Below are 850,000 nucleotides of genomic sequence, written 5' to 3' on the forward strand. Positions count from 1 at the left end.
TCTCTCAGTCTGAACAGGAACCAGGGCCCCACTCTCAGTCTGAACAGGAACCAGGGCCTCACTCTCAGTCTGAACAGGAACCAGGGCCTCACTCTCAGTCTGAACAGGAACCAGGGCCCTCACTCTCAGTCTGAACAGGAACCAGGGCCTCACTCTCAGTCTGAACAGGAACCAGGGCCTCACTCTCAGTCTGAACAGGAACCAGGGCCTCACTCTCAGTCTGAACAGGAACCAGGGCCTCACTCTCAGTCTGAACAGGAACCAGGGCCTCACTCTCAGTCTGAACAGGAACCAGGGCCTCACTCTCAGTCTGAACAGGAACCAGGGCCTCACTCTCAGTCTGAACAGGAACCAGGGCCTCACTCTCAGTCTGAACAGGAACCAGGGCCTCACTCTCAGTCTGAACAGGAACCAGGGCCTCACTCTCAGTCTGAACAGGAACCAGGGCCTCACTCTCAGTCTGAACAGGAACCAGGGCCCCACTCTCAGTCTGAACAGGAACCAGGGCCCCACTCTCAGTCTGAACAGGAACCAGGGCCTCACTCTCAGTCTGAACAGGAACCAGGGCCTCACTCTCAGTCTGAACAGGAACCAGGGCCTCACTCTCAGTCTGAACAGGAACCAGGGCCTCACTCTCAGTCTGAACAGGAACCAGGGCCCCACTCTCAGTCTGAACAGGAACCAGGGCCTCACTCTCAGTCTGAACAGGAACCAGGGCCCCACTCTCAGTCTGAACAGGAACCAGGGCCCCACTCTCAGTCTGAACAGGAACCAGGGCCCCACTCTCAGTCTGAACAGGAACCAGGGCCCCACTCTCAGTCTGAACAGGAACCAGGGCCCCACTCTCAGTCTGAACAGGAACCAGGGCCTCACTCTCAGTCTGAACAGGAACCAGGGCCCCACTCTCAGTCTGAACAGGAACCAGGGCCTCACTCTCAGTCTGAACAGGAACCAGGGCCTCACTCTCAGTCTGAACAGGAACCAGGGCCCCACTCTCAGTCTGAACAGGAACCAGGGCCTCACTCTCAGTCTGAACAGGAACCAGGGCCCTCACTCTCAGTCTGAACAGGAACCAGGGCCTCACTCTCAGTCTGAACAGGAACCAGGGCCTCACTCTCAGTCTGAACAGGAACCAGGGCCTCACTCTCAGTCTGAACAGGAACCAGGGCCTCACTCTCAGTCTGAACAGGAAGCAGGGCCTCACTCTCAGTCTGAACACGGAACCAGGGCCTCACTCTCAGTCTGAACAGGAACCAGGGCCTCACTCTCAGTCTGAACAGGAACCAGGGCCTCACTCTCAGTCTGAACAGGAACCAGGGCTCACTCTCAGTCTGAACAGGAACCAGGGCCTCACTCTCAGTCTGAACAGGAACCAGGGCCCCACTCTCAGTCTGAACAGGAACCAGGGCCTCACTCTCAGTCTGAACAGGAACCAGGGCCTCACTCTCAGTCTGAACAGGAACCAGGGCCTCACTCTCAGTCTGAACAGGAACCAGGGCCTCACTCTCAGTCTGAACAGGAACCAGGGCCCCACTCTCAGTCTGAACAGGAACCAGGGCCTCACTCTCAGTCTGAACAGGAACCAGGGCCTCACTCTCAGTCTGAACAGGAACCAGGGCCTCACTCTCAGTCTGAACAGGAACCAGGGCCCCACTCTCAGTCTGAACAGGAAGCAGGGCCCCACTCTCAGTCTGAACAGGAACCAGGGCCTCACTCTCAGTCTGAACAGGGAGCAGGGCCTCACTCTCAGTCTGAACAGGAGCAGGGCCTCACTCTCAGTCTGAACAGGAACCAGGGCCCCACTCTCAGTCTGAACAGGAACCAGGGCCTCACTCTCAGTGTGAACAGGGAGCAGGGCCTCACTCTCAGTCTGAACAGGGACCAGGGCCCCACTCTCAGTCTGAACAGGAACCAGGGCCTCACTCTCAGTCTGAACAGGAACCAGGGCCCCACTCTCAGTCTGAACAGGGAGCAGGGCCTCACTCTCAGTCTGAACAGGAACCAGGGCCTCACTCTCAGTCTGAACAGGGAGCAGGGCCCCACTCTCAGTCTGAACAGGAACCAGGGCCTCACTCTCAGTCTGAACAGGAACCAGGGCCTCACTCTCAGTCTGAACAGGAACCAGGGCCTCACTCTCAGTCTGAACAGGGAGCAGGGCCTCACTCTCAGTCTGAACAGGAACCAGGGCCTCACTCTCAGTCTGAACAGGAACCAGGGCCTCACTCTCAGTCTGAACAGGAACCAGGGCCCACTCTCAGTCTGAACAGGAACCAGGGCCTCACTCTCAGTCTGAACAGGGAGCAGGGCCTCACTCTCAGTCTGAACAGGAACCAGGGCCTCACTCTCAGTCTGAACAGGGAGCAGGGCCTCACTCTCAGTCTGAACAGGAACCAGGGCCCCACTCTCAGTCTGAACAGGAACCAGGGCCTCACTCTCAGTCTGAACAGGGACCAGGGCCCCACTCTCAGTCTGAACAGGAACCAGGGCCTCACTCTCAGTCTGAACAGGAACCAGGGCCCCACTCTCAGTCTGAACAGGAACCAGGGCCTCACTCTCAGTCTGAACAGGAACCAGGGCCTCACTCTCAGTCTGAACAGGAACCAGGGCCTCACTCTCAGTCTGAACAGGAACCAGGGCCTCACTCTCAGTCTGAACAGGAACCAGGGCCTCACTCTCAGTCTGAACAGGAACCAGGGCCCCACTCTCAGTCTGAACAGGAACCAGGGCCCCACTCTCAGTCTGAACAGGAACCAGGGCCTCACTCTCAGTCTGAACAGGAACCAGGGCCTCACTCTCAGTCTGAACAGGAACCAGGGCCTCACTCTCAGTCTGAACAGGAACCAGGGCCCCACTCTCAGTCTGAACAGGAACCAGGGCCTCACTCTCAGTCTGAACAGGAACCAGGGCCTCACTCTCAGTGTGAACAGGAACCAGGGCCTCACTCTCAGTCTGAACAGGAACCAGGGCCTCACTCTCAGTCTGAACAGGAACCAGGGCCTCACTCTCAGTCTGAACAGGAACCAGGGCCTCACTCTCAGTCTGAACAGGAACCAGGGCCTCACTCTCAGTCTGAACAGGGAGCAGGGCCCCACTCTCAGTCTGAACAGGAACCAGGGCCTCACTCTCAGTCTGAACAGGAACCAGGGCCCCACTCTCAGTCTGAACAGGAACCAGGGCCCCACTCTCAGTCTGAACAGGAACCAGGGCCTCACTCTCAGTCTGAACAGGAACCAGGGCCTCACTCTCAGTGTGAACAGGAACCAGGGCCTCACTCTCAGTGTGAACAGGAACCAGGGCCTCACTCTCAGTCTGAACAGGAACCAGGGCCTCACTCTCAGTCTGAACAGGAACCAGGGCCCCACTCTCAGTCTGAACAGGAACCAGGGCCTCACTCTCAGTCTGAACAGGAACCAGGGCCCCACTCTCAGTCTGAACAGGAACCAGGGCCCCACTCTCAGTCTGAACAGGAACCAGGGCCTCACTCTCAGTCTGAACAGGAACCAGGGCCTCACTCTCAGTCTGAACAGGAACCAGGGCCTCACTCTCAGTCTGAACAGGAACCAGGGCCTCACTCTCAGTCTGAACAGGAACCAGGGCCCCACTCTCAGTCTGAACAGGAACCAGGGCCCCACTCTCAGTCTGAACAGGAACCAGGGCCTCACTCTCAGTCTGAACAGGGAGCAGGGCCCCACTTTCAGTCTGAACAGGAACCAGGGCCTCACTCTCAGTCTGAACAGGGAGCAGGGCCCCACTCTCAGTCTGAACAGGAACCAGGGCCTCACTCTCAGTCTGAACAGGAACCAGGGCCCCACTCTCAGTCTGAACAGGAACCAGGGCCTCACTCTCAGTCTGAACAGGAACCAGGGCCCCACTCTCAGTCTGAACAGGAACCAGGGCCTCACTCTCAGTCTGAACAGGAACCAGGACCCCACTCTCAGTCTGAACAGGAACCAGGGCCTCACTCTCAGTCTGAACAGGAACCAGGGCCTCACTCTCAGTCTGAACAGGGAGCAGGGCCCCACTCTCAGTCTGAACAGGGAGCAGGGCCCCACTCTCAGTCTGAACAGGGAGCAGGGCCTCACTCTCAGTCTGAACAGGAACCAGGGCCTCACTCTCAGTCTGAACAGGAACCAGGGCCTCACTCTCAGTCTGAACAGGAACCAGGGCCCCACTCTCAGTCTGAACAGGAACCAGGGCCTCACTCTCAGTCTGAACAGGAACCAGGGCCTCACTCTCAGTCTGAACAGGGAGCAGGGCCCCACTCTCAGTCTGAACAGGAACCAGGGCCCCACTCTCAGTCTGAACAGGGAGCAGGGCCTCACTCTCAGTCTGAACAGGAACCAGGGTCCCACTCTCAGTCTGAACAGGAACCAGGGTCCCACTCTCAGTCTGAACAGGAACCAGGGCCCCACTCTCAGTCTGAACAGGAACCAGGGCCTCACTCTCAGTCTGAACAGGGAGCAGGGCCTCACTCTCAGTCTGAACAGGAACCAGGGCCTCACTCTCAGTCTGAACAGGAACCAGGGCCCCACTCTCAGTCTGAACAGGGAGCAGGGCCTCACTCTCAGTCTGAACAGGAACCAGGGCCTCACTCTCAGTCTGAACAGGAACCAGGGCCTCACTCTCAGTCTGAACAGGAAGCAGGGCCTCACTCTCAGTGTGAACAGGAACCAGGGCCCCACTCTCAGTCTGAACAGGAACCAGGGCCCCACTCTCAGTCTGAACAGGAACCAGGGCCTCACTCTCAGTCTGAACAGGAACCAGGGCACTCTCAGTCTGAACAGGAACCAGGGCCTCACTCTCAGTCTGAACAGGAACCAGGGCCCCACTCTCAGTCTGAACAGGAACCAGGGCCTCACTCTCAGTCTGAACAGGGAGCAGGGCCCCACTCTCAGTCTGAACAGGAACCAGGGCCTCACTCTCAGTCTGAACAGGAAGCAGGGCCTCACTCTCAGTCTGAACAGGAACCAGGGCCTCACTCTCAGTCTGAACAGGGAGCAGGGCCTCACTCTCAGTCTGAACAGGAACCAGGGCCCCACTCTCAGTCTGAACAGGAACCAGGGCCTCACTCTCAGTCTGAACAGGAACCAGGGCCTCACTCTCAGTCTGAACAGGAACCAGGGCCTCACTCTCAGTCTGAACAGGAACCAGGGCCCCACTCTCAGTCTGAACAGGAACCAGGGCCTCACTCTCAGTCTGAACAGGGAGCAGGGCCCCACTCTCAGTCTGAACAGGAACCAGGGCCCCACTCTCAGTCTGAACAGGAACCAGGGCCCCACTCTCAGTCTGAACAGGAACCAGGGCCTCACTCTCAGTCTGAACAGGAACCAGGGCCTCACTCTCAGTCTGAACAGGAACCAGGGCCTCACTCTCAGTCTGAACAGGAACCAGGGCCTCACTCTCAGTCTGAACAGGGAGCAGGGCCCCACTCTCAGTCTGAACAGGAACCAGGGCCCCACTCTCAGTCTGAACAGGAACCAGGGCCTCACTCTCAGTCTGAACAGGAACCAGGGCCCCACTCTCAGTCTGAACAGGGAGCAGGGCCCCACTCTCAGTCTGAACAGGAACCAGGGCCTCACTCTCAGTCTGAACAGGAACCAGGGCCTCACTCTCAGTCTGAACAGGGAGCAGGGCCCCACTCTCAGTCTGAACAGGAACCAGGGCCCCACTCTCAGTCTGAACAGGAACCAGGGCCTCACTCTCAGTCTGAACAGGAACCAGGGCCCCACTCTCAGTCTGAACAGGGACCAGGGCCTCACTCTCAGTCTGAACAGGAACCAGGGCCCCACTCTCAGTCTGAACAGGAACCAGGGCCCCACTCTCAGTCTGAACAGGAACCAGGGCCTCACTCTCAGTCTGAACAGGAACCAGGGCCCCACTCTCAGTCTGAACAGGAACCAGGGCCTCACTCTCAGTCTGAACAGGAACCAGGGCCTCACTCTCAGTCTGAACAGGGACCAGGGCCCCACTCTCAGTCTGAACAGGAACCAGGGCCTCACTCTCAGTCTGAACAGGGACCAGGGCCCCACTCTCAGTCTGAACAGGAACCAGGGCCTCACTCTCAGTCTGAACAGGAACCAGGGCCTCACTCTCAGTCTGAACAGGGAGCAGGGCCTCACTCTCAGTCTGAACAGGGAGCAGGGCCCCACTCTCAGTCTGAACAGGGAGCAGGGCCTCACTCTCAGTCTGAACAGGAACCAGGGCCCCACTCTCAGTCTGAACAGGGACCAGGGCCTCACTCTCAGTCTGAACAGGGAGCAGGGCCTCACTCTCAGTCTGAACAGGAACCAGGGCCCCACTCTCAGTCTGAACAGGGAGCAGGGCCCCACTCTCAGTCTGAACAGGAACCAGGGCCCCACTCTCAGTCTGAACAGGAACCAGGGCCCCACTCTCAGTCTGAACAGGGAGCAGGGCCCCACTCTCAGTCTGAACAGGAACCAGGGCCTCACTCTCAGTCTGAACAGGAACCAGGGCCCCACTCTCAGTCTGAACAGGAACCAGGGCCCCACTCTCAGTCTGAACAGGAACCAGGGCCCCACTCTCAGTCTGAACAGGGAGCAGGGCCCCACTCTCAGTCTGAACAGGGAGCAGGGCCCCACTCTCAGTCTGAACAGGAACCAGGGCCCCACTCTCAGTCTGAACAGGAACCAGGGCCCCACTCTCAGTCTGAACAGGAACCAGGGCCTCACTCTCAGTCTGAACAGGAACCAGGGCCCCACTCTCAGTCTGAACAGGAACCAGGGCCTCACTCTCAGTCTGAACAGGAACCAGGGCCTCACTCTCAGTCTGAACAGGAACCAGGGCCTCACTCTCTGTCTGAGCCCCTTGGTCAAATCACCAGCTTTAAGCCAGATGGTCGCTTGACATTTGAGTGCAAGGAGGCGACCTGGAACCTAAGAGCTTGAGGTCGACCCTGCACAGACAGATGTGGTTGCCACTGGAATGTGTTGGCTTTTGGTTCTCGGAGAGTTCGCAATGTTTTAAATTCCTCCTGATCCTCAGTTTTCTTTCTATTTTCTGTCCCTGTCCAGCTGGGACAAGCTGTCATTAGAGGCAGCGTCTTCTAAACTGGCTGCTTGATGTCAGACTTTCCCATTTCCTCTCCATGGATCTCCCCAGGATCGCGGGTGTGATTTGGAGCCGAATCCGGTGCGTGGCCCACGCCCACTCGCCCCCAGGGCACTGGTGGAGAAAGGCACTCGTTTCATCTTTGAACTGGCTGGCCGGCTGACCGAGTGGAGGTCTCCGCCCTGCTCTCCGATGGGCTGAGGAGTGGATGAGGGCCAGGGGGTTGAGGACAAACTGAGATATGGTTTGTGAACCCTCCCCTCCCCCCATGGTTAAGCAGGTTGTTGAGAGTCAATATCTTGTATGGAATAACATCGAACGAGCAGCCCAGAAACAGGCCATTCGGCCCAACTGGTCTATGCCGGTGTTTATGCTCCACACGAGCCTCCTCCCTCCCTGCTTCATCTCACCCTATCTGCATACCCTTCTATTCCTTTCTCCCTCATGTGTTTATCGAGCTTCCCCTTAAAGGCATCTACATTATTCGCCTCAGCTGCTCCTTGTGGGAGCGAGTTCCACATTCTCACCACTCTCTGGGTGAAGAAGTTTCTCCCGAATTCCCCATTGGATTTATTAGTGACCATCTTATATTTATGACCCCCGAGTTTTGGTCTCCCCCACAAGTGGGAACATCTTCTCCAGACAGAGTGGATGGAGAGAAACTGTTCACATTGGCGGAAGGGTCAAGAACCAGAGGACATCGATTTAAGGTGATTGGCAAAAGAACTGGCATGAGGAAAATCCTTTTTACACAGCGAGTGGTTGGGACCTGGAATGCACTGCCCGAGGGGGTGGTGGAGGCAGATTCAATCGTGGCCTTCAAAGATGAACTGGATAAGTACTTGAAAGGAAAAAATTTGCAGGGCTACGGGGATAGGGCGGGGGAGTGGGACTAGCTGGATTGCTCTTGCATAGAGATGGCGCGGGACCCGATGGGCCGAATGGCCTCATCCGTGCTATAACCTTTCTCTGATTCCCTGATTCTACGTCTACCCTACCTAATCTTAAAGACCCCTCAGTCTTCTCTTTTCTTGGGAAAAGACCCCCAGCCTGTTCCACCCTTCCTGATGGGTGCAACCTCTCAGTTCTGGAATCATCCTTGTAAATCTTTTTTGCACCTTCTCCGTTGCCTCTCTATCCTTTTTTATAATATGGAGACCAAAACTGTGCACAGTACTCCAAGTGAGGTCCAACCAAGATTAACATAACTTCTCTGCTTTTCAATTCTATCCCTCTAGAAATGAACCCCAGTGCTTGGTTTGCCTTTTTTATGGCCTTGTTAACCTGCGTCGCTACTTTTAATGATTTGTGTATCTGTACCCCTCGGTCTCTTTGACTCTACCCCATTTGGACTCTTATTATCCAAGCAGTATGTGGCCTCCTTATTCTTCCTACCAAAATGCACCACCTCACCCTTCTGGGCACACAGATAATGACTGGCCACCTGGGCAGGGTACTGAGGCCAATCGACTCATACATTCCCAGGAGTTATGCCTGGGGAGGGGGGCAGGGAAATCAGAACCCCCCTTCCCCTGAACCCTTTACTCAATTCATATGGAACCCTTGTTGCCGAATGCCACAGTATTTCCATCAACTCAGTGATGAAACCTGATTGACCACTGTTTTTAGGATTAACGTAAGAACATAAGAAATAGGAGCAGGAGTAGGCCGTACGGCCCCTCGAGCCTGCTCCGCCATTCAATCAGATCATGGCTGATCTTCGACCTCAACTCCACTTTCACGCCCGATCACCATATCCCTTGATTTCCGTGGAGTCCAAAAATCTATCGATCTCAGTCTTGAATGTGCTCAACGACTCAACATCCACAGCCCTCTGGGGTGGAGAATTCCAAAGATTCACAACCCTCTGAGTGAAGAAATTCCTCCTCACCTCAGTCTTATCCTGAGACTATGCCCCCTAGTTCTAGACTCTCCAGCCAGGGGAAACAGCCTCTCAGCATCTACCCTGTCGAGCCCTCTGAGAATCTTATGTTTCAATGAGATCACCTCTCATTCTTCTAAACTCCAGAGAGTATAGGCCCATTCTACTCAATCTCTCCTCATAGGACAACCCTCTCATCCCAGGAATTGATCTAGTGAACCTTCGTTGCACCGAGGATTCTAAAGGGACGAGATAATGTGGACCGTGAAAAGCTGTATCACCTTGTCCAGAACAGTAGAACCAGAGTGAAAGAGTAAACTAATCTGCAGAAACAATATTTCAGTGAGTGAGTGGTCAATCTATGGGCCAGGCTCCCCATTGGAAGCAATGGTGTTGATTCATTCAAATGCAAAGTAGGTAGGTTCCCTTCAGAATAGCGATACAGTATTTGAGAGACCACATGTGCTGAGTGTAACAGGCTAGGGAGGAACAGGTGACTTTGGACCTATGGTTCCCAAAGCTCTCCACCACTGGGGGTTTGCCTCACCTCATGTCTGGGTCTGTTGTAGACTAATCGATAGAGGTTGATTGCAACGATTAGTCAACAACTCCCATTATCATTGTAGCATGCGACTACCAGGGTGGTGGACGGCCAACTAGACGGACCTGGGTCTTTCTTCGTCTAGCAATTCCTATGTTCCTATGACTGAGCCAGTAAACCGGCCAGTTAAAGCCCTTCCATATTACAGCCCGGCCTTGCTGGGTCGCACTCCGATGATGTGAGTGTGGGAAGAGCCCTCACCAGTTGGTTCAACTCCCTGCCTTCTGGAACAGAAGTTAATATTCAGCCAGAGTTCCTGCTCCTGATCGAGAAACGGTGACCCTCCCCCCTCCCCCCTCCCCCTCCCACCGCGTGAAGTGGGCGTCGGATGTTGGGGGAGGGAGGGAAACGGGATCAAGCCCGGCTGCGATGATGCACCCCACGGCCAAGCAGCCGGCTGACTTTTCCCATCGGGGCTCATAATGGAGGATCGCGGGAGGGGTGGCCACTGTTTATGGAACTCTTTCCTGAGCAAGGAGACAAGCTCTCCAGGAGAGGAGAGGAGAAAGTTGGACAGAGCAGGCACTATTGGCCTGTCGTAGGACCTCCAGTCAAAGGTCAGGGGAAGCCTGCAGTCAGACTGGCAAAGTTGTAAGTGTGAGTTATCATTAACTGCACAGGTTCAGTTCATGCAGTTGTAAACGGTTCTGTAACATCTGGAGATACTGCGTTCAGTTCTGGGCCCTGCACCTCAGGAATGATATATCGGCCTTGGATGGAGTGCAGTTTCACCAGAATGATACCGGGGCTAAAAGGGTTAAATTACGAGGACAGGTTACACAGACACGGCTTGTATTCCCTCGAGTATAGAAGATTAAGGGGTGATCGAATTGAGGTGTTCAAGATGATTAAAGGATTTGATAGGGTCGATGGAGAGAAACGATTTCCTCTGGTGGGAGAGCCCAGAACAAGGGGGGCGTCACCTTAAAATTAGAGCCAGGCCGTTCAGGGGTGATGTCAGGAAGCACTTCTTCACACAAAGGGGAGTGGAAATCTGGAACTCTCTCCCCCCAGAAAGCTGTCGAGGCCGGGGGTCAATTGAAAATGTCAAAACTGAGATTGATGGATGTTTGTTGGGTATTAAGGGTTACGGAACCAAGGCGGGTAGATGGAGTTAAGATACAGATCAGCCATGATCTAACTGAATGGCGGAACAGGATCGAGGGGCTGAATGGCCTCCTCCTGTTCTTCTGTTCCCCAGAAATGGAGTATTTAAACCCCAATAAAAGTAAAAAAAATATCGGCGACATCTCTGGGAATAAAAATGAATAACTGGTTCTCTGGAAAGGCCTCGATCTGGAAGGTTAACCTCTCCTTTTCAGGTACTGACTATCGTATAGTGTCAGGGGTTGTGGAACAGAGTCGTGCTGCTTATCCCCGGCCCCGCTCTCTCCTGCATTCCCGTTCCGTCACCAAGGGCGACCTCGTCCACCTCCTTGACATTGCTCTCCTCTGCCACTACCTCTCCCCCTATTGCTGCCAAGCCCCTGGTCTGGACTTTTCCCTGGCTTAGGTCAGCCTTGGCTCGGTTGGTAGCGCTCTCTCGCCCCTGAGTCAGCAGCTCGAGGGTTTGCGTCCCACTCCGGGGACTTGAGCACAAAGTCCAGGCTGACATTTCGGCGCTGCGCTGTCGGAGGTGCCGTCTTTCGGATGAGGCATTAGACCGAGGCCCCGTCTGCTCTCTCCGGTGAACGTAAAAGATCCCACGGTGCTATTTTGAAGAAGGGCTCTCGCCCGTGTCCTGGGCCCAATATTTACCCCTCAACCAACATCATTAAAACAGATTATCTGGTCTTTTATCGCAGTGCTGTTTGTGGGATCTTGCTGTGCACAAATTGGCTGCCGCGTTTCCTACATTACAACAGTTACTACATTTCAAAAGTGCTTCATTGGCTGTAAAGCGCTTTGGGATGTCCTGAGGTCATGATGGCGCTATATAAATGTAAGTCTTTCTTTCTTTCTTCTTTTCTCTTCACTTCTTCGAAGTTCTGTTACCCACTTCCACCTTCTCAATTCCATCCACTGCAGTCAACCTTCCCACCCGGATAAAGTCCCACGATCCCATCACCTCAGTCCTTTTCCAAACTCCACTGGCTCCCTCTGCCCAACAAACCGACCTCGAGATCCTCTCCCTCCCCATCGAGTCCCACCCTATCTCGTTAATCTCCACCGGACACGTATCCCGCACTCCTTCAACCGCTCTCTCTTTACTCCGCTGTCGATGGCTCCACCTTCAGACACGATGCTCTCTTCTTTTAAAAAATTCATTCTCGGGATGTGGGCGTCCCTAGCGGCCCCTTGAGAAGGTGGTGGTGAGCCGCCTTCTTGAACCGCTGCAGTCCGTGTGGTGAAGGTTCTCCCACAGTGCTGTTAGGAAGGGAGTTCCAGGATTTTGACCCAGCGACGATGAAGGAACGGCCGATATATTTCCAAGTCGGGATGGTGTGTGACTCGGAGGGGAACGTGCAGGTGGTGTTGTTCCCATGTGCCTGCTGCCCTTGTCCTTCTAGGTGGTAGAGGTCGCGGGTTTGGGAGGTGCTGTCGAAGAAGCCTTGGCGAGTTGCTGCAGTGCATCCTGTGGATGGTACACACTGCAGCCACAGTGCGCCGGTGGTGAAGGGAGTGAATGTTTAGGGTGGTGGATGGGGTGCCAATCAAGCGTCCTGGATGGTGTCGAGCTTCTTGAGTGTTGTTGGAGCTGCACTCATCCAGGCAAGTGGAGAGTATTCCATCACGCTCCTGACTTGTGCCTTGTAGATGGTGGAGAGACTGGTCTGTCATTCTCCGATTGAAATCGTTCTCTGGAGCTCCCTGCCCAGTTACCTCCGCCTTTCCTCCCTCCCAGTTTTCAAAACCCCGCTCTTACACCCAGGGCTTTGGCCCTCTCCCAACCTTTTCACATCAGGTCACTGCTACTTGTGATCCCTCTCTGTGTGGGGGCAACGTTGTAAAGTTTGATTTCTTGCATTTTCTCCTTTTTATCCACTAAGCATCAAAGGGTGGTAATTCCAGCCTGTTTAGGGCACAGAATTAGTGCCTTCTTGGGTAGGGCGGGGTGGAATTTGAAAGGGAAACCAATTCCTTTGGACTTCCACTCCCTTCTTGGCTTCAATGAGAAATTCCGATGAGGGTGGGGGTTCCCATAGGCTCAAAGGGCCTATCCTGCTCCTATTTTCTATGTTTCCCGCTCTGTGTCGGGCCAGCGTTGGAGTGGGTTTAATCTCCATACAAGTGGGCCCCACAGCTCCGTCTCTCAAAGGCAACCAATCTCAGAACGGCTTCCATTCGGAGAATGTCACATCAGCGATGGATAGAAAGAATTTGCATTTATATAGCGACTTTCACTACCGTCAGGGCGTCCCAAAGCGCCTCACAGCCAATGAAGTACAGTCACTGTTGCAATGTAGGAAACACGGCAGCCAATTTGCGCACAGCAAGATCCCACAAACAGCAACGTGATAATGCCCAGATAGTCTGTAATTTTAGTGATGATGGTTGAGAGATAAATATTGGCCCCAGGACACCAGGGAGAAACCCCCTGCTCTTCTTTGAATAGTGGCCGTGGGATCATTTTACTTCCGCCTGAGAGGGCGGACGGGGCCTCTCAGGCGGAAGTAAACGTTTCATCCGAAAGACGGCACCTCTGACAGTGCGGCACCTCCCTCGGTGCTGCACTGGGAGCCTCAGCTTGCATTTTGTGCTCAAGTCTCTGGAGTGAGACTTGAACCCACAGATCTGCTGACTCGGAGGTGGGAGTGTTGCCCAGTGAGCCATGGCTGAGTGATTCGTGAGGTGAGAACGATCAGGTTTAATACTTCAGCCAGGACGGCCTGCGGCCCGCCAGCGGAACGGCAGTGATCTGTCCGCAAGCCGACCCCCCATCACGACCCTGGAGAAATACACCAATAGCCACGTTGTGGTTTCCACAGAGCTTCCATCAGAACACAGGGGGGGGAGATGAGACAACCCTCGCGGTCTATACCCCAATATATTGATGTCCGTATGGATTTTTCTGGGTCAACTTCCATTTATAAATTTTTGCGTCCACATTTGCAACAGAACGGCCCTACGTATTATGAAGGGTTTCGGTCGGGGAAATGGGGAGAAGCCGTTTCCAGTGGCAGGAGGGTCGGTAACCAGAGGACACAGATTTAAGATAATTGGCCAGAGGGGGAGATGAGGAGAATTTTTTATACGCAGCGAGTTGTTCTGATCTGGAATTCGCTGCCTGAAAGGGCGGTGGAAGCAGATTCAATAGTAACTTTCAAAAGGGAATTGGATAAATACTTGAAAAGGAAAAATTTGCAGGGCTACGGGGAAAGAGCAGGGGAATAGTTGGATCGTTCTTTCAAAGAGCCGGCACAGGCACGATAGGCCGAATGGCCTCCTTGTGTGCTGTGTGCTTCTATGATTCTACGTCACACTGGACCTCCCGTCAGTGGTTCAGCCTCAGGTTTGTGTCTCCCGGCTCTTTAGCCCAATACCACAGAGGCACCTCCCCAGCCCCGTCCTGCAACCAAACCCACTTCTCCACTTCACAGCATTTAACTACAGATAATATCAAATCAAAGCAAGTCATAAGGGCAAACCGTGCGACTTTAAAACGGAGACGGAGTTAAATCTCCACACCCCTACCCTCTAATCCCAACCTCACCTGAAAAGTCCACTTGGCCTTTGGCTCCTCCCGGTTTGAAGCTGGCTGCGCAGTGGGCGTAAAGCTGGAGAGAGCAAACCGGGAGCACGATTTACCGACCCATTGAAGTCGATGGAATTATAAAAGGGGAAGAGACGTAAACCAAGCGGCCGACTCACTATCACCCATTTTACACTGTCACCCAAAGTTAAAAGTACCCCCTGGTGTGTTCAATATGATGGGAGATCGACTGGTGTGTTTGTGTATGTGTGTCTATATATATATATATATATCAATAAAAGGTGGATTTGGTCTTGATGTGAAACTCTCTCCGCTCTCGAGCTACATTTAGAGTCCTACTAAATTACAGTGCTTGGTTGTAAATTATGCAGAGTGAAGCCCAGTATCCCACAACACCAACTTTGTCTCGGACACACCCTGAGTGGATCAGCCAGTCCCAAACCTAAAACGTATAATTTAGGAGTGAGTCTGAGAGACCCTGTGATTTGAGGTGGCAGGCATGACCTTTTATAGTCCCTTCTGTCCCATTTGTAGAACTTACGCTGGTTTAAGGGTGGCAGATGCGTGCCAAGCCTTCTGATTGAGAGATAACGGTTCCAGGCTCTCAGGATTCACACTCCTACCCACCACCCCCCTCCCGCCGCACAAGTCCGACAAATACTCAAACTCCTGCCTCTCTGGCTACTCGGGGTCATCTTGTGCAGGGCGGATTGGGTGAGAGAGGGGGGGGGAGAGGCAGCAAATTAGATGCCTTCTTCCTCGTGGATATCCCAGCTGACCCGAAGGAGCTTTAAGCTGAGCTGTACTCCACGTGGACCTTCAAAGTCACCTCGCATCTCAACTTGAACTCTTACCCTGAACCTGACCTTTCACCTTCAACCTGACCTCTTACCTTCAACCTGACCTCCTACCTTCAACCTGACCTCCTACCTTCAACCTGACCCCTTGCTTGCCACCCGACCTCTTACCTTAATCTGGTGCCTTGCCTTGATCTTGAAGTATTCTTTTTAATCTTCCCTCTTACCGACAAACTGGCCTATTATCTACACATCAGCTTCTAACTCGGCCTCAAAAGGTTAGCGTGCAGGTACAGCAAGCAATTAGGAAGGCAAATGGCGTGTTGGCCTTTATTGCAAGGGGGTTGGAGTACAAGAGTAAGGAAGTCTTACTACAATTGTACAGGGCGTTGGTGAGACCTCACCTGGAGTACGGTGTACAGTTTTGGTCTCCTTATCTAAGGAAGGATATACTTGCCGTAGAGGAGATGCAATGAAGGTTCACTAGATTAATTCCTGGGATAAGAGGGTTGTCCTCTGAGGAAAGATTAATTAAAATGGGCCTATACTCTCTGGAGCTCAGAAGAATGAGAGGGGATCTCATTGAAACGTTTAAGATTCTGAGGGGGCTTGACAGGGTAGATGCTGAGACGTTGTTTCCCCTGGCTGGAGAATGTAGAACTAGGGGACATAGTCTCAGGATAAGGGGTCGGCCTTTTAGGACTGGGATGAGGAGGAATTTCTTCACTCAGAGGGTTGTGAATCTTTGGAATTCTCTACCCCAGAGGGCTGTGGGTGCTGAGCCATTGAATATATTCAAGGCTGAGATCGATAGATTTTTGGACTCTAAGGGAATCAAGGGATATGGGGATCGAGCGGGAAAGTGGAGTTGAGGTCGAAGATCAACCATGATCTTATTGAATGGCGGAGCAGGCTCGAGGGGGCGTATGGCCTACTCCTGCTCCTATTTCTTATGTTCTCATGTTCTCGTGTGGGTCTCCAAACCTAAGTCTTATCTTCAGGTGAACCTCCAAACTCTTACCTCAGTGTGGACTATTTAATTACCACCTTTTAGCTGAAGAATGCAGGCCTCTCTCTATATAGTTCACTGGTTCCTGTTTAAACTGAGCCAAGTGCGTTGAACTTGGAGCCAGATATAATTACTTGATATTGTTGCAACTTCATGTGTCTGAGTGGCTCGTACCTTAGTGCTGTAGATTGTTCATTATTCTGGGCACCGCATCTCAGGAGGGATATATTGGCCTTGGAGGGGGTGCAGCGCAGGTTCACCAGAACGATACCGGGGCTAAAAGGGTTAAATTATGAGGACGGGTTGCACAGACTGGGCTTGTATTCCCTCGAGTGTAGAAGATTAAGGGGTGATCTAATTGAGGTGTTTAAGATGATTAAAGGATTTAATAGGGTAGATAGAGAGAAACTATTTCCTCTGGTGGGGGAATCAGCAAGAGGGCATTACCTTACAATTAGAGCCTGGCCGTTAAGGAGGGAAATCAGGAAGCATTTCTTCACACAAAGGGGAGTGGGAATCTGGAACTCTCTCCCCCAAAAAGGCTGCGGATGCTGGGGATCTTTTGGAACTTTCAAAACTGAGGCTGATAGATTTTTGTTAGGTAAGGGGATTAAGGGACATGGAGCAAAGGCGGGCAAATGGGAATTGAGATATAGGTCAACCATCAGGCTCGAGGGGCTGAATGGTCTACTCCTGTTCCTACGTCTGCATAGCATTCGGAAGACCCGAGGGACCGATCCAAATAATGGGCAGTGTCGCACTGCTAAAAATCAGCTCCAAGTCCCTGCCATTGTAATGATGTCGAACAGCGGGTATCATTGGGATGACTGGGGGCAGGTTGGCTGGGGTCTGATGCCCAACCAAGTGGCCATTCGAAGTGTGAGAGCTTGTAGGGTGAGCAGGTTATCAAACCACAGGTGGGTGGGGGTGGGAGGGCGTGGGGGGAGAGGGTGGGAGGTATGGTCTAGATACAAACCTGACCCTGGTCTCATTCCAGGAGGGGGTGAAATCGGGCCTCAGTCAGTAACGAATCGGGCCCTTGTTTTAGACTCCGCCCGTTTTACACTCCGCCCGTTTTACACAACGCCCCACTCCTAACTCAGCACTGACCAGGCAGCGAATCTGGGCCTCTGCTGGTCCCTTTGGTCAGTTATCAACAGAGCCATCGCTAATCTTCAACCTGAGGGCACAGGGCAGTTAGACTCTCCGAACCTCCTCCTCCCCGGGGGGGGAGGCCCGACTGAAACGGCTTCTCCTCCCCTCTTTTAGGAGGAGGCCCCTTGCTCGAGGACTCTGCGTGGGAAGAGTCAGGTAATTGGGGAGGGGGATGGGCAAGGCGGGTCCTCTTCACCGGGTGCCAGGCTACCCGAGCCCCCCCACCCCCCTCCCCGAGCAACAAAGGGCAAGGAGGAGCGGGAGAGGGCTCACGTGGACTGGTGGGAACGGGGTGGGGGGGTAAACCATCGTCGGGGCCGGGGGGTTCTCGGAGCCGAGCGGCTCCCATCGGAATACCGGGCGCAGGGGGATCGCGGGCCTGTCACGCGGACACGTCCAATGGCTGCACAGCGGGCACACAATTCAATACTCAGATATATATATATACCAGGAGGAGGGGCACAGATTCAATAATAACTTTCAAAAGGGAATTGGATAAATACTTGAAAAGGAAAGAAAGTTACAGGGCTACGGGGAAAGAGCAGGGGTTGGGGAGTGGGACTAATTGGATAGATCTTTCAAAGAGCCGGCACAGGCACAATGGGCCGAATGGCCTCCTTCTGTGCCGTAAGATTCCATGCAGGGGGAGGGGCGGGTTTCGCTGCTCTCCGCGGGGACAGAAGGTTTGCTCCGCACTGTCCAGTGTCTAACTGCAATCGGGATGCAGAGGGCGAAACTGCTGGATTCCCTCGCACGGAGCAAACTGCGAGGCTTGTAACCAGCACTGGTGGGTTAAAGGGTCAATCCCCTCTGCTGGGACCAGACTCGGTGTCTGACTGCCGACGTGAGGGGACCGCAAGCCGTCACCAGTCATAGCGCCCGGTGCTCCGGCAGCGCCCGGTGCTCTGGCTGTTTCCATTGCTTGGCCTCTTCCTGTCCTCTGACGGTGTGGGATAGCCCTGAGGTGGGCCTTTGCTGTGTTATTTGGGTGGTGTCTGCCTCACTGTTCACACGCTCCTGGTCAGTCGGAGGAGGGTTTACCGTGTTCTGGAGGGTTAGACGGTGATGGGGGGAGGACTGGGGGGGGCCCAGGAGGTGCGAGAGGTATTGAGTAGACTGAGGGGCATTCATACTGGATGATATCTGTGACCAGACCCAGTCAGTGATCAACGGGATCCTGAACAGGTCTCCAGGAGTGTTGCTGCAGCTAGTGACACCTATAGTTTGGGTTTATCAACCCTTGCGGTGCCCAGATCGCAAACTATGCTAAAGAGAGGAATTTTCATTTCTGTTCTAAGCTCTTCTCCACTCATCAAGTTGTGGGATTGAAGTTCCAGCAGAGCCAAAGGGGCAAAATGCAGCCTCGGTCACCACTCGAGAGAGGGAGACTAGACAGGAAAGGCCTGGAATACCTGGGGTGGGGCAGGGGGCCGGATCAGGGGCGGTATCACTCTCGCCTCTGAGTCAGAAGTGCGTGGGTTCGAGTCCCCAATCCAGACGCAAAATCTAGGCTGACACTCCCAGTGCGGTACTGAGGGAGTGCTGCACTGTCGGAGGAGCCGGCTTTCGGATGAGACGTCAAAACGTCTGCCCTCTCAGGTGGACGTGAAAGATACCACGGCCACTATTTCGAAGAAAAGCAGGGGAGTTCCTTCAACCAAGATCACGAAAACAGTTTGTCTGGTCATTATCTCATTGCTGTTTGTGGGATCTTGCTGTGCGCAAATTGGCTGCCGCGTTTCCTACTTTGCAGAAGTACTTCACTGGCTGTAAAGCACATGGTGAGGTATTGAAAGGCACTGTAGAAATTCTTCTCTTCTTCCTTCCAAGACTTCCTCAGTGACCATAGCAAGCAAAGATGTACAGCGAACTCCATACAAATCATGGGCTAGGCCACAATATTAGATGCTGAGAGGCTGTTTCCCCTGGCTGGAGAGTCTAGACTAGGGGGGCAAAGTCTGAGGATAAGGGGTCGGCCATTTAAGACTGAGATGAGGAAAAATTTCTTCACTCAGAGGGTTGTGAATCTTTGGAATTCTCTACCCCAGAGGGCTGTGGATGCTCAGTTGTTGAGTGTATTCAAGATTGAGATCGATAGATTTTTGGACACTAAGGGAATCAAGGGATATGGGGATTGGGCGGGAAAGTGGACTTGAGGTCGAAGATCAGCCATGATCTTACTGAATGGCGGAGCAGGCTCGAGGGGCCGTATGGCCCACTCCTGCTCCTATTTCTTATGTTCCTATTTTCTCATAGGGCGTCCACCAACAGCACTGCAATAAATAAGTGCGTTACAGGTCAGACAATTTCAGGCATTTATCCCATTGGACACGTGTCACCCTCGACAATGAGTGGTGGCAGGGCATTTGACCATGTTGAGGGGGGGTCACAGGCACCCACTTTCTAGCAGGGCTCATTAGATACCAATTGGGAGAGGGACACCCTCCCCCTTCCTAACCCACGGGCACCGCGACCAATGGTGGCATCGCGACCCCCATGCCATCGCAGATCAGCTGACTGGGGGTAGATGGAACCTGGGGCCTTTGTTATTTAATTGTGCAGAAATTGAAGATAATGAAGCAGTCTGAGCCCACATGCAGCAAGACCTGGACAACATCCAGGCTTGGGCTCATAAGCGGCAAGTAACATTTGCGCCAGACAAGTGCCAGGCAATAACCATCTCCAACAAGAGAGTCCAACCACCTCTCCTTGACATTCAACGGCATTACCATCGCCGAATCCCCCACCATCAACATCCTGGGGGTCACCATTGACCAGAAACTTAACTGGACCAGCCATATAAATACTGTGGTTACAAGAGCAGGTCAGAGGCTGGGTATTCTGCGGCGAGTGACTCACCTCCTGACTCCCCAAAGCCTTTCCACCATCTACAAGGCACAAGTCAGGAGTGTGATGGAATACTCTCCACTTGCCTGGATGAGTGCAGCTCCAACAACACTCAAGAAGCTCGACACCATCCAAGACAAAGCAGCCCACTTGATTGGCACCCCATCCACCACCCTAAACATTCACTCCCTTCACCACCGGCGCACTGTGGCTGCAGTGTGTACCATCCACAGGATGCACTGCAGCAACTCGCCAAGGCTTCTTCGACAGCACCTCCCAAACCCGCGACCTCTACCACCTAGAAGGACAAGGGCAGCAGGCACATGGGTACAACACCACCTGCACGTTCCCCTCCAAGTCACACACCATCCCGACTTGGAAATATATCGCCGTTCTTTCATCGTCGCTGGGTCAAAATCCTGGAACTCCCTTCCGAACAGCACTGTGGGAGAACCTTCACCACACGGACTGCAGCGGTTCAAGAAGGCGGCTCACCACCACCTTCTCAAGGGCAATTAGGGATGGGCAATAAATGCCGGCCTCGCCAGCGACGCCCACATCCCATGAACAAATAAAAAAAAATCAGGAGGCTTTCCTGTTTTAGCAGGTTTAAACATGCGGAGGTCCAGCTCATCCTGTCAATCACCACACAGCCCCTCCCACACCCTTGCCAGGCCTCTTCAGAGGTCAACCACGTCAGTGTGGGACTGGAGTCACTGACCAGACCGGGTAAGGACGGCAGGTTTCCTTCCCCAAAGGACATTGGTGAACCAGTTGGGTTTTTAAATGACAATCCGTCACTTTTTAAGACACCGGCTTTTTTACAGATGAAATCAAATTCTCCAACGACCTGAGCAGGCAGCGAGGGATTGGTTTAACATCTCAGCTGAAGGACGGCACCTCTGACAACGCAGCACTCCCGCAGCACTGCGCTCGAGTGCCAGCCGAGATTAGCCGCCCAAGTCCCAGGACAAAGCCCGTGACCTTCTGGTGCTGAAGCGGGAGAGGTACCATTGGATGAGGCTAAAGAAACACTCGTAAAATCAGGTGCAAGTTACCAGCGAAAGTATCTGATGAAGAAGGAAAGATTAGTGACTGCTGGAGGTCTGAAAGGAAAACAGAAAATAGGAACAGGAGGAGGCCATTCAGCCCCTCGAGCCTGTTCCGCCGTTCAATTAGATCATGGCTGATCTGTATCTTAACTCCATCTACCCGCCTTGCTCCCGTGACCCTCAATACCCTCACCCAACAAAAATCCATCAATCTCAGTCTTCAAATATTCAATTGACCCCCAGCCTCAACAGCTTTTTGGGGGAGAGAGTTCCAGATTTCCACTGCCCTTTGTGTGAAGAAGTGTTTCCTGACATCACCCCTGAATGTTGGAAAAGCACAGCGAGACTTGCCAGAGAAGACAGTTTCAAGCTCTGGACTGTGACCACACAGAGGCCTGTCACCCTTTCGGTGGCCAGTCTCTTAACTTTCAGACCCACAGACTCAGCATCTTCTGTTTTAACTTGAGCCAAATGATCAGTTGCGTGGATCACAAATATGATGTTTACAGATTGGCTAATCGTCCAATCGCAGCCACCGCCTCTCCCCCCACCCCGGCCAGATCAAACCCTCAACCTCCAGCGACAGTCACTGCATCCAATTGCTTCTTAAAATGATTCCAGTGATTGCCTGTCTGCAAACTCCAGACAGAAATCCATTCCACATGTTCAACAGAGTCACGACTATTCACCATGCCCCATCTGATCATCTGATCGCCAATGAGATTTCATTCACTGTGGTCTCCTTCATGTGTTGAATTGGCCAAGGTGAAGTTCCTTCAATTAGAAGATGGGTTAGATACAGAGTAAAGCTCCCTCTACACTGTCCCATCAAACACTCCCAGGGCAGGTACAGCACGGGTTAGATACAGAGTAAAGCTCCCTCTACACTGTCCCATCAAACACTCCCAGGGCAGGTACAGCACGGGTTAGATGCAGAGTAAAGCTCCCTCTACACTGTCCCATCAAACACTCCCAGGGCAGGTACAGGGTTAGATACAGAGTAAAGCTCCCTCTACACTGTCCCATCAAACACTCCCAGGGCAGGTACAGCACGGGTTAGATACAGAGTAAAGCTCCCTCTACACTGTCCCATCAAACACTCCCAGGGCAGGTACAGCACGGGTTAGATACAGAGTAAAGCTCCCTCTACACTGTCCCATCAAACACTCCCAGGGCAGGTACAGCATGGGTTAGATACAGAGTAAAGCTCCCTCTACACTGTCCCATCAAACACTCCCAGGGCAGGTACAGCACGGGTTAGATACAGAGTAAAGCTCCCTCTACACTGTCCCATCAAACACTCCCAGGGCAGGTACAGCACGGGTTAGATACAGAGTAAAGCTCCCTCTACACTGTCCCATCAAACACTCCCAGGGCAGGTACAGGGTTAGATACAGAGTAAAGCTCCCTCTACACTGTCCCATCAAACACTCCCAGGGCAGGTACAGGGTTAGATACAGAGTAAAGCTCCCTCTACACTGTCCCATCAAACACTCCCAGAGCAGGTACAGCACGGGTTAGATACAGAGTAAAGCTCCCTCTACACTGTCCCATCAAACACTCCCAGGGCAGGTACAGCACGGGTTAGATACAGAGTAAAGCTCCCTCTACACTGTCCCATCAAACACTCCCAGAGCAGGTACAGCACGGGTTAGATACAGAGTAAAGCTCCCTCTACACTGTCCCATCAAACACTCCCAGGGCAGGTACAGCACGGGTTAGATACAGAGTAAAGCTCCCTCTACACTGTCCCATCAAACACTCCCAGGGCAGGTACAGCACAGGTTAGATACAGAGTAAAGCTCCCTCTACACTGTCCCATCAAACACTCCCAGGGCAGGTACAGCACGGGTTAGATACAGAGTAAAGCACTCTCTACACTGTCCCATCAAACACTCCCAGGGCAGGTACAGCACGGGTTAGATACAGAGTAAAGCTCACTCTACACTGTCCCATCAAACACTCCCAGGGCAGGTACAGCACGGGTTAGATACAGAGTAAAGCTCCCTCTACACTGTCCCATCAAACACTCCCAGGGCAGGTACAGCACGGGTTAGATAAAGAGTAAAGCTCTCTCTACACTGTCCCATCAAACACTCCCAGGGCAGGTACAGCACGGGTTAGATAAAGAGTAAAGCTCCCTCTACACTGTCCCATCAAACACTCCCAGGGCAGGTACAGCACGGGTTAGATACAGAGTAAAGCTCTCTCTACACTGTCCCATCAAACACTCCCAGGGCAGGTACAGCACGGGTTAGATACAGAGTAAAGCTCACTCTACACTGTCCCATCAAACACTCCCAGGACAGGTACAGCCCGGGTTAGATACAGAGTAAAGCTCCCTCTACACTGTCCCATCAAACACTCCCAGGGCAGGTACAGCACGGGTTAGATACAGAGTAAAGCTCTCTCTACACTGTCCCATCAAACACTCCCAGGGCAGGTACAGCACGGGTTAGATACAGAGTAAAGCTCCCTCTACACTGTCCCATCAAACACTCCCAGGACAGGTACAGCCCGGGTTAGATACAGAGTAAAGCTCCCTCTACACTGTCCCATCAAACACTCCCAGGGCAGGTACAGCATGGGTTAGATACAGAGTAAAGATCCCTCTGCACTGTCCCATCAAACACTCCCAGGGCAGGTACAGCACGGGTTAGATACAGAGTAAAGCTCCCTCGACACTGTCCCATCAAACACTCCCAGGGCAGGTACAGCACGGGTTAGATAAAGAGTAAAGCTCCCTCCACACTGTCCCATCAAACACTCCCAGGGCAGGTACAGCACAGGTTAGATACAGAGTAAAGCACCCTCTACACCGTCCCATCAAACACTCCCAGGGCAGGTAGAGCACGGGTTAGATACAGAGTAAAGCTCCCTCCACACTGTCCCATCAAACACTCCCAGGGCAGGTAGAGCACGGGTTAGATACAGAGTAAAGCTCCCTCCACACTGTCCCATCAAACACTCCCAGGGCAGGTACAGCATGGGTTAGATACAGAGTAAAGCTCCCTCTACACTGTCCCATCAAACACTCCCAGGGCAGGTCCAGCACGGGTTCAATACAAAGTAAAAATGCTTCGTGCTACTGGTTGCTGTGAGTTTCTACCTGTTGTCCATTAGTGTGTTGGCGTATTTACTTGTGTTTTTGGGGGGTTTTGATCTTCCTGTGTGAGTAGGGGGTATTTCCCTGTGTATTTGGTGTTTTCTGGTCTTCCTGTGTGAGTAGGGGGTATTTACCTGTGTATTTGGGGGTTTCTGGTCTTCCTGTGTGAGTCAGGGGTATTTACCTGTGTATTTGGGGGGTTTCTGGTCTTCCTGTGTGAGTAGGGGGTATTTACCTGTGTATTTGGGGGGTTTCTGGTCTTCCTGTGTGAGTAGGGGTTATTTACCTGTGTATTTGGGGGGTTTCTGGTCTTTCTGTGTGAGTAGGGGTATTTACCTGTGTATTTGGGGGGTTTCTGGTCTTCCTGTGTGAGTAGGGGGTATTTACCTGTGTATTTGGGGGGTTTCTGGTCTTCCTGTGTGAGCAGGGGGTATTTACCTGTGTATTTGGAGGTTTCTGGTCTTCCTGTGTGAGTAGGGGGTATTTACCTGTGTATTTGGGGGGTTTCTGGTCTTCCTGTGTGAGCAGGGGGTATTTACCTGTGTATTTGGAGGTTTCTGGTCTTCCTGTGTGAGTAGGGGGTATTTACCTGTGTATTTGGGGGGTTTCTGGTCTTCCTGTGTGAGTAGGGGGTATTTACCTGTGTATTTGGAGGTTTCTGGTCTTCCTGTGTGAGTAGGGGGTATTTACCTGTGTATTTGGGGTTTTCTGGTCTTCCTGTGTAAGTAGGGGGTATTTACCTGTGTATTTGGAGGTTTCTGGTCTTCCTGTGTGAGTAGGGGGTATTTACCTGTGTATTTGGGGGGTTTCTGGTCTTCCTGTGTGAGTAGGGGGTATTTACCTGTGTATTTGGAGGTTTCTGGTCTTCCTGTGTGAGTAGGGGGTATTTCCCTGTGTATTTGGGGGTTTCTGGTCTTCCTGTGTGAGTCAGGGGTATTTACCTGTGTATTTGGGGGGTTTCTGGTCTTCCTGTGTGAGTAGGGGGTATTTACCTGTGTATTTGGGGGGTTTCTGGTCTTCCTGTGTGAGTAGGGGTTATTTACCTGTGTATTTGGGGGGTTTCTGGTCTTTCTGTGTGAGTAGGGGTATTTACCTGTGTATTTGGGGGGTTTCTGGTCTTCCTGTGTGAGTAGGGGGTATTTACCTGTGTATTTGGGGGGTTTCTGGTCTTTCTGTGTGAGTAGGGGTATTTACCTGTGTATTTGGGGGGTTTCTGGTCTTCCTGTGTGAGTAGGGGGTATTTACCTGTGTATTTGGGGGGTTTCTGGTCTTCCTGTGTGAGTAGGGGGTATTTACCTGTGTATTTGGAGGTTTCTGGTCTTCCTGTGTGAGTAGGGGGTATTTACCTGTGTATTTGGGGTTTTCTGGTCTTCCTGTGTAAGTAGGGGGTATTTACCTGTGTATTTGGAGGTTTCTGGTCTTCCTGTGTGAGTAGGGGGTATTTACCTGTGTATTTGGGGGGTTTCTGGTCTTCCTGTGTGAGTAGGGGGTATTTACCTGTGTATTTGGAGGTTTCTGGTCTTCCTGTGTGAGTAGGGGGTATTTCCCTGTGTATTTGGGGGTTTCTGGTCTTCCTGTGTGAGTCGGGGGTATTTACCTGTGTATTTGGGGGTTTCTGGTCTTCCTGTGTGAGTAGGGGGTATTTACCTGTGTATTTGGAGGTTTCTGGTCTTCCTGTGTGAGCAGGGGGTATTTACCTGTGTATTTGGTGTTTTCTGGTCTTCCTGTGTGAGTCAGGGGTATTTACCTGTGTATTTGGGGGGTTTCTGGTCTTCCTGTGTGAGTAGGGGGTATTTACCTGTGTATTTGGGGGGTTTCTGGTCTTCCTGTGTGAGTAGGGGTTATTTACCTGTGTATTTGGGGGGTTTCTGGTCTTTCTGTGTGAGTAGGGGTATTTACCTGTGTATTTGGGGGGTTTCTGGTCTTCCTGTGTGAGTAGGGGGTATTTACCTGTGTATTTGGGGGGTTTCTGGTCTTCCTGTGTGAGTAGGGGGTATTTACCTGTGTATTTGGAGGTTTCTGGTCTTCCTGTGTGAGTAGGGGGTATTTACCTGTGTATTTGGGGTTTTCTGGTCTTCCTGTGTAAGTAGGGGGTATTTACCTGTGTATTTGGAGGTTTCTGGTCTTCCTGTGTGAGTAGGGGGTATTTACCTGTGTATTTGGGGTTTTCTGGTCTTCCTGTGTGAGTCAGGGGTATTTACCTGTGTATTTGGGGTTTTCTGGTCTTCCTGTGTGAGTCAGGGGTATTTACCTGTGTATTTGGGGTTTTCTGGTCTTCCTGTGTGAGTATGGGATATTTACCTGTGTATTTGGGGTTTTCTGGTCTTCCTGTGTGAGTAGGGGGTATTTACCTGTGTATTTGGGGTTTTCTGGTCTTCCTGTGTGAGTAGGGGGTATTTACCTGTGTATTTGGGGGTTTTCTGGTCTTCCTGTGTGAGTAGGGGGTATTTACCTGTGTATTTGGGGGTTTTCTGGTCTTCCTGTGAGAGTAGGGGGTATTTACCTGTGTATTTGGGGTTTTCTGGTCTTCCTGTGTGAGTCGGGGGTATTTACCTGTGTATTTGGGGTTTTCTGGTCTTCCTGTGTGAGTAGGGGGTATTTACCTGTGTATTTGGGGTTTTCTGGTCTTCCTGTGTGAGTATGGGGTATTTACCTGTGTATTTGGGGTTTTCTGGTCTTCCTGTGTGAGTATGGGGTATTTACCTGTGTATTTGGGGTTTTCTGGTCTTCCTGTGTGAGTATGGGGTATTTACCTGTGTATTTGGGGTTTTCTGGTCTTCCTGTGTGAGTATGGGGTATTTACCTGTGTATTTGGGGTTTTCTGGTCTTCCTGTGTGAGTAGGGGGTATTTACCTGTGTATTTGGGGTTTTCTGGTCTTCCTGTGTGAGTAGGGGGTATTTACCTGTGTATTTGGGGTTTTCTGGTCTTCCTGTGTGAGTCAGGGGTATTTACCTGTGTATTTGGGGGTTTCTGGTCTTCCTGTGTGAGTAGGGGGTATTTACCTGTGTATTTGGGGTTTTCTGGTCTTCCTGTGTGAGTCGGGGGTATTTACCTGTGTATTTGGGGTTTTCTGGTCTTCCTGTGTGAGTAGGGGGTATTTACCTGTGTATTTGGGGGTTTCTGGTCTTCCTGTGTGAGTAGGGGGTATTTACCTGTGTATTTGGGGTTTTCTGGTCTTCCTGTGTGAGTAGGGGGTATTTACCTGTGTATTTGGGGTTTTCTGGTCTTCCTGTGTGAGTAGGGGGTATTTACCTGTGTATTTGGGGTTTTCTGGTTTTCCTGTGTGAGTAGGGGGTATTTACCTGTGTATTTGGTGGTTTCTGGTCTTCCTGTGTGAGTAGGGGGTATTTACCTGTGTATTTGGGGGTTTCTGGTCTTCCTGTGTGAGTAGGGGGTATTTACCTGTGTATTTGGGGTTTTCTGGTCTTCCTTTGTGAGTAGGGGGTATTTACCTGTGTATTTGGGGGTTTCTGGTCTTCCTGTGTGAGTAGGGGGTATTTACCTGTGTATTTGGGGTTTTCTGGTCTTCCTTTGTGAGTAGGGGGTATTTACCTGTGTATTTGGGGTTTTCTGGTCTTCCTTTGTGAGTAGGGGGTATTTACCTGTGTATTTGGGGTTTTCTGGTCTTCCTGTGTGAGTAGGGGGTATTTACCTGTGTATTTGGGGGGTTTCTGGTCTTCCTGTGTGAGTAGGGGGTATTTACCTGTGTATTTGGGGTTTTCTGGTCTTCCTGTGTGAGTAGTGGGTATTTACCTGTGTATTTGGGGGTTTTCTGGTCTTCCTGTGTGAGTAGGGGGTATTTACCTGTGTATTTGGGGTTTTCTGGTCTTCCTGTGTGAGTAGGGGGTATTTACCTGTGTATTTGGGGTTTTCTGGTCTTCCTGAGTGAGCAGGGGGTATTTACCTGTGTATTTGGGGTTTTCTGGTCTTCCTGAGTGAGCAGGGGGTATTTACCTGTGTATTTGGGGTTTTCTGGTCTTCCTGTGTGAGTAGGGGGTATTTACCTGTGTATTTGGAGGTTTCTGGTCTTCCTGTGTGAGCAGGGGGTATTTACCTGTGTATTTGGGGTTTTCTGGTCTTCCTGAGTGAGTAGGGGGTATTTACCTGTGTATTTGGTGGTTTCTGGTCTTCCTGTGTGAGTAGGGGGTATTTACCTGTGTATTTGGTGGTTTCTGGTCTTCCTGTGTGAGTAGGGGGTATTTACCTGTGTATTTGGAGGTTTCTGGTCTTCCTTTGTGAGTAGGGGGTATTTACCTGTGTATTTGGGGGGTTTCTGGTCTTCCTGTGTGAGTAGGGGGTATTTACCTGTGTATTTGGGGGTTTCTGGTCTTCCTGAGTGAGCAGGGGGTATTTACCTGTGTATTTGGGGGGTTTCTGGTCTTCCTGTGTGAGTAGGGGGTATTTACCTGTGTATTTGGGGGTTTCTGGTCTTCCTGTGTGAGTAGGGGGTATTTACCTGTGTATTTGGGGGTTTCTGGTCTTCCTGTGTGAGTAGGGGGTATTTACCTGTGTATTTGGGGTTTTCTGGTCTTCCTGTGTGAGTAGGGGGTATTTACCTGTGTATCTGGGGTTTTCTGGTCTTCCTGTGTGAGTAGGGGGTATTTACCTGTGTATCTGGGGTTTTCTGGTCTTCCTGTGTGAGTATGGGGTATTTACCTGTGTATTTGGGGTTTTCTGGTCTTCCTGTGTGAGTAGGGGGTATTTACCTGTGTATTTGGGGTTTTCTGGTCTTCCTGTGTGAGTAGGGGGTATTTACCTGTGTATTTGGAGGTTTCTGGTCTTCCTGTGTGAGTAGGGGGTATTTACCTGTGTATTTGGGGTTTTCTGGTCTTCCTGTGTGAGTAGGGGGTATTTACCTGTGTATTTGGGGTTTTCTGGTCTTCCTGTGTGAGTAGGGGATATTTACCTGTGTATTTGGGGGGTTTCTGGTCTTCCTGTGTGAGTAGGGGGTATTTACCTGTGTATTTGGGGGTTTTCTGGTCTTCCTGTGTGAGTAGGGGGTATTTACCTGTGTATTTGGGGGGTTTCTGGTCTTCCTGTGTGAGTAGGGGGTATTTACCTGTGTATTTGGGGGGTTTCTGGTCTTCCTGTGTGAGTAGGGGGTATTTACCTGTGTATTTGGGGTTTTCTGGTCTTCCTGTGTGAGTAGGGGGTATTTACCTGTGTATTTGGGGTTTTCTGGTCTTCCTGAGTGAGCAGGGGGTATTTACCTGTGTATTTCGGGTTTTCTGGTCTTCCTGAGTGAGCAGGGGGTATTTACCTGTGTATTTGGGGTTTTCTGGTCTTCCTGTGTGAGTAGGGGGTATTTACCTGTGTATTTGGGGTTTTCTGGTCTTCCTTTGTGAGTAGGGGGTATTTACCTGTGTATTTGGGGTTTTCTGGTCTTCCTGTGTGAGTAGGGGGTATTTACCTGTGTATTTGGGGTTTTCTGGTCTTCCTTTGTGAGTAGGGGGTATTTACCTGTGTATTTGGGGTTTTCTGGTCTTCCTGTGTGAGTAGGGGGTATTTACCTGTGTATTTGGGGTTTTCTGGTCTTCCTGTGTGAGTAGGGGGTATTTACCTGTGTATTTGGGGTTTTCTGGTCTTCCTGTGTGAGTAGGGGGTATTTACCTGTGTATTTGGGGTTTTCTGGTCTTCCTGTGTGAGTAGGGGGTATTTACCTGTGTATTTGGGGTTTTCTGGTCTTCCTGTGTGAGTAGGGGGTATTTACCTGTGTATTTGGGGTTTTCTGGTCTTCCTGTGTGAGTATGGGGTATTTACCTGTGTATTTGGTGTTTTCTGGTCTTCCTGTGTGAGTTGGGGGTATTTACCTGTGTATTTGGTGTTTTCTGGTCTTCCTGTGTGAGTAGGGGGTATTTACCTGTGTATTTGGAGGTTTTCTGGTCTTCCTGTGTGAGTAGGGGGTATTTACCTGTGTATTTGGAGGTTTTCTGGTCTTCCTGTGTAAGTAGGGGGTATTTACCTGTGTATTTGGAGGTTTTCTGGTCTTCCTGTGTAAGTAGGGGGTATTTACCTGTGTATTTGGGGTTTTCTGGTCTTCCTGTGTGAGTAGGGGGTATTTACCTGTGTATTTGGGGTTTTCTGGTCTTCCTGTGTGAGTAGGGGGTATTTACCTGTGTATTTGGTGTTTTCTGGTCTTCCTGTGTGAGTCAGGGGTATTTACCTGTGTATTTGGGGGTTTTCTGGTCTTCCTGTGTGAGTAGGGGGTATTTACCTGTGTATTTGGGGGGTTTCTGGTCTTCCTGTGTGAGTATGGGGTATTTACCTGTGTATTTGGGGGTTTCTGGTCTTCCTGAGTGAGCAGGGGGTATTTACCTGTGTATTTGGGGGTTTCTGGTCTTCCTGAGTGAGCAGGGGGTATTTACCTGTGTATTTGGGGTTTTCTGGTCTTCCTGTGTGAGTAGGGGGTATTTACCTGTGTATTTGGGGGGTTTCTGGTCTTTCTGTGTGAGTAGGGGGTATTTACCTGTGTATTTGGGGTTTTCTGGTCTTCCTTTGTGAGTAGGGGGTATTTACCTGTGTATTTGGGGTTTTCTGGTCTTCCTGTGTGAGTAGGGGGTATTTACCTGTGTATTTGGGGTTTTCTGGTCTTCCTGTGTGAGTAGGGGGTATTTACCTGTGTATTTGGGGTTTTCTGGTCTTCCTGTGTGAGTAGGGGGTATTTACCTGTGTATTTGGGGTTTTCTGGTCTTCCTGTGTGAGTAGGGGGTATTTACCTGTGTATTTGGGGTTTTCTGGTCTTCCTGTGTGAGTAGGGGGTATTTACCTGTGTATTTGGGGTTTTCTGGTCTTCCTGTGTGAGTAGGGGGTATTTACCTGTGTATTTGGGGTTTTCTGGTCTTCCTGTGTGAGTAGGGGGTATTTACCTGTGTATTTGGGGTTTTCTGGTCTTCCTGTGTGAGTAGGGGGTATTTACCTGTGTATTTGGGGTTTTCTGGTCTTCCTGTGTGAGTATGGGGTATTTACCTGTGTATTTGGTGTTTTCTGGTCTTCCTGTGTGAGTAGGGGGTATTTACCTGTGTATTTGGGGGTTTCTGGTCTTCCTTTGTGAGTAGGGGGTATTTACCTGTGTATTTGGGGGGTTTCTGGTCTTCCTGTGTGAGTAGGGGTATTTACCTGTGTATTTGGGGGGTTTCTGGTCTTTCTGTGTGAGTAGGGGGTATTTACCTGTGTATTTGGGGTTTTCTGGTCTTCCTTTGTGAGTAGGGGGTATTTACCTGTGTATTTGGGGTTTTCTGGTCTTCCTTTGTGAGTAGGGGGTATTTACCTGTGTATTTGGGGTTTTCTGGTCTTCCTGTGTGAGTAGGGGGTATTTACCTGTGTATTTGGGGTTTTCTGGTCTTCCTGTGTGAGTAGGGGGTATTTACCTGTGTATTTGGGGTTTTCTGGTCTTCCTGTGTGAGTAGGGGGTATTTACCTGTGTATTTGGGGTTTTCTGGTCTTCCTGTGTGAGTAGGGGGTATTTACCTGTGTATTTGGGGTTTTCTGGTCTTCCTGTGTGAGTATGGGGTATTTACCTGTGTATTTGGTGTTTTCTGGTCTTCCTGTGTGAGTATGGGGTATTTACCTGTGTATTTGGGGTTTTCTGGTCTTCCTGTGTGAGTAGGGGGTATTTACCTGTGTATTTGGAGGTTTTCTGGTCTTCCTGTGTAAGTAGGGGGTATTTACCTGTGTATTTGGGGTTTTCTGGTCTTCCTGTGTGAGTAGGGGGTATTTACCTGTGTATTTGGGGTTTTCTGGTCTTCCTGTGTGAGTAGGGGGTATTTACCTGTGTATTTGGGGGTTTTCTGGTCTTCCTGTGTGAGTAGGGGGTATTTACCTGTGTATTTGGGGGGTTTCTGGTCTTCCTGTGTGAGTAGGGGGTATTTACCTGTGTATTTGGGGTTTTCTGGTCTTCCTGTGTGAGTAGGGGGTATTTACCTGTGTATTTGGTGTTTTCTGGTCTTCCTGTGTGAGTCGGGGGTATTTACCTGTGTATTTGGGGGTTTCTGGTCTTCCTGTGTGAGTAGGGGGTATTTACCTTTGTATTTGGGGGTTTCTGGTCTTCCTGTGTGAGTCGGGGGTATTTACCTGTGTATTTGGGGGTTTCTGGTCTTCCTGTGTGAGTCGGGGGTATTTACCTGTGTATTTGGGGGTTTCTGGTCTTCCTGTGTGAGTAGGGGGTATTTACCTGTGTATTTGGGGTTTTCTGGTCTTCCTGTGTGAGTATGGGGTATTTACCTGTGTATTTGGGGTTTTCTGGTCTTCCTGTGTGAGTAGGGGGTATTTACCTGTGTATTTGGGGGTTTCTGGTCTTCCTGTGTGAGTAGGGGGTATTTACCTGTGTATTTGGGGGTTTCTGGTCTTCCTGTGTGAGCAGGGGGTATTTACCTGTGTATTTGGTGTTTTCTGGTCTTCCTGTGTGAGTCGGGGGGTATTTACCTGTGTATTTGGGGTTTTCTGGTCTTCCTGTGTGAGTAGGGGGTATTTACCTGTGTATTTGGTGTTTTCTGGTCTTCCTGTGTGAGCAGTGGGTATTTACCTGTGTATTTGGGGTTTTCTGGTCTTCCTGTGTGAGCAGGGGGTATTTACCTGTGTATTTGGGGGTTTCTGGTCTTCCTGTGTGAGTAGGGGGTATTTACCTGTGTATTTGGGGTTTTCTGGTCTTCCTTTGTGAGTAGGGGGTATTTACCTGTGTATTTGGGGGGTTTCTGGTCTTCCTTTGTGAGTAGGGGGTATTTACCTGTGTATTTGGGGGGTTTCTGGTCTTCCTGTGTGAGTAGGGGGTATTTACCTGTGTATTTGGGGGTTTTCTGGTCTTCCTGTGTGAGTAGGGGGTATTTACCTGTGTATTTGGGGGTTTCTGGTCTTCCTGTGTGAGTAGGGGTTATTTACCTGTGTATTTGGGGTTTTCTGGTCTTCCTGTGTGAGTAGGGGGTATTTACCTGTGTATTTGGAGGTTTCTGGTCTTCCTGTGTGAGTAGGGGGTATTTACCTGTGTATTTGGGGGTTTCTGGTCTTCCTGAGTGAGCAGGGGGTATTTCCCTGTGTATTTGGGGTTTTCTGGTCTTCCTTTGTGAGTAGGGGGTATTTACCTGTGTATTTGGGGGGTTTCTGGTCTTCCTTTGTGAGTAGGGGGTATTTACCTGTGTATTTGGGGGTTTCTGGTCTTCCTTTGTGAGTAGGGGGTATTTACCTGTGTATTTGGGGTTTTCTGGTCTTCCTGTGTGAGTAGGGGGTATTTACCTGTGTATTTGGGGGTTTTCTGGTCTTCCTGTGTGAGTAGGGGGTATTTACCTGTGTATTTGGGGGGTTTCTGGTCTTCCTGTGTGAGTAGGGGGTATTTACCTGTGTATTTGGGGGGTTTCTGGTCTTCCTGTGTGAGTAGGGGTATTTACCTGTGTATTTGGGGTTTTCTGGTCTTCCTGTGTGAGTAGGGGGTATTTACCTGTGTATTTGGGGGTTTTCTGGTCTTCCTGTGTGAGTAGGGGGTATTTACCTGTGTATTTCGGGTTTTCTGGTCTTCCTGAGTGAGCAGGGGGTATTTACCTGTGTATTTGGGGTTTTCTGGTCTTCCTGAGTGAGTAGGGGGTATTTACCTGTGTATTTCGGGTTTTCTGGTCTTCCTGAGTGAGCAGGGGGTATTTACCTGTGTATTTGGGGTTTTCTGGTCTTCCTGAGTGAGCAGGGGGTATTTACCTGTGTATTTCGGGTTTTCTGGTCTTCCTGAGTGAGCAGGGGGTATTTACCTGTGTATTTGGGGTTTTCTGGTCTTCCTGAGTGAGCAGGGGGTATTTACCTGTGTATTTCGGGTTTTCTGGTCTTCCTGAGTGAGCAGGGGGTATATTCCCCTGTGTGGAGGGTCCTTTTCTCTTGTCGTCAATGGTGGAGACGGAAAGGATTGGGGGAGGAAGATTAGTGGAATGGGGGAACTGGGCAGATATCTGTGTGGTGTGAGGTTAGATCAGTGGTTGCCCCTTGTTGGAGTATTTGCAATTCTGAATCCTTACCCCGGATAAGGCCAGGTTACCGAGGTAAATGAAGGGAAGCTGGATGAGTCCATGAGGGAGAGAGGAATGGAAGGACATGCTGATGGGTTGAGATGAAATCGGGAGGGAGTAGGCTCGTGTGGAGCATACACACCGGGCATGGACCAGTTGGGTTGAATGTGTAGATTCTATATAATTCTACATATTATTCTGTTTTGACTGGCCACCCCACTGCCTGCCTCTCCTCCCGTTTGTTTTCCAGTTCTATGTTTTCCCCCCACCCCCCCCAAACCTTCCCTTACAGGAATTACATCCCCGGTGTTTTTATTCCCAGGTCCCATCTGGCTAGCAGACGTCAGTGCCCCCTCTCTGTTTGAATGGCCCACTGACTCACCCAGCACAGACAGGGCACTGTGATAATACACACACACACACACACTCTCCCACACAGCCTGGAGCTCCCTCTCCCTTCCTTCACTGCTGAGGAATTCAACTCCTCGGGGAGATAAACCCACCTCCAGAGCCGGAGTGGGGTGGTGGGCAGGGGGTGGGGGAACCTGTCTCCCGACTCGGCCCCCAATTCCCTCGGGCACTAACTCCAGCCTCCAGCTCCCAACGCACTCCCAACACGAGCCCGACAGTAAGTGGCTTCGGCTTTATTCAAATGAAGACGGACGACAGGATTTTCCCGGAACTCGCTTCATGAATTCCGTTCCGAATGACCGTGATCGAAACCTCTGTACAATTCGGCTCGTCCCGAGCGACGAGGACCGCTTGCTTTCAGAGACTGGTTGACAATCTCTCACTCTTGAGGTCCCTCCCATTACAAGCCTGAATTTGCGATTCACTGTAGAATATTTGGGCCCAGACTCCACGACCGCCTGTCTGCCAATTAAAGATACACGGTGGGATTGTCTTGCCCTGGAATCATGCGGGACAGAAGGAGGCCGTTCGGCCCATCGTGCCTGTGCCGGCTCTTTGAAAGAGCTCTCCAATTAGTCCCACTCCCCCCTGCTCTTTCCCCGTAGCCCTGCAAAATTTTTCACTTTCAAGTATTTATCCAATTCCCTTCTGGAAATTATTATTGAATCTGCTTCCATCGCCCTTTCAGGCAGCGAATTCCAGATCAGAACAACTCGCTGCGTAAAAAACATCCTCCTCATCTCCCCCCGCCCTCTGGTTCTTTTGCCAATTACCTGAAATCTGTGTCCTCTGGTTACCGACCCTTCTGCCACTGGAAACAGTTTCTCCTTATTTACTCTATCAAAACCCCTCATGGTTTTGAACACCTCGATTAAATCTCCCCTACATTTCTGCTCCAAGGAGAACAATCCCAGCTTCTCCAGTCTCTCCACATAACTGAAGACCCTCATCCGATGTCAATAGAGTTACTTCCAATTTGGCAGGAATGGAATTGGGGAACGGACTAAATTCAACTTTGGCAGGGGCGCAAAACAGATGGTGGGGGATTGGATGCCCGTTATACACCCGCCTGTTATAAATCCCGCCCGTTATACACCCCGCCCGTTATACACCCCGCCCGTTATACACCCCGCCCGTTATACACCCCGCCCGTTATACACCCTGCCCGTTATACACCCGCCCGTTATACACCCTGCCCGTTATACACCCGCCCGTTATACACCCCGCCCGTAATACACCCCGCCCGTTATACACCCCGCCCGTTATACACCCCGCCCGTTATACACCCCGCCCGTTATACACCCCGCCCGTTATACACCCCACCCGTTATACACCCCGCCCGTTATACACCCCGCCCGTTATACACCCCGCCCGTTATACACCCCGCCCGTTATACACCCCGCCCGTTATACACCCCGCCAGTAATACACTCGCCCGTTATACACCCGCCCGTTATACACCCGCCCGTTATACACCCGCCCGTTATAAACTCGCCCGTTATACACCGCACCCATTATACACCCCGCCCATTATACACCCCACCCATTATACACCCGCCCGTTATACACCCAGGCAGTTATACACTCGCCCGTTATACACCCCGCCCGTTATACATCCCCCATTATCTACCCCGCCCGTTATACATCCCACCCATTATACACCCCACCCATTATACACCCCGCCCGTTATACACCCGCCCGTTATACACCCGCCCGTTATACACCCCGCCCGTTATACACCCCGCCCATTATACACCCCGCCCGTTATACACCCGCCCGTTATACACCCTGCCCGTTATACACCCCGCCCGTTATACGCCCCGCCCGTTATACACCCTGCCCGTTATACACCCGCCCGTTATACACCCTGCCCGTTATACGCCCCGCCCGTTATACTCCCCGCCCGTTATACACCCTGCCCGTTATACACCCGCCCGTTATACACCCCGCCCGTAATACACGCCGCCCGTTATACACCCTGCCCGTTATACACCCGCCCATTATACACCCTGCCCGTTATACACCCGCCCGTTATACACCCCGCCCGTAATACACCCCGCCCGTTATACACCCCGCCCGTTATACACCCTGCCCGTTATACACCCCGCCCGTTATACACCCTGCCCGTTATACACCCCGCCCGTTATACACCCTGCCCGTTATACACCCCGCCCGTTATACACCCCGCCCGTTATACACCCTGCCCGTTATACACCCGCCCGTTATACACCCTGCCCGTTATACACCCGCCCGTTATACACCCCGCCCGTTATACACCCCGCCCGTTATACACCCCGCCCGTTATACACCCCGCCCGTTATACACCCCGCCCGTAATACACCCCACCCATTATACACCCCGCCAGTAATACACTCGCCCGTTATACACCCGCCCGTTATACACCCGCCCGTTATACACCGCACCCATTATACACCCCGCCCGTAATACACCCCACCCATTATACACCCCGCCAGTAATACACTCGCCAGTTATACACTCGCCCGTTATACACCCGCCCGTTATACACCCCCCCATTATCTACCCCGCCCGTTATACACCCCACCCATTATACACCCGCCCGTTATACACCCCGCCCGTTATACACTCGCCCGTTATAGACCCGGCCCGTTATACACCCCCCTGTTATAAACTCGCCCGTAATACACCCAACCCATTATACACCCCGCCAGTAATACACTCGCCCGTTATACACCCGCCCGTTATACACCCGCCCGTTATACTCCCGGCCCGTTATACACCCCGCCCGTTATACACCCCACCCGTTATACACTCGCCCGTTATACACCCTGCCCATCATATACTCGCCCGTTATACACCCCACCCCTTATACACCCCGCCCGTGATACACCCTGCCTGTTATACACCCCGCCCGTTATACACCCGCCCGTTATACACCCCGCCCGTTATACACCCCGCCCGTTATACACCCCGCCCGTTATACACACGCCCGTTATACACCCTGCCCGTTATACACCCCGCCCGTTATACACCCCGCCCGTGATACACCCCGCCCGTTATACACTCGCCCGTTATACACCCGCCCGTTATACGCCCCGCCCGTTATACACCCGCCCGTTATACGCCCCGCCCGTTATACACCCTGCCCGTTATACACCCCGCCCGTTATACACCCGCCCGTTATACACCCCGCCCGTTATACACCCCGCCCGTGATACACCCCGCCCGTTATACACTCGCCCGTTATACACTCGCCCGTTATACACCCGCCCGTTATACACCCCGCCCGTTATACACCCTGCCCGTTATACACTCGCCCGTTATACACCCTGCCCGTTATACGCCCCGCCCGTTATACACCCCGCCCGTTATACACCCCGCCCGTTATACACTCGCCCGTTATACACCCTGCCCGTTATACGCCCCACCCGTTATACACCCCGCCCGTTATACACCCCGCCTGTTATACACTCGCCCGTTATACACCCACCCGTTATACATCCCGCCCGTTATACACCCCGCCCGTTATACACCCCGCCTGTTATACACTCGCCCGTTATACACCCCGCCCGTTATACACCCGCCCGTTATACACCCCGCCCGTTATACATCCTGCCCGTTATACACTCGCCCGTTATACACCCTGCCTGTTATACGCCCCGCCCGTTATACTCCCCGCCCGTTATACACCCGGCCCGTTGTACACCCCGCCCGTTATACACCCGGCCCGTTATACTCCCCGCCCGTTATACACCCGCCCGTTATACTCCCCGCCCGTTATACATCCGGCCCGTTATACACCCCGCCCGTTATACACACGGCCCGTTATACACCCCGCCCGTTATACACCCGGCCCGTTATACACCCCGCCCGTTATACTCCCCGCCCGTTATACACCCGGCCCGTTATACACCCCGCCCGTTATACACCCCGCCCGTTATACACCCCGCCCATTATACACCCCGCCCGTTATACACCCCGCCCGTTATACACCCTGCCCGTTATACACACCGCCCGTAATACACCCCACCCATTATACACCCCGCCAGTAATACACTCGCCCGTTATACACCCGCCCGTTATACACCGCACCCATTATACACCCTGCCCATTATACACCCCACCCATTATACACCCCACCCATGATACACCCCGCCCGTTATACAATCGCCCGTTATACACCCGCCCGTTATACACCCGCCCGTTATACACCCCGCCCGTTATACACCCCGCCCGTTATGCACCCGCCCGTTATACACCCTGCCCGTTATACACCCCGCCAGTTATAAGCCCCGCCCGTTATACACCCTGCCCGTTATACACCCGCCCGTTATACACCCTGCCCGTTATACGCCCCGCCCGTTATACACCCCGCCCGTTATACGCCCCGCCCGTTATACACCCCGCCCGTTATACACCCTGCCCGTTAAACACCCGCCCGTTATACACCCCGCCCGTAATACACCCCGCCCGTTATACACCCTGCCCGTTATACACCCGCCCATTATACACCCTGCCCGTTATACACCCGCCCGTTATACACCCGCCTGTTATAAACTCGCCCGTTATACACCGCACCCATTATACACCCCGCCCATTATACACCCCACCCATTATACACCCGCCCGTTATACACCCCGCCAGTTATACACTCGCCCGTTATACACCCCGCCAGTTATACACTCGCCCGTTATACACCCTCCCAGTTATACGCCCCGCCCGTTATACACTCGCCCGTTATACGCCCTGCCCGTTATACGCCCCGCCCGTTATACACCCCACCCATTATACACCCCACCCATTATACACCCCGCCCGTTATACACTCGCCCGTTATACACCCGCCCGTTATACACCCGCCCGTTATACACCCCGCCCGTTATACACCCCGCCCGTTATACACCCGCCCGTTATAAACCCTGCCCGTTATACACCCCGCCCGTTATACGCCCCGCCCGTTATACACCCGCCCGTTATACACCCGCCCGTTATACACCCCGCCCGTTATACACCCCGCCCGTTATACACCCGCCCGTTATACACCCTGCCCGTTATACACCCCGCCCGTTATACGCCCCGCCCGTTATACACCCTGCCCGTTATACACCCGCCCGTTATACACCCTGCCCGTTATACACCCCGCCCGTTATACACCCCGCCCGTTTTACGCCCCGCCCGTTATACACCCCGCCCGTTATACACCCTGCCCGTTATACACCCGCCCATTATACACCCCGCCCGTAATACACACCGCCCGTTATACACCCTGCCCGTTATACACCCGCCCATTACACACCCTGCCCGTTATACACCTGCCCGTTATACACCCCGCCCGTAATACACCCCGCCCGTTATACACCCTGCCCGTTATACACCCGCCCGTTATACACCCCGCCCGTTATACACCCTGCCCGTTATACACCCGCCCGTTATACACCCTGCCCGTTATACACCCCGCCCGTTATACACCCCGCCCGTTATACACCCCGCCCGTTATACACCCTGCCCGTTATACACCCGCCCGTTATACACCCCGCCCGTAATACACCCCACCCATTATACATCCCGCCAGTAATACACCCCACCCGTTATACACCCTGCCCGTAATACACCCCACCCATTATACATCCCGCCCGTTATACACCCCGCCCGTTATACACCCTGCCCGTTATACACTCGCCCGTTACACACCCGCCCGTTATACACCCGCCCGTTATACACCCGCCCGTTATACACCCGCCTGTTATAAACTCGCCCATTATACACCCCACCCATTATACACCCGCCCGTTATACACCCCGCCAGTTATACACTCGCCCGTTATACACCCCGCCCGTTATACACCCCCCCATTATCTACCCCGCCCGTTATACACCCCACCCATTATACACCCCACCCATTATACACCCGCCCGTTATACACCCCGCCCATTATACACTCCCCCGTTATAGACCCGGCCCGTTATACCCCCGCCTGTTATAAACTCGACCATAATACACCCAACCCATTATACACCCCGCCAGTAATACACTCGCCCGTTATACACCCGCCCGTTATACACCCGCCCGTTATACTCCCGGCCCGTTATACACCCCGCCCGTTATACACCCGCCCGTTATACACCCCGCCCGTTATACACTCGCCCGTTATACACCCTGCCCGTTTCACACCCGGCCCGTTACACACCCCGCCCGTTATACACTCGCCCTTTATACACCCGCCCGTTATACACCCCACCCATTATACACCCCGCCCGTGATACACCCCGCCTGTTATACACCCCGCCCGTTATACACCCGCCCGTTATACACCCCGCCCGTTATACACCCCGCCCGTTATACACCCGCCCGTTATACACCCCGCCCGTTATACACCCCGCCCGTTATACACCCCGCCCGTTATACACCCCGCCCGTGATACACCCCGCCCGTTATACACCCCGCCCGTGATACACCCCGCCCGTGATACACCCGCCCGTTATACACCCAGCCCGTTATACACCCTGCCCGTTATACACCACGCCCGTTATACACCCGCCCGTTATACACCCCGCCCGTTATACACCCCGCCCGTTATACACTCGCCCGTTATACACTCGCCCGTTTCCACCCGGCCCGTTATACACCCCGACCGTTATACACCCTGCCCGTTATACACTCGCCCGTTATACACCCTGCCCGTTATACGCCCCGCCCGTTATACACCCCGCCCGTTATACACCCCGCCCGTTATACACTCGCCCGTTATACACCCTGCCCGTTATACGCCCCGCCCGTTATACACCCCGCCCGTTATACACCCCGCCTGTTATACACTCGCCCGTTATACACCCTGCCCGTTATACACCCGCCCGTTATATACCCACCCGTTATACACCCCGCCCGTTATACACCCGCCCGTTATACTCCCCGCCCGTTATACACCCGGCCCGTTATACACCCCGCCCGTTATACACCCGGCCCGTTATACTCCCCGCCCGTTATACACCCGCCCGTTATACTCCCCGCCCGTTATACACCTGGCCCGTTATACACCCCGCCCGTTATACACCCGGCCCGTTATACACCCCGCCCGTTATACACCTGGCCCGTTATACACCCCGCCCGTTATACTCCCCGCCCGTTATACACCCGGCCCGTTATACACCCCGCCCGTTATACACCCCGCCCGTTATACACCACGCCCGTTATACTCCCCGCCCGTTATACACCCGGCCCGTTATACACCCCGCCCGTTATACACCCGGCCCGTTATACACCCCGCCCGTTATACTCCCCGCCCGTTATACACCCGGCCCGTTATACACCCCGCCCGTTATACACCCCGCCCGTTATACTCCCCACCCGTTATACACCCAGCCCGTTATACACCCCACCCGTTATACACCCAGCCCATTGTACACCCAGCCCGTTATACACCCGCCCGTTATACACCCCGCCCGTTATACACCCGGCCCATTATACACCCGGCCCGTGAAACACCCGCCCGTTACACACCCCGCCCGTTACACACCCTGCCCGTTACACACCCTGCCCGTTATACACCCCGTCCGTTATACACCCAGCCCGTTACACACCCCGCACGTTACACACCCTGCCCGTTATACACCCCGCCCGTTATACACCCTGCCCGTTACACACCCCGCCCGTTACACACCCTGCCCGTTATACACCCTGCCCGTTACACACCCCGCCCGTTACACACCCCGCCCGTTATACACCCTGCCCGTTACACACCCTGCCCGTTACACACCCCGCCCGTTACACACCCCGCACGTTACACACCCTGCCCGTTTTACACGCAGTCTGATGTTCCTTTCCACTGAAGCTAAAAGCTTAAAAGGGAAACAGAGGTTGGGTTGAGAGTGAGAAATAGTGAGAGATAGAGGGAGAGCAAGATAATAATGGAGATCGGAAAAGAATGAGAGAGAGAAAGAGTTCGTGGGTGAGGGAGGGAGTGAGAGAGCGAGAGAGAGACAGAGTTAGTGGATGAGAGAGGGAATGAGAGAGAGAGAGAGAGAGACAGGAAGACTGGGTGAGAGAGGGAGTGAGAGAGAGAGAGAGAGAGAGACAGAGTTAATGGATGAGAGAGGGAATGAGAGAGAGAGAGAGAGACAGGGAGAGTGGGTGAAATTGAGTGAGAGAGAGGGCGAGAGGGAGAGTCAGGGAGAGTGGATGAGATAGAGTGAGAGAGAGGGCGAGAGGGAGAGACAGAGATGGAGAGAAAGAGAGACAGAGAGAGAGAGACAGAGACAGAGAGAATGAGATAGAGAGCCCGAGAGAGTGAGAGTAAGAGAGCGCGAGAGAGAGATAGAGAGACAGACATTTAGAGAGGCAGAGGGACAGAGAGCTAGAGAGACAGAGAGAAAGAAATAGAGAGACAGAGAGAGTGAGAGTAAGAGAGAGAGAGTGACAGTGAGACATTGAGAGAGACAGAGAGATACAGAGGGAGAGAGACAGAGTGAGAGAGACAGAGTGAAAGGCACAGAGAGAGAGAGACAGAGACAGTGAGAGTCAGAGAGAGAGAGAGACAGAGCGAAAGTAAGAGAGGCAGAGAGAGACAGAGCACGAGAGACAGAAAGAGAGAGCGAGAGAGAGGAGAGAGTTAGACAGAGAGAGAGAGAGAGACGGAGACAAGGAAGAGAGAGAGCGAGAGAGCGAGAGAGAGAAAGAGACAGAGAGAGAGGGACCCATGTAGTAACCAATAGACAAAATGGAACAGTGCTGATGATGAGGATGAACTGTTGGATTGATTTCCCAAATCCTCTGCTGCGTCCCTCAGGACCCATTGGGTGATGAGACATCTGTGTACAGTAGCAGGAATGTCAACGATGCTTCCATATGTCACGGAACTATCATTAGTCTTTAATAGCATGCAGATGTTTTCATTCCAACCCATAACAGCAACATTCGACTGGAGCTGCAGTCTCCTCCAAACAGCCTAATGGTAATCACAGTCCGTCCCTGCCTCCTCCCCCCTGTACAGCCTCAAACTCCCAAAACACCAACAGGCAAAGGTACAGGAAAGGAAGAAAGGAAGCCTTGCATTTATATAGCGCCTTTTTGGAAGCCCCAAAGCGTATCACAGCCAATGAATTACCATTAAAGTGCAGACGCTATTGCTTTGTGACGAATTACGGCAGCCGTTTTGCACACAGCAAGATCCCAGAAACTGCGAATGAGAGATGAACGACTGTTTTTTTTTTGATGTTTTCGATTGAAGGGTAAATGTTGGCCATGTTTTACATCCTCAAGCTCGGACAGGTACAACCTCAGTTAAACAGTGCAGCAGTCCCTCAGTACTGCGCTCAAATGTCGGCCTAGCTCCTGTTCTTAAGCCCTGGAGTGGGGGTTTCAACCCCCCAATCTTCTGGCTAAGATTGCGACCAACTGCATCGTGGTGGAAAGGCCGCATCAAATCCATCTCGGGGAGACACGGACCAACGGGGCCGGTATAATTTCCTGAAACTACAGATTGGACCGTTATCCAGTGTCCCGCACCCACTGCGGCTGCCTCCGAAATAATCCTCAGATTTCCCTCGATCAATTGGAAGAACTTTTTTCCCCGATGGAAGTGAAGGATGTTCGTGCTGGATCAATCACGGTGAGATATGGATTAAACCTCCCTCTACCCTGCCCCGACTTCCTGCCTATCGCACCATTTCTCATGGGCAGCCTCTCAGCACTGTACCCCTGCCGGTGACGAACTGGCTCGAGACTGCCCCGAACCTGCCGCAGTGGAGAGAGGAGACCTACGTCCTCTCTGCTTGGGTTGGACTTTAACCAAGGTAGCAGGTGTGAAAGGCCGGCGACTAGCCCACAGAACCACCCTGCCACCCAGCTCCGAGTCATAGATGCCGGCGACCCTCATCAGAATGATACGCCAACCATGGCACATCTCCCCTCTGAGGCAGAAGGTGGTGGGTTCAAATCCCACTCCGGAGACCTGAGCACAAAATCTAGCCCGACACTCCCAGTGCCAGTACTGAGGGAGTGCCGCACTGTCGGAGGTGCCGTCTTTGGGATGAGACGTTAAACCGAGGCCCCGTCTGCCCCTCTCAGGTGGACGTAAAAGATCCCGCGGCCACTATTTCGAAGACGTGCAGGGGGAGTTCTCCCCGGTGTTCTGGCCAATATTTATCCCTCAACCAACATCACTAAAACAGATGATCTGGTCATTATCACACGGCTGGTTGTGGGATCTTGCTGTGCGCAAATTGGCTTCTGGGCTTCCCACATTACAACAGTGGCTACACTTCAAAAGTACTTCATTGGCTGTAAAGATCGTGAAAGGCGCTATATAAATGCAAGTTCTTTCTTTCTTTCACCGAGCCTGATTGGATTGATTTTGGGGCTGTAGGGAGCCAGTTCAGCGTTGCACCAACTCGCAACCGAAAGCTGCCTCACCCTACACCAGCTGCATGGACATTTCTGGGCAGGCGGCCAGGGAAATGTTGGATTTTTCCCTTGAAAGCCTTGTGGTTAATTTAACGGTGCAGCTCTGCCGCCGGTGACAGATCAGGTGCCAGCCTGGCAGAATCGAGTTCCCATTGTGCGGGCGCTGCCCGGTTGCCACGGTAAACCGTGTGGCCCAAGGAGAGGGCAGTGCCCGTCTCTGAGGACTGGCAGAGGCAGAGCTCTCTGCCAACAGTTGGGAAAGCTTCAGTGATTAGAGGGCAGGGAAAGAGAATCTGTCCACTCTCCCAAACATTCAAATGACGGTCAGGTGGGTTTAGCAAGTGTCCGATACCCTAACTCCCCTGGGAACGCTTTGTAAGCCAGGTTCGATCCCGCGCTGGATTTAATAGTCCCGATTTTAACCGAACTGCGCCAGGTTTTATGCTCCACTGGAGTCAAGCGCGGGTTAGGTTCAAATCAACGCTCGAGAAATACACTGAAGCTACAACTCGAGAACAGGCCCTCGGGCCTAACCTTGCCCGTGTGAGCCGGGAGCCCAGGGTCGGCAAATCGCCCCCAGAGTCGACTCTCGGAGCGAAGGACGAGCGCCGGAAGGTCCCGGTGGCGGCCGAGGGCGCCACGAGAAGGGCAGCAGGGAGTGAGGCGGCAGCGGTCTCCGGTCCACGACCGTCGCCAAGGGAACCGCCTCTGGAGGAGGAGAACGGGAGCACGCTGCAGAAATTCCGGCAGGGATTCTCCCGATCTCCCTCGGTAACACAACCTTCCCCTTCCCAACGCCCCCCCGCTCCCCCCGCACCCCCGGAGAAATGACTTGAACGGACATTTGCACTGTTTCTCAACAATAACCTGCATTTATATAGCGCCTTTAATGTCGTAAAACGCCCCAAGGTGCTTCGCAGGAGCGATTATCAGACAAAATTAGAAAGTGTCCATCAGGAGATGTCATGACAGGTGACAGAGGTAGGTTTGAAGGAGCGTCTTAAAGGAGGAGAGGGAGGTGAAGAGGTCGAGGGAGGGGATTACAGAGCTTCGGGCCTGAAGGCACGGCCGACACTGGTGGAGCGATGAAAATCGGGGATGGACAAGAGGCCAGAATTGGAGGAGCGCGGAGACCTCGGAGGGTTGTCGGGCTGGAGGAGGCGACAGAGATGGGGGAGGGGGGTGGGGGCGAGGGCCCTGGAAGGCTCTCTGGGGCCTGAGCTGATCATCCACCGGAGTTATGAGGGGAGATCGGGCCAACGCGCACAGAAAATCGGCCCCGTTTGGTCACGTGTCGAAGGTGAAGGGTCAAATCCAGAGTGCAGGATATCGCCATGGCTGAATAGGCCCGGAGGGAGAAATACATAAATCGGGCACTGATTGAAGGAGCAACTCGCATTTATTTGGTGCATTTCCAGTAAATAACTCCCGACCTCTCATTTGTTTGCAAGTCTTTTCTGATAGGAAGTGGTTTAAATAAATGTTTGGACCGAAGGTGTTTGGGGAAATTTTAACCACAAGAAGATTTGAAATATATAATCTGCTCATATAATCACTTGTGTTCAAATGACCCTCCGTGCAATTTTTAAAAAATCATTCTCGGGATGTGGGCGTCGCTGGCGAGGCCGGCATTTATTGCCCATCCCTAATTGCCCTTGAGAAGGTGGTGGTGAGCCGCCTTCTTGAACCGCTGCAGTCCGTGTGGTGACGGTTCTCCCACAGTGCTGTTAGGAAGGGAGTTCCAGGATTTTGACCCAGCGACGATGAAGGAACGGCGATATATTTCCAAGTCGGGATGGTGTGTGACTTGGAGGGGAACGTGCAGGTAGTGTTGTTCCCATGTGCCTGCTGCCCTTGTCCTTCTAGGTGGTAGAGGTCGCGGGTTTGGGAGGTGCTGTCGAAGAAGCCTTGGCGAGTTGCTGCAGTGCATCCTGTGGATGGTACACACTGCAGCCACGGTGCGCCGATGGTGAAGGGAGTGAATGTTTAGGGTGGTGGATGGGGTGCCAATCAAGCAGGCTGCTCTGTCCTGGATGGTGTCGAGCTTCTTGAGTGTTGTTTGAGCTGCACTCATCCAGGCAAGTGGGGAGTATTCCATCACACTCCTGACTTGTGCCTTGTAGATGGTGGAAAGGCTTTGGGGAGTCAGGAGGTGAGTCACTCACCACAGAATACCCAGCCTCTGACCTGCTCTTGTAGCCACAGTATTTATATGGCTGGTCCAGTTGAATCTCTGGTCAATGGTGACCCCCAGGATGTTGATGGTGGGGGATTTGGCGATGGTAATGCTGTTGAATGTCATAGGGAGGGGGTCAGATTCTCTCTTGTTGGAGATGGTCATTGCCTGGCACTTACATAAGAACATAAGAAATTGGAGCAGGAGTAGGCCAATCGGCCCCTCGAGCCTGCTCCGCCATTCAATAAGATCATGGCTGATCTGATCCCAACCACAAATCTAAAGAACACAAGAAGTAGGAGCAGGACCCGGCCACACAGCCCCTGGGCCCTCTGCGCCACCCACAGGGCATTGACCGATCCGAACTCAGCTTCATGTCCAATTTCCTGCCCGCTCCCCATAACCCCTAATTCCCTTTACTTCTAGAAAACTGTCTATTTCTGTTTTAAATTTATCTAATGATGTAGCTTCCACAGCTTCCTGGGGCAGCAAATTCCACAGACCTACCACCCTCTGAGTGAAGAAGTTTCTCCTCATCTCAGTTTTGAAGGAGCAGCCCCTTATTCTAAGATTATGCCCTCTAGTTCTAGTTTCACCCATCCTTGGGAACATCCTTACTGCATCCACCCGATCAAGCCCCTTCACAATCTTATATGTTTCAATAAGATCGCCTCTCATTCTTCTGAACTCCAATGAGTAGAGCCCCAATCTACTCAACCTCTCCTCATATGTCCGCCCCCTCATTCCCGTGATTAACCGAGTGAACCTTCTTTGTACTGCCTCGAGAGCAAGTATGTCTTTTCTTAAGTATGGAGACCAAAACTGTCTGGCATGAATGTTACTTGCCACTTATCAGGCCAAGCCTGGATGTTGTCCAGGTCTTGCTGCATGCGGGCACGGACTGCTTCATTATCTGAGGGGTTGCGAATGGAACTGAACAGTTTGTGGGTAAACCCTCTGGGGTTAATTAATTGGCTGTAAAACACTCTGGGGCTTCCTGAGGTTGTGAAAGGCGCTATATAAATGCAAATTCTTCCTTTCTTGCTAAATCAGGCCGCAGCCAGATGACCAAGGGCCCACCAGCGCCGATATTGTTCAGCCTGTGCGGCAGAAGCGACGATGAAAGTTAATACAGGAAATTCGCGATCGTCGGTGATGCTAATGGAGGGGGCGGAGCTCTGATAATGAGCCGCTCGCTCATTCGGCGGAACTGAACACTGTGCAATCATCAGCGAACATCCCCATTTCTGACCTTATGATGGAGGGAAGGTCATTGATGAAGCAGCTGAAGATGGTTGGGCCTTGGACACTGCCCTGAGGAACTCCTGCAGCAATGCCCTGGGGCTGAGATGATTGGCTTCCAACAACCGCTACCATCTTCCTTTGTGCTAGGTATGACTCCAGCCACTGGAGAGTTTTCCCCCGATTCCCATTGACTTCAATTTTACTAGGGCTCCTTGGTGCCACACTGGTTTCAAGGGCAGTCATTCTCACCTCACTTCTGGAATTCAGCTCTTTTGTCCATGTTTGGACCAAGGCTGTAATGAGGTCTGGAGCCGAGTGGTCCTGGCGGAACCCAAACTGAGCATCGGTGAGCAGGTTATTGGTGAGTAAGTGCCGCTTGATAGCACTGTCGACGACACCTTCCATCACTTTGCTGATGATTGAGAGTAGACTGATGGGGCGGTAATTGGCCGGATTGGATTTGTCCTGCTTTTTGTGGACAGGACATACCTGGGCAATTTTCCACATTGTCGGGTAGATGCCAGTGTTGTAGCTGTACTGGAACAGCTTGGCTAGAGGCGCAGCTAGTTCTGGAGCACAAGTCTTCAGCACTCCAGCTGGGATGTTGTCGGGGCCCATAGCCTTTGCTGTATCCAGTGCACTCAGCCGTTTCTTGATATCAGGTGGAGTGAATCGAATTGGCACTGCCTTTTAATCCATTTAGAGTGTCAGCTGTGGCTCAGTGGGCAGCACTCTCCCCTCCGAGTCAGAAGGTCATGGGTTCAAGTCCCACTCCAGAGACTCGAGCACAAAATCCGGGCCGACGCTCCCAGTGCAGTACCGAGGGAGGTGCTGCATTGTCCGAGGTACCGTCTTTGGAATGAGATGCTAAACCGAGGCCCCGTCTGCCCTCTCAGGTGGACGTAAAAGATCCCACGACACGATTCAATGAAGAGCAGGGGAGTTCTCCCTGGTGTCCTGGGCCAATATTTATCCCTCAACCAACACAGAAAAACAGATAAACAGAACACCGCAGATGCTGGAAATCTGAAATAAAAACAGACAATGCAGGAAACGCTCGGCAGGTCAGGCAGCATCTGCAGAGAGAGAGAAACAGAGTTGATGTTTCAGGTCGGTGACCTTTCACCAGAACTGGAAGAAGCTGGAGACTGATTGACAGTTTTTAATGCAAGTACAGCGCCAGGGAAAAGGGGGAGGCGGGGGGAAAGGACAAAGGGAGAGGCCTGCGATCGGGCGGAGGGGGGAGCGATTGAGTGAAAAGAGGGTGATAATAAGACGAGTAAAGGAACAGAATTTGGGTGAATGGTTTCGGCAGAAATGAGCAGGAGGATCGCCTGGCCCGGGGAATGTGGCGGAGAAATGAGGGTCGACCCCAGAGGGTTTACCCACAAACAGATTATCCGGTCATTACCTCAGTGCTGTTTGTGGGAGCTTGCTGTGCGCAAATTGGCTGCCTCACGTTACAACGATTAAAAAAAAAATTAATTAATTGGCTGTAAAACACTCTGGGGCTTCCTGAGGTTGTGAAAGGCGCTATATAAATGCAAATTCTTCCTTTCTTGCTAAATCAGGCCGCAGCCAGATGACCAAGGGCCCACCAGCGCCGATATTGTTCAGCCTGTGCGGCAGCAGCGACGATGAAAGTTAATACAGGAAATTCGCGATCCTCGGTGGTGCTAATGGAGGGGGCGGAGCTCTGATAATGAGCCGCTCGCTCATTCGGCGGAGGCAATGGCGGAGTGGTGTAAAGGCCCCATGGAAGTTAAGGTGTGGAGTGACGGCGTACCTCACTCACGCCGTAACTTACGACGTGCGTACGACGGGCCCCGCGCCGTAGGTACGCCACTACAGTAGCGCAGGTCTCCAGGAGACCCGGGGCCAATGCGGATTGGTCAGATTGTGGGGAAGCGGCCCAGGAATTAGTGACACTGGGCTGGAAATTCCTGGCCGTCCTCCTGGATCTCGCACCGTGACTTCGGAGGGAGACCAGTGGAAGCCCCCAGATAGACGGCGGCGATTGGGCCTTTCCTCAGCCCTTCGCACCGTTTCTCTGGAAGGTTCCTTCGCTCCCCTGACGGGAGTTTGGGAGAACGCCCCCAGGGATCTCAGGGCCGGTATCCCTGGACAATGTTTGGCCGACTGTGATCTGTGAAACACACACACACAGAATAAAACAGACACCCACACGGAAAAAAGACAGACGCTCAGGACGAGATAGAGACACACACATACACACACACACACACACACAGGCACACACAGATCCACACACACATACATACACATGCACATACATGAATACACACAGATCCACACACACATTGGAACAGGAGGAGGCCATTCAGCCCCTCGTGCCTGCTCCGCCATTTGATAAGATCATGGCTGATCTGTGTTCTAACTCCATATACCTGCCTTTGGCCCATATCCCTTAATACCTTTGGTTGCCAAAAAGCTGTCTATCTCAGATTTAAATTTAGCAATTGAGCTAGCATCAATTGCCGTTTGCGGAAGAGAGTTCCAAACTTCTACCACCCTTTGTGTGTAGAAATGTTTTCTAATCTCGCTCCTGAAAGGTCTGGCTCTAATTTTTAGACTGTGCCCCCTACTCCTAAAATCCCCAACCAGCGGAAATAGTGTCTCTCTATCCGCCCTATCTGTTCCCCTTAATATCTTATACATGCACACACACACACACACAGACCCACATAAACACACACACACACATAAACACACACACGTACACACACACATACACAAACACACATGTACACACACACACACACACACACACACACAAACTGACAAACTCACCCCAAGTTATTCCCTCTATAAACATTAATTTAAGTCCATTCCCTGCGAACCCTGACTCCAGCCACAGTCTGAATTGACGGATTTGTTTATTCCTTGCCCTGTTCCCTCTGTTCTCAGTCTGTTGGTTCACTGCGATGGACGCCACTGACACCTTCAGGCCCTGCGCGACATTGACTGAGAGCTGATCACTCCAGCAATAACTTGCTGCTGCAGCAGGGCAAATAATATCAGATGTCATCGTGGAGACAGTCACAGCCCAGCTCAAAGCAAAGTGCTGTCTGTCCCCTCACAGTGCTGTCTGTCCCCTCACAGTGCTGTCTGTCCCCTCACAGTGCTGTCTGTTCCCTCACAGTGGTGTCTGTCCCCTCACAGTGCTGTCTGTTCCCTCACAGTGCTGTCTGTCCCCTCACAGTGCTGTCTGTTCCCTCACAGTGCTGTCTGTTCCCTCACAGTGGTGTCTGTTCCCTCACAGTGCTGTCTGTTCCCTCACAGTGCTGTCTGTCCCCTCACAGTGCTGTCTGTTCCCTCACAGTGCTGTCTGTTCCCTCACAGTGCTGTCTGTCCCCTCACAGTGCTGTCTGTCCCCTCACAGTGCTGTCTGTCCCCTCACAGTGCTGTCTGTCCCCTCACAGTGCTGTCTGTTCCCTCACAGTGCTGTCTGTTCCCTCACAGTGGTGTCTGTTCCCTCACAGTGCTGTCTGTTCCCTCACAGTGGTGTCTGTTCCCTCACAGTGCTGTCTGTTCCCTCACAGTGCTGTCTGTCCCCTCACAGTGCTGTCTGTCCCCTCACAGTGCTGTCTGTTCCCTCACAGTGCTGTCTGTCTCCTCACAGTGCTGTCTGTTCCCTCACAGTGCTGTCTGTCCCTCACAGTGATGTAGTGTTTGATGGGACAGTGCAGAGGGAGGTTTACTCTGTATCTAACCCGTGCTGTACCTGCCCTGGGAGTGTTTGATGGGACAGTGTAGAGGGAGCTTTACTCTGTATCTAACCCGTGCTGTACCTGCCCTGGGAGTGTTTGATGGGACAGTTTGGAGGGAGCTTTACTCTGTATCTAACCCGTGCTGCACCTGCCCTGGGAGTGTTTGATGGGACAGTGTAGAGGGAGCTTTACTCTGTATCTAACCCATGCTGTACCTGCCCTGGGAGTGTTTGATGGGACAGTTTGGAGGGAGCTTTACTCTGTATCTAACCCGTGCTGTACCTGCCCTGGGAGTGTTTGATGGGACAGTGTAGAGGGAGCTTTACTCTGTATCTGACCCATGCTGTACCTGCCCTGGGAGTGTTTGATGGGACAGTGTGGAGGGAGCTTTACTCTGTATCTGACCCATGCTGTACCTGCCCTGGGAGTGTTTGATGGGACAGTGTAGAGGGAGCTTTACTCTGTATCTAACCCGTGCTGTACCTGCCCTGGGAGTGTTTGATGGGACAGTGTAGAGGGAGCTTTACTCTGTATCTAACCTGTGCTGTACCTGCCCTGGGAGTGTTTGATGGGACAGTGTAGAGGGAGCTTTACTCTGTATCTAACCCGTGCTGTACCTGCCCTGGGAGTGTTTGATGGGACAGTGTAGAGGGAGCTTTACTCTGTATCTAACCCGTGCTGTACCTGTCCTGGGAGTGTTTGATGGGACAGTGTAGAGGGAGCTTTACTCTGTATCTAACCTGTGCTGTACCTGCCCTGGGAGTGTTTGATGGGACAGTGTAGAGGGAGCTTTACTCTGTATCTAACCCGTGCTGTACCTGCCCTGGGAGTGTTTGATGGGACAGTGTAGAGGGAGCTTTACTCTGTATCTAACCCGTGCTGTACCTGACCTGGCACTGTCCCCACCAGTGCCCCTAGCTGCTGGCACACTCAGAGATCAGATCATTGAGATGCACTTCTCCTGAACCATCCCCAATACACAATCCTTATCACCAATATCCTTTCTAGCCCTTTCCCTCTCTTCAACCTGGTAGGCCTTCCCCTCACCAGGACAAATATTAACACTAACACCAAATCCAGAAAAGATCAAGAATGGATGAATCCTGGGTTACTGAGGGAAGTAAGGGTGGAAATTTAGGAGGCTCTGGCCACAATCTTCTCATCCTCCTTAGATATGGGGACGGTGCCAGAGGACTGGAGGATTGCAAATGTTTCACCCCTGTTCAAAAAAGGAGAGAGAGATAAACCCAGCAATTACAGGCCAGTCAGTCTAATGTCGGTGGTGGAGAAACTTCTGGAGACAATAATTGGAGACAATAATCGGAGACACACAGAGAGGGAGAGAGACAAAGAGGGAGACAGAGGGAAAGAAAAAGCTCCCATTTATGCAATGCCTTTCAAGATGTCCCAAAGCACTTTACAGTCCACAAAGTACTTTTGAAGTTTAGCCACTGTTGTAATGTAGGAAACGCGGCAGCCAATTTGCGCACAGCGAGATCCCACAAACAGCAATGTGATAACGATGAGATAATCTATCTTAGTGATGTTGGTTGAGGGATAAATATTGGCCCAGGACACCGGGGAGATCTCCCCTGGTCTTTTTCGAAATAATCCCATGGGATCTTTTACTTACAGCTGAGGGGGCAGTCGGGTGCCTCGGTTTAACGTCTCATCCGAAAGACGGCACCTCCGACAGTGCAGCACCTCCCTCAGTACTGGACTGGAGGGTCAACCTGGGACTACTAAACCACAAACTTCTGATTTAGAGGCGAGAGTTCAGCCCACTGAGCAACGGCTACATCAATGGGTTAATAAATGACAGGCAGGCACAGATTCGTTAAAGGCAAACCATGTCTGACAAACATGATTGAGTCTTCGAAGAAATAATGGAGAGGGTCGATGAGGGTAGTACTGTTGATGTTCTGATTATATGGACTTTCAGAAGGTGAATGATAAAGTATCACATAATAGACTAGTTTGCAAAACCAAAGGGACAGTGGCAGCATGGATACAAGGATACAAAATTGGTGAAAGGACAGAAAGCAGAGAGTAGTGGTGAACGGTTGTTTTTCAGACTGGAGGGTAGTATACAGTGGTGTTCCCCAGGGGGTCAGTATTAGGACCACTGCTCTTCTTGATATATATTAATGACCCGGACTTGGGCATACAGTGCATAATTTCAAAGTTTGCAGATGACACACAACTCAGAAATGTAGTAAACAGTGAGGGGGACAGTAACAGACTTCAGGAGTACAGAGACAGACTGGTGAAATGGGCAGACACGTGGCAGATGAAACTTAACACAGAGAAGCGTGAAGTGATGCATTTTGGAAGGAAAAATGAGGAGAGGCAATATAAACTAAATGGTACAATTTTAAAAGGGGTCGCAGGAACTGAGAGACCTGGGGGTGTTTGTACACAAATCTTTGAAGGTGGCAAGACAAGTTGAGAAGGCTGTTAAAAAGCATATGGGATCCTGGGATTTATTAATAGAGGCAGAGAGGTACAAAAGCAAGGAAGTTCTGCTAAACCTTTATAAATCACTGGTCAGGTCTCAGCTGGAGTATTGTGTCCAAATCTGGGCACCACACTTTAGGAAGGATGTCAAGGCCTTAGAGAGGGTGCAGAAGAGATTTACTAGAATGGTACCAGGGATGAGGGACTTCAGTAATGTGGAGAGACTGGAGAAGCTGGGGTTGTTCTCCTTAGAACAGAGAAGGTTAAGGGAAGATTTAATAGAGGTGTTCAAAATCATGAAGGGTTTTGATAGAGTGGATAGGGAGAAACTGTTTCCAGTGGCAGGAGGGTCGGTAACCAGAGGACACAGATTTAATATAATTGGCAAAAAAGCAAGGGGGAGATGAGATTTTTTTTTGTAACACTGCGAGTTGTGATGATCTGGAATTCACTGCCTGAAAGGGCGGTGGAAGCAGATTCAATAGTAACTTTCAAAAGGGAATTGGATAAATACTTGAAGGGAAAAAATTACAGGGCAACGGGGAAAGAGCAGGGGGGGGGGAGTGGGAATAATTGGAGAGCTCTTTCAAAGAGCTAGCACTGGTACAATGGGCTGAATGGCCTTCTCCTGCGCTGTGATACTGTGATAAATGGGGAGAGCTATAAATTGGTCTGCTGACTCGCTATCACCCTATTGCACAAAGTCAAGATCTACCCCACTCTCTCTCTCCTTCTCTCTCTGTTTCCAACTCTTTCACCCTCTCTTTCTTCCTGCCTCTCTCTTTCTCACCCTTTCTCTCTCCCTTTCTCTCCCTCTCTTTGTTTTTCTCTCCCTCCTCTCTCTTCTTCCCCTGTCTCTCTCCTCGTCTCTGTGTCTGTCTCCCTCTTTGTCTCTCTCCCTCTCTGTGTGTCTCTCTCTGTATTCCTCTCCCTCTCTGCATCCCCCTCTCTTTGTCTCTCTCATTCTGCACATCACTCCCTCCCTTTCTTCTTGTTTCTCTCCGGCCCAACTCTCTCTCCCTCGCTCTGTCTCTCTGACTGCCTGTCTCTCTCTCTGGCTGTCTCTCTCTCCCTCGCTCTGTCTCTCTGACTGCCTGTCTCTCTCTCTGGCTGTCTCTCTCTCCCTCGCTCTGTCTCTCTGACTGCCTGTCTCTATCTCTAGCTGTCTCTCTCTCCCTCGCTCTGTCTCTCTGACTGCCTGTCTCTATCTCTGGCTGTCTCTCTCTCCCTCGCTCTGTCTCTCTGACTGCCTGTCTCTACCTCTAGCTGTCTCTCTCTCCCTCGCTCTGTCTCTCTGACTGCCTGTCTCTATCTCTGGCTGTCTCTCCCTCCCTCGCTCTGTCTCTCTGACTGCCTGTCTCTATCTCTAGCTGTCTCTCTCTCCCTCGCTCTGTCTCTCTGACTGCCTGTCTCTATCTCTAGCTGTCTCTCCCTCCCTCGCTCTGTCTCTCTGACTGACTGTCTCTATCTCTAGCTGTCTCTCTCTCCCTCGCTCTGTTTGCCTCTCTGACTGCCTGTCTCTATCTCTGGCTGTCTCTCTCTCCCTCGCTGTCTCCCTGACTGCCTGTCTCTATCTCTGGCTGTCTCTCTCTCCTTCGCTCTGTCTCGCTGGCTGCCTGTCTCTATCTCTGGCTGTCTCTCCCTCCCTCGCTCTGTCTCTCTGACTGACTGTCTCTATCTCTGGCTGTCTCTCTCCCTCGCTCTGTCTCTCTGACTGCCTGTCTCTCTCTCTGGCTGTCTCTCTCTCCCTCGCTCTGTCTCTCTGACTGCCTGTCTCTATCTCTCTGGCTGTCTCTCTCTCCCTCGCTCTGTCTCTCTGACTGCCTGTCTCTATCTCTAGCTGTCTCTCTCTCCCTCGCTCTGTCTCTCTGACTGCCTGTCTCTACCTCTAGCTGTCTCTCTCTCCCTCGCTCTGTTTGTCTCTCTCTGCCTCTATCCCTCCCTGTGGCTGTCGGTCTCCCTCTCTCTTGCTCCCTGAGGTATTTCCCATCTTATACATCAGTGTGTAAAGTGTGTGTTTGTGTGTGTGTGTGTGCAGGGGATATCACTAATTGAAAATATACCATATTGTCTCTCGCCACACCCATCCCTGAGAAACATGAGCTGTACAGCAGCAGACGGGAGTGAATCATACCTTTTAACCGCTGTGTACTCTACATGTACAGGACTGACACTGATACACATGCGGGCCGTACAGACAGGACTGAATAGATCCTTTTGACACTGCCTCTCCTCATTTAAATGCAGAATTTCAACAGCTGAATGGAAAAATAAAAATCTTTCCGCAGGGAGTCGGAACCCACAGGCCCTGACTAGACAGACTCCTTATTGCAACTCCTGAACTCACTAGTTTGACCTCGCGGGTGACCTTTTGTGACAGAGCAGCTCCTTTATTTTCGAACTGATGTTTGTGGAAATGTTTAATCAGCTGTGGTCCGTGGAGATGGCAGTGCGCTAAAGGCCTGCGAGCAGGTCGGGTCGCCAATCAACCAGGATCGGCCCCGCAGTCTCCAGGCATTGAAGATTAACCTCCAGGAAACTGCTGCGAGCAAAACCCGGGAGAAAAATCATAAGGGGGGGGGTGGCATTAAAGAAAAAGATTGTGTGTTTTTTTTTCATTTTCTTTGAGCACTTCTGTTTCGTTAATCATGAAAATACCGGAGATGGGGGAGAAAAGGCTGTTTGACGGACAGTCATGAATCATCCAATCGGGTGCCGTCGAATCTGTTCATTGGGCGATTGGCTGTGGGAAGGCGGGGTTTCCGGAGGATGGACGTGTCAGGTGACCAATGGCGGGTGGGTGGGGGGCCGGGCCGGTTGGAGGCAGAAGGTCACGTGATGAAAGCTCCAGGAATAGGTCCCAACAAGAGTTGGCAACCCTATTAGTCTGTCTCTCTGTGAGTCAGTGACTGAGGGGGTAAAGTCTGTAAGAACATAAGAAATGGGAGCAGGAGTAGGCCAAGCGGCCCATCAAACCTGCTCTGCCATTCAATCAGATCATGGCTGATCTTCGACCTCAACTCCACTTTCCCACCCGATTCCCATATCCCTTGATTCCCTCAGAGTCCAAAAATCTATCAATCTCAGCCTTGAATATACTCAACGACTCAGCATCCACAGCCCTCTGGGGTAGAGAATTCCAAAGATTCACAACCTTCTGAATGATGAAATTTCTCCTCATCTCAGTCCTAAATGGCCGATCCCTTATCCTGCGACTATGCCCCTTAGTTCTAGACTCTCCAGCTAGGAGCAACAGCCTCTCAGCATCTACCCTGTCAAGCCCCCTCAGAATCTATTATGTTTCAATGAGATCATCTCTCATTCTTCTAAACTCCAGAGAGAATAGGCCCATTCTACTTAATCTCTCCTCATAGGACAACCCTCTCATCCCAGGAATTAATCTAGTGAATCTTTGTTGCACCGCCTCCAAGGCAAGTATATCCTTCATTAGATAAGGAGACCAAAACTGTACACAGTACTCCAGGTGAGGTCTCACCAAAGCCCTGTACAATTGTAGCAAGACTTCCTTACTCTTGTACTCCAACCCCCTTGCAATAAAGGCCAACATACCATTTGCTTTCCCAATTCCTTGCTGTACCTGCATGCTAACTTTCTGTGTTTTGTGTACGAGGACACCCAAATCTCTCTGAACACCAACATTTAATAGTTTCTCACCGTTTAAAAAATATTCTGCTTTTCTATTCTACCTACCAAAGTGAATAACCTCACATTTCCCCACATTATACTCCATCTGCCACCTTCTTGCCCACTCACTTAACCTGTCCGTATCCCTTTGCAGACTCTTTGTGTCCTCCTCACAGCTTACTTTCCCACCTAGCTTTGTATTGTCAGCAAACTTGGATACATTACACACGGTCCCTTCATCTAAGTCATTAATATAGATTGTAAATAGCTGAGGCCCAAGCACTGATCCTTGTGGTACCCCACTAGTTATAGCCTGCCAACCTGAAAATGACCTGTTTATCCCTACTCTCTGTTTTCTGTCCATTAACCAATCCTCTATCCATGCTAATATATTACCCCCAATCCCATGAGCCCTTATCTTGTGTAACAACCTTTTATGTGGCACCTTATCGAATGCCTTTGGAAATCCAAATATACTACATCCACTGGTTCCCCTTTATCCTGCTAGTTCCATTCTCAAAAAACTCTAATAAATTTGTCAGACACGATTTCCCTTTCATAAAACCATGCTGACTCTGTCTAATCATATTATGATGTTCTAAGTGCCCTGTTACCACTTCCTTAATAATAGATTCCAGCATTTTCCAGACGACTGATGTCAGGCTAACAGGCCTGTAGTTCCCTGTTTTCTCTCTCCCTCCTTTCTTGAATAGCGGGGTTACATTTGCTACCGTCCAATCTGCTGGGACCGTTCTAGAATCTAGGGAATTTTGAAAGATCAAAACCAATGTATCCACTATCTCTGCAGCCACCTCTTTTAGAACCCGAGGATGTAGGCCATCAGGTCCAGGGGATTTGTCGGCTTTTAGACCCATTAATTTCTCCAGTACTTTTTCTTTACTAATATTAATTACTTTAAGTTCCTCACTCTCATTAGACCTTTGGTTCCTCGTTATTTCTGGTACGTCTTTTTGTGTCTTCCACTGTGAAGACAGATACAAAATATTTGTTCAACGTCTCTGCCATTTCCTTATTCCCCATTATAATTTCTCCTGTCTCAGCCTCTAAGGGACCCACGTTTACTTTTACTACTCTCTTCCTTTTTACATACTTGTAGAAGCTCTGACAATCTGTTTTTAGATTTCTTGCTAGTTTGCTCTCATTCTATTTTCTCCCTTTTTGTCAATTTTTTGGTCATCCTTTGCTGGTTTCTAAAACTCTCCCCGAATCCTCAGGCTTACTACTCTTCTTCGTAATATTATAGGCCTCTTCTTTTAATCTAATACTATCTCTCTGTGGGTCAGTGACCGAGGGGGTAAAGCCTGTCTCTCTGTGGGTCAGTGACCGAGGGGGTAAACTCTGTCTCTCTGTGAGTCAGTGACCGAGGGGGTAAACTCTGTCTCTCTGTGAGTCAGTGACCGAGGGGGTAAAGTCTGTCTCTCTGTGGGTCAGTGACCGAGAGGGTAAACTCTGTCTCTCTGTGGGTCAGTGACCGAGGGGGTAAAGTCTGTCTCTCTGTGGGTCAGTGACCGAGGGGGTAAAGTCTGTCTCTCTGTGAGTCAGTGACCGAGGGGGTAAAGCCTGTCTCTCTGTGGGTCAGTGACCGAGGGGGTAAAGCCTGTCTCTCTGTGCGTCAGTGACCGAGGGGGTAAAGCCTGTCTCTCTGTGCGTCAGTGACCGAGGGGGTAAAGTCTGTCTCTCTGTGGGTCAGTGACCGAGGGGGTAAAGCCTGTCTCTCTGTGGGTCAGTGACCGAGGGGGTAAAGTCTGTCTCTCTGTGGGTCAGTGACCGAGGGGGTAAAGCCTGTCTCTCTGTGGGTCAGTGACCGAGGGGGTAAAGTCTGTCTCTCTGTGGGTCAGTGACCGAGGGGGTAAAGTCTGTCTCTCTGTGGGTCAGTCGCTGAGGATTGGATACAGAGTAAAGCTCCCTCTACACCGTCCCATCAAACACTCCCAGGTGAAGGATTTCTCGTCTCAACCATAAAAGCCAATGATTTAATTCCAAACAGCTTTCAGGGTATGTGAAAATTAGATTTGAAAACACGAGAGAATAAAATGTTAACTTGGTTAAGGGGTTAACTTGGAGCTCTTTGGATTGGGAGTTCAGATATCCCCCCCGAGCCTCTCTCCTGGCCATTAGGCCCAGTTCCAGTGACTTGCAGTCCAGTCAAAACATTGAGTGGAGAAAGGCAAGTTCACTGTCAACACGGAGGAGTTCAAAGACAATGTGTGTGTGATGTGATGTGGGATTGGGATGATATGAATGGGGCAGCCCCTAGAATGAATTGCATCGACTCCCAGCCATTCAGGGCCCGAGCTCTCCCACAGACAGGCTGCGGCAGTGAGAGAGACCCCAGCAGGGTTTCCTCACCAAGCACGGGTCAGTGTGGTCCTGACCTGACAGAGTGTTGGAGGAATTTCCCGGCAGGCCCAGAATTTCCTCTGCCTTTACTTAATGATTTAGTGGTTTAGTCGTCACACACACAGGCACACACAGGCACACACGCACGCACACACGCACACACACACTCACAGTGTCGCACACACACACACACGCACACACACACTCACAGTGTCGCACACACACACACACACACACTCGCAAACGTACACGCACGCATGCCCACAGTGTCGCACACAAACACGCTCAGTGTCACACACACACTCAGTGTCACACACAGACACTCTGTCACACACACACTCAGTGTCGCACAAACACACTCTGTCACACACACACTCAGTGTCACACACAGACACTCTGTCACACACACACTCAGTGTCACACACACAAACTCAGTGTCGCACACACACACTCAGTGTCACACACAGACACTCTGTGTCACACACAGACACTCTGTCACACACACACTCAGTGTCACACACACACACTCAGTGTCACACACACACTCAGTGTCACACACAGACACTCTGTGTCACACACACACTCAGTGTCACACACAGACACTCTGTCACACACACACTCAGTGTCACACACAGACACTCTGTCACACACACACTCAGTGTCACACACACACACTCAGTGTCACACACACACACTCAGTGTCACACACAGACACTCTGTCACACACACACTCAGTGTTGCACACAGACACTCAGTGTCACACACACACTCAGTGTCACACACACACACTCAGTGTCACACACACACACTCAGTGTCACACACAGACACTCTGTCACACACACACTCAGTGTTGCACACAGACACTCAGTGTCACACACACACTCAGTGTCACACACAGACACTCTGTCACACATACACACTCAGTGTCACACACACACACACTCAGTGTCACACACACACACACTCAGTGTCTCACACACAATGTTCAGTGTCACACACACACTCAGTGTCTCACACACATGCACCCAGTATTACACACACTCAGTATCACACACACACACTCAGTGTCACACACATGCACTCAGTGTCACACATACACACTCAGTGTCACACACACCTAGAAGGACAAGGGCAGCAGGCACATGGGAACAGCACCACCTGCACGTTCCCCTCCATGTCACACACCATCCCGACTTGGAAATATATCGCCGTTCCTTCATCGTCGCTGGGTCAAAATCCTGGAACTCCCTTCCTAACAGCACTGTGGGAGAACCGTCACCACACGGACTGCAGCGGTTCAAGAAGGCGGCTCACCACCACCTTCTCGAGGGCAATTAGGGATGGGCAATAAATGCCGGCCTCGCCAGCGACACCCACATCCCATGAACGAATAAAAAAAACACATGTTCAGTGTGGGAGTTGAAAATAGTTGTTTTTTTGGTCGCGACCGCAACCCGGCTTTATTTCCGGGATTAACGTCGGCATGTAAAAGTCCAGGCTTCCCACTGGGAATGCCAAGTCCAAATATTTTGCGGTCGCGACCCAAAAAAACTATTATTTTCAACTCCCACCTGCCCCCAACCCACCCGTTCTTAGGGGTTAAAATCATCCTCTCAGTGTCACACACACACACTCAGTATCACACACACACACACACTCACTCAGTATCACACACACACACACACACTCAGTATCACACACACACACTCAGTATCACACACACACACACTCACTCAGTATCACACACACACACTCAGTATCACACACACACACACACACACACTCAGTATCACACACACACACACTCACTCAGTATCACACACACACACTCAGTATCACACACACACACACTCACTCAGTATCACACACACACACTCAGTATCACACACACACACACTCACTCAGTATCACACACACACACTCAGTATCACACACACACACACACACTCAGTATCACACACACACACACACACACTCACACTCAGTATCACACACACACACACACACACTCAGTATCACACACACACACACACACACTCACACTCAGTATCACACACACACACACACACACACTCAGTATCACACACACACACACACACACACACTCAGTATCACACACACACACACACACACTCACACTCAGTATCACACACACACACACTCACTCAGTATCACACACACACACTCAGTATCACACACACACACACACACACACACACTCAGTATCACACACACACACACACACACACACTCAGTATCACACACACACACACACACACTCACTCAGTATCACACACACACACTCAGTATCACACACACACACACACACACACACACACTCAGCATCACATACACACACACTCAGTGTCTCACACACACACCTACTCTGTCTCATATACACACCTACTCTGTCTCATATACACACCCTCAGTGTCTCACACACACACCTACTCTGTCTCATATACACACACACACACTGACAGGCGCAGTCCCTGTACGATTTATACTGTTTCACACACACTCACTCACTGTCAGGGTAGGAACACGGTGACCGTCATCAGCCTGAAGCACCTTGGGACGTTTTTTAAAATGTTAAAGGCGCTATATAAATGCAAGTTGTTGATGTTGTGACAGGCGCACGGAGGCAGGCAGGAGTCAGGGGACAGAAGCAGCAAAGGTCAGGCCGCTCTGCCTGTCCGCTGCTGACGACGTGAATCGCTGCCCCGCCATTGCCTTCAGCCAGCCAAGCCCGCGTTGAGTGCGAGCTGGGGGGCTTCCCCTGAAACCTGAAGTCCGCACGGTGGCCCGGGACTGGGAGCAGCCCGAGGCCTCGTCTCCATCCGCCCCCCACCCCGCCACCCCACATCAAAGGCTCTTCCCCCGCCCCCCCGGCCCTCCCCAAACCTACCAGCACTTCACTCGTCCAATGCTCACATCTCAGCCTCCCAGCGAGATCCCTTCTCTTTGTCTCCGAGGAGCAGGGCGCGGAGGAAGGGGGGGGAAACAGAAACTCCAGCGAGCAGCCCCGCCCGCTGGGCGCGGCGCCAATCCCCGGGGGGAGGTCACACCTGTACCGGGTCAAACCACTGGATCTTTTGAAGCGAGCAATCCAGGCAGCGATCAGACAAGCAGGTGTCAGCTCTCAGATCCTCCAGATCTAAGCAGATCCGAGGGGGAAGGAGGGGAAGAGGAGCTGAGACATTCCCATCTTCAAAAACTCCGTCCCGAGTTGAAAATAAACCCCAGGCTTCTGAAGTGAAGCAGCCCTGGCTCCCGGTGATTATAAACATCTCTCTCATTACCGCGTGAACTCTCCCCACTTCTCCGCTCTCCTTTGATTCCCCCTCTCTGCTCGTGGAGATGAAGGACTGTAGAAAGTGCAGAAGAGAGCAAAAGACTTTCACAACCTCAGGACGTCCCAAAGCGCTTGACAGCCAATTTGGGAATTTTTGAAGTGCGGTCACTTTTGTGATGTCGGAAACCCGGCAGCCGATTTGCGCACAGCAAGATCCCACAAACAGCAACGTGATAATGACCAGATCATCTTGTTTTTTTTTTAGTGGTGTTGGTTGAGGGATAAATATTGGCCCAGGACACCGGGGAGAACTCCCCACCCTGCTCTTCCTGGAAATAGTGGCCCGTGGGACCTTTTTACCTCCACCTGAGAGGGGCAGACGGGGCCTCGGTTTAAAGTCTCAGCTGAGAGACGGCGCCTCCGACAGTGCGGCACCTCCCTCGGGACTGGCACTGGGAGCGTCGGCCTGGATTTTGCGATCGACTCTCTGGAGCGGGACTTGAACCCACAACAGCACAGAAAGAGGCCATTCGGCCCCTCGGGGCTTGAGCCGAGGGTTGTTGCGCTTATGGGTTCCTGCTCGCGCCAGGGAAGCGATGTCCTGAAATAATAAACCGTCAAACCTTGATTCTCCGTCCATTCACTTTAATTAAAACCACAGGCTGGGAGTTGTGTCGCACACACACGTGCTCAGTGTCTCACACACGTGCTCGGTGTCTCACACACGTGCTCAGTGTCTCACACACGTGCTCGGTGTCACACACACACGTGCTCAGTGTCTCACACACACGCTCAGTGTCACACACACACGTGCTCGGTGTCACACACACACGTGCTCAGTGTCTCACACACGTGCTCAGTGTCTCACACACACGTGCTCGGTGTCACACACACACGTGCTCAGTGTCTCACACACGTGCTCGGTGTCACACACACACGTGCTCAGTGTCTCACACACACGTGCTCGGTGTCACACACACACGTGCTCAGTGTCTCACACACACGTGCTCAGTGTCACACACACGTGCTCAGTGTCACACACACACGTGCTCAGTGTCTCACACACGCTCAGTGTCTCACACACGCTCAGTGTCTCACACACTCAGTGTCTCACACACACGCTCAGTGTCTCACACACCCAGTGTCTCACACACACGCTCAGTGTCTCACACACGCTCAGTGTCTCACACACTCAGTGTCTCACACACACGCTCAGTGTCTCACACACGCTCAGTGTCTCACACACGCTCAGCGTCTCACACACGTGCTCGGTGTCACACACACACACGCTCAGTGTCTCACACACGCTCAGTGTCTCACACACGTGCTCGGTGTCACACACACACACGCTCAGTGTCTCACACACACACTCAGTGTCACACACACGCTCAGTGTCTCACACACACTCAGTGTCTCACACACACACACACACACGCTCAGTGTCTCACACACACACACACACGCTCAGTGTCTCACACACGCTCAGTGTCTCACACACACACGCTCAGTGTCTCACACACACGCTCAGTGTCTCACACACACGCTCAGTGTCACAAACACACACATGCTCAGTGTCTCACACACGCTCAGTGTCTCACACACACACACGCTCAGTGTCTCACACACGCTCAGTGTCTCACACACGCTCAGTGTCACACACACACGCTCAGTGTCTCACACACACACGCTCAGTGTCACACACACACGCTCAGTGTCTCACACACACACGCTCAGTGCCTCACACACACACTCAGTGTCTCACATACGCTCAGTGTCTCACACACACACTCAGTGTCTCACACACGCTCAGTGTCTCACACACGCTCAGTGTCTCACACACACACTCAGTGTCTCACACACGCTCAGTGTCTCACACACGCTCAGTGTCTCACACACACACGCTCAGTGTCTCACACACGCTCAGTGTCACACACACACGCTCAGTGTCTCACACACACGCTCAGTGTCTCACACACACACGCTCAGTGTCTCACACACACACACGCTCAGTGTCTCACACACGCTCAGTGTCACACACACACACTCAGTGTCTCACACACACACGCTCAGTGTCTCACACACACACTCAGTCTCACACACACACGCTCAGTGTCTCACACACACGCTCAGTGTCTCACACACACACTCAGTCTCACACACACACGCTCAGTGTCTCACACACACGCTCAGTGTCTCACACACACGCTCACTGTCTCACACACACACGCTCAGTGTCTCACATACGCTCAGTGTCTCACACACACACTCAGTGTCTCACACACGCTCAGTGTCTCACACACGCTCAGTGTCTCACACACACACTCAGTGTCTCACACACGCTCAGTGTCTCACACACGCTCAGTGTCTCACACACGCTCAGTGTCTCACACACACACGCTCAGTGTCTCACACACGCTCAGTGTCACACACACACGCTCAGTGTCTCACACACACGCTCAGTGTCTCACACACACACGCTCAGTGTCTCACACACACACACGCTCAGTGTCTCACACACGCTCAGTGTCACACACACACACTCAGTGTCTCACACACACACGCTCAGTGTCTCACACACACACTCAGTCTCACACACACACGCTCAGTGTCTCACACACACGCTCAGTGTCTCACACACACGCTCACTGTCTCACACACACACGCTCAGTGTCTCACTCACGCTCAGTGTCTCACACACACGCTCAGTGTCTCACACACGCTCAGTGTGTCACACACACACATGCTCAGTGTCTCACACACACACGCTCAGTGTCTCACACACACACTCAGTGTCTCACACACACGCTCAGTGTCTCACACACTCAGTGTCTCACACACACACGCTCAGTGTCTCACACACACGCTCAGTGTCTCACACACACACTCACTGTCTCACACACACACGCTCAGTGTCTCACTCACGCTCAGTGTCACACACACACGCTCACTGTCTCACACACACACGCTCAGTGTCTCACTCACGCTCAGTGTCTCACACACACGCTCAGTGTCTCACACACGCTCAGTGTCTCACACACACACACGCTCAGTGTCTCACACATGCTCAGTGTCTCACACACACACGCTCAGTGTCACACACACACACTCAGTGTCTCACACACACACTCAGTGTCTCACACACACACACTCAGTGTCACACACACACACACACGCTCAGTGTCTCACACACACACTCAGTGTCTCACACACACACACTCAGTGTCACACACACACACACGCACAGTGTCTCACACACACGCTCAGTGTCTCACACACACACGCTCAGTGTCTCACACACGCTCAGTGTCTCACACACACACACGCTCAGTGTCTCACACACACACACGCTCAGTGTCTCACACACGCTCAGTGTCTCACACACACTCAGTGTCTCACACACACACGCTCAGTGTCACACACACACTCAGTGTCTCACACACGCTCAGTGTCACACACACACTCTCAGTGTCTCACACACACACGCTCAGTGTCTCACACACACACGCTCAGTGTCTCACACACTCAGTGTCTCACACACACACACGCTCAGTGTCACACACGCTCAGTGTCACACACACACACTCAGTGTCTCACACACGCTCAGTTTCTCACACACGCTCAGTGTCTCACACACACGCTCAGTGTCACACACACACACACGCTCAGTGTCTCACACACGCTCAGTGTCTCACACACACGCTCAGTGTCACACACACACACACACTCAGTGTCACACACACACACACGCTCAGTGTCTCACACCCACACACGCTCAGTGTCTCACACACGCTCAGTGTCTCACACACACACTCAGTGTCACACACACACACACGCTCAGTGTCTCACACACACACACGCTCAGTGTCTCACACACGCTCAGTGTCTCACACACACGCTCAGTGTCTCACACACACACGCTCAGTGTCTCACACACGCTCAGTGTCACACAAACACTCAGTGTCTCACACACGCTCAGTGTCACACACACGCTCAGTGTCTCACACACACGCTCAGTGTCTCACACACACACACGCTCAGTGTCTCACACACACACTCAGTGTAATACACACACGCTCAGTGTCTCACACACGCTCAGTGTCTCACACACACACGCTCAGTGTCTCACACACACGCTCAGTGTCACACACAGACACACGCTCAGTGTCTCACACACACGCTCAGTGTCACACACACACACACGCTCAGTGTCTCACACACACACACGCTCAGTGTCTCACTCACGCTCAGTGTCTCACACACACGCTCACTGTCTCACACACACACGCTCAGTGTCTCACTCACGCTCAGTGTCTCACACACACACGCTCAGTGTCTCACACACACACTCAGTGTCTCACACACACGCTCAGTGTCTCACACACGCTCAGTGTCTCACACACGCTCAGTGTCTCACACACACGCTCAGTGTCACACACAGACACACGCTCAGTGTCTCACACACACGCTCAGTGTCACACACACGCTCAGTGTCTCACACACACGCTCAGTGTCACACACAGACACACGCTCAGTGTCTCACACACGCTCAGTGTCTCACACACACGCTCAGTGTCACACACACACACACGCTCAGTGTCTCACTCACGCTCAGTGTCTCACACACACGCTCACTGTCTCACACACACACGCTCAGTGTCTCACTCACGCTCAGTGTCTCACACACACACGCTCAGTGTCTCACACACACACTCAGTGTCTCACACACACGCTCAGTGTCTCACACACGCTCAGTGTCTCACACACGCTCAGTGTCTCACACACACACACGCTCAGTGTCTCACACATGCTCAGTGTCTCACACACACACGCTCAGTGTCACACACACACACTCAGTGTCTCACACACACACTCAGTGTCTCACACACACACGCTCAGTGTCTCACACACACACGCTCAGTGTCTCACACACACACACTCAGTGTCACACACACACACACGCTCAGTGTCTCACACACACGCTCAGTGTCTCACACACACATGCTCAGTGTCTCACACACGCTCAGTGTCTCACACACACACGCTCAGTGTCTCACACACACACACGCTCAGTGTCTCACACACACACACGCTCAGTGTCTCACACACGCTCAGTGTCTCACACACACTCAGTGTCTCACACACACACGCTCAGTGTCACACACACACTCTCAGTGTCTCACACACACACGCTCAGTGTCTCACACACACACTCTCAGTGTCTCACACACTCAGTGTCTCACACACACACACGCTCAGTGTCTCACACACACACTCAGTGTCACACACACACGCTCAGTGTCTCACACACTCAGTGTCTCACACACACGCTCAGTGTCTCACACACACACACGCTCAGTGTCTCACACACGCTCAGTGTCTCACACACACGCTCAGTGTCTCACACACGCTCAGTGTCTCACACACGCTCAGTGTCATACACACACACGCTCAGTGTCTCACACACACACGCTCAGTGTCTCACACACTCAGTGTCTCACACACACGCTCAGTGTCTCACACACACACACGCTCAGTGTCTCACACACGCTCAGTGTCATACACACACACGCTCAGTGTCTCACACACACACGCTCAGTGTCTCACACACTCAGTGTCTCACACATACGCTCAGTGTCTCACACACACACACGCTCAGTGTCTCACACACACGCTCAGTGTCTCACACACACACACGCTCAGTGTCTCACACACACGCTCAGTGTCATACACACACACGCTCAGTGTCTCACACACACACGCTCAGTGTCACACACACACACGCTCAGTGTCTCACACACACACGCTCAGTGTCTCACACACACGCTCAGTGTCTCACACACACACGCTCAGTGTCTCACACACACGCTCAGTGTCTCACACACACACGCTCAGTGTCTCACACACACACACGCTCAGTGTCTCACACACGCTCAGTGTCTCACACACGCTCAGTGTCACACACACACTCAGTGTCTCACACACACGCTCAGTGTCTCACACACACACGCTCAGTGTCACACACACACACTCAGTGTCTCACACACACACTCAGTGTCTCACACACACGCTCAGTGTCTCACACACACGCTCATTGTCTCACACACGCTCAGTGTCTCACACACACACGCTCAGTGTCTCACACACACGCTCAGTGTCACACACAGACACACGCTCAGTGTCTCACACACACGCTCAGTGTCACACACACACACTCAGTGTCTCACACACACACACACTCAGTGTCTCACACACACTCAGTGTGTCTCACACACACACGCTCAGTGTCTCACACACACGCTCAGTGTCACACACACACACTCAGTGTCTCACACACACACACACTCAGTGTCTCACACACACACTCAGTGTGTCTCACACACACGCTCAGTGTCACACACACACACACTCAGTGTGTCTCACACACACACGCTCAGTGTCACACACACACCCACGCTCAGAGTCTCACACACACACTCAGTGTCACACACACACACACTCAGTGTCTCACACACACACGCTCAGTGTCTCACACACACACACGCTCAGTGTCTCACACACACGCTCAGTGTCACACACACACACGCTCAGTGTCTCACACACACACACGCTCAGTGTCTCACACACACACTCAGTGTCTAACACACACACACACTCAGTGTCTCACACACACGCTCAGTGTCACACACACACACACGCTCAGTGTCTCACACACACACTCAGTGTCTCACACACACACTCAGTGTGTCTCACACACACACGCTCAGTGTCACACACACACACACGCTCAGTGTCTCACACACACACTCAGTGTCACACACACACACGCTCTGTGTCACACACACACACACGCTCAGTGTCTCACACACACACTCAGTGTGTCTGACACACACACGCTCAGTGTCACACACACACACACGCTCAGTGTCTCACACACACACTCAGTGTCACACACACACACACACTCAGTGTCTCACACACACACTCAGTGTCTCACACACACACGCTCAGTGTCACACACACACACACGCTCAGTGTCTCACATACACGCTCAGTGTCACACACACACATACGCTCAGTGTCTCACACACACACTCAGTGTCTCACACACGCTCAGTGTCTCACACGCTCAGTGTCTCACACACATGCTCAGTGTCTCACACACACACACGCTCAGTCTGTCTCACACACACACGCTCAGTGTCACACACACACACACGCTCAGTGTCTCACACACACACTCAGTGTCACACACACACACGCTCAGTGTCACACACACACACACGCTCAGTGTCTCACACACACACTCAGTGTGTCTGACACACACACGCTCAGTGTCACACACACACACACGCTCAGTGTCTCACACACACACTCAGTGTCACACACACACACACACTCAGTGTCTCACACACACACTCAGTGTCTCACACACACACGCTCAGTGTCACACACACACACACGCTCAGTGTCTCACATACACGCTCAGTGTCACACACACACATACGCTCAGTGTCTCACACACACACTCAGTGTCTCACACACGCTCAGTGTCTCACACGCTCAGTGTCTCACACACACGCTCAGTGTCTCACACACGCTCAGTGTCTCACACGCTCAGTGTCTCACACACATGCTCAGTGTCTCACACACACACACGCTCAGTGTCTCACACGCTCAGTGTCTCACACACACACACGCACAGTGTCTCACACACACGCTCAGTGTCTCACACACACACGCTCAGTGTCTCACACACGCTCAGTGTCTCACACACACACACGCTCAGTGTCTCACACACACACACGCTCAGTGTCTCACACACGCTCAGTGTCTCACACACACTCAGTGTCTCACACACACACGCTCAGTGTCACACACACACTCAGTGTCTCACACACGCTCAGTGTCACACACACACTCTCAGTGTCTCACACACACACGCTCAGTGTCTCACACACACACGCTCAGTGTCTCACACACTCAGTGTCTCACACACACACACGCTCAGTGTCACACACGCTCAGTGTCACACACACACACTCAGTGTCTCACACACGCTCAGTTTCTCACACACGCTCAGTGTCTCACACACACGCTCAGTGTCACACACACACACACGCTCAGTGTCTCACACACGCTCAGTGTCTCACACACACGCTCAGTGTCACACACACACACACACTCAGTGTCACACACACACACACGCTCAGTGTCTCACACCCACACACGCTCAGTGTCTCACACACGCTCAGTGTCTCACACACACACTCAGTGTCACACACACACACACGCTCAGTGTCTCACACACACACACGCTCAGTGTCTCACACACGCTCAGTGTCTCACACACACGCTCAGTGTCTCACACACACACGCTCAGTGTCTCACACACGCTCAGTGTCACACAAACACTCAGTGTCTCACACACGCTCAGTGTCACACACACGCTCAGTGTCTCACACACACGCTCAGTGTCTCACACACACACACGCTCAGTGTCTCACACACACACTCAGTGTAATACACACACGCTCAGTGTCTCACACACGCTCAGTGTCTCACACACACACGCTCAGTGTCTCACACACACGCTCAGTGTCACACACAGACACACGCTCAGTGTCTCACACACACGCTCAGTGTCACACACACACACACGCTCAGTGTCTCACACACACACACGCTCAGTGTCTCACTCACGCTCAGTGTCTCACACACACGCTCACTGTCTCACACACACACGCTCAGTGTCTCACTCACGCTCAGTGTCTCACACACACACGCTCAGTGTCTCACACACACACTCAGTGTCTCACACACACGCTCAGTGTCTCACACACGCTCAGTGTCTCACACACGCTCAGTGTCTCACACACACGCTCAGTGTCACACACAGACACACGCTCAGTGTCTCACACACACGCTCAGTGTCACACACACGCTCAGTGTCTCACACACACGCTCAGTGTCACACACAGACACACGCTCAGTGTCTCACACACGCTCAGTGTCTCACACACACGCTCAGTGTCACACACACACACACGCTCAGTGTCTCACTCACGCTCAGTGTCTCACACACACGCTCACTGTCTCACACACACACGCTCAGTGTCTCACTCACGCTCAGTGTCTCACACACACACGCTCAGTGTCTCACACACACACTCAGTGTCTCACACACACGCTCAGTGTCTCACACACGCTCAGTGTCTCACACACGCTCAGTGTCTCACACACACACACGCTCAGTGTCTCACACATGCTCAGTGTCTCACACACACACGCTCAGTGTCACACACACACACTCAGTGTCTCACACACACACTCAGTGTCTCACACACACACGCTCAGTGTCTCACACACACACGCTCAGTGTCTCACACACACACACTCAGTGTCACACACACACACACGCTCAGTGTCTCACACACACGCTCAGTGTCTCACACACACATGCTCAGTGTCTCACACACGCTCAGTGTCTCACACACACACGCTCAGTGTCTCACACACACACACGCTCAGTGTCTCACACACACACACGCTCAGTGTCTCACACACGCTCAGTGTCTCACACACACTCAGTGTCTCACACACACACGCTCAGTGTCACACACACACTCTCAGTGTCTCACACACACACGCTCAGTGTCTCACACACACACTCTCAGTGTCTCACACACTCAGTGTCTCACACACACACACGCTCAGTGTCTCACACACACACTCAGTGTCACACACACACGCTCAGTGTCTCACACACTCAGTGTCTCACACACACGCTCAGTGTCTCACACACACACACGCTCAGTGTCTCACACACGCTCAGTGTCTCACACACACGCTCAGTGTCTCACACACGCTCAGTGTCTCACACACGCTCAGTGTCATACACACACACGCTCAGTGTCTCACACACACACGCTCAGTGTCTCACACACTCAGTGTCTCACACACACGCTCAGTGTCTCACACACACACACGCTCAGTGTCTCACACACGCTCAGTGTCATACACACACACGCTCAGTGTCTCACACACACACGCTCAGTGTCTCACACACTCAGTGTCTCACACATACGCTCAGTGTCTCACACACACACACGCTCAGTGTCTCACACACACGCTCAGTGTCTCACACACACACACGCTCAGTGTCTCACACACACGCTCAGTGTCATACACACACACGCTCAGTGTCTCACACACACACGCTCAGTGTCACACACACACACGCTCAGTGTCTCACACACACACGCTCAGTGTCTCACACACACGCTCAGTGTCTCACACACACACGCTCAGTGTCTCACACACACGCTCAGTGTCTCACACACACACGCTCAGTGTCTCACACACACACACGCTCAGTGTCTCACACACGCTCAGTGTCTCACACACGCTCAGTGTCACACACACACTCAGTGTCTCACACACACGCTCAGTGTCTCACACACACACGCTCAGTGTCACACACACACACTCAGTGTCTCACACACACACTCAGTGTCTCACACACACGCTCAGTGTCTCACACACACGCTCATTGTCTCACACACGCTCAGTGTCTCACACACACACGCTCAGTGTCTCACACACACGCTCAGTGTCACACACAGACACACGCTCAGTGTCTCACACACACGCTCAGTGTCACACACACACACTCAGTGTCTCACACACACACACACTCAGTGTCTCACACACACTCAGTGTGTCTCACACACACACGCTCAGTGTCTCACACACACGCTCAGTGTCACACACACACACTCAGTGTCTCACACACACACACACTCAGTGTCTCACACACACACTCAGTGTGTCTCACACACACGCTCAGTGTCACACACACACACACTCAGTGTGTCTCACACACACACGCTCAGTGTCACACACACACCCACGCTCAGAGTCTCACACACACACTCAGTGTCACACACACACACACTCAGTGTCTCACACACACACGCTCAGTGTCTCACACACACACACGCTCAGTGTCTCACACACACGCTCAGTGTCACACACACACACGCTCAGTGTCTCACACACACACACGCTCAGTGTCTCACACACACACTCAGTGTCTAACACACACACACACTCAGTGTCTCACACACACGCTCAGTGTCACACACACACACACGCTCAGTGTCTCACACACACACTCAGTGTCTCACACACACACTCAGTGTGTCTCACACACACACGCTCAGTGTCACACACACACACACGCTCAGTGTCTCACACACACACTCAGTGTCACACACACACACGCTCTGTGTCACACACACACACACGCTCAGTGTCTCACACACACACTCAGTGTGTCTGACACACACACGCTCAGTGTCACACACACACACACGCTCAGTGTCTCACACACACACTCAGTGTCACACACACACACACACTCAGTGTCTCACACACACACTCAGTGTCTCACACACACACGCTCAGTGTCACACACACACACACGCTCAGTGTCTCACATACACGCTCAGTGTCACACACACACATACGCTCAGTGTCTCACACACACACTCAGTGTCTCACACACGCTCAGTGTCTCACACGCTCAGTGTCTCACACACATGCTCAGTGTCTCACACACACACACGCTCAGTCTGTCTCACACACACACGCTCAGTGTCACACACACACACACGCTCAGTGTCTCACACACACACTCAGTGTCACACACACACACGCTCAGTGTCACACACACACACACGCTCAGTGTCTCACACACACACTCAGTGTGTCTGACACACACACGCTCAGTGTCACACACACACACACGCTCAGTGTCTCACACACACACTCAGTGTCACACACACACACACACTCAGTGTCTCACACACACACTCAGTGTCTCACACACACACGCTCAGTGTCACACACACACACACGCTCAGTGTCTCACATACACGCTCAGTGTCACACACACACATACGCTCAGTGTCTCACACACACACTCAGTGTCTCACACACGCTCAGTGTCTCACACGCTCAGTGTCTCACACACACGCTCAGTGTCTCACACACGCTCAGTGTCTCACACGCTCAGTGTCTCACACACATGCTCAGTGTCTCACACACACACACGCTCAGTGTCTCACACGCTCAGTGTCTCACACACACACACGCTCAGTGTCTCACACACACACGCTCAGTGTCTCACACACACACGCTCAGTGTCTCACACACACACGCTCAGTGTCTCACACACACTCAGTGTCACACACACACACACACGGTCAGTATCTCACACACGCTCAGTGTCTCACACACACACGCTCAGTGTCTCACACACGCTCAGTGTCACACACACACACACGGTCAGTATCTCACACACGCTCAGTGTCTCACACACACACGCTCAGTGTCTCACACACGCTCAGTGTGTCACACACGCTCAGTGTCTCACAAACACACTCAGTGTCTCACACACACGCTCAGTGTCTCACAACACGCTCAGTGTCACACACACACGCTCAGTGTCTCACACACACACACGCTCAGTGTCTCACACACACGCTCAGTGTCTCACACACACACTCAGTGTCTCACACACGCTCAGTGTCTCACACACACGCTCAGTGTCACACACACACACACGCTCAGTGTCTCACACACACACACGCTCAGTGTCTCACGCACACACACGCTCAGTGTCTCACACACACACTCAGTGTCTCACACACATACGCTCAGTGTCACACACACACACACGCTCAGTGTCTCACACACGCTCAGTGTCTCACACACACACACGCTCAGTGTCACACACACACACGCTCAGTGTCTCACAAACGCTCAGTGTCTCACACACTCAGTGTCTCACACACACACTCAGTGTCACAAACACACACACGCTCAGTGTCACACACACACACACGCTCAGTGTCTAACACACACGCTCAGTGTCTCACACACGCTCAGTGTCTAACACACACACTCAGTGTCACACACACACACACGCTCAGTGTCTCACACACACACACGCTCAGTGTCTCACACACACTCAGTGTCTCACACACACACGCTCAGTGTCTTACACACACGCTCAGTGTCTCACACACACGCTCAGTGTCTCACACACACACGCTCAGTGTCTCACACACGCTCAGTGTCTCACACACGCTCAGTGTCTCACACACACACGCTCAGTGTCTCACACACGCTCAGTGTCTCACACACGCTCAGTGTCTCACACACGCTCAGTGTCTCACACACACACGCTCAGTGTCTTACACACACGCTCAGTGTCTCACACACACGCTCAGTGTCTCACACACACACGCTCAGTGTCTCACACACGCTCAGTGTCTCACACACGCTCAGTGTCTCACACACACACGCTCAGTGTCACAGACACACACACACTCAGTGTCTCACACACACACTCAGTGTCTCACACACACACGCTCAGTGTCACAGACACACACACGCTCAGTGTCTCACACACACACTCAGTGTCTCACACACACGCTCAGTGTCTCACACACACACGCTCAGTGTCACACACAGACACACGCTCAGTGTCTCACACACACGCTCAGTGTCACACACACACACACGCTCAGTGTCTCACACACACACACGCTCAGTGTCTCACACACACACTCAGTGTCTAACACACACACACACTCAGTGTCTCACACACACGCTCAGTGTCACACACACACACACGCTCAGTGTCTCACACACACACTCAGTGTCTCACACACACACTCAGTGTGTCTCACACACACACGCTCAGTGTCACACACACACACACGCTCAGTGTCTCACACACACACTCAGTGTCACACACACACACGCTCAGTGTCACACACACACACACGCTCAGTGTCTCACACACACACTCAGTGTGTCTGACACACACACGCTCAGTGTCACACAAACACACACGCTCAGTGTCTCACACACACACTCAGTGTCACACACACACACACACTCAGTGTCTCACACACACACTCAGTGTCTCACACACACACGCTCAGTGTCACACACACACACACGCTCAGTGTCTCACATACACGCTCAGTGTCACACACACACATACGCTCAGTGTCTCACACACACACTCAGTGTCTCACACACGCTCAGTGTCTCACACGCTCAGTGTCTCACACACATGCTCAGTGTCTCACACACACACACGCTCAGTGTCTCACACACGCTCAGTGTCTCACACGCTCAGTGTCTCACACACACACACGCTCAGTGTCTCACACACACACGCTCAGTGTCTCACACACACACGCTCAGTGTCTCACACACACACGCTCAGTGTCTCACACACACTCAGTGTCACACACACACACACACGGTCAGTATCTCACACACGCTCAGTGTCTCACACACACACGCTCAGTGTCTCACACACGCTCAGTGTCACACACACACACACGGTCAGTATCTCACACACGCTCAGTGTCTCACACACACACGCTCAGTGTCTCACACACGCTCAGTGTGTCACACACGCTCAGTGTCTCACAAACACACTCAGTGTCTCACACACACGCTCAGTGTCTCACAACACGCTCAGTGTCACACACACACGCTCAGTGTCTCACACACACACACGCTCAGTGTCTCACACACACGCTCAGTGTCTCACACACACACTCAGTGTCTCACACACGCTCAGTTTCTCACACACGCTCAGTGTCTCACACACACGCTCAGTGTCACACACACACACACGCTCAGTGTCTCACACACACACACGCTCAGTGTCTCACGCACACACACGCTCAGTGTCTCACACACACACTCAGTGTCTCACACACATACGCTCAGTGTCACACACACACACACGCTCAGTGTCTCACACACGCTCAGTGTCTCACACACACACACGCTCAGTGTCACACACACACACGCTCAGTGTCTCACAAACGCTCAGTGTCTCACACACTCAGTGTCTCACACACACACTCAGTGTCACAAACACACACACGCTCAGTGTCACACACACACACACGCTCAGTGTCTAACACACACGCTCAGTGTCTCACACACGCTCAGTGTCTAACACACACACTCAGTGTCACACACACACACACGCTCAGTGTCTCACACACACACACGCTCAGTGTCTCACACACACTCAGTGTCTCACACACACACGCTCAGTGTCTCACACACACACGCTCAGTGTCTCACACACGCTCAGTGTCTCACACACGCTCAGTGTCTCACACACACACGCTCAGTGTCACAGACACACACACACTCAGTGTCTCACACACACACTCAGTGTCTCACACACACACGCTCAGTGTCACAGACACACACACGCTCAGTGTCTCACACACACACTCAGTGTCTCACACACACGCTCAGTGTCTCACACACGCTCAGTGTCTCACACACACACGCTCAGTGTCTCACACACACGCTCAGTGTCACACACAGACACACGCTCAGTGTCTCACACACACGCTCAGTGTCACACACACACACACGCTCAGTGTCTCACACACACACATGCTCAGTGTCTCACACACACACTCAGTGTCTAACACACACACACACTCAGTGTCTCACACACACGCTCAGTGTCACACACACACACACGCTCAGTGTCTCACACACACACTCAGTGTCTCACACACACACACGCTCAGTGTCTCACACACGCTCAGTGTCTCACACACAAACACGCACAGTGTCACACACACACACACACTCAGTGTCACACACACACACACGCTCAGTGTCTCACACACGCTCAGTGTCTCACACACACACACGCACAGTGTCACACACACACACACACTCAGTGTCTCACACACACACACGCTCAGTGTCTCACACACGCTCAGTGTCTCACACACACACACGCTCAGTGTCACACACACACACACGCTCAGTGTCTCACACACGATCAGTTTCTCACACACACACGCTCAGTGTCTCACACACGCTCAGTGTCTCACACACACACGCTCAGTGTCTCACACACGCTCAGTGTCTCACACACACACGCTCAGTGTCACACACACACACTCAGTGTCACACACACACACACGCTCAGTGTCTCACACACACACGCTCAGTGTCTCACACACACTCAGTGTCTCACACACACACGCTCAGTGTCACACACACACACACGCTCAGTGTCTCACACACACACGCTCAGTGTCTCACACACACTCAGTGTCTCATACACACGCTCAGTGACTCACACACACACGCTCAGTGTCATACACACACGCTCAGTGTCTCACACACACTCAATGTCTCACACACACACACGCTCAGTGTCTCACACACACATGCTCAGTGTCTCACACACACGCTCAGTGTCTCACACACACGCTCAGTGTCACACACACACACTCAGTGTCTCACACACACACGCTCAGTGTCTCACACACACGCTCAGTGTCACACACACACGCTCAGTGTCACACACACACACTCAGTGTCTCACACACACACGCTCAGTGTCTCACACACACGGTCAGTGTCTCACACACACACACGCTCAGTGTCTCACACACACGCTCAGTGTCTCACACACACACGCTCAGTGTCTCACACACACGCTCAGTGTCACACACACACGCTCAGTGTCACACACACACGCTCAGAGTCTCATACACACACGCTCAGTGTCACACACACACGCTCAGTGTCTCACACACACGCTCAGTGTCACACACACACGCTCAGTGTCTCACACACACGCTCAGTTTCTCACACACACGCTCAGTGTCTCACACACACACACGCTCAGTGTCACACACACGCTCAGTGTCTCACACACACTCAGTGTCTCACACACACGCTCAGTGTCTCACACACACACGCTCAGTGTCTCACACACACACACGCTCAGTGTCTCACACACGCTCAGTGTCTCACACACGCTCAGTGTCACACACACACTCAGTGTCTCACACACACGCGCTCAGTGTCACACACACACACACGCTCAGTGTCTCACACACGCTCAGTGTCTCACACACACACACGCTCAGTGTCTCACACACACACTCAGTGTCTCACACACACACACACTCAGTGTCTCACACACACGCTCAGTGTCACACACACACACACGCTCAGTGTCTCACACACACACTCAGTGTCTCACACACACACACACTCAGTGTCTCACACACACACTCAGTGTGTCTCACACACACACGCTCAGTGTCTCACACATACACACGCTCAGTGTCTCACACATACACACGCTCAGTGTCTCACACACACACGCTCAGTTTCTCACACACACTCAGTGTCTCACACACACACGCTCAGTGTCTCACACACACACGCTCAGTGTCATACACACACGCTCAGTGTCACACACACACTCAGTGTCTCACACACACACACGCTCAGTGTCATACACACACGCTCAGTGTCACACACACACTCAGTGTCTCACACACACACACGCTCAGTGTCTCACACACACGCTCAGTGTCACACACACACTCAGTGTCTCACACACACACACGCTCAGTGTCTCACACACACGCTCAGTGTCTCACACACACGCTCAGTGTCACACACACACACGCTCAGTGTCTCACACACACACGCTCAGTGTCTCACACACACACGCTCAGTGTCTCACACACACACGCTCAGTGTCTCACACACACGCTCAGTGTCTCACACACACGCTCAGTGTCTCACACACACGCTCAGTGTCTCACACACACACTCAGTGTCACACACACACACACGCTCAGTGTCTCACACACACACACGCTCAGTGTCTCACACACGCTCAGTGTCTCACACACACTCAGTGTCTCACACACACGCTCAGTGTCTCACACACACACTCAGTGTCACACATACACTCAGTGTCTCACACACACGCTCAGTGTCTCACACACACACGCTCAGTGTCACACACACACACACGCTCAGTGTCTCACACACACACTCAGTGTCTCACACACACGCTCAGTGTCTCACACACGCTCAGTGTCTCACACACACACACGCTCAGTGTCTCACACACACACTCAGTGTCTCACACACACACTCAGTGTCTCACACACACACACTCAGTGTCTCACACACACACTCAGTGTCTCACACACACACTCAGTGTCACACACACACGCTCAGTGTCACACACACACACACGCTCAGTGTCTCACACACACACTCAGTGTCTCACACACACACACTCAGTGTCTCACACACACACTCAGTGTGTCTCACACACACACGCTCAGTGTCACACACACACACACGCTCAGTGTCTCACACACACACTCAGTGTCACACACACACACACACTCAGTGTCTCACACACACGCTCAGTGTCACACACACACATACGCTCAGTGTCTCACACACACGCTCAGTGTCACACACACACACACGTTCAGTGTCTCACACACACGCTCAGTGTCTCACACACATGCTCAGTGTCACACACACACACACGTTCAGTGTCTCACACACACGCTCAGTGTCTCACACACACACACGCTCAGTGTCTCACACACACACACGCTCAGTGTCTCACACACGCTCAGTGTCTCACACACACACACGCTCAGTGTCTCACACACGCTCAGTGTCTCACACACGCTCAGTGTCTCACACACACACACGCTCAGTGTCTCACACACGCTCAGTGTCTCACACACACGCTCAGTGTCTCACACACGCTCAGTGTCTCACACACACGCTCAGTGTCTCACACACACACACGCTCAGTGTCTCACACACACACACGCTCAGTGTCTCACACACACTCAGTGTCTCATACACACGCTCAGTGTCTCACACACACACGCTCAGTGTCATACACACACGCTCAGTGTCTCACACACACTCAGTGTCTCACACACACACACGCTCAGTGTCTCACACACACATGCTCAGTGTCTCACACACACGCTCAGTGTCTCACACACACGCTCAGTGTCACACACACACGCTCAGTGTCTCACACACACACGCTCAGTGTCTCACACACACGGTCAGTGTCTCACACACACACACGCTCAGTGTCTCACACACACGCTCAGTGTCTCACACACACACGCTCAGTGTCTCACACACACGCTCAGTGTCACACACACACGCTCAGTGTCACACACACACGCTCAGAGTCTCATACACACACGCTCAGTGTCACACACACACGCTCAGTGTCTCACACACACGCTCAGTGTCACACACACACGCTCAGTGTCTCACACACACGCTCAGTGTCTCACACACACACACGCTCAGTGTCACACACACGCTCAGTGTCTCACACACACTCAGTGTCTCACACACACGCTCAGTGTCTCACACACACACGCTCAGTGTCTCACACACACACACGCTCAGTGTCTCACACACGCTCAGTGTCTCACACACGCTCAGTGTCACACACACACTCAGTGTCTCACACACACGCGCTCAGTGTCACACACACACACACGCTCAGTGTCTCACACACGCTCAGTGTCTCACACACACACACGCTCAGTGTCTCACACACACACTCAGTGTCTCACACACACACACACTCAGTGTCTCACACACACGCTCAGTGTCACACACACACACACGCTCAGTGTCTCACACACACACTCAGTGTCTCACACACACACACACTCAGTGTCTCACACACACACTCAGTGTGTCTCACACACACACGCTCAGTGTCTCACACACACACACGCTCAGTGTCTCACACATACACACGCTCAGTGTCTCACACACACACGCTCAGTTTCTCACACACACTCAGTGTCTCACACACACACGCTCAGTGTCTCACACACACACGCTCAGTGTCATACACACACGCTCAGTGTCACACACACACTCAGTGTCTCACACACACACACGCTCAGTGTCTCACACACACGCTCAGTGTCTCACACACACACGCTCAGTGTCTCACACACACGGTCAGTGTCTCACACACACACACACGCTCAGTGTCTCACACACACGCTCAGTGTCTCACACACACGCTCAGTGTCACACACACACGCTCAGTGTCTCACACACACACGCTCAGTGTCTCACACACACACGCTCAGTGTCTCACACACACACGCTCAGTGTCTCACACACACACGCTCAGTGTCTCACACACACACGCTCAGTGTCTCACACACACGCTCAGTGTCTCACACACACACTCAGTGTCACACACACACACACGCTCAGTGTCTCACACACACACACGCTCAGTGTCTCACACACGCTCAGTGTCTCACACACACTCAGTGTCTCACACACACGCTCAGTGTCTCACACACACACTCAGTGTCACACATACACTCAGTGTCTCACACACACGCTCAGTGTCTCACACACACACGCTCAGTGTCACACACACACACACGCTCAGTGTCTCACACACACACTCAGTGTCTCACACACACGCTCAGTGTCTCACACACGCTCAGTGTCTCACACACACACACGCTCAGTGTCTCACACACACACTCAGTGTCTCACACACACACACACTCAGTGTCTCACACACACGCTCAGTGTCACACACACACACACGCTCAGTGTCTCACACACACACTCAGTGTCTCACACACACACACTCAGTGTCTCACACACACACTCAGTGTGTCTCACACACACACGCTCAGTGTCACACACACACACACGCTCAGTGTCTCACACACACACTCAGTGTCACACACACACACACACTCAGTGTCTCACACACACGCTCAGTGTCTCACACACACGCTCAGTGTCACACACACACATACGCTCAGTGTCTCACACACACGCTCAGTGTCACACACACACACACGTTCAGTGTCTCACACACACGCTCAGTGTCTCACACACACGCTCAGTGTCACACACACACACACGTTCAGTGTCTCACACACACGCTCAGTGTCTCACACACACACACGCTCAGTGTCTCACACACACACACGCTCAGTGTCTCACACACGCTCAGTGTCTCACACACACACACGCTCAGTGTCTCACACACGCTCAGTGTCTCACACACGCTCAGTGTCTCACACACACACACGCTCAGTGTCTCACACACGCTCAGTGTCTCACACACACGCTCAGTGTCTCACACACGCTCAGTGTCTCACACACACGCTCAGTGTCTCACACACACACACGCTCAGTGTCTCACACACGCTCAGTGTCTCACACACCCACGCTCATTGTCTCACAAACGCTCAGTGTCTCACACACACACGCTCAGTGTCACAAACACGCTCAGTGTCTCACACACACACTCAGTGTCACACACACACACACGCTCAGTGTCTCACACACACACGCTCAGTGTCTCACACACACTCAGTGTCTCACACACACGCTCAGTGTCTCACACACACACGCTCAGTGTCACACACACACACGCTCAGTGTCTCACACACACACGCTCAGTGTCACACACACACACTCTCAGTGTCTCACACACACACTCAGTGTCTCACACACACGCTCAGTGTCTCACACACACACGCACACACGCTCAGTGTCTCACACACACACTCAGTGTCTCACACACACACGCTCAGTGTCACACACACACACGCTCAGTGTCTCACACACACACGCTCAGTGTCTCACACACAAACACGCTCAGTGTCTCACACACACACACGCTCATTGTCACACACACACTCAGTGTCTCACACACACACGCTCAGTGTCTCACACACGCTCAGTGTCATACACACACGCTCAGTGTCACACACACACGCTCAGTGTCTCACACACACTCAGTGTCTCACACACACACACGCTCAGTGTCTCACACACACATGCTCAGTGTCTCACACACACACGCTCAGTGTCTCACACACACGGTCAGTGTCTCACACACACACACGCTCAGTGTCTCACACACACACACGCTCAGTGTCTCACACACACACACGCTCAGTGTCTCACACACACACACGCTCAGTGTCTCACACACACACGCTCAGTGTCTCACAAACACGGTCAGTGTCTCACACACACACACGCTCAGTGTCTCACACACACATGCTCAGTGTCTCACACACACACGCTCAGTGTCTCACACACACGCTCAGTGTCACACACACACGCTCAGTGTCTCACACACACACACGCTCAGTGTCTCACACACACACGCTCAGTGTCTCACACACACACACGCTCAGTGTCTCACACACGCTCAGTGTCTCACACACATGCTCAGTGTCTCACACACACGCTCAGTGTCACACACACACGCTCAGTGTCTCACACACACACGCTCAGTGTCACACACACACGCTCAGTGTCACACACACACGCTCAGTGTCTCACACACACACACACTCAGTGTCACACACACACGCTCAGTGTCTCACACACACACACGCTCAGTGTCTCACACACACGCTCAGTGTCACACACACACGCTCAGTGTCTCACACACACACGCTCAGTGTCACACACACACGCTCAGTGTCACACACACGCTCATTGTCTCACACACACACGCTCAGTGTCACACACACACGCTCAGTGTCTCACACACACGCTCAGTATCACACACACACGCTCACTGTCACACACACACACGCTCAGTGTCTCACACACACGCTCAGTGTCTCACACACACACACACGCTCAGTGTCTCACACACACGCTCAGTGTCTCACACACACACGCTCAGTGTCACACACACACGCTCAGTGTCTCACACACACGCTCAGTGTCTCACACACACGCTCAGTGTCTCACACACACACGCTCAGTGTCTCACACACACACACGCTCAGTGTCTCACACACACACACGCTCAGTGTCACACACACACACACGCTCAGTGTCTCACACACACACGCTCAGTGTCTCACACACACGCTCAGTGTCTCACACACACGCTCAGTGTCTCACACACACGCTCAGTGTCACACACACGCTCAGTGTCACACACACGCTCAGTGTCTCACACACACACGCTCAGTGTCTCACACACACACGCTCAGTGTCTCACACGCTCAGTGTCACACACACGCTCAGTGTCTCACACACACGCTCAGTGTCTCACACACACGCTCAGTGTCACACACACACGCTCAGTGTATCACACACACACGCTCAGTGTCTCACACACGCTCAGTGTCACACACACGCTCAGTGTCTCACACACACACACACACGCTCAGTGTCTCACACACACGCTCAGTGTCTCACACACACACACACACGCTCAGTGTCACACACACACACACACACGCTCAGTGTCTCACACACATGCTCAGTGTCTCACACACACGCTCAGTGTCTCACACACACACTCAGTGTCTCACACACACGCTCAGTGTCTCACACACACACACGCTCAGTGTCTCACACACGCTCAGTGTCTCACACACATGCTCAGTGTCTCACACACGCTCAGTGTCTCACACACACACGCTCAGTGTCTCACACACACGCTCAGTGTCTCACACACACGCTCAGTGTCTCACACACACACACGCTCAGTGTCTCACACACACGCTCAGTGTCACACACACACGCTCAGTGTCTCACACACACACGCTCAGTGTCACACACACACGCTCAGTGTCACACACACGCTCATTGTCACACACACGCTCAGTGTCTCACACACACACGCTCAGTGTCACACACACACGCTCAGTGTCTCACACACACGCTCAGTGTCACACACACACACGCTCACTGTCACACACACACACGCTCAGTGTCTCACACACACGCTCAGTGTCTCACACACACACACGCTCAGTGTCTCACACACACGCTCAGTGTCACACACACACGCTCAGTGTCTCACACACACACACGCTCAGTGTCACACACACACGCTCAGTGTCTCACACACACGCTCAGTGTCTCACACACACGCTCAGTGTCTCACACACACACGCTCAGTGTCTCACACACACACACGCTCAGTGTCACACACACACACGCTCAGTGTCTCACACACACACACGCTCAGTGTCACATACACACATGCTCAGTGTCTCACACACACGCTCAGTGTCTCACGCACACGCTCAGTGTCTCACACACACACGCTCAGTGTCTCACACAGGCTCAGTGTCTCACACACACGCTCAGTGTCACACACTCGCTCAGTGTCTCACACACACACGATGTCTCACACACACACGCTCAGTGTCTCACACACACACGCTCAGTGTCTCACACACGCTCAGTGTCACACACACGCTCAGTGTCTCACACACACGCTCAGTGTCTCACACACACACACACACGCTCAGTGTCTCACACACACGCTCAGTGTCTCACACACACACACACGCTCAGTGTCACACACACACACACACGCTCAGTGTCTCACACACACGCTCAGTGTCTCACACACACACTCAGTGTCTCACACACACGCTCAGTGTCTCACACACACACTCAGTGTCTCACACCCACACACGCTCAGTGTCTCACACACACGCTCAGTGTCTCACACACGCTCAGTGTCTCACACACACACGCAGTGTCTCACACACACGCTCAGTGTCTCACACACGCTCAGTGTCACATACACACGCTCAGTGTCTCACACACGCTCAGTGTCACACACACACGCTCAGTGTCTCACACACACGCTCAGTGTCACACACAGACGCTCAGTGTCTCACACACACACGCTCAGTGTCTCACACACACACGCTCAGTGTCTCACACACACACGCTCAGTGTCTCACACACACACGCTCAGTGTCTCACACACGCTCAGTGTCTCACACACACGCTCAGTGTCTCACACACACACGCTCAGTGTCTCACACACACACGCTCAGTGACTCACACACACACGCTCAGTGTCTCACACACACACGCTCAGTGTCTCACACACGCTCAGTGTCTCACACACACGCTCAGTGTCTCACACACAAACGCTCAGTGTCTCACACACACACGCTCAGTGTCTCACACACACACGCTCAGTGTCTCACACACACACGCTCAGTGACTCACACACACACGCTCAGTGTCACACACATGCTCAGTGTCTCACACACACACACTCAGTGTCACACACACACGCTCAGTGTCTCACACACACGCTCAGTGTCACACACACACACACGCTCAGTGTCACACACACACACACGCTCAGTGTCTCACACACACACACGCTCAGTGTCACACACACACTTGCTCAGTGTCTCACACACACGCTCAGTGTCTCACACACACGCTCAGTGTCACACACACACACGCTCAGTGTCTCACACACAGGCTCAGTGTCTCACACACACACGCTCAGTGTCTCACACACATGCTCAGTGTCTCACACACACATGCTCAGTGTCTCACACACGCTCAGTGTCTCACACACACGCTCAGTGTCACACACACGCTCAGTGTCTCACACACACGCTCAGTGTCTCACACACACGCTCAGTGTCACACACACGCTCAGTGTCTCACACACACGCTCAGTGTCTCACACACACACACATGCTCAGTGTCACACACACGCTCAGTGTCTCACACACACGCTCAGTGTCTCACACACACGCTCAGTGTCACACACACGCTCAGTGTCTCACACACACACACACGCTCAGTGTCTCACACACACGCTCAGTGTCTCACACACACACACACGCTCAGTGTCTCACACACACGCTCAGTGTCTCACACACACACACACGCTCAGTGTCTCACACACACGCTCAGTGTCTCACACACACACACACGCTCAGTGTCACACACACACACACACGCTCAGTGTCTCACACACGCTCAGTGTCTCACACACACACGCAGTGTCTCACACACACGCTCAGTGTCTCACACACACGCTCAGTGTCTCACACACGCTCAGTGTCTCACACACACACGCTCAGTGTCTCACACACCACACACACTCGCTCAGTGTCTCACACACACGCTCAGTGTCTCACACACACACACACGCTCACTGTCTCACACACACGCTCAGTGTCTCACACACACACACACGCTCAGTGTCACACACACACACACACACGCTCAGTGTCTCACACACACGCTCAGTGTCTCACACACACACACACACACACGCTCAGTGTCACACACACATGCTCAGTGTCACACACACACACGCTCAGTGTCTCACACACGCTCAGTGTCTCACACACACACGCTCAGTGTCACACACACGCTCAGTGTCTCACACACGCTCAGTGTCTCACACACGCTCAGTGTCTCACACACGCTCAGTGTCTCACACACACACGCTCAGTGTCTCACACACACACGCTCAGTGTCTCACACACGCTCAGTGTCTCACACACGCTCAGTGTCACACACACACACGCTCAGTGTCACACACACACGCTCAGTGTCTCACACACACACGCTCAGTGTCTCACACACACACGCTCAGTGTCACACACACGCTCAGTGTCTCACACATGCTCAGTGTCTCACACACACACGCTCAGCGTCACACACACACACGCTCAGTGTCTCACACACACACACGCTCAGTGTCTCACACACACACACTCAGTGTCACACACACGCTCAGTGTCTCACACACACACGCTCAGTGTCTCACACACACACGCTCAGTGTCACACAACACGCTCAGTGTCTCACACACACACGCTCAGTGTCTCACACACACGCTCAGTGTCTCACACACTCTCAGTGTCTCACACACACGCTCAGTGTCACACACACACACGCTCAGTGTCTCACACACACACGCTCAGTGTCTCACACACACGCTCAGTGTCTCACACACACACATGCTCAGTGTCTCTCACACACACGCTCAGTGTCACACACACGCTCAATGTCTCACACACACGCTCAGTGTCTCACACACACGCTCAGTGTCTCACACACACACGCTCAGTGTCACACACACACACGCTCAGTGTCACACACAAACACACTCAGTGTCTCACACACACACGCTCAGTGTCTCACACACACGCTCAGTGTCTCACACACACACACGCTCAGTGTCTCACACACACACGCTCAGTGTCACACACACACACGCTCAGTGTCTCACACACACGCTCAGTGTCTCACACACACGCTCAGTGTCACACACACACACGCTCAGTGTCTCACACACGCTCAGTGTCTCACACACACGCTCAGTGTCACACACACACATGCTCAGTGTCTCACACACGCTCAGTGTCTCACACCACACACGCTCAGTGTCACACACACGCTCAGTGTCTCACACACGCTCAGTGTCTCACACACACGCTCAGTGTCACACACACGCTCAGTGTCTCACACACGCTCAGTGTCACACACACACGCTCAGTGTCACACACACGCTCAGTGTCTCACACACGCTCAGTGTCACACACACACGCTCAGTGTCACACACACGCTCAGTGTCTCACACACACGCTCAGTGTCTCACACACACGTTCAGTGTCACACACAAACGCTCAGTGTCTCACACACACACGCTCAGTGTCTCACACACACGCTCAGTGTCTCACACACGCTCAGTGTCTCACACACACACGCTCAGTGTCACACACACACACGCTCAGTGTCTCACACACGCTCAGTGTCACACACACACGTGCTCAGTGTCTCACACACACGCTCAGTGTCCCACACACGCTCAGTGTCTCACACACACACACACACGCTCAGTGTTTCACACACGCTCGGTGTCACACACACACACACGCTCAGTGTCTCACACACGCTCAGTGTCTCACACACACGCTCAGTGTCTCACACACGCTCAGTGTCACACACACACACGTGCTCAGTGTCTCACACACACACGCTCAGTGTCTCACACACGCTCAGTGTCACACACACACACACGCTCAGTGTCTCACACACACACGCTCAGTGTCTCACACACACACGCTCAGTGTCTCACACACACACGCTCAGTGTCTCACACACACACGCTCAGTGTCTCACACACGCTCAGTGTCACACACACACACACGTGCTCAGTGTCTCACACACACACACACACGCTCAGTGTCACACACACACACACGTGCTCAGTGTCTCACACACACGTGCTTAGTGTCTCACACACACGTGCTCAGTGTCTCACACACACGTGCTCAGTGTCTCACACACACGTGCTCAGTGTCTCACACACACGTGCTCAGTGTCTCACACACACGTGCTCAGTGTCTCACACACACACACACACACACACACAGTCTCCCCTTATCCTTTGATTTACTTCTGATTTGGAATACAGAGTTCCCTTTGAACTGCTGTTACCATCTCCACCCGTACTTGCGGTGGAGCATTTCATGTTCGAACAACCCTGCCTGATGACTCATAGAATCACAGAATGATAGAATCTTAGAATCATACAGCACAGGAGGGGGGCCATTCGGCCCATCCTGCCTGTGCCGGCTCTTTGAAAGAGCTATCCAATTAGTCCTACTCCACCCCTGCTCTTTCCCCATGGCCCGGCAAATTTCTCCTTTTTAAGTATTTATCCAATTCCCCTTTTGAAAGTTATGATTGAATCTGCTTCCACCGCCCTCTCAGGCAGCGAATTCCAGACCATAACTACATTCTAAACACGTTCGCTATAAAAGTGCGTTTTTCCAACGTCTCCTGTAGTTCTTCTGCGATTATCTTTGTTACTGTCTTCCTGACTAGTCGAAACGAGCAGTGGTTATCCTTTCGTTACGCTGCCAAAGTCTGAAAGATCCCCACCAGGTCACCCTTCCCACCGCCGGCTAAAGAGTCCAAACTCCTCAACTCCCTCCGTACCTGCGGGTCGGAGACTCCTGGAGCGTGGGGCACGCAAAGGGGGCGGATCGCGAACGGGCAGGGGTGAGGGGGGAGAGGGCGGGGTTAGCGGGACAGTATCTTGGGGGGCTGGTGGGGGTGGGGTCTCCCTCCAACGTCTCACATTCAGCTCGGGTGGCGGGGAGGGAGATGGGTGAATAATCTGCCTCCCTCCCCTACGTCCACAGCCGGATTGGGGAGCGGGTTGGAAGGCCGGCCCCAGGCTACCCGGGAAACTCTCCTTAGGCCCGGCTGCGTGGCTTCAACTGCCGGCCTAACAAAGGCCCCAAAAGTAGACAAGAGCAGAGGGGACTAATCACCCTTTCAATGCTCCATGTTAAGGAATAATTCTTGCCTTCTTCTACGGCTCTTTAAGGGCCTCTGGCTCTCCCCCAGTGGAGCGGTTTCTTCTCGAGGTTAGCTGCCTCTGTCGTGCCTCTGCAGGCCTGGGCCACCTGCCCTGACTGTTAGAGTGACCCCGTGCCCGGGATGTGGAATGGGGTCGGGGGTCAGGGGTCAGGCGCCCCCACCCTAGGGAATCTTCGCTGCATCTTTTCTGTTGCTTTCATATCCGGTGGTTGGACCACACTTGGAGGTACTGCGCTCAGTTCTGGTCTCCACATGGCAAAAAGGGTATAGGGACAGCGGCAGAGGTAGGAAAAGGAAAAAGGAGATTTACAAGGGTGATACCGGGACTGGAGTCAGGGGAGGGGAAGGAGCAGGGGAATGGGACTAATTGGATAGCTCTTTCAAAGAGCTGGCACAGGCACGATGGGCTGAATGGCCTCCCCCCCCCCTCAATGCTGTACCCACTATGATGATAACTATCGGGAAAGATTGAACGGGCTGGGGCTCTTTTCTCCACAAAAGGGAAGACCGAGGGGTGACCTGATGGAGGTCTTCAAGATTATGAAGGGGTTTGATAGGGTAGACGTAGAGAAGATGTTCCCACTTGTGGGGGAGACCAGAACTAGAGGCCGTAAATATAAGAGAGTCACTGATAAAGGAGAAACGTCTTCACCCAGAGAGTGGTGAGAATGTGGGACTCGCTCCCACAGGGAGTAGCTGAGGTGAGTAGCGTAGATGCATTTAAGGGGAAGCTGGATAAACACATGAGGGAGAAAGGAATAGAAGGATATGCTGATAGGGTGAGATGAAGTAGGGAGGGAGGGGGCTCGTGTGGAGCATAAACACCGGCATGGACCTGTTGGGCCGAATGGCCTGTTTCTGTGCTGTACATTCCATGTAATTTCTCTCTCTCCAAGTCGTGCTGAGATCCCGGAAAGAGTTAAGATTGGAGAATCGGGCTCCTCGGAAGAAATGGCTGCTATCGTGTTCAGAGAAAACCTCATCCAACCATTACAGTAGTTCTCAAAGTAAGCACTGCATTGAGCAAATCCTGCATTTAACTCCAAGCCCGGCGATCCCACACGGCTGGAGTTTTGGTTATTGTCATTGACGAAATGGCTCTTTTCCTAAGTGTTGGGGGGAGGAGGAGGAGGAGGACAGCTGCTGATCGTGATGGGGTGGGGGCTGGGGTGGGGGAGGGAGAGAGGTCGGGGAGAGGGGGGTCAGAGAACGATGGGGGAGGGAGAGAGGGTGGGGGAGGGAGAGAGGTCGGGGAGAGGGGGGTCAGAGAACGATGGGGGAGGGAGAGAGGGTGGGGGAGGGAGAGAGGTCGGGGAGAGGGGGGTCAGAGAATAATGGGGGAGGGAGAGAGGGTGGGGGAGGGAGAGAGGTCGGGGAGAGGGGGGTCAGAGAACGATGGGGGAGGGAGAGAGTGTGGGGGAGGGAGAGAGGTCGGGGAGAGGGGGACGGAGAACGATGGGGGAGGGAGAGAGGGTGGGGGAGGGAGAGAGGTCGGGGAGAGGGGGGTCAGAGAACGATGGGGGAGGGAGAGAGGGTGGGGGAGGGAGAGAGGTCGGGGAGGTCAGAGAACGATGGGGGAGGGAGAGAGGGTGGGGGAGGGAGAGAGGTCGGGGAGAGGGGGACGGAGAACGATGGGGGAGGGAGAGAGGGTGGGGGAGGGAGAGAGGTCGGGGAGAGGGGGTCAGAGAACGATGGGGGAGGGAGAGAGGGTGGGGGAGGGAGAGAGGTCGGGGAGAGGGGGACGGAGAACGATGGGGGAGGGAGAGAGGGTGGGGGAGGGAGAGAGGTCGGGGAGAGGGGGGTCAGAGAACGATGGGGGAGGGAGAGAGGGTGGGGGAGGGAGAGAGGTCGGGGAGAGGGGGGGTCAGAGAACGATGGGGGAGGGAGAGAGGGTGGGGGAGGGGAGAGAGGTCGGGGAGAGGGGGGTCAGAGAACGATGGGGGAGGGAGAGAGGGTGGGGGGAGGGAGAGAGGTCGGGGAGAGGGGGGTCAGAGAACGATGGGGGAGGGAGAGAGGGTGGGGGAGGGAGAGAGGTCGGGGGGAGGGGGACGGAGAACGAAGGGGGAGGGAGAGAGGGTGGGGGAGGGTGAGAGGTCGGGGAGAGGGGGACGGAGAACGATGGGGGAGGGAGAGAGGGTGGGGGAGGGAGAGAGGTCGGGGAGAGGGGGGTCAGAGAACGATGGGGGAGGGAGAGAGGGTGGGGGAGGGAGAGAGGTCGGGGAGAGGGGGGTCAGAGAACGATGGGGGAGGGAGAGAGGGTGGGGGAGGGAGAGAGGTCGGGGAGAGGGGGACGGAGAACGATGGGGGAGGGAGAGAGGGTGGGGGAGGGAGAGAGGTCGGGGAGAGGGGGTCAGAGAACGATGGGGGAGGAGAGAGGGGTGGGGGAGGGAGAGAGGGTGGGGGAGGGAGAGAGGTCGGGGAGAGGGGGGTCAGAGAACGATGGGGGAGGGAGAGAGGGTGGGGGAGGGAGAGAGGTCGGGGAGAGGGGGTCAGAAAACGATGGGGGAGGGAGAGAGGGTGGGGGAGGGAGAGAGTTCGGGGAGAGGGGGACGGAGAACGATGGGGGAGGGAGAGAGAGTGGGGGGAGGGAGAGAGGTCAAGGAGAGGGGGGTCAGAGAACGATGGGGGAGGGAGAGAGGGTGGGGGAGGGAGAGAGGTCGGGGAGAGGGGGGTCAGAGAACGATGGGGAGGGAGAGAGGGTGGGGGAGGGAGAGAGGTCGGGGAGAGGGGGTCAGAGAACGATGGGGGAGGGAGAGAGGGTGGGGGAGGGAGAGAGGTCGGGGAGAGGGGGGTCAGAGAACGATGGGGGAGGGAGAGAGGGTGGGGGAGGGAGAGAGGTCGGGGAGAGGGGGTCAGAAAACGATGGGGGAGGGAGAGAGGGTGGGGGAGGGAGAGAGTTCGGGGAGAGGGGGGTCAGAGAACGATGGGGGAGGAGAGAGGGTGGGGGAGGGAGAGAGGTCGGGGAGAGGGGGTCAGAGAACGATGGGGGAGGGAGAGAGGGTGGGGGAGGGAGAGAGGTCGGGGAGAGGGGGACGGAGAACGATGGGGGAGGGAGAGAGGGTGGGGGAGGGAGAGAGGTCGGGGAGAGGGGGACGGAGAACGATGGGGGAGGGAGAGAGGGTGGGGGAGGGAGAGAGGTCGGGGAGAGGGGGACGGAGAACGATGGGGGAGGAGAGAGGGTGGGGGAGGGAGAGAGGTCGGGGAGAGGGGGACGGAGAACGATGGGGGAGGGAGAGAGGGTGGGGGAGGGTGAGAGGTCGGGGAGAGGGGACGGAGAACGATGGGGGGAGGGAGAGAGGGTGGGGGGAGGGAGAGAGGTCGGGGAGAGGGGGGTCAGAGAACGATGGGGGAGGGAGAGAGGGTGGGGGAGGGAGAGAGGTCGGGGAGAGGGGGGTCAGAGAACGATGGGGGAGGGAGAGAGGGTGGGGGAGGGAGAGAGGTCGGGGAGAGGGGGGTCAGAGAACGATGGGGGAGGGAGAGAGGGTGGGGGAGGGAGAGAGGTCGGGGAGAGGGGTTCAGAGAACGATGGGGGAGGGAGAGAGGGTGGGGGAGGGAGAGAGGTCGGGGGGAGGGGGACGGAGAACGATGGGGGAGGGAGAGAGGGTGGGGGAGGGAGAGAGGTCGGGGAGAGGGGGTCAGAGAACGATGGGGGAGGGAGAGAGGGTGGGGGAGGGAGAGAGGTCGGGGAGAGGGGGGTCAGAGAACGATGGGGGAGGGAGAGAGGGTGGGGGAGGGAGAGAGGTCGGGGAGAGGGGGACGGAGAACGATGGGGGAGGGAGAGAGGGTGGGGGAGGGTGAGAGGTCGGGGAGAGGGGGGTCAGAGAACGATGGGGGAGGGAGAGAGGGTGGGGGAGGGAGAGAGGTCGGGGAGAGGGGGGTCAGAGAACGATGGGGGAGGGAGAGAGGGTGGGGGAGGGAGAGAGGTCGGGGAGAGGGGGGTCAGAGAACGATGGGGGAGGGAGAGAGGGTGGGGGAGGGAGAGAGGTCGGGAGAGGGGGGTCAGAGAACGATGGGGGAGGGAGAGAGGGTGGGGGAGGGAGAGAGGTCGGGGAGAGGGGGACGGAGAACGATGGGGGAGGGAGAGAGGGTGGGGGAGGGAGAGAGGTCGGGGAGAGGGGGGGTCAGAGAACGATGGGGGAGGGAGAGAGGGTGGGGGGAGGGAGAGAGGTCGGGGAGAGGGGGACGGGAGAACGATGGGGGAGGGAGAGAGGGTGGGGGAGGGAGAGAGGTCGGGGAGGGGTTATGTGGGTAAACTTTGGTGACATCTTGCACACCGCAAATCCACATGCAGCGATGAATGAGTGATCAGCTCATCTGCTCATTGGTGGTTTTGATTGAGGGAGGAACGTTGGCCAGGTCACCAGGAGAGCTCCCTGCCCTTATTTGAGTGCTGATACTCACCATAACCACTGAAATGGATATCGCCTTGGTTTAATGTATCGCCCTCAGCTTGGCTCAGTTGGAGGCACTCTCAGACTCTGAAGGTTGATGCAGGACTTGAGCCCGGACACTTCCAACACAACCTCTGTACAGCACGGCCTTAAAGTGCCAGCCTACGTACAGTATGTGCTCGAGTACAGGAGCGGGCCAGGACTGCAATCTCCAGACGCAGAGGCGAAAGTGCTACCAAGTTGTGAGACTGGATAGACCCAGACCTGCTGGAAGTGTACGAAGGTTTGCTTCTGGCAGGCAGCGTGTCAGAGTCCATGAGGAAAGGCATCATCACCCTCGTCGACAAGCGGAAGGGTGGACAGGGAAGAAGTCAGAAACTGGGCGACCCATTTCCTTGCTAAATTTCGACCACAAGCTTCTGTTCCCGGGCCACCGCCAACAGGCTCAAGTCTGCTCTGGACCTGGTGATCCACCCCGATCAGTGCTGTACCCGGCAGGAAGGTCTCTGACAGCCTTGCGCTGCTCAGGGATACGATCGCAGGACAGGGGGGGCGAACATCTGCCGCATCAGCCTGGGCCGGGAGGCGGCTTCCGTCAGAATATCCCAAACGTACATGATGGACGTGCTCTCCAAAACGGGGTTTGGGGAGGGACTCCGCGATTGGATCTGACTGCTCTACGCGGACATCTGTGACACGGTCCTAATCAATGGGTGGGATTCGGAGAGCTTTCCGATCAGATCTGGAGTCAGGCAGGGCTGTCCTCTCTCTGCGGTCTTGCTCGTATGTTGTGTCGAGCCATTTGCCTCGTCCATTTGGAAGGACACAGGTATCAGGGGTGATGATCCCAGGCAGCGGAGGCTCTCAGGTTAAGGCCTCCCCTGTACATTGGGTGCGTCACCATCTTTTGCTCAGATCAGTGGTCGGCCCACAGACTGATGGGCATCCGCGACCAGTTCGAGCTGGCCTCGGGGGGCCAGAGTGAACCGCAGTAAGAGCGAGGCCATGTTCTTTGGCAGGTGGGACACCCGATCCTTTGTCCCCTTCACCGTCAGGTCCGACCACCTGAAGGTGCCGGGGGGTCTGGTTCGGGGGGGGGCCCCAGGCCTGCGCCAAGAGCTGGGAGGGGCGGGTCGCCAAGGCCAAACAGAAGCTTGGTGTGTGGGAGGGGGAACTCTCTCTCTCCATGGCCGGTAGGAACTTGGTGATAAGGTGCGAGATGCTCGCAGTGTTGCTCTACGTGGCCCGGTTCTGGCCCATTCCCCGGCCGTCACAGTCAGCCGAGCCAACTCCCACTTTGTCTGCAGGTCCAAGGTAGAACGGGTCTGCAGGGCCAGAATGTACGAGCCCCCGGACAAAGGTGGGGGAAGGGCGTCTCCATCGCCTCTCTGATCCTGATGGCCACCTTTGTGCGTGGCTGCCTCAGGATGTGTGTAGAGCCCCAGTACGCAAACACCATGTGTCACTACCTGCTTCGTTTCCACCTGTCCACCACATAGAGTAGACAGGGCTGATGGCCGGCGCGGACACGATGGGCCGAAGGGCCTCTATCCGTGCTGTATGACTCTATGACTGACTCTATTGAGAAGGCTGGGTCTGGCCACACTGGCCGAGCAGACGCAGGACGTCCCGCCCAGCTGGACCGTACCCCACCGCCTGTCCCAGGTGGAGAGGTCCCTGAGGAGGAACTCTTCAACCACAAGGCCGTCAGACAGTGGTCGGCACGGAACGTTCCGGGGGGTCCTGCGGGGAAAGGAGAGGGGGTGGACCCGATCGGGCCGTTCCCCGAACCAGACGGTTCGAAACCATTTGGCACAACGTCTCGTCGCCTGAACTGACCGACAGGTATCCGCGCCGATTCATCTACGGGCCGTTCCCCGGGACGCACACCGCGACAGGTATCACCTGGGGCGGGGGGGGGGGGGTGGAAGACCATCGACTCGGGGAAGGAGGCCCTTCGGTCCGTCCGAACCCTGCTGGTCTTCCGAACCCAGCTCCAAGGAGCTGCCCACGGCCGAGTGTTGACTCCAAGGTCCAGGAGGACGTGCTGTGAGACCCAGTGAGGCGAGGTGCGGCCTACACAAAGGCTCCATGGGGAAAGGCCACCGTGTGAGGCCACCCCGCCTTGTATTGTACACCTTGTATTGGAAGGTTTGTACCGTGTTTGAACTGTAATATTGTAATCGTAGTGTGTACGATCTGTAATGTGTTGTTTTTGGATTGTAATGTGACATCTACGTTGAACTGTGTGTATCCTTAAATTTTATGAAATGAAGTAAATTTTGAAATTAAAAAAAATAACTGAGTTATATCAGCACCCGACCTCACCCAGGGGGCACCCGACCTCACCCAGGGGGCACCCGACCTCACCCAGGGGGCACACCCCCCATCTCACCCAGGGGGCACCCGACCTCACCCAGGGGGCACCCGACCTCACCCAGGGGGCACCCGACCTCACCCAGGGGGCACACCCCCCATCTCACCCAGGGGGCACCCGACCTCACCTAGGGGGCACCCGACCTCACCCAGGGGGCACTCCCCCAAACCTCACCCAGGGGGCACCCGACCTCACCCAGGGGGCACTCCCCCCATCTCACCCAGGGGGCACCCGACCTCACCCAGGGGGCACTCCCCCAAACCTCACCCAGGGGGCACTCCCCCAAACCTCACCCAGGGGGCACTCCCCCACACCTCACCCAGGGGGCACTCCCCCAAACCTCACCCAGGGGGCACTCCCCCACACCTCACCCAGGGGGCACTCCCCCACACCTCACCCAGGGGGCACTCCCCCAAACCTCACCCAGGGGGCACTCCCCCACACCTCACCCAGGGGGCACTCCCCCAAACCTCACCCAGGGGGCACTCCCGCACACCTCACCCAGGGTGCACCCCACCCGACCTCACCCAGGGGGCACTCCCCCCAAACCTCACCCAGGGGGCACTCCCGTACACCTCACCCAGGGGGCACTCCCCCAAACCTCACCCAGGGGGCACTCCCCCAAACCTCACCCAGGGGGCACTCCCCCCACACCTCACCCAGGGGGCACTCCCGCACACCTCACCCAGGGGGCACTCCCCCAAACCTCACACAGGGGGCACTCCCGCACACCTCACCCAGGGGGCACTCCCCCAAACCTCACACAGGGGGCACTCCCCCAAACCTCACCCAGGGGGCACTCCCCCAAACCTCACCCAGGGGGCATTCCCCCAAACCTCACCCAGGGGGCACTCCCCACATCTCACCCAGAGGGCTCTCCCGCACACCTCACCCAGGGGGCACTCCCCCAAACCTCACCCAGGGGGCACTCCCCCAAACCTCACCCAGGGGGCACTCCCCCAAACCTCACCCAGGGGGCACTCCCCCAAACCTCACACAGGGGGCACTCCCGCACACCTCACCCAGGGGGCACTCCCCCAAACCTCACACAGGGGGCACTCCCCCAAACCTCACCCAGGGGGCACTCCCCCAAACCTCACCCAGGGGGCACTCCCCCAAACCTCACCCAGGGGGCACTCCCCACATCTCACCCAGAGGGCTCTCCCGCACACCTCACCCAGGGGGCACTCCCCCAAACCTCACCCAGGGGGCACTCCCCCAAACCTCACCCAGGGGGCACTCCCCCAAACCTCACCCAGGGGGCACTCCCCACATCTCACCCAGAGGGCTCTCCCGCACACCTCACCCAGGGGGCACTCCCCCAAACCTCACCCAGGGGGCACTCCCGCACCTCACCCAGGGGGCACTCCCCCAAACCTCACCCAGGGGGCACTCCCGCAAACCTCACCCAGGGGGCACACCCCCAAACCTCACCCAGGGGGCACACCCCCAAACCTCACCCAGGGGGCACACCCCCAAACCTCACCCAGGGGGCACACCCCCAAACCTCACCCAGGGGGCTCTCCCGCACACCTCACCCAGGGGGCACTCCCCCAAACCTCACCCAGGGGGCACTCCCCCAAACCTCACCCAGGGGGCACACCCCTGCACCTCACCCAGGGGGCACTCCCCCAAACCTCACCCAGGGGGCACTCCCCCAAACCTCACCCAGGGGGCACACCCCTGCACCTCACCCAGGGGGACCCCGCCTGCACCTCAGCCATCTGGGCATTTTTCAGCAGGGATCCTGGGAAGTGAGTCATGTCAGGATATTCGACTGTGGAGGGAAGCACATCCGAGCGCGGAGCTGTCTTCACCCTGACACTGCCTCCCTGCTACACACTCACGTGTACGCAGACACACACACGAGCACGCACACACATACACACACACGTGCACACACACACAGCAGGCTCACTGCAGGGGCTGGGATTAAACTCCTTCCCTCCGAGACCAGAGACACTGAGGCCGACTTTAGAAGCGTCGACACCTCCCCCGGCCGAGAGCAGCAACTGACAACCGAGCTCTGGAACCGGGAGACCCCACAGGCTCCCCCTTTACCAAGGGAGGGTGGCGTCTGCCGTGGTTTGTGTCCCTGTCTGAGGCCATGATGGGGCAGCAAACCCCACCATTTATTTGAGTCTGGACCGTGATAACATGAATTATGTCGAAAGCAGCTGACTGACCGAATTGCAAGGTTCCAGACTTTGTCCACGTTGATTTTCTGACTGATTTTCCAAGGTGGGTTCCCTGACCAAGGAAGGCGCCTCACTGATTATCTGTAATCACAGGCACTGTCTAATTAGAATTGGTTTCGAAGACAAACACTCATCTCCCTGAATGAAAACCCAGAGCAAAGAGGCGAGACCTGAACCGACAGCCACAGTGGAGGCTCCGACCACTGACCCTCAGCAACACAGACTGGCCAAGCTGCAACTCCCAGAGTTAGGGATAAAGAGCTGCAAACACACACTGAGCCATCAAATCCCACCCTCTCTCCCGGACTGCCACTCCGAGACGTCCCATCCATGGAAAGGCTCGCCTCCCTCAGTACAAGATTGCGTTGGTGCTGCTTCAGAAGGAGTAAGAGTGAGTGTAGCACGGGGTATTCAGGCATGTATGGGGTATATCAGAGAGTGTGACAGTGAGGGGTGTGGGGTATATCAGAGAGTGTTACAGTGAGGGGTGTGGGGTATATCAGAGAGTGTTACACTGAGGGGTGTGGGGTATATCAGAGAGTGTTACAGTGAGGGGTGTGGGGGATATCAGAGAGAGTTACAGTGAGGGGTGTGGGGTATATCAGAGAGTGTTACAGTGAGGGGTGTGGGGTATATCAGAGAGTGTTACAGTGAGGGGTGTGGGGTATATCAGAGAGTGTTACAGTGAGGGGTGTGGGGAGTATCAGAGAGTGTTACAGTGAGGGGTGTGGGGTATATCAGAGAGAGTGACAGTGAGGGGTGTGGGGTATATCAGAGAGTGTTACAGTGAGGGGTGTGGGGTATATCAGAGAGTGTTACAGTGAGGGGTGTGGGGTATATCAGAGAGTGTTACAATGAGGGGTGTGGGGTATATCAGAGAGTGTTACAGTGAGGGGTGTGGGGAGTAACAGAGAGTGTTACAGTGAGGGGTGAGGGTTATATCAGAGAGTTTGACAGTGAGGGGTGTGGGGTATATCAGAGAGAGTTACAATGAGGGGTGTGGGGTATATCAGAGAGTGTTACAGTGAGGGGTGTGGGGAGTAACAGAGAGTGTTACAGTGAGGGGTGTGGGGTATATCAGAGAGTGTGACAGTGAGGGGTGTGGGGTATATCAGAGAGTGTTACAGTGAGGGGTGTGGGGTATATCAGAGAGTGTTACAGTGAGGGGTGTGGGGAGTATCAGAGAGTGTTACAGTGAGGGGTGAGGGTTATATCAGAGAGTTTGACAGTGAGGGGTGTGGGGTATATCAGAGAGAGTTACAATGAGGGGTGTGGGGTATATCAGAGAGTGTTACAGTGAGTGGTGTGGGGTATATCAGAGAGTGTTACAATGAGGGGTGTGTGGTATATCAGAGAGTGTTACAGTGAGGGGTGTGGGGTATATCAGAGAGTGTTACAGTGAGGGGTGTGGGGTATATCAGAGAGTGTTACAGTGAGAGGTGTGGGGTATATCAGAGAGTGTTACAGTGAGGGGTGTGGGGTATATCAGAGAGTGTGACAGTGAGGGGTGTGGGGTATATCAGAGAGTGTTACAGTGAGGGGTGTGGGGTATATCAGAGAGTGTTACAGTGAGGGGTGTGGGGTATATCAGAGAGTGTGACAGTGAGGGGTGTGGGGTATATCAGAGAGTGTTACAGTGAGGGGTGTGGGGTATATCAGAGAGTGTTACAGTGAGGGGTGTGGGGTATATCAGAGAGTGAGACAGTGAGGGTTGTGGGGTATATCAGAGAGTGTTACAGTGAGGGGTGTGGTGTATATCAGAGAGTGTTACAGTGAGGGGTGTGGTGTATATCAGAGAGTGTGACAGTGAGGGGTGTGGGGTATATCAGAGAGTGTTACAATGAGGGGTGTGGGGTATATCAGAGAGTGTGACAGTGAGGGGTGTGGGGTATATCAGAGAGTGTTACAATGAGGGGTGTGGGGTATATCAGAGAGTGTTACAGTGAGGGGTGTTGTGTATATCAGAGAGTTACAGTGAGGGGTGTGGGGTATATCAGAGAGTATTACTGTGAGGGGTGTGGGGTATATCAGAGAGTGTTACAGTGAGGGGTGTGGAATATATCAGAGAGTGTTACAGTGAGGGGTGTGGGGTATATCAGAGAGTGTTACAGTGAGGGGTGTGGAATATATCAGAGAGTGTTACAGTGAGGGGTGTGGGGTATATCAGAGAGTGTGACAGTGAGGGATGTGGGGTATATCAGAGAGTGTTACAGTGAGGGGTGTGGGGTATATCAGAGAGTGAGACAGTGAGGGGTGTGGGGTATATCAGAGAGTGTTACAGTGAGGGGGTGGGGTATATCAGAGAGTGTTACAGTGAGGGTTGTGTGGTATGTCAGAGAGTGTTACAGTGAGGGGTGTGGGGTATATCAGAGACTGTTACAGTGAGGGGTGTGGGGTATATCAGAGAGTGTCATAGTGAGGGGTGTGGGGTATATCAGAGAGAGTTACAGTGAGGGGTGTGGGGTTTATCAGAGAGTGTGAAAGTGAGGGGTGTGGGGTATATCAGAGAGTGTTACAGTGAGGGGTGTGGGGTATATCAGAGAGTGTTACAGTGAGGGGTGTGGGGTATATCAGAGACTGTTACAGTGAGGGGTGTGGGGTTTATCAGAGAGTGTTACAGTGAGGGGTGTGGGGTTTATCAGAGAGTGTTACAGTGAGGGGTGTGGGGTATATCAGAGAGAGTTACAGTGAGGGGTGTGGGGTATATCAGAGAGAGGTACAGTGAGGGGTGTGGGGTATATCAGAGAGTGTTACAGTGAGGGGTGTGGGGTATATCAGAGTGTTACAGTGATGGGTGTGGGTTATTTCATAGAGTGTTACAGTGAGGGGTGTGGGGTATATCAGAGAGTGTTACAGTGAGGGGTGTGGGGTATATCAGAGAGTGTTACAGTGAGGGGTGTGGGGTATATCAGAGAGTGTTACAGTGAGGGGTGTGGGGTATATCAGAGAGTGTTACAGTGAGGGGTGTGGGGTATATCAGAGAGTGTTACAGTGAGGGGTGTGGGGTATATCAGAGAGTGTTACAGTGAGGGGTGTGGAATATATCAGAGAGTGTTACAGTGAGGGGTGTGGGGTATATCAGAGAGTGTTACAGTGAGGGGTGTGGGGTATATCAGAGAGTGTTACAGTGAGGGGTGTGGGGTATATCAGAGAGTGTTACAGTGAGGGGTGTGGGGTATATCAGAGAGTGTTACAGTGAGGGGTGTGGGGTATATCAGAGAGTGTTACAGTGAGGGGTGTGGGGTATATCAGAGAGTGTTACAGTGAGGGGTGTGGGATATATCAGAGAGTGTTACAGTGAGGGGTGTGGGGTATATCAGAGAGTGTTACAGTGAGGGGTGTGGGGTATATCAGAGAGTGTTACAGTGAGGGGTGTGGGGTATATCAGAGAGTGTTACAGTGAGGGGTGTGGGATATATCAGAGAGTGTTACAGTGAGGGGTGTGGGATATATCAGAGAGTGTTACAGTGAGGGGTGTGGGGTATATCAGAGAGTGTTACAGTGAGGGGTGTGGGGTATATCAGAGAGTGTGACAGTGAGGGGTGTGGGGTATATCAGAGAGTTTTACAGTGAGGGGTGTTGTGTATATCAGAGAGTGTTACAGTGAGGGGTGTGGGGTATATCAGAGAGTGTGACAGTGAGGGATGTGGGGTATATCAGAGAGTGTTACAGTGAGGGGTGTGGGGTATATCAGAGAGTGTGACAGTGAGGGATGTGGGGTATATCAGAGAGTGTTACAGTGAGGGGTGTGGGGTATAACAGAGAGTGTTACAGTGAGGGGTGTGGGGTATATCAGAGAGTGTTACAGTGAGGGGGTGGGGTATATCAGAGAGTGTTACAGTGAGGGGTGTGGGGTATATCAGAGACTGTTACAGTGAGGGGTGTGGGGCATATCTGAGTGTGTTACAGTGAGGGGTGTGGGGTATATCAGAGACTGTTACAGTGAGGGGAGTGGGGTATATCAGAGAGTGTTACAGTGAGGGGTGTGGGGTATATCAGAGAGTGTTACAGTGAGGGGTGTGGGGTATATCAGAGTGTGTTACAGTGAGGGGTGTGGGGTATATCAGAGACTGTTACAGTGAGGGGTGTGGGGTATATCAGAGAGTGTCATAGTGAGGGGTGTGGGGTATATCAGAGACTGTTACAGTGAGGGGTGTGGGGTATATCAGAGACTGTTACAGTGAGGGGTGTGGGGTATATCAGAGAGAGTTACAGTGAGGGGTGTGGGGTATATCAGAGAGTGAGACAGTGAGGGGTGTGGGGCATATCAGAGAGTGTTACAGTGAGGGGTGTGGGGTATATCAGAGAGTGTGACAGTGAGGGGTGTGGGGTATATCAGAGTGTGTTACAGTGAGGGGTGTTGGTATATCAGAGAGTGTTACAGTGAGGGGTGTGGGTTATATCATAGAGTGTTACAGTGAGGGGTGTGGGTTATATCATAGAGTGTTACAGTGAGGCGTGTGGGGTATATCTGAGAGTAAGACAGTGAGGGGTGTGGGGCATATCAGAGAGAGTTACAGTGAGGGGTGTGGGGTATATCAGAGAGAGTTACAGTGAGGGATGTGGGGTATATCAGAGAGTATTAATGTGAGGAGTGTGGGGTATATCAGAGAGTGGTACAGTGAGGGGTGTGGGGTATATCAGTGAGTGTTACAGTGAGGGGTGTGGGTTATTTCATAGAGTGTTACAGTGAGGGGTGTGGGGTATATCAGAGAGTGTTACAGTGATGGGTGTGGGTTATTTCATAGAGTGTAACAGTGAGGGGTGTGGGGTATATCAGAGAGTGTTACAGTGAGGGGTGTGGTGTATATCAGAGAGTGAGACAGTGAGGGGTGTGCGGCATATCAGAGAGAGTTACAGTGAGGGATGTGGGGTATATCAGAGAGTATTAATGTGAGGAGTGTGGGGTATATCAGAGAGTGTTACAGTGAGGGGTGTGGGGTATATCAGTGAGTGTTACAGTGAGGGGTGTGGGATATATCAGAGAGTGTTACAGTGAGGGGTGTGGGGTATATCAGAGAGTGTTACAGTGAGGGGTGTGGGGTATATCAGAGAGTGTTACAGTGAGGGGTGTGGGGTATATCAGAGAGAGTTACAGTGAGGGATGTGGGGTATATCAGAGAGTATTAATGTGAGGAGTGTGGGGTATATCAGAGAGTGTTACAGTGAGGGGTGTGGGGTATATCAGTGAGTGTTACAGTGAGGGGTGTGGGATATATCAGAGAGTGTTACAGTGAGGGGTGTGGGGTATATCAGAGAGTGTTACAGTGAGGGGTGTGGGGTATATGAGAGAGAATTACTGTGAGGGGTGTGGGGTATATCAGAGTGTGTTACAGTGAGGGGTGTGGGGTATATCAGAGAGTGTTACAGTGAGGGGTGTGGGGTACATCAGAGAGTGTCATAGTGAGGGGTGTGGGGTATATCAGAGACTGTTACAGTGAGGGGTGTGGGGTTTATCAGAGAGTGTGACAGTGAGGGGTGTGGGGTTAATCAGAGAGAGTGACAGTGAGGGGTGTGGGGTATATCAGAGAGAGTTACAGTGAGGGGTGTGGGGTTAATCAGAGAGAGTGACAGTGAGGGGTGTGGGGTATATCAGAGAGTGTTACAGTGAGGGGTGTGGGGTTAATCAGAGAGAGTGACAGTGAGGGGTGTGGGGTATATCAGAGAGTGTGACAGTGAGGGGTGTGGGGTATATCAGAGAGAGTTACAGTGAGGGGTGTGGGGTTTATCAGAGAGTGTGACAGTGAGGGGTGTGGGGTTAATCAGAGAGAGTGACAGTGAGGGGTGTGGGGTATATCAGAGAGTGTTACAGTGAGGGGTGTGGGGTTTATCAGAGAGTGTTACAGTGCGGGGTGTGGGGTATATCAGAGAGTGTGACAGTGAGGGGTGTGGGGTATATCAGAGAGTGTCATAGTGAGGGGTGTGGGGTATATCAGAGAGAGTTACAGTGAGGGGTGTGGGGTATATCAGAGAGAGTTACAGTGAGGGATGTGGGGTATATCAGAGAGAGTTATAGTGAGGGGTGTGGGGTATATCAGAGAGTATTACTGTGAGGGGTGTGGGGTATATCAGAGAGTGTTACAGTGAGCGGTGTGGTGTATATCAGAGAGTGTGACAGTGAGGGGTGTGGGGTATATCAGAGAGTGTTACAATGAGGGGTGTGGGGTATATCAGAGAGTGTTACAGTGAGGGGTGTTGTGTGTATCAGAGAGTGAGACAGTGAGGGGTGTGGTGTATATCAGAGAGTGTTATAGTGAGGGGTGCGGGGTATATCAGAGAGTGTTACAGTGAGGGGTGTGGGATATATCAGAGAGTGTTACAGTGAGGGGTGTGGGGTATATCAGAGAGTGTGCCAGTGAGGGGTGTGGGATATATCAGAGAGTGTTACAGTGAGGGGGTGGGGTATATCAGAGAGTGTTACAGTGAGGGGTGTGGGGTATATCAGAGACTGTTACAGTGAGGGGTGTGGGGTATATCAGAGTGTATTACAGTGAGGGGTGTGGGGTACATCAGAGAGTGTTACAGTGAGGGGTGTGGGGTATATCAGAGAGTGTTACAGTGAGGGGTGTGGGGTATATCAGAGACTGTTACAGTGAGGGGTGTGGGGTATATCAGAGTGTGTTACAGTGAGGGGTGTGGGGTATATCAGAGACTGTTACAGTGAGGGGTGTGGGGTATATCAGAGAGTGTCATAGTGAGGGGTGTGGGGTATATCAGAGACTGTTACAGTGAGGGGTGTGGGGTATATCAGAGACTGTTACAGTGAGGGGTGTGGGGTTTATCAGAGAGTGTTACAGTGAGGGGTGTGGGGTATATCAGAGAGAGTTACAGTGAGGGGTGTGGGGTTAATCAGAGAGTGTGACAGTGAGGGGTGTGGGGTATATCAGAGACAGTTACAGTGAGGGGTGTGGAGTATATCAGAGAGTGAGACAGTGAGGGGTGTGGGGTATATCAGAGTGTTACAGTGATGGGTGTGGGTTATTTCATAGAGTGTTACAGTGAGGGGTGTGGGGTATATCAGAGAGTGTTACAGTGAGGGGTGTGGGGTATATCAGAGAGAGTTACAGTGAGGGATGTGGGGTATATCAGAGAGTATTACTGTGAGGGGTGTGGGGTATATCAGTGAGTGTTACAGTGAGGGGTGTGGGATGCATCAGAGAGTGTGACAGTGAGGGGTGTGGGGAATATCAGAGAGTGTTATAGTGAGGGGTGTGGAGTATATCAGAGAGTGAGACAGTGAGGGTTGTGTGGTATGTCAGAGAGTGTTACAGTGAGGGGTGTGGTGTATATCAGAGAGTGTGACAGTGAGGGTTGTGGGGTATATCAGAGTGTGTTGCAGTGAGGGGTGTGGGGTATATCGGAGAGTGTTACAGTGAGGGGTGTGGGGTATATCAGAGAGTGTTACAGTGAGGGGTGTGGGATATATCAGAGAGTGTGACAGTGAGGGGTGTGGGGTATATCAGAGAGTGTTACAGTGAGGGGTGTGGGGAAGATCAGAGAGTATTACTGTGAGGGGTGTGGGGTATATCAGAGAGTGTTACAGTGAGGGGTGTGGGGTATATCAGAGAGTGAGACAGTGAGGTTTGTGTGGTATGTCAGAGAGTGTTACAGTGAGGGGTGTGGTGTATATCAGAGAGTGTGACAGAGAGGGTTGTGGGGTATATCAGAGTGTGTTACAGTGAGGGGTGTGGGGTATATCGGAGAGTGTTACAGTGAGGGGTGTGGGGTATATCAGAGAGTGTCATAGTGAGGTGTGTGGGGTATATCAGAGACTGTTACAGTGAGGGTTGTGGGGTATATCAGAGAGTGGTACAGTGAGGGGTGTGGGGTATATCAGTGAGTGTTACAGTGAGGGGTGTGGGTTATTTCATAGAGTGTTACAGTGAGGGGTGTGGGGTATATCAGAGAGTGTTACAGTGATGGGTGTGGGTTATTTCATAGAGTGTAACAGTGAGGGGTGTGGGGTATATCAGAGAGTGTTACAGTGAGGGGTGTGGTGTATATCAGAGAGTGAGACAGTGAGGGGTGTGCGGCATATCAGAGAGAGTTACAGTGAGGGATGTGGGGTATATCAGAGAGTATTAATGTGAGGAGTGTGGGGTATATCAGAGAGTGTTACAGTGAGGGGTGTGGGGTATATCAGTGAGTGTTACAGTGAGGGGTGTGGGATATATCAGAGAGTGTTACAGTGAGGGGTGTGGGGTATATCAGAGAGTGTTACAGTGAGGGGTGTGGGGTATATCAGAGAGTGTTACAGTGAGGGGTGTGGGGTATATCAGAGAGAGTTACAGTGAGGGATGTGGGGTATATCAGAGAGTATTAATGTGAGGAGTGTGGGGTATATCAGAGAGTGTTACAGTGAGGGGTGTGGGGTATATCAGTGAGTGTTACAGTGAGGGGTGTGGGATATATCAGAGAGTGTTACAGTGAGGGGTGTGGGGTATATCAGAGAGTGTTACAGTGAGGGGTGTGGGGTATATGAGAGAGAATTACTGTGAGGGGTGTGGGGTATATCAGAGTGTGTTACAGTGAGGGGTGTGGGGTATATCAGAGAGTGTTACAGTGAGGGGTGTGGGGTACATCAGAGAGTGTCATAGTGAGGGGTGTGGGGTATATCAGAGACTGTTACAGTGAGGGGTGTGGGGTTTATCAGAGAGTGTGACAGTGAGGGGTGTGGGGTTAATCAGAGAGAGTGACAGTGAGGGTTGTGGGGTATATCAGAGAGAGTTACAGTGAGGGGTGTGGGGTTAATCAGAGAGAGTGACAGTGAGGGGTGTGGGGTATATCAGAGAGTGTTACAGTGAGGGGTGTGGGGTTAATCAGAGAGAGTGACAGTGAGGGGTGTGGGGTATATCAGAGAGTGTGACAGTGAGGGGTGTGGGGTATATCAGAGAGAGTTACAGTGAGGGGTGTGGGGTTTATCAGAGAGTGTGACAGTGAGGGGTGTGGGGTTAATCAGAGAGAGTGACAGTGAGGGGTGTGGGGTATATCAGAGAGTGTTACAGTGAGGGGTGTGGGGTTTATCAGAGAGTGTTACAGTGCGGGGTGTGGGGTATATCAGAGAGTGTGACAGTGAGGGGTGTGGGGTATATCAGAGAGTGTCATAGTGAGGGGTGTGGGGTATATCAGAGAGAGTTACAGTGAGGGGTGTGGGGTATATCAGAGAGAGTTACAGTGAGGGATGTGGGGTATATCAGAGAGAGTTATAGTGAGGGGTGTGGGGTATATCAGAGAGTATTACTGTGAGGGGTGTGGGGTATATCAGAGAGTGTTACAGTGAGCGGTGTGGTGTATATCAGAGAGTGTGACAGTGAGGGGTGTGGGGTATATCAGAGAGTGTTACAATGAGGGGTGTGGGGTATATCAGAGAGTGTTACAGTGAGGGGTGTTGTGTGTATCAGAGAGTGAGACAGTGAGGGGTGTGGTGTATATCAGAGAGTGTTATAGTGAGGGGTGCGGGGTATATCAGAGAGTGTTACAGTGAGGGGTGTGGGATATATCAGAGAGTGTTACAGTGAGGGGTGTGGGGTATATCAGAGAGTGTGCCAGTGAGGGGTGTGGGATATATCAGAGAGTGTTACAGTGAGGGGGTGGGGTATATCAGAGAGTGTTACAGTGAGGGGTGTGGGGTATATCAGAGACTGTTACAGTGAGGGGTGTGGGGTATATCAGAGTGTATTACAGTGAGGGGTGTGGGGTACATCAGAGACTGTTACAGTGAGGGGTGTGGGGTATATCAGAGAGTGTTACAGTGAGGGGTGTGGGGTATATCAGAGACTGTTGCAGTGAGGGGTGTGGGGTATATCAGAGTGTGTTACAGTGAGGGGTGTGGGGTATATCAGAGACTGTTACAGTGAGGGGTGTGGGGTATATCAGAGAGTGTCATAGTGAGGGGTGTGGGGTATATCAGAGACTGTTACAGTGAGGGGTGTGGGGTATATCAGAGACTGTTACAGTGAGGGGTGTGGGGTTTATCAGAGAGTGTTACAGTGAGGGGTGTGGGGTATATCAGAGAGAGTTACAGTGAGGGGTGTGGGGTTAATCAGAGAGTGTGACAGTGAGGGGTGTGGGGTATATCAGAGACAGTTACAGTGAGGGGTGTGGAGTATATCAGAGAGTGAGACAGTGAGGGGTGTGGGGTATATCAGAGTGTTACAGTGATGGGTGTGGGTTATTTCATAGAGTGTTACAGTGAGGGGTGTGGGGTATATCAGAGAGAGTTACAGTGAGGGATGTGGGATGCATCAGAGAGTGTGACAGTGAGGGGTGTGGGGAATATCAGAGAGTGTTATAGTGAGGGGTGTGGAGTATATCAGAGAGTGAGACAGTGAGGGTTGTGTGGTATGTCAGAGAGTGTTACAGTGAGGGGTGTGGTGTATATCAGAGAGTGTGACAGTGAGGGTTGTGGGGTATATCAGAGTGTGTTGCAGTGAGGGGTGTGGGGTATATCGGAGAGTGTTACAGTGAGGGGTGTGGGGTATATCAGAGAGTGTTACAGTGAGGGGTGTGGGATATATCAGAGAGTGTGACAGTGAGGGGTGTGGGGTATATCAGAGAGTGTTACAGTGAGGGGTGTGGGGAAGATCAGAGAGTATTACTGTGAGGGGTGTGGGGTATATCAGAGAGTGTTACAGTGAGGGGTGTGGGGTATATCAGAGAGTGAGACAGTGAGGTTTGTGTGGTATGTCAGAGAGTGTTACAGTGAGGGGTGTGGTGTATATCAGAGAGTGTGACAGAGAGGGTTGTGGGGTATATCAGAGTGTGTTACAGTGAGGGGTGTGGGGTATATCGGAGAGTGTTACAGTGAGGGGTGTGGGGTATATCAGAGAGTGTCATAGTGAGGTGTGTGGGGTATATCAGAGACTGTTACAGTGAGGGTTGTGGGGTATATCAGAGACTGTTACAGTGAGGGGTGTGGGGTATATCAGAGAGAGTTACAGTGAGGGGTGTGGGGTTTATCAGAGAGTGTGACAGTGAGGGGTGTGGGGTATATCAGAGAGAGTTACAGTGAGGGGTGTGGGGTTAATTTGAGTGTGACAGTGAGGGGTGTGGGGTATATCAGAGACAGTTACAGTGAGGGGTGTGGGGTATATCAGAGGGTGTGACAGTGAGGGTGTGGGGTATATCAGAGAGTGTTACAGTGAGGGGTGTGGGGTATATCAGAGAGAGATACAGTGCGGGGTGTGGGGTATATCAGAGAGTGTTACAGTGAGGGGTGTGGGGTATATCAGAGAGTGTGACAGTGAGGGGTGTGGGGTATATCAGAGAGAGTTGCAGTGCGGGGTGTGGCATATATCAGAGAGTATTACAGTTAGGGGTGAGGGGTATATTGGAGAGTATGACAGTGAGGTGTTTGGGGCATATCAGAGAGTGTTCCAGTGAGGGGTGTTGGTATATCAGAGTGTGTTACAATGAGGGGTGTGGGGTATATCAGAGAGTATGACAGTGAGGGGTGTGGGGTATATCAGAGAGTGTTACAGTGAGGGGTGTGGGGTATATCAGAGAGAGTTACAGTGAGGGGTGTGGGGTATATCAGAGAGAGTTACAGTGAGGGGTGTGGGGTATATCAGAGAGTGTGACAGTGAGGGGTGTGGGGTTAATCAGAGAGTGTGACAGTGAGGGGTGTGGGGTATATCAGAGAGTGTTACAGTGAGGATTGTGGGGTAGATCAGAGAGTGTTATAGTGAGGGGTGTGGGGTATATCAGAGAGTGTGACAGTGAGGGGTGTGGGGTATATCAGAGAGTATTACTGTGAGGGGTGTGGGGTATATCAGAGAGTGTTACAGTGAGGGGTGTGGGGTATATCAGAGAGTGTTACAGTGAGGGCTGTGGGGTATATCAGAGAGTATTACAGTGAGGGGTGTGGTGTATATCAGAGAGTGTTACAGTGAGGGGTGTGGGGTATATCAGAGTGTGTTACAGTGAGGGGTGTGGGGTATATCAGAGAGTGTTACAGTGAGGGGTGTGGGGTACATCAGAGAGTGTTACAGTGAGGGGTGTGGGGTATATGAGAGAGAATTACTGTGAGGGGTGTGGGGTATATCAGAGAGTGTTACAGTGAGGGGTGTGGGGTATATCAGAGAGTGTTACAGTGAGGGGTGTGGGGTATATGAGAGAGAATTACTGTGAGGGGTGTGGGGTATGTCAGAGTGTGTTACAGTGAGGGGTGTGGGGTATATCAGAGAGTGTTACAGTGAGGGGTGTGGGGTACATCAGAGAGTGTCATAGTGAGGGGTGTGGGGTATATCAGAGACTGTTACAGTGAGGGGTGTGGGGTTTATCAGAGAGTGTGACAGTGAGGGGTGTGGGGTTAATCAGAGAGAGTGACAGTGAGGGGTGTGGGGTATATCAGAGAGAGTTACAGTGAGGGGTGTGGGGTTAATCAGAGAGAGTGACAGTGAGGGGTGTGGGGTATATCAGAGAGTGTTACAGTGAGGGGTGTGGGGTATATCAGAGAGAGTTACAGTGAGGGGTGTGGGGTTTATCAGAGAGTGTGACAGTGAGGGGTGTGGGGTTAATCAGAGAGAGTGACAGTGAGGGGTGTGGGGTATATCAGAGAGTGTTACAGTGAGGGGTGTGGGGTTTATCAGAGAGTGTTACAGTGCGGGGTGTGGGGTATATCAGAGAGTGTGACAGTGAGGGGTGTGGGGTATATCAGAGAGTGTGACAGTGAGGGGTGTGGGGTATATCAGAGAGTGTTACAGTGAGGGGTGTGGTGTATATCAGAGAGTGAGACAGTGAGGGGTGTGGGGCATATCAGAGAGAGTTACATTGAGGGGTGTGGGGTATATCAGAGAGAGTTACAGTGAGGGATGTGGGGTATATCAGAGAGTATTAATGTGACGGGTGTGGGGTATATCAGAGCGAGTGACAGTGAGGGGTGTGGGGTATATCAGTGAGTGTTACAGTGAGGGGTGTGGGGTATATCAGAGAGTGTTACAGTGAGGGGTGTGGGGTATATCAGTGAGTGTTACAGTGAGGGGTGTGGGGTATATCAGAGAGTGTTACAGTGAGGGGTGTGGGGTATATCAGTGAGTGTTACAGTGAGGGGTGTGGGGTATATCAGAGAGTGTTACAGTGAGGGGTGTGGTGTATATCAGAGAGTGTGACAGTGAGGGGTGTGGGGTATATCAGAGAGTGTTACAATGAGGGGTGTGGGGTATATCAGAGAGTGTTACAGTGAGGGGTGTTGTGTGTATCAGAGAGTGAGACAGTGAGGGGTGTGGTGTATATCAGAGAGTGTTACAGTGAGGGGTGTGGGGTATATCAGAGAGTGTTACAGTGAGGGGTGAGGGGTATATCAGAGAGTGTTACAGTGAGGGGTGTGGGATATATCAGAGAGTGTTACAGTGAGGGGTGTGGGGTATATCAGAGAGTGTGCCAGTGAGGGGTGTGGGGTATATCAGAGTGTGTTACAGTGAGGGAGTGGGGTATATCAGAGAGTGTTACAGTGAGGGGTGTGGGGTATATCAGAGACTGTTACAGTGAGGGGTGTGGGGTATATCAGAGAGTGTCATAGTGAGGGGTGTGGGGTATATCAGAGACTGTTACAGTGAGGGGTGTGGGGTATATCAGAGTGTGTTGCAGTGAGGGGTGTGGGGTATATCAGAGACTGTTACAGTGAGGGGTGTGGGGTATATCAGAGAGTGTTACAGTGAGGGGTGTGGGGTATATCAGAGACTGTTACAGTGAGGGGTGTGGGGTATATCAGAGTGTGTTGCAGTGAGGGGTGTGGGGTATATCAGAGAGTGTTACAGTGAGGGGTGTGGGGTATATCAGAGAGTGTCATAGTGAGGGGTGTGGGGTATATCAGAGACTGTTACAGTGAGGGGTGTGGGGTATATCAGAGACTGTTACAGTGAGGGGTGTGGGGTTTATCAGAGAGTGTTACAGTGAGGGGTGTGGGATATATCAGAGAGTGTGACAGTGAGGGGTGTGGGGTATATCAGAGAGTGTTACAGTGAGGGGTGTGGGGAAGATCAGAGAGTATTACTGTGAGGGGTGTGGGGTATATCAGAGAGTGTTACAGTGAGAGGTGTGGGATATATCAGAGAGTGTGACAGTGAGGGGTGTGGGGTATATCAGAGAGTGTTACAGTGAGGGGTGTGGGGTATATCAGAGAGTGAGACAGTGAGGGTTGTGTGGTATGTCAGAGAGTGTTACAGTGAGGGATGTGGTGTATATCAGAGAGTGTGACAGTGAGGGTTGTGGGGTATATCAGAGTGTGTTACAGTGAGGGGTGTGGGGTATATCGGAGAGTGTTACAGTGAGGGGTGTGGGGTATATCAGAGACTGTTACAGTGAGGGGTGTGGGGTATATCAGAGAGAGTTACAGTGAGGGGTGTGGGGTTTATCAGAGAGTGTTACAGTGAGGGGTGTGTGGTATATCAGAGAGTGTGACAGTGAGGGGTGTGGGGTACATCAGAGAGAGTTACACTGAGGGGTGTGGGGTTAATCAGAGTGTGACAGTGAGGGGTGTGGGGTATATCAGAGACAGTTACAGTGAGGGGTGTGGGGTATATCATAGAGTGTGACAGTGAGGGGTGTGGGGTATATCAGAGAGTGTTACAGTGAGGGGTGTGGGGTATATCAGAGAGTGTCATAGTGAGGGGTGTGGGGTATATCAGAGACTGTTACAGTGAGGGGTGTGGGGTATATCAGAGACTGTTACAGTGAGGGGTGTGGGGTTTATCAGAGAGTGTTACAGTGAGGGGTGTGGGATATATCAGAGAGTGTGACAGTGAGGGGTGTGGGGTATATCAGAGAGTGTTACAGTGAGGGGTGTGGGGAAGATCAGAGAGTATTACTGTGAGGGGTGTGGGGTATATCAGAGAGTGTTACAGTGAGGGGTGTGGGATATATCAGAGAGTGTGACAGTGAGGGGTGTGGGGTATATCAGAGAGTGTTACAGTGAGGGGTGTGGGGTATATCAGAGAGTGAGACAGTGAGGGTTGTGTGGTATGTCAGAGAGTGTTACAGTGAGGGATGTGGTGTATATCAGAGAGTGTGACAGTGAGGGTTGTGGGGTATATCAGAGTGTGTTACAGTGAGGGGTGTGGGGTATATCGGAGAGAGTTACAGTGCGGGGTGTGGGGTATATCAGAGAGTGTTACAGTGAGGGGTGTGGGGTATATCAGAGAGTGTTACAGTGAGGGGTGTGGGGTATATCAGAGAGTGTGACAGTGAGGGGTGTGGGGTATATCAGAGAGTGTGACAGTGAGGGGTGTGGGGTATATCAGAGAGAGTTGCAGTGCGGGGTGTGGCATATATCAGAGAGTATTACAGTGAGGTGTTTGGGGCATATCAGAGAGTGTTCCAGTGAAGGGTGTTGGTATATCAGAGTGTGTTACAATGAGGGGTGTGGGGTATATCAGAGAGTATGACAGTGAGGGGTGTGGGGTATATCAGAGAGTGTTACAGTGAGGGGTGTGGGGTATATCAGAGAGAGTTACAGTGAGGGGTGTGGGGTATATCAGAGAGAGTTACAGTGAGGGGTGTGGGGTATAGCAGAGAGAGTTACAGTGAGGGGTGTGGGGTATATCAGAGAGAGTTTCAGTGAGGGGTGTGGGGTATATCAGAGAGTGTGACAGTGAGGGGTGTGGGGTATATCAGAGAGTGTGACAGTGAGGGGTGTGGGGTATATCAGAGAGTGTTACAGTGAGGATTGTGGGGTAGATCAGAGAGTGTTATAGTGAGGGGTGTGGGGTATATCAGAGAGTGTGACAGTGAGGGGTGTGGGGTATATCAGAGAGTATTACTGTGAGGGGTGTGGGGTATATCAGAGAGTGTTACAGTGAGGGGTGTGGGGTATGTCAGAGAGTGTTACAGTGAGGGGTGTGGTGTATATCAGAGAGTGTTACAGTGAGGGCTGTGGGGTATATCGGAGAGTGTTACAGTGAGGGGTGTGGGGTATATCAGAGACTGTTACAGTGAGGGGTGTGGGGTATATCAGAGAGAGTTACAGTGAGGGGTGTGGGGTTTATCAGAGAGTGTTACAGTGAGGGGTGTGTGGTATATCAGAGAGTGTGACAGTGAGGGGTGTGGGGTACATCAGAGAGAGTTACACTGAGGGGTGTGGGGTTAATCAGAGTGTGACAGTGAGGGGTGTGGGGTATATCAGAGACAGTTACAGTGAGGGGTGTGGGGTATATCATAGAGTGTGACAGTGAGGGGTGTGGGGTATATCAGAGAGTGTTACAGTGAGGGGTGTGGGGTATATCAGAGAGTGTCATAGTGAGGGGTGTGGGGTATATCAGAGACTGTTACAGTGAGGGGTGTGGGGTATATCAGAGACTGTTACAGTGAGGGGTGTGGGGTTTATCAGAGAGTGTTACAGTGAGGGGTGTGGGATATATCAGAGAGTGTGACAGTGAGGGGTGTGGGGTATATCAGAGAGTGTTACAGTGAGGGGTGTGGGGAAGATCAGAGAGTATTACTGTGAGGGGTGTGGGGTATATCAGAGAGTGTTACAGTGAGGGGTGTGGGATATATCAGAGAGTGTGACAGTGAGGGGTGTGGGGTATATCAGAGAGTGTTACAGTGAGGGGTGTGGGGTATATCAGAGAGTGAGACAGTGAGGGTTGTGTGGTATGTCAGAGAGTGTTACAGTGAGGGATGTGGTGTATATCAGAGAGTGTGACAGTGAGGGTTGTGGGGTATATCAGAGTGTGTTACAGTGAGGGGTGTGGGGTATATCGGAGAGAGTTACAGTGCGGGGTGTGGGGTATATCAGAGAGTGTTACAGTGAGGGGTGTGGGGTATATCAGAGAGTGTTACAGTGAGGGGTGTGGGGTATATCAGAGAGTGTGACAGTGAGGGGTGTGGGGTATATCAGAGAGTGTGACAGTGAGGGGTGTGGGGTATATCAGAGAGAGTTGCAGTGCGGGGTGTGGCATATATCAGAGAGTATTACAGTGAGGTGTTTGGGGCATATCAGAGAGTGTTCCAGTGAAGGGTGTTGGTATATCAGAGTGTGTTACAATGAGGGGTGTGGGGTATATCAGAGAGTATGACAGTGAGGGGTGTGGGGTATATCAGAGAGTGTTACAGTGAGGGGTGTGGGGTATATCAGAGAGAGTTACAGTGAGGGGTGTGGGGTATATCAGAGAGAGTTACAGTGAGGGGTGTGGGGTATAGCAGAGAGAGTTACAGTGAGGGGTGTGGGGTATATCAGAGAGAGTTTCAGTGAGGGGTGTGGGGTATATCAGAGAGTGTGACAGTGAGGGGTGTGGGGTATATCAGAGAGTGTGACAGTGAGGGGTGTGGGGTATATCAGAGAGTGTTACAGTGAGGATTGTGGGGTAGATCAGAGAGTGTTATAGTGAGGGGTGTGGGGTATATCAGAGAGTGTGACAGTGAGGGGTGTGGGGTATATCAGAGAGTATTACTGTGAGGGGTGTGGGGTATATCAGAGAGTGTTACAGTGAGGGGTGTGGGGTATGTCAGAGAGTGTTACAGTGAGGGGTGTGGTGTATATCAGAGAGTGTTACAGTGAGGGCTGTGGGGTATATCAGAGAGTATTACAGTGAGGGGTGTGGTGTATATCAGAGAGTGTTACAGTGAGGGGTGTGGGGTATATCAGAGTGTGTTACAGTGAGGGGTGTGGGGTATATCGGAGAGTGTTACAGTGAGGGGTGTGGGGTACATCAGAGAGTGTCATAGTGAGGGGTGTGGGGTATATCAGAGAGTGTCATAGTGAGGGGTGTGTGGTATGTCAGAGAGTGTGACAGTGAGGGGTGTGGGGTATATCAGAGAGAGTTACAGTGAGGGGTGTGGGGTATATCAGAGAGTGTGACAGTGAGGGGTGTGGGGTATATCAGAGAGTGTTACAGTGAGGGGTGTGGGGTATATCAGAGAGTGTGACAGTGAGGGGTGTGGGGTATATCAGAGAGTATTACTGTGAGGGGTGTGGGTTATATCAGAGAGTGTTACAATGAGGTGTGTGGGGTATATCAGAGAGTGAGACAGTGAGGGTTTGTGGTATATCAGAGAGTGTTTCAGTGAGTGGTTAGGTGCATATCAGAGAGTGTTACACTAAGGTGTACACGAAGGTTAGGTGTATATCAGAGAGTGTTCCACATCATGTTACACTAAGGGTTGTGGTGTATATCAGAGAGTGTTTCAGTGAGGAGTTAGGGGTATATCGGAGAGTGTTACAGTGAGGGGTGTGGGGTATATCGGAGAGTGTTACAGTGAGGGGTGTGTGGTATATCGGAGAGTGTTACAGTGAGGGGTGTGGGGTATATCGGAGAGTGTTACAGTGAGGGGTGTGGGGTTTATCAGAGAGTGTTACAGTGAGGGGTGTGGGGTATGTCAGAGAGTGTTACAGTGAGGGGTGTGGGGTATATCAGAGAGTGTTACAGTGAGGGGTGTGGGGTATATCAGAGAGTGTTACACTGAGGGGTTTGGGGTATATCAGAGACTGTTACAGTGAGGGGTGTGGGGTTTATCAGAGAGTGTTGCAGTGAGGGGTGTGGGGTATATCAGAGAGTCTTACACTGAGGGGTGTGGGGTATATCAGAGACTGTTACAGTGATGGGTGTGGGGTTTATCAGAGAATGTTACAGTGAGCGGTGTGGGGTATATCAGAGAGTGTTTCAGTGAGGGGTGTGGGGTATATTGGAGAGTGTTACAGTGAGGGGTGTGGGGTATATCGGAGAGTGTTACAGTGAGGGGTGTGGGGTATGTCAGAGAGTGTCACAGTGAGGGGTGTGGGGTATATCAGAGAGTGTTACAGTGAGGGGTGTGGGGTATATCAGAGAGTGTGACAGTGAGGGGTGTGGGGTATATCAGAGAGTGTTACAGTGAGGGGTGTGGGGTATATCAGAGAGTGTTACACTGAGGGGTGTGGGGTATATCAGAGAGTGTTACAGTGAGGGGTGTGGGGTATATCAGAGAGTGTTACACTGAGGGGTGTGGGGTATATCAGAGAGTGTTACAGTGAGGGGTGTGGGGTTTATCAGACAGTGTTACAGTGAGGGGTGTGGGGTATATCAGAGAGTGTTTCAGTGAGGGGTGTGGGGTATATCAGAGAGTGTTACAGTGAGGGGTGTGGGGTTTATCAGACAGTGTTACAGTGAGGGGTGTGGGGTATATCAGACAGTGTTACAGTGAGGGGTGTGGGGTATATCAGAGAGTGTTACAGTGAGGGGTGTGGGGTTTATCAGACAGTGTTACAGTGAGGGGTGTGGGGTATATCAGAGAGTGTTACAGTGAGGGGTGTGGGGTATATCAGAGAGTGTTACAGTGAGGGGTGTGGGCTATATCAGAGATTGTTACAGTGTGGGGTGTGAGGTATATCAGAGAGTGTTACAGTGAGGGGTGTGGGGTATATCAGAGAGTGTTACAGTGAGGGGTGTGGGGTATATCAGAGTGTGTTACAGTGAGGGGTGTGGGGTATATCAGAGAGTGTTACAGTGAGGGGTGTGGGGTACATCAGAGAGTGTTACAGTGAGGGGTGTGGGGTATATGAGAGAGAATTACTGTGAGGGGTGTGGGGTATATCAGAGAGTGTTACAGTGAGGGGTGTGGGGTATATCAGAGAGTGTTACAGTGAGGGGTGTGGGGTATATGAGAGAGAATTACTGTGAGGGGTGTGGGGTATGTCAGAGTGTGTTACAGTGAGGGGTGTGGGGTATATCAGAGAGTGTTACAGTGAGGGGTGTGGGGTACATCAGAGAGTGTCATAGTGAGGGGTGTGGGGTATATCAGAGACTGTTACAGTGAGGGGTGTGGGGTTTATCAGAGAGTGTGACAGTGAGGGGTGTGGGGTTAATCAGAGAGAGTGACAGTGAGGGGTGTGGGGTATATCAGAGAGAGTTACAGTGAGGGGTGTGGGGTTAATCAGAGAGAGTGACAGTGAGGGGTGTGGGGTATATCAGAGAGTGTTACAGTGAGGGGTGTGGGGTTAATCAGAGAGAGTGACAGTGAGGGGTGTGGGGTATATCAGAGAGTGTGACAGTGAGGGGTGTGGGGTATATCAGAGAGAGTTACAGTGAGGGGTGTGGGGTTTATCAGAGAGTGTGACAGTGAGGGGTGTGGGGTTAATCAGAGAGAGTGACAGTGAGGGGTGTGGGGTATATCAGAGAGTGTTACAGTGAGGGGTGTGGGGTTTATCAGAGAGTGTTACAGTGCGGGGTGTGGGGTATATCAGAGAGTGTGACAGTGAGGGGTGTGGGGTATATCAGAGAGTGTCATAGTGAGGGGTGTGGGGTATATCAGAGAGAGTTACAGTGAGGGGTGTGGGGTATATCAGAGAGAGTTACAGTGAGGGATGTGGGGTATATCAGAGAGTGTGACAGTGAGGGGTGTGGGGTATATCAGAGAGTGTGACAGTGAGGGGTGTGGGGTATATCAGAGAGTGTTACAGTGAGGGGTGTGGTGTATATCAGAGAGTGAGACAGTGAGGGGTGTGGGGCATATCAGAGAGAGTTACATTGAGGGGTGTGGGGTATATCAGAGAGAGTTACAGTGAGGGATGTGGGGTATATCAGAGAGTATTAATGTGACGGGTGTGGGGTATATCAGAGAGAGTTACAGTGAGGGGTGTGGGGTATATCAGTGAGTGTTACAGTGAGGGGTGTGGGGTATATCAGAGAGTGTTACAGTGAGGGGTGTGGGGTATATCAGTGAGTGTTACAGTGAGGGGTGTGGGGTATATCAGAGAGTGTTACAGTGAGGGGTGTGGGGTATATCAGTGAGTGTTACAGTGAGGGGTGTGGGGTATATCAGAGAGTGTTACAGTGAGGGGTGTGGTGTATATCAGAGAGTGTGACAGTGAGGGGTGTGGGGTATATCAGAGAGTGTTACAATGAGGGGTGTGGGGTATATCAGAGAGTGTTACAGTGAGGGGTGTTGTGTGTATCAGAGAGTGAGACAGTGAGGGGTGTGGTGTATATCAGAGAGTGTTACAGTGAGGGGTGTGGGGTATATCAGAGAGTGTTACAGTGAGGGGTGAGGGGTATATCAGAGAGTGTTACAGTGAGGGGTGTGGGATATATCAGAGAGTGTTACAGTGAGGGGTGTGGGGTATATCAGAGAGTGTGCCAGTGAGGGGTGTGGGGTATATCAGAGTGTGTTACAGTGAGGGAGTGGGGTATATCAGAGAGTGTTACAGTGAGGGGTGTGGGGTATATCAGAGACTGTTACAGTGAGGGGTGTGGGGTATATCAGAGAGTGTCATAGTGAGGGGTGTGGGGTATATCAGAGACTGTTACAGTGAGGGGTGTGGGGTATATCAGAGTGTGTTGCAGTGAGGGGTGTGGGGTATATCAGAGACTGTTACAGTGAGGGGTGTGGGGTATATCAGAGAGTGTTACAGTGAGGGGTGTGGGGTATATCAGAGACTGTTACAGTGAGGGGTGTGGGGTATATCAGAGTGTGTTGCAGTGAGGGGTGTGGGGTATATCAGAGAGTGTTACAGTGAGGGGTGTGGGGTATATCAGAGAGTGTCATAGTGAGGGGTGTGGGGTATATCAGAGACTGTTACAGTGAGGGGTGTGGGGTATATCAGAGACTGTTACAGTGAGGGGTGTGGGGTTTATCAGAGAGTGTTACAGTGAGGGGTGTGGGATATATCAGAGAGTGTGACAGTGAGGGGTGTGGGGTATATCAGAGAGTGTTACAGTGAGGGGTGTGGGGAAGATCAGAGAGTATTACTGTGAGGGGTGTGGGGTATATCAGAGAGTGTTACAGTGAGGGGTGTGGGATATATCAGAGAGTGTGACAGTGAGGGGTGTGGGGTATATCAGAGAGTGTTACAGTGAGGGGTGTGGGGTATATCAGAGAGTGAGACAGTGAGGGTTGTGTGGTATGTCAGAGAGTGTTACAGTGAGGGATGTGGTGTATATCAGAGAGTGTGACAGTGAGGGTTGTGGGGTATATCAGAGTGTGTTACAGTGAGGGGTGTGGGGTATATCGGAGAGTGTTACAGTGAGGGGTGTGGGGTATATCAGAGACTGTTACAGTGAGGGGTGTGGGGTATATCAGAGAGAGTTACAGTGAGGGGTGTGGGGTTTATCAGAGAGTGTTACAGTGAGGGGTGTGTGGTATATCAGAGAGTGTGACAGTGAGGGGTGTGGGGTACATCAGAGAGAGTTACACTGAGGGGTGTGGGGTTAATCAGAGTGTGACAGTGAGGGGTGTGGGGTATATCAGAGACAGTTACAGTGAGGGGTGTGGGGTATATCATAGAGTGTGACAGTGAGGGGTGTGGGGTATATCAGAGAGTGTTACAGTGAGGGGTGTGGGGTATATCAGAGAGTGTCATAGTGAGGGGTGTGGGGTATATCAGAGACTGTTACAGTGAGGGGTGTGGGGTATATCAGAGACTGTTACAGTGAGGGGTGTGGGGTTTATCAGAGAGTGTTACAGTGAGGGGTGTGGGATATATCAGAGAGTGTGACAGTGAGGGGTGTGGGGTATATCAGAGAGTGTTACAGTGAGGGGTGTGGGGAAGATCAGAGAGTATTACTGTGAGGGGTGTGGGGTATATCAGAGAGTGTTACAGTGAGGGGTGTGGGATATATCAGAGAGTGTGACAGTGAGGGGTGTGGGGTATATCAGAGAGTGTTACAGTGAGGGGTGTGGGGTATATCAGAGAGTGAGACAGTGAGGGTTGTGTGGTATGTCAGAGAGTGTTACAGTGAGGGATGTGGTGTATATCAGAGAGTGTGACAGTGAGGGTTGTGGGGTATATCAGAGTGTGTTACAGTGAGGGGTGTGGGGTATATCGGAGAGAGTTACAGTGCGGGGTGTGGGGTATATCAGAGAGTGTTACAGTGAGGGGTGTGGGGTATATCAGAGAGTGTTACAGTGAGGGGTGTGGGGTATATCAGAGAGTGTGACAGTGAGGGGTGTGGGGTATATCAGAGAGTGTGACAGTGAGGGGTGTGGGGTATATCAGAGAGAGTTGCAGTGCGGGGTGTGGCATATATCAGAGAGTATTACAGTGAGGTGTTTGGGGCATATCAGAGAGTGTTCCAGTGAAGGGTGTTGGTATATCAGAGTGTGTTACAATGAGGGGTGTGGGGTATATCAGAGAGTATGACAGTGAGGGGTGTGGGGTATATCAGAGAGTGTTACAGTGAGGGGTGTGGGGTATATCAGAGAGAGTTACAGTGAGGGGTGTGGGGTATATCAGAGAGAGTTACAGTGAGGGGTGTGGGGTATATCAGAGAGAGTTACAGTGAGGGGTGTGGGGTATATCAGAGAGAGTTTCAGTGAGGGGTGTGGGGTATATCAGAGAGTGTGACAGTGAGGGGTGTGGGGTATATCAGAGAGTGTGACAGTGAGGGGTGTGGGGTATATCAGAGAGTGTTACAGTGAGGATTGTGGGGTAGATCAGAGAGTGTTATAGTGAGGGGTGTGGGGTATATCAGAGAGTGTGACAGTGAGGGGTGTGGGGTATATCAGAGAGTATTACTGTGAGGGGTGTGGGGTATATCAGAGAGTGTTACAGTGAGGGGTGTGGGGTATGTCAGAGAGTGTTACAGTGAGGGGTGTGGTGTATATCAGAGAGTGTTACAGTGAGGGCTGTGGGGTATATCAGAGAGTATTACAGTGAGGGGTGTGGTGTATATCAGAGAGTGTTACAGTGAGGGGTGTGGGGTATATCAGAGTGTGTTACAGTGAGGGGTGTGGGGTATATCGGAGAGTGTTACAGTGAGGGGTGTGGGGTACATCAGAGAGTGTCATAGTGAGGGGTGTGGGGTATATCAGAGAGTGTCATAGTGAGGGGTGTGTGGTATGTCAGAGAGTGTGACAGTGAGGGGTGTGGGGTATATCAGAGAGAGTTACAGTGAGGGGTGTGGGGTATATCAGAGAGTGTGACAGTGAGGGGTGTGGGGTATATCAGAGAGTGTTACAGTGAGGGGTGTGGGGTATATCAGAGAGTGTGACAGTGAGGGGTGTGGGGTATATCAGAGAGTATTACTGTGAGGGGTGTGGGTTATATCAGAGAGTGTTACAATGAGGTGTGTGGGGTATATCAGAGAGTGAGACAGTGAGGGTTTGTGGTATATCAGAGAGTGTTTCAGTGAGTGGTTAGGTGCATATCAGAGAGTGTTACACTAAGGTGTACACGAAGGTTAGGTGTATATCAGAGAGTGTTCCACATCATGTTACACTAAGGGTTGTGGTGTATATCAGAGAGTGTTTCAGTGAGGAGTTAGGGGTATATCGGAGAGTGTTACAGTGAGGGGTGTGGGGTATATCGGAGAGTGTTACAGTGAGGGGTGTGTGGTATATCGGAGAGTGTTACAGTGAGGGGTGTGGGGTATATCGGAGAGTGTTACAGTGAGGGGTGTGGGGTTTATCAGAGAGTGTTACAGTGAGGGGTGTGGGGTATGTCAGAGAGTGTTACAGTGAGGGGTGTGGGGTATATCAGAGAGTGTTACAGTGAGGGGTGTGGGGTATATCAGAGAGTGTTACACTGAGGGGTTTGGGGTATATCAGAGACTGTTACAGTGAGGGGTGTGGGGTTTATCAGAGAGTGTTGCAGTGAGGGGTGTGGGGTATATCAGAGAGTCTTACACTGAGGGGTGTGGGGTATATCAGAGACTGTTACAGTGATGGGTGTGGGGTTTATCAGAGAATGTTACAGTGAGCGGTGTGGGGTATATCAGAGAGTGTTTCAGTGAGGGGTGTGGGGTATATTGGAGAGTGTTACAGTGAGGGGTGTGGGGTATATCGGAGAGTGTTACAGTGAGGGGTGTGGGGTATGTCAGAGAGTGTCACAGTGAGGGGTGTGGGGTATATCAGAGAGTGTTACAGTGAGGGGTGTGGGGTATATCAGAGAGTGTGACAGTGAGGGGTGTGGGGTATATCAGAGAGTGTTACAGTGAGGGGTGTGGGGTATATCAGAGAGTGTTACACTGAGGGGTGTGGGGTATATCAGAGAGTGTTACAGTGAGGGGTGTGGGGTATATCAGAGAGTGTTACACTGAGGGGTGTGGGGTATATCAGAGAGTGTTACAGTGAGGGGTGTGGGGTTTATCAGACAGTGTTACAGTGAGGGGTGTGGGGTATATCAGAGAGTGTTTCAGTGAGGGGTGTGGGGTATATCAGAGAGTGTTACAGTGAGGGGTGTGGGGTTTATCAGACAGTGTTACAGTGAGGGGTGTGGGGTATATCAGACAGTGTTACAGTGAGGGGTGTGGGGTATATCAGAGAGTGTTACAGTGAGGGATGTGGGGTTTATCAGACAGTGTTACAGTGAGGGGTGTGGGGTATATCAGAGAGTGTTACAGTGAGGGGTGTGGGGTATATCAGAGAGTGTTACAGTGAGGGGTGTGGGCTATATCAGAGATTGTTACAGTGTGGGGTGTGAGGTATATCAGAGAGTGTTACAGTGAGGGGTGTGGGGTATATCAGAGAGTGTTACAGTGAGGGGTGTGGGCTATATCAGAGATTGTTATAGTGTGGGGTGTGGGGTATATCAGAGAGTCAGACAGTGAGGGGTGTGGGGTATATCAGAGAGTGTGACAGTGAGGGGTGTGGGGTATATCAGAGAGTGTGAAAGTGAGGGATGTGGGGTATATCAGAGAGTGTGACAGTGAGGGGTGTGGGGTATATCAGAGAGTGTGACAGTGAGGGGTGTGGCATATATCAGAGAGTGTTACAGTGAGGGGTGTGGGGTATATCAGAGAGTGTGACAGTGAGGGGTGTGGGGTATATCAGAGAATGTGACAGTGAGGGGTGTGGGGTATATCAGAGAGTGTGACAGTGAGGGGTGTGGGGTATATCAGAGAGTGTGACAGTGAGGGGTGTGGGGTATATCAGAGAATGTGACAGTGAGGGGTGTGGGGTATATCAGAGAATGTGACAGTGAGGGGTGTGGGGTATATCAGAGAGATGACAGTGAGGGGTGTGGGGTATATCAGAGAGTGTGACAGTGAGGGGTGTGGCATATATCAGAGAGTGTTACAGTGAGGGGTGTGGGGTATATCAGAGAGTGTGACAGTGAGGGGTGTGGGGTATATCAGAGAATGTGACAGTGAGGGGTGTGGGGTATATCAGAGAATGTGACAGTGAGGGGTGTGGGGTATATCAGAGAGTGTGACAGTGAGGGGTGTGGGGTATATCAGAGAGTGTTACAGTGAGGGGTGTGGGGTAAATCAGAGAGTGTTACAGTGAGGGGTGTGGGGTATGTTAGAGAGTGTTACAGTGAGGGGTGTGGGGGATATCAGAGAGTGTTACAGTGAGGGGTGTGGGGTATGTTAGAGAGTGTTACAGTGAGGGGTGTGGGATATATCAGAGAGTGTGACAGTGAGGGGTGTGGGGTATATCAGAGAATGTGACAGTGAGGGGTGTGGAGTATATCAGAGAATGTGACAGTGAGGGGTGTGGGGTATATCAGAGAGTGTGACAGTGAGGGGTGTGGGGTACATCAGAGAGTGTTACAGTGAGGGGTGTGGGGTAAATCAGAGAGTGTTACAGTGAGGGGTGTGGGGTATGTTAGAGAGTGTTACAGTGAGGGGTGTGGGGGATATCAGAGAGTGTGACAGTGAGGGGTGTGGCATATATCAGAGAGTGTTACAGTGAGGGGTGTGGGGTATATCAGAGAGTGTGACAGTGAGGGGTGTGGGGTATATCAGAGAATGTGACAGTGAGGGGTGTGGAGTATATCAGAGAATGTGACAGTGAGGGGTGTGGGGTATATCAGAGAGTGTGACAGTGAGGGGTGTGGGGTACATCAGAGAGTGTTACAGTGAGGGGTGTGGGGTATATCAGAGAGTGTTACAGTGAGGGGTGTGGGGTATGTTAGAGAGTGTTACAGTGAGGGGTGTGGGGTATATCAGAGAGTGTTACAGTGAGGGGTGTGGGGTATGTTAGAGAGTGTTACAGTGAGGGGTGTGGGGTATATCAGAGAGTGTTACAGTGAGGGCTGTGGGGTTTATCAGAGAGTGTGACTGTGAGGGGTGTGGGGTTTATCAGAGAGTGTGACAGTGAGGGGTGTGGGGTATATCAGAGAGTGTGACAGTGAGGGGTGTGGGGTATATCAGAGAGTGTTTCAGTGAGGGGTGTGGGGTATATCAGAGAGTGTTACAGTGAGGGGTGTGGGGTTTATCAGAGAGTGTGACTGTGAGGTGTGTGGGGTGTATCAGAGAGAGTTACACTGAGGGGTGTTGGGTATATCAGAGACTGTTACAGTGAGGGGTGTGGGGTATATCAGAGAGTGTTACAGTGAGGGGTGTCGGTTTTATCAGAGAGTGTGACTGTGAGGTGTGTGGGGTATATCAGAGAGAGTTACATTGAGGGGTGTGGGGTATATCAGAGAGTGTGACAGTGAGGGGTGTGGGGTATATCAGAGAGTGTTACAGTGAGGGGTGTGGGGTATATCAGAGAGTGTTACAGTGAGGGGAGTGGGGTATATCAGAGAGTGTGACAGTGAGGGGTGTGGGGTATATCAGAGAGAGTTACAGTGAGGGGTGTGGGGTTTATCAGAGAATGTGACAGGGAGGGGTGTGGGGTATATCAGAGAGTGTTACAGTGAGGGGTGTGGGGTATATCAGAGAGTATTACTGTGAGGGTAGTGGGGTATATCAGAGAGTGTTACAGTGAGGGGTGTGGGGTATATCAGAGAGAGTTAAAGTGAGGGGTGTGGGGTATATCAGAGAGAGTTACAGTGAGGGGTGTGGGGTATATAAGAGAGTGTTCCAGTGAGGGGTGTGGGGTTAATCAGAGAGTGTGACAGTGAGGGGTGTGGGGTAACGCAGAGAGAGTTACAGTGAGGGGTGTGGGGTATATCAGAGAGTGTGACAGTGAGGGGTGTGGGGTATATCAGAGAGTGTGACAGTGAGGGGTGTGGGGTATATCAGAGAGAGTTACAGTGAGGGGTGTGGGGTATATCAGAGAGAGTTCCAGTGAGGGGTGTGGGGTTAATCAGAGAGAGTTACAGTGAGGGGTGTGGGGTATATCAGAGAGTGTGACAGTGAGGGGTGTGGGGTATATCAGAGAGTGTGACAGTGAGGGGTGTGGGGTATATCAGAGAGAGTTACAGTGAGGGGTGTGGGGTATATCAGAGAGTGTGACAGTGAGGGGTGTGGGGTGTATCAGAGAGTATTACTGTGAGGGGTGTGGGGTATATCAGAGAGTGTTACAATGAGGTGTGTGGGGTATATCAGAGAGTGTTTCAGTGAGGGGTTAGGGGTATATCAGAGAGTATTACAATGAGGGGTGTGGGGTATATCGGAGAGTGTTACAGTGAGGGGTGTGGGGTATATCAGAGAGTGTGACAGTGAGGGGTGTGGGGTATATCAGAGAGTGTTACAGTGAGGGTTGTGGGGTATATCGGAGAGTGTTACAGTGAGGGGTGTGGGGTATATCGGAGAGTGTTACAGTGAGGAGTGTGGGGTATGTCAGAGAGTGTCACAGTGAGGGGTGTGGGGTATATCAGAGAGTGTTACAGTGAGGGGTGTGGGGTATGTCAGAGAGTGTTACAGTGAGGGGTGTGGGGTATATCAGAGAGTGTTTCAGTGAGGGGTGTGGGGTTTATCAGAGAGTGTTACAGTGAGGGGTGTGGGGTATATCAGAGAGTGTTACAGTGAGGGGTGTGGGGTATATCAGAGAGTGTTACAGTGAGGGGTGTGGGGTATATCAGAGAGAGTTACAGTGAGGGGTGTGGGGTATATCAGAGAGTATTACTGTGAGGGGTGTGGGGTATATCAGAGAGTATTACTGTGAGGGGTGTGTGGTATATCAGAGAGTGTTACAGTGAGGGGTGTGGGGTATATCAGAGAGAGTTCCAGTGAGGGGTGTGGGGTTAATCAGAGAGAGTTACAGTGAGGGGTGTGGGGTATATCAGAGAGTGTGACAGTGATGGGTGTGGGGTATATCAGAGAGTGTGACAGTGAGGGGTGTGGGTTATATCAGAGAGAGTTACAGTGAGGGGTGTGGGGTATATCAGAGAGTGTGACAGTGAGGGGTGTGGGGTATATCAGAGAGTATTACTGTGAGGGGTGTGGGGTATATCAGAGAGTGTTACAATGAGGTGTGTGGGGTATATCAGAGAGTGTTTCAGTGAGGGGTGAGGGGTATATCAGAGAGTATTACAATGAGGGGTGTGGGGTATATCGGAGAGTGTTACAGTGAGGGGTGTGGGGTATATCAGAGAGTGTGACAGTGAGGGGTGTGGGGTATATCAGAGAGTGTTACAGTGAGGGGTGTGGGGTATATCGGGGAGTGTTACAGTGAGGAGTGTGGGGTATGTCAGAGAGTGTTACAGTGAGGGGTGTGGGGTATATCAGAGAGTGTTTCAGTGAGGGGTGTGGGGTTTATCAGAGAGTGTTACAGTGAGGGGTGTGGGGTATATCAGAGAGTGTTACAGTGAGGGGTGTGGGGAATATCAGAGAGTGAGACAGTGAGGGGTGTGGGGTATATCGGAGAGTGTTACAGTGAGGGGTGTGGGGTATATCAGAGAGTGTTACAGTGAGGGTTGTGGGGTATATCAGAGAGTGTTTCAGTGAGGGGTGTGGGGTTTATCAGAGAGTGTTACAGTGAGGGGTGTGGGGTATATCAGAGATTGTTTCAGTGAGGGGTGTGGGGTTTATCAGAGAGTGTTACAGTGAGGGGTGTGGGGTATATCAGAGAGTGTTACAGTGAGGGGTGTGGGGAATATCAGAGAGTGAGACAGTGAGGGGTGTGGGGTATATCGGAGAGTGTTACAGTGAGGGGTGTGGGGTATATCAGAGAGTGTTACAGTGAGGGGTGTGGGGTATATCAGAGAGTGTTACAGTGAGGGGTGTGGGGTATATGAGAGAGAATTACTGTGAGGGGTGAGGGGTATATCAGAGAGTGTGACAGTGAGGGGTGTGGGGTATATCAGAGAGTGTTACAGTGAGGGGTGTGGGGTATATCAGAGATTGTTACAGTGAGGGGTGTGGGGTATATCAGAGATTGTTACAGTGAGGGGTGTGGGGTATATCAGAAAGTGTTACAGTGAGGGGTGTGGGGTATATCAGAAAGTGTTACAGTGTGGGGTGTGGGGTATATCAGAGAGTGTTACAGTGAGGGGTGTGGGGTATATCAGAGAGTGTTACAGTGAGGGGTGTGGGGTATATCAGAAAGTGTTACAGTGTGGGGTGTGGGGTATATCAGAGAGTGTGACAGTGAGGGATGAGGTGTATCTCATGGAGTGTTACAGTGAGGGGTGTGGGGTATATCAGAGAGTGTTACAGTGAGGGGTGTGTCGTATATCAGAAAGTGTGACAGTGAGGGGTGTGGGGTAAATCAGAGAGTGTTACAGTGAGGGGTGTGGGGTATGTCAGAGAGTGTTGCAGTGAGGGGTGTGGGGTATATCAGAGAGTGTTACAGTGAGGGGTGTGGGGTATATCAGAGAGTGTTACAGTGAGGGGTGTGGTCTATATCAGAGATTGTTACAGTGTGGGGTGTGGGGTATATCAGAGAGTGTGACAGTGAGGGGTGTGGGGTATATCAGAGAATGTGACAGTGAGGGGTGTGGGGTATATCAGAGAGTGTTACAGTGAGGGGTGTGGGGTCTATCAGAGAGTGTGACAGTGAGTGGTGTGGGGTATATCAGAGAATGTGACAGTGAGGGGTGTGGGGTTTATCAGAGAGTGTGACAGTGAGGGGTGTGGGGTATATCAGAGAATGTGACAGGGAGGGATGTGGGGTATATGAGAGAGTGTTACAGTGAGGGGTGTGGGGTATATCAGAGAGTGTTACAGTGAGGGGTGTGGGGTATATCAGAGAAGAGTTACAGTGAGGGGTGTGGGGTATATCAGAGAGAGTTACAGTGAGGGGTGTGGGGTATATCAGAGACTGTTACAGTGAGGGGTGTGGGGTATATCAGAGAGTGTTACAGTGAGGGGTGTGGGGTATATCAGAGAGTGTTACAGTGAGGGGTGTGGGGTATATCAGAGAATATTACTGTGAGGGGTGTGGGGTATATCAGAGAGTGTTACAGTGAGGGGTGTGGGGTATATCAGAGAGTGTTACAGTGAGGGGTGTGGGGTATATCAGAGAGAGTTACAGTGAGGGGTGTGGGGTATATCAGAGAGTGTTATAGTGAGGGGTGTGGGGTATATCAGAGAGTGTTACAATGAGGGGTGTGGGGTATATCAGAGAGTGTTACACTAAGGGTTGTGGTGTATATCAGAGAGTGTTACATTGAGGGGTGTGGAGTATATCAGAGAGTGTTACAGTGAGGGGCATGGGGTATATTAGAGAGTGTTATAGTGAGGGGTGTGGGGTATATCAGAGAGTATTACAGTGAGGGGTGTGATGTTTTTCAGAGAGTATTACAGTGAGGGGTGTGGGGAATATTAGAGAGTGTTATAGTGAGGGGTGTGGGGTATATCAGAGAGTATTACAGTGAGGGGTGTGGGGTATATCAGAGAGTGTTACATTGAGGGGTGTGGAGTATATCAGATAGAATTACAGTGAGGGGTGTGGGGTATATCAGAGAGAGTTACAGTGAGGGGTGTGGGGTATATCAGAGAGTGTTACAGTGAGTGGTGTGGGGTTTATCAGAGAGTGTTACACAAAGGGGTGTGGGGTATATCAGAGAGTGTTACAGTGAGGGGTGTGGGGTATATCAGAGAGTGTTACAGTGAGCTGTGTGGGGTATATCAGAGAGTATGACATTGAGGGGTGTGGGGTATATCAGAGAGTGTTACACTGAGGGGTGTGAGGTATATCAGACAGTGTTACAGTGAGGGGTGTGGGGTATATCAGAGAGTGTTGCAGTGAGGGGTGTGGGGTTTTTCAGAGAGTATTACAGTGAGGGGTGTGGGGTATATCGGAGAGAGTTACAGTGAGGGATGTGGGGTATATCGGAGAGTGTTACAGTGAGGGGTGTGGGGTATATCAGAGTGTGTTACAGTGAGGGGTGTGGGGTATATCGGAGAGTGTTACAGTGAGGTGTGTGGGGTATATCAGAGTGTGTTACAGTGAGGGGTGTGGGGTATATCGGAGAGTGTTACAGTGAGGGGTGTGGGGTATATCAGAGTGTGTTACAGTGAGGGGTGTGGGGTATATCGGAGAGTGTTACAGTGAGGGGTGTGGGGTATATGAGTGAGTGTTACTGTGAGGGGTGTGGGGTATATCAGAGAGTGAGACAGTGATGGGTGTGGGGTATATGAGTGAGTGTTACTGTGAGGGGTGTGGGGTATATCAGAGAGAGTTACAGTGAGGGGTGTGGGGTATATCAGAGAGTGTGACAGTGAGGGGTGTGGGGTATATCAGAGAGTGTGACAGTGAGGGGTGTGGGGCATATCAGAGAGAGTTACAGTGAGGGGTGTGGGGTATATCAGAGAGTTTGACAGTGAGGGGTGTGGGGTATATCAGAGAGAGTTACAGTGAGGGATGTGGGGTATATCAGAGAGTGTTATAGTGAGGGGTGTGGGGTATATCAGAGAGTGTTATAGTGAGGGGTGTGGGGTATATCAGAGAGTGTTACAATGAGGGGTGTGGGGTATATCAGAGAGTGAGACAGTGAGGGTGTGGGTTGTATCAGAGAGAGTTACAGTGAGGGTTGTGGTGTATATCAGAGAGTGTGAAAGTGAGCGTTGTGGGGTATATCAGAGTGTGTTACAGAGAGGGGTGTGGGGTATATCAGAGAGTGTGACAGTGAGGGGTGTGGGGTATATCAGAGAGTATCACAGTGAGGGGTGTGGGGTATATCAGAGAGTGAGACAGTGAGGGGTGTGGGGTGTACCAGAGATTGTTACAGTGAGGGGTGTGGGGTAAATCAGAGAGTGTTACAGTGAGGGGTGTGGGGTATATCAGAGAGTGTTACAGTGAGGGGTGTGGGGTAAATCAGAGAGTGTTACAGTGAGGGGTGTGGGGTATATCAAAGAGTGTTACAGTGAGGGGTGTGGGATATATCAGAGAGTGTGACAGTTAGGGGTGTGGGATATATCAGAGAGTGTGACAGTGAGGGGTGTGGGGTATATCAGAGAGAGTTACAGTGAGGGGTGTGGGGTATATCAGAGAGTGTGACAGTGAGGTGTGTGGGGTATAACAGAGAGTGTTCCAGTGAGGGGTGCTGGTATAACAGAGAGTATGACATTGAGGGGTGTGGGGTATATCAGAGAGTGTTACACTGAGGGGTGTGAGGTATATCAGACAGTGTTACAGTGAGGGGTGTGGGGTATATCAGAGAGTGTTGCAGTGAGGGGTGTGGGGTTTTTCAGAGAGTATTACAGTGAGGGGTGTGGGGTATATCGGAGAGAGTTACAGTGAGGGATGTGGGGTATATCGGAGAGTGTTACAGTGAGGGGTGTGGGGTATATCAGAGTGTGTTACAGTGAGGGGTGTGGGGTATATCGGAGAGTGTTACAGTGAGGTGTGTGGGGTATATCAGAGTGTGTTACAGTGAGGGGTGTGGGGTATATCGGAGAGTGTTACAGTGAGGGGTGTGGGGTATATCAGAGTGTGTTACAGTGAGGGGTGTGGGGTATATCGGAGAGTGTTACAGTGAGGGGTGTGGGGTATATGAGTGAGTGTTACTGTGAGGGGTGTGGGGTATATCAGAGAGTGAGACAGTGATGGGTGTGGGGTATATGAGTGAGTGTTACTGTGAGGGGTGTGGGGTATATCAGAGAGAGTTACAGTGAGGGGTGTGGGGTATATCAGAGAGTGTGACAGTGAGGGGTGTGGGGTATATCAGAGAGTGTGACAGTGAGGGGTGTGGGGCATATCAGAGAGAGTTACAGTGAGGGGTGTGGGGTATATCAGAGAGTTTGACAGTGAGGGGTGTGGGGTATATCAGAGAGAGTTACAGTGAGGGATGTGGGGTATATCAGAGAGTGTTATAGTGAGGGGTGTGGGGTATATCAGAGAGTGTTATAGTGAGGGGTGTGGGGTATATCAGAGAGTGTTACAATGAGGGGTGTGGGGTATATCAGAGAGTGAGACAGTGAGGGTGTGGGTTGTATCAGAGAGAGTTACAGTGAGGGTTGTGGTGTATATCAGAGAGTGTGAAAGTGAGCGTTGTGGGGTATATCAGAGTGTGTTACAGAGAGGGGTGTGGGGTATATCAGAGAGTGTGACAGTGAGGGGTGTGGGGTATATCAGAGAGTATCACAGTGAGGGGTGTGGGGTATATCAGAGAGTGAGACAGTGAGGGGTGTGGGGTGTACCAGAGATTGTTACAGTGAGGGGTGTGGGGTAAATCAGAGAGTGTTACAGTGAGGGGTGTGGGGTATATCAGAGAGTGTTACAGTGAGGGGTGTGGGGTAAATCAGAGAGTGTTACAGTGAGGGGTGTGGGGTATATCAAAGAGTGTTACAGTGAGGGGTGTGGGATATATCAGAGAGTGTGACAGTTAGGGGTGTGGGATATATCAGAGAGTGTGACAGTGAGGGGTGTGGGGTATATCAGAGAGAGTTACAGTGAGGGGTGTGGGGTATATCAGAGAGTGTGACAGTGAGGTGTGTGGGGTATAACAGAGAGTGTTCCAGTGAGGGGTGCTGGTATAACAGAGAGTGTTACAATGAGGGGTGTGGGGTATATCAGAGAGTGTGACAGTGAGGGGTGTGGGGTATATCAGAGAATGTGACAGTGAGGGGTGTGGGGTATATCAGAGAGTGTTACAGTGAGGGGTGTGGGGTATATCAGAGAGTGTGACAGTGAGGGGTGTGGGGCATATCAGAGAGAGTTACAGTGAGGGGTGTGGGGTATATCAGAGAGTATTACATTGAGAGGTGTGGGGTATATCAGAGAGTGTTACAGTGAGGGGTGTGGGGTTTATCAGAGAGAGTTACAGTGAGGGGTGTGGGGTTTATCAGAGAGAGTTACAGTGAGGGGTGTGGGGTATATCAGAGAGAGTTACAGTGAGGGGTGTGGGGTATATCAGAGAGTATTACATTGAGGGGTGTGGGGTATATCAGAGAGAGTTACAGTGAGGGGTGTGGGGTTTATCAGAGAGTGTTACACTGAGGGGTGTGGGGTATATCATAGAGTATTACATTGAGGGGTGTGGGGTTTATCAGAGAGAGTTACATTGAGGGGTGTGGGGTATATCAGAGAGTATTACATTGAGGGGTGTGGGGTATATCAGAGAGTGTTACAGTGAGGGGTGTGGGGTATATCAGAGTGTGTTACAGTGAGGGGTGTGGGGTTTATCAGAGAGTGTTGCACAGAGGGGTGTGGGGTATATCAGAGAGTGGTACAGTGAGGGGTGTGGGGTATATCAGAGAGTGTTACAGTGAGGGGTGTGGTGTATATCAGAGAGTGTTGCAGTGAGGGGTGTGGGGTTTTTCAGAGAGTATTACAGTGAGTGGTGTGGGGTATATCAGAGAGAGTTACAGTGAGGCGTGTGGGGTATATCAGAGAGTGTTACAGTGAGGGGTGTGGGGTATATCGGAGAGAGTTACAGTGAGGGATGTGGGGTATATCGGAGAGTGTTACAGTGAGGGGTGTGGGGTATATCAGAGTGTGTTACAGTGAGGTGTGTGGGGTATATCAGACTGTGTTACAGTGAGGGGTGTGGGGTATATCGGAGAGTGTTACAGTGAGGGGTGTGGGGTATATCAGAGTGTGTTACAGTGAGGGGTGTGGGGTATATCGGAGAGTGTTACAGTGAGGGGTGTGGGGTATATCGTAGAGTGTTACAGTGAGGGGTGTGGGGTATATCGGAGAGTGTTACAGTGAGGGGTGTGGGGTATATCGGAGAGTGTTACAGTGAGGTGTGTGGGGTATATCAGAGTGTGTTACAGTGAGGGGTGTGGGGTATATCGGAGAGTGTTACAGTGAGGGGTGTGGGGTATATCAGAGTGTGTTACAGTGAGGGGTGTGGGGTATATCGGAGAGTGTTACAGTGAGGGGTGTGGGGTATATGAGTGAGTGTTACTGTGAGGGGTGTGGGGTATATCAGAGAGTGAGACAGTGATGGGTGTGGGGTATATGAGTGAGTGTTACTGTGAGGGGTGTGGGGTATATCAGAGAGAGTTACAGTGAGGGGTGTGGGGTATATCAGAGAGTGTGACAGTGAGGGGTGTGGGGTATATCAGAGAGTGTGACAGTGAGGGGTGTGGGGTATTTCAGAGAGAGTTACAGTGAGGGGTGTGGGGTATATCAGAGAGTGTGACAGTGAGGGGTGTGGGGTATATCAGAGAGTGTTACAGTGAGGGGTGTGGTGTTTCTCAGAGAGTGTGACAGTGAGGGGTGTGGGGCATATCAGAGAGAGTTACAGTGAGGGGTGTGGGGTATATCAGAGAGAGTTACAGTGAGGGATGTGGGGTATATCAGAGAGTGTTATAGTGAGGGGTGTGGGGTATATCAGAGAGTGTTATAGTGAGGGGTGTGGGGTATATCAGAGAGTGTTACAATGAGGGGTGTGGGGTATATCAGAGAGTGAGACAGTGAGGGTGTGGGTTGTATCAGAGAGAGTTACAGTGAGGGTTGTGGTCTATATCAGAGAGTGTGACAGTGAGCGTTGTGGGGTATATCAGAGTGTGTTACAGTGAGGGGTGTGGGGTATATCGGAGAGTGTTACAGTGAGGGGTGTGGGGTATATCAGAGAGTGTCACAGTGAGGGGTGTGGGGTATATCAGAGAGTGAGACAGTGAGGGGTGTGGGATATACCAGAGATTGTTACAGTGAGGGGTGTGGGGTAAATCAGAGAGTGTTACAGTGAGGGGTGTGGGGTATGTCAGAGAGTGTTACAGTGAGGGGTGTGGGGTAAATCAGAGAGTGTTACAGTGAGGGGTGTGGGGTATATCAGAGAGTGAGACAGTGAGGGGTGTGGGGTTTATCAGAGAGTGTTACTGTGAGGGGTGTGGGGTATATCAGAGAGAGTTACAGTGAGGGGTGTGGGATATATCAGAGAGTGTGACAGTTAGGGGTGTGGGATATATCAGAGAGTGTGACAGTGAGGGGTGTGGGGTATATCAGAGAGAGTTACAGTGAGGGGTGTGTGGTATATCAGAGAGAGTTGCAGTGAGGGGTGTGGGATATATCAGAGAGTGTGACAGTGAGGTGTGTGGGGTATATCAGAGAGTGTTCCAGTGAGGGGTGCTGGTATATCAGAGAGTGTTACAATGAGGGGTGTGGGGTATATCAGAGAGTGTGACAGTGAGGGGTGTGGGGTATATCAGAGAATGTGACAGTGAGGGGTGTGGGGTATATCAGAGAGTGTTGCAGTGAGGGGTGTGGGGTATATCAGAGAGTGTGACAGTGAGGGGTTTGGGGCATATCAGAGAGAGTTACAGTGAGGGGTGTGGGGTATATCAGAGAGAGTTACAGTGAGGGGTGTGGGGTATATCAGTGAGAGTTACAGTGAGGGATCTGGGGTATATCAGAGAGTGTTATAGTGAGGGGTGTGGGGTATATCAGAGAGTGTGACAGTGAGGGCTGTGGGGTATATCAGAGAGTGTTGCAGTGAGGGGTGTGGGGTATATCAGAGAGTGTTACAGTGAGGGGTGTGGGGTTTATCAGAGAGAGTTACAGTGAGGGGTGTGGGGTTTATCAGAGAGAGTTACAGTGAGGGGTGTGGGATATATCAGAGAGAGTTACAGTGAGGGGTGTGGGGTATATCAGAGAGTATTACATTGAGGGGTGTGGGGTATATCAGAGAGAGTTACAGTGAGGGGTGTGGGGTTTATCAGAGAGTGTTACACTGAGGGGTGTGGGGTATATCATAGAGTATTACATTGAGGGGTGTGGGGTTTATCAGAGAGAGTTACAGTGAGGGGTGTGGGGTATATCAGAGAGTATTACATTGAGGGGTGTGGGGTATATCAGAGAGTGTCACAGTGAGGGGTGTGGGGTATATCAGAGTGTGTTACAGTGAGGGGTGTGGGGTTTATCAGAGAGTGTTACACTGAGGGGTGTGGGGTATATCAGAGAGTGTTACAGTGAGGGGTGTGGGGTATATCAGAGAGTGTTACAGTGAGGGGTGTGGTGTATATCAGAGAGTATTGCATTGAGGGGTGTGGGGTATATCAGAGAGTGTTACACTGAGGGGTGTGAGGTATATCAGAGAGTGTTGCAGTGAGGGGTGTGGGGTATATCAGAGAGTGTTACAGTGAGGGGTGAGGGGTATATCAGAGAGTGTTACAGTGAGGGGTGTGGTGTATATCAGAGAGTATTACATTGAGGGGTGTGGGGTATATCAGAGAGTGTTGCAGTGAGGGGTGTGGGGTTTTTCAGAGAGTATTACAGTGAGGGGTGTGGGGTTTATCAGAGAGAGTTACAGTGAGGGGTGTGGGGTATATCAGAGAGTGTTACAGTGAGGGGTGTGGGGTATATCAGAGAGTGTTACAGTGAGTGGTGTGGGGTATATCAGAGAGTGTTGCAGTAAGAGTTGTGAAGGGAGCTTTACTCTGTATCTAACCCGTGCTGTACCTGCCCTGGGAGTGTTTGATGGGACAGTGTAGAGGGAGATTTACTCTGTATCTCACCCGTGCTGTACCTGCCCTGGGAGTGTTTGATGGGACAGTGTAGAGGGAGCTTTACTCTTTATCTAACCCGTGCTATCCCTGCCCTGGGTATTTCCCTCTGTCTTCCCTCTATGTCCCAATGTGTATTGAGCAATCGAGTTCCAGTTCCAAATGCAGAAGAGGCCCAGAGACTCCAATGTCGATGTCGGTGGTGATTCTCGGCCCTGGGTCTGTGCCCTTGGTGCCACCAATGCTGCGAGCGTGTTCCATTCCCCAACAGTGACATCACCCACCTTGCTGGCCGCAAAGCTTCGTTCAAGCATCTGGATTGTAAACAGCAGAGTGTGCTCGAACAGGAGCCGTTTCATTTAGCGGGGAAGGCACAGACAAACAGCTGAAAGCTCAACTATTTCACGCGGCAGGAAGTGAAAACCCATGCCTTTCAATTCCCCTCAACCACAGGCTGGGAAAACCAGCAATTAGAATGTGAGTTTTGCAGCCAAGAGTTGGCGAGGTCCCACTGTAAACAATACCCGGGCGGCACTGCCACCTGAGACCGAGCTCGGAGTCTCCATCCACTTCCCTTCTCTGCTCCTCCCGTTCTCCTGTCTCTTTTGTGCCCTTCCCGCCCCTCCCCCCACCGCCCGCCCCTCCCCCCACCGCCCGCCCCTCCCCCCACCGCCGTTGACAAGTTGTTGAGTGCAGCTGCCAGTGGCTGTGGTTACCGTCGGGTACCGGGCCCTAACCATTCAAGCGTGGCAGACACGGGGCCGCCATGCATTCCTGACGCCAGCCCATCCACCTTCACCAATATGGCGGGCGGTTGCACCTCCCGGCCGGAATTGAAGAGACGTTTCCTGCCCGCCATGTTGAGGGCTCAGTAGGCAGGTTCATGCCCGAAAAATGGGAGCTGTGTGGCCGAATCTCCAGGCCTACGACTCAGAGGCGAGAGAGCGCTCCCTCTAAGCCAAGGGTGATCCCCGAGGCAGTTGCTGCAGGACAAAGAACTAAAGGCTAACAGTTAATAGACTGAACTTCGGGGCTTGGGAGCGTGCAATTTCACAACACGCTGGGAATGTTTGATGGGACAGTGTAGAGAGAGCTTTACTTTGTATCTAACCCTGTACCTGCCCTGGGAGTGTTTGATGGGACAGTGTAGAGGGAGCTTTACTTTGTATCTAACCCTGTACCTGCCCTGGGAGTGTTTGATGGGACAGTGTAGAGGGAGCTTTACTTTGTATCTAACCCTGTACCTGCCCTGGGAGTGTTTGATGGGACAGTGTAGAGGGAGCTTTACTCTGTATCAAACCCGTGCTGTACCTGCCCTGGGAGTGTTTGATGGGACAGTGTAGAGGGAGCTTTACTCTGTATCTAACCCGTGCTGTACCTGCTTGGGAGTGTTTGATGGGACAGTGTAGAGGGAGCTTTACTTTGTATCTAACCCGTGCCGTACCTGCCCTGGGAGTGTTTGATGGGACAGTGTAGAGGGAGCTTTACTCTGTATCTAACCTGTGCTGTACCTGCCCTGGGAGTGTTTGATGGGACAGTGTAGAGGGAGCTTTACTCTGTATCTAACCCGTGCTGTACCTGCCCTGGGAGTGTTTGATGGGACAGTGTAGAGGGAGCTTTACTCTGTATCTAACCCGTGCTGTACCTGCTTGGGAGTGTTTGATGGGACAGTGTAGAGGGAGCTTTACTCTGTATCTAAACCGTGCTGTACCTGCCCTGGGAGTGTTTGATGGGACAGTGTAGAGGGAGCTTTACTCTGTATCTAACCCTGTACCTGCCCTGGGAGTGTTTGATGGGACAGTGTAGAGGGAGCTTTACTCTGTATCTAACCCGTGCTGTACCTGCCCTGGGAGTGTTTGATGGGACAGTGTAGAGGGAGCTTTACTCTGTATCTAACCCGTGCTGTACCTGCTTGGGAGTGTTTGATGGGACAGTGTAGAGGGAGCTTTACTCTGTATCTAAACCGTGCTGTACCTGCCCTGGGAGTGTTTGATGGGACAGTGTAGAGGGAGCTTTACTCTGTATCTAACCCTGTACCTGCCCTGGGAGTGTTTGATGGGACAGTGTAGAGGGAGCTTTACTCTGTATCTAACCCGTGCTGTACCTGCCCTGGGAGTGTTTGATGGGACAGTGTAGTTTCCCCCTCACTTTGCTGTATGTACTAATTTGTATTCAGCAATGTAGCTGAGGGGCCAAGTACAAAATAGGAGTGGACAATACAAGGTAGATGTCGGGCGGTGATCCAGGGTACACCAGGGGATCAGTAGCGGGTTTTATAGACCACTTAAACATCCCTGGCTATAAAATTCTCGAGAGAGAGATAAAGAAATAAACAGGAAGGGAGGGGGTGGGGTGGCAGCCATATTATTTGGAGACAAATGGGTGGATTTTAACACTAACTGCCCAGCGGAAACTGTGCGCCTGGGTAGTTAAAAATGAGCAGATTACTTACTCGCTCGTAACTCGACCCTTTCGCGCCATTTCTCATTTGGACCTTCAGGCGGATGAAGCGTCCGCCTAAAGGAACATAGGGACAGGAGGAGGCCATTCAGCCCTTCGAGCCTGTTCCGCCATTCAATTAGATCATGGCTGAATTTCCCCTCGTGCTCCTCCAAATACTTCCAACTCATCTCCCTCTCCGTGCTGAACCCCACACTCGTGGCCCTGTCTCCTATTAGGGATGTCGCAACAAGGAGTCGGCCATTCAGCCCGTCGAGCCTGTTCCGCCATTCAATTAGATCATGGCTGATCTGTATCTTAACTCCATCTACCCGCCTTGGTTCCATTTCCAGTAATACCCTTGCCTAACAAAAATCTATCAATCTCAGTTTTTGAAATTTTCAATTGACCCCCGGCCTCAACAGCTTTTTTGGGGGGAGAGAGTTCCAGATTTCCACTCCCCTTTGTGTGAAGAAGTGCTTCCTGACATCACCCCTGAATGGCCTTGCTCAAATTAGGATTGTATTCTCTAGAGTTTAGAAGGTTAAGGGGTGATCTGATCGAAGTTTGTAAGATATTAAGGGGAACGGATAGGGTGGATAGAGAGAAACTATTTCCGCTGGTTGGGGATTCTTGGAGTAGGGGGCACAGTCTAAAAATTAGAGCCAGACCTTTCAGGAGTGAGATTAGAAAATATTTCTCGACATAAAGGGTGGTAGAAGTTTGGAACTCTCTTCCGCAAACGGCAATTGATGCTAGCTCAATTGCTAAATTTAAATCTGAGATAGATAGCTTTTTGGCAACCAAAGGTATTAAGGGATATGGGCCAAAGGCAGGTATATGGAGTTAGAACACAGATCAGCCATGATCTTATCAAATGGCGGAGCAGGCACAAGGGGCTGAATGGCCTCCTCCTGTTCCTATGTTCCTATGGTAAGGTTCTGCCCCCTTGTTCTGGACTCCCTCACCAGAGGAAATAGTTTCTCTCCACCTACACTATCAAGTCCTTTAATCATCTTAAACACCTCAATGAGATCACCCCTTGATCTTCTATACTCGAGGGAATACAAGCCTGGTCTACGTAACAAAAGCAGGTGAGGGGGTCCTCATGAATTTATGCAAACATGTGACATCAATGGGATCCTGACTGTATTCTCACCCTACGGGGCCTGAGTGGGGGATCTGCCACAGATTTCCCCGACAATCTGACGCAGGTCCCCAGTCAGAAGAGAACTCTCCAAGGTAAGAGTGAAGCTTTCCTTTCGTGGGGCTAGGAGCAGCAGGAGTGACCCCCCTCTCTTCCTTCCAGCGAGACCTAACGACAGCAGTAGGCCGTCCAGCCCCTCCAGCCTGCTCCGAGGCCCTCCCGAGTCTCCCCATACCCAGCGAGCCTTCCCTTAGCGCCCATCGGCCAGCTGCCGCTCTCTGCCCATTTCGGGCCCGCGTCTGCCCAGCCCAGTAGATGTTGAAATACCCCGGGCCTGAATCTTGGGCCAGCGAGTGCGTCTTACCCTTGCCCCCTCCCCTCACCGCCAGCCCCCCCTCTCGAAACCCACCCCGAAACCTGCTCAGCCTTAATATCGACCCCAAAAACGTCAACCTTTGTTGATGTTGGCGCTCGGAGGGGCCTCGATCTTCTGCCTCAGCTCTACGGGTGCAGGTGGGGAGCGGGTACCAGGGAATTGAGAACCCTCAGCCTGTGATTCTTCGAACGCTTTCAAAGTCGCGTTCGGAAAGTCAGGGGGTCGGGGGAGCGATGGGCTGAATTTCTTGATGGGTTCTGTCAGTGTGCAGCAGCACTGTTGGAAGGTGAGATCCCAGACTGCCTGCCTGGGCCGGATTAAGAAATCGTGAGGGATCTGTTATCTTATTGGGAGTACGTTAGTAACGAGAGGATATTGGAAAAGAAATCAGGAAATAATATTTTGGGATACGGTATATGAGTAACTTGTGGTAAGTGTATCAGTCTTGGGAGGAACAAGGGAGCTATGGTTCCCAAAGCTCTCCACCACTACGGGTGTCCTCGCCTCATGTCTGGGTCTGTAGACGCACTCAAAAGGATATAGAGAAGGTGCAAAAAAGATTTATGAGGATGATATCAGAACTGAGAGGTTAGACCTATCAGTAAAGACTGAGCAGGCTGGGGCTCTTTTCTCTAGAAAAGAGAAGACTGAGAGGTGACCTGATAGAGGTCTTTAAAATTATGAAGGGGTTTTGATAGGGTAGACGTAGAGAAGATGTGAGAGGAGTCCAAAACTAAATATAAGATAGTCACTAATAAATCCAATAGGGAATTCAGGAGAAACTTCTTCACCCAGAGAGTGGTGAGAATGTGGGACTCGCTCCCACAAGGAGTAGTTGAGGTGAGTAGCATAGATGCATTTAAGGGGAAGCTAGATAAACACACGGGGGAGAAAGGAATAGAAGGTTATGTTGATAGGGTGAGATGAAGTAGAGAGGGAGGAGGCTTGTGTGGAGCATAAACACCAGCATAGACCGGTTGGGCAGAATGGACTGATTCTGTGCTGTAAATTCTATGCAATTCTATGGGTCTGTTGTAGACTAATTGATAGAGATCGATTGCTATGACCTCCCATCTTCCACCCTCCATAAACTTGAGCTCATCCAAAACTCTGCTGCCCGTATCCTAACTCTCACCATGTCCCGTTCTCCCATCACCCCCTGTGCTCGCTGACCGACATTGGCTCCCGGTCCGGGAACGCCTCGATTTTAAAATTCTCATTCTTGTTTTCAAATCGCTCCGTGGCCTCAACCCTCCCTATCTCTGTAACCTCCTCCAGCCCTACAACCCTCCGAGATCTCTGCGCTCCTCCAATTCTGGCCTCTTGCGCATTCCCGAATTTCATCGCTCCACCATTGGCGGCCGTGCCTTTCAGCTGCCTGGGCCCTAAGCTCTGGAATTCCCTCCCTAAACCTCTCCGCCTCTCTCTCCTCCTTTAAGACGCTCCTTAAAACCTACCTCTCTGACCAAGCTTTTGGTCACCTGTCCTGATATCTCCTTATGTGGCTCGGTGTCAAATTTTGTTGATAATCGCTCCTGTGAAGCGCCTTGGGATGTTTTACTTTAAAGGCGCTACATAAATGCAAGATGTTGCTGTGACATTAGTCAATAACTCCATTATCACTGTATCATGAGACTACCAGGATGGTAGAACGCGAACTAGACAGACTTTTCTTGCCTACGAATTCGCAAGTCCCTTCCATCGATGTCAAAGGGGAAAAAGTGAATGGCAGTGCTGCCATGGTTTCCTGATAGACCACCCGCGATGGGTAAGATCCCAGCGATGGCCGCAGAAAATCCCGCTCTTGCAGTCCGTCTCACAGGATGAAATTCATGAAGACTTAGAAAGGGGTTGCATAGACTTACACAGAATTTTACAGCATAGAAACAGGCCATTCGGCCCAACTGGCCAATGGCGGAGTTTATGCTTCACATGAGCCTTCTCCCACTCTCCTATCAACGTATCAGCGTTGGGGGAGGCAATCAGCATGGATTATAATGGACATTGTAAACAATAAGCAAAACAACCTGCCGGAAAATCTGAAACAAGAACAGAAAATGCTGGAAACCAGTTCCGATAGAGGGTTTGTACCTGAAGCTTTCAATTTAATCTCTCTCCACCGAGGTTGCCTGACCCGTTGAGTGAATACAGCACCATCTGCCTTTTGTTTTATAAGGGTTGTGCTTGGCAAATTAAATTTTTTGAGGGTGCGTAGAGCAATGGGAGATGCAATGGATGACGTACATCATGGATTTTCAGGAGGCATTTGATGTAAAAGTGCCACATAAGAGACTTGTGAAAATTGAAACAGTCGTCTCGTTCCTTTTTTTGTGGGATCTTGCTGTGCGCAAATTGGCTGCCGCGTTTCCGACATTACAACAGTGACTACACTTCAAAAGTACTTCATTGGCTGTAAAGCGCTTTGGGACGTCCTGAGGTTGTGAAAGGCGCTATATAAATGCAAGTCCTTTCTGGAGGGATGAACTCATATGGGACAAATTGCTTCCTTAGAATCATAGTATCATTTCAGCACAGAAGGAGGCCATTCGGCCCGTCGAGCCCATGCCGGCTCTTCATCCCGTGTGATCTTGCCAGTTGGTCACCAGGAGACATGGACTCAGGGTTATCACTGGAAGAACGGCGGAGGGTAAAGTTTTTTTTTCCCAGCCGGGTGGGGCTGGCCTGTGCCCGTGATGTGCTCGCGGTGGCGCAGGTGCCCGCCTGGAGGGGAAATGCGACTGAGGGGCGGTTCGGAGTACGGCCGAGTGGGTCTCTCACATCGTGGCTGCTTGCCGTGCCCTCCACAGCTTTGCTCCGGAGGGCGAGGAAGCTGGAACTTAGCGTCAGCACCATCGTCCACTCCAGCTGCAAGGGAAATCCGCGGGCAGATCATTGGCAATGCATTCCCCTTGGATAAAAGCTGACGGCGCAGCCCCGATGGGCCAAACGGCCTCATTCTATGATTCTAAAGCTTTGAAAACTTCCATTGCTGCAAGTCCCCGGCCTTCATTCCAGCTCCACTCATTCTACGACCAAAAAAAAATCTATCTTTGTGTCTCACTAAACAAACCTGTCATTTCGAGCAAGCCTCACAAGGACTAATGAGCTCCAAGAACAACAGAGCCAATTCGCTCAACAGCTTCTCATTTATTATTACATAAACGCAATTCAACTTTACTCTAATACCCTACTTCTTATTGCTGTGTTTCATTGTGTCCGCTGTGGTTCTGTGGGTATCACTCTGGTCTCTGGAGTTAGGAGGTTGTGGGTTCAGAATCCCACTCCAGAGATTTAAGCATAAAATCTAGTCTGGCACTCCAATGTAGTAATGAGGGCGTCCTGCATTGTCCAGGGGAGCTGTTTTCCAGCTTGTAAAGTTAAACCCAGGCTCCGTCTGCCCTCTCAAGTGGACATAAAAGATCCCACGGTGTTGTCACAAAAGTAGAAGTTTCGACTGGGCTAATTATATTTTTGAGAAAATCAGAGGCTGTGTGGAGATGGGATGCAATGGTTAACGTAGAAGGCTTTTGATGAGGTGCCACGTAAGAGACGTGGAAATTAAAACAATTATTGCTGTTTGCGGGATCTTGCTGTGCACAAACTGGCTGCTGAATTCCCTTTTGGGACGTCCTGAGGTCATGAAAGGCGCCATATAAATGCAAGTTCTCTCTCTGGGTGCCGAGGCAGGCTTTCCAGTGACCTGCCCTCGCTAGGTGCCACCTGAGGGCCTGTCTCACCAGAGGAGGTTTGCCACTGGGTTTTTGGAGTCCCTTGGGACTGTGGGTGGCCCTGGTCTCTTCACCTACTCGGGGAGCAGGTTCTGTGGGCTGCACCTCTTGCCCGGCTGCCCGGGCAGCTTGGCCCTGCGCCCCATCGGTTGGCTCAGCGGGCCTTCTGGGCGGCTGGGCCGGAGGACTGGCATCCGCGGGTCACCCGTGAAACGGCAGCACCGTGCCAGTCAACTCCCGGCGTACCACTGGTACCAGGGTGGCAGATCTAATGGTTCCCACCAGATCCTGAAGGCCCTGGGCGAGAGTGTCTGGGCAAGCTGGTCCTGGTCCTGGGGCGGGGGGGGGGGGAGCTGGGGGGAATGCAGGGCTCTCTCAAGCTTGTCCCCCAGGGCTACAGTCTGTGCTTCCAAGGATGAGTTGCCAACTTGTCCTGGGCCACTTCTGCGGTGGGGGGGGGGCAATGGAGGACTGCCCACAGGCTCTGATGAAGCTACTACAGGGTCCACCGATGTATGTCAGCCATGAAGTAGATGCTTCCCTGATGTTGCTGTATAGAAGGTCAGAGAACTCCATCGAACACCCTCCCCACCGCCCCCGTCATCTGCTGCACACTCTGGGGAGCGAGACCTCAGGGCATGAGGAGGCAATGGCGTGGTGCTCCTCAGGCTCCTCTCTTCTCGCGGGCCTGACCGATCAGATACGAGTCCTCTGGCTCCCCCTCGGCCCCCCTCCTGCCCTGCATATCAACCAGTGCAAAATCCTCGTCGCCACCACCACCTCCCTCCCCCAGCCCACCACCGGGTGAACGCCTCAGAGCCGGTGAAGAGGGCAGAGGGGATGATGGAGACAGGGGGCAGAATCGATGTGGGAGGGAACAGAAACAAATGGGACAGAATTATCATCATTATAATTTCCCCCTCGTTCTTTGTTTCCTCCTTGCCCCGGCCCACCATTGCTAATAATTTGTGTGCAGCACCAGGAGAAGGTGAGGCGTTCGAGTCAGCTCTGGAGTTCAGTGGCAGCTGGGCCTTCTTTAAGGTGCCGTCGCGGGTGCAGGTGCTGCTCTGGCACCTGCTCACGTACAGCCGGCACTGGCCCAGTCAGGGCCGAGCGCCTCCCCGGGGGATCTCCACTGCCTGCTCCTTGAAGTGGAGTTAGGTCTCTGATAGCCTCCATTCCACCACCACTGACCTGCTGCTCCTCGGGCATCGGGAGCGAGATTTGTTCCAGAACAAGATTCACAGTTTTAGTTGGAGGCAAGCATCCGATGTGTGTATAGCTGCGTGTGGGACCGTCGCCATGTATCCTGTCAGTCGTGGCTCAGTGGTCTAACACGCTTGCCTCTGAGTCAGAAGTTTGTGGGTTCTAAACCTCCTACTCCAGAGACTTGAGCACATAATCCAGGCCGACACTCCCAGCGCGGTACTGAGGGGGTGCTGCACTGTCGGAGGTGCCGTATTTCGGATGAGACATTAAACCGAGGCTCCGCCTGCCCTCTCAGGTGGACGTAAACGATCCCATGGCACGATTTCGAGGAAGAAGAGGGGCGTTCTCCCAATGTCATGGCCAATATTTATTCCTTAATCAATATTACTAAAAACAGATTATCTCATTGTTGTGTTTGTGTATATTCATGTAGACGTGTGTCGGTTAAAACTGCGGAACAGGAGCAGGCCATTCAGCTCCTCGAGTCTGTTCGACCATTCAATTAGATCGTGTGTCAGCTGTGGCTCGGTGGGGTAGTACTCTCGCACCTGACAGTGAGAAGGTCATGGGTTCAAGTCCTGCTCCAGAGAGATGTTAAGCACAAAATCTAGGCTGACGCTCCAGTGCCGCACTGAGGGAGTGCTGCATTGTTGGAGGTGCCATCCCTCAGGTGAGATGTTAAACTGAGGCCCAGTCTACCCTCTCAGGTGGGTGTAAAATATCTATTTCAAAGTCGAGCAGGGGAGCTCTCCCTGGTAAACATTTATTCCTCAACCAACATCACTAAAACAGATTATCTGGTCATTATCAAATTGTTGTTTGTGGGACCTTGCTGTGTGCAACCCTCAGGTGCGGTAGCATAGTGGTCGTGTTACTGGACTAGTAATCCAGAGGCCCGGACTAATAATTTGCAGTCGTGAGTTCAAATCCCGCCACAGCAGCTGGGGAATTTAATTCAATAAAATCTGGAATTGAAAATACTAGTATCAGTAATGGTGGCCATGAAACTACTGGATTGTCGTAAAAACCCATCTGGTTCACTAATGTCCTTTAGGGAAGGAAACCTGCCGTCCTTACCCGGTCTGGCCTATATGTGACTCCAGATCCACAGCAATGTGGTTGATTCTTAATCACCCTCTGAAATGGCCGAGCAAGCCTCACAGTTGTAAAATCTCTGCTCCGAAAAGTCATAATAAGAATAAAACCAGACGGGTCACTAAGCACCGGACACGACAAAGGCAAACCAAGCCCAGGCGACCCTGCAAAGTCCTCCTCACTAACATCTGGGGACTTGTGCCAAAATTGGGAGAGCTGTCCCACAGACTCGTCAAGCAACAGCCTGATATAGCCATAATCACAGAATCATACCTTTCAGCCAATGGCCCAGACTCTTCCATCACCATTCTTGGGTATGTCCTGTCCCACCGGCAGGACAGACCCACCAGAGGTGGCGGTACAGTGATATACAGTCAGGAGGGAGTGGCCCTGGGAGTCCTCAACATTGACTCTGGACCCCATGAAATCTCATGGCATCAGGTCAAACATGGGCAAGGAAACCTCCTGGGCCATCCAGCAGCAGCAGAATTGTATTCCAGCACAATCTGTAACCTCATGGCCCGGCATATTCCTCACTCTACCATTACCAACAAGCCAGGGGATCAACCCTGGTTCAATGAGGAGTGTAGAAGAGCATGCCAGGAGCAGCACCAGGCGTACCTAAAAATGAGATGCCAACCTGGTGAAGCTACAACACAGGACTACATGCATGCTAACCAATGGAAGCAACATGCTATAGACAGAGCTAAGCGATTCCACAACCAACGGATCAGATCAAAACTCTGCAGTCCTACCACATCGAGTTGTGAATGGTGGTGGACAATTAAACAACTAACGGGAGGAGGAGGCTTTGTAAACATCCCCATCCTCAATAATGGCAGAGTCCAGCACATGAGTGCAAGAAGACAAGGCTGAAGCGTTCGCAACCATCTTCAGCCAGAAGTGCCGAGTGGATGATCCATCTCAGCCTCCTCCCGATATCCCCACCATCACAGAAGCCAGTCTTCAGCTAATTCGATTCACTCCACGTGATATCAAGAATGGGCTGAGTGTACTGGATACAGCAAAGGCTATGGGCCCCGACAACATCTCAGCTGTAGTGCTGAAGACTTGTGCTCCAGAACTAGCTGCGCCTCCAGCCAAGCTGTTCCAGTACAGCTACAACACTGGCATCTACCCGACAATGTGGAAAATTGCCCAGGTATGTCCTGTCCACAAAAAGCAGGACAAATCCAATCCGGCCAATTACCGCCCCATCAGTCTACTCTCAATCATCAGCAAAGTGATGGAAGGTGTCGTCGACAATGCTATCAAGCGGCACTTACTCACCAATAACCTGCTCACCGATGCTCAGTTTGGGTTCCGCCAGGACCACTCGGCTCCTGACCTCATTACAGCCTTGGTCCAAACATGGACAAAAGAGCTGAATTCCAGAGGTGAGGTGAGAGTGACTGCCCTTGACATCAAGGCAGCATTTGACCGAGTGTGGCACCAAGGAACCCAAGTAAAAGTGAAGTCAATGGGAATCAGGGGGAAAACTCTCCAATGGCTGGAGTCATACCGAGCACAAAGGAAGATGGTAGTGGTTGTTGGATGCCAATCATCTCAGCCCCATGATATTGCTGCAGGAGTTCCTCAGTGTCCTAGGCCCAATCATCCTCAGCTGCTTCATCAATGACCTTCCCTCCATCATTAGGTCAGAAATGGGGATGTTCGCTGATTGCAAAGTGTTCAGTTCCATTCGCAACCCCTCAGAAAATGAAGCAGTCCGTGCCCACATGCAGCAAGACCTGGACAACATCCAGGCTTGGGCTCATAAGTGGCAAGTAACATTCGCACCAGATAAGTGCCAGGCAATGACCATCTCCAACAAGAGAGAGTCTAACCACTTCCCCTTGACATTCAACGGGATTACCATCGCCGAATCCCCCACCATCAACATCCTGGGGGGTCACCATTGACCAGAAATTTAACTGGACCAGCCACATAAATACTGTGGCTACAAGAGCAGGTCAGAGTCTGGGTATTCTGCAGTGAGTGACTCACCTCCTGACTCCCCAAAGCCTTTCCACCATCTACAAGGCACAAGTCAGGAGTGTGATGGAATACTCTCCACTTGCCTGGATGAGTGCAGCTCCAACAACACTCAAGAAGCTCGACACCATCCACGACAAAGCAGCCCGCTTGATTGACACCCCATCCACCACCCTAAACATTCACTCCCTTCACCACCGGCGCTCTGTGGCTGCAGTGTGTACCATCCATAGGATGCACTGCAGCAACTCGCCAAGGCTTCTTCGACAGCAGCTCCCAAAACCACAAATTCTAGAAGGACAAGGGCAGCAGGCACATGGGAACAACACCACCTGCACGTTCCCCTCCAAGTCACACACCATCCCAACTTGGAAAAATATCGTCGTTCCTTTATCGTCGCTGGGTCAAAATCCTGGAATTCCCTTCCTAACAGCACTGTGGGAGAACCTTCACCACATGGACTGCAGCGGTTCAAGAAGGCGGCTCACCACCACCTTCTCAAGGGCAATTAGGGATGGGCAATAAATGCCGGCCTCGCCAGCGACGCCCACATCCCATGAACGAACTTAAAAAAATTTGTCTGCTGCGTTTCCTACATTACAACAGTGACCACAATTGAAAAATACTTCATGGCTGTAAAATCCTTTGGCACGTCCTAATATTGTGAAAAGTGCGATATAAATACAAGTCTCTATGTGGCTGATCTGTATCTTAACTCCTTCTACCCGCCTTGGTTCCATAAACCTTAATACCCTTACCTAACAAAAATCTATCAATCTCAGTTTAGAAATTTTCAATTGACCCCCAGCCTCAACAGCTTTTGGGGGAGAGAGTTCCAGATTTCCACTCCGCTTTGTGTGAAGAAATGCTTCCTGACATCACCCCTGAACATCCTAGCTCTGATTTTAAGGTTATGCCCCCTTGTTCTGGACTCTCCCACCAGAGGAAATAGTTTCTCTCTATCTACCCTATCAAATCCTTTAATCATTTTAAACACCTCAATTAGATCACCCCTTAATCTTCTTTACTCGAGGGAATACAAGCCCAGTCTGTGCAACCTGGCCTCATAATTTAACCCTTTTAGCCCCGGTATCATTCTGGTGAATCTGCCCTGCACCCCCTCCAAGGCCAATATATCCTTCCTGAGGTGCGGTGCCCAGAACTGAATGCAGTATCTCCAGATGTGGTCTAACCAGAGCTCTGTACAGCTGGAACATAACTTCCTTCCCTTTGTATTCCAGTCCCCGAGATGAAGGCCAACATTCCATTAGCCTTTTTAATTATTTTTTGCACCTGTCCACTTGCTTTTAGTGATTTTTGCACTTGGACCCCCAAATCTCTCTGCTCCTCCACAGTTACTAACTTCTCACCATTTAGAAAACACTCTGATCGATCTTTCTTAGGTCCAGAGTGGATGACCTCACACTTTCCCACATTGAACTCCATCTGCCACAGTTTTGCCCACTCACTCAATCTCTCAATGTCCCTTTGCAACTTCCTGCTCACATCCACACTATTTACTGTGCCACCATCTTAGTGTTGTCAGCAAACTTAATTATATGGCTCTCTATTCCTGCATCCAAGTCATTTATAAATATAGTGAAAAGCTGTGGCCCCAGGGGGACATCACTAGTCACATCCTGCCAATTTGACTACATACCCATTATCCCTACTCTCTGAGCCCTACCCCCTAACCAATTTCCCATACAAGCCAGTAGGTTGCCTCAATTCCATGCGTTCTCATTATTGTTAACAGTCTCTCATGTGGAACCTTGTCGAATGCTTTCTGGAAGTCCATAGAAATAAGATCCATAGACACTCCCTTATCGAACACGATTGTTGCCTCCACAATACATTCAATTAAGTTTCTTAGACATGACTTACCCTTTACAATTCCAGACTGGCTCTTCCTGATCAGCTCGCGTGTGTCCAAATGCCCTGTCCCCAATAACAGTTTTTAATAACTTCCCCACAACTGACGTCAGACTAATCATAGAATCATAGAATGGTTGCAGCACAGAAGGAGGCCATTCGGCCCTTCGGGCCTGTGCTGGATTTTTGTAAGAGCAATCCAGTTAGTCCCATTAACCCCACTCCTTCCCTGTAGCCCTGCAAACTTTTTCCCTTCAAATATTTATCCAGTAATAGGTCTTTAATGTCCTCCTTTATCTCTCCTATCCTTCGTAAATAATGAAGGGGCAATGACAGCTTTCCAATCCAAGGGGACATTTGCTGAATCGAGTATCTGTGTATATATAGATGTGTATGGGTCTATCTGTGTATATGTAGATATGTGTGGGTCTATCTATGTATATGTAGATGTGTGTGGGTCTATCTGTGTATGTTTAGATTGTGTGTGGATCTATCTTTGTATATGTAGATGTGTGTGGGTCCGTCTGTGTATTATTAGTGGAGGGTGGGTCTATCTGTGTATATGTGGATGTGTATGGGTCTATTTGTGTATATGTGGATTGTGTGTGGATCTATCTTTGTATATGTAGATGTGTGCGGGTCTGTCTATGTAAATGTGTTTGGGTTTATCTGTATATATGAGGATGTGTGTGGTCTATCTGTGTATACATAGATGTGTGTGGGTCTATCTGTGTATATGTAGATGTGTTTGGATCTGCCTGTGTATATGTAGATGTGTGTGGGTCTATCTATTTATATGTAGATGTGTGTGGGTCTATCTTTCTATATGTAGATGTGTGCGGGTCTGTCTGTGTATTATTAGTGGAGTGTGGGTCTATCTGTGTATATGTGGATGTGTATGGGTCTATTTGTGTATATGTGGATTGTGTGTGGATCTATCTTTGTATATGTAGATGTGTGCGGGTCTGTCTGTGTGTATTTAGTAGTGTGTGGGTATATCTGTGTATATGTGGAAGTGTGTGGATATATCTGTATATGTAAACGTGTTTGTGTCGATGTGTATATGCAGATATGTTTGGTTCCATCTGTGTAGATGTAGATGTGTGTTGGTCTATCTATTTATAAATGTAAGGAATCTTACAACACCAGGTTATAGTCCAACAAATTTATTTTAAAATCACAAGCTTTCGGAGATTATACACATCTACACATCTATGTGTAGATGTGTTTGGGTCAATCTGTGTATATGTAGATGTGTGTGAGTCAATCAGTGTATATGTAGGTTGTGTGTGGGTCTGTCTGTGCATGTGGAGATGTGTGAGGGTCTATCTGTGTATGTGTGTTTGGGTCTGTCCATGTAAATGTGTTTGGGTCTAACTATATGTATGAGGATGTGTGTGGGTCTATCTGTGTATATGTAGATGTGTGTGGGTCTATCTGTGTATATGTAGATGTGTGTGGGTCTATCTGTGTATATGTAGATGTGTGTGGGTCTGTCTGTGTATATGTAGATGTGTGTGGGTCTATCTGTGTATATGTAGATGTGTGTGGGTCTATCTGTGTATATGTAGATGTGTGTGGGTCTATCTGTGTATATGTAGATGTGTGTGGGTCTGTCTGTGCATGTGTAGATGTGTAGATGTGTTTGGGTCTATCTGTGTTCATGTAGATTGCGTCTGGGTCTATCTGTGTATATGTAGAGTTTGTGTGGGTCTATCTGTATATGGAGATGTGTTTAGGTCTGTCTGTGTATATGCAGATGTGTGTGGATCTATCTGTGTTTGTGTAGATGTGTGTGGGTCTATATGTAGATGTTTGTGCATCTATCTGTATATAAGTCGATAGTGTTTGGGTCAATCTGTGTGTATGTAGATGTATGTGGGTCAATCTGTGTATATGTAGATGTGTGTGCGTTCGTCTGTGTATATGGAGATGTGTTTGGATCTATCGATTTATATATGTAGATGTGTGTGGGTCTATCTGTGTATATGATGATTGTATGTGGGTCTATCTGTGTATATGTAAATGTGTGTGAGTCTATCTATGTAAATGTGTTTGTGTCTATCTGTATATATGAGGATGTGTGTGGGTCTATCTGTGTATATTCAGATATGAGTGGGTCTATCAGTGTATGTGTAGTTATGTTTGGGTCTATCCATGTTTATATAGATGTGTGTGTGTCTATCTGTATATATCTAGTTGTGTGGGTCTACCTGTTTCTATGTGGATGTGCGTGAGTCTAACTGTGTATATGTAGATGTGTGTGGGTCTATCTATGTATATGCAGATGTCTGTGGGTCTGTTTGTGTACATGTAGATTGTGTCTGGGTCTGTCTGTGTATATATGGATTATGTCTGAAACTATCTGTGTATATGTAGATTGTGTGTGGGTCCGTCTGTATATATGTAGCTGTGTGTCGGGCTATCTGTTTATATGTGTATGTGTGTGGGTCTATAAGTGTATATGTAGATGTGTATGCCTATCGGTGTATATACAGATGTGTGTGTCTATCTGAGTATATGTAGATTGTGTGTGGTTCTATCTGTGTTTAATTATAGGTGTATGGGTTTGTCTGTATATATTTAGATGTGTGTGAGTTTATCTGTGTATGTGTAGATTGTGTGGGTCTATTGGTGTATAATTAGATGTGTGTGTCTATCTGTATATATGAAGTTGTGTGGGTCTATCTGTTTCTATGTGGATGTGTGCGACTCTGTGAATAAGAAGGTGTGCGTGAGTCTATCTGTGTATATGTAGATGTGTGTCGGTCTATCTGTGTATATGTAGAATTGTGTGAGTCCGTCTGTGTAGATGTAGATTGTGTATGGGTCTATCTGTGTGTAAGTAGATTGTGTGTGGGTCTATCTGTGTATATGTAGATATGTGAGAGTCAATCTGTGTATTTGTACATTGTGTGTGGGTCAACCTTTGTATATGTAGATGAGTGTTGGTCTATCTGTGTATATGGAGTTGTGTGTGGGTCTGTCAGTGTATATGTAGATGTGTTTGGGTCTGTCTGTTTATATGTAGCTGTGTGTGGGTCTATCTGTGTATATGCAGTTGTGTGTGGGTCTATCTGTGTATATGTAGTTGTGATTGGACCTGTCTGTGTACATGTAGATGTGTGTGGGTTTATATGAGGATGTGTGTGGGTCTATCTGTGTATAGGCAGAAGTGTGTAGGTCTGTTTGTGTATATGTGGATGTTTGTGCATCTACCTTTGTATAAGTAGATTGTGTTCGGGTCAATCTGTGTATATGTAAATTGTGTGTGGGTCGACCTTTGTATATGTAGATGTGTGTGTGTCTATCTGTGTATATGTGGACATGTATGGGTCTATCAGTGTATATGTAGATGGTGTGTGGGTCCATCTGTATATATGTAGTTGTCTGTGGGTTTGTCTGTGTATATGTAGAAGTGTTTGGATCTGTCTGTGTATATGTAGATATGTGTTGGTCTACCTGTGCATATATAGAGCGGTGTGGATCTGTTTGTCTTTAAGTATATGTGTTTGGGTCTGTCTGTGTGTATGTTAGTTGTGTGTGGGCCTGTCTGTGTATATGTTAATTGAGTGTGGGTTGGTCTGTGTATATGTCGATTGTGTGTGGATCTATCAGTTTTTATGTAGATGTGTGTGGGTCAAGCTGTGTATATGTAAATGTATGTGGGTCTATTTGTGTATATGGAGTTGTGTGTGGGTCTGTGTATGTGTAGATGTGTTTGGGTCTGTCTGTTTATATGTAGATATGTGTGGGTCTATCTGTGAATATGCAGATGTGTGTGGGTGTGTATATATAGTTGTGATTGGATCTGTCTGTTTATATGTAGATATTGTGTGTCTCTAAGAGGATGTGTATGGGTCTATCTGTGTATATGAAGATGTGTGTGTGTCTGTCTGTGTGGATATAGTTGTGTGTTGGTCTCTCTGTGTATATGTAGATGTTTGTGCATCTATCTTTGTATAAGTAGATTGTGTTTGAGTCAATCTGTGTATATGTAGATTGTATGTGGGTCGGCCTTTGTATCTGTAGATGTGTGTGTGTCTATCTGTGTATATGTCGATGTGTGGGTCTATCTGTGTATATGTCGATGTGTGGGTCTATCTGTGTATATGTTGATGTGTGGGTCTATCTGTGTATATGTCGATGTGTGGGTCTATCTGTGTATATGTCGATGTGTGGGTCTATCTGTGTATATGTTGATGTGTGGGTCTATCTGTGTATATGTCGATGTGTGGGTCTATCTGTGTATATGTTGATGTGTGGGTCTATCTGTGTATATGTTGATGTGTGGGTCTATCTGTGCAAATGGAGTTGTGTGTGGCCTATCTGTTTATATTTGGACATGTGTGGTTCTATCGGTGTATATGTAGATTGTGAGTGGGCCTATCTGTATATATGTAGATGTGTGTGGGTCTATCTGTGTACATAGGACAAGGGCAGTAGGCACATTGGAACAACACCACCTGCACGTTCCCCTCCAAGTCACACACCATCCCGACTTGGAAATATATCGCCGTTCCTTCATCGTCGCTGGGTCAAAATCCTGGAACTCCCTTCCTAACAGCACTGTGGGAGAACCTTCACCACATGGACTGCAGCGGTTCAAGAAGGCGGCTCACCACCACCTTCTCAAGGGGCAATTAGGGATGGGCAATAAATGCCGACCTCGCCAGCGACGCCAACATCCCATGAACGAACTTTAAAAAATTTGTCTGCTGCGTTTCCTACATTACAACAATGACCACAATTGAAAAATACTTCATGGCTGTAAAATCCTTTGGCACGTCCTGATATTGTGAAAAGTGCGATATAAATGCAAGTCTCTATGTGGCTGATCTGTATCTTAACTCCTTCTACCCGCCTTGGTTCCATAAACCTTAATACCCTTACCTAACAAAAATCTATCAATCTCAGTTTAGAAATTTTCAATTGACCCCCAGCCTCAACAGCTTTTGGGGGAGAGAGTTCCAGATTTCCACTCCCCTTTGTGTGAAGAAGTGCTTCCTGACATCACCCCTGAACGGCCTGGCTCTGATTTTAAGGTTATGCCCCCCTTGTTCTGGACTCTCCCACCAGAGGAAATAGTTTCTCTCTATCTACCCTATCAAATCCTTTAATCATCTTAAACACCTCAATTAGATCACCCCTTAATCTTCTTTACTCGAGGGAATACAAGCCCAGTCTGTGCAACCTGGCCTCATAATTTAACCCTTTTAGCCCCGGTATCATTCTGGTGAATCTGCCCTGCACCCCCTCCAAGGACGATATATCCTTCCTGAGGTGCGGTGCCCAGAACTGAATGCAGTATCTCCAGATGTGGTCTGACCAGAGCTCTGTACAGCTGGAACATAATTTCCTCCTCTTTGTATTCCAGCCCTCTGAGATAAAGGCCAACATTCCAATAGCCTTTTTAATTATTTTTTGCACCTGCCCACTTGCTTTTAGTGATTTTTGCACTCGGACCCCCAAATCTCTCTGCTCCTCCCCAGTTCCGAGCTTCTCACCATTTAGAAAATACTCTGATTGATCTTTCTTAGCTCCAGAGTGGATGACCTCACACTTTCCCACATTGAACTCCATCTGCCACAGTTTTGCCCACTCACTCAATCTCTCAATGTCCCTTTGCAACTTCCTGCTCACATCCACACTATTTACTGTGCCACCATCTTAGTGTTGTCAGCAAACTTAATTATATGGCTCTCTATTCCTGCATCCAAGTCATTTATAAATATAGTGAAAAGCTGTGGCCCCAGGGGGACATCACTAGTCACATCCTGCCAATTTGACTACATACCCATTATCCCTACTCTCTGAGCCCTACCCCCTAACCAATTTCCCATACAAGCCAGTAGGTTGCCTCAATTCCATGCGTTCTCATTATTGTTAACAGTCTCTCATGTGGAACCTTGTCGAATGCTTTCTGGAAGTCCATAGAAATAAGATCCATAGACACTCCCTTATCGAACACGATTGTTGCCTCCACAATACATTCAATTAGGTTTCTTAGACATGACTTACCCTTTACAATTCCAGACTGGCTCTTCCTGATCAGCTCGCGTGTGTCCAAATGCCCTGTCCCCAATAACAGGTTTTAATAACTTCCCCACAACTGACGTCAGACTAATCATAGAATCATAGAATGGTTGCAGCACAGAAGGAGGCCATGCGGCCCTTCGGGCCTGTGCTGGATTTTTGTAAGAGCAATCCAGTTAGTCCCATTAACCCCACTCCTTCCCTGTAGCCCTGCAAACTTTTTCCCTTCAAATATTTATCCAGTAATAGGTCTTTGATGTCCTCCTTTATCTCTCCTATCCTTCGTAAATAATGAAGGGACAATGACAGCTTTCCAATCCAAGGGGACATTTGCTGAATCGAGTATCTGTGTATATATAGATGTGTATGGGTCTATCTGTGTATATGTAGATATGTGTGGGTCTATCTATGTATATGTAGATGTGTGTGGATCTATCTGTGTATGTTTAGATTGTGTGTGGATCTATCTTTGTATATGTAGATGTGTGTGGGTCCGTCTGTGTATATTTAGTGGAGGGTGGGTCTATCTGTGTATATGTGGATGTGTATGGGTCTATTTGTGTATATGTGGATTGTGTGTGGATCTATCTTTGTATATGTAGATGTGTGCGGGTCTGTCTATGTAAATGTGTTTGGGTTTATCTGTATATATGAGGATGTGTGTGGTCTATCTGTGTATATGTAGATGTGTTTGGATCTGCCTGTGTACATGTAGATGTGTGTGGGTTTATCTATTTATATGTAGATGTGTGTGGGTCTATCTGTGTATATGTGGATGTGTGTGGGTCTATCTGTGTATATGTGGATGTGTGTGGGTCTATCTGTGTATATGTAGATTGTGTGTGGATCTATCTTTCTATATGTAGATGTGTGCGGGTCTGTCTGTGTGTATTTAGTAGTGTGTGGGTATATCTGTGTATATGTGGAAGTGTGTGGATATATCTGTGTATATGTAAACGTGTTTGTGTCGATGTGTATATGTAGATATGTTTGGTTCCATCTGTGTATATGTAGATGTGTGTTGGTCTATCTATTTATCTGTAGAGATGTGTGGGTCTGTCTGTGTATATGTAGATTGCATGTGGGTCTATCTGTGTATATGTAAATGTGTGTGGGGCTATCTATGTAAATGTGTGTGGGTTTGTCTGTGTATATGTAGATGTGTGTGGGTCTATCTGTTTATATGTAGTTATGTTTGGGTCTATATGTGTATACATAGAAGTATTTCGGTCTATCAGTGCACATGTAGATGTGTGTTTGTCTATATATGTGGATGTGTGTGGGTCTATTGGTGTATATATAGACCGTGTGTGGGTCTATCTGTGTATATGTAGATGTGTGTGGGTCTATCGGTGTATGTTTAGATTGCGTGTGGATCTATCTGTGTATATGTAGATGTGTGTTGGTCAGTCTGCGTATATTTAGTAGAGTGTGGGTCTATCTGTGTATATGTAGATGTGTTTGTGTCTATATGTGTCTACGTAGATGTGTTTGGGTCTATCTTTGTATATGTAGATGTGTTTGGGTCAATCTGTGTATATGTAGATGTGTGTGAGTCAATCAGTGTATATGTAGGTTGTGTGTGGGTCTGTCTGTGCATGTGGAGATGTGTGAGGGTCTATCTGTGTATGTGTGTTTGGGTCTGTCTATGTAAATGTGTTTGGGTCTAACTATATGTATGAGGATGTGTGTGGGTCTATCTGTGTATATGTAGATGTGTGTGGGTCTATCTGTGTATATGTAGATGTGTGTGGGTCTATCTGTGTATATGTAGATGTGTGTGGGTCTGTCTGTGTATATGTAGATGTGTGTGGGTCTGTCTGTGTATATGTAGATGTGTGTGGATCTGTCTGTGTATATGTAGATGTGTGTGGGTCTGTCTGTGCATGTGTAGATGTGTTTGGGTCTATCTGTGTTCATGTAGATTGCGTCTGGGTCTATCTGTGTATATGTAGAGTTTGTGTGGGTCTATCTGTATATGGAGATGTGTTTAGGTCTGTCTGTGTATCTGTAGATGTGTGTGGGTCTACCTGTGTATATGCAGATGTGTGTGGATCTATCTGTGTTTGTGTAGATGTGTGTGGGTCTATATGAGGATGTGTGTGGGTCTATATGTAGATGTTTGTGCATCTATCTGTATATAAGTCGATAGTGTTTGGGTCAATCTGTGTGTATGTAGATGTATGTGGGTCAATCTGTGTATATGTAGATTGTGTGTGCGTCAACTTTTGTATATGTAGATGTGTGTGCGTCCGTCTGTGTATATGGAGATGTGTTTGGATCTATCGATTTATATATGTAGATGTGTGTGGGTCTATCTGTGTATATGATGATTGTATGTGGGTCTATCTGTGTATATGTAAATGTGTGTGAGTCTATCTATGTAAATGTGTTTGTGTCTATCTGTATATATGAGGATGTGTGTGGGTCTATCTGTGTATATTCAGATATGAGTGGGTCTATCAGTGTATGTGTAGTTATGTTTGGGTCTATCCATGTTTATATAGATGTGTGTGTGTCTATCTGTATATATCTAGTTGTGTGGGTCTACCTGTTTCTATGTGGATGTGCGTGAGTCTAACTGTGTATATGTAGATGTGTGTGGGTCTATCTATGTATATGCAGATGTCTGTGGGTCTGTTTGTGTACATGTAGATTGTGTCTGGGTCTGTCTGTGTATATATGGATTATGTCTGAAACTATCTGTGTATATGTAGATTGTGTGTGGGTCCGTCTGTATATATGTAGCTGTGTGTCGGGCTATCTGTTTATATGTGTATGTGTGTGGGTCTATAAGTGTATATGTAGATGTGTATGCCTATCGGTGTATATACAGATGTGTGTGTCTATCTGAGTATATGTAGATTGTGTGTGGTTCTATCTGTGTTTAATTATAGGTGTATGGGTTTGTCTGTATATATTTAGATGTGTGTGAGTTTATCTGTGTATGTGTAGATTGTGTGGGTCTATTGGTGTATAATTAGATGTGTGTGTCTATCTGTATATATGAAGTTGTGTGGGTCTATCTGTTTCTATGTGGATGTGTGCGACTCTGTGAATAAGAAGGTGTGCGTGAGTCTATCTGTGTATATGTAGATGTGTGTCGGTCTATCTGTGTATATGTAGAATTGTGTGAGTCCGTCTGTGTAGATGTAGATTGTGTATGGGTCTATCTGTGTGTAAGTAGATTGTGTGTGGGTCTATCTGTGTATATGTAGATATGTGAGAGTCAATCTGTGTATTTGTACATTGTGTGTGGGTCAACCTTTGTATATGTAGATGAGTGTTGGTCTATCTGTGTATATGGAGTTGTGTGTGGGTCTGTCAGTGTATATGTAGATGTGTTTGGGTCTGTCTGTTTATATGTAGCTGTGTGTGGGTCTATCTGTGTATATGCAGTTGTGTGTGGGTCTATCTGTGTATATGTAGTTGTGATTGGACCTGTCTGTGTACATGTAGATGTGTGTGGGTTTATATGAGGATGTGTGTGGGTCTATCTGTGTATAGGCAGAAGTGTGTAGGTCTGTTTGTGTATATGTGGATGTTTGTGCATCTACCTTTGTATAAGTAGATTGTGTTCGGGTCAATCTGTGTATATGTAAATTGTGTGTGGGTCGACCTTTGTATATGTAGATGTGTGTGTGTCTATCTGTGTATATGTGGACATGTATGGGTCTATCAGTGTATATGTAGATGGTGTGTGGGTCCATCTGTATATATGTAGTTGTCTGTGGGTTTGTCTGTGTATATGTAGAAGTGTTTGGATCTGTCTGTGTATATGTAGATATGTGTTGGTCTACCTGTGCATATATAGAGCGGTGTGGATCTGTTTGTCTTTAAGTATATGTGTTTGGGTCTGTCTGTGTGTATGTTAGTTGTGTGTGGGCCTGTCTGTGTATATGTTAATTGAGTGTGGGTTGGTCTGTGTATATGTCGATTGTGTGTGGATCTATCAGTTTTTATGTAGATGTGTGTGGGTCAAGCTGTGTATATGTAAATGTATGTGGGTCTATTTGTGTATATGGAGTTGTGTGTGGGTCTGTGTATGTGTAGATGTGTTTGGGTCTGTCTGTTTATATGTAGATATGTGTGGGTCTATCTGTGAATATGCAGATGTGTGTGGGTGTGTATATATAGTTGTGATTGGATCTGTCTGTTTATATGTAGATATTGTGTGTCTCTAAGAGGATGTGTATGGGTCTATCTGTGTATATGAAGATGTGTGTGTGTCTGTCTGTGTGGATATAGTTGTGTGTTGGTCTCTCTGTGTATATGTAGATGTTTGTGCATCTATCTTTGTATAAGTAGATTGTGTTTGAGTCAATCTGTGTATATGTAGATTGTATGTGGGTCGGCCTTTGTATCTGTAGATGTGTGTGTGTCTATCTGTGTATATGTCGATGTGTGGGTCTATCTGTGTATATGTCGATGTGTGGGTCTATCTGTGTATATGTCGATGTGTGGGTCTATCTGTGTATATGTCGATGTGTGGGTCTATCTGTGTATATGTCGATGTGTGGGTCTATCTGTGTATATGTCGATGTGTGGGTCTATCTGTGTATATGTCGATGTGTGGGTCTATCTGTGTATATGTTGATGTGTGGGTCTATCTGTGCAAATGGAGTTGTGTGTGGCCTATCTGTTTATATTTGGACATGTGTGGTTCTATCGGTGTATATGTAGATTGTGAGTGGGCCTATCTGTATATATGTAGATGTGTGTGGGTCTATCTGTGTACATAGGACAAGGGCAGTAGGCACATTGGAACAACACCACCTGCACGTTCCCCTCCAAGTCACGCACCATCCCGACTTGGAAATATATCGCCATTCCTTCATCGTCGCTGGGTCAAAATCCTGGAACTCCCTTCCTAACAGCGCTGTGGGAGAACCGTCACCACACGGACTGCAGCGGTTCAAGAAGGCGGCTCACCACCACCTTCTCGAGGGCAATTAGGGATGGGCAATAAATGCCGACCTCGCCAGCGGCGCCCACATCCCATGAACGAATTTTAAAAAAACATGTAGTTGTGTGTGTGTTTATCTCTGTATACATTGATGTGTTTGTGTCTATCTGTGTATGCGTAGATGCCATGATGTGGAGATGCCGGTGATGGACTGGGGTGGACAAATGTAAGGACTTGCACAACACCAGGTTATAGTCCAACAGTTTTATTTTAAATCACAGAATCCCTTCACTCACCTGACGGAGGAGGAAAGCTCCGAAAGCTTGTGATTTAAAATAAAACTGTTGAACTATAACCTGGTGTTGTGCAAGTCCTTACATATGTGTAGATGTGTTTGGGTCTGTCTGAGTATATGTAGATTGTGAGTGGGTATACCTGTGTATAGGTAGATGTGTGTGGGTCTGTCTGTTTATATGTAGATGTGTGTGGGTCTATCTGTGTATTGGCAGAAGTGTGTGGGTCTATCTGTGTATATGAAGATGTGTGTGTGGCTGTCTGTGTGGCTATAGTTGTGTGTTGGTCTCTCTGTGTATATGTAGATGTTTGTGCATCTATCTTTGTATAAGTAGATTGTGTTTGGGTCAATCTGTGTATATGTAGATTGTGTGTGGGTCGACCTTTGTATATGTAGATATGTGTAAGTCTATCTGTGTATATGTTGATGTGTTTGGGTCTACCTGTGTATAGGCAGAAGTGTGTGGGTCTGTTTGTGTATATGTAGTTGTGTGTGTGTTTATCTGTGTATATTTAGTGTGCGTGGGTCTATCTGTGTAATTGTAGATGTGTGTGGGTCTATCTGTTTATATGTGGATGTCTGTGTATATGAAGATGTGTTTGTGTCTATCTGTGTATATGTAGATGTGTTTGGGTCAGTCTGTGTATATGTAGATGCATTTGGGTCTATCAGTGTATTTGTGGATGTGTGTGGGTTTATGTGTTTATATGTGGATGTGTGTGGGTCTATCTGTGTATATGTAGATTGTGTGTGGGTGTATCTGTGTATACGTAGATGTGTGTGGGTCTGTCTGTGTATATGTAGATTGTGTGTGGGTCTGTTTGTTTATATGTGGTTGCGTGTGGGTCTATCTGTGTATAGGCAGATGTGTGTGGGTCTGTCTGTGTATATGTAGATTGTGTGTGGGTGTATCTGTGTATAGGCAGATGTGTGTGGGTCTGTTTGTGTATATGTAGATGTGTGTCTGTCTGTCTGTGTGGCTATAGTTGTGTGTTGGTCTATCTGTGTACATGTAGATGTTTGTGCATCTATCTTTGTATAAGTAGATTGTGTTCGGGTCAATCTGTGTATATGTAGATTGTGTGTGGGTCAACCTTTGTATATGTAGATGTGTGTGTGTCTATCTGTGTATCTGTTGATGTGTGTGGGTCTATCTGCATAAATGAGGAAGTGTGTGGGTCTATATTTGTATATGTTAATGTGTGTGGGTTTATCTGTGTATATGTAATTGTGTGTGGGTTTATCTGTGTATATGTAGATGTGCTTGGGTCTGTCTGTGTACATTGGTTTGTGCGTGGGTCTATCACTGTATATGTATATTGTTTGTGGGTCTGTCTGTGTATATGTACTTGTGTGTAGGTCTATGTTTGTATATGTTGATGTATGTGATTCTATCTGTGTATATGTAATTGTGTGTGGATCTATCTGTGTATATGTAGATGTGTTTGGTTCTGTCTGTGTTTTTTAAAAATTCGTTCATGGGATGTTGGCGTCGCTGGCAAGGCCGGCATTTATTGCCCATCCCTAATTGCCCTTGAGAAGGTGGTGGTGAGCCGCCTTCTTGAACCGCTGCAGTCCGTGTGGTGAAGGTTCTCCCACAGTGCTGTTAGGAAGGGAGTTCCACGATTTTGACCCAGCGACAATGAAGGAACGTCGATATATTTCCAAGTCGGGATGGTGTGTGACTTGGAGGGGAACGTGCAGGTGGTGTTGTTCCTATGTACCTGCTGCTCTTGTCCTTCTAGGTGGTAGAGGTCGCGGGTTTGGGAGGTGCTGTCGAAGAAGCCTTGGTGAGTTGCTGCAGTGCATCCTGTGGATGGTACACACTGCAGCCACTGTGCGCCGGTGGTGAAGGGAGTGAATGTTTAAGGTGGTGGATGGGGTGCCAATCAAGCGGGCTGCTTTGTCCTGGATGGTGTCGAGCTTCTTGAGTGTTGTTGGAACTGCACTCATCCAGGCAAGTGGAGAGTATTCCATCACACTCCTGACTTGTGCCTTGTAGATGGTGGAAAGGCTTTGAGAGTCAGGTGGTGAGTCACTCGCCACAGAATACCCAGCCTCTGACCTGCTCTTGTAACCACAGTATTTATATGGCTGGTCCAGTTAAGTTTCTGGTCAATAGTGACCCTCAGGATGTTGATGGTGGGGGATTCGGCGATGGTAATACCGTTGAATGTCAAGGGGAAGTGGTTAGACTCTCTCTTGTTGGAGATGGTCATTGCCTGGCACTTTTCTGGCACGAATGTTACTTGCCACTTATCAGCCCAAGCCTGGATGTTGTCCTGGTCTTGCTGCATGCGGGCTCGGATTGCTTCATTATCTGAGGGGTTGCGAATGGAACTGAACACTGTGCAATCATCAGCGAACATCCCCATTTCTGACCTTATGATGGAGGGAAGGTCATTGACGAAGCAGCTGAAGATGATTGGGCCTCGGCCACTGCCTTGAGGAACTCCTGCAGCAACGTCCTGGGGCTGAGATGATTGGCCACCAACAACCATTACCATCTTCCTTTGTGCTAGGTATGACTCCAGCCACTGGAGAGTTTTCCCCTGATTCCCATTGACTTCAATTTTACTTGGGCTCCTTGGTGCCACACTCGGTCAAATGCTGCCTTGATGTCAAGGGCAGTCATTCTCACCTCACCTCTGGAATTCAGCTCTTTTGTCCATGTTTGGACCAAGGCTGTAATGAGGTCTGGAGCTGAGTGGTCCTGGTGGAACCCAAACTGAGCATCGGTGAGCAGGTTATTGGTGAGTAAGTGCCGCTTGATAGCACTGTCGACGACACCTTCCATCACTTTGCTGATGATTGAGAGTAGACTGATGGGGCAGTAATTGGCCGGATTGGATTTGTCCTGCTTTTTGTGGACAGAACATACAGGACTGGGCAATTTCCACATTGTCAGGTAGATGTAGCTGTACTGGAACTGCTTGGCTAGAGGCGCAGCTAGTTCTGGGGCACCGAGTCTTGAGCACGACAGCCGGGATGTTGTCGGGGCCCATAGCCTTTGTTGTATCCAGTGCACTCAGCCGTTTCTTGATATCACGTGGAGTGAATCGAATTGGCTGAAGACTGGCTTCTATGATGGTGGGGATATCGGGAGGCGGCCGAGATGGATCATCCACTCAGCACTTCTGGCTGAAGATGGTTGCAAACACTTCAGCCTTGTCTTTTGCACTCACATGCTGGACTCCGCCATCATTGAGGATGGGGATGTTTACAGAGCTTCCTCCTCCCGTTAGTTGTTTAATTGTCCACCACCATTCACGACTGGATGTGGCAGGACTGCAGAGCTTTGATCTGATCGGTTGGTTGTGGAATCGCTTAGCTCTGTCTATAGCATGTTGCTTCCGCTGTTTAGCATGCATGTAGTCCTGTGTTGTAGCTTCACCAGGTTGGCACCTCATTTTTAGGTACGTCTGGTGCTGCTCCTGGCATGCTCTTCTACACTCTTTCTTGAACCAGGGTTGATCCCCTGGCTTGTTGGTAATGGTAGAGTGAGGAATATGCCGGGCCATAAGGTTACAGATTGTGCTGGAATACAATTCTGCTGCTTCTGATGGCCCACAGCGCCTCATGGATGCCCAGTTTTGAGCTGCTTGATCTGTTCTGAATCTATCCCATTTAGCACGGTGGTAGTGCCACACAACACGTTGGATGGTGTCCTCAGTGCGAAGACAGGACTTTGTCTCCACGAGGACTGTGCGGTGGTCACTCCTACCAATACTGTCATGGACAGGTGCATCTGCGACAGGTAGATTGGTGAGGACGAGGTCAAGTAGGTTTTTCCCTCACCACCTGTCGCAGGCCCAGTCTGGCAGCTATGTCCTTCAGGACTCGGCCAGTAGTGGTGCTACCGAGCCACTCGTGGTGATGGACATTGAAGTCCCCCACCCAGAGTACATTCTGTGCCCTTGCTATCCTCAGTGCTTCTCAACATGGAGGAGGACTGATTCATCAGCTGAGGGAGGGCGGTAGGTGGTAATCGGCAGGAGGTTTCCTTGCCCATGTTTGACCTGATGCCATGAGATTTCATGGGGTCCAGAGTCAATGTTGAGGACTGAGGGCCACTCCCTCCTGACTGTATATCACTGTACCACCACCTCTGGTGGGTCAGGACATACCCAGGGATTGTGATGGAAGAATCTGGGACATTGGCTGAAAGGTATGATTCTGTCAGTATGGCTCTGTCAGGCTGTTGCTTGACGAGTCTGTGGGACAGCTCTCCCAATTTTGGCACAAGTCCCCAGATGTTAGTGAGGAGGACTTTGCAGGGTCGACTGGGCTTGGTTTAGCCTTTGTCGTGTCCGATGCCTAGTGGTCCATCCGGTTTTATTCTCAGTGGCTTCCTAGGCCATTTCAGAGTGCAAATTAAGAATCAAACAGATTGCTGTGGGTCTGGAGTCACATAATGGCCAGACCGGGTAAGGACGGCAGGTTTCCTTCCCTAAAGGACATTAGTGAACCAGATGGGTTTTTACGACAATCCGGTAGTTTCATGGCCATCATTACTGATACTAGTATTTTAATTCCAGATTTTATTTAATTAATTGAATTTAAATTCCCCAGCTACCGTGGCAGGATGTGAACTCATAACACCAGATTATTGGTCCAGGCCTCTGGATTACTAGTCCAGTAACATAACAACTATGCTACCGTACATGTAGTTTGTGCTTGGGTCTATCAGTGTAAATGAGAAAGTGTGTGAATCTATCTGTGTATATGTAGATTGTGTGTAGGTCTATCTGTGTAAATGAGGATGTGTGTGGGTTTATCTTTGTATATGTTAATCTGTGTGAGTCTATCTGTGTATATGTATTTGTGCATGAGTCTATCTGTGTATATGTAGATGCGTGTGGGTCTGTGTATATCTGGATGTGCGTGCATCTAAATGTGCATATGTAGATGTGTGTCAGTCTGTCTGTATATCTAGATGTGTTTGGGTCTGTCTGTGTATATATAGATTGCGTGTGGTTCTGTTTGTGTATATGTAGATTGTGTGTGTGTATAACCATTTATGTGTAGATGTGTGTGGGTCTGTCTGTGTATCTGTAGTTGTATGTGGGTCTATCAGTGTATATGAGTAACTTTGTGGATATATCTGTGTATATGTGGATGTGTGTGGGTCTATCTGTATATATATAGTTGAGTGTGGGTCTGTCTGTGTAAATGTAGTTGTGTGTGGGCTTATCTGTGTATATGCACATGTGTGGTGTCTATCTGTGTATATGTAGCTGTATGTGGGTCTATCTGTGTTTCTGTAGATGTATTTGGTTCTGTCTGTGTATATGTACATGTGTGTGGGCCTATCTTTGTAGATGTAGATTGTATGTGGTTCTATTTTTGTATATGTAGATGTGTGTGGCCCTGTCTGTGCATATGTAGATTGTGTTTGGTCTGTTTGTGTAAATGAGGATGTGTGTAGGTCTATCGTTGTATGTTTTGATATGTGTAGGTCTATCTGTGTATATGCAGTTGTGCGTGGGACTATCTGTGTAAATGTAGATGTGTCTGTGTATGTTTGTGTAAATGTAGGTGCGGGGGCCTATCTGTGTAGATGTGTGTGGGTCTCTCTGCTTATATATATATGAGTGTGGGTCTGTCTGTGTATATGTAGATTGTGTGTGGGTCTGTCCGTGCATATGTAGATGTGTTTGGGTCTGTCTGCATATATGTAGTTGTTTGTGGGTCTATCTGTTTATATATGAATGAGTGTGGGTCTGCCTGTGTACATGTAGTTGTGTGTGTATCTATCTTTGTATATGTAGATTGAGTGTGGGTCTATCTGTGTATATGTAGATGTGGTGGGTTTATCTGTGTGAATACAGATTGTGTGTGGGTCTACCTTTGTATATGTAGATGTGTGTGGGTCTATCTGTGTATATGTGGTTGTGTGTGGGTCCATCTGTATAAATGAGGATGTGTGTGGGTCTATCTTTGTATATGTTAATGTGTGTGGGTCTATTTTTGTATGTGTAGTTCTGTGTGGGTCTCTCTGTGTATATGAGAAAGTGTGTGGATCTATATGTTTATATGTAGATGTGTCTGTGTCTATCTTTATCAATGTAGTTGTATGTGGGTCTATCTGTTGATATGTGGTGTGTGTGGGTCTGCCTGTGTATATGTAGATATGTTTGGGTGTATCTGTGTATATGTAGATGTGTTTGGGTCTGTCTTTGTATATGTAAATGTGTGTGGTTCTGTCTGTGTATATGTAGATGAGTTTGGGCCTGTCTGTGTATCTGTAGATGAGTTTGGGCCTGTCTGTGTACATGCAGTTTGTGTGTGGGTCCATCTGTTTATACGTAGTTGTGTCTGGGTCCATCAGTATACATGAGAAAGTGTATGGATCTATCTGGGTAAATGTAGATGTGTGTGAGTCTATCTTTATATGTGTAGTTGTGTGTTGGTCAATCTGTTTATGAGTGGTGTGTTTGGGTCTGTCTGTGTATATGTAAATGTGTGTGGGTCTATGTGCATATGTGTATGTGTATGGTTCTGTCTGTTTATATGTTGATGTGTTTGGGACTATCTCTGTATATGTAGATATGTGTGGGTCTATCTGTGTCTATGTAGATTGTGTGTGGGTCTGTCTATGTATCTGTAGAGTGTGTGTGTGTGTCTCTCTCTCTCCGTGTATATGTAGATTGTGTGTAGGTCTGTCTGTTTATATGTCAATTGTGTGTAGGTCTATCTGTGTATATGTAGATTGTGTGTTGGTCTGTCTGTATATTTTGAATGTGTGTGGGTCTATAAGTGTAGATGAGGATGTGTGTGGATCTATCTGTGTATATGTAATGTGTGTGGGTCTGTCTCTGTCTATCTAGATTGTGTGTGGGCATGTCTGTGTATACGTTGTTGTGTGTGGGTCTATCTGTGTATATAAGGATGTGTGTGGGTCTATCTGTGTATATGTAGATACGTTTGTGCCTGTCTCTGTCTATCTAGATTGTGTGTGGGTAAGTCTGTGTATATGTAGATTGTGTATGGGTCAGTCAGTGTATATGAGGATGTGTGTGAGTCTATCTGTGTATATGAAGATGTGTTTGGGTCTATCTATCAATCTATCTATATATATGTAGTTGTGTGTGGGTATATCTGCGTATATGTAGGTCTGTGTGGGTCTATATGTGAATATGTAGAAGTGTTTGCATCTCTCCATGCATATGTATATGTGTTTGCATCTGTCTGTGTATATTTGGTGTGTGTGTGTCTGTCTGTATATGTAGATGTGTGTGGATCTGTCTGTTTATACGTAGGTGTGATTGGGGCTGTCTGTGTATATGTAGATATGTGTGGGTCTGTCTGTGTACATGCAGATTGCGTGTGGGTCTCTGTGTATATGTGGATATGTGTGGGTCTATTTGTGTATATGTAAATGTGTGTAGGTCTATCTGTGTATATGTGGATGTGTTTGAGTCTGTTCATGTATATATAGATTTGTTTGGGTCTGTCTGTGTATATGTAGATATGTTTGGGTCTGCCTCTGTAGATCTAGATTGTTTGTGGGTATGCCTGTGTAAGTAGATTGCATATGAGTCTGTCTGTGTATATGTCTATTGTGTGGGGGGTCTATCATTGTATATGAGGATGTGTGTTAGTCTATCTGTGTATATGATGATGTATGTGGGTTTATCTGTAGATATGAAGATTTGTGTGGGTCTATCTGTGTATATGTGGATGTGTTTGCATCTGTCCGTGTAAGTGTGGATGTGTTTGTGTCTCTCTGTCTAGATGTAGATGTGTGTGCGTCTATCTGTATATATGTAGATGTATGTTGGTCTGTCTATGTATATGCATATTGTGTGTGGTTCTGTCTGTCTATATGTAGGTGTATTTGCGTCTGTGTATATGTAGAGGTGTGTGGGTATGTCTGTGTATATGTAGTTGTGTGTGCGTCTATCTGTGTATATGTAGATGGTGTGTTGGTCTGTCTATGTATATATAGATGTGTGTGTGTCCACCAGTGTATAGATAGATTGCGTGTGGGTCTATCTGTGTAAATGAGGATGTGTAAGAATCTATCTGTGTATATGTAGATGTGTGTGGGTCTGTCTGTGTATATGTAGATTGTGTGTGAGTCTGTCTATGTATAAGTAGATGGGTGTTGGTCTGTCTGTATTTGTAGATATGTGTGGCTCTGTCTGTGTATATGTAGATGTGTGTCGGTCTATCTGTATATGTAGATGTGTGTAGATCTGTCTGTGTATATGTAGATGTGTGTGGGTCTGCCTCTGAATATGTAGATGTGTGTGGATATATCTGTGTATATGTAGATTGTGTGTGGGTCCGTCTGTGTATAAGTAGATTGTGTGTGGGTCCGTCTGTGTATATGTTGAATGTTTGTGGGTCTATCGGTGTTGATGAGGATGTGTGTGGATCTATCTGTGTATATGTAGAAGCGCTTGCGTCTCTCCATGTATATGTAGATGTGTTTGTGTCTGACTGTGTATATGTAATGTGTGTTGGTCTATCTGTGTATTTGCACATGTGTGTGGATCTGTCTGTGTTTATGTAGATGTGTGTGGGACCGTCTGTGTACATGTAGATTTTGTGTGGGTCTGTCTGTGTATATATGGATGTTTGTGGGTCTGTCTGTTTATATGTAGATGTGTGTGGGTCTATGTATGTATATGTAGTTGTGTGTGGGTCTATCTGTGTATATGTGAATGTGTTGCGTTTGCTTGTGTACATGTAGATGTATTTGGATCTGTCTCTGTATATCGATATTGTGTGTGGGTGTGTCTGTGTATGTGTCGATTGTGTGGGAGTCTATCAGTGTATATGAGGATTTGTGTGCATCTACCTGTGTATATGAAGATGTGTGTAGGTCTGCCTGTGTACATGTGGATGTCTGTGGGTTTATCTCTGTATATGTAGAAGTTTTTGCACCTGTCTGTGTATCTGTGGATGTGTTTGGGTCTGTCTGTGTACATGTAGATTGTGTGTGGGTCTGCCTGTTTTTATGTACATGTGTGTGGGTCTATCTCTATAGATGTGAGTGGGTCTGCCTGTGTATATTTAGATGTGTTTTGGTCTGTCTGTGTACATGTAGATTGTGTGTGGGTCTACCTGTGTGTATGCAAATTTGTGTGGGTCTATCTCTGTATATGTAGATGTGTTTGGGTCCATCTGTGTATAGTTAGATTGTGTGTAGGTCTGTCTGCGTATATATAGAATGTGTGTGGGTCTGTCTATGTATATGTGTATGCAAAATGTATATGTCCTGTCCACAAAAAGCAGGACAAATCCAATCCGGCCAATTACCGCCCCATCAGTCTACTCTCGATCATCAGCAAAGTGATGGAAGGTGTCGTCGACAGTGCTATCAAGCGGCACTTACTCACAAATAACCTGCTCACCGATGCTCAGTTTGGGTTCCGCCAGGGCCACTCGGCTCCAGACCTCATTACAGCCTTGGTCCAAACACGGACAAAAGAGCTGAATTCCAGAGGTGAGGTGAGAGTGACTGCCCTTGACATCAAGGCAGCATTTGACCAAGTGTGGCACCAAGGAGCCCTAGTAAAATTGAAGTCAATGGGAATCAGGGGCAAAAACTCTCCAATGGCTGGAGTCATACCTAGCACAAAGGAAGATGGTACTGGTTGCTGGTGGCCAATCATCTCAGCCCCAGGACATTGCTGCAGGAGTTCCTCAGGGCAGTGTCCTAGGCCCAACCATCTTCAGCTGCTTCATCAATGACCTTCCCTCCATCATAAGGTCAGACATGGGGATGTTCGCTGATGATTGCACAGTGTTCAGTTCCATTCGCAACCCCTCAGATAATGAAGCAGTCCGTGCCCACATGCAGCAAGACCTGGACAACATCTAGGCTTGGGCTCATAAGTGGCAAGTAACTTTCGCGCCAGATAAGTGCCAGGCAATGACCATCTCCAACAAGCGAGAGTCTAACCACCTCCCCTTGACATTCAACGGCATTACCATCGCCGAATCCCCCACCATCAACATCCTGGGGGTCACCATTGACCAGAAACTTAACCGGACCAGCCATATAAATACTGTGACTACATGAGCAGGTCAGAGGCTGGGTATTCTGCGGCGAGTGACTCGCCTCCTGACTCCCCAAAGCCTTTCCACCATCTACAAGGCACAAGTCAGGAGTGTGATGGAATACTCTCCACTTGCCTGGATGAGCGCAGTTCCAACAACACTCAAGAAGCTCGACACCATCCAGGACAAAGCAGCCCGCTTGATTGGCACCCCATCCACCACCCTAAACATTCACTCCCTTCACCACCGGCGCACAGTGGCTGCAGTGTGTACCATCCACAGGATGCACTGCAGCAACTCACCAAGGCTTCTTCGACAGCACCTCCCAAACCCGCGACCTCTACCACCTAGAAGGACAAGGGTAGCAGGCACATGGGAACGACACCACCAGCACGTTCCCCTCCAAGTCACACACCATCCCGACTTGGAAATATATCGGCCGTTCCTTCATCATCGCTGGGTCAAAATCCTGGAACTCACTTCCTAACAGTGCTGTGGGAGAACCTTCACCACACGGACTGCAGCGGTTCAATAAGACGGCTCACCACCACCTTCTCAAGGGCAATTAGGGATGGGCAATAAATGCCAGCCTCGCCAGTGATGCCCACATCCATTGAACGAATAAAAAAAAATGTAAATGTGTGAGGATCTGTCTATTTATATGTACATGTGCCTGCTTCTGTCTGTGTATATGTAGATGTGAGTGAGTCTGTCTATGTACATGTAGATTTTGTGTAAGTCTATCTGTGAAAATGTGGATGTGTCTGGGTCTGTCTATATATGTAGATGTGTTTGATTGTGTGGGCGTCTATCAGTGTGTATAAGGATGTGTGTGAGTCTATCTCTGTATATGAAGATGCGTATGGTTCTATCTCTATATATGTAGTTGTCTGTGGGTCTATCAGTGTATACGTAGAAGTGTTTGCATCTGTCTGTGTATATGTAGATGTGTACGGGTTTGACTGTGGATATGTAGATGTGTGTGGGTCTATCTATGTATTTGCAGATGTGAGTGGGTCTGTCTGTGTATATGTAGATGTGTTTGGGTCTGTCTGTGTCTATGTAGATTGTGTATGGGTCTGTCTGTGTATATGTTGAATGTTTGTGGGTCTATCGGTGTTGATGAGGACGTGTGTAGATCTATCTGTGTATATGTTGATTGTGTGGGGGTCTATCATTGTGTATGAGGATGTGTGTGAGTGTGTATATGTTGGTGTCTGTCGGTCTATCTGTGTATTTGCAGATGTGTGTGGATCTGTCTGTGTTTATGTAGATGAGTTCATGTCTATCTCTGTGGGTCTGTCCAGGTATATTTAGATATGCTTTGGTCTGTCTGTGTATATCTATATTGTGTGTGGGTCTATTTGAGAATATGTAGAAGTGTGAGGGCCTGTCTGTTTATACGTACATGTGTGTGGGTCTGTCTATGTATATGTAGAATTTGTGTGTGTCTGTGTATATGTGGATGTGTTTGGGTCTGTCTGTGTACATGTAGATTGTGTGTGGGTCTGCCTGTGTTTATGTACATTTGTGTGGGTCTATCTCTGCAGATGTAGATGTGAGTGTGTCTGTCTGTGTATATGTAGATGTCTATCGGTCTGTCTGTATATATTTAGATGTGCTTTGGTCTGTCTGTGTACATGTTGATTGTGTGTGGTTCTGCCTGTGTGTATGTAAATTTGTATGGGTCTATCTCTGTATATGTGGATGTGTGTAGGCCTGTCTGTGTATATGTAGATGTGTGTGGGTCTGTCTGTGTACATGCAGATTTTGTGTGTGTCTGTCTGTGTATATGTGGGTGTGTGTCGGTCTGTCTATATATGTAGATGTGTGTGGGCCTGTCCATGTATATGTAGATGTGTTTGAGTCTGTCTGTGTATATGTAGATTGAGTGAGGGTCTGTCCATGTATATGTAGATGTGTTTTGGTCTGTCTGTGTATATGTATAATGTGCATGGGTCTATTTGAATGTATGTAGATTTTGTGTGGGTCTGTCTGTGTATATGTGGATGTGCATGGGTCTGTCTGTATAAATGTAGATATGTGTGGGTCTGTGTGTGTTTATGTAGATTGTCTGTGGGTCTGTCTGTGCATATGTGGATGTGTGTGCGTCTGTCTGTGTATATGTAGATGTGTGTGGGTGTTTCTGTATATATGTCGTTGTGTGTGGATCTATCTGTTTATATGTGGATGTGTGAGGGTCTGTCTGTGTATATTTAGATGTGTGTCGGTCTATCTGTGTATATGTAGATCTGTTTGAGTCTGTTTGTGTATTTGTAGTTGTGTGTGGGTCTGTCTGTATATATAGATGTGTTTGGGTCTGTCTCTGTATATCTAGATTGCATGTGGGTGTGTCTGTATATATATATATTGTGTATGTGTCTGTCTGTGTATATGCTGATTGTGTGGGGGTCTATCAGTGTGTATAAGGATGTGTGTGAATCTATCTGTGTATTTGAAGATGTGTGTGGATCTATCTATATGTGTAGTTGTCTGTGGATCTATCAGTGTATATGTAGAAGTGTTTGTATCTGTCCATGTATATGTAGATGTGTATGAGTTTGACTGTGGATATGTAGATGTGTGTGGGTCTATCTGTGTATTTGCAGATGTGTGTGGGTCTGTCGGTGTATATGTAGATTGAGTGTGGGTCTGTCCATGTACATATAGATGTGTGTGGTTCTGTCTGTGTAAATGTAGATGTGTGTGGGTCTGTGTGTGTTTATGTAGATTGTGTGTGGGTCTGCCTGTGTATATGTAGATGTGTGTGGGTTTGTCTGTGTATATGTAGATGTGTGTGGGTCTATCTGTTTTTATGTGGATGTGTGTTGTTCTGTCTGTGTATATGTAGATATCTGTGTGGGTTTGTCTGTGTATATGTAGATGTGTTTGGGTCTGTCTGTGTATATTTATATTGTGTGTAGGTCTGTCTGTGTATGTGGATTGTGTGTGGGTATGTCTATGTATATGTAAATGTGTGAGGTTCTGTCTGTGTATATATAGATTTGTTTGGGTCCGTCTGTGTGTATGTACATGTGTGTGTGTCTATTGTTGTACATGTGGATGTGTGTGGGTCAATCTGTGTATATGTAGGTGTGTGTGTGGGTCAATCTGTGTATATGTAGGTGTGTGTGGGTCTATCTGTGTATATGTAGAAGTGTGTGCAACTGTCTGTATATATGTACATGTGTGTGGGTCTGTCTATGTATATGTAGATGTGTGTGGGACAGTCTGTGTACATGTAGATTTTGTGTGGGTCTGTCTATGTATATATGGATGTTTGTGGGTCTGTCAGTATATGTCGATGTGTGTGGGTCTGTCTGTTTATATGTAGATGTGTGTGGATCTATGTATGTATATGTAGTTGTGTGTGGGTCTATCTGTGTATATGTGGATGTGTGTGGGTCTGCTTGTGTATGCATAGATGTGTTTGGGTCTGTCTGTGTATATCCAGATTGTGTGTGGGTGTGTATATATCGATTGTGTGGGGGTCTATCAGTGTGTATGAGGATTTGTGTTTGTCTACCTGTGTATATGAAGATGTGTGTGTGTCTATCTGTGCACATGGGATGTGTGTGGGTCAATCTGTGTATATGTAGATATGCGTGGGTCTATCTGTGTATGTGTAGATGTTTTTGCTTCTGTCCCTGCATATGTGATGCGGTTGCGTCTGTATGTGTATACGTAGATGTGTAGAGGTTTGACTGTGTATATGTAGATGTGTGTCGGTCTATCTGTGTATTTGCAGATGTGTTTTGGTCTGCCTGTGTATATGTAGATGTGTTTGGGTCCGTCTATATATATCTATATTATGTGTGGGTCTATTTGTGTATATGTAGAAGTGTGAGGGTCTATGTATGTATATGTAGTTGTGTGTGGGTCTATCTGTGTATATGTGGATGTGTGTGGGTCTGCTTGTGTATATGTAGATGTGTTTGGGTCTGGCTCTGTTTATCTAGATTGTGTGGGTGTGTCTGTGTATATGTCGATTGTGTGGGGGTCTATCAGTGTGTATGAGGATTTGTGTGCCTCTACCTGTGTATATGAAGATGTGTGTGAGCCTATCTGTGCACATGTGGATGTGTGTGGGTCTATCTGTGTATTTGCAGATGTGTGTGGGTCTGTCTGTTTATATGGAGATTGGGTGTGGTTCTGTCCGTGTATACATAGATGTGTTTGGGTCTGTCTGTGTATATGTATATTGTGTTTGGGTTTATTTGAGTATATGTAGAAGTGTGAGAGTCTGTCTGTTTATGTGTACATGTGGGTCTGTCTATGTACATGTAGAATTTGTGTGGGTCTGTCTTTGTATATGTGGATGTAAGTGGGTCTATGTGTATATGTTGATGTGTGTGGATCTGTCTGTGTATATGTAGATGTATGTCGGTCTATCTGTTTATATGTGGATTTTTTTTGGCCTGTCTGTGTATGTGTAGATGTTTTTGGTCTGTCTGTTTATATATATTTGTGCGTGTGTCTATCTGTGTATATGTAGATGTCTGTCTCTGTAGATGTAGATTTGAGTGGGTCTGTCTGTGTATATGTAGATGTCTGTGGGTCTGTCTGTGTATATGTAGATTGTGTGTGGCTCTGTTCATGGATATGTTGATGTGTTTGTGTTTATCTGTGTATATTTAGATTGTGTGTGGGTCTGTCTGTGTATATGTAGGTTATGTGTGGATCTGCCTATGTATATGTAGATGTGTGAGGTTCTGTTTGTTTATAGGTGCATGTCTGTGGTTCTATCTATGTATATGTAGATTTTGTGTGGGTCTGTCTATATATGGATGTTTGTTGGTCTGTTCTGTGTATATATGGATGTTTGTTGGTCTGTTCTGTGTATATATGGATGTTTGTGGGTCTGTCAGTATATGTAGATGTGTGTGGGTCTGTGTTTATATGTAGATGTGTGGATCTATGTATGTATATTTAGTTGTGTGTGGGTCTTCTTTTGTATATGTAGATGTGTTTGGGTCTGTCTCTTTATATCTAGATTATGTGTGGGTGTGTCTTTGTATATGGTGATTGTGTGGGTGTCTATCAGTGTGTATGAGGATTTGTGTGCATCCACCTGTGTATATGAAGATGTGTGTGGTTCTATCTGTGTACATGTGGACGTGTGTGGGTTGATCTGTGTATATGTAGAGAGGTTTTTGCATCTCTCCATGTATATGTAGATGCGTTTGCATCTGTCTGTGTATTTGTGGATGTGTACCAGTTTGACTGTGTATATGTAGATATGTGTGGGTCTATCTGTGTATTTGCAGATGTGTGTGGGTCTATCCGTGTATATGTAGATTGGGTGTGGTTCTGTCCGTGTATATGTAGATTGGGTGTGGTTCTGTCCATGTATATGTAGATGTGTTTGGGTCTGTCTGTGTGCATGTAGAATTTGTGTGGGACCGTCTGTGTATATGTAGATGTATGTGGATATATCTGTGTATATGTAGATTGTGTGTAGGTCTGTCTGTGTATATGTTGAATGTGTGTGAGGCTATCAGTGTAGATGAGGATATGTGTGGATCTATCTGTGTATATGCAGATATGTGTGGTCCTATCTGTATATAAGTAGTTGTGTGTGTGTCTATCTGTGTATATGTCGATGTGTCTGTCTCTGTAGATGTAGATGTGAGTGGGTCTGTCTGTGTATATGTAGATTGTGTGTGGATCTGCCTATGTATATGTAGATGTGTGAGGTTCTGTCTGTTTATAAGTACATGTGTGTGGTTCTATCTATGTATATGTAGATGCATGTGCGTCTGTTTGTGTACATGTAGATTTTGTACGCTTCTGTCTGTGTATATGTGGATGTGTTTGGGTCTGTCTATGTATATGTAGATTGTGTGCGGGTCTGTCCGTATATATGTAGATATTTTTGGGTCTGTCTGTGTATATGTGGATGTGTGGGTCTGTCTCTATATGTAGATGTGTGTGGGTCTGTCTGTATATTTGTAGATGTGTGTAGATCCATCTGTGTATATGTAGATCTGTTCGAGTCTGTTCGTGTGTATGTAAATGTGTTTAGGTCTCTCTGTGTATATGTAAATGTGTGTGGGTCTGTCTGTGTATATGTAGTTTTGTGTGGGTTTATCTCTGTACATGTAGAGTGTGTGTTTGTCTGATTGTGTATATGTAGATTGTGTGTTTTTAAAAATTTGTTCATGGGATGTGGGCATCGCTGGCAAGGCCAGCATTTGATCCCCATCCCTAATTGCCCTTGAGAAGGTGGTGGTGAGCCGTCTTCTTGAACCGCTGCAGTCCGTGTGGTGAAGGTTCTCCCACTGTGCTGTTAGGTCGGATTTTGACCCAACAATGATGAAGGAAGGAACGACGATATATTTCCAAGTCGGGATGATGTGTGACTTGGAGGGGAACGTGCAGGTGATGTTTATCCCATGTTCCTGCTGCCCTTGTCCTTCTAGGTGGTAGAGGTCGCGGGTTTGGGAGGTGCTGTCGAAGAAGCCTTGGCGAGTTGCTGCAGTGCATCCTGTGGATGGTACACACTGCAGCCACTGTGCGCCGGTTATGGAGGGAATGAAAGTTTAGGGTGGTGGGTGGTCTGTCCATATATGCAGAGGTGTGTGGGTCTTTCTGTGTATATGTAGATGTGTGTAGGTCTTTCTGTGTATATGTAGATATATTTGAGTTGCTCCTTTCATATGTGGATGTGTGTGGGTCTGCCCGTGTATATGTAGATTGTGTGTGGGTCTGTCCGTGCATATGTAGATGTGTTTAGTTCTGTCTGTGTATATTTAGATTGTTTGTGGGTGTATCTGTGTATATATAGATGTGTGAGGATCTGTCTGTTTATATGTACATGTGTTTGGGTCTGCCTATGTATATGTGGATGTGTGTGGGTTGGGCAGTGTACATGTAGATTTTGTGTGGGTCTGTCTGTGTATTTGTAGATTTGTGTGAGTCTCTCTGTGTATATGTAGATTGTGGATGTGTTTGGGTATGTCTATGTATATGTAGATGTGTGTGGGTCTGTTTGTGTATATGTGGAAGTGTGTGGGTCTGTTTGTGTATATTTGAATGTGTTTAGTCTATCTGTGTATATGTGGATTGTGTGTAGGTCTGTCTTTGTATATGTGGTTGTGTGTGGGTCTGTCTGCGTATATGTAGTTGTGTGTGGATTTGTCTGTGTATATGTGATGTGTGTGGGTCTGCCCGTGTATATGTAGATTGTGTGTGTGTCTGTCTGTTTATGTGTAGATATTGTGTGGGTCTGTCTGTGTATATGTAGATTGCGTGTGGGTCTGTGTGTAAATGTAATGTGAGTGTGCCTGTCGGTATACATTTAGACTGTGTGTGGGTCTGTCTGTGTATATGTAGATGTGTTTAGTCTGTGTATATGAACATAAGAACATAAGAAATAGGAGCAGGAGTAGGCCAATCGGCCCCTCGAGCCTGCTCCGCCATTCAATAAGATCATGGCTGATCTGATCCTAACCTCAAATCTAAATTCATGTCCAATTTCCTGCCCGTTCCCCGTAACCCCTAATTCCCTTTACTTCTAGGAAACTGTCTATTTCTGTTTTAAATTTATCTAATGATGTAGCTTCCACAGCTTCCTGGGGCAGCAAATACCACAGACCTACTACCCTCTGAGTGAAGAAGTTTCTCCTCATCTCAGTTTTGAAAGAGCAGCCCCTTATTCTAAGATTATGCCCCCTAGTTCTAGTTTCACCCATCCTTGGGAACATCCTTACCGCATCCACCCGATCAAGCCCCTTCACAATCTTATATGTTTCAATAAGATCGCCTCTCATTCTTCTGAACTCCAATGAGTCGAGTCCCAATCTACTCAACCTCTCCTCATATGTCCGCTCCCTCATCCCCGGGATTAACCGAGTGAACCTTCTTTGTACTGCCTCGAGAGCAAGTATGTCTTTTCTTAAGTATGGAGACCAAAACTGTATGCAGTATTCCAGGTGCGGTCTCACCAATACCTTATATAACTGCAGCAATACCTCCCTGTTTTTATATTCGATCCCCCTAGCAATAAAAGCCAACATTCCGTTGGCCTTCTTGATCACCTGCTGCACCTGCATACTAACTTTTTGATCTTCTTGCACTAGGACCCCCAGATCCCTTTGTACTGCAGTACTTTCCAGTTTCTCGCCTTTATGATAATAACTTGCTCTCTGATTTTTCCTGCCAAAGTGCATAACCTCACATTTTCCAATATTGTATTGCATCTGCTAAATCTCCACCCACTCACCCAGCCTGTCTATATCCCCTTGTAGGATTTTTATGTCCTCCTCACTCTCCACTTTCCCTCCCATCTTTGTATCATCTGCAAACTTTGATATGTTACACTTGGACCCCTCCTCCAAATCGTTAATATAGATTGTAAAGAGTTGGGGACCCAGCACCGACCCCTGTGGAACACCACTGGCTACAGGTTGCCAGTCCGAGAATGAACCATTTATCCCAACTCTCTGCTTCCTGTTAGATAACCAATCCTCCACCCATGCCAGAATATTACCCCCAATCCAGTGATTCTTTATCTTGAGCAATAATCTTTTATGTGGCACCTTGTCGAATGCCTTCTGGAAGTCTAAATACACTACGTCCACTGGTTCCCCTTTATCCACCCTGCAAGTTATGTCCTCAAAGAACTCAAGCAAATTTGTCAGACATGACTTCCCCTTCGTAAATCCATGCTGACTATGTAGATGTGTGTGGGTCTATCTGTGTATATGTAGATGTGTTTCGTCTGTCTGTGTATATGTGCATTGTGTGTGTGTCTCACTGTGTATATTTGATGTGTTTAGTCTGTCGGTGTATATGTGGATTGTGTGTGTGTGGGTCTATCTGTGTATATGTAGATGTGTTTAGTCTGTCTGTGTATATGTGGATTTTGTGTGTGTCTGTCTGTGTATATGTGGATTGTGTGTGTCTGTCTGTGTATATGTGGATTGTGTGTGTGTCTGTCTGTGTATATGTGGATTGTGTGTGTCTGTCTGTGCATATGTGGATTGTGTGTCGGTCTGTCTGTGTATATGTGGATTGTGTGTATGTGTCTGTCTGTGTATATGTGGATTGTGTGTGTGTGTCTGTCTGAGTATATGTGGATTGTGTGTGTCTGTCTGTGTATATGTGGATAGTGTGTGTGTCTGTCTGTGTATATGTGGATTGTGAGTATCTGTCTGTGCATATGTGGATTGTGTGTCGGTCTGTCTGTGTATATGTAGACTGTATGTCAGTCTGTCGGTGTATGTGTGGATTGTATGTGTCTGTCTGTGTATATGTGGATTGTGTGTGTGTCTGTCTGTGTATATGTGGATTGTGTGTGTGTCTGTCTGTGTATATGCGAGTGAGTGAGGTGAAGCCCGCTTACAGCAACTCCATCACCATCCCCTATAAAGCCTGGTCCAAGTTCGGCAGCACCTTCAGCAAGTCCGCCGAGGAGATGAAGGAGATCCAGGATAAGCATCGGGACAAGAAGGAAAAAGCAGGAACTAAGTGTCACAAAACATATTTGAAAGTTCTTTATCTGAATGTACGTAGCATTCGTAACAAAATGGACGAGTTAACGGCTCAAATAACTACGTATGGGTATGATCTTGTGGCCATTACAGAAACATGGCTTCAGGGTGACAACGACTGGGAATTAAATATGCCAGGGTATTTAACAATCAGGAAGGACAGGCAGGAAGGAAGGGGAGGTGGGGTGGCTATGTTAATAAAGGAAGGAATCACTGTAATACAGAGAAATGATATTGGGACAAAGGATCAGGATAATGAAACAGTTTGGGTAGAGATAAGGAATAATAAGGGGAAAAAAACACTAGTGGGCGTAGTATATAGGCCTCCTAATAGTTGCAACTCTGCTGGAAGAAGTATTAATCAGGAAATAGTCGGGGCATGTAATAAGGGAACAGCTATAATTATGGGGGATTTTAACTATCATATTAACTGGACAAATCAAATTGGGCAGGGCAGCCTTGAGGAAGAGTTTATTGAGTGTATTAGGGATGGATTTCTTGAGCAGTATGTAACTGATCCTACAAGGGGGCAAGCAACCTTGGACCTGGTCCTGTGTAATAACCCAGAATTAATTAATAATGTCCAAGTTAAGGATCCCCTTGGAATGAGTGACCATAACATGGTGACATTCCATATCCAATTAGAGGGTGAGAAGGTTGGTTCTCAAACAAGCGTACTGAGCTTGAATAAAGGAGACTATGATGGTATGAGGGCGGAATTGATTAAAGTGGACTGGGAAAATAGATTAAGGGGTAAGACGGTACATGAGCAGTGGTGTTCATTTAAGGAGTTATTTTACAACTTTCAAAACAAATCTATTCCACTGAGGAAAAAAGGGTGTAAAAGAAATGACAGCCATCCATGGCTAAGTAAAGAAATTAAGGATAGTATCCGACTAAAAACAAGGACATATATGGTAGCCAAACTTAGTGGGAGGATAGAAGATTGGGAAGTCTTCAAAAGACAGCACAAAGTAACTAAAGGATTGATTAAGAAAGGGAAGATAGATTATGAAAATAAATTAGCAAAAAATATAAAAACAGATAGCAAGAGTTTCTATCATTATATAAAAAGAAAAAGGGTGGCTAAGGCAAACATAGGTCCCTTAGAGGATGAGACCGGGAAATTAATGGTGGGAAACATGGAGATGGCAAAAATGCTGAACAAATATTTTGTTTCAGTCTTTATGGTAGAGGACACTAAGAATATCCCAACACTGGACAAACAGGGGGCTCTAGGGGGGGAGGAGCTAAATACAATTAAAATCACTAAGGAATTGGTACTTAGTAAATTAATGGAACTCAAGGTGGATAAATCGCCTGGACCTGATGGCTTACATCCTAGGGTCTTGAGGGAAGTGGCAGTAGGGATTGTGGATGGTTTGGTAATAATTTTCCAAAATTCTCTGGACTCGGCAAAGGTCCCGGCAGATTGGAAAACTGCTAATGTAGCATCCTTATTTAAAAAGGGTAGTAGACAGAAGGCTGGAAATTATAGACCAGTTAGCCTAACATCTGTGGTGGGTAAAATTTTGGAGTCTATTATTAAGGAGACAGTAGCAGAACATTTGGACAAACATAATATAATAGGACAAAGTCAGCATGGCTTTACGAAGGGGAAGTCATGTCTTACAAATTTGCTTGAGTTCTTTGAGGACATAACGTACAGGGTGGACAAAGGGGAACCAGTGGACATAGTGTATTTAGACTTCCAGAAGGCATTCGACAAGGTGCCACATAAAAGATTATTGCTCAAGATAAAGAATCACTGGATTGGGGGTAATATTCTGGCATGGGTGGAGGATTGGTTATCTAACAGGAAGCAGAGAGTTGGGATAAATGGTTCATTCTCGGACTGGCAACCTGTAGCCAGTGGTGTTCCGCAGGGGTCGGTGCTGGGTCCCCAACTCTTTACGATCTATATTAACGATTTGGAGGAGGGGACCGAGTGCAACATATCAAAGTTTGCAGATGATACAAAGATGGGAGGGAAAGTGGAGAGTGAGGAGGACATAAAAAACCTACAGGGGGATATAGACAGGCTGGGTGAGTGGGCGGAGATTTGGCAGATGCAATACAATATTGGAAAATGTGAGGTTATGCACTTTGGCAGGAAAAATCAGAGAGCAAGTTATTTTCTTGATGGCAAGAGACTGGAAAGTACTGCAGTACAAAGGGATCTGGGGGTCCTAGTGCAAGAAAATCAAAAAGTTAGTATGCAGGTGCAGCAGGTGATCAAGAAAGCCAACGGAATGTTGGCATTTATCGCTAGGGGGATCGAATATAAAAACAGGGAGGTATTGCTGCAGTTATATAAGGTATTGGTGAGACCGCACCTGGAATACTGCATACAGTTTTGGTCTCCATACTTAAGAAAAGACATACTTGCCCTCGAGGCAGTACAAAGAAGGTTCACTCGGGTAATTCCGGGGATGAGGGGGCGGACATATGAGGAGAGGTTGAGCAGATTGGGACTCTACTCATTGGAGTTCAGAAGAATGAGAGGCGATCTTATTGAAACATATAAGATTGCGAAGGGGCTTGATCGGGTGGATGCGGTAAGGATGTTCCCAAGGATGGGTGAAACTAGAACTAGGGGGCATAATCTTAGAATAAGGGGCTGCTCCTTCAAAACTGAGATGAGGGGAAACTTCTTCACTCAGAGGGTGGTAGGTCTGTGGAATTTGCTGCCCCAGGAAGCTGTGGAAGCTACATCATTGAATAAATTCAAAGCAGAAATAGACAGTTTCCTAGAAGTAAAGGGAATTAGGGGTTACGGGGAGCGGGCAGGAAATTGGACATGAATTTAGATTTGAGGTTCGGATCAGATCAGCCATGATCATATTAAATGGCGGAGCAGGCTCGAGGGGCCGATTGGCCGACTCCTGCTCCTAATTCTTATGTTCTTATGTTCTTACATGTGGATTGTGTGTCAGTCTGTCTGTGTATATGTGTAAACAATTTTACAACACCAAGTTATAGTCCAACGATTTTATTTTTAATCCCACAAGCTTTCGGGGGCTTGTGGGATTAAAAATAAAATCGTTGGACTATAACTTGGTGTTGTAAAATTGTTTACAATTATTAACCCCAGTCCATCACCGGCATCTCCACATCATGTGTATATGTGGATTGTATGTTGGTCTGTCTGTGTATATGTGGATTGTGTATCGGTCTGTCTGTGTCTATGTGGATTGTGTGTCGGTCTGTCTGTGTATTTGTAGACTGTGTGTCGGTCTGTCTGTGTATATGTGGATTGTGTGTTGGTCTGTTTGTGTATATGTGGACTGTCTGTGTGTCTGTCTGTGTATATGTGGATTGTGTGTTGGTCTGTTTGTGTATATGTGGACTGTGTGTGTGTCTGTCTGTGTATATGTGGATTGTGTGTTGGTCTGTTTGTGTATATGTGGACTGTGTGTCGGTCTGTCTGTGTATATGTGGATTGTGTGTTGGTCTGTCTGTGTATATGTGGATTGTGTGTCAGTCTGTCTGTGTCTATGTGGATTGTGTGTCGGTCTGTCTGTGTATTTGTAGACTGTGTGTCGGTCTGTCTGTGTATATGTGGATTGTGTGTTGGTCTGTTTGTGTATATGTGGACTGTGTGTGTGTCTGTCTGTGTAAATGTGGATTGTGTGTTGGTCTGTTTGTGTATATGTGGACTGTGTGTGTGTCTGTCTGTGTATATGTGGATTGTGTGTGTCTGTCTGAGTATATGTGGATTGTGTGTGTCTGTCTGTGCATATGTGGATTGTGGGTGTGTCTGTCTGTGTATATGTGGATTGTGTGTGTGTGTCCGTCTGTGTATATGTGGATAGCGTGTGTGTCTGTCTGTGTATATGTGGATTGTGTGTGTCTGTCTGTGCATATGTGGATTGTGTATCGGTCTGTCTGTGTATATGTGGATTGTATGTCGGTCTGTCTGTGTATATGGGGATTGTGTGTGTCTGTCTGTGTATATGTGGATTGTGTGTGTGTCTGTCTGTGTATGTGTGGATTGTGTGTGTGTCTGTCTGTGTACATGTGGATTGTGTGTGTGTCTGTCAGTGTATATGTGGATTGTGTGTGTGTCTGTCTGTGCACATGTGGATTGTGTGTGTGTCTGTCAGTGTATAAGTGGATTGTGTGTGTCTGTCTGTGTATCTGTTGATTTTGTGTCCTTCTGTCTGTGTATATTTGGATTGTGTGTGTGTGTCCACCTCTGTATATGTGGATTGTGTGTGTGTCTGTCTGTGTATATGGGGATTTTGTGTGTCTGTCTGTGTATATGGGGATAGTGTGTGTGTCTGTCCGTGTATATTGGGATAGTGTGTGTGTCTGTCTGTGTATATTTGGATTGTGTGTGTCTGTCTGTGCATATTTGGATTGTGTGTCGGTCTGTCTGTGTATATGTGGATTGTGTGTGGGTCTGTCTGTGTATATGTGGATTGTGTATCGGTCTGTCTGTGTATATGTGCATTGTGTGTCGGTCTGCCTCTGAATATGTGGATTGTGTGTTGGTCTGCCTGTGTATATGTAGACTGTGGCTCGGTCTGTCTGTGTATATGTGGATTGTGTGTGTCTGTCTGTGCATATGTGGTTTGTGTGTGTGTCTGTCTGTGTATATATGTATTGTGTGTGTCTGTCTGTGTATCTGTTGATTGTGTGTCCTTCTGTCTGTGTATATGTGGTTTGTGTGTGTGTGTCTGTCTGTGTATATATGGATTGTGTGTGTGTCTGTCTGTGTATGTGTGGATTGTGTGTGTGTCTGTCTGTGTGCATGTGGATTGTGTGTGTGTCTGTCAGTGTATAAGTGGATTGTGTGGGTCTGTCTGTGTATGTGTAGATTGTGTGTGACTGTCTGTGTATATGTGGACTGTGTGTGTGCCTGTCTGTGTATATGTGGATTGTGTGTTGGTCTGTTTGTGTATATGTGGACTGTGTGTGTGTCTGTCTGTGTATATGTGGATTGTGTGTTGGTCTGTTTGTGTATATGTGGACTGTGTGTGTGTCTGTCTGTGTATATGTGGATTGTGTGTTGGTCTGTTTGTGTATATGTGGACTATGTGTGTGTCTGTCTGTGTATATGTGGATTGTGTGTTGGTCTGTTTGTGTATATGTGGACTGTGTGTGTGTCTGTCTGTGTATATGTGGATTGTGTGTTGGTCTGTTTGTGTATATGTGGACTGTGTGTCGGTCTGTCTGTGTATATGTGGATTGTGTGTCGGTCTGTCTGTGTCTATGTGGATTGTGTGTCGGTCTGTCTGTGTATTTGTAGACTGTGTGTCGGTCTGTCTGTGTATATGTGGATTGTGTGTTGGTCTGTTTGTGTATATGTGGACTGTGTGTGTGTCTGTCTGTGTATATGTGGATTGTGTGTTGGTCTGTTTGTGTATATGTGGACGATGTGTGTGTCTGTCTGTGTATATGTGGATTGTGTGTGTCTGTCTGAGTATATGTGGATTGTGTGTGTCTGTCTGTGCATATGTGGATTGTGGGTGTGTCTGTCTGTGTATATGTGGATTGTGTGTGTGTGTCCGTCTGTGTATATGTGCATAGTGTGTGTGTCTGTCTGTGTATATGTGGATTGTGTGTGTCTGTCTGTGCATATGTGGATTGTGTATCGGTCTGTCTGTGTATATGTGGATTGTATGTCGGTCTGTCTGTGTATATGGGGATTGTGTGTGTCTGTGTATATGTGGATTGTGTGTGTGTCTGTCTGTGTATGTGTGGATTGCGTGTGTGTCTGTCTGTGTACATGTGGATTGTGTGTGTGTCTGTCAGTGTATATGTGGATTGTGTGTGTGTCTGTCTGTGTACATGTGGATTGTGCGTGTGTCTGTCAGTGTATAAGTGGATTGTGTGTGTCTGTCTGTGTATCTGTTGATTTTGTGTCCTTCTGTCTGTGTATATGTGGATTGTGTGTGTGTGTCCACCTCTGTATATGTGGATTGTGTGTGTGTCTGTCTGTGTATATGGGGATTTTGTGTGTCTGTCTGTGTATATGGGGATAGTGTGTGTGTCTGTCCGTGTATATTGGGATAGTGTGTGTGTCTGTCTGTGTATATTTGGATTGTGTGTGTCTGTCTGTGCATATTTGGATTGTGTGTCGGTCTGTCTGTGTATATGTGGATTGTGTGTGGGTCTGTCTGTGTATATGTGGATTGTGTATCGGTCTGTCTGTGTATATGTGCATTGTGTGTCGGTCTGCCTCTGAATATGTGGATTGTGTGTTGGTCTGCCTGTGTATATGTAGACTGTGGCTCGGTCTGTCTGTGTATATGTGGATTGTGTGTGTCTGTCTGTGCATATGTGGTTTGTGTGTGTGTCTGTCTGTGTATATATGTATAGTGTGTGTCTGTCTGTGTATCTGTTGATTGTGTGTCCTTCTGTCTGTGTATATGTGGTTTGTGTGTGTGTGTCTGTCTGTGTATATATGGATTGTGTGTGTGTCTGTCTGTGTGCATGTGGATTGTGTGTGTGTCTATCAGTGTATAAGTGGATTGTGTGGGTCTGTCTGTGTATGTGTAGATTGTGTGTGCCTGTCTGTGTATATGTGGACTGTGTGTGTGTCTGTCTGTGTATATGTGGATTGTGTGTTGGTCTGTTTGTGTATATGTGGACTGTGTGTGTGTCTGTCTGTGTATATGTGGATTGTGTGTTGGTCTGTTTGTGTATATGTGGACTGTGTGTGTGTCTGTCTGTGTATATGTGGATTGTGTGTTGGTCTGTTTGTGTATATGTGGACTGTGTGTCGGTCTGTCTGTGTATATGTGGATTGTGTGTTGGTCTGTCTGTGTATATGTGGATTGTGTGTCGGTCTGTCTGTGTCTATGTGGATTGTGTGTCGGTCTGTCTGTGTATTTGTAGACTGTGTGTCGGTCTGTCTGTGTATATGTGGATTGTGTGTTGGTCTGTTTGTGTATATGTGGACTGTGTGTGTGTCTGTCTGTGTATATGTGGATTGTGTGTTGGTCTGTTTGTGTATATGTGGACTGTGTGTGTGTCTGTCTGTGTATATGTGGATTGTGTGTGTCTGTCTGAGTATATGTAGATTGTGTGTGTCTGTCTGTGCATATGTGGATTGTAGGTGTGTCTGTCTGTGTATATGTGGATTGTGTGTGTGTGTCCGTCTGTGTATATGTGGATTGTATGTCGGTCTGTCTGTGTATATGGGGATTTTGTGTGTTTGTCTGTGTATATGGGGATAGTGTGTGTGTCTGTCCGTGTATATTGGGATAGTGTGTGTGTCTGTCTGTGTATATTTGGATTGTGTGTGTCTGTCTGTGCAAATTTGGATTGTGTGTCGGTCTGTCTGTGTATATGTGGATTGTGTGTGGGTCTGTCTGTGTATATGTGGATTGTGTATCGGTCTGTCTGTGTATATGTGCATTGTGTGTCGGTCTGCCTCTGAATATGTGGATTGTGTGTTGGTCTGCCTGTGTATATGTAGACTGTGGCTCGGTCTGTCTGTGTATATGTGGATTGTGTGTGTCTGTCTGTGCATATGTGGTTTGTGTGTGTGTCTGTCTGTGCATATATGTATTGTGTGTGTCTGTCTGTGTATCTGTTGATTGTGTGTCCTTATGTCTGTGTATATGTGGTTTGTGTGTGTGTGTCTGTCTGTGTATATATGGATTGTGTGTGTGTCTGTCTGTGTTTGTGTGGATTGTGTGTGTGTCTGTCTGTGTGCATGTGGATTGTGTGTGTGTCTGTCAGTGTATAAGTGGATTGTGTGGGTCTGTCTGTGTATGTGTAGATTGTGTGTGTCTGTCTGTGTATTTGTAGACTGTGTGTCGGTCTGTCTGTGTATATGTGGATTGTGTGTTGGTCTGTTTGTGCATATGTGGACTGTGTGTGTGTCTGTCTGTGTATATGTGGATTGTGTGTTGGTCTGTTTGTGTATATGTGGACTGTCTGTGTGTCTGTCTGTGTATATGTGGATTGTGTGTTGGTCTGTTTGTGTATATGTGGACTGTGTGTGTGTCTGTCTGTGTATATGTGGATTGTGTGTTGGTCTGTTTGTGTATATGTGGACTGTGTGTCGGTCTGTCTGTGTATATGTGGATTGTGTGTTGGTCTGTCTGTGTATATGTGGATTGTGTGTTGGTCTGTTTGTGTATATGTGGACTGTGTGTGTGTCTGTCTGTGTATATGTGGATTGTGTGTTGGTCTGTTTGTGTATATGTGGACTGTGTGTCGGTCTGTCTGTGTATATGTGGATTGTGTGTTGGTCTGTCTGTGTATATGTGGATTGTGTGTCGGTCTGTCTGTGTCTATGTGGATTGTGTGTCGGTCTGTCTGTGTATTTGTAGACTGTGTGTCGGTCTGTCTGTGTATATGTGGATTGTGTGTGTGTCTGTCTGTGTATGTGTGGATTGTGTGTGTGTCTGTCTGTGTGCATGTGGATTGTGTGTGTGTCTGTCAGTGTATAAGTGGATTGTGTGGGTCTGTCTGTGTATGTGTAGATTGTGTGTGACTGTCTGTGTATATGTGGATTGTGTGTGTGTCTGTCTGTGCATATGTGGATTGTGTGTCGGTCTGTCTGTGTATATGTGGATTGTGTGTCGGTCTGTCTGTGTATTTGTAGACTGTGTGTCGGTCTGTCTGTGTATATGTGAATTGTGTGTTGGTCTGTGTATATGTGGACTGTGTGTGTGTCTGTGTGTGTATATGTGGATTGTGTGTTGGTCTGTTTGTGTATATGTGGACTGTGTGTGTGTCTGTCTGTGTATATGTGGATTGTGTGTGTCTGTCTGAGTATATGTGGATTGTGTGTGTCTGTCTGTGCATATGTGGATTGTGGGTGTGTCTGTCTGTGTATATGTGGATTGTGTGTGTGTGTCCGTCTGTTTATATGTGGATAGTGTGTATGTCTGTGTGTGTATATGTGGATTGTGTTTGTCTGTCTGTGCATATGTGGATTGTGTATCGGTCTGTCTGTGTATATGTGGATTGTATGTCGGTCTGTCTGTGTATATGGGGATTGTGTGTGTCTGTCTGTGTATATGTGGATTGTGTGTGTTTCTGTCTGTGTATGTGTGGATTGTGTGTGTGTCGGTCTGTGTACATGTGGATTGTGTGTGTGTGTCCACCTCTGTATATGTGGATTGTGTGTGTGTCTGTCTGTGTATATGGGGATTTTGTGTGTCTGTCTTTGTATATGGGGATAGTGTGTGTGTCTGTCCGTGTATATTGGGATAGTGTGTGTGTCTGTCTGTGTATATTTGGATTGTGTGTGTCTGTCTGTGCGTATTTGGATTGTGTGTCGGTCTGTCTGTGTATATGTGGATTGTGTGTGGGTCTGTCTGTGTATATGTGGATTGTGTATCGGTCTGTCTGTGTATATGTGCATTGTGTGTCGGTCTGCCTCTGAATATGTGGATTGTGTGTTGGTCTGCCTGTGTATATGTAGACTGTGGCTCGGTCTGTCTGTGTATATGTGGATTGTGTGTGTCTGTCTGTGCATATGTGGTTTGTGTGTGTGTCTGTCTGTGTATATATGTATTGTGTGTGTCTGTCTGTGTATCTGTTGATTGTGTGTCCTTCTGTCTGTGTATATGTGGTTTGTGTGTGTGTGTCTGTCTGTGTATATATGGATTGTGTGTGTGTCTGTCTGTGTATGTGTGGATTGTGTGTGTGTCTGTCTGTGTGCATGTGGATTGTGTGTGTGTCTGTCAGTGTATAAGTGGATTGTGTGGGTCTGTCTGTGTATGTGTAGATTGTGTGTGACTGTCTGTGTATATGTGGATTGTGTGTGTGTCTGTCTGTGCATATGTGGATTGTGTGTCGGTCTGTCTGTGTATATGTGGATTGTGTGTCGGTCTGTCTGTGTATATGTGGATTGTGTGTCGGTCTGTCTGTGTATATGTGGATTATGTGTTGGTCTGTCTGTGTATATGTGTATTGTGTCTGTCTGTGGATCTGTCGATTTTGTGTGTGTCAGTCTGTGTATATGTGGATTGTGTGTGTGTCTGTCTGTGTATATGTGGATTGTGTGTGTGTCTGTCTGTGTGCATGTGGATTGTGTGTGTCTGTCTATGTATAAGTGGATTGTGTGTGTCTGTCTGTGTATGTGTCGATTGTGTATGTGTCTGTGCATATGTGGATTGTGTGTGTGTCTGTCTGTGTATATGTGGATTGTGTGTCGGTCTGTCTGTGTCTATGTGGATTGTGTGTCGGTCTGTCTGTGTATATGTGGATTATGTGTCGGTCTGTCTGTGTATATGTGTATTGTGTGTGTCTGTCTGTGTATCTGTTGATTGTTTGTGTGTCAGTCTGTGTATATGTGGATTGTGTGTGTGTCTGTCTGTGTATATGTGGATTGTGTGTGTGTCTGTCTGTGTATATATGCATTGTGTGTTGGTCTGTCTGTGTATTTGTGGATTGTGTGTGTGTCTGTCTGTGTATATGTGGATTGTGTGTTGGTCTGTCTGTGTATATGTGGATTGTGTGTGTGTGTCTGTCTGTGTAAATGTGGATTGTGTGTCGGTCTGTCTGTGTATATGTGGATTGTGTGTTGGTCTGTCTGTGTATATGTGAATTCTGTGTGTGTCTGTCCGTGTATATGTGGATTGTGTGTGTTTCTGTCTGTGCACATGTGGATTGTGTGTGTGTCTGTCAGTGTATAAGTGGATTGTGTGTGTCTGTCTGTGTATGTGTAGATTGTGTATGTGTCTGTGGATCTGTGGATTGTGTGTCAGTATGTCTGTGTCTATGTGGATTGTGTGTCGGTCTGTCTGTGTATATGTGGATTATGTGTCGGTCTGTCTGTGTATATGTGTATTGTGTGTGTCTGTCTGTGTATCTGTTGATTGTGTGTCCTTCTGTCTGTGTATATGTGGTTTGTGTGTGTGTGTCTGTCTGTGTATATGTGGATTGTGTGTGTGTCTGTCTGTGTATAAATGGATTGTGTGGGTCTGTCTGTGTATAAGTGGATTGTGTGGGTCTGTCTTTGTATCTGTTGATTGTGTGTCCTTCTGTCTGTGTACATGTGGTTTGTGTGTTTGTGTCTGTCTGTGTATATGTGGATTGTGTGTGTGTCTGTCTGTGTATGTGTGGATTGTGTGTCTGTCTGTCTGTGTGCATGTGGATTGTGTGTGTGTCTGTCAGTGTATAAGTGGATTGTGTGGGTCTGTCTGTGTATGTGTAGATTGTGTGTGTGTCTGTCTGTGCAGATGTGGATTGTGTGTCGGTCTGTCTGTGTATATGTGGATTGTGTGTGTGTGTCCGTCTGCATATATGTGGATAGTGTGTGTGTCTGTCTGTGTATTGGTGGATTGTGTGTGTCTGTCTGTGCATATGTGGATCGTGTGTCCTTCTGTCTGTGTCTATGTGGATTGTGTGTCGGTCTGTCTGTGTATATGTGGATTGTGTGTCAGTCTGTCTGTGTATATGTGGATTGTGTGTCGGTCTGTCTGTTTCTATTTGGATTGTGTGTCGGTCTGTCTGTGTATATGTGGATTGTGTGTGTGTCTGTCTGTGTATATGTGGATTGTGTGTGTGTCTGTCTGTGTATATGTGGATTGTGTGTGTGTCTGTCTGTGTATATGTGGATTGTGTATTGGTATGTCTGTGCATATGTGGATTTTGTGTGTGTCTGTCAGTGTATAAGTGGATTGTGTGTGTCTTTCTGTGTATGTGTAGATTGTGTATGATTCTGTGTATATGTAGACTGTGTGTCGGTCTGTCTGTGTATATGTGGACTGTGTGTTGGTCTGTTTGTGTATATGTGGATTGTGTGTGTGTCTGTCTGTGTATATGTAGATTGTGTGTGTGTCTGTCCGTGTATGTTTGGATTGTGTGTGCCTGTCTGTTTATATGTGGATTGTGTGTGTGTCTGTCTGTGTATGTGTAGATTGTGTGGGTCTGTCTGTGTATGTGTAGATTGTGTGTGGGTCTGTCTGTGTATATGTGGATTGTGTATCGGTCTGTCTGTGTATATGTGGATTGTGTGTCGGTTTGCCTCTGTATATGTGGATTGTGTGTTGGTCTGCCTGTGTATATGTGGATTGTGTGTGTGTCTGTCTGTGCATATGTGGATTGTGTGTCGGTCCGTCTGTGTATATGTGGATTGTGTGTGTGTGTGTCTGTGTATATGTGGATTGTGTGTGTGTCTGTCTGTGTATATGTGGATTGTGTGTGTGTCTGACTGTGTATATGTGGATTGTATGTTGGTCTGTCTGTGTATATGTGGATTGTGTGTGTGTCTGTCAGAGTATAAGTGGATTGTGTGTGTCTGTCTGTGTATGTGTAGATTGTGTATGTTTCTGTGTATATGTGGATTGTGTGTCGGTCTGTCTGTGTATATATGGATTGTGTGTCGGTCTGTCTGTGTCTATGTGGACTGTGTGTCTGTCTGTGTATATGTGGATTATGTGTCGGTCTGTCTGTGTATATGTGGATTGTGTGTGTCTGTCTGTGTATCTGTTGATTGTGTGTCCTTCTGTCTGTGTATATGTGGATTGTGTGTCGGTCTGTCTGTGTCTATGTGGATTGTGTGTCGGTCTGTCTGTGTATATGTTGATTGTGTGTCCTTCTGTCTGTGTATATGTGGTTTGTGTGTGTGTGTCTGTCTGTGTATATATGGATTGTGTGTGTGTCTGTCTGTGTATGTGTGGATTGTGTGTGTGTCTGTCTGTGTGCATGTGGATTGTGTGTGTGTCTGTCAGTGTATAAGTGGATTGTGTGGGTCTGTCTGTGTATGTGTAGATTGTGTGTGTCTGTCTGTGTATATGTGGACTGTGTGTGTGTCTGTCTGTGTCTCTGTGGATTGTGTGTCGGTCTGTTTGTGTATATGTGGACTGTGTGTGTGTCTGTGTATATGTGGATTGTGTGGTGGTCTGTTTGTGTATATGTGGACTGTGTGTCGGTCTGTCTGTGTATATGTGGATTGTGTGTCGGTCTGTCTGTGTCTATGTGGATTGTGTGTCGGTCTGTCTGTGTATTTGTAGACTGTGTGTCGATCTGTCTGTGTATATGTGGATTGTGTGTTGGTCTGTTTGTGTATATGTGGACTGTGTGTGTTTCTGTCTGTGTATATGTGGATTGTGTGTTGGTCTGTTTGTGTATATGTGGACTGCGTGTGTGTCTGTCTGTGTATATGTGGATTGTGTGTGTCTGTCTGAGTATATGTGGATTGTGTGTGTCTGTCTGTGCATATGTGGATTGTGGGTGTGTCTGTCTGTGTATATGTGGATTGTGTGTGTGTGTCCGTCTGTTTATATGTGGATAGTGTGTGTGTCTGTGTGTGTATATGTGGATTGTGTGTGTCTGTCTGTGCATATGTGGATTGTGTATCGGTCTGTCTGTGTATATGTGGATTGTATGTCGGTCTGTCTGTGTATATGGGGATTGTGTGTGTCTGTCTGTGTATATGTGGATTGTGTGTGTGTCTGTCTGTGTATGTGTGGATTGTGTGTGTGTCTGTCTGTGTACATGTGGATTGTGTGTGTGTCTGTCAGTGTATAAGTGGATTGTGTGTGTCTGTCTGTGTATCTGTTGATTTTGTGTCCTTCTGTCTGTGTATATGTGGATTGTGTGTGTGTGTCCACCTCTGTATATGTGGATTGTGTGTGTGTCTGTCTGTGTATATGGGGATTTTGTGTGTCTGTCTTTGTATATGGGGATAGTGTGTGTGTCTGTCCGTGTATATTGGGATAGTGTGTGTGTCTGTCTGTGTATATTTGGATTGTGTGTGTCTGTCTGGGCGTATTTGGATTGTGTGTCGGTCTGTCTGTGTATATGTGGATTGTGTGTGGGTCTGTCTGTGTATATGTGGATTGTGTATCGGTCTGTCTGTGTATATGTGCATTGTGTGTCCGTCTGCCTCTGAATATGTGGATTGTGTGTTGGTCTGCCTGTGTATATGTAGACTGTGGCTCGGTCTGTCTGTGTATATGTGGACTGTGTGTTGGTCTGTTTGTGTATATGTGTATTGTGTCTGTCTGTCTGTGCATATGTGGTTTGTGTGTGTCTGTCTGTGTATATATGTATTGTGTGTGTCTGTCTGTGCATATGTGGATTGTGTGTCCTTCTGTCTGTGTATATGTGGTTTGTGTGTGTGTGTCTGTCTGTGTATATATGGATTGTGTGTGTGTCTGTCTGTGTATGTGTGGATTGTGTGTGTGTCTGTCTGTGTGCATGTGGATTGTGTGTGTGTCTGTCAGTGTATAAGTGGATTGTGTGGGTCTGTCTGTGTCTGTGTAGATTGTGTGTGTCTGTCTGTGCATATGTGGATTGTGTGTCGGTCTGTCTGTGTATATGTGGATTGTGTGTCGGTCTGTCTGTGTATATGTGGATTGTGTGTCGGTCTGTCTGTGTATATGTGGATTATGTGTTGGTCTGTCTGTGTATATGTGTATTGTGTCTGTCTGTCTGTGGATCTGTCGATTTTGTGTCTGTCAGTCTGTGTATATGTGGATTGTGTGTGTGTCTGTCTGTGTATGTGTGGATTGTGTGTGTGTCTGTCTGTGTGCATGTGGATTGTGTGTGTGTCTGTCAGTGTATAAGTGGATTGTGTGGGTCTGTCTGTGTATGTGTAGATTGTGTGTGTCTGTCTGTGCATATGTGGATTGTGTGTCGGTCTGTCTGTGTATATGTGGATTGTGTGTCGGTCTGTCTGTGTATATGTGGATTGCGTGTCGGTCTGTCTGTGCATATGTGGATTATGTGTTGGTGTGTCTGTGTATATGTGTATTGTGTGTGTCTGTCTGTGGATCTGTCGATTGTGTGTGTGTCAGTCTGTGTATATGTGGATTGTGTGTGTGTCTGTCTGTGTATATGTGGATTGTGTGTCTGTCTGTCTGTGTACATGTGGATTGTGTGTGTGTCTGTCTATGTATAAGTGGATTGTGTGTGTCTGTCTGTGTATGTGTCGATTGTGTATGTGTCTGTGTATATGTGGATTATGTGTTGGTCTGTCTGTGTATATGTGTATTGTGTGTGTCTGTCTGTGGATCTGTCGATTGTGTGTGTGTCAGTCTGTGTATATGTGTATTGTGTGTGTCTGTCTGTGTATCTGTTGATTGTGTGTCCTTCTGTCTGTGTATATGTGGTTTGTGTGTGTGTGTCTGTCTGTGTATATGTGGATTGTGTGTGTGTCTGTCTGTCTATAAATGGATTGTGTGGGTCTGTCTGTGTATAAGTGGTTTGTGTGGGTCTGTCTTTGTATCTGTTGATTGTGTGTCCTTCTGTCTGTGTACATGTGGTTTGTGTGTGTGTGTCTGTCTGTGTATATGTGGATTGTGTGTGTGTCTGTCTGTGTATGTGTGGATTGTGTGTCTGTCTGTCTGTGTGCATGTGGATTGTGTGTGTGTCTGTCAGTGTATAAGTGGATTGTGTGGGTCTGTCTGTGTATGTGTAGATTGTGTGTGTGTCTGTCTGTGCAGATGTGGATTGTGTGTCGGTCTGTCTGTGTATATGTGGATTGTGTGTGTGTGTCCGTCTGCATATATGTGGATAGTGTGTGTGTCTGTCTGTGTATTGGTGGATTGTGTGTGTCTGTCTGTGCATATGTGGATCGTGTGTCCTTCTGTCTGTGTCTATGTGGATTGTGTGTCGGTCTGTCTGTGTATATGTGGATTGTGTGTCAGTCTGTCTGTGTATATGTGGATTGTGTGTCGGTCTGTCTGTTTCTATTTGGATTGTGTGTCGGTCTGTCTGTGTATATGTGGGTTGTGTGTGTGTCTGTCTGTGTATATGTGGATTGTGTGTGTGTCTGACTGTGTATATGTGGATTGTGTGTGTGTCTGTCTGTGTATATGTGGATTGTGTATTGGTATGTCTGTGCATATGTGGATTTTGTGTGTGTCTGTCAGTGTATAAGTGGATTGTGTGTGTCTTTCTGTGTATGTGTAGATTGTGTATGATTCTGTGTATATGTAGACTGTGTGTCGGTCTGTCTGTGTATATGTGGACTGTGTGTTGGTCTGTTTGCGTATATGTGGATTGTGTGTGTGTCTGTCTGTGTATATGTAGATTGTGTGTGTGTCTGTCCGTGTATGTGTGGATTGTGTGTGCCTGTCTGTTTATATGTGGATTGTGTGTGTGTCTGTCTGTGTATGTGTAGATTGTGTGGGTCTGTCTGTGTATGTGTAGATTGTGTGTGGGTCTGTCTGTGTATATGTGGATTGTGTATCGGTCTGTCTGTGTATATGTGGATTGTGTGTCGGTTTGCCTCTGTATATGTGGATTGTGTGTTGGTCTGCCTGTGTATATGTGGATTGTGTGTGTGTCTGTCTGTGCATATGTGGATTGTGTGTCGGTCCGTCTGTGTATATGCGGATTGTGTGTGTGTGTGTCTGTGTATATGTGGATTGTGTGTGTGTCTGTCTGTGTATATGTGGATTGTGTGTGTGTCTGACTGTGTATATATGGATTGTATGTTGGTATGTCTGTGTATATGTGGATTGTGTGTGTGTCTGTCAGAGTATAAGTGGATTGTGTGTGTCTGTCTGTGTATGTGTAGATTGTGTATGTTTCTGTGTATATGTGGATTGTGTGTCGGTCTGTCTGTGTATATATGGATTGTGTGTCGGTCTGTCTGTGTCTATGTGGACTGTGTGTCTGTCTGTCTGTGTATATGTGGATTATGTGTCGGTCTGTCTGTGTATATGTGGATTGTGTGTGTCTGTCTGTGTATCTGTTGATTGTGTGTCCTTCTGTCTGTGCATATGTGGATTGTGTGTCGGTCTGTCTGTGTCTATGTGGATTGTGTGTCGGTCTGTCTGTGTATATGTTGATTGTGTGTCCTTCTGTCTGTGTATATGTGGTTTGTGTGTGTGTGTCTGTCTGTGTATATATGGATTGTGTGTGTGTCTGTCTGTGTATGTGTGGATTGTGTGTGTGTCTGTCTGTGTGCATGTGGATTGTGTGTGTGTCTGTCAGTGTATAAGTGGATTGTGTGGGTCTGTCTGTGTATGTGTAGATTGTGTGTGTCTGTCTGTGTATATGTGGACTGTGTGTGTGTCTGTCTGTGTCTCTGTGGATTGTGTGTCGGTCTGTTTGTGTATATGTGGACTGTGTGTGTGTCTGTGTATATGTGGATTGTGTGGTGGTCTGTTTGTGTATAAGTGGACTGTGTGTCGGTCTGTCTGTGTATATGTGGATTGTGTGTGTGTCAGTCTGTGTCTATGTGGATTGTGTGTCGGTCTGTCTGTGTATTTGTAGACTGTGTGTCGATCTGTCTGTGTATATGTGGATTGTGTGTTGGTCTGTTTGTGTATATGTGGACTGTGTGTGTGTCTGTCTGTGTATATGTGGATTGTGTGTTGGTCTGTTTGTGTATATGTGGACTGCGTGTGTGTCTGTCTGTGTATATGTGGATTGTGTGTGTCTGTCTGAGTATATGTGGATTGTGTGTGTCTGTCTGTGCATATGTGGATTGTGGGTGTGTCTGTCTGTGTATATGTGGATTGTGTGTGTGTGTCCGTCTGTTTATATGTGGATAGTGTGTGTGTCTGTGTGTGTATATGTGGATTGTGTGTGTCTGTCTGTGCATATGTGGATTGTGTATCGGTCTGTCTGTGTATATGTGGATTGTATGTCGGTCTGTCTGTGTATATGGGGATTGTGTGTGTCTGTCTGTGTATATGTGGATTGTGTGTGTGTCTGTCTGTGTATGTGTGGATTGTGTGTGTGTCTGTCTGTGTACATGTGGATTGTGTGTGTGTCTGTCAGTGTATAAGTGGATTGTGTGTGTCTGTCTGTGTATCTGTTGATTTTGTGTCCTTCTGTCTGTGTATATGTGGATTGTGTGTGTGTGTCCACCTCTGTATATGTGGATTGTGTGTGTGTCTGTCTGTGTATATGGGGATTTTGTGTGTCTGTCTTTGTATATGGGGATAGTGTGTGTGTCTGTCCGTGTATATTGGGATAGTGTGTGTGTCTGTCTGTGTATATTTGGATTGTGTGTGTCTGTCTGTGCGTATTTGGATTGTGTGTCGGTCTGTCTGTGTATATGTGGATTGTGTGTGGGTCTGTCTGTGTATATGTGGATTGTGTATCGGTCTGTCTGTGTATATGTGCATTGTGTGTCCGTCTGCCTCTGAATATGTGGATTGTGTGTTGGTCTGCCTGTGTATATGTAGACTGTGGCTCGGTCTGTCTGTGTATATGTGGACTGTGTGTTGGTCTGTTTGTGTATATGTGTATTGTGTCTGTCTGTCTGTGCATATGTGGTTTGTGTGTGTCTGTCTGTGTATATATGTATTGTGTGTGTCTGTCTGTGTATCTGTTGATTGTGTGTCCTTCTGTCTGTGTATATGTGGTTTGTGTGTGTGTGTCTGTCTGTGTATATATGGATTGTGTGTGTGTCTGTCTGTGTATGTGTGGATTGTGTGTGTGTCTGTCTGTGTGCATGTGGATTGTGTGTGTGTCTGTCAGTGTATAAGTGGATTGTGTGGGTCTGTCTGTGTCTGTGTAGATTGTGTGTGTCTGTCTGTGCATATGTGGATTGTGTGTCGGTCTGTCTGTGTATATGTGGATTGTGTGTCGGTCTGTCTGTGTATATGTGGATTGTGTGTCGGTCTGTCTGTGTATATGTGGATTATGTGTTGGTCTGTCTGTGTATATGTGTATTGTGTCTGTCTGTCTGTGGATCTGTCGATTTTGTGTCTGTCAGTCTGTGTATATGTGGATTGTGTGTGTGTCTGTCTGTGTATGTGTGGATTGTGTGTGTGTCTGTCTGTGTGCATGTGGATTGTGTGTGTGTCTGTCAGTGTATAAGTGGATTGTGTGGGTCTGTCTGTGTATGTGTAGATTGTGTGTCGGTCTGTCTGTGTATATGTGGATTGCGTGTCGGTCTGTCTGTGCATATGTGGATTATGTGTTGGTCTGTCTGTGTATATGTGTATTGTGTGTGTCTGTCTGTGGATCTGTCGATTGTGTGTTTGTCAGTCTGTGTATATGTGGATTGTGTGTGTGTCTGTCTGTGTATATGTGGATTGTGTGTCTGTCTGTCTGTGTACATGTGGATTGTGTGTGTGTCTGTCTATGTATAAGTGGATTGTGTGTGTCTGTCTGTGTATGTGTCGATTGTGTATGTGTCTGTGTATATGTGGATTGTGTGTGTGTCTGTCTGTGTATATGTGGATTGTGTGTCGGTCTGTCTGTGTCTATGTGGATTGTGTGTCGGTCTGTCTGTGTATATGTGGATTATGTGTCGGTCTGTCTGTGTATATGTGTATTGTGTGTGTCTGTCTGTGTATCTGTTGATTGTTTGTGTGTCAGTCTGTGTATATGTGGATTGTGTGTGTGTCTGTCTGTGTATATGTGGATTGTGTGTGTGTCTGTCTGTGTATATGTGCATTGTGTGTTGGTCTGTCTGTGTATTTGTGGATTGCGTGTGTGTCTGTCTGTGTATATGTGGATTGTGTGTTGGTCTGTCTGTGTATATGTGGATTGTGTGTGTGTGTCTGTCTGTGTAAATGTGGATTGTGTGTCGGTCTGTCTGTGTATATGTGGATTGTGTGTTGGTCTGTCTGTGCATATGTGAATTCTGTGTGTGTCTGTCCGTGTATATGTGGATTGTGTGTGTTTCTGTCTGTGCACATGTGGATTGTGTGTGTGTCTGTCAGTGTATAACTGGATTGTGTGTGTGTGTCTGTGTATGTGTAGATTGTGTATGTGTCTGTGTATATGTGGATTGTGTGTCGGTCTGTCTGTGTCTATGTGGATTGTGTGTCGGTCTGTCTGTGTATATGTGGATTATGTGTCGGTCTGTCTGTGTATATGTGTATTGTGTGTGTCTGTCTGTGTATCTGTTGATTGTGTGTCCTTCTGTCTGTGTATATGTGGTTTGTGTGTGTGTGTCTGTCTGTGTATATGTGGATTGTGTGTGTGTCTGTCTGTGTATAAGTGGATTGTGTGGGTCTGTCTGTGTATAAGTGGATTGTGTGGGTCTGTCTGTGTATCTGTTGATTGTGTGTCCTTCTGTCTGTGTACATGTGGTTTGTGTGTGTGTGTCTGTCTGTGTATATGTGGATTGTGTGTGTGTCTGTCTGTGTATGTGTGGATTGTGTGTCTGTCTGTCTGTGTGCATGTGGATTGTGTGTGTGTCTGTCAGTGTATAAGTGGATTGTGTGGGTCTGTCTGTGTATGTGTAGATTGTGTGTGTGTCTGTCTGTGCAGATGTGGATTGTGTGTCGGTCTGTCTGTGTATATGTGGATTGTGTGTGTGTGTCCGTCTGCATATATGTGGATAGTGTGTGTGTCTGTCTGTGTATTGGTGGATTGTGTGTGTCTGTCTGTGCATATGTGGATCGTGTGTCCTTCTGTCTGTGTCTATGTGGATTGTGTGTCGGTCTGTCTGTGTATATGTGGATTGTGTGTCGGTCTGTCTGTGTATATGTGGATTGTGTGTCGGTCTGTCTGTGTATATGTGGATTGTGTGTCGGTCTGTCTGTGTATATGTGGATTATGTGTTGGTCTGTCTGTGTATATTTGTATTGTGTGTGTCTGTCTGTGTAATCTGTCGATTTTGTGTGTGTAGTCTGTGTATATGTGGATTGTGTGTCAGTCTGTCTGTGTATATGTGGATTGTGTGTCGGTCTGTCTGTTTCTATTTGGATTGTGTGTCGGTCTGTCTGTGTATATGTGGATTGTGTGTGTGTCTGTCTGTGCATATGTGGATTGTGTGTGTGTCTGTCTGTGTATCTGTGGATTGTGTGTGTGTCTGTCTGTGTATATGTGGATTGTGTGTTGGTATGTCTGTGCATATGTGGATTGTGTGTGTGTCTGTCTGTGTATATGTAGATTGTGTGTGTGTCTGTCCGTGTATGTGTGGATTGTGTGTTGCCTGTCTGTTTATATGTGGATTGTGTGTGTGTCTGTCTGTGTATATGTGGATTGTGTGTGTGTCTGTCTGTGTATATGTGGATTGTGTGTTGGTCTGTCTGTGTACATGTGGATTGTGTGTGTGTCTGTCAGAGTATAAGTGGATTGTGTGTGTCTGTCTGTGTATGTGTAGATTGTGTATGTTTCTGTGTATATGTGGATTGTGTGTCGGTCTGTCTGTGTATATGTGGATTGTGTGTGTGTGTCTGTCTGTGTATATGTGGATAGTGTGTGTGTCTTTCTGTGTATATGTGGATTGTGTGTGTCTGTCTGTGCATATGTGGATTGTGTGTCGGTCTGTTTGTGTATATGTGGATTGTGTGTGGGTCTGTCTGTGTATATGTGGATTGTGTATCGGTCTGTCTGTGTATATGTGGATTGTGTGTCGGTCTGCCTCTGTATATGTGGATTGTGTGTTGGTCTGCCTGTGTACATGTAGACTGTGGCTCGGTCTGTCTGTGTATATGTGGATTGTGTGTCGGTCTGTCTGTGTATATGTGGATTGTGTGTGGGTCTGTCTGTGTATATGTGGATTGTGTATCGGTCTGTCTGTGTATATGTGGATTGTGTGTCGGTTTGCCTCTGTATATGTGGATTGTGTGTTGGTCTGCCTGTGTATATGTAGACTGTGGCTCGGTCTGTCTGTGCATATGTGGATTGTGTGTCGGTCCGTCTGTGTACATGTGGATTGTGTGTGTGTCTGTGTATATGTGGATTGTGTGTGTGTCTGCCTGTGTATATGTGGATTGTGTGTGTGTCTGTCTGTGCATATGTGGATTGTGTGTCGGTCCGTCTGTGTATATGTGGATTGTGTGTGTGTGTCTGTGTATATGTGGATTGTGTGTGTGTCTGTCTGTGTAAATGTGGATTGTGTGTGTGTCTGACTGTGTATATGTGGATTGTATGTTGGTCTGTCTGTGTATATGTGGATTGTGTGTGTGTCTGTCAGAGTATAAGTGGATTGTGTGTGTCTGTCTGTGTATGTGTAGATTGTGTATGATTCTGTGTATATGTGGATTGTGTGTCGGTCTGTCTGTGTATATGTGGATTGTGTGTCGGTCTGTCTGTGTCTATGTGGATTGTGTGTCGGTCTGTCTGTGTATATGTGGATTATGTGTCGGTCTGTCTGTGTATATGTGGATTGTGTGTGTCTGTCTGTGTATAAGTGGATTGTGTGTGTCTGTCTGTGTATATGTGGATTGTGTGTCGGTCTGTCTGTGTATTTGTGGATTGTGTGTCAGTCTGTCTGTGTCTCTGTGGATTGTGTGTCTGTCTGTCTGTGTATATGTGGATTATGTGTTGATCTGTCTGTGTATATGTGTATTGTGTGTGTCTGTCTGTGTATAAGTGGATTGTGTGTGTCTGTCTGTGTATGTGTCGATTGTGTGTGTGTCTGTCTGTGTTTCTATGGATTGTGTGTCGGTCTGTTTGTGTATTTGTGGATTGTGTATTGGTCTGTCTGTGTATATGTGGATTATGTGTCGGTCTGTCTGTGTTTTTGTGGATTGTGTCTGTCTGTCTGTGTATCTGTTGATATTGTGTGTGTCTGTCTGTGTACATGTGGATTGTGTGTGTGTGTCCGTCTGTGTATATGTGGATTGTGTGTGTGTCTGTCTGTGTATCTGTGGATTGTGTGTGTCTGTCTGTGTGTATGGGGATAGTGTGTGTGTCTGTCTGTGTATATGTGGATTGTGTGCGTCTGTCTGTGCATATTTGGATTGTGTGTCGGTCTGTCTGTGTATATGTGGATTGTGTGTGGGTCTGTCTGTGTATGTGTGGATTGTGTATCGGACTGTCTGTGTATATGTGGATTGTGTGTCGGTCTGCCTCTTTATATGTGGATTGCGTGGTGGTCTGCCTGTGTATATGTAGACTGTGGCTCGGGCTGTCTGTGTATATGTGGATTGTGTGTGTGTCTGTCTGTGCATATGTGGATTGTGTGTGTGTCTGTCTGTGTGCATGTGGATTGTGTGTGTGTCTGTCTGTGTATAAGTGGATTGTGTGTGTCTGTCTGTGTATGTGTGGATTGTGTATGTGTCTGTGTATATGTGGATTGTGTGTCGGTCTGTCTGTGTCTCTGTGGATTGTGTGTCTGTCTGTCTGTGTGTATGTGGATTATGTGTCTGTCTGTCTGTCTGTGTATATGTGTATTGTGTGTGTCTGTCTGTGTATCTGTTGATTGTGCATGTGTCAGTCTGTGTCTATGTGGATTGTGTGTGTGTCTGTCTGTGTATATGTGGATTGTGTGTCGGTCTGTCTGTGTATATGTGGATTATGTGTTGGTCTGTCTGTGTATATTTGTATTGTGTGTGTCTGTCTGTGTAATCTGTCGATTTTGTGTGTGTAGTCTGTGTATATGTGGATTGTGTGTCAGTCTGTCTGTGTATATGTGGATTGTGTGTCGGTCTGTCTGTTTCTATTTGGATTGTGTGTCGGTCTGTCTGTGTATATGTGGATTGTGTGTGTGTCTGTCTGTGCATATGTGGATTGTGTGTGTGTCTGTCTGTGTATCTGTGGATTGTGTGTGTGTCTGTCTGTGTATATGTGGATTGTGTGTTGGTATGTCTGTGCATATGTGGATTTTGTGTGTGTCTGTCAGTGTATAAGTGGATTGTGTGTGTCTTTCTGTGTATGTGTAGATTGTGTATGATTCTGTGTATATGTAGACTGTGTGTCGGTCTGTCTGTGTATATGTGGACTGTGTGTTGGTCTGTTTGTGTATATGTGGATTGTGTGTGTGTCTGTCTGTGTATATGTAGATTGTGTGTGTGTCTGTCCGTGTATGTGTGGATTGTGTGTTGCCTGTCTGTTTATATGTGGATTGTGTGTGTGTCTGTCTGTGTATATGTGGATTGTGTGTGTGTCTGTCTGTGTATATGTGGATTGTGTGTTGGTCTGTCTGTGTACATGTGGATTGTGTGTGTGTCTGTCAGAGTATAAGTGGATTGTGTGTGTCTGTCTGTGTATGTGTAGATTGTGTATGTTTCTGTGTATATGTGGATTGTGTGTCGGTCTGTCTGTGTATATGTGGATTGTGTGTGTGTGTCTGTCTGTGTATATGTGGATAGTGTGTGTGTCTTTCTGTGTATATGTGGATTGTGTGTGTCTGTCTGTGCATATGTGGATTGTGTGTCGGTCTGTTTGTGTATATGTGGATTGTGTGTGGGTCTGTCTGTGTATATGTGGATTGTGTATCGGTCTGTCTGTGTATATGTGGATTGTGTGTCGGTCTGCCTCTGTATATGTGGATTGTGTGTTGGTCTGCCTGTGTACATGTAGACTGTGGCTCGGTCTGTCTGTGTATATGTGGATTGTGTGTCGGTCTGTCTGTGTATATGTGGATTGTGTGTGGGTCTGTCTGTGTATATGTGGATTGTGTATCGGTCTGTCTGTGTATATGTGGATTGTGTGTCGGTTTGCCTCTGTATATGTGGATTGTGTGTTGGTCTGCCTGTGTATATGTAGACTGTGGCTCGGTCTGTCTGTGCATATGTGGATTGTGTGTCGGTCCGTCTGTGTACATGTGGATTGTGTGTGTGTCTGTGTATATGTGGATTGTGTGTGTGTCTGCCTGTGTATATGTGGATTGTGTGTGTGTCTGTCTGTGCATATGTGGATTGTGTGTCGGTCCGTCTGTGTATATGTGGATTGTGTGTGTGTGTCTGTGTATATGTGGATTGTGTGTGTGTCTGTCTGTGTAAATGTGGATTGTGTGTGTGTCTGACTGTGTATATGTGGATTGTATGTTGGTCTGTCTGTGTATATGTGGATTGTGTGTGTGTCTGTCAGAGTATAAGTGGATTGTGTGTGTCTGTCTGTGTATGTGTAGATTGTGTATGATTCTGTGTATATGTGGATTGTGTGTCGGTCTGTCTGTGTATATGTGGATTGTGTGTCGGTCTGTCTGTGTCTATGTGGATTGTGTGTCGGTCTGTCTGTGTATATGTGGATTATGTGTCGGTCTGTCTGTGTATATGTGGATTGTGTGTGTCTGTCTGTGTATAAGTGGATTGTGTGTGTCTGTCTGTGTATATGTGGATTGTGTGTCGGTCTGTCTGTGTATATGTGGATTGTGTGTCAGTCTGTCTGTGTCTCTGTGGATTGTGTGTCTGTCTGTCTGTGTATATGTGGATTATGTGTTGATCTGTCTGTGTATATGTGTATTGTGTGTGTCTGTCTGTGTATAAGTGGATTGTGTGTGTCTGTCTGTGTATGTGTCGATTGTGTGTGTGTCTGTCTGTGTTTCTATGGATTGTGTGTCGGTCTGTTTGTGTATTTGTGGATTGTGTATTGGTCTGTCTGTGTATATGTGGATTATGTGTCGGTCTGTCTGTGTTTTTGTGGATTGTGTCTGTCTGTCTGTGTATCTGTTGATATTGTGTGTGTCTGTCTGTGTACATGTGGATTGTGTGTGTGTGTCCGTCTGTGTATATGTGGATTGTGTGTGTGTCTGTCTGTGTATCTGTGGATTGTGTGTGTCTGTCTGTGTGTATGGGGATAGTGTGTGTGTCTGTCTGTGTATATGTGGATTGTGTGCGTCTGTCTGTGCATATTTGGATTGTGTGTCGGTCTGTCTGTGTATATGTGGATTGTGTGTGGGTCTGTCTGTGTATGTGTGGATTGTGTATCGGACTGTCTGTGTATATGTGGATTGTGTGTCGGTCTGCCTCTTTATATGTGGATTGCGTGTTGGTCTGCCTGTGTATATGTAGACTGTGGCTCGGGCTGTCTGTGTATATGTGGATTGTGTGTGTGTCTGTCTGTGCATATGTGGATTGTGTGTGTGTCTGTCTGTGTGCATGTGGATTGTGTGTGTGTCTGTCTGTGTATAAGTGGATTGTGTGTGTCTGTCTGTGTATGTGTGGATTGTGTATGTGTCTGTGTATATGTGGATTGTGTGTCGGTCTGTCTGTGTCTCTGTGGATTGTGTGTCTGTCTGTCTGTGTGTATGTGGATTATGTGTCTGTCTGTCTGTCTGTGTATATGTGTATTGTGTGTGTCTGTCTGTGTATCTGTTGATTGTGCATGTGTCAGTCTGTGTCTATGTGGATTGTGTGTGTGTCTGTCTGTGTATATATGGATTGTGTGTCGGTCTGTTTGTGTATTTGTGGATTGTGTATTGGTCTGTCTGTGTATATGTGGATTGTGTGTGTGTGTGTCTGTGTATATGTGGATTGTGTGTTGGTCTGTCTGTGTATATGTGGATTGTGTGTGTTTCTGTCTGTGTAAATGTGGATTGTGTGTCGGTCTGTCTGTGTATATGTGGATTGTGTGTCGGTCTGTCTGTGTATATGTGGATTGTGTGTCGGTCTGTCTGTGTATATGTGGATTGTGTGTCGGTCTGTCTGTGTATATGTGTATTGTGTGTCGGTCTGTCTGTGTATATGTGGATTGTGCATGTGTCAGTCTGTGTATATGTGGATTGTGTGTGTGTCTGTCTGTGTATATATGGATTTTGTGTCGGTCTGTTTGTGTATTTGTGGATTGTGTATTGGTCTGTCTGTGTATATGTGGATTGTGTGTGTGTGTGTCTGTGTATATGTGGATTGTGTGTTGGTCTGTCTGTGTATATGTGGATTGTGTATCGGTCTGTCTGTGTGTATGTGGATTGTGTGTCGGTCTGCCTCTGTATATGTGGATTGTGTGTTGGTCTGCCTGTGTACATGTAGACTGTGGCTCGGTCTGTCTGTGTATATGTGGATTGTGTGTCGGTCTGTCTGTGTATATGTGGATTGTGTGTGGGTCTGTCTGTGTATATGTGGATTGTGTATCGGTCTGTCTGTGTATATGTGGATTGTGTGTCGGTTTGCCTCTGTATATGTGGATTGTGTGTTGGTCTGCCTGTGTATATGTAGACTGTGGCTCGGTCTGTCTGTGCATATGTGGATTGTGTGTCGGTCCGTCTGTGTACATGTGGATTGTGTGTGTGTCTGTGTATATGTGGATTGTGTGTGTGTCTGCCTGTGTATATGTGGATTATGTGTGTGTCTGTCTGTGCATATGTGGATTGTGTGTCGGTCCGTCTGTGTATATGTGGATTGTGTGTGTGTGTCTGTGTATATGTGGATTGTGTGTGTGTCTGTCTGTGTAAATGTGGATTGTGTGTGTGTCTGACTGTGTATATGTGGATTGTATGTTGGTCTGTCTGTGTATATGTGGATTGTGTGTGTGTCTGTCAGAGTATAAGTGGATTGTGTGTGTCTGTCTGTGTATGTGTAGATTGTGTATGATTCTGTGTATATGTGGATTGTGTGTCGGTCTGTCTGTGTATATGTGGATTGTGTGTCGGTCTGTCTGTGTCTATGTGGATTGTGTGTCGGTCTGTCTGTGTATATGTGGATTATGTGTCGGTCTGTCTGTGTATATGTGGATTGTGTGTGTCTGTCTGTGTATAAGTGGATTGTGTGTGTCTGTCTGTGTATATGTGGATTGTGTGTCGGTCTGTCTGTGTATATGTGGATTGTGTGTCAGTCTGTCTGTGTCTCTGTGGATTGTGTGTCTGTCTGTCTGTGTATATGTGGATTATGTGTTGATCTGTCTGTGTATATGTGTATTGTGTGTGTCTGTCTGTGTATAAGTGGATTGTGTGTGTCTGTCTGTGTATGTGTCGATTGTGTGTGTGTCTGTCTGTGTTTCTATGGATTGTGTGTCGGTCTGTTTGTGTATTTGTGGATTGTGTATTGGTCTGTCTGTGTATATGTGGATTATGTGTCGGTCTGTCTGTGTTTTTGTGGATTGTGTCTGTCTGTCTGTGTATCTGTTGATATTGTGTGTGTCTGTCTGTGTACATGTGGATTGTGTGTGTGTGTCCGTCTGTGTATATGTGGATTGTGTGTGTGTCTGTCTGTGTATCTGTGGATTGTGTGTGTCTGTCTGTGTGTATGGGGATAGTGTGTGTGTCTGTCTGTGTATATGTGGATTGTGTGCGTCTGTCTGTGCATATTTGGATTGTGTGTCGGTCTGTCTGTGTATATGTGGATTGTGTGTGGGTCTGTCTGTGTATGTGTGGATTGTGTATCGGACTGTCTGTGTATATGTGGATTGTGTGTCGGTCTGCCTCTTTATATGTGGATTGCGTGTTGGTCTGCCTGTGTATATGTAGACTGTGGCTCGGGCTGTCTGTGTATATGTGGATTGTGTGTGTGTCTGTCTGTGCATATGTGGATTGTGTGTGTGTCTGTCTGTGTGCATGTGGATTGTGTGTGTGTCTGTCTGTGTATAAGTGGATTGTGTGTGTCTGTCTGTGTATGTGTGGATTGTGTATGTGTCTGTGTATATGTGGATTGTGTGTCGGTCTGTCTGTGTCTCTGTGGATTGTGTGTCTGTCTGTCTGTGTGTATGTGGATTATGTGTCGGTCTGTCTGTGTATATGTGTATTGTGTGTGTCTGTCTGTGTATCTGTTGATTGTGCATGTGTCAGTCTGTGTCTATGTGGATTGTGTGTGTGTCTGTCTGTGTATATATGGATTGTGTGTCGGTCTGTTTGTGTATTTGTGGATTGTGTATTGGTCTGTCTGTGTATATGTGGATTGTGTGTGTGTGTCTGTGTATATGTGGATTGTGTGTTGGTCTGTCTGTGTATATGTGGATTGTGTGTGTTTCTGTCTGTGTAAATGTGGATTGTGTGTCGGTCTGTCTGTGTATATGTGGATTGTGTGTCGGTCTGTCTGTGTATATGTGGATTGTGTGTCGGTCTGTCTGTGTATATGTGGATTGTGTGTCGGTCTGTCTGTGTATATGTGTATTGTGTGTCGGTCTGTCTGTGTATATGTGGATTGTGCATGTGTCAGTCTGTGTATATGTGGATTGTGTGTGTGTCTGTCTGTGTATATATGGATTTTGTGTCGGTCTGTTTGTGTATTTGTGGATTGTGTATTGGTCTGTCTGTGTATATGTGGATTGTGTGTGTGTGTGTCTGTGTATATGTGGATTGTGTGTTGGTCTGTCTGTGTATATGTGGATTGTGTGTGTGTGTCCGTCTGCATATATGTGGATAGTGTGTGTGTCTGTCTGTGTATTGGTGGATTGTGTGTGTCTGTCTGTGCATATGTGGATCGTGTGTCCTTCTGTCTGTGTCCATGTGGATTGTGTGTCGGTCTGTCTGTTTCTATTTGGATTGTGTGTCGGTCTGTCTGTGTATATGTGGATTGTGTGTGTGTCTGTCTGTGTATATGTGGATTGTGTGTGTGTCTGTCTGTGTATATGTGGATTTTGTGTGTGTCTGTCAGTGTATAAGTGGATTGTGTGTGTCTTTCTGTGTATGTGTAGATTGTGTATGATTCTGTGTATATGTAGACTGTGTGTCGGTCTGTCTGTGTATATGTGGACTGTGTGTTGGTCTGTTTGTGTATATGTGGATTGTGTGTGTGTCTGTCTGTGTATATGTAGATTGTGTGTGTGTCTGTCCGTGTATGTGTGGATTGTGTGTGCCTGTCTGTTTATATGTGGATTGTGTGTGTGTCTGTCTGTGTATATGTGGATTGTGTGTGTGTCTGTCTGTGTATATGTGGATTGTGTGTTGGTCTGTCTGTGTACATGCGGATTGTGTGTGTGTCTGTCAGAAAATAAGTGGATTGTGTGTGTCTGTCTGTGTATGTGTAGATTGTGTATGTTTCTGTGTATATGTGGATTGTGTGTCGGTCTGTCTGTGTATATGTGGATTGTGTGTGTGTGTGTCTGTCTGTGTATATGTGGATAGTGTGTGTGTCTTTCTGTGTATATGTGGATTGTGTGTGTCTGTCTGTGCATATGTGGATTGTGTGTCGGTCTGTCTGTGTATATGTGGATTGTGTGTGGGTCTGTCTGTGTATATGTGGATTGTGTATCGGTCTGTCTGTGTATAAATGGATTGTGTGTCGGTCTGCCTCTGTATATGTGGATTGTGTGTTGGTCTGCCTGTGTATATGTAGACTGTGGCTCGGTCTGTCTGTGTATATGTGGATTGTGTGTCGGTCTGTCTGTGTATATGTGGATTGTGTGTGGGTCTGTCTGTGTATATGTTGCTTGTGTATCGGTCTGTCTGTGTATATGTGGATTGTGTGGCGGTTTGCCTCTGTATATGTGGATTGTGTGTTGGTCTGCCTGTGTATATGTAGACTGTGGCTCGGTCTGTCTGTGCATATGTGGATTGTGTGTCGGTCCGTCTGTGTACATGTGGATTGTGTGTGTGTCTGTGTATATGTGGATTGTGTGTGTGTCTGTCTGTGTATATGTGGATTGTGTGTGTGTCTGTCTGTGCATATGTGGATTGTGTGTCGGTCCGTCTGTGTATATGTGGATTGTGTGTGTGTGTGTCTGTGTATATGTGGATTGTGTGTGTGTCTGTCTGTGTATATGTGGATTGTGTGTGTGTCTGACTGTGTATATGTGGATTGTATGTTGGTCTGTCTGTGTATATGTGGATTGTGTGTGTGTCTGTCAGAGTATAAGTGGATTGTGTGTGTCTGTCTGTGTATGTTTAGATTGTGTATGATTCTGTGTATATGTGGATTGTGTGTCGGTCTGTCTGTGTATATGTGGATTGTGTGTCGGTCTGTCTGTGTCTATGTGGATTGTGTGTCGGTCTGTCTGTGTATATGTGGATTATGTGTCGGTCTGTCTGTGTATATGTGGATTGTGTGTGTCTGTCTGTGTATAAGTGGATTGTGTGTGTCTGTCTGTGTATATGTGGATTGTGTGTCGGTCTGTCTGTGTATATGTGGATTGTGTGTCAGTCTGTCTGTGTCTCTGTGGATTGTGTGTCTGTCTGTCTGTGTATATGTGGATTATGTGTCGATCTGTCTGTGTATATGTGTATTGTGTGTGTCTGTCTGTGTATAAGTGGATTGTGTGTGTCTGTCTGTGTATGTGTCGATTGTGTGTGTGTCTGTCTGTGTATATATGGATTGTGTGTCGGTCTGTTTGTGTATTTGTGGATTGTGTATTGGTCTGTCTGTGTATATGTGGATTATGTGTCAGTCTGTCTGTGTATATGTGGATTGTGTCTGTCTGTGTATCTGTTGATATTGTGTGTGTCTGTCTGTGTATATGTGGATTGTGTGTGTGTGTCCGTCTGTGTATATGTGGATTGTGTGTGTGTCTGTCTGTGTATCTGTGGATTGTGTGTGTCTGTCTGTGTGTATGGGGATAGTGTGTGTGTCTGTCTGTGTATATGTGGATTGTGTGCGTCTGTCTGTGCATATTTGGATTGTGTGTCGGTCTGTCTGTGTATATGTGGATTGTGTGTGGGTCTGTCTTTGTATGTGTGGATTGTGTATCGGACTGTCTGTGTATATGTGGATTGTGTGTCGGTCTGCCTCTTTATATGTGGATTGCGTGTTGGTCTGCCTGTGTATATGTAGACTGTGGCTCGGGCTGTCTGTGTATATGTGGATTGTGTGTGGGTCTGTCTGTGTATGTGTGGATTGTGTATCGGACTGTCTGTGTATATGTGGATTGTGTGTCGGTCTGCCTCTGTATATGTGGATTGTGTGTTGGTCTGCCTGAGTATATATAGACTGTGGCTCGGGCTGTCTGTGCATATGTGGATTGTGTGTCGGTCCGTCTGTGTATATGTGGATTGTGTGTGTGTCTGTCTGTGTCTATGTGGATTGTGTGTCGGTCTGTCTGTGTATATGTGGATTATGTGTCGGTCTGTCTGTGTATATGTGGATTGTGTGTGTCTGTCTGTGTATATGTGGATTGTGTTTTGGTCTGTCTGTGTATATGTGGATTGTGTGTGTGTCTGTCTGTGTATATGTGGATTGTGTGTTGTTCTGTCTGTGTATCTGTCGATTTTGTGTGTGTCAGTCTGTGTATATGTGGATTGTGTGTGTGTCTGTCTGTGCATATGTGGATTGTGTGTGTGTCTGTCTGTGTGCATGTGGATTGTGTGTGTGTCTGTCTGTGTATAAGTGGATTGTGTGTGTCTGTCTGTGTATATGTGGATTATGTGTCGATCTGTCTGTGTATATGTGTATTGTGTGTGTCTGTCTGTGTATAAGTGGATTGTGTGTGTCTGTCTGTGTATGTGTCGATTGTGTGTGTGTCTGTCTGTGTATATATGGATTGTGTGTCGGTCTGTTTGTGTATTTGTGGATTGTGTATTGGTCTGTCTGTGTATATGTGGATTATGTGTCGGTCTGTCTGTGTATATGTGGATTGTGTCTGTCTGTCTGTGTATCTGTTGATATTGTGTGTGTCTGTCTGTGTATATGTGGATTGTGTGTGTGTGTCCGTCTGTGTATATGTGGATTGTGTGTGTGTCTGTCTGTGTATCTGTGGATTGTGTGTGTCTGTCTGTGTGTATGGGGATAGTGTGTGTGTCTGTCTGTGTATATGTGGATTGTGTGCGTCTGTCTGTGCATATTTGGATTGTGTGTCGGTCTGTCTGTGTATATGTGGATTGTGTGTGGGTCTGTCTGTGTATGTGTGGATTGTGTATCGGACTGTCTGTGTATATGTGGATTGTGTGTCGGTCTGCCTCTTTATATGTGGATTGCGTGTTGGTCTGCCTGTGTATATGTAGACTGTGGCTCGGGCTGTCTGTGTATATGTGGATTGTGTGTGGGTCTGTCTGTGTATGTGTGGATTGTGTATCGGACTGTCTGTGTATATGTGGATTGTGTGTCGGTCTGCCTCTGTATATGTGGATTGTGTGTTGGTCTGCCTGAGTATATATAGACTGTGGCTCGGGATGTCTGTGCATATGTGGATTGTGTGTCGGTCCGTCTGTGTATATGTGGATTGTGTGTGTGTCTGTCTGTGTCTATGTGGATTGTGTGTCGGTCTGTCTGTGTATATGTGGATTATGTGTCGGTCTGTCTGTGTATATGTGGATTGTGTGTGTCTGTCTGTGTATATGTGGATTGTGTTTTGGTCTGTCTGTGTATATGTGGATTGTGTGTGTGTCTGTCTGTGTATATGTGGATTGTGTGTTGTTCTGTCTGTGTATCTGTCGATTTTGTGTGTGTCAGTCTGTGTATATGTGGATTGTGTGTGTGTCTGTCTGTGCATATGTGGATTGTGTGTGTGTCTGTCTGTGTGCATGTGGATTGTGTGTGTGTCTGTCTGTGTATAAGTGGATTGTGTGTGTCTGTCTGTGTATATGTGGATTGTGTGTCGGTCTGTCTGTGTCTCTGTGGATTGTGTGTCTGTCTGTCTGTGTATATGTGGATTATGTGTCGGTCTGTCTGTGTATATGTGTATTGTGTGTGTCTGTCTGTGTATCTGTTGATTGTGCATGTGTCAGTCTGTGTATATGTGGATTGTGTGTGTGTCTGTCTGTGTATATATGGATTGTGTGTCGGTCTGTTTGTGTATTTGTGGATTGTGTTTTGGTCTGTCTGTGTATATGTGGATTGTGTGTGTGTGTCTGTGTATATGTGGATTGTGTGTTGGTCTGTCTGTGTATATGTGAATTGCGTGTGTGTCTGTCTGTGTATATGTGGATTGTGTGTTGGTCTGTCTGTGTATATGTGGATTGTGTGTGTTTCTGTCTGTGTAAATGTGGATTGTGTGTCGGTCTGTCTGTGCATATGTGGATTGTGTGTTGGTCTGTCTGTGTATATGTGGATTGTGTGTGTGTCTGTCTGTGTATATGTGGATTGTGTGTGTGTCTGTCTGTGTACATGTGGATTGTGTGTTGGTCTGTCTGTGTATATGTGGATTGTGTGTGTGTCTGTCTGTGTGCATGTGGATTGTGTGTTGGTCTGTCTGTGTATATGTGGATTGTGTGTGTGTCTGTCTGTGTATATGTGGATTGTGTGTGTGCATGTCTGTGTATGTGAGGATTGTGTATGTGTCTGTCTGTGTATAAGTGGATTGTGTGTGTGTCTGTCTGTGTATCTGTCGATTTTGTGTGTACCAGTCTGTGTATATGTGGATTGTGTATCTGTCTGTCTGTATTTATGTGGATTGTGTGTCGGTCTGTCTGTGTATACGTAGAATGTCTGTCGGTCTGTCTGTGTATATGTGGACTGTGTGTTGGTCTGTTTGTGCATATGTGGATTGTGTGTGTGTCTGTCTGTGTATATGTAGATTGTGTGTGTGTCTGTCCGTGTATGTGTGGATTGTGTGTGTCTGTCTGTTTATATGTGGATAGTGTGTCTGTCTGTCTGTGTATATGTGGATTGTGTGTCGGTCTGTCTGAGTCTGTGTGGATTGTGTGTGGGTCTGTCTGTGTCTGTGTGGATTGTGTATCGGTCTGTCTGTGCACATGTCGACTGTGTGTCGGTCTGTCTGTGTATATGTGGACTGTGTGTTGGTCTCTTTGTGTATATGTGGATTGTGTGTGTGTCTGTCTGTGTATATGTAGATTGTGTGTGTGTCTGTCCGTGTATGTGTGGATTGTGTGTGTCTGTCTGTGTATATGTGGATTGTGTGTGTGTCTGTCTGTGTATATGTGGATTGTGTGTGTCTATCTGTGCATATGTGGATTGTGTGTCGGTCTATCTGTGTATATGTGGATTGTGTGTGTGTGTCCGTCTGTGTATATGTGGATAGTGTGTGTGTCTGTCTGTGTATATGTGGATTGTGTGTGTCTGTCTGTGCATATGTGGATTGTGTGTCGGTCTGTCTGTGTATATGTGGATTGTATGTGTGTCTGACTGTGTATATGTGGATTGTGAGTGTGTCTGTCTGTGTACATGTGAATTGTGTGTGTGTCTGTCTGTGAACATGTGGATTGTGTGTGTCTGTCTGTGTATAATTAGATTATGTGTGTCTGTCTGTGTATGTGTAGATTGTGTATGTGTCTGTGTATCTGTGGATTGTGTGTCAGTCCGTCTGTGTCAATGTGGATTGTGTGTCGGTCTGTCTGTGCATATGTGGATTGTGTGTGTCTGTCTGTGTATCTGTTGCTTTTGTCTGTGTTTGTCTGTGTATATGTGGATTGTGTGTCAGTCTGTCTGTGTATATGTGGATTGTGTGTCGGTCTGTCTGTGCATATGTGGATTATGTGTCGGTCTGTCTGTGTCTATGTGGATTGTGTGTGTGTGTCTTTGTATGTGTGGATTGTGTGTCGGTCTGTCTGTGTATATGTGGATTGTGTGTGTGTGTCCGTCTGTGTATATGTGGATTGTGTGTGTGTCTGTCTGCGTATATGTGGATTGTGTGTGTCTGTCTGTGTATATGGGGATATTGTGTGTGTCTGTCTGTGTATATGTGGATTGTGTCTGTCTGTCTGTGTACATTTGGATTGTGTGTGTGTCTGTCTTTGCATGTGTGGATTGTGTGTCCTTCTGTCTGTGTATTAGTGGATTGTGTGTGTGTGTCCATCTGTGTATATGTGGATTGTGTGTGTGTCTGTCTGCGTATATGTGGATTGTGTGTGTCTGTCTGTGTATATGGGGATAGTGTGTGTGTCTGTCTGTGTATATGTGGATTGTGTGCGTCTGTCTGTGCATATTTGGATTGTGTGTCGGTCTGTCTGTGTATATGTGGATTGTGTGTGGGTCTGTCTGTGTAAATGTGGATTGTGTATCGGTCTGTCTGTGTATATGTGGATTGTGTGTCGGTCTGCCTCTGTATATGTGGATTGTGTGTTGGTCTGCCTGTGTATATGTAGACTGTGGCTCGGTCTGTCTGTGTATATGTGGATTGTGTGTGTCTGCCTGTGCATATGTGGATTGTGTGTCGGTCTGTCTGTGTATATGTGGATTGTGTGTCGGTCTGTCTGTGTATATGTGGTTTGTGTGTGTGTCTGTCTGTGTATATGTGGATTGTGTGTCGGTCTGTCTGTGTATAGCTTGATTGTGTGTCGGTCTGTCTGTGTATATGTGGATTGTGTGTCGGTCTGTCTGTGTATCTATGTATTGTGCGTGTCTGTCTGTGTATCTGTTGATTGTGTGTGTGTCAGTCTGTGTATATGTGGATTGTGTGTCTGTCTGTCTGTGTATATGTGGATTGTGTGTCGGTCTGTTTGTGTATTTGTGGATTGTGTATTGGTCTGTCTGTGTATATGTGGATTGTGTGTGTGTCCGTCTGTGTATATGTGGATTGTGTGTTGGTCTGTCTGTGTATATGTGAATTGTGTGTGTGTCTGTCTGTGTACATGTGGATTGTGTGTTGGTCTGTCTGTGTATATGTGGATTGTGTGTGTGTCTGTCTGTGTAAATGTGGATTGTGTGTCGGTCTGTCTGTGTATATGTGGATTATGTGTTGGTCTGTCTGTGTATATGTGGATTGTGTGTGTGTGTGTCTGTGTATAAGTGGATTGTGTGTGTGTATGTCTGTGTATATGAGGATTGTGTGTGTGTCTGTCTGTGTATAAGTGGATTGTGTGTGTGTCTGTCTGTGTATCTGTCGATTTTGTGTGTATCAGTCTGTGTATATGTGGATTGTGTGTCAGTCTGTCTGAGTCTGTGTGGATTGTGTGCGGGTCTGTCTGTGTACATGTGGATTGTGTATCGGTCTGTCTGTGTATATGTAGACCGTGTGTCGGTCTGTCTGTGTATATGTGGATTGTGTGTTGGTCTGTTTGTGTATATGTGGATTTTGTGTGTCTGTCTGTTTATATGTGGATTGTGTGTCTCTCTGTCTGTGTCTATGTGGATTGTGTGTGTCTATCTGTGCATATGTGGATTGTGTGTCGGTCTGTCTGTGTATATGTGGATTGTGTGTGTGTGTCCGTCTGTGTATATGTGGATAGTGTGTGTGTCTGTCTGTTTATATGTGGATCGAGTGTCGGTCTGTCTGTGCATATGTGGATTGTATGTGTGTCTGTCTGTGTATATGTGGATTGTGAGTGTGTCTGTCTGTGTACATGTGAATTGTGTGTGTGTCTGTCTGTGAACATGTGGATTGTGTGTGTCTGTCTGTGTATAATTGGATTATGTGTGTCTGTCTGTGTATGTGTAGATTGTGTATGTGTCTGTGTATATGTGCATTGTGTGTCAGTCTGTCTGTGTATATGTGGATTGTGTGTCGGTCTGTCGATGCATATGTGGATTATGTGTCGGTCTGTCTGTGTGTATGTGGATTGTGTGTGTGTGTCTCTGTATGTGTGGATTGTGTGTCCTTCTGTCTGTGTATATGTGGATTGTGTGTGTGTGTCCGTCTGTGTATATGTGGATTGTGTGTGTGTCTGTCTGTGTATATGGGGATAGTGTGTGTGTCTGTCTGTGTATATGTGGATTGTGTCTGTCTGTCTGTGTATATTTGGATTGTGTGTGTGTCTGTCTATGTATGTGTGGATTGTGTGTCCTTCTGTCTGTGTATATGTGGATTGTGTGTGTGTGTCCGTCTGTGTATATGTGGATTGTGTGTGTGTCTGTCTGCGTATATGTGGATTGTGTGTGTCTGTCTGTGTATATGGGGATAGTGTGTGTGTCTGTCTGTGTATATGTGGATTGTGTGCGTCTGTCTGTGCATATTTGGATTGTGTGTCGGTCTGTCTGTGTATATGTGGATTGTGTGTGGGTCTGTCTGTGTATATGTGGATTGTGTATCGGTCTGTCTGTGAATATGTGGATTGTGTGTCGGTCTGCCTCTGTATATGTGGATTTTGTGTTGGTCTGCCTGTGTATATGTAGACTGTGGCTCGGTCTATCTGTGTATATGTGGATTGTGTGTGTCTGTCTGTGCATATGTGGATTGTGTGTCGGTCTGTCTGTGTATATGTGGTTTGTGTGTGTGTCTGTCTGTGTATATGTGGTTTGTGTGTCGGTCTGTCTGTGTATAGCTTGATTGTGTGTCGGTCTGTCTGTGTATATGTGGATTGTGTGTCGGTCTGTCTGTGTATCTGTGTATTGTGCGTGTCTGTCTGTGTATCTGTTGATTGTGTGTGTGTCAGTCTGTGTATATGTGGATTGTGTGTCTGTCTGTCTGCGTATTTGTGGATTGTGTGTCGGTCTGTTTGTGTATTTGTGGATTGTGTATTGGTCTGTCTGTGTTTTTGTGGATTGTGTGTGTGTCTGTCTGTGTGTATGTGGATTGTGTGTTGGTCTGTCTGTGTATATGTGAATTGTGTGTGTGTCTGTCTGTGTACATGTGGATTGTGTGTTGGTCTGTCTGTGTATATGTGGATTGTGTGTGTGTCTGTCTGTGTAAATGTGGATTGTGTGTCGGTCTGTCTGTGTATATGTGGATTGTGTGTTGGTCTGTCTGTGTATATGTGGATTGTGTGTGTGTGTGTGTGTCTGTGTATATGTGGATTGTATGTGTGTATGTCTGTGCATATGAGGATTGTGTGTGTGTCTGTCTGTGTATAAGTGGATTGTGTGTGTGTCTGTCTGTGTATATGTGGATTGTGTGTCGGTCTGTCTGTGTATATGTAGATTGTGTGTTGGTCTGTCTGTGTATATGTGGATTGTGTGTGTGTGTGTCTGTGTATATGTGGATTGTGTGTGTGTCTGTCTGTGTATATTTGGATTGTGTGTGTGTCTGTCTATGTATGTGTGGATTGTGTGTCCTTCTGTCTGTGTATATGTGGATTGTGTGTGTGTGTCCGTCTGTGTATATGTGGATTGTCTGTGTGTCTGTCTGCGTATATGTGGATTGTGTGTGTCTGTCTGTGTATATGGGGATAGTGTGTGTGTCTGTCTGTGTATATGTGGATTGTGTGCGTCTGTCTGTGCATATTTGGATTGTGTGTCGGTCTGTCTGTGTATATGTGGATTGTGTGTGTGTCTGTCTGTGTCTATGTGGATTGTGTATCGGTCTGTCTGTGTATACGTAGACTGTGTGTCGGTCTGTCTGTGTATATGTGGACTGTGTGTTGGTCTGTTTGTGTATATGTGGATTGTGTGTGTGTCTGTCTGTGTATATGTAGATTGTGTGTGTGTCTGTCCGTGTATGTGTGGATTGTGTGTGTCTGTCTGTGTATATGTGGATTGTGTGTCTGTCTGTCTGTGTATATGTGGATTGTGTGTGTCTATCTGTGCATATGTGGATTGTGTGTCGGTCTATCTGTGTATATGTGGATTGTGTGTGTGTGTCCGTCTGTGTATATGTGGATAGTGTATGTTTCTGTCTGTGTATATGTGGATTGTGTGTGTCTGTCTGTGCATATGTGGATTGTGTGTCGGTCTGTCTGTGTATATGTGGATTGTATGTGTGTCTGACTGTGTATATGTGGATTGTGAGTGTGTCTGTCTGTGTACATGTGAATTGTGTGTGTGTCTGTCTGTGAACATGTGGATTGTGTGTGTCTGTCTGTGTATAATTAGATTATGTGTGTCTGTCTGTGTATGTGTAGATTGTGTATGTGTCTGTGTATCTGTGGATTGTGTGTCAGTCTGTCTGTGTCTATGTGGATTGTGTGTCGGTCTGTCTGTGCATATGTGGATTATGTGTCAGTCTGTCTGTGCATATGTGGATTGTGTGTGTCTGTCTGTGTATCTGTTGATTTTGTCTGTGTTTGTCTGTGTATATGTGGATTGTGTGTCAGTCTGTCTGTGTATATGTGGATTGTGTGTCGGTCTGTCTGTGCATATGTGGATTATGTGTCGGTCTGTCTGTGTATATGTGGATTGTGTGTGTGTGTCTTTGTTTGTGTGGATTGTGTGTGTGTCTGTCTGTGTATATGTGGATTGTGTGTGTGTGTCCGTCTGTGTATATGTGGATTGTGTGTGTGTCTGTCTGCGTATATGTGGATTGTGTGTGTCTGTCTGTGTATATGGGGATATTGTGTGTGTCTGTCTGTGTATATGTGGATTGTGTCTGTCTGTCTGTGTATATTTGGATTGTGTGTGTGTCTGTCTTTGTATGTGTGGATTGTGTGTCCTTCTGTCTGTGTATTAGTGGATTGTGTGTGTGTGTCCATCTGTGTATATGTGGATTGTGTGTGTGTCTGTCTGCGTATATGTGGATTGTGTGTGTCTGTCTGTGTATATGGGGATAGTGTGTGTGTCTGTCTGTGTATATGTGGATTGTGTGCGTCTGTCTGTGCATATTTGGATTGTGTGTCGGTCTGTCTGTGTATATGTGGATTGTGTGTGGGTCTGTCTGTGTAAATCTGGATTGTGTATCGGTCTGTCTGTGTATTTGTGGATTGTGTGTCGGTCTGCCTCTGTATATGTGGATTGTGTGTTGGTCTGCCTGTGTATATGTAGACTGTGGCTCGGTCTGTCTGTGTATATGTGGATTGTGTGTGTCTGCCTGTGCATATGTGGATTGTGTGTCGGTCTGTCTGTGTATATGTGGATTGTGTGTCGGTCTGTCTGTGTATATGTGGTTTGTGTGTGTGTCTGTCTGTGTATATGTGGATTGTGTGTCGGTCTGTCTGTGTATCGCTTGATTGTGTGTCGGTCTGTCTGTGTATATGTGGATTGTGTGTCGGTCTGTCTGTGTATCTATGTATTGTGCGTGTCTGTCTGTGTATCTGTTGATTGTGTGTGTGTCAGTCTGTGTATATGTGGATTGTGTGTCTGTCTGTCTGTGTATATGTGGATTGTGTGTCGGTCTGTTTGTGTATTTGTGGATTGTGTGTTGGTCTGTCTGTGTATATGTGGATTGTGTGTGTGTCTGTCTGTGTAAATGTGGATTGTGTGTCGGTCTGTCTGTGTATATGTGCATTGTGTGTTGGTCTGTCTGTGTATATGTGGATTGTGTGTGTGTCTGTCTGTGTAAATGTGGATTGTGTGTCGGTCTGTCTGTGTATATGTGGATTGTGTGTTGGTCTGTCTGTGTATATGTGGATTGTGTGTGTGTGTGTCTGTGTATATGAGGATTGTGTGTGTGTATGTCTGTGTATATGAGGATTGTGTGTGTGTCTGTCTGTGTATAAGTGGATTGTGTGTGTGTCTGTCTGTGTATCTGTCGATTTTGTGTGTATCAGTCTGTGTATATGTGTATTGTGTGTCAGTCTGTCTGAGTCTGTGTGGATTGTGTGCGGGTCTGTCTGTGTACATGTGGATTGTGTATCGGTCTGTCTGTGTATATGTAGACCGTGTGTCGGTCTGTCTGTGTATATGTGGATTGTGTATCGGTCTGTCTGTGTATATGTAGACCGTGTGTCGGTCTGTCTGTGTATATGTGGATTGTGTATCGGTCTGTCTGTGTATATGTGGATTGTGTGTCGGTCTGTCTGTGTGTATGTGGTTTGTGTGTGTGTCTGTCTGTGTATATGTGGATTGTGTGTCGGTCTGTCTGTGTATAGCTTGATTGTGTGTCGGTCTGTCTGTGTATATGTGGATTGTGTGTCGGTCTGTCTGTGTATCTATGTATTGTGCGTGTCTGTCTGTGTATCTGTTGATTGTGTGTGTGTCAGTCTGTGTATATGTGGATTGTGTGTCTGTCTGTCTGTGTACATGTGGATTGTGTGTCGGTCTGTTTGTGTATTTGTGGATTGTGTATTGGTCTGTCTGTGTAAATGTGGATTGTGTGTCGGTCTGTCTGTGTATATGTGGATTGTGTGTGTGTGTGTCTGTGTATATGTGGATTGTGTGTGTGTGTGTCTGTGTATATGTGGATTGTGTGTGTGTATGTCTGTGTATATGAGGATTGTGTGTGTGTCTGTCTGTGTATAAGTGGATTGTGTGTGTGTCTGTCTGTGTATCTCTCGATTTTGTGTGTATCAGTCTGTGTATATGTGGATTGTGTGTCAGTCTGTCTGAGTCTGTGTGGATTGTGTGCGGGTCTGTCTGTGTACATGTGGATTGTGTATCGGTCTGTCTGTGTATATGTAGACCGTGTGTCGGTCTGTCTGTGTATATGTGGATTATGTGTTGGTCTGTTTGTGTATATGTGGATTTTGTGTGTGTCAGTCTGTGTATATGTAGATTGTGTGTGTGTCTGTCCGTGCATGTGTGGATTGTGTGTGTCTGTCTGTTTATATGTGGATTGTGTGTCTCTCTGTCTGTGTCTATGTGGATTGTGTGTGTCTATCTGTGCATATGTGGATTGTGTGTCGGTCTGTCTGTGTATATGTGGATTGTGTGTGTGTGTCCGTCTGTGTATATGTGGATAGTGTGTGTGTCTGTCTGTTTATATGTGGATTGTGTGTCGGTCTGTCTGTGCATATGTGGATTGTATGTGTGTCTGTCTGTGTATATGTGGATTGTGAGAGTGTCTGTCTGTGTACATGTGAATTGTGTGTGTGTCTGTCTGTGAACATGTGGATTGTGTGTGTCTGTCTGTGTATAATTGGATTATGTGTGTCTGTCTGTGTATGTGTAGATTGTGTATGTGTCTGTGTATCTGTGGATTGTGTGTCAGTCCGTCTGTGTCTATGTGGATTGTGTGTCGGTCTGTCTGTGCATATGTGGATTATGTGTCAGTCTGTCTGTGCATATGTGGATTGTGTGTGTCTGTCTGTGTATCTGTTGATTTTGTCTGTGTTTGTCTGTGTATATGTGGATTGTGTGTCAGTCTGTCTGTGTATATGTGGATTGTGTGTCGGTCTGTCGATGCATATGTGGATTATGTGTCGGTCTGTCTGTGTGTATGTGGATTGTGTGTGTGTGTCTCTGTATGTGTGGATTGTGTGTCCTTCTGTCTGTGTCTATGTGGATTGTGTGTGTGTGTCCGTATGTGTATATGTGGATTGTGTGTGTGTCTGTCTGCGTATATGTGGATTGTGTGTGTCTGTCTGTGTATATGGGGATAGTGTGTGTGTCTGTCTGTGTATATGTGGATTGTGTCTGTCTGTCTGTGTATATTTGGATTGTGTGTGGGTCTGTCTGTGTATATGTGGATTGTGTATCGGTCTGTCTGTGTATATGTGGATTGTGTGTCGGTCTGTCTGTGCATATGTGGATTATGTGTCAGTCTGTCTGTGCATATGTGGATTGTGTGTGTCTGTCTGTGTATCTGTTGATTTTGTCTGTGTTTGTCTGTGTATATGTGGATTGTGTGTCAGTCTGTCTGTGTATATGTGGATTGTGTGTCGGTCTGTCTGTGCATATGAGGATTATGTGTCGGTCTGTCTGTGTATATGTGGATTGTGTGTGTGTGTCTTTGTTTGTGTGGATTGTGTGTCGGTCTGTCTGTGTATATGTGGATTGTGTGTGTGTGTCCGTCTGTGTATATGTGGATTGTGTGTGTGTCTGTCTGCTTATATGTGGATTGTGTGTGTCTGTCTGTGTATATGGGGATATTGTGTGTGTCTGTCTGTGTATATGTGGATTGTGTCTGTCTGTCTGTGTATATTTGGATTGTGTGTGTGTCTGTCTTTGTATGTGTGGATTGTGTGTCCTTCTGTCTGTGTATTAGTGGATTGTGTGTGTGTGTCCATCTGTGTATATGTGGATTGTGTGTGTGTCTGTCTGCGTATATGTGGATTGTGTGTGTCTGTCTGTGTATATGGGGATAGTGTGTGTGTCTGTCTGTGTATATGTGGATTGTGTGCGTCTGTCTGTGCATATTTGGATTGTGTGTCGGTCTGTCTGTGTATATGTGGATTGTGTGTGGGTCTGTCTGTGTAAATGTGGATTGTGTATCGGTCTGTCTGTGTATTTGTGGATTGTGTGTCGGTCTGCCTCTGTATATGTGGATTGTGTGTTGGTCTGCCTGTGTATATGTAGACTGTGGCTCGGTCTGTCTGTGTATATGTGGATTGTGTGTGTCTGCCTGTGCATATGTGGATTGTGTGTCGGTCTGTCTGTGTATATGTGGATTGTGTGTCGGTCTGTCTGTGTATATGTGGTTTGTGTGTGTGTCTGTCTGTGTATATGTGGATTGTGTGTCGGTCTGTCTGTGTATAGCTTGATTGTGTGTCGGTCTGTCTGTGTATATGTGGATTGTGTGTCGGTCTGTCTGTGTATCTATGTATTGTGCGTGTCTGTCTGTGTATCTGTTGATTGTGTGTGTGTCAGTCTGTGTATATGTGGATTGTGTGTCTGTCTGTCTGTGTATATGTGGATTGTGTGTCGGTCTGTTTGTGTATTTGTGGATTGTGTGTTGGTCTGTCTGTGTATATGTGGATTGTGTGTGTGTCTGTCTGTGTAAATGTGGATTGTGTGTCGGTCTGTCTGTGTATATGTGGATTGTGTGTTGGTCTGTCTGTGTATATGTGGATTGTGTGTGTGTCTGTCTGTGTAAATGTGGATTGTGTGTGTGTGTCTGTGTATATGTGGATTGTGTGTGTGTATGTCTGTGTATATGAGGATTGTGTGTGTGTCTGTCTGTGTATAAGTGGATTGTGTGTGTGTCTGTCTGTGTATCTGTCGATTTTGTGTGTATCAGTCTGTGTATATGTGTATTGTGTGTCAGTCTGTCTGAGTCTGTGTGGATTGTGTGCGGGTCTGTCTATGTACATGTGGATTGTGTATCGGTCTCTCTGTGTATATGTAGACCGTGTGTCGGTCTGTCTGTGTATATGTGGATTGTGTGTTGGTCTGTTTGTGTATATGTGGATTTTGTGTGTGTCAGTCTGTGTATATGTAGATTGTGTGTGTGTCTGTCCGTGCATGTGTGGATTGTGTGTGTCTGTCTGTTTATATGTGGATTGTGTGTCTCTCTGTCTGTGTCTATGTGGATTGTGTGTGTCTATCTGTGCATATGTGGATTGTGTGTCGGTCTGTCTGTGTATATGTGGATTGTGTATGTGTGTCCGTCTGTGTATATGTGGATAGTGTGTGTGTCTGTCTGTTTATATGTGGATTGTGTGTCGGTCTGTCTGTGCATATGTGGATTGTATGTGTGTCTGTCTGTGTATATGTGGATTGTGAGAGTGTCTGTCTGTGTACATGTGAATTGTGTGTGTGTCTGTCTGTGAACATGTGGATTGTGTGTGTCTGTCTGTGTATAATTAGATTATGTGTGTCTGTCTGTGTATGTGTAGATTGTGTATGTGTCTGTGTATCTGTGGATTGTGTGTCAGTCTGTCTGTGTCTATGTGGATTGTGTGTCGGTCTGTCTGTGCATATGTGGATTATGTGTCAGTCTGTCTGTGCATATGTGGATTGTGTGTGTCTGTCTGTGTATCTGTTGATTTTGTCTGTGTTTGTCTGTGTATATGTGGATTGTGTGTCAGTCTGTCTGTGTATATGTGGATTGTGTGTCGGTCTGTCTATGCATATGTGGATTATGTGTCGGTCTGTCTGTGTGTATGTGGATTGTGTGTGTGTGTCTCTGTATGTGTGGATTGTGTGTCCTTCTGTCTGTGTATATGTAGATTGTGTGTGTGTGTCCGTATGTGTATATGTGGATTGTGTGTGTGTCTGTCTGCGTATATGTGGATTGTGTGTGTCTGTCTGTGTATATGGGGATAGTGTGTGTGTCTGTCTGTGTATATGTGGATTGTGTCTGTCTGTCTGTGTATATTTGGATTGTGTGTGGGTCTGTCTGTGTATATGTGGATTGTGTATCGGTCTGTCTGTGTATATGTGGATTGTGTGTCGGTCTGCCTCTGTATATGTGGATTGTGTGTTGGTCTGCCTGTGTATATGTGGACTGTGGCTCGGTCTGTCTGTGTATATGTGGATTGTGTGTGTCTGTCTGTGCATATGTGGATTGTGTGTCGGTCTGTCTGTGTATATGTGGTTTGTGTGTGTGTCTGTCTGTGTATATGTGGATTGTGTGTCGGTCTGTCTGTGTATAGCTTGATTGTGTGTCGGTCTGTCTGTGTATATGTGGATTGTGTGTCGGTCTGTCTGTGTATCTGTGTATTGTGCGTGTCTGTCTGTGTATCTGTTGATTGTGTGTGTGTCAGTCTGTGTATATGTGGATTGTGTGTCTGTCTGTCTGCGTATATGTGGATTGTGTGTCGGTCTGTTTGTGTATTTGTGGATTGTGTATTGGTCTGTCTGTGTATATGTGGATTGTGTGTGTGTCTGTCTGTGTATATGTGGATTGTGTGTTGGTCTGTCTGTGCATATGTGAATTGTGTGTGTGTCTGTCTGTGTACATGTGGATTGTGTGTTGGTCTGTCTGTGTATATGTGGATTGTGTGTCGGTCTGTCTGTGTAAATGTGGATTGTGTGTCGGTCTGTCTGTGTATATGTGGATTGTGTGTTGGTCTGTCTGTGTATATGTGGATTGTGTGTGTGTGTGTGTCTGTGTATATGTGGATTGTATGTGTGTATGTCTGTGCATATGAGGATTGTGTGTGTGTCTGTCTGTGTATAAGTGGATTGTGTCTGTCTGTCTGTGTATATTTGGATTGTGTGTGTGTCTGTCTATGTATGTGTGGATTGTGAGACCTTCTGTCTGTGTATATGTGGATTGTGTGTGTGTGTCCGTCTGTGTACATGTGGATTGTGTGTGTGTCTGTCTGCGTATATGTGGATTGTATGTGTCTGTCTGTGTATATGGGGATAGTGTGTGTGTCTGTCTGTGTATATGTGGATTGTGTGCCTCTGTCTGTGCATATTTGGATTGTGTGTCGGTCTATCTGTGTATATGTGGATTGTGTGTGGGTCTGTCTGTGTATATGTGGATTGTGTATCGGTCTGTCTGTGTATATGTGGATTGTGTGTCGGTCTGCCTCTGTATATGTGGATTGTGTGTTGGTCTGCCTGTGTATATGTAGACTGTGGCTCGGTCTGTCTGTGTATATGTGGATTGTGTGTGTCTGTCTGTGCATATGTGGATTGTGTGTCGGTCTGCCTGTGTATATGTGGATTGTGTGTCGGTCTGTCTGTGTATATGTGGTTTGTGTGTGTGTCTGTCTGTGTATATGTGGATTGTGTGTCGGTCTGTCTGTGTATAGCTTGATTTTGTGTCGGTCTGTCTGTGTATATGTGGATTGTGTGTCGGTCTGTCTGTGTATCTATGTATTGTGCGTGTCTGTCTGTGTATCTGTTGATTGTGTGTGTGTCAGTCTGTGTATATGTGGATTGTGTGTCTGTCTGTCTGTGTATATGTGGATTGTGTGTCGGTCTGTTTGTGTATTTGTGGATTGTGTATTGGTCTGTCTGTGTATATGTGGATTGTGTGTGTGTCTGTCTGTGTATATGTGGATTGTGTGTTGGTCTGTCTGTGTATATGTGAATTGTGTGTGTGTCTGTCTGTGTACATGTGGATTGTGTGTTGGTCTGTCTCTATATATGTGGATTGTGTGTGTGTCTGTCTGTGTAAATGTGGATTGTGTGTCGGTCTGTCTGTGTATATGTGGATTGTGTGTTGGTCTGTCTGTGTATATGTGGATTGTGTGTGTGTGTCTGTGTATATGTGGATTGTGTGTGTGTATGTCTGTGCATATGAGGATTGTGTGTGTGTCTGTCTGTGTATAAGTGGATTGTGTGTGTGTCTGTCTGTGTATCTGTCGATTTTGTGTGTATCAGTCTGTGTATATGTGGATTGTGTGTCAGTCTGTCTGTGTATATGTGGATTGTGTGTCGGTCTGTCTGAGTCTGTGTGGATTGTGTGCGGGTCTGTCTGTGTACATGTGGATTGTGTATCGGTCTGTCTGTGTATATGTGGATTGTGTGTTGGTCTGTTTGTGTATATGTGGATTTTGTGTGTGTCAGTCTGTGTATATGTAGATTGTGTGTGTGTCTGTCCGTGCATGTGTGGATTGTGTGTGTCTGTCTGTTTATATGTGGATTGTGTGTCTCTCTGTCTGTGTATATGTGGATTGTGTGTGTGTGTCCGTCTGTGTATATGTGGATAGTGTGTGTGTCTGTCTGTGTATATGTGGATTGTGTGTCGGTCTGTCTGTGCATATGTGGATTATGTGTCGGTCTGTCTGTGTATATGTGGATTGTGTGTGTGTCTGTCTATGTATGTGTGGATTGTGTGTCCTTCTGTCTGTGTATATGTGGATTGTGTGTGTGTGTCCGTCTGTGTATATGTGGATTGTGTATGTGTCTGTCTGCGTATATGTGGATTGTGTGTGTCTGTCTGTGTATATGGGGATAGTGTGTGTGTCTGTCTGTGTATATGTGGATTGTTTCTGTCTGTCTGTGTATATTTGGATTGTGTGTGTGTCTGTCTATGTATGTGTGGATTGTGTGTCCTTCTGTCTGTGTCTATGTGGATTGTGTGTATGTGTCCGTCTGTGTATATGTGGATTGTGTGTGTGTCTGTCTGCGTATATGTGGATTGTGTGTGTCTGTCTGTGTATATGGGGATAGTGTGTGTGTCTGTCTGTGTATATGTGGATTGTGTGTGACTGTCTGTGCATATGTGGATTGTGTGTCGGTCTGTCTGTGTATATGTGGATTGTGTGTCGGTCTGTCTGTGTATATGTGGTTTGTGTGTGTGTCTGTCTGTGTATATGTGTATTGTGTGTCGGTCTGTCTGTGTATCGCTTGATTGTGTGTCGGTCAGTCTGTGTATATGTGGATTGTGTGTCTGTCTGTGTATATGTGGATTGTGTGTCGATCTGTTTGTGTATTTGTGGATTGTATATTGGTCTGTCTGTTTATATGTGGATTGTGTGTGTGTCTGTCTGTGTATATGTGGATTGTGTGTTGGTCTGTCTGTGTATATGTGAATTGTGTGTGTGTCTGTCTGTGTACATGTGGATTGTGTGTTGGTCTGTACGTGTATATGTGGATTGAGTGTGTGTCTGTCTGTGTAAATGTGGATTGTGTGTGTGTCTGTCTGTGTATATGAGGATTGTGTGTGTGTCTGTCTGTGTATAAGTGGATTGTGTGTGTGTCTGCGTATCTGTCGATTTTGTGTGTATCAGTCTGTGTATATGTGGATTGTGTGTCAGTCTGTCTCTGTATATGTGGATTGTGTGTCGGTCTGTCTGAGTCTGTGTGGATTGTGTGTGGGTCTGTGTGTGTACATGTGGATTGTGTATCGGTCTGTCTGTGTATATGTAGACCGTGTGTCGGTCTGTCTGTGTATATGTGGATTGTGTGTTGGTCTGTTTGTGTATATCTGGATTTTGTGTGTGTCAGTCTGTGTATATGTAGATTGTGTGTGTGTCTGTCCGTGCATGTGTGGATTGTGTGTGTCTGTCTGTTTATATATGGATTGTGTGTCTCTCTGTCTGTGTCTATGTGGATTGTGTGTGTCTATCTGTGCATATGTGGATTGTGTATTGGTCTGTCTGTGTATATGTGGACTGTGGCTCGGTCTGTCTGTGTATATGTGGATTGTGTGTGTCTGTCTGTGCATATGTGGATTGTGTGTCGGTCTGTCTGTGTATATGTGGTTTGTGTGTGTGTCTGTCTGTGTATATGTGGATTGTGTGTCGGTCTGTCTGTGTATAGCTTGATTGTGTGTCGGTCTGTCTGTGTATATGTGGATTGTGTGTCGGTCTGTCTGTGTATCTGTGTATTGTGCGTGTCTGTCTGTGTATCTGTTGATTGTGTGTGTGTCAGTCTGTGTATATGTGGATTGTGTGTCTGTCTGTCTGCGTATATGTGGATTGTGTGTCGGTCTGTTTGTGTATTTGTGGATTGTGTATTGGTCTGTCTGTGTATATGTGGATTGTGTGTGTGTCTGTCTGTGTATATGTGGATTGTGTGTTGGTCTGTCTGTGCATATGTGAATTGTGTGTGTGTCTGTCTGTGTACATGTGGATTGTGTGTTGGTCTGTCTGTGTATATGTGGATTGTGTGTCGGTCTGTCTGTGTGAATGTGGATTGTGTGTCGGTCTGTCTGTGTATATGTGGATTGTGTGTTGGTCTGTCTGTGTATATGTGGATTGTGTGTGTCTGTCTGTGTATATTTGGATTGTGTGTGTGTCTGTCTATGTATGTGTGGATTGTGAGACCTTCTGTCTGTGTATATGTGGATTGTGTGTGTGTGTCCGTCTGTGTACATGTGGATTGTGTGTGTGTCTGTCTGCGCATATGTGGATTGTATGTGTCTGTCTGTGTATATGGGGATAGTGTGTGTGTCTGTCTGTGTATATGTGGATTGTGTGCGTCTGTCTGTGCATATTTGGATTGTGTGTCGGTCTATCTGTGTATATGTGGATTGTGTGTGGGTCTGTCTGTGTATATGTGGATTGTGTATCGGTCTGTCTGTGTATATGTGGATTGTGTGTCGGTCTGCCTCTGTATATGTGGATTGTGTGTTGGTCTGCCTGTGTATATGTAGACTGTGGCTCGGTCTGTCTGTGTATATGTGGATTGTGTGTGTCTGTCTGTGCATATGTGGATTGTGTGTCGGTCTGCCTGTGTATATGTGGATTGTGTGTCGGTCTGTCTGTGTATATGTGGTTTGTGTGTGTGTCTGTCTGTGTATATGTGGATTGTGTGTCGGTCTGTCTGTGTATAGCTTGATTTTGTGTCGGTCTGTCTGTGTATATGTGGATTGTGTGTCGGTCTGTCTGTGTATCTATGTATTGTGCGTGTCTGTCTGTGTATCTGTTGATTGTGTGTGTGTCAGTCTGTGTATATGTGGATTGTGTGTCTGTCTGTCTGTGTATATGTGGATTGTGTGTCGGTCTGTTTGTGTATTTGTGGATTGTGTATTGGTCTGTCTGTGTATATGTGGATTGTGTGTGTGTCTGTCTGTGTATATGTGGATTGTGTGTTGGTCTGTCTGTGTATATGTGAATTGTGTGTGTGTCTGTCTGTGTACATGTGGATTGTGTGTTGGTCTGTCTCTATATATGTGGATTGTGTGTGTGTCTGTCTGTGTAAATGTGGATTGTGTGTCGGTCTGTCTGTGTATATGTGGATTGTGTGTGTGTGTCTGTGTATATGTGGATTGTGTGTGTGTATGTCTGTGCATATGAGGATTGTGTGTGTGTCTGTCTGTGTATAAGTGGATTGTGTGTGTGTCTGTCTGTGTATCTGTCGATTTTGTGTGTATCAGTCTGTGTATATGTGGATTGTGTGTCAGTCTGTCTGTGTATATGTGGATTGTGTGTCGGTCTGTCTGAGTCTGTGTGGATTGTGTGCGGGTCTGTCTGTGTACATGTGGATTGTGTATCGGTCTGTCTGTGTATATGTGGATTTTGTGTGTGTCAGTCTGTGTATATGTAGATTGTGTGTGTGTCTGTCCGTGCATGTGTGGATTGTGTGTGTCTGTCTGTTTATATGTGGATTGTGTGTCTCTCTGTCTGTGTATATGTGGATTGTGTGTGTGTGTCCGTCTGTGTATATGTGGATAGTGTGTGTGTCTGTCTGTGTATATGTGGATTGTGTGTCGGTCTGTCTGTGCATATGTGGATTATGTGTCGGTCCGTCTGTGTATATGTGGATTGTGTGTGTGTCTGTCTATGTATGTGTGGATTGTGTGTCCTTCTGTCTGTGTATATGTGGATTGTGTGTGTGTGTCCGTCTGTGTATATGTGGATTGTGTGTGTGTCTGTCTGCGTATATGTGGATTGTGTGTGTCTGTCTGTGTATATGGGGATAGTGTGTGTGTCTGTCTGTGTATATGTGGATTGTGTCTGTCTGTCTGTGTATATTTGGATTGTGTGTGTGTCTGTCTATGTATGTGTGGATTGTGTGTCCTTCTGTCTGTGTCTATGTGGATTGTGTGTATGTGTCCGTCTGTGTATATGTGGATTGTGTGTGTGTCTGTCTGCGTATATGTGGATTGTGTGTGTCTGTCTGTGTATATGGGGATAGTGTGTGTGTCTGTCTGTGTATATGTGGATTGTGTGTGACTGTCTGTGCATATGTGGATTGTGTGTCGGTCTGTCTGTGTATATGTGGATTGTGTGTCGGTCTGTCTGTGTATATGTGGTTTGTGTGTGTGTCTGTCTGTGTATATGTGTATTGTGTGTCGGTCTGTCTGTGTATCGCTTGATTGTGTGTCGGTCAGTCTGTGTATATGTGGATTGTGTGTCTGTCTGTGTATATGTGGATTGTGTGTCGATCTGTTTGTGTATTTGTGGATTGTGTATTGGTCTGTCTGTTTATATGTAGATTGTGTGTGTGTCTGTCTGTGTATATGTGGATTGTGTGTTGGTCTGTCTGTGTATATGTGAATTGTGTGTGTGTCTGTCTGTGTACATGTGGATTGTGTGTTGGTCTGTACGTGTATATGTGGATTGAGTGTGTGTCTGTCTGTGTAAATGTGGATTGTGTGTGTGTCTGTCTGTGTATATGAGGATTGTGTGTGTGTCTGTCTGTGTATAAGTGGATTGTGTGTGTGTCTGCGTATCTGTCGATTTTGTGTGTATCAGTCTGTGGATATGTGGATTGTGTGTCAGTCTGTCTCTGTATATGTGGATTGTGTGTCGGTCTGTCTGAGTCTGTGTGGATTGTGTGTGGGTCTGTGTGTGTACATGTGGATTGTGTATCGGTCTGTCTGTGATGTAGACCGTGTGTCGGTCTGTCTGTGTATATGTGGATTGTGTGTTGGTCTGTTTGTGTATATGTGGATTTTGTGTGTGTCTGTCTGTGTATATGTAGATTGTGTGTGTGTCTGTCCGTGCATGTGTGGATTGTGTGTGTCTGTCTGTTTATATATGGATTGTGTGTCTCTCTGTCTGTGTCTATGTGGATTGTGTGTGTCTATCTGTGCATATGTGGATTGTGTATTGGTCAGTCTGTGTATATGTGGATTGTGTGTGTGTCTGTCTGTGTATATGTGAATTGTGCGTGTGTCTGTCTGTGTATATGTGGATTGTGTGTCGGTCTGTCTGTGCATATGTGGATTGTGTGTCGGTCTGCCTTTGTATATGTGGATTGTGTGTCGGTCTGTCTGTGTATATGTGGATTGTGTGTTGGTCTTTCTGTGTATATGTGGATTGTGTGTTGGTCTGTCTGTGTATCTTTGGATTGTGTGTGTGTGTCTGTCTGTGTATATGTGGATTGTGTGTTGGTCTGTGTGTGTATCTGTGGATTGTGTGTGTGTCTGTCTGTGTATATGTGGATTGTGTGTTGGTCTGTCTGTGTGTATGTGGATCGTGTGTGTGTCTGTCAGTGGATAAATGGATTGTGTGTGTCTGTCTGTGTATGTGTCGATTGTGTATGTGTCTGTGTATATGTGGATTGTGTGTCGGTCTGTCTGTGTATATGTGGATTGTGTGTCGGTCTGTCTGTGTCTATGTGGATTGTGTGTCGGTCTGTCTGTGTATATGTGGATTGTGTGTTAGTCTGTCTGTGTATATATGGATTGTGTGTGTGTCTGTCTGTGTAAATATGAATTGTGTGTGTGTCTGTCTGCGTATATTTGGATTGTGTCTGTCTGTCTGTGTATATGTGGATAGTGTGTGTGTCTGTCTGTGTATATGTGGATTGTTTCTGTCTGTCTGTGTATATTTGGATTGTGTGTGTGTCTGTCTATGTATGTGTGGATTGTGTGTCCTTCTGTCTGTGTCTATGTGGATTGTGTGTATGTGTCCGTCTGTGTATATATGGATTGTGTGTGTGTCTGTCTGCGTACATGTGGATTGTGTGTGTCTGTCTGTGTATATGGGGATAGTGTGTGTGTCTGTCTGTGTATATGTGGATTGTGTGTGACTGTCTGTGCATATGTGGATTGTGTGTCGGTCTGTCTGTGTAAATGTGGATTGTGTGTCGGTCTGTCTGTGTATATGTGGTTTGTGTGTGTGTCTGTCTGTGTATATGTGGATTGTGTGTCGGTCTGTCTGTGTATCGCTTGATTGTGTGTCGGTCTGTCTGTGTATATGTGGATTGTGTGTCGGTCTGTCTGTGTATCTATGTATTGTGCGTGTCTGTCTGTGTATCTGTTGATTGTGTGTGTGTCAGTCTGTGTATATGTGGATTGTGTGTCTGTCTGTCTGTGTATATGTGGATTGTGTGTCGATCTGTTTGTGTATTTGTGGATTGTGTATTGGTCTGTCTGTTTATATATGGATTGTGTGTGTCTGTCTGTGTATATGTGGATTGTGTGTTGGTCTGTCTGTGTATATGTGAATTGTGTGTTGGTCTGTACGTGTATATATGTATTGAGTGTGTGTCTGTCTGTGTAAATGTGGATTGTGTGTGTGTCTGTCTGTGTATATGAGGATTGTGTGTGTGTCTGTCTGTGTATAAGTGGATTGTGTGTGTGTCTGTGTATCTGTCGATTTTGTGTGTATCAGTCTGTGTATATGTGGATTGTGTGTCAGTCTGTCTCTGTATATGTGGATTGTGTGTCGGTCTGTCTGAGTCTGTGTGGATTGTGTGTCGGTCTGCCTGTGTATATGTGGATTGTGTGTTAGTCTGTCTGTGTATATATGGATTGTGTGTGTGTCTGTCTGTGTAAATGTGAATTGTGTGTCGGTCTGTCTGTGTATATGTGGATTGTGTGTTGGTCTGTCTGTGTATATGTGGATTGTGTGTGTGTCTGTCTGTGTATCTGTGGATTGTGTGTGTGTCTGTCTGTGTATAAGTGGATTGTGTGTGTGTCTGTCTGTGTACATGTGGATTGTGTGTGTCTGTCTGCGTATAAGTGGATTGTGTGTGTCTGTCTGTGTATGTGTCGATTGTGTATGTGTCTGTGTATATGTGGATTGTGTGTTGGTCTGTCTGTGTATATGTGGATTGTGTGTGTGTTTGTCAGTGTAAAAGTGGATTGTTTGTGTCTCTCTGTTTGTGTCTAGATTGTGTATGTGTCTGTGTATATGTGGATTGTGTGTCGGTCTGTCTGTGTATATGTGGATTGTGTGTCGGTCTGTCTGTGTCTATGTGGATTGTGTGTCGGTCTGTCTGTGTATATGTGAATTGTGCGTGTGTCTGTCTGTGTATATGTGGATTGTGTGTCGGTCTGTCTGTGCATATGTGGATTGTGTGTCGGTCTGCCTTTGTATATGTGGATTGTGTGTCGGTCTGTCTGTGTATATGTGGATTGTGTGTTGGTCTTTCTGTGTATATGTGGATTGTGTGTTGGTCTGTCTGTGTATCTTTGGATTGTGTGTGTGTCTGTCTGTGTATATGTGGATTGTGTGTTGGTCTGTGTGTGTATCTGTGGATTGTGTGTGTGTCTGTCTGTGTATATGTGGATTGTGTGTTGGTCTGTCTGTGTGTATGTGGATCGTGTGTGTGTCTGTCAGTGGATAAATGGATTGTGTGTGTCTGTCTGTGTATGTGTCGATTGTGTATGTGTCTGTGTATATGTGGATTGTGTGTCGGTCTGTCTGTGTATATGTGGATTGTGTGTCGGTCTGTCTGTGTCTATGTGTATTGTGTGTCGGTCTGTCTGTGTATATGTGGATTGTGTGTTAGTCTGTCTGTGTATATATGGATTGTGTGTGTGTCTGTCTGTGTAAATATGAATTGTGTGTGTGTCTGTCTGCGTATATGTGGATTGTGTGTGTCTGTCTGTGTATATGGGGATAGTGTGTGTGTCTGTCTGTGTATATGTGGATTGTGTCTGTCTGTCTGTGTATATTTGGATTGTGTGTGTGTCTGTCTATGTATGTGTGGATTGTGTGTCCTTCTGTCTGTGTCTATGTGGATTGTGTGTATGTGTCCGTCTGTGTATATGTGGATTGTGTGTGTGTCTGTCTGCGTACATGTGGATTGTGTGTGTCTGTCTGTGTATATGGGGATAGTGTGTGTGTCTGTCTGTGTGTATGTGGATTGTGTGTGACTGTCTGTGCATATGTGGATTGTGTGTCGGTCTGTCTGTGTATATGTGGATTGTGTGTCGGTCTGTCTGTGTATATGTGGTTTGTTTGTGTGTCTGTCTGTGTATATGTGGATTGTGTGTCGGTCTGTCTGTGTATCGCTTGATTGTGTGTCGGTCTGTCTGTGTATATGTGGATTGTGTGTCGGTCTGTCTGTTTATCTATGTATTGTGCGTGTCTGTCTGTGTATCTGTTGATTGTGTGTGTGTCAGTCTGTGTTTTTGTGGATTGTGTGTCTGTCTGTCTGTGTATATGTGGATTGTGTGTCGATCTGTTTGTGTATTTGTGGATTGTGTATTGGTCTGTCTGTTTATATGTGGATTGTGTGTGTCTGTCTGTGTATATGTGGATTGTGTGTTGGTCTGTCTGTGTATATGTGAATTGTGTGTGTGTCTGTCTGTGTACATGTGGATTGTGTGTTGGTCTGTACGTGTATATGTGGATTGAGTGTGTGTCTGTCTGTGTAAATGTGGATTGTGTGTGTGTCTGTCTGTGTATATGAGGATTGTGTGTGTGTCTGTCTGTGTATAAGTGGATTGTGTGTGTGTCTGTGTATCTGTCGATTTTGTGTGTATCAGTCTGTGTATATGTGGATTGTGTGTCAGTCTGTCTCTGTATATGTGGATTGTGTGTCGGTCTGTCTGAGTCTGTGTGGATTGTGTGTCGGTCTGTCTGTGTATATGTGGATTGTGTGTTAGTCTGTCTGTGTATATATGGATTGTGTGTGTGTCTGTCTGTGTAAATGTGAATTGTGTGCCGGTCTGTCTGTGTATATGTGGATTGTGTGTTGGTCTGTCTGTGTATATGTGGATTGTGTGTGTGTCTGTCTGTGTATCTGTGGATTGTGTGTGTGTCTGTCTGTGTATAAGTGGATTGTGTGTGTGTCTGTCTGTGTACATGTGGATTGTGTGTGTCTGTCTGTGTATAAGTGGATTGTGTGTGTCTGTCTGTGTATGTGTCGATTGTGTATGTGTCTGTGTATATGTGGATTGTGTGTTGGTCTGTCTGTGTATATGTGGATTGTGTGTGTGTTTGTCAGTGTAAAAGTGGATTGTTTGTGTCTCTCTGTTTGTGTCTAGATTGTGTATGTGTCTGTGTATATGTGGATTGTGTGTCGGTCTGTCTGTGTATATGTGGATTGTGTGTCGGTCTGTCTGTGTCTATGTGGATTGTGTGTCGGTCTGTCTGTGTATATGTGGATTATGTGTCGGTCTGTCTGTGTATGTGTGGATTATGTGTCGGTCTGTCTGTGTATATGTGGATTGTGTGTGTCTGTCTTTTTATATGTGGATTGTGTGTTGGTCTGCCTGAGTGTATATAGACTGTGGCTCGGGCTGTCTGTGCATATGTGGATTGTATGTCGGTCCGTCTGTGTATATGTGGATTGTGTGTGTGTGTGTCTGTGTATATGTGGATTGTGTGTTGGTCTGTCTGTGTATATGTGGATTGTGTGTGTGTCTGTCTGTGTATATGTGGATTGTGTGCGTGCATGTCTGTGTATGTGAGGATTGTGTGTGTGTCTGTCTGTGTATAAGTGGATTGTGTGTGTGTCTGTCTGTGTATCTGTCGATTTTGTGTGTACCAGTCTGTGAAGATGTGGATTGTGTATCTGTCTGTCTGTATTTATGTGGATTGTGTGTCGGTCTGTCTGTGTATACGTAGAATGTGTGTCGGTCTGTCTGTGTATATGTGGACTGTGTGTTGGTCTGTTTGTGCATATGTGGATTGTGTGTGTGTCTGTCTGTGTATATGTAGATTGTGTGTGTGTCTGTCCGTGTATGTGTGGATTGTGTGTGTCTGTCTGTTTATATGTGGATTGTGTGTCTGTCTGTCTGTGTATATGTGGATTGTGTGTCGGTCTGTCTGAGTCTATATGGATTGTGTGTGGGTCTGTCTGTGTCTATGTGGATTGTGTATCGGTCTGTCTGTGTATACGTAGACTGTGTGTCGGTCTGTCTGTGTATATGTGGACTGTGTGTTGGTCTGTTTGTGTATATGTGGATTGTGTGTGTGTCTGTCTGTGTATATGTGGATTGTGTGTGTGTCTGTCTGTGTATCTGTGGATTGTGTGTGTGTCTGTCTGTGTATAAGTGGATTGTGTGTGTGTCTGTCTGTGTACATGTGGATTGTGTGTGTCTGTCTGTGTATAAGTGGATTGTGTGTGTCTGTCTGTGTATGTGTCGATTGTGTATGTGTCTGTGTATATGTGGATTGTGTGTTGGTCTGTCTGTGTATATGTGGATTGTGTGTGTGTTTGTCAGTGTAAAAGTGGATTGTTTGTGTCTCTCTGTTTGTGTCTAGATTGTGTATGTGTCTGTGTATATGTGGATTGTGTGTCGGTCTGTCTGTGTATATGTGGATTGTGTGTCGGTCTGTCTGTGTCTATGTGGATTGTGTGTCGGTCTGTCTGTGTATATGTGGATTATGTGTCGGTCTGTCTGTGTATGTGTGGATTATGTGTCGGTCTGTCTGTGTATATGTGGATTGTGTGTGTCTGTCTTTTTATATGTGGATTGTGTGTTGGTCTGCCTGAGTGTATATAGACTGTGGCTCGGGCTGTCTGTGCATATGTGGATTGTATGTCGGTCCGTCTGTGTATATGTGGATTGTGTGTGTGTGTGTCTGTGTATATGTGGATTGTGTGTTGGTCTGTCTGTGTATATGTGGATTGTGTGTGTGTCTGTCTGTGTATATGTGGATTGTGTGCGTGCATGTCTGTGTATGTGAGGATTGTGTGTGTGTCTGTCTGTGTATAAGTGGATTGTGTGTGTGTCTGTCTGTGTATCTGTCGATTTTGTGTGTACCAGTCTGTGAAGATGTGGATTGTGTATCTGTCTGTCTGTATTTATGTGGATTGTGTGTCGGTCTGTCTGTGTATACGTAGAATGTGTGTCGGTCTGTCTGTGTATATGTGGACTGTGTGTTGGTCTGTTTGTGCATATGTGGATTGTGTGTGTGTCTGTCTGTGTATATGTAGATTGTGTGTGTGTCTGTCCGTGTATGTGTGGATTGTGTGTGTCTGTCTGTTTATATGTGGATTGTGTGTCTGTCTGTCTGTGTATATGTGGATTGTGTGTCGGTCTGTCTGAGTCTATATGGATTGTGTGTGGGTCTGTCTGTGTCTATGTGGATTGTGTATCGGTCTGTCTGTGTATACGTAGACTGTGTGTCGGTCTGTCTGTGTATATGTGGACTGTGTGTTGGTCTGTTTGTGTATATGTGGATTGTGTGTGTGTCTGTCTGTGTATATGTAGATTGTGTGTGTGTCTGTCCGTGTATGTGTGGATTGCGTGTGTCTGTCTGTGTATATGTGGATTGTGTGTCTGTCTGTCTGTGTATATGTGGATTGTGTGTGTCTATCTGTGCATATGTGGAATGTGTGTCGGTCTATCTGTGTATATGTGGATTGTATGTGTGTCTGACTGTGTATATGTGGATTGTGAGTGTGTCTGTCTGTGCACATGTGAATTGTGTATGTGTCTGTCTGTGAACATGTGGATTGTGTGTGTCTGTCTGTGTATAATTAGATTATGTGTGTCTGTCTGTGTATGTGTAGATTGTGTATGTGTCTGTGTATCTGTGGATTGTGTGTCAGTATGTCTGTGTCTATGTGGATTGTGTGTCGGTCTGCCTCTGTATATGTGGATTGTGTGTTGGTCTGCCTGTGTATATGTAGACTGTGGCTCGGGCTGTCTGTGTATATGTGGATTGTGTGTGTCTGTCTGTGCATATGTGTATTGTGTGTCGGTCCGTCTGTGTATATGTGGATTGTGTGTGTGTGTGTCTGTGTATATGTGGATTGTGTGTGTGTCTGTCTGTGTATATGTGGATTGTGTGTGTGTCTGTCTGTGCATATGTGGATTGTGTGTCGGTCCGTCTGTGTATATGTGGATTGTGTGTGTGCGTGTCTGTGTATATGTGGATTGTGTGTGTGTCTGTCTGTGTATATGTGGATTGTGTGTGTGTCTGTCTGTGTATATGTGAATTGTGTGTGTGTCTGTCTGTGTACATGTGGATTGTGTGTTGGTCTGTACGTGTATATGTGGATTGAGTGTGTGTCTGTCTGTGTAAATGTGGATTGTGTGTGTGTCTGTCTGTGTATATGAGGATTGTGTGTGTGTCTGTCTGTGTATAAGTGGATTGTGTGTGTGTCTGTGTATCTGTCGATTTTGTGTGTATCAGTCTGTGTATATGTGGATTGTGTGTCAGTCTGTCTCTGTATATGTGGATTGTGTGTCGGTCTGTCTGAGTCTGTGTGGATTGTGTGTCGGTCTGTCTGTGTATATGTGGATTGTGTGTTAGTCTGTCTGTGTATATATGGATTGTGTGTGTGTCTGTCTGTGTAAATGTGAATTGTGTGCCGGTCTGTCTGTGTATATGTGGATTGTGTGTTGGTCTGTCTGTGTATATGTGGATTGTGTGTGTGTCTGTCTGTGTATCTGTGGATTGTGTGTGTGTCTGTCTGTGTATAAGTGGATTGTGTGTGTGTCTGTCTGTGTACATGTGGATTGTGTGTGTCTGTCTGTGTATAAGTGGATTGTGTGTGTCTGTCTGTGTATGTGTCGATTGTGTATGTGTCTGTGTATATGTGGATTGTGTGTTGGTCTGTCTGTGTATATGTGGATTGTGTGTGTGTTTGTCAGTGTAAAAGTGGATTGTTTGTGTCTCTCTGTTTGTGTCTAGATTGTGTATGTGTCTGTGTATATGTGGATTGTGTGTCGGTCTGTCTGTGTATATGTGGATTGTGTGTCGGTCTGTCTGTGTCTATGTGGATTGTGTGTCGGTCTGTCTGTGTATATGTGGATTATGTGTCGGTCTGTCTGTGTATGTGTGGATTATGTGTCGGTCTGTCTGTGTATATGTGGATTGTGTGTGTCTGTCTTTTTATATGTGGATTGTGTGTTGGTCTGCCTGAGTGTATATAGACTGTGGCTCGGGCTGTCTGTGCATATGTGGATTGTATGTCGGTCCGTCTGTGTATATGTGGATTGTGTGTGTGTGTGTCTGTGTATATGTGGATTGTGTGTTGGTCTGTCTGTGTATATGTGGATTGTGTGTGTGTCTGTCTGTGTATATGTGGATTGTGTGCGTGCATGTCTGTGTATGTGAGGATTGTGTGTGTGTCTGTCTGTGTATAAGTGGATTGTGTGTGTGTCTGTCTGTGTATCTGTCGATTTTGTGTGTACCAGTCTGTGAAGATGTGGATTGTGTATCTGTCTGTCTGTATTTATGTGGATTGTGTGTCGGTCTGTCTGTGTATACGTAGAATGTGTGTCGGTCTGTCTGTGTATATGTGGACTGTGTGTTGGTCTGTTTGTGCATATGTGGATTGTGTGTGTGTCTGTCTGTGTATATGTAGATTGTGTGTGTGTCTGTCCGTGTATGTGTGGATTGTGTGTGTCTGTCTGTTTATATGTGGATTGTGTGTCTGTCTGTCTGTGTATATGTGGATTGTGTGTCGGTCTGTCTGAGTCTATATGGATTGTGTGTGGGTCTGTCTGTGTCTATGTGGATTGTGTATCGGTCTGTCTGTGTATACGTAGACTGTGTGTCGGTCTGTCTGTGTATATGTGGACTGTGTGTTGGTCTGTTTGTGTATATGTGGATTGTGTGTGTGTCTGTCTGTGTATATGTAGATTGTGTGTGTGTCTGTCCGTGTATGTGTGGATTGCGTGTGTCTGTCTGCGTATATGTGGATTGTGTGTCTGTCTGTCTGTGTATATGTGGATTGTGTGTGTCTATCTGTGCATATGTGGAATGTGTGTCGGTCTATCTGTGTATATGTGGATTGTATGTGTGTCTGACTGTGTATATGTGGATTGTGAGTGTGTCTGTCTGTGCACATGTGAATTGTGTGTGTGTCTGTCTGTGAACATGTGGATTGTGTGTGTCTGTCTGTGTATAATTAGATTATGTGTGTCTGTCTGTGTATGTGTAGATTGTGTATGTGTCTGTGTATCTGTGGATTGTGTGTCAGTATGTCTGTGTATATGTGGATTGTGTGTCGGTCTGCCTCTGTATATGTGGATTGTGTGTTGGTCTGCCTGTGTATATGTAGACTGTGGCTCGGGCTGTCTGTGTATATGTGGATTGTGTGTGTCTGTCTGTGCATATGTGTATTGTGTGTCGGTCCGTCTGTGTATATGTGGATTGTGTGTGTGTGTGTCTGTGTATATGTGGATTGTGTGTGTGTCTGTCTGTGTATATGTGGATTGTGTGTGTGTCTGTCTGTGCATATGTGGATTGTGTGTCGGTCCGTCTGTGTATATGTGGATTGTGTGTGTGCGTGTCTGTGTATATGTGGATTGTGTGTGTGTCTGTCTGTGTATATGTGGATTGTGTGTGTGTCTGTCTGTGTACATGTGGATTGTATGTTGGTCTGTCTGTGTATATGTGGATTGTGTGTGTGTCTGTCAGAGTATAAGTGGATTGTGTGTGTCTGTCTGTGTATGTGTAGATTGTGTATGATTCTGTGTATATGTGGATTGTGTGTCGGTCTGTCTGTGTATATGTGGATTGTGTGTCGGTCTGTCTGTGTCTATGTGGATTGTGTGTCGGTCTGTCTGTGTATATGTGGATTATGTGTCGGTCTGTCTGTGTATATGTGGATTGTGTGTGTCTGTCTGTGTATAAGTGGATTGTGTGTGTCTGTCTGTGTATGTGTCGATTGTGTATGTGTCTGTGTATATGTGGATTGTGTGTCAGTCTGTCTGTGTCTCTGTGGATTGTGTGTCTGTCTGTCTGTGTATATGTGGATTATGTGTCGATCTGTCTGTGTATATGTGTATTGTGTGTGTCTGTCTGTGTATAAGTGGATTGTGTGTGTCTGTCTGTGTATGTGTCGATTGTGTGTGTGTCTGTCTGTGTATATATGGATTGTGTGTCGGTCTGTTTGTGTATTTGTGGATTGTGTATTGGTCTGTCTGTGTATATGTGGATTATGTGTCGGTCTGTCTGTGTATATGTGGATTGTGTCTGTCTGTCTGTGTTTCTGTTGATTTTGTGTGTGTCTGTCTGTGTATATGTGGATTGTGTGTGTCTCTCTGTGTGTATGGGGATCGTGTGTGTGTCTGTCTGTGTATATGTGGATTGTGTGCGTCTGTCTGTGCATATTTGGATTGTGTGTCGGTCTGTCTGTGTATATGTGGATTGTGTGTGGGTCTGTCTGTGTATGTGTGGATTGTGTATCGGTCTGTCTGTGTATATGTGGATTGTGTGTCGGTCTGCCTCTTTATATGTGGATTGTGTGTTGGTCTGCCTGTGTATATGTAGACTGTGGCTAGGGCTGTCTGTCTATATGTGGATTGTGTGTGGGTCTGTCTGTGTATATGTGGATTGCGTATCGGTCTGTCTGTGTATATGTGGATTGTATGTCGGTCTGCCTCTGTATATGTGGATTGTGTGTTGGTCTGCCTGGTCATATGTAGACTGTGGCTCGGTCTGTCTGTGTATATGTGGATTGTGTGTCGGTCTGCCTCTGTATATGTGGATTGTGTGTTGGTCTGCCTGAGTATATATAGACTGTGGCTCGGGCTGTCTGTGCATATGTGGATTGTGTGTCGGTCCGTCTGTGTATATGTGGATTGTGTGTGTGTGTGTCTGTGTATATGTGGATTGTGTGTTGGTCTGTCTGTGTATATGTGGATTGTGTGTGTGTCTGTCAGAGTATAAGTGGATTGTGTGTGTCTGTCTGTGTATGTGTCGATTGTGTATGTTTCTGTGTATATGTGCATTGTGTGTCGGTCTGTCTGTGTATATGTGGATTGTGTGTCGGTCTGTCTGTGTCTATGTGGATTGTGTGTCGGTCTGTCTGTGTATATGTGGATTATGTGTCGGTCTGTCTGTGTATATGTGGATTGTGTGTCTGTCTGTCTGTGTATATGTGGATTGTGTGTTGTTCTGTCTGTGTATCTGTCGATTTTGTGTGTGTCAGTCTGTGTATATGTGGATTGTGTGTGTGTCTGTCTGTGCATATGTGGATGATGTGTGTGTCTGTCTGTGTGCATGTGGATTGTGTGTGTGTCTGTCTGTGTATAAGTGGATTGTGTGTGTCTGTCTGTGTATGTGTGGATTGTGTATGTGTCTGTGTATATGTGGATTGTGTGTCGGTCTGTCTGTGTCTCTGTGGATTGTGTGTCTGTCTGTCTGTGTATATGTGGATTATGTGTCGGTCTGTCTGTGTATATGTGTATTGTGTGTGTCTGTCTGTGTATCTGTTGATTGTGCATGTGTCAGTCTGTGTATATGTGGATTGTGTGTGTGTCTGTCTGTGTATATATGGATTGTGTGTCGGTCTGTTTGTGTATTTGTGGATTGTGTATTGGTCTGTCTGTGTGTATGTGGATTGTGTGTGTGTGTGTGTCTGTGTATATGTGGATTGTGTGTTGGTCTGTCTGTGTATATGTGAATTGCGTGTGTGTCTGTCTGTGTATATGTGGATTGTGTGTTGGTCTGTCTGTGTATATGTGGATTGTGTGTGTGTCTGTCTGTGTAAATGTGGATTGTGTGTCGGTCTGTCTGTGTATATGTGGATTGTGTGTTGGTCTGTCTGTGTATATGTGGATTGTGTGTTGGTCTGTCTGTGTATATGTGGATTGTGTGTGTGTCTGTCTGTGTGCATGTGGATTGTGTGTTGGTCTGTCTGTGTATATGTGGATTGTATGTGTGTCTGTCTGTGTATATGTGGATTGTGTGTGTGCATGTCTGTGTATGTGAGGATTGTGTATGTGTCTGTCTGTGCAAAGTGGATTGTGTGTGTGTCTGTCTGTGTATCTGTCGATTTTGTGTGTACCAGTCTGTGTATATGTGGATTGTGCATCTGTCTGTCTGTATTTATGTGGATTGTGTGTCGGTCTGTCTGTGTATACGTAGAATGTGTGTCGGTCTGTCTGTGTATATGTGGACTGTGTGTTGGTCTGTTTGTGCATATGTGGATTGTGTGAGTGTCTGTCTGTGGAAATGTAGATTGTGTGTGTGTCTGTCCGTGTATGTGTGGATTGTGTGTGTCTGTCTGTTTATATGTGGATTGTGTGTCTGTCTGTCTGTGTATATGTGGATTGTGTGTCGGTCTGTCTGAGTCTATGTGGATTGTGTGTGGGTCTGTCTGTGTCTATGTGGATTGTGTATCGGTCTGTCTGTGTATACGTAGACTGTGTGTCGGTCTGTCTGTGTATATGTGGACTGTGTGTCTGTCTGTCTGTGTATATGTGGATTGTGTGTGTCTATCTGTGCATATGTGGATTGTGTGTCGGTCTATCTGTGTATATGTGGATTGTGTGTCTGTCTGTCTGTGTATATGTGGATTGTGTGTGTCTATCTCTGCATATGTGGATTGTGTGTCGGTCTATCTGTGTATATGTGGATTGTGTGTGTGTGTCCGTCTGTGTATATGTGGATAGTGTGTGTGTCTGTCTGTGTATATGTGGATTGTGTGTGTCTGTCTGTGCATATGTGGATTGTGTGTCGGTCTGTCTGTGTATATGTGGATTGTATGTGTGTCTGACTGTGTATATGTGGATTGTGAGTGTGTCTGTCTGTGCACATGTGAATTGTGTGTGTGTCTGTCTGTGAACATGTGGATTGTGTGTGTCTGTCTGTGTATAATTAGATTATGTGTGTCTGTCTGTGTATGTGTAGATTGTGTATGTGTCTGTGTATCTGTGGATTGTGTGTCAGTCTGTCTGTGTATATGTGGATTGTGTGTCGGTCTGCCTCTGTATATGTGGATTGTGTGTTGGTCTGCCTGTGTATATGTAGACTGTGGCTCGGGCTGTCTGTGTATATGTGGATTGTGTGTGTCTGTCTGTGCATATGTGTATTGTGTGTCGGTCCGTCTGTGTATATGTGGATTGTGTGTGTGTGTGTCTGTGTATATGTGGATTGTGTGTGTGTCTGTCTGTGTATATGTGGATTGTGTGTGTGTCTGTCTGTGCATATGTGGATTGTGTGTCGGTCCGTCTGTGTATATGTGGATTGTGTGTGTGCGTGTCTGTGTATATGTGGATTGTGTGTGTGTCTGTCTGTGTATATGTGGATTGTGTGTGTGTCTGTCTGTGTACATGTGGATTGTATGTTGGTCTGTCTGTGTATATGTGGATTGTGTGTGTGTCTGTCAGAGTATAAGTGGATTGTGTGTGTCTGTCTGTGTATGTGTAGATTGTGTATGATTCTGTGTATATGTGGATTGTGTGTCGGTCTGTCTGTGTATATGTGGATTGTGTGTCGGTCTGTCTGTGTCTATGTGGATTGTGTGTCGGTCTGTCTGTGTATATGTGGATTATGTGTCGGTCTGTCTGTGTATATGTGGATTGTGTGTGTCTGTCTGTGTATAAGTGGATTGTGTGTCTGTCTGTCTGTGTATATGTGGATTATGTGTCGATCTGTCTGTGTATATGTGTATTGTGTGTGTCTGTCTGTGTATAAGTGGATTGTGTGTGTCTGTCTGTGTATGTGTCGATTGTGTGTGTGTCTGTCTGTGTATATATGGATTGTGTGTCGGTCTGTTTGTGTATTTGTGGATTGTGTATTGGTCTGTCTGTGTATATGTGGATTATGTGTCGGTCTGTCTGTGTATATGTGGATTGTGTCTGTCTGTCTGTGTTTCTGTTGATTTTGTGTGTGTCTGTCTGTGTATATGTGGATTGTGTGTGTGTGTCCGTCTGTGTATATGTGGATTGTGTGTGTGTCTGTCTGTGTATATGTGGATTGTGTGTGTCTCTCTGTGTGTATGGGGATCGTGTGTGTGTCTGTCTGTGTATATGTGGATTGTGTGCGTCTGTCTGTGCATATTTGGATTGTGTGTCGGTCTGTCTGTGTATATGTGGATTGTGTGTGGGTCTGTCTGTGTATGTGTGGATTGTGTATCGGTCTGTCTGTGTATATGTGGATTGTGTGTCGGTCTGCCTCTTTATATGTGGATTGTGTGTTGGTCTGCCTGTGTATATGTAGACTGTGGCTAGGGCTGTCTGTCTATATGTGGATTGTGTGTGGGTCTGTCTGTGTATATGTGGATTGCGTATCGGTCTGTCTGTGTATATGTGGATTGTATGTCGGTCTGCCTCTGTATATGTGGATTGTGTGTTGGTCTGCCTGGTCATATGTAGACTGTGGCTCGGTCTGTCTGTGTATATGTGGATTGTGTGTCGGTCTGCCTCTGTATATGTGGATTGTGTGTTGGTCTGCCTGAGTATATATAGACTGTGGCTCGGGCTGTCTGTGCATATGTGGATTGTGTGTCGGTCCGTCTGTGTATATGTGGATTGTGTGTGTGTGTGTCTGTGTATATGTGGATTGTGTGTTGGTCTGTCTGTGTATATGTGGATTGTGTGTGTGTCTGTCAGAGTATAAGTGGATTGTGTGTGTCTGTCTGTGTATGTGTCGATTGTGTATGTTTCTGTGTATATGTGCATTGTGTGTCGGTCTGTCTGTGTATATGTGGATTGTGTGTCGGTCTGTCTGTGTCTATGTGGATTGTGTGTCGGTCTGTCTGTGTATATGTGGATTATGTGTCGGTCTGTCTGTGTATATGTGGATTGTGTGTCTGTCTGTCTGTGTATATGTGGATTGTGTGTTGTTCTGTCTGTGTATCTGTCGATTTTGTGTGTGTCAGTCTGTGTATATGTGGATTGTGTGTGTGTCTGTCTGTGCATATGTGGATGATGTGTGTGTCTGTCTGTGTGCATGTGGATTGTGTGTGTGTCTGTCTGTGTATAAGTGGATTGTGTGTGTCTGTCTGTGTATGTGTGGATTGTGTATGTGTCTGTGTATATGTGGATTGTGTGTCGGTCTGTCTGTGTCTCTGTGGATTGTGTGTCTGTCTGTCTGTGTATATGTGGATTATGTGTCGGTCTGTCTGTGTATATGTGTATTGTGTGTGTCTGTCTGTGTATCTGTTGATTGTGCATGTGTCAGTCTGTGTATATGTGGATTGTGTGTGTGTCTGTCTGTGTATATATGGATTGTGTGTCGGTCTGTTTGTGTATTTGTGGATTGTGTATTGGTCTGTCTGTGTGTATGTGGATTGTGTGTGTGTGTGTGTCTGTGTATATGTGGATTGTGTGTTGGTCTGTCTGTGTATATGTGAATTGCGTGTGTGTCTGTCTGTGTATATGTGGATTGTGTGTTGGTCTGTCTGTGTATATGTGGATTGTGTGTGTGTCTGTCTGTGTAAATGTGGATTGTGTGTCGGTCTGTCTGTGTATCTGTGGATTGTGTGTTGGTCTGTCTGTGTATATGTGGATTGTGTGTTGGTCTGTCTGTGTATATGTGGATTGTGTGTGTGTCTGTCTGTGTGCATGTGGATTGTGTGTTGGTCTGTCTGTGTATATGTGGATTGTATGTGTGTCTGTCTGTGTATATGTGGATTGTGTGTGTGCATGTCTGTGTATGTGAGGATTGTGTATGTGTCTGTCTGTGCAAAGTGGATTGTGTGTGTGTCTGTCTGTGTATCTGTCGATTTTGTGTGTACCAGTCTGTGTATATGTGGATTGTGCATCTGTCTGTCTGTATTTATGTGGATTGTGTGTCGGTCTGTCTGTGTATACGTAGAATGTGTGTCGGTCTGTCTGTGTATATGTGGACTGTGTGTTGGTCTGTTTGTGCATATGTGGATTGTGTGAGTGTCTGTCTGTGGAAATGTAGATTGTGTGTGTGTCTGTCCGTGTATGTGTGGATTGTGTGTGTCTGTCTGTTTATATGTGGATTGTGTGTCTGTCTGTCTGTGTATATGTGGATTGTGTGTCGGTCTGTCTGAGTCTATGTGGATTGTGTGTGGGTCTGTCTGTGTCTATGTGGATTGTGTATCGGTCTGTCTGTGTATACGTAGACTGTGTGTCGGTCTGTCTGTGTATATGTGGACTGTGTGTCTGTCTGTCTGTGTATATGTGGATTGTGTGTGTCTATCTGTGCATATGTGGATTGTGTGTCGGTCTATCTGTGTATATGTGGATTGTGTGTCTGTCTGTCTGTGTATATGTGGATTGTGTGTGTCTATCTCTGCATATGTGGATTGTGTGTCGGTCTATCTGTGTATATGTGGATTGTGTGTGTGTGTCCGTCTGTGTATATGTGGATAGTGTGTGTGTTTGTCTGTGTATATGTGGATTGTGTGTGTCTGTCTGTGCATATGTGGATTGTGTGTCGGTCTGTCTGTGTATATGTGGATTGTATGTGTGTCTGACTGTGTATATGTGGATTGTGAGTGTGTCTTTCTGAGTACATGTGAATTGTGTGTGTGTCTGTCTGTGAACATGTGGATTGTGTGTGTCTGTCTGTGTATAATTAGATTATGTGTGTCTGTCTGTGTATGTGTAGATTGTGTATGTATCTGTGTATCTGTGGATTGTGTGTCAGTCTGTCTGTGTCTATGTGGATTGTGTGTCGGTCTGTCTGTGTATATGTGGATTGTGTGTCGGTCTGTCTGTGCATATGTGGATTATGTGTCGGTCTGTCTGTGTATATGTGGATTGTGTGTGTGTGTCTTTGTATGTGTGGATTGTGTGTCGGTCTGTCTCTGTATATGTGGATTGTGTGTCGGTCTGTCTGAGTCTGTGTGGATTGTGTGTGGGTCTGTCTGTGTACATGTGGATTGTGTATCGGTCTGTCTGTGTATATGTAGACCGTGTGTCGGTCTGTCTGTGTATATGTGGATTGTGTGTTGGTCTGTTTGTGTATATGTGGATTTTGTGTGTGTCTGTCTGTGTATATGTAGATTGTGTGTGTGTCTGTCCGTGCATGTGTGGATTGTGTGTTTCTGTCTGTTTATATATGGATTGTGTGTCTCTCTGTCTGTGTCTATGTGGATTGTGTGTGTCTATCTGTGCATATGTGGATTGTGTATTGGTCTGTCTGTGTATATGTGGATTGTGTGTGTGTCTGTCTGCGTATATGTGGATTGTGTGTGTCTGTCTGTGTATATGGGGATATTGTGTGTGTTTGTCTGTGTATATGTGGATTGTGTCTGTCTGTCTGTGTATATTTGGATTGTGTGTGTGTCTGTCTTTGTATGTGTGGATTGTGTGTCCTTCTGTCTGTGTATTAGTGGATTGTGTGTGTGTGTCCATCTGTGTATATGTGGATTGTGTGTGTGTCTGTCTGCGTATATGTGGATTGTGTGTGTCTGTCTGTGTATATGGGGATAGTGTGTTGGTCTGTCTGTGTATATGTGAATTGTGTGTGTGTCTGTCTGTGTACATGTGGATTGTGTGTTGGTCTGTCTCTATATATGTGGATTGTGTGTGTGTCTGTCTGTGTACATGTGGATTGTGTGTTGGTCTGTCTCTATATATGTGGATTGTGTGTGTGTCTGTCTGTGTAAATGTGGATTGTGTGTCGGTCTGTCTGTGTATATGTGGATTGTGTGTTGGTCTGTCTGTGTATATGTGGATTGTGTGTGTGTGTGTCTGTGTATATGTGGATTGTGTGTGTGTATGTCTGTGTATATGAGGATTGTGTGTGTGTCTGTCTGTGTATAAGTGGATTGTGTGTGTGTCTGTCTGTGTATCTGTCGATTTTGTGTGTATCAGTCTGTGTATATGTGGATTGTGTGTCAGTCTGTCTGAGTCTGTGTGGATTGTGTGCGGGTCTGTCTGTGTACATGTGGATTGTGTATCGGTCTGTCTGTGTATATATAGACCGTGTGTCGGTCTGTCTGTGTATATGTGGATTGTGTGTTGGTCTGTTTGTGTATATGTGGATTTTGTGTGTGTCAGTCTGTGTATATGTAGATTGTGTGTGTGTCTGTCCGTGCATGTGTGGATTGTGTGTGTCTGTCTGTTTATATGTGGATTGTGTGTCTCTCTGTCTGTGTCTATGTGGATTGTGTGTGTCTATCTGTGCATATGTGGATTGTGTGTCGGTCTGTCTGTGTATATGTGGATTGTGTGTGTGTGTCCGTCTGTGTATATGTGGATAGTGTGTGTGTCTGTCTGTTCTTTGTGGATTGTGTGTCGGTCTGTCTGTGCATATGTGGATTGTATGTGTGTCTGTCTGTGTATATGTGGATTGTGAGTGTGTCTGTCTGTGTACATGTGAATTGTGTGTGTGTCTGTCTGTGAACTTGTGGATTGTGTGTGTCTGTCTGTGTATAATTGGATTATGTGTGTCTGTCTGTGTATGTGTAGATTGTGTATGTGTCTGTGTATCTGTGGATTGTGTGTCAGTCCGTCTGTGTCTATGTGGATTGTGTGTCGGTCTGTCTGTGCATATGTGGATTATGTGTCAGTCTGTCTGTGCATATGTGGATTGTGTGTGTCTGTCTGTGTTTGTCTGTGTATATGTGGATTGTGTGTCAGTCTGTCTGTGTATATGTGGATTGTGTGTCGGTCTGTCTATGCATATGTGGATTATGTGTCGGTCTGTCTGTGTGTATGTGGATTGTGTGTGTGTGTCTCTGTATGTGTGGATTGTGTGTCCTTCTGTCTGTGTATATGTGGATTGTGTGTGTGTGTCCGTCTGTGTATATGTGGATTGTGTGTGTGTCTGTCTGCGTATATGTGGATTGTGTGTGTCTGTCTGTGTATATGGGGATAGTGTGTGTGTCTGTCTGTGTATATGTGGATTGTGTCTGTCTGTCTGTGTATATTTGGATTGTGTGTGTGTCTGTCTATGTATGTGTGGATTGTGTGTCCTTCTGTCTGTGTATATGTGGATTGTGTGTGTGTGTCCGTCTGTGTATATGTGGATTGTGTGTGTGTCTGTCTGCGTATATGTGGATTGTGTGTGTCTGTCTGTGTATATGGGGATAGTGTGTGTGTCTGTCTGTGTATATGTGGATTGTGTGCGTCTGTCTGTGCATATTTGGATTGTGTGTCGGTCTGTCTGTGTATATGTGGATTGTGTATCGGTCTGTCTGTGCATATGTGGATTGTGTGTCGGTCTGCCTGTGTATATGTGGATTGTGTGTCGGTCTGTCTGTGTATATGTGGTTTGTGTGTGTGTCTGTCTGTGTATATGTGGATTGTGTGTCGGTCTGTCTGTGTATAGCTTGATTGTGTGTCGGTCTGTCTGTGTATATGTGGATTGTGTGTCGGTCTGTCTGTGTATCTGTGTATTGTGCGTGTCTGTCTGTGTATCTGTTGATTGTGTGTGTGTCAGTCTGTGTATATGTGGATTGTGTGTCTGTCTGTCTGCGTATATGTGGATTGTGTGTCGGTCTGTTTGTGTATTTGTGGATTGTGTATTGGTCTGTCTGTGTATATGTGGATTGTGTGTGTGTCTGTCTGTGTATATGTGGATTGTGTGTTGGTCTGTCTGTGTATATGTGAATTGTGTGTGTGTCTGTCTGTGTACATGTGGATTGTGTGTTGGTCTGTCTGTGTATATGTGGATTGTGTGTGTGTCTGTCTGTGTAAATGTGGATTGTGTGTCGGTCTTTATGTGTATATGTGGATTGTGTGTTGGTCTGTCTGTGTATATGTGGATTGTGTGTGTGTGTGTGTCTGTGTATATGTGGATTGTATGTGTGTATGTCTGTGCATATGAGGATTGTGTGTGTGTCTGTCTGTGTATAAGTGGATTGTGTGTGTGTCTGTCTGTGTATATGTGGATTGTGTCTGTCTGTCTGTGCATATTTGGATTGTGTGTGTGTCTGTCCATGTATGTGTGGATTGTGTGTCCTTCTGTCTGTGTATATGTGGATTGTGTGTGTGTCTCCGTCTGTGTATATGTGGATTGTGTGTGTGTCTATCTGCGTATATGTGGATTGTGTGTGTCTGTCTGTGTATATGGGGATAGTGTGTGTGTCTGTCTGTGTCTATGTGGATTGTGTGCGTCTGTCTGTGCATATTTGGATTGTGTGTCGGTCTGTCTGTATATATGTGGATTGTGTGTGGGTCTGTCTGTGTATATGTGGATTGTGTATCGGTCTGTCTGTGTATATGTGGATTGTGTGTCGGTCTGCCTCTGTATATGTGGATTGTGTGTTGGTCTGCCTGTGTATATGTAGACTGTGGCTCGGTCTGTCTGTGTATGTGTGGATTGTGTGTGTCTGTCTGTGCATATGTGGATTGTGTGTCGGTCTGTCTGTGTGTATGTGGTTTGTGTGTGTGTCTGTCTGTGTATATGTGGATTGTGTGTCGGTCTGTCTGTGTATAGCTTGATTGTGTGTCGGTCTGTCTGTGTATATGTGGATTGTGTGTCGGTCTGTCTGTGTATCTATGTATTGTGCGTGTCTGTCTGTGTATCTGTTGATTGTGTGTGTGTCAGTCTGTGTATATGTGGATTGTGTGTCTGTCTGTCTGTGTACATGTGGATTGTGTGTCGGTCTGTTTGTGTATTTGTGGATTGTGTATTGGTCTGTCTGTGTAAATGTGGATTGTGTGTCGGTCTGTCTGTGTATATGTGGATTGTGTGTGTGTGTGTCTGTGTATATGTGGATTGTGTGTGTGTGTGTCTGTGTATATGTGGATTGTGTGTGTGTATGTCTGTGTATATGAGGATTGTGTGTGTGTCTGTCTGTGTATAAGTGGATTGTGTGTGTGTCTGTCTGTGTATCTCTCGATTTTGTGTGTATCAGTCTGTGTATATGTGGATTGTGTGTCAGTCTGTCTGAGTCTGTGTGGATTGTGTGCGGGTCTGTCTGTGTACATGTGGATTGTGTATCGGTCTGTCTGTGTATATGTAGACCGTGTGTCGGTCTGTCTGTGTATATGTGGATTATGTGTTGGTCTGTTTGTGTATATGTGGATTTTGTGTGTGTCAGTCTGTGTATATGTAGATTGTGTGTGTGTCTGTCCGTGCATGTGTGGATTGTGTGTGTCTGTCTGTTTATATGTGGATTGTGTGTCTCTCTGTCTGTGTCTATGTGGATTGTGTGTGTCTATCTGTGCATATGTGGATTGTGTGTCGGTCTGTCTGTGTATATGTGGATTGTGTGTGTGTGTCCGTCTGTGTATATGTGGATAGTGTGTGTGTCTGTCTGTTTATATGTGGATTGTGTGTCGGTCTGTCTGTGCATATGTGGATTGTATGTGTGTCTGTCTGTGTATATGTGGATTGTGAGTGTGTCTGTCTGTGTACATGTGAATTGTGTGTGTGTCTGTCTGTGAACTTGTGGATTGTGTGTGTCTGTCTGTGTATAATTGGATTATGTGTGTCTGTCTGTGTATGTGTAGATTGTGTATGTGTCTGTGTATCTGTGGATTGTGTGTCAGTCCGTCTGTGTCTATGTGGATTGTGTGTCGGTCTGTCTGTGCATATGTGGATTATGTGTCAGTCTGTCTGTGCATATGTGGATTGTGTGTGTCTGTCTGTGTATCTGTTGATTTTGTCTGTGTTTGTCTGTGTATATGCGGATTGTGTGTCAGTCTGTCTGTGTATATGTGGATTGTGTGTCGGTCTGTCTATGCATATGTGGATTATGTGTCGGTCTGTCTGTGTGTATGTGGATTGTGTGTGTGTCTCTGTATGTGTGGATTGTGTGTCCTTCTGTCTGTGTATATGTGGATTGTGTGTGTGTGTCCGTCTGTGTATATGTGGATTGTGTGTGTCTGTCTGCGTATATGTGGATTGTGTGTGTCTGTCTGTGTATATGGGGATAGTGTGTGTGTCTGTCTGTGTATATGTGGATTGTGTCTCTCTGTCTGTGTATATTTGGATTGTGTGTGTGTCTGTCTATGTATGTGTGGATTGTGTGTCCTTCTGTCTGTGTATATGTGGATTGTGTGTGTGTGTCCGTCTGTGTATATGTGGATTGTGTGTGTGTCTGTCTGCGTATATGTGGATTGTGTGTGTCTGTCTGTGTATATGGGGATAGTGTGTGTGTCTGTCTGTGTATATGTGGATTGTGTGCGTCTGTCTGTGCATATTTGGATTGTGTGTCGGTCTGTCTGTGTATATGTGGATTGTGTGTGGGTCTGTCTGTGTATATGTGGATTGTGTATCGGTCTGTCTGTGTATATGTGGATTGTGTGTCGGTCTGCCTCTGTATATGTGGATTGTGTATTGGTCTGCCTGTGTATATGTAGACTGTGGCTCGGTCTGTCTGTGTATATGTGGATTGTGTGTGTCTGTCTGTGCATATGTGGATTGTGTGTCGGTCTGCCTGTGTATATGTGGATTGTGTGTCGGTCTGTCTGTGTATATGTGGTTTGTGTGTGTGTCTGTCTGTGTATATGTGGATTGTGTGTCGGTCTGTCTGTGTATAGCTTGATTGTGTGTCGGTCTGTCTGTGTATATGTGGATTGTGTGTCGGTCTGTCTGTGTATCTGTGTATTGTGCGTGTCTGTCTGTGTATCTGTTGATTGTGTGTGTGTCAGTCTGTGTATATGTGGATTGTGTGTCTGTCTGTCTGTGTATATGTGGATTGTGTGTCGGTCTGTTTGTGTATTTGTGGATTGTGTATTGGTCTGTCTGTGTATATGTGGATTGTGTGTGTGTCTGTCTGTGTATATGTGGATTGTGTGTTGGTCTGTCTGTGTATATGTGAATTGTGTGTGTGTCTGTCTGTGTACATGTGGATTGTGTGTTGGTCTGTCTGTGTATATGTGGATTGTGTGTGTGTCTGTCTGTGTAAATGTGGATTGTGTGTCGGTCTGTCTGTGTATATGTGGATTGTGTGTTGGTCTGTCTGTGTATATGTGGATTGTGTGTGTGTGTGTCTGTGTATATGTGGATTGTGTGTGTGTATGTCTGTGCATATGAGGATTGTGTGTGTGTCTGTCTGTGTATAAGTGGATTGTGTGTGTGTCTGTCTGTGTATCTGTCGATTTTGTGTGTATCAGTCTGTGTATATGTGGATTGTGTGTCAGTCTGTCTGTTAATATGTGGATTGTGTGTCGGTCTGTCTGAGTCTGTGTGGATTGTGTGCGGGTCTGTCTGTGTACATGTGGATTGTGTATCGGTCTGTCTGTGTATATGTGGACCGTGTGTCGGTCTGTCTGTGTATATGTGGATTGTGTGTTGGTCTGTTTGTGTATATGTAGATTGTGTGTGTGTCAGTCTGTGTATATGTAGATTGTGTGTGTGTCTGTCCGTGCATGTGTGGATTGTGTGTGTCTGTCTGTTTATATGTGGATTGTGTGTCTCTCTGTCTGTGTATATGTGGATTGTGTGTGTGTGTGTCCGTCTGTGTATATGTGGATAGTGTGTGTGTCTGTCTGTGTATATGTGGATTGTGTGTCGGTCTGTCTGTGCATATGTGGATTATGTGTCGGTCTGTCTGTGTATATGTGGATTGTGTGTGTGTCTGTCTGTGTACATGTGGATTGTGTGTTGGTCTGTACGTGTATATGTGGATTGAGTGTGTGTCTGTCTGTGTAAATGTGGATTGTGTGTGTGTCTGTCTGTGTATATGAGGATTGTGTGTGTGTCTGTCTGTGTATAAGTGGATTGTGTATGTGTCTGTGTATCTGTCGATTTTGTGTGTATCAGTCTGTGTATATGTGGATTGTGTGTCAGTCTGTCTCTGTATATGTGGATTGTGTGTCGGTCTGTCTGAGTCTGTGTGGATTGTGTGTGGGTCTGTCTGTGTACATGTGGATTGTGTATCGGTCTGTCTGTGTATATGTAGACCGTGTGTCGGTCTGTCTGTGTATATGTGGATTGTGTGTTGGTCTGTTTGTGTATATGTGGATTTTGTGTGTGTGTCTGTCTGTGTATATGTAGATTGTGTGTGTGTCTGTCCGTGCATGTGTGGATTGTGTGTGTCTGTCTGTTTATATATGGATTGTGTGTCTCTCTGTCTGTGTCTATGTGGATTGTGTGTGTCTATCTGTGCATATGTGGATTGTGTATTGGTCTGTCTGTGTATATGTGAATTGTGTGTGTGTCTGTCTGTGTATATGTGGATTGTGTGTCGGTCTGTCTGTGTATATGTGGATTGTGTGTCGGTCTGTCTGTGTATATGTGGATTGTGTGTTGGTCTTTCTGTGTATATGTGGATTGTGTGTTGGTCTGTCTGTGTATCTTTGGATTGTGTGTGTGTCTGTCTGTGTATATGTGGATTGTGTGTTGGTCTGTGTGTGTATCTGTGGATTGTGTGTGTCTGTCTGTGTATATGTGGATTGTGTGTTGGTCTGTCTGTGTATATGTGGATCGTGTGTGTGTCTGTCAGTGGATAAATGGATTGTGTGTGTCTCTCTGTGTATGTGTCGATTGTGTATGTGTCTGTGTATATGTGGATTGTGTGTCGGTCTGTCTGTGTATATGTGGATTGTGTGTCGGTCTGTCTGTGTCTATGTGGATTGTGTGTCGGTCTGTCTGTGTATATGTGGATTGTGTGTTAGTCTGTCTGTGCATATATGGATTGTGTGTGTGTCTGTCTGTGTAAATGTGAATTGTGTGTCGGTCTGTCTGTGTATATGTGGATTGCGTGTTGGTCTGTCTGTGTATATGTGGATTGTGTGTGTGTCTGTCTGTGTATATGTGGATTGTGTGTGTGTCTGTCTGTGTATAAGTGGATTGTGTGTGTGTCTGTCTGTGTACATGTGGATTGTGTGTGTGTCTGTCTGTGTATAAGTGGATTGTGTGTGTCTGTCTGTGTATGTGTCGATTGTGTATGTGTCTGTGTATATGTGGATTGTGTGTTGGTCTGTCTGTGTATATGTGGATTGTGTGTGTGTTTGTCAGTGTAAAAGTGGATTGTTTGTGTCTCTCTGTTTGTGTCTAGATTGTGTATGTGTCTGTGTATATGTGGATTGTGTGTCGGTCTGTCTGTGTATATGTGGATTGTGTGTCGGTCTGTCTGTGTCTATGTGGATTGTGTGTCGGTCTGTCTGTGTATATGTGGATTATGTGTCGGTCTGTCTGTGTATATGTGGATTATGTGTCGGTCTGTCTGTGTATATGTGGATTGTGTGTGTCTGTCTTTTTATATGTGGATTGTGTGTTGGTCTGTCTGTGTATATGTGGATTCTGTGTGTGTCTGTCTGTGTATATGTGGATTGTGTGTTGTTCTGTCTGTGTATCTGTCGATTTTGTGTGTGTCAGTCTGTGTATATGTGGATTGTGTGTGTGTCTGTCTGTGTATAAGTGGATTGTGTGTGTGTCTGTCTGTGTACATGTGGATTGTGTATGTGTCTGTCTGTGTATAAGTGGATTGTGTGTGTCTGTCTGTGTATGTGTGGATTGTGTATGTGTCTGTGTATATGTGGATTGTGTGTCGGTCTGTCTGTGTCTCTGTGGATTGTGTGTCTGTCTGTCTGTGCATATGTGGTTTATGTGTCGGTCTGTCTGTGTATATGTGTATTGTGTGTGTCTGTCTGTGTATCTGTTGATTGTGTGTGTGTCAGTCTGTGTATATGTGGATTGTGTGTGTGTCTGTCTGTGTATATGTGGATTGTGTGTCGGTCTGTTTGTGTATTTGTGGATTGTGTATTGGTCTGTCTGTGTATATGTGGATTGTGTGTGTGTCTGTCTGTGTATATGTGGATTGTGTGTGTGTCTGTCTGTGTATATGTGGATTGTGTGTCGGTCTGTCTGTGTATATGTGGATTTTATGTCGGTCTGCCTTTGTTTTTTGAATTGTGTGTCGGTCTGTCTGTGTTTATGTGGATTGTGTGTTGGTCTTTCTCTGTATATGTGGATTGTGTGTGTGTCTGTCTGTGTATATGTGGATTGTGTGTTGGTCTGTGTGTGTATCTGTGGATTGTGTGTGTGTCTGTCTGTGTATAAGTGGATTGTTTGTCCATCTGTCTGTATATATGTGGATTGTGTGTCTGTCTGTCTGTGTGTATGTGGATTGTGTGTTGGTCTGCCTGTGTATATGTGGATTGTTTGTGTGTCTGTATATATGTGGATTGTGTGTCGGTCTGTCTGTGTATATGTGGATTGTGTGTTGGTCTGTCTGTGTATATGTGGATTGTTTGTGTGTCTGTGTATATGTGGATTGTGTGTCGATCTGTCTGAGTCTATGTGGATTGTGTGTCGATCTATCTGTGTATATGTGCATTGTGTGTTGGTCTGTCTGTGTATATGTGGATTGTGTGTCGGCCTGTCTGTGCATATGTGGTTTGTGTGTGTGTCTGTCTGTGTATATGTGGATTGTGTGTCAGTCTGTCTGTGTATATGTGGATTGTGTGTCGGTCTGTCTGTGTATATGTGGATTGTGTGTCGGTCTGTCTGTATATATGTGGATTGTGTGTATGTCTGTCTGTGTATATGTGGATTGTGTGTCGGTCTTTCTGTGTATATCTGAATTGTGTGTCGGTCTGTCTGTGTATATGCGGATTGTGTGTCGGTCTGTCTGTGTATATGTGGATTGTGTGTCGGCCTGTCTGTGCATATGTGGTTTGTGTGTGTGTCTGTCTGTGTACATGTGGATTGTGTGTCAGTCTGTCTGTGTGTATGTGGATTGTGTGTCGGTCTGTCTGTGTATATGTGGATTGTGTGTCGGTCTGTCTGTGTCTATGTGGTTTTTGAGTCGTTCTGTCTGTGTATACGTGGATTGTGTGTCGGTCTGTCTGTGTCTATGTGGATTGTGTGTCGGTCTGTCTGTGTATATGTGGATTGTGTGTCGGTCTTTCTGTGTATATGTGGATTGTGTGTCGGTCTGTCTGTGTCTATGTGGATTGTGTGTCGGTCTGTCTATTTGTACCCGGGACCCTGTCTGTTTCGTTTCGACCCTTGTGTTACTTTCACTGTTTGAAGTTGCCGCCGCCCGTGTGCAAGGCTCACCTCCCCGAGCCACCGCATTGGTCGGGACTCCGCCCTGACGTCGTGGAAGCCCGCCCCCTTGGCCGCCGGGGGCTCCTCCCAGTCGCCGCCCCTCAGCCAATGGGCAAAGGCGGCGGCAGCGCAGGTAGTGGAGGCGAGGCGATTGGCGCAAAAGTTTGAGCCAGGGGCCGGCTTGCGATTGGCCGGAGCGGAGCGACGGAGCGGAGTTGGGGAAAGTTGTGAGTTGCGCCAGTGGGTCATTCGAGTGAGTGGCGGACCCGGAGCAGAAGGAGGCATGGTTCATTCAGTGCACATCACTCCCATCTGAGCCGAGACAGGGCACACACACACACACACACACAAAAAGCACCGGTAACTTAAGGCAAAAAGGCAGCCCTCCTCTGCCCCACAGCAGCACCAGACACAGACAGACAGAGAAACCATTCCAATCCAATACATGGAGCTATAGACTGGACACAGTGGGGGCTTCCAAAAAAAAACACACTCAGAACTTTCTTCCTTGCTGAAGCTTTCTTACACCCCCCCTCCCTCTCTCTCTTCCTCCTCCTCCTCCTCCCCCGACCTTTTTTTGGACGCCACCCTCCAGTAAAAGTGACCCTTTTTACTGGTGGGAACCAAAGACCATGGATTTGCAGAGCTCGCCTTCCCGAAGGAAAAGAAAACGCTGGACGTGGGACACGAGTTTATCTATTTTAACTTTGACATTAGTCCTGTGGCAATCGTCGGGAGTCCGGGCAGGTAAGAAAAGTGCTTTAACTTTTTTTGATTTTTAAACGTGATTAATTTGAAATCGCGTATTATTATTGCTGACTGGTCGAACTGTGTGGATCGTTCTCCACTGGACTATATCCACGGGATAGTCCAGTGGAGTGTTGGTGGGGAGTGAGGGAGGGCGGGGGGAGACAGTTGAATAAAGATTGCACTGTAGGGCACTGCTAAAAAGTTGAGTTAAAGGAAGCTCATTGTGGGAACAAGTCTCTCATTTCTATCTCTGTGTAGTTGTGTACTGTGTTGCTAAAATGATCGGATCAGGAGTCATAATGCAGGTTGCAAAGTTTGCAAAAGTTCTGCTGCAAGAACTGTTTTTTTTATTTTTAAAAAATGTGAACTTCATCTGATTTTCATGGGTGAACGGCGATTCGAAATGTATTTGAGCCAGAGCGAAATCTGCTGCGGAATGGAGGATTGTTTCCTGTGAAGATGTCAATCAGAGCAGGGCTGTCTGTCAAAGCCCCTCTCGCTCTCTCTCTCTCTCTGAATGGGACTTGTATAAGTGGGAGGTTGTGGAACAGGAGGACCAGCTGGTCGAGGCTTCTGCCAACGATACCTTTTCTCCAGCAGGGTTGGGGAATGCGGTTCCAGGCGGGCTCTGATCACATACTGAAGGGGGGAGAGAGGGAGAGAGGGTGAGAGGGTGAGCGACGCCATCTGTTGGTCTCAGATAGAGCTCCACCCCTTCTCAAGCCGGTATCCCTCACCTCTGCACTTTGCTGAAACCAGCGCGACTCATTCTGTAGTCACTCCATTGCAATATAACTGTGTGACCGTGATTAAGTCAAAAGCATTGTAACCGCATTGTGTTTTATCTCAATATCCTGGCTGATCCAGGTTATCTGAGTTTGGCATTACTCGGATGCTTTATTCCGGGTAATGTTTCGAAGTGGGGGGGGTGACACAATTGTTGTGCGATATCGTGATATTTAAGACAATTACACTGTACCGTCAGAGACTGGCATCCTTTCTGGTCGCGGTTGACCACCCAATGCAGTCTGACCAATGTCAGAGCCATGGTCTCAGCTCGCTGGGGGCCAGATCTGGTCTCCAACAACCCTCGCCGGCGTCCACCTAATGCACCCATCGAGAGGGTGTTCTGCCAGATAAGGATGGGTTAGTCACCCAATTTGTCAACAGGTTGTGACAGAATGACTAAAGGGGACCCTATAATGGACCATTGTGTTCGGGGTCTCCCACACTCCTTTGGTTCTTTCCTTTTTAACCAAGGCTCTTTCTCAATCTCTCATTGACCTCTTTGTAGTCTCTCTCTCTCTCTCTCTCACACACACACACACACACAGTTGTCTTGATATCTATTGTTGAATGGTTCACCATTGTTGGCCATTGAGCCAACTGGTAATTGACTGGTCCACTGTCAGGGGCTCTTTGCCAGTGTGCGTGGTAGATATGGGTCAAGCCTTTGTTGACTTTAATCCTGGCCAACAGCCTCTCTCCGGGCACTGAGGGTGTCAAGGGTCGCTGGAGTGACAGATGTCAATATTTGCATCCTTTCACCATCAAGAGGCGTTTCGGGGAACGGGGCTGTTCAATTATTGACTGAACGTCAACATTCCTGATCCTATTAGACCACCGGACACAATCCAAGTCTTTGAAACGGGTCGACACGTAATGTATGGGTTGTGTCGGGGCAAAGGCGCGGGGTGACAGGCCAGTCGCACCCCAGTGCCTATCAGTTGAAATGAATCCAGTTGGTGAACATGAACTGCCAAAGGCTTTTTTCTTTGAAATATTGCTGCATTTTAAAATAAAGCGCATTCCTCCCATCCTGTGTATTTTTAAATTGCGGTTGGCCTCTGATTATCACTCTGAATAATCCGTGTTAGAAATAGACAAGTGGTCCTGCCTGAAAAACGTGGCAGTCCGCTCTCAACCCAGACTCCCAGGAGCGTGAGGAGAACGCACAGCAAATGTACTCAACCATCCCATACATTATACAGAGGCCGTTCAATAACCCCCTCCCTCCCTCAGCAGATCACGGCTATGATGAATTCTCATTAACCATTAGTGTGCCGAGTGTCACGTGGGAAATGTGGAAAAAGAATCATTTGCGAAACCACCTTTGAATGGTGTTCTGATAAAAAGCCACATCGTTTCCCACAGACCCTCCTCTCCCAGTCTGCAGATATCCCACCCTGTGTACACTGGCCCTTTCAATGCAGGTACAATGTTGGGATGAAAGTCCTATCGGATTCTCCTGAGTTCGACAAACATTTCTCGCACTTTTAAAGAAAACTGCATTCCAAAAAATATGAATCCAGATTTTCTAATCGAACTACTCCCCTCCCTCCCTCCCTCCCTCTCTCTCACTCCCAGCCTGGATATTTGCCTCAGTTCTCACAAGCCAGTCGTTGTGTGCACGAGAGAAATTCCAACTGCATTCCTCTGCTCTTTTAGCAGCCGGGCTGTGTTTTTCGTGAGTGTGTGACAGCAAACAACGTGTGAGCGCTGAAAACCCCCCCACCACCCCCCGGCAGCCCGGTGCCAACGGGCGTTTTAAGGACAGCCAGATTTTAATGAACTACAATCCGGTAATAGGGCTTTGAAGTCATGCCTCAAAGTGTGACTTAAACCTGAAAGGGCGGTGGAAGCTGATTTCAATAGTAAACTTTCAAAGAGCCGGGCACCGGCACGATGGAATATAGGAACAGGAGTAGGCCATTCGGCCCCTCCAACCTGCTCCGCCATTTGATAAGATCATGGCTGATCTTTGATCTAACTCCATAGACCTGCCTTTGGCCCATATCCCTTAATACCCTTTGGTTGCCAAAAAGCTATCTACCTCAGATTTAAATTTAGCAATTGAGCTAGCATCAATTGCCGTTTGCGGAAGAGAGTTCCAAACTTCTACCACCCTTTGTGTGTAGAAATGCCGAATGGCCTCCTATTGCAAGTTTTCGATGAAGACAGATGGCATCTCCAGAGCTGGCAAGATTTTGGCCCGTCTCGGGGCTGGTCACTGCCCAGTCTGGGAACGGGCAGAGATGCCAAGGTTGTGGTGGGTTTTTTTTTTGTTATATGTGTTGCAATATTTTAATCGCTCGCCTCCAGTGATCTGCCTTTCCGAGATCCAGAATGAAGCTGGGAGTAACTAGCGGAACAAGTAGCACTGTACCCGCACTGATGTGTTGGCGTCTCAAGACCAATGATCAGGAACCGAGTAACGAACATGGGCTCTGCGTTTGCCAACCCTGCCAAACTTTTTCTACTAACCCCTCACCTTTTACAGCAAACTTGGAAACGTTGCAGGATCCTGGACTCCTCCCCATTCCGGGCAATCTAGCGTTGTTTTGTTTTCCGTTTTGCCAACTGGGAGATGTTAATATGAACGGATCTAGGAGATGGTTAATCATTAGCATCAGATGCAGGGAGGTGGCCCGGGGGAGGGGGGAATCAGACTCCAGCTGCCCCCTACCGGCCTTGGCTGTCAATTATCTACAATCTATGACCCCCCCACCCACCCTTGCCAGCAAAGTGGGGGGTGGGGGAAAGCAAGGTTTCTAAGAAAGAATCTGGGGCAATGAATTACGTTAGTGGGTTGAGTCCACTGTCTTAGAGTGGGCTCTTGGTGTCTATTTTACAGGTAAGGAGGTAGCGCCGACTGCTCGCGGACTTGCAGTGGTATTGTCACAGTTATAGTTGGAAGGGCTGGGGAATTTGATGGGGAGGGGGTGGGATTTGGCTCCCCTGTTTTGTTGCAGAAGCGGGGGGAAACTCCGCTACCGGCTATTCATGGGCTCCAACGCTTCGCTGCTGGGACCTTCTCCGGCCACGGGCCGCGAATTCCTTCTCCCACCAGCTCAACCTTGTTCCCCCACAAACAGCACCGGGGGGTCCACGGAGCTTGAGAGGTTTTGGCAATAGGGCCGGGAGCAAGGCTGGGGAATCCTAAGAAGGAGGAGGAGTGGGGGGTTAGAAGATTCTTCTGCTGGGGAGCGGCGTGAGATGGTGGATTGACTCGTCCAGTTGGATTAACGGGGCAAGGTGGAATGAGATAAGACAGGGGACTCCACCGTGAAGGCATCGCCTTTTGCCTTGGGTGAGGCTTCTCATTCGATGGCCTCAGGTAAAAGACGTGGGGTGAAGTTGGATTCCATTTAATGAGATGCCACTGGACCTCTTGCTGACGACTTCGTTTCTATTGGGACTCTGAGGACAATTTTGTTGAGGAGCAAGAATGATATTGCCCAAAGCTTCATTAGCACGGAATACTTGGCGACCACAACACTCAGAGTACAGCACTATAAACACAGCTCATACTGGCGGAGTACTGTATCTTATACTTCAATATTTTAATACTTGTGTGAACAGATGTGGATATTTTTTGTGTATGTGTGTGGGGGGTATTCTATCAAAGGATAGAGTGCTATCGAGCCCCCCCCCCAGCCCCCTCTTTCTCTCCCCCCCTCCTCCTCCTCCCCCCAATCCCCAACCCTCTCTCGCCTTTCATTACCGAGCTCCCCAGGCAGACAGGGGCTCTGATATTGCACCGCCAATGAAAGGAACTCTTGTCCAATGTGTTCGACCAGCCCCCGATTGGCCAGGAAGCGAGGATAAATGGAGCCAGTCAGGATGCAGTTTTTGCGGTCGAGGAGAGAGGGAGAGGAGGGGGGGGGGGGGGGGGAAGGCAAGGCACAGGGGACGCGTTTCAGACTGTGTGGTTGAAAGGGCTTTTAAGGAAAGCAACAGCCCGGGTGTAAACGTGGCACAACACTCGGAGGTGTTCAATCCATTGATGTTACCCCCAACCGGCCCAGGTGCCCAACTCCTGCCTGAAGTCCATCAATTTTTCTTTGCATGTCCTTTTGACCAGGTGACCAGTACAGAGTGGGACAGGGGTCGGTTATTGTTCACACAGGGTCCCGGTTAAAGTGAGCCCCCCAACTTTCCACGCGAACTTTTTTCTCTCCTCAGAGTTATGGATAGCGAGCTGAAGTCCAGCGCTCTAGGATTACACCCTCCCACCACCCGTCAGGGACAGGGCCCGAACCCACGGTCAAAGTGTGTGGGAGGGGGGCTGACTGAGGATTAACCTCCCTCAGTAGGCCTGTTTACCTACATGGCGGATGGTTCTGGAGGGAATTCGAATCATTCAACTCTACCGGGCCAATAGATTGGGAAATTCGCACGTCTAAGCAAATTTAAGTGCAATTTTGGATGGGACGCTTTCCAAAGTTACCAGCTCGCAGAATGGCCCACTCTCCATTGAACCTGATTCCGATCTGGAGGTTCTGCTATCTCTCTCTCTCTCTCTCCCCCCAACCATCTATGCCTTTGCTTATTTCTCCTAACTCGGTGTAGCTAGTTCCTGGATTGAGCTGAGACATCAGGAGATGGGCAGAGAAACGGGGGCTTTTCCCGGATTGAGCCGCACTGGTGGGCGCACTGTCCTGACCTCTCCAAAGGGGCTTTGGCCGCAGTCCGAGTGCGCCCACCGCTTCTCAACGTCGTTCCCAGTCGCTGCGTTTTATGATTTGTTTCCTGGACTCTGGTGGCAGTGACCGGGATCCAGTCACACTTGTAACCGCAAGAACACCGGTGCGAAAATGGAACTGATGGCCAATTCATTGGATGTAGGGTGGAGTGAATTCGAAGAAGCGACCGAGCGATTTGTCACAGCTAAAATAACGAATACCGGCTGGAATCCCAATTATGAATGGCGGATCGTGAAGGCGGGGAGGGAGATGTGACTTAATAAACGCAGAAACAATAGAGAGAGGAGTGGAAAGACCAGATATTCGAGGCTTAATGGGAGAATAAGTCGTTATGTGGTGTGATGAATGAATGGAGTGTGTGGAGAAAGTTTGGCCCAGATCCCAATTGACTGTTGCTGACGGTTCAGTAGGTGCCCTGGGTGACTCAGGAGAGTGTGAACTCGATTGTAGTTTGGGAGCTGAACACAGATCTGGTTTCCTCCCTTGCTTGAGGTTGTGTTGAGCTATTCTGCACTGTGCAAACTTAAGACCGGACGCTTCTGGAGTCCAGGACTGGGGCACAGACCTAACACTGGAGTGAGAGCTTACATTGCAAACTCAAAGAGGGGGAGAGAGAACAAAAAAGCTCACCTTTTGGACATAAGATCTGAGTTTGGCTGCGATACCAGTCTGAGACTGCACTAAGGAATGTGCTTTAAATTCAGAGTAAGAGAAACATGTCCTTTGACCTAGAGGTGCCAATAATTGACTTTGTTTCTAACCCGGCTTTTGGAGAGTGGTTCCAAACACATCACGCGGTCTGCCCAAATAGACATAAAGTGCTTGATTAACTCGCAGCGAGAGATGGGCCTATTTTTAACCCACGCCAGACCTGAATGCAGATGGTCAACCCGATAATCCCAGACCGACGTAAAGAGGCCTCCACTGACCAACCCATAATCTTCACAGGCAAATAGAGGGAACGGCTTCTCAATCATATTACATACTTGCAAAATAAGCGTGCAGTGTGCCAGATAGCAAGAACTCTAAGGACTCAGATACTGAAAGAGGTTGCATCAAGTTTGAATTGTGATCTTTTGCAGGAAATTTCTGAGGAAAACTTTTCGTAGGAGCTAAGGTGAAGAGTCCAGCATGTAGCTCGAGAAGGTTCATTTATAGAAGATTTAAAGGGACATTGTAATCCGTACATGTCACAGGGTGTACTGTAAATAAACACTTGTTCCATACACTCACTGTGTCTTTGTATAAATGTGTCTTTTATCCTCTGCTGTGTTAATGACTGCCTGTCAATCGATGTACCACATGGGGGATTTGTTGAAAATTGGTGGGTTGGATTGTTTGATGAGGTGGGCTGGGTGATTGGGGTGGATCAGTGGGGTGGAGAGAGTCAGTGGGGTGGGCTGGGTGATTGGGGTGGATCAGTGGGGTGGAGAGAGTCAGTGGGGTGGCTGATTTGATGGATCAGTGGGGTGGAGAGAGTCAGTGGGGTGGGGTGGATCAGTGGGGTGGAGAGAGTCAGTGGGGTGGGCTGGGTGATTGGGGTGGATCGATGGGGTGGAGAGAGTCAGTGGGGTGGGTGATTTGATGGATCAGTGGGGTGGAGAGAGTCAGTGGGGTGGATCAGTGGGGTGGAGAGAGTCAGTGGGGTGGATGATTTGATGGATCAGTGGGGTGGAGAGAGTCAGTGGGGTGGAGAGAGTCAGTGGGGTGGGCTGGGTGATTTGATGGACTTGTCGATAGGGTGGTTGGTTGCCAGAATTGTGTGGGCTAATCAGTTTGGGTAGGGGGGCTGGTCAGTTGTTTGACTTGGCAGTTGGTGTGGGGTAGTAGGTTGGTTGGCTGTTTAGCATTCTAGTTCGATCAGTTGGGTGTGCTAGTTAATATGGTGGCTGTTCAAATGGACTGGTTGGTCAATTGGCTGGGCTAATGGGTATGTTGGCTATACAGTTGTGGAGCCTGATGAGTGGGGTATCTGATGGAGCACTTGTTGGGTTGGTGGAATGGCAAGGTGGCTTGATGGGGTAATTGATGAAGTTGCTGGTTGGAATGGTGAGGTGGATAACTGTCTGAATGGGTGGCTTAATAGGATTCCTGGTTGGATGTGGGTGTGACCGGGTGGGATGTCTGGCTGGTTATCTGGAGTAAATATTCTCCTACACTGAGTGGAAGGTAACTGTGCTCAGCCCCCCTGAAGGACTAACCAGCTGAGCTGGAGTGTGCCAACTCAGGAAGGGAAGGCAGAAACTGATAGGGAACAGTTGTCCTGCTGCACTGGAATGTTCCATCTCTAGGGTCATGGAAGGAAAGGAAAAATGGTCAGTGTCTGTCCAATTGGTTAACCCATGGGATCATTTCAATTAAACACACTATTGTGATATGACCCCTGATTGCCCTCTGCCCTCAACCAACCATAGGTCATAATGTGTGACGTGGTTCCAATCTAGCCCATTTCGCATCTTAGGGGCTACTTCTAGAATCTTCTCTTGAGTTGGTCCTTCTCATTTCCTCCATGAGTCTGGGTCAATAAACCAATGGATAAAAATCTGAAGCTCCTCACTGAACGTGGTTTTTAGATTTGTCAAAGCAACGTTTAGCACCTCACTCATTCCCTGAATGTCACAGGGAGGTCAACTTGAATCTTAGTTTGACAATGGGATTACTATTAATACTAATGAGGATTAATATTACAGCGAGTACAACTGTGGGTATTAATATTAATGTACATATTAGTATGTGCAGATATGGGTATTAAATTCATTTTACCATGGGAATTAATATGAGTATTAATATTTTTATTTAATATTAATATTATTATAGGTATTATAACTATAGGTATTAAAGCGATATTAATATTCATAGAATCATCGAAATTTACGGCACAGAAGGAGGCCATTCAGCCCATTGTGCCTGTACCAGCTGAAAAAGAGCTATCCAGCTTAATCCCACTTTGCTAGGAGATCTTGAGGCCTGCCTTTATCCATCTATTTATTTATTTGTCTGTTTCAGAAATTGAGATTTCAAAAGTAAATAAATTAAGTTGGGCTGCACAAACTCCCAACTTTATTCATGCACTAGCAGATCTTCCATACATTATGGTAAAGACAGCAGTTATGTTGTCATAATGTGTGAGGGCTCATACGAGGAATGGAAAGAATTCAGAAAGAAGTTTGTAAGAGATCTCCCCAGAGACGTGAATCAAGTTCAAACTAGTTCCTAAAAAATAAAACAAAACTGTGATTTCCTTACGTACTTCATGTGGATAAACAAATAACTGCATGTAATATAACAGAACAGCTGTTTATTTTCCAGCTGTTTAGGGTGTGTTTTATAGTGAAAACCCAGAAATATATTCAGCTACAGTGTCATTTTAAAAATTATTTCCATTTCTGGTTATGCGACCAAATCTCTTGAAGCAGTACTCAATGTATTTAAGCAGAATATCCTGGTAAAGCATTTTAAGTTCAAGAATTTTATTCAGAACTTCCCACTAAACTTGAAAAACAATACAGTCCTTTAAGAAGTTGCTACCTGTTAATGTCAACAATGTTTTTCAAGTTTTCAGTACAAACAAATAAAAGCTGTTGTAACTACATTGGACCTATCACAAAATATCAAAATATGGAAGTAAAATTGATGTTTGCAAGATGTGTGTGCCAGACAGAAGAATTATAATGTATTATGCATAGATATATACCATGCGTATAATATATTGTAACACTACAGGGTGAGATTTTGCCAGGGACTATGATTTTGCCATGAATAAAAAGAAAAAGCTCTAATCTGAAATGGAGCATGTTCGCAGCCTGGGAAATAGCAGCAGAAAAGCCAAGATGTACACGCCAAAGACTGGGAAACTGGTGGAACTCCAGGCCAGGCATTCGAGAAAGGGACAGGCCAGCACTGAAGGAAGTTGTTACAGGAATTTCTAAAATAAAATCGGTAGGTTGATGGCTAAATTTTAATGGTTAGTTCTTGGAAAATTCATTTTTTTCCCCAGGTTTACTACATCTGCAATTACAATTTTGAGGTATATAATTGATAGCCCAAAAACAACATGGCTGCCAAAAAAGCATTCTGAACACACATTTTTCACTGACTTGATTGGTTGATGTTGTAGGGGTTTGCTTGTTATTGATTGGATGCTCTGCCCATCTGTGCAAGAATATTGATTGGTCTGCGTTTAGTCAATTCAATATCTGAGCCAATCAGCACGGTTAGGTTAACAGGTAGCGATTGTTTGAGCCAATCACGATATCTTGGGCTGTGACATGTGATGCCTTTCAGGGGTGTGCGAGAAGGAAGAATTTTAATGATATAGAAGACTGATAGTTGCATCACATTTCTATAGATACTTGCTGTAGTTATTTATGCCTTGATGCACACGTAGACACTCCCGCTGGCCAGTTCCCATCATTTCGTGGCCATCTTGTGCTTTTATTAGTAATTGTGGCGCTTGGTTAATATTGAGGTCCCCTTCAAACGCGCAGGTTAGATATGCCAGCTGTCCAGTTAACCCATTAATAATTGGTACTTGTGTGACTTACAGGAGGGTACACAAGTGTCAGCTGTGGCTCAGTTGGTAGCACTCTGGCCTCTGAGTCAGAAGGTTGTGGGTCCCACTCCAAGGACTTGATCTAGGCTGACACTCTAGTGCAGAGCTGCGGTGCAGGAGTGTTTTCAGGCTAAAATTATTACCCGTTTTTATTTACAAATATATGATTACACAGAAGCAAAATATACCAAATAATTAACAATAGTGTTTGATTTGCACCATATTTTAAACAGTTTCTAAAAATATCTGTAAAAGGCCAAACTTCTAGTGTTTCTGATCTCTAGGCCTCAACTTTAGAAATCTTATAAACACAATCCTTTTCTGTTCATTCAGGCTTTGGGTAAGGCTGTTTATTTCCTGATTACTTTACTCAAGCACACAGTGTTTTAAATCTTTCTTTCCATTATACCCTCAACTTATTCTCTCACTTTTGCTCTTTATTTCTGTCGTTCTGTCCCTCAGCTTTCATTTGTTCTCTTCTACATTTTTGCTTTGTCTAATCCAGTCTCCCATGTGGACATTCCTCTCTCTCGCTCTCTTTCTCCCTCCTTTCATCTCTTCTCTTTCTCTAAGTGTGTTTTTCGCACTCTTTGGCATTGAAATTCTCCTCCGGCGATAGAGAATTGGCCTCTCACTTTACACGCCACCCGATCCTTTTCTCCTACTGAAGTCTGGAAAAGAAATATCGGGTGGAATGCTTAACGGGCTGCTGATTCACTGGCACACGTTTTGTGCTTCAGCCCGAGACCAGTTTCAGCCCCTGTCTCGATATATGCAATTCTCTATGTAAGTCTTTCCTTAGATTTATCTTAGAGTCATAGAGTTATACAGCACGGATAGAGGCCCTTCGGCCCATCTTGTGTCTTTCTGTGTGTGTGTGTGTGTGTGTGTGTGTCAGAGGATGGCTTTCATCCTCTGGCATTGTCTCCCAGTCTTTCTGTATGTATCTTTCTCCCTTCATATCTATATGAATCTCTATGGCTCTCTTTCTCTCTCTCCATTTCTGTGTCTCTGTGAGTGTCTGATTTTCTCTCTCTTGATGCTTGTCTGTGTGCATCTCGGGGTCTACATCCGTGTGACTGTGTCTATCTGTGTGTGTATGTTTATATTTTTATATCCAGCTCTTTCTCGCTCTCTATGTGTGTCTCTCTCTCCTTCTATTTATATTGAAATAACCAACATTTTCTCTACATATGTGTGTGTCTGTGTTTGGTGTGTGTTTGTCTCTGTTTATATTTATATATCCACCTCTTTATATTTGTGTGTGTCTACGTGTGTGTCGATGTGTGTGTGTGTGTCTGTGTATGTGTCTGCATGTGTGTGTCTGCATGTGTGTGTCTGCATGTGTGTGTCTGCGTATGTGCCTGTGTGTGTCTGGTGTGTCTCCCTCTCTGTTTATATTTATATATGTGTGTATCTGTCTATCTGTGTGTCTCCCTCTCTGTTTATATTTATATATGTGTGTATCTGTCTATCTGTGTCTCTCTCTCTGTTTATATTTGTATAACCATCCCTTTCTCTCTCTATATGTGTGTCTCTGTCTATTTCTCTCTCTCTCTATTTATGTTTATATATCCACCTCTTTCTCTATATCTATGTGTCTCTATCTGTGTGTGTGTGTGTCTGGTGTGTCTCCCTCTCTGTTTATATTTATATATGTGTGTATCTATGTATCTGTGTGTCTCTCTCTGTTTATATTTGTATAACCATCCCTTTCTCTCTCTATATGTGTGTCTCTGTCTATTTCTCTCTCTCTCTATTTATGTTTATATATCCACCTCTTTCTCTATATCTATGTGTCTCTATCTGTGTGTGTGTGTGTCTGGTGTGTCTCCCTCTCTGTTTATATTTATATAACCACTTCTTTCTCCATACGTGTGTCTCTGTGTTTCTATTTATATAACAATCCCTTTATATATGTGTGTGTGTGTGTGTGCCTATTTGTGTGTGTGTATCTCTGTATAACCACCTCTTTATATGTGTGTCTCTCTCTCTATCTGGGTGTGTCTCTCTCTCCTTCTGTTTATATTTCTATAACCACCCCTTTCTCTATATATGTGTGTGTGTGTGTGTGTGTGTGTGTGTGTCTCTCTCTATTTATATTCATATATCCACCTCTTAAAATCTGCGTGTCTCTGTCTATCTGTGTCTGGTGTGATTCCTTCTCTGTTTATAACCTCCCGTTCCTCCATATGTGTGTCCACATATATATAGGTGTCTCTGCCTATCTGTGTGTGTGTGTCTCTTTATTTATATTTATATAACCACCTCCTTATATATATATGTGTGTCCCTCTCTGCTTATATTTATAGAAACACCTCTTTATATCCGTGTGTGTCTCTGCGTTTCTCTCTCTCCCTGTCTCTTCCTCTCTCCATCTCCGTTCTCTTTCTCTACCCCCATTCCATTTTACTGTGATCACTCTCCTCTCCTCTCTCTCCAATTCTTCCCTTCAGTTCAGTCCCACTTTCGGCTCCGGTTTCATTCCTTTGCCCCGCCCCCAGCCCCCCCCCCCCCTCCCCCCCGGCCCTGCCTGTTTAAAGGCTGTTTCTGTCGAGCTCTCGGGGGACCCCGGCTGCTTGGCACTCTGTATAAAGGTAGTACTGTGTGCTGAGCGACCTAGAGGGAGCGGTTAGAGGTGAACGGGAGCCAGCTTTCTGCAGCTCAGACTCTCTCCAGCAGCCATGATCTAACCTCTCGGCAGTCAACAGGAAGTCCTGCTGTCTGCAGCCGACTGCCAGAGAATGGGGGGCTTTGAAAATCCAGCGTTCCTTCCACCCCCACCCCTCCCATTGCAAACACCGGTGGCCGCCTACAGAGGGGCTGCGTGTAGTCTGCAATGGGAAGCATCTCTGACACAGCTACTGTTGGCCTGGGGTGGGGTGGGGACTGAATTGCTGCCTTCACTCCTCAGGTATAAAGCCGAGTTTCATTTCACCAACTACAGAGAGAGTGAAAATCCCTCTTCCCCCTCCGGCTTCCCATTCCACACCTGGCAGTCTCCTGCATTCCCTGGCTCCTGCCAGAGAATTCCACGTTAATTTTACAGGGAACAAAAGTTTATTTAAACGGGAAAAAAAAATCCCAGTTCAATTGACAAATGGATGCTTCATTCAAACATAAAGGCCTGTTTTTTTACTTTGTGAAATGGGAGTGTTTGGGGGGATATTCCGGGGAGGAGAGGGGTTGAGGAGGAGAGTGTTCATGTGTTACTGCAATGGCCCACATTTAAATACCTCTCTTCACATGGAGTGGCACAGATTCTGCTGACTGCAGGTTTCTAAAATAAGGTTCAACAGATCCCTCTACACTGTCCCATCAAACACTCCCAGGACAGGTACAGCACGGGTTAGATACAGAGTAAAGCTCCCTCTACACTGTCCCATCAAACACTCCCAGGACAGGTACAGGGTTAGATACAGAGTAAAGCTCCCTCTACACTGTCCCATCAAACACTCGCAGGGCAGGTACAGCACGGGTTAGATACAGAGTAAAGCTCCCTCTACACTGTCCCATCAAACACTCCCAGGACAGGTACAGGGTTAGATACAGAGTAAAGCTCCCTCTACACTGTCCCATCAAACACTCGCAGGGCAGGTATAGCACGGGTTAGATACAGAGTAAAGCTCCCTCTACACTGACCCATCAAACACTCCCAGGGCAGGTATAGCACGGGTTAGATACAGAGTAAAGCTCCCTCTACACTGACCCATCAAACACTCCCAGGGCAGGTACAGCACGGGTTAGATACAGAGTAAAGCTCCCTCTACACTGACCCATCAAACACTCCCAGGGCAGGTACAGCACGCATTAGATACAGAGTAAAGCTCCCTCTACACTGTCCCATCAAACACTCCCAGGGCAGGTACAGCACGGGTTAGATACAGAGTAAAGCTCCCTCTACACTGACCCATCAAACACTCCCAGGGCAGGTATAGCACGGGTTAGATACAGAGTAAAGCTCCCTCTACACTGACCCATCAAACACTCCCAGGGCAGGTACAGCACGGGTTAGATACAGAGTGAAGCTCCCTCTACACTGACCCATCAAACACTCCCAGGGCAGGTACAGCACGCATTAGATACAGAGTAAAGCTCCCTCTACACTGTCCCATCAAACACTCCCAGGGCAGGTACAGCACGGGTTAGATACAGAGTAAAGCTCCCTCTACACTGTCCCATCAAACACTCCCAGGGCAGGTACAGCACGGGTTAGATACAGAGTAAAGCTCCCTCTACACTGTCCCATCAAACACTCCCAGGGCAGGTACAGCACGGGTTAGATACAGAGTAAAGCTCCCTCTACACTGTCCCATCAAACACTCCCAGGGCAGGTACAGCACGGGTTAGATACAGAGTAAAGCTCCCTCTACACTGTCCCATCAAACATTCCCAGGGCAGGTACAGCATGGGTTAGATACAGAGTAAAGCTCCCTCTACACTGTCCCATCAAACACTCCCAGGGCAGGTACAGCACGGGTTAGATACAGAGTAAAGCTCCCTCTACACTGTCCCATCAAACACTCCCAGGGCAGGTACAGCCCGGGTTAGATACAGAGTAAAGCTCCATCTACACTGTCCCATCAAACACTCCCAGGGCAGGTACAGCCCGGGTTAGATACAGAGTAAAGCTCCATCTACACTGTCCCATCAAACACTCCCACAGCAGGTACAGCACGGGTTAGATACGATTGTTTTTCAGACTGCAGGGAAGTATACAGTGGTGTCTTCCTGGGCTCAGTATTAGGACCACTGCTCTTTTTGACATATATTATTGACCTGGACTTGGTATATAGGGTATACTTTGAAAGTTTGGAGATGACACGAAACTCGGAAATGTAGTAAACAATGTGGAGGATAGAAGCTGACTTCAGGAGGACATAGACAGACTGGTGAAATGGACAGACACGTAGCAGATGAAATTTAACACAGAGAAGTGTGAAGTGATACATTTTGGTAGGAAGAATGAGGAGAGGCAATATAAACTAAATGGTACAATTTTAAAGGGAGTGCAGGAACTGAGAGACCTGGGGGTGTTTGTACACAAATCTTTGAAGGTGACAGGACAAGTTGAGAAGGCTGTTAAAAAAGCAATTGGTCTCCTGGGCTTTACTAATAGAGGCATAGAGTACAAAAGCAAGGAAGTTATGCTAAACCTTTATCAAACACTGGTTAGGCCTCAGTTGGAGTATTGTGTTCAATTCTGAGCACCACACTTTAGGAAGGATGTCAAGGCCTTGGAGAGGGTGCAGAGGAGATTTACTAGAATGGTACCAGGGATGAGGGACTTCAGTTATGTGGAGAGACTGGAGAAGCTGGGGTTGTTCTCCTTAGAGCATAGAAGGTTAAAGGGAAGATTTGATCGAGGTGTTCAAAATCATGAAGTGTTTTGAGAGAGTAAATAAGGAGAAACTGTTTCCAGTGGTGGAAGGGTCGGTGACCAGAGGACACAGATTTAAGGCGATCGGCAAAAGAGCCAGAGGCGACATGAGGAAACATTTTTTTACCCAGCGAGTTGTGATGATCTGGAATTCACTGCCTGAAAGGGCGGTGGAAGCAGATTCAAGAGTAACTTTCAAAAGGGAATTAGATAAATACATTAAGGGAAAAAAAATACAGGGCTATGGGGAAAGAGCAGGGGAGTGGGACTAATTGAACAGCTCTTTCAAGGAGCTGGCACAGGCACGATGGGCCGAATAGCCTCCTCCTGTGCAGTACCTCAGTAGCATACTATGATAATATGATTAAAGCTCCCTCTACACTGTCCCATCAAACACTCCAGGGCAGGTACAGCACGGGTTAGATACAGAGTAAAGCTCCCTCTACACTGTCCCATCAAACACTCCCAGGGCAGGTACAGCACGGGTTAGATACAGAGTAAAGCTCCCTCTACACTGTCCCATCAAACACTCCAGGGCAGGTACAGCATGGGTTAGATACAGAGTAAAGCTCCCTCCACACTGTCCCATCAAACTCTCCCCGGACAGGTACAGCACGGGTTAGATACAGAGTAAAGCTCGCTCTACACTGTCCCATCAAACACTCCCAGGGCAGGTAGAGCACGGGTTAGATACAGAGTAAAGCTCCCTCTACACTGTCCCATCAAACGCTCCCAGGGCAGGTAGAGCACGGGTTAGATACACAGTAAAGCTCCCTCCACACTGTCCCATCAAACACTCCCAGGGCAGGTAGAGCACGGGTTAGATACAGAGTAAAGCTCCCTCTACACTGTCCCATCAAACACTCCCAGGGCAGGTAGAGCACGGGTTAGATACAGAGTAAAGCTCCCTCTACACTGTCCCATCAAACACTCCCAGGGCAGGTACAGCTCGGGTTAGATACAGAGTAAAGCTCCCTCTACACTGTCCCATCACACACTCCCAGGGCAGGTACAGCTCGGGTTAGATACAGAGTAAAGCTCCCTCTACACTGTCCCATCAAACACTCCCAGGGCAGGTACAGCACGGGTTAGATACAGAGTAAAGCTCCCTCTACACTGTCCCATCAAACACCCCCAGGGCAGGTACAGGGTTAGATACAGAGTAAAGCTCCCTCTACACTGTCCCATCAAACACTCCCAGGGCAGGTACAGCACGGGTTAGATACAGAGTAAAGCTCCCACTACACTGTCCCATCAAACACTCCCAGGGCAGGTTCAGCACGGGTTAGATACAGAGTAAAGCTCCCTCTGCACTGTCCCATCAAACACTCCCAGGACAGGTACAGCTCGGGTTAGATACAGAGTAAAGCTCCCTCTACACTGTCCCATCAAACACTCCCAGGGCAGGTACAGCTCGGGTTAGATACAGAGTAAAGCTCCCTCTACACTGTCCCATCAAACACTCCCAGGGCAGGTACAGCACGGGTTAGATACAGAGTAAAGCTCCCTCTACACTGTCCCATCAAACACTCCCAGGGCAGGTACAGCACGGGTTAGATACAGAGTAAAGCTCCCACTACACTGTCCCATCAAACACTCCCAGGGCAGGTACAGCACGGGTTAGATAGAGAGTAAAGCTCCCTCTACACTGTCCCATCAAACACTCCCAGGGCAGGTACAGGGTTAGACACAGAGTCAAGCTCCCTCTACACTGTCCCATCAAACACTCCCAGGGCAGGTACAGGGTTAGACACAGAGTAAAGCTCCCTCTACACTGTCCCATCAAACACTCCCAGGGCAGGTACAGGGTTAGACACAGAGTAAAGCTCCCTCTGCACTGCTCTTCCTCCTCTCGGTCTTTTTCCAACAGCAGGCCACTGACCCCTGCTGGCTGATTGTGGCATTTTATATTTCACACCAGTCACACTGGTGTCAGCCTGTGATTCATGGCTGCGAACAGTTCTGTGTCTGTGCTGAGTTTTTGCTGTATAATTTCCACTGACCACATTGTTATATATACAGTGGGAACCTGAATTATCCACCCTGGTTAATGCAGCCTTAACCTCTCTATTTTAGAATGGCCAGAGTATAAATAGAGCCAGATTTGAGACTGTGAAGGACACGCTCCTGGACAAGAGATCAGGAAGTATTTCTGTGCACAAAGCCTGATCCACAGCTGGAACAGGTTACCGGATGGCGAGATTGAGACCAGGACACAGGGCTGATTTAATAGCGATGGTGTAACGGGATGTGGTGGAGCTGGATGAGATCAAACAGACTTCATTGAGCCCACCTTGTGGTCCTTGAATAGATCTGTGAAACGGGCCCTGGACTGTCCGTTCTGCTCTGGCTCCAGGCAGAGGCCAAACATCCCTCGCTGAGGCTGGCACATCTCCCAGGGGTGCTGAACAATGTTGGCGCGGGAGGGGCGGGGGGGGAATTGGGTGGATGAATACCATGAGCACAGTTCAAAACTGGACTGGACCTTCTCAAACGAACAGGCTCGATGGGGCTCTGGATTAATTCGCTCAGCGGGTGAGTGACTGGAGCAATTGGATTCCCGTGGAACTATCCCCCGGTTCGGAATTGTACCTTCTGAGGAGATCAGAACATCGGGCCGCTTTTTAAAAATTCGTTCATGGGATGTGGGCGTCGCTGGCGAGGCCGGCATTTATTGCCCATCCCTAATTGCCCTCGAGAAGGTGGTGGTGAGCCGCCTTCTTGAACCGCTGCAGTCCGTGTGGTGAAGGTTCTCCCACAGCGCTGTTAGGAAGGGAGTTCCAGGATTTTGACCCAGCGACGATGAAGGAACGGCGATATATTTCCAAGTCGGGATGGTGTGTGACTTGGAGGGGCACGTGCAGGTGGTGTTGTTCCCATGTGCCTGCTGCCCTTGTCCTTCTAGGTGGTAGAGGTCGTGGGTTTGGGAGGTGCTGTCGAAGAAGCCTTGGCAAGTTGCTGTAGTGCATCCTGTGGATGGTACACACTGCAGCCACAGTGCGCTGGTGGTGAAGGGAGTGAATGTTTCGGGTGGTGGATGGGGTGCCAATCAAGCGGGCTGCTTTGTCCTGGATGGTGTCGAGCTTCTTGAGTGTTGTTGGAGCTGCACTCATCGAGGCAAGTGGAGAGTATTCCATCACACTCCTGACTTGTGCCTTGTAGATGGTGGAAATGCTTTGGGGAGTCAGGGGGTGAGTCACTCTCCGCAGAATACCCAGCCTCTGACCTGCTCTTGTAGCCACAGTATTTAGGTGGCTGGTCCAGTTAAGCTTCTGGTCAATGGTGACCCCCAGGATGTTGATGGTGGGGGATTCGGCGATGGTAATGCCGGTGAATGTCAAGGGGAGGTGGTTAGACTCTCTCTTGTTGGAGATGGTCATTGCCTGACACTTGTCTGGTGCGAATGTTACTTGCCACTTATGAGCCCAAGCCTGGATGTTGTCCAGGTCTTGCTGCATGCGGGCTCGGACTGCTTCATTATTTGAGGGGTTGCGAATGGAACTGAACACTGTGGAATCATCAGCGAACATCCCCATTTCTGACCTTATGATGGAAGGAAGGTCATTGATGAAGCAGCTGAAGATGGTTGGGCCTAGGACACTGCTCTGAGGAACTCCTGCAGCAATGTCCTGGGGCTGAGATGATCGGCCTCCAACAACCACTACCATCTTCCTTTGTGCAAGGTATGACTCCAGCCACTGGAAAGTTTTCTCCCTGATTCCCATTGACTTCAATTTTACTAGGGCTCCTTGGTGTCACACTCGGTCAAATGCTGCCGTGATGTTAAGGGCAGTCACTCTCACCCCACCTCTGGAATTCAGCTCTTTTGTCCATGTTTGGACCAAGGCTATAATGAGGTCAGGAGCCGAGTGGACCTGGCGGAACCCAAACTGAGCATCGGTGAGCAGGTTATTGGTGAGTAAGTGCCGCTTGATAGCACTGTCGACGACACCTTCCATCACTTTGCTGATGATTGAGAGTAGACTGATGGGGCGGTAATTGGCCGGATTGGATCGGCCCTGCTTTTTGTGGACAGGACATACCTGGGCAATTTTCCACATTGTCGGGTAGATGCCAGTGTTGTAGCTGTACTGGAATAGCTTGGCTGGAGGCTTACATCTCGAGAACAGGAATAACGGGTTGGACACAAAGCTCAGCGAACCAAGTAACACTCAGTAGCAAGTCTCTGTGTTTCACCACGTTCTGTAATGCTTCCTCTGTTTTTTTTCTAAATCTCCCTTTGAAAGCAGCTTTGCCTGAGGACAGGATGCACAGTAGGCCAGGCACTGACCTTTGACTACTGGGACAGGGTCAGACTCTGGCCTTTCACCTCTGGGCCTGGGTGGCACAGCGGGTCAGGCACTGACCTTTCACCTCTGGGACTGGGTGGCACAGCGGGTCAGGCACTGACCTTTCACCTCTGGGACTGGGTGGCACAGCGGGTCAGGCACTGACCTTTCACCTCTGGGACTGGGTGGTGCAGTTGGCCAATAGGTGGGGAATCTGTTACAGTACGTTACGGGGAATCTGTTACAGTAAGTTATGGGGAATCTGTTACAGTACGATATGGGGAATCTGTTACAGTGCAATACGGGGAATCTGTTACAGTGCGTTACGGGGAATCTGTTACAGTAAGTTATGGGGAATCTGTTACAGTACGATATGGGGAATCTGTTACAGTGCAATACGGGGAATCTGTTACAGTGCGTTACGGGGAATCTGTTACAGTAAGTTATGGGGAATCTGTTACAGTGCAATACGGGGAATCTGTTACAGTACGATATGGGGAATCTGTTACAGTGCAATACGGGGAATCTGTTACAGTACGATATGGGGAATCTGTTACAGTGCAATACGGGGAATCTGTTACAGTACGATATGGGGAATCTGCTACAGTGCGATACGTGGGAATCTGTTACAGTAAGTTATGGGGAATCTGTTACAGTGCAATACGGGGAATCTGTTACAGTACGATATGGGGAATCTGTTACAGTGCAATACGGGGAATCTGTTACAGTACGATATGGGGAATCTGTTACAGTAAGTTATGGGGAATCTGTTACAGTGCAATACGGGGAATCTGTTACAGTACGATATGGGGAATCTGTTACAGTGCAATACGGGGAATCTGTTACAGTAAGTTATGGGGAATCTGTTACAGTGCAATACGGGGAATCTGTTACAGTACGATATGGGGAATCTGCTACAGTGCAATACGGGGAATCTGTTACAGTACGATATGGGGAATCTGTTACAGTAAGTTATGGGGAATCTGCTACAGTGTGTTACGGGGAATCTGTTACAGTAAGTTATGGGGAATCTGTTACAGTGCAATACGGGGAATCTGTTACAGTACGATATGGGGAATCTGTTACAGTGCAATACGGGGAATCTGTTACAGTAAGTTATGGGGAATCTGCTACAGTGTGTTACGGGGAATCTGTTACAGTAAGTTATGGGGAATCTGTTACAGTGTGTTACGGGGAATCTGTTACAGTAAGTTATGGGGAATCTGTTACAGTGCATTATGAGGAATCTGTTACAGTGCGTTATGGGAAATCTGTTGCAGTGCGTTATGGGAAATCTGTTACAGTAAGTTACATGGAATCTGTTATAATGCTTTATGGGAAATCTGTTACAGTGCTTTATGGGGAATCTGTTACAGTGCGTTATAGGGATTCTGTTACAATGTGTTACTGGGAATCTGTTACAGGGAATCTGTTACAGGGCATTACTGGGAATCTGTTACTGGGAATCTGTAATGGGGGATCTGTTTGAGTGCATTACAGGGATTCTGTCACAGTGCATTACAGGGATTCTGCTAAAATGTTTTACCTGTCACCACCCTGCAGAATTTAAATCTGTGCCTCTTCTCTGGGCCTCTCCTTGTCTCTTTGCCCTGTATCGAAGTAGAATCTGCCTCCCAGGAGGAGCTAAGCGTGGGGCGGAGAGGAGGAACGTGTGTGTGGATGCCTGGGTTTGAACTAAATCCAGTTCTGGGACTCCCAATAACCCGACAGCTCTGACCCCTGCCCTGCCCTCTATCTCTGCACGGAGTCAGGGAATGTCAAAGGAGAATTCCTCACATCCCAGCTCGTCTGGGCCGACAATCTTCTAAGGGAGAAACATGTGTGGAAGACACAACACGGGAGAACGGAGCCTCCCAGCAGGGCCTTGCTGGGCAGTGAGTGCGTTTTTATTGTGAAGTTAAGAGGAGGGTCGAGGTCCAACGGTTGAGGACATCGACAAGGGTAACGAGAGAGATAGAGGGGAGAGAGAAATCAAGAGGCGATGGATAGACCACAATAAGCGTGGATTTTAAAATCCTGGGAACTGCGAAGGAAAGACCAGAGGAAAGGTGAGGAATCTCATAGTTCTGAGGCCCTGGGAGAGAGTGAGTTGGAATAGACTAGGCTTGTATTCCCTCGAGTATAGAAGATTGAGGGATGATCTAAATGAGCAGTTTAAGATGATTAAAGGATTTGATAGCGTTGATAGAGAGAAACTATTTCCTCTGGTGGGGGGAGTCCAGAACAAGGGGGCATAACCTTAAAATTAGAGCTTGGCCGTTCAGGGGTGATGTCAGGAAGCATTTCTTCACACAAAGGGGAGTGGAAATCTGGAACTCTCTCCCCCAAAAAGCTGTTGAGGCTGGGGGTCAATTGAAAATTTCATAAACTGAGATTGATAGGTTTTTGTTGGTAAGGGTATTAAGGGTTACGCGAACCAAGGCGGGTAGATGGAGTTAAGATACAGATCAGCCATGATCTAATTGAATGGCGGAACAGGCTCAAAGGGCTGAATGGCCTCTTCCTTGTCCCTACGTCCCTAATAGGAAACAGGGCCACTAGTGTGGGGTTCAGCACGGAGAGGGAGATGAGTTGGAAGGGTTTGGAGTCTAGGAGTCATGTGAGGGGAAATTCCCAGGAGAAATTGGAAAGTCGTTCAGTAAGGAATAAGTTGGCGATGCCGGAAATCCTGGAGATTGAAAGGTTGACGAGGAAAACCAAGGGGTTTTGTGGAACTGGGTACCATTGGGCGAAGCTGTCAGTATTGTGGGAAGTGAAGAGGAGGTGAGTGAAAGGGTTAATCCCGTCTGCTGGGACCGGGCCTGGGGGGGTGGGGAAGGGGGGGGTGGATTTCTGGCCCGAATCTCAATCCCGGTGACCCTGACTGGAAAGTGCATGCATCTGGACATCAGGTGAGGCCTGGAACTGGCAATAGATGTGACGCCACATGTGGTCGAATGGCTACGATCACGTAGGTGGAGCACTGGTGGTGACCGGAAGGCAGGGAATCAGACCCCAAGTCGAGAGTGGGGTGGAGGGGGGATCTTTCAACATTGCATAGAAACATAGAAAATAGGAGCAGGAGTAGGCCATTCGGCCCTTCGAGCCTGCTCCGCCATTCAATATGATCATGGTGGATCCTCTATCTCTATTCCCGCTCTCTCCCCTTACCCCTTGATGCCTTTTGTGTCTAGAAATCTATCCAGCTCCTTCTTAAATATATTCAGTGACTCGGCCTCCACAGCCTTCTGTGGTAGAGAATTCCACAGGTTCACCACCCTCTGAGTGAAGAAATTTCTCCTCATCTCAGTCCTAAATGTCCTACCCCGTATCCTGAGACTGTGACCCCTCGTTCTAGACCCCCCCCCCAGCCAGGGGAAACATCCTCCCTGCATCCCGTCTGTCCAGCCCTGTCTGAATTTTATACGTTTCAATGAGATCCCCTCTCGTTCTTCCAAACTCGAGTGAATACAGGCCTGGTTGCCACTCCTGGCGTCAAACTGAAGCTGTGGATCAGAGTCCCGTTTATCGAACTCCGCCTGCATTGAAATGAAGATCGTTTGTATACAGGATTGTCCTGGAGGCTGCAGGAATTGAAGGTTAATCTGCAGGACGCAGCTGAGCAAAACCCGGGAGGAAAATCAGGAGCATTAAACAAAATTGTCTTTCATTTTCTTTTAATGTTTTCATTTATTAGTTCTAAACATATCGGAGATGGGGCGGGGGGGAAGAAAAGACTGTTTCACTAACAGTCGAGATTAATCCAATTGGGTAACAAAGAGTCTGCTCTCTGGCCGTAGGAAGGCGTCTCGTCTGGGGGATGGACCAATGGCGGGAGTGTTGCGGGGAGCGGTGCAGTTCGAGGCGGGAGGTCGTGTGATGGAACCTCCAGGAATACGCCCGGCCAGAGTTGGCGACCTGAACCGGGCGTTCGATTCAGGGCCGGGTTTACACCCGGGCGGCCGGCTTGAAAATCTACCTCGCCCCGCCCCACCGATTTCTCCTCATCTGCCTCCCACACCGTCCCGCTGTCCAGCAACGGTCGCTGGTTAACTGCAAGGCCGATGTCAAATCCCACCCCCCCACCACCCCCACCGTGGTCAGCCCGAGGGAGGGGGTGGGAGTTGACGCCAGTGACGGTGCTGATTCAGGTCGGCCATTACAGCAGGTGGTCCGTCTGGCCTGGGGCTGTTACCCTGCATTTTTTGAGTAATTTCAGATGTGATACTGGAAATAGTTGATCAGAAACAACAGAAAACAAAAGCAGTTTATTAAAGGCCGGAGGTTAATCCGTTTTATAATCCTGGGGTCCAGGCCCACCAGCAGTGCTGCAGATCAGCTTTACTTAGGGAGCAAGTGAACAGCGCATACAATGAGGCCTGTTTCAGCAGGCCTCATTCCAACAACAACAACTTGCATTTATATCGTGCTTTCGCGGGTTTAACAGATCACAGTGAGACACTCTCAGTACACACGGGGTTAAACAGATCACCGTGAGATACTCTCAGTACACACGGGGTTAAACAGATCACCGTGAGATACTCTCAGTACACAGGGGGTTAAACAGATCACCGTGAGATATTCTCAGTACACAAGGGGTTAAATAGATCACTGTGAGACACTCTCAGTACACAGGGGGTTAAACAGATCACCGTGAGATAGTCTCAGTACACAGGGGGTTAAACAGATCACCGTGAGATATTCTCAGTACACAAGGGGTTAAATAGATCACTGTGAGACACTCTCAGTACACAGGGGGTTAAACAGATCACCGTGAGATAGTCTCAGTACACAGGGGGTTAAACAGATCACCGTGAGATACTCTCAGTACACAGGGAGTTAAATAAATCACTGAGATACTCTCAGTACACAGGGGGTTAAACAGATCAATGTGAGACACTCTCAGTATACAGGGGGTTAAATAGATCACTGTGGGACACTCTCAGTACACAGAGGGTTAAATAGATCACTCTGAGACACTCTCAGTACACAGGGGGTTAAACAGATCACTTTGAGACACTCTCATTACACAGGGGGTTAAACAGATCACTGTGAGACACTCTCAGTACATAGGGGGTTAAACAGATCACTGTGAGACACTCTCAGTACACAGGGGGTTAAACAGATCACTGTGAGACACTCTCAGTACACAGGGGGTTAAACAGATCACTGTGAGATACTCTCAGTACACAGGGAGTTAAACAGATCACTGTGAGACACTCTCAGTACACAGGGGGTTAAATAGATCACTGTGAGACACTCTCAGTACACAGGGGGTTAAACAGATCACTGTGAGACACTCTCAGTACACAGGGGGTTAAATAGATCACTGTGAGACACTCTCAGTACACAGGGGGTTAAATAGATCACTGTGAGACACTCTCAGTACACAGGGGGTTAAACAGATCACTGTGAGACACTCTCAGTACACAGGGGGTTAAACAGATCACTGTGAGACACTCTCGGTACACAGGGGGTTAAACAGATCACTGTGAGACACTCTCAGTACACAGGGGGTTAAATAGATCACTGTGAGACACTCTCGGTACACAGGGGGTTAAACAGATCACTGTGAGACACTCTCGGTACACAGGGGGTTAAACAGATCACTGTGAGACACTCTCAGTACACAGGGGGTTAAACAGATCACTGTGAGACACTCTCAGTACACAGGGGGTTAAACAGATCACTGTGAGTCTGCACACTAGCTGAGCAGTGGGTTAAACTACAGCCTCTAATTGATCTGAAGAAGGTTCAGGAGTAAAGTAATTAACTTCAAGATTCCGATTTCAGTAAAGTACATAAAATAAAGAAAGGTGGTCTGACCTCTGAATGACCCACGGACAGCACAGGAACTATACGCTGTGACTTTAACGGTTGCCCAGAGTTACACCCAGCTGTGATTCAGCAGCTGGATATTCCATTTTGAGTCCTTGCCCAAGTATTGGTTTATGGTTCTATTGGCACCATCAGCCCCTGGTACCAAAAACAGTAACAGCCTGCATTTATATAGCGCCTTTAGCAGTAAAACGTCCCAAGGCGCTTCACAGGAGCGATTATCAGACAACATTTGACACCGAGCCACATAAGGAGACATCAGGACAGGTGACCAAAAGCTTGGCCAAAGAGATAGATTTTAAGGAGCGTCTTAAAGGAGGAGAGAGAGGCGGAGAGGCGGAGAGATTCAGGCAGGGAATTCCAGAGCTCAGCTGGCGAGATCCATATCGATGAGAAGGGGCGCAAGGCCCACCTCAGACCCAACCACTTCCAAAAAGTAGCTTACAGTCCCACCATGGTACCCCCCCCTCATTCAACCACAGCTCCCCAATGATTCCAGGTGTCTTGCTGTCTCTACCCCCTCCCCTCCTCTCTTCCCCCGCCCATTCACTGGAGTGTAAAATCGATCACCTTAATTCTGTGTCCTCTGGTTACCGACCCTTCTGCCACTGGAAACAGTTTCTCCTTATTTACTCTCTCAAAACCCTTCATGATTTTGAACACCTCGATCAAATCTCCTCTTAACCTTCTCTGCTCTAAGGAGAACAATCCCAGCTTCTCCAGTCTCTCTACTGATGACCCTCATCCCTGGAACCATTCTAGTAAATCTCCTCTGCACCCTCTCCAAGGCCTTGACATCCTTCCTAAAGTGCGGTGCCCAGAATAGAACACAATACTCCAACTGAGGCCTGACCAGTGTTTTATAAAGGTTTAACATAACTTCCTTGCTTCTGTACTCTGTGCCTCTATTAATAAATTCCAGGATCCCATCTGCTTTTTAACAGCCTTCTCAACTTGTCCTGCCACCTTCAAAGATTTGTGTACACACACCCCCAGGTCTCTCAGTTCCTGCACTCCCTTTAAAATTGTACCATTCTGTTTATATTGCCTCTCCTCATTCTTCCTACCAAAATGTATCACTTCACACTTCTCTGTGTTAAATTTCATCTGCCACGTGTCTGCCCATTTCACCAGTCTGTCTATGCCCTCCTGAAGTCTGTTACAATCCTCCATGTTGTTCACTACATTTTCAAGTTTCGTGTCATCTCCGAACTTTGAAATTACACCCTCTATAGCCAAGTCCAAGTCATTAATATATATCAAAAAGAGCAGTGGTCCTAATACTGACCCCTGGGGAACACCACTGTATCCTTCCCTCCAGTCTGAAAAACAACCGTTCACCACTACTCTCTGCTTTCTGTCCCTTAGCCAATTTTGTATCCACGCTACCACTGTCCTTTTAATCCCATGGGCTTTAATTTTGTTAACAAGTCTATTATGTGGTACTTTATCAAACGCCTTTTGAAAGTCCATATACACAACATCAACCGCACTGCCCTCATCAACCCTCTCCGTTACCTCATCAAAGAACTCAAACCAATTGAGTCAAACACGATTTTCCTTCAACAAATCCGTGCTGACTTTAATTTATTAATCCATACTTTTCCAAGTGCCGATTAATTTTGTCCCGGATTATTGTCTCTAAAAGTTTCCCCACCACCGACGTTAGGCTGATTGGCCTGTAATTGTCGGGTTTATCCCTCTCCCCCCTTTTTGAGCAGGGGTGTAACATTTGCAATCCTCCAGTCCTCTGGCACTGTCCCCGTATCTAAGAAAGATTGGAAGATTGTGTGCCAATCTTTTAAGTACCTCCTCTCCATCTATTTTTATCCTGCGCCTGACTGCACTCCCTCGAGATGTCATCTCCCTCACCGGTATTCAAAACTGAATACCAGTTTGTGAGTGCCACACTCCCAGGGCATTCCTGCACTGCATGCTTGTTCCCCCCAACCTGCCCACTCAGAAGCAGCAGAGCAAAGCAGCCTCAGGCTGCCCAGAGCTAAGTAGGCCTCATCAGCCTATCTTTCATATTCTCTTTCTCCCCCACGTACTTGCCTAGTTTCCCCCTTAAATGCATCCATGCTATTCACCTCAACCATTCCGTGCGGTAGCAAGTTCCACACTCTTAACCACTCTCTGGGTATTTGCATTTATATAGCGCCTTTTCAACAACCTCAGGATGTCCCAAAGCGCTGTGCGAATGAAGTACGGCCACTGTTGCAATGTGGGAAATGCAGCAGCCAATTTGTGCACAGCAAGATCCCACAAACAGCAATATGATAAATGATCAGATAATCTGTTTTGGTGTGAAGGGATAAATATCGTCCAGGACACTGGGAAGAATTCCCCTGCTCTTCTTCGAAAAAGTGGCCACGGGATCTTTTACGTCCACCTGAGGGGGCAGGCGGAGCCTCGGTTTAACAGAAAGACAGCACCTCCGACAATGCAGCACCTCCCTCAGTACTGTTACTGTCAGCCTGGATTCTGTGGTTAAGTGTCTGGAGTGGGATTTGAACCCCATGACCTTCATGACTCCAAGGCACAGGTGCTACCCGCTGAGCCACGGTGCCATCGATAAAATAGGAAGAGACAAGAGAGGGTGTGACAGAGAGGGAAAGGTTGGAGGCCAGAGAAGCTTCCCCTCTCAGCCCCTGTCGGAGGGAGGGGCTCTCCCCGGCCATTGATGAACCAGAGCTGGACGGCACAGAGCGGAACAGAGCCTGTGGTTAAACTACACAGTCTCTTTTGACTTGAAGCCAAACCTGGCCTTGGGCCTCCGATACTGGCTGGGGAGGCTGCCCCGCTTACTTCAATTAGTCGAGCGTCTAACCATCTGCAGTTCAGCTTCTGGGAGCTGGGCTGGGCTGCTGCCTCAGGGCTGCAGTTGTGTTTTAGGGGCCTCCTGGCCTGCTCCATCTTCCTCTCACGGCCTGGCCCTAGGGGGCAGATCGCTGGAAGGCTCAGGATTGATGTTGATGTTGAGACCAGGAGGTTCGGGGGGGGGGAGGGAGGGAGGGTTGGGGGAAGGAGGGTGATTTATAGGCCGAGGGGAACGCCAGAGTTTGCTGAGTGGAAAAATAAAAGCCAAGATTGAGTCTCAACCGGAGAGAGACAGGTGGACACACACCAGGTTGATGAGTTAACTAGCTCACTGCTCGGGGGCTGCTGCTCAGACCCAGCTCCTATCTCAACTCGCAAGCTCAGGCTTCCCCCCCCCCGACCAGGCCCCCTTCTGTCCTTACCCTCAGACCCACCTTTCCTGCAAGGCTTCACTGATAGTGATGGTCTGGGTTAGAGGGCAACTGAGGCCTTTCTATGGCACCTTTCGCAACCTCAGGACGTCCCAAAGCTCTTTACAGCCGATGAAGTACTTTTCCTTTTGAAGTGTAGTCACTGTTGTAATGTAGGAAACGAGGCAGCCAATTTGCGCACAGCAAGATCCCACAAGCAGCGATGTGACAATGTATCGGTGATGTTGACTGATGCGTGAATATTGGCCCCAGGACACCGGAGAGAACTCCCCCTGCTCTTCTTCGAAACAATGGGATCTTTTGACGTCCACCTGAGTCGGGTGCCTCGGTTTAACGTCTCATCCGAAAGACGGCACCTCCGACAGTGCAGCACCTCCCTCAGTGAAAATGTGCAGGGGAGGGGGGTATAAATTGGTCTGGGGTGATGGTGGATCTGCAGCTCGTTCTTTGCCTGCCCAGTTTTCTTTCCCACTGATTGAGGTGTACAAAATTATGAGGGGCCCAGATAGAGTAGACAGGAAGTACCTGTTTCCCCTAGCGGACAGTTCAAGGACATAGATTTAAGCTGATTGGCGGGAGGATTAGAGGGGACATGAGGAGAAACTTTTTTACCCAGAGGGTGGTGGGTGTATGGAATTCGCTGCCCGAATTGGTGGTCGAGGCAGGGACCCTCAACTCTTTTTAAAAAGTACCTGGACCTGCACCTAAAGTGCTGTAAGCTGCAGGGCTACGGACCGGGTGCTGGAAGGTGGGATTAGAATGGGCACCTGGTTGTCCTTCGAGCCGGCACGGACACGATGGGCCGAATGGCCCCCTTCTGCGCTGTATCTTTTCTATGGTTCTACGATTTCAATTGGCAAGAAAACTGTGTAAGACTGGCTGCCGATCGGCCAGTTTTGTGATAGCGTCCAGGTCGAATATCAGTCTCACGGTTGCTGCAGAATACTGGGTGACGACAGCAACCCCTTGCTGGTACTGACTCTGTCGACTCCCCACCCCCTAATTTTAAATTAGTATTCGCCCCCCCACTCTCTTCCCCCCCTCCACCCCCCCAGTCCCTGCCAGGTTAGCTGCCTTTGGAAGAGGTACCATGACTGGCCTCCGTACTCCCTCGGGTAGATAGGGAACGGGCGGGATTCCTCATCTTGAGTTCGATCTGATTCCACACACCCCTCTCCCCCCACCAACAACTGAATAGTGTACGTTCGCCGATAGTGAGGATCGGCCCAGACCGCGACGCACCCCACGGTAGAATAGCCGGCCGAAGCTCCCGCCTAAAGTTCGCGGGGAAGAGCGGCTGTATTAGGTGGGGCGTAGAGGGCGCCTGTGGAATCGGTAAGAACGTGACAGCATATTGCGGGGGGGGGGGGGGGGGGGGAGGTCAGAGGGCACCCGCCATCTTGAACTGAGCTGGGAAGCAGTGGGTCTGAGTGGAGGTGGGAGGAACAGTGAGGTCACTCTGCAGGATTCAGTGGTGGGGGGAACATAAGAACATAACAAATAGGAGCAGGAGTAGGCCATTCGGCCCCTCGAGCCTGCTCCGCCATTCAATCAGATCATGGCTGATCTTTGACCTCAACTCCACTTTCCCGCCTGATCCCCGTATCCCTTGATTGTCCAAAATCTATCGATCTCAGCCTTGAATATACTCAATGACTGAACATCCACAGCCCTCTGGAGTAGAGAATTCCAAAGATTCACAACCCTCTGAGTGAAGAAATTCCTCCTCATCTCAGTCTTAAATGGCCGACCCCTTATCCTGAGACTATGCCCTCTAGTTCTAGACTCTCCAGCCAGGGGAAACAACCTCTCAGCATCTACCCTGTCAAGCCCCCTCAGAGTCTTATATGTTTCAATGAGATCACCTCTCATTCTTCTAAACTCCAGAGAGAATAGGCCCATTGTACTCAATCTCTCCTCATAGGACAACCCTCTCATCCCAGGAATTAATCTAGTGACCCTTTGTTGCACCGACTCTATGACAAGTATGTCCTTCCTTAGGTAAGGAGACCAAAACTGTACCCAGTACTCCAGGTGAGGTCTCACCAAAGTCCTGTACAATTGTAGTAAGACTTCCTTACTCTTGTACTCCAAACCCCTTGCAATAAAGGCCAACATGCCATTTGCCTTCCTAGTTGGCAGGGGGAGGGGGGCGAGGGGGATGGGGAAAGAAGGGATGGGGTGAGGGAGGAGGGGTGGATAGAGAGACGGAAGGGAGGGGGGACGGAGAAACGGGAGGGAGGGGGGACAGAGAGATGGGAGGGAGGGGGGACTGAGAGATTGGGGGGATGGAGAGACGGAAGGGAGGGGGGACAGGGAGACGGGAGGGAGGGGGGACACGGAGACGGGAGGGATAGGGAGACGGGAGGGAGGGGGGACAGGGAGACGGGAGGGATAGGGAGACGGGAGGGAGGGGGGACAGGGAGACAGGAGGGATAGGGAGACGGGAGGGAGGGGGGGCAGGGAGACGGGAGGGAGGGGGTCAGGGAGACGGGAGGGAGGGGGGGCAGGGAGACGCGAGGGAGGGGGGGACAGAGAGACGGAAGGGAAGGGGGACGGAGAAACGGGAGGGAGGGGGGACAGAGAGATGGGAGGGAGGGGGGACTGAGAGATGGGAGGGATAGAGAGACGGAAGGGAGGGGGGACGGAAGGGACGGGGGAGAGGGGGTGACAGAGAGACGGAAGGGAGGGGGGACAGGGAGACGGGAGGGAGGGGGGACACGGAGACGGGAGGGATAGGGAGACGGGAGGGAGGGGGGACAGGGAGACGGGAGGGATAGGGAGACGGGAGGGAGGGGGTGCAGGGAGACGGGAGGGATAGGGAGACGGGAGGGAGGGGGGGCAGGGAGACGGGAGGGATAGGGAGACGGGAGGGAGGGGGGGGCAGGGAGACGGGAGGGAGGGGGTCAGGGAGACGGGAGGGAGGGGGGACAGGGAGACGGGAGGGATAGGGAGACGGGAGGGAGGGGGGACAGGGAGACGGGAGGGAGGGGGTCAGGGAGACGGGAGGGAGGGGGACAGGGAGACGGGAGGGAGGGGGTCAGGGAGACGGGAGCAGCCCTCGCTCAAAGTTCGGCAGGATCACACACACTGTGCTCTGGTCGGCCTGCTCTGGACTTATTGCCTCCTCCAGCCTGTCTGGAGCACTGTCTGTCTGGGCTGGAGATGGTGGGCAGCCAAAAAGCACGGACCAGGCCGGGGCCACTTAAAGGCACAGTCCATTCTCTCTCTCTCTCTCTCTCTGGAAGTTTCCATTCTAAAAGCAGTTGGTGCCGCTAAAAGGGCAGCGGATTTAAATCACCGCCATCGCTCTGTAACCGAAGTTCTATCTAAGGAATGAATAACTTGCATTTTTAAAGCACCTTTCACCACCTCAGGACGTCCCAAAGTCTTTATAACCAATGAAACCATTTAGTCTCTGATTGGACACGGAGGGTGAGCTGAGAAATTCGGCTCCCTCTTTTGCCCATTGACACTTTTTTTTTTGAAAAACCGTCCCGAAAGTTTGTAATCTTTCATAAACGGAAAAAACATGTACCTTTTGTATTTTTCAGAAATGTCCATTTTATTTTCTCCTTTACCCTATTGGCAGGGGGGGGGTGGGGGGGGGGATTTGCAGGGCATGCTGGGAATTGTGGTCCACTGAACCAACTGGCATCGAGAGAGAGAGAGACGGGGACTGTTCCTCACTCCATTGGGCCGAATCCAGCACGGGCTCGATGGGGCGAATGGCCTCTTCCCCGCTGTATCCGTTCTGTGATTCTGAAGTGGGACTTGGTGGGCGGGGTGGGGGGAGGGAGGTCCTGTCCAGCCTTAGCCCCCGGAGGCAGTGACTCGGCGATCGGGCAAGATGCTGGAGAGACCAACGGACTACCAAAGGGAACGAGAGGGCTGACCCTCCCCCTGCTTAAACCTCATCCCTCCGCTACGCCAACTCGCCCAGCCTGGCGTCCATATTAAGGTCACTCGCCTGGCAATTTGTCTTCGCCGGGCAGCCTCTGGGCTTTCAAGAGCAGGTTATCTTTTTTTTTTAAACAAAAATCCCGATATATTTTTTAATGTGAAGCAGGTTTTTTGTTTGATTTTTTTTTTTCGTTGGCAGTTTTATTTTTCACTCCATCTGTTCGGTTTAGAGTGAAATATCAGACACGACGCCAACTGGCAGCAGCTGTGAAGTTGGCGGGGTGGGGGGTGGGGTCAGAAGGGAGCGCAGCACCAGGAGATCGTCCAGGAGCAGCCCGCTGGGGACAAAAAAAGAAATCTAAAATATGTAAACAGACAACCAGCCCAAATAAACACCTATCGGTGCGGCTGGGAACGAGGGGAATGCCTCATAACATCTACCTCCGTAGTACAATAGAGCCTGGATTTATACCGAACCCTTTCACGACCTCAGGACGCCCTAAGGGCAGCCCATTATTTTTTGAAGCATTGTACTGTAGGCAAACGCAGCAGCCAGTTTGAACACCGCATCCTCCCACAGACAGCAATGAGACAAATGACTCGACTGAGGGAGGGAAGGTAAAAAAAAAAAATCGGATAGGGCCTATTATTGGGCGCGGGTAGCACTATCCACTATTGCCCCACGCGGGCTGGACGAGACTTCCATGAGGCCTGAGGACTTACCTTCAAGCAGCGTTCTGAATCAGCATTGACACGAGGATTCAATGCAATTCTCACTTTCCACCGGCAGGGGGTGCCCCAATCTCTTAAAGGCAGGCTGTCTCTTAAAAAATCTCTTAAAGGTAACCGGTACCTGTTATTTGCTGAAGCTAACAGTCTGCTGTCTGCACGGAGTCTGAACGGAGATCAGGCATTGCACATGCAAAACACAGATGCAGCTCCCGTCCCTACGTTTACGAACTGATGAGTTATGTTAAAACGTTGAATAAAGGTTGCGCACTACTAAATCCCACATCCTCCAATCTGCACACCAGACCTCACCAATCTGCCGATCTGAGTTGGTACCGGGCCTGTGAGAGTGCATGCACCAAGGTTCTCTGCTGATGCACTAGAGGCCTTGGTGCAAGAGATGGACAGAAGGAGGGACATCCTGTATCTGCGGGGGGTGATGGGGGAGCAAGAGGCCCTCCAGACATATACCCAGTGGGAGGCAGCGGGGGATGAAGTCAATGCCAGGCGCACAACATCATGAACATGGATACAGTGCAGGAAGAAGTTCAATGCTTTGACATGAGCGGTCAAGGTGAGTGAGGTCAACTGTCAAGTGGTGTCTCCGACCAACTGCACCACACACGACACCCCCATCACCCACATACCAACAAACTCTTTCCATCAGTACTCAACTCTTCCAATCAGATGCTTCCTCTCACCCTTTCACATTACCACTGTTTCAAGCCGCCCACCCACAACTCACAGGTCGCACACACTGGCAGCTATTCAACCATGACAGGCACATCACCCAGACACACGTCCCACTTTCTTGCAGGAGAAGGTGGCGCATATCAAGAGGCAGCAAGCGGCAGTGGCATTTAGCCCCTCGAGCCTGTTCTGCCATTCAGTGAGATCATGGTGGACCTGTGACCTAACTCCATATACCCGCCTTAGCCCCATATCCCTTAATACCCTTGGTTCACAGAAATCTATCAATCTCAGATTTAGAATTCTCAAGTGAGCTAGCATCAACTGCTGTCTGTGGAAGAGTGTTCCAAACGTCTCCCACCCTTTGCGTGTAGAAGCATTTCCTAACTTCACTCCTGCACGTCCTGGCTCTAAATGTTAGGCCATGTCCCCGTGTCCTAGTATTGAAGTCAAGGAGACCTCCAAAAACAGTTACAAATGTCTCAGCGGCCAGAAACAATAATCCAGCCACTGACCTGTAAATCCTGCATGGCCCCTTTAAATAGCGCCAGTGGGGGGGTCCTCCAGGCACTCTAAGACACGTTCAGATGGTTGGGGGTTAAGACTGTGCGTTGAGTTGAGCGTTAAGTCCCAAAATGGTGTCTATCACTTTAAATCAGCGTTGCGCACTGATTGAAGCCATTTTCTCCCTATGTTACACGCCTCCGGCGTTCGGTCCTTGCGCATGCGCTAACTCCTATACCAAGATGGCGTCCGGCGCAGACACGCTGGAATCATGCGTGCGCAGCCAAGATGCCATCTTGGATGTCGGAGAGACCAAGTAGCGCTGAAACAACGGGTGCTACACGTCCCAATTTAGCGCCCCATCTGTTTTAAGCGATGTTGGTTAAGGGACAGATAGATGTCCCTCGAATCGAGTGCGCTAGAAGTGTGAAAATTTTAATGTGGAACTTATGGAAATGGTTGCCAAATGGTGAATGGGTGAGATACGTTCACTAGTGCACCAGACTACTCCAGAGTTCTCCTGACCGGCCTCCCACCTTCATCCCTCTGTAAGCTTGAGCTCATCCAAAACTCTGCTGCCCGTATCCTAACTCGCACCAAGTCCCGTTCACCCATCACCCCCTGTGCTCGCTGACCTACACGGGCTCCCGGTCCATCAACGCCTCAGATTTAAAATTCTCATCCTTGTTTTCAAATCCCTCCATGGCCCTCGCCCCACCCTTCCCTATCTCTGTAACCTCCTCCAGCCCCTACAGCCCTCCCAGATCTCTGCGCTCCTCCAATCCTGAGCTCTTGCACATCCCCGATTTCCTTCGCTCCACCATTGGCGGCCGTGCCTTCAACCGCCAAGGCCCTAAGCTCTGGAATTCCCTCCCTAAACCTCTCCGCCTCTCTCTCCTCCTTTAAGACGCTTCTTAAAATCTATCTCTTTGGCCAAGCTTTTGGTCACCTGTCCTGATGTCTCCTTATGTGGCTCGGTGTCAAATGTTGTCTGATAATCGCTCCTGTGAAGCGCCTTGGGACGTTTTACTGCTAAAGGCGCTATATAAATGCAGGCTGTTACTGTTTTTGGTACCAGGGGCTGATGGTGCCAATAGAACCATAAACCAATACTTGGGCAAGGACTCAAAATGGAATATCCAGCTGCTGAATCACAGCTGGGTGTAACTCTGGGCAACCGTTAAAGTCACAGCGTATAGTTCCTGTGCTGTCCGTGGGTCATTCAGAGGTCAGACCACCTTTCTTTATTTTATGTACTTTACTGAAATCGGAATCTTGAAGTTAATTACTTTACTCCTGAACCTTCTTCAGATCAATTAGAGGCTGTAGTTTAACCCACTGCTCAGCTAGTGTGTAGACTCACAGTGATCTGTTTAACCCCCTGTGTACTGAGAGTGTCTCACAGTGATCTGTTTAACCCCCTGTGTACTGAGAGTGTCTCACAGTGATCTGTTTAACCCCCTGTGTACTGAGAGTGTCTCACAGTGATCTATTTAACCCCCTGTGTACCGAGAGTGTCTCACAGTGATCTGTTTAACCCCCTGTGTACCGAGAGTGTCTCACAGTGATCTATTTAACCCCCTGTGTACTGAGAGTGTCTCACAGTGATCTGTTTAACCCCCTGTGTACTGAGAGTGTCTCACAGTGATCTGTTTAACCCCCTGTGTACTGAGAGTGTCTCACAGTGATCTGTTTAACCCCCTGTCTACTGAGAGTGTCCCACAGTGATCTGTTTAACCCCATGTGTACTGAGAGTGTCTCTCAATGATCTGTTTAATGCCCTATGTACTGAGAGTGTCTCAGAGTGATCTGTTTAACCCCCTGTGTACTGAGAGTGTCTCACAGTGAGCTGTTAAACCCCGTGTACTGAGAGTGTCTCACAGTGATCTGTTTAACCCCGTGTGTGCTGCAAGTGTCTCACAGTGATCTGTTTAACCCCCTGTGCACTGAAAATGTCTCACAGTGATCTGTTTAACCCCCTGTGCACAGAGAGTGTCTCTCAATGATCTGTTTAACCCCCTGAGTACTGAGAAAGTCTGACAGTGGTTTGCTTAACCCTCCAAGTACTGAGAAAATCTCACAGTGATGTGTTTAACCCTCTGTGTACTGAGAATGTTTCACAGTGAGTTGTTTAACCCCTGATGTACTCAGAATGTCTCACAGTGACCTATTTAACCCCTTGTGTATGGAGAATGCCTCAAAGTGATTTGTTTAACCCGCAATGTAATGAGAATACCTCAGAGGGAATTGTTTAACCCCCTGTGTACTGAGAATGTCTCAGAATGTTTAAACCAACGTGTAATAAAAATATTTCATAGTGATTTGTTTACCCCCCACCGTATACTCAGAAATGTATAAATATCAGAGAATCACTAATAAATCCAATAGGGAATTCAGGAGAAAATTCTTTACCCAAAGAATAGTAAGAACGTGGAACGGGATACCACAAGGAGTAGTTGAGGCAAATAGCACAGATGCATTTAAGGGGAAGCCAGATAAGCACATGAGGGAGAAAGGAATAGAAGAATATGTTGATAGGGTGAGATAAAGTAAGGAGGGAGGAGGCTCGTGTGGAGCATAAACACCGGCATGGACCTGTTGGGCCGAATGGCCCATTTCATTGCTGTAGATTCGCTGTAACTCGATGAAACTCTCACAGTGATTTTTTTAACCCCCTGTGTGCTGACCACGTCTCACAGTGATTTGTTTGACCCCCTGTGCACTGACCACGTCTCACAGTGATTTGTTTAACCCCCTGTGCACTGACCACGTCTCACAGTGATTTGTTTAACCCCCTGTGTACTGACCACGTCTCACAGTGATTTTTTTAACCCTCTGTGTGCTGACCACGTCTCACAGTGATTTGTTTAACCCCCTGTGCACTGACCACGTCTCACAGTGATTTGTTTAACCCCCTGTGTACTGACCACGTCTCACAGTGATTTTTTTTAACCCCCTGTGTGCTGACCACGTCTCACAGTGATTTGTTTAACCCCCTGTGCACTGACCACGTCTCACAGTGATTTGTTTAACCCCCTGTGTACTGACCACGTCTCACAGTGATTTGTTTAACCCCCTGTGCACTGACCACGTCTCACAGTGATTTGTTTAACCCGATGTGTACTGACCACGTCTCACAGTGATTTGTTTAACCCCCTGTGTACTGACCACGTCTCACAGTGATTTGTTTAACCCCCTGTGCACTGACCACGTCTCACAGTGATTTGTTTAACCCGATGTGTACTGACCACGTCTCACAGTGATTTGTTTAACCCCCTGTGCACTGACCATGTCTCACAGTGATTTGTTTAACCCCCTGTGCACTGACCACGTCTCACAGTGATCTGTTTAACCCCCTGTGCACTGACCACGTCTCACAGTGATTTGTTTAACCCCCTGTGTACTGACCACGTCTCACAGTGATTTGTTTAACCCCCTGTGTACTGACCACGTCTCACAGTGATTTGTTTAACCCGATGTGTACTCAGAAAGTCTCAAACTGATTTGTTCAACTGCCTGAGTACTGAGAATGCCTCACAGATTTGTTTAACCCCCTGTTTATGGAAAATGCCTCACAGTGATCTGTTTAACCTCCTGTGTACTGAGAGTGTCTCACAGTGATTTGTTTAACCCCCTGTGTACTGAGAGTATTGCACACTGATTTGTTTAACTCTCTATGTACTGAAAATGTCTGACAGTGATTTGTTTAAGTCCCTGTGCCATGAGAATTTTTCAGTGGTCCATTTAAACCCGTGTACTGAGAATGTCTCTCAGTGATTTGTTTAACCCCCTGTGCACTGACAACGTCTTACAATGATTTATTTAACCCGATGTGTACTAAGAAAGTCTCAAATTGATTTGTTTAACCCCCTTTGTGCTGAGAATGCCTCACAGCTTTGTTTAACCCCGTGTATACTGAAAATGTTTGACAGTGATTTGTTTAACCTCCTGTGTGCTGAGAATAATTCACAGTGAATTGTTTAACCCCTTGTGTACTGAGAATGTTTCACAGTGATTTAAGACCCAGTGTGCTGATAATTTTTCAGTGATTTATTTAACCCCCTGTGTACTGACAATGTCGCCCAGTGATCTGTTTAACCCCTTGTGCACTGACAATATCTCACGTTGATTTGTTTAAGCCCGTGTGTACTGAGAGTGTCTCAGTGATTTGTTTAACCCTGTGCGTACTGAGAGTGTCTCACAATAGTTTCTTTAACCTATCGAGTACTGAGAATGTTTCATCGTGATTTGTTTAACCCCTCGAGTAGTGAGAATCTCTCACAATGATTTGCCTTACTCCCTGTGTACTGAAAATATCTCACATGATCCGTTTGCTCCCCTGTGTACTGAGGGTGTCTCACAGTGATTTGTTTAATGCGCTGTGTACTGAGGGTGTCTCACAGTGATCTGTTTAACCTTCTGTGTACTTAAAATGTCTCAGTGAATTGTTTAACCTCTTGTGTAATGAGAATGTCTCAGTGATTTGTTTAACCCCCTATGTACTGACAATATCTCAGTGATTTCTGTAACCGACTGAGTAATGAGAATGTCGGTGTTCTGCTTAACCCCTGTGTGTTAATAATGTCTCACAAGATCCTTTTATTCCCTCCTGTAACAGCGATCTGTTTAACCCCCCGTGTTCTTAAAATGCCTCACAGTGACTTGTATCAGCCCCTGTGTACTGAGAGTGTCTCACTGTGATCTTTTAAGCAACCTGCGGACTTCAAGTGTCTCACAGTGCCTTCTTTAACCCCTTGTGTACTGAGACTGTCTCACAGTGATCTGTTTAACCTCCTGTGCACTCAGAAAGCCTCACAATGATTTGTTTAACCCCCTGTGAACTGACAATATCTCTCATTGATTTGTTTAAGTCTGTGTGTACTGAGAGTCTCTCACAGTGATTTGTTTAACTCCCTGTGGACTGAGCGTGTCTCACTGTAATTTCTTTAACCCCTGAGTACTGAGAATATCTCACAATGACTTTTTTAACCCTATGTGCACTGAGCGTGTCTCACAGTAATTACTTTATCCTACCGAGTACTGAGAATGTTTCAGTTTGATTTGTTTAACCCCTTGAGTAGTGAGAATATCTCACCGTCACCTGCTTAACCCCGTGTGTACTGAGAATACCTCAATGATTTGTTTAACCCGCTTTTTACTGAGAGTGTCTCACAATAATTTCTTTAATGAGTACTGAGAATGTTTCGCCGTGATTTGTTTAACCCCTTCTGCATTGAACCTCTCACAATGATTTGCCTTATTTATCCCCTGTTTACTGAGAATGTTTCACATGGATCTGTTTAACCCCTTATGTACTGAGAATCTCGCACAGTCATCTGTTTAACCTCCTGTGTTCTTAAAATGTCTCACAGTGATTTGGTTAACCCCCTGTGTACTGAGAAAGTCTCACAGTGATTTGGTTAACCCCCTGTGTACTGAGAATGTCTCACATTGATTTGGTTAACCCCCTGTGTACTGAGAATGTCTCACAGTGATTTGGTTAACCCCCTGTGTACTGAGAATGTCTCACAGTGATCTCTTTAACTGCCAAGCACTGAAAATCTCCTTTGTACTGAGAGTGTCTCACAGTGATTTGTTTAACCCCCTGTGTACTGAGAGTCTCTCAGAGTGATTTGTTTAACCCCCTGTGTACTGAGAGTCGCTCACTGTAATTTCTTTAACCCCCTGTGTACTGAGAATATCTCACAGTGATCTGTTGAACCCCCTGTGTACTGAGAATGCCTCACAGTGATCTGTTTAACCCCCTGTGTACTGAGAATGCCTCACAGTGATCTGTTTAACCCCCTGTGTACTGAGAGTGTCTCACAGTGATCTGTTTAACCTACTGAGTAATGTTGGTGTTCTGCTTAACCCTCTGTGTGTTAATAATGTCTCACATGATCCGTTTACTCCCTTGTGTACTGAGAATGTCACACAGCGATCTGTTTAACCCCCCGTGTTCTTAAAATGTCTCACAGTGATTTGTATCAGCCCCTGTGTACTGAGAGTGTCCCTCAGTGATCTCTAAATGTCAGGTACTGAGAGTGTCTCACTGTGATCTGTTTAACCCCCTGTGTACTGAGAGTGTCTCACAGTGATCTGTTTAACCCCCTGTGTACTGAGAGTGTGTCACAGTGATCTTTTAAACCCACTGCATACTGAAAGTCTCTCACAGTGCGTTCTTTAACCCCGTGTACTGAGAATATCTCACTTTCATCCATTTAACCCCCTGTTCATTCAGGAAATCTCACAGTGATCTGTTTAACCCTTTGTGTACTGAGATAGTAATGTTGATTTGTTTTTAACCCATGATTACTGAGAATATCTCACATTGCTTTGTTTAACTGTTTGTGCACTGAGAACATCGACAAGATTTGTTTATTCCTCTGTGCACTGAGCGTGTCTCACTGATTTGTTTAACCCTGCGTGTACTGAGAATGTCTCACAGTGATTTGCTTAACCCTCTCTATCATGATAGTGTCTCACAGTGAGCTGTTCAACCCGATGTGTATTGAGAGTGTCTCAGAGTGATCTGTTTAACCCCCTGTGTACTGAGAGTGTCTCACAGTGATCTGTTTAACCCCCTGTGTACAAAGAATGTTTCACAGTGATTTTTTTAACCCCTTGAGCGGTGAGAATGTCTCACATTCATTTGCAAAACCCCCTGTGCACTGAGAATATTTGTGATTTGTTTAACCCCTTGTGTACTGAGAATGTCACTTTGATTTGTTTAACCCCCAGAGTACTGACAGTGCCTCACAGTGGTCGCTTTAACTGCCGAGTACAGAGATGTTTCACAGTGATTTGCTTACCCCCTCTCCATACTGAGTGTGTCTCACAGTGATTTGATTAACCACCTGTGTACTGAGGGAGTGTCTCACAGTGATCTGTTTAACCCCCTGTGTACTGAGAGTGTCTCACAGTGATCTGTTTAACCCCCTGTGTACTGAGAGTGTCTCACAGTGATCTGTTTAACCCCCTGTGCACTGAGAGTATCTCACAGTGATCTGTTTAACCCCCTGTGTACTGAGAATGCCCCACAGTGATCTGTTTAACCCCCTGTGTACTGAGAATGCCTCACAGGGATCTGTTTAACCCCCTGTGTACTGAGAGTGTCTCTCAGTGATCTGTTTAACCCCCGGTAAACTGAGAATGTCTCACTTTCATCCATTTACTGACAGCGTCTCAACGTGATTTGTTTAATCCCCTGTGTTCTGAGGATGTTTCACAGTGATCTGTTTAAGCCTTTCTGTACTGACAGTGTCTCAACCTGATTAGTTTAACCCCCTGTGTACTGAGAATCTCTCATCATAATCTGATTAACTGCCTGTGCAATGAATGTGTCTCACGATGATTTTTTCACCTCATGTAATGAGAGTGTCTCACAATGATTTTATCACCCCGTGTAATGAGAATGTCTCACAGTGATTTTATCACCTCGTGTAATGAGAATGTCTCACAATGATTTTATCACCTCGTGCAATGAGAGTGTCTCACAGTGATTTTATCACCCCGTGTAATGAGAGTGTCTCACAGTGACTTTATCATCCCATGTAATGAGGGAATCTCACAGTGATTTTATCACCTTGTGTCATGAGAGTGTCTCACAATGATTTTATCACCCTGTGTAATGAGAGTGTCTCACAATGATTTTATCACCTCGTGTAATGAGAGTGTCTCACAATGATTTTATCACCTCGTGTAATGAGAGTGTCTCACAGTGATTTTATCACCCCGTGTAATGAGAGTGTCTCACAGTGATTTTATCACCTCGTGTAATGAGAGTGTCTCACAATGATTTTATCACCTCGTGTAATGAGAGTGTCTCACAGTGATTTTATCACCCGTGGAATGAGAGTTTCTCACAGTGATTTTATAACCTCGTGTAATGAGGGAATCTCACAATGATTTTACAACCTCGTGTAATGAGCGAATCTCACAGTGATTTTATCAACCCGTGTCATGAGAGTGTCTCACAGTGATTTTATGAGCTCATGCAATGAGTGTCACACAGTGATTTTATCAACCCGTGTAATGAGAGTGTCTCACAGTGATTTTATCACCTCGTTTAATGAGAGTGCCTCACAGTGATTTTATCACCTCGTGTAATGAGTATCTCACAGTGATTTTATCACCTTGTGTAATGAGAGTGTCTCACAGTGATTTTACCACCTCGTTTAATGAGAGTGTCCCACAGTGATTTTATCACCTCGTTTAATGAGAGTGTCTCACAGTGATTTTATGAGCTCGAGCAATGAGTGTCTCACAGTGATTTTATCAACCCGTGTAATGAGAGTGTCTCACAGTGAATTTATCACCTCGTGTAATGAGAGTGTCTCACAGTGATTTTATCACCTCGTGTAATGAGTGTCTCACAGTGATTTTATCATCCCGTGTAATGAGAGTGTCTCACAGTGATTTTATCAACCCGTGCAATGAGAGTGTCTCACAGTGATTTTATCAACCTGTGCAATGAGAGTGTCTCACAGTGATTTTATCACCTCGTGTAATGAGAGTGTCTCACAGTGATTTTATCACCTCATGTAATGAGTGTCTCACTGTGATTTTATCACCCCGTGTAATGAGAGTGTCTCACAGTGACTTTATCATCTCGTGTAATGAGGGAATCTCACAGTGATTTTATCACCTCGTGTCATGAGAGTGTCTCACAATGAATTTATCACCCCGTGCAATGAGGGAATCTCACAGTGATTTTATCACCTCGTGTAATGAGAGTGTCTCACAGTGATTTTATCATCCCGTGCAATGAGAGTGTCTCTCTGTGATTTTATCACCTCTTGTAATGAGTGTCTCACAGTGATTTTATCATCCCGTGTAATGGGAGTGTCTCACAGTGATTTTATCACCTCGAGTAATGAGAGTGGCTCACAGAGATTTTATCACCTCGTGTAATGAGGGAATCTCACTGTGATTTTATCACCCCATGTAATGAGTGTCTCACAGTGATTTTATCAACCCGTGTAATGAGAGTGACTCACAGTGATTTTATCACCTCTTGTAATGAGTGTCTCACAGTGATTTTATCACCCCGTGTAAAGAGAGTGTCTCACAGTGATTTTATCACCTCGTGTAATGAGGGAATCTCACAGTGATTTTATCACCCGTGTAATGAGAGTGTCTCACAGTGATTTTATCAACCCGTGTAATGAGAGTGCCTCACAGTGATTTTATCACCTCGTGTAATGAGGGAATCTCACAGTGATTTTATCACCTTGTGTAATGATTGTGTCTCACAGTGATTTTATCACCCCGTGTAATGAGGGAATCTCACAGTGATTTTATCACCTCGTGTAATGAGAGTGTCTCACAGTGTTTTTATCACCCCGTGTAATGAGAGTGTCTCACAGTAACTTTATCATCCCGTGTAATGAGGGAATCTCACAGTGATTTTGTCACCTCGTGTCATGAGAGTGTCTCACATTGATTTTATCACCCTGTGTAATGAGGGAATATAACAGTGATTTTATCACCCTGTGTAATGAGAGTGTCTCACAGTGATTTTATCATCCCGTGTAATGAGAGTGTCTCACAGTGATTTTATCATCCCGTGTAATGAGAGTGTCTCACAGTGATTTTATCACCTCGTGTAATGAGTGTCTCACAGTGATTTTATCACTTCGTGTAATGAGTGTCTCACAGTGATTTTATCATCCCGTGTAATGAGAGTGTCTCTCTGTGATTTTATCACCTCGTGTAATGAGTGTCTCACAGTGATTTTATCACCTCGTGTAATGAGTGTCTCACAGTGATTTTATCATCCCGCGTAATGAATGTGTCTCACAGTGATTTTATCATCCTGTGTAATAAGAGTGTCTCACAGTGACTTTATCATCTGGTGTAATGAGGGAATCTCACAGTGATTTTATCACCTCGTGTCATGAGAGTGTCTCACAATGAATTTATCACCCCTTGTAATGAGAGTGTCTCACAGTGATTTTATCATCCCGTGTAATGAGAGTGTCTCTCTGTGATTTTATCACCTCTTGTAATGAGTGTCTCACAGTGATTTTATCATCCCGTGTAATGAGAGTGTCTCACAGTGATTTTATCACCTCGAGTAATGAGAGTGGCTCACAGTGATTTTATCACCTCGTGTAATGAGGGAATCTCACTGTGATTTTATCACCCCATGTAATGAGTGTCTCACAGTGATTTTATCACCCCGTGTAATGAGAGTGTCTCACAGTGATTTTATCACCTCTTGTAATGAGTGTCTCACAGTGATTTTATCACCCCGTGTAATGAGAGTGTCTCACAGTGATTTTATCAGCTCGTGTAATGAGAGTGTCTCACAGTGATTTTATCACCTCGGGTCATGAGTGTCTCACAGTGATTTTATCACCTCGTGTAATGAGGGAATCTCACAGTGATTTTATCACCCGTGTCATGCGAGTGTCTCACAGTGATTTTATCAACCCGTGTAATGAGAGTGTCTCACAGTGATTTTATCACCTCGTGCAATGAGGGAATCTCACAGTGATTTTATCACCTCGTGCAATGAGAGTGTCTCACAGTGATTTTATCACCCCGTGCAATGAGGGAATCTCACAGTGATTTTATCACCTTGTGTAATGATTGTGTCTCACAGTGATTTTATCACCCCGTGTAATGAGGGAATCTCACAGTGATTTTATCACCTCGTGTAATGAGAGTGTGTCACAGTGATTTTATCACCTCGTGTAATGAGAGTGTCTCACAGTGATTTTATCACCCCGTGTAATGAGAGTGTCTCACAGTAACTTTATCATCCCGTGTAATGAGGGAATCTCACAGTGATTTTGTCACCTCGTGTCATGAGAGTGTCTGACAATGATTTTATCACCCTGTGTAATGAGGGAATCTCACAGTGATTTTATCACCTCGTGAAATGAGAGTGTCTCACAGTGATTTTATCATCCCGTGTAATGAGAGTGTCTCACAGTGATTTTATCACCCCGTGTAATGAGTGTCTCACAGTGATTTTATCACCCCGTGTAATGAGAGTGTCTCACAGTGATTTTATCACCTCGTGTAATGAGAGTGTCTCTCTGTGATTTTATCACCTCGTGTAATAAGTGTCTCACAGTGATTTTATCATCCCGTGTAATGAGAGTGTCTCACAGTGATTTTATCACCCCGTGTAATGAGAGTGTCTCACAGTGATTTTATCACCTCGTGTAATGAGTGTCTCACAGTGATTTTATCACTTCGTGTAATGAGTGTCTCACAGTGATTTTATCATCCCGTGTAATGAGAGTGTCTCTCTGTGATTTTATCACCTCGTGTAATGAGTGTCTCACAGTGATTTTATCACCTCGTGTAATGAGTGTCTCACAGTGATTTTATCATCCCGCGTAATGAATGTGTCTCACAGTGATTTTATCATCCTGTGTAATAAGAGTGTCTCACAGTGACTTTATCATCTGGTGTAATGAGGGAATCTCACAGTGATTTTATCACCTCGTGTCATGAGAGTGTCTCACAATGAATTTATCACCCCTTGTAATGAGAGTGTCTCACAGTGATTTTATCATCCCGTGTAATGAGAGTGTCTCTCTGTGATTTTATCACCTCTTGTAATGAGTGTCTCACAGTGATTTTATCATCCCGTGTAATGAGAGTGTCTCACAGTGATTTTATCACCTCGAGTAATGAGAGTGGCTCACAGTGATTTTATCACCTCGTGTAATGAGGGAATCTCACTGTGATTTTATCACCCCATGTAATGAGTGTCTCACAGTGATTTTATCACCCCGTGTAATGAGAGTGTCTCACAGTGATTTTATCACCTCTTGTAATGAGTGTCTCACAGTGATTTTATCACCCCGTGTAATGAGAGTGTCTCACAGTGATTTTATCAGCTCGTGTAATGAGAGTGTCTCACAGTGATTTTATCACCTCGGGTCATGAGTGTCTCACAGTGATTTTATCACCTCGTGTAATGAGGGAATCTCACAGTGATTTTATCACCCGTGTCATGCGAGTGTCTCACAGTGATTTTATCAACCCGTGTAATGAGAGTGTCTCACAGTGATTTTATCACCTCGTGTAATGAGGGAATCTCACAGTGATTTTATCACCTCGTGCAATGAGAGTGTCTCACAGTGATTTTATCACCCCGTGTAATGAGGGAATCTCACAGTGATTTTATCACCTCGTGTAATGAGAGTGTGTCACAGTGATTTTATCACCTCGTGTAATGAGAGTGTCTCACAGTGATTTTATCACCCCGTGTAATGAGAGTGTCTCACAGTAACTTTATCATCCCGTGTAATGAGGGAATCTCACAGTGATTTTGTCACCTCGTGTCATGAGAGTGTCTGACAATGATTTTATCACCCTGTGTAATGAGGGAATCTCACAGTGATTTTATCACCTCGTGAAATGAGAGTGTCTCACAGTGATTTTATCATCCCGTGTAATGAGAGTGTCTCACAGTGATTTTATCACCCCGTGTAATGAGAGTGTCTCACAGTGATTTTATCACCCCGTGTAATGAGAGTGTCTCACAGTGATTTTATCACCTCGTGTAATGAGTGTCTCACAGTGATTTTATCACCTCGTGCAATGAGTGTCTCACAGTGATTTTATCATCCAGTGTAATGAGAGTGTCTCTCTGTGATTTTATCACCTCGTGTAATGAGTGTCTCACAGTGATTTTATCACCTCGTGTAATGAGTGTCTCACAGTGATTTTATCATCCCGCGTAATGAGAGTGTCTCACAGTGATTTTATCACCTCGTGTAATTAGAGTGTCTCTCTGTGATTTTATCACCTCGTGTAATAAGTGTCTCACAGTGATTTTATCACCTCGTGTAATGAGTGTCTCACAGTGATTTTATCACCCCGTGTAATGAGAGTGTCTCACAGAGATTTTACCACCCCGTGTAATGAGTGTCTCACAGTGATTTTATCACCTCGTGTAATGAGGGATTCTCACAGTGATTTTATCACATCGTGTAATGAGAGTGTCTCACGGTGATTTTATCACCCCGTGTAATGAGGGAATCTCACAGTGATTTTATCACCTCGTGCAATGAGAATGTCTCACAGTGATTTTATCACCTCGTGTAATGAGAGTGTCTCACAGTGATTTTATCACCTCGTGTAATGAGTGTCTCACAGTGATTTTATCACCTCGTGCAATGAGAGTGTCTCACAGTGATTTTATCACCCCGTGTAATGAGAGTGTCTACAGTGACTTTATCATCCCGTGTAATGAGGGATTCTCTCAGTGATTTTATCACCTTGTGTCATGAGAGTGTCTCACAATGATTTTATCACCCCGTGTAATGAGAGTGGCTCACAGTTATTTTATCATCCCATGTAATGAGAGTGTCTCACAGTGATTTTATCACCTCGTGTAATGAGAGTGTCTCAGAGTGATTTTATCACCACGTGTAATGCGAGTGGCTCACAGTTATTTTATCATCCCGTGTAATGATAGTGTCTCACAGTGATTTTATCACCTCGTGCAATGAGAGTGTCTCAGAGTGATTTTATCACCTCGTGTAATGAGAGTGTCTCACAGTGATTCTATCACCCCATGGAATGAGAGTTTCTCACAGTGATTTTATAACCTCGTGCAATGAAGGAATATCACAGTGATTTTATCACCTCGTGTAATGAGTGTCTCACAGTGATTTTATCAACCCGTGTCATGAGAGTGTCTCATAGTGATTTTATCACCTCGTGTAATGAGTGTCTCACAGTGATTTTATCACCTCGTGTAATGAGTGTCTGACAGTGATTTTATCATCCCGCGTAATGAGAGTGTCTCACAGTGATTTTATCACCTCGTGTAATGAGAGTGTCTCTCTGTGATTTTATCACCTCGTGTAATGAGTGTCTCACAGTGATTTTATCACCTCGTGTAATGAGTGTCTCACAGTGATTTTATCACCCCGTGAAATGAGTGTCTCACAGTGATTTTATCACCTCGTGTAATGAGGGATTCTCACAGTGATTTTATCACCTCGTGTAATGAGAGTGTCTCACGGTGATTTTATCACCCCTTGGAATGAGGGAATCTCACAGTGATTTTATCACCTCGTGTAATGAGAATGTCTCACAGTGATTTTATCACCTCGTGTAATGAGAGTGTCTCACAGTGATTTTATCACCTCGTGTAATGAGTGTCTCACAGTGATTTTATCACCTTGTGTCATGAGAGTGTCTCACAATGATTTTATCATCCCGTGTAATGATAGTGTCTCACAGTGATTTTATCACCTCGTGCAATGAGAGTGTCTCAGAGTGATTTTATCACCTCGTGTAATGAGAGTGTCTCACAGTGATTCTATCACCCCGTGGAATGAGAGTTTCTCACAGTGATTTTATCACCTCGTGCAATGAAGGAATATCACAGTGATTTTATCACCTCGTGTAATGAGTGTCTCACAGTGATTTTATCAACCCGTGTCATGAGAGTGTCTCACAGTGATTTTATGAGCTTGTGCAATGAGTGTCTCACAGTGATTTTATCAACCCGTGTAATGAGAGTGTCTCACAGTGATTTTATCACCCGTGTAATGAGTGTTTCACAGTGATTTTATCAACCCGTGTCATGAGAGTGTCTCACAGTGATTTTATCACCTCGTTTAATGAGAGTGTCTCACAGTGATTTTATCACCTCGTTTAATGAGAGTGTCTCACAGTGATTTTTGAGCTCGTGCAATGAGTGTCTCACAGTGATTTTATCATCCCATGTAATGAGAGTGTCACAGTGATTTTATCACCCCGTGTAATGAGAGTTTCTCACAGTGATTTTATCACCCCGTGAAATGAGGGAATCTCACAGTGATTTTATCACCTCGTGTAATGAGAGTGTCTCACAGTGATTTTATCACCCCGTGTAATGAGGGAATCTCACATTGATTTTATCACCTCGTGTAATGAGAGTGTCTCACAGTGATTTTATCACCTCGTGTAATGAGAGTGTCTCACAGTGATTTTATCACCTCGTGTAATGAGAGTGGCTCACAGTGATTTTATCACCTCGTGTAATGAGGGAATCTCACAATGATTTTATCACCCCGTGTAATGAGAGTGTCTCACAGTGATTTTATCACCTCGTGTAATGAGGGAATCTCACAGTGATTTTATCACCTCGTGTAATGAGAGTGTCTCACAGTGATTTTATCACCCCGTGTAATGAGGGAATCTTACAGTGATTTTATCACCTTGTGTAATGATTGTGTCTCACAGTGATTTTATCACCCCGTGTAATGAGGGAATCTCACAGTGATTTTATCACCTCGTGTAATGAGAGTGTGTCACAGTGATTTTATCACCCCGTGTAATGAGGGAATCTCACAGTGATTTTATCAACTCGTGCAATGAGAGTGTGTCACAGTGATTTTATCACCTCGTGTAATGAGAGTTTCTAACAGTAACTTTATCATCCCGTGTAATGAGGGAATCTCACAGTGATTTTGTCACCTCGTGTCATGAGAGTGTGTCACAGTGATTTTATCAACCCGTGTAATGAGAGTGTCTCTTTGTGATTTTATCACCTCGTGTAATGAGAGTGTCTCACAGTGATTTTATCACCTCGTGTAATGAGAGTGTCTCACAGTGATTTTATCACCTCGGGTAATGAGTGTCTCACAGTGATTTTATCACCTCGTGTAATGAGGGAATCTCACAGTGATTTTATCACCCGTGTCATGAGAGTGTCTCACAGTGATTTTGTCAACCCGTGTAATGAGAGTGTCTCTCTGTGAATTTATCAACCCGTGTCATGAGTGTCTCACAGTGATTTTATCACCTCGTGTAATGAGTGTCTCACAGTGATTTTATCATCCCGCGTAATGAGAGTGTCTCACAGTGATTTTATCACCTCGTGTAATGAGAGTGTCTCTCTGTGATTTTATCACCTCGTGTAATGAGTGTCTCACAGAGATTTTATCACCTCGTGTAATGAGTGTCTCACAGTGATTTTATCACCTCGTGTAATGAGGGATTCTGACAGTGATTTTATCACCTCGTGTAATGAGAGTGTCTCACGGTGATTTTATCACCCCGTGTAATGAGGGAATCTCACAGTGATTTTATCACCTCGTGTAATGAGAATGTCTCACAGTGATTTTATCACCTCGTGTATTGAGAGTGTCTCACAGTGATTTTATCACCTCGTGTAATGAGTGTCTCACAGTGATTTTATCACCTCGTGCAATGAAGGAATATCACTGTGATTTTATCACCTCGTGTAATGAGTGTCTCACAGTGATTTTATCAACCCGTGTCATGAGAGTGTCTCACAGTGATTTTATGAGCTCGTGCAATGAGTGTCTCACAGTGATTTTATCAACCCGTGTAATGAGAGTGTCTCACAGTGATTTTATCACCCGTGTAATGAGTGTCTCACAGTGATTATATCAACCCGTGTCATGAGAGTGTCTCACAGTGATTTTATCACCTCGTTTAATGAGAGTGTCTCACAGTGATTTTATCACCTCGTTTAATGAGAGTGTCTCACAGTGATTTTTGAGCTCGTGCAATGAGTGTCTCACAGTGATTTTATCAACCCGTGGAATGAGAGTGTCTCACAGTGATTTTATCACCTCGTTTAAAGAGAGTGTCTCACAGTGATTTTATCACCTCGTGTAATGAGTGTCTCACAGTGATTTTATCATCCCGTGTAATGAGAGTGTCACAGTGATTTTATCACCCCGTGTAATGAGAGTTTCTCACAGTGATTTTATCACCCCGTGAAATGAGGGAATCTCACAGTGATTTTATCACCTCGTGTAATGAGAGTGTCTCACAGTGATTTTATCACCCCGTGTAATGAGGGAATCTCACATTGATTTTATCACCTCGTGTAATGAGAGTGTCTCACAGTGATTTTAACACCTCGTGTAATGAGAGTGTCTCACAGTGATTTTATCACCTCGTGTAATGAGAGTGGCTCACAGTGATTTTATCACCTCGTGTAATGAGGGAATCTCACAATGATTTTATCACCCCGTGTAATGAGAGTGTCTCACAGTGATTTTATCACCTCGTGTAATGAGAGTGTCTCACAGTGATTTTATCACCTCGTGTAATGAGAGTGTCTCACAGTGATTTTATCACCTCGTGTAATGACGGAATCTCACAGTGATTTTATCACCTCGTGTAATGAGAGTGTCTCACAGTGATTTTATCACCCCGTGTAATGAGGGAATCTCACAGTGATTTTATCACCTTGTGTAATGATTGTGTCTCACAGTGATTTTATCACCCCGTGTAATGTGGGAATCTCACAGTGATTTTATCACCTCGTGTCATGAGAGTGTGTCACAGTGATTTTATCACCACGTGTAATGAGGGAATCTCACAGTGATTTTATCAACTCGTGCAATGAGAGTGTCTCACAGTGATTTTATCACCTCGTGTAATGAGAGTGTCTCACAGTAACTTTATCATCCCGTGTAATGAGGGAATCTCACAGTGATTTTGTCACCTCGTGTCATGAGAGTGTCTCACAGTGATTTTATCACGCCGTGTAATGAGGGAATCTCACAGTGATTTTATCACCTCGTGTAATGAGAGTGTGTCACAGTGATTTTATCACCCCGTGTAATGAGGGAATCTCACAGTGATTTTATCAACTCGTGCAATGAGAGTGTGTCACAGTGATTTTATCACCTCGTGTAATGAGAGTGTCTCACAGTAACTTTATCATCCCGTGTAATGAGGGAATCTCACAGTGATTTTGTCACCTCGTGTCATGAGAGTGTCTCACAGTGATTTTATCAACCCGTGTAATGAGAGTGTCTCTTTGTGATTTTATCACCTCTTGTAATGAGTGTCTCACAGTGAGTTTATCATCCCGTGTAATGAGAGTGTCTCACAGTGATTTTATCACCTCGTGTAATGAGAGTGGCTCACAGTGATTTTATCACCTCGTGTAATGAGGGAATCTCACAGTGATTTTATCACCCCGTCTAATGAGAATGTCTCACAGTGATTTTATCACCTTGTGTAATGAGAGTGTCTCACAGTGATTTTATCACCTCGTGTAATGAGAGTGTCTCACAGTGATTTTATCACCTCGTGTAATGAGGGAATCTCACAGTGATTTTATCACCTCGTGTAATGAGATTGTCTCACAGTGATTTTATTACCCCGTGTAATGAGGGAATCTCACAGTGATTTTATCACCTTGTGTAATGATTGTGTCTCACAGTGATTTTATCACCCCGTGTAATGAGGGAATCTCACAGTGATTTTGTCACCTCGTGTCATGAGAGTGTCTCACAATGAATTTATCACCCTGTGTAATGAGGGAATCTCACAGTGATTTTATCACCCCGTGTAATGAGAGTGTCTCACAGTGATTTTATCACCTCGTGTAATGAGAGTGTCTCACAGTGATTTTTTCACCTCGTGTAATGAGAGTGTCTCACAGTGATTTTATCACCTCGTGTAATGAGAGTGTCTCACAGTGATTTTATCACCCCGTGTAATGAGGGAATCTCACAGTGATTTTATCACCTTGTGTAATGATTGTGTCTCACAGTGATTTTATCACCCCGTGTAATGAGGGAATCTCACAGTGATTTTGTCACCTCGTGTCATGAGAGTGTCTCACAATGACTTTATCACCCTGTGTAATGAGGGAATCTCACAGTGATTTTATCATCCCGTGTAATGAGAGTGTCTCACAGTGATTTTATCATCCCGTGTAATGAGAGTGTCTCACAGTGATTTTATCACCTCATGTAATGAGAGTGTCTCACAGTGATTTTATCATCCCATGTAATGAGAGTGTCTCACAGTGATTTTATCACCTCTTGTAATGAGAGTGGCTCACAGTGATTTTATCACCTCGTGTAATGAGGGAATCTCACAGTGATTTTATCACGTCGTGTAATGAGAGTGTCTCACAGTGATTTTATCACCCCGTGTAATGAGGGATTCTCACAGTGATTTTATCACTTCGTGTAATGAGAGTGTCTCACGGTGATTTTATCACCCCGTGTAATGAGGGAATCTCACAGTGATTTTATCACCTCGTATAATGAGATTGTCTCAGAGTGATTTTATCAGCTCGTGTCATGAGAGTGGCTCACAGTTATTTTATCACCTCGTGCAATGAGAGTGTCTCAGAGTGATTTTATCACCTCGTGTAATGAGGGAATCTCACAGTGATTTTATCACCTCGTGTCATGAGAGTGTCTCACAGTGATTTTATAACCCTGTGTAATGAGGGAATCTCACAGTGATTTTATCACCTCGTGCAATGAGAGTGACTCACAGTGATTTTATCATCCCGTGTAATGAGTGTGTCTTTCTGTGATTTTATCACCTCGTGTAACGAGTGTCTCACAGTGATTTTATCACCTCGTGTCATGAGTGTCTCACAGTAATTTTATCATCCTGCGTAATGAGAGTGTCTCACAGTGATTTTATCACCCCGTGTAATGAGGGATTCTCACAGTGATTTTATCACCTCGTGTAATGAGAGTGACTCACAGTGATTTTATCACCCTGTGTAATGAGGGAATCTCACAGTGATTTTATCAACTCGTGCAATGAGATTGTCTCACATTGATTTTATCACCTCGTGTAATGAGAGTGTCTCACAGTGATTTTATCACGTCATGTAATGAGTGTCTCACATTGATTTTATCACCGAGTGCAATGAGAGTGACTCACAGTGATTTTATCATCCCGTGTAATGAGTGTGTCTTTCTGTGATTTTATCACCTCGTGTAACGAGTGTCTCACAGTGATTTTATCACCTCGTGTAATGAGGGAATCTCACAGTGATTTTATCACCTCGTGCAATGAGAGTGTCTCACAGTGATTTTTTCACCCCGTGTAATGAGGGAATCTCACAGTGATTTTATCACCTTGTGTAATGATTGTGTCTCACAGTGATTTTATCACCCCGTGTAATGAGGGAATCTCACAGTGATTTTATCACCTCGTGTAATGAGAGTGTGTCACAGTGATTTTATCACCCCGTGTAATGAGGGAATCTCACAGTGATTTTATCACCTCGTGCAATGAGAGTGTGTCACAGTGATTTTATCACCTCGTGTAATGAGAGTGTCTCACAGTAACTTTATCATCCAGTGTAATGAGGGAATCTCACAGTGATTTTGTCACCTCGTGTCATGAGAGCGTCTCACAGTGATTTTATCAACCCGTGTAATGAGAGTGTCTCTTTGTGATTTTATCACCTCTTGTAATGAGTGTCTCACAGTGAGTTTATCATCCCGTGTAATGAGAGTGTCTCACAGTGATTTTATCACCTCGTGTAGTGAGAGTGCCTCACAGTGATTTTATCACCTCGTGTAATGAGAGTGGCTCACAGTGATTTTATCACCTCGTGTAATGAGGGAATCTCACAGTGATTTTATCACCTCGTGCAATGAGAGTGTGTCACAGTGATTTTATCACTTCGTGTAATGAGAGTGTCTCACAGTGATTTTATCACCCCGTGTAATGAGAGTGTCTCACAGTAACTTTATCATCCCGTGCAATGAGGGAATCTCACAGTGATTTTGTCACCTCGTGTCATGAGAGTGTCTCACAATGACTTTATCACCCTGTGTAATGAGGGAATCTCACAGTGATTTTATCATCCCGTGTAATGAGAGTGTCTCACAGTGATTTTACCATCCCGTGCAATGAGAGTGTCTCACAGTGATTTTATCACCTCATGTAATGAGAGTGTCTCACAGTGATTTTATCATCCCATGTAATGAGAGTGTCTCACAGTGATTTTATCACCTCGTGTAATGAGAGTGGCTCACAGTGATTTGATCACCTCGTTTAATGAGGGAATCTCACAGTGATTTTATCACCTCGTGTAATGAGAGTGTCTCACAGTGATTTTATCACCCCGTGTAATGAGGGATTCTCACAGTGATTTTATCACTTCGTGTAATGAGAGTGTCTCACGGTGATTTTATCACCCCGTGTAATGAGGGAATCTCACAGTGATTTTATCACCTCGTCGAATGAGATTGTCTCACAGTGATTTTCTCACCTCGTGTAATGAGAGTGTCTCAGAGTGATTTTATCAGCTCGTGTCATGAGAGTGGCTCACAGTTATTTTATCACCTCGTGCAATGAGAGTGTCTCAGAGTGATTTTATCACCTCGTGTAATGAGAGTGGCTCACAGTGATTTTATCACCTCGTGTAATGAGGGAATCTCACAGTGATTTTATCACCTCGTGTCATGAGAGTGTCTCACAGTGATTTTATAACCCTGTGTAATGAGGGAATCTCACAGTGATTTTATCACCTCGTGCAATGAGAGTGACTCACAGTGATTTTATCATCCCGTGTAATGAGTGTGTCTTTCTGTGATTTTATCACCTCGTGTAACGAGTGTCTCACAGTGATTTTATCACCTCGTGTCATGAGTGTCTCACAGTGATTTTATCATCCCGCGTAATGAGAGTGTCTCACAGTGATTTTATCACCCCGTGTAATGAGGGATTCTCACAGTGATTTTATCACCTCGTGTAATGAGAGTGACTCACAGTGATTTTATCACCCTGTGTAATGAGGGAATCTCACAGTGATTTTATCAACTCGTGCAATGAGATTGTCTCACATTGATTTTATCACCTCGTGTAATGAGAGTGTCTCACAGTGATTTTATCACCTCATGTAATGAGTGTCTCACAGTGATTTTATCACCGAGTGTAATGAGAGTGTCTCACAGTGATTTTATCACCCGTGTAATAAGGGAATCTCACAGTGATTTTATCACCTCGTGTAATGAGAGTGTCTCACAATGATTTTATCACCTCGTGTAATGAGAGTGTCTCACAGTGATTTTATCACCTCGTGTAACGAGTGTCTCACAGTGATTTTATCACCTCGTGTAATGAGGGAATCTCACAGTGATTTTATCACCTCGTGCAATGAGAGTGTCTCACAGTGATTTTTTCACCCCGTGTAATGAGGGAATCTCACAGTGATTTTATCACCTTGTGTAATGATTGTGTCTCACAGTGATTTTATCACCCCGTGTAATGAGGGAATCTCACAGTGATTTTATCACCTCGTGTAATGAGAGTGTGTCACAGTGATTTTATCACCCCGTGTAATGAGGGAATCTCACAGTGATTTTATCACCTCGTGCAATGAGAGTGTGTCACAGTGATTTTATCACCTCGTGTAATGAGAGTGTCTCACAGTAACTTTATCATCCAGTGTAATGAGGGAATCTCACAGTGATTTTGTCACCTCGTGTCATGAGAGCGTCTCACAGTGATTTTATCAACCCGTGTAATGAGAGTGTCTCTTTGTGATTTTATCACCTCTTGTAATGAGTGTCTCACAGTGAGTTTATCATCCCGTGTAATGAGAGTGTCTCACAGTGATTTTATCACCTCGTGTAGTGAGAGTGCCTCACAGTGATTTTATCACCTCGTGTAATGAGAGTGGCTCACAGTGATTTTATCACCTCGTGTAATGAGGGAATCTCACAGTGATTTTATCACCTCGTGCAATGAGAGTGTGTCACAGTGATTTTATCACTTCGTGTAATGAGAGTGTCTCACAGTGATTTTATCACCCCGTGTAATGAGAGTGTCTCACAGTAACTTTATCATCCCGTGCAATGAGGGAATCTCACAGTGATTTTGTCACCTCGTGTCATGAGAGTGTCTCACAATGACTTTATCACCCTGTGTAATGAGGGAATCTCACAGTGATTTTATCATCCCGTGTAATGAGAGTGTCTCACAGTGATTTTACCATCCCGTGCAATGAGAGTGTCTCACAGTGATTTTATCACCTCATGTAATGAGAGTGTCTCACAGTGATTTTATCATCCCATGTAATGAGAGTGTCTCACAGTGATTTTATCACCTCGTGTAATGAGAGTGGCTCACAGTGATTTGATCACCTCGTTTAATGAGGGAATCTCACAGTGATTTTATCACCTCGTGTAATGAGAGTGTCTCACAGTGATTTTATCACCCCGTGTAATGAGGGATTCTCACAGTGATTTTATCACTTCGTGTAATGAGAGTGTCTCACGGTGATTTTATCACCCCGTGTAATGAGGGAATCTCACAGTGATTTTATCACCTCGTCGAATGAGATTGTCTCACAGTGATTTTCTCACCTCGTGTAATGAGAGTGTCTCAGAGTGATTTTATCAGCTCGTGTCATGAGAGTGGCTCACAGTTATTTTATCACCTCGTGCAATGAGAGTGTCTCAGAGTGATTTTATCACCTCGTGTAATGAGAGTGGCTCACAGTGATTTTATCACCTCGTGTAATGAGGGAATCTCACAGTGATTTTATCACCTCGTGTCATGAGAGTGTCTCACAGTGATTTTATAACCCTGTGTAATGAGGGAATCTCACAGTGATTTTATCACCTCGTGCAATGAGAGTGACTCACAGTGATTTTATCATCCCGTGTAATGAGTGTGTCTTTCTGTGATTTTATCACCTCGTGTAACGAGTGTCTCACAGTGATTTTATCACCTCGTGTCATGAGTGTCTCACAGTGATTTTATCATCCCGCGTAATGAGAGTGTCTCACAGTGATTTTATCACCCCGTGTAATGAGGGATTCTCACAGTGATTTTATCACCTCGTGTAATGAGAGTGACTCACAGTGATTTTATCACCCTGTGTAATGAGGGAATCTCACAGTGATTTTATCAACTCGTGCAATGAGATTGTCTCACATTGATTTTATCACCTCGTGTAATGAGAGTGTCTCACAGTGATTTTATCACCTCATGTAATGAGTGTCTCACAGTGATTTTATCACCGAGTGTAATGAGAGTGTCTCACAGTGATTTTATCACCCGTGTAATAAGGGAATCTCACAGTGATTTTATCACCTCGTGTAATGAGAGTGTCTCACAATGATTTTATCACCTCGTGTAATGAGAGTGTCTCACAGTGATTTTATCACCTCATGTAATGATTGTCTCACATTGATTTTTTCACCTAGAGTAATGAGAGTGTCTCACAGTGATTTTATCACCCTTTGTAATGAGGGAATCTCACAGTGATTTTATCACCTCGTGTAATGATTGTCTCTCTGTGATTTTATCACTTCGTGTAATGAGAGTGTCTCACAGTGATTTTATCACCTCGTGTAAAGAGAGTGTCTCACAGTGATTTTATCATCCCGTGTAATGAGAGTGTCTCACAGTGACTTTATCCTCCCGTGTAATGAGGGAATCTCACAGTGATTTTATCACCTCATGTAATGAGTGCGTCTCACAGTGATTTTATCACCCCGTGTAATGAGGGAATCTCACAGTGATTTTATCACCTTGTGTCATGATTGTGTCTCACAGTGATTTTATCACCCCGTGTAATGAGAGTGTCTCACAGTGTCTTTATCATCCCGTGTAATGAGGGAATCTCACAGTGATTTTAGCACCTCGTGTAATGAGAGTGTGTCACAGTGATTTTATCACCCCGTGTAATGAGGGAATCTCACAGTGATTTTATCACCTCGTGCAATGAGAGTGTGTCACAGTGATTTTATCACCTCGTGTAATGAGAGTGTCTCACAGTAACTTTATCATCCAGTGTAATGAGGGAATCTCACAGTGATTTTGTCACCTCGTGTCATGAGAGCGTCTCACAGTGATTTTATCAACCCGTGTAATGAGAGTGTCTCTTTGTGATTTTATCACCTCTTGTAATGAGTGTCTCACAGTGAGTTTATCATCCCGTGTAATGAGAGTGTCTCACAGTGATTTTATCACCTCGTGTAATGAGAGTGCCTCACAGTGATTTTATCACCTCGTGTAATGAGAGTGGCTCACAGTGATTTTATCACCTCGTGTAATGAGGGAATCTCACAGTGATTTTATCACCCCGTGTAATGAGAGTGTCTCACAGTGATTTTATCACCTCGTGTAATGAGAGTGTCTCACAGTGATTTCATCACCTCGTGTAATGAGAGTGTCTCACAGTGATTTTATCACCTCGTGTAATGAGGGAATCTCACAGTGATTTTATCACCTCGTGTAATGAGAGTGTCTCACAGTGATTTCATCACCCCGTGTAATGACGGAATCTCACAGTGATTTTATCACCTTGTGTAATGATTGTGTCTCACAGTGATTTTATCACCCCGTGTAATGAGGGAATCTCACAGTGATTTTATCAACTCGTGCAATGAGAGTGTGTCACAGTGATTTTATCACTTCGTGTAATGAGAGTGTCTCACAGTGATTTTATCACCCCGTGTAATGAGAGTGTCTCACAGTAACTTTATCATCCCGTGCAATGAGGGAATCTCACAGTGATTTTGTCACCTCGTGTCATGAGAGTGTCTCACAATGACTTTATCACCCTGTGTAATGAGGGAATCTCACAGTGATTTTATCATCCCGTGTAATGAGAGTGTCTCACAGTGATTTTATCATCCCGTGCAATGAGAGTGTCTCACAGTGATTTTATCACCTCATGTAATGAGAGTGTCTCACAGTGATTTTATCATCCCATGTAATGAGAGTGTCTCACAGTGATTTTATCACCTCGTGTAATGAGAGTGGCTCACAGTGATTTGATCACCTCGTTTAATGAGGGAATCTCACAGTGATTTTATCACCTCGTGTAATGAGAGTGTCTCACAGTGATTTTATCACCCCGTGTAATGAGGGATTCTCACAGTGATTTTATCACTTCGTGTAATGAGAGTGTCTCACGGTGATTTTATCACCCCGTGTAATGAGGGAATCTCACAGTGATTTTATCACCTCGTCTAATGAGATTGTCTCACAGTGATTTTCTCACCTCGTGTAATGAGAGTGTCTCAGAGTGATTTTATCAGCTCGTGTCATGAGAGTGGCTCACAGTTATTTTATCACCTCGTGCAATGAGAGTGTCTCAGAGTGATTTTATCACCTCGTGTAATGAGAGTGGCTCACAGTGATTTTATCACCTCGTGTAATGAGGGAATCTCACAGTGATTTTATCACCTCGTGTCATGAGAGTGTCTCACAGTGATTTTATAACCCTGTGTAATGAGGGAATCTCACAGTGATTTTATCACCTCGTGCAATGAGAGTGACTCACAGTGATTTTATCATCCCGTGTAATGAGTGTGTCTTTCTGTGATTTTATCACCTCGTGTAACGAGTGTCTCACAGTGATTTTATCACCTCGTGTCATGAGTGTCTCACAGTGATTTTATCATCCCGCGTAATGAGAGTGTCTCACAGTGATTTTATCACCCCGTGTAATGAGGGATTCTCACAGTGATTTTATCACCTCGTGTAATGAGAGTGACTCACAGTGATTTTATCACCCTGTGTAATGAGGGAATCTCACAGTGATTTTATCAACTCGTGCAATGAGATTGTCTCACATTGATTTTATCACCTCGTGTAATGAGAGTGTCTCACAGTGATTTTATCACCTCATGTAATGAGTGTCTCACAGTGATTTTATCACCGAGTGTAATGAGAGTGTCTCACAGTGATTTTATCACCCGTGTAATAAGGGAATCTCACAGTGATTTTATCACCTCGTGTAATGAGAGTGTCTCACAATGATTTTATCACCTCGTGTAATGAGAGTGTCTCACAGTGATTTTATCACCTCATGTAATGATTGTCTCACATTGATTTTTTCACCTAGAGTAATGAGAGTGTCTCACAGTGATTTTATCACCCTTTGTAATGAGGGAATCTCACAGTGATTTTATCACCTCGTGTAATGATTGTCTCTCTGTGATTTTATCACTTCGTGTAATGAGAGTGTCTCACAGTGATTTTATCACCTCGTGTAAAGAGAGTGTCTCACAGTGATTTTATCATCCCGTGTAATGAGAGTGTCTCACAGTGACTTTATCATCCCGTGTAATGAGGGAATCTCACAGTGATTTTATCACCTCATGTAATGAGTGCGTCTCACAGTGATTTTATCACCCCGTGTAATGAGGGAATCTCACAGTGATTTTATCACCTTGTGTCATGATTGTGTCTCACAGTGATTTTATCACCCCGTGTAATGAGAGTGTCTCACAGTGTCTTTATCATCCCGTGTAATGAGGGAATCTCACAGTGATTTTAGCACCTCGTGTAATGAGAGTGTCTCACAGTGATTTTATCACCCCGTGTCATGAGGGAATCTCACAGTGATTTTATCACCTTGTGTAATGATTGTGTCTCACAGTGATTTTATCACCCCGTGTAATGAGTGTCTCACAGTGATTTTATCATCCCGTGTAATGAGAGAGTCTCTCAGTGATTTTATCACCTCGTGTCATGAGTGTCTCACAGTGATTTTATCACCTCGTGTAATGAGTGTCTCACAGTGATTTTATCATCCCGTGTAATGAGAGTGTCTCTCTGTGATTTTATCACCTCGTGTAATGAGTGTCCCACAGTGATTTTATCATCCCGCGTAATGAGAGTGTCTCACAGTGATTTTATCATCCTCTGTAATGAGAGTGTCTCTCTGTGATTTTATCACCTTGTATAATGAGTGTCTCACAGTGATTTTATCACCTCGTGTAATGAGTGTCTCACAGTGATTTTATCACCCCGTGTAATGAGGGATTCTCACAGTGATTTTATCACCTCTTGTAATGAGAGTGTCTCACGGTGATTTTATCAGCCCGTGTAATGAAGGAATCTCACAGTGATTTTATCACATCGTGTAATGAGATTGTCTCGCAGTGATTTTATCACCTCGTTTAATGAGAGTGTCTCACAGTGATTTTATCACCTTGTGTAATGAGTGTCTCACAGTGATTTTATCACCTCGTGTAATGAGAGTGTCTCACAGTGATTTTATCACCCCGTGTAATGAGAGTGTCTACAGTGATTTTATCATGCCGTGTAATGAGGGAATCTCTCAGTGATTTTATCACCTTGTGTCATGAGAGTGTCTCACAGTGATTTTATCACCTCGTGTAATGAGTGTCTCACAGTGATTTTATCATCCCACGTAATAAGAGTGTCTCACAGTGATTTTATCACCTCGTGTAATGAGAGTGTCTCACAATGATTTTATCACCTCGTGTAATGAGAGTGTCTCACAGTGATTTTATCACCTCGTGTAATGAGAGTGTCTCACAGTGATTTTATCACCCCGTGTAATGAGAGTGTCTACAGTGATTTTATCATCCCGTGTAATGAGGGATTCTCTCAGTGATTTTATCACCTTGTGTCATGAGAGTGTCTCACAGTGATTTTATCACCTCATGTAATGAGTGTCTCACAGTGATTTTATCATCCCACGTAATGAGATTGTCTCACAGTGATTTTATCACCTCGTGTGATGAGAGTGTCTCACAATGATTTTATCACCTCGTGTAATGAGAGTGTCTCACAGTGATTTTATCACCCAGTGCAATGAGGGATTCTCACAGTAATTTTATCACCTCGTGTAATGAGAGTGTCTCACAATGATTTTATCACCCTGTGTAATGAGGGAATGTCACAGTGATTTTATCAACTCGTGTAATGAGAGTGTCTCACAGTGATTTTATCACCCGTGTAATAGTGGAATCTCACAGTGATTTTATCACCTCGTTTAATGAGATTGTCTCACAGTGATTATATCACCTCGTGCAATGAGAGTGTCTCACAGTGATTTTATCACCTCATGTAATGAGTGTCTCACAGTGATTTTATCACCTAGTGTAATGAGAGTGTCTCACAGTGATTTTATCACCCCGTGTAATGAGGGAATCTCACATTGATTCTATCACCTCGTGTAATGAGAGTGTCTCACAGTGATTTTATCATCCCGTGTAATGAGAGTGTCTCTCTGTGATTTTATCACCTCGTGTAACGAGTGTCTCACAGTGATTTTATCACCCGTGTCATAGGGGAATGTCACAGTGATTTTATCACCTCGTTTAATGAGATTGTCTCACAGTGATTTTATCACCTCGTGTAATGAGAGTGTCTCACAGTGATTTTATCACCCCGTGTAATGAGGGAATCTCACAGTGATTCGATCACCTCGTGAATGAGAGTGTCTCACAGTGATTTTATCATCCAGTGTAATGAGAGTATCTCTCTGTGATTTTATCACCTCGTGTAACGAGTGTCTCACAGTGATTTTATCACCTCGTGTAATGAGTGTCTCACAGTGATTTTATCATCCCGCATAATGAGAGTGTCTCACAGTGATTTTATCACCTCGTGTAATGAGAGTGTCTCACAATGATTTTTCACCTCGTGTAATGAGAGTGTCTCACAGTGATTTTATCACCTCGTGTAATGAGAGTGTCTCACAGTGATTTTATCATCCCACGTAATGAGATTGTCTCACAGTGATTTTATCACCTCGTGTGATGAGAGTGTCTCACAATGATTTTATCACCTCGTGTAATGAGAGTGTCTCACAGTGATTTTATCACCCAGTGCAATGAGGGATTCTCACAGTAATTTTATCACCTCGTGTAATGAGAGTGTCTCACAATGATTTTATCACCCTGTGTAATGAGGGAATGTCACAGTGATTTTATCAACTCGTGTAATGAGAGTGTCTCACAGTGATTTTATCACCCGTGTAATAGTGGAATCTCACAGTGATTTTATCACCTCGTTTAATGAGATTGTCTCACAGTGATTATATCACCTCGTGCAATGAGAGTGTCTCACAGTGATTTTATCACCTCATGTAATGAGTGTCTCACAGTGATTTTATCACCTAGTGTAATGAGAGTGTCTCACAGTGATTTTATCACCCCGTGTAATGAGGGAATCTCACATTGATTCTATCACCTCGTGTAATGAGAGTGTCTCACAGTGATTTTATCATCCCGTGTAATGAGAGTGTCTCTCTGTGATTTTATCACCTCGTGTAACGAGTGTCTCACAGTGATTTTATCACCCGTGTCATAGGGGAATGTCACAGTGATTTTATCACCTCGTTTAATGAGATTGTCTCACAGTGATTTTATCACCTCGTGTAATGAGAGTGTCTCACAGTGATTTTATCACCCCGTGTAATGAGGGAATCTCACAGTGATTCGATCACCTCGTGAATGAGAGTGTCTCACAGTGATTTTATCATCCAGTGTAATGAGAGTATCTCTCTGTGATTTTATCACCTCGTGTAACGAGTGTCTCACAGTGATTTTATCACCTCGTGTAATGAGTGTCTCACAGTGATTTTATCATCCCGCATAATGAGAGTGTCTCACAGTGATTTTATCACCTCGTGTAATGAGAGTGTCTCACAATGATTTTTCACCTCGTGTAATGAGAGTGTCTCACAGTGATTTTATCACCTCGTGTAATGAGAGTGTCTCACAGTGATTTTATCACCCCGTGTAATGAGAGTGTCTCACAGTGATTTTATCACCCCGTGTAATGAGAGTGTTTCACAGTGATTTTATCACCTCGTGTAATGAGAGTGTCTCACAGTGATTTTATCACCCCGTGTAATGAGAGTGTCTCACAGTGATTTTATCACCTCGTGTCACGAGTGTCTCACAGTGATTTTATCACCTCGTGTAATGAGTGTCTCACAGTGATTTTATCATCCCGTGTAATGAGGGATTCTCACAGTAATTTTATCACCTCGTGTAATGAGAGTGTCTCACAATGATTTTATCACCCTGTGTAATGAGGGAATGTCACAGTGATTTTATCAACTCGTGTAATGAGATTTTCTCACAATGGTTTTATTACCTCATGTAATGAGTGTCTCACAATGATTTTATCACCCTGTGTAATGAGGGAATGTCACAGTGATTTTATCACCTCGTGTGATGAGAGTGTCTCACAATGGTTTTATTACCTCATGTAATGAGTGTCTCACAGTGATTTTATCACCGAGTGTAATGAGAGTGTCTCACAGTGATTTTATCACCCGTGTAATAGGGGAATCTCACAGTGATTTTGTCACCTCATTTGATGAGATTGTCTCACAGTGATTTTATCACCTCGTGTAATGAGAGTGTCTCACAGTGATTTTATCACCCCGTGTAATGAGGGAATCTCACAGTGATTCGATCACCTCGTGAATGAGAGTGTCTCACAGTGATTTTATCATCCAGTGTAATGAGAGTGTCTCTCTGTGATTTTATCACCTCGTGTAACGAGTGTCTCACAGTGATTTTATCACCTCGTGTAATGAGTGTCTCACAGTGATTTTATCATCCCGCATAATGAGAGTGTCTCACAGTGATTTTATCACCTCGTGTAATGAGAGTGTCTCACAATGATTTTTCACCTCGTGTAATGAGAGTGTCTCACAGTGATTTTATCACCTCGTGTAATGAGAGTGTCTCACAGTGATTTTATCACCCCGTGTAATGAGAGTGTCTCACAGTGATTTTATCACCCCGTGTAATGAGAGTGTTTCACAGTGATTTTATCACCTCGTGTAATGAGAGTGTCTCACAGTGATTTTATCACCCCGTGTGATGAGAGTGTCTCACAGTGATTTTATCACCTCGTGTCACGAGTGTCTCACAGTGATTTTATCACCTCGTGTAATGAGTGTCTCACAGTGATTTTATCATCCCGTGTAATGAGGGATTCTCACAGTAATTTTATCACCTCGTGTAATGAGAGTGTCTCACAATGATTTTATCACCCTGTGTAATGAGGGAATGTCACAGTGATTTTATCAACTCGTGTAATGAGATTTTCTCACAATGGTTTTATTACCTCATGTAATGAGTGTCTCACAATGATTTTATCACCCTGTGTAATGAGGGAATGTCACAGTGATTTTATCACCTCGTGTGATGAGAGTGTCTCACAATGGTTTTATTACCTCATGTAATGAGTGTCTCACAGTGATTTTATCACCTAGTGTAATGAGAGTGTCTCACAGTGATTTTATCACCCGTGTAATAGGGGAATCTCACAGTGATTTTGTCACCTCATTTGATGAGATTGTCTCACAGTGATTATATCACCTCGTGCAATGAGAGTGTCTCACAGTGATTTTATCACCTCGTGTAATAAGTGTCTCACAGTGATTTTATCATCCCGCGTAATGAGAGTGTCTCACAGTGATTTTACCACCCCGTGTAATTAGTGTCTCACAGTGATTTTATCACCTCATGTAATGAGAGTGTCTCACAGTGATTATATCACCCCGTGTAATGAGGGATTCTCACAGTGATTTTATCACCTCGTGTAATGAGGGAATCTCACAGTGATTTTATCACCCCGTGTAATGAGAGTGTCTCACAGTGATTTTATCACCCGGTGTAATGAGAGTGCCTCGCAGTGATTTTATCACCTCGTGTAATGAGAGTGTCTCACAGTGATTTTAGCACCCCGTGTAATGAGAGTGTCTACAGTGATTTTATCATCCCGTGTAATGAGGGATTCTCTTAGTGATTTTATCACCTTGTGTCATGAGAGTGTCTCACAGGGATTTTATCACCTCGTGTAATGAGTGTCTCACAGTGATTTTATCATCCCGCGTAATAAGAGTGTCTCACAGTGATTTTATCACCTCGTGTAATGAGAGTGTCTCACAATGATTTTATCACCTCGTGTAATGAGAGTGTCTCACAGTGATTTTATCACCTCGTGTAATGAGAGTGTCTCACAGTGATTTTATCACCCCGTGTAATGAGAGTGTCTGCAGTGATTTTATCATCCCGTGTAATGAGGGATTCTCTCAGTGATTTTATCACCTTGTGTCATGAGAGTGTCTCACAGTGATTTTATCACCTCATGTACTGAGTGTCTCACAGTGATTTTATCATCCCGCGTAATGAGAGAGTCTCACAGTGATTTTATCACCTCGTGTAATGAGAGTGTCTCACAGTGATTTTATCACCCCGTGTAATGAGAGTGTCTGCAGTGATTTTATCACCCTGTGTAATGAGGGAATGTCACAGTGATTTTATCAACTCGTGTAATGATAGTGTCTCACAGTGGTTTTATCACCTCATGTAATGAGTGTCTCACAGTGATTTTATCACCTAGTGTAATGAGAGTGTCTCACAGTGATTTTATCACCCGTGTAATAGGGGAATCTCACAGTGATTTTATCACCTCGTTTAATGAGATTGTCTCACAGTGATTTTATCACCTCGTGTAATGAGAGTGTCTCACAGTGATTTTATAACCCCGTGTAATGAGGGAATCTCACAGTGATTCAATCACCTCGTGAATGAGAGTGTCTCACAGTGATTTTATCATCCAGTGTAATGAGAGTGTCTCTCTGTGATTTTATCACCTCGTGTAACGAGTGTCTCACAGTGATTTTATCACCTCGTGTAATGAGTGTCTCACAGTGATTTTATCATCCCACGTAATGAGAGTTTCTCACAGTGATTTTATCACCTCGTGTAATGAGAGTGTCTCACAATGATTTTATCACCCCGTGCAATGAGAGTGTCTCACAGTGATTTTATCACCCCGTGTAATGAGAGTGTCTCACAGTGATTTTATCACCCCGTGTAATGAGAGTGTCTCACAGTGATTTTATCACCTCGTGTAATGAGAGTGTCTCACAGTGATTTTATCATCCCATGTAATGAGGGATTCTCTCAGTGATTTTATCACCTTGTGTCATGAGAGTGTCTCACAGTGATTTTATCACCTCGTGTAACGAGTGTCTCACAGTGATTTTATCACCTCGTGTAATGAGTGTCTCACAGTGATTTTATCATCCCGCATAATGAGAGAATGTCACAGTGATTTTATCAACTCGTGTAATGAGATTGTCTCACAATGGTTTTATTACCTCATGTAATGAGTGTCTCACAATGATTTTATCACCCTGTGTAATGAGGGAATGTCACAGTGATTTTATCACCTCGTGTGATGAGAGTGTCTCGCAATGGATTTATTACCTCATGTAATGAGTGTCTCACAGTGATTTTATCACCTAGTGTAATGAGAGTGTCTCACAGTGATTTTATCACCCGTGTAATAGGGGAATCTCACAGTGATTTTATCACCTCGTTTAATGAGATTGTCTCACAGTGATTATATCACCTCGTGCAATGAGAGTGTCTCACAGTGATTTTATCACCTCATGTAATGAGTGTCTCACAGTGATTTTATCACCTAGTGTAATGAGAGTGTCTCACAGTGATTTTATCACCCCGTGTAATGAGGGAATCTCACAGTGATTCTATCACCTCGTGTAATGTGAGTGTCTCACAGTGATTTTATCATCCCGTGTAATGAGAGTGTCTCTCTGTGATTTTATCACCTCGTGTAACGAGTGTCTCACAGTGATTTTATCACCCGTGTAATTGGGGAATGTCACAGTGATTTTATCACCTCGTTTAATGAGATTGTCTCACAGTGATTTTATCACCTCGTGTAATGAGAGTGTCTCACAGTGATTTTATCACCCCGTGTAATGAGGGAATCTGACAGTGATTCGATCACCTCGTGAATGAGAGTGTCTCACAGTGATTATATCATCCAGTGTAATGAGAGTGTCTCTCTGTGATTTTATCACCTCGTGTAACGAGTGTCTCACAGTGATTTTATCACCTCGTGTAATGAGTGTCTCACAGTGATTTTATCATCCCACGTAATGAGAGTGTCTCACAGTGATTTTATCACCTCGTGTAATGAGAGTGTCTCACAATGATTTTATCACCTCGTGTAATGAGAGTGTCTCACAGTGATTTTATCACCCCGTGTAATGAGAGTGTCTCACAGTGATTTTATCACCCCGTGTAATGAGAGTGTCTCACAGTGATTTTATCACCCCGTGTAATGAGAGTGTCTCACAGTGATTTTATCACCTCGTGCAATGAGATTGTCTCACAATGATTTTATCACCCCGTATAATGAGAGTGTTTCACAGTGATTTTATCACCTCGTGTAATGAGAGTGTCTCACAGTGATTTTATCACGCCGTGTAATGAGAGTGTCTCACAGTGATTTTATCATCCCATGTAATGAGGGATTCTCTCAGTGATTTTATCACCTTGTGTCATGAGAGTGTCTCACAGTGATTTTATCACCTCGTGTTATGAGAGTGTCTCACAGTGATTTTATCACCTCGTGTAATGAGTGTCTCACAGTGATTTTATCATCCCGCATAATGAGAGTGTCTCACAGTGATTTTATCACCTCGTGTGATGAGAGTGTCTCACAATGATTTTATCACCTCGTGGAATGAGAGTGTCTCACAGTGATTTTATCACCCCGTGTAATGGGGGATTCTCACAGTAATTTTATCACCTCGTGTTATGAGAGTGTCTCACAATGATTTTATCACCCTGTGTAATGAGGGAATGTCACAGTGATTTTATCAACTCGTGCAATGAGATTGTCTCACAGTGATTTTATCACCTCGTGTGATGAGAGTGTCTCACAGTGGTTTTATCACCTCATGTAATGAGAGTCTCACAGTGATTTTATCACCTAGTGTAATGAGAGTGTCTCACAGTGATTTTATCACCCCGTGTAATGAGGGAATCTCAGTGATTCTATCACCTCGTGTAATGAGAGTGTCTCACAGTGATTTTATCATCCCGTGTAATGAGAGTGTCTCTCTGTGATTTTATCGCCTCGTGTAATGAGAGTGTCTCACAGTGATTTTATCACCCCGTGTAATGAGAGTGTCTCACAGTGATTTTATCACCTCGTGCAATGAGATTGTCTCACAAAGATTTTATCACCCCGTATAATGAGAGTGTTTCACAGTGATTTTATCACCTCGTGTAATGAGAGTGTCTCACAGTGATTTTATCACCTCGTGCAACGAGTGTCTCACAGTGATTTTATCACCTCGTGTAATGAGTGTCTCACAGTGATTTTATCATCCCACGTAATGAGAGTGTCTCACAGTGATTTTATCACCTCGTGTAATGAGAGTGTCTCACAATGATTTTATCACCTCGTGTAATGAGAGTGTCTCACAGTGATTTTATCACCCCGTGTAATGAGAGTGTCTCACAGTGATTTTATCACCCCGTGTAATGAGAGTGTCTCACAGTGATTTTATCACCTCGTGTAATGAGTGTCTCACAGTGATTTTATCACCCCGTGTAATGAGAGTGTCTCACAGTGATTTTATCACCTCGTGTAATGAGATTGTCTCACAATGATTTTTTCACCCCGTATAATGATAGTGTTTCACGGTGATTTTATCACCTCGTGTAATGAGAGTGTCTCACAGTGATTTTATCACCCCGTGTAATGAGAGTGTCTCACAGTGATTTTATCATCCCATGTAATGAGGGAATCTCACAGTGATTTTATCACCTTGAGTAATGAGACTCTCTCACAGTGATTTTATCACCTTGTGTAATGAGTGTGTCACAGTGGTTTCATCAACTCGTGTAATGAGAGTGTCTCACATTGATTTTATCACCTCATGTAATGAGTGTCTCACAGTGATTTTATCACCTCGTGTAATGAGAGTGTCTCACAGTGATTTTATCACCCCGTGTAATGAGAGTGTCTCACAGTGATTTCATCATCCTATGTAATGAGGGAATCTCACAGTGATTTTATCACCTTGTGTCATGAGAGTGTCTCACAATGATTTTATCACACCGTGTAATGAGGGAATCTCACAGTGATTTGATCACCTCGTGTAATGAGAGTGTCTCACAGTGATTTTATCACCTCGTGTAATGAGAGTGTCTCACAGTGATTTTATCACCCCGTGTCATGAGAGTGTCTCACAGTGATTTTATCATCCCATGTAATGAGGGAATCTCACAGTGATTTTATCACCTTGTGTCATGAGAGTGTCTCACAATGATTTTATCACCCCGTGTAATGAGGGAATCTCACAGTGATTTTATCACCTCGTGTAATGAGTGTATCACAGTGATTTTCTCATCCCGTGTAATGAGAGTGTCTCACAGTGATTTTATCACCTCGTGTAATGAGAGTGTCTCACAATGATTTTATCACCTCGTGCAATGAGAGTGTCTCACAGTGATTTTATCACCCCGTGTAATGAGGGATTCTCACAGTAATTTTATCACCTCGCGTAATGAGAGTGCCTCACAATGATTTTATCACCCTGTGTAATGAGGGAATGTCACAGTGATTTTATCAACTCGTGAAATGAGATTGTCTCACAATGGTTTTATTACCTCATGTAATGAGTGTCTCACAATGATTTTATCACCCTGTGTAATGAGGGAATGTCACAGTGATTTTATCACCTCGTGTGATGAGAGTGTCTCACAATGGATTTATTACCTCATGTGATGAGTGTCTCACAGTGATTTTATCACCTAGTGTAATGAGAGTGTCTCACAGTGATTTTATCACCCGTGTAATAGGGGAATCTCACAGTGATTTTATCACCTCGTTTAATGAGATTGTCTCACAGTGATTATATCACCTCGTGCAATGAGAGTGTCTCACAGTGATTTTATCACCTCATGTAATGAGTGTCTCACAGTGATTTTATCACCTAGTGTAATGAGAGTGTCTCACAGTGATTTTATCACCCCGTGTAATGAGGGAATCTCACAGTGATTCTATCACCTCGTGTAATGAGAGTGTCTCACAGTGATTTTATCATCCCGTGTAATGAGAGTGTCTCTCTGTGATTTTATCACCTCGTGTAACGAGTGTCTCACAGTGATTTTATCACCCGTGTAATTGGGGAATGTCACAGTGATTTTATCACCTCGTTTAATGAGATTGTCTCACAGTGATTTTATCACCTCGTGTAATGAGAGTGTCTCACAGTGATTTTATCACCCCGTGTAATGTGGGAATCTCACAGTGAATCTATCACCTCGTGAATGAGAGTGTCTCACAGTGATTTTATCATCCAGTGTAATGAGAGTGTCTCACAGTGATTTTATCACCTCGTGTAACGAGTGTCTCACATTGATTTTATCACCTCGTGTAATGAGTGTCTCACAGTGATTTTATCATCCCACGTAATGAGAGTGTCTCACAGTGATTTTATCACCTCGTGTAATGAGAGTGTCTCACAATGATTTTATCACCTCGTTTAATGAGATTGTCTCACAGTGATTTTATCACCTCGTGTAACGAGTGTCTCACAGTGATTTTATCACCACGTGTAATGAGTGTCTCACAGTGATTTTATCATCCCACGTAATGAGAGTGTCTCACAGTGATTTTATCACCTCGTGTAATGAGAGTGTCTCACAATGATTTTATCACCTCGTGTAATGAGAGTGTATCACAGTGATTTTATCACCCCGTGTAATGAGAGTGTCTCACAGTGATTTTATCACCCCGTGTAATGAGAGTGTCTCACAGTGATTTTATCACCTCGTGCAATGAGATTGTCTCACAATGATTTTATCACCCCGTATAATGAGAGTGTTTCACAGTGATTTTATCACCTCGTGTAATGAGAGTGTCTCACAGTGATTTTATCACCCCGTGTAATGAGAGTGTCTCACAGTGATTTTATCATCCCATGTCATGAGGGATTCTTTCAGTGATTTTATCACCTTGTGTCATGAGAGTGTCTCACAGTGATTTTATCACCTCGTGTAATGAGAGTGTCTCACAGTGATTTTATCACCTCGTGTAATGAGTGTCTCACAGTGATTTTATCATCCCGCATAATGAGAGTGTCTCACAGTGATTTTATCACCTCGTGTGATGAGAGTGTCTCACAATGATTTTATCACCTCGTGGAATGAGAGTGTCTCACAGTGATTTTATCACCCCGTGTAATGGGGGATTCTCACAGTAATTTTATCACCTCGTGTTATGAGAGTGTCTCACAATGATTTTATCACCCTGTGTAATGAGGGAATGTCACAGTGATTTTATCAACTCGTGCAATGAGATTGTCTCACAGTGATTTTATCACCTCGTGTGATGAGAGTGTCTCACAGTGGTTTTATCACCTCATGTAATGAGTGTCTCACAGTGATTTTATCACCTAGTGTAATGAGAGTGTCTCACAGTGATTTTATCACCCCGTGTAATGAGGGAATCTCAGTGATTCTATCACCTCGTGTAATGAGAGTGTCTCACAGTGATTTTATCATCCCGTGTAATGAGAGTGTCTCTCTGTGATTTTATCGCCTCGTATAATGAGAGTGTCTCACAGTGATTTTATCACCTCGTGTAATGAGAGTGTCTCACAGTGATTTTATCACCTCGTGTAATGAGAGTGTCTCACAGTGATTTTATCACCCCTTATAATGAGGGATTCTCACAGTGATTATATCACCTCGTGCAATGAGGGAATCTCACAGTGATTTTATCACCCCGTGCAATGAGTGTCTCACAGTGATTTTATCACCCCGTGTAATGAGAGTGTCTCACAGTGATTTTATCACCTCGTGTAATGAGGGAATCTCACAGTGATTTTATCACCTCGTGCAATGAGTGTCTCACAGTGATTTTATCACCCCGTGTAATGAGAGTGTCTCACAGTGATTTTATCACCTCGTGTAATGAGATTGTCTCACAATGACTTTATCACCCCGTATAATGAGAGTGTTTCACGGTGATTTTATCACCTCGTGTAATGAGAGTGTCTCACAGTGATTTTATCACCCCGTGTAATGAGAGTGTCTCATAGTGATTTTATCATCCCATGTAATGAGGGAATCTCACAGTGATTTTATCACCTCGAGTAATGAGACTCTCTCACAGTGATTTTATCACCTTGTGTAATGAGTGTCTCACAGTGGTTTCATCAACTCGTGTAATGAGAGTGTCTCACATTGATTTTATCACCTCATGTAATGAGTGTCTCACAGTGATTTTATCACCTCGTGTAATGAGAGTGTCTCACAGTGATTTTATCACCCCGTGTAATGAGAGTGTCTCACAGTGATTTTATCATCCCATGTAATGAGGGAATCTCACAGTGATTTTATCACCTTGTGTCATGAGAGTGTCTCACAATGATTTTATCACACCGTGTAATGAGGGAATCTCACAGTGATTTGATCACCTCGTGTAATGAGAGTGTCTCACAGTGATTTTATCACCTCGTGTAATGAGAGTGTCTCACAGTGATTTTATCACCCCGTGTAATGAGAGTGTTTCACAGTGATTTTATCATCCCATGTAATGAGGGAATCTCACAGTGATTTTATCACCTTGTGTCATGAGAGTGTCTCACAATGATTTTATCACCCCGTGTAATGAGGGAATCTCACAGTGATTTTATCACCTCGTGTAATGAGTGTATCACAGTGATTTTCTCATCCCGTGTAATGAGAGTGTCTCACAGTGATTTTATCACCTCGTGTAATGAGAGTGTCTCACAATGATTTTATCACCTCGTGCAATGAGAGTGTCTCACAGTGATTTTATCACCCCGTGTAATCAGGGATTATCACAGTGATTTTATCACCTGGTGTCATGAGAGTTTCTCACAGTGATTTTATCACCCTGTGTAATGAGGGAATCTCAAAGTGATTTTATCACCTTGTGTCATGAGAGTGTCTCACAATGATTTTATCACCCCGTGTAATAAGGGAATCTCAAAGTGATTTTATCACCTCGTGTAATGAGAGTGTCTCACAGTGATTTTATCACCCCGTGTAATGAGGGATACTCACAGTGATTTTATCACCTCATGTAATGAGAGTGTCTCACAGTGATTTTATCACCCCGTGTAATGAGATTGTCTCACAGTGATTTTATCACCTCGTGTAATGAGAGTGTCTCACAGTGATTTTATCACCCCGTGTAATGAGATTGTCTCACAATGATTTTATCACCCCGTATAATGAGAGTGTATCACAGTGAATTTATCACCTTGTGTCATGAGCGTGTCTCACAATGATTTTATCACCCCGTGTAATGAGAGTGTCTCTCTGTGATTTAATCACCTCATGTTATGAGTATCTCGCAGTGATTTTATCATCCCGTGTAATGAGAGTGTCTCACAGTGATTTTATCACCTCGTGCAATGAGAGAGTCTCACAGTGATTTTATCACCTCGTGTAATGAGAGTGGCTCACAGTGATTTTATCACCTCGTGTAATGAGGGAATCTCACAGTGCTTTTATCACCTTGTGTCATGAGAGTGTCTCACAATGATTTTATCACCCCGTGTAATGAGGGAATCTCACAGTGATTTTATCACCTCGTGTAATGAGATTGTCTCACAGTGATTTTATCATCCCGTGTGATGAGAGTGTCTCTCTGTGATTTTATCACCTCATGTAATGAGTGTCTCACAGTGATTTTATCATCCCGTGTAATGAGAGTGTCTCACAGTGATTTTATCACCTCGTGCAATGAGAGTGTCTCACAGTGATTTTATCACCTTGTGTCATGAGAGTTTCTCACAGTGATTTTATCACCACGTGTAATGAGTGTCTCACAGTGATTTTATCACCCCGTGTAATGAGATTGTCTCACAGTGATTTTATCACCTCGTGTAATGAGAGTGTCTCACAGTGATTTTATCACCCCGTGTAATGAGATTGTCTCACAGTGATTTTATCACCCCGTGTAATGAGATTGTCTCACAGTGATTTTATCACCTCGTGTAATGAGAGTGTCTCACAGTGATTTTATCACCCCGTGTAATGAGATTGTCTCACAATGATTTTATCACCCCGTATAATGAGAGTGTATCACAGTGAATTTATCACCTTGTGTCATGAGCGTGTCTCACAATGATTTTATCACCCCGTGTAATGAGAGTGTCTCTCTGTGATTTAATCACCTCATGTTATGAGTATCTCGCAGTGATTTTATCATCCCGTGTAATGAGAGTGTCTCACAGTGATTTTATCACCTCGTGCAATGAGAGTGTCTCACAGTGATTTTATCACCTCGTGTAATGAGAGTGGCTCACAGTGATTTTATCACCTCGTGCAATGAGGGAATCTCACAGTGCTTTTATCACCTTGTGTCATGAGAGTGTCTCACAGTGATTTTATCACCCCGTGTAATGAGGGAATCTCACAGTGATTTTATCACCTCGTGCAATGAGATTGTCTCACAGTGATTTTATCATCCCGTGTGATGAGAGTGTCTCTCTGTGATTTTATCACCTCATGTAATGAGTGTCTCACAGTGATTTTATCATCCCGTGTAATGAGAGTGTCTCACAGTGATTTTATCACCTCGTGCAATGAGAGCGTCTCACAGTGATTTTATCACCTTGTGTCATGAGAGTGTCTCACAGTGATTTTATCACCACGTGTAATGAGTGTCTCACAGTGATTTTATCACCCCGTGTAATGAGAGTGTCTCACAGTGATTTTATCACCTCGTGCAATGAGAGTGTCTCTCAGTGATTTTATCACCTTGTGTCATGAGAGTGACTCACAGTGATTTTATCACCTCGTGTAATGAGGGAATCTCACAGTGATTTTATCATCCCGTGTAATGAGAGTGTCTCACAGTGATTTTATCACCTCGTGTAATGAGAGTGGCTCACAGTGATTTTATCACCCCGTGTAATGAGGGAATCTCACAGTGATTTTATCATCCCGTGTAATGAGAGTGTCTCTCTGTGATTTTATCACCCCGTGTAATGAGAGTGTCTCATTGTGATTTTATCACCTCGTGTAATGAGGGAATCTCACAGTGATTTTATCACCCCGTGCAATGAGAGTGTCTCACAGTGATTTTATCACCTGGTGTAATGAGAGTGTCTCACAGTGATTTTATCACCTCGAGTCATGAGAGTGGCTCACAGTGATTTTATCACTTTGTGTAATGAGGGAATCTCACAGTGATTTTATCACCTCGTGTGATGAGGGAATCTCACAGTGATTTTATCACCTCGTGTAATGAGTGTCTCACAGTGATTTTATCACCCCGTGTAATGAGAGTATCTCACAGTGATTTTATCACCCCGTGTAATGAGAGTGTCTCACAGTGATTTTATCATCCTGTGTAATGAGAGTGTCTCACAGTGATTTTATCATCTCGTGTAATGAGAGTGTCTCACAGTGATTTTATCATACCGTGAAATGACAGTGTCTCTCTCTGATTTTATCACCTCGTGTAATGAGTGTCTCACAGTGATTTTCTCATCCCGTGTAATGAGAGTGTCTCACAGTGATTTTATCATCCCGTGTGATGAGAGTGTCTCTCTGTGATTTTATCACCTCGTGCAATGAGAGTGTCTCACAGTGATTTTATCATCCCGTGTGATGAGAGTGTCTCTCTGTGATTTTGTCACCTCATGTAATGAGTGTCTCACAGTGATTTTATCATCCCGTGTCATGAGAGTGTCTCACAGTGATTTTATCACCCCGTGTAATGAGAGTGTCTCACAGTGATTTTATCATCCCATGTAATGAGGGAATCTCACAGTGATTTTATCACCTTGTGCAATGTGAGTGTCTCACAGTGATTTTATCACCCTGTGTAATGAGGGAATCACACAGTGATTTTATCACCTCATGTAATGAGTGTCTCACAGTGATTTTATCACCTCGTGTAATGAGAGTGTCTCACAGTGATTTTATCACCCCGTGTAATGAGAGTGTCTCACAGTGATTTTATCATCCCGTGTAATGAGAGTGTCTCTCTGTGATTTTATCACCTCGTGTAATGAGTGTCTCACAGTGATTTTCTCATCCCGTGTAATGAGAGTGTCTCACAGTGATTTTATCACCTCATGTAATGAGAGTGGCTCACAGTGATTTTATCACCTCGTGTAATGAGGGAATCTCACAGTGATTTTATCACCTCGTGTAATGAGAGTGTCTCTCTGTGATTTTATCACCCCGTGTAATGAGAGTGTCTCACAGTGATTTTATCACCTCGTGTAATGAGAGTGTCTCACAGTGATTTTATCACCTCGTGTCATGAGTGTGGCTCACAGTGATTTTATCACCTTGTGAAATGAGGGAATCTCACAGTGATTTTATCAACTCGTGTAATGAGGGAATCTCACAGTGATTTTATCACCCCGTGTAATGAGAGTGTCTCACAGTGATTTTATCATCCTGTGTAATGAGAGTGTCTCACAGTGATTTTATCATCTCGTGTAATGAGAGTGTCTCACAGTGATTTTATCACCTCGTGTAATGAGAGTGGCTCACAGTGATTTTATCACCTCGTGTAATGAGAGGGGCTCACAGTGATTTTATCACCTCGTGTAATGAGGGAATCTCACAGTGATTTTATCACCTCGTGTAATGAGGGAATCTCACAGTGATTTTATCACCTCGTGTAATGAGTGTCTCGCTGTAATATTATCACCCCGTGTAATGAGGGAATCTCACAGTGATTTTATCACCTTGTGTCATGAGAGTGTCTCACAATGATTTTATCACCCCGTGTAATGAGGGAATCTCACAGTGATTTTATCACCTCGTGTCATGAGAGTGTCTCACAGTGATTTTATCATCCCTTGTGATGAGAGTGTCTCTCTGTGATTTTATCACCTCATGTAATGAGTGTCTCACAGTGATTTTATCATCCCGTGTAACGAGAGTTTCTCACAGTGATTTTACCACCTCGTGCAATGAGAGTGTCTCACAGTGATTTTATCACCTCGTGTAATGAGAGTGTATCTCTGTGATTTTAACACCTCGTGTAATGAGTGTCTCACAGTGATTTTATCACCCCGTGTAATGAGAGTGTCTCACAGTGATTTTATCACCTTGTGTAATGAGAGTGTCTCACAGTGATTTTATCACCTCATTTAATGAGTGTCTCGCAGTGATTTTATCACCTCGTGTAATGAGAGTGTCTCACAGTGATTTTATCACCCCGTGTAATGAGAGTGTCTCACAGTGATTTTATCATCCCATGCAATGAGGGAATCTCACAGTGATTTTATCACCTTGTGTCATGAGAGTGTCTCACAATGATTTTATCACCCCGTGTAATGAGGGAATCTCACAGTCATTTTATCACCCCGTGTAATGAGTGTCTCACAGTGATTTTATCACCCCGTGTCATGAGGGAATCTCACAGTGATTTTATCATCTCGTGTAATAAGATTGTCTCACAATGATTTTATCACCCCGTATAATGAGAGTGTCTCACAGTGATTTTATCACCTCGTGTAATGAGAGTGTCTCACAGTGATTTTATCACCCCGTGTAATGAGAGTGTCTCACAGTGATTTTATCATCCCATGTAATGAGGGAATCTCACAGTGATTTTATCACCTTGTGTAATGTGAGTGTCTCACAGTGATTTTATCACCCTGTGTTGTGAGGGAATCTCACAGTGATTTTATCACCTCGTGTCATGAGAGTGTCTCACAGTGATTTTATCACCTTGTGTAATGAGAGTGTCTCACAGTGATTTTATCACCTCATGTAATGAGTGTCTCACAGTGATTTTATCACCTCGTGTAATGAGAGTGTCTCACAGTGATTTTATTACCTCGTGTAATGAGAGTGTCTCACAGTGATTTTATCACCTCGTGTCATGAGAGTGGCTCAGAGTGATTTTATCACCTTGTGTAATGAGGGAATCTCACAGTGATTTTATCACCCCGTGTAATGAGAGTGTCTCACAGTGATTTTATCATCCTGTGTAATGAGAGTGTCTCACAGTGATTTTATCATCTCGTGTAATGAGAGTGTCTCACAGTGATTTTATCATACCGTGAAATGAGAGTGTCTCTCTCTGATTTTATCACCGCATGTAATGAGTGTCTCACAGTGATTTTCTCATCCCGTGTAATGAGAGTGTCTCACAGTGATTTTTTCACCTCGTGTCATGAGAGTGTCTCACAGTGATTTTATCACCTCGTGTAATGAGAGTGTCTCACAGTGATTTTATCACCTCGTGTAATGAGAGTGGCTCACAGTGATTTTATCACCTCGTGTCATGACAGGGGCTCACAGTGATTTTATCACCTCGTGTAATGAGGGAATCTCACAGTGATTTTATCACCTCGTGTAATGAGGGAATCTCACAGTGATTTTATCACCTCGTGTAATGAGTGTCTCGCTGTGATTTTATCACCCCGTGTAATGAGGGAATCTCACAGTGATTTTATCACCTTGTGTCATGAGAGTGTCTCACAATGATTTTATCACCCCGTGTAATGTGGGAATCTCACAGTGATTTTATCACCTCGTGTAATGAGAGTGTCTCACAGTGATTTTATCATCCCGTGTGATGAGAGTGTCTCTCTGTGATTTTATCACCTCATGTAATGAGTGTCTCACAGTGATTTTATCATCCCGTGTAATGAGAGTGTCTCACAGTGATTTTATCACCTCGTGCAATGAGAGTGTCTCACAGTGATTTTATCACCCCGTGTAATGAGAGTGTCTCACAGTGATTTTATCACCTCGTGTAATGAGAGTGTCTCTCTGTGATTTTATCACCTCGTGTAATGAGTGTCTCACAATGATTTTATCACCCCGTGTAATGTGGGAATCTCACAGTGATTTTATCACCTCGTGTAATGAGAGTGTCTCACAGTGATTTTATCATCCCGTGTGATGAGAGTGTCTCTCTGTGATTTTATCACCTCATGTAATGAGTGTCTCACAGTGATTTTATCATCCCGTGTAATGAGAGTGTCTCACAGTGATTTTATCACCTCGTGCAATGAGAGTGTCTCACAGTAATTTTATCACCCCGTGTAATGAGAGTGTCTCACAGTGATTTTATCACCTCGTGTAATGAGAGTGTCTCTCTGTGATTTTATCACCTCGTGTAATGAGTGTCTCACAGTGATTTTATCACCCCGTGTAATGAGAGTGTCTCACAGTGATTTTATCACCTCGTGTAATGAGATTGTCTCACAATGATTTTATCACCTCGTGCAATGAGAGTGTCTCACAGTGATTTTATCACCCCGTGTAATGAGAGTGTCTCACAGTGATTTTATCACCTCGTGTAATGAGAGTGTCTCTCTGTGATTTTATCACCTCGTGTAATGAGTGTCTCACAGTGATTTTATCACCCCGTGTAATGAGAGTGTCTCACAGTGATTTTATCACCTCGTGTAATGAGATTGTCTCACAATGATTTTATCACCCCGTATAATGAGAGTGTCTCACAGTGATTTTATCACCTCGTGTAATGAAAGTGTCTCACAGTGATTTTATCACCCCGTGCAATGAGAGTGTCTCACAGTGATTTTATCACCCCGTGTAATGAGAGTGTCTCACAGTGATTTTATCATCCCATGTAATGAGGGAATCTCACAGTGATTTTATCACCTTGTGTAATGTGAGTGTCTCACAGTGATTTTATCACCCTGTGTAATGAGGGAATCTCACAGTGATTTTATCACCTCGTGTCATGAGAGTGTCTCACAGTGATTTTATCACCTTGTGTAATGAGAGTGTCTCACAGTGATTTTATCACCTCATGTAATGAGTGTCTCACAGTGATTTTATCACCTCGTGTAACGAGAGTGTCTCACAGTGATTTTATCACCCCGTGTAATGAGAGTGTCTCACAGTGATTTTATCATCCCATGCAATGAGGGAATCTCACAGAGATTTTATCACCTTGTGTCATGAGAGTGTCTCACAATGATTTTATCACCCCGTGTAATGAGGGAATCTCACAGTGATTTTATCCTCCAGTGTAATGAGAGTGTCTCTCTGTGATTTTATCACCTCGTGTAATGAGTGTCTCACAGTGATTTTCTCACCCCGTGTAATGAGAGTGTCTCACAGTGATTTTATCACCTCGTGTAATGAGAGTGGCTCACAGTCATTTTATCACCCCGTGTAATGAGGGAATCTCACAGTGATTTTATCATCCCGTGTAATGAGAGTGTCTCTCTGTGATATTATCACCCCGTGTAATGAGAGTGTCTAATAGTGATTTTATCACCTCGTGTAATGAGGGAATCTCACAGTGATTTTATCACCCCGTGTAATGAGAGTGTCTCACAGTGATTTTATCACCTGGTGTAATCAGAGTGCCTCACAGTGATTTTATCACCCGGTGTAATGAGAGTGTCTCTCTGTGATTTTATCACCCCGTGTAATGAGAGTGTCTCATAGTGATTTTATCACCTCGTGTCATGAGGGAATCTCACAGTGATTTTATCACCTCGTGTAATGAGGGAATCTCACAGTGATTTTATCACCTCGTGTAATGAGTGTCTCACAGTGATTTTATCACCTTGTGTAATGAGGGAATCTCACAGTGATTTTATCACCTCGTGTAATGAGGGAATCTCACAGTGATTTTATCACCTCGTGTAATGAGTGTCTCACAGTGATTTTATCACCCCGTGTAATGAGAGTATCTCACAGTGATTTTATCACCCCGTGTAATGAGAGTGTCTCACAGTGATTTTATCATCCTGTGTAATGAGAGTGTCTCACAGTGATTTTATCATCTCGTGTAATGAGAGTGTCTCACAGTGATTTTATCATACCGTGAAATGACAGTGTCTCTCTCTGATTTTATCACCTCGTGTAATGAGTGTCTCACAGTGATTTTCTCATCCCGTGTAATGAGAGTGTCTCACAGTGATTTTATCATCCCGTGTGATGAGAGTGTCTCTCTGTGATTTTATCACCTCGTGCAATGAGAGTGTCTCACAGTGATTTTATCATCCCGTGTGATGAGAGTGTCTCTCTGTGATTTTGTCACCTCATGTAATGAGTGTCTCACAGTGATTTTATCATCCCGTGTCATGAGAGTGTCTCACAGTGATTTTATCACCCCGTGTAATGAGAGTGTCTCACAGTGATTTTATCATCCCATGTAATGAGGGAATCTCACAGTGATTTTATCACCTTGTGTGATGTGAGTGTCTCACAGTGATTTTATCACCCTGTGTAATGAGGGAATCTCACAGTGATTTTCTCACCTCATGTAATTAGTGTCTCACAGTGATTTTATCACCTCGTGTAATGAGAGTGTCTCACAGTGATTTTATCACCCCGTGTAATGAGAGTGTCTCACAGTGATTTTATCATCCCGTGTAATGAGAGTGTCTCTCTGTGATTTTATCACCTCGTGTAATGAGTGTCTCACAGTGATTTTCTCATCCCGTGTAATGAGAGTGTCTCACAGTGATTTTATCACCTCGTGTAATGAGAGTGGCTCACAGTGATTTTATCACCTCGTGTAATGAGGGAATCTCACAGTGATTTTATCACCTCGTGTAATGAGAGTGTCTCTCTGTGATTTTATCACCCCGTGTAATGAGAGTGTCTCACAGTGATTTTATCACCTCGTGTAATGAGAGTGTCTCACAGTGATTTTATCACCTCGTGTCATGAGAGTGGCTCACAGTGATTTTATCACCTTGTGTAATGAGGGAATCTCACAGTGATTTTATCAACTCGTGTAATGAGGGAATCTCACAGTGATTTTATCACCTCGTGTAATGAGTGTCTCACAGTGATTTTATCACCCCGTGTAATGAGAGTATCTCACAGTGATTTTATCACCCCGTGTAATGAGAGTGTCTCACAGTGATTTTATCATCCTATGTAATGAGAGTGTCTCACAGTGATTTTATCATCTCGTGTAATGAGAGTGTCTCACAGTGATTTTATCACCTCGTGTAATGAGAGTGGCTCACAGTGATTTTATCACCTCGTGTAATGAGAGGGGCTCACAGTGATTTTATCACCTCGTGTAATGAGGGAATCTCACAGTGATTTTATCACCTCGTGTAATGAGGGAATCTCACAGTGATTTTATCACCTCGTGTAATGAGTGTCTCGCTGTGATATTATCACCCCGTGTAATGAGGGAATCTCACAGTGATTTTATCACCTTGTGTCATGAGAGTGTCTCACAATGATTTTATCACCCCGTGTAATGAGGGAATCTCACAGTGATTTTATCACCTCGTGTAATGAGAGTGTCTCACAGTGATTTTATCATCCCTTGTGATGAGAGTGTCTCTCTGTGATTTTATCACCTCATGTAATGAGTGTCTCACAGTGATTTTATCATCCAGTGTAACGAGAGTTTCTCACAGTGATTTTATCACCTCGTGCAATGAGAGTGTCTCACAGTGATTTTATCACCTCGTGTAATGAGAGTGTATCTCTGTGATTTTAACACCTCGTGTAATGAGTGTCTCACAGTGATTTTATCACCCCGTGTAATGAGAGTGTCTCACAGTGATTTTATCACCTCGTGTAATGAGATTGTCTCACAATGATTTTATCACCCCGTATAATGAGAGTGTCTTACAGTGATTTTATCACCCCGTGTAATGAGAGTGTCTCACAGTGATTTTATCATCCCATGTAATGAGGGAATCTCACAGTGATTTTATCACCTTGTGTGATGTGAGTGTCTCACAGTGATTTTATCACCCTGTGTAATGAGGGAATCTCACAGTGATTTTCTCACCTCATGTAATTAGTGTCTCACAGTGATTTTATCACCTCGTGTAATGAGAGTGTCTCACAGTGATTTTATCACCCCGTGTAATGAGAGTGTCTCACAGTGATTTTATCATCCCGTGTAATGAGAGTGTCTCTCTGTGATTTTATCACCTCGTGTAATGAGTGTCTCACAGTGATTTTCTCATCCCGTGTAATGAGAGTGTCTCACAGTGATTTTATCACCTCGTGTAATGAGAGTGGCTCACAGTGATTTTATCACCTCGTGTAATGAGGGAATCTCACAGTGATTTTATCACCTCGTGTAATGAGAGTGTCTCTCTGTGATTTTATCACCCCGTGTAATGAGAGTGTCTCACAGTGATTTTATCACCTCGTGTAATGAGAGTGTCTCACAGTGATTTTATCACCTCGTGTCATGAGAGTGGCTCACAGTGATTTTATCACCTTGTGTAATGAGGGAATCTCACAGTGATTTTATCAACTCGTGTAATGAGGGAATCTCACAGTGATTTTATCACCTCGTGTAATGAGTGTCTCACAGTGATTTTATCACCCCGTGTAATGAGAGTATCTCACAGTGATTTTATCACCCCGTGTAATGAGAGTGTCTCACAGTGATTTTATCATCCTATGTAATGAGAGTGTCTCACAGTGATTTTATCATCTCGTGTAATGAGAGTGTCTCACAGTGATTTTATCACCTCGTGTAATGAGAGTGGCTCACAGTGATTTTATCACCTCGTGTAATGAGAGGGGCTCACAGTGATTTTATCACCTCGTGTAATGAGGGAATCTCACAGTGATTTTATCACCTCGTGTAATGAGGGAATCTCACAGTGATTTTATCACCTCGTGTAATGAGTGTCTCGCTGTGATATTATCACCCCGTGTAATGAGGGAATCTCACAGTGATTTTATCACCTTGTGTCATGAGAGTGTCTCACAATGATTTTATCACCCCGTGTAATGAGGGAATCTCACAGTGATTTTATCACCTCGTGTAATGAGAGTGTCTCACAGTGATTTTATCATCCCTTGTGATGAGAGTGTCTCTCTGTGATTTTATCACCTCATGTAATGAGTGTCTCACAGTGATTTTATCATCCCGTGTAACGAGAGTTTCTCACAGTGATTTTATCACCTCGTGCAATGAGAGTGTCTCACAGTGATTTTATCACCTCGTGTAATGAGAGTGTATCTCTGTGATTTTAACACCTCGTGTAATGAGTGTCTCACAGTGATTTTATCACCCCGTGTAATGAGAGTGTCTCACAGTGATTTTATCACCTCGTGTAATGAGATTGTCTCACAATGATTTTATCACCCCGTATAATGAGAGTGTCTTACAGTGATTTTATCACCTCGTGTAATGAGAGTGTCTCACAGTGATTTTATCACCCCGTGTAATGAGAGTGTCTCACAGTGATTTTATCACCTGGTGTAATGAGAGTGCCTCACAGTGATTTTATCACCCGGTGTAAGGAGAGTGTCTCTCTGTGATTTTATCACCCCGTGTAATGAGAGTGTCTCAGAGTGATTTTATCACCTCGTGTCATGAGGGAATCTCACAGTGATTTTATCACCTCGTGTCATGAGGGAATCTCACAGTGATTTTATCACCTCGTGTAATGAGTGTCTCACAGTGATTTTATCACCCCGTGGAATGAGAGTATGTCACAGTGATTTTATCACCCCGTGTAATGAGAGTGTCTCACAGTGATTTTATCATCCTGTGTAATGAGAGTGTCTCACAGTGATTTTCTCATCCCGTGTAATGAGAGTGTCTCACAGTGATTTTCTCATCCCGTTTGATGAGAGTGTCTCTCTGTGATTTTATCACCTCGTGTAATGAGAGTGTCTCACAGTGATTTTATCATCCCGTGTGATGAGAGTGTCTCTCTGTGATTTTATCACCTCATGTAATGAGTGTCTCGCAGTGATTTTATCATCCCGTTTCATGAGAGTGTCTCACAGTAATTTTATCACGTGCAATGAGAGTGTCTCACAGTGATTTTATCACCTCGTGTAATGAGAGTGTCTCTCTGTGATTTTATCACCTCGTGTAATGAGTGTCTCACAGTGATTTTATCACCCCGTGTAATGAGAGTGTCTCACAGTGATTTTATCACCTCGTGTAATGAGATTGCCTCACAATGATTTTATCACCCCGTATAATCAGAGTGTCTCACAGTGATTTTATCACCTCGTGTCATGAGAGTGTCTCACAGTGATTTTATCATCCCGTGTAATGAGAGTGTCTCACAGTGATTTTATCATCCCATGTAATGAGGGAATCTCACAGTGATTTTAGCACCTTGTGTAATGTGAGTGTCTCACAGTGATTTTATCACCCTGTGTAATGAGGGAATCTCACAGTGATTTTATCACCTCGTGTCATGAGAGTGTCTCACAGTGATTTTATCAACTTGTGTAATGAGAGTGTCTCACAGTGATTTTATCACCTCATGTAATGAGTGTCTCACAGTGATTTTATCACCTCGTGTAATGAGAGTGTCTCACAGTGATTTTATCACCCCGTGTAATGCGAGTGTCTCACAGTGATTTTATCATCCCGTGTAATGAGAGTGTCTCTCTGTGATTTTATCACCTCGTGTAATGAGTGTCTCACAGTGATTTTCTCATCCCTTGCAATGAGAGTGTCTCACAGTGATTTCATCACCTCGTGTAATGAGAGTGGCTCACAGTGATTTTATCACCTCGTGTAATGAGGGAATCTCACAGTGATTTTATCACCTCGTGTAATGAGTGTCTCACAGTCATATTATCACCCCGTGTAATGAGGGAATCTCACAGTGATTTTTTCATCCCGTGTAATGAGAGTGTCTCTCTGTGATTTTATCACCCCCTGTAATGAGAGTGTCTCATAGTGATTTTATCACCTCGTGTAATGAGGGAATCTCACAGTGATTTTATCACCCCGTGTAATGAGAGTGTCTCACAGTGATTTTATCACCTCGTGTAATGAGAGTGTCTCACAGTGATTTTATCACCTCGTGTCATGAGAGTGGCTCACAGTGATTTTATCACCTTGTGTAATGAGGGAATCTCACAGTGATTTTATCACCTCGTGTAATGAGGGAATCTCACAGTGATTTTATCACCTCGTGTAATGAGTGTCTCACAGTGATTTTATCACCCCGTGTAATGAGAGTATCTCACAGTGATTTTATCACCCCGTGTAATGAGAGTGTCTCACAGTGATTTTATCATCCTGTGTAATGAGAGTGTCTCACAGTGATTTTATCACCCCGTGTCATGCGAGTGTCTCACAGTGATTTTATCATCCCGTGTCATGAGAGTGTCTCTCTGTGATTTTATCACCTCGTGTAATGAGTGTCTCACAGTGATTTTCTCATCCCTTGCAATGAGAGTGTCTCACAGTGATTTTATCACCTCGTGTAATGAGAGTGGCTCACAGTGATTTATTCACCTCGTGTAATGAGGGAATCTCACAGTGATTTTATCACCTCGTGTAATGAGTGTCTCACAGTCATATTATCACCCCGTGTAATGAGGGAATCTCACAGTGATTTTTTCATCCCGTGTAATGAGAGTGTCTCTCTGTGATTTTATCACCCCCTGTAATGAGAGTGTCTCATAGTGATTTTATCACCTCGTGCAATGAGGGAATCTCACAGTGATTTTATCACCCCGTGTAATGAGAGTGTCTCACAGTGATTTTATCACCTCATGTAATGAATGTCTCACAGTGATTTTATCACCTCGTGTAATAAGAGTGTCTCACAGTGATTTTATCACCCCGTGTAATGAGAGTGTCTCACAGTGATTTTATCATCCCATGCAATGAGGGAATCTCACAGTGAATTTATCACCTTGTGTCATGAGAGTGTCTCACAATGATTTTATCACCCCGTGTAATGAGGGAATCTCACATTGATTTTATCACCTCGTGTAATGTGTGTCTCACAGTCATTTTATCACCCCGTGTAATGAGGGAATCTCTCTGTGATTTTATCACCCCGTGTAATGAGAGTGCCTCGGAGTGATTTTATCACCTTGTGTAATGAGAGTGTCTCACAGTGATTTTATCACCTTGTGTAATGAGAGTGGCTCACAGTGATTTTATCACCCCGTGTCATGAGAGTGTCTCACAGTGATTTTATCACCTCGTGTAATGAGGGAATCTCACAGTGATTTTATCATCTCGTGTAATGAGGGAATCTCACAGTGATTTTATCACCTCGTGTAATGAGTGTCTCACAGTGATTTTATCACCCCATGTAATGAGAGTATCTGACAGTGATTTTATCACCCCGTGTAATGAGAGTGTCTCACAGTGATTTTATCATCCTGTGCAATGAGAGTGTCTCTCAGTGATTTTATCATACCGTGAAATGAGAGTGTCTCTCTCTGATTTTATCACTTCGTGTAATGAGTGTCTCACAGTGATTTTCTCATCCCGTGTAATGAGAGTGTCTCACAGTGATTTTCTCATCCCGTGTGATGAGAGGGTCTCTCTGTGATTTTATCACCTCGTGTAATGAGAGTGTCTCACAGTGATTTTATCATCCCATGTGATGAGAGTGTCTCTCTGTGATTTTATCACCTCATGTAATGAGTGTCTCGCAGTGATTTTATCATCCCGTGTCATGAGAGTGTCTCACAGTGATTTTATCACCTCGTGCAATGAGAGTGTATCACAGTGATTTTATCACCTCGTGTAATGAGAGTGTCTCTCTGTAATTTTATCACCTCGTGTAATGAGTGTCTCACCGTGATTTTATCACCCCGTGTAATGAGAGTGTCTCACAGTGATTTTTTCACCTCGTGTAATGAGATTGTCTCACAATGATTTTATCACCCCGTATAATCAGAGTTTCTCACAGTGATTTTATCACCTCGTGTAATGAGAGTGTCTCACAGTGATTTTATCACCCCGTGTAATGAGAGTGTCTCACAGTGATTTTATCATCCCATGTAATGAGGGAATCTCACAGTGATTTTCTCACCTTGTGTAATGTGAGTGTCTCACAGTGATTTTATCACCCTGTGTCATGAGGGAATCTCACAGTGATTTTATCACCTCGTGTCATGAGAGTGTCTCTCTGTGATTTTATCACCTTGTGTAATGAGAGTGTCTCACAGTGATTTTATAACCTCATGTAATGAGTGTCTCACAGTGATTTTATCACCTCGTGTAATGAGAGTGTCTCACAGTGATTTTATCACCCCGTGTAATGAGAGTGTCTCACAGTGATTTTATCATCCCGTGTAATGAGAGTGTCTCTCTGTGATTTTATCACCTCGTGTAATGAGTGTCTCACAGTGATTTTCTCATGCCGTGTAATGAGAGTGGCTCACAGTGATTTTATCACCTCGTGTAATGAGGGAATCTCACAGTGATTTTATCATCTCGTGTAATGAGTTTCTCACAGTCATATTATCACCCTGTGTAATGAGGGAATCTCACAGTGATTTTTTTCATCCCGTGTAATGAGAGTGTCTCATAGTGATTTTATCACCTCGTGGAATGAGGGAATCTCACAGTGATTTTATCACCCCGTGTAATGAGAGTGTCTCACAGTGATTTTATCACCTCGTGTAATGAGAGTGTCTCACAGTGATTTTATCACCCCGTGTAATGAGAGTGTCTCACAGTGATTTTATCATCCCATGTAATGAGGGAATCTCACAGTGATTTTCTCACCTTGTGTAATGTGAGTGTCTCACAGTGATTTTATCACCCTGTGTCATGAGGGAATCTCACAGTGATTTTATCACCTCGTGTCATGAGAGTGTCTCTCTGTGATTTTATCACCTTGTGTAATGAGAGTGTCTCACAGTGATTTTATAACCTCATGTAATGAGTGTCTCACAGTGATTTTATCACCTCGTGTAATGAGAGTGTCTCACAGTGATTTTATCACCCCGTGTAATGAGAGTGTCTCACAGTGATTTTATCATCCCGTGTAATGAGAGTGTCTCTCTGTGATTTTATCACCTCGTGTAATGAGTGTCTCACAGTGATTTTCTCATGCCGTGTAATGAGAGTGTCTCACAGTGATTTTATCACCCCGTGTAATGAGAGTGTCTCACAGTGATTTTATCACCTCGTGTAATGAGATTGTCTCACAATGATTTTATCACCTCGTGCAATGAGAGTGTCTCACAGTGATTTTATCACCCCGTGTAATGAGAGTGTCTCACAGTGATTTTATCACCTCGTGTAATGAGAGTGTCTCTCTGTGATTTTATCACCTCGTGTAATGAGTGTCTCACAGTGATTTTATCACCCCGTGTAATGAGAGTGTCTCACAGTGATTTTATCACCTCGTGCAATGAGATTGTCTCACAATGATTTTATCACCCCGTATAATGAGAGTGTCTCACAGTGATTTTATCACCTCGTGTAATGAGAGTGTCTCACAGTGATTTTATCACCCCGTGCAATGAGAGTGTCTCACAGTGATTTTATCACCCCGTGTAATGAGAGTGTCTCACAGTGATTTTATCATCCCATGTAATGAGGGAATCTCACAGTGATTTTATCACCTTGTGTAATGTGAGTGTCTCACAGTGATTTTATCACCCTGTGTAATGAGGGAATCTCACAGTGATTTTATCACCTCGTGTCATGAGAGTGTCTCACAGTGATTTTATCACCTTGTGTAATGAGAGTGTCTCACAGTGATTTTATCACCTCATGTAATGAGTGTCTCACAGTGATTTTATCACCTCGTGTAACGAGAGTGTCTCACAGTGATTTTATCACCCCGTGTAATGAGAGTGTCTCACAGTGATTTTATCATCCCATGCAATGAGGGAATCTCACAGAGATTTTATCACCTTGTGTCATGAGAGTGTCTCACAATGATTTTATCACCCCGTGTAATGAGGGAATCTCACAGTGATTTTATCCTCCAGTGTAATGAGAGTGTCTCTCTGTGATTTTATCACCTCGTGTAATGAGTGTCTCACAGTGATTTTCTCATCCCGTGTAATGAGAGTGTCTCACAGTGATTTTATCACCTCGTGTAATGAGAGTGGCTCACAGTCATTTTATCACCCCGTGTAATGAGGGAATCTCACAGTGATTTTATCATCCCGTGTAATGAGAGTGTCTCTCTGTGATATTATCACCCCGTGTAATGAGAGTGTCTAATAGTGATTTTATCACCTCGTGTAATGAGGGAATCTCACAGTGATTTTATCACCCCGTGTAATGAGAGTGTCTCACAGTGATTTTATCACCTGGTGTAATCAGAGTGCCTCACAGTGATTTTATCACCCGGTGTAATGAGAGTGTCTCTCTGTGATTTTATCACCCCGTGTAATGAGAGTGTCTCATAGTGATTTTATCACCTCGTGTCATGAGGGAATCTCACAGTGATTTTATCACCTCGTGTAATGAGGGAATCTCACAGTGATTTTATCACCTCGTGTAATGAGTGTCTCACAGTGATTTTATCACCTTGTGTAATGAGGGAATCTCACAGTGATTTTATCACCTCGTGTAATGAGGGAATCTCACAGTGATTTTATCACCTCGTGTAATGAGTGTCTCACAGTGATTTTATCACCCCGTGTAATGAGAGTATCTCACAGTGATTTTATCACCCCGTGTAATGAGAGTGTCTCACAGTGATTTTATCATCCTGTGTAATGAGAGTGTCTCACAGTGATTTTATCATCTCGTGTAATGAGAGTGTCTCACAGTGATTTTATCATACCGTGAAATGACAGTGTCTCTCTCTGATTTTATCACCTCGTGTAATGAGTGTCTCACAGTGATTTTCTCATCCCGTGTAATGAGAGTGTCTCACAGTGATTTTATCATCCCGTGTGATGAGAGTGTCTCTCTGTGATTTTATCACCTCGTGCAATGAGAGTGTCTCACAGTGATTTTATCATCCCGTGTGATGAGAGTGTCTCTCTGTGATTTTGTCACCTCATGTAATGAGTGTCTCACAGTGATTTTATCATCCCGTGTCATGAGAGTGTCTCACAGTGATTTTATCACCCCGTGTAATGAGAGTGTCTCACAGTGATTTTATCATCCCATGTAATGAGGGAATCTCACAGTGATTTTATCACCTTGTGTGATGTGAGTGTCTCACAGTGATTTTATCACCCTGTGTAATGAGGGAATCTCACAGTGATTTTCTCACCTCATGTAATTAGTGTCTCACAGTGATTTTATCACCTCGTGTAATGAGAGTGTCTCACAGTGATTTTATCACCCCGTGTAATGAGAGTGTCTCACAGTGATTTTATCATCCCGTGTAATGAGAGTGTCTCTCTGTGATTTTATCACCTCGTGTAATGAGTGTCTCACAGTGATTTTCTCATCCCGTGTAATGAGAGTGTCTCACAGTGATTTTATCACCTCGTGTAATGAGAGTGGCTCACAGTGATTTTATCACCTCGTGTAATGAGGGAATCTCACAGTGATTTTATCACCTCGTGTAATGAGAGTGTCTCTCTGTGATTTTATCACCCCGTGTAATGAGAGTGTCTCACAGTGATTTTATCACCTCGTGTAATGAGAGTGTCTCACAGTGATTTTATCACCTCGTGTCATGAGAGTGGCTCACAGTGATTTTATCACCTTGTGTAATGAGGGAATCTCACAGTGATTTTATCAACTCGTGTAATGAGGGAATCTCACAGTGATTTTATCACCTCGTGTAATGAGTGTCTCACAGTGATTTTATCACCCCGTGTAATGAGAGTATCTCACAGTGATTTTATCACCCCGTGTAATGAGAGTGTCTCACAGTGATTTTATCATCCTATGTAATGAGAGTGTCTCACAGTGATTTTATCATCTCGTGTAATGAGAGTGTCTCACAGTGATTTTATCACCTCGTGTAATGAGAGTGGCTCACAGTGATTTTATCACCTCGTGTAATGAGAGGGGCTCACAGTGATTTTATCACCTCGTGTAATGAGGGAATCTCACAGTGATTTTATCACCTCGTGTAATGAGGGAATCTCACAGTGATTTTATCACCTCGTGTAATGAGTGTCTCGCTGTGATATTATCACCCCGTGTAATGAGGGAATCTCACAGTGATTTTATCACCTTGTGTCATGAGAGTGTCTCACAATGATTTTATCACCCCGTGTAATGAGGGAATCTCACAGTGATTTTATCACCTCGTGTGATGAGAGTGTCTCACAGTGATTTTATCATCCCTTGTGATGAGAGTGTCTCTCTGTGATTTTATCACCTCATGTAATGAGTGTCTCACAGTGATTTTATCATCCCGTGTAACGAGAGTTTCTCACAGTGATTTTATCACCTCGTGCAATGAGAGTGTCTCACAGTGATTTTATCACCTCGTGTAATGAGAGTGTATCTCTGTGATTTTAACACCTCGTGTAATGAGTGTCTCACAGTGATTTTATCACCCCGTGTAATGAGAGTGTCTCACAGTGATTTTATCACCTCGTGTAATGAGATTGTCTCACAATGATTTTATCACCCCGTATAATGAGAGTGTCTTACAGTGATTTTATCACCTCGTGTAATGAGAGTGTCTCACAGTGATTTTATCACCCCGTGTAATGAGAGTGTCTCACAGTGATTTTATCACCTGGTGTAATGAGAGTGCCTCACAGTGATTTTATCACCCGGTGTAAGGAGAGTGTCTCTCTGTGATTTTATCACCCCGTGTAATGAGAGTGTCTCAGAGTGATTTTATCACCTCGTGTCATGAGGGAATCTCACAGTGATTTTATCACCTCGTGTCATGAGGGAATCTCACAGTGATTTTATCACCTCGTGTAATGAGTGTCTCACAGTGATTTTATCACCCCGTGGAATGAGAGTATGTCACAGTGATTTTATCACCCCGTGTAATGAGAGTGTCTCACAGTGATTTTATCATCCTGTGTAATGAGAGTGTCTCACAGTGATTTTCTCATCCCGTGTAATGAGAGTGTCTCACAGTGATTTTCTCATCCCGTTTGATGAGAGTGTCTCTCTGTGATTTTATCACCTCGTGTAATGAGAGTGTCTCACAGTGATTTTATCATCCCGTGTGATGAGAGTGTCTCTCTGTGATTTTATCACCTCATGTAATGAGTGTCTCGCAGTGATTTTATCATCCCGTTTCATGAGAGTGTCTCACAGTAATTTTATCACGTGCAATGAGAGTGTCTCACAGTGATTTTATCACCTCGTGTAATGAGAGTGTCTCTCTGTGATTTTATCACCTCGTGTAATGAGTGTCTCACAGTGATTTTATCACCCCGTGTAATGAGAGTGTCTCACAGTGATTTTATCACCTCGTGTAATGAGATTGCCTCACAATGATTTTATCACCCCGTATAATCAGAGTGTCTCACAGTGATTTTATCACCTCGTGTCATGAGAGTGTCTCACAGTGATTTTATCATCCCGTGTAATGAGAGTGTCTCACAGTGATTTTATCATCCCATGTAATGAGGGAATCTCACAGTGATTTTAGCACCTTGTGTAATGTGAGTGTCTCACAGTGATTTTATCACCCTGTGTAATGAGGGAATCTCACAGTGATTTTATCACCTCGTGTCATGAGAGTGTCTCACAGTGATTTTATCAACTTGTGTAATGAGAGTGTCTCACAGTGATTTTATCACCTCATGTAATGAGTGTCTCACAGTGATTTTATCACCTCGTGTAATGAGAGTGTCTCACAGTGATTTTATCACCCCGTGTAATGCGAGTGTCTCACAGTGATTTTATCATCCCGTGTAATGAGAGTGTCTCTCTGTGATTTTATCACCTCGTGTAATGAGTGTCTCACAGTGATTTTCTCATCCCTTGCAATGAGAGTGTCTCACAGTGATTTCATCACCTCGTGTAATGAGAGTGGCTCACAGTGATTTTATCACCTCGTGTAATGAGGGAATCTCACAGTGATTTTATCACCTCGTGTAATGAGTGTCTCACAGTCATATTATCACCCCGTGTAATGAGGGAATCTCACAGTGATTTTTTCATCCCGTGTAATGAGAGTGTCTCTCTGTGATTTTATCACCCCCTGTAATGAGAGTGTCTCATAGTGATTTTATCACCTCGTGTAATGAGGGAATCTCACAGTGATTTTATCACCCCGTGTAATGAGAGTGTCTCACAGTGATTTTATCACCCCGTGTAATGAGAGTATCTCACAGTGATTTTATCACCCCGTGTAATGAGAGTGTCTCACAGTGATTTTATCATCCTGTGTAATGAGAGTGTCTCACAGTGATTTTATCACCCCGTGTCATGCGAGTGTCTCACAGTGATTTTATCATCCCGTGTCATGAGAGTGTCTCTCTGTGATTTTATCACCTCGTGTAATGAGTGTCTCACAGTGATTTTCTCATCCCTTGCAATGAGAGTGTCTCACAGTGATTTTATCACCTCGTGTAATGAGAGTGGCTCACAGTGATTTATTCACCTCGTGTAATGAGGGAATCTCACAGTGATTTTATCACCTCGTGTAATGAGTGTCTCACAGTCATATTATCACCCCGTGTAATGAGGGAATCTCACAGTGATTTTTTCATCCCGTGTAATGAGAGTGTCTCTCTGTGATTTTATCACCCCCTGTAATGAGAGTGTCTCATAGTGATTTTATCACCTCGTGCAATGAGGGAATCTCACAGTGATTTTATCACCCCGTGTAATGAGAGTGTCTCACAGTGATTTTATCACCTCATGTAATGAATGTCTCACAGTGATTTTATCACCTCGTGTAATAAGAGTGTCTCACAGTGATTTTATCACCCCGTGTAATGAGAGTGTCTCACAGTGATTTTATCATCCCATGCAATGAGGGAATCTCACAGTGAATTTATCACCTTGTGTCATGAGAGTGTCTCACAATGATTTTATCACCCCGTGTAATGAGGGAATCTCACATTGATTTTATCACCTCGTGTAATGTGTGTCTCACAGTCATTTTATCACCCCGTGTAATGAGGGAATCTCTCTGTGATTTTATCACCCCGTGTAATGAGAGTGCCTCGGAGTGATTTTATCACCTTGTGTAATGAGAGTGTCTCACAGTGATTTTATCACCTTGTGTAATGAGAGTGGCTCACAGTGATTTTATCACCCCGTGTCATGAGAGTGTCTCACAGTGATTTTATCACCTCGTGTAATGAGGGAATCTCACAGTGATTTTATCATCTCGTGTAATGAGGGAATCTCACAGTGATTTTATCACCTCGTGTAATGAGTGTCTCACAGTGATTTTATCACCCCATGTAATGAGAGTATCTGACAGTGATTTTATCACCCCGTGTAATGAGAGTGTCTCACAGTGATTTTATCATCCTGTGCAATGAGAGTGTCTCTCAGTGATTTTATCATACCGTGAAATGAGAGTGTCTCTCTCTGATTTTATCACTTCGTGTAATGAGTGTCTCACAATGATTTTATCACCCCGTATAATGAGAGTGTCTTGCAGTGATTTTATCACCTCGTGTAATGAGAGTGTCTCACAGTGATTTTATCACCCCGTGTAATGAGAGTGTCTCACAGTGATTTTATCACCTGGTGTAATGAGAGTGCCTCACAGTGATTTTATCACCCGGTGTAAGGAGAGTGTCTCTCTGTGATTTTATCACCCCGTGTAATGAGAGTGTCTCAGAGTGATTTTATCACCTCGTGTCATGAGGGAATCTCACAGTGATTTTATCACCTCGTGTCATGAGGGAATCTCACAGTGATTTTATCACCTCGTGTAATGAGTGTCTCACAGTGATTTTATCACCCCGTGGAATGAGAGTATGTCACAGTGATTTTATCACCCCGTGTAATGAGAGTGTCTCACAGTGATTTTATCATCCTGTGTAATGAGAGTGTCTCACAGTGATTTTCTCATCCCGTGTAATGAGAGTGTCTCACAGTGATTTTCTCATCCCGTTTGATGAGAGTGTCTCTCTGTGATTTTATCACCTCGTGTAATGAGAGTGTCTCACAGTGATTTTATCATCCCGTGTGATGAGAGTGTCTCTCTGTGATTTTATCACCTCATGTAATGAGTGTCTCGCAGTGATTTTATCATCCCGTTTCATGAGAGTGTCTCACAGTAATTTTATCACGTGCAATGAGAGTGTCTCACAGTGATTTTATCACCTCGTGTAATGAGAGTGTCTCTCTGTGATTTTATCACCTCGTGTAATGAGTGTCTCACAGTGATTTTATCACCCCGTGTAATGAGAGTGTCTCACAGTGATTTTATCACCCCGTATAATCAGAGTGTCTCACAGTGATTTTATCACCTCGTGTCATGAGAGTGTCTCACAGTGATTTTATCATCCCGTGTAATGAGAGTGTCTCACAGTGATTTTATCATCCCATGTAATGAGGGAATCTCACAGTGATTTTAGCACCTTGTGTAATGTGAGTGTCTCACAGTGATTTTATCACCCTGTGTAATGAGGGAATCTCACAGTGATTTTATCACCTCGTGTCATGAGAGTGTCTCACAGTGATTTTATCAACTTGTGTAATGAGAGTGTCTCACAGTGATTTTATCACCTCATGTAATGAGTGTCTCACAGTGATTTTATCACCTCGTGTAATGAGAGTGTCTCACAGTGATTTTATCACCCCGTGTAATGCGAGTGTCTCACAGTGATTTTATCATCCCGTGTAATGAGAGTGTCTCTCTGTGATTTTATCACCTCGTGTAATGAGTGTCTCACAGTGATTTTCTCATCCCTTGCAATGAGAGTGTCTCACAGTGATTTCATCACCTCGTGTAATGAGAGTGGCTCACAGTGATTTTATCACCTCGTGTAATGAGGGAATCTCACAGTGATTTTATCACCTCGTGTAATGAGTGTCTCACAGTCATATTATCACCCCGTGTAATGAGGGAATCTCACAGTGATTTTTTCATCCCGTGTAATGAGAGTGTCTCTCTGTGATTTTATCACCCCCTGTAATGAGAGTGTCTCATAGTGATTTTATCACCTCGTGTAATGAGGGAATCTCACAGTGATTTTATCACCCCGTGTAATGAGAGTGTCTCACAGTGATTTTATCACCTCGTGTAATGAGAGTGTCTCACAGTGATTTTATCACCTCGTGTCATGAGAGTGGCTCACAGTGATTTTATCACCTTGTGTAATGAGGGAATCTCACAGTGATTTTATCACCTCGTGTAATGAGGGAATCTCACAGTGATTTTATCACCTCGTGTAATGAGTGTCTCACAGTGATTTTATCACCCCGTGTAATGAGAGTATCTCACAGTGATTTTATCACCCCGTGTAATGAGAGTGTCTCACAGTGATTTTATCATCCTGTGTAATGAGAGTGTCTCACAGTGATTTTATCACCCCGTGTCATGCGAGTGTCTCACAGTGATTTTATCATCCCGTGTCATGAGAGTGTCTCTCTGTGATTTTATCACCTCGTGTAATGAGTGTCTCACAGTGATTTTCTCATCCCTTGCAATGAGAGTGTCTCACAGTGATTTTATCACCTCGTGTAATGAGAGTGGCTCACAGTGATTTATTCACCTCGTGTAATGAGGGAATCTCACAGTGATTTTATCACCTCGTGTAATGAGTGTCTCACAGTCATATTATCACCCCGTGTAATGAGGGAATCTCACAGTGATTTTTTCATCCCGTGTAATGAGAGTGTCTCTCTGTGATTTTATCACCCCCTGTAATGAGAGTGTCTCATAGTGATTTTATCACCTCGTGCAATGAGGGAATCTCACAGTGATTTTATCCCCCCGTGTAATGAGAGTGTCTCACAGTGATTTTATCACCTCATGTAATGAATGTCTCACAGTGATTTTATCACCTCGTGTAATAAGAGTGTCTCACAGTGATTTTATCACCCCGTGTAATGAGAGTGTCTCACAGTGATTTTATCATCCCATGCAATGAGGGAGTCTCACAGTGAATTTATCACCTTGTGTCATGAGAGTGTCTCACAATGATTTTATCACCCCGTGTAATGAGGGAATCTCACATTGATTTTATCACCTCGTGTAATGTGTGTCTCACAGTCATTTTATCACCCCGTGTAATGAGGGAATCTCTCTGTGATTTTATCACCCCGTGTAATGAGAGTGCCTCGGAGTGATTTTATCACCTTGTGTAATGAGAGTGTCTCACAGTGATTTTATCACCTTGTGTAATGAGAGTGGCTCACAGTGATTTTATCACCCCGTGTCATGAGAGTGTCTCACAGTGATTTTATCACCTCGTGGAATGAGGGAATCTCACAGTGATTTTATCATCTCGTGTAATGAGGGAATCTCACAGTGATTTTATCACCTCGTGTAATGAGTGTCTCACAGTGATTTTATCACCCCATGTAATGAGAGTATCTGACAGTGATTTTATCACCCCGTGTAATGAGAGTGTCTCACAGTGATTTTATCATCCTGTGCAATGAGAGTGTCTCTCAGTGATTTTATCATACCGTGAAATGAGAGTGTCTCTCTCTGATTTTATCACTTCGTGTAATGAGTGTCTCACAGTGATTTTCTCATCCCGTGTAATGAGAGTGTCTCACAGTGATTTTCTCATCCCGTGTGATGAGAGGGTCTCTCTGTGATTTTATCACCTCGTGTAATGAGAGTGTCTCACAGTGATTTTATCATCCCATGTGATGAGAGTGTCTCTCTGTGATTTTATCACCTCATGTAATGAGTGTCTCGCAGTGATTTTATCATCCCGTGTCATGAGAGTGTCTCACAGTGATTTTATCACCTCGTGCAATGAGAGTGTATCACAGTGATTTTATCACCTCGTGTAATGAGAGTGTCTCTCTGTAATTTTATCACCTCGTGTAATGAGTGTCTCACCGTGATTTTATCACCCCGTGTAATGAGAGTGTCTCACAGTGATTTTTTCACCTCGTGTAATGAGATTGTCTCACAATGATTTTATCACCCCGTATAATCAGAGTTTCTCACAGTGATTTTATCACCTCGTGTAATGAGAGTGTCTCACAGTGATTTTATCACCCCGTGTAATGAGAGTGTCTCACAGTGATTTTATCATCCCATGTAATGAGGGAATCTCACAGTGATTTTCTCACCTTGTGTAATGTGAGTGTCTCACAGTGATTTTATCACCCTGTGTCATGAGGGAATCTCACAGTGATTTTATCACCTCGTGTCATGAGAGTGTCTCTCTGTGATTTTATCACCTTGTGTAATGAGAGTGTCTCACAGTGATTTTATAACCTCATGTAATGAGTGTCTCACAGTGATTTTATCACCTCGTGTAATGAGAGTGTCTCACAGTGATTTTATCACCCCGTGTAATGAGAGTGTCTCACAGTGATTTTATCATCCCGTGTAATGAGAGTGTCTCTCTGTGATTTTATCACCTCGTGTAATGAGTGTCTCACAGTGATTTTCTCATGCCGTGTAATGAGAGTGGCTCACAGTGATTTTATCACCTCGTGTAATGAGGGAATCTCACAGTGATTTTATCATCTCGTGTAATGAGTTTCTCACAGTCATATTATCACCCTGTGTAATGAGGGAATCTCACAGTGATTTTTTTCATCCCGTGTAATGAGAGTGTCTCATAGTGATTTTATCACCTCGTGGAATGAGGGAATCTCACAGTGATTTTATCACCCCGTGTAATGAGAGTGTCTCACAGTGATTTTATCACCTCGTGTAATGAGAGTGGCTCACAGTGATTTTATCACCTCGTGTCATGAGAGTGGCTCACAGTGATTTTATCACCTTGTGCAATGAGGGAATCTCACAGTGATTTTATCACCTCGTGTAATGAGGGAATCTCACAGTGATTTTATCACCTCGTGTAATGAGTGTCTCACAGTGATTTTATCACCCCGTGTAATGAGAGTATCTCACAGTGATTTTATCACACCGTGTAATGAGAGTGTCTCACAGTGATTTTATCATCCTGTGTAATGAGAGTGTCTCACAGTGATTTTATCATCTCGTGTAATGAGAGTGTCTAACAGTGATTTTATCGTACCGTGAAATGAGAGTGTCTCTCTCTGATTTTATCACCTCATGTAATGAGTGTCTCACAGTGATTTTCTCATCCCGTGTAATGAGAGTGTCTCACAGTGATTTTATCACCTCATGTAATGAGAGTGTCTCATAGTGATTTTATCACCTCGTGTAATGAGAGTGTCTCACAGTGATTTTATCACCTCGTGCAATGAGAGTGGCCCACAGTGATTTTATCACCTCGTGTAATGAGAGTGGCTCACAGTGATTTTATCACCTCGTGTAATGAGGGAATCTCACAGTGATTTTATCACCCCGTGTAATGAGGGAATCTCACAGTGATTTTATCATCCCGTGTAATGAGAGTGTCTCTCTGTGATTTTATCACCCCGTGTAATTTGAGTGTCTCATAGTGATTTTATCACCTCGTGTAATGAGAGTGGCTCACAGTGATTTTCTCATCCCGTGTAATGAGAGTGTCTCACAGTGATTTTATCACCTCGTGTAATGAGAGTGTCTCACAGTGATTTTATCACCTCGTGTCATGAGAGTGGCTCACAGTGATTTTATCACCTTGTGTAATGAGGGAATCTCACAGTGATTTTATCACCTCGTGTAATGAGGGAATCTCACAGTGATTTTATCACCTCGTGTAATGAATGTCTCACAGTGATTTTATCACCCCGTGTAATGAGAGTATCTCACAGTGATTTTATCACCCCGTGTAATGAGAGTGTCTCACAGTGATTTTATCATCCTGTGTAATGAGAGTGTCTCACAGTGATCTTCTCATCCCGTGTCATGAGAGTGTCTCACAGTGATTTTATCACCTCGTGTAATGAGAGTGTCTCACAGTGATTTTATCACCTTGTGTCATGAGAGTGTCTCACAATGATTTTATCACCCCGTGTAATGAGGGAATCTCACAGTGATTTTATCAACCCGTGTAATGAGAGTGCCTCACAGTGATTTTATCACCTCGTGTCATGAGGGAATCTCACAGTGATTTTAACACCTCGTGGAATGAGGGAATCTCACAGTGATTTTATCACCTCGTGTCATGAGGGAATCTCACAGTGATTTTAACACCTCGTGGAATGAGGGAATCTCACAGTGATTTTATCACCTCGTGTAATGAGTGTCTCACAGTGATTTTATCACCCCGTGTAATAAGGGAATCTCACAGTGATTTTGTCACCTCCTGTCATGTGAATGTCTCACAGTGATTTTATCACCCCGTGTAATGAGAGTGTCTCACAGTGATTTTATCATCCTGTGTAATGAGAGTGTCTCACAGTGATTTTATCATCTCGTGTAATGAGAGTGTCTCACAGTGATTTTATCATACCGTGAAATGAGAGTGTCTCGCTCTGATTTTATCACCGCGTGTAATGAGTGTCTCACAGTGATTTTCTCATCCCGTGTAATGAGAGTGTCTCACAGTGATTTTATCACCTCGTGTAATGAGAGTGTCTCACAGTGATTTTATCACCTCGTGTAATGAGAGTGTCTCACAGTGATTTTATCACCTCGTGTAATGAGAGTGGCTCACAGTGATTTATTCACCTCGTGTAATGAGAGTGGCTCACAGTGATTTTATCACCTCGTGTAATGAGGGAATCTCACATTGATTTTATCACCTCGTGTAATGAGGGAATCTCACAGTGGTTTTATCACCTCGTGTAATGAGTGTCTCGCAGTGATTTTTTCACCCCGTGTAATGAGGGAATCTCACAGTGATTTTTTCATCCCGTGTAATGAGAGTGTCTCTCTGTGATTTTATCACCCCGTGTAATTTGAGTGTCTCATAGTGATTTTATCATCTCGTGTTATGAGGGAATCTCACAGTGATTTTATCACCCCGTCTAATGAGAGTGTCTCATCGTGATTTTATCACCACGTGTAATGAGGGAATCTCACAGTGATTTTATCACCCCGTGTAATGAGAGTGTCTTCACAGTGATTTTATTACCTCGTGCAATGAGAGTGTCTCACAGTGATTTTATCACCCCGTGTAATGAGACTGTCTCACAGTGACTTTATCATCCCATGTCATGAGGGAATCTCACAGTGATTTTGTCACCTCCTGTAATGTGAACGTCTCACAGTGATTTTATCATCCCGTGTAATGAGAGTGTCTCTCTGTGATTTTATCACCCAGTGTAATGAGAGTGTCTCACAGTGATTTTATCACCTCGTGTAACGAGGGAATCTAACAGTGATTTTATCACCTCCTGTAATGTGAATGTCTCACAGTGATTTTATCGCCTCGTGTAATGAGTGTCTCACTGTCATTTTATCACCCCGTGTAATGAGAGTGTCTCACAGTGATTTTAACACCCCGTGTAATGAGAGTGTCTCACAGTGATTTTATCACCTCGTGTAATGAGTGTCTCACAGTGATTTTATCACCCCGTGTAATGAGAGTATCTCACAGTGATTTTATCACTCCGTGTAATGAGAGTGTCTCACAGTGATTTTATCATCCTGTGTAATGAGAGTGTCTCACAGTGATTTTATCATCTCGTGTAATGAGAGTGTCTCTCTCTGCTTTTATCACCTCGTGTAATGAGTGTCTCACAGTGATTTTCTCATCTCGTGTTATGAGAGTGTCTCACAGTGATTTTATCACCTGGTGTAATGAGAGTGTCTCACAGTGTTTTTGTCACCTCGTGTAATGAGAGTGGCTCACAGTGATTTTATGACCTCCTGTAATGAGGGAATCTCAGTGATTTTATCATCCCGTGTAATGAGAGTGTCTCACAGTGATTTTATCACCTCGTGTAATGAGAGTGTCTCAGTGATTTTATCACCTCGTGTAATGAGTGTCTCACAGTGATTTTATCACCCCGTGTAATGTGAATGTCTCACAATGATTATATCATCCCGTGTAATGAGGCAATCTCACAGTGATTTTATCACCTCGTGCAATGTGAATGTCTCACAGTGATTTTATCACCCCGTGTGATGAGAGTGTCTCACAGTGATTTTATCACCCCGTGTAATGAGAGTGTCTCACAGTGACTTTATCATCCCATGTAATGAGAGTGTCTCACAGTGATTTTATCTCGCCGTGTAATGTGAATGTCTCACAATGATTTTATCATCCCGTGTAATGAGAGTGCCTCACAGTGATGTTATCACCTCGTGTAATGAGAGTGTCTCACAGTGATTTTATCACCTCGTGCAATGAGAGTGGCTCACAGTGATTTTATCACACCGTGTAATGAGAGTGTCTCACAGTGATTTTATCACCTCGTGTAATGAGGGAATCTCACAGTGATTTTATCACCTCGTGTAATGAGTGTCTCACAGTGATTTTATCATCCCGTATAATGAGGGAATCTCACAGTGATTTTATCACCTCGTGTAATGTGAATGTCTCACAGTGATTTTATGATCCCGTGTAATGAGAGTGTCTCTCTGTAATTTTATCACCCCGTTTAATGAGAGTGTCTCACAGTGATTTTATCATCTCGTGGAATGAGTGTGTCTCACAGTGATTTTATCATACCGTGAAATGAGAGTGTCTCTCTCTGATTTTATCACCTCGTGTAATGAGTGTCTCACAGTGATTTTCTCATCCCGTGTAATGAGAGTGTCTCACAGTGATTTTATCACCTCGTGTAATGAGAGTGTCTCACAGTGATTTTATCACCTCGTGTAATGAGAGTGTCTCACAGTGATTTTATCACCTCGTGTAATGAGAGTGGCTCACAGTGATTTTATCACCTCGTGTAATGAGTGTCTCGCAGTGATTTTATCACCCCGTGTAATGGGGGAATCTCACAGTGATTTTATCATCCCGTGCAATGAGAGTTTCTCTCTGTGATTTTATCACCCCGTGTAATGAGATTGTCTCATAGTGATTTTATCACCTCGTGTAATGAGGGAATCTCACAGTGATTTTATCACCCCGTGTAATGAGAGTGTCTCATAGTGATTTATCACCTCGTGTCATGAGGGAATCTCACAGTGATTTTATCACCTCATTTAATGAGAGTGTCTTCACAGTGATTTTATCACCCAGTGTAATGAGAGTGTCTCACAGTGATTTTATCACCTCGTGTAACGAGGGAATCTAACAGTGATTTTATCACCTCCTGTAATGTGAATGTCTCACAGTGATTTTATCGCCTCGTGTAATGAGTGTCTCACAGTCATTTTATCACCCCGTGTAATGAGAGTGTCTCACAGTGATTTTAACACCCCGTGTAATGAGAGTGTCTCACAGTGATTTTATCACCTCGTGTAATGAGTGTCTCACAGTGATTTTATCACCCCGTGTAATGAGAGTATCTCACAGTGATTTTATCACTCCGTGTAATGAGAGTGTCTCACAGTGATTTTATCATCCTGTGTAATGAGAGTGTCTCACAGTGATTTTATCATCTCGTGTAATGAGAGTGTCTCTCTCTGCTTTTATCACCTCGTGTAATGAGTGTCTCACAGTGATTTTCTCATCTCGTGTTATGAGAGTGTCTCACAGTGATTTTATCACCTGGTGTAATGAGAGTGTCTCACAGTGTTTTTGTCACCTCGTGTAATGAGAGTGGCTCACAGTGATTTTATGACCTCCTGTAATGAGGGAATCTCAGTGATTTTATCATCCCGTGTAATGAGAGTGTCTCACAGTGATTTTATCACCTCGTGTAATGAGAGTGTCTCAGTGATTTTATCACCTCGTGTAATGAGTGTCTCACAGTGATTTTATCACCCCGTGTAATGTGAATGTCTCACAATGATTATATCATCCCGTGTAATGAGGCAATCTCACAGTGATTTTATCACCTCGTGCAATGTGAATGTCTCACAGTGATTTTATCACCCCGTGTGATGAGAGTGTCTCACAGTGATTTTATCACCCCGTGTAATGAGAGTGTCTCACAGTGACTTTATCATCCCATGTAATGAGAGTGTCTCACAGTGATTTTATCTCGCCGTGTAATGTGAATGTCTCACAATGATTTTATCATCCCGTGTAATGAGAGTGCCTCACAGTGATGTTATCACCTCGTGTAATGAGAGTGTCTCACAGTGATTTTATCACCTCGTGCAATGAGAGTGGCTCACAGTGATTTTATCACACCGTGTAATGAGAGTGTCTCACAGTGATTTTATCACCTCGTGTAATGAGGGAATCTCACAGTGATTTTATCACCTCGTGTAATGAGTGTCTCACAGTGATTTTATCATCCCGTATAATGAGGGAATCTCACAGTGATTTTATCAATTCGTGTAATGTGAATGTCTCACAGTGATTTTATGATCCCGTGTAATGAGAGTGTCTCTCTGTAATTTTATCACCCCGTTTAATGAGAGTGTCTCACAGTGATTTTATCATCTCGTGGAATGAGTGTGTCTCACAGTGATTTTATCATACCGTGAAATGAGAGTGTCTCTCTCTGATTTTATCACCTCGTGTAATGAGTGTCTCACAGTGATTTTCTCATCCCGTGTAATGAGAGTGTCTCACAGTGATTTTATCACCTCGTGTAATGAGAGTGTCTCACAGTGATTTTATCACCTCGTGTAATGAGAGTGTCTCACAGTGATTTTATCACCTCGTGTAATGAGAGTGGCTCACAGTGATTTTATCACCTCGTGTAATGAGTGTCTCGCAGTGATTTTATCACCCCGTGTAATGGGGGAATCTCACAGTGATTTTATCATCCCGTGCAATGAGAGTTTCTCTCTGTGATTTTATCACCCCGTGTAATGAGATTGTCTCATAGTGATTTTATCACCTCGTGTAATGAGGGAATCTCACAGTGATTTTATCACCCCGTGTAATGAGAGTGTCTCATAGTGATTTTATCACCTCGTGTCATGAGGGAATCTCACAGTGATTTTATCACCTCATTTAATGAGAGTGTCTTCACAGTGATTTTATCACCCCATGTAATGAGAGTGTCTCACAGTGATTTTATCACCCCGTGTAATGAGAGTGTCTCACAGTGATTTTATCACCCCGTGTAATGAGAGTGTCTCACAGTGATTTTATCACCCCGTGTAATGAGGGAATCGCACAGTGATTTTTTCACCTTGTGTCATGAGAGTGTCTCACAATGATTTTATCACCCCGTGTAATGAGGGAATCTCACAGTGATTTTATCAACACGTGTAATGAGAGTGCCTCACAGTGATTTTATCACCTCGTGTAATGAGAGTGGCTCACAGTGATTTTATCACCTCGTGTAATGAGGGAATCTCACAGTGATTTTAACACCTCGTGTGATGAGGGAATCTCACAGTGATTTTATCACCTCGTGTTATGAGAGTGTCTCACAGTGACTTTATCATCCCATGCAATGAGAGTGTCTCACAGTGATTTTATCACCCCGTGTCATGTGAATGTCTCACAATGATTTTATCATCCCGTGTAATGAGGCAATCTCACAGTGATTTTATCACCTCGTGTAATGTGAATGTCTCACAGTGATTTTATGATCCCGTGTAATGAGAGTGTCTCTCTGTAATTTTATCACCCTGTTTAATGAGAGTGTCTCACAGTGATTTTATCATCCTGTGTAATGAGAGTGTCTCACAGTGATTTTATCATCTCGTGGAATGAGTGTGTCTCACAGTGATTTTATCATACCATGAAATGAGAGTGTCTCTCTCTGATTTTATCACCTCGTGTAATGAGTGTCTCACAGTGATTTTCTCATCCCGTGTAATGAGAGTGTCTCACAGTGATTTTATCACCTCGTGTATTGAGAGTGTCTCACAGTGATTTTATCACCTCGTGTAATGAGAGTGTCTCACAGTGATTTTATCACCTTGTGTAATGAGAGTGGCTCACAGTGATTTTATCACCTCGTGTAATGAGTGTCTCGCAGTGATTTTATCACCCCGTGTAATGAGGGAATCTCACAGTGATTTTATCATCCCGTGTAATGAGAGTGTCTCACTGTGATTTTATCACCCCGTGTAATGAGATTGTCTCATAGTGATTTTATCACCTCGTGTAATGAGGGAATCTCATAGTGATTTTATCACCCCGTGTAATGAGAGTGTCTCATAGTGATTTTATCACCTCGTGTCATGAGGGAATCTCACAGTGATTTTATCACCTCATTTAATGAGAGTGTCTTCACAGTGATTTTATCACCCCATGTAATGAGAGTGTCTCACAGTGATTTTATCACCCCGTGTAATGAGAGTGTCTCACAGTGATTTTATCACCCCGTGCAATGAGACTGTCTCATAGTGATTTTATCACACCGTGTAATGAGAGTGTCTCACAGTGACTTTATCATCCCATGTAATGAGGGAATCTCACAGTGATTTTATCACCTTGTGTCATGAGAGTGTCTCACAATGATTTTATCACCCCGTGTAATAAGGGAATCTCACAGTGATTTTGTCACCTCCTGTAATGTGAATGTCTCACAGTGATTTCATCATCCCGTGTAATGAGAGTGTCTCACAGTGATTTTATCACCTCGTGTAACGAGGGAATCTCACAGTGATTTTATCACCTCGTGTAATGAGTATTTCACAGTGATTTTATCACCCCGTGTCATGAGAGTGTCTCACAGTGATTTTATCACCCCGTGCAATGAGAGTGTCTCACAGTGATTTTATCATCCCGTGTAATGAGAGTGTCTCTCTGTGATTTTATCACCTCGTGTAATGAGTGTCTCACAGTGATTTTCTCATCCCGTGTAATGAGAGTGGCTCACAGTGATTTTATCACCTCGTGTAATGAGGGAATCTCACAGTGATTTTATCATCTCGTGTATTGAGTTTCTCACAGTCATATTATCACCCTGTGTAATGAGGGAATCTCACAGTGATTTTTTTCATCCCGTGTAATGAGAGTGTCTCACAGTGATTTTATCACCTCGTGGAATGAGGGAATCTCACAGTGATTTTATCACCCCGTGTAATGAGAGTGTCTCACAGTGATTTTATCACCTCGTTTAATGAGAGTGGCTCACAGTGATTTTATCACCTCGTGTCATGAGAGTGGCTCACAGTGATTTTATCACCTTGTGCAATGAGGGAATCTCACAGTGATTTTATCACCTCGTGCAATGAGGGAATCTCACAGTGATTTTATCACCTCGTGTAATGAGTGTCTCACAGTGATTTTATCACCCCGTGTAATGAGAGTATCTCACAGTGATTTTATCACCCCGTGTAATGAGAGTGTCTCACAGTGATTTTATCATCCTGTGTAATGAGAGTGTCTAACAGTGATTTTATCATACCGTGAAATGAGAGTGTCTCTCTCTGATTTTATCACCGCGTGTAATGAGTGTCTCACAGTGATTTTCTCATCCCGTGTAATGAGAGTGTCTCACAGTGATTTTATCACCTCATGTAATGAGAGTGTCTCACAGTGATTTTATCACCTCGTGTAATGAGAGTGTCTCACAGTGATTTTATCACCTCGTGCAATGAGAGTGGCTCACAGTGATTTTATCACCTCGTGTAATGAGAGTGGCTCACAGTGATTTTATCACCTCGTGTAATGAGGGAATCTCACAGTGATTTTATCACCTCGTGTGATGAGTGTCTCGCAGTGATTTTATCACCCCGTGTAATGAGGGAATCTCACAGTGATTTTATCATCCCGTGTAATGAGAGTGTCTCTCTGTGATTTTATCACCCCGTGTAATTTGAGTGTCTCATAGTGATTTTATCACCTCGTGTAATGAGAGTGGCTCACAGTGATTTTCTCATCCCGTGTAATGAGAGTGTCTCACAGTGATTTTATCACCTCGTGTAATGAGAGTGTCTCACAGTGATTTTATCACCTCGTGTCATGAGAGTGGCTCACAGTGATTTTATCACCTTGTGTAATGAGGGAATCTCACAGTGATTTTATCACCTCGTGTAATGAGGGAATCTCACAGTGATTTTATCACCTCGTGTAATGAATGTCTCACAGTGATTTTATCACCCCGTGTAATGAGAGTATCTCACAGTGATTTTATCACCCCGTGTAATGAGAGTGTCTCACAGTGATTTTATCATCCTGTGTAATGAGAGTGTCTCACAGTGATCTTCTCATCCCGTGTCATGAGAGTGTCTCACAGTGATTTTATCACCTCGTGTAATGAGAGTGTCTCACAGTGATTTTATCACCTTGTGTCATGAGAGTGTCTCACAATGATTTTGTCACCCCGTGTAATGAGGGAATCTCACAGTGATTTTATCAACCCGTGTAATGAGAGTGCCTCACAGTGATTTTATCACCTCGTGTAATGAGGGAATCTCACAGTGATTTTAACACCTCGTGGAATGAGGGAATCTCACAGTGATTTTATCACCTCGTGTCATGAGGGAATCTCACAGTGATTTTAACACCTCGTGGAATGAGGGAATCTCACAGTGATTTTATCACCTCGTGTAATGAGTGTCTCACAGTGATTTTATCACCCCGTGTAATAAGGGAATCTCACAGTGATTTTGTCACCTCCTGTAATGTGAATGTCTCACAGTGATTTGATCACCCCGTGTAATGAGAGTGTCTCACAGTGATTTTATCATCCTGTGTAATGAGAGTGTCTCACAGTGATTTTATCATCTCGTGTAATGAGAGTGTCTCACAGTGATTTTATCATACCGTGAAATGAGAGTGTCTCGCTCTGATTTTATCACCGCGTGTAATGAGTGTCTCACAGTGATTTTCTCATCCCGTGTCATGAGAGTGTCTCACAGTGATTTTATCACCTCGTGTAATGAGAGTGTCTCACAGTGATTTTATCACCTCGTGTAATGAGAGTGTCTCACAGTGATTTTATCACCTCGTGTAATGAGAGTGTCTCACAGTGATTTTATCACCTCGTGTAATGAGAGTGGCTCACAGTGATTTATTCACCTCGTGTAATGAGAGTGGCTCACAGTGATTTTATCACCTCGTGTAATGAGGGAATCTCACAGTGATTTTATCACCTCGTGTAATGAGGGAATCTCACAGTGGTTTTATCACCTCGTGTAATGAGTGTCTCGCAGTGATTTTTTCACCCCGTGTAATGAGGGAATCTCACAGTGATTTTATCATCCCGTGTAATGAGAGTGTCTCTCTGTGATTTTATCACCCCGTGTAATTTGAGTGTCTCATAGTGATTTTATCATCTCGTGTTATGAGGGAATCTCACAGTGATTTTATCACCCCGTCTAATGAGAGTGTCTCATCGTGATTTTATCACCACGTGTAATGAGGGAATCTCACAGTGATTTTATCACCCCGTGTAATGAGATTGTCTTCACAGTGATTTTATTACCTCGTGCAATGAGAGTGTCTCACAGTGATTTTATCACCCCGTGTAATGAGGCTGTCTCACAGTGACTTTATCATCCCATGTCATGAGGGAATCTCACAGTGATTTTGTCACCTCCTGTAATGTGAACGTCTCACAGTGATTTTATCATCCCGTGTAATGAGAGTGTCTCTCTGTGATTTTATCACCCAGTGTAATGAGAGTGTCTCACAGTGATTTTATCACCTCGTGTAACGAGGGAATCTAACAGTGATTTTATCACCTCCTGTAATGTGAATGTCTCACAGTGATTTTATCGCCTCGTGTAATGAGTGTCTCACAGTCATTTTATCACCCCGTGTAATGAGAGTGTCTCACAGTGATTTTAACACCCCGTGTAATGAGAGTGTCTCACAGTGATTTTATCACCTCGTGTAATGAGTGTCTCACAGTGATTTTATCACCCCGTGTAATGAGAGTATCTCACAGTGATTTTATCACTCCGTGTAATGAGAGTGTCTCACAGTGATTTTATCATCCTGTGTAATGAGAGTGTCTCACAGTGATTTTATCATCTCGTGTAATGAGAGTGTCTCTCTCTGCTTTTATCACCTCGTGTAATGAGTGTCTCACAGTGATTTTCTCATCTCGTGTTATGAGAGTGTCTCACAGTGATTTTATCACCTGGTGTAATGAGAGTGTCTCACAGTGTTTTTGTCACCTCGTGTAATGAGAGTGGCTCACAGTGATTTTATGACCTCCTGTAATGAGGGAATCTCAGTGATTTTATCATCCCGTGTAATGAGAGTGTCTCACAGTGATTTTATCACCTCGTGTAATGAGAGTGTCTCAGTGATTTTATCACCTCGTGTAATGAGTGTCTCACAGTGATTTTATCACCCCGTGTAATGTGAATGTCTCACAATGATTATATCATCCCGTGTAATGAGGCAATCTCACAGTGATTTTATCACCTCGTGCAATGTGAATGTCTCACAGTGATTTTATCACCCCGTGTGATGAGAGTGTCTCACAGTGATTTTATCACCCCGTGTAATGAGAGTGTCTCACAGTGACTTTATCATCCCATGTAATGAGAGTGTCTCACAGTGATTTTATCTCGCCGTGTAATGTGAATGTCTCACAATGATTTTATCATCCCGTGTAATGAGAGTGCCTCACAGTGATGTTATCACCTCGTGTAATGAGAGTGTCTCACAGTGATTTTATCACCTCGTGCAATGAGAGTGGCTCACAGTGATTTTATCACACCGTGTAATGAGAGTGTCTCACAGTGATTTTATCACCTCGTGTAATGAGGGAATCTCACAGTGATTTTATCACCTCGTGTAATGAGTGTCTCACAGTGATTTTATCATCCCGTATAATGAGGGAATCTCACAGTGATTTTATCACCTCGTGTAATGTGAATGTCTCACAGTGATTTTATGATCCCGTGTAATGAGAGTGTCTCTCTGTAATTTTATCACCCCGTTAAATGAGAGTGTCTCACAGTGATTTTATCATCCTGTGTAATGAGAGTGTCTCACAGTGATTTTATCATCTCGTGGAATGAGTGTGTCTCACAGTGATTTTATCATACCGTGAAATGAGAGTGTCTCTCTCTGATTTTATCACCTCGTGTAATGAGTGTCTCACAGTGATTTTCTCATCCCGTGTAATGAGAGTGTCTCACAGTGATTTTATCACCTCGTGTAATGAGAGTGTCTCACAGTGATTTTATCACCTCGTGTAATGAGAGTGTCTCACAGTGATTTTATCACGTCGTGTAATGAGAGTGGCTCACAGTGATTTTATCACCTCGTGTAATGAGTGTCTCGCAGTGATTTTATCACCCCGTGTAATGAGATTGTCTCATAGTGATTTTATCACCTCGTGTAATGAGGGAATCTCACAGTGATTTTATCACCCCGTGTAATGAGAGTGTCTCATAGTGATTTTATCACCTCGTGTCATGAGGGAATCTCACAGTGATTTTATCACCTCATTTAATGAGAGTGTCTTCACAGTGATTTTATCACCCCATGTAATGAGAGTGTCTCACAGTGATTTTATCACCCCGTGTAATGAGAGTGTCTCACAGTGATTTTATCACCCCGTGTAATGAGAGTGTCTCACAGTGATTTTATCACCCCGTGTAATGAGGGAATCGCACAGTGATTTTTTCACCTTGTGTCATGAGAGTGTCTCACAATGATTTTATCACCCCGTGTAATGAGGGAATCTCACAGTGATTTTATCAACACGTGTAATGAGAGTGCCTCACAGTGATTTTATCACCTCGTGTAATGAGAGTGGCTCACAGTGATTTTATCACCTCGTGTAATGAGGGAATCTCACAGTGATTTTAACACCTCGTGTAATGAGGGAATCTCACAGTGATTTTATCACCTCGTGTTATGAGTGTCTCACAGTGATTTTATCACCCCGTGTAATGAGAGTGTCTCACAGTGACTTTATCATCCTATGCAATGAGAGTGTCTCACAGTGATTTTATCACCCCGTGTCATGTGAATGTCTCACAATGATTTTATCATCCCGTGTAATGAGGCAATCTCACAGTGATTTTATCACCTCGTGTAATGTGAATGTCTCACAGTGATTTTATGATCCCGTGTAATGAGAGTGTCTCTCTGTAATTTTATCACCCTGTTTAATGAGAGTGTCTCACAGTGATTTTATCATCCTGTGTAATGAGAGTGTCTCACAGTGATTTTATCATCTCGTGGAATGAGTGTGTCTCACAGTGATTTTATCATACCGTGAAATGAGAGTGTCTCTCTCTGATTTTATCACCTCGTGTAATGAGTGTCTCACAGTGATTTTCTCATCCCGTGTAATGAGAGTGTCTCACAGTGATTTTATCACCTCGTGTATTGAGAGTGTCTCACAGTGATTTTATCACCTCGTGTAATGAGAGTGTCTCACAGTGATTTTATCACCTTGTGTAATGAGAGTGGCTCACAGTGATTTTATCACCTCGTGTAATGAGTGTCTCGCAGTGATTTTATCACCCCGTGTAATGAGGGAATCTCACAGTGATTTTATCATCCCGTGTAATGAGAGTGTCTCACTGTGATTTTATCACCCCGTGTAATGAGATTGTCTCATAGTGATTTTATCACCTCGTGTAATGAGGGAATCTCACAGTGATTTTATCACCCCGTGTAATGAGAGTGTCTCATAGTGATTTTATCACCTCGTGTCATGAGGGAATCTCACAGTGATTTTATCACCTCATTTAATGAGAGTGTCTTCACAGTGATTTTATCACCCCATGTAATGAGAGTGTCTCACAGTGATTTTATCACCCCGTGTAATGAGAGTGTCTCACAGTGATTTTATCGCCCCGTGCAATGAGACTGTCTCACAGTGATTTTATCACCCCGTGTAATGAGAGTGTCTCACAGTGACTTTATCATCCCATGTAATGAGGGAATCTCACAGTGATTTTATCACCTTGTGTCATGAGAGTGTCTCACAATGATTTTATCACCCCGTGTAATAAGGGAATCTCACAGTGATTTTGTCACCTCCTGTAATGTGAATGTCTCACAGTGATTTCATCATCCCGTGTAATGAGAGTGTCTCACAGTGAATTTATCACCTCGTGTAACGAGGGAATCTCACAGTGATTTTATCACCTCGTGTAATGAGTATTTCACAGTGATTTTATCACCCCGTGTCATGAGAGTGTCTCACAGTGATTTTAACACCCCGTGTAATGAGTGTCTCACAGTGATTTTATCACCCCGTGCAATGAGAGTGTCTCACAGTGATTTTATCATCCCGTGTAATGAGAGTGTCTCTCTGTGATTTTATCACCTCGTGTAATGAGTGTCTCACAGTGATTTTCTCATCCCGTGTAATGAGAGTGGCTCACAGTGATTTTATCACCTCGTGTAATGAGGGAATCTCACAGTGATTTTATCATCTCGTGTATTGAGTTTCTCACAGTCATATTATCACCCTGTGTAATGAGGGAATCTCACAGTGATTTTTTTCATCCCGTGTAATGAGAGTGTCTCACAGTGATTTTATCACCTCGTGGAATGAGGGAATCTCACAGTGATTTTATCACCCCGTGTAATGAGAGTGTCTCACAGTGATTTTATCACCTCGTGTAATGAGAGTGGCTCACAGTGATTTTATCACCTCGTGTCATGAGAGTGGCTCACAGTGATTTTATCACCTTGTGCAATGAGGGAATCTCACAGTGATTTTATCACCTCGTGTAATGAGGGAATCTCACAGTGATTTTATCACCTCGTGTAATGAGTGTCTCACAGTGATTTTATCACCCCGTGTAATGAGAGTATCTCACAGTGATTTTATCACCCCGTGTAATGAGAGTGTCTCACAGTGATTTTATCATCCTGTGTAATGAGAGTGTCTAACAGTGATTTTATCATACCGTGAAATGAGAGTGTCTCTCTCTGATTTTATCACCGCGTGTAATGAGTGTCTCACAGTGATTTTCTCATCCCGTGTAATGAGAGTGTCTCACAGTGATTTTATCACCTCATGTAATGAGAGTGTCTCACAGTGATTTTATCACCTCGTGTAATGAGAGTGTCTCTCTGTGATTTTATCACCCCGTGTAATTTGAGTGTCTCATAGTGATTTTATCACCTCGTGTAATGAGAGTGGCTCACAGTGATTTTCTCATCCCGTGTAATGAGAGTGTCTCACAGTGATTTTATCACCTCGTGTAATGAGAGTGTCTCACAGTGATTTTATCACCTCGTGTCATGAGAGTGGCTCACAGTGATTTTATCACCTTGTGTAATGAGGGAATCTCACAGTAATTTTATCACCTCGTGTAATGAGGGAATCTCACAGTGATTTTATCACCTCGTGTAATGAATGTCTCACAGTGATTTTATCACCCCGTGTAATGAGAGTATCTCACAGTGATTTTATCACCCCGTGTAATGAGAGTGTCTCACAGTGATTTTATCATCCTGTGTAATGAGAGTGTCTCACAGTGATTTTCTCATCCCGTGTAATGAGAGTGTCTCACAGTGATTTTATCACCTCGTGTAATGAGAGTGTCTCACAGTGATTTTATCACCTTGTGTCATGAGAGTGTCTCACAATGATTTAATCACCCCGTGTAATGAGGGAATCTCACAGTGATTTTATCAACCCGTGTAATGAGAGTGCCTCACAGTGATTTTATCACCTCATGTAATGAGAGTGGCTCACAGTGATTTTATCACCTCGTGTAATGAGGGAATCTCTCAGTGATTTTAACACCTCGTGGAATGAGGGAATCTCACAGTGATTTTATCACCTCGTGTAATGAGTGTCTCACAGTGATTTTATCACCCCGTGTAATCAGGGAATCTCACAGTGATTTTGTCACCTCCTGTAATGTGAATGTCTCACAGTGATTTGATCACCCCGTGTAATGAGAGTGTCTCACAGTGATTTTATCATCCTGTGTAATGAGAGTGTCTCACAGTGATTTTATCATCTCGTGTAATGAGAGTGTCTCACAGTGATTTTATCATACCGTGAAATGAGAGTGTCTCGCTCTGATTTTATCACCGCGTGTAATGAGTGTCTCACAGTGATTTTCTCATCCCGTGTAATGAGAGTGTCTCACAGTGATTTTATCACCTCGTGTAATGAGAGTGTCTCACAGTGATTTTATCACCTCGTGTAATGAGAGTGTCTCACAGTGATTTTATCACCTCGTGTAATGAGAGTGGCTCACAGTGATTTATTCACCTCGTGTAATGAGGGAATCTCACAGTGATTTTATCACCTCGTGTAATGAGGGAATCTCACAGTGGTTTTATCACCTCGTGTAATGAGTGTCTCGCAGTGATTTTATCACCCCGTGTCATGAGGGAATCTCACAGTGATTTTATCATCCCGTGTAATGAGAGTGTCTCTCTGTGATTTTATCACCCCGTGTAATTTGAGTGTCTCATAGTGATTTTATCATCTCGTGTTATGAGGGAATCTCACAGTGATTTTATCACCCCGTCTAATGAGAGTGTCTCATAGTGATTTTATCACCACGTGTAATGAGGGAATCTCACAGTGATTTTATCACCCCGTGTAATGAGAGTGTCTTCACAGTGATTTTATTACCTCGTGCAATGAGAGTGTCTCACAGTGATTTTATCACCCCGTGTAATGAGACTGTCTCACAGTGAATTTATCATCCCATGTCATGAGGGAATCTCACAGTGATTTTGTCACCTCCTGTAATGTGAATGTCTCACAGTGATTTTATCATCCCGTGTAATGAGAGTGTCTCTCTGTGATTTTATCACCCAGTGTAATGAGAGTGTCTCACAGTGATTTTATCACCTCGTGTAACGAGGGAATCTCACAGTGATTTTATCACCTCCTGTAATGTGAATGTCTCACAGTGATTTTATCGCCTCGTGTAATGAGTGTCTCACAGTCATTTTATCACCCCGTGTAATGAGAGTGTCTCACAGTGATTTTAACACCCCGTGTAATGAGAGTGTCTCACAGTGATTTTATCACCTCGTGTAATGAGTGTCTCACAGTGATTTTATCACCCCGTGTAATGAGAGTATCTCACAGTGATTTTATCACTCCGTGTAATGAGAGTGTCTCACAGTGATTTTATCATCCTGTATAATGAGAGTGTCTCACAGTGATTTTATCATCTCGTGTAATGAGAGTGTCTCTCTCTGCTTTTATCACCTCGTGTAATGAGTGTCTCACAGTGATTTTCTCATCTCGTGTTATGAGAGTGTCTCACAGTGATTTTATCACCTGGTGTAATGAGAGTGTCTCACAGTGTTTTTGTCACCTCGTATAATGAGAGTGGCTCACAGTGATTTTATGACCTCGTGTAATGAGGGAATCTCAGTGATTTTATCATCCCGTGTAATGAGAGTGTCTCACAGTGATTTTATCACCTCGTGTAATGAGAGTGTCTCAGTGATTTTATCACCTCGTGTAATGAGTGTCTCACAGTGATTTTATCACCCCGTGTAATGTGAATGTCTCACAATGATTATATCATCCCGTGTAATGAGGCAATCTCACAGTGATTTTATCACCTCGTGCAATGTGAATGTCTCACAGTGATTTTATCACCCCGTGTGATGAGAGTGTCTCACAGTGATTTTATCACCCCGTGTAATGAGAGTGTCTCACAGTGACTTTATCATCCCATGTAATGAGAGTGTCTCACAGTGATTTTATCTCGCCGTGTAATGTGAATGTCTCACAATGATTTTATCATCCCGTGTAATGAGAGTGCCTCACAGTGATGTTATCACCTCGTGTAATGAGAGTGTCTCACAGTGATTTTATCACCTCGTGCAATGAGAGTGGCCCACAGTGATTTTATCACACCGTGTAATGAGAGTGTCTCACAGTGATTTTATCACCTCGTGTAATGAGGGAATCTCACAGTGATTTTATCACCTCGTGTAATGAGTGTCTCACAGTGATTTTATCATCCCGTATAATGAGGGAATCTCACAGTGATTTTATCACCTCGTGTAATGTGAATGTCTCACAGTGATTTTATGATCCCGTGTAATGAGAGTGTCTCTCTGTAATTTTATCACCCCGTTTAATGAGAGTGTCTCACAGTGATTTTATCATCCTGCGTAATGAGAGTGTCTCACAGTGATTTTATCATCTCGTGGAATGAGTGTGTCTCACAGTGATTTTATCATACCGTGAAATGAGAGTGTCTCTCTCTGATTTTATCACCTCGTGTAATGAGTGTCTCACAGTGATTTTCTCATCCCGTGTAATGAGAGTGTCTCACAGTGATTTTATCACCTCGTGTAATGAGAGTGTCTCACAGTGATTTTATCACCTCGTGTAATGAGAGTGTCTCACAGTGATTTTATCACGTCGTGTAATGAGAGTGGCTCACAGTGATTTTATCACCTCGTGTAATGAGTGTCTCGCAGTGATTTTATCACCCCGTGTAATGGGGGAATCTCACAGTGATTTTATCATCCCGTGCAATGAGAGTGTCTCTCTGTGATTTTATCACCCCGTGTAATGAGATTGTCTCATAGTGATTTTATCACCTCGTGTAATGAGGGAATCTCACAGTGATTTTATCACCCCGTGTAATGAGAGTGTCTCATAGTGATTTTATCACCTCGTGTCATGAGGGAATCTCACAGTGATTTTATCACCTCATTTAATGAGAGTGTCTTCACAGTGATTTTATCACCCCATGTAATGAGAGTGTCTCACAGTGATTTTATCACCCCGTGTAATGAGAGTGTCTCACAGTGATTTTATCACCCCGTGTAATGAGAGTGTCTCACAGTGATTTTATCACCCCGTGTAATGAGGGAATCTCACAGTGATTTTTTCACCTTGTGTCATGAGAGTGTCTCACAATGATTTTATCTCCCCGTGTAATGAGGGAATCTCACAGTGATTTTATCAACACGTGTAATGAGAGTGCCTCACAGTGATTTTATCACCTCGTGTAATGAGAGTGGCTCACAGTGATTTTATCACCTCGTGTAATGAGGGAATCTCACAGTGATTTTAACACCTCGTGTAATGAGGGAATCTCACAGTGATTTTATCACCTCGTGTTATGAGTGTCTCACAGTGATTTTATCACCCCGTGTAATGAGAGTGTCTCACAGTGACTTTATCATCCCATGCAATGCGAGTGTCTCACAGTGATTTTATCACCCCGTGTCATGTGAATGTCTCACAATGATTTTATCATTCCGTGTAATGAGGCAATCTCACAGTTATTTTATCACCTCGTGTAATGTGAATGTCTCACAGTGATTTTATGATCCCGTGTAATGAGAGTGTCTCTCTGTAATTTTATCACCCTGTTTAATGAGAGTGTCTCACAGTGATTTTATCATCCTGTGTAATGAGAGTGTCTCACAGTGATTTTATCATCTCGTGGAATGAGTGTGTCTCACAGTGATTTTATCATACCGTGAAATGAGAGTGTCTCTCTCTGATTTTATCACCTTGTGTAATGAGTGTCTCACAGTGATTTTCTCATCCCGTGTAATGAGAGTGTCTCACAGTGATTTTATCACATCGTGTATTGAGAGTGTCTCACAGTGATTTTATCACCTCGTGTAATGAGAGTGTCTCACAGTGATTTTATCACCTTGTGTAATGAGAGTGGCTCACAGTGATTTTATCACCTCGTGTAATGAGTGTCTCGCAGTGATTTTATCACCCCGTGTAATGAGGGAATCTCACAGTGATTTTATCATCCCGTGTAATGAGAGTGTCTCACTGTGATTTTATCACCCCGTGTAATGAGATTGTCTCATAGTGATTTTATCACCTCGTGTAATGAGGGAATCTCACAGTGATTTTATCACCCCGTGTAATGAGAGTGTCCCATAGTGATTTTATCACCTCGTGTCATGAGGGAATCTCACAGTGATTTTATCACCTCATTTAATGAGAGTGTCTTCACAGTGATTTTATCACCCCATGTAATGAGAGTGTCTCACAGTGATTTTATCACCCCGTGTAATGAGAGTGTCTCACAGTGATTTTATCACCCCGTGCAATGAGACTGTCTCACAGTGATTTTATCACCCCGTGTAATGAGAGTGTCTCACAGTGACTTTATCATCCCATGTAATGAGGGAATCTCACAGTGATTTTATCACCTTGTGTCATGAGAGTGTCTCACAATGATTTTATCACCCCGTGTAATAAGGGAATCTCACAGTGATTTTGTCACCTCCTGTAATGTGAATGTCTCACAGTGATTTCATCATCCCGTGTAATGAGAGTGTCTCACAGTGATTTTATCACCTCGTGTAACGAGGGAATCTCACAGTGATTTTATCACCTCGTGTAATGAGTATTTCACAGTGATTTTATCACCCCGTGTCATGAGAGTGTCTCACAGTGATTTTAACACCCCGTGTAATGAGTGTCTCACAGTGATTTTATCACCCCGTGCAATGAGAGTATCTCACAGTGATTTTATCATCCTGTGTAATGAGAGTGTCTCACAGTGATTTTATCATCCTGTATAATGAGAGTGTCTCACAGTGATTTTATCATACCGTGAAATGAGAGTGTCTCTCTCTGATTTTATCACCTCGTGTAATGAGTGTCTCACAGTGATTTTCTCATCCCGTGTAATGAGAGTGTCTCACAGTGATTTTATCACCTCGTGTAATGAGAGTGTCTCACAGTGATTTTATCACCTCGTGCAATGAGAGTGGCTCACAGTGATTTTATCACCTCGTGTAATGAGGCAATCTCAGTGATTTTATCACCTCGTTTAATGAGTGTCTCACAGTGATTTTATCACCCCATGTAATGTGAATGTCTCACAATGATTTTATCATCCCGTGTAATGAGGCATTCTCACAGTGATTTTATCACCTCGTGTCATGTGAATGTCTCACAGTGATTTTATCATCCCGTGTAATGAGAGTGTCTCTCTGTGATTTTATCACCCCGTGTAATGAGATTGTCTCACAGTGATTTTATCACCTCGTGCAATGAGGGAATCTCACAGTGATTTTATCACCCCGTGTAATGATGGTGTCTCACAGTGATTTTATCACCCCGTGTAATGAGAGTGTCTCACAGTGATTTTATCACCCCGTGTAATGAGAGTGTCTCATAGTGACTTTATCATCCCATGTAATGAGGGAATCTCACAGTGATTTTATCACCTTGTGTCATGAGAGTGTCTCACAATGATTTTATCACCCCGTGTAATGAGGGAATCTCACAGTGATTTTATCACCTCGTGTGATGAGAGTGTCTCACAGTGATTTTATCATCCCGTGCAATGAGAGTGTCTCTCTGTGATTTTATCACCTCATGTAATGTGTCTCGCAGTGATTTTATCATCCCGTGTAATGAGAGTGTCTCACAGTGATTTTATCACCTCGTGTCATGAGAGTGTCTCAAAGTGATTTTATCACCTCGTGTAATGAGAGTGGCTCACAGTGATTTTATCACCCCGTGTAATGAGAGTGGCTCACAGTGATTTTATCACCTCGTGTAATGAGGGAATCTCGCAGTGATTTTATCACCTCGTGTAATGAGGGAATCTCACAGTGATTTTATCACCTCGTGTAATGAGTGTCTCACAGTGATTTTATCACCCCGTGTAATGAGGGAATCTCACAGTGATTTTATCACCTCGTGTAATGTGAATGTCTCACAGTGATTTTATTATCCCGTGTAATGAGAGTGTCTCTCTGTGATTTTATCACCCCATGTAATGAGAGTGTCACACAGTGATTTTATCGCCTCGTGTAATCAGGGAATCTCACAGTGATTTTATCACCTCGTGTAATGAGGGAATCTCACAGTGATTTTATCACCTCGTGTAATGAGTATTTCACAGTGATTTTATCACCCCGTGTCATGAGAGTGTCTCACAGTGATTTTCACACCCCGTGTAATGAGTGTCTCACAGTGATTTTATCACCCCGTGCAATGAGAGTATCTCACAGTGATTTTATCATCCTGTGTAATGAGAGTGTCTCACAGTGATTTTATCATCCTGTATAATGAGAGTGTCTCACAGTGATTTTATCATACCGTGAAATGAGAGTGTCTCTCTCTGATTTTATCACCTCGTGTAATGAGTGTCTCACAGTGATTTTCTCATCCCGTGTAATGAGAGTGTCTCACAGTGATTTTATCACCTCGTGTAATGAGAGTGTCTCACAGTGATTTTATCACCTCGTGCAATGAGAGTGGCTCACAGTGATTTTATCACCTCGTGTAATGAGGCAATCTCAGTGATTTTATCACCTCGTTTAATGAGTGTCTCACAGTGATTTTATCACCCCATGTCATGTGAATGTCTCACAATGATTTTATCATCCCGTGTAATGAGGCATTCTCACAGTGATTTTATCACCTCGTGTCATGTGAATGTCTCACAGTGATTTTATCATCCCGTGTAATGAGAGTGTCTCTCTGTGATTTTATCACCCCGTGTAATGAGATTGTCTCACAGTGATTTTATCACCTCGTGCAATGAGGGAATCTCACAGTGATTTTATCACCCCGTGTAATGATGGTGTCTCACAGTGATTTTATCACCCCGTGTAATGAGAGTGTCTCACAGTGATTTTATCACCCCGTGTAATGAGAGTGTCTCATAGTGACTTTATCATCCCATGTAATGAGGGAATCTCACAGTGATTTTATCACCTTGTGTCATGAGAGTGTCTCACAATGATTTTATCACCCCGTGTAATGAGGGAATCTCACAGTGATTTTATCACCTCGTGTGATGAGAGTGTCTCACAGTGATTTTATCATCCCGTGCAATGAGAGTGTCTCTCTGTGATTTTATCACCTCATGTAATGTGTCTCGCAGTGATTTTATCATCCCGTGTAATGAGAGTGTCTCACAGTGATTTTATCACCTCGTGTCATGAGAGTGTCTCAAAGTGATTTTATCACCTCGTGTAATGAGAGTGGCTCACAGTGATTTTATCACCCCGTGTAATGAGAGTGGCTCACAGTGATTTTATCACCTCGTGTAATGAGGGAATCTCGCAGTGATTTTATCACCTCGTGTAATGAGGGAATCTCACAGTGATTTTATCACCTCGTGTAATGAGTGTCTCACAGTGATTTTATCACCCCGTGTAATGAGGGAATCTCACAGTGATTTTATCACCTCGTGTAATGTGAATGTCTCACAGTGATTTTATTATCCCGTGTAATGAGAGTGTCTCTCTGTGATTTTATCACCCCATGCAATGAGAGTGTCACACAGTGATTTTATCGCCTCGTGTAATCAGGGAATCTCACAGTGATTTTATCACCTCGTGTAATGAGAGTGGCTCACAGTGATTGTATCACCTCGTATAATGAGGGAATCTCACAGTGATTTTATCACCTCGTGTAATGAGGGAATCTCACAGTGATTTTATCACCTCGTGCAATGAGTGTCTCACAGTGATTTTATCGCCTCGTGTAATGAGGGAATCTCACAGTGATTTTATCACCTCACGTAATGAGTGTCTCATAGTGATTTTATCATCCCGTGTAATGAGAGTGTCTCACACTGATTTTATCACCCCGTGTAATGAGAGTGTCTCACAGTTATTTTATCACCTCGTGTAATGAGAGTGTCTCACATTGATTTTATCACCCTGTGTAATGAGAGTGTCTCACAGTGATTTTATCACCCCGTGTAATGAGAGTGTCTCACAGTGATTTTATCACCTCGTGTAATGAGTGTCTCACAGTGATTTTATCACCTCGTGTAATGAGTGTCTCACAATGATTTTATCACCCCGTGTAATGGGAGTGTCTCACACTGATTTTATCACCCCGTGTAATGAGAGTGTCTCACAGTTATTTTATCACCTCGTGTGATGAGAGTGTCTCACAGTGATTTTATCACCTCGTGGAATGAGTGTCTCACAGTGATTTTATCACCTCGTGTAATGAGTGTCTCACAATGATTTTATCACCCCGTGTAATGACAGTGTCTCACAGTGATTTTATCACCCCGTGTAATGAGAGTGTCTCACAGTGACTTTATCATCCCATGTAACGAGGGAATCTCACAGTGATTTAATCACCTTGTATCATGAGAGTGTCTCACAATGATTTTATCACCCAGTGTAATAAGGGAATCTCACAGTGATTTTATCACCTCGTGTAATGAGTGTCTCACAGTGATTTTATCGCCTCGTGTAATGAGGGAATCTCACAGTGATTTTATCACCTCATGTAATGAGTGTCTCATAGTGATTTTATCATCCCGTGTAATGAGAGTGTCTCACACTGATTTTATCACCCCGTGTAATGAGAGTGTCTCACAGTTATTTTATCACCTCGTGTAATGAGAGTGTCTCACATTGATTTTATCACCCTGTGTAATGAGAGTGTCTCACAGTGATTTTACCACCCCGTGTAATGAGAGTGTCTCACAGTGATTTTATCACCTCGTGTAATGAGTGTCTCACAGTGATTTTATCACCTCGTGTAATGAGTGTCTCACAATGATTTTATCACCCCGTGTAATGGGAGTGTCTCACACTGATTTTATCACCTCGTGTAATGAGAGTGTCTCACAGTTATTTTATCACCTCGTGTGATGAGAGTGTCTCACAGTGATTTTATCACCTCGTGTAATGAGAGTGGCTCACAGTGATTTTATCACCTCGTGGAATGAGTGTCTCACAGTGATTTTATCACCCTGTGTAATGAGTGTCTCACAATGATTTTATCACCCCGTGTAATGACAGTGTCTCACAGTGATTTTATCACCCCGTGTAATGAGAGTGTCTCACAGTGACTTTATCATCCCATGTAATGAGGGAATCTCACAGTGACTTTATCATCCCGTGTAATGAGGGAATCTCACAGTGATTTAATCACCTTGTATCATGAGAGTGTCTCACAATGATTTTATCACCCAGTGTAATGAGGGAATCTCACAGTGATTTTATCAACCCGTGCAATGAGAGTGCCTCACAGTGATTTTATCACCTCGTGTAATGAGAGTGGCTCACAGTGATTTTATCACCTCGTGTAATGAGGGAATCTCACAGTGATTTTAACACCTCGTGTAATGAGGGAATCTCACAGTGATTTTATCACCTCGTGTTATGAGTTACTCACAGTGATTTTATCACCCCATGTAATAAGGGAATCTCACAGTGATTTTGTCACCTCCTGTAATGTGAATGTCTCACAGTGATTTTATCATCCCGTGTTATGAGAGTATCCCTCTGTGATTTTATCACCCCGTGTAATGAGAGTGTCTCACAGTGATTTTATCACCTCGTGTAACGAGGGAATCTCACAGTGATTTTAACACCCCGTGTAATGAGAGTGTCTCACAGTGATTTTATCACCTCGTGTAATGAGTGTCTCACAGTGATTTTATCACCCTGTGTAATGAGAGTATCTCACAGTGATTTTATCACCCCGTGTAATGAGAGTGTCTCACAGTGATTTTATCATCCTGTGTTATGAGAGTGTCTCACAGTGATTTTATCATACCGTGAAATGAGAGTATCTCACAGTGATTTTATCATACCGTGAAATGAGAGTGTCTCTCTCTGATTTTATCACCTCGTGTAATGAGTGTCTCACAGTGATTTTCTCATTCCGTGTAATGAGAATGTCTCACAGTGATTTTATGACCTCGTGTAATGAGAGTGTCTCACAGTGATTTTATCACCTCGTGTAATGAGAGTGGCTCACAGTGATTTTATCACCTCGTGTAATGAGGGAATCTCAGTGATTTTATCACCTCGTGCAATGAGTGTCTCACAGTGATTTTATCAAACCGTGTAATGTGAATGTCTCAAAATTATTTTATCATCCCGTGTAATGAGGCAATCTCACAGTGATTTTATCACCTCGTGTCATGTGAATGTCTCACAGTGATTTTATCATCCCGTGTAATGAGAGTGTATCTCTGTGATTTTATCACCCCGTGTAATGAGATTGTCTCACAGTGATTTTATCACCTCGTGCAATGAGGGAATCTCACAGTGATTTTATCACCCCGTGTAATGAGAGTGTCTCACAGTGATTTTATCACCCCGTGTAATGAGAGTGTCTCACAGTGATTTTATCACCCCGTGTAATGAGAGTGTCTCACAGTGACTTTATCATCCCATGTAATGAGGGAATCTCACAGTGATTTTATCACCTTGTGTCATGAGAGTGTCTCACAATGATTTTATCACCCCGTGTAATGAGGGAATCTCACAGTGATTTTATCACCCCGTGTAATGAGAGTGTCTCACAGTGATTTTATCACCTCGTGTAATGAGGGAATCTCACAGTGATTTTATCACCTCGTGTAATGAGGGAATCTCACAGTGATTTTATCACCTCGTGTAATGAGTGTCTCACAGTGATTTTATCACCCCGTGTAATGAGGGAATCTCACAGTGATTTTATCACCTCGTGTAATGTGAATGTCTCAAAGTGATTTTATCACCTCGTGTAATGAGTGTCTCGCTGTGATTTTATCAACCTGTGTAATGAGAGTGTCAGACAGTGATTTTATCGCCTCGTGTAATGAGGGAATCTCACAGTGATTTTATCACCTCGTGTAATGAGAGTGGCTCACACTGATTTTATCACCTCGTATAATGAGGTAATCTCACAGTGATTTTATCACCTCGTGTAATGAGGGAATCTCACAGTGATTTTATCACCTAGTGTAATGAGTGTCTCACAGTGATGGTATCACCCCTTGTAATGAGGGAATCTCACAGTGATTTTATCACCTCGTGTCATGAGAGTTTCTCACAGTGATTTTATCACCCCGTGTAATGTGAATGTCTCACAGTGATTTTATCATCCCGTGTAATGAGAGTGTCTCTCTGTGATTTTCTCACCCCATGTAATGAGAGTGTCACACAGTGATTTTATCGCCTCGTGTAATGAGGGAATCTCACAGTGATTTTATCACCTCATGTAATGAGTGTCTCACAGTGATTTTATCATCCCGTGTAATGAGAGTGGCTCACAGTGATTTTATCACCCCGTGTAATGAGAGTGTCTCTCTGTGATTTTCTCACCCCATGTAATGAGAGTGTCACACAGTGATTTTATCGCCTCGTGTAATGAGGGAATCTCACAGTGATTTTATCACCTCATGTAATGAGTGTCTCACAGTGATTTTATCACCCCGTGTAATGAGAGTGTCTCACAGTGATTTTATCACCCCGTGTAATGAGAGTGTCTCACAGTGATTTTATCACCTCGTGTAATGAGGGAATCTCACAGTGATTTTATCACCTCGTGTAATGAGGGAATCTCACAGTGATTTAACACCTCGTGTAATGTGTGTCTCACAGTAATTTTATCATCCCGTGTAATGAGAGTGTCTCTCTGTGATTTTATCACCCCATGTAATGAGAGTGTCTCATAGTGATTTTATCGCCTCGTGTAATGAGGGAATCTCACAGTGATTTTATCACCTTATGTAATGAGTGTCTCACAGTGATTTTATCATCCCGTGTAATGAGAGTGGCTCACAGTGATTTTATCACCCCGTGTAATGAGAGTGTCTCACAGTGATTTTATCACCTCGTGTAATGAGGGAATCTCACAGTGATTTTATCACCTCGTGTAATGAGTGTCTCACAGTGATTTTATCACCCCGTGTAATGAGGGAATCTCACAGTGATTTTATCACCTCGTGTAATGAGAGTTTCTCACAGTGATTTTATCACCCCGTGTAATGTGAATGTCTCACAGTGATTTTATCATCCCGTGTACTGAGAGTGTCTCTCTGTGATTTTATCACCCCATGTAATGAGAGTGTCACACAGTGATTTTATCGCCTCGTGTAATGAGGGAATCTCACAGTGATTTTATCACCCCGTGTAATGAGAGTGTCTCACAGTGATTTTATCCCCCCGTGTAATGAGAGTGTCTCACAGTTATTTTATCACCTCGTGCAATGAGTGTCTCACAGTGATTTTATCACCCCGTGTAATGAGAGTGTCTCACAGTGATTTTATCACCCCGTGTAATGAGAGTGTCTCACAATGATTTTTTCACCTCGTGTAATGAGAGTGTCTCACATTGATTTTATCATCTCGTGTAATGAGATTTTCTCACAATGATTTTATCACCCCGTGTAATGAGCGTGTCTCACAGTGATTTTAACACCTCGTGTGATGAGAGTGTCTCACATTGATTTTATCATCTCGTGTAATGAGATTTTCTCACAATGATTTTATCACCCCGTGTAATGAGCGTGTCTCACAGTGATTTTATCACCTCGTGTAATGAGAGTGTCTCGCAGTGATTTTATCACCCTGTGTAGTGAGGGAATCTCACAGTGATTTTACCACCTCATGTAATGAGAGTGTCTCACAGTGATTTTATCACCACTTGTAATGAGTGTCTCACAGTGATTTTATCACCTCGTGTAATGAGAGTGTCTCACAGTGATTTTATCACCTCGTGTAATGAGGGACTTGCACAGTGATTTTATCACCTCGTGTAATGAGTGTCTCACAGTGATTTTGTCACCCCGTGTAATGAGGGAATCTCACAGTGATTTTATCACCCCGTGTAATGAGAGTGTCTCAGTCATTTTATCACCTCGTGTAATGAGTGTCTCACAGTGATTTTATCACCCCGTGTAATGAGGGAATCTCAGTGATTTTATCACCTCGTGTTATGTGAATGTCTCACAGTGATTTTATCATCCCGTGTAATGAGAGTGTCTCTCTGTGATTTTATCACCCCTTGTAATGAGAGTTTCTCTCAGTGATTTTATCACCTCGTGTAATGAGAGTGTCTCACAGTGATTTTATCACCTCGTGTCATGAGTGTCTCAGTGATTTTATCACCCCGTGTAATGAGAGTGTCTCACAGTGATTTTATCACCTCGTGTAATGAGTGTCTCAGTGATTTTATCACCCCGTGTAATGAGAGTGTCTCAGTGATTTTGTCACCTCGTGTAATGAGATGTCTCACAATGATTTTATCACCTCGTGTAATGAGTGTCTCACAGTGATTTTATCACCCCTTGTCATGAGGGAATCTCACAGTGATTTTATCACCTCGTGTAATGAGAGTGTCTCACAGTGATTTTATCACCTCGTGTAATGAGAGTGCCTCACAGTGATTTTATCACCTCTTGTAATAAGAGTGTCTCACAGTGATTTTATCACCTCATGTAATGAGTGTCTCATAGTGATTTTATCACTCCGTGTAATGAGCGTGTCTCACAGTGATTTTATCACCCCGTGTAATGAGAGTGTCTCACAGTGATTTTATCATCCCGTGTAATGAGGGAATCTCACAGCGATTTTATCACCTTGTGTCATGAGAGTGTCTCACAATGATTTTATCACCCCGTGTAATGAGGCAATCTCACAGTGATTTTATCACCTCGTGTAATGAGAGTGTCTCACAGTGATTTTGTCACCTCGTGTCATGAGAGTGGCTCACAGTGATTTTATCATCCCGTGTAATGAGAGTGTCTCTCTGTGATTTTATCACATCGTGTAATGAGTGTCTCACAGTGATTTTATCACCTCGTGTAATGAGTGTCTCACAGTGATTTTATCACCCCGTGTAATGAGAGTGTCTCACAGTGATTTTATCACCTCGTGTAATGTGAGTGTCTCACTGTGATTTTGTCACCTCGTGTCATGAGAGTGGCTCACAGTGATTTTATCATCCCGTGTAATGAGAGTGTCTCTCTGTGATTTTATCACATCGTGTAATGAGTGTCTCACAGTGATTTTATCACCTCGTGTAATGAGTGTCTCACAGTGATTTTATCACCCCGTGTAATGAGAGTGTCTCACAGTGATTTTATCACCTCGTGTAATGTGAGTGTCTCACTGTGATTTGTGTAGCCCTGTGTCCTGAAGATATCTCACAGTGTTCTGATTAACACCCTGTGTCCCGAGAGGGACTCACAATGATTAATTTAACCCCCTGTGTACTGCTACTGCTCACAGTAATTTGTTTAACCCTCGATTTCTGATAATGTCTCACAGTGAGCGATTTGTTTAACCCCCTGTGTACTGTGGGTGTCTAACAGTGACCTGTCTTACTGCCAAGTACTGTGAATGTATCACAATGATTTGTTTAACCCACTGTGTACTTGGAATATCTCACTTTCATCCGTTTAAGCCTGTGTACTCAAAAGGTCTCACAGAGATTTGTTTAATCCCCTCTGTGTTGAGAATGCCTCACAGTGATCTATTTAACCACTTGTGTACTGAAAATGTCACGTTGATTTGCTCAACCCTTGTGTACTGAGAATAACTCACATTGCTCTGTTTAACTATGTTTGGTGGATGTCTCACAGTGATCTGTTTCACCCCCTGTGTATTGAGAGTGTCTCACAATGATACATTTAACCCCCTGTGTACTGAGAATGTCTCACAGTGAACTATTTAACCCCCTGTGTACTGAGAGAGAGTCAACATGATTAGTTTTATCTCCTGTGTACTGAGAATGTCTCAGAGTGACCTATTTAACCCCTGGTGTACTGAGAATATCTAACTGTGATCTGTTTAACCTCCTGTGTTCTGAAAATGTCTCACTGTGATCTGTTTAACTACCCGTGTACTGAGAGCATCTCAGAGTGATTTGTGTAGCCCTGTGTATTAAAGATCTCTCACAGTGATCTGCTAAACCTCTTGTGCACGAAGAGTGACACCCAGTGATTAGTTTAACCCCCTGCATACTGCAACTATCTGACAGTGATCTTATTAACACCCTGTACTGAGAGCATCTCACAGTATGTTGTTTGATCCTCGTTTTCCTAGAAAGTCTCACATTAATTTGTTTCACTCCCTTTGTACTGAGACAGTCTCACAATAATGTATTTAACCCCATGTGTACTGAGAAAGTCTGACAGTAATTTATTTAACCCCCTGTGTACTGAGAATGTATCAATGATTTGTTAACACCTGTGTACTGAGAGTGCCTCAGTTATTTTTTAAACCCTGTGTACTGAGAGCATCTTACAGTAATTTGATTAACCCCCTGTGCACTGAAAGTGTCTCACAGTGGGCCGTTTAACCCCCTGTGTACTGAGAGTGTCTCACAGTGGGCCGTTTAACCCCCTGTGTACTGAGAGTGTCTCACAGTGGGCCGTTTAACCCCCTGTGTACTGAGAGTGTCACACAGTGGGCTTTTTAACCCCCTGTGTACTGAGAGTATCTCACAGTGGGCTATTTAACCCCCTGTGTACTGAGAGTATCTCACAGTGGGCTATTTAACCCCCTGTGTACTGAGAGTATCTCACAGTGGGCTATTTCACCCCCTGTGCACTGAAAGTGTCTCACAGTGGGCTATTTAACCCCTTGTGTACTGAGAATGTCTCACATCGCTCCGTTTAGCCCCTTGTGCACTGAGAATGTCACGGATTGTTTAAACACCCCTGTAATGAAAATGTCACGATGATTTGTTTAACTCTTTGTGTACTGAGGTTGTCTCACAGTAATTTGTATATACCCTGGAGCACGGAGAGTGTCTCACAGTCTTTTGTATCAGCTCCTGTGCACTGAGAATATCTCAACAATGATTTGTTTAACCCCTTGTATTCTGAGGATGTTGTGGGGATTTGTTTAACCCCATGTGTACTGAGAGTGTCTCATAGTGACCTGTTTAGCCCCCTGTGTGCTGAGAATGTATCACAGTGCTTTGTTTAACTATCTGTGCACTGATAGTGTCCCACAGTGATTTGTTAAACCCCCTGTGTTCTGATACAGTCTCACAGAGAACTGTTTAACCTCCTGTGTTCTGAAAGTGTCCCACGGTGATTTGTTTACCTCCCCAATACAAGAGATTGTCTCATAATGATTTGCCTAACCTCCTGAGTGCAGAGAATGTCTCACAGTGATTGGTTTAACCCCCTGTGTACTGAGAGTGTCTCACAGTGATCTGTTTAACCCCCTGTGTACTGAGAATGTCTCACAGTAATTTATTTAACCCCCTGTGTGCTGAGACTGTCACAGTGATATGTTTGACACCCTGTATACTGAGAGTGTCTCACAGGATTTCTTTAACCCCTTGTGTTCTGAGAATGTTTCACACCGATCTGTTTAACCCCCTGCATCCAGAAACTGTCTCACATTGATCTGTTTAAGCCCTTCTGTACTGAGAGCATCTGACAGTGATTTGTTTAATCACTTCTGTACTGAGAGCATCTGAAAATTATTTGTTTAATCACTTGTACAGTGAGAGCATCTGACAGTGATTTGTTTAACCCACTATGTACAGAGGGAGTCTTACAGTAAGCTGTGTAATCCTCTGTGCACTGAGAGTGTCTCACAATTATTTGTACAAGCCCCTGTGTACTGAAACTCTCAGCGATCTGTTTTCTTTAACCCCCTGTTTACTGAAAGCATGTCACCGTAATTTGTTTAACTCTTGTATACTGTAAGCCTCTGTTTACGGAAAATGTTTCACAGCGATTTGTTTAACCCCATGTGTACTGAGAGTAATTCACAGCGATTTGTTTAGCCCTGTGCACTAATGATATATAACAGTGATCTGTTTAACCTCCTGTGTACTGACAGCGACTCACGGTGATTAGTTTAACACCAGTTCCGAAAAAAATCTCAGTGACAAGTTTAACCCCCTGTGTACTGAGAATGTCTCTGTGATTTGTTTAACCCCTTGTGTACTGAGAATGTCTCTCAGTGATTTGTTTAACCCCTTGTGTACTGAGAATGTCTCTCAGTGATTTGTTTAACCCCTTGTGTACTGAATGTCTTACATTGATTTGTTTAACCCTCTGTGTACTGGGAATATCCAACAATGATTTGTTTAACCCCCTGTGTACTCAGTGTCTCACAGTGTTTTCGTTCACCCCCTGTATACTGAAAATGTTTCATACTGACCTGTTTAACCCCCTGCGTCTGGAGAATGTCTCACATTGATCTGCTTGAGCCCTTGTGTACTGAGAGCATTTGACAGTGATTTGTTTAACCCACTCTGTACAGAGAATGTCTCACAATTCCCTGTTTACTGAGAATGTCTCAGTGATCTGTTTTACCCCCGTCTACTGACAGTCTCATCCTGAGCTTTTTAACCTCATAGTGATTTGCTTAACCCCCTGTGTACCGAGAGTGTCTCATAGTGATCTGTTTTACCCCCTGTGTACTGAGAATGTATCACAGTGATTTGTTTAACCCCCTGTGTACCGAGAGTGTCTCCGTGATCTGTTTAACCCCCTGTGTACCGAGAGTGTCTCATAGTGATCTGTTTAACCCCCTGTGTACTGAGAATGTATCACAGTGATTTGTTTAACCCCCTGTGTACCGAGAGTGTCTCCATGATCTGTTTAACCCCCTGCATACCGAGAGTGTCTCATAGTGATCTGTTTAACCCCCTGTGCACTGAGAATGTCTCACAGTGATTTGTTTAACCCCCTGTGCACTGAGAGTGTCTCACAGTGATTTGTTTAACTCCCTGTGCACTGAAAATGTCTCACAGTGATTTGTTTAACCCCCTGTGTACTGAGATCGTCTCACAGTGATTAGTTTAACCCCCTGTGTACTGCAATAATCTTGCAGTAATTTGTTTAACTCTCTGTATTTTGTAAAAGTCTAATAGTGATTTGTTTAACCCAATGTGTACTGAGAGCATATCACAATGATTTGTTTAAACATCTCTATCCTGAGTGTCTCAGAGTGATCTGTTTAATCACCTGTGTGTTGAGAGTATATCACAGTAATTTTTTCAAGCGTCTCTGTTCTGAGAGTCCCAGAGTTATCTGTTTAACCCCCCGTGCACTGGGAATGTCTCAAATTGATTTGTTTAAGCCCCTTTATACTGGGAATTTCTCACAGTAATCTGTTTAACCCCCTGTGTACTAGGAATGTCTCACAGTGATTTGGTTAACCACCTGTGCGCTGAGAGTGTCTCACATCGATATGTTTAAACTCCCTGTGTGCTAAAAATGTTTCACAGTGATCTTCTTAACCACCTGTATCCTGAGAGTGTCACACTGTGATTTGATTAAGCCCCTATGTGCTGAGAGTGTATCACAGTAATTTGTTTAACCCCCTGTATACTGAGAATGTCTCATATCGATTTGTTTAACTCGCTGTGTCCTGAGTGAGTCTCAGAGAGATTTGTTTAACCCTCTGTGTAATGAGAATGTCTCACACTGATTTTTTCAACCCCTGCGTACTGAGAATAGCTTACACAGATCTGTTTAACCCCTTGTGTACTGACAGTGTCTTATAATCATCGTTTTACCCCCTGTGTACTGAGAACGTCTCAGAGAGATTTGTTTAACCCCCTGTGTACTGAAAATATCTCGCGGTTATTTGTTTAACTCCCTGTGTACTGAGAGTGTCTCACGGTGATTCGTTTAACCCTTTGCGTACTGACAATGTTGCACCGTGATTTTTTTTTAACCCCGTGTTTACTGTGAATGTCTCAGTGATTTGTTTAACCCCCTGTGTACTGAGAATGTCTCACACTGATCTGTTTAACCCCCTGTGTACTGACAGTGTCTTATAATTATTGTGTTACCCTCTGCGCATTGAGAATATTTCTCAGTGATTTGTTTACCCACTGTGTACTGAAAATGTCTCACGGTGATTCGTTTAACCCCCTGTGGACTGAGAGCATCTCACAGTGACCTGTTTAAACTCTCTAAGTACTGAGAATGTCTCACATTTTTTGTTTAACCCTGTGTGTACTGAGAATGTTTCACAGTGATGTGTTTAACCCCCTGTGTACTGAGAATTTCTCAGTGATTTGTTTAACCCCCTGTGTACTGAGAGTATCTGTTTAACCCCCTGTGTACTGCTTGTGTCTCACAGTGATCGGTTTAAACCCCTGAGTATTGAGAATGTCTCAGTCATTTAATTAACACCCTGTATACTGAGAGTATCTCATGCTGATTTGTTTAACCCACTTGTGCATTGAGAATGTCTCAATGACTTGTTTAACCCCTTGTGTATTGAGAGTGTCGCACTGTGATCTGTTTAACCCCTTGTCTACTGAGAATGTCTCACAGTGATTTGTTTAACTCCCTGTGTACTGAAAATATCTAACAGAGATCTGTTTAACCGTCTACGTACTGACAGTGTCTTAGAATTATTGCTTTATCCCCGTGTACTGAGAATGTCTGACATTGATTTGTTTAACCCCTTGTGTACTGAGAATCTCATTGAAACATCCAAAATCCTCACAGGGCTTGACAGAGTAGATGCAGGGAGGATGTTTCCCCTGGCTGGGGAGTCTAGAACCTGGGTCACAGTCTCAGAATAAAGGGTTGGCCATTTAGGACTGAGATGAGGAGAACTTTCTTCACTCAGAGGGTGGTGAATCTTTGGAATTCGCTACCCCAGAGGGCTGTGGAGGCTCAGTCATTGAGTACATTCAAAACAGAGATCGATAGATTTCTAGATATTAAAGTCATCAAGAGATATGGGGATAGTGCAGGAAAATGACGTTGAGGTCGATCATAATCTTATTGAATGGCGGAACAGGCTCGAGGGGCCGGATGGCCTACTCCTGCTCCTATTTCTTATGTTCTTATGTCTCACATTGATTTGTTTAACTCCCTGTGTACTGAGAATGTCTCAGTGATTTGTTTAACCCTCTGTGTACTAAGCATGTCTCACAGTGAGTTGTTTAAATGCTCGAGTATTTAGAATGTCTCAGTGATATATTTAACACCCTGTGCACTGAAAATATCTAACAGAGATCTGTTTAACCGTCTACGTACTGAGAATGTCATGCAGTTATTGGTTTAATACCCAAGGGCAATGCGGTTGATGTGGTGTATATGGACTTTCAAAAAGCGTTTGATAAAGTGCCACATGATAGGCTTGTCAGCGAAATTGAAACCCATGGAATAAAAGGGGCAGTGGCAGCATGGATACAAAATTGGCTAAGTGACAGGAAACAGGGTAGTGGTGAACGGTTTTTTTCAGACTGGAGGGTAGTGTACAGTGGTGTTCCCCAGGGGTCGGTGCTGGGACCACTGCTTTTCTTGATATACATTAATGAGTTGGACTTGGGTGTACAGGGCACAATTTCAAAATTTGTAGATGACACAAAACTTGGAAGTGTAGTAAACAGTGAGGAGGATAGTGATAGACTCCAAGAGGATATAGACAGGCGGGTGGAATGGGCAGACATGTGACAGATTAAATTTAAAGCAGAGAAGTGCGAAGTGATACATTTTCGCAGGAAGAATGAGGAGAGACAATATAAACTAAAGGGTACAATTCTAAAGGGGGTGCAGGAACAGAGAGACCTGGAGGTATATGTGCACAAATCTTTGAAGGTGGCAGGACAGGTTGAGAAGGCGGTTGCAAAAGCATACGGGATCCTGGGCTTTATAAATAGAGGCATAGAGTACAAAAGCAAGGAAGCTATGATGAACCTTTATAAAACACTGGTTCAGCCACAACTGGAATATTGTGTTTAATTCTGGACACCACACTTTAGGAAGGATGTGAAGGCCTTAGAGAGGGTGCAGAAAAGATGTACTACAATGGTTCCAGGGATGAGGGACTTCAGTTACATGGATAGACTGGAGAAGCTGGGATTGTTCTCCTTAGAGCAGAGAAGGTTAAGGGGAGATTTGATAGAGGTGTTCAAAATCATGAAGGGTTTTGACAGAGTAAATATAGAGAAACTGTTCCCATTGGCAGAACAGTCAAGAACCAGAGGACACAGATTTAAGGTGATTGCCAAAAGAACCAAAGGCGACATGGGGAGAAACTTTTTACGCAGCAAGTGGTTATGACCTGGAATGCGTTGCCTGAAAGGGCGGTGGAGGCAGATTCAATCGTGGCTTTCAAAAAGGAATTGGATAAATACTTGAAGGGGAAAAATTTACAGGGCTACGGAGAAAGAGGGGGGGAATGGGACTAACAGGATTGCTCTTACAGAGGGGCGGCATGGGCTCGATGGGCCGAATGGCCTCCTTCTGTGCTGTAACCATTCTATGATTCAGTGATTCTGTGTGCTGAGAATCTCGCACAGTGATTTCTTTAACCCCATGCACTGAGTGTTTCTCAGTGATTTGTTTAACCCCGTGAGTACCGAGAGTATCTCACATTGACTGATTTAACTCCGTGTGTACTGAGAATGTCTCAGTGATTTGTTTAACCACCACCCCGTGCACTGAGAGTGTCTCACCGAGATTTATTTAACCCGTCTACTGAGAATGCCTCACAATGATTTGTTTAACCCCCTGTGTACCGAGAATGTCTCACAGAGATTTGTTTAACCCCCGTGTACCGACAATGTCTCAGAGATTTATTTAACTCCCTCAGTACCGAGAATGTCTCACAGTGATTTGTTTAACCCCGTATGTACTGAGAATGTTGCAGTGATTTTTTTTAACCCCCTGTATACTGAAACTGTTTCAGTGATCTGCTTAACTGCCTGTGTTTAGAGAATGTCTCCCAGTGATTTGTTTAACCCCCTGTATACTGAGAGTGTTTCGGTGATTTATTTAACCAACTGTGTACTGAGAATGTCTCTGTGATTTGTTTTACCCTCGGTATATTTGGAGCGTCTCTCTGTGATTTGATTAACCTGAAAGTCATCTGTTTATCCCCTTGTGTACCGAGAGTGTCTCAGAGTGATCTGTTTAACCCCCTGTGTACTGAGAGTGTCTCACAGTGATCTATTTAACCCCCTGTGTACCGAGAGTGTCTCACAGTGATCTGTTTAACCCCCTGTGTACTGAGAGTGTCTCACAGTGATCTGTTTAACCCCCTGTGTACCGAGAGTGTCTCACAGTGATCTGTTTAACCCCCTGTGTACTGAGAGTGTCTCACAGTGATCTGTTTAACCCCCTGTGTACTGAGAGTGTCTCTCAGTGATCTGTTTAACCCCCTGTGTACTGAGAGTGTCTCTCAGTGATCTGTTTAACCCCCTGTGTACTGAGAGTGCCATACATGTATTGTTTTACTCCCCTGTGTACTGAGAATATTTCTCAGTGCTTTCTTTAACTCCCGTGTAATGAGAATGTCTCACATTTTTTGTTTAACCCTGTGTATACTGAGACTGTGTCACAGTGATTTGTTTAACCTCCTGTGTATTGATAATGTCTCAATGATTTGTTTAAAGGCCCATGCACTGAGAATATCTCACAGTGAATGTTTAACCCTCTGTGTACTGAGATTATCTCACAGTGAATGTTCAACCCTCTGTGTACTGAGAACATCTCAGGTGATTGGGTTTAACCTTTTGTGTGCTGAGTGTCTCAAAGTGAATTGTGTAAGCCTCTGTATACTGAAAATGTCTCATAGTAATTTGTTTAGCCCCCTGGTGTACTGATAATGCCTCACTATAATTTGTTTAACTCCCTGTGCACTGAGAGTGTCTGTCAGTGATTTGTTTAAGTTCCTGAGTACTGAAAATGTTTCACAGTGATTTCTTTGACTGAGAGTGATGCACAGTGATTTGCTTAACCCTTGTGTACTGAGTATATCTCACAGTGATCTGTTCAACCCCGTGTCTATGGAAAATGTCTCACAGTGATTTGTTTAACTCCCTGTGTATTGAGATTTTCTCAGAGTGATTCGTTTTAACCCCCTGTGTGCTGAGACGTTCTCTCATTGATCTGGTTAACCCTCTGTGTGCTGGGAATGTCACACGGTGATTTCTTTAGCCCCCTGCGTACTGAGAGGGTCTCAGAGTGAGCTGTTTAACTCCCTGTGTACTGAGAATGTTCCTGTGATTTGTTTAACCCGCTGTGTACTGATAACGTCTCACAGAGACCTGTTTCACCCCCCGTGTACCGCGAATATCACACAGTGAATTATTTAACCCTCTGTCTACTGAGAATATCTCACAGTGAATCATTTAACCCTTTGTGCACTGAGAATGTCTCACAGTGACGTCCTCAAACCCCTGTCCACTAGAATGTCTCACTGAGATATGTTTAACCCCCTGTGTTCTGAGAGTGTCTCATTGTAATATGTTGAACAGCCTGCGTACTGAGACGATCTCGTAGTGAATTGTTTAACCCCCAGCATTCTGAGCGTGCCTCACAGTCATTTATTTAACCCCTTCTGTACTGAAAATATCGCATAATCATGTGTTTAACCCCCTCATTTACTGAGAATGTCTCACAGTGATTTTTTTAACTCCTATGTACTGAAAATCCTCAGTGATTTGTCTAACCCGCTGTTTATTCAGAACGTCCCTGTGATCTGTTTAACCCCCTGTGTACTGACAATGTCTCATAGTGATCTCCTTAACTTCCTGTGTACTGGGAGTATCTCACTCTGATCTGTTTAACCCTCTGTGTACCGAGAGTGTCTCACAGTGATCTGTTTAACCCCCTGTGTACTGAGAATGTCCCATGGTGATTTGATTAACCCCCTGTGTACTGAGGGTATCTCACTGTGACCTGTTTAACCCTCTGTGTACTGAGAATATCTGTGACCTGTTTAACCCCCTGTGTACTGAGTATGTATCTAGCTTATCTGTTTAACCCCCTGTGTACCGAGAGTATCTCACAGTGATTTGTTTAACCCCCTGTACACTGAGAGTGTCTCACAGTGACCTGCTTAACCCCCTGTGTACTGAGAGTTCCTTACAGTGACCTGTTTAACTCCCTGTATATGAGAGTGTCTCACAGTGATTTGTTTAACCCTCTGTGTACCGAGAGTATCTCACAGTGATTTGTTTAACCCCCTGTACACTGAGAGTGTCTCACAGTGACCTGCTTAACCCCCTGTGTACTGAGAGTGTCTCACAGTGACCTGTTTAACTCCCTGTGTACTGGGAGTGTTTAACAGTGATTTGTTTAACCCTCTGTGTACTGAATGTACTCCACAGTGCTCTTTTTAATTCTCTGTGCACTGAGAATGTCTCACTGTGATCTGTTCACTGGCCTGTATACTAAGAGTGTCTCACAGTGATCTACTTAACTCCCTTTGTAATGAGAATGCCTCACGGTGATCTATACAACATCCTGTCCACTGAGAGTGTCACACAGTGATTTGTTTAACCCCCTGAGTATTGAGAATGTCTCACATTGATGTTTTTAACCCCTCATGTGTCGAGAATGTATCACAGTGATCTGTTTAACCCCTCGTGTACTGAGAATGTATTATGGTGTTCGGTTTAACCCCCTGTGTACCAAGAGTCGGTTACAGTGATCTGTTTAAAACCGCCTGCGCACAGTTATTGTTTTACACCCTGTGATTTTTTTTTAACCCCCTGTGTACTGAGAATGACCCACAGTGATTTGTTTAACCCTATGTGTACTCAAAGTGTCTCAATGTGATTGTTTTAAACCCCACTGCACTGAGAGTGTCTCACATTGATTTGTTTAACCCTCTGTGTACTGAGAATATCTCAGTTATTATTTTAACCCCCGTGTACTGAGAATGTCTCTGTGGTCTGTTTAACCCCCTGTGCACTGAGAGTGTGTCACTGTGATTTTTTTTAACCTCCTGTGTATTGAGAGTGTCTCACAATGATCTGTTTAACCCCGTGTGTACTGAGAGTATCTGACAGTGGTTTGTTTATACCCCAGTGTACTGGGAATGCCTCACTGCGATTTGTTTAACCCCCTGTGTACCGACAGTGTCTCAAAGTTCTTGTTTTACACCCTCTACACCAGATTGTCTCACATTGATTTGTTTAAACCCTGGTGAGCTGAGAATAACTCAGTGATTGCTTTAACTCACTGTGTACTGAGAGTATCTCACAGAGACATGTTTAACCCCTTGTGTACTGAGAGTGTCTCACAGTGATTTGTTTAACACCCTTTGTTCTGAAAATACCTCACAGTTATCTTTTTAACCCTGTGTGTTCTGAGAGTGTCTCACTGTGATTTGTTTTGCCCCCTGTGCACTGAGACTGTTTCAGCGATGTGTTTAACCTCATGTGTACTGAAAGGTTCTCACAGTGAACTGTTTTAACCCCCCGAGCGCTGAGTGATGAATGAGAGTTCACTTTCCTCAATCACTGTGCTATTTGAGTCAGATCAACCTGTCCTCCTACCTGCGAAGCATTGGCTGAAATTGCTGCTGGTGCTTTGAACCTTGACTCTCGCCCGTCTGTTAGCCGTCCTCTCAGCCTTTTCGTCCCCCCCCCCCCCGTTTAATGATTCCAACTCCTTCCCATAGCATTCTCCCAGCAGTTTGGCCGTGAGTTGGTATTTTCTTTCAGCGATTTATTATGAATTTAAATTGACTGTAGTGAGGCGCCATTGTCCCCGTTTGCTTCTGTGTCTGGTTTCAACAGCTGTGGGGGGGTGATTTTAACCCCCAAGAACGGGTGGGTTGGGGGCAGGCGGGAGTTGAAAATAATTGTTCTTTTGGGTCGCAACCTCAAAATTTTCGGACTCGGCATTCCCCAGCGGGAAGCCTGGACTGTTACACGCCGACGTTAAACCCGGAAATAAAGCCGGGTTGCGGTCGCGACCCAAAAAACAACTATTTTCAACTCCCGCCCGCCCCCAACCCACCCGTTTATGGGGTATGAAATCACCCCCCCTGGTCTCTCTTACAACCACAATAACAGCCCATGGCCTCGCCCCCCCCCCCCACCTCCCCTATCTCTGTAACCTCCTCCAGCCCGACAACCCTCCGAGGTCTCTGTGCTTCTCCAATTCTGGCCTCTTAGTGAATCCGTCACTTCCCTCACCCCACCATTGGCGGCCGTGCCTTCAGCTGCCTCGGCCCCAAGCTCTGGAATTCCCTCCCTGAACCTCTCCGCCTCTCTCTCCTCCTTTAAGACGCTCCTTTAAACCTACCTCTTTGTCCAAGCTTTTGGTCACCTGTCCTAATATCTCCTTATGTGGCTCGGTGTCAAATTTTGGTTGGTAATCGCTCCTGTGAAGCACCTTGGGACGTTTTACGACAGTAAAGGTGCTATATAAATGCAAGTTTTCATTGAAGCTGTCCCGTTGTCAGATTTACACCATGGGTGCTGATGAGGCCCGTTTGGAGATTCCCAATAGATTCTTGATTGTGTTAAAGTTTTGGCCAATCTCTCCTCCCAATGTGGAGAATGTTGGGCAGTCTCACGGTCGATTCCTCCACACCATTGTGTCACCCGTCAATGTGTTGGTCAGTTAGACTCTCCTGTGCCTCGCTGCGCATGGGATACCCCATTTCCTCCCCTGTTGTCTGACCAGAGCAGGGTATTGGGACTCCACTCAGAGTATCACCTCGACTTACACCCGGCGCATTGCAGTTCTCCACAGTTGATGTTTCCCTTGGCCTGTTTGATCCAATCCGGCCAATTACTGCCCCATCAGTCTACTCTCAATCATCAGCAAAGTGATGGAAGGTGTCATCGACAGTGCTATCAAGCGGCACTTACTCACCAATAACCTGCTCATCGATGCTCAGTTTGGGTTCCGCCAGGACCACTCGGCTCCAGACCTCATTACAGCCTTGGTCCAAACATGGACAAAAGAGCTGAATTCCAGAGGTGAGGTGAGAGTGACTGCCCTTGACATCAAGGCAGCATTTGACCGAGTGTGGCACCAAGGAGCCCTAGTAAAATTGAAGTCAATGGGAATCGGGAGGAAAACTCTCCAGTGGCTGGAGTCATACCTAGCACAAAGGAAGATGGTAGTGGTTGTTGGTGGCCAATCATCTCAGCCCCAGGACATTGCTGCAGGAGTTCCTCAGGGCAGTGTCCTAGGCCCAACCATCTTCAGCTGCTTCATCAATGACCTTCCCTCCATCATAAGGTCAGAAATGGGGATGTTCGCTGATGATTGCACAGTGTTCGGTTCCATTCGCAACCCCTCAGATAATGAAGCAGTCCGAACCCGCATGCAGCAAGACCTGGACAACATCCAGGCTTGGGCTCATAAGTGACAAGTAACATTCGCGCCAGACAAGTGCCAGGCAATGACCACCTCCAACAAGAGAGAGTCTAACCATCTCCCCTTGACATTCAACGGCATTACCATCACCGAATCCCCCACCATCAACATCCTGGGAGTCACCATTGACCAGAAACATAACTGGACCAGCCACATAAATACTGTGGCTACAAGAGCAGGTCAGAGGCTGGGTATTCTGCGGCGAGTGACTCACCTCCTGACTCCCCAAAGCCTTTCCACCATCTACAAGGCACAAGTCAGGAGTGTGATGGAATACTCTCCACTTGCCTGGATGAGTGCAGCTCCAACAACACTCAAGAAGCTCGACACCATCCAGGACAAAGCAGCCCGCTTGATTGGCACCCCATCCACCACCCTAAACGTTCACTCCCTTCACCAGTGGCGCACTGTGGCTGCAGTGTGTACCATCCACAGGATGCACTGCAGCAACTCACCAAGGCTTCTTCGACCACCTAGAAGGACGAGGGCAGCAAGCACATGGGAACAACACCACCTGCACGTTCCCCTCCAAGTCACACACCATCCCGACTTGGAAATATATCGCCGTTCCTTCATCGTCGCTGGGTCAAAATCCTGGAACTCCCTTCCTAACAGCACTGTGGGAGAACCGTCACCACACGGACTGCAGCGGTTCAAGAAGGCGGCTCACCACCACCTTCTCAAGGGCAATCAGGGATGGGCAATAAATGCCGACCTCGCCAGCGACGCCCACATCCCATGAACAAATAAAAAAAAACCAGACTCGCCTCACCTCTGGCTTGTTCCCATAACATTTGTACCTGGACAGGTCGTTAGCCTCAACCCTGCCCCCCCACCCATCCATCCCACCCTACCAGGAGGACGGTGCGCTGCCTTTAGAATGGCACCTCCCAGCCGACCTGTCTGGCTTGGGTTTGGGCCTACCGGGAGTTAAACTCCCGCCGGTGTAGCTCTCCCAATCAAGCAGCAGTGCCCAGGGAAGGACGGTGCCAAGGTCGATGAGTCCGTCTCTCACGTGGGAAGTCTAGTGAGGTTAGCCTGGGGTCACAGCAATGCCAAAAGCAAGGCCTAAAAATCTGTGCCTCCCATAAAAAGCATTCATTGCACGGAACTTGGAATTCACTTCCCTCAGTTTCACTTGCCAGAACCCTGAAGGCGCATCGAACTTGCCAAAATAGTTTGGCTTGGCAAACCGTACCCATAATTTCCTCACAAGTTGGAAGCTCGAGATGTTTTCGTTTAGCAGGCCTCTGGATCCACAAAAATTCACTGCATCCGTTGTAATTAATGGCATTAATTAACTGGGTTAGTTCACGCCTGATTAAATGCGTTCACCAATCTGGTTAATTCAATTATTTTTTTTCTCCGTGACCTCCAAGTGCTCCTTTCTTCCCAGCTCTGTTGTTTAATGTTGCTACTGTGCAATTGCTGCATTACTGCACGGGGACGTAATTGGGGTGACTGGTTTATTGATCCTGATCGGGTGTTCCCCTGGCAACCAACCCCGTCATTGAAATCCATCCTCGAATCCTAGATGTGTTCCGTGCTCCATTTGAGGCTGGGAACTCCTTTTATTCAAGTATGTTCATTGGAAGCTCTCAGGCATAAGAGCAAGCAGATAGGGACCTCGACAAATCACAACTTGTCTGGGCTGTGGTGGAATGAGACATGTATTTCTTGTCGCTGATACTTCTAGTCCTGGCAATCCCATTTGGGCCTGTTTTATAATCCCTTTTAATTGCTTACAGACATCAAATGTACTTGTGCTACTGTATATAGTTTCAATTTAATGAGTGTTTAATTTGTTACTAGTAATAGTATCCATTGTTGCCCATTTTCTTCCCCTGCAGCTATTAAGTTCACATGTAGCAACATTACTCAAATGATGTGTAGTATCAGTGATAAGAACCAAGTACTCAGTACCACACAGAGTATCGGTGTATGTACTCAGTATCACACACAGTATCGGTGTATGTACTCAGTATCACACACAGTATCGGTGTATGTACTCAGTATCACACACAGTATCGGTGTATGTACTCAGTATCACACACAGTATCGGTGTATGTACTCAGTATCACACACAGTATCAGTGTATGTACTCAGTATCACACAGAGTATCGGTGTATGTACTCAGTACCACACACAGTATCAGTGTATGTACTCAGTATCACACACAGTATCGGTGTATGTACTCAGTATCACACACAGTATCGGTGTATGTACTCAGTATCACACACAGTATCGGTGTATGTACTCAGTACCACACACAGTATCCGTGTATGTACTCAGTATCACACACAGTATCAGTGTATGTACTCAGTATCACACACAGTATCGGTGTATGTACTCAGTATCACACACAGTATCAGTGTATGTACTCAGTATCACACAGAGTATCGGTGTATGTACTCAGTACCACACACAGTATCAGTGTATGTACTCAGTATCACACACAGTATCGGTGTATGTACTCAGTATCACACACAGTATCAGTGTATGTACTCAGTATCACACACAGTATCGGTGTATGTACTCAGTACCACACACAGTATCCGTGTATGTACTCAGTATCACACACAGTATCAGTGTCTGTATTCAGTATCATACAGAGTATCGGTGTCTGTACTCAGTATCATACAGAGTATCGGTGTTTGTACTCAGTATTGTACAGAGTATCGGTGTATGTATTCAGTATCAAACAGAGTATCCTTGTCTATTTTGAGTTATAAGCTCTAACGGTATATATATCCAGCCTCACAGTATCTGTGTCCAGTATCTCAGAGTATCAGTGTTTGTATGCAGTAACGCACTGTATCATTATATCCAGTGTCACAGTATCTGTGTCCAGTATCTCAGTGAGTATCAGTGTTTGTATGCAGTAACGCACTGTATCTATCCATATCCAGTGTCACAGTATCTGTGTCCAGTATCTCAGTGAGAATCAGTGTTTGTATGCAGTAATGCACTGTATCATTATCGATATCCAGTGTCACAGAATCTGTATCCTGTATCACAGTGAGTAACACTGTTTGTATCAGAATATCAGTGTTGATATCCCGTATTACTAGAAATATCAAAATCTGTATCCACTATGAAATGGAATATCAATATCTGTATTAGCTATCTGTATCCTGTATCACATGAAGTATCAGTGTCAGTAACCTGTATCACGTACAGTATCAGTATCAGTATCCTGTATCACGTACAGTATCAGTATCCTGTATCACACACATGGTATCAGTGCCTGCATCCAATATTACAGTCCATATCCTGTATCACACAAAGTATCACTATCTGAATCCTGCATCGCACAGAGTATCACTATCTGTACCAATATCACATAGAGTAGCATTGTCTGTATCAATTATCACACAGAGTATCAGTCTCTGTATCCAATATTGCACAGAGTATCAGTCTATGTATCCAATATCACACAAAGTATCAGCCTCTGTATCTAATATTATATACGGTTTCAGTGCCTGTATCACGCAAATTATCAGTAGCTGTATCCAATATCACACAGTGTATCACTATCTGTATCCTGTATCACTTAGAGTAGCATTGTCTGTACCAAATATCACACATGGTATCAGTGCCTGTATCTAATATCACACAGAGTATCACTATTTGTTTCTAATATCACACAGAGTATCAGTCTCTGTATCCAATACCACACAGAATATCAGTGTTAGTATACAGTATCACACAGAGTATCAGTGTATAGACTTTCACATAGATTATCAGTGTCTGTATACAGTATCACACAGAGTATCAGTGTTAGTATCCAATATCACACAGAATATCAGTGTTGGTATCCAGTATCACAGAGTATCAGTGCTTACAGTATCACACAGAGTATCAGCATCTGTATACAGTATCACACAGAATGTCAGCATCTGTATACAGTATCACAGAGTGTCAGCATCTGTATACAGTATCACACAGAATGTCAGCATCTGTATACAGTACTACACAGAGTATCAGTGTATACAGTATCACACAGTACCAGTGTCTGTATACAGTATCACACAGAGTATCAGCGTCTGTATACAGTATTACACAGAGTACCAGTGTATACAGTATCACACAGAGTATCAGCATCTGTATACAGTATTACAGAGTATCAGTGTATACAGTATCACAAATATTATCACTATCTGTATCCTGTATCACATAGAGTAGCATTGTCTGTACCAAATATCACACATGGTATCAGTGCCTGTATCTAATATCACACAGAGTATCACTATCTGTTTCCAATATCACACAAAGTATCAGTCTCTGTATCCAATATTACACAGAATGTCAGTATATATATTCAATCTCATACAGAGTATCAGTCTCTGTATCCAATATCACACAGCATATCAGTGTAGGTATCCAGTATCACAGATTATCAGTGCTTAAAGTATCGCACAGAGTATCAGCATCTGTATACAGTATACAATATCATACAGAATATAAATGTTGGTATGGGATCACACAGTGTATTAGTGTCAGTGTCTGTATACAGTATCACACAGTGTATCAATTTCTGTATACAATATCAGTGTTAGTATCCAGTATCACACAGAATATCAGTGTTGGTATCCAGTATCACACAGAATATCAGTGTTGGTATCCAGTATTAAAGAATATCAGTGTATACAGTATCACACAGAGTATCAGCATCTGTATACAGTATCACACAGAGTATCAGCATCTGTATACAGTATCACACAGAGTATCAGCATCTGTATATAGTATCACATAGAGTGTCAGCATCTGTATACTGTATCACACAGAGTATCAGTGTATACCGTATGACACAGAGTATCAGTGTGTACGGTATCACACAGAGTATCAGTGTGTACGGTATCACACAGAGTATCAGTGTATACAGTATCACACAGAGTATCAGTGTATACAGTATCACACAGAGTATCAGTGTGTACGTTATCACACAGAGTATCAGTGTATACAGTATCACACAGAGTATCAGTGTATACAGTATCACACAGAGTATCAATGTATACAGTATCACACAGAGTATCAGTGTATACAGTATCACACAGAGTATCAGTGTGTACGGTATCACACAGAGTATCAGTGTGTACGGTATCACACAGAGTATCAGTGTGTACGGTATCACACAGAGTATCAGTGTGTACGGTATCACACAGAGTATCAGTGTGTACGGTATCACACAGAGTATCAGTGTGTACGGTATCACACAGAGTATCAGTGTATACGGTATCACACAGAGTATCAGTGTGTACGGTATCACACAGAGTATCAGTGTATACGGTATCACACAGAGTATCAGTGTGTACGGTATCACACAGAGTATCAGTGTGTACGGTATCACACAGAGTATCAGTGTATACGGTATCACACAGAGTATCAGTGTGTACGGTATCACACAGAGTATCAGTGTGTACGGTATCACACAGAGTATCAGTGTGTACGGTATCACACAGAGTATCAGTGTGTACGGTATCACACAGAGTATCAGTGTGTACGGTATCACACAGAGTATCAGTGTATACAGTATCACACAGAGTATCAGTGTGTACGGTATCACACAGAGTATCAGTGTATACGGTATCACACAGAGTATCAGTGTGTACGGTATCACACAGAGTATCAGTGTGTACGGTATCACACAGAGTATCAGTGTATACAGTATCACACAGAGTATCTACCAATAAATTAAAGAGTTGAAAGCAAATGAAAAAAACACACAGATCATTTTAATCCCCCGATGATTTTTGTCCCAGGTGGTTTGCTCGCAGCAGTTGTCCAGGAGATTAATCTTCAATTCCTGGAGACTCCAGGACAATCCTGGGGGGGGGGGGGGGGGGGGCTGGTGACCCTACTCTGGAGGTGGAGAGGAGCTGCAGGAATTTCACGGGCAGGAAATCGAGCGTATGAAGGGGAGCCAGGTGGACCTTACAACCACCCGGAGGGTAACAGATGTGGCGTGACCTTATGGGAGAAGGTCACCGAGAGGGCTAAATTGGGGTCGAGAGTCAACCTAGAGAGACGGTGGGAATGGTGGGATGGACAGATGTTCACCTTGCCTCCGATGCCCAACACCAGTTTTAGACCCCGGGGGTTAGAGGGATAGGTGGGGTCGATCTATGAGACAGGTCTGTTGGGCTGGAAGGCCTTCTGCTGAAAGTTGTTTTGTTCAGTTTGGTCGCAGCATTGAACGCCATCTTGTCTGTTCTCTCTGCAGCCGATCCTGTAGATGTTTTACAAGTGTTGCAGTTTAATACGTTACCTGAAGGAGTAAGGAAAACCACGGGCTTCTGTCCCAAAAGGAAATCCGTATCCAGTCCAGATGTGGCTTATAGAATATCCAAAAAGGCTCAAATCAGTGCCCCCACCAAACAGTTGTTTCCAGGTAAGAGGGGACGACGGGAGCATTGTGAGGGTGGGGGCGCGGGGGAGGAGCTCTACGGAGTGGGTAGAATTTGGGGGGGGGGGGGGGGGGGGGCAGGTAGCGGATATAGGGGAAGGCGGGAGCCGCGGAGTGTGGGGCAGGGGGGCTGCGAGGGCAGAGTATCGGGATGGGTAAGTGTGGAGTGTTACGGAAGGAGCGTTGCAGAGTGGGAGTGGAGGAGAGCGGCTTCAGAAAGGGTGTGAGTCCTCAGGTGGAGATTATGGGGGGTGGGGTGTTTGAGGGAGGAAGAATTTAGAGGTCGGGGGGTTGGATTATAGGGACCGAGGGGAGACAGTATTCACAGGTCGGGGGGTAGATTATAGGGTGGAGAGGGCTTTGGGGTATAAAATGTGGAAGAGGGCAATTGAAGGGATAGAATATTGGTGTGCCTGGGAGGGCTACAGTCGGGGAAGGGGCTCGAGGGGTGACTATGTGGGACGAGGGACGAGTCATTGGGCAGACTGTGCATTAGGGAGCTTGATGTGTTAGACACTGGGAGAGGGGGGGCTTGAACGGATAGCATGTGATACCAGCTGGTGATTGGAGGACCTGAGACCCACCAGCCGTTGATCACTGGCTATGTGTTGAATATGTTGGATTTGTTTAATTGGTGGGTCTTATAACCAGGCTCTGGTCACTGACCTTCTCCCCCTCCCCTCGTCTCTGGTCACTGACCTTCTCTCCCCCTCGTCTCGTCTCTGGTCACTGACCTTCTCTCCCTCCCCTCGTCTCTGTTCACTGACCTTCTCTCCCCCTCTCCTCGTCTCTGGTCACTGACCTTCTCTCCCCCTCCCCTTGTCTCTGGTCACTGACCTTCTCCCCCTCCCCTTGTCTCTGGTCACTGACCTTCTCTCCCCCTCTCCTCGTCTCTGGTCACTGACCTTCTCTCCCCATCCCCCGTGTCTCTGGTCACTGACCTTCTCTCCCTCCCCTCGTCTCTGGTCACTGACCTTCTCTCCCTCCCCTCATCTCTGGTCACTGACCTTCTCCCCCTCCCCTCGTCTCTGGTCACCAAGCTTCTTCCCCTCCCCTTGTCTCTGGTCACTGACCTTCTCCCCCTCCCCTTGTCTCTGGTCACTGACCTTCTCCCCCTCCCCTTGTCTCTGGTCACTGACCTTCTCTCCCACTCCCCTCGTCTCTGGTCTATGACCTTCTCTCCCCCTCCCCTCGTCTCTGGTCACTGACCTTCTCCCCCTCCCCTCGTCTCTGGTCACCAAGCTTCTTCCCCTCCCCTTGTCTCTGGTCACTGACCTTCTCCCCCTCCCCTTGTCTCTGGTCACTGACCTTCTCTCCCACTCCCCTCGTCTCTGGTCTATGACCTTCTCTCCCCCTCCCCTTGTCTCTGGTCACTGACCTACTCGCCCTCCCCTCGTCTCTGGTCACTGACCTTCTCTCCCACTCCCCTCATCTCTGGTCTCTGACCTTCTCTCCCCCTCCCCATGTCTCTGGTCACTGACCTTCTCCCTCTCCCCTTGTCTCTGGTCATTGACCTTCTCTCCCACTCCCCTCGTCTCTGGTCTATGACCTTCTCTCCCCCGCCCCTCGTCTCTGGTCACTGACCTTCTTGCCCTCCCCTCGTCTCTGGTCACTGACCTTCTCTCCCCCTCCCCTTGTCTCTGATCACTGATCTTCTCTCCCACTCCCATCGTCTCTGGTCACGGACCTTCTCTCCCACTCCCCTCGTCTCTGGTCACTGACCTTCTCCCCCTCCCCTCGTCTCTGGTCACTGACCTTCTCCCCCTCCCCTTGTCTCTGGTCACTGACCTTCCCCCCCTCCCCTTGTCTCTGGTCACTGACCTTCTCCCCCTCCCCTCGCCTCTGGTCACTGACCTTCTCTCCGTTCCCCTTGTCTCTGGTCACTGACCTTCTCCCCCTCCCCTCGTCTCTGGTCACTGACCACCTCCCTCTCCCCTCGTCTCTGGTCAATGACCTTCCCCCCTCCCCTCGTCTCTGGTCACTGACCACCTCCCTCTCCCCTCGTCTCTGGTCACTGACCTTCTCTCCCCATCCCCTCGTCTCTGGTCACTGACCTTCTCCCCCTCCCCTTGTCTCTGATCACTGACCTTCTCCCCCTCCCCCTCCCCCTCGTCTCTGGTCACTGACCACCTCCCTCTCCCCTCGTCTCTGGTCAATGACCTTCTCTCCGTTCCCCATGTCTCTGGTCACTGACCTTCTCTCCATTCCCCTTGTCTCTGGTCACTGACCTTCTCCCCCTCCCCTTGTCTCTGGTCACAGACCTTCTCCCCCTCCCCCTCCCCCTCGTCTCTGGTCACTGACCTTCTCTCCCCCTCCCCCTCGTCTCTGGTCTCTGACCTTCTCCCCCTCCCCCTTGTCTCTGGTCACTGACCTTCTCTCCCCCTCCCCTCGTCTCTGGTCACTGACCTTCTCTCCATTCCCCTTGTCTCTGATCACTGACCTTCCCCCCTCCCCTCGTCTCTGGTCACTGACCACCTCCCCATCCCTTCGTCTCTGGTCACTGACCTTCTCCCCCTCCCCTCGTCTCTGGTCACTGACCTTCTCTCCCCCTCCCCCTCGTCTCTGGTCACTGACCTTCTCCCCCTCCCCTTGTCTCTGGTCACTGACCTTCTCTCCCCCTCTCCTCGTCTCTGGTCACTGACCTTCTCCCCCTCCCCTTGTCTCTGGTCTCTGACCTTCTCTCCGTTCCCCTTGTCTCTGGTCACTGACCTTCTCCCCCTCCCCTCGTCTCTGGTCACTGACCACCTCCCTCTCCCCTCGTCTCTGGTCAAAGACCTTCCCCCCTCACCTCGTCTCTGGTCACTGACCACCTCCCTCTCCCCTCGTCTCTGGTCACTGACCTTCTCTCCCCATCCCCTCGTCTCTGGTCACTGACCTTCTCCCCCTCCCCTTGTCTCTGATCACTGACCTTCTCCCCCTCCCCCTCCCCCTCGTCTCTGGTCACTGACCACCTCCCTCTCCCCTCGTCTCTGGTCAATGACCTTCTCTCCGTTCCCCATGTCTCTGGTCACTGACCTTCTCTCCATTCCCCTTGTCTCTGGTCACTGACCTTCTCCCCCTCCCCTTGTCTCTGGTCACTGACCTTCTCCCCCTCCCCCTCCCCCTCGTCTCTGGTCACTGACCTTCTCTCCCCCTCCCCCTCGTCTCTGGTCTCTGACCTTCTCCCCCTCCCCCTTGTCTCTGGTCACTGACCTTCTCTCCCCCTCCCCTCATCTCTGGTCACTGACCTTCTCTCCATTCCCCTTGTCTCTGATCACTGACCTTCCCCCCTCCCCTCGTCTCTGGTCACTGACCACCTCCCCATCCCTTCGTCTCTGGTCACTGACCTTCTCCCCCTCCCCTCGTCTCTGGTCACTGACCTTCTCTCCCCCTCCCCCTCGTCTCTGGTCACTGACCTTCTCCCCCTCCCCTTGTCTCTGGTCACTGACCTTCTCTCCCCCTCCCCTCGTCTCTGGTCACTGACCTTCTCCCCCTCCCCTTGTCTCTGGTCTCTGACCTTCTCTCCGTTCCCCATGTCTCTGGTCACTGACCTTCTCCCCCTCCCCCTCGTCTCTGGTCACTGACCTTCTCTCCCCCTCCCCTCGTCTCTGGTCACTGACCTTCTCCCCCTCCCCTTGTCTCTGGTCTCTGACCTTCTCTCCGTTCCCCATGTCTCTGGTCACTGACCTTCTCCCCCTCCCCCTCGTCTCTGGTCACTGACCTTCCCCCCCTCCCCTTGTCCCTGGTCGTTGAGCGGCAGTGATGCCCGTTGTCTTTTCCCTCATCCCGCAGGAGCGCGTTTCCCCGAGGACTTCTCCATCATGGCATTGATAAGACCGAAAGCTGGAACCCAGGCTTTCCTGCTTTCCATCTACAGCGAGCAAGGCATGCAGCAGGTGGGCGTGGAGCTGGGTCGTTCGCCAGTCTTCCTGTACGAGGACCACAGCGGGAAACCCGCACCCGAGGACTACCCCATCTTCGCAGGCATCAATCTCTCAGATGGAAAGTTAGTACACGGGCCGTGACCAATGATCTGTGGATTTGCTTGTGTCTGTGTACGCCTGTGGGCATTTGTGTAGGTGTGTTTGTATGTTGACGTCTCGTGTGTGTGTGTGTGTGTGAATCTGTCGATGCATGTGTCCGTTCCCTCGCCACTTATTCCATTCCCCCTCCCTGGCTACTGTCTGAGGCTGACCCAGACTGGTTGCAGCCCATTTGACCCTGAGATGAGCTTCTGACCCCATATCCGCTCCATCACCAAGACCGCCTACTTCCACCTCCGTAACATCGCCCGTCTCCGCCCCTGCCTCAGCTCATCTGCTGCTGAAACCCTCATCCAAGCTTTTGCCAACTCTAGACTTGACTATTCCGATGCTCTCCTGGCCGGCCTCCCATCTTCCACCCTCCGTAAACTTGACCTCATCCAAAACTCCACTGTCTGTTTCCTAACTCCCATCACCCCTGGGCTCGCTGACCGACATTGGTTCCCGGTCCAGGAACGCCTCGATTTTAAAATTCTTATCCTCATGTTCAAATCCCTCCATGGCCTCGCCCCTCCCGATCTCTGTAACCTCCTCCAGCCCTACAACCCTCCGAGATCTCTGCATTCCTCCGACTCTGGCCTCTTGTTCACCCACAACTCCCTTCATCCCACCATTGGCGACCGGGCCCTCAGCCGTCTAGACCCTAATCTCTGGACATCCTTCCCAAAACCTCTTTGCCTCTCCACCTCTCTCTCCTTAAAACCTACCTCTTTGGCCAAGCATTTGATCTCCTGTCCTAATGGCTCTTTCTTTGTCTTGGTGTCAAATTGTGTTTAGTAACGCTCCTGTGAAATGCCTTGAGATGTTTTACAACGTTAAATACTCAATATAAACGCAAGTTGTCGTTTTGTACCTTTGTGTGTATCTGTTTGGATGGCTGTGTCTATCAGCCTGTGTGACTGTGTGTGTGTTTGTGTGTGTGCCTGTCCGCCTGTATCTGAATCCATCAGCGTGTATGTGTATCTGTGTATCGGTGTGTACACATGTGTGTGTGTATCTGACTTTGCCTGTATGTATGCATGTATATGAGTGTGTGCATATGTTTGTGTGAGAGTGTGTGTTTTCTGTGCACATCTGAGTGTTTTACTCTATTTATGTATGTGTGTCTCTGTGTGTACCTGTGTGTGTATGTTTGTGTACGTGCCTGTATACCTCTGTGTGTGGGAGTAGCGGTTGAAATCTTTGCATGTGCCTGTTGTGCAAATGCATCTATCCTTCTATGTGTACCTATCCTGTCTGTCTATGTACTTTTGTGTGCCTGTTTGTCTGTCTGTGTCAGTGTGTGTCTGGATATCTCTGTGAGTAGTTTAGTAACTGTGAGCAGTCTGCCTGTGTCTATGTCTGTCTGGTTCTGTGTCTGTGTATTTCTCTATGTTGGCCTACGTCTGTTTCTACCTCTGTGTATTTCTGTCTGTGTGTCTGTCTGTTTCTATGTCTGTGAATTTCTCTACATGTCTGTAATTCAGTTTCTGTGTCTGGAGTATTTCTCTACATGTCTGTCTGTTTGTCTGTATTTATGCCTGTGTATTTATCTATGTCTGTCTGTTTGTTTATATGTCTGTGTATTTCATTACATGTGTGTCTGCCTGTTTCTATATCTGTGTACTTCTCTATGTGTGTGTTTGTCTGTTTATGTGCCTGTGTATCTCTCTATGCTTATGTCTAACTGTTTCAATGTTGGTGTCTTCCACTGTGTCTCTCTGTCTGTTTCTGTGTCTGTGTATTTCTGTATGTGTGCGTATGTCTGTTTATAGGTCTGTATATTTCTGTGTGTGTCTGTCTGTCTGTGTCTACATCTATGTATTTCAGTATGTGTGTGCCTGTCTATTCCTATGTCTGTGTATTTCTGTACATGCATGTCTGTCTGTTACTATGTCAGTATTTCTTTACATGTGTGTCTGCCTGTATGTCTGTATTTCTCTACATGTGTGTTTGTCTGAGTCTATATGTCTGTGTATTTCTGTACTTGTGTCTGTCTGTCTCTATGTCTGTGTATTTCTCTGTCTCTGTCTGTTTCTATGTCTGTGTATTTCTCTAAGTGTGTGTCCGTCTGTTACTATGTCTATATTTCTGTGTGTGTATCTGTCTGGTTATAGGCCTGTGTATCTATCTACGTGTGTGTCCATCTGTTACTATGTCTGTGTCTTTCTCTACATGTGTGTCTGTCTGTTTCTATGTCTGTGTATTTCTGTACGTGTGTGTCTGTCTGTTTATAGGTCTGTGTATCTATCTATGTGTGTGTCTCTGTAGCTATGTCTGTGTATTTCTCTATGCGTGTGTATGTCTGTTTCTAGGCCTGTATATTTCTGTGTGTGTGTGTCTGTCTGTATCTATATCTATGTATTTCAGTATGAGTGTGCCTGTCTGTTTCTAGGTCTGTGTATTTCTGTACATGTGTGTCTGTCTGTTACTATGTCAGTATTTTTCTACGTGTGTGTCTGATTCTATATCCGTGTATTTCTGTACTTCTGTCTGTCTGTCTCTATGTCTGTGTATTTCTCTGTGTCCATCTGTCTGTTACTATGTCTGTGTATTTCTCTATATGTGTGTCTGTCTGTTACTATGTCTGTGTATTTCTGCGTGTGTGTCTGTTTGTTTATAGGCCTGTGTATCTATCTACGTGTGTCCCCGTCTGTTACTATGTCTGTGTATTTCTCTACATGTGTGTGTCTGTATCTATGTCTGTGTATTTCTCTACATGTGTGTCTCTGTATCTATGTCTGTGTATTTCTCTGTGTGTGTCTGTCTATTTCTATATCTGTGTATTTCTCCTTGTGTGTCTGTCTGTTTCTATGTCTGTGTATTTCTCTACATGTGTCTCTATCTGTATCTATGCCTATCTATCTCTCTGTGATTATGTTTGTTTCTTTCAATGTCTATGTCTTTTTTTTGTCTCTGTCTGTACCTAGGTCTGTGTATTTCTGTACCTATGTGCCTGTCTGTTGGTCTGTGTGTCTATTTACGTGTGTGTCTCTATATCTATATCTGTGTATTTCTCTATATGTGTGTATGTCTGCCTGTGTCTATATCTGTGTATTTCAGTACGTGTGTGTTTGTTTCTATGTCTGTGTATTTCAGTACGTGTGTGTTTGTTTCTATGTCTGTGTATTTCTCTACATGTCTACTTCGGTTTCTGTGTCTGGAGTATTTCTCTGTGCCTGACTGTTTCGATACCTGTGTATTTCTGTACTTGTGTCTGTCTGCCTCTATGTCTGTGTATTTCTGTGTGTGTGTGTGTCTGCCTCTATGTCTGTGTCTTTCTCTGTGTCTGTCTGTCTGTTTCTATGTCTGTATATTTCTCTGTGTCTGTCTGTCTGTTTCTATGTCTGTGTATTTCTCTACGTGTGTGTCCGTCTGGGAGGGAGTTGAAAATAGTTGTTTTTTTGGGTCGCAACTGCAAACTTTTCGGACTTTGCATTCCCAGCGGGAAGCCTGGACTTTTACTCGCCAACGTTAAACCCAGAAATAAAGCCGGGTTGCGGTCGCGACCCAAAAAATAACTATTTTCAACTCCCGCCCGCCCCCAACCCACCCATTCTTGGGGGTTAAAATCACCCCCATTGTCTGTGTATTTCTCTACACGTGGGTCGATCTGTTTCTATGCTTGTGTACTTCCTACATGTTTATCTGTCTCTTTCTATGTCTGTGTATTTCTCTATATGTGTGTTTATCTGTTTAAATGCCTGTGTAATTCCCTACATATGTTTCCCTCTATTTTTATATCTGTGTACTTCCCTACGTGTGTGTTGTCTGTTTCTTTGTCTGTGTATTTCTCTACTTGTGTCTCTATCTGTTTCTATGCCTGTCTATCTCTCCATGAACATGTCTGCTTGTTTCAGTGTCTGTGTCTTCCTCTGTGTCTCTCTGTTTGTTACTATGTCTGTGTATTTCTGTACGTGTGTTTCTGTCTATTTATAGGTCTGTGTATCCATCTACGTGTGTGTCCCTGTACCTATGCCTGCGTGTTTTTCTATGTGTGCGTATGTCTGTTTCTTTATCTGTGTATTTCTGTACGTGTGTGTCTGTGTGTTTCTATGTCTGTGTATTTCTCTACATGTTTGTCTGTTTCTATGTCTGTGTATTTCTGGTCTAGTGTGCCTGTCTCTTTCTATGTCTGTGTATTTCTCTTTTTGTGTGTCTCTCTCTGTTTCTATGCCTGTGTCTCTCTCTATGATTATGTCTGTCTGTTTCTATGTCTGTGTATTTCTCTATATTTGTGTCTGTCTGTTTATATGTTTATGTTTTTCTGTACGTGTGTGCCTGTCTGTTCATAGGTCTGTGTATTTCTCTGTGTGCATGTGTCTGTTTCTAGTTGTGTATATTTCTGTGTGTGTCTGTCTGTGTGTATATGTATGTATTTCAGTATGTGTGTGTGTGTGTCTGTTTCTATGTCTGCATTTCTGTAGATGTCTAGTTCAGTTTCTGTGTCTGGAGTATTTTTCTGAGTGTCTGTCTGTTTTGATATCTGTATATTTCTGTACTTGTATCAGTCTGTCTCTATGTCTGTGTATTTCTCTATGTCTATCTGTCTGTTTCTATGTCTTTGTATTTCTCTATGTGTGTGTCTGTCTGTTTCTATGTCTGTGTATTTCTCTACTTGTGTCTCTATCTGTATCTATGCCTATCTATCTCTCTGTGATTATGTCTGTTTCTTTCAATGTCTGTGTCTTTTTTTGTGTCTGTGTCTGTATCTAGGTCTGTGTATTTCTGTACCTGTGTGCCTGTCTGTTTATTGGTCTGTGTGTCTATTTACGTGTGTGTCTCTGTATCTAGGTCTGTGTATTTCTCTGTGTGTCTGTCTGTTTCCATGTCTGCGTATTTTGCTGCATCTGTCTGTCTGTTTCTATGTCTGTGTAGTTCTCTACACGTGTGTCTGTCTGTTTTTATGTCTGTATATTTCTGTACATCGGTCTGTCTGTTTCTATGTATGTATATTTCTCCACATGTGTGTCTGTCTGTTTATATGCTTGTGTACTTCCTACATGTGTGTCTGTCTGTTTATATGTCTGTGTACTTCATGACATGTGTACCTGTATGTTTCTATGCCTGTATTTCTCTACTTGTGTCTCTCTCTGTTTCTATGCCTGTGTATCTCTCTATGATGTCTCTCTGTCTGTTTCTATGTCTGTGTATTTCTCTACATGTGTATCTGTCTGTTTCTATATTTGTTCATTTCCATACGTGTGTTTCTGTTTATTTCTATGTCTGTATATGTCTCTACCTGTGTTTCTGTCTGTTTCTATACCTGTGTATTTCTCTATGTTTATGTCTGTCTGTTTCTATGCCTGTGTATTTCAGTATGTGTGTGCCTGTCTATATCAAGGTCTATGTATTTCTCTACGTGTGTGTCTGTCTGTTTCTAGGTCTGTGTATCTATCTACGTGTGTGTCTCTGTATCTGTGTACTTCTCTATGTGTGCATGTGTCTGTTTCTAGGTGTATATATTTCTCTGTGTGTGTCTGTCTGTGTGTACATCCATTTATTTCAGTATGTGTATGTCTCTTCTTTTCTATGTGTATTTCTAAACATGTCTAGTTCAATTTCTGTGTCTGGAGTATTTCTCTGCGTTTCTGTCTGTTTTGAAACCTGTGTATTTCTGTACTTGTATCAGTCTATCTCTATGTCTGTGTATTTTCCGTATCTGTCTGTCTCTTCCTATATCTGTGTATTTCTCTACATGTGTGTCTGACTGTTACTATGTCTGTGTACCTCTCTATGATTACGTCTTTTTCTTCATTGTGTCCTTTTCTGCATCTCTCTGTCTGTTTCTAGGTCTGTGTATTTCTGTACCTGTGTGTCTGTCTGTTTATAGGTTTGTGTATCTATCTACCTGTGTGTCTGTATGTTTGTATTTCTCTATGTGTGTGTATGTCTGTCTGTGTCTGTATCTGTGTACTTTATGACGTGTGTGTTTGTCTGTTTCTATGTCTGTGTATTTCTGTACTTGTGTGCCTGTCTCTTTCTAAGCCTGTGCACTTCTCTACTTGTGTCTCTCTCAGTTTCTATGCCTGTGTATCTCCCTAGGATATCTGTCTGTTTTAATGTCTGTGTCTTTCTCTGTGTCTCTGTCTGTTTCATTGTCTGTGTATTTCTCTATATTTGTGTCTGTCTGTTTATATGTCTTTGTATTTCAGTATGTGTGTGCCTGTCTATATCACGGTCGATGTATTTCTGTACGTGTGTGTCTGTCTGTTTATAGTCTGTGTATCTATCTACATATGTGCCTGTCTGTTTATAGGTCTGTGTATTTCTGTACTTGTGTCTCTGTCTGTATCTATGCCTGTGTTCCTCTTTATGATTATGTCTTTTTTTTTCAATGCCTGTGTCTTTTTCTGTTTCTTGGTCCGTGTATTTCTCTACATGTATGCCTGTCTGTGTTTAGGTGTGTGTATCTATCTACGTGTGTGTCTCTGTATCTATGTCTGTGTATTTCTCTATGTGTGCGTATGTCTGTCTATGTCTATATCTGTGTATTTCAGTATGTGTGTGTGTGTGTCTGTTTCTATGTCTGTGTATTTCTCTGGGTATCTGTCTGTTTTGATATTTCTGTACTTGTGTCTGTCTGCCTCTATGTCTGTGTATTTCTCTGTGTCTGTCTATCTGTTTCTATGTCTGTGTATTTCTCTGTGTCTGTCTATCTGTTTCTATGTCTGTGTATTTCTCTGTGTCTGTCTATCTGTTACTATGTCTGTGTATTTCTCTGTGTCTGTCTATCTGTTACTATGTCTGTGTATTTCTCTACATCTGTCTGTCTGTTTCTATGTATTTATATTTCTCTATGTGTGTCTGTCTGTTTCTACGTTTGTGTATTTCCGTACTTATATCTCTGTCTGCTTCTGTGCCTGTGTATCTCTCCATGATTATGTCTGCCTGTTTCAATGTCTGTGTCTTTCTCTGTGTTTCTATGTCTGTTTATATGCCTGAGTATTTCTGTACGTGTGTGTCTGTCTGTTTCTATATCTGTGTATTTCATTACGTGTATGTCTGTCTGTTTGAATGTCTGTGTATCTCTCTATAGGAGTGTCTGTCTGTTTCTATGTCTCTGTATTTCTCTGTGTGTGTCTATTTTTATGTTTGTGTATTTCTCTACATCTGTCCGTCTGTTTCTTTATCTGTGTATTTCTCCATGTGTATCTGTCTGTTTCTATATTTGTTCATTTCCATACGTGTGTTTCTGTTTATTTCTATGTCTGTATATGTCTCTACCTGTGTTTCTGTCTGTTTCTGTGTCTGTGTATTTCTCCATGTTTATGTCTCTCTGTTTCTATGTCTGTGTCTTTCTCTGTTCCTCTCTGTCTGTTTCTATGTCTGTATTTCTCTAGGTATCTGTCTCTCAGTTTCTGTGTCGGTGTATTTCTGTACATGTGTGTCTGTCTGTTACTATATCTGTCTATTTCTTTACATGTGACTGACTCTTGGTGTCTGTGTACCTGTCTACATTTACGTCTGTCTGTTTCTACATCTATGTATTTCTCTACATGTCTGTCTGTTTCAATGATTGTGTATTTCTGTACGTCTCTCTGTATCTATTTCGATGTCTGTGTATTGCCATACGGATGTGTCTGTTCTGTTTCTATGTCTGTTTATTTCTCTATGTTTATGTCCATCTGTGTATTTCTCTGTGCCTATGTCTGTGTATTTCACTATGTATCTGTCTGCCTGTTTCTACATCTGGGTATTTCTCTACATGTCAGCCTGTCTCTTTCTATGTCTGTGTAATTCTGTACGTGCGTGTCTGCCTGTTTCTGTGTTTGGGTATTTCACTATGTGTCTGTCCAGCTGTTTTTATGTCTGTGTATTTCTGTACGTCTTTTTCTACATCTGTCTATTTCTCTACAAGTGTGTCTGACTCTTTGTGTCTGTGTATCTCTCTAAGTGTATGTCTCTCTGTTTCTCCACATGTGTGTCTGTCTGTTTCTTTGTCTGTGTTTCTTTATGTGTGTGTCTGTCTGTTTCTAAGTCTGTGCCTTTTTCTATGTGTGCGTCTGTCTGTTTTTTATGTCTATGTTTCTCTTCGTGTGTGTCTGTCTGTTTCTTTGTCTGTGTTTCTTTATGTTTGTGTCTGCCTGTTTCTATGTCTGCGTATTTCTGTACATATGTCTGTCCATTTCGGTGCCTATGAATTTCTGTACATGTGTCTGTCAGTTTCTACGTCTGTGTATTTCTCTATGTATCTGTCTCTCTGTTTCTATGTCTATGTATCTCTGCATGTGTGTGTCTGTCTGATTCTATGTCTGTGTATTTCTGTACATGCGTGTCTGTCTGATAAGACGTTAGTACAATTCTATAATTGAACGTATGTCTGCTTCTACATCTGTGAATTTCTCTACGTGTGTGTCTGCCTGTTTCTATATGTGTATGTTATCTTATGTGTGGTGTCTGACTGTTTCTGTGTCTCTATATTTCTGTACATTTGTGCCTGTATCTATGTCTGTAGATTTCTGTACGTGTGTGTCTATCTGTTACTACATCTGTCTATTTCTGTACCTGCGTGTCTGTCTGTTGGTATCTGTGTACACCTCTATATTTATGTCTGTCTGTTTCTATGTCTGTCTATTTCTCTACGTAGCTCTCTGCCTGTTTCTGTGTATTGCAGTACACATGTGTCAGTTTGTTTCTATGTCTGTGTATTTCTCAAGGTGTGTCTGTCTGTTTCTATGTCTGTGTATTTCTCAAGGTGTGTCTGTCTGTTTCTATGTCTGTGTATTTCTCAAGGTGTGTCTGTCTGTTTCTATGTCTGTGTGTTTCTCAAGGTGTGTCTGTCTGTTTCTATGTCTGTGTATTTCTCAAGGTGTGTCAGTTTGTTTCTATATCTGTGTATTTCTCTACATGTGTCTGTCTGTGTATTTCTCTGTTTCTATGTCTTTACTTCAGTACTTGCATGTCTGTCTGTTGCGATGTTTGTGTATTTCTGTACGTGTGTGTCTGTCTGTTTATATGTCTGTGTATTTCTCCACATGTGTGTCTTTCTGTTGGTGCTTGTGCATCTCTCTACATGTACGTCTGTCTGTTTCTATGTCTGTATAATTCTCTACTGTCTGTTTCTATGTCTGTTTATTCCCCTACGTGTGTCTGTCTGTTTCTATCTTGCATATTCCTGTACGTGTGCATATATCTGTTACTATGCGTGTATTTTTTACATGTGTGGTCTTTCTGTTTCTAGGGGGATGATTTTAACTCCCAAGAACGGGTGGGTTGGGGGCGGGTGGGAGTTGAGAATAATTGTTTTTTTGAGTCGCAACTGCAAAATTTTCGGACTTTGCATTCCCAGTGGGAAGCCTGTACTTTTACACACCCAAGTTACACCCGGAAATAAAGCCGGGTTGGGGTCACGACCCAAAAAACAACTCTTTTCAACTCCCACCCAACCCCAACCCACCCGTTCTTGGGGGTTAAAATCACCCCCTATGTCTGTGTTTCTCTACGTGTTTGTGTCTGTTTCTATTTATATGTTTTTCCCTACGTATGTCTGTCTCTTTCTATGTCTGTGTATTTCTCCACGTGTCTGTCTGTCTTTTTCTATATCTGTGTATTTATCTACGTGTGTGTCTGTGTGCTTCGATGTCTGTGTCTTTCTCTCTGTGTGTCTGTCTGTTTCAGAGTTTGTGCATGTCTCTACGTATGTCTGTCTGTTTCTATGTCTGTGTATTTCTCTACGTGTGTGTGTCTATTTCTGTCTGTGTATTTCTCTACGTGTCTGTCTGTCTTCTTCTATATCTGTGTATTTCTCTACGTGTCTGTCTGTCTTTTTCTACATCTGTGTATTCATCCACGTGTGTGTCTGTGTGTTTCGATGTCTGCGTCTTTCTCTGTGTCTGTCTGTCTGTTTCAAAGTTTGTGTATGTCTCTACGTATGTCTGTCTGTTTCTATGTCTGTTGTAACAAGGTGATTAAAGGCCGGTGCATCAGCCACAGGCTGATACCAGAGCAAGGGTTTTGCCTCTTTAAGAACATCACCTTTAAGAGGAAGGTAATGCCCCTTTAAGAACATCGCCTTAAGATGTAATTACCCCATCCAGTTGAGCATAAAAGGGTGAGGTTCAACAGAAGCAGGAAACCTGGAAGAGGCTGGGAGTTGGAGAGTTTTCTCGGTCTTGCTGAATCGAGAGTGCGGTGTAGTTTTATTTTGTGTTCTGTAAACCATAAAAAGTATTTGAAGGACGAATTGTTCATGGACGACTGTTTGTAGGTCACAGGAGGCCCCGAGATGGTAGTGCCGTGTGACATGTGGCGTCAGATGTGGGATTGGTGTCTCTAACAGAGAGAGAGAGAGAGACCAACTGATAATGGAGGAGATGTTTAGAGAAGTGGTGTGGGCTCAGAGGTTTAACGCCTGGTCCTACCAGGAGGGAAAGGTACCCCACTCTCAAATGTTCGACTTGAGCCATTCGGCCAAGGCAGTGGCTTCAACCCGACAGCGACTCCCCTACAAGTTTCTGGCAATGGATCACCACCGATCAGCCCCCCCCTTCCGCCCCAGATCAGGAAGCGAGTGGGGTCAAGGGGACCCGGCCAATGCCTAAGAGTTGATGGCGCTGGTCGACAGACAACTGGCTGCAGAGGAACTGGTCGCATCCCCGGGTCGCGAAACTCCCCGAGTCCGAAGGATGGGTCTGGATCAAAGGCGGATAAAACTCGAAGTTGGAGGGAGGCGGGGGGGGGTGGCAAAGGGGGCGCTGAAGAGCGGCACGGGGATTTACGGGGGCGGCCAATGTAAACACAAATCTCGGGTTGAACAGCGAAGCAGGGAGAAGGTACCGGTGCTACTGGATTTGACGAGTGAGGCCATGTAGCAACCCACTGTCCAAGCCGGCAGGAGCCCATGCAATGTGGCCATGGGGAATCTGGGGATGTTGGCAGGGATTATCTGAGTCGGGCAATGCAGCTTGTGAGCCATGTGGAGATTGCTCACCCCTTCCTAGGGTTAATGGAAAGGAGGTGACGGCCCGCAGTGACTCGGGGAGTGCCGTAACCTTGGTTTCATTGACCTTAGTACGCCCTTCAGATCCAGACCAGGTGCGCAAAACGGGAATAAAGTGTGCACATGGGGGCCTGTTCTACTCCCCCATCACCTGGGTCACGGTGGAGGTGATGGGAGGTGCCTGGTGGGGGGGTGAAGGCTGGGCTGGTCCCAAAGCTTCCTCGGCCTGTCATACCGGGCAGGGATTTCCCAGGGGTTTAACACCCTGATACAAAAGAAGGGAGGTGGATACAGTCTCCCATCAGGAAAAGGGGGCAGTCTGAGAGCCTCTTCCAGGTGTTTCCCTTCTCCGATCCGGAGTTGTATCAGGGGGTCCCGGAAAACCGTGAAGAGAATGGAGGAGAGACAAAGCACGAGGAAGTAGGGCCTAAAGTTTTAGTAGGGGACCAAGACCCTGACCCCCGCTGCTTCTCCAGCCCCAGAGATGGAACGAGGGCCTGGTACGAGTGGGGAGAGAGGAGCCCCTCAGGCCGACCTCCCAGGGCAGGACGGGATACATTTTGTGGGAGCGGACGTGTGTAATTCAGACTCTCAGCGGGAGCAGGTAAATGATCCAGTCCGACAGGATGTGAAACAAGACGGGGTAATGATAAATGGGCATTCTATGGAGGGTAAAACCAAAGATCCTGAGCCGTATTATATAGTGAAGAATGACCTTCCATACAGAGTGACTCAGGGCCGGCGGGTGGAAGGGGAGCCATTGCTGCTGCCACGGACACATTGGCGGATAGTCCTTGACTTGGCCTGTTCGGAGGTCACCTGGGGACGGAGAAGACACTGGAGCAGCTGTTAAGGCGGTTCTTCAGGCCAGGGGTGTATGAAGTGGTGGGTTGATTCTGTATCTCTTGTCCAGCTGCATGGACCCAGGCCCCACTATCGCCCCTCTTCCAATAATCGAGGTGACCGTTGAAAGGATCGCTTTGGACCGAGTAGGACCACTGGAGAGATCCGCCCGAGGACACCGATATATTTCAGTAGGCGTTGACTATGCCGGGCGCCATCCCGAGCAACACAACCTCTAAAACCATGGCGGGCGAGTTAATGAAAATGATCTCCAGGATAAGGAATCCAAAGGAGATCTTAACGGATCAGCGGACTCTTTGTGTCCAAACGGATGAAGGACCCAGTTACCCTGCTCCACGTTAAGAGTCTGAGGACCTCTGTGTCCCACCCTCAAACTGATGGCCATGCGGAGAGACTCGATAGAACCCTCAAGAAGGTTATGGGTAAGGATGGGAGAAATTGGGATACCTTACTGCCGTATCTCATGAGGTGCCACAATCCCTGACAGGGCGTTCCCCCGTTTGAGCTGCTGTATGGGCAACAGCCCCAGGGAATCCTCGACATCACTAAGGAGGATTGGGAGGAACGAAACCGTCCCTGCGAAAATATTATTGAACGTGCAGTGAAGATGAGGGAGTGGATCGAGGCGGTTACTCCCATTAGCGAGGGCTCATTTAGAGAAGGCGCAGGAACACCAGAGAGCCCAGTACTATAAAGGCATAAGGAATAGGAGCAGGAGTAGGCCATACGGCCCCTCGAGCCTGCTCCGCCGTTCAATAAGATCGTGGCGGATCTTCACCCTCAACTCCACTTTCTCGTCCGATCCCCGTATCCCTTGATTCCTCTAGAGTCCAGAAAACATCAATCTCAGCCTTGAATATACTCAATGACTCAGCATCCACAGCCCTCTGGGGTAGAGAATTCGAAAGATTCACCACCCTCTGAGTGAAGAAATTTCTCCTCATCTCAGTCCAAAATGGCCGAGCCCATATCCTGAGACTATGCCCCCTAATTCTAGACTCTTCAGCCTCTCAGCATCTACCCTGTCAAGGCGTCTTAGAATCTTATATGTTTCAATGAGATCACCTCTCATTCTTCTAAACTCCAGAGAGTATTGGCCCATTTTACTCAATCTCTCCTCATAGAACAACCCTCTCATCCCAGGAATTAATCTAGTGAACCTTCGTTGTATCGCCTCTAAGGCAAGGAGACCAAAACTGTACACAGTACTCCAGGTGTGGCCTCACCCAAGCCCTGTACATTGAAGAGGGTGCAGTCAAGAGGTTCCGAGCAGGAGATCGAGTTATGGTCCTCGTCTCCACACCTGCACCATAAGATCAGGCAACCTCTGAGAAGGAACCCCAACAGATAGGCTACATGGACCTCCTGAGGCCATGGAGAGAATGGGAGGCCCTCACAGTGGTGGAGAAACCATTCGGGGGCCCTGACTCCGAGGTACAAAGAACAGTTCACCTCTCTAGTGAAGTGGCCGAGGATCAGTAGAGGCAAACCCAGCACCTGGTGGACCAGAACCAGGACGTGTTCACATCTCGACCCCGAAGGACGAGGGCGAGCTGCGGTGACCTGGTGACACCACCCGGCGTAACAATAAAGGGAAGACCTTACAGAATCCCAGAGACCAGACGGCGGGACGTTAGCCAGGAGATTAAGAAGATAAGAACATAAGAAATAGGAGCAGGAGCAGGCCGTTCGGCCCCTCGAGCCTGCTCCGCCATTCAATGAGATCATGGCTGATCTCCGAACTCAACTCCACTTTCCCGCCCGATCGCCTGACGTTGAAACTAGGTGTGATTGAAGAATCACGGAGTGAACGAGGGTCTAATGATTGGCCTTCCCCAATCACTCAATCATGTCACCATCTTCGATCTGACCGAAGGGTACCGGCAGATCCCTTTAACAGGGTCCACGGAAGAGAAAACAGCTTTCACAGCTCCCGGTGGGCTCTACCAGTGTGCCGTCAGGCCAATTGGATTGCATGGGAGCCCAGCCACCATCCATGGACCAAGTAATGAGGCCTCATACTTGGATGATGAAATCCTCTGTGTTCCGGGGTTCCCATTTACAGAAAGTAGAGGTTGTATTAGACAGTCTAAGGATATCTGGGCTCAAGGCAAACCCAGTGAAGTGGCACATTGGGTTGTCAGAGACCAAATATCGAGGGTACACTTGTGGGGGTTGGGTGGAGAAGCAAAGATGGAGGTATAAAAGTCTGGCCTCGACAGGTGAACAAAAAGCAAGTCTGGGCCTCTCTGGGCATCGTTGGTTGCTACCGACGATTTATTGTGTTTTTTTATCAGGAGTGTCGAACGGAACTACATTCGGGTTTCTTTTGGAAGTTTTTTTTTAATGTTTTAGGCCCCCCTTTTATAAGAAGGGGGGGTTAAGGCGTGTTTTTTTGTGCAGTAAATCAATAAACCAAAAATAACTGTCAAATGATAATCTTATTATATCGGTCCGGGATCCACTCCAGCCCCTGCGGTGCCCACTGGTCGCGGAAAGCCTCAAGCCTACCGGCAGACACCGCGTGCTCCCTCTCCAGGGCCACCCGGGCGCGGAGAATGCCCGCGGAAGAGAGGCAGACAGTCGGGGCGGCCGCTCCCACGGGCCGCGGATTTATTGCTGGCTTTTCTCCCCCAGCTGCCCTGCCCACTCCCCCACTTACCGACCTGACTGAAGTAAAGGCACCAAACCTGGTACAGTGGGGCCCTGAGGGCGGAGGCTGTTTACAGGGACCTGAGCCAAGTGCTCTGTGTGATGATCCTGAGCTTGTGGTCCCCTGACTTTAGCCAAAAGCTCGTCCTGCAGACCCGGTGCCTCGGAGGTGGGTTTGGGCGCTGCGCTCTCCCAAATAATTGAGGGAGAGGAACATCCCGTGCCCTCCCTTAGCAGAAAACTGTTGCCAAGGGGGCAACGATACGTTACGGTGGAGAAGGAGAGCCTGTCAAAGAAACGGGCGGTAGAAACGTTAAGGTGCAACCCGCTGGGGCGCTACTTTCTCTTGGTGACTGATCACGCGCCCCTCCGGTTGATCCGGACTAACAATGAAAAGAATTCCCGCGTCACCCGGAGGTTTTTGTCTCTCCAGCCCGACTGGAACACTGGGCAGGAGTGGCACATGGGAATACTGAAGCCCCGTAACGAGCGTGCTACCCCCGCGGCGTAGGCCAGTGATCCACTGGCTCTATACTGAGGGAGGATGTGCCTGAGGGAGGATGCGTAGCATTCTGTTCCTATGTCTCTGTATTTCCAGACATGTTTGCCTGTCTGCTTCCAGCTCTGTACATTTCTCTACGTGTGTGTCTGTTTCTGTGTCTGTGTATTTCATTACATGTGTGTATGCCTGTTTCTATATCTGTGTATTTCTATAAATGTGTGTCTGTCTGTTTCTAGAGCTGTGTATCTGTGTATTTCTCTTTGTGTGTGTCTGTCTGTTTTAATATGTGTATTTCCCTATGTTTGTGTATGTCCATTTATATATCTGTGCATTTTTCTACGTGTGTGTGTCAGTTTCTGTGTTTGTCTATTTGTCTATACTTGTGTCTGTCTGTTTCTATACCTATGTGTGACTATGTCTGTCCATTTCTCTACGTGTATCTCTGTCTGTTTCTGGGAATTAGGGGTTATGGGGAGCGGGCAGGAAATTGGACATGAAGCTGAGTTCGGATCGGTCAAGGCCCTGTGGGTGGCGGAGAGGGCCCAGGGGCTATGTGGCCGGGTCCTGCTCCGACTTCTTGTGTTCTTTAGATTTGTGGTTAGGATCAGATCAGCCATGATCTTATTGAATGGCGGAGCAGGCTCGAGGGGCCGATTGGCCTACTCCTGCTCCAATTTCTTATGTTCTTATGTTCTTATGATATCTCTGCATTTCTCTACGTGTGTGTTGGTCTGTTTCTACAACTGTGTATTTTTGTACGTGTGTCTGTCTGTCTCTATGTCTGTATTTTTCTACGTGTGTGTCTGTCTGTTTCGATATCTGTGTAGTTCTTTACATGGAGCTGGCTGTTTCCATGTCAGTGTATTTTTCCAGGTGCGAGTCTGTCTGTTCATGATCCGTGTATTTCTCCACATGTGTGCCTGTCTTTTCTGTATCTGTGTATTTCTGTACGTGTGGGTCTGTTTTTCTCCACGTGCGTGTCTGCCTTTCTGTGTCTGTGTATCTCTCTACATGTGCGTCTGTCTGTTTCTATGTCTCTATTTCTCTACGTGTATCTACCTGATTATATGTGTTTGTATTTTTCTATGTGGGTGTGCCTGTTCCTATGTCTGTGTATTTCCATACGTATATCTCTGTCTTTTTCACTATCTGTCTATCTCTACATGAGGCTGTCCGTTTCTATGTCTGTGTATTTCTCCACATGTGTGTGTGTCTGTTTCTTTGTCTATTTCTATATGTGTGTGTCTGTTTCTATGTCTGTGTATTTCTTCACGTATCTGTCTTATTCTGTGTCTTAGTATTTCTTCATGTTTGTGTTTGTCTGTTTCTACATCTGTATGTGTGCTTGTCTGTTCGTATGTCTGTCTATGTATGTCTCTGTTTCTGTGTCTGGATTTCTCTACATGTCACTCTGTTTTTATGTCTGTGTATTTTGCTGTGTTTCTCTATCTTTCTATGTGTATTGTGCTTCATGTGTATGTCTGTTTCTATGACTATGTATTTCTCTACACGTGTCTGTTTCAGTGTATGTCTCTACATGTGTTTCTATCTGTTTGTATGTCTTTGCATTTCTCTGCATGTGTTTCTGCCTGTAACTGTGTTTGCGTATCTCTCTACATGTATGTCTCTCTGTTTCTGTGTCTATGTTTTTCTCCACGTGTGTTTCTGTCTGTTTCAATGTCTATGTGTGTGCCTCTTTGTTTCTATAACCGTGTGTGTCCACCTGTTTCTGTATCTGTATTTCACTACGTGTGTCTGCCTGTTTCTACACCTGTATCTCTGTGCATGTCTGTCTGTTTATATGTCTGCATATTTCTCTATGTGTGTCTGTCTATATTGCTCTACATGTGCATTTGTCTGTTTCTATACCTGCATTGCTCTACATGTATCCTTCTGTCTGTTTCTGTGTCTGTATAGTTCTATGTGTGTGTATCTGCCTGTTTCTATGTCTGTATATTTCTTTATTTGTGTGTGTGTGTCTGTGTATTTTTCTACATATGTGTCTGTCGGTTTCTGTGTCCTGTGTATTTCTTTACATATGTGTATTTCTATGTCTGTATTTCTCTGTGTGCCTGTCTATTTCTGTCTGTGTATTTCTCCCCGTGTGTGTCTGTTTGTTCCTGTGTCTGTGTATTTCTATGTGTGTCTGGCTGTTTCTGTGCCTGTGTATTTCTCTACGTGTGTGTCGGTTTGTTTCCGTGTCTGTGTATTTCTCTACGTATGTGCCTGCCTGTTTCTGTGTCTGTGTATTTCTCTACGTGTGTGTCTGTTTCTATGTCTGTGTATTTCTGTGTGTGTGTGTGTCTGTTTCTTTGTCTGTGTGCAATTCTCTATATGTGTCTCTATCTGTTTCTGTAGGTGTATTTTTCTACGTGCTTGTCTGTATTTTCTATATCTGTTTTCCTCTATGCCTGTTTCTGTCTGCTTCCATGTCTCTGTATTTCTTTATACGTGTGTCTGTCTGATTGTTTCTCTGTATTTCTCTACGTTTGTGTTTGTCTGTTTCAGAGTCTGTATTTTCTACATGCATGTCTGTCTGTTGCGGTCTGTCTATTTCTTTACGCGCGTCTCTGTCTGTGTATTTCTCTAGGTGTGTGAATGTCTGTTTCTATATTTGACTACGTCTCTTCATGTGGTCTGTCTGTTTCTGTGTCTGTATATCGCTACATGTGTCATTGTTTCTATGCCTGTGTATTTCTCTGTGTGTCTGGCTCTTTCTATGTGTGTATTTCTCTACTGTCTGTTTCTGTGCCTGTGTATTTCTCTGTCTGTCGGTTTCTAGTTCGGTGTATGTTTTTATGTGTATGCCTGTTTCTATATGTGAATTTCTCTACGTGTGTCTGTTTATATGTCTGTGTATTTCTCTACGTGTGTGTGTGTCTGTCTGTACTTCTCTACATGTGTTAGTTCCTATGTCTGTGTATTTTTCTACTTTTGTGTCTGTCTGTTTCTATACCCACATGTCTGTGTGTGTGTCTGTTTCTATGTCTGTGTATTGCTCTACATGCGCATCTGTCTGTTTCTACGTCTGTATATTTGTCCACGTGTGCCTGTCTTTCTATGTGTGTGTCATTCTATAAGTATGTGTCTCCCTATTTCCGTGCCTGTATATTTCTGTACGTGTGCCTGTCTGTTTCTATGTGTGTACTTCTCTACATGTGTGTCTGTCCATTTCTACGTCTGTGCATTTCTCTACGTATCTCTGTCTGTCTTTGTGTATTTCTCCACATGTATGTCTGTCTGTTTCTATATTTAAGCATCTCACTTCTTCTTTATTGTGCGTGTCTGTCTGTTTCTATATCCTTGTGTCTGTCTGTTTCTATGTGGGTGATTTTAAATCCCAAAAACAGGTGGGTTGGGGGCGGGTGGGAGTTGAAAATAGTTGTTTTTTGGGTCGCGGCCGCAACCCGGCTTTATTTCCTGGTGTAACTTGGTCGCGTAAAAGTCCAGGCTTCCCACTGGGAATGCAAAGTCCGAACATTTTGTGGTTGCAACCCAAAAAAACAACTATTTTCAACTCCCACCCGCCCCCAACCCACCCGTTCTTGGGGGTTAAAATCACCCCCTATATCCCTGTGTCTGTTTGTTTCTGTGTCTGTATTTCTCCACATGTGTTTGTTTCTATATCTGTGCATTTCTCTACGTGTGTGTCTGTCTGTTTCTATATACATGTGCCTGTCTGTTTCTGTGTCTGTGCATTGTTCCACATGTGTGTCAGTCTGTTTCGACGTCTGCATATTTGTCCACATGTGCCTGTCTTTCTATGTGTGTGTCATTCTATAAGTATGTGTCTCTGTGTATCTCTGTGTATTTCTGTACATGTGTGTCTGTCTGTTTCTTTGTCTGTATTTCTCTACATTTGTGTCTATCTATTTCTGTGCCTATATAGCTCTACATGTGAGCCTGTTTGCTTCTATATGTGTAGTTCTCTATGTGTGTGTCTGTTTCTGTGTATGTGTATTTTCCTATATGTGAGTGTCTGCCTGTTTCTATGCCTGTGGATTTCTTTACATGTCCCTGTTTGTATGTCTGTATATTTCTTTACGTGTGTGTCTGTCTGTGTATTTTTCTACATATGTCTGAATGTTTTTGTCTGTGCCTCTCTGGTTCTATGTGTATTTCTCCCTGTGTGATTCTATATCCACGTGTGTCTGACTGTTCTTGTTTCCATGTATTTCTTTACATGTGTGTTTGTTTCTATGTCTGTATTTTCTCTATGTGTGCCTGTCCGTTTCCATGTCTGTGTATTTCTGTATGTGTGTCTGGCTGTTTCTGTGCCTGTGTTTTCTCCACGTGTGTTTCTGACTGTTTCTATGTCTGTATTTCTCTGCATATCTGTCTCTTTATATGTCTGTGGACTTCTCTTTGTGAATGTCTGTCTGTTACTGTGCCTATGTATCTTTCTGTTTTTCTATTTCTGTATTTCTCTACATGTCTGCCTGTTTGTTTCAGGGTCTGTGTAGCTTTTGTGTCTGTCTGTTTCTATGTCTGTGCATTGTTCTGTGTGTGTGTGTCTGTCTGTTTCTATGTCTGTGTATTTCTCTACGAGTGTGTCTGCCTGTTTCTATAACTGATTATTCCTCTACGTTTCTGACTGTTTCATTGTCTGTGTATTTTTCTGCGTGTGTTTGTTTCTATATCTGTGCATTTCTCTACATGTGTTTCTATGTCTGTCTATCTCTATGTGTGTGTGTCTGCTGTTTCTATGTCTGTTTATTTCTCTACATATGTGTCTATGTAGAGAAATCTATGACTGTATTTGCCAACATGTACGTCTGTCTGTTTCTATATCAGTGTTTTTCTCAACGTGTGTGCCTGTCTGTTTTCCTGTCTGTATTTCTATGCCTGGGGTATCTGTCTGTTTGTGTCTGTGTATTTTTCTACGTGCGTGTCTGCCTGTTTCTATGGGGGTGATTTTAACCCCCAAGAACAGGTGGGTCGGGGGCGGGTGGGAGTTGAAAATAGTTGTTTTTTTGGGTCGCAAACGCAAAATTTTCGGACTTTGCATTCCCAGTGGGAAGCCTGGACTTTTACATGTCTACGTTAAACCCAGAAATAAAGCCGGGTTGCGGTCACGACCCAAAAAACAACTATTTTCAACTCCCACCCGCCCCCAACCCACCCGTTCTTGGGGGTTAAAATCACCCACCCCCTATGTCTCTGTAATTCTGTACGTGTGTGCCTGTCTGTTTCTGTGACTGTGTATTTCTTTATGTGTCTGCCTGTTTCTACATCTGTGTATTTCTCTACATGTATGCCTGTCTGTTTCTATAACTTTATTTCTCTATGTGTCTGTCTGTTTCAGTGTCTGTGTGTCTCTCTGCAGGTGTGTCCTGGTTTTATGTCTGTGTATTTCTCTACGTATGTTTCTGTCTGTTTCTATATCTGTGAATTTCTCTACCTGTGTGCCTGTCTGTTTTTATGTCTGTGTATTTCTCTACGTGTGTGTCTGTCTGTTTATTTCTTTACATGTGTGCCTGTTTGTTGTAATGTCTGTCTATTTCTCTGTGTGTGTCTGTTTCTGTGCTGTGTATATCTCTACGTGTGTTTCTGATCATTTCCATATATGTGTATATCTTTTTGTGTCTGTTTTTCTGTGTATTTCTATACTTGTGTATTTGTCTGTTTCTACGTCTGTGTGTCTTTCTACGTGTTTGTCTGTCTCTTTCTATATCTGTGTATTTCTGTGTGTGCCTGTCCATTTCTATGTCAGTGTATCTCTCTGTTAGCATGTCTGTTTCCATGTCCATATATTTCTTTACGTGCGTCTGTCATAGAATCATAGAAAATATACGGCACAGAAGGTGGCCATTCGGCCCATCGTGTCCACGCCAGCCGAGAAAGAGCCACCCAGCCTAATCCCATTTTCCAGCACTTGGTCCGTAGCCCTGTGGGTTACGGCACTTCAAGCGCACATCCAGGTACTTTTTAAATGAGTTGAGGGTTTCTGCCTCTACCACCCTTTCAGACAGTGAGTTCCAGGCCCCCACCGCCCTCTGGGTGAATTTTTTTTTCCTCAGCTCCCCTCTAATCCTTCTACCAATTACTTTAAATCTATGCCCCCTGGTTATTGACCTCTCTGCTAAGGGAAATAGGTCCTTCCTGTCCACTCTATCCAGGCCCCTCATAATTTTATACACCTCAATTAAATCTTCCCTCAGCCTCCTCTGTTCCAAATAGGACAACCCCAGCCTATCCAATCTTTCCTCATAGCTAAAATTCTCTCGCCCTGGCAACATCCTCGTAAATCTCCTCTGTACCCTCACATCTTTCCTGTAATGTGGTGACCAGAACTGTACACAGAACTCAAGCTGTGGCCTAACCAATGTTTTACACAGTTCTGGCATAACCTCCCTGCTCTTATATTCTATGCCTCGACTAATAAAGGAAAGTATCCCATATGCCTTCTTAATCACCTTATCTACCTGTCCTGCTACCTTCAGGAATCTGTGGACATGCACTCCAAGGTCCCTCTGTTCCTCTACACCTCTCAGTATCCTCCCATTTATTGTTAACTCCCTTGCCTTGTTTGCCCTCCCCAAATGCATTACCTCACACTTCTCTGGATTGAATTCCATTTGCCACTTTTCTGCCCACCTGACCAGTCCATTGCTATCTTCCTGCAGTCTACAGCTTTCCTCCTCACTATCAACCACACGGCCAATTTTTGTATCATCTGCAATCTTCTTAATCATGCCCCCTACATTTAAGTCCAAATCATTAATATATATCACAAAAGCCAGCGACCCAGTACTGAGGCCTGTGGAACCCCACTGGAAACAGCCTTCCAGTCACAAAAACACCTGTTGACCATTACCCTTTGCTTCCTGCCACTGAGCCAATTTTGGATTCAACTTGCCACTCTCCCTTAGATCCCATGGGCTTTTACTTTTTGACCAGTCTGCCATGTGGAACCTTGTCAGAAACTTTGCTAAAATCCATGTAGAATACATCAAATGTGCTACTCTCATCCACCCTCCTTTTCACCTCCTCAAAAAATTCAATCAAGTTAGTCAGACACGACCTTCCCTTAACAAATCCATGCTGACTGTCTTTGGTTACTCCGTGCCTTTCTAAGTGACAATTTATCCTATCCCTCAGAATTGATTCCAATAATTTGCCCATCACTGAGGTTAAACTGACTGGCCTGTAATTACTCGGTCTATCCCTTGGTCCCTTTTTAAACAATGGTACAATGTTAGCAGTCCTCCAATCCTCCAGCATCACGCCTGTATCTGTCTGTTTCTATATCTGTGTGTTTCTCTATATGCGTTTCTGACTGTTTCCATATCTGTGTATTTCATTACATGTCAGTCTATCTGTTTCTATGTCTGTATATTTCTGAGTGTCTGTCAGTTTCTATGTCTGTGCATTTCTCTACATGTGAGTCTGTCTCTTTCTATATAAGAACATAAGAACTTAAGAAGTAGAAGCAGGAGTAGGCCATTCGGCCCCTCGAGTCTGCTCCGCCATTCAATAAGATCATGGCTGATCTTCGACCTCAACTCCACTTTCCCGCCCGATCCCCATATCCCTTGATTCCCTTATAGTCCAAAAATCTATTGATCTCAGCCTTGAATATACTCATTGACTGAACATCCACAGCCCTCTGGGATAGAGAATTCCAAAGATTCACAACCCTCTGAGTGAAGAAATTCCTCCTCATCTCAGTCTTAAATGGCCGACCCCTTATTCTGAGACTTTGCCCTCTAGTTCTAGACTCTCCAGCCAGGGGAAACAACCTCTCAGCATCTACCCTGTCAAGCCCCCTCAGAATCTTTTATGTTTCAATGAGATCACCTCTCATTCTTCTGAACTCCAGAGAGGATAGGCCCATTCTACTCAATCTCTCCTCATAAGACAACCCTCTCATCCCAGGAATTAATCTAATGAACCTTTTTTGCACTGCCTCTAAGGCAAGTATATCCTTCCTTAGATAAGGAGTCCATTATTAAGGAAGTGGTAACAGGGCACTTAGAAAATCATAATATGATTAGGCAGAGTCAACATGGTTTTATGAAAGGGAAATTGTGTTTGACAAACCTATTAAGAGTTTTTTGAGGATGTCACTAGCAGGGGAGATAAAGGGGAACCAGTGGATGTCGTATATTTGGATTTTCAAAAGGCATTCGATAAGGTGCCACACAAAAGGTTGTTACACAAGAAAAGGGCTAATGGATTTGGGGGTAATATATTAGCATGGATAGAGGATTGGTTAATGGACAGAAAACAGAGAGTAGGGATAAACGGGTCATTTTCAGGTTGGCAGGCTATAACTAGTGGGGTACCGCAAGGATCAGTGCTTGGGCCCCAGCTATTTACAATCTATATTAATGACTTAGATGAAGCGACTGAGTGTAATGTATCCAAGTTTGCTGACGATACAAAGCTAGGTGGGAAAGTAAGCTGTGAGGAGGACACAGAGTCTGCAAAGGGATACAGACAGGTTGACTTACAGGGAGAGGTTAGACAGACTGGGACTTTATTCCCTGGAGAGTAGGAGGTTAAGGGGTGATCTTATAGAAGTCTATAAAATAATGAGGGGCATAGATAAGGTCGATAGTCAAAATCTTTTCCCAAAGGTAGGGGAGTCTATAACGAGGGGGCACAGATTTAAGGTGAGAGGGGAGAGATACAAAAGGATCCAGAGGGGCAATTTTTTCACTCAAAGGGTGGTGAGTGTCTGGAACGAGCTGCCAGAGGCAGTAGTAGAGGCGGGTACAATTTTGTCTTTTAAAAAGCATTTGGACAGTTACATGGGGAAGATGGGTATCGAGGGATATGGGCCAAGTGCAGGCAATTGGGACTAGCTTAGTGGTATAAACTGGGCGACATGGACATGTTGGGCCGAAGGGCCTGTTTCCATGTTGTAACTTCTATGATTCTATAAGTGAGAGGGCAAGAAGGTGGCAGATGGAGTATAATGTGGGGAAATGTGAGGTTATTCACTTTGGTAGGAAGAATAGAAAAACTGAATTTTTTTAAATGGTGAGAAACTATTAAATGTTGGTGTTCAGAGATATCTGGGTGTCCTCGTACAAGAAAGATAGAAAGTTAATATGCAGGTCCAGCAAGCAATTAGGAAGTCAAATGGAATGTTGGCCTTTATTGCAAGGGGGTTGGAGTACAAGAGTAAGGAAGTCTTAATACAATTGTACTGGGCTTTGGTGAGACCTCACTTGGAGTACTGTGTACAGTTTTGATCTCCTTATCGAAGGAAGGATATACTTGCCTTCGAGGCGGTGCAACGAAGGTTCACTAGATTAATTCCTGGGTTGAGAGGGTTGTCCTATGAGGCGAGTTTGGGTAGAATGGGCCTATACTCCCTGGAGTTTAGAAGAATGAGAGGTGATCTCATTGAAAAATATAAGATTCTGAGGGGGCTTGACAGGGTAGATGCTGAGATGTTGTTTCCCATGGCTGGAGAGTCTAGAACGAGGGAGCATACTCTCAGGATAAGGGGTCGGCCATTTAAGACTGAGATGAGGAGGAATTTCTTCACTCAGAGGGTTGTAAATCTTTGGAATTCTCTACCCCAGAGGGCTGTGGATGCTGAGTCATTGAGTATATTCAAGGCTGAGATAGATACATTTTTGGACTCTGGGAATCAAGGGATATGGGCATCGGGCAGGAAAGTGGAGTTGAGGTCGAAGATCAGCCATGATCTTATTGAATGGCGGAGCAGGCTGGAGGGGCCATATGGCCTATTCCTGCTCCTATTTCTTATGTTCCTATAACTGTGCACAGTACTCCAGGTGAGGTCTCACCAAAGTCCTGTACAGTTGCAGCAAGACTTCCTTACTCTTGTACTCCAACCCCCTTGCAATAAAGGCCAACATACCATTTGCCTTCCTAATTGCCTGCTGTACCTGCATGTTAACTTTCTGTGTTTCATGTACATGGGCACTCAAGTCTCTCTGAACACCAACATTTAATAGTTCCTCACCATTTAAAAAATATTCTGTTTTTCTATTCTTCCTACCAAAGTGAATACCCTCATATTTCCCCACATTATACTCCATCTGCCACCTTCTTGCCTGCTCACTGAACCTGTCTATATCCCTTTGCAAACTCTCTGTGTCCTCCTCACAGCTTACTTTCCCACCTAGCTTTGTATCATCAGCAAACTTGGATACATTACACTCGGTCACTTTATTTAAGTCATTAATATAGATTGTAAATAGCTGGGGCCCAAGCACTGATCCTTGCAGCACCCCATGAGTTACAGCCTGCCAACCTGAAAATGACCCATTTATCCCTACTCTCTGTTTTCTGTCCGTTAACCAATCCTCTATCCATGCTAATATTTTACCCCCAATCCCATGAGCCCTTATCTTGCGTAACAACCTTTTGTGTGGCACCTTATCGAATGCCTTTTGAAAATCCAAATATACTACATCCACTGGTTCCACTTTATCCACCCTGCTAGTTACATCCTCAAAAAACTCTAATAAATTTATCAAACACGATTTCCCTTTCATAAAACCAAGTTGACTCTGCCTAATCATATTATGATTTTCTAAGTGCTCTGTTACTACTTCCTTAATAATGGATTCGAGCATTTCCCCGACGACTGATGTCAGGCTAACTGGCCTGTAGTTCCCTGTTTTCTCTCTCCCTCCTTTCTTGAATAGCGATGTTACATTTGCCACCTTCCAATCCACTGGGCTGTTCTCGAATCCAGGGAATTTTGGAAGATCACAACCAATGCATCCACTATCTCTGCAGCCACCTCTTTTAGAACCTTAGGATGTAGGCCATCAGGTCCAGGGGATTTATTGGCTTTTAGTCCCTTTAATTTCTCCAGTACTTTTTCCCTATGAATATTAATTACTTTAGGTTCTTCACTGTGATTAGACCCTTGGTTCCCCACCATTTCTGGTATGCTTTTTGTGTCTTCTACTGTGAAGACAGACATAAAATATTTGTTTAACGTCTCTGCCATGTCTTTATTCCCCATTATAATTTCTCCTGTCTCATCCTCTCAGGGACCCATGTTTACTTTCGCTGCTCTCTTCCTTTTTATATACTTGTAGAAACTCTTACAATCTGTTTTTATATTTCTTGCTAGTTTACTCTCATATTTGAATTTCTCCCTCTTTAGAAAATTGTTGGTGATCCTTTGCTGGTTTCTAAAACTCTCCCAATCCTCAGGCTTATTGCTCTTCTTGGCAACATTGTAGGCCTCTTCTTTTAATCTAATACTATCCTTAACTTCTTTATTTACCCATGGATGGATCATTTTTCCATGGAGTTTTTATTCCTCAATGGAATGTATATTTGTTGAGAATATTGAAATATCTCTTTATATCTGTGCGTGCCTGTCTGTATCTGTGTCTGTGTATTTCTATATGAGTGTGTCTATCTATCTGTTTAGGTATTTGTGTATCTCTCCATGTGTGTGTCTGTCTGTTTTTATATCTGTGTATTTCTCTACGTGTGTGTCTCTATTTCTGTGTCTATTTATTCCACTATACGTGTCTGTCCTTTTCTATGTCATTGTATTTCTCTACGTGTGTCTGTCTGTTTCTATACCAGTGTATTTTTCTATGTGTGTCTGTCTGTTTCTGTGACTTTATTTCTGTGTGTGTGTCTGTCAGTTTCTATGCCTGTGTAGTTCTCTAACTGTGTGTCTGTCTGTTTTTATGTGTCTGTATCTCTCTGTGTGCCTGTCTGATTATTTCTATACATGTGTCTGTCTGTTTCTGTCCCTGTATATTTCTATATGTGTATCTGTGTATCTCTCTGTGTGCCTGACTATTTCTGTGTTTGTATTTCTATATGTGTGTCTGTCTGTTTCTCTGTCTGTGTATTTGTATAGGTTTGCGTCTGTCTGTTTTTGTGTCTGTGTTTCTCTGTGTCTGACTGTTTCTGTGTCTGTATTTCTCTACACGTGTGTCTGTCCATTTCTGTGTCTGTGTATTTCTATACATCTGAATATTTCTAATTCTCTGTATTCCCTACTTTTGTGTCTGTCTGATTCCATATCTGTATATTTCTCAACATCTGTGTCTGTCTGTTTCTATGCCTGTCTGTTTATCTACATGTGCCTGGCTTTTTCTATATCTGTATATTTCTCTACATTTGTGTCTGTCTATTTCTCTGTCTCTGTATTTCTATATATGTACGTCTGTCTGTTTCTGTCCCTATGTATACCTCTCTGTGTCTGTATATACCTCTCTGTGTCTGTATATCTCTCTCTGTATCTGTCTATTTCTGTGTCTGTCTATCTCTGTGTGTCCGCCTGTTTCTGTGTCTGTGTAGCTCTCTGTGCATCTGACTATTTCTGTGTCTGTCTATTTCTCTACACATGTGGCTGTCTGTTTCTGTGTCTGTGTATTTCTCTACACGTGTGGCTGTCTGATTCTGTGTCTGTATTTCTATACATCTGTCTATTTCTGTATCTGTATATTTCCCTACGCGTGTGTCTGTGATTTTCTATATGTGTGTCTCTGTCTGATCCTGCGTCAGTGTAATTCTGTATGTTTGTGTGTCTGTCTGTTTGTTTCTATGTATTTTTCTACATTTGTGTCTGACTGTTTCTGCGTCTGTGTATTTCTCTACATGTGTGGCTGTCTGTTTCTGTGTCTGTGTATCTGAGTGTCTGTTTGTTTCTATTTCTGTGTAACTCTCTGTGTCTGACTATTTCTTTGTCTGTGTATTTCTATGTGTGTGTCTGACTGTTTCTATATCTGTATATTTTCCTACTTGTGTGTCTGTCTGTTTCTGTGTCTGTGTATTTCTATATGTGTGTGTCTGTCTATTTCGGTGTCTGTGTATCTCTTTCTCTGTGTGTCTGTCTGTTTCTGTCTCTGTGTTTTTCTGTACATTTGTGTCTGTCTGTTTCTGTACATTTCCCTATGTGTGTCTGTTTGTTTCTGTATCTGTTTATTTCTCTACATGTTTTCTATCTGATTCTGTAATGGCACATTTATCCACCTGTGTGCCTGTCTGTTTCTGTGTCTGTGTATCTCTGTGTGTGTGCCTGGCTATTTCTGTGGCTGTGTATCTCTGTGTGTGCCTGGCTATTTCTGTGTCTGTGTATCTGTTTGTTTCTGGCTATTTCTGTGTCCGTGTATCTCTCTGTCTGTCTGTTTCTATGTCTGTGTATTTGTATACATGTGTGTCTCTCTGTTTCTATGTCTGTAAATTTCAATATATGTATGTCTGTCAGATCCTGTGTGCATTTCTATACGTCTGTGTCTGTCAGTTTCTGTGTCTGTCTATTTCTCTGTTTGTCTATTTCTGTGGCTGTGTACCTCTCTTTGTGTTTATCTTTTTCTGTGTTTCTATACTTCTATAAGTCTGTGTCTGTCTGTTTCTGTCCCTATGTATCTCTATAAATCTGTGCCTCTCTATTTCTGTGTCTGTGTTTCTCTCTGTGTGTCTGTTTCCAGGTCTGTGTATTTCTCAAATGTGTGTCTGTCTAATTCTGTGTCTCTGTATTTCTATATGTGTCCGTCTGTCAAAAAAGTAAAAGCCCATGGGATCCAAGGGAGAGTGGCTAGTTGGATCCAAAATTGGCTCAGTGGCAGGAAGCAAAGGGTAATGGTTGACGGGTGTTTTTGTGACGGGAAGGCTGTTTCCAGTGGGGTTCCACAAGGCTCAGTACTGGGTCCATTGCTTTTTGTGGTATATATTAATGATTTGGACTTGAATGTTGGGGGGCTTGATCAAGAAGTTTGCAGATGATACAAAAATTGGCCGTGTGGTTGATAGTGAGGAGGAAAGCTGTAGACTGCAGGAAGATTTCAATGGACTGGTCAGGTGGGCTGAAAAGTGGCAAATAGAATTCAATCCAGAGAAGTGTGAGGTAATGCATTTGGGGAGGGCAAACAAGGCAAGGGAGTACACAATAAATGGGAGGATACTGAGAGGTGTAGAGGAACAGAGGGACCTTGGAGTGCATGTCCACAGATCCCTGAAGGTAGCAGGACAGGTAGATAAGGTGATTAAAAAGGCATAAGGGATACTTTCCTTTATTAGCCGAGGCATAGAATATAAGAGCAGGGAGGTTATGCTCGAACTGTATAAAACATTGGTTAGGCCACAGCTTGAGTACTGCGTACAGTTCTGGTTACAGGAAAGATGTGATTGCACTAGAGAGGGTACAGAGGAGATTTACGAGGATGTTGCCAGGACTGGAGAATTTTAGTTATGAGGAAAGATTGGATAGGCTGGGGTTGTTTTCTTTGGAACAAAGGAGGCTGATGGATGATTTAATTGATGTGTATAAAATTATGATGGGACTAGATAGAGTGGATAGGAAGGACCTATTTCCCTTGGCAGAGGGGTCAGTGACCAGGGGGCATAGATTTAAAATAATTGGTAGAAGGATTAGAGGGGAGCTGAGGAGAATTTTTTCACCCAGAGGGTGGTGGGGGTCTGGAACTCACTGCCCGAGAGGGTGGTAGAGGCAGAAACCCTCAACTCATTTAAAAAGTACTTGGATGTGCTCCTGAAGTGCCGTAACCTACAGGGCTACGGACCAAGTGCTGGAAAGTGGGATTTAACTGGATAGCTCTTTTTCATCTGGCATGGACACGATGGGCCGAATGGCCTCCTTCTGTGCTGTAACTTTCCATGATTCTATGATTCGATTTCTCTACGTATGTGTCTGTTTCCGTGTATCTGTCTACTTGTGTGTCTGTCTGATTCTGTGTGTGTTTCTCAACATCTGTGTCTGTCTGTTTCTCTACATGTGTCTGTTTCTGTGTCTGTCTTTCTCTACGTGTGTGTGTCTGTGTGTTTCTGTGTCTCTGTATTTCTGTACATGCATGTCGGTCTGTTTCTGCCCCTATGTATTTCTATATGTGTGTCTGTCTATTTCGGTGCCTGTGTATTTCTCTACGTGAGTGTCTGTCTGTTTCTATGCCTAAATATTTCTTTATTTGTCTGTCTGTTTCTGTGTCTATGACTGTGTCTATCTCTGTGTTTATGTCTGGTTCTGTGTCTGTGTATTTCTCTGTTTCAGTCTGTCTATTTCTATGTCTGTATTTCTCTACATGTTTCTGTCTGATTCTGTGTCTCTGTATTTCTATACATGTACGTCTGTCCGTTTCAGTGCCTATGTAATTCTATATGTGTGCCTGTCTATTTCTGTGTCTGTGTATCTCTCTGTGTGTCTGCTTCTTTCTGAGTCTTGTATTTCTCTACGTGTGTGTATCTGTTTATTTCTGTGTCTGTGTATCTCTCCGAGTGTCTGTCGATTTCTGTTTCTGTGTAACTCTTCGTGTCTGACTGTTTCAGTATCTGTATATTTTCCTACATGTGTATCTGTCTGTTTCTGTGCCCCTGTATTTCTATATGTGTGTGCGTGTGTCTATTTCTGAGTCTGTGTATCCCTCTCTCTGTCTGTCTGTTTCTGTCTCTGTACATTTTTGTCTGTCTGTTTCTGTCCATTGCTCTACGTGTGTGTCTGTCTGTTTCTATATCTGTTTATTTCTCTACGTGTGTGTCTGTCTGTTTCTATATCTGTTTATTTCTCTACGTGTGTGTCTGTCTGTTTCTATATCTGTTTATTTCTCTACGTGTGCCTGTTTCTGTAACTTTGTATATTTCTCTACATGTTTTCTATCTGATTCTGTAACGGTGCATTTATCCACCTGTGTGTCTGTCTGTTTCTGTGCCTGTGTGTCTCTCTCTGTGTCTGTCTGTTCCCATGTCTGTGTATTTCTCTACGTGTGTGTCTGTTTCTGTGGTTGTGTGTCTGTCTGTTTCTGTGCCTGTGTATCTCTCTCTGTGTCTGTCTGTTCCCATGTCTGTGTATCTCTCTGTGTCTGTGTTTTTCTGTGTTTGTGTTCCTGTCTGTTTCTGTGCCTGTGTATCTCTCTCTGTGTCTGTCTGTTCCCATGTCTGTGTATCTCCCTCTGTGTCTGTCTGTTTCTGTGTTTGTGTTCCTGTCTGTTTCTGTGCCTGTGTATTTCTCTCTGTGTCTGTCTGTTCCCATGTCTGTGTATTTCTCTCTGTGTCTGTCTGTTCCCATGTCTGTGTATTTCTCTCTGTGTCTGTCTGTTCCCATGTCTGTGTATTTCTCTCTGTGTCTGTCTGTTCCCATGTCTGTGTATCTCTCTCTGTGTCTGTCTGTTCCCATGTCTGTGTATTTCTCTCTGTGTCTGTCTGTTCCCATGTCTGTGTATTTCTCTCTGTGTCTGTCTGTTCCCATGTCTGTGTATTTCTCTCTGTGTCTGTCTGTTCCCATGTCTGTGTATTTCTCTACGTGTGTGTCTCTCCGTTTCTATGGGCTCAATTTTAAAAGTCAAAATGGGTGGGTTGGGGACGGGGGGGCATTGAAAATTGCCACCATTTCAGACCCGCCTCCAACCCGCCCATTTCCTGTCTTCACCAGGGCGGGAAGAGGGGCGGGCGACCAACCTGCTCCCAGGAGGCGGGTCGGGCCTTGGAACCTTTCAATGAGGCTTCGGGCCTCCATATTCTGAACATCCCAATTTCAACCCCGGGGGGCCGGGATTCCCGGGCCTTCTGTTTTACGCCTCGTGAAAGGAGGTGAGAAGGCCCAAGACTAACAGGTAGGGGGCTAGAAAGGCACAGCTTGTGGGCCCTGAGGAGCAGGAGTGCTTCCCCCAGGCCCAATAAGCCCACCTGCACCGACCCCCCCACCCCAAACAACGATCGCGGACACTCGACCCCTGTTCGTGGGGACCACCCCCCCCGATCCCTGACCCCGATCTTCCCCCCCCACTCTGATCCTCCGACCCCCAACCCCATTCCTCCCACCCCCAAGTCTCCCCCTCAACGGCCGCGGACCCCTGCGATGACCCCCGATCCCAACACCCCCCTCCCACTGTGCCTAACCCCCGATCCCTACACCCATGTCTCACGACCCCGTGCCAACCTATGCCCACTCATGCCCTCGTGCCCACCCATACCCCCATTCCCATGCATGCCCCCCCCCCCCCGTACTCCCACCCATCCATACAAACAATGACTAACCTGCAGACTTAGCTTTTCACGTCCTCTTCCTGGCTGGTCTCCCGTCCGACTGAGACCAGCCTGTCAATCAGCCAGTCAGTCGGACAGGAAACCGACAGAAAATAAAAGACGTCCTTACGTCTAAATCGTACGGATGTCTGGGAAACCCGCACTAATGGGTTTCCCGTCCTCAATTTGACAGCACCCTCCCCCTTCCCAGCTCGGTTTTAAAACCGAGCCCTATGTCTCCATATTTCTGTCGGTGTGTGTTGGTCTATTTCTGTGTCTGTGTATTTCTCGACGTGTGTGTCTGTCTGTTTCTGTGTCTTTATATTTCTCTCTGTGTGTCTCTGTCATTTTCTTTAGCTGTATATTTCTTTGTTTGTGTCTGCCTGTTTGTATGTTTGTGTAACTCTCTACGTGTGTCTGACTCTGTGGCTGTGTATTTCTCTGTGCCTGTCTTTCTGTTTCTGTGTCTGTGTGTTTCTCTACATGTGTCTGTTTCTATGTTTGTGTATTTATCTACGTGTTTGCCTGTATGTTTCCATGTCTGTGCGTTTTTCTGTGTGTGTCTGTTTGTTTCTATATCTGTGCATTTCTCTGTGTGTGTCTATCTGTTTATATGTCTGTACTTCTGTGTATGTGTCTGTCTGATTCAGTGTCTCTGAATTTCTCTTCATGTTTCTGTCTGATTCAGCGTCTGTATTTCTCTACAAGTGTGTCTGTCTGTTTTTGTGTCTGTGTATTTCCATATGTGTGTGTCTGGCAGCTTCTATATGTGTGTATTTCTCTACATGCGTATCTGTCACTTTCTATTGATGTGTATTTCTCTACCTGTGTTTTTGTCTGCTCCTCTATCTGTGTATTGCTCCACGTGTCTGCCTGTTTATATGCCAGTCTATTTCTCTGCGTGTGTGTGTCTGTCTGTTTCTGTTTCTGTACATTTCACCACAAGTGTGTCTGTCTGTTTCTATGTCTGCGTATTTCTGTTTGTGTGTGCCTCTGTTCCTATGTTTGTGTATTTTTCTTCATGTGTCTGTTTCTATATTTTTCTGTTTGTCTGTCTATTTCTGTGTCTGTATATTTCTCTACCAGTGTGTCTCTCTGTTGCTGTGTCTGCATATTTCTTGACCTGTGTATCTTTTTCTGTATCTGTGTATTTCTTTACGTGCGTGTCTGTCTGTTTCTGTGTGTGTGTATTTCTCTACCTGTACATCTTTCTGTTTCTGTTTCTGTATATTTTTCTGTCTGCTTGTTTGTATGTTTGTGTATTTCCCTACGTGTGTGTGTGTGTGTGTGTGCCTGACCCTACAGCTGTGTATTTCTGTGTCTGTCTTTCTGTTTCTATGTCTGTGCATTTCACGAGGTGTGTGTCTGTCTGTTTTCTATGTTTGTGTATTTCCCTGTGTTTCTGTCTCTTTCTAAGTCTGTGTATTCCTCTAGATTTATGTCTGTCTGTTTCTGTTATGTGTATTTCTCTACGTATGCATCTTTCTATTTCTGTATATTTCTGATTTTTGTATCTGTCTGTTTGTACGTTTGTGTATTTCTCTACGTCTGAGTACGTCTGACTCTATGGCTGTGTATTTTGCAATGTCTGTCTTTCTGTTCCTGCGTCTGTGTATTTCTCACCATGTGTGTCTGTCTGTTTCTATGGGGGTGATTTTAACCCCCAAGAACAGGTGGGTCGGGGGCGGGTGGGAGTTGAAAATAGTTGTTTTTTTGGGTCGCAACTGCAAAATTTTCGAACTTTGCGCTCCCAGTGGGAAGCCTGGACTTTTATTCACCCAAGTTACGCCCGGGAATAAAGCCGGGTTGCGGTCGCGACCCAAAAAACAACTATTTTCAACTCCCACCCGCCCCCAACCCACCCGTTCTTGGGGGTTAAAATCACCCCCATTGTCTGTGCATTTCCCAGTGTTTCTGTTTTTTCTGTGTCTGTGTATTTCTCTATCTGTGTGCCTGTCTGTTTCTATGTTTGTGTATCTCTCTACGTGTGTGTCTGTCTTTTTCTGTATCTGTGCATTTCCCTACACAATATGTGTGTCTGTATATTCTGTTTCTGTATATTTTTCTACGCTTGTGTCTGTCTGTTTTTGTGTCTGTGCATTTCTCTACGTGTGCACCTTTGTATTTCTGTATATTTCTCTGTTTATGTCTGTCTGTTTCTATGTTTGTTAATTTCTCTATGTCTGTGTGTGTCTGACTCTATGGCTGTGTATTTCTCTGTCTGTCTTTCTCTTTCTGCACTGTGTTCTTCTCCACATGTGTTTCTGTCTGTTTCAATATCTTCATATTTCCCTATGTGTGTGTCTGTTTGTTTCTATACCTGTATATTTCTCTGTGTGTGTCTGTCTGTTTCTATATCTGTGTATTTCTCTACATGTGTGTCTGTTTGTTTCTATACCTGTATATTTCTCTGTGTCTGTCTGTCTGTTTCTATGTCTGTGTATTTCTCTCCCTGTGTATCTGTCTATTTCTATGCCTGTATATTTCCCTACGTGTGTGTCTGTTTCTCTGTCTGTCGCTATGTCTGTCTGTTACTCTACGTGTGTCTGTTTCTATGTCTGTATATTTCTCTGTGTATTACCCATGAATATTCTTTGTGTACATGTATTTGTCTATGTGTGTGTGTGTCTGTCTATTTCTGTGACTGTATTTTTCTACTTGTGCGTCTTGTCTGTTTCTGCATCTGTGTATTTCTCTCTGTGTGTCTTTCTTTTTCGATGTCTGTATATTTTCCAACGTGTGTGTCTGTCTGTTTCTACAGTTGTGAATTTCTCTTCCTGTCTGCCTGTTTCTAAGTTTGTGTATTTCTTTATGTATGTCTGTCTGTTTCTATTTCTGTGTACTTCTGTGTGTGTGCTTGTCTGTTTCTGTGTCGGTGTATTTCTCTGTGTGTGTCTCTCTTTTTCTGTGTCTGTGTATTTCTCTACATCTGTGTGTCTCTGTTTCTGTGCCTGTATTTGTCTACCTGTGTGCCTGTCTGTTTCTGTGTCTTTGTATTTTTCTCTGTGTGTCTTTGTCATTTTCTGTATCTGTATATTTCTTTGTGTCTGTCTGTTTGTATGTTTGTGTAATTCTCTACGTGTGTGTGTATCTGACTCTATGGCTGTGTATTTCTCTGTGCCTGTCTTTCTGTTTCTGTGTCTGTGTATTTCTCTGCATGTGTCTGTTTCTATTTTTGTGTATTTATCTACTTGTTTGTATGTTTCTATGTCTGTGTATTTCTCTGTGTGTGTCTGTTTCTGTATCTGTATATTTCTCTACGTGTGTGTCTATATGTTTCCATGTCTGTGTACTTCTGTGTGTGTGTCTGTCTCTCTGTTTCTATTTTTGTGTATTTCTATTCATGTGTGTCATGTGTGTCTGTCTGTTTCTATGTCTGTGCATTTCGCTACATGTGAGTCTGTCTGTTTCTGTGTCTTTATGTTTCTTAACACGTGTCTGTCTATTTCTATGTCTGTGTATTCCTCTGTATATGTCTGTTTTTATGTTTCTGTATTTCTCTGTGTGTATCTGTCAGTTTCTATTTCTGTGTAGTTCTGTGTGTGTGTCCTTGTCTGTTTCTGTGTTTGTGTATTTCTCTACATGCGTGTCTGTCTAGTTACATGTCTGTGTGTTTCTCTCTCTGTGTGTCTGTCGTATTTTGTATCTGTATATTTCTTTATTTGTGTTTGCCTGTTTGTATGTTGTGTAATTCTCTATATGTGTCTGACTCTGTGGCTGTGTATTTCTCTGTGTCTGTCTTTCTGTTTCTGTGTCTGTGTATTTCTCTACATTTGTGTCTGTTTTTATGTCTGTATATTCCGCTATGTGTATGTCTGTCTGTTTCTATATCTGCGTGTTGCTTTGTCTGTGTATTTCTCCACCAGTCAGTCTGTTTTTATGTTTCTGTATTTCTCCAGGTGTCTGTCTGTCTATTTCTGTGCCTGTGTATTTCTCTACGTGTGTCGGTATTTTTCTTTATCTGTGTATTTCTCTACGTCTGTGTCTGTTTCTGTTTCAGTATATTTCTCCACATTTGTGTCTGTCTGTTTCTACATCTGTGTATTTCTCCACATGTATCTGTCTGTTTGTATATCTCTCTACCTGTGCGTCTGACTGTTTCTATATCTGTGTATTTCTCTACGTGTGCGTCTGACTGTTTCTATATCTGTGTATTTCTCTACGTGTGCGTCTGACTGTTTCTATATCTGTGTATTTCTCTACGTGTGCGTCTGACTGTTTCTATATCTGTGTATTTCTCTACGTGTGTGTCTGACTGTTTCTATATCTGTGTATTTCTCTACGTGTGCGTCTGACTGTTTCTATATCTGTGTATTTCTCTACGTGTGCGTCTGACTGTTTCTATATCTGTGTATCTCTCTACCTGTGTGTCTGACTGTTTCTATATCTGTGTATTTCTCTACGTGTGTGTCTGACTGTTTCTATATCTGTGTATTTCTCTACGTGTGCGTCTGACTGTTTCTATGTCTGTGTATTTCTCTACCTGTGCGTCTGACTGTTTCTATATCTGTGTATTTCTCTACGTGTGTGTCTGACTGTTTCTATATCTGTGTATTTCTCTACCTGTGCGTCTGACTGTTTCTATATCTGTGTATTTCTCTACGTGTGCGTCTGACTGTTTCTATATCTGTGTATTTCTCTACGTGTGCGTCTGACTGTTTCTATATCTGTGTATTTCTCTACGTGTCTGTCTGTCTGTTTCTATATCTGTGAATTTCCCTATTTGTGTGTCGTCTGTTTCTATATCTGTGTATTTCTCTACGTGTGCGTCTGACTGTTTCTATGTCTGTGTATTTCTCTACCTGTGCGTCTGACTGTTTCTATATCTGTGTATTTCTCTACCTGTGTGTCTGACTGTTTCTATATCTGTGTATTTCTCTACCTGTGCGTCTGACTGTTTCTATATCTGTGTATTTCTCTACCTGTGCGTCTGACTGTTTCTATATCTGTGAATTTCTCTACGTGTGCGTCTGACTGTTTCTATATCTGTGAATTTCTCTACGTGTGTGTCTGACTGTTTCTATATCTGTGAATTTCTCTACGTGTGTGTCTGACTGTTTCTATATCTGTGAATTTCTCTACGTGTGTGTCTGACTGTTTCTATATCTGTGTATTTCTCTACGTGTGTGTCTGACTGTTTCTATATCTGTGTATTTCTCTACGTGTGCGTCTGACTGTTTCTATATCTGTGAATTTCTCTACGTGTGTGTCTGACTGTTTCTATATCTGTGAATTTCTCTACGTGTGTGTCTGACTGTTTCTATATCTGTGTATTTCTCTACGTGTGTGTCTGACTGTTTCTATATCTGTGTATTTCTCTACGTGTGTGTCTGACTGTTTCTATATCTGTGAATTTCTCTACGTGTGCGTCTGACTGTTTCTATATCTGTGAATTTCTCTACGTGTGTGTCTGACTGTTTCTATATCTGTGAATTTCTCTACGTGTGTGTCTGACTGTTTCTATATCTGTGAATTTCTCTACGTGTGTGTCTGACTGTTTCTATATCTGTGTATTTCTCTACGTGTGCGTCTGTCTGTTTCTATATCTGTGAATTTCCCTATTTGTGTGTCGTCTGTTTCTATTGACATGATTTGAACCCTGAAAAATGAGTGGGGTTGGGGGCAGGGGAGCTTTAAAAATTGCAACAATTTCAAACCAGCCTGCAACCCGCCCATTTCCGGTTTTCACCGGATCGGGGCAAGGGGCAGCCAGCCCACTCCCAGGAGGCCGGTTGGTCACTAAAGCCTTTCAAGGAGGCTGTGGGCCTCCATTTTTTCCCGGTTTTTATGATTTTAGCCTCTGGGGGCTGGGATTCCCGGGCCTTCCACTTCACATCACGTGAGAGGAGGCGAGAAGGCCCGAACCTGCAGGTAAGTGTCTGCATATCACTGCTTCTGGACTCGGAGGAGCAGGAGTGCACCCCCAGGCCAACAAGCCCTACTTGTAGCAACAACCCCACCACCCCCAACAATTGTGCCCCCCCCCTCCAATGATCGACCCACCCCCAACGACCGCGGCCCCCGGGAAGACCCCCCCCCCCCCGATGACTGACCCCCCCCCCCCGATGACTGACCCCCCCCCCCGATGACTGCCCCCCCCCCCCCGATGACTGACCCCCCCCCCCGATGACTGACCACCCCCCCCGATGACTGACCCCCCCCCCCCGACGACTGACCCCCCCACCCCCGATGACTGACCCCCCCCCCCCGATGACTGACCCCCCCCCCCGATGACTGACCCCCCCCCCGATGACTGACCCCCCCCCCGATGACTGACCCCCCCCCGCCGATGACTGACCCCCCCCCGATGACTGACCCCCCCCCCCCCGATGACTGACCCCCCCCCCCCGATGACTGACCCCCCCCCCCGATGACTGACCCCCCCCCCCCCCGATGACTGCACCCCCCCCCCCCGATGACTGCACCCCCCCCCGATGACTGACCACCCCCCCCCGATGACTGCACCCCCCCCCGATGACTGACCCCCCCCTCCCCGATGGCCCCCGTGCCCCCCACAATCACTATCCCTACCCCCCCATCCATCCAATCTAAGACTTACCTGAACACTTACCTCTTCCTTCCTCTCCTCCCGTTCGCCTGTCAATCAGACCGGCCTGTTGGGCAGGAGGGCATCAAAAAAAATAAAAGGCATCCTGACGTCAAAATCGTATGGACGTCTGGGAAAGTCGTATATCCTGCTTTCCCGTTCACAATTCGTCCCTCCCGCCCCCTTCCCGGCTCCGGGCTAAAATTCTGCCCCATGTCTCTGTATTTCTCTAACTGTGTATCTGTCTGTTTCTATGTCTGTGTATTTCTTTACATTTGTGTCTGTTTCTGTGGGGGGTGATTTTAACCCCCAAGAACGGGTGGGTTGGGGGCGGGTGGGAGTTGAAAATAGTTGTTTTTTTGGGTCGCGACCGCAAAATTTTCGGACTTTGCATTCCCAGTGGGAAGCCTGGACTTTTATGCTCCCAAGTTACGCCTGGAAATAAAGCCACCCAAAAAAACAACTATTTTCAACTCCCACCCGTCCCCAACCCACCCGTTCTTGGGGGTTAAAATCACCCCCATTGTGTCTGTGTGCGTCTGTCTGTTTCTCTGTGTGTTTGCCTTTTTCAATATCTGTGTATTTCTTTACATGTGAGTCAGTCTGTTTCTATTTCTGTGTATTTCTCAACGTGTGTGTTTGTCTGTTTCTACGTGTCTGTCTGTTTCTACGCTTCTTTATTTCTGTGTCTGTCTGTTTCTCTGTGTGTGTTTGCCTTTTCCAATATTTGTGTATTTCTTTACGTGTGTGACTGTCTGTTTCTATATCTGTGTATTTCTCTGTGTATCTGACTGTTTCTATCACTGTATATTTTTCAATGCGTATCTGTCTGTTTCTATGTCTGTGTATTTCTCTACCTGTATGTTTTTATGTGTGTGTGTGAATGTTTCTATTTCTGTGTGCTTCTGTGTGTGTATTTGTTTCTGTGTCTGTATATTTCACCACCTGTGCATCTGTCCTTTTCTGTGTCTGTGTATGTCCTTACTTGTGTGCCTGTCTGTTTCTATTCCTGTGTATTTCTCAACAAGTCTGTGTCTATTTCTATGTCTGTATATTTCTCTACATGTGTCTGTCTGTTTCTGTATCTGTGTATTTCTCTAGATGTCTATCTGTCTGTTTCTATGTCCATCTATTACTCTACAAGTGTCTGTCTGTTTCTTTCATTGTGTAATTCTCTACGTGTGTGTGTCTGTTTCTATGTCTGTGTATTTCTGTGTATCTTTCTGTTTTTATGTCTGTATATTTCTCAACGTCTGTCTGTCTATTTCCATGTCTGTATTTCTCTACCTGTCTGTTTCTATGTCTGTGTATTTCTCTGTGTTTGCTTGTCTGTTTCCGTGTCTGTGTATTTCTCGGTGTGTGTCTGTCTTTCTATTTCTGTATATTTCTGTGTGCGTGTTTGTCTGTTTCTGTGTCTGTGTATCTCTCTACATGTGCGTCAGCCTTTTTCTGTGTCTGTGTATTTCTTTACGTATGTGTCTGCCTGTTTCTATGTATGTGTCTGTTTATTTCCACGTCTGTTTACTTTTCTACATGTGCCTCTGTCTGTTTCTGTGTCTGTACATTTCTCTACATGTATCTGTGTATTTGTTTACGTGTATGTCTGTCTGTTTCTATGTCTGTCTATTACTCTCCGTGTGTGTCTGTCTGTTTCTTTCGTTGTGTAGTTCTCTACGTGTGTGTCTGTCTGTTTCTATGTCTGTATATTTCTCAACGTGTGTCTGTCTGTTTCTATATCTGTGTACTTCTGTGTGTGTGCTTGTCTGTTTCTGTGTCTGTGAATTTCTCTGTGTGTGTCTATTTCAATATCTGTATTGCTCTACATGTGTGTCTATCTGTTTCTATGTCTCTCCGTTTCTATGTCTGTATATTTCTCTATGTTCATGTCTGTCTGTTTCTATGTCTGTATATTTCTCTACCTGTATCTGTGTATTTGTTTCTAGGGGGGTGATTTAAACCCCCAAGAACGGGTGGGTTGGGGGCGGGTGGGAGTTGAAAATAGTTGTTTTTTTGGGCCACAACTGCAAAATTTTTGGACTTTGCATTCCCCAGTGGGAAGCCTGGACTTTTCCGCACTGATGTTAAACCTGGAAATAAAGCCGGGTTGCAGTTGCGACCCAAAAAACAACTATTTTCAACTCCCACCCGCCCCCAACCCACCCGTTCTTGGGGGTTAAAATCACCCCCTATGAATCTGTCTGTTTCTATATCTGTGTATTTCTCTGTGTATCTGTCTATTTCTAGGACTATGTATTTCTCTACGTGTGTGTCTGTGTGTTCTTATGGCTGTGTATTTCCCTGTGTGTCTTTCTGTTTTTATTTTTGTGTTTTTCTCTATGTGCGTAACTGTCTGTTTGATATCTGTATATTTCCCTATGTATCCATCTGTTTCTATGTCTGTATATTTCTCCATGTGTGTGTCTTTCTGTTTCCATGTCTGTGTATTTCTCTACGTGTGTGTGTGTGTCTGTTTCAATTTCTGTATATTTCTCTGTGTGTCTGTTTGTATGGTTGTGTATTTCTGTGTGTGTCTGTTTTTTTGTTTATGTATTTCTCTGTTTCAGTCTGTTTCTAAGTCTGTGTATTTCTCTACCTGTGTGTCTGTCTGTTTCTATTACTATGTAATTCCCTACTGTGTGTTTGACTTTTTTAATATCTGTGTATTTCTCAACTTGGAAGTCTGTCTGTTTCTGTGTCTGTGTATTTCTCTACGTGTGTGTCTGTGTGTTTCTATGTCTGTGTATTTCTCTACGTGTGTGTCTGTCTGTTTCTGTGTCTGTGTATTTCTCTACGTGTGTGTCTGTCTGCTTCTATTGTCTGTATACTTCTCTACGTGTATCTGTGTATTTCTCTACATGTGTGTCTGTCAGTTTCGAAATCTGTGTATTTCTCTGTATCTGCCTGTTTCTATGTCTGTCGATTACTCTACGTGTGTGTCTGTTTCTGTATCTGTGTATTTCTTTACGTGTGTGTCTGTCTGTTTCTATGTCTGTATATTTCTCTACGTGTGTGTCTCTGTCTGTTTCTGTGTCTGTATATTTCTCTACGTGTCTATCTGTTTCTATATCTATATATTTTTCTACGTGTCCGTCTGTTTCTATATCTGTGTATTTCTCTACATATGCGTATGTCTGTTCCCAAATCTGTGGGCTACTCTACTTGTGCCTCTGTCTGCTTCTGTATCTTTGTGTTTCCCTCTGTGTGTCTGTCATTTTTTGTACGTGTATATTTCTTGATTTGTGTCTGTCTGTATGTTTGTGTAACTCTCTACGTGTGTGTGTGTCTGAATCTATGGCTGTGTATTTCCCTGTCTCTGTCTTTCTGTATCTGTGTCTGTGTATTTCTCTACAAGTGTGTCTGTCCGTTTCTATGTCTGTCGATTACTCCACGTGTCTGTCTGTTTCTATATCTGTGTATTTCTTTACGTGTGTGTCTGTCTGTTTCTACGTCTGTTTATTTCTCTGCAAGTGTGTCTGTCTGTTTATTTCTCTGCGTATTTGTTTCTATGTTTATATATCTCTCCATGTGTTTGTCTGTCTGTTTCTATGTCTGTGTATTTCCCTAGGTTTGTTTCTGTCTATTTCTATGTCGATGTATTTCTTTACGTATCTGTCTGTTCTATGTCCGTGTATTTTTCAATGTGTGAGTCTGTCTGTATCCCTATCTGTGTATTTCTCTACATATATGTCTGTCTTTTCTGTGTCTGTCTATTTCTCTGTGTTTGTTTCTCTTTTTCTGTTTCTATATTTCTCTACGTGTGAGTCTGACTGTTTCTGTTCCTGTTTCAGTCTGTTTCTCCACGTGTACATCCTTCAGTTTCCGTTTCTGTATATTTCCCTGTTTGTGCCTGTCCGTTTGTATGTTCGTATATTTTTCTACGTGTTTGTGTGTCTGTTTCCAAGTCTGTGTATATCTCAGCGTGTGTTTTCTGTTTCCGTGTCTGTGTCTTTTTCTACATGTCAGCCTGTCTGCTTCTGTCTCTGTGCGTGTCTGTCTGTTTCGATGTCTCTATATATCCCTACATGCGTGTCTGTCTGTTTCTATGCGTGTTTATTTCTCTACGTGTTTGTCTGTCTGTTTAAATGTTTATGTATTTCTCCATATGTGTGTCTGTCAGCTTCTATGCTTGTGTATTTCTGTAGGTTTGTGGTCTGTCTGTTTCTTCGTCGATGTATTGCCCCACGTACCTGTCTGTTTCTATGTTTGTGTATCTCTGTGTGTGTGTCTGTCTGTTCTATGTCTGTGTATTTTGCTATGCATAAGTCGGTCTGTGTCTCTACCTGTGTATTTCTGTACGTGTGTGTCTGTCTGTTCTATGTCGTGTATTTCTCTACGTGTGAATCTGTCTGTTTCTATGTCTTCGTATTTTTCTGTGTCTCTGACATTTTCTGTATCTGTGTATTTCGCTATGTGTGTGTCACACTGTATCTGTTTCTGTGTATTTCTGTTTGTGTGTGTGTGTCTGTTTCCATGTCTCGGTATTTGTCTATGTGTGAGTCTGACTGTTTCTGTTCCTGTTTCAGTCTATTTCTCCACGTGTACATCCTTCAGTTTCCATATATTTCCCTGATTGTGCCTGTATGTTTGTATTTTCGTATATTTTTCTACGTGTGTGTCTGTCTGTTTCTATATCTGTGTATTTTTCTACGTGTGTGTCTGTATGTTTCTGTGTCTCTATATTTTGCGATGTGTGTGTCTGTAGGTTTGTGTCTGTCTTTCTTTGTCGATGTATTGCCCCACGTGCCTGTCTGATTCTATGTTTGTGTATCTCTCTGTGTGTGTCTGTCTGTTCTTTGTCTGTGTATTTTGCTACGTGTAAGTCTGTCTGTGTCTCTACCTGTATATTTCTCTACGTGTGTGTCTATGTTTTTCTGTATCTGTGTATTTCTCTGTGTGTATGTCACACTGTATCTATTTCTGTGTATTTCTATTTGTGTGTGTGCGTCTGTTTTCATGTCTCGGTATTTCTCTACGTGAGTCTGACTGTTTCTGTGTCTGTATATTTCCCGATGTGTGTGTCTGTCTTTATCTATTTATATGTATTTTTCTATATGTCTGTCTGTTTCTATGTCTGTGTATTTATCTACTTGTTTGTTTGTCTTTTTGTATGTTTGTGTATTTCTCGATGTTTGTCTGTCTGTTTCTGATTGTCTATGTATTTCTCTGCGTGTGGTCTGCCTGTTTCTGTATCTGTATATTTTTCTACATGCGTGTCTGTCTGTTTTGATGTCTGTATATTTCCCTATGTGTCTCTGTTTCTATGGCTGTGTATTTCTCTAAATGTGTGTTTGTCTGATTCTATATCTGTATATTTCTTTCTATGTCTGTGTATTTCTTTGTATGTCCATTTGTTTCAGCGTCTGTGTATTTCTCTACATGTGTGTCTGTCTGTTCTTAAGGGTCTATATTTTTCTACGTGTGTCTGTGTATTTCCCTACGTGTGTGGGTCTGTTTCTATATCTGTGTATTTCTCTACCTGTGTGTCTGTCTGTTTCTATTGTTTATTTCTCTACGTGTTTGTCTGTCTGTTTAAATGTTTATGTATTTCTCTGTGTGTCTATCAGCTTCTATGTCTGTGTATTGCTGTAGGTTTGTGTCTGTCTTTCTTTGTCGATGTATTGCCCCACGTGCCTGTCTGATTCTATGTTTGTGTATCTCTCTCTGTGTGTCTGTCTGTTCTATGTCTGTGTATTTTGCTATGTGTAAGTCTGTCTGTGTCTCTACCTGTATATTTCTCTACGTGTGTGTCTGTGTTTTTCTGTATCTGTGTATTTCTCTGTGTGTATCACACTGTATCTGTTTCTGTGTATTTCTATTCGTGTGTGTGCATCTGTTTCCATGTCTCGGTATTTCTCTACGTGAGTCTGACTCTTTCTGTTCCTGTTTCAGTCCGTTTCTCCACATGTACATTCTTCAGTTTCTGTTTCTGTATATTTCCCTGATTGTGCCTGTCCATTTGTATGTTCGTATATTTTCCTACGTGTGTGTGGGTCTTTCTCTATGTCTGTGTATTCCTCTACATGTGTCTGTATGTTTCTGTGTCTGTATATTTCCCGATGTGTTTGTCTGTCTTTTCCTATGTTTGTGTATTTCTCTACGTGTGTGTCTGCCTGTTTCTATATCTGTGTATTTCTCTACGTGTTTCTGTGTCTCTGTATTTCTCTACGCATGTGCCTGTTCCGATGTCTGTATATTTCCCTCTGTGTCTGTCTGTTTCTATGCCTGTGCATTTCTCTGTGCGTGTCCGTCTGTTTCTGTATCTGTGTATTTCTCTCTGTTTATTTCTGTCATTTTCTTTATCTGCATATTTGTTTGTGTCTGTCCATTTGTATGTTTGTGTAATTCTCAACGTGGGTGTGGGTCTGAGCTGTGGCTGTTTATTTCTCTGTGTGTGTCTGTCTGTTTCTATGTCTGTGTATTTCTGTGTATCTGTCCGTTTCTATGTTGGTATATTTCTGAACATGTATCTGTCCATTTCTATGTCTGTGTATTTCTCTACGTGTGTGTCTGTCTGTTTCTGTGTCTGTATATTTCCTGATGTGTGCGTGTCTGTCTTTTCCTATTTTTATGTATGTCTCTACATGTTTGTCTGTCTCTTTGTAGGTCTGTATATTTCTCTATAAGTTAGTGTCAGTCTGTTTCTATATCTGTGTATTTCTCGATGTGTGTGTCTGTGTGTTTCTGTGTCTCTATTGTTCTCTACCCGTGTGTCTGTTCCGATGTCTGTATATTTCCCTCTGTGTCTATCTGTTTCTACGTCTGTGCATTTCTCAATGCGTGTGTCCATCTGTTTCAATATCTGTGTATTTCTCTACATTTGTGTATGATCTGTCTGTGTATTTCGCTGCGTGTGTGTGTCTGTTTCTGTGTCAGAGTATTTATCTACGTGTGTGTCTGTCTGTTTCTATATCTGTATTTCTCTGTGCATCTGTCTGTTTCTACGTTTGTATATTTCTCAATGTCTGTCTATTTCATTGACTGTATATTTCTCTACATGTCAGTCTGTCTGTTTCTGTCTCTGTGTATTTCTCTGTGCGTGTCTGTCTGTTTCGATGGTCTCTATATATCCCTACATGTGTATCTGTCTGTTTCTATGTGTGTTTATTTCTCTACGTGTTTGTCTGTCTGTTTAAATGTTTATGTATTTCTCCATATGTGTGTCTGTCAGCTTCTATTTCTGTGTATTTCTGTACGTGTGTGTCTGTCTGTCTGTTCTACGTCGTGTATTTCTCTACATGTGAGTCTGTCTGTTTCTATGTCTTCGTATTTTTCTCTGTGTCTCTGGCATTTTCTCTATCTGTGTGTTTCTCTGTGTGTGTGTCACACTTTATCTGTTTCTGTGTATTTCTGTTTGTGTGTGTGTGTCTGTTTCCATGTCTCGGTATTTCTCTACGTGTGAGTCTGACTGTTTCTGTTCCTGTTTCAGTCTGTTTCTCCACATGTACATCCTTCAGTTTCCGTTTCTGTATATTTCCCCGTTTGTGCCTGTCCGTTTGTATGTTCGTATATGTTTCTATATCTGTGTATTTCTCTATGTGTGTGTCGGTATGTTTCTGTGTCTGTATATTTCCCGATGTGTGTGTCTGTCTTTTTCTATTTTTATGTACTTCTCTACATGTGTGTCTGCCTGTTTCTATATCTGTGTATTTCTCTACGTGTGTTTCTGTCTGTATTTCTCTACGCATGTGTCTGTTCCGATGTCTGTATATTTCCCTGTGTCTGTCTGTTTTTATGCCTGTGCATTTCTCTGTGAGTGTCCGTCTGTTTCTGTATCTGTGTATTTCTCTGTTTGTATCTGTCATTTTCTTTATCTGCATATTTCTTTGTTTGTGTCTGTCCATTTGTATGTTTGTGTAATTCTTAACGTGGGTGTGTGTCTGAGCTGTGGCTGTTTATTTCTCTGTGTCTGTCTTTGATGTGTTTCTATGTCTGTGTATTTCTCTACGTGTGTGTCTGTGTGTTTCCATGTCTGTGTATCTCTCTACGTGTGTGCCTGTGTGTTTCTATGTCTGTGTATTTCTCTACGTGTGTATCTGTCTGTTTCTATGGCTATGCATTTTTCTGTGTGCCATTCTGTTTCTATTTTTGAATATTTCTCTGTGCGTCTCTGGCTGTTTCTGTATCTGTATATTTCGCTATGTCTCTCTGTTTCTGTGTCCATGTATTTCTCCATGTGTGTGTCTGTCCGTTTCTGTGTCTGTATATTTCTCTGCGTGTGGTCTGTCTGTTTCCATATCTGTATGTTTCTACATGCGTGTCTGTCTGTTTTGATGTCTGTATATTTCCCTATGTGTCTATCTACTTCTGTGTCTGTGTAATTTCTGTGTGTTCATCTGCCTGTTTCTGTATCTGTACATTTCTCTACCTGTGTGTCTGTCTGTTTGTATGTTCCTATATTTCTCTATGTGTGTGTGTGTGTCTGACTCTACGGTTGTGTATTTTTTATGTCTGTCTGTCTGTTTCGATGGCTGTGTATTTCTCTACATGTGTGTTTGTCTGCTTCTATATCTGTATATTTATCTCCATGTCTCTATGTGTTTCTATGTCTGTATATTTCTTTACGTATGTCCATCTGTTTCAGAGCCTGTATATTTCCCTACGTGTGTGTTTGTCTGTTTCTATGTTTGCTTATTTCTCTACATGTGTGTCTGTCTGTTTCTGTTTTTGTGTATTTCCTTACATGTGTGTCTGTCCGTTCTTCTGGCTATATATTTTTCTGTGTGTCTGTGTATTTCTCTACATGCGTATCTTTCTGTTTTGATATCTCTATATATCCCTATGTATCTCTATATATCCCTATGTGACCGTCTGTTTCTATGTTTGTGTATTTCTCCATGTGTGCATCTTTCTATTTCCGCTTCTGTATATTTCTCTGTTTGTACCTGTCCATTTGAATGTTTGTTTCTTTATCTACGTGTGTATCCGACTGTTTCTGTGTCTGTGTTTTCCCCTGTGTGTCTGTCTAATTCTATGTATTTCTCTACTTGTGTGTCTGTCTGTTTCAGTGTCCGTGTATTTCTCTACATGTGTGTCTGTTTCTATATCTGTGTATTTCTCTACGTGTCTTTCTGTTTCTATGTTTATGTATTCTCTCTACATGTCTGTCTGTTTCTATGTTTGTATATTTTTCTTCATGTGTATCTGTCTGTTTCTGTACCTGAGTATTTCTCTATGTTTGTGTCTGTCTGTATCTCTATCTGTGTAATTTGTTATGTGTTTGTCCCTTTTTTTCTGTGTATATGCATTTCTCTACAGGTGTTTCTGCCTGTTTCTATTTTTGTTTATTGCTGTACATATGTGTTTGTCTATTTCTATATCTGTATATTTCTCTCTTTATGTCTGTCTGTTTCTGTATCTCTATATTTCCCTACGAGAGTGTCTCACTATATCTGTTTCTGTGTATTTCCGTGTGTGTGTGTCTCTGTTTCCATGTCTCTGTAATCCTCTAGGTGTCTGTATTTCTGTGTCTGTTTATTCCTCGACATTTGTGTCTGTATTTTTCTGTATCTGTAAATTTCTCTACGTTTCTATCTGGCTGTTTCTGTGTCTATGTATTTCTCTACGTGTGCATCTTTCTGTTTCTGCTTCTGTATTTATCTCTGTGTCTGTCTGTTTGTATGTTTGTATATCTCTCTATGTGTGTCTGTTTCTATATCTATGTCTTTCTCTACATGTGTGTCTGTCTGTTTCTATGTCTATGTATTTCTCTGTGTGTCTTTCTGATTCTGTTTCGGTATATTGCTCTGTGTGTCTGTCTGTTTCTGTGTCTGTATTTTTCTCTGTGTCTGTCTGTTTTTATGTCGGTATATTTCTCTGTGTGTCTGTCTGTTTCTATGTCTGTATATTTCTCTACGTGTCTGTTTCCATGTCTGTATATTTCTCTGTGTAACTGTCTGTTTCTCTGTCTGTATTTTTCTGTGTCTGTCTGTTTTTATGTCGGTATATTTCTCTGTGTGTCTGTCTGTAACTATGTCTGTATATTTCTCTACGTGTCTGTCTGTTTCTATGGGCACGATTTCAACATTGAAAAATGGGTGGGTTGGGGGAGGGGGGTCATTGAAAATCACAACCATTTCAGACCCGTCTCCAACCGGCGTTTTCTGGTTTTCACCGGGGTGGGACGAGGGGCAGGCAACCAACTCACTCCCAGGAGGTGGGTTGGTGACGAAACCCTTTCAAGGAGGCTGCGAGCCTCCATTTTTACAGATTTTGCAATTGCACCCACTGGGGGCCGGGATTCCCGGGTCTTCTCCTTCTCGCCATGTGAGGGGAGGTGAGAAGGCCTCAAACTGCAGGGAACCGCATTTCTGGCACAGCCTGTGGGCCCGCAGCCTAACGAGCCTACCTGTAGCGACCCCACAATGATCGCGGACCTCCCACCCCCGATCTCTGACCGCCCCCCACCCAACGATCGCGGACCCCCACGATGACACCTTACACCTCCAACGATCGCGGACCCCTGTGATGACCCCCGACCCCCCCAACGAGTGCAGACCCCCGCGATGACCCCCGACCCCCCCAACGAGTGCAGACCCCCGCGATGACCCCTGATCCCGGAACCCAATGATCGCGGAACCCTGTGATGACACCCGATCCCCCCAACGATCGCAGACCCCCTGCAATGACCCCCGATCTTGACACCCCACTCCGTGACTGACCCCCGATCCCTCCCCCCATGACTGACTCCCCCCACGATGCCCACCCATGCGCATCGGTGCCCCCATGTCCCCGTGCCCACCCATGCCAATCAATGCCACATGCCACCCATGCCCCCCCCTCCCCGTCTCCACACAATCAGAAACTTACCTGAAGACTTAAGTTTTTCTCCCTGGCTGCTCTCCCGTCCGTCTGAGACCAGCCACAAGACCATAAGAGATAGGAGCAGGAGTGGGCCATTCGGCCCCTCGAGCCTGCTCCGCCCTTCAATGAGATCATGGCTGATCTGATTTTTACCTCAACCCCACTTTCCTGCCCTTTCCCCATATCCTTGCTGATCAAAAATTTCTCTAACTCAGCCTTGAATGTATTCAGTGACTCAGCCTCCACAGCTTTTTGGGGTAAAGAATTCCAAAGATTCACGACCCTCTGGGAGAAGAAATTCCTCCTCATTTCCGTCTTAAACGGGCAACCCCTTATTCTGAGACTATGCCCCCTAGTTTTAGATTCCCCCATGAGGGTAACATCCTCTCAGCATCTACCCTATCGAGTCCCCTCAGAATCTTGTATGTTTCAATAAGATCTCCTCTCATTCTTCGAAACTCCAATGAGTATAGACCCAACCTGTTCAATCTTTCCTCATAAGACAACCCTTCCATACCCGGAATCAACCGAGTGAACCTTCTCTGAACTGCCTCCAATGCAAGTATGTCCTTCCTTAAATAAGGGCACCAGAACTGTATGCAGTACTCCAGGTGTGGTCTCACCAGCACCCTGTACAGTTGTAGCATGACTTCCCTGCTTTTATACTCCATCCCCCTAGAAATAAAGGCCAATATTCCGTTTGCCTTCCGGATTACCTGCTGCTCCAGTATGTTGACTTTTTGTGTTTCATGTACGAGGACACCCAGATCCCTCTGTACCGCAGCATTTTGTAGTATTTCTCCGTTCAAATAATATTTTGCTTATTTATTTTTCCTGCCAAATATAAGCCTGTCAATCAGGCCAGCCGATCGGACGACAAACCGACAATAAAAAAATAAAAGACGTCCTTACATCAAAATCGTAGAGACTCTGGGAAAGCTGTGATTCCGGGTTTCCTGTCCACAATTTGAACTCCTCGCACCCTTCCTGGCTCGGGGTCAAATCATGCCCAATTTAATTCTCGACGGGTGTGCCTGGCTGTATCTGTGTCGGTGTATTCCTCTCAGTTTGTGTCCGCTCTGTGTTCCCTCTCTCAGTGACCGGCCCTGTGTTCCCTCTCTCAGTGACCGGCCCTGTGTTCCCTCTCTCAGTGACCGGCACTGTGTTCCCTCTCTCACTGACCCGCCCTGTGTTCCCTCTCTCACTGACCCACCCTGTGTTCCCTCTCTCACTGACCCGCCCTGTGTTCCCTCTCTCTCACTGACCCGCCCTGTGTTCCCTCTCTCTCACTGACCCGCCCTGTGTTCCCTCTCTCACTGACCCGCCCTGTGTTCCCTCTCTCTCACTGACCCGCCCTGTGTTCTCTCTCTCACTGACCCGCCCTGTGTTCCCTCTCTCACTGACCCGCCCTGTGTTCCCTCTCTCACTGACCCGCCCTGTGTTCTCTCTCTCTCACTGACCCGCCCTGTGTTCCCTCTCTCACTGACCCGCCCTGTGTTCTCTCTCTCACTGACCCGCCCTGTGTTCCCTCTCTCACTGACCCACCCTGTGTTCCCTCTCACTGACCCGCCCTGTGTTCCCTCTCTCACTGACCCCCACTGTGTTCTCTCTCTCTCACTGACCCGCCCTGTGTTCTCTCTCTCTCACTGACCCGCCCTGTGTTCCCTCTCTCACTGACCCGCCCTGTGTTCCCTCTCTCACTGACCCGCCCTGTGTTCCCTCTCTCACTGACCCGCCCTGTGTTCCCTCTCTCACTGACCTGCCCTGTGTTCCCTCTCTCACTGACCCGCCCTGTGTTCCCTCTCTCACTGACCCGCCCTGTGTTCCCTCTCTCACTGACCTGCCCTGTGTTCCCTCTCTCACTGACCTGCCCTGTGTTCCCCCTCTCTCACTGACCTGCCCTGTGTTCCCTCTCTCTCACTGACCCGCCCTGTGTTCCCTCTCTCTCACTGACCCCCACTGTGTTCCCTCTCTCACTGACGCCCTGTGTTCTCTCTCTCACTGACCCCCCCTGTGTTCTCTCTCTCACTGACCCGCCCTGTGTTCCCTCTCTCACTGACCCGCCCTGTGTTCTCTCTCTCACTGACCTGCCCTGTGTTCCCTCTCTCACTGACCCGCCCTGTGTTCCCTCTCTCACTGACCCGCCCTGTGTTCTCTCTCTCACTGACCCGCCCTGTGTTCTCTCTCTCACTGACCCGCCCTGTGTTCCCTCTCTCTCACTGACCCGCCCTGTGTTCCCTCTCTCTCACTGACCCGCCCTGTGTTCTCTCTCTCACTGACCCGCCCTGTGTTCTCTCTCTCACTGACCCGCCCTGTGTTCTCTCTCTCACTGACCCGCCCTGTGTTCCCTCTCTCTCACTGACCCGCCCTGTGTTCCCTCTCTCTCACTGACCCGCCCTGTGTTCCCTCTCTCTCTCACTGACCCGCCCTGTGTTCCCTCTCTCACTGACCCGCCCTGTGTTCCCTCTCTCACTGACCCGCCCTGTGTTCCCTCTCTCTCACTGACCCGCCCTGTGTTCTCTCTCTCACTGACCCGCCCTGTGTTCTCTCTCTCACTGACCCGCCCTGTGTTCCCTCTCTCTCACTGACCCGCCCTGTGTTCTCTCTCTCACTGACCCGCCCTGTGTTCTCTCTCTCACTGACCCGCCCTGTGTTCTCTCTCTCACTGACCCGCCCTGTGTTCTCTCTCTCACTGACCCGCCCTGTGTTCTCTCTCTCACTGACCCGCCCTGTGTTCTCTCTCTCACTGACCCGCCCTGTGTTCTCTCTCTCACTGACCCGCCCTGTGTTCCCTCTCACACTGACCCGCCCTGTGTTCCCTCTCACACTGACCCGCCCTGTGTTCCCTCTCTCACTGACCCGCCCTGTGTTCCCTCTCTCTCACTGACCCGCCCTGTGTTCCCTCTCTCTCACTGACCCGCCCTGTGTTCCCTCTCTCTCACTGACCCGCCCTGTGTTCTCTCTCTCACTGACCCGCCCTGTGTTCCCTCTCTCTCACTGACCCGCCCTGTGTTCCCTCTCTCTCACTGACCCGCCCTGTGTTCCCTCTCTCTCACTGACCCGCCCTGTGTTCCCTCTCTCTCACTGACCCGCCCTGTGTTCCCTCTCTCTCACTGACCCGCCCTGTGTTCTCTCTCTCACTGACCCGCCCTGTGTTCCCTCTCTCTCACTGACCCGCCCTGTGTTCTCTCTCTCACTGACCCGCCCTGTGTTCTCTCTCTCACTGACCCGCCCTGTGTTCTCTCTCTCACTGACCCGCCCTGTGTTCTCTCTCTCACTGACCCGCCCTGTGTTCCCTCTCACACTGACCCGCCCTGTGTTCCCTCTCACACTGACCCGCCCTGTGTTCCCTCTCTCTCACTGACCCGCCCTGTGTTCCCTCTCTCTCACTGACCCGCCCTGTGTTCTCTCTCTCACTGACCCGCCCTGTGTTCCCTCTCTCTCACTGACCCGCCCTGTGTTCCTTCTCTCTCACTGACCCGCCCTGTGTTCCCTCTCTCTCACTGACCCGCCCTGTGTTCCCTCTCTCTCACTGACCCGCCCTGTGTTCCCTCTCTCTCACTGACCCGCCCTGTGTTCCCTCTCTCTCACTGACCCGCCCTGTGTTCCCTCTCTCTCACTGACCTGCCCTGTGTTCCCTCTCTCACTGACCTGCCCTGTGTTCCCTCTCTCTCACTGACCCGCCCTGTGTTCCCTCTCTCTCACTGACCCGCCCTGTGTTCTCTCTCTCACTGACCCGCCCTGTGTTCCCTCTCTCACTGACCCGCCCTGTGTTCCCTCTCTCACTGACCCGCCCTGTGTTCCCTCTCTCACTGACCCGCCCTGTGTTCCCTCTCTCACTGACCCGCCCTGTGTTCCCTCTCTCTCACTGACCCGCCCTGTGTTCCCTCTCTCTCTCACTGACCCGCCCTGTGTTCCCTCTCTCTCACTGACCCGCCCTGTGTTCCCTCTCTCACTGACCCGCCCTGTGTTCCCTCTCTCTCACTGACCCGCCCTGTGTTCTCTCTCTCTCACTGACCCGCCCTGTGTTCCCTCTCTCTCACTGACCCGCCCTGTGTTCCCTCTCTCACTGACCCGCCCTGTGTTCCCTCCCTCTCTCACTGACCCGCCCTGTGTTCCCTCTCTCACTGACCCGCCCTGTGTTCCCTCTCTCTCACTGACCCGCCCTGTGTTCCCTCTCTCTCACTGACCCGCCCTGTGTTCCCTCTCTCTCACTGACCCGCCCTGTGTTCTCTTTCTCTCACTGACCCGCCCTGTGTTCCCTCTCTCACTGACCCGCCCTGTGTTCCCTCTCTCTCTCACTGACCCGCCCTGTGTTCCCTCTCTCTCACTGACCCGCCCTGTGTTCCCTCTCTCTCACTGACCCGCCCTGTGTTCCCTCTCTCTCACTGACCCGCCCTGTGTTCCCTCTCTCTCACTGACCCGCCCTGTGTTCCCTCTCTCTCACTGACCCGCCCTGTGTTCCCTCTCTCTCACTGACCCGCCCTGTGTTCCCTCTCTCACTGACCCGCCCTGTGTTCCCTCTCTCACTGACCCGCCCTGTGTTCTCTCTCTCTCACTGACCCGCCCTGTGTTCCCTCTCTCTCACTGACCCGCCCTGTGTTCTCTCTCTCACTGACCCGCCCTGTGTTCTCTCTCTCTCACTGACCCGCCCTGTGTTCCCTCTCTCTCACTGACCCGCCCTGTGTTCTCTCTCTCACTGACCCGCCCTGTGTTCCCTCTCTCTCACTGACCCGCCCTGTGTTCCCTCTCTCTCACTGACCTGCCCTGTGTTCCCTCTCTCACTGACCCGCCCTGTGTTCTCTCTCTCTCACTGACCCGCCCTGTGTTCCCTCTCTCTCACTGACCCGCCCTGTGTTCCCTCTCTCTCACTGACAGGTGGCATCGACTCGCTATCAGTGTCCAGAAGAAGAAAATCACCATGATTGTCGACTGCAAGAAAATGCTGACCAAAGCCCTGCCCCGGAGTAACCGACCCATCGTTGACACCAAGGGAATTGTGGTGTTCGGAACCAGGATTCTTGACGAGGAAGTCTTTGAGGTACGACCTGAAGGCTTCTTGAAAAATGAACAATCTTGTATTTCTACAGCACTTTTCAGAACCTCCCTAAACACTTTACAGCCAATAAGGAGCTTTTTCAAAGTGTAACCACTGTTGCAATGGGGTAGCAGCCAATTTGCACACAGGAAGATCCCACAGACAGGGGGATCGTGTTTGCCCAAAGTGTTCTCCCCAGGCTTTCTTCCTCCAATTCATTAGCGTGCGATCCGTGGGAAGGACAAGGAGCTCGGGGTGGGGGGGCGGGGAACCTCCGTTGGTTTCCAGGAAAACCACCCAGAAACTCTTCATTCCCTGCCAGTTCCAAACCAGATCCCCGCGAGCTCCCCCGTCTCCTGGGCGGGTCTGCAATCCGCAGCTGACGAACGATTCCTGGGATCCTCTCTGGGAATCAGGAATGATGCTACGTGGAGCCCTGCGGTTGTTTTCGTTGCTGGGAGTGTTACTCCGGACGAACGACTGGGAGCTGACTGGACTCATGAGGAGCCCAGTCCTGTTGGCGGGAGGCAGTACTCCACTGCAGCCAGTAGACGGCGACAGTGAGTTGTGAAGCTGTAGCGACCCCTAGCGTTAGCAAAGGGGGCATTGCAGCATCGACGTCAATGCTAATTTGATTGGACCTCAGCTTATTTTCCATTTGGTTGTTGGAGTGAGGGGAGACAAGTGCTGGAGAGCAGAACCTTTCCCAACTTTCGGCCAATTGGCGTGTGGCTGGCAGCTCGCCAGTGAACTGGTACCCCAACAAGATTGACTAGAGTCAACCTTCAACTCAACAGACGGGGTGAAAGCTGCCTCCTGTTATAGAAACCGTTACAGCACTGAAATTCGGGCTGTTTCTATAACGGGCGGATAATCCGCGGTGGTTGGTACCCGGGCGGTAGGATGAAGATTGACCCCCACTATCTTCAGGTCCGGGGGAGGGACAAATAAATCATCCACCCTTCCACTCCTCACAGTCAGACGTGAACTGTTCGACTGACCTGATGTTGTATCTGCAGGACAGTCCTGGCCACAACACATTGCAAAGCCGCAGAGATCTCCGAGAAAGCAATGAACATGCTTAAATAGTTCCCGCCGAGTGATTCAGAACAAGTGCTGCACTTGTAGGCAATGCCAAGGCCCCTCTACGGTCAATGTAAGCTCACCCTCCAATCCCACATCCATAAACACACGGCCAAAGTTTCTTATTCCAACCACAGAGCAGATTGGGAAGAAAATCTCTATTGATCTAGAGTAAAGCCCCCTCTACACTGTCCCATCAAACACTCGCAGGGCAGGGACAGCACGGGTTAGATACAGAGTAAAGCTCCCTCTACACTGTCCCATCAAACACTCCCAGGGCAGGTACAGCACGGGTTAGATACAGAGTAAAGCTCCCTCTACACTGTCCCATCAAACACTCCCAGGGCAGGTACAGCACGGGTTAGATACAGAGTAAAGCTCACTCGACACTGTCCCATCAAACACTCCCAGGGCAGGTACAGCGTGGGTTAGATACAGAGTAAAGCTCCCTCTACACTGTCCCATCAAACACTCCCAGGGCAGGTACAGCACGGGTTAGATACAGAGTAAAGCTCCCTCTACACTGTCCCATCAAACACTCCCAGGGCAGGTACAGCACGGGTTAGATACAGAGTAAAGCTCCCTCTACACTGTCCCATCAAACACTCCCAGGGCAGGTAGAGCACGGGTTAGATACAGAGTATAGCTCCCTCTACACTGTCCCATCAAACACTCCCAGGGCAGGTACAGCACGGGTTAGATACAGAGTAAAGCTCCCTCTACACTGTCCCATCAAACACTCCCAGGGCAGGTACAGCACGGGTTAGATACAGAGTAACGCTCCCTCTACACTGTCCCATCAAACACTCCCAGGGCAGGTACAGCACGGGTTAGATACAGAGTAAAGCTCACTCGACACTGTCCCATCAAACACTCCCAGGGCAGGTACAGCGTGGGTTAGATACAGAGTAAAGCTCCCTCTACACTGTCCCATCAAACACTCCCAGGGCAGGTACAGCACGGGTTAGATACAGAGTAAAGCTCCCTCTACACTGTCCCATCAAACACTCCCAGGGCAGGTACAGCACGGGTTAGATACAGAGTAAAGCTCCCTCTACACTGTCCCATCAAACACTCCCAGGGCAGGTAGAGCACGGGTTAGATACAGAGTATAGCTCCCTCTACACTGTCCCATCAAACACTCCCAGGGCAGGTACAGCACGGGTTAGATACAGAGTAAAGCTCCCTCTACACTGTCCCATCAAACACTCCCAGGGCAGGTACAGCACGGGTTAGATACGGAGTAAAGCTCCCTCTACACTGTCCCATCAAACACTCCCAGGGCAGGTACAGCACGGGTTAGATACAGAGTAACGCTCCCTCTACACTGTCCCATCAAGGTGCAAAATATCCCACGCAGTATTTCGAAGAAAAGCAGGGGAGTTCTGACCAATATTTATCCCTCAACCAACACCTTAAAAAAGGAAACCCCAGATGATCTGGTCATTATCTGATTGCTGTTTGTGGGATCTTGCTGTGCGCAAATTGGCTGCCGCGTTTCCCACATTACAATAGTGACTACACTTCAAAATTATTTCGTTGGCTGCGAAGCGCTTCTGGTCGTCCTGAGGTGATAGAAGACGCGATAGAGATGGAAATTCTTTGTTTTTTTCTTTATGATTCCGCTCTCTCGTCAAGGGGCACTGAGGCCGACCTTAGCGACCCCAACAATGTCCCAGACGAGACCCGCCAACTCAGTACGGACCACGGGCGGAAGCTCGGACCTTATTCTTTGGCTCAGTGACATACAAGGGCAGAAAACCCTCCAATTCGGGGACGACTAAGGGAAGAACTCACTGTGTCTGTGGGATGACGTAATTCCCAATCCCACACTGAACCCTGCTCTGCATGAAAACACGAAACCTCTTGTGCCATAGCAACCGTGGGTCGCTGAGGTCAGGCAGCCAGCAGGGGGCCCCTTGTCTGGGAGTCTCGTGTTGTCTGGAAGCAGTTTGTTGCTCAAAGGAGCAGGGGAATGTCCCTCCAAGACAGCCAAGGTGGACCTCCCTGCCAGTTAGCTCCAAGAGGGTCAACCGGAAAGCTTAGATCCCGGGACACGTTGCTGTAATGTTCATGGGATTAGTGGGAAGAGGGAGTGGCGGGGAATGTACCAACTGATGTGACTTGGCTCTGGCTCCAAGCAGAGGTCAGTCTCCTGATCCTCCTCCAGTAGCTGCTGCTCCTTGGCTCCAAGCCCCACTCTTGTGTGTTGGAGTCGGTCCAAAGGGCCCTGACTGTTCGGATGTAAAACCTTTTAGCTTCTGATTTAAGCTCCCTCATGACTGGGATGAATCAGCTTCCGGGTGAGAGCCAGTGTCCATGAGCCGGCCCCGATGCTCGCTCTGCGGAGAGACAGTCCTCTGGAGATGCAGCCTTGGGTTTTTGGACCAGGCGTTAGGCCTCCCCCCCTCTCCCCTCCCCCACACTTTCCCCCCTCCCTCCCTCCCTGCTCCCCCCCCCCCCCCGCCTTCCAAGTAAAGCAGGCGGGAGAACCACACCTCGACTGCTTACCGCTGGGGTTACCGTAAACCGTAGACTGCTCATTGGCATTCGACCAATGCCTCAAAAGAAGACCCCAGATAATCCATCATTGATGACAGTGCTGTTTGTGGGATCTTGCTGTGCGTAAATTTGCCGCGTTTCCTGCCTCGCAGCAGCGACTGCACTCCCCTCGTCGGAGAAGCCCCGCAGCCCGGGTGAATCGGTAGCCCAGGGTGTTGAGGATTGGCCTCCTCCGTGTCCCTGGGCTGGAGGAGGGGGAGAGGAGCCAGGAGCGTCCCCCCGGGCCCAGCGTCGCTCTCTGCTGGAAAGTGCCCGTAACTGGCAGGCGGGGAGGGGACTGGGCTTGGACTGTGATGCCGCCCACGCTGGAATAGCCAGCGGACGTCGCGACCGGGGATTTCCGCTTCTCTGTCACTCTGATGCTCCTTCCCTACACTTTGATTAAAGACTGGGGCGTGCAGGAGCAGGATTCTGCCCACGGGGAAGGGTCCTATTGCCCTTGCAAATGAGTCAGTGCCCTCCCGAAAGGACGGGCTGCGAGGGTGGGTGGGGGGTGCAGAGAAGGGAAACCAGCTTTAGTTAGGGTCACCAGCTCTCCAGAATTGGAGTCCTGCGTACAGTTTTTGTCTCCTTACCTAAGGAAGGATGTACTTGCCTTGGAGGTGGTTCAACAAAGGTTCATTAGATTAATTCCTGGGATGAGAGGGTTGTCTTATGAGGAGAGATTGAGCAGAATGAGCCTTAACTCTCTGGAACTTAGAAGAATGAGAGGTGATCTCATTGAAACATATACGATTCTGAGAGAGCTTGACAGGGTAGATGCTGAGAGGTTGTTTCCCCTGCCTGGAGAGTCTAGAACTAGGGGGCATAGTCTCAGGATAAGGGGTCGGCCATTTAAGACTGAGATGAGGAGAAATTTCTTCACTCAGAGGGTTGTGAATCTTTGGAATTCTCCACCCCAGAGGGCTGTGGATGCTCAGTCGTTGAGTTTTGGACACTAAGAGAATCAAGGGATATGGGGATTGGGCAGGAAAGTGGAGTTGAGGTCGAAGATGATCTTACTGAATTGCGGAGCAGGCTCGAGGGACCGTATAAGACCATAAGAGATAGGAGCAGGAGTAGGCCATTTGGCCCTTCGAGCCTGCTCCGCCATTCGATAGGATCATGGCTGATCTGATTTTTACCTCAACTCCACTTCCCCGCCTTTTCCCCATATCCTTTGACTCCCTTGCTGATCAAAAATTTACCTGCTGCCACCTGTGTGTTGACTTTTTGTGTTTCATGTACGAGGACACCCAGATCCCTCTGTACTGCAGCATTTTGTAGTATTTCTCCATTCAAATAATATTTTGCTTTTTTATTTTTCCTCCCAAAGTGGATGACTTCACATTTTCCCACATTATATTCCATCTGCCAAATTTTTGCCCATTCGCTTAACCTGTCAATATCCCTTTGCAGACACTTTGGGGGTGATTTTAACCCCCAAGAACGGGTGGGTTGGGGTCAGGTGGGAGTTGAAAATAGTTGTTTTTTGGGTCGTGACCCCAACCCGGCTTTATTTCCGGGTTTAACGTCGGCACGTAAAAGCCCAGGCTTCCCACTGGGAATGCAAAGTCCGAAAATTTTGCAGTTGCGACCCAAAAAAACCCAACTATTTTCAACTCCCGCCCGTCCCCAACCCACCCGTTCTTGGGGGTTTAAAATCACCCCCTTTGTGTCCTCCTCGCAACTTGCTTTTCCACCTGTCTTTGTATCGTCATCAAATTTGGCCACAATACACTTGGTCCCTTCATCCAAGTCATTAATATAGATTGTAAATAGTTGAGGCCCAAGCACTGATCCCTGCGGCACCCCACTAGTTACATAGAACCATAGAAAAGATACAGCACAGAATGGGGCCATTCGGCCCATCGTGTCCGCGCCGGCTCGAAGAACAACCGGGTGCCCATTCTAATCCCATCTTCCAGCACCAGGTCCGTAGCCCTGCAGCTTACAGCACTTTAGGTGCAGGTCCAGGTACTTTTTAAAAGAGTTGAGGGTCCCTGCCTCTACCACCAATTCGGGCAGCGAATTCCATACACCCACCACCCTCTGGGTAAAAAAGTTTCTCCTCATGTCCCCTCTAATCCTTCCGCCAATCAGCTTAAATCTATGTCCTCTAGTTCTTGAACTCTCCGCTAGAGGGAACAGGTGCTTCCTGTCTACTCTCTCTGGGCCCCTCATAATTTTGTACACCTCAATCAAGTCACCCCTCAGCCTCCTCTGCTCCAAGGAAAACAATCCCAGCCTATCCAATCTCTCCTCGTAGCTGCAATTTTCAAGCCCTGGCAACATTCTTGTAAATCTTCTCTGCACTCTCTCCAGAGCAATTACGTCCTTCCTGTAATGTGGTGACCAGAACTGCGCACAATACTCCAGCTGTGGCCTTACAGATTGCCATTTTGAGAATGACCCTTTTATCCCGACTCTTTGTTTTCTGTTAGTTAGCCAATCCTCTATCCATGCCAGTATATTACCTCCAGCACCATGGGCTCTTATCTAGTGCAGTAACCTTTTATGTGGCACCTTATCGAATGCCTTTTGGAAATATACTGCATCCATTGGTTCCCCTTTATCCACCCTGCCTGTTACTTCACGTTCCTATTTCTTATGTTCTTATGTCTTGGAGTCTCCAGGAGTTAAAGATTGATCTCCTGCTCTGTGCAACCCGGGCAAGAACTCATTAAAAAAAAAATGGTCTCTTCCTTCAACACTTTGGCTCATTAATTGCGAAGGTATTGGAGACGGGAAAAGAGGCTATTTGACTGACGGTCAAGAATTGTCCAATTGGGTAATGAAGAGGAAGGACATATCGTGAGGTGGTTGGAGGCGGGACGTCTTTTGGTAAAACCTCCTGGAATACGTCCGACCAGAGTTGGCAACGCTGGCTTAAATAGAGGCCGAATCAGGCTCCATCAGCACTGAGTATACAACTGGACTACAGCCCCTTTACTTGGGTCTTCCAGCTGCCCTCGAGGCAGTGGTGGGGAGGAGACTGTTGTCCACCTCCTGATGGACTGCAGAGGTTGTGGAGAGAGATACATTGGTATCTGTCTCGGTTCATCCCCAACAGCTCAGTAACACAGGACGCTGTGCTCTACGGGCCGTTCCCCGGGACGCACACCGAGGCAGATATAACCTGTGGCTGGAAGACCATCGACTCGGGGAAGGAGGCCCTTTGGTCCGTCCGAAACCTGCTGGTCTTCCAGCTGATGGAGCTGTCCACGGCCGAGTGCTGCCGACTGGCACACTCCAAGGTCCAGGAGTACGTGCTGCGGGACGCACTGAGGCGAGGTGCGGCCTACGCAAAGGCTCTATGGGGAAAGGCCACCGTGTGAGGCCATTTCACTTTGAATCATAAGAAATACTGTGTTTTAAATTGTAATATTGAGATTGTATTGTGTGCGATGTGTAATGTATTGGTTTGAATTGTGCTGGTTTGGAATTGTGATATTTACATTGAACTGTGTGTATCTTTAAATTCTATAAGATAAAGTATATTTTCAAATTTAAAAAAACACCTGGACTATACCCCTTTACCTGGGCCCTCCCGCACCGTGTATACACCTGGTCTACAGGCCCTTTACCTGGGCCCTCCCACACTGTGTATACACCTGGACTATACCCCTTTACCTGGGCCCTCCCACACTGTGTATACACCTGGACTATACCCCTTTACCTGGGCCCTCCCACACTGTGTATACACCTGGACTATACCCCTTTACCTGGGCCCTCCCGCACCGTGTATACACCTGGACTATACCCCTTTACCTGGGCCCTCCCGCACCGTGTATACACCTGGACTATACCCCTTTACCTGGGCCCTCCCGCACCGTGTATACACCTGGACTACACCCCTTTACCTGGGCCCTCCCACACTGTGTATACACCTGGTCTACAGGCCCTTTACCTGGGCCCTCCCACACTGTGTATACACCTGGTCTACAGGCCCTTTACCTGGGCCCTCCCACACTGTGTATACACCTGGACTATACCCCTTTACCTGGGCCCTCCCGCACCGTGTATACACCTGGACTACACCCCTTTACCTGGGCCCTCCCACACTGTGTATACACCTGGTCTACAGGCCCTTTACCTGGGCCCTCCCACACTGTGTATACACCTGGACTATACCCCTTTACGTGGGCCCTCCCACACTGTGTATACACCTGGACTATACCCCTTTACGTGGGCCCTCCCACACTGTGTATACACCTGGACTATACCCCTTTACCTGGGCCCTCCCGCACTGTGTATACACCTGGACTATACCCCTTTACCTGGGCCCTCCCGCACTGTGTGTACACCTGGACTATACCCCTCTACCTGGGCTCTCCCACACTGTGTGTACACCTGGACTATACCCCTTTACCTGGGCCCTCCCACACTGTGTATACACCTGGACTATACCCCTTTACGTGGGCCCTCCCACACTGTGTATACACCTGGACTATACCCCTTTACGTGGGCCCTCCCACACTGTGTATACACCTGGACTATACCCCTTTACCTGGGCCCTCCCGCACTGTGTATACACCTGGACTATACCCCTTTACCTGGGCCCTCCCGCACTGTGTGTACACCTGGACTATACCCCTCTACCTGGGCTCTCCCACACTGTGTGTACACCTGGACTATACCCCTTTACCTGGGCCCTCTCACACTGTGTATACACCTGGACTACACCCTTTACCTGGGCCCTCCCGCACTGTGTATACACCTGGACTATACCCCTTTACCTGGGCCCTCCCGCACTGTGTGTACACCTGGACTACACCCCTTTACGTGGGCCCTCCCACACTGTGTATACACCTGGACTATACCCCTTTACCTGGGCCCTCCCGCACTGTGTATACACCTGGACTATACCCCTTTACCTGGGCCCTCCCGCACTGTGTATACACCTGGACTACACCCTTTACCTGGGCTCTCCCGCACTGTGTGTACACCTGGACTACACCCTTTACCTGGGCCCTCCCGCACTGTGTGTACACCTGGACTATACCCCTCTACCTGGGCTCTCCCACACTGTGTGTACACCTGGACTATACCCCTTTACCTGGGCCCTTCCGCACTGTGTGTACACCTGGACTATGCCCCTTTACCTGGGCCCTCCCACACTGTGTATACACCTGGACTATACCCCTTTACCTGGGCCCTCCCGCACTGTGTGTACACCTGGACTACACCCCTCTACCTGGGCCCTCCCGCACTGTGTGTACACCTGGACTATACCCCTTTACCTGGGCCCTCCCGCACTGTGTATACACCTGGACTACACCCTTTACCTGGGCCCTCCCGCACTGTGTATACACCTGGACTATACCCCTTTACCTGGGCTCTCCCACACTGTGTGTACACCTGGACTATACCCCATTACCTGGGCCCTCCCGCACTGTGTATACACCTGGACTACACCCTTTACCTGGGCCCTCCCGCACTGTGTGTACACCTGGACTATACCCCTTTACCTGGGCCCTCCCACACTGTGTGTACACCTGGACTATACCCCTTTACCTGGGCTCTCCCACACTGTGTATATACCTGGACTATACCCCTTTACCTGGGCCCTCCCGCACTGTGAATACACCTGGACTACAGGCTCTTTACCTGGGCCCTCCCACACTGTGTATATACCTGGACTATACCCCTTTACCTGGGCTCTCCCACACTGTGTATATACCTGGACTATACCCCTTTACCTGGGCCCTCCCGCACTGTGAATACACCTGGACTACAGGCTCTTTACCTGGGCCCTCCCGCACTGTGTATGCACCTGGACTACAGGCCCTTTACCTGGGTCCTCCCATGCTGTGTGTACACCTGGATTAATGGCCCTTTACCTGGGCCCTCTCGCACTGTGTGTACACCTGGACTACACCCCTCTCCTGAGTCTTCCTGCTCGGTTTGACTCAGTGCTGCACCAGGGGTGCAGTTACCCACTAGACCACCAGGGGTCCTGAGAGCTCGCTGTTTATTGCAGGACGGCCCTTCGTCCCCTCTCACGGCCATTCCTAACCCTCTCTCTCTCTCTCTCTCTTCCTCAGGGTGACATCCAGCAGTTGTTAATTGCCTCCGACCCCCAGGCCGCCTACGACTATTGCCAGCACTACAGTCCGGACTGTGACACCCCACTCCCGGACTACCCCCAGAGTCAGGAACCCAGTGGCAGGGAGTATGTAAGTATGTGAGAGAGCCCTGCCCGCCTGTTTGCACCCTCCTGTGTACAACGGATACCAGCCGACCCCGGGGCAGTGTGTCCTCCAGCCATTGATATTGGGAACTGAGGGCCTGCAAAACCAGTGGGAATGGTAGTGTAGTGGTTATGTCACTGGACTATTAACCTAGTAACCTATGTTCAAATCCCACTCATGGTATTAAAAATTTCAAAAATAAAATCTGGGCATAAAAATAGCCCTGAAGTAGTTCGATTGTTATAGAAACCCAACTGGTTTATTAAATTCTCCTTTTAGGGAAGGCAACCTGCAATAAAGGCCGGCCTGAACACCTCAAACCGAAGGCCCAGGCTTGTTCCTCGCCTGTGTTGCAGGGTCCCTGAAAGATTGATGCTCAGTTGGGAGTGAGGTATGAGAATTGCCAAGGCTGAGATCCAGCACAGACTGGGGATTGGAACCAGTCTCTGCGGCTCCTGTACCAAACCAGACTGTGGTTAGCTGTTTCCAGCCCGTCAGGAGGCCGTGAGCTGGTTGATTTACAAAGCCCAGCCTCTGTGCGTAACCTAGGGCCGGTTTTCCTCTTCTGGTTTGCTCGTAACGAGGACCCACTTGCAGGGAGACCTCCGCCCTTCAGAGGGCCCGTCTCCGCGCGCCCTCTATTTTTGCGCGGAGCGAGCGTTTCGGCTGATGGAGAACCAGCCTCTCCCGTCGACATGTGGAGGGTGTCCGCTCTGCTTGCACGTCCTCCTGTGCACATTTCAAGCCTTTTTAACCGGCCATCTCTGGACGCCACTAACACCGGCCGTGTTATAAACCGTCTGCGTGCCTTCGGGCAGGTGCTGAGCGCGTCCGGCGAATTCGTCGGCAACTAACAAACCGATTGGAAAGTGAGTCTCCCCCCGCCCCCCTCCCCCGGCAAACAACCCTTTATAGTGACCGCGTCCGGCCCGTGCCTGCCGTTGGCCGAGAATGGGCGATGCCAAAGCCCCTATTGACGGGGGGGGGGGAGAGAGGCCTTTGCGCGTTTGCGTCGGCCATTTAGACTCCGGGATGTCCGAGTTTCTGGATGTGACTTTATTAACAAGCTAACGTTCATCTCTGCACCAATCGGCTTCGCGCCCCCACCTTTTCGCTCTCCCGGCCTCTCTCGTTTCTATAGTAACCGCAGGGGAGCGATTTTAACCCAACACGCCTGCTGGGATCTCTGGGGGGGGATCTGGGAGCGGGGTGGGGGAACGACGCTGGTTTTACTCCCCGCCCCGATTTTACGCTCAGTCCAACTCAATATCGGGCGGGACCTTAAAACCAGCCCCCCACCCGATCCCGCCCGGCGAGCGAGGTTAAAATCTGCCTCCACACTCAGCGTACACCCCCTCCCGCCTGGAATGGGATGGACAACCTGTCAAAGAGCGAAGCCCGTTCTTTCCCGCTGCTTTTTTTATTTTGACTTAGTATTTCTTTTCTCCCCCTCCCCTCCCTGAAAGCTCTCCCGGTTCTGCCTCTTAAAGGGGACACTTAAAGGGATGGTGGTCTGGGCCAGCAGACTGTCACTGATGTGGCCCCATGAAGGTTAAGCCTTCACCCCTGTCGGGTGATTGGTTGTGTCCGTGTCCCTACCTCCTAGGAGTCGGGTGGTTTTGCCCTCCTTCTCCTCCCCTCCCCCCCTACTGGTCCGTGAGGCCTGGTCTCCACCTGACCGTCTCGACCCATCTCTCCCGAAACCGCTCGTTGATTCTGGGCTACAGCTCCACGTGTGCTGGGCGGGCACCACGGGCCTCTTCACCCCCACATCTGGATGGTACGTGTCACCCAGCTGCTCAGTCCCAGGAGCCGACCCTATCCTGGGTCGTTCTTCCCTTCCCCTAAACCAGGGGCACTGCCTGCTCCCCCCACCCCCCTGCTGAGACCAGCTGACTTGGCACAGGCCGGGCATCCAACCTGAGACTTTGGAACCAGCAGCACCCAAGGGTTTTGTGTTTGATTTACTGATTTTGCTGTGCTGTATTAATAAGTGCAGCGGAAAGAGACAGAGCGAGAGGGAGAGAGAGAGAGCGAGAGAACACACACAGAAGGAGAGAGGGAGAGGGAGAGAGAGAGGGACACACACACAAAAAGGAGAGACGGAGAGGGAGAGACGGGGAGATGGAGAGGGAGATACATATGGGGGGAGAGAGCGAGAGAAAGAAAGAGAGGGAGGGGGAAAGAGAGAGGGCAAGAAAGGGGGAGGGGAGAGAGAGGGGAGAGAGAGGGGAGAGAGAGGGGAGAGATGGTGGGAGGGAGGGAGTGATAGAGGGGGTTAGATAGAGGGAGAGAGGAGGGAGATAATGACAGAGGGGAGTAGATAGAGAGAGAGGGGGGGAAGAGAGATAGGGCGAATAGAGAGAGAGGGGGGAGAGAGAGAGGGGGGAGAGAGAGAGGGAAGAGTGAGAGGGGGGGAAGAGAGAGAGAGGGGGAAGAGAGAGAGAGGGGGGAAGAGAGAGAGAGGGGGGAAGAGAGAGAGAGGGGGAAGAGAGAGAGAGGGGGAAGAGAGAGAGAGGGGGAAGAGAGAGAGAGAGGGTGATGATAGAGAGAGAGGAAGAAGAGAGAGGGTGAAGAGAGAGAGAGGGTGAAGACAGAGAGAGAGGGGAAGGTAGAGGGGGGGAAGAGAGAGGGGGCAGAGAGAGAGATAGGTGGGGAGAGAGAGGGGGTGGGAGGCGGGGAGAGAGTGGGGGGAGAGAGAGAGAGAGAGAGAGGCGGGGAGAGAGAGAGGGAGATATAGGAGACAGTGGACACCCAATAATGCTTAAGGAAATGGTGACTGTTGGGCGACAGTGCTTTTGTCGAAGGCGGGAGGGGCCTCTGTCATTAAACAGCAAGACTTGCTCATCGTCCTTCCCGTTTGTTTACATGAAGCCCAGAGTAAGCGGCTACGCTCAGCACTGTGACAGCCCGGTTCATCCCACTCCATCCACCGACCCCGGCTTCTCCTCCTTTACTGCTGCACACCCCGGTCTCCGAACAAATTCACCTTGTCCGCCATATTGAACAGTGTGTGTGGCTCCAGTATCTGGAACATTCTCCACCTCACCGTCTGGTCCGTGTTGGGGGGAGCTTCACCTTTTTGATGTTTCACGGATCTTGTCTCAACTGGAACTGGGAGGATATACTTATCAGGAAAGGCTGAGCAGACTGGGGCTCTTTTCTCTAGAGAAGGGAGGCTGAGGGGTGACCTGATGGAGGTCTTTAAGATTATGAAAGGGTTTGATAGGGTAGACGTAGAGAAAATGTTTCCACTTGTGGGGGAGACCAGAACTAGGGGCCATAAATATGAGATAGTCACTAATAAATCCAATACAGAATTCAGGAGAAAATTCTTCACCCAGAGAGTGATGAGAATGTGGAACTCGCTACCACAAGGAGTAGTTGAGGTGAGTCGCATAGATGCATTTAAGGGGAAACTAGATAAACACATGAGGGAGAAAGGAATAGAAGGATATGCTGATAGGGTGAGATGAAGTGGGGAGGGGGGAGGTGCATGTGGAGCATAAATGCCAGCATAGACCAGTTGGGCCGAATGGCCCGTTTCTGTGCTTTAAACTCGATGTGGCCTCTTGACCGGGCAGATTGGGAACATCTGTCTCCTTTATAAAATGTAAAAAGCAGTTGGACACGGTTCGTCAACTTCCAGATGTGGGCAGCTGTGCAAACACTGCCGTCAACACACTTTCCAATAGAGCGGACTGGTGAGTCGGAGTGGTGGGTGGGAGCCGCCCCCACCCCTCACTGCAGTTTTTGTAACGATGGCCCGTACGCTAAACTGACAGATGAATGCAATCGGAGCCTGGTACAAAGACCCCCCCTCCCCCCACCTCCGGTGTTGATTTTCTGGCAGCTTTAGTAACTCTTGTCGTCAAGAATATTAAAGAGGAATGTAACACAACTCCATGGCCAGTCTGTGATTACACACGGCAAATTAAGAGATTCATCGCCAACGGTTTTTGTTCATGTCCTCCCTGTGAGATCATGGCCCTCTCTTCGCACCTGGAACATTAATGCTGGGCCCTGTTGAAGACCCCATGTCCATTCTGTGCTGGGACGAAGGTGTTAATTTGACTCCATTCTAAGGCAGGACCTCCAGTTCTGCTCCATTGGATGGTGTACCTCTGTCGACCGGAATTAATATCCATATACCGGATCTAACTAGGGCAAGCCAACCAGGCCTGAGATTCCATTGTGCACAAATCCAGCATTACCAGGACCAACAGTTGACCATTTTTGATGAACTGTCGAAGACCAATCCCAGCAGGACCACCAGTTGACTATTTTTTTGAAGAACCAGAAAGGGCCAATCCCAGCAGGACCAACAGTTGACCATTTTTTTTGAAGAACCATAAAGGGCCAATCCCAGCAGGACCAACAGTTGACTATTTTTTTGAAGAACTGTCAAAGGCCAATCCCTGCAGGGCCATCAGGAGCCAGCTCTGGTAGGCCCACCAGGGACTTGTCCTTAAACAGTTACCAGGGACCAGTTCTGGTAGGACCAACGGGGACCAGTCCTGGTGGGACCATCAGGGACCAGTTCTGGTAGGACCATTGGAGACCAGTCCTGGTAGGACCATTAGGGACCAGTTCTCGTAGGACCATTGGGAACCGGTTCTGGTAGGACCATTGGAGACCAGTCCTGGTAGGACCATTGGGGACCAGTCCTGGTAGGACCATTGGAGACCAGTTCTGGTGGGACCATTAGGGACCAGTTCTCGTAGGACCATTGGAGACCAGTTCTGGTGGGACCAACGGGGACCAATTCTGGTGGGACCATCGGGGACCAGTCCTGGTGGGACCATCGGGGACCAGTCCTGGTAGGACTATTAGGGACCAGTCCTGGTAGGACTATTAGGGACCAGTCCTGGTAGGACTATTGGGGACCAGTCCTGGTAGGACTATTGGGGACCAGTCCTGGTAGGACTATTAGGGACCAGTCCTGGTAGGACTATTGGGGACCAGTCCTGGTAGGACTATTGGGGACCAGTCCTGGTGGGACCATCGGGGACCAGTTCTGGTGGGACTATTGGGGACCAGTCCTGGTAGGACTATTGGGGACCAGTCCTGGTGGGACCATCGGGGACCAGTTCTGGTGGGACTATTGGGGACCAGTCCTGGTGGGACTATTGGGGACCAGTTCTGGTGGGACCATCGGGGACGAGTTCTGGTGGGACCATCGGGGACCAGTCCTGGTGGGACCATCGGGGACCATTTCTGGTGGGACCATCGGGGACCATTTCTGGTGGGACCATCGGGGACCAGTCCTGGTGGGACCATCGGGGACCAGTCCTGGTGGGACCATCGGGGACCAGTTCTGGTGGGACCATTGTGGACCAGCCCTGGTAGGACCATTAGGGACCAGTCCTGGTAGGACCATCGGGAACCAGTCCTGGTGGGACCATTGTGGACCAGCCCTGGTAGGACCATTAGGGACCAGTCCTGGTAGGACCATCGGGGACCAGTCCTGGTGGGACCATTGGAGACCAGTCCTGGTGGGACCATCGGGGACCAGTCCTGGTAGGACCATTAGGGACCAGTTCTGGTAGCACCATCGGGGACCAGTCCTGGTGGGACCATTGGGGACCAGTCCTGGTGGGACCATCGGGGACCAGTTCTGGTAGCACCATCGGGGACCAGTTCTGGTGGGACCATCGGGGACCAGTTCTGGTGGGACCATCGGGGACCAGTCCTGGTGGGACCATCGGGGACCAGTTCTGGTAGGACCATTAGGGACCAGTTCTGGTAGCACCATCGGGGACCAGTTCTGGTGGGACCATCGGGGACCAGTCCTGGTGGGACCATCGGGAACCAGTCCTGGTGCGACCATCGGGGACCAGTTCTGGTAGCACCATCGGGGACCAGTCCTGGTGGGACCATCGGGGACCAGTCCTGGTGGGACCATCGGGTACCAGTTCTGATGGGACCATCGGGGACCAGTTCTGATGGGACCATCGGGGACCAGTCCTGGTGGGACCATTAGGGACCAGTCCTGGTGGGACCATCGGGGACCAGTTCTGGTGGGACCATCGGGGACCAGTTCTGATGGGACCATCGGGGACCAGTCCTGGTGGGACCATCGGGGACCAGTCCTGGTGGGACCATCGGGGACCAGTCCTGGTGGGACCATCGGGGACCAGTTCTGGTACAAACATAAATGTCCATTTTAAGAACTGTGGGTGGACTTTGATGTAGAATGAGGACGACCAGACCCCATGAATCTTAACGGTTATCTCATCTTTTCGGCCAGGTCTTATTCGACCATGAATGCCTCACTCAGTGTAGCTAACAATGACCAGGCCTCTCACATTCTTCATGGCTGGTTTGTGTTTTCAGAAAAGCGATTTAAAAACGAAATCCTTATTATCCAACATGAACAGAAATTTGTGAAAATCTCTTAATTTCTGCTTTGATTAACAGTCTCTGCTGTGTTTTGTTTTTTGCCTTCTGTCTCTGCCTTTCTCACCCGTAGTACTATGATGAAGATTACGAGTATTATGACTATTACGATGAGTTTCACACAGCAGCTCCACCCACCGTGAAAGTGACAGAGGCAGCTGTTGAGAAAGCTGATTCAGGGCAGGTAAAAGGAGGAGGGAGGTGCACCAGGCATGTCCCAGTGTGTGTTCCAGATGTTGTGTGTCAAAAGTTGTCTACTGCCATCTGCTGCCATCTCTGCTTAACATCATCGATCGCCTTCATGTTTTAGCGTTTGTTTACAGCACCAGACCTCGACATTCATAAGACTATGGGGGGGGGGGGTGGGGGGTGGGGATGGTGGGGTATAGGGGAGGGGGTGGGGGAAGGAACTGGGGGATATAGATGTCAGAGAGAAGGAGCGAGAGAAACTGAGACTGAGACAGTGTGTGAGAGAGAGAGAAAGGGAGGGAGATAGAGAGAGATTCATCCACTCAGCCCACTGGATAGAAAGCTCGGTAAGAAGGGTAATTCTGAAGCACTCATTCAGGTTAAGTTGGAGAAGGGGAGACGAGGCAAATTTGGAACTGACGTCAGGAGCTCCTGCACAGTGCGAGTGGTGAACACAGACCATCGAGTGGGGAAGTAACTAAAGATGGCTTAACCACAACAACTTGCATTGGCAGTAGCGCCTTTAACCTGGAAACATCTCCGAAGGCGGTTCACGAGAGCTGTAGTGAAAAGAATGGGTACCCTTCTCCAGAGGAAAGCCTTTTAACGGAGCAGATTGGTCCTATCTCCACCAGAGAATAGAAGCTGATCGTGGGGGAGATGAGCACAGTCAGTAATGGCTTCCTCAAGGAAACACAAACCCATCTAAAAATTCCGACCGTACAATTTAGTTGCAAAGATTTTAAAAAATGGACCGAGGTGCTGCCGCTCTTTTGTGAAAATGGATAAAGATGGGGGTCCGTTCTTTTGGATGCTGATGATGCGGGACATGAGTTTTGGATTTATTGACGGGCAGAGGTGATTAACATCTATCGTTTTGCAATGGGAATGGTCTTATCGGTGTTCGGGCCTGGTGCTCACCCTACAAAGTCAAAGCCCAGATCAGTGGACTCTGACAGCCATCAAGTGTCACAGCTGCCATTTGTCTCATCATTTCATTTCATGTCATTGGTCATTGTCCATTCTTCCTCTTCTCTTTTTCATGTTTTTTTCCATCCCATCTTTCATCACCATCTGCCAGAAAGGGAAAGCCAACGGACGAAAGCAGGGGGCAAACGGCCCCGGCAAAGCAAAAGGCAAACCCTCCAAGGCCAGCGGGGCCCTTAAAAAAGTGCCGTCCCCCCCGAAGCCCGCCTCGGTCAAGCTGGCCGCGCTCCGGAACCCCGCGGTAAAAGTGGCCAAACCGAGACCCGCTGCAGTCAAAGCCGCCGCTAAAACCATCGTGAAGCAGAAGACCCGATTGAGTGGGTTCCAGCAGGTAGAATTGCAACCCGAGAGGCCATTATCCAGATCTTTCCTCTTGGGAGGCTACGGGAAAGATTTGGCATAATCCTGTCACCTCATCCTATCATTCACCCACTCGTTCTCTCCTTCTCATGGACCGCCTCCATTTTCACTGTCTCGCTCCTGCGATCCATTATCCTCGTGATAATGATCCTCATGGCACTGCCTGTTTGTTTGTTTTTTCCTTTTGTTGCTGTCGTCCTCCTTCTTGTTCTGGGGAGGCTTAACGCACTAACGCACTCTTCTCCCATTACGATCCGGTCTAGGATCCGACAGACCCAGCTCTCTATGAAGAAGAGGTTGAAATTGGGCCGTACACGGAGGGGCAGGACTATATTGACGTGCCAGTCTCAAGCGTTCCTCAAATCATCGAGAGTGATGTGACGAAGGTAACACACCCGTCTGCACCGCCATCATCTCCCCAGTGTCTCTGAGGTGCAGTAGGGGAATAACAGCCGTTAAAGCCAAACTGGACTGAGCTGGGTCAACATAGACTGTAGTCTGGGGTGTGTGTGTGTGTCCCTAGTTCCTAGTGGTTCAATGGAAAGACAAGTCCTTGATCACAGGTTACATGTGGATCACCTATAACTATAAGCCTCTAGTCCTAGACCAATTTGCTATCAGAATGATACCGGGGCTAAAAGGGTTAAATTATGAGGACAGGTTGCAGAGACTCGGCTTGTATTCCCTCGAGTATAGAAGATTAAGGGGTGATCTAATTGAGGTGTTCAACATAATTAAAGGATTCGATAGAGTAGATAGAGAGAAACTATTTCCTCTGGTGGGAGAGTCTAGAACAAGGGGGCATAACCTTAAAATTAGAGCTAGGCCGTTCAGGGGTGATGTCAGGAAACATTTCTTCACACAAAGGGGAGTGGAAATCTGGAATTCTCCCTCCCAAAAAGCTGTTGGGGCTAGGGGTCAATTGAAAACTTCAAAACTGAGATTGATAGATTTTTTGTTGGGTATTAAGGGTTATGGAACCAAAGCGGGTAGATGGAGTCAAGATACAGATCAGCCATGATCTAATTGAATGGCGGAACAGGCTCAAGGGGCTGAATGGCCTCCTCCTGTTCCTATGGTCCTATGATTTGCCTTTTGCCCCCTGACCTCAAGGCCCATGATGCACCTGTTGCAGGAAGAGGCCATTTTATTTGGATTTGCCAGTTGGCTTCTTACAATGTGGCCAATCCCTTCCAAAGCGAGGTGTGCAGCGAAAATGATGGGTAGTGACAGCTGAGGAGGAGCCAAGATTAGCAGCAGTGCCAATTATTCACCGTTGCTATGGTGTTTCTCGGTAATGAACCCATGGGATTCCTGGACTCTCTCCATTATTTTGAAAACTTTGAAGAGATAAACTATTTCTCTCCACCCTTCTCCAATGACTGGACCGGTGACCAAGACCCCATATTTGAATTCAGCAAACCATTTTGGACATAATCATCAAAGACAGCTTGGTCCTTCATTGGAGCTGAACAGGAATAGGAACAGGAGGCCATTCAGCCCCTCGAGCCTGTTCCGCCATTCAATCAGATCATGGGTGATCCGTCCCTCAACTCTATTTACCCGCCTTTGATCCTTATGCCTCGACCTAACTTAGTCTTGGAAATTTCAATTGACCCCCCCCCAGCATCCACAGCCTTTCGGGGGAGAGAATTCCACATTTTTACCACCGTGAATACTTCATAGTGGGGATTTTCCAGAAGAGCCTAACTAGAAATTCTGCAATGGCAGCCCATCGAAACCAACAGTCAGAAAACAACAGGCTATGGGGTATTCCCTGATATGTGCTCCCAATATGTCCCAGCGGTGCTGAGGCAGACTATCCTAGGCCATATGCCACCAACAGGTCCACACTGTAAGAGCTACTGTATTGTTAAACTTGGTTGAGTTCAGTTTGGTTTGGTTTGCTCGAGGTGTTCTGTTGACCCCCCTTCCCCGCTCCGGCATGTTTCTGAAAACCCACAGAACTTCAGTGGATTAATTATTTGGGTTTATTTCTGGTCCTTGGGTAGAGGGATGCTACAGCAGTAGAATGGAATATCTTTCCATTTTTGGCCCTGCGGCTGTAATTATGCAATACTAGATAGATAGACAGACGGACAGATAGATAGAACAAGCGCAAATTAGATTTGGAGCAAAGTTCTCAGCACCAGCAATACGCCTTATCCCATGTCAAAACACCCCCGACTGCACGGTCCACTTCCCATACCAATTGTCCATGTGCGTCGCTGAGTGAGATTTATGACCATTTGTGACCAATGTCATGCTATGGGCCTGTGCCCAATAATAGTTCGGTAGAACTACCTATATTAATTTTTCTTAGGATCTCTACATGTGAGAGAAAGAGAGAGAGGATAGCTGAATCCTAATGTCTGGGTCCCACTGCACCCAGTCCCCTGACCAAATGACATCTCCTCTTCCAAGGTCCAAGGTGGTGACTGCAGGTTGCTACAGTTACCTGGAGGTGGGAGACTCTCAGGTCTACAGGTGAGGGGTGGTGACTGCAGGTTGCTACAGTTACCTGGAGGTGGGAGACTCTCAGGTCTACAGGTAAGGGGTGGTGACTGCAGGTTGCTACAGTTACCTGGAGGGATGAGTCATCAGATTTGCTTGTTCTAAGCATCTGAGGTAAGCTGACATTGGTTTGGGTCCTATCTGATGTACATCGTTACACTATGTTTTCCTGTAGATGGGCCTGCGTTGGAACAGTTGCCGACGCAAATTGCTCGTTCTTCTTTCCAATTTTGCTGTTACATTATGCGGCCAGTTAAATGAGATTAACAGACACGGTGACCCTGCTCTCCTTAGTTTCCACGACAACAAGACGTGATGTTTTTGTGTCAGTTGCTAATCTGCTTTGGGCCGTGTCCTGCTGTTGTGCCATGAGCTTGTGACCAGTGTGTGCATCTTCAGAGCTTTGTGGGGCCAATGGGTGTTGGGTGGGATTGGGGGAGAGTATGTGAGGGTCAGACTGCATTGTACAGAATGGACCAGCCCACCAGCTGATGAGGACGAGGAGGGGGCAAAGGTGAAACTCGTTACTTCAAACTGCGATGGCTGGAGAAGGCTCTGGAGAGGGCTCACTAACAGGCCAAGGGACAACTAACCTCTCGTTCACCACCCTTAGGTGGCTATTTCTCAAAAGTAGCCAGTTCCAATGTGGCAACTGAGCTCAAGGGGATTTGGTGTTATTTAGGGAGTCGGTTAGCACCGGGATCAACTCTTGGACCAGGCTGTGTGGGGAAAATTCCCATTTGAGGTTTGGGAAGTGGGGGGACCTTGGTCTTTCGCAGCTTTCTGTTTTGACTGCTCGTCAGTCTCGATAGCCAGTGCGCTGATTCGTCCGGGGGTGGGCCAGTTGATTCTGATACAGCAGTCTGTTCCTGACAATGTACATCAGTCACGGGAGGATTTGAACAGGGGCTCCTGTACCGGCCTCATCACTGGCTTTTATCTGAAAGGCTCCTATGCGGAATGGCTTTTTCCAACTTTGTTCTTTCCTGGAATGAACGCTCACCATCAGTGTCAGTCAACGACTCGGCTCCGAGTGAGACAAAAAATAGTGAGAGTTAGAATGGAACATTTCCCCTTTACACCTGTAATTGCCTGATGGTCAGGGACAGTCGGAGGCAGATACAGCCTAACACTCCCTCTACACTGACCCTCTCCCGCATTCGCATGGGTTAGTTACAGAGTAAAACTCCCTCTACACTGTCCCATCAAACACTCCCAGGGCAGGTACAGCACGGGTTAGATACAGAGTAAAGCTCCCTCTACACTGTCCCATCAAACACTCCCAGGGCAGGTACAGCACGGGTTAGATACAGAGTAAAGCTCCCTCTACACTGTCCAATCAAATACTCCCAGGGCAGGTACAGCACGGGGTAGATACAGAGTAAAGCTCCCTCTACACTGTCCCATCAAACACTCCCAGAGCAGGTACCGCACGGGTTAGATACAGAGTAAAACTCCCTCTACACTGTCCAATCAAATACTCCCAGGGCAGGTACAACCATGGGTTAGATACAGAGTAAAGCTCCCTCTACACTGTCCCATCAAACACTCCCAGGGCAGGTACAGCACGGGTTAGATACAGAGTAAAGCTCCCTCTACACTGTCCCATCAAACACTCCCAGGGCAGGTACAGCACGGGTTAGATACAGAGTAAAGCTCCCTCTACACTGTCCCGTCTAAAACGGGCAGACGATTTACTGTCACCAGTTTCGCGCTCCAGCCAAAGACTGGTTTCATTATGATTACAGTCGAGGATGTTGCGATGGGAGAGAGGCCGAACGTTCTGTCCACTGTCCATGGTGTTGGATTCCAGAGAGAAGAACAAAGTTAAATATCCCATGGGAGGCCGCACACCTCTTTCAAATATCCAATGTGCTTTTTACAAGATAAACAACTGTTACTGCCGCGTGTACAGAGGCTCATACGGGTTAAATGTCAATGGTGTATGGGTGTGTCTACCTCTGGTGTCTATGGTTTATGTGTGTGTGTGTGTGTGTGTGTGTGTCTGCCCCCTCACTGACTGCCTGCCAATGGCCCCTGTCTCTTTGGTCTAATTGCCAGTGTGGACCACTGGCCCTGATGGCTGAGTGGGGCAGCTTTTGTCTCCGAGCCGTAAAGGGCAGGAAGACCCCAGGCTTTGACCCCTGGTCTATTCAGGATCAGACGATCTCGGTTAGGGGTGGCACATTTGGCCTCAGTACCGCTGGGTTAGGGAAGGGACGAAAGAAAAAATTGACCCCAGGGTCCCTTCTCCTGACCGTTACACACCAAGTGAGGATAAGATGGACCTGGCTGTCAACATAAGAAATAGGAGCAGGAGTAGGCCATTCGGCCCCTCGAGCCTGCTCCACCATTCAATCAGATCATGGCTGATCTTCGACCTCGACTCCACTTTCCTCAGGTGTCTAAAGGCACACGTGTGGAGATTGGTCATTTGGGCGAAGGGGGTCCCAGCCAGGTCACCGATGCCCTAGCGATCCAGGGGAGGGAAGGAAATTGCACGGGAACCAAAAATGCCAATGCGCCTCGTAGAGGTATTCCCCGCGCCCCCCTGCCCTCCCCATCCCGAGAGACCAAGGGTCACTGAACGGCAGTAGCGCATGTGTGTCCATCTCTGGAGCGATCGAACGGCTAATGGCCACGTTGGTCTGTGTTTCATTACTTTTTGCTTCCTTCGCCTGAACTGAGAGTCACTGCAGGATCAGTCCCGAAGGTGCCAAGCGCAGAGATGCCCGAGTGCCCGTCGCACGACCCGCCCTCTCATCAGCTCACTGGCTGCACCCAAAATACCCAAACACGCCAACTGGTCCTTATACTGAAGGGGGGAGGGGTGCATTCGCTCAACCCACCCGTTACCTGAGTTGGCATCATTTGTACCACAGGCCGACGGAGACCCCGCTAACTGGAGAGTGCCAGTCCAACCAACCTTTCACTGCCTCAGGCCTGGAGTGGCACTCGTATGGAGACTGGGATTTTGAACTCTGACCTCAAACTATTCGACCACAAAACTTGCATTTATATCATGCTTTTTGCGTCAGTGAACAGCCCGGGGCAGTTTACAGTGTGGTGTTGGCAGTGGGGGGTCCCAAAAATCGGTTACAAGATTACAGGAAGGGCTGGCAAGGTTTGGCGGGCGAGTTAGCAGAGGTGCCAGCTGGTTGAAGAGAACGTAACAGTGACAGGAGAGGCGGATGGGGTTAGGGCGAGGATTGGGGAGGAGTGGGGCCGATCTTTGTGCAACCCACGACCAATGGGAGATGGTTCCTTTAGCCCTGCCTGCCCTGGGCCGAACACTGACGGGGCAAGTGCCGGGACAGAGTGGCCCAGCCCACCCTGGTGTTAGAGTGGGCTCAGAGTTCGCTCTCAGAACCAGCAACGATGCATATGAGATCAGGGAGCACTCACGGGTACAGTGCAGAGATTTGTCTGCCATGGGCCGAGAGGTGGTACACTCAGGCCTGTTCTTTCCTCCATGCATGGGGTCAGGAGGAAGTGTGTATATATAATATATATGTGTGTGTATATAGGTGTATATGTATATATATGTGTGTGTATAGGTGTATATGTATATATGTGTGTGTGTATTGGTGTATATGTATATATGTGTGTGTATATAGGTGTATATGTGCATAAATGTATGTGCTTATGTGCATACATGTGTAAATATGTGTGTGTGTGCAGAAGTATATGTTTGTATAGAAGTATATATGTGTGTATGTGTGTATAAAACGATATGTGTGTGTGTGTATAGATCTGTATGTGTATAGAGGTGTATATGTGTGTATATGTGTACAGAAATATGTATGTGTGTATATGTATAGAAATATGTATGTGTGTATATGTATAGAAATAAGTATGTGTGTATATGTATAGAAATAAGTATGTGTGTATATGTATAGAAATATGTATGTGTGTATATGTATAGAAATAAGTATGTGTGTATATGTATAGAAATATGTATGTGTGTATATGTATAGAAATAAGTATGTGTGTATATGTATAGAAATATGTATGTGTGTATATGTATAGAAATATGTATGTGTGTATATGTATAGAAATAAGTATGTGTGTATATGTATAGAAATAAGTATGTGTGTATATAGGTACAGAAGTATGTATGTGTACAGAAGTGTATATGTGTATAGAAGTGTATATGTGTGCATATGTGTATGTATATATATGTGTATTATTGCCCATATAGATTTACACCCTTACATACATATATATATACTTATACCAACTTTACTCAGAGAGGCCACAGGTGGCAGGTGTGGGGAATAGAAAAGTCAGTAAGGGGCGCTCCTCTGAAATTCTAGTTGAGCCATGGTATAGGGCAGGTGAGAGGGAGCTTTACTCTGTATCTAACCCGTGCTGTACCTGCCCTGGGAGTGTTTGATGGGACAGTGTAGAGGGAGCTTTACTCTGTATCTAACCTGTGCTGTACCTGCCCTGGGGGTGTTTGATGGGACAGTGTAGAGGGAGCTTTACTCTGTATCTAACCCGTGCTGTACCTGCCCTGGGAGCGTTTGACGCTGACACTGGATATGAATGGGACAATGTACCATTCCCCAGCACTAACACCTCTCACTTGAATGAACACAAAATTAATACACACACACACTCACACACACACAAAAAAAATCATTTAAGAATAAAAGTGGAAGTGCGAGGCTGGTTGCTGGAACAGGAGCCAGAGGCACTGGCAGCTTCCCAAAGTGGGAGACCTTCTGTGAGATGTAGCTTTTCATTCTCTCCAATTTAACGGTGCCAATTTCTCCCACAGTTCTATAGGGACGAGCAGACCATGAGCAAAGGAGTAAGTAAAGGTGACTCAGTCCCGGCCCTGTGGTCGAGTATAGGGCAGGGGAAGGATGCTGAGGGCAGGGCACGTGACTCACCCCCCCCCCCGTGCCAGGCGGTAGGTGATTGGCAGCATGATCATGGCAAAGTATTTCTTTGGCAAACCCCCTCGGTGTGTTATGGACCGAGTTGAGTTTTAAGAGGCAGGCTAGCTTGTCCGGCAACACCCCAGATGCCTGAAGAGCGTTGGAGGTGACCTTCATGCATGTTTTGTCTTTGGTGAGGACCCAGGGGAGTGGCAGCCCTGCGTTAGGTAGGACCTGGGTTTTGGCCAGAAGATACCGAGCCATGATCATCTCGCTCTGGGCCCAAGGCCCGATGCAGATTGCTTCACTAATCTAATAGCTGGTCTTGCTTCTCTTTCACTGCTCCCCACCAGCAAGAGGAGGTGGAGCCCACCATTCATCCGTCCAAAGGAGATCTGGGGCTGGCGGAGAAGCAGTTTACAGGAGAAGACATTAGCCCGGGTGACCCCAGTTATGATTACGACTACGTTTATAAGGACTATTATGAGGAGCCCCCGCCCACGGAGATTGGTCCGGGACTTCCCGTTGAGACCGAGGTGTACACGGAAGGAGTAAGTGACCAGGGTCCCTGAACGAAGCCCCCTCACCTCTCGATGTTTTACTGAGACCCTGTCCCTTCCCGTTATTTGTGTATCATTGTCCCATTGGCTGCATCCGCTCCAATGCTGTCCTCGTTCCATCGTTGTCTCCTGGTCTTTACACCTGTCTCCGAAGCCCCTTTTGTTCGCTTTGGTCCAGCTGTGTCTCCTCCCTCATGGGGTCCACCTGTGACTCCGCCCTCACGGTGTCCACCTGTGTCTCCTCCCTCATGGTGTCCACCTGTGTCGTCTCCTCCCTCATGGTGTCCACCTGTGTCTCCTCCCTCACGGTGTCCACCTGTGTCTCCTCCCTCATGGTGTCCACCTGTGTCTCCTCCCTCACGGTGTCCACCTGTGTCTCCTCCCTCATGGTGTCCACCTGTGTCTCCTCCCTCACGGTGTCCACCTGTGTCTCCTCCCTCACGGTGTCCACCTGTGTCTCCTCCCTCATGGTGTCCACCTGTGTCACCTCCTCCCTCACGGTGTCCACCTGTGTCTCCTCCCTCATGGTGTCCACCTGTGTCGTCTCCTCCCTCATGGTGTCCACCTGTGTCTCCTCCCTCACGGTGTCCACCTGTGTCTCCTCCCTCATGGTGTCCACCTGTGTCTCCTCCCTCATGGTGTCCACCTGTGTCTCCTCCCTCACGGTGTCCACCTGTGTCTCCTCCCTCATGGTGTCCACCTGTGTCTCCTCCTCCCTCACGGTGTCCACCTGTGTCTCCTCCCTCATGGTGTCCACCTGTGTCGTCTCCTCCCTCATGGTGTCCACCTGTGTCTCCTCCTCCCTCACGGTGTCCACCTGTGTCTCCTCCTCCCTCATGGTGTCCACCTGTGTCTCCTCCTCCCTCACGGTGTCCACCTGTGTCTCCTCCCTCACGGTGTCCACCTGTGTCACCTCCCTCATGGTGTCCACCTGTGTCGTCTCCTCCCTCACGGTGTCCACCTGTCTCCTCCCTCACGGTGTCCACCTGTCTCCTCCCTCATGTTGTCCACCTGTGTCACCTCCTCCCTCATGGTGTCCACCTGTGTCTCCTCCCTCATGTTGTCCACCTGTGTCACCTCCTCCCTCATGTTGTCCACCTGTGTCTCCTCCCTCATGGTGTCCACCTGTGTCTCCTCCTCCCTCATGGTGTCCACCTGTGTCTCCTCCCTCATGGTGCACCTGTGTCTCCTCCTCCCTCATGGTGTCCACCTGTCTCCTCCTCCCTCATGTTGTCCACCTGTGTCTCCTCCCTTATGGTGTCCACCTGTGTCTCCTCCTCCCTCATGGTGTCCACCTGTCTCCTCCTCCCTCATGTTGTCCACCTGTGTCTCCTCCCTCATGGTGTCCACCTGTGTCTCCTCCTCCCTCATGGTGTCCACCTGTGTCTCCTCCCTTATGGTGTCCAGCTGTGTCTCCTCCCTTATGGTGTCCACCTGTGTCTCCTCCTCCCTCACAGTGTCCACCTGTGTCACCTCCTCCCTCATGGTGTCCACCTGTCTCCTCCCTCATGGTGTCCACCTGTCTCCTCCCTCATGGTGTCCACCTGTGTCTCCTCCCTCATGTTGTCCACCTGTGTCTCCTCCTCCCTCATGGTGTCCACCTGTGTCTCCTCCCTCACGGTGTCCACCTGTGTCTCCTCCTCCCTCACGGTGTCCACCTGTGTCTCCTCCCTCACGGTGTCCACCTGTGTCTCCTCCCTCATGGTGTCCACCTGTGTCTCCTCCTCCCTCATGGTGTCCACCTGTGTCTCCTCCCTCACGGTGTCCACCTGTGTCTCCTCCTCCCTCACGGTGTCCACCTGTGTCTCCTCCCTCATGGTGTCCACCTGTGTCTCCTCCCTCACGGTGTCCACCTGTGTCTCCTCCTCCCTCATGGTGTCCACCTGTGTCTCCTCCTCCCTCATGGTGTCCACCTGTGTCTCCTCCCTCACGGTGTCCACCTGTGTCTCCTCCTCCCTCACGGTGTCCACCTGTGTCTCCTCCTCCCTCATGGTGTCCACCTGTGTCTCCTCCCTCATGGTGTCCACCTGTGTCTCCTCCTCCCTCATGGTGTCCACCTGTGTCTCCTCCTCCCTCATGGTGTCCACCTGTGTCTCCTCCCTCACGGTGTCCACCTGTGTCTCCTCCCTCACGGTGTCCACCTGTGTCGTCTCCTCCCTCACGGTGTCCACCTGTGTCTCCTCCTCCCTCATGGTGTCCACCTGTGTCTCCTCCCTCATGGTGTCCACCTGTGTCTCCTCCCTCACGGTGTCCACCTGTGTCTCCTCCTCCCTCACGGTGTCCACCTGTGTCTCCTCCTCCCTCACGGTGTCCACCTGTGTCTCCTCCCTCATGGTGTCCACCTGTGTCTCCTCCCTCATGGTGTCCACCTGTGTCTCCTCCTCCCTCACGGTGTCCACCTGTGTCTCCTCCCTCATGGTGTCCACCTGTGTCTCCTCCCTCATGGTGTCCACCTGTGTCTCCTCCCTCATGGTGTCCACCTGTGTCTCCTCCTCCCTCATGGTGTCCACCTGTGTCTCCTCCTCCCTCATGGTGTCCACCTGTGTCTCCTCCTCCCTCACGGTGTCCACCTGTGTCTCCTCCTCCCTCACGGTGTCCACCTGTGTCTCCTCCTCCCTCACGGTGTCCACCTGTGTCTCCTCCTCCCTCACGGTGTCCACCTGTGTCTCCTCCTCCCTCACAGTGTCCACCTGTGTCTCCTCCTCCCTCACGGTGTCCACCTGTGTCTCCTCCTCCCTCACGGTGTCCACCTGTGTCTCCTCCTCCCTCATGGTGTCCACCTGTGTCTCCTCCTCCCTCATGGTGTCCACCTGTGTCTCCTCCCTCACGGTGTCCACCTGTGTCTCCTCCTCCCTCATGGTGTCCACCTGTGTCTCCTCCCTCACGGTGTCCACCTGTGTCTCCTCCTCCCTCATGGTGTCCACCTGTGTCTCCTCCTCCCTCATGGTGTCCACCTGTGTCTCCTCCCTCATGTTGTCCACCTGTGTCACCTCCTCCCTCATGTTGTCCACCTGTGTCTCCTCCCTCATGGTGTCCACCTGTGTCTCCTCCTCCCTCATGGTGTCCACCTGTGTCTCCTCCCTCATGGTGTCCACCTGTGTCTCCTCCCTCATGGTGTCCACCTGTGTCTCCTCCCTCATGGTGTCCACCTGTGTCTCCTCCCTCATGGTGCACCTGTGTCTCCTCCCTCATGGTGCACCTGTGTCTCCTCCTCCCTCATGGTGTCCACCTGTCTCCTCCTCCCTCATGTTGTCCACCTGTGTCACCTCCTCCCTCATGGTGTCCACCTGTGTCTCCTCCCTTATGGTGTCCACCTGTGTCTCCTCCTCCCTCACAGTGTCCACCTGTGTCTCCTCCTCCCTCATGGTGTCCACCTGTCTCCTCCCTCACGGTGTCCACCTGTCTCCTCCCTCATGGTGTCCACCTGTGTCTCCTCCCTCATGGTGTCCACCTGTGTCTCCTCCTCCCTCATGGTGTCCACCTGTGTCTCCTCCCTCACGGTGTCCACCTGTGCTCCTCCAATGCAATGTGGTGATCTTATTTTTTTTGTAAATGTCTCTGATGCTATTTCCAGTTTAGTCCATGACTCTATCGCCTGCAGCCTCTCTGTGATATTAATGCCTATTCCCTTCCTTACAACCTGCGTTGTGTCAGCTCCTGCTTCGGTGATGTCACCTCCTGCTTCGGTGACGTCGTCTTCTGCTTGGCCATGCCGTCGTACACTTCCTGTTAATCTGTGATGTAATTTCCTGTCTGGTGTGGTCGCCTCTTTGCTGATGTAATGCTCAGCTTTCTGATGCTGTGTGTCGCTCTGTGTGATGTCATCTCCCATTCAGTGACGTCACCGTGCACTTTCTAATATTGACTGTCAATCCAAGTGATGTCATCGGTTCAGCGCAGCGAGCCTGCTGTTAATGATGTAATTTCCTATTATGTACGATGTCACTTCCTGTTAGACGCTCAGTTTGGCTGATGTCATTTTCTTGTTCGTTGATGTCATCTGACATTTAGTGACGTCACTCCATTCCCAATTACATCATTTCCTCACCGATGTCATTTCCCAGTGAAGTTGCCATCACCCACGATGATGCCACTTACAATGCCTGGGATTTGGTTCGCCTGTTGGCGACTGTAGAAAGTCAGCAATATCCAGCCAACAACGCGCTGACGGTGTCTGCAGGGGTGGGTGGGGGTCAGACATTGTTTGTGGGTCAGGTCAGTTACTGAAGAGTGACAGAATACAAGAGAAATAAATTCCCCCAAAACAACATCAAAGAGAATACAACAAGGGTCATTCAGTGCCAGTCCCGTTCAGTGCCAGTCCCGTTCAGTGCCAGTCCCGTTCAATGCCAGTCCCGTTCAGTGCCAGTCCCGTTCAGTGCCAGTCCCATTCAATGCCAGTCCCGATCAGTGCCAGTCACGATCAATGCCAGTCCCATTCAATGCCAGTCCCATTCAGTGCCAGTCCCATTCAGTGCCAGTCCCATTCAATGCCAGTCCCATTCAGTGCCAGTCCTGATCAATGCCAGTCCCATTCAATGCCAGTCCCATTCAATGCCAGTCCCATTCAATGTCAGTCCCATTCAATGTCAGTCCCGTTCAGTGCCAGTCGTGATCATTGCCAGTCCCGTTCAGTGCCAGTCCCGTTCTGTGCCAGTCCCGATCAATGTCAGTCCCATTCAGTGCCAGTCCCATTCAATGCCAGTCCCATTCAATGACAGTCCCGTTCAGTGCCAGTCCCATTCAATGCCAGTCCCGTTCAGTGCCAGTCCCATTCAATGCCAGTCCCGTTCAGTGCCAGTCCTGATCAGTGCCAGTCATGATCAATGCCAGTCCCGTTCAATGCCAGTCCCATTCAGTGCCAGTCCCGTTCAGTGCCAGTCCCGATTAATGCCAGTCCCGTTCAGTGCCAGTCCCGATCAGTGCCAGTCCCATTCAATGCCAGTCCCAATCAGTGCCAGTCCCGTTCAGTGCCAGTCCCGTTCAATGCCAGTCCCATTCAATGCCAGTCCCGATCAATGCCAGTCCCATTCAATGCCAGTCCCATTCAATGCCAGTCCCGATCAATGCCAGTCCCGATCAATGCCAGTCCCATTCAATGCCAGTCCAATTCAGTGCCAGTCCCGATCAATGCCAGTCCCATTCAGTGCCAGTCCCGTTCAGTGCCAGTCCCGATCAATGCCAGTCCTATTCAGTGCCAGTCCTATTCAATGCCAGTCCCATTCAATGCCAGTCCCGATCAATGCCAGTCCCGATCAATGCCAGTCCCATTCAATGCCAGTCCAATTCAGTGCCAGTCCCATTCAGTGCCAGTCCCGTTCAGTGCCAGTCCCATTCAGTGCCAGTCCCGTTCAGTGCCAGTCCCGATCAATGCCAGTCCTATTCAGTGCCAGTCCTATTCAGTGCCAGTCCTGATCAATGCCAGTCCCGATCAGTGCCAGTCCCATTCAGTGCCAGTCCCATTCAGTGCCAGTCCCATTCAGTGCCAGTCCTGATCAATGCCAGTCCCATTCAGTGCCAGTCCTGATCAATGCCAGTCCCATTCAGTGTCAGTCCCATTCAGTGCCAGTCCCAGTCAGTGCCATTCTCATTCAGTGCCAGTCCCGTTCAGTGCCAGTCCTGTTCAGTGCCAGTCCCGTTCAGTGCCATTCTCATTCAGTGCCAGTCCCAGTCAGTGCCAGTCCTGATCAATGCCAGTCCCATTCAGTGCCAGTCCTGTTCAGTGCCAGTCCCGTTCAGTGCCATTCTCATTCAGTGCCAGTCCCAGTCAGTGCCAGTCCTGATCAATGCCAGTCCCATTCAGTGCCAGTCCTGTTCAGTGCCAGTCCCGTTCAGTGCCATTCTCATTCAGTGCCAGTCCCAGTCAGTGCCAGTCCTGATCAATGCCAGTCCCATTCAGTGCCAGTCCTGTTCAGTGCCAGTCCCGTTCAGTGCCAGTCCCGTTCAGTGCCAGTCCTGTTAAGTGCCAGTCCTATTCAATGCCATTCCCGTTCAATGCCAGTCCCAATCAGTGCCAGTCCCATTCAGTGCCAGTCCCATTCAATGCCATTCCCATTCAATGCCAGTCCCATTCAATGCCATTCCCATTCAATGACAGTCCCATTCAGTGCCAGTCCCGTTCATCGCCAGTCCCAATCAGTGCCAGTCCCATTCAATGCCAGTCCCGTTCAGTGCCAGTCCCAGTCAGTGCCAGTCCTGATCAATGCCAGTCCCATTCAGTGCCAGTCCTCTTCAGTGCCAGTCCCGTTCAGTGCCATTCTCATTCAGTGCCAGTCCCAGTCAGTGCCAGTCCTGATCAATGCCAGTCCCATTCAGTGCCAGTCCTGTTCAGTGCCAGTCCCGTTCAGTGCCAGTCCTGTTAAGTGCCAGTCCTATTCAATGCCATTCCCGTTCAATGCCAGTCCCAATCAGTGCCAGTCCCATTCAGTGCCAGTCCCATTCAATGCCATTCCCATTAAATGCCAGTCCCATTCAATGCCATTCCCATTCAATGCCAGTCCCATTCAGTGCCAGTCCCGTTCATCGCCAGTCCCAATCAGTGCCAGTCCCATTCAATGCCAGTCCCGTTCATCGCCAGTCCCATTCAGTGCCAGTCCTGATCAATGCCAGTCCCGTTCATCGCCAGTCCCATTCAATGCCAGTCCTGTTCAGTGCCAGTCCCATTCAATGCCAGTCCCGTTCATCGCCAGTCCCATTCAGTGCCAGTCCCGATCAATGCCAGTCCCATTCAGTGCCAGTCCCGATCAATGCCAGTCCCGTTCAGTGCCAGTCCTGATCAATGCCAGTCCCGTTCAGTGCCAGTCCTGATCAATGCCAGTCCCGTTCAGTGCCAGTCCCGATCAATGCCAGTCCCATTCAGTGCCAGTCCCGTTCAGTGCCAGTCCCGATCAATGCCAGTCCTATTCAGTGCCAGTCCTATTCAATGCCAGTCCCATTCAATGCCAGTCCCGATCAATGCCAGTCCCGATAAATGCCAGTCCAATTCAGTGCCAGTCCCGATCAATGCCAGTCCCATTCAGTGCCAGTCCCGTTCAGTGCCAGTCCCATTCAGTGCCAGTCCCGTTCAGTGCCAGTCCCGATCAATGCCAGTCCTATTCAGTGCCAGTCCTATTCAGTGCCAGTCCTATTCAGTGCCAGTCCCATTCAGTGCCAGTCCCGTTCAGTGCCAGTCCCGATCAATGCCAGTCCTATTCAGTGCCAGTCCTATTCAGTGCCAGTCCTGATCAATGCCAGTCCCGATCAGTGCCAGTCCCATTCAGTGCCAGTCCCATTCAGTGCCAGTCCTGATCAATGCCAGTCCCATTCAGTGCCAGTCCTGATCAATGCCAGTCCCATTCAGTGTCTGTCCCATTCAGTGCCAGTCCCAGTCAGTGCCATTCTCATTCAGTGCCAGTCCCGTTCAGTGCCAGTCCCGTTCAGTGCCATTCTCATTCAGTGCCAGTCCCAGTCAGTGCCAGTCCTGATCAATGCCAGTCCTGTTCAGTGCCAGTCCCGTTCAGTGCCATTCTCATTCAGTGCCAGTCCCAGTCAGTGCCAGTCCTGATCAATGCCAGTCCCATTCAGTGCCAGTCCTGTTCAGTGCCAGTCCCGTTCAGTGCCATTCTCATTCAGTGCCAGTCCCAGTCAGTGCCAGTCCTGATAAATGCCAGTCCCATTCAGTGCCAGTCCCGTTCAGTGCCAGTCCCGTTCAGTGCCAGTCCTGTTAAGTGCCAGTCCTATTCAATGCCATTCCCGTTCAATGCCAGTCCCAATCAGTGCCAGTCCCATTCAGTGCCAGTCCCATTCAATGCCATTCCCATTCAATGCCAGTCCCATTCAATGCCATTCCCATTCAATGCCAGTCCCATTCAGTGCCAGTCCCGTTCATCGTCAGTCCCAATCAGTGCCAGTCCCATTCAATGCCAGTCCCGATTAATGCCAGTCCCGTTCATCGCCAGTCCCATTCAGTGCCAGTCCTGATCAATGCCAGTCCCGTTCATCGCCAGTCCCATTCAATGCCAGTCCTGTTCAGTGCCAGTCCCATTCAATGCCAGTCCCGTTCATCGCCAGTCCCATTCAGTGCCAGTCCCGATCAATGCCAGTCCCATTCAGTGCCAGTCCCGATCAATGCCAGTCCCGTTCAGTGCCAGTCCTGATCAATGCCAGTCCCGTTCAGTGCCAGTCCTGATCAATGCCAGTCCCGTTCAGTGCCAGTCCCGATCAATGCCAGTCCCATTCAGTGCCAGTCCCGTTCAGTGCCAGTCCTGATCAATGCCAGTCCTGATCAATGCCAGTCCCGTTCAGTGCCACTCCCATTCAGTGCCAGTCCCATTCAGTGCCAGTCCTGATCAATGCCAGTCCTGTTCAGTGCCAGTCCCGTTCAGTGCCAGTCCCGATCAATGCCAGTCCCGATCAGTGCCAGTCCCGTTCAATGCCAGTCCCATTCAATGTCAGTCCCGATCAGTGCCAGTCCCGTTCAATGCCAGTCCCATTCAGTGCCAGTCACATTCAGTGCCAGTCCTGATCAATGCCAGTCCCGTTCAGTGCCAGTCCCATTCAATGCCAGTCCCATTCAGTGCCAGTCCCATTCAGTGCCAGTCCCGTTCAGTGCCAGTCCTATTCAGTGCCAGTCCCGATCATTGCCAGTCCCGTTCAATGCCAGTCCCATTCAATGCCAGTCCCGATCAATGCCAGTCCTGTTCAGTGCCAGTCCCGTTCAGTGCCAGTCCCGATCAATGCCAGTCCCGATCAGTGCCAGTCCCATTCAGTGCCAGTCCCGTTCAGTGCCACTCCTGATCAATGCCAGTCCCGTTCAGTGCCGGTCCCGTTCAGTGCCAGTCCTGTTCAATGCCAGTCCCGTTCAGTGCCAGTCCCGTTCAGTGCCAGTCCCAGTCAGTGCCAGTCCCGTTCAGTGCCAGTCCTGATCAATGCCAGTCCCGTTCAGTGCCAGTCCCGTTCAGTGCCAGTCCCGTTCAGTGCCAGTCCCATTCAATGCCAGTCCCGTTCAGTGCCAGTCCCGTTCAGTGCCAGTCCCGTTCAGTGCCAGTCCCGTTCAGTGCCAGTCCCATTCAATGCCAGTCCCATTCAGTGCCAGTCCCGTTCAGTGCCAGTCCCGTTCAGTGCCAGTCCCATTCAGTGCCAGTCCTGATCAATGCCAGTCCCATTCAGTGCCAGTCCCGTTCAGTGCCAGCTCTGCGATTATCAGCCTTGTTCCAATGCCACTGCCAGCCCTTTCCAATCTCAGCCCTCTGCAATTGCCAGTCGAGACATGCATTTGAATTTGACACCTTCAGGATATGGCCATTTCCCCAGAAAGGACCTGGCCCCGTGGGGCAGGAGCCCGCAGTCTGTGTCGCGTTGGTCAATGTTCAGACACCTTCTGACCTTTCAGCCTCCACGAGGCTGTGGCCTTTGAAATGGGAACCTGATGTTTTTGTGACAAAGTGTTTTGTTCTTTCAGGTGGCTTTGAGTGGACCGAAGGGAGAGAAAGGAGAGCCTGCAGTCGTCGAGTCAGTGAGTACCTGGTCCCAGGACTGTCCTCCATCCCCACTGCGTCAGTGTGGGAGAGGCTGGCTGCTTGCCTCCAATGGCGGAGGAAGCCCCTCTCTCCTCCCCTCCCCCACGCTGAACCCCTCCCCCTCCCTCCTCCCCTCCCCCACTCAGTGACCCCCTCCACTACCCTCCTCTCCTCCCTCTCCTCACCTCCCTCCTCCCTCTCCTCCCCTTCCTCCATCTCCTCCCCTTCTTTCCTCTCCTCCACCATTTCCTCCCTCTCCTCCTCCCATCCTCCTTCTCCTTCCGCTCCTCTCCTCCCCCTCCATCTCCTCCCCCTCCTCCCTCGTCCTCTCCTCCCTGTCCTTCCCTTCCTCCCTCTCCTCCCACTTCCTCCCTCCTCTCCCCCTCCTACCTCTCCCCTCCTCTCTCTCCTCCTCTTCTTCCCCCTCCTCCCCCTCTCCTCCCTCTCTGCCTCCTCCTTCTCCTCCCCTTCCTTCCTCTCCCCCTACTTCCCTTGCCCCTCTACTCCCTCTTCATCCCCCTCCCCCTCCTCCCCCTCCCTCCTCCCCTCCCCCTCATCGCCCCTCCCCCTCATCCCCCTCCCCCTCCTCTCCCCCTCTCCCGTGTCTGATGGTGTCTCTATGTATTTACAGGGGATGCTGGTTGAAGGTCCTCCTGGCCCAGAAGGCCCCTCAGTAAGTAGAGGAATCTGTTGTAGACTGCAGTGGATGCAGGATCTGGTCTGTTCATCACTTGTTCTGTTCCATGAATTAGTGGCTGTGTTTTATTGAATAATGACAACTTGCCCTTGAATAATCCACCCAAATGTGTGTCCGTGCGTGACATTTTGATATTTTGCTGCTCTCCAAAAAAAAGGATGGTATTTGAAATTAATTTGAAGACGAGTGAATCCTCCAACTATCAAAAAAAAAACGGTGCCTACTCTTTGTGGCCTGGAATTAATTCTGTCCGAGTCCAAGTGAAAGGATTTCCCTTTGCCAGCTGGGCTCAGAGTCGGTTCCTTAGTCTGGGAAAGGAAGAAATGAAGACATCAGCCTTGATCTCAAAGTAGTGAGGAATGGGTGGGATTGTGGAGTAGAGGGAATGGTTGGGATTGTAGAGTAGAGGGAATGGGTGAGATTGTAGAGTAGAGGGAATGGTTGGGATTGTAGAGTAGGGGAAATGGTTGGGATTGTCGAGTAGAGGGAATGGGTGAGATTGTAGAGTAGAGGGAATGGTTGGGATTGTAGAGTAGGGGGAATGGTTGGGATTGTAGAGTAGGGGGAATGGTTGGGATTGTAGAGTAGAGGGAATGGGTGAGATTGTAGAGTAGGGGGAATGGTTGGGATTGTAGAGTAGAGGGAATGGGTGAGATTGTAGAGTAGACAGAATGGGTGAGATTGTGCAGTAGAGGGAATGGTTGGGATTTCAGAGTAGAGGGAATGGGTGAGATTGTAGAGTAGAGGGAATGGTTGTGATTGTAGAGTAGAGGGAATGGTTGGGATTGTAGAGTAGGGGGAATGGTTGGGATTGTAGAGTAGAGGGAATGGGTGAGATTGTAGAGTAGACAGAATGGGTGAGATTGTGCAGTAGAGGGAATGGTTGGGATTTCAGAGTAGAGGGAATGGTTGGGATTGTAGAGTAGAGGGAATGGTTGGGATTGTAGAGTAGAGGGAATGGTTGGGATTGTAGAGTAGAGGGAATGGTTGGGATTGTAGGGTAGAGGGAATGGTTGGGATTGTAGAGTAGAGGGAATGGTTGGGATTGTAGAGTAGAGGGAATGGTTGGGATTGTAGAGTAGAGGGAATGGTTGGGATTGTAGAGTAGAGGGAATGGTTGGGATTGTAGAGTAGAGGGAATGGGTGGGATTGTAGGGTAGAGGGAATGGTTGGGATTGTAGAGTAGAGGGAATGGTTGGGATTGTAGGGTAGAGGGAATGGTTGGGTTGGTGAGTAGAGGGAATGGTTGGGATTGTAGAGCGGAGGGAATGGTTGGAATTGTAGAGTAGAGGGAATGGTTGGGATTGTAGAGTAGAGGGAATGGTTGGGATTGTAGAGTAGAGGGAATGGTTGGGATTGTAGAGTAGAGGGAATGGTTGGGATTGTAGAGTAGAGGGAATGGTTGGGATTGTAGAGTAGAGGGAATGGTTGGGATTGTAGAGTAGAGTGAATGGGTGAGATTGTAGAGTGGAGGAAATGGGTGGGATTGTAGAGTAGAGGGAATGGTTGGGATTGTAGAGTAGCGGGAATGGTTGGGATTGTAGAGTAGAGGGAATGGTTGGGATTGTAGAGTAGAGGGAATGGTTGGGATTGTAGAGTAGAGGGAATGGTTGGGATTGTAGAGTAGAGGGAATGGTTGGGATTGTAGAGTAGAGGGAATGGTTGGGATTGTAGAGTAGAGGGAATGGTTGGGATTGTAGAGTAGAGGGAATGGGTGAGATTGTAGAGTAGAGGGAATGGGTGAGATTGTAGAGTAGAGGGAATGGTTGGGATTGTAGAGTAGAGGGAATGGTTGGGATTGTAGAGTAGAGGGAATGGTTGGGATTGTAGAGTAGAGGGAATGGGTGGGATTGTAGGGTAGAGGGAATGGTTGGGATTGTAGAGTAGAGGGAATGGTTGGGATTGTAGGGTAGAGGGAATGGTTGGGATTGTAGAGTAGAGGGAATGGTTGGGATTGTAGAGCGGAGGGAATGGTTGGAATTGTAGAGTAGAGGGAATGGTTGGGATTGTAGAGTAGAGGGAATGGTTGGGATTGTAGAGTAGAGTGAATGGGTGAGATTGTAGAGTGGAGGAAATGGGTGGTATTGTAGAGTAGTGGGAATGGTTGGGATTGTAGAGTAGACGGAATGGGTGAGATTGTGGAGTAGAGGGAATGGTTGGGATTGCAGAGCAGAGGGAATGGTTGGGATTGTAGAGTAGAGGGAATGGTTGGGATTGTAGAGTAGCGGGAATGGTTGGGATTGTAGAGTAGAGGGAATGGTTGGGATTGTAGAGTAGAGGGAATGGTTGGGATTGTAGAGTAGAGGGAATGGTTGGGATTGTAGAGTAGAGTGAATGGGTGAGATTGTAGAGTGGAGGAAATGGGTGAGATTGTAGAGTAGAGGGAATGGTTGGGATTGTAGGGCAGAGGGAATGGTTTGGATTATAGGGTAGTGGGAATGGTTGGGAATGTAGAGTAGAGGGAATGGTTGGGATTATAGGGTAGAGGGAATGGTTGGGACTGTCGGGCAGAGGGAATTGTTGGGATTGTAGAGTGGAGGGAATGGTTGGGATTGTAGAGTAGACGGAATGGGTGAGATTGTGGAGTAGAGGGAATGGTTGGGATTGTAGAGCGGAGGGAATGGTTGGGATTGTAGAGTAGAGGGAATGGTTGGGATTGTAGAGTAGAGGGAATGGGTGAGATTGTAGAGTAGAGGGAATGGGTGAGATTGTAGAGTAGAGGGAATGGTTGGGATTGTAGAGTAGACGGAATGGGTGAGATTGTGGAGTAGAGGGAATGGTTGGGATTGTAGAGTAGAGGGAATGGTTGGGATTGTAGAGTAGCGGGAATGGTTGGGATTGTAGAGTAGAGGGAATGGTTGGGATTGTAGAGTAGAGCGAATGGGTGAGATTGTAGAGTGGAGGAAATGGGTGAGATCGTAGAGTAGAGGGAATGGTTGGGATTGTAGAGTAGAGGGAATGGTTGGGATTGTAGGGCAGAGGGAATGGTTGGGATTATAGAGTGGAGGGAATGGTTGGGATTGTAGGGCAGAGGGAATGGTTTGGATTATAGGGTAGTGGGAATGGTTGGGAATGTAGAGTAGAGGGAATGGTTGGGATTATAGGGTAGAGGGAATGGTTGGGACTGTCGGGCAGAGGGAATTGTTGGGATTGTAGAGTGGAGGGAATGGTTGTGATTGTAGGGCAGAGGGAATGGTTTGGATTATAGGGTAGTGGGAATGGTTGGGAATGTAGAGTAGAGGGAATGGTTGGGATTATAGGGTAGAGGGAATGGTTGGGATTGTAGGGCAGAGGGAATGGTTGGGATTGTAGAGTAGAGGGAATGGTTGGGATTGTAGAGTAGAGGGAATGGGTGAGATTGTAGAGTAGAGGGAATGGGTGAGATTGTAGAGTGGAGGGAATGGGTGAGATTGTAGAGTAGAGGGAATGGTTGGGATTGTACAGTAGAGGGAATGGGTGAGATTGTAGAGTGGAGGGAATGGGTGAGATTGTAGAGTAGAGGGAATGGTTGGGATTGTAGGGCAGAGGGAATGGTTGGGATTATAGAGTAGTCGGAATGGTTGGGATTGTAGAGTAGAGGGAATGGTTGGGATTATAGGGTAGAGGGAATAGTTGGGACTGTCGGGCAGAGGGAATTGTTGGGATTGTAGAGTGGAGGGAATGGTTGGGATTGCAGGGCAGAGGGAATGTTTTGGATTATCGGGTAGTGGGAATGGTTGGGAATGTAGAGTAGCGGGAATGGTTGGGATTATAGGGTAGAGGGAATGGTTGGGATTGTAGGGCAGAGGGAATGGTTGGGATTGTAGAGAAGAGGGAATGGTTGGGATTGTAGAGTAGAGGGAATGGGTGAGATTGTAGAGTGGAGGGAATGGTTGGGATTGTAGGGCAGAGGGAATGGTTGGGATTATAGGGTAGTGGGAATGGTTGGGACTGTAGAGTGGAGGGAATGGTTGGGATTATAGGGTAGAGGGAATGGTTGGGATTGTAGGACAGAGGGAATGGTTGGGATTGTAGAGTAGAGGGAATGGTTGGGATTGTAGAGTAGAGGGAATGGGTGAGATTGTGGAGTAGTGGGAATGGGTGAATTAGTGGCTGTGTTTTATTGAATAATGACAACTTGCCCTTGAATAATCCACCCAAATGTGTGTCCGTGCGTGACATTTTGATATTTTGCTGCTCTTCAAAAAAAAAGATGGTATTTGAAATTAATTTGAAGACGAGTGAACCCTCCAACTCTCAAAAAAAAACGGTGCCTACTCTTTGTGGCCTGGAATTAATTCTGCCCGAGTCCAAGTGAAAGGATTTCCCTTTGCCAGCTGGGCTCAGAGTCAGTTCCTTAGTCTGGGAAAGGAAGAAATGAAGACATCAGCCTTGATCTCAAAGTAGTGAGGAATGGGTGGGATTGTGGAGTAGAGGGAATGGTTGGGATTGTAGAGTAGCGGGAATGGGTGGGATTGTGGAGTAGAGGGAATGGTTGGGATTGTAGAGTAGAGGGAATGGTTGGGATTGTCGAGCAGAGGGAATGGTTGGGATTATAGGGCAGTGGGAATGGTTGGGATTGTAGAGTGGAGGGAATGGGTGAGATTGTGGAGTAGTGGGAATGGGTGAGATTGTAGAGTAGACAGAATGGGTGAGATTGTGGAGTAGAGGGAATGGTTGGGATTGTAGAGTAGAGGGAATGGTTGGGATTGTAGAGTAGAGGGAATGGTTGGGATTGTAGATTAGAGGGAATGGTTGGGATTGTAGAGTAGAGGGAATCGTTGGGATTGCAGAGTAGAGGGAATGGTTGGGATTGTAGGGCAGAGGGAATGGTTGGGATTATAGGGTAGTTGGAATGGTTGGGATTGTAGAGTATAGGGAATGGTTGGGAATATAGGGTAGAGGGAATGGTTGGGATTGTAGGGCAGAGGGAATGGTTGGGATTATAGGGTAGTGGGAATGGTTGGGATTGTAGGGCAGAGGGAATGGTTGGGATTGTAGAGTAGAGGGAATGGTTGGGATTGTAGAGTAGAGGGAATGGTTGGGATTGTAGGGTAGAGGGAATGGTTGGGATTGTAGAGTAGAGGGAATGGTTGGCATTGTTGAGTAGAGGGAATGGTTGGGATTGTAGGGTAGAGGGAATGGTTGGGATTGTAGGGCAGAGGGAATGGTTGGGATTGTAGAGTAGAGGGAATGGTTGGGATTGTCGAGTAGAGGGAATGGTTGGGATTGTAGAGTAGAGGGAATGGTTGGCATTGTAGAGTAGAGGGAATGGTTGGGATTGTCGAGTAGAGGGAATGGGTGAGATTGTAGAGTAGAGGGAATGGTTGGGATTGTAGATTAGAGGGAATGGTTGGGATTGTAGAGTAGAGGGAATGGTTGGGATTGCAGAGTAGAGGGAATGGGTGAGATTGTAGAGTGGAGGGAATGGTTGGGATTGTAGGGCAGAGGGAATGGTTGGGATTATAGGGTAGTGGGAATGGTTGGGATTGTAGAGTAGAGGGAATGGTTGGGAATATAGGGTAGAGGGAATGGTTGGGACTGTCGGGCAGAGGGAATGGTTGGGATTGTAGAGTGGAGGGAATGGTTGTGATTGTAGGGCAGAGGGAATGGTTGGGATTATAGGGTAGTGGGAATGGTTGGGATTGTAGGGCAGCGGGAATGGTTGGGATTGTAGAGTAGAGGGAATGGTTGGGATTGTAGAGTAGAGGGAATGGTTGGCATTGTAGAGTAGAGGGAATGGTTGGGATTGTAGGGTAGACGGAATGGTTGGGATTGTAGGGCAGAGGGAATGGTTGGGATTGTAGAGTAGAGGGAATGGTTGGGATTGTCGAGTAGAGGGAATGGTTGGGATTGTAGAGTAGAGGGAATGGGTGAGATTGTAGAGTGGAGGGAATGGGTGAGTTTGTAGAGTAGAGGGAATGGTTGGGATTGTAGGGCAGAGGGAATGGTTGGGATTATAGGGTAGTGGGAATGGTTGGGATTGTAGGGCATAGGGAATGGTTGGGATTGTAGAGTAGAGGGAATGGTTGGGATTATAGGGTAGAGGGAATGGTTGGGATTGTCGGGCAGAGGGAATGGTTAGGATTGTAGAGTAGAGGGAATGGTTGGGACTGTAGAGTGGAGGGAAATAACAAGGTGAAATACACAAGGACAAGGCCGTAGAAATGTTGTGGTTTCATCTGCACAGGGCCTCTTATAGCTGCACTGTCTTACAGACAACACTGCAAGGCACGGTGGCAGGGGGCAGAGGTCAGGGGTCGGGAGTAGAACACGGGGCAGGGTGCAGTGTCAGGGGGCAGAGGGCAGGGGTCGGGAGTAGAACACGGGGCAGGGTGCAGTGTCAGGGGGCAGAGGGCAGGGGTCGGGGGCAGATCATGGGGCTGGGCACAGTGTCAGGGGGCAGAGGGCAGGGGTCGGGGGCAGATCATGGGGCTGGGCACAGTGTCAGGGGGCAGAGGGCAGGGGTCGGGAGTAGAACACGGGGCAGGGTGCAGTGTCAGGGGGCAGAGGGCAGGTGACAGACCACAGGTGGTAAGGTGTGGGGGCAGAAGGCAGGGGGCAGGGGGCAGAATGCAGGGCGCGGGGGACAAGAGTCAGGGGGCAATACGCAGCGGCCTGGGGGCAGGCTGGGCATGGCTCCCTCGGCAAACCTTGCAAAAGCAGCTCGTCATTGGCCCCTTTCTTTCCTGTGCTTTCTCACCCTCTCTCTGTCTATTCCAGCCTATTACTCTCCCTCTATCTTTTCTCTCTCTTTCTCCCTCGCTCTCTACCCCTTTCTGTCTCTCTCTCCCCCTTCTCTTTCGTTCCCTCGGTACCCCCTTCTTTCTTTCCCGTCTCTCCTTTACTCCCCTTCTCTCCTCCTCGTACCATTTTCTCTCTCTTTGTTTCCACCTTTTCTTTTCTCTCTCTCTCTCTTCTCTTGCACTCTTTGCTTTCCCTCCTGCACTCCTCTCTTTCTCTCTCTCTCCCTCTCTCACTCTTCACACTCTCTCTTGCACTCTCCGCTCTCGACTTTAACCTATCTTTCCCTCTCTCTCTGTCTCTCCCCTCACCCCCACCCCTTTTGCTAGTCCCTCTCCCCTCTTTCTCTGACCTGTTTCTCCTTTCTACTCCTCCCCGCTCCCCAACTTTCACGGCCAGACTGTGCTGAGTCGAATGTAATGATGAAGATTAACATTCTTGGTTAATGTGCTGAGAAGTCCTTAAGCCTGCGTTGTAGTAGTTTTGACTTTGGTTTTGGTGTTGTTGGCAGGGTCCGTCTGGCCCCCCAGGTCCTCAGGGCCCCCCTGGTCCGACTGGAGATTCCGGAGAAAGGGTGAGTCAATTCTACAGAGAATTTCTTAAAACGCTACCAACCTCCAGAGTTTTAAGACCCCGGTTTTAACCTGACCAGCTCGGGCCGAGCGTCCATTTCACACGCCCGCTCGGTCTTACTCTGCATCGGAGCCAACGGGGCCTTTCGGGTTAAAATCGCGGCTTTACGAGCGTGTAAGGGCTGTCCGGAGCTTTATTTGGCTTGCAACACAGGAATTCCATGTAGGCGCAGGGCGGCCATTTTGAATGATTAATGGGGCCCCCGGTCGGGCCTCTCAGCAGCTGCCATTCAAACACCTGATCAGCTCAGAACTGGACCCGAACCGCAATCGGCGTTAGGAAAATACAGCGTGAGCTCACTTTCACCCGGGCCAGGAATTCCCGCTCCCATCCGGTCACCGGTTCCGGGCTCCAGGAAGTCCTTCAACCGAGCCCAGCTTGAAAGGTTTGTATCAACGCACGAGGACCGTGCGCCGTGTCTCCTGAGAGCGTGCAATTGAGGATCAGGCCATGGGTCGCAGGGAAGGAGTCACAGGGACTGCAGTGTGTAAGGAGTCACAAGGAGCGCAGTGTGTAAGGAGTCACAATGCAGTGTGTAAGGAGGCACAGTGCAGTGTGTAAGGAGTCAGAAGGAGCGCAGTGTGTAAGGAGTCACAGTGCAGTGTGTAAGGAGTCACAAGGAGCGCAGTGTGCAAGGAGTCACAAGGAGTACAGTGTGTAAGGAGTCACAGTGCAGTGTGTAAGGAGTCACAAGGAGTGCAGTGTGTAAGGAGTCACAGTGCAGTGTGTAAGGAGTCACAGTGCAGTGTGTAAGGAGTCACAAGGAGTGCAGTGTGTAAGGAGTCACAGTGCAGTGTGTAAGGAGTCACAGTGCAGTGTGTAAGGAGTCACAAGGAGCGCAGTGTGTAAGGAGTCACAAGGAGTGCAGTGTGTAAGGAGTTACAGTGCAGTGTGTAAGGAGTCACAAGGGGTGCAGTGTGTAAGGAGTCACAAGGAGTGCAGTGTGTAAGGAGTCACAAGGAGCGCAGTGTGTAAGGAGTTACAGTGCAGTGTGTAAGGAGTCACAAGGAGTGCAGTGTGTAAGGAGTTACAGTGCAGTGTGTAAGGAGTCACAAGGAGCGCAGTGTGTAAGGAGTTACAGTGCAGTGTGTAAGGAGTCACAAGGAGTGCAGTGTGTAAGGAGTCACAGTGTAGTGTGTAAGGAGTTACAAGGAGTGCAGTGTGTAAGGAGTTACAGTGCAGTGTGTAAGGAGTTACAAGGAGTGCAGTGTGTAAGGAGTCACAGTGCAGTGTGTAAGGAGTCACAGTGCAATGTGTAAGGAGTCACAAGGAGTGCAGTGTGTAAGGAGTCACAAGGAGTGCAGTGTGTAAGGAGTCACAAGGAGTGCAGTGTGCAAGGAGTCACAAGGAGTGCAGTGTGTAAGGAGTCACAAGGAGTGCAGTGTGTAAGGAGTCTCAAGGAGTGCAGTGTGTAAGGAGTCACAAGGAGCGCAGTGTGTAAGGAGTCACAAGGAGTGCAGTGTGTAAGGAGTCTCAAGGAGTGCAGTGAGTAAGGAGTCACAAGGAGCGCAGTGTGTAAGGAGTCACAAGCAGCGCAGTGTGTAAGGAGTCACAAGGAGTGCAGTGTGTAAGGAGTCTCAAGGAGTGCAGTGTGTAAGGAGTCACAAGGAGCGCAGTGTGTAAGGAGTCACAAGGAGCGCAGTGTGTAAGGAGTCACTAGGAGTGCAGTGTGTAAGGAGTCTCAAGGAGTGCAGTGTGTAAGGAGTCACAAGGAGCGCAGTGTGTAAGGAGTCACAAGGAGTGCAGTGTGTAAGGAGTTACAGGGAGTGCAGTGTGTAAGGAGTTACAGGGAGTGCAGTGTATAAGGAGTTACAGGGAGTGCAGTGTGTAAGGAGTTACAGGGAGTGCAGTGTATAAGGAGTTACAGGGAGTGCAGTGTATAAGGAGTTACAGGGAGTGCAGTGTATAAGGAGTTACAGGGAGTGCAGTGTATAAGGAGTTAGAGGGAGTGCGGTGTATAAGGAGTTACAGGGAGTGCAGTGTATAAGGAGTTACAGGGAGTGCAGTGTATAAGGAGTTACAGGGAGTGCAGTGTATAAGGAGTTACAGGGAGTGCAGTGTGTAAGGAGTTACAGGGAGTGCGGTGTGTAAGGAGTTACAGGGAGTGCGGTGTATAAGGAGTTACAGGGAGTGCAGTGTGTAAGGAGTTACAGGGAGTGCGGTGTGTAAGGAGTTACAGGGAGTGCGGTGTATAAGGAGTTACAGGGAGTGCAGTGTGTAAGGAGTTACAGGGAGTGCAGTGTATAAGGAGTTACAGGGAGTGCAGTGTATAAGGAGTTACAGGGAGTGCAGTGTATAAGGAGTTACAGGGAGTGCGGTGTGTAAGGAGTTACAGGGAGTGCGGTGTGTAAGGAGTTACAGGGAGTGAAGTGTATAAGGAGTTACAGGGAGTGCAGTGTATAAGGAGTTACAGGGAGTGCAGAGTATAAGGAGTTACAGGGAGTGCAGTGTATAAGGAGTTACAGGGAGTGCAGTGTATAAGGAGTTACAGGGAGTGCGGTGTATAAGGAGTTACAGGGAGTGCAGTGTATAAGGAGTTACAGGGAGTGCAGTGTATAAGGAGTTACAGGGAGTGCAGTGTATAAGGAGTTACAGGGAGTGCGGTGTATAAGGAGTTACAGGGAGTGCAGAGTATAAGGAGTTACAGGGAGTGCAGTGTATAAGGAGTTACAGGGAGTGCAGTGTATAAGGAGTTACAGGGAGTGCAGTGTATAAGGAGTTACAGGGAGTGCGGTGTATAAGGAGTTACAGGGAGTGCAGAGTATAAGGAGTTACAGGGAGTGCAGTGTATAAGGAGTTACAGGGAGTGCAGTGTATAAGGAGTTACAGGGAGTGCGGTGTATAAGGAGTTACAGGGAGTGCAGTGTATAAGGAGTTACAGGGAGTGCAGTGTATAAGGAGTTACAGGGAGTGCGGTGTGTAAGGAGTTACAGGGAGTGCGGTGTGTAAGGAGTTACAGGGAGTGCAGTGTATAAGGAGTTACAGGGAGTGCAGTGTATAAGGAGTTACAGGGAGTGCAGTGTATAAGGAGTTACAGGGAGTGCAGTGTATAAGGAGTTACAGGGAGTGCAGTGTGTAAGGAGTTACAGGGAGTGCAGTGTATAAGGAGTTACAGGGAGTGCAGTGTATAAGGAGTTACAGGGAGTGCAGTGTATAAGGAGTTACAGGGAGTGCAGTGTATAAGGAGTTACAGGGAGTGCAGTGTATAAGGAGTTACAGGGAGTGCGGTGTATAAGGAGTTACAGGGAGTGCGGTGTATAAGGAGTTACAGGGAGTGCAGTGTATAAGGAGTTACAGGGAGTGCAGTGTATAAGGAGTTACAGGGAGTGCAGTGTATAAGGAGTTACAGGGAGTGCAGTGTATAAGGAGTTACAGGGAGTGCAGTGTACAAGGAGTTACAGGGAGTGCAGTGTACAAGGAGTTACAGGGAGTGCGGTGTATAAGGAGTTACAGGGAGTGTAGTGTATAAGGAGTTACAGGGAGTGCGGTGTATAAGGAGTTACAGGGAGTGCAGTGTATAAGGAGTTACAGGGAGTGCAGTGTACAAGGAGTTACAGGGAGTGCAGTGTACAAGGAGTTACAGGGAGTGCAGTGTATAAGGAGTTACAGGGAGTGCAGTGTACAAGGAGTTACAGGGAGTGCAGTGTATAAGGAGTTACAGGGAGTGCGGTGGATAAGGAGTTACAGGGAGTGAAGTGTATAAGGAGTTACAGGGAGTGCAGTGCACAAGGAGTTACAGGGAGTGCAGTGTATAAGGAGTTACAGGGAGTGCAGTGTATAAGGAGTTACAGGGAGTGCGGTGTATAAGGAGTTACAGGGAGTGTAGTGTATAAGGAGTTACAGGGAGTGTAGTGTATAAGGAGTTACAGGGAGTGCGGTGTATAAGGAGTTACAGGGAGTGCAGTGTATAAGGAGTTACAGGGAGTGCGGTGTATAAGGAGTTACAGGGAGTGCGGTGTATAAGGAGTTACAGGGAGTGCAGTGTGTAAGGAGTTACAGGGAGTGCAGTGTATAAGGAGTTACAGGGAGTGCAGTGTATAAGGAGTTACAGGGAGTGCGGTGTATAAGGAGTTACAGGGAGTGCGGTGTATAAGGAGTTACAGGGAGTGCGGTGTATAAGAAGTTACAGGGAGTGCGGTGTATAAGGAGTTACAGGGAGTGCAGTGTATAAGGAGTTACAGGGAGTGCGGTGTATAAGGATTTACAGGGAGTGCGGTGTATAAGGAGTTACAGGGAGTGCAGTGTATAAGGAGTTACAGGGAGTGCAGTGTGTAAGGAGTTACAGGGAGTGCAGTGTGTAAGGAGTTACAGGGAGTGCAGTGTGTAAGGAGTTACAGGGAGTGCAGTGTATAAGGAGTTACAGGGAGTGCGGTGTATAAGGAGTTACAGGGAGTGCGGTGTATAAGGAGTTACAGGGAGTGCAGTGTGTAAGGAGTTACAGGGAGTGCAGTGTATAAGGAGTTACAGGGAGTGCAGTGTATAAGGAGTTACAGGGAGTGCAGTGTATAAGGAGTTACAGGGAGTGCAGTGTATAAGGAGTTACAGGGAGTGCAGTGTATAAGGAGTTACAGGGAGTGCAGTGTATAAGGAGTTACAGGGAGTGCAGTGTATAAGGAGTTACAGGGAGTGCAGTGTATAAGGAGTTACAGGGAGTGCAGTGTGTAAGGAGTTACAGGGAGTGCAGTGTATAAGGAGTTACAGGGAGTGCGGTGTATAAGGAGTTACAGGGAGTGCAGTGTATAAGGAGTTACAGGGAGTGCAGTGTATAAGGAGTTACAGGGAGTGCAGTGTGTAAGGAGTTACAGGGAGTGCAGTGTATAAGGAGTTACAGGGAGTGCAGTGTGTAAGGAGTTACAGGGAGTGCAGTGTAAGGAGTTACAGGGAGTGCAGTGTATAAGGAGTTACAGGGAGTGCAGTGTATAAGGAGTTACAGGGAGTGCAGTGTATATGGAGTTACAGGGAGTGCAGTGTATAAGGAGTTACAGGGAGTGCGGTGTATAAGGAGTTACAGGGAGTGCGGTGTATAAGGAGTTACAGGGAGTGCAGTGCATAAGGAGTTACAGGGAGTGCGGTGTATAAGGAGTTACAGGGAGTGCAGTGCATAAGGAGTTACAGGGAGTGCAGTGTATAAGGAGTTACAGGGAGTGCAGTGTGTAAGGAGTTACAGGGAGTGCAGTGTATAAGGAGTTACAGGGAGTGCAGTGTGTAAGGAGTTACAGGGAGTGCAGTGTAAGGAGTTACAGGGAGTGCAGTGTATAAGGAGTTACAGGGAGTGCGGTGTATAAGGAGTTACAGGGAGTGCAGTGTATAAGGAGTTACAGGGAGTGCAGTGTATAAGGAGTTACAGGGAGTGCGGTGTATAAGGAGTTACAGGGAGTGCAGTGTATAAGGAGTTACAGGGAGTGCAGTGTATAAGGAGTTACAGGGAGTGCAGTGTGTAAGGAGTTACAGGGAGTGCAGTGTATAAGGAGTTACAGGGAGTGCAGTGTGTAAGGAGTTACAGGGAGTGCAGTGTAAGGAGTTACAGGGAGTGCAGTGTATAAGGAGTTACAGGGAGTGCGGTGTATAAGGAGTTACAGGGAGTGCAGTGTATAAGGAGTTACAGGGAGTGCAGTGTATAAGGAGTTACAGGGAGTGCAGTGTATAAGGAGTTACAGGGAGTGCAGTGTATAAGGAGTTACAGGGAGTGCGGTGTGTAAGGAGTTACAGGGAGTGCGGTGTGTAAGGAGTTAGAGGGAGTGCGGTGTATAAGGAGTTACAGGGAGTGCAGTGTATAAGGAGTTACAGGGAGTGCAGTGTATAAGGAGTTACAGGGAGTGCGGTGTATAAGGAGTTACAGGGAGTGCAGTGTATAAGGAGTTACAGGGAGTGCAGTGTGTAAGGAGTTACAGGGAGTGCAGTGTATAAGGAGTTACAGGGAGTGCAGTGTATAAGGAGTTACAGGGAGTGCAGTGTATAAGGAGTTACAGGGAGTGCAGTGTATAAGGAGTTACAGGGAGTGCGGTGTAAAAGGAGTTACAGGGAGTGCAGTGTATAAGGAGTTACAGGGAGTGCGGTGTATAAGGAGTTACAGGGAGTGCAGTGTATAAGGAGTTGCAGGGAGTGCAGTGTGTAAGGAGTTACAGGGAGTGCAGTGTATAAGGAGTTACAGGGAGTGCAGTGTATAAGGAGTTACAGGGAGTGCAGTGTATAAGGAGTTACAGGGAGTGCAGTGTATAAGGAGATACAGGGAGTGCAGTGTATAAGGAGTTACAGGGAGTGCAGTGTGTAAGGAGTTACAGGGAGTGCAGTGTGTAAGGAGTTACAGGGAGTGCAGTGTAAAAGGAGTTACAGGGAGTGCAGTGTATAAGGAGTTACAGGGAGTGCAGTGTATAAGGAGTTACAGGGAGTGCAGTGTGTAAGGAATTACAGGGAGTGCAGTGTATAAGGAGTTGCAGGGAGTGCAGTGTATAAGGAGTTACAGGGAGTGCAGTGTGTAAGGAGTTACAGGGAGTGCAGTGTATAAGGAGTTACAGGGAGTGCAGTGTATAAGGAGTTACAGGGAGTGCGGTGTATAAGGAGTTACAGGGAGTGCAGTGTATAAGGAGTTACAGGGAGTGCAGTGTGTAAGGAGTTACAGGGAGTGCGGTGTATAAGGAGTTACAGGGAGTGCAGTGTGTAAGGAGTTACAGGGAGTGCGGTGTATAAGGAGTTACAGGGAGTGCAGTGTATAAGGAGTTACAGGGAGTGCAGTGTATAAGGAGTTACAGGGAGTGCAGTGTGTAAGGAGTTACAGGGAGTGCAGTGTATAAGGAGTTACAGGGAGTGCAGTGTATAAGGAGTTACAGGGAGTGCAGTGTATAAGGAGTTACAGGGAGTGCAGTGTATAAGGAGTTACAGGGAGTGCAGTGTATAAGGAGTTACAGGGAGTGCAGTGTATAAGGAGTTACAGGGAGTGCAGTGTGTAAGGAGTTACAGGGAGTGCAGTGTGTAAGGAGTTACAGGGAGTGCAGTGTATAAGGAGTTACAGGGAGTGCAGTGTATAAGGAGTTACAGGGAGTGCAGTGTATAAGGAGTTACAGGGAGTGCAGTGTGTAAGGAATTACAGGGAGTGCAGTGTGTAAGGAGTTACAGGGAGTGCAGTGTATAAGGAGTTACAGGGAGTGCAGTGTGTAAGGAGTTACAGGGAGTGCAGTGTGTAAGGAGTTACAGGGAGTGCAGTGTATAAGGAGTTACAGGGAGTGCAGTGTATAAGGAGTTACAGGGAGTGCGGTGTATAAGGAGTTACAGGGAGTGCAGTGTATAAGGAGTTAAAGGGAGTGCAGTGTATAAGGAGTTACAGGGAGTGCAGTGTGTAAGGAGTTACAGGGAGTGCAGTGTATAAGGAGTTACAGGGAGTGCAGTGTGTAAGGAGTTACAGGGAGTGCAGTGTAAGGAGTTACAGGGAGTGCAGTGTATAAGGAGTTACAGGGAGTGCGGTGTATAAGGAGTTACAGGGAGTGCAGTGTATAAGGAGTTACAGGGAGTGCAGTGTATAAGGAGTTACAGGGAGTGCAGTGTATAAGGAGTTACAGGGAGTGCGGTGTGTAAGGAGTTACAGGGAGTGCAGTGTATAAGGAGTTACAGGGAGTGCGGTGTATAAGGAGTTACAGGGAGTGCAGTGTATAAGGAGTTACAGGGAGTGCAGTGTATAAGGAGTTACAGGGAGTGCAGTGTATAAGGAGTTAGAGGGAGTGCGGTGTATAAGGAGTTACAGGGAGTGCAGTGTATAAGGAGTTACAGGGAGTGCAGTGTATAAGGAGTTACAGGGAGTGCGGTGTATAAGGAGTTACAGGGAGTGCAGTGTATAAGGAGTTACAGGGAGTGCAGTGTGTAAGGAGTTACAGGGAGTGCGGTGTATAAGGAGTTACAGGGAGTGCAGTGTATCAGGAGTTACAGGGAGTGCAGTGTATAAGGAGTTACAGGGAGTGCGGTGTGTAAGGAGTTACAGGGAGTGCGGTGTATAAGGAGTTACAGGGAGTGCAGTGTATAAGGAGTTACAGGGAGTGCAGTGTATAAGGAGTTACAGGGAGTGCGGTGTGTAAGGAGTTACAGGGAGTGCAGTGTATAAGGAGTTACAGGGAGTGCAGTGTATAAGGAGTTACAGGGAGTGCAGTGTATAAGGAGTTACAGGGAGTGCGGTGTATAAGGAGTTACAGGGAGTGCAGTGTGTAAGGAGTTACAGGGAGTGCGGTGTGTAAGGAGTTACAGGGAGTGCAGTGTATAAGGAGTTACAGGGAGTGCAGTGTATAAGGAGTTACAGGGAGTGCAGTGTATAAGGAGTTACAGGGAGTGCAGTGTGTAAGGAGTTACAGGGAGTGCGGTGTATAAGGAGTTACAGGGAGTGCGGTGTATAAGGAGTTACAGGGAGTGCAGTGTATAAGGAGTTACAGGGAGTGCGGTGTATAAGGAGTTACAGGGAGTGCAGTGTATTAGGAGTTACAGGGAGTGCGGTGTATAAGGAGTTGCAGGGAGTGCAGTGTATAAGGAGTTACAGGGAGTGCGGTGTATAAGGAGTTACAGGGAGTGCAGTGTATAAGGAGTTACAGGGAGTGCGGTGTATAAGGAGTTACAGGGAGTGCGGTGTATAAGGAGTTACAGGGAGTGCAGTGTATAAGGAGTTACAGGGAGTGCAGTGTATAAGGAGTTACAGGGAGTGCAGTGTATAAGGAGTTACAGGGAGTGCGGTGTATAAGGAGTTACAGGGAGTGCAGTGTATAAGGAGTTACATGGAGTGCGGTGTATAAGGAGTTACAGGGAGTGCAGTGTATAAGGAGTTACAGGGAGTGCGGTGTGTAAGGAGTTACAGGGAGTGCAGTGTATAAGGAGTTACAGGGAGTGCAGTGTATAAGGAGTTACAGGGAGTGCAGTGTGTAAGGAGTTACAGGGAGTGCAGTGTATAAGGAGTTACAGGGAGTGCAGTGTGTAAGGAGTTACAGGGAGTGCAGTGTATAAGGAGTTACAGGGAGTGCGGTGTATAAGGAGTTACAGGGAGTGCAGTGTATAAGGAGTTACAGGGAGTGCAGTGTATAAGGAGTTACAGGGAGTGCAGTGTATAAGGAGTTACAGGGAGTGCAGTGTAAGGAGTTACAGGGAGTGCAGTGTATAAGGAGTTACAGGGAGTGCAGTGTAAGGAGTTACAGGGAGTGCAGTGTATAAGGAGTTACAGGGAGTGCAGTGTATAAGGAGTTACAGGGAGTGCAGTGTATAAGGAGTTACAGGGAGTGCGGTGTATAAGGAGTTACAGGGAGTGCAGTGTATAAGGAGTTACAGGGAGTGCTTTGTGTAAGGAGTTACAGGGAGTGCAGTGTGTAAGGAGTTACAGGGAGTGCGGTGTATAAGGAGTTACAGGGAGTGCAGTGTGTAAGGAGTTACAGGGAGTGCAGTGTATAAGGAGTTACAGGGAGTGCAGTGTATAAGGAGTTACAGGGAGTGCAGTGTAAGGAGTTACAGGGAGTGCAGTGTATAAGGAGTTACAGGGAGTGCGGTGTATAAGGAGTTACAGGGAGTGCGGTGTATAAGGAGTTACAGGGAGTGCGGTGTATAAGGAGTTACAGGGAGTGCAGTGTGTAAGGAGTTACAGGGAGTGCGGTGTATAAGGAGTTACAGGGAGTGCGGTGTATAAGGAGTTACAGGGAGTGCAGTGTGTAAGGAGTTACAGGGAGTGCAGTGTATAAGGAGTTACAGGGAGTGCAGTGTATAAGGAGTTACAGGGAGTGCGGTGTATAAGGAGTTACAGGGAGTGCAGTGTATAAGGAGTTACAGGGAGTGCAGTGTATAAGGAGTTACAGGGAGTGCAGTGTATAAGGAGTTACAGGGAGTGCAGTGTAAGGAGTTACAGGGAGTGCAGTGTGTAAGGAGTTACAGGGAGTGCGGTGTATAAGGAGTTACAGGGAGTGCAGTGTGTAAGGAGTTACAGGGAGTGCGGTGTATAAGGAGTTACAGGGAGTGCGGTGTATAAGGAGTTACAGGGAGTGCGGTGTGTAAGGAGTTACAGGGAGTGCGGTGTAAGGAGTTACAGGGAGTGCGGTGTGTAAGGAGTTACAGGGAGTGCAGTGTATAAGGAGTTACAGGGAGTGCAGTGTATAAGGAGTTACAGGGAGTGCAGTGTATAAGGAGTTACAGGGAGTGCAGTGTATAAGGAGTTACAGGGAGTGCAGTGTATAAGGAGTTACAGGGAGTGCAGTGTATAAGGAGTTACAGGGAGTGCGGTGTGTAAGGAGTTACAGGGAGTGCAGTGTATAAGGAGTTACAGGGAGTGCAGTGTATAAGGAGTTACAGGGAGTGCAGTGTGTAAGGAGTTACAGGGAGTGCAGTGTATAAGGAGTTACAGGGAGTGCAGTGTATAAGGAGTTACAGGGAGTGCAGTGTAAGGAGTTACAGGGAGTGCAGTGTATAAGGAGTTACAGGGAGTGCAGTGTAAGGAGTTACAGGGAGTGCAGTGTGCAAGGAGTTACAGGGAGTGCAGTGTATAAGGAGTTACAGGGAGTGCGGTGTATAAGGAGTTACAGGGAGTGCGGTGTATAAGCAGTTACAGGGAGTGCGGTGTATAAGGAGTTACAGGGAGTGCAGTGTATAAGGAGTTACAGGGAGTGCAGTGTATAAGGAGTTACAGGGAGTGCAGTGTATAAGGAGTTACAGGGAGTGCAGTGTATAAGGAGTTACAGGGAGTGCAGTGTGTAAGGAGTTACAGGGAGTGCAGTGTGTAAGGAGTTACAGGGAGTGCAGTGTGTAAGGAGTTACAGGGAGTGCAGTGTGTAAGGAGTTACAGGGAGTGCGGTTTATAAGGAGTTACAGGGAGTGCGGTGTATAAGGAGTTACAGGGAGTGCGGTGTATAAGGAGTTACAGGGAGTGCAGTGTATAAGGAGTTACAGGGAGTGCAGTGTATAAGGAGTTACAGGGAGTGCGGTGTATAAGGAGTTACAGGGAGTGCAGTGTGTAAGGAGTTACAGGGAGTGCAGTGTATAAGGAGTTACAGGGAGTGCAGTGTATAAGGAGTTACAGGGAGTGCAGTGTATAAGGAGTTACAGGGAGTGCGGTGTATAAGGAGTTACAGGGAGTGCGGTGTATAAGGAGTTACAGGGAGTGCGGTGTATAAGGAGTTACAGGGAGTGCAGTGTGTAAGGAGTTACAGGGAGTGCAGTGTATAAGGAGTTACAGTGAGTGCAGTGTATAAGGAGTTACAGGGAGTGCAGTGTATAAGGAGTTACAGGGAGTGCAGTGTGTAAGGAGTTACAGGGAGTGCAGTGTATAAGGAGTTACAGGGAGTGCAGTGTGTAAGGAGTTACAGGGAGTGCAGTGTTTAAGGAGTTACAGGGAGTGCGGTGTATAAGGAGTTACAGGGAGTGCGGTGTGTAAGGAGTTACAGGGAGTGCGGTGTATAAGGAGTTACAGGGAGTGCAGTGTGTAAGGAGTTACAGGGAGTGCAGTGTGTAAGGAGTTACAGGGAGTGCAGTGTGTAAGGAGTTACAGGGAGTGCAGTGTAAGGAGTTACAGGGAGTGCAGTGTATAAGGAGTTACAGGGAGTGCGGTGTATAAGGAGTTACAGGGAGTGCGGTGTGTAAGGAGTTACAGGGAGTGCGGTGTGTAAGGAGTTACAGGGAGTGCAGTGTGTAAGGAGTTACAGGGAGTGCAGTGTGTAAGGAGTTACAGGGAGTGCGGTGTATAAGGAGTTACAGGGAGTGCAGTGTGTAAGGAGTTACAGGGAGTGCAGTGTATAAGGAGTTACAGGGAGTGCAGTTTGTAAGGAGTTACAGGGAGTGCGGTGTATAAGGAGTTACAGGGAGTGCGGTGTATAAGGAGTTACAGGGAGTGCAGTGTATAAGGAGTTACAGGGAGTGCGGTGTGTAAGGAGTTACAGGGAGTGCAGTGTGTAAGGAGTTACAGGGAGTGCAGTGTATAAGGAGTTACAGGGAGTGCAGTGTATAAGGAGTTACAGGGAGTGCAGTGTATAAGGAGTTACAGGGAGTGCAGTGTATAAGGAGTTACAGGGAGTGCAGTGTATAAGGAGTTACAGGGAGTGCAGTGTATAAGGAGTTACAGGGAGTGCAGTGTGTAAGGAGTTACAGGGAGTGCAGTGTGTAAGGAGTTACAGGGAGTGCAGTGTATAAGGAGTTACAGGGAGTGCAGTGTATAAGGAGTTACAGGGAGTGCAGTGTATAAGGAGTTACAGGGAGTGCAGTGTGTAAGGAATTACAGGGAGTGCAGTGTATAAGGAGTTGCAGGGAGTGCAGTGTATAAGGAGTTACAGGGAGTGCAGTGTGTAAGGAGTTACAGGGAGTGCAGTGTATAAGGAGTTACAGGGAGTGCAGTGTATAAGGAGTTACAGGGAGTGCGGTGTATAAGGAGTTACAGGGAGTGCAGTGTATAAGGAGTTACAGGGAGTGCGGTGTATAAGGAGTTACAGGGAGTGCGGTGTATAAGGAGTTACAGGGAGTGCAGTGTGTAAGGAGTTACAGGGAGTGCAGTGTATAAGGAGTTACAGGGAGTGCAATCTATAAGGAGTTACAGGGAGTGCGGTGTATAAGGAGTTACAGGGAGTGCAGTGTATAAGGAGTTACAGGGAGTGCGGTGTATAAGGAGTTACAGGGAGTGCAGTGTATAAGGAGTTACAGGGAGTGCGGTGTATAAGGAGTTACAGGGAGTGCAGTGTATAAGGAGTTACAGGGAGTGCGGTGTATAAGGAGTTACAGGGAGTGCAGTGTATAAGGAGTTACAGGGAGTGCAGTGTATAAGGAGTTACAGGGAGTGCAGTGTATAAGGAGTTACAGGGAGTGCAGTGTATAAGGAGTTACAGGGAGTGCAGTGTTTCAGGAGTTACAGGGAGTGCAGTGTATAAGGAGTTACAGGGAGTGCGGTGTATAAGGAGTTACAGGGAGTGCGGTGTATAAGGAGTTACAGGGAGTGCAGTGTATAAGGAGTTACAGGGAGTGCGGTGTATAAGGAGTTACAGGGAGTGCAGTGTGTAAGGAGTTACAGGGAGTGCGGTGTATAAGGAGTTACAGGGAGTGCAGTGTATAAGGAGTTACAGGGAGTGCAGTGTATAAGGAGTTACAGGGAGTGCAGTGTATAAGGAGTTACAGGGAGTGCAGTGTGTAAGGAGTTACAGGGAGTGCGGCGTATAAGGAGTTACAGGGAGTGCGGTGTATAAGGAGTTACAGGGAGTGCAGTGTATAAGGAGTTACAGGGAGTGCAGTGTGTAAGGAGTTACAGGGAGTGCGGTGTATAAGGAGTTACAGGGAGTGCAGTGTATAAGGAGTTACAGGGAGTGCAGTGTATAAGGAGTTCAAGGGAGTGCGGTGTATAAGGAGTTACAGGGAGTGCAGTGTATAAGGAGTTACAGGGAGTGCGGTGTATAAGGAGTTACAGGGAGTGCAGTGTATAAGGAGTTACAGGGAGTGCGGTGTATAAGGAGTTACAGGGAGTGCAGTGTATAAGGAGTTACAGGGAGTGCAGTGTATAAGGAGTTACAGGGAGTGCAGTGTATAAGGAGTTACAGGGAGTGCGGTGTATAAGGAGTTACAGGGAGTGCAGTGTATAAGGAGTTACAGGGAGTGCAGTGTATAAGGAGTTACAGGGAGTGCGGTGTATAAGGAGTTACAGGGAGTGCAGTGTATAAGGAGTTACAGGGAGTGCGGTGTGTAAGGAGTTACAGGGAGTGCAGTGTATAAGGAGTTACAGGGAGTGCAGTGTATAAGGAGTTACAGGGAGTGCAGTGTATAAGGAGTTACTGGGAGTGCGGTGTATAAGGAGTTACAGGGAGTGCAGTGTATAAGGAGTTACAGGGAGTGCAGTGTATAAGGAGTTACAGGGAGTGCAGTGTATAAGGAGTTACAGGGAGTGCAGTGTATAAGGAGTTACAGGGAGTGCAGTGTGTAAGGAGTTACAGGGAGTGCAGTGTATAAGGAGTTACAGGGAGTGCAGTGTATAAGGAGTTACAGGGAGTGCAGTGTGTAAGGAGTTACAGGGAGTGCAGTGTGTAAGGAGTTACAGGGAGTGCAGTGTATAAGGAGTTACAGGGAGTGCGGTGTATAAGGAGTTACAGGGAGTGCGGTGTATAAGGAGTTACAGGGAGTGCAGTGTATAAGGAGTTACAGGGAGTGCAGTGTATAAGGAGTTACAGGGAGTGCAGTGTATAAGGAGTTACAGGGAGTGCAGTGTATAAGGAGTTACAGGGAGTGCGGTGTATAAGGAGTTACAGGGAGTGCGGTGTGTAAGTAGTTACAGGGAGTGCAGTGTGTAAGGAGTTCCAGGGAGTGCAGTGTGTAAGGAGTTACAGGGAGTGCAGTGTGTAAGGAGTTACAGGGAGTGCAGTGTATAAGGAGTTACAGGGAGTGCAGTGTAAGGAGTTACAGGGAGTGCAGTGTATAAGGAGTTACAGGGAGTGCAGTGTATAAGGAGTTACAGGGAGTGCAGTGTGTAAGGAGTTACAGGGAGTGCAGTGTATAAGGAGTTACAGGGAGTGCAGTGTATAAGGAGTTACAGGGAGTGCAGTGTGTAAGGAGTTACAGGGAGTGCAGTGTGTAAGGAGTTACAGGGAGTGCAGTGTATAAGGAGTTCCAGGGAGTGCAGTGTGTAAGGAGTTACAGGGAGTGCAGTTTGTAAGGAGTTACAGGGAGTGCAGTGTATAAGGAGTTACAGGGAGTGCAGTGTATAAGGAGTTACAGGGAGTGCAGTGTATAAGGAGTTACAGGGAGTGCAGTGTATAAGGAGTTACAGGGAGTGCGGTGTATAAGGAGTTACAGGGAGTGCGGTGTGTAAGTAGTTACAGGGAGTGCAGTGTGTAAGGAGTTACAGGGAGTGCAGTGTATAAGGAGTTACAGGGAGTGCGGTGCATAAGGAGTTACAGGGAGTGCAGTGTATAAGGAGTTACAGGGAGTGCAGTGTATAAGGAGTTACAGGGAGTGCAGTGTATAAGGAGTTACAGGGAGTGCAGTGTATAAGGAGTTACAGGGAGTGCAGTGTATAAGGAGTTACAGGGAGTGCGGTGTATAAGGAGTTACAGGGAGTGCGGTGTATAAGGAGTTGCAGGGAGTGCAGTTTATAAGGAGTTACAGGGAGTGCAGTGTATAAGGAGTTACAGGGAGTGCAGTGTGTAAGGAGTTACAGGGAGTGCGGTGTATAAGGAGTTACAGGGAGTGCAGTGTATAAGGAGTTACAGGGAGTGCGGTGTATAAGGAGTTACAGGGAGTGCGGTGTGTAAGGAGTTACAGGGAGTGCAGTGTGTAAGGAGTTACAGGGAGTGCAGTGTATAAGGAGTTACAGGGAGTGCAGTGTATAAGGAGTTACAGGGAGTGCAGTGTATAAGGAGTTACAGGGAGTGCGGTGTATAAGGAGTTACAGGGAGTGCAGTGTATAAGGAGTTACAGGGAGTGCGGTGTATAAGGAGTTACAGGGAGTGCAGTGTATAAGGAGTTAAAGGGAGTGCAGTGTATAAGGAGTTACAGGGAGTGCAGTGTATAAGGAGTTACAGGGAGTGCAGTGTATAAGGAGTTACAGGGAGTGCGGTGTATAAGGAGTTACAGGGAGTGCAGTGTATAAGGAGTTACAGGGAGTGCAGTGTATAAGGAGTTACAGGGAGTGCAGTGTATAAGGAGTTACAGGGAGTGCGGTGTATAAGGAGTTACAGGGAGTGCAGTGTATAAGGAGTTACAGGGAGTGCAGTGTATAAGGAGTTACAGGGAGTGCGGTGTATAAGGAGTTACAGGGAGTGCGGTGTATAAGGAGTTACAGGGAGTGCAGTGTGTAAGGAGTTACAGGGAGTGCAGTGTATAAGGAGTTACAGGGAGTGCGGTGTGTAAGGAGTTACAGGGAGTGCAGTGTATAAGGAGTTACAGGGAGTGCGGTGTATAAGGAGTTACAGGGAGTGCAGTGTATAAGGAGTTACAGGGAGTGCGGTGTGTAAGGAGTTACAGGGAGTGCAGTGTATAAGGAGTTACAGGGAGTGCGGTGTATAAGGAGTTACAGGGAGTGCAGTGTATAAGGAGTTACAGGGAGTGCAGTGTATAAGGAGTTACAGGGAGTGCGGTGTATAAGGAGTTACAGGGAGTGCAGTGTGTAAGGAGTTACAGGGAGTGCAGTGTATAAGGAGTTACAGGGAGTGCGGTGTATAAGGAGTTACAGGGAGTGCAGTGTATAAGGAGTTACAGGGAGTGCGGTGTATAAGGAGTTACAGGGAGTGCAGTGTATAAGGAGTTACAGGGAGTGCAGTGTATAAGGAGTTACAGGGAGTGCAGTGTATAAGGAGTTACAGGGAGTGCGGTGTATAAGGAGTTACAGGGAGTGCAGTGTGTAAGGAGTTACAGGGAGTGCAGTGTATAAGGAGTTACAGGGAGTGCGGTGTATAAGGAGTTACAGGGAGTGCAGTGTATAAGGAGTTACAGGGAGTGCAGTGTATAAGGAGTTACAGGGAGTGCAGTGTATAAGGAGTTACAGGGAGTGCAGTGTATAAGGAGTTACAGGGAGTGCAGTTTGTAAGGAGTTACAGGGAGTGCAGTGTATAAGGAGTTACAGGGAGTGCAGTGTATAAGGAGTTACAGGGAGTGCAGTGTATAAGGAGTTACAGGGAGTGCGGTGTATAAGGAGTTACAGGGAGTGCAGTGTATAAGGAGTTACAGGGAGTGCAGTGTATAAGGAGTTACAGGGAGTGCAGTGTATAAGGAGTTACAGGGAGTGCGGTGTATAAGGAGTTACAGGGAGTGCAGTGTGTAAGGAGTTACAGGGAGTGCAGTGTATAAGGAGTTACAGGGAGTGCAGTGTGTAAGGAGTTACAGGGAGTGCAGTGTATAAGGAGTTACAGGGAGTGCAGTGTATAAGGAGTTACAGGGAGTGCGGTGTATAAGGAGTTACAGGGAGTGCAGTGTGTAAGGAGTTACAGGGAGTGCAGTGTATAAGTAGTTACAGGGAGTGCAGTGTATAACGAGTTACAGGGAGTGCAGTGTGTAAGGAGTTACAGGGAGTGCGGTGTATAAGGAGTTACAGGGAGTGCGGTGTATAAGGAGTTACAGGGAGTGCAGTGTATAAGGAGTTACAGGGAGTGCAGTGTATAAGGAGTTACAGGGAGTGCAGTGTATAAGGAGTTACAGGGAGTGCGGTGTATAAGGAGTTACAGGGAGTGCGGTGTATAAGGAGTTACAGGGAGTGCAGTGTATAAGGAGTTACAGGGAGTGCAGTGTATAAGGAGTTACAGGGAGTGCAGTGTGTAAGGAGTTACAGGGAGTGCAGTGTATAAGGAGTTACAGGGAGTGCAGTGTATAAGGAGTTACAGGGAGTGCGGTGTATAAGGAGTTACAGGGAGTGCAGTGTATAAGGAGTTACAGGGAGTGCAGTGTGTAAGGAGTTACAGGGAGTGCAGTGTATAAGGAGTTACAGGGAGTGCAGTGTGTAAGGAGTTACAGGGAGTGCAGTGTGTAAGGAGTTACAGGGAGTGCAGTGTATAAGGAGTTACAGGGAGTGCAGTGTATAAGGAGTTACAGGGAGTGCGGTGTATAAGGAGTTACAGGGAGTGCAGTGTGTAAGGAGTTACAGGGAGTGCAGTGTATAAGGAGTTACAGGGAGTGCAGTGTATAAGGAGTTACAGGGAGTGCAGTGTATAAGGAGTTACAGGGAGTGCGGTGTATAAGGAGTTACAGGGAGTGCGGTGTATAAGGAGTTACAGGGAGTGCAGTGTATAAGGAGTTACAGGGAGTGCAGTGTATAAGGAGTTACAGGGAGTGCGGTGTATAAGCAGTTACAGGGAGTGCAGTGTATAAGGAGTTACAGGGAGTGCAGTGTATAAGGAGTTACAGGGAGTGCAGTGTATAAGGAGTTACAGGGAGTGCAGTGTGTAAGGAGTTACAGGGAGTGCAGTGAATAAGGAGTTACAGGGAGTGCAGTGTGTAAGGAGTTACAGGGAGTGCGGTGTATAAGGAGTTACAGGGAGTGCAGTGTGTAAGGAGTTACAGGGAGTGCAGTGTGTAAGGAGTTACAGGGAGTGCAGTGAATAAGGAGTTACAGGGAGTGCAGTGTGTAAGGAGTTACAGGGAGTGCGGTGTATAAGGAGTTACAGGGAGTGCAGTGTGTAAGGAGTTACAGGGAGTGCAGTGTATAAGGAGTTACAGGGAGTGCAGTGTATAAGGAGTTACAGGGAGTGCAGTGTGTAAGGAGTTACAGGGAGTGCAGTGTATAAGGAGTTACAGGGAGTGCAGTGTGTAAGGAGTTACAGGGAGTGCTGTGTATAAGGAGTTACAGGGAGTGCAGTGTGTAAGGAGTTACAGGGAGTGCAGTGTATAAGGAGTTACAGGGAGTGCGGTGTATAAGGAGTTACAGGGAGTGCAGTGTGTCAGGAGTTACAGGGAGTGCTGTGTATAAGGAGTTACAGGGAGTGCGGTGTATAAGGAGTTACAGGGAGTGCAGTGTGTAAGGAGTTACAGGGAGTGCAGTGTATAAGGAGTTACAGGGAGTGCAGTGTATGAGGAGTTACAGGGAGTGCAGTGTGTAAGGAGTTACAGGGAGTGCAGTGTATAAGGAGTTACAGGGAGTGCAGTGTATAAGGAGTTACAGGGAGTGCAGTGTATAAGGAGTTACAGGGAGTGCAGTGTATAAGGAGTTACAGGGAGTGCGGTGTATAAGGAGTTACAGGGAGTGCAGTGTATAAGGAGTTACAGGGAGTGCGGTGTATAAGGAGTTACAGGGAGTGCAGTGTATAAGGAGTTACAGGGAGTGCAGTGTATAAGGAGTTACAGGGAGTGCAGTGTATAAGGAGTTACAGGGAGTGCAGTGTATAAGGAGTTACAGGGAGTGCGGTGTATAAGGAGTTACAGGGAGTGCAGTGTATAAGGAGTTACAGGGAGTGCAGTGTATAAGGAGTTCCAGGGAGTGCAGTGTGTAAGGAGTTACAGGGAGTGCTGTGTATAAGGAGTTACAGGGAGTGCAGTGTGTAAGGAGTTACAGGGAGTGCTGTGTATAAGGAGTTACAGGGAGTGCAGTGTATAAGGAGTTACAGGGAGTGCAGTGTATAAGGAGTTACAGGGAGTGCGGTGTGTAAGGAGTTACAGGGAGTGCGGTGTATAAGGAGTTACAGGGAGTGCAGTGTATAAGGAGTTACACGGAGTGCGGTGTATAAGGAGTTACAGGGAGTGCAGTGTATAAGGAGTTACAGGGAGTGCAGTGTATAAGGAGTTACAGGGAGTGCAGTGTATAAGGAGTTACAGGGAGTGCAGTGTATAAGGAGTTACAGGGAGTGCGGTGTATAAGGAGTTACAGGGAGTGCAGTGTGTAAGGAGTTACAGGGAGTGCGGTGTATAAGGAGTTACAGGGAGTGCAGTGTATAAGGAGTTACAGGGAGTGCAGTGTGTAAGGAGTTACAGGGAGTGCAGTGTATAAGGAGTTACAGGGAGTGCAGTGTATAAGGAGTTACAGGGAGTGCAGTGTGTAAGGAGTTACAGGGAGTGCAGTGTATAAGGAGTTACAGGGAGTGCGGTGTGTAAGGAGTTACAGGGAGTGCAGTGTATAAGGAGTTACAGGGAGTGCAGTGTATAAGGAGTTACAGGGAGTGCAGTGTGTAAGGAGTTACAGGGAGTGCAGTGTATAAGGAGTTACAGGGAGTGCAGTGTATAAGGAGTTACAGGGAGTGCAGTGTGTAAGGAGTTACAGGGAGTGCGGTGTATAAGGAGTTACAGGGAGTGCGGTGTGTAAGGAGTTACAGGGAGTGCAGTGTATAAGGAGTTACAGGGAGTGCAGTGTATAAGGAGTTACAGGGAGTGCAGTGTGTAAGGAGTTACAGGGAGTGCAGTGTATAAGGAGTTACAGGGAGTGCAGTGTATAAGGAGTTACAGGGAGTGCAGTGTATAAGGAGTTACAGGGAGTGCAGTGTGTAAGGAGTTACAGGGAGTGCAGTGTATAAGGAGTTACAGGGAGTGCAGTGTATAAGGAGTTACAGGGAGTGCAGTGTATAAGGAGTTACAGGGAGTGCAGTGTATAAGGAGTTACAGGGAGTGCAGTGTATAAGGAGTTACAGGGAGTGCGGTGTATAAGGAGTTACAGGGAGTGCAGTGTATAAGGAGTTACAGGGAGTGCAGTGTATAAGGAGTTACAGGGAGTGCGGTGTATAAGGAGTTACAGGGAGTGCAGTGTATAAGGAGTTACAGGGAGTGCGGTGTATAAGGAGTTACAGGGAGTGCGGTGTATAAGGAGTTACAGGGAGTGCAGTGTATAAGGAGTTACAGGGAGTGCAGTGTATAAGGAGTTACAGGGAGTGCAGTGTATAAGGAGTTACAGGGAGTGCAGTGTGTAAGGAGTTACAGGGAGTGCAGTGTATAAGGAGTTACAGGGAGTGCGGTGTATAAGGAGTTACAGGGAGTGCAGTGTGTAAGGAGTTACAGTGAGTGCAGTGTATAAGGAGTTACAGGGAGTGCAGAGATAAGGAGTTACAGGGAGTGCAGTGTATAAGGAGTTACAGGGAGTGCGGTGTATAAGGAGTTACAGGGAGTGCAGTGTGTAAGGAGTTACAGGGAGTGCAGTGTATAAGGAGTTACAGGGAGTGCAGTGTATAAGGAGTTACAGGGAGTGCGGTGTATAAGGAGTTACAGGGAGTGCAGTGTATAAGGAGTTACAGGGAGTGCGGTGTATAAGGAGTTACAGGGAGTGCAGTGTATAAGGAGTTACAGGGAGTGCAGTGTATAAGGAGTTACAGGGAGTGCGGTGTATAAGGAGTTACAGGGAGTGCAGTGTGTAAGGAGTTACAGGGAGTGCAGTGTATAAGGAGTTACAGGGAGTGCAGTGTATAAGGAGTTACAGGGAGTGCAGTGTATAAGGAGTTACAGGGAGTGCGGTGTATAAGGAGTTACAGGGAGTGCGGTGTATAAGGAGTTACAGGGAGTGCGGTGTGTAAGGAGTTACAGGGAGTGCAGTGTATAAGGAGTTACAGGGAGTGCGGTGTATAAGGAGTTACAGGGAGTGCGGTGTGTAAGGAGTTACAGGGAGTGCAGTGTGTAAGGAGTTACAGGGAGTGCAGTGTATAAGGAGTTACAGGGAGTGCAGTGTATAAGGAGTTACAGGGAGTGCAGTGTATAAGGAGTTACAGGGAGTGCAGTGTATAAGGAGTTACAGGGAGTGCAGTGTATAAGGAGTTACAGGGAGTGCAGTGTATAAGGAGTTACAGGGAGTGCGGTGTATAAGGAGTTACAGGGAGTGCGGTGTGTAAGGAGTTACAGGGAGTGCAGTGTATAAGGAGTTACAGGGAGTGCAGTGTGTAAGGAGTTACAGGGAGTGCAGTGTATAAGGAGTTACAGGGAGTGCAGTGTATAAGGAGTTACAGGGAGTGCAGTGTATAAGGAGTTACAGGGAGTGCAGTGTATAAGGAGTTACAGGGAGTGCAGTGTATAAGGAGTTACAGGGAGTGCAGTGTATAAGGAGTTACAGGGAGTGCAGTGTGTAAGGAGTTACAGGGAGTGCGGTGTATAAGGAGTTACAGGGAGTGCAGTGTATAAGGAGTTACAGGGAGTGCAGTGTATAAGGAGTTACAGGGAGTGCAGTGTATAAGGAGTTACAGGGAGTGCAGTGTATAAGGAGTTACAGGGAGTGCGGTGTATAAGGAGTTACAGGGAGTGCAGTGTGTAAGGAGTTACAGGGAGTGCAGTGTATAAGGAGTTACAGGGAGTGCAGTGTGTTAGGAGTTACAGGGAGTGCAGTGTATAAGGAGTTACAGGGAGTGCGGTGTGTAAGGAGTTACAGGGAGTGCAGTGTATAAGGAGTTACAGGGAGTGCAGTGTATAAGGAGTTACAGGGAGTGCAGTGTATAAGGAGTTACAGGGAGTGCGGTGTATAAGGAGTTACAGGGAGTGCAGTGTATAAGGAGTTACAGGGAGTGCGGTGTATAAGGAGTTACAGGGAGTGCGGTGTATAAGGAGTTACAGGGAGTGCAGTGTATAAGGAGTTACAGGGAGTGCAGTGTATAAGGAGTTACAGGGAGTGCAGTGTATAAGGAGTTAAAGGGAGTGCAGTGTATAAGGAGTTACAGGGAGTGCAGTGTATAAGGAGTTACAGGGAGTGCGGTGTGTAAGGAGTTACAGGGAGTACGGTGTATAAGGAGTTACAGGGAGTGCGGTGTGTAAGGAGTTACAGGGAGTACGGTGTATATCGACTTGCAGGGAGTGCAGAGTTGCACAGATGTGCGAATTTGTGTTTCTCTGGCTGATTCCCCTCGGGTCGGTCTCTTTCAGTTGAGCCTGTCTGTGGCGTGGTGATCTGCCCCCCTCTGGTGGCGATGCCCTGCATTACAGCAATGGAGAGCGTCTTCGACAATGAAACCCTGATATCGGAGCATCCGTCTCTGCCTTCCAACAAGCCCATTCTGTGCCACATCCCCCTCCCACAATAGCACCTCCTGCACATGAGGCAACGTTTCCCACAATCCAGTTGTCACCAGGGTCGGCGACTCTGATTGAACTTCCCCCAGGAGGTATCATCCTCCCTCCAACTGCCTCGCCCAGTCGAATAGCCTTTCTTTGCCATCTCCAATATTTTTATAACTCATAAATAAGTATTCAAAGAAAATGGAACAAAATGCTCCCATTCGTTTAACACCCGAGTGACTTCTCTCCCAGGTTTTGCTCGCAGGATAGCCTGGAAATTAATCTTCAGTTCCAGGAGACTCCGGGACAACCCTGGAGGGTTGGCGACCCTCACCCTCTGCCAATGGCCAAACCGCTGGTCTTCAATTTGGGCAGTCCTGTCACTTTAACTCCCCCTCCCCTGTAAACCCCCACCCCGGTTACAGTGTCAGCACCCGGCAACAACCGGTCACAATCGGCCGGAGTGGAGGCGTGGAGCTGATGGTTTCAGGAATGAGGCACAAGCTTCCGTGAAGGAGTCGGTGAGCCATACAGAACAGGAAGGTTGAACTGGGCCGTTCTTACCAGGGGCGCGACAGTTGACCTCGGTGTTTCTCAGGGTAAAGGTCAGCCCGGGTTTCCACTGCCCTTTGCTGTTCAGTGACCCCTGCTGGATAGTGTGCGCTTGTGCACGTCTGTGTGTGTCTTCATGTCTGGTCTGTGCATGTGTGTCTGTGTGTGTCTTCATGTCTGGTCTCTGCATGTCTGTGCATGCGTGTCTGTGTGTGCGTGCGCGTCTGTGTGTGTCTTCATGTCTGGTCTGTGCATGTGTGTCTGTGTTTGCGTGCATGTGTGTGTGTCTTCATGTCTGTGCATGCGTGTCTGTGTGTCTTCATGTCTGGTCTGTGCATGTGCGTCTGTGTTTGCGTGCATGTGCGCGCGTCTGTGTGTGCCTGCATGTCTGTGCATGCGTGTCTGTATGCGTGTCTGTGCATGCGTGTCTCAGCATGTGTGTGTCTGTGCTTACGATTGTGTGTGTGTGTGTGTGTGTGTGCCTCTGTGCGTGTCTGTGTCTGCGTGCACGTCTGCGTGTCTATGCATGCATGTCTGTGTCTGTGAGTGCATTCGCGTGCATGCGTTAGTAGAGCTGGGAACCACTTGCAGGGGAGGAGGGGGAAAGAAGAGCAGGAGTGAGACTGTATATGCTCTATATGATACCATATCACCGTATACATTATATAAAATACAGACAATGTATACGTTCTATATAACACCGGCTATGTATATATTCCATGTGATATCAGTACTGTACACATTCTGTACAGTGGGGACAAGTGGTCATTCACCCTTGCTATATCACCAGAATTATTTGGACCTTGGGGCTGGCACCTCAGCGCTGAGGGAGACCTGCCTTATCACAGGTGATGTTAAACTGAGGCCCCGTTTCCCTGCTCTTGTCCATGTAGAAGATCCCCTGGCTGTATTGGAAGAAGAGGAGGGGAGTTCTCCCCGGTGTCCTGGCCCGATGCTCCTCCCGCTGCCAACACCAAGTGGACAAACATGGGACCTGGTTGGGTCTCTCGCTGATGTTTGCAGGACCTTCGCTGGGGCAGATGTGCTGCTGCATTTCTCCCACTGTCGCTGCATTCCAAAAGCGATGCGTTGTGGGGAGTTATTCCAGATGTTTCAGACGACACGGTCCGATATAAATGGCGGTGTTATTAGACGAGCTGACCTCCCGTGGCATTGCTCGCGAGTCAAGAGGGGGTTAATTTTAACTGAACCCGCCCGGTGGAAATCCCATGGGATTGGGTGGAATGCCAGTTATACACCTTGCCCAGTATTGCTCTCTGTTGACTTCAGTCGGGGCGGGGAGTAAAACCAGCATTGCTACGATCCCGTCCATTTCCCAACGGTTGGGTTAGGTTAAAATTCCCCCCTCCCGACCGTGTCTTTATAAGAACAGGAAAGTTATGTCACTGAATGCTGAGTATAGGGCCTGGAAGCAGTGGGACGATGTCTCAGCTCCCAGTAGTATTTTGAGGGCGAGGGAGGTTGTAGAAACGCTGGGATCACTGGGAGAAAGATCCTGGGACCTCGTGATGTTTGGAGATGGTGAATTTCAGGTCCTGTCAACATATACAGTATTATATAGAATGTATACAGTATTAGTATTATATAGAATGTGTACAGTATTAGTATTATATAGAATGTGTACAGTATTAGTATTATATAGAATGTATATGGAGCTGGTATTATATAGAATGTGTGCATTGTGGTATGATATACAATATATATCATGCTGGTGGAATATAGAATGTATGCAGTGCTGGAATCACATTGAATGTATACAGTGTTGGTATCATATGGCATGTATATAAAGCTGGTGTTGTATAGAATGCATACAGTGCTGGGATTATATGGAATGTATACAGTGCTGGAATCACATAGAATGTATACAGTGCTGGTATCATATGGCGTGTATATAAAGCTGGTATTATATAGAATGCATACAGTGCTGGGATTATATGGAATGTATATAGTGAATGTATTGTATAGAATGTGCAGCAATTGTACATAAAAATAGCCTGTGATTTATAACAGTCATCATTTTGCTAAAAATATACAATATTTGTTTCACAAAATACAATAATGGTATATATCATACAGGATTTAGTTTATAGTACACAGTAATGGCATTATGTAAACTATAATTGGTTTATAATATACAGTCATGGTGCATAGCATGCACTATTTGGTAATACACAGTATTTGATTTACTATATATAGCATTTGATTCACAACATTTGATTTATTATATACGGTATTTGATATATAGTATTAAATTTATTATATACAGTAATGGTATGTGTTATATATGGTATTTGATATATAGTATTAAATTTATTATATACAGTAATGGTATGTATTATATACAGTATTTGATATATAGTATTTGATTTATTGTATACTGTATTTGAAATATAGTATTAGATTTATTATATACAGTAATGATAAATGTAATGGTATAGTATTAGATTTGTTATATACAGTAATGGTAGATTTTATGTACAGTATTTGATTAGTTATATACACTAATGGTATATTGTTATGTACAACATTTGATTAGTTTAATAGGGTAATTGTATGTTATCTACAATATTTGATTAGTTATATATAGTAATTGTATATGTTATAAGAACCTAAGAGATAGGAGCAGGAGTAGGCCATACGGCCCCTCGAGCCTGCTCTGTCATTCAATCAGATCATGGCTGATCTTCTACCTCAACTCCACTTTCCCGCCCAATCCCCATATCCCTTGATTCCCTTAGAGTTCAAATATCAATCGATCTGTCTTGAATATATTCAACGAGCATCCACAGCCCTCTGGGGCAAAGAATGCCAAAGATTCCAAACCTCTGAGTGAAGACATTTCTCCCCATCTCAGTCCTAAATGGCCGACACCGTATCCTGAGACTATGTTCCCCAGTTCTGGACTCTCCAGGCAGAGGAAAGGGCCACTCAGCATCTACCCTGTCAAGCCCTCGAAGAATGTTATATGTTTCAATGACCGTTATATGCAGTATTTGATTAGTTATATACAATAATAGTATATGCTATGTACAATATTTGATTAGTTGTATACAGTAATGGCATGTGTTAAATGCAGTAATGGTATATGTAATGTACAGTATTTGAATTGTTATACACAGTAATGGTATATCTTGTATACAGTGTTTGATAGTATTTGATTATGTACAGTATTCAATAGTATTTGATTATGTGCAGTAATTGACAGTATTTGATTACGTGCAGTAATTGACAGTATTTGATTGATTAGGTGCAGTATTTGACAATATTTGATTAAGTACAGTAATTGATAGTATTTGATTGATTCTGTGCAGTAATTGACAGTATTTGATTGATTACGTGCAGTATTTGACAGTATTTCATTGATTATGTGCAGTAATTGACAATATTTAATTATGTGCAGTAATTGATAGTATTTGATTGATTCTGTGCAGTAATTGACAGTATTTGATTGATTATGTGCAGTAATTGACAATATTTGATTATGTGCAGTAATTGATCGTATTTGATTGATTACGTGCAGTAATTGATCGTATTTGATTGATTACGTGCAGTAATTGACAGTATTTGATTGATTTATGTGCAGTAAATGACAGTATTTGGTTGATTACGTGCAGAAATTGACAGTATTTGATTGATTATGTGCAGTAATTGATAGTATTTGATTGATTATGTGCAGCAATTGACAATATTTGATTGATTACCTGCAATATTTGACAGTATTTGATTGATTATGTACAGTAATTGACAGTATTTGATTGATTATGTGCAGTAATTGACAGTAATTGATAGTATTTGATTGATTATGTGCAGTAATTGATAGTATTTGATTATGTACAGTATTTGACAGTATTTGATTTATGTACAATAATTGACAGTATTTGATTGATTACATGCAGTAATTGACAGTATTTGATTGATTACATGCAGTAATTGACAGTATTTGATTGATTATGTACAGTAATTGACAGTATTTAATTGATTATGTGCAGTAATTGACAGTAATTGATAGTATTGATTATGTGCAGTAATCGACAGTATTTGATTGATTATGTGCAGTAATTGACAGTATTTGATTATGTGCAGTAATTGACAGTATTTGATTGATTATGTGCAGTAATTGACAGTATTTGATTGATTTCCTGCAGTATTTGATAGTATTTGATTGATTACGTGCTGTAATTGATAGTATTTGATTATGTACAGTAATTGACAGTATTTGATTGATTATGTACAGTAATTGACAGTATTTGATTGATTACATGCAGTAATTGACAGTATTTGATTGATTATGTACAGTAATTGACAGTATTTGATTGATTATGTGCAGTAATTGACAGTAATTGATAGTATTTTATTGATTATGTGCAGTAATCGACAGTATTTGATTGATTATGTGCAGTAATTGACAGTATTTCATTATGTGCAGTAATTGACAGTATTTGATTGATTATGTGCAGTAATTGACAGTATTTGATTGATTTCCTGCAGTATTTGATAGTATTTGATTGATTACGTGCAGTAATTGATAGTATTTGATTGATTACCTGCAATGTTTGACAGTATTTGATTGATTACGTGCAGTAATTGACAGTATTTGATTGATTATGTACAGTAATTGACAGTATTTGATTGATTATGTGCAGTAATTGACAGTAATTGATAGTATTTGATTGATTATGTGCAGTAATTGATAGTATTTGATTATGTACAGTATTTGACAGTATTTGATTTATGTACAATAATTGACAGTATTTGATTGATTACATGCAGTAATTGACAGTATTTGATTGATTACATGCAGTAATTGACAGTATTTGATTGATTATGTGCAGTAATTGACAGTATTTGATTGATTATGTGCAGTAATTGACAGTAATTGATAGTATTGATTATGTGCAGTAATCAACAGTATTTGATTGATTATGTGCAGTAATTGACAGTATTTGATTATGTGCAGTAATTGACAGTATTTGATTGATTATGTGCAGTAATTGACAGTATTTGATTGATTTCCTGCAGTATTTGATAGTATTTGATTGATTACGTGCTGTAATTGATAGTATTTGATTATGTACAGTAATTGACAGTATTTGATTGATTATGTACAGTAATTGACAGTATTTGATTGATTACATGCAGTAATTGACAGTATTTGATTGATTATGTACAGTAATTGACAGTATTTGATTGATTATGTGCAGTAATTGACAGTAATTGATAGTATTTTATTGATTATGTGCAGTAATCGACAGTATTTGATTGATTATGTGCAGTAAGTGACAGTATTTGATTATGTGCAGTAATTGACAGCATTTGATTGATTATGTGCAGTAATTGACAGTATTTGATTGATTTCCTGCAGTATTTGATAGTATTTGATTGATTACGTGCAGTAATTGATAGTATTTGATTATGTACAGTAATTGACAGTATTTGATTGATTACATGCAGTAATTGACAGTATTTGATTGATTACCTGCAGTGTTTGACAGTATTTGATTGATTACATGCAGTAATTGACAGTATTTGATTGATTACCTGCAGTGTTTGACAGTATTTGATTGATTACGTGCAGTAATTGACAGTAATTGATAGTAGGTTGTTACATAAGGTTAAATCTCACGGGATCCAAGGTGAGGTAGCCAATTGGATACAAAATTGGATTGAAGACAGAAGACAGAGGGTGGTTGTAGAGGGTTGTTTTTCAAACTGGAGCCTGTGACCAGCGGTGTGCCTCAGGGATCGGTACTGGGTCCGCTGTTATTTGTTATTTATATTAATGATTTGGATGAGAATTTAGGAGGCATGGTTAGTAAGTTTGCAGATGACACCAAGATTGGTGGCATTGTGGACAGTGAAGAAGGTTATCTAGGATTGCAACGGGATCTTGATAAATTGGGCCAGTGGGCCGATGAATGGCAGATGGAGTTTAATTTAGATAAATGAGAGGTGATGCATTTTGGTGGATCGAATCGGGCCAGGACCTACTCCGTTAATGGTAGGGCGTTGGGGAGAGTTATAGAACAAAGAGATCTAGGAGTACAGGTTCATAGCTCCTTGAAAGTGGAGTCACAGGTGGATAGGGTGGTGAAGAAGGCATTCAGCATGCTTGGTTTCATTGGTCAGAACATTGAATACAGGAGTTGGGATGTCTTGTTGAAGTTGTACAAGACATTAGTAAGGCCACACTTGGAATACTGTGTACAGTTCTGGTCACCCTATTATAGAAAGGATATTATTAAACTAGAAAGAGTGCAGAAAAGATTTACTAGGACTTGATGGTTTGACTTATAGGGAGAGGTTGGATAGACTGAGACTTTTTTCCCTGGAGAGTAGGAGATTTAGGGGTGATCTCATAGAAGTCTATAAAATAATGAGGGGCATAGATAAGGTAGATAGTCAAAATCTTTTCCCAAAGGTAGGGGAGTCTATAACGAGGGGGCATAGATTTAAGGTGAGAGGGGAGAGATAAAAAAGGGTCCAGAGGGGCAATTTATTCACGCAAAGGGTGGTGAGTGTCTGGAACGAGCTGCCAGAGGCAGTAGTAGAGGCGGGTACAATTTTGTCTTTTAAAAAGCATTTGGACAGTTACATGGGTAAGATGGGTATAGAGGGATATGGGCCAAGTGCAGGCAATTGGGACTAGCTTAGTGGTATAAACTGGGCGACATGGACATGTTGGGCCGAAGGGCCTGTTTCCATGTTGTAAACTTCTATGATTCTATTTGATTGATTATTTACAGTAATTGACAGTATTTGATTGATTACGTAGTGTAATTGACAGTATTTGATTGGTTACATGCAGTAATTGACAGTATTTGATTATGTGCAGTAATTGACAGTATTAGTTTGATTATGTGCAGTAATTGACAGTATTTGATTGATTATTTGCAGTAACTGACAGTATTTGATTGATTGCGTGCAGTAATTGACAGTATTTGATTCATTACCTGCAGTATTTGACAGAATTTGATTAAGTACAGTAATTGACAGTATTTGATTGATTATGTGCAGTAATTGACAATGTTTGATTCTGTGCAGCAATTGTCAGTATTTGATTGATTATGTGCAGTAATTGACAGCATTTGATTATGTGCAGTAATTGATAGTATTTGATTGATTACGTGCAGTAATTGATCGTATATGATCGGTTACGTGCAGTAATTGATCGTATTTGATTGATTCCATACAGTAATTGACAGTATTGGATTGATTTATGTGCAGTAAATGAAAGTATTTGATCGATTATGTACAGTAATTGACAGTATTTGATTGATTACATGCAGTAATTGACAGTATTTGATTGATTATGTACAGGAATTGACAGTATTTGATTGATTGTGTGCAGTAATTGACAGTATTTGATTGATTCTGTGCAGTAATTGACAGTATTTGATTGATTACGTGCAGTATTTGACAGTATTTCATTGATTATGTGCAGTAATTGACAATATTTAATTATGTGCAGTAATTGATAGTATTTGATTGATTCTGTGCAGTAATTGACAGTATTTGATTGATTATGTGCAGTAATTGACAATATTTGATTATGTGCAGTAATTGATCGTATTTGATTGATTACGTGCAGTAATTGATCGTATTTGATTGATTACGTGCAGTAATTGACAGTATTTGATTGATTTATGTGCAGTAAATGACAGTATTTGATTGATTACGTGCAGAAATTGACAGTATTTGATTGATTATGTGCAGTAATTGATAGTATTTGATTGATTATGTGCAGCAATTGACAATATTTGATTGATTACCTGCAATATTTGACAGTATTTGATTGATTATGTACAGTAATTGACAGTATTTGATTGATTATGTGCAGTAATTGACAGTAATTGATAGTATTTGATTGATTATGTGCAGTAATTGATAGTATTTGATTATGTACAGTATTTGACAGTATTTGATTTATGTACAATAATTGACAGTATTTGATTGATTACATGCAGTAATTGACAGTATTGGATTGATTACATGCAGTAATTGACAGTATTTGATTGATTATGTACAGTAATTGACAGTATTTAATTGATTATGTGCAGTAATTGACAGTAATTGATAGTATTGATTATGTGCAGTAATCGACAGTATTTGATTGATTATGTGCAGTAATTGACAGTATTTGATTATGTGCAGTAATTGACAGTATTTGATTGATTATGTGCAGTAATTGACAGTATTTGATTGATTTCCTGCAGTATTTGATAGTATTTGATTGATTACATGCTGTAATTGATAGTATTTGATTATGTACAGTAATTGACAGTATTTGATTGATTATGTACAGTAATTGACAGTATTTGATTGATTACATGCAGTAATTGACAGTATTTGATTGATTATGTACAGTAATTGACAGTATTTGATTGATTATGTGCAGTAATTGACAGTAATTGATAGTATTTTATTGATTATGTGCAGTAATCGACAGTATTTGATTGATTATGTGCAGTAATTGACAGTATTTGATTATGTGCAGTAATTGACAGTATTTGATTGATTATGTGCAGTAATTGACAGTATTTGATTGATTTCCTGCAGTATTTGATAGTATTTGATTGATTATGTGCAGTAATTGATAGTATTTGATTGATTACCTGCAGTGTTTGACAGTATTTGATTGATTACGTGCAGTAATTGACAGTATTTGATTGATTATGTACAGTAATTGACAGTATTTGATTGATTATGTGCAGTAATTGACAGTAATTGATAGTATTTGATTGATTATGTGCAGTAATTGATAGTATTTGATTATGTACAGTATTTGACAGTATTTGATTTATGTACAATAATTGACAGTATTTGATTGATTACATGCAGTAATTGACAGTATTTGATTGATTACATGCAGTAATTGACAGTATTTGATTGATTATGTGCAGTAATTGACAGTATTTGATTGATTATGTGCAGTAATTGACAGTAATTGATAGTATTGATTATGTGCAGTAATCGACAGTATTTGATTGATTATGTGCAGTAATTGACAGTATTTGATTATGTGCAGTAATTGACAGTATTTGATTGATTATGTGCAGTAATTGACAGTATTTGATTGATTTCCTGCAGTATTTGATAGTATTTGATTGATTACGTGCTGTAATTGATAGTATTTGATTATGTACAGTAATTGACAGTATTTGATTGATTATGTACAGTAATTGACAGTATTTGATTGATTACATGCAGTAATTGACAGTATTTGATTGATTATGTACAGTAATTGACAGTATTTGATTGATTATGTGCAGTAATTGACAGTAATTGATAGTATTTTATTGATTATGTGCAGTAATCGACAGTATTTGATTGATTATGTGCAGTAATTGACAGTATTTGATTATGTGCAGTAATTGACAGTATTTGATTGATTATGTGCAGTAATTGACAGTATTTGATTGATTTCCTGCAGTATTTGATAGTATTTGATTGATTATGTGCAGTAATTGATAGTATTTGATTGATTACCTGCAGTGTTTGACAGTATTTGATTGATTACGTGCAGTAATTGACAGTATTTGATTGATTATGTACAGTAATTGACAGTATTTGATTGATTATGTGCAGTAATTGACAGTAATTGATAGTATTTGATTGATTATGTGCAGTAATTGATAATATTTGATTATGTACAGTATTTGACAGTATTTGATTTATGTACAATAATTGACAGTATTTGATTGATTACATGCAGTAATTGACAGTATTTGATTGATTACATGCAGTAATTGACAGTATTTGATTGATTATGTGCAGTAATTGACAGTATTTGATTGATTATGTGCAGTAATTGACAGTAATTGATAGTATTGATTATGTGCAGTAATCGACAGTATTTGATTGATTATGTGCAGTAATTGACAGTATTTGATTATGTGCAGTAATTGACAGTATTTGATTGATTTCCTGCAGTATTTGATAGTATTTGATTGATTACGTGCTGTAATTGATAGTATTTGATTATGTACAGTAATTGACAGTATTTGATTATGTACAGTAATTGACAGTATTTGATTGATTACATGCAGTAATTGACAGTATTTGATTGATTACCTGCAGTGTTTGACAGTATTTGATTGATTACATGCAGTAATTGACAGTATTTGATTGATTACCTGCAGTGTTTGACAGTATTTGATTGATTACGTGCAGTAATTGACAGTAATTGATAGTAGGTTGTTACATAAGGTTAAATCTCACGGGATCCAAGGTGAGGTAGCCAATTGGATACAAAATTGGATTGAAGACAGAAGACAGAGGGTGGTTGTAGAGGGTTGTTTTTCAAACTGGAGCCTGTGACCAGCGGTGTGCCTCAGGGATCGGTACTGGGTCCGCTGTTATTTGTTATTTATATTAATGATTTGGATGAGAATTTAGGAGGCATGGTTAGTAAGTTTGCAGATGACACCAAGATTGGTGGCATTGTGGACAGTGAAGAAGGTTATCTAGGATTGCAACGGGATCTTGATAAATTGGGCCAGTGGGCCGATGAATGGCAGATGGAGTTTAATTTAGATAAATGAGAGGTGATGCATTTTGGTGGATCGAATCGGGCCAGGACCTACTCCGTTAATGGTAGGGCGTTGGGGAGAGTTATAGAACAAAGAGATCTAGGAGTACAGGTTCATAGCTCCTTGAAAGTGGAGTCACAGGTGGATAGGGTGGTGAAGAAGGCATTCAGCATGCTTGGTTTCATTGGTCAGAACATTGAATACAGGAGTTGGGATGTCTTGTTGAAGTTGTACAAGACATTAGTAAGGCCACACTTGGAATACTGTGTACAGTTCTGGTCACCCTATTATAGAAAGGATATTATTAAACTAGAAAGAGTGCAGAAAAGATTTACTAGGACTTGATGGTTTGACTTATAGGGAGAGGTTGGATAGACTGAGACTTTTTTCCCTGGAGAGTAGGAGATTTAGGGGTGATCTCATAGAAGTCTATAAAATAATGAGGGGCATAGATAAGGTAGATAGTCAAAATCTTTTCCCAAAGGTAGGGGAGTCTATAACGAGGGGGCATAGATTTAAGGTGAGAGGGGAGAGATAAAAAAGGGTCCAGAGGGGCAATTTATTCACTCAAAGGGTGGTGAGTGTCTGGAACGAGCTGCCAGAGGCAGTAGTAGAGGCGGGTACAATTTTGTCTTTTAAAAAGCATTTGGACAGTTACATGGGTAAGATGGGTATAGAGGGATATGGGCCAAGTGCAGGCAATTGGGACTAGCTTAGTGGTATAAACTGGGCGACATGGACATGTTGGGCCGAAGGGCCTGTTTCCATGTTGTAAACTTCTATGATTCTATTTGATTGATTATTTACAGTAATTGACAGTATTTGATTGATTACGTAGTGTAATTGACAGTATTTGATTGATTACATGCGGTAATTGACAGTATTTGATTATGTGCAGTAATTGACAGTATTAGTTTGATTATGTGCAGTAATTTACAGTATTTGATTGATTATTTGCAGTAACTGACAGTATTTGATTGATTGCGTGCAGTAATTGACAGTATTTGATTCATTACCTGCAGTATTTGACAGAATTTGATTAAGTACAGTAATTGACAGTATTTGATTGATTATGTGCAGTAATTGACAATGTTTGATTCTGTGCAGCAATTGTCAGTATTTGATTGATTATGTGCAGTAATTGACAGCATTTGATTATGTGCAGTAATTGATAGTATTTGATTGATTACGTGCAGTAATTGATCGTATATGATCGGTTACGTGCAGTAATTGATCGTATTTGATTGATTCCATACAGTAATTGACAGTATTGGATTGATTTATGTGCAGTAAATGAAAGTATTTGATCGATTATGTACAGTAATTGACAGTATTTGATTGATTACATGCAGTAATTGACAGTATTTGATTGATTATGTACAGGAATTGACAGTATTTGATTGATTGTGTGCAGTAATTGACAGTATTTGATTGATTCTGTGCAGTAATTGACAGTATTTGATTGATTACGTGCAGTATTTGACAGTATTTCATTGATTATGTGCAGTAATTGACAATATTTAATTATGTGCAGTAATTGATAGTATTTGATTGATTCTGTGCAGTAATTGACAGTATTTGATTGATTATGTGCAGTAATTGACAATATTTGATTATGTGCAGTAATTGATCGTATTTGATTGATTACGTGCAGTAATTGATCGTATTTGATTGATTACGTGCAGTAATTGACAGTATTTGATTGATTTATGTGCAGTAAATGACAGTATTTGATTGATTACGTGCAGAAATTGACAGTATTTGATTGATTATGTGCAGTAATTGACAGTATTTGATTGATTATGTGCAGCAATTGACAATATTTGATTGATTACCTGCAATATTTGACAGTATTTGATTGATTATGTACAGTAATTGACAGTATTTGATTGATTATGTGCAGTAATTGACAGTAATTGATAGTATTTGATTGATTATGTGCAGTAATTGATAGTATTTGATTATGTACAGTATTTGACAGTATTTGATTTATGTACAATAATTGACAGTATTTGATTGATTACATGCAGTAATTGACAGTATTTGATTGATTACATGCAGTAATTGACAGTATTTGATTGATTATGTACAGTAATTGACAGTATTTAATTGATTATGTGCAGTAATTGACAGTAATTGATAGTATTGATTATGTGCAGTAATCGACAGTATTTGATTGATTATGTGCAGTAATTGACAGTATTTGATTATGTGCAGTAATTGACAGTATTTGATTGATTATGTGCAGTAATTGACAGTATTTGATTGATTTCCTGCAGTATTTGATAGTATTTGATTGATTACGTGCTGTAATTGATAGTATTTGATTATGTACAGTAATTGACAGTATTTGATTGATTATGTACAGTAATTGACAGTATTTGATTGATTACATGCAGTAATTGACAGTATTTGATTGATTATGTACAGTAATTGACAGTATTTGATTGATTATGTGCAGTAATTGACAGTAATTGATAGTATTTTATTGATTATGTGCAGTAATCGACAGTATTTGATTGATTATGTGCAGTAATTGACAGTATTTGATTATGTGCAGTAATTGACAGTATTTGATTGATTATGTGCAGTAATTGACAGTATTTGATTGATTTCCTGCAGTATTTGATAGTATTTGATTGATTACGTGCAGTTATTGATAGTATTTGATTGATTACCTGCAGTGTTTGACAGTATTTGATTGATTACGTGCAGTAATTGACAGTATTTGATTGATTATGTACAGTAATTGACAGTATTTGATTGATTATGTGCAGTAATTGACAGTAATTGATAGTATTTGATTGATTATGTGCAGTAATTGATAGTATTTGATTATGTACAGTATTTGACAGTATTTGATTTATGTACAATAATTGACAGTATTTGATTGATTACATGCAGTAATTGACAGTATTTGATTGATTACATGCAGTAATTGACAGTATTTGATTGATTATGTGCAGTAATTGACAGTATTTGATTGATTATGTGCAGTAATTGACAGTAATTGATAGTATTGATTATGTGCAGTAATCGACAGTATTTGATTGATTATGTGCAGTAATTGACAGTATTTGATTATGTGCAGTAATTGACAGTATTTGATTGATTATGTGCAGTAATTGACAGTATTTGATTGATTTCCTGCAGTATTTGATAGTATTTGATTGATTACGTGCTGTAATTGATAGTATTTGATTATGTACAGTAATTGACAGTATTTGATTGATTATGTACAGTAATTGACAGTATTTGATTGATTACATGCAGTAATTGACAGTATTTGATTGATTATGTACAGTAATTGACAGTATTTGATTGATTATGTGCAGTAATTGACAGTAATTGATAGTATTTTATTGATTATGTGCAGTAATCGACAGTATTTGATTGATTATGTGCAGTAATTGACAGTATTTGATTATGTGCAGTAATTGACAGCATTTGATTGATTATGTGCAGTAATTGACAGTATTTGATTGATTTCCTGCAGTATTTGATAGTATTTGATTGATTACGTGCAGTAATTGATAGTATTTGATTATGTACAGTAATTGACAGTATTTGATTGATTACATGCAGTAATTGACAGTATTTGATTGATTACCTGCAGTGTTTGACAGTATTTGATTGATTACATGCAGTAATTGACAGTATTTGATTGATTACCTGCAGTGTTTGACAGTATTTGATTGATTACGTGCAGTAATTGACAGTAATTGATAGTAGGTTGTTACATAAGGTTAAATCTCACGGGATCCAAGGTGAGGTAGCCAATTGGATACAAAATTGGATTGAAGACAGAAGACAGAGGGTGGTTGTAGAGGGTTGTTTTTCAAACTGGAGCCTGTGACCAGCGGTGTGCCTCAGGGATCGGTACTGGGTCCGCTGTTATTTGTTATTTATATTAATGATTTGGATGAGAATTTAGGAGGCATGGTTAGTAAGTTTGCAGATGACACCAAGATTGGTGGCATTGTGGACAGTGAAGAAGGTTATCTAGGATTGCAACGGGATCTTGATAAATTGGGCCAGTGGGCCGATGAATGGCAGATGGAGTTTAATTTAGATAAATGAGAGGTGATGCATTTTGGTGGATCGAATCGGGCCAGGACCTACTCCGTTAATGGTAGGGCGTTGGGGAGAGTTATAGAACAAAGAGATCTAGGAGTACAGGTTCATAGCTCCTTGAAAGTGGAGTCACAGGTGGATAGGGTGGTGAAGAAGGCATTCAGCATGCTTGGTTTCATTGGTCAGAACATTGAATACAGGAGTTGGGATGTCTTGTTGAAGTTGTACAAGACATTAGTAAGGCCACACTTGGAATACTGTGTACAGTTCTGGTCACCCTATTATAGAAAGGATATTATTAAACTAGAAAGAGTGCAGAAAAGATTTACTAGGACTTGATGGTTTGACTTATAGGGAGAGGTTGGATAGACTGAGACTTTTTTCCCTGGAGAGTAGGAGATTTAGGGGTGATCTCATAGAAGTCTATAAAATAATGAGGGGCATAGATAAGGTAGATAGTCAAAATCTTTTCCCAAAGGTAGGGGAGTCTATAACGAGGGGGCATAGATTTAAGGTGAGAGGGGAGAGATAAAAAAGGGTCCAGAGGGGCAATTTATTCACTCAAAGGGTGGTGAGTGTCTGGAACGAGCTGCCAGAGGCAGTAGTAGAGGCGGGTACAATTTTGTCTTTTAAAAAGCATTTGGACAGTTACATGGGTAAGATGGGTATAGAGGGATATGGGCCAAGTGCAGGCAATTGGGACTAGCTTAGTGGTATAAACTGGGCGACATGGACATGTTGGGCCGAAGGGCCTGTTTCCATGTTGTAAACTTCTATGATTCTATTTGATTGATTATTTACAGTAATTGACAGTATTTGATTGATTACGTAGTGTAATTGACAGTATTTGATTGATTACATGCAGTAATTGACAGTATTTGATTATGTGCAGTAATTGACAGTATTAGTTTGATTATGTGCAGTAATTTACAGTATTTGATTGATTATTTGCAGTAACTGACAGTATTTGATTGATTGCGTGCAGTAATTGACAGTATTTGATTCATTACCTGCAGTATTTGACAGAATTTGATTAAGTACAGTAATTGACAGTATTTGATTGATTATGTGCAGTAATTGACAATGTTTGATTCTGTGCAGCAATTGTCAGTATTTGATTGATTATGTGCAGTAATTGACAGCATTTGATTATGTGCAGTAATTGATAGTATTTGATTGATTACGTGCAGTAATTGATCGTATATGATCGGTTACGTGCAGTAATTGATCGTATTTGATTGATTCCATACAGTAATTGACAGTATTTGATTGATTTATGTGCAGTAAATGAAAGTATTTGATCGATTATGTACAGTAATTGACAGTATTTGATTGATTACATGCAGTAATTGACAGTATTTGATTGATTATGTACAGGAATTGACAGTATTTGATTGATTGCGTGCAGTAATTGACAGTATTTGATTGATTATGTGCAGTAATTGACAGTATTTGATTGATTACATGCAGTAATTGACAGTATTTGATTGATTATGTGCAGTAATTGACAATATTTGATTCTGTGCAGTAATTGATAGTATTTGATTGATTAGGTGCAGCAATAGATCGTATATGATCGATTACGTGGCAGTAATTGATCGTATTTGATTGATTCCATACAGTAATTGACAGTATGTGATTGATTTATGTGCAGTAAATGAAAGTATTTGATCGATTATGTGCAGTAATTGACAGTATTTGATTGATTATGTGCAGTAATTGACAGTAATTGATTGTATTTGATTATGTGCAGTAATTGACAGTATTTGATTGGTTATGTGCAGTAATTGACAGTATTTGATTGATTATGTGCAGTAATTGACAGTATTTGATTGATTACATGCAGTAATTGACAGTATTTGATTATGTGAAGTAAATGACAGTATTTGATCGATTGTGCATAGTAATTGACAGTATTTGATTATGTAGAGTAATTGACAGTATTTGATTGATTATGTGCAGTAATTGATAGTATTTGATTGATTCTGTGCAGTAATTGACAGTATTTGATTGATTATGTGCAGTAATTGACAATATTTGATTATGTGCAGTAATTGATCGTATTTGATTGATTACGTGCAGTAATTGATCGTATTTGATTGATTACGTGCAGTAATTGACAGTATTTGATTGATTTATGTGCAGTAAATGACAGTATTTGATTGATTACGTGCAGAAATTGACAGTATTTGATTGATTATGTGCAGTAATTGATAGTATTTGATTGATTATGTGCAGCAATTGACAATATTTGATTGATTACCTGCAATATTTGACAGTATTTGATTGATTATGTACAGTAATTGACAGTATTTGATTGATTATGTGCAGTAATTGACAGTAATTGATAGTATTTGATTGATTATGTGCAGTAATTGATAGTATTTGATTATGTACAGTATTTGACAGTATTTGATTTATGTACAATAATTGACAGTATTTGATTGATTACATGCAGTAATTGACAGTATTTGATTGATTACATGCAGTAATTGACAGTATTTGATTGATTATGTACAGTAATTGACAGTATTTAATTGATTATGTGCAGTAATTGACAGTAATTGATAGTATTGATTATGTGCAGTAATCGACAGTATTTGATTGATTATGTGCAGTAATTGACAGTATTTGATTATGTGCAGTAATTGACAGTATTTGATTGATTATGTGCAGTAATTGACAGTATTTGATTGATTTCCTGCAGTATTTGATAGTATTTGATTGATTACGTGCTGTAATTGATAGTATTTGATTATGTACAGTAATTGACAGTATTTGATTGATTATGTACAGTAATTGACAGTATTTGATTGATTACATGCAGTAATTGACAGTATTTGATTGATTATGTACAGTAATTGACAGTATTTGATTGATTATGTGCAGTAATTGACAGTAATTGATAGTATTTTATTGATTATGTGCAGTAATCGACAGTATTTGATTGATTATGTGCAGTAATTGACAGTATTTGATTATGTGCAGTAATTGACAGTATTTGATTGATTATGTGCAGTAATTGACAGTATTTGATTGATTTCCTGCAGTATTTCATAGTATTTGATTGATTACGTGCAGTAATTGATAGTATTTGATTGATTACCTGCAGTGTTTGACAGTATTTGATTGATTACGTGCAGTAATTGACAGTATTTGATTGATTATGTACAGTAATTGACAGTATTTGATTGATTATGTGCAGTAATTGACAGTAATTGATAGTATTTGATTGATTATGTGCAGTAATTGATAGTATTTGATTATGTACAGTATTTGACAGTATTTGATTTATGTACAATAATTGACAGTATTTGATTGATTACATGCAGTAATTGACAGTATTTGATTGATTACATGCAGTAATTGACAGTATTTGATTGATTATGTGCAGTAATTGACAGTATTTGATTGATTATGTGCAGTAATTGACAGTAATTGATAGTATTGATTATGTGCAGTAATCGACAGTATTTGATTGATTATGTGCAGTAATTGACAGTATTTGATTATGTGCAGTAATTGACAGTATTTGATTGATTATGTGCAGTAATTGACAGTATTTGATTGATTTCCTGCAGTATTTGATAGTATTTGATTGATTACGTGCTGTAATTGATAGTATTTGATTATGTACAGTAATTGACAGTATTTGATTGATTATGTACAGTAATTGACAGTATTTGATTGATTACATGCAGTAATTGACAGTATTTGATTGATTATGTACAGTAATTGACAGTATTTGATTGATTATGTGCAGTAATTGACAGTAATTGATAGTATTTTATTGATTATGTGCAGTAATCGACAGTATTTGATTGATTATGTGCAGTAATTGACAGTATTTGATTATGTGCAGTAATTGACAGCATTTGATTGATTATGTGCAGTAATTGACAGTATTTGATTGTTTTCCTGCAGTATTTGATAGTATTTGATTGATTACGTGCAGTAATTGATAGTATTTGATTATGTACAGTAATTGACAGTATTTGATTGATTACATGCAGTAATTGACAGTATTTGATTGATTACCTGCAGTGTTTGACAGTATTTGATTGATTACATGCAGTAATTGACAGTATTTGATTGATTACCTGCAGTGTTTGACAGTATTTGATTGATTACGTGCAGTAATTGACAGTAATTGATAGTAGGTTGTTACATAAGGTTAAATCTCACGGGATCCAAGGTGAGGTAGCCAATTGGATACAAAATTGGATTGAAGACAGAAGACAGAGGGTGGTTGTAGAGGGTTGTTTTTCAAACTGGAGCCTGTGACCAGCGGTGTGCCTCAGGGATCGGTACTGGGTCCGCTGTTATTTGTTATTTATATTAATGATTTGGATGAGAATTTAGGAGGCATGGTTAGTAAGTTTGCAGATGACACCAAGATTGGTGGCATTGTGGACAGTGAAGAAGGTTATCTAGGATTGCAACGGGATCTTGATAAATTGGGCCAGTGGGCCGATGAATGGCAGATGGAGTTTAATTTAGATAAATGAGAGGTGATGCATTTTGGTGGATCGAATCGGGCCAGGACCTACTCCGTTAATGGTAGGGCGTTGGGGAGAGTTATAGAACAAAGAGATCTAGGAGTACAGGTTCATAGCTCCTTGAAAGTGGAGTCACAGGTGGATAGGGTGGTGAAGAAGGCATTCAGCATGCTTGGTTTCATTGGTCAGAACATTGAATACAGGAGTTGGGATGTCTTGTTGAAGTTGTACAAGACATTAGTAAGGCCACACTTGGAATACTGTGTACAGTTCTGGTCACCCTATTATAGAAAGGATATTATTAAACTAGAAAGAGTGCAGAAAAGATTTACTAGGACTTGATGGTTTGACTTATAGGGAGAGGTTGGATAGACTGAGACTTTTTTCCCTGGAGAGTAGGAGATTTAGGGGTGATCTCATAGAAGTCTATAAAATAATGAGGGGCATAGATAAGGTAGATAGTCAAAATCTTTTCCCAAAGGTAGGGGAGTCTATAACGAGGGGGCATAGATTTAAGGTGAGAGGGGAGAGATAAAAAAGGGTCCAGAGGGGCAATTTATTCACGCAAAGGGTGGTGAGTGTCTGGAACGAGCTGCCAGAGGCAGTAGTAGAGGCGGGTACAATTTTGTCTTTTAAAAAGCATTTGGACAGTTACATGGGTAAGATGGGTATAGAGGGATATGGGCCAAGTGCAGGCAATTGGGACTAGCTTAGTGGTATAAACTGGGCAACATGGACATGTTGGGCCGAAGGGCCTGTTTCCATGTTGTAAACTTCTATGATTCTATTTGATTGATTATTTACAGTAATTGACAGTATTTGATTGATTACGTAGTGTAATTGACAGTATTTGATTGATTACATGCAGTAATTGACAGTATTTGATTATGTGCAGTAATTGACAGTATTAGTTTGATTATGTGCAGTAATTTACAGTATTTGATTGATTATTTGCAGTAACTGACAGTATTTGATTGATTGCGTGCAGTAATTGACAGTATTTGATTCATTACCTGCAGTATTTGACAGAATTTGATTAAGTACAGTAATTGACAGTATTTGATTGATTATGTGCAGTAATTGACAGCATTTGATTATGTGCAGTAATTGATAGTATTTGATTGATTACGTGCAGTAATTGATCGTATATGATCGGTTACGTGCAGTAATTGATCGTATTTGATTGATTCCATACAGTAATTGACAGTATTTGATTGAGTTATGTGCAGTAAATGAAAGTATTTGATCGATTATGTACAGTAATTGACAGTATTTGATTGATTACATGCAGTAATTGACAGTATTTGATTGATTATGTACAGGAATTGACAGTATTTGATTGATTGCGTGCAGTAATTGACAGTATTTGATTGATTATGTGCAGTAATTGACAGTATTTGATTGATTACATGCAGTAATTGACAGTATTTGATTGATTACCTGCAGTATTTGACAGAATTTGATTATGTGCAGTAATTGACAGTATTTGATTGATTATGTGCAGTAATTGACAATATTTGATTCTGTGCAGTAATTGATAGTATTTGATTGATTAGGTGCAGCAATAGATCGTATATGATCGATTACGTGGCAGTAATTGATCGTATTTGATTGATTCCATACAGTAATTGACAGTATGTGATTGATTTATGTGCAGTAAATGAAAGTATTTGATCGATTATGTGCAGTAATTGACAGTATTTGATTGATTATGTGCAGTAATTGACAGTAATTGATTGTATTTGATTATGTGCAGTAATTGACAGTATTTGATTGGTTATGTGCAGTAATTGACAGTATTTGATTGATTATGTGCAGTAATTGACAGTATTTGATTGATTACATGCAGTAATTGACAGTATTTGATTATGTGAAGTAAATGACAGTATTTGATCGATTGTGCATAGTAATTGACAGTATTTGATTTTGTAGAGTAATTGACAGTATTTGATTGATTATGTGCAGTAATTGACAGTATTTGATTGATTATGTACAGTAATTGACAGTATTTGATTGATTACATGCAGTAATTGACAGTATTTGATTGATTATGTACAGGAATTGACAGTATTTGATTGATTGCGTGCAGTAATTGACAGTATTTGATTGATTATGTGCAGTAATTGACAGTATTTGATTGATTACATGCAGTAATTGACAGTATTTGATTGATTACCTGCAGTATTTGACAGAATTTGATTATGTGCAGTAATTGACAGTATTTGATTCTGTGCAGTAATTGATAGTATTTGATTGATTAGGTGCAGCAATAGATCGTATATGATCGATTATGTGGCAGTAATTGATCGTATTTGATTGATTCCATACAGTAATTGACAGTATGTGATTGATTTATGTGCAGCAAATGAAAGTATTTGATCGATTATGTGCAGTAATTGACAGTATTTGATTGATTATGTGCAGTAATTGACAGTAATTGATTGTATTTGATTATGTGCAGTAATTGACAGTATTTGATTGGTTATGTGCAGCAATTGACAGTATTTGATTGATTATGTGCAGTAATTGACAGTATTTGATTGATTACATGCAGTAATTGACAGTATTTGATTGATTATGTGCAGTAATTTATAGTATTTGATTGATTATGTGCAGTAATTGATCGTATATGATCGATTACGTGCAGTAATTGATCGTATTTGATTGATTGCATACAGTAATTGACAGTATTTGATTGATTTATGTGCAGTAAATGAAAGTATTTGATCGATTACGTGCAGTAATTGACTGGTTACCCACAGCAATTGACAGTAATTGATTGATTATGTGCAGTAATTGACAGTATTTGATTGATTATGTACAGTAATTGAGAGTATTTGATTGATTATGTGCTGTAATTGACAGTATTTGATTGATTATGTGCAGTAATTGAGAGTATTTGATTGATTATGTGCTGTAATTGACAGTATTTGATTGATTATGTGCAGTAATTGACAGTATTTGATAGATTATGTGCTGTAATTGACAGTATTTGATTGATTATGTGCTGTAATTGACAGTATTTGATCGATTATGTGCAGTAATTGACAGTATTTGATTGATTATGTGCAGTAATTGACAGTATTTGATTGCTTACCTGCAGTATTTTACAGAATTTGATTAAGTTCAGTAATTGACAGCATTTGATTACGTGCAGTAATTGACAATATTTGATTCTGTGCAGCAATTGACAGTATTTCATTGATTATGTGCAGTAATTGATAGTATTTGATTATGTGCAGTAATTGACAGTATTTGATTGATTATGTGCAGTAATTGACAGTATTTGATTGATTACGTGCAGTAATTGACAATATTTGATTCTGTGCAGCAATTGACAGTATTTCATTGATTATGTGCAGTAATTGATAGTATTTGATTATGTGCAGTAATTGATAGTATTTGATTGATTACGTGCAGTAATTGATCGTATATGATTGATTCCATACAGTAATTGACAGTATTTGATTGATTTATGTGCAGTAAATGAAAGTATTTGATCGATTACGTGCAGTAATTGACTGGTTACCCACAGCAATTGACAGTAATTGATTGATTATGTGCAGGAATTGACAGTATTTGATTGATTATGTACAGTAATTGATAGTATTTGATTGATTATATCCAGTAATTGACAGTATTTGATTGATTATGTGCAGTAATTGACAATATTTGATTATGTGCAGTAATTGACAGTATTTGATTGATTATGTGAAGTAATTGACAGTATTTGATTGATTATGTGCAGTAATTGACAGTATTTGATTGATTATGTGCAGTAATTGACAGTATTTGATTGATTATGTGCAGTAATTGACAGTATTTGATGGATTACATACAGTAATTGACAGTATTTGATTGATTATGTGCTGTAATTGACAGTATTTGATTGATTATGTGCAGTAATTTATAGTATTTGATTGATTATGTGCAGTAATTGATCGTATATGATCGATTACGTGCAGTAATTGATCGTATTTGATTGATTGCATACAGTAATTGACAGTATTTGATTGATTTATGTGCAGTAAATGAAAGTATTTGATCGATTACGTGCAGTAATTGACTGGTTACCCACAGCAATTGACAGTAATTGATTGATTATGTGCAGTAATTGACAGTATTTGATTGATTATGTACAGTAATTGAGAGTATTTGATTGATTATGTGCTGTAATTGACAGTATTTGATTGATTATGTGCAGTAATTGAGAGTATTTGATTGATTATGTGCTGTAATTGACAGTATTTGATTGATTATGTGCAGTAATTGACAGTATTTGATAGATTATGTGCTGTAATTGACAGTATTTGATTGATTATGTGCTGTAATTGACAGTATTTGATTGATTATGTGCAGTAATTGACAGTATTTGATTGATTATGTGCAGTAATTGACAGTATTTGATTGCTTACCTGCAGTATTTTACAGAATTTGATTAAGTTCAGTAATTGACAGCATTTGATTACGTGCAGTAATTGACAATATTTGATTCTGTGCAGCAATTGACAGTATTTCATTGATTATGTGCAGTAATTGATAGTATTTGATTATGTGCAGTAATTGACAGTATTTGATTGATTACGTGCAGTAATTGACAATATTTGATTCTGTGCAGCAATTGACAGTATTTCATTGATTATGTGCAGTAATTGATAGTATTTGATTATGTGCAGTAATTGATAGTATTTGATTGATTACGTGCAGTAATTGATCGTATATGATTGATTCCATACAGTAATTGACAGTATTTGATTGATTTATGTGCAGTAAATGAAAGTATTTGATCGATTACGTGCAGTAATTGACTGGTTACCCACAGCAATTGACAGTATTTGATTGATTATGTGCAGTAATTGACAGTATTTGATTGATTACGTGCAGTAATTGACAATATTTGATTCTGTGCAGCAATTGACAGTATTTCATTGATTATGTGCAGTAATTGATAGTATTTGATTATGTGCAGTAATTGATAGTATTTGATTGATTACGTGCAGTAATTGATCGTATATGATTGATTCCATACAGTAATTGACAGTATTTGATTGATTTATGTGCAGTAAATGAAAGTATTTGATCGATTACGTGCAGTAATTGACTGGTTACCCACAGCAATTGACAGTAATTGATTGATTATGTGCAGGAATTGACAGTATTTGATTGATTATGTACAGTAATTGATAGTATTTGATTGATTATATCCAGTAATTGACAGTATTTGATTGATTATGTGCAGTAATTGACAATATTTGATTATGTGCAGTAATTGACAGTATTTGATTGATTATGTGAAGTAATTGACAGTATTTGATTGATTATGTGCAGTAATTGACAGTATTTGATTGATTATGTGCAGTAATTGACAGTATTTGATTGATTATGTGCAGTAATTGACAGTATTTGATGGATTACATACAGTAATTGACAGTATTTGATTGATTATGTGCTGTAATTGACAGTATTTGATTGATTATGTGCAGTAATTTATAGTATTTGATTGATTATGTGCAGTAATTGATCGTATATGATCGATTACGTGCAGTAATTGATCGTATTTGATTGATTGCATACAGTAATTGACAGTATTTGATTGATTTATGTGCAGTAAATGAAAGTATTTGATCGATTACGTGCAGTAATTGACTGGTTACCCACAGCAATTGACAGTAATTGATTGATTATGTGCAGTAATTGACAGTATTTGATTGATTATGTACAGTAATTGAGAGTATTTGATTGATTATGTGCTGTAATTGACAGTATTTGATTGATTATGTGCAGTAATTGAGAGTATTTGATTGATTATGTGCTGTAATTGACAGTATTTGATTGATTATGTGCAGTAATTGACAGTATTTGATAGATTATGTGCTGTAATTGACAGTATTTGATTGATTATGTGCTGTAATTGACAGTATTTGATTGATTATGTGCAGTAATTGACAGTATTTGATTGATTATGTGCAGTAATTGACAGTATTTGATTGCTTACCTGCAGTATTTTACAGAATTTGATTAAGTTCAGTAATTGACAGCATTTGATTACGTGCAGTAATTGACAATATTTGATTCTGTGCAGCAATTGACAGTATTTCATTGATTATGTGCAGTAATTGATAGTATTTGATTATGTGCAGTAATTGACAGTATTTGATTGATTACGTGCAGTAATTGACAATATTTGATTCTGTGCAGCAATTGACAGTATTTCATTGATTATGTGCAGTAATTGATAGTATTTGATTATGTGCAGTAATTGATAGTATTTGATTGATTACGTGCAGTAATTGATCGTATATGATTGATTCCATACAGTAATTGACAGTATTTGATTGATTTATGTGCAGTAAATGAAAGTATTTGATCGATTACGTGCAGTAATTGACTGGTTACCCACAGCAATTGACAGTAATTGATTGATTATGTGCAGTAATTGACAGTATTTGATTGATTATGTACAGTAATTGATAGTATTTGATTGATTATATCCAGTAATTGACAGTATTTGATTGATTATGTGCAGTAATTGACAATATTTGATTATGTGCAGTAATTGACAGTATTTGATTGATTATGTGAAGTAATTGACAGTATTTGATTGATTATGTGCAGTAATTGACAGTATTTGATTGATTATGTGCAGTAATTGACAGTATTTGATTGATTATGTGCAGTAATTGACAGTATTTGATGGATTACATACAGTAATTGACAGTATTTGATTGATTATGTGCTGTAATTGACAGTATTTGATTGATTATGTGCAGTAATTGACAATATTTGATTCTGTGCAGCAATTGACAGTATTTCATTGATTATGTGCAGTAATAGCCAATATTTGATTATGTGCAGTAATTGATAGTATTTGATTGATTATGTGCAGTAATTGACGGTATTTGATTGATTATGTGCTGTAATTGACAGTATTTGATTGATTATGTGCAGTAATTGACAGTATTTGATTGATTATGTGCTGTAATTGACAGTATTTGATTGATTATGTGCAGTAATTGACGGTATTTGATTGATTATGTGCTGTAATTGACAGTATTTGATTGATTATGTGCAGTAATTGACAGTATTTGATTGATTATGTGCTGTAATTGACAGTATTTGATTGATTACGTGCAGTAATTGACAGTATTTGATTGATTATGTGCAGTAATTGACAGTATTTGATTGATTACCTGCAGTATTTTACAGAATTTGATTATGTGCAGTAATTGACAATATTTGATTCTGTGCAGCAATTGACAGTATTTCATTGATTATGTGCAGTAATTAACGGTATTTGATTCATTTTGTGCAGTAATTGACAGTATTTGATTATGTATAGTAATTGACAGTATTTGATTATGTGCAGTAATTGACAGTATTTGATTATGTGCAGTAATTGACAGTATTTGATTGATTACGTGCAGTAATTGACAGTATTTGATTGATTATGTGCAGTAATTGACAGTATTTGATTGATTATGTGCTGTAATTGACAGTATTTGATTGATTATGTGCAGTAATTGACAGTATTTGATTGATTATGTGCAGTAATTGACAGTATTTGATTGATTACCTGCAGTATTTTACAGAATTTGATTATGTGCAGTAATTGACAATATTTGATTCTGTGCAGCAATTGACAGTATTTCATTGATTATGTGCAGTAATTAACGGTATTTGATTCATTTTGTGCAGTAATTGACAGTATTTGATTATGTATAGTAATTGACAGTATTTGATTATGTGCAGTAATTGACAGTATTTGATTATGTGCAGTAATTGACAGTATTTGATTGATTACGTGCAGTAATTGACAGTATTTGATTGATTATGTGCAGTAATTGACAGTATTTGATTGATTATGTGCTGTAATTGACAGTATTTGATTGATTATGTGCAGTAATTGACAGTATTTGATTGATTATGTGCAGTAATTGACAGTATTTGATTGATTACCTGCAGTATTTTACAGAATTTGATTATGTGCAGTAATTGACAATATTTGATTCTGTGCAGCAATTGACAGTATTTCATTGATTATGTGCAGTAATTGATAGTATTTGATTATGTGCAGTAATTGACAGTATTTGATTGATTACGTGCAGTAATTGACAGTATTTGATTGATTATGTGCAGTAATTGACAGTATTTGATTGATTATGTGCTGTAATTGACAGTATTTGATTGATTATGTGCAGTAATTGACAGTATTTGATTGATTATGTGCAGTAATTGACAGTATTTGATTGATTACCTGCAGTATTTTACAGAATTTGATTATGTGCAGTAATTGACAATATTTGATTCTGTGCAGCAATTGACAGTATTTCATTGATTATGTGCAGTAATTAACGGTATTTGATTCATTTTGTGCAGTAATTGACAGTATTTGATTATGTATAGTAATTGACAGTATTTGATTATGTGCAGTAATTGACAGTATTTGATTATGTGCAGTAATTGACAGTATTTGATTGATTACGTGCAGTAATTGACAGTATTTGATTGATTACCTGCAGTATTTTACAGAATTTGATTATGTGCAGTAATTGACAATATTTGATTCTGTGCAGCAATTGACAGTATTTCATTGATTATGTGCAGTAATTAACGGTATTTGATTCATTTTGTGCAGTAATTGACAGTATTTGATTATGTATAGTAATTGACAGTATTTGATTATGTGCAGTAATTGACAGTATTTGATTATGTGCAGTAATTGACAGTATTTGATTGATTACGTGCAGTAATTGACAGTATTTGATTGATTATGTGCAGTAATTGACAGTATTTGATTGATTATGTGCTGTAATTGACAGTATTTGATTGATTATGTGCAGTAATTGACAGTATTTGATTGATTATGTGCAGTAATTGACAGTATTTGATTGATTACCTGCAGTATTTTACAGAATTTGATTATGTGCAGTAATTGACAATATTTGATTCTGTGCAGCAATTGACAGTATTTCATTGATTATGTGCAGTAATTAACGGTATTTGATTCATTTTGTGCAGTAATTGACAGTATTTGATTATGTATAGTAATTGACAGTATTTGATTATGTGCAGTAATTGACAGTATTTGATTATGTGCAGTAATTGACAGTATTTGATTGATTACGTGCAGTAATTGACAGTATTTGATTGATTATGTGCAGTAATTGACAGTATTTGATTGATTATGTGCTGTAATTGACAGTATTTGATTGATTATGTGCAGTAATTGACAGTATTTGATTGATTATGTGCAGTAATTGACAGTATTTGATTGATTACCTGCAGTATTTTACAGAATTTGATTATGTGCAGTAATTGACAATATTTGATTCTGTGCAGCAATTGACAGTATTTCATTGATTATGTGCAGTAATTGATAGTATTTGATTATGTGCAGTAATTGACAGTATTTGATTGATTACGTGCAGTAATTGACAGTATTTGATTGATTATGTGCAGTAATTGACAGTATTTGATTGATTATGTGCTGTAATTGACAGTATTTGATTGATTATGTGCAGTAATTGACAGTATTTGATTGATTATGTGCAGTAATTGACAGTATTTGATTGATTACCTGCAGTATTTTACAGAATTTGATTATGTGCAGTAATTGACAATATTTGATTCTGTGCAGCAATTGACAGTATTTCATTGATTATGTGCAGTAATTAACGGTATTTGATTCATTTTGTGCAGTAATTGACAGTATTTGATTATGTATAGTAATTGACAGTATTTGATTATGTGCAGTAATTGACAGTATTTGATTATGTGCAGTAATTGACAGTATTTGATTGATTACGTGCAGTAATTGACAGTATTTGATTGATTATGTGCAGTAATTGACAGTATTTGATTGATTATGTGCTGTAATTGACAGTATTTGATTGATTATGTGCAGTAATTGACAGTATTTGATTGATTATGTGCAGTAATTGACAGTATTTGATTGATTACCTGCAGTATTTTACAGAATTTGATTATGTGCAGTAATTGACAATATTTGATTCTGTGCAGCAATTGACAGTATTTCATTGATTATGTGCAGTAATTGATAGTATTTGATTATGTGCAGTAATTGATAGTATTTGATTGATTACGTGCAGTAATTGATCGTATATGATTGATTCCATACAGTAATTGACAGTATTTGATTGATTTATGTGCAGTAAATGAAAGTATTTGATTGATTACGTGTAGTAATTGACTGGTTACCCACAGCAATTGACAGTAATTGATTGATTATGTGCAGTAATTGACAGTATTTGATTGATTACGTGCAGCAATTGAAAGTATTTGATTGATTATGTACAGTAATTGACAGTAATTGAAAGTATTTGATTGCTTTTGTGCAGTAATTGATAGTATTTGATTGATTACGTGCAGTAATTGTCAGTAATTGATTACGTGCAGTAATTCACAGTATTTGATTGATTATGTGCAGTAATTGACATTATTTGATTATGTATAGTAATTGACAGTATTTGATTGATTATATGCAGTAATTGACAGTATTTGATTGATTACGTGCAGTAATTGACAGTATTTGATTGATTATGTGCAGTAATTGACAGTATTTGACTGATTATGCGCAGTAATTGACAGTATTTGATTATGTATGGTAATTCACAGTATTTGATTGATTATATGCTGTAATTGACAGTATTTGATTGATTACGTGCAGTAATTGACAGTATTTGATTGATTATGTGCAGTAATTGACTGTATTTGACTGATTATGCGCAGTAATTGACAGTATTTGATTGATTATGTGCAGTAATTAACGGTATTTGATTCATTTTGTGCAGTAATTGACAGTATTTGATTATGTATAGTAATTGACAGTATTTGATTATGTGCAGTAATTGACAGTATTTGATTATGTGCAGTAATTGACAGTATTTGATTGATTACGTGCAGTAATTGACAGTATTTGATTGATTATGTGCAGTAATTGACAGTATTTGATTGATTATGTGCTGTAATTGACAGTATTTGATTGATTATGTGCAGTAATTGACAGTATTTGATTGATTATGTGCAGTAATTGACAGTATTTGATTGATTACCTGCAGTATTTTACAGAATTTGATTATGTGCAGTAATTGACAATATTTGATTCTGTGCAGCAATTGACAGTATTTCATTGATTATGTGCAGTAATTGACAGTATTTGATTGTTTATGTACAGTAATTGAGAGTATTTGATTGATTATGTGCTGTAATTGACAGTATTTGATTGATTATATGCAGTAATTGAGAGTATTTGATTGATTATGTGCTGTAATTGACAGTATTTGATTGATTATGTGCAGTAATTGACAGTATTTGATAGATTATGTGCTGTAATTGACAGTATTTGATAGATTATATGCTGTAATTGACAGTATTTGATTGATTATGTGCAGTAATTGACAGTATTTGATTGATTATGTGCAGTAATTGACAGTATTTGATTGATTACCTGCAGTATTTTACAGAATTTGATTAAGTGCAGTAATTGACAGCATTTGATTACGTGCAGTAATTGACAATATTTGATTCTGTGCAGCAATTGACAGTATTTCATTGATTATGTGCAGTAATTGATAGTATTTGATTATATGCAGTAATTGATAGTATTTGATTGATTACGTGCTGTAATTGATCGTATATGATTGATTCCATACAGTAATTGACAGTATTTGATTGATTTATGTGCAGTAAATGAAAGTATTTGATCGATTACGTGCAGTAATTGACTGGTTACCCACAGCAATTGACAGTAATTGATTGATTATGTGCAGTAATTGACAGTATTTGATTGATTATGTACAGTAATTGAAAGTATTTGATTGATTATGTGCTGTAATTGACAGTATTTGATTGATTATGTGCAGTAATTGACAATATTTGATTCTGTGCAGCAATTGACAGTATTTCATTGATTATGTGCAGTAATAGCCAATATTTGATTATGTGCAGTAATTGATTATATTTGATTGATTATATCCAGTAATTGACAGTATTTGATTGATTATGTGCAGTAATTGACAATATTTGATTATAGAATCATAGAATCATAGAATCATAGAAGTTACAACATGGAAACAGGCCCTTCGGCCCAACATGTCCATGTCGCCCAGTTTATACCACTAAGCTAGTCCCAATTGCCTGCACTTGGCCCATATCCCTCGATACCCATCTTCCCCATGTAACTGTCCAAATGCTTTTTAAAAGACAAAATTGTACCCGCCTCTACTACTGCCTCTGGCAGCTCGTTCCAGACACTCACCACCCTTTGAGTGAAAAAATTGCCCCTCTGGATCCTTTTGTATCTCTCCCCTCTCACCTTAAATCTGTGCCCCCTCGTTATAGACTCCCCTACCTTTGGGAAAAGATTTTGACTATCGACCTTATCTATGCCCCTCATTATTTTATAGACTTCTATAAGATCACCCCTTAACCTCCTACTCTCCAGGGAATAAAGTCCCAGTCTGTCTAACCTCTCCCTGTAAGTCAAACCATCAAGTCCCGGTAGCATCCTAGTAAATCTTTTCTGCACTCTTTCTAGTTTAATAATATCCTTTCTATAATAGGGTGACCAGAACTGTACACAGTACTCCAAGTGTGGCCTCACCAATGCCCTGTACAACTTCAACAAGACATCCCAACTCCTGCATTCAATGTTCTGACCAATGAAACCAAGCATGCTGAATGCCTTCTTCACCACCCTATCCACCTGTGACTCCACTTTCAAGGAGCTATGAATCTGTACTCCTAGATCTCTTTGTTCTATAACTCTCCCCAATGCCCTACCATTAACGGAGTAGGTCCTGGCCCGATTCGATCTACCAAAATGCATCACCTCACATTTATCTAAATTAAACTCCATCTGCCATTCATCGGCCCACTGGCCCAATTTATCAAGATCCCGTTGCAATCCTAGATAACCTTCTTCACTGTCCACAATGCCACCAATCTTGGTGTCATCTGCAAACTTACTAACCATGCCTCCTAAATTCTCATCCAAATCATTAATATAAATAACAAATAACAGCGGACCCAGCACCGATCCCTGAGGCACACCGCTGGACACAGGCATCCAGTTTGAAAAACAACCCTCGACAACCACCCTCTGTCTTCTGTCGTCAAGCCAATTTTGTATCCAATTGGCTACCTCACCTTGGATCCCATGAGATTTAACCTTATGTAACAACCTACCATGCGGTACCTTGTCAAATGCTTTGCTGAAGTCCATGTAGACCACGTCTACTGCACAGCCCTCATCTATCTTCTTGGTTACCCCTTCAAAAAACTCAATCAAATTCGTGAGACATGATTTTCCTCTCACAAAACCATGCTGACTGTTCCTAATTAGTCCCTGCCTCTCCAAATGCCTGTAGATTCTGTCCCTCAGAATACCCTCTAACAACTTACCCACTACAGATGTCAGGCTCACTGGTCTGTAGTTCCCAGGCTTTTCCCTGCCGCCCTTCTTAAACAAAGGCACAACATTTGCTACCCTCCAATCTTCAGGCACCTCACCTGTAGCGGTGGATGATTCAAATATCTCTGCTAGGGGACCCGCAATTTCCTCCCTAACCTCCCATAACGTCCTGGGATACATTTCATCAGGTCCCGGAGATTTATCTACCTTGATGCGCGTTAAGACTTCCAGCACCTCCCTCTCTGTAATATGTACACTCCTCAAGACATCACTATTTATTTCCCCAAGTTCCCTAACATCCATGCCTTTCTCAACCGTAAATACCGATGTGAAATATTCATTCAGGATCTCACCCATCTCTTGTGGTTCCGCACATAGATGACCTTGTTGATCCTTAAGAGGCCCTACTCTCTCCCTTGTTACCCTTTTGCCCTTTATGTATTTGTAGAAGCTCTTTGGATTCACCTTTGCCTGATCTGCCAAAGCTATCTCATATCCCCTTTTTGCCCTCCTGATTTCTCTCTTAACTCTACTCCGGCAATCTCTATACTCTTCAAGGGATCCACTTGATCCCAGCTGCCTATGCATGTCATATGCCTCCTTCTTATTTTTGACTAGTGCCTCAATCTCCCGAGTCATCCAAGGTTCCCTACTTCTACCAGCCTTGCCCTTCACTTTATAAGGAATGTGCTTACACTGAACCCTGGTTAACACACTTTTGAAAGCCTCCCACTTACCAGACGTCCCTTTGCCTGCCAACAGACTCTCCCAATCAACTTCTGAAAGTTCCTGTCTAATACCATCAAAATTGGCCTTTCCCCAATTTAGAATTTTAACTTTTGGGCCAGACCTATCCTTCTCCATAGCTATCTTAAAACTAATGGAATTATGATCACTGGTCCCAAAGTGATCCCTCACTAACACTTCTGTCACCTGCCCTTCCTTATTTCCCAAGAGGAGGTCAAGTTTTGCCCCCTCTCTAGTCGGGCCATCCACATACTGAATGAGAAATTCCTCCTGAATACACTCAACAAATTTCTCTCCATCCAAGCCCCTAATGCTATGGCTGTCCCAGTCAATGTTGGGAAAGTTAAAGTCCCCTACTATTACCACCCTATTTTTCTTGCAGCTGTCTGTAATCTCCTTACATATTTGCTCCTCAATTTCCCGTTGACTATTTGGGGGTCTGTAGTACAATCCTATCAAAGTGATCTCTCCCTTCTTATTTTTCAGTTCTACCCATATGGACTCAGTGGGCGAACCCTCGGATATATCCCCTCTCACTACTGCCGTGATGTTCTCCCTAATCAAGAACGCAACTCCCCCTCCTCTCTTACCTCCTGCTCTATCTTTCCTATAGCATCTGTACCCTGGAACATTGAGCTGCCAGTCCTGCCCCTCCCTTAGCCATGTTTCAGTAATAGCTATAACATCCCAGTCCCATGTACCCATCCATGCCCTGAGTTCATCTGCCTTGCCCATCAGACTTCTTGCATTGAAATAAATGCAGTTTAATCTAGTCTTCCCTTGGTCTTTGCCCTGCTTTCTCAGACCATCTGTCCGGTCATGTTCTGTACACTCTCCCTTACTGCCTTTTGTTTCTGTCACCACTTTATTTCCCACTGACTTCCTGCATCGGTTCCCATCCCCCTGCCACATTAGTTTAAACCCTCCCCAACAGCACTAGCAAACACTCCCCCTAGGATATGTGCAGTAATTGACAGTATTTGATTGATTATGTGAAGTAATTGACAGTATTTGATTGATTATGTGCAGTAATTGACAGTATTTGATTGATTATGTGCAGTAATTGACAATATTTGATTATGTGCAGTAATTGATAGTATTTAATTGATTACGTGCAGCAGTTGATCGTATATGATCGATTACGTGGCAGTAATTGATCGTATTTGATTGATTACATACATTAATTGACAGTATTTGATTGATTTATGTGCAGTAAATGAAAGTATTTGATCGATTATGTGCAGTAATTGACAGTATTTGATTGATTATGTGCAGTAATTGACAGTAATTGACAGTATTTGATGGATTACATACAGTAATTGACAGTATTTGATTGATTATGTACTATAATTGACAGTATTTGATTGATTATGTGCAGTAATTGAGAGTATTTGATTGATTATGTGCAGTAATTGACAGTATTGGATTGATTATGTGCTGTAATTGACAGTATTTGATTGATTATGTGCAGTAATTGACAGTATTTGATTGATTATGTGCAGTAATTGACAGTATTTGATTGATTACCTGCAGTATTTTACAGAATTCGATTATGTGCAGTAATTGACAATATTTGATTCTGTGCAGCAATTGACAGTATTTCATTGATTATGTTCAGTAATTGATAGTATTTGATTATGTGCAGTAATTGATAGTATTTGATTGATTACGTGCAGTAATTGATCGTATATGATTGATTCCATACAGTAATTGACAGTATTTGATTGATTTATGTGCAGTAAATGAAAGTATTTGATCGATTACGTGCAGTAATTGACTGGTTACCCACAGCATTTGACAGTAATTGATTGATTATGTGCAGTAATTGACAGTATTTGATTGATTACGTGCAGCAATTGAAAGTATTTGATTGATTATGTACAGTAATTGACAGTAATTGAAAGTATTTGATTGCTTTTGTGCAGTAATTGATAGTATTTGATTGATTACGTGCAGTAATTGACAGTAATTGATTACGTGCAGTAATTCACAGTATTTGATTGATTATGTGCAATAATTGAAAGTATTTGATTGATTATGTGCAGTAATTGACATTATTTGATTATGTATAATAATTGACAGTATTTGATTGATTACATGCAGTAATTGACAGTATTTGATTGATTACGTGCAGTAATTGACAGTATTTGATTATGTGCAGTAATTCACAGTATTTGATTGATTATGTGCAGTAATTGACTTTATTTGATTATGTATAGTAATTGACAGTATTTGATTGATTATATGCAGTAATTGACAGTATTTGATTGATTACGTGCAGTAATTGACAGTATTTGATTGATTATGTGCAGTAATTGACAGTATTTGACTGATTATGCGCAGTAATTGACAGTATTTTATTATGTGCAGTAATTCACAGTATTTGATTGATTATTTGCAGTAATTGACATTATTTGATTATGTATAGTAATTGACAGTATTTGATTGATTATATGCAGTAATTGACAGTATTTGATTGATTACGTGCAGTAATTGACAGTATTTGATTGATTATGTGCAGTAATTGACAGTAATTGACAGTATTTGATGGATTACATACAGTAATTGACAGTATTTGATTGATTATGTACTGTAATTGACAGTATTTGATTGATTATGTGCAGTAATTGAGAGTATTTGATTGATTATGTGCAGTAATTGACAGTATTGGATTATGTGCTGTAATTGACAGTATTTGATTGATTATGTGCAGTAATTGACAGTATTTGATTGATTATGTGCAGTAATTGACAGTATTTGATTGATTACCTGCAGTATTTTACAGAATTCGATTATGTGCAGTAATTGACAATATTTGATTCTGTGCAGAAATTGACAGTATTTCATTGATTATGTTCAGTAATTGATAGTATTTGATTATGTGCAGTAATTGATAGTATTTGATTGATTACGTGCTGTAATTGATCGTATATGATTGATTCCATACAGTAATTGACAGTATTTGATTGATTTATGTGCAGTAAATGAAAGTATTTGATCGATTACGTGCAGTAATTGACTGGTTACCCACAGCAATTGACAGTAATTGATTGATTATGTGCAGCAATTGAAAGTATTTGATTGATTATGTACAGTAATTGACAGTAATTGAAAGTATTTGATTGCTTTTGTGCAGTAATTGATAGTATTTGATTGATTACGTGCAGTAATTGACAGTATTTGATTGATTATTTGCAGTAATTGACAGTATTTGATTGATTCTGCGCATTAATTGACAGTATTTGATTGATTACCTGCAGTAATTGACAGTATTTGATTGATTATGTGCAGTAATTTACAATATTTGATTGATTATGTGCAGTAATTGAGAGTATTTGTTAATGTGCAGTAATTGAGAGTATTTGATTGATTATGTGCAGTAATTGACAGTATTTGGTTGATTATGTACAGTAATTGACAGTATTTGATTGATTATGTGCAGTAAATGAAAGTATTTGATCGATTATGTGCAGTAATTGACAGTATTTGATTGATTATGTGCAGTAATTGACAGTAATTGACAGTATTTGATGGATTACATACAGTAATTGACAGTATTTGATTGATTATGTACTGTAATTGACAGTATTTGATTGATTATGTGCAGTAATTGAGAGTATTTGATTGATTTATGTGCAGTAATTGACAGTATTGGATTGATTACCTGCAGTAATTGACAGTATTTGATTGATTACCTGCAGTATTTTACAGAATTCGATTATGTGCAGTAATTGACAGTATTTCATTGATTATGTGCAGTAATTGATAGTATTTGATTATGTGCAGTAATTGATAGTATTTGATTGATTACGTGCAGTAATTGATCGTATATGATTGATTCCATACAGTAATTGACAGTATTTGATTGATTTATGTGCAGTAAATGAAAGTATTTGATCGATTACGTGCAGTAATTGACTGGTTACCCACAGCAATTGACAGTAATTGATTGATTATGTGCAGTAATTGACAGTATTTGATTGATTACGTGCAGCAATTGAAAGTATTTGATTGATTATGTACAGTAATTGACAGTAATTGAAAGTATTTGATTGCTTTTGTGCAGTAATTGATAGTATTTGATTGATTATGTGCAGTAATTGACAGTAATTGATTACGTGCAGTAATTCACAGTATTTGATTGATTATGTGCAGTAATTGAAAGTATTTGATTGATTATGTGCAGTAATTGACATTATTTGATTATGTATAATAATTGACAGTATTTGATTGATTACATGCAGTAATTGACAGTATTTGATTGATTACGTGCAGTAATTGACAGTATTTGATTATGTGCAGTAATTCACAGTATTTGATTGATTATGTGCAGTAATTGACATTATTTGATTATGTATAGTAATTGACAGTATTTGATTGATTATATGCAGTAATTGACAGTATTTGATTGATTACGTGCAGTAATTGACAGTATTTGATTGATTATGTGCAGTAATTGACAGTATTTGACTGATTATGCGCAGTAATTGACAGTATTTGATTATGTGCAGTAATTCACAGTATTTGATTGATTATGTGCAGTAATTGACATTATTTGATTATGTATAGTAATTGACAGTATTTGATTGATTATATGCAGTAATTGACAGTATTTGATTGATTACGTGCAGTAATTGACAGTATTTGATTGATTATGTGCAGTAATTGACAGTACTTGACTGATTATGCGCAGTAGTTGACAGTATTTAATTGATTATGTGCAGTAATTGACGGTATTTGAATGATTATGTGCAGTAATTGACAGTATTTGATTATGTGCAGTAATTGACAGTATTTGATTGATTACGTGCAGTAATTGACAGTATTTGATTGATTATTTGCAGTAATTGACAGTATTTGATTGATTCTGCGCATTAATTGACAGTATTTGATTGATTACCTGCAGTAATTGACAGTATTTGATTGATTATGTGCAGTAATTTACAATATTTGATTATGTGCAGCACTTGACAGTATTTGATTGATTACTTCCAGTAATTGACAGTATTTGATTGATTATGTGCAGTAATTGAGAGTATTTGTTAATGTGCAGTAATTGAGAGTATTTGATTGATTATGTGCAGTAATTGACAGTATTTGGTTGATTATGTACAGTAATTGACAGTATTTGATTGATTATGTGCAGTAAATGAAAGTATTTGATCGATTATGTGCAGTAATTGACAGTATTTGATTGATTATGTGCAGTAATTGACAGTAATTGACAGTATTTGATGGATTACATACAGTAATTGACAGTATTTGATTGATTATGTGCTGTAATTGACAGTATTTGATTGATTATGTGCAGTAATTGAGAGTATTTGATTGATTATGTGCAGTAATTGACAGTATTGGATTGATTACCTGCAGTATTTTACAGAATTTGATTATGTGCAGTAATTGACAATATTTAATTCTGTGCAGCAATTGACAGTATTTCATTGATTATGTGCAGTAATTGATAGTATTTGATTATGTGCAGTAATTGATCGTATATGATTGATTCCATACAGTAATTGACAGTATTTGATTGATTTATGTGCAGTAAATGAAAGTATTTGATCGATTACGTGCAGTAATTGACTGGTTACCCACAGCAATTGACAGTAATTGATTGATTATGTGCAGTAATTGACAGTATTTGATTGATTACGTGCAGCAATAGAAAGTATTTGATTGATTATGTACAGTAATTGACAGTAATTGAAAGTATTTGATTGCTTTTGTGCAGTAATTGATAGTATTTGATTGATTACGTGCAGTAATTGACAGTTATTGATTACGTGCAGTAATTCACAGTATTTGATTGATTATGTGCAGTAATTGACAGTATTTGATTGATTATGTGCAGTAATTGACATTATTTGATTATGTATAATAATTGACAGTATTTGATTGATTACATGCAGTAATTGACAGTATTTGATTGATTACGTGCAGTAATTGACAGTATTTGATTATGTGCAGTAATTCACAGTAGTTGATTGATTATGTGCAGTAATTGACATTATTTGATTATGTATAGTAATTGACAGTATTTGATTGATTACGTGCAGTAATTGACAGTATTTGATTGATTATGTGCAGTAATTGACATTATTTGATTATGTCTAATAATTGACAGTATTTGATTGATTACATGCAGTAATTGACAGTATTTGATTGATTACGTGCAGTAATTGACAGTATTTGATTATGTGCAGTAATTCACAGTATTTGATTGATTATGTGCAGTAATTGACAGTATTTGATTGATTACGTGCAGTAATTGACAGTATTTGATTGATTATGTGCAGTAATTGACAGTATTTGACTGATTATGCGCAGTAATTGACAGTATTTAATTGATTATGTGCAGTAATTGACGGTATTTGATTGATTATGTGCAGTAATTGACAGTATTTGATTATGTATAGTAATTGACAGTATTTGATTATGTGCAGTAATTGACAGTATTTGATTATGTATAGTAATTGACAGTATTTGATTATGTGCAGTAATTGACAGTATTTGATTGATTACGTGCAGTAATTGACAGTATTTGATTGATTATGTGCAGTAATTGACAGTATTTGATTGATTCTGCGCATTAATTGACAGTATTTGATTGATTACCTGCAGTAATTGACAGTATTTGATTGATAATGTGCAGTAATTGAGAGTATTTGTTAATGTGCAGTAATTGAGAGTATTTGATTGATTATGTGCAGTAATTGACAGTATTTGGTTGATTATGTACAGTAATTGACAGTATTTGATTGATTATGTGCAGTAATTGACAGTATTTGATTATGTGCAATAATTGATAGTATTTGATTGATTACGTGCAGTAATTGATCGTATATGATCGATTACGTGCAGTAATTGATCATATTTGATTGATTCCATACAGTAATTGATAGTATTTGATTATGTGCAGTAATTGACAATATTTGATTGATTGTGTAGATTAATCGACAGTATTTGATTGATGTAAAGTAATTGACAGTATTTGATTATGTGCAGTAATTGACATTATTTGATCGATCATGTATAGTAATTGACAGTATTTGATTGATTATGTGCAGTAATTGACAGTATTTGATCGATTATGCATAGTAATTGACAGTATTTGATTACGTAGAGTAATTGACAGTATTTGATTGATTATGTGCTGTAATTGACAGTAATTGACAGTATTTGATTGATTATGTGCAGTAATTGATAGTATTTGATTATGTACAGAAATTGACAGTATTTGATTGATTATGTGCAGTAATTGACAGTATTTGATTGATTATGTGCAGTAATTGACAGTATTTGTTTGATTACATGCAGTAATTGACAGTATTTGATTGATTATGTGCAGTAATTGACAGTATTTGATTGATTGCGTGCAGTAATTGACAGTATTTGATTGATTATGTGCAGTAATTGACAGTATTTGATTGATTACATGCAGTAATTGACAGAATTTGATTGATTATGTGCAGTAATTGACAGTATTTGATTGATTACCTGCAGTAATTGACAGTATTTGATTGATTATGTGCAGTAATTGACAGTATTTGATTATGTGCAGTAATTGACAGTATTTGGTTGATTATGTGCAGTAATTGACAGTATTTGATTGATTATGTGCAGTAATTCACAGTATTTGATTGATTATGTGCAGTAATTCACAGTATTTGATTATGTGCAGTAATTGATAGAATTTGTTTGATTACGTGCAGTAATTGATCGTATATGATCGATTACGTGCAGTAATTGATCGTATATGATTGATTCCATACAGTAATTGACAGTATTTGATTATGTGCAGTAATTGACAATGTTTGATTGATTGTGTAAATTAATCGACAGTATTTGATTGATGATGTACAGTAATTGACAGTATTTGATTATGTGCAGTAATTGACAGTATTTGATCGATTATGCATAGTAATTGACAGTATTTGATTACATAGGGTAATTGACAGTATTTGATTGATTATGTGCAGTAATTGACAATAATTGACAATATTTGATTGATTATGTGCAGTAATTGATTGTATTTGATTATGTACAGTAATTGACAGTATTTGATTGATTATGTGCAGTAATTGACAGTATTTGATTGATTGCGTGCAGTAATTGACAGTATTTGATTGATTTTTTGCAGTAATTGACAGTATTTGATTGATTACATGCAGTAATTGACAGAATTTGATTGATTATGTGCAGTAATTGACAGTATTTGATTGATTACCTGCAGTATTTGACAATATTTGATAATATGCAGTAATTGACAGTATTTGATTGAGTGCAGTAATTGACAGTATTTGATAGATTACGTGCAGTAATTGACAATATTTGATTCTGTGCAGCAATTGACAGTATTTCATTGATTATGTGCAATAATTGACAGTATTTGATTATGTACAGTAATTGACAGTATTTGATTGATTATGTGCAGTAATTGACAGTATTTGATTGATTGCGTGCAGTAATTGACAGTATTTGATTGATTTTTTGCAGTAATTGACAGTATTTGATTGATTACATGCAGTAATTGACAGAATTTGATTGATTATGTGCAGTAATTGACAGTATTTGATTGATTACCTGCAGTATTTGACAATATTTGATAATATGCAGTAATTGACAGTATTTGATTGAGTGCAGTAATTGACAGTATTTGATAGATTACGTGCAGTAATTGACAATATTTGATTCTGTGCAGCAATTGACAGTATTTCATTGATTATGTGCAATAATTGACAGTATTTGATTATGTGCAGTAATTGACAGTATTTGATTGATTACGTGCAGTAATTGATCGTATGTGATTGATTCCATACAGTAATTGACAGTATTTGATTGATTTATGTGCAGTAAATGAAAGTATTTGATCGATTACGTGCAGTAATTGACTGGTTACCCACAGCAATTGACAGTAATTGATTGATTATGTGCAGTAATTGACAGTATTTGATTGATTACGTGCAGCAATTGAAAGTATTTGATTGTTTATGTACAGTAATTGACAGTATTTGATTGATTATGTGCAGTAATTGACAGTAATTGAAAGTATTTGATTGCTTTTATGCAGTAATTGATAGTATTTGATTATCTTCAGTAATTGACTGTATTTGATTGATTACCTGCAGTATTTGACAGTAATTGATAGTATTTGATTGATTATATCCAGTAATTGACAGTATTTGATTGATTATGTGCAGTAATTGACAATATTTGATTATGTGCAGTAATTGATAGTATTTGATTGATTACGTGCAGTAATTGACAGTAATTGATTATGTGCAGTAATTGACAGTATTTGATTGATTACATGCAGTATTTGAAAGTATTTGATTGATTACGTGCAGTAATTCACAGTATTTGACTGTTTACATGCAGTATTTGAAAGTATTTGATTGATTACGTGCAGTAATTCACAGTATTTGATTGATTACGTGCAGTAATTCACAGTATTTGATTGATTATGTGCAGTAATTGACATTATTTGATTATGTATAGTAATTGACAGTATTTGATTGATTATATGCAGTAATTGACAGTATTTGATTGATTACTTGAAGTAATTGACAGTATTTGATTGATTACGTGCAGTAATTGACAGTATTTGATTACGTGCAGTAATTGACAGCATTTGATTGATTATGTGCAGTAATTGACAGTATTTGATTATGTATAGTAATTGACAGTATTTGATTATGTGCAGTAATTGACAGTATTTGATTACGTGCAGTAATTGACAGTATTTGATTGATTATGTGCAGTAATTGACAGTATTTGATTGATTCTGCGCATTAATTGACACTATTTGATTGATTACCTGCAGTAATTGACAGTATTTGGTTGATTATGTGCAGTAATTGACAATATTTTATTATGTGCAGCAATTGACAGTATTTGATTGATTACATCCAGTAATTGTGAGTATTTGATTGATTATGTGCAGTAATTGAGAGTATTTGTTTATGTGCAGTAATTGACAGAATTTGATTATGTGCAGTAATTGATAGTATTTGATGGATTACGTGCAGTAATTGATCGTATATGATCAATTACGTGCAGTAATTGATCGTATTTGATTGATTCCATACAGTAATTGACAGTATTTGATTGATTTATGTGCAGTAAATGAAAGTATTTGATCGATTACGTGCAGTAATTGACAGTATTTGATTGATTATGTGCAGTAATTGACAGTATTTGATTGATTATGTGCTGTAATTGACAGTATTTGATTGATTATGTGCAGTAATTGACAGTATTTGATTGATTATGTGCAGTAATTGACAGTATTTGATTGATTACCTGCAGTAATTGACAGTATTTGATTGATTATGTGCAGTAATTGACAGTATTTGATTATGTGCAGTAATTGACAGTATGTGGTTGATTATGTGCAGTAATTGACAGTATTTGATTGATTATGTGCAGTAATTGACAGTATTTGATTGATTATGTGCAGTAATTCACAGTATTTGATTGATTATGTGCAGTAATCACAGTATTTGATTATGTGCAGTAATTGATAGAATTTGATTGATTACGTGCAGTAATTGATCGTATATGATTGATTCCATACAGTAATTGACAGTATTTGATTATGTGCAGTAATTGACAATGTTTGATTGATTGTGTAAATTAATCGACAGTATTTGATTGATGATGTACAGTAATTGACAATATTTGATTATGTGCAGTAATTGACAGTAATTGATCGATTATGCATAGTAATTGACAGTATTTGATTACATAGAGTAATTGACAGTATTTGATTGATTATGTGCAGTAATTGACAGTAATTGACAATATTTGATTGATTATGTGCAGTAATTGATTGTATTTGATTATGTACAGTAATTGACAGTATTTGATTGATTATGTGCAGTAATTGACAGTATTTGATTGATTATGTACAGTAATTGACAGTATTTGATTGATTACATGCAGTAATTGACAGTATTTGATTGATTATGTGCAGTAATTGACAGTATTTTATTGATTGCGTGCAGTAATTGACAGTATTTGATTGATTTTTTGCAGTAATTGACAGTATTTGATTGATTACATGCAGTAATTGACAGAATTTGATTGATTATGTGCAGTAATTGACAGTATTTGATTACCTGCAGTATTTGACAATATTTGATAATGTGCAGTAATTGACAGTATTTCATTGATTATGTGCAGTAATTGACAGTATTTGATTATGTGCAGTAATTGATAGTATTTGATGGATTACGTGCAGTAATTGATCGTATATGATCAATTACGTGCAGTAATTGATCGTATTTGATTGATTCCATACAGTAATTGACAGTATTTGATTGATTTATGTGCAGTAATTGAAAGTATTTGATCGATTACGTGCAGTAATTGACAGTATTTGATTGATTATGTGCAGTAATTGACAGTATTTGATTGATTATGTGCTGTAATTGACAGTATTTGATTGATTATGTGCAGTAATTGACAGTATTTGATTGATTGCGTGCAGTAATTGACAGTATTTGATTGAGTGCAGTAATTGACAGTATTTGATTGATTACGTGCAGTAATTGACAATATTTGATTCTGTGCAGCAATTGACAGTATTTCATTGATTATGTGCAGTAATTGACAGTATTTGATTATGTGCAGTAATTGACAGTATTTGATTGATTACGTGCAGTAATTGATCGTATGTGATTGATTCCATACAGTAATTGACAGCATTTGATTGATTTATGTGCAGTAAATGAAAGTATTTGATCGATTACGTGCAGTAATTGACTGGTTACCCACAGCAATTGACAGTATTTGATTGATTATGTGCAGTAATTGACAGTATTTGATTGATTACGTGCAGTAATTGACAATATTTGATTCTGTGCAGCAATTGACAGTATTTCATTGATTATGTGCAGTAATTGACAGTATTTGATTATGTGCAGTAATTGACAGTATTTGATTGATTACGTGCAGTAATTGATCGTATGTGATTGATTCCATACAGTAATTGACAGTATTTGATTGATTTATGTGCAGTAAATGAAAGTATTTGATCGATTACGTGCAGTAATTGACTGGTTACCCACAGCAATTGACAGTAATTGATTGATTATGTGCAGTAATTGACAGTATTTGATTGATTACGTGCAGCAATTGAAAGTATTTGATTGTTTATGTACAGTAATTGACAGTATTTGATTGATTATGTGCAGTAATTGACAGTAATTGAAAGTATTTGATTGCTTTTATGCAGTAATTGATAGTATTTGATTATCTTCAGTAATTGACTGTATTTGCGTGATTACCTGCAGTATTTGACAGTAATTGATAGTATTTGATTGATTATGTGCAGTAATTGATAGTATTTGATTGATTATATCCAGTAATTGACAGTATTTGATTGATTATGTGCAGTAATTGACAATATTTGATTATGTGCAGTAATTGATAGTATTTGATTGATTACGTGCAGTAATTGACAGTAATTGATTATGTGCAGTAATTGACAGTATTTGATTGATTACATGCAGTATTTGAAAGTATTTGATTGATTACGTGCAGTAATTCACAGTATTTGATTGATTACATGCAGTTTTTGAAAGTATTTGATTGATTACGTGCAGTAATTCACAGTATTTGATTGATTATGTGCAGTAATTGACATTATTTGATTATGTATAGTAATTGACAGTATTTGATTGATTATATGCAGTAATTGACAGTATTTGATTGATTACTTGCAGTAATTGACAGTATTTGATTGATTACGTGCAGTAATTGACAGTATTTGATTACGTGCAGTAATTGACAGCATTTGATTGATTATGTGCAGTAATTGACAGTATTTGATTATGTATAGTAATTGACAGTATTTGATTATGTGCAGTAATTGACAGTATTTGATTATGTGCAGCAATTGACAGTATTTGATTGATTACAGCCAGTAATTGAGAGTATTTGATTGATTATGTGCAGTAATTGAGAGTATTTGTTTATGTGCAGTAATTGAGATTATTTGATTGATTATGTGCAGTAATTGACGGTATTTGATTGATTATGTACAGTAATTGACAGTATTTGATTGATTACATCCAGTAATTGACAGTATTTCATTGATTATGTGCAGTAATTGAGAGTATTTGTTTATGTGCAGTAATTGACAGTATTTGATTGATTATGTGCAGTAATTGACAGTATTTGATTATGTGCAGTGATTGACAATATTTGATTGATTATGTGCAGTAATTGACAGTTTTTGATTCATTATGTACAGTAATTCACAGTATTTGATTGATTATGTACAGTAATAGACCGTATTTGATTATGTACAGTAATTGACAGTATTTGATTGGTTATGTGCAGTAATTGACAGTATTTGATTATGTGCAGTAATTGACAGTATTTGATTGATTGTGTGCAGTATTTGACAGTATTTGATTGATTATGTTTAGTAATTGACAGTATTTGATTGATTACGTGCAGTAATTGACAGTATTTGATCGATCATGTATAGTAATTGACAGTATTTGATTGATTACGTCCAGTAATTGACAGTATTTGATTGATTATGTACAGTAATTGACAGTATTTGATTGATTATCTGCAGTAATTGACAGTATTTGATTGATTATGTGCAGTAATTGACAGTATTTGATTGATTACATCCTGTAATTGACAGTATTTGATTGTATACAGTAATTGACAGTATTTGATTATGTACATTAATCGACAGTATTTGATTGATTATTTACAGTAATTGACAGTATTTGATTATGTGCAGTAATTGACAGTATTTGATTGATTATATGCAGTAATTGACAGTATTGGATTATGTGCAGTAATTGACAGTATTTGATCAATCATGGGTAGTAATTGACAGTATTTGATCGATCATGGGTAGTAATTGACAGTATTTGATTGATTACATCCAGTAATTGACAGTATTTGATTGATTACATCCAGTAATTGACAGTATTTGATCGATTATGTATAGTAATTGACAGTATTTGATTGATTACATCCAGTAATTGACAGTATTTGATTCATTATGTGCAGTAATTGACAGTATTTTATTGATTATTTGCAGGAATTGACAGTATTTGATTATATGCAGTAATTGACAGTATTTGATTGATTACATCCAGTAATTGACAGTATTTAATTGATTATGTGCAGTAATTGACAGTATTTGATTGATTACGTACAGTAATTGACAGTTTTTGATTGATTATGTGCAATAATTGATAATATTTGATTAAGTGCAGTAATTGACAGTATTTGATTATGTACAGTAATTGACAATCTTTGATTGATGTACAGTAATTGACAGTTTTTGATTGATTATGTGCAGTAATTGACAGTATTTGATTATGTGCAGTAATTGACAATATTTGACTGATTCTGTGCAGTAATTGACAGTATTTTATTGATTATGTGGAGTAATTGACAATATTTGATTATGTGGAGTAATTGACAATATTTGATTATGTGCAGTAATTGACAGTATTTGATTGATTATGTGCAGTAATTGACAATATTTGATTAAGTGCAGTAATTGACAGTATTTGATTGATTCTGTGCAGTAATTGATAGTTTTTGATTGGTTAAGTGCAGTAATTGATAGTATTTGATTATGTGCAGTAATTGACAGTATTTGATTATGTGCAGTAATTGACAGTATTTGATTGATTATATGCAGTAATTGATAGTATTTGATTGATTCTGTGCAGTAATTGATAGTATTTGATTATTTGCAGTAATTGACAGTATTTGATTAATTAAGTGCAGTAATTGACAGTATTTGATTGATTATTTGCAGTAATTGACAGTATTTGATTAATTAACTGCAGTAATTGACAGTATTTGATTACGTGCAGTAATTGACAGTATTTGATTATGTGCAGTAATTGACAGTATTTGATTGATTGCGTCCAGTAATTGACAGTATTTGATTGATTATGTGCAGTAATTGACAGTATTTGATTGATTATGTGCAGTAATTGACAGTATTTGATTGATTATCTGCAGTAATTGACAGTATTTGATTTTGTGCAGTAATTGACAGTATTTGATTGATTATGTACATGAATCGACAGTATTTGATTTTGTGCAGTAATTGACAGTATTTGATTGATTATGCACAGTAATTGACAGTATTTGATTATGTGCAGTAATTGACAATATTTGACTGATTACGTGCAGTAATTGACAGTATTTGATTGATTATGTTCAGTAATTGACAGTATTTGATTGATTACGTGTAGTAATTGACAGTATTTGATTGATTACGTGCAGTAATTGACAGTATTTGATTATGTGCAGTAATTGACAGTATTTGATCGATCATGTCTAGTAATTGACAGTATTTGATTGATTGCTTCCAGTAATTGACAGTATTTGATTGATTATGTGCAGTAATTGACAGTATTTGATTGATTATGTGCAGTAATTGACAGTATTTGATTGATTATCTGCAGTAATTGACAGTATTTGATTGATTATGTGCAGTAATTTACAGTATTTGATTGGTTACGTCCTGTAATTGTCAGTATTTGATTATATTCAGTAATTAACAGTATTTGATTATGTACATTAATCGAAAGTATTTGATTGATTATGTGCAGTAATTTACAGTATTTGATTGGTTACGTCCTGTAATTGTCAGTATTTGATTATATTCAGTAATTAACAGTATTTGATTATGTACAGTAATTGACAGTATTTGATTATGTGCAGTAATTGACAGTATTTGATTGATTATGTGCAGTAATTGACAGTATTTGATTGATTATATGCAGTAATTGACAGTATTTGATTATGTGCAGTAAATGACAGTATTTGATCGATCATGGGTAGTAATTGACAGTATTTGATTGATTACATCCAGTAATTGACAGTATTTGATTGATTATGTGCAGTAATTGACAGTATTTTATTGATTATTTGCAGGAATTGACAGTATTTGATTATATGCAGTAATTGACAGTATTTGATTGATTATGTGCAGTAATTGACAGTATTTGATTATGTGCAGTAATTGACAGTATTTGATTGATTATGTGCATTAATTGACAGTATTTGAATGATTCTGTGCAGTAATTGACAGTATTTTATTGATTATGTGGAGTAATTGACAATATTTGATTATGTGCAGTAATTGACAGTATTTGATTGATTCTGTGCAGTAATTGATAGTATTTGATTGGTTAAGTGCAGTAATTGATAGTATTTGATTATGTGCAGTAATTGACAGTATTTGATTATGTGCAGTAATTGACAGTATTTGATTAATTAAGTGCAGTAATTGACAGTATTTGATTGATTATTTGCAGTAATTGACAGTATTTGATTAATTAACTGCAGTAATTGACAGTATTTGATTACGTGCAGTAATTGACAGTATTTGATTATGTGCAGTAATTGACAGTATTTGATTGATTATGTGCAGTAATTGACATTATTTGATTGATTACGTGCAGTAATTGACAGTATTTGATTAATTAAGTGCAGTAAATTACAGTATTTGATTGATTCTGTGCAGTAATTGACAGTATTTGATTGATTATGTTCAGTAATTGACCGTATTTTATTGATTATTTGCAGGAATTGACAGTATTTGATTATATGCAGTAATTGACAGTATTTGATTGATTACGTGCAGTAATTGACAGTATTTGATTGATTCTGTGCAGTAATTGATAGTATTTGATTGGTTAAGTGCAGTAATTGATAGTATTTGATTATGTGCAGTAATTGACAGTATTTGATTATGTGCAGTAATTGACAGTATTTGATTGATTATGTACAGTAATTGATAGTATTTGATTGATTATATGCAGTAATTGATAGTATTTGATTGATTCTGTGCAGTAATTGATAGTATTTGATTATTTGCAGTAATTGACAGTATTTGATTAATTAAGTGCAGTAATTGACAGTATTTGATTGATTATTTGCAGTAATTGACAGTATTTGATTAATTAACTGCAGTAATTGACAGTATTTGATTACGTGCAGTAATTGACAGTATTTGATTATGTGCAGTAATTGACAGTATTTTATTGATTTTGTGCAGTAATTGACAGTATTTGATTGATTACGTGCAGTAATTGACAGTATTTGATTAATTAAGTGCAGTAATTGACAGTATTTGATTGATTCTGTGCAGTAATTGACAGTATTTGATTGATTCTGTGCAGTAATTGACAGTATTTGTTTGATTCTGTCCAGTAATTGACAGTATTTGATTGATTACGTGCTGTAATTGACAGTATTTGATTGTATACAGTAATTGACAGTATTTGATTATGTACATTAATCGACAGTATTTGATCGATCATGTATAGTAATTGACAGTATTTGATTGATTACGTCCAGTAATTGACAGTATTTGATTGATTATGTACAGTAATTGACAGTATTTGATTGATTATCTGCAGTAATTGACAGTATTTGATTGATTATGTGCAGTAATTGACAGTATTTGATTGATTACATCCTGTAATTGACAGTATTTGATTGTATACAGTAATTGACAGTATTTGATTATGTACATTAATCGACAGTATTTGATTGATTATTTACAGTAATTGACAGTATTTGATTATGTGCAGTAATTGACAGTATTTGACTGATTATATGCAGTAATTGACAGTATTGGATTATGTGCAGTAATTGACAGTATTTGATCAATCATGGGTAGTAATTGACAGTATTTGATCGATCATGGGTAGTAATTGACAGTATTTGATTGATTACATCCAGTAATTGACAGTATTTGATTGATTACATCCAGTAATTGACAGTATTTGATCGATTATGTATAGTAATTGACAGTATTTGATTGATTACATCCAGTAATTGACAGTATTTGATTCATTATGTGCAGTAATTGACAGTATTTTATTGATTATTTGCAGGAATTGACAGTATTTGATTATATGCAGTAATTGACAGTATTTGATTGATTACATCCAGTAATTGACAGTATTTAATTGATTATGTGCAGTAATTGACAGTATTTGATTGATTACGTACAGTAATTGACAGTTTTTGATTGATTATGTGCAATAATTGATAATATTTGATTAAGTGCAGTAATTGACAGTATTTGATTATGTACAGTAATTGACAATCTTTGATTGATGTACAGTAATTGACAGTTTTTGATTGATTATGTGCAGTAATTGACAGTATTTGATTATGTGCAGTAATTGACAATATTTGACTGATTCTGTGCAGTAATTGACAGTATTTTATTGATTATGTGGAGTAATTGACAATATTTGATTATGTGGAGTAATTGACAATATTTGATTATGTGCAGTAATTGACAGTATTTGATTGATTATGTGCAGTAATTGACAATATTTGATTAAGTGCAGTAATTGACAGTATTTGATTGATTCTGTGCAGTAATTGATAGTTTTTGATTGGTTAAGTGCAGTAATTGATAGTATTTGATTATGTGCAGTAATTGACAGTATTTGATTATGTGCAGTAATTGACAGTATTTGATTGATTATATGCAGTAATTGATAGTATTTGATTGATTCTGTGCAGTAATTGATAGTATTTGATTATTTGCAGTAATTGACAGTATTTGATTAATTAAGTGCAGTAATTGACAGTATTTGATTGATTATTTGCAGTAATTGACAGTATTTGATTAATTAACTGCAGTAATTGACAGTATTTGATTACGTGCAGTAATTGACAGTATTTGATTATGTGCAGTAATTGACAGTATTTGATTGATTGCGTCCAGTAATTGACAGTATTTGATTGATTATGTGCAGGAATTGACAGTATTTGATTGATTATGTGCAGTAATTGACAGTATTTGATTGATTATCTGCAGTAATTGACAGTATTTGATTTTGTGCAGTAATTGACAGTATTTGATTGATTATGTACATGAATCGACAGTATTTGATTTTGTGCAGTAATTGACAGTATTTGATTGATTATGCACAGTAATTGACAGTATTTGATTATGTGCAGTAATTGACAATATTTGACTGATTACGTGCAGTAATTGACAGTATTTGATTGATTATGTTCAGTAATTGACAGTATTTGATTGATTACGTGTAGTAATTGACAGTATTTGATTGATTACGTGCAGTAATTGACAGTATTTGATTATGTGCAGTAATTGACAGTATTTGATCGATCATGTCTAGTAATTGACAGTATTTGATTGATTGCTTCCAGTAATTGACAGTATTTGATTGATTATGTGCAGTAATTGACAGTATTTGATTGATTATGTGCAGTAATTGACAGTATTTGATTGATTATCTGCAGTAATTGACAGTATTTGATTGATTATGTGCAGTAATTTACAGTATTTGATTGGTTACGTCCTGTAATTGTCAGTATTTGATTATATTCAGTAATTAACAGTATTTGATTATGTACATTAATCGAAAGTATTTGATTGATTATGTGCAGTAATTTACAGTATTTGATTGGTTACGTCCTGTAATTGTCAGTATTTGATTATATTCAGTAATTAACAGTATTTGATTATGTACAGTAATTGACAGTATTTGATTATGTGCAGTAATTGACAGTATTTGATTGATTATGTGCAGTAATTGACAGTATTTGATTGATTATATGCAGTAATTGACAGTATTTGATTATGTGCAGTAAATGACAGTATTTGATCGATCATGGGTAGTAATTGACAGTATTTGATTGATTACATCCAGTAATTGACAGTATTTGATTGATTATGTGCAGTAATTGACAGTATTTTATTGATTATTTGCAGGAATTGACAGTATTTGATTATATGCAGTAATTGACAGTATTTGATTGATTATGTGCAGTAATTGACAGTATTTGATTATGTGCAGTAATTGACAGTATTTGATTGATTATGTGCATTAATTGACAGTATTTGAATGATTCTGTGCAGTAATTGACAGTATTTTATTGATTATGTGGAGTAATTGACAATATTTGATTATGTGCAGTAATTGACAGTATTTGATTGATTCTGTGCAGTAATTGATAGTATTTGATTGGTTAAGTGCAGTAATTGATAGTATTTGATTATGTGCAGTAATTGACAGTATTTGATTATGTGCAGTAATTGACAGTATTTGATTAATTAAGTGCAGTAATTGACAGTATTTGATTGATTATTTGCAGTAATTGACAGTATTTGATTAATTAACTGCAGTAATTGACAGTATTTGATTACGTGCAGTAATTGACAGTATTTGATTATGTGCAGTAATTGACAGTATTTGATTGATTATGTGCAGTAATTGACATTATTTGATTGATTACGTGCAGTAATTGACAGTATTTGATTAATTAAGTGCAGTAAATTACAGTATTTGATTGATTCTGTGCAGTAATTGACAGTATTTGATTGATTATTTGCAGGAATTGACAGTATTTGATTATATGCAGTAATTGACAGTATTTGATTGATTACGTGCAGTAATTGACAGTATTTGATTGATTATGTGCAGTAATTGACAATATTTGATTAAGTGCAGTAATTGACAGTATTTGATTGATTCTGTGCAGTAATTGACAGTATTTGATTGATTATGTGCAGTAATTGACAGTATTTGATTGATTATGTGCAGTAATTGACATTATTTGATTGATTACGTGCAGTAATTGACAGTATTTGATTAATTAAGTGCAGTAAATTACAGTATTTGATTGATTCTGTTCAGTAATTGACCGTATTTTATTGATTATTTGCAGGAATTGACAGTATTTGATTATATGCAGTAATTGACAGTATTTGATTGATTACGTGCAGTAATTGACAGTATTTGATTGATTATGTGCAGTAATTGACAATATTTGATTAAGTGCAGTAATTGACAGTATTTGATTGATTCTGTGCAGTAATTGATAGTATTTGATTGGTTAAGTGCAGTAATTGATAGTATTTGATTATGTGCAGTAATTGACAGTATTTGATTATGTGCAGTAATTGACAGTATTTGATTGATTATGTACAGTAATTGATAGTATTTGATTGATTATATGCAGTAATTGATAGTATTTGATTGATTCTGTGCAGTAATTGATAGTATTTGATTATTTGCAGTAATTGACAGTATTTGATTAATTAAGTGCAGTAATTGACAGTATTTGATTGATTATTTGCAGTAATTGACAGTATTTGATTAATTAACTGCAGTAATTGACAGTATTTGATTACGTGCAGTAATTGACAGTATTTGATTATGTGCAGTAATTGACAGTATTTTATTGATTTTGTGCAGTAATTGACAGTATTTGATTGATTACGTGCAGTAATTGACAGTATTTGATTAATTAAGTGCAGTAATTGACAGTATTTGATTGATTCTGTGCAGTAATTGACAGTATTTGATTGATTCTGTGCAGTAATTGACAGTATTTGTTTGATTCTGTCCAGTAATTGACAGTATTTGATTGATTACGTGCTGTAATTGACAGTATTTGATTGATTATGTGCAGTAATTGACAGTATTTGATTGATTACGTGCTGCACCTGCTCTATTTGCCCACTTGCTCTGTTTCAAACCTGGGCCCAGTTTTGCTGTTTGGGTTGTCGTGGTGTCTCTGTCTGATTCTGATCATGTGATGTGTTTCCAGGGTCGCACTGGCCGTGCTGGCCTTCCTGGTGCTGATGGGCTGCCCGGCCCACCTGGTACATCGCTCATGTTGCCGGTAAGTAAGAGTGTGTGTGGAGGAGGGGGCTTCAATCCGTGTCAGAGCAGCAAACTCTCCCCCAGCAGCGGCCGGGGTCCTGAGGAGACTCCCATCGACACCCTAGGGCTCCCGGAGCACCCTCTTTAATACCCTCGGTGATGATCCTCACCACTCGTTCCCACGGGCTGCGGATCACTCGCTGAAGTAGATGGAATCATCGAATTTTACAGTGAGAAGGCCGTTCGGCCCATCCTGTCTGTGCCGGCTCTTCGAAAGAGCTATCCAATTAGTCCCACTCCCCACAGCCCTGAAAATTTCTCAAACATTTATCCAATTCCCTTTTGAAAGCTATTATTGAATCTGCTTCCACCACCCTTTCAGGCAGCGCATTCCACATCGCTGCGTCAAAAAAAATCCTCCTCATCTCCCCCCCTTCTGGCTCTTTTGCCAATTACCTTAAATCTGTGACCTCTGGTTATCGACCACCCCTGCCAGTGAAAATAGACTCCCGGGGCCAGCACCCTTGCTGAGAGTGCCTCTCATAAAATGTTGGTGGGCTGACGACACACAGGTCATGCCTGAGCTTCTGATACACATCGAGTTACATCGAAACTGCAGCACAGAAACAGGCCGTTCGGCCCGACTGCTCTGTGCTGGCCTTTTATGCTCCACACGAGCCTCCTCCCACCCTGCTTCATCTAAACCTATCAGCATATCCTTCTATCCCTTTCTCCCTCATGTGTTTATCCAGCTTCCCCTTAAATGCAACGATGCTAATCGCCCCAACTACTCCTGGTGGTCACGAGTTCCCCATCCTAACCGTCCTTTGGGTGAAGATAGGCTCCCAGTGGGCGAGACTCTCTGTCAGAGGTGTGAAGTCAGGAGATTACCCCTGCAGTGCACTCACCACTGGATGCAGACAGTGTGCTGACAGTGAGTGGTTCCGTAGCAGACAGTGCCCTTTGCTGGGAGCACCGCAGGTAGACAGGCAGGAGCCCAAAGGACTCTGAACATTGGCCCTCTCCCTGTAGGATTGCGGTTTTTTCTAACCACTTGTCTTCTTATTTTTATCCCCCCTGTTTTCAGTTCCGATTTGGCGCAAGCGGAGGTGATAAGGGACCAGTTGTGTCTGCCCAAGAGGCCCAAGCCCAGGCCATTCTACAACAAGCCCGGGTAAGCACTGGTTACTGTAACCCTGACTGAGCCCCAGCTGCCCTGCCACCTGCCCGGGTTATCCTGCTTCGACCCAGGCCGACCTGCAGCAGACTTGCTCCACCTTGGCCAAGTTCAGCCTCGTTCCCTTTCAACGGCTGCCAACAACAACAACTTGCATTTATATAGCGCCTTTAACGTCGTAAAACGTCCCAAGGCGCTTCACAGGAGCGATTATCAGACAAAATTTGACACCGAGCCACATAAGGAGATATTAGGACAGGTGACCAAAAGCTTGGTCAAAGAGGTAGGTTTTAAGGAGCATCTTAAAGGAGGAGAGAGAGGCGGAGAGGTTTAGGGAGGGAATTCCAGAGTTTAGGGCCCAGGCAGCTGAAGGCACGGCCGCCAATGGTGGAGCGATTAAAATCGGGGGATGCGCAATAGGCCAGAATTGGAGGAGTGCAGAGATCTCGGAGGGTTGTAGGGGTTGGAGGAGGTTACAGAGGTAGGGAGGGGGGCGAGGCCATGGAGGGATTTGAAAACAAGGATGAGAATTTTAAAATGGAGGCGTTCCCGGACCGGGAGCCAATGTCGGTCAGCGAGCACAGGGGGTGATGGGTGAACAGGACTTAGGATACAGGCAGCAGAGTTTTGGATGAGCTCAAGTTTACAGAGGGTGGAATATGGGAGGCCGGCCAGGAGAGCATTGGAGTAGATGAGTCTGGAGGTAACAATGACATGGATGAGGGTCTCAGCAGCAGATGAGCTGAGGCGGGGGTGGAGATGGGCGATGTTACGGAGGTTGAAGTAGGCGGTCTTGGTGATGGAGCGGATAGGTGGAGGCCAAAACAGGATGTGTGTGTGTGGGGAGGGGGAAAGGGGTCTCAAATGAGCACCAAGGAAACAGGTGTTGTGACTCCGCAGAAATAAGTGTCAACCACAGGCTTCTACCTTGAGAATGGAACTGTCTGATTGGCTTGGTGACGCTAAGTAACGGCTGTCATGTGGGGGGGGCAAAGTGCATGGAACACCACCGTTTCCGTGGAAACCCAGTTGCGTGCGGCTCCATGAACTGAGCAATGGGTTCGGGCCTAGGCCTTGGGCTGTGTGAATCCTGCCCTCAGAGTATCTGGTCTGAGAGTCTTTCGTGTAACCTCCTTTGTTGACCCCGCGGGGCTCTCCCTTTCTCTTCCAGTTGGCGTTACGAGGTGCTTCAGGTCCCATGGGTTTCACAGGAAGACCAGGCCCGCTGGTAAGTAACCTCGTCCCTGCCTCCTGCCTTTCCACTGCTTTGTCTGTTGTCCAAATCAGCACGGCGTCAATGGACAATGAAGAACAGTGGGATTGGGTGAGGCTATTAAGGGGGAAGAAACGGGCTCCAAACTTAATAAACTAAAATAGCAAAACTTAGAAGGAAGTCTAAGCCGCCAATGAGGCCTAAGATCTTTTTAATGCAAGGAGTCATGGTGATGTTGATCCCTTATTATGTACCAGGGATACCATCCAATCATTCAGGCATGGCTCAGTGGGTCGCACTCTCACCTCTGCGTCAGAAGGTCATGGGGTCAAGTCCCACTGCAGTGACTTGAGCAAATAATCCAGGCCGACTCTCCCAGTGCAGTGCTGAGGGAGTGCTGCACTGTTGGAGGGTCACTACTGAGGGAGTGCTGCACTGTTGGAGGTCGGTACTGAGGGAGCGTTGCACTGTTGGAGGTCGGTACTGAGGGAGTGCTGCACTGTCGGAGGGTCACTACTGAGGGAGTGCTGCACTGTCGGAGGGTCAGTACTGAGGGAGTGCTGCACTGTCGGAGGGTCACTACTGAGGGAGTGCTGCACTGTCGGAGGGTCAGTACTGAGGGAGTGCTGCAATGTCGGAGGGTCAGTATTGAGGGAGTGCTGCTCTGTTGGAGATCGGTACTGAGGGAGTGCTGCACTGTCGGAGGGTCAGTACTGAGGGAGTGCTGCACTGTCGGAGGGGCAGTACTGAGGGAATGCTGCAATGTCGGAGGGTCAGTACTGAGGGAGTGCTACACTGTTGGAGGGTCAGTACTGAGGGAGTGCTGCACTGTCGGAGGGGCTGCACTGTCGGAAGATCAGTACTGAGGGAGTGCTCCACTGTCGAGCGTCAGTACTGAGGGAGTGCTGCACTGTCGGAGGATCAGAACTGAGGGAGCGCTGCACTGTCGGAGGGGCAGTCCTGAGGGAGTGCTGCACTGTCGGAGGGTCAGTGCTGAGGGAGTGCTGCACTGTCGGAGGGTCAGTACTGAGGGAGTGCTGCACTGTCGGAGGATCAGAACTGAGGGAGCGCTGCACTGTCGGAGGGGCAGTCCTGAGGGAGTGCTGCACTGTCGGAGGGTCAGTGCTGAGGGAGTGCTGCACTGTCGGAGGGTCAGAACTGAGGGAGTGCTGCACTGTCGGAGGGCCAGTACTGAGGGAATGCTGCACTGTCGGAGGTCGGTACTGAGGGAGTGCTGCACTGTCAAAGGGTCAGTACTGAGGGAGCGCTGCATTGTCGGAGGGCCAGTACTGAGGGAGCGCTGCACTGTCGGAGGGTCAGTACTGAGGGAGCGCTGCACTGTCTGAGGGTCAGTGCTGAGGGAGCGCTGCACTGTCGAAGGGTCAGTCCTGAGGGAGTGCTGCAATGTCGGAGGGCCAGTACTGAGGGAGTGCTGCACTGTCGCAGGGTCAGTACTGAGGGAGTGCTGCACTGTCAAAGGGTCAGTGCTGAGGGAGTGCTGCACTGTCAAAGGGTCAGTACTGAGGGAGTGCTGCACTGTTGGAGGGTCAGTGCTGAGGGAGTGCTGCACTGTCGGAGGGTCAGTACAGAGGGAGTGCTGCACTGTCGGAGGGTCAGTACAGAGGGAGTGCTGCACTGTCGGAGGGTCAGTGCTGAGGGAGTGCTGCACTGTCAAAGGGTCAGTACTGAGGGAGTGCTGCACTGTTGGAGGGTCAGTGCTGAGGGAGTGCTGCACTGTCGGAGGGTCAGTGCTGAGGGAGCGCTGCACTGTCGGAGGGTCAGTACTGAGGGAGTGCTGCACTGTCGGAGGGTCAGTACTGAGGGAGTGCTGCACTGTCGGAGGGTCAGTACTGAGGGAGTGCTGCACTGTCGGAGGGTCAGTACTGAGGGAGCGCTGCACTGTCGGAGGGTCAGTGCTGAGGGAGTGCTGCACTGTCGGATGGTCAGTACTGAGGGAGCGCTGCACTGTTGGAGGGGCAGTACTGAGGGAGCGCTGCACTGTCGGAGGGTCAGTACTGAGGGAGTGCTGCACTGTGGGAGGGGCAGTGCTGAGGGAGTGCTGCACTGTCGGAGGGTCAGTACTGAGGGAGTGCTGCACAGTCGGAGGGTCAGTACTGAGGGAGTGCTGCACTGTCGGAGGGTCAGTACTGAGGGAGTGCTGCACTGTGGGAGGGTCGGTACTGAGGGAGTGCTGCACTGTGGGAGGGTCAGTGCTGCACTGTCGGAGGGTCAGTACTGAGGGAGTGCTGCACTGTCAGAGGTCGGTACTGAGGGAGTGCTGCACTGTCAAAGGGTCAGTACTGAGGGAGCACTGCACTGTCGGAGGGGCAGTGCTGAGGGAGTGCTGCACTGTCGGAGGGCCAGTACTGAGGGAGTGCTGCACTGTCGGAGGGTCAGTACTGAGGGAGTGCTGCACTGTCGGAGGGTCAGTGCTGAGGGAGTGCTGCACTGTGGGAGGGGCAGTGCTGAGGGAGTGCTGCACTGTGGGAGGGGCAGTGCTGAGGGAGTGCTGCACTGTGGGAGGGGCAGTGCTGAGGGAGCGCCGCACTGTCGGAGGGTCAGTACTGAGGGAGTGCTGCACTGTCGGAGGGTCAGTACTGAGGGAGTGCTGCACTGTCGGAGGATCAGAACTGAGGGAGCGCTGCACTGTCGGAGGGGCAGTCCTGAGGGAGTGCTGCACTGTCGGAGGGTCAGTGCTGAGGGAGTGCTGCACTGTCGGAGGGTCAGAACTGAGGGAGTGCTGCACTGTCGGAGGGCCAGTACTGAGGGAGCGCTGCACTGTCAGAGGGTCAGTACTGAGGGAGTGCTGCACTGTCGGAGGTCGTTACTGAGGGAGTGCTGCACTGTCAAAGGGTCAGTACTGAGGGAGCGCTGCACTGTCGGAGGGGCAGTGCTGAGGGAGCGCTGCACTGTCGGAGGGTCAGTACTGAGGGAGTGCTGCACTGTCGGAGGGTCAGTACTGAGGGAGTGCTGCACTGTCGGAGGGTCAGTACAGAGGGAGTGCTGCACTGTCGGAGGGTCAGTGCTGAGGGAGTGCTGCACTGTCAAAGGGTCAGTACTGAGGGAGTGCTGCACTGTCGGAGGGTCAGTACTGAGGGAGTGCTGCACTGTCGGAGGGTCAGTACTGAGGGAGTGCTGCACTGTCGGAGGTGCCGTCTTTTGGATGAAGTTAACCCTATCTGCATGACTCAGGTGACCAGCAAAGATCTTGAGCCACTATTTGAAGTAGAGCATTGCATCAGCTCACGTCCCTTCCTCAATCAACACCCCCCGGGGCAGATTAAATACTCATTCCCTGCTTCTGGGATGTTTTTGCTGCATGATGGCAGTTACAACAACAATCAACACCCATCAAAAGTAATCGCTTTAAGAAGTTTTGACAATAAGTTGCTGGGTCAACACACGAGTAGATGAATTTGATCAAGATCAAGGCTGCGGTGATGGTAACTGCACCATGGGGTAGCTGGGAGGCCCGAGTCTCCTCAGAACTCCCTGGTCTGCTAGGGCACCTTGTGCTGACCGTGCCTCATGGTCCCCATTGCCGATCCCAATGGCCCAACATTAGCATGGGTTCACCTCTGTGGCCCTTTTCCCCTGCCACTTCTTTCCCAGTGGACATTTCCTCTACTGTAGTGCAGCAGCGAGTGGGGGAGAGACCCATGTCAAACCTGACAATGGTAACGCAGCAGAACCCGAACAGATCCTTCCCCTGAAGTCCACAAATGGGGCAATTACGGGCGAGAAGGAGCAAGGGATACTGGTTGGTCCAGCTCAGCCTCCCCCCTCCCCTAGCGCACTGAGGCCAGTGATAGAGCCTGCTCTGCCCTCACTGAGATGAGCTATCTTTTAAAACAGGGCCCTCCTGGTGTGTTTAGGGTTCGATTCCAGCCTAAGCAGTGCACTGAAGCAAAGCAGCTATTTAGGGGAGCTGCAAATTTTAAACACTCGATGCTGAGATGGTGCCTGGACGCCAAGGGTTGGCACTCTTGGCACCCATTAAAGTTCCGCAGAGGTGAACATCAGGCAGGGCGGTCGACGTGATCGTTCTCCCGCCCGAGTCTGATTTCTGCCCTTGTTGCCCCCGTTGTTATATTTTCCCCGTGTGTTCTCATTCGTGCTCATACGAATTTTGCTTTTGGTTTCCAGGGAAGTCCCGGAGATAATGGACTGAAGGGCGAGCGTGGAGATATGGGTCCCCAGGTAGGGAGTCCCTGACCTCACCCAAATCATTTGAAGCTATCCAAATGTAATCAGATGTGTCACAGTGTGTCGTAGTGTGGGGTACAGTGTGAACATTGTAATGTGGGGTACAGTGTGAGTGTATTGTAATGTGGGGTACAGTGTGAGCATTGTGATGTGGGGTACACTATGAGCATTGTAATGTGGGGTACACTATGAGCATTGTATAATGGGGTACACTATAAGCATTGTATAATGGGGTACTCTGAGAATTTTAATATGTACTCAAGTACACTATCAGCATTGCAATGTGGGGTATAGTATATGACTATAGAAATGTGGGGTACAGTAATAATGTATTGTAACATGGGGTACAGTGTGAGTGTACTGTAATTTGGGGTACAGTACTGTTGTATTGTAATGAGGGGGTACAGTGTGAGTGTATTGTAATGTGGGGTACAGTGTGAGTGTACTGTAATGTGGGCTTCGGTGTGAGTGTATTGTAATGTGGGGTACGGTGTGAGTGTATTGTAATGTGGGGTACAGTGCGTGTCTGCTGTATTGTCGGGTACAGTGAGTCACAGTGTGAGTGTGCTGTATTGTGGGGTACAGTGAGTCACAGTGTGAGTGTGCTGTATTGTGGGGTACAGTGAGTCACAGTGAGAGTGTGCTGTATTGTGGGGTACAGTGAGTCTCAGTGTGTGTGTGCTGTATTGTGGGGTACAGTGAGTCACAGTGTGTGTGTGCTGTATTGTGGGGTACAGTGAGTCTCAGTGTGTGTGTGCTGTATTGTGGGGTACAGTGAGTCTCAGTGTGTGTGTGCTGTATTGTGGGGTACAGTGAGTCACAGTGTGTGTGTGCTGTATTGTGGGGTACAGTGAGTCACAGTGTGTGTGTGCTGTATTGTGGGGTACAGTGAGTCACAGTGCGTGTCTGCTGTATTGTCGGGTACAGTGAGTCACAGTGTGTGTGTGCTGTATTGTGGGGTACAGTGAGTCACAGTGTGAGTGTGCTGTATTGTGGGGTACAGTGAGTCACAGTGTGAGTGTGCTGTATTGTGGGGTACAGTGAGTCACAGTGTGAGTGTGCTGTATTATGATATACAGTGAGTCGCAGTGTGAGTGTGCTGTATTGTGGGGTACAGTGAGTCACAGTGTGAGTGTGCTGTATTATGATATACAGTGAGTCACAGTGTGAGTGTGCTGTATTGTGGGGTACAGTGAGTCACAGTGTGAGTGTGCTGTATTGTGGGGTACAGTGAGTCACAGTGTGAGTGTGCTGTATTATGATATACAGTGAGTCGCAGTGTGAGTGTGTTGTATTGTGGGGTACAGTGAGTCACAGTGTGAGTGTGCTGTATTATGATATACAGTGAGTCACAGTGTGAGTGTGCTGTATTATGATATACAGTGAGTCTCAGTGTGAGTGTGCTGTATTGTGGGGTACAGTGAGTCTCAGTGTGAGTGTGCTGTATTATGATATACAGTGAGTCACAGTGTGAGTGTGTTGTATTGTGGGGTACAGTGAGTCTCAGTGTGAGTGTGCTGTATTATGATATACAGTGAGTCACAGTGTGAGTGTGCTGTATTATGATATACAGTGAGTCACAGTGTGAGTGTGTTGTATTGTGGGGTACAGTGAGTCACAGTGTGAGTGTGCTGTATTGTGGGGTACAGTGAGTCACAGTGTGAGTGTGCTGTATTGTGGGGTACAGTGAGTCACAGTGTGAGTGTGCTGTATTATGATATACAGTGAGTCACAGTGTGAGTGTGCTGTATTATGATATACAGTGAGTCACAGTGTGAGTGTGTTGTATTGTGGGGTACAGTGAGTCTCAGTGTGAGTGTGCTGTATTGTGGGGTACAGTGAGTCACAGTGTGAGTGTGCTGTATTGTGGGGTACAGTGAGTCTCAGTGTGAGTGTGTTGTATTGTCGGGCACAGTGAGTCACAGTGTGAGTGTGCTGTATTATGATATACAGTGAGTCTCAGTGTGAGTGTGCTGTATTATGATATACAGTGAGTCTCAGTGTGAGTGTGTTGTATTATGATATACAGTGAGTCACAGTGTGAGTGTGCTGTATTGTGGGGTACAGTGAGTCACAGTGTGAGTGTGTTGTATTGTGGGGTACAGTGAGTCACAGTGTGAGTGTGCTGTATTATGATATACAGTGAGTCTCAGTGTGAGTGTGTTGTATTATGATATACAGTGAGTCACAGTGTGAGTGTGCTGTATTGTGGGGTACAGTGAGTCACAGTGTGAGTGTGCTGTATTATGGGGTACAGTGAGTCACAGTGTGAGTGTGCTGTATTGTGGCGTACAGTGAGTCACAGTGTGAGTGTGCTGTATTGTGGGGTACAGTGAGTCTCAGTGTGAGTGTGCTGTATTATGATATACAGTGAGTCGCAGTGTGAGTGTGCTGTATTATGATATACAGTGAGTCACAGTGTGAGTGTGCTGTATTATGGGGTACAGTGAGTCACAGTGTGAGTGTGCTGTATTGTGGGGTACAGTGAGTCTCAGTGTGAGTGTGCTGTATTATGATATACAGTGAGTCACAGTGTGAGTGTGCTGTATTGTGGGGTACAGTGAGTCACAGTGTGAGTGTGCTGTATTATGATATACAGTGAGTCACAGTGTGAGTGTGCTGTATTGTGGGGTACAGTGAGTCACAGTGTGAGTGTGCTGTATTATGATATACAGTGAGTCACAGTGTGAGTGTGCTGTATTATGATATACAGTGAGTCGCAGTGTGAGTGTGCTGTATTATGATATACAGTGAGTCTCAGTGTGAGTGTGCTGTATTATGATATACAGTGAGTCTCAGTGTGAGTGTGCTGTATTGTCGGGCACAGTGAGTCACAGTGTGAGTGTGTTGTATTGTGGGGTACAGTGAGTCACAGTGTGAGTGTGCTGTATTGTGGGGTACAATGAGTCACAGTGTGAGTGTGCTGTATTATGATATACAGTGAGTCACAGTGTGAGTGTGCTGTATTATGATATACAGTGAGTCGCAGTGTGAGTGTGCTGTATTATGATATACAGTGAGTCTCAGTGTGAGTGTGCTGTATTATGGGGTACAGTGAGTCACAGTGTGAGTGTGCTGTATTATGATATACAGTGAGTCACAGTGTGAGTGTGCTGTATTATGATATACAGTGAGTCGCAGTGTGAGTGTGCTGTATTATGATATACAGTGAGTCTCAGTGTGAGTGTGCTGTATTGTGGGGTACAGTGAGTCACAGTGTGAGTGTGCTGTATTATGATATACAGTGAGTCGCAGTGTGAGTGTGCTGTATTATGATATACAGTGAGTCACAGTGTGAGTGTGCTGTATTATGATATACAGTGAGTCACAGTGTGAGTGTGCTGTATTATGATATACAGTGAGTCACAGTGTGAGTGTGCTGTATTATGATATACAGTGAGTCACAGTGTGAGTGTGCTGTATTATGATATACAGTGAGTCACAGTGTGAGTGTGCTGTATTATGATATACAGTGAGTCACAGTGTGAGTGTGCTGTATTATGATATACAGTGAGTCACAGTGTGAGTGTGCTGTATTATGATATACAGTGAGTCGCAGTGTGAGTGTGCTGTATTGTGGGGTACAGTGAGTCACAGTGTGAGTGTGCTGTATTATGATATACAGTGAGTCTCAGTGTGAGTGTGCTGTATTATGATATACAGTGAGTCTCAGTGTGAGTGTGCTGTATTGTGGGGTACAGTGAGTCACAGTGTGAGTGTGCTGTATTGTGGGGTACAGTGAGTCACAGTGTGAGTGTGCTGTATTGTGGGGTACAGTGAGTCAAAGTGTGAGTGTGCTGTATTGTGGGGTACAGTGAGTCACAGTGTGAGTGTGCTGTATTGTGGGGTACAGTGAGTCACAGTGTGAGTGTGCTGTATTATGATATACAGTGAGTCTCAGTGTGAGTGTGTTGTATTGTGGGGTACAGTGAGTCACAGTGTGAGTGTGTTGTATTGTGGGGTACAGTGAGTCGCAGTGTGAGTGTGTTGTATTGTGGGGTACAGTGTGTGTGTGCTGTATTGTGGGGTACAGTGAGTCTCAGTATGAGTGTGCTGTATTATGATATACAGTGAGTCACAGTGTGAGTGTGCTGTATTGTGGGGTACAGTGAGTCTCAGTGTGAGTGTGTTGTATTATGATATACAGTGAGTCACAGTGTGAGTGTGCTGTATTGTGGGGTACAGTGAGTCTCAGTATGAGTGTGCTGTATTATGATATACAGTGAGTCACAGTGTGAGTGTGCTGTATTGTGGGGTACAGTGAGTCACAGTGTGAGTGTGTTGTATTATGATATACAGTGAGTCACAGTGTGAGTGTGCTGTATTATGATATACAGTGAGTCACAGTGTGAGTGTGCTGTATTGTGGGGTACAGTGAGTCACAGTGTGAGTGTGCTGTATTGTGGGGTACAGTGAGTCTCAGTGTGAGTGTGCTGTATTATGATATACAGTGAGTCTCAGTGTGAGTGTGCTGTATTGTGGGGTACAGTGAGTCACAGTGTGAGTGTGCTGTATTATGGGGTACAGTGAGTCACAGTGTGAGTGTGCTGTATTGTGGCGTACAGTGAGTCACAGTGTGAGTGTGCTGTATTATGGGGTACAGTGAGTCACAGTGTGAGTGTGCTGTATTGTGGGGTACAGTGAGTCTCAGTGTGAGTGTGCTGTATTGTGGGGTACAGTGAGTCGCAGTGTGAGTGTGTTGTATTATGATATACAGTGAGTCGCAGTGTGAGTGTGCTGTATTGTGGGGTACAGTGAGTCTCAGTGTGAGTGTGCTGTATTGTGGGGTACAGTGAGTCACAGTGTGAGTGTGCTGTATTATGATATACAGTGAGTCACAGTGTGAGTGTGCTGTATTGTGGGGTACAGTGAGTCACAGTGTGAGTGTGCTGTATTATGATATACAGTGAGTCACAGTGTGAGTGTGCTGTATTATGATATACAGTGAGTCGCAGTGTGAGTGTGCTGTATTATGATATACAGTGAGTCTCAGTGTGAGTGTGCTGTATTATGATATACAGTGAGTCACAGTGTGAGTGTGTTGTATTGTGGGGTACAGTGAGTCACAGTGTGAGTGTGCTGTATTGTGGGGTACAATGAGTCACAGTGTGAGTGTGCTGTATTATGATATACAGTGAGTCACAGTGTGAGTGTGCTGTATTATGATATACAGTGAGTCGCAGTGTGAGTGTGCTGTATTATGATATACAGTGAGTCTCAGTGTGAGTGTGCTGTATTATGGGGTACAGTGAGTCACAGTGTGAGTGTGCTGTATTATGATATACAGTGAGTCACAGTGTGAGTGTGCTGTATTATGATATACAGTGAGTCGCAGTGTGAGTGTGCTGTATTATGATATACAGTGAGTCTCAGTGTGAGTGTGCTGTATTGTGGGGTACAGTGAGTCACAGTGTGAGTGTGCTGTATTATGATATACAGTGAGTCGCAGTGTGAGTGTGCTGTATTATGATATACAGTGAGTCACAGTGTGAGTGTGCTGTATTATGATATACAGTGAGTCACAGTGTGAGTGTGCTGTATTATGATATACAGTGAGTCACAGTGTGAGTGTGCTGTATTATGATATACAGTGAGTCACAGTGTGAGTGTGCTGTATTATGATATACAGTGAGTCACAGTGTGAGTGTGCTGTATTATGATATACAGTGAGTCACAGTGTGAGTGTGCTGTATTATGATATACAGTGAGTCACAGTGTGAGTGTGCTGTATTATGATATACAGTGAGTCGCAGTGTGAGTGTGCTGTATTGTGGGGTACAGTGAGTCACAGTGTGAGTGTGCTGTATTATGATATACAGTGAGTCTCAGTGTGAGTGTGCTGTATTATGATATACAGTGAGTCTCAGTGTGAGTGTGCTGTATTGTGGGGTACAGTGAGTCACAGTGTGAGTGTGCTGTATTGTGGGGTACAGTGAGTCACAGTGTGAGTGTGCTGTATTGTGGGGTACAGTGAGTCAAAGTGTGAGTGTGCTGTATTGTGGGGTACAGTGAGTCACAGTGTGAGTGTGCTGTATTGTGGGGTACAGTGAGTCACAGTGTGAGTGTGCTGTATTATGATATACAGTGAGTCTCAGTGTGAGTGTGTTGTATTGTGGGGTACAGTGAGTCACAGTGTGAGTGTGTTGTATTGTGGGGTACAGTGAGTCGCAGTGTGAGTGTGTTGTATTGTGGGGTACAGTGTGTGTGTGCTGTATTGTGGGGTACAGTGAGTCTCAGTATGAGTGTGCTGTATTATGATATACAGTGAGTCACAGTGTGAGTGTGCTGTATTGTGGGGTACAGTGAGTCTCAGTGTGAGTGTGTTGTATTATGATATACAGTGAGTCACAGTGTGAGTGTGCTGTATTGTGGGGTACAGTGAGTCTCAGTATGAGTGTGCTGTATTATGATATACAGTGAGTCACAGTGTGAGTGTGCTGTATTGTGGGGTACAGTGAGTCACAGTGTGAGTGTGTTGTATTATGATATACAGTGAGTCACAGTGTGAGTGTGCTGTATTATGATATACAGTGAGTCACAGTGTGAGTGTGCTGTATTGTGGGGTACAGTGAGTCACAGTGTGAGTGTGCTGTATTGTGGGGTACAGTGAGTCTCAGTGTGAGTGTGCTGTATTATGATATACAGTGAGTCTCAGTGTGAGTGTGCTGTATTGTGGGGTACAGTGAGTCACAGTGTGAGTGTGCTGTATTATGGGGTACAGTGAGTCACAGTGTGAGTGTGCTGTATTGTGGCGTACAGTGAGTCACAGTGTGAGTGTGCTGTATTATGGGGTACAGTGAGTCACAGTGTGAGTGTGCTGTATTGTGGGGTACAGTGAGTCTCAGTGTGAGTGTGCTGTATTGTGGGGTACAGTGAGTCGCAGTGTGAGTGTGTTGTATTATGATATACAGTGAGTCGCAGTGTGAGTGTGCTGTATTGTGGGGTACAGTGAGTCTCAGTGTGAGTGTGCTGTATTGTGGGGTACAGTGAGTCGCAGTGTGAGTGTGTTGGATTATGATATACAGTGAGTCACAGTGTGAGTGTGCTGTATTGTGGCGTACAGTGAGTCACAGTGTGAGTGTGCTGTATTATGGGGTACAGTGAGTCTCAGTGTGAGTGTGTTGTATTGTGGGGTACAGTGAGTCGCAGTTTGAGTGTGTTGTATTATGATATACAGTGAGTCACAGTGTGAGTGTGCTGTATTATGGGGTACAGTGAGTCACAGTGTGAGTGTGCTGTGTTATGATATACAGTGAGTCGCAGTGTGAGTGTGCTGTATTATGATATACAGTGAGTCGCAGTGTGAGTGTGCTGTATTATGATATACAGTGAGTCACAGTGTGAGTGTGCTGTATTATGATATACAGTGAGTCTCAGTGTGAGTGTGCTGTATTATGATATACAGTGAGTCACAGTGTGAGTGTGCTGTATTATGATATACAGTGAGTCGCAGTGTGAGTGTGCTGTATTATGATATACAGTGAGTCACAGTGTGAGTGTGCTGTATTATGATATACAGTGAGTCACAGTGTGAGTGTGCTGTATTATGATATACAGTGAGTCACAGTGCGAGTGTGCTGTATTGTGGGGTACAGTGAGTCACAGTGTGAGTGTGCTGTATTATGATATACAGTGAGTCGCAGTGTGAGTGTGCTGTATTATGATATACAGTGAGTCTCAGTGTGAGTGTGCTGTATTATGATATACAGTGAGTCACAGTGTGAGTGTGCTGTATTATGATATACAGTGAGTCACAGTGTGAGTGTGCTGTATTATGATATACAGTGAGTCACAGTGTGAGTGTGCTGTATTATGATATACAGTGAGTCACAGTGTGAGTGTGCTGTATTATGATATACAGTGAGTCACAGTGCGAGTGTGCTGTATTGTGGGGTACAGTGAGTCACAGTGTGAGTGTGCTGTATTATGATATACAGTGAGTCTCAGTGTGAGTGTGCTGCATTGTCGGGTACAGTGAGTCACAGTGTGAGTGTGCTGTATTATGATATACAGTGAGTCTCAGTGTGAGTGTGCTGCATTGTCGGGTACAGTGAGTCACAGTGTGAGTGTGCTGTATTGTGATATACAGTGAGTCACAGTGTGAGTGTGCTGTATTGTGGGGTACAGTGAGTCACAGTGTGAGTGTGCTGTATTATGATATACAGTGAGTCGCAGTGTGAGTGTGCTGTATTGTGATATACAGTGAGTCACAGTGTGAGTGTGCTGTATTATGATATACAGTGAGTCACAGTGTGAGTGTGCTGTATTATGATATACAGTGAGTCGCAGTGTGAGTGTGCTGTATTATGATATACAGTGAGTCTCAGTGTGAGTGTGCTGTATTATGATATACAGTGAGTCTCAGTGTGAGTGTGCTGTATTGTGATATACAGTGAGTCTCAGTGTGAGTGTGATGTATTATGATATACAGTGAGTCACAGTGTGAGTGTGCTGTATTATGATATACAGTGAGTCGCAGTGTGAGTGTGCTGTATTATGATATACAGTGAGTCTCAGTGTGAGTGTGCTGTATTATGATATACAGTGAGTCTCAGTGTGAGTGTGCTGTATTATGATATACAGTGAGTCACAGTGTGAGTGTGCTGTATTGTGGGGTACAGTGAGTCTCAGTGTGAGTGTGCTGTATTATGATATACAGTGAGTCTCAGTGTGAGTGTGCTGTATTGTGGGGTACAGTGAGTCACAGTGTGAGTGTGCTGTATTATGATATACAGTGAGTCTCAGTGTGAGTGTGCTGTATTGTCGGGTACAGTGAGTCACAGTGTGAGTGTGCTGTATTGTGATATACAGTGAGTCTCAGTGTGAGTGTGTTGTATTGTGGGGTACAGTGAGTCACAGTGTGAGTGTGCTGTATTGTGGGGTACAGTGAGTCACAGTGTGAGTGTGCTGTATTATGATATACAGTGAGTCGCAGTGTGAGTGTGCTGTATTATGATATACAGTGAGTCGCAGTGTGAGTGTGCTGTATTATGATATACAGTGAGTCGCAGTGTGAGTGTGCTGTATTATGATATACAGTGAGTCACAGTGAGTGTGCTGTATTGTGGGGTACAGTGAGTCACAGTGTGAGTGTGCTGTATTGTGGGGTACAGTGAGTCTCAGTGTGAGTGTGCTGTATTGTGGGGTACAGTGAGTCACAGTGTGAGTGTGCTGTATTGTGGGGTACAGTGAGTCACAGTGTGAGTGTGCTGTATTGTGATATACAGTGAGTCTCAGTGTGAGTGTGCTGTATTATGATATACAGTGAGTCTCAGTGTGAGTGTGCTGTATTGTGGGGTACAGTGAGTCACAGTGTGAGTGTGCTGTATTATGATATGCAGTGAGTCTCAGTGTGAGTGTGCTGTATTGTGGGGTACAGTGAGTCACAGTGTGAGTGTGCTGTATTGTGGGGTACAGTGAGTCACAGTGTGAGTGTGCTGTATTGTGGGGTACAGTGAGTCACAGTGTGAGTGTGCTGTATTGTGGGGTACAGTGAGTCACAGTGTGAGTGTGCTGTATTATGATATACAGTGAGTCGCATTGTGAGTGTGCTGTATTATGATATACAGTGAGTCACAGTGTGAGTGTGTTGTATTGTGGGGTACAGTGAGTCGCAGTGTGAGTGTGTTGTATTATGATATACAGTGAGTCACAGTGTGAGTGTGTTGTATTGTGGGGTACAGTGAGTCGCAGTGTGAGTGTGCTGTATTGTGGGGTACAGTGAGTCACAGTGTGAGTGTGTTGTATTATGATATACAGTGAGTCACAGTGTGAGTGTGTTGTATTGTGGGGTACAGTGAGTCGCAGTGTGAGTGTGCTGTATTGTGGGGTACAGTGAGTCACAGTGTGAGTGTGTTGTATTATGATATACAGTGAGTCACAGTGTGAGTGTGTTGTATTGTGGGGTACAGTGAGTCTCAGTGTGAGTGTGCTGTATTATGATATACAGTGAGTCACAGTGTGAGTGTGTTGTATTGTGGGGTACAGTGAGTCACAGTGTGAGTGTGTTGTATTGTGGGGTACAGTGAGTCACAGTGTGAGTGTGTTGTATTGTGGGGTACAGTGAGTCACAGTGTGAGTGTGTTGTATTGTCGGGCACAGTGAGTCTCAGTGTGAGTGTGCTGTATTGTGGGGTACAGTGAGTCACAGTGTGAGTGTGCTGTATTGTGGGGTACAGTGAGTCTCAGTGTGAGTGTGCTGTATTATGATATACAGTGAGTCACAGTGTGAGTGTGCTGTATTATGATATACAGTGAGTCACAGTGTGAGTGTGCTGTATTGTGGGGTACAGTGAGTCACAGTGTGAGTGTGCTGTATTATGATATACAGTGAGTCACAGTGTGAGTGTGCTGTATTGTGGGGTACAGTGAGTCACAGTGTGAGTGTGCTGTATTATGATATACAGTGAGTCACAGTGTGAGTGTGCTTTATTGTGGGGTACAGTGAGTCACAGTGTGAGTGTGTTGTATTGTGGGGTACAGTGAGTCACAGTGTGAGTGTGCTGTATTGTGGGGTACAGTGAGTCACAGTGTGAGTGTGTTGTATTGTGGGGTACAGTGAGTCACAGTGTGAGTGTGCTGTATTGTGGGGTACAGTGAGTCACAGTGTGAGTGTGCTGTATTGTGGGTTACAGTGAGTCACAGTATGAGTGTGCTGTATTATGATATACAGTGAGTCACAGTGTGAGTGTGCTGTATTATGATATACAGTGAGTCACAGTGTGAGTGTGTTGTATTGTGGGGTACAGTGAGTCACAGTGTGAGTGTGCTGTATTATGATATACAGTGAGTCACAGTGTGAGTGTGCTGTATTATGATAAACAGTGAGTCGCAGTGTGAGTGTGCTGTATTGTGATATACAGTGAGTCACAGTGTGAGTGTGCTGTATTATGATATACAGTGAGTCACAGTGTGAGTGTGCTGTGTTGTGATATACAGTGAGTCACAGTGTGAGTGTGCTGTATTATGATATACAGTGAGTCACAGTGTGAGTGTGCTGTATTATGATATACAGTGAGTCACAGTGTGAGTGTGTTGTATTGTGGGGTACAGTGAGTCACAGTGTGAGTGTGCTGTATTATGATATACAGTGAGTCGCAGTGTGAGTGTGCTGTATTATGATATACAGTGAGTCACAGTGCGAGTGTGCTGTATTATGATATACAGTGAGTCACAGTGTGAGTGTGCTGTATTATGATATGCAGTGAGTCACAGTGTTAGTGTGCTGTATTGTGATATACAGTGAGTCTCAGTGTGAGTGTGCTGTATTATGATATACAGTGAGTCACAGTGTTAGTTTGCTGTATTATGATATACAGTGAGTCACAGTGCGAGTGTGCTGTATTATGATATACAGTGAGTCACAGTGTGAGTGTGCTGTATTATGATATACAGTGAGTCACAGTGCGAGTGTGCTGTATTATGATATACAGTGAGTCACAGTGCGAGTGTGCTGTATTATGATATACAGTGAGTCACAGTGTGAGTGTGCTGTATTATGATATACAGTGAGTCTCAGTGTGAGTGTGCTGTATTGTGGGGTACAGTGTCACAGTGTGAGTGTGCTGTATTATGATATACAGTGAGTCACAGTGTGAGTGTGCTGTATTATGATATGCAGTGAGTCACAGTGTGAGTGTGCTGCATTATGATATACAGTGAGTCACAGTGTGAGTGTGCTGTATTGTGATATACAGTGAGTCTCAGTGTGAGTGTGCTGTATTGTGGGGTACAGTGAGTCTCAGTGTGAGTGTGCTGTATTGTCGGGCACAGTGAGTCACAGTGTGAGTGTGCTGTATTGTGGGGTACAGTGAGTCTCAGTGTGAGTGTGCTGTATTATGATATACAGTGAGTCGCAGTGTGAGTGTGCTGTATTGTGGGGTACAGTGAGTCACAGTGTGAGTGTGTTGTATTGTGGGGTACAGTGAGTCACAGTGTGAGTGTGCTGTATTGTGGGGTACAGTGAGTCACAGTGTGAGTGTGCTGTATTATGATATACAGTGAGTCACAGTGTGAGTGTGCTGTATTATGATATACAGTGAGTCACAGTGTGAGTGTGTTGTATTGTGGGGTACAGTGAGTCACAGTGTGAGTGTGCTGTATTATGATATACAGTGAGTCACAGTGTGAGTGTGCTGTATTATGATATACAGTGAGTCGCAGTGTGAGTGTGCTGTATTATGATATACAGTGAGTCACAGTGCGAGTGTGCTGTATTATGATATACAGTGAGTCACAGTGTGAGTGTGCTGTATTGTGATATACAGTGAGTCACAGTGTGAGTGTGCTGTATTATGATATACAGTGAGTCACAGTGTGAGTGTGCTGTATTGTGATATACAGTGAGTCACAGTGTGAGTGTGCTGTATTATGATATACAGTGAGTCACAGTGCGAGTGTGCTGTATTATGATATACAGTGAGTCACAGTGTGAGTGTGCTGTATTATGATATACAGTGAGTCACAGTGTGAGTGTGCTGTATTATGATATACAGTGAGTCACAGTGTGAGTGTGCTGTATTATGATATACAGTGAGTCACAGTGTGAGTGTGCTGTATTGTGATATACAGTGAGTCACAGTGTGAGTGTGCTGTATTATGATATACAGTGAGTCTCAGTGTGAGTGTGCTGTATTATGATATACAGTGAGTCTCAGTGTGAGTGTGCTGTATTATGATATACAGTGAGTCACAGTGTGAGTGTGCTGTATTGTGGGGTACAGTGAGTCACAGTGCTAGTGTGCTGTATTATGATATACAGTGAGTCACAGTGTGAGTGTGCTGTATTATGATATACAGTGAGTCACAGTGTGAGTGTGCTGTATTATGATATACAGTGAGTCACAGTGTGAGTGTGCTGTATTATGATATACAGTGAGTCACAGTGTGAGTGTGCTGTATTGTGATATACACTGAGTCTCAGTGTGAGTGTGCTGTATTGTGGGGTACAGTGAGTCTCAGTGTAAGTGTGCTGTATTATGATATACAGTGAGTCACAGTGTGAGTGTGCTGTATTATGATATACAGTGAGTCTCAGTGTGAGTGTGCTGTATTGTGGGGTACAGTGAGTCACAGTGTGAGTGTGCTGTATTATGATATGCAGTGAGTCACAGTGTGAGTGTGCTGTATTATGATATACAGTGAGTCACAGTGTGAGTGTGCTGTATTATGATATACAGTGAGTCTCAGTGTGAGTGTGCTGTATTATGATATACAGTGAGTCACAGTGTGAGTGTGCTGTATTGTGGGGTACAGTGAGTCACAGTGTGAGTGTGCTGTATTATGATATGCAGTGAGTCACAGTGTGAGTGTGCTGTATTGTGATATACAGTGAGTCTCAGTGTGAGTGTGCTGTATTGTGGGGTACAGTGAGTCTCAGTGTGAGTGTGCTGTAGTGTCGGGTTCAGTGAGTCTCAGTGTGAGTGTGCTGTATTGTGGGGTACAGTGAGTCGCAGTGTGAGTGTGCTGTATTGTGGGGTACAGTGAGTCACAGTGTGAGTGTGTTGTATTGTGGGGTACAGTGAGTCACAGTGTGAGTGTGCTGTATTGTGGGGTACAGTGAGTCACAGTGTAAGTGTGCTGTATTATGATATACAGTGAGTCACAGTGTGAGTGTGCTGTATTATGATATACAGTGAGTCACAGTGTGAGTGTGTTGTATTGTGGGGTACAGTGAGTCACAGTGTGAGTGTGCTGTATTATGATATACAGTGAGTCACAGTGTGAGTGTGCTGTATTATGATATACAGTGAGTCACAGTGTGAGTGTGTTGTATTGTGGGGTACAGTGAGTCACAGTGTGAGTGTGCTGTATTATGATATACAGTGAGTCACAGTGTGAGTGTGCTGTATTATGATATACAGTGAGTCACAGTGTGAGTGTGTTGTATTGTGGGGTACAGTGAGTCACAGTGTGAGTGTGCTGTATTATGATATACAGTGAGTCACAGTGTGAGTGTGCTGTATTATGATATACAGTGAGTCGCAGTGTGAGTGTGCTGTATTATGATATACAGTGAGTCACAGTGCGAGTGTGCTGTATTATGATATACAGTGAGTCACAGTGTGAGTGTGCTGTATTGTGATATACAGTGAGTCACAGTGTGAGTGTGCTGTATTATGATATACAGTGAGTCACAGTGTGAGTGTGCTGTATTGTGATATACAGTGAGTCACAGTGTGAGTGTGCTGTATTATGATATACAGTGAGTCACAGTGCGAGTGTGCTGTATTATGATATACAGTGAGTCACAGTGTGAGTGTGCTGTATTATGATATACAGTGAGTCACAGTGTGAGTGTGCTGTATTATGATATACAGTGAGTCACAGTGTGAGTGTGCTGTATTATGATATACAGTGAGTCACAGTGTGAGTGTGCTGTATTGTGATATACAGTGAGTCACAGTGTGAGTGTGCTGTATTATGATATACAGTGAGTCTCAGTGTGAGTGTGCTGTATTATGATATACAGTGAGTCTCAGTGTGAGTGTGCTGTATTATGATATACAGTGAGTCACAGTGTGAGTGTGCTGTATTGTGGGGTACAGTGAGTCACAGTGCGAGTGTGCTGTATTATGATATACAGTGAGTCACAGTGTGAGTGTGCTGTATTATGATATACAGTGAGTCACAGTGTGAGTGTGCTGTATTATGATATACAGTGAGTCACAGTGTGAGTGTGCTGTATTATGATATACAGTGAGTCACAGTGTGAGTGTGCTGTATTGTGATATACACTGAGTCTCAGTGTGAGTGTGCTGTATTGTGGGGTACAGTGAGTCTCAGTGTAAGTGTGCTGTATTATGATATACAGTGAGTCACAGTGTGAGTGTGCTGTATTGTGATATACAGTGAGTCTCATTGTGAGTGTGCTGTATTGTGGGGTACAGTGAGTCTCAGTGTGAGTGTGTTGTATTGTCGGGCACAGTGAGTCACAGTGTGAGTGTGCTGTATTGTGGGGTACAGTGAGTCTCAGTGTGAGTGTGCTGTATTATGATATACAGTGAGTCTCATTGTGAGTGTGCTGTATTGTGGGGTACAGTGAGTCTCAGTGTGAGTGTGTTGTATTGTCGGGCACAGTGAGTCACAGTGTGAGTGTGCTGTATTGTGGGGTACAGTGAGTCTCAGTGTAAGTGTGCTGTATTATGATATACAGTGAGTCACAGTGTGAGTGTGCTGTATTATGATATACAGTGAGTCTCAGTGTGAGTGTGCTGTATTGTGGGGTACAGTGAGTCACAGTGTGAGTGTGCTGTATTATGATATGCAGTGAGTCACAGTGTGAGTGTGCTGTATTATGATATACAGTGAGTCACAGTGTGAGTGTGCTGTATTGTGGGGTACAGTGAGTCACAGTGTGAGTGTGCTGTATTATGATATGCAGTGAGTCACAGTGTGAGTGTGCTGTATTGTGATATACAGTGAGTCACAGTGTGAGTGTGCTGTATTGTGGGGTACAGTGAGTCTCAGTGTGAGTGTGCTGTATTATGATATACAGTGAGTCGCAGTGTGAGTGTGCTGTATTGTGGGGTACAGTGAGTCACAGTGTGAGTGTGTTGTATTGTGGGGTACAGTGAGTCACAGTGTGAGTGTGCTGTATTGTGGGGTACAGTGAGTCACAGTGTGAGTGTGCTGTATTATGATATACAGTGAGTCACAGTGTGAGTGTGCTGTATTATGATATACAGTGAGTCACAGTGCGAGTGTGTTGTATTGTGGGGTACAGTGAGTCACAGTGTGAGTGTGCTGTATTATGATATACAGTGAGTCACAGTGTGAGTGTGCTGTATTATGATATACAGTGAGTCACAGTGTGAGTGTGTTGTATTGTGGGGTACAGTGAGTCACAGTGTGAGTGTGCTGTATTATGATATACAGTGAGTCACAGTGTGAGTGTGCTGTATTATGATATACAGTGAGTCACAGTGTGAGTGTGCTGTATTATGATATACAGTGAGTCACAGTGTGAGTGTGCTGTATTGTGATATACAGTGAGTCACAGTGTGAGTGTGCTGTATTATGATATACAGTGAGTCTCAGTGTGAGTGTGCTGTATTATGATATACAGTGAGTCTCAGTGTGAGTGTGCTGTATTATGATATACAGTGAGTCACAGTGTGAGTGTGCTGTATTGTGGGGTACAGTGAGTCACAGTGCGAGTGTGCTGTATTATGATATACAGTGAGTCACAGTGTGAGTGTGCTGTATTATGATATACAGTGAGTCACAGTGTGAGTGTGCTGTATTATGATATACAGTGAGTCACAGTGTGAGTGTGCTGTATTATGATATACAGTGAGTCACAGTGTGAGTGTGCTGTATTGTGATATACACTGAGTCTCAGTGTGAGTGTGCTGTATTGTGGGGTACAGTGAGTCTCAGTGTAAGTGTGCTGTATTATGATATACAGTGAGTCACAGTGTGAGTGTGCTGTATTGTGATATACAGTGAGTCTCATTGTGAGTGTGCTGTATTGTGGGGTACAGTGAGTCTCAGTGTGAGTGTGTTGTATTGTCGGGCACAGTGAGTCACAGTGTGAGTGTGCTGTATTGTGGGGTACAGTGAGTCTCAGTGTGAGTGTGCTGTATTATGATATACAGTGAGTCTCATTGTGAGTGTGCTGTATTGTGGGGTACAGTGAGTCTCAGTGTGAGTGTGTTGTATTGTCGGGCACAGTGAGTCACAGTGTGAGTGTGCTGTATTGTGGGGTACAGTGAGTCTCAGTGTAAGTGTGCTGTATTATGATATACAGTGAGTCACAGTGTGAGTGTGCTGTATTATGATATACAGTGAGTCTCAGTGTGAGTGTGCTGTATTGTGGGGTACAGTGAGTCACAGTGTGAGTGTGCTGTATTATGATATGCAGTGAGTCACAGTGTGAGTGTGCTGTATTATGATATACAGTGAGTCACAGTGTGAGTGTGCTGTATTGTGGGGTACAGTGAGTCACAGTGTGAGTGTGCTGTATTATGATATGCAGTGAGTCACAGTGTGAGTGTGCTGTATTGTGATATACAGTGAGTCTCAGTGTGAGTGTGCTGTATTGTGGGGTACAGTGAGTCTCAGTGTGAGTGTGCTGTATTATGATATACAGTGAGTCTCAGTGTGAGTGTGCTGTATTATGATATACAGTGAGTCACAGTGTGAGTGTGCTGTATTATGATATACAGTGAGTCACAGTGTGAGTGTGCTGTATTATGATATACAGTGAGTCTCAGTGTGAGTGTGCTGTATTATGATATACAGTGAGTCTCAGTGTGAGTGTGCTGTATTGTCGGGCACAGTGAGTCACAGTGTGAGTGTGCTGTATTGTGGGGTACAGTGAGTCACAGTGTGAGTGTGCTGTATTATGATATACAGTGAGTCACAGTGTGAGTGTGCTGTATTATGATATACAGTGAGTCACAGTGTGAGTGTGCTGTATTATGATATACAGTGAGTCTCAGTGTGAGTGTGCTGTATTGTGGGGTACAGTGAGTCACAGTGTGAGTGTGCTGTATTGTGGGGTACAGTGAGTCACAGTGTGAGTGTGCTGTATTATGATATACAGTGAGTCTCAGTGTGAGTGTGCTGTATTGTGGGGTACAGTGAGTCACAGTGTGAGTGTGCTGTATTGTGGGGTACAGTGAGTCACAGTGTGAGTGTGCTGTATTATGGGGTACAGTGAGTCGCAGTGTGAGTGTGCTGTATTATGATATACAGTGAGTCTCAGTGTGAGTGTGCTGTATTGTGGGGTACAGTGAGTCACAGTGTGAGTGTGCTGTATTATGGGGTACAGTGAGTCGCAGTGTGAGTGTGCTGTATTATGATATACAGTGAGTCTCAGTGTGAGTGTGCTGTATTATGGGGTACAGTGAGTCGCAGTGTGAGTGTGCTGTATTATGATATACAGTGAGTCACAGTGTGAGTGTGCTGTATTGTGGGGTACAGTGAGTCACAGTGTGAGTGTGCTGTATTGTGGGGTACAGTGAGTCACAGTGTGAGTGTGCTGTATTATGGGGTACAGTGAGTCTCAGTGTGAGTGTGCTGTATTATGATATACAGTGAGTCTCAGTGTGAGTGTGCTGTATTGTGGGGTACAGTGAGTCACAGTGTGAGTGTGCTGTATTATGGGGTACAGTGAGTCGCAGTGTGAGTGTGCTGTATTATGATATACAGTGAGTCTCAGTGTGAGTGTGCTGTATTATGGGGTACAGTGAGTCGCAGTGTGAGTGTGCTGTATTATGATATACAGTGAGTCTCAGTGTGAGTGTGCTGTATTATGATATACAGTGAGTCACAGTGTGAGTGTGCTGTATTATGGGGTACAGTGAGTCGCAGTGTGAGTGTGCTGTATTATGATATACAGTGAGTCTCAGTGTGAGTGTGCTGTATTATGGGGTACAGTGAGTCGCAGTGTGAGTGTGCTGTATTATGATATACAGTGAGTCTCAGTGTGAGTGTGCTGTATTATGATATACAGTGAGTCTCAGTGTGAGTGTGCTGTATTATGATATACAGTGAGTCACAGTGTGAGTGTGCTGTATTGTGGGGTACAGTGAGTCTCAGTGTGAGTGTGTTGTATTGTCGGGCACAGTGAGTCTCAGTGTGAGTGTGTTGTATTGTGATATACAGTGAGTCACAGTGTGAGTGTGTTGTATTGTCGGGTACAGTGAGTCTCAGTGTGAGTGTGCTGTATTGTGATATACAGTGAGTCACAGTGTGAGTGTGCTGTATTATGATATACAGTGAGTCACAGTGTGAGTGTGTTGTATTGTCGGGCACAGTGAGTCTCAGTGTGAGTGTGCTGTATTATGATATACAGTGAGTCACAGTGTGAGTGTGCTGTATTATGATATACAGTGAGTCACAGTGTGAGTGTGCTGTATTGTGGGGTACAGTGAGTCACAGTGTGAGTGTGCTGTATTATGATATACAGTGAGTCACAGTGTGAGTGTGCTGTATTATGATATACAGTGAGTCACAGTGTGAGTGTGCTGTATTATGATATACAGTGAGTCTCAGTGTGAGTGTGTTGTATTATGATATACAGTGAGTCGCAGTGTGAGTGTGCTGTATTATGATATACAGTGAGTCACAGTGTGAGTGTGCTGTATTATGATATACAGTGAGTCACAGTGTGAGTGTGCTGTATTATGATATACAGTGAGTCACAGTGTGAGTGTGCTGTATTATGATATACAGTGAGTCACAGTGCGAGTGTGCTGTATTGTGATATACAGTGAGTCTCAGTGTGAGTGTGCTGTATTATGATATACAGTGAGTCACAGTGTGAGTGTGCTGTATTATGATATACAGTGAGTCACAGTGTGAGTGTGCTGTATTATGATATACAGTGAGTCACAGTGTGAGTGTGCTGTATTATGATATACAGTGAGTCACAGTGTGAGTGTGCTGTATTATGATATACAGTGAGTCACAGTGTGAGTGTGCTGTATTGTGATATACAGTGAGTCTCAGTGTGAGTGTGCTGTATTATGATATACAGTGAGTCACAGTGTGAGTGTGCTGTATTATGATATACAGTGAGTCACAGTGTGAGTGTGCTGTATTATGATATACAGTGAGTCACAGTGTGAGTGTGCTGTATTATGATATACAGTGAGTCACAGTGTGAGTGTGCTGTATTATGATATACAGTGAGTCACAGTGTGAGTGTGCTGTATTGTGGGGTACAGTGAGTCACAGTGTGAGTGTGCTGTATTGTGGGGTACAGTGAGTCACAGTGTGAGTGTGCTGTATTATGATATACAGTGAGTCACAGTGTGAGTGTGCTGTATTGTGATATACAGTGAGTCTCAGTGTGAGTGTGCTGTATTGTGGGGTACAGTGAGTCACAGTGTGAGTGTGCTGTATTATGATATACAGTGAGTCACAGTGTGAGTGTGCTGTATTATGATATACAGTGAGTCTCAGTGTGAGTGTGCTGTATTATGATATACAGTGAGTCACAGTGTGAGTGTGCTGTATTATGATATACAGTGAGTCTCAGTGTGAGTGTGCTGTATTATGATATACAGTGAGTCTCAGTGTGAGTGTGCTGTATTATGATATACAGTGAGTCACAGTGTGAGTGTGCTGTATTATGATATACAGTGAGTCTCAGTGTGAGTGTGCTGTATTGTGGGGTACAGTGAGTCACAGTGTGAGTGTGCTGTATTGTGGGGTACAGTGAGTCACAGTGTGAGTGTGCTGTATTATGGGGTACAGTGAGTCTCAGTGTGAGTGTGCTGTATTGTGGGGTACAGTGAGTCTCAGTGTGAGTGTGCTGTATTGTCGGGCACAGTGAGTCACAGTGTGAGTGTGCTGTATTGTGGGGTACAGTGAGTCACAGTGTGAGTGTGCTGTATTGTGGGGTACAGTGAGTCACAGTGTGAGTGTGCTGTATTATGGGGTACAGTGAGTCTCAGTGTGAGTGTGTTGTATTGTGGGGTACAGTGAGTCTCAGTGTGAGTGTGCTGTATTGTGGGGTACAGTGAGTCTCAGTGTGAGTGTGTTGTATTGTGGGGTACAGTGAGTCTCAGTGTGAGTGTGCTGTATTGTGGGGTACAGTGAGTCTCAGTGTGAGTGTGTTGTATTGTGGGGTACAGTGAGTCTCAGTGTGAGTGTGCTGTATTGTGGGGTACAGTGAGTCTCAGTGTGAGTGTGTTGTATTGTGGGGTACAGTGAGTCTCAGTGTGAGTGTGCTGTATTGTGGGGTACAGTGAGTCACAGTGTGAGTGTGCTGTATTATGGGGTACAGTGAGTCTCAGTGTGAGTGTGCTGTATTGTGGGGTACAGTGAGTCTCAGTGTGAGTGTGCTGTATTGTGGGGTACAGTGAGTCTCAGTGTGAGTGTGTTGTATTGTGGGGTACAGTGAGTCTCAGTGTGAGTGTGCTGTATTGTGGGGTACAGTGAGTCTCAGTGTGAGTGTGTTGTATTGTGGGGTACAGTGAGTCTCAGTGTGAGTGTGCTGTATTGTGGGGTACAGTGAGTCTCAGTGTGAGTGTGCTGTATTGTGGGGTACAGTGAGTCTCAGTGTGAGTGTGTTGTATTGTGGGGTACAGTGAGTCTCAGTGTGTGTGTGCTGTATTGTCGGGCACAGTGAGTCTCAGTGTGAGTGTGTTGTATTGTGGGGTACAGTGAGTCTCAGTGTGAGTGTGTTGTATTGTCGGGTACAGTGAGTCTCAGTGTGAGTGTGTTGTATTGTGGGGTACAGTGAGTCACAGTGTGAGTGTGCTGTATTGTGGGGTACAGTGAGTCACAGTGTGAGTGTGCTGTATTATGATATACAGTGAGTCTCAGTGTGAGTGTGCTGTATTGTGATATACAGTGAGTCTCAGTGTGAGTGTGCTGTATTATGATATACAGTGAGTCACAGTGTGAGTGTGCTGTATTGTGATATACAGTGAGTCACAGTGTGAGTGTGCTGTGTTATGATATACAGTGAGTCACAGTGTGAGTGTGCTGTATTGTGATATACAGTGAGTCACAGTGTGAGTGTGCTGTATTGTGGGGTACAGTGAGTCACAGTGTGAGTGTGCTGTATTATGATATACAGTGAGTCTCAGTGTGAGTGTGCTGTATTGTGATATACAGTGAGTCACAGTGTGAGTGTGCTGTATTATGATATACAGTGAGTCTCAGTGTGAGTGTGCTGTATTGTGGGGTACAGTGAGTCTCAGTGTGAGTGTGCTGTATTATGATATACAGTGAGTCACAGTGTGAGTGTGCTGTATTATGATATACAGTGAGTCACAGTGTGAGTGTGTTGTATTGTGGGGTACAGTGAGTCGCAGTGTGAGTGTGCTGTATTGTGGGGTACAGTGAGTCACAGTGTGTGTGTGCTGTATTGTCGGGCACAGTGAGTCTCAGTGTGAGTGTGCTGTATTATGATATACAGTGAGTCACAGTGTGAGTGTGCTGTATTATGATATACAGTGAGTCTCAGTGTGAGTGTGCTGTATTATGATATACAGTGAGTCACAGTGTGAGTGTGCTGTATTATGATATACAGTGAGTCACAGTGTGAGTGTGCTGTATTATGATATACAGTGAGTCACAGTGTGAGTGTGCTGTATTATGATATACAGTGAGTCACAGTGTGAGTGTGCTGTATTGTGGGGTACAGTGAGTCACAGTGTGTGTGTGCTGTATTGTGGGGCACAGTGAGTCTCAGTGTGAGTACTGTATTCCGGTGCTGACCTTTAACCCTTGATGTTATCAGGGTCCCCGTGGCTCCCGAGGGACTTCAGGTCCACCAGGCAAATCAGGCCGGAGGGTGAGTGAACATTCTCGCCCATTTACTGCCAGTCAAACTTCTGCCAATGCGTTTATCAGCATCGGAGTAACATGGATGGCTTGTGTTGCAGGGTCGTGCAGGAGCTGACGGAGCGAGAGGGATGCCAGGGGAAGGAGGAATCAAGGTATGGAAGAGGATGTAGTCACCAGGCCCGGGGCACCCTCCTGTAACCTGGAGCAGTGTCCAACCTGTTGTATTGTGTGTGTGAGTGAGTAATTGAGTGAATGCATGTGACAGAGTGAGGAGGGAGAGGGGAGAGCTTATATATGGGGGAGTAAAGAGATGCCTGCTCTGTTCGGGATCTAAAGTTGACTTTTGACCCGTGCATGAGTTGGGGAATCAATGGGGGGGAATGGTCAGTGGGATCAAGAAACTGTGCGGGCCTGTCACATCCCGCTACCTCCTGCCTCTCACCATATCCTTCAATCCTGTCCTGCTCCAGAAATACATCCAGTTGTTTCTTGAAATCCTTAAATCTTCCTCATTTGATCAGGTGGGCCGGGATTTTGGGCCTCCGAACAGCACAGACTTCACATTCGCTTTGTGGTGAGCCCAGAACGGGCAGCTGGCAATGCTGCCCGTGTGAACAGGCGACAGACTCGCAGGGCAACGTTAACCCCTCCACTTTAAACCCCCCGTCCCCCGCTGCAGTTAGCCAAGGGAAGTCACACCGATCCGTTAAAGTGTTCGTCCACTCATACGGACAAGAGAGATTTCTGGGCCGAGTTTTCTGTTTCCATTCCTGGTTTCCCCTTTGGTATATTTCCCCGAGGGTGAAGTCAACTGGGCGTAAAATGAGGCGGGGTTTTCAGATGGGGTGGGGGGGTGTAAAACGGGGCGTGTGTTGGTGTAAGGGTGTGAGCTAAAGCTGAGATCCGATGCCTATGTATCCGCTGACGTCTTGCTTTGTGTTTGCCAGGGTGACCGAGGGTTTGATGGTCTGCCTGGACTGCCTGGAGAGAAGGGGAATCGGGTGAGTACAGACCTCATCGACCAGTCCGAACATTGTGCGGTGGGACCAGAGTGTCGGAGTGTTCTGACTCGTCTCTCAGGGTGCGGTAACAGGCCCACACTGAGTGCGGGTCGCAGTGTACCAGCCAGACTATCCACCAATAATCCACCCATCTCAGCTAGACAGGGAATTCCAGGGGAAGTACAGTCATCAAGATGTCACGATATCAGTGCTGTGATCCATTGAGCTCACTTGTCACAATGGCCCGAGTCCAGTTCCTCACTTGTCATAATGGCCTGAGTCCAGTTACTCGATTGTCACAATGGCCCGAGTCCAGTTACTCACTTGTCATAATGGCCCGAGTCCAGTTACTCGATTGTCACAATGGCCCGAGTCCAGTTACTCGATTGTCACAATGGCCTGAGTCCAGTTACTCACTTGTCACAATGGCCCGAGTCCAGTTACTCACTTGTCATAATGGCCCGAGTCCAGTTACTCGATTGTCACAATGGCCCGAGTCCAGTTACTCGATTGTCACAATGGCCCGAGTCCAGTTACTCACTTGTCATAATGGCCCGAGTCCAGTTACTCGATTGTCACAATGGCCCGAGTCCAGTGACTCGATTGTCACAATGGCCCGAGTCCAGTTACTCACTTGTCACAATGGCCCGAGTCCAGTTACTCGATTGTCACAATGGCCCGAGTCCAGTTACTCGCTTGTCACAATGGCCCGAGTCCAGTTACTCGATTGTCACAATGGCCCGAGTTCAGTTACTCGCTTGTCACAATGGCCCGAGTCCAGTTACTCGCTTGTCACAATGGCCCGGGTCCAGTTACTCGCTTGTCACAGTGATCCGAGTCCAGTTACTCGCTTGTCACAATGGCCCGGGTCCAGTTACTCGATTGTCACAATGACCTGAGTCCAGTTACTCACTTGTCACAATGGCCTGAGTCCAGTTACTCGCTTGTCACAATGGCCCGAGTCCAGTTACTCGCTTGTCACAATGGCCCGAGTCCAGTTACTCGATTGTCACAATGGCCCGAGTTCAGTTACTCGCTTGTCACAATGGCCCGAGTCCAGTTACTCGCTTGTCACAATGGCCCGGGTCCAGTTACTCGCTTGTCACAGTGATCCGAGTTCAGTTACTCGCTTGTCACAATGGCCCGAGTCCAGTTACTCGCTTGTCACAATGGCCCGAGTCCAGTTACTCGCTTGTCACAGTGATCCGAGTTCAGTTACTCGCTTGTCACAATGGCCCGAGTCCAGTTACTCGATTGTCACAATGGCCCGAGTCCAGTGACTCGATTGTCACAATGGCCCGAGTCCAGTTACTCGCTTGTCACAATGGCCCGGGTCCAGTTACTCGCTTGTCACAGTGATCCGAGTTCAGTTACTCGCTTGTCACAATGGCCCGAGTCCAGTTACTCGATTGTCACAATGGCCCGAGTTCAGTTACTCGCTTGTCACAATGGCCCGGGTCCAGTTACTCGACTGTCACAATGGCCCGGGTCCAGTTACTCGCTTGTCACAATGGCCCGGGTCCAGTTACTCACTTGTCACAATGGCCTGAGTCCAGTTACTCACTTGTCACAATGGCCCGAGTCCAGTTACTCACTTGTCACAATGGCCCGGGTCCAGTTACTCACTTGTCACAATGGCCCGAGTCCAGTTACTCGATTGTCACAATGGCCCGAGTCCAGTTACTCGGTTACTCACTTGTCACAATGGCCCGAGTCCAGTTACTCGATTGTCACAATGGCCTGTGTCCAGTTACTCGATTGTCACAATGGCCTGAGTCCAGTTACTCACTTGTCACAATGGCACGAGTCCAGTTACTCACTTGTCACAATGGCACGAGTCCAGTTACTCACTTGTCACAATGGCCCGGGTCCAGTTACTCACTTGTCACAATGGCACGAGTCCAGTTACTCACTTGTCACAATGGCCCGGGTCCAGTTACTCACTTGTCATAATGGCCCGGGTCCAGTTACTCGCTTGTCACAATGGCCCGGGTCCAGTTACTCACTTGTCACAATGGCCCGGGTCCAGTTACTCGATTGTCACAATGGCCCGGGTCCAGTTACTCGACTGTCACAATGGCCCGGGTCCAGTTACTCGACTGTCACAATGGCCCGGGTCCAGTTACTCACTTGTCACAATGACCCGGGTCCAGTTACTCGACTGTCACAATGGCCCGGGTCCAGTTACTCACTTGTCATAATGGCCTGAGTCCAGTTACTCGCTTGTCACAATGGCCTGAGTCCAGTTACTCACTTGTCACAATGGCCCGAGTCCAGTTACTCACTTGTCACAATGGCCCGGGTCCAGTTACTCACTTGTCACAATGGCCCGAGTCCAGTTACTCGATTGTCACAATGGCCCGAGTCCAGTTACTCGATTGTCACAATGGCCTGAGTCCAGTTACTCACTTGTCACAATGGCACGAGTCCAGTTACTCGATTGTCACAATGGCCCGGGTCCAGTTACTCACTTGTCATAATGGCCCGGGTCCAGTTACTCACTTGTCACAATGGCACGAGTCCAGTTACTCACTTGTCACAATGGCCCGAGTCCAGTTACTCGATTGTCACAATGGCCTGTGTCCAGTTACTCGATTGTCACAATGGCCTGAGTCCAGTTACTCACTTGTCACAATGGCCCGGGTCCAGTTACTCACTTGTCACAATGGCACGAGTCCATTTACTCACTTGTCACAATGGCCCGGGTCCAGTTACTCACTTGTCACAATGGCCTGTGTCCAGTTACTCGATTGTCACAATGGCCTGAGTCCAGTTACTCACTTGTCACAATGGCCCGGGTCCAGTTACTCACTTGTCACAATGGCACGAGTCCAGTTACTCACTTGTCACAATGGCACGAGTCCAGTTACTCACTTGTCACAATGGCCCGAGTCCAGTTACTCGATTGTCACAATGGCACGAGTCCAGTTACTCACTTGTCACAATGGCACGAGTCCAGTTACTCACTTGTCACAATGGCCCGAGTCCAGTTACTCGATTGTCACAATGACCTGAGTCCAGTTACTCACTTGTCACAATGGCCCGAGTCCAGTTACTCGATTGTCACAATGGCCTGAGTCCAGTTACTCACTTGTCACAATGGCCTGTGTCCAGTTACTCGATTGTCACAATGACCCGGGTCCAGTTACTCACTTGTCACAATGGCCCGGGTCCAGTTACTCGATTGTCACAATGGCCTGAGTCCAGTTACTCACTTGTCACAATGGCCCGAGTCCAGTTACTCACTTGTCACAATGACCCGGGTTCAGTTACTCGATTGTCACAATGGCCCGGGTCCAGTTACTCACTTGTCACAATGACCCGGGTTCAGTTACTCACTTGTCACAATGACCCGGGTCCAGTTACTCACTTGTCACAATGGCCCGGGTCCAGTTACTCGATTGTCACAATGGCCTGAGTCCAGTTACTCACTTGTCACAATGGCCTGTGTCCAGTTACTCGCTTGTCACAATGGCCCGGGTCCAGTTACTCACTTGTCACAATGGCCCGGGTCCCGTTACTCACTTGTCACAATGGCCCGAGTCCAGTTACTCACTTGTCCCAGTGATCCGAGTTCAGTTATGTGCCTGCGGACACTGGTGGAAGTCACTGAATTGCAGTGGGCGAGTGGCCCATTCGTTTCGTTCTCCTCGACCCAGATGTGAAGTCCCCCGAAGGTTGAACCCCCCCCTTGTCATCCTCTGGAGCTCCGCTCATCGTCTGCAAGACCTCAGGTTCAGGACGCTGGCGCTAGCGGAGCCTCCAATGAGATCCTGCCGCCATTCCACCATCCATCGTTTCTCGGCAGGGGAAAGAGATGAAACGGCTCAAACGGGAAAGGGTAGACCGTGTATTGGGGACAATTTTAACCCAACCCGCCCATGGGTTGAAGGGATCGGGGGTGACGCTGGTTTTAGACCCCGCCCCGATTTTACTCGCCGTTGCGAATCAGTGGAGAGTGATATTGGGCGGGGTGTAAAACTGATATTCCACCCGATCCCATGGGATTCCCGCTCGGCCATTCCCCTCATAGATTCACTGTTCCCACTCTCCCATGGGTTGCAGGTATGGTCCTGTCTCCAGTCCCGGCTCTCCTGGAATGCGTCTCCCCACTGGGAGCTCAGGACCGGTGACGTTGCCAGAGGAAGAGGTTTGAAGGGTCAAAACGCAAGGGTGGAAGTTTGCAAATTGCAAAGATCACTTCCCGTTTTATAGCCAGTTCGGAACAAATGGGTGGTCACACCTTCTCAAACAGAGCGAGTGCGTCAACTTTATTTTTATTTGTTCATGGGATGTGGGCGTCGCTGGCGAGGCCAGCATTTATTGCCCATCCCCAATTGCCCTTGAGAAGGTGGTGGTGAGCCGCCTTCTTGAACCGCTGCAGTCCGTGTGGTGAAGGTTCTCCCACAGTGCTGTTAGGTAGGGAGTTCCAGGATTTTGACCCAGCGATGATGAAGGAACGGTGATATACTTCCAAGTCGGGATGGTGTGTGACTTGGAGGGGAACGTGCTGGTGGTGTCGTTCCCATGTGCCTGCTGCCCTTGTCCTTCTAGGTGGTAGAGGTCGCGGGTTTGGGAGGTGCTGTCGAAGAAGCCTTGGCGAGTTGCTGCAGTGCATCCTGTGGATGGTACACACTGCAGCCACAGTGCGCCGGTGGTGAAGGGAGTGAACGTTTAGGGTGGTGGATGGGGTGCCAATCAAGCGGGCTGCTTTGTCCTGGATGGTGTCGAGTTTCTTGAGTGTTGTTGGAGCTGCACTCATCCAGGCAAGTGGAGAGTATTCCATCACACTCCTGACTTGTGCCTTGTAGATGGTGGAAAGGCTTTGGGGAGTCAGGAGGTGAGTCACTCGCCGCAGAATACCCAGCCTCTGACCTGCTCTTGTCGCCACAGTATTTATGTGGCTGGTCCAGTTAAGTTTCTGGTCAAAAAACTATAAGCCATGCCGATCGGAACGTCCACCCTCTGCTGTCTCACCGATCGCCAGGCGGCATTATCAAGAGCAACTGCTGAGATGAGCTGCTACATAGCAGCAGAGTCGGACTGTTAAACCAGTAATGGGCGAGCCTCCCAGCGACTCATTGTTTCGATGTCTCTCCTGAAGTACTGTAATCAGTCACCCAGCAACCAAAGTCATGAAACCATAGAACCACAGAACCATCGAAAAGATACAGCACAGACGGGGGCCATTCGGCCCATCGTGTCCGCCCCGGCTCGAAGAACGACCAGGTGCCCATTCTCATCCCACCCGGTCTGTGGCCCTGCAGCTTACAGCACCTTAGGTGCAGGTCCAGGTACTTTTCAAAAGAGTTGAGGGTCCCTGCCTCTACCACCAATTCGGGCAGCGCAACAGCTGGCCTCAATGCTTTACGAGCCCCTGTGAGGGAGTGCTGCACTGTCGGAGGTGCCGCCTTTCAGATCACAGAATCATTGAAATTTACGGCGCAGAAGGAGGCCGTTCGGCCCATCGTGTCCGTGCCGGCCGAGAAAGAGCCATCCGGCCTAATCCCACTTTCCAGCTCTTGGTCTGTCGCCCTGCAGGTTACGGCACCTCCCGGCGGGCGAGGCTCCTTGCTGGAAGCACGGCGTCGGTAGCGTTACCCCCCCCCCCCGCGGGGCTCCTGAGCACGAACTCATTCCTCGTTTTTGTTGTTTCAGGGAGAGCCTGGTGCGCAGGGACTGCTGGGAGATCTGGGGGAAGACGGAGAGAGGGTGAGTGTTTGCCCCCCGTAAGCACAACGCGTTTCGAGATCTCCGCCGCCCTCGGGGTTTGACGGACGGTCGGAGCTCCCGGGGCAACGGGTCTGTTTGTCCGTACCGACCGATCTCAGCGGGACCGATGCAGGCACCGGTCAAAGGTCGTCTCGCCAGGGGGGGGGGAGTTTTAACTCGCGGGCGGGATGCGCGGGTCGCCATTTTAACTCCCGGGCGGGATGCGTGGGTCGCCATTTTAACGGCCGGGCCTCGATACCAATCCGGCCGGCCGGCCGGCCGGAACAGCTGATCGGAGGCAGCTCACTGGCTTTGGGCTTGACGCTCGATGCGCTTTCACTGAGAGGACGGTCCACGATGGGCGCCCAGCTCGATCGGCCGTTAAAATGGCGGCGGGGTCCTGGTGGGGAGACCGGAGAGTGCAGCGTGTGGGACACCCTCCTTTGATCCCTGGGACCAGCCCGGGGAGGTAGATTAAAGGTCTCCCCTCTTTGATACATACTGGATGGGGCAGTGGGTGAGGTTCTGTCATTTCCCCTTTCAGTTTGAATCCACCCCAAATGGAGAAAGTGAGCGGTGGGGTGGGGTGGGGCACTGGGGTATGTTTTCATCTTGCCCCCCCCCCCCCCCCACTCCGGGTGTAAAACTGGCGTTGTGGATTGTCTCCCTTGTCGATGGCACTCGGGCGGTTCTATAACGGGCGGCTGATGCACAACGACCGAGAGGCAGGGTGAAAACTTACCCCATTGTGTTGAAGACTCGTTCATAATAAGCCTTATCTTTCAATCAGGAAAGATTGAACGGGCTGGGGCTCTTTTCTCCACAAAAGAGAAGACCGAGGGGTGACCTGATGGAGGTCTTCAAGATTATGAAAGGGTTTGATAGGGTAGACGTAGAGAAGATGTTCCCACTTGTGGGGGAGACCAGAACGAGGGTCCATAAATATGAGATGGTCACTAATAAATCCAATAGGGAATTCAGGAGAAATTTCTTTACCCAGAGAGTGGTTAGAATGTGGAACTCGCTATCACAGGGAGTAGTTGAGGCGAATAGCATCGATACATTTAAGAGGAAGCTAGATAAACACATGAGGGAGAAAGGAATAGAAGGGTATGGTGATAGGGTGAGATGAAGTAGGGAGGGAGGAGGCTCGTGTGGAGCATAAACAACAGCATGGACCTGTTGGGCCGAATGGCCTGTTTCTGTGCTGTGGACTCGACGTCACTCGGTGTAATCTCTGGCAGCCTGAGCTCAAATCCAGTCCAGTCCCAGGTCAAGGTGTTTCTGAGACTGAGACTGATGGAGGCAGGGGATTAAACACAGTGACCGTTCCCCTCATTTCCCAGGGTGGTTACCCCCTGACGTTACAGCGAACGGGCCTATCTCTTTACCTGTGGGACCTCAGTCTCATTCCAGCTGAGACAGAGGACCTGAAGGTCCCTGTTCTCCGATGCAAGTTAAAGACTGTGGTCTCACCACTTGGACTTGGGAGTGAATCCAGATCTAGTCTCCCTGAGCTCCTGACACATCAGCTCCTCTTGAGATAGTCTTTTCCTCTTTCCCTTCTCTTTTCAATCTTTCTTTTGTTCAACACTAGACCTCTCCTCACTTTTTAATCTACCTTTGTTTCTTTATTGCGTGGAATTAACAGCAAGAAGGTCGGAGGCCGCTGGGAAGTTCACTCATGTTGCCTTCTGGAACCTTGAAACAAGGGTTACAATCCCTCTGGTCTCTGTGCGGTGGCAATATGGATATTTGGGCAGATTCCCTCTGATCGCTTATTTTACCAGCGAAGTGATAAACACATCAATTAAAAAATGATACAAACCTTTAAAAACTCAGTCCCGCGCAGCGACTGGATGAACTCTGCCCGCGATGGGTTGAAATTCTCTCGACCGAGAAAGGCTGTCAATATTTGAAGGGCCAATTTTCCTCCGGAGAGGTAAACCCGAGGACACGCTGCTGGCAGTTTACCGGAGGATATTTTCAACGCGAGTGGCCGCAGTCCCAGACTTCCACGCCAGTTACGGTGCTCGTAAGACTACCTTAAATTTTGCCAGTTAATGTTTTCTGTTTGTTGTTTGTCTCCAGGGAGACGATGGTGAGGCTGGGCCCAGAGGGCTGCCGGGTGAACCTGTAAGTATATCTCAGTTTTTGGGTTTGTTCCACTTTAGAGTGCTGAGAAACCAGGACAGGGAGAGGTGCCTCCAACATCAGTGAGACAACGTCCAGTGGGACAAGGGTCCAGAGAGCTCTGTCCTTTGGGAAAAGCTGCCAGTCTCCAGGCTGCCCCCTGTCTGTCTCCAGGCTGCACTGTCTGTCTCCAGGCTGCACTGTCTGTCTCCAGGCTGCACTGTCTGTCTCCAGGCAGCCCCCAGTCCGTCTCCAGGCTGCACCCTGTCCGTCTCCAGGCTGCATCCTGTCCGTCTCCCCAGGCTGCACCCTGTCCGTCTCCCCAGGCTGCACCCTGTCCGTCTCCCCAGGCTGCACCCTGTCCGTCTCCCCAGGCTGCACCCTGTCCGTCTCCCCAGGCTGCACCCTGTCCGTCTCCCCAGGCTGCACCCTGTCCGTCTCCCCAGGCTGCACCCTGTCCGTCTCCCCAGGCTGCACCCTGTCCGTCTCCCCAGGCTGCACCCTGTCCGTCTCCCCAGGCTGCACCCTGTCCGTCTCCCCAGGCTGCACCCTGTCCGTCTCCCCAGGCTGCACCCTGCCTGCCTCCAGGTCGCATTGTATATCCTTCCAGTGCTGAGTTACTGCTCCCAACTCACTCCCTCATTTCCCCAATCAGAGGCCCAGTCACTATGCACATGTATCTTGGAACTGTCTCCCAATACCCATTCACCGCACTCCCTCTCTCCCAATACCCATTCACCGCACTCCCTCTCTCCCAGTTCCCCTTCACCCCACTCCCTCTCTCCCAATACCCCTTCACCCCACTCCCTCTCTCCCAATTCCCCTTCACCCCACTCCCTCTCTCCCAATACCCCTTCACCCCACTCCCTCTCTCCCAATACCCCTTCACCCCACTCCCTCTCTCCCAATTCCCCTTCACCCCACTCCCTCTCTCCCAATACCCCTTCACCCCACTCCCTCTCTCCCAATTCCCCTTCACCCCACTCCCTCTCTCCCAATACCCCTTCACCCCACTCCCTCTCTCCCAATACCCCTTCACCCCACTCCCTCTCTCCCAATTCCCCTTCACCCCACTCCCTCTCTCCCAATACCCCTTCACCCCACTCCCTCTCTCCCAATACCCCTTCACCCCACTCCCTCTCTCCCAATACCCCTTCACCCCACTCCCTCTCTCCCAATACCCCTTCACCCCACTCCCTCTCTCCCAATTCCCCTTCACCCCACTCCCTCTCTCCCAATACCCCTTCACCCCACTCCCTCTCAATACCCCTTCACCCCACTCCCTCTCTTCCAATTCCCCTTCACCCCACTCCCGCTCTCCCAATACCCCTTCACCCCACTCCCTCTCTCCCAATTCCCCTTCACCCCACTCCCTCTCTCCCAATACCCCTTCACCCCACTCCCTCTCTCCCAATACCCCTTCACCCCACTCCCTCTCTCCCAATACCCCTTCACCCCACTCCCTCTCTCCCAATACCCCTTCACCCCACTCCCTCTCTCCCAATTCCCCTTCACCCCACTCCCTCTCTCCCAATACCCCTTCACCCCACTCCCTCTCAATACCCCTTCACCCCACTCCCTCTCTTCCAATTCCCCTTCACCCCACTCCCGCTCTCCCAATACCCCTTCACCCCACTCCCTCTCTCCCAATACCCCTTCACCCCACTCCCTCTCTCCCAATACCCCTTCACCCCACTCCCTCTCTCCCAATTCCCCTTCACCCCACTCCCTCTCTCCCAATACCCCTTCCCCCACTCCCTCCCTCTCAATACCCCTTCAATCCACTCCCTGCCTCCCAATACCCCTTCCCCCACTCCCTCTCTCCCAATACCCCTTCACCCCACTCCCTCTCTCCCAATTCCCCTTCACCCCACTCCCTCTCTCCCAATACCCCTCCACCCCACTCCCTCTCTCCCAATACCCCTCCACCCCACTCCCTCTCTCCCAATACCCCTTCACCCCACTCCCATTCTCCCAATACCCCTTCACCCCACTCCCTCTCTCCCAATTCCCCTTCCCCCACTCCCTCTCTCCCAATACCCCTTCACCCCACTCCCTCTCTCCCAATACCCCTTCACCCCACTCCCTCTCTCCCAATACCCCTTCACCCCACTCCCTCTCTCCCAATACCCCTTCACCCCACTCCCTCTCTCCCAATACCCCTTCACCCCACTCCCTCTCTCCCAATTCCCCTTCACCCCACTCCCTCTCTCCCAATACCTCTTCACCCCACTCCCTCTCTCCCAATACCCCTCCACCTCACTCCCTCTCTCCCAATACCCCTTCACCCCACTCCCTCTCTCCCAATTCCCCTTCCCCCACTCCCTCCCTCTCAATACCCCTTCAATCCACTCCCTCCCTCTCAATACCCCTTCAATCCACTCCCTCCCTCTCAATACCCCTTCACCCCACTCCCTCTCTCCCAATACCCCTTCACCCCACTCCCTCCCTCTCAATACCGCTTCAATCCACTCCCTCCCTCCCAATACCCCTTCACCCCACTCCCTCTCTCCCAATTCCCCTTCACCCCACTCCCTCTCTCTCAATACCCCTTCACCCCACTCCCTCTCTCCCAGTTCCCCTTCACCCCACTCCCTCTCTCCCAATACCCCTCCACCCCACTCCCTCTCTCCCAATACCCCTTCACCGCACTCCCTCTCTCCCAATACCCATTCACCCCACTCCCTCTCTCCCAATACCCCTTCACCCCACTCCCTCTCTCCCAATACCCCTTCACCCCACTCCCTCTCTCCCAATTCCCCTTCACCGCACTCCCTCTCTCCCAATACCCCTTCACCCCACTCCCTCTCTTCCAATTCCCCTTCACCCCACTCCCTCTCTCCCAATACCCCTTCACCCCACTCCCTCTCTCCCAATACCCCTCCACCCCACTCCCTCTCTCCCAATACCCTTCACCCCACTCCCTCTCTCCCAATACCCTCCACCCCACTCCCTCTCTCCCCATTACCCCTCCACCCCACTCCCTCTCTCCCAATACCCTTCACCCCACTCCCTCTCTCCCAATACCCCTTCACCCCACTCCCTCTCTTCCAATTCCCCTTCACCCCACTCCCTCTCTCCCAATACCCCTTCACCCCACTCCCTCTCTCCCAATACCCCTTCACCCCACTCCCTCTCTCCCAATTCCCCTTCACCCCACTCCCTCTCTCCCAATTCCCCTTCCCCCACTCCCTCCCTCCCAATACCCCTTCACCCCACTCCCTCTCTCCCAATTCCCCTTCACCCCACTCCCTCTCTCCCAATTCCCCTTCACCCCACTCCCTCTCTCCCAATACCCCTCCACCCCACTCCCTCTCTCCCAATACCCCTTCACCCCACTCCCTCTCTCCCAATTCCCCTTCACCCCACTCCCTCTCTCCCAATTCCCCTTCCCCCACTCCCTCCCTCCCAATACCCCTTCACCCCACTCCCTCTCTCCCAATACCCCTTCACCCCACTCCTTCTCTCCCAATACCCCTTCACCCCACTCCCTACCCCCCAATACCCCTTCACCTCACTCCCTCTCTCCCAATTCCCCTTCACCCCACTCCCTCTCTCCCAATACCCCTTCACCCCACTCCCTACCCCCCAATACCCCTTCACCCCACTCCCTCTCTCCCAATACCCATTCACCGCACTCCCTCTCTCCCAATACCCCTTCACCCCACTCCCTACCGCCCAATACCCCTTCACCCCACTCCCTCTCTCCCAATTCCCCTTCACCCCACTCCTTCTCTCCCAATACCCCTTCACCCCACTCCCTCTCTCCCAATACCCCTTCACCCCACTCCCTCTCTCCGAGTTCCCCTTCACCCCACTCCCTCTCCCCCAATACCACTTCACCCCACTCCCTCTCTCCCAATTCCCCTTCACCCCACTCCCTCTCTCCCAATACCCCTTCACCCCACTCCCTCTCTCCCAATACCCTTCACCCCACTCCCTCTCTCCCAATACCCTTCACCCCACTCCCTCTCTCCCAATTCCCCTTCACCCCACTCCCTCTCTCCCAATACCCTTCACCCCACTCCCTCTCTCCCAATACCCTTCACCCCACTCCCTCTCTCCCAATACCCCTTCACCCCACTCCCTCTCTCCCAATTCCCCTTCACCCCACTCCCGCTCTCCCAATACCCCTTCACCCCACTCCCTCTCTCCCAATACCCTTCACCCCACTCCCTCTCTCCCAATACCCCTTCACCCCACTCCCTCTCTCCCAATTCCCCTTCACCCCACTCCCTCTCTCCCAATACCCCTTCACCCCACTCCCTCTCTCCCAATACCCCTTCACCCCACTCCCTCTCTCCCAATACCCCTTCACCCCACTCCCTCTCTCCCAATACCCCTCCACCCCACTCCCTCTCTCCCAATACCCCTTCACCCCACTCCCTCTCTCCCAATACCCCTTCACCCCACTCCCTCTCTCCCAATACCCCTTCACCCCACTCCCTCTCTCCCAATACCCCTTCACCCCACTCCCTCTCTCCCAATACCCCTCCACCCCACTCCCTCTCTCCCAATACCCCTTCACCCCACTCCCTCTCTCCCAATACCCCTTCACCCCACTCCCTCTCTCCCAATACCCCTTCACCCCACTCCCTCTCTCCCAATTCCCCTTCACCCCACTCCCGCTCTCCCAGTTCCCCTTCACCCCACTCCCTCTCTCCCAATACCCCTTCACCCCACTCCCTCTCTCCCAGTTCCCCTTCACCCCACTCCCTCTCTCCCAATTCCCCTTCACCCCACTCCCTCTCTCCCAATACCCCTTCACCCCACTCCCTCTCTCCCAGTTCCCCTTCACCCCACTCCCTCTCTCCCAATACCCCTTCACCCCACTCCCTCTCTCCCAATACCCCTTCACCCCACTCCCACTCTCCCAGTTCCCCTTCACCCCACTCCCTCTCTTCCAATACCCCTTCACCCCACTCCCTCTCTCCCAATACCCCTTCACCCCACTCCCTCTCTCCCAATTCCCCTTCACCCCACTCCCTCTCTCCCAATACCCCTTCACCCCACTCCCTCTCTCCCAGTTCCCCTTCACCCCACTCCCTCTCTCCCAATACCCCTTCACCCCACTCCCTCTCTCCCAATACCCCTTCACCCCACTCCCACTCTCCCAGTTCCCCTTCACCCCACTCCCTCTCTTCCAATACCCCTTCACCCCACTCCCACTCTCCCAGTTCCCCTTCACCCCACTCCCTCTCTTCCAATACCCCTTCACCCCACTCCCTCTCTCCCAATTCCCCTTCACCCCACTCCCTCTCTCCCAATACCCCTTCACCCCACTCCCTCTCTCCCAATTCCCCTTCACCCCACTCCCTCTCTCCCAATACCCCTTCACCCCACTCCCTCTCTCCCAATACCCCTTCACCCCACTCCCTCTCTCCCAATACCCCTTCACCCCACTCCCTCTCTCCCAATACCCCTTCACCCCACTCCCTCTCTCCCAGTTCCCCTTCACCCCACTCCCTCTCTCCCAATACCCCTTCACCCCACTCCCTCTCTCCCAATTCCCCTTCACCCCACTCCCTCTCTCCCAATACCCCTTCACCCCACTCCCTCTCTCCCAATACCCCTTCACCCCACTCCCTCTCTCCCAATACCCCTTCACCCCACTCCCTCTCTCCCAGTTCCCCTTCACCCCACTCCCTCTCTCCCAATACCCCTTCACCCCACTCCCTCTCTCCCAATACCCCTTCACCCCACTCCCTCTCCCAATACCCCTTCACCCCACTCCCTCTCTCCCAGTTCCCCTTCACCCCACTCCCTCTCTCCCAATACCCCTTCACCCCACTCCCTCTCTCCCAATACCCCTTCACCCCACTCCCACTCTCCCAGTTCCCCTTCACCCCACTCCCTCTCTTCCAATACCCCTTCACCCCACTCCCTCTCTCCCAATTCCCCTTCACCCCACTCCCTCTCTCCCAATACCCCTTCACCCCACTCCCTCTCTCCCAATACCCCTTCACCCCACTCCCTCTCTCCCAGTTCCCCTTCACCCCACTCCCTCTCTCCCAGTTCCCCTTCACCCCACTCCCTCTCTCCCAATACCCCTTCACCCCACTCCCTCTCTCGCAATACCCCTTCACCCCACTCCCTCTCTCCCAATACCCCTTCACCCCACTCCCTCTCTCCCAATACCCCTTCACCCCACTCCCTCTCTCCCAGTTCCCCTTCACCCCACTCCCTCTCTTCCAATACCCCTTCACCCCACTCCCTCTCTCCCAGTTCCCCTTCACCCCACTCCCTCTCTCCCAATTCCCCTTCACCCCACTCCCTCTCTCCCAATTCCCCTTCACCCCACTCCCTCTCTCCCAATACCCCTTCACCCCACTCCCTACCCCCCAATACCCCTTCACCCCACTCCCTCTCTCCCAATACCCCTTCACCCCACTCCCTCTCTCCCAATACCCATTCACCCCACTCCCTCTCTCCCAATTCCCCTTCACCCCACTCCCTCTCTCCCAATACCCCTTCACCCCACTCCCTCTCTCCCAGTTCCCCTTCACCCCACTCCCTCTCTCCCAATACCCCTTCACCCCACTCCCTCTCTCCCAATACCCCTTCACCCCACTCCCTCTCTCCCAGTTCCCCTTCACCCCACTCCCTCTCTCCCAATACCCCTTCACCCCACTCCCACTCTCCCAATTCCCCTTCACCCCACTCCCTCTCTTCCAATACCCCTTCACCCCACTCCCTCTCTCCCAATACCCCTTCACCCCACTCCCTCTCTCCCAGTTCCCCTTCACCCCACTCCCTCTCTCCCAATACCCCTTCACCCCACTCCCTCTCTCCCAATACCCCTTCACCCCACTCCCATTCTCCCAATACCCCTTCACCCCACTCCCTCTCTCCCAGTTCCCCTTCACCCCACTCCCTCTCTCCCAATACCCCTTCACCCCACTCCCTCTCTCCCAATACCCCTTCCCCCACTCCCTCCCTCTCAATACCCCTTCACCCCACTCCCATTCTCCCAATACCCCTTCACCCCACTCCCTCTCTCCCAATACCCCTTCACCCCACTCCCTCTCTCTCAATACCCCTTCACCCCACTCCCTCTCTCCCAATACCCCTTCACCCCACTCCCTCTCTCCCAATACCCTTCACCCCACTCCCTCTCTCCCAATACCCCTTCACCCCACTCCCTCTCTCCCAATTCCCCTTCACCCCACTCCCTCTCTCCCAATACCCCTTCACCCCACTCCCTCTCTCCCAATACCCCTTCACCCCACTCCCTCTCTCCCAATACCCCTTCACCCCACTCCCTCTCTCCCAATACCCCTTCACCCCACTCCCATTCTCCCAATACCCCTTCACCCCACTCCCTCTCTCCCAGTTCCCCTTCACCCCACTCCCTCTCTCCCAATACCCCTTCACCCCACTCCCTCTCTCCCAATACCCTTCACCCCACTCCCATTCTCCCAATACCCCTTCACCCCACTCCCTCTCTCCCAATACCCCTTCACCCCACTCCCTCTCTCCCAATACCCCTTCACCCCACTCCCTCTCTCCCAATACCCCTTCACCCCACTCCCTCTCTCCCAATACCCCTTCACCCCACTCCCTCTCTCCCAATACCCCTTCACCCCACTCCCTCTCTCCCAATACCCCTTCACCCCACTCCCATTCTCCCAATACCCCTTCACCCCACTCCCTCTCTCCCAATTCCCCTTCACTCCACTCCCTCTCTCCCAATACCCTTCACCCCACTCCCTCTCTCCCAATACCCCTTCACCCCACTCCCTCTCTCCCAATACCCCTTCACCCCACTCCCATTCTCCCAATACCCCTTCACCCCACTCCCTCTCTCCCAATTCCCCTTCACTCCACTCCCTCTCTCCCAATACCCCTTCACCCCACTCCCTCTCTCCCAATTCCCCTTCACCCCACTCCCTCTCTCCCAATACCCCTTCACCCCACTCCCTCTCTCCCAATTCCCCTTCACCCCACTCCCATTCTCCCAATACCCCTTCACCCCACTCCCTCTCTCCCAATTCCCCTTCACTCCACTCCCTCTCTCCCAATACCCCTTCACCCCACTCCCTCTCTCCCAATTCCCCTTCACCCCACTCCCTCTCTCCCAATACCCCTTCACCCCACTCCCATTCTCCCAATTCCCCTTCACCCCACTCCCATTCTCCCAATACCCTTCACCCCACTCCCGCTCTCCCAATTCCCCTTCACCCCACTCCCTCTCTCCCAATTCCCCTTCACCCCACTCCCTCTCTCCCAATACCCCTTCACCCCACTCCCTCTCTCCCAATACCCCTTCACCCCACTCCCGCTCTCCCAATACCCCTTCACCCCACTCCCTCTCTCCCAATACCCCTTCACCCCACTCCCTCTCTCCCAATACCCCTTCACCCCACTCCCTCTCTCCCAATACCCCTTCCCCCACTCCCTCCCTCCCAATACCCCTTCACCCCACTCCCTCTCTCCCAATACCCCTTCACCCCACTCCCTCTCTCCCAATACCCCTTCACCCCACTCCCTCTCTCCCAATACCCCTTCACCCCACTCCCTCTCTCCCAATACCCCTTCACCCCACTCCCTCTCTCCCAATACCCTTCACCCCACTCCCTCTCTCCCAATACCCCTTCACCCCACTCCCTCTCTCCCAATACCCCTTCACCCCACTCCCTCTCTCCCAATACCCCTCCACCCCACTCCCTCTCTCCCAATACCCCTCCACCCCACTCCCTCTCTCCCAATACCCCTTCACCCCACTCCCTCTCTCCCAATACCCTTCACCCCACTCCCTCTCTCCCAATACCCCTTCACCCCACTCCCTCTCTCCCAATACCCTTCACCCCACTCCCTCTCTCCCAATACCCCTTCACCCCACTCCCTCTCTCCCAATACCCCTTCACCCCACTCCCTCTCTCCCAATACCCCTTCACCCCACTCCCTCTCTCCCAATACCCCTTCACCCCACTCCCTCTCTCCCAATACCCCTTTGCCTCATTATCCCAAGTCATTTGCCTTGTTATCCATCTCCCAAGCGTATTATGGCCTAATGGTTCTGGTCGTCGACCAGCATCCTCGAGGCTGGGGATTGAATCCCACCGAGGCAATCAGTGAAACTGAATTCACTAAATCTGATCACTTGTGGCTGTACAAATGACCATGAGAGCTGCCAAATTGTCATGAGCACTGAAATGGTTCACTAATGTCCTTTAGGGATGGAGGCTTCGACCTCGACCTGGTCTGACCTACATGTGACTCCAGTCCCACGGTATGTGGTTGACTCAATACTCTCAGGGCACCATGGGATGGGCACTAATTGCTGCCTTGCCAGCATCGCACACATCCCAAGAGGAAAAATTCTCCTCCAAAGTCCCTTCCCCCTGCTTACTCCTCCCCCAAATAACCCCATTAACTTGCTACCTCTCCCACTTCCTTCAAAAGCCCCTTGGAACCTGCCTGTTGGACTGGGTCCCCCAATGTATTCCTGTCCCTTCAGATAAAGTGCACAGAGACATAATACTACACATGGGGCCATGATAAGGTTGTTATGGCGACTGCACTTGCATTGTAAATGGACGTGGCTCTTTGTAACCGAGTCAAGCTAAGAGAAAACCCCCATTGATGCCAGCCTGGGTCAATCCAAACCAGGATTGGGGCCTGTGGAGACCTGGCCCTATCAAACGGACATGTCTCCATTATCCGTCTGTGGCTGCACTGTGTCCCATCTACAGGATGCACTGCAGCAACTCCCCAAGGATTCTTCGACAGCACCTCCCAAACCCGAGACCTCTACCACCTAGAAGGACAAGGGCAGCAGGTGGGAACACCACCACCTCCAAGTCCCCCTCCGAGTCACACACCATCCCGACTTCCTTCATGGTCGCTGGGTCAAAATCCTGGAACGCCCCGCCTAACAGTTCACCACACGGACTGTAACGGTTCAAAAAGAAGGCCCAGCACCACCTTCTCACGGGCAACTAGGGAATGGGCAATAAATGCCCGCCTTGCCAGCTACGCCTGCATCCCGAGAATGAATAAAGGAAATCTGGAGGAGTCAGACTGGGTCACCTAACCAAGGCTCTGGAATTGTCGAGTAGACAGATATGGCCCAGTATCTAAGGGAGTGACACTGAGACAATATAACTCAGCATTTGGGTTAATGAAGTACTTACTGTACAGAAGTAAAGGTAATTCAAGTTCCAGGGTTGTGGGATGGGCATTCAAGCCTTGAGCCTTGATTTACTTGTTCAGTAATGGGGCCCGACACCAGCACCTGCCAGGAGCATCTGTAGCCCAACGTGTCTCAGGCGCTCTGGTTTGGGTGAAGATCCTACACCCGGACACTGAAGAAGAAAATCTGGGCTTCATCTTCAAGCAGCTACAGGACCTAGGCTGGGTCAACGTGCCCTGCGATCTGGGCTATTGCGAGATCTTGCCTGTTGGTTTCCTGTGTTATGAAAGTCCCACAGCGCTCACTTTAAGGTAATGAGACAGGTTTTACCTTGTTTGTCCATTGCTCCTATGTACGATCGCCGTGTGGCCCTCTGACCATTAACTTCCCCATTAATAGATAACCCTGTCAGGCGAACTCCATCTGCCTGAATGCTAAAGAAGGTCAAAGCTTGAACATCAGAAGGAGCAGAGGCCGTAGGCAGTCTAAGGTTTAATTACCTCACCACAACACCTCATAGTTTGATCAACTGTGCTTTGTGGTGTACAAGTATTTATTCTAAAATATATCTCTCTCCTCTCTTTATCTCCAAGGGACCAAGAGGACTGCTCGGACCCAAAGGACCCCCTGGACTGCAAGGACCTCCTGTGAGTGACTGCGGAAACAAAAAAGAATACTTTCAAATGTTTTCGATGAAATTTCAATTTCTCTGTTGGAAGAAAATTTTATTCAAAACAAAATGAGGTCCTCTGATCAGGAATGGGGTGTCCTGTTCCCGAGTAGACAGTGTGTAGGTGATGGACCCTCTCATTCTCTCCTAGTCCCAATCACTGTGTAGGTGATGAACCCTCTCATTCTCTCCTAGTCCCAATCACTGTGTAGGTGATGAACCCTCTCATTCTCTCCTAGTCCCAATCACTGTGTAGGTGATGAACCCTCTCATTCTCTCCTAGTCCCAATCACTGTGTGGGTGATGGACCCTCTCATTCTCTCCTAGTCCCAATCAGTGTGTAGGTGATGAACCCTCTCATTCTCTCCTAGTCCCAATCAGTGTGTAGGTGATGAACCCTCTCATTCTCTCCTAGTCCCAATCACTGTGTAGGTGATGAACCCTCTCATTCTCTCCTAGTCCCAATCACTGTGTAGGTGATGGACCCTCTCATTCTCTCCTAGTCCCAATCACTGTGTGGGTGATGAACCCTCTCATTCTCTCCTAGTCCCAATCACTGTGTAGGTGATGAACCCTCTCATTCTCTCCTAGTCCCAATCAGTGTGTAGGTGATGAACCCTCTCATTCTCTCCTAGTCCCAATCAGTGTGTAGGTGATGGACCCTCCCATTCTCTCCTAGTCCCAATCAGTGTGTAGGTGATGGACCCTCCCATTCTCTCCTAGTCCCAATCATTGTGTAGGTGATGAACCCTCTCATTCTCTCCTGGTCCCAATCATTGTGTAGGTGATGAACCCTCTCATTCTCTCCTGGTCCCAATCATTGTGTAGGTGATGAACCCTCTCATTCTCTCCTGGTCCCAATCATTGTGTAGGTGATGAACCCTCTCATTCTCTCCTGGTCCCAATCATTGTGCAGGTGATGAACCCTCTCATTCTCTCCTGGTCCCAATCACTGTGCAGGTGATGAACCCTCCCATTCTCTCCTAGTCCCAATCAGTGTGTAGGTGATGGACCCTCCCATTCTCTCCTAGTCCCAATCACTGAGTGCGTGATGGACCCTCCCATTTCTCCTAGTCCCAATCACTGTGTTGGTGATGGACCCTCTCATTCTCTCCTGGTCCCAATCACTGTGTAGGTGATGAACCCTCTCATTCTCTCCTAGTCCCAATCACTGTGTAGGTGATTAACCCTCTCATTCTCTCCTAGTCCCAATCACTGTGTGGGTGATGAACCCTCCCATTCTCTCCTAGTCCCAATCACTGTGTGGGTGATGGACCCTCTCATTCTCTCCTAGTCCCAATCACTGTGTAGGTGATGAACCCTCTCATTCTCTCCTAGTCCCAATCAGTGTGTAGGTGATGAACCCTCTCATTCTCTCCTGGTCCCAATCACTGTGTGGGTGATGGACCCTCCCATTCTCTCCTGTTCCCAATCACTGTGTGGGTGATGGACCCTCCCATTCTCTCCTGGTCCCAATCAGTGTGTGGGTGATGAACCCTCTCATTCTCTCCTAGTCCCAATCAGTGTGTAGGTGATGAACCCTCTCATTCTCTCCTAGTCCCAATCAGTGTGTAGGTGATGAACCCTCTCATTCTCTCCTACTCCCAATCACTGTGTGGGTGATGAACCCTCCCATTCTCTCCTAGTCCCAAACACTGTGTGGGTGATGAACCCTCTCATTCTCTCCGAGTCCCAATCAGTGTGCAGGTGATGAACCCTCTCATTCTCTCCTAGTCCCAATCACTGTGTCGGTGATGGACCCTCTCATTCTCTCCTAGTCCCAATCACTGTGTGGGTGAAGAACCCTCTCATTCTCTCCTAGTCCCAATCACTGTGTGGGTGATGAACCCTCTCATTCTCTCCTAGTCCCAATCAGTGAGCAGGTGATGGACCCTCCCATTCTCTCCTAGTCCCAATCACTGTGTGTGTGATGGACCCTCCCATTCTCTCCTAGTCCCAGTCACTGTGTAGGTGATGGACCCTCCCATTCTCTCCTAGTCCCAATCAGTGTGTAGGTGATGGACCCTCTCATTCTCTCCTACTCCCAATCACTGTGTAGGTGATGAACCCTCTCATTCTCTCCTACTCCCAATCACTGTGTGGGTGATGAACCCTCCCATTCTCTCCTAGTCCCAATCACTGTGTGGGTGATGAACCCTCTCATTCTCTCCTAGTCCCAATCACTGTGTGGGTGATGAACCCTCTCATTCTCTCCTAGTCCCAATCACTGTGTGGGTGATGAACCCTCTCATTCTCTCCTAGTCCCAATCACTGTGTGGGTGATGAACCCTCTCATTCTCTTCTAGTCCCAATCACTGTGTGGGTGATGAACCCTCTCATTCTCTTCTAGTCCCAATCACTGTGTGGGTGATGAACCCTCTCATTCTCTTCTAGTCCCAATCACTGTGTGGGTGATGAACCCTATCATTCTCTTCTAGTCCCAATCACTGTGTGGGTGATGAACCCTCTCATTCTCTCCTAGTCCCAATCAGTGTGTGGGTGATGGACCCTCTCATTCTCTCCTAGTCCCAATCACTGTGTGGGTGATGAACCCTCTCATTCTCTCCTAGTCCCAATCAGTGTGTAGGTGATGAACCCTCTCAATCTCTCCTAGTCCCAATCACTGTGTGGGTGATGGAACCTCTCATTCTCTCCTAGTCCCAATCAGTGTGTAGGTGATGGACCCTCCCATTCTCTCCTAGTCCCAATCACTGTGTGGGTGATGAACCCTCTCATTCTCTCCTAGTCCCAATCACTGTGTAGGTGATGGAGCCTCCCATTCTCTCCCAGTCCCAATCAGTGTGTAGGTGATGAACCCTCTCATTCTCTCCGAGTCCCAATCACTGTGCAGGTGATGAACCCTCCCATTCTCTCATAGTCCCAATCAGTGTGTAGGTGATGGACCCTCCCATTCTCTCCTAGTCCCAATCAGTGTGTAGGTGATGAACCCTCTCATTCTCTCCTGGTCCCAATCATTGTGTAGGTGATGAACCCTCTCATTCTCTCCTGGTCCCAATCATTGTGTAGGTGATGAACCCTCTCATTCTCTCCTGGTCCCAATCATTGTGTAGGTGATGAACCCTCTCATTCTCTCCTGGTCCCAGTCATTGTGTAGGTGATGAACCCTCTCATTCTCTCCTGGTCCCAATCACTGTGCAGGTGATGGACCCTCCCATTCTCTCCTAGTCCCAATCACTGAGTGCGTGATGGACCCTCCCATTCTCTCCTAGTCCCAATCACTGTGTAGGTGATGGACCCTCTCATTCTCTCCTGGTCCCAATCACTGTGTAGGTGATGAACCCTCTCATTCTCTCCTAGTCCCAATCAGTGTGTAGGTGATGAACCCTCTCATTCTCTCCTGGTCCCAATCACTGTGTGGGTGATGAACCCTCTCATTCTCTCCTAGTCCCAATCACTGTGTGGGTGATGAACCCTCCCATTCTATCCTAGTCCCAATCACTGTGTGGGTGATGGACCCTCTCATTCTCTCCTAGTCCCAATCACTGTGTTGGTGATGAACCCTCTCATTCACTCCTGGTCCCAATCACTGTGTGGGTGATGGACCCTCCCATTCTCTCCTGGTCCCAATCACTGTGTGGGTGATGGACCCTCCCATTCTCTCCTGGTCCCAATCAGTGTGTGGGTGATGAACCCTCTCATTCTCTCCTAGTCCCAATCAGTGTGTAGGTGATGAACCCTCTCATTCTCTCCTAGTCCCAATCAGTGTGTAGGTGATGAACCCTCTCATTCTCTCCTAGTCCCAATCACTGTGTGGGTGATGAACCCTCCCATTCTCTCCGAGTCCCAATCACTGTGTGGGTGATGAACCCTCTCATTCTCTCCGAGTCCCAATCAGTGTGCAGGTGATGAACCCTCTCATTCTCTCCTAGTCCCAATCACTGTGTCGGTGATGGACCCTCTCATTCTCTCCTCGTCCCAATCACTGTGTGGGTGATGAACCCTCTCATTCTCTCCTAGTCCCAATCACTGTGTGGGTGATGAACCCTCTCATTCTCTCCTAGTCCCAATCACTGTGTGGGTGATGGACCCTCCCATTCTCTCCTAGTCCCAATCACTGTGTAGGTGATGGACCCTCCCATTCTCTCCTAGTCCCAATCAGTGTGTAGGTGATGGACCCTCTCATTCTCTCCTACTCCCAATCACTGTGAAGGTGATGAACCCTCTCATTCTCTCCTACTCCCAATCACTGTGTGGGTGATGAACCCTCTCATTCTCTCCTAGTCCCAATCACTGTGTGGGTGATGAACCCTCTCATTCTCTCCTCGTCCCAATCACTGTGTGGGTGATGAACCCTCTCATTCTCTTCTAGTCCCAATCACTGTGTGGGTGATGAACCCTCTCATTCTCTTCTAGTCCCAATCACTGTGTAGGTGATGAACCCTCTCATTCTCTCCTAGTCCCAATCACTGTGTAGGTGATGGACCCTCTCATTCTCTCCTAGTCCCAATCACTGTGTAGGTGATGAACCTTCTCATTCTCCCCTAGTCCCAATCAGTGTGTAGGTGATGGACCCTCCCATTCTCTCCTAGTCCCAATCACTGAGTGGGTGATGGACCCTCCCTTTCTCTCCTAGTCCCAATCACTGTGTGGGTGATGGACCCTCCCATTCTCTCCTAGTCCCAATCACTGAGTGGGTGATGGACCCTCCCATTCTCTCCTAGTCCCAATCAGTGTGTCGGTGATGAACCCTCTCATTCCCTCTCACTCCCAATCACTGTGTGGGTGATGAACCCTCTCATTCTCTCCTAGTCCCAATCACTGTGTAGGTGATGAACCCTCTCATTCTCTCCTAGTCCCAATCACTGTGTGGGTGATGAACCCTCTCATTCTCTCCTAGTCCCAATCACTGTGTAGGTGATGGACCCTCTCATTCTCTCCTAGTCCCAATCACTGTGTAGGTGATGGACCTTCTCATTCTCCCCTAGTCCCAATCAGTGTGTAGGTGATGGACCCTCCCATTCTCTCCTAGTCCCAATCACTGTGTGGGTGATGGACCCTCTCATTCTCTCCTAGTCCCAATCACTGTGTGGGTGATGAACCCTCTCATTCTCTCCTAGTCCCAATCACTGTGTGGGTGATGAACCCTCTCATTCTCTCCTAGTCCCAATCACTGTGTGGGTGATGGACCCTCTCATTCTCTCCTAGTCCCAATCACTGTGTGGGTGATGAACCCTCTCATTCTCTCCTAGTCCCAATCATTGTGTGGGTGATGGACCCTCCCATTCTCTCCTAGTCCCAATCAGTGTGTAGGTGATGAACCCTCTCATTCTCTCCTAGTCCCAATCACTGTGTGGGTGATGAACCCTCTCATTCTCTCCTAGTCCCAATCACTGTGTGGGTGATGAACCCTCTCATTCTCTCCTAGTCCCAATCAGTGTGTAGGTGATGAACCCTCTCATTCTCTCCTAGTCCCAATCACTGTGTGGGTGATGAACCCTCCCATTCTCTCCTAGTCCCAATCACTGTGTGGGTGATGGACCCTCTCATTCTCTCCTAGTCCCAATCACTGTGTAGGTGATGAACCCTCTCATTCTCTCCTCGTCCCAATCACTGTGTGGGTGATGGACCCTCCCATTCTCTCCTAGTCCCAATCACTGTGTGGGTGATGAACCCTCTCATTCTCTCCGAGTCCCAATCAGTGTGCAGGTGATGAACCCTCTCATTCTCTCCTAGTCCCAATCACTGTGTCGGTGATGGACCCTCTCATTCTCTCCTAGTCCCAATCACTGTGTGGGTGATGAACCCTCTCATTCTCTCCTAGTCCCAATCACTGTGTGGGTGATGAACCCTCTCATTCTCTCCTAGTCCCAATCAGTGTGCAGGTGATGGACCCTCCCATTCTCTCCTAGTCCCAATCACTGTGTGGGTGATGGACCCTCCCATTCTCTCCTCGTCCCAATCACTGTGTAGGTGATGGACCCTCCCATTCTCTCCTAGTCCCAATCAGTGTGTAGGTGATGGACCCTCTCATTCTCTCCTACTCCCAATCACTGTGTAGGTGATGAACCCTCTCATTCTCTCCTACTCCCAATCACTGTGTGGGTGATGAACCCTCTCATTCTCTCCTAGTCCCAATCACTGAGTGGGTGATGGACCCTCCCATTCTCTCCTAGTCCCAATCAGTGTGTAGGTGATGAACCCTCTCATTCCCTCTCACTCCCAATCACTGTGTGGGTGATGAACCCTCTCATTCTCTCCTAGTCCCAATCAGTGTGTAGGCGATGGACCCTCTCATTCTCTCCTAGTCCCAATCACTGTGTGGGTGATGGACCCTCTCATTCTCTCCTAGTCCCAATCACTGTGTGGGTGATGAACCCTCTCATTCTCTCCTAGTCCCAATCACTGAGTGGGTGATGGACCCTCCCATTCTCTCCTAGTCCCAATCAGTGTGTAGGTGATGAACCCTCTCATTCCCTCTCACTCCCAATCACTGTGTGGGTGATGAACCCTCTCATTCTCTCCTAGTCCCAATCAGTGTGTAGGCGATGGACCCTCTCATTCTCTCCTAGTCCCAATCACTGTGTGGGTGATGGACCCTCTCATTCTCTCCTAGTCCCAATCAGTGTGTAGGTGATGAACCCTCTCATTCTCTCCTACTCCCAATCACTGTGTGGGTGATGAACCCTCTCATTCTCTCCTAGTCCCAATCACTGTGTAGGTGATGAACCCTCTCATTCTCTCCTGGTCCCAATCACTGTGTGGGTGATGGACCCTCCCATTCTCTCCTGGTCCCAATCACTGTGTGGGTGATGGACCCTCCCATTCTCTCCTGGTCCCAATCAGTGTGTGGGTGATGAACCCTCTCATTCTCTCCTAGTCCCAATCAGCGTGTAGGTGATGAACCCTCTCATTCTCTCCTAGTCCCAATCAGTGTGTAGGTGATGAACCCTCTCATTCTCTCCTAGTCCCAATCACTGTGTGGGTGATGAACCCTCCCATTCTCTCCTAGTCCCAATCACTGTGTGGGTGATGAACCCTCTCATTCTCTCCGAGTCCCAATCAGTGTGCAGGTGATGAACCCTCTCATTCTCTCCTAGTCCCAATCACTGTGTCGGTGATGGACCCTCTCATTCTCTCCTAGTCCCAATCACTGTGTGGGTGATGAACCCTCTCATTCTCTCCTAGTCCCAATCACTGTGTGGGTGATGAACCCTCTCATTCTCTCCTAGTCCCAATCAGTGTGCAGGTGATGGACCCTCCCATTCTCTCCTAGTCCCAATCACTGTGTGGGTGATGGACCCTCCCATTCTCTCCTAGTCCCAATCACTGTGTAGGTGATGGACCCTCCCATTCTCTCCTAGTCCCAATCAGTGTGTAGGTGATGGACCCTCCCATTCTCTCCTACTCCCAATCACTGTGTAGGTGATGAACCCTCTCATTCTCTCCTACTCCCAATCACTGTGTGGGTGATGAACCCTCTCATTCTCTCCTAGTCCCAATCACTGTGTAGGTGATGAACCCTCTCATTCTCTCCTAGTCCCAATCACTGTGTGGGTGATGAACCCTCTCATTCTCTTCTAGTCCCAATCACTGTGTGGGTGATGAACCCTCTCATTCTCTTCTAGTCCCAATCACTGTGTAGGTGATTAACCCTCTCATTCTCTCCTAGTCCCAATCACTGTGTAGGTGATGAACCCTCTCATTCTCTCCTAGTCCCAATCACTGTGTAGGTGATGGACCCTCTCATTCTCTCCTAGTCCCAATCACTGTGTAGGTGATGAACCTTCTCATTCTCCCCTAGTCCCAATCAGTGTGTAGGTGATGAACCCTCTCATTCTCTCCTAGTCCCAATCAGTGTGTTGGTGATGAACCCTCTCATTCTCTCCTAGTCCCAATCAGTGTGTAGGTGATGAACCCTCTCATTCTCTCCTAGTCCCAATCAGTGTGTGGGTGATGAACCCTCTCATTCTCTCCGAGTCCCAATCACTGTGTGGGTGATGGACCCTCTCATTCTCTCCTAGTCCCAATCACTGAGTGGGTGATGGACCCTCCCATTCTCTCCTAGTCCCAATCAGTGTGTAGGTGATGAACCCTCTCATTCCCTCTCACTCCCAATCACTGTGTGGGTGATGAACCCTCTCATTCTCTCCTAGTCCCAATCAGTGTGTAGGCGATGGACCCTCTCATTCTCTCCTAGTCCCAATCACTGTGTGGGTGATGGACCCTCTCATTCTCTCCTAGTCCCAATCACTGTGTGGGTGATGAACCCTCTCATTCTCTCCTAGTCCCAATCACTGTGTGGGTGATGAACCCCCTCATTCTCTCCTAGTCCCAATCACTGTGTGGGTGATGGACCCTCCCATTCTCTCCTAGTCCCAATCAGTGTGTAGGTGATGAACCCTCTCATTCTCTCCTAGTCCCAATCACTGTGTGGGTGATGAACCCTCTCATTCTCTCCTAGTCCCAATCACTGTGTGGGTGATGAACCCTCTCATTCTCTCCTAGTCCCAATCAGTGTGTAGGTGATGAACCCTCTCATTCTCTCCTAGTCCCAATCACTGTGTGGGTGATTAACCCTCTCATTCTCTCCTAGTCCCAATCACTGTGTGGGTGATGAACCCTCCCATTCTCTCCTAGTCCCAATCACTGTGTGGGTGATGGACCCTCTCATTCTCTCCTAGTCCCAATCACTGTGTAGGTGATGAACCCTCTCATTCTCTCCTAGTCCCAATCAGTGTGTAGGTGATGAACCCTCTCATTCTCTCCTGGTCCCAATCACTGTGTGGGTGATGGACCCTCCCATTCTCTCCTGTTCCCAATCACTGTGTGGGTGATGGACCCTCCCATTCTCTCCTGGTCCCAATCAGTGTGTGGGTGATGAACCCTCTCATTCTCTCCTAGTCCCAATCAGTGTGTAGGTGATGAACCCTCTCATTCTCTCCTAGTCCCAATCAGTGTGTAGGTGATGAACCCTCTCATTCTCTCCTAGTCCCAATCACTGTGTGGGTGATGAACCCTCCCATTCTCTCCTAGTCCCAATCACTGTGTGGGTGATGAACCCTCTCATTCTCTCCGAGTCCCAATCAGTGTGCAGGTGATGAACCCTCTCATTCTCTCCTAGTCCCAATCACTGTGTCGGTGATGGACCCTCTCATTCTCTCCTAGTCCCAATCACTGTGTGGGTGATGAACCCTCTCATTCTCTCCGAGTCCCAATCACTGTGTGGGTGATGAACCCTCTCATTCTCTCCTAGTCCCAATCAGTGTGCAGGTGATGGACCCTCCCATTCTCTCCTAGTCCCAATCACTGTGTGGGTGATGGACCCTCCCATTCTCTCCTCGTCCCAATCACTGTGTAGGTGATGGACCCTCCCATTCTCTCCTAGTCCCAATCAGTGTGTAGGTGATGGACCCTCTCATTCTCTCCTTGTCCCAATCACTGTGTGGGTGATGAACCCTCTCATTCTCTCCTACTCCCAATCACTGTGTGGGTGATGAACCCTCTCATTCTCTCCTAGTCCCAATCACTGTGTGGGTGATGAACCCTCTCATTCTCTCCTAGTCCCAATCACTGTGTGGGTGATGAACCCTCTCATTCTCTTCTAGTCCCAATCACTGTGTGGGTGATGGACCCTCTCATTCTCTCCTAGTCCCAATCACTGTGTAGGTGATGAACCCTCTCATTCTCTCCGAGTCCCAATCACTGTGTAGGTGATGGACCCTCTCATTCTCTCCTAGTCCCAATCACTGTGTAGGTGATGAACCCTCTCATTCTCTCCTAGTCCCAATCACTGTGTCGGTGATGGACCCTCTCATTCTCTCCTAGTCCCAATCAGTGTGTAGGTGATGAACCCTCTCATTCTCTCCTAGTCCCAATCACTGTGTAGGTGATGAACCCTCTCATTCTCTCCTAGTCCCAATCAGTGTGTAGGTGATGAACCCTCTCATTCTCTCCTAGTCCCAATCAGTGTGTAGGTGATGAACCCTCTCATTCTCTCCTAGTCCCAATCAGTGTGTGGGTGATGAACCCTCTCATTCTCTCCGAGTCCCAATCACTGTGTGGGTGATGGACCCTCTCATTCTCTCCTAGTCCCAATCACTGAGTGGGTGATGGACCCTCCCATTCTCTCCTAGTCCCAATCAGTGTGCAGGCGATGAACCCTCTCATTCCCTCTCACTCCCAATCACTGTGTGGGTGATGAACCCTCTCATTCTCTCCTAGTCCCAATCAGTGTGTAGGCGATGGACCCTCTCATTCTCTCCTAGTCCCAATCACTGTGTGGGTGATGGACCCTCTCATTCTCTCCTAGTCCCAATCACTGTGTGGGTGATGAACCCTCTCATTCTCTCCTAGTCCCAATCACAGTGTGGGTGATGAACCCTCTCATTCTCTCCTAGTCCCAATCACTGTGTGGGTGATGGACCCTCCCATTCTCTCCTAGTCCCAATCAGTGTGTAGGTGATGAACCCTCTCATTCTCTCCTAGTCCCAATCACTGTGTGGGTGATGAACCCTCTCATTCTCTCCTCGTCCCAATCACTGTGTGGGTGATGAACCCTCTCATTCTCTCCTAGTCCCAATCAGTGTGTAGGTGATGAACCCTCTCATTCTCTCCTAGTCCCAATCACTGTGTGGGTGATGAACCCTCCCATTCTCTCCTAGTCCCAATCACTGTGTGGGTGATGGACCCTCTCATTCTCTCCTAGTCCCAATCACTGTGTAGGTGATGAACCCTCTCATTCTCTCCTGGTCCCAATCACTGTGTGGGTGATGGACCCTCCCATTCTCTCCTGGTCCCAATCACTGTGTGGGTGATGGACCCTCCCATTCTCTCCTGGTCCCAATCAGTGTGTGGGTGATGAACCCTCTCATTCTCTCCTAGTCCCAATCAGTGTGTAGGTGATGAACCCTCTCATTCTCTCCTAGTCCCAATCAGTGTGTAGGTGATGAACCCTCTCATTCTCTCCTAGTCCCAATCACTGTGTGGGTGATGAACCCTCCCATTCTCTCCTAGTCCCAATCACTGTGTGGGTGATGAACCCTCTCATTCTCTCCGAGTCCCAATCAGTGTGCAGGTGATGAACCCTCTCATTCTCTCCTAGTCCTAATCACTGTGTCGGTGATGGACCCTCTCATTCTCTCCTAGTCCCAATCACTGTGTGTGTGATGAACCCTCTCATTCTCTCCTAGTCCCAATCACTGTGTGGGTGATGAACCCTCTCATTCTCTCCGAGTCCCAATCAGTGTGCAGGTGATGGACCCTCCCATTCTCTCCTAGTCCCAATCACTGTGTGGGTGATGGACCCTCCCATTCTCTCCTAGTCCCAATCACTGTGTAGGTGATGGACCCTCCCATTCTCTCCTAGTCCCAATCAGTGTGTAGGTGATGGACCCTCTCATTCTCTCCTACTCCCAATCACTGTGTAGGTGATGAACCCTCTCATTCTCTCCTAGTCCCAATCAGTGTGCAGGTGATGGACCCTCTCATTCTCTCCTAGTCCCAATCACTGTGTGGGTGATGGACCCTCTCATTCTCTCCTACTCCCAATCACTGTGTGGGTGATGAACCCTCTCATTCTCTCCTAGTCCCAATCACTGTGTCGGTGATGGACCCTCTCATTCTCTCCTAGTCCCAATCAGTGTGTAGGTGATGAACCCTCTCATTCTCTCCTACTCCCAATCACTGTGTGGGTGATGAACCCTCTCATTCTCTCCTAGTCCCAATCACTGTGTAGGTGATGAACCCTCTCATTCTCTCCTGGTCCCAATCACTGTGTGGGTGATGGACCCTCCCATTCTCTCCTGGTCCCAATCACTGTGTGGGTGATGGACCCTCCCATTCTCTCCTGGTCCCAATCAGTGTGTGGGTGATGAACCCTCTCATTCTCTCCTAGTCCCAATCAGCGTGTAGGTGATGAACCCTCTCATTCTCTCCTAGTCCCAATCAGTGTGTAGGTGATGAACCCTCTCATTCTCTCCTAGTCCCAATCACTGTGTGGGTGATGAACCCTCCCATTCTCTCCTAGTCCCAATCACTGTGTGGGTGATGAACCCTCTCATTCTCTCCGAGTCCCAATCAGTGTGCAGGTGATGAACCCTCTCATTCTCTCCTAGTCCCAATCACTGTGTCGGTGATGGACCCTCTCATTCTCTCCTAGTCCCAATCACTGTGTGGGTGATGAACCCTCTCATTCTCTCCTAGTCCCAATCACTGTGTGGGTGATGAACCCTCTCATTCTCTCCTAGTCCCAATCAGTGTGCAGGTGATGGACCCTCCCATTCTCTCCTAGTCCCAATCACTGTGTGGGTGATGGACCCTCCCATTCTCTCCTAGTCCCAATCACTGTGTAGGTGATGGACCCTCCCATTCTCTCCTAGTCCCAATCAGTGTGTAGGTGATGGACCCTCTCATTCTCTCCTACTCCCAATCACTGTGTAGGTGATGAACCCTCTCATTCTCTCCTACTCCCAATCACTGTGTGGGTGATGAACCCTCTCATTCTCTCCTAGTCCCAATCACTGTGTAGGTGATGAACCCTCTCATTCTCTTCTAGTCCCAATCACTGTGTGGGTGATGAACCCTCTCATTCTCTTCTAGTCCCAATCACTGTGTAGGTGTTTAACCCTCTCATTCTCTCCTAGTCCCAATCACTGTGTAGGTGATGAACCCTCTCATTCTCTCCTAGTCCCAATCACTGTGTAGGTGATGGACCCTCTCATTCTCTCCTAGTCCCAATCACTGTGTAGGTGATGAACCTTCTCATTCTCCCCTAGTCCCAATCAGTGTGTAGGTGATGAACCCTCTCATTCTCTCCTAGTCCCAATCAGTGTGTAGGTGATGAACCCTCTCATTCTCTCCTAGTCCCAATCAGTGTGTAGGTGATGAACCCTCTCATTCTCTCCTAGTCCCAATCAGTGTGTGGGTGATGAACCCTCTCATTCTCTCCGAGTCCCAATCACTGTGTGGGTGATGGACCCTCTCATTCTCTCCTAGTCCCAATCACTGAGTGGGTGATGGACCCTCCCATTCTCTCCTAGTCCCAATCAGTGTGTAGGTGATGAACCCTCTCATTCCCTCTCACTCCCAATCACTGTGTGGGTGATGAACCCTCTCATTCTCTCCTAGTCCCAATCAGTGTGTAGGCGATGGACCCTCTCATTCTCTCCTAGTCCCAATCACTGTGTGGGTGATGGACCCTCTCATTCTCTCCTAGTCCCAATCACTGTGTGGGTGATGAACCCTCTCATTCTCTCCTAGTCCCAATCACTGTGTGGGTGATGAACCCCCTCATTCTCTCCTAGTCCCAATCACTGTGTGGGTGATGGACCCTCCCATTCTCTCCTAGTCCCAATCAGTGTGTAGGTGATGAACCCTCTCATTCTCTCCTAGTCCCAATCACTGTGTGGGTGATGAACCCTCTCATTCTCTCCTAGTCCCAATCACTGTGTGGGTGATGAACCCTCTCATTCTCTCCTAGTCCCAATCAGTGTGTAGGTGATGAACCCTCTCATTCTCTCCTAGTCCCAATCACTGTGTGGGTGATTAACCCTCTCATTCTCTCCTAGTCCCAATCACTGTGTGGGTGATGAACCCTCCCATTCTCTCCTAGTCCCAATCACTGTGTGGGTGATGGACCCTCTCATTCTCTCCTAGTCCCAATCAGTGTGTGGGTGATGAACCCTCTCATTCTCTCCTAGTCCCAATCAGTGTGTAGGTGATGAACCCTCTCATTCTCTCCTGGTCCCAATCACTGTGTGGGTGATGGACCCTCCCATTCTCTCCTGTTCCCAATCACTGTGTGGGTGATGGACCCTCCCATTCTCTCCTGGTCCCAATCAGTGTGTGGGTGATGAACCCTCTCATTCTCTCCTAGTCCCAATCAGTGTGTAGGTGATGAACCCTCTCATTCTCTCCTAGTCCCAATCAGTGTGTAGGTGATGAACCCTCTCATTCTCTCCTAGTCCCAATCACTGTGTGGGTGATGAACCCTCCCATTCTCTCCTAGTCCCAATCACTGTGTGGGTGATGAACCCTCTCATTCTCTCCGAGTCCCAATCAGTGTGCAGGTGATGAACGCTCTCATTCTCTCCTAGTCCCAATCACTGTGTCGGTGATGGACCCTCTCATTCTCTCCTAGTCCCAATCACTGTGTGGGTGATGAACCGTCTCATTCTCTCCGAGTCCCAATCACTGTGTGGGTGATGAACCCTCTCATTCTCTCCTAGTCCCAATCAGTGTGCAGGTGATGGACCCTCCCATTCTCTCCTAGTCCCAATCACTGTGTGGGTGATGGACCCTCCCATTCTCTCCTCGTCCCAATCACTGTGTAGGTGATGGACCCTCCCATTCTCTCCTCGTCCCAATCAGTGTGTAGGTGATGGACCCTCTCATTCTCTCCTAGTCCCAATCACTGTGTGGGTGATGAACCCTCTCATTCTCTCCTACTCCCAATCACTGTGTGGGTGATGAACCCTCTCATTCTCTCCTAGTCCCAATCACTGTGTGGGTGATGAACCCTCTCATTCTCTCCTAGTCCCAATCACTGTGTGGGTGATGAACCCTCTCATTCTCTTCTAGTCCCAATCACTGTGTGGGTGATGGACCCTCTCATTCTCTCCTAGTCCCAATCACTGTGTAGGTGATGAACCCTCTCATTCTCTCCGAGTCCCAATCACTGTGTAGGTGATGGACCCTCTCATTCTCTCCTAGTCCCAATCACTGTGTAGGTGATGAACCCTCTCATTCTCTCCTAGTCCCAATCACTGTGTCGGTGATGGACCCTCTCATTCTCTCCTAGTCCCAATCAGTGTGTAGGTGATGAACCCTCTCATTCTCTCCTAGTCCCAATCACTGTGTAGGTGATGAACCCTCTCATTCTCTCCTAGTCCCAATCAGTGTGTAGGTGATGAACCCTCTCATTCTCTCCTAGTCCCAATCAGTGTGTAGGTGATGAACCCTCTCATTCTCTCCTAGTCCCAATCAGTGTGTGGGTGATGAACCCTCTCATTCTCTCCGAGTCCCAATCACTGTGTGGGTGATGGACCCTCTCATTCTCTCCTAGTCCCAATCACTGAGTGGGTGATGGACCCTCCCATTCTCTCCTAGTCCCAATCAGTGTGCAGGCGATGAACCCTCTCATTCCCTCTCACTCCCAATCACTGTGTGGGTGATGAACCCTCTCATTCTCTCCTAGTCCCAATCAGTGTGTAGGCGATGGACCCTCTCATTCTCTCCTAGTCCCAATCACTGTGTGGGTGATGGACCCTCTCATTCTCTCCTAGTCCCAATCACTGTGTGGGTGATGAACCCTCTCATTCTCTCCTAGTCCCAATCACAGTGTGGGTGATGAACCCTCTCATTCTCTCCTAGTCCCAATCACTGTGTGGGTGATGGACCCTCCCATTCTCTCCTAGTCCCAATCAGTGTGTAGGTGATGAACCCTCTCATTCTCTCCTAGTCCCAATCACTGTGTGGGTGATGAACCCTCTCATTCTCTCCTCGTCCCAATCACTGTGTGGGTGATGAACCCTCTCATTCTCTCCTAGTCCCAATCAGTGTGTAGGTGATGAACCCTCTCATTCTCTCCTAGTCCCAATCACTGTGTGGGTGATGAACCCTCCCATTCTCTCCTAGTCCCAATCACTGTGTGGGTGATGGACCCTCTCATTCTCTCCTAGTCCCAATCACTGTGTAGGTGATGAACCCTCTCATTCTCTCCTGGTCCCAATCACTGTGTGGGTGATGGACCCTCCCATTCTCTCCTGGTCCCAATCACTGTGTGGGTGATGGACCCTCCCATTCTCTCCTGGTCCCAATCAGTGTGTGGGTGATGAACCCTCTCATTCTCTCCTAGTCCCAATCAGTGTGTAGGTGATGAACCCTCTCATTCTCTCCTAGTCCCAATCAGTGTGTAGGTGATGAACCCTCTCATTCTCTCCTAGTCCCAATCACTGTGTGGGTGATGAACCCTCCCATTCTCTCCTAGTCCCAATCACTGTGTGGGTGATGAACCCTCTCATTCTCTCCGAGTCCCAATCAGTGTGCAGGTGATGAACCCTCTCATTCTCTCCTAGTCCTAATCACTGTGTCGGTGATGGACCCTCTCATTCTCTCCTAGTCCCAATCACTGTGTGTGTGATGAACCCTCTCATTCTCTCCTAGTCCCAATCACTGTGTGGGTGATGAACCCTCTCATTCTCTCCTAGTCCCAATCAGTGTGCAGGTGATGGACCCTCCCATTCTCTCCTAGTCCCAATCACTGTGTGGGTGATGGACCCTCCCATTCTCTCCTAGTCCCAATCACTGTGTAGGTGATGGACCCTCCCATTCTCTCCTAGTCCCAATCAGTGTGTAGGTGATGGACCCTCTCATTCTCTCCTACTCCCAATCACTGTGTAGGTGATGAACCCTCTCATTCTCTCCTAGTCCCAATCAGTGTGCAGGTGATGGACCCTCTCATTCTCTCCTAGTCCCAATCACTGTGTGGGTGATGGACCCTCTCATTCTCTCCTACTCCCAATCACTGTGTGGGTGATGAACCCTCTCATTCTCTCCTAGTCCCAATCACTGTGTCGGTGATGGACCCTCTCATTCTCTCCTAGTCCCAATCACTGTGTGGGTGATGAACCCTCTCATTCTCTCCTAGTCCCAATCACTGTGTGGGTGATGAACCCTCTCATTCTCTCCTAGTCCCAATCAGTGTGCAGGTGATGGACCCTCCCATTCTCTCCTAGTCCCAATCACTGTGTGGGTGATGGACCCTCCCATTCTCTCCTCGTCCCAATCACTGTGTAGGTGATGGACCCTCCCATTCTCTCCTAGTCCCAATCAGTGTGTCGGTGATGGACCCTCTCATTCTCTCCTACTCCCAATCACTGTGTAGGTGATGAACCCTCTCATTCTCTCCTACTCCCAATCACTGTGTGGGTGATGAACCCTCTCATTCTCTCCTAGTCCCAATCACTGTGTGGGTGATGAACCCTCTCATTCTCACCTAGTCCCAATCACTGTGTGGGTGATGAACCCTCTCATTCTCTTCTAGTCCCAATCACTGTGTGGGTGATGAACCCTCTCATTCTCTCCTAGTCCCAATCACTGTGTCGGTGATGGACCCTCTCATTCTCTCCTAGTCCCAATCAGTGTGTAGGTGATGAACTCTCTCATTCTCTCCTAGTCCCAATCACTGTGTAGGTGATGAACCCTCTCATTCTCTCCTAGTCCCAATCAGTGTGTAGGTGATGAACCCTCTCATTCTCTCCTAGTCCCAATCAGTGTGTAGGTGATGAACCCTCTCATTCTCTCCTAGTCCCAATCAGTGTGTGGGTGATGAACCCTCTCATTCTCTCCGAGTCCCAATCACTGTGTGGGTGATGGACCCTCTCATTCTCTCCTAGTCCCAATCACTGAGTGGGTGATGGACCCTCCCATTCTCTCCTAGTCCCAATCAGTGTGTAGGTGATGAACCCTCTCATTCCCTCTCACTCCCAATCACTGTGTGGGTGATGAACCCTCTCATTCTCTCCTAGTCCCAATCAGTGTGTAGGCGATGGACCCTCTCATTCTCTCCTAGTCCCAATCACTGTGTGGGTGATGGACCCTCTCATTCTCTCCTAGTCCCAATCACTGTGTGGGTGATGAACCCTCTCATTCTCTCCTAGTCCCAATCACTGTGTGGGTGATGAACCCTCTCATTCTCTCCTCGTCCCAATCACTGTGTGGGTGATGAACCCTCTCATTCTCTCCTAGTCCCAATCAGTGTGTAGGTGATGAACCCTCTCATTCTCTCCTAGTCCCAATCACTGTGTGGGTGATGAACCCTCCCATTCTCTCCTAGTCCCAATCACTGTGTGGGTGATGGACCCTCTCATTCTCTCCTAGTCCCAATCACTGTGTAGGTGATGAACCCTCTCATTCTCTCCTAGTCCCAATCACTGTGTGGGTGATGGACCCTCTCATTCTCTCCTGGTCCCAATCACTGTGTGGGTGATGGACCCTCCCATTCTCTCCTGGTCCCAATCACTGTGTGGGTGATGGACCCTCCCATTCTCTCCTGGTCCCAATCAGTGTGTGGGTGATGAACCCTCTCATTCTCTCCTAGTCCCAATCAGTGTGTAGGTGATGAACCCTCTCATTCTCTCCTAGTCCCAATCACTGTGTGGGTGATGAACCCTCCCATTCTCTCCTAGTCCCAATCACTGTGTGGGTGATGAACCCTCTCATTCTCTCCGAGTCCCAATCAGTGTGCAGGTGATGAACCCTCTCATTCTCTCCTAGTCCCAATCACTGTGTCGGTGATGGACCCTCTCATTCTCTCCTAGTCCCAATCACTGTGTGGGTGATGAACCCTCTCATTCTCTCCTAGTCCCAATCACTGTGTGGGTGATGAACCCTCTCATTCTCTCCCAGTCCCAATCAGTGTGCAGGTGATGGACCCTCCCATTCTCTCCTAGTCCCAATCACTGTGTGGGTGATGGACCCTCCCATTCTCTCCTAGTCCCAATCACTGTGTAGGTGATGGACCCTCCCATTCTCTCCTAGTCCCAATCAGTGTGTAGGTGATGGACCCTCTCATTCTCTCCTACTCCCAATCACTGTGTAGGTGATGAACCCTCTCATTCTCTCCTACTCCCAATCACTGTGTGGGTGATGAACCCTCTCATTCTCTCCTAGTCCCAATCACTGTGTAGGTGATGAACCCTCTCATTCTCTCCTAGTCCCAATCACTGTGTGGGTGATGAACCCTCTCATTCTCTTCTAGTCCCAATCACTGTGTGGGTGATGAACCCTCTCATTCTCTTCTAGTCCCAATCACTGTGTAGGTGATGAACCCTCTCATTCTCTCCTAGTCCCAATCACTGTGTAGGTGATGAACCCTCTCATTCTCTCCGAGTCCCAATCACTGTGTAGGTGATGGACCTCTCATTCTCTCCTAGTCCCAATCACTGTGTAGGTGATGAACCTTCTCATTCTCCCCTAGTCCCAATCAGTGTGTAGGTGATGAACCCTCTCATTCTCTCCTAGTCCCAATCAGTGTGTAGGTGATGAACCCTCTCATTCTCTCCTAGTCCCAATCACTGTGTCGGTGATGGACCCTCTCATTCTCTCCTAGTCCCAATCAGTGTGTAGGTGATGAACCCTCTCATTCTCTCCTAGTCCCAATCACTGTGTAGGTGATGAACCCTCTCATTCTCTCCTAGTCCCAATCAGTGTGTAGGTGATGAACCCTCTCATTCTCTCCTAGTCCCAATCAGTGTGTAGGTGATGAACCCTCTCATTCTCTCCTAGTCCCAATCAGTGTGTGGGTGATGAACCCTCTCATTCTCTCCGAGTCCCAATCACTGTGTGGGTGATGGACCCTCTCATTCTCTCCTAGTCCCAATCACTGAGTGGGTGATGGACCCTCCCATTCTCTCCTAGTCCCAATCAGTGTGTAGGTGATGAACCCTCTCATTCCCTCTCACTCCCAATCACTGTGTGGGTGATGAACCCTCTCATTCTCTCCTAGTCCCAATCAGTGTGTAGGCGATGGACCCTCTCATTCTCTCCTAGTCCCAATCACTGTGTGGGTGATGGACCCTCTCATTCTCTCCTAGTCCCAATCACTGTGTGGGTGATGAACCCTCTCATTCTCTCCTAGTCCCAATCACTGTGTGGGTGATGAACCCTCTCATTCTCTCCTAGTCCCAATCACTGTGTGGGTGATGGACCCTCCCATTCTCTCCTAGTCCCAATCAGTATGTAGGTGATGAACCCTCTCATTCTCTCCTAGTCCCAATCACTGTGTGGGTGATGAACCCTCTCATTCTCTCCTAGTCCCAATCACTGTGTGGGTGATGAACCCTCTCATTCTCTCCTAGTCCCAATCAGTGTGTAGGTGATGAACCCTCTCATTCTCTCCTAGTCCCAATCACTGTGTGGGTGATTAACCCTCTCATTCTCTCCTAGTCCCAATCACTGTGTGGGTGATGAACCCTCTCATTCTCTCCTAGTCCCAATCACTGTGTGGGTGATGAACCCTCTCATTCTCTCCTAGTCCCAATCACTGTGTGGGTGATGAACCCTCTCATTCTCTCCTAGTCCCAATCAGTGTGTGGGTGATGAACCCTCTCATTCTCTCCTAGTCCCAATCACTGTGTGGGTGATGGACCCTCTCATTCTCTCCTAGTCCCAATCACTGTGTAGGTGATGAACCCTCTCATTCTCTCCTAGTCCCAATCAGTGTGTGGGTGATGAACCCTCTCATTCTCTCCTAGTCCCAATCAGTGTGTAGGTGATGAACCCTCTCATTCTCTCCTAGTCCCAATCACTGTGTGGGTGATGAACCCTCTCATTCTCTCCTAGTCCCAATCACTGTGTGGGTGATGGACCCTCTCATTCTCTCCTATTCCCAATCACTGTGTAGGTGATGAACCCTCTCATTCTCTCCTAGTCCCAATCACTGTGTGGGTGATGAACCCTCTCATTCTCTCCTAGTCCCAATCACTGTGTGGGTGATGAACCCTCTCATTCTCTCCTAGTCCCAATCACTGTGTAGGTGATGAACCCTCTCATTCTCTCCTAGTCCCAATCAGTGTGTAGGTGATGGACCCTCTCATTCTCTCCTAGTCCCAATCACTGTGTAGGTGATGAACCCTCTCATTCTCTCCTAGTCCCAATCAGTGTGTAGGTGATGGACCCTCTCATTCTCTCCTAGTCCCAATCAGTGCGTAGGTGATGGACCCTCCCATTCTCTCCTAGTCCCAATCAGTGTGTAGGTGATGGACCCTCCCATTCTCTCCTACTCCCAATCACTGTGTGGGTGATGAACCCTCTCATTCTCTCCTCGTCCCAATCACTGTGTGGGTGATGAACCCTCTCATTCTCTCCTAGTCCCAATCACTGTGTGGGTGATGAACCCTCTCATTCTCTCCTAGTCCCAATCACTGTGTGGGTGATGAACCCTCTCATTCTCTCCTACTCCCAATCAGTGTGTGGGTGATGAACCCTCTCATTCTCTCCTAGTCCCAATCACTGTGTGGGTGATGAACCCTCTCATTCTCTCCTAGTCCCAATCAGTGTGTGGGTGATGGACCCTCTCATTCTCTCCTAGTCCCAATCACTGTGTAGGTGATGAACCCTCTCATTCTCTCCTCGTCCCAATCACTGTGTGGGTGATGGACCCTCCCATTCTCTCCTAGTCCCAATCACTGTGTGGGTGATGGACCCTCCCATTCTCTCCTAGTCCCAATCACTGTGTAGGTGATGGACCCTCTCATTCTCTCCTAGTCCCAATCAGTGTGTAGGTGATGAACCCTCTCATTCTCTCCTAGTCCCAATCAATGTGTGGGTGATGAACCCTCTCATTCTCTCACTCCCAATCACTGTGTGGGTGATGGACCCTCTCATTCTCTCCTAGTCCCAATCACTGTGTGGGTGATCAACCCTCTCATTCTCTCCTAGTCCCAATCAGTGTGTAGGTGATGAACCCTCTCATTCTCTCCTAGTCCCAATCAGTGTGTGGGTGATGAACCCTCTCATTCTCTCACTCCCAATCACTGTGTGGGTGATGAACCCTCTCATTCTCTCCTAGTCCCAATCAGTGTGTAGGTGATGAACCCTCTCATTCTCTCCTAGTCCCAATCAGTGTGTGGGTGATGGGCCCTCTCATTCTCTCCGAGTCCCAATCAGTGTGTGGGTGATGGACCCTCCCATTCTCTCACTCCCAATCACTGTGTGGGTGATGAACCCTCTCATTCTCTCCTAGTCCCAATCAGTGTGTGGGTGATGGACCCTCCCATTCTCTCACTCCCAATCACTGTGTGGGTGATGAACCCTCTCATTCTCTCCTAATCCCAATCACTGTGTAGGTGATGAACGCTCCCATTCTCTCCTAGTCCCAATCACTGTGTAGGTGATGAACCCCCTCATTCTCTCCTCGTCCCAATCACTGTGTAGGCGATGGACCCTCTCATTCTCTCCTAGTCCCAATCACTGTGTAGGTGATGAACCCTCTCATTCTCTCCTAGTCCCAATCAGTGTGTAGGTGATGGGCCCTCTCATTCTCTCCTAGTCCCAATCACTGTGTCGGTGATGAACCCTCTCATTCTCTCCTAGTCCCAATCAGTGTGTAGGTGATGGGCCCTCTCATTCTCTCCTAGTCCCAATCACTGTGTAGGTGATGAACCCTCTCATTCTCTCCTAGTCCCAATCAGTGTGTAGGTGATGGGCCCTCTCATTCTCTCCTAGTCCCAATCACTGTGTGGGTGATGGACCCTCTCATTCTCTCCTAGTCCCAATCACTGTGTAGGTGATGAATCCTCTCATTCTCTCCTAGTCCCAATCAGTGTGTAGGTGATGAACCCTCTCATTCTCTCCTAGTCCCAATCACTTTGTGGGTGATGGACCCTCTCATTCTCTCCTAGTCCCAATCACTGTGTGGGTGATGGACCCTCTCATTCTCTCCTAGTCCCAATCAGTGTGTAGGTGATGAACCCTCTCATTCTCTCCTAGTCCCAATCACTGTGTGGGTGATGAACCCTCTCATTCTCTCCTAGTCCCAATCACTGTGTGGGTGATGGACCCTCCCGTTCTCTCCTAGTCCCAATCAGTGTGTAGGTGACGGACCCTCTCATTCTCTCCTATTCCCAATCAGTGTGTGGGTGATGGAACCTCTCATTCTCTCCTAGTCCCAATCAGTGTGTAGGTGATGAACCCTCTCATTCTCTCCTAGTCCCAATCACTGTGTGGGTGATGAACCCTCTCATTCTCTCCTAGTCCCAATCAGTGTGTAGGTGATGGACCCTCTCATTCTCTCCTCGTCCCAATCAGTGTGTAGGTGATGAACCCTCTCATTCTCTCGTAGTCCCAATCACTGTGTAGGTGATGAACCCTCTCATTGTCTCCGAGTCCCAATCAGTGTTTAGGTGATGAACCCTCTCATTCTCTCCTAGTCCCAATCACTGTGTGGGTGATGAACCCTCTCATTCTGTCCTAGTCCCAATCACTGTGTGGGTGATGAACCCTCTCATTCTCTCCTCGTCCCAATCAGTGTGCGGGTGATGAACCCTCTCATTCTCTCCTCGTCCCAATCAGTGTGTAGGTGATGAACCCCCTCATTCTCTCCTAGTCCCAATCACTGTGTAGGTGATGAACCCTCTCATTCTCTCCTAGTCCCAATCAGTGTGCAGGTGATGAACCCTCTCATTCTCTCCTAGTCCCAATCAGTGTGTAGGTGATGAACCCTCTCATTCTCTCCTAGTCCCAATCAGTGTGGAGGTGATGAACCCTCTCATTCTCTCACTCCCAATCACTGTGTGGGTGATGAACCCTCCCATTCTCTCCTAGTCCCAATCAGTGTGTGGGTGATGAACCCTTTCATTCTCTCCTAGTCCCAATCACTGTGTGGGTGATGGACCCTCCCATTCTCTCCTAGTCCCAATCAGTGTGTAGGTGATGAACCCTCTCATTCTCTCCTAGTCCCAATCACTGTGTAGGTGATGAACCCTCTCATTCTCTCCTAGTCCCAATCACTGTGTGGGTGATGGACCCTCCCGTTCTCTCCTAGTCCCAATCAGTGTGTAGGTGATGGAACCTCTCATTCTCTCCTAGTCCCAATCAGTGTGTAGGTGATGAACCCTCTCATTCTCTCCTAGTCCCAATCACTGTGTGGGTGATGAACCCTCTCATTCTCTCCTAGTCCCAATCACTGTGTAGGTGATGGACCCTCTCATTCTCTCCTCGTCCCAATCAGTGTGTAGGTGATGGACCCTCTCATTCTCTCCTAGTCCCAATCACTGTGTGGGTGATGAACCCTCTCATTCTCTCCTAGTCCCAATCACTGTGTAGGTGATGAACCCTCTCATTCTCTCCTCGTCCCAATCACTGTGTGGGTGATGAACCCTCTCATTCTCTCCTCGTCCCAATCACTGTGTAGGTGATGAACCCTCTCATTCTCTCCTCGTCCCAATCACTGTGTGGGTGATGAACCCTCTCATTCTCTCCGAGTCCCAATCAGTGTGTAGGTGATGAACCCTCTCATTCTCTCCTAGTCCCAATCCGTGTGCGGGTGATGAACCCTCTCATTCTCTCACTCCCAATCACTGTGTGGGTGATGAACCCTCTCATTCTCTCCCAGTCCCAATCAGTGTGTGGGTGATGAACCCTCTCATTCTCTCCTCGTCCCAATCACTGTGTGGGTGATGAACCCTCTCATTCTCTCCTAGTCCCAATCACTGTGTGGGTGATGAACCCCCTCATTCTGTCCTAGTCCCAATCAGTGTGCGGGAGATGAACCCTCTCATTCTCTCCTCATCCCAATCACTGTGTGGGTGATGAACCCTCTCATTCTCTCCTAGTCCCAATCACTGTGTGGGTGATGAACCCTCTCATTCTCTCCTAGTCCCAATCACTGTGTGGGTGATGAACCCTCTCATTCTCTCCTAGTCCCAATCACTGTGTGGGTGATGAACCCTCTCATTCTCTCTCACTCCCAATCACTGTGTCGGTGATGGACCCTCTCATTCTCTCCTCGTCCCAATCACTGTGTAGGTGATGAACCCTCTCATTCTCTCCTCGTCCCAATCACTGTGTAGGTGATGGACCCTCTCATTCTCTCCTAGTCCCAATCAGTGTGCGGGAGATGAACCCTCTCATTCTCTCACTCCCAATCAGTGTGTAGGTGATGAACCCTCTCATTCTCCCCTGGTCCCAATCACTGTGTGGGTGATGAACCCTCTCATTCTCTCCTAGTCCCAATCAGTGTGCGGGAGATGAACCCTCTCATTCTCTCACTCCCAATCACTGTGTAGGTGATGGACCCTCTCATTCTCTCCTAGTCCCAATCACTGTGTAGGTGATGAACCCTCTCATTCTCTCCTAGTCCCAATCACTGTGTGGGTGATGAACCCTCTCATTCTCTCACTCCCAATCACTGTGTGGGTGATGAACCCTCCCATTCTCTCCTAGTCCCAATCAGTGTGTGGGTGATGAACCCTCTCATTCTCTCCTAGTCCCAATCACTGTGTGGGTGATGGACCCTCCCATTCTCTCCTAGTCCCAATCACTGTGTGGGTAATGAACCCTCTCATTCTCTCCTAGTCCCAATCAGTGTGTAGGTGATGAACCCTCTCATTCTCTCCTAGTCCCAATCAGTGTGTAGGTGATGAACCCTCTCATTCTCTCCTAGTCCCAATCACTGTGTAGGTGATGAACCCTCTCATTCTCTCCTAGTCCCAATCACTGTGTGGGTGATGAACCCTCTCATTCTCTCCTCGTCCCAATCACTGTGTAGGTGATGAACCCTCTCATTCTCTCCTCGTCCCAATCACTGTGTGGGTGATGAACCCTCTCATTCTCTCCGAGTCCCAATCAGTGTGTAGGTGATGAACCCTCTCATTCTCTCCTAGTCCCAATCCGTGTGCGGGTGATGAACCCTCTCATTCTCTCCTAGTCCCAATCACTGTGTAGGTGATGAACCCTCTCATTCTCTCACTCCCAATCACTGTGTGGGTGATGAACCCTCTCATTCTCTCCCAGTCCCAATCACTGTGTGGGTGATGAACCCTCTCATTCTCTCCTCGTCCCAATCACTGTGTGGGTGATGAACCCTCTCATTCTCTCCTAGTCCCAATCACTGTGTGGGTGATGAACCCCCTCATTCTGTCCTAGTCCCAATCAGTGTGCGGGAGATGAACCCTCTCATTCTCTCCTCATCCCAATCACTGTGTGGGTGATGAACCCTCTCATTCTCTCCTAGTCCCAATCACTGTGTGGGTGATGAACCCTCTCATTCTCTCCTAGTCCCAATCACTGTGTGGGTGATGAACCCTCTCATTCTCTCCTAGTCCCAATCACTGTGTGGGTGATGAACCCTCTCATTCTCTCTCACTCCCAATCACTGTGTCGGTGATGGACCCTCACATTCTCTCCTCGTCCCAATCACTGTGTAGGTGATGAACCCTCTCATTCTCTCCTCGTCCCAATCACTGTGTAGGTGATGGACCCTCTCATTCTCTCCTAGTCCCAATCAGTGTGCGGGAGATGAACCCTCTCATTCTCTCACTCCCAATCAGTGTGTAGGTGATGAACCCTCTCATTCTCTCGTAGTCCCAATCACTGTGTAGGTGATGAACCCTCTCATTGTCTCCGAGTCCCAATCAGTGTTTAGGTGATGAACCCTCTCATTCTCTCCTAGTCCCAATCACTGTGTGGGTGATGAACCCTCTCATTCTGTCCTAGTCCCAATCACTGTGTGGGTGATGAACCCTCTCATTCTCTCCTCGTCCCAATCAGTGTGCGGGTGATGAACCCTCTCATTCTCTCCTCGTCCCAATCAGTGTGTAGGTGATGAACCCCCTCATTCTCTCCTAGTCCCAATCACTGTGTAGGTGATGAACCCTCTCATTCTCTCCTAGTCCCAATCAGTGTGCAGGTGATGAACCCTCTCATTCTCTCCTAGTCCCAATCAGTGTGTAGGTGATGAACCCTCTCATTCTCTCCTAGTCCCAATCAGTGTGGAGGTGATGAACCCTCTCATTCTCTCACTCCCAATCACTGTGTGGGTGATGAACCCTCCCATTCTCTCCTAGTCCCAATCAGTGTGTGGGTGATGAACCCTTTCATTCTCTCCTAGTCCCAATCACTGTGTGGGTGATGGACCCTCCCATTCTCTCCTAGTCCCAATCAGTGTGTAGGTGATGAACCCTCTCATTCTCTCCTAGTCCCAATCACTGTGTAGGTGATGAACCCTCTCATTCTCTCCTAGTCCCAATCACTGTGTGGGTGATGGACCCTCCCGTTCTCTCCTAGTCCCAATCAGTGTGTAGGTGATGGAACCTCTCATTCTCTCCTAGTCCCAATCAGTGTGTAGGTGATGAACCCTCTCATTCTCTCCTAGTCCCAATCACTGTGTGGGTGATGAACCCTCTCATTCTCTCCTAGTCCCAATCACTGTGTAGGTGATGGACCCTCTCATTCTCTCCTCGTCCCAATCAGTGTGTAGGTGATGGACCCTCTCATTCTCTCCTAGTCCCAATCACTGTGTGGGTGATGAACCCTCTCATTCTCTCCTAGTCCCAATCAGTGTGCGGGAGATGAACCCTCTCATTCTCTCACTCCCAATCACTGTGTAGGTGATGGACCCTCTCATTCTCTCCTAGTCCCAATCACTGTGTAGGTGATGAACCCTCTCATTCTCTCCTAGTCCCAATCACTGTGTGGGTGATGGACCCTCTCATTCTCTCCTAGTCCCAATCACTGTGTAGGTGATGAACCCTCTCATTCTCTCCTAATCCCAATCACTGTGTGGGTGATGAACCCTCTCATTCTCTCCTGGTCCCAATCACTGTGTAGGTGATGAACCCTCTCATTCTCTCCTAGTCCCAATCACTGTGTGGGTGATGAACCCTCTCATTCTCTCCTAGTCCCAATCACTGTGTAGGTGATGAACCCTCTCATTCTCTCCTAGTCCCAATCACTGTGTAGGTGATGGACCCTCTCATTCTCTCCTAGTCCCAATCAGTGTGTAGGTGATGGACCCTCCCATTCTCTCCTAGTCCCAATCACTGTGCGGGAGATGAACCCTCTCATTCTCTCCTAGTCCCAATCAATGTGTAGGTGATGAACCCTCTCATTCTCCCCTGGTCCCAATCACTGTGTGGGTGATGGACCCTCTCATTCTCTCCTAGTCCCAATCACTGTGTGGGTGATGAACCCTCTCATTCTCTCCTAGTCCCAATCACTGTGTAGGTGATGGACCCTCTCATTCTCTCCTAGTCCCAATCAATGTGTAGGTGATGAACCCTCTCATTCTCCCCTGGTCCCAATCACTGTGTGGGTGATGGACCCTCTCATTCTCTCACTCCCAATCACTGTGTTGGTGATGGACCCTCTCATTCTCTCCTAGTCCCAATCACTGTGTAGGTGATGAACCCTCTCATTCTCTCCTATTCCCAATCAGTGTGCAGGTGATGGACCCTCCCATTCTCTCCTAGTCCCAATCACTGTGTGGGTGATGGACCCTCTCATTCTCTCCGAGTCCCAATCACTGTGTGGGTGATGAACCCTCTCATTCTCTCCTAGTCCCAATCACTGTGTAGGTGATGGACCCTCTCATTCTCTCCTAGTCCCAATCAGTGTGCGGGAGATGAACCCTCTCATTCTCTCCTAGTCCCAATCATTGTGTAGGGGATGAACCCTCTCATTCTCTCCTAGTCCCAATCACTGTGTAGGTGATGGACCCTCTCATTCTCTCCTCGTCCCAATCAGTGTGTAGGTGATGAACCCTCTCATTCTCTCCTAGTCCCAATCACTGTGTGGGTGATGAACCCTCTCATTCTCTCCTAGTCCCAATCAGTGTGTAGGTGATGAACCCTCTCATTCTCCCCTGGTCCCAATCAGTGTGGAGGTGATGAACCCTCTCATTCTCTCCTAGTCCCAATCACTGTGTAGGTGATGGACCCTCCCTTTCTCTCCTAGTCCCAATCACTGTGTGGGTGATGAACCCTCTCATTCTCTCCTAGTCCCAATCACTGTGTGGGTGATGAACCCCCTCATTCTGTCCTAGTCCCAATCAGTGTGTGGGTGATGAACCCTCTCATTCTCTCCGAGTCCCAATCAGTGTGTAGGTGATGAACCCTCTCATTCTCTCCTAGTCCCAATCCGTGTGCGGGTGATGAACCCTCTCATTCTCTCACTCCCAATCACTGTGTGGGTGATGAACCCTCTCATTCTCTCCTAGTCCCAATCACTGTGTAGGTGATGGACCCTCCCTTTCTCTCCTAGTCCCAATCACTGAGTGGGTGATGGACCCTCCCATTCTCTCCTAATCCCAATCACTGTGTAGGTGATGAACGCTCCCATTCTCTCCTAGTCCCAATCACTGTGTAGGTGATGGACCCTCTCATTCTCTCCTAGTCCCAATCACTGTGTAGGTGATGAACCCTCTCATTCTCTCCTAGTCCCAATCAGTGTGCGGGAGATGAACCCTCTCATTCTCTCCTAGTCCCAATCATTGTGTAGGGGATGAACCCTCTCATTCTCTCACTCCCAATCACTGTGTCGGTGATGAACCCTCTCATTCTCTCCTAGTCCCAATCACTGTGTGGGTGATGAACCCCCTCATTCTGTCCTAGTCCCAATCAGTGTGCGGGAGATGAACCCTCTCATTCTCTCCTAGTCCCAATCACTGTGTGGGTGATGGACCCTCTCATTCTCTCCTAGTCCCAATCACTGTGTGGGTGATGGACCCTCTCATTCTCTCACTCCCAATCACTGTGTAGGTGATGGACCCTCTCATTCTCTCCTAGTCCCAATCACTGTGTAGGTGATGAACCCTCTCATTCTCTCCTAGTCCCAATCACTGTGTGGGTGATGGACCCTCTCATTCTCTCCTAGTCCCAATCACTGTGTAGGTGATGAACCCTCTCATTCTCTCCTAGTCCCAATCACTGTGTGGGTGATGAACCCTCTCATTCTCTCCTAGTCCCAATCACTGTGTAGGTGATGAACCCTCTCATTCTCTCCTAGTCCCAATCACTGTGTAGGTGATGGACCCTCTCATTCTCTCCTAGTCCCAATCAGTGTGTAGGTGATGGACCCTCCCATTCTCTCCTAGTCCCAATCACTGTGCGGGAGATGAACCCTCTCATTCTCTCCTAGTCCCAATCAATGTGTAGGTGATGAACCCTCTCATTCTCCCCTGGTCCCAATCACTGTGTGGGTGATGAACCCTCTCATTCTCTCGCTCCCAATCACTGTGTAGGTGATGGACCCTCTCATTCTCTCCTAGTCCCAATCACTGTGTGGGTGATGAACCCTCTCATTCTCTCCTAGTCCCAATCACTGTGTAGGTGATGGACCCTCTCATTCTCTCCTAGTCCCAATCAATGTGTAGGTGATGAACCCTCTCATTCTCCCCTGGTCCCAATCACTGTGTGGGTGATGGACCCTCTCATTCTCTCACTCCCAATCACTGTGTAGGTGATGGACCCTCTCATTCTCTCCTAGTCCCAATCACTGTGTAGGTGATGAACCCTCTCATTCTCCCCTGGTCCCAATCAGTGTGGAGGTGATGAACCCTCTCATTCTCTCCTAGTCCCAATCACTGTGTAGGTGATGGACCCTCCCTTTCTCTCCTAGTCCCAATCACTGAGTGGGTGATGGACCCTCCCATTCTCTCCTAGTCCCAATCAGTGTGTAGGTGATGGACCCTCTCATTCTCTCCGAGTCCCAATCACTGTGTAGGTGATGGACCCTCTCATTCTCTCCTAGTCCCAATCAGTGTGCGGGAGATGAACCCTCTCATTCTCTCCTAGTCCCAATCATTGTGTAGGGGATGAACCCTCTCATTCTCTCACTCCCAATCACTGTGTCGGTGATGAACCCTCTCATTCTCTCCTAGTCCCAATCACTGTGTAGGTGATGGACCCTCTCATTCTCTCCTCGTCCCAATCAGTGTGTAGGTGATGAACCCTCTCATTCTCTCCTAGTCCCAATCACTGTGTGGGTGATGAACCCTCTCATTCTCTCCTAGTCCCAATCAGTGTGTAGGTGATGAACCCTCTCATTCTCCCCTGGTCCCAATCAGTGTGGAGGTGATGAACCCTCTCATTCTCTCCTAGTCCCAATCACTGTGTAGGTGATGGACCCTCCCTTTCTCTCCTAGTCCCAATCACTGAGTGGGTGATGGACCCTCCCATTCTCTCCTAATCCCAATCACTGTGTAGGTGATGAACGCTCCCATTCTCTCCTAGTCCCAATCACTGAGTGGGTGATGGACCCTCCCATTCTCTCCTCGTCCCAATCACTGTGTAGGTGATGGACCCTCTCATTCTCTCCTAGTCCCAATCACTGTGTAGGTGATGAACCCTCTCATTCTCTCCTCGTCCCAATCAGTGTGTAGGTGATGAACCCTCTCATTCTCTCCTCGTCCCAATCAGTGTGTAGGTGATGAACCCTCTCATTCTCTCCTCGTCCCAATCAGTGTGTAGGTGATGAACCCTCTCATTCTCTCCTAGTCCCAATCACTGTGTGGGTGATGGACCCTCTCATTCTCTCCTAGTCCCAATCACTGTGTGGGTGATGGACCCTCTCATTCTCTCGTAGTCCCAATCACTGTGTGGGTGATGGACCCTCTCATTCTCTCCTAGTCCCAATCACTGTGTGGGTGATGAACCCTCTCATTCTCTCCTAGTCCCAATCAGTGTGTGGGTGATGAACCCTCTCATTCTCTCCTAGTCCCAATCAGTGTGTAGGTGATGAACCCTCTCATTCTCTCCTGGTCCCAATCAGTGTGTAGGTGATGAACCCTCTCATTCTCTCCTAGTCCCAATCACTGTGTGGGTGATGGACCCTCTCATTCTCTCCTAGTCCCAATCACTGTGTGGGTGATGGACCCTCCCGTTCTCTCCTAGTCCCAATCAGTGTGTAGGTGATGGAGCCTCTCATTCTCTCGTAGTCCCAATCACTGTGTGGGTGATGGACCCTCTCATTCTCTCCTAGTCCCAATCACTGTGTGGGTGATGAACCCTCTCATTCTCTCCTAGTCCTAATCAGTGTTTAGGTGAGGAACCCTCTCATTCTCTCCTAGTCCCAATCACTGTGTGGGTGATGAACCCTCTCATTCTCTCCTAGTCCCAATCACTGTGTGGGTGATGAACCCTCTCATTCTCTCCTAGTCCCAATCAGTGTGTGGGTGATGAACCCTCTCATTCTCTCCTAGTCCTAATCAGTGTTTAGGTGATGAACCCTCTCATTCTCTCCTAGTCCCAATCACTGTGTGGGTGATGAACCCTCTCATTCTCTCCTAGTCCCAATCACTGTGTGGGTGATGAACCCTCTCATTCTCTCCTAGTCCCAATCACTGTGTGGGTGATGAACCCTCTCATTCTCTCCTAGTCCCAATCAGTGTGCAGGTGATGAACCCTCTCATTCTCTCCTAGTCCCAATCACTGTGTAGGTGATGAACCCTCTCATTCTCTCACTCCCAATCACTGTGTAGGTGAAGGACCCTCTCATTCTCTCCTAGTCCCAATCACTGTGTAGGTGATGAACCCTCTCATTCTCTCCTCGTCCCAATCACTGTGTAGGTGATGGACCCTCTCATTCTCTCCTAGTCCCAATCAGTGTGCGGGTGATGAACCCTCTCATTCTCTCACTCCCAATCACTGTGTGGGTGATGAACCCTCTCATTCTCTCCCAGTCCCAATCACTGTGTAGGTGATGAACCCTCTCATTCTCTCCTGGTCCCAATCACTGTGTGGGTGATGAACCCTCTCATTCTCTCCTGGTCCCAATCACTGTGTGGGTGATGAACCCTCTCATTCTCTCCTAGTCCCAATCACTGTGTGGGTGATGAACCCCCTCATTCTGTCCTAGTCCCAATCAGTGTGCAGGTGATGAACCCTCTCATTCTCTCCTCATCCCAATCACTGTGTGGGTGATGAACCCTCTCATTCTCTCCTGGTCCCAATCACTGTGTGGGTGATGAACCCTCTCATTCTCTCCTAGTCCCAATCAGTGTGTAGGTGATGAACCCTCTCATTCTCTCCTAGTCCCAATCATTGTGTAGGTGATGAACCCTCTCATTCTCTCCTAGTCCCAATCAGTGTGTAGGTGATGAACCCTCTCATTCTCTCCTGGTCCCAATCAGTGTGTAGGTGATGAACCCTCTCATTCTCTCCTAGTCCCAATCACTGTGTGGGTGATGGACCCTCTCATTCTCTCCTAGTCCCAATCACTGTGTGGGTGATGGACCCTCTCATTCTCTCCTAGTCCCAATCAGTGTGCAGGTGATGAACCCTCTCATTCTCTCCTAGTCCCAATCAGTGTGTGGGTGATGAACCCTCTCATTCTCTCCTAGTCCCAATCACTGTGTGGGTGATGAACCCTCTCATTCTCTCCTAGTCCCAATCACTGTGTGGGTGATGAACCCTCTCATTCTCTCCTAGTCCCAATCAGTGTGTGGGTGATGAACCCTCTCATTCTCTCCTAGTCCCAATCACTGTGTGGGTGATGAACCCTCTCATTCTCTCCTAGTCCCAATCACTGTGTGGGTGATGAACCCTCTCATTCTCTCCTAGTCCCAATCACTGTGTGGGTGATGAACCCTCTCATTCTCTCCTAGTCCCAATCACTGTGTAGGTGATGAACCCTCTCATTCTCTCCTAGTCCCAATCACTGTGTGGGTAATGAACCCTCTCATTCTCTCCTAGTCCCAAGCAGTGTGTAGGTGATGAACCCTCTCATTCCCTCCTAGTCCCAATCACTGTGTGGGTGATGAACCCTCTCATTCTCTCCTAGTCCCAATCACTGTGTGGGTGATGAACCCTCTCATTCTCTCCTAGTCCCAATCAGTGTGTGGGTGATGAACCCTCTCATTCTCTCCTAGTCCCAATCAGTGTGTGGGTGATGGACCCTCTCATTCTCTCCTAGTCCCAATCACTGTGTGGGTGATGGACCCTCTCATTCTCTCCTAGTCCCAATCACTGTGTAGGTGATGAACCCTCTCATTCTCTCCTCGTCCCAATCACTGTGTGGGTGATGAACCCTCTCATTCTCTCCTAGTCCCAATCAGTGTGTGGGTGATGAACCCTCTCATTCTCTCCTAGTCCCAATCACTGTGTAGGTGATGAACCCTCTCATTCTCTCACTCCCAATCAATGTGTGGGTGATGAACCCTCTCATTCTCTCCTAGTCCCAATCACTGTGTAGGTGATGAACCCTCTCATTCTCTCCTAGTCCCAATCAGTGTGCAGGTGATGAACCCTCTCATTCTCTCCTAGTCCCAATCACTGTGTAGGTGATGAACCCTCTCATTCTCTCCTAGTCCCAATCAGTGTGTGGGTGATGAACCCTCTCATTCTCTCCTCGTCCCAATCACTGTGTGGGTGATGAACCCTCTCATTCTCTCACTCCCAATCACTGTGTGGGTGATGAACCCTCTCATTCTCTCCTAGTCCCAATCAGTGTGTAGGTGATGAACCCTCTCATTCTCTCCTAGTCCCAATCAGTGTGTAGGTGATGAACCCTCTCATTCTCTCCTAGTCCCAATCACTGTGTGGGTGATGGACCCTCCCATTCTCTCCTAGGCCCAATCAGTGTGTAGGTGATGGACCCTCTCATTCTCTCCTAGTCCCAATCAGTGTGTGGGTGATGGACCCTCCCATTCTCTCCTAGTCCCAATCACTGTGTGGGTGATGAACCCTCTCATTCTCTCCTAGTCCCAATCACTGTGTAGGTGATGAACCCTCTCATTCTCTCCTAGTCCCAATCAGTGTGTGGGTGATGAACCCTCTCATTCTCTCCTAGTCCCAATCACTGTGTAGGTGATGAACCCTCTCATTCTCTCCTAGTCCCAATCACTGTGTAGGTGATGGACCCTCTCATTCTCTCCTAGTCCCAATCAGTGTGTAGGTGATGGACCCTCCCATTCTCTCCTAGTCCCAATCACTGTGTGGGTGATGAACCCTCTCATTCTCTCCTAGTCCCAATCACTGTGTAGGTGATGAACCCTCTCATTCTCTCCTAGTCCCAATCACTGTGTAGGTGATGAACCCTCTCATTCTCTCCTAGTCCCAATCAGTGTGTAGGTGATGAACCCTCTCATTCTCTCCTAGTCCCAATCAGTGTGTGGGTGATGAACCCTCTCATTCTCTCCTAGTCCCAATCACTGTGTAGGTGATGGACCCTCTCATTCTCTCCTAGTCCCAATCACTGTGTAGGTGATGAACCCTCCCATTCTCTCCTAGTCCCAATCACTGTGCAGGTGATGAACCGTCTCATTCTCTCCTAGTCCCAATCACTGTGTAGGTGATGAACCCTCTCATTCTCTCCTAGTCCCAATCACTGTGTAGGTGATGGACCCTCCCATTCTCTCCTAGTCCCAATCACTGTGTGGGTGATGGACCCTTCCATTCTCTCCTAGTCCCAATCACTGTGTGGGTGATGAACCCTCTCATTCTCTCCTAGTCCCAATCACTGTGTAGGTGATGAACCCTCTCATTCTCTCCTAGTCCCAATCACTGTGTAGGTGATGAACCCTCTCATTCTCTCCTAGTCCCAGTCAGTGTGTAGGTGATGAACCCTCTCATTCTCTCCTAGTCCCAATCACTGTGTGGGTGATGAACCCTCTCATTCTCTCCTCGTCCCAATCACTGTGTAGGTGATGAACCCTCTCATTCTCTCCTGGTCCCAATCACTGTGTGGGTGATGGACCCTCCCATTCTCTCCTAGTCCCAATCAGTGTGTGGGTGATGAACCCTCTCATTCTCTCCTCGTCCCAATCACTGTGTGGGTGATGAACCCTCTCATTCTCTCCTGGTCCCAATCACTGTGTGGGTGATGGACCCTCTCATTCTCTCCTAGTCCCAATCACTGTGTGGGTGATGGAGCCTCTCATTCTCTCCTAGTCCCAATCACTGTGTGGGTGATGAACCCTCTCATTCTCTCCTGGTCCCAATCAGTGTGTAGGTGATGAACCCTCTCATTCTCTCCTAGTCCCAATCACTGTGTGGGTGATGAACCCTCCCATTCTCTCCTAGTCCCAATCAGTGTGTGGGTGATGAACCCTCTCATTCTCTCCTGGTCCCAATCACTGTGTGGGTGATGGACCCTCCCATTCTCTCCTAGTCCCAATCAGTGTGTAGGTGATGAACCCTCTCATTCTCTCCTAGTCCCAATCAGTGTGTAGGTGATGAACCCTCTCATTCTCTCCTAGTCCCAATCACTGTGTGGGTGATGAACCCTCTCATTCTCTCCTGGTCCCAATCACTGTGTGGGTGATGGACCCTCTCATTCTCTCCTAGTCCCAATCACTGTGTGGGTGATGGAGCCTCTCATTCTCTCCTAGTCCCAATCACTGTGTGGGTGATGAACCCTCTCATTCTCTCCTGGTCCCAATCAGTGTGTAGGTGATGAACCCTCTCATTCTCTCCTAGTCCCAATCACTGTGTGGGTGATGAACCCTCCCATTCTCTCCTAGTCCCAATCAGTGTGTGGGTGATGAACCCTCTCATTCTCTCCTGGTCCCAATCACTGTGTGGGTGATGGACCCTCCCATTCTCTCCTAGTCCCAATCAGTGTGTGGGTGATGAACCCTCTCATTCTCTCCTAGTCCCAATCACTGTGTGGGTGATGAACCCTCTCATTCTCTCCTAGTCCCAATCAGTGTGTGGGTGATGAACCCTCTCATTCTCTCCTAGTCCCAATCAGTGTGTAGGTGATGAACCCTCTCATTCTCTCCTAGTCCCAATCAGTGTGTAGGTGATGAACCCTCTCATTCTCTCCTAGTCCCAAGCAGTGTGTAGGTAATGAACCCTCTCATTCTCTCCTAGTCCCAATCAGTGTGTAGGTGATGAACCCTCTCATTCTCTCCTGGTCCCAATCACTGTGTAGGTGATGAACCCTCTCATTCTCTCCTGGTCCCAATCACTGTGTGGGTGATGGACACTCCCATTCTCTCCTAGTCCCAATCAGTGTGTGGGTGATGGACCCTCTCATTCTCTCCTGGTCCCAATCACTGTGTAGGTGATGAACCCTCTCATTCTCTCCTGGTCCCAATCACTGTGTGGGTGATGGACCCTCCCATTCTCTCCTAGTCCCAATCAGTGTGTAGGTGATGAACCCTCTCATTCTCTCCTAGTCCCAATCACTGTGTGGGTGATGAACCCTCTCATTCTCTCACTCCCAATCACTGTGTGGGTGATGAACCCTCCCATTCTCTCCTCGTCCCAATCACTGTGTGGGTGATGGACCCTCTCATTCTCTCCTAGTCCCAATCACTGTGTGGGTGATGGACCCTCTCATTCTCTCCTAGTCCCAATCACTGTGTGGGTGATGAACCCTCTCATTCTCTCCTAGTCCCAATCAGTGTGTAGGTGATGAACCCTCCCATTCTCTCCTAGTCCCAATCAGTGTGTAGGTGATGAACCCTCTCATTCTCTCCTAGTCCCAATCAGTGTGTAGGTGATGAACCCTCTCATTCTCTCCTAGTCCCAATCACTGTGTAGGTGATGAACCCTCTCATTCTCTCCTAGTCCCAATCACTGTGTCGGTGATGAACCCTCTCATTCTCTCCTAGTCCCAATCAGTGTGTAGGTGATGAACCCTCTCATTCTCTCCTCGTCCCAATCACTGTGTAGGTGATGAACCCTCTCATTCTCTCCTAGTCCCAATCACTGTGTAGGTGATGAGCCCTCTCATTCTCTCCTAGTCCCAATCACTGTGTAGGTGATGGACCCTCTCATTCTCTCCTGGTCCCAATCACTGTGTGGGTGATGGACCCTCCCATTCTCTCCTAGTCCCAATCACTGTGTAGGTGATGAACCCTCTCATTCTCTCCTAGTCCCAATCAGTGTGTTGGTGATGAACCCTCTCATTCTCTCACTCCCAATCAGTGTGTTGGTTATGAACCCTCTCATTCTCTCACTCCCAATCACTGTGTGGGTAATGAACCCTCTCATTCTCTCCTAGTCACAATCACTGTGTATGTGATGAACCCTCTCATTCTCTCCTAGTCCCAATCACTGTGTACGTGATGGACCCTCTCATTCTCTCCTCGTTCCACTCTCACTTTTCTTGTAGAAGTTTTGGTCAGTCCCAGCTCAGTATCGAATGGCTATGAGTGGAGAGCATGAAACTAAGCCTGAATTTGGCACCGTTTTGCAATTGTCCTCAGTCAGGCCTCAGTATGGCTGTTGTACAAACTAGCAAGTATTACACTGGCTCAATAGAGGCTGGAGTTATACTGCGGGAGCTGAGGTACATTGGTGGGGCAATCGAGAGGGATCTTTGCTCTGCATCTAATTGAGCTGCACTTGGCCTTAGATTCAGTGATGCAATGTCCAAATTGGGAATCCTCCATCCCTCACCTTGACGGGGAGCATATTTGCCTTTCTTTTCCCCTGTAGGTCTTCGGAATTATCAACAAGGGAAATGGAAGAGTTGTGAGAAAGTTCTCAGGCTGAGATCTGCCCTCTTTGTGAAATGTCCCAAAATCTAATTCCATTGTCAGGACTGAAGGTCTCTTTTGTGTTTCAGGGTGTGCGTGGGATGGACGGCCCACATGGTCCAAAAGGAAACCTGGTAATGTGATTTCTGTTTCTAAATTCCATTCATTAATTCCATTCTGTTTTGAATGTCCTTCCGTCAGAGTTCAGATCCTCAATGTCCTGTCTGTTTTATCTCAAATAGGGGCCTCAAGGAGAACCAGGGCCTCCTGGTCAGCAAGGAATCCCTGGAGCTCAGGTAATCCTCCGACTACAATTTCCAGGCACTGACCTGGTCTATAAAGAGAGGGCCCCTTCCCTGCCTGGCACAGACCCATCTATAAACACTGCCTCTTCCCTGCCTGGTACAGACCTGGTCTTTAAACACTGCCTTTTACCTACCTGGCACAGACCTGGTCTATAAACAGTGTGCCCCTTCCCTACCTGGTACATTCATAGAATCATGGAAGAATCATAGAGAATTTACGGCACAGAAGGAGGCCGTTCGGCCCATCGTGTCTGTGCCAGCTGAAAATGAGCCACCCAGCCTAATCCCGCTTTCCAGCTCTTGGTCCGTAGCCCTGTAGGTCACAGCACTTCAAGTGCACATCCAGGCACCTTTTAAATGAGTCGAGGGTTTCTGCCTCTACCACCCTTTCAGACAGTGAGTTCCAAACCATTGCAGCCTCTGGGTGAATTTTTTTTTCCTCAGCTCCCCTCTAATCCTTCTACCAATTACTTTAAATCTATGCCCCCTGGTTATTGACCTCTCTGCTAAGGGAAATAGGTCCTTCCTATCCACTCTATCTCAGCCCTTCATAATTTTGTCAATTAGATCATCCCTCAGCCTCCTCTGTTCCAAAGAAAACAACCCCAGCCTATCCAATTTTCCCCATAGCTAAAATTCTCCAGTCCTGGCAACATCCTCATAAATCTCCTCTGTACCCTGTCTAGTGCAATCACATCTTTCCTGTAATGTGGTGAACAGAACTGTACGCAATACTCAAGCTATGGCCTAACCAATGTTTTATACAGTTCTAGCATAACCTCCCTGCTCTTATATTCTATGCCTCGACTAATAAAGGAAAGTATTCCATATTCCTTCTGAACCACCTTATCCACCTGTCCTGCTACCTTCAGTGATCTGTGGACATGCACTCCAAGGACCCTCACTTCCTCTACACCTTTCAGTAACTTCCCATTTATTGTTAACTCCCTTGACTTGTTTGCCTTCCCCAAATTCATTCCCTCGCACTTCTCCGGATTGAATTCCATTTGCCACTTTTCTGCCCACCTGACCAGTCCATTGCTATCTTCCTGCAGTCTACAGCTTTCCTCCTCACTATCAACCACACGGCCAATTTTTGTATCATCTGCAAACTTCTCAATCATGCCCCCTACATTTAAGTCCAAATCATTAATATATATCACAAAAAGCCAGGGACCCAGTACTGAGCCCTGCAGAACCCCACTGGAAACAGCCTTCCAGTCACATAAACACCCGTTGACCATTACCCTTTGCTTCCTGCCACTGAGCCAATTTTGGATCCAATTTGCCACTCTCCCTTGGATTCTATGGGCTTGTACTTTTTTGACCAGTCTGCCATGTGGGACCTTGTCAAAAGCCTTGCTAAAATCCATGTAGAATACATCAAATGCACTACCCTCATCGACCCTCCTTGTTACCTCTCAAAAAATTCAATCAAGTTAGTCTGACATGACCTTCCCTTAACAAATCCATGCTGACTGTCCTTGATTAACCTGTGCCTTTCTAAGTGATGGTTTATCCTGTCCCTCAGAATTGATTCCAATATTTTTTCCACCACCGAGGTTAGATTGAGTGGCCTGTAATTATTAGATCTATCCCTCACTCCATTTTTAAACAATGGTACATCATTAGCAGTCCTTCAATCCTCCGGCTCCTCACCTGTATCCAGTGAGGATTGGAAAATGATGGTCAGAGCCTCCGCTATTTCCTCCCTTGCTTCTTTTAACAGCCTGGGATACATTTCATCCGGCCCCGGTGATTTATCTACTTTCAAAGATGCTAATCTCCTTAATACTTCCTCTCTCACTAAGTTTATCCCATCCAATATTTCACACTCTTCCTCCTTAATTACAATGTCTGCATCGTCCCTGTCTTTTGTGAAGACAGATGCAAAGTATTCATTAAGAACCATACCCACATCTTCCGCCTCCACACATAGGTTACCTTTTCGGTCTCTAATAGGCCCTACTCTTTCCTTAGTTATCCTCTTGCTCTTAATGTATTCATAAAACATCTTTGGGTTTTCCTTGATTTTACTTGCCAATATTTTTTCATGCCCTCGCTTTGCTTTCCTAATTTCCTTTTTAATTTCACCCCTCACTTTTTATACTCCTCTCGGCTTTCTGTAGTATTGAGCTCTCGGTGTCTGACATAAGCTTCCCTTTTCTGCCTTTTCTTACCCTGAATGCTCCTGGACATCCAGGGAGCTCGAGATTTGGTCGCAGATTTAGGTATGCTGTTTTTTCCCCCTATTTGGCCCAGTCCTAGGCTTAGATGAGAGTAGACAGCTGGAGGGTGATCAACCCGGCAATTACGGGCCAGTCAGCCTAACATCGGTGGTGGGGAAACTTTTAGAGACAATAATCCGGGACAAAATTAATTGACACTTGGAAAAGTCTGGGCTAATAAATGAAAGTCAGCGTGGATTTGTTAAAGGAAAATCATGTTTGACTAACTTGATTGAGTTCTTTGATGAAGTAACAGAGATGGTTGATGAGGGTAGTGCGGTTGATGTTGTGTACATGGACTTTCTAAAGGAATTTGATAAAGTACCACATAATTGACTTGTTAGCAAAATTAAAGCCCGTGGGATTAAAGGGACAGTGGCAGCGTAGATACAAAATTGGCTAGTGGACAGAATGTAGAGAGTAGTGGTGAACAGTGATTTTTCAGACTGGAGGGAAGTATACAGTGGTGTTCCCCAGGGGTAGGTCTTTTTGATGTATATTAATGACCTGGACTTGGGTACAGAGGGTATAATTTCAAAGTTCGCAGATGACACAAAACTCAGAAATGTAATAAATAATATGGAGTACAGTAACAGACTTCAGGAGGGCATAGACAGCCTGGTGAAATGGGCAGACACATGGCAAATGAAATTTAACACAGAGAAGTGTGAAGTGATACATTTTGGTAGGAAGAATGAGGAGAGGCAACATAAACTGAATGGTACAATTCTAAAGGGAGTGCAGGAACAGAGAGACCTGGGGGTGTGTGTACACAAATCTTTGAAGGTGGCAGGACAAGTTGAGAAGGCTGTTAAAAAAGCCAATGGAACCCTGGGATTCATTAATAGAGGCATAGAGTATAAAAGCAAGGAAGTTATGCTAAACCTTTATAAATCACTGGTCAGGCCTCAGCTGGAGTATTGTGTCCAATTCTGGGCACCGCACTTTAGGAAGGATGTCAAGGCCTTAGAGAGGGTGCAGAGGAGATTTACTAGAATGGTACCAGGGATGAGGGTCTTCAGTTATGTGGAGAGACTGGAGAAGCTGGGGTTGTTCTCCTTAGAACAGAGAAGGTTAAGGGGAGATTTGATAGAGGTGTTCAAAATCATGAAGTGTTTTGAGAGAGTAAATAAGGAGAAACTGTTTCCAGTGGCAGAAGGGTCGGTAACCAGAGGACACAGAATTAAGGCGATCGGCAAAAGAGCCAGAGGCGACATGAGGAAACATTTTTTTACCCAGCGAGTTGGAATGATCTGGAATTCACTGCCTGAAAGGGCGGTGGAAGCAGATTCAAGAGTAACTTTCAAACGGGAATTGGATAAATACTTGAAGGGAAAAAAATTACTGGGCTATGGGAAAAGAGCAGGGGAGTGGGACTAATTGGATAGCTCTTTCAAAGAGCCGGCAGAGGCAAGATGGGCCGAATGGCCTCCTCCTGTGATGTATCTACTGTGATACGATGAAGGAACTAGTTCCCAATGTGCTTGAGGTGAACATGTTGACTGGCTCCAATCTCTTGTTGATTGTTTCTTCTCCTCACTCCTCTCCTGCAGGGTATACCTGGTCCTCAGGGAGCCATGGGACCTCCTGGCCATAAGGTAAGTCATATCTGCAGAACCTCCATCACTCATTGTCCATTGTTAAACCCTTGCGCAAGATTCCAACTCATTGCCCAATCGACCGACCCTGACCTCCTCCTGACCAACAGGTACCAGCTTCTCAGCCCGAGAAAGATGGCATTCAGTTTCTCTTGTCTATCTTGTTGTTTTTTGCTCTTGTGCCCGAGGTTATCGCAGAAACGTTCGGGGCTGGATTCCCCAGTCCGACATTCCCGCTGGGAAATGGTGCTGAGGAAATCGTTGATTGGAAAAATCAGTGGCCTGGCAGCCAGCGATTTCCCAGACAACACTAACTGCGGACCCCACTTCTTGCTGGGAATGTCTGGTTGGGGGGGGGATTAAGCATTGGGGTGAGGGCGTTATGTTTAGCCTTGTGCTTAAGCCCAAATTTCGAGCCCTCTTGATTATCAGAGGTGGGGAGGCAGTGGGATGGGCTTCACTTATGATTTCATCCTTGCTTTTTTAACAGAATGTCTGGTCTTGTAACGGGAAATCCAAGCAGTGGCCATCCAGGGTGAAAGATGTGAGAGTGCCCAGGACTGTTTGAGGATGCCGGGTCTATCTTCATGATACGGATCCGTTACCGTCAATCCGTGCCGAGCCGTAGAGTCCAGCAGGACCCCAGGTTCGGGTCCTGGTCTGCGCTGAGCTGCTTGATCTCAGTTGCAATTGGTCTCGGCTCCCCTGGACTAGAGAGAGAGAGAGACAAACAAACGCCACCGAGGAACTGGCTCCTGCTCCCTCTCCCAGCGGCGGCCCCCTCACCGGGGGAAAGTTTGGATGTCGGGAGAGGACGGGTCTGGGGTCAGCTGCGATGCTCGCTGCTGTCGAATAGCCTGGCTGTGTAGGTCCACTTGGCTGAGCTACAGGAGTGTGGCTGGTGCTTGTGGAAAGACCCCCCTCCCCACTGAGGAAAGTTGGTGCATTCAGGGGAGAGGGAAAGAAAACTGGAGAGGATAAGACAAAAAACCCCATAGTTGGCGCAAGAAGTCCTGGAACATCTTGGTCCTAACGTCCAACCTGCAGCTGAGTTCATCTGCACTCGGGGGTGCATGGCGGGAAACTCCAGGGCATGGCCTGTGATGTTTATTCTATCCCGAACTGAGGGGCAGATCACATGCCCCGGCCGCGCGCTCCCCGCTGACAGCCCCAGATCAGCCCCGGAGTCCAACAATGAGGCACCAACATGTCAGTTTCGCAGAGTAAGTGACTGCCCCGAGTCATTGCATGAAAAATTTTCGTTCCATGTGATTCATGCGAGGCGGCTTTGATTCAGGGTGAGAGTGAGATCACATTAATGATTGTGGTTTTGATTCAGGGTGAGAGTGAGATCACATTAATGATTGTGGTTTTGATTCAGGGTGAGAGTGAGATCACACTCAAGTTTATGGTTTTGATTCATGGTGAGAGTGAGATCACACTAATGTTTGTGATTTTGATTCAGGGTGAGAGTGTGTTCACACTAATCTTTTTCATTTTGATTGCGGGTGAGATTGAGATCACACTAATGTTTGTGGGGTTTTTTCAGGGTGAGAGTGAGATCACACTAATGTTTGTGGTTTTGATTCACGGTGAGAGTGAGATCACACTAATGTTTGTGATTTTGAATCAGGGTGAGAGTGAGACAGCACTATTATTCCTGATTTTGATTCAGGGTGAGTGTGAGATCACACTAATGTTTGTGGATTTGTTTCAGGGTGAGAGTGAGATCACACTAATGTTCCTGGTTTTGCTTCACGGTGAGTGAGATCACACTAATGTTTGTGGTATTGATTCAGGGTGAAAGTGAGCTCACACGGATATTTCTGGTTTTGATTCAGAGTGAGAGTGAGATCACACTAATGTTTGTGATTTTGATTCAGGTTGAGAGTGAGATCACACTAATGTTTGTGATTTTGATTCAGGTTGAGAGTGAGATCACACTAATGTTTGTGATTTTGATTCAGGTTGAGAGTGAGATCACACTAATGTTTGTGATTTGGAGTCAGAGTGACAGTGAGATCACAATAATGTTTGTTGTTTTTAATTCGGAGTTAAGGGTGAGATCACACTAATGTTCCTGGTTTTGATTCAGGGTGAGTGTAAGATCACACTAATATTTATGGTTTTGATTCAGGGTAAGAGTGAGATCACACTATTGTTTGTAGTTTTGATTCAGAGTGAGAGTGAGATCACACTCATGTTCCTGATTTTGATTCTGGGTGAGAGTGAGATCACACTAATGTTCCTGGTTTTGATTCAGGGTGAGAGTGAGATCACACTAATGTTTGTGGTTTTGATTCAGGGTGAGAGTGAGATCACACTAATGTTCCTGGTTTTGATTCAGGGTGAGAGTGAGATCACAGTAATGTTTGTGGATTTGATTCAAGGTGAGTGTGAGATCACACTATTGTTCCAGATTTTGATTCAGGTTGAGAGAGAGATCACACGAACGTTCCTGGATTTGATTCAGAGTGAGAGTGAGATCACACTAATGTTCCTGGGTGTGATTCACAGTGAGAGTGAGATCACACTCATGTTCCTGGTTTTGATTCAGGGTGAGAGTGAGATCACACTAATGTTTCTGGTTTCGATTCTGGTTGAGAGTGAGATCACACTAATGTTTGTGGTTTTGATTCAGGGTGAGGGTGAGATCACACTAATGTTCCTGATTTTGATTCAGGGTGAGAATGAGATCACACTATTGTTTGTGTGTTTGATTCAGGGTAAGAGTGAGATCACACTAATGTTTATGGTTTTGATTCAGGGTGAGAGTGAGATCACACTAATGTTTGTGATTTTGTTTCAGTTTGAGAGTGAGATCACACTAATATTTGTGATTTAATTCAGGGTGAGAGTGAGATCACACTAATGTTTGTGATTTTGTTTCAGTTTGAGAGTGAGATCACACTAATATTTGTGATTTAATTCAGAGTGAGAGTGAGATCACACTAATGTTCCTGGATTTGATTCAGGGTGAGAGTGAGATCACACTAATGTTTGTGGTTTTGTTTCAGGGTGAGAGTGAGATCACACTAATGTTCCTGGTTTCGATTCAGGGTGAGAGTGAGGTCACACTAATGTTCCTGGTTTTGATTCAGAGTGAGAGAGAGATCACACTAATGTTTGTGGTTTTGATTCATGTTGTGAGTGAGATCGCACTAATATTTGTGATTTTGTTTCAGCATGAGAGGGAGATCACATGAATGTTTGTGGTTTTGATTCAGTGTGAGACAGAGATCACATTAATGTTTGTGGTTTTGATTCACAGTGAGAGTGAGATCACACTCTTGTTCCTGGTTTTGATTCAGGGTGAGAGTGAGATCACACTAATGTTTGTGGGTTTGATTCAGGGTGGGAGTGAGATCACACTAGTGTTCCAGGTTTTGATTCATGGTGAGATTGAGATCACACTAATGTTTGTGATTTTCGTTCAGGTTGAGCGTGAATTTACACTAATGTTTGTGGCTTTGATTCAGAGTGAGAGTGAGATCACACTTATGAACCTCGTTTTGATTCAGGGTGAGAGTGAGATCACACTCATGTTCCTGGTTTTGATTCATGGTCAGAATGACATCACACTAATGTTCCTGGTTTTGTATGAGGTTGAGAGTGAGATCACATTAATATTTGTGATTTAATTCAGGGTGAGAGTGAGATCAAAGTAAAGTTTGTGGTTTTGATTCATGGTGAGTTTTCATTGCACGAATATTTGTGATTTTGTTTCAGCGTGAGAGGGAGATCACACCAATGTTTGTGGTTTTGATTCTGGGTGAGAGTGAGATCACACTAATGTTCCTGGTTTTGATTCACAGTGAGAGTGAGTTCACACCAATGTTCCCGGTTTTGATTCGCGATGAGAGTGAGATCACACTCTTGTTCCTGGTTTTGATTCAGGGTGAGACTGAAATCACACTAATGTTTCCGGTTTTGATTCAGGGTGAGAGTGAGATCACACTAATATTTGTGACTTTGTTTCTGGGTGAGAGTGAGATCACACTAATGTTCCTGGTTTTGATTCAGGGTGAGATTGAGATCACACTAATGTTTGTGGTTTTGATTCAGGGTGAGGGTGAGATCACACTAATGTTCCTGGTTTTGATTCAGGGTGAGAGTGAGATCACACTAATGTTTGTGGGTTTGATTCAGGGTGGGAGTGAGATCACACTAGTGTTCCAGGTTTTGATTCATGGTGAGAGTGAGGTCACACAATTGTTTGTGGTTTTAATTCAGGGTGATAGTGAGTTCACACTAATGTTCCTGGTTTTGATTGGGTGAGAGTGAGATCACACTAATGTTCCTGGTTTGGATTCAGAGTGAGAGTGAGATCACACTAATGTTTGTGATTTTCGTTCAGGTTGAGCGTGAATTTACACTAATGTTTGTGGCTTTGATTCAGGGTGAGAGTGAGATCACACTTATGAACCTGGTTTTGATTCAGGGTGAGAGTGAGATCACACTCATGTTCCTGGTTTTGATTCATGGTCAGAATGACATCACACTAATGTTCCTGGTTTTGTATGAGGTTGAGAGTGAGATCACATTAATATTTGTGATTTAATTCAGGGTGAGAGTGAGATCAAAGTAAAGTTTGTGGTTTTGATTCATGGTGAGTTTTCATTGCACGAATATTTGTGATTTTGTTTCAGCGTGAGAGGGAGATCACACCAATGTTTGTGGTTTTGATTCTGGGTGAGAGTGAGATCACACCAATGTTCCCGGTTTTGATTCGCGGTGAGAGTGAGATCACACTCTTGTTCCTGGTTTTGATTCAGGGTGAGACTGAAATCACACTAGTGTTTGTGGTTTTGATTCAAGGTGAGAGTGAGATCACACTAATGTTTGTGGTTTTGATACAAGGTGAGAGTGAGATCACACTAATGTTCCTGATTTTTATTCAGGTGAGAGCGAGATCACACTAATGTTCCTGGTTTTGATTCTTGTTGTGAGTGCGATCACACTAATACTTTGAGCTTGATTCAGGGTAACAGTCAGATCACACTCATATTTGTGATTTTAATTCACGGTGAGAGTGAGGGCCAGGTGATATTTGTGGTTTCGATTCGGGGTGAGAGTGAAATCACACTAATGTTTGTGGTTTTGGTTCAGGGTGAGATTGAGATCACACTAATGTTCCTGGTTTTGATTCAGGGTGAGAGTGAGATCACACTAATGTTCCTGGTTTTGATTCAGGGTGAGAGAGAGATCACACTAATGTTCCTGGGTTTGATTCACAGTGAGAGTGAGATCACACTAATGTTCCTGGGTTTGATTGAGGATGAGAGTGAGATCACACTAATGTTTGTGGTTTTGATTCAGGGTGAGAGTGACAATGCACTAATGTTGCTGATTTTGATTCAATGTGAGAGAGAGATCACACCAGTGTTGTAGGTTTGATTCAGGGTGAGCGTGAAATCACATGAATGTTTGTGGTTTTGATTCAGGTGAGAGTGAGGTCACACTAATGTTTGTGGGGTTTTTTCTGGGTGAAAGTGAGATCACACTAATGTTACTGGTTTTGATTCACATTGAGAGTGAGATCACACTAATGTTCCTGGTTTTGATTCAGGATCAGAATGAGATCACACTAATATTTATGGTTTTTTCCAGTGTGAGAGTGAGATCACAGAAATTTTCTTGATTTTGATTCAGGGTGAGAGTGAGATCACACTAATATTTGTGACTTTGATTCTGGGTGAGAGTGAAATCACACTAATGTTCCTGGTTTTGATTCAGGGTGAGTGTGAGATCACACTAATATTTGTGACTTTGATTCTGGGTGAGAGTGAAATCACACTAATGTTTGTGGTTTTGATTCAGGGTGAGTGTGAGATCACACTAATATTTGTGACTTTGATTCTGGGTGAGAGTGAGATCACACTAATATTCCTGGTTTTGATTCAGGGTGAGTGTGAGATCACACTAATGTTTGTGGTTTTGATTCAGAGTGAGAGTGAGATCACACCAATGTTCCTGGTTTTGATTCACATTGAGAGTGAGATCACACTCATGTTCCTGATTTTGAATCTGGGTGAGAGTGAGATCACACTCATGTTTGTGGTTTTCATTCAGGGTGAGAGTGAGATGACACTCATTTTCCTTGTTTTGATTGAGGGTAAGAGTGAGATCACACTTATGTTCCGTGTTTTTATTCAGTCTGAGAGTGAGATTACACTAATGATTGTGAATTTGACTCAGGCTGATAGTGAGATCACACCAATGTTTGTGATTTTGTTTCAGTTTGAGAGTGAGATCACACTAATGTTTGTGATTTTGATTCGGGGTGAGAGTGAGATCATACCAATGTTCCTGGTTTTAATTCAGTGTGAGAGTGAGATCACACTAACGTTCGTGATTTTCATTCTGGGTGAGAGTGAGATCACACTAATGTTCTGTGTTTTTATTCAGTCTGAGAGTGAGATTACACTAATGATTGTGAATTTGACTCAGGCTGAGAGTGAGATCACACTAATGTTTGTGATTATGTTTCAGTTTGAGAGTGAGATCACACTAATGTTTGTGATTTTGTTTCAGTTTGAGAGTGAGATCACACTAATGTTTGTGATTTTGTTTCAGTTTGAGAGTGAGATCACACTAATGTTTCCGGTTTTGATTCAGGGTGAGAGTGAGATCACACTTATGTTCCTGGTTTTGATTCAGTGTGAGAGTGAGATCACACTAATGTTCGTGATTTTGTTTCTGGGTGAGAGTGAGATCACACTAATGTTTCCGGTTTTGATTCAGGGTGAGAGTGAGATCACACTAATATTTGTGACTTTGTTTCTGGGTGAGAGTGAGATCACACTAATGTTCCTGGTTTTGATTCAGGGTGAGTGTGAGATCACACTAATGTTTCTGGTTTTGATTCAGAGTGAGAGTGAGATCACACCAATGTTCCTGATTTTGATTCAGAGTGAGAGTGAGATCACACTAATGTTTGTGGTTTTGTTTCATGGTGTGAGTGAGATCACACTAATATTTGTGGTTTTGATTCTAGGTGAGAGTGAGATCACACTAATGCTCGTGATTTTGATTCAGAGTGAGAGTGAGATCACACTAATGTTTGTGATTTTGTTTCAGTTTGAGAGTGAGATCACACTAATGTTTGTGATTTTGTTTCAGTTTGAGAGTGAGATCACACTAATGTTTGTGATTTTGTTTCAGTTTGAGAGTGAGATCACACTAATGTTTCCGGTTTTGATTCAGGGTGAGAGTGAGATCACACTTATGTTCCTGGTTTTGATTCAGTGTGAGAGTGAGATCACACTAATGTTCGTGACTTTGTTTCTGGGTGAGAGTGAGATCACACTAATGTTTCCGGTTTTGATTCAGGGTGAGAGTGAGATCACACTAATGTTTGTGGTTTTGATTCAGGGTGAGAGTGAGATCACACTAATGTTCCTGGTTTTGATTCACATTGAGAGTGAGATCACACTCATGTTCCTGATTTTGAATCTGGGTGAGAGTGAGATCACACTCATGTTTGTGGTTTTCATTCAGGGTGAGAGTGAGATGACACTCATTTTCCTTGTTTTGATTGAGGGTAAGAGTGAGATCACACTTATGTTCCGTGTTTTTATTCAGTCTGAGAGTGAGATTACACTAATGATTGTGAATTTGACTCAGGCTGATAGTGAGATCACACTAATGTTTGTGATTTTGTTTCAGTTTGAGAGTGAGATCACACTAATGTTTGTGATTTTGATTCGGGGTGAGAGTGAGATCATACCAATGTTCCTGGTTTTAATTCAGTGTGAAAGTGAGATCACACTAATGTTCGTGATTTTCGTTCTGGGTGAGAGTGAGATCACACTAATGTTCCGTGTTTTTATTCAGTCTGAGAGTGAGATTACACTAATGATTGTGAATTTGACTCAGGCTGAGAGTGAGATCACACTAATGTTTGTGATTTTGTTTCAGTTTGAGAGTGAGATCACACTAATGTTCTGTGTTTTTATTCAGTCTGAGAGTGAGATTACACTAATGATTGTGAATTTGACTCAGGCTGAGAGTGAGATCACACTAATGTTTGTGATTTTGTTTCAGTTTGAGAGTGAGATCACACTAATGTTTGTGGTTTTGATTCAGGGTGAGAGTGAGATCACACTTATGTTCCTGGTTTTGATTCAGTGTGAGAGTGAGATCACACTAATGTTCGTGATTTTGTTTCTGGGTGAGAGTGAGATCACACTAATGTTTCCGGTTTTGATTCAGGGTGAGAGTGAGATCACACTAATATTTGTGACTTTGTTTCTGGGTGAGAGTGAGATCACACTAATGTTCCTGGTTTTGATTCAGGGTGAGTGTGAGATCACACTAATGTTTGTGGTTTTGATTCAGAGTGAGAGTGAGATCACACCAATGTTCCTGGTTTTGATTCAGAGTGAGAGTGAGATCACACTAATGTTTGTGGTTTTGTTTCATGGTGTGAGTGAGATCACACTAATATTTGTGGTTTTGATTCTGGGTGAGAGTGAGATCACACTAATGTTCGTGATTTTGATTCTGGGTGAGAGTGAGATCACACTAATGTTTGTGATTTTGTTTCAGTTTGAGAGTGAGATCACACTAATGTTTGTGATTTTGTTTCAGTTTGAGAGTGAGATCACACTAATGTTTCCGGTTTTGATTCAGGGTGAGAGTGAGATCACACTTATGTTCCTGGTTTTGATTCAGTGTGAGAGTGAGATCACACTAATGTTCGTGATTTTGTTTCTGGGTGAGAGTGAGATCACACTAATGTTTCCGGTTTTGATTCAGGGTGAGAGTGAGATCACACTAATGTTTGTGGTTTTGATTCAGGATGAGAGTGAGATCACACTTATGGTCCTGGTTTTGATTCTGGGTGAGAGTGAGATCACAGAAATTTTCTTGATTTTGATTCAGGGTGAGAGTGAGATCACACTAATGTTTGTGGTTTTGATTCAGAGTGAGAGTGAGATCACACCAATGTTCCTGGTTTTGATTCAGAGTGAGAGTGAGATCACACTAATGTTTGTGGTTTTGTTTCATGGTGTGAGTGAGATCACACTAATATTTGTGGTTTTGATTCTGGGTGAGAGTGAGATCACACTAATGTTCGTGATTTTGATTCTGGGTGAGAGTGAGATCACACTAATGTTTGTGATTTTGTTTCAGTTTGAGAGTGAGATCACACTAATGTTTGTGATTTTGTTTCAGTTTGAGAGTGAGATCACACTAATGTTTCCGGTTTTGATTCAGGGTGAGAGTGAGATCACACTTATGTTCCTGGTTTTGATTCAGTGTGAGAGTGAGATCACACTAATGTTCGTGATTTTGTTTCTGGGTGAGAGTGAGATCACACTAATGTTTCCGGTTTTGATTCAGGGTGAGAGTGAGATCACACTAATGTTTGTGGTTTTGATTCAGGATGAGAGTGAGATCACACTTATGGTCCTGGTTTTGATTCTGGGTGAGAGTGAGATCACAGAAATTTTCTTGATTTTGATTCAGGGTGAGAGTGAGATCACACTAATATTTGTGACTTTGTTTCTGGGTGAGAGTGAGATCACACTAATGTTCCTGGTTTTGATTCAGGGTGAGTGTGAGATCACACTAATGTTTGTGGTTTTGATTCAGAGTGAGAGTGAGATCACACCAATGTTCCTGGTTTTGATTCAGAGTGAGAGTGAGATCACACTAATGTTTGTGGTTTTGTTTCATGGTGTGAGTGAGATCACACTAATATTTGTGGTTTTGATTCAGGGTGAGAGTGTGATCACACTAATATTTGTGGTTTTGATTCAGGTTGAGAGTGAGATCACACTAATGTTCCTGATTTTGATTCAGGGTGAGAGTAAGATCACACTCATGTTCCTGATTTTGATTCAGGGTGAGAGTGAGATCACACTAATGTTCCTGGTTTTGACTCAGGGTGAGAGTGAGATCACACTAATGTTCGTGATTTTGATTCTGGGTGAGAGTGAGATCACACTAATGTTTCCGGTTTTGATTCAGGGTGAGAGTGAGATCACACTTATGTTCCTGGTTTTGATTCTGGGTGAGAGTGAGATCACACTAATGTTTCCGGTTTTGATTCAGGGTGAGAGTGAGATCACACTTATGTTCCTGGTTTTGATTCAGTGTGAGAGTGAGATCACACTAATGTTCGTGATTTTGTTTCTGGGTGAGAGTGAGATCACACTAATGTTTCCGGTTTTGATTCAGGGTGAGAGTGAGATCACACTAATATTTGTGACTTTGTTTCTGGGTGAGAGTGAGATCACACTAATGTTCCTGGTTTTGATTCAGGGTGAGTGTGAGATCACACTAATGTTTGTGGTTTTGATTCAGAGTGAGAGTGAGATCACACCAATGTTCCTGGTTTTGATTCAGAGTGAGAGTGAGATCACACTAATGTTTGTGGTTTTGTTTCATGGTGTGAGTGAGATCACACTAATATTTGTGGTTTTGATTCTGGGTGAGAGTGAGATCACACTAATGTTCGTGATTTTGATTCTGGGTGAGAGTGAGATCACACTAATGTTTGTGATTTTGTTTCAGTTTGAGAGTGAGATCACACTAATGTTTGTGATTTTGTTTCAGTTTGAGAGTGAGATCACACTAATGTTTCCGGTTTTGATTCAGGGTGAGAGTGAGATCACACTAATGTTTGTGGTTTTGATTCAGGGTGAGAGTGAGATCACACTAATGTTCCTGGTTTTGATTCACATTGAGAGTGAGATCACACTCATGTTCCTGATTTTGATTCAGGGTGAGAGTGAGATCACACTAATGTTCCTGGTTTTGATTCAGTGTGAGAGTGAGATCACACTAATGTTCGTGATTTTGTTTCTGGGTGAGAGTGAGATCACACTAATGTTTCCGGTTTTGATTCAGGGTGAGAGTGAGATCACACTAATGTTTGTGGTTTTGATTCAGGATGAGAGTGAGATCACACTTATGGTCCTGGTTTTGATTCTGGGTGAGAGTGAGATCACAGAAATTTTCTTGATTTTGATTCAGGGTGAGAGTGAGATCACACTAATGTTTGTGGTTTTGATTCAGAGTGAGAGTGAGATCACACCAATGTTCCTGGTTTTGATTCAGAGTGAGAGTGAGATCACACTAATGTTTGTGGTTTTGTTTCATGGTGTGAGTGAGATCACACTAATATTTGTGGTTTTGATTCTGGGTGAGAGTGAGATCACACTAATGTTCGTGATTTTGATTCTGGGTGAGAGTGAGATCACACTAATGTTTGTGATTTTGTTTCAGTTTGAGAGTGAGATCACACTAATGTTTGTGATTTTGTTTCAGTTTGAGAGTGAGATCACACTAATGTTTCCGGTTTTGATTCAGGGTGAGAGTGAGATCACACTTATGTTCCTGGTTTTGATTCAGTGTGAGAGTGAGATCACACTAATGTTCGTGATTTTGTTTCTGGGTGAGAGTGAGATCACACTAATGTTTCCGGTTTTGATTCAGGGTGAGAGTGAGATCACACTAATGTTTGTGGTTTTGATTCAGGATGAGAGTGAGATCACACTTATGGTCCTGGTTTTGATTCTGGGTGAGAGTGAGATCACAGAAATTTTCTTGATTTTGATTCAGGGTGAGAGTGAGATCACACTAATGTTTGTGGTTTTGATTCAGAGTGAGAGTGAGATCACACCAATGTTCCTGGTTTTGATTCAGAGTGAGAGTGAGATCACACTAATGTTTGTGGTTTTGTTTCATGGTGTGAGTGAGATCACACTAATATTTGTGGTTTTGATTCTGGGTGAGAGTGAGATCACACTAATGTTCGTGATTTTGATTCTGGGTGAGAGTGAGATCACACTAATGTTTGTGATTTTGTTTCAGTTTGAGAGTGAGATCACACTAATGTTTGTGATTTTGTTTCAGTTGGAGAGTGAGATCACACTAATGTTTCCGGTTTTGATTCAGGGTGAGAGTGAGATCACACTTATGTTCCTGGTTTTGATTCAGTGTGAGAGTGAGATCACACTAATGTTCGTGATTTTGTTTCTGGGTGAGAGTGAGATCACACTAATGTTTCCGGTTTTGATTCAGGGTGAGAGTGAGATCACACTAATGTTTGTGGTTTTGATTCAGGATGAGAGTGAGATCACACTTATGGTCCTGGTTTTGATTCTGGGTGAGAGTGAGATCACAGAAATTTTCTTGATTTTGATTCAGGGTGAGAGTGAGATCACACTAATATTTGTGACTTTGTTTCTGGGTGAGAGTGAGATCACACTAATGTTCCTGGTTTTGATTCAGGGTGAGTGTGAGATCACACTAATGTTTGTGGTTTTGATTCAGAGTGAGAGTGAGATCACACCAATGTTCCTGGTTTTGATTCAGAGTGAGAGTGAGATCACACTAATGTTCGTGATTTTGTTTCTGGGTGAGAGTGAGATCACACTAATGTTTCCGGTTTTGATTCAGGGTGAGAGTGAGATCACACTAATGTTTGTGGTTTTGATTCAGGATGAGAGTGAGATCACACTTATGGTCCTGGTTTTGATTCTGGGTGAGAGTGAGATCACAGAAATTTTCTTGATTTTGATTCAGGGTGAGAGTGAGATCACACTAATGTTTGTGGTTTTGATTCAGAGTGAGAGTGAGATCACACCAATGTTCCTGGTTTTGATTCAGGGTGAGAGTGAGATCACACTAATGTTTGTGGTTTTGTTTCATGGTGTGAGTGAGATCACACTAATATTTGTGGTTTTGATTCTGGGTGAGAGTGAGATCACACTAATGTTCGTGATTTTGATTCTGGGTGAGAGTGAGATCACACTAATGTTTGTGATTTTGTTTCAGTTTGAGAGTGAGATCACACTAATGTTTGTGATTTTGTTTCAGTTTGAGAGTGAGATCACACTAATGTTTCCGGTTTTGATTCAGGGTGAGAGTGAGATCACACTTATGTTCCTGGTTTTGATTCAGTGTGAGAGTGAGATCACACTAATGTTCGTGATTTTGTTTCTGGGTGAGAGTGAGATCACACTAATGTTTCCGGTTTTGATTCAGGGTGAGAGTGAGATCACACTAATGTTTGTGGTTTTGATTCAGGATGAGAGTGAGATCACACTTATGGTCCTGGTTTTGATTCTGGGTGAGAGTGAGATCACAGAAATTTTCTTGATTTTGATTCAGGGTGAGAGTGAGATCACACTAATATTTGTGACTTTGTTTCTGGGTGAGAGTGAGATCACACTAATGTTCCTGGTTTTGATTCAGGGTGAGTGTGAGATCACACTAATGTTTGTGGTTTTGATTCAGAGTGAGAGTGAGATCACACCAATGTTCCTGGTTTTGATTCAGAGTGAGAGTGAGATCACACTAATATTTGTGGTTTTGTTTCATGGTGTGAGTGAGATCACACTAATATTTGTGGTTTTGATTCAGGGTGAGAGTGTGATCACACTAATATTTGTGGTTTTGATTCAGGTTGAGAGTGAGATCACACTAATGTTCCTGATTTTGATTCAGGGTGAGAGTAAGATCACACTCATGTTCCTGATTTTGATTCAGGGTGAGAGTGAGATCACACTAATGTTCCTGGTTTTGACTCAGGGTGAGAGTGAGATCACACTAATGTTCATGATTTTGATTCTGGGTGAGAGTGAGATCACACTAATGTTTCCGGTTTTGATTCAGGGTGAGAGTGAGATCACACTTATGTTCCTGGTTTTGATTCTGGGTGAGAGTGAGATCACACTAATGTTCCTGGTTTTGATTCAGGATGAGAGTGAGATCACACTAAAGTTTGTGATTTTATTTCAGCGTGAGAGGGAGATCACACTGTTGTTTGTGGTTTCTATTCTGGGTGAGAGTGAGATTACACTATTGTTTGTGGTTTTGATTCTGGGTGAGAGTGAGATCACACGAATATTTGTGATTTTAATTCAGGGTGAGAGTGAGATCACACTAATATTTGTGATTTTGATTCTGGGTGAGAGTGAGTTCACACTCATGTTCCTGGTTTTGATTCAGGGTGAGAGTGAGATCACACTGTTGTTCCGGGTTTTGATTCAGGGTGAGAGTGAGATCACACTAATGTTCCTGATTTTCATTCAGGTTGAGCGTGAGTTCACACTAATGTTCCTGGTTTTGAAACTACCACCATGCTAAATGGGATAGATTCAGATCAGATCTAGCAGCTCAAAACTGGGCTTCCATGAGGCGCTGTGGGCCATCAGCAGCAGCAGAATTGTATTCCAGCACAATCTGTAACCTCATGGCCCGGCATATTCCTCACTCGACCATTACCAACAAGCCAGGGGATCAACCCTGGTTCAATGAGGAGTGCAGAAGAGCATGCCAGGAGCAGCACCAGGTGTACCTAAAAATGAGGTGCCAACCTGGTGAAGCTACAGCTCAGGACTACATGCATGCTAAACAGCGGAAGCAACATGCTATAGACAGAGCTAAGCGATTCCACAACCAACGGATCAGGTCAAAGCTCTGCAGTCCTGCCACATCCAGTCATGAATGGTGGTGGACAATGAAACAACTAACGGGAGGAGGAGGCTCTGCAAACATCCCAATCCTCAATGATGGCGGAGTCCAGCACGTGAGTGCAAAAGACAAGGCTGAAGCATTTGCAACCATCTTCAGCCAGAAGTGCTGAGTGGATGATCCATCTCGGCCTCCTCCCGATATCCCCACCATCACAGAAGCCAGTCTTCGGCCAATTCGATTCACTCCACGTGATATCAAGAAACGGCTGAGTGCACTGGATACAGCAAAGGCTATGGGGCCCGACAACATCCCAGCTGTAGTGCTGAAGACTTGTGCTCCAGAACTAGCTGCGCCTCTAGCCAAGCTGTTCCAGTACAGCTACAACACTGGCATCTACCCGACAATGTGGAAAATTGCCCAGGTATGTCCTGTCCACAAAAAGCAGGACAAATCCAATCTGGCCAATTACCGCCCCATCAGTCTACTCTCAATCATCAGCAAAGTGATGGAAGGTGTCATCGACAGTGCTATCAAGTGGCACTTACTCACCAATAACCTGCTCACCGATGCTCAGTTTGGGTTCCGCCAGGACCACTCGGCTCCAGACCTCATTACAGCCTTGGTCCAAACATGGACAAAAGAGCTGAATTCCAGAGGTGAGGTGAGAGTGACTGCCCTTGACATCAAGGCAGCATTTGACCGAGTGTGGCACCAAGGAGCCCCAGTAAAATTGAAGTCAATGGGAATCAGGGGGAAAACTCTCCAGTGGCTGGAGTCATACCTAGCACAAAGGAAGATGGTAGTGGTTGTTGGAGGCCAATCGTCTCAGCCCCAGGGCATTGCTGCAGGAGTTCCTCAGGGTAGTGTCCTAGGCCCAACCATCTTCAGCTGCTTCATCAATGACCTTCCCTCCATCATAAGGTCAGAAATGGGGATGTTCGCTGATGACTGCACAGTGTTCAGTTCCATTCGCAACCCCTCAAATAATGAAGCAGTCCCAGCCCGCATGCAGCAAGACCTGGACAACATCCAGGCTTGGGCTGATAAGTGGCAAGTAACATTCGCGCCAGATAAGTGCCAGGCAATGACCATCTCCAACAAGAGACAGTCTAACCACCTCCCCCTGTCATTCAACGGCATTACCATCACCGAATTCCCCACCATCAACATCCTGGGGGTCACCATTGACCAGAAACTTAACTGGACCAGCCATATAAATACTGTGGCTACGAGAGCAGGTCAGAGGCTGGGTATTCTGCGGCGAGTGACTCACCTCCTGACTCCCCAAAGCCTTTCCACCAAGTACAAGGCACAAGTCAGGAGTGTGATGGAATACTCTCCACTTGCTTGGATGAGTGCAGCTCCAACAACACTCAAGAAGCTCGACACCATCCAAGATAAAGCAGCCCGCTTGATTGGCACCCCATCCACCACACTAAACATTCACTCCCTTCACCACCGGCGCACTGTGGCTGCAGTGTGTACCATCCACAGGATGCACTGCAGCAACTCGCCAAGGCTTCTTCGACAGCACCTCCCAAACCCGCGACCTCTACCACCTAGAAGGACAAGAGCAGCAGGCACATGGGAACAACACCACCTGCACGTTCCCCTCCAAGTCACACACCATCCCGACTTGGAAATATATCGCCGTTCCTTCATTGTCGCTGGGTCAAAATCCTGGAACTCCCTTCCTAACAGCACTGTGGGAGAACCGTCACCACACGGACTGCAGCGGTTCAAGAAGGCGGCTCACCACCACCTTCTCAAGGGCAATTAAGGATGGGCAATAAATGCCGGCCTCGCCAGCGACACCCACATCCCGTGAACGAATAATAAAAAAAACCAGGGTGAGAGTGAGATCACACTAACGTTTGTGGTTTTGATTCAGGATGAGAGTGAGTTCACACTAATGTTCCTGGTTTTGATTCAGGGTGAGAGTGAGATCACACTAATGTTCCTGATTTTCATTCAGGTTGAGCGTGAGTTCACACTAATGTTCCTGGTTTTGAAACAGGGTGAGAGTGAGATCACACTAATGTTCCTGATTTTTATTCAGGTTGAGCGTGAGTTCACACTAATATTTGTGGCTTTGATTCAGGATGAGATTGAGATCACACTACTGTTTGTAAGTTTGATTCAGGGTGAGAGTGAGATCACACTAATGTTCCTGGTTTTGAATCACGTGAGAGTGAGATCACACTAATGTTCCTGGTTTTAATTGAGGGTGAGAGTGAGATCACACTAATGTTTGTGTTTTCGATTCTGGTTGAGAGTGAGATCACACTCATGTTTGTGGTTTTGATTCACAGTGAGAGTGAGATCACACTCTTGTTCCTGGTTTTGATTCTGGGTGAGAGTGAAATCACACTAATGTTTGTGGTTTTGATACAAGGTGAGGGTGAGAATGCACTAATGTTCCTGATTTTTATTCAGGTGAGAGTGAGATCACACTAATGTTTGTGGTTTTGATTCAGGGTGAGAGTGAGATCACACTAATGTTCCTGGTTTTGATTCTTGTTGTGAGTGCGATCACACTAATATTTTGAGCTTGATTCAGGGTAACAGTCAGATCACACTCATATTTGTGATTTTAATTCACGGTGAGAGTGAGGGCCAGGTGATATTTGTGGTTTCGATTCAGGGTGAGAGTGAGATCACACTAATGTTTGTGGTTTTGGTTCAGGGTGAGATTGAGATCACACTAATGTTTGTGGTTTTGATTCACGGTGAGAGTGAGATCACACTCTTGTTCCGGGTTTTGATTCTGGGTGAGAGTGCGATCACACTAATGTTTGTGGTTTTGATGCAGGGTGAGAGTGAGAAAGCACTAATGTTGCTGATTTTGATTCAATGTGAGAGAGAGATCACACCAGTGTTGTGGGTTTCATTCACAGTGAGCGTGAAATCACATGAATTTTTGTGGTTTTGAATCAGGGTGAGATTGAGTTCACACTAATGTTCATGGTTTTGAAACAGGGTTAGAGTGAGATCACACGCATGTTCCTGATTTTGATTGAGGGTGAGAGTGAGTTCACACTAACGTTTGTGGTTTTAATTCAGGATGAGAGTGAGATCACACTAATGTTCCTGATTTTCATTCAGTTTGAGTGTGAGTTCACACTAATGTTCCTGGTTTTGAAACAGAGTGAGAGTGAGATCACACGCATGTTCCTGGTATTGAATGAGGGTGAGAGTGAGATCACACTAATGTTTGTGGTTTTGAATCACGTGAGAGTGAGATCACACTAATGTTCCTGGTTTTAATTGAGGGTGAGAGTGAGATCACACTAATGTTTCTGGTTTCGATTCTGGTTGAGAGTGAGATCACACTAATGTTTGTGGTTTCGATTCTGGTTGAGAGTGAGATCACACTAATGTTTGTGGTTTTGATTCAGGGTGAGAGTGAGATCACACTAATGTTTGTGGTTTTGATTCACAGTGAGAGTGAGATCACACTCTTGTTCCTGGTTTTGATTCTGGGTGAGAGTGAAATCACACTAATGTTTGTGGTTTTGATACAAGGTGAGGTTGAGAATGCACTAATGTTCCTGATCTTTATTCAGGTGATGATGTGGAGATGCCGGTGATGGACTGGGGTTGACAATTGTAAACAATTTTACAACACCAAGTTATAGTCCAGCAATTTTATTTTAAATTCACAAGCTTTCAGGTGAACGATGTGGAATTTCCACATCGTTCACCTGAGGAAGGAGGTAGCCTCCGAAAGCTTGTGAATTTAAAATAAAATTGCTGGACTATAACTTGGTGTTGTAAAATTGTTTACAATTTATTCAGGTGAGAGTGAGATCACACCAATGTTTGTGGTTTTGATTCAGGGTGAGAGTGAGATCACACTCATGTTCCTGGTTTTGATTCAGGGCGAGCGTGAAATCACATGAATGTTTGTGGTTTTGATTCAGGTGAGAGTGAGGTCACACTAATGTTTGTGGGGTTTTTTCTGGGTGAGAGTGAGATCACACTAATATTCCTGGTTTTGATTCACATTGAGAGTGAGATCACACTAATGTTCCTGGTTTTGATTCACATTGAGAGTGAGATCACACTAATGTTCCTGGTTTTGATTCACATTGAGAGTGAGATCACACTAATGTTCCTGGTTTTGATTCACATTGAGAGTGTGATCACACTAATGTTCCTGGTTTTGATTCAGGATCAGAATGAGATCACACTAACATTTATGGTTTTTTCCAGTGTGAGAGTGAGATCACAGAAATTTTCTTGATTTTGATTCAGAGTGAGTGTGAAATCACACTAATTTTTGTGACTTTGATTCTGGGTGAGAGTGAGTTCACACTAATGTTTCTGGGTTTGATTCAGGGTGGAAGTGAGATCACACTAATTTTTGGGGTTTTGATTTAGGGGAAGAGTGAGATCTCACTAATTTTTGTGGTTTTGATTCAAGGCGAGAGTGAGTTCACACCAATGTTCCCGGTTTTAATTCAGGGTGAGAGTGAGATCACACTAATGTTTGTGGTTTTGATTCAGGGTGAGTGTTAGATCACACGAATGTTTGTGATTTTGATTCAGGTGAGTGTTAGATCACACTAATGTTTGTGATTTTGATTCAGGGTGAGTGTTAGATCACACTTAAGTTCCTGTTTTTGTTTCAATTGCGAGTGAGATCACACTAATGTTCCTGGTTTTGATTTAGGGTGAGAGTGAGATCACACTAATGTTCCTGGTTTTGATTTAGGGTGAGAGTGAGATCACACTAATGTTTTGTCGTGATTTCCCTTCCTGCAGGGCCCAACTGGGAAGCCTGGTCTGCCTGGAATCCCTGGTGCTGATGGTCCTCCTGTAAGTATCCACAGTCGATCTATCCTACATTCAGTGAGCCCTGCACACTTTGTTGATCGACTCAGCGATAACTGGTCATTTCCTTTATGGACTGAATGGGGAGGGGGAGTGGGCGGGTTGGTCTGGGTACCGGACGTTTTAACCCTTTGAGCATCGTGGATGAGCCGACTGCTTGTCGCTCATCCTTGGAGAAGGCTTGGCTTTGTGATCATGTTGTCCCTGCGGTGAAAGGTTTGGAGGTTGGAACCGGGTCAGTGCTGTGTCGTCGTCTCCGCAATCTGAATCCCCAAGCCAGGCAAGGCTGCAGTACCCCTGGGCACTGTTCATAATTGACCAGCCGGCTCAATGGTGGGGCCTGGAGGGGTAGGCCTGTCACACGGGGTGGGTGGGGTGAGGCTGGTGAGAGGAGGCTGGGATCCTTTTAACTTGGCTTCAGATAGCCCTGTGAACCTAATGCGCCGTGTATTCCTGGTTGGACAAGCGGCAGACAGTGTGGTCACTGGCTGCGTCTCCTCCTGGGCCTGTCAAGGCTTGACACGGTCGAGCCAACAGTACTACATTGACATCGCAAGGACCTTCTGTTCAAGGCTCTTTTGGTGAAGTGGGAATGAAGGATCGATTTCTTGGAGCTCTCTGTGCTAAAAACCTTTCCCTGCAGTTCCATCAGGAGATTAACCGAATGGGCATTATGATGGCGTAAATTCGACACGAGGAACGAGCCAGATGGACCGAACAACCTCTTAGAGTCATAGAGTCATAGAGTCATACAGCACGGATAGAGGCCCTTCGGCCCATCGTGTCCGCGCCGGCCATCAGCCCTGTCTACTCTAATCCCATATTCCAGCATTTGGTCCGTAGCCTTGTATGCTATGGCATTTCAAGTGCTCATCCAAATGCTTCTTAAATGTTGTGAGGGTTCCTGCCTCCACAACCCTTTCAGGCAGTGAGTTCCAGACTCCAACCACCCTCTGGGTGAAAAAGTTCTTTCTCAAATCCCCTCTAAACCTCCCGCCTTTTACCTTGAATCTATGTCCCCTTGTTATAGTACCCTCAACGAAGGGAAAAAGCTCCTTAGTATCCATCCTATCTGTGCCCCTCATAATTTTGTACACCTCAATCATGTCCCCCCTCAGCCTCCTCTGCTCCAAGGAAAACAAACCCAATCTTCCCAGTCTCTCTTCATAGCTGAAGCGCTCCAGCCCTGGTAACATCCTGGTGAATCTCCTCTGCACCCTCTCCAAAGCCCTTGCTTCCTCCTCTTCTCCCTGAAAGGAACGTGGTGTCCTATAACACAGAAGGAGGCCTTTCGGCCCGTCGTGCCTGTGCCAGCTCTCTGAAAGAGCTGTCCAATTAGTCCCCCTCCTCACTGCTCTTTCCCCCTATCCCTCAAATTTTCCCTTCTTAAGTATAAATCCAATTCCCGTTGATGGAATAAAAATTATTCCAGTGGCGTGGACAGGATTTTTTTGGCGGAGTGGTAGGGCTGGTGTTCGGAGCTTGTTAAACCAAACAAGACTAAAAATTGCTTCAAATAGTCTATTTTTCAAATCGGAATTTCATTAATCTTGACAATTCAAATAAAACAAATGAATCGAAAAACACAGTCTTGTCGGACAAATGTTCGCTGGTCTATCAGTAACTTTGCCACAAATCACTGCGATATCCCGGCGAACATTTAGATGCGCAAGTCCAGCTAATCGGCTTTGACTGGTCGAATTGCGGAACTGACTCGCTCTGGAAGAAGTTGCGATGTTTCTGCGTCCTGTCCAGTGAGCGAGGGCACGTCCTTTCAAAAGAAGGAGTTGTCCCATTTTTTAAAAAAAATAACAAACGGTGGCGATTTCAGGGTGTTCGAGCTCCCTGCCTGCGTTGCGAGTTTAACTCTTCGACTGCCAGTTGGACAAGGGACATCTCAGCCTCCCTGGGCAGACCAGTTGTCAGCTCAGGCAGTGCGATATTGAAGCAAGCACTGATATTACTGTATTAAAGCCACTCAAAGATCAGGAGGCAGCTTTATGAGACTCGTGGGTTTGTGTGGAAAATTATAAACAGCATTATTAACACTTTCGTTTTCTCAAAATTAAGGGTAACCAAAAAATTAAGCTTTGACGATAAGTTTTCCAGAGTCTTCAACTGCCCCTCTTCCAGGAGCTGTGACATCATCTTATTAATTGTGGAGATTATTTACTGGTGTTACATTTTGTTTTGCTCGTGGTGGCCATGTGACCTCTGACCTTTATTGGTGATCTCTGACCCCCCCCCGACCTTTGTCAGTGCGTGCTCCTTTACCTCTGACCTGTGTTTTCATTCTTTACAGGGTCACCCGGGTAAAGAAGGCCCAACAGGTTCCAAAGGTAACCAGGTACGTCATCGGGGGTTGGCTTGGGCAAAGGAAGGGTTACTCGTTTTTGTTTACTTCACGGAGATGAGTGGAGACGTTTTTTTTTTTAAAAATGAATCCTTGAAGGCTGTAAATTCAGACTCGTTCATGGACTGTGGGCACATAATCTATCTGACACTCCGTGCCCTGCTGGGGGAGTGCTCCATTGTCAGAGACACCGTCCTTTGGATATAAAAGATCTCACGGCCGCTATCTCGGAGAACATCAGAGGAGTTCTCCCCAGTGTCCTGGGCCAATATTTATCCCTCAACCAACATCACTAAAAAACAGATTATCTGGTTAGTCATTGATTTGTGGGACCTTGCTGTGCGCAAATTGATTGCCCAATTTGCCTACATAACAACAGTGACTGCACTTCAAAAAGTAATTAATTGGCTGTGTAGCGCTTAGGGATGCTTTTTTTTATTTGTTATTTAAAGGATGCCCTTGAGGAGGAACTTTCTCTGACTGTTATGATGGGGGAGGCTGTGTACATTTAGTTGTGATTTTGCTTTGTTTTTCGTATCAGTTTTCCAATTTTCTCCCCCACTGTCTTAGCTCCCAATTAGAGGCAGGTCCCCCAAACAGTATTATCAGAGGTCGGCCAAAGGAGGCCAACCATGGGGAATCTCACTGAAGGACACAGGGATTCAACTGCATGTGGTCCCAGGCTGTACCCAGTCAAGTCTCACGGAGGGACACAGTGCACAGTAATACCTGGGTTCTGAAGGTGTGCTCATACTAAACAATGCCAAATGCATCTCATAAAGATATAATACCACTCTACTGCTGGTTGTACCAGGCTGTACGAATCCAACACAAGTCTAACAAATCTTCTTTTCTCTAGAAAAGAGAAGACTGAGGGGTGACCTGATGGAGGTCTTTAAGATTATGAAAGGGTGGACGTAGAGAAGATGTGGGGGAGTCCAAAACTAGGGGCCATAACTATAAAATAGTCACTAATAAATCCAATAGAGAATTCAGGAGAAAATTCTTTACCCAGAGAGTGGTGAGAATGTGGAACTCGTTACCACCAGGAATAGTTGAGGCGACTAGAATAGATGCATTTAGGGGGAAGCTAGATAAACACATGAGGGAGAAAGGAATAGAAGGATATGCTGATGGGGTGAGATGAAGAGGGGTGGGTGGAGGCTCATGTGGAGCATAAACACCGGCATAGACCAGTTGGGCCGAACGGCCTGTTTCTGTGCTGTAAACTCTATGTCATTCTATGTAAACAGAAGGCATGTCACAGAGATAGTCAGACCTTCCAATTCCTGTGTTGCCAGGGTCTGTCCAATCAATTGTTCTTTTAGGTGGAAATCATGATGTTCTTTAGCTCTGCATTTCCACTATTCGATGTGAGTGTGAGGCCCCAGTATTTAAGTGTGAGGCCCCCGGACTCCCTAGTGACAGTTCTAGAGAAGTGACAATGTTAGTAACATACAAAGTGAGACAACTCCCCCCCCTTCTCTGGGCCATGGTTTGTGTAACCACCTCTCTCTTGTTTGTCTCAGGGTCCTTCAGGTCCTCAAGGTCCCATTGGCTATCCTGGACCACGTGGTGTGAAGGTGAGCATCATCATCGAGCGAGATTGCCTGTATTTGTGAGTGAGCCTGAACCTGGTTGAGCCATGGTTTGCAGTCATCGGTCACTCGTAACCGTAACTAACTGTCCTTCTGTCTCTTTTAGGGATCTGAGGGAATCCGAGGGCTGATGGGACACAAAGGTGAAAAGGTGAGAACGTTTTCATCCAATTTTTGGTCTTCTCCATTTGAACAAGGTGCCAACAAGAGTTAACTGATTGGCCATCCTTTTCTTAGTTCCATCCTCCAACCCCTTTCTCCATCGTTTCTTATCTCTCTCCTATGGTCTGTGCTCCCCTGAGCTTTCCTCTCTCATTCCTCTCTGAGATCCATCTCCCTGTCCTCACCCTCTCTTCGTCGCACGCTCACAGTGTCGGGATCGAGGCTCATCGGCACCGTCCCCTGCTCTCTAACTCGTCCTTTCCTGGGCCTCAACACTGTGGGTCTCCTCAATATTCTCCCCTTCCTACAGTCTACAGGCTCTTAAAACCCAGGCCTGGCTTCAAACAACCAGCTGTATACCCGCCTTTAGCTCGTCTTCCCGGCTACCGCCATCCTCCAGGGTGGTGCCCCGTGGGCCTCGGCGTCTCCGCTATTCCCGCACAGGAGCCAGGTCCGCCTGGCACCGACCCGAGAGCATCGCGCCTGGCACAGTGACTGAGGCACTTTCTGGACAGATGGGAATGGCACCAGTTGGCACCAACCTGACACCGCTGGCCCCAGGCCCACTGCAGACCTCAGGAGTTGCTGTTTTGTGTCATAACTGTACCCACGTGCGGATATTTTGCCTGGGCGCTCCAGTTGAACCTTGTGGAATGGGCCAACTAGGAGGCATGCGTCAGTGCCACTGGGAGCCAATAGCTTCACCTGGCTTCCGGCAGGGCCAGGCAAGTGTGTGAAGGAGAAACTATTGAGATGACTGTAGTTTCTGTTATCACTGGGCAACGATGGGTTTGGATAATAGCCCTGCTGGGTGATGCTGACCAGAATTGAGAGGTAAATCAAGAAGTGGTGGGGAGAGGGGTGGGGGGGGGGGAGTGTCACACAGGGTGAGATTGTCGTCTTTACCCTCTGGGTGATAACATCGCCTGGGCAGAGCGCAGAGAGGAGGATCTGGTGGGGAGGATGGCCTGGTCCTTATAGAACCTGCCAGTTCTTCCATTCCTTTCCATTAGTTTCACCCGTGCTCGTGGGTCAGACTCTTGCCTTGGAATCAGGAGGTCATGGGTTCACTATCCCACTCCAGAGGCTTGAGTACATATTCTAGGCTGACATTCCAGTGCAGTGCCGATGGAGGTGCTGCAGTGTCGGAGGTGCCACCTTTCAGATGACACATTAAACCCAGGCCCCATCTACCCTCTCAGGTGGATGTAAAAGATCCCATGCCGCTATTTTTGCAGGGGAGTTCTCCCCGGTGTCCTGGGCCCGATATTTATCCCTCAACTAACATCACTAAAAGAACAGATTATCTGGTGATTTGTCTCATTGCTGTTTGTGGGATCTTGCTGTGCACAAATTGACTGCCGCGTCTCCTACATTACAACAGTGACTACACTTCAGAAGTACTTAATTGGCTGTAAAGCGCTTTGGGACATCCTGAGGTTGTGGAAGGCGCTATATAAATGCAAGTTCTAGCGATTGTTTGTCGAGAGAGGTGGTGAACTTGCTTCTTGTATAACTCTGTTTCGCTGTAACTCACTCCCAATCTGTTGTGCTGCTTTATCCTAGGGTGAAGATGGCTTCCCAGGCTTCAAGGGAGACATGGGCCTCAAGGGTGAACGAGTAAGAGCACTGATTTAATTAACTCAGCTTGCGTTTCCCAAGGACAAAGGAAAATGTAGTAGGCCATATTTTGGAGATGTTATTGGCGTGTTATTAGGCTCTGAAGTTTCACTGGCTTGAAGTTTGCAACACTTTATTTTCAGGTAAACTGAATGAGATGACCCTGACGTCACTTTGTGAGGAATCCCGACACACTGACCTGGTGATAAAGTTGGCCAACTCCATGTTGGGAATCCCGAAAGCTGGGCCCATGGTTTCTGGTTTACAGTCATTGCCGTGAAAGACAATAAAGGCCCTTTATAGGCCACACCTTTTGGGTCTTTTTTATCATACAAGGGGGGGAAGGGTGTCACCATGGAAACAGTAGCAACAGACCATAGAATGTCATCCCAATATAGAGCAAGCAAAAATTTAAATCGTCATGGGAACAGGAAGAGGCCACTCAGCCCCTCGAGCCTGTTCCGCCATTCAATTAGATCATGGCTGATCTGTATCTTAACTCCATCTACCCGCCTTGGTTCCGCAACCCTTAATATCTAACGAAAATCTATCAGTCTCTGTTTTGAAATTTTCAATTGACCCCCAGCCTCAACAGCTTTTGGGGGGAGAGAGTTCCAGATTTCCACTCCCCTTTGTGTGAAGAAGAGCTTCCTGACATCACCCCTGAACGGCCGAGCTCTAAACTTAATGTTCTGCCCCCTTGTTCTGGGCCCCTGCACCAGAGGAAATAGTTTCTCTCCATCTAACCTATCAAATCCATTAATCATCTTAAACACCTCCATCACCCGTTAGTGACTTATATTTGTGAATAACACCCCAATGCCATTGGGCCCTGCTCTGCTTTGATCAATGATTTGTTTACACCAGTGATTAGACGGAGAGTCATAAAACCAGGACAGGATAAAGGAAGTGCACTGGACTGGAAGAAAACTTCTCCAAGAAGAAAACCACGCAAGAGAATATCGAGATCCTTGAAAACCCTCAGCCTTGGGATCTCGCAGCAATCTTTCTTGACGTCTGCAGCACGATTGGACCATTGCAACTGCTCAGCAGCAACAACCGTGGGACACGAGGGTATGGTGCTCGCTTATTTATAGACCAGTGAAGACCTGGAGCATCTCCAAGCAGCAGTACAAGCTCTTCATGAGATGCGATCGCTTTTTCCATTGAGAAGTGTGAGGGGCTTTTAATGGGTTTCCATTGAAGACCGTGATGAGTGTATGGAGATGTTTCAGAGATTCCTATGAGGGACTTTATGGGACTTTATAAGATTCTTCAAGGGCTGCGCTGAGAAAACATGTGACCTGCAAAAATCTTCAGCTGTTTGATTCACTCCTGAAAGAGTTGGAACGACCGATTGCTTTCGTTGAGTTTTTCCAAAGCATGCATTCCTTTGTCCCCAAGAAGTTAATCCCGACTCCTCATTACACGGGACATACTGGGAGCTTGATAGCCACGAGGCAGCCTCACTTTTAATAGACCAAAAACCCTAGGCTGGCTCCATCAGTCACTAGCTGTCCTGCTGGCAACTCCTAGAAAGAAGTCAGATACTGCATACATCAGGTGTCAGCCATGGCTCAGTGGGTAGAGCTCTCACCTCTGAGTTAGCAGGTTGTGGGTTCAAGTCCCCACTCCAGAAACTTGAGCATATAATCCAGGCTGACACTCCCAGTGCCGTACTGTGGGAGTGCTGCATTGTTGGTAGGTGCCGTCTTTCGGATGAGATGTTAAACCGAGGACACGTCTGCCCCTCTCAGGTGGATGTAAAAGATCCCATGGCTGCTATTTTGCAGCGGAGTTCTCCCCAATGTTTATCCCTCAACCAACATCACTAAAACAGATTATCTGGTCATTATCACATTGCTGTTTTTGGGACCTTGCTGTGCACAAATTGGCTGCCGGGTTTCCTACATTACAACAGTGAATACACTTCAAAAAGTACTTAATTGGCTGCAAAACGCTTTGGGATGTCCTGAGGTCGTGAAAGGTCTATCTACATATCTACCTTCAGCTCCTGGATATGTCAGCTCAAGGAAGGGTCCTTGGGTTGAGATGTTAAAATGAGGCCCTGTTTACCTTTTCAGGTGGACATTGAAGATCCTGTGTCAAATTTGGAAGACGAGCAGGGAATTCTTCCCGGTGTCCTACCCAACGCTCGTCCCTCAACTAACGACACCAAAACACAGATTAAGTCTCTTTGCTGCTTTTGTGGGATCTTGCTGTGTGCAAAATGGCTGCCACCTCTTGCCTACATAACAATGGTCACTGCACTTCAAAGCAATTCATCGTGTGAGGCGTTTCAGGATACAAGGGCTAATCAGGAATATTAATACCGAGGCTGCCCTTTGACCTCTTGGGCTGAGTGTAATATGGGAAACGAGTCAGTAATTGGGAATTCCTGGGAAACGAGTCTGAATGAAGATAACTCTCAATAAGACACTGCCTTTCGGATCACTGTTTATACTGAGCATCCTCATACTGGCAATGCTCTTCCTCGAAGATCCTGAAAGTCCCCCAACAAATATTTTTCACCGGGGAGGTGCAGGGAGGGGTGATGAAAAGCCTCGGCCCCTCTCCGTTGTGTCCCATTGACCGGTGACCTCTGTCACTGGAAATATCTCGTCTGAAAAGATTGCGATAGTGACGTATTTTTAATTGTCTTTTCCTCTCAGGGTGAGCTCGGGCCAAGTGGTCCTCGAGGAGAGGATGGACCTGAAGGTCCCAAAGGGCGGGTGGGACCTCCAGGTGACCCGGGACCATTGGGTGCGACAGGTGAGAAGGTGAGAGACACTGTGGTACGGTGCACCCCAACTGGGTGAATCATTCTTGTCAAAGTTAATGTCACGTGAGAGGGTTCTCTTCCCTCTTTCTTTTTCTTTCTTTCCTTTCCTTACTTCCAGGGTGATCCCTTCCCATAGATGATGAAATTGACCCTGAGCAGGGTGTTGTAGATGGATTGGAATTGGAGTTGGATCACTATTTCCTTCTGACTTCATATCCCCTCCATCACAAAGTCCGCCTACTTCCTGCTCCATAACATTCGACTCCTCCTCCCCTCCCTCAGCTCATTCTGTTGTTGAAACCTGAAGCCATTCCTTTGTGCCATCCAGACTCGACTATTCCAATGTTCTCCCGGCCGGTTTCCCATCCTCCCCCCTCCTTAAACTCTGCTGCCCGTTTCCTATCTCACGCCAAGTCCTGCTCGCCCGTCACCCCCGTGCTCCCCATCTCCCCACCCCACGCTTCCAATTTCAAATTCTCATCCCTGTATTTAAATCCCTTCATGGTCTCGGCTCTCCCTATCTCTGTAACCTCCTCCAGCCCTCTGAGAACTCTCTGTTCCTCTGACTCTGGCCTCTTGTACATCTTCTGTTCCTCTGCTCCACCATTGGCCACCGTGCTTTCAGCCACCTAGGCCTTAAGCTCTGGAATTCCCTCTCTAAACCTCTCCGCCTCTCTCTCCTCCTTTAAGATGCTCCTTAAAACCTACCTCTTTGACCAAGCTTTTGGTCACCTGTCCTAATATCTCCTTAGGTGGCTCGGTGTCAAATTTTGTTTGATAATTGCTCCTGTGAAGCGCCTTGGGACGTTTTACTATGTTAAAGGCGCTATATAAATGCAAATTTTTGTAGTTGTTCATGGACAATGAATGTACAAGTCATATATATAACACGGGGTACTCTGTGTGTTGTGATTATTACTGTTTAACACCAACTATTTTCCTGTTTTTAGGGTAAACTCGGAGTTCCTGGTCTTCCTGGTTATCCCGGACGTCAGGGCCCCAAGGTAAGAACATCAATCTATCCCCAACAGTCCAGCACTGAATTACACAACACTTACAATGATCAATATATATTACATTCTGTATATATGTCATCTATTTAGGCATGTCTTTGAGTAATACTTGTTCCTTTGTATATGCGAGTACATATGTGTGTACATGCCTCTGTTTGTGTTTGGTTATGTGTGTATACGTCTTCTTTATGTGTGTGTCTCTCTGTATGCCTCTGTATATATGGGAGTGTGTGCATTTCTGCACTTTAGTATATCTCTTTGTGTGTCTGTATGTGCCTGTGTGTGTATGTGTGTCATTATGTGTGTGTGTGTGTCTATGTGTTTGTATGTATGCATGTACCTATTTGTGTGTGTCTATGTATCTGTCTCTGCTTGTCTATGTACGTGTGTGTGTGTGTGTGTGTGTACCTGTATTTGTATAACTGTATGTGTATATACGTGTGTGTGTGTGTGCGCGCATATACCTGTGTGTGTCTTTGTACATGTGTGTGTGTATACACCTGTGTGTGTCTTTGTACCTGTGTATGTGTATGTGTGTGTGTATACTGTGTGTGTGTGTGTGTGTGTGTGTGTATATACACCTGTGTGTGTCTTTGTACCTGTGTATGTGTATGTGTGTGTATACTGTGTGTGTGTGTGTGTGTGTGTGTGTGTGTCTGTCTATGTACGTGTAGGTAGATAAATGGGGAATAATTAATGGACCAAACATCGTGAGTTCCTGACACGAGTGACCGACAGGTGCAACTCGCTGCTGATAGCGGGTACTTCTAAAATCAGTCCTTTGTGTGTACCTCTAGATGTATTTATAATTGTGTGTTTATCTGTGTATTTTCACCTGTACCTCTGTGTGCACAACTGTTGTGTGCCTGTGTGCACCTTTGGCATCAGCCGTGGCTCTGAATCAGAAGGCCATGGGTTCAAACCCCACTCCAGAGCCTTGAGCACATAATCCAGGCTGACAGTTCGTTACTGAAGGAGGTGCTGCACTGTCGGAGGTGCCGTGTTTTGGATGAGACGTTAAACCGAGGCCCCGTCTACCCTCTCAGATGGACGTAAAAGATCCCATGACACTATTTTGAAGAAGAGCAGAGGAGTTCTTCGTGTCCTGGCCAATATTTATTCCTCAACCAACATCACCAAAACAGATGATCTGGTCATGATCTCATTGCTGTTTGTGGGATCTTGCTGTGCACAAATTGGCTGCCACATTTCCTACACTACAACAGTGACTACACTTCAAAAATACTTCATTGGCTGGAAAGTGCTTTGGAGCATCCTGAGGTCGTGAAAGGTGCAACATAAATGCAAACCTTTCAAGTGCGTATGCTGTGTATGTGTCTCCCTGAACCTGTGTACGTACCTGTGCCTGTGTGTTCTTGCACTGTGCACATATCTATTACCTGTGTGTGTACCTCTACCAGTGTTGTTCCTGTATTACTATGTGTTCCAAACCAGAGCGTGTACCTCTACCTGTGCATGTTCCTGTGTGTGTGCTCCTGTACCTGTGTGTATACTCCTGTACCTGTGCATGCTCCTGTACCTGTGTGTGTGCTCCTGTACCTGTGTGTGTGCTCCTGTACCCGTGCGTGCTCCTGTACCTGTGTGTGCTCCTGTACCTGTGCATGCTCCTGTACCTGTGTGTGCTCCTGTACCTGTGTGTGCTCCTGTACCTGTGTGTGTGCTCCTGTACCTGTGTGTGTGCTCCTGTACCTGTGTGTGTGCTCCTGTACCCGTGCGTGCTCCTGTACCTGTGTGTGCTCCTGTACCTGTGTGTGCTCCTGTACCTGTGTGTGTGCTCCTGTACCTGTGTGTGCTCCTGTACCTGTGTGTGCTCCTGTACCTGTGTGTGCTCCTGTACCTGTGTGTGTGCTCCTGTACCTGTGTGTGCTCCTGTACCTGTGTGTGTGCTCCTGTACCTGTGTGTGCTCCTGTACCTGTGTGTGCTCCTGTACCTGTGTGTGCTCCTGTACCTGTGTGTGTGCTCCTGTACCCGTGTGTGCTCCTGTACCTGTGTGTGCTCCTGTACCTGTGTGTGTGCTCCTGTACCTGTGTGTGCTCCTGTACCTGTGTGTGCTCCTGTACCTGTGTGTGTGCTCCTGTACCTGTGTGTGCTCCTGTACCTGTGTGTGTGCTCCTGTACCTGTGTGTGCTCCTGTACCTGTGTGTGTGCTCCTGTACCTGTGTGTGTGCTGCTGTACCTGTGTGTGTGCTGCTGTACCTGTGTGTGCTCCTGTACCTGTGTGTGTGCTCCTGTACCTGTGTGTGTGCTCCTGTACCTGTGTGTGCTCCTGTACCTGTGTGTGCTCCTGTACCTGCGTGTGCTCCTGTACCTGTGTGTGTTCCTGTACCTGTGTGTGTGCTCCTGTACCTGTGTGTGTGCTCCTGTACCTGTGTGTGTGCTCCTGTACCTGTGTGTGTGCTCCTGTACCCGTGTGTGTGCTCCTGTACATTTGTGTGTGTTCCTGTACCTGTGTGTGCTCCTGTACCTGTGTGTGCTCCTGTACCTGTGTGTGTGCTCCTGTACCTGTGTGTGTGCTCCTGTACCCGTGTGTGCTCCTGTACCCGTGTGTGCTCCTGTACCTGTTTGTGCTCCTGTACCTGTGTGTACTCCTGTACCTGTGTGTGCTCCTGTATGGGTGTGTATGTTTCTGTACCTGTGTGTGCTCCTGTACCGGTGTGTATGTTTCTGTACCTGTGTGTGTGCTCCTGTACCTGTATGTATGCTCCTGTACATGTGTGTGCTCCAGTACATGTGTGTGCTCTTGTACCTGTGTTTGTGCTTCTGTACCTGTGTGCATGCTCCTGTTCCTGTGTGTGCTCCTGTACCTGTGCGTGTGTTCCTGTACCTGTGTGTGTTCCTGTACCTGTGTGTGTTCCTGTACCTGTGTGTGCTCCTGTACCTGTGTGTGTTCCTGTACCTGTGTGTGTTCCTGTACCTGTGTGTGCTCCTGTACCTGTGTGTGCTCCTGTACCTGTGTGTGTGCTCCTGTACCTGTGTGTGTTCCTGTACCTGTGCGTGCTCCTGTACCTGTGTGTGCTCCTGTACCTGTGTGTGCTCCTGTACCTGTGTGTGTGCTCCTGTACCTGTGTGTGTGCTCCTGTACCTGTGTGTGTTCCTGTACCTGTGTGTGTTCCTGTACCTGTGTGTGTGCTCCTGTACCTGTGCGTGTGTTCCTGTACCTGTGTGTGCTCCTGTACCTGTGTGTGCTCCTGTACCTGTGTGTGTTCCTGTACCTGTGTGTGCTCCTGTACCTGTGTGTGCTCCTGTACCTGTGTGTGTTCCTGTACCTGTGTGTGTGCTCCTGTACCTGTGTGTGTGCTCCTGTACATGTGTGTGCTCCAGTACATGTGTGTGCTCTTGTACCTGTGTGTGCTCCTGTACCTGTGTGTGCTCCTGTACCTGTGTGTGTTCCTGTACCTGTGTGTGCTCCTGTACCTGTGTGTGCTCCTGTACCTGTGTGTGCTCCTGTACGGGTGTGTATGTTTCTGTACCTGTGTGTGTGCTCCTGTACCTGTGTGTGCTCCTGTACCGGTGTGTATGTTTCTGTACCTGTATGTGTGCTCCTGTACCTGTATGTATGCTCCTGTACATGTGTGTGCTCCAGTACATGTGTGTGCTCTTGTACCTGTGTTTGTGCTTCTGTACCTGTGTGCATGCTCCTGTTCCTGTGTGTGCTCCTGTACCTGTGCGTGTGTTCCTGTACCTGTGTGTGTTCCTGTACCTGTGTGTGTTCCTGTACCTGTGTGTGTTCCTGTACCTGTGCGTGTGTTCCTGTACCTGTGTGTGTTCCTGTACCTGTGTGTGCTCCTGTACCTGTGTGTGCTCCTGTACCTGTGTGTGTGCTCCTGTACCTGTGTGTGTTCCTGTACCTGTGTGTGTTCCTGTACCTGTGTGTGTGCTCCTGTACCTGTGTGTGTTCCTGTTCCTGTGTGTGCTCCTGTACCTGTGTGTGTTCCTGTACCTGTGTGTGTTCCTGTACCTGTGTGTGTTCCTGTACCTGTGTGTGCTCCTGTACCTGTGTGTGCTCCTGTACCTGTGTGTGTGCTCCTGTACCTGTGTGTGCTCCTGTACCTGTGTGTGCTCCTGTACCTGTGTGTGCTCCTGTACCTGTGTGTGTGCTCCTGTACCCGTGTGTGCTCCTGTACCTGTGTGTGCTCCTGTACCTGTGTGTGTGCTCCTGTGCCTGTGTGTGCTCCTGTACCTGTGTGTGCTCCTGTACCTGTGTGTGCTCCTGTACCTGTGCGTGCTCCTGTACCTGTGTGTGTGCTCCTGTACCTGTGTGTGCTCCTGTACCTGTGTGTGTGCTCCTGTACCTGTGTGTGCTCCTGTACCTGTGTGTGTGCTCCTGTACCTGTGTGTGTGCTGCTGTACCTGTGTGTGTGCTGCTGTACCTGTGTGTGTGCTCCTGTACCTGTGTGTGTGCTCCTGTACCTGTGTGTGTGCTCCTGTACCTGTGTGTGTGCTCCTGTACCTGTGTGTGCTCCTGTACCTGTGTGTGCTCCTGTACCTGCGTGTGCTCCTGTACCTGTGTGTGTTCCTGTACCTGTGTGTGTGCTCCTGTACCTGTGTGTGTGCTCCTGTACCTGTGTGTGTGCTCCTGTACCTGTGTGTGTGCTCCTGTACCCGTGTGTGTGCTCCTGTACATTTGTGTGTGTTCCTGTACCTGTGTGTGCTCCTGTACCTGTGTGTGCTCCTGTACCTGTGTGTGTGCTCCTGTACCTGTGTGTGTGCTCCTGTACCCGTGTGTGCTCCTGTACCTGTGTGTGCTCCTGTACCTGTTTGTGCTCCTGTACCTGTGTGTACTCCTGTACCTGTGTGTGCTCCTGTATGGGTGTGTATGTTTCTGTACCTGTGTGTGCTCCTGTACCGGTGTGTATGTTTCTGTACCTGTGTGTGTGCTCCTGTACCTGTATGTATGCTCCTGTACATGTGTGTGCTCCAGTACATGTGTGTGCTCTTGTACCTGTGTTTGTGCTTCTGTACCTGTGTGCATGCTCCTGTTCCTGTGTGTGCTCCTGTACCTGTGCGTGTGTTCCTGTACCTGTGTGTGTTCCTGTACCTGTGTGTGTTCCTGTACCTGTGTGTGCTCCTGTACCTGTGTGTGTTCCTGTACCTGTGTGTGTTCCTGTACCTGTGTGTGCTCCTGTACCTGTGTGTGCTCCTGTACCTGTGTGTGTGCTCCTGTACCTGTGTGTGTTCCTGTACCTGTGCGTGCTCCTGTACCTGTGTGTGCTCCTGTACCTGTGTGTGCTCCTGTACCTGTGTGTGTGCTCCTGTACCTGTGTGTGTGCTCCTGTACCTGTGTGTGTTCCTGTACCTGTGTGTGTTCCTGTACCTGTGTGTGTGCTCCTGTACCTGTGTGTGTGTTCCTGTACCTGTGTGTGCTCCTGTACCTGTGTGTGCTCCTGTACCTGTGTGTGTTCCTGTACCTGTGTGTGCTCCTGTACCTGTGTGTGCTCCTGTACCTGTGTGTGTTCCTGTACCTGTGTGTGTGCTCCTGTACCTGTGTGTGTGCTCCTGTACATGTGTGTGCTCCAGTACATGTGTGTGCTCTTGTACCTGTGTGTGCTCCTGTACCTGTGTGTGCTCCTGTACCTGTGTGTGTTCCTGTACCTGTGTGTGCTCCTGTACCTGTGTGTGCTCCTGTACCTGTGTGTGCTCCTGTACGGGTGTGTATGTTTCTGTACCTGTGTGTGTGCTCCTGTACCTGTGTGTGCTCCTGTACCGGTGTGTATGTTTCTGTACCTGTATGTGTGCTCCTGTACCTGTATGTATGCTCCTGTACATGTGTGTGCTCCAGTACATGTGTGTGCTCTTGTACCTGTGTTTGTGCTTCTGTACCTGTGTGCATGCTCCTGTTCCTGTGTGTGCTCCTGTACCTGTGCGTGTGTTCCTGTACCTGTGTGTGTTCCTGTACCTGTGTGTGTTCCTGTACCTGTGTGTGTTCCTGTACCTGTGCGTGTGTTCCTGTACCTGTGTGTGTTCCTGTACCTGTGTGTGCTCCTGTACCTGTGTGTGCTCCTGTACCTGTGTGTGTGCTCCTGTACCTGTGTGTGTTCCTGTACCTGTGTGTGTTCCTGTACCTGTGTGTGTGCTCCTGTACCTGTGTGTGTTCCTGTTCCTGTGTGTGCTCCTGTACCTGTGTGTGTTCCTGTACCTGTGTGTGTTCCTGTACCTGTGTGTGTTCCTGTACCTGTGTGTGCTCCTGTACCTGTGTGTGCTCCTGTACCTGTGTGTGTGCTCCTGTACCTGTGTGTGTTCCTGTACCTGTGTGTGTTCCTGTACCTGTGTGTGCTCCTGTACCTGTGTGTGCTCCTGCACCTGTGTGTGTGCTCCTGTACCTGTGTGTGTTCCTGTACCTGTGTGTGCTCCTGTACCTGTGTGTGCTCCTGTACCTGTGTGTGCTCCTGTACCTGTGTGTGTGCTCCTGTACCTGTGTGTGTTCCTGTACCTGTGTGTGTGCTCCTGTACCTGTGTGTGTGCTCCTGTACATGTGTGTGTGCTCCTGTACCTGTGTGTGTTCCTGTACCTGTGTGTGTGCTCCTGTACCTGTGTGTGCTCCTGTACCTGTGTGTGCTCCTGTACCTGTACCTGTGTGTGCTCCTGTACCTGTGTGTGTGCTCCTGTACCTGTGTGTGTGCTCCTGTTCCTGTGTGTGCTCCTGTTCCTGTGTGTGCTCCTGTACCTGTGTGTGTGCTCCTCTACCTGTGTGTGCGCCTGTACCTGTGTGTGTGCTCCTGTACCTGTGTGTGTGCTCCTGTACCTGTGTGTGTTCCTGTACCTGTGTGTGTTCCTGTACCTGTGTGTGTTCCTGTACCTGTGGGTGTGCTCCTGTACCTGTGTGTGTGCTCCTGTACCTGTGTGTGTGCTCCTGTTCCTGTGTGTGCTCCTGTACCTGTGTGTGTGCTCCTCTACCTGTGTGTGCGCCTGTACCTGTGTGTGTGCTCCTGTACCTGTGTGTGTTCCTGTACCTGTGTGTGTGCTCCTGTACCTGTGTGTGTTCCTGTACCTGTGTGTGTTCCTGTACCTGTGTGTGTGCTCCTGTACCTGTGTGTGTTCCTGTACCTGTGTGTGTTCCTGTACCTGTGTGTGTGCTCCTGTACCTGTGTGTGTTCCTGTTCCTGTGTGTGCTCCTGTACCCGTGCGTGCGCCTGTACCTGTGTGTGTTCCTGTACCTGTGTGTGCTCCTGTACCTGTGTGTGTGCTCCTGTACCTGTGTGTGTGCTCCTGTACCCGTGCGTGCGCCTGTACCTGTGAGTGCTCCTGTACCTGTGTGTGTGCTCCTGTACCTGTGTGTGTGCGCCTGTACCCGTGCGTGCGCCTGTACCCATGCGTGCGCCTGTACCTATGTGTGTTCCTGTACCTGTGTGTGTGTTCCTGTACCTGTGTGTGTTCCTGTACCTGTGTGTGCGCTCCTGTACCTGTGTGTGTGCGCCTGTACCCGTGCGTGCGCCTGTACCTATGTGTGTTCCTGTACCTGTGTGTGTGTTCCTGTACCTGTGTGTGTGCGCCTGTACCTATGTGTGTTCCTGTACCTGTGTGTGTTCCTGTACCTGTGTGTGCGCTCCTGTACCTGTGTGTGTGCGCCTGTACCCGTGCGTGCGCCTGTACCTATGTGTGTTCCTGTACCTGTGTGTGTGCTCCTGTACCTGTGTGTGTGCTCCTCTACCTGTGTGTGCGCCTGTACCCGTGCGTGCGCCTGTACCTGTGTGCGTGCGCCTGTACCCGTGAGTGTACCTATACCCTGGCTGGTGTTTCCCTTCCCTAGCCTGTGGCCAATTGTCATGTCCTACCCCGTGAGATCAACAAAATCAGCCCAGACCAGCAATCGCACCTTGCACCTTCCAGGTCAATAAGGCTCCATACCACACGGGGGCAGTGAAGTCAATGGAGAGAAAAATCAGTCGGGGAGTAAAACCAGCGTTGGGCCCGAGCCCGTCAGTTTCCCACTGGGCAGGTTAGATTAAAATGTCCCCCCCTAAGAATTGAAAAGGCCCCTGCAGCGCTGGTGGGAGTGCGCTGGAAGATCAGTAACACCGCGCTGTCTGCTCTGTCTAACCATCCGCTTCCTTTTCCCAGGGCTCCCTTGGTTTCCCAGGATTCCCAGGTACTAACGGTGAGAAAGGTGCTCGGGTAAGTTTTGAGAGATGGGTCTCAACGTCTCACCATCAGAAAACATGTCAACAAATTCTTCAGCATCTTATTGTTAACAAGGAAAGCCACGTACAGCGATTGGAACTGATCATCTGTCTGTCTTTGTCTCTCGTTCTTTCTCTGTCTCTCTCTGCCTATCTCTCTCACTCTTGCTCTCTTTGTCTTTGTGTCTCTCACTTGATCTGTACCCTTTTCTCTATCTCTGTCTTTCTCACTATCTCTGCATCGATATGTACCTCTCCCTTTCTCTGTATTTCTTTCTGTGTATCTGTCTCTCTCTTTCTCATTCTCTATCTTGGTCTCTCTCTCTCTCTCTCTCTCTCTTTGCTCTCTCCTCCAACTCCCTCTCTTTTTCTGTATGTTCTCTCTCTATTCTCTATCTCTATCCATCTCTCTCTCTGTCACTTTATCTCTCTTCCGATCCCTCTGCTCTCTACTTTCCATCTCTGTCTCTCTTTCTCCCCCTGGCTCTTCTCTCTCTCCTCAACCTGCTCTTTCTCATCCATTTATTTCTCTCCTGCTCTCTGCTCTATCTCTGTCTCTTTGTCCTCTATCTCTGTCTCTCTCCCTCTCTTTCTCTGCTCCTTCCCCTCGGGCTCTGTCTCTCTCTCTCTTTCTCCTTTATCTCTGTCTCTCTTTCTCTGCTCGTTTTCCTCTATCTCTGTCTCTCTCTCTTTCTCTTCTATCTCTGTCTCTCTCTCTTTCTCTTCTATCTCTGTCTCTCTCTCTTTCTCTTCTATCTCTGTCTCTCTCTCTTTCTCTTCTATCTCTGTCTCTCTCTCTTTCTCTGCTCTTTCCCATCCACCTCTGTCTCTCCCCCTCTTTCTCCTCCAACCCTGTCCCTCTCCTTCTCTCTTTCTCCCTCTGTCTCCTCTCTTTCTCTGCTGTTTCCCCTCTGCCTCTGTCTCTCTCCCCTTCTTTCTGCTCTATCTCTGCCTCTCTCCCTCTCTTTCTCTGCTCTTTCTCCTCCATCCCTGTCTCTCTCCATCTCTCTTTCTGTCTCCTCTCTTTCCCCTCTGCCTCTGTCTCTCACCCTCTATCTCTGCCTGTCTCCCTCTCTTTCTCCGCTCTTTCTCCTCCATCCCTGTCTCTCTCCATCTCTCTTTCTCCCTCTGTCTCCTCTCTTGTTCTGCTCTTTCTCCTCCATCTCTTTTTTTTTCGCTCTTCCTTCTATCCTCCCAGGGTTTGCAAGGCAAGTTGGGACCAAGAGGACAACGTGGACCAACGGTACGTCAGCTTTAAGAATTTGAATTGAATTCTTTCTCGATTTAGTAACTGCTCACAAAATGTAACCCAGGTTAACGGGAGTGAGAGGAAGCATAACAGCCGGCCGCCCAATGGGAGTGTGAGATAGAGCAGACATGGTCCCCCAGCTCTACTTTTACGTTGGACCATTAGCGGCCAGGCTTGGGCGGTCACTGAGTGATTAATAACTTTGGTTTTCTCCCCCAGGGCCCAAGGGGTCAACGAGGACCAAGAGGCTCAACTGGAAAACCAGGGGCAAAGGTGAGTCTTTAGGAAAAGGGGGTTATCATGGTGGTCCGGGGGGAGTGGGAAACACTAAAGAACATGAGCTGGAATTCCTAACATCGTCAGATTCATATATTAATCATACTGGTGTATGATATTATAACACAACTGTATACTGAGAGTGGGGTGTGTAATAGAGGGAGTATTGCAACTGAGAGCCTTGTAATGGGGCCTGGGTATGTAATAGAGAGAGTATTACAACTGAGAGCCTTGTAATGGGGCCTGGGTGTGTAATGGAGAGAGTATTACAACTGAGAGGCTTGTAATGGGGCCTGAGTGTGCAATAGAGAGATGTTGTAACTGAGAGCTTTGTAATCAGGACTGGGTGTGTAATAGAGAGCGTGTTATAACTGAGAGCCTTTATAACGGGGCCTGGGTGACTAATAGTGCGTTATAACTTTAGAGCCTTGTAACCGGACCTGGGTATGTACTAGAGAGAGTGTTGTAACTGAAAACGCTTGTAATAGGGCCTGGGTGAGTAATAGAGAGAGTGCTATAACTAAAAGCCCTTGTAATGGGGCCTGGGTGTGTAATAGAGAGAGTGTTATAACTGAAAGCCCTTGTAATGGGGCTGGATGTGTAATAGAGAGAGTGTTATAACTGATAGCCCTTGTAATGGGGCCTGGGTGTGCAATAGAGAGAGTGTTATAACTGAAAGCCCTTGTAATGGGGCCAGGGTGTGTAATAGAGAGACTGTTATAACTGAAAGCCCTTGTAATGGGGCTGGACTGGGATGCTGATTTACAGTGTTTTGGGAGGGTGCAGGTTTATTCCGTGTAATAAAGCATTGCAGCTCATTGTATTTTTTGCTCTCTCGAACAGGGAACCTCAGGAACTGATGGGCCTCCAGGTCCTTCTGGTGAAAGGGTGAGTCTGTCCAATTATATCAAACTGTAACCAGAACAGCCAGTGCCTTCAGAACAGGAAACACCCAATAGGTCTAACAGATGGTTGGGGTACTGGGGGGACCAGATTCAGTGGGAAAGCTGGGGTACTGGGGGACCAGATTCAGTGGGAAAGCTGGGGTACTGGGGGGACCAGATTCAGTGGGAGAGTTGGGGTACTGGGGGGACCAGATTCAGTGGGAGAGTTGGGGTACTGGGGGGACCAGATTCAGTGGGAAAGCTGGGGTACTGGGGGGACCAGATTCAGTGGGAAAGCTGGGGTACTGGGGGGACCAGATTCAGTGGGAGAGTTGGGGTACTGGGGGGACCAGATTCAGTGGGAGAGTTGGGGTACTGGGGGGACCAGATTCAGTGGGAGAGTTGGGGTACTGGGGGGACCAGATTCAGTGGGAAAGCTGGGGTACTGGGGGGACCAGATTCAGTGGGAAAGCTGGGGTACTGGGGGGACCAGATTCAGTGGGAGAGTTGGGGTACTGGGGGGACCAGATTCAGTGGGAAAGCTGGGGTACTGGGGGGACAAGATTCAGTGGGAGAGTTGGGGTACTGGGGGGACCAGATTCAGTGGGAGAGTTGGGGTACTGGGGGGACCAGATTCAATGGGAGAGCTGGGTGATAGGGGGGACAAGATTCAGTGGGAGAGTTGGGGTACTGGGGGGGACCAGATTCAGTGGGAAAGCTGGGGTACTGGGGGGACCAGATTCAGTGGGAGAGTTGGGGTACTGGGGGGACCAGATTCAGTGGGAGAATTAGGGTACTGGGGGGACCAGATTCAGTGGGAGAGTTGGGGTACTGGGGGGACCAGATTCGATGGGAGAGCTGGGTGATAGGGGGGACCAGATTCAGTGGGAGAGTTGGGGTAATGGGGGGACAAGATTCAGTTGGAGAGTGAGGTTGTGGGTCCTCACCTTATGCATGGTATTTGTGAGTCTGGGATCTTTAAGTGAAATATAAATATTTGTTGATTGGGGAGTCCTCAGCTCACTGCCCTACACAGTGTTAGAGAGTTGAGGTGCTCAGTTCAGACCTGCCCTGAGCATCGTTTCAATTAAACAAGCTTTTTCTTCTTCTTTCCTTTTCAATGTAGGGCCTTCCAGGACCTCAAGGTCCCACCGGCTTCCCAGGACCGAAAGGACCACCCGTAAGTGAATTTAAAACACTTCCGTCATTTACCGACTCCGGCCACGAGCCCCAGTCTCTCGGGACCGTAATGTCCCTGAGAGCGTCCCTGGGGGCATGAGGATCTAGAGACGGTCGCGTACACTGGCTGAAAGATGTGCGTAACACACGGGTCAGTGTGATCGGATAAACTAAACAGGCTGAGATAGTCAGCAGAGGGGATTCACACCAACACATAAACCGATAAGATACCAAAATCAGACTGCAGGTCTTTAACCTCCCTGTGCCTTCTTTGGATTAAACGTCTCAGCACGGATCCATTGTAGAGGTGCTGAGAACAGGAGCCAGTCCTGGTCAGAGCTCAGGAGCGAAGGCTGAGAGTGAGTGTTATGGGGCACAGTTACAAGACATGTACTGGTCAGAGCTCAGGAGCGAAGGCTGAGAGTGAGTGTTATGGGGCGCAGTTACAAGACATGTCCTGGTCAGAGCTCAGGAGTGAAGGCTGAGAGTGAGTGTTATGGGGCACAGTTACAAGACATGTACTGGTCAGAGCTCAGGAGTGAAGGCTGAGAGTGAGTGTTATGGGGCACAGTTACAAGACATGTACTGGTCAGAGCTCAGGAGCGAAGGCTGAGAGTGAGTGTTATGGGGCGCAGTTACAAGACATGTACTGGTCAGAGCTCAGGAGCGAAGGCTGAGAGTGAGTGTTATGGGGCACAGTTACAAGACATGTACTGGTCAGAGCTCAGGAGCGAAGGCTGAGAGTGAGTGTTATGGGGCGCAGTTACAAGACATGTACTGGTCAGAGCTCAGGAGCGAAGGCTGAGAGTGAGTGTTATGGGGCTCGTGAGATGCTCTTTCGGACAGACTGGTGAGTGTACCACCGTGTGAAACAATTTCCGGGCCTGTCTGCGGGACCAGGCACCGGGCGAACATCAAACGCAGACTGGCAGTAAAAGCGCTGGACTCTTTGGAAAGGACACCTCTCTCCCCCGATGGGCTTTACCGGCCCAGCTCCTGGCGAGGCAGTGCCAACCTCTGACTCCGCGCCCGGATCGTGCCATAACTCCAGCCTGTACCCAGCCTATTGGTGAGGGATCCATGCCTGCGGCTACAACACGCTGGCACAGTCGATCGGCAGCCTGACTCCGGAGTCCCGCGATTGCTGTGCCGTTGCCGTGGGAGGCAGGCAGAGATCTCCCACACTAACTCCGCTTTCTTCTGTTTCCAAATGGTAGGGACCGTCAGGAAAGGATGGTCTCCCAGGACACCCTGGACAGAGAGGCGAAGTGGTGAGTAGATCCATCCGAAAGAGATGACAAAAGACAGAACTTGCATTTATATTGGGTCTTTCACGGCCTCAGTACATCCCAGAGCGATTCATTGGGAGAGCTAATGTACTGGAGGGATCGGGTTCATTGGGAGAGTTAATGTACTAGAGGCATGGGGTTCATTGGAGGTTTAATGTACTAGAGAGATAGGGTTCATTGGAGGTTTAATGTACTAGAGAGATAGGGTTCATTGGAGGTTCAATGTACTGGAGGGATAGGGTTCATTGGAGGTTTAATGTACTAGAGAGATAGGGTTCATTGGAGGTTCAATGTACTGGAGGGATGGGGTTCATTGGAGGTTTAATGTACTGGAGGGATGGGGTTCATTGGAGGTTCAATGTACTGGAGGGATGGGGTTCATTGGAGGTTTAATGTACTGGAGAGATAGGGTTCATTGGAGGTTCAATGTATTAGAGAGATAGGGTTCATTGGAGGTTTAATGTACTGGAGGGATGGGGTTCATTGGAGGTTTAATGTACTGGAGAGATAGGGTTCATTGGAGGTTTAATGCACTGGATGGATGGGGTTCATTGGAGGTTCAATGTACTGGAGGGATAGGGTTCATTGGAGGTTCAATGTACTAGAGAGATAGGGTTCATTGGAGGTTTAATGTACTGGAGAGATAGGGTTCATTGGATGTTTAATGTACTGGAGAGATAGGGTTCATTGGATGTTTAATGTACTGGAGAGATAGGGTTCATTGGAGGTTTAATGTACTGGAGGGATGGGGTTCATTGGAGGTTTAATGTACTGGAGGGATGGGGTTCATTGGAGGTTTAATGTACTGGAGGGATGGGGTTCATTGGAGGTTTAATGTACTGGAGAGATAGGGTTCATTGGATGTTTAATGTACTGGAGGGATGGGGTTCATTGGAGGTTTAATGTACTGGAGGGATGGGGTTCATTGGAGGTTTAATGTACTGGAGGGATGGGGTTCATTGGGAGAGTTAATGTATTAGAGGGATGGGCTTCATTGGAGAGTTAATGACCTAAAGGGATAGACTATGATGGGAGGGTTAATCTACGAGTGGGATTATCTTCGATCGGAGAATTAATGTATGAGAGGCTTTGATGGGTGGAAAGCTTTTTCTCATCCCTGACTTGTCTCATGTTTCCACATGTCCACGGGTAATGCTTGCTAATATATCGATTCCTGTCTCCAGGGTTTCCAAGGGAAGACTGGCCCTCCAGGCCCACCTGGTGTAGTTGGACCTCAGGTGAGTCCATGTTTTACAATTCACTGACCCCCCCCCCCCCTCCTGTCTGTACCAGGCTCTTCTTTTCCAAGTTCTGATCTTATTACAGCTCTTTGACTTTTACTCCAGGGTTCTAGTGGTGAATCGGGACCAATGGGGGAGAGGGGACATCCAGGACCTCCTGGGCCACCTGGGGAGCAAGGACTATCAGGCCCATCTGGGAAAGAAGGCACAAAGGTGAGTGAATCAACAGTCTGGATCATCTGTCCTTGGTTGGGTGGTGGTGCTGTGTTTGGATATTTACCAGGCTTTCCCCAGCTATCTGTCTTGCTCACAGTGTAGCTGTCTGCCCTTCTTTGTGGCTACCTAATTGTTGGGCTTCCTGTTTGGGTAACTGTAGTTCTCTGCCTGCCCGTGTTCTTAGCAAGTTGTGTCTACCTTTCTGTTGGCCTGTTTAGCTCTCCAGCTACCGGCTTGTCTGAGTGTTGATTTGGATCGCTGTCCAGCTGTCTGTCTGTGTCCCTAGAACCCCCCCGATTACCGTTGCAACACATTCCTGTGCTGGTGAGAGGTAGCAAAGGGAGACCAGTGAGAATGTCGTCAGCAAATCTGGTTTTTAAATTGTGCCTTTTAAGGTGGTAGGAACTGGTACTTGAGTGCCAGGATCGGTCGGGCCTGTACCGTGCCGGCTCTCAACAGAACGTGTTTTATAGACAGACCCAGCTCCGACTGAGCTCCAGCTGGTAAACGTGGCAGCAAGTGGGGCAAACACCTGCGTATCTCAGGTGGGGATTCCTGAGGTCAAAGTGTGCCAGGGGTAGCACACCCACCATGGGTGACAAATGGGTAGTTTTGCTTTTTGTTTTATGTGTGTGTCTCTCACTCTCACTCACTCTCACTCTCACTCACTCTCACTCTCACTCACTCTCACTCTCACTCTCTCTCACACTCTATCTCCCTCTATCTCTCTCACTCTCGCTCTCACTCTCTCTTACACTCTCTCTCACTCTCTCTCGCTCTCTCACTCTCTCTTACACTCTCTCTCTCACTCTCTCTCGCTCTCTCACTCTCTCTTACACTCTCTCTCTCACTTTCTCTCACTCTCACACACTCTCACTCTCACACTCACTCTCTCTCACTCAATCTCGCTCTTTCTCACTCTCACTCTCTCACTCTCACTCTCTCACTCTCACTCTCTCACTCTCACTCTCTCTCCCTCTCACTCTCTCCCTCTCACTCTATCTCCCTCTATCTCTCTCACTCTCGCTCTCTCCCTCTCACTCTCTCTCTCCCTCTCACTCTATCTCTCTCGCTCTCTCACTCGCTCTCTATTTCTTCCTCTTCTACATTCTCTCCTCTCCCCACCTGCTCATGTCCATCTGTTGCTCGTTCTCTTCACTGAATTGTGCTGGGCCTATCTGAACAAGCCCTCGTCTTGCATGGACCATTGTTGAACCATTGCCCCCCTCTTGTCTACCACAGGGTGACCCTGGCCCCCCTGGATCTGCAGGCAAAAATGGACCCCCGGGACTGAGAGGATTCCCTGGTGAGATTGGATTGCCTGGAACTGCGGTGAGTAAATTGACACAAAAGTGCAACTCCGATAGTCTTAACGGGACAGGAATTAGGGAGGAACTCGTTCAACCGATCTGCGAGACTCTTTTTGATAGTTCCGGGTATCGGGAATTGACGTTACGAGGAAATATTAAGGAAGTTGGGCTGATTCTCTCTGGAAAAGAGGAGAGACTTTGAGGCGACCCCCTCCTCCTTCATCCTCCGGTTTGAGGTTTTCCAGATTTTGAAGGAAATTGATGAGCTGGGCAAACTTTACAAATCCCAGGATGTCTCCCGTTAAACATCGCAAACTTGGGAATAAGACGGGAAGTCAGCGGTGTTGGAGAATACACACATTTGCTTTTGTTGTTTTTAACACGGCACGAACGGCCAATGGAGGAATTCTGGTTGAACAGCATGAATTGGTTTAAACTGCGTGCTCGCAAATCCTATCTACGATCAGAGTGACACTCCTGAGTAAAGTCATGGTTCGGGAGGAGCAAAGACAAGAAGCAAAGGTTACTGGGATAAGATTGGAATTAGACAATGGAACGGGATATTGATACGGATAGGGCCCCTATGCCTGTGCGTATTCAGCAATCTGATCATTGACCCAAGGGTCATTAAGATGCCCAACAAAGTTAAACTCAATGACTTAAGGATCACAAGCTAAGTAAATTGTAAAAGTTACATATGTGACGTTTTACGGGCAATGAAGTGACGACAAAGTGGGGGACAAAGCTCTTGATATTGGTCACTTTGGGAGAGCAGGAGATAGCATCCGAACCCAGCCGCATGTCCCAAGCGTGTAAATCTGTAATCAGCTACTTTAATGCTGCTTGTATCAGAGTAGGTCTGAGAGACTCTTGTTAACTGTCGATTAATGTAATGTCCAATTAAGTTCACATGGGCTTTAATTACGAAAGCAATATGTCGAACTGACATCTCGTGAGTTAATTAGAACCCAGAACTTAACACATTGTATGTAGAGGCTTGTGTTTTATTATCTAATTGACTTGATTTAATAAGAATATTAAGCAGAGGTTTCAGTGTTTCCCAGTCTTTGCTTGTATTAAAGGTAAAGGATATATGACAATATCCTATAATATCCCACATAAGGGCAATAGGATATATGACAATACCCTATAATATCCCACATAAGGGCAATAGGATATATGACAATACCCTATAATATCCCACATAAGGGCAATAGGATATATGGCAATACCCTATAATATCCCACATAAGGGCAATAGGATATATGGCAATACCCTATAATATCCCACATAAGGGCAATAGGATATATGGCAATACTCTATAATATCCCACATAAGGGCAATAGGATATATGACAATATCCTATAATATCCCACATAAGGGCAATAGGATATATGGCAATACCCTATAATATCCCACATAAGGGCAATAGGATATATGACAATACCCGATAATATCCCACATAAGGGCAATAGGATATATGACAATACCCTATAATATCCCACATAAGGGCAATAGGATATATGACAATACCCTATAATATCCCACATAAGGGCAATAGGATATATGACAATACCCGATAATATCCCACATAAGGGCAATAGGATATATGACAATACTCTATAATATCCCACATAAGGGCAATAGGATATATGACAATACCCTATAATATCCCACATAAGGGCAATAGGATATATGACAATACCCTATAATATCCCACATAAGGGCAATAGGATATATGACAATATCCTATAATATCCCAGATAAGGGCAATAGGATATATGACAATATCCTATAATATCCCACATAAGGGCAATAGGATATATGACAATATCCTATAATATCCCAGATAAGGGCAATAGGATATATGACAATACCCTATAATATCCCACATAAGGGCAATAGGATATATGACAATACCCTATAATATCCCACATAAGGGCAATAGGATATATGACAATATCCTATAATATCCCAGATAAGGGCAATAGGATATATGACAATACCCTATAATATCCCACATAAGGGCAATAGGATATATGACAATACCCTATAATATCCCACATAAGGGCAATAGGATATATGACAATACCCTATAATATCCCACATAAGGGCAATAGGATATATGACAATATCCTATAATATCCCAGATAAGGGCAATAGGATATATGACAATATCCTATAATATCCCACATAAGGGCAATAGGATATATGACAATACCCTATAATATCCCACATAAGGGCAATAGGATATATGACAATATCCTATAATATCCCACATAAGGGCAATAGGATATATGACAATATCCTATAATATCCCAGATAAGGGCAATAGGATATATGACAATATCCTATAATATCCCACATAAGGGCAATAGGATATATGACAATACCCTATAATATCCCACATAAGGGAAATAGGATATATGACAATATCCTATAATATCCCACATAAGGGCAATAGGATATATGACAATACCCTATAATATCCCACATAAGGGCAATAGGATATATGACAATATCCTATAATATCCCACATAAGGGCAATAGGATATATGACAATATCCTATAATATCCCACATAAGGGCAATAGGATATATGACAATATCCTATAATATCCCACATAAGGGCAATAGGATATATGACAATATCCTATAATATCCCACATAAGGGCAATAGGATATATGACAATATCCTATAATATCCCACATAAGGGCAATAGGATATATGACAATATCCTATAATATCCCACATAAGGGAAATAGGATATATGACAATATCCTATAATATCCCACATAAGGGCAATAGGATATATGACAATATCCTATAATATCCCACATAAGGGAAATAGGATATATGACAATATCCTATAATATCCCACATAAGGGCAATAGGATATATGACAATATCCTATAATATCCCACATAAGGGAAATAGGATATATGACAATATCCTATAATATCCCACATAAGGGCAATAGGATATATGACAATATCCTATAATATCCCACATAAGGGAAATAGGATATATGACAATACCCTATAATATCCCACATAAGGGCAATAGGATATATGACAATATCCTATAATATCCCACATAAGGGCAATAGGATATATGACAATATCCTATAATATCCCACATAAGGGCAATAGGATATATGACAATATCCTATAATATCCCACATAAGGGCAATAGGATATATGACAATATCCTATAATATCCCACATAAGGGCAATAGGATATATGACAATATCCTATAATATCCCACATAAGGGCAATAGGATATATGACAATATCCTATAATATCCCACATAAGGGAAATAGGATATATGACAATATCCTATAATATCCCACATAAGGGCAATAGGATATATGACAATATCCTATAATATCCCACATAAGGGAAATAGGATATATGACAATATCCTATAATATCCCACATAAGGGCAATAGGATATATGACAATATCACATAATATCCCACACATAAGGGTAATAGGGATATATAATATCCTGGATAAACCCGACAAGTGGAACGTACTATTTATAATCACTATGTCAGGCTGCGTTCACACGTAGAAGCCCTGTGGCCTGCGATATATCACACAATGGTCTTTAATTCTCCCTTTCTCCTTTCTCCGCAGGGTGGATCAGGATTGAAAGGTGGTCAGGGTCCTCCAGGCCCACCCGGCCCAGCAGTAAGTATCTGACCTCACGATGCGGACGGGGTGAAGTGATCTGGAAAAGGTCGGTTGTTAAATGTGCCTTTCGTCTGATAGAGGGGATAAAAGAGCCTGGGTTGTTCATCAAGGACATTTTGGGGGCTGGATTTCCCTGATCCCGCCCCCCCTGCAGGGAATGGGTGGGACTTCCGCCCGCAGCCCCGGCCAATTTTCCTGTGTTTGAAGGTCACTATCGGATCATGGTGGGCTCCCGAGGGGACTGCTGCCAGTGGCCCCCCCGCCCAGGAAGCTGCAGGCTGTGTCAGGACCACTGCTGTAATAACCAAAGAGGCCCGGGGAAGACTTGAAAGGGATAGCAGGCCCCGAGGACTCCCAGGAGTCATCGACTGTAGACCACGGCCAGGCCTGAGGCCTTCAGCGGGTAAGGCGAGCTGTGCGGAGAGGAAGCCGAAACTGGGCCCTCACCATCCATTGGGAACATTGGGAACTGGAGGAGGCCACTCAGCCCCTCGAGCCTGTTCCACCATTCAATTAAATCATGGCTGATCTGTATCTCAACTCCATCTACCAGCCTTGGTTCTTTCACCCTTAATACTCTTGCCTAATAAAAATCTATCAATCTCAGTTTTGAGTTTTTCAATTGACCCCCAGTCTCAACAGCTTTTTGGGGGAGAGAGTTCCAGATTTCCACTCCCCTTTGTGTGAAGAAATGTTTCCTGACATCACCCCTGAACGGCCTAGCTCTAATTTTAAGATTATTCCCCCTTGTTGTGGACTCCCCCCATCAGAGGAAATAGTTTCTCTCTATCTACCCCATGGAATCCTTTAATCATCTTAAATACCATCAGATCACCCCTTATTACCCGTTTGATTGGCATCCCATCCACCACCCTAAACATTCACTCCCTCCACCACCGGCGCACTGTGGCTGCAGTGTGCACCATCCACAGGATGTACTGCAGCAACTCGCCAAGGCTTCTTCGACAGCACCTCCCAAACCCGCGACCTCTACCACCTAGAAGGACAAGGGCAGCAGGCACATGGGAACAACACCACCTGCACGTTCCCCTCCAAGTCACACACCATCCCGACTTGGAAATATATCACCGTTCCTTCATCGTCGCTGGGTCAAAATCCTGGAACTCCCTTCCTAACAGCACTGTGGGAGAACCTTCACCACACGGACTGCAGCGGTTCAAGAAGGCGGCTCACCACCACCTTCTCAAGGGCAATTGGGGATGGGCAATAAATGCCGGCCTCGCCAGCGACGCCCACATCCCATGAACGAATAAAAAAAAAATCTTCTATACTCGAGGGAGTACATGTCCTCGTTATATAAGCCTTTTAGCCCTTTTAACATCTGAGGCCTTTCCCATCGCTACCCCGGGCCTTCTGTTAGGGTTCACCTGACAGTCCCGGGGACAGGGACTGACGGGAGGGAAACGGGCCGTAAACCTGCCCCTCCCCTCACCCCCTTCTACCCCGGAATTTGCGAGGAAGGAACGTCGAGCAGCGGTCCCAGAGGGGGCAGGGGTGGGGGAGAGAGAAAATCAAGCAGGCCACACTGTCCAATTTCTGCCCCTTTTCCCGCCCGGGCAAGGACGGAAGAGGAAAATCAAGCTCTTGAGGGCATCGCGATGCTGGCGATCTCGCCCTGGATTAAGCCGCACGCTTCAGGGCAAGGGTGCCCAAGCTTTGGTCGTTGCCAAGCTGCATACCACGGACCCTCGGGGGAAGGGCCTAAAGTTTACCTCCACCTTCCCATTCGTCGGCAATTAGCTCCAGTTGCCGACGCTAACAGATGCCAATGTCGTGATTGAGGATTTACCCACTCAGGCGGCGACATTAAGAACCGCCCATTTCCAAATGTCTCCGGCCCACATGATTCAAACAGGAGGAACCAGCAAATAAGAAATAGGATGAAGGGCCTGGCTGCTAGGGTCTGGGGGCCGCGTTTGACTCCCTGGCTGCAGGTTGGAGACCCCTGCTGTTGGGGACGGTGTTGTGGGGGGGGGGGTGGAGTTTAAATAGTCGACTCCTGTCTTTTCATTCTTCACTCACTCTGGAATCCCCTCTCTCACTCCTCAGGGCTCCCCTGGTACGAGAGGAAAAGCAGGTCCAGGAGGTCCCATCGGTCTCCCGGGTCGACCAGGCCCTCAAGGACCACCCGGCCCTGCCGGAGAGAAAGGAGTGCCGGTAAGTGTCCCCATTAATTCAGGGGGGGGGGAGTGTGCTCGTTGGTTCGGGGGGTAAGTGTGTGCCCATTGGTTCAGGGGGGTGAGTGTGTGCCCATTGGTTCAGGGGGTAAGTGTGTGCCCATTGGTTCAGGGGGGTAAGTGTGCCCATTGGTTCAGGGGGGTAAGTGTGCCCATTGGTTCAGGAGGGTAAGTGTGTGTCCATTGGTTCAGGAGGGTAAGTGTGCCCATTGGTTCAGGGGGTAAGTCTGTGCCCATTGGTTCAGGGGGGTAAGTGTGTGCCCATTGGTTCAGGGGGGTAAGTGTGCCCATTGGTTCAGGGGGTAAGTCTGTGCCCATTGGTTCAGGGGGGTGAGTGTGTGCCCATTGGTTCAGGGGGGTAAGTGTGTGCCCATTGGTTCAGGGGGGTAAGTGTGTGTCCATTGGTTCAGGGGGGTGAGTGTGTGCCCATTGGTTCAGGGGGGTGAGTGTGTGCCCATTGGTTCAGGGGGTAAGTGTGCCCATTGGTTCAGGGGGGTAAGTGTGTGTCCATTGGTTCAGGGGGGTAAGTGTGTGCCCATTGGTTCAGGGGGGTGAGTGTGTGTCCATTGGTTCAGGGGGGTAAGTGTGTGCCCATTGGTTCAGGGGGTAAGTCTGTGCCCATTGGTTCAGGGGGGTAAGTGTGTGCCCATTGGTTCAGGGGGGTAAGTGTGCCCATTGGTTCAGGGGGTAAGTCTGTGCCCATTGGTTCAGGGGGGTGAGTGTGTGCCCATTGGTTCAGGGGGGTAAGTGTGCCCATTGGTTCAGGGGGTAAGTGTGTGCCCATTGGTTCAGGGGTGTAAGTGTGTGTCCATTGGTTCAGGGGGTAAATGTGTGCCCATTGGTTCAGGGGGTAAGTGTGTCCCCATTGGTTCAGGGGGGTGAGTGTGTGCCCATTGGTTCAGGGGGGTGAGTGTGTGCCCATTGGTTCAGGGGGGTAAGCGTGTGCCCATTGGTTCAGGGGGGTGAGTGTGTGCCCATTGGTTCAGGGGGTGAGTGTGTGCCCATTGGTTCAGGGGGGGTAAGTGTGCCCATTGGTTCAGGGGGGTAAGTGTGTCCATTGGTTCAGGGGGGTAAGTGTGTGCCCATTGGTTCAGGGGGGTGAGTGTGTGCCCATTGGTTCAGGGGGGTAAGTGTGTGCCCATTGGTTCAGGGGGGTAAGTGTGTGCCCATTGGTTCAGGGGGGTGAGTGTGTGCCCATTGGTTCAGGGGGGGTAAGTGTGCCCATTGGTTCAGGGGGTAAGTGTGTGCCCATTGGTTCAGGGGGTAAGTGTGTGCCCATTGGTTCAGGGGGGTGAGTGTGTGCCCATTGGTTCAGGGGGGTAAGTGTGTGCCCATTGGTTCAGGGGGTAAGTCTGTGCCCATTGGTTCAGGGGGGTAAGTGTGTGCCCATTGGTTCAGGGGGTAAGTGTGTGCCCACTGGTTCAGGGGGTAAGTGTGTGCCCATTGGTTCAGGGGGTGAGTGTGTGCCCATTGGTTCAGGGGGGTAAGTGTGTGCCCATTGGTTCAGGGGGGTAAGTGTGCCCATTGGTTCAGGGGGTAAGTGTGTGCCCATTGGTTCAGGGGGGTAAGTGTGCCCATTGGTTCAGGGGGTAAGTCTGTGCCCATTGGTTCAGGGGGGTAAGTGTGTGCCCATTGGTTCAGGGGGTAAGTCTGTGCCCATTGGTTCAGGGGGTAAGTCTGTGCCCATTGGTTCAGGGGGGTAAGTGTGTGCCCATTGGTTCAGGGGGTGAGTGTGCCCATTGGTTCAGGGGGTGAGTGTGCCCATTGGTTCAGGGGGGTAAGTGTGCCCATTGGTTCAGGGGGTAAGTGTGTGCCCATTGGTTCAGGGGGTGAGTGTGTGCCCATTGGTTCAGGGGGGTAAGTGTGTGCCCATTGGTTCAGGGGGGTAAGTGTGCCCATTGGTTCAGGGGGTAAGTGTGTGCCCATTGGTTCAGGGGGGTAAGTGTGCCCATTGGTTCAGGGGGTAAGTGTGCCCATTGGTTCAGGGGGGTAAGTGTGTGCCCATTGGTTCAGGGGGTAAGTCTGTGCCCATTGGTTCAGGGGGTAAGTCTGTGCCCATTGGTTCAGGGGGGTAAGTGTGTGCCCATTGGTTCAGGGGGGTAAGTGTGTGCCCATTGGTTCAGGGGGTGAGTGTGTGCCCATTGGTTCAGGGGGGTAAGTGTGCCCATTGGTTCAGGGGGGTAAGTGTGCCCATTGGTTCAGGGGGTAAGTCTGTGCCCATTGGTTCAGGGGGGTAAGTGTGTGCCCATTGGTTCAGGGGGGTAAGTGTGTGTCCATTGGTTCAGGGGGGTAAGTGTGTGCCCATTGGTTCAGGGGGGTAAGTGTGTGCCCATTGGTTCAGGGGGGTAAGTGTGCCCATTGGTTCAGGGGGCAAGTGTGCCCATTGGTTCAGGGGGGTAAGTGTGCCCATTGGTTCAGGGGGTAAGTCTGTGCCCATTGGTCCAGGGGGGGAGTGTGCCCATTGGTTCAGGGGGGTAAGTGTGTGTCCATTGGTTCAGGGGGGTAAGTGTGTGCCCATTGGTTCGGGTGGGTAAGTGTGTGCCCATTGGTTCAGGGGGGTAAGTGTGTGCCCATTGGTTCAGGGGGGTAAGTGTGCCCATTGGTTCAGGGGGTAAGTGTGCCCATTGGTTCAGGGGGGTAAGTCTGTGCCCATTGGTTCAGGGGGGTAAGTGTGTTCCCATTGGTTCAGGGGGGTAAGTGTGCCCATTGGTTCAGGGGGGTAAGTGTGTGCCCATTGGTTCAGGGGGGTAAGTGTGTGCCCATTGGTTCAGGGGGGTAAGTGTGTGCCCATTGGTTCAGGGGGGTAAGTGTGCCCATTGGTTCAGGGGGGTAAGTCTGTGCCCATTGGTTCAGGGGGGTAAGTGTGCCCATTGGTTCAGGGGGCAAGTGTGCCCATTGGTTCAGGGGGGTAAGTGTGTGCCCATTGGTTCAGGGGGGTAAGTGTGTGCCCATTGGTTCAGGGCAGTTAACGTTTCATTGGTTCCCGACTGAACTCACAGACCAAGCAAGGTCCTTTAGTCAATAACAATCGAGGAGCTCCTCTTACAGTATCGATTCATTCTCTTGGGCCCTGTTTCAATTAAATCTATGTGAAGATACGTGTGGATGATACATTAACAATAAGCTACAGGGTGAACGAGGCTCCATTGATTCAGCCTTCTTAATCACCAGGTAGCCTAATAGTTGTGACGGACAATGAAATAATGGGTTCAAATCCCACCACAAGATGTGAAATTGAATTCAATAAATCTGGTTATTTTTGGGCTGGGACCAGAAGAATGACCATGAGAGCTTCCAGATTATAAAAACCCAGCGGGTTCGCTCATGTCGTTCGTGGGAGGGAACCTGTTACCCCCGACTCGATCTGGCCTACACCTGACTCCAGTCCCATACTACATGGTTGATTGACTCTTAATGCCTCCGTGGGCAACTAGAGATGGGCAATTAGTCCTGCCTCACCAGTGTCGTGCTCATCCCGAGAACAAAAGGTTCAGTGCTACCCTGGTGTGCAACTGGGAAGCCAAACACACACTTCACCTCGCGGAAAGGCTTTGGTGACGTTCCTTGTGTGAACGTAGGAGGGGGGCAGCGTCCGGTGTACCACTGGTCGGTTTATGGGTCGATTGACCGGCGATGATTTTTCTTATTGAGCCAAGCTCTCACCATTCACAGTTTGTCTCTTTCGTCTCTGATTGTAGGGTGAGAAGGGCCCGATAGGTCCGGCTGGTCGAGATGGTGTCCAAGGTCCCGTTGGTCTTCCAGGACCTGCAGGGACACCAGGAGTTCCCGGTGAGGACGGTGACAAGGTAGGGCCCACTGCGGACGCAGCCACCCTTCTACGAGGAAGAAATCGATTCGAATTCTACGGGACCCTGAGAATCCCACGGGGGTTTTGGGGCGGGGATGGGATTGCGGTGGTTTGAGGGAAGAGGGGCGGTCTCTCCTGGTCTCCTGCCAGAACCTCGGCTGGAGGCCAACACGAACACCACAGTGGAGGAGTGTAAACGCCTGTTAGCGTTCACTGTGTATGGTCTCCTGCCAGAGTTACGGTCGGAGACTGGAGGCGGGCGGTGGGGTGGGGGGGTGGAGAGAACCCATGCGTGATTTCAGGGTCCGTATGTTTAGGGGACCATGTGTTATTCTGACCTGTTGTGTGATGCGTTCGGCAGCATTATAACTTGCCATCCACTTTATAGTTTGGTTCTGAGCAACGGTTCGGTTTAGCTCAATTAGATATTTAGAACTGAAGTGTTACCCCGAGTTAGGCACTTAGCGATGGGGCGAGATCACGGTGCCTGGGAATATTCACAGTGCAGAAAACAGGGCTCGCAGGAGGTCTCACTGAGGAGTTCAAGATTCCAAGGGGTATAGATAAACTGAAGCTTAGTAGTCTGTTTGATGTGATCACTACGGCAAGGGAATGGGGCCTCATGGATTTGATAAGATAAATAGAGAGAAACTATTTCCTCTGGTGGGGAAGCCCAGAACAAATTAGAGCTAGGCCGTTCAGGGGTGATGTCAGGAAGCACTTCTTCACACAAAGGGGAGTGGAAATCTGGAACTCTCTCCCTCCAAAAATCTGTTGAGCTTGGGGGGGTTCAATTGAAAATTTCAAAACTGAGATTGATAGATTTTTGTTCGGCAAAGGTATTAAGGGTTACGGACCAAGGCGGGCAGATGGAGTTGAGATACAGATCAGCCATGATCTAATTGAATGGCGGAACAGGCTCGAGGGGCTGAATGGCCTCCTCCTGTTCCTAATGTTCCTCAATCTGAGAGGAGGGAGGGTGAACGGATTGGACTGTTTTGTACAGGGGAAGGTGAATATATGGAGGAGTCTGCGTGGGGAGGCAGATGTCCTTAGCAAATTCAACAAGGAACTGGATAGATATTTGGCAGAGAAAGCGATTGAGGGGCACGAAAGCTGAAGTAGTGTTATGCGAGTATTTGCTCGAAGGTAAAATAAATTAGAGTTGGGGGTCCTTGTGGCGGACTGTACCTGTGAACAGGAAGTATTTGTTGGAGGTCTCTCCTATTAACGAGAATTAATTGTGGTGCAAAATTTCACGCAAACACAAAGTTCAGGGATCAGTTGTAACAGAAAGATCCCGACCATCACCTTGGGTCACAGAGTGGGTTTGGGTGTGGAGCACAGGATCTGTTCACAATATAAATACATATTGAATTATTGCAGCAAACTGATGGGTTTTCTGGTTCAATTATTATGCAAGTCACTGGTAAATGTGTTACCCTTTGTTTTTCAGGGTGAAGTTGGTGAGGCGGGTCATCGGGGAAGGAAGGGCGACAAAGGTGAACATGTGAGTACAACTTTTAATTCACCAGCCTTCGTTACAAACGGACGCCAACAAACAGGGAGGGGAACGGTGTGGGTGCCTGAGGCCTTATCCGCGTGAATCTCCAGATGCCAAGCTAACCATGGGAATCGGAGGGAGGAGGGTCACTAAATGGACATTATCCTAAACCTACCCATGTCTACACCCTCACCAAACTATGGGATGGGCCTTGACGTCCAGGGGCCTGTGGAATTTCAGGGTCTTGGTGTCCCGGCCTACACGTGAATAATGTAGACTTGAGAAAGTACCAGGGGGCAGCTTTCACCTGTAGGGCTTACTCCAGAGAAGAGTCTGTGCCTTCAGGAGAGCAGGCCGGAAAACTAACAGCAAAATATAATCTGAACGTTGGTATTTAATTAGTAATATATATCAATCAGGATCTCACCATTGTCTCTGGCCTCCTCCCCACCTCTGGCCCAATACAATTTAGAGCTTCCAACAGCCACCACTATAATTTTAAATTAAATTAACTCGTTGGAAATAGAAATCCAGTTGGGTCATAAATATAAATTTACAGAAATGTGTGAAATGTTGAAGTGTCCTCTGCAATCTAAACATAACTGGTAAATCATTGCTGTGTTTCGTCACATATTTTTGATCATTTTGGTGCACAGATTTGTAACAGTTTCTCTGTGTTTGTATCTTGTTCAGGGCCCACCAGGTCCTCCTGGTCCCATCGGTCCAGTCGGTCAGCCAGGTCCTTCTGTAAGTATCCACCGTTATTGGAATTTTGTGATCTTTCAGGACCTTTTACCAATAGACAATCGGCTGCATTACATCGAATTTACATCGAGTTTACAGCACAGAAACAGGCCATTCGGCCCAACCGGTCTGTGCCGGTGTTAATGCTCCACACAAGCCTCCTCTTACCACCTCATCATCTAACCCCATCACCATATCCTTCTATTCCTTGCTCCCTCGTGTGTTTATCCAGCTTCCCCTTAAATGTATCTATGCTATTCGTCTCAACTACTCCCTGTGATAGTGAGTTCCACATTCTCACCACTCTGCGTAAAGAGGTTTCTCCTGAATTCCCTATTGGATTTATTAGTGACTCTCTTATATTTATGGCCTCTAGTTTTGGACTCCCCCAGAAGTGGAAACAATTTCTCCACATTTACCTTATCAAATCCCTTCATGATTTTAAAGACCTCCATCAGGTCACCCCTCAGCCTTCACTTTTCTGGAGAAAAGAGCCCCAGCCTGTTCAGTCATTTCTGATAGTTGTATCCTCTCAGTTCTGGTATCAGCCTTGCGCCCTCTCCAATGCCTCTACGTCCTTTTTATAATATGGAGACCAGAACTGTGCCCAGTGCTCCAAGTGTGGTCTAACCAAGGTTCTATACAAGTTCAACATAACTTCTCTGCTTTTCAATTCTATCCCTTTAGAAATGAACCCCAGTGCTTGATTTGCCTTTTTTATGGCCTTGTTAACCAGCGTCGCTACTATTAATGATTTGTGTATCTGTACCCCTCGATCTCTTTGACTTTACCCCATTTAGACTCTTATTATCCAAGCAGTATGTGACCTCCTTATTCTTCCTACCAAAATGCACCACCTCACACTTACCTATATTGAAATTCATTTGCCAATTGATTCACATCGATTACAGTGGATATCAGGGCCCCGGGTACAGCTGAATAATAGGATATTTGGCAGATCACAAGGTTCACAGTTCAGATAGTATTCTTGTTCCTGTAGAGACTAGCTACATACTGACATCTTTGAACAGCACTCTCAGATATGTACAGATCATTAAAATCGGTGTTTATTGCCTGAGGTTTTATTTTCAGTGTTTAAAAAGATGGAGAATGTCAGCGGGGGATTAAACATTGAATCCCCTGTATAAAAAGTGGGGTAATTTCAGAAAAAGTCAGCAAAGACACAGGGGGTAATTTTAAGCTAACTCGCCCGTCGGGAAACTGAGGGGATTGGGAGTGATGCTGGTTTTACATCCTGCCATGATTTTACTGTCCGTTAAAATCTGTGGAGAGTGATATTGGGAGAGGGGAGGGGGGGAGAGGGGGAGAGGGGGAGAGGGGGAGAAGGGGGCGGTGAGTAGGGAGGGGGGAGAAGTGGGAGGGGAGAAGTGGGAGGGGGAGAAGGGGGAGGGGGAGAAGGGGGGAGGGGGAGAGGGGGAGAAGTGAGGGGGAGAGGTGGAGAAGGGGGCGGTGAGTAGGGAGGGGGAGGAGGGGGAGGGGGGAGAAGGGGGAGGGGGAGAAGGGGGAGGGGGAGAAGGGGGCAGTGAGTAGGGAGGGGGGAGAATGGGTGGGGAGGGGGGGAGAATGGGTGGGGAGGGGGGAGAATGGGTGGGGAGGGGGGAGAATGGGTGGGGAGGGGGGAGAATGGGTGGGGAGGGGGGGAGAAGGGGGCGGGGAGAGGGGGGCGGGGAGAGGGGGGCGGGGGAGGGGGAGAAGGGAGAGGAGTATAATGGGAGGGGAGAAGGGGGAGGGGGAGAAGGGGGAGGGGGAGAAGGGGCCGGGGAGGAGGGAGGGGAAGAAGGGGGTGGGGAGAAGGAGGCGGGGAGAAGGGAGAGGGGGAGACGAGGTCAGGGAGACGAGGTCAGGGAGAAGGGAGGAGGAGAAGGGAGGGAGAGAAGGGAGGGTGGGAGACGGGGGGCGTAAAAACCAGCGTTCCGCCTGGCTCGTTAGGTTAAAATTACCCCAGAGTTTCTACTTTGAATTTGGTTAAAATGCGAGCAAGAGTTCGGCAAAAGGTCGAACGGGACTCACGGACTAGCGACGATTATTCGCAGTTGGCGCACAACACTTGTTTGAGGCTCACCACCGAACAGTCGTTTAACCCCTGGACGGTTGATGAGAAATACATTTGCGGCACTTGTCTGGCCCCTGCAGTCCACGGGACAGACGCAGATGGCCACTTAGAATCACGTTGACCATTGTGGCCTGAGGTGACCCCTCAGTTGTATGACAAGGCCTCAACACTGACCAGTAGCGTGTGGCCAAGGCGGACAGCCCCACTCGGAGGCCATCTTGGTACTTTTCTGATTTACTAAACGGTTGGTAAGTATGTGGAACAGATTCCTTGGTGGACCAAGAAACCCTAATGAGTTTCCAGAAGGAACCAGGTGGGTTCTTGCCACAAATGGGGTTCAGGCTTATTCGAAGGAACTCTGTGGATAGGTGGGCTCGATGGGCCGAAGGGCTTCTCCTGCCTGAAACTGTTACTGTGTCATCGCTCACTGTTGATTGTGTCTCCTTCTCAGGGTGCTGATGGAGAGCCTGGGGCCAGAGGTCAGCAAGGCTATTTCGGACAGAAGGGTGACGAAGGTCCAAGAGGATTCCCAGGGTCACCTGGTCCGATCGGTCTGCAGGTGAGGGTCCGATCTCCCTCGAAAGAAAGTCGGAAAAGAAAGGGGCGATCCTGAAATTCCTGGGTCTGGGAAGGCGGAATGGTGACACACGGCAGGCCGGGGGGAGGGTGGAATGGTGACACACGCCAGGCCGGGGGGAGGATGGAATGGTGACACACGGCAGGCCGGGGGGGAGGATGGAATGGTGACACATGCCAGGCCGGGGGGAGGATGGAATGGTGACACAGGCCAGGCCGGGGGGAGGGTGGAATGGTGACACAGGCCAGGCCGGGGGGAGGGTGGAATGGTGACACAGGCCAGGCCGGGGGGAGGGTGGAATGAGGTCTCTGACCCTTGTTTGATGCGACCCCCCCCCCCCACTTCTCCCCGACCCCCCCCTTCCCCCCTTCTCCCCGCCCCCCTTCTGCCCGCCCCCTTTCTCCCCGCCCCCCCTTTCTCCCCGCCCCCCCTTTCTCCCCGCCCCCCCTTTCTCCCCACCCCCCCCCTTTCTCCCCACCCCCCCCTTTCTCCCCACCCCCCCTTTCTCCCCACCCCCCCCTTTCTCCCCACCCTCCCTGGTTACCCTGCTCTTAAATATAGTGGATGTCATCAATCAGCGGTTTGAAGTTTGTGTAACCCAGTCTACCCCCCACCTTACGACCCCTCCCCCACAGTGCTGCCTCACCTTACGACCCCTCACCCACAGTGCTACTTCACCTTACGACCCCTCACCCACAGTGCTGCCTCACCTTACGACCCCTCACCCACAGTGCTACTTCACCTTACGACCCCTCACCCACAGTGCTGCCTCACCTTACGACCCCTCCCCCACAGTGCTGCCTTACCTTACGACCCCTCACCCACAGTGCTGCCTTACCTTACGACCCCTCACCCACAGTGCTGCCTTACCTTACGACCCCTCACCCACAGTGCTGCCTTACCTTACGACCCCTCACCCACAGTGCTGCCTCACCTTACGACCCCTCACCCACAGTCCTACCTTACCCTACAATCCCCTCCCCCCACAGTGCGACTATGTTTTGTACAGTGTATTGGGTGAATCGTATCGGAGTGTGTTTTATGGTTGAGAGACTATGATGATGAATTGACTGATATTGTTTGATATTCCAGGGCATGCCTGGGCCTTCGGGAGAGAAGGGTGAAACTGGTGATGTTGGTCCAATGGTGAGTTCCTGTCCTTACTTGTCGAGGTCTCTCGGCTTTTAATAGTATTGTGTTATTACTAACAATGAGATTACAAGAGAGACCCCCTAACTTCAATCCGCGTGAGCTTAATACCAAAGGGACAGGTGGATATTTTTCTTTACGTTGTTTGTGAACGAGCAGTGGTCAGAAGAAAAAGCTTCGGCTTCACACTGTGCTGTTACCTCCTCCTGTACCGTCCTAAGATGCTGTCCCTAATGATTCTCTTTGTCTTTCCCTTCGCAGGGTCCACCTGGCCCCCCAGGTCCAAGAGGCCCGGCTGGTCCTTCCGGAGCAGATGTAAGTCCGCCTTCCTTTGTTAGTTTGAATTCGCTGTTTGCAAACCCGTGGCCGTGCTCACCTCTGACCCCGTTCTTGTCGTCTTGTGTCCGCAGGGTCCCCAAGGTCCCCCCGGAGGTCTCGGTAACCCAGGGTCTCTCGGCGAAAAGGTGAGCTGTCAGAAAACCTCACCCAACGCAGGAAAGAGTTGACGCTATCGTCATGTACAACTCAACCGGTTTATCATCAGCAAAGAGAGGGCAATTCGATCAGCACCAATTCTGGGTCATAGAGTTACTTGAACATTTAGTAAACTGGACTGAGAGACACTGAAAGTATCATAGTAGGTACAGCACAGGAGGAGACCATTCGGCCCATCGGGCCTGTGCCAACTCTTTGAAGGAGCTCTCCAATTAGTCCCATTCCCCTGCTCTTTCCCCATAGCCCTGCAATTTTTTCTTTCCCTAGTAGCCTCTTATCTTTCTTTTTGGAAACCTTAAGTGAAGGGGCCAGAGTGCAGATTGAAAAGAGTAGAGAAGAGTGGACTCGAGAGGCAATGGTTAGATGATGCCAAGCTTGGAATTTCGAAGCCTGTAGATTATTGGAAGAAGGGAAAAGCAACGCAGGAAAGAATGGACCTGGTTTTGAGGTCCTTGGAAAGTCTGACTTGAAGACATTAGGGGGTGATTTTAAACCCCCAAGAACGGGTGGGTTGGGGACGGGCGGGAGTTGAAAATAATTGTTTTTTCGGGTGGCAAAATTTTCGGACTTTGCATTTCCCAGTGAGAAGCCTGGACTTTTCCGCCCCGACGTTGATCCCGGAAATAAAGCCGGGTTGCGGTCGCGACCCAAAAAACAACTATTTTCAACTCCCGCCCGCCCCCAACCCACCCGTTCTCGGGGGTTAAAATCACCCCCGTTATGTCGAATCTTGATTTCAACAGAGAGAGGACGGTATATAGTGAGTTAATGATCAGTAAATCAGACTGAGAGAGACTCAGTGACCATATGTATAGTGAGTGGCTGGATGGCCAGTCAACTGGGCATGGAGACACAATAGATGATGGGTCTTTTTAATAGAATGGATATTTCAATTGTCTTGACGACATTTACTCTTGGATTTTCGAACTCCGTCGCAAACAGGGGGAGGGGTAACCTTCGGTCTTTGTTGTAAATTGATCCGGATTATCGAGAACATTTATTGAGCTGCTGTAATTGTCGTTCGCCTCATCCTCACCCGAAATGTCGTCTTCCCTTCAGGGCGAATCTGGTGAATCTGGAGCTCCAGGAATTCAAGGCGTTCCCGGACGAAGGGTACGTACAACGCCCGGGGTCCTCACCAGAGTGGGGCTGCGGTCGGCGGGAGGAGCATCTCGGCCCTGCCACGTCGGAAGGGTTAGGGAATAAACCTCGAGAGCGGGCAACAGGCAGCAAGCCGGATTGGAAGGGAGAGAGGGGACTGTCTGGGCAGGGTGGGGAGCGGCAATGATCTGGCGCCCAGTATCATCCACCCTAATCAGAATCTCCGACTGGGCCGGCTGAGTCGCACTGATCGCAGGCTGATTTATTCCTCAATCGGGTGACGGAGAGGGGAGGAGGTAATAAGTGACACCAGTCTGTTCATGCCACACTTAGGGTTATCCTGAGCTGATTAACACCGATCCAATCCAAGGTAATGGTTCGAACTTTCAACCATCCCTTCTGCATGCCCCCCCCGCTTCCCTTCGGCCCACCATTGGCCGTCCCACCACATGCCTTCAGCCGCCTTGTTCCCTCGCTGTGGAATTCCCTCCCCAAAACCTCTCCGGCTCCCTCTATTCATTGAGGACCCTCCTTAACACCCACCCCTTTGACCAAGTCACCCCCCCACCCCCACCGAATAACTTTCTTCGCTGGCCGTCCATTTTTGTCTGGTCACGCCTCTGAGATCCAACTCGGGACATTTTTTTTCGACATTAAGGTGCTGTATGAACGCAACCTGTTTCCGTCTCAATTTAAGAAAGCAAAAGTGAGCACCCATCCTGCTGGGGAGCTCGACTTGCCACCTCACGATCGCTGTCGGGATGGTGCAGACGCGTGGAAGTTGGGTGAGGGCACGTCCAAATTGGGCACGGAGCAAACCGTCGCTCTCTGTCCAGGCCCTGACGCCAAGAAGGGCCGCTCGGGCGAGTCGCTGAAGGCTTGGCAGGTGGCCCATTGGAACGGTAGCTCAGCCAGAGTGGGGGGGCGTCGCTGGGAGAGGAGGCCAGAGGAAACCGGGAGCGAAGCTAAAAGGAGACTGTCGATCCAACAGGCAAGAAATAACCTGCCCTTTCTCATGTGGTTCTTTTTTATTTAAAAAACAGGGTCCTAAAGGTGAAAGAGGAGAGAAAGGAGAGTCTGGACAGCCGGGCACTGCTGGACCTGCAGGCACCAAAGGACCCACCGGTGACGATGGACCCAAGGGCAATCCTGTAAGCCGGCCGCAAATCTGCCTCGCTGCTATATTTTCAACTCTTTCTGCGACTGCAGCGTTCAGCTTTCAGAGAGCCGATGATTGAGAGGTTTCGCTCAGTTATCTCCGGGAATGGGGTTAATTGGTTCAGAATCCCATGTACCAGCCCGAGGGGAAGGCCTGGACTTGAGTTGAGATGCGCCCTTCCTGCGTAGACTATGGCTGTAGTTCTTACGCTATTGGCTGCCGTATGCTGAGTTCTGCAACAACCAGTGCAGGGAATCCGATTGGTGCAAGTGGGTTAGATGGTGACCTTTCACCTGCGGGCCTTGGGTTTGATTCCAGCCCAGACCAATGGGATGTCAGTCTCCTCTGTCTGCTGGCTGTAAGGCCGCTATGTGAAAAGGACTCGGGCCGTCTCAACCCAGTTCCGCGTGGCCATTGGCCTCCAGCACACAATGGCACCAATTGGCAGTCTCATTGAGAGAGGCCTCGGGTGCTCATGGGATCCATGTGATTTATATCAATTAGTGTTAATTGTATTCAGGCGGTGCACATCAATTGGGGACTCTCTTGTATCCATTGAAAAGAGAGCTGATCTAGGGGGTGTTGTGGGTTTAATGTGGATCTCTGTGAATAAAGGCTTGGAAGCAACTGAAGACCAGGCTCTCGTATTCCATCATTCACCACCAGTTGTAACATCGGGCTGGATGATGTGAGGAATGTGATGGCTGGAGGTTGGGGCAGAGTAGTGGGAGCTTTACTCTGCACCTACTCTTGTGGCAGACTTTGTCTGGACAGAAATTGATACTTGTTGACGTGGCAACCAGATTTGAAGTGTTAAAAATATTAAAACAATCTTAAAATTAAAGCTAGGCCATTCAGGGGCGAAATCAGGAAGCACTTTTTCACACAAAGGGCAGTGGGAATCAGGAATTCCCTCCCCAAAAAGGCTATGGATTCTAGGGGACAATTGGACTAAGGTCAATAGATTTTTGTTAGGTGAGGGTATCAAGGGATACGGAGCAAAGGTGGGGAAATGGAGTTGAGGCGCAGATGAGCCATGATCTAACTGAATGGCCGAGCAGCCCTGAGGGGCTGAATGGCCTACTTCTGTTCCTAATTTCCCTATGTTCATTGAAAGGACGGACGGAGAGGACCATCATGTATAAATAAAACCTTCTCCACCGTCTCTGGAGTAAGGTCATGATACGAATGTCCTGGGCAGGTTGCCTTCTCTCTGCTGATGGTCAGTAAGCAGGGGGTTTCCTGATGTCCTGTGCCCTCTGTGTTGGGTCTGTGAGCAGAGGACCCATTGACCGTCCGAACCCTTTGCTGTAGCTGGGCGTCTCTTATTGTGCGGCGGTGATGCTGCAGGTTGACTGACCTGCCATTTATTTCACCTCTCTTTCTCCCCGCAGGGTCCTGTTGGTTTCCCTGGTGATCCCGGCCCGCCTGGTGAACTTGGACCACGCGTAAGTGTCAACGGACTTTGCAGAACTTCTCATCCTCGTTCTTAAAAAATGTTATTGGTGCTATTGTCGCTCGTCTGAACTTTGCTCCCCTGTTCCTTCCACTCTGTCTTTCTGTTTCATTCACGGGATGTGGGCGTCGCTGGCGAGGCCGGCATTTATTGCCCATCCCTAATTGCCCTTGAGAAGGTGGTGGTGAGCCGCCTTCTTGAACCGCTGCAGTCCGTGTGGTGAAGGTTCTCCCACAGTGCTGTTGGGAAGGGAGTTCCAGGATTTTGACCCAGCGACGATGAAGAAACGGCGATATATTTCCAAGTCGGGATGGTGTGTGACTTGCAGGGGAACTTTGAAGTCTCCCTCCTTCCTGTGTTGAATCAAAACTCACTACACCGTTTCCCACTCCAACTCGATCCTTTCCCAGGACCTCAAACACTTGAAACTCGTCCCCTCCCACAATCATCCCTTCCTGCTACATTCGACAAGCTTTTCAAAGCCAAGCTTAGCATCACCTTATTTGGAGAGAGCCTTTGGCTCAGTGGTAATATTCCCACCTCTGAGTCAGAAGATGCAGGGTTCAAACCAGGGGTGGGTGGTGACCTGGAGCTCCGGCTCTGAATTCTGGGTTGACGTCCAATGGGATCCTGTGTGTTCTTTCCCCCCTCCCTGTATCCTCATGTTTTCCTGCTCGAACTCACTCTTTCTCAGGACCTCAAAACCTCTGGAGCTCCTCCCCTCCCTTGGTCTTGCCTTCTTTCTATGAACTACAAGTTCTTGGGCGTAGCTTAGACGTTCTCCATTTATCTAATCCATAACTCTTTTCAAACTTGGTGACGTCCTGCACTGTAGGCCTCGGCCCTTCACCTGACCCCGTCCTACACTGTAGGCCTCGGCCCTTCACCTGACCCCGTCCTAGACTGTAGGCCTCGGCCCTTCACCTGACCCCGTCCTACACTGTAGGCCTCGGCCCTTCACCTGACCCCGTCCTACACTGTAGGCCTCGGCCCTTCACCTGACCCCGTCCTACACTGTAGGCCTCGACCCTTCACCTGACCCCGTCCTACACTGTAGGCCTCGACCCTTCACCTGACCCCGTCCTACACTGTAGGCCTCATCCTTTCACCTGACCCCGTCCTACACTGTAGGCCTCATCCTTTCACCTGACCCCGTCCTACACTGTAGGCCTCATCCTTTCACCTGACCCCGTCCTACACTGTAGGCCTCGACCCTTCACCTGACCCCGTCCTACACTGTAGGCCTCGACCCTTCACCTGACCCCGTCCTACACTGTAGGCCTCGGCCCTTCACCTGACCCTGTCCTAGACTGTAGGCCTCGACCCTTCACCTGACCCCGTCCTACACTGTAGGCCTCGGCCCTTCACCTGACCCTGTCCTACACTGTAGGCCTCGGCCCTTCACCTGACCCCGTCCTACACTGTAGGCCTCGGCCCTTCACCTGACCCCGTCCTACACTGTAGGCCTCATCCCTTCACCTGACCCCGTCCTACACTGTAGGCCTCGGCCCTTCACCTGACCCTGTCCTAGACTGTAGGCCTCGGCCCTTCACCTGACCCCGTCCTACACTTTAGGCCTCATCCCTTCACCTTGCAGCTAAGAATCTGTGCAACTGAAATGTGAGCCAGAAATTACTCTTATGAGCTACTTGTTCTCCTGTTTAAAATTGGAGCCCACCATTACGTGGCCCCTTTTCAGAAGGGATTCAGTTGGGCCCGTCAACCAGAGCTGTTTGATTGTAGTCAAGCTTAGACTTGTCTTTCTTTTCTTCCCGTTTTAGGGTCAAGATGGTGCCAAAGGTGAAAGTGGAGAGGACGGCGAGCAAGGACAAGCTGTAAGTAGTGATGGAGCTCTGATCCCACAGGTTTTGTTTGGGTGTCTCTGAAGGTTCATTGACTCCTTTCTCTCCGTTTCCTTCTCACGCAGGGGTCTCCAGGTCCAACTGGTGAAGTGGGCCCACCAGGTCCTCCCGGAAAGAGGGTAAGCAAACATTTGCGATAAGGTTATTCATACGGAATGCTTAGGGGCTTTATTCGGTGAGTGCCTGACGCATACAGACCAGCAAGGCCTTAGGTTTGATACCTGCTCTGTGCTGATTCAACTCATCAGGAGCCCAGGAGCCGTGAATTCTAAATCTCAGGTCTAGGGGCTGTGTTAGGTCTATATCTGGGGTCTAGGGGCTGTGTGAGTCTATATCTGGGGTCTAGGGGCTGTATGGGGTCTATATCTGGGTCTAGGGGCTGTGTGAGTCTATATCTGGGTCTAGGGGCTGTATGGGGTCTATATCTGGGTCTAGGGGCTGTGTGAGGTCTGTATCTGGGGTCTAGGGGCTGTATGAGGTCTATATCTGGGTCTAGGGGCTGTGTGAGGTCTATATCTGGGGTCTAGGGGCTGTATGGGGTCTATATCTGGGTCTAGGGGCTGTGTGAGGTCTATATCTGGGTCTAGGGGCTGTATGGGGTCTATATCTGGGTCTAGGGGCTGTGTGAGGTCTGTATCTGGGGTCTAGGGGCTGTATGAGGTCTATATCTGGGTCTAGGGGCTGTGTGAGGTCTATATCTGGGTCTAGGGGCTGTGTGAGGTCTATATCTGGGGTCTAGGGGCTGTATGAGGTCTATATCTGGGTCTAGGGGCTGTGTGAGGTCTATATCTGGGTCTAGGGGCTGTGTGAGGTCTATATCTGGGGTTTAGGGGCTGTGTGAGGTCTATATCTGGGTCTAGGGGCTGTGTGAGGTCTATATCTGGGGTCTAGGGGCTGTATGGGGTCTATATCTGGGTCTAGGGGCTGTGTGAGGTCTATATCTGGGTCTAGGGGCTGTATGGGGTCTATATCTGGGGTCTAGGGGCTGTGTGAGGTCTGTATCTGGGGTCTAGGGGCTGTATGGGGTCTATATCTGGGGTCTAGGGGCTGTGTGAGGTCTATATCTGGGTCTAGGGGCTGTGTGAGGTCTATATCTGGGGTCTAGGGGCTGTGTGAGGTCTATATCTGGGTCTAGGGGCTGTATGAGGTCTATATCTGGGTCCAGGGGCTGTGTGAGGTCTATATCTGGGGTCTAGGGGCTGTATGGGGTCTATATCTGGGTCTAGGGGCTGTGTGAGGTCTATATCTGGGTCTAGGGGCTGTGTGAGGTCTGTATCTGGGGTCTAGGGGCTGTGTGAGGTCTATATCTGGGTCTAGGGGCTGTGTGAGGTCTATATCTGGGTCTAGGGGCTGTGTGAGGTCTATATCTGGGTCTAGGGCCTGTGTGAGGTCTATATCTGGGGTCTAGGGCCTGTGTGAGGTCTATATCTGGGTCTAGGGCCTGTGTGAGGTCTATATCTGGGTCTAGGGGCTGTATGGGGTCTATATCTGGGTCTAGGGGCTGTGTGAGGTCTATATCTGGGTCTAGGGGCTGTATGGGGTCTATATCTGGGTCTAGGGGCTGTGTGAGGTCTATATCTGTGTCTAGGGCCTGTGTGAGGTCTATATCTGGGTCTAGGGACTGTGTGAGGTCTATATCTGGGGTCTAGGGGCTGTGTGAGGTCTGTATCTGGGTCTAGGGCCTGTGTGAGGTCTATATCTGGGTCTAGGGCCTGTGTGAGGTCTATATCTGGGTCTAGGGCCTGTGTGAGGTCTATATCTGGGTCTAGGGCCTGTGTGAGGTCTATATCTGGGGTCTAGGGCCTGTGTGAGGTCTATATCTGGGTCTAGGGCCTGTGTGAGGTCTATATCTGGGTCTAGGGGCTGTATGGGGTCTATATCTGGGTCTAGGGGCTGTGTGAGGTCTATATCTGGGTCTAGGGGCTGTATGGGGTCTATATCTGGGTCTAGGGGCTGTGTGAGGTCTATATCTGGGTCTAGGGCCTGTGTGAGGTCTATATCTGGGTCTAGGGACTGTGTGAGGTCTGTATCTGGGGTCTAGGGGCTGTGTGAGGTCTATATCTGGGTCTAGGGCCTGTGTGAGGTCTATATCTGGGTCTAGGGCCTGTGTGAGGTCTATATCTGGGTCTAGGGCCTGTGTGAGGTCTATATCTGGGTCTTGGGGCTTTGTGAGGTCTATATCTGGGTCTAGGGCCTGTGTGAGGTCTATATCTGGGTCTAGGGCCTGTGTGAGGTCTATATCTGGGGTTTAGGGCTGTGTGAGGTCTATATCTGGGGTCTAGGGGCTGTGTGAGGTCTATATCTGGGTCTAGGGGCTGTGTGAGGTCTATATCTGGGTCTAGGGCCTGTGTTAGGTCTATATCTGGGTCTAGGGCCTGTGTGAGGTCTATATCTGGGGTTTAGGGCTGTGTGAGGTCTATATCTGGGGTCTAGGGGCTGTGTGAGGTCTATATCTGGGTCTAGGGCCTGTGTGAGGTCTATATCTGGGGTCTAGGATCTGTGTTAGGTCTATATCTGGGTCTAGGGGCTGTGTGAGGTCTATATCTGGGGTTTAGGGCTGTGTGAGGTCTATATCTGGGTCTAGGGCCTGTGTGAGGTCTATATCTGGGGTTTAGGGCTGTGTGAGGTCTATATCTGGGGTTTAGGGCTGTGTGAGGTCTATATCTGGGGTCTAGGGGCTGTGTGAGGTCTATATCTGGGGTCTAGGGGCTGTGTGAGGTCTATATCTGGGGTTTAGGGCCTGTGTGAGGTCTATATCTGGGGTTTAGGGCTGTGTGAGGTCTATATCTGGGGTTTAGGGCTGTGTGAGGTCTATATCTGGGGTTTAGGGCCTGTGTGAGGTCTATATCTGGGGTTTAGGGCTGTGTGAGGTCTATATCTGGGTCTAGGGGCTGTGTGAGGTCTATATCTGGGGTCTCGGGCCTGTGTGAGGTCTATATCTGGGGTCTAGGGGCTGTGTGAGGTCTATATCTGGGGTCTAGGGGCTGTGTGAGGTCTATATCTGGGGTCTAGGGGCTGTGTGAGGTCTATATCTGGGGTCTAGGGGCTGTGTGAGGTCTATATCTGGGGTCTAGGGGCTGTGTGAGGTCTATATCTGGGTCTAGGGGCTGTGTGAGGTCTATATCTGGGGTCTAGGGGCTGTGTGAGGTCTATATCTGGGGTCAAGGGGCTGTGTGAGGTCTATATCTGGGGTCTAGGGCCTGTGTGAGGTCTATATCTGGGACTAGGGGCTGTGTGAGGTCTATATCTGGGGTCTAGGGGCTGTGTGAGGTCTATATCTGGGGTCTAGGGGCTGTGTGAGGTCTATATCTGGGGTCTAGGGGCTGTGTGAGGTCTATATCTGGGGTCTAGGGGCTGTGTGAGGTCTATATCTGGGGTCTAGGGGCTGTGTGAGGTCTATATCTGGGGTCTAGGGCCTGTGTGAGGTCTATATCTGGGACTAGGGGCTGTGTGAGGTCTATATCTGGGGTCTAGGGGCTGTGTGAGGTCTATATCTGGGGTCTAGGGGCTGTGTGAGGTCTATATCTGGGGTCTAGGGGCTGTGTGAGGTCTATATCTGGGGTCTAGGGGCTGTGTGAGGTCTATATCTGGGTCTAGGGGCTGTGTGAGGTCTATATCTGGGGTTTAGGGCTGTGTGAGGTCTATATCTGGGGTCTAGGGGCTGTGTGAGGTCTATATCTGGGGTTTAGGGCTGTGTGAGGTCTATATCTGGGGTTTAGGGCCTGTGTGAGGTCTATATCTGGGGTTTAGGGCCTGAGTGAGGTCTATATTTGAAGCCCCCTGCCCTCGGTCACTCAAACGTTGTCTGGCGTTGCCCCGCGCTCCTGCCCTTGTTGGGCCTCCTGGAGGCTCACAGTGCAGCCCCTGAACGATGATGAAGAAACTGTCGAATGCAATGAGGGGTTGTTGGGGGAACACAAGTACTAATGAGCGTGGTGGACATAAATGGGGAAGTCTTCTTCACCGATGAAGGTTGATAGAATGGCGGAATAAGTTGCCGGGGAGGCCCACGGGGGTGGGCCCTGTAAACCGGTTGACTGGGGGGTGCGTCAGGGCGGATGTGGCGAGGTGGAGTTGACCTGCCATCACGGGACGTCTTGTTGGGGCCGAAAGGCCTTCTCGCATTTTCTGACGTCACCTCCCCATTCTCAGGTTTCCAGTGCTGGTGATGGTCCCTGTCCTTCTCCACCTCCGGGTGTAACATCTCGTTCTCTCTCTCTGTTTGTTTTCTCGCAGGGTCCGGCCGGAGCACGCGGTCCCGAGGGGCGAGAGGGAGAAAAAGGAAGCAAGGTAACGGGTTTCTGAGACCCCCCCCCCCCATCCTGGGGCCGTTCGCTCGAGTCGGTGCGGAGGTAGGGAGGGGACACGGTGCTGGGGTCGGGGAGGGTGGGCCATGCGGTGGAGCCTGCCACAGCCGTGCCCGTGGAGTGCAAGGCCTACCACTGGGAAGTGGTCCAACAGCCATTTCAAGAAGGCGAGGGGCAGCATCTGGTGCCCGAACGGTTTGCCTGGGCGCCCAGTCGGTAGACCAGCCTCCCGGCACCTCGGAGAGGCTTTGGTGAATGGAGGGAGAGGAGGCGACGTGGGGTGGACATCTGGACACCCTGGCCTTCAAGAGGACGGAGCAGCTGAAAACCAGCTCCCTTTCAGCAGCGGAATAATACCGAGTGCACTCTGAGGCTCCTGTTGCGCAGCTGCTGTAACCAGGAGCAATGCCACGGGAGACCCGCCGGTATGTCCGAGAGCTGGAGAGGGGTGAGCCTCAGGATGATTCTTTCCTGATCCCGGTGGATGAATCAGTGGCCGGTCGGTGTGACGGGCCTTCCCCTCTCGAATCTCCCTCTGGGGTGTTCCGTTTGGCCTCAGTGATCCCTTGTTCGGATCGAGGGGGGGAAAAAAACCCAACTCTCCGCCCCCCCACCCCGCCGAGCTCACTGCCCCCCGTTGTGGGAGTGCGCGGATATTGGCCGTGGACAGGGTGGGCTGTGCCTCACCCTTCTGGTTTATTTACAGGCCCACGTTTACGGTCGGGGTTGGCGTACGGAAGAATGGGCGACACAGCAGAGGTCGGGGGTGGGCGGCGGGGGGGTTCCAGTCACCTGGCCAGGAGCCAGCGGCTCGAGGAGCGGAGAATGGGGGCGGGCGGGGGGGGGGGGAGGGAGGGAGGAGAGGAGAAGATGGCTCCAAACCGTCCGATTGGCCATGTCGCGGGGCGGCCGAGCGGCCGTGGGACCTGATGCTGCAGGTTTCCATTCGTTAACCTGTTGGCTGTTTCTTTGCTTTTATTTCAGGGTGAATCTGGTGCAGCAGGACCTCCTGGGAAGGTTGGTCCTGTCGGCCCGCAGGGCACCCCAGGGAAACAGGGTCCCGAGGGTCTCCGGGGCATTCCTGGTGCTGTGGTGAGTCCTGTTGGTCGGTGAGGAGGGAGGGGGTTTCAGACATCGGTTGTCACGCGTGTGCGTTCTGACAGGGAACTGCTCAGCGAACCTCTTAAAGGTGTCCCCTGAGCCGCGACTGACAACAGTTTAACTGGTGGAACGGTGAGGGATGTCTCGGTGGGTTTTTGCGCTCTGGTGAGACAGCGATAAAGACCCTCGTCCGTTCCTTAACTCAAAGGCTGCACCCCAGAACACGATAGAAGTTTCTCTTTCACCTTTCTCAGTGACTGCCTCAGTGATTCAGCTCATTGAAGTCACGGAAGGAGGCCATTCGGCCCACCGTGCCTGGGCCGGCTCTTTGAAAGAGCTTTCCAATTAGTCCCACTCCCCTGCCCTTTCCCCGCAGCCCTGCGTTTTTTCCTTCTCAAGTATTTATCCGATTCCCTTTTGAAAGTTATGATTGAATCTTTCAGGCAGTGAATTCCAGATCAGAACAACTCGCTGCGTTAAAAAAAAAAGACTCATCTCCCCTCTGGTTCTTTCGCCGATTGTCTTAAATCTGTATCCTCTGGTCACCGACCCACCTGCCAGTGGAAACTGTTTACATAGAACTACATGGAATGTACAGCACAGAAACAGGCCATTCGGCCCAACAGGTCCATGCTGGTGTTTATGCTCCACACGAGCCTCCCCCCTCCCGACTTCATCTCACCCCATCACCATATCCTTCCATTCCTTTCTCCCTCATTTGTTTATCCAGCGTCCCCTTAAATGCGACTCACCTCAACCACTCCTTGTGGGAGCGAGTCCCACATTCTCACCACTCTCTGGCTGAAGACGTTTCTCCTCAATTCCCTATTGGATTTATTAGTGACTCTCTTATATTTATGGCCCCCTGGTTCTGGTCTCCCCCACAAGTGGAAACATCTGTACGTCTACCCTATCGAACCCCTTTCATAATCTTAAAGCCCTCTATCAGGTCGCCCCTCTGCCTTCTCTTTTCTAGAGAAAAGAGCCCCAGCCTGTTCAATCTTTCCCGATAATATATCCTCCCAATTCTGGTATCATCCTAGTAAATCTTATTTGCACCTTCGCCAGTCCCTCGGGATAGTTTCTCCCTCTTTACTCTCTCAAAACCCCATATTATTTTGAACGCTTCTATTAAATCTCCCCGTAACCTTCTCTGCTCTAAGGAGAACAATTCCAGCTTCTCCAGTCTCTCCACATATCTGAAGTCCATCACCCCTGGAACCATTCTGGTAAATCTATTTCTTGGAATGTGGATATTTACCGTTTGCCGTACATCAGTCAGGGATCAGTACCGAGCGTCCGCTGTACAAGTTGAGGCAGGACGGGGTGCACTTCCTCTACGAGTCTGTGAGGGTGGAGTGTGCGCAAACCCTCACGCACAGGAGGCGTGCGCGGCGTCTCATGTACGCGATGAGCCCCCGCGTTGGGGGAGGGAGCTGAGCTGCGTGGGTCAGAACAGGTGCCCGCCCTGTGTGGGTACACGAGGTGGGGACAGAGGTTCACGCGATGGGACAGCCCGCCCCAGAGTAGGAGACCAGTGCGGCACGGAACCCTTCCGCGCCGCTGAACGCGGCGGAAGAGCTGTGAATCCTGCCCGACTGCTTGAGGTGGGAGAGGCGCCCAAGGGTGCTTCTCCCCGGCCTTCGCTACTGCTGATCTACCGCAGGTGGCCTCTCGATCAGCCTCTGCGTTCCTCGATACAGGAGTGTGCAGATCCGGTACAAGTGCACGAGGTGGGGAGGACGTTTCCCAGAGGAGTCTCCATCAGGTGGAGAGGTGTGTGAACCCATGAGTACATGGGATTGAAGAGGTGCAGCCACTGCGCAGGGGAGGTGTACACGCTATCAGTTTGAACAGTGGAATTCTGAGTTCTCGCGCTCACACTCTCTCCCTCTCGTGCTGTCTCTTGTGTCCTCGCTCTCTCTCCCGTACCCTCGCTCTCTCTCCCGTACCCTCGCTCTCTCTCCCGTACCCTCGCTCTCTCCCTCTCGTGCTGTCTCTCGTGTCCTCGCTCTCTCTCCCGTACCCTCGCTCTCTCTCCCGTACCCTCGCTCTCTCTCCCGTGCCCTCCCTCTCTCTCCCGTGCCCTCGCTCTCTCTCCCATACCCTCACTCTCTCTCCCGTGCCCTCGCTCTCTCTCCCGTGCCCTCCCTCTCTCTCCCGTACCCTCGCTCTCTCTCCCGTACCCTCGCTCTCTCTCCCGTACCCTCGCTCTCTCTCCCGTACCCTCGCTCTCTCTCCCGTACCCTCGCCCTCTCTCCCGTGCCCTCCCTCTCTCTCCCGTACCCTCGCTCTCTCTCCCGTACCCTCGCTCTCTCTCCCGTACCCTCCCTCTCTCTCCCGTGCCCTCGCTCTCTCTCCCGTGCCCTCGCTCTCTCTCCCGTACCCTCGCTCTCTCTCCCGTACCCTCGCTCTCTCTCCCGTACCCTCGCTCTCTCTCCCGTGCCCTCCCTCTCTCTCCCGTACCCTCGCTCTCTCTCCCGTACCCTCGCTCTCTCTCCCGTACCCTCGCTCTCTCTCCCGTACCCTCGCTCTCTCTCCCGTACCCTCGCTCTCTCTCCCGTACCCTCGCTCTCTCCCTCTCGTGCCCTCGCTCTCTCCCTCTCATGCCCTCACTCTCTCTCCCTCGCGCCCTCACTCTCTCCCTCGCGCCCTCGCTCCCTCTCTCTCGCTCCCTCGCTCTCGCGTCCTCGCTCCCTCTCTCTCGCTCCCTCGCTCTCGCGTCCTCGCTCCCTCTCTCTCGCGTCCTCGCTCCCTCTCTCTCGCTCCCTCTCTCTCGCATCCTCGCTCCCTCTCTCTCGCTCCCTCGCTCCCTCTCTCTCGCTCCCTCTCTCTCGCTCTCTCTCTCTCGCTCCCTCTCTCTCGCTCCCTCTCTCTCGCTCCCTCTCTCTCGCTCCCTCTCTCCTCTCTCTCGCTCCCTCTCTCTCGCGCCCTCGCTCCCTCTCTCTCGCTCCCTCTCTCTCGCTCTCTCTCTCTCGCTCCCTCTCTCTCGCGCCCTCGCTCCCTCTCTCTCGCTCCCTCTCTCTCGCTCTCTCTCTCTCGCTCCCTCTCTCTCGCTCCCTCTCTCTCGCGTCCTCGCTCCCTCTCTCTCGCTCCCTCTCTCTCGCATCCTCGCTCCCTCTCTCTCGCTCCCTCGCTCCCTCTCTCTCGCTCCCTCTCTCTCGCTCTCTCTCTCTCGCTCCCTCTCTCTCGCTCCCTCTCTCTCGCTCCCTCTCTCTCGCTCCCTCTCTCTCGCTCCCTCGCTCCTCTCTCTCGCTCCCTCTCTCTCGCGCCCTCGCTCCCCCTCTCTCGCGCCCTCGCTCCCTCTCTCTCGCGCCCTCGCTCCCTCTCTCTCGCGCCCTCGCTCCCTCTCTCTCGCGCCCTCGCTCCCCCTCTCTCGCGCCCTCGCTCCCCCTCTCTCGCGCCCTCGCTCCCCCTCTCTCGCGCCCTCGCTCCCCCTCTCTCGCGCCCTCGCTCCCCCTCTCTCGCGCCCTCGCTCCCCCTCTCTCGCGCCCTCGCTCCCCCTCTCTCGCGCCCTCGCTCCCTCTCTCTCGCGCCCTCGCTCCCTCTCTCTCGCGCCCTCGCTCCCTCTCTCTCGCGCCCTCTCTCGCGCCCTCGCTCCCTCTCTCTCGCGCCCTCGCTCTCCCTCTCTCGCGCCCTCGCTCCCTCGCTCTCGCTCCCCCTCTCTCGCGCCCTCGCTCCCTCGCTCTCGCTCCCTCTCTCTCGCGCCCTCGCTCCCTCTCTCTCGCGCCCTCGCTCCCTCTCTCTCGCGCCCTCGCTCCCTCTCTTGCTCTCTCTCTCGCGCCCTTGCTCGCTCTCTCTCTAGTGCTCTCTCTCTCGCAAACTCTCTCATGCTCTCCCTCACACTCTCTCACACATTCTCTCTGTCTGTATCTGTCTCTGTCTGTCAATCTCTTTCTGTTTCTCTGTCTGTTTCTCTCTTGCTCTCTCTCTATCTCTGTCTGTCTGTCCCTCTGTCTGTCTGTCTCTTTTTCTCCTCTCTCTCTCTGTCTGTCTCTTTTTCTCCCCCCTCTCTCTCTGTCCCTCTCTTTTTCTCCCCTCTCTCTCCATCTGCCTGTCTCTCTTCTTTTCTTGTCTCTCTCCTTTTCTCCTCTCTCTGTCTCTCTGTTTTATCTCCTATTGTTACTGATGACTTTCTTCCTTTGACAGGGTGAACAAGGATCTCCTGGAATCTCTGGACAGGCTGGACCTCCTGGTCCAATGGTACGTAAACTATGCTGGCATTTCACCTCTGGCCCATACTGCCTGTTGGGACATCCAGGCCAGTCAGGGATACAGAGATAGGTTTGATACATGAAGCCACTGGTTGTGAACAAGATGTAGCTCTGAGCTCCATGAATCCAATGAGATGGTTCTGTGAGCATTAATTCTTAGGGTAATCTGTCAGTCTCTGAGTAGGATTGTGGGTCTTGTGAATGTATCTGGGTGGGCTTATGGGGCATGTGGATGTATCTGGGCGGATTTTCAGGTACCTGAGTGTATTTGGGTTGGTTGTCAGGTATATCAATGTATCTGGGTGGATTTTCAGGTACATCAATGTACTTAGGTTGGTTTTCATGTATATCGATGTACTTGGGTGGATTTTCAGGTATATCAATATATCTGGGCAGATTTTCAGGTACCTGAGTGTATTTGGGTTGGTTGTCAGGTACATCAATGTACTTAGGTTGGTTTTCAGGCATATCGATGTACTTGGGTGGATTTTCAGGTATATCAATATATCTGGGCAGATTTTCAGGTATATCCATGTATCTGGGCAGATTTTCGGGTATATCCATATATCTGGGCGGATTTTCAGGTATATCCATGTATCTGGGCAGATTTTCAGGTATATCAATGTATCTGGATGGACTTTCATGTATATCAATGTATCTGGGTTGGTTTTCAGGTATATCAATGTATCTGGGTGGATTTTCAGGTATATCAATGTATCTGGGTTGGTTTTCAGGTATATCAATGTATCTGGGTTGGTTTTCAGGTATATCAATGTACTTGGGTTGCATTACTGTGTTGTGCACCATACTGTAGACTTATGATGATAATTGTTCTCCTGTTTGATTCCTCTGTTCTGTAGGGACCACCGGGTTTACCTGGCTTGAAGGGAGATGGTGGTGCTAAGGGAGAGAAGGTAAGACTTCCCAGTCACACCTGCAGTGTTCCAAAGGATGGGCAGATTTCATTGCGGGGGGGGGTCACACAGGTTATGAACACCAGCCTCTCACTCATCTCATACTGAAATCTAGAAAGATGGGCCTTTCACTTCCCCTGTTGGGAAGTGTGCTCCCTAAGGATTGGTCATGGACCAGGAAGTACCAGCAAGTATCTGGAATGTCAGCTCATTCCACGGCGATTGGTGTGATCTCGAGGAATCAGCACGGCGTCCCCTCAAAAACCGGGCTGAGGGTCCAAAACGCAGCAATGCTGCCACCTCTTGACACTGGATGTGCGGCAAATGCCCTGTGAGGTAATTTGACACATTCTACGTGTGATCAACAACAACTTGCATTTATATAGCGCCTTTAACAAAGTAAGACGTCCCAAGGCGCTTCACAGGAGAGATTATCAGACAAATACGGAGATTTTAGAACAGGTGCTCAAAAGTTTGGTCAAAGAGATAGGTTTTAAGCAGTGTCTGAAAGAAGGAGAGAGAGGTGGAGAGACGGAGATGTTTAGGGAGAGAATTCCATAGCTTAGGGCCTAGCCAAACACGGCCACCAATGGTGGAGCGATTAAAATCGGGGGTACATAAGATGCTAGAATTTAAGGAGCGGAGAGATCTCGGAGGGTTGTAGGGCTGGAGGAGGTTACAGAGACAGGGAGCAGGGGCGAGGCCATGGAGGGATTTGAACACAAGGATAACAATTTTAAAATGGAGGCATTGCCGGACCGGGAGCCGATGTATCTGAGTCTATGTTTGTCCCTCTCTGGTCCCTGTATCTGTGTCTATGTTTGTCCCTCTCTGGTGCCTCTATCTGTGTCTATGTTTGTCCCTCTCTGGTCCCTGTATCTTGGTCTATGTTTGTCCCTCTCTGGTCCCTGTATCTGAGTCTATGTTTGTCCCTCTCTGGTCCCTGTATCTGTGTCTATGTTTGTCCCTCTCTGGTCCCTGTATCTTGGTCTATGTTTGTCCCTCTCTGGGCCCTCTATCTGGGTCTATGTTTGTCCCTCTCTGGGCCCTCTATCTGTGTCTATGTTTGTCCCTCTCTGGGCCCTCTATCTGTGTCTATGTTTGTCCCTCTCTGGTCCCTGTATCTGTGTCTATGTTTGTCCCTCTCTGGGCCCTCTATCTGGGTCTATGTTTGTCCCTCTCTGGTCCCTGTATCTGAGTCTATGTTTGTCCCTTTCTGGGCCCTCTATCTGTGTCTATGTTTGTCCCTCTCTGGTCCCTGTATCTGTGTCTATGTTTGTCCCTCTCTGGGCCCTCTATCTGGGTCTATGTTTGTCCCTCTCTGGGCCCTCTATCTGTGTCTATGTTTGTCCCTCTCTGGTCCCTGTATCTGTGTCTATGTTTGTCCCTCTCTGGGCCCTCTATCTGGGTCTATGTTTGTCCCTCTCTGGGCCCTGTATCTGTGTCTATGTTTGTTCCCCTCTGGTCCCTCTATCTGGGTCTTCGTTTGACCCTGTGTGAATCATATATTTGTCGTTCTGCAGTTCTGTATTGACCAGTTTGTGATGCTACTTTTACTCCCTTTAATTTCACATGTTCACCCCTCTGTGTTTCTGTTTCAGGGTCACCCTGGTCTCATTGGATTAATTGGACCTCCAGGAGAGCAGGGAGAGAAGGGAGACCGAGGTCTCCAGGGTCCTCAGGGAATAGAAGGTCATAAAGGAGACAATGTAATTACCCACATTCTCCAGGGTTCAAAACTGGCACCAGTTTCCTGCAGCATTTTAGTAACAGTATTTATTACCGTGTCTGTGTTGTGCTATTACAGAATGAAATCGTTACAGCTCCCCGAAGGTCCCAGGTTCAATCCTGGTCTGCGCTGTGTCAGCTGGTATCAGCCACTTGGCCTCAGTGCCGCTGGGCAAGGGTGGAGTGAAATTGCTTGTTGAGTGTGTGTGGGCCTTGGATCCATGGTGGGCTGCGATACCTCGACACTCACTCAGCTCTCACAGGAAGAACGGCCATTTGCTTGAGTTCCTGAATGACTGTCAACTCTTGTGTGAAGGTGTCGGTCCCTCGCGGGGTCGGGGTCCCTCGCAGGGTCGGGGTCCCTCGCGGGGTCGGTCCCTCGCGGGGTCGGTCCCTCGCGGGGTCGGTCCCTCGCGGGGTCGGGGTCCCTCGTGGGGTCGGAGTCTGTCGTGGGTTCGGTCCCTCGCAGGGTCGGGGTCCCTCGCGGGGTCGGTCCCTCGCGGGGTCGGTCCCTCGCGGGGTCGGTCCCTCGCGGGGTCGGGGTCCCTCGTGGGGTCGGAGTCTGTCGTGGGTTCGGTCCCTCGTGGGGTCGGGGTCCCTCGTGAGGTCGGTCCCTCGTGGGGTCGGGGTCCCTCGTGGGGTCGGTCCCTCGTGGTGTTGCGTTTTTACAATGTTAGACTAAGTGTTCTACTATTAGAGCAGTATGCTGTGACTGTGTTACGCTGCAGCATTGGACTATTTACAGTGTTTAGAGTATTACAGTGTGAGGCTATTACACCAAAACACTATTAGCTTTAGACAAGTTTGATACTTGTATATACTGGTTGGTTCTGGGAGACATTTAAAGACATGGAAAGAGAGGCTTACAGACAACTTGGGAGATGTACAGAACAAAAATGAGAGCAACACAGAGAGTGACAGTGAGTGTGAGTGACAGTGAGTGTAAGTGATGGAGGGGGGGAATGATGGAGGGAGAGAATGATGGAGGAAGGGAGTGATGGAGGGATAGAGGGAGGGAGTGACGGAGGGACGGAAGGAGGGAGTGACGGAGGGACGGAAGGAGGGAGTGACGGAGGGAGGGAATGACGGAGGGAGGGAGTGACGGAGGGACAGAGGGAGTGAGTGAGTGACAGATAGCAAGAGAGTGAGTGACAGACAGAGAGGGAGTGAGTGACGGACAGACAGACAGACAGACAGAGAGAGAGAGACACATACACACACACAGAACCAAGTGCAGAAAAAGGGAGACAGAAAGAATAGAAATTGAGAGAGAAGCAGAGAAACATTTTTCCATGAGCCCCACCACAGGGATCACCAAGTTACCTAAAGCAGTAAAGAGCTTCCCTCGTGCTCAATGGCGTGTTTATTTTTCACTTTTTCTTCTCCTTGACCCTAGGGTATTTCTGGTGGGAGTGGCCCTTCGGGTCCTTCAGGTCCTCCTGGTTTACCGGTAAGTTTAACCACCGCTCGGAGATAACGCTGTTTAATGGCACTGAGCTCAAGAGCATCACCGTACCCGGCAGTAACTTAGCCCGGCAGTAACTTACCTCCTCCCACCCTACTTCATCTCACCCTATCAGGTTAGTCTCAGCTTAGATTCTGCCGAGACTTGCCCTGGTCCAGTGGGCCTGGGTCCCCAGGATCAAACTGCTGATACTTTAGGTACCAGCTGGCAACCTCAGTCAGAGGGGATATTGGATGGTTGCCGTGGGAAATGGGAAAACGCCTCTCTGCTGCTGGAGGGGGCACTCTTCTAAAATTGGGGCTGGGGCACATTGTTGAGACAGTGTAGAGGGAGCTTTACTCTGCATCTAACCCTGTACCTGCCCTGGGAGTGTTTGATGGGACAGTGTAGAGGGAGCTTTACTCTGTATCTAACCCGTGCTGTACCTGCCCTGGGAGTGTTTGATGGGACAGTGTAGAGGGAGCTTTACTCTGTATCTAACCCATGCTGTACCTGCCCTGGGAGTGTTTGATGGGACAGTGTAGAGGGAGCTTTACTCTGTATCTAACCCGTGCTGTACCTGCCCTGGGAGTGTTTGATGGGACAGTGTAGAGCGAGCTTTACGCTGTATCTAACCCGTGCTGTACCTGCCCTGGGAGTGTTTGATGGGACAGTGTAGAGGGAGCTTTACTCTGTATCTAACCCGTGCTGTACCTGCCCTGGGAGTGTTTGATGGGACAGTGTAGAGGGAGCTTTACGCTGTATCTAACCCGTGCTGTACCTGCCCTGGGAGTGTTTGATGGGACAGTGTAGAGGGAGCTTTACTCTGTATCTAACCCGTGCTGTACCTGCCCTGGGAGTGTTTGATGGGACAGTGTAGAGGGAGCTTTACTCTGTATCTAACCCGTGCTGTACCTGCCCTGGGAGTGTTTGATGGGACAGTGTGGAGGGAGCTTCACTCTGTATCTAACCCGTGCTGTACCTGCCCTGGGAGTGTTTGATGGGACAGTGTAGAGGGAGCTTCACTCTGTATCTAACCCGTGCTGTACCTGCCCTGGGAGTGTTTGATGAGACAGTGTAGAGGGAGCTTTACTCTGTCTCTGACCTGCGCTATACCTGCCCTGGGCGCGTTTGACAGGACAGTGTAGAGGGAGCTTTACTCTGTATCTAACCCGTGCTGTTCCTGCCCTGGGAGTGTTTGATGGGACAGTGTAGAGGGAGCTTTACTCTGTCTCTAATCTATGCTGTTCCTGCCCTGGGAGTGTTTGATACTGACACGAGCGGTCGATTGTCCTGTTCCTGCCTCCGAGGCTGTCGGTTTGCCCGGGAGCCTTGAGTACAGGGACATTGGACAGAGAGTTCATGTCCACAAGGGAGCCTGCCCGATTCCCCGACATTCCCTGTGCCCAGGTGATCCAATATCCACAGGAACAGGAGAACCTGCCGCGGGTACACGAAATGGAAGTGTGTTTCGTTCCCCTGCACCGATATCCCTTCACCTCTTTGTGAAAGTTTCTACCTGGAGAAGCACAAACTTGACAAGAAACATGGAGGTTGTCTCCTACCTGCTGATACAGAGGCGTCAGTATTTCTAAACCTAGGTACACGTGGTGATGTCATCCACGATGCAATGGTCCATATTGGAGTTCCTTCAGTTGGTGCTGCTGCGCCCTTTAAAGTGCGGGACTTTGCTGACGGGCAGGCACTCAAACTTTCACTGCAGTCTCCCTCACTTTGTGTTCCTTTTCTCTCCTCCTCTTCCAGGGTCCCGCTGGTCCGAAAGGTTCGAAAGGTTCTATGGTGAGTCGACCCTCTTCACAGTTACATCCTGAGCCAGTTGTTGAAAGCAAAACGCGATCGCAGATCTAGAGGACGCAAACGGAAAAGGAGAGTTTCTTGTTTGGGGAAGAATGTTTCCCTCCACGGAATACTGGACTCCCAGGAGAAGCAATCAGTTGATATTGCGTCAATGAAGCTCTTTGAAAAAAAAGAGATGGGTGAACGAGACTGAGGGTTTGTAGTGAGAAGTGTAGATGGAGACGATCGTGTACTCGATAGATCACTTCAGTAAAGTACTGAGGGAGGTGCTGCACTGTCAAAGGTGCCGTCTTTCGGGTGAGACGTTAAACCGAGGCCCCGTCTCCCCTCTCAGGTGTTCGTAAAAGATCCCATGACACTATTTCGAAGAAGAGCAGGGGAGTTCTCCCCAGTGTCCTGGCCAATATTTATCCCTCAACCAACATCTAAAACACATGGTCATCACCTCATTGCTGTTAATGGGATCTTGCTGTGCACAAATTGGCTGCCGCATTTCCAACATTACAACAGTGATCACACTTCAGAAGTACTTCATTGGCTGTAAAGCGCTTTGAGACGTCCTGAGGTCGTGAAAGGCGCTATATCAATGCAAGTCTTTCATGATCACAATGGTTCCAGTTCATTCAGGGGCCATGGGAATGTGATCTGTGGATTGCGGCTTGCCGAGATTGGGCAGTGTTGTTTCTAATGTTAAGACTGTTGCCCCGGAGTTTTCACCAAAGTTAACTGCTGTCACTCACCTCGCTTGGAGTATTAAGCAGGCTGGGGGGAGCCCATGATGTGCGAATTGTACATGATCTATTGGAGAAAGTAGCCGAATGGCCTTTTGCTCATTCAGGCTTCCCTCTTGTGTCTCATATGGATGTATTCGCCCAATAAATTCATTGGCTCCACTCTCCCCTCACATTCAGAAGAATCCATCCAAAGCTTCAACGTTCGCGGGAGGCTCACATGTCACTTTGAGCAGGGATTGGAGTTATACCGTGAACTCGCAGCTGCGTGAGGCTGGCCTTTGTGGGTGGTGCGGGCGAGGCAGGGGAGAGGAAGAGAGGGGAAGGGTTCTCAAACTGCCTGGTTTTCATCTGCTCGGGAGCCAGATGGGAACCGTCCCTGCTGAGTTACACTGCGATGTCCCCCTTTTTATCCGTGCAAGAGCAGTGGGCGTGACCACAGCCTGGGTCTGGGTGAGGGTGAGTTTTGGGAGGTAATCGACACGGGACTCTCTCACCGCTCGTTGAGATGAGTTTCACTCGTGCTCAGGCACGCTGCCGCACGAATCACTCTGCAGAGGAATCTCGGTGCCGAGACTCGGGAATGAGGTTTCCGATGATGCCGGAGCGTCTTGGCGTCCAGTTCCTGCAGGAGGGTTCTCCCGATCCCTCGCCGTTTTCTCAGGGCTTTCCACCGGGGTTACGCCGGGAGATCGGGAGGACGCCCTGGTCCTGGTTCTGTCAGTTTCTGAGGGGCGGGCGCTCGACTAAACGATACTTGTAACGTGTTTGTGTGAAACTCATTCACCCGGGTTCACACGTTCGTTGAAATGGGGAGCAGAGGCACTTCAGGTGCAAGTGTTGACCAAAATGTTCCAACTATGACAGCACCTCAGCCCCAACGTTGAAGAGCAGTATTGTACGACCAAGGGAGCGCTTATTAAAGGGAGAGTGACCCACTGTTCTCCTCCTCCATCTCTTGCCTTTGTTTTCTCCAAGATCTCTGCACTCCTCCAATTCTGGCCTCTTGTGCATCCCTGATTTTAATCGCTGCACCATTGGCGGCCGTGCCTTCAGCTACATGGGCCCTAAGCTCTGGAATTCCCTCCCTAAACCTCTCCGCCTCTCTCTCCTCCTTTAAGACGCCCTTTCAAACCTACCAGTTTGACCAAGCTTTTGGTCACCTGTCCTAATATCTCCTTATGTGGCTCGGTGTCAAATTTTGTTTGATAATCACTCCTGTGTGGCGTCTTGGGACGTTTTACTGCATTAAAGGGGCTATATAAATGCAAGTTGTTGCTGTTATGTTTAAATGTGTCTTCTCTCCCTCTGATTTATACAGGGTAATGCTGGTCCAAAAGGCGAGCGAGGTGTTCCTGGTCCTCCTGGTATTCCTGTAAGTCGGACTTTCTTACGTTCTCTGCCCTTTCACTCCTACACATGAAGACAGTGCCGTAGTAGATAGCTGTTGCGATGAGGTTTGACCCAGCTGAGAGAATCTGGGGAGAGGCGTAGTCTCCGATGGGTCGGACCGTCTCCTGGTGCAAAGGTAGACGTCAGGATGGCCACTTTTCTCCGCTGTGTCGTACTCTCCAATTATCCATTCCCACCTCGTCCGGGGCTGCCCACCTACCTCCGGTGAGGACAAAGAGCAGAAATCTACAGTTTCCAGACAGCCTTTCCTGTATAGAAGTGAGATTGGGGCAGGCTGGTACAGTGGGTGAGACACTGTCGTTTCAGTTCACGGCTCTGGGTTCAAATCCAGCCCAGAATGATCTGATGAAAATCTCCTTCCAGAGACCAGCAACTCACTCAGAGATGCCACAAAGACGGCTGATTCTAAAAATAGATATTTCACTAGCGCAATTAAGAATGCTGCACAAACTCAACTGGGACAGTGTAGAGGGAGCTTTACTCTGTATCTAACCCGTGCTGTACCTGCCCTGGGAGCGTTTGATGGGACAGTGTAGAGGGAGCTTTACTCTGTATCTAACCCGTGCTGTACCTGCCCTGGGAGCGTTTGATGGGACAGTGTAGAGGGAGCTTTACTCTGTATCTAACCCGTGCTGTACCTGCCCTGGGAATGTTTGATGGGACAGTGTAGAGGGAGCTTTACTCTGTATCTAACCCGTGCTGTACCTGCCCTGGGAGTGTTTGATGGGACAGTGTAGAGGGAGCTTTACTCTGTATCTAACCCGTGCTGTACCTGCCCTGGGAGTGTTTGATGGGACAGTGTAGAGGAAGCGAATTTTTGTCTCCGTATTACAGGAAAGAGGTAGAATTATTGGGGTCCAGTGGATGGATATGAGGCTGTTCCCCGAAGTTAGAAGGCTGAGTTATGCGGAAAGATCATCCGCCCCGGGACTTGTCTCTCTGGTTCGTAGCATGATTGGGGGGCGGTGGAGAGCTTGACAGTGGTCTGGAGAACTTGGATCTAAGAAAGTTGTCCCCTGTTGGGCAAAGGATTCAAGGAGGAGGGCAGGGGGTTAGGGTGGCACAGTTAAAAGTATCGGGTACCAAAGACAGAGGGCTGCCTTCGAGCGAGGATCTGTGCTGGGAGTGCCGGGTCGCTGATTAACTCTCAGATCCCTCTCGTGCTATCGATGCTCTGGGCATCTCCTCAGGGTTTCGAGGGGACAAGTCCGCCCACCAATTGTCACCTGCCGCCCACGTCGCTATCTCTTCACCGTCTCGTCTTCCTCAGGGTCCCTCAGGCGAAGTCATTCAACCACTGCCCATCCAGAGGCGCAAGAAGAGCAAGCGATCGGTGCCCATCGATGGAAGCCAGATCATGTCGGACGAGCTGATGATGGGAGACCAGATTCTCGACTATGCCGATGGAATGGAGGAGATATTCGGATCCCTGAACTCGCTGAAAGTGGAGATCGAGCAGATGAAACACCCCATCGGAACAAAGGAAAATCCAGCCCGTACCTGCAGGGACCTGCAGCTCTGCCATGAAGACTACAAGGATGGTGAGTACCCGTGAAATAATAAATCTCACTGTCCTGTTGGGCAGGTTCACCCGGCCTGAAACGGAAGGCGGTGGGACAGCACAGCCACTCCACCAAGTTCACACTTCCGTCCCTGGGAATCACAGGCAGTGGGTGACTGAGAGTCTTAGGACTCACGGAGACTGGGACTCACGGAGACTGGGACTCACGGAGACTGGGACTCACGGAGACTGGGACTCACGGAGACTGGGACTCGTGGAGACTGGGACTCACGGAGACCGGGACTCGTGGAGACTGGGACTCGTGGAGACTGGGACTCGTGGAGACTGGGACTCACGGAGACTGGGACTCGTGGAGACTGGGACTCGTGGAGACTGGGACTCGTGGAGACTGGGACTCACGGAGACTGGGACACACATACTCTGGGACACGCAGACTCTGGGACTCACGGACTCTGGGACTCACATACTCTGGGACTCACGGAGACTGGGACTCGTGGAGACTGGGACTCGTGGAGACTGGGACTCACGGAGACTGGGACTCGTGGAGACTGGGACTCACGGAGACTGGGACACGCAGACTCTGGGACACGCAGACTCTGGGACTCACGGACTCTGGGACTCACATACTCTGGGACTCACGGAGACTGGGACTCACGGAGACTGGGACTCACGGAGACTGGGACTCACGGACTCTGGGACACACATACTCTGGGACTCACGGAGACTGGGACACGCAGACTCTGGGACTCACGGACTCTGGGACTCACGGACTCTGGGACTCACGGAGACTGGGACTCACGGAGACTGGGACTCACGGAGACTGGGACTCACGGACTCACGGAGACTGGGACTCACGGAGACTGGGACTCACGGACTCTGGGACTCACGGAGACTGGGACTCACGGAGACTGGGACTCACGGACTCTGGGACTCACGGAGACTGGGACTCACGGAGACTGGGACTCACGGAGACTGGGACTCACGGAGACTGGGACTCACGGACTCTGGGACTCACGGAGACTGGGACTCACGGAGACTGGGACTCACGGACTCTGGGACTCACGGAGACTGGGACTCACGGAGACTGGGACTCACGGAGACTGGGACTCACGGACTCTGGGACTCACGGAGACTGGGACTCACGGAGACTGGGACTCACGGACTCTGGGACTCACGGAATCTGGGACTCACGGAGACTGGGACTCACGGAGACTGGGACTCACGGAGACTGGGACTCACGGAGACTGGGACACACGGACTCTGGGACTCACGGAGACTGGGACTCACGGAGACTGGGACACACGGACTCTGGGACTCACGGAGACTGGGACTCACGGAGACTGGGACTCACGGAGACTGGGACACACGGACTCTGGGACTCACGGAGACTGGGACTCACGGAGACTGGGACACACGGACTCTGGGACTCACGGACTCTGGGACTCACGGAGACTGGGACTCACGGAGACTGGGACTCGTGGAGACTGGGACTCGTGGAGACTGGGACTCACGGACTCTGGGACACGCAGACTCTGGGACTCACGGAGATTGGGACTCACGGACTCACGGAGACTGGGACTCACGGACTCACGGAGACTGGGACTCACGGACTCACGGAGACTGGGACTCACGGAGACTGGGACTCACGGACTCTGGGACTCACGGACTCTGGGACTCACGGACTCTGGGACACGCAGACTCTGGGACTCACGGAGACTGGGACTCACGGACTCACGGAGACTGGGACTCGTGGAGACTGGGACTCACGGACTCTAGGACTCACGGACTCACGGAGACTGGGACTCACGGAGACTGGGACTCACGGACTCTGGGACACGCAGACTCTGGGACTCACGGACTCTGAGACTCACGGACTCTGGGACTCACGGACTCACGGAGACTGGGACTCACGGACTCTGGGACACGCAGACTCTGGGACTCACGGAGACTGGGACTCACGGACTCTGGGACTCACGGAGACTGGGACTCGTGGAGACTGGGACTCACGGAGACTGGGACTCACGGACTCTGGGACTCACGGAGACTGGGACTCACGGAGACTGGGACTCACGGAGACTGGGACTCATGGACTCTGGGACTCACGGAGACTGGGACTCACGGAGACTGGGACTCACGGAGACTGGGACTCACGGAGACTGGGACTCACGGAGACTGGGACTCATGGACTCTGGGACTCACGGAGACTGGGACTCACGGAGACTGGGACTCACGGAGACTGGGACTCACGGAGACTGGGACTCACGGACTCTGGGACTCACGGACTCTGGGACACACGGACTCTGGAACTCACGGACTCTGGGACTCACGGACTCTGGGACACACGGACTCTGGGACACACGGAGACTGGGACTCACGGACTCTGGGACTCACGGACTCTGGGACTTATTGCCTCGGTTGGGTTAGTCTCAGGACTGCCTGTAATCAGAACTCATTGGGATAGATTTTGACTTTGGAATCAACGGAAATAAACATCGGGAGTGATATAAAACGGGCTGCCAATCCGCTATCACCCGCTTTACGCTGTCGCACAAAGTCAAGATCTACCCCATTGACTCGTGGACGCGTGGACTCTGGGACTCGTGGACTCTGGGACTCCTTGCCTCAGTTGGAGCTGAGCTGGATCTGGCCCTCATTGAGAGTGAAGTGCTCTGATCCTAGTGATGAGGGTAACCTGATAGCATCTGCCTTTTACTGTTGAGGTCACATTGGCGATCCCTCGGGAAAGCACTTAAAGTGCCAGCCTGGATTATGGGCTCAAACCACTGACGGTGGATAAGCAATGGTGAACATTTAAAGAAATAATTCATAATTCTCAACGAATATACATTCCCTTGAGGAATAAAAACTCCACAGAAAAGTGATCCAACCGTGGCTGACTAGAGAAGTTAAGGATAGTATTAGATTAAAAGAAGGTGCTTACAATGTTGCCTGAGGATTGGGAGGGTTTTAGAAATCAGCAAAGGATGACCAAGAAATTGATAAAGAGGGAGAAAGTTTAATATGAGAGTAAAGTAGCAAGAAATATAAAAACAGATTGTAAAGAGCTTCTACAAGTATGTAAAAAGGAAGAGAGCAGCGAAAGTAAACGTGGGTCCCTTAGAGGCAGAGACAGGAGAAATTATAATGGGGAATAAGGAAATGACAGAGACGTTAAACAAATATTTTGTATCTGTCTTCACAGTGGAAGACACAAAAAAATACCAGAAATAGTGAGGAACCAAAGGTCTAATGAGAGTGAGGAACTTAAAGTAATTAATATTAGTAAAGAAAAAGTACTGGAGAAATTAATGGGACTAAAATCTGATAAATCCCCTAGACCTGATAGTCTACACCCTAGGGATTTAAAAGAGGTGGCTGTAGAGATAGTGGATGCATTGGTTTTGATCATCCAGAATTCCCTAGATTCTAAAACGCTCCCCGTGGATTGGAAAGTAGCAAATGTAACCCCACTATTCAAGAAAAGAGGGAGAGAGAAAACAGGGAACTACAGGCCAGTTAGCCTGACATTAGTCGTAGGGAAAATGCTAGAATCTATTACTAAGGACGAAGTTACAGGGCACTTAGAAAATCATATTATGATTAGGCAGAGTCAACATGGTTTTATGAAAGGGAAATCGTGTTTGAACATTCTATTAGAGTTTTTGAGGGTGTAACTAGCAGGGTGGATAATGGGGAACCAGTAGATGTAGTATATTTAGATTTTCAAAAGGCATTCGATAAGGTGCCACATAAAAGATTGTTACACAAGATTAGGGCCCATGGGATTGGAGGTAATATATTAGCATGGATAGAGGATTGGTAAAGGGACAGAAAAAAGGAGAGTAAAAATAAACGGGTCACTTTTGGGTTGGCAGGCTGCAATTAGTGGGTTACCGCAAGGATCACTGCTTGGGCCTCAGCTGTTTGCAATGTATATCAATGACTTAGATGAGGGGACCAAGTGTAATGTATCCAAGTTTGCTTATGATACAAAGCTAGGTGGGAGAGTAAGCTGTGAGGAGTCTGCAAAGGAATATGGACAGATTAATTGAATGGGCGAGAAGGTAGCAGATGGAGTATAATGTGTGGAAATGTGAAATTATCCACTTTGGTAGGAAGAATAGAAAAGCAGAATATTTTTTTGAAAGGTGAGAGACTAAGAAATGTTGGTGTTCAGAGGGATTTAGGTGTCCTTGTACATGAATCACAGAAAGTTAACACAAAGGCACAGCAGGCAATTTGGAAGGCAAATGGTATGTTGGCCTTTATTGCAAGGGGGTTGGAATATAAGAGTAAGGAGGTCTTGCTGCAATTATATAGGGCTCTGGCGAGACCACCTGGAGTATTGTGTACAGTTCCCATGTCCTTACCTAAGGACGGATATACCTGCCTTAGAGGCAGTTCAATGAAGGTTCACTAGATTGATTCCTGGGATGAGAGGGTTGTCCTATGAGGAGAGATTGAGTAGAATGGGCCTATACTCTCTGGAGTTTAGAAGAATGAGAGGTGATCTCATTGAAAGATATAAAATTCTTAGAGGGCGTGACAGGGTCGTTGCTGAGAGGCTGGTTCCTCTGGCTGTTTTCCGCTGGAGAATCCAGAACTAGGGGTCATAGTCTCAGGATAAGGGGTCAGCTATTTATGACTGAGATGAGGAAAAGTTTCTTCACTCAGAGGGTTGTGAATCTTTGGAATTCTCTACCCCAGAGGGCTGTGGGTGCTCAGTCGTTGAGTATTTTCAAGACTGAGATCGATAGATTTTTGGACACTAATGGAATCAAGGGATATGGGGAATGGGCGGGAAAGTGGAGTTGAGGTTGAAGATCAGCCATGATCTTATTGTAAGGAGTCGCTCAACACCAGGTTATAGTCCAACAGCTTTATTTGAAATCACAAGCTTTCGGAGCTTTGCTCCTTCATCAGGTGCAGTGCACAAGCTGTTGGACTATAACCTGGTGTTTTGCGACTCCTTACATTTGTCCACCCCAGTCCATCACCGGCATCTCCACATCATGATCTTATTGAACAGCGGAGCAGGCTCGAGGGGCCGTATGAGCTACTCCTGCTCCTGTTTCTTGTATTCTTAACCATCACTACCAAAAACAGATTGACTGACCATTTGTCTTCTGTGGCTGTTTGTGGGACCTTACTGTGTGCAAAATGGCTGCCTGGTCTGTCCACAGTGATTGTCTCCAGGTTTTTCTGTCTCCAGGGTTCTTTAATTGGATGTGGTTTTTACACTGTGTTCTCTCCCTCCTCCTCCCCTCAGGTGAATATTGGATTGACCCGAACCAGGGCTGCTCAGCCGATTCCTTCAGGGTTTACTGCAACTTCACAGCTGGTGGAGAGACCTGCCTCTTCCCAGACAAGAAATCCCAAGGGGTGAGTGAAGACTCTGCATCATCCTGGACAAATCTCGGTCCATCACACGCACACGTACACGTACACAAACACACGTACACAAACAAACATACACATACCTCCACAAGTACACACACACACGTACACAGATACACGTACACACACACAGACGCACATGTACACATATAAAAACATACACGTGCACACACTTAAACACATACATGTACACACACATGTACGCCTACACATGCACATGCACACACTCACACATACACGCGTATACACACACACACACACACACACATGTGTACACAAAATTATGGGTCAAAATCCTGGAATTCTGTACCTAACAGCACTGTGGGAGAACCTTCACCACATGGACTGCAGCGGTTCAAGAAGGCGGCTCACCACCACCTTCTCAAGGGCAATTAGGGATGGGCAATAAATGCCGGCCTCGCCAGCGACGCCCACATCCCATGAATGAGTTTTTAAAAATGCATATGCACATGCACGTGCGCACACACGTACTCAAACACACACAAAAGCATACACATATATACAGGTACGCACATGCACACACACATGTAAACACACACATGTATTCAAACACACATTAACACACATGTGCGCACACACATGAACACACACACATACATTCATGTACACACACATATTTACACACACGCACACAGGAATGCGCGCACACAGGTGCGCAGGCACACACACACCAAGTCACGCCCACGAGCACACAGCAAACACACACGTCCACATGTACACCAACACATACCCAGACACACGCCTACACATGCCCACCCACAAACGTGCCCACGCCCACCAACACAAGCACATGCCCACCAACACACATGCACATTCACACACCCACTCACACCAACGCACACACCCACTCACACCAACGCACACACCCACTCACACCAACGCACACACCCACTCACACCAACGCACACACCCACTCACACCAACGCACACACCCACTCACACCAACGCACACACCCACTCACACCAACGCACACACCCACTCACACCAACGCACACACCCACTCACACCAACGCACACACCCACTCACACCAACACACATGTCCACTCATGCCAACACACGCGGACATGCACACACCGACACACGCGTCCACACACACCAACACACAAGCACATGCCCCCGCAGAAAACAGACACACCAACACACACACCCACTCACACCAACACACAAGCACATGCCCCCGCAGAAAACAGACACACCAACACACACACACACACACACACACTTTCTCTTTCTCACTCTTTCTCTTTCTCTCCCTCTCTCTCTCTCGCTCTCTTACCCACAATCTGGTACCATGTGGTTCATGGGGAATACTGGGTGGGGAATCCTCACACTTGTACTGTTGGTTCTGACTCTGACTGAGACTTTGAAAGTCCATCAGACTGCCTCACTTTCTGATTGTGATCTCCAGGTGAAGATGTCCTCGTGGAACAACGAGTACCCTGGGGCCTGGTTCAGTGAGTTCAAACGAGGGGCACAGGTAAGGAATGGGAACTAAGCGGGGCAGGTGAGGGAGACCGGGCCACAGTGGTATGTGTATGTACATGTGTGGATATGTTTATATGTGTGCGTGATGTGTGTGTATGTAATGGGCATCTGGGTGAGGTAGGAGAGGTCACATCAAGACAACCAAACCACGGGGATGAATTAATCATCAGGACAAGAGGACGGCAGCATAGAAAATCATAAGATGAACACCCAAGGCCCAATTTTACACATCAATCAGAATATTAAATCCCGGACCTGGGTCCAGCCTGTTACCCCATTGGCCCCATTATTTCCTCTCTTTAATCAGATCCCGGAGGTCCTGTTCCAATCTAACGTTAGTTTCATTCATTTTCTAACTGACGCGTTCAATGGTGAACTTATTTTCCTCATTTTGTTTGTCCTCAATTTCAAATCTATTTACCTGGAAAGTGTGGCTTCTGATAGGCGAGCAGCACTCTCACCTCGGGGTCAGGAGGTCGTGGGATCAAACCTCACCCCCGGATTGCTGACATTACAGTCAGGTCTGAGGGAGTGTAGTGCTGAGGGAGTGTAGTGCTGAGGGAGTGTAGTGCTGAGGGAGTCCTATTTTGTCTGAGGGAGTGCAGTACTGAGGGAGTCCAGTATTGTCTGAGGGAGTGCAGTACTGAGGGAGTCCTGTATTGTTTGAGGGAGTGCAGTACTGAGGGAGTCCTGTATTGTCTGAGGGAGTGCAGTACTGAGGGAGTCCTGTATTGTTTGAGGGAGTGCAGTACTGAGGGAGTCCTGTATTGTTTGAGGGAGTGCAGTACTGAGGGAGTCCTGTATTGTTTGAGGGAGTGCAGTACTGAGGGAGTCCTGTATTGTCTGAGGGAGTGCAGTACTGAGGGAGTCCTGTATTGTTTGAGGGAGTGCAGTACTGAGGGAGTCCTGTATTGTCTGAGGGAGTGCAGTACTGAGGGAGTCCTGTATTGTTTGAGGGAGTGCAGTACTGAGGGAGTCCTGTATTGTTTGAGGGAGTGCAGTACTGAGGGAGTCCTGTATTGTCTGAGGGAGTGCAGTACTGAGGGAGTCTTATATTGTTTGAGGGAGTCCTGGATTGTTTGAGGGAGTGCAGTACTGAGGGAGTCCTGTATTGTCTGAGGGAGTACAGTACTGAGGGAGTCCTGTATTGTCTGAGGGAGTACAGTACTGAGGGAGTCCTGTATTGTCTGAGGGAGTACAGTACTGAGGGAGTCCTGTATTGTCTGAGGGAGTGTAGTACTGAGGGAGTCCTGTATTGTCTGAGGGAGTGTAGTACTGAGGGAGTCCTGTATTGTCTGAGGGAGTGCAGTACTGAGGGAGTCCTGTATTGTCTGAGGGAGTACAGTACTGAGGGAGTCCTGTATTGTCTGAGGGAGTACAGTACTGAGGGAGTCCTGTATTGTTTGAGGGAGTACAGTACTGAGGGAGTCCTGTATTGTCTGAGGGAGTGTAGTACTGAGGGAGTCCTGTATTGTCTGAGGGAGTGCAGTACTGAGGGAGTCCTGTATTGTCTGAGGGAGTGCAGTACTGAGGGAGTCCTGTATTGTCTGAGGGAGTGCAGTACTGAGGGAGTCCTGTATTGTCTGAGGGAGTGCAGTACTGAGGGAGTCCTGTATTGTCTGAGGGAGTGCAGTACTGAGGGAGTCCTGTATTGTCTGAGGGAGTGCAGTACTGAGGGAGTCCTGTATTGTCTGAGGGAGTGCAGTACTGAGGGAGTCCTGTATTGTTTGAGGGAGTGCAGTACTGAGGGAGTCCTGTATTGTCTGAGGGAGTACAGTACTGAGGGAGTCCTGTATTGTCTGAGGGAGTGCAGTACTGAGGGAGTCCTGTATTGTCTGAGGGAGTACAGTACTGAGGGAGTCCTGTATTGTCTGAGGGAGTGCAGTACTGAGGGAGCCCTGTATTGTCTGAGGGAGTGCAGTACTGAGGGAGTCCTGTATTGTCTGAGGGAGTGCAGTACTGAGGGAGTCCTGTATTGTCTGAGGGAGTACAGTACTGAGGGAGTCCTGTATTGTTTGAGGGAGTGCAGTACTGAGGGAGTCGAGTGATTTGAGACATCCTGAGGTGGTGAAAGGCTTGATGTAAATCCAAGTTCTTTCTTTCCCACACCCTCTCCTCCAGCTCTCCTACGTGGACTCTGACAGTAACCCCATCGGCGTTGTCCAGATGACCTTCTTGCGACTGTTGAGCGTGGCAGCCCGCCAAAACTTCACCTATCACTGCCACCGCTCAGTCGCCTGGTACCAGCTGGCAGCCGACAACTACGACAAAGCCATGCGCTTCCTGGGCTCCAACGACGAGGAGATGTCATTCGACAACAACCCCTACATCAAGGCCATTGTGGACGGCTGTGCGGTCAGTCTCTGCTCTTTCCCGAGTAACGCTCTCCTGTTTGTCTGTAGAACATTGTTACGGAATGTGAAATGAATTTGGGCAGGTTCCGCATTGAGTGCGTGGCCAGGGAATGAACCTGTCCCGTTTTCACCAACAAACTGACACTGGGAGTGTTTGATGGGACAGTGTAGAGGGAGCTTTACTCTGTATCTAACCCGTGCTGTACCTGCCCTGGGAGTGTTTGATGGGACAGTGTAGAGGGAGCTTTACTCTGTATCTAACCCGTGCTGTACCTGCCCTGGGAGTGTTTGATGGGACAGTGTAGAGGGATCTTTACTCTGTATCTAACCCGTGCTGTACCTGCCCTGGGAGTGTTTGATGGGACAGTGTAGAGGGAGCTTTACTCTGTATCTAACCCGTGCTGTACCTGCCCTGAGAGTGTTTGATGGGACAGTGTAGAGGGGGCTTTACTCTGTATCTAACCCGTGCTGTACCTGCCCTGGGAGTGTTTGATGGGACAGTGTAGAGGGAGCTTTACTCTGTATCTAACCCGTGCTGTACCTGCCCTGGGAGTGTTTGATGGGACAGTGTGGAGGGAGCTTTACTCTGTATCTAACCCGTGCTGTACCTGCCCTGGGAGTGTTTGATGGGACAGTGTAGAGGGAGCTTTACTCTGTATCTAACCCGTGCTGTACCTGCCCTGGGAGTGTTTGATGGGACAGTGTAGAGGGAGCTTTACTCTGTATCTAACCCGTGCTGCACCTGCCCTGGGAGTGTTTGATGGGACAGTGTAGAGGGAGCTTTACTCTGTATCTAACCCGTGCTGTACCTGACCTGGACGTATTCGGTGATGACCCCGATCTCCCATCGTGCAGTCTGATCACTCAACATGATGTGTACAGAATATCCGCGAAATGTAGAAAGGTTTCACCGTCTAACACATGAAGAGCAGAAGGTCCATGGACACGAATCCAAACTGGATTCCCCGTCACAGGGGCCTGGGTTACAAAAGGGCGAATGAGCCAGGGGTTTCCTTCTGATCGCTATGCAGTCAATCACTGCTGGAAAGTGTGGGCACTGAGGGAGGAGTGGATCGGGCTGGGCTACGGTCATCGTAGAAAGTGGGCACTGAGGGAGGAGAGGATCGGGCTGGGCTATGGTCATCGTAGAAAGTGGGCACTGGGGGAGGAGAGGATCGGGCTGGGCTACGGTCATCGCAGAAAGTGGGCACTGAGGGAGGAGAGGATCGGGCTGGGCTACGGTCATCGTAGAAAGTGGGCACTGAGGGAGGAGAGGATCGGGCTGGGCTACGGTCATCGTAGAAAGTGGGCACTGAGGGAGGATAGGATCGGGCTGGGCTACGGTCATCGTAGAAAGTGGGCACTGGGGGAGGATAGAATCGGGCTGGGCTATGGTCATCGCAGAAAGTGGGCACTGGGGGAGGATAGGATCGGGCTGGGCTACGGTCATCGTAGAAAGTGGGCACTGAGGGAGGAGAGGATCGGGCTGGGCTACGGTCATCGTAGAAAGTGGGCACTGAGGGAGGATAGGATCGGGCTGGGCTACGGTCATTGTAGATAGTGGGCACTGGGGGAGGAGAGGATCGGGCTGGGCTACGGTCATCGTAGAAAGTGGGCACTGAGGGAGGAGAGGATCGGGCTGGGCTACGGTCATCGTAGAAAGTGGGCACTGGGGGAGGATAGGATCGGGCTGGGCTATGGTCATCGCAGAAAGTGGGCACTGGGGGAGGAGAGGATCGGGCTGGGCTACGGTCATCGTAGAAAGTGGGCACTGGGGGAGGAGAGGATCGGGCTGGGCTACGGTCATCGTAGAAAGTGGGCACTGAGGGAGGAGAGGATCGGGCTGGGCTACGGTCATCGCAGAAAGTGGGCACTGAGGGAGGAGAGGATCGGGCTGGGCTACGGTCATCGTAGAAAGTGGGCACTGAGGGAGGAGAGGATCGGGCTGGGCTATGGTCATCGTAGAAAGTGGGCACTGGGGGAGGATAGGATCGGGCTGGGCTATGGTCATCGCAGAAAGTGGGCACTGGGGGAGGAGAGGATCGGGCTGGGCTACGGTCATCGTAGAAAGTGGGCACTGGGGGAGGAGAGGATCGGGCTGGGCTACGGTCATCGCAGAAAGTGGGCACTGGGGGAGGATAGGATCGGGCTGGGCTACGGTCATCGTAGAAAGTGGGCACTGGGGGAGGAGTGGATCGGGCTGGGCTACGGTCATCGTAGAAAGTGGGCAGTGGGGGAGGATAGGATCAGGCTGGGCTACGGTCATCGTAGAAAGTGGGCACTGGGGGAGGAGTGGATCGGGCTGGGCTACGGTCATCGCAGAAAGTGGGCACTGGGGGAGGAGAGGATCGGGCTGGGCTACGGTCATCGTAGAAAGTGGGCACTGGGGGAGGAGTGGATCGGGCTGGGCTACAGTCATCGTAGAAAGTGGGCACTGGGGGAGGAGAGGATCGGGCTGGGCTACGGTCATCGCAGAAAGTGGGCAGTGGGGGAGGAGAGGATCGGGCTGGGCTACGGTCATCGCAGATAGTGGGCACTGAGGGAGGAGAGGATCGGGCTGGGCTACGGTCATCGTAGAAAGTGGGCACTTAGGGAGGAGAGGATCGGGCTGGGCTACGGTCATCGCAGAAAGTGGGCAGTGGGGGAGGAGAGGATCGGGCTGGGCTACGGTCATCGCAGAAAGTGGGCAGTGGGGGAGGAGAGCATCGGGCTGGGCTACGGTCATCGTAGAAAGTGGGCACTGGGGGAGGAGTGGATCGGGCTGGGCTATGGTCATCGCAGAAAGTGGGCACTTAGGGAGGAGAGGATCGGGCTGGGCTACGGTCATCGCAGAAAGTGGGCACTTAGGGAGGAGAGGATCGGGCTGGGCTACGGTCATCGTAGAAAGTGGGCACTGAGGGAGGAGAGGATCGGGCTGGGCTATGGTCATCGCAGAAAGTGGGCACTTAGGGAGGAGAGGATCGGGCTGGGCTATGGTCATCGCAGAAAGTGGGCACTGGGGGAGGAGAGGATCGGGCTGGGCTACGGTCATCGTAGAAAGTGGGCACTTAGGGAGGAGAGGATCGGGCTGGGCTACGGTCATCGTAGAAAGTGGGCACTGAAGGAGGAGAGGATCGGGCTGGGCTACGGTCATCGCAGAAAGTGGGCACTTAGGGAGGAGAGGATCGGGCTGGGCTACGGTCATCGTAGAAAGTGGGCACTGGGGGAGGAGAGGATCGGGCTGGGCTACGGTCATCGTAGAAAGTGGGCACTGAGGGAGGAGAGGATCAGGCTGGGCTACGGTCATCGTAGAAAGTGGGCACTGGGGGAGGAGAGGATCGGGCTGGGCTACGGTCATCGTAGAAAGTGGGCACTGAGGGAGGAGAGGATCGGGCTGGGCTCTGGTCATCGTAGATAGTGGGCACTGAGGGAGGAGAGGATCGGGCTGGGCTACGGTCATCGTAGAAAGTGGGCACTGAGGGAGGAGAGGATCGGGCTGGGCTCTGGTCATCGTAGATAGTGGGCACTGAGGGAGGAGAGCATCGGGCTGGGCTACGGTCATCGTAGAAAGTGGGCACTGGGGGAGGATAGGATCGGGCTGGGCTACGGTCATCGTAGAAAGTGGGCACTTAGGGAGGAGAGGATCGGGCTGGGCTACGGTCATCGCAGAAAGTGGGCACTTAGGGAGGAGAGGATCGGGCTGGGCTACGGTCATCGTAGAAAGTGGGCACTTAGGGAGGAGTGGATCGGGCTGGGCTACGGTCATCGCAGAAAGTGGGCACTTAGGGAGGAGAGGATCGGGCTGGGCTACGGTCATCGCAGAAAGTGGGCACTGGGGGAGGATAGGATCGGGCTGGGCTACGGTCATCGTAGAAAGTGGGCACTTAGGGAGGAGAGCATCGGGCTGGGCTACGGTCATCGTAGAAAGTGGGCACTTAGGGAGGAGAGGATCGGGCTGGGCTACGGTCATCGTAGAAAGTGGGCACTGGGGGAGGATAGGATCGGGCTGGGCTACGGTCATCGTAGAAAGTGGGCACTTAGGGAGGAGAGCATCAGGCTGGGCTACGGTCATCGTAGAAAGTGGGCACTTAGGGAGGAGAGGATCGGGCTGGGCTACGGTCATCGTAGAAAGTGGGCACTTAGGGAGGAGAGCATCGGGCTGGGCTACGGTCATCGTAGAAAGTGGGCACTTAGGGAGGAGAGGATCGGGCTGGGCTACGGTCATCGTAGAAAGTGGGCACTGGGGGAGGAGAGGATCGGGCTGGGCTACGGTCATCGTAGAAAGTGGGCACTGAGGGAGGAGAGGATCGGGCTGGGCTACGGTCATCGTAGATAGTGGGCACTGAGGGAGGAGAGGATCAGGCTGGGCTACGGTCATCGTAGAAAGTGGGCACTTAGGGAGGAGAGGATCGGGCTGGGCTACGGTCATCGTAGAAAGTGGGCACTGGGGGAGGAGAGGATCGGGCTGGGCTACAGTCATCGTAGAAAGTGGGCACTGAGGGAGGAGAGGATCGGGCTGGGCTACGGTCATCGTAGAAAGTGGGCACTGGGGGAGGAGAGGATCGGGCTGGGCTACGGTCATCGTAGAAAGTGGGCACTGGGGGAGGAGAGGATCGGGCTGGGCTACGGTCATCGTAGAAAGTGGGCACTGAGGGAGGAGAGGATCAGGCTGGGCTACGGTCATCGTAGAAAGTGGGCACTTAGGGAGGAGAGGATCGGGCTGGGCTACGGTCATCGTAGAAAGTGGGCACTGGGGGAGGAGAGGATTGGGCTGGGCTACGGTCATCGTAGAAAGTGGGCACTGAGGGAGGAGAGGATCGGGCTGGGCTACGGTCATCGTAGAAAGTGGGCACTGAGGGAGGAGAGGATCGGGCTGGGCTACGGTCATCGTAGAAAGTGGGCACTGGGGGAGGATAGGATCGGGCTGGGCTACGGTCATCGTAGAAAGTGGGCACTGAGGGAGGAGAGGATCGGGCTGGGCTACGGTCATCGTAGAAAGTGGGCACTGGGGGAGGATAGGATCGGGCTGGGCTACGGTCATCGTAGAAAGTGGGCACTGAGGGAGGAGAGGATCGGGCTGGGCTACGGTCATCGTAGATAGTGGGCACTGAGGGAGGAGAGGATTGGGCTGGGCTATGGTCATCGTAGAAAGTGGGCACTGGGGGAGGAGAGGATTGGGCTCGACTACGGTCATCGTAGAAAGTGGGCACTGAGGGAGGAGAGGATTGGGCTGGGCTACGGTCATCGTAGAAAGTGGGCACTGAAGGAGGAGAGGATTGGGCTGGGCTACGGTCATCGTAGAAAGTGGGCACTGGGGGAGGAGAGGATTGGGCTGGGCTACGGTCATCGTAGAAAGTGGGCACTGGGGGAGGAGAGGATTGGGCTGGGCTACGGTCATCGTAGATAGTGGGCACTGAGGGAGGAGAGGATCGGGCTGGGCTACGGTCATCGTCGAAAGTGGGCACTGAAGGAGGAGAGGATTGGGCTGGGCTACGGTCATCGTAGATAGTGGGCACTGAGGGAGGAGAGGATTGGGCTGGGCTACGGTCATCGTAGAAAGTGGATACTGAGGCGAGGTGCAAGAGAGTCACCGTGGAAACGGGGCCTACTTTATCGTAATAAAATTCTCCACCTTCTCGAGAGAAAGGTAGAAACTGGAGAGTAATCCTGGGGGGAGAGAAAGGGAGGGGGAAACTGGAGAGTAATCCTGGGGGAGAGAAAGGGAGGGGGAAACTGGAGATTAATCCTGGGGGGAGAGAAAGGGAGGGGGAAACTGGAGAGTAATCCTGGGGGAGAGAAAGGGAGGGGGAAACTGGAGAGTAATCCTGGGGGAGAGAAAGGGAGGGGGAAACTGGAGATTAATCCTGGGGGGAGAGAAAGGGAGGGGGAAACTGGAGAGTAATCCTGGGGGAGAGAAAGGGAGGGGGAAACTGGAGATTAATCCTGGGGGGAGAGAAAGGGAGGGGGAAACTGGAGAGTAATCCTGGGGGAGAGAAAGGGAGGGGGAAACTGGAGATTAATCCTGGGGGGAGAGAAAGGGAGGGGGAAACTGGAGAGTAATCCTGGGGGAGAGAAAGGGAGGGGGAAACTGGAGATTAATCCTGGGGGGAGAGAAAGGGAGGGGGAAACTGGAGAGTAATCCTGGGGGAGAGAAAGGGAGGGGGAAACTGGAGAGTAATCCTGGGGGGAGAGAAAGGGAGGGGGAAACTGGAGAGTAATCCTGGGGGGGAGAGAAAGGGAGGGGGAAACTGGAGATTAATCCTGGGGGGAGAGAAAGGGAGGGGGAAACTGGAGATTAATCCTGGGGGGAGAGAAAGGGAGGGGGAAACTGGAGATTAATCCTGGGGGGAGAGAAAGGGAGGGGGAAACTGGAGATTAATCCTGGGGGGAGAGAAAGGGAGGGGGAAACTGGAGATTAATCCTGGGGGGAGAGAAAGGGAGGGGGAAACTGGAGAGTAATCCTGGGGGAGAGAAAGGGAGGGGGAAACTGGAGAGTAATCCTGGGGGGAGAGAAAGGGAGGGGGAAACTGGAGATTAATCCTGGGGGGGAGAGAAAGGGAGGGGGAAACTGGAGATTAATCCTGGGGGGAGAGAAAGGGAGGGGGAAACTGGAGATTAATCCTTGGGGGAGAGAAAGGGAGGGGGAAACTGGAGAGTAATCCTGGGGGGAGAGAAAGGGAGGGGGAAACTGGAGATTAATCCTGGGGGGGAGAGAAAGGGAGGGGGAAACTGGAGATTAATCCTGGGGGGAGAGAAAGGGAGGGGGAAACTGGAGAGTAATCCTGGGGGGAGGGGGAACCTGGAGATAATACCTGGAGTGACAGAAAAGCTAAACACAGGTGGAGTGCGGTTGATGTGGGGATGATCTTGTTTAGTGTCTGACTCCTGTGCGGCCCCACTAACTCCCCGTCTCCTTGTGTCCCGGCCCAGGTGAGGAAGGGCAATGACAAAACGGTGCTGGAGATCAACACTCCTCAGGTGGAGCAGATGCCGTTCGTCGACGTGCTGTTCACCGACTTTGCCGAACCCAACCAAAAGTTTGGATTCGATGTGGGACCCGTCTGCTTCCAGGGCTAAAAAAAACCCCCTTCTCCCCCACCTCACCACGACCAGCGTCACTATCACCGCCACTGACCCCTTTCGCCCACTCCCTCACCCCCTTATCCATAGCTGTCGTACGACCAAGCAACGCCTCGGGAAAAGAGAGAAAACCTCAGCGAGCAACTTGCCATGACGACTGTGTTCTCCGACCTGAAGACCCTCAGAGAACAGTTACATGTTTGTGTGAAGAACAAAGTGTTGAAAAATATATATCAATTTGTCTACTGCTTTCCCCCTCCGCTGTCCCTTTAAGACTTGTTTCCCTCCGCACTGTCCCTTTAAGACCCGTTTGCCTCCCTCCCCTCTCATACTGTCCCTTTAAGGCACGCTTCTCTCCCCCTCCCTGTACTTTCCCTTTAAGACCCGTTTCCCACCCCCTCCCTATACTGTCCCTTTAAGACCCGTTTCCCACCGCCTCCCCCGTACTGTCCCTTTGAGACCAGTTTCCCTCCTCCCCATATTGTCCCTTTAAAACCTGTTTCCCTCCCTCACCTCTGGTACTGTCGCTTTAAGACCAGTGTCCCTCCCCCGTACTATCACTTTAAGAGCAGTTTCCCTCCCCCGGTATAGTCCCTTTAAGAACCGTTTCCCTCCACCCCGTACTGGCCCTTTAAGGCCCCTTTCCCTGCGGTGATAGCGGCCTGGTATGACGTCGGTGTTTTTCTTGTTTAAGGAAAGCGGCAAAAAGAGAAATGTGTTTTTTTTATTAAAAATGTTCTCCATAGATTGTAATATAAAACCACAACAGAGAGAGAGACGATTTTATTTAATTCGCAAACCTGCCGTAAATTGAACCAAACAGCAAATAAAAAGATGAATGAAGTCTGTGAAGCTTTACTAGTAAATATGGTGCTCCAAAAAATTGTATTTACTCTCCTTTAAAAAAAAGGTGCTCAGAGTGTTATTATATGTTTGTAAGTATTTTTTATTTCTAATGTAAAATATATCTATAAATTGCTGCTTGTTGTGTTAATTTTCTGTATAGAAACCCCTGTAGGTGGCTCGTGTGTTTTTAACCCTCCCCCTCTCTCTCTCCCAATGCTTTTCTCTTTTCCTTCACTCTCTCACTCACTAACACATGATCTCCCCATGTCCTGCTGCCATCTTCTCTCTCTCTCTCTCTCCCTCTATCCCTCCCTCACATTTTATACTCTTGACCACAGCCCCCAGTTACAGATCCTGGACCCAGCACATCACCGAGTTACAGTCTTTCATTACAGCCCCCAGTTACAGATCCTGGACCCAGCATATCACCAAGTTACAGGCTTTCATTACAGCCCCCAGTTACAGACCCTGGACCCAGCACATCACCGAGTTACAGTCTTTCATTACAGCCCCTAGTTACAGATCCTGGACCCAGCACATCACCGAGTTACAGGCTTTCATTACAGCCCCTAGTTACAGATCCTGGACCCAGCACATCACCGAGTTACAGGCTTTCATTACAGCCCCCCGTTACAGACCCTGGACCCAGCACATCACCCAGTTACAGGCTTTCATTACAGCCCCCCGTTACAGACCCTGGACCCAGCACATCACCGAGTTACAGTCTTTCATTACAGCCCCCAGTTACAGACCCTGGACCCAGCACATCACTGAGTTACAGGCTTTCATTACAGCCTCCAGTTACAGACCCTGGACCCAACACATCACCCAGTTACAGTCTTTCATTACAGCCCCTAGTTACAGATCCTGGACCCAGCACATCACCGAGTTACAGGCTTTCATTACATCCCCCAGTTACAGACCCTGGACCCAGCACATCACCGAGTTACAGTCTTTCATTACAGCCACCCATTACAGACCCTGGATCCAGCACAAAACTGAGTTACAGTCTTTCATTACAGCCCCCAGTTACAGACCCTGGACCCAGTACATCACCCAGTTACAATCTTTCATTACAGCCCCCCGTTACAGAACCTGGACCCAGCACATCACTGAATTACAGTCTTTCATTACAGCTCTCAGTTACAGATCCTGGACCCAGCACATCACCGAGTTACAATCTTTCATTACAGCCCCCAGTTACAGACCCTGGACCCAGTAGATCACCGAGTTACAGTCTTTCATTACAGCCCCCCGTTACAGATCCTGGACCAGCACATAACCGAGTTACAGTCTTTCATTGCAGCCCCCCGTTACAGATCCTGGACCAGCACATCACCGAGTTACAGTCTTTCATTACAGCCCCCAGTTACAGATCCTGGACCCAGCACATCACCGAGTTACAGTCTTTCATTACAGCCCCCAGTTACAGATCCTGGACCCAGCACATCACCGAGTTACAGTCTTTCATTACAGCCCCCCGTTACAGACCCTGGACCCAGCACATCACCGAGTTACAATCTTTCACTTGCGCTGTTTCATTTTATCGTCTCCTTTTTTTTTGTCTGAGAAATTAAGTGTAGTCGCCATGTGGTAGGTCACTCGCTGTACTGTACTGTTTGTGTCTGAGTGGAGCGAATCTTTTAATAGATCGTAAATCACCAATATCACCCTGCCTGTCTCCCTTTTTTAAAACTTAGTGTGACTACACATCAAAGGTACTTCATTGGCTGTGAAGAGCTTTGGGACTTCCCGAGGTTGTGAAAGGCGCTATATAAATGCGAGTTCGTTCTTTCTTTACTTTGATCAGCTCACGACATGATCTGTAGCACTGGGTTTGTTACACGAGACACACACACACACACACACACACACAGACAAAACACCCACCAAGGGACCAGCACCAACACACGAAAACTTCTTATCATTTTGGGTTTGGTGACATTATGTTCCCCGCGCATTTAGATATGAGACTAATTTATTGAATGCTATTTTAAAATGTTATGCATTAAAATAACATAATATATTGATAAATAAACGCATGCTCCCCCCTCTCGCTGCAAATTTAAATGAGTGGATTCTTCCCAACAGTTGAATGTTTTGACTGGAGGAGGTTGGTCTCTGTAGTGCTGGAGAAATTAATGGGACTGAAAGCCGATAAATCCCCAGGGCCTGATAATCTGCATCCCAGAGTACGAAAAGAGGTAGCCATGGAAATAGTGGATGCATTAGTTGTCATCTTCCAAAATTCTATAGATTATGGAACAGTTCCTGCAGATTGGAGGGTGGCAAATGTAATCCCACTATTTAAAAAAGGAGGGAGAGAGAAAACAGGGAACTACAGATCGGTTAGCCTAACATCAGTAGTAGGGAAAATGCTAGAGTCTATTATAAAGGATGTGATAACAGGACACTTAGAAAATATCAACGGGATTGGACAAAGTCAACATGGATTTATGAAAGGGAAATCATGTTTGACAAACCTACTGGAGTTTTTTGAGGATGTAACTGGTAGAATAGATAAGGGAGAACCAGTGGATGTGGTGTGTTTGGATTTTCAGAAGGCCTTTGATAAAGTCCCACATAAGAGGTTAGTGTGCAACATTAAAGCACATGGGATTGGTGGTAATATAATGGCATGGATTGAAAATTGGTTAATAGACAGGAAACAGAGAGTAGGAATAAATGGGTCTTTTTCGGGGTGGCAGGCAGTGACTAGTGGGGTACCGCAGGGATCAGTGCTTGGGCCCCAGCTATTCACAATATATATCAATGATTTGGTTGAGGGAACCAAATGTAATATTTCCAAGTTTGCTGACGACACAAAACTGGGAGGGGTTCATGAGTTGTGAGGAGGGTGCAAAGAGGCTTCAAGGTGATTTAGACAAGTTGAGTGAGTGGGCAAATACATGGCAGATGCAGTATAATGTGGATAAATGTGAAGTTATCCACTTCGGAAGGAAAAACAAAAAGGCAGAGTATTATTTAAATGGTGATAGATTGGGAAATGTTGATGTACAAAGGGACCTGGGTGTCCTTGTACACCAGTCACTGAAAGCAAACATGCAGGTGCAGCAAGCAGTTAGGAAGGCAAATGGTATGTTGGCCTTCATTGCAAGAGGATTTGAGTACAAGAGCAAGGATGTCTTACTGCAGTTATACAGGGCCTTGGTGAGACCACACCTGGAGTATTGTGTGCAGTTTTGGTCTCCTGACCTAAGAAAGGATATACTTGCCATAGAGGGAGTGCAGTGAATGTTCACCAGACTGATTCCTGGGATGGCAAGACTGTTGTAATAGGAGAGATTGGGTCAACTCGGCCTGTATTCACTCGAGTTTAGAAGAATGAGAGGGGATCTTATTGAAACATATAAAATTCTGATAGGGTTAGACAGACAGGATGGGGGTCCAGAACTAGGGGTCACAGTGTTAGGATACAGGGTAGGCCATTTAGGACTGAGATGAGGAGAAATTTCTTCACTCAGAGGGTGGTGAACCTGTGGAATTCTCTACCACAGAAGGCTGTGGAGGCCAAGTCACTGAATATATTTAAGAAGGAGCTAGATAGATTTCTAGACACAAAAGGCATCAAGGGGTATGAAGAGAGAGCAGGAATGTGGTATTGAGATAAAGGATCAGCCATGATCACATTGAATGGGGGAGCAGGGCTCGAATGGCCTACTCCTGCTCCTATTTCCTGTGTTTCTATATATGGAGATCTAATCCTTCTCCCCCATTTGGCAGGAGTCTAAGGTGCCAGCTCCTGATGGGCAGTCTCCAATGGGCCCTGTTCCAGGACTTCTCGTACTGGTATTGGAGAGATGTCTATGAAGGTCGGGTCATCCCAGCGTTCATGCCTCTGGTGAATGCCCTCCATTGGATCTAAAGGGCCTGGTGTCTGAATAGAGGGGTTTCACACCCGCAGTGATTGCTGGGATAGCGCGGCCTCCATGACTGTCCCTGACTTCCTCCCGCCCTGCAGCCAGTGAAGGCGGGACAGCTTGCGACCAGTGGCCGCACCTTTACCTTGTGGTGCCAGCCGACGCCTGGGATGTCCAGATCAGACCAAGGACGGGCCCGATGACGTCCCCTCAGCCCACACTGGGGCCTCGCAGCGTTTGCTTCACAAAGTGTGCCTCCAGGGCGAGAGTGTTCACTCTGTCAAGCAGATGGGAAACATTTCCTCTGTGGATCCCTCGGGTTTGGAGACTCACAGCCGCGGTGAAGGGTTTCGGTGCGTGTGTGTCAAATACCTGCCTGACCAGAAGGATAATTCTTTGGTGCTGGCGGTCGTGTCGGGCACTGGAGAAATGTGACCCTTTTGAGCATGAGCAGACCCAGCAAACCGGCCCAACCGGTTTGAATGAAATCAATTGCCACCTGCCTGGAGGTAAAGGCTTCAAGCTTCATGTACTAGGGATGGTGTGCAACATGGATGCTGTGGTGCCTCAGTGAAGTGTGAGGGACACGGTTCTGATGAACCGGAGTTGGTGTGGTGCGGGAGCCCTGGGCTTCTCCACCACCCGGGTGTAATGTGTCTGACCCCTCCCCCTCCCCTCGAAAAGCCTGGAGGAACTCATCGACCAGAATTATTCCATGTATATATATCTGAACCCCTCGATTAGATTCCAGCCTGTAACTCACTCCCAGGTATCCATTATTCTATATATAAACCATCTGAACCCCTCGATTAGATTCCAGCCTGTAACTCACTCCCAGGTATCCATTATTCTATATATAAACCATCTGAACCCCTCGATTAGATTCCAGCCTGTAACTCACTCCCAGGTATCCATTATTCTATATATAAACCATCTGAGCCCCTCGATTAGATTCCAGTCTGTAACTCACTCCCGGGTATCCATTATTCTATAAATAAACCACCTGAGCCCCTCGATTAGATTCCAGTCTGTAACTCACTCCCGGGTATCCATTATTCTATATATAAACCATCTGAACCCCTCGATTAGATTCCAGTCTGTAACTCACTCCCAGGTATCCATTATTCTATATATAAACCATCTGAACCCCTCGATTAGATTCCAGTCTGTAACTCACTCCCAGGTATCCATTATTCTATATATAAACCATCTGAGCCCCTCGATTAGATTCCAGTCTGTAACTCACTCCCGGGTATCCATTATTCTATAAATAAACCACCTGAACCCCTCGATTAGATTCCAGCCTGTAACTCACTCCCGGGTATCCATTATTCTATATATAAACCATCTGAACCCCTCGATTAGATTCCAGTCTGTAGCTCACTCCCGGGTATCCATTATTCTATATATAAACCATCTGAACCCCTCGATTAGATTCCAGTCTGTAACTCACTCCCAGGTATCCATTATTCTATATATAAACCATCTGAACCCCTCGATTAGATTCCAGTCTGTAACTCACTCCCAGGTATCCATTATTCTATATATAAACCATCTGAACCCCTCGATTAGATTCCAGTCTGTAACTCACTCCCGGGTATCCATTATTCTATATATAAACCATCTGAACCCCTCGATTAGATTCCAGTCTGTAACTCACTCCCGGGTATCCATTATTCTATATATAAACCACCTGAACCCCTCGATTAGATTCCAGTCTGTAACTCACTCCCGGGTATCCATTATTCTATATATAAACCATCTGAACCCCTCGATTAGATTCCAGCCTGTAACTCACTCCCGGGTATCCATTATTCTATATATAAACCATCTGAACCCCTCGATTAGATTCCAGCCTGTAACTCACTCCCGGGTATCCATTATTCTATATATAAACCACCTGAACCCCTCGATTAGATTCCAGTCTGTAACTCACTCCCGGGTATCCATTATTCTATATATAAACCATCTGAACCCCTCGATTAGATTCCAGCCTGTAACTCACTCCCGGGTATCCATTATTCTATATATAAACCACCTGAACCCCTCGATTAGATTCCAGTCTGTAACTCACTCCCGGGTATCCATTATTCTATATATAAACCATCTGAACCCCTCGATTAGATTCCAGTCTGTAACTCACTCCCGGGTATCCATTATTCTATATATAAAACCATCTGAACCCCTCGATTAGATTCCAGTCTGTCGCTCACTCCCAGGTATCCATTATTCTATATATAAACCATCTGAACCCCTCGATTAGATTCCAGTCTGCAACTCACTCCCAGGTATCCATTATTCTATATATAAACCACCTGAACCCCTCGATTAGATTCCAGCCTGTAACTCACTCCCGGGTATCCATTATTCTATATATAAAACCATCTGAACCCCTCGATTAGATTCCAGTCTGCAACTCACTCCCGGGTATCCATTATTCTATATATAAACCATCTGAACCCCTCGATTAGATTCCAGTCTGTAACTCACTCCCGGGTATCCATTATTCTATAAATAAACCATATTGGGTGCCAGAATGACACACGTTTGCCAACTATTTTTATACAAGGGTCAAATATAACCATCACCTCATGAAGATTATGTTGAGCACAAAGTGCAGTAAGGAATGGTATTGCAGATGCAGTTTAACTATGAAGTGCACCATTCACTTTGGTTGCTTCCTGTTGGTCTGTGGTTGTTGGCAGGTTATTTATCTGTGGGGGGATAGAATAATTGGGCTGTGACAGGAGATCCATGGAGGGTGGGGACCCACGGAGGGACAAAAAGGACCAGGAGAAATTTTGTGTATTTGTCAAGGATGAAATTTTTGAACATTATACTTCATAGTAATGGAGATGTGGAGACACAGGTACAATGAAGAAACATTACTTCCCATGTAATACACATTCCTGCTCCCATTTAATATACATCCCTGCCCCCCCCATGTAATACACATCCCTGACCCCCGTATAATACACACCCCTGCCCCCAATATAATACACATCCCTGACCCCCCCCCATGTAATACACATCCCTGACCCCCGTATAATACACACCCCTGCCCCCAATATAATACACATCCCTGACCCCCCCCCCCATGTAATACACATCCCTGACCCCCGTATAATACACATCCCTGCCCCCAATATAATACACATCCCTGCCGCGCAAATAATACGCATTCCTGCTCCACGTGTAATACACAACCCTGCCCCCCCCGTGTAAAACACACCACAATCCCCGTGTAGTACGCACACCCCAACCCCCGTGCAATACACATTTCTGCCCCTTATAATACACATCCCTCCCAGTGTAATACACGTGCCTGCCCCCCGTGTAATACACATCCCTGCCCCCCCCGTGTAATACACACCCCTGCCCCCCCCCAGTATAATACACATTCCTGCTCCCCGTGTAATATTCTGCCCCCAGTGTAATACACAACCCTGCCCCCCCCGTGTAAAACACACCACAATCCCCGTGTAGTACGCACACCCCAACCCCCGTGCAATACACATTTCTGCCCCTTATAATACACATCCCTCCCAGTGTAATACACGTGCCTGCCCCCCGTGTAATACACATCCCTGCCCCCCCCGTGTAATACACACCCCTGCCCCCCCCCAGTATAATACACATTCCTGCTCCCCGTGTAATATTCTGCCCCCAGTGTAATACACAACCCTGCCCCCCGCCATGTAAAACACACCCCAACCCCCGTGTAATACACATTTCTACATCTTGTAATACACATCCCTCCCAGTGTAATTCACATCCCTGCCCCCCGTGTAATACATGTTTCTGCCCCCCCCCATGTAAGACACATCCCTGCCCCCCCCTGTATTACGCATCCCTTCCCTCCGTGAAATACACACACCTGCCCCCGTGTAATAAATATCCCTGCCCCCTTGTGTAATGCACATCCCTAACCCCCCATGTAATACACATCCTTGCCCCCCCGCCGTGTAATAAACATCCTTGCCCCCCTGTGTAATATGCATCCTTGCCCCTCCGTGTAATACACATCCCCTCCCCCTCCCCCCATGTAATACACATCCCCTCCCCCTCCCCCCGGTGTAATACACATCCCCTCCCCCTCCCCCCGTGTAATACACATCCCCTCCCCCCTCCCTCCGTGTAATACACATCCCCTCCCCCTCCCCCCGTGTAATACACATCCCCTCCCCCTCCCCCCGTGTAATACACATCCCCTCCCCCTCCCCCCATGTAATACACATTCCTGCCCCACTAGGTTTAGAGAGTAGCGATTGGTCAATGCAGGTTAGATTTGAAAGACAATTGTAATCGTTGATTGCTCCCGCTCTCACACTCACGGTTATACATTCCCAGTGAAGTGTTTTTAATAATACACCGAGCTCCCCAAGAGCAGCTCGAGCTGACCAGATCTGTCGACGTTACCAAGACACATTCAACACACTGCGAGAGGAGCGCCATTGTCCCCAGTGCCATTCAAACAGGGGCAAAAGAAAGGCAACAATCTCTTGGCAAATGCCTCCATAAGCGTGTGGAGATGAGACATGTCAGCAGCAGTGTAAATGGACACTTGGCCTCCATCATAGTCCAAGTAAACCCTAATCCGGCTGGGCTTCACCCTCAGAGCCAATGTGATGACTGTCAGTGAGGTTAGAACATAAGAAATAGGAGCAGGAGTGGGCCATCCGACCCCTCGAGCCTGATCCGCCATTCAACAAGATCATGGTTGATCTTCTACCTCAACGCCATTTTCCTGCACCATCCCCATATCTCTTGATGCCTTTAATATCTAGAAATCTATCGATCTCTGTTTTGAATGTACTTAGAATGAATGTTAGAGCACAGAACCAGTTCCCATTGCTCAGGGACAATGCTTAGTCTCCATTCTTGGCCTTTAGGGCGATGCCTCCCTTCCTGTCGCTGGAATCTCTGGTCACCCCTACATCCCACTTGGTCTTGTCGCTCACCCCCACCTCCCAGTAGTGAGTCCCCACCGTGAATCCCTCAGTGGCCAGGACGGGGACACAGACGTCAAACCTCGCCGGGCTGTCGGGAAGCGGCCGCTCGGTATCGATGTCTCTCACGCTGGTCAGGTCCTCAGACAGCAGCAGCCAAGGGTTTGCTGTTTGAGGGTCCAGAGACAGGGCGAGTGGAACGGCGGAACAAAGTCCCAGGGTCACTCGAGTCCATCTGGTCGGTGGACGGCCACGTAGGACGGTGATTGAGTTTAGCGATGAGCCAACTGTTCATTTACTGGAGTGAAGCACATTCCACTTTAATGGGGACTCGGTGTGGGATGAACTGCAGGTCAAATATACACGATGTTCCTCACCTTACAGAGAGGACATCTTACAATATTACAAGCCACGTTAGAGGAAATGTTCAAAGATTCACAATCCACTGCACATAGTAAACATTTCATTCCAGATCAAAGGAGTTCCCCAGAAATCTGGGCGTGGGGCCAGAAGTCACCAGACATTTCTGCCCAAATGCTGTGACCCATTTACCCAAATGCTGACCCGGGTAGAACTGCATACGGGCCTCAGCCAAGGCGCGTTAGGACGGGAGACAAGGGCGGAGTGAAGTGGAGAGTGTGCAGGAGCAACCCCTACAGGAAACCCCTCCGTACAGAGTGGAACGGCACGGAGGGGATTTCCGAGATGCTGCCCGAGTTGTGAGGCGCAGGTTCCCGAGGGAGGTTTCGGGGCCTGGCGCCGATGAGAGATTCCGTCCGAGCGGGGATTATATCGGACGGGATCGCTCCAGACACTTGAGCCTCCTCGACGCACCTGGGGGAGTCAGGACTCATTGCGACTTTTATCGCCTGGACAGCATTGGATCTCGGAGCTCAGTTCCAACAATGATTGACAGGTGTAGCAACTTCCCCATTAACCCTTTGGTTGGAACTTTTTTGAATGGGCCACTCGGGCGGTGCTGGGATATCCCAGTGCCTCCAGCACAAAAACAATACATTGTACAAGTGCCCTCTTTCAGAGGAGGGGGCCACTGAGACAATGGGCCCAGACAAACTAAACTGATATTGGAATGTTAAATGAGGCTTTCATTCTGCCCTTTAATTCCACTGCCTGTATCCAGTAGTGCCCTCTGGTCACAGAGTATCTTGGGTTGGGGAATGAAGTTGCTGATATTGGTGCCAACTATCTGGATTACGACCACAATGAATGCTGGCACAGCACTGGCTCCATACTTGCCCCTGAGGACCCCTGTAACAGATACAGGACTGTTTCAGAACTCCCTTTTAAACTCCCTTCTAAACCCCTTTTTAAACTCCTTTAAAACCAACCTTAACCCCTCTTTTGAACATGTTTTAATCCCATTTCTAACCCCCCTTTTAAACCACCTACTCAAATCCCCTTTTTGGACCCCCCTTTTAAATGCCACCCAAACCTCTTTTTAAACCCATTTTAAAATCCATTGTTAACCCCTTTATAAACCAATTTTCGCTGCCGTTTTAAACCCATCTTTAACCCTTTTTAACTCCCTTTTAAAACCCATTTAACCTGCCTTTAGAACTCCTTTGAACCCTCCTGTAAAACTACTGTTTATGCCCCATTTTAAACCCCTCCTTAAAACCCAATTATAAACCCACTTTTAAACCTCCTTTTTAACCCCCCTTTTTATAACCCCCTCTTTAAACCCCTTTTAAACACCTTTTTAATACTCTTTTCAACTCTTTGAAAAAGCCAATTTTAAACCACTTTTAAACATCTTTTTAAACCCCCTTCTCAGCCCATTTTAAATCCCTGCAACAGTTACAGGACTCAATAAACCAGGGATATATTCTGGGCCCTGAGAGAGAGACTTGGCACAAAGAGATAGAGCGAGAGAGTCAGGGATAGAGACAGAGAGAGAGAGAGTGACAGGGACAAAGAGAGAGAGACATAAAGACAGACAGGGACAAAGAGAGAGAGAAAGAGAGAGACAGGGACACAGAGATGGAGAGAAAGAGAGACACACTGATAGGGAGAGAGGGAGAGGGTGGTACATAGAGAGTGAGAAAGTGAGCGGGAAGGAGAGAGGGAGAAAGAAGGATAGAGAGAGACAGAGATAAAAAGAGATAGGGTCAGAGAGAGATGGGAAGAGATATTGACAGAGAGAGGGAGAACGGCATAGGGAGAGAAAGGGAGAGAGAGAGAGAGAGAGTTAGGGACAGACAGAGAAAAAGACAAGGATAGGCAGAGAGACATGGAAAGGGACAGAGAGAGAGATGGGAACAGAGAGAGAAAGAGAATGCATCAGGCAGAGACAGGGAAAGGGAGAGAGAGAGAGGGAAAGGGACAGAAAGAGAGAACATAGAGAGAAAGAGAGACAGAGGCAGAGAGAGAGAGACAAAGACAGGGAGAGAGAGAGAGCAACAGGGTCAGAGAGATAGGAAGCAGAGGGGGAGATTACACAGGGGGGGGTGGGATTTATACTGGGGGCGGGTCACTGGGTGGGGGGTTAATTACACCGGGGGGAGGGCGGATTATACCGGGGGATAGCTCACAGGTGGGGTAATTACACGGAGGGACAGTTCACAGTGGGGTAATTACACCGGGGGTGTAAGTGAGACAGAGAGTTTAAAGATACAGAAACACTTACCGACCTGACTGCAGTAGCACATCCCAGGGGCAGAGAGAGGGTGGGTCAGTCTCCCTCCCCTGATGTAGTTAAGACTTATCAGCCAAAAGTCCCCTCCTCCCAGTCCAAAGCCCCTCACCTATCATGTACCTGCTTTTCCCACCTTAACTCAGCCCCCCAGTGTGAGAGAGTGCAAGGTGAGCCTGTCTGTAAACCAGAGGGGGACTGGGTCTCTTGCCCTGTGTCAGTGTCCCAAATGGTTCCTTCCTGAGGCCTGTGTGAGGCCTTTCACTGGGATCCAGGTCTATGAGCTGCTCCCTGCCAGGCTCCGTCAACCATAGAGTACAGTCAGAGACTGGGCTGATGCACCGAGGGGAGCCTCACTCAGCTGCACGGTTTCATTGTCTTGATCCATCACTGTGTCTGTCTGTATTTATCCTGCTGCCTGTCTCTCTGATACCTGTTCAGTTCTCACCTCTCATTTGGTTGATTTTTCTCTGCACCCTTTCTGTTCTTATAGTTTCCCCCCTCCTGCTGTTTTCTCTCCCTCTCTTCCTCGTTCCCCATTTTATCCCTGCGATTCCACACATTTGCCCTGCTCACTCTGTATATTCTGCAGTTGGGCCTGTTCGTGTCCCTGGGATGTATATAGTGAGCTTTGTCTGTCTGTCTCACTGGTGGGTGAGGACTCAGTGTCTATCCAGCTGCTTTTACACGGAATAGAACAGATCCCTTTAACTCACTGCACAAAATTACATCATTACAAGAGGGCCATTGCTCAGTACAATCAGCATTAGAGTGATCCCTGTGTCTGTGATTGTTCCAATTCACACCTCTCGCTATCTCCCTCTGTTGGTGTCTCTCTGTATCACTGTGCTCCATCTCCCCTTTATCGATCTCCCTCTGTTGGTGTCTCTCTGTATCACTGTGCTCCACCTCCCCTTTATCGATCTCCCTCTGTTGGTGTCTCTCTGTATCACTGTGCTCCATCTCCCCTTTATCTGTCTCCCTCTGTTGGTGTCTCTCTGTATCACTGTGCTTCATCTCCCCTTTATCGATCTCCCTCTGTTGGTGTCTCTCTGTATCACTGTGCTCCATCTCCCCTTTATCTGTCTCCCTCTGTTGGTGTCTCTCTGTATCACTGTGCTCCATCTCCCCTTTATTATCACCCTCTGTTGGTGTCTCTCTGTATCACTGTGCTCCATCTCCCCTTTATCGATCTCCCTCTGTTGGTGTCTCTCTGTATCACTGTGCTCCATCTCCCCTTTATCGATCTCCCTCTGTTGGTGTCTCTCTGTATCACTGTGCTCCATCTCCCCTTTATCGATCTCCCTCTGTTGGTGTCTCTCTGTATCACTGTGCTCCATCTCCCCTTTATCGATCTCCCTCTGTTGGTGTCTCTCTGTATCACTGTGCTCCATCTCCCCTTTATCGATCTCCCTCTGTTGGTGTCTCTCTGTATCACTGTGCTCCATCTCCCCTTTATCGATCTCCCTCTGTTGGTGTCTCTCTGTATCACTGTGCTCCACCTCCCCTTTATCGATCTCCCTCTGTTGGTGTCTCTCTGTATCACTGTGCTCCATCTCCCCTTTATCGATCTCCCTCTGTTGGTGTCTCTCTGTATCACTGTGCTCCATCTCCCCTTTATCGATCTCCCTCTGTTGGTGTCTCTCTGTATCACTGTGCTCCATCTCCCCTTTATCGATCACCCTCTGTTGGTGTCTCTCTGTATCACTGTGCTCCACCTCCCCTTTATCGATCTCCCTCTGTTGGTGTCTCTCTGTATCACTGTGCTCCATCTCCCCTTTATCGATCTCCCTCTGTTGGTGTCTCTCTGTATCACTGTGCTCCATCTCCCCTTTATTATCTCCCTCTGTTGGTGTCTCTCTGTATCACTGTGCTCCATCTCCCCTTTATTATCTCCCTCTGTTGGTGTCGCTCTGTATCACTGTGCTCCATCTCCCCTTTATTATCTCCCTCTGTTGGTGTCTCTCTGTATCACTGTGCTCCATCTCCCCTTTATCGATCTCCCTCTGTTGGTGTCTCTCTGTATCACTGTGCTCCATCTCCCCTTTATTATCTCCCTCTGTTGGTGTCTCTCTGTATCACTGTGCTCCATCTCCCCTTTATCGATCTCCCTCTGTTGGTGTCGCTCTGTATCACTGTGCTCCATCTCCCCTTTATTATCTCCCTCTGTTGGTGTCTCTCTGTATCACTGTGCTCCATCTCCCCTTTATCGATCTCCCTCTGTTGGTGTCTCTCTGTATCACTGTGCTCCATCTCCCCTTTATCGATCTCCCTCTGTTGGTGTCGCTCTGTATCACTGTGCTCCATCTCCCCTTTATCGATCTCCCTCTGTTGGTGTCTCTCTGTATCACTGTGCTCCATCTCCCCTTTATTATCTCCCTCTGTTGGTGTCTCTCTGTATCACTGTGCTCCATCTCCCCTTTATTATCTCCCTCTGTTGGTGTCGCTCTGTATCACTGTGCTCCATCTCCCCTTGATCTATCTCCCTCTGTTGGTGTCTCTCTGCATCACTGTGCTCCACCTCCCCTTTATCGATCTCCCTCTGTTGGTGTCTCTCTGTATCACTGTGCTCCACCTCCCCTTTATCGATCTCCCTCTGTTGGTGTCTCTCTGTATCACTGTGCTCCATCTCCCCTTTATTATCTCCCTCTGTTGGTGTCTCTCTGTATCACTGTGCTCCACCTCCCCTTTATCGATCTCCCTCTGTTGGTGTCTCTCTGTATCACTGTGCTCCATCTCCCCTTTATCGATCTCCCTCTGTTGGTGTCTCTCTGTATCACTGTGCTCCATCTCCCCTTTATCGATCTCCCTCTGTTGGTGTCTCTCTGTATCACTGTGCTCCATCTCCCCTTTATCGATCTCCCTCTGTTGGTGTCTCTCTGTATCACTGTGCTCCATCTCCCCTTTATCGATCTCCCTCTGTTGGTGTCTCTCTGTATCACTGTGCTCCACCTCCCCTTTATTATCTCCCTCTGTTGGTGTCTCTCTGTATCACTGTGCTCCATCTCCCCTTTATCGATCTCCCTCTGTTGGTGTCTCTCTGTATCACTGTGCTCCATCTCCCCTTTATCGATCTCCCTCTGTTGGTGTCTCTCTGTATCACTGTGCTCCATCTCCCCTTTATCGATCTCCCTCTGTTGGTGTCTCTCTGTATCACTGTGCTCCATCTCCCCTTTATCGATCTCCCTCTGTTGGTGTCTCTCTGTATCACTGTGCTCCATCTCCCCTTTATCGATCTCCCTCTGTTGGTGTCTCTCTGTATCACTGTGCTCCATCTCCCCTTTATCGATCTCCCTCTGTTGGTGTCTCTCTGTATCACTGTGCTCCATCTCCCCTTTATCGATCTCCCTCTGTTGGTGTCTCTCTGTATCACTGTGCTCCATCTCCCCTTTATCGATCTCCCTCTGTTGGTGTCTCTCTGTATCACTGTGCTCCATCTCCCCTTTATCGATCTCCCTCTGTTTTTTTTTCAAAAAATATACTTTATTCATAAAATTTGCAGCAGTACAGACAATACAGTTGTCATATCACATTCCAAACGTACACAATACAGATTATACAATTTGCAGGTTACGTCAAGTACAGTTCAATGAACACATTGGACATAATTACAGTTCATGACACTCTAGGGTGTCTCATTGCATCATACTCAACACAGATTATTGCTCACAGATTCATTTCAGGTCCATTTCAGATTCATTACAGGTACATTACAGCAATTTGAATTTTACATTCTGCCCGAGGGGGTTTCTCCCTGATTGCAGCCCCTCGGTATATAATGGCGGGAAGGCTCTAAACGGTTGCCTTTCCCCACAGAGCCTTTGCGGCGGCCGCACCCGTCCTCAGTGCGTCCCTCAGCACGTAGTCCTGGACCTTGGAATGTGCCAGTCTGCAACACTCGGTCGAGGACAGCTCCTTGTACTGAAAGACCAGCAAGTTTCAGGCAGACCAAAGGGCGTCTTTCACCGAGTTGATGGTCTTCCAGCAGCAGTTGATGTCCGTCTCAGTGTGCGTCCCCGGGAACAGCCCGTAGAGCACAGAAACCTGTGTTACGGAACTGCTCGGGACGAACCTGGACAGATACCACTGCATCTCTCTCCAGACCTTCTTTGCAAAGGCACATTCCATAAGGAGATGGGTGACGGTCTCGTCTCCACCGCAGCCTCCTCTGGGACAGCGCGCGGTGGCGCTGAGAGTCCGGGAGTGCATGAAGGATCTGACGGGAAGGGCCCTTCTCACCACCAGCCAAGCTAGGTCTTGGTGCTTGTTTGAGAGCTCTGGCGATGAGGCGTTCTGCCAAATGACATTGACAGTCTGCTCGGGGAACCAACCGACAGGACCCACCATCTCCTTTTCCCGCAGGGTCTCGAGGACGTTACGTGCGGACCACTTGCTGATCGCCTTGTGGTCAAAGGTGTTTTCCTGCACAAACCTTTCCACGAAGGACAGGTGGGGCGGAACGGTCCAACTGGATGGAGCGTTCCGTGGCAGCGTGGCCAGGCCCATCCTTCTCAACACCGGGGACAGGTAGAACCTCAGCACGTAGTGACACTTTGTGTTTGCGTACTGAGGGTCTATGCACAGCTTGATGCAGCCGCACACAAAGGTGGCCATCAGGATGAGGGCCATGTTGGGCACGCCTTTCCCCCCTTTCTCTGGAGATTTGTACATCGTGACCCTGCGGACACGGTCCATTTTTGATCTCCAGACAAAGCGGAAGATGGCTCGGGTGACTGTCGCGGCGCAGGAGCGAGGTATGGGCCAGACCTGCGCCACGTACAGCAACACCGAGAGCACCTCGCACCTGATGACCAGGTTCTTGCCCACGATCGAGAGGGATCGTTGATCCCACAGTCCCAGTTTCTGCTTAACCTTGGAGATACGCTCCTCCCAGTTTTTGGTGCACGCCCCGGCCCCCCCGAACCAGATCCCCACCACCTTCAGGTAATTCGACCTGACGGTGAAGGGGACAAAGGATCGGTCGGTCCAGTTCCCAAAGAACATGGCCTCGCTCTTGCTACGATTTACCCTGGCCCCCGAGGCCAGTTCGAACTGGTCGCAGATGCTCATCAATCTGCGGACCGACAGCTGATCTGAGCAAAAGACGGCAACGTCATCCATGTACAGGGAGGCCTTGACCTGAGTGCCTCCGCTGCCTGGGATCGTCGCCCCTCTTATGCCCGCGTCCCTCCTGATGGACTCGGCAAAGGGTTCGATGCAATACACGAACAAGACGGAGGAGAGAGGACAGCCCTGCCTGACTCCAGATTTGATCGGAAAGCTTTCTGATTCCCACCCGTTGATTGAAACTGCGCGACTGATGTTTGTGTAGAGCAGTCGGATCCAATTGCGGATTCCCTCCCCAAACCCCATTTTGGAGAGCACGTCCATCATGTACGTGTGGGATATTCTGTCAAAGGCCTTCTCCTGGTCCAGGCTGATCAGGCAGGTGTTCACCCCCCTGTCCTGTACGTAGGCAATCGTATCCCTGAGTAGCGCCAGGCTATCAGAGATCTTCCTGCCGGGTACGGCGCAGGTCTGATCGGGGTGGATCACCACCTCCAGGGCTGACTTGACCCGATTGGCGATGACCTTGGACAGAATTTTGTAGTCCACGTGAAGTAGTGAGATGGGTCGCCAATTTTTGATTTCTTCCCTCTCCCCCTTCTGCTTGCAGATGAGGGTGATGATGCCTTTCCTCATGGAGTCTGACATGCTGCCTGACAGGAGCATACCCCCGTACACTTCCAGCAGGTCTGGGCGTATCCAGTCCCACAGAGCCGAGTACAACTCCACCGGTAAGCCGTCGCTTCCGGGAGTCTTACTCTTCTCGAAGGATCGGACGGCCTTTGTCAGTTCGTCCAGAGTTAGCGGGTGATCCAGACTCTCCCGCTTGCTGTCGTCTCCCTCTGTTGGTGTCTCTCTGTATCACAGTACCTCTGTGTCACTTCTTGTGTTTAAAGTTCCTCAGCACTATTTATAAAACAGGGCTCACAGTTAATGTGAGGAGGGGGCAATCTGATATTCCACAAGACCCCAGACACCAAGGCCCTGAAATTCCACAGGCCCCACAACAACAAGAAAAACATCTTGCATTTATAGAGTGCCCGTATTGTAGCAAATCATCCCAAGGCGCTTCACAGGAACGATCATCAAACAAAATTTGAAAGTCAACCACATCAGGAGATGTTAGGCCAGGTGACCAAAAGCTTGGTCAAACAGATAGGTTTTAAGGAGCGTCTTAAAGGAGGAGAGAGAGGCGGAGAGGTTTGGAGAGGGAATTCCAGAGCTTCGGGCCGAGGCAGCTGATGGCACGGCCGCCAATGGTGGAGTTGTGGGACAAATGGGCATGGATTTACGATGCGACAACACATTCAAGGACTTCAGAGCAGAAAGGGAGTATGGAGATGGGGGCGGTAGTTTGCAAGGACTGGGGTCAAGGGTGTTTTTTTTGAGGAGGGGGGTGATGATGGCAGATTTGAAGGGGAGGGGGACAGTACCTGAGGAGACGGAACCATTAACAATATCAGCTAACATGGGGGCCAAGAAGGGAAGTTGGGTGGTCAGCATGTTGTTGTTGTTGTTGTTGTTGTTGGGACTGGTTGGGAGTGAGTGGTCAGTTTGGGGGTGGTGGGTCAGCTTAGAAGGGGAGGAGAGAAATAAGTCTGAAACTGGATTATTCCTTCTTATCTGCTGTGTGCTGTATGTGCACAGGAGTTGAAACTGAGGCAGACACGGGTCATAAAGTATCAGACGGGAGTGAATCATTCATTTTTACCTTCTGTGTCCTGTACATGTACCGAAGATTTCATTGAGACACACACACGACGTACTGTACGAGACGAAACGAGACAGGAGCTGTCAATCAGACATACACTGACCATAGAGAACGAGACAGGAATGAATCGTTCCATTTTACCTGCAGTATTCTGTACATGGTGGATCGGAAGTTAGCGAATGTAACCCTCCTATTCAAGAATGGAGGGAAATCAGGAAACTATAGGCCAGTTAACCTGGTAGCAGTAATAGGGAAAATGTTGGAATCAATTATTAAGGACGTAGCAACAGGGCACTTGGAAAATCATAATAAGATTGGGCAGAGTCAACACGTTTTTATGAAAGGGAAATGGTGTTTGACAAATCTATTAGAGTTTTTTGAAGGTGTAACTAGAAGGGAAGATAAGGAGAAACTAGTGGATGAAGTGTATTTAGATTTTTGAAGGCATTTGATAAGGTGCCACACAAAAGGTTGTTCTGCAAAATTAGGGTTCATGAAATTGGGGGTAATATATTGGCATGGATTGAGGAATGGTTAACAGAAAGAAAACAGAGATTAGAAATAGACAGGTCATTTTCGGGTTGGCAGATTGTAAGAACATAAGAAATAGGAGGCCATCCGTCCCCTCGAGCCGGCTCCGTCATTCAACAAGATCACGGCTGGCCTCTTCCCTCAACGCCATTTTCCTGCAATATCCCATATCTTTTGGTGCCTTTAATATCTAGAAATCTATCGATCTCTGTTTTGAATGTACTCAGTGACTGAGCCTCCGCAGCCCTCTGGGGTAGAGAATTCCAAACATTCAACACTCTCTGAATGAAGAAATTTCTCCTCATCTCAGTCCTAAATGGCCTACCCCTTATTCTGAGACCGTGACCCAGGTTCTAGACTCCCCATCCAGGGGAAACATCCTCCCTGCATCTACTCTGTCGAGCCCAGTAATAATTTTGTATGTTTCAATGAGATCACCTCTCATTCTTCTGAACGCCAGAGAATATAGGCCTAGTCTACTCAATCCCTCTTCATACGACAATCCCGCCATCCCAGGAATCAGTCTGGTGAACCTTCGTTGCACTCCCTCTATGGCAAGTATATGCTTTTTTAGGTAAGGAGACCAAAATTGTGCACAATACTCCAGGCGCGGTCTCACCAAGGCCCTATATAATTGCAGTAAGGCATCTTTACTCCTGTACTCAAATCCTCTTGTAATAAAGGCCAACCGTACCATTAGCCTTATTAATTGCTTGCTGTACCTGCATGTTAGCTTTCAGTGATTCATGTACAGGGACAGCCAGGTCCCTTTGAACATCCACATTTCCCAATCTCTCACCATTTAAAAAATAATCTGCATTTCTGTTTTTCCTACCAAGTTGGAAGAATTCACATGTTTCCACATTATATTCGATCTGCCATGTTCTTGCCCACTCACTTAGTCTGTCTATATCCCCTTGAAGCCTTTTTGCATCCTCCTCACAACTCACATTCCCACCTAGTTTTGTGTCATCAGCAAACTTGGAAATATTACATTTGGTCCCCTCATCCAAATCATTGATATCTTGTGAATAGCTGGGGCCCAAGCACCGATCCCTGTGATACCCCACTAGTCACAGTCTGCCAACCTGTAAAATACCCCTTTATTCCTACTCTCAGTTTTCTGTCTGTTAACCAATTCTCAATCCATGCCAGTATATTACACCCAATTCCATGTGCTCTAACTTTGTTCACCAACTTCCTGAAAATCCAAATACACCAAATCCACTGGTTCCCCTTTATCTCTTCTACGAGTTGCATCCTCAAAGAACTCCAGTAGGTTTGTCAAACATGATTTTCCTTTCATAAATCCATGTTGACTCTGCCAAATCCTATTGTTATTTTCTAAGTGTCATGTAAACACATCCTTTATAGTCGATTCTAACATTTTCCCCACTACTGATGTCAGACTAATAGGTCTGTAATTCCCTGTTTTCTCTCTCCCTCGTTTTTCTAAAAAGTGGGGATACATTTGCTACCCTCCAATCTGCAGGAACCATTCCAGAATCGATAGAATTTTGGAAGATGACCACCAATGCATCCACTATCTCTATAGCTACGTCTTTCAAAACCCTGGGATGTGGATCGTCAGGTCCTTGGGATTTTTCGACTTTCAGTCCCATTAATTTCTCTGGCACCATTTTGTTACTAATACTAATTTCTTTCAGTTCCTCAATCTCGCCAGACCCTTGGTTCTCTAGTATTTCTGGGAGGTTTTTTGTGTCTTCTTCCGTGAAGACAGACACAAAGTATTTGTTTAATTTCTCTGCCATTTCCTTATTCCACGTTATGAATTCTCCCGCCTCTGACTGTGAGGGATCCACATTTGCCTTCACCAGTCTTTTCCTTTTTACATACCCATAGAAGCTTTTACAGTCCATTTTTATGTTTCTCGCTAGTTTACTCTCATATTCTATTTTCCCTTTCTTTATCAATTTCTTGGTCCTCCTTTGTTGAATTCTAAAATGTTCCCAATCCTCAGGCTTAATGCTTTTTCTGGCAACTTTATCTGCCTCTTCCTTTGATTCAATACTATCTTTAATTTCTCTTGTTAGCCACGGTTGGACCACATTTCCTGTTGGGTTTTTGTGCCTTAAAGGAATATATATTTGTTGTAAATTATGTGTTAATTCTTTAAATACTAGCCTGTACTAGTAGACATTGACTGTCGACCATCATACCTTTTAATGTAGTTCCCCAATCAACCACAGTCAAACTTGCACCTCATACCTTTATAGAATCATTACCTTTTAAGACCCTAGTTTTGGATTGAACGACATCACTTTCAAACTTAATGAAGAATTCTAGCATATTATGGTCAATCTTCCTTAATAGCGTCTTTACAACAAGATTATTAATTAACCCTTTCTCATTGCACAATGCTAGATCCAAAATAGCCTGTTCCCTAGTTCGTTCCTCAACATACTGATCTAGAAAACCATTTTGTATATATTCCAGGCATTCGTCCTCCACCATATTAGTGCTAATTTGGTTTGCCAATCTATATGTAGATTAAAGTCCCCCATGATTATTGTATTATCCTTGTTACATGCATTTCTAATTTCCTGCTTTATACCATGCCCTACATTACCACCACTTTTGATGGCCTATAAACAACTCTCACCAATATTTTTTGCCCCTTGCTGTTTCATAGCTCCCCTCAAACTAATTCTACATCTTCATCTTCTGAGTCAAGATCCTTTCTCACTACTGTACTGATCTCATCCTTCATGAACAGTGCTACCCCATCTCCTTTCCCTTTATGGCTGTCCTTCCTAAATTTCAAATATCTTTGAATATTCAGTTACCAGTCTTGGTCACCCTGCAGCCACGTCTCCATAATGGCAATTAGATCAGACCCATTTACTTCTATTTGTGCCGTCAATTCATCTACCTCATTGCGAATGCTGTGTGCATTCAGATAAAGTGACTAGTGGGTGCCGCAAGGATCAGTGCTTGGGGCTCAGTTGTTTACAATATATATGAATGACTTAGATGAGGGGACCGAGTGTAATGTATCCAAGTTTGCTGCTGATACAATGCTAGGTTGGAAAGTAAGCTGTGAGGAGGATGCAATGAGGCTGCAAAGGGATATAGACAGGCTAAGTGAGTGGGTGAGAAGGTGGCAGATATAGTATGATATAGGGAAAATGTGAAACTATCCACTTTGGTAGGAAGAATAGAAAAGTAGAATATTTTTTTTTAAATGAGAGTCTAAGAAAAGTTGGCAGTGAGAGGGATTTGGGCGTACTTGCACACGAATCACAGAAAGTTAATATGCAAGTACAGCAAGCAATTAGGAAGGCAAGTGGTATGTTAGTCTTTATTGCAAGATGGTTGGAGTTTAAGAGTAAGGAGGCCTTACTGCAAATATATAAGGCTCTGGTGAGACCACACCTGGAGAACTGTGTGCAGTTTTGGTCTCCTTATTTAAGGAAGGATATACCTGCCTTAGAGGGCGTGCAATGAACGTTCACTAGGTTGATTCCTGGGATGAGGAGAGATATGAATAGAATGGGCGCATACTCTCTGGAGATTAGAAGAACGAGAGTTGATCTCATTAAACGTATAAAATTCTTGGAGGGCTTGACAGGGTAGATACTGGGAGGCTGTTTCCACCTGACTCGAGAGTATTGAACGAGGAGTCATAGTCTCAAGATAAGGGGTCGGCCATTATGGAGCGAGAGGAGGAAAAGTTCTTCACTCAGAGGGTTGTGAATCTTTGGAATTCTCTACCCCAGAGGGCTGTTGATGCTCAGTCGTTGAGCATATTCAAGACTGAGATCGATAGATTTTTGGACACGAAGGGAATCAAGGGATATGGGGATAGGGCGGGTAATTGGAGTTAATGTAAAAAATCAGCCATGATCTTATTGAATGGCGGAACAGGCTCAAGAGACTGTATGGCCTAGTTCTCCTCCTATTTCTTATGTTCTTACGCGCATTGAAAATAGCCACAGCGCCACTGGATTAGGTAGGGAGCCATATTCTGGGATACCAGCTACTGATTGATATTTGGGTGCATGTTGTTGAGGATTTAGAGTGTCAAGATTCTATGATATTGTTGGGACGATTCGGACATTATAATGCTTAAATTTGTATAGATTGGATAATCGCCATCTATGAATAACTTGAGTGGACTGCATCTCAAGGGAATGTCATGACCTTTATAGCAGTGATGGTCCTAACTGTGTTGAACGAATTCCCAAGTGGTAATGAAATTGTTTGTTTATATAATATCAATGAACACATAATTGTGACTGATAGGAAACACTTATCTAATGGCTCACAAATGGAGTGATGTAAAATGGACTGACGATTCGCGATCACCCGTTTCACACTATTGCACAAAATCAAATACCATACCCTTGAGAAGTGATAAAGAAGGTATGGTCCAGTGACAGGAATTGTACACCTGGCAGTTTGGAATGCTATGTTAAATATGGAAAGTGGCCTATGTTTTGAGCACGCGGTGAATATGTTTTTAGCACTCATTGCCCAACGTGTCGAATTGGTCATGATAAAATGAGGTCAAACAGAAAGCAGGGAATGGCTTTGTTGATTTTTCAAAGATAAGAGCTCATGGTGTTGGAGGTAATATACTGGCATGTATAGAGGATTGGCTAGCTAACAGAAAACAAAGAGTCGGGATAAAAGGGTTATTTTCAAAATGACAATCTGCAACGAGTGGGGTGCCGCAGGAATCAGTGCTGGGGCCTCAACTATTTACAATATATATCAATGACTTGGATGAAGGAACAGAGTGTCTTGTGGCCAAATTTGCTGATGATGCAAAGACAGGTGGAAAAGCAAGTTGTGATGAGGACACAAAGTGTCTGCAAAGGGATATTGACAGGTTAAGTGAATGGGGTGGACTCAGTCCATATCTTATATTATATTCTGTATAATACAAGGTGGGGTGGACTCAGTCCATATATTATATTATATTCTGTATAATACAAGGTGGGGTGGACTCAGTCCATATCTGAAATTATATTCTGTATAATACAAGGTGGGGTGGACTCAGTCCATATCTTATATTATATTCTGTATAATACAAAGTGGGGTGGACTCAGTACATATCTTACATTATATTCTGTACAATAGAAGGTGGAGTGCACTCAGTCCCTATCTTATATTACATTCTATACATTACAAGGTGGGGTAGACTCAGTACATATCTTGTATTACATTCTAGACATAACAAGGTGATGTGTTCTCAGTCCATATCTTATATCACATTCTGTACAATACAAGGTGGAGTGGACTCAGTACATATCTTATATTACATTCTCTATAATACAAGGTGAGGAGGACTCAGTCCGTATCTTATATTACATTCTGTACAAAACAGGGTGTGGTGTACTCAGTACAAATCTGATATTACATCCTGTACAATACAAAGTGGGGTGTACTCAGTACAAATCTTATATTACATCCTGTACAATACAAGGTGGGGTGGACTCAGTACATATCTTATATTATATTCTGTATTATACAAGGTGGGGTGGACTCAGTACATATCTTATATTACATTCTGTATAATACAAGGTGGGGTGGACTCAGTACATATCTTATATTATATTCTGTACAATACAAGGAGGGGTGTAATCATTACATATCTTATATTACATTCTATAGATTACAAGGTGGTGTGTACTCAGTACATATCTCATATTACATTCTGTACGTTACAAGATGGGGTGGATTCAGCACATATCTTAAATTACATTCTGTACAATACAAGCTGGTGTGGACTCAGTACATATCTCAAATTACATTCTGTACATTACAAGGTGGGGTGGACTCAGAACATATCTTACATTACATTCTGTACATTACAAGGTGGGATGGACTCAGTCCATAACTTATATTACATTTTGTACATTACAAGGTGGGGTGGACTCAGTCCATATCTTATATTACATTTTGTACATTACAAGGTGGGGTGGACTCAGAACACATCTTATATTACTTTCTGTACAATGCAAGGTGGGGTGAACTCAGTACATATCTTGTCTTACATTCTGTACAATACAAGGTGGGGTGAACTCAGTCCATATATTATATTACATTCTGTACAATACAAGGTGGGGTGCACTCAGTCCATATCTTATATTACATTCTGTATAATACAAGGTGGGGTGGACTCAGTGCACATCTTATATTACATTTTGTTGTACATTACAAGGTGGGGTGGACTCAGAACATATCTTAAATTACATTCTGTACATTACAAGGTGGTGTATACTCAGTACTTTTCTCATTTTACATTCTGTACGTTACAAGATGGGGTGGACTCAGTACATATCTGACATTAAATTCCGTACAATACAAGGTGGAGTGGACTCAAAACATATCTTATAAAACATTCTCTATAAAACAAGGTGGGGTGGACTCAGCCCATATTGTATATTACATTCTGTATAATACAAGGTGGGGTGGACTCAGTACATATCTTATATTACATTCTGTACATGACAAGGTGGGGTGGACTCAGTACATATCTTATATTACATTCTGTATAATACAAGGTGGGGTGGACTCAGTACATATCTGATATTACATTCTGTATAATACAAGGTGGGGTGGACTCAGTACATATCTTGTATTACATTCTATACATAACAAGGTGATGTGTTCTCAGTCCATATCTTATATTACATTCTGTACAATACAAGGTGGAGTGGACTCAGTACATATCTTATATTACATTCTGTACAACACAAGGTGGGGTGGACTCAGTACATATCTTATATTACATTCTGTATGATACAAGGTGGGGTGGACTCAGTACATATCTTATATTACATTCTGAATAATACAAGGTGAGGTGGACTCAGCCCATATTGTATATTACATTCTGTATAACACAAGGTGGGGTGGACTCAGTACATATCTTATATTACATTCTGTACAATACAAGGTGGGGTGCACTCAGTGCATATCTTATATTACATTCTGTATAACACAAGGTGGGATGAACTCAGTGCATATCTTATATTACATTCTGTATAATACAAGGTGGGGTGCACTCAGTACATATCTCAAATTACATTCTGTACATTACAAGGTGGGGTGGACTCAGAACATATCTTACATTACATTCTGTACATTACAAGGTGGGGTGGACTCAGTCCATATCTTATATTACATTTTGTACATTACAAGGTGGGGTGGACTCAGTCCATATCTTTCATTACATTTTGTACATTACAAGGTGGGGTGGACTCAGAACATATCTTACATTACATTCTGTACATTACAAGGTGGGGTGGACTCAGTACATATCTTATATTACATTCTGAATAATACAAGGTGCGGTGGACTTAGTGCATATCTAATATTACATTCTGTATAATACAAGGTGGGGTGCACTCAGTACCTATCTCAAATTACATTCTGTACATTACAAGGTGGGGTGGACTCAGAACATATCTTACATTACATTCTGTACAATGCAAGGTGGGGTGCACTCAGTACATACCTTATATTACATTCTGTATAATACAAGGTGGGGTGGACTCAGTGCATATCTTATATTACATTTTGTACATTACAAGGTGGGCTGGACTCAGAACATATCTTAAATTACATTCTGTACATTACAAGGTGGGGTGGACTCAGTACATATCTCATATTACTTTCTGTACATTACAAGGTGGGGTGGACTCAGTACATATCTCATATTACTTTCTGCACATTACAAGGTGGGGTGGACTCAGTACATATCTCATGTTACTTTCTGAACATTACAAGGTGGGGTGGACTCAGTACATATCTCATATTACTTTCTGTACATTACAAGGTGGGGTGGACTCAGAACATATCTTATATGACATTCTGAAAAATACGAGGTGGGGTGGACTCAGAACATATCTTATATTACATTCTGTACATTACAAGTTGTGGTGGACTCAGTACATATCTTATATTACATTCTGTACAATACAAGGTGTGGTGTACTCAGTACAAATCTGATATTATATCCTGTACAATACAAGGTGGGGTGGAAACAATACATATCTTATATTACATTCTGCACATTACAAGTTGTGGTAGACTCAGTATGTATCACAAATTACATTCGGTACATTACAAGGTGGGATGGACTCAGTCCATAACTTATATTACATTTTGTACATTACAAGGTGGGGTGGACTCAGTCCATATCTTATATTACATTTTGTACGTTACAAGGTGGGGTGCACTCAGTCCATATCTTATATTACATTCTGTATAATACAAGGTGGGCTGGACTCAGTGCACATCTTATATTACATTTTGTACATTACAAGGTGGGGTGGACTCAGAACATATCTTAAATTACATTCTGTACATTACAAGGTGGTGTATACTCAGTACATATCTCATATGACATTCTGTACGTTACAAGATGGGGTGGACTCAGTACATATCTGACATTAAATTCTGTACAATACAAGGTGGAGTGGACTCAGAACATATCTAATAAAACATTCTCGATAAAACAAGGTGAGGTGGACTCAGCCCATATTGTATATTACATTCTGTATAACACAAGGTGGGGTGGACTCAGTACATATCTTATATTACATTCTGAATAATACAAGGTGGGGTGGACTCAGCCCACATCGGAGATTACATTCTGTACAGAACAAGGTGGGATGAACTCAGTGCATATCTTATATTACATTCTGTATAACACAAGGTGGGATGAACTCAGTGCATATCTTATATTACATTCTGTACAATACAAGGTGGGGTGGACTCAGTACATATCTTATATTACATTCTGTATAATACAAGGTGGGGTGGACTCAGTACATATCTTATCTTACATTCTGTATCATACAAGGTGGGGTGGACTCAGTACATATCTTATATTACATTCTGTATAATACAAGGTGGGGTGGACTCAGTACATATCTTATATTACATTCTGTACAATACAAGGTGGGGTGGACTCAGTACAAATCTTATATTACATTCTGAATAATACAAGGTGGGGTGTACTCAGTACATATCTTATATTACATTCTGTATAATACAAGGTGGGGTGCACTCAGTACATATCTCAAATTACATTCTGTACATTACAAGGTGGGGGGGACTCAGAACATATCTTACATTACATTCTGTACATTACAAGGTGGGGTGGACTCAGTGCATATCTTATATTACATTTTGTACATTACAAGGTGGGCAGGACTCAGAACATATCTTAAATTACATTCTCTACATTACAAGGTGGGGTGGACTCAGTGCATATCTTATATTACATTCTGTATAATACAAGGTGGGGTGCACTCAGTACAGATCTCAAATTACATTCTGTACATTACAAGGTGGGGTGGACTCAGAACATATCTTACATTACATTCCGTACATTACAAGGTGGGGTGGACTCAGTACATATCTCATATTACTTTCTGTACATTACAAGGTGGGTTGGACTCAGAAAATATCTTAAATTACATTCTGTACATTACAAGGTGGGGTGGACTCAGAACATATCTTATATTACATTCTGTACATTACAAGTTCTGGTGGACTCAGTACATATCTTATATTACATTCTGTACAATACAAGGTGGGGTGGACTCAGAACACATCTTGTGTTACATTTTATACATTACAAGGTGGGATGGACTCAGTCCATATCTTATATTACATTCTGTACATTACAAGGTGGGATGGACTCAGGACATATCTTTCATTACATTCTCTACAATACAAGGTGGGGTGTACTCAGAACATATCTTATATTACATTCTGTATAATACAAGGTGGGGTGGACTCAGTGTATATCTTATATTACATTTTGGACATTACAAGGTGGGGTGGAATCAGTCCATATCTTATATTACATTCTGTGCAATACAAGGTGGGGTGAACTCAGTACATATCTTGTCTTACATTCTGTAAAATACAAGGTGGGGTGGACTCAGTCCATAACTTATATGACATTCTGTAAAACACAAGGTGGGGTGGACTCAGTACATATCTTATATTACATTCTGTGCATTACAAGGTGGGGTGGACTCAGTCCATATCTTATATTACATTCGGTACAATACAAGGTGGGGTGGACTCAGTCCATATTTTACATTACATTCTGAACATGACAAGCTGGTGTGGATTCAGTGCATATCTTACATTACGTTCTGAACATTACAAGGTGGGGTGTGCTCAGTACATATCTCATATTACATTCTGTATAATACAAGGTGGGGTGGACTCAGAACATATCTTGTATTACATTCTGTACAATACAAGGTGGGGTGGACTCAGTACATATCTCATATTACATTCTGTATAATACAAGGTGGGGTGGACTCAGTCCATATCTTCTATTACATTCTGTACAATACAAGGTGGGGTGGACTCAGTACATATCTTATATTACATTCTGAACATGACAAGCTGGTGTGGATTCAGTACATATCTTACATTACGTTCTGAACATTACAAGGTGGGGTGGACTCAGTCCATATCTTATGTTACATTCTGTAAAATACAGGCTGGGGTGGACTCAGTACATATCTTATGTTACATTCTGTAAAATACAGGCTGGGGTGGACTCAGTACATATCTTGTGTTACATTCTATACATTACAAGGTGGGGTGTACTCAGCACATATCTTATATTACATTCTGAACGTGACAAGCTGGTGTGGATTCAGTACATATCTTACATTGCGTTCTGAACATTACAAGGTGGGGTGGACTCATTACATGTCAAATATTACATTCTGTACAATACAAGGTGGTGTGTACTCAGTACATATCTTATATTACATTCTGAGTAATACAAGGTGTGGTGGACTCAGTACATATCTCAGGTTACATTCTGTACAATACAAGCTGGTGTGGATTCAGTACATATCTTACATTACGTTCTGTGCATTACAAGGTGGGGTGGACTCAGCACATATCTTATCTTACATTCAGTACATTACAAGGTGGGGTGGACTCAGTACATATCTTATATTACATTCTGTACAATACAAGTTGTGGTGGACTCAGTACATATCTTTTATCACATTCTGTAAAATACAGGCTGGGGTGGACTCAGTACATATCTAAAATTACATGCTGTACATTGCAAGGTGGGGTGGACTCAGTACATATCTTACATTACATTCTGTACAATACAAGGTGGGCTGGACTCAGTCCATATCTTATGTTACGTTCTGTATAATATAAGGTGTGGTGGACTCAGTACACATCTTATGTTACATTCTGTACAATACAAGGTGGGGTGTACTCAGTACGTATCTTATATTACATTCAGTATAATACAAGGTGGGGTGGACTCAGTACATATCTAAAATTACATTCTGTACAATACAAGGTGGGGTGGACTCAGTCCATATTTCATATTACATTCTGTACAATACAAGGTGGGGTGTACTCATTACATGTCAAATATTACATTCTGTACAATACAAGGTGTTGTGTACTCAGTACATATCTTATATTACATTCTGAATAATACAAGGTGGGCTGGACTCAGCACATATCTCATGTTACATTCTGTACAATACAAGCTGGTGTGGATTCAGTACATATCTTACATTACGTTCTGTGCATTACAAGGTGGGGTGGACTCAGTACATATCTTAAATTACATTCTGTACATTACAAGGTGGGATGGACTCTGTACATATCTCACATTACATTCGGTACATTACAAGGTGGGGTGGACTCAGGACATATCTTATATTACATTCGGTACATTACAAGGTGGGGTGGACTCAGTACATATCTTGTATTACATTCTGTACAATACAACTTGTGGTGGACTCAGTACATATATTTTATCACATTCTGTAAAATACAGGCTGGGGTGGACTCAGTACATATCTAAAGTTACATTCTATACATTACAAGTTGGGGTGGGCTCAGTACATATCTTATATTACATTATGTCCAATAAATGTTGGGGTGTACTCAGTACATATCTTACATTACATTCTGTATAATACAAGGTGGGGTGGACTCAGTGCATATCTTTCATTACATTCTGTATCATACAAGGTGGGGTGGACTTATTAAATATCTTATATTACATTCTGGACAATTCACGCTGGGGTGGACTCATTACATATCTTATATTACATTCTGTACAATACAAGGTGGAAATGACTCAGTACATAACTTATATGACATTCTGTACAATACAAAGTGGGGTGGACTCAGTCCATATCTTATATTACATTCTGTGCAATACAAGGTGGGGTGAACTCAGTACATATCTTGTCTTACATTCTGTAAAATACAAGGTGGGGTGGACTCAGTCCATAACTTATATGACATTCTGTAAAATACAAGGTGGGGTGGACTCAGTACATATCTTATATTACATTCTGTGCATTACAAGGTGGGGTGGACTCAGTCCATATCTTATATTACATTCGGTACAATACAAGGTGGGGTGGACTCAGTCCATATTTTACATTACATTCTGAACATGACAAGCTGGTGTGGATTCAGTGCATATCTTACATTACGTTCTGAACATTACAAGGTGGGGTGTGCTCAGTACATATCTCATATTACATTCTGTATAATACAAGGTGGGGTGGACTCAGAACATATCTTGTATTACATTCTGTACAATACAAGGTGGGGTGGACTCAGTACATATCTCATATTACATTCTGTATAATACAAGGTGGGGTGGACTCAGTCCATATCTTCTATTACATTCTGTACAATACAAGGTGGGGTGGACTCAGTACATATCTTATATTACATTCTGAACATGACAAGCTGGTGTGGATTCAGTACATATCTTACATTACGTTCTGAACATTACAAGGTGGGGTGGACTCAGTACATATCTTATGTTACATTCTGTAAAATACAGGCTGGGGTGGACTCAGTACATATCTTATGTTACATTCTGTAAAATACAGGCTGGGGTGGACTCAGTACATATCTTGTGTTACATTCTATACATTACAAGGTGGGGTGTACTCAGCACATATCTTATATTACATTCTGAACATGACAAGCTGGTGTGGATTCAGTACATATCTTACATTGCGTTCTGAATATTACAAGGTGGGGTGTACTCAGTACATATCTCATATTACATTCTGTATAATACAAGGTGGGGTGGACTCAGTACATATCTAAAATTACATTCTGTACAATACAAGGTGGGGTGGACTCAGTTCATATCTTATATTACATTCTGTAGATTACAAGGTGGGGTGGACTCAGATCATATCTTATATTATATTCTGCACAATACAAGGTGGGGTGGACTCAGTACATATCTCATATTACATTCTGTACATTGCAAGGTGGGTTGGACTCAGTGCATAACTTACACAGAGGTGAATATTACACAGAGGGGAATATTTCACAGAGTGTGGGAGAGATTGAACAGGGAGAGGGAGAGATCGAACAGGGAGGGGGAGAGATCGAACAGGGAGGGGCGAGCTGCTAATTCAAACAAGAGAAAACAGTTGAGGGAAAAGCTGTTGACCTTTCGCTGACAGCAACTGACAGAACAAAAGTTGCAACAATGTCCAGAGCAGGTGTGTGCGGGGCCCAGGGACAGAAGAGAAAACACACCCAGGGGAGGGTTGGACCCTGCAGCAAACACTGAGCAGCTCAGACAGGCAGTGCGGCACCGGTTAGAGGCATTCAGAGGAAAGGCAGGGGAGAAACAAGCTGCAGACTTGGATTCGGGAGAGATTCTGTGCAAGTGGGGGAGTGTGAGAGAGGGAGAGGCGTGAGAGGGGGAGAGAGGGAGAGAGAGGGAGAGAGGGGGGAGTGTGAGAGAGGGAGGGAGAGAGACAGAGGGAGAGAGAGAGGGGGGAGAGAGGGGGGGAGTGTGAGAGAGGGAGAGAGGGAGGGAGAGAGACAGAGGGAGAGAGAGAGGGGAGAGAGAGAGAGGGAGAGAAGGAGGGAGAGAGAGGGAGAGAGGGAGTGAGAGAAGGGGGGAGAGGGAGAGAGAGAGGGAGAGAGAGAGGGGGTGAGAGGGAGGGAGGGAAAAAGAGAGAGTGAGAGAGGGAGTGGGAGGGAGAGAGAGAGAGGGAGGGAGAGAGGGGAGGAGGGAGAGCGAGAGAGGGAGAGAGAGAGGGAGGGAGTTCTGGGCTCTTGCTGTGCCTTTTTAATCCCTTGCTTTTGTATTTTAATCAATTCCCTCTCTCTCTCTCTCCCTCCCCCCTCAGGAATCTTTTTGATGAAATGCTGCAAGGAGATGATCCAGAAAGAGACATTTTGCGAGGAGGGGGAGGAGTGGGAGAAATCCTGGGCCAAGAATCGTTCTCTCCGCTGGGGACTGACTGACTGAGACCTTCACCGCAGCCTGGACCCAATGGGGAGCACGTGAGTAATGCCTGGCTTACTCTGGGGTCACTGGGTGCACACTGGGATCACTGGGATATACAGGGGACAATGTGGGGGGGTCACTGGGACATTCAGGGGACACTCGCGGGGGGGTCACTGGGACATTGTTGTGGGAGTTCTTGTTGTTGTGGTGGTGGTCTGAACGTCAAGACCGTCACTCTGGGCTGATTGGGTTCACCCAGGCATCATTCTGGGTTCACTGCGGGATCACTGGGGACACCCTGTGGGCTCCTTGCCGCCATCTGACGAAGATGGCGGCGGACGGCGCAGCCGCCTTTTTTCCAAAATGGTGGTCGCGCTCGCCCCTATTTTGTCCGGGCCGGACTCCCCGCTGGCCTCCATTTCGTCCAAGCCGGCTGCCGTACCTGCAGCCGTGATGTCCCTGTGCAAATACACGTCAAAATATATAAATACATCAGAAATATACCAGTAATATATATATATTATAAATACAAGTTGTTGTACAATACAAGGTGGGGCGGACTCAGTACATAACTTACACAGAGGGGAATATTACACGGAGGGGAATATTACACAGAGGTGAATATTTCACAGAGGGGATTATTACACAGAGGGGATTATTACACAGAGGGTGTGGTGTACTCAGTACAAATCTAATATTACATTCTGTACAATACAAGGTGGGGTGTACTCATTACATATCTTACATTACATTCTGCACAATACAAGGTGGGGTGTACTCATTACATATCTTATATTACATTCTGCACAATACAAGGTGGGGTGTACTCATTACATATCTTATATTATATTCTGTATAATACAAGGGGAGGTGGACTCAGTACAAATCTTATATTACATTCTGTACAATACAAGGTGGGGTGTACTCATTACATATCTTATATTACATTCTGCACAATACAAGGTGGGGTGTACTCATTACATATCTTATATTACATTCTGCACAATACAAGGTGGGGTGTACTCATGACATATCTTATATTACATTCTGCACAATACAAGGTGGGGTGTACTCATTACATATCTTATATTATATTCTGTATAATACAAGGGGAGGTGGACTCAGTACAAATCTTATATTATATTCTGTATAATACAAGGGGAGGTGGACTCAGTACATATCTTATATTACATTCTGCACAATACAAGGTGGGGTGTACTCATTACATATCTTATATTACATTCTGCACAATACAAGCTGGTGTGTGCTCAGTACATATCTCAAATTACATTCTGTATGTGACAAGATGGGGTGGACTCAGTACATATCTTATAAAACATTCTCTATAATACAAGCTGGTGTGGATTCAGTGCATATCTTATATTACATTCTGTATAATACAAGCTGGTGTGGATTCAGTGCATATCTTATATTACATTCTGTATAATACAAGGTGGGGTGGACTCAGTGCATATCTTATATTACATTCTGTATAATACAAGCTTGTGTGGATTCAGTGCATATCTTACATTACGTTCTGTACATTACAAGGTGGAGTGGACTCAGAACATATCTTAAATTACATTCTGTACATTACAAGGTGGGGTGGACTCAGAACATATCTTATATTACATTTTGTACATCACAAGGTGGGGTGGACTCATTACATATCTTATGTTACATTCTGTACAATACAAGGTGGAGTGGACTCAGTACATATCTTCTATTACATTCTGTACAATACAAGCTGGGGTGTACTCAGTACATATCTTTCATTACATTCTGTACAATACAAGGTGGGGTGGACTCAGTGCATATCTGAGATGACATTTTGTACATTACAAGGTGGGGTGGACTCAGAACATATCTTCCATTACATTTTGCACATTACAAGGTGGGGTGGACTCAGTCCATATCTTACATAACATTTTGTACATTACAAGGTGGGGTGGACTCAGAACATATCTTATATTACATTCTGTATAATACAAGGTGGGGTGAAATCAGAACATATCTTATATTACATTCTGTACAATACAAGGTGGGGTGGAATCAGAACATATCTCATATTACATTCTGTACAATACAAGGTGGGGTGGAATCAGAACATATCTTATATTAAATTCTGTATAATACAAGGTGGGGTGGAATCAGAACATATCTTATATTACATTCTGTACAATACAAGGTGGGGTGGAATCAGAACATATCTTATATTACATACTGTACAATACAAGGTGGGGTGGAATCAGAACATATCTTATATTACATTCTGTACATTACAAGTTGTGGTGGACTCAGTATATATCTTATATTACATTCTGTATAATACAAGGTGGGCTGGACTCAGAACATATCTTAAATTACATTCTGTACATTACAAGGTGGGGTGGACTCAGTACATATCTCATATTACTTTCTGTACATTACAAGGTGGGGTGGACTCAGTACATATCTCATATTACTTTCTGCACATTACAAGGTGGGGTGGACTCAGTACATATCTCATGTTACTTTCTGAACATTACAAGGTGGGGTGGACTCAGTACATATCTCATATTACTTTCTGTACATTACAAGGTGGGGTGGACTCAGAACATATCTTATATGACATTCTGAAAAATACGAGGTGGGGTGGACTCAGAACATATCTTATATTACATTCTGTACATTACAAGTTGTGGTGGACTCAGTACATATCTTATATTACATTCTGTACAATACAAGGTGTGGTGTACTCAGTACAAATCTGATATTATATCCTGTACAATACAAGGTGGGGTGGAAACAATACATATCTTATATTACATTCTGCACATTACAAGTTGTGGTAGACTCAGTATGTATCACAAATTACATTCGGTACATTACAAGGTGGGATGGACTCAGTCCATAACTTATATTACATTTTGTACATTACAAGGTGGGGTGGACTCAGTCCATATCTTATATTACATTTTGTACGTTACAAGGTGGGGTGCACTCAGTCCATATCTTATATTACATTCTGTATAATACAAGGTGGGCTGGACTCAGTGCACATCTTATATTACATTTTGTACATTACAAGGTGGGGTGGACTCAGAACATATCTTAAATTACATTCTGTACATTACAAGGTGGTGTATACTCAGTACATATCTCATATGACATTCTGTACGTTACAAGATGGGGTGGACTCAGTACATATCTGACATTAAATTCTGTACAATACAAGGTGGAGTGGACTCAGAACATATCTAATAAAACATTCTCGATAAAACAAGGTGAGGTGGACTCAGCCCATATTGTATATTACATTCTGTATAACACAAGGTGGGGTGGACTCAGTACATATCTTATATTACATTCTGAATAATACAAGGTGGGGTGGACTCAGCCCACATCGGAGATTACATTCTGTACAGAACAAGGTGGGATGAACTCAGTGCATATCTTATATTACATTCTGTATAACACAAGGTGGGATGAACTCAGTGCATATCTTATATTACATTCTGTACAATACAAGGTGGGGTGGACTCAGTACATATCTTATATTACATTCTGTATAATACAAGGTGGGGTGGACTCAGTACATATCTTATCTTACATTCTGTATCATACAAGGTGGGGTGGACTCAGTACATATCTTATATTACATTCTGTATAATACAAGGTGGGGTGGACTCAGTACATATCTTATATTACATTCTGTACAATACAAGGTGGGGTGGACTCAGTACAAATCTTATATTACATTCTGAATAATACAAGGTGGGGTGTACTCAGTACATATCTTATATTACATTCTGTATAATACAAGGTGGGGTGCACTCAGTACATATCTCAAATTACATTCTGTACATTACAAGGTGGGGGGGACTCAGAACATATCTTACATTACATTCTGTACATTACAAGGTGGGGTGGACTCAGTGCATATCTTATATTACATTTTGTACATTACAAGGTGGGCAGGACTCAGAACATATCTTAAATTACATTCTCTACATTACAAGGTGGGGTGGACTCAGTGCATATCTTATATTACATTCTGTATAATACAAGGTGGGGTGCACTCAGTACAGATCTCAAATTACATTCTGTACATTACAAGGTGGGGTGGACTCAGAACATATCTTACATTACATTCCGTACATTACAAGGTGGGGTGGACTCAGTACATATCTCATATTACTTTCTGTACATTACAAGGTGGGTTGGACTCAGAAAATATCTTAAATTACATTCTGTACATTACAAGGTGGGGTGGACTCAGAACATATCTTATATTACATTCTGTACATTACAAGTTCTGGTGGACTCAGTACATATCTTATATTACATTCTGTACAATACAAGGTGGGGTGGACTCAGAACACATCTTGTGTTACATTTTATACATTACAAGGTGGGATGGACTCAGTCCATATCTTATATTACATTCTGTACATTACAAGGTGGGATGGACTCAGGACATATCTTTCATTACATTCTCTACAATACAAGGTGGGGTGTACTCAGAACATATCTTATATTACATTCTGTATAATACAAGGTGGGGTGGACTCAGTGTATATCTTATATTACATTTTGGACATTACAAGGTGGGGTGGAATCAGTCCATATCTTATATTACATTCTGTGCAATACAAGGTGGGGTGAACTCAGTACATATCTTGTCTTACATTCTGTAAAATACAAGGTGGGGTGGACTCAGTCCATAACTTATATGACATTCTGTAAAACACAAGGTGGGGTGGACTCAGTACATATCTTATATTACATTCTGTGCATTACAAGGTGGGGTGGACTCAGTCCATATCTTATATTACATTCGGTACAATACAAGGTGGGGTGGACTCAGTCCATATTTTACATTACATTCTGAACATGACAAGCTGGTGTGGATTCAGTGCATATCTTACATTACGTTCTGAACATTACAAGGTGGGGTGTGCTCAGTACATATCTCATATTACATTCTGTATAATACAAGGTGGGGTGGACTCAGAACATATCTTGTATTACATTCTGTACAATACAAGGTGGGGTGGACTCAGTACATATCTCATATTACATTCTGTATAATACAAGGTGGGGTGGACTCAGTCCATATCTTCTATTACATTCTGTACAATACAAGGTGGGGTGGACTCAGTACATATCTTATATTACATTCTGAACATGACAAGCTGGTGTGGATTCAGTACATATCTTACATTACGTTCTGAACATTACAAGGTGGGGTGGACTCAGTCCATATCTTATGTTACATTCTGTAAAATACAGGCTGGGGTGGACTCAGTACATATCTTATGTTACATTCTGTAAAATACAGGCTGGGGTGGACTCAGTACATATCTTGTGTTACATTCTATACATTACAAGGTGGGGTGTACTCAGCACATATCTTATATTACATTCTGAACGTGACAAGCTGGTGTGGATTCAGTACATATCTTACATTGCGTTCTGAACATTACAAGGTGGGGTGGACTCATTACATGTCAAATATTACATTCTGTACAATACAAGGTGGTGTGTACTCAGTACATATCTTATATTACATTCTGAGTAATACAAGGTGTGGTGGACTCAGTACATATCTCAGGTTACATTCTGTACAATACAAGCTGGTGTGGATTCAGTACATATCTTACATTACGTTCTGTGCATTACAAGGTGGGGTGGACTCAGCACATATCTTAAATTACATTCTGTACATTACAAGGTGGGATGGACTCAGAACATATCTTACATTACATTCTGTACATCACAAGGTGTGGTGGACGCAGTACATATCTTATATTACATTCGGTACATTACAAGGTGGGGTGGACTCAGTACATATCTTATATTACATTCTGCACAACACAGGGTGGGGTGGACTCAGTACATATCTTATATTACATTCGGTACATTACAAGGTGGGGTGGACTCAGGACATATCTTACATTACATTCTGTACATTACAAGGTGGGGTGGACTCAGTCCATATCTTATCTTACATTCAGTACATTACAAGGTGGGGTGGACTCAGTACATATCTTATATTACATTCTGTACAATACAAGTTGTGGTGGACTCAGTACATATCTTTTATCACATTCTGTAAAATACAGGCTGGGGTGGACTCAGTACATATCTAAAATTACATGCTGTACATTGCAAGGTGGGGTGGACTCAGTACATATCTTACATTACATTCTGTACAATACAAGGTGGGCTGGACTCAGTCCATATCTTATGTTACGTTCTGTATAATATAAGGTGTGGTGGACTCAGTACACATCTTATGTTACATTCTGTACAATACAAGGTGGGGTGTACTCAGTACGTATCTTATATTACATTCAGTATAATACAAGGTGGGGTGGACTCAGTACATATCTAAAATTACATTCTGTACAATACAAGGTGGGGTGGACTCAGTCCATATTTCATATTACATTCTGTACAATACAAGGTGGGGTGTACTCATTACATGTCAAATATTACATTCTGTACAATACAAGGTGTTGTGTACTCAGTACATATCTTATATTACATTCTGAATAATACAAGGTGGGCTGGACTCAGCACATATCTCATGTTACATTCTGTACAATACAAGCTGGTGTGGATTCAGTACATATCTTACATTACGTTCTGTGCATTACAAGGTGGGGTGGACTCAGTACATATCTTAAATTACATTCTGTACATTACAAGGTGGGATGGACTCTGTACATATCTCACATTACATTCGGTACATTACAAGGTGGGGTGGACTCAGGACATATCTTATATTACATTCGGTACATTACAAGGTGGGGTGGACTCAGTACATATCTTGTATTACATTCTGTACAATACAACTTGTGGTGGACTCAGTACATATATTTTATCACATTCTGTAAAATACAGGCTGGGGTGGACTCAGTACATATCTAAAGTTACATTCTATACATTACAAGTTGGGGTGGGCTCAGTACATATCTTATATTACATTATGTCCAATAAATGTTGGGGTGTACTCAGTACATATCTTACATTACATTCTGTATAATACAAGGTGGGGTGGACTCAGTGCATATCTTTCATTACATTCTGTATCATACAAGGTGGGGTGGACTTATTAAATATCTTATATTACATTCTGGACAATTCACGCTGGGGTGGACTCATTACATATCTTATATTACATTCTGTACAATACAAGGTGGAAATGACTCAGTACATAACTTATATGACATTCTGTACAATACAAAGTGGGGTGGACTCAGTCCATATCTTATATTACATTCTGTGCAATACAAGGTGGGGTGAACTCAGTACATATCTTGTCTTACATTCTGTAAAATACAAGGTGGGGTGGACTCAGTCCATAACTTATATGACATTCTGTAAAATACAAGGTGGGGTGGACTCAGTACATATCTTATATTACATTCTGTGCATTACAAGGTGGGGTGGACTCAGTCCATATCTTATATTACATTCGGTACAATACAAGGTGGGGTGGACTCAGTCCATATTTTACATTACATTCTGAACATGACAAGCTGGTGTGGATTCAGTGCATATCTTACATTACGTTCTGAACATTACAAGGTGGGGTGTGCTCAGTACATATCTCATATTACATTCTGTATAATACAAGGTGGGGTGGACTCAGAACATATCTTGTATTACATTCTGTACAATACAAGGTGGGGTGGACTCAGTACATATCTCATATTACATTCTGTATAATACAAGGTGGGGTGGACTCAGTCCATATCTTCTATTACATTCTGTACAATACAAGGTGGGGTGGACTCAGTACATATCTTATATTACATTCTGAACATGACAAGCTGGTGTGGATTCAGTACATATCTTACATTACGTTCTGAACATTACAAGGTGGGGTGGACTCAGTACATATCTTATGTTACATTCTGTAAAATACAGGCTGGGGTGGACTCAGTACATATCTTATGTTACATTCTGTAAAATACAGGCTGGGGTGGACTCAGTACATATCTTGTGTTACATTCTATACATTACAAGGTGGGGTGTACTCAGCACATATCTTATATTACATTCTGAACATGACAAGCTGGTGTGGATTCAGTACATATCTTACATTGCGTTCTGAATATTACAAGGTGGGGTGTACTCAGTACATATCTCATATTACATTCTGTATAATACAAGGTGGGGTGGACTCAGTACATATCTAAAATTACATTCTGTACAATACAAGGTGGGGTGGACTCAGTTCATATCTTATATTACATTCTGTAGATTACAAGGTGGGGTGGACTCAGATCATATCTTATATTATATTCTGCACAATACAAGGTGGGGTGGACTCAGTACATATCTCATATTACATTCTGTACATTGCAAGGTGGGTTGGACTCAGTGCATAACTTACACAGAGGTGAATATTACACAGAGGGGAATATTTCACAGAGTGTGGGAGAGATTGAACAGGGAGAGGGAGAGATCGAACAGGGAGGGGGAGAGATCGAACAGGGAGGGGCGAGCTGCTAATTCAAACAAGAGAAAACAGTTGAGGGAAAAGCTGTTGACCTTTCGCTGACAGCAACTGACAGAACAAAAGTTGCAACAATGTCCAGAGCAGGTGTGTGCGGGGCCCAGGGACAGAAGAGAAAACACACCCAGGGGAGGGTTGGACCCTGCAGCAAACACTGAGCAGCTCAGACAGGCAGTGCGGCACCGGTTAGAGGCATTCAGAGGAAAGGCAGGGGAGAAACAAGCTGCAGACTTGGATTAGGGAGAGATTCTGTGCAAGTGGGGGAGTGTGAGAGAGGGAGAGGCGTGAGAGGGGGAGAGAGGGAGAGAGAGGGAGAGAGGGGGGAGTGTGAGAGAGGGAGGGAGAGAGACAGAGGGAGAGAGAGAGGGGGGAGAGAGGGGGGGAGTGTGAGAGAGGGAGAGAGGGAGGGAGAGAGACAGAGGGAGAGAGAGAGGGGAGAGAGAGAGAGGGAGAGAAGGAGGGAGAGAGAGGGAGAGAGGGAGTGAGAGAAGGGGGGAGAGGGAGAGAGAGAGGGAGAGAGAGAGGGGGTGAGAGGGAGGGAGGGAAAAAGAGAGAGTGAGAGAGGGAGTGGGAGGGAGAGAGAGAGAGGGAGGGAGAGAGGGGAGGAGGGAGAGCGAGAGAGGGAGAGAGAGAGGGAGGGAGTTCTGGGCTCTTGCTGTGCCTTTTTAATCCCTTGCTTTTGTATTTTAATCAATTCCCTCTCTCTCTCTCTCCCTCCCCCCTCAGGAATCTTTTTGATGAAATGCTGCAAGGAGATGATCCAGAAAGAGACATTTTGCGAGGAGGGGGAGGAGTGGGAGAAATCCTGGGCCAAGAATCGTTCTCTCCGCTGGGGACTGACTGACTGAGACCTTCACCGCAGCCTGGACCCAATGGGGAGCACGTGAGTAATGCCTGGCTTACTCTGGGGTCACTGGGTGCACACTGGGATCACTGGGATATACAGGGGACAATGTGGGGGGGTCACTGGGACATTCAGGGGACACTCGCGGGGGGGTCACTGGGACATTGTTGTGGGAGTTCTTGTTGTTGTGGTGGTGGTCTGAACGTCAAGACCGTCACTCTGGGCTGATTGGGTTCACCCAGGCATCATTCTGGGTTCACTGCGGGATCACTGGGGACACCCTGTGGGCTCCTTGCCGCCATCTGACGAAGATGGCGGCGGACGGCGCAGCCGCCTTTTTTCCAAAATGGTGGTCGCGCTCGCCCCTATTTTGTCCGGGCCGGACTCCCCGCTGGCCTCCATTTCGTCCAAGCCGGCTGCCGTACCTGCAGCCGTGATGTCCCTGTGCAAATACACGTCAAAATATATAAATACATCAGAAATATACCAGTAATATATATATATTATAAATACAAGTTGTTGTACAATACAAGGTGGGGCGGACTCAGTACATAACTTACACAGAGGGGAATATTACACGGAGGGGAATATTACACAGAGGTGAATATTTCACAGAGGGGATTATTACACAGAGGGGATTATTACACAGAGGGTGTGGTGTACTCAGTACAAATCTAATATTACATTCTGTACAATACAAGGTGGGGTGTACTCATTACATATCTTACATTACATTCTGCACAATACAAGGTGGGGTGTACTCATTACATATCTTATATTACATTCTGCACAATACAAGGTGGGGTGTACTCATTACATATCTTATATTATATTCTGTATAATACAAGGGGAGGTGGACTCAGTACAAATCTTATATTACATTCTGTACAATACAAGGTGGGGTGTACTCATTACATATCTTATATTACATTCTGCACAATACAAGGTGGGGTGTACTCATTACATATCTTATATTACATTCTGCACAATACAAGGTGGGGTGTACTCATGACATATCTTATATTACATTCTGCACAATACAAGGTGGGGTGTACTCATTACATATCTTATATTATATTCTGTATAATACAAGGGGAGGTGGACTCAGTACAAATCTTATATTATATTCTGTATAATACAAGGGGAGGTGGACTCAGTACATATCTTATATTACATTCTGCACAATACAAGGTGGGGTGTACTCATTACATATCTTATATTACATTCTGCACAATACAAGCTGGTGTGTGCTCAGTACATATCTCAAATTACATTCTGTATGTGACAAGATGGGGTGGACTCAGTACATATCTTATAAAACATTCTCTATAATACAAGCTGGTGTGGATTCAGTGCATATCTTATATTACATTCTGTATAATACAAGCTGGTGTGGATTCAGTGCATATCTTATATTACATTCTGTATAATACAAGGTGGGGTGGACTCAGTGCATATCTTATATTACATTCTGTATAATACAAGCTTGTGTGGATTCAGTGCATATCTTACATTACGTTCTGTACATTACAAGGTGGAGTGGACTCAGAACATATCTTAAATTACATTCTGTACATTACAAGGTGGGGTGGACTCAGAACATATCTTATATTACATTTTGTACATCACAAGGTGGGGTGGACTCATTACATATCTTATGTTACATTCTGTACAATACAAGGTGGAGTGGACTCAGTACATATCTTCTATTACATTCTGTACAATACAAGCTGGGGTGTACTCAGTACATATCTTTCATTACATTCTGTACAATACAAGGTGGGGTGGACTCAGTGCATATCTGAGATGACATTTTGTACATTACAAGGTGGGGTGGACTCAGAACATATCTTCCATTACATTTTGCACATTACAAGGTGGGGTGGACTCAGTCCATATCTTACATAACATTTTGTACATTACAAGGTGGGGTGGACTCAGAACATATCTTATATTACATTCTGTATAATACAAGGTGGGGTGAAATCAGAACATATCTTATATTACATTCTGTACAATACAAGGTGGGGTGGAATCAGAACATATCTCATATTACATTCTGTACAATACAAGGTGGGGTGGAATCAGAACATATCTTATATTAAATTCTGTATAATACAAGGTGGGGTGGAATCAGAACATATCTTATATTACATTCTGTACAATACAAGGTGGGGTGGAATCAGAACATATCTTATATTACATACTGTACAATACAAGGTGGGGTGGAATCAGAACATATCTTATATTACATTCTGTACATTACAAGTTGTGGTGGACTCAGTATATATCTTATATTACATTCTGTATAATACAAGGTGGGGTGCACTCAGCACATATCTTATATTACATTCTGTCTAATACAAGGTGAGGTGGACTCAGTGCATATCTTATATTACATTTTGGACATTACAAGGTTGGGTGGAATCAGAACATATCTTATATTACTTTCTGCACAATACAAGCTGGGGTGGACTCAGTACATATCTTATATAACATTTTGGACATTACAAGGTGGGGTGGACTCAGAACATATCTTATATTACATTCTGTACAATGCAAGGTGGGGTGCACTCAGGACATATCTTATATTACATTCTGTATAATACAAGGTGAGGTGGACTCAGTGCATATCTTATATTACATTTTGGACATTACAAGGTTGGGTGGAATCAGAACATATCTTATATGACTTTCTGCACAATACAAGCTGGGGTGGACTCAGCACATATCTTATATAACATTTTGGACATTACAAGGTGGGGTGGACTCAGAACATATCTTATATTACATTCTGTACAATGCAAGGTGGGGTGCACTCAGTACATATCTTATATTACATTCTGTATAATACAAGGTGGGGTGGACTCAGTGCATATCTTATATTACATTCTGTACAATACAAGGTGTGGTGTACTCAGTACAAATCTGATATTATATCCTGTACAATACAAGGTGGGGTGGAAACAATACATATCTTATATTACATTCTGTGCATTACAAGTTGTGGTGGACTCAGTATATATCTTATATTACATTCTGTATAATACAAGGTGGGGTGGACTCAGTACATACTATATATTACATTCTGTACAATACAAGGTGGGGTGGACTCAGAACACATCTTGTGTTACATTCTATACATTACAAGGTGGGATGGACTCAGTATATATCTTATATTACATTCTGTACAATGCAAGGTGGGGTGCACTCAGCACATATCTTATATTACATTCTGTATAATACAAGGTGGGGTATACTCAGTGCATATCTTATATTACATTTTGGACATTACAAGGTGGGGTGGAATCAGAACATATCTTATATTACATTCTGTACAATGCAAGGTGGGGTGCACTCAGAACATATCTTATATTACATTTTGGACATTACAAGGTGGGGTGGAATCAGAACATCTCTTATATTACATTCTGTACAATGCAAGGTGGGGTGCACTCAGAACATATCTTATATTACATTTTGGACATTACAAGGTGGGGTGGAATCAGAACATATCTTATATTACATTCTGTACAATACAAGGTGTGGTGGACTCAGTACAAATCTGATATTATATCCTGTACAATACAAGGTGGGGTGGAAACAATACATATCTTATATTACATTCTGTACATTACAAGTTGTGGTGGACTCAGTATATATCTTATATTACATTCTGTACAATGCAAGGTGGGGTGCACTCAGTACATATCTTATATTACATTTTGGACATTACAAGGTGGGGTGGACTCAGAACACATCTTGTGTTACATTCTGTACATTACAAGCTGGGGTGGACTCAGTGTATATCTTATATTACATTCTGTACAATACAAGTTGGGGTGTACTCAGTACATATCTTTCATTACATTCTGTACAATACAAGGTGGGGTGTACTCAGTACATATCTTATATTACATTTTGTACATTACAAGGTGGGGTGGACTCAGTCAATATCTTATATGACATTTTGTACATTACAAGGTGGGGTGGACTCAGAACATATCTTATATTACATTCTGTACAATGCAACGTGGGGTGCACTCAGCACATATCTTATATTACATTCTGTATAATACAAGGTGGGGTGGACTCAGTGCATATCTTATATTACATTCTGGACATTACAAGGTGGGGTGGAATCAGAACATATCTTATATTACATTCTGTACAATACAAGGTGGGGTGGACTCAGTACATATCTTATATAACAATTTGGACATTACAAGGTGGGGTGGACTCAGAACATATCTTATATTACATTCTGTACAATGCAACGTGGGGTGCATTCAGCACATATCTTATATTACATTCTGTATAATACAAGGTGGGGTGGACTCAGTGCATATCTTATATTACATTCTGGACATTACAAGGTGGGGTGGAATCAGAACATATCTTATATTACATTCTGTACAATACAAGGTGGGGTGGACTCAGTACATATCTTATATAACATTTTGTACATTACAAGGTGGGGTGGACTCAGAACATATCTTATATTACATTCTGTACAATACAAGTTGGGCTGGACTCAATCCGTATCTTATGTTACGTTCTGTATAATACAAGGTGGGGTGTACTCAGTCCATATCTTATATTACATTCGGTACAATACAAGGTGGGGTGCACTCAGTCCATATCTTACATTACATTCTGTACAATACAAGGTGGGCTGGATTCAGTCCATATCTTATGTTACGTTCTGTATAATACAAGGTGGGCTGGACTCAATCCGCATCTTATGTTACATTCTGTATAATACAAGGTGGGGTGGACTCAGTACATATCTTATATTACATTCTGTACAATACATGGTGGGCTGGACGCAATCCGTATCTTATGTTACGTTCTGTATAATACAAGGTGGGGTGGACTCAGTACATATCTTATATTACATTCTGTACAATACAAGGTGGGGTGGACTCAGTCCATATCTCACATTACATTCTGTACAATACAATGTGGGCTGGACTCAGTGCATATCTTATATTACATTCTGAATAATACATGGTGGGGTGGACTCAGTACATATCTCATGTTACATTCTGTACAATACAAGCTGGTGTGGATTCAGTACATATCTTACATTACGTTCTGTACATTACAAGGTGGGGTGGACTCAGTCCATATCTTAAATGACATTCTGTACATTACAAGGTGGGGTGGACTCAGTACATATCTTATATTACATTCGGTACATTTCAAGGTGGGGTGGACTCAGTACATATCTTATATTACATTCTGCACAATACAAGTTGGGGTGGACTCAGTACATATCTTACATTACATTCTGTACATTACAAGGTGGGGTGTACTCAGTACATATCTTATATTACATTCGGTACATTACAAGGTGGGGTGGACTCAGTACATATCTAAAATTACATGCTGTACATTACAAGGTGGGGTGGACTCACAACATATCTTCTGTTACATTCTATACATTACAAGGTGGGGTGTACTCAGTGCATATCTTACATTACATTCTGTATAATACAAGGTGGGGTGGACTCAGTGCATATCTTACATTACATTCTGTATAATACAAGGTGGGGTGGACTCATTAAATGTCTCATATTACATTCTGGACAATTCACGCTGGGGTGGACTCATTACATATCTGATGTTACATTCTGTACAATACAAGGTGGAAATGACTCAGGACATAACTTATATGACATTCTGTACAATACAAAGTGGGGTGGACTCAGCACATATCTTATATTACATTCGGGACATTACAAGGTGGGGTTGACTCAGTACATATCTTATGTTACATTCTGTAAAATACAGGCTGGGGTGGACTCAGTACATATCTTATATTACATCCTGTATAATACAAGGTGGGGTGGACTCAGTACATACCTAAAATTACATGCTGCACATTACAAGGTGGGGTGGACTCAGTGCAGATCTTAAATTACATTCTATACATTACAAGGTGGGGTAAACTCAGTACATATCTTGTATTACATTCTATACATTACAAGGTGATGTGTACTCAGTCCATATCTTACATTACATTCTGTATAATACATGGTGGGGTGGACTCATTACATATCTTATATTACATTCTGTCCAATACAAAGTGGGGTGGACTCAGTCCATATCTTATATTACATTCTGTACAATACAAGGTGTGGTGAACTCAGAACATATCTTATCTTACATTCTGTACATTGCAAGGTGGGGTGCAATCAGTACATATCTTATATTACATTCTGTATAATACAAGGTGGGGTGGACTCAGTGCATATCTTATATTACAATTTGGACATTACAAGGTGGGGTGGACTCAGAACATATCTTATATTACATTCTGTACAATGCAACGTGGGGTGCACTCAGCACATATCTTATATTACATTCTGTATAATACAAGGTGGGGTGCACTCAGTACATATCTGATATTACATTCTGTATAATACAAGGTGGGGTGGACTCAGTGCATATCTTATATTACAATTTGGACATTACAAGGTGGGGTGGACTCAGAACATATCTTATATTACATTCTGTACAATGCAACGTGGGGTGCACTCAGCACATATCTTATATTACATTCTGTATAATACAAGGTGGGGTGGACTCAGTGCATATCTTATATTACATTCTGGACATTACAAGGTGGGGTGGAATCAGAACATATCTTATATTACATTCTGTACAATACAAGGTGGGGTGGACTCAGTACATATCTTATATAACATTTTGTACATTACAAGGTGGGGTGGACTCAGAACATATCTTATATTACATTCTGTACAATACAAGTTGGGCTGGACTCAATCCGCATCTTATGTTACATTCTGTATAATACAAGGTGGGGTGGACTCAGTCCATATCTTATATTACATTCTGTACAATACAAGGTGGGCTGGACTCAATCCGTATCTTATGTTACGTTCTGTATAATACAAGGTGGGGTGGACTCAGTACATATCTTATATTACATTCTGTACAATACAATGTGGGCTGGACTCAGTGCATATCTTATATTACATTCTGAATAATACATGGTGGGGTGGACTCAGTACATATCTCATGTTACATTCTGTACAATACAAGCTGGTGTGGATTCAGTACATATCTTACATTACGTTCTGTACATTACAAGGTGGGGTGGACTCAGTACATATCTTAAATGACATTCTGTACATTACAAGGTGGGGTGGACTCAGTACATATCTTATATTACATTCGGTACATTTCAAGGTGGGGTGGACTCAGTACATATCTTATATTACATTCTGCACAATACAAGTTGGGGTGGACTCAGTACATATCTTACATTACATTCTGTACATTACAAGGTGGGGTGTACTCAGTACATATCTTATATTACATTCGGTGCATTACAAGGTGGGGTGGACTCAGTACATATCTAAAATTACATGCTGTACATTACAAGGTGGGGTGGACTCACAACATATCTTCTGTTCCATTCTATACATTACAAGGTGGGGTGTACTCAGTGCATATCTTACATTACATTCTGTATAATACAAGGTGGGGTGGACTCAGTGCATATCTTACATTACATTCTGTATAATACAAGGTGGGGTGGACTCATTAAATGTCTCATATTACATTCTGGACAATTCACGCTGGGGTGGACTCATTACATATCTGATGTTACATTCTGTACAATACAAGGTGGAAATGACTCAGGACATAACTTATATGACATTCTGTACAATACAAAGTGGGGTGGACTCAGCACATATCTTATATTACATTCGGTACATTACAAGGTGGGGTTGACTCAGTACATATCTTATGTTACATTCTGTAAAATACAGGCTGGGGTGGACTCAGTACATATCTTATATTACATCCTGTATAATACAAGGTGGGGTGGACTCAGTACATACCTGAAATTACATGCTGCACATTACAAGGTGGGGTGGACTCAGTGCAGATCTTAAATTACATTCTATACATTACAAGGTGGGGTAGACTCAGTACATATCTTGTATTACATTCTATACATTACAAGGTGATGTGTACTCAGTCCATATCTTACATTACATTCTGTATAATACATGGTGGGGTGGACTCATTACATATCTTATATTACATTCTGTCCAATACAAAGTGGGGTGGACTCAGTCCATATCTTATATTACATTCTGTACAATACAAGGTGTGGTGAACTCAGTACATATCTTGTCTTACATTCTGTAAAATACAAGGTGGGGTTGACTCAGTCCATAAATTATATGACATTCTCTAAAATACAAGGTGGGCTGGACTCAGTGCATATCTTACATTACATTCTGTATAATACAAGGTGGGGTGGACTCAGTGCATATCTTATATTACATTCTGTATAATACATGGTGGGGTGGACTCATTACATATCTTACATTACATTCTGTACAATACAAAGTGGGGTGGGCTCATTACATATCTTATATTACATTCTGTACAATACAAGCTGGGGTGGACTGCTTACATATCTTAAATTACATTCTGTATAATACAAGGTGGGGTGGACTCAGAACATATCTTACATTACATTCTGTACATTACAAGGTGGGGTGGACTCAGTCCATATCTTATATAACATTTTGTACATGACAAGGTGGCGTGGACTCAGAACATATCTGATATTACATTCTGCACAATGCAAGGTGGGGTGCACTCAGTACATATCTTATATTACATTCTGTATAATACAAGGTGGGGTGGACTCAGTGCATATCTTATATTACATTTTGTACATTACAAGGTGGGGTGGACTCAGAACATATCTTATATTACTTTCTGTACATTACAAGGTGGGGTGGACTCAGAACATATCTTAAATTACATTCTGTACATTACAAGGTGGGGTGGACTCAGTACATATCTTATATTACATTCTGTACATTACAAGGTGGGGTGGACTCAGAACATATCTTAGATTACTTTCTGTACATTACAAGTTGTGGTGGACTCAGTACATATCTTATATTACATTCTGTACAATACAAGGTGGGGTGGACACAATACATATCTTATATTACATTCTGTACATTACAAGTTGTGGTGGACTCAGTACATATCTTATATTACATCCTGAAAAAATACCTGGTGGGGTGGACTCAGTACATATCTTATATGACATTCTTTACAATACAAGGTGGGGTGGACTCAGTACATATCTTATATTACATTCTGTATATTACAAGGTGGGGTGGACTCAGTCTATATCTCATATTACATTCTGTAGAATACAAGGTGGGGTGTACTCATTACATGTCTAATATTACATACTGTACAATACAAGGTGGGGTGTACTCTGCATATCTTACATTACATTCTGAACATTACAAGGTGGGTTGGACTCAGTACATATCTTACATTACATTCTGTACAATAGAAGGTGGGGTGTACTGAGTGCATATCTTATATTACATTCTGTATAATACAAGGTGGGGTGGACTCAGTGCATATCTTACATTACATTCTGTATAATACAAGGTGGGGTGGACTCATTAAATATCTTATATTACATTCTGGACAATTCACGCTGGGGTGGACTCATTACATATCTTATATTACATTCTGGACAATACAAGGTGGAAATGACTCAGTACATAACTTATGCGACATTCTGTACAATACAAAGTGGGGTGGACTCAGTACATATCTGATATTACATTCTGTGCAATGCAAGGTGGGGTGAACTCAGTGCATATCTTGTCTGACATTCTGAAAAATGCAAGGTGGGGTGGACTCAGTCCATATCTTGTGTTACATTCTATACATTACAAGGTGGGCTGGACTCAGTGCATATCTTAGATTACATTCTGTGTAATACACTGTGGGGTGGACTCAGTCCATATCTTACATTACATTCTGTACAATACAAGGTGGGCTGGACTCAGTCCATAACTTATATTACATTCTGAAAAATACAAGGTGGGGTGGACTCAGTCCATATCTTATATTACATTCTGTGTAATACAATGTGGGGTGGACTCAGTCCATATCTTACATTACATTCTGTACAATACAAGGTGGGCTGGACTCAGTCCATATCTTGTGTTACATTCTATACATTACAAGGTGGGCTGGACTCAGTGCATATCTTAGATTACATTCTGTGTAATACACTGTGGGGTGGACTCAGTCCATATCTTACATTACATTCTGTACAATACAAGGTGGGCTGGACTCAGTCCATAACTTATATTACATTCTGAAAAATACAAGGTGGGGTGGACTCAGTCCATATCTTATATTACATTCTGTGTAATACAATGTGGGGTGGACTCAGTCCATATCTTACATTACATTCTGTACAATACAAGGTGGGCTGGACTCAGTCCATATCTTGTGTTACATTCTATACATTACAAGGTGGGCTGGACTCAGTACATATCTTATATTACATTCTGAAAAATACAAGGTGGGGTGGACTCAGTACATATCTTACATTACATTCTGTACATTACAAGGTGGGGTGGACTCAGTACATATCTAATATTACATTCGGTACATTACAAGGTGGGGTGGACTCAGTCCATATCTTACATTACATTCGGTACATTACAAGGTGGGGTGGACTCAGTACATATCTTACATTACATTCTGTACATTACAAGGTGGGGTGGACTCAGTACATATCTAATATTACATTCGGTACATTACAAGGTGGGGTGGACTCAGTACATATCTAAAATTACATGCTGTACATTACAAGGTGGGGTGGACTCAGAACATATCTGGTGTTACATTCTATTCATTACAAGGTGGGCTGGACTCAGTACATATCTTATATTACATTCTGAAAAATACAAGGTGGGGTGGACTCAGTACATATCTTATATTACATTCTGTACAATACATGTTGGGGTGTACTCAGTACATATCTTACATTACATTCTGTACAATACAAGGTGGGGTGGACTCAGTGCATATCTTACATTACATTCTGTATAATACAAGGTGGGGTGGACTCAGTGCATATCTTACATTACATTCTGTATAATACAAAGCGGGGTGGACTCATTAAATATCTCATATTACATCCTAGACAATTCACGCTGGGGTGGACTCATTACATATCTGATGTTACATTCTGTACAATACAAGGTGGAAATGACTCAGTACATAACTTATATGACATTCTGTACAATACAAAGTGGGGTGGACTCAGTACATATCTTGTATTACATTTGGTACATTACAAGGTGGGGTAGACTCAGTACATATCTGATATTACATTCTGAACATGACAAGCTGGTGTGGATTCAGTACATATCTTACATTACGTTCTGAACATTACAAGGTGAGGTGGACTCAGTACATATGTAAAATTACATTCTGTACAATACAAGGTGGGGTGGACTCAGTACATATCTTGAATTACATTCTGTACATTACAAGGTTGGGTGGACTCAGTACATATCTTATATTACATTCTGTACATTACAAAGTGGGGTGGACTCAGTCCATATCTTATATTACATTCTGTACAATACAAGGTGGGCTGGACTCAGTACATATCTTATATTACATTCTTTATCATACAAGGTGTGGTGGACTCAGTCCATATCTTATATTACATTCTGTGCATTACAAGGTGAGGTGGACTCAGTCCATATCTTATATTACATTCTTTATAATACAAGGTGTGGTGGACTCAGTCCATATCTTATATTACATTCTGTGCAATACAAGGTGAGGTGGACTCAGTCCATATCTTATATTACATTCTGTGCATTACAAGGTGAGGTGGACTAAGTCCATATCTTATATTACATTCTGTGCATTACAAGGTGGGGTGGACTCAGTCCATATCTTATGTTACATTCTGTACATTACAAGGTGGACTCAGTACATAACTGACACAGAGGTGAATATTACACAGAGGGGAATATTTCACAGAGTGTGGGAGAGATTGAACAGGGAGGGGGAGAGATCGAACAGGGAGGGGGAGAGATTGAACAGGGAGGGGGATAGATTGAACAGGGAGGGGGAGAGATCGAACAGGGAGGGGGAGAGATCGAACAGGGAGGGGCGAGCTGCTAATTCAAACAAGAGAAAACAGTTGAGGGAAAAGCTGTTGACCTTTCGCTGACAGCAACTGACCGAACAAAAGTTGCAACAATGTCCAGAGCAGGTGTGTGCGGGGCCCAGGGACAGAAGAGAAAACACACCCAGGGGAGGGTTGGACCCTGCAGCAAACACTGAGCAGCTCAGATAGGCAGTGCGGCACCGGTTAGAGGCATTCAGAGGAAAGGCAGGGGAGAAACAAGCTGCAGACTTGGATTAGGGAGAGATTCTGTGCAAGTGGGGGAGTGTGAGAGAGGGAGAGGGGTGAGAGGGGGAGAGAGGGAGAGAGAGGGGGGGAGTGTGAGAGAGGGAGAGGGGTGAGAGGGAGAGAGAGGGGGGAGAGGGAGAGAGAGGGGGGAGAGAGGGGGGGAGTGTGAGAGAGGGAGAGGGTTGAGAGGGAGAGAGAGGGGGGAGAGAGACAGAGGGAGAGAGAGAGGGGGGAGAGAGAGAGGGAGAGAAGGAGGGAGAGAGGGAGCGAGAGAAGGGGGGAGAGGGAGAGAGAGAGGGAGAGAGAGAGGGGTGAGAGGGAGGGAGGGAAAAAGAGAGAGTGAGAGAGGGAGTGGGAGGGAGAGAGAGAGAGGGAGGGAGGGGGAGAGAGAGAGGGAGAGAGAGAGGGAGAGAGAGAGGGGGGAGTGTGAGAGAGGGAGAGGGTTGAGAGGGTGAGAGAGAGAGAGAGAGGGGGGGAGTGTGAGAGTGGGAGAGGGTTGAGAGGGAGGGAGAGAGAGAGGGAGAGAGACAGAGGGAGAGAGAGAGAGGGAGAGAGAGGGAGAGAGGGAGAGGGAGAGATGGAGTGAGAGAGAGGGAGTGAGAGAGAGGGAGTGAGAGAGAGGGAGTGAGAGGGAGGGAGGGAAAAAGAGAGAGTGAGAGAGGGAGTGGGAGGGAGAGAGAGAGAGGGAGGGAGGGAGAGAGAGAGGGAGAGAAGGAGGGAGAGAGAGGGAGAGTGAGAGAGGGAGTGAGAGGGAGGGAGGGAAAAAGAGAGAGTGAGAGAGGGAGTGGGAGGGAGAGAGAGAGAGGGAGGGAGGGAGAGAGAGAGAGGGAGAGAGAGAGGGGAGGAGGGAGAACGAGAGAGGGAGAGAGAGAGAGGGAGGGAGTTCTGGGCTCTTGCTGTCCATAACTTATATTACATTTTGTACATTACAAGGTGGGGTGGACTCAGTCCATATCTTATATTACATTTTGTACATTACAAGGTGGGGTGGACTCAGTCCATATCTTATATTACATTTTGTACGTTACAAGGTGGTGTGCACTCAGTCCATATCTTATATTACATTCTGTATAATACAAGGTGGGGTGTACTCAGTACATATCTTATATAACATTTTGGACATTACAAGGTGGGGTGGACTCAGAACATATCTTATCTTACATTCTGTACAATGCAAGGTGGGGTGCACTCAGTACATATCTTATATTACATTCTGTATAATACAAGGTGGGGTGGACTCAGTGCATATCTTATATTACATTTTGGACATTACAAGGTGGGGTGGAATCAGAACATATCTTATGTTACATTCTGTACAATGCAAGGTGGGGTGCACTCAGTACATATCTTATATTACATTTTGTACGTTACAAGGTGGGGTGGACTCAGAACATATCTGATATTACTTTCTGCACAATACAAGGTGAGGTGGACTCAGTACATATCTTATATTACTTTCTGTACATTACAAGGTGGGGTGGACTCAGAACATATCTTAAATTACATTCTGTACATTACAAGGTGGGGTGGAATCAGAACATATCTTATATTACATTCTGTACATTACAAGGTGGGGTGGACTCAGTGCATATCTTATATTACATTCTGTACATTACAAGGTGGGATGGACTCAGTACATATATTATATTACATTCTGTACAATACAAGCTGGGGTGGACTCAGCACATATCTTATATTACATTCTGTACAATACAAGTTGGGGTGTACTCAGTACATATCTTTCATTACGTTCTGTACAATACAAGGTGTGGTGGACTCAGTCCATATCTTATATTACATTCTGTATAATACAAGGTGGGGTGGACTCAGTCCATATCTCACATTACATTCTGTACAATACAAGGTGGGCTGGACTCAGTACATATCTTGTGTTACATTCTGTGAAATACAAGGTGGTGCAGACTCAGTACATATCTTATGTTACGTTCTGTATAATACAAGGTGTGGTGGACTCAGTCCATATCTTATGTTACATTCTGTACAATACAAGGTGGGGTGTACTCAGTACGTATCTTATATTACATTCAGTATAATACAAGGTGGGGTGGACTCAGTACATATCTAAAATTACATTCTGTACAATACAAGGTGGGGTGGACTCAGTCCATATCTCATATTACATTCTGTACAATACAAGGTGGGGTGTACTCATTACATGTCAAATATTACATTCTCTACAATACAAGGTGGTGTGTACTCAGTACATATCTTATCTTACATTCTGAATAATACAAGGTGGGGTGGACTCAGTACATATCTTCCATTACGTTCTGTGCATTACAAGGTGGGGTGGACTCTGTACATATCTTAAATTACATTCTGTACATTACAAGGTGGGATGGACTCAGAACATATCTGACATTACATTTTGTACATTACAAGGTGTGGTGGACGCAGTACATATCTTATATTATATTCGGTACATTACAAGGTGGGGTGGACTCAGTACATATCTTTCATTACGTTCTGTACAATACAAGGTGTGGTGGACTCAGTCCATATCTTATATTACATTCTGCACAACACAAGGTGGGGTGGACTCAGTACATATCTTATATTACATTCGGTACATTACAAGATGGGGTGGACTCAGGACATATCTTACATTACATTCTGTCCAATACAAAGTGGGGTGGACTCAGTCCATATCTTATATTACATTCTGTACAATACAAGGTGTGGTGAACTCAGTACATATCTTGTCTTACATTCTGTAAAATACAAGGAGGGGTGGACTCATTACATATCTTATATTACATTCTGTACAATACAAAGTGGGGTGGACTAAGTACATATCTTATATTACATTCTGTAAAATACAAGGTTGGGTGGACTCAGTCCATAACTTATATGACATTCTGTACAATACAAGGTGGGGTGGACTCAGTCCATATCTTACATTACATTCTGTATAATACAAGGTGGGGTGGACTCATTTCATAACTTATATGGCATTCCGTACAATACAAAGTGGGGTGGACTCAGCACATATCTTATATTACATTTTGTACATCACAAGGTGGGGTGGACTCAGTGCATATCTTATATTACATTCTGTCCAATACAAAGTGGGGTGGACTCAGTCCATATCTTATATTACATTCTGTAAAATACAAGGTGGGGTGGACTCAGTACATATCTTATATTACATTCTGTACAATACAAGGTGGGGTGGACTCAGTCCATATCTTATATTACATTCTGTACAATACAAGTTGGGCTGGACTCAATCCGTATCTTATGTTACGTTCTGTATAATACAAGGCGGGGTGTACTCAGTCCATATCTTACATTACATTCTGTACAATACAAGGTGGGCTGGATTCAGTCCATATCTTATGTTACGTTCTGTATAATACAAGGTGGGCTGGACACAATCCGTATCTTATGTTCCGTTCTGTATAATACAAGGTGGTGCAGACTCAGTACATATCTTATATTACATTCGGTACAATACAAGGTGGGGTGGACTCAGTCCATATCTTACATTACATTCTGTACAATACAAGGTGGGCTGGATTCAGTCCATATCTTATGTTACGTTCTGTATAATACAAGGTGGGCTGGACTCAATCCGCATCTTATGTTACATTCTGTATAATACAAGGTGGGGTGGACTCAGTACATATCTTATATTACATTCTGTACAATACAAGGTGGGCTGGACTCAATCCGTATCTTATGTTACGTTCTGTATAATACAAGGTGGGGTGGACTCAGTCCATATCTTACATTACATTCTGTACAATACAATGTGGGCTGAACTCAGTGCATATCTTATATTACATTCTGAATAATACAAGGTGGGGTGGACTCAGTGCATATCTTACATTACATTCTGTACAATACAAGGTGGGCTGGACTCAGTCCATATCTTGTGTTACATTCTATACATTACAAGGTGGGCTGGACTCAGTACATATCTTATATTACATTCTGAAAAATACAAGGTGGGGTGGACTCAGTACATATCTTACATTACATTCTGTACATTACAAGGTGGGGTGGACTCAGTACATATCTAATATTACATTCGGTACATTACAAGGTGGGGTGGACTCAGTCCATATCTTACATTACATTCGGTACATTACAAGGTGGGGTGGACTCAGTACATATCTTACATTACATTCTGTACATTACAAGGTGGGGTGGACTCAGTACATATCTAATATTACATTCGGTACATTACAAGGTGGGGTGGACTCAGTACATATCTAAAATTACATGCTGTACATTACAAGGTGGGGTGGACTCAGAACATATCTGGTGTTACATTCTATTCATTACAAGGTGGGGTGGTCTCAGTACATATCTTATATTACATTCTGTACAATACATGTTGGGGTGTACTCAGTACATATCTTACATTACATTCTGTACAATACAAGGTGGGGTGGACTCAGTGCATATCTTACATTACATTCTGTATAATACAAGGTGGGGTGGACTCAGTGCATATCTCATGTTACATTCTGTACAATACAAGCTGGTGTGGATTCAGTACATATCTTACATTACGTTCTGTACATTACAAGGTGGGGTGGACTCAGTCCATATCTTAAATGACATTCTGTACATTACAAGGTGGGGTGGACTCAGTACATATCTTATATTACATTCGGTACATTTCAAGGTGGGGTGGACTCAGTACATATCTTATATTACATTCTGCACAATACAAGTTGGGGTGGACTCAGTACATATCTTACATTACATTCTGTACATTACAAGGTGGGGTGTACTCAGTACATATCTTATATTACATTCGGTACATTGCAAGGTGGGGTGGACTCAGTACATATCTAAAATTACATGCTGTACATTACAAGGTGGGGTGGACTCACAACATATCTTCTGTTACATTCTATACATTACAAGGTGGGGTGTACTCAGTGCATATCTTACATTACATTCTGTATAATACAAGGTGGGGTGGACTCAGTGCATATCTTACATTACATTCTGTATAATACAAGGTGGGGTGGACTCATTAAATGTCTCATATTACATTCTGGACAATTCACGCTGGGGTGGACTCATTACATATCTGATGTTACATTCTGTACAATACAAGGTGGAAATGACTCAGGACATAACTTATATGACATTCTGTACAATACAAAGTGGGGTGGACTCAGCACATATCTAATATTACATTCGGTACATTACAAGGTGGGGTTGACTCAGTACATATCTTATGTTACATTCTGTAAAATACAGGCTGGGGTGGACTCAGTCCATATCTTATATTACATCCTGTATAATACAAGGTGGGGTGGACTCAGTGCAGATCTTAAATTACATTCTATACATTACAAGGTGGGGTAGACTCAGTACATATCTTGTATTACATTCTATACATTACAAGGTGATGTGTACTCAGTCCATATCTTACATTACATTCTGTATAATACATAGTGGGGTGGACTCATTACATATCTTATATTACATTCTGTCCAATACAAAGTGGGGTGGACTCAGTCCATATCTTATATTACATTCTGTACAATACAAGGTGTGGTGAACTCAGTACATATCTTGTCTTACATTCTGTAAAATACAAGGTGGGGTTGACTCAGTCCATAAATTATATGACATTCTCTAAAATACAAGGTGGGCTGGACTCAGTGCATATCTTACATTACATTCTGTATAATACAAGGTGGGGTGGACTCATTACATATCTTACATTACATTCTGTACAATACAAAGTGGGGTGGGCTCATTACATATCTTATATTACATTTTGTACATTACAAGGTGGCGTGGACTCAGAACATATCTGATGTTACATTCTGCACAATGCAAGGTGGGGTGCACTCAGTACATATCTTATATTACATTCTGTATAATACACGGTGGGGTGGACTCAGTGCATATCTTATATTACATTTTGTACATTACAAGGTGGGGTGGACTCAGAACATATCTTATATTACTTTCTGTACATTACAAGGTGGGGTGGACTCAGAACATATCTTAAATTACATTCTGTACATTACAAGGTGGGGTGGACTCAGTACATATCTTATATTACATTCTGTACATTACAAGGTGGGGTGGACTCAGAACATATCTTAGATTACTTTCTGTACATTACAAGTTGTGGTGGACTCAGTACATATCTTATATTACATTCTGTACAATACAAGGTGGGGTGGACACAATACATATCTTATATTACATTCTGTACATTACAAGTTGTGGTGGACTCAGTACATATCTTATATTACATCCTGAAAAAATACCTGGTGGGGTGGACTCAGTACATATCTTATATTACATTCTGTATATTACAAGGTGGGGTGGACTCAGTCTATATCTCATATTACATTCTGTAGAATACAAGGTGGGGTGTACTCATTACATGTCTAATATTACATTCTGTACAATACAAGGTGGGGTGTACTCAGTACATATCTTACATTACATTCTGTACAATAGAAGGTGGGGTGTACTGAGTGCATATCTTATATTACATTCTGTATAATACAAGGTGGGGTGGACTCAGTGCATCTCTTACATTACATTCTGTATAATACAAGGTGGGGTGGACTCATTAAATATCTTATATTACATTCTGGACAATTCACGCTGGGGTGGACTCATTACATATCTTATATTACATTCTGGACAATACAAGGTGGAAATGACTCAGTACATAACTTATGCGACATTCTGTACAATACAAAGTGGGGTGGACTCAGTACATATCTGATATTACATTCTGTGCAATGCAAGGTGGGGTGAACTCAGTGCATATCTTGTCTTACATTCTGAAAAATGCAAGGTGGGGTGGACTCAGTCCATATCTTGTGTTACATTCTATACATTACAAGGTGGGCTGGACTCAGTGCATATCTTAGATTACATTCTGTGTAATACACTGTGGGGTGGACTCAGTCCATATCTTACATTACATTCTGTACAATACAAGGTGGGCTGGACTCAGTCCATAACTTATATTACATTCTGAAAAATACAAGGTGGGGTGGACTCAGTCCATATCTTATATTACATTCTGTGTAATACAATGTGGGGTGGACTCAGTCCATATCTTACATTACATTCTGTACAATACAAGGTGGGCTGGACTCAGTCCATATCTTGTGTTACATTCTATACATTACAAGGTGGGCTGGACTCAGTACATATCTTATATTACATTCTGAAAAATACAAGGTGGGGTGGACTCAGTACATATCTTACATTACATTCTGTACATTACAAGGTGGGGTGGACTCAGTACATATCTAATATTACATTCGGTACATTACAAGGTGGGGTGGACTCAGTCCATATCTTACATTACATTCGGTACATTACAAGGTGGGGTGGACTCAGTACATATCTTACATTACATTCTGTACATTACAAGGTGGGGTGGACTCAGTACATATCTAATATTACATTCGGTACATTACAAGGTGGGGTGGACTCAGTACATATCTAAAATTACATGCTGTACATTACAAGGTGGGGTGGACTCAGAACATATCTGGTGTTACATTCTATTCATTACAAGGTGGGGTGGTCTCAGTACATATCTTATATTACATTCTGTACAATACATGTTGGGGTGTACTCAGTACATATCTTACATTACATTCTGTACAATACAAGGTGGGGTGGACTCAGTGCATATCTTACATTACATTCTGTATAATACAAGGTGGGGTGGACTCAGTGCATATCTTACATTACATTCTGTATAATACAAAGTGGGGTGGACTCATTAAATATCTC

At 46.3% G+C, this 850,000-nt stretch overlaps 1 protein-coding gene and 1 long non-coding RNA gene across 2 annotated transcripts; both read left to right on the top strand.

The window, feature by feature from the left end:
* The first annotated feature begins 263,833 nt into the window (after positions 1 to 263,833).
* LOC137307843 (collagen alpha-1(V) chain-like) lies at positions 263,834 to 786,702 on the top strand. Its single transcript, XM_067976930.1, has 67 exons — positions 263,834 to 264,327; positions 414,671 to 414,838; positions 418,625 to 418,838; positions 472,981 to 473,143; positions 482,812 to 482,943; positions 489,431 to 489,541; positions 491,157 to 491,279; positions 498,647 to 498,844; positions 508,293 to 508,346; positions 508,982 to 509,023; positions 516,282 to 516,344; positions 594,217 to 594,291; positions 595,360 to 595,446; positions 596,621 to 596,677; positions 600,809 to 600,862; positions 623,072 to 623,125; positions 623,217 to 623,270; positions 624,066 to 624,119; positions 629,778 to 629,831; positions 631,923 to 631,967; positions 642,693 to 642,746; positions 680,744 to 680,788; positions 680,897 to 680,950; positions 684,741 to 684,785; positions 703,989 to 704,042; positions 706,360 to 706,404; positions 707,940 to 707,993; positions 708,115 to 708,159; positions 709,737 to 709,790; positions 712,463 to 712,570; positions 713,523 to 713,576; positions 721,666 to 721,719; positions 722,923 to 722,967; positions 723,193 to 723,246; positions 724,093 to 724,137; positions 725,260 to 725,313; positions 726,530 to 726,583; positions 727,786 to 727,839; positions 727,948 to 728,055; positions 729,301 to 729,390; positions 733,012 to 733,065; positions 735,139 to 735,246; positions 738,965 to 739,072; positions 740,531 to 740,584; positions 741,272 to 741,325; positions 743,848 to 743,955; positions 745,066 to 745,119; positions 745,384 to 745,437; positions 745,533 to 745,586; positions 746,677 to 746,730; positions 747,762 to 747,869; positions 749,272 to 749,325; positions 751,115 to 751,168; positions 751,261 to 751,314; positions 755,432 to 755,485; positions 756,487 to 756,594; positions 760,753 to 760,806; positions 761,678 to 761,731; positions 763,333 to 763,440; positions 764,856 to 764,909; positions 766,668 to 766,703; positions 768,774 to 768,827; positions 770,136 to 770,406; positions 775,657 to 775,769; positions 777,216 to 777,284; positions 779,414 to 779,647; positions 786,556 to 786,702. The coding sequence occupies exons 1-67, from the start codon at positions 264,213 to 264,215 to the stop codon at positions 786,700 to 786,702; spliced, it is 5,415 nt and encodes a 1,804-aa protein (XP_067833031.1). The 5' UTR covers positions 263,834 to 264,212.
* LOC137307844 (uncharacterized) lies at positions 267,817 to 271,044 on the top strand. The gene is made up of 2 exons (XR_010959263.1): positions 267,817 to 267,964; positions 270,899 to 271,044. It is a non-coding gene; the product is annotated as an uncharacterized lncRNA (long non-coding RNA).
* Positions 786,703 to 850,000: the final 63,298 nt, after the last annotated feature.

The sequence above is a fragment of the Heptranchias perlo genome, unplaced genomic scaffold, assembly GCF_035084215.1.
Source record: "Heptranchias perlo isolate sHepPer1 unplaced genomic scaffold, sHepPer1.hap1 HAP1_SCAFFOLD_113, whole genome shotgun sequence".
Classification (NCBI taxonomy): domain Eukaryota; kingdom Metazoa; phylum Chordata; class Chondrichthyes; order Hexanchiformes; family Hexanchidae; genus Heptranchias; species Heptranchias perlo.

Coding starts and splice junctions, on each gene's coding strand:
- LOC137307843 (XM_067976930.1), top strand. CDS start 264,213: ATGGATTTGCAGAGCTCGCCTTCCCGAAGGAAAAGAAAACGCTGGACG. Junction 642,747..680,743: donor CTGGACTGCAAGGACCTCCT/GTGAGTGACTGC, acceptor TTTGTGTTTCAG/GGTGTGCGTGGGATGGACGG. Junction 680,789..680,896: donor ATGGTCCAAAAGGAAACCTG/GTAATGTGATTT, acceptor TATCTCAAATAG/GGGCCTCAAGGAGAACCAGG.